This window comes from Dunckerocampus dactyliophorus, chromosome 3 (assembly GCF_027744805.1).
Source record: "Dunckerocampus dactyliophorus isolate RoL2022-P2 chromosome 3, RoL_Ddac_1.1, whole genome shotgun sequence".
In the NCBI taxonomy this organism is placed as follows: Eukaryota; Metazoa; Chordata; class Actinopteri; order Syngnathiformes; family Syngnathidae; genus Dunckerocampus; species Dunckerocampus dactyliophorus.
The window spans coordinates 9,193,179-10,229,747 of record NC_072821.1 but is presented as its reverse complement, the minus strand read 5'-3'; the positions used below and the strand labels follow the sequence as shown (position 1 = coordinate 10,229,747).

Genomic DNA, 1,036,569 nt, shown 5'->3' with positions numbered 1-1,036,569 from the left:
ACGCGTCACAGTGAACATGTCCAAACTGTGTCCAAAGTGTCAATATTTAGTGTGAGCACCATTGTTATCTAGCACTGCCTCAAAGGGATAGTTCGGATTTTTTGACATGAAGTTGTGTAGAAGTGTAGTCCATCAACGGCGAATCACCCCCCCACTTGCTCTCCTAAATCCAGTTCTGGTCAGAGTTCGGTGATGAAGAAAGTAGTTCCTGGTAGTCGCTGGGGTTTCACAAGTAAGGAGTTTGGCTTCTCAAAACAATATGCCTTCAAAAGAGTAATACATTTGCATCACAATAAATGGCAACTCGGAAAAAATCAGACCTCACAAATCGCTCCCGCTGTATTCCTGTGCACTGTCGCCTCTCCATTCTTGTGTATGTGACGGAGCGCCGCGGCCATCTTGTTTTACGTGGGTGTTCCACAGCGAAGCAGATCGATTTGTAAGGTCTGATGTTTTCGAGTAGGCATTTTTGTGATGCAAATGTATTTTGTCTTTTGAACGCCAAACTCCTTACTTGTGAAACCTAAGCCACTACCTGGAACGAACTACGACCAAGTGGGGGGTGAGTCGCTGTCATACAACTTCATGTCAAAAAATCCAAACTATCCCTTTAACCCTCTTGGGTATGGAATTCACCAGTTACACGGGTTGTGACTGCAATCCTCTTCCACTCCTCCATAATGACATCAAAGAACTAGTGGATGTTAGACACTTCTACTTGTACTTTCCGCTTGAGGATGCCCCAAAGGCGCTCATTGGATTAAGGTCTGGAGACATACAGTCATGGAAAAAATATTAGACCACCCTTGTTTCTTCAGTTTAAGAAACAAGGGTGGTCTAATAATATTTTCCATGACTGTACTTAGCCTCTCTATCACCTTCACTCTGGCTACCTCAGCAGGGCCTTGTGTGTGTTTGGATTTGTTATCATGTTGGAAAACTCATTTTCCCAAGGGAGGGGATGATGTTCTACTTCACAACGTCACAGTACGTATGTTGGAATTCACGCTTCCCTCAGTCAACCGCTGCTCCCCAGTGCCGACAGCACTCATGCAGCCCCACACCATGACGCTACCGCGGCTATCCTTGACTGCAGGCAAGACAGTTATCTTGCGTTGCAAGCTATTTCGTCGATGACTGTGTCGAGTGGGTAGTAAATCTATGCTGACACTACAAGTTATATCCAAGTTTCATTTCATTTCATTTTGATTACAGAAGATATACTGCAAAAAAATCTGAAATGTGAGAGGTGTACTCACTATTGTGAGATACTGTATGTAGGAGGAGGAGATGCAGGATTATGGACCTTGTATCTTTGTCCAGATAGGATTAAAGCGCTGTAAGGCGATAACGATATTATTATCCATGCAGGCTGAGAAGATGCACACAAAAAGGCCGGCTGACTCTACATGCAGCAACCACAACCTTCTAATGAAATCCAATACAAAATTGATCATAAAGTCTGTCTTCTGTCCGTCACATTTCCATCATGTAAACAAAATAGAAACAGCTTCCACACATCGCAAACGGCAAACACAATAAACATATTGTTAAATTATCAAATAGTCACTCAAAACTGCGCCTTATATCTTTGTATAATTGTTGGGTCTCATTAGGTTGTGCAGATGTACCTAATGAAGGGACCAGTGAGCGTAAATTCACTGAAACCATACGGACTGTAAGCGCATCATTTGTTTTTCAGGTTCTACAACACCTGCACCACCTGAACCATGTTGTAGTCACTATGTATTCTTTACACTGTATTCTTTACTTGCGTATCTTGCTTGCTGCTGTAACAAGTGAATTTCCCCGCTGTGGGATAAATAAAGTACAAATACAAATACAAAACAAACGCTGAATCTAAAGTATTTTATTGACATTTAGCAAAAACAATGCATTGCAGAGATCATCAGTCCATTTACACCACACTAAAAACGGTATCCAAAGACATACTAAGCTATGACATGACAAACTGACAACTGAGAAGTATCATGAAGCTTCTCTGGACTTGAGGACAAACCACTTCACATCGCCATATGAACTTTAAATAAGCTTGAACTATAAAACAAAACACCTTGAATAAAAATGGTGAACGTTTACAACTGATCATTAATTCTTGGAGCTACAGTGACTTATTTACTTGTCACACACTTCAGTGTTAATGTTGTTAGCACTGACAACCTGAAAAGGCACATGGTTTAACATCCAAGCAATGAGTGACACGATGAAAGACGAACAACAAAGAATGTGAAAACCCTGTCGTGCAATTAGTGTAGGGAACAAAGGAAACAAAGAATAACAAAAATATTTTGACACTTAGTGTGACAATGTTTTACACTCTTGCAAAATTGGACATGCATAGACATACTTAGTTAATCTTGTGAACATCATAGGGTGAATAGCCTCGAAATGAATAGGCAATACAGTAGATTAAAAGCAACAGGAGCTGTTGCTGTTCAGCTGTTTATGGACATAAACTACAGAAAAAGTACAATTATTATAATATAGAAAGACCAGCCTGTGTGCATTGCTTCTTGCTATATTTACAGTACAGTTGATTAGTAAACAAAGAGGTATTTGCTCCTAAGAGAGTGTACAATAAGTGTGCAATTGTAAACACTGTTGTGTCTTTTCATTTGTGTTTCAAACAGGTGGATAGTAAACTGGCACGTCATGTTCACAGACACTGAAATCAGATCCTTTGGAAAAACCCTGGTCTTCAATAGAAAAGGTCTTCAGTGGGAGGTGTTTGTCACAGTCCGTGAGGGAGAAGTCAGGGCTGAAACAAATCTCGATCTGACCCAAAGTCTGAGCAACACTATTCTGCAGAACACAAATAGTATTCAGTACAATTCTAGAGCTTAAGTTAGTATTACGTGCTGTTAGATGATGATACCTTTGATGGGTGGACACATTGGATCTTTGGTTTGACACCATAGAAGTTCTCTATGACTCCTTCAATTTGGGAAAACTACAAAACGACACACAATGGAGAAAAGCCATCATTTTGACAACTTCCATCCCATTCGGTATCATTCTATGCACACTGCCACACAGCAACTTAACATGCAACAAGTAGATAACAAATACACAGAGCAACTACTACTAGCAGTGGATGATAATAAACAACAACTATGTTACCTCTAATCATGTAACTTTAGCAGCTATTTACAAAACAAGTGGTGCAAGGCATGTTGGGAGCCGGCATCACTCCTGTGGCTACTTGTTTTGTAAAGTTGCTGAAGTTCCGTTTCGAGTAGGAATGCTCCGATCAGGGTTTTATGCTGCCAATCCCGATCATCCAATAGTGAAGTCGGCCGATACCGATACAGATCACATGGATTAACTGTACATTTTTCCATTTATTTATGATGATCGCTACTGGCCAGGGGCGCCGTATATGAGGGAAAAGGTAGGCGACCTTGGAATTATCCTTACTGCCAGGGAGCCCAAAAAATAGGTAATTATTAAAAATCACAAAGGGGAGGGAGGCTGCCATTTCACTAATTCGTGAGCCTTGAAAACTCACCATAATCTGTCAAGTGTTTGTTCTTTAAATGCTGATTAATTTATTTTTTTATGTGCTGCCCATGCAAGATATTTTTGTGGCATGTGTTGCAGGATGCAAACGTAACATCACTCTCACAAATGGCAGACAAGCTCCACACGGCAGACATGTTTGTTTTGTTTTTGGCTTGAATTGCAATAAATAACTGGAAAAATGGTGGTGTTCTAAAACTTTTGACCGGTAGTGTAGTTGTTTATTATTTCCCACAGTGGTAGTAGTTGCCCTGTTTGTGTTCATTTCACTGTGACAAGCTCACTGAGAGTTCAGTGTTGGCTTGCCCTAGCAAGTGTCTCCAAACAAACCAAGGCTTCATGGGCTGCACTTGCACTAATCTTTGCTGACACAAAATATGACTCTGGATACTTGAGACCCCTAAACAAAAGGATTTAGTCCCGATGTGCATTGCTTTTTCTTTGTCTGGTTTGTGTTTTGACCCTGGAAACGTGTTGCCAATATACACGCACCAAAAGCCAACATAGTACAGTATATATACTTTATATTTACTGGGCAAGCTATACGTGTGTCAGAAAATGTTTCAAAATGACTGAACATACATGTATAGTTCAACATAAGTAGTAATACTTACTTTGTAGTAGTTTTCAGATGGAACAATATCAAATTTCTTCAGGATACTACAATAACAGAGACATAGTTGGAAAACTTGCATGTACTAAAGAAGTGTGAAATGGTTGTCTATGAAAACAATAAAGAGGAGTGTTCCAGTACCTATTCAAGTCTGCTTTATGATACAGTTCCAGAGCCTTGCTGAAGTACTTATGTTGACTATTAAGCGAGGGTGCTTTGGCAGCACATGTGCCATGTTTGCTCCACTCATACTTCCTGTTGCAACAACAACAAAAAAAAGCATTTACTATTGGCGAGTGAAATCACACTGGCACACATTAGAAATTACACTCTAGTACATTATTATGTTATATATTGTATTATATCTTGAGCAAAACTAAAACCCCCCCACCTAAATTAATTCAACCTTATATAACTCACAAAAACCTGGAAGAAATACTGATCTCTTTACCAAAATCCAGCTGATGTTGGTTTTAGTAAGTCAGGCCAACTTTTCTCCATGTCTGTCAGCAAGTCCTGAAAACAAATCAGTGAGACTTTTCTTTTTCAGTTTTACTAAAAAAAAATCAATTGTACAACCATTTATAAAAATACAAAAACAGTGAAAGGACAATATCTTACCTCGATTTCAGAAGAATTGAAATGCCATGATGAGTTGCAAAGAATCCCTTTATCGGGCCTGCAAATGGCAAACATTTACAACTATAGGCTAATGTTCATTCATTCACTGCTGTACTCATACATGCACAATTGGGTCTAATCAGCATAGGCTGTTAACTAAACATATTAATGGCACACAGGTCTCCATTTGCTCTCTCACTAAATTAGAACACAATTGTTAGGGCGGCGCGATATGGACCAAAACTCATATCCCGATATGTTTAGGTTGAATATCGATATACGCTATGTATCCCGATATTTTTTAAGCAAAGTGAGTTTAGACTAAATCAAAGCCAAATATGCGTGTGAAGTTGTTTTATTAAAACAAATACTTAACATGGGGATGTTTTTTTGAAATTTTAAAGCTTCCTGCAAGATGCACATAAAAAAAACTTATCTAAAAATAGCCTCTAAAAGAAAAGTAGGCCATTCTCTTTTTAAAATAAATATAGAAAAAGTGAAATATAATCTTTTTTTATAACAAACCTTAGCTTAGCTATATGCTCAAATCCTCCAATAACAAAAGAACAAAATACGAAGGAGTGCTCGGTTTTAATATAAAATGTTAAAATGTCAGCAATCAAACAAAATTCTTAAATTGAGCAATAGTATTTTTTTAGGTAAACATTTTTAGAAGACACAAGCATGTCCTTATTTTGTGCCACAACACCAACCTGTCAACCGCATCAGGCTTATTAGGAACTGGCTGTCTAACTTCCTTGTACATTTGTGGTCGAGCTTGTCGTGCTAAATAAATGTGACCGCCAAGCTCGCTGGACATCGCGAGTCCATCGTTTTCAGCAGGTTTTTTCCACTGTTGCAAAGGGGACCATATTTTAGCAATATGACAGGACACCAGTTTACAACAGCACACCTCTTTGATTTTCCTTTCATTAGGAACGCAACAGTAACACGCATCTTCACACGTTCCTCGTATTGGAGTTTGTGCCAAGTTTTAAGGTGGTGAAAAAGATTTTTTATGCTCTAAATTCGAAGTACCTCCACATTACTGAGCTACCGCTTATTCCTTGCTCGATATCAACGATATGGTTGGTTTTGATATCGTGCTTAAAGTAAATGTTGATATTTTTAAAATATCGATATATCGCCCAGCCCTAACCCTTGTGTACGATTAAATATCGCACACATACACACTCGCACTAATATACAGTACTTACCAGAACCCGTGTAGTGTCCAGTAACTAATGTTCAGATGACAGTGCTCCATCTGAAATTCATAGCAAACATTTTAACCAGGGCTCTTTACTCCAACCTGCATCGTCACTCACGTTTATCAAACAAAAAGACAAGGACACATGCAGGCAGACATGCACCAAACAGTACACGTGCCACGTGAGGGTTAAAAACACTTCCCCTCTCTGGTCGGCAGGTTGCCACAATCAAAAGCCCACTGCCTCAGGACTTAACGTCACATGACTTCACAATTTTAAAAAGTGAGTCAGTGGCAAAGCTAATCCAAATAAGGATGGATAGATATAGGTGGTAAATGATTTGCAGCCATGTTACTAGTCTGCATACATGGGTTTTAGGTAAACATGGTGGGCTGGAGGAAACTTACGCCACAGAAAGTGTTGGGCCAATGGTGGGTGAGGATGAGCTTGGTCCACATGTGTCTGAAACACACACACACACACACACAGATACACACACTTCTTAATGACCGTACTGCTATCACAGGGATGTCCAGAGTGTGGCCCGGGGGCCATTTGTGGAAAGGAAAAAAAAAAAACAGCAAAAATTGACAAATTAGTAGTAATTTTACAAGAATAAAGTCAAAATATATATATAAAAAAAGTTGAAATTTTACAAGAATAACGTCGTATTATTATGAGGAACTATAACATCATTTGAGTCGCATAAAGTTGAAATATTAATTTAAAACTTTTTTTTATGTCATAATATTATATATCCTATATTATATATCCTGCATATTATGAGAAACAAACAAAACAACAAATAAAGTTGTAATTTTTGGAAAATAAGGTTGAGAAAAAGTTATAATATTATGGGAATAGAGTCAAAATATTATGGTAAAAAAGTCCTAATAGTCAAAAACAACATTTCCGAAGATTATTTAACTCATTCAATCCCAGACATTTTTCAAAATTCAACCTCTTCAGTAGCGGCCATTTCAGAATATAAATACATATAAATACGACGTCTTTGGGAGCGAGCGTTCGGTTGTAAACAAAAAAAAAAAACGTATAAATACATCTTTGGTATTGAATGAGTTAAGAGGAAAGTTGTTGAAATATTTGGAAGAAAGAAAAAAACATCTAAAATGGGGCCTATTTGCCTATATCACAAAGCTGAGAGGCAGTTTTTTCTTGAGATATGCACATTATAAAGTACACTGGAGAGACTATGTCTCTCAACTGGCCTAGGAACGCCTCAGGATCCGCCGGGAGGAAGTGGACCAAGTGGCCGGGGAGAGGGAAGTCTGGACTTCCCTGCTTAGGGTGCTGCCCCCTCGACCCGACCTCAGATAAGAGGTAGAAGATGGATGGATGGATGGAAAAAAATATCAAAGTGGCCCTTGCATCCTTCCATCTTTCACTACGAGACCCTCACTGGAAAAAGTTTGGACACCCCTGTACTAACAGATAAAAAAATAAATAATGAAAGCATTTTTCTGCACTTACGGAGCCAACATTGGAAAGGCAGAGACTACTGCCAGACAGAGCAGAAAACGATAGCCAAGACTCATGTTGGATCTAAAAGGAAGACACAAGTTCATTATTATGGAAGTTTAAGCGATGCATAACAGCACTGTTTATGCTTAATCTAGAGAATGAGAAAATATTTTTTTTTTCCTCTTCATATTATTCAAACGTAACTGAAGTAGAACGTGACTACATGGCAATATGAAAAGGCATGTGATTAGCCAAAATAGATGGGAACAGGATAGGGAAAAAAAACAGTGCTGTAATTTGGGGGAAGAGTGCGGTAATGAAGCCATTTTCAACCTGAAAATGGTTAAGCAATCAATAAAATCACCCTTTTCTAAACAGCTTTCAGTAAGCTGCAGTGCAGTTCTACATCGCTGCATTCTACAGTCACAATAACATGATACCGCCCTGGCAGTGTCAATGAAAACGAAATATTATGTTTGTAAACACGTCGTCACAAGTACAGTAATCTATTCACTACCAAGTGAATACGTTGATCTACTTCCAACTAACAGTGACTATTGACGTGATTATAACGCTCCGTAGTACACGAAAGTCTAAAGTCCAAGGAAAGTAAATCGAGAGCAACTGACACTTTCAATCAAAATGAATTCTTCGTAATCGCAGCAAAACCAATAAAACGTTTTTGCGTTCAGTCACAATTTGTGATGGTTGAATATGATGACAATCTACTTCACCTTTTCTGGCGAATTTGCTTCGTGGAGGTTTGCCGTTGAGTTAGCTCATGTTCTTGTGTAACAAATCTAACACAGCAGCAAGAGCGAACAGTTGCTTCATGGATGAGTTGTTTACGCCCTGCATGTACTTCCGCCCTCTGCATGCCGGTTTAGCCAATCACAAGCGGCGTTCATCTTAAGGTTTGTCACGTGGTAAATTATGTGTAGCTTTATTTAGAGTCCGATTGCCTCTTAAAAATACCTCTAAGTATGGTGCATTTCTGCACCGCTGCAAAGTAAAACCCACAAACATCTCATCTTAAAATTTAGCTCACGTGCACTAAAATATGTTTTTTGTTGTTTTTTTTTCCAACATTATATACGTACTGTACAATTCAACAATTCATGGCTTGTTCATTTTTTTCCTCTGCATTGACTTTTCACAATTTCACGTTCATCTGACAGGCTTGATTAAATTTATGAATAGCCAAGGGGCTCTTGTTAAATTAATGAGCCATTATAATGTAATGCGAAAAATTAAGCTTGTCAGGAGGGGATAAAAACAGAATAATTCAACCGAGCTACGTCTCTTGGGAATGAAAGAAAATTACCACCACTTAGCAACCACAGAATTTAGGCTTACCAAGTTGACACTGTCTGCCAGCAACATAATGTACTAAAAATATCTCGGAACTTTGTTGTGACACTGCTAGCATTTGGCCAACAGGGGGCTCTTTTTGACCACACTCGGGATAGCGAATACTGGTACTGTACAGTAGTTTCCATAAATTCTTTTCACTTGTGTTGAGGACATTTTTGTGTAATTATTATAAATAGCTACAAGTTTTAGAGGGACCTTAATGACAACACATGAAAAATGTATCATGGCTCATACTGTATGTGTTTAAAGTCTTTTTCACAGGGTATCCACTGTGTCAGGAATAGGCCAAGTTGTAACTGTAGCTTGTTTTATAAATAAACGCTGGCCAAAGTTCAGCATGCAACCCGGTGACTTAAGACATATCCGAGTTAAGATGACGAATTTGACGAGAGACTTCAGTACCAATTAAAATGTTGTTTGGAAGAGCCAAGAAATCGCAGTATTATATGTTAATAAATAGTTACCATTGCCCTAAAAATATCAGAATTGGATGTATGTTTAATACAAAGGTGGCCAAGGGCCACACTAGCAAAACATGTATGAGAATAAAGTTGTAATACTTTACTTAAATAAAAGTACATTTTGTCTTTAATTCATAAGAATAATGGCGGAATATTACGAGCCTAAGCGTGTGTCTGTGTTACGGTGAGGACTGAATCTGAATTGGAAGTTATGCTCTAGCATAATAACATATAATTAAACGGTGAAATACTCTGTGTTTGGCACATCATCACCATCATCAAGCCAATGTTTGTGTTTGTTCCTGAGAAGGAACTACAATGGTGGTTTTTAAAGTGTGAGGTAGGCCTTCCCTGGGGGGTGGCAGCAGCTTGAGAAAAATAAAGAAATAATATATATATTAACTGTTCTCAGGTAACACCAGTTAAGTAGATCAATTTTTCAGTTGGAGTGTAGTTAGGGTATAGTTGGGAAGAAGAAGAGGAGGACCAAGCTGATTTGTGTAATCCGAGGGTAGGCTCACTGTCCTGTGGGGGTGTCACGAGACGAGGCGATACACTGGGACTGGGTCTGCAAGACGAGGCGAGATTTTAACATTATTTTAAGAGAAGGAGAATGAAAAATACAAAAAAAAATTTGAAAATATATTGCGTTCTACTCATATAATTTCTATTACATTACACTATTCTGCACTCTGTGTGTACGCTACTGGCCCTGCCTACACCCACCAAGACGAAGAGACTGTATGGCTGACAAAAGGGCTCACCCCGTTCATGCCTTTGTTCTATGGAATGTTTGTTCTTTGTTCTCTGTCTAAAATGTGGCCATTTCTATTTTTTTTTAATTGGCCAGAGGTATATTTTAGAAATAAAATTAAACAAAAAAACAACGACAAATGGGAAAAATGAAGCAAAAAAGCATAACGTAAAGAGAAAAAGCTAGAATGTAGATACTAAGAACAAATAATGCAAAGCCTTGCCTTTTAATATATATATATTTATAACATTTTATTTTGACATTTTACAAAATTTAAAATATATGTATATATACAGTATATACAGTATATATATTTTATTTTAAATTCATTTTTCAGCCCTTACGGGAAGAAACTTTGGACACCCCTGGTCCAGGGCAAACTGTGTTAATCAAATATATGGCTGGTTATAGCAGCCCTGAGTCTTGAAGGATCCTAGTTATATATAGGCACCTCTCTCTCCTTTTAAGGCCTCAGGGAGAGGCAGGTGGGGGTCCGTTGGAGACACTGGTGGTTTTGTTGGCCTTGTACTTGGTTTAGGCTGACTCCCCCTGTGGATTTGGGCTGACAACCGAAGTCGCTGCAAAGGAAATCTCAAGGGGTGAGCGAAAGTTTTGTCAAAACCTTTAAAATAATCATTTTGTCACAAGTCTTCCCCATATTTGGATTTCTAATTGCTTTTTTCCCCACACTGGAGAGGAGGAGCAGGTGGGATCAGGATGATAGGATCAGGAGGGAACAGAGTTGAACACAAGCAGTGGGTGTGATATACAGTAGTTGCATGCAGAGATATGATAAACATACAGTAAGTGATGAAGATGTGTTGAAATAAATGTCCAAATCAGGGTTGATGGCTAACAAAATAAGAGCCATGGATGATTTAGGGATGTGTGTGTGTTTGGCATGGTGATATTGTATAGTTTTTGCTCCTGTGTTTAAGAATTTAAAGATAATGTCGTGTCATTTCAACTTAATGTCAGTGATAATGGCATGCTTGATGTTTTATCCAGGGTAGGAATCTCATAGGTTTGTACAGTTCTAGCTGGGCAGAGGATTACTGTTACAGAGCAAAAGCCTCAGGTGTCATCTGACGTTTGTACTCTTACAGTGTTGGCCTCACCAAGTTGAAACACTGATATGGCGGGAACATAATCTCCCTTTCAGTTTATTTATATGAAAGAGCCTAAAGTTTATCTGCATGTCTGCTGGTTGTGTATTTTAATGTTTGGTGTGTAGGTGAAGTTGTCAGCTGTATTTCTTCCCACTATTGACGGAAACATTGAGCATTTTAACCGCCCGCCGCTGGTTGTGAGCATACTGTAGGGCTCAAATTTAGAGGCCACGGGTGAATGTGCCAGTTATCTGATTGACAGTTTTGGGGTGCGAGACTCGTACTTAAACACGGATGGTGTCCCCGAGTGTTTCAGAGGTGTGGAAATAGGACCATCTTTGCCAGAGTCGCATGTCTTTAATGGCTTTCCGAGATTGGGTGGACAGGGGGAATCGGTTCAAGTTTCAGCATAATGCGTGGCTCACATTGTGTTGTTCTGTTACTATGTGGAGATGGTGGTGCAAGATTAGTTTTTCATGGTTCTTAGATGTTCACTAATGTTGATAATGGCGCTGGGTTCCATAACCCACATTCATCAAAAATCTTTTCATTAAAAGAAAAATATTGACATTCATAGTCCACAATTGCTAAGTGACGGTCCTAATCCAGAATTTGGTTTTGGAAAAAAAAGAAATGCTTCTCTTATCCACCCACCCACTCATCCCCAAATAGAAAACAACACTTCTGTCTTTGTTTATTTGTGTGAACACGTGTGTCTTAAGTGTCACCTTGTCATTGTGACGGCTGCCGTGTGTCTGAATGTCTGAGGCAAGTTCCATGTTGTTGACAGTGGTAATACAACACTGGACACTTCATTAGGTACACCTGTGCCATCGAATGAAATCAGGTAATCCCTTCCACAATCTCCCGTTGTTGTCAACTTTCATGTTTATGTGTCATGTCTTACAGTGGCTTATCACAGGCAACGGTGCGTTGTGTGTTGTTATCATGTAAGTACAGTATATGTGTGTGTTGCTGGTCCAACAGGTCAGTAGCTGCAGTGTCACCATGTCGGGGTGGATCAAACGAAGGAATTACAACCATGAGTACCACCATAAACAGAGCCAATATGTGGTGAAGGAGTACAGCAGGTACTGGATATGAACTGATGCTAATTACAGCAAAAACACACTCTATGTTAATGATTCTAATGCTGCATTTGGTGTTATTACTAATAGTCGTGTTTTAACAGTAGTCAGCTTTGGTGTTTCTAAACTTGCACATGCAGCCACGCTGCACTGCAAGGAATGCACTTGCATCATACTACAGTAATCCCTCTTTTATTGTGATTAATTGGTTCCAAACTCGGCCATGATATGTGAATTTCCGCGAAGTAGGATTCCTTATTTATAAATGGAATATTTTTGTAGTTACAGCATAGAAAACCTGTTTACGACCTTCTAAATATGTTTTTTTTAACATTATTAGAGCCCGCTAGACATGAAATAACACCCCTGCAGTCACCTTTACACTTGTGATACCCAATATAAAAGACAAAAAATAGTAAATAAGCCATTTAAACATAAATAAGACTCGTGTTTGTGTGTGTTGCTATAAATGTGTTGCCTGGGGGACCTGAAAGAGAGGTGGACAGGAAGTGATATCAGGGGTTTAGAATTGAATTTCAGCTTTGCGTGGGTTACAGCCACAACAGTAGCTCGTGTTTTTGTTAAGGATTGAGATAATTAAAGCCTGCAATAAAAGCCTGTTGTTCTGGTGAACAAGTCTCAGCGAACATTACATTTCAGTAACGCTACTGACCCCTAGTGACCAGTGTATAATACTACATTTCAATGGCTTCGAATGTGTCTTTTTATGTATTTTATTTCAGTTAGCCATTTGTATGCTTGAAAATATTTAATCTAGACAAAAAATATGTTACATTTGCTTAAATATGCTTTTTTTTTACTAATAATAAGCCACATTCAACATAAAACAGCATGATTTTTTAATTACTATATTTTTGAAAAACCTGCGATTGGCTGGCAACCAGTCCAGGTTGTACCCCGCCTCTCGCCCGAGGTTGACTGGGATAGGCTCCAGCATACCCTCGCGACCCTAATAAGGATAAGCGGCATAGAAAATAGATGGATAGATTTTTGAAAAACCATGATAGAGTGAAGCTGCGAAATTCAAACCGCGATGTGGCGAGGGACGACTGTAATGATAGACCCATCTCAAGACCAGATGAATTCACTCTCAAGTATGCACCAAACTGAGATTGAATAAAGTCTTAAAGTGGATGTTATTGCTCGTGACAAGTAACACAAGGCCACATAAGGATCCTGCCTTCTGTCAAGACAGCAGTCAAAACACCCTAGCGTACCCCAGTTAGAAAACTCACTCCTTTTTGTCAAGAATGGTTGTGTCCATTCTGACAGCTCGCATTAAGAAGAAAGTGAGATCAAGGGCTGCTTTTAACCGTCTGATCCCCTCACGCCAACTCACGGCTGCCCAAACACAGGAAGAACGGGCGTGACTTTTTCTGTCACATTAATTCCCTCTGCCTGGAGCCGTTGCTTTGTGTCTTGTTTGTGATCTGTGTGGTTCATGTCTTCTCTTCTTTAAAAAAAAAGAAAAAATCTTATTTTTTTGCTTCGGCTTGTTTTTCTAGCTTCTTTTTTAAATTCTTGCTAATGCACAGCAAGTCAGTGCTCTAAGCTGACCAACTTTTTTGGCTGTGGCTTCCTCACGTCAAATTAATTTCCTTGTGAAAACTCCAGATAATGTGAAGGCCGTGTGTAATATGTGTGTTAATATGTTAATGGGAAACTGACCATTGTTGGGAAAATTACTTAAAAAAAAGTAATTAGTGATACTTACTAGTTACTTTCCCCAAAAAGTAATTGGATTAGTAACGCAATAGCCCCTTCATAAATGTTGTTGTAAAAGAATTCTGATTTTTTGAGAGTGTTTCTCGGGCCAGCTGCGTAGAGGAGGGTACCCCTTGGCAGCGGCTGGTGGTGAGCTCACCATGTCACTCGCAGGTGCTCCATACGTGGCCAAGATGGCACAGTGGCATTCGTGGAGCCAAGTTGTTGCCTTGCTCACTTATTTGCTGAGTAATTAAGGAAAGTGGGGGGAAAAAAAGCTTCTCGCAATGTTAACAAACAAAAATAAATACCGGATCTGCATGTGTCCCAGGGTACCACACCATTCCACAAAATTTCGCTAACTTCTAAGCAAACAGAAACCACAGCAGAGTTCATCTACACCAGGAGTCTCACACTCGGTTTCACTGGGGGCCAGTTGAGGTAGAGTCTGGGTGAGGCTGGGCCGCATCAAGTATTGGGAGTAGGGCTGGGAATCTCAGGATACCTCACGATACGATACAATTCACAATACATGGCTCACCATAACGCTAATATCTTACGCCGTAAGACTGGGGGGAGCGGTGGCCCTAGGCTCTAGGGACACCCCTCCCCCGGTCCATGTGATAACATCACTGTTAGTTCAGTGTTGGTGTTTACTTGCCCCTGTAAGTATGAAAGTATGTAAGCCCGGATGTTGCGGGCTGCAGTTACACTACTCTTTGATGTCCAGTCGCGGGCCACAAGATACGATTTGGTGGGCCGCAAATGGCCCCCGGGCCGCGAGTTTGCGACCCCTGATCTACAGTCTACACAGTATGCTTGCACATGTTTGTTTTGTGGCTTTTGTGCAACAAAATCTGTTGAGCCTTCCTCTCTACCTGTCATTCACTTTTTTTTTTTTTTTTTTTGTTACAATAATTCAGATTGTCTTGGTTCCCCTGTCGTTATGCAACATCACCCAGCTTCCTCTGTGCCATCACTGTTGCTAATTCCCATGGCAACATACATGATTGTCATCATAGCCAGCTTTCAGGATCATACAAATTCCTAAAACTGTAGAGCTTTCTCTTCTATATTTAAGAAGCAGCAATGGAATGACTTTTGCTGAAGGGCATAACAACAGTCTAGACAACACCTCACATGGCAAACACAGCTTCCCACTTCCACTTCCACTTCCCACACGAAAAGCAACTAAATATTGTAACATAGTTTACTAAGGAGCTAATCTTTTGTGATTTTGTGATACTTGGTTTGTTCATGTCTTCACTTACCTCTTCAAAAAATGGTATTTTTCTTGTTTCTTTTTAAAATGATTGCTAATATGCAGCGTGTCAGTGCTCTAAGCCACATGTGACAGGGCTGCATACTGACAAATCAAAGAATGGGATGTTTTTTATATATTTTGGAAACCAACCCATGTAGATATGCTAAGAAGTTGAATATATTTAAAGAAAAAGCAGCCTACATCTGAAGTTTTGTGTTATATGTGACAAAGTGTATTATTAATACAGTATGAACTTTTTCTCCTTACAGTACACTTTTTTGCGCATTTTTTTTCCACAAATATTTATTAATTTATTAATATTTATTTATTCTTGTGACTCTTTCTTCTCGTAATATTAATATTATATCCCAAAACATTCTGACTTTATTCTGGTAAGATAACATTTTTCCCAACCTAATTGCACATTCATTATTTGTTGTATTTTTTTGTCATGATATTAAAATAACATATACATATACAAATAACAATACTACTAAAATAATTGTTTCCTCATAATATTACAGCCTTATTCTTGTGAAATTGCAGCTTAAGTTAAATTTTATTTTTACAATGTACCAAGGGCAGCAAATGGACCCCCGGGCTGCACTTTGGGCACCACTGCTCTAAACTGACCAACCTTTTCTTTCACATAGAGCTATTTTTTTCAAATTGATCATTGTTGAGCAAATAACTTTTGTTGGGCAGTGTCGACCAACTCGTTTTTTGTCTTGTGAGGTACCAGGATAACACAGTGTTATCCTGTATTTCTCAATCCTCTCTGATTGAGAAATATTCTTTTTTTGGGGGGAGGGCTATCTGACCGTTATCTATTATGTGTTATCCTGACTATCACTGAAAACATGACATGGAATGCAGGAAGTGAACAACATGTACTGTACAAGATGTAGATTGGAAGGGGGGTAGGATTAAATAAGATTTGCTTCTTCCTACTCCTTTTGGACATGTGGAACTGTCAAAGAATGACTCATGAGATGTATTCCATTGTAACCTTCATGTTCAAATAAACTAAACCAAACCAAACCAAAACATTTTCAAGCTTTTCACTTGGGATTAAGAAATCATTAGTGCAGACTTTAGTGAAGACATTAATCCAGGAAATGTACTAAATACTCTACTGCTCAAAAGTTTAGACACACTCTTTCACTTCATAGCGTGAGGAAGTGTGTCCAAATATTGACTCGTAGTGCATATTAAACTCATGAGATTTGTTTGGAACTTTGAAATAATTTTAAATGCCCTTTACTGCTTTCTGCGGGGCTAGCAGTAATAGCATCAATTAAAAAAATATATATATATACAGTATATTAATAAGCAATCATTTGTTGTTACGGTCGTGCTATTCTCCCTAGCAACTGTTGTTTCTTTGAAAAGAATTGTATTTTCTCAATATCTTAATAACATTTTCTAAATATTTTAATAACAAGATACAATTAAGGAAATATGATGCTTTTGAACTGACTGAATGTTCTATCTACTATTTAGTTCTGAGGAGATGGTGGACAGATATGAATATAAAACACGAGCCCACATCCAGGAAGTGGTAAGAATGAATGACTGGCTTGCGGTCAGGCATGCATGTAGTTGTTGAAGTATGACTGTTTCTCTCTTTTAGTTTTTAAACTGATTTAAACATGTTTGTTTGAAATATTGCATCTTAAAAAAACATTCAAAGATCCATCAAGCAGATAAGGAGAAGTGTGTGAAGCGCACACGGTGTGTGAACAATGTTTTATGATCATTCTTGATAGTTAAACATGAAGATGCCACGCAAATACGTGCGAGAGGAGCCAATGATCAGAGGACCAGCCTTCCTGGTCAGACTCAGGTCTCACACAGTGTTTGAAAACACTCCAATCAAACTCTTTTGCACTGTGGAAGGCTTCCCTCTGCCTATTGTGAAATGGTGAGTAAAAACCGTTCAATCATAATCCAATACCATGGTAACATTGTCCTGTCTCAGTTCTAGTGTGCCACTGTTTTATCGTATTCAGGTATAAAGACGGAGTGGTCCTGGACATGTCATCTGGGAAGTATCTGGTTGAAGCAAAAGCTGGAGTCCACTCTCTGGAGATTCCAAGGTACAGTGAATACACAAAAAGTGATGACTTGTTCTGATAAATCAGTCGGAGCTTTGGTAAAAACAATATGGACATTACATGAGATACTGAAAACTGTTGGTGCCAATACTGTATAGCCCCATTCTACAGAAAGCCACGCATTTCCAATTTGTCATCTTGACCATTTTCTTCACCCAGTGCACAAAGCAAGGTCCATAAAGGCATACTTGGATTAGTTTGGTGAAAAATGACCCCGATCCCAACCCCATCAAACACCTTTGTTTGGGTAGAATGGAGTGCCTTAAAGGCTCCTGTAGCGCTTCCTACTTTTGTCCATTTCGTCTTGTCTACTTTTGTATCCTTATTAATATCAATATTTTTTGCACTGAGTTCAAATCTTAAATTGACCTTATAAATTACATCATCAGGGTGGGCCATGCCACAATGTGAGTAACTTGCAGCCCCTCCCTCCTCTCTTGAGGAGCTCAGCTGTTCAAATGCTGATCTCAGTGTTACGTGATACCCCAAGATTCCATCAGCCATCTCTCGCTCTCTCTCACTCCAAGCCAATCATCTTTAGATCCTTCTGTCTGCTACGTACACACAGTTTTAGCCAATCAACCATGTTTACACTATTAGTACTATTACTACTAGTGCTCTTTTTCTCGTGTTCGTGACGCGTGCAAACTCACTTGTAGAGAAACAATTCGTCGATCAAGTGGGATTTTTTCACTGTTTAAGAGGAAGACACTTAGCGTGCTGGCGCCAATAAATGTTCTGCAAATATTCCGCGATGAGGGGAAAAAACCACTGTGCTTCAACACATCAAACCTTCTCAGCCACCTGAAACGCCAGCATTGCTGTGACGCCCGAGGCCCGGGGCTTGTTTCTATCGCGACAGCGTTTGAAAAGTGCAAAAAAGTTTGCCATAGACGACCAGTGTGCTAAAGCGATCTGTGATTTCATCATCGAAATGATGGTGCTCGATGACCAGCCCTTTACCATTGCTAAAGATACTGGTGTTTGTCTGCTACTAAACCCCGTAGAGCCACGGTTTGTACTTCTGAGCCGCCGCTATTATGTTAATGTTTTGTTATTAGTAGTGATGTTTGGTTTGGGCAAATCTACAGGTACAGTTTGTCAAATCCAACTTTGTTTGAGTTGTTCTTACTTCCAGGTGTACACAAACTACAGTTAAATCTAAATGTTAAAAACTACTAGTTAGAAAAAGTGATTTGTTATTGATATCGGTCTTGAGAAGCAGGAAGTTACCGGTATCGGTTTGAAAAACAAATCCGGCATCCCTAGCATATACTGTACTTTATGTACTATTTAGGTATCCCTATGTTCATTCATTTTAATCTTAATCTCAGTGGGAATTTTCACAAAAATAAACTGAAAGTGGAACGTCATGTTGACTTTTGAAATTCAAGCATTGGTTTTACTGTTTTTTGCAGATGCTGTACTGACGATACAGCTCAGTACACAGTTGTGGCTGGTAATAGCCATGGACAAGCCTCTAGTCAGGCCTCCATCATTGTGAAGAGTAAGTCCACATTACTTGCTCACCAGGGCTTGGCTGAAATAGGTTAATTCTCTTTTCACTCTCATAGGGTACAAGCAAGAGGAGTTTTGTCCATATGGATGGATACCTTACAATGGTACAGGCCTCAGTTAACTGATTGGGAGCAAGAGAAACCACATTTCTTGATAACAATTTGTGTATTCTCCTGTGTTTCACAGCTTCCGAGATTCCGAAGATCCATTTCACAAAAATTAACATTACCTTTGTGGATAAGTTCGCCCCGGTGTTTGCTTCTGAAGGAGAGTCCGCCACTCTGACTGCCACCATGAACCTGGAACCCAACTTGGCCAACCTGCAGCCTGAGGCACAGTGGTACAGAGATGGTAATTTGATACCATTCATAGTGTTACATCATTTTGATAGTTGAAAAATGAAATAGTTTCCCCCCAGAGCAATTGCATTAACAGATACTCGATTGCATTGTTCTCTCTCCTTGTCCAGACACTCGTTTGTTTGATTCTAAATGGGTGAAGATTGAAACGGGTCGAGGAATCAGCACCTTGAGTCTTCCTAACCTCTACAAAGATGACGAAGGCTTGTACACACTACGTATGGTCACAAAAGGAGGCACAGCAGAACACAGTGCATACGTGTCTGTTGCAGGTAAGAAAGGTGGACTACCAAGACATTTAGTTTCATATTTTAGCAATAATGTTACCCAGTGCACAAAGCAAGATCCGTAAAGGCATGCATGGATGAGTTGGGTACACAAGAACCTGAGAGCCCTGACCTTCAACACTTTTCTCAATACACCGTATAGACTAGATATATGTTTTACCTGCATAGAATGACCAAAACAAGGTCACTTTGTCACTTCCTGTATAGACGGTCCTCCCCCAGTACCTGGTGCACCTGGTGCTCCAATGGACATGAAGATCCACGATGCCAACAGGGACTACGTCATTGTGTCATGGAAGCCTCCCAACACCACCACAGAGGGTCCAATCTTGGGATACTTTGTAGACAAGTAGGTGTTTCCAATAAGTACCATAAAGGAAATAAAACGATTCATGAGATTTCATGGGCTTCATTTAAAAAAAATAACCTTTATAGTCAAGGAAACTTTTCCTTTCAATGTACTTAATAGAACTATTATATACTGCACCTGGCTTTCTCTGTCTTCCTTTCATAGTGATCATGTCTTCTCCTTATTTACCTGTGTAGATGTGAAGTTGGAACAGAAAACTGGACACAGTGCAACGACCAACCCATTAAAATCTGTAAATACCCCGTGCCCGGCCTGTTTGAGGGACACTCCTACTACTTCAGGGTCAGAGCCGTCAACTCCCATGGAATCAGCAAACCATCCCGCATGTCTGAGCCCATCGCTGCACTGGACCCGACTGAGTTTGAGAGGCTGCACAGTGGGTTGCACTGGAATCACGACGTCAATCATATATGTTTTTGAAGACCACGGTCAAGGATTTAACAAATTATGACAAATGATACTAATACTGGTTTGCTATTTCCAACCACAAAAATAATAAGATAGCAAGAATAAAAAAACGATTTCCATATGAATTTATTTATAGCATAAGCATCCAAAGTGCGGCCCGGGGGCCATTTGCGGCTTGCGTCTGTTCTTTATTGGCCTGTGGCACATTGTAAAAATACAGTTTAACATGAAAAATAACAAAACAATAACAATAACAAAAATAGTAGCAAAAATGGAAAAATCTGCAGTAATTTTCCAACAATAAAGTCAAAATCTGAAAAGAAAAAAGTTGTAATCTAATGAAAAAAGTTGTAATTCTACAAGAATAATGTTGTAATATTATGAGGAAAAAATTTAGTGATAGTCATTTAGTCATTTTAGTGGCATAAAGTTGAATATGTTATTTTTGTGAAAGTCATAATATTATGAGAAACAAAGAAAACAAAATACAGCTCTAATTTTTGGAAAATTATGTTGGGGGAAATAATATAATATATATAATATCTATAATAATAATATATAGTATAATATAATATTATGGGAATAAGATCAAAATATTATGGGAGTAAAGTCATAATATTACGAGAAGAAAATTCACAAGAAGAAAGGTGAAATAGTTGGAACATTAAAAAAAAACAGCAGCAGAAATGTAAAAAAAAGTAGCAATTTTATGAGCATAAACTCGTTATATTATAAAGAAAATAATGCCATTTTAGTAGCATAGAGTTGAATTCATTTTTTAAGTCGTAATATTGAGAGAAATAAACATTACAAAATTTCAAAATTTGAAATATTTATAAAATACAAAAAAAAAAAATGGGGAAAAAAGAGCAAAGACCAAAGTTTATACTAATAATGCACTTTTTCACCTACAGTATATCACAAAGCTGAAATGCAGTTTTTTTCTTGCGTGTTGGTTTACAAAATATCAAAGTGACCCTTGCATCCTTTAATTTTTCAGTATGTGGCCCTCGATGGAAAAAGTTTGGCCAGCCCTGATTTATACCTGAATATGGACATACGTTATTCCCATCTTGTAAATAATTGTGTGGTTTTGATCTTTTCTTTTAATCTTCAATGCTGCTAATTGTGCAGGGGTAATTATGTAGAGTGTAACAGTGAAAATAAAGTTATATTCAGTCATATTCTGTTTCCCACAATTTGTCATGTGTTCTCTCCTTCCGCAGCTAAAAAAATCGGAGGAAGGCTGGACGTTGTGTCTTACCACGATGAAGTTGAAGGTGTGTTTTGCCACCTTTTAATATTTTCTTGTATACTACTATTAGTGTAAGTATTTGTATTTTTTTTTTACATACAGTATATTAGTATATTATTGTGTGTTTGTGTGCAGCTGAGGGAAAGCCTCCATCTTCTCCATCGGGAATTTATGCATCGGAAACTGACAGGACGTACGTTGTTCTGAGCTGGAAAGCCCCGGCCTATTCCAGCAAGGCTCCCATGTGGTACTACATAGAAAAGGTGAGGCAGTTACCATAGTGTATAGAGAAGTCAAAATAATCTACAATGTGAAAACCAGCAGCAGGCTTGTTCACACTTGCGGGTACGTTCACGTGTAATAAATACTACATGCTATTTAATTAATGCAATTGCTCCATCCACAAGTTATAATAGTCACTTTAAGTGTATTGCACCCAAACCTGCCCACTTAAAGGAAAACTGCATTTTTAAAATGTTGCCCATCAAACAACACATCTTTCCTTTTTCTGTGCGCTCAATATAGCCATTTTAGTTTCTCACTAACAATGCAGGTAACGGGTATGCACATGTTTTGCCTATAAAACCCTATTAAAAAAAGCATCCTTATTTGTCCCAAAGTAGTCAGCATCATTTGTTCTCACAATGTCTGCCATGATTAGTGGTAGCAAACACATAACACGCACTCTATGCTGTCATTGTTGACGGAAGTATCGTTTGTTGATACAGTATGCGTGCTGTGAATTCAATGTGCCCAGGACAGAAGTTCTGGTATGACCAAAATACTGTAATTATTATGTTATCACGAATGAGACAGTTACTACATGGTTACAGCATGTATATAAAATGTTGTTGGAGGTGATTGGATGTTTTTTAGAAGGCTTTATAGGCAGAATAGGTGAATCCCCATTCTTAGTAAACTGCCAGCACGAAATGGCTATCTAGAATGCACAGAAAAGGGAAACACGTGTGTTCTTGTCTCACACTGGGACTGTGGATAATGGGTAAAATATAAAAATAATGTGCAGATTTCTTTAACTAACAGTTTGCAAATATACTTTATGTAACTAAATAACTCAATATTTTGTTAGAGCAGTTCTCTCCTCTGGGAAGTCAAAATGAGAGATACCTGTAAGGAAAATCTGTTAAAATTGCAACTACAACATACATGAAACATTATTTGACTCAACACTTGTAGAGTTCTTACTGTTACGTATATCAGTATGTATAATACGTCGTGGAACGTCGGTTAGCAGCTGCCCCAGTTAACGTCGAAAATGTACGCCAAAATTTTGCCTCGGTTTATGTACATTTTCCGGTTAGCGCACAATACGACGCGCATTGTCATGTTATTGATACACTGCGTGAGTCCAACTGTATTTTCAGGGTATTTTTGTCACAAAACATCCTTAGCTTCTAACAAAGAAGCAAGCTTGGTAAGTTATAAAATGGCAACCGGAACCGGTAGTCAGTTATGTAGCCTGTCTATGATTTTAACAGTGGTTGGCTCTCAAAAATGTTAACACAAAACACGTTTATATAGTTTGGCAATTAGAGTTTTTAGATGCAAAAAACAATTCTAAATGCATATAAATCACATATGAAAGGGATAAATGAACATTTAGGATTGCTTTTACCTTAGATGAAGACATGATTCTTGATGTGGGTGTTCCCAAAGACACAATGTGGCAGCGAGACATAACATGGACACCATCTTCGTGTTTTGCCATGAGCTATCTCTTGAATTCAATTCAGTTCAATAGTGTTTTTCACTTTATTAATCAAAATACTGGCACTTGAAACTTCCTGTGGCTCCTTTTTGTGTTGAGGTGAGAAACACTATTGAATTCAAGAAATAAGTTATGGCAAAACAGGAAGGTGGTGTCCGTGTAGTGTCTCGCTGCCACTTTGGGCACAGTCACATCAAGAATGACCTCGTCTAAGAAGGTAAAAGTAACCTAACATGTTAATTTATCCCTTTCATTCATCACTTATACGTATTTATATGCATTTTGAATTGTTATTGCATGTAAAACTGTAAAAATTTGTTTTGTGTTAACATTTTTGGCTTGGAAATGGATTCAGTTAGCATCCGTTTCGGTTAGAGTCAGACCTTCTGGAGAGAATTAATGACGCTAACCAACGCGTCACTGTAATAAGTTATCCCTCAAGAGTAATAGAATCCATGCATTGACAATAAAATGACGGAATATTTGAAAAGAAAAGATTTTGCAAATTGTCTCCGTGACAACACATGGAAAAACCTTTAATTTAAGCTACCATGCATGGCCATCATGTGTAGGATATACTGTAGTGCACAACCAATAGGGGTCTCACTACAACTGAGAAGTTGTAAAGTTGTGTGTAATTAAAATTGTGTCTTTATGTCACAGAGCATGGCGGACAGCGATGCTTGGCAGCGTGTTAACACTCAGGTCCCCATTCGCTCTCCTCGCTATGCTGTCTTTGACCTGGCAGAGGGTAAACTGTATAAGTTCAGAGTCTTGTCCGCCAATATGTATGGAACCAGCGAGCCATCAGAACCAAGTGGAGCCATTGAAACACAAGAACTTAAAGGTCCACACATTCACTTGAAGGACATTTTAAGCAGTCTGGTCTTCGGTCATTGTAATTGTTGTGATTTCGTTTTTAACGCTATTTGTTCATTCTTTGGATTCAGGAGTGCCTTCAGCTCCCGGCCAGGTGATTGCAACCCGGGAAACAGACACATCTGTCCTCATCCAGTGGGCTCCTCCAAAAGAACCCAACAATCTGATTGGCTACTACATCGACCAGTGTGTGAAGGGGTCCAAAGACTGGACCTCAGCCAACCACAAACCACACAAGAGCACAAAGTAGGTTTCCAACAAAAATATGTGGAGCCACTATGCATATTTATAGCCCACTTGATGTCTCTCCCTGTAGGTTTGTGGTTAGCGGTCTGACAACACTAGAAACCTACGTGTTCCGTGTCCAGGCTATCAATGAGATTGGCCTCAGTGAGGAATCACAGGAGTCTGCACCTCTTACAGTAAAGGCTGCCCTCAGTCAGTATTCCCTCCAATTACCATTATAATGAATGATGTTATTTACTAGTGTTGTTTCTTTAGAATTCATTATCACACCTTCTGTCTAGCCACACCCTCTGCTCCTTATAAGATTGCTTTGGTAAACTGTGACGGACATTCAATGGTCCTGAGCTGGAAGAAGCCCCTTCACTCTGGAGGTACACCGATTAAGGAATATTATGTAGATAAGAGACCCATTGGAACAAGCATGTGGAGGGAGATCAATATCCCACCGGTCGCAGAAAGACTTTACAAGGTATATGTGGTAGAACATGGTTAATCATTGCTTGAAAGCTTCTTTCCCATCTTATAGGATAATTCCACTTTGCACCATGTTCATAATGGTACTGCTGTCACTGACAGGTGGAAGGCCTTACACAAGGCGAAGTCTATCAGTTTCAAGTTCATGCGGCCAACCTTGCTGGCCTGGGACCAGCATCGCAACACTCGGCTGACTTCACCTGTGAAGCATGGACTATGCCTGAGCCAGGTTGGTTGCTACAGCTATACAAAGTGTTTGTTTTACATTGAAATGAGCAAAGAAAATATGGAAAGAAAAGGTCTATTGTGAGAATAATAAACATTTTAACAGTGTAAGTGTTGAATCTGTGTGCCATGCGACAGGCCCTGCATATGATCTGACTTTTTGCGAGGTTAGAGATGATTCTGTGGTACTTGAGTGGCAAAAACCGGTCTACATCGGTTCTGGGCCCATCACTGGTTATCATGTGGAATATGCTAAGAAGGGCACTAATGAATGGACCACAGCCAATGAGGCAGCCACCAGTCAATGCTTCCTCAAGGTGAGGGTTCCTTTTCATGTGCAGAGAGAGTAATGCTTATTTATTTATCACACGTTTGTGGCATTATTATTGTAATTGTAATTATATGATCTATTTTACACAATTGGCATCAAAGACATTAACTCTGGTGCTTAAAATAACCTGCCCAGGTCTATTCTGCGCAATCATAGATACATTTAGTTTTAATTAGGAGTATTATTGTTGTCAAAGTGCAATGTAATTGTGGAGGCGTCACCGCCACTGCTGTCACATTTACCTGTGTGACACTGGCATCTAGTGAACAAAGTTGGCAATTACACATTGGTTTTGAGACCTTTTTGTAATCGGCAGAACATTGATTGATAATAGCAAATAAGTCAGTGATTTACTAGCGCTATTAACTTATGTAAAAGTGCATGTTATATGTGTTGACAAAAAAAGGTATCCCTAGTACCATTATAGAACACCTTTCATCAACATTTTTTGGTCTCCTAGGTAACAGGTTTGGAGGAGGGCTGCACTTACGACCTCAGGGTGCGTGCTGTCAATGCCGCAGGTGTAGGCATGGCCTCAATGCCTTCTGACCCTGTCACTGCTAAGGCTGTGCCAGGTAAAAACTAAGCATGCTGCAGTACTACTAAATGTTGACGTTTTGCGAAAAAGAAGTGAAGCGCTACAGCAAAAAGCCAATAAAATGTTACAATAATGAAAAGTCACAGGAGGTGTTACTGCCAGAGAAGGACAATGCAGTCTAAGCATTCCCGGTGATGGGTGTGATTCTTTGTGTGTAATCCAGGCTCCCAGGAGGTGTCCTGCTGTGTGGATGAGAAGACGGGTGACATTGTTTTCACATTCGAGTCGTGCCAAATGAATGCAGGCTCTCAGTTTGTGTGGAAGAAAGATTATCAAGAAATCACAGATTTCTCCAAAGGAGTTTCGATCAAGACTGAAGGCAACAAGTAAGATCACACACACGCACACACACCCTTTGAAATCTGAAATGTGACTCATCTGCCTGACTTTATCCGTCTTTGCCTCTGTAATACCCTGCTTCGTAGAACCAAGCTGATCTTTAAGAATGCAGATAAAGAAGACTTTGGGACATTCTCTGTCTCTGTCACCAACACAGACGGCGTTTCGTCCAGTTTTGCGATCAAGTCTGATGGTACGCTGTACATGTTTGTGCTACTACAAATCAAATATTTATAGTGCAGTAACCTACACTAAACACTGAATTTCCTATGATGCTCATCTATAATGCAAACAATGTTAATTGTTTCACCAATTAAAGTACATTTCCTTTGTTGAGCAGAGGATGTGTAATTTTTTTAAATAATGATTTATGATGTCATTTAGCAGGTAGAAGGGAAATAAACAGGCCTTCCAACCAGATAAGGTTAATTTATGAAAGAAGCATTGTTACAAATGACTAAATATAATATATGTAATATAATAATGACTAATGTAATATGCATACAGTAATCCCACTTTTATATCTGTAAACTTTGCTAGTTGTTTTAAAGTTTGAACAGAACATGAAATGCCGTGTGTGTTCCAGAGTTGGCAAAGATGCTGGTACTCAGCTACGACATCAGACATCCAAGTAGGTATCTTTTGGCTGACTCCTTTAATGTTTTTAATCGCCCTATCTTTCCCTGTAGCTTCATCTTTTCTTAGTTTTATTAAAAAATCGGTCCTATACAATCCTTTGCTACTATTGTGTCTAACTTTTAAAACAATTCTCTTTTTGGATCCAAACTCACCTTACCTGCTTTTGCATCACCTGTCTAACAACTATACACCTCTGCACTCCATCTGACTACCCTCCCCTCCTCTCCCTTTTGTCTCCTCTCCTATGAATGCGAGAGATGCTGTCCTCAGGCCCTAGTGCCAGAGAAAGAAATGAAAGGAGGACTATAATGTTTTTTTTAAACCTCTTTTAAACATTTTCCCTTTTTTTTTTTAGTCATCCCACTGAAGTCAGAGTTGGCCTACAAAATTTTGGAGAGAGGCAGAATGAAGTTCTGGCTTCAGGCTGAAGAGATTTCTTCCAACGTCACCTACAAATTCTTTGTTAATGACAAGGAACTGTCTGGAGCTGATGTAAGACATAGTTGTAGTGTCTGAGAATAGTTAAAAAAAACAATAAGGAACAAAAGTATTAAAAAAAACGCCCCTTGGCAATGCAATGCAATGGCAATATGAGGATGATTCAGTAAGCTGTGCAAAATAAGGATTTGCTCAAAGATCTATAGTTACAAAACCATTTCACGAGATAATTGCGTCCATTTAGAAGCATTTGGATATAATACAAAGAAATGTCCTTCTTATGGTTTCCCTGCAAAAAAACGAACATTCTCTTCTTTGTAGCCCAACAAGATGGGCCATGACGTGTCTACAGGCGTCATTGAATTCACCATGGACCATTTCACTGAAGACAATGAAGGGACATACACCTGCCAGATTACTGATGGAGGTGGCACAGCACAGAGCTCTCTGGTTCTGATTGGAGATGGTAAGATAAGCCTGGTGATGTACCCCGTACTCTAAGCGACATTAATGCTTTTGCGTGTCTATTCCACTCTGTAGAGTACAGTTTGCAAAAGCAATTCAAAGCTTTGTTCAAGTAAATGTGCTAGTTGGAACAATGGTCACTATGTTGAGTAATGAATGTCTTGATTAATTGTATCCCACTTGGGGGACTAATACTCACTCGTCCTAAGCCCTTGCTGAGAGTACAGAACATGTCACACTTTTATTTGTATCATGTTCAAATTGTGTGTGGATGCCCGGTGGGATGCATAGTGTTTGTACGGTGCAATTGAGGTTTGCTAGGATTATACAAAAGGCACTATGTACATGCGCATAACATAACAACATAACAACAATATTTTGTCAAGAGAACTTATACCAGAGGTGTCCAAACTACAGCCTGGGGTCATTTGCAGCCCACAGCTCGCTTATTGGCCCGCTGCACATTCTAGAAGTTAAATCAAACAAAAAACTACAGCAACAACAACAATGGGGAAGAAAGAGCAAAATATGTGTTAATAATAATAGGCTGGCCCCCGCATCCTTTGATTTTTTCATATGCAGCGCTCACTAGAAAATGTTTGAACAGCCCTGACATATACATTACAGTAGTAGCTAAGGCAACTGTCTTAGTATTCATGAAATGATTAACAGCTGTTTATAGTAACCACAGTTTGTCATTAAAGGGGACCTACTAATTTTCGGGCGTTTGTATTGAGTTCTGGGCTGCTAAAGAGCAGCTACTCACGATAACCCACACAGAAAGCATTCTAGATCTTCCAGTCTGAACCTCTTTTTGCAATGTTTCCTGCCTCCCGCAGTCTGTGTAATACGCCTCCCGCCGAGCCCACTCCGCTGTGATTGGTCATACTCCCAAGCGCTCCCGAGGACTTCCGGACAACTGCCGAACCCTTTTTGTCTGACTACTTACACAAAATAAATACAGTTAGGACACTGATAAATTGTTACTTACAGCTTGCTCTCCTGGCTCTTTAACACGACCAAGCAACGTTGGAAAGGCGCCGGACTTCAGCTACAGTTTGGTGGATAGTCCAGCCTCGTATTGGCCCATGTTCACAAAACAAAACCACTTCTGCCTGATGCTTGCCTCTTTAGGCACACCCGAACAACAATTTCCTGGGGGCCATACGTGCTAACGGCAGAGCCGTCCAAAACGGCTTTCAAGGCTCACTTCCAAATGCGCAAACCTCATTACACTGGTCTACACCCAAAATGCTTCTGAAACGAAAGTAGTCATTCTTGGCTAATTCTGGGTCACTGAGTACAACAATTATGTTTAAAAATGCTCATTAGCGCTTGTTTTAGAGATACACCACCCCTGTGATATACCATATGCCCACAATTGGCAATGAAGGTAGGCCACATAAAGTTGAATACAGAACCTATATTCACTTCACAAGAAATGCCTAGTTGAAGCTTCATAATCTTGTGACTGTCTGCACATAAAGTGTATGGAGACATATCACATTGTGTATTACTTCCTATACGTTAACATGTCATAAAGAACCTCGCATATCTTTAAAATTTTAGCTAATAAGATTTTTTGATGTTCATATTCTTGTTCAGCAGCCCAAAATTGACCGAGGATGATATGTATTATCTCAGAAGCAGAATTTTTTTTTTAAATTTGTAGACCGCTGTTATCTGACGCGTTCGTTTGACACGAGAATGCAACATTGTAACAACATTTACAGGTCGGAAAAGAGGAAAAGCATAACAGGTCCCCTTTTAACAGTATCATTATGGTGTTCAAAGCACTTACAAGGAGAACACTGTGATCCAAATAGATATGCTTGATTTCATAGATGTAGATGATTTCACAGACATCCTTGGAAAATGTCCACTCACTAAAAGGATGTCGCTGTAGAGAAACATTTGCGGACCTGTTTAAACGACTCTCTGTGTGTACAGCTTTCAAGGCTGCTTTGGCTGAGGCTGATTACCAGAGAAGAGAGTACATCAGAGTCAAGGAGGGTAAGAAACATTTACCGCTGCTCTTCACTAACACTGAACCTCACAAAGGAAACAGCAGAAAACACAGTAATGAAGTAAATACTCAGTACTTACATAATACACTACAGTACTACATAATAATACTATAGAACACCGTGCACTGTACACATATTCTACAGAGTCTAATGAGACCCAATGCAAACAGGTGAAATGGGTCATTCTATTCTACTAACCTATTAGAAACCCCTCTCAATATGATAATACACCTATACCTCCGTTTGTCAATTAAAACTGGGCATTATTATCTTCGATGATACAGCTCATTTTATGGTGGAGTACACCAGAGTATAGGTGGCCACACTTTCCATATCAGACAAAAGTTTTGCATTAAAAAGTGCTAAATCATTTTTAAATTATTCATATTTATTCCACTATGCCTGCATTTGAGGCAATAAAGACCCACAAGTAGTTAAATGTAATTATGTTTCATCTCTGTGTTTTTGTGTCCCTTTGCGCCGCAACAGGCCCCCACTTCAGCGAGTTCCTGTCCCTTCACGTGGGAGATGACTGCTCAGTCACACTGGCGTGCAAGGTAAACTCAGCCAAACTCAATTATTGAACATTTGCACTTGAAACAAACACACGGCTCACTTGTGGATTGCTCATTAGCCATTCATCTCAGAGTGGGTGCAGGAAATAATGGTCGTTCGAGGTCCACACAGAGACTCACCAAAATTATACTTATTTTCGTTTGGCCTTTGTGAGTTAGGTAGAAAAACAACAAACATACTGTATATTAAGTCATTCAATACCAACGACGTAGTTTTACGTTTTTATAAACGCAAACGCCTGATCCCAGCAACGTCTTTTACGTTTTTTTGCACGAGAGGCTAAAAGAGGTGATGACGCAACTCTCCACTAATGCATTTGGCTTCAGAGCAATTTTAAGCCATAAAAACAGCCACTAGATGGCAGAAGTGCATTTGATAAGAGCTCGGCTGAGATCATGTCGCTGAAAGAAACACACGTGACAGGAAGGAGGAAGTGGGAGAGCGTGGAGGAGTGTGGCACACAAGGTTACGCATTGTAAAGAAATTTTAATGCATGCACACGCGCACACACACATGCACACATATAGTTCAGTTCCAAATGTGAAAATTGTAAATAGTTCATGGTGTTATATTTGTAAATAAATTGTTATTTGGCTGTTAAAAAAAAGTTTTTTGTGTTGTTTATGTTGTGGTACAGCTATTTAAATATTTGAGCTGTCACAAAAGCAACAAATATTTGTGTCAAAGTGAATGCCATCCATCCATCCATCCAACTTCTTCCGCTTATCCGTGGTTGGGTCGCAGGGGCAGAAGCCTAAGCAGGGAAGCCCAGACTTCCCTCTCCCCAGTTACTTCATCCAGCTCCTCCCGGCGGATCCCGAGGCGTTCCCAGGACGTGCCCTGACCACCTCCTCTGGGAGGTGTCTAGGAGGCGTCCTGACCAGAAGCCCAAGCCACCTCAAAGTGAATTTTATGCTTGAAATGTAACTTTTCACAAAAAGCTGGTTTTCTCCCTTTTCTACTCGGGAACCGTCATTGTCCTAAAACTTACCTATGCCCTACTGCTGATTACTAAAGAACAGAAAAAGGTAGAAACTATTTTTCTCTGATGAAAGACAGGAGTCTAATCTTTCTTTCGGTAAGTTCCATGTTTATATAGCCATAGAGCACAATATTCTGTGTGCCTTGAAAGATCAGTCAAAATGGTCTAAAATGGCCAGTACTGAAGGAGTTGTCTTTTGAAAAATGGCTGGGATTGAATGAGTTAAGTTAAAACGAATCCATGCATGTGAGAAGCAACTCTGCACAGAATGCATGAGCTACTTTTCCAGCAGCTGCCACCCTGCAAAAAGTGTAATATTGTGTGTGATTAGTTCGAGAGAGAGCACTACATTATTTAGGGTAACTAACTGCAGGTCATAACTCTATTGGGTGACAGGGCTGCCTTTTTCATTCCTGTGACAGAGCGAAAGTAACTGCCCAAAGTGACTCTTAATGAACATTCACATACACTGAACTTAAACGCACTTAGCTATGAGTTATACAGCCTGAGGTTTGGCTACATTAAAAGCATTAGAGACAGATTTATGCTTGAGATTTAGCTGTACACACAAAACATTTCCAATTGAGGTGTAACACTTCTAGCTTTAAATTGCTCTAAACAAAGATGAGGTTCACAACATCAAAAGTGCCTTAGAGGTTGATTAATGGTTGAGAAGCCTACAATATTTAATGCTAAAACAAACACCTTATTTTAAATAAAGCGAAATGTACTGGTTGCTGACTGTGAGGCTCCGAGCCAAACATCTTCATATTCAAACCAGCTACAACCAAACTCAATAAATGCAGCATACACATTCTTGTTGGTCAATATAATGTTAAAACATACACTCCGAAAGCAATGAAGATGGCTGGATGCAGAAATATTAATGCGCTAATATCTCCAGCCCTGGGTAACCTCACTCCATTTACTCTGCAATAGGTTGTAATCGTACAGAAACTACATTAATCTATTTGTTACACTGCTTTATACAGACTACATGAACTATATACAACAAACACGGTTATTGTCATGCACCAGCCCTTGCTCTCTTGCTGTTTACTTTCTGTTTTTGTTAATGTCAAGGTTGTAAATTTCTTAGGCCTGAATTATTTACGCCCTCTGCTGCTTCCTGCCGTCTAATGCTCTTAATGCTGTATGTTGCTATTGTGTTCTTCGTTGTAGGTTGCTAACTTGAAGAAAGAATCTGAGTTTCACTGGTTTAGAGAAGACACAGAAATAATCCCTGATGTGAAGCCTGACCTGGTCTCAGGAGTCTGTAAACTGGCAATTAAACTCGTAAGTAAATGTTTGTACTGTTGAGATTTCATCAGTGAGTACAATGCTATGGACTCTACAAGTCATGCCAATTGTATGCACAAATCAAGAATGTTGTGTTGAGTAGGTTTTGCAACATTTGACGAGCCACCATTTCTTTACAAATGAATATCTTCATGTGTCAAAAAATGTCAAGCATATTATAATTTCCTACCTCTGTTGTCCAGTTTTCTCTGAAAACATCAGGAATTTACAAGGCCACCATCAGTGATGATCGAGGAAAGGACATGAGCCAAATGGACATTTCTGGAAAAGGTAAACAAACTGAAATATTCACTGAATTGGTTAAAGAGGGCAATATGAAAGAATATTTATAAGTCCCTGCACTAAAATTGAGCTGGCTCATTAACAGAAAAAGGCTGAAGAACAGAGCATATTTTCGACATAAACACTGCATCTGTGGCTATGCTGTTCACTTTAACTACCCATCCAATTTCAAATCCTGTAACTTTGAACTGCTGCATAAAAATAGCAAGATGTGACAGCTTGCTCGCCCACAGGACTGGAGGCATTTCTGAGAAAATATGATAGAAATATATGGGTAAAAAAAAGAACTCTGTACAGTCACCAACCAATTCATTAGGCACACTTGCACAATAGCTGTATCAAACTTTTACCTTTTAGCTGCTGAGAGGGTGGGGATGGGTCCTCGCGTTTGAGGTCCCCGTCAACAGAGACACAGAACTCCAGAATGGGCTTGGTTTGGTTGATTTATTATTACACACAGCGATCATAGCCATCAGACATGGAATGAAACAATGAGACCTGGATGGCAAACTGATTATATGAATGTGGCAAGTATATGGCAAACTGTAACGTATAAAAGCGGTCATTCCTCTCTTGTTCTGATGCCAGTAACTGCGCACACACCGACCTATGACCACATGACCAGCACCCGTCTATACCTGTGCAGACTAAAACACAGTGTTCATCGCCAGCCTAGCTGTCTCCTACAGAAACATTCTGCCTTTACAAAGATAAAAACACTCAGTTTTAATTTAGCAGTTTCAGATTCAGCAATCCCTTGTTTATCACGGTTAATTGGTTCGAGATAAGTGAATTTCCGTGAAGTAGAATCCTTATTTATAAATGGGATATTTTGTAGTTAGAGCATAGAAAACCTTTTTACGACGTTCTAAATCTGCATTTTTTTTTTGTTTACATTATTAGAGCCCTCTAGGCATGAAATAACACCAATATAGTTCCCTTTTCACTCGTAATACCCAATATAATGGACAAAATAAGAGTAAATAAGGCATTTAGGACATAAATAAGACTTGTGCTTGTGTGTGTTACTAAGAATATGTTCCCTAGGGGACATCAAACGACGTCGGGGGTTCAGAGTTGAGTTTTCAGCTTTGTGTGGGTGAGGGCCGCAAAAGTAGCCCGTGTTTTTATTAGGGATTATTGTGCCTGTTGTGACATAATGCAAACCTGCAATAAAAGCCTGTTTTTTTCCAGCAATCAAGTCTGGAGTCTGTGTCTCACCGAACATTACCGTAACACTACTGGCACTTTGATTTCATCAACGTCTTTGAATGCAACTTTTGAAGGCCTTATATTTGTATTTTACTTAATTTGGCAATTTTTGTACTTGAAAATGCTTTCGGCAAAAAATATGTAGCATTTGCTTAAATATGCATTTTTTAAAAGCTAAAAATAGGCTGTATTCAACCATGAAAAAGCCTGATTTGTTAAGTCATATATATTTTTTAAAACCGTGATAGAGTGAAGGCGCGAAATTCGAATGACGATGTGGCGAGGGATGACTGTGCTAGTTTCTGTATATTTTGTTTCCCTTGGTTTGCAACATAAGAAAGCCCAAATTTCAGATTAATTTGTATTGCTTTGTGCAAGTGTCCCAATTGAAGTGTCCAGTGGGTATCTATTGTTGGCCAGAGCATACAGTATGTACAGTATGTACTTAAATTAGGGATGCTCCATCAGGGTTTTATGCTGCCGATTCCGACACCGATCATCCATGAGTGAGATCGGCCGATACCAATACCAATCACATGGATTAACTGTACATTTTTCAATTTATTTATGATGAGTTGTATTGGTCAGGGCCACACGGTGGTCGAGTGGCTAGCATGTTGGCCACACGGTCAGGAGATCGGGAAGACATGGGTCCGAATCGCCATTGGGCATAAATTGTCCATACTGTAGGTATGAACGTGAGTGTGAATGGTTGTTTGTCTATATGTGCCCTGCGATTGGCTGGCGACCAGTCCAGGGTGTACCTGCCTCTCGCCCGAAGGCAGCTGGAATAGGTTCCAGCATACCCCCGCAACCCTAATGAGGATAAGCGGCATAGAAAATGGATGGATGGATGGATGGATGGTGTTGGTCAGGAGTGCCGTTTGGCAAGGGCCCCTGGCAAATTGGTAATTATTACGTTTGGGCGGATTGTTTGTTGTTTGATGTTTTACTAATGTTTGCTGGTAATCTATCTTTATGGTTCAAGATACCATTTAAGCAACAGCATAATTGACTTCCTAATAGCCAAGTGGCCACATGGAAACTGATTCGCAATTGCAAATAAATACATGAAGTTTAATCATTTTATACAAGACATTCCATATAAGACAGCAAATATGTGACTTGACATCCTTTTCATTTGTGTGTTTTATTGTTTTAGTATTTGATGAGGCCATAAACCAGATCACCCGACTGGCTGGTAGGTGTCTCCCTTCTCCACACAGACAAATTGCTTTTTTGATATGATGACTTGTTACTCCTACACTCAAATTGTATGTTTTTAGCTCTGGAAACGCTACCTTGCAGTCCAATCATTAGGTTTATGGTTTATACAGAAATAGAAAAAAAAGAAAAGGGAATGCGTCATTTGGAGGAGCGTCAAAAATACGTCCTAAAAAAATTCTGATTTTCCTTTAGTCTCCTCATGCATGTAGGCTGAAATTGGATGACACTCCCTCTTATGCTGGGGAAAAGTGCATAGTGGCTCTCGCCAGTGCAGGAGTGGTTGTGTTATTTTCAAAAGTGACCTCTGCAACCTTTTCCCACCTCCATCACCCCCCGCCAGGAGCAACCGCACAGGAGCTGGTCATCCACTGCACGGCCACCGGCATTCAGCTGCAGTGTCCCATGAAGTATTACACCTCAGAGATGAACATCACTTGGTACCACGGGTAAGGCATCATTTCAGTATGCACCTCTCACCCCTCTAAGCCCATGACTGCAATTACGCTAGTGCTACTGCTACAACAGAAATAATAAAAGCGGAGCTGATGATAACAAAACACGTGTTGTTTGGTTTTTCTCTTAAGTTGAGGCAAAAATACACTTTGGGAGGACTGTTGCGAATACTTTCATTATCCTTGTTATTACAGCAAAATTGCCCTGTTCGGTGACAAAAATCACTCCCTATCATTTTCTATGAAGAAGCGAGGACGTTTGTGCACTTAAAAGCACTCCACGGGGCCCTAGAGAACGTGAAATGTGGAAACGGGTGGCAATGGAGTACGAGAGCATGCAGGGAGGGGGGAAAAAAGAATGAAGAGGGAAGGTGGCAGAAGGGTGACACGGGTTAGTGGAGGCTTTTCAGGTTATTTAATTATTCAGTGAACACAAATTACGGAGATGAGATTTGTAACCTCTGCTCACGCCTTCTGTGAGTGCACATGAGAGAGAGTGACAGATAGCAAGAGAGGGAGAAATTGCTATCCCTAGGCGTAACGTTAGGCTGGCATGTAAACATGATTTTCTATTACCTCTGAAGTAGACTACTCACACTCGCATATAAACAATAATAGCGTACAGGCTCATACATCTCGAACCTCTCTCCCTCCTCTCGTGTCTCCACAGTGAGAGGAAACTCTCCCACAGCGACAAGACTGTGATAGGAGGAACCCCTACTATGGCAACAATGGAGGTATTAGCTTCCTCTTCTGTACATTTAGGTGCAGCCTCCGGCGGGTCATTTGCATGGAAGTGCATGTGCAGAGGTTAGAACCGGATGACCTCTAGATGAATGAAACAGATACTCTCCTCCTCATACATTTTAGTCTTCATTAAAGTTAATTAATTGAACGCCATCTTCTTTTTTACCCTGTGCCAGAAAGTGTCATAATTGTAATTACCTGCCGAATGAATTAAGCATGAGTTATGGTCGTACAGGTAAAATGAAACAGACGGACTCTGATGAAATGATGTTGCGTGACATGTGGCTTAATGAACTTATTGATGCTCAGGTGATTGAGCCAACCGAGAAGGACAAAGGGAAGTACTCCATCGTGATCACCGACCCAGAAGACTCACACAAGCGCACGCTGGACCTCAGTGGTGACGGTCAGTGCTTTGTGTGACTTTTTTATTTAAATACGTTAGCTGACACTGCACTTTCAATCGACGCACGACGAAAAACTGTTTTGAGTAATAACAAATCAAGTCTCAAAATGTCAGCAAAACCTTTTAACCTGCCACCAATGAAAGCTTTTTTGTGAAGGAGTCGCCAACAGAAACCAGTGTTGAATGCGACTGAAGTAACATTCTATTTGCTTTTTTGTTTGACAGCTTATGACAAAGCATACGCTGAGTTCCAGAAACTCAAGTAAGTCTGCGTTTTCAAATCAGCGCCACTGCATAGGTCTATATCAGCATCGTTTAAACTTACAGTGGAACCTCACTTTTCGTGATGAATCCGTTCCATAGGGCCCATTTTAAATCCATGTAAATCCAATTAATCCATGCCAGACACCTACAAATTTTAACACAAAACACTTTTAGTATGGTATAATTATAGTTTTACATGCAGAAAACAATTTGAAATGCATATGAAAAATGAATGACGATCGTGTCGAAGTGTGCTTGGGCGAGATACTGAACCCCCAGTTGCTACTGATGCTGCGTCATCAGTAGTAAAAGTGCCAGCACTGTCAAAGCGCATTGAGTGCCTTGGAGGTGGAAAAGCGCTATACAAGTGAAAAGACCATTTACATTAAACATGTATGCAAGGAGGATAAGAGGAGAGAACCTTTGTGTTAGTACTATTATGTATTATTTCTTGAATTCAATAGTGTTTCTCACCTTTTTTATCGAATTGCTGGCACATGCAACTTTTTGGGGGCTACATGGTGGGTTATTTTGCAGCCGTCAGCAATAAAAAAAAGCGGAACCTTGTGGTGTGACTGTGTTAGTTAGCAAAGAACTAAATAGTCAACTGGTGATGACTTCATAGATGGGGGACGAAGCTACCGGAGAATGACTTCCGTCTCCGGTTTCCAGTTGAGAGCAAGTTAACATGCTAGCATGGTTTGTAGACACCAAAGACACTTTACGAACACAGCGGGACTCAAGCAGCGTATTATTAACACAGTAAGACTGAGTCACCAACGTGTGGGAATTTTTGGGCACTCGAGTCCATGGAATGATATGTGGGCAAATGGGGTATGTGTAATATTCTCATTTGAGTTTGCCAAATGAATGAGCCTTACAGGATACCGTAGTATTATGTAAACTAAATATCTCGAGATTTGTTGTTGGGTGTGTGGAGTTTGCATGTTCTTCCTGTGCGTGCGTGGTTTTCTCCTGGTACTCTGGTTTCCTCCCACATTCCAAAAACATGCACGTTAGGTTAATTGGCGACTCTAAATTGTCCATGAATGTGAGTGTGAATGGTTGTTTGTCTATATGTGCCCTGTGATTGACTGGCGACCAGTACAGGGTGTACCCCGCCTCTCGCCCGAACTCAGCTGGGATAGGCTCCAGCATACCCGCGACCCTAGTGAGGCATAGAGAACGGATGGATGGATGAGTGATCCAAGATGGCTGAATAAAAAGCAATGCTGGGACTAGTCCATCCACATCTGTATTAATACCACAAGATTCAACGTGCCAAAAGGTAAAATACAACTTTGTTACGCATGGTATTGTACGATAACCGAAGCAGTGTACGAGAACCGAGTGTTGGAAAAACGAGGTTCCACTGTACAGTATATGACACTGTTTGTTATGTGGACTAAAAAAACAGCTCTTTCTTTGTGTGTTAGGGCTGAGGCTTATGCTGATAAGAGTGAGTATGCATCCTTTCATTCTGTTTTTTCCTATTATTAGAATGAGTTCAAGGATCCTATTATGCCACAATATAGTATACATCGTTACATTTACATTTAAGACCTGTTGTTCATTATAACAAAAAACCCCACTTTTTTAATTAATGCTTTACTTACAGACCGCGGTAAGGTGATTGGAGGCCTGCCTGATGTGGTCACCATTATGGAAAAGAAGGTAACACCTGAGTGGCTGTAATATAGTGCTGTACAGTATGAACATTATTCTAAGTTGTATGTATGCGTATGTCTCTTTTAGACACTGAGCTTAACATGCACAGTGTGCGGGGACCCTAAACCTCAGGTCTCCTGGCTGAAAAACGGAGTGGAGGTCGAGCGTGACGATCAGGTAACAACGAGAAAAGATGCTTCAAATACAAACTTCAAAACCAGCATCTTTACCTGCCCTTGTCTTGGACCACTTTAATAATTGAAACGCTTTGTTGCTGCTTACTTGGCAAGCAGCATGATATGACACAGTGTGCGTCTTTCATTTTGAAGTTATCTTTTTATTTTGATTTATTATTTCAGCGGTTTCAGTTGGATTTATAGCTTGCAGTGCACACTCGCTGTCATTTCTCTATTTCATTTCAAGTGCATAATTTATCTATTTGTCTATCTATCTATCCATCATAACACAGCACATAATAAAGATTTGTGCACCTCTTAAAATCATAGTTAAGATTTCCACACTTCACGTGCTGAGGTCAATACTATCAGTAATTGGAGAAAACAAAAATAATCTCTCCTTTCTGTACCTTAATGGCCTACTTGCCAACCAGCGTACATACGGGGTGTCCCTAGTCAACCAGGGGAGGTTCTCGCTATAACATCATCAGCATCCCTGTGGCTCCTGCCAGCTTTGAAGATTTAAGTTAGAGAAACAGCAAAGCAGGAGGCCCGTGAGGAATACGTATTGAAAGTTTGCCCTCGTATTTATTCATACCCTCACCTGCTAACAATTATGCATCTAAAACAAGAACTTCCTTGTCCTTGGTGATGTGTTTGCCAAACATCAGGGGTGCATCACCGCAACACATCTACCACCACCACCAGGCTTTTGAAGCTAACAGAAAAAATATACAGTATATACAGTACGAGTAATCTGGGTTTGAATCTCCGTTTTGGCATCTCTGTGTGGAGTTTGTATGTTCTCCCCGTGCCTGCGTGGGTTTTCTCCCACATTCCAAAAACATGCATGTTAGGTTAATTGGCGACTCTCAATTGTCCATAGGTATGAATGTGAGTGTGAATGGTTGTTTGTCTATATGTGCCCTGCGATTGGCTGGCGATCAGTCCAGGGTGTACCCCGCCTCTCGCCCATCAGCATACCCAGCATACCCCCGCGACCCTAGTGACAAGCAGCAAAGAAAATGGATGGATGGACAGTACAAGTATACAGACATTTGACAGATGCATAGCATCATACAGAATATCCACTAAAGCATGTATCATTTCAAATGTTCTTGTGAAAACTCACACAGAAGAAAAGCATAATTGCGAAAAAGAAGTAGTCAGGTTTGAAAGTTTTGAAGGGCTTTTTATGATGCAAAGCATTTGACCAAACTTCCTAAATTAACCATGGGGAAAATTAACAACTGATTAATTGTTATTTATTTTCTAAATTAATTTAACAAAGGAAAGAAAGAAAAAAAACATCCAACACTAACCCAGCTTTAAAATGCTTAAAAATATAGAAATTTACACAAAACAATTGAGAAGACATACAAATACAACTGTAAAAAAAAAAAGACAAAAAAGAAAACAAGGCGGAAGGAAAGACAGAGTGTAACAACTGGTTTACTGATTTTTGTTGAGAAATGTGTCATCATATAACTTCTGTGTACTTTCTGTTTTGTGTAATGTGTATTGTGTGTTTTGTGTTATTTATCGACAATTTCCGCACAATCAACAGAAACTGCAATGGGTTCGGAATTGAACGGGTAACTTGCAATTTGATATTATTGTGACATTATTATGCTTTTGGCCAGTGGCTCATTTGCATAAGATGAGACAACCCCCCACTGTTTAGAGGGGGTTTTAAAGGAAAACTGTATTTTGGGGGGGAATTTTGCCCTTCATCCACAATCCACAAACATCCACAATCATCAAGTTCACACGTGAGGATGCCAAAGACAATAAGTTGGCTTTATTGGACTGAGGCGTCCAACATGCAGACGACAGGTACCTCCTTGTTGGTGTTAACAGAAAACCCAGACATACTGGAACACAAACTTTAGCTACATATTATTGACAGTACACAGCTCGTACTCATACAGCTCATACATGCTTGTACATTCATTCAGTGGGCAACTGCACATACTTAGAGGTGGACTACAGACAGTGTCGATATCTGATGTTGGATGTACTGATACTAGACTTAGATATTGATATTTTGTTGTACCTCTACTGTGCACCAATACCACCCATAAAAGCTTTTATATGGCATATATTTTAAAAATATATTGTATGTTTGTAATCCAGAATAAAGATTATCTGTTTTTTTTCATGTTCCAGTATGTGGTCTCCCTGGACCAGGGAAAGTTTGCTAGCCTTACAATCAAAGGCGTGTCCATGGAAGATTCTGGTAGATACTCCATGATTGTCCAGAACAAATTCGGAGGGGAGTCTGTGGATGTCGTGGTGAGTGCGCTCTCGGAAGCTCATCTTTTTCTATGAGGACTGACTGATGAGATATCGTGTGGTCCAAACGCTCCATTTTTTTTCCTGATTAATTTTGCGTTAGTGAATAATGATCCAAATCTTTCGCACTTCAGGTCAGCGTGTACCGCCAGGGTGAGAAAATCCCAGAGGCAAAACCAACGGTGACGGCGAAAACAATAATCCCTCCCAAACTGCCCATTGAGATTCCTGAAACAAAGACCCAGCCAGCCCCGACCCCCGCCCCCTCCGCTCATAGCCCCACCCCTCCCAGGGCAGCCCCCGGTAGAGGAATGAAGAGTCCCACCCCCACTCGAAGGAGGTTTTAAAAAATTAAGAAAGAAGCCATATCAACAAACTGGTGCTCATTTTTAGTGCGCAGTTTAGAAACTTTTATTAATGTCTTCAAAATTAAATGGAGCAAATACTGTGACAGTAATTTAGAGTGTCGGGGAATTCATGATAATGAAATGATTCTTATAAGTGTGATAAAAAGCAGAAGTATGAAAGAAAATTTAAAAAAATACCTGCCTGCGTGGGATGTTTGAATTAGAAAAAAAACCCCATTAAATTATTCAAAGAGAACATTTGTGTGATTTGATTAGAATGAAGCGGAATAAAAGTGAAACTTGAAAACAAATGTGATCTGTTTTTATTAACTCTGCAAGCAGCACTGTCCAAGTGTCCATAGTTTTGATATTGTGATATCATGCAAACTCCTAAAGGGTAAAAACATTTTTTTAATGCTTTGCATGCGTCTTAATAACAAATGTCTTAATTTCTCGCTCACTCCACTTTGAAGATGTGGCCAAGTGGAGAGAGGTGGGTCTACTTAGTCCGCAGGGAGGCCCTGCTGTGGACATGATCAATGACTTGGCTCGCTCTCACAGTCGCCACACATGGTTTATACATGAAGCTTCTCAGGATGCTGATGCATAACTTTGTCTCCAGTGTGTCAACGTGAGCTGGCGGCCTGCTACATTCATGAAGATGTATTTTCACACTTTCACGACCTTGCTTCAGTGATTTCACGGAACATGTTAACACGGGTACGAGAAGAAGTGGCTAAGAGCCACTGTCACTTATTCAAGCCTGTCATCAACCAGAAATATAACACACACCTTCAGGACAGTGTGATATTGAGCTTTACCATCATCATAAATGAGAGCGCTTGAGGAGACACACTGCAGAAAGTACAGTGGAACCTTGGTTAGCGCTGTTAATTCGTTCCAGAAGGTTCGACTCTAACTGAAACGTACTCTAACCGAATCAATGTATCCCATAAGAAATTATGTAAATCCAATGAATCCGTTCCCGAAATCCAAAAATGTTAACAAGCATGTTTTTATAGCTTTACAATTATAGTTTTACATGCAGTAAACACTTGTATATGCAGATAAATAAAAAATAACTGACAAATGGAAGGGATAAATGAACATTTAAGGTTACTTTGACCTTCATTGACGACACAATGTGGCAGTGAGATCAACGCCACCTCTGCTTTTCTTCTGATCATGGCTGCAAAATAGCCTTAAATGGAGCCAAAGAAATTTACATGTGCCAGCATTTTGACAAAGGTGAGAAACACAATTGAATTCAAGTATATACTCATAAATACCAAAATACCAAGGTGGTGTCCGTGTTGATCCCGCTGCCAATCATGTCTTTTGTCAACAATCATGTCTTCAATGAAGGTAAAAATAACCTTAAATGCTAGTTTATTTATTTATACCTTTCATTTGTCATTTATATGTATTTCGAATTGTTTTATGCATGTAAAATTATAATTGTAAAACTAGAAAAACGTGTTTTTTGTTAACATTTTTGAGACTTGTGGCGTAACTGTGTTTGAGAGCAAAGAACTACAGCGTCAACCGCCATAAGCCATGCCAAGCTGAAATTCAATGCTGAACACCCGCCGTCACTTCCTGTCCGATCCTCACTCAGGTCCCCCAGGGAACACATTTATAACAACACACATGAGCAGAAGTCTTATTTATTCTTATGAAGTGTACTATATTGGGTATTATGAGGGTAAAGGTGACTACATGCGTGTTATTTCATGTCTAGAGGGCTCTAATAATGTTAAAAAACATATTTAGAATGTCGCAAATTACAAAAATATTCCATTTATAAATAAGGACTCCTACTTCACGGAGATTCACCAGTCACGGTCAGGTCTGGAACCAATGAACTACTAAGCGAGGGACTTCTTTTTTAAAAATGACCTTCTGGTCAAACATTTACTTTTGCCGTTCTGCTTTCGCATGCACTCCAAGTCATTATTTAAAAATGTATAAAGACAGTAAAGTTGAACAGCGGAGGAGTGAAGGTCCACTGTGCTTTCTTTGGATGCATCCATATCTCTGTCTTGTGTTGGATGTCACTGGATTGTGCAGCTGGCCATGATGTTATGTTGCGCTGTTGAATACACTCTGTGCCTGTGCACCAGTCTTCAGCCAGTATAGAGGAGAGGAGCCGAGGTTATGAAAAGATGGCTGATGAGGTTTGTGCTTCGTTACAGCTGATGAGAAGGGAGCAGCAGAGATGAGAGAGGAGGAGAAGGAGGAGGAGTGAAGTCATTGTTTGTGTGTTTGCTGCATGCTGCTAATAAAAGGCGAGATATTACACTCAGCTGTTAGCCATAGGACCAGAAGGATGGTGAAAATGAACAAAGTACACTTAGCATTGTCTTGTGCTCATATTGAATTTAGTGCTGCACACTATAAAAATATATTGTCAAAGCAGATCGTGCATGCATATCGCGTGTGTGTGCGTGTGTATGTGTGTGACAAAGCCGCAGAGATCTGAATCGTTGTGATGTTTCACTGATCATATGCTGTGAGATCATTTCCTTGACTTTTCCATTCATCTGCACAGTTTAATCGACATAATTAGAGAGAATCCAAATGTTGCCATGACAACCAACTTTCTGATTCAATTAAATAAAATCAGAAAACTTGAAAAGGGACTGGGAAACCCAAGCGGCAGACTGTACACAGAGACACACAAACAGATTCATATAAGGAGGAGGAGAGAGCACGTACATGAACACAGACACACGCACACACCCACACGCGCGCGCGCGCACACACACATAGACAGACAGACGGCAGCTATCTAAATGGAATAGCTACCCAGGACTGATAGCATGAAATTGTGTTTCCAAATATAACACCGTGTCATTGGAGTGTGTGGCTCTGTGTATGTATGCGTGTGTGTGTGTGTGGGTGTGAGTGTAGGGAATAGGACTACAGAGTACATGTCCTTCTCCAAAGCTCCATACGGGGGCACTATTGCAACATGCATTTAAATCCAAATTTTGGCTAGCCACACACACACACACACACACACTGACACACACACACAGGCGTGTCCTAATTAAAACACTGCTGTTCAAACAATGGCATAAAGTAGTAGCACTGACATTTTGTGGAAGTGCACACACCCAATTTAAAAACACACACACAACGCTATTAGCGTGGTGGGGGACAATTATTCTGATGATGATATTGATGACAACTGATTGGGGGAGATGCACACAAAGCTGTGTAGCCGTCTTTTAGTGCACGGAAGCTTTGCTAAACAAGTCAAACGAGGAATGGGAGAGTGCAGAGGAATGGGAGGAAGAGGACTTGATGAATCAAGAAATTGTGTGCATCACATTGTCTCATCTGCAACCGAGACAAAAGTTACATTATGGCATAATATTTACCTGGCACATCATACTGAGAGCTGCTCCTTATATTTTGGCTTCTGTACCTATGGTCTGGTTAGTGTACAGTAGAACCGCTAAAGTAAAACCCCACCTGGAGTCCATCCATCCATTTTGTATGCCACTTGTCCTCACTAGGGTCGCGGGGCTATGCTGGAGCCTATCCCAGCTGACTTTGGGCGAAAGGAAGTGTACACCCTGGACTGGCCCCACCCGAAGTCAAAAATAAAAACACTAAAGTCACACTTAACTTCGGAATTCGATCTTCCTTGCGGCGTCAGCATATTGCACAAGACCTTAAACTACTCTTTAACCCCAGGGCCATTTTGACTGCAAAAGACCAAAATAAATAAAGTTTTCCTCTGCATTATAGGGGCAGCAGTGACTCAGGAGAGGTAGAGGTCGTCCAGAAACCGAAAGGTTTTTGTTTCGAGCCACTCTCCTTCCACCCAGTCACTCTTGTTGTGTTGTTGGGCAAGACACTTCACCGTAGGTGTGAATTGGCAGCCACGTTTCTGTCAGTCTACCCCAGGGCACCTGTGCCTACACAAGAAGATTCACACAACCAGTGTGTGACTGAGGAGTGAATTAATAATGGGTTCACTTCAGTGTGAAGTGGTTTGGGTGCTTTGAAAAGTGCTAAAAGAAATAAAAATCTAATAAAATAATAATAAAATAAAATCCAATCCATTATTATCTTCTACCAAATCTACGTAAGGGGTGTCCAAGGGGGTACTTTGATATTTTTCACTTTTTGTATTATAAACACATAAACTAGTGTCAGACATTATGTGAAAATTGATATGGAAAAATCACACACGACAGGAGGAGTAAGTGAGACAGCGTGGAGGACTGTAGCGTGCAGAATGTTACGCATCGTAGGGAAATCTTAATGCATGCACACACATAGTTCAGTTCTGTTGAAAATTTTAATAGTTCATGGTGTTATAGAGTGTTCCATCGCTCTATGGCGGGTCCGCTTTTGGGGATTGGCTTTTTCGCTGAATTTTTTTTCGTGCTTCTTTTTTTTTATTACAGCGTATGAACGCGTTACAGGCCGAGCCTGGCACTTTAAGAAGAATTGCATTGTGGGAAATTGAGTGTCTCTCTTCCCTTGCTCGTCTGTCTGCACCACCCATTGTTTCCTGCATCCTGATTGGCTGTAGACTATTGTCAATCAATCTCCTTCGTCCTGTCCTGCATGTCTCCTATGTCATCGCTATAGCTTGCTTGCTTGCTAGCTTGTAAATGAGTACCGCAGTACCGCAGAGCGGCGCCAGGACAAAAAGGCACAGTCACGGGAGAAAAATACACGTGAGTGATGTAATAATTTCTTGTGTCCTACCTGTAGGTTGATCATTCAAATTCAAACGAAGGTTTAAACTTCTTTGAGAGTGTTTAAACAAGAGAGAAATGTGATAAAATGTTAATACCTGTCTGAGAAAAGTTTATAACGCGTATGGTAAGGGGTGTTACAGCCTTAAAATGTATATAATCATTGTAAAAAAAAACGAAGTTGGCTACTTTGCGGATTTCACTTATTGCAGGCCATTCTGGAAAGCTACCGCCCGCGAAAAACGAGGGAACACTATATTTGTAAATGAATTGTTATTTTGATGCAAAACAATCCCTTTTTTGTGTTGTTTATGTTGGTATAGTTGTTTAGATATTTGAGCTGTCACAAAAGCAAAAAATATTTGTGTCAAAGTGAAAGTTATGCTTGAAATGTACCTTTTCACAAAAAGCTGTTTTTTTTAGAAAAGTATATGTTCTGCTGCTGAATACTAAAGAACCGTAAAAGGTAGAAACAAACTTATTTTTTCTGATGAAAGAAACTAATCTGTCTTTTGGTAGGTTCCATAGCCATAGCTATGCTATGCTATGCTTACATAGAACACAATATTCTGTGTGCCTTGAAAGATCAGTCAAAATCGTCTAAAATGGCCGGTACTGAAGGGCTTAGGGGTTACTGACACTCCTGGTTTATGATCTTGGTATCAAAATAAAGGGGCGACTTGGTTACTGTAGATGTGAATATTTACATATTGATAGTACTGGCAAAGTGTAAAGGAACGTGCTAGTTAGCATATGCTGCTCGCTTGTTTTGCCCATTTAAGTGATTGTGATTTGAATTCTCTTTTGTTTTCCTAAAATGGGTTTTGTTGCGCTTTTAGCGGACATTCTTCTGAATATGTAGACGGACATCGTGTGTATATACGACTCAAAAAAGGTTAGGAATATGTACATGTTTTGTATATGTGTATGTTTTTTATTCACTATGTCTATGCATTGCATGCATTGTCAATGACTATGCATTCTTTACTTGTGTACATACTTGTGTATCTTGCTTGCTGCTGTAACAGATGAATTTCCCTGCTGTGGGATTAATAAAGTACTACTACTACTACTACTACTACTACTACTACTACTACAGTACATCTGTTATGTTAGAGGACAGTAAGTTGTGTGTGAAGTGCGTTAAGTATTGAACATGTTGGACATGTGCATTCATAATTAGAAAAGCTCAAATTAAGTTCACCTGTAAAGTTTATACAGTACATTTTAGGTACTTCTTGTGAGTAGTATAATATAACAATTACCATAGCAACACAGACTCAATCCAGCTGCCCCCATACTGGGGTTCGGAGGTTTTAAAAGTTTAAGAATGTTTAAATGTTACTTATTCCCCTTCCCGTGAACAAAAAAACAACAAAGAACAACAGTTTTACACTTGACAAGTATATTTCTATGTCTATTATATCCTGTGGAATACGTTAATCAGACTCCTGCAATAAACACAGAAAAAGAGAAAACAAGACTTCAAACAATGTCACCAAATCCCTTGTAGGAAGATTGTGTTATTGTCAGATAAGAACATTAGTCATTTCAATGTTTCGGTGGGTTCCCCTTCTCTCACCGGGACAAAAGTTAATTTAGTTTTGATTTGAAAGTGACTCATACGCTGTATGAGCTTGAGCCATGCTGCCCTTGACTGAAAAGTGCATCCTGTCCTCACAAGGAAAAAACGAAACACACTATATGTCTGGAAACACAACCATCCGAAAGGTCCCATATTATCATGTACAACACGTGTCAAACTCAAGGCCGACGGGCCACATCATTTTATGTGACTTCCATTACATTACCGCACGGCCGCATGTTGGCCACACAGTCAGGAGATCGGGGTTCGAATCTCTGCTTGGGTATCTCTCCACACAGAGAGAGATGCCCAAGTATGCATGTGAGTGTGAATGGTTGTCTGTCTACAATATATGTGCCCTGCGATTGGCTGGCGACCAGTCCAGGGTGTACCCCGCCTCTCGCACGATAGGCTCCAGCATACCCCCGCGACCTCAATAGTGGATCAGCGGCATAGAAAACGGATGGATGGACATTACATTACATGCTGTGGGTGATCAGTGCAATAAAATAGCTCAATTAGTTTCAACTATTCCTGCAGAAATAATGTACCTAAGTGGCCACAGTATTATATGTATCACTAATTGCACAACCATAATAATTATTTAACTGTACACGACTGAAAAAGACACCACTTTAAAACTATTCCAACCTGTCTGTACAAAACAACACCTTGAAGACAGTCAAAAGGCGTATGGTTGTCTTGGGTTACCTTAAAGGGATAGTGCGGATTTTTTTTACATGAAGTTGTATGACATCCCCATCAGCATTATAGTCCAATAACAGCAACTCACCCCCCACTTGGTCTCCTAAGTCCAGTTCTGGTTTGATTTCCAACGGCATCACAAAAATGCCTTCTCCAAAAAATCAGATCTCACAAAACGCTTGGCGTTATATTTGTCTCCCGCCGTATCCCTGCGCACTGTCAAAGACAAAGACACTCGCATCAACTCCCGTGACGGAGCACTGCGGCCATCTTGTTTACGTATGTGTTTCACAGCGGAAGAAGATGCGGGTGTCTTCGTCACATTCACCTGAACGCACAGGCGACAGTGCGCAGGGATACGGCGGGAGACATATATAACGCCGAGCGTTTTGTGAGGTTTCGAGTTTTATGAGAAGGCATTTTTGGGATGCAAATGTTTTCATCTTTTGAAAGCATATTGTTTTGAGAAGCCAAACTCTTAACTTAATTGTCCCCAGCAGGTAAGTTACAATGCTGATGGGGATGTCATACAATACAATATCATGTCAAAACATCCGAACTATCCCTTTAACTGTAACAATTGCAGATGGACTTAGTGAATGTGTGAATGTATTCTCACAAATCCACCCATGGCCAGCATGGAAACTAAGGTTGGGTTCACACTTGTCAATGTTTGGTTTGGTTGAAATGAAGGCTGGTGCATTTCCTCTGCTAGTCCAGTTCATTTGGTCAAGCGTGAGCATGAGCATCTGAGAGAAGAGTCTCGGTCCGCTTGTGAACTCTGATGCGGTTCGGTTCACTTAAGTTCGAACGTGTGCAAAAATGACACAAATGCATTGGAAGGGCTGTCTCATTTTTTTGTGGAATCTGTTCTTTTAAACCGGTATTGATAACATAAGCTAGCCAGTGGCTGTGTTCTCAGAGCACTCAATCGATGGCAACTGGACTGTTCAGGTTGCTTGTGTTAGAAGACGTTTCGCCTCTCATCGGCGCAGACTTCATCAGTTCATGCTCAAAGACTAGGTGGGACACACACCAGTCAGACTAGATAGGACAGCTCTAGTCTGAATGAATGCCCTGATAATACGATGACCTGGATGAATGAGAATATTCACAGGCAGTGGTGATGTTCTTATATCTTTTGCTTTCAAAAAATGATGTTTGAAGGGAGTTGCAGTCCCTTTAATGGGAGAAAAATGTGAGGTAATTTTGAGGAAATAAGACTCCCATGCAGCCACGCAGCTCAATTACAGCAAAATTAACCCAGCAGCACAATGCATATTCAAAGTGTGCGTCTGAGGCCAGGTCTGCTTCTCACCTCTATCTGTCTTCTTATTGCATTTCTACTCCCCTCTTTTTACATTCTCCCTCCCTCCTTCTTTTTTCACTCATTCTCCAATCACTGTGAAATTGCAAGACGGCTGGTCCGGGTCTTTTTCTGACAGAGAAATTTGGTTGAGATCAGAATCACACATTCCTGCGTTCCTTTCCCAATTTAAATGATTTTGCCGCTTTGCGGGCACACCCACCCAGACAGCCACACACAAGCAAGCATGCGCGCACACACGCACACACACACACACACACACACACACACACACACAATGACAGCCCTGCTGTCTGAGACATGCTTAGAGTGAAAATACCCACTTCTTGAGCCAAGTGGCTTTCAGTCGAGTCATCAAAATTATAATTATCTTGGATCTCTCTTGTAAACTCACCTATCACATTATTAGGCACACGTTCACATTACAATAAGATCCAATTTAAAAGCAGTATCAAAAGTTTTGAGTTTACAAAAATAGAGAGGTATTAATGGAACATTATGTTTATTATCGTGGTGGGTATTGTGGTAGTCTGCAGTGGTGTTGCTTTGACCCTAACCCTAATTGCAATCACTACCCCTAACCCAGGGGTCTCAAACTCACGTCCCACAGGCCAAAGTGGGTCCATATTTTGTGTCCCCCGACTGGATATCAAAGTTTAGTTTTAATGCGGCCCGCGCTACTCCCACAGGGGATGGTTAGAGGCACTTCAGCTTGACACCAAAAGACATGTTAATGTTGTTACTTTCACCGTGAAAAATAACCATGAAAGGCATCTTTCCTCTGTTAGATGTGTGCTCGAATGTTGAAATATTTACTGTTTTTTTACACTTTTTGTCATTTTAGGAACACTCCCACCCGGAAGCCCTCATTGCCTATAATAGTTTCTTTATTGTTGTGATCCAGTTTTGGTTGAATTTTTGTTGTTAGATATGTTTTTATATTACGCCCGCTCATCGTGTAGAAGGTTTTTGCTCAAACACACAAGGAGACGGCATAATCTTGTTCAAATTTCCAAAAGACGACATTCGCCACATCAGATGCTTCGCTATTTTGGACTGAATGTGTGTTTCTGGAGAATGTTTCCACCATCAGCTTTTTACCATCTTTCCTGGACCGAGACCATGGAAAAGGTGGCAGTAAGTTAAAACACGTTTTTTCTACTAATATTCTCAATTAATATTCTATGATTCTTAGAATAATACCAGGTGTTGTCATGCCAAATTGTTAGCTAAACATGGATCGCTGTCACTCGTCGTCTAGCCTATCTTGCAGTTGATCTGTCAGTTTCAGTAAGTAATTCCATATACTTTTACTAGATCTAGTCTACGAATCTTAGAATAAAGTATGGGGTTTCATAACAGGGCTAGCTAAGCATCAATCGCTGCTCGCTGGTCTTGTATCTTGCAGTCTGCAATCACATGCCAAAAACTTTTTATTAAGTGAGTACTTTCATTTTGTTCTTGTTTTTTTCTAACTTTTTTGGTGTCATGAGCACTTTGAAGGAAATGTATCGCTAATTGGGCAAGCAATAGCCAGCACTGAACTTGCAGTGATCTTGTCACACAGTGACATGAACAAAAAACAAAAAAACAAAAAAAATGCATTTACCCAAATGCTACCCTAAATTTTACCTCTAATAGCACACCCAGCCCAAACCCTGAAGCTGAACCCCAACCCTAAACACAAACCCTAAAGCTAACCTTAACACTATCCTAACCCTACCTCACCCTGACCCTAACCCCTAACCCTCACTTGAATTTTAACCTATAAACCTAACCCTTAACCCTCACTCATTCTGACCCAAACCCAAACCCTACCTGTAACATCCAAACCCAAGTCGTCTGTGCTCTTCCTTGCCATTCTTTTCATAAATAAATTGTGGTTAGTTCTTATATCTGTTGTGAAGGACTTCTACCATGGCAACATCCATGCTAATCTTTGTAATCCAACTTTGCAGTTTCAGGATACTGATTGGTTGCATCAGAGTACATCAGGATACATCATATCAGTTTGAAGCCGAAAGGAAGAAGAACACTCACTGCAGTCATTGTATTAGAGCAGCAGGTATGGTGTCAGTGTTCATTAGGCGACTCAGTTGAATCCTCGTCTCAGTTTCAGGGAAACACTTCAGTCATCAATCAGCTATGCATTTCATTCAAATAAAAATGGCATTAAAAATAAACGAGAAAAAAGCATAAACATTTGAAATACAGCACAGATCAACACTTTCACAGGCGTTGAAAGTGTGTGAATGATCAATGTGGCTCTCAGTGATTGCTTTGTGAAGGTGCTACTGTATTATTGTGTGTGTGTGTGTGTGTGTGTGTGTGTGTGTGTGTGTGTAGGCGCTGCTTTTGGTCTTGACAAAGATTGGCCATGACAGGGGAAGTATACGGGCTAGCAGCCACACACACACACACACACACACACACACACACACACACACACACACACAGGCAGGTTCTTCTTCTCTCTCTATTTTACACAACTTGTGACATCTTGACAACCTTCAGAAAATCTACATTCATACTCTGCGCTTGAATATACTGTAACATAAATTGCAAGAGAAAATATAGATGAATGTTTGCTCCCATTCTGAGAAACACGCAACAAAATGAGTTGTGGTACTTTGAACTAAACTGCCAGGTTCACAATGTCTGTCTTCTAATGAGAAAGTGACTAGCTATTACTGTGTATGTTTTTAAAGACGTTTTAGCAAAGACATTGTGCAGGATGCCGACCATGTTTTTCAACCAATCTCGCTCAAATTTTCAATGTGCTTGCCAGTCCCCTAAAGGTGTGTACCAAATTTTGTGATGATTTAGCTAAACACCCTAAAACTACAGTACAGTGGGTGTTTTGTAGAGTGCACTGAGCTGTGTGAGAAATTTCAAGTCAATACGACTCATGGGGTCAAACCTTGGGGTTTGATAACAGTGCCACCATGTGGTGTATTTGTCAGAAAAATACTAGCACCGACAAGACTGTAAGGGTGCATGTTTTGCCCAATTATTACTCTTTTGTGTGCCTCTACATCAATGTACAGATATGCTTGCAAACTAGGGGGCACATAAAGTTAGGATAATGATTTCAATGCAGCTTTTTATGATCACTTTTATGCTTCTCTACTGCAGCACCAAAGAGAACATCTGACATCTGTGTTAAACTATGCTTGACCAGACACCATAGATGCTGACTGGGAAAGGTGCATCGCCTGAGGGCAGTGAGCTATAAGTTGCTGGCCTCTTAGGAGTCAAGCTATGGAAGCTACTAGTATATACTGTAGAAAGTCTGGAGAGAAAGGGACCGACTCACTTGGGTGTCATGCATGGAAAAATGTCTGCCCCAAATGCAATATTTCTTGCCTCTTGCCCATGCGTTTAAAGCTGCTGTTTGCAGTGGTTTAGATGGCGCTTACATTCGAATAAGCTGCAAACATCAAATCCCGACCTCTTCCTGGTCCAACCACGTAAGCTACGCATCACTAATAGCCAAGCCAGACACTTAACAAACCTAATGTTGATTCACCGGCAGCAGGGCAGAAACAATCAAAAAGGCATGGTAAGAGGCAGGCGACAGCTCGCAGGCACCTGTAAGTGGTTAAGCTGCCGAGAGAATAAAAAACCTCTTGCAGCAAAACCAGAGCGTTTGGGGACTGACGTGTGGACTAATTCCGCTGAATCATACAGTACAGGACATGCAGACTCGTTTGAGATGCTCAATGTTGTATGAACCGTGACTGTGACGAAAACCGAGGCAAAATTTGGGCAAACTGAAAACTGAATCATACAAAAACTGCAACAGTTCGAAAGCCTGTGTATGAATTAATTAAGATGCTTACGTTCTAGGCATATTAAGTGGACATTTTTATGCTTTAAAGCAAAAAGAAAAAAAAACATGCTATTTGGTCATTGCAAAATCCTTGACCAGATAATAACAGATCTGGAAAGCAATCACAAAGTCCTTGAATGTGATTGGATGACTTGCAGTTTTTTAAACACCTGATAGTGGACTTAGACCTATTGAGGGCCGCACGGTGGCCGAGTGGTGAGCATATTGGCCACACAGATTGGAAAGATCTGGGATCGAATCTCCGTTGGGCATCTGTGTGGAGTTTGCATGTTCTCCCCGTGCGTGTGTGGGTTTTCCTGGTCCTCCGGTTTCCTCCCACATTCCAAAAACATGAATGTTAGGTTAATTGGCGACTCTAAATTGTCCATAGGTATGAATGTGAGTGTGAATGGTTGTTTGTCTATATGTGCCCTGCCATTGACTAGCGACCAGGCCAGGGTGTACCCCGCCTCTCGCCCGAAGTCAGCTGGGATAGGCTCCAGCGACGCGCGACTCTAGTGTGAATAAGCAGCATAGAAGTAATGTAATATTTTTATCTGTGATTAACATGTTTGACCTCGGTGAGACGGTGATGATTGTGTTTGACCTTGACAATATAAAATATATAGCAGTATATAAAGCAACATATCTTGGCACATGAATGCTGAAATGAAAAAAAAAAGGGCTATACAGTAAATGCCTGCTTTCGCAGGCGTCGCATTATCAGACCACTCGTGAATAGCAAGTAAACACGAGTATTTGAGACTCCCATAAAATGTCTCTTTTTGACACTAATAAAGCCTGGATTAGGTGCCACCCAACAATACACAGGCTCGCTCCTCCCCCTCCAAACCCTCTTGCTAGCTGAAGGTTGACTCTGATTTCACGTCAAGATTTAACATAAAAGTGACTGTGGTGATGATTAGATCAGACTCATCTCCAAAACCCTCCCCATCTCTCTTTAACTGTCTCTGTTCGCGTGCGACAAAGGCAACTAACAAGCTAAATGCATAGAAGGCACTATAATGTGACACGCACACTTTTATTATTATTCTAAAATGTACAGGTTCTCACCACTTATGAACGGTAATAAAAGATGGTGTTCGTGATGATGGTAATGACATTTGCTGTGCAGTAAGCCGATAAAGGCATGTACGGTACAGTTGAGGCTTAAAACTTTAAAAACCTGCTGTTCCAATGCTTCTGATTTCATTGTCTTTTCTTTACGTATGGAACAGTGCTTTCATTAACTCCATAGTGACTTAAAGTTTTTCCTCTGTCTAACCTGCGGTGCAGAATATTTGGGCGGCAACATAGGGTGGAAATTCAACCTGACAGTGCTCATGACACCAAAAAAGTAAAAAAAAAAACAACTATAACACACCGCCAGTAAACAACTATAAAATTTGAGTGAAATGAAGTTGTGATTTTTAAAGCCTCCCCCCCATTGAATTTTCTGAACCGCCGCCATCTTGGCTGTGACGTCACAACGAGGACACTTTCCGGCCAACCGGACTCAACCAAACACAGCCATGAACGCACAGCAAAGCAAAGAAAGTGACATATATTCACAACAATAACACAATAGTAACATTCACTGACATTGTGCTGTGATGACTATGATATAACACGCACAAAAAATCGGCCACATTTAAGGATGTTGTTTGACTGGCAGTGACTGACACCGACTGACCGGCTGCAAGATACAATACGATGAGCAGTGATTGCTGTTTAGCTCGCCCTGGCATGAAAACACATGCTATTATTCTAAGATTTGTAGAATATATCAAGTAGAAAAAATATACTTTACTTACTGAAACTGATGGATCAACTGCAAGATAGGCTACAAGTCGAGTGACAGTGATTTCTGTTTAGCTAGCAATCTGGCATGAAACTGCATATTATTATTCTAAGATTTGTAGACGCTCTCTAGTAGAAAAAATGTCGATTTACTTACTGCTGCCTTGGCACTCTTTTTTCCAAAGTTAAACATCCCCTGGATTTCTTTTGTTCATGTTCATCCACGTCAGTACGGTTGATGGTAGGAGCATTCTCTGTTAAGATACACTCAGTCCCAAACTTTCCTTTAACCGAGGTGCAGTATCAAAACAACTGTCCTCAAAATGTGCCGAATCTGACACGTAGAATGGCGTCTTTTTGGAAATGTGAACAAGTTTACTCCGCCTTCCACACAACGAGCTGGCGTAATATCCAAAAATTATATAACTAGCTATGAAAATGGCTAAAAAGGCTACTATGCTGTTAACATGCTAGCAATGCTAACATGATAACACTGGCATGCTAACACCTAGCATGATGGTGCTCAGTGATTATATATGTGTCTACCCGTGAAAATAGCTAAAAATGCTAGTCTGCTAACGTTAGCCTACTAGCTTGGCGGAGGTAACAAGAGAAATTGAACCAAAACTGCACCACAATCATAGAATAGAATCCAATATAGTCCACTTGTATAGGCACCTTCCGGTGGGAAGATTCTCGGTGAAACACCACTTCCTCCTTTTTCTCTAGTCTCCTTCCGTAGACTTGTTTCAGTGACGAAAAGTATATAAAAATGGAAACATTTCAACATTCAAGCACACAACTAACACAGGAAATATGCCTTTCAATGTTATTTTCCACTGCGAAAATACCAAGATTAACATGTGTTTTGGTGACATGAGCACTCTAATAGCAACCAAATACAACCACTATGAAGACTTGCAGGTGAATGAGAGATGTGTGGCTCGTGTGGATGATCTTCTTTCTTGTGGATATAGCGCCAAATTACAAAGAAGCGGCCTTCCACAAATAAAAGTGATTTTTTTTTTTTTTTTTATCAAATAGCCAAAACTTTGTGGGGTCGCAAATGCTGCATTACAAATATGAGGGTATTCACTGTGTAGCAACAGCAGTATAACCTCGATGCACCTCCTGGGCGGTGGTAATGAATACATCTTTCATTTTATCCGTACCTTCACAATCAAAGCATTAGCAGAAATATGCAGTACCTCCTACCAAGTTTCAATTTTCTCAGCCAACCATGTAAGATGATAAAAGCTGTTTTGTTTGGCACCTGCTGCTCTCAGGCTCAGAAGTCAAAATGACAAGTGACAAAAGAACGCATTGCCTGCTGTCAAACGATGCAGAGCGAAACAAGAACAAAAGATGGCTTGGAAATGTGGCTTCACCTTCCATCGCCGCGGGACAGATGTGATCGATTGAAGCTGATAAGGCCTCAATCAATCCCTTGATTCATTTCTCTTCATACAGTTGGAGATCAGTGGGGTCAGTCAAGCAAGTTAACATTGTGTAAGGCTGGCAGTGATGCAAAAAGTAAATAAATATAAAAACAATATAAAAATGACCCCAAGTCATTGCACAATTAACATCTACTGTAACTCAAATCAAAATCAAACATGAGCCTAACCCTAACTCAAACTTGAACTCTTAACTCCAATCTCCAACTTGAAACCGTAATCCTATCTCCAAATTCTAACCCCAACTCCAAAACTCAACCCTAACTCAAACTTGAAACCGTTGCCCTTGAAACTCGAAACCCTAACATGAAATCCTAACTCAACCTCAAAACCTAATTCTAACTTGAAACAACCTGAACCCAAACTCTAACCCAACATAACCTTGACCCCCACCTCTAACCCCAACACTTATCTCTAACCTCTAGTCCCAAGGTTCCACTGTCCATACAGTAGGTCGGTAAGAATTCGCTACTTGTGGGGGTCACCCTCTGAGACCACCCACGAATCGCAAATAAATGCAAGGATTGGGACTGAAATGTCTATTTTTACACTGTTGCAGTCAAACACCCAGTGACTGCACCAAAAACAGGTCTTTATAATGTTTATGAACATATAATAGCTGTATATGTTTTGAATATCATTTCTGGCCAGGTTTTAATGTGCCCCCCCCCCCCCCCCCCCCCCCCCCCCCCCCCCCCCCCCCCCCCCGGATAAACACAGGCCCCTCGATGGCCTCCCTGGTAAAATTGGTCTAGAACCGCCGAAGGGCACCACCAACAACTTGCACTGATGTCATGTTGTTACTTATGTTGTTGTTACTGATGTATTATCACATTTTATGCTTTACTTGCAAGTATTTATTTTATTACCAACTGATGTGGAAAAAACTCTTTGAGAATATATATTTTTTTCTTTAATATCCTCAAATTTGCAGGAATACAAATTCTGAATCAGAATTTGCGAGGATCCACTGTACACAAACGAAAAAGCCCTTTGTGTCTGTGAGGTGTCTGCTTGACAGTCGATAAAAATATCTTACGCTTTAACATTTTACACTGAAAGTCTGTGACACAACAACAATGCTGCCAGGACTCTTTTTGTGAAAATGCTGCAGTAAAGTGTAAAGCAATTCAGGTCTGAGTGTGTAGTGAGTGTGTAGTGGTCCAACTCTGTTGTACGATCGTATGATCACTAAACTCAAAGAGGAGATCAAATGTTAGTGTTTGGTCCAAATGTGTAAGCGCAGTGACTACTAGGGCAGCAAAGGGAAAGGACACACACTTTTAGATGTGTGGAGATGAAGTCACAGTGCTACACAATTACAAAACCCATGGCACCACCGTGTGTGTGTGTGTCACAATAACCGTCGTAGATGGTTTAATGGTCTGTTTTACATCAATTGCAGTACATTTGTTCACTTCCTGTATTCCAAATGCCCTCTCTTCTGGTTGAACACATAGGAAAATAATAAGATAATGTAATAATGTGGTAAAATAGTAGTCAAATATCTTGTCACCGTAACTACTTCATATGACAATCATAAGTATGAAATAGACAGAACAGAACATAGTTTGATAATGGGTGAGACCTGACAATGAACTCACAAAAATGAAGAGTTAGTAATAAGTGTGGTAGTGATTAGACATGGCAGTGACAAATAAAATGGAACAGAACATACTTGGACAATGGGTGAGTAGTGGCAATGTACTCACATAAGAATGAAGAGCAATAATTGAGAGTGAGTGCAGTAGTGGTTAGTCCTAGCGTTGCACGGACACAGTGTTCCAGGACTCCTCTTCCTTGTCCTTTGCCAACATCAGCTGCTTGTATTGTTTCTTGATATCGCTCATGTTAGTGCATGGTTTGGTTTCCTTAATTAATCAATTTCCTTAGTTAATCTGTTCCAAAATGTGATTCCACGTACTGAAATACCAAAGGTTTTTAATGTTGTTCTCACGTATAAATGTCTTCAGTTGAATTTTTCCCTGAGGTCATATTTCTCCCCTCTTGTTGAGAAGAATTGTATTATATTTTTGTGTAGCAGATTATTGTTTGCTTTATGCATAATTGTAGCTGTTTGAAAGTTTACTAGATCATCAAATTTTAATAATTGTGATTTTAAGACTTGTATGTTCTTTATACGAGGCATTATGGATTAAACTAACTGATCTTTTTTGCAGTACCTTTAGCGACTGAAGTGTACTTTTATAGTTATTTCATTAGATATGGTAATACCAGAGAGCAATCGAGAGTATGGAGTGATTTATGATCAAGGACGGATTTTGCTTTATTCAATAATGATGTATTTCTCGCTCCTTTATATCGTATATTTTTAATGTGAGAGTTTCAGCTCATCTTTTCATCTATAATGACCCTCAGAAATTAATTTTCGTTCACCCTTTCAATGTCCTGTCCCTCAATTTCTATTTACTCATAAGTGTCCTCTCTGCTATTACCAAATAGCATTATTTTAGTTCTCATTAGGTTCAGGGATAACCTGTTTTTATCAAACCATCTTTTTAGTATCGTCATTTCATCTGCGACTTTTTTATTAGCTCTTGTGTGCTATCTCCGGAAGAGAAGGCAGTAGTATTGTCTGTAAATAGTATTTAGCTTTAAGGTCTTTTGTGACTTTACAGATGCCATTTATGTATAGGTTGAACAGTTTTGGTCTCAGTATTGACCTCTGGGGTACGCCACACAATTTATTGAAACATGCTGAAGTATATTCTCCAGCTTCACATATTGTTTCCTGTTAGCTAGATAGCTTTGAATCCAATTCAACACTAACCCTCGATTCCATAGCGTTGTAATTAGTACGTTATAATTAATTGAATCAAAAGCTTTTCTCTGTATCCGTTTTGACTGTCTGCGAGTAATTTCTTCTTTTTAATACATTTGTCCAACCTATTGTTGAATAACTTTCCAGTAGTTTTGGAAAATTGTGGTAATAATGAAACTAGGTGATACTTTGTAAATTGATGTTTGTTTTTTGAAAATTTGAACTACTTTAGCTGTTTTCCATTTTGTTTGGAAATGTACGAATATGAAATGATAAGTTACTGATGTGCGTCAGCGGTTCTGCGATCTGGTTGATGATGTCTAGATGTCTACCTTTATCACCTGACACCCATATAGTGTAGGACACACTGAAAAAAGTTACATGGAAACAAGTACACGGCTTTAGTCTAAAGTTTCTGACTAGAGCTGCAATGCAACTACCTGCACACTTGACTAAATGTGTGTGTGTTTGAAGCCTTACTAGGTCATAGTGCCCAACCAAATGGTGCAACTTCTTTTTAATATATGAAATTTGAAATGCCACTGATTGTGACCACAAATATTAAGACTCTCTACCATGTTTTTCACTGCTTTTTTTATGCTTTCGAAGGTGTATTTTGAACATGTTAAAATATTTACAAAGCATAATAGAAGTCAAAATATTGAATACACATCACAGATTTTCACTTTCATAGTTCAACATGTTCCAAGAGGGGTAGGAAGAAGCACTGTTTCTCTTTGCAAGAAGTGTTCATCTTAGTTGCTGCCATGCTGAATATCCACAATCGCATGCTGCTGCGGTTCAGACGAGCACTGCAAGAGAAAAGAGAAAAGGACGGAACAAACAGACATACGAGTGTAGGAGAGTGGAAGATGAGAGGAGACTCAGGAGGCTCTGCCCTAAAGGAATCCTTCATTCGCTGTCACATGCACACACATACACGACAAGAGACAGAGCCAGAGATAGCAAAAAATAAAAATAAATAATGCCGCCAAGCTGCCAACCGTGCAGGCTGCCAAAATGATAATCATGCCCCAATCCTGGCAATGATGCCAAAATGCACTGCCATTCTCCACTTTAGGCGACAGGCCAGTACAATAAGTACATAATAGCATTTCAGTGTTTCCCCAAGATATGTTTGCCGGTTGTGTCAAAAAATGTAGATGTGCTGCTAAAAGTCTCAGCTGAAAAAGATAATGATGAAACTAAAGTGAGCAAACTACAGTGAAATGTTAACTCCTGGTAAAAGAACAACTCATTAAACCTGAAGCAGGATCTGTCTAATCTGTGCTGGTTTTATCATCTGATTTACACACCTACTCACTACCGCTTAAACGTTTGTTTACAGTCATCCTGCCAATGATCTCTCTCTGATAATGTCAAGACGGGATAAAGATGAAGAAATTGGAGTTTATCTCATGTTAGAGGCTCCTGCTCAATCTCAAAGAACGAAGACAAACTTGTCAATTTTCTGCTACTTTTCCACACTTTGACACCACTGGATTGTGGTCTGATTGTACACTTGCACGTGTTCAAACTTTGTTAATTATTGTCTGGGACTGTCTGTGATGGCTTTGAGCAAATCTCAGATACACCTTTAAATCCGAGTGGAACGGTTGCAGCCGGTGGCAAACGGATGCACCGATCGCATCCTTATGATAGTGTTGGGACACCTCACCATTAAACCTACAGGAAGGGAAAGGTACACTGGTACCTTGGTTTTCATACTCCCCGGTTTTCGTAGAGTTTGGTTTTTGACATAAATTATTGCCACAAATATGTCTAATTTTTTGTTCACTGCCTCGGTTATGGTACAGCCAAACACGGTACTGAACAAACTGGTCATTCCTTTCATTCCATTTATTAAACAGGACGTATTAATTGTATTACAATTCATGGGGTCTGACTCTGTTAAAAACTGCAGCGGGTTCCTGTTCTGCATCACAAAAAAGAAAAAAAAAATCACAATCACAGGAAGTTATATACACAATACAAAAGAGAAACACCACTCCTGCATCACTTCCACACAGAGGTCTGTCCGGGACCAGGGGCCTTATCTCCAGTACATAGCTTGTGTATGCATAATACAAGGATTAAAAGTTGTGTGTGCCGTTTTCCACACAAAATACAGTATGTAATTCATTAATTCATTTTTTATGCCACTTGTCCTCACTAGGGTCGCGGGGATATGCTGGAGCCTATCCGAGCTGACTGTGGGCGAAAGGCAGGGTACACATATAGACAAACAACCTTTCACACACACATTAACCTAACATGCATGTTTTTGGAATGTGGGAGTATGTGATTTATAAAAACACAACCTGACGTGAGAATGTGCGCTACCTTTGTAGCTGGCGTACTTGGGATGAGTCGGATACCGGAGTACCCATTACGGATAATGCATTTTTGCCGAGTACGAGCATGAAACGAGTACAGCTCGTCATTACCCGTAATCGAGATGAAGGAAAATCCTCATTGGGTTTGCATACTGTTCTGTATACTTGTTATGAATAACGTTTATTATGAAAAATCCTCATTGGGTAACTACTTAAGTATTTACTCTTTATGCTCTGTGATTGGCCAGTCACACACAGTGACCGCCCCTCCCTCGACAGTCTCACTAGTGAGAGGAGCCATGCCTCTCACACACAAACACAACACAGACAGCGACTCTGTGTTCGCGTGGCTCGACTCCAGCTCACATTCTCTATTTCACTCTATTACGGTTTGTTCGGTTTGATATTTAAAGTTAGTTGGTAGACTTGTGTCGTTACATATGCAGTGCATTCGGCAAGACAGAGCTGTAAACGGCTCGCGTTGCGTCGGTCTCTGCCTGTGTTTTTTTTTTTTTGTCTGCTTGCTTCTAATTTGGCTGGTGATAGAAAGTCAGTTGGAAAACTTTGCTTGTACTGAACGTGGTGCTTTTGAGAAAAATACAATGAACAAGGCTGACAGATTATTTCCATGTTTGCCATCACTGGATGTTTGCATGAATCACCAACTTCACAAAGATCATTAAAAAATAATAAAGTCTTACAGATCATTTACACAGTACAACTTTATTTTATTTTGCTCATCTAAAATAAAATAAAGAAGGTGAGAAACACTGTTAAATTAAAAAAAGAACTCATAGCAAAATATGAATGTCTCATCCATGTGGCTCCCTTCCCCACTTCACTCTCCGGTCCTCACCAACAAGAGTCTTCAAGAAAGGCAAGGTGCTAAATGTTCATTTATCCATTTCATTTGTTATTTATGTGCATTTCGCACTGTTTTCTGCATGTAAATGTAACCCGCCTGGTTCAGCCAGCCATGCGCATCGCCGTGGGCTTGAACTAAGGTCCTTCGACATGAGAGTCGAGAGCGCTCAGCGTGGAGCTAAAAGGTCTTGACGCACAGCCTGGCTTTTAAAGTTTACAGAGTGAGGTTCACCAGCGTATAACCGCACAACTAGACTGGCTGGCATCCGTTACGTGAAACTTGTTCGACATTAGAAGGGTTTTGTGTGAACATTTTTGAGTGTCTGGATTAATGAATTAATCCGGATTAATTAGCTTGACCTTGTTTCCTATGGAAAAAAATGTGTCAATTTTTTGTACGATTTGGTTTTAATAACAAAAACCGAGGTACCACTGTACTGTATGTGCACACTGGCCTTTAAAATGTTCAATTTATTAAAATATAATTCGTATTTGACATGTGACATGCTGTCTGAACCTGCAGAGATCTTCACAAGGATCTTTTACTCTATGTATACTTTGAAATTGTTATTCGCTATGTAAGCACGTTGCCATACTTTGTCTACGACAGAGTGGAATATATTCCATCCGGAACAGCGAAATGGAAATTCCATGATTATAATTGTTACATTATTGAGGTAAAATTAATCTTGTCTTGTCTTGATGATTTAATTCTGGATATGGGGGGGAGATAAATGACATAAAAACCTGGCAGGAATATCATGCTTTTATCAGGTGGCTCTGATATTAACTGTAATTGCATGCTGTAAAATGATTTGCGGTGAAAGCCGTTATTGATGTGCCGTTTGCAAAATACGCCCACAGTTTCTGCTGCACATGTAATATTGACAAAGTACAGGAAGTTTGGAAATGAAAGAACAATCGTTACCTTTCGTGTCTGCCACCGTCACGCGCGTGGGAAGCGCCTTGAACGCCTTCTGTTTTGCTTCTAACACACACCAGCTGCAAAGCCAGAAGCTAGGCTATAGTTATGGGGCCAAATTACTCCACGTGAATAAAATGTTATTTAGTTAATGATCTATTTATATCTAAAAATCATGTGGTGTCCAATCATCACGATTGTTATGACTGTATTTCGGTGAGTTCAAGGTTTCATTTGCCTCTATTTTCATAGAGCTCAGCATTTCACAGTTTTTACATGTGTTTTATGAGGTGGCGGTGATTGAACGTGGCAAAAAATAAACACCTTTTGAGAGCGCTTCAACTTTAAATTTGGACTATCTTGTCACTTTCAGGCTGAAGTAGTGTCATTCTGCTCATTTCGAGGCAAATATTTTTCGATGTGGTATCACAAAGTCAACTTTCTGGCCTTTTTTTTTTTTTTTTTGAAACAAAGCTTTTAAATACAGTGTGTGAATTTAACTGAATAACCAGTCAAGTGTGCAGAAATGTGTGATGTCTTTACCTTGACAAATGTTGTCATCTTGACATGAATTGTGATGTTTTTTCAATTTTGTGCTTATGTTATCTCCTCAAATTGAAAGTGTCAGTTTTTCATAAACGTTGTCGCAACAAATGAGGTTTAATCCTCCCCAGCGGTGGTAGCGAAGTGTTCATTATTCAAGAACGAAACCTTTTGATATATGCCAATGAGAAAATAAGCTGTTTGTAGTTTATTGTAGTACTAGTAGTACTAGTAGGAGTAGTACTTTATTCAGCTTTAACATCTCGGGGGAGCTGTGACTGCTTTTAAAAGATTCTGTGACATGATCCATATGTGATAATATGACAGGACATTTTCTCATCTGCTGTCAAGGATTTTATGGAGGCTGAGTAAAACCCCAAAATGGATGTTCTCCTTGGTTGCTCTGGCATGAAATTGAAGAATTCTACATGTGTTGTGCAGCGTTTTCTACATGTGTTACCCAAATACAATCACTTGTTGTTCCCAAGTCAAATGCATGGCTGTGATTTACTGTTGTTTCGCTCACGAAAGCCAACATTTTCCGTATAGCATCAAGTGCGTAAATTCAGTTTTATTTCTAACATCAAGAAAAACAACACCGTTTAGGTTCATTTCCTTCCCAACGCATCTTAATTTACTCGCATTTCTTGCATTAGTCCTGCAATGTTCGCCCCTGAGAAAGCAGCTTGTAACATGGAATTCAAGTTTTCAGCTGCTGCCTTACAGTCCCAAGCATGCTGACTGCTCATGCTGTCTCTCAGACAGATGCAATCTCTTTACTTGTTTATTGTCTCTCATTTCTCGCTGATACGATTTGTAGGTCTCAGGGTACGTGACCAACCTGGCGGTAACCATGGTAACCCGCTGAAAATAATAGGGCTGGGGTGAAAAAACATGTTCTTACTTGTATTTCATTTATCTATGAATTCATGAAAAGCTGCGCTAAGGTGGCCTTCTCATATTGGATTACAACGTCAAAATAGTTCAACGACAGCGTTTTCTACGCCTTAAAAGCGCGGTATGGAGGAGTCAGGCATGGGATGTCACTAGTTCTGCACCTATCGAGGACTGCAAACCTCTTTAAGGTGCGATGTTCCAGACATTATTGTACATTATCAAAGCAAGAATGGTGTTCTTCTGGGTGTCATCCAACACATGATGGCGGAGGTCAAAGGCAAATCACACATTTCTTCCAAAGGCCTGGGGATTATTTTGGGGGCCTGGGGAGTTCAAAGGTGAAGTCCGTACCTACTGTACTCCTTTTAGTTCGAATTCTCAAAAAGTAACGGATTAGTTTTGCATGATGTAATAGAACGACGCAATCCTAAACATTTTTGACAAGAAACAATTTGAGTTTACTACAATTTAGGGGGAAAACATGCCTCTGAAGATGCACTAAAATAGAATGTGTCATGAAGCACATGCAGCCTTTCCTTCTGCAGGAAAAGTTCAGACTGATACTTTGTTGTAAAAGTCTGATGACCTTCTGGTGAGCTGGGCTACATAATCCTCCATCTAGGCAGTCAAATTCATTCATTCATCCAGCAGAGCATAAAAATATCTTTCATGCACTTGACTTTCTGCTGTCCAAAAAAAAAAAAAGATGCCTTATCTGCTCTATTGAAGGACAGCAGTGACAAGCACCTCTCAGCTCACACATGCCTCTCATCTTTGGTTCCTGCCTTTTAAATAAAAAAGAGTAAGTAAATAACTACATTGAATTTGATGCAGATGCATACCAGTTTTGGAAGTATGTGCTATTATTTTATTTAAAAAATAAAAGTACAGTTGGAAATCCCATAATTTTTGAGCGTGTATGTTGTTTTGTTTTTTTAATTGTGTTTTGGAGGTCAATGAACCGTCTCATTTTGTTCAGTGTTGCTTCAACACCCCATAGTTGTGCACGGATAATACATACTGTATTTTTTTTTTTACCATTCGTAAAAAAAAAATGTTTTGCTTTTTTTTTTTTTAATTTTCATAGCTTTTTCACAACACTTGTCATCAAAGTTCATGTACAGTGTTTCAGTGTACATTTTAACAGCAGGGAAACTTCTATGGCTGGTAAGAATGTTAAAATGTTACAACGTTGCTTGTACAGTTATGATGGCAATAGTTTAACATGGACAGATTATCACTATTCCTTTTATTTTTGATGGAAAATCTGTGATTTCAGATTATGTTTGACCTCGGAGGGGCCTGCGTGTCTTCAGGTTTTACCATTTCATTCCTGACAAAACAACAAAAATATGTTTTTATGCATCTATGTGTCACGTTTTTCTCATAAAAGCAAAAATGAAGAAACAAATTTACCACAAAAGTGATGCATTTTGTGATATTTTAATGTAGTTAGTGCAGGGGTGTCCAAAAGTGTGGCCTCAAAGTGTGGATCTCAACCTAATCTAAGAAATACAATTAATTCATTAAAGAGATATATTATTAGTTATTGCATAACCTACATTGGATTAGTTACAGCAGCACAAAAGTTCTTCATTTCTGGGCAAAGCTGCCTCTGTCTCTGCATCCTGGGGTCCACATCTTCCAATGCGACAACATTAATTATCAGTATGGTGCCGTTTTTTACGATAGCAAGCATTGCAGTGACTCTCATAAGACGATGTGTAGATGTTTAGCAGAGTTTAAAGGACCCAGCACAGTCTGAACCTCCTTGCTGCTTGTATGTCTGCTGGTCCTCCATTTCTTTAAAAAATACATGGACCAAAAGAACATTCACCTCAGAGCTAGCGTGAGAGAGGATCATGATCAAATACCGCTACCCACTGTCAAACACTACTGTCGACAAAACATGTCCGTTGCCAAAATCTCAGGCTGCAGCTCTCTTCCTAGTCACATAAGAGACTTTCTGTACTATTGGATTGTCGCCACCTGCCTATGCTATTGGACGTTCCTCAAAAAATGAGATCGATCAGAAGACGCTTTCCTCCTCCTGGTCGTAAAAAGCCCCCCTGTGAACTATGAGAGCCGACAGGTGCCGCATAAAACCTGGGCTAAAGCGAGATTACACAACGGGATGCTGATCAGAAGGGTTTTCGTCTCTGGGACATTGAAGAAAGAGTTTGAAAATGGGAGAACAAAGGCATCCTCCAGTGGGACTTTACTGTCTCGTTCTACAACCTCACCGTGAAGCAAGTTTTCTTCTCGCAGTGGATGGAAACAAGCTGTCCAAAGGCTTGCTTCATTTCAAACAGGGATGCTGATGTTTTAGCCCACAAAGGCAACAGTGGAAGCAAGCGCCTCTTCACTGGCCATCTGATCCAGAATGTTTCTACGAATGATCCTACGGTTACATTTGTTCATCTTATCTTACTTTTACATGATGAAATAAAGAGGCCAATACGACCAAAGTGGCATTCTTACAGTATTTTCAAATGCGTAAAAGAGCACATCATATCCCCAAGCATTCTGTAAGGCAGTGGTCCCCCATCACCGTGCTGCGGAAAACCTTCATGTGCAATGATAAAAAAACAATTAAAAAACACTTAAGAAAATAAAAATGATAATTTGTAAATAACTACATCAAAGTTTATGTAGACTTTTGGAAATATGGTCCATTATTTCATTCAAAAAATAATATACAGTTAGAAATCCCACCAGTTTTGCATGTTCATGTTTGTCGCAAGCGTCAACCTGTCCCGCTTTGTTCGACTGCCCTTGAACACACCATGTAACTTTCTCCAATGCTGCACAGACAGACTACTACACTGTATTTTTCCTATTTTCTTTCGCCTCATATTTCGTCCCAAATTCTGATACTATGCGTGAATGCAAAAGGGTAAGATTTGATGATGTTATGGAACACTAATGTGCAAATTTGTGGTGCACAACTTCTCTGAAAAACAAACTCCAGGCTCGTACTGGTGGATGGTGTAGTGTATTCTTTTAGTGCTTTTAATTTGATGCTGCTCCTGTCATAGTTTTACACAATACATAATAAATAAGATGTATGTTTTGCTGATATGTTGAAAACCTTTCTCGGTGACTAGCTAGTGTGCTGCTACAATTTACATCCATTCTCGTCTTCCATCATTGTAAGCTACTTTCGCCTAAAGCGACTCACTGTCAGGCGTTTGCTAGTCTTGCGATACCCGGTGCATGTCTTTACAATCCATCAATCTCAGGATTTATGGCTGATTCTTATCGATCCACTGATGCAGCCGCTTGTCTCTCGCTTGTCAAACCGGATATCCAGTCGCATCGGTTTATCGTGGGGGTGGGGGCTACCTGCTCTCAAGTAACATAGCTTTGGTCTTATCCAAGATGATTTAATACATTTATTGTTTTATTATTATTTTAGAAATGTAACAATTCCCATATGTATCTATCTACATTGCAGTTAATCATGATTTTATCATGTTTACAATTTGACCCTGAAATAGAATAATTCTATTATTAAATTGTGATGGATGATGTGCGGATTGACGCTGATATATCAATAATAAAATGCCAAGGCTTCGATACTGGTATCTATTCTCATATTCTGTTAGCGATATTTTGATATTACATTTGTGGAAAATATGTTTGTAAGAAGTCATCCAACATTGTTTAATTTCAGCTATGTTTTGTTGATAAATAGTCTAAATATTGTTTATAGGAACAACTTTTCCTTTTCCCTCTCAATATGCTGATTGAGCGCAGGAGTGTCACTGGTGTGGGTGGATAATGACATTGATGATGGTAAATGCGACATAGCGGCAATACCACAAATCTGACAACACACCACTTTCTTGACTACGTTCTATTTTAGCCTAGCATAAATACGGTGTTTGATTTGACAACTAATGTTGTTTGTGGATTATTTTCCAAAAGCTGTTGGCTTGGTAATGGAATAATCTGTATTGGTATCAATGATAGCAAGCTTTTTACATACTAGGTTCCCAAAGTGGGGTACACCAATTGTCATCGGGCATGCATGAATAGAAATGAATGAAAGTGACCAATTAGCGCCTGAACGCCTCACTTCACAAGAACAATGCAGAAAGCAGAAGGGAGACAGATTATGAAGTTGTTCATTGCGCTGTGTGCATCATATGGAAAAAACAGTAAGTTTGATGATTATTTTGTGCATTAAGAGTGTTTAATCTTGAAGACTTTGGCCTTCACTTCCTCATTGTCACGATATGGCCACGAGATGCATTCATGGACACTCCAAAAATCACAATAATGTCTTAATTATGCGCGTATGTGTGGTCTAAATAAACAGAGAGACAAAGAAAAACAATAAGTAGATATTCTTGTCACTCACTAACCTAACTCTTACCGCAGAAATACAATTTGATGCATTTAAGTGTGCTCGGAAATCCCAGAAAATATACAGTATTTACACTCAAAACGTGAATTCAGTTTAAATTACTCGGTGCGTTTGAACGCAACTCTTCACGGCCCATAATAACAGGGTTAAAGTGTGATTCAAATGTTGTGCTATTAAAGAGAACAGTGTTAGACAAATAGATATTTAGACATGTGTGCTATCTTTCATTCATCTTTTTGTTCATAAAATGCAGTAAAAATGGGCATATTTCACACACAGTTGCAAATGGTGACGAATCATAATCAAGTGGAAAACTGCAATTCATTTGATAAAAATGTTTAATCATTTGTCTGCCCTAATACAAAGTTAAATGTGTGTTTATGTATTTATTAATGACAGTTCTGTAGTGACCTGGCAGTTATGTACAGTGTTGGAGATGTTTGATTGTTTTTGGAAGCGGGCGGGTGTAGGCAATATGCATTATTTTATAATTTTTTTAAAAACAAGACTGGACCAAACATTGTGTCCGGTTAAAGCCACTGAAAGCCCAGGTACCATATGCGCTGCCCGCCGCTGGTATCGCCCATCACGATTGACCAGTGTCATTTTTGTTATTTGAATTTCCCATATTAGGCTCCTCTATGAAACAACGTCATGATTTTATTTTTAATGTGGTCATTCCACTAGTCCTACATATTTTAAAGCAGCAGAACATCCATTTTGAATTGAATGCATGCAGAAGCTGGAGGCAATCCAAAGTTGAGGCCGTCTGTCAAATCTCTATGGAGAAAAAATACACACACAGACACACAATCCACAATTAATCTTGTGTGAACGTTGTCACACTGTGTGAAGAGGACGGGACACCTGTGAGAAGTGTAATCATGCAAAGTCCACACAGGAAGGCCTCTGCTGCTTTGATCCCGGGACGTCGCTGCTGTGCTTCAATCATGCACAAACACACCGTCTGATTTGCAATTTAACATGCGCACCACGCTGACAGACACGGTTCACACATGGAGGACAAAAGTTGTTGTTGTATAAAAACTTTATTCTCAAATCTTCAAAATACTGTAGCTGATAAAGTGTGAGTCTCTTTGACAACAGGTTATGAGGCTGCATTCACATACTGTCTGCTCGCGTTATTTATGTCTTTCTCTGGGTCATACAAAATAGTGGATCTCAAACATTGCAATAGAGTCGAATGGAACTGAAGCCTACGCGTGTGTCCATATGCCACTGGGAGGAACCACATCCCGTCTGAGTGGTTTCTCCTCGTTTACACAGACACGGGGCGTCGCTTTGGGGCCAAGAAGGTCATGAAAAAGCTCTCGTGAGAACAGTTGTCTCTAATGCAGTTACAGATGCATTATTATGAGCTGCTCTCTCACAGGAACACTGGAAAGCCATCCTAAACTAAAGAAGCAGTCACTGTCAACTTCTCCATCGTCAAGAAGAAACTAAATGTAGAGTATATGTCATGCGCAAAAGTCTTTAGCCGCCGCTTTGTTTTTACACACTACCGTGACATTAAATAATATGTACAGTAATCCCTCGTTTATCACAATGAATTGCTTCTAAAACCCGACCGTGATAAGTGAATTTCAAAGTAGGATTCCTTATTTAGAAATGAAATAGTTTTCTAGCTAGCGCATAAAACATTATTAGAGCCGAGTAGACATGACGTCTGTGGGTTCAGAGTTGAGTTTCAGCTGGGAGTGGATTACGACTGCAACAGTAGCCCGTGTTATCATTATGATGATTTAATTTGTGCTTGCTGTGAGAAAATACAAACCTGCAATGAAAGCTTGTTGCTCCTGCGATGGAGTCTGATGCTCGTGTCTCACCGGTAACATGACTGACACCTAGTGACCAGTGTAGAATCCTACATAGCAGAATGCTTTTCAATGCATCTTCTGAAGGCTTTATATTTCTATTTTAGTCATTTGAACCGTTTTTATGGTTGAACATGTTTGATTTAGGCAAAAATATGTCACATGTGCTTCGATATGCATATCTTTTGACTAATAACAGCCCACATTCTACCACGAAACAACATGATTTATGAATTAATACATTTTTGAAAAAAACGTGATCGAGTGGAAATTGTGGCGAGGGACAACTGGATATAATTATTGTGACCAAAATGATCATGGCTGTGAATATTATCATAATACTGTTCCAATTTGCTTAAAAACATTGATAAAAAATGATTCAATTTGCTACTTTTATTGATCACATCAACAAATCTCGATTGCACTCAGGCGATAATTATTAGTAATGATTATTTAATTATAAAAGAAATATGAATATTTTGTTCACTTGACCACTTCATAAGAGTATACTTTATAAATTGGTCATCAACAGTGTGTTAATGCTTTATAAAGGCAAGAAAATGATAGCATGTGTTGTTTACAAATGTGTATTAATGAGTTATTGTGTTTATAACATCATTATTTACCACTTATAACACTTTCTAAACCATGTTTAAGGTGTACAGTGGTGCCAAACATGAATAGCCACTAACTGGACAACGGCCTTGGCGGAGGTCTGCTCTCTACAGCGTCACATTCCGGTGCTGTAATGGCTCACTGGTCATTATAGCATTGCTCAAACATACTGTATTGCTGCCTAAGACTTTTGCACAGTAGCACAGAGCTGCAGTATAATTAACCAATCACCTCAATGCTTATCATTATTTAACACTTGAACACTTGAAGCGATGGAGAAAACATTTCCAGTGTTCCTGTGAAACATCACTCATTCTAATATGACATCTTTTCGTTGAATCGTTTTGTATGAGTTATAATAGCACTAAAAACATTTCTTCCCATAAACAAGGTGTTGGCCAACCTACATCAGTGATCATAAAAAGTACAGCATATTTAATAATTTGTTGTTTTTTTTTTTAAACAAACTCTCCATAAAAAATATATTTCTGTACAAAAATGTATCTTCTGTTGCAATTTCAAGTTGAGCAGCACATCACAATGGAGACAAAAAGGATGGCGGTGATGATGACAGTGATGGTGACCACTGCTGACCTCCTGAAGGACCTCCCTCGCTTTGAAAAAATATATTTTTTTGGGATTTGTTGAAACGATACTGTAATAAATCTACTTCACACAAACAAGAAATACATCATTTGAGTGTATGTCCCGATCGACACGCAGAAATGAAGCACACAGAACGGATTGTGTTCATGTTTGGAGGGTCTGCCCATATGCGTTTGAAAATGTGACAATAAGGGACATTTTCTGGAAAATAAGTTGTTGGTCTTCCCCCAGAATTTCCACCGGTTACCCACCCCCCAACCCCAACTTTCCGACAGCCTACTGAGGTTCAATCGTTATTGTACTGGCGTGCTTCTTTTATTTTGAAGGCCTGACTTTACCGGCTTACACTGATGTTGCCAGAGTGTTTCCAAGCAGACCGGAAGCTGTGCTGTGTGCTAAAACAGGAGGCTGCTGGGAAAGAAGGGCACTTGGTAAGTTCTATGATCATTTGGTAAGGCCGTTTTACACAACCGCACTATTTTCTAGAATCAGGATCCCACTTTTGATTGCCGTATACTGGATTACGGAGAAAGTCTAATACAGTCGTCCCTCGCTACATCGCGAAATAAATGAATAAATGAATGAATGGAGGCGGGGTACACCCTGGACTGGTTGCAAGCCAATTGCAAGGCATGGCCCATTAGTCAAACAATATTGGAAGTTACATGTACTATTCTGTTCACTAGGCGTCAGTAATGTTACATTGACGAGATATTTTTACATTTAACTTGCAGCCATTGGTCCTTGCAGTCCGTCATGACGTAGTGAAGAATTCTCCTCCCATTCCATGTGGAAGTGGTACCCATTCGGCTTCTTACTTTGTCCTTCCCCACTCAGTTTCAAACCTATTCTGAAGTTTAGCATAAACACATTGGAGGCTAACTAGTTAGCTCGGTAGATTGCTATTGTTAGAGCGGTGGCCGTCTTGTGTCAATTCAGAGATCCCGCAGCCTGCGCATAATCGGTGCACAATGTGGCGTAAACAAAGCTAGCAGTATTGTTAGATTGTACATCTATGCATGGCGGATTCACGTTAGTTTAATAAAAAACAAATATAAGTATATCAAAAGTGACGTTCGACAAACTAGAATAAGGAACTTTTCCAATGCTAATTAACCGTGTTGAACGAGGGACGACTGTAATGATCCATTTGCCAAATCAGTATCTCTCCACAGCTAAGTTAGTGAAAGGTAAACATTACCCTTGCATTTCATTCCATGTAGTTTGCTCATTCCGCACAGCCACTATCTCACAGAGATCCCTGTAATAAGTTCTGATTGTGGCTGCAGGCTGGAGACCCTATTACGGCACCAGTAACCTTTGAGGACGAGCACACACGCTCACTGTGCATTCAGCTCAATTCCCACCCAAATGTAACCTCTTGCAGTGCAACTTTAATCGTTACATGGCACGACAAAGAGGACTATAATAAAGAGAGTCTACATTTTTGTGTTGGGCACACTTCAGAGATCAGCAGCATGCCATTAGCAGTTAAAATTAGACCTTTTATTGTGGAACCCTTGCAGCCTCTTAATTTCAGGTTCTATTATGCCTCAAATGATATAATTAGATCAATTCAATGGGTGCACACCAGCATACAGCGATTAACAAACGCAACCATTTTGTGACGAGCTGCCTTTAACGGTTGTCTTTAAAAGCTACACTACTACATACGAGTCTTTTGATTCTGTTGTCATTCTTTGGGGTCATTTCAGTGTATTTAGCAATTTATTCTAATTTCTCAGGATAAATTAACAACCACGTCATGTTCTTCTTACTTTTTAAGATTAGTTTCCAGCAAAAGTCGTTCTTATTTGTGTGAACCGGATTTCTCGTGTATTGTTTGCAAGTTCATGATGGACAGATTGAAGGTGAATTATTTATACAGCAACAAACCACAATGTAAAATTAATGTGGACAAAGTCATGAAGGTTACAAACAAAAAAATGCCTGAAGCGCAAACCTAATGTGAGAATGTTGAGTGTGCGGTGTGAAACAAGCCTGCAGATACTGGAATGCACACACTGACAGCAGTTACATCTGGCATCAAAACCCAATGCAGCATCTTTTCAGACATTTCAGACACATTCACGTTGCTGCATGCTGCAGACTACTGTGTGTAGGTTTTGACTGATAATGCAAAAAAAAAAAAAAAATCAGCTGAAGCTTGCATATTTGCTGCAGTGAGCTTCCAGCATCACACGTCAAAACTTGAAACACCCAATATTTCCCCATAAGGGGGCGCTGACATTGTGCATGTTGTCTTTATGTCTACTCCAGAACTGAAGATATGGTGCACAGTGGAACCTATAAAGTCAAGATTTGGGAGGAAAATATGCCTCTAAAGTTGCACAAAAAAACACAACACGTCAGCACACGACTTGCATGTCCCTGTACTTTTACACGTATAGTTAAGCCCCAAATGACTCACGTTCCAGCCAAAATTTGAGTTAAGAATTGTGGGTAGTTTCTGGCAAAAGACCGTAAAGAAGTGTTAGATTATACAGTAATCCCTCGCCACTTTGCGCCTCGAATTTCACTGTTCTTCGAAAACATATTAACTGATAAATCCCCGTTTTGTGGTTGAATACGGCCTATTATTTCTTGCTTATTTAGGCACATTTACGTAATTTTTGCCAAAATTAAGTATTTTGAAGCATAGAAAAAAAAATTTCAATGAAAATAATATACGATACAAATTGAATTAAAATAAAAGATGTGATGATATGTAGTATTCTACACTGGTCACTAGGTGTCAGTGATGTTACATTGATGAGACAATAGCCACCGCAGGAAGTATTGTACAGAAAGAAGTAAAAAAAGAAACACCAAGAAACTCTCCCAATACTAACATGTGGGAGTCTATGTCATGTAATTTTTGATGTTTTATATGTATTATTTTATCTTATTATGTTAACTAATATAAGTGTAAAGTGGCTATAGGGGTGTTATTTAATGTCCGGAGCGCTCTAATAATGTTAAAAATCACATTTAAAAGGTCGTAAACAGGTTTTATGTGATTTAACTACGAAAATATTAGATGTATAACTAAGGAATTGTACATTGCAGAAATTCACTTATCGCTGTTGGATCTGGAGCCAATCAACCACAATAAACAAGGGATTACTGTATTCATTCTTTTTGATATTCTGACAAAAACCCCCATGTCCAAAATCATTCATACACTTTTTCAAAACATGCATATCCAATGTTCTAAATGTAGAGCTGATTGGAATTTTCTAAAGCAACACCACACTTTAGACGTGTCTGAGACTGTCGTGGTGCAGCAGCTTGATAAAAACCGGGGAGCCCCCAATCAAATGATATCCTCTGAGGGGAGGCTCTCTGTGCCACACTTTGAAAACACCTGATTGACATGATGCTGGAAGTTAACAGGATCCTTTGGAACAGTGATTTTGAACTGGTGGGTTGCGTGTCTTTGCCGAGGCAAAAAATTAATAACGTAATGACCCGATGTTCGTGAATGCACCTTGCATTCTTGTCTGAGCGATTTGCTTGCGACGCGGCCATGAGGTGCGTGCCATGTTTATGAGCGACTTTGTCAAACTTGAGTGGGAGGGGAAGGACATTTGAGTGGGGACCTAACGTGTTGTCCATCCGACACACAGCTGCGGATATCTGCTGGAGAAGAGCGAGGCCACCGCCTCATTCTGCAGGTCATGGTGTGCCGCGAAAGTCCCTTTAAATGTAAGATGTTTGAGAAGTTTGAGTTGTGCAACATTTGTGCAGTTTGGGTCACTGAGGCGTGATGGTGGGTCCTGCAGCCAAAAAAACCCATGCTTTAGGATGTTGCAAAAGTTTGTGTTTACTCAAAATTGTTGGAAAGACGAGTAATTATAATGAGATCCTTCCACACAAGCAGTATACCAGTCATAGATTGTTGGACATTACAGGTTCCACTGTCTATTTTACCGTAGATATCTTCAGACAGCAATAGTTGAGCTTCTGTAGCATAAATACGTAGTGATCCAGTTTGGTCACCCTTCAAGTATCCTGTTATATTCATGACATCACTCTTTGAATTGGTACGCTAACCTGGAAGTGAGGAATGTGTACGGAGGAAATAAAAACCTTTCTTTCTTGCCGTCAGTTTGGAAAACTCAGCTTTTTAATGTTACCTTGCCTTGTATTGATTGGGAAGGTGCAAAACACAATAAAGAGCTAATTTGCTCAGATAAATTGTACTTTTAAGTGATGAAAGGCTGTGTGCTCTTTAAAAAGGTGTGTTGGGGTGAAAAAGTGCATTAAAAGACGCATTGGAGTGGTTGGGGACATTAACAACACATCTTTTTAAAGACTTTGTTCATTCTGAAAACTTCTGCTACTGCTATGTGGAATCAATGAGTTCACACTGAGATACATGATGCCGTCTTAGTGTGAAGCGTCACACTGTCTGCTATTTAGGAGACCTTTAGTAGCAGGTCGGCATGAGCTTCCAGAGCATGAACACAACGATGGTGCCAATATGACACACAAGAAGGCCGGAGGTCCACAGGTAAATTCACCATAACTTTCTTGTCACGGCAATAAAATATACAGGGCTGTAGCGGATTCTCACACCTTCAGCAAGGGCAGGGGTGTGAAATATAAATGTGTATATACAAACACTCTGGAACCCTGTAATTAGCCATCAATTAATCATCTTTTTTTTTTTTTGAAAGATATAAGCTTTGAATAAAATTCTTAATTTGAAGGACTCATTTTCCAAAACCATTTCTTACCCCAAAATTATTTTTTGTTCATAACCCAGTCAGAAAAACACACTAGTGCAAAATTTGTGCGGTTTAAGAGTCTATAAAGTTTATACTTGGGCGGTCCCAGCAGCAGCGGATTGGGAAGTCCCATTGGGCCACTGGGTTTTGAACATAAGTTCATCAATATCTTCACTGAAGAAAAATGCCAGAAGAGACAATTTGCCTCTGTTTCCATAGCAACCCGGGCTTGTCTCTATCCCAGTACACAAACAGAGAAGATCCTCCGTCCATTTGTCTAATGTCAGTCACTCAAACCGTCTCTTAGTGTCTTCATCTGCTTTTGATTTTGTGGCTGAATGATAAAAATATCACCTGGCTGATATCCTCCTCCTCCACTAGGGACATAAAGACTTTTCAATCCTGGGTCGACAATTCTGACAGTTTATTGCCTCAAGGTCTCCTCTTGTTCAGTCAACGAGCACGGAATCCTGGTAAGTCCAAGTACGGACTGTTTGAAACCTCACAATTGCTTGCAACATCTCAATAATGTGGATTTCTGCTTCCGTATTGTCTATTTGTTGTCTTGGACTGTTTTAGGGTGTTAAAATGTGATTTATAGGAGCTATAGGAGGACTGGTTCACAGGTTCAGGATCATGGGTGGGGAATATCCCACTGGACCGTGGGCACAAGGCGGACTACCTGTACACCTTAAGACTGCACAATTTGAATGCATTGAGTGGGAATAGGCCCCATACCATCAGCTATGTGAATCACTACTACATAGAGAATTGACAAGTTTCTGATGGTTTAGTCTCATTGGGTGGCAGATATTGTCGTAATACAAAAAGGCATATAGCAAATAGTGAAAGGTAGAGACAACTTTTGTGATTGTCCTCTGTTAATAAATTGAAACCTTCCAATAGTCTAAGCAGGCTAAAAAGGTTTTCAAACGTTGAAACGACCGCTCCAAGGACCATTTGCATTCTGCACTTGACTTCAGGTCTGATGCAACTGGTCACTCGGTTTAGTCCATTTAGATGCCAATGTCACGATAGTTTGTGCACCTTCCAGCAAAAAAAGCCTATCCAAGTTGCCATTAAATCCAACTTTATCCTGCCTAACCCATCCTGGTACCCAGTGGGGCAGCCAGTAAGCCTTTTACCACTGTGCATATGTATTTGGCATAGGGGTATGGAATTGGATTGGGGTAAAAAACTATTCCCGTATCAAAAGGCCATTGGTGCAGTTACACCTTTCTATGGTGGAAGTTAAGAATCACTGGACTTGCCTGTTTTTCCTTCATCCCTAAAGCCCCTGACAAATGAACTCTTTAATGACATCCCTGTCTACTCCCATTATCACATGTGAAGACTAGAGGGACAGACGGTGGATCCTCATGTTGGGAGGAAGCAGAGGCACAACACTGCAGTGTATGCTGACCAGCACGCCACCACACAGACTGCTCCAGTGCCATTCATGAGTTTGTTTGTTTGTCCTGTTGGATTAAACCACACCGCAGACAGCCAGGCTGGACTGCTGTTTTTAGGTATCGGTGGGCATGATGGACTATACCACAGTGCATACTGTATTGAGCGTGGTGTCAAATCGAACGGCCTTTGCCTCGGTGGGCTTCATGTTTGTGTCGTACATCGGGTTTTCGAATGATGCTTGGCCATTGGTGCTTTCATGGCCCACGTAGCCATTGAACTGGACCTTGGGACGGGTTCTGAAACAGACAGCAAGAAAGAGTGGGGTTATGACACGTGCAGTGTCACATTTCAGCAACCATTTTTATTACAGTATATCTTCTCATGGGACAATACTATTGAAATGAAACTTTGATCCACATTAGAGCAGTCAGTGTACACCTTGTAAAACTTAATATTTACACATTATCAACTAAAAATGACTCAAAAGAGAGCTTATTTGTTGTCTTTATAGCTGGCAATACAAGCTGAATACAAGTGAGTACCAAGATATTTGTGTCTTGCCTACAGTCAAACATGGTGGTGGTAGCATCATGATCTGGGGCTGCATGAGTGCTATCAGCTAGCCAACAATGAACACCTGTGGTTCATTTATGGGAATATGAATTCATCAATGAATTTGCTCCTTTAATTATTGTACTAGAGTAAAAGGCACTATCCAGTTATTACTGGAGCTATCAATACCAGATACGGTGGAGCCTCTAAAGTTGGACGCCTCTGAAGTATTATAATTCAGAATTCAACCAACATTTTTGGGAATAATATGCCTCTAGTCGCAGAAAACTCCACGGTTTGAACCACTGTTAAGCATGATGTCATGTCCCTACAACTCAGCGGGACCAACGAAGGATTAAGTCTGCACTTTTTCTTTGGCTTTTCGTAGCTTGACACAGCTCTTCGGCGCTCACCTACAGTGAGACATTTTTGCTTTTTCTTTGGACTTTTATGTCTTTTTGGAACTTTATTCCAAAAAACAAGGGAAATTAGAAGACCGTCAGTATCAAAATGAAGGAAAAGTGTTTTATTGTTGTTAGATTTGTTAGCAGTTAAGTTCTTTTTACACTTGTCTGACAAGTAATAATGTTAAAACATAGCTGCAACAGTTAGACCCTGGAACAGATCACTTCTATTTCCACTGTTTGAAATGGAATTAAAGAATGTGTTTGAATATTAGCGGTTCCGCTGCAAATGCAAACTCAACACTTGACACTAAGAAATTTTGATAGGAATTGACCAAGCGTATGAAAAGAATGGGTAAGGATTTCAGTACAGCCAATTAGCAAATGCTAAAATGTTCCTTGCTGCTATTGGTGGATCTTCATTTTTAACATTTGAAATCAAGAAACCCTTGCGTATAGTGATGGTGCACGTTAAGTGATGTTGGAAATGCAACTGTAAAAGCGCGACTACTAAGAGAATCCAAGAACGCATGCATTTAATCAGATGTTTTATTCCCATTTAAGTATCATTGTAGAGAGCCTGATTGGGAGGAGGTGTCATGCCAAAGTCTACCAACTTCTTGCCTCAGCTACTTCTTGTAGCTGCCAAGTACCCATCTGCTCTTCATGTGTGGACATGCGTGAAGGTTGCTATGTTACCCAAAAGTTTGACTCATTCAAATCATGTCGTTATGGAACGGGCACGACTAGAAGCAAAGCGAAAAAACGCATGTGAGAAAAGTGACTCCACCCGTGTGATCTGTCTTTGTTGTACATTACATTTTAGGATAATCAAGACCTATAATCCTTTTACATATAACTTTCCCCCAGCTCTGTGGAACTATGGGATTTTGTGGCTGAATCACTTTTTGAATATGACCTCAAAAAGTGTGTGTATAACTGTGCACACGCTGTTAAAATCCAACCCTAGGGAGCTACAATGCTTACCTTATGGCCTAAACCTATTACTATACACAAGCACACACCAAAGACTCCCCTGCATGGCAGTAGTTCAAGTCACTGCATTAACTTCTGTTTGTGGCCCTGTGTGCAATACTTTAATTTTATTGCCGGGATGAAAAGCAGCACATGTAATTGCTTTGACAGTATTATAGGGTCTGCACAGCCATACAGGCCAAAGCAGGACAAACTGCAGCAGACACACTCTCACTCTAGGCTTTCATTAAAAACATTTTGCTGTAAAATGCAAAGATAAAACACTGGACTGTAATACCAGGATATTGTTTCAGTTGGCTTGGCTTTATGAGAGATTGTTTTAGCATGCAAACAAGGATCAAGCGGCAAACTGAGGAGACACAAGGCCATCGGCACTTGTGAGGCAGCTGGATTCATGAGAATACATGAACTGTAATCTCACATCTTGCCAAGCTTCAAGCTGATGCAATAACACGATAAGACCAAAATAATATAAGACAAAATAGCAACATTTCAATAAAAAAAAAAATGCCCACAAAATGAGTATGCGGTCTATTGGTGTACATTATCCCTTATAGTTTCCTGTTCTTCCTGGATTTTTGTCCTCAAAATGGAAGTGGACGAAAGCACAATTACAGTGTAATGGATCTCATTTGTTTTATCAACCACTCAACCCTTTGACAAAAAATGCCCCAGGATAACCAAAACTGCCCTACATAAAAGAGGAAGTACTCTAATTCCCTGAGCTAATTATCTTGTAATATTACTAATGTATTGGAGTGACTCAGCAAGCCAGTAAGGAGCAGCCAGTGTAGCTGTTGGTAATCAATGACATGCAACTGAGTCATTTGACATAACTTATTGATGATAATTTACAGGAAATAGGCCAAACGCTGTTCCTGATTGGACCTCACACACAAGTGAAAATAAAATGTTTCCCTGGTTGTTGCGGGCATTCAAAAAAAGACACTTTGAAGAGGCTTCTTAATGACATCATGCTGACAGAGAGATGACAATGAAGTCTAAGACAAAATAAAATTCACGATAGCTTCAAATGATAGCCGTTTAGACACAGTAGGGCTGCACATCTTTGGTAACATCAAATCAACTGCGTTTTTTTTTTTTATTTTAACCTTTAGTGGATTTTAACCTTTTTCCTTTGATTGTATTTGAAACATATGAGCTATTGTCCTCCATTGTGCAGCCATACGTGAAAGCATGAAACAAGTCTTTGCAAACTGCAAACAAGCGATGGCGACATTGACGGAGGATGTGGCGGCGGGCGGAGTTCTGGTTGCCGTTGGAAACCAGGTGAATGACAGGCGTCAGTCTTACCTGCCGCCTGGCCCCCAGGTATCTTTGGGTCTTTCATTGTCATCTGTGTCAGCAGACAATGTCCTGCATACAACCATCAGCTGTAACATCTGTACACATCCATACACACTGGGAGCTCTTTAGCAGTAATTTAACAGTATAGTAAGTGGTTTGCTCAATGTGGTTATTTATCCTTATTTAACTTAAGTGACGGACGTGTGCAGTCCAATATTTTAACAAAGAGCGAAAGCAATTAGGCTATGAAAGTCAAAATAATACAACCACTTTTAAAAAGTCAATTTCAAATATTACAGAAGGTAAAATCCCTCATACATGCTTTAGAATTCTGAATACTGTACATACAATTTTTGGATCATGTGACATTCCCCCTTGTGCTTTGTAATTTTAATTGATCAGCATTTATGATATTTAACCACCTCTACCAAACATAAACATGTACATTTACTGCTGAATCAGGTGCTTGTTTTATAACACCGTTTATTTTAAACAATTGTCCACTTTTTCTTCAAAAACACGTACCGTATTTTTCAGAATATAAGTCGAATCAGTTAAAAAAAAACAGAAAACCTTGTCACACTGGACAATGTCACATTTATTTAAAAATGTACTTCACAGAACAACAGGCTGAATAGGTGTCTGGTATATTAACATAACATATTAACAGTTATTCAGCTACACATTCGCGTGAAGAACATACCTGGGAGGCTGAATAGGCTAAATGAACATGATAAGCCAGCGTGTCCAAGAAGCAAGTTACCGGTAAGCAAGTTCACCGAGCTTCTGATCTCATTTCTCATCACTGAATCCAGTGAATTCTTCATCATCCGTATCGCTAGCCTAACACGCCCTCTTGCTACCATCATTGGGCCAACCAAACTAAGACAGAATGTGCGACTTAGAGTCCACCAGATATAGTACTTCTACTTCGGACCACACCTGTGCCATTCACTGTATATTGAAGGTGAGTAAAGACTCGCAGGACAAGAAACAATAGTCATCAATTTGTCTTATTGACCCGGTGTCGACAACCTATAATCAACCGAATAATGAATATAATGTTTGAAGCAGATGATTGGTAATATATTTTTCTAATTGATGCATTCATGCATTCCCTAAAGTTGCTATTTAACTGAATGAATTATGCTGGTTTTATTGTTTCTTCAGGTGTGCTTTTATGAAATAAATGACTTTTTCTCATTGTTCTTGAAAAAAAAAAAAGCCATTTGTCTTTAGATAGCAATGGTATGAATTCTTCAGTCCTTTGCATCTACATACATAACAGTCAAAATCTGTAACATTTTTTCACCAGATTAAAAAGGTGACATACATGCGATATATTTTGATTTCACGACTCAATGTACCACTTTTGTGTTCACTGCTTCTATGGAGAGCCCGGAAATACACTCCCGCTATGCTATCTCTTCCCGACATGAACAAAGATGTAGACATGCAGTAATTAATTAGCAGTCTGAGGAGACTGCCAAGCAGAAGTGTGTTGAAATATGGCAGAGAATAAGCTAATTTCAGGCAAATATATGAAATTACTTAGTAAATTAGACAAAACAAGTTAGGGAATAGGGGTGCACTGAAGAGAAGTGATTAAGCAGTCAACGTAACTGTTGTGTGTTTCAAAGTACCACACCGTTATAGTCATACATAAGTATAAATGTAACCAACCGACACTAACTTCCAGTTCCAGGTGTTAACTTTATATTATATACTAATTAATTCAGGGCTGGATTAAGTAAGAATACAATTTAAAGGTGCAGTGTTTTATTCTCAGCTGCCGTGCGTTCACATTGAGGGTGTGGCCTACCTGTGCTTGTAGAGGTAGAAGGCGAATCCAGACAGAATGAGGGCGAAGAAAGGAACCAAGATGGCTGCTGCCACAGAGCTGCTGTTCGTATACGGGTTGGATGGGTCTATCACTGTGGTTACAGGGCCTGACATCATACACACAATTATATGTATACAGTATATATATATATATATATATATATATAAACATAAGCAAAAGTTGAGAAATGTATGTTTGGTATCTTATTTCTCAGTAGCAACAATGCCAACTAATTTTATACCATTGGAAAGCCTGTTTATTTCCCTTTTAAATGATGCCCCATTTATGAGATGAATAGTATCATGTTTAAACCCAGCACAAACTGAATGTATTGTACAGTGCAAATAATGAAATTGAACTAAAGATTTCACTGTTTCCGGCCTTTGTGGGTATGTGCAGTCCTACCTTGCCTCGTCAGATGGAACTTGCCAAAGTCTTTACTGTGAATATGCCCCTGGTAGACAAATGTTTTCTGGTCTGATTCTGCAGTCACCTAAAGGGGGAACATCAAGGCGCATTATGGTGCAATCACAAGTAAGAGCTGTGCAAACATAAAAAATACATACAAACAGGATGTTTTCTCATCAGATTGAGGCAGTGAGAGAGGCTACACATTCTGGAGTATGATGGCTTGATATTGTATTCTTTATTATATCATACTGACAGAATGTAAATCTATAAATTGAGATTACATTGTAGGGATGTTGTCAGAAAATAGGTCACATACTGTGAAATGTATTTTTTTCTGCCCAACTGGTAGTGGTAATGAGTACAATAACAAAAAAAATTGTGAAACAATAAAAATTAGCTATCGGTTCACATCAGTATCGTTTTTTTCTGCCGATAATGATATTGGCATGTGTGAGATATGACACCGTGCTCCACACAGCAACAAGCTTGCTACAGGATGTCTGCAGTCCGGAACGGAGTTACATGCAGCTGGCACGCGTGCAGGAAAATAATAAGTGACCGCAGCACTGCTGAATGAGCCCAATTTATAATTACTCTGATTGTATTAGTCCAGAGTTTCATACTTTACTTTGTTTTTCTAACGATGTTTGTGCCACATAGAAATGTGCAGCTTCCAAAATTGTATACCAGAATTTTTTAAATTGGATTTTTATTTGTGAATTTATTAAGGTTAACCTGTCGTACTTGTTGATAGTAGAACATGTTATTTTAGTTGACTATCGGTCATGTTTTTTTTTTAATTACTTAAATGTTTCAAATAAATATGGATTTACGATATCAGTATATCTGTAAAAAGCCAGTATCGAGCATCTCTAAATAAAATATCATGACCATGGCAGCTAAACTGGACAGGTGCAGTAGTCGGTATAAATGCTGTGTCTTTTAGTTGTCTGAGGAAAAAAAAAAGTCTAATCTGAGGGGGGAAAAGCAAATGTAAATGACACTGATGATATTACGTTTATTCATTAAGATGGACAAAAACGTGTTGCTGGATATCATGCTAAACTAATAAAATGCAGCCGCTAATGCCTTTTGAGATCTTATTTGATTCAGTGTGAATTAAAAAAAAATACTAGTCAAACCTTTAGGATTTTGGCAGCATTCTCTATATGTGATACTTCCATGGAATTACATGCTTTCACAAAGATAACAAAAGCTTTTTAGTAAACCACATAAAGCCTACGCTGAAAAGATAATTACACTTCATTGTATGCCATTGTAGCTAGTTTGCATAATGTGACAGACAGAGGAACTACCTGGAATTTCAATGCCCTTTGTGATGACCTGATGCAGGCAACATTATAGTTAAGTCAACTTCTAGTATGTGGGGTCGGATCACATCACGTGGATGCTTTATTGACCTGGATGCTGACCTACGACCCAGGTTCGGTCCCAGAGCGTCACACGATGGTTGCCCACTGCTCCTCAGAAGGATGGATACAAGGTCATCCCAAATTCTTAAACATGGATAAAGTAAGGAAATCGCACACATTTTTGCATAATATACAGATACATTTCATAGCTGTAGCTCAATTCATTTTCAAGATGAGACATCCTGCAAGGACGCCTGTCGGCGTAGCATTTTCTGTTTAATCGCCTGTAAACATCACAAAAGTATTAAGCAAATTTTTAGAGGGTTTTGGAGAGAATGCCAAGACATTGTTGTGCAGGAGGGTGCAGTAATGGCACACCTCACGGTGTTTGTCTTTTTAATTGGCCGAAAGATGAAAAAGTTGCAAAGAGCTGAGCAAAAAAAAAGGGCTATTGAAGTGGTTGTTGTTATGCTCGGCGCATTTCAACGACGATTGCTTTGAGGAAGTTTGCAGTGTTGGCAGTGAGCTGGGATACACTGCAAGGTATCGGCCGAGGTATAGTTTTTTTTGACTAGCCAGAAGCCTGGACTCAATTTGAGCGCACATCTGAAGTTCGGGGCGAAGCTGTGCCTAGCATAAAATATTCCTCTATGACTTGTGCGTCTAAAATGGAAAACCTGCCATCCGTCTCAGCTTGAGAGACCGAGTCCGGAAGCCACTCCACCGGAACCTTTGATGTCAACGTAAAAGGCTAAACCAAAGTGGAGATGCTGTTAAAACAGATCTAAGTATCTAAGTAAAGCAGTGAAATTCTGTGTTTCGAATTGCAAAATGTTTGCTAAATTAAATAACGCGTTGCTGCAATTGGCAGTTGTCTGTAACTGTTTACATTTTTGACAAAATAGTCTCTGAAGAAAGCATCTCGAACTCTCATAAAAAGAACAAAGTTTAAAAATGCTAACTTTAATACTTCATGAATGTTGCATTTGTATGAGGAGGGTGTTTCAAATGCTATGCTAGTGGCATTTAGGAGGAAGTATATTTGGTTATATGTAAACAATTCCAGACACTAATAACCAACCTGCCATGTTCACTGACAATATTATTGATTGGGAACAAATACAAATGATATTATTATTATTGTATTATGTCGAGCTTGAACAGACACAACTGTGTCACAAGGCCACACAAGACTGCAGCAGCAGCAGCCCTCCTCCTCGTGTGACATTACAGCTGATGAAACCCACCAACTTTGACATTAAATTGCACAAGTTCCCCGTTTTGGAAGCTGTTTAAATACATGTGGGGAGGTACTCTACATGTCTCCAGTATGTGTTTAAAGAAAAAATCCTGTTTGGGATAATCTTTAAATGCAGAGAAACATTTTGCTGTATATTGTACATATGATTAAATAAGGACCTTTCTAACACGGGGAGATGAAGTCAACCCCGGGACATTAGAACGGTTTGTTTTCAAAAAAGAAGATGTCTCTTACGTATCCATCCATTGCCCAGTTGTCATTCTTAAACTTGTTGTAGTAATGCTCTGTGGGCCCTTTGACCTGATAGACCTTCAAAAGAAGCTGGTTCTCCTCAGACTTGTAGGTACCTTTGGAGGATGGACAAAGAGGCTCTGTTAGAGATGAGGGAGGGGATGGAGATGATCACCCTTTAAACAGTTTGGTTTGGTTTGGTTTATTTAGGCTGTTTGGTTGGCAGAGTTCAGATCACTTGGAAAACAATGACATTGTTCATTTCAAATGCCACACGTGCCAGCTACTGTCTGGGTGAGAGATAAGCCCCCTAGTGTTCTCCTCAAGGTGACTACTGCATACCAAGGGAAAGGGTAGTGTATTGCCACTTCCTGTCAGTTAAAAGCAAGAACACATTTGATCTTTGCAAACGGCCATGGTGCATATATTTATTTCCATATAGAGCAGGTGTGGTGGGAGGAAATCAACCCAATGGCAGTTGTGAAATGGCACAGACAGATATGAACGCCAGGTTCAGTGGCTCCCAAGAAGGTTGTCAACCACAAAGAGAAACACATAAGTTGACTGACAAACAGCGCAAAGGAGACACGTTAACCTTTTGAACGCTCATATCCCATCCAAGGGCCTGACACAATGTTTATGGGGAGACGAAAGAGGCGTTTAGTCTGCAGAAACAAAGCTGAACTATTGTGTACCTACAAACTGTATTTAATAGGACATTTTTACTGCATTTGTGAGTGTGAGATTAATTCATACTACAAATTAATGGAGGCAACACATTCTCACTAGAATGTAGAAGAAACTGCTCAAAAAAGTATAAAAATATACTGAATATCATTTCAACTAGACTTCTCAAATAATAATAATCTATCAGTGGGACCAGGATTTATTCAAAGAATAATGGGTAGGTGATTTTCCAAGGGCGTTCCCATTCAATTTAGATGAGAATCCATGTATGAAACATAAAGTCATGCATTTTATAATGAGACGCTGTGATGTCAAACCAAATTTAATCTTGATTTGATGACAATTTGGAATCTGACTTAGCATGCGCAGACATTTCTAACCTTGTTCAATAGTATCTGATTTGAATGTAATGCAACTTTTGTAGTAGTCACTTTTAAATGATATTGCACATTGCTGTTATGGAGTTGCACTGTTCAAAAGCAGGAATCACAGGGGACACGAATCGAAGAGATTATGTGTATTTCTTTGCAGAGGCACAAAACCTGTCAGAGATTTTATGGATTCCTCCGGTGGCCCTGGATATCATATCATTTAGCGCATTAACAAGCAAGTCTCACGCCAAACCATATTGTTTGTGCTCTGCCAACTGTGAACGCTCCTAAAAAAAATTCTCAAGGCATCTATCGATTCTATCAAACATCATGTCACATCAGCTTCAACAAAGTGTGGAATAAGTGTGACTCAATGTGAGATCTCCTAAATTAAGTATTAACACGCTGAACCCCAAAACACCCACCCCCCCACCCCCATCTTCTTCATGCTGGATTTAACATTCAGTACGTCTTTCACTCACAGCCAGTAAAGTTATTTTGTTTGAACTCTTAATGAGTTTATACACCGGGATCTTACAAGGAGTTAAACAAAACACAGGTTACACAGATTCAGGTTATACATATGCGTTTACATTTTCTGAAACCTTTAAAATTCAGTTTCTTGGAACTATTTCCTTTCAGAAGTCCCAATTAAATAAGTACATTCGACAGAATAACAATTCAGAAATATGAACCCCATGGTCTCTTACACTAAAATCAATTGTAGTAACTATCAATATTACAGTATGACATTTTGGAGGACTTTTGTATTACCAGATAGTCTGATGGACACTCCGCTGGTCTCCAGTAAAGTGATGTTAACCCTTCCGCTGGTCGCATTAAAGCCAGTCACTGTGAATGTGGTGGCCTGTCGCTTGCCCAGATACTCGTAGAAACCTCTCCATTCTGAGTTGAGGGAGAAAACATCCACTGGAACTGCATGGGAAGAAGAAACAACACCCTCTATTACTTTTCTTCCTCTGTGAGTTTGAACAGCTTCTTATGCTGCTGATCTCGATGTTATCTTTCTCATATCATGAGTCTATTCAATATTCATTAAAATGCACAATCCAACAAGTCCGTATTTGAAATGTAAAGTCATCTCTTGCCACTTCGCAGTTCGAACATCGCCCCCTCACTATCGTGTTTTAAAAATGATGTTTAAACATTAATTAACAAATGATTGCTGTTTCGTGGTTGAATACAGCCTATCATAAAAACAAAAACATGCATATTTAAGTCAATTGTATGTATTGCTAGCCTAAATTAAGCATTTTCAAGCATAAAAATAACTAAATTAACTAAAATACAAATACAGACGCTGTAAATTGTGGCATGTAGTAGTCACTGCTCACTAGGTGTCAGTAATGTCACTGTAATATTTGGTGACACACAATCACCAGACTTGATCGCTGGCTTGATCAACTTTTTGAATGATCTCGCAACAAGCACAATAATTCCTAATAAAAGTCCCTCATCAAAACACGGGCTAAAGTTCATTTTTGACCCACGCCCAACCAAAACAACGTCACTTCCTGTCTGCCACGCACTAGGGAACACAGTTCTAGTAAGACACACAAACATGAGACATATTTAGGTCTTAAATGGCTTACTTACTCTGATTATGTCTACTATATTGGGTAATATGAGTTATACCAGTGTTTATATGAGCACTAATTCGGTCTAGAGGGCTCTAATAAGCTCAAAACCTGTATTTAGATGGTCATAAACAGGTTTTCGATACTCTAACTAATTAACCACGATAAATGAGGGATGACTGCATTCAGTTGTTTCCAGTGGTGTAGAACTACGCTGCTTCATATTGAGAGCTTTGTAATACAGGTGGTCCTGGGTTTATGCTGTTCCAATGTTCGCCGTTTCTTGGTTACGTACGCACTGCTTTTAATTGTTAATATACAAAAAGAAGAAGGGGACTAGTTACGTGCATGCGGCGGAGTAATACGTGGGTGGATTAATGTACAGTAGGTGGAATATGTGAAAGGATCTGCTCCTATGAAATGGACAGTGATAACAGCATAAGCAGAGCATCATTTCTCCTCAAGACAACCACAGGAATAAAAGTAAAGAATTGTTCTCTATTTTATTACTCTTTCATTTAATACTTGCATTTAATCCTTTCATTACGTACAAGTATACATGTCTTTCATGTGTTGTGTGTAGAGTTTCAGTGACGGAAGAGTTAATGTAGGTATAATTTCGGTGTAAGATCCGACTCGCATCAAAACTCAAATTACATTAATAGGAAAGGAAAGGTGCGTAACCCGAGGACCACCTGAATTGTCATGCAGATACATAAGATGACCAAAATATAACAAACGAATGTCAGTATGGTGTTAAATTGGTATCTCCCTGGCAGTGGCAATCATTATTATGTAGTAGCATTACTATCTTTATAAAGGCAGAATTTTTGATACAGCATTTGTGTCTGATATTAGATTGTGAAGGTGGTCGACGAGCGTGCCTACAGAAGAGAGCTGAATATTATTTCCTTGCACAAAAGGTGCAGTGACAATGCAGTGGCAAACCACTCTAGAATATTTCATTCATCATGAAAGTTGTGATCTGCAGCATCTGATGGGACATTTATAAGTAACCTCTTGTCAAATGTAGTGTAATGTACTGTATATCCACCGAAAGCGTACACCGCATGCTGTAGCCCCTCGCTGCCTGAATCCCATCCATTAATCAGAAACCTTCCTAATTCAAAACTGCTGAGAGTTGCATTCAGGTTCCTTCAGTAAACCACACAATTCTTTGTTCTACGGCGCTAAGTCTCCTCTCTGTCTCCCTCTAGATGCATATATTGATCACAAAAACCTTACTTCAAAACGTATTGCATACTATTGCACCTGAAGGTTTTCTACTTATTTATTGACATGGTGAGCCTCTGTACACTCCACTCACAGGATAAATCGCCAGCCTCTGAATGTGGGCCCACTGCATTCTGCATCAGCAGCTCTTCTCTTGTGTCAAAGTGTGTGTGTATACTTTTGAAAAACAGTAACCTTGCAAATAGTAGAAGTATACACAGGCAATAGAAGAAACATGCAAGTGGAAGTAAAATTTTATGTTGTGTAGAGCTGTTGATACCTCGAATTTTGTTCTTCTGGATGTCTGCCTCTCCTCTGCCTTTGGGATTGACTTTAACTCCAACTGGAATGTAAACATAATTTGGTTTGCTTGATTCTGTGGTGAAAGCAATTCCATGTGTGTCAAGAGAAGAGACCAAAATGATTTATAACAGTGAAAATTATGTTTGTGAATGATTGCGTTGTCAATTTGTAGTGACATTTGTCATTATGGGAGTTCTCCTGACAAAAAGGAATGGAAGTACAATAACAACACCTGGCCGTGTAAAACAAAAGTACATTATTTTGTTGTGGTAAAGTTTCCACATGGGCTCAGGCAAAAACAGTAATAACGTGGTTTACCAGTAGATTGATCGCTTTATTCATGTGACATGGGCTTTAATTGCACAACTACTGTGTTAAATGGTCTCCTGAGTGGCCGCTTAAGTGGTGTTTTTTTTAATCCTTCATATACAGTGGTGTGAAAAAGTGGTTTCCCTTTTCCTGATTTTTACAATTTTTTGCATGTTTGTCACACTTATATGTTTCAGATCATCTTGCTGGCATATTTTGGATCATTGTCCTGCTGCAGAACCCAAACTCGTTTCAGCTTGAGGTGAAGAACAGATAGCCACATTTCCTCCTTCAGGAGTTTTTGGTAGACACCACAAGTCATGGTTCCATTTATCACAGCAAGCTTCCAGGTCCTGAAGCAGCAAAACAAACCCATACCATCACACCACCACCACCACATTTTACTATTGGTATGATGTTTTTCTGAAATGCGGTGAAACAAATCAGCCAGATGTAATGGGACACACACCTTAAACTTTTGTCTCGTCATAGTATTTTACTTAATGGTCTTGGATCATTAAACTGTTTTCTGACAAGCCTTCATGTTCTTTTTGTTCAGCAGTGGTTTTCGTCTTGGAACTCTACCATGCAGGCCGTTTTTGCCCAGTGTTTTTCATATGGTGGAGTCATGAACCCTGACCTTAACTGAGGCAAGTGAGGCCTGCAGTTTTTTGGAGTTTTTGGGGTCTTTTTTGACCTCTTGGATGAGTTGTAACTGCACTCTTGGGGTAATTGTGGTTGGCCGGCCACTCCTTGGAAGGTTCACCACTGTTCCATGTTTCTGCCATTTGTGAATAATGGCTCTCACTGCCGTTTGCTGGAATCCCAAAGCTTTATAACCTTTTACGGACTGATAGATCTCAATTAATCTCAGTTATGTTTTAGCAGGGGGGCAATCACTTTTTCACATGGGGTCATGTAGGTTTGGATTTTTTTTCTCCCTTAACAATTTTCATTTAAACAAGTTTCATTTAAAAACTGGATTTTGTGTTCAGTTGTGTTGCCATTGACTCATATTTAAATTTGTTCGATGGTCTGAACCATTTAAGTGTGACAAACATGCAATAAAAACACTTTCTCACGCTACTGTACAAGATAAGCTTGCGTAGGAGAAACGGATAGTTCCACAGTGCGAGCAAGTGAAGAATAAATGCAGGACATCATTCAAATCTATGCAAATCTCAAAAGGTCAACAAGTACACGTGCTTTAATCAGTCGCTGTGTTCTGCTAAAATCAAGCTGATAAAGAGAAACAATCCCCTCTGTGAAACTTTTTTATCTTTCACAGAGATTCTTGTCAGAGAGCTGAAAAGCTTGTCTGCTTCTAAAAAAAGTAGTACTCTCTCACTATCTGGACATGTTTTTTTCCAGCTTCTTGCCAAGCTCATTGAAAGGAACAGTAATAACAATTTGCAAGAATTTTAGAGTCCATTTTCATGAACAAGGACAGCTAACAACTCTGAATAGCAACATTAATATAGGCACTGTACCCTAAAATAGGTGATCTGGGGTCAGTGCGACAGTCATAGAGATGCTTTTGTAGCTGTAATCAGTGGTAGTTATAGCTATGGGCCACACGGGCAATTGCCCAGGCCGGCATTCTCCAGGGGGCGCCGCAGGGAGGGGAAAGAAAAAAAGATCCTATTTACTAATGCTCAGCGCTCATCAAATCCTCATCAAGTCAGCACATATATGTGGCAGATGGGCGCCCTCTACGCTCGTGACACTCGCACCCCCGTGTTGGTCAAACGTGATCATCGGGGGCGCCACAGCTTTCCTCCGTCCAGGGCGTTATTAAAACCAGAACCGCCACTGGCTGTAATGTTCAGGAAATACTACTATTACTACTAATAATATCTCTAGTTAGAAGACTAGATTGAATACCTTTACACAGTGGTGGTTTCCCTGACCATCTCCCATCAATTTTACATGTTCTGTGTTCCGATCCACTGGCCAGATAGAACCCGTCTTGACAGGTGTAGATGAGAGTATATCCCAATGTCGGCAGGTCCAAAGAGCGAACATCCATGTTACTGGGGGTCTCGGGCTGACGGCACGAGTGGGCTGAGTGATGGACGAGAGGCAAATGGTCATGTTGGACAGTCATTTTTATATCTTTAGATTTAATAACCAGGAATCAACATTGACATGAAGGGTGATGGGAGTGCAATGAGGTGTAACTTTCATGGTTAGGTCTCACCAATACATTCAGGTTGTGTTCCACTCCAGGTGAGATTTTCTAAACACGTTCTTGTGGTGGAACCAAGGATGTGGTAGTTTTTGCGACACTTAAATGAAATTTTACTTCCAACCTAAATTGGACAAAATAATAACATAATAATAATCAAATTAATCAGCAACCAGAACCTCCTAAAACAATACAATATTTTAGTGTTTATGAAAAGGAACACAGAGCTGAATACTTTTATAAACAATACGGAAGAATAATATTATTAATAAGTTGTATAGCAAGGTAGAGAGCAGACTCAAATATCTGACCTGAAGGCCCTGAGCCTGGACTGGGATACCATACGCTGGTGTTCCTGGGTCACGACAGCTGTTCAACGCCGAATCTACACACACATACACACACACACATATTAATTGCAGTTTTCTAATTAATCAGTCATGATTAATCACCATTTGCAACTATGTCTGAAATATGCCCATTTTTGCTCTATGAGACTGCGGTGCCCTTATTACAATACATTTTTTTCGTTTTTGTTTAAAATAGACCTAATCCCTAAACACGAAAGCAAAGCAACTGTTTTTGAGATAAAAATCTTCAAAGACGTCTAATAGTCACATCAGAACTTTATCGGCTTGTGAGATAACATCGTTAGCTTTCGCTACACTCAGGACTACGAGTGCTTTTAAAATGTGCCACAAACCAATAATTGGATTTCATATAATGTTATTCAGAACTTATTAATGAAAGTGGTAAACAAACTAACAAAAATATACGATTTATGCAACAAAATACAATGCTTACAATAAACTGCATTTACGAGAATACAAATCTGTCAGATTACGTAACGGAGAGTTTTTATTATATGTTAACTAGAAAATCTATATTAATACCATCATACCACACATCAGTGATCCTTGCTAAACACATTTTGGGTAGGGATGCTCCCAGCATGGTTTTATGCTGGCGATTCCGATACCGATCATCCATAAGTGAGATTGGCCGATACCGATCACATGGATTAACTGTGCATTTTTCAATTTATTTATGATGAGTGGTACTGGTCACGGGCACCATTAGACAATTCCAAGGGCCCCTGTCAGTGACAGCTAGGCAAATCATGTAAGCAAAGATGCAAGAATAGTCGAACAGAGACAGGTTTGGTAAGGAAGTGATCAAACACTCTGGCATCGATTGGCGTAGCCTGTGTCAAGATCAATACAAGATGCATCATTTTGTTGGCAACCCTACAGTATGTGACACAGCACACGTGTAGGATTTGCCGCCGCCGCCGCCGGCTTTGAAAGGTGTTTATCCACATATGCCGATCACATGTTTTTTGACAGAAATCATCCGATATTGACTGGCGGCCCATCGATTGAGCAGCCCTGAATATGGGTACTGTTCTTGGTCACCATGTGTTTTTACCTATACAAGCTGGTTGTTGGCCACTCCACATCCCATCAGCCTGGCACTCTCTGGAGGCAGAGCCAACCAACAAATAGGGGGTCTGGCAGTAGAATCTGACCTCTGACCTATAGACGAAATCACCCCAAAACACAACCTGTGATAAACAATAACAAAATATAGCATACTGTACATCCTCCCATAAATCATTTGAAGTGTCCCGCCCTGCTTCTTAACTCAAGGACCTCTTTTGATGAGAGCTGCAATATCTCCGAGTGTCTAAAGCCATTTAAAAATCCAGTCGGCCTCTGTGTTGTACTCCCAATGAAAAGTAATGAACACAAAACAAGGTCGGATATCACATTTTTTTTTTACCACTAACCGGTAAGTAAAGATGCTCCCTTCTCTGAATCCTCCTCCAGGAGAGCCTGGATCACCACACAGAGCCGCTAGAAACACCAAAGACGTCAAGTTAGAAATGGGGAAAAAAATGACGTGCATCGTTGCAAATATTACTTGTGAAAGCCTGCTAACTTACGCAGACACTGCGGGACATCTCCTGTCCACGTTCCATTCCCCTCACAGGTCAACACAGTTGGAATGGACAACTGGTAACCATGGAAACAAGTGTAGCTAACACTTGATCCCCAAGAATGGTCTGTTCCTTGCACTTCTCCATGTTGCACTTGAGGGGGTGGTCCACACTGGATCACTGAAAACACACATACATGCACCGCGTTATCACCTGTTATTACATCACCACAACTTATGAGCAGCTGGAATGGAATGAATGTATTTTGTTGATGCGCAGTCTAACACTGCAATTGGAAGATAATGTGGTATGTAGACTTCCGAAGAAATGAAACGCTGGCATCAAGTTAAAGCAGCAAAAGTCCTGTCAGTAAAACATATGGATACGAGAGGTCTTGAAGGACTGAGATACGAGTATTATGTCATCATGACACTGACACACATGATGTTAGGAGAATGTTCACCAGTTGTGTTAGTAATTTGCCGCTTGGTGCGTTCACACACGCATGTGCATTAAAAGTCATAACACGTTGATTAACACCGAAGCGTGATCACACATGAACGTGCTTATCCCTAACTCCCAAAGATAATAGCTGATAACCATCTGCAGGATCTCCAACATCTGATAAAGTCCCAGTAATTCTCATCTAACCAGGAGACAGATGGTTTTGCACTCGATTCATTCACACACGCACGCACGCACGCACACATAAGCACAGATATAACACAAAAACATTAATGCCTGGACACAACACATACATATTGTAACCGTAAGATGGTACCGAGATGGAGCTAGATCAATGTAATTTAGGATATAAAACAATATCCTAACAATTACCACGCTAATCCACACACACACGCACGCACACACACCATATGGACATGTTCCTTCTCACTTGTTTTAATGAGATCTCCTTCCCTCCCATCTCGCCATTCTCTTTTGTTGTTTTTGTACTTTCTTCACTATCTTGCATTTTGACCAATCAATGTATATAGCTGTAGCATAATTGCCAGGAACAACACAGAAATTACAAATTGTTTTTCTTTGTTTTCTGCAAATTGAAGGTTTCGGGAGTCTGACCAAGTTTTCCCCCCAAAGCCTTGCATCCAACAAAACAACAATGCCAAGACTTAAGAAGGTCAAATCAATGCATTTGTTAGAGCCTACTTTTGTCAATTCTAACTTTTAAACATGGACCATGAATACTAATTTGCTCTGCAGAGATTGCATATGCGATATGATTGTAATAATGATAGAAGCAGCTCAAAGGCTGTTTTTGAAATTACAAACCTACAGTATGTATTTGTTTACGTAGGCTAAGAGGGTGAACATTTGGCAAAACACGCACCCCTGCTGCGTTGGCTGTGGTAATATTTTTCTGACAGATACAGCACATGGTGGCGCTGTCATTAAACCCCCAAGTTTCACACATTGAGCAATGCTCTTTACAAAACACTGTCAATTTAGGGTGTTCAGCCGAAACACCACACAATTTAATACACACCTTTAGGGGATGATTTAACAGCTAATTGGCCATAATTTATTAGAAGTGCAGAAAGTCAGTGTTTTGCACGTCTCAAGTAAGTCTCGAGTCAGGTCTCAAGTGAAGACGTGAATGTCCGAGTTGTCTCAAGTCAACACAAGACAGGCCAAGTCAATTCCGAAGTCAAAGGCTTGAAATTTTCAAGTCTTTACAAGTCACAAGCACGGCTTATGAAATAAAGTTCATCATCTTAATAACATAATACATATACCGATGAGCATTAAATATTGTGTAAGCTACTAGTTACTGATCAAAAAATTAATTAAAAGACACATAAGCTTCACCACGAAGAGTAAAAATGAGAAAGCTTGCTACATTGTAAATAATTTAATATACTACAAAGATTTTGGATAATAAAAACAACAAATAATAATAATTGAGAGCTATTATTTAAACCAATTTTGATTAGTTTTTTGTGTATATTTAGACCACTTGTTTCATTTTAACTACTGTATGTCTGCTTACTCTTTTTCTCTTTGACTGTGCACCACTTTGTGGTATGTATCAAATAAGCTTTGCTAATTTTATATTTGTTTCTTATATACATAATGAGTACATGCATCTGTTCAGAAGCCAAAATAAACACATCTGCAACACACTCACATCACGTTTTACGTATTTACGTAAGTGACTTCAGCTAACTTAATTTCAGTGTCTCAGCTTCTGGCTTCAGCTATTTTACAAGGGAATTTGTACTGTTGCATAAAATGGATGCTAAGCTAAAGTAACCCCAAGCAACCCCAAGCCAGGGCTTCAGACTAACTTTTTTTTTACTAGGAGCACAATGGGCCCCAAACTTAAAATTTTAGGCGCTCAAGCAGAAAATGTAGGGACACACACCGAAATCAACGTGCAAACTAAATATTCACATTTCCTCTCATTTTCACTGTCTTACTGATAAAAACAATAAACAGGAACTGTCTTCTCGAACCACCCTGGTCCTTGAACGCACCATAGTTGTGTGAAAAAGAGAGGTACGTGTAACTTTGTCCGATGCTGCCACAAATAGACATATTTTTTCCATTCATCGTTCTTTCCAAATGTTGTTGTTGTGTGTGGATGCATAAAGATGAGCTTTGATGACATTATTATGTCTGTGTTGAGGGCTCGTGTTCATATTTGTTGGGTGTCAAGTTCATTCATGCTCGCACACTGTCTGTCACCCACATCAAACAACAATGTGATCATCTTCTCTCTGGAAAACAAACTCCAGGCGGTGCTTTTAGTTTAATGTTGTTGGAAGCTACCTGTCTGTGACTTTTGTTCAGCGCAGTTAGACAGAATGTTACGTGCAGCACTTTTATTGTGAAGGCCGGATGTGTGTTGTTGGTAGGTATCTTTCCTTCACAGTCAGCTTTTATAACTTCAGTGGTCATCTTAAAAAGACCCTTGGTTACACTGTGCTTCTGTTTGTTTTATACACATCACATCATGAATAAAAAGTATTAAATTACTTACATTATAACTCCAATAAGCCCTCTTTACACACAAAAGCCAATAACGTTGGTCATTCGGCCACCGTTCTCACACACATCGGCCCGCCTTCTCCTTCTTTGGTGTTCGTCTCTATTCTTCTTCTTCTGGAGTTAATGTCGGCTGGCAAACTAGCTCATGCGCACATTACTACTACCGGGCTGAAGTGTGGAGCAGAAGTTTGTCAGCCACAACAAATGTTCAATAATAAGAACATGAAATCGTCAAAATAACTGGTCACACATGCACGAGTAAATGAAAAAAAAAAAGCTCGCAATGTCTCACATTTTAGTTGCAAAATGCAGCAATGTAGTTGCAGTCTGGAGCCCAGCTGCCCCAACCTAACAACGGGTATCAGCCCAACTTTCCATTGTTTGTGCAACTTTAGATACCAAGCAAAGTTCAAAGTTGTCGCTTCTCAGTCTATTATTCCCGTGCTGCAGGTTTGGCACACAGCAATTTGTTTTTTCTTTAGCACCTAATAATTTGCGAATGCAAATGAAATGATCCTCGGCAGCATGTTGACACATCCCGGTGTTAATCACTGCCACTCTCCAGCAATTTGGTGCTCACAGAAATGCAATCACACCATCATTGTTGGTTCTTAAACCTCATTGGGCTATAATAAGCAATGATGCAGATTCTGTGATAAAATGTGTTATCCTGCTGGAAATTAACGGTTCAGTAGTTGGATACTTTGAATGGGGACACATTTTAGTCAACACTCTCACTGAAAATCTTTTTTAGTATTTTCAAGACATCAGACTAAAGTCCGACTCACCTGGAGTCATTGATGTCATAGTCCAAGGCCAAGTTGAGTTGCAGGTCTTTAATGATATTGTCAAGTCAATGCCAAAGTCATGAAATTATAACTCGAGTCATACTCGAGTCCAGGTCATGTGACTCAAATCCACACGTCTGTAAGTTATTGACCATTTGCCTAATAATTAGGTGTGTCATGACACACTCGGCTCACGAAGACAAGACTATACACGATATTGGGTTCATGAGAACGAGACAAGACAGTATTTTAACATTACTTTTAAGACAACTACAAAGAAATGATAGGACTGGACAAACTCTTTTATTTAACTAAGTCACAAAACAATGCAGGTACATATAACATGAAAATGTGGTGACCCACAATATTATTATTAAAACATTCACAAGTGTACTTCCGTTTCCGGATCATGGGGTTGTTGTAGCCACTCAGCTGTTACTAAAGAGTTGTTGCTTCTTATTGAGGGAAGAGTAAACTGCCACCGACTCCTCGGCTCCTGTCTGTCACATCTCCACAAAAATGTTTTAGAACTTTGCATGCATGCTTTTAACTGTTGAACTTTTTTCCACAAAGTGAAACAAAAACTAAAAATTATCAAAGTTAAAATAATGACAGCAGGTGTAGCTGCTACTACTCATCATATGTTGACGGGTCGTTATGTAAAGACACATGTAAAATAGAGTGCAGACTGATTATGCTTATGATAGATTAGCTTTATGTTTGCGCTAAAGAACTACAGTTCCCATAATGCTTTGAGTGCCACACCAGGAAGAAGTATTTTTTATAGTATTTTCATAGAAGTCATATGCAGCAATCACGTTTTAATCTGACACATCTTCAGTAAATTTGATCAAATATAAAGTAACTACAGCTTCTGCTGGAACATTAACACCGCCGCGGCTGCTAAACTGAAAAAAAACACCCACCGAGTAGGCCTGTCACGATAACTAACTTTGCTGGACAATAATTGTCCTACAAATTATTGTTGATAATAGATATTATTGACAATTGACATCGGGTAAAGGCTTTGCTGCACAATAGTTTTTTTCCCGGTTGAGAAAACTTGACAGGATGTTTGTGTTTGAGGTGCTCATGCAAGTTGGTCGTGTTCCCCTTCTTCGTCGTCACTACTTTCCAGCAAATGCTACATACCGTTTTGGTGGTGTTCATGTGCCCACCTTGTCACTTCAGTTTAAAACCGAAATATTCCCACACTGGGGCTGTGGCATTTGCCTTGAAAACCATCGTTTTGTGCCTTTATTCATATTTGCATTTAATTGCTCATGATGCTAACTTGTGCTAACGCTAAGCTGGCGAATTTGAACTCTGTGTATCAACTCACTAGCAGCCCCGCCTTCACCTACTGGAACAAAGAGGCACCCAGACAGATGCAGAGTGAAACCTCTTGTCATCCAGCCTGTGTGGTAAAGAGACAGGAGAGAGAGGAAAACAAGCACGCATGCACATGCCAATCAATCGAGGCCGGCAAAATTATTGACTTCATTTTATTTATCGTTCGATCAAACAATTTATTGTTTATGTGACAGGCTTAATTTTGATCCATTTCATCATTTGTGTTCTCCATTTGCTCAATGATTTTCTCTATTGCTTCATTATCTTTTTTAAGAGCGGCGCTCAAGGCCTCCCTCAGGTGTTTAACCTCCTCTTGAAGGCTGTCGTTCCGCTTTTTTACAGCTTCAATGTGTTTTTCTAGGTTTTCCAGATCATGTTGTACTTGTGCCGCATTGTGCGCCGTATGATCCAAAATTTCCTGCTCTTTCATTTGCGCAATCAAAAGACACTTCAAGCCGTTATATAGTGAGAGTTCCCCATGGGTCAGTCAACGTCTGAGACGGCATAAATGTCACCCCGTCTTCCTGCTTCTTGGGTGGCCCCATGGCTGTTAGCAGCTCTGTTGGTGGTAGCATTCTTTCCAGGGGTGCCCTTTCCGGGGTATCTGGACCCGAGCGCTCCGTGCATGAATGAAATAGTTTTTTTCTCTGCATTGTTGCTAAGCAACCACCTTGAGCTTCGGCAGTTAGCCGTTTACATTTGCCTTGCTAACGGCTGTTGGCACTTATAATTCATTTACTTCGATGAGTTCTACCTCTCCCAGTCTGAGTTGAAGTCGGGAGATGTCAGCACACTTTTCTGGTTTTGTCGCCTAATGACCGCAATGCTACCTATCATTTGTATTTCAATATGTTTTGACGAATAATAGACCATAGTCTACCATGAAACAGAGATGATTTATTAATTAATTTAAGAAAAAACACAATATAGTCATGGAGTGATAATCAAACTACGATATTGCGAGGGACAACTGTATAATAAACCAAAAATTATTGTAATAAAATGAAACGATGTGATGACAGACGCATGGCACACTGACTAACCTGCAGAGGTGGATTATTGTGTGTGCCTGGGAGGTGTGTCTCTTCACAGTAAACTGAATTTTCAATGTACACTCTCACACACATTTTTATCAATGCTATCCCTGAAAAACCGTATTGTACTAACAGAGACGTATATAACAAAAACGTCCTCTTTGTCACTGTGCTGCAACTGAAATACTGTAAGTTATGTGTGGTTCTATGGTTATCATCACATTTTCCCTGATTTCCCATCACTGGTACCCTTCTGTAATCACTCAAAAGGGCAAAATAACAAAGTTATCTATTTCGAGGCTCTCCGATCTTTAGTCTTGCGAGATACGCATGACGACAGTATGAAAGTTCGACCTTCGGGTTTTTGTACAAGACGATTTGTTGGGTTCCAAATTTGACTAACTTTAGCCTGTTCAAATTTTGAGGTTGCACTGCGCTTGTTTGCCCTTCAGCAGGATTACACAAAAAAATAACCTTGAGTGATTTTCATAACAAAAGGCAATTTATACTGTGGCGCACTTTCATTAAATTCTATGGAAAAATGACCTAACCCCTGGCATGGGCCTATGCGCTTAGTTATCTAATGTTCTTCCTGCCACGCCCCTTCATCCCTTTAATCCCACAAACCCTTCACATATTCAGTACTCAATTTCTCCTCTTCCTCCAAACTCTCACTTGATTGATTTTACTTGTCAGTCCACACGTTAAAAATGCCCTTTTGAGATTCTTTATTAAACCCAGAAGGGGAAATTTGTTTTTGAGGTGCACACACATAGAAACACACACAAAGGGTGAGAAGGCACTGTTTCTGGAAAGTTAGATGCCTTGCTTCAAGGCAACTATATGCTGAGAGGATGAAGAGGGAAAAGGCCTCTTCAGTAACAAGGCTGCTCACACCCCATCTGTGTACATGCGGGAGAAATCTGCAGTTCCAAAACGGGATGAAATGAAACACTGAGGATTTTTTGAACTGCTTTTTGCTTCCCTTAACTTCCTCTTTGTGCTTGTTCTTCCGCTCTCCCTCTAATTTTCTCTTTTTCGATTTCCTGCCTCTCTCTCATTTTCAATACCTATAGTACAGTATCTCCTCTCTTCTCTGTTTCCCCTCTCTGTGCATCGTCTCTCTGTCGGATTTCTTGGCTTTTTCATCTTGGTTCAAAGCTGCAGCATCCAGCTGGAGATTTTGTGTTTGTGGGATGAAATGGCAGGGAGAGTCATTCCTTTTAATATTGTTGAGCACCGCGGTCTAAACTCTAAATATGAATTGTTATAAAATCGCAGGCTCATTTTAGTTTAATGGATTAATTTTCATTTTCTTCCTATGTTTTTTGTGGGGAACAAGGGTGGCTCTGGAAATAAACCAGAACTTAAGTTGTTACTTTATCTTGTCTCGATGATTGGACGGTGTTATTTTACTACACGAGCCCACACTGCAAACGTCTTATTACACGTTTACACGAAAATACCATTGCATAGTCTTTATCTGGTTATACGATTGGTGTTGACACATTTTCAGTTTAATGTTATTTTAGCATAGAAATTGACAATTGACAAGATTCTTATAAATCCGAGGCTTGATGTGCATAAAAGTACCTTTACTGTCTGATCAAAAACAAACATTTGCAAATACAGTTTTTTTAGGAGTGGGGAAAAACTTTCACTGAGACATGTTTTATATACAAAAACACAAATTGCACAAAAAACGATATCAAACAGTTTCAGCAGCAAAAAATGTAAATGTAATCTTTTTCCTGTCATCACTGTATGCTCTATGTGTATATTTTCCTTTTCATGTTCCCCTCAGTTTGTAACAATAGGGCCCGTGTTGACACTGATGCCGGTTCTACCAAAGTGAAAGATGGAGGAGACGGACGGACATTTGACGGACACTTCTGGCAGCCGATGGAGGTTTAAATGTATCTCAGTATGATCAAATATCCTGATGTTTTAAAATGGTGCATTTACTTTTGCTAAGAGTTTGATTTAGTTATTTGTGTTTGTAATTGGAAAATAATAAAACTTAAAAATACATCTAAAGTACGGTGGAACCTTGGCTAGCATCAGTCATCTGTTCCACAAGGTCAGACTCTAACCGAAATTTAAGTCAATTGAATCCATTTTTCCCATAAGAAAATAGTTCCAGAAAGTAAAAAATGTTCACACAAAACACGTCTTTGTAGTTTTACAACTATAGTTTCACGTGGAGAAAACAATTTAAAATGCATATAAATACATATAAATGATAAATGAAAGCGATAAATTCACATTTAACATTACTTTTACCTTCATTGAAGATGTGATTGTTGCCAGAAACACTACATGGCCGTGAGGCCAACACAGACACCGCCTTTGTGTTTTTCCATGGTTTATTTCTTGAATTCAGTCTCACCTTCTTTATCAAATGCTGGCATTTGCAACTTTATTTGGCTGCATATTTAATTATTTTGGAGCTGTGATCAAAAGAAAAGCAGAGACTTAAGGGGAATTTAAAAAATAACTCATGGCAGAACACAAAGGCGGTGTTTGTGTTGTTCTCACTGCCATATTGTGTATTTTCAAAAGTCATGTATTCAATTAAGCTAAAAGTAACCTTAAATATTCATTTATGCCTTTCATTTGTCATCATTTGTATTTACATGCATTTTGAATTGTTATGTGCATGCAAATCTATAATTGCAAAACTATAACCACGTGTTTTGTGGTAAGACCTGTGGCATACATGTGATAGTGAATGAATTACAGAGTCAGCCGCTGATGACATCATTGACAGGCGACTGAGCTGACTCCTGGGTTCTGTTTCCATGTATTAGCAAGATGCTAACATGGACATTTTGTGATAAAAAGACACAGTTTCACTCATGCAGTGTATTAATAACACGCTAACCGGAAAATGTATGCAAACCGAGACAAAAGATGCAAAAGATGGTGTAAGAGTTCATTACCTTTACAGCTGGGTTTGGTTTGGTTCCACGTTCCATCTTTAGTGCAGCGTAAAACACTGCATCCCAGTCCAGATGGATCCATAAGGTGACCCGGGTTACAACGGTAGGCCACCGTGTGGTTAAAAGTGAACTCGCGTCCCAAATAGACGCCGTTGGCTATTGGCCCCGGGTCTCCACAACTGATCACTACAGGAAGTGTGAGAACATCAGGTTAAAATGGTTTCGTGATTAAATTAGAGGTGCTCCGATCAATCGTCCACTGATCAGTATTGGCCAACTGCTGTGAAAAATCACGAAATCGGTAAATGCCGATAATGCCTTTCAACGCCGATCACAAAAACGGAGTGCAGTGTAGTGTCTTAACCTAACTTACGTCTTTGGCGCTTTCCCCTCCCACAAAACAATAACAATCATGTCTGCCGTGTGGAACTTAACTGCCAACACATACCACGGAAACTATCTTGAGGGGTTAGCACGTTAAAACGCTTTAAAACGGCATTTGAAGAACAAACTGATGGAGTATGATGAGTTTTCGAGGCTTACGGTGTGATCATCATTCAAACGGCAGCTAATGCAGCCATGTGGCTAAGACTCCCGCATATGTGCGTGACAGTCAGAAGGCTAAGCTAACAACCCGAAAACTGATTGAATTCATCGGACGAGGTGACCAGCCTTTCTCAGCAGCGGAAGACACCGAGTTGCTGAGTGCTTTCTCATGTACCTGGAAGTTCCACCAATGTACTCTCGCATCCAAAGTCTCCTTAAAGAAGGTGTGTCATCTTCTGGAAGTTTCACCATGCAGTGATATATGTTCCCTTCAAAAGGTAAGTTCAATATGTTTTTGTCTAAAATAAGGTGATTTTACTGTTTTCATTTTCATATCATATAGCCAGTAGCAGGGGTGCGGCCTTTTTGAGACGCTGACAGTTAAGCCACCTTGTAATTGTCCTGACTTCCCCTTTATACCACATCCCTGGCCAATAGCACTTCTTATAAATAAATTGAAAATAATCCATGTGATCGGTATCAGTGTCGTCTGATTTCAGTCCTGGATGATCGATATCGGAATCAGCGGCATAAAACCCTGATCGGAGCATCCCTAGATTAAATAGATTTGTTTTAACTTTCGGGCAGGAAGCAAATGAAACATTCTGGTCTTGAGCGGAAAAAGTTCGAGAAATATTACTGTACTCTGATTTGCACATTCTTATCATCTCTATATTTTTTATTTATAACTTTTCACTTCCTGACCCTCAACCTTGTCCTCCTACTCAACTTTCTCACAGAAACTTCTTAAGCACAAGCACAAACTCCCCTCAATTCATTCATCTTCCACTCTCTTTTCCTCCTTCCCCCCCCTACCGTCTTTGGGTCTCTTTTGAAGCAGTGCTGTCTAAAACAAGCAACAAACTGAGACGAAACACAGTTTTTAATCAATTAAATCTCCTACCAGTGCAGTCTGGAGGTTGTCCCGTCCACGTCCCATTCGTTGTGCAGTGTCTGGTGGTCAGGCCCGATGTTTTGAACCCTTCCCAGCATGCGTAAGCCACCGAGCTGCCGAAGGTGATGCCATCATTGAAGACGATCCTGCCATGGGCCGGGGTGCCGGGGTTGCCACAAGATACAGCTAAGAAGTGAAGACATAGTGGCGATTAATCATTGTGACAACGTCAGCGTGTGCAGTACTGTCTTGCTGTCACTCAGGGCAGATCATCTGTGTTGTCTGCAATAATGAGATTATCACCGGAGCCAGCTGGAAATGACAAAAACGACGTCCTTGAGGTAGTTAGGCTAATTAATAATTAAGGGTTGTTGGATAGATTCCCACCATTGAATAGCAGACGGTGCAGTATTTTAGAAGTGGGCTAGAGGCTAACACACCTACAGTGTCCACAGCGATTTGTAACTGCTCCTTGTTGGTTTAGCTTGAAACAAAAATATGCTGCATTAGCAGCTGTTATTCACTAGCCAGACATAACATTAGGTACCCCTGCACAAACTAAGGAGATTTTTATGAAAAATAACAGATAGAACATATATATGCTCAGTTTTGATTGATACTGTCAACAAAGTATTAATTCAACAATTATTTAGTTATTGCTGTGGTAGTATTTTGTCGTAAAGAAACACATTTTGTCACAGTCAAGGATGTTTTTAATATTTTGGTTACTCTGTGTGGTCACAATTTAGGGTGTACTCAAACTTGGCAATTTGACACTTGAAATTCTAGTTCCTTTGACAATATGAATGCTTCCATCTGTGCTCAAGCATGGTTGGAAGAAGTGGTCCTGGGCCCAACGCGATTGAACCTACAGTTAACTGGTTCTAGTGAATTCCCGCCTTATTTATAAATGAAATATTTCCATAGTTAGAGCATAGAACATCTGTTTATGACCTTCTAAATATGTTTTTTTTTAACATTATTAGAGTCATCTAACCATAAAACAAAACATCTTTAGTCAACTTCCCATTTGTATTACCTAATGTAGTTGACATAATAACAGAAAATAAGCCATTTAAGAATTAAGACATGTGCTTGTGTGTGTTGCTTTTAATGAGTTCCGGTGAAGAGGAGAGCTGAGTGGCGGGCGGACAGGAAGTGATGTTGGGGATTCAGAGTTGAGTTTTAGCTTGGTGTGGGTTACAGCTGTAACGGTAGCTCGTGTTTTTATTAGGGATTATTTTGGCTGTTGTGAGATAATTCAAACCTGAAAAGAGATTCTGTTGTCAGGCGACCAAGTCTGGTGTTTGGGTAACTCACCGAATATTACAGTAACATTACTGATACCTAGCGACCAGTGCAGAACACTACATAGCATTCATAGTGTCTTTGAATGCTTCCTCTTAAACTGTTTTTTAACTGTCTAAATAATCACGTGTCGTGTATTTCATCTGCAAAACTGCCTCTTTTTATTGTTGGAATGTAACTGTAGACTACATTTTATTTTTTTATTTCATTTTATTATCATTTGTTCTCTCCTTTTAGTTTTGTTACTTTTAATGTTTTATCATTTCAAAGCCTCCTGTGGTAATTAAGCCTCCTGTTGTGCATTAGCACATGTGCTAAAACACTCCAACAATGCATCTGGTCTGTCCGATGTAATTGTGATGTCCACACCACATAAACAATAAATAATAAATAAAAAAAATTCTTCCCATTGCCTTATATTTGTATATTGTATTTTATTGTATTGCACTTTATTTATCCCACAGCAGGGAAATTCACTTGTTACAGCAGCAAGCAAGATACGCAAGTAAAGAATACATATTGACTACAACATGGTTCAGGTGGTGCAGGTGTTGTAGAGCCTGACAGCGGTCGGTATGAAGGACCTGCGGAACCTCTCCTTCTTACACCGTGGGTGTAACAGTCTGCTACTATATCACTTCATTTAGCAATTTTTATGCTTGAAAATGCTTAATTTAGACAAAAAATCCATACAATTTGATTCAATATACATAGTGTTTGACAAACACAAAACAGCATGATTTATAAATAAACAATTTTTGATAACGCGTTATAGAGTGAAGCCGCAAAATCTTAAGTGCGATGTAGCGAGGGTTGACTGTGTATTCAGTTTCATCACTCCTCCCCCCAGTAATTGTTGACAGCCACTTTGCATCGTATAAATAACCACAAGGTCTTGAGATAATTGACAAAAAGCATGCAAAATAAATAATCCACAAAGTCAAAGCCCATGGTACGCTTCCTCATGCACGAGCACACGCAGGCGTGCAGCTTTTGCCATATAATTCATGTGGATGTTCCTCCCACCAGTTATTGATAATCACCACCTTACAAAAGAGAATTAAACAGGACGACTCAAAATAGTGATTTTCCTGAAAATCAGGAAAGCTGAATTAAAACAGCTATGTATTATCAAGTGCTGAAACACACAGAATTAGTCCACATCAGTGTGAGTGGGCCCAGTGGGCAACATGAAAAGGAGGGGGAGTCCTGACGAAGAACCGGCCCAGAATGAGTGCACCCTTAGTCATTTGTTATTCTGTGGGATCTTATTACAAGTTTTCCCACATGCATCTTGAAGGAATGCTGGTTCAGGATGACATTGTTACCACCTTGACTTCATTGGTGACTGTGTGCTCAGGCTGATCTTACAACTTTATAAATGCTGAATTTTTGATTGAGCTAATGTATGTATCAGATCTATTTCATTATCTAAACTTAATTTTGTGTCTGGTGAGTGAATTCTTGCAGTGACTGCACAGGATGACAGAGACAAATCCAACAGCTCTAAAATACAAGCTGCTTATGAGACAGTCTGTATATATAATTTTGGGGAAAACAAACGCCCAGCAAATGTATTCAAATTTGACAGTCTGTGCATTTGATGCTGCAGTGCACTGATGCTATTTTGTCTGCAAGCTTTGCAGCCTGTTATCCTTGCTAAGATCACGCTGTGTGATAGAGGCATTAACATTGCGTCTTTGTCTTTGCAGGGTAAACAACTGTCTTGTCTAATATTTTTTTCAGTGCGGGAACTGTTTGGATATTTAGGCCTACTTTGCACCATTCAATTAGGAAAAAAAACATTTTTCAAAGCGGACACAGCGCTCTTGGGAGAGCTATGGCAACTGGAGATCCATGGAGCCATGCTGAACATGAAAAGAACAGTGAAGAATTAGCAAGCCACCACAACGAATTCACTAATGAGAACATGCCAGCTAACAACTGAACACCTATTGATGGGAAACATCAATATGTGGCACATCAAGGAAGACTGCGTACTGCTGTCTTGCTGTTTGTGTGTGTGTGGTCTGCCTACAGCCAAGAACAATATTGTGGACTGGATGCATGGATCTCTTTGTGTCAGTGATAGATGCCATAGTCTTACTGATTCAGCTTTAACCACCATTAGTTTAATGAAAACAGACACAAAGACTTAGTGTCACCTAAACAGATTCTTGGGCTAACTTGCAAGCAGGCACTATATATTGTACATGTGTGCGTGTGAGGGGGAGGGGGGAGGGGGGGGGGCACATATGGGCATTTTAGAAATATAAAAGAAATATAATGAAAATGAATGATCATTTTATTTATGCATTTCTCGTGAAGGATTGGTGCAGAGAAGTTGGCCTGCGGCTCAGAGCTTAAGACAGAAGAAAACACTCAACTGTGTCCTTTTTGAGAAAACTGAGTTTGTATAACAACCTACTGACAGTCCTAAACATTTATGATTAAGAATTTATACACCTAAATTAGGTCTCTCTATCTGTCTGTCTGTCTGTCTGTCTGTCTACCGACCGACCGACCGACCGACCGACCGACCGACCGACCGACCGACCTGTCTGTCTGTCTGTCTGTCTGTCTGCGTCTGTCTCATAACCTACTGGGGTAAACTTCAGCAGTGTTTTATTCAGATTACATTGTCAGTGAGAATAGGGAATTAATTCTGCTTCCTTTTCTCCACAGGCTACAAGGACCCACTTTAATTTCCTCTAAACTCTCAAGGGTTTAAGGAGCCTCTTTGAAAACTGCTGTTGTATAGGGATCCCTTTGTTAGCACAGGGTGGGAAATCCAGTGCAGTCAGAAGCTGAAATCCTCCGTATCTAGGACACACACACACCTCAGTAGTTTTTCTTGTTACTCTCCAAATGAGCATCAAGCTGCTGCAGCGTCATGCCCAATGACCTGATGCATAACACATGTAGTTACTATTATACAGTAGTTTGACCCTTTGGATGAATTCTTCAACAGGTTTATGATTCCGTCAAAAATTATGTGCTCATTACACAATAATGTACAGCATATGTAGCAAGAATTAGAGGCTTACTAGGACTAGCACGCCAAGTGACTGGATGCGACTGTATTCATCAAAGAAGAGATTAAGTTGCTCAACTTGGGAGGCTAAGCTGATTCATTTTTACATACTGTACATTTCAGAATAATTAAGTCCTATTTCATGAAGGGCGAGCGGTTTACACAAAATTTGCACTCCTTCATATTTTGGTTAGAAGAGCATTTAACCAAGACTGGCTTGACATCCAGAGGAAAATACTGACAAAGATAAATAAATGATAATGATGATAAATGCTGCATAGCGGTGTCTGCTGGCCTAAACACTATCAGAAGCACTGACCTACATTTACAACTTAAATTCTAGTATTTGTTCCATGAAACTGTATTAGTTAATTTATTGAATTGTATTAATTATATATAATGTGTTGCCATGTCAATCTAATTTGCCCAGGGCCTTCAGAATCTGGAGTGCTGGCCCAATATCACTTAAATATTAACTATGGTACTGTTTGTCTGTGTAGGCTCTCAGTCGTACAGGAGTTGTCCATCGAGGGAAAGACTTCTTGAGACGTCATCTCTACTTCTGTGAAGAAGGTGTCGGACGTTTTGCTCCTCATCCGAAGAGCTTGAGGAGCGAAACGTCCGACACCGCTCCGACACTGATGAGGAGCGAAACGTCCGACACCGCTCCGACACAAGCTCCGACACCAAAGAGCTTCGTCCGAAGTTCTTCGGATGAGGAGCGAAACGTCCGACGGCTTCTTCACAGAAGTACAGATGACGTCTCAAAAAGCCTTTCCCTCTATTGTACTGTTTCTTTAACCAATCCAATTTCTGGATTGCTTTACGGAGTCATCTAGCTGGCCAACAATAACATCAGTATTTTTCCGTCCGATTCCGTCTGATTGGTTGATCAGAGCAAAACAATGTTCGACAAGCACAACGTGGCAGTGATGCGTACCAAAAGACAGAAGAAGAAAGGTCTCCTACAACGGCCGATGGAGGAGAAGAATAGACTCACTTTGTGTCAGACATTCTTAAAAATTCATTTTGAAGGAGGACTTTTCCAGAAAAACTACACATCGTAAGGAACTGCAAAGCTTCGGTCGCTTAATTTTCTCAACCTGCCACCAGTGCTTACAAGTGAGTGGTGAGTTCAACATATTTATTTAATTTTGTTTTTATCATGTTATTACATAAATACTGAATGTGAACTTCTCCAGATGATGTTGTAGCGAAACGGAGTTTGGAGTTGTTTAGAGACAATATATTGGAAGATCAAGGGTTAACTGGGTGACTTGCTCTAATAATAATGGTATTCTTCCCCAATTCTCTAATGTCTCACTTTGTTATATTGCGTTTTTGTACATTATTGATGGTTTGTATAATCGCAACGTGATAGTGGTAGTATTGAGAGGTGGATTGGGTTGTGTAAGTTCCCACTGAAGTGTCCAGGTATAAAATGCACCACCCGCCACTGTTGCATAGTTCATTTCTCACATACAGGGCGCATGATTGAGTATCAGGAAGGTAAAATATGTCTAAGTAAACAAATGCAGAAGAATAGTATTCAATATTTACCGCTAGCAAATGTTAGCCGATTCTATAATAAGCCCCCCTCCGTAAAGTGAGAGTCTTTCCCATCACTGCAGGTCCGCTGTGTAAATGCTTGCTGCTGTGCTCGCTCACCTTGACAAACGGGCTGCGTTCCACTCCAGGTGCCGTTGTGGAGGCACGTCCTCTCAGCGGAGCCAATCAGATTGTATCCCGCCTCGCAGCTAAAACGCAGCAGGCTCTTGGTTTTAAACTCCTCTCCTCCTAAACGGCCACCGTGGGGAGGGACCCCCGTGTCCCCGCACATCCCTGGACTCAAACCTTTCGTGAGCAAAGATAGTTAGCGTTAATGTCCCAAGCATTCCAACAGTCCGGAAAGGTGCACAGCCACACGTACACACACTTTTTTCTCTCTCATGGTTCAAGTGACACAATTCCGATTTTTTTCACCCCCAAGTGGCCCAGTTTGGATATGGCTCATTCAATGCAGTGTATATGTCACTGAAATATGCCAACAAATTCTTATTTCTGACAGTCCTGAGCCAGTTTGCAAGCGCCTTTCAGATGCAAAAACACCCACCAAAAACTGCTTCATGTTTGCTAGATTAGATTGCGGGTGCTAAAATGTTACATTATTACGTTGCATCTCCTCCTCCCAGTAGTTCGTGCATTCTAATAACCTGCATCTATTCGGAATGTTCATGAAGACAACATGTAAAATGGATTGCGAGTGCTATTTTGCGTCATCCTCGGTGCATGCTGTTAGTCGATCAGCTTTGCACGTGCTATCCACGTGTATTGCACGTGTATTTATACACGTAAACATTTAGTAGATCTGGCCCACAGTGTGTCCACTGAATTTATACAGTTTTAAATGAAGCAAGACAAAGGTCTGGTAAAGACAACTATGTGTTTTTATTCTCTTAAGCAGGAAATATTTCTATTTCAGAAAGGCATTTATTTTATTCCGTTCATTTTATTTTATATTTTGCACTAAACATGCATCCAATTAAATTCAAGTCAAAAGTCAAATAGTACAAAAATCGTTTCACACAAATAAAAAAGGCAAGAAAAGAACAAAAAAGCAATCATGCTGGCCAGTCCTGCCAACTCGGTGTCCCTTATTTATTTTTCAGGGAGTTGGAAACCCTTAGTGAGACTCCCACACAAACTAGCATAACTTTGCATTTCGGCTAGGCTAAAATTGTTCTAGCAGTGAAAGCGCTGAGCGTGTCACAACTTTAGGAGCTTAAATTCCACCGGTAGGGATTTGTGAGTTTAAGAGCTCCCAACGCGGCGCCGCGCATCTCAATGAGGTTCTCCAGCTGTAGGATGGATTCTGCCCCGCTGGGCCTTCTGGTCCGAGGCCAGCCGAGCGAGCTTATTACGTTCCGGCTGTTGAGACAGTTGACGCTGGCTTTGGAAATGATCAGTTGTAGTGTTATGAGGTGTGCATAATAGCTATACTTGACAACATGAGTTTCCTACCTCCTTGTTCTCCTTCCTATACCTCACACAGGTATGCCAAGCCAGGATAAACTCTTTTTCACTTTCATTAAAAGTTATCCAAGTTTGTTCATCTGGAGTTACACAAGTGTAGGACACATTGTGGCCATTGTTGTAGGTACTCAAAACTGGTCATTGTCTTGGTTTTGAATTAGTGAAACTATATCACATAATGAGATTAAAAAGCCCTTTCAAACGTTGTGGTACATGTGTTTGGTATGCTATTGGCAAGCAACAAAGTAACATATTCAAAATATTATGAGCAAGAGCAAAGGCCTCCTGCAAATATATCATCCTGCGAGCATCACCCTCAGTGTACTGATTTATTCATTTTTTCCAAATTTGATTTATTCTATTTTATTCCGCTTTTTGGTTCATTTCATTGTTTTGATTATTTTTAGATTTATGGGCAACTTTTTACAATGTGCAGATAAACTCGCTCTGGACTTTTTTTTTTTGTTTGAGAAATGGTGTTTGCTTTGATGCTATCATCAGATCCGATGATATACAGCGCATTTCCCTTCTGGCATTGATTTGAATGGCTGTGCTGCTGGGAGAAGCGGTGACCCAGTGAGAGTTAGAAAAAAAACCTGCTATGCACACAAAAAACTGTCTTACTGTTTGTATTTTTGTAACCAACTAAATCTGAAAACTTCTCTGCAGCTTGGGATGAAAAGGTATACAACTTGAGTGATTTTACCAGTGCAGTAGGGCGGCGCCCCACTCCAAGTGCCGTCCTCTTGACAGTGGCGTGTAGCATTGCCCACCAGCACCCCCCCTGGCAGACATGAGTATTGCAGCACAGAGCCGTACGTCCAGATGCGCGTCCCAGACAAGACCACGCTTGGGGGCAAACCAGGGTCACCACAAGAAATGGCTGCAGAGACAGAGAGAGGGTGAAAGGAGGGTGAGGGAGTGTTAATGTACACGGGAATGTATCCAAGTGTGGATCGCCTCCACTTCTGCATTAAGTGCTATCGCTGGGTCACTGCCGGAGGGAGGAAGAGGAAGAGGTTGACAGGGGAGATAGTATGGTTTATGTGTGTGTGTGTATGATAACACATGAACTAAATAAATATGGTAACAAGCAAATATGTGGCATCATGTCATCATAACACAGTGGAAGCTCTACAGCCCAATACAACAGAACACACACTCCTTGTGAGGCTACCAGGGTAACAGCTTTGGTTATCTCAGTGCTTCTCAAATATAGGTGTCAGGGGAGGGGGGGTCCAAGAGGCTAATGCCTGGTCTCTATACATGCTAGCTCAGCAGACTGATAACAGGTTGAGTTCCATTTCCGAGCCTTTACCAGGAAGCACCATAAAACTGAACACACAGAAATAAAGCATGTCAATTATGACTGACATGAGATACAAATCATTTCTCTGACATTCAACATAAAACTAATTTCTTTTAAACCAATGCGCTAGTTCGGTGGTTATTTGCATTGGAAATCCCATATACGTGCTAGCGTTCAGCATTAGAAATTTACATGGCGACATGATGAATATAACAACTAATTAGACATCTAGTTCAAAAATTGTGTTCCCAAGGGGAGAGGCATGACAGAAAATAACTGAGAACCACTGGTTTAGCCAGGTGTATTCCAATGCACAATGTAGCCTAAAGTTTTCTCCAAAAAGCAAGTCTGCCTGAGACAGTGAGGGACCAATAACTTATCCCAAATGAATTCCCCTTGAACGCCAATCCTCAGACAGTAACCTATTAGTCTTTGAAGAGGTCTCCTGCAAATCTTTCAAAGTGTCACACATCAGACAACAAAATCTTCTATTTTCATCTCCAATCTTTGAAAAATGGACATTTTACAGAGGTCATGTAGCACAACTCTCTGGACGACACAGATATGAAACTGCCCTCCATTTTCTATTTCTGCCAAACAATTGGTCCTGCGACACCAAGCCCAAGTCGGATTACTCCATCCTCTCCTTTCCCCTCGGTCACCCGCCTCACTCTCCCCCCCCAATTTTGTGATAAGACCTTGTTCCTGGAATGTAATGCCCCATGCTCAGAGTCCACGTCTATCTTGCCCTCTTTGTCCCATTCCTCATTTCTTCAACCCCGCGGCTGTGTTCTCATTCTCAAGTCTCGTTGGCCTTTCAGAATTAGACATGTTCTCTCTGTTCCAATCCACTCTAATCTCTATCAGACTTGAATCTTTATCAGTCTGGCCTTTCTTTATATTTATCATTGTGTCTTCTCATACAACACAACACAATCACTAAAGTTTGTATTTGTTTCAGTGTAGACATTGATTAAATAAATTCATTATCTTACATTCATGTTAATGAATCAAATTGCCCTGTGAGAGTCTGTTTATACATGGAATCAGACAGACATTTGTATTTATATGAGTATTTCAATGAGTGCTCTCTAAAAGGTTAATCATCTGGGGTGTCCAAACTTTTCCCAGTGAAGGGTGGTGAGGCTGGGTAAAAGCAAATTATATGGGGGCCACATTGATAAACCAACCAACGTTTGCTATGGTTTTTCAATTTGACAAATGTTTCACCTGTTTTCATTGTATTCTTTTTCATAACACTGACTTTATTCCCATAATACTTACTTTATTCTTGTAATTTCCCAACTTTTTCCCAACCTAATTTTCCAAAAATTGCAAATGTATTCTTTGTTTTGTTTCTAATATTGCAAACATTATTGCGGAAATTATTGTGAAATTGATCGTAAAAGTTTTGTTGTAAAAATGTACACATTTTTATTTACAAATATTATTACTTTATGAAATATTTCTACTTTATTCTCGTAAAACGACTACTCTTTTTCCATGTTTCTTGTTTTTTTTGTATATTTAAAATGTGCAGGGGGCCGGTGAAAAACCGGCCAAGAGCCGCAACTGGGCCACACTTTGGACACCCCTGATCCATACTCACCCAAGCATCGAGGGGTGGGTCTGTCCCAGCGTCCATCATGTTGGCACGTGAGGAGCGCCGAGCCCAGCAGGAAGAAGCCTCTTTTACAGTGGATAACCACTGTTACACCGTAGCTGAAGACTTCTGGGTAGCGTAGGCCCGACTGACGAACACCATTCTCCACGTGCCCGGGGTCGGAACAGTTTACCACTACAGTAGAGAGGCAAACAAATGAAAATGTTACAAACTTTTAAGTTATGTGCAAATTACGTGATATATCAAATAGGAGTGTCACAAGATCTTGTGAGATTAAGACTTGCCAATATTTCTCGTTAAGAAAAAAAAGTCTTAAGACAATAAATAAATGAACCGCACGATACATGAAAATGAACTTGATCATTTTGCTGGCCTCCATACATTGCCATGTGCAAGGTTGTCTGTTTTCTTCGTCTCTCGTCCCCCAACAGACGGGAAGCGGATTAACTCTGTGCATTGGTACAGCACTTAGGCTCTTCATACACTTCTTACATATATTCCACGGCAAACAGAGTGAGACCTCTCGTCAGTCATACAGTCGCTAGCAGGCACACACTGACACACAGCAAAAGAGTGCAGCTTAGTGAGGAGCAATGTAAGGTAACGGGGGGGAAAAGATGCTTTCAAAGCCAAATGCCACAGCCCAATTGTGGGAATATTAATAATGAGCAAGGTGAGCCCTTCCACACGAACGAGCCAGTGTCCCACATTTATTCAAAAGCGGTGGCCACATTCAAACATATTGCCCATTTCATTTCTTTTCATGCCCATTTCAAACACATCCATCCGACACAGTTTTCCCATCTGGGAAAAAAACTACACATCGAGATGCGGAGCCTTTGTCCCGACAGTCAACACCCACTGAGACGTTCGGTCGCCAAAGTAAATACAAACAGAACAACCCAAAATGGTGCTCATTCACAGCAAGTCATCGCAAAAGAAACGCTGCAAAACGTTTGACATGACAGAATTGTCTGTGAGAAAATACATGTCACAAACGGCACTTTCCCAACTTTACAGAGTGAAAGATGACACATTAAAGGAAATATTAATATTATTATTACTATTATTATAAATTATCTGAACATTAGTGGTTGATTTAGTCTAAAAAAATGTAGACAATAATATCGTTTAGCGTCAATTTGTGGGACAATATTCATTTCAAAATGCACCTGCATTGCTTTGTGACACGGTTAACTAAAAAATATTTTTTCTTTTTACTTTTCTTAAAATCAATGCTAAAATCTCATCTTGTCTCGTTCTTGTGGACCCAATCTTGTGTAAAAGTCATAATATTACGACAATAAAGACTGAAGGTCAAAATCTCCACACAAACCCAAATGCAACAGAATATGGATCAGTCATACATAAATTGGATAATACAGTAAAATTCTTAGCAGTCCTCATTTTAATGCAGGTATACGTTTCTGTTCATAATATTACCGTTAAATCAATGTTTGTCTTTGAAATATACAAACTTGATTGTAATTGAATAAAATGTATATATTATTATATCGTATTCCTATATTACAAATGTATATAACTTTATTTTCATAGTATCTTTTTTCTTTTCAGTGTAGCCCTAATACTCCCTTCTACATATTAAGTGTCAATAATTATTTACTAGATGAATCGTCATTGTGCTATTTTTTTTTTTTTAAATCAAAAGAGTCAATGGCTGACGGCCATCATAGGTACAGCTTTAACTTTTAAAGCGCTCTTACATTACCGGTAAGTATATTATTTAGTGTCCATTCCTTCTTCATTACAGTCTAAAAGGCTTAATGTCAGTCAAAAAGTTCCGTTTTGTTTTCTACTTGTACATGTCACCGGGGTGGCTGACATTCATGTCCATTCACGTCCATGAGGACATGGATTACGTATATGAGTGTGTGTGTGAGGGCTCCCTAGGGGAACAAAGAAAGTTTCAGCATCATAATTGACAGCTGCTGATGAAAGGGGAGAGGCGGGGGGGGGGGGGGGGGGGGGGAGAGAAAGCAGAAAAGTGAGGGAGCTGCACAGAGCAAGCATGCAGGGATAAATCCCTTCAATGAAAGACCCATGTGAGCCACTGTGCTGTATCAATCTGTCCCCGTGACCGGGCAGAATGCCTGAGTGTGTGCGCGTTTTAGCACATCATAGCTGCTACACCACCACAATGTCCGTGGAGGTTGGTAATGTAACAACCACGCATGGTTAACTGAGAATGTATCCCTGGAAATGTGCTTAGGCGTGTGTGTATGTGGATTGTGAACTGGCCACAACATTAGATACACCTGCACAATTAATGAGATCCAATAATGGATCTGTATCAAAAGTCTGCCATGGCAAATCTAATCATGCACACTCAGAGCCAGCAGAAGCATATCATTTGTCCTACTTTATCAATATAGGAAAATGATGATAATCAAATATATGACGGGCTGACTGTATATCAGTATTCAAATTCAGTATTCAAATGTCACCCTTACACTAACAGCATAGCTCTGATGTACAGTACATGCATCCCAAGGCAATCATTTGTAGACTGTGTTAACTGTATATGTTTGTGACCTTTGCAGACCGGTAGGGGGCTGCTCCACTGGCCGTTGAGTCGACACTGAGCGCGTGCATTTCCACTCAGGATGTAACCTTTATTACAGGTGAAGTTGACAACGTCGTTGAGGTTGAACTCGCTGCCGTTTGTCCGTCCATTGGCTGGGTTGCCTGGGTGACCGCAAGTGATGGCTGCAGGTAGGGAGGGCAGAAATGTTTGTCATTGAAAGATCAGGGGTAAACACAATCTAATCCACTTTATTTAAGAACAAATAAAAATAACAACATTGCCCTATGTAGCTAATGTTGTGACTAATTAGTTCATTTGTCTAATGATATTTATTTGTCTTGGTAACTTTTCAGCTTCTGCCACTGTGTGAAGGATGTATAGATCATTACACAGTGTTCTGTATTTGTTATAGCATGTACTTACGGACACAAACAGGTGTTGTTCCAGACCACCGATGGTCTTGTTGGCAGATTCTGACTGATGTGCCAATCAGCCGATATCCCAGCATGCACTGGTATACCACTGTGTCGCGGTAACTAGAGCCATCGCCGCTAATGTGCCCATTGACGATAGGATCCGGAGAGTCGCAGTGGCCAGCTGGAAGAAATAAAATCCATTAAAACCTCAGCAAATAAAGGTTGTGTTTTTTGTTAATTTTGTTCACCTTGTAGAACAATAATCTCAGAATAGAAAATAATGTGATGGCGAGCTTGCCCTGAGCTTTATTCAGACAAGCAACAGCCAGGCTGAATCTCATTATTGAAATCACTTTGAATCATCTCTTGTCAGTGCTTGGAGGAGATATTAAAGAATGAAGTAATAAAATGTCTCAGTAGTACAGTAGATCATTTGAGTTAACTGGGTCATGTGAATAGATTATCTTGTTCTTGGTTGATCTCATTTCCATGGAGCTTAACTCGTCCTCGACACCTGCAGCATCTACATGCATGCTATATGGAGAAATGTATCGGGACGCCTAGCCGTCACACATACAGGACGTAAAAATAGAAGATGTAGTGTTGATTGTAAAAACTAACCCTTCAAAGTTATTATAGATATAGCCAGAGGCAGGCCTACTCACCGTGCCGCCATAGGCGGTATTGTGGTAACTTAGCTGTAACTTCGTTGCTAGTCACACAAATGAAGTTGACGTCAGAAGTGTCGTTTCTTGGCTTTACTTTACTTCGTTACACAACATACATTCAACATGTGCGTCTGTATCACCTTTTCGTTTTCTCGTTCTAACTTCCTGAACTACTACTTCTACGCTCTGTACAACCTTGCGAATTAGCGACACCTGTCGTTCAAACATGTCACTTCACATAACAATTATCACATCTATTGCACAACACTACCATATTCTTAACTATAATACAACCATATTTAAATTAACTAAACACACACAAATATATATACAACAGGTATTTTATATGGCTCCCCCCTCCGTCGGCCATTTCCATAGCTTACAAAATGGCAACAATTGCAGAAATATAAAATTGAATGGCATTGTTTCTACCACTTTTAAATTGTAAGTTAACGTGTCAACCAATTTACATGGTTAACAAATTACAAAATGAATACAAAAATATGATGCAATATACCTGTAAATACCCTTACCACAAAGTCAAAATCCTGTAAATAAGTCAATAAATAATAATAATAGTAATACCTTCTAAATTTTATCACTCAAACTCTGATAAAAGTTTGACATGAACACTGACAAATAGATAAATAGATAAATATTCGTCCACTTTGGGGTGCCTCCGTTTGAATGGGTGGAACTTGAGCTTCACTTTTGTCCACTTGCAGTCGCTATGATTTGAGTCAGCACGTTAATTTGACACAAAATTGAAAGGGAAAGTTTAACAAACAAACTAAGTAGTATCCAAAGTACAAAAATATATACAAGCAGCGGTAAAGCCTCATATTCCCTGGGGTTATGTGTACCCCACTTTGGGAACCTAGGCACTATATAATAACTATATACAAAATAGCTACGTACAAAAGTATATATTATATATGCTACAGTATATAAAATACCTATATACAAATATGTACAAAAGTGATGAGCGCAAGGATATTTGACATCATTTGTAATAATAATAATTAGGTTGCTTTACATTTGAATTGATGTGAGGGTTTCCATTTTAAGAGCTAATCGTAATAACTAGTTTTAACAGTCCGAATCCGCCCCGTGGATGCCATGGCACCCTTGGCATTTGCCTATATTGCCTCATGGGCCAGCTGGCTCTGGATGGAGCAAAAACAGTGGTTCTTTTTACCTCTAGTCCCAACTCAAAAATATTTTGCTTCACATATACAAACATTTTTGTTACACGGCGTAGCTTGCAACATGTGGGTAGTACTTGCATGGATTATATTTAATTGAGGGAAAATAAGTATTTGATCCAAATGCAAAATGTGGCTTCGTACTTGGTGGAGAAACCCTTGTTGGCAAGCACAGAGGTCAAACGTTTGTTGAGTAGCACACATATCTCAGAAGGGATTTTGAAGAGAAACAGCCCGAAAGCAGAATGTTTCCTCCTCCGAGTTTGACAGTGGGGATGGTGTGGTGGTGGTCATGTTCAGCATTTCTATGTCTCCAACCACGATGAGTCAGATTGATGCCAAACAGCTCAATTTTGCTCTCATCTGACCACACACATCACATTCTCCCAATTTTTCTCTGAATCTTTCAGGGGGTCAAAATGCGTTCTGTTAGGTAAAATCAGCAACGGATGAAATACTCATTTCCCCGCTGTATATACTGTATATAGTATCTGTATATACTCATTTCCTCACTGTATATACTGTATATAGTATCTGTATATACTCATTTCCCCGCTGTATATACTGTATATAGTATCTGTATATACTCATTTCCTCACTGTATATACTGTATATAGTATCTGTATATACTCATTTTCCAACTATATATGTACCACCGATTCAGCGTGTGTACGACCAGCGGTACTCGTTTGGCCTTTTGTCAAAAAATTCTTTGGAGTGAATACAATTTTTGTTCATTGACGCAGAAGAACATATGTGTGGCTCGCAATATCTGTTCTAGTTCATCCCAAAAGGTGTTTGATAATTCTCTAAAATGTCTCAGTAAGATGAAGAATTCGGGGCCAAGCTCATCTGTAACAACCAACTAGGTGTGTCTCAGTACATGAACCCATGTAGTTTTATTAATAAAACATTCAGTTTAGTGGGAGTACCGCTGCTGTCCTCTATTTCACAGATTAAAAGACAAAACTTTTGACGTACCAAGACACCTGGTCTCGGAACCACTCCACAGCCCGTTAGCTCCACATTCTCTGACGTGTGACCCCACCAATGTGTAACCATGGTTACACATAAAGATCGCAGTAGCTCCAAACGTAGTCAGTGTGCCCAGTTTGGTGCCAAAGGGCGGAGAGGGAAGATCTCCACAGGACAAAACTATAAAGTAAAATAAGCACAATAATATATAACAATAATCATATTGATAATGTCCAATTAGATGACTAAAAATAGAATAGGCTATTCATACGGCTTACTCTTGCATGTGGCTGGTCCATCAGACCCCTCCCAAGTCCCGTTGGCAAGACAGCGCAGTGTCCGATGCCCCGCCCCGAAAGAGTAGCCTGCTAAGCATTCCAGCATGACCACAGAACCAAACTCTCCCAGCATACCAGACAGAAGACGGTAGGTCATGTGATCTGACAAGGTGCCCTCAATGCTCGTACAGTGGATGGCTGGGGGAAAAAATATATACATATACGGTCAAAAGATGTGAATTAATGACACAATCAGTTGATTTGTAAGAGCTTTGCACCTGGCTGCATATGAAGTTTCACAAGTGGTCAGCCTCCAGCAACTTTATCGACCTCTGCATGCGCTTTAAAATGTTGATTGCGCTACTCGACTGTTGGTGTTATGTTAAACTTACTGCACTGATGCTTATCCGAGGTATTAATGCCGTCTGAGCAGTTTAAACTTATTGCTATTACAACATCAGTTATTACATCAGTTCGATTGCTGATGTTTTGTGCAATACACTTGTCAATACAAGCTTTAAAAATTAAACTTCCACATAGATAGAACTATAGTAAGTATACTTACGGAGGCATCTAGTGGGTGAGGCAGCATTACTCCAACTGCCGTCCTCCATACATGCAGCTGTCACTGGAAGACTGGGATCAAGGTGGTAACCATGGTTACATTGGTAGGTCACTTGACTGCCCACAGTATACTGGTAGGCATGGAAGCTGCCATTGCCTGGTGACTGAGGGATCCCACAGGAGATGGCTGCCAATCACAATTACAGTGTCAGATTATCTAACTTGATCATTGGGCTGATATGTGATGACCCCTTAGAAGCATTCATATTACCTTGGCAGAATGGTGGAGGTGTGTCCCACTGGTAAAGCCCATTGGGGTGGAGTCTACAAGTGGAATTCATAGAGCCTACCAGACGGTAACCATGGGTACAGTAGAACTGAAGTCTGCTACCTAGGCGAAGTTTGGTTCGGTTGGTCACGCCCCCATTCACTGGGAGATCATTAATACTACAGTACGCAGCTGAAAGGAAGACATAAATGAAAGAAAGTACACTTTATACAGTATATTCTCACGGCATATTCTGTGTCTTTTGTGTAGCTTACATTTATTTCGGGGTGTGGGTGGAATGACTCACAGAAAAAACACATTCAGTAATCAACAATTTAATACCAAATATTCATCCTTCCACGAAGTATTCTTTATCAGTCGCTATCAAATGATTCATATGACCTTTCGTCTTTCACTAGCGTCATCTCCTTGAAAATACATCTGCTCTCTCTGCACCACAAATTTGATATCTCATTTCAACACTCCCCTCCCCAATGTTGTTTGGGTATAATGACCTAATCATTTGCTAATTACAGTCGGAACCACACCTGGAAAGAGACATTATAGTATGTAATATTTGATATTTTCATGGTAATTTTAACACATTAATCATTACGAGAAAGTAATAGTCGTCCCTCACCACTTTGCGGTTCGGCGTTCGCGGCTTCACTTAATCACAGTTTTTAAAATACATATTTATTAATAAATAGTCCTGTTTTGTGTTGAATATGGACTATTATTTGTCAATATATGCATATGGAAGCACATTTAATGTATTGTTTGCCTAAATTAAGCGTTTTCAAGCATAGAAATGGCTAATGAACTAAAATACATAAGTAAGGCATTCAGAAGATGCTTTCAAAGACACTGTGCAGACACTGGTCAATAGGTGTTAGTAATGTTACTGTAATGTTAGGTGAGGCACACAAATGCAAGATTAGATTGGCGGAACAACAGGCTTTCAGCAGGTTTGAATTATCTCACAACAGGCACAATAATCCCTAATAAAACTCCCTAGTCAAAAACAGATGTTGCTGCAGTAACCCATGCCAAGCTAAAACTCAACTCTGAACACCGGACGTCACTTCCTGTCTGCCCGGCACTCAGCTCCCTGAGGAAACACATTAATAGCACAACACACACGAGTACGAGTCATATTTATGTCTTAAAAGGCTAATTTTATGGCTCATTTACTCTCATTATGTGTACTATACTGGGTAACATGAGTGTAAAGGTGACTAAAGGGTGTTAGTCCAAGTCTAGAGGGCTCTAATAATGTTAAAAACTGTATTTAGAACAGGTTTTCTATTATTTGTATTTATAAATAAAGAATAATTGAGTCCGGAACCAATTAACCATAACATACGAGGGATTACTGTACAGGAAAGTTTCTACAAAAGCACCAAGTCCCACTCAGATTGTATGTGCTTGTAACAGTACTCGAGATCTCTGCATGGGCCAAAAATGGTATCGCTTTCTTCAATTTTGACAAAGTTATATACTGTTTTTCGTCATAGTTGCGATGCCATTCAGAAAACAGTTGCAAATGAGTGACCTTAGAAGAACCTGATCATGTTTTCATCATATTGACAGATTGATTTCAACAATATGTTTATCATTGGGGTTTTAGTTGCATAGGTGACAGATAGCATTGTAGTGGTCTAACACCATGCATTTCAAGTTGACATAGCTAATACCACATCATTCTGTTAAAAGAGAGCGCAATGTTCCGTTGTTTTTTTATTAGTGTATAATATACTGTATGTATGTACTGCATGTACCTGAGTATCTTATCTTGAATCCCTTCTTGTTGGTTGCGTGGTCAGTGGACCAGCGTAGGTAAAGCTGATTGGTTTTGGAGGTGAAGTTGAGCTGAGATGAGTGGTTTCCACTGAGAGCCACAAGCAAAGGGCTCTGTCCTGACGATCCTGCAAGGAACACATGAATAAAACATGCCATGAGACGACCGCTGCAGGCATAGTCAATCCTACATTTCGGACTGCATGGATAGCTGCATAATTTGTTCTTTTTTCCACCTGTGTATCAGTTCCATTATTCTCGTAATCCTGTAATAATACCTGTGCAGGACTGTGCAACCCAAACAGGGGTTGCAACATTGACAATAATGTGTCTAAATTTAAGTAATATTTATGAGTTAGTTTTTGTAACTTGACCTGACCTGAGACATAATAGATGCATTAGGAGCTATTTTAGATGACTGAAAAATGACGAAATTTACATTAAAAAGTAATATCAGTTGGATCTCTGTTGATACCTGTGTCTCCACTTTCAATTTTAAGTAAATATGGTTGAATTAGTACATGGCTGTGGTGGTTTACCCCAGTTTCATATACTACAACTGCTGCTGAGGAGCTTCAAGATAGACAGGAGATATTATTTTTTTTAACCTTTCCAAACATCATTTGGTTTCGAACAGTGACGTTAAAGTAATTTATGAACTTCTTTAAACATTTTAAACCATTGTAAATAAACACACACACACACACGCACATACGCTCAAACAACAAATGTGTTCTGCAAACTTTCAGATTTACTGTTACGTAACAGACGTGGACCTCCTGGGGGGAAATTCTGCACACTGCAAATTAGAATTAACTGCTATGCATCTTATTAACAGCGGTGATGCTTTTCATAAACAAATAAGAGTTAAGGAAGCATGCATGTGTGTGTGTGTGTGTGTGTGTGTGTGTGCGCGTGTGCGTGTGCGTGTGTGTGTGTGTGTGTGTGTGTGTGAGACAGAGGCTGGGCTTTGCTTACCGTCAAAAATTTCCAGCTCGTCAAACTGTTTCTCACTGTGGAACATTTCAACGTAGATATTGATGATGTAACCTGAGAGACGAGATACACGAAGTTAAATACTTTAGATACTTTAGTCAGTACTTCACTAGGTACACCTGCACCTAATGTGATTGTGTGAATTCTGCCTTTACAGAGATAATAATATTCAGTAATGATGGACACTGCCTGAAAAGCATTAGTTAGCAATATTTTGATTGTTCTAACTAGAGTTAGCATTGGCTTGGAAGTAGAGATGCTCGATATTGGCTTTCTTACCAATATCCGCTGTACCGATATTGTCCAGCACTTCATGACCGATACCGATATCAACCAATACCAATATAGACAGGTAGATAATATCAGGTCACATCTTGTGTTATGAATGAACACATTAAAGGGATAGTTCAGATTTTTTGACCCATCAGCAGTGTAGTCCATCAACAGTGACTTACAACTTACTTCTCGTGAGCACAGTTCTGGTTGGATTTCGGTGATGAGAAATGTTGTTCCGGTTAGTTGCTGGGGCTACTTAAGTCAAGAGTTTGGCTTCTCAAAACAACATGCGTTCGAAAGAGTAATACATTTGCATGACAAAAATGCCGTCTCGAAAAAAATCAGACCTCACAAATTGCTCGGCTTTACTTTCTCCGACGTCGTATTAATGCTCGCTATCGGCTGTCTGTGTTGTTTATGTGATGAAGATGCATTCGCTGCAAGCGTCACAGGCATCTTGTTTACGTATGTGTTCCGCAGCGGACGAAGATGCAAAGGTCGCATTAATATAGCGCGCATAAATACAACGTTAGAGAAAATAAAGCAGAGCCATTTGTGAGGCCAGATTTATTCGAGGAGGCATTTTTGTCATGCAAATGTATTACTCTTTCGAACGCATTACTCTTTACTTGAGTAATCCCAATAACTAAATGGAAGTACGTTTCTCATCACCAAAATCTGACCAGAACTAGGCTCATGGGACCAAGTGGGGGGCGGGTAAGCCACCACTGACGGACTACACTACCGATGGGGATGTCATACAACTTCATGAAAAAAATCGATCCCTTAAAGCTTCTTTTACTGTGCCGCTGCCACTGGATGCATTTCACAAATAATCACTGTTTCTGCAAAATAAGGCACATGCTGCAATATGCAGTGCAAGAAAGAATGTAGAGAAAAGTGCCATATTTATTTAATTTAAACATTTTGTCTCAACAAAAGTCATGAAAAAAAATCATGACTAAAACACAAAATAAAATAACACATTCTACTACCAACAAGTGAGACAGGTTAGTCTTAATAAATTCACAAATAAGAAACCAATTAAATAATACTAGTAACGAGACAATTTAGGGTGCTGCACATTTCTATGTGGCACAAACATCTGTATAAGAACAAAGTGAAGTACGACGTATGAAACTCCGGACTAATACAATCAATGAAATCATACACTGCGCTCATTCAGCACATCACGCATGAACACAGCATGAAAAAACATTAGATTTGATATATGAAAGGAAGACACCTTACTCCCCCCTCGCATAACCAGCGCTTTCATTGCAAATTGCACGTTTACATCCAAAGGTAAAACTTGGAAATAATTCTATTTGCTTTTGTAGACCGACGGATGAAAGGAGACTCAGCAGTTAATTGAATAGAGGCGCTAATGAGTGCCTTTGTGCCACGTGTGTTCCATACCGCTGCAAACAGTATTAATCTGGTAAAGGCATACTTTGCATTATTTCATCAACACCAACTGTACCTGGAAGCATTCGCAGCAGCCAGGAGCAGGTTTGGCTGTTGGGGTAGTTGCTAGGAAACATGGGACTGAGTATGACCCCTGATGATGAAGATCGCTCCTCATTGGCAGGGCACTGGGCTGGAGGAGGTGCAGTAAGTAAACACAAGCACGTTACAAGCCATCTGAGCAGGGGAAAAAACTTTCCTGTGCAAACCACATCACCAAGCAACACACATTTGTCAGTTTTCCTGAGCTTCTTTTTCCACTTCATTCAAGGCTGTCTTCCTTTTACCTGCTCACTCTAAATAGTTACAATAACCCACTCAGAGAAGATCAGTAATTTTTACTAGGTTTGAAGTGCAAAGTGTATCTAGGCAGTGTTCTTAAGCCATTTATCAGAAGTACACAGGATGTCTCGCCAACTGTCTTTGTGATGATTATTACAAAGGCCGACTTCACAGAAAGAGGAGGTGAACTCTAATTGCTCTCAAGAAGCACTTCAGTGGCATGTGATATTGTAAGAACGCAGCCTTTCGTGCTTTTTACAGTTTTTTCAGATTGCTAAAACACAGCACTTTCATCTTATTGCATAATTCTAAAATAGTTAACATTGTAGACAAATCTTCAAATTGTTCACATGCACAGAAATATTTGTAGATACACGCACATGCTTCAGAAACAATTATTAGTTTTATTTTTCAAACAAACAAGTGCAACATGTGCACAGCAGATATAGTTACTTTGGAGTGAACTAAAATATGCTCACAAAAATATTAAAGTAAGTAAACACAGCAGGGTCTGACCACAAGGCCTCGTCCACACCACAGGTAATATCTTCCCTTGCCAGTCATGGAGGTAAAGAAGCACGTTGAGTGCTTTATCCATCCTTGAATGGCACCCATATCAGCCCTTCCATACCATGAAGGGCTGCCGGGCATAATCCTTCCAGCGCCATTCCCCCCAAAAAAGTCACCCGTGGTCCTTTCAGTGATTGGAAGCAGTGGAAGCACTTCACTGAGGCCCTATGCTCTTGGATGGGCGAAGAGAATGTCATGGTTGTTTCCTAGTGCTTACATCCTGAGTGAAGTGCTAACAATTAAGCATTGAGGTATGCCGGCCGGGTGGTACATATTTTGGCCAATTAGCTCCTGTATTGCCATTTTGAATGGCAATGTTATTCCACAGTAAATGTGGAAACAGAACACCGCAGAAAATGTGTTCAGAATTTTGGAGACTTGTGAAGAGGTTTTGCTCCCTGTATGTCACTTACCAGACTTGATGTGTTACAGTTTTTGTCAATTGCTAAAACACAGAACCTTGTTCCTGTTGCCCAAAAACCCAAACCTTTTCGTCATATCCAGAAGCACACACACACACATTTCCCATAACCATAAACACAATTCACTTGTTTCAACACATGCCTCATTACTTAAAACTGTCTGCAAAAGCTTACACAAAAGTGGCCAGATAAATTATTCATTGTACTTTACGTTCATTCGGCAAACACATGCTTGTAATATAATTAACTAAAGTTAAAGTTAAACTCAAGAGACCACGTCTTTCTCCAGGTGAACGCGCCTGAAAATTGCTAACACACCAATCAGAATTGTGTGTCAATAAATACAGCCCAGAGTCATGTTCATGTACGTTGTAACAATGGACCCCGGGGTGGACCATGCAGTGGGTGCAGAGGATGGGGACGATAGAGGACAAAAAAGATAAGCGATATCTGATGAAATCCGTGCCAGTCTCGTTGATCATGTGGTACATAGGAGGACAAGGAGAGAAGCTGGCCAGCTAGTCCAGCCAAACTTACTTTAATATGTGATGTTGAAGAAACACTATGGCCTGACACTGACCTGAGACAAGATCATGCTGATGTTGATGCTGTTGCTGTCGATGCTGATTAACCTGTATGTGTGGTGGAAACACGATGAATAAACCCCATCCTGGACATTTTGGTGGCAGCGTGTTGAATTATTCCCTCCAGTGTTCATATAGTCATGTGCTTTGACTGCTTGTGTGTATTGTTTGAGGGTAAAAACTGACTGGGACCAAAAGTTAGATGTTTGCACTGCTGGGTGTGAAGCTTTGAGAAAATGGTGAGTTGTTCCAGGAATTGTGTCACAGCAATTGACAAAAAACGTAATAATGCTTACTTACGCAAAAAAGTAGTGTTTGGGGTGCCTTTTGAAACCTCAGTGATACGCAACAATGGAAAAGTAGCCTGTTTGATGTTTTGAAACCATTTCAGATGATTTTTCTGTGATTGGAAGTGTTGGACAAGGCAAATCTGCATCATTCTCACAAACATTGCTCAATTGTATGCAAAAAATGTATTTACAATGTGTTGTATTAATTATTATTATAATTATTAGTACTAATTACACAGATAAGAACAACGCAAGCACACTAAAATTGTTGACTTTCCTTCCACTTGTAAATAATATTGTAAATTGTGCACTTGGATTAAAAGTCGAGCAGTGGAATAGCGGTTAGCCTCAAATTCAGGTTTGAATCTCCGTTGGAACATCTTTGTGTGGAGTTTGCATGTTTTCCCAGCGTTGCCTAGGTTTTCTCTCCAGGTGCACCCGCATCCTCCCACAGTCCAAACACTCGCTGTAAATTGTCCACACGTGTGAATGTGAGTGTCTATAAGTGTCGTGTAATTGACTGGTGACCAGTCCAGGGTGTACCACACTTCTACAAAATGGATGGCTCAGAAGTCGCAATGGATGGCGCCTTACCTTGACAAGTTGGGGGCGGGGCCTCAAACAGTAAATGGGAGTTGAGTGTACACGTGAGCTCCGCCTTTCCGACTAGTGTGTAACCAGGCAGACAACGATAAGTCACAATATCACCTTGAAAAATAGAAAAAAAAATATAATATATATATATATATATATATTATATATATAAAAATATAAATATATGCTACATTATTTATTCACAAATGGTGCTCTAAGATGGACCTATTATTTAAAACTAAATGGAAATTAGCATCAAATATCTAAGCCTGCAACATTGCAAAACAATGTCAAACAGGTCACCCTGAACAACACCAGCCTGAACAAGCAGTAGAGAAAATGAATGAATGAATGAATGCATGAATGCACTGAGCTGCCTTGGTGAGGGTTTGCTGTGAAATTCAATGTGAAACATTAGAAAGCTGTCCAAAACAACCCAACTAACTTTTCTAAGTGAGTGAACAACAATGAAAATGTTCTGTAATGGTTGCCATTATAATTGTATTTTTTTTTCCTGCTGGGAAATGATGGCCTATTTTGCAGAAAAAGACTGCACTGTAAAGGCGTAGTATGGCAAATTGATCTTGCTTGAGATTTACAAAATGTCAACTTTTTTTCCCTCTAAATTACACCTACGGTTGATCTAAAAGGTCATGGAAGATGAAAAGCAAGAGGCTCTGAGCACATTACATAACGCGGTGCTGAGGGAAAATGAAAGACCTTGGCAAGTGATTATTTCCCCCCAAATTGATGTTTTTCAAAGCCTGCGCACATACAAGTATTTTATCACACAAAAGTCTAGCATGTATTTGAGTATATACTGTGGGTGTTATATCTCATTCGACTTGGAAAACAATGCATTTCAAAGCTGAGCATGTGACAAGTTTTAAGAAAAATAATGTGTAAACAATGCGTGCAATAAACCACCTGTCTGGAATGCTAAATGTTTTACAATGGAAGTGAATGTCAGGACCTTTTAGATAATACCTTAGCATTTGATTACTTTCCTCAGATGCATTACAATACCAATTGATTAAATATGGATTTAATCTGGATGATTACCTATTAGGAAGTCTTCGTCCTCATAGATTATCTCTGCGTTCTCCACTACAGGGGGAGCAGGGCATTTCTTCAGACGATAGGCTAGAAATAGACATAAAAAGTTACCATCTTTTGATTAAAGAATTTTTATATTTTCCATGCAGTAACTTCACCCGAAAAAAAACACACCTGGCGTCCCGTCAATTAAATAATAGGAAATGTGGAATGTGAGTGTTTGTGTACCATGAAAGTTGAGTATGAAGAATCCGCCAGTTGAAAAGTCAGAGTGAAAGCGAATCAGAACCTTGGAGCTGGAACTGTAGGCCGACTCTAAAGCTGTGTTGCCGCTGAATACGCCCAGCTGAGGACTGGACCCATCTGGACCGTCCCTGCATGAGGACCAACACATGTGATGAAGACAATTAAAACTGACTGTAGACATGAAGCTTGGAACCAAACAAATCTGATGATACAGATTCATTTCCACACCACAGTCTGAACAAGAGAAGAAGCCGCACTGCAAAATAAACTACCGGTACTGCCAGGTGCCATTTAAGTATTATTACCTCGTCTTACATATCTTTCATTTGCTGCCATTGAGTTGCACTTGCTGTCTAATTCCAACATTTAATTTACTGCTGGGTAAGAAGAAACAAGGCAAATATTCTTCTGAGGAGGAAGTGAATCAGCCCCACTAAGAATAAAAAAAAAATGAGAAGCCATTATATAGTTTATGCAAGCATTCATCAAGGTTTGAGGTGGCAGTGATTTGTTTGCTTTATCACCATTTTCAAATAAGTTAATCGAAACAAAAACCCTTGGATTAAAGGCTTAACTTTGCTCATTAAATATTTAATGTTGTTGAAAGGTTACATTTTGTAAAGCTCCTAAATGCACCTTTTTTGGTTTTTAATGAGCATGCCTTTGGATTAAACAAGGCTTGTAAAATTTTAATTCAAAAAGAGTGCCTGGAATCTCTTGGCTGCTCAATAATTCAAGGTCCTCCTGTAGGTGTTGGAGCTCATTTAGTGAATGAAAATGTACTATTTGTCCAGTTCAATCCAAATTGAATACTGGAGGCTTGAGTGGTTCTTATTTTTCTGCTTAAACTCACTCACACACACACACACACGCATGCACACGCCTACACGCATGCACACACACATGCAAGCACGCACACGCACACAGGCATGCACACACACAAACACACATGCATGCACACACACACACACAAAATTTACTGCGCCTCCTCATATTTTTAACAATTAAAGTTTTTTGTATTGATTTAAAACATTCTTGGATGGCTTCTATCTATAATTCATGCTTAAATCTAGAAAGTGCAGAAATTGTGTGGAATCATGCACTTATCTTGAGATGGTTACACTAATCTATTATCTACTAGCTACTGCATCCGGAACTTGTGAGCTACTTTGACTTTGTTTTAACATCAGCTGACCCAAAATAATAGCAGGAATGCCATATAGACTTGCGTTTTGTGCTAATCTTACCTCAACAAGGTTAAGATGTTACTACATATTGAAAAGATACCAGTGATGTGCCTTCAGGGCCAGCAGATCAGAAGCACTGAACTACGTTTATAACTGTAAGTGCTTATGACACCAACATTCAACAATATATATTTCCTGTGTCTGATGTGTGCTCGAATATTGAAATATTGACCTTTTTTTTTACATTTGCATCACTTTTGCCGTGGTTGGAGAAGGCGGAGCAAGTGACATCTACAACGGACCATCCCACACGGAAGTTCCCGTTGAAGATAATGCAGTCCCTTTTATTATGCTCCAGTTCTCTGTGAATTTCTGTTTGTTATATATATTTTTAGGGCTGTCAAAAATAGCGCGTTAATTGCGGTTACTAATTTATTTCATTAATTACATTAAAAGTTTTGACCGTCATTAACGCATGTCAAGCCACATTTCTCTGTTATGACGGCATACAGAGCCACAACAGCGTCCCCGCAGAGTCACACAGAGTCTGCCGCTCTTTAATAACTTTATTCTGACCTGAACACATCAAAAGCAGTGCAATTCCAACACCATTTATGCATCTCCAACTCACAAACACGTCTCTAGTCTGCTCGTCCTGGGAACAGCACTTCCTCATTGTCACTAGACTGTGAGATGCATTCACGGACGCTACGAAAATCACAACAACCTCTTTATAATGCGTGTATATGTGGTCTAAATAAACAGGAAGACAAAGAAAAACAGTAAGTGGATATTCTTGTCACTCACTATCGGAACTCTTACTACGGAAGGATAATTTGTTGTATTTAAGTATGCTCGGAAATCCCAGAAAATACAACTGCACTTAAAACATGTGAATTCAACATTCAAAGGTAGGTGGTGTCTTTGAACGCAACCATTCATGGCTCATAATAACTCGAGTGAAGTGCCGAAGTCTCGAGCTCCAAATTTACATGCAGGCGGCTTCCACCGGTGATCGGCAGTGGAAGCGACCTAATGCTCAAAGTTACCATCAGAAATGCAAATCAGGCATATGTGTTGACGTATTCAAAGATAAAGGGTTACCAGGACTTTGTGTTCAACCTCAATACGCGAAATGCTTCTCTCTCTGCAATATTGCATTTTCATAGATTTTTGATCGACTGTTTAATTGGGACGTGACAGTGAAGGTATTAAGAGATGGATGTTCTTGAAAATGTCAGGATATGCACCATTGTCTTGTTAAATAAATGGAAGCACAAGCAGTACAGCAATGGTCAGCGCTGATTCAGTCAAATAGAGTATGTACTGTGTATGTGCTTGCAAATAATTTCCGTCTATCGCCCAACGAAAGAAACAGTGCGGTGCCAGTCAGCAGCAAGCCAAACACAACCGGTGGTAGATGACAAGGAATGTTTGGCAACATTCCCTGACATCCGGATGCAGCTGTTACCACGGATACCCGTGGGTATCATGGTTATGCTGGGCCGAAAAGCAGCAGGCACACATCAGTGAGATATGGAGCATACAGAGCATAGCAATGCACAAGGCAGGACATTTTACGCTCGTATGATTAATGAGAACGAGGAACAAAAGAGGGCTGGTGAAGGGAGAAAGCAGAATAGATGCTAAAAAAAGGATTGCAAAAGAAGCAATATCAAGTTGGAGCAGCACATTTCTACACAGTGTGCTTTACATAAATTAAAGCACGCCATCCTTGTTTGACATAGGACTTAATATACAGGAAGTTAAGCAAGAAAAAACACAGCCCTCTTCCGAGGGCAAACAATCCTAGAAGATTTTTTTTAAGATCCATGTATTATTCAAGGAGAAAGCCAAAGGAAATGTTTACAACTACTTTAAATGCTCTCATTAACGCCTCTCTGCTGTCGTTGCCGAGTATGTGGTCTACAAAAACAAGGCCACCTTATCTAGCTCTGCATGCATTTGAAAATATTGGTTGCGCTATGCAGCTGTTGGTGTGAATCTCATGTGTGTTACACTTGCTGTGCTGTTGCTTACAATGGACTCATCAGTGGTATTAATGCTGGCGGAGTAGTTTGCTCCTTACTGTTATTACAACATTGGTTCTGTTGCTGCTGTGTTGTGCAATATATTTGTTAATAAATGATGATGATGGTCAAATAGAGCTACAGTATGTTTTCCTTTCAACTTTCTCATACACTGTAAATCATTTATTCAAGTAAAAAAAAAAGTTATTAATTATAATGAGTTTTGTGGTTTAGGTAAATAAACACCCAGGTATAACTATAGCGTTCACCTTAAATGTAATCAGTCAGTATAACTTCAATAAGCCTCAATGGCTTTGTAGCACAACAGCAAAATGCTAACTCACATGCTTTATCTCGATCTCAGTGCTCCACCAGCAGACCTTTGGTATAAGCCTCAACACAGCATGAGAGGTGGACCATTAAAAGTTGCAAACATACGACTTCCCTGTGTCCCACCGGGAGCCTTCAGTAGTGTTCTGAATGCATCATTAAATGCAACCTCAAGCTTAATAATGTTTATTTTATTCCAGGGGTAGCAAAAATAGGCAACATAGACAAAAGATGCTGTAAAAGCTTATTTCAATGTCATCTAAATGTATGTGGAATTTGCATGCTCCTGTTGGTGTTGGTAGTACAACAGTAGTAAAAAGTCTTTAATAAGACTGCCATACAGGAACATGAGACCTTTAGATCAGCCTGTCTGCATCTAAATGACCTGGAAGGAAAACGGTTTCACACCGATTCATAAAAAGCTCACTTCTCTTTTGTGTCAACCCCACTTGCTTCCAAACATAGTCCTAATGAGGTGTGGGTAGATTGAGCTGTGCGATCGTCCATCTTGTTTGCACTAATGTCTCATTATATGGATATATTTTGCACTATGTGGTCTGATTTTATAATTTTGTTCCCTGCACAGTGTGCCTCAAGCTCATGCATCACCGAAATCCATTTGCAACTGCACACTCACATGTTATTAGGTCTCTCCATATATGTACCAATAGACTGTGAAGGTTGGCCAGATTGAAAGCAAGTGCTCTTCAATTTGCCACTGCATTTGAACTGCTCTCTTTACAGCTTGACTCTGATGCCCCCAAAATTAAATGGCAAGGCCAATTCTACTAAATTTCAGTTTCATTGCAACTAAATTCACCAATACAAAAAGGTGCTGGGGGCCACTGTGCAACTAATAAGTGAGAATATTGTCTTGAGGTGACCTAAACTTGTCAGATGTAGCCAAGTCCCACTGGATTTGGGAACCCAGCTCCTGCACTCCTTTCATTACATTCCCCACTCCCCGCTGAATCTGATCATTACTAGCAGGGTTACTGAGCCCTCTCTGGACTCACTGGCTCTGCTATGGCCGCTCCACTGAGTCAGATTAAATTGGTCAGTGGTCCCATTGTAAATGCATTGCTCTTGCACTCCCTGTATTACAATCGTAGCCCCACATTAAATCCCATTACACACCTACAGTAGAACCAGGGTGTGCATAAACCAGGGTGTATATTAAGAGGGTATAGATTTGGGCGCCTTGCATATCCACCAAAGAACAACTAGTACAATGAACCTCATATACTCACAGGGCATAACATTTGGTTTTGGCATTGAGCTGTACTGCATCATACTGAGAAACTTGCTAAACACAAATGTCTCTCAGTATACAGTAGAGGGTATCTCACTGAAGTGAGTACACCCCCCCCATTTCATATTATATCTTCTCAAGCAACAATACTATTGAAATGAAAAGAAGAGTAGTCAGTGTACAGCTCAGAAAACAATATAGATGTACTGTCCTCTGAAAACACACACTCAAAACGGCCATGCGACCGAGGGGAGCGTGCTTTGCTTCAATTCGTTGGAATTCATGTTTCCCCTCAATGAACCACATCTCTCCAATGTCAACAGCATTCATGCAGCCCCATAAAATGATGGTCACAACACACTTTGCGTGTTTTTAGTCCGGACGCCACGGTCATGGCAGTCACAGTCTGAAAACGTGGGGAAGGAGTGGCAAGAGCATGGAGGAAGCGCGTCACTTGCACGATGCGCAAGGTGTAAGTACGCCACGCTTGGCCGTGAGCGGTTGCGTGCATCGTACATCACGCGCATGGTAAGTGAGATGTGTATGCTTACAGCGTGCTTGCAATGTACGATCTCGTGCGATTGCCACGTCATCGCACTTACATATGCTGCTCACATACGGTGTCATTACTGACTCTCATGTTGTTAGGGCGTGCAAGTGCGATGAATGGCAGTTTTTCCGCTCGATGTCGGGGGGGGTATACCCATATATAGAATGACCTTCCGAGGTTCTCTGCTGCTGCTGCTGTCTCAAGATGGCGCCCATTCCACCGCAGAAATTCTGGGTTCTGACGTGGCAACTTGCAGAATGTGTGTTCAGCGCTCAAGCTGAAAGCTTAAAGTATCGATGTTTCAGTATCGATCAGCACATCACTAAGAGGCGGGAGACGAGGAAAAGAGATACGCGTGCACATGGCAATATAGTGAGGCCGGCAAAATTAGTCAGTTCATTTTCATTTATTGCGTGATTAATTCATTAATTTATTATTGTCCCAAACCGAGTGCCCAAGATGCAGTTTTTTTCTGAACGAGAAATCTTGTCATGTTTTTAATCTTGCGAGATCTTGTGACACCACTCGGACTGTCGCTTGAGAAGTTCGAATGATAAAATGTTAGCTGAAGAAGAAAACTGCACTTTTTTGGGAAGTTTTGCAAATCATCCACAATCCTTACGTGAGACTTGAATACACATCTTTCTTTTTTCTGTGCGTTGCAAAGATAGAAAAACAGCTAAAAAGAGACATCTAAGAATGCACGTAATGGGGTGCAACTCTTCCGCTTACAAGCCTTCTGAAAAAAACCTCCAAAAACCATTTATATAATGTTACCTGCATATTAACCAAGCTACAGCGACATTGTTATTATTATTGTTATTAATATTGTTACGCCGAAGAACTACTTTTCTGGAACTACTCACGCAAAGAAATACTTTACTAGCGACTAGCTTCACCACACATTCGCTTATAGCGCGTCAATGCCGTGCTCACGTCAGGCCACTATCAAAAGGTAATGCTACATATTGGTGCTGTGACCACTGCTGCGATGTTTTTGTTTTTGAGTGTGGAAAAGTCAACGCAAGGTGTTCGTGTTCCTTTCTATGTTGCTATGTGAAATCAATGTACCCAGAAAGGAAGTTCCGGGAATGCTGAAAACGACCAAAGTACGGCAAAATACTGTAAGTATTACGTGTTATTATGAATGTGCCTGTTGCTACGTGGTAACAGCATGCATGTAACATGACACAACATTTTTGGAGGCATTTTAATAACGGGCTTTCTAGGCGGAATATGTGTGTCCCGTTACGTGCATTGGTGAGCTACCTATTTTTATCTGTTTTTATATTTTTAGAACGCACAGAAAAGAGTGCGAATGTGTTCATGTCTCACATAAGGTTTGTGGATGATGGGCAGTGCAGTTTTCCTTTAAATAAGATTGTAGTTATGTTTGTTAAAGTAGCATTCTTTGAAGAGCCCCTGTATTGTATATCACGAGACTGTGCATGTGTACCTAATGAAGTGTCCAGTGAGCGTGGACATGATAAAGAGCATGCAGTATGTGAGTGAATAAGATGGAGAGTTTCAAAGCACATACTGTATGTAGTAACCTTGACATCTCATTGACGTTCAGAGAAAAGGCACTGCTCAAGTACCTGGTTGTTGACCAGTCAGTGATGCAATCAGTCCAAGCAATAAAGGTCGGCTTTGAAAAGGAGTGTGCAGTATTGTATTTGTATATTTCTGTGTGTTCGTGCTTACCAGACGGCGATGTAATCAGTGACAGGCTCTGTCTGCAACAAGGTGAAGTTGATGTAAACTCCGTGTCCGTGGGGAACGGTGATGAGCCAACTACAATCTTGGGAATTGGGGTATTCATTGGGATACTGGGGTGAATAAATGGTCCCATTTTCAGCCGTCACATTGTAGCCACAAGGAGCTGTAAAAGTAAACAATGTATGTATTATGTATATACAGTGGGGGAAATAAGTGTTTGATCCAAAAATATGAACAGTCCAGAATTTGTATGGTAGTTTCATTGTAACAGAGAGAGACAGTGTATGCAATGTAAAATAAATCAGAAAAAAATCATATTAAAGTGCTGGTTTTATAGCAAGCCTCCCAGTCATTCATGGTAATTTAGTGAAAAGCCCATCCCTACCCTCAAGTAAAAAGAAGACCTCAGATACACTATTTCAATGCATCATATTTATTTTCCTTACCCTCACAGCGTGGAAAAGGGTGGTTCCACTTGCGGTTTGTTCCATGCAGGCATGTCAGGACTGGGTGTCCAATTAAAACATATCCAAGGTAACACTGGAATGTTATTGACTGTCCAGCACTGTAGTCACTGTTGATGATGTCACCATTGGTGAAAGGAGAAGGATCCTGGCAGTTCTGAAGTTGATAAGCTAAAGACAGACAATAAGTCATAAAATGCATATACTCTATGCTATTTTAAACGATCTCACATACAGTGGGATTTGATGTTTGCTCCAACAATGTGATGGATATATTGACAGGAGCGTAAATGCATTGAATCCCATCTTATGCTTAAAGAGAGCGTCATTGGCCTATACTACTAGAAGACTTGTGCTGCCACTTAGTATTTGCTGAAGTGACAGGCATCCAGATGGGAGATGTCTCAAAGGATACTTCACTATGACAGGACTTAGTTCCTGTGGACCGTGTAGCCCTATGCAAATACATAAACGTTCATTCAAAAGTTCACTCTGGAAATCTAAAATTCTATTCAAGTGATGGCACAAATAGAAGAGCTAAACTGGATGGATTGTGCAAAATCTTGGTTTATTTTAGGATGGATTCAAGTCCCATGAACAGCATTTGTCATCTTTAGTCATACAAATATACACCAACAAAATCAAGGTGCCTTAGAGCTATAGTGATAGAAAATGCCAATGTGTTGTTAGCTTTAGATGCCCATATTTGTACCACATGCTTAACCCACTGAGGATGTGCATGTGAGCACTCTAGCCACTAAAACAGGGGAAGGGCATTTAAGACGACTTATTAATTAACTGATCAAGTCATTTTTAGACTACTAATTAATCTTAATCTTAATTAATCACATCTTTTGTAGACACAGGTAACATGTGCACTACAAGGCTGTTGATTCAATCTCCACTAACTGGCAGCTTGAAGAATAGCATAGCAATCTGGTTTTCCAACATTTCTGGAATTACATACATCTGTGAAAAACAACACATTTTGCGTAATATTTTCTAAAATTAATACAAGTGCATTATAATTCTAAGTTAATTCCCGCAAAGTAAGATCAAATCAAATATTTTCGTAGTTTGAGCATAGAAAACATGTTTACGGCCTTATAGATACAGTTTTTAACATTATTAGAGCCCTCTAGACATGAAATAACACCCCCATAGTCACCTTTACACTCGTATTACCCAATGTAGTAGATATAGTAAGACTAAATAAGCCATTTAAGACATAAACACGACTCTGGCTTGTGTGTGTTGTTATAAATATGTTCCCTGAGGGAGCTGAGTGAAGGGCAGGGGGTTCAAAGTTGAGTTTTAGCTTGGCATGGGTTATGGCCGCAACAGCAGCTCTTGTTTTTATTAGGGAAATTTAGTAAGCATTATTGTGCCTGTTGTGAGATCATTTAAAGCTGCAATAAAAGCCTGTTGTTCTGGCGATCAAGTCTAGTGCTTGTGTGTCTCACCAAACTAGTAACCGGTGTGGAATACTACATGGTAATGGTAATGGTAATGGTAATGGTCATGGTAATGGTTTCATTTTATTTGAACGTGCATACAAGTTACAATGGAATACATCACACTGCTAAATTCGCAATTCCACGTGTCCAAAAGGAGTAGGAAGAAGCAAGGCTTATTTAATCCTACCCCTCATACACCAGTTACCGTCCACCGTTACCAGTTGATAAATGGGAAAATGATACAATGGAAAATTATAAGGTAATGTAACAGTGTAGTAATATAATTGTCAGGATTTTTCTTCACTCATAATAAATAATAATTACATAATTAGTATAATAGTAAATAAATAATAATCAGTTTAAAGACATACTGTAACTGAACTTAGCTGTAATAATAGGTGAGTACTGACTACGAACTTACAAGAATGAAGAGTATTGAGTATTGTTGTGATTAGACATAGCATTTTGAACACAGTGGTTCAAAACCTTTCTTCCTTGTATTTTGCAAACATCAAGTTTTTGTATTGTTTCTTGAAATAGCTCATCTTGTTGCTTTGTTTGAGTTTCTCACTCAATCCGTTCCATTATTCCACATACTCCACATGCTGAAATGCTGTGGGTTTATAGCGTTGTTGTCGCATATAAGTGTTTGAAGTTTAGTTTTTCGCTGAGATCATATTTCTCCTCTCTTGTTGAAAAGTACTGTATGACATTTTTGGGTTTGCTTTTTGCATAACTTTAGCTGTTCGAAAATTTACAAGCTCAGCAAATTTTAATATTTGTGATTTTAGAAATAGAGGATTTGTATGTTCTCTTAACATACAAATTATTATCAACATCCAAATTAACATACAGATTATCCTAACTGATTATCCTAACTTTTTTGCAGTACATTTAGCGGATTAAGATTACTTTTATAGTTATTACCTCATATCGCCACACAATAATTTAGATATGGTAATACCAAAGAACTGTAAAGAGCATGGAGTGATTTTGGAACAAGAACACATTTTGCTTTATTCAATATTGAGGTGTTTCTCTCCACCTTATGTTGTATATTTTTAATATGAGATTTCCAGTTCATGTTTCCATCTATTATGATATTATGATCATGTATTTTTATTCACCCTTTCAATATTCACACCGTCGATTTGAATTTGCGCGTTCGTATCCTTTCTGCTATTACCAAATAGCATTACTTTAGTTTGACTTAGGGTAAAGGATAATCTATTTTTATCACACCATCTTTTTAATATACAGTAGTCATTTCCTCTGTGACTGTTTTCGTTAGCTCTTGTGTGCTTTCCCTAAAACAAAAAGCAGTAGTATCATCTGCAAATAATACTAGCTTTAGGTCTTTCATCACTTTACATATATCATTAATATATAAGTTGAACAGTTTTGGTCCCAGTATTGACTATTTATGTCAGATCCATAAATACTGCAGCTGTACACTACAGTCTTTGAATTTGTCTATTTGTATTTGACTGCATTTGGCCATTTTTGTGCTTGAAAATGCTTAATTTAGGCAAACAATACATACAATTTGCTTCAATATTCATATTTTTTTACGAATAATAGGCAGTATTCAACCATAAAACAGCATGATTTATTAACTGATATCTTTTTGAAAAAACATGATAGAGTGAAGCCGCAAAATTCAAAAGCACAAAGTGGCGTGGAATAACTGCAACAGATGACAATTGATAAACAAAATCATAGCAAATTGACATCCTTGTATGGGATGCACCCCGCCTCTCGCCCGTCATTTGGGATAGGCTCCAGCATACCCGCGACCCTAGTGAGTCTAAGCGGCAAAGAAAATGGATGTATGTATGTATGTATGTATGGGATGCTCATATTGACTAAATAAGGTACCTCTATGGCTAATAGAGACATGCACTGTCTGCGCACACCACAGGAGTGAGCACTGACATGAATTAGAGTGATTTCACTGTTTCAAACTAGGAGGAAAACAGACACAGTTATCTCATGCATGTAAAAGTGGCTGAGCTTGTGTGTACATCAGCCAGCCAGGCTATAGTAATGCTGGCATGCGGGCCCAAAGTGCTTTATTTTGTGGCTTTGATAAGAGGCACTTGGGGCTAAGAGTAAAAAGCATGCTAGACAAGATGTCAACCCCTCATGGGGAGCTTTGTTAACAATCTATCCCTTTTAATGATGAGAATAAAGCCATAAGGTTCTATGAGCATTTTAAAAAAAGCACTGATCAAAGCTTCAAATCATTCATCATACTCTCCATTTGTAGGAGTTGGCAGCTGCATTTGGATGATAATCCATCCGTACAAGTTGACAAAATCATTGAGGTGATGATCCCTAACCAGAGTACAGTGAAACTAAACAGATGGTTCAAATAGATTAGAAGTCAGATTTTGTTTAGAAGCCACTTACAAATAAAAACCCAATTTGTATGAATCTGATGCGTGATCAGAGTTGAAATTACCTTGATAAGTGAGCTTGAACCCCAGTCTGTTCTCTGAATGGTCGCTGTAGAAGTGAATGATGGTCTGGTGAGTGGTACTTAGCAGAGGGGGTGGAAGCTGCGACCCAGTGAACTGTCCAATAAGAGCCGAGCTGTGCTGGGGTCCCGCCCGCACTTCCAAAAAGTCATGGTTGTCCTCAGATGAAAAGTTCTGGAACTGGATATGGGCTCCTAGAATTAAAAAAATAGAAAAACAGCTTTTGTGCAGTGAATATTGACAGTATTTTCTGTCATATCAAATTCAGCTTGACATCATTATTATATTATTAATAACTATCATTGGAAAAATATTACTATGAAACACATACCCAAGAGGGAATACATTTCTTGCACACATAGTCCAGGCACACAACCAGATGTTATCACTATGCAAATTTAAAACATCACACATCACGCACTTGCTTGTAATTAGACACGCGATAAGGCTTTTATTAAACCACTCAACACTCCTGCCAATTTTGCACTATAATAAAACTACGCAAACAGATGTACTGAGTGTCACATCCTCTTAAAGAATTCTTTTGTAGCCCAAAATACTTACCATATCCTGTTGGCAAGATGATTTGCCAGGTGCAGTCCAGGTTGCCTGGGTAGTTGCCAGGGAAACCCGGACTCAAGATGACCCCAGTGACCTCAGACAGCACCTTGCCACAACGCGCTGACAAAATGAGAGAAAGTAAGGGTGGCGTTAAAACAAGCAACACATGCCAAATGTAACAATATTGCATTAGATCCCCACTTTTTTTAATGTGCCCATAAAAATGTCTATTTTTGACACAGCTCGCACCCCCTCCCGCTCCACCTCTAAACCATCCTGCTAGCTTGATGTTGACGTTCTCCTCAATGGAACAGATAAATTAACATTTAAGGTTACTTTTACCTTCACTGAATACCTGTTCACAGGTTGACATGATGTGGCAGCGGGATCAACCACCAACACCTTCTTGTTCTCAGTCACGTCAAGAATCACGTCTTCAATGGTAAAAAATAAACCCTAAATGATCATTTACACCTTTTGTTCATCATTTATATGTATTTATATACATTATGATTTGTTTTCTGCATGTAAAACTATAGAAACATGTTTTGTGTTAATATTTTTGCCTTTCTGGAATGGATTAATTGGATTTACATAGGAAAACGTGATTCGGTTAACATCAGTTTCAGATAGAATCTGACCTTCTGGAACAAATTAATGACACTAACCAAGGTTCCATTGTAAATCCTTTTTTTTTTGACAATTTCCCGATTTCATGTATTTAGAATAAATGTTGGTGGTGGTCGAAGAGGCCTTTGGTGCGAATTGGCAACAACTTTTTCGGCCGCCTATCCAAGGGCAGCTGTGACTACGGATGTAAATTACCACCACCAGTATGTGACTGTGGAGTGAATAAAAAATGGATTCTCTGTGTAAAGCGCTATATACATCCAATCAATTCTACTTTTTATTATTATTTTCTATTATTTTCATCCTGTTCAGGGTCACAGATGAGTTGCAGCCTATCCCAGCTGACTTAGTCGCGTATGTGGGGTACACCCTGGCTAGTCACCAGTGAATCACTGGGCACATCCGTTCACTCTCATATTCACACCTATGGACAATTTAGAGTCACCAATTAGTCCAACATGCATGTTTTTGGGATGTAGGAGGAAATTAGATAAATATAGATCTTATAGTATGTCACTGTGCACAACCTAGAATCACCACAATCAAATATTAACTGTGCTCATTGCTTGCATGTCGTCTTCTCTCTACACCTACGGTACACATTTTTTTACACTACTGTATCATTCATCACACTGGCCTACAGAGAAATATGTGTGTGTGCTACCGATGCAAAGAGGAGGTGGGTAGTTCCATCGACGCACAGTCCCAGGCATGCAGGAAATGTGAGAGTGACCCTAGAAGTGTCCAAAAGTGGGTAAAGAAAATATTTCATTAAATTGGGATGGGTGCATATCAAGTAGTCATGTTGTGTCTGGTGGTATCAGTGTAAGTCTTACCTGTAAGTCATACCCAGGCTCACAGGTGAAGGCCACTACCTCATTGACCATGTACCTGTCTCCTGTTTTAATGCCGTTTGCTGGGATCATCGGCTCTGGACAAGTAGTCAAGCCAACCGCTGCAACAGAGTTAAGGTGAAACAATTTCATTGATGTACATTCTCATGACAATAATGGAATCATAAAACTTATGTCAAAGCTATAAATAACTACATTGACTTTGAATGATAGTCAAAGCAGAAACTGCTCACATTTGATTATGACTGTCAGCGCTTGATTTAAGAAGATGTTTATTATTGTGGTTTTGAAAGCTGTTTCTAGTATGTAGTTTACTTTCAGCTACGTAAAAGGGGGGTTTTCACGCGCCATGCCTGGTCCAGGCCTGAGCTGCCATGGAGTACCAGGTCTTCCAGGTGTCTCTGTCCTTGGCCCCTTGCACCACCTGTCCTGTTTTTTAATGTTTTTTTTTTTTACCCAAAAGTGGGTCATGTCTTAACATGAGTGTCATTTCCATTTCATATGCATCCCCCATGATAAATGATTCTCTCAATAATCATTTTTCAACACGTATATTATAACACTGCATTTAATTTGATGATAAATACATGTGACAGATGAATTATTAGACACTCATGTTAGTTTGTTTGCTTTTTAATCAGAACAGTTTCTCTCTGTCATTCACGTAAGATTAAAGCATTTCTTAAAATTGCTTTTAGGATAAAAATCAAGTAAAGCCGGCATAATGACTGTGGACATGACACAGTATTCCCAACAAAATAAAGGTCTAATACATTCTTAATAAGTTTGACAGCGGCAAGCCTTTATCAAATAGCACCAGAAAAAAGGTGTGAGTTTGTTTGTGTGTGTGTGTGTGTGTGTGTGTGTGTGTGTGTGTGTGTGTTGTTCAATTGTGTGGTTCAATCCCAAACTTCCGCAGGAGACTGCCCTGGAGTGAGTGGTTACCATGGCAACACAGGGGTGGCAGACGGATAAACGAAGGAAAGGTAAAGAGAAGTGAATGCTTGTGTGTGTGTGTGTCTGTGTGTGTGTGTGCGTGTGTGTGTGTGTGTATGACTGGTCTTGTTTGTTCATCATCTACCTGCCTACCAGCAAAACAATGTGATCCCGCTGAGCTGACACACACACACACACACATACACACACACACACACACGTACGCATGCATGCATGTATGCACACAAACATGCACACACAAAGGCCTTGAGTATGTATGATGACATTTGGGAGCACACAAGCCGGCATGCAAGGAAGAATGAGCTGGAGGAAAGTTCTGTATGATGGAGCACAAGTGAGAGAGCTGACATGAACACACACGCCACAGTCAGTGTATTATTAGGCAGACCATCAGCAAGCTGTCATGACAACTGATCAATGAAACTAGTCCATTTGGCTGACCATCAACCTCTCTCACTCTCTTTCTCAGTCTCGGTATGGAGGGATATAAGCAGTGATACCATTTAAAATGCTGACAGGACGACAAAGCATCCCCTCTATGGACGCTCGAAAACAGCCAGGCGGTGTCAGCATTTTACTCAAAACTGACGAGATTTACTACAAAAAGTCTTAAGTCAGCTAGAAATGATGGGGATATTAGTTGTGCCCCATCATTTGTTATTGTTACTGTTACTCCTTCGTTTGGTTCTTTGAAAAATGCATAATTAACAATCTATAATGTAGGACTGAGTAGTAAATTGAGTACTATGGTCACACAAAGAAATGGAAATAAAAAGTTGTATATGTGGAACTTGCAACTGTCTACAGAGAAACAGTGGCTCCTGGTATCACACAGTTGCATTTAGGCTTGTGCAGGAAATTTCACATTCAGTTGTTCAATTTACAGGTTCATTCATTCATTTCATTCATTATTGATTTTCTATGCCGCTTAATCAGCCTAGCCCAGCTGTTGTTGGGCGAGAGGTGGGGTACACCCTGTGCCCAATCGCAGGGTACATACAGACAAAAAAAAACTAACGTGCATGTTTTTTTTTGGACATGTGGGAGGAAACCGGAGTACCTGGAGAACACCCACACACGCACGGGGAGAACATGCAAACTCCACACAGCTGCCCAATGGAGATTCGAACACAGATCTTCCAGATCTCCTGACTGTGCGGCCAAATTACTTATTATTTTACAAAATAAAAACTAAAATGCAGTACATACAATGGAGCGACAAATGAGTGCAGGTTAGGATCATAGACTCACAAATACATGCAGACAGCAAAAAAAAAAAAAAACCCTCTCACACATCCTGACAAAAGGAGACATGTTCATTGATCTAGAAATGATTTTAAGCTGAAAGAACTACAACGACCTGAAAAAGCACAGCCACGACCTGACAGGTGTATGTGTGTAATTGTGTGTTAATATTTGAGGCTCAAATGCTGTGTGTGTACGCATGTCACTATGAGCATCTCCTCTTCATTTGTGCATTATGACACCTGAACATGCATAGTGAGAATCTGTGTCATGCATCTACATAGTTTGTCTGTGTACCTTTAGGCATGTGTGTGTACCAGTTCAGGTCACTGACTTGTTATTTGATGTTGAAGGTTTTGCTCTCTCTCTGTGTGTGTGTGTGTGTGTGTGTGTGTGTGTGTCATAGGTCTGTGGGTGCATTAACCCATTCGGGAAAAAAAGGGTCACTCTTTTCAAGCATGTGTACCTATTGTTCTCATTCATGGATAGCACTGAATGTAGAAAGCTTTAACTTACTTTTATACTCAAGGTGAAAACCTGCAGCAACAACACTAATGTCACTCTGAAAGTGCAAGAGAAGCTGATTGGACGTGGAGTTAAGGAGGGCGGGAGCTGTAGTTCCTGGAAAAGATAATAAAGATAAAATGAAAAGATAATAATAAAGATCAATTATTGAACACAGGACTAACTATGGCATTACATGAACAGCAACATGCCCTTGCACAATTGAACATATTCTAATACCAGAGCTGTATCAAAAATTGTTCCTTGACAAACACAATGTTTTGATTGATGGTATTAATTCAAATTACTAATTACTGTAATGACATTGAAATAAAAATTGTTCATTAATAGCAATACAAGTATTCATCTTATTGTTCTATTGTTATTGGTGGTGGTGGGAGTTTTAGTAGTATGGGCTATGATGCTGTATAATCCCTGCATCATGCTTAGTGCTTTACTTGACTTACCGTAAATTCCGGTGTATAAGCCTCACCGGTGTATAAGCCGCACCCACTAAATTTAGAGGAGAAACCAGATTTGTTCACAAATAAGCTGCACTGTCGTATAAGTCGCACGTGTCCACATCATAAAATGACATATTGTGGCGTGCACGAATTTGTGAGGACCAGGCAGCTCTTTATTTGACAGGAGCCAATCATGAGCTATGAAAAAAATACAAGCTTGCCAACCCATTGGAAATGGCAGGAGGTCAATACTCAGTATAACAGTCTGACTCACGGTTTGATCTTACAAACAACATTAAACTCAACACACAGCAACTTGACACTCAAATGATACCTGTGAAGTATACATTACATATACCAATGAGTTTAAAATAACAAACGGCAGCTATTTTACCATCTACCAATAATGAATTACTGCCAGAAGAGCAGTTAATTGAAGAACAAGCAACATAGATGGATGGCGCTGCAATGTTTCCTCTGTCCACCAGAGGGAGCCAGAGGAGCCCGAAGCACAGAGCCCAGAGGGAGGCTGACGTCATTGCAGTCCCCCAACTTTAAAATGTCAGTCTTTTTTCATTTTGGTAAATGTTTGTATAATTCTGAGCTATACTTTGGAGTGTTAAGTTGCTGTGTTATTAATTTTGTGTTGTTCTCAGTAAGATAACACCATGAGTCAGAATGTTATGTTGTTATATGTAATGACCTCCTGCAATTTCCAGTGGGTTGGCAACCTCGTTGTGAGCGCACTGATAGCTCATGATTGGCTCCTGCCAAAGAAAGAGCTACCGTTTCCTCACTGACTCACAAGCGGCACTGTATTTAAACAATTTGTAGAAGTTCTGAAGTAAAGGACATGTCACGAGATTAGAAATTAGCCAGAGATTTGCCGCACCGCTGTATAAGCAGCGGGATTTTAAAGTTTAAGAAAAAAAGTAGTGGCTTATACACCAGAATTAATTCGGTAATTCATTTCGCTACATGAAAGCTATATTAGAATAATAGAAACAGCTCTCACCATCATGCAGTATGCGGAACAATTCTACACCACTGTATACATATATTGTATTGATTCTCATTTAATTATGAAGATACGTCTAATATTGCGGCTGGGGACTTTAGAATAACATTAAAAAGTGATGATTGACCAGAGATGACCACCTGGGGTATGATAGGGAATAGAAGATCAGTGACCCCTGAACCTCCACAGACAGCTAACATCTTCTTGTCCTTATATGAGGAAACCCTCATCACTGCTCAGTGGCAAACGCTCAAGCACTATGGTTAAAGTGGGCAGCTCCCCAGTGTGCCTTGTGAAGAAGGGCACAGTCATTTGTGTGCTTTTGTGTATCTGTGTGTGTGTGCGCTGCCCTATGGGCGGCATGTTTCATGTGTGATAGGTTTGTGACAGGTATGTGCTTGGGGCAGGTCACAGGGGGAGCTCCGCCGGGAAATTGTAAAGGTTAGATCATTCTTTATCCCTCCCCGTTCTCTCTGCCTCCTTCCAGCCTTCACTCAAAATGTAAGTGAAGCTGTTCTTTCTTTTCTCCTCCGCCTTGCAGCGTTCACAGAGGAAGACTTCTAAACGCATCAAAAGGACATTCAAGATAATATCAGATTTCTTGGTATTACAACTCATCTGTTATAGATCTCTGGTGTGTAGTGCTATGAGTGTGCATGTGTGTGCTCATAGTTTAATAACTGTCATAGCTAATTCATCATAGATCTTTGCCGTGTGTGTGTGTGCGTGTGTGTGTGCAGCAATAGTTTAGGAGCTGTCATATCCCATCCATCATAGACCGCTAGATGCCTGTGTATGTGTGAGTGAGCATATTGGCATACCAGAAAATGACCCTAATTTAGGAGCCGTCATGTCTCCTCCATCGTAGATCTCCAGAGAATCCCAGTTGTGCTCTGTGGCAAATGTCATCACTTGGATCTAAACAGAAAATAATACAAAAATATATATTTTGTGTAAAGGGTTCCCAGAGTTGTGTAAATGCTAAGAGACAAGCATCCCCACTAATGCTTCTATGCATTAAATAAACATATTCTTCTTCTTCTTATGATTTTTCTACTTGGATTCATTTTATTTAGCACTCAGACTTCTAGTTTTGTTTCCCTTTATTTCCATTGTCATTTCCTGTTTAAGACTCTTATTTTAGTTTGTAGATGTGTAACAATGCCAGATAGTTTATTCCTTTCTGTTTCCTGAGACGACCTGGTACTCCGTTATGTCCATGTACTTCTAGACACAGATCTGTCATTTATGTTCGCCCTGCCCTCTTCGGTGCCTTAACGCTGGACGCTGCAGTATTACTCCTCAGTCTCCACTTTGCTGTAGCTGCCTTTAGTCTCCTCTTGAATAAAATGAGTGTTTTTACCTTGGCCAACAGCCACATAGCCACGAGAAGCAAGTGCATGAGACACTTGTTCACTTCCATTGTTGTTGTTTCGGTGTCTCGCTTCAACAGATGTGTTCAACTGAAGCAGGACAATTTTGGAAGTGGAAAACAGACCGCTCCAAATTGCGATGATGTTATCCGAGTACAGCAATGGCGAGACAGTGCAGTGGAAAATATAATGCAGTGGTACCTCGTTTGTTCTGATTAATCCATTCCAAAGTGTCTGTCTAAATCTGAATAGATAAGATGGTAAGTAAAACATTGAAATACAACCGCCTTTTACAAACACTGAGGCAGCAAGAAATTACACTACTGCTAATGCAATGGTCAACTGAAATATCAAGCTAACATTAGCCCATGTACGTTTTCATAGGCAAATATTTTACAGGTTTGTTTGTTTGATATTCTGCACGTTAGTAGGAGCAGAGTAACATGCTTACAGTAAGTGTCTGCAGCATCAGACACTCTCTAGCATACAAACCACAGGATATGTGTAATTGTTTTTCCACAAGGTTTTCAAAAATAAAGATGTTTTGTGAAAATGTACTCCTGTGGAAAGAAGACTTCATAACATTTATGGTCAATGGTTTGATATTTACATAGTGGTTGAAAATAGCCACGCAAGAAATTAATAGTAAAGTTAATAAAAAAAATAATATTAAAAACTTTGGATATTAAGTTCTGATATTTCATCGAAAAAGAACTGTGGTTAGCCCCCTCATTTGAACCATGCAAACTTTTATGACCTTTAAAAGAATCGGAATCAAGAATTGCTAGGAACCGCTATTGAAATGAGAAATCGGAATCAGAATCATTCATATTTAAATGATGGCTAACCCTAATTCTGGGTCTAGAGCAAGGGTGTCCAAGAATAAAGTCAAAATATTATGAGGAAAAAGTTGCAATCTAACGAGAAAATTCAGGCCAATACAAGATATATTTAGTTAATGCAATACAACACAATAAATGAGGCAGCATCACCTGTATCCCAGCCCCTTCGCTGACATGGATTCTCCACAGACAGTTGAGACTGTTTGGGTATGGCTCCGGATAGCCAGGAGACAAGATGGTGCCGCGACGTTCGGTCAAATTGCCGCTGCAGGGAACTGAATGGAAAGCACAAATTACAGATTTCGCAATACGTTTTAATAACCAAATGACTTGGAGAAATGACAGGATGTTAGTAAATGACATCAACCTATAAATTACAGTATGAAGGAGACAAAGCGGCCTGATTTGATAAAACTGAAATGACAGCTGAAACTGTTTGAGGAGGAAATAATTCATCCAGTGATATATTTTTATGTAATCATTTGAGCATTAGAATGATGCTTACTTATAAACTGTGCAATATGAGAGCTGCTTCAAAATTAAGCCTTGAGACTACATTGACAGTATTTATTATAATGGTACTGTACTGCATCATACTGAGGGTAAAAATAAAAAAGGACCATACTGTATCATAAACAGCTCAGTATGACGCAGTGCACTACACCACTAGAAAGTAGAGATGCTCCGATCGATCGGCCATCAATCACTATCGATCAATTTCCGTGAAAAAGCAAGTGATCGGCATATGCAGATAAATGCCTTTCAACGGTGACCACAAAGCCGATCACCTGTGGCTTGCACTATTGCAGCCTGTAGGGATCCCTGTGTGCAGTGTAGCGTCTTGCCCTAACGTCTTGGGTAGCGTCGTCCTCCCACTTTCCTTCACAATGCGCAGGTGTGCTAAAACAAAAACAAACATGTCTGCCGTGTGGAACTTACCTGCCAACACATACCATAAAAAATATCTCTCGGGCGTAGAACGTTAAAAATGTTTAATTTCATGCGGCATTTGAAGAACCGACACTTGACGGAGTATGACGAGTTTTTCAGGCACACTGTGTGACCATCTGTCAAACGGCAGCTAACGAGGAGAAAATGGTGGACAGCGCTCGTCCACATGTAATTACTAATTTCATTCGTAATTACATATTTGTTGGGTCCCCTGGCAGTCAGGGAACCTTAGAATTGTCCTGTCTTTTCCCCCTTATATGGCACCCTGGCCAATAGCACTCATAAATAAAATGAAGAATTTATCATTAATCCATGTGATCGGTATCTGTGTCAGCCGATTTCACTCATGGATGGTCGGTATCGGAATCGGTAGTATAAAACCCTGATCGGAGCATCCCTCCTGGAAACTGTAACCACAATAATAATCACATTGTTCAAGTAATACCTGACAGTGTTCATCAAAACTGAGCAGGAGAGGAATATTTTTTGTTTTGTCTTCGATGGATTCTCATTCATAAAACAGGTGTTCCAACTCTCATGTATATCACATCGTCATCCTTACCGATACAGCTTGGCGTTGTTGCATTCCACTGTGCCAGAGCTCCCGGTACAGCCCGGCACCAGATTGCGCTTGGTCCCTTTAACAGATATCCTGGACTGCACTCGAACCGGACCACCGATCCGGCCGAGAACTCTGACCCGATTCGCCTGCCGTAACGAGGCTCTGGCACCGAGCTACACTGACTGTCACTGGTCCGAGGCACAGCTTCGGTAACAACAGCAGCATGTGAGGAAGGAACAAATCGTTGAATTTAATGACCCTCATCAATTGTTTACTTTTTTAAATGTGCTTAATTGTAAAATAGAAATAGATTGATTTTAAATGTGTTATCCTAATAGTATTATTTTTTCATACTCTCATGCTTGTTCGTAGGAAAGTAAAATTAACAGGCAACACGCCGTAGCACTCCACCATTTTGAGTGATAGCATGGTTGTAATTGTGTTTTCCTAAATCCCACAAGTTGTAAAATGTAGCCCGTCATAGAGCAAGGAAGCAAACTTGCTGAATTAAACAGATCCCAACGGACACTACACGCTTCACTATAGGAGCTGTGTAACTTTTTCCAGCAAATCAGTGAAGAAATAATGTAGTGGATTAGTATTATAGATCAAACATGTGTATGTATATATGTGTGTGAGTGTGTGTGTGTGTGTGAATATGGTGAATGAAACCCACTGAGAGAAAAGACTTTGGTACCTTGGTAGACAAAGTGAAAGCCCTTAGCTGATTGACCACTCTTGGCGTTGAAGCGCAGCATGATCTGATTGGAAGTAGCCAGTGGTAACGTCTCTCCTGGGACACACAAATCCAAGAAAGGCATGTTTCGGCTTTAGTGGGTTTGAGGACATCTGTAGTATCGAATTGTAACAGCAGGACCGGTTTCATTTGAGCAGAATTCTACAAACTGCAAAAATTGGACCTTTTTTCATCTCCCCATCACATTGTGTGCAATCAAGATCTAATTTGATGCTTGGCATGACAAAGTCTGCCCACACCTGTAGCTCTTCATCTAACATCTTAATGTGACTTCCCCTTGAATGAAAAGATGTGTTTTTTGCAGAGATGCTTGATATTGGCTTTTACCAATATCCGATACAGTAATTCCTCATTTATCACGGTTAAATGGTGAATTGGTGATAAGTGAATTGAAGTAGAATTCCTTATTTATAAATGGAACATTTTCACAGAGCATAGAAAACCTGTTTACAACCTCCTAAATAGGGGTTATAACATTATTAAAGCCCTCTGGACATTAACTAACAGCCCTGTAGTCACCTTTACACTTGTCTTACCCACTATGGTAGACATATTAAGAGTAAATAAGCCATTTAAGAAATAAATAAGAGCCATGCCCGTGTGTGTTGCTATAACTGTGTTTCCTGAAGGAAAACTGTGAATGTGAAATACTGTGCATTAGTTTAGTATAGTAGTGTCAAAGTTTACTTGTTAGCTACAGTATATATGTTATATGTTTTCCTGTTTTATAGGTAGATCATTTTGACTTCTAACTTGCATCCTGAAAAAGTGTGTGCACTCCTGATATACATGAACAATGTCCTAAATTTATATATATATATATGTATAGGTAATGGTAATGGTTTAATTTATTTTGAACTTGCATACAAGTTACATTGGAATACATCACATTTTACAAAATTTCACATGTCCAAAAAGGAGTAAGAAAAGCAAAGCTTAGTTAATCCTACTCTTTCTCTGTTTCACATCAATTGCTAATACATTTATAGTATAATAATATCGTATATAATTGTATAGTATAATTTATAGAATCATTTATAGTATAATACATATGTTCCCTTACAAGATTCCAAATGTACTCTTTGCCAGTTTTGAGATCCATAAGAAAATGATAAGGCTGTATAACAATGTGTTACAATAGGCGTGGAGGTTTATAATCACTGTTGATAAAGTATATAATAGTCATAATAAATAACAATATATATATATATATATGATAGTAAGTGATGAAAAGGTTAATAGTTGACAGAAATATTGTTAGATGTTGCGTGAGTACAGACAATGTCATATAAGTCCTAAGAAATGAAGAGTTAGTCGTAAATGCAAGAGTGGTTAGACATAGCATTGTACAGTACAGTATGTAACCAGTGGCTCAGAACTCGTCTTCCTTGTACTTTGTAAACATCACCTGTTTGTTGAAATCGCTCATTATAGTACATTGTTTGGGTTTGTTACTCAATCTGTTCCATATTTTTATTCCACACAATGACATACTGAAGGTTTATAGCGTTGTTCTCGCGTATAAGTCGTTTTAAGTTAACCCTAGGGTCATATTTCTCTGTATTACATTTTTGGGTAGCAGGTTATTGTTTGGCAAATGAACTTATACTAAATAAATCAATATATACTAAATATATTAAAAATATATATATTCTCTATGTTTATACTAGGAGGTACATCTTTGGGACTTTGTCATTTTGAAGATTTCGCAGGCTGAAAAAGTGTGAGCACCCCTGCCCTACACACGCATACTAAGAGAGATAAATGAGACAAACATGGCCTTGTGTGCCTGACATTTAGAAACATTACCAGCCATGTCGAAACATGTGTTATGTTTGTTGAGTGCATACGGTTTTCTGTGTTTATGCCGTCAATTTTCTGTAACAAAGCTGTTGGCACCGCTGTGTGTGTGTGCATGTGTGAGTGCACATTGGTGTGCGATACGGCAATGAAGCGGATAACATTAACTTTGTGAAGCCCGGTGTGTTTTGTTCTTTAACTTCAACTTTAGCCAAAAGGAGAATCTACAACCAAAATTCACTTCCTTGGGACAAACTTAGGTAGGTCACAGTTGGAAAGAAACATGAATAGCATCACATCAACCTACAGAACAGAAACAGCCATACGGTGGAGGAAAAATAATGAATAAGCTCCTTGATCGACATTATCGAGTGTAACATTAAACACATGCAAACAATAGCGTAAAAAACAAACATTAATTTTTCTTTTTTTTTTTTTTACTAATGCTCCAAAATATGAATGTACTTGCTATTGCAGTTTGTCCTCTATTAAAGGTGCTCTACTGTGCAAAATCCATCCGTCCGCCAGTCAGCTACATACGTGGACCTGTTGATCAGATTGGTTTTCTTCCTGGGGAAGAAGACCAACCTACTTGAGCATGGTAGTTTGGTAAAATGTGACTGCAATGTTAGTACTGTAGCTCACAGGGGCAAGTAATGTATAGCAGAACTACGATGACTCACGTTTGCCGCATATGGACACCGGTGGAGTCTTGATATGTTGTGTCCAGTACAATACAGCACTACTGCCTACTGCTCTGCACCAGCGAGCCATCTTCGCCACTGATGCCGTCTCATAAAGATAAGCCATAATGGATTCTCACTAAATAAATCACTGCCAAATAAGCTGTGATAACAACTCCTGGTGCTGTGTTCTTATGGCCCCCAAGAGGAGCTTTCTTGCAGCCAATTTCATTACATTGTTCATGAAAAGATGTGCTCGGGAACTCCTGAAGAGCAGAACTTGTATTCGATTTTTCTTCGAAGATCGTTCGCACAGCTGGACTGTTGGAGGAGGATTTGTGTCATGAGCATTCAGATCCACAACAAGTCAAGCGGACAGAGAACAGTGAGAAAATGGTGACTTCCTTCAGCTGAATTTGCAAATGCGTAACTAATGCTCACTTGATTAATAAACAATGTTTATTCAGAACAGTGGTGTTTTCAAACCTTTTCAAAGCCCGGCACTCATAAAATGTTTAATGAAAAAATATTAAAAAACAGTTAAAAGCAAATGTAGAAAATACACACTTAAGCATTTTATGAATATATAGAATTTCAAAATTCTATAAATGAGAATGATATGAATAATTCTCCAAAATATAGCATTTTTATTTTAGGACTTTTGTTGCTGCTGTTTGGTTGGTTGCTTGCACACGTAGTAAAATAAAATTATGCATGATTATGCAGTACGTGACATATTGTATGTATAAGAAGAACTCTCACCGATTAAAAAAAAAAAATGCATTGGTGAGACTAAAGTAGTAGTTTACTTCCTGTGTGGTAGGATAACGTTTCAGGTTTTTGTGTACAAAACTGCCAGAAACTTGATTTTAGCCGAGATGTTTGCTTAGGTGTGCCCCAATCCGTTTTAATCCAATATTGTAAGGTAGACAAGTCATATTAGTAAATAACTCTAGTCCATTTTAAGACCAATCTGGCAATCCTGGCAAATTTGAGGCTTATTTTAGGAGTGTAATAACAGCAACCCGGAAAATTGCCACACTTCCTAAAGTGATATGTGACGCCACTGCACTCGAGAAAGGGACCACACAATAGAGCCAATCATTGCATCAGTCTCTCACTCCTCACCATTCCCCTACCCCCACAAAGAACCAAAAGAGTTTCCTGAGTCTAGCGGGAGAAGCGAACAAGAGCATAGATTAATCACTTCACCAGCCTAAATATTGGACCAATTTTTCACAAACTTTTTCAAAGTACCCAAAGGCCAGAAAGGGGAGTAGAGCAGCCCAGTGAAGGATTTGAGACATAGCAGTTGTCTCCCTGAGGTGAATTAATACTGCATTTCTCCAGAATTGGCATTTAATAAGGATAAAAATGTACATGCTCTGCCATCATTTTAGTTAATAGTATTCTCTGTTGTATTCTATCACTTGTCACCTGAATGTGATCCTGCCAGAGAGCTTAGCAATCGTGAGTTCTCATTGGCTCCATCAAACAGCTCCACAGAGTCGTTCATCGCAGTCTGGAAGACGGCAAACTGACCGAAAACAACTGGAGGGGGAAAAGTGGAACGGAGGATGAGACCATTGCAACTACCGTGTCGGTAAATCATTTCATTACAACAAGAGCATACCAAACTGTGGCGGCACAGTGATGTAGTAGGGGCACATTTGTCTGGTGGTGTAGTTTAGAGGGTAGTTTGGAGATAGAACCACTCCCTCAGATCCGCCATACTGTCCACCACAGGGTGCTGCAGAAACACATAGAAAGATCATGTAAGGATTGGGCAAGTAGAAAGAAAATACGTTTAATAATGACTTGGAGTGCATGAAAAATCAAAAAGGAAAATGTAGCACCCCCTTTCACCACATGGTCATTTATTAACTAGTGTACTGCACAACACAGCAGCAACAGAACCAATGTGGTAATAGTGGTAATGAGGAAAATGCTCAGCGGACACGAGTACCGCTGATGGATTATTTGTAAACAACAGTACGGCAAGTGTAGCGATCCTGAATTTCACACCAACAGCTGAGTAGCACAACCAACATTTCAAAAGTGCATGCAGAGGTAGATAAAGGTGCCAGATGCTGGCCCACAAATGATACTTCAAATGCAGCTCCTGCTATCTTGTAGAGTTAATAAAAAATACATCACAATGGATTTTCACCAGGCGCTAATTACAGACCATTTATTTTCTTTTGTAGACCACATAACCGCTGACTGATTGAAGAGGTATTGATTGAAGAGTCCTTATTATTGATCCTATTATTAATCCTAGTGTTTAGGAATTTATTTTGCCTTTTTGCAATGTGAGTTGTACAGTCGTCCCTTGCTACTTTGTGGTTCAAATTTCACAGCTTCACTCGATCAGGTTTTTTCAAACGCACGCTTCTGTCTCAAGGGACAATGGTAGCACCCCGGGGCAGGGCGCAAGCCTGGGCAGAGTGACCCATTCAACATGGCCTCGCCAGCCTGGTCCAATGGTACGCGGAGCGTTACAAGTTGGAGCTGGTTTTGGCTGCAGGAGCAGGGTGGGTGAAGTGTCTTGCCCAAGGGACACAATGACTGGGTGGAGCAAGGATTGAACCGCCAGCCTTCTGGTTTCTGGATGACCTGCTCTACCTCCAGAGCCACAGCCGAGTCATATATTAATTAAAAAAATAATTAATAAATCATGCTCTTTCGTGGTTGAATACGGCCTATTATTAGTCAAAATACAGTATATGCATATTTAAGCTAATGTTACATATTTTTGCCTAAATGGAGCATTTTCAAGCATAAAAAGGGCTAATTGACGTAAAATACAAATGTAACGCATTTAAAAGACGCATTCAAAAACTTTTACATAGTATTATTAGTAATAGTAACATTATTGTAATGTTTGGTGGGACACACAATCACGAGACTTGTTCACAGAAACAACAGCTTTTTATTGCAGGCTTGAATTATCTCACAACAGGCACATTAATCCCGAATTAAAACAGGGGTACTACCAAATGAAACTTAACTCTGGATCCCCAACATCAATTCCTGTCCGCCACTCACTCTGCTCCCCTAGCAACACATTCATAGCAACACACATGAGCACGAGTCTTGTTTAATGTCTTAAATGGCTTATTTACTCTTATTATGCCTACTATATTGGGTAATATGAGTGTAAATGTGACTATGGGGGTGTTAATCAATGTCTAGAGGGCTCTAATAATGTTAAAAAGGATTTACTATTATTAACTATTACTCCTCATCAGGTCTGGAACCATTTAACCACGATAAACGAGGGATTACTGTAGTAGAAGTTTAGTAACATTGCATTAAAATATACTAGGGCTGGATTTTATTTGAAAATCATTAAATATTTAAATGTGCTCCACTGCAGTAATTAAAACTTTGTCGGTTAGGAACACACTTTTAGCACCAGTTACTTGCGTAGTTAGAGGGGGAATTCAAGAGATGGCTCAGCATAGAAATGGTAACTTACATCCATTTTATTATATCTGCACTCACAATAAACCATTAATATGCAACGCACAGACATCCATGACAAGGACTCAGTCTTTCTCAGCACTTAGTGTGTCCTTGGAACACAATGGACAGCATGGTCATATTTATATTTCTATACATACACAAAGCTCTTTTTTCAATTATGCAAATGATCACGTACAGTATGTTCTTGTTTTTGTCTGGTTATTAGCAGGAAAATATGTACACTATACTGGGCTATTTTTCAACAACAGGCAAGTATGAAGAGCATGCTAAATTAGAGGGCAGTTTATTTTGCTGCTGGCCCATGGCTGCACGCTTCACCACCCTTGAAGACCATGGAAATTGCATTCACTTCTACTCATGTAACTTGGTGGAAAGCTGCAACACAAGTTTAGCAAACTAATTATAAAAAAAACACATTACATTTTGCAGCAGATGTTAACATTGCGTCCTTCTAGTTTTGATATTCAACAATCTACATAGAGCACCTTATTTCATGTCAGCTAGTGAGGGAATTCCACTGCAACATCAAGAAAAGGGGATTTCAAAAGTTATTTCATTTCCATGCACCAAAGTCATATTTCTCAGACACAGCTTTAGTAAATGTTTTGGAACCTCAGACAATCCTGCGGCCGCGACAAATCACTGTGTTATGCACTTGCCTTCAGTCATAAACTACATATTGGTCACTGGCTGTATTATGCAACCACATTAGTGAATCCAATCCTAATTTCACACAGACGACCAGCAGAAATCAACTGGGCACGCTCATGTGCAGTTGTGTACAAATGTGATGCACACTGCATTTGGACAGAAACACACATTAACACAGATTTTAATAATAGCTGCTGAAAAAATATTATATTAACATATTTTCCTGCTACCATATAATATACTTGATAAAATGAATAATTACATTTTTCCACCATATTTCTGCATGTTAATTATTGCTATTATGTGTTGAAAAAAAAAGCTCTTACACATGTTGAGGTCATGGTAAATTTTTTTTATTTTTGTTTTGCATTTTATTTATTTTTATGTACATCTTTTTGTTTTCCATTGAGGTTGCGGTTAAAGGGCTTTATAAATGCAGTTCGTATAGTATGGTATATGGTCAGGCTGTATGTTTCATATACAACACAGTCAACCATAAAACTAGGATGTTTATGCTTAGGGTGACCAAACATCCCATTTTCCCAGGACATGTCCTGATTTCATGTCCAGTCCTGGCTGTTCGGGTTTTCTTTTATAGAAAGTGATGAAAAATGCCCTGGTTGTCATTAAATTGAGCAGCATTAGGGCATTCTGCTGCATTTGACGTAATCCCTGGAAGGCTGCCGTGTGGATGGCTTTTTGAATTGGTTTTGCCAAAAAGCCGCACAAAGCCAAAGAAAAAGCAAAACATATACACAGTGTTAATCTTCTGATGCTTGCCAGGTTGAAGTCTCATAAAATCCGAGACGTCACATTTTCCCCAAAATATTGGTCACATTCCAAAATTTAACAGGCATTTGACTTCAGGATATTCAAGTCAAATGTTGTTCTGTTTTTGGAATCATGTTTGTGCTGGTTTTTGAACAGTCTCTTTAGAATTTGTATCTTTGACCGCACAAATATTATTTTGCACTTTTGTAGGTAAAAAAAAACACAACACACAATGCAACAGACCCTTATGTTTATCCCTGCAGGTTGTGGGTCTACCGGGGGAAGGAGGCTGCGGTGTCCCACGTCAAAGTGCGGTCTCTCTATAGGGTATTCTGAATCACTCTTTGGCTGAATCCCAATTCCACCCCTTATCTGTTATATTAGCCCTTACCCCGAGGTTTTGCACGTTCACGAGAATCAAGTGGTGTCCTAGTTCTCCTTAAATCAAGGTGTAAGGGGTAAGCGCTAAGGCGTGTACATCCCTAGAAACCAAGTGTGGTCGGGGACCAGTCTTGAAACGAAAGGGTAGGAGTTTCCTCGGCTGCACCACTCCTGCTGACAAGACAGCAGAGTGGAGACCGAAAGAAGCAAAATATACAGTATGTAAGTAACTTTGCATAATTATTGATTTTCACAGTCACATCACTGTTAGAGATGGCTAAGCAAAAGACAGGTTGCTTGACAACCTTATCTGCTTGCTGCAGCTTGCTTCGCTTAGAAGATCCCCACACACATACCCTAGACTGACACGAGCTAGAACCAGTAAAAAGCAGACGCATAGCCTCACCACTGATCCACATAGGGTAGAGGTCCCACCCGCTTTGTGACATCTTCCTGACAACTGCTTCACCAAAGATTGAAAATACAGAAAAGTATGTCCGACTGATTTCTTCAGGGGATAAACGAACTTGAACGTTTCAGTCACTCAAGTTTTATTAGCAATTCAATCCTTTGCTACGCCATGTAAATATTCACCATGTTTTGTATTGTTGGTTGCTGCTAGTTATAACCAGCCGGCTAACACCAATATCTCACTGCAATCGCCTGCATTTCATAAATGATTTGACAATGATATATAGCGACCACATTAGCCTGGTAATTATAAGGTGTATTTTAAAATGTCTCGCTAGCTTGCTAGGGCACAAACTAGTGGAAGATACATTACAGAACTATACCTCTCTGATCTCCTCACCATTGCCAACTCCTCCTGCTCCATGGGTTGCAGAGCTTATAGCCGCTCTGCTTCCAAACTTTGGAATTCTCTCCCACCGGACACCCAGAACATACACTCTTCCTCTTCAAATCCACACTCAAAACCCATTTATACAGTTTAGGCTGGATTTACTCTACAAGTAATACATTTCTGATTTTGTTCTCATGTGGTCCAATTAGGATGTGGATCATGGCGTAAATAAAGAAAAATTAGTGGAATAATTTCGGCAGATCAAAATGAAGACTGTTTTGTTCTTGTTGTTCTATCGAGTGGGTTGTGTTTGGGGTGTGCACATGTGGGTTGTCCCAAGTGTTCCGTAAATGCAATCATAATAATATCATATCTTACATGGGTAATAGGGAAAATAGACAATCCATAAAATCTGATATAGGCACTAAATTAGAATACGGCACAGAGACCTGCAGTATGAGTCTGGTCTTAGACGTTTAGTAGTCCTGATCGAAGTTGTGAGCTTTGGAACTGTGCTGAGCCCTCTCCATGCACTGCATCTGGGCTCTTAAAAACAAACATCTCCATACGTGTGCGGGGTTATCATGATTTTAGCATAAGAATGGGTTTTGCGGATGATGCTCACTTGGTAAGTACTAGATGAACACAGCGGAAAAAATACCCTGCTAAAATTGGTATTTTTGCTATTTGTAAGAGAGCTGTTGTATTCATTGGCCTCTCCTGCCTCACTACACCGTTCTGCTTCCCATTTGCTTCATAAACCAAAAGAGTAATCATCCGCTCCTCTTGATCCTCTGCACTGACTGATATTTCTGCATTGATTCTCACTGTGCTGTTGCATTTAAACCCTCCGGTCTGGAGGTGTGTTCTTGATCTACCCACAATCCCCCAGTGGTGTTGCTGCAGGCTCAGGTGTCAAAAAGCCTCCACACAAATGTGCTTTGATCACTCACGCTCACACACACTCAGTCAAACACACACAGAGACACACAGAGACACACACACGCACACACTTTTGAAGACTTACAGTCTTTCAATCTGCAACAAATACACTGTTCTCTGGAGCGACATGAACATAGTAAAAGAAAAAGTCTAAAAATGTCCCAGAGTGTTATAAGGTTATGTTGTAGCACCTCCTGCGGTTTTCTGAAAACAAGCTAATAAAATTGTTATTGTGCCTTCAATTTTCCTGGGATTAGATTCATCACAGGAAAGAAAATAACCTCAAACTCTTGAGTGCTGCACACCCACACTTTCACAAACAGCCACCACTTATTATTGTCACAAAATAAAGATTAGGTTTGTCTAAAAATAAAGGACAGTCAGTTAAGCTCCATGAAAATAAATTACAAATAAAATGGTGGATATATAACCCTCACGAGCCAATGCACATTTTCCATAGGAAGTAATGGAAATTGAAATAATCTGTTCCAGTGTAAAACGATTGCTACTGCGATACATTCCATACTGCTTAGCCCGTTGTGGGTCATAGAGAGCTGGAGCGTATCCCAGCTGACTTTCGGTTGGGTACACCCTAGACTGGTTACCAGTCAATAACAGGTCACTGCTATAGACAAGGAACCATGCACACTCACATTCATACCTTCACCAAGTGGGAACAGACCCCACACAGGCTGCAAGGAAGGCAGTCAACTGATAAACTACACTGTCAGTAGACAGCAACAGTAATCCCTCGTTTAGTGCGGTTAATTGGTTCTAGACCTGACGGTGGTAAGAGAATTTCCACTAAGTAGGATTCCTTCTTTAGAAAGAGATTTTTTTTAGTAGCTATGGCATAGAAAACCTGTTTACGACCTTCTAAATATGTTTTGTAACATTATTAGAGCCCTCTAGACGTTAAATAACCCATAGTCATCTTAATACTTGTATTGCCCAATATAATCAGAGAAAATAAGTAATTTCAGACATAAATAACACTCATGCTCATGTATGTTGCATTAAATGTGTTCCGTGTGGAGAACAGGAAGTGATGTAAAGGGGTTCAGAGTTGAGTTTTAGCTTGCCGTGGTTTACGGCCGCAACAGTAACTCGTGTTGTTGTTCCATCCATCCAGTTTCTAGTATCCATCCAGTATCCAGTATCCTCACTAGGGTCACGGTGGGATGCTGGAGCCCATCCCAGCTTGTAGCTTGTATGCATGTTCAAAATGAATTAAAAAAAATATATTATTACTATTATTGTGCCTACCATTGTGCCTATTATTGTGTGAGATAATTTAAACCTGCAATGAAAGCCTGTTGTTCCGGCGGTGGGTGCACGGTGGCCTCGTGGTTAGCATGTTGGCCACAGAGTCAGGAGATCGGGAAGATCTGGGTTCAAATCTCCGTTGGGCATCTCTGTGTGGAGTTTGCATGTTCTCCCCGTGCGTGCGTGGGTTTTCTCCAGGTACTCCGGTTTCCTCCCACATTCCAAAAACATGCATGTTAGGTTAATTGGAGTCTCTAAATTGTCCATAGGTATGAATGTGAGTGTTAATGGTTGTTTGTCTATATGTGCCCTGCGATTGGCTGGCAACTAGTCTGGTATACCCTGCCTATCGGCCAAAGTCAGCTGGGATAGGCTAAAGCATACCCGTGACCTTAGGGAGGATAAGCGGCATCGAAAATGGATGGATGGATGTTCCGGCAATCAAGTCTGGTGCTTGTCTCACCAAATAATTACTGACACCTAGTGATCAACGAAAGAATACTACATTCACAATTTGTCTTCAAAATGGCTTATATTTTTTCATTGTTCATTTATCTATTTTTATACTTGTAAATTAATTTTGGTAAAAATGTATGTGCCATTTGCTTAAATATTCATATGTTTATAATAATTATACGGTAATTATTATAATATTATAATTATAATATTATAATAATAGGCCATATTCAACTATGAAACAACATGGTTTATTAATTAATATATGTTTGAAAACCCGTGACGCCGCAAAATTAAAAGCGCACTGTGGCGAGGGACAACTATATTCATTTTACAGACATGCAGTGTAAATGCATGCATTCATTCTCACCCAATAACACACACACACACAGCTATGAACTTTCTTTGCAGGAGTAACATTTGGGCCGACTGCTCACAGGCTCCTCAAACAGCATTCAAGCATTCATAAGTGTACGTATATGTAGGTGTACGTGTGTATGTGCATGTGTGTGTGTGTGTGTCCAGCCTCTAGGCGGCACTGTATAATAGCTCCATCTTTCTCTCCCTCTCGCTCTCTCTCTCGCTCTCTGACACACACGTATACAAAGGAAGAGGAAGAGCAGGAGAGAGAGAAGCCCATCAACAGTCACAGAGAATTCCCTCTTTCTTGCAACAGCTCTTAGTTACCATGGGAACCAATAAAAGAGCATTTTGAGATGGGAGGTGGGAGAGAGAGCAGCAGAGAACAACACACAGCAAATCAGACAGACACGAGCAGAAAAGGAGTGAGAGAGAGAGTGGATGAGAAGTCGTTACATGCAGAGGGAAAGAGGAAAGGTGGATGTGCGAGGGGATGAAAGGCGAAGGGGAGAGGAGATGGAGGGAGTGTAAGTGGAGCTGTATTATTTAAGGGGGTCTCAACCTGTCTAATGAGCTTGGTCTAAGAGCCCCCAGGAGCTGGTCCACGACAGAGTGACGGAAAGGGAAAAAGAAGTGCCGAAAGTATGTGGAAAAAGTCAATGTGGAGCAGAAGGCAAGGGAGGGAAAAGGAAGGCATTTGAAAACAAGCCGAAATGAAATCAAAAACCATGAATTCAGACTTACATATGAAAAATGAAAGGAGATCTACATTTTAAAGTATGCAAGAATGCTCAAAAAAAAAAGAAAACATGATTTTTATCAATTTCTTGTACCGGATCACATTCGATTGTGCAAGTCTCGTGAATGAAGTGACAAACAAAGGCAGACTGGTCACAGGGAACACCTTGGGTCACTGGCAGAGCCTCCCCCCTCCATTTCAATAGAAATAGAGGGGGGACCACTCCTGTAACTGTAAACCTACTACTGTAACCAACATGCTGCTCAACACACAGTGACTACAGTGGCCTTAAGGGAGGAAATAAGGTTAATAAATCATAACAATGTCAAAGTTAAGTTGTGCTTGTTCTCAGTAAAGCTGTCTTTACGTATTCTTTATTATTCACTCATTCATTCATTCATATCCTATGCCTCTTAACCCTCATTAAGGTTGTGTGGGTATGCTGGAGTTTATTCCAGCTGACTTTTGGCTGGGAGGCGGGTACTAGTCGCCAGCCAATCGCAGTTCTTTATTATTATTTAGTTATGTATAGTATAGTTTGTATTCATTTGTCAATTGTACAGTGTTTGTGTTGCATTTTTTTAATGTGTTATTCTATTTGTTCTTTTTATTCTGCAATCACTGCAGAAGCTATCCATAAACCCATCTATTAACACTACAATTATACATGCTTTTCTTTCTTTCTTTCTTTCTTTCTTTCTTTCTTTCTTTCTTTCTTGTTGTTTTTCTGATACAGAAAACATCCATTTTCTATCCCCCTTCTCCTCTTTAGGGTCGCGGGGGTATGCTGGAGCCTATCCCAGCTGACTTCGGGCGACAGGCGGGGTACACCCTGGACTGGTCGTCAGCCAATCGCAGGGCACATATAGACAAACAACCACTCACACTCACATTCATACCTATGGACAATTTAGAGTCGCCAATTAACCTAACGTGCATGTTTTTGGATGTGGGAGGAAACCGCAGTACCCAGAGAAAACCCACGCACGCACGGGGAGAACATGCAAACTCCACACAGAAAGACCCAAGAGAGAATCGAACCAAGGTCTTCTCGATCTCCAGACTGTTACTGTGTTGGCCAACATGCTAACCACTAGACCACCTTGCGGCCCGATACAAAAAAACAACAGTAACAAAATTCAGATATTCATGCTTTTCTTGGACAACGATGTGTAGTGTTGGCTACATTATGTGTGATCCAATTTAGATCCCACATAAGTTGGTTCTTGTTGATTTGAATGCACATATAATTGTTATGATACGCAAATCTATGATTGTTTTGTAGTCCTGGAAATGTTTTTGCATAAAGTAATGAATATATAATCAAACATGTGTCTCATTCTTCCTTCCTCTGTCAGTGTTTTTGTGTACAAGAAAAATGTCAGTAAATCATGTTTCCACTGTGGGCACAGTCAACAACATTTTTAGTCCCAGTCTGCCCCAAGTGGCCAGTGACAGTATGGGAATTTGGTTTGACAAATCTTGAGCAATAGAAGTAAGAGGTTACATTTGTAGCCTACAATAGTGATTTCTGGATGGATGAGAACCTCATGATGTGGTCTTCTATGAATAACCTATAATATGATTACAAAATCAATACTGTTTGGATTTTTCAATAGTTCACTCAAATAATTCCCGCTAATTAAAATGTATTGAGCGACAGAACTGCAGACTGAAGGCCGCCGAGCGAAATGGATCAACTTGGGAGAATAGTTATTTTACCTTCACGGGCAAAGCAAAACAACAAAGTACATGCTGCAGTGCCTTTGTCCTTGTGAAGCATCCTTTTTTGTGTGTGCTTTTAACTACAAATGACAGAGGCTTTGCGTATGAAAGAGCTGAGCAGAAAGCTAAAGTTGATAAGTGGTGATATTATCTTGATAAAACGGTGATGGATGTGAACATGAGATAAAACCACTTAAATTATTTGCTGCTGTTCTCAAGTACCCTCCCCCTCCCTCTTTGACAGCCTATCAGACTTTATAAAACACAGCACTGGCTGAGATTTAATTAAAAGTGTTTTATTGTGTTCATTTTAAAATCCCTCCTTTATTGCCACCCGCCACTGATTTGTGGCCACGGGTCAGATTACTGTCCTTCATATTTCTGACTTAGACGCACTTGGTCAGACACACATACACACACGCGCACACACACACTTCGTATGACAAATACAGTGCAAATGGACATTTGGCAGGTGCCACTTCTTTGGCTCTGTCAGCCATTAATCAAATAGACAGTTGTGACAGTTTAGCCTTCCAATCCCTGACAGGATCTGTCTCCGATTTATACACACACACACATACACACTACACATGCACACAATAAAGCACACATCGCTTGGACCATAATTTAGGAACATACACTAGAATGGGCACAGTACACAGACAATTGTATGCACTGCACAAACATAGCTATTGATCAAGCGCTGTGCTCAAAAAAATTAGAGGAACACTTGGAAAACACATCAGATCTAAACTGGGGGAAAAATGATCTTGAATATCTTTCCCGATAATAAGTGGGTGATGTATTAGTAACAAAATGATGCCACATCATTTGATAGAAATGACAATGATCACCCTATAGAAGGGGGAAATCAAAGACACCCCAAAAATGAACGTGAAAAAATGATGCAGCACACTGGTCCATTTGGCTAAAATGTCAAAATGATTCTCAGTAGTTTGTGTGGCCCCCACGTGCTTGTACGCATGCCTGACAACGTCGGGGCATGTTCCTAATGAGACTACGGATGGTGTCCTGGGGGATCTCCTCCCAGATCCCATAACAAAATCATCCAAGCATGACATTGCTGGGTGCACTGGTAACAGAAAAGGACCGTCCCCAAATTCCCCACAAAGAAGACAGACGCATGGAATTATACATAATGTCCTGGTAAGACAAAGTATTATGTGTGTACCAATGTGGTCGTGCATGAATTTGTCCTACCTTTACAGGACGGTAGAGCCTTATCCCACACCGGCTTCCCATCACGCCCCATCACACAGGTTATGGTTTCCCCGCCCATTATTGTGTAGCCATGGTGACAGTTGTAGGACACCTGAGAGCCCAGTTTATAGTCATGTCCGGTCCGACTAGCGTTCATAATGTTACCAGGATCAAAACAGGCCTCCCTTGGTTTTTCTGTACAGAAAGGAAAGAGATAGAAAAATGAACTTGGGGTAGAACAAGGGGACTATGACCACATTTTTGTCAAAGTGGTACATTTAAGGTTTAATCAAATTCAACAAAACTGACTCTGCCTACCATAGTACGTATACATAAATGTCTTGTTGTCCAAGGCTTTAATATATATGGTATAACCTTATGAGATCTGATGCTAAAGTATCTTGCCAAGCTTTAGATGAAACACACATAGCTGACAGAGGTCCGCACCGCATGGACCAGTTAGTATTAACGTCAATGGCGTAACAGGGGAAGAGATCCATTTGGTGTTGCCATAGTAAGTTTTATCAACACCAAGCAACATGTCTTTACTAAAGAGGAATAAGCAACAGCGATGGAGGCTTTCAATAATGTAAATCATGTATTACTCCTGCCCTGATTGAGTTTAGCAAGACAGAGTGGCTGCTTCTCAAGCCAGCACTATGTAGTTTAGTCTGTATTTGTTGATATGATTAGATGTGACAGAAACAAACACTTTATATGAGACATGCTCTCTCTTACATTTCTATGTTGTCATAGAAGCAGAAGGGTCTAATGGGGGTAAATGACAAGAAGCAAGAGCGATGGAGTAAAAGTCAAACAATGTCAAAAACTGTCAAAGTCTAAATGACTCAGTGTTGGCCCAGGCTGTTTGCTTTTCCTATGAAGAATGAGAAAAAAAGGAAAAGGAGAGAGAAGAACAGGGTGTGGCAGGCAAGATGCAAGTAAAACAGGGAGATGATTAAGGTTGCATTTTAATTAGTGCGATGGCAGATGAAAGGTAGTGAATTAATGACAGTAGTACAGAGGTGTGGGATGTCGTGGCAAGACAGACAACAGAGGGGGAGATAATCGTTTTTAATTACAGATAAATGGAGAGAGAGGTGCACATTTTTTTATATAAAACTTGACAGAGGAGATCTAGTCTGCAGTCAGGCAGTGAAGTAATAATCAGCTTCACTTTGACAATAGCTGTTAAATCACCGCCTGTCAAGCAGCTTCTGTAAAACCAGGATGAGTCACAATCTGTGGAGGCAAACAACTCATGGACTGACACGGAACATCATGCCCTTTCAGCTGAAAAAGCCTCATGATGTGAGGCTGAACTGAATAGAGTTGGCATCTTAAAATCTTAGCCAGTCTGCAGATAACACACCCCTATATCGACATTTTAATCATCACCACACATAAACTGATTATGGTCAAGGTAGGATACAGTGCATCAAGTCAGTCCCAACAGTCATGGTTCAGTGACAAAGACCCCTCATTCAGTGGTGTGAATAAGTGTTTGCCCCTTTCCTGATTTCTTATTTTTTTGCACGTTTGTCACATGTAAATGTTTCAGATCATCAAACAAATTGAAATATTAGTCAAAGACAACTGAACTCAAAATGCAGTTTTTAAATGAAACTTTTTATTATCAAGGGAGAAAAACAACTCCAAACCTACATGGCCATGTGTGAAAAAGTGATTGCCTTCCTGTTAAAATGTAACTGAGATTAATTGAGATTTATCAGTCTGGAAAAGGTTATAAAGCCATTTCTAAAGCTTTGGAACTCCAGCAAACCGCAGTGAGAGCCATTGTCCACCAATGGCAACAACATGAAACAGTGGTGAACCTTACCAGGAGTTGGCAGCCAAGCAAAATTACCCCAAGAGTGCAGCAATGACTCATCCAAGAGGTCACAAAAGACCACACAACAACATCCAAAGAACAGCAGGCCTCACTTGCCTCAGTTAAGGTCAGTGTTCATGACTCTAACATAAGAAAGACACTGGGCAAAAACGGCCTGCATGGCAGAGTTCCAAGACGAAAACCATTGTTGAACAAAAAGAACATTAAGATGCCTCTCAGTTTTGCCAGAAAACATGTTGATGATCCCCAACACCTTTCGGAAAATACTACGGGGTCTAGCGAGACAAAAGTTGAACGCTTTGAAATGTGTGTGTCCCATTGCATTTGGCATAAAAGTAATGTCGCATTTCAGAAAAAAAAAACAAAACATCATAGCAACAGTAAAATATGGTGGTGATAGTGTGATGGTCTGGGGCTGTTTTGCTGCTTCAGGACTTGGAAGACCTGCTGTGATAAATGGAACCAAAAAAAGATAAATGGAATGTTCTGCCATCTGTCCATGACCTCAAGCTGAAACCAACTTGGGTTCTGCAGCAGGACAATGATCCAAAACACACCAGCAAGTCCACCTCTGAATGGCTGAAGAAAAACAAAATGAAGACTTTGGAGTGGCCTAGTCAAAGTCCTGACCTGAATCCTATTGAGATGCTGTGGCATGACCATAAAAAGGCGCTTCATGATCGAAAACCATCCAATGTGTCAGAATTACAACAATTCTGAAACAATTAGTGGGCCAAAATTTGTCCACAGCGCTGTAAGAGACTCACTGCAAGTTATCTCAAACGCTTGTAGTTGTTGCTAAGGGTGGCCCAACCAGGTATTAGGTTTAGGGGGCAATTTTCCACACAGGGCCATTTAATTTTTGTTTCTCCCTTAATAATAAAAAGTTTCATTTAAAAATGTAATTTTGTGTTCAGTTGTCATATCATTGACTAATATTTAAATTTGTTTGATGATCTGAAACATTTAAATGTGACAAACATCCAAAAAAGAAAAGAAATCAGGAAGAGGGCAAACACTGTTTCACACCGCTGTAGATGTGCCTGAGCATCACATAAAGGCAATTTGGGAATGTAGGTTTGGAAATATCACAAATGATTGCAAAGACAGCCAGTCAGGAGAAGGACATCAAACGCACCATTACAAACTACCACAAACTTGCACTAACAAACCAGGCACTTAATTAGGTGCCACTTTGTTGTACTAATTCTAAATATCTGTCTGACTAATGGACAGTTTTTGGATTCCAAAGGTCCACTGTACCAGCAGTTTGGTACTGCACCTGTACTATGGTAGGCAGTCAGTATTCTGCATGATACACTTCAGTCTTTACCAATGACATGTTAGTGCTATTTAAGAAAAAGGCAATGACGCAACTACAAAGCATTTACCTCTGAACTCAATGGCAAAGCCAGACATTCCTAGAGAGGCGTCCGATCGGAATGCCAGGAAGAGACAGTTACCACTGCTCTCGATGCGCTCAGGGGCCTGGTTACCTTGGAGACTCGCCAGCAGTGGCCCATTAGAGTCTTCGCCCTCATAGATGTGCAAGAAGTCATAACTGGGCTCCATGTTAAAACTGACAGAAGCAAAACACAGACAGAAAATGATGGTTAAAACAAACACTTTAATACAATATCATCTCCTTTGCCATTAAATTATTAAAGTGAAGTGCGGTCAGGGGAGGCAGGTGAGGCAGAATTAAAAAACAGATAATGGTAAGACAAAATAAATATGAACATTTGCCCATTAAATTATATTATAAACATATTTTCTGCATTACTCCATTCTATTGAAACATTTTCTTAAGTGAAAACTGCTGACATTGCACATTTCCTGATCAAATACAGGACAGAAAGCGAGCGTTTCTTCTCGGGTTAATGAGCAAGTCCTGCCTACCGTCTGAGAGCGCTCAATGAGTACACTGAGTTGGATCATGGCGCCTGCCAGTTTCCGTTTGCCAGCATGTCACCAATAATATCATGTTGTAGAAACATTTATTATACACCATCGCGTTCTACTGCCTGTGTGATGTCTTTAATGTGCAGTTATGTTTTTGGCCATGACTGTAAGTGTGACCTAAAATATCCACAGAAATGGCATACGGGAGGTGCTGCAGTACTCTCCTCATCCTAAAGGTGTGGGCACATGCGTGAGCAGAAAGGTGCTTGTCACTGCTGTCCTTACATAGAGAGGAAAAGCCAACTTTCTTTTTTTGACAGCTGAAGAGCAGCAAGTGAAATAAAAGATGTGTTTATGCTCTGCTGAATGAATGAATGAATTTGACTGCCAAGATGGAGGATTATATAGCCAGGCTCACCGGAAGGTCAGATCAGACCTTTGCAACAACGTATCAGAACTTTTCCTGAAGAAGGCTAGGGCGTATTTACTTCATATACAGACAACAGGTAAAACCACAAAAACAGAGGTCAGCGCCTCACCAGCCATGAACCTCACTTCACGTCACAACATCAACATTCTAGCCAATTCTGTCATATTGTGAAAGGTTCTTATCTCACTTTTAGTATTTAAAAAAAAAGACTACTCAAACCTGTAAATGGATTAATAAAACACAGTCAGTGTGTTCACATTTACATAAATTTGAGCAAATTTACACACAAACCATCATTTTATCAATCCACACTGACAGCAATTACTGTATGCTATGTGTTAGCGGCCACCTCCCGGACAAACATACAAACATCCATACCCTCACATACAACCACACCCCTCAGAGCACACGCCTCTATCTGTATATTTACTACTGAAGTGCATGTTTACGTTTGCTCTGATTCCCCACCTGTCAAGTTAAGCCATCCAGCTCAGCGTCTGGTTCCAAGTCAGGTGTGTCAGGTGTGTGTTTATGTGTGACACATGTACATGTACAAAGTGGAAGCAAAAGCAAAAGGTTCCACTGTAAGCAATATCCCTCTATCCGAATTTTTATTCTGATGATGAGTTATTGGTTTGCATCTGGCAGAGGCCATCATTGTCCTTGGTAGAGGTCTGAGCTAGACCGAGTGCCATTCCAGTCCCAAGTAGGAGCTATTGAATAGGGGTGTCACAATACACTCAGCTCACGGGACGATACACGATACTGGGTTAATGAAAACTAGACGAAATAATATTTTATCATTACTTTAGAAAACTACTGTACTATGACAAAATATAGGACTGGACAAACAGACTGGACAAATTCAATTGAGTCACAAAACAATGATGAAATGTTATAAAACACTTGCATCACCTAAGCATGACGTATTCAACTGTTGAATTTTTTTCCACAAATTAGATCAAAAACTAAAAATTATTAATGTTAAAGTAATGACAGCAGTTGTAGCTGCTACTACTAATCATTTCTGTTGATGTGTAGTTATCAGTGGCGGACGGTAGAGTGGGTATCTGGGCTTTCAGCAGGGTTTGACCGGCCAGAATTTTTCTTGGCAGACACTGTGAGGGCCAGTATTGTTTAAAAAATAAAAATAATAATAATATATATATCGTCATATGTTGCCATTTATTCTGGCTAGGATTCAAACCACAGTCTCCTGTGCCAAGTGTTGCTATCGTTACCCACCACATCAATCAGGCGCTTATAAACACTTACTTAAAAATAAACACTTATATTATACAGTACATATTTACTGTAAGTTCCTTAATGGCTGTAGTGTAGATTAATAGTCACAGTTTGTTGCCGAACAATGCCAGTTTATTGCTTTTCTTATTTACTTGTCTTTTTCTATTCATGTCAGGGCTGTCCAGCTGTCCTTTGGTAGTTGCAATTTTAAAAACAACATTAGACGTATATTTCAAGACAAATCATCATGTTTTTATTAGTTATTAGTATCAACATTTTAGCTTTTTGTAGTTACATTATGCTTTTGTGCTCTATTTTTCCACTTTTGATGTTTTTTATTTTATTTCTGCAATGAGCCACGTTCTACAGATAGCTCCTGGGCCACACTTTGGACACCCATGCATGTTTCGCAAGAAAGGCCAGGTTCTGCCAGGTGACGGAGGAGTGTCACCAAGCCCTGCCTCTCGGCTCTGTCGCTGGTCAGGGGTTGGTTTGCATTGTGGAGGGGTTTATGCAGCTTTCTGACCGGCATTGCACGGCGATACTTGTGCACAATCGGAGGTAGAGCTCCACTACCACTCACCTGCCTTTGTTGAACACTTGTATTTAATTACTGAATAAATGTATGATGCAAGAAACGCCGTCTTTCACTTTTAATGCACACCCCTACTCACTAAATATAGCGACCATGTTGCTAAATTGTCAACATGGATCTGTTCCATGCACGATATGTGTTATGAAGTGAATTGGTCGCCACAGTACCATTATTAATGAAGTAAGTCACCCACTTACATACGCCTGACTTTCATTTCTGCTACTCACTTTGAGCATATTAGAGCAGTAACTAATTTCCACTGGTGATCGCCGGTACTTGGAAAGTTGGCGATCAGCTAAATGAAACAAGAATAAATAGAACCGCTCGGTGATTACGGGTCCCGGCAAGTTCGAATGTCTGCGTGTTGTGATCTGAGAAATCTGAAGTACCATCATTTCTGGTGTATAAGCTTCTATTTTTTTCTCACACTTTGAACCCTGCGGCTTATACAGCGATGCGGCTAATATGTGGTTGCGACACTTGTATAAGTCTGTCTGGTGGTTATATTTATATTTTCTTATTTTGTTTGCATCAACATGATTATTGTTTAGCATATTACCCACAGCTATGTTAGCCAAGCTGTGTAGTTTGTTCTTAAATGATACAATATCAACAACTTCTTGGCAGGGTGCAGCTAATGCAATGTGCACATCACAGCTTTCTTGATAAATGATTTACACATGCCGGTAGTTTAAATTCTAGCTTCATATTTTCGAACCTTTCATTTAATGGGTACTCATGGCACTTTTCTGACAACATTATCTATTATCGGATAATACCTGCCTGTAATCACCTAATGCAATCATTTGCAAAGTTAACATAAGCCCTGTGAATGCTAAGGCTCTGTATTCATATCTGATTTGGAAAGAGCTTAACGGCACATAAGCCCTTCGGTAGTGACAAAGCATTAAAAGTGATCCATACCAATACATTTTTCTTGAGCGCCACATTCTTAGTATAAATGTCATAAAATGAAAATGCAGACGGAGCACTCACATTCAATAAAGATCAATTCTAATCTTAGCGCAGCATTCAAGTCACAAAGGTCAGTGTAATCATTACATATGCTAATTTAATCACGGGGCAATAGATTTGTATAACATAACAACAGTGAGGCTTTGCTGTAATTTGTACTTTTTTTGTTTAAAGGTAAAGATTATAATGGTAAAAAGTTATACCTGTTATCAAAATTACACATTATACATTACAATACAATAATGATTACAATTTTGTTACAGTTATTTAAAGTTATTTAATTGATATTGGTTGCATGATTTCTGACTCAACATTTGAGGGAATATGTGGCATAGTGGCGTAGAAAATAACTGATGTGGACACAATTAACCAAACAGCAAATGTGCCGTCTTCATTTGAGAAGTTTGTTATGTGGGTTTTATTTCATTCAAAAACAAATTAGTGTCATTACTGACTGTGGTCTATTTCAGCTCAAATTATCCAACACAATTACACTGACACATTGACATTAGATACTGCAGTACAAACACTATTCACAAAACAACAAATCTAATTAGGACTTCTATTACAGACTAACAGAAGTGAGCAGTTGGGTCCTCTTATTTTAAATCTATTTTGTTACATGTGAAACAGAAATGGTCAAATTCCTTTTCGACCCTGGACCATGTGAACATGTTTATTTATATGTGGGATCTAGACATTCCCAAGAAGATGTGTTCTTTTGTGGCCAAATTGCCTCAAGTTCAATTAATACGAGTCATTAAAGGTGCTGTCCGTCATGGCTGGGTACTGCAATGGGGTGCTAGCGTTCAAACATACGATATCTCTCCGTATTCCTGCTAAGCCGTGGCTGCTAATTGTCGATAGCGTCTCTGAGACTGCGTGTATGTGTATGTGCACGCACGCTACGGGCATGCGCCTGCGCACAAGCCATGAGCGAGTGGCAACCCTTAACGCCAGTGCTCCTTTTTGGGCCAAACGACATTCTGTTCATTCAGTTTCATTCGTAATTATGAGAAACACAGACATTTTTTTGTACAATCTGTTCCCTGAAACCACTTTTTGTAACATATGCTAGTCGGTGGTGTTCTTTTATATTTTGGGTGAAAAACAGTGTCATTTGGGGCCAAGGGAGGGATAACACCTTAAAGAGAAGCATGTTTTTGATCAATCAGTGAATTTGGTTCATTTATCACGGTCCTGATAAAAATAAAAAAATCCATAACAACTGCTGGCATCACGAGGACAGGCAAAATCTTTGGTGCACAGTGCAATTTTACTTATTTCAACCCAACCAATTTTGGTTTTAAAACATTGAATGTCGTTTTCATCCAATTCGAATATACCTTTGCATCTAAAATTTAACAACTCCATTCAGAGACCAAATCTGAGGCCATGTTCGTTAATATTGAAAAGAAACCTAAAACACAGCTAAAAGGATATGCACTGCTATCAGGGTCTAAATATTTCACGACTAAAATCCCGTTAGAAATACTGGCAGAGGTGTTTCTGCAGACACAGAATTCCACTTGCAGGTGGAGAGCTCAGCATGCATTTTGTGACAGTTATACTTTTATTAAAAGCCACCATGGTCATGCATATTTTGGATTGCCTACCTTTTAAAGATGAGCGCAATGACAAAGTCTGGGTTGACTCGGATTCGCCAATCGCACTCTTTCCCCGGAGGGTAAGGTTGGGGGTAGTTAGGAGACAGGATCACTCCAGAAGGACTGCTGACGTTACCTCCACAGGTTGCTGGGGAGAAAACCCCAAAATAGAGAGATGAACATAAGGGCCTTTGGATCTGCAGGGAGAATCACCCTTGAGTGAGCATCCCTATCGCTCCCTAATATAAGCACAGGAGAGAAAGGGTTAGGTACTGACGGGAGGTGTGGCTGAGGTTGCTGAGGAGAGAGAATAACACCTGGTGAATGACTGATATTGCCTTCACAGATACACACAGCAGCTAAAAAGAGCAAGCGAGACAGGGACTGTGAAATTTAGAAACAGTCTGGGGCTGGTCTACCAGTAAAAACACCCCTGGTGGTCCTGTTATCCTGCAACAACAGAATAAGACTATTAGCACCAGCGATCAATTCAGGCACCATTGCACAGACATGAAGAGTCCTGGAGAAGCAGGTGGCTTTGAATGCATTAGCAACGGTGACGTAGAGACAAACAATGGCCTGAACCACACACAGACACACACTTCTCTACATAAACTGGTGTGTATAATGCTGCTCCCCAGAGATATATATAATACCGCAAAGAAACAAAGACAACACAGAAGGTGATTTTAGCCGTGGAAAAGTAGATGAGGAAAAGTCGGTGGGGGAACAAAGCCAAGTTTCCATAAAAGGTAGGAATTGTAAAGTTACTCACGAAACATGGTGGTTCTTGACAATGACAATGATGTTGTAATACAGATGAAAACCATGCACAATGCAAGTGTATCTACGTAACTGAAGAAGGGGTATTCCTGCACACTAAGCATAACTAAAAATGCAATAAATTAAATCATTACATACAAAAATACACTTTTGTTTCTTCGTGGTGTACTTGTTTATTAAATATTCCTTATGGTAGACAGAAATGACAAATTGAACAAACATTAGATTGCAGTTTGTCCAGTTTTTAGGTACTATATTATTGCTGTTGGTACCCCAACAGTAGAGGGACAAAAAGTAGTATGAAATGTTGGTACCCTGCACAGGTTTTACAATAGGAACACCAAAATTTGCTTACAATACTGAGAAGAAACTGCTTGGAGGAACCAGTTCTTAAATGTCAAGTGCTAGCTGGCCTTGTCGTAATTGCTCTCTGTTGCCATGCTGAAGGACACCACTACAGTGAGAAATGATAAAAAGAGGAAGGGGAGACATGCCAAAAATGAGTTTTAAATCTTTTTTTCACCTCCGCTCTAATCACTTTATATGATAGACTGCATAAGACTTAATAATGAAGTGATTTTATGTCTTTATTACCTCATAGAGTTCAGTACTTCTTTCTAGTAGGCTGGACCAGTAAGTCTGTGCAAATACTTACATAAAACTTTACCGAATAATTATTTTTTTCTCCCCTGCACTGGCTCTGGCATCCTGCATTTGATGATTGCAGAACGAAATACAGACTGGGAATAAGTTGTTTATTTCTGTGAGGAAATCAAGTGTGTCAGAGGGAGTTGTGGTGACTAAATAAAGGAAAGCAAACCTGAGAGTTGGAGGGGGGGAAACTAACCACAGAAGTGGAGTGTTAATGCAATGTGGAGTGGGTTGCAGAAACTAACTGGGCACTTGGTAGCAGGTGGCTCTGACGGTGTTAATAATGATACTGTATATATGAAAAAAAATAGACATACTCGGGTCTGACAATGATCAGTGGTCTAAAATGTAGTTTTAGAACAGTAGATTTCAAAGTGTGAGGCTGGCCTCTCTTGGAAGGCATGAGAAAACTTAAGGCCCAAACATACTCTGGCGGAATGTATGCGGAACCGCGGAATCAAAGCGGATATCCAAAAGCACCATGCGCACAAATTTTTTATTTAACCACCACGCGGACTCTGTTCCGCGCACTGCTGCTCGGCATGTACTGCATTTACTGTATATACATGCACTGTATTTTGCAAATCAACACATTTTTGATGTGACACCAATCTGCAGCCATCCTATGTGCAGTGTTGACTGTTGAGCGGCACCTGCCGTAGTGCAGAAGTAGTGGGGCCGAATGAGATCAAAAAATGTTTCTTGACATTCGGAAGTACTGAAAATGCTTTACAGCATAAATACTTATCATGTCCTTCACCAGCATGGCATACTTAATTTCCTCGTCTCTCTTGGCCAGTGGAGGAAAGTCATGACAGAAAAAATGTAAACAATGTGAAAGGATTGTGGAAAATGTCGTGTTTCACGGAAATTTCGCAGTTCCGCACAATGTCCGCTCCACTCACAGTACTGTATGCTTGAGACTGCAAGCACCTTTAGGGCGTACTCACACTAGGGGAACGCATCTGCGCCCACTTAACACCTAAAAGACGGAACGTTTGACTCGTGTGAGTGCACACAATCGTGCCCAGGAGTGGCACGATTGTAAGAGGTAGCCTAGGGCCCGGTTCGATTCCATGCACACACACGTACACATACACATGCACATACACATGCACAGCATCGGGAGTCATAGAATGACTGCATTGAGATTTCTTACTGCAGATGATTTAATCACCGAATCAACCAAATCACTTGATACTACAAATAAAATACATAAAATACAATACAAAATGATCTGAAAGTAAAGTGTCGTGTTAATGTCCTCCGCTCTCAAAAACTAATGACAGCGGCAACCTTTATACAAAATAAATAATCCGAACTACTCCAAATAAGGATGAGCATAGTTCACATATTACAAGAAATAGTCGCAATACAGCTTAATAGAAATTATCATTTAATTCTCTTGCAGGTACACTCAACAAAAATATAAAGGCAATACATTTTTACTCCCATCTTTCCTGAGCTGAACTCAAAGACTTTGGTGGGTTTACACATGGTGTGAGGTTGTGAGGCCGGTTTTGATGTACTGCCAAATTATCTGAAACACATTTGGAGACGGCTCATGGTAAAGAAATGAACATTTGATTCACAGGCAACAACTTTAGTGGACATTCCTGCAGTCAGCATGCCTATTGCACGCTCCCTCAACAATTTCAACATATGTGGCATTGTGCTGTATGATACAACTGCACATTTTACGAGTGGCCTTTTATTGTGGCCAGCCTAAGGGACACCTCGACAATAATCGTGCTGTTCAATCAGCATCTTGATATGCCACAAAAGTGTGGTGGATATCTCAGTAATTAAAAAGTGCTACCTAACAAAGATTTACACAGATTTGTAAACAATCCATCCATCCATCCATTTTCTATACCGCTTCTTCCTCATTAGGGTCGCGGGGGCATGCTGGAGCCTATCCCAGCTCGGGCGACAGGCGGGGTACACCCTGGGCAAATATAGACAAACAACCATTCACACTCACATTCATACCTATGGGCAATTTAGAGTCGTCAATTAACCTCACCTGCATGTTTTTGGAATGTGGGAGGAAGCCGGAGTACCCGGAGAAAACCCACGCGCACACGGGGAGAACATGCAAACTCCACACAGAAATGCCCAGGGGAGAATCGAACCCAGGTCTTCCCGATCTCCAAGCTGTTACTGTGTTGGCCAACGTGCTAACCACTAGACCACCGTGCGGCCTGTAAACAATACTTGAGAAAAAATACTCTTTTTGCGTTCATAGAAAAAGTTTTAGATCTTTGAGATTAGTTAATGAAACATGGCAGCAAAAACAAAAGTCCTGAGTTTATACTTATACTTTTTTGTGTGTAAATTAATGAGTAAAGGTGTATTAAAGTGACATTATGTTCCTAAAGGGGAGGCTCACTGTGTCACACTTTGAAAACCCCTGTTATAGAAGTGAGTTTCACCGCCACCAACAATATATTGCCCTTCACTGCAAAGAACATCATCATCATCTTTCCACCACAGCTTCTCAACTGTGCAGAATGAGTTTGAAGTGTGGCTATGCATATTCATTTCAGTATAAATCTATGACCTCCTTAATCCTATTCTAATCTACTCAGTGCTGTTTAGTTGAGCAACATATAAAAGTGATTGTACAGCTGACGGTTTCTCTGTGGAAACATTTCAAAACTGCACCATTCCATTTCTGCTAAAGTATTTATCCCCCTTAGAGGGACTCTGTCATCCAGTAATCCCTCAAAACCCAATCCAACTCACATCAGGTTCCCATCTCACTCGAATACTGGCTGACCATTCATGATGGAGCATTGTCAGTGTGAAATAACGCTAACACTTTAGTCAATCGGGGGGAAGAGGTTGGAAAAGAGGAGAAGGAAAACGATACACCAGAAAATTTCACCCGTTTGAACCAGAAAATACAAGTGACAATCTGTCCTACTGATAATGTCCAAAGAATAAGAAGAGTTAGGTGACATACCAGCATGCACATGGAATGTAAACAAATAGAGAACAAATCACGCTGATCATTTTAATTACAGATGCTTCATTACCAACACCAATATAGGCAGCAGCTTTTTCCTCAAACTGACTTCATGTGATGAATGAACACATTATGCTTCCTGTACTGTGATTCCACTTGATGCATTTCACAGATAAACACAACATTTGTGTAACTATGACAAATACTGCAATATGCGATGTAGGTTGTATACAAAGTGGCAAATGTATTTTTTAACATTTTGTCTAAACAAAAATCATGACCAATAGTCAACAAAAATTACGTGTTGTCCTACTATCGACAAGTAAAACAGGTTTGTCTTACTTGCTCAATAAATTCATAAATAACAATGCAATTAAATAACACTGGCAATGACTCAGTTTGGAAAGCTACACATTTCTATGTGGCACAAACATCCTACAAGAACATGGTCAAGGTTGAAATTTAGGACTAAACCGAGGACAATTAGTGAAACAATAAACTGGGCTCATTCAGCACGTCACGCATGGCAGCAGCAGGAAAAAAAACATATTAGAAGTACGAAAAGAAGACGCCTTACTCCCCCCTCGAGTAACCAGAGCTTTCATTGCAAGTTGCATATTTTCAATCCAAAGTATTAAATAATTCCACAGCGCAGACTTACTGAGTTAAGCTTGTTGCCGAGTGGTGCAAGTCATATCTTGCACGGCAACATCATTAGTGGCACAAAAGCTGTTACCGCTATGAAACGATATCTTATTTTTATATCAATATCAGTCAGCCGATATTATCGGAAATCCCTAGTTTTAATTGCCGCTTCTTTAAGTCAACAGTTTTAATCCATGTAAGACTGTGATGCCAGGACACACTGTAAAAAAATGACTCAATGTGGAGCAGAGACAGCACATAAACTAATTGTGTGAGAAAATGAAAAATGTATCTTCCCACAGCCTCAGCTTCACCAGCCCATATTTCAGTAAACAAACATCACCTTGGACACTTGAGCATAAAACTGGATGAGATCTATAAAAGAGAGCATCTGTAGCAAATCTGCAGGGTTGTGGGGGGCCTGCTGACGAGTTATTTCAAGTCACCGCTGCTCCTCCTGACACAGCTTAAGATCCACATTCAGGCAGCATTTCATTCCGGCACATTTTGTTACTGTGGAGCCTGTTCTCAAGAGATTTTGTATGGCAGGTAATGCACTATAATTGGTAAATAAATAAATACTAAATATATTTGGTACTATTTGAACATATGAATAGAATCGGCATGCTCAGACCCAATACCATTTGAAATTATGACAATATAGAACGGAAATGTCTTAAAAAAACTTTAAAAAAAGAAGCATCAGACATCATTTTAAACAGACATTGGACTATTCATTGTATAGTATACAGTACAGTAGAGTGTACATGTATACGGCACATCCACCGTGTTTTTGGAGTTGCACATGTGCATGTAGACACAATAGGAAACTATGAACAAAACACTGTTATTTCGGACTTACATAATGTACTGTAAATTCAGGACTTGAGCGTACCTGAATACGGGAAAAGTGGGAATTTTTGGATGTGGAAAATTGTTAATCCAAATGTCCTGAATGAACTGAAGGTTTTCATGTTTAAATAGTCCGAATCAATTACGAAATGTGAGGAATGTGAAACTTGTAACAAAATTGTCTGTTCATTTTTAATGGGGATGTTGTACACTTAATCTACTGTATGTTCTTCACTCATCTCATCAAAAACAATGTTTAAACTTCTTTCAGTAATGAACACTTACCCATGCATGTTGGAGGGTCGGGCTGCCAGAAGAACCTGTTATCCATGCGGACACAGATGATGGTATCAGGGCCTTGGAGCTGATAGCCGGGGTCACACTGGAACGTCATACTGTCACCGGGCTCCTTACTGTCCCCATATCGAGAGCCATTTACTGGGATGCCGGGGTCATTGCAGGTTGTTGCTGTTGTGGCTAGACAATGCGAGACAGATATTGAGACAGGGACACTCCAACACAACAATATTATTGGTCTGAAAACAAAAAAATACAATTTAGAGACACACAATAGTCCATTATGTGGTGAGCCCAAAAAGGCTTCCAGTCAGCATGTTGACAATGCAGACAGAAATGTTGTATTAACTATAAATAACAACAGTGATGCATATTGAGACTCATTATAAGTCAAAAGGACAACATTCAATTGTTGTTTAAGATATTTTTTAAAAATATGCCAACAATATTGCTATAACGTAATCAACACCAGCAATTTCAGTTGAATTCAATGGGAGCATTTATACTCTCATTAAGACAATAAACGGATCCATCTGAGTCGGGCTCTGAGTCAGCCTGACTAACCAAGGTTCCACTGTACATGTAATACACCTTTCATGATGGCGAGCTTCAATTCACATTATCTCCTATGGGAACTACCTGATTTGAAATAAGAACAACTTGGAAGTTAACCACCATCATGGAATGGATTGTGTGACTTCAGAGGTTCCAATGTATGCACCGAGAGTGACATTGACAAGCAAAGACTTTCATCATGCAGTAAATCCAAAATATATACATTTATTTGGTGTAGTATTACATCTCTCTTTTACTTTGTTAAATGAACATGGGGTGAACATAAGGTGATTTACATAATAATGGAACAAACTGGCTTTGATTAGCATATTAGTGAGTGTCAATATTTATTGTTAAAATGAGGATTGGTGGTGCTGATGGCCCTGCTTATGAATATTCATCATTCGCCAAGACAATAATTAACAAAATTCTTGTTAATGTACTATACTGTGTAGTCACTGCATGCTAAGATCTTCTGCCATCAGGTTCATCCCTTACAGACAAGACATGGAGGCCCGGTCTATAGTGATGGGTCTGATGTTGATGTTGATGACTATTTTGCTGATGCGTGCACTGTGTACTAAAATGTTAGCCAATTACAGTTAGTTACTCTGTCACAGTAATAGTACAATATATGAAATCAAGAATACCAGTGCGTGTGTGAACATGTAGTAGACTGAACTGCAGTAGACTGACTGTGACCACCTAAGCACTGGCTTGCTAGACTTCACTCTACTTTCAGACGCTCCCCTGCTGGGAGCCCTGAAGCTTATTGACTGAGCCTTTCTGCAGCATCTCTCTCCATCCTCACCAAAACCTACTTCCTCACATGCCCAAGCTATCTTGATGCCTACGCAGTGGCACTGTTGTTAAAAACAACTCACAGGCATTTTAAATTAGGCGAACGATCTGAGCTGAGGCGGGTGGACACTTTGACAACCTTCCCAGGCCTCACCATGATATCCCCTGTGGCTTGGCCCGGGGTAATGGCATGGTGGACCATGTTTGTTGGTAACAACGTTGATCTATCGCCAATTTTAAAAATTGCTGCAGCCATTAGAGTAGCCTTTAACTCGAGCTCTGATCTGGCTCAAATGAACTATGTCCGTATTCTACCTTTCAGGAACAAATGCAGATAAATCTCTCAATCGCCTCCAGACAATTACCGTAGGTCCATAACAACTCCTTAAATCAAGACTTCAGTTGAGGTATAGATGTCTTATATGTCACTAGAAATGCATACACAGACACATAGTATAGTTATACAGTACATACTACTAAGTCTTTGCAATCATTTTTATTAGTCTGCTATCTCTGAGACAGCTTGATTCAGTTTTTAATGTACTAGGATTCCAGTTGATGTGTTTCAATATATGGATTAAAGGATACCATAGGAGAACAATTACGTGGGAGCCAAGCCCCCACAAAGAGCATTTATACTCCCATTCAGACAATAAATTCATCCATCTGCATCCGCATTGCAGTTCTAAGTGCTTCATTCCAATTTATTGACTATATCTGTTTTTTTTCTATGAACATGTACTGTATTATATAATGCAAGATATGCTCTCAAGTGACACATAGCCAAAATCACTACGTTTACATACAGTATACTGAACACCTGAAATTTGCATGTGCACACACCCAAAACGCACATTTACATTTCAAGCCTTAGTCTGCAGCAGTAGACGTGAAAAGGGCAGTTGCTCATCATAGGGGTGCAGAAAAAAGCCTGGTATTAGGCACCCGGAGTATATTTTTAGTTACAATAGATACCCTTCAAAATGTTCCATCTGAGTGTGTCACCATTGATGCAAGCACTCTGACTAGGTACTAGTGTGTGCCTATAGTTTTATGAACACAGTTATTGCGAGTGTGTTTATGCGAGTGAGCTGACATGAAAGAACGGAGCGGTAAAGGTACAATGGTCTTGACTGCCCGTCTATTTTCTTACTCGGTGTGCTTGTGATTGATTTTTGCTGCCACAGTGGATTTCAGAGACACGAAGGATGATTGTAAAAGGATGGGGCAGAGACATTTTTGGGTTGAGTGCCTCAAAACAGCAAGGGCCATCCTTGCACTGAAAGGGCAAGTTATTGTGCAGGTTACACTTCTTCATGAAGACGAGAGTATTACTATAGGTAAAGAAATACACTGTTACATTTCTTCAATAACCATGTATCACACGTGTATATCCTGCGACCCTGGAGAGCAAAATTACTCACACCCTGGCTGAATCCTGGTGACAAATTTTAATTAAATTAAAACATAGGGGCAGAATATAAATAGGTGTTTCAAGGTGTACTTCTGTCAAAGCCTAAATGGTACATCTGTAAGCTCAAAGCTTTCAGCATAGTAGTAAAGTTTTTATATTTTTTAGGAAAACCTATTAAATGCTTTGTTAATTACAGATTATTTCTATTTAAAAATAAATATAAACTTCACATCTATAACAACTCAGAAGACCTATGTAATGACAGCTGAGGGTGTTGTTTAGCAAAATTAATTAAGTCAATAACTGGCTTCTTATTGCTTCTTGATTTAATTGAGCTATATACAGTATGCCTTACCACAGTTTTTTACTTACTGGAGAACTGGATGGAAAATCCCTGCTTGCTGATGAAGTAGTCAGCGTCAAATTGAAGTGTGAGTATGTTGAAAGTGGAGTGGATATCTTCAGGCAAAGCTGGACCCGACCACTCTTTCAAAAGGATCCCTCCATCCAACGGTCCAGATGGTCCATCCCAAACTCTTAAGGTATCATGGCCAATTTCAGTGTCAAAGACAATGAAGTGGAGACTAAGAAGAAAAACAAAATTGAACAACATAAACAACTGTTCTTTATTTGACAGTCTCCATATGAAGTCATATTGATGACACAACATGCATGCACTTGGGAAAACCAGATAGTGACATAATGATTAATGTGATGTACTACCTACACAGCAGTGCCTTTGGCACAGAACCCATATCTATAATTAATGGCTACATATAATTAATAGCTACATTAAAAAGTTGTCATGTGAATTTTGTGGACCATAGTCCTGGTATAATGCAACTTGTTCACCAACTTTATGATGTGTTTAGTTGCCAAAAACTAGTCAAAATACGTTGGAACCTCAATAGTAAATGTTGTTTCTGTGTATAGTCGTCCCTCGCCACATCACGCTTCAAATTTTGCAGCTTTACTCTATCACGGTTTTTCAAAACTATATTAATGAATAAATCGCCAAAAGAATAGGGTTTTATTGCAGGTTTGAATGATCATATAACAGGCACAATGATCCCTAATAAAAACACAGGCTGCTGTTTCGGCCATAACCCACGGTAGGCTGAACTCAAATCTCACTTCGTGTCCGCCACTCACTCCTAGGGAACATACTGTATTTATGGCAACACAAAGGAGCATGAATCCAATTTATGCCCATTGCATTCCATTTTCTTCCGTTTTTCTGGGTCCGGGTCACGGGACAGCAGTATCAGTAAGGAAGTCCAGGCTTCCCGGTCTCCGGCCATCTCTTCCAGTTCCCCCGGGAGGACACCAAGGCATTCCCAGGTCAGCTGTGAGACATAATGCTCCAGTGTGTCCTAGATCTGCCCCGGGGCTTTCTCCCGGCTGGGCATGCCCACAACACCTCACCAGGCAGGCGTCCGAGAGGCATCCGGACTAGATGCCCAAGCCACCTAAACTGGACTGATTAGGGTGAGTCCAGCCACCCTACGGAGGAAACTCATTTCAACTGATTGTATCCGCAATTTTGTTCTTTCGGTTATGACCCAAAGCTCATGACCATAGGTGAGGGTGGGAACATAGATCAACCTCACTCCCAATCCAGAGGGTACAATCCAGCCTTTTCTGACTGAGAACCATGGCCTCTGATTTGGAGGTGCTGAGGCTCATCCCAGAAGCTTCACACTCTGCTGCAAACCTGCCCTAAACAGGACTCCCTTGACGCCTTGGATGCGCCCAGAAATTCTGTTCATGAAAATGATGAACAGAATCGGTGACGAAGGGCAGCCTCGGTGGAGGCCAACGTTCACTGGAAGAGTCTCAACTTACTGGTGGCAATGCGACCCAGGCTCCTGCTCTGGTTGTACAAGGACCAAATGGCATGTACTAGCATGCCACCAATCCCGTACTCTCCGAGCACCCCCCACAGTATACAGCGAGGGACACGGTCGAATGCCTTTTCCAAGTCTACAAAGCACATGTAGACCGGTTGGGCCAACTCCCATGTACCCTCCAGCACCCTTGCAAGGGTGTAGAGCTGGTCCACATTTCACCTCCTGTAGCCGAGGTACGAGTAATGATCGTACCCTTCTCTCCAGCACCCTGGAATACACTTTCCCAGAGAGGCTGAGGAGTGTGATCCTCCTACAGTTAGAACACAACCTTCGGTCACCCTTCTTGAAAGGGGGACCACCACCCCGATCTGCCAATCCAGAGGTACTGTTCCCAACTTCCACACAATGTTGAAGAGACGTGTCAGTTAAGACAGTCCCTCACCATCCAGAAACTTGAGGAACTCAGGGTGAAACTTGTCCACCCCCGGAGATTTGCCACTGGGGAGTGTTTTGACCGCCTTGCATACCTTACCACGGCAATGGAACTGTCCGCATTTGTGTCCTCAGACTCTGCTTCCTCTATGCAAGGTATGTCTGTGGGATTGAGAAGGGCCACAAAGTATTCCTTCCACCAGCCAACTACAGTATATCGTCAGTTGAGGTCAGCAGGCTTCCGTTTCCACTGTAAAAAGTGTGGACAGTGCACTGCTTCCCCTTTCCGAGGCGTCGGATGGTTTGCCAGAACCACTTCGAGCTGTCCAAAAATCAAGTGTAAAGTTGACTATAGGGGTGTTATTTCATGTCTAGAGGGCTCTAATAATGTTAAAAAAAATTCTGTGCTCTAACAACAATAATAATAATAATGGATTTGATTTTAGTGCTTTTCAAGACTCCCAAAGCGTTTCATAATAAATGAAACCATTATTCATTCACTCCTCAGTCACACACTGGTGGTGGTAATTTACATCTGTAGATACAGCTGCCCTGGGGTAGTCTGATGGAAACGTGGCTGCGAATCCGCACCTACGGCCTCTCCGACCACCACCAAACATTCATTCACATTCATACACAAGTGTTGGCAGCACTGGAGTCAAGGTGTGTGAAGTGTCTTGCTAATGGACACAACCTTCCAGTTTCTACCTCTACCTCCTGAGCCACTGCCACCCTAACTGTTGGGTCTGGAACCAATTAACCGCAATAAACAAGGTATTACTGTATATCCAGCTATCTGATTATTACCTGATAGTCTTGCCAGTATCAGCCTCTATAGTCCAGGTGCAGTGGAGGTTGTTGTCATATGGGGCAGGGTATCCCGGAGACAAAATTCGTCCAGACACTGCTCCAGTTATGTGACCTCCACACTCGGCTGCAAGGACACAAGACGTAAACATCGTCAAACACCACTTGTATCACCTACTGTGTGATTTGCAGCTGCTACTGTCTCTTGCTTCTACTTGTTTTACAGAAGAAAATATGTCTTAAAACTACCAGGGACAAAACCCCAAACTGTTGTATTGGATTACAGTAAACAAACTTTGCAGATGCTGTTGCTGACTTACTGCCTTCTTAGTTGTAAATCAAATTCTAATCCATCAAGAAGATGTTTGAAGTGTTGTGAACAAACATTACCTCTTATAAGATTAACAATTAAGGACAACAAGGCCTATAAATCTTCATACTTTGAATTGTTAATACTCATTCTTATTATTGTCTCCACCAGATTACTGGTATCAATAACTTTCGCCTTCAAGTCTTCTTAAAGCCATATTAAGCTGTTCAACTCAATAAGAGGCTTTTCCTTTACTTTGTTATAAATTACCAAGAGGTGTGAAAGTTGACTTAAATGAGAAACAGTATGGACACGCTTGTATCATATAATCAACCTTGAATTGCTTAAGCTCCAGCTTTAGACTTTCAAGGTTGGCAAATGACTAGCTGTAGTATCTGTTATTCTTCTAAAGATCTCCCAGGAGTGCTGCGAGACCAGGAATAGAATAATGCTCAATTCACAAGGGAGAAGTGGCATTTTCTGTTATTTTTATTTTCTTTGCAGCGGGCAGTTGTATATAGCAGCAAGTAGGAGAAAAAGACAGAATGGTAGCACAAGGGGCATATGGTCGTCCAATGAACCAGCAGATTAGAAATTAGTTTGGGTGAGAAATAACTTAATATGCGTGTCTAAATTCTATCTTTAGAGAAAGCAACTCATAACAGTCTGCATTCTGCAAAGCAACCTACTCTATTGATTTGATAGGAGTGGTTCCAAAGACAAATACAGTATACAGATGAAGACCATCTCTCTCTTTAACTCAATCTGAGAAAGTTGGGGAATGGGGATGGTATAGAAACCAAAACTGCCTAATCTACATGGTGGTACAAGCAGACATTGTACTGAGCCAGACAGACAGGGAGAGAGACAAGCATAAAGGCAAAGTGACAAATGACCCAAAAGAATGACAAAGGAGGAAAATGCAGTGGTAGCTGTAGAGGTATTTAGCCCAGGGGCCTGCCAGCAAGTATTCTCCTGGCTGCTGGCTTACCTGAAGTAAGTCAGCAACAAAGCAGCTGCAAATTAATGACTGACTGTGAAGGAACACGGGGACAAACACACATGTAAAAACACACATATATTAGCACAAGCAACTGCATGCACACACACATTCTTTTATTCTTTGTAGTTGCCATTAGCAACCAAATTAGGCCATGTCTTGCCTCTGAGAGCACAGGTGTGCAAGCAGGTTAGAGAAAGACAATGTCTGGTTCGGCATTTGGGAATTCCAAATTAAAATGTTCCAAGAGCCCACACAGTCCCTACAATGCTGGAATGCGTACAGGCCTTACTGTGTTGAATCTGCACAGCCAAAGTCAAGTGAAACTTCATATTTAATCGGCAGTCTGTGAACTTTGAGTGGCTCCTAGAGGACACGTGTGAATAGGCATCATATGCCTCCTTTGCCAAGTAAATCATAGTTGACTTGGTTGATGGAAATGTCAGAATTCCAACTTACAGTAGTCAACTCAACAGTGTGCCACAATTAACCTTAAATGTACCTCCCCTGTAGAAAATCATTACATTTAAATACAGGAAGTGAATAAACAGATAATTTTAAAAAATTCTGAAATATGGAGAAGGGGTCAGATTAAACAAGACCTGCTTCCTCATACTGCTTAACTGGCATTGGCTATTATGCAAGTAATTTTCTTAAACATATTCAAAGCTAATACAACCATGACCATGATCATGGGAAATTTCCTCTTGACTAAAGTTGAGGGCCCAAATGATGACCCAAAGAGAGCTCTGTGGTTGGACCAATTCTGGTCTGAACTATTAGAGCGCAGTATGTGTACCGGCACATTCTGATCGACTGGTTTGATGGGTAAAACCACAGTTGCCAATGTGTTGACAGGACCCCCTAAGAGCATGCTGTGCAGGAGGCTGTGTTGTACACAGATTTCTGCAGTGTCAAGGGATCAAAAACGTGATGTGTGTCTTGGCTTAGTCAAAGCTTGTGGGCACAGTGTTGTCCGACTCGGTTACTTCCGCTCTATGTTCCATTGCTTGTGTCGCTTCAGGCCCATACATCTGGCTTGGAATGATGGGTAAAGTGTGTGAAGTGTCCCTACACCCCACCAACAAGTGGGACTGAGCAAGCCAGACTTGGCGAGGGGGAAATTCCAAGCTTTGGCGTGCCAAGCTCTCTTGTGATGAAGGTAGACGCTAAGAGCAAGGCTTCACTCCAGCATTCAGGGGGGTTTGAGTCAGAGCTAGAACACAGGAATGTGTTACAGCTGATAAAGAGTAAGCTATTAAAGAGGCTGCCGAGGATGGGTTGAGAGTTTGTGTGGTCAAAGAGCTTCATCTGGAAAACTATCAGATGAGCAACACACGGGTCAGTGGCTGGAATTTTTGGTCTTGGCCACACAGGGCAGCATTCCGCATAAAAGCACAAGCCCTGCAGCCACTCGATAGAAAGAAAAATGCTAATGCACAGTGACAATTGATGCTTTGGTGCCCTTCGGTACTAAACTCTCATTTGGCTCATGACTCCCTGGGGGAGCAAACCTGCTAAAATCAAGTATAATGCGACACCACTACCTCTTCAAGAAAAACACTTCACCAAAGCAAAATGGACTTCTAAATGTCTAAATGTGTTGCCTGTAATTAACCTGTTTTTCTTGGCAGCCCCTTGTACTGACACCATAATCACCTGCTATATTTATGTTCAAATTGTACAAATGTTTGTTCTTTGATGAGTTGAAAGGAGTTGTAATAGTATAATGGTACTGTATACTAACCAATACAGGATGGAAGTGGTTTGTCCCAAACGCGTCTGTCTCCACTAAGACAGGTCAGTGTGCTGCTGCCATGGAGACTGTAGCCAGGGTTGCAGGAGTAAAGGACAAAAGTGTTGGCATAATGGCCGTCGTCCTGGATTTTGTAGCCATAACTAGGGACACCTGGTTCCTCACACCGTACCAGGTCAAAACCTAAAAGAAGACACAAGTAGTTCAGATATGTTTTTTTAAGTAATAGACTTAATAGATTTAATAGTAATAGTAATAGATATCAACTACCGCAAATTCCAAACTATAAGCCTCTACTTTTCTCACACACTTTGAACCCTGCGCTTAAACAATGATGCAGCTAATTTATCGCTAAAAGAACTACAGTTCCCATGATGCTTCAGGAATTCAGGAAGTATTCAGAGAAGTGGACGCTAATATGATGTTTTGAAATCTTAAGCAGCAATCGTGTTTTGATCTGACATATCTTAAATAGGTTTGATCAATTGTAAAATTGCTGCGACTTCTGCTTGGACTGCTTGGACCACGGTAGCTGTTTAACTAACTAAAACGTTGCCGAGCTAATGAGTGACGCTTGGAACACCAACTGTAGGTTCGATTGCAAGGTTTAAGGTGTGTTTTTCTAAGTAAATATACCATGTTACACATTTGCGGCTTATAGATAAGTGTGGCCTATATATAATGTGTATATATATTTTTTCTTTACGTTTGGAGGGTGTGGCTTGTGTTCAGTTGCGCTCAATTATCTGGAATTTGCGGTACATCATGGATGTTGGAAACAAATAAAAAATAGGGGCTAATAGAAATGTATTCCACACTTTAGCATCCAATTTTGAGTGTTAAATTATCTGTGTGGACAGGATTAAACTTTTTGAAACCCTGACTATGGAGAGATGTGATAATATGCAAAATAACTTCTACTTCATGATGTAATTCCAATAATTCCTGGAGGCAAAATAATTGTACAACATTTAGGCACCATGCATCTTTCATACATTGTGGTTGCACTCTTTTTAGGATTTTACAAGTCAAATATTGACTGAAATCAGAAATAAAGTAGTCAAATACAAATCATAACGCTGTTTTTCTTCAGCAGCAATTTCCACCCTATTACTTGCTTAAACCTTATACTAATTTCTCTTCTCTGTCCATCAGTTTAGCAGTTCGATCAGAACTATGCAACTCTTTTGCCTTCTTAAAACATTTGCAATTAATGGTTTCACTGACATACACATCATCTTGTGTCTATCTTATAAACTCCAAAATTGTAAGTTGAAGAATTGCAGGAATTTACATTTTGCACTGTTGGACCTTAAGGATGTTCTAAATAGAGCTTCAAAATGCAAAAAAATAAATAAATGTCAGTAAGACAAAAAAAAAACATTTACATTCAGATTGCAACCAATCACTAAACAGACATCGGCTGTTCGTCAGCTGATCAAAAATGTGGATTCAATGTCATTTTCTGTCAGGGATTCACACTGTCTTGATCTTTTGATGGCATAAAAGCTTTCTCTTTTTGAATGCGGTTTGTTTGTTGAGCTGCAGAAGCAACACTTCTCGCAGCACGCCATTGCTGCTGAGGTTGGTTGCAGTAAGTTATGGAACAAAAAAGGAGATGCAAAAAATCTGACTAGCACTAAGCCGGAGGATTCAATTTCCTGTCCGTCAAGACACGGGATGATCCTCGGCCCAAATGAAGGTTGTTACTGGTGCCAAGTACAGTGCAATAACCATGAAACGGCAACTGCGAGAGAAGGGTTTTAAGAGCAAAAAATGTCTTCAAAGGCCTCGTCTCCTTCAAAACCACAAAATTGCCTGCTTTGCACAAGAATTTGCACGAGAGCTCCACACATGGGTCATTGAAAGGTGGAAGAAAGTTTTATTGTGATGAGAAAAAATGGAACCTCGATGGTCCTGATGGCTTCCAACGTTACTGGCATGACAAGGAGATGTTTTCCGCACGGCACAGTGGGCGGGGTGCCATTATGATCCGGGGTGCTTTTTCCTTCACTGGAACAATGGAGCTCCAGGTTGTGGAGAGGCATAAAATGGCAGCCAGCTGGCTATGTGTAGCTGTTGCAGGGGCATCCCTCATGACTGAAGGCCAACATCTGTGTGGTAATGACTGGGTTTTTCAACAGGACAACGCTGCAGTTCACTATGCCCGCCTGACAAAGGACTTCTTCCAGAGAAATTACCTCATTCTTTTGGAACATCTTGCGTGTTCCCCTTATCTAAAGCCAATTGAGGACATTTGGGGATGGACGGCGAGGGAAGTTTCCAAAAATGGAGATCGATTCCAGATAGTGGATGCCCTCCGCGCAGCCATCTTCACCACCTGGGGCAACATCCCCACTAGCCTACTGGAAACATGGCATCAAGCATGCCCAAACCTATTTTTGAGTTGAGTAACAAGAATGGAGCAGAATGGAGTTCTATATTAGGGGGTTTAAGTACTTAGGGTCAACAGTCCAGAGCAATGGAGAATGTGGAAAAGAGGTGAAGAAGCGTGTACAGGCAGGATGGTACGGGTGGAGAAAAGTGTCAGGTGTGATGTGTGATAGAAGAGTTTCAGCTAAAATGAAAGGAAAGGTGTACAAAACTGTGGTGAAACCAGCGATGTTGTTTGGTCTAGAGACAGTGTCAATGAGGAAAAGACAGGAGACGGAGCTGGAGGCAACAGAGATGAAGATGCTGAGGTTCTCTCTGGGAGTGAACAGGAAGGATAGGATCAGGAATGAGTACATCAGAGGGACAGCACATGTTAGATGTTTTGGAGATAAAGTCAGAGAGGCCAGACTGAGATGGTTTGGACATGTCCAGACGAGAGATAGGGAATATAAAGGTAGAAGGATGCTGAGTTTGGAACTGCCGGGCAGAAGGCCTAGAGGAATACCAAAGAGGAGGTTTATGGATGTAGTGAAGGACATGATTGGTGTGAGAGAAGAGGATGCAGAACACAGGGTTAGACGGAGGCAATTGATTCGCTGTGGCGACCCCTGAAGAAGTTCTATATTAGGGGGTTTCCGGTATTTTTGAGCTATGGTCTTAAACTTTTGATCAGCTAATGATCAGCCTATTTCTTTTTGATGCTTGTTTGCAGTAAATTACCTATTCGTTTTTTTTTTTATTTTGGGCTCACTCCCATTTCTTCTTTTTGCATTTTGAAGCTCTACTCAGAAGCTGAACAGTGCAAAAATGTAAAAATTCTTGCAATTTTTCAACTGGTCTTTGATCAGGAGTGTACTGTCATACCGACCATAGATGTTCACCTTTATAATGTCACAGAGATTGTCTTGTCCTCCTCAAAGATGCTCTTTAATCGCAATAAAAACGTGTTTGTGTTTTAAGAATTGATGTTTGAATCATATGTTTGCTCGCTTACAAAGCATTTGCACTTTGGTCCCAACCCTCAGCAGAAATTGCTTGTAAATCTGAGAGCTAGTCTTTTTCGCCTGTCAGAAGTGAAATAAATTGGTATTTTGCTGACTGTGAAAGACTATCCACAAGAGTTTTGTAGTACATGACACATTTTTTTTTGCTGCAACAGTCAAAGGAATCACTTGACCATAGCACCAAGTCAGCTTGCACAGTAACTAACCCTTTCAATGGTTGCAAGGAAAAAAGGGATACTTTCTTGAGAAAATGTAAAACAAATTCTGTATAGCTGTGCAATTAAGGTTTCAAAACGACATTTGAACTCACTTGTGTATGTGAGGTGAAAGCCCTGAGTGGTTCCAGAGGCGTTGCTGTTGAACTCCAGCCACAAGTGATTGGAGGTACTATTAATGACGTGACCCATCATGACTTCACGGGTGAAGTTGCCAAGGAGACGGGATGAACTGTTCTCGCCATCATACACCTGTCAATCAAACACACATAAAAATCATCATGGTGGATAACTTAGTTGCTTTGAAATGAGCTCAGAATGTGTCCGACTGTGATCAGTGTTTATGAACTCGTTTCAATATAAGCAACCATAAACAAGAATTACCAAGGCCTTCCTTTAACACATCACATGACGGTAGCCTCTATTTGCCATTCATTCATATTCTTGTTGATATTTCCTAAAAGGACGTCTTGAGGTTTTAATTTTGAGTTTCTATTGTCGACTTCACAAGAAATGTAGATGTCAGAGTGGTGACATCTATGAGATGCGATTCTTGAAATGACTGAAAACAGGAAGGTTCACTGCCACATTGAACAGTCATCTCTTCAGTGAAGGTGAAAGTAACCTTAAATGTTCATTTATCCTTTTCATTTCTCATTTGTATACATTTAGAATTGTTTTATGCATGTAAACCTATAATTGGAAAACTAAAAAAAACATGTTTTGTGTTAACACTTTTGAGAGTCAACCGCTGATGACATAATAGACGGGTGGCGTATTTTTACCAGTACAAAAATAAACGTTTTCCATCGAGTATTAATCGAGTACAAAAGCAAAACGTGCAGTCCTACTGTGTTGTCTGTGCTATTATTTTTCTGACCAATACACCACATAGCGGTGGTGTTATTAAACCCCAAATTTGAATTTCAAATTTCACACACAGCTCAATGCACTTTACAAAGCACCCACTGTAACGTTAGGGTGTTTAGCCGAATCACCACGGAGGAGGACTGACAAGCGCATATCTGTAAGAATTGAGAAAGAGCGGTTGAAAAACACGGCCACCATCAAACAAAACGTCTTTCAAAAGTAACTCACTAAGTAACTCATTTTCCCATACGGCATTAGCCATTTGTCTAATTAGTATAAAACTTTGAGGATATATTGTACGCAGGGTTTCCGCTATGATTTTTTGAAGCTGTGGTGGTGGGCTGCATGGTAGGGTGGACTGCTGCCACTGTGTCGTGCCGCTGCTGGCTTATTTATTTAACGTTTTTCAACAACTAGCAGAACATGAACCGAGAACAATGCAAAACTGTTAATTTAATGGCAAAGTTTCTGAGCGCACTGCCAACATTTAAAATGCACTTTATTTACAAAGCACATCTCCACTCAGTGTGCTCATTTGCCATTAAATACAGGTGTCATGTTTGAATACAACACTTATAAAATACTAAGGGGTGAAGCAAATATTCCTTGGTGAACTACTCAACATCAGCTGCTAAACTACTGCTAGCATAGCAGCTCCCTGTTGGAGACCCCTGTGATAGCGTCACTGTCTAAAGCCTACACACTACGTGCTTCAGGTGCACAACTTCGGCACACAACAAGTGTTTTGAAAACAAGTCATAAGTCTTATAATGATAACAAGAGAGCAAGATTGTTAAGTGACACTTTAAAAAGGTAAGTTGTGATGATGATCGTAGCTCCGGCCGCCAGCCAGGCATGTCAAAGAAAAGCAAGAATGACAAAGTGGAATGAGATTGAAACGTGAGCGACCACACACGCTGGCACAGCTAGGCTAAGCACGTTAAAGCTGCCGTCAGTTGACTACACATTTTACGGGCTATTGTTCATTCTCCTGCTAATGAAAAAAAAAAATGAAAGTCGACACAAGGCGTGTCACGTATCTGGTCACATGCTCAAGTGTCAGCAAGACAGACAAGTGATTCCGGTGCATGCTTAGCAAAATAAAGCACAGTGAAACATGTTTATGATATTTTAAACCGTTTTCAAACTAATCGTAGTCACAATGTGCGTAAACAATAAGATATATACTGTATAGCATATACTGTACACTAGGTCCCCAACTTACGAACATTCGCGGATACGAACACAAGCCGACTGGTCTATATTTTATTTTATTTTGCCTTGTATCCATATTCATACTGTTACATGCTTGACCAGTAGAGGGCACTGTGACACTGCTAATGGGACCAACAGGTCGAGTAAGACGCTGGGGAGAGAAAGCTAAATTGTAGCTTTATGATACAACCCGGACAGAGCGTGTGATTAAAGTTATTAAAAGTTAATAGGCCTGCTTAATTCTACACCACCCACAGAACACTACCTCTTTTGGAAGAGCCTAACGACGACGACGATTTGTCCTTTTTCAACAACTCTTCCTCCTCCTCCTCCACACCGACGTATGCTCGACCACTCCTCTTCAAAGGTAAATAACATTTATCATTACGTATTATTATATCATTTTTATTATTGTTTTTTTCATTAATTATCCTCGTTTAATATTACTACTGCATCCAAACTCATATTTACATACATACGCATATACTGTATATGTATACACGTACATGTAGTACCTATATCATTGGTAATATTACCTTTTCTCCGACTTAAGAACAATTCGACTTAAGAACTGTCGTCTGGAACCAATTGTGTTCGTAAGTTGGGGACCTAGTGTTCATACAATATATTACTTAAAATCGTTTTCGAGTTAAAAAAAAAAAAAACTCATTTTTAATGTGTGGCAGCTTTTATTTTGTAGTGGCGCACCGCCACGGTCAATTACATGTAGCGGAAACCCTGTGTATGTATTACACGTGCATTAGCATGTCTTCCAAAGCATTTTGAGCACAATCAATAGGAGGTGCCACAATTGCGATTTACAGTGATTAACTAGCCCTTTAACTACAAAATAAGTGCGTGTGAATGTGCGTGTGTATGTGCTTGTGCAACTTTGGTATATAGTTGTAGTATGCCAAGCAATAAAATGTCTTTCATCAAAGTCCAATCCAAACTTCTGCTTGGGCATACAATGTCTTTCTTTAAGTAGTCAGTCATGGGGGGCATTGTGACACGAGGTGAGAGAAGATACACCCGAAGTATAGGTGTGGAAGAGTCAAATATGTGAAACAATGGCGAGAAATCAATCACTGTAAGAAAACTTGCCGAAAGTTTTTTCTTTCCATGTTCCTCACTTCCAACACAATCCCATTTCCTCTGTCACTATCCCCTAATTTTCCCTCTCTCTCCCTCTCTGACACTGTGTGCTTGTGTAAAACTCAGTATGGTTAATGAAAAGCCCTGCAGCTCATAAATCAACATGTCACCATCTGCCACCCTGTTCCCCCCACTGTCTGACGGACTATCTCAACCCTCCAACCAGCTCTGTTCGCATAGAACAATTCCAGCACTTGGTTTCTATCTTAATCATCCTTTTTTAACCTCGGGGTTGCGGAATCAGAGCAAATTTGCTCAAGCACTCGATTAGCATGTGTTGAAAGTGTTAGGGTGAAAAGTTAGAAGAGCTGCAATGGATCTGCGCACTTTTGGCCTCAAGCGTGATGGAACTGTCAAACAAATGTCTTTTGTTGGAATTATTCACCTTCAGCTTCTTCTGGATGTTTTCGCTTCTTACTGTATCTCGAAAGCTGAGGCGCCTTGTGGACGGAACGCTGTTATTTTCTTTTAGTCGTGGGTTTAATTAAATACCAAACTGAAATCTTTACCTTCTGGCATCAGCGTGGTCACCCTGAAGATCCACCTGCCTCATCGTTTACTCTATTCAAAGCTCACTTGGAAGAGCCTTGATTTTCCAACTGACTTCCCGTCTGTCAGATTATAACTATTTGCATGATGGATTCTCATTAAATCTTCCCAATTAACATATTCAATATTTGCCCGTTTTACACCCGTTGCCAATTGGCCTCAATTCCAGTGGACACTTTTGGGCGATTTGCCTCGCTAATTGATTTTTTTGCGAAATATGAAGCGCTAAGAGGATTAGGTACACTGTAGGTTGATCATATTTTGATGACCAAAAACCAAGACACTCAAATTGAATATGTCCTATTATAAGTCAAAAAATATGCATGTTTAATCAAATTGTATGTATTTTTTGTCTGAGTGAAACATTTTCAAGCATGAAAATGACAAAATGAACTAAAATACAAATATAAGACATTCAGAAAACGCACTGAAAGACACATTGATGTGTAGTATTCTACACTGGTCACTTGGGTGTCAGTAAAGTTACTGTAATGACCTGTTGGTGTTGATATTGTAGATTCTGATGTTCGTGAATGCAACTCGCTGTTCATGTTATTGGTCGAGAAGGAGGAAGCCAGGAGGAAGCAAGTGTGCGAGCTGATCTGTGTTCTGTGTTGGAATTGAGCACTCCTACTGGCGTTAAGGTTGGCAATAAAAGAATGTCAGACTCTGTATGACTCTATAAGATCGCTACATTGCATTAACCACCGCAAGAAGTCCCGGAAGTCAAAAAAGCAACAAAAACAAGAAACTCTCCTGATGTGTGAGTCTATATTATGTCTTTTTTATGTCTATTTTCTGTGATTATCTACTATATTGGATAATACAAGCGTAAAGGTGACTATAGGCATGCTATTTCATGTCTAAAGGGCTCTAATAGTGTTATAAAACGTATTTAAAAGATCATAAATAGGTTTGCTATGCTTTTTCTGATCTTGGATTTTTCGGGTTTTCTGTTTGGCTTCTGTTTTCTATAGGTGAATTTCCACGAAGTACGATTCAACTTTAATAAACAAAATATTTTCATAGCATAGAAAACCTGTTTGACTTTCTAAAGATGGTATTTAACATGATTAGAGACCGTAGACATGAAATAACACCCCTATAGTCACCTTTATACTCTTGTTACCTAATATAGTAGACATGATAAGCAATAATAGCACATAATAACTCACTGTTAGCATTGGGAAAGTTCCTTGTTGTTGTAGTATCTAGAACGTAATGTGGGTCGATTGCATGGAATAAAAAAAAAAAGATCGACATCAGCCTATCATCCATTCTCAAAATGACGTTTGTCACTTGCTTGATATACAGGACAGCCAGTCTAACATGAATCTGCCATACATCGACGTATACTCCGACAATACTGCTCGCTTTGTTTATACCACATTGCACACCGCTTATGTGCATGCTACGAGATCTCTGAAGTGACACAAGTGATGGCCGCCACTTTAACAACAGCAAGCTAATTAGTTAACCTCCAGTTTCTTTATTCTATTAATCTATTCATCCCGATGTACATGTTACCACACGCACGAACTCCGCAATTTCTGGGAAATTTGTTGGCCGGGGCCAGCACGTAGAGGAAGTAGGGTATCAGAGGATTTGCAAGTGTGGAGCAAGTGATTCGTGACACCCACATGCTTGCAGCTGGCCCCCCGTTGGTAGCTTTTTTTGGGTGCAGCGTGCGACTCGTGCGTGCTAGGTGTCCTTCATGTAAGGCTGTCGTATGTTTCACTGGGGACGTACCATGTGTGGGCATCGTACGAGGCTCATGATGCCCACTCAGTTAGATTGCAAGATGGGCGTGCTGGCTTCATGGCACCTACGGCTTTCATGACCGAGAGAACCAGAGTGTACAGCGGGAAGAGCTGTCCGCCGTGGCCAGGTAAGGTGCATTCATGTCGGACACGCTTTGTGAGCAGCCGCCGTGCGTCCACGGAGGTTCGGGAGAACCAGAGCGTACAGCTGGAGGAGTCGTCTGCCGCGGGAGGAGCCGCTGCCGTGGCCGTGCAATGTTCACAATGTACTTTTAAACTTGCGACACACCCACTCCTCCTCTGCCTTGCTCTTGCGACCTGGCTGCATGCAAGGTTTTCCTGCGTGCACGCAGAAAATAACTCCCCTTTTAAGAACAGGTTTGAAACTGAGTGGGGAAGAAGAACAAAGCTCCAAAGCTCCAAATCTAGGTTAAGGTTTACATTTTATTGTTTTGATATTTTACTATGGCAACTGTATGAGAATAGATGGGAATATTAAAATGATTAAAACAATTGCCTGCGAGGTTAACAATGGTTTTATGATGCCAACATTTTTGTCTTCTGGAGCAGATGAATTTTATTTTCATGATTTATTTTGGATACAAACAGATCATTCATTCAGCAGCATGTTTAACACTGTACTGTACCACAGTATGGTATCCTAATTGTGCATGCAAATGAAAGCCTCTGCAAACAAATACTATCAATTTAAAAAATAATATTTGTCACTGAGAATCAATAAGTCTATATACTATTTCTTGTAATAGGATATTATCCAACCTTTTGCTTTGGACATTTTTTAAATGCCTGTTGAATCCCTTTACCATCCAAAGCTCATTCAGTCTCACATGTCCGATGACACAAAGAGCTTCCTTCTAAGATGCACAGAAAATATTATTAGAATCCGAGGCTGTTATGGCGTTCATCAGCGCTGTTTAAATCACGTGTGCATCTGTTTGCCACCCTGACGTTACCTTCCCATAACAGGATTGCTTCTTTTTTAATACGTATCCCATTGGGAACATTTCAACTTTTTTTTGTTACAATCACGTTAAGCCTCTTTAAAAGTCAGACAGAACCCTGCTAATACAATCTAACCACAGACGGGCTCAGTCAATGCTCCAGGCCTAATAGTGATAATACACTCCAACCCATACTGGCTTAACCATGCCCTCAGGCCTAATACTGCTCACAGACATTGCGAACAGAAACAATTTTAGATAGTGTCTGTCGTACAGCGTCACAACTCTAAAATAGCTCTTGTAGCTGCTCTTAACACATACTGCACATCGGCGTCAGCAGATGTGTGATTAATTACATGCCTTGAGATGATTTGTCATGTCCTTTTGAGAAGAAGTGACAAACTATGGTGTATTGTTCATACTGCACTTTCTGATGACACCTGTTTGACTGGCTAGTTTTCTTTGAAATACAAATTGTGTGCAGAAGGTCAACAGCGAAAAAAATGATTACTTTGTGCCACGGTTTCCTATGTTCAGCTCTTGCGGCAGGAACACAATCAGCAATAATAGACACACGGCTATTGAATCCCTGCAGGGAACAAGAATGTTTAACATCTCCAACAAGCAGGGAAAAACTTTACTACTTTATCCGAGCTACAAAATTTTCCTAATTTCTCAGTAAATAATGCATGAAACTGGGGTCGTTTCCATTTTTATGCTTGAAAATGCTTAATTTAGGCAAAAAAATATGTTTCAATATGCATATTTTTTCACTAATAATATGCCTGTAAATAATGTCATTCATCCAGGTCATCGACGACCTGCATAGTCCAGTTGTGATCGATTGAATGCCCGAAGAGTAATAATAGGCTGAATTCAACCACGAAACAACATGATTTATCAATTAATATATTTTTTGGAAGGATGATGATGGGGGGTTCATTTTTTGTTGTTTTTTTAGCTATGATCTTAAACTTTTGATCAGCTGGTGTAAAGTATATTTCACTTATGTTTGTTTGCAATTAATTGCTTACTCATTTTTGTATTTTGGTCTCACTCCCATTTTTTCTTTATGCATTTTGAAGCTCTACTTACAACCTCCTTCAGATCCAACAGTGCAAAATGTAAATTCTTGCAATTTTTCAACTGGTCTGAATATTTTGCTCAGGAGTGTGTGTGTGTGTGTGTGTGTGTGTGTGTGTGTGTGTGTACTTATCCAGTATATATGTACAGTAATATATACAGTATATACTTATAAATTGCTCAGAAAAGTGTATGGCTTACAAATTAGATTCTTTTCAAAATCTACATTCCAATTGATGTTTTTTTTTAATCCAGCACCATCATAACGCTAAGCAAAATATGTAATTGTGTGTGGAAGTGTGTTTGTATAAAAGTTCTATACATGTATATGTACATTTATTTGCATACAGACCGTTTCCGGTCCTGGCCTGCATTTTGTATGTGTGACTCTGCATGTATTGACTTGAAATGCATGTATTTATGCGTGTGCATGTGGATAGACAAATACCCTGAGAGAGTCTCCATCCTGCAGAGAGAAGCTCTCGGCTTTCAGCCTGATTCCTTGTCCCTTCTCTGTAGTGATGCGATAGATGCACTCGTGGTTATTGTCGTAGTTGGATGGAAAGTTCGGAGAGACAAGAACACCTTCTGGTCCCAAAGACGTGGCTCCACACTCAGCTGGAGCGACAGAATAAAAGGGGCAGACACCCCAGAGGTCAAAGTCAATGCAATTTCACCTTATTATGTCTGAGCAGTCACATATTTGGTTTGGTTTTGTCCACGTTGTGTGAAGACAACAGCAGGGCGACACAGGAGACGAGGAGCAACACAAAGCACAACCTGACAAGGTGATGAATAACAACCAACCACAGAGACTGAAATGTACTTTCCAAAAAATGATAATGAACTGGAAAATATTTAAAGATCAATAGTCAAACATAAACTAAACATATCCACAGGAGCAAAAACAAAAGAAGCATTGACTACATACATTAAATATCCCGCGTTTATCGTGGTTTATTCGTGTCAAACCCGACCATGATCAGTGAATTTCCGCTAAGTAGGAGTCCTTATTTGCATGCATCTGGCATATTTTTGTAGTTAGAGCATAGACAACCTGATTACAACCTCCTACATATGCTTTTTGACATTATTGATGAACTCAGAACCCTATAGTCACTTTTGCACTTGTATCACCCAATATAGTAGATATAATCAGAGAAAATAAGTCATTTAGGACATACAGTAAATAAGACTCATGCGCATGTGTGTTGCTATAAATGTGCTCCCTAGGGGAGCAGAGTGGCAGAGGGACAGGAAGTGACGTCGGGGGTTCAGAGTTGAGTTTTAGCTTGCCGTGGGTAACGGCTGCAATATTAGTAGTAGCCCGTGTTTTATTAGGGATTTTTATGCAAAAGCCATTTTAATTGGTACACCTCTGAGCTCTACACCAAGTGCTGAATCCTAATGAATTCAATTGAAAGTAGTCTCCGTAAGAACGGAACACTCTCTACAGCTGTTGTATTGTAGCCGGGGATTGTGGGTATCATGGGTTTAGCAAACAGGCGCAGGATTTGTCTTTGTATGGAGTGCAAATACTATTTTTATCAAATACAAATACTGCAGGGAAATGAGGAAAACAAATGGCACAAGCAGACGTTTAAAGTGTGGGAAGGAATTATAAAACTAATGGCATAAACATGGAATAAAAATACGTCATATTCATAATAATTCAGTAACTTTCAACAAAGACAACATTTTAAATCCAACATTGGCACCAATAATTAATACTGTGTAGAAAGTCAGATGGAGAAACAATGAGAGAGAGCTGAAGGTAAACAGGAGCCATTTAAGAATATGCATGGTAACATTAGAATAGGGGAGTAACAAAAGTATTAACACATTTTATATTGCTGGTAATACTCTTGCTGGTAATGATCTCCCCCAGGAGTGTCTGGAGAGAGCAGGCGAGATAAAGGGAGGGACATTTACAACATGGCTAAACTCCATCAATATATTTTAAAGTAAACCTCTGCTTCCAGATTAGTGTATAAACAAACAATGAGAATAAGATCAGGACCTTTACATGTTTCACAATAAATGCCTCCAATAACCAATCAGGCAAATGATTATACATTATTATTCTGACACTTTTCAAAAAGGCGCTACATTCTGGCAAATAATAAAAAGTCACAATGAGAAGAAAGTGGCAAGCTACCAATTTATCACACTGCGGATAGACTTCTCCCAAACTGACATTTAAATTAAATGCAACAGAAAAAAGAGTTTATTGCTGCATGGATAGAACTGAAACAGAAAAGTTCAGTTGTACAACGACACAATGCACTTTGTCTTGATTTGTCATAAGTTTGTGTGTACACTCGTTTGTCTCACCTATACATCTGGGCAGTGTGTTGCTCCACACTCGTCTGCCTCCACCGAGGCAGGTGATCTTGCTGTCGCCCTCGAGTCGGTAACCATGGAAACAAGAGAAGGCCAGCGAGTCACCGACTTCAAATCTGAATCCCGTTCGTCTGCTGAACGCTGGTACTCCTGGATCCTCACAAGGCTCCAAGTCGTATTCTGTACAAAGACGCTAAGTTTAGATATAAATAATTAAGACAGGGATATGACTTTGAGGGGAGTCTAGATCACAATCAGACCTATGATTTTTATGGTTGTGCAATTTTCGGTATTCTCCAAATCGATGCCGTGACCATGAAGAAGTAAGATCACTGCGCACCCACGGTACAACTTGTAAGTTAAGTGTGCGTACCACGCACAAAATCTGAGGCTGCTCGGACGTCACTTCATTCATACGGCCAACCCACGTACTGGAAATTGTAAGACCAACATCCGTCACACTTGCAATAAACGTACTTACCGTGCCTTCCATGCTGGCCTCTTATGAAGGTTGCAAGATCTGCGGACAATCTGTACATTGTGTGTACCAAGAATGTTCGTTTATTGCACAGATTACCCGATGATTGGGGAGGGGTATATATATTTTTGACCACATTTCACATTATCATACAGTGGCAACGACTTTGTCACCTACATCTTCAATTACGACTTTGCGAAGCTGAGGAACACCACAAAGCTGTACTTCTCTATCTAATTTGGGAGTGACAGCACAAACAGGGGCCAAGACCAAGGCGATGGTGGGTACGTCCTTGGATATAGAGAAGGCGGATGTTCTCTGTACATTCTCTGTTATTCTCTCTGTTACATCCGTCTCATGTCCATTGTGCGTGTGCCAACTTTCTCTCTACTGCTGCTGTATTTTTACCATTTTTCTTTCACCTAATATTGTTGCAACATTAATATTTCATGATGCATTTTATTTCTGATGTTCGGCTCAAAAAGTGAGCAAATGTAGCGTATTTCTTCGACTGAATATCTCGCTTGTGGAGAATTTCATCATGGAATGCTAGCGGATCAGTGTGATCTCAAAGAAGCCACTTACGACATAGTGCTGCCCAAATTCTCAACAAATGGTGATGCAGCGGTGCTTCCATAGACAATTTTAAGCTGAAACTCTGGAAATAACCAGTTCGAGACCAGGTTTTATCGTGATCTAATCGCATTAAAAGAGAGCCACCTTTGGAGTACAGTCAAGCCTGGCTTTCGACTCAACAGACCTCGCTAACCCACTAAACTTGCTTCCCAGTACATCCCTCAGAACCGCTGCACACAAAAGGGTGAAAATTTGACATGCACCCTGCCTGTTGAGTGCGCTATTATTATTTTCAGACAAATATACCACACGGTGATGCTGTTTTTAAATCCCAACGTTTGACCCAGTGAGATTGACTTTAAACTTCTCACACAGCTCACTGTGCTCTAGAAAACACCAACTGTAACTTTTTGATGTTTAGCCGAATCACCCTGAAATTTGGTAGACATCATTAAAGGACTGACAGGCAAATGTCTGTAAAATTTCTCCAAGATGGGTTGAAAAACAAGTAAAGCATGTTTACAGGGGCACAGGTGGGACTTAGCAGCTAATTCCCCATAACTGTTTGCCATGTGTCTTAATGATTATAAGACTGTGACGATAGCTGTATTACATATATACTTTAGCAGCATGTCTTCCAACCCATAGGGAGTGAAAGAAATGTAATTTACATGACACGACTGTATATTCAATTTAAAAAAGCCATCTTACCTGAAAACGTAATATTAAATCCCTCATAGCTCATGGAAAAATCTGATATGAATCGTAGCTGGGCAGTGAAATTCCCGAAGAGACCCGCTTTAACACTCGAGGGCAGCACTGAGCCAGTTAGTCGGGCTACTGGAACCAGGAAATTGCCGTCCTCTGTGATGGACAGGTAGTCATGGTTCTCCTCCAAATGGAAAGTATGGAAAACAAGGTGGACTCCTGGGAAAGTCATGGTGAAGTGGAGGGATTGACAGACAGGCGAATGGATGATTAGATGATTGATGGAGAAATCCAGACAGAAAGTACATTTTTGTGGATACACACTAGAAGCATATATACACACATTTTAGGGAAGTTAAATCAAGATATATGATACACATTGAAAACTCTTACAAGAAGAGGAAAATACTATGATTAAGTGAAGCTTGGCATACTCTGAACATTCGAAGGGTGCCACAACAAACCCACAAACATGGTGGCCATTCTACACTGAAAATGCTATAATTAGCAATAAAGACACTATAATTTGCCACAATTTAAAAAAAAGGATCCGGTCAAGAAGGTCTGGAGAATACACTGAATTCAAATTCTGCCACCAACACGTTTTTAGTTTTTTTTTTAAACAGTACTTGAAATCTGAACATGGGGCTTCAAATATGTAACTCACTCTACAATTTTGATTCTCTCATGAATTTGATGTTATGTGAGCAGACCTTGCTTGTTTTCTTAAACAAGTGGAAATGCCCAGTGGGATACATTGTGTTCATCAATGACCACACACATACTGCATATATTGTTTGTTGCTTAGAAGGGTCAAAAACGAGTCCAGAGTCAAGAATAGTCAACAGCACGAGTGCACGTACAGTCATACCGCGTCACATCGCGCTACAAATGTCACAGCTGCACTTTATCACGGCTTTACACGGCCTATTATTAGTAAAAAAATGTGCATGTTTAAAGCGTCACAGACATGATATATCAACTTTGCTTAAATATGTTCTATATTGTTTGTAATTATGTTTTACGTTGTTTGTTTTTTGAAAGCGAACGTTAAATTTGTAGAAATTATATTTATAGTACGTGGCGGGAGCCATGATGGACTGAAAGCCACAGAAAAGTAGCGTTTCTCAAGTGACCCTGGCAAAGTTGCAGCTCTCAGCTAAGCAAATGCTTCTAGAGGTAACTCGTTGACTTTGTTCGGTATATTTTTCATCAAAATAGCAGTCATGCCAAAAGGTGTTGCCGCTGGCTGCTCACAGTGTCCGAGTGAAACTATAAGCTTGTTTTCTTTTCAAAAGACAAAGGCTTAAGATTACAATGAATGAAGCAAGTACAGAGAACGAGCGACAAATGGACGCTCGCCTTGCGTTGTGTTTTTTGCAATGTTGATTTCACTGATTTCACCTAGACAAGAAGAATTTGGCTTCAAAGTGCGGTATAAACACATGGATGCTAGAATGCTATTCCCGATGCTGTGCTACACAGGAAAAAAGGAGGAGAATGGCATCAAAGTTGCCACAGAACAGAGTAAGTCATGTCTTATTTACATATTGTATTCTATACACTATTCCACCATAGAGGCAAGCATTCAAAGCATTATACATGTCGTAAAACATACTTTGATAGCAATACGTTGACAGTGGGGGCAGGCAGCGATGAAATACACAATAAAAAAGCCTCTAAAGACCCATTTACGCTCATTAAGAAGCCGATTTAAAACAATTGAAGGATAAGCAACTTTCGAATAAATACGGCTTAATTCCCTGTTCTGCAAGTTCTCTATTTCATCTCTAGATGTGTGTTCCTCCTTGGAAACTATTGACACATCGCTCAAATCTTTGCTATAATCACTGTAAACATCCTCTGTCTCGTCCATCATCTCATATTTGGTTACTCTGCTTAAACTGAGAGCTGCAACTTCGCTGACGTCACTTGGGAGATTGATTGACAATGGTCTACAGCCAATCAGGACGCAGAAAACTAAGGGCGGTGCAGACAGACAAGCAAGGGAAGAGAGACACTCAACTTCCCACAATGCAGTTCTTCTTAAAGAGCCAGCCTCGGCCTGTAACAGCATTCACATGCTGTAATAAAAAAAAAAAAGAAGCACTAACAAAGTTCTGTGTAACAGTGAATCCACGAAAGGTAAACCGCAATAAAGCGAGGGAACACTGTACACCGCTTACTAGGTGTCAGCAATGTTACTGTAACAACCTGTTGGTGTTGTAAAGTTGATGTTATAAATTCTGATGTTTGTGAATGCACCTCGCTGTTAGTTTCATTGGTGGATAAGGAGGTAGCGTTGTTGTTGTGGGAGAGAGAGAGTGAGGAGGAGACAAGTGTGCAAGCTTAACTGTGTTGGAATTGAGTACTCCTATTGCCGTTAAGGTTGGCAATCAAACTACTATAGTACTACTCTCTACTATATTGGGTAATACGAGTGTAAAGGTGACTATGTGGGTATCATTTAATGTCTAGATAGGTTATAGAATGTCTGAAACAGGTTTTCTATGCTGTAACTATGAAAAGATTCCATTTATAAAGAAGGAATCCTACTTCACTTATCATGGTCGCGTCCGGAACCAATTGACCGTGATAAACGGGGGATGACTGTATCGTCTTAAGATTGGTAGCACCCATGTTTTCGTTGTGTAGCTGTGCTCTTACCTTTACCATGAGATACCTCTATGGTCCAGGTGCAATTCAAAGAATTGGGATAGAAGTCAGGAAATCCCGGTGAAAGAATGGTGCCCATTTTTCCATAAACGTAGCCTCCACACAGAGCTATGGAGAGACAAACATTACATTTAAAGATGAAAGAAAGCGCAGTCAAGTCAGTTAATGGCATATTTCCCCAAACCGAATGTTTCTATTAAAGGACCACAATCAAGTTCAGTTTTACTTTATTATATGTGTAAAACGTATAATTGCTGGACCTTTGTGAACTGAGCACAGGGCTGACATGGTTGATATTAAAATAACTGCAGGAAGGAAAGGTAATTTTAGAAGTCATGTAAAACTTCTAAAATGAGGTACGGAGGTGCAGCTGCGAGGTGCAGAGTCAGTGCTTTTTTTTTTTAAGGGGACACTCGGAGGGAACTGGAAGAAGTCAGAAACAAGGAATTTACACCTTTACATCTGCAAGGCTTGTTGTGCTTATGATATATACACACGCTGAGAGAAATTAAGATGCTAAAATGACACACAAAAACGTGGAAGACAAAAATAACTGCAGTGGTTCTGACTGCCAACAGACTTGAGCACAAAGCTCCACTCTCTGGCACAGAAGAACAAAGAATTCTGCTGCTATATTGTTGGAAGGTTTATCAGACATGGATTACTAATTAACTCCAGGTATATCACATATATAACCTGAAAACAAGTGAGTGTTGAACTTTTGTTTGTCTCTCATATTTTATTTAAATCAAATTCTGTTTAAGTGCTTCAGGTAACAAACACATTGCAAACAAAAAACGGAATCACTTTTTTTCCCTCTCATATGCTGCTTCAATTTGAGAGCCTTGAAAAATCATCATCTGTCAATCATCGATCTCCTAGATGAATCGCAGATAATGCGTGTGGTGAAATGTCTGCAAACATATTCGTTGCTGCTTTGAAAGAAAGACACCTTGAAGCCATTCTCTCGCCTGTGCATGGAGAGATGCTGTGTTTCCCCCCTCCTCCCTTTTGTTTATCCACCGCTATTGTCTCCCATGTCATATTGAAATAGAGCAGAGTTGAGTTGCATTGATGAGTCGGATCTCCTCCCGCTCCCTCCTTGGTGTTGCATGCTTTTCACGTGACGTTGGGATTGACTTCAAACTGGGACTGATTAAGTCATGTCCATACGAACATGAATTTTGAAATGCTTCTATGCATTTTGTCCTCTTGGCCACATGCAAATGTAGGTTTTTGTTCTTAAAAACTGAGCTTTTTAAAAAAAAAAAACTTTCAAAAACTGTTTGGATGGCATCATAAGAAATGTGTGATATTATCTCGTGTTTTGAACCTTATTTAACAAGAGAACATGAAGTTATTGACTCATGGGTGTTGGCTTAATTTCATGCCGTGGTAGACACATGCGTGTGAGCCTTATTTAACGTACAGGCGATCCATGTAAGTGGTTTTAACTGATTTTAAAGATAACGTACAAGTCATTGTACACCTAATATCTCACTATATTGATGAGCAGAGGTGTTATAATGCGTGACCATGTCAGCTGCATTTGCCTTTTCTGGCTTCTGATTGGCCAAAATGTGCATGGCAGCTGGTGATTGTGGATTTATGTGGACAGTTTTTTTTTTTTTTTTTTTTAATTCCACTCGAGCAGATGGACATTTTTAACACTGGTGTGGAGGTGCATTTTTTTTACATGTTTGTGTGGACTTAACTGAAAAAAATGACCCTCAGTGAAAGAAGCATTTGAGCGCAGACAGTATCTGCTGAGTGTGAAAGTGCATCCTTAAAGGATTATGAAAGAGTGAAAGAGTAGGGGGGTGGATTGGTAACGTATATGTGTAAGGAGCAGTGAGCTGGATGGCACTTACAGTATAAACAGTTATTCAATCCCATGTTTATTTCAGCATCTTTTCTTTCCTTTGTCATTCATTTGTCATCCACCCCACTGGTCATCTAGACAGTTCAGGTATCAACTTATTGCCACCCCCAGGTGAGTAATCATCTCACCTCGGCCACTCCAATGATATTGTGTGGCTCCGCCACTGATGTTTGCTATGGCAAGTTCAGCTACATCAATGCAGAACTTTGTTATGCAGTGTTGCAGTCTGCTTAATACAGCACTGGTATGGAAACAGGAGCTCAGAATATTCAGAATGAGAATGTATCCCACCCCTCGTATGGTACAACAATATTAATTATTATTAGTAATATTTTTTTAATAAATACTTTGAAAATGTATTGTTAATTGAATTACCCTGCAGTCAATCATGTACATTTCGTTTAATGCTCATTCTAGTCATAAATGATCATCTTGGCTTCAACTCTGTGTTTAAAGTGTAGCAATGCTCTTTCATTAGCCTCCCTGACTTATAAATGAGCTGCCAGTGTTCTAAAATAGCTGTTTGGCAATTAATCTGACCTGAAGGAATATTGTGACTTATTTGGGCCCAACAGGCATTGGGAAAGCAAGGAAATGAACCACAAATGTTACATACTTCTTTTTTCATTTAGCGATAATACCGGAAAATACACTTTGGTCACATTTCTTTTTTGGTAACTGTGCCTATGGGGCTGCAGTGTACACTTACAAGCCATATTTGTGATGCATTATGTACAATTCATGCACCATGTGGAGAGACACGTCAAAACATATTGTTAAAACATGCATTGTAATATTTGTAATCTGATTTTATGAAACAAGCAAGAGTTGTTGATTGCATTTACTCCTCCCCAACCTACTTCTCAGCGGGCTTTGGAATTTATTCGTCAGTTGTGACATTGTTTTGTATCACAGCTAAAGCCTTAGCTAAATGAAAAGAAAAAAAAAACACCTACGCAACTGCAATAAACACTCAGGTGTCTCTATCATAGTTAATGGAGCGTAGTGTTGGTTCAGGCAGGGCACAAAACTGATGAATTTGCTAGATCAGCTGATCCCGTGCTATCGTACTTCAGGTGGTTGTCCAATTATTCTCTCCTTCTAGCAGTCAGTTGACTTAGCTGATTCCCTTCTACACACACACAGGCGCACACACACACACACACACACACACACACACTAATAATTGCTAGTTAAAATAGAAAAAAAAATATATACACTTTATATATATATATATATTTTTTTGTAACTAAAGTGGGCTTTATTGAACAGTTCATGATGATATTCATTCATGACGAGTGTTACTCAAATTTAGACCTGTCTAAACCTTTTTTGGGGAAAGCAAGTGGACCATAAAACTCTCACGCAGTAAGTGTTGATGCAGATTAGTTGACTATTGGGAAACTTATTTCACTTAGAACAATCAAACAGCTGGTGGCCGTGGAAGGTGCTGAAACTGCAACAGGACTGCAGTGGAAACCAAAACCATTATATATAAATTAACTTGGTTTGAGGTGTTTATCCATTAATATAGTTAATCATTATAATGATTGTGACAGTTTGAGCTCGGAATACTTGACCTGATATGCTATGCAAACCATGTTTTGAAATTAGAGCAACTTGGTGGTCAACCAGCGTCACGGTTTGTGTGTTGGGAGGTTACACAGTAGACTTTGCCACAGTATCAAAATTAGGTGACTCTTGAAGTTTTGAGAAGAATGGGAAAAAAACATTCTGAGAGATTGGTGACATTAGCAATTTAAGGATTTGCTTTTTTTCCTTGTCTAACGAGGCCATCTTGTGTCACATGTAATCTAAAATCAATATGCTTCCAATGTTCAATCATGTTCCAATGTTCCAGTCTGAGCTTTGACGTCTTTTCATCCACCAAGTTTCTATGCAGCTCGTCCTCATTAGGATTGTGGATGAGCTGAAGCCTATCCCAGATGACTTTGGCTGAGAGGTGGGGTACATCCTGGACTGGTCGTCAATACATCATAGGGCACATATACACAAATAACCATTCACACTCACATTCACCTATGGACAATATAAGAGTTAACAGTTAGCCTGATATGCATGTTTTTGAGATGTGGGAGCAAGCCAGAGTAAGGCAAGACTCAGTCAAGCACGGAGAGAACTCCTAACTGTGAGGCAGACGTGCTACCACTACCAAACTACCTGGTATCAGATATTCTCTGTATAGGTTGCCCTTGTTTTATGGCATTCCGTTTTCCGAGGTGTGGTAACAAGCTCACACTGTACAAAAGAAAAATGCTACTAGTGATGTGCGCACAGCGGAAGAGTACTTGGCTGGAGTAATACATGACTGTGTCGCTCTCAATTTTGTTGTTTTTAGTTAACTTTTATAAATGTAACCTCTATTAATGTCTTCCAAGTATGAGGCTGTCTCTTCTGGTGGCAACACATAAAAGAAAAGGAAAGTGGCAGTGAACAGTGAAATGAAATTAGACATTGTCAAACGCTCAGTGGAGGAAACAACATTGTACGCATGCCAAGTCCGAGCCGCTTAAACGACCGTCATAAAGGATAAAGATGAACATGTGAAAGGATCTTCTATGATAAAATAGTGATAAGTGACAGTGATAAGTAAGCAGTGTAGTGGTCTCTTTATTGCGCCTCCCTCCCCCCAATATTCTGGCCTATCCATCCTTGCAACAGCTTCCAGTGTGCAGGACAACCACGAGGATAAAGGTAAGGAGTTCTTTTCTCTTTTTTATGACTGTTTCTTTTATTTCTTGCATTTCATATTTTTATTACTGTATTTCAGTGGTTTGCAGTCAGGGACATGCTTCTCTGTTGGCCTAAACACTATCACAAGCACTGACATACATTTTCAAATGAAATTCTAGTATTTGGTCCATGAAATAGTATTAATTTATTCCAACAGACTTGCCTTTATTGCCTACAGTTTTGCAATCTCTGCAATCTGGCAGCCACTTATTGCGTTGGAGTTCCCCTGCAATGTATACACCTGCATTCTTCCTGGTTTAGGGGTCAAGTGAGTAGGCCTGTACCATATTGATCAAATTAAGCAACATTTATTTTATTTACTATATACTGTAGAACAGGGGTCACCAACGTGGTGCCCGCGGGCACCAGGTAGCCCCCCACGACCACATGAGGTGCCCGCAAGCCTGCTTTTCATTCAGGTTTTCAGTTAATAATGAAAGAACAGTAGAAAGAAATGTATTCTGAAATACAACATGTGAGTTGTGGACACCAGCCTTTTGTTAATGATCTGGTAAAACAAGCATATTCGCTTTGTTTGAGTTTAAAATAAGCTCTGAAAATAAATGTTACAAAAATGAGTAGCTCGTGGCCATTTTCATTTTGTAAAAGTAGCTCTCACAAGGAAAAACCTTGGTGACCCCTGCTGTAGAATCTACGAGGGTGACACTAACAGCAGGTATTAGAGGAGCCGCAATGTGCGATACACAACATCACACAGAAAAGAAAAAGTCACGAAGAACGACTCACCCTTTCTTGGGATTAGGGACGTGATCGATAAACCGATGCGACTGGATAACCGGTTTGAGGAGCTAACAATGCCGATTTGCCGATAAAAGAATGCTGTATCGATAGTAATCAGCCATAAATTTTAGATTAATCAATTGTGGAGACATGAACCGGGTATCGCGAGAGAAGCTCGGTTGACAGTGTCTTATAAACTACGCTTGGGTTTGGACTGCCGACAAAACGCGCCTGTTAGCTGGCTAGCTAGAACACCGAACGTGTTTGGATTCATTTCAAGAAGGGTGCAAGCAGAATTCACCAAGCGTTTGATTGTTCTCCCACTAATAAGGAACGTGATCTGGGTTGAGACCGTCGTGAAGCAGGTTAGTTTTACCCTATTGATGCTCCGTTGTTGCAATAGTACATTGCTTGAGCAGCCAGACCAACAGTATGGTAACTTTTCTGCTTTGTAACTTGATTACTTTGAAATGTTGAGCCTGGAGTGTTGAAAACACTTTGCCCAATCTGAAATGTTGTATGATGACCATAATTACGATATTTTTTTCATTGCACTGATGTGGCAAGTACTTCTATTTACTTATCTGTCCTTGGAAGAGATGTGCCGTTATTTAAAGGGCTTTGCACCATTTATTTATTTTGTATTATCAGTTGGACAGATAGCCTATCCCAGCTGACTTCGGGCGAGAGGTGGGGTACACCCTGGACTGGTGGCCAGCCAATCGCACATATAGACACAACCATTCACACTCACATTCACACCTATGGACAAATTACGCACGCACAGGAAGAACATGCAAACTCCACACAGAGATGCCCAATGGAGATTCAAACCCAGATCTTCCCGATCTCCTGACTGTGTGGCCAACATGATATCCACTTGGCCACCATTTTATATATAGTATCTTTCCCCAGCTTTAGCGTGGCGCAAACTCGAGCACCCTTTGTTCAAGTCACTACTATTGCACTTTTATTATAATTTTCCTAAAATCAATGTCTGCTGAAAAAAATGATGTCCAGTTAAGTATCCACTGAAGGCCCAAGTACCAAAGGCACTGCCCGCCACTGCTGTGTTTTATATGCCTAACTCAAAGTACATCACAGTCATAGAAACCAAAGTCATTCATAATATGCTTCTTGCTTTTTACCTCAAACACCTCAGCCACATAACTCTGACAGCATGAAAATGAGTTCCACCAGCTGTCACATCATTTGTTTACTAAAGAAAGATCATCTCTCTGCAGGTTTCCAAGAGGGGCAAAAATCATTGCAGCATTCTCACCATCACAGCTGGGAAGAGCGTGACTCCACTGATGATTTTGCTCGCAAACAATGGGCTCCTGATCACTCAGCGTATATCCTAGGTCGCATGTAAACGAGACACGGGAGCCGATGGAGAAGCTGCTGCCATGGCGACGCCCATTGACTGGAATACCCGGGTCAAGACAAGAGTCGGACTCCATTTTCACACCTGGAATTCACATCACACGTGCATAAATGCCACAGAGTCAAGAGGGTGTCTGGATACGTGCGCGTACATAACAAGTATGTCATTACACATTTGTGAACACATGACTTGAGCGCATGAAACACTGAACATCTGCTAACTTGTTAGCAGAGTAAGCCAATCCTTACTCTCGTATCTGATGCTGAAGCCCGTCGCTGAGCGACTGTTGTCAGTGGTGAACAACAGGAACAGGAAGTTGGACGTAGAAATCAGGAAATGAGGTGCCTGGGTGCCGTGGTATTCACCAATCAGGGGGGAGGAAGATGAGGGGCCATCCCTGATCTCTAGTGTATCATAGTTGACTTCAGTCTGGAACCTGGGCAGCAACACAAAACAAGGCAAATGTTTTTGTTCAATGCTCTGGAAAGGATTGTTAAAAATCAAACGCGAAGATGACTTGTATATGCAAACATTTGTAATCACACAGCTAACAACTGCATCTGGCCACCCATATAGAAGCAACAGATGACTACTTCCATTAGAACCTGCTTAGAATTATGTAAGTGAGCACCACATAGTCAACATGTTACAGTTGCTGTACATGAGAACATTTCTAATGTTTTCCCTCACTTCCCGTTATCTTTCAATTCAAAAGGCACCGTTTCTTCCTTAAGAGCTTTCTTGGATTAAAGTAGCCATGACTTCTCCAACCTATCATTATTGGAGAATAAACATTGTAGGAAAATGGTGTTATTTGAACACAATTAACTACTTGCTGAGATAGAAAACAATAAAGAAGACACACAAAAAAAACCACAAGCTGCAATTTAAAAGGACGTGAAAATATCCGTACAAACTTGTGTTGTGTCTGCACAACACATTTGCATAAATGCAATCCAACACAAATTGAATGCCTTATAGGCGGCAAGGGTGATGTGGCCTTTATGTTTAAGTTCCAAAATAGATAAGATTTCAGCCACAGCAATTTCATGCTATGCTGCTTCTGCTTGTGGCTCATTGCCAGAAAGAAAAAGTGAAACTCCAACATTAATCATTTACTGCAGCACATACGACGTTTACATTTATCTGACCATCTCATAGCACCTGACTAACTGAAAGAGTGACTGACTCAACCAGAAAACTGCATTTACCATAGAAACTGCACGTGCATGCGGAGAAAAAGATGCTGAGAAATGCTGTCGCCAAACTAAAAAGCCGAAAGAAGTAAATTCTTTGACAGCTATTTGGTTGCTGAATGCATCACACCATCAAACAAATCCCCTGATACTCTGCAGTGTGATGAGCAATTTATTATACGTTGTGTGCACAATTATTAGGCAAGTTGCATTTTTAGGATTCATTTTATTACTACACAGCTGCAGTGTGCATAATAATTAGACAGCTATTTGTGTGCAGAACTGTTATGCAACTAACTGAAAAAAATGTTCCCATCTGACGTGTTCGAGTGAGAATACAGCACAATCCTTTGTTTATTGCGGTTAATTACCTGATAAGTGAATTTCCGTGAAGTAGGATTCCTTAATTATAAATATATTATTTTTGCAGTTAGAGTATTGAAAAACTATTTACAACCTTCTAAATATGTTTTTTAATATTATTACAGCCCTCTAGACATGAAATAAGACCCTTATAGTCACCTTTATACTTTATACATCTTTGTATATTACCCAATATAGTAGTAATCAGAGAAAAAATCAATTTAAGACATAAATAAGACTTGTACTCGTGTGTTTTGAAAAAAAGGTGTTCCGGACATGTGGAGGACAGGAAGTGCGGGTTCAGAGTTGAGTTTTAGCTTTGAGTGGGTTACGGCCACAACAGTGGCTCATGTTATTAATATTGTGCCTGTGCCCGTCTGATACTTCTGTGCCACACCAAACTTTACAGGAGCATTACTGACACCTAGTGACCAGTGTAGAATACTACACCACATCACATTTTTGAATGCGTTCTCTGAATGCTTTATACTAGTTCATTTTGCCATTTTTATGCTTGAAAATGCTTAATTTAAGCAAAAAATACATAAAATCTGCTTAACTATGCAAATATTTGACTAATAATAGGCCGTATTCAATCAAGAAACGGAATGGTTTATTAATATATATTTTTGAAAAACTGTGATAGAGTACAATTCGAACCGCGATGTGGAGAGGGACGACTATAATGTTCCCCTTCAAAAAAGGTCCCAGAACTCTCGACAGGGTTTAGGTCAGGTAACAAACGGGGGCATGTCATTATTCTTTCATTTTTGAGACTTTGTTGCCTATTTACAAAAAAAAAAAAAACCTTTGATGCTTCTATGTGTGCTGCATTTTCAGTTAAATGTCATGTTTGAACCTTTTTGCCTCAGCAAAAGCAGCTGCTTAATAATTCTCTGTTGACCTCTTTAAACCATACCCTCCCTCATTACACAAGTACACATCACTGGATATGCTTAAATCCAATATGGATTCAATTTTATACAGCTTGGAGTTGGAAAATATGCATACAAATAATGATACGGCCAAGATACTCACTAGCCTCATACATGATATATAGTTAAAGGAAAGGAGAGGCAAAACAGGTAGTGCTCTGGCACTGTATGTGGAAAGATGTCCTTTGCAAAGTGCATATTTTGCAACAACCATTGTAAAGGTAAGACCAAAAGAAACGAGTCCACATGACAACAAAAACACACCTGTCAAAGTGTATCTTCACAGCATGATCAGGCAGTGCTTCGATCACCCACTGGCAGTTGAGAGAATCTTTATAGAATGAAGGCCATCCAGGAGACAGAAGAACTCCAGTCGGAGCGGTGAGATGGCCTCCACATGGAGCTACAATGAAAATAAAGAATATGCAATTCATCTTTTTTTTCTTTTTGTGTCTCAGTATCCATTTTTCATAACCACAACAAATCAGTCCAGTTTATTGCAACTCTGTAATCCTTTCAGAATGTCTAAATTGTCAGCAAACACATTGAGATTCATTAAATAACACTGTGCTGAGCCTGACTTGTTCACATTCAAGCCTAAATAATTATGGCTTGATTATTGGTGAGGAAATCCATATTATTTATGTTTCAAATGATGCCAGAATGGCTTCTCGCGTCTTTGCAGCTCAGCTGGCTGCAGGCAGTAACATTTAATCCCCACTCAGTAGAAATTCCATTTTGAAATAAAGACATTAACATTTGTTTAGTTTGCAATATATATCAAAATAGATGATAATATGAAAACATATTCAAATATGGTTTCATTTGATCTGAATTCAAAATGTGAGGACATTTCATAATGTGTGAGTTTAGAAGTAGACACACAACTTTTGAGTTTCCCATTGATAATCCATTACTCGTGCATATCACAAACAGAACGAGCGTGTGTTTACCTTCACAGCGAGGCACCGCCGCAGACCAAACAACATTTCCATCCTGAATGATGCAGGTGACCTGATCTGACCCCTGTAAACATTTATGTATGATTTAAGAGGTTCCTTACTGCCATACATGAATGCGAAAGTCATTCTAACATACAGTAATACTGTTTTTTCCAATTGGGTCAAATGGTGTCATATCATTTACCTGTGTTCTTATGAATCCTTGGTCACAACGGAAAGCCACGGAGCTGCCAAGCTGAAATTGGTCCCCGTACCTTTGACCGTTGACAGGGACGCCTGGATCATGACACTCATTCTGGCCAAATGCTGTAAAGACACCGATAGAAAATATGATCACATGCAGACACCTACTCAAACTGAAAATGTGACTTCAATTTTGTGCTTTCTTCCTGTAATCCCCATAAAATGTGGTTGATTTTTCAATGTACAGCATAACAGGCTTGGACATGAATAAAGTATCTAAGTATCTATCTATCTATTGGGGCAGCAAGTTACTGAAACACAGAAATTAAGTCACCGAAAACTGTAGAGAATCTCACTGGCCCAAAGAGTGGTACAATGCAATGTACAATGCGATATGGAATACAAGAGCTGTATCGAAATGCTGCCTAAATAAAGAAAAGAATGCACTGTTTTACACTGTCAGACAGGTATTAGTAACTGGAATTTGGGCTCCTCTAAGGGAACCGGTTCTTTTAGCTCAGCTCTCAAATGAGCTCAGATTTTTTTGTTGCTTAAATTTATTTCTTACCAAAATATGTATAACTTTAATGTCGAATGTAAAAATATAATTATACCAAATGTTAATTGTCTATATGGCTTCACTCATATGCTCAACATAATGCAACAAAAAACAAATTATAAAACACAAAAACAAAGAACCATTTCAAGTGAAAAAAATAAGTCTAACCCGATTGTGTGTATTACAGTTGTCCCTCGACACATCGCTGTTCGAATTTTGCGTCTTCACTCTATCACGGTTTTTCAAAAATATATTAATACATGTTTAGTGGTTAATTAATATTGCCCAAAAATAGGTAATTACTCATAAAATTAGAAAAGAATTAATAAAGATCATGTGATTTTGCACGGAAATCGCCCGATACTGATTGGTGGCCAATTGATTGGAGTATCCCTAACTAGAATACAAATACCGTGGAAGCTCGGTAAGTGTCCTCCCTGTTAAGCGTGTTTTTTGTAGAAAATGCAAACCACAATGTTGCTTCAGTATGCGCGCATTACTCTGTTTGCATACAATATGGCAAATGGTGACAAATGACAAATGAAAGAGATAAATGAACAGTTAAGGGTTACTTTTATCCTCAATGAAGACATGACTGTTCCCAAAGACACAATGCGGCAACAAGATCAATCACTACCACCTTCCTGTTTTCAGTCACGTCAAGAATCACTTCTTCCGTGAAGGTAAAAGTAACCTTAAATGTTCATGTATGTCTTTAATTCATCATTCATATGCATTTCTATGCATTTGAAATTGTTCTATGCATGTAAAAATATAATTGTAAAACTATAAAAATGTGTTTAAGAACCGGCTCGTGTCGTTCACTTCAAGGAGCCGTTCAGTTTGCGAACGACTTATCACTAACAGGTATTCAATGAACTATATATTTATTATATTGGTTGTAGTTTTTCAATAGTTTAGAACGGCACTGCTTCGTGCTGAGGGCTGTATCTACATTTTGCATCGTGTATCTCCAGGAAAGAGGCTACTGTTGTTTGACATGTTATTTGTGCTTTTGTTTCATTGTAATTTAATACAAATAATGCATTTGTACTTAAGAAAAGGGCACGACATGCAAAGTAGCAATGCTTTAGCACCAACTTAATTCAACCCTGTCATGTTTATCTTTATTTCATCTCCATTCCAGAGATTAACCTGATCCCACCTAGAGAATACATCCAATGATCGGATGTGTCTAAGGCTGATTAGCTACTGATTGAGAGGAAATGAGACGAGAGAATAGAGATAGAAGAAAAAGGGAAAAAATGACATTGCATCAAGGCAGGTGTACTGAAAAAAACATGGGGAAAAAAAACAATCATAAATCTACATTTATTACATAGAGTATGTTTGCAAATGGATATCTGTACATATCAGCGTGTGTGAGTGCATACGTGAAGGATAACATTCTCAATTGTAGACATGCAGCCACATAAATTAATTAAAAACACACAAGTAATCTTTGCATCTGAGTACTTTTTCGTACAAAACTCAGCTCTATATGACTACTGCTGCCAGTTTTAGCTGTTGAGGAAAACTTTTGTTTATTTTCCAATTCTCCGCATCTAATGTTGTCACTGAGCCACTTTTCTGTTTCTTTTTGTTGATGTCTTCACATCCTGAGCTTGCGTCTGTTCTGTCATTCACCGGTTGCTGTTCACCTGTTCCAGATCTTTGCCTGCTGTATTGGATTTTTATTTGTATTTTCTTTTTGAGTTTTTAGCCACGGAGCAGACGTCTTTTCTCCCACTGCTTCCTGTCAACTTCAGTGAAGTCTTTGTTCTGCTGAACTACTGCCTCCATGCTGTCTTTCTACGTTTGGGTCCTTTTTCTGATTCCGTGACAGATGCTACAAAAACAAGTCTATGTGATAAGGAAACAAGACGCTGAATGCAAAATGAACCGAACGAAGCGGGACTAATGTGAAACATCAACAAGTTGACATTATCGTGGTCATGATAAAAAGGGTCTCAAAGTAGCTTGGAAGAGAGACACCTACTTGTATAGCTGATATTGAAGCCTTTCCCGGTGTTGGAGTGATCCGACTGAAATTCCAGTCTCATGATGTGTCCGTTTGAAGCGATTTGGGATGGGACATCCTTTCCAGAGAATGTCCCAAATGTCGTCGGCTCGGATAGACCTGGAAGAGAAGTTTCGATTGCTCAGAATACACTCCTCAGTTGAAAATTATTTTAGACAATCGGAAAAACTGGGAAAGTCAGTTCTGGAAAAGGCACAATTTCAATATAAGCGGAAAAGGCAAAGGAGTCAACTGATGCTGAGTATCACCCCTGAATATAGAGTTAACAAAACAAGCAACAAATAAGACTAGAGGGAAAACATGCTTGTCTGAATTAACCAAACAATAAACAACAAAAAAGTAGGCAAAACAAATTTGAATAAAGTCTGCTTATGAAAAGAGGACATGATGTACAGTTTTATAAATGTACGGAGGCAATAAGCACATCATCTTTTTAATTGACATGCAAAATCTGAAAATGCTGTTTTTGAAAGTAAATACTCTGGCAACATTCTTTAAAAAAAACATATTAGTGGTCAAAAACATATAACAATAAAGTTTACGTTTGTTTTTTTAACACCAGTGTTTTGTCACAATCTGAATATTTGCAGGAACACTCTCAGAATAACTAACACATCATGATGTTTCCTGCTGTTTTTCAAACAAACACATACAAAACCTATTTTCTAAAACACTAATCACTAAACTGTTGGTAGCATTGACATCATGAATTTCTCTGTACCAGGAGCAAGCTAGAAATGTTACTTGCTACAAATAGTTAGCTGTTGGTCAAGTCTGACATCCACCCATTGTGTGAAAAGTATATAAGAGGAATACGAATCTCTGTCATTCATTGTTTGTCAACCAATCAATGTACACTGTCTAATCATGAGACAGTGACGTTCGAGCTCGCGTCATTATACAGGTACCGTACTCTAATGTAATGGCAGTATACAGTATATGGTACAGTTGTCCTCCATCCCGTAGTCTGTCCATTCATTGCATCCTGTGTCCATTGTCATACTATCAGGCACAAGAGCTGGTTCAAAGAATTCCATTTTGGATTGATAAAGCAACACTTTTATATGCAATATGACATATCTGAGATAAAGAATGATGAAACAAAACTCGATCATTTTAGCATGTGACATCGTACTGCAGACAACTCAATGCAATTGTTAGGTTTGCGTGTTGGCAGGACCTCAAGAAGCACAGATGGGAACCCAGTGCAGGTAAAAAGTCTTCAATTATTAGAAAGAAGTAAACTGGCAGTTGGCACGTAACATACACATGCACATGCACATGCACATGCACAGCAAGCATGAAACAAACCTACAGCAAGATAGAAACAAGCAATGCTCCGACAGCGGGAGACGCCACCAGCAGAACTAAATAGTCACACACTAATTAGCGCAAGGTGCGCAAATGCGGCCGAAAACAGAACAGAACAAAACAGGAAGTAATACAAAATAAGAGCATGAAAACTGGAACTAAGGAATTAATGGTCGCAGTCACACAGGACTTGACTCTAGTGCTAATGCTATAAATAACCATCTGTCCTAAATTATGTTCGAATATGCACCAATCACCATATTGTTTACTATCATGTTATAAAATGAACACTGCTTTCTTATTTTACTCTAATGTTAGTAATTGCAGTAGTGTTAGCGCCATAGCCCCAGTATTATAAACTGCTTAACGGGCTGAGCCATGGCTGCAGGGTTCTATTTACTTTAAATAATCCGAATTATTTGAAGCTGTTATGTCATGACTACAGTTTGTTTCTCTAAGTTGAATACAAATTACAGTATTTTGGTGATAATAGCGATACGTTTTGGTTTCCAAAGTGCAAGACAAAGTGCATACGCTGAGGGACCAGTTACAACTATATACAACATCCTTACTTTAGCCCATTGAACACTGGGTGCAATTTCTGTGCCGTGACTCATTGAGGGACCTGGCTAAGGGCCCAAAGCACCAGACAGACATCAGTGGTTCACAAAACAGGTGAGAGGGCCGACGACAGAAAGACGCTACATTTAAATAACTCCGAAGGAGACTGACAGTAAAGGGAACAAGATGTCCTGATCATTAGAGCTATAAATGTCTCCTAGAACATTCTGTCACAATGACAGGAAGTCTTGTACAAAGTATTCATCATGTGCTTGGAGACCTGTTATACATGATGCTCCTTTACCTCGTAAAATAGCAGAAAATAGCGCGTCTCCCAATGGTCTGTGCACATGCAAGAGTCTCGTGCAACATAAATTCTCAAATACCTATAAGCTTTGAAAATGTTGACGTCAGCCATCAACACGTGATTCTGGTTATGGTTTAATTTATTTCGAACATGCATACACTGTACATTGAATGCGTCATGTTACAAGTCACAGTTCCACATGTCCGAAAAGGAATAGGACGAAGAAGAGCTTATTTAATCCTACCGCCTCTTCGTACCACATCAATTGCTAATACATACATACTGTATGTGTAGATACAAACACACACATATACTGTACATACAGTACAGTACATGCACATACACGGACATACATACAGTACATGAACATATACAATAGTACCTCGCATAACGTAAACCTCTTTTTACGTAAATTCCACTGAAGTAAAGAATTGATGTGAAGTTTTTGCATCGTATTACGGAATAACTTCCATATAACGTAAAGCGTCAAGTCGGTGCAAGTTTGTTTTTTTTTCCCCAATCAACTTTATTAATGCCTCAAGTCGGTGCAAGTTCAGACTAACACTTGGTGACGCCTTCTGACGCTTCACGGTCTCATTGGCTGATTTCCGGGGCACCGTCTCCGCTCTCATCTCATTGGCTGATTATCGGGGCACCGCCTACGCTCTCATCTCATTGGCTGATTATCGGGGCACCGCCTACGCTCATTGGCTGACTTATACAGCGCGTACGTGAGTTTGTGTGAGGGACAGGCTTGTCCCTTCAAACTCCTTCCTCTTCGTAGTCGCCCTTAAACTAACTTAAACAATTAAGTTAAGTTACAAATTCAAATTTTGCACACAGCATTATCGTGTAGTGCGTTTGTCTGTGAGACCAGCTGACTTTTAGACTCTTTAAGTCGCGTTTCGACTCAGGCTAGTCCTCCTCCCTGCCTCCACTTGCGTGCTCCTGATCAAGACATCTCATGAACGGTAAGATGGTTTTTGTTTTTCAGTTTTATTCATTTACAGTAATCTTATTTATTACCTTATTTTATAGTGGAATGTTACTCTACTATGTTTATGCTAACATTTTCTTATATTTTCCCACCATATTTGGTGGACACCAAAGGGGTGAGTTTGGGAAGATCTTGAAACGGATTAGGCTATTTACATGTATTTTACGCTTCGTATAACATAAAAACCCTATAACATAAAGGTTCTCGGAACGGATTATTTACGTTTTAGGGGCGTCTACTGTATACATAAATACATCCGCACATATTTATATTATATTATAACAGCAGTGCAGTTTTGAATTCCCTGTTGCTGAACTTAACAATGATGACATGTGTGGTGTTGTTTCTGCCATATAGTGGGATACAAGTGTCGATGCTGTTGATATCTACATCCACCTCCTTTGATTGTAGGAAGTTAGCAGTCTGTTGCTTTATCGAAGGAACATCTCTTGACCTGGGTGTAATTTGGAGCCCTGTGATGACCGCATCATCCATTCGTGCATTCCGATCCATCTTGTCAATTAATACATTTTCATTTGCTTAGTGATATTTTCCTTTGCTTCTTTCTCTTCCTCAAGGGTGGTGCGGAAGGCAGCGTTATCCTTCAATAGTGCCTTGATATCGTCCTGTAGAATGTAGATATCATTGCATAATGCTCTATTTTCTTCCATAGGGTCTTTAACCTCCTTTAGAGCAGCACGCGAGACAGCTTCCATAGGCTTTATTGCCTCCTTAAGAGCAGCGCGCAAGGCAGCATTGTCTTCCAATAATGCCCTGATATCATCCTGCAGAGCCCTAACATCTTTGCATAATGCTGTATTTTCTTTAGGGTTTTTAGCTTCCTTAAGAGCACGGCGCAAGGCAGCATTGTCATTCAATAATACTTTAATATCATTCTACAGAGCCTTGATATCTTCTATAGGGTTTTTAACCTCCTGAACAGCAGCGCTCAAGTCCGCATTTTCATTTTCTAACTCCTTGATCTCTTCTCTTAGCGCTTTGATAGCTTTGCTCAGTGCTCTATTTTCTTCCATAATGTTTGTGATAGCCCTGTTCAGTGCGATGTTTGTGACACCAAAAAGGATATCTATGATCCTTTCATGGAGGTTACTGTGATTAAGGGTAACTTCTGCTTTCATAAGCGACATATCCATCCTTATATTTGCAGAATCTTGCACTGATTTTGATTGCAGATTCTCAATTTCTGGCATTATTTGTAATAGAGTAATCTCTGGTGTCTTCTTCTTGAGACAATCTTCGAATCCTGGAGTTGTTTTGTTTATCCGAGTCGGTGTTCTCTTGTGTCTTCTTCTTGAGACAATCTTCAAATCCTGGAGTTGTTTTTTTATCTGATTTTGAGTCAGACAGTATTATTTTGCTTTGTGTTTGGCATTGCTGCTAAGCAACCGTTTTGAACTTCAGCAGTTCCCCCAGTTAGCTTGACTTGTAAGCAGGTATCGACACTTGTAACTAGATTATTTCTAGGAATCTGTACCTCCCGCCTATCCTCGTTCAAGTTGGGGGATTCAGCAAGCAGTGCTGATCTTGTGTTCATGAAGTGTAATCAGGAACGCGCCAACATGGTTAAAATTTCCAGTATCTTCAACGGAGCTCCTGCCATACATGTCCTTTCCAGTCGAGGGGAAAAAAGAAATAAAACAAAAATCTTATCTTAAGTTTATCTCAAGTCAGCCAGCATTGTGCACATTTTTTTTTTTTTTACTGTTTCTGTTTATTCTGAACGAATGAATGACCATTCTCATGAAAAGCGTGAGAACAGAAGATATGCACCGCAAAAGTTATCATGACGTAAGCAAACTCATACCGAAAGCAGTCGGACCAGTCCCACCTGACCACGACCTGGACATTCCCAGCACAAGTAAAATAGGCCCCTCTGCCAAGAGAAAGCGCTTACAGCCTGCTAGGGAGGTGCTTGAGGATGAAGATGATGATGATGATGATGACGATGCGCAGCCAACACCACAAGCAAAAAAGTTCACCGGATGCAGGAAGACTGCAGACATGCCCACCACCCGACACACAAGTTGACCTGTACAATGAACCTACCAGAATACCAGCACTTGCTAGTCAACTACATTGAATCCCGCTTTGGCTACTTCAAGAAAAGGCATCACCAGCCAACGGAGCTACAATCCCAACATGGGAAGCATTGACAAGAGTGGCATGTTGGTCGATCTCTACAGCACCCTCATGAGGTTCAAGAGGTGGTATACAAATGCCTGGGTCATCTCCTGGACAAGCAGGACTGCAAAGCCCTTGGTGAGAATGGCCCATCTCTGAAAAATGTCAAAATCGAGGAGAGCTAGTGGCCAGAGGGCAGCCATGTCTTCCTCTCAAAAAAGCTAATCTTCATCTATTGACAGTCTGAGCACCGTTGCAGACATCCCAACACCTGTTCAAGGACGCTGCAGCCACATCCCAAGTGATGCTATGCGATTCGACCAGTCCCTCTTCCCCTGTACACACCACCGGGCAGACCAAATACTGAAGCCGGAAAAGGAACATTTTCCGCTCAAATGCAAGGTCCACTGCATGAACACTGCTGGATTAGTTATTATGAGCCACAGTCCTAATGTTGTAAAATGTTATCATGTGTCTTTGTTTTTCCCACTAACAGGCAAAAATGGTCACTTAGTTGAACTATGTTTTCTACACAAAAATACATTTTTTTTACTACAAAAGTAAAATGGTCATATTATGTCTGGGTTAAAAATTTTGAATTCACAAGTGGTTCAATGAGTGCCCTTTAAAGAGATAATCTGGTGCCGCAGGGCATTTTAGTGCCATACTAGGCAAAAAACATTGCTGGCAGCAATTGTTGGTCCTGTTAAGCAATGTTTAGCCCTGCTACTGTTTATTATTGTGGCTTTGAAATAACTCTGGGGGAGAGCCTGGAGCAAAAAACAAATTTTATTCCTTGTTAAAGCAGAAGAACGACTGTCTATCACATTGGGATGCAGATGTACTCAATGACATGTTTCTGTTGTTCATATATTAAAAACCAATCTTCAAATTTATGTATACCTTATCATCCTGTCAAAAATGTCGTAAAACAATATCTTTACCAGATAACTTGCCATGATTAGGACAAACTGAAGCAAACTGAAAGACTGACGCTTTGAAACTTTAGTTTCAGTTTGTCGGTGCAACAGTAATAATTGCCCTGCAATTTTCAAAAACACTGTCAAAGAGAAAGAAAAAACTCTGCAGAGACACAAGTTTTTGCCAGTCAATTAAACACAACTATGCCCGAAATGACCAGCCAGGCACATGGCACGCTCTCAACTAGATTGAGCTTCAATCACTAACCTTTAATACGGTGGCGAAAAACAATCAATTTGCTCTGTGTTACGGGCATCATGTTTTCTTGGAAAATAGAAGAAGTAAAAAAAAAAAATATTTATTCATTCATTCATTCATTTTCCATGCCGCTTGTCTTCACTAGGGTATGCTAGACCCTATCACAGCTGACTTTGGGCGAGAGTCGGGGTACACCCTGGGCACATAGAGACAAACAACTAATCACTGTCACATTCATACCTATGGACAATTTAGAGTCTCCAGGTAACCCAACATGCATATTTTTGGAGTGAGAGAAAGAAAACCCACGCACGCACGGAGAGGACTTGCAAACTCCACACAGAGATGCCCAAACGGAGATACAAACCCAGATATTCCAGATCTCCTGACAGTGTAGCCAACATGTTAACCACTAGGCCACCGAACGTGCGACCAAAGTCACACACTTTGCCAGATGACTATAAACTATGGCTACATACAATGTCAAAAACATTAGCATTTGTGGAGGAGACTGAACACCCTGAACAGCCTCTGCCGTAGTGTTAATACTAGCATCAGTGCTCATGTTTCTGTGCAGTGCTTACATAACACTTGATTTAGTAAAGCTGGCATGACAAGTCATTTTCATCAGTCATTTTTAAACTTCTTATCCTGTTTAGGGTCATGGGTGAGTAGGAGCCTACCCCAGCTGAATTTGGGTGATAGGGGGTGTACACCCTGGACTGGTTGCCAGTCAATCACAGTGCTGAAAACACTCCAATAATGAATATTTTGATTAGAACAGTTAGACTAATTCACTCAGTTGAAATAAAAAAATCCATTCTTTTAAAGATCTGCTCATTGACATCCTTGACAAGAGTTACTGACAACTCATTGTACTTTTATTGTAGTACATTAGCACTATCATCTATGTAATTATTTTTGCTGCTTAACTGGGGGCCTGTGTCCAGTTGTGATATTCACTCAAATGACCAAATATGGTTACTGGCCTGAGCGCCGCTCACCTTCATCTTTGACCACCAACCAGTCAAACTGAGGCTCCAGGTCAAAGTCTGAGAAGAGCAGATGGATACGGCTCCCGGGTTCCGAAATAATCAACCACACACAGTTGAGGTTGTTGCCGTATTCCTCAGGATAGTTTGGGGACAGCACAGTTCCTGCTGGGGCCGTGAAGTTGAAGAAACAAGAGACTACGAGAACAAAGGACAATAGGGAAGAAATTATGTTAAATAAAAAGGTAATTAAGTGAGAACACAGACAGAGAGGAAAGGGGATGCAAAGGGGACATAGAGGAAAGCTTAAATAAAAAGTCAATTAATTTTACTGTTTTAGAGCAGAAAAAGCAATTTAAAAGATAACACGAGTACTTACAGACACAGCTGGGTTTATTACCAGACCACTGGTTATTATGCTGGCAAGTGATGCTCCTCTCGCCAACCAATTCAAACGCAGACTGGCAAAAGAAGGTCAGCACATCACCGTGCTGGAAGCCATCGCCGCTACGACGACCGAACGCCGGCACGCCGGGATCGCCGCAGCCTCCCTTTTCGATCTCTGTGACACACAGCGATAAAGAGAACCCTGTTTTTAACACTGATAATTAATGTCAACATGCAAGACCGTCACATTTAGATAAGATTGTTCTTGTAAGGTAACGTATCAATGCAGCCGTTTGGTTGTTTATTGACAACGCAAACGCTGATGAGTCCAAAGAGATAACCTAAAAAGAACAATGTAGGAAGAAATTGTAGGGATATTCTGTATTCTGCCAATTCTATCCCATATATAGTTCACACATTAATCAGTGTACCATTTTTAAGTCGGTCTATGGTACATACAGAGGACAGCATACGATACCATATGCTCGAACCAGACACTTCATTCAGCACTAGGCTATAATCTCTACAGTGTCTTTATAAAAGCAGTATTGAACAACAGTCTTCTTCTCTTCTATGTATAGAAAGGCTAGGCTCATCATAAGAAATAAGAGTTCATACTGTGCAAGTGTAGGAGAATGAATGAGCTGATGCTTCTTCATGTTGGACAAGGTCATCCGAGGTTAATTTAGGGTTTCGGATTATACTGTCTCCTCTACACGTTCCCCTGTGGAGACTTCATGACAAGTCTGACTCGTAACTCCTTGGAAAATAGCCAGAATGTGCTGTGAGGTCATATTTCTGTCCAGTCGCAGATGAGAGAATGATGTGCTAGCTACTTTACTTATGGATACTGTCAGTGCGACCTGGATACTGTTTACTCTGCATCTACGTCTCTCCATGACAGTCTACAGTCCCCTGGCAGTTGTCAGCGAGGACAACCCGAAAAAATATACAGTACTGCTACAAGTGTACATCAGTCAAAACCAGAAGAAAAAGGTAGAGTGCCAGGACAGAGTACAAGGACAGTTATTAGATTTTTGGCCGCAGCTAAGTTGCGCCCCTTGGGCCTGATATACGTTAAAATCTACATTTGTGAATGTTAGTTACGCAGAACAATACTATGTTGACCCAAATACATACCAGCATTTCTCCCGTAGAAAAAAAATCTGAAAACAACAGATGTTTTTCCAGTATATATACACAGCAACCCCTTGTTTATCGCGGTTAATTGGTTCCAGACACGACCGTGATAGGTGAATATTCGCAGAATAAGATTTTAAGATAAAAGTAATCAGTAAAGTAGTCTTAAAACAACTGCCGAGCAGTGAAAAATATGATACATGTTTGTTTTTTTACATCTACCAGTTATTTATCTCATATTGAAAAAATACTTTTATAAAAATGAAAAATAAAACACAAATTTGGTCTGTTTTTGTTTTAGAACATGTTTCTAAAAAATAATATTCATAAAAATATTCATAATATTCAAATATTCATAAAATATTCACAGTCGTCTTATATTTGGTCAAATTGGGTAATTCCTGGAATTTTGATGACTATAGCTTGTGCAAGTGAAAAGAAACGAAAAGGAATATGGCTAAGGCGATTATGGCTCTGGCGTCTATATTTCTGAATGAACAACAATAAAATGGACAACTGGCATTGTTATCAACAGCAACAATTGAACCTTCGATACGATTTGCCGTCTTGGGTCACGCATCTTACCAAATCTAGATTTGTATTTTAAGAACATATATAACACCCAAATATTTCAATACAGGTTGTACTCATTTGTCCTCAGAGCATAGATGTACCATCTGTTACGGGTGCATTCAGCGTAAAAGTGGAAGTACTGTAGTAGCTAGTTTGACTGAAAAAAGCACAAACACTGTCCACTCAGATCATGTCGTAAAAGGGAAAATGAGGTCCCGCTCTTCAAATTTAAGCAATAGCTACTTTCTTTAGAAGAGAGCTGACAGCAGCCCTGATTGGCCTGTCAACAACATGACAAAAACACTGCAGGGGACACCGGCAGCCAAGCTAATATGGCTGTGTCAAGTCAGAGAAAATGGGCTGATTTCCTTGTGTGTGTGTGTGTGTGTGTGTGTGTGCACTGCAAAGCTAATGAATATGATAGAACCTTTAAGAGGTCCATTCTGATGCGTTCCTTCTACTAGCTAAGCTGTCGGGAGGGACGTCGCAGAGCAATTTAGCTTTACTTTTGAAAGGCAAAACAATAAGTGGTGGCATGCGCCTTTAACCAACAGGATGATGTTTATGACAGGGAATAAAAGATGCCTGGAAGTGTCCTATGAACACATGAGGTCTCACTCTGTTGCCTTCCTTAAAGAGACTATATGCAGCGAGTTCCTGCAGATTTATTTATTTATTTATTTACAGGGACAGTGCATATTAACAGACATTTCTGTCAATATGGCAGAATTAGCCAAAAGGCTATTTTTTATCTGTAGTCCCTCATCCTAATCCCATTTACTAAAAGTATACGATATAAAATCAACATTATACCAAGAAACAAACACATACATGACAGAATATCAACAACAGCAGTACCAGTCAGTCTATAGTTAGTGTTGGCAGTTCTTAATGTATGTGATTTGATTTCTAATGGCTATGGGTGTGAGGTTCAATTTTCTATGCCGCTTATCCCCAGTAGGGTCACGGATCTGCTGGAGCCTATCCCAGCTGACTTCGGGTGAGCGATGGGGTACACCCTGAACTGGTCGCCAGCCAATCACAGGGCACATACTGTATAGACAAACAACCCTTCACCCTCACATTCATACCTATGGACAATAGGGAGTCACCAATTAACCTAACATGCATGTTTTTGGAATGTGAACCTGGAGAAAACCCACACATGCACGGTGAAAACATAAAACTTCACACAGAGATGCCCAACGAAGATTCAAACCTTGTGTGGCCAACATGCTAACCACTAAGGCCACTTTTTCTAAATGGAATAATGGAATCTCCCCTCTTAGCGTCTCTCGTCCTGTTGAATAGGAGATGATAAACTGTTAATGATTTTATAAATAACACAGATTTGATCATTTGACCATGTCTTCCCAGCTGAGTAGTTTATGTAATACCGGATGGCAAATGGTGAGAGATGTACGGTTTCTTATCCAATATTTTTATTGTGCATTTGTGAAGTGATTGCAGGGGTTTGAGGGAGGTAATACTAGCCTGCCACCAAATGGGTAAATAGTATGTGATATGTGAGAAGATCATAGCGTGCATGGACATTTTTGCTGACTGTGTGGACATTTGATGCCGAATGTGTTTGAACTTAATGAGATTAAATTTGATTCATTAGAGGCCCTTTTTGCATGTGATTTGTGTCAATTATGACACCCATATATTTGTATTCTGAAACGATCTGCAGTCTGAAACAAAAACATCTGGCTCAGCATTGGAGGTATTGTTGGAGTTAGTAAAGCACATTGCTACTGTTTTCGACGTGTTTAACTGCAGGCAGGATGACTTCAACCAAGCTGTGATATTAACCATGGAGTTAGTGAGCTTCTCTACCCCCTGTGAGATATCACCACCATGTGCGTAAATGACAGTGTCATTAGCTTGCATTTGTACAGAGACATCAATGCAAATGGATGGGAGCTCATTAATGTAAAATGAGAACAGCAACGCCCTAAATTTGATCCTTGAGGAAGACCAGTGGACAGCCGGAGGGCAACTGACTTAACGGTCTGGATTCTGACATATTGGGAACGCTCAGTGAGGTAAGACTCAATCCACTTAAGCGCATCTGGTGAAAAATTTAAACGACATAATTTTGTTAGCAAGATTTTATGATTAACAGTTTCAAATGCCTTCTTGAGATCCAGCATCAAAGCACCGGGAACCCCACCTCGGTCTAACGTGGCTCTTGATGATTTCCGTGAAATAAGAAGTAGCAGTCTGGTTGGAATCTTTTGCTCTAAAGCCAAACTGTAAAGGGCGTGGTGTTTAAATGATTGATTATTTGTTTTGCTATCAATTTCTCTGCAATCTTGGACACTGCGGACAATATGCTGATGGGTCTATAGTTGGCCATTGAATGAGGATCTCCACTTTTAAAAATTGGAGCGACAGCAGCGAGTTTCCACATGCTTTCGGGAACATTTTTTGTGAAATGGAAAGATGAATCATTTTAGAGACGGGTCGTGTGACTGATGTGCTAAGGTCCTCAAGCATCCCCTGTGTCCATATCATCAATATCTTTACATTTGGGTGGTCTCAGTGAATTATTAGTGTGCGATACTTCTGATTCTGTGATATTTAGTCAATTAAAAAAACTGGTTGATTTGCAAGGTTGCAAGGGTGTTAGTTTCCACAGGTGCAAAACACCTCGCTATTTTAGCCACAGAATCAATAAAATAGTGGTTAAATGCCTCTGCTACAGCTGTATATTATTTGTTAGGTGATCATTTACTGTATTTTAATTTCTAAGGTGTTTGTTCTTTTGGGCGGTCACCTAACATATTCATTATCTGGTTCCATGCGATTTTACCATTACCATTTGATTTTGCAATTACTGCCTTTTTGAATGATCTTAAAACCTTCTTTCTGAACATGGTGAAACGGACTCTGTCATGTTGGTTTAGTTTTATTTGCTATCCGCAGGGCTTGGTCTCGTCCTTTCACAAGTTTTGTGATATCTGGGTTTATCCAGGGAACCGTGTTTTTGTGTCATTTGCACATTTTTTTCCGTACATTCTCCAATAGTTCTGTCAAGTGTGTTTTGAAATGTTTGGCTATCTTTTTAATAATTAACCAGAGATAAAATGTCATCCCAGCGGATTTGGTTAGCTGCAGCTACAACGTTTTGCTATTTGCTTTTAGGTATAGTGATGATTTTGTTGTTGCTGGCACAGTAATGAAATTGTTTTTGTGTAGGTTTTCTGGTAACCTTAACCCGATTTTACAATTCTTTCTGGTTTATTGGTAATTAAGAAATCAATTTGTGTCTTGGTAGCGTTTGTTATTATTCCGATAATAGCTTATTTCTTGAAAATACTTTCTTTTAACAACTCAAATCTGATCACAACAAAAACAAATTACATTAGGGTTGATAAGGAGACCCAAGCATTCTAGGTCATTCCAATTTGGCCACTGGATTTGGCTACACTGTAATGTGGTTTTTATGTGAATTATCACTCCTCCCTCTTTTCTTGGTCCCTCTTTCTTGGTAACTGGAAATATTCAGAGCTGCTGACAGTGCGTTTTGATTATGCTAGGTTTAGGTTACGCATACGAAGTCTAGGTTTGAGTCTAATAATAAATGCTCACTTTTATGTAGACAGTATGCCGCTATTGTTTAAATGGCCACCTAAAGGCCCTTTGGTTTTGCCTTCTGATCCCACGGTGTTCGTGATTGACAGTCTGAAACACCTCCCATTTCCGGTTCTTTGCAATCCCTTGGTTCAGTGCCGTTGCTATGGGGAGTGAAAGTAAATAGTGAGTCACGTGGGAGGCTTTGAACGGCGTGCTGAATGTTGGCTGCTAGCATGTGATTGACCTTGCTTGTTTGGGTGAATGCCGTCTGGTTTGTATATGGGGTTTGTATAAGGGGTTCCAAAACAGATTAAAGTTCAAGAGAGTTTTATTGTCATGTGCATAGTACAACAGCAGTTATACCATGCAATGAAAATCTTATTCTGTTCATTCTCCCAAGAAAAGAAAGAAAACAAATGAAAGAATAAGAACATAAGAAACATAAACACCTAAACATATATACCAATAAATTAAGCAACTGGGCGTGTTGTCAATGAATGGGATATTACTTGTTGCACAAGCAGACTGGAGCCATGTGTGGAGGCTGAGAATACGGGAGACACGTCCGGGACCTCTGCCAGCTGTTGGGATAGCTCCACGGATGAATGCAACTTTGCCGCAGCTGGCCAGAAAGTCTAGGAGTTGATTGAAGTGTGCTTTAGTGATCTCAGATTGTCGGAGGGATGTGTCGTTTGATCCAACGTGGATGCCCTGAGGGTGCCAACATTCAAACGTACTACTTCATTAAATCACGCTTCTTCCTGCTTTGATTAGGCCAACGTAACACAAGCACTAGTTATGTATGTTGTCAGCTAAGGATAGCGATTTGGCAAAGTTTAGCTACTAATGCTAGCTATCATTGACTATATAGCCTGTCATAACAACATCATGACTGCAAATTGTTCATCGTCTCTCCGAGACTGCGTTTGTGTGTTTGTGCGTACACACCACAGACGTGTATGTGAATACCAACAGCCATGAACGCCAGTTATTTTATTCATGCCAAACAAAAATTCATGGGAATTTTTATGCAGTTTAATTGGTAATTGTGAAAAATATAGACATTTTTGTGTACCATCTATTCTTCTAAACCACTACTGGTAACATATGCTGGCCGGCGGTAGTGTTCTTAAATTTTTGGTTTCAAAAAATGTAATTCAGAGCGAGTTGCATAGTCTCTCTTTAATGATACTCCTTTTTTCCAACATGTCTCCCTTTCAAAGGGCTACTATCCTTCAAATGGATCAATACATTATGATTTATTGGTGCCAATTGTAGATTAGTATGGTAGCAGTTGGCCAGCAATCACATTCAATGACTTTGGAGACTTTTTTTTTCCATTTTGTCCTTTCTTAATGGGAAAGGGTTTTTTAATCAGCTGCTATTTTTTGGCATTAAAATGTGACATTCTACCAGTCAGCTTGTAACACATGCTCCACCATGCTCCTGGATTAGCTTTGGGCAAATACACCTCAAGGTGAGCAGTCACAGTGTGTGTAGAGGGTAGCACACTGTTACTGTGTGTGAGGGTGTGTGCGTGCATTTGGGTGAGTGTGGGTGAGTGTGTGTGTGTGTGTGTGTGTGTGTGTGTGTGTGTGGCAATTGTCTATTTCATTCATTATTTTTCTTTAGTTTTGTTCTCCAGTGTTTTAGTGACTCCTGTCTTACTTTCTTTAAAGAGTTTTACTGGAGCATATCATCTGAATTTGCATCGCAATGCAACCCTTCATGTGTCATCCCTTTTTTTTTGCTCCTCAATAGGTGGTTAGTATGCAAAGTAATATGCAGATATAGGCAAAGGAAATACAACACGCAACGTAGCTGATGAATTTCAATATTATGCAGGAAGAAAATGCATCGATGAATACTTCAGCACGTTTTTGGGATAGTGTTTTATAGTCTTTTTTATATTTATTTAATTAATAAGGGCATGAAGAAATGTGAAGGTGCATCCAATTGTCAGTCATGAACAGTGGCTAACTGATGCTGTATTTAAAATAGCTGTCACATACGTATTACTGATTGCATTCATTACTGTATTTTTCACAAAAGCAATTGCACAGTTGTGTGCACTTACCATTCACAACGGTTCCGTGCACTTGATCAATCTAATGAAAGATCCAACACAGTAATCCCACATTTCTCGCATTTCATTTGTTCCTGACCTGACCATGATGAGTGTATTTCCGCAAAATAGAAATCCTTATTTAGGAACACAGGAAGTGACGTCTGGGATCAGAGTTTAGTTTAGCTTGCCGTGGGTTACGGATGCAACAGTAGCCCATGTTTTTATAAGATATTTTCATTAGAGTATTAGAGTATTGTGACTATTGTGAGATAATTCAAACCTGCAATAAAGGCTGTTGTTCCAGCGATCAAGTCTGGTGCGTGTGTATCTCACCACACATTACAGCAACGTTACGGACACCTAGTGACCGACGCAGAATATCATTTCCACATTTGTATTTGAGTTCATTTAGCCATTTCCATGCTTATTGTTTGACTAATAATAGGTCATATTCAACCACAAAACAGCATGATTTATTAATTCATATATTTTTGAAAACCATGATAGAATGAAGCCGCAAAGCGGCGAGGAACGACTGTACAAGAGATTCAGTGAGTTTTGTTTGACACTGTTAGGTATTCATTTATTATTTGCAGCGATGTGCAACTGCACTGCATCTCACCAGCAGAGGTACAGTATTTAGATATTTTAAACAATGTGGAATGGGCAAAAAATGTGCATTATGACGTTATTAAGGGAGGTCATGTGTGCCTGAAGTTTCCAGCAAGTGTTTTATGTGCAACTAATGTAAAGTCTAAATTATAATTATTATTAATTATGCCAACATTCAGCTCTCTAAAAGTGAGAGCTCCAGACGAAGACATGCAGCGCTTACTATCAGCTGAAACAGGAAAAAAAATGCATTATTCACATTGATGCAGCCTTCGCAGGCGATTGCCTTCAGCCTGAAAAGTTGGCAGTCACAGTCCACTGAAAGCCTCAGTTACTGTAATGTGATGTGTTTCTTTATGATGTTAACACTCTCTCTCCCTCACATTCAGTAGTGCACACACAAACCTACAAAGTTGCAAAAAATGTGTAAGTTTATTCAGCAGCACACATGCTGCAAGCATATACACCCACTTGCAGAGTTGAATAACTCTCAGGGTGTTACACGGCTCTGGGTCCTTAAAAGGATGACATTATAGGATGTGACAGCATGGCGGGGACACAAAAGGAACACCAAAAGCCAATTGTTTAGTTATCCCGGGGAAAAAAAAAAAAAAAAAAAAAACAGGGTGCAAGTATATCTAGAAGCCATTAAGTATCAGCATGTAGTTTGTTTGCTTCTTTCTTCTCCTTTCATGTTATCACTTTTTGTACATTCCTAAAATAAACACTGATTTTGTCCTGTCTGTCTACAGTAAATCAAAAGTGCAACACATAAAAAGTTTTCACCAGACTGTGAAGAAAGACCTGACTTCATTACTCGTCTTGAAAACCTCAAATATCGAGAGAGAGAGAGAAACGATGTGCTCTTGGCTGTGACTTGGCTGTTTTTGACATGGTAGTCAGATATGAAACAGTACATCAAAATATTTCTTTCGAAAATAAATACATCTATATGGAGAGTCATTTGATCACCACCAAATTTGCCTGCATGATGGAATAATGTGTTCCAGACAATCATCTGGGACAGAGCACTGTCAGTAGAAAGTCCATTCTTCCGTCCGTCTCAGTGACCAATCAAATCAAAAGGTAGAAAAGTAATTTTGTATATGCTATGCTAGATGTTATGCTTGTCCATGTCCAGCCTTGATCACATGTTAGCATTTTTATTTCCACCACATCCAGGCCAGGCTTTTGCAGTTGAGTTTGTTAAGATATACTACAGTACACAATTGCTACGAGCTGTCACAAAAAACGCTTACAAAATGTAATTAAAAACATTTAGCTATTTCTATTCCAAAAATGCTTAATTTAGAAAAAAAAAGTCAAATTTGCTTCAATACGCATCTTTTTTTTCACTAATAATAGGCTGTATTGAACCACAAAACAACATGATTTATGATTTTTTTTAAATAGATTTCATAATATATTTTTGAAATATACTTTTAAAAAGTTTAATGGAAGGGATAAATAAACAGTTAACCTAACTTTTACCTTGATTGAAGGCCTTTGTTGACAAAGACAGTGATGGCGAGCAGCGAGGGAGGAGGAGTAGAGATATGTCTCTTCTGTTGTTGCTTAATTTATTGGTATTAATTTCTTCTGTTCTTATTCATTTTCTTGTGTTTTCTTTCTTCTTTTTTTGGGAGAATGAACAGAATAAGAATTTTATTACATAGTATAACTACCTGTTTTACTGTGCACATGACAATAAAACTCTTGAATCTTGAAAATCCACACAAAGGTTCATACTCTGCTTTATTTATTGAATTCAACGGTGTTTTTCATCTTCTTTATCAAATTGCTGCTACTTGTTACTTTCTTTGACTCCATTGTGGGTTATTTTGCAGCCGTGATCAATAAGGCCTACGGCGTAACTGTGTTAGTTAAAGAACAACAGAGTCAGCTGGTGATGACGTCATAGACAGGCGACGGAGCTGGCGGACAATGACTTCCGGTTCTGGTTTCCATTTTGAGGGCATGGTAACGTTTTGTAATAAAGATACATTACGGACACGGCCGGACTCACGCAGTGTGTTAATAACGCCACAAGACGCGCGCCCATATGGGACACTAACCGAGGTTCCAATGTATTTCCTTATGCTTTTTGCTGTCATTTTGACACTGGTAGGTGAGCCAAGCAGCGTTCAAACTTGAGTTGAAGTGAACCGAACCGCACCCCAGGTCACCCTCAAGTCGACCTCTCAGGCTGCGTTCACATCAGACATCCGAGCACTCACACCAGAGTTTGTTTAAACCAAACTAAACATGACAGGTGTGAGCACAGCTTTGGACTTGTATGAATATAGCTATTTATTTACACCAATCCAGCAACTGTGCAAGGTTACCTGCTCCTTGCACGGTGACAGCAATAAAGTCAGGAATCTAATTTCTTGTGTAATCTAATATGCATGGACAAGAAGGTGAGTCATTCTGATGCAAATTGATTCAACTCAACATTCTAATTATTAACAGTAGATTTATTGCATCTGAAGAACAGAATTTTTGATGGAGGAAACCTGGCTTCTGTTATCCCCTTCACCAAAATAGATTCACTCAGTCGATCCAGTCTCTGTGGAGATACCGTAGGTAGCGGATCACTCATTGGACGAGCACATTTCTCGAATTTGTTACTGTGACATTTGAAGATACACGGCTATGAATGAGAAAAACAAACATACATGGTCATTTTAGAGGACTGTGATGGCGTGCCTTAGCTATGGAATCTGCAGTGTTATACTCCATAGTCTCCACTTTGCTAGTGTTGCTTCCCTCAGTCTCCTCTTGATAAAATGTATCGCCTTACTGTAGCCATCAGCTACTTGCCAAGAAGGAAATACAGGATGCTTGCTTTCATTGTTCATTAACTTGTCTATTTCTGACTGAGGTGTTCAATCAGGCATGTCAAAAACAAAACTGGGCTTGTAGAGCCTTTTTGAGTCAGAGGGAGCTGTGTACGAACTGTGCAATGGAAATAGAGACAGTAAGGGCAGATTTCAGTAGATTAGCCGAGCAGCTAGGAAAATCCAATTAAAATGGAGCAGGGAACAGCAGACTGTGTGCAAAATGTGTACTGTACACATGCTGCAAATATATGAGGAAAGACCTGATGTTGATAGTCCTGCCGGTGGTAGCAATGCTCAGTTGACATGGAATTTTAGTTTTCACAATGGTATATACCAGGGGGCGGCAACATTTACTATTAAAAGAGGCACCCCCGCCTTCTTTAATTTTACCCGTTACAACAACAGAATATAATAAACAGAAGTGCAGTTTGTGAAGTCCTTCTCGAATTAATGTGTGTATAATTGAAATAAAACACAGCCCCATTTTAATACACTGTAATAAAAATATATACTGTATAGTTGCAGCTTGGCGGTTTTAAAAAAGTAAACATAAAATAAGGAACAATTCTTGACTGGTCTGAAATAAATGTTTTTGTCTGACAAATACCCTTTTAAATGCTGGTGTTCTCATCTGTTCACTGTGACTTGCGTTTCTGGCCCTCGATCCTGATCTTCCCATGTTGGGGCAGTAAGATATGACTTTGCTTTTCACACAGAACTGCAGGCTTTCATTTGTGACTAATATTGATGAATTTTTTATATTTTTGATGTATTCATGGCTAGTTTACCACGGGGATTGCAGGCTCAAGAGGCTGCCTGCAGGTAAAAGCAAGGGCCATACATAAACATAAAAAAAAAAAATACATTAACGTTTCAGTTCAAACTCCAATATATAAAATAAAACAAAGTAAAATAAAATATAGATCATAATTCCATTAATAAACAACCTTTTTTTCCTTTTGATATCAGCGAAACAGTCACAACAAGGAGGTTGCAGAGTCCCATGCGGCTCCGGAGCCATGGGTTGCCTACCCCTGGTATGTACAGTACCTGGATTCTTCTTTTAAAGAAGTTTTTATGTACAGTAGTCTTGCTAATACACAAACAAATATAGAAACGCCCACACGACCAACAACATTAACAGTCTTGGTGTCAACTTAAAACCAGAATTAACCAGAGTTAATGAAGAGCAAAAAGGACAACAGAAGGAAGAATCCCTGCCACACACACACACACACACACAAACTCAATCATAATACACACTTGATACTAAGTGTGCAGACTCGCTTGCCGAGCGACTGACCCTGGACCACAATGTCAGCACCATCAGTGAATCAGAGGGTAGCAAAGCAGAACCAAGAGCACAAACTTCATCTCCTTTATGCACTCTTCCTTGACTTACGTGAGATATCTTCTCACTCAATTTGTCATTTTGTCCCGTTCTACCAATTCCTCAGCGTTCCTCCCTGCCTGCCTGGATCCAATTACCTCCATCTTTACCCCTCTCACCCTTTCTGTCACTTGTATTCAATTGAGCTAAATCAACTTACAGGGCTGGTAAGGGCATGGTAAGAAGTCATATTTAATCACAAAATGCATGGTGTGTCGTAAATAATGAATGTTTAGACAAACTTGGACGTCATCCCCCGCTCGCCCTCACGCCCTCTTCCTGCCGTGTCTTTATCTCTTTCTCTCACTCTGCGTGAACTTGTGCATAATATAAAAATAACCAAGCAAAACGATCAACTGATTGACTCATAATTCATTTATTACCGTCTTGTAATTCAGTTACACGCACACACTAAAACACACACACACACACACACACTCACAGGAGAGGGAAAACAGGGTTGTGTTTACGACTAAGAGCGTCAGCAATAATGTGACTTTCACACTCCATTATGTGAGCTTGTGTGTGTGTGTGTGTGTGTTAAACAAAAAAGTTCAAGGTGTTTCATGAGGACATACCTTCGTAGACTGCCTTGAACCCTGCAGAGCCAATTGTGTCATCTGACTGCAGATGAAGCCACATCTGATTGGACAAGCTCACAATGATGTCAGGTACACTGGAGCCAGTGAGTCTACACAGAGACATAAACAGAAATGATTAGGATGAAAATAAGACCTCAAGGACATTTCAGAAATGGACCAAAGTTTTCTGGTAAAATATGCTTCTAAAGTCGTTGACACGATGTCAGTTCGGAGAGCATCAAAGGGCAAACTTGCATGTGTTCATGTTTTCTTTGGCTTTTTTCCAACACTTATTCCAAAGAAGGCCACATCAACAGTATAGAATAAATAAACAATAAGAGTGTTTTATTGTTTTTATGTTTTACTGTGGTTGACTTCATTTTACATTTGAGTGTCAGTTGAGAATAATTCAAATTTGACTTTAAAAAATGCCTCTACAGGCAATACACGTTTTATGATGGTGCCACATTGACCCTGCAACAGATTATTTCTATTTGTATTATTTCAGAGAATTGTCTTTTTCAGAAGCTGACCAGTTTCTGAGAATTCCCACGGTGCATTAATGCCCACTTTTGAATAACACTGTCAGCTATAATCAAGTGCATCCAGAAAAGTATTCATAGAGCTTCATTTTTTCCACATTTGATTACACTGGAACCTTGGTTAGCATCCACCCCCGGTTAGCGGGTTTTTCTCCGGTTAGCATACAATATGGCGCACACCTTGTTGTGTTAATAATGCACTGCATGAATCCAACTGTGTTCTTAATGGGTTTTTTTTTTTAATCACAAAACATCTGTGCATCCTTAGCTTGCTAACAAAATGGCAACCGGAACCGGACGTCAGCGATATCTGTCATGCTCTGTGTTGCCGCCTGTCTGCCGTCTCTTGCAGCGCACACCTGTTCCTGATCAGCTAGCACCATTCTTAAGCTAGACGCTGGAGCACCTTCACTGCCAGATTGTCCTTGTTCCTCGCCTGCTTACACGTCTAGTCTGCCTTGTACGACCTACCTGTGTGTATGCTTTCTGGCCACCTCTTGCCTTGTACCATTGTGAGTAGTCTTACCTTATCTGCGTAGTAGTTTGTGCTTGGTTTTCAGAAGCGCTTTCTGTATACACTACTGTAATATGCACTGTAATAAACAGAGTGTAGTACTACTCCAAAACTTTATCTTTGTAAAAGCAGATTTTTTTAAATATAGCCCTTTGTTTTGGATCTCATTATATTAGGCAGGTGTACCTAATTATGTGGCCTGTGTATACTTACACTGTGTATATAAAACCCACAAATAAAATGTGCTTTAGTGTGGAGTTCTGTTATTTTAATTTCAGGTGTGAGGATGAGGATGCTTACACATAAAGTACCCGTCGAGTGTCTCCTATCTTCCCTCCGTCCCCCACTGTCAGTGTATCGTAGCCTCGTTCCAAGTCGAACTCTTCAAATGACAGCTTTATGACCTAGAAAACACAGAGAAACTTTTTTAAAAAGTATATCTGCTGAAAAAAAAATTAAAAGAGCAAATGAGAGGCGTGTTAAACATGAGACTAATGGAATGAACAATACCGCCTTGATGACAGAAAGAAGTACAACCTTTTGTTTCGGGCGGTGACCATTTGCTGTTATTAAATTAAAATGACAAATGCAATCCAAGGAATTTTACAGTGAAATGTTTATAATCCAACATTATTAAATAGATCACAGAGACAAAACACTTGCTTTTACTTGGCAGCCTGCTCTTTTACATTCATTGTTCCAAAAATTGCTCCCGGGGGGCTCCACACTCTTCATTGCGCACCCTCCTGCTGTCTGAGCCTGACAAATTGACTGCTAAATGCTTTACTTGCAGGCACATTGGTCACTTCAGTTGCATGCATGCTGCACTGGATCATCAATCTACCATGCACTCTAAAATGCTGTAATACTGCTATTCCATTATTTGCTGCTTGTCCATAATTTATTAGTTGTAAATCATATCACCGAGAGCATGAAAGATGGGGCATTTCTGCTGTGCTCAGTAAACCTCAAAGAAGAACTGGTCTCAGCTGGAGCCTCTGGTGGAATGGAGGACTCCAGTGAAGAATGGGCATGAGATTGTGCATGAGAATGACAAAGTGAATCACACTGCACTCAGTAAATGCTTATTTTAAGTGCAGAGAGAATGTATAGCACACACAGTATAGATGTATGTTTTATTTCTACTGTTGAGCTTAATTTATTCAAATAAACAAGTCAACATTCCAAATGGATGTAAACAAAAATGCTATCTTAGATGAGAACGATACAGTCGAATAAATAAGAAACCACAAGCATTTTGGTGTCTTGTGACACTCTGCTTCTGCCTGTGGCCATGTTTATTCACACAATAACGGCTCCACATACAAGTAATGTGCATAAAATGCAAAACAATGAATCTTCTGACAACTAACAAAATCCAGGGACTGTTACAAAAGCTGTTTATTTTACTCATATGCGGTCTTTCATGTATAGGTTTGGCCTTTCAAGAGAGTTTTCAGGGTGTCATCTTTTACAAGCATGACAGGCTTTTTATCGACTTGTGAGCTTCATGGCTTTTGAGGCACTGACTCCTTTAGAGGTTTTTTTTTACGTTAATACAGGTTGCTCATTAAGACTACAAGAAGATAATAGTTCACTTTGGTTACGAAACGTTTTCATATAGTCTTCAGTTCTTACCTTTTATCTCTATATGAAGTACATGCACCCTATCCTTCTCAAGGAAAAGCTCTGATATTTTGTTGTAAAAGTCTGATCAACTCATGGTGAGCTTGGGTATATAAGTCTCCATCTTGGCAATCAAATGAATGAATTCATTCAGCAAAGCACGAAAATGTCTTGCAATCGACTTGCTGCTTTCTAGCTCGTGCTGCTGCTGTCAAAAAAGAGACGCTGGCTTTTTCTCTCTATTGGAGAATGGCAGTGACAAGCACCGTCTAACTGACATGGGAATAACTGATTCGGTTAGCATACGTTTCGGTTTGAGTCTAAGTACGTCTAAGGAGTAACGACTCCCGTATGACATTTCTATGTATTATATTGTCCGATTAGCAAGAATAATGATGTCAAGCTTACATTAAATACATTACAAGGGTTGTAGAAATTCATGGTGGATAAAATATTTCTGCAAGAATATATTATTGGCAACATGCTGATAAACAGAAACGAGAAGGCGCCATAATCCCATTCATTGAGTTCACTGAGACGCACTAAACCGAGAAGAGACATTCGCTGCAGCCACATCTTAGGTTTCTGTCCTGTATTTCAACATGGGACTGTGCAAATTCAGCTATTTTATACTTAAGAAAATGTTTTTGAAAGTTTGGAATCATACCGAAAATGCACGTATAATACAGTACAATAGACAAATATTAATACACCGTGTTCCAAATTATTATGTATTATGTAGGATAATAAACATAAACTTTTTTGTTTTCCAATGAAATTCATGGATGGCATTGTGTCTTGGGATTCTTTGGATTACTGATATCAATCTCGGACAACCAGGTGAGCCCAGTTACTTAAAAATGATGTTCCACATTATTAAGCATGCCACAGATTTCAAATGTGAGAAAGAAAAAGGATCTCTCTGCTGACAAAAAAGCGTAAAATATTACAATGCCTTGGACAAGGCATGAAAACATTCAATAATTCACAAAAACTTTCGTACAGTGGAGAAATTTGTGTCTGGTTCCGATAACAGCCCAGATTGTGCCAGTAAAGGCATCATGAGAAAGTTTTCTGCCAGACAAATTGATCAAATCAAGAGAGCACCTGCTAAAAAGCCGTTACAAAGCAGCAGGTATTTGAAGCTGCTGGTGCCTCTGAAGTCCCATGAACCTCAGGGTGTAGCATCCTCCACAGGTTTGCAGATATGCCTACTCTTATACCTACTCTTTGGCCACCCCTAACCAATACTCACAAGCATAAACGGTTGCAGTGGGCCAACAAATACATAGATTAATTTTCAAACAATCCTGTTGACTGATGAGGGCCGTGCAACCTTGGGTGATCCAGATGGATGAAGCAGAGTATGGCCAGCATAGCTCAACACGGCTGTGACGTCAGCCAGGGGGTGGCTGAGTCATGTTTTGGATCAATATCATTGGGAGAGAGCTGATAGGCCCTTTATAATCATTGAAGGTGTGAAAATGACCTAAGCAAAGTATGTCGAGTTTCTGACTGACCACTTTCTTCCATGGCACAATATGAAGAACCGTACCTTCTGTAGCACAATAACCTTCAGGCATGACAATGCACCATCTCATGATACAAAGAATACCTACCTCTCTGTCACTGGCTGTTAAGGGCATAAAAGGAGAGAAACTCGTGGTTGTTCCCTTGACCTCAACCAAACTAAGAACCTATGGAGCATCATCAAGCAAAATATCTATAAGGATGGGAGGCAGATCACAAGAAAACAGCAGCTGTGGGAGGCTATTCTGACATCTTGCTAAGAAATTCAAGCAGACACGCTCCAAAAACTCACAAGTTCAATGTAAGAATTCTGAAGGTTCACTCAGAGAAGGGATCTTTGTAATATGACCTCCTTATGCTGCAAATCCAACAAATTACCATTTTCGGTTCTTAACAACTAGTGAAATTTCCATAACAATTTGGAACACAGTGTATATATCTTATGTTATTATTTGTCTTTTTTATTTATTTTTTCCATCATCAAGGGACTGCATGTCACTGATCTGAAGTGGGGAAAAGTATGCCTCAAAAGTTACATAAAAACTTGAACTGTCATCATGTTTGTTGTTTCAGCAAATATTGCAACCTTTATCTTAGTGGGAACCTAAAACTAACTTCACAAGTGCTTTTTCTTTGGCTACTAATAATTATCATAGAATAAAAACTAATAAACACTACAAAGTAGGAAAATTGCTGCTGAGTACAACATGGCTAAAGTGACAAGAGGGATAAATAGGGACACTTAACAACTCAATTTAACTCAAATATATTAATTACTAAAGCATGATGTCTGGAGTCAGATTGCCTTCAACAATTGTGCCTCCAACAATTGTGCCTCCTATTGTTGTCAAATTTTTATTATACTTCTGTCAAATGTTACTTAAAACAGCCTATACAATTACTAAAGCTTTTACGATGGCAATTGCTTCCTCTGGGAAGAATTGTTTTTGAATCCAAACAAATCTGAGGTCAGATGCCGCTTCTAATTTGATTACATTAACTTTCAATAATGGCATCTCTGGAACCAATCTAAACAAAACACAAAATGCATGGCTATAGATTATTCCCTTTCACTGTGATTATGGCAATAAGGTTGTTGTGCCAGCGGTACAGCAGCATTGTGTGACTGTCCAAGATAATGTTGTGTGTGTAGTAAAATATTTCTTATCTGTTAAACTCTTGGGTGAAGAGAAGTCCATCTTACAAGGAGTGTTTCTGTTTCAGGTTGGACGCCTTTCAAAGGGCTAAGTGAAGCGCTTTTACGTTGAAGTCATTAGTGAGCAGCAGAGCGGCGAAGAGTAGCTCAATATGCCGTTAACATTTGTTAAGAGAACAGCCAGGTCCCAGCCTACAGGGGTGTACATATACCACTGTAGGTCTCTTGAGGCATGATTGCAACTCGGGAAAAACAAGAGAAGCTTCTCCCAGTTTCCTAGCCTCTTGAGACAAATACTTGATGAATGGTTGTGTTATTTTTTATGTTACAAGCTAGGTTTTCTGCAACCTTTCAGTTTGTTCCAAAAAAACACAGGGGCATGTAGCGGGTCAAATAAAGTCAAATCAACCAGTGAGGGATTGTTATTTCACAGTTTATCGCTGCCCTGCAGGCTCAGCTACAGACAAGGTGGTAATGTTTCATTATCCTGCCCAGTGGCTTTTAAGGAAATACACATCTGTATGGTTATTTACGCCCAAGTCAATCGCTTAGACACAGTCCTTTTTAAAGATTGGCTTTGAGGATGTTCAAAATGTCTACCGAAGGAATTTAGTAGTATTACGTATAATGCAACCAGTTCGGAATTCAACCACATTTTCGTTAAAAAAGTCAATCTAAAGACACAGAAAACTTTGGCGTTTGAACTGTGGTCATGCATCACGTCACGAGAGACCTCAACAAATCTAGCAAGACCCCAGTTCAGTCAGCATCAGCATGGCTTTTTGTGGGTTGCAATGATGTAAATAGTTGGACTTGACAAATTTTGCTGCTTTCCAGACATTTGGGAAGTCAAACATTTTTAACGTCAGCCTGCTACAGTATAAGTTCATTGGAACCTTCCCATTTGCTATCTATGGGCTTACCAGTGTACCTGAGATGAATAACTCTCAATTTAAAACCCGTTCTGCACGGAAATACGTAGATGTTGATAAATAAATAGTTGAAGATACCGTTTATATTACGTTCTCTGTGTGAACTTATTTTGTACTTATTTTGTAAAAAAAAAACCTTATTGGTTGGTTTACTTTGAAACAGAACGCTTTGAGGTCATACCTTGGAAGCAGTGGTGGCTGCTGGTCTTTGAAACAGGGGAAACATATTGGGGTCTAACATAGATTTAATATTTTAGTAACTTTGTCTGCTGCCATGGTGGATGGGCTAGGTAGCAAGCTACTGCTCCCACATCGATGATATGATTTAATGAACCAACGAACGGACAAAACTCAATAATGCTAGGATTATGTTGTTTACTTTCAATGTAGTATGTACAAAAAGTGAGAAAATAGCTGTAGAATTGAATCACTGTTACATATTTCTGTCAGGAAAATACTTCTAAACGGTCCATTATTCCATTTGATTTTACTAATATTAATTCTAACTATGCACTAACAAACAGTACATATGACACACATGAATATCACGCAGACTTGCGGTGATTATCTGCTCAAGGCTGAAGGCCTCTTGTCTTCAGAACAAGTCCTTCAAATGCTCAGCCTCAACAGCCTTGGGCGTATGGGCATTTTAAGATAGCTTTAGCCTCTCATTTTAGATCATCCCTCCCCTCGCATGTGCAGACTCCATATAAAGACATTACACTTTGTAGAAGTTATACATTTTCTCGAGAAGTCATCTGTTCCGGAAGAGACTTCCTGTCACGACTACTGTCTCCCCTCAAATCTTTGACAGCAACACATGGTGGAAGGGGGACAAAATCTCCTCCTCCTCAATCTTCTGGCTGCTGTCAGTCAAAATCAAGGACCGTCCCTGCATCATAGCCCCCGAGTGAAGCCCAACTTTCCTGGATGTGACATTTTTTTGCTAGTTTTGTCCAATCAAGGCCTTAGTTTCTCACTGTGAGCTTCCATGAGCTGAAGCTCGAGCTTCAGGGTAGATTTACCATCGAGGGAAGAGAGATCGCGTCAGAGAGCAATGCAGTTTTAAGTTTACACATTTCAGTTTAACATTGCATATTTGACCAATTATTGTATTAAATTTAAAGGGTAAGTTCAGCTTCCCTTGTAGTCAATGAGCAATTGCCACGGCTCAGATCAATCCATATGGTACTTCCCAGCAGCCTAAAATGCAACATCATTCTCATCTCTGCAGCTATTGAAGTCATTGCAATGCAACATAGTAGCCCTCTGAGTTGTCATATTATTTTACGGTATAGTACAGAGTGATGTCAATATGACATTTATACACATATTTATACATCTGTTTGTCTATCGCATAAGGCAAACTTGTCTGAACATGAAGGGTCTCCTTTAATAAAGGTTTTATGACCAACTGAAACTGAATTAATTTATCTCCTCATAATATTTGTCAGATGAAATCCCTCAAAGCCCAAATTGGAAAAAAAAAAAAAGAAATAAATTGTATTTAAATGCTTCTTCAGTGTACTACAGAAACACGTATCTTCAATTCAAATATCCTAAAATGACCTACAGCTGCCCTTCAATGTGTAACCCTTTCAGGAGACATTTCCATTTGCAACATCAGCCTGATTAACAATATCTCACTGATTGTGCATTCTGGCAGTGCACTCTGATCCAACTTTTATTTGTATGTTGCTGCTCATTGCAGCCCAAGAGAGTCCTATAAATCCTCTTTACAGTGAGTCTAGCAGCCACAGTGAAATTTACAGAGGATACAAAACACACTGCAAACAGAAAGCAGCATAGTGAAACAGTGCTTGTACTTTATTCATGTCTAGTAATGGGCTTCTCTTTGTGCCTGGACTTTATTGTTCATTCCTTTTTCTTTTTTTTTAACAGGAGGGCATTGTTTCTCAGGGTCTTGCTGGCTCAACTTTAGCGACTGGCCAGAGAGCAGGAAGTGACCCTCGACAGATGGCCGGGCAATCACAAAGATACCAATAGTTATACAATCACTAATTAGCCCTGTACCTAATTTGAATGTCAGAGGATCATTTGTAAAAAGTGAATCATAAAGGAGACGACGGTGATGCACAGCTATTTTATTTATACTGCTATTTATTAGTGTATGCAGTAATGCCATGTTTATTGTGGTTAATTGCTGCCAGACCCCAAATATTTTATTTTTTTGCATATAAAACCTGTTTATGACCTTCTAAATATGGTTTTTAACATTATTAGAGCCGTTTAGGCATGAAATAACACCCCTATAGTCACCTTTACACTCATATTACCCAATATAGTCGGCATAGTAACAGAAAATAAGCCATTTAAAACATAAATAAGACTTGTGCTTGTGTGTGCTGCTATAAATGGGTTCTGAGCATGTGGAGGACAGTGGACTGTGTTATTATCACGATCATCATCATGTCAGTGTTATGTCTGTTTTGAGACAGCGATCAAGTCTGACGCTTGTGTGCCTCACTGAACATTACAGTAACATGACTGACACCTAGTGACCAGTGTAGATTACCATATATTGATATTTGAATGTGTTTGTTTAATGCCTTATATATGTATTTCACTTCATTTATCCATTTTTATGGTTGAAAATCCTTAATTTAGGCAAAAAATACATATTTTTGCTAAAAATGTCTATTTTTTGACTAATAATAAGTTGTATTCAAACAGCAGGATTTATCCATCCATCCATTTCCTATAGCGCTTGTCCTCACTAGGGTTGCAGTTACGCTGAAGCCTATCCTAGTTGTCTTTGGGCGGGAGGCGGGGTACACTTTGGACTGGTTGAGCATGATTTATTAATGAATATATTTTTGAAAAACCGTGATGGGGTGAATCTGTGAAATTCAAACCGTGATATGGCGAAGGACGACTGCACACCCTGTGCACCCCTTTCCAATAGAGGCCATTTTGGATGGTGCACATGTAGCTCATCTAAGTTAAACAACTAAATAACAAAAATCCAACTAAATACCTCATCAAAGCACTGTAGACTCAGTGAACATAATTTGCATCTGACAAAAAAACAGAGTGAAACGGAGGGCTTTAATGTAATGGCATTAAACTGTAATCACAGTGATTGACATTCATAATTGACGACGAGTGTCAGCAGTCAAGCTGGCGTATTCAGCCGATGTCACGTTAGTGGAGACAAAAGATGAAAGACGAAAAGTGAAAAGTTTCATTGAATACTTTCAGATTTTGCAATAGGAGACTTGATTTCCTCATGCTCATTACTGGGCTAAACTGTACGATAAAAGAGTTACGTTATAAAACATAAGTGCGTTTGTTGTAAGTGCTGCAACAACTTCATTGTGTCTCAGCTGTTGTCATATGATCTGACATGTGGGATACATGAAAAGCACAAGTCCATTCTGAAATAGGCCAGCATAAAAAGTGCTGGCTGAACTCTGCACAAGTATCCAGATGTTTCATGTTTATTTGGTGCGGACTCGCCCCGAGGTGACCTTTGTTTTGAATGGTGAGGAAGCAAATGGCTGCTGTTTAGTAAAATAACTCTCTTGTCGGGATGATAGGGCACCTTGGAGTGCTATTCACTGGAATGTTTTGGAAAATAACATCTAAACTGTCTCAGCATTCGGTGGATAACACACCATGGAAATCACATTTCTAACTGTGATGCAAAAGGAAACCAACAGACATTAGAGGCGGGAATCACAGACTAATTCATATTGTCCTGGTATTTTGCCCTTAATAATGATAATGTGACAATGTTCCACGAAACATCTCAATATCATTCAATCTAAGATTATTTAAGCAGAAAGATATTTGTTATGTTCAAATCATTATTATTTTTTTAAATACAGTCAAACCATGGTTTTTGTACACACCCATTTTCTTTCTTTCTTTACGTTTGTCACTTTTTCATGGAGTGAGACTGCTGCATAACCCGGCATAGGGCCAAAGATTTTTGTAAGCGCACTTTGACAAAGAAGGTGAGAGACACCGTGGAATTTGACCCCATCGGAATGTTCGAAAAGTCCATTCCATCAATTCTTCAGTTCTAATTATTTCACATTGTTCTCTGCATGTACAACTGTAATTATTCGCTATAAAATGTATTTTATTTTTTTGTTAATATTGCATCGTCGCTGGGAGCACTCCCTGCTTCCCAGCAGGCTTTGCTAAACTGCTTGTAAATAAAACCTGTTTAATGTTACGTAAGCTATTGTTTGCCATCGCCGTAGTATTAGCAGTTGCAAATTGATGTATGGCATTTCTCGCTTTGATCTTTTCACCTGCCACAATAGTGGCATGGTGTTCTTTGTGGTTTTGCCCTGTTCATTCCCGCTATGTAAGTTAGCTCCTGACGATTCCCTCCCCAAATAAAGAGCTACTTCTTTTCAAGCAGCTGAAACGCCTTCAACTTTTCCTGACTCATGAGCGTCTCAATATTTTAGTGTATCTGGAACAGATTAATTGGATTTACATTATTTGCTATGGAAAAATTGCCTTGTTTTTTGTACGTTTCGGTTTTTCATGAACCTTATAGAATGAATTAATAACAAAAAACGAAGTACCGATGTATAACTAAAATATATTATTAATATTCACATTATTATTGTTACCATTGTTAATACTATTACTACTACTGCTACTACTAATAATACAAATAATACTAATAATGAAATAATATGAATATGGATATATAGTGTGATTAATATGAATATTAAAATGTTGTGTGACCCTGACAAAATAACTAAATCTATGATGCTGTGACCCATGAAGGTTTTCCCCCCTGCAGATTTTTTAGTATAGACTTTTTACAAACAAAATGTTATGTATTTACAGCATATGTACTTTATGTTTAAACATTAACCAAGGGGCATTCACACAACCTATATATGGGGTCACCAACGTTTGAGAGCTTGAGAGCTACTTTTACAAAATAAAAATGGCCACGAGCGCCTCATTTTTGTAACATTTATTTTCATACCTTATTTCAAACCCAAACAAACCAAATATGCTTGTTTTACCAGAACATTAACAAAATACTGGTATCCACAACTCACTCTTTGCATTTCACAATGCATTTATTTCTAGTGTTCTCACATTATTAACAAAAACCTGAATGAAAAGCAGGCTTGCGGGCGCCTCAAGTTGTCTTGGGGGGCTACCTGGTGCCCGCGGGCACCACGTTGGTGACCCCTGACCTATATTCACCCTTCTCTCCTAGGAAGTGTCTGGGTGAGGGGATGGTAGTTACAGACAAAGCTACAGTTATTCAGTAAATGATGTTCTGTCAGAAAAAAATGCAGTGAAAACCCAGAGTAGCTAAAAGCTTTGAATTGTGATAATGTGCTAATTGGAGAGCTATTAGGGGATGTCGTGCCATTACCGAGTACTGGGACAGGGTATGATTATTTATTTCACACCTAGCGATGTATCCTGCTCAGTCAATGTGAGAAACGTCCAAACAGTTATTTGGCCTTCGTGTTGCCTCAATTGCAGAGTTGCAAAAAATGATTGTATCTCACTCATGTGCATAATTGCCACAATAGACAAAAAAATGCATCCCCAAATTTACCAAAGAGGGACATTAGACCCTTCAAAAATTGTCATCAAGTCATAAAACTGCATCCAATCAGCCACTCTCAATCACACACTTGATGGCACTTAGTGCACTTAATGACATGTAACCAACGCATCCAAAGAATATACCTTCCATACAAACCGAGAGTTTAAATGAGGCGAAATAAAAAGGAGGGCTGTTAAATGATTAAAAATGTTAATCAGATTAATCACTGTGTTTAAATGAATTAATCATGATTAATCATCACTCGCAACTGTGTCTAAAATATGCCCATTTCAACTGTATTTAATTAATAGAAAGATAAATGACAGGACAGGTTTATGTATATACTGTACATATATTTCAATGTATTAACTCAATTAGCTCCAAATGACCTGAATATGTCAATCAAGCTAAAAGATACCACACAAGTGTAAAAATCTATTTGTCTAACACTAGTCTCTTTCATAGTAGCAAATATTTGAATCACACTTTCAACCGTGTTACTATGAGCAATTGGGGTTGCGTTCAAAGACACACACGCACATACACGCTCGCATTATGAAGCCGTTTTTGTGTTGTTGGGAGTGTCCCTTGCGTTCTTGTGATGACAGTGAGGAAGTGTGGTTCTCGGGATAAATGGACTGCAGGTGTGTGTGAGTTGGCGATACATGGCAGAGAGGTGTGCTTGCTCCGGTGTTCATGCGTTAATTACAAAAAAGAAAACATAATTAATGAATTAGTTACCGCCGTTAAAGCGTTGTTTTTGACAGCCCAATCATTTTACAAAAATCTTGTTTGGCAAATCCACTGGAGAAGATTCTAATAAAAAAAGTAGCCACTCACATTCACACCTGTGGGCCGTCCAGCTCCAATACACCAAACATGCATGTTTTTGAACAATGGGAGGAAACCGGAGAGTTCTGAGTAGAGATTTTTCTTCCTGTGAGACAGGTATGCGGTGTTATCCCTCCTTGGCTCCAAATTACACTGTTTTCACCCCAAAACTATAAGAACACAACCACCGGCTAGCATAAGATGCTAATAGTGATTTCAGGGAACAGACTGTACTTTTTTTTTTTTTTAATTCTTCACAATTACTAAATTAAACTGAATGAGATTTGTCATTCGCCCCGACAAGGAGGAGTGGCGTTCGCGGCTGTCACTCACTCACAGCTGGTCCACAGGCACGCGCCAGTATGTGCGCGCAAATAAACATACATGCAGTCTCAGAGAAGCTGTCGGCAATTAGCAGTCATGGCCGAGTAGGAAGAGGGTGCGATATAGAATGTCTCAATGCTAGCACCCCCACTGCAGTACCTAAAACAGCACATTTAAGGGAACAACAACCATCACGTTGAGAGTTATTACCTCTTTCCTGTCAACCTACAAATGTTTCCAAATATTATCAACTGAAATTAATCACACAAAGAGCTCAATGTAAAGTAATTAGCGTAGTTGCTTTGCTTATCTACAACTTCAGTTGGCGATTTAACATTTCATAGAATCAGATTGAAAATATTCAGTCGTCTGTTGTTGGTTCACTGAACTCGATGTTTGCATTGAATTAAATCGGACCTAATGTGTCCTGACTTCTTGACGACGATGATGAAATAAATGACCCATGAATGAAAGTGACCAAATGTGTAATAGTAGAAGACCACACACTTGCACGCACACACACGTTCATACGTATTAATCAGGAAAAAGGACAGCAGTGATTAGACACCAAATGGGTTACGCCTGTGAGCAGTCAAGCATGGCTCAGACTTAAACAAAATGATTATCTTCTTGATACTGCTGAATCCAATGGCACACACACACACACATGCACCTCAAAGCTTTTCCTGAATGCAAGTAAGTTTTCTCAAAACTACCTAAAAGTTAAATATTGACCCATGTTTCAAACATATTCTCAGGTGAAATTAAAGGTAAATATCATGTTCAGTGTTTTTATTGTGTCCTTTATTTTGTATTAGCTTCTCTGCTCCATGTCTCGTGTTTCATTTGACTTGACAAGACGACGAGGCAAACCTGTGGCCGCTTAGTGATCAGCACCACTCTAAAGCCCGGATTATTATGTCAGGGCGACTGTCTACGCTATGCCGGTTCGCTCCTCCCACTTGCGTGATATGCGCCTCCAAAAAAAACCTTGCATCGCTGCAATGTGGACCGTAAAGGCTGTGATTGGTCTGCTTTGTGGCATTATTTCCTGTGTGTCTACGGCTTATTCAGAAGGCGCACAATCCTACCTTCGCAAACACCCACTCCTCCGATTTCGAATCAACATTTGCCATAAACGTGACTGATGTAACACATTCCAGCTCCAATAACACTCCCGTCTCTTGAATCAACGAAAGCACCTGTTCCACCAAAAGTAGCGATAGTTCCTGGAACCATGAGGTGCTATCTCAATAAACACACAATATTAGCACATATTTTTATTTTTTACTAAAGTGGAAGTAAATAAAGTAACAAACAAATACAAAACAAGATGATTTAAAAACAAAGTGCCCCCAGTTTCTTTTCCAAGTGTCTCCAAGCCCGTCCACTGTGTCCGGGGGTCGCATTTATAAAAACCGGAAACCCAAAATCTGCTTACAGTAAAAAATATTCAGACGCATAAAAAGTGGTGCACGCACACCTTCACACAATTTGTGTTTTATAGATCTCCCCTTGAGTTGTAGTGTGCATATGGAAACCCAGCTCACGTCACGCCCTCTTCACGCCTCGACTTCACCATAGAAGGTCAAAGCAAAGTGACTCATGAATACAGCATCCATATTTAACGATCCTTGATTGCATTGTTGTGTTGTTCTGAATCATGGCTGGTGAGAAGATGACGAGGACGAAAGAGCGGAATTTCACATAGGTGGATATATCGGTCGGAGAGGTGGAGGCCAGACAAAGTACTACTCTACCAGACCACTGTAAACAATGGTTAGTGTTCCATTTTTCCTTGAGCAGAAAGAGACAACAAACCAGCAACCAGGCAGCTCTACATATTAACTATTTAAACTTTAGGGTTTTAAGTAGCGCAAAGATGTAACAAAAAACAAAGGCGCACTCCCGTAGTGTCATTTGTCTCTGTCTTAGCCTTCTATTGATGAAACAAGTCATGTGGAATAATAGTCTGTTCAAGAAGAAAAGGAGGACAGGGGACAATGAAATTCAGAGGAAAGAAAAGAGAGGTCCACAGAAAGATGATTGTTATTCATCTTAATACATGCTCATTTCCTCTCTGTGAATACTTTATTATCTCCTCTGGCCCTTTCAGCGATGTCTCTCTCGAACGGATCACACAAGGTCCAAGGGAGCATTTCTTCCTGGGCAACACACTTCAAAGTTTTTAGAAGATGTGCTTAATCATCTGGCTCAGAGCTCAAGGTAATTTTGATTATCTCCACAGGACATCTGTTGCACAATATTATCATTATAATCGCAAAAATCACATAAGGTAACCTTGTACTTGTCAAAAAAACAGATGGGGCGAAATCAGGCTGTGAATTTATTTTCTACTGGTAGATCAGTGGTCATCATCCTTCTGGAGACCAAGATCCCTGGTCTCGGACGTGAACCTGCGTAAGATCTACCCCCCACCCCCCACAACACACACACACACACACACGTTGTAGAATGTAAGGTACAAAGTGATACATATTTAAAGCTTTGTCTTTAAATACAAAGCTTTTTCTTATTATTGGTTGTTGGTGTCAACGTTTCAGCCTTTTCTCATTGTGTCTTTGCTCTATTTTTACCATTTTTGCTGTTTTTAATTTTATTTGTTTCTGCATTTGTTTTTTTTGTTGTTGTTTCTGCAGTGATGCAATGACAAATAAGCCACAGTGCGTCTGGCCCCCGAACTGCATTTTGGCCACCCCTGTGGATGTTCGTCGGGGTTGGGTTTGTGGCGTGGGTTCTATGCGCAAACTAAAGCTCGGCTTGTTGGCTCAGCGTCATGGGTGAGCGATGAGAAAAGAGACCGGTAAACGCGGCCCTTAAGAGCAACAGCTCGAAGATTTGGAGGTGCACATTTGTGGCTTAATTTTGAGGTAGAATTTGAGCCATATTAACATACAGTAATGTGTGCACCGGCACATCGCTGCGCCCTGTCACTCGCTTTCTCTAATAATTCTCTAACAATTAGCCAGGATGCAATTACAGCTCATATCAGAACCACGCAATGTAACTATAATATTCCTGTCAGGCTTTTATGTCCTTCCCCTGCATTTTTTTTCATAATCCTGCTAATTAACAACTAACTAACTAGTAACTAACAATACTGTAACTCTGGTCTTTGTACTTTTGTGTGTGACTGAAGTAAATAAGGGTGACATTGCAGAAAGAGGGCATATGCATAATGAAAAACAGATATATCTGGACTGTTTTGTTGAAATAAGTGCCAAGTGATCTTCTCGACCTACAGCCATCTATCAAGTCACGGTGGTACGTTCCAGATTGCTGTTTGTATGCTGTTCATTGAGCCGTAGCTCCATCAAGGCCAGAAGGGCTGGAATTTCTTTATGCTGAGAATAATTTGACGGGCCAGGTGTGCATCCACTTTGTTTTGAAGGATGATAGAAAAGAGAAATATGCAAATGGAATTGTCTTTTAAGCCTCAAGCACACCCTGAAGGTTCTGGCAACTTTCTCCCATTTCTATCGGTTGCGATGTCCACCTCCTGTCCCCGCCCCGCTGAAGAAACCAATAGAGAGATTGTCAAGGGCCTTCATTTTTATTCAGTAAACATTCATGAGGCTCTCTGTCCTCAAGGTCCTCTTGAAAATACAGCAAGTGACTCATTGTTATCTCAAGCTCATGCTGCCAAATTAAGGACGTGGCGGTACACTGTGTGCACCTGCTGCTGCTTTGTCAACATCAGTTCACCAGCATCCACGACTATTCAGTCAACTCAATCAAACGTAACACAACACCTTTGTAATGACAGCAGACTGTAATGACAGCAAACAGCCACGCTGGGTCTACCACATACTGAACAAGCTGGAAATACCAATAAAGTCCTAAACAGAAGATATTATTCACAATGCTGTTGGCAATGGTCATGCTTCAGTGTTGTGGATGAGCAAAATATGTATTTAATTGCCTGTGTGAACGGTTCCTTTATATTCTATTTGATATGTTTCATTCAGCATTAGCTACTACCTCCTCTTTGCCTCTGTTTTTGTCTCTCAGTGTGTATGTCAGGAGTGACATTCCACAAATGTCAGCAGCTGTGGTACTGTAGCTAATAATCTCTCATTAGAAGTACTTTGCTAATGCGCTGGTATGCCGAGGTAATAGCCATAGCAAGTTGCATCAATCACAACCAGGGCTACTCAAATAAACCTATTTAAATGTTTGAAGCAGGAATGGCCATCACAATTTGAATAGTTAAGATTTGCAATGATGAAGTTGAATTGCATTATCTAATATTTGCATAGTTTACAGTTCAGTCGGGCTCTGTCTTTGACAATTTATAACTAATGCACCCTAAATATTTTTGATATATTTTGAATACATTGCATGTAATTTTCCACACCGTCAATCTGGCAAATTCCCACCCCTGGAAAAATTGCGACAGCAAAGGAATGTATTTTTTGCCAGTTTGTCAGTAATGTAATTCAAAACATAATTCCACAAATTTTCATGACGCATCCAGGATGCACATTTGCATGTAATAAATGTGTGGAGGGCTTCCCCTAAGATTTTTTTAAGCTGTGGTGGTGGGCTGCATGGGAGGTGCACTGCCGTTGCTGTGTCGTGCCGCTGCTGTGTCAGCACATTTTTTTTTTTTTAGATTTAAATTTACTGTTGGTAATGTCAACATTAGGGTCTTTTTCACAAGCTTTAACAAGAAATACGTTTTCTTACTCTCCTTATCTGTCAAGCAAGGCAGACTGGCGATTCCGGTCCATATTTTTCAAAATAAAGTGGGATTTTTATGATATTTGATAATGTTATTTGATGTTTTATTTCAAACTAATATAATATGTAAATGGTATGTAAATAATAGGCTATAGATGTACAGATCAGTATCATACATACACTTAATGTATTACGTCCAGTTAGCATTTGCTATAAAACATTCCAGATACTGCATAGAAGAAATTAAAAGGATTACGCAAAAGACAATGCAGCCGATGTCAAGGCAACATATTTAAAAGCTTTCAGCGATGGGCAAATTGTCCAATTCATTGTGAAATAGGAGTTTGACAAACGAACTTGGCGAAAACACACATTTCTATAGTGGAGTTCATGATGCGAGGTGCAGCCATGAATTCTACATAAGTAGGCGCTACAAGTGAACGGATAACCTTAGTTATAAATGTAGGCATCTTACCGCTCACTTAGTTTATCCATAATTGGAACAATAAAGATGAAAGTTGCATTATCCGTGTGTGGCTGCCGACATCTGTACTCCACTTTTTTTTCCGCCGAAGTACAAGAGCAAATCAGGAGGGGGCTTAATGTCAGCTGACTGATGTCATATGACATCTACAAAGTGACGGTTATGATGCAGACAACACGCAACCGACACTGCCTTTGTGATTGCCGACCATTCATGCAGTGTATTAACAATGTGTGGCGGCTTTTATTTTAACGTGACGCTGCTCCACGATCCATTGCATGGAGCAGAAACCCTGGAGTGGGCTATACTTCTATTGGTGCAGAGTGCAGTGAAGGGATGCACACTAAATTATATTTACCTATTCTGAGACACCACACTCCATCACAGCCTCAATAGATGGATAGACTCAATTTGTGTCCATCATCAGTGAAAACATCTCTATTAACTTCTCCAGTCAACCATGCCTGCATGGAAATACAGCCTTTCCCCTTGTGCTGCTCACTTTCCTTGTATGATGTACAACAACTAACTGAGTACTTAGCCTCGCTTTTCTCATATACTCTCTATACTTTCTATACCTCTTTAGGTCGGTGCCATATTGCTCTCGTTTTGCTTTCCCACTTTCTATTCACGCTATGTTAAAATATTACATTTCAGACCAATGAATGGGCTAAGAAGGAAAAAAAAAGATGCAAAACGAGCAGTGCAAAAGAGTGAGGGATTGGGGGAGAATAACAGACGGGCATGAGAAAATGAGGCAAGTACATGGGGACATGGATGGGAACGAGTGGAGACCGAGTACAGCATAGAGGAGATAGGATACGTGATCAGACATGAAGAGAAGATAATAGCGCCAGGGAAACTGTGGAAAGACTTAAGATGTTGTACCGCAGGTCTATGAATTATTCATGCAGATACAACAATGACTCAACAACAAAGCTGCTGCCTTCACAAAAACGGGGAGGTGTGGTGACCTTGCGCTCAGCAATGGAGAACCAGAATGAAGCCCAAGCAGCACTTGATGCCCCACACGTGTGGGCAGTACAGTCCGGTGGTGTATCGTTTAATAAATGCACCAACATTTTCTTACATGCTTAGTCAATCCATAGCCTTTTGTTAAATAGGACATTGTCTACCAATTGTTTTCTTCATTTTCTCTGAAAATACACACTCACCAGAAACAATATTGGTACACACCGTTATTATAACTGCATAATATACAGTACATAAAGTATCAAGTAGTTGTATTCTTTCCACCAAAAAAGGGTGAGAAAAATGTCAGCGTACAAATTGAAAAAAAAAAAATATTGTATTGGCATCAGAGATCTTCCTTGGCCCATGTGCCATATTCCACAAAAAAATGTTTAAGTACCTTTTGCATAATCCTGCTCACTAAATCAGAGTTGAAAACACAATTTCTCAGTGAATAATCAAGTGATATTAAAGTCATAATTCAGGCAGTGTAAGAATATGTACATTTTGGTGACAATCTTGTACCGTCCTTGCCTCTCTTAGACAGGATTTTCAATAAGGCTCCTATTCAATTTTCTTAAAATGTACTTTTTTGTTATTGTATGTCACTATATAAGTATATTGGACGGAAGGAGACCCAACCCGTGAAATTACTGAATGGATATTAAAGACAGCACCTGTAATTGAAAAAAATTCCGTGCCGATGACTTTGACAGTTTTTGAAATGTTCCCCTCCGTGAGCACACAATGCGGACATGGACTGGGCAATGTTTGATACACTACATGGTCCAAACGTTTTTCCACTGAGCGTTTCCATTCTGAAAAATCAAATGCTTGGGGGGTCACTTTGATTTATATATGATTTATATATACAGTATATATTTTTTTATTTTGTAAAAGCACTACAAATTTGAAGTGATCTGTTTAAATCTGTTCAAATTTTAAGTGATTTATTTTTAAATGTTTTAGTTCCTTATGATATTTTTGAAGAGCTGCTGGAAATGTGAAGTTCTCTTGGAGATGAATAAAGTATGTATGCATGTATGCATGCATGTATGTATGCATTTATGCATGTATGCATGTATATATCTATCTATCTATCTATCTAAAAAATTATATATAGTTAAATACAAATATTTGTATTATTCTTAGTTATTAGTATCAACATTTCAGATTTTCTAAATTGTGCATTTTGCTCAAATTTTTTGTTTGTTTGTTTTATAGAGTTCCACGGGCCACACTTTGAACACCGCTGCTTTTAGAAGGACAGCTTTTAGTTGCCTGACACAAAAAAAAAAAAACAGTTGTGATTCTTGATTATGGAAACAACACTAATCAAATTAAGTGGAAACGCTCAGAAGAAACAAGTGGCAATGCCTCCCAAGTTAACATCATCCTCATGGCTGTCACCAAGACACCTCAGGTTAACAATAACACTAACATAATCACATTATTTCAAACCAAATCCACCTAACGACCCCAATGTTTCATGCTGACAACGGACCAGAGAGTGGATCATCTGACTCACTCCCCAATAGGTGTTCTGTCAAATGATGCACTGAGGATACTTTTGTGGTCTTTCGTGCAAGAAAGAAGCCTGGTGGCTGCACCTCACCGCCCTGTCAACTAAGAAGGAGATTCTCCTTGACACCCCAATAACACCCCGGGATGACTTTGGCACAGCTGTCATGTCGATGCAAAAGATGTGTGTGGACAAAGAGAAGGATGATCAAGCCCTAAAGTTGTGTTCACCAAGAAAGTCATCCATTCTTTCCCCTTCAGACCATCTCCAAACTTTTGGCCAGGTTATGGCATATGCACCCCTGAACCACTAGCACCCACACACTTGCCTGGGGCATGCATCTACTTGGGCTTTTCTCATCCTACTTCCTGGCTCTACCCCAGCTAATGCTCCATTACCCAAAACAAGATAAGAGTTTAGTGTATGGATGGCATCCAAGTGGATATTCTACTTCAGTACACAGTGATGGACATGAACATCCTATGATGTGAATCAGACCTCGGTCATATGGAGAAAAAAAAGTTAGACAATGCATGGCATGAATATTGTTAACAGGCCGAGAGATAACATATACACACAGGTCTACACATCCATCAGAACTAGAGGTAAAAATAGACCTTTTGACAAGGAAACAATGGCCAATGGTCGTAACTGGACCAATGCAGACTACTAGTGCCTTTTCAACCAAAGAGGGAGCAGCGGTAGTCCAAGCCAAACTAAATGGTGTGTACAGAAAAAAAGTACTGTTTATGAGAACATCTCTGCCACAATGGAGGAGCAGGATTGCTGCAGCATCAACGTTAGATCAATAGGCCGAAAGAAGTTATAGGAACGTCAAAGACCATAAATGAGAAGTGTTCATTGCCAATAACCCAACGCTGCACAGAGGGAAAGTTTAAAGACAAATTAAAGAGAACTACCCTTTCCTAATGCACCGAAATGCATGACATCGTAACATACTGTACAGTATATGATTAAAAGGCCAGTAAGGATTGGGATACTCTTACCTTTGCAGAGTCCAATGCAGTGATGACCCAAACACAGTGAGCATTGTTCTCATATTGAACAGGATAGTTAGGAGACGTTATGATCCCTCTGGGGCCCCGTAGGTTGCTCCCACAGGTACGTGCTGCAAGGAAAGTAGCAGACATGTTTTTAGAAATAGTCATATAGTAATCCACAGAAACACAGAAAAATATATAGACGAAGTGGTAACGATTGACTGCTGTGGTGTGAATGTGGACACTAAAAGATAAATTGCTGGCAATCATATTAATTGCGTGCTGCAAAGATTCAGATTGCTCAATTAAACCAATTCAGCAGAGTACATTTCATCAGCTGTTCGTCAAATGTAAATGACAGGTTGAACAAAGACATTGCTATTGTTAATAATGACTGTGGGATCAAACAGCAGAATCAAAAATGATTCAGTACGTCGTTCAGGTCATAAATAAACTTTTTGTGGTACTTCATCTGGTTAGTATTAGTTTTCAGCTCCTCTATGACCCTAATGAGGACAACTTGTTTTGAAAATGAATGAATGGATGGAGGTTATAATTAGTGGAATTTGCCTAGCTGTCAAAACTAGACAGTAATTTATAGTTTTGGAAATACAGTCGCCCCTCGCCGCATTGCGATTCAAATTTTGCGGCTTCACTCTATCACAGTTTTTCAATTGATAAATCATGCTGTTTTGTGGTTGAATATGGCCTGTTTGTCAATTTTTTATATATTTATATCAGGGATGCTCCAATATATTGGCCACTGATTACTATCAGCCGATTTCCATAAAAAAAACATGATTGGCACATGCCAATAAATGCCTTTCAAAGCCGATCACAAAAACGATGAACGACATGAACATTTTTGTCATGACAACACAGACATGACATGAATGTGAATGTGTGCTGTGTCACGTAGGGTCGACAACACTCGTATTGAGCCGACAAGGAACGCATTTTGTCCCGTATTGCAACGAGAATCAACACTACTGTAGTTTGTAAAATCTCAAATGGTTTCGGTTTGACAGCTTGCCACAGGCTACGCCAATCGATGCCGGTGTGTTTGATCACTCCCTTGAGAAACCTATTGGTGTTTGACTTCTCTTGCATCTTTCTTTACACGCTTTGCCTAGCTGTCCACAGCTAACTACTGTAGCTAGATAGCCAGCAACAATTATCCAACTAGCGTCACGTCTTCGGACTCCAAATGTGACTTTTTAACCACAGTGACAAGCAATGCGGTTAGTTGGAGCTTGTTTTTCTCCTATGGGTAAGTGGATATTACCTGCATCAGGTACATACTAAGTTATAACTTTTTCAAGTGTCTGTTGGTGTCATTGTACTTTATGTCTTGTCCGCCAAACACTACTTGTGTGTTGTTGTTTAATGAACATTACCTATTGGCCAGGGGTCCTTTGGAATTGTCTAATGGCGGCCCTGGTCAATAGCGTTCATTATAAATAAATTGAAAAATGTACAGTTAATCCATGTGATAGGTATCGGTATCAGCCAATTTCACTCATTGATGGTTCAAGAGATTCAAGATTCAAGAGAGTTTTATTGTCATGTGCATGGTAAAACAGCAGTTATACCATGCAATGAAAATCTTATTCTGTTCATTCTCCCAAGAAAAGAAAGAAAACAAATGAAAGAATAAGAACATAAGAAACATAAACACATAAACATATATACCAATAAATTAAGCAACAACAACAGACGAGACATTAATACAAGTAAATAATACAAATAAATAAATAAATAAAGTGCTATGAGTGTGTGCGTGTGTTGCGTGCGGCGTGTGCGAGTGCTTCGTTGAGGAGCCTGATGGCCTGTGGGTAAAAACTGTTTGCCAGCCTTGTGGTCCTGGACTTCAAACTCCTGTAGCGTCTGCCTGACGGTAGGAGTGTGAATAGTGAGTGTTGTGGATGTGTGCTGTCCTTGATGAGGTTGTGTGTTCTTCGTAGGACTCTAGATTTATAAATGTCTTGCAGTGTGGGGAGGGCTGCCCCAACAATGTTCTGTGAGGTCTTGATCACCCGCTGGAGTGCCTTCCTATCACGTGTTGTACAGTTACCGTACCAAACAGTGATGGAGGCGGTAAGGACACTTTCGATAGTGCATCTGTAGAAGCAACTCAGGATTGTGGTGGACATGCCAAATTTCCTCAGTCTTCTCAGGAAGTACAGTCTCCTTTGGGACTTCTTCAGAATTTGTTGGGTGTTGTGAGACCAGGTGAGGTCCTCGCTGATGTGTGTGCCAAGGAACTTGAAGGTTTTCACCCTCTCCACCTCAGTCTCATCAATAAACAGGGGTCTATGCGGCTCCTTTTCCCTTGTTCTTGGGTCGATGATCATCTCTTTAGTCTTATCTGTATTGAGAAGGAGATTGTTATCACGACACCAAGCTATGAGGTCCGCCACCTCTCTTCTGTATGATGTTTCAACACCACCAGTGATCAGTCCGATGACTGTAGTGTCATCTGCAAATTTAATGATGCTGGTGTTGTTCTGGGAGGCCACGCAATCGTAGGTGAAGAGCGTGTAGAGGAGTGGACTCAGCACACACCCCTGTGGGGTCCCAGTGCTCACAATTCTTGAGCTGGATGTGCGGTTGTGGACTCTGACTGACTGGGGCCTGCCTGTGGCGTGATGTTGCCATCGGAATCAGCAGCATAAAACCCTGATCGGAGCATACCTAATTTATTTTTGCCTAAATTAAGCATTTTAGATTCAAGATTAAAAAAATTGCTAAATGAACTGAAATACAAATATAAGGCATTCAAAAAACATTCAAAAATGTTCATGAAATGTGGTATTCTACACTGGTCACTAGGTGTCAGTAATGTTCAGTGAGGTATACAGGGAGCAGACTTGGAGACTTGGATTGGAGCAGTCTTTTATTGCAGGTTTAAATTGTGTCACAACAGGCACAATAATCCCTAATTAAAGATTTCCAATGAAAACACAGGCTACTTTTGCGGCCGTTACCCACGCAAAGCTGAAACTCAAATCTGAACCCCTGACGTCACTTCCGGTACACCTTTCTTTCAGTTCCCCATAGGGAAACACACATTTATGGTAATACACACAAGGATTAGTCTTATTTATGACTTAAATGGTTTATTTACTCTTATTGTGTCTGCTATATTAGGTAACACAAGTGTAAAGGTGGCTATAGGGGTGTTATTTCATGTCTAGAGGGCTCTAATAATGTGAAAAATCTTATTTAGGCGGTTGTAAACAGGTAAACCAGGCATTACTGTATAGCTGTTCTTAAAAATGTAACAGTAAAAAATTCTGTGTGCCGTAACAATGACAATACAGATTTAAACATTTGCACAGCAGCGATGCAAAAATAAAGTCTTCAATAGAGACAGCTTAAGAGATATGTCTCGGTGAAAAGATGGTGAAAGAAAGAGAAAATAAGGTGATAGAGGAAGTGAGTGATGTAGGAAGGGCAGCAAGGTTAGAAAGAGACAGAAAAAAGCCTGAAAGCGAAGAGGACCTAAGGATGACTGCTCTGCCTGTTAATTAGAAAAGAGAGCTGAAACACACTGTGGCTCACAGACACGCGCACGCACGCACGCACGCACGCACGCATACACACACAAGCACACAGAAACACATTAATGGCTATTCATTCCAGAGATCAGCTTCTAATTAACAGTTAGGTCTCAGAGGAGAATAGGGAAAGCTCATGGGTTTGAGTCCCTGGAGAGAGCCAACACCAGACACACTCAGCGGAACAGTTACAGTGCATCCTCATCTTGTCAGCTTGTGTGAACGCATCAAAGCATACAAAACACTGTGCATTAAAAGTTCAAGTGATAATCCAAACCAGTTGACAAAACAAGTCAATTAATCACAGGCTGTCTCCATGTGGTGATCAGGTTCAAGAGGAGTGGGCAAGGCAGGGCGCTGTTACTAAAAACTTTGAAGAGGGAAGCCAGTGTTCACTTTCTACAGTCATTAAAGGGACAGTTCAGATTATTTGACATGGAGTTTTATGACATCCCCATCGGCGTTGTAGTCCAATAGCAGACACTTACCCCCCACTTCGTCTGCTAAGTCCAGTTCTGGTCAGATTTCTGTGATGAAGAATGTAGTTGCTGGGGACAATTAAGTAAAGAGTTTGGCTTCCCAAACAATATGCGTTCAAAAGATTAAAACATTTGCATCACAAAAATGCCTTCTCAAAACTCAAACCTCACAAAACGCTCTGCGTTACATCCGTATCCCTGCGCACTGTCGCCTGTGCGTTCATGCCAATGTGACGAAGGCACTCGTATCTTCTTCCGCTGTGGAACACATACAGTACGTACACAAGATGGCTGCGGCGCTCCGTCGCGGAAGCGAGCGTCTTCGTCACAAACACATGAACGCACAGGCGACAGTGCGCAGGGATACGGCGGGAGACAGATATAACGCCGAGAGTTTTATGAGGTCAGATTTTTTTTGAGAAAGCAAACTCTTTACTTAATTGTCCCCAGCACACTAAGTGAAACTATGTTCTTCATCACGGAAATCTGACCAGAAGTGGACAACTGGGGAGTAAATCGCTGTTATTGGACTACAATGCTGATGGGGATGTCATACAACTTCATGTCAAAAAATCCGAACTATCCCTTTAATGACACGTCCAGTGAACAGTGAAAAGTAAACATCAAGGCTTACGGAACAATCTAATGAAATCCAATACAAGAACTGCATCAAAAAAAAGTCATGTAGTTCACTGATAGAGAGATATTAATTTCACATGTAGTTTGGATGAAAGACATTAATTGAGTCACCTTCTCAAGGAAAAATGCTATAGAAATTAAATGTACTTGTATATATGTTAGAGCAGTCAGTGAACATCCACTGATAATGACTCAACTCACAGCCATTATTGTCTAAAGTGCTGGTAACCCAAGATAATTGTGTCTTGCTTACAGTAACAAACTGTGTGCCTGTGCTGAATCCCATGCCCAAGAGGATTAAGGCAGTGCTAGATAACATTGGTGCTCAAACTAAATATTGACACTTTGGACACAATTTAGACATTTGTTTCCAGCCATATGGACAATAATGTCTTTGTGTACGCCTATGAGATACTGTAGATGCTTGCCCAACACTGTTGGGAAGCGTACAATATCAATCAAAAGTAAGACTTTGGGTATTTTTTGAGGAGATAAAACATTCCCCATATCCATTCATATCTGTCCCTGCCTCACGCTCCCTCCAGCTCTGCTGTCTCCTCCTGACAAGAGTGGCTGGTATCATGAGGGCGGGTGCGTCTCAGCAGCCACACACTGACTTAAGATGAGACACAAACTAGGCCCACAAACACACACAAACACACATACAGTGTAATACAATGTGACAGGGATCTTACAGTATGTGTCTGAGCATAGGGACGGCCTGTCCGTCAAATACACACAGCTCAAGGCAAAGACTGCTGCAGAGGTGTGTGACACCATCCTTTGGATACATGCTGTCAATGTAGGCGTGTGTGTTTGTGCGCGTGTGCGTGTTCTTTGTGTATATGCAAGCTGTCTGCCTTTTCATTGTAGAGCAATAAAGGCAACTGAGTATTGTCAGCAACTACGTGGGCAGTGAGTGTTCCTGCATCATTTGCTCTGACACTCACACAGCCACCAGTATAGTGCGACCATCAAAACACACAGCAAATGTACAGTAAATGATATCATGTCTCTATGATATTGGTGGAACAAAACGATGACAAAAAAACGTAACATTAAATTCCTTAGAATGCTTATAGTTCAACACCTACTACGAATGTTTGCGATGCTATAGGTCATACAAAGGTTGCAAATCACCCACATATACTGTATTACATGAAAGGATACGTAACACTTGAACATCTACTTTGTGTGATATGCAGATGTTAGGTCAGTGGGTACATCTGCTGTAGAGCTGTATTAAATATTCAGCTTTTACAAAGATAATAAGCAACAGGGTTGATTGACGGTGTTAAAGAGCTATTCATTTAAGCATATGTTTATTATTGTGGTTGCTGTCTGCAGCTTTGTATAACTGCACTGAATCACGATGAGAGCTGTTTTGTTTTGTTCTGCATGAAGCAAACTACAACCACAATATGATCATATGATATAATGCTCAATTTATAATAATTATAATAATTTAACTACATGATCATTAAATTATTAGCTCTCTGACACAGCCGATATAAACTGAGCAGTATAGTTGTTTAATAATATAATTTGAATAGAAACTTATATAAAATATTGGACAAATATACAGTAAGCCTACTCTGTCTTTTTGTCTTAAAATGTTTTGTCAGAAAAAAATCCAAGCTTTTATTTAAATCAAGTTTTCAATATCAGTAAAGTAATAACTGGTTGAGTGAAAAAAAAAAGATATTATATTTGTAGCTACTTGATAGTCGTTTACTTCTTTGATTATCTTAAACTTGCCATCATAATCCCTCCTGTATTTTTTTTTACTAAACTTTGCAATTTTTTAGATACTTTTTTTTTCCCAGAGGGTCTCTGGGTCGCAGCTGCATCCCTCCAGGTCACTAGTGTCTGTCACTGACAGACACTAGTGACCTGGTCAATACGGTACATCAGTCCAGTGTGGAGTTTCCTCTTGTTGTTATAGAGACATGGTCGTGAAATTGTGTCAGTTTTATGTGATTAAGATATCTTGAAACCATGAAGAAAACCACCGATTGCTTGTTCTGGAGAGCACAGATGTGCTCATGGAGCTTTTTGTAAAGACCTCCTGCTGAGAAAAATAAAAGAACTGAATCAAATCAACCTTCATTTCATCGGAAATTATTTTATTTAAGATTTGACTTTGTGGATCATTTTTTCTTCCAGCTCGTATCCTAATGAAACAATTTCATCGGTGAGTAAATGAATAAAAGACTTAAATAACTGTGTTGGTCGCTTCTAAATTGGTTGTGGCCGACTGACAAAAAGCAAGACATACAGTAAAATGTTGTGAAGAAGGGCACTATCCCAGTGTCAGGTAGAGTATATCATGACATCAGTTAAGGTTGCACGGAGATGACAGACATGAAAACCTACTTCTGCAGATGGGCCTGTGGTCACTCCAGGCAGCCAGTGTGTCCGTCACTCTCTGACAGGTGATACTTTTGGATCCTTGAAGAACGTAGCTGTCATCACAACTGAATTGGACACTGGAGCCGACTCTATCAAAACAGTAATGAGGCTTGTCAATGCAAGGCAGCTTCACAGCCATAATGTTATGCCCGTTGAAAGTCAGAGAAAGATTACAGCAACAATGGTGTCCAGTATGAATACAAGTCATGATTTCAACAAGTGAATGACTTTTACATCCCTGGTGAGAATAATTTCACATAAAGACGATGGACTATTCTGTGTTCTTCTAAATTGGTAAATTACTTTTCTTAACTCTCTATTTATTTCTTTTTTATGCGCGCCATGCCTTTGTCGCTCGTCTATTGTCCTTTTCCTCAGATCTCTTATGCTTAGGGCACCCTACTGTCTAACATGTGAGTGGGGCATTCAGCCATGCAAGCACAAGCCCACATGATGTCTTGCTTATAAAGCTTATTGTCTCTTCCCTGCTGAAAGACACAACAGCCAAGCACCTCCTGGTTGTTCAGGGGCTTCGCCCTGTTGCTTTACGGTACTATTGGTGTGCACATCGTTCAGCGAACATGCACAGTTAAATCCTCGCTGGACTCTTTATATGCAAACTACAGCCAGGAACTGACTGCTAAACTTGCAGCAGGAAATATTTTTCAAACAGGATGTTTTTCCCACTGCTGGCTCAAAAGAAATATGTCCACATAAAAGTGTATCTTTCAATTGTCTTTGCAGGCAGTCCACTGAAGCTAAGGCAACAGGAGGCGTTACAACCCTTAAATATTTACCTAAGGAAGCCAAAAGACATAATACAAATACAGTCGTCCCTTGCCACATCGAATTCCGTGGCTACGTTATCATGTTTTTTTTGCATGTATATTAATTAATAAATCATGCTGTTTCATGGTTGAATACGGCCAATTATTAGTAAAAAAAAATTGCATTTTTAAGCAAATTGTGTGTATTTTTTATTCCTAAATTAAGCATTTTCAAGCATAAAAATGGTTAAATGTACTAAAACACAAATACAGTGGAACTTTGGTATTAATTAGTTCAAGACGATCTGACTCTAACCGAAACAGACAATAACCGTATCCATTTTTTTCCATAAGAAATATTGTAAATCCAATTAATTCATTCCAGAAAACCAAATCTTATATTTATATTTATAGTTCTAAGGATAAATGAGCATTTAGGGTTACTGATACCTTCATTGAAGACGTGATTCTTAACGACACAAAGACACAATGTGGCAACCACCACTACCTCCCTGTTTTGACACAACACAACTCAACAAAACAGGAAGATGGTGTCCGTGTATTGTCTCGCTGCCACATTGTGTCTTTGGGAACAGCAGTCTTCAATGAAAGTTAAAGTAACCTTGAATCAAAAAAATCCAGTGTTTAAATGAAACTTTTTATTATTAAAGGAGAAAAAAAATCCAAACCTACATGGCCCCGTGTGAGAAATTGACCCCCTAAACCTAATAACTGGTTGGGCCACCCTTAGCAGCAACAACTGCAATCAAGCGTTTGTGATAACTTGCAATGACTCTCTTAAAGAGTTGTGGAGGGATTTTTGCCCACTCATCTTTGCAGAATTGTTGTAATTCAGAAACATTTGAGGATTTTCCAGCATGAACCGCCTTTTTAAGGTCACAATATCTCAGTAAGATTCAGGTCAGGACTCCAAAGTCTTCATTTTGTTTTTCTTCAGCCATTCAGAGGTGGGTGTGGTGTGGATCATTGTCCTGCTGCAGAACCCAAGTTGGTTTCAGCTTGATGTCACCAACAGATGGCCCGACATTCTCCTTCAGGTTTTTTGGTAGACAGCAGAATAATGGTTCCATTTATCACAGCAAGCCTTCCAGGTCCTAGGAAGGTTCACCACTGTTCCATGTTTTTGCCATTTGTGGATAACGGCTCTCACCGTGGTTTGCTGGAGTCCCAAAGCTTTAGAAATGGCTTTATAACCTTTTCCAGACTGAGATCTCAATTTATCTCAGTTAACTTATGTTTTAACAGCGAGGAATCACTTTTTCACACATGGCCATGTAGGTTTGTATTTTTTTTCTCCCTTAATAATCACAATTTTCATTTAAAACTGCCTTTTGTGTTCAGTTGAAGCATTTAAGTGTGACAAACATGCAAAAAAATAAAGAATAAGGAACACTTTTTTCACACCACTGTAATATGAATGTAAAGATACCAACACACGCACACACTCATAGCACTTTATTTATTTATTTATTTATTTGTATTATTATTTATCTGTATTAATGTCTCTTCTGTTGTTGTTGCTTAATTTATTGGTATTTATGTTTCTTATGTTCTTATTCTTTCTTGTGTTTTCTTTCTTTTCTTGGGAGAATGAACAGAATAAGATTTTCATTGCATAGTATAACTGCTGTTTTACTATGCACATGACAATAAAACTCTCTTGAATCTTGAAGATGACTCTACAACTGTTATTTAATGTCTAGATGGATCTAATAATGTTAAAAAACAAATTTGGAAGATTGTAAACAGGTTTTCTATGCCATAACTATAAAAATGTTCCATTTATAAAGAAAGAATCCTACTTTGCGGAAATTCACTTATCACGGTTGGGTCTGGAACCAATTGACTGCGATGAATGAGGAATTACTGTAATGGCAAATTGATGAGAACGGTAATTATATGTTACTCCTTTCCGGTCAACAAAACAGTCTGTCTCTCCCATGCATTTTTGCATTTTCAGTGACCTAACCTGATTTGAGTTTGCATGTGCACAAAAGGTATGTTTTTTGCTGGAGCTTTGTGTGCTTCTTTGTCCAATGCCCAAGACAACAACCAAGTTCATCTGCAGCACTGTTCTGCATTCTCCCATCCTTTCCTTTAGTTTCAGTTACCGCATCTCAGCACATGATAATGATTCTACGCAAAGAACGCCTACCAAATACATCCATGATGACATGCAGATGCACTCTTACACAACAAGCACACGCACACACTGTGGTAATGACCTTTTCAAAAGCTCGCAAACTCCAATAATAGCCCAATTACATTTGTGCAGCCATAGTAACTAATGACAATGAAGAACAGCAGGAGCTGGACACTAAAGGATTATTATCATGTAAATGTTTTTAGGCCTAAAAAGAAAAAAAGTTCTTGAGTTTCTTGTAATTACAAGACAACAAGATGAGCAGATGTAGATGCTGCGCTTTGAGGAAGATTGCATCATGCAGTATTTGCTCAGTGAGATCAGGAATTGTCTCCTTTTCTGTTTGATGAAGCACTACAGAGTGAGACATCAGATGATTGTTTACTAGCCAAGACCCATCACCTTCTTCTGACACATTATTGCAGTGATGTTCATGGCTGGTGAGGCACAGACTCCTTTGGAAGTTTTTTTGGTTTTGTATGTTAATACAGGTTGCTCCTTAAGAGTACAAAAGAGGGAAAAATTCACTTTTGTTAAAAATGTTGTTTTCAAATACTACTTAGTCACATTTTTTATAGACTAAAAACACGTAGTACTGCCTTTTATCTGTATTAAGAAGTACATGCACCCTATCCTTCCCCAGGAAAAGCTCTGATAATTTGTTATAAAAGTCTGTTCATTCATTGAGCAGAGCATACTGTATATCTTACCTTTAATGCATTTGATTTGTTGCTACATTTAGCTTTATCTGGTGCTGCTTTAAAAAAAAACAACAAAAAAAACAGTTTTTTTCCTCTCTATGGAAGGATGGCAGTGACAAGCACCTTCCAGCTCATGCACGCCTCCACTCCTTAATGGTTAAGTGGAGTACTGCAGTGCCTCAGCGTACGACATTTCTCTTTACTTTATTTTCTGATTAGCAAAAACAATGACATCACACTTACACTACAGACATTACACAGGCTGTAGACAGCCCTGGTGTATACTGAATCTTTCTGCACATATTATATTGCCGACATGCTGATGAACAGGAAGGTGCACCCGCAACCAGAGCTCAGAGGAGAGATTAACCATTCCTCATCTCAGTTTTCTGCCCTGGATTTGATCAGGAAATGTGCAAATTCAGTATTTTTTTTACTAACAATAATGTTAAAAACAATTAGAATCACACAGAAAATGTATTTATAACACAGCTCAATGGAAAAATATGAATATTTGTTATACAACTTCTCGTTACCCTGTACTTGTGCATATGTAATGAAAATAAATTCAAACCTCTCCTATGTTATGTTTTTATTAGTTTTTTTTTTTTTTCATTACGACAGGCTGTGACTCACCTGACCGCAGGTCACTGCATGATTCTTTCTTGCTGCTATTCCTAAAAATATTTAAGGTCAACCGAAGGCCCCAGGTAATAAAAAAGTGTTGCACGTTCTGTACACCCGCTACCTCGGCCATGTTTTTAAAATCTGTGGTTGGTGTTTCAAAGTGGTAATTAATATGCAGTGCATATTATCTTATATTGCAATATCCTTTTTATCAAACTTGAACACCTTTGGATGCAGCCCAGCCCGGTGTGGATGCATGTGAATGAGATGTAACTGATAGTATGCCTGATGAAATAACATGAAAGGAATCCTGAAGTCAAAGTGTTTGCAAGACAAAGTGCACAAACCTGTAAGAAAATGGTAACCTTGCAGGATTCAATTAGCTGTGCTTCATCCTACTACTATTCGGACATGTTGAATTGTACTTCAATGTATCTTTGTCAGGAATGTTAAAACTAAACTAAACTAACACCATTATCAAACATTTCTGTATTTGGGATTAAATGCAAACGGGACTCACTGGAAGGCTGATCCCATTCGCTTGCCATTTTCTGGAATTCCAGGATCTGGACACGCATCTCCTGCCAGGCCGCTTTGACTCACTGAAAAACAAAACGAGAAAGAACACACATTTTATGCTTAATTACACACCCTAATCATATCTGCAAAGACAAAGAGAGTATATCATTGCTGGTTTTCAATCCATGCTATATGACTATTGTTCAATGATGGAATGAAAGTCAAAGTGAAAAGTGCACAACTTTTAAAATTGCCCCTAATTGTGTTAACTAAAGGAGTCAGTATTCTCCTTTTGAATATATTACCTTATTAAAATAATTCAACTGCTGGCAAAATAAATGTTTATCAGGGAAACACTGCCACCATATTACACAAAAGCCTGTGTGATCTTTATTTTATTTGATACCTGCTGCTTATAGTAAGATATCATATTGAATAGGAATGGAATGGGAGCTAATCATGTTTTATTGTATTATTGTTTACATATTGTGATATTATCATATTTATATATTTTTATACTGAGGAGAACGGGCCGCATGTTGACCGAGTGGTTAGCATGTTGGCCACACAGTCAGGAGATCTGAAAGAACTGAGTTAGAATCTCTGTTGGACATCTCTGTGTGGAGTTTGCATGCTCCACCCAGTCCACGGTGTACCCCACCTCTCGTGGGGTACACCGAGAGTCAGCTGGGATAGGCTCCAGCATACCCACAACCCTAGTGAGGACAAGCGGCATAGAAGATGGATGGATGGATACATTGAGGAGAACCTGCATGGCGTTAGATGTCTCTTACAAAACAGGAACATTAAATCATGAGTGAGACATTTTTCAGATTTATTCATATTCAGTAAGGGACTCAGTAAGAGTAAGTTCAACGGAGCTGACATTTTAACATTACTAAATCAAAAACCCAAACACAATCAAAAAGAAATAAACAGATACTCAACTTAGCAGCAGCAACACGGAAAGCTACAAAATACAAACTCAAAGCAAACATGACGGGAGCAGTCAGGAGGCGTGTGTTCATCAGGCGGAAGTCACGGCAAACATGGAAAACCTGCTGTGTTGGAACATACTGTATGTGAGGACATTTGCTCATATTTCAAATTCAGAATACAACACAGCTTGCCGTCCACAAAAGGAGGAACATGATTTATTACAAGCGATGCGCTGGGTCTGGTGATAAAAGGAGAAACTGGAGTCAATGTTATTTGACCTGACAACATGAACAAATCTTTTTTTAGCAATATGTTGACAAATTCTTGAAGGAAAATTACAGATATTACTAACACATTAGCAAGTGCTGCAAAATATGAAAGCAACAGTGAGTCAGTATGCACAATGCCAGCACCACCAGACAGAATCCATTTGTCATTCCCACTGTAGATGCACATAGCTAATGCGTAACTCCCTGTATTTCTATTCCAGCATATCATCATTTTATGTTAGTTATGTCCATCTTCAGTCTGCCTATAGCAAGGGTGGGCAAACTTTTTCACTTGCAGGCCGCATTGAGCTAACAAAATTGGCCGGGGGGGCCAGACTATATATTTGATACATGCACACTAGTTTAAGGTTATATTCTTACAGTCCTCCTGGAATTATTTGTCATATTTTATCTGTAAAAGTGTCATCCAATTTGCTATAATTGCTTGTGCTTGAGCACTTTAAACATCAGACCATATCAAACAACAAAAATGAATTTTTCAGGGGTTTTTTGGAGAGGGGGTGGGGGTGGGGTGGGGGGTTACTGAATAAAACAACCGGAATGTACATGAATAAAGGATGTGTGATATACAATATGAACCATGAACGATAAAACATTGACTATTAAAGAGTATGTCCCTTCTTTTTTACCTCCCAGACAGTGCAGTGTGTAGGTTAAGTTGCGTGTCACATATTTGTTGGCTCGTGTTTGTTTGGCACCATGGGTGAGGTAATTGTCTGGATCGCTGCATGTGAAAAGCTACTTAATTAAGCCATCAAAAGGTTGTCTCAGATTGACTGACTCTGACTACTTGCAAGTCATGTTGCCAGCTTGTATGTTAAAAAAGTTTAAAATAAATACTTTGGAAGCAGCTAGCAGGCTGGATTCAAACGCTTGGCGGGCCAAATGTGGCTCCCGGGCCGTAGTTTGCCCACCCCTGGCCTATAGGGACATGGGATGAAAATTGACCTTTGGCTAAAATGTGGCAGATTTACATGTAAATGTCCATCATGTGCGCTATTCTGTAGGGGTGTCCCTGTCCAATATTGATATTGAATAAGGGTATCAACACTCCGATACAAGCAGTCTATTCCAGACTCCATGCCAGCACCGCTATCCAGCTGCAGCACTTCTATTTGTCATGCAGAGTCCATGTGGTCACAACAACAGTGTGTTCTAGCATGTTTAGCAAGGAGCAGGAGTGATGTCGGCTGTGTGGCAGTATTTTTTGTGAAAGTCCGGAAAATACATTTCAGCTGAGTGCAAAACTTATTATACACAAGGTCCGTGTGGTGACACGGAACCAGCGAAGTTGAATCCGACCAACCTCATCGTGCATTTGTAGCAGCGTCACAAAAAATATCATGATAATTTTTGACAAGACCAGGGCTCCCTCAAACATTCACTGCTGTTTGAAACATTTGCAAAGTGTGAAAAACTCTCACGAGACTGCAAAAGGTCATTGGCTATAACAGAAAACAGCCAGTCTCTGTCGATGGTGAGTAATGTTGGGTTTAAACGCTTCATGGAGCACCTCGAGCCTTGCCACATTATGCCTATTGTTGATAAAATGATACACCAGATACATCAGGAAGCAAACGGGTCAGTTTTTCTCATTCCTGCCGTTGCTGACTATTCTGTTTGAGTAATATCACTTCACCAAACCTTTTTCTCACATTCCATGCTACTAAACAAGTAATACAAGTATGTACAGTATGTATGTTTGTGCAAAGATCGGCTCGCTATCAGTATCAGACAATATTCAAGGCTGCAATATTGGTATAGTATGGGAAGTGAAAAAGTTGTATCAGGACACCCCTTCTATTCTGAATCAAAATTAAAAAAAAGAACGATAAACATGTATTTTAAGGAGAAGATTTCACGTAAAAGGTGGGAAAAAAAACAACATTGTCTAACGTATCAGCCTAAAGATAAAAGTAAAATACTCTTACGGTATGTATGTAATTTTATTTTTTTACAAAAGTAAAATCAAAATGTGGTTCAATAACAAATGCAACAAAACGCTCAAGTATAAAATTCACTCATAACCTGCCTTTGATTTTTTTTCTCAATGTGTATCCTTTTGCTGGAAATATATTCTATTTTTATTACCTTTGAAGTTTTGTAAAAATAAAACAATCCATGTGCAAACATCTGATCTTCAAAAGTATGTGATAACCCAGGGGTCGGCAACCTGTGGCTCCGGAGCCGCATGCAGCTCTTCATCCTCCTCGTTGCGGCTCCCTTCGCCGAGTGTGGTGATTTTCTTTAATACCGAAGTAGAGAAAATGTGAATTTTCAAAACGAATGTGAAATATCCAACTCGCCGCAAATTTGTGAATGCATCTTGACTGCGTTCTGACTGCTGATTGGATGAGCAAGGGAGGGGGAGGTAAGCTAGTGTATGCAGGGAGTCTCCCTGGAGAGAAAAAGGTGAGGGAGTTTTGAGTTTAGTCTGAAGCAGGTCACTGCACAATTTAATGAAACTGTGTCATTAACGAGAGTATGGCAATATGTTTTATAACGAGAAGTGTGCTGTAGCTACTGTATGTGTTTGGAGCCTGTGACATGTTTATTGACCGCTTGGGCAGACCTCTCGGCAGCAACCGCAGTACAAGACGTGCTTTTACTTAGTCTAGCAAAAACCAGTGCTTTCACTAAGTCTCCAACAACCAGTCCCTACATTTGAGGCTAGTCGCTTTTGGGAAAATAAGTCACCAAGGGGTTTGGAAAGTCACCAGATTTAGAGAAAATGGCCAAGTTGGCGACACTGGGTTGCACATGAGATGGGAAGGAGGGGGAAACCGTTCACAGATGGAGAATGCATGAAAGAATCATTCATAAAAATATCAGCACATCTATTTCCCCAATTAAAAACTAAACAAGAATTGATTGAGAAAATGAAAGAATGCCTCTCTCTGCAAAGACAGTCAAGGAGAGAACCACTAAAATGGTCATTGACGACAATTCAGCACAGGCATAACGCTATTGAGCAAACAACATTGATAAGCAGAAATGTGAACTATGATTAACTTTTTTATGCTAAATTTGGCTAAGTTTTGTTTCAATTTTAAACAAATATGGGGACCACACAAAAAAGCTTCCAGTACATTGCTCAGTGTTTAAATGATTTCAGAGTTGGCCTACGCATGCTCGCTACACTTTGGTTTGTTGAATTTTGTTATTGTAACAAGTAACTTTAAAAAAAAAAAAAAAGATTACAATTTAAGTTTATAAGCTGTGTAATGTTTTGCGGCTCCAGGCAATTTTTTTGTTTTTACTGCAAGAGGAGGCAAAATGTCTCTTTTGATGCTAAAGATTGCCGACCCTTGTTCTAACCGCACAAGTCAACTGGCAAATAGCCTTTCACTTGTATTGCGCTTTTCTGCATTCAAGGTACTGAAAGTACTTTGACACTGCTACCCCACCCACCAACTAATGTAGCATCAGGAGCAACTGGGGGTACAATATCTTGCCCAAAGATACTTTGGCATGGTCGCAGGAAAACTGCAGATAGAACCAGCAACCTTCAGGTTGGGAGACGACTACTCTGCCACCTGAATCATGACCCCCCAGAAGGTCACAGTAGAGATGCTTACAAATAAATATAATAAAAAAGACTCTAAATGTAATTTCGCAAGCTTATTACCGATTGTGGTCGTTTTATGGGGGTGTTTCCATAACAGCAGTTTTATCAGAACTGACTTCACTACTATGTGGCCTCTATTTGTTTATCTGATCATAATTGATAGATAAATAGCCTGTTCTTTTTAGTTCATTGAAACTGCAGAGATATACAGTAAGATCTCTACACTTTGCTTAGAAAGATAGCAAAGGAGGTCAGCTTTATAGCATCTGTTGCCTTTTCTCCCTAAAAACATCAGCTCAAATGCACAGTACATAGGGATGCAGAAGTTTTGGGAAATGATGGGTAATTTTCTACATTTGTGTTGTGTAGGGTTGTGAGCACTTTGTATGTGCGCTTGTGTGGGATATGATGCAAACAGAACAAGCTGTCTTGCAGCTCGAACATGGTTTTGATGTTCTTTCCAAAAAAAACACATCACACAAACACACGCACACACCATCCTGGAAACACACACTCTGGCCAAGTGGCATTCATTGGCATCCTTTACAAAGGTTCCTTTTGCCAAAACAAATCCAGCTCATTTTAACAACATGAGATTGTAACAGAGAACGAGCTGGGCTGCTGTCAAAATTCCTCAAACTGACTTAATCTCGTATTTGCACTTGAAAGACCATTCAGGGTTGAAATACAAGCTTATGATGCATAATGTCGTTTCTATATTTTCAACGTATCTTCAGCAGACCTTTCATCTCAACAGCTCAACTTATTTACGGAAATTATAAAAAAAAAACATTTTCATAATTTTCTCTTTGGTGTCCGGATGAAGTCTGACACAAACTCACACCCGACTGCTGTGTATTAAGACCCACTAAATAAGCTCATCCTTCCATTTAACTTTGAATAGTTTGTAAAACTTGAGGTCTTGAATTCAATTGTTAAAGACAATCTAACAAAGATCTGTCAAATGTAGTGCACTGATTTGAAAAAGGTACTGAAATGCTGCACATACAAAAAAGGTTTCTCCCTAAGAAGAAGCAGTATCATTTATTTTTCCTCAAAAAGAAAATACATTCCTCAAATAGCAAGTGTGAACTAAAGTAACTGTACAGTGAAAATGTGGTTAACATACACCTTGGTTAGCATTTTTTGCGATTTACGCAAAAATGTAAGCAAATGTAAGCAAATGTAAGCAAATGTAAGTCCAGTACATTTCCCAGTTAGTGTACAATATGGCGCGCGTCTTGTTGTGTTAGTAATACATTGTGTGAGTCCCACTGTGTTCGTAACTTATTTTCATCACACAATGTCCCTGTTAGCGTGCTCTGAATTAGAAACCAGAATCGGAAGTCATTGTCCCCCAGCTCCGTCACCCGTCTAGGACATCATCAGCAGTTGACTCTGTAGTTCTTTGCTAAGACAGTTAGGCCAAGAGTCACAGATTTTCAATTGATCACGGCTGCAAAATGACCCACAATGGAGCCAAAGAAAGTGGCAAATGCCAGCACTTTGATAAAGAAGGTGAGAATTGAATTAAACAATTTTAAAAACTCATGGCAAAACACAAAGGTGGTGTCTGTGTTGATCTCTGCTCGTCCCTCACCGTCTTTGTCAACAATCAAGTCTTCTATCAAGGTAAAAGTGGCGTTAAATGTTAATTTACCCCTTTCATACGACATGTATATGCATTTCAAATAGTTTTCTGCAAGTAAAAAAAAATAGTGTGTTAACATTTTTGGGTGTGCACAACGGATTCATTGGATTTACATTATTTGTTATGGGAAACATGTACATTTTGGTTACAGTTAGACATTCCGGAACAGATTAATGAAGCTAACCGAGGTTTCACTATATAGTGAGAATCAAGAATTGGGTTAACAAAGCATCTTAATACAGCAAAGCAAATGGAAGATTTTAATGTTTTTTTTTTTAAGTTGTAATTAATTTATTTTAATTTAATGGCCCATTAAATTGTCATATTGTTTAGCATGGGGTTCTCTTATTTATTGAACCATTTAGAATTACTCTCAGACTTAATTAATTCAGTATGCTGTGAAATAAAAAAAATAAAAAATGATGCACTTCCACACTCCCTGGAGCAAAAATAAATACAGTGACCAGCCGGGATTGAACAGTATTTGACAACGAGCATAAAGAGATTATGAGGCTACTGCCATCACCATTAGCCTCCAACGCAGCAGGATTAAAAGTGACAAGTGTTTTTTGACCGCATCATTAACTATTAGTTTGGGCTATCACGGGTATTAAAGACTGCGACACACACACACACACTCCACTTCTTCCAAGCTATCTTGTCTATTTATATTTGTGATATTTAAGACACAAGCAAGGTTGGGAACATATGAATTCATGAGAATTGAATTGGACAAAGCGTTGTGACTTTAGATGCACATACTGCATGTGTAACAGGCAACCTTTTATTGTCCCTTTTAGAATACATTTCTGTTTGTGTTGACACACGGTCACATGGTTATGTATGGGCTACACCAAAACAGATCATACTTTATTCATCTGATGACACTAAGAGCTACGTAGATTATTTATTTTTATTGTTGGGAGGGGGGTCAGACAAACGTAATTGGTCCTGATGCTCATCCTTCACATTTTTTTGTTGTGTTCTGTTGCCAGGATGGATCTCAATACTTTAACAGAATAGGTAGTCATTTAGTTCATCTCTAATGAAACAGTGTCACATGGGATAAGTTCAATTAGGTTGTGCATAAAAGTTTTATGCCTTTTCTCTATTAGCTCGTTCATTGTCATTGTGTGCTCTGTAATTCACGCAAATCTTACAACCCACTAGCTTCAAGTCGCTGTAAAAACGACTTGCATGGGGAACATTAAAATTTCACATCCACCAAATTGCACCATCTTTGTATATAGCCTCTTCCTGTATATGCAAGGAATAATAAATATGGTCAAAAATGACTTTGCAATGGAAATTGCTAGGCATGTATCTGTATCTGTGTTCACCCATCTAAATGATTCGTATTCGTATCTGTATATGGATAGAGGGCGGGGCATAAACCAGATGTGGGCGTGGTTTAACCGAAAATGGGTGCGGCTTAAATCTGTACATTATTTTACATCTGAAATTGACATGGATTGATCAGAAGTTGGCATATTTATTGTTTATTACTCAGCCATATGTGTACTGTGTATGTGTGTAAGTCATCTGTGAGACTTTGTTTTACTCTGGAGTTGTTGCAGGGGAGAGGCAGCAAGCTTGCGTGGGCTTATTAATAGCTCCCCGGCTCGGTGTGCTGTGCTGGAGTCATGCCCAGTGAACGAGAAGACTTACTGGACTTCTGTGCGAACCACAGTTTGTCCATAACAAACACCATTTTCGAACATCAGGATGTCCACAAGTGCACTTGGCACCAGGACACCCTAGGCCGCAGGTCTATGATCGACTTTGTAGTTGTATCATCAGACATACTTCCGCATGCTCTGGGCACGCGGGTGAAGAGAGGGGCTGAGCTGTCAACTGATCACCACCTGGTGATGAGTTGGATTAGATGGTGAGGGAATATGCCGGACAGACCTGGGAGACCCAAAAGTGTAATGAGGGTGTACTGGGAACGTCTGGCTGAGTCTCCCGTTCGTCGAGTCTTCAAATCTCACCTCCGGCAGAGGTTCTCCTGCATCCCGGGGTAGGACGAGGATATTGAGTCCGAATAGGCCTCCATTGCTGAGGCGACCGATCGAAGCTGCGGCCGCAAGGTGGTCAGTGCCAGTCATGGACACCAGAGGTCAGATCTACCGTCAAGCTGAAGACGCAGTCCTATCGAGCATGGATGGCTTGTGGGACTCCTGAACCAGCTGACAGGTGACAGCTGACAGGTGCCGGCATTTTCAGGAAAGGTGACCAGAGGGTGTGCTCCAACTGTAGGGGGATCACACTCCTCAGCCTCCCTGGGAAAGTCTATTCCAGGTTGCTGGAGAGAAGGGTACGACCGTTAGTCGAACCTCGGCTACAGGAGGTGCAATGTGGTTTTCGTCCCGGTCACGGAACACTGGACCAGCTCTACACCCTTGCAAGGATGCTGGAGGGTAAATGGGATTTTTCCCAACCAGTTGAAATGTGCTTTGTGGACTGGAAAAGGCATTCGACCGTGTCCCTCGCGGTGTCTTGTGGGGGGTGCTGCGGGAGTATGAGATTGATGGCGCGCTACTACGTGCCATTCAGTCCTTGTACGACTGGAGCAGGAGCCTGGTTCGTATTTCCAGTAGTAAGTCAAGCCTGTTTCTGGTGAACGTTGGCCAAGGCTGCACTTTGTCACCGATTCTGTTCATAATTTTCATGGACAGAATTTCTAGGCGTAGCCAAGGCGTTGAGGGAGTCCAGTTCAGGGTCCTTAGGATACCGTCTCTGCTATTTGCAGACAATGTGGTCCTGATGGCCTCATCGGGCTGTGACCTTCAGCGTTTACTGGGGCGGTTTGCATCTGAGTGTGAAGTTTCTGGGATGAGACTCAACACCTCTAAATCCGAGGCCATGGCTCTTCTTGGATTGCTCCCTCCGGTTTGGGAATGACATTCTGCCCCAGGTGGAGGAGTTCGAGTATCTTGGGGTCTTCCTCATGAATGAGGGAAGGTTGGAGCATAAGGCCGATAGGCGGATCGGCGCAGAATCTGCAGTAATGTGGTTGTTGTACCGGACCGTTGTGGTGAAGAGAGAGCTGAGCCGGAAGGCAAAGCTCTCAATTTACCGGTCGATCTATGTTCCCATCCTCACCTATGGTCATGCGCTTTGGGTCGTGACCGAAAGAACAAGATCACAGACACAAGCGGATGAAATGAGTTTCCTCCGTAGAGTGGCTGAACTCACCCTAAGAGATAGGGTGAGGAGCTCAGTCATCCGAGAGGGGCTCAGAGTAGAGCCGCTGCTCCTTCACATCAAGAGGAGCCAGTTGAGGTGGCTCGGGCATCGAGTCTGGATGCCTCCCGGACACCTCTCTGGTGAGGTGTTCCGGGGATGCCCCGTCGGGAGAAGGCCCCTGGGCAGACCCAGGACACACTGGCGAAGTTATGTCTCACAGCTGGCCAGGGAACACCTTGGTGTCCTCCCGGTGGAACTGGAGGGGGTGGCCGGGGACTGGGAAGTCTGGGCTTCCCTACTGAGACTGCTGCCCCTTACGACCCGGACACGGATAAGCGGAGGAAAATGGATGGATGAATGGAAGCGGCCATACTACCCCAATTGAGTTGTTGCATAAGTGACTGACGTAACACAAGCCTGCACAGCGCTGTCTTGTCAAATGCACCGCGTACTTTACGAAACAAGTTTAACAAGTAACTTTAGATACAAACCGAAATAGAGTCCAGGTCAGGAAAACCTAATAAAGTGGAGGCAGTGGGCAATTTTCAACTTGCCAATTGCGCATACGTGAATGAAGCACTGATCAACTCCAGCCTGCTCAACCGGTCTCGGGAGGGGCGGTCGCCATGTGCGACTGGCCAATCACAGAGCGTGAAATGTTAATACATAATGAGGATTTTCTTTCATCACGACTACAGATAATAAGATGTACTCGTTTCATGCTCGTATTTGGCAAAAATGCATTATCCATAAGGAGTATCCGGCTCGTCCCTAAAAATTGTCATCCTGAATCTACAGCTTTATCGGAATGTTCCATTCTTGTTGCAAGTAGTTTTAGCACAATCCTAACACACAAACAATGACAATGAAATATGTTTTATTTCTTTGGCAGAGGCACCAAGGTCAAACTTTCTGACAGATGGGAAGGAAGCAGCGTGGGAGTGGAAACTGTCGTGTGAAATCGTCCGATACGTGTTGCAGGTAAGTGCTTTTGAGCTGCTCTTCAGTCGACGAACAGATGAAGAGAGTCATGTGTGAAGTGTGGTTTGTTGATTTGCTCTCTCTAGCTCGATGCCTCTTATCTGCTCTGCCATCTCTTTCCCCTTCACTGTCTTATGCACACAGGTCCATCAAGCCAAAGACTGAAGTAATTTTTTTTCCCCAGATATAAGATCATGGTAGCCACATAAAAATAAGCACACTAGTTACAAAATAGACAAACTACCAAACACACATTTCAAAACTTTTTGTCTCATTTTATGCATCAACATGATTGTGCAATTGTGTGTAAAATTTGAATCTCCCCTGCTCTACACTAATCATATATTTTCTGCAGTGAGTTAACTATGGAGATTAGATAATTAAAGATAGGCCACTTTAATTTGCAACCTTTTCCAATTGGCTCTTAGATTTGTAAATCGTCTGTTTATACTTCTTCAATCAGTATCCATACATAATGTGATAAATAGTGACCCTGGGTATTATTCGTTAACACACCCAAACTTGTACACTTACTCCCATGTGTGTTTGCATATTGGACCATGCTTTAATGTTGTCTTGAGGCCATTATAGACGGTCTGTTAGATTATGATTCATATGTACTCCATTCTCTAGACGACAAAAACTCATTATCTTCAGCCTGTGCTTCTGCGTAATTATTATAAATTCTTTAAAGACTACACATTCTTTGCCATGTAGCAAGAATATTACCACTGGGAGAGCTACAGTGTTCAAATACTGGTCCAGGACCAAAAAATGGACGATGGCCTCTGTTTTATAGTGTTTTAATGATGCTTGTTTCTTTCCCGGTGGCCTCTATGCACCATGTTGGGTTAACCTGTCAGACCCTTCGATCCAATGTGTGCAGCATTTTTACACAGTTTGCTCTTCATTACAACAATGCTGCTATTTGTTTTAATGAACATTGGTCCCACAGTGAGAAATTAAATTCCTCATTTTGGTCCAGGGTTGAACAAAGCTTGAAGCATCCCTGGACAACACATTTAACAGTTGTTATCATCATTCTTTGGCGCCACATAATTATTGCAGATCGCAAAGCATGTTCTCTTCTCTGCAGTTGTAATTTAGTGCAATGGCTACTTTGGGGAATGCTTTTAAACACATGTGCAGGACACAATGGAGATCACCCTAATTTCGCATAAATATCAAACAGAAATCCTCACAGAGCAATGTTCCGTGAGCTATGGGCCGTGTGGTTCACAAGTCATAAGGTTAACAGACTTTTTGCAGCTGTGCTGTGCTCAGTTAGTTTTAAACATCAGCGTAATATATATTTAAGAGACATCTTGAGCCACTTTTCTCCAAGTCTCTTATCCATTCTTCTGTAATAAATTTACTATACAGCCGAAGGGAACCATGCAAACAGAGGCATGGCGCAAGGGTATGTGTTTGTGTCTGCATGTGTGTGGTCTGGATTCTTCTCCAGGCATCACATCATTGATAAATATCTAAGCCACACATGCACATGCACACACACACACACGCACACACACACACACACACACACACACACACACTAATACTAATGATAATTGCTGCAGCACATGCTTGACTGAGCATGTAAATGGGCAGATTTATTGATGAGAGTTTTATGATGAAGGTGAACGCTAAGGAACAGTTTAGGTATGAGCTCGGCCTTCCGTTAAATATAAAGGATACATCGCATGACCTGAATACTGCTAGCTAACAGTCTACAATCCGACACAATGTTCTTAATTAACATTAAAATACCATATGTATAACTGCCTTGTGATCAGTGTACAGTCGTCCCTTGCCACATCGGGGTTCGAATTTCGTGGCTTCACACTATCATGTTTTCTTAAACATATATTAATAAATCATGCTGTTTTGTGGTTGAACATGGCCTATTAGTAAAAAAAATGCATGCATCAACAGCAGTGCAATTCCAACACTTTGCTTCGCTCATACTCAGAACAAGACTTTTTCATTCTCCATCACACTCGCACGAGATATGTCCACGGGCACTCCGAACTCTGAACATCGCAACATCTTTATTATACATTAATATTATAATATTAGGAGCACAGGAGTATAATCTATTATCATTACAGATTTGATGATTGTGATTAATCTGATTAAAAGCGGTGATCATTTGACAGCCCTAATTTGAACATGATACAAATAAAATGGTTACCTGTGACTGTGACGGGTTACTATTTACATTAATGTATGGTATGTAGTACCATCAAGCAAAAGGAAGACAATTATCTTTTTAAGAAACTCTTGTATTTCAAGTTTAGTATATTTATAGACAGTCAAGCTAGTGGTTTTAAGCGTTGTTGGAGAAATGCATTCTCCGTACTCTTATAGGCCCACCTAGATTTTGGTGTTACTTTGAATTTGCCGTTTTACTAGTCAGTGCTCCCATTGTGTCGTTATCACAAACCACATCCAGCTCATTTTTACAGAAAAAAGGCCTTAAAAACCCCACTCTGCACAGCACCAAATGGCAAAAACAGACTTATTTATGGACAAGCTGGTGAACATTGCGCAGCAGTCTGAGGTCTGATATTTCCCCCAGGAGGTAATAGAGACCATAAATGCAGCTTAGGGAGAGGTAATATTGGACTTCCTTTCACTGACTTTAAAGGGAAACAGCTCCATTATGGAGGACAATGTTGCAAATGCTGGGTAGGTAAATAGGCTCCCATTTGTGATCAAGTTTGCCCAAACAACAGTATAGATTAATAACTTCCACACATCCTGATAGCCATGATGGCAAATTTCCAGTCGGTACATGTATATTACAGCATAAAATATAAAGCATCTATTTAGCCTAGCAGAATGTATGATTTTAGAATATTTGAATATGTCTCATAGGATTATTAGACTAACCCATCCATGTCATATAATTGACACTGTTTGTACACTGTAATATTCCCATCTAATTTTTTTTTTTGGAATCTGAAGTGAGGGCATGTGTATGTGTCTGTTTACTTACAAACTGCATTTTTGTGGCTGGAGTCCTTACTGGGCATCATCTTCACTCCTCTGGACTTTAATTCTATCGCTTTCTTCACTGCAAAAACAAGAAAGGATGAAGATTATTATAAATCTAACTTTGTGAAGCACTCCTACACTGCTGATCCAATCCAAAATCCTCATAATGTAGCAGTGACATGCAGTCAGGGGGAGGCAGATGAGAAAGAAGAATTACAAATTAAATAATAATAATGATAACATAAAATAAATAGTAATATTTGTCCATTGACCTGTATTATAAATGTATGGCACGCAAGCCCTGCCTCCTGTCTGAGTGCACTGCGTTGCATCATCCACTGTTGCCAACTCCTCAGAAAGAAAAGTGGCTATTGGCTGTCATGGAAGTTGCTAGTTGATGTTATCATGTTAACGGCTAATTTGCATATTATATGCATATGATGTTGTGAGAGATGCTGTAGGAAAAAAGCATAACCTTGTAAAAGTGACAAAAAAGTGAATAAAAACACCTTAATTGTGTTTAGAACTACAAATAAACTTGATTCTTGGTTTATTCATTTAAAATTGGCCATCACTTCATCAAAATAAAATAATTTGAATATTTTATCTCGGCCAGCGCCTACCAACTTTTATCTTGGTGCATATCCTTCCTATACAAAAGGTAAATCCACATGTGTTTCAGCTAACAATAGAAAGAAATATTTAAAAAGTATTTAAAAACAAAAAAAATTAAGTGAATTATTCTTTTCCTTTCGTTCTTATCCCCTTACTGAGCAACCTGTATTAACATTAAAAAAAAAAAAATCTTCAGAGGAGTGCCTCACCAGCCATGAACCTCACTGCATGTCACTGTAGGGTAGCGTATGCATTAATAATAACCACAGTTGCTGGCCACAACATTAGGAAACCTAATGAGATCCAACGCAAGGCTTTGTATAAAAAATGATGCCTTCAGATTTGATTGACATTGAGAGATATAGATTAAACAAAATGGTTTGTGCTGCAACATGTGATGAGGTTTGGCCTTTTCTTGTGTTCCTCAGTATAATGCAGTACAGTTCTACACTGCTGCAAACTGCAACCATATTAACAAACATATCAGCAAGCTTCCCTATCAGTGTCAATCAAAACTGAGTATTGCTATCTAACTAACCACATTTCTGATGCAGATCTTGCATTGGATATCGTTAGATTGTGCAAGTGTTCCTAATAATGTCAGTAAGAGTGTGCTTGTGCATTCCAGTAAGTGTATCACACACCTGAAAAACAACCAGAACAGCAGCAGGGAGAGGAAATTAGAACATATGAAAGGTAGACAAGATTAAAGGACAAGTCAGGGCAAGCAAGGAGGAAAATAAAAAGGCAAAGAGAAAAGAAAACGAGTAGCATTGAAATGCATTTCATTTATATTCTTTTCTCTGTAGCTGTTTTGCAGAGGATAACACAAAAATATGTATTGCAACCAGGCTGCATTCCACTGAGAAATACTTGGCATGAAAAGCAAGACGGTCTTTCTTACTCATACGGACACAAATGACAGGAGAGACAGGGAAATTGACAAAAACATTGGTGGTCATAATGAACACAGAAAAAAGTAGCCTTGTATTATGCGTTGAAAATAACATTCTGAACTATTCGGATATATTCTAATATGCTAATTATCCCTATCCATGCTCTTAATAAGAGGATATGTCATCTTTGTCAAGCAAACCCAATGCGGTCATTTCAGGCTTCTGTCCCTGGAAAACCTCCAATTATATAAAACCGAGCATGTGCTGAGATGCTTCTTGTTCACTGGGTATTTCATGTGTGAATAAAAAGAGTCAGCCCCCATTTACATCTGGCTTTTATTGTATCTGGATGTCCTATTTGGATTGGGAAAAGGAAATGTCAAAGCATGGTGCAAATACAGAGCGCATCTCTGCCAGGTGTAGAGTCCACACGGTGTGGCCACATTCTGAACATCCAGCCAGTGTTGTCAAAGGTCATTTGACTCTTGTGTGCCAATGAGCTGGGAAAAGCAAAGACTACAAACTACTGTCCTCAAGTCAGTAAAATAAACTAAAATTGATCCACCACGTCTTCAATGACAAAATTGGTCTCAGCTGGTAGAATTGGGTGTTGTTATTGGTGTGGTTTTAAAAATGCTCCAATTTATGGCTCTATTCAATCAACCGTCGGGTTTCCTATAGTCGCTGGGTGCGTGGTCTACAAAAGCATATAACCGCAAGGGCCTTATTAACAGCGGGTATAAAAAAAAATGTCCTTCACTGCTGTGGCTATAGGCCACCATCCTGATGTAGTTTTTATGAACTTCACAATATGGCAGTAGCTGCATTTGAAGTCTCTGCATGCACTTTAAAAAGTTGGTTGCGCTGCTCAGCTGTTGGTGTGAAACTCATGCATGTTACACTTGCCATCCTGTTCTTTACAATGAACTCATCGGCGTTATTAATGCTTGCTCTTTAGCACTTGCAACATTGGTTCTGTTACTGCTGGGTTGCGCAATACAAAACAGACACCGACAAAACCACATGATACACCAAAACAATGGAAGAAAGAATGCCACAAGGGCAGTCGTCTTCCACTTGTCCGACTTGTCTACAGTAGACTTACGACAACGTGAAATTACTTCTGTGAGTCACTTTGACAAAAAAAATATCAGGAGAATATTGACTAGGAGTCATGCCAGTCACAATATCCAGATATTATATTGGTTATGTGATGTCAACGCCAATACGCAACGACAATACCGCATTATCAGATTTTCCCACACTGGAAGTCATTTAAAAAAAATACTGTTTCAGGGCACCCAGAGTGCTGTTACTGTGTGGATTAAAGGCTGAAACAATAAAATACTTCACTGTTTCATCTTGAAAAACCTTCACGTGTGGACAGTTTCTTAGATTAATGCCCTAATCTCAAAATCTCTCAAATAAATACCCAGGCTATAATTAGTATTTAAATTATGTCACCTTTTTTTTATCCTTGCATGCACATTCAAACTAAGACTGACCATATGATCACTGTCATAACATCATGTAGATCCACCAGAGGGATTTTGGTAAAAACAAAATCACAAGGAACCACTAGATACAGTTCAATGGTTTAGGCCAGAGAAACCACTAATGTCACCCCAATACAGTTTATACAACACAGCAAATCATTGAACAACTGTTCTACTTCTTTGACAAATGCTTGTGTCCTTTATTGTAGTCCCAATAGTTACGGGGTTACATTGGATTTGGCTTTAGCCCACACATATCTTCACTTTAAGATACCAGGACGGGTTTATCTTTCAAAGCAATAACTTAATTGATTTTGAAATATCTCAGACACAAGATAGCCAAAGAAGCAGAAATAAGTTTTAATTGTTACATGTCCCTCGCCCCTTTTCTACTGATGACCATTCTCAACAGATTTGCTGATAATAGTCTGAGGATCACTGTCCTATATCAAGGAAGACTCCTGACTGATTTTGAGGTTGTCCAGGCCAAATGTCCAATTTAGAAATTTTTCTGGTCTTTTTACATAATGGTGTGTTTTTCAGGACTTATCAGCGCTCTACTCGATTGTTAACCATTTTTTTAATGACTGCTAATGTGTGATCACTTTGTAGGAAAAGACATTGTCTCTTGGCTGATACAGTTGAACTTACAGATACAGATCCAATGCGTAAATGCACCCATGTAGAGTGGCAGTGCGTTTGACATACCTTGGTACTGAGCACTGAATCCTTTCCTTCGATGGTTGCTGTCTGAGGTAAAGTGTATCCGTAGCCAGTTTTTACTCGATATAACTGGGGAGGGCAGGGTTGTACCAGTTAGCCTGAAAGTGAAAAAAATAATACAAGATAATTTGATAATAAGCTTGAGATTTGGTTAAATAATGTTGTGATGTCGAAAGATGTGATTTGTAGTGCTGTTAAAGTGTTCTGCGTCTAGCTGAATGAAATTCCAACTGTTTTGCACATCTCCGTTTGACACAGATATGTGTTATAAACACATATACAGTACCTACATGTCCAAAACAAAGTGTTTTGAATGAGTTGGGCCACAAAGGTTCTACATTGAGCAGCTAAAAGGTTAGATTCATGTGTGATCCCCAGTCCCATAATTACCACCATAGATCAAAAGCACCAGGTCCACTGGTCCACCTGTAAAATGTAATAAAATCCAGGGGTGTAACGATACATGTATTCATAGCCTATTCGGATTTTTCAGTGCTGAGCCTCCAGCTTGGTACAGCTGCATACAGATTTCCTACATGGTACACATTTCAAGCGAGGGGCTAGAAGTGTACATTGCGCATTGTGTTGTACCTCCACAAGCTCAGGTAGTGTGCCTAAAAACAGACAAAAAGACAAGGCATTCGGTGTGGAAGCGGATATGTAGGTGGACGAAAACAGTGCAACCCAGCCTTTGGCGAGCAGGAGTCATGGCTAACGATAGTGCCAAGCAGAAGCCAGAGCCTGGAGAACCTCTTCCGTCGTTAAAGTCTCCTGTTTCTTCCACTTCGCCTCCCGGTGAAATAGATAAACGGACAAATACAAGTGGATAAGGTGAAAGCAGTGTGTCGGCATTGTTCAGTAGGGCTTGAGAAGGGGGCTACAAGCTGGGACTATTAATGCTGTACGTCAGGCCAAAAGGAACTTCAATTTACTGAAAGCAAAATAATAATTTTCAGTGTTCAACCTGTTACTGTTTCACTTGCATTTTATTAAAAAGAAACTCTGTAAACCAGGTGTGTCCAAAGTGCAACCAGGGGGCCGTTTTCGGTCTGCAGCTTGTTTTTTTTATGCGCCGCGGTTTATTACAAATGTATATAAAAATGTTAACCACAAAACACGTTTTTATAGTTTTACAATTGTAGTTTTACATGCAGAAAACAATTCAAAATGCATAAATACATATCGATGATTAACAAAAGGGTTAAATCATCCATTCATGCATTCATTTTCTTTGCCACTTAATCCTCATTAGGGTCACGGGGATATGCTGGTGTTTATTGACTAGCTGACTTTGGGCGAGAAGTGGGGTACACACTGGACTGGTCGCCAGCCAATCGCAAGGCACATATAGACAAACAACCATTCACACTCACATTCATACCTGTGGACAAATAACAGTCGGCAATTAATCTAACGTGCACGTTTTTGGACATGTGGGAGGAAACTGGAGTACCCGGAGAAACGCACGCACGAGGAGAACATGCAAACTCCACGCAGAGATTCAAACCCAGATCTTCCAGATCTCCTGACTGTGTGGCCAACATGCGGGCCGGGTTAAATCAGTGGTTCACAATTATTTTCTGTCATGCCCCCCGCTGTGGGACAGAAATGTTTTCGTGCCCCCCAGTTTGAAATACTATTGAGAAACTGATAATGAATTTAATGTAATTTATTCATCTGTACTGTGCAGACTGAACTCAAAACTGAACCAGCAAAATGCAACAAAATGTAGAGCAGTGAAGCATACAAGCGTATTCAAGAGTCAAATTGCTTGCTGACTACGACAAATTCATACGTATTGGCAAGTCTGTAGTAATATTGAAATTCCTCCCTGCCGTTCACGCCCCGCCTGACAATTCACCGTGCCTCCCTATTTGAGAAGCACTGGATTAAATGAACAATTAAGGTTACTTTTACCTTCATTGAAGATGTCAGCAAAGACACAGTGTGGCAGCAATAGCAACACGGACATCACCTAGTGTTTCTCATCTCAAGTCTCTGCTTTCCTTATTGATCACGGCTGCAAAATAACCCAACATTGAGCTAAAGAAAGTTGTAAGTCCCAGCATTTTGATAAAGAAGGTGAGAACAGAAACACGTCTCTGACTTATACAAACTAATACTAGAAATGAAACCTACTCAATGGGAAAAGTCAAAATAAGCTTGGGAAAAAAACAAAGGTGTCGGTCTCTCTAATGAACAGTGGGGGTCTTGTTTGTAAGTTTGTAAGTTTGTAAGTGTTAGTGAGCAAAGAACTACAAAGAACTGCTACTAGTCAAATGCTGATGACATCATAGACGGGCGACAGAGTTGACTTACGCTTCCTGTTTCCATGAATTAGCAAGCTGCCAACAAGGACGTTTTGTGATAAAAATACATTAAGAACACAGAAGAGGAAGACTGGCGCCACATTGTACGCTAACCGAGGCACAAATTTCAAATAGCAAAAAACAAGCTAACTGAGACGTACAGTAACGGAGATTGTACTGTACTGACCTAGTTTGGATTTGTTTTAGCATTTTTAATGCACAAAATATATCAAAGTGGCGCCCCACATTCTTCAATTCTTCTGTATATTTTTCTGCATATATTTTTTTATATATTTTAATATATTTATTTTTTTCTTGACAATTTGATATATTGGAGAATTAGCTTTTTTGTTTCATTTTATAAATCATTAAACAGAAAATAAGCAGTTTTATGTTTTGCATTTTGTTTCCTTACTGTACTGAAAAACTGAGGTAAGTACTGAACCATGACGACCACTAATAAAACATCAATAATCATAATGCACAGTTTTGATTGACAACACAAGAAAGGTATTATTACTTTAAGATCAGATTATAAACACATACCAGTATGACAGTACAGTTATACAATGTTATATAAATAATAAAAACAATATTGACATCATAGAATGTCAGTCAAAATTAACAATCCTTACATGCTGCCTTGACATGCTTCCACAGTCGGAAAAGAATAGGAATAGCAAAATAGTGACGATAGTAAACGTAGTACAAAATAATCAAAGTTCCCATTCTTCTAAAGCATCACCACTGTTGGGTGCCGTTGGTAAGTCTTACATCAGCTTCAGCTCCTGTAACATTTTCTTACCAAAGGCAAGCCAGGCGGTCGTAAGGAAGAAAAAGAAGGCCAAAAAAAATGAGAGTGGAATGAGTCAAAAAATAGGAATTGATGTACCGACTGCATGCTACCTGAAATTCAATGTTCTACCCCCTGCCTTATAAGAGTCACTGTAAGTGCCCTTTAATAATACCACAGATAGATAGAAGAGAAACACAGATAAGGAACAGGTCAGAAATAAAGTAGGTGAGGTCGTTTGAAAATATTAAGAGAACTTTATTGAGCGCTTATCGCAAGAGATGCATAGTTGAGGAGGTTATCAGCTCCAAAACAACAGAAATGAAAGTGTCAGCTCAAGAAATCTGTGATAGAAAGTATGAAAACTCTGAGACCAAAGCACAGCGCTGCCACTGTGTATGCCTGAAGGCAGCAGGAATCTAGTACACAACGACTCCAGCAACGTGTTATCTCCAGAGTCAATAAGCAGGCTTTATCAGTTTGACGAGTTCTGTTTTTTTAGAATCTCTGTGCAATCTTTTCTAGTTAAGAATAACTAAATACGTGTTTTGGTGAGGGCCTAATTGCCATGGTCATATGATTAATGGTCATCACAGGAAGGTAGAATATTTCGCACATCGCACATCTACAATAGAGGTCGTCAATAGACGTCTTTCTATAAGGACCTAGTGCGGCCCAAATCTCAAATCTCCACTTGGGCATCTTTGTGAAGTGTGCATGTTCTCCCCGTGCGTGCGTGTTTTTTCTCCGGGTACTCCGGTTTCCGCCCACATTCTAAAAAAATATGCATGTTAGGTTAATTGGCGACTCTAAATTGTCCATAGGTATGAATGTGAATGTGAATGGTTGTTTGTCTATATGTGCCCTGCCATTGGCTGGCGACCAGTCCAGGGTGTACCCCGCCTCTCGCTCGAAGTCAGCTGGGATAGGCTCCAGCATACCCCTGCGATCCTATTGAGGATAAGCGGCAAAGAACATGGATTGATATACTGTATATAAAGTTTTTTACATCAGCAAAATTTAAAAACAAAATTTAAAAATTCATAAAATTTCAGTTTTCACTATGTAGCCTTCTGTGGAAAATGTTTGGACACCCCTAACCTAGACCAATGAGTGTATTCGATGGTTTTAATGTTCGTAATTTAACCAAGCTTTTTTTCTGATTTACTGTAGTCTTTATTTATTCTGCAATGGTGACTAGTAAATATCTACAAATATATATGCAAATGTAAATAAAATACATTTAAAATAAATGTATTTGTATATTTGCGTCATTGCATACATTATATTTAACATCTACTGTATTTGGATTTAAGAAATGTTTTAGTACCATGTTTTAGTACCATTCAGACTTAAACTTTTAATTGCGAACCACTCCTGTAGAACAAAAATAACTATGCAGTGATATATTTATACCTTTGTAAAAATAGAGATTTTTCGATTTGGTGCTCTGTGTTGATAGAACAACAGCATCCAACATGTTGAGTGTTTCTTATTGAAAAAGAGCCATCCACCAACACAATTTTATCAACCTACTAGTGCATGCAAAGAGGAAGGTGGTGCACGTGACTCAGTCATAAGTGTTTGATGTGTAAATCATTTGTTGTCATACACCTGCTGAGATGCATCCTCATTGCTCAGTGCCACGGTTTGTACACCAGAAAATCCCTTCGAATTATATTATGATTTTGGAAAACAACCAGCTGGCGCGCTGCAGGCCTCCACTGTGAGCTTATTTATGTCAGTGTGATATAGTGGAAAATGAAAAGTGATGGAGGATTCTACATGAACATTATGTGTCATGTGACCTGTGTTGTGTATAAACGAAATAGCCTTTCCAAGTCAGTCTAATCAAGGCCCAACCTACAAAATTATACAATATTTCTTAATCCCTTCCTAAAATTATCCTGCAAAGCGCAGTGATACGTCAGGAAGACTTCATATAGGAGGAGCTCATCAGTCACTCAAAAGAAAGCAACCTTTAATGATGTTATTTAAAGACTCAAAAGTGTCAGGTATCATGAGTGGAAAAAACTGGAGTACAAATAGCATAGAAATAGAGTTAGCGTGCATTATAAACAGCAACGCTATAAACAAAATAAAGCAAATAGGGACAGAAAGTGGGGGAGAGACATGCTGCATCTGCTCCATTATTCATTCAGACTGACCAGCTGCCTGACACTGGAATGAGGGGGAGACAAGAGGTCAGCTAGATGGAGGAGGAGGACTGAGAACAAGATGCAAATGAGAGGTGACCACAGATGCATCCTGGAGGAGAGGAGAAGAGTGGAGGAAAGTGAGATAATGATTTGCAGGTAATGCAGGTTTCGGGGAAAACAACAATTGTCTTGGGCCCAATATTTTAAGAAGAGGTGTAGGTAGATGAGCAGTGAGAACACGAGGCAAGAAGGTGAGCTCAGGGGAGTGGAAATCCACTTAAATCATCAGTAGCGAGAGAAAGCGAGAAGTTGGAAGGGCTAACCTCAGGAGAGAGGTTACAATAGCTGTGAAGTGCAAATGGACCTGGACATAACAAATACCTGCTTGTAGAAGATGGAGACAAATAAGTGAGAACAAAAATGGAGAATGGGTGGGAGGTGATGTGGGAGGAGACAACAGAAGGAGGGTGCCGGTGGAACGAGGTACAGTATTTCCACACCTATTGCTGCGCTAATCTAGGAGATTAGCTCACTGGTGATCTACTAATTAGAGACGTATTTTACTAGCCTCTAGCTACTGTTGTTTTGGCCTCTGCCCTTCATGTTGGCTGCATCATCTTGCTGGAAGCATTGTTTGTTTAAGTGTATTTAACACACTCATTACAAGTCCCTGTGGACCTGAGCTTCTCGCTGAGTGACAGGCTGTACAGACAAAAACATATTCCTCGGATACAAGTCAGAAAGGCTGGAGAGAACAGACAGCTGCAAATTCTGATTACTTGGTGTGTGGAACATATTGTGCCAACGAGCGTGGCTAAAAAGTATCCAAAAGCTAAGTAATGCTAAGAAAGGGACACTTAATGGAGAAAAAAAGAACACATTGGATTGGTTGATTGCAAGCACTACGTCCCCAGCACGGTTATAAGAAGTGGGCTTAAGCGGTACACAATCCCAGGTATAAATGGCCAACCTGGAAGCCTTGTACAACCAATACTATCATTCCCCCACCAGTTATTAATGACAATAGCCACCCTATCCAGAGTGATGCAATGTCAAATCTCATGTTACACTTGCTCATACAGGAGCACAGGTGCACAGGTATGCAATGTAAATGTACTGTATAATCAATGCAAACTCCAGCCATTGATGATAATCACCACTTCGCACAATAGAAATGAACACAATGGCACACGGTAAGCCACAAAGTCAGGAAAGCTGCAGTAATGCAGTGTTGGGTTATGAAGTGATAATGTATGCAAAATTGCTGGTACATGGAGAAGTGCAGAGCAATATGGCTGACATTCTAGTTTGGATAGACAGATAAATATTTTCAGAACCTATTAATATAGTTTTTTGTTTTACCACGGAGGATTTAGGGTGGCACACCAGGCCAGACATCTCAGGTTTCAGCCTTGAAAGTACGTTTCCCCTGGGGAGTGTACCACGGTCAAGGTGCTATAATAAGATTCTCGCTCTTGGCTGAACCTAACAAATGTGTATTTTATCCACTTTTACTCACATACAGATATTTGTTCTAATTCTCTCTTCTTGAATTGTGGACCGCTGTAGAATGCCTGTGCTCTCGTCTCTGTGGAACTATCAGGTCTCACAGCAATCAAGTTGGTTAAAATGGGGAAGTGGCTGCTGATGGGGTTGTGCGTGACTTTCGGCTGTTTGTTATTAACAAGGAGGAACAATCTGCAACGGGTATTGGTTTGGTATTTCTTCTGTTTGCAGATGATGTGGTATTGTTGGTTCAATAGCCTGCAATCTCTGCGTGATGTAAGAATGAGAATGTCCACATCCCGCCTCATCATTGACTTGAGTTTTAATTGAGGATGACAATCTCATAAACTGTGTTTACATAATAATACAAACTTGGAATGAATTTATATTCTGTTCTGAATAAAAACCTTTGTAAAATAAAATGTGTACCATACAAGATGTGGACGATAATATGCTATGTTGTAATTATTATCTAGGGAGGTCACTGACTGAATTATGGATAATAGTTTCATCATTTGTAGTAATTAGTTAATGTAATAAATGGCAAATAGAACTTTTTTAATTTAAGCAAAAGTCTAGAAGGGACCAAAATAGATGTGAATGAGAGATTCCATCAGGTCTTTCAAATTAGTATAACAAACTATAACAAACGTTATATAAAAACAAAACTATTATACTGCATAATATGGAAATTTACAGTGTCTTTCTAGCTGTGGTAAAATATGTGGTGAAATGCAATGGACAGCAGGGGAAAAAATAAGATTAATTGCTCTGTGTTTCACTCCTTTGATGTAATGGCCTTTAGCCCAATAAGAAGCCATTCAGTGGAATAAAGTGGCACTGCAAAGGCTTGGAAGAAGAGGAGATGAAAATGGCAGGAAAATGATTTATTTATTTATTTATTTTAAAGGAGGAAGACGGTAAAGCCGGAGGGAATGTTGAAGTGAGAGAGTTAAAAAAATAAAACAGAAAAAAAATATGTTTAAAATTTTAAATGTACTGTGTAGGATGCTGCTGTTTGTACCACGCATCAGTGTGCATAGAATGTTATGGTTTCAGCCAAGATCACAGTTTTGACACTATTTAAAACTAATTATGAATCATGACACATCCTGTAAAGGCAAAAATGTTTTGGTCCTTTTACTTCCATTATAAATGTTATGTGGACAAATAACATTTTTGGTTTAGTTTAGTTTAAACTGACATTGAAGGTGCAATCTCACTTTGGCTCCAAATTAGACTTTACTCTACCAAAAAAGTTCAACCAACAACGAAAAGTGAGATATCCTATTTTATGTGACTCCATTTGGGCTAATTTGTTAGCATGTATCTAAAAAGTCTGGTTCCATATGGACTGAACCAATAATTTAATTTCCCTTAATGCCATTTCCTTTTTTGAGTCAATATGCTCAGAGGGATAAAAAAATTCAAAATGTAATGTAAACTATGAAAAGCACCTGTTGGAAATATGTCCTGTATTTTTTTCCAAGTGCTCTGAAAATTTTTTTTTGTGGAGTTATATGCACAAATGCCGAAAATTGCCCTATCTTGCAATGTTAAAGAACCCTTTAAAACAATTTCTGGATCCACACTGTTGATCCGGATCACCTCCGAAAATGTAATCAGTTCTTCCATATTCCATTTCCGGCAATTCCTGAAAATTTGATCCAAATCCATTCGGAACTAAGATATTTTGAACACAAACAGACAAACAGATAAATGCCGGTAAAAACATAACCTCCGTGCTGCACTTGCGCTTGGCGGAGGTAAAAAAAAAGAATAAAAAGAGTACCATATTTACTTTGCTGACTTTGGGGCAAAAGGATGCCCTAAGGGGAGGCGTGGCCAACACAGCTAGAGGGGCAAAAAACAGGGAATGATAGGATATAGCAGAGGACATATCATTCTGACAAACATGTTCCGGTTGAGCCAAAAAACCCAAAACACTGGTCCCATTTCAATTACTTCTGTGTGAGCCCCTGCATGTGTGTGTATGCAACAGGGTGTGCATGTGTGGCAGCCAGTCAACTTGACATTGAACCTGCCAGCTAGCAGACAGAAACATGAAACAGGAAATTGCTTTTGGGACAACCAATCAGAAAAAAGCTCATGATAAACAGGAACAACCTGTCACAGAGGTGCTGTCAGGTGTCAATCATCCTCACAATGATCTGCCCACATTCTTCAGTGAGGGAGTCAGTCATGTCTTAATCCCACGCCTGGAGAAAAGTACTTACATGGTAACACAGGATCATGCATGGCAGAAGCTGATTGTACAGCATATATGTGCTGTAACAATAACTGTTTTTCGGCGGCATGGCTCAGGTGGAAGAGTGGTCGTCTCCCAACCTGAAGGTTGCGGGTTTGATCCTCTGTCCTCCCGTGATCATGTCGAAGTATCCTTGGGCAAGATATTTAACCCGCAGTTGCTCCTGATGCTGCGTCATCAGTGGATAATGTGCTAACAGTGTCAAAGCGCTTTGAGGGCCTTGGAGGTGGAAAAGTGGAAAAGCTATACAAGTGAAAGACAATTTACCATTTGCCAGTTTGTTAAAGGGCAGCACCTTAGCATCATGGTAAGCACGTTAGCCTCACAGTGAGGAGATCCAGGTTTGAATCTCTGTTGGAAAATCTCTGTGTGGAGTTTGCATGTTCTTCCCGAGCTTGCGCTGGTTTTCAGTGGGTAGTCCCTCTTTCTCCCACAAAAACATGCATGATAGACTCATGATAGCTCTAAATTGTGAAATGTGTTAATGGTTGTTTGTCTACATGTGTGATTGGACAGGCTCCATGACCCTAATGAGGACAAGCAGTATAAAAATGGATACATGGATGGGTTGGTTGTAAAACAGAGATCTTCAATAGGCTGACTTCTGCCCAAATGTGGAACTCCACTACCACTATGTGGACACAGACTTATTATTCAATTATTGAGAAGAACGCTATGTAGGTGTGTGTATATGTGTGTATATAGGTGAGGGTGTGTTCCAACTGCAGGGCATCACACTCCTCAGCCTTTCTGTCTATTTCAGATTGATGGAGGGAGGACTGTTATTCGAACATTGTATACAGGGGGTGCAATGTGGTCACGTAACCGTGGACCAGCTCTACACCCTTGCAAGGGTGCAAGGAAGTGTGCCCAACTGGTCCACATGTGCTTTGTCGACTTGGAAAAGGCATTCAACCATGTCACTTGTGTTGTCCTGTACGGGACTATGGGGTTTGTGGCACGCTACTATGTGACATTCGGTCCTTGTACAACCGCAGCAGGAGCCTGGTGTTTCACCTTGCCAGCAATAAGCAATATGTAACCGGTTCACAGTGAACAATGGCCTCTGCCAAGGCTGCCATTTGTCACCGGTTCTGTTCATCTGCAGCAATGCCGTCGCTGTAGCGGACAGTCGCGTGATGAAGAGAGAGCTGCACCATGAGGTAAAGCTCTGGATTTACTGGTTGAATCTACGTTCCTACCCTTTGAAAGAGTCCATGTCACTGAATGGGCCTCCTGAAGCATGCCCCTCCTGCACTGCAAAGGACAGGGCGATAGCGATCTTTGAATGCTATGCTGTCACAGATAAGCCATACGTGTATGTGCATGCATATGTGTGTGTGCTATCTGTCAGTACCTTGGGAAAAAGAGCAACAGCTCAAGCTGTCAGCAGGCCACTTAAGACCTGACACCGACATGCAGACATACACGTAAATGGTATCATGAGAGCGCCACGCTTGATGTATGGCTGGCGACAGGACTAAATATGCAATTATTCGCCGATCCTTTTATTTCCGTCTAGCACCATCCTCTTGAGCCTCCTTCACGCCATTCATTTATCTGTCCACCAATCAATTCCAATCTCTCCACACACAGTCGTGAAATACTTCTTTCTGTTTCTGACAATGACAACGGCTTAAGAGACTTAACGCTGTGAGAAAAATAAATGTAAGATTCCAATATAGTTACAGTTACACAGCATGTTATGGCCCACCTCTGCCATATGGATGCAAACACCTGGTCTCATGAATATTTCCGTATATTTACTGAATGAGACCAAATACCATGTCACCTTAAGCAACTGAGAGGACGCTGCTGAAATATGAACATAAGCCTCAGATGAATGAGCGCATTGCAAAGGATTACAGAGTTGACATCATAAATAAAAGTTGTAAGATTTATAAAGCGATCTAATCAATGTTCTCATGAAAGCAATTTTTTTTTTTTTTATCAGTGTAACAAAAAGTAATTTGTCTTGCTGGAAGAAGGAGAGGAAAAAGTGATGTCACACAAGGCTAATGAGGTCCCTTGGGAATGGCAGCATTTCTGCATTTCCGAAATCAATTGATGACCAAAACTCTAAAATATGTCTCAATGGAGTTTCAATCACTATAAAGACTATCAATGTTGTTTTCGCAACACAAATGGCCCCCGGAGTCATTTTGTTTTTGACACTGATGGACATTACACACTATTGTTTATTCTTGATACATTTTCTCAGCAACTTAAAGTAGAAATACACGCCAGCATGCTTAACTATCAGGCCGCCTCCACCTCTGTTCAAACACATTACGCCTTCACTGAACATGAAGGTATGAATTCCAACTGTGTGCTATTTTTTTTTAAAGTAATGAGCTGGTGGAACAGTGCCAATTTTGAAACACGGCCATTGCATTTTGGAGCGAAATAATTATTTGTCACCTTCCCTGTGGGGTTTTAACAAATAAGGAAATTGGAAGGAAGCACATGCAGCCAATTCATTACATTGATTCAGAGCCTAAGCTAAAAACATTCTGTCCAGAAAGCAAATTACTTATTAGTCTAAATGCATATTATTCTAAAATAATAAATCCCTAATGAGGATAAGCAGTATAGAAAATGAATAGATGGATCCATGCGTTTGCTTAAGCAAAAGGTTCATGAAAAGTTTGATTTGTATATAATATGTTTTTCACGTGGGGCCGCACGGTGGTCTAGTGGTTAGCATGTTGGCCACACATGCTATTTCAATGTGTTTAGTGTACTGCTGATAGCTGAGATGGTACATTGCTATTCATTTGTGTTTATGTCTAGAGAGGGGTGGTCGCTGTGTGTGACTGGCCAATCACAGAGCGTGAAGAGTGAATACATAATGAGGATTTTCCGTCATCACGATTACAGATAATGACGAGCTGTACTTGATTCGGGCTCATACCAGGCAAAAATGCATTATCTGTTATCATCTCCCTGGGGAAACGAGTTATAGCGCACACGTGAGAATATTTACTTATCATTTTGGAAGTTAAACGTTTTCACGAAGCCCCTGCAATTTGCTCGCGTACCAGTCAGCGTATGCATACCCCCCGGTTGGAAATTGCTGCTTTATAGGACTATTTAAATTGTATGAGTCATAGACATTTCAAACTACAATAGAAAGAAGCCTGGAAAAGAACAAATGTTTAAGGCCTCTAATGAGACTTAAAAGTAGTATTATGGAATTTTAAGAGTAGGACCAGATTGTGTATGCATTTACATAGGTTACATCTGAAAATCTGTCATGTAATCATTGTGTGTAACTTGGCTGTTCTCACCATATACTGGGCGCCTCCGTCCCGCTGATTTCCAGGAAGTCGTACTTGTCTTCCAATAAGAAGTCATTGAAGACAAGAGCTATTGTGTCTCCGGGTTCAGCCAGGATTGACCACGTGCAGTCCAGATTGTTGTCGTACTCTGCAGGGTATCCGGGGCTGGTTATTGAACCTGCGGTGCCCCGTAATGTGCCGCCGCACGCCCCCTCCGCTGGAGAGAGAAGAATGAGAATGAATAAATGAGATGATGCAATGGTTTGTTTGGACACTTGCATCAGCTTACATCCACGTGCTGTTTTGAGTGTCTGTGTAATATGATCCCGTATAAGAGTATATAAAGCAGGAGTGGAAAACCTTCATTCTTTCAGTCCTCTGATGGCCATAACAACTTTATAAAGACATGTGATGCAATGATTCAAGTGTTGAATGGGGCATTTTAGACCCACATTCCTTCTCTTTCCATGACGCTTAAACACAGAAATAAAAACACAATAGCATACACCGGGGTTCTTCAATTAAAATTGTTTAAGGTGCGTTTATGCAATTTTTTTCCACAGCGAAGTTCTGAACCTTATTTTGCCTTAAATTTCATCAAACAGGCTAGCTCATATGAATATCAAATGTAATGAAACCCTGCGCATCACCCTACAACCAGTGCTTTTCAAATAGTGAGGCGGGCTCCCTGGGGGGGAGGGTTACTTGCCAGGGGAGGGCGTGAGAGGCAGCGCGGATTTTCAATATTAGTGCAGACTTGCCAACATGTCTGAATTTGTCGTACTCATCATTCAATGTGGCTCTTGGATATGCTTGTATGCTTCACTGCTCTCCATTTTGCTGGTTTCAGTTTTGAGTTCAGTCTGTATAGTACAGATAAATAAATAGATATTATAGGTTTCTCAAAAGTATTTCAAAACAGGTCGCATGACAGAAAATATCTGAGAACCACTGCACTACAACACACATATTTTGGCACCTAAATTGCATTTAAAAAAGGACCAAATTTCACATAAATAATAATATGTTTGACTGCACAAACAATGAATGAAAACATGAGGCTTATTTTTAGGTTAAATAAAACTGCACCGGTTTCTCGGAAAAAAAATAAATAATAATAATAACAATTTAATAAGTGTAGCTGTAAAGCTGTAACAGTACACCCTGTTAAAGTTTCACATTCTTGTTGTTGTTGTAGCTGACAGCTTGGAATTTGCCTGAATTTGTCACACAGTTCCTCTTTTTGTTTATCTCTGAGTAAGACCTCTGCAGCAGAAGCACTCCACAGCACTCCTGTGAGTGAAAGATGTTTTGTTTTGCTCCAATATCCATACAATCCTTAGTCAACACGCATTTGCATGTTGCTGTGCTGTAAATTAATGTGCTATGACTCTCATAGATTTTTCATACTGGGCTCTACAGTTTCAGAGTATTTGAGACACAGCAGGTTGGCACTGGATTGTAGAAGAATGAACATATATTCACTTTTAAATGTTTGGTTTTGTCGTAGTAGTAGTACTTTATTAATCCCACAGCAGGGAAATTCACTTGTTACAGCAGTTGTCGAGCAACTTTTGAGCAAGCCATGGTTCTCATTCGCTCTACAAGTAAACAAACGATTTCATTGGCTCATTTTGAGCGACGTCACTGAGTAACCGTAATAACTGAAGTAATTACACCTGCAAAGTGCCGCTGCGATTGGCCCGCAAGCATGCTTATATGTTATTATATTTCCCATTCACTTTAATTGGTCAAGGGTCCGTAAAGGGCCATCACTGGGTCCGGATCTGGACCGAGGTTCTCCATTTGGTGATGGCTAGCATACACCAAATATGGGTGGGTTGGCCTGCAGAGGTAATGGTGTGCTCTGGCTTCGTCTTGGGGTCTCGCCCGAGGGCCCAATGTCCCCACCTTGTGACTCGTATATATGGACAAAGGGAGTGAACAAATCTATAACTGAATTAGTGACTGTGATGAACATGTGATGCATTTCAGTGTAGCCTTGTATGCATGTTTGGAATAAACCAAACTAAACTAAACTAAAACAAACATATATATACAATATAAATATTACTAGTTAAACTGACAAACCTACCGCATATACTGATAGGATACACCAATCTCAGTGAACTATAGATACAAATATATACCACTTATTGTATGACACAAATGTGTAATACACGACAGAGTACATTAAGGCTTTTAGGAAAATTGATCACAGTTCAAGTCCCAAAGGAAATTAACCAGTAAGAGATTTGTAGAGAGTAAATCATTCAACAAAGATTGTTCAAACAGAAACCTGCACAGGTTTGTTCTTGTGTGCAGACTAATGAACCATTACAAGGGGCTTTGTGGGAGGATTTAGGGCTCCATCTGGTTGGTTACGAATGGTTTGTTACATAGTTTAAAGACGGCCTAACTAACTATGATTTAAGGTAATCAATACATGGGGGGGCTCTCACCTTCCTCTAGTCTGAGACCTCATGATCAGGTCATTCTGTTCTCATGACCCAGACACTTAATTTTTACACTGCTTGTGGCTTATTTCTTTCTGGAGATATACAGTATTTTTTTCATGGATTACCAGCAGGTAGAAAGCTGCTTTGGGAGATGGTGCAAGTGCTCATATCAGTCAAGGGTGAGAAAGAAAGCAAGAAAGGCTCTTACCTCGACAAAAAGGTGAAGGGAAGTCCCACTGTGCCCCACTGCCTGCTGATACAATACATGTGAGGATATTATGTCCCTCCAAGACGAAACCCGACTCGCAGCTGTAGCGGATTTTGTCCCCGATGTTGTACCGCGCACCATGGATGACTCCATTTGGGATGAGTCCGGGGGTTCCACACGTATGGCTGGGTAGGACTGAAACATACAAACAGAAAATATCAATCAAGTTGATTGATGTTATTGTAGCAAGAGGTAGAAATAAATTGGGCAAAAAAACTGAAAAGCACATGAAACCGCATGATATGACGTTTCAACGCCTAGTTGGGGTAAAGTGTTTATTATATCAATATGGATTATATTTAGTTGTGTGTATAAGGAAAGTATTTGATGTTTTTGCCCTTAACGAGTGTGTGTTGTTGCCAGTTGTTGGTTGACACAGTGACAGCAGCTACAGGGAGCTCATGGTCTAACTGGGCCAAAAATCAATCTGCGGCTGTAGCCAACATGCCTCGGCTCCACAAAGAGGGCAGCAACAGAGTCACTGAAGTACCAACCTGGAAAAAATCCACCAATTCTAACACGGTGTGTTGTGTGTGTGTGTGTGTGTGTGTGTGTGTGTGTGCTTACACAACTGGAGCGTGTTAACTTGTTGAGTGTGCATTGTGTATTGAAATGCTCTGTTGTGTGTGAGTGAGTGTGTACAAAATACAGGCTGTCTATATATAAGAGATACTCAGTTTAATCAGTTTGTGTAGGCTGTTCCAATTAAATGCTGGCATGTTAATTAGACAAAGCTTCACCATGAGACCCTGAGAACTAGGACAGGAAGAAGAAAAAAAAGACGGGCGAATGGCGAGGAAGATAAGTTGACAAAGAGGCAGGAGGAAAAGGAGACCAACAGAAGAGACCAGAGATGGAGAGATGAAGAATGAGATGAACACAGGCGATAAGGAAGACACAACTTTATCAGGAGTGAAGTATTGAAATTAACATACAGTATATACTACGTACGAGTTGGTTCAATCACCTTTTTAATAGCAGTCAATTTGATTGATCATCCAAAACCTGTTATGCACCAACAAGAGAACTGAGAACCGCCTCTCAAGCGGCCTCAGTCTGCTTGCACGTAAACTCTGGTGCACTTCACTTGAGATCAGATGTAGGGAATCTACATCAAGTATATCTTAGAAGGTTTTTGTGAAATCTAGCAGGTAAATGGTGAAGAACAGGAAAATAACCAACATATTCAAACTAGTATATACCATTTTGGTTTGGAATTTTTCTGTAATTTAATGTAATATGTCATGGAAACTAGGGGTGTCCCGATACAACTTTTTCACTTGCGATATGATACCGCTGTGCAGTATTTGATCACATGAGCTAACCTCACCAAAGTGTACTTGAGGTATCTTTTTGACATTTTTGGTCCGATGGCTTTTGCAAAGTCCTGTATATATTTATAATTTAGGATAATTGACTTATTATTTGTACAAAGTCATGCATCTGAGCGGAGTTACTCACACTCAGCTGACCACACCATCCTCTGTGCCTGCTCCGCCGCAACAAATTCAAAGACCTGACTGCACTGAGTGAAGCTCTTATGAGACAATAAAAGGACTCATGTGTTTCAGCCAAGTCATTAGTCACACGTTGGTGACCATGCAGCCTTGTGCCTGCCAGACTGCCGTGTTTTAGGCAGCCCGTCGCACTCAAGGTAGTCTCTAATTTAAGCTTATGTCTGAGGAAGTCATGTGAAAGATTCAGGGAGGGAATATTTTAGGGGGATGAGGTGATCACTGACATGCACCGGCATTCTAGGCATTATATACATGAAAGTCAGTCATAGTCAACCATCATTGCAATTCTTCTATTGTTAAGTTTGGCATGTTTCACATGGATTCATCTTTTCAATCTATTGTAAAACCTCAAAATGTGGCCGGGTTATGAATTTGGGGCTTAACAATAAGAAAACTGCACTTTTTTTGGAATTTTGCCATCATCCACAATACTTATATAAGACATGAACACATACAGTATGTCTTTCTCTTTTCTGTGCGTTCTAAAAATATAAAAACAGCTAAAAAAGACGCTGGTAGGAATGCACGGAATGGGAAACGCATATTCTGCATATAAAGCCTTCTGAAAAATAGTCCAAAAAGCGCTAACAGCGCTCCACTTACATATAATGTGACCAAGCTACAGCGACATTGTTATTATTATTATTATTATTATTATTAACATTGTTATGCTGCTCTAACTACGTTACTAAAGTATTGACACTTCATAACACTCTGGCTAGCTACTGGCCAGTTAGCGACAAGCTTCACCACACACTCGCCCGCAGCGCATCAGTCCCGCGTTCACAAGCCTCAGACCAATACCAAAAAGGTAAGGCGACACATTGGAGCTACCGCCATTGCTGCTGTGTTTTTATTTTTTAATTTGGAGAAGTTAATGCTAAGTGTAGCCGTTCGTTTCTATGGTGCTATGTGAAATCAATGCAACCAGGAAGGAAGTTCCAGTAATGCATTAAAGGACCAAAATACGTCAAAATACTGTAAGTATTACATGTTATCATGAATGTACCTGTTACTACATGGTTACAGCATGTAAAACCATTAAACCGTATTGGAGGTTTTTGGAGGTGTTTTAATAGCGTTCTTGGTTTGTCCCTTTACGTGCAGTAATGAGCTGTCTCTGTTTGTCTGTTTGTGTATCTTCAGAACGCACAGAAAAGAGAAAGACGTGTGTTCATGTCTCCCATACGTACTGTAGATGAATTCCAAAAAAGTGCAGTTTTCCTTTAACAATATGTTTGTGCACTTCTGATGTTGTCTGGTGAGAATGACCAATGCAGCACTGTTTGTGTTTGAACCTTCAGGTCATGCACAGCCTGCGGACACTTCATTGTGATGCAATGGCGGCTCGTAGTGAAGCAAGAGGTAACTGCTAAATGTGAGGAAAGGACTGTAAGACAGATAAAACCAATTAAGGATGAAGGAAAAAGAGGCCAGCAGGAAAAAAAGACCACATTTTATAATATTGCTATTATTACTGTTATTGCTGTTATTATTATTATCACGATTAGTATTACTATTACATACATAGATACCCCCCTCCATTATGTATGTGTGATATCAATAAGCCTAACAACTCCTAGGAAAATACCGACCTAACTGGGGTCATCTGCAGTACCGCTGCACTGTTCTTTCCCTCGGTATAAATACAGTATATAGTGACACATATTAGCCAACCACATGCTAAAAATAGCAAAGCAAACAACTTTTTGAATATGCTGTTATGGAAGTGCTGAGACAGTTGCCGCCGGTTAAAAGCCAACCTGCAGCCTGGATGTGCTCTCTCTTAATGCAGTCACCTCACCACAGAGTCTACATAAAAGGCAGGGCCATTCTACATGAGTAAATCTGTCAAAGCGATTAACAGTTATGGCCTTTTCATGGTTTTCGGTGCAGTCGTTAGTGGAGAAGTTGAATGCAATTTGGGTAAATCATATTCATCCATAATTTTGTATACTGCTTGTCCTTATTAGGGTCACGGGTGAGCTGGAGCCTATCCCAGCTGACTTCAGGCAAGAGGCGGGGTACACCCTGGACTGGTGGCCAGTCAATCAGAGGGCACATAGAGAAACCATTCAGATTCATATTCACAACTATGGACAATTTAGAGCTCTAATTAGCATAACGTGCATTTTGCAAAACAAATGGAAATGGCTGTGGTGAACATTTATTTCCAGAAGAGGGAGGAACTTACAAAAGCGGAAACAGGAGCACGCAGGTAGACTACCTTTTGAAATTGGTGATTGTAAAGTGTTGACAGGGGAGAGCATCGCTGCACAGCATAGAGTGAGTATGTATGACTCTTGCTGTGTCAAACAGGAAAAGAACAAGGACAGAAAAGAGGAAAAATAGTGGAAGTGGAGGAGCAAGAGCTGCTGTGAGGGCTTCAGGAAGAAGTCGAGACGGGTTCTTAAGATATAAAGATATAAGGAGACTTGGTGGTGGAACAAAGAGGTCCAAGAAGGTAGCTCTACAAAGAAGAATTGGGATAGCAAGAAGGACGAGGAAAGTAGGCAGGAGTACAAAGCTATGAGACGCAGTGCGGAGATTGCGGTGACAAAGGCTAAACAAGGGGCCTGTGATTGGTTGTACGAGAGACTAGACAGTAAAGAAGATGCTGTGAACTTTAAAAGAAAAGCTTGAGAGATGGACTAATGAGCTGGACAGGTAGAAAAATGAAGGTAGCGAAATAGAATACATATGTGTAGGGGTATCAGGTGGAACTGTTAAGTTGCAAGGAGTATTGGTGAGGACGGTGGAGGAGTTTATTTATTAAGGGGCAATCGTTCAGAGCAACAGAAAGTGTGGAAAAGAGGTGAAGAAGCAAGTGCGGGAAGGGTGGAGTGGGTGTAGAAGAGTGTCAGGAGTCCTTTGTGACAAAAGAGTATCAGCAGAGAAAGATTTTTCAAGACGGTAGTGAGACCAGCCCAGATGTGTGGTCTGGAGACAGCAGCTCTGACCGACAGACAGGAGGCAGAGCTGAAGGTGCTTAGATTTTGTGACGAGTGACAAAGATGGAAAGGATTAGTAACAAGCAGACAAGTCAAGAGAGGACATGCTGAGATGGTCTGGCTGTGTGAGTAGGAGAGATTATGACTATATTGGTAGAAGGATGCTGGAGATGGAGCTGCCAGAAAGGAGAAGAACGGGAAGACTAAAGAGAAGATGCAAACTCAACATTGAGTTACTTCAATGCACATTTTAACACTCGATTTCCTGACTGTGAGGCCAACAAGACATAAACCACCAGTGCTGTACTATGATACCATAAACATCAAAAATATTTTGTAGCCTGAAAGATTCTAAGCAATCGAAAGCGAGCAGACAACGACAAGTCTTTCTCGCTTGCAATGAGTAATAATTAAAGTTGGAAACAATTAAATAAAATAGTTGAAATGCATGTGCATCCTCCAACTAACCTGCCACGAGCCAAAGTTGGAGCAGATGTTGCATTAAATATACCCCCTCCTTTGCTGGCAAAACACACAAAGTTCATATTTGGTTACCCTGGGCTGTAAAGTTAACACCAAGCGGAACAGGAGCTAATGTCAGACCGTGAGCATATTTTCCCAAACTGGGATTTGACCAGATGTAAGAGGCAATTTATCTTTCATAATGATTAAGACCTTGGCAGACTGGAGCATTGCAACAACCTCTTTATTGGCTTAGCAAAAAATACCTCTTGAAGAAAATCTGCCACCTGACAAAACATGAGGAAGTCAACTATCAGTCTTTCTCTTGCAATAAAAACATTGAACATTCAAGTGAAGTATCAAACGACTACTGTATAGCCATAAGATTCGGATTACTGCACTGTGACCTATTTTAGTGATCTACAGTATAATACAGGTGCATTAGCCTGGACAAAATGATAGTGTGTTAGCATTTGTGGTGGTGCTAACTTTACTGTTTAGAATATTTGCGTTAGTACAAACCACGGACTATAACATTCAAACAATATTTTTTTCAAAATATGAGAATATTTTTTTAACACATACATTCATTGGCTTGCCTCGATTAGCTTTTATTCATGTTTGTTCGCTAACAAATGCATGTGTACCAATGTCGATTACCTTAGTCCAGGCCCAGTCCTTTGATAGTGCGTGAGTTCAATTTTTCAACGTTTGCCAGGAGTTCATTGAGATAGCATCTCTCATTGGATGTGGGACATAATCCATTCACACCGCATGTATGTGCAGAGATGCTGGAAGGATGCCAAAGCCCTAGAGCTAAATGGACTCCTCGATATCAGTCACGCTCCCAAGGTGTAAATGTATTAGCATCTTCACTGAGACCTACCGCTGGTACATTATATCTCTGTCAGAACAAACACGAAAGGATCTCCTAACTTCCTAACTTCCTTCACTACCTTTAGTTTTGAAGTGTTATATGGGTGTGATTTTAGCATTTTTAGTGCTACCACTTGTATCTATTGTCAAATGCACAGCTTTTTTCAGTCTGCAAATGCAATATTCAAGACATGATGGATGCAAGGCATTGAACTGGGCTTTTTGAATGCAACACCATAAGGCAACTTTGCAACACTCGGAGGCCTAACGTGACATCCAATTCATCATGTCCTAAAAAGAGTAGGAAGAAACAGAGTTTCTTTAATCTTACCCCTCCTCTCTCTCTCTCTCTCTGCTAAAAATAATAATCAAAAAAGTAAATCAATACATGAATCAATAGAAAATAAAATACATTTATACAGGAGTTTAAAAAAGAGTTTTGAGACCAGAGTGTAGAGGAAAGGAAATACAACAATACTAGCAGTCCTTTCCACTGTTTATCCTTGCAAAACCAAATTAAAATATATACAGCGGAACCTTGGTTGGCGTCATTAATTCGTTCCAGAAGGTCCGACTCTAACCAAAACGGACGTTAACCGAATCAAATTGTCCCATAAGAAATCATGTCAGTCCAATTAATCTGTTCCAGAATGTCAAAAATGTTTACACAAACACATTTTTATAGCTTTACAATGATAGTTTTAAATGCATAAAACCATTTGAAATGCATATGAATACACGGAACGTAGTTGTGCTTAGTTGCTGGATCATTTATGTAAAGAGTTTGGCTTCTCAAAACAGTATGCGTTCAAAACAGTAATACATTTGCATCATAACAATGCCTCTCCAAAAAAATCGGACCTGACAAATCGCGTGTAATATTGCCTATATATAAAGTTATAATGCCTCTCCATTCGTGTGTATGTGATGAAGATGTAAATGTATTACTCTTTTGAACACATATTGTTTTGAGAAGCCAAACTCTTTACTTAGATGACCCAGCAACTAAGCAGAACTACGTTCCTCATCATGGTAATCTACCAGAACTGGACTCATGGGACGAAATGGGGAGGTAAGTCACTGTTGATATAGTCCACTGCTGATGGGGATTGCATACAACTTCATGTCAAAAAATCCAAACTATCCCTTTAATACGCAGGTCACATGTAAATGGAGCGTTGTGAGAAGTTTATGGAGTTCTTTTCAGAAGGCTTTATAGGCGGAATAGGTGCGTCCCATTAGCTGCTTTTTTAGCCTTTTTGTCTCTTTGTATCTGTTTTTATATCTTTAGAACCAAATTAAATTGAATCGAAATTGGATTGAATAAGATGACCGGCGTTCATGGATGTTACTCACGGTTGTTTCGTTCACACACACGCATGCCTGTAGTGTGCCTACATACACAAAAGCAGCCCGGGAGAAGGGATATTAACGTAAAAGATTTTACTGACGTTGTACTTGTCCTTCGCCTTAGATATGAAAAATACAAGAGGGATGTTGTGACATCTACACCTTCACACCAACAGCGCTTGGCAAAGGCCCCTACTTGTGTGCCTTTTACATGGCGTGTATTTGTCATGCTCGGAGCAGGAAGGAGGCGATATAATGCTTGTAGCACGTTGGAAAGTTAGTGCTCTCTAGGCAGCCATTGCAAACAGTCCCTTTAACATGCAAACATCATGTCTCTTTAGCACAGTGGTTCTCAATTATTTTCTGTCATGCCTCAGCTGGGGGACAGAAATGTTTTTGCGCCCCCCCCCCCCTTCCGAATTGAAATACTACTGAGAAACTGATAATATCTATTTAATTCTCGGTACTGTACAGACTGAACTCGAAACTGAAACCAGCGACATGCAACAAAATGGAGAGCAGCGAAGCATACAAGCGTATTCAAGAGTCAAATTGCATGCTGAGTACGACAAATTCATACTTGTTGGCAGGCCTGCACTAACGTCCCCACTATTTGAGAAGCACTGGTTTAGTATGTGACAAAGCTTGTAATTTACACCTGAAAACAACACAGCGGTATTGGCTGCAGTGATATATAACATCCTCAAGATCGATATTTATAGTTACTTCATTGTTCGAGTCAGATCAGAGAAAAGCTCCTGCATAGAAACAAAAGGGTTACATTAATGTAAGTCCATCCATCCACCGTCCTTCCAGACACCTACCATAGCGCCATGAGACCAGACCAGCTGTGAGACATTGTCCCTCCAGTATTCTCTAAGTCTGCCCCGAGGCCTTCCCAACTGGACAGCTCCCCAAGTTAGGTCAAGTCAATATAGGTAGTAGAATGTTTATTTTATTTTCCAGCAAGCAAGGTTTCCAACATGAACTCGCAGCAGTGAATGAGGTGTGGAGTGTGCAGTGTTATTGTGTGGACTTTACACTGACTGTTGAATCACAAGTGAGATGGTAAACGAGGCAAAGGGATTTAACGCCTGCAAGAACCGAAAAGCCAAAGTTTGCCTTGTAACCTCACTGTAAATGAATTTCAATGTCCTAACAGTGGCTTTCCTATGTTCCCTTGGTGCAAATATATTAGCAGGGAAAGTGACATTTCCAGCAGTGCTTCTCATCAATCATCTGCTAAACAAAGTAATCACTGTAGCAGCCACAGTCTGTTAAACACCAACTCTGCACAGCCTTTCCAGTGAGGGTGCAGAGCTGAGAAAGGCTCGCTAATAAAGAACGCAGCCATGTTGTGATGGCCAACAGTGACCACATGTATATCACAGAATGACAGATCACAACATTTATTCCATGACGGAGTTGGAATCTAATTATCCCAGTGTTTCCAATCAGTGTTTGAAATGAACACTCTCTAACCAGCTAAATGACAATGCATCATATGTTAATGCAATTATAAGACCGGGTGAAATAAATGTTTTTAAACAATGCCAAAAGGTTTAGTCACAATAGGCATCTTTCATGTACACTGAGTTAGTAGTGCAGAAATAGACCTGGTGGATATGGCTGCCTCCTCTGTACAACAATGAACACTTTTGATTCATGGAGTGATTTAACATATTAGGAAATAGTATGATTCACTCTTTGGACCAGCTGTCCAGGTGACATGCTGCCTGTGTGGCATGTCGTAATTGGGTAATGACATACGCAGGACGACATGCGATCTCAAACATATTAGGTTATAACATGACATGATGTATCTCTTATTTATTTGTAATCCACGGAAAGGTGAAAATATTGCAGCAGTCAATCAGTGGCCTAGCAAAGCAGGTGCCATCTCCTGGTTTTGATGTTAAAACGTGTGTACACCGTATTGCATCTTATTGATGTACATGTATCATTTTGACATGCTGTATTTTCCGAACACACTTTTTTCACAGTTTGGCTGGTCCTGTGACTTCTCGTCAGGTGCAACTTATATGTCAAAATATATACGGTACTGCATATAATTTAACATGCGCTGCCTTTAACTTAAACTGGGGTGGTGGTTGTTTTTTTGGTGACACCTAGGCACACAAATTGAATGATGCAGTGCGTACTGGATGCTTTTTGTGACGGAATACTTTCACTTCCTCATGGGGGACTGTGCCTGCAACTAATGTACTATAACTATAATTATATGATACTTGTGTGGATTGAGAAAAGTCATATTTTAGACAGTATAGTGTTGCTTAATTAGGATGCTAATTATGTCTACTTTGATTGTACTAACTAAATACACACGTATAATATGGAGTCATCTCAATTCATTTATGCCGACACCCTCAACTTTAACTCAGATAGGGGTTAGGTACAGATTCCTTGAAAGAAACTAGTTAGTGCTAACAGCTGCTAGCAAGCCAAGTTAACTTGCTAACTGCTGAAGTTCAAAGTGGTTGCCTAGCAACAATGCCAAACACAAAGCGAAATGATACCAGCCTTGGAAATCCGGATTCAAAATCAGAAACAGGGCCAATCTGGCTGTCGGATGAGGAGGATGGCGCCTCAAATGTAAAACCAATTCCAGTATTCAACGATATTTCCAAGACAAAAATTGTATGTTATTTCACACCTTGAAGCAGGAGATGAAAGAGGTACAAGAGCAAACTGCAGCACAAATAAGGCGAGATTTCGGTCAGCTATTTCAGATTGAACATGTACATGCACAGAATGACAGCCTCTACAGGCACTATGAGATGATATCAAGGTACTACAAGATGATAATGCTGCCTTGCGCGGGGCTCTTTAGGAGGTTAAAAACCCTATGGAAAAAATAGAGCATTGCGCAATGATATCGAAGTGCCACAGGATATCAAGGCACTACTGGAAAGATGCGAAGTAAAATATCACTGAGCAAATGAAAAATATAATTCATGAGATGGATCAGAATGCACAGGTGAACGATGTGATCCTCACAGGGCTCCGAATTCCACCCGGGTCAAAAGACAGGGCAGTCCAAAACAAATGAGAACTACATGGAATGGACGTTCCTTCAACAAAGCAACAAATTGCCAACTTGATCAACAAAAGTACTGGAATTAGGAACCCATGCATCTACGTTCAGTGACACTCACAGTACAACACGGAACATGGCTGGACAGGAAGACGTGGAAGTGGATCCGGACAACAACATGGGAAATGCTGGACATGCAGAATTGTGAACTCTAACATGAAGCATTCAATGTAAACTGTATACATGTTGAAAATAAATTAAAAAAGAAACCATATACGTATGGTTTCGGCGGGAGTCACCATTATAAACTACAGTTTGGGTCTTTAAGTATGCGTTCACACTTGTCATGGTTGGTTCAGCTAAAAAGAACTCTGGTGTGTTTACTCGGTTAGTATCTAGTAGAGGTGCCTGTAATGGCCGAGTTAGTGTTGTTGCAATTAGCTAGCTTAATTAGCGAAACTATAACATCCTGGCGATTTTTACTTTTATGTTTTATTCATGCCAAGACTTGGAAAGAAAGTACCTTAAGGCACTGTGAATGATTAGAGGCCGGGCCTTTTTGGTTGCTTGAGCATCTGCTTGGGATGTTGAATAGAGAACCCTTCACTCTCTTATCAACTGCCATGTGCTCTCTGACAGAAAAGAATGAATACTCGGGGCTTACATCAGCTTTCAGCCACCATGACGACAGTGACAAGCTCTTCTTTTCCCTGAAGGGCTTCCAATAAAATATATCGCAAGTATCTATTTCTAAGGGGTGTTCACTCCATGAGGACTTGGCTCTGGGAAGTTGGTTTGAGGAGCTACGAGAGAGGTTATGGGTTTGAAATCAGCTGTGGACCAAACATATAAAGACCAATATAAAGAAAATGGAGAGCAACTGCCGGAGTTACCCTTGAGCTGGGCACATTTATATCTATGGATGGTACAAAAATACACGTGGAATTTCCAATGTTGGACACAATCTAATTCCTAAATGCTATTCAATCTCCAATATGTTTGGGCTTAGAATCAATATGGGAAAAACACATGAGATGATGAAATATCCACTATACTGGACATTACTGAGGCACACTGGAGTCTGCTTTCAAAGTTACTTACTCCACCTAACAGCCCAATGGGTATTCTTCCTTATCTCTTCTCGTCTTTGTCTCTTAAGGTGCACTCATACTAGGCCAATCACATCATGCCTATGTGTCAGGTTCAAACTCCTGGGACACTTGTAAAACACAGCAAAATGACAGAAGAGACAAGACAGCAAGCATACTGTGTCTTTTTACTCGCGAGGAGAACGAACAACTTCACACCTCAAGTCCGATAAGTTTGAGTAGGCACTTATCCATGCCCAGGCATGGGACACTTCACCTTAGTCGGCATGGCGGGAAGAGGTAGTCTAGGGCCCTGCACCAGTCAGGGAAAGTGCTGGGTTGAATCCAACTTTTTGTGCGACTTTAGTGGCATTTTTGCCAAAAAGTTTGGCCTTTTGTTTGCTTTTTATTTTTGTTTTTGTTGAAGCTCACCTGACAAGATGATGAAAACTGCAAGCCTTTGATGCAAAATTTCAAAAAATAAAAAATACAGTATATGGCATTGTATTTTTCGTAATGGCAGCTATTCTGACGTGTGCAACAAAGACACTTTTGGGCAATGGGCTCCAGAGCAGTAGTTGCTATGGAAACAGTGACCTAGCCTGAGGCTAGAAAGTACAGCAGGGGACAACCTGGGGAAACATCAGTCAGCCTCACTAAAACCACATATAGAAAAGACAATGAAAAAACAATAATTTGCATTTAAAAGGAACAGATTTAAAACGAACACGTGCACTGAAGTACATTTGCATAGAGAATTAACTTTGTTTTATTGTGATCCGATCCAAATGTAAGACTTTTGAAATGTGGATCAAAAATATATTTGCTAATATTTGCTAGTTGTTTGGTCTTTTTTTTTTTAAGGTTTTTAAACTAAAAGAATGTTCCCATTTCAACAAAAATGGAAACAATGTTGATGTTCTCTGTGTGTACTTTGTATGGACATCACAAAATAAAAAGGCTTAAGGCTCCATAAGCCCTCCAGCATAACTTCATACTTTCCCAGCATTGGCAGACGGTATCACAGAAGACAGGAGCGGGAGATAAAATAGCATCTACACCTTTAAAATTTCATCCCTCCCTACTGTCCCTTATCATTCCCCCTCAGCACAAACCTTGACTACACATCCCCTTCAATCTTTGTGACTCCTGTCAGTATTGCTATGAAAACTCTGACCTGGGCCACAGTGAGAGTGATCTGCCTTTAGGCTGTGCTGTTGGCTGAGGGGACAGTGACACGCAAACAATACCATCATCCAGGACATTGCATTGTGTGTGAATGCAATCTTATGTATGCACTTCAGATATACGCACAACCTCCTGAGGTCCAGTTCATGTAACATGTATCAAAAAAACCAAATAACAAGAACAAAATGTTTTGATTGACGATGTCAGATTTTATTTGAACAATTATCTTGCAAAGGCATAATTATTACACTCTCTTATTAGATGGTGCAAGTGTACCTAATGTTGTGGCAGTTGTTTGGCTAGATGTGCATATTCAATCACTGTGAGAAAACTGGCCCCACGGCAACAGAATATTGAGATATTACATGAGCAATACATTCATTAGCCTGACAGATTTATGCAGAACAGAGCAAGATTTACAACATTAATGACATGAGCTTGGAGGTGAACAAAGTAGAGCAGATCAATACAAAGGGAACACGAGTGTGCCTTGCTCCGAAGTTTAAATAGACATTTATCATTGCTGTCTCCGTAGCCCCAAGCACCTCTTGGTCTCCTTCACGCACACAAACATGCATGCATGTGCACACAAGGTCTAATGCATCTTCATTTAGTCTTGCTGTCCTCTGGGCACATTTACATCTGTCAACTCACTTTGCAGAATGGATGGATGGGCCTGTGTGTGTGTGTGTGTGTGTGTGTGTGTGTGTGTATCTGTCTGTCTTCACACTGCATGCATATGTGGATCCATTTCTCTTCCTGTGTGTTTATGTATTTTTTTTGTAATATATTTAAGGATGTTTGCATTACTTGGTCTTTGTGTATGCACCTGTGAACAGATGCATATTTGCTTCTGTCTCTGTCTTTAAATACCAGCACCAATGCGTGTGTGTGTGTGAGAGAGAGAAAGAGAGAGAGAGAGAGAGAGAGAGAGAGAGAGAGAGAGAATGTGTGTGAATGTGTTCAAAACAGTCAATTTCCATAGTAGGTTTACGGTCCCTTGGGCAGCTTAGAATTGTGGTTATAAACTCGATGTCACAACTATTCTCATGTATCATGATGGTGATACAAAAGCACACATGCACGTGCGCACACAATACAAACATGCACATACACACACAAGTTCCATTGTGTTTCTATCAGAGAAAATTTATGTGCGTAAACAACAATAGGACGTCTGTGAATAGGTGTCATCCTCCATTTGACCTCCAGATGGCCCAAACATTACAGCTACTACCTACTCACCAACACCTCATTCCTGCAGTTCACCCTCATCATTCTCAGTGTACAGTCTCCAGTTAACACTAGAACCTTCCCTGCCTGCTCCCACACCGCCTCCGACATACCTCTTCGCTACTCTGGGATATGAGACATCGGGACATTATCTTATATAAAATTTTTAACAGGACACATAGTGATCTAATAGTAGAAATGTATGTAAGAGTTGAGTTATTTCAGTTTGGGTTTCATGCATTTTGAAAGGGTGTGTGTGTGTGTGTGTGTGTCTGTTTAGATGCTTATCCATAAATTCCCTGTCCCTCCAGCCTGTCTTTTATTTGTCTGTGGGTGTTAACTATAAAAAAGGTCAGCCCTGTTAAACCTCCCTACTTTTTAACTCTTTAACACTTTCAGTTCAGTTGATGTTTTGATAGTTTCATATAAAAATAACCCAGAGACATTTCATGTAGACCCATGTGTATGTTATTGTATTGTTTGTGTGTGTGTGTGTGTATGTGAGAGAGGGAAAGTGTCTGTTTGGTGGATGTCTCCTCTGGATCAATATGTGCTGTGTTTGGGGAAATAAAGAGCCCCTTTAGGGCTTTCTGTGTTATAACTGAGCCCTCTAAGGTAGCTATATTTAAGTGTTCCAACATATTTACAAGATAAACGGATGACTGCTGTGGTGAAGGGTGCGTGTTTATGTGTGTGTGTGTGCGTGTGTGTGTATTGGATGATGCATCCACGCACCTACGGTCTCACACTGTTCGAATGCCAATAAAGAAAGCCGCTGTGTCCCAGATTCTCAGATTTGCATCACAACATGAAGCCATAGAAGAATGGCAGAAAAAATAAACCAACAAGAACAAAGTATTGACTGTGTATAATGTACAGTATAACGTGGAAAAAGATAAAAGCAAAAATAACATAACCAGGGAGTGTTTGGTCACTGCGCTCACTATCTTGCAGGGGCAAGAGACATGCTGAATGCCCTTGTGCTGTGTCATCTTCTTTGCACGTTGACGTTATCGACAAACAGACATTTTTTTCATTTTGATGTGAATACTTACTGTAAATAGCAGGAGTTCTCCAAATATAATAATAAATATAAGCAATTTCCTCATTGGTAGATAAAAGGTCATTGCTGCTGTGTAGGCACATTGCAGGGTCCCTGTTTTATTCAAGACTGAATTGTAGTACAAGGCTTTGTTTACAGACTTGACAATAGTACAGCCAAACATACCTAGATTATGTACTGTATATCCTAGGTTACAGATACACACTTGCATGACATTTCATTAGGTACCCCTGCACTGTCATGGTAGCTGATAGCTGGATAGCACTGCGGGAAATGTAAGATTGGGACGTTCCAAGAGAAATACCGATGACGTGTGTCTAGAGGTGGACAGCGTGGAGCAGATCAGTGCGGCACTGCAATGTTTAAATCAACATTTATCATAAGTACATCAATTGCTTGGAGCAAGTCTCGCACTTCTACATGTATACAAACACGCATACATGTGTGCAAAAAAGGGTCTAATGTATCTTAATTTAGTCTTTCTGTCCTCTTGGCATCATACTAACACATGATTTTAATATCTTGCTTGCTTTCCAGAACTACGTGCAAGTAGAGGCATTCATGTTATTGCACTGTTGTAACATGTTCTAACCATAACCGGATCAAAATATGAGACCGCCCCTCGTTTGTTTGTAGCCAACAGAGACAATATACTTATATTACTTACTTATATTTGTCTTGTCAATCTCACACAAGTGCATTTAGGAAGATAAACATCTACTTCCAGCAAGCGAATGAATCCTGTCTTCACATTTATATGAGGCACGCTGATATACAGTAATAATGACAGCTGGTCCTTTTTTAAAAAAAACACACATATTTCCAATAGATATATCACACTTAAATTATTATAATGTACGGTATATCATTGTTCATTATCCAACAGAAGCAGAGGCTATGAATCATCTGTACACAGGCGTGGCAGCGTGTACACTCTTCAAGTGGAAAAGCAAAACATCTGTTAAAATTACTGTGCTGTTGCATTATTTAGACGTTTAAACTGAGGGATAAGTGTTTTGTTTTTATACGTGAAAAGAATGAGTCTGCATTTGTGTGTGTGTGTGTGTGTGTGTGTGTGTCTGTGTGGTGGTAGAGGTGAGGGGGGGATGCAGCAGTCAAAATCATAAGAGATTGATTGGGTGAGCCTGAACCGTGGCCGTATTGGACATTGAACGCACCTTGATTTACACCTTTTTTGAGGGTTTCCATTTAAATACTGCTCTGTTAAGATTAGGGGTGTCAATATTGATATGAGATATTGGTCCGATATCACCACCAAAAAAACAATACTGGATTGCCGCTACATTATGTCTATTTTCGATAAAACTCATACTCATACCTACTGTTGCAGAGTAATATCACTTGAGCCTTGAGCCTTTTCTAACATTCCATACTACTAAACAACTAATAAAATATTGTATGATCTGTGCTGATATCGGATCGATATCAGTATTGCAGATATTCAAGGCTGCAATATCGGAATCAGAGCAGAAGTGAAAAGTTGTATCAGGACACCCCTGGTTACGATATAAAAATACACGTCTTTCTCTTTCACAATACACACACACACGCACACACACACACACACCCACACACACACACATAGGGTTCCAAGTGCAACGACCCAACAAACGCTAATAAATGAAGTAAGTCTAATAGTGAGACAAGTCATAGTGGGATAAGTGACAGGTGTAATTAGTCACTATACTTCAGCATGAATGCATTACAAACACATTGAAAGGCAGACACACTCATTGGCATATGACAGGCACACACACATTCGGCTCTCCTTCTTTCACCTTTTCCCATGTACACAAAATAATCATTCATTTTGTCATCAACCCGTTTGTTTCACCCATTCATTTCTCAGCAGAGGGTGAAGGACAGCTGGAGCAAGAACGAGAAGGGGGGGATGCAAGAGAAGAATACACTGAGGAACCTGAAGGAACGGAAAGCCTAAACAATGGGAAAGTGAGAAGCAAAAATGGGAGTATTTATGATGCCAAAAAAAGTTTTGTTTTGATCATGCAGTTGATGGTTGATTTGTTAGCTGGTTGGGGATCATAATCTACCAAAATAGTTCCAATTAAACTTTGTGGGGGGTGGCATTTGGACCCAGTAAAAGCCCATTACATGTTGGTGCAGATCTGGCTAAAGGTGCAGATTTAGTCATTTATTTTAGCTTTTGTTTTAAAAGTTTCCGTGCGCTGGGGCAGGGAGGATCAAGCTGGTAGAGCTTGCTTTGTACTACAGAATATCATACTAGATTATATTGTGTGTTTTATATTGTGCAGGATGGAAATGCAACAATATGACCCAATTTGTTGCGTTATGATTTTTCAATCAAATGACTCAGTTTAGGATTCTTCAACCTTTCCAGGAGGTCTGCCTGAAACTGAATGTTCTTATGAGAATTTAGAAAGTAATCAGATAACAATGTAGCCACTTTAAATGGCAAGGTCTGTCCCCAAGACATGGCTGGCACACCATGCAACAAATGCCTTCAAAATCTCTATTCAAAATCTTTATTCAAAAGCAAACAAGAAGCTGCATGAGAGGAGTAGGAGTGGATGCAAAGTAGAAAATAAAGGAGTGGGAGGTTATAGGGGGCATACTGATGGAACGTTAGAGGTGATTAGAGGTATTCTTATCGATGGGTGGTGTGGTGGTGGATCCTTCAAAGTAACTCAATAAACCACCGGCTTGTCTTGACAATCCACATGTAGGCACATGTGACTGAAAACAAGCAAAGTGAACACATTCCAATCAACAGCACCCACACGTACACAAAACGCCTCTTATCTTCTTCTGTAGATGACATAACTGACAACATCTTTAGTGAAACGGAAAACAAACGATGGACGGAAGTGAATGGGAGGAGTACCACCCATATAAACACTAATAATTATACGCATGCTAATTAGATTTTAGAGCCCTGAAAACTAATGATATTGGGCCCCATTAAGCAGTCAATACTATGCCATAATATTTATTGAGGGCTGCTGTCTAAACAGGGAATGTGCCAAATGTCCTTATTAGTCATTTTAAGTATCACCATCAGGGCCTATTCTTTGTAAAAGAGACCTGAATCATCAAATACACTGCAGTTAACACGACAAAACACTGGCAAGTGCAATATCCATCCCTTCATTTTATATGGCTGGTCCTGTTCAGGGTCATGGCAGGGGCTGGAGCCTATTCCAGCTGGCTATGAAAGATGGACTGCACCTTGGACCACCTTAGTCTCCAGTCAATCACAAGGCAATTGTGAACAGGGCATTGGGTAGGAATCCATTGCAAGGAAGTTGCAAAAGTCAACATTATGAAACAATACACTACCAACCACCACTAAGGGGTAAATGTTATATATATTATATTTTAATACATTTTCTCTGTTGTTGTGAAACATTTTTAATGTCTACATGTGTCTAAAACATTGTGCTTTTGTCACATTAAAAAAAAAAAATGTATACAAGGAAGCTCTTACAAGTGGTGCTAGTTTTACGACGTCCCGTGTGACGTCCCGTGTGACGTCCCGTGTGACATGGTTTTGTGGTTACAAACACACTCTCATAAATAATTAATATGGAATTAAATTAATACGGAAGAAAACATAACTTTTGTTCCTTTTGCTTATCCAGTGTGCAAGTCGACCACAGGGATAAAAGTAAGGAGTTGTCATTTCTTTTTTGTTATTGTTTGGTGTAATTCTTGTGTTTCATCATTTTATTAATTGCTGTATTTATGACTTGTTCTGTATACAGTGTGAGTGACTAGGTGTTAATGTTCTTATAACGTACATCACAGTCATGGGAACAGAACCCGTTCGTAGACCGAGGACCATCTGTACTTTCTTTTACCGAACCAATCACTACAAAGCTGTATGGGAGCGAAGAAAACACCTTGGGTAAGGTGCAGATGCATATGCAGGTAGGAGTGAGGATTTATAAAGATGTACATTCTCCCCATTGGGTCTGCAGCTGATGGCAAGTTCAATTTAGATTCATGTAGTACCACAATTTACTAAATATAGCAAATAGTATATGGTCAGTATTTTTTACCTGCCAAACTTGACTGGATATGGACGTTATTATAATATTGGAAAACAGCAAGTTACATAAAATGCTGCTCCTCGCAACTGCTGCTGACAAGTGAATCACCCGTATCTTTGCAAGCAGAAAGAGCTTAGTCCCATACATTGACATTCTGACAGTAAAACAGCATTTGAAAGTGCACCTACTGTATGAGGAGCTTATTGACATCCCTGACTGTCTATCTCAAGAGATGGAAAGTTCTCTCTTTCACCGGCTTGCATCAGTCTGTTTACATAAAATTCTACTATGACTGAAGGGGCCTCATATGATATATACCCACCTCCAAAACACAGGAAGTAAACAACCGCCAGGTATATCGCATGATAGCCTATTATAGGGTTTTTGTAAGTTTAGATACTCCACTTACTGTGTAGTGGACTGATTGAGTGGTACATCCTCCTAAATGATTTGTGTATGGTCTATTCTTTTGTTGAACTTTCAGTCTTATCATATGCATAATTCTGAATGATGGATGGTTTCCAACTGGATTTCCGATATTTCGATTAAGCAGCTTTGACTTTTCGGTCAGTCAGAGTATTTCAAAGTCTTTTCAAAGGGCGAGATTTTGTCGTGTTTTTGTAGCCTTCCTGAAGGTTACTCAAATAAAAGTAGCGTCACCCAGAGAAGATGTCTCACTTGTGGCTGTGTTGCAGAGACACTAAGCAGTTGGAACACTGGTAAATATTAAGTGTTCAGGGATGTTACGCTCTGTACTTTCAACCAAGTTTTCACTCAGTCTTTAGATTGCTGCTGTTAATTAGTACCAGACAAGCCCAGCAGCACTGCCACCACATCGAGTGGCCATCAGTCCACGAGTCCTCATTTCATTTGCTCTTCATTAAATTTCATAGCTAAGGGTCAGTTGCTCAATGACGACACTGACAAGACCTTTACACGGTGACTGAAATGTGTCGCGATTCTGTCAAGGCAATGGGACTAATTCGTTGTCACCAGGTCGCAGCAGCCAAATCATTTCATTAGACACAAGACAGAACCCACAATAAGACTTTAACTATAGTACCAAACATTGGCTACTGGCTGTGAATTGCGATTGGCATTCAACAATAATGGATAACGTCTATACAGGGACATATTATTCTGAAATTAGTCACCAATCACAGGAAATTAAGCAAGCGAGTAATAAATAGACAATGCCACTAAATGTGCTCCGGAAAATCAGTTTTTCTAGAAGCGTGGTATATGTTAACTGTAATAAATTAGTGACTGCTATGTTACGTTACATTATGTTTCGAACTTTCCAAAATAACGTGTTTATGGCGCTAACAAATTAATTTCGTTAATCAGGCTGAATTTTTAAATTCACGCATAAGCATCACGGCAAGTCACGTCTCTCTGTTGCGACGACAGATGGCGGCAGTGTAGCGTCCCCACACTGTCACACAGTCTGATGCTCTTTTATAACTTCATTCTGACCTGAACACATCATCAGTAGTGTAACTCCAACACCGTATATGTATCTCCAACTCACAAACACATCTCTATAGTCCGTTAAGCCTTGGCACGCCACTTGCTCATTGTCACGAGACAACCGCGAGATGCATTCACGGACAATCCGAACATCACAACAAGGCCTTTATTGTGTGTGTATGTGTGGTCTAAAGAAATAGAGAAACAAGCAAAAACAATAAGTGGATATGGTTATCAGTCACTTTGTACCTCTTAATGCGGAAGTACAATTTGCTGCATTTAAGTGTGCTCAGAAATCCCAGAAAATAAACATATTAATGACTTAAATGACGTGGTGTCTTTGAACGCAACCCCTCATAATAACAAGGTTAAAGTGTGATTCAAATGTTCTGCTACTATTAAAGAAACTAGTGTTTTATATATTTTTTTTCAGACGTGTGCTATCTTTTAGCTTGATTTACATTTTCAGTTCATACGAAATAAAAAAAAATAAAACAGTAAAAATGGGCATATTTCACACATAGTTGCAAATGGTGATTAATCGTGATGAATTTGATAAATGTGATTAATCTGATGAAACAATTTACTCATTTGGCAGCCTATGTTATGCTATGCTATGCTATGCTATGCTATGCTATGCTATGCTATGCTATGTTATGTTATGTTATGTTATGTTATGTTATGTTATGTTATGTTATGTTATGTTATGTTATGTTATGTTATGTTATGTTATGTTATGTTATGTTATGTTATGTTATGTTATGTTATGTTATGTTATGTTATGTTATGTTATGTTATGTTATGTTATGTTATGTTACGTTATGTTATGTGTGATTCAAATGATCTGCCAATATTAAAGAGACTAGTGTTGGGCAAATACATTTTCAAACGCGTGCTATCTATTTGTAGCTGTTAATACATACAAAAATATAGAATTGTATTCTGGCATTTATGTTTTTGTTCATAAAATACAGTAAAAATGGTAGACATAGTTGCACATGGTGATGAATCAGTTATGTTATGACAGTTGACATATTTTTGTATATACAGTATGTGTGCAGGTGCAATTTTGTTTAGGGAATATCTTTTGCAGGTGTCATTTCATTTAAAATTGCCTGTTTTTGTTGTTGGGCCGTTGATGAATGAAATATCAAGTGTATGTAATGTTGTTCCTCCTTGTACTTGAACAATAACCAACATTAACACAAAAAGATGAATGGGGTGAAGAAATGTGCAGAGGAAAATAAGAAAAAAATGCAACGCTGCTTCACGGGGTGAGTAACTGTCAAACAGAAAAAGGTTTGACTTTTAGCAACCTGAACTAATCGATAACTACTGTTGACACAGGATGGCATGGTGTGGTGTATGAAAGGAGTAGCTTAGAGTCATGAACCCATGGAGGATTATAATCGACTACTTGACTTCACGTTAAGCTGTATGAAGTGTTTGAGACTACTTCGGATCCACGTTTATGTTTCTGGCTTATTGATGTACATTGCTGGTTATTAAACAATTTTTAAACTTTGAAGGATTTTGTTGGGTGTATTTTATATGTTTTTCTGCAACAACCCTGCTATTTTGGATATTTGTCAGTCGCCTCTACCACCTCCTTCCCTGTAGGGTTCTACTTCCCTACTGGACATCATGACAGTGAAGTTGATGTATTTTTTTTATGTAAACATCTGCTCTGCACAGATGGAAAGCTGATGAGGTACCAGGGGTCACAGGTCATATTCAGATGGCTGCAAACTGGCTACAAATTTTCCTCACGATAAATCAAGCACATTCGTATCTCTGACTGCTTTCTTTACATCTTTGCTTGCCTATAATTGCGACATTTGCTTTATACCGCCTTTGAGTGATGACGGGCTTTATGAATTGTGTCGTGTCGGTCACGCACACATTGTTTAACACTTCTCCCAGGAAGTGCACGAGCCATTGGGAAGTCTTTGATAAATGATAAGCATTGTTTGCAGCATGACTCAACCTGCACTACTTTCATATGTAGTAGCTTGTATGCATAGCGACACACATTTAAAAGAACCAAAAATGCCTACGTACGCAACTCTAATTTTACAATGACCTGGTTAATGAAGGGAAAGAATGGATGCCAACCTTCTTGCCCAGTCTTTTATTCTTTTGCCTACATCATTGCACTTCCTCTTACCATTTCCTCCATTAACAATGTCATCCTCCACCCTCGTTCACTTTTGTGCTATTTCTCAATACACAGCTCTCACATTAATGCAGTCCACCACCTCCTCACACACACCCTCCTTTCTGAGTCCACATTAACCTTTGAAAGCTTTACCTCATCTCTCCATTCTTTGTGGCTTCTCCATCTCTCCTTTGTAAACTGTCTCTATGTATTAGCCGCTTCTTGACATTTTTGCATTCGCATCACTTTATCTCAAGTTCTTACCTTTAAAGCGCATCGGAATAACCCCGTTATCTCCGCAGACCCCCATACATAAGACGTCAGTCTTTCAAACCGCCATTTCATCTTTTTATGCATCCATCATTTTGTGTTGCACATTCAGCATTCGGAATGTCATTTCCATAATATCCCCACAGCACCTGTGCATCACATGTATTCCATTAAGCGTATTTCATTATCCTCTTTTCCTCTGGCGTTCCATTCTGTAGATCACCTGTCGCATGAGTTGATTTCAGTTCAAAAGTTTGGCATCTAAATGCTTTTTTTAGTCAATAGAGTGCTCTGGCAATGTACTCTATACGCTAAGTGTATTTGAATTCCACAGTGTTAGAAAATGCAGAAAATCACACATATCGTACAATGCCGCCTCCTCTTCCTGTAATACAATCATGATCTTACAGTAGATCAGAATTACAGTACGCAAAAAACAAAATGTGTCGCTTATTTTGTTGTATTTGTACATGCATTCATAATTACATTTTACTGCTGAGAACATTCGGTACGGTACAGAGGCACGTTCCCACATGGAACACATTGAGGGAGAGAGATAGGAAGTATAATTGCCTCATGATATAATCACGTGTCTACACTGTGAACGAATACAGTGCAGCCCAGCGTTTGGTTAGCAGGAGTCATGGCAAGTGATAGTGCTAAGGAGAGCTTGAGGTTGAAAGAGCTTGAAAAGCCTCTTCCTTCTGTTTTGGAACACTTTGCCTTTCGGGTGAAGTAACGGATAATGACAAGTGGATGCGCTGTTAAGCAGATATCGGGAACAAGCTTGGACAACTAATGGCGCGTACAGTGGAACCTCAGTTTCCAAGATAATATGTTCCAAATGGTCAGATGAAAACCAAAACATACGACAATCGAATCAATTTCATTTATTTTCTATGCCGCTTAATCCTCACTAGGGTCGCTGGTATGTTTGGGCTTATCCCAGCTGACATTGGGTGATAGGCGGGGTACACTTTGGACTGGTCACCAGTGAATCGCAGGGTACAGCAACCATTCACGCTCACATTCATACCTGTGGGAAATTTAGAGTTGGCAATTGATGTAACGTGTATGTTTTTGGACATGTGGGAGGAAACCGGAGTACCCGCAGCAAATGCACAGGGGAGAACATGCAAACTCCACAAACAGATGCCCAACGGACATTTAAACCTAGATCTTCCAGATCTCCTGACTGTGTGGCTAACATGCTTGAACACTTGAACAACTCGAATCTAATACATTTTTCCCACAAAATAACATGTGGCAACATGTGGATGCTTTGTTTGGCCACTCTATTGTACCGAATCATATGCGGGCAAAAACCAAGATACTGGTGTATTTGCTGGATTGTTGGTAATCTACTAGAAGCACTTATTCTAACAACATACAACAGTGTATCTCAACATTCACACACATTCACTGAGTGAATGCAATTTCTATTCTGTCATATAATTAAAATACAAATATGGGCCTGATTTTAATGAAGGAAATGTATCTGTTAATATATCTGTGATTATTCAGGGAGCAATTCTATGAATAGTCTTAAAATGAAGAAAGCTGCAGTTGCTCTATAATTTGTAAGGCACCCACATGCTGTTTTGTATGATTAGGGAAATGAAATCGATTACATAAACAAGTGTGGGAATGAGACACATGCATAAATGTGAACATATACTGCAGGAGAAATGTGGGTTTCTATGAAAAAAGTTGTGTTCCCCCTGAGGTGGTGCACAGCGGCTGCAGGCTGTGTGGAGTCGTTTGGAGTTAACTGGATCATAATGACTAAGAGCGTTATTAAGCAGAATAATTTCACCAAGATTGGCTAAGCTGCATAACTACTTGGGATGAGAACAGAAAGAAAGTGTTAAGGCACTTGTAATATCAATTTTCAGTGACTGAACTGAATTCCACACAGGCTTACATTTGTTTAGTATTGACTGACCTTTGAGTTTTAAAATAAACAGTGTGCAGTGCCGCCACAATAGTAAAATATTGCAACCTTTGCAAATGTGACAGTCACTCCCTTAAAGGCTATGTTTCACCTGCGTGACATAAGGAAAAATGTACAAATGACAAAAATGTAAGGATGTCCCAAAGGGCAAATGTGTGATGCTATCTCTTCATAGTACCACTCCCTTGGGATTTGAGCGGGACGAGGTGAGGTTTTCATTTTATGTCCAGGAAACACCTGCAATCTATTATCTGCCGTTTCCCCAGGAAAGGAAAATATAAGACAGGTGGAAAGTGTCTACCACTGCCTGGTTAACATATTTTTAATACTTATGGCGACTGTGAGAATGTTCAAAAAGATGATGCAAACAGTGATGCAAATCACATTTAATAGTGTTTCATTATTTGGATGTTTTATTATTAATTAAATGTATTGTTACATGTCGGGGCCGAACAGTAGTCAAGTGGTTAGTGATCGGGAAGACCCGGATCGAATCTCCGTTGGGCATTTCTGTGTGGAGTTTGCATGTTCTCCCCGTGCGTGCGTGGGTTTTCTCTGGGTACTCCGGTTTCCTCCCACATTCCAAAAACATGCATGTTAGGTTAATTGGAGACTCTAAATTGTCAATAGGTATGAATGTGAGTGTGAATGGTTGGTTGTCTATATGTGCCCTGCTATTGGCTGGAGACCAGTCCAGGGTGTATCCCGCCTGTCAGCTGGGATAGGCTCCAGCATACCCCCGGGAGAAGCAGCATAGAAAATGGATGGATGGATTGTTACATGTCAATAACAGCTAAGAACGTTAAATTCAGAATAGCCGACCATGGACACTGGAAGGGATTATTTCAATTTTAAATACTCTCCATGAGAAAAAAAGTTACTATATTAAATAAAACAGTGAACAGTGTTCCCTCGTTTATCGTGGGGGATAGGCTCCTATATAATAGCCCACAATAAGTGAAATCTGCAAAGTAGCCAACCTTATTTGTTTATCGTTATTACTGTATATATGTTTTAAGGCCGTAAAACCCCTCACGATACACTTCATACACTTTTTACACAGGCATTCTCACATTTTAAACACTCTCTAAATTCAAATTTCGAATTTTAATGATCAATTTACTAGGTTGGACACAATAAATTATTAAGTGACTCACGCGTATTCCCTCCTCTGACCGTGCTTCGTCCTGGCGCCGTTCGGCTTTAGCGTTTTTGTATCCTTGTTAAAAGATATTGCTCCTGCCGTCGTCCTCCTCCTCATCCTACTTGAACCGAAGATTCATTTAACTGGTGAGCTGCTTCTTCTTCTTCTATTGTTTATTGGCGTTTAGCAAGCATCTATAGCTAGTTTGCTAGTGACGGCATGAAGGAGATTGATTGACAATGGTCTAGAGCCAATCTGGATGCAGAACACAATGGATGGTTTCTCCCTTTGCCAGTAAAGACTGTTGTGGCTCGATATGTATCAGCTGGCGATTGTCTACTGTGGGTTCCTAATATGCTTGTACAGGCATGTAAACACTGAGAGAGGTGGAGCTGCACACGTCTTCAACATGAGGATACAACACCCTCTACTGGTAGCAGTAGTAAATGCAATAACAGACACATATAACAGAGCACCGATAGATCGCTTTAATACACCACAATACACAAATCAGCAAAACAGTGGATCGGCAAAAGGTGAATCGTGATGTAGCAAGGTAACACAGTCCTACAGATAAAAACACACTAAAAGGCAAACTCTATGTGATTTCCCATTGTTATGTCTTTTTCATGTCTCTTAGCCAAATAAAAAAAAGACATTAGAAAGCGTTTACTTTTACAGGACGGGGTAATCCGAGACCTTGGTTAAGATTAATGTGCTGGAGTGTTCCTTTAAATGATGTTGCGCTGTTATTTATCTTTCTACTGTAGCTGCTGCATGTGGTGTGTGTGTGTGTGTGTGTGTGTGTGTGTGTGTGTCATTGAGTAAATTTATTTAGATTAAACTGCATGGCCATCTTGTAGCCTCTTGTTGGTGTTCAGCACAATGCTATATCGATTAATAAGCGTTATTCCCCACAGGGAAATGTCGACGCTACGATGAAACACTGCGTTGTTCAATACCACAATGATAGGAAAACACAAAAACATCTAGAGAAAATGTCAGTAAAGATCACTCATAAATTCAGAGTGTTTGTCATACATAGTGAAATTAATGGTATGTGCAGTATTACTCTTTTCTTTTGGTGAAATATAGCCATTGACGAATGGCCGATAAATGACACTAAAGGAATCAGGTTAATTAAAATGAGTCAGATGAAAAATAAGAGAAGCTTCAAGCAACAGTCAAGTGCCGTTACAGAGGGGCTCACCTTTAAAGTCCATTTATCAGCGGCCTCATCTATTAAACCTTTAAGACATACTAATAAATGCAGTAATGATCTAAATTAAAAATGTGTGTATGCCTCTCTACTCTAAGAGTAGCAGAAAAAATATATATTTTACATGAGGAAACATGTCATAGGGTCGAGTCATGCAAATGGGAGGATACTCTATCATAAAAACTATTCATAGCAAGATAGATGTGACAATGTAATGGACGAGTGGTTAACTTTTCTATACTTGTGTCACAAGAAATATCGTTAGAAATCAGGTAACAGTGATTTATTGTTCTTACAGTACTTTACAAAAGTGAGTACGTCTCTCACATTTCTGCACATATTTTTAAATACATTTTCATAGGAAAACACTGAAGAAATGAAACTGTTATGCAATCTAAAGGAGTCAGTGTGCAGCTTGTGTAACAGTATAAAATTCACTGTCCGCTCAAGCCCTTGGGACTAACAGACAGCCATTTATGTCTAAACTGATGCAACAAAAGTCAGTGCACTCCTAAGTGAAAATGTCCAAATCGGGCGCACTTCTGCATTTTCCTTCTCCAGTGTCATGTGAATGTGCTAATGGGGATTATATGCAATAAATTTGGTGTTGTCACTCTCATAATGATCACTGGAAGTTCATGGCACCTCATGTCAAGGAATTCTCTGAAGATCTGAAAAAAACAATTTTTGGTCTACATAAAGATAGCATAGGCTATAACAAAATGAGACTGATGAGACCAACATAACCCTATTTGGTCCAGAAAGCGTAAAGCATGTGTGGCGGTAACCAGGTGAGGAGTACAAAGAGATGTGTGTCTTGCCTACAGTCAAGCATGGTGATGGGAGTGTCATGGGATGGGGCTGCATGAGCGGTGCCGACACTGGGGAGGCCATTTCATTGAGGGAAACATGAATGCCAACATGTTGTGACATACAGAAGCAGAGCACAATGCCCTCCCTTTGTAAACTGAGCCGCAGGCAGTATTCCAACATGATAAGGACCCCAAACACAAGATGACCTCTGCCTCGCCAAAGAAGCTGAGGGTAAAGGTGATGGACATAATCCTTTTGAGCATTTGTGGGGTATCCTCAAACAGTGGAGGAGCGCAAGTTGACTAACATCCACCAGCTCCATGGTGTCGCCATGAAAGCCTGACAGAGGATTCCAGAGGCAACCTGCGATGGTCGAGTGAACTCCTTGTCCAAGGCAGTGTCGGAAAATATGACTATCCACACTAAATATTCACACTTTGGGTTCAGTTTGGACATTTTCACTTAGGGGTGTACTCGCTTGTTTTGCAAGCACTAATGCCATTATTGGCTGCGTGTTGCCTTATTTTGATATGACACTACATTTTCACTGTTACAGTGGCTGTACACTGACTACTTACATATCAAAGTGTATTTTTTTTAATGCCGTTCCGTTGAAAAGATGTACCAAAATAGTTATAGAAACGTGAGAGGTGTACACTTCTGTCAGATACGGAAGATTTATTTATTAAGAGTAGTTGACTGATGTTTACACTTGTATGACAGTGAAGAATGTTTACATCAAATTCCTTGTAAATAAAAATCTTTACGGTGATGATAGATTGACCCTGGAACAGATTATTTATATCTGCATCTTTTCCTTATAGGAAAAACTGTTTCAAAATCCAAACAAATTCGAGGTCGACCAGCTCTTTGATTTATCGTGCCGAAGAAAAAGTCTGTGATCAACTAATGCAGCAAGTTAACTTTGAAAAAATAAAGTAGCTTTGTCTGAAATATGACCCAATACACTCAGAACTTCAGTTTCTACTACCCTGTGCAGTTGAAGCAAATCAAGCCTTGGGCTATTAATGAAGGGAGTAGTGTAATTACCTGAAGATGTTGATGAAGTTCCTTCACTAAAAGTTTTGTCGTCCATGGAGAATTCTTCTTCGCTGGCTGCAGGCGAGCGAACATTAATGTCTACCTGCTGCAGGGAACCTGGCGTTCTGACTATCAAGCATCGCTCTTCAGCTTTTACATGCATTTTGTGTTTATACAGACGTCTACCCCCTGTGGTTGTTGCCCTTCTTGGCTGAGCCACTTTGCATTACAAACATTGCTGTAAGTGTTGTCTGCATTTATTTTTTTAAGTGTAGTTACACTTACAACTGCTTTCAACTTCTGTGAGTCACCGTGACTCACTGTGCCTTGAGAGGTTACCTAGATATGCTCTTAGGTAAGCAAGGACGTAGTACTTTGCCAAGGAAGTTGTGATGTCACTGGTGTGAGTATGTCCATTTGTATATTTGCATCAACCAGCATACCCCCGGGACCCCCCGGGTCTGCATCAACCTGTATTTTTCAGAGATATTCGGTGATATTCTTCTAAGAATGTTCCTTTTTTTGTTACCATTTTCTAATAGGGAAAGAGAAAAAAAAATCAATTACTTCACACCATTAATGAATTGACTGGATATAGCAATGAAGAAAATCCATGTAGTTTATACAGTCGTCCCTCGCTACATTGCAGTTCGAACATCGCTCCCTCACTCTATTGCCGTTTTACAAAAAATAATTGATAAATGATCACTGTTTTGTGGTTTACTATGGCCTATTATTAGTCAAAAAATATTGAAGTTATATGTAGTATTCTGGTCAGTAGGCGTCAGTAATGTTGCATTTATGAGACATGACATTATATTACATTACCTTCACACTGCACGTAGTCAGCCATGGCATGATAGAGAGAAAAAAAGTTCCCCTCTCATTCCGTGTGGAAGTGGTAAGTTTCTGGCTTCTTACTTTGTCCTTCTTCCCCACTCCGTTTGAAACATTTTCTTAAGTTTAGAATAAGTAGAGAGGCTAACTAGCTAGCTCGGTAGCTTACTATGCTATCGGCGTCCGTCTGTTATGTCCCTGCAGTGATACTGTAAACAAAAAATAATAGGCATATAAAGGTGAGTATAGGGGTGTATCCTACAATGTTTGCCATTGTTAGCGCCCCCTTTGCAGTACCTAACCATGACAGTACCTGTAGTGTGCAATACAGTCGTCCCTTGCCACATCACAGCTCGAATTTCGCGGCTTCACTCTATTACGATTTTTCAAACATTTATATATTGTTACGCGCCGTGGCCCCGGCCTCTTGCTTGCAACTTTACTTAATTGTTTGCAGGTGTGGATTGGCCAGCAAAGGGTGGAGCCTGAGGATAAAACAGTCGAGGTGACGTCGCTCTCGTTTCTCGGATGCACGCCAGAGCACCACAGCATCTGCACTGGCTGAACCATTCTAAGTGCTCTTCTTGCATTAATAGACTCAGGCTAAGTTGGCCTGTTGGATTTCTGTTTGACCTATTGCCAGGCACTACACCTTAGTTTCGTTTGTAAAACAAAACCACTCCCAACCATCCATAATGTCCGTGCTTTTATGTCTTTCCCTAGACACCAGCCACGGCGACCGTAGCATAATTGGGGGCTCATTCGGGATATGAACCCAGGACCTCTCGCAATAAAGCTAATCTGTTCTCGATTGCTACTCATTTCAAAATGCCTGTGTCCAAACAAGACAAAAAAAAGACTATTAATCATCAAGTGCACACTGCACAAGCTGAAAAAAATATTCTCCCTCCCGTATCTGCTTCTCATCGTGCGGCCAGAGATCCAGACCCTGAGCTGTGTAAACTAGAGCTGCTGGAGGAAATGCGGCGGTTGGAGTTAAAAGAAAAAGAACTGCAGCAGGAGTATGGGTTGCGTCGATTTGAAATGGCGGACGCTATTGGGCGTCAATCTGCTCGCCATAGCATGAGACGGCCAAGTAGCGAGTCTGAGACTGACTTTGATGTAAATAGGTGCATTTGCCTAATCTCGTTTTTTTTTTGGAGAGAGACGTGGACAAATACTTCATTTTATTTGAGCGGGTGGCGACAACCTTAAAGTGGCCTAGAGAAATGTGGCCTCTTCTACTGCAGTGTGTCTTTTCGGGTAAAGCACAGGAAGCGTACGCTTCCCTCTCACCTGCTTTAAATTTAAACTATGACGAGGTGAAAACTGCAGTTTCACAGTCATATGAACTTGTCCCAGAGGCAAAAATTTTGTCAATTTCGAAAACCTGACGGCCAGAGTTATGTCGAGTTTGGTCGTGAAAAATGAGCGCTCTTTGATCGCTAGTGCAACGCACAAGATGTAAGAGACAATTTTGTGATGTGTTCAGCATCTGTGGTGCATGTCTGTTGGATGGAGGAACTGTGCTCGCTATGCTAGAGACAAGATGTTGCTTCCCGCTCTGAAATAAAGCCACCCAAACAAGAGATATGTTTTTTTTTTCTTTTTAGTTGATATATTACAGTATATGAAGATATCACAGACAGTATCTGCTACCCCTATCACTCCTGTACCACTGAAAATTTACAATGTAAACATCAACTTATAAAGGCAACTGAGGGGCTATCCACATGGAAACCTTTCAGGTCAAAATAGCAAAGTACTTTATCATTTCAGCCTCTCATCCACACGGGAACGGCATTCTGGGTGACCTGAAACTTTATTTCTTAAAAACGGCTTCCATAGTGAACGTGCATACAGGCAATACGAAAACGATGATGTCACCGACCCACCACCGCCCCGTCGCATAACCATAAGTGAGCTTTGACAACAAGCCAACATAATATTTGAATATTTTCACAGACATGACTCACCTCAGTCAACATTTGTTTGTCAACAGTTGTCTTATACTCCATAATGACTCACAGAAGAAATTCCACTTCTCGTAAGCAGAAAACAACGGACTTATGCGCATCCATTCTTTCTTTTTCTATGGTTTGGAGTGTCAGTTGGTTCCGTCTGCGTGCCTGCTCACAGCGCCACATGGCGCTTTTGAAGACAACTGAGAAAGACGGACCACAAATGCCTCCAAAAAGAAGATGATATTCTGCAGATTACAAGCTGCAAGTAGTGAAATCTGCAGCCGAAAACAGTAATCAAGCAGCAGAAATAACATTTGGAGTGAACGAGAAACTTGTGAGGGACGGGCTAAAAGGGGAGGATACTCTAAATGCTATGAAGGAAACAAAAAAACCTAATCGCGGGCGAAAAGCTAGATGGCCCCAACTAGAAGAACAAGTTCACAAATGAGTTCTTGAACAACGTGCTGCCGGGAGAGGCTCGTCAACAGTGCAGTTGGTCTCCACGCCCAGGTAGGTGCCAAGGCGATGAATATAGATGACTTTGCGGGTTGTTTTAATATGTTACGTTAACACACCACCTATTGACGTTCCGTTAACAGACACCTATTTAGCCTGTTGTTCTCCATTTTATTGTTATTACTATAACTTGCCTTTCAAGATGAAATTTCTGTTCTTGGTCTTTGATTTTATACAATAAATTCCCCCCAAAAAATGTGACTTACAGTTGAGTGCGACTTATATGTACTGTAGATACTTATATATCTTTTCCTCTTCATTGTGCTTTTTTTTTTCACCCATACTGTCCAGCCTTGAAAGCAGATAGAATTGTAGATCTAAATGCCGTCAAGTGCTCAACAGATTTACTCTGCCAGGGAGAAGTGTGATATACACTTCCCCTGTTATACAGAATTTATTTGACTTTGACGCTTGTTATTAAGCAAATTTGGAGCGACCGGGCCGGAGCAGGAGGGGACAGAGAAGAAGAGAAAAGAAAACAGAAGGGGTGGGGGATGAGAGGGAGACAAAAAAAAAAGAGACAAGAGACAAGGACAACAGCAGCAACAACAACAATTGTGACAACAAGAGCAGAACAACAGAAACATACAGAACGACATCAGCAAATAAATGTCTGTGACAACTATAAAGACGAACAAGGACATAAGGACAAAGGACAAAACAATATCAACAACCACAATGACAATGCTGCATTGAGACAATCACACATAATAGTAGTCATGAAATGATGAACTATGATAGTGAGCATTGTGCATTTTTGGCTGGTGCGACTTTTGTCTTAGTGCTCCGGAGCAACTTATAGTCCAGAAAATACGGTATGTAGTTTTTCTTTTATGTGTATAGTCCAACAACAATGACAATACAGTTCTATTCTAGACTATTAAACTATTGTGCTTGTAACGTTTAAGCCTCAGCGAAGGTCTGCACACTCTGAGAGTTCTGGTTTAACAACCTCACTGGTGTTTGGCTGGTACAATGAAAAGTAACTCGGATCAATCTCACCCTTAGTGATCTTCATATTATATTATGTCACAAAGATTCATTTAAGAATAAAAGACTAACAAATGGCATCCGCTCATACATTCTGACAGCCCATTTATGAGGGATGGCCTGATTCTTTTTCTTCGAACTCCCTCTTCCTGTTTTTCTTCCCTGTCTTTCCTTCTAGATAGCCAGATGACTTCAGAACAGATTGAACAGAATATTAATTGCCTTCCTAATTTATGTTAATGTATGCTAATCTACACACTCATCGACTCTCAACGGGCTCATTATCCAGATCATTTAGAACAGCTCCGAAGACATTCAGTCAGCATGACCCTGAAGGTTGCCAGTTCAATTCCCAAAGAGTGCAGCCTGGGGGCTTGGCAAGTCTATTTAACCCTGCATGAATGACATAAAGCTCTGCTCTTAAAGTGGGTGAGAGATAGATACAAATATCACACTGGAACAAACGCACACTGTAACCACATGCAGAGAAAGACTCCATTCATAGAAAATGTCACACACAAGAGAACACCGATGAATGCGAAGGAAATCAACTCATAAACAAAACGAAAAGGTCTGAGAAGCTTTAGGCCTGCAAATCACTGAAGTGCTTTCATCCACCGCAACATTTAATGATTTATTTGACAGTAGTGAGGAGAAAACACAGCATGACATGTCATCTTGAGCTCCATGGTGTACCTGTTTAATAACAATCACAAATATGTCAGAAATATGTAGAAGGAAAAACACATTAACACTGAATAGAACACTACGGTACTTCACAAAAGTGACTATATCCCATTTAGAAACCAAGTTTTGTTTTATTTCATCTTCTCAAGGGGCAGTGCTATAGTCTATATTTACTACAATATAACTTAGAGTAGTCAGTGTACAGCTTGGAAAGAAGTATAGATTCACTGTTCTCTGAAAATAATGTAACATGGAGCCATTATTACCTAAATAGCAAATAGCAAAAGTGAGCTTGTATAGTTTAGTTTTATATTTTCCAATTGCCTCTTGACTTACATAATCTAGAGCAGGGTTGTCTCTGACCTTTTCAGCTCATGACAAAAAATTGAATTTTGTAAGGGGCAGATTAAAGGAAAAAAAAACATCATGCATTGCAAATGATTATTATGATTTATTACAACAAACATGTGCCTGCTTGGGAAGTTCATGAACTGCAGACCTTCCAACACATACTCATTTTTTGTACTCGGCAAGCATTTTGACCTTTAATTACACTTGCACGTTTTGCTGCTCTCTCTGTACACACTTGCTCTTTCAGTTTGGAGCTGCCATGGCAATCTGCACGTAGGTGGAGTGGCAAGCTCTCGACGAATCAGAGAGCTCCCTTTAATATCTGCCTCCTGCAGCTGCTACTTCTAGCAAGTGTTCACAGTTTATTACAATTCAATCAGTGCCTCAAAACAAACAGGAATTTTGTACATACAATTAGGGCTTTTCAAGGATTTTCAGTTGAATCTGATTTTGATTTTGTCCATAGTCGACTATTAGTCGAATATTGTTGTTTTTTTAAGATCACCGCTAATGGCGATCCCGACAAATAAACATATCTCATTTGGTTTTTTTCCACCTCAAAGAAAATGGCTAAAACATTCAGATTCAGACATTCAAACAACGGTAGCTTTGTTTATTTTGTGACACAGAAAATGCCTTTGCTCTTGCCGGTTTCAGCTGATGTTCTATCAGCCTGAAATATGTGGCGGTCGGCTAGCTCAATAGTGTCCAGTATTCTGCTGTTCACGTCTCTGTGAAAATAATGACGTTGCAGTCCAAACGTCTCTTACTGTAGGTGAGAGTGGAGTAGAGGTGGAGTTGTAACTCGTCCATTTGATTTGCTAAAGACCGCACGGGAAAATGCTCGGTGTTAGCTTGTGCTTAGCTCGTATTCCTCTGTGCCTTCCTCGCCTTTGTTTACATTCTCGACGCCAGTTGCGAGCACTTCAGCCCAGCTGGGTGGTGTGTGTAGACTCCGGTATTCTGGAGAGCTCAGAGACAAGTTGATGGTGCTGAGAAATCCAATATTTAAAAGCTCTTGTCGAGCGTAAGATGTTAAACCAGAACCGATATGAACAAAATAACTACAAAACTGCAAATCTGGAAGAGACACTGGGCTTTGCTGTGTGTACGCGGCGCCATCTTGTGTACGTCATTTTTATTTTTTTATTAACACAAATTTTTGTTATACAAATTTTGCCTCAATTTGTATCAAAATAGGCTATTTATAACAAAATCAAAGGCATTCTATGTAAAAAATGTATGCTCAGCAGCAGCCTTGGGCACCCCCGTGTAGTCAGAACAGTAAAATCTTGATCACAAGACACTTACAGTATATGGTTCGACTGTGAAATGGATGGTTGAATCAGACTCCTCCGATCGAATCATTGAATAGTCGAATATTCTACGACACCCCTACATACAGTCACAATTACAATATAATCACCGCTGCTGCTTCTGCTGCAGCTCGTGCATCCCTTGTTGTTCGTCAATACAATCAGCATTTAAAAGGTAAAATTAAGATGCTGTTGACCTGACGATGTTGTTAACCACTCGTCCACTTGTGAAGCACTCATAGGTCTATTTGATGTGCATGTTGTAAAGTACTGTAGCGTCCTGAGTCACACAGAGACTGACACCCTTTTTAAGGTTTACTAATACCAACAGTAGTGCTCAGTTCCCACACAGTATGCTGCATTTGTGCAAGCTGAGTTGTGGTGAGTGAGGAAGAGATGTGTACTCACAACACCTTCTCCTTGTCCACCAGTAACGCTCACAGCAAGGTACATTCATGAACACCACAATTCAGAACAGCAGCAAGTGTATAGTGTTACATCATCAACAAGTCGTTACACAATGTACGTGTCCCTGAATTAATTAGAGAGAAAAAAAAAAAAAAAAGGGGGGGGGGGGGGTGCCCGCTAGTACTCATAAAATTTCATAAATTTCTCATTACATTTCTCCATGGTTGGCAGGTCTGGAACTGGGCTCAATCACAGAGTTGCTCATGTATAACGTGATGTACTGCATGCTTGTTCTACGTTAAGCTTTCATGCAGTTACAGGTTTCCTGTGCAGCTGCCAAATTGAAGCTGCGTAAACAGGTGGCCTTGAAACTCATCCATGGCAGGTATGAGGGCAAACATCCCTTTCGCTGACCAGATGAGGAGGCTCTTGTAGAGAAAGTGTAAGCATGTCCTTGAGCACAACGCTAAACTGCTAATTGCTGCTGATGTACTGCTTATGAGAGGGCAGTGAAATACTGTGAAAACCTCTATTAACTCTTGTAGTGAGAAGGAGCCAAGGTCGGTTCTACTTCAAGCACAACAAACTACAACATTACCGACCTCTGACACAAATGTACAAACATTCCCACAGACACTCTCCAACATCGTGTGGAAAGTCTTCCCAGAGAGGGGAAGTTGCCTTATGAAGTTGCCCCATGACACAACAAGGAATTTGTAATTAGTACACACGCTATACTGCAGTGCTTCTGAAATAGTGGGGCACAGGGTGAGAAGTCAGGAGGGCAAAGGAGGCAGGGGGGACTTTCAGTATCAATGTCTTCATGCATTGCCTGCATGCATGGTGTTCATGCTTGAACGATAGACAAGCTTTGAGCTAGCAGCAGTGCTCAAACTAGTCAACAAGCTGCCTGTTCAACCCAGGAGCAAAAGTACACACACACACACACGCACATGCACACACACGCACACACACACACACACATACAGTGTTTGCCCCTTCCTGATTCCTTAGGTTTTTGCATATTTGTCACAATAAAATGTTTCAGATCATCAAACAAATTTAAATATTAGTCAATGACAACGCAACTGAACACAAAATGCAGTTTTTCAATGAAACATTTTATTACTAAGGGAGAAAGAAAATCTAAACCTACATGATCCTGTGTGAAAAAGTGAGTCTTCACTGTTGTCATTATCCACAAATGGCAAAAACATGGAACAGTGGTGAACCTTGCCAGGAGTGGCCGACCAACCAAAATTACCCCAAGACGACTCATCCAAGAGGTCACAAAAGACCCCACAACAACATCCAGAGAACTGCACGTCCTACTTGCCTCAGTGAAGCTCACTGTTCATGACTCCACCATAAAAAAGACACTGGGCATGGCAGAGTTCCAAGAAAACCACTGTTGAACTAAAAGAAGATTAAGGCTAATCTCAATTTTGACAGAAAATATCTTGATGATCCTCACGACCTTTGGGAAAATACTCTGTGGTCTGACGAGACAAAAGTTGAACTATTTGGAAGGTGTGTGTCCAATTACATCTGAAGCAAAGTAGCACCGCATTTCAGAAAAACAACATCATACCAACACTAAAATATGGTGGTGATAGTGTGACGGTCTGGGGATGTTTTGCTGCCTCAGGACCTGGAAGACTTGTTTTGATAAATGGAACCATGCTGTCTACCAAAAAATCCTGAAAGAGAATGTCCGGTCATCTGTTCGTGACCTCAAGCTGAAACCAACTTGGGTTCTGCAGCAGGACAATGATCGGTTCATGCTTGAAAACCCTCCAATGTGGCTGAATTACAACAATTCTGCAAATATAAGTGGGCCAAAATTCCTCCACAGCGCCGTAAGAGATGATCCCTTAACGACAAAGGCAAAAATACTTTATACAACCAATAAAGGAGGGTTTATAATTTCTCCATTCTATAAACCGCCAATAGGTCGACTGATGACGTAATTTGCATTTGCACATCTGTAGTGCAAATCAGACTGCCGGATGCGTGACAATCGTAAAATTGGTCAACAACATGCCGACCGGCTGTAGACGCGTTTTCCACATGCGCAGGATGTTTTGCTTTTTTATACGAATCACACAAACTGAGCTCATAAAACAACTTGGAAATCATTTGAAGTTATTGCAGATGTTATCTCAGCTCATTTTATTCATCTATTTTGGTGACTGTATGCAGAGCAACTCAAACTGTGGTTTGTACAGATGAATAAATAAATATTGTCAGGTTCTCAAAACTATTTCAAAAAATTCGGTCACCTGGGGGGGGGGGGGGGGGGGGGGGGGTGCATGACAGAAAACTGAGAACCACAGCTCTGTGAAAGTCACCATTAAAAAAACAACACAGCCGACAGACTGTTTTTCAGTTGGAGATCTGATGACGCTTGCAGCAAGACACACACACTGACACTTGCAAGACTAAGAATGAGAAGAGTTTAGATTCATGAAAAATGTATCTGAATTTTACAGATATCATGCTTGCCTCTGTGTATATGTGGTATGTGTACATGTGTGTGTGTGTGTGTGTGTGAGCTCTGCAATGTGCTCGATAAGATCAGGCAGCATTGAAACAGAAGGGAGCATCGGAGCGAGACAGTGTTTCTGTTGGGTTTTTGGATGATGGAGGATTTGCAGAAATCCTGTTTTTTTTTTTATCTGACAAAAGTCTTCCTCCAGAAGCAAAAATAATGTTAAATGTTAAATTACAAAGGTGTAAATGTAGTGGCCAAAAAAAAAATAAATAAAAAATACAAAAAAATAACTACCTCAATGTGCTGAACCAGAAAAGGGATTGCAGGTGTAAAGATGAGCTTAGCTGCCAAGTGCACAATCCCACATACTTTATTTTTATCCCTTTTCCTATTGATTTGTTTTGACTGGCTTCATACCGCAGCATTAATTTCCTCTGAGGTTACACAACTTTGAATGAGAATAAGGCGAGTCAGTTTGTCAATGCAGTGTTATTAATGTCACAGCTCGTTCATACGTACTGTATACATACAGTACATACGGTACATACTGTATATACACTCAAAGTCATTGGAAACCTTTATAACAGTGGTTTTGCAAAGATGATGTACGTTTTTGCCGCTAAAGCCGTCTAATAACGGTTGTGTGTTTGGACACTCATGACAACATCTTTCTACCACTTTAATTAGAACACTTAACATTCTGGATGCTCTGTCTTTCACGTTCTTTCTCTCCTCCTGTCTGTAAATCTTTAACACACACACACACACACACACACACACACACACACACACACACACACAAAGGTTTGTCCTGTCTTTGGGCTTAAACACGGATTGTCAGGGAGTCATGCAAGGCTTCAACTCACAAACGTCAAGCGAAGACGTCAGATTAACGCAAGGCTGGCTGCACTAGATAGCACACACACTCACATAGGGGACTCTATGCACACACACACACACACACACACACACACACACACATACTGTATACTGTACATAGACGCGCACAGTCTCAATGACACACGCATTTGCTAAAACCCAGACAGAGTGACACATCAGACAGGAGTGGATGGCAGGGAGGGGGAGAAGGGAGAAATTGGGACGAACAGCTGGGAGAAAATGTGAGAAGGAACGAAATGTTGAAGCGGATGCAATAAAGAGAAAAATGAAACATAAGCAGGGCCACAATGACTCTAATGACATAATATAGTGGCGCTAATGCTACTCGTGAAGAAATACTGTGCAGTTATGTTGTCAGCTGGTGTTTATATGAGATGTCTTATACTGATGAAAGTTTAGAGAGGTTGCATTTAGAGTTATATACAATATGTTATATGTGTGTGTGTGTGTGTGTGTGTCTGTGTGTGTGTGTGTGCGTGTGCAGTGTTTACTACAATACCGACATCTTATGCGGCCTTATTAGGATTTCTACCAAAACATATTACATTGTAATGAGAAGAAAACAATTAACTTTTATTTAACCTTTTTCAATTAATGTTATGAAATAAATATGCCCTCACCCTAACCTCTTTTAAATTATTAAATTGTAGCATTTTTTGGAGCAATATAACATTTTTAGTGTAGTGTGTTGCAGAATCGTTTTGGAGTGTCTCACAGTATGCAGGCACAGTCAGGCTCAAGTTGCTCTATTTATACAGTTAATAAAGTTGTACATATAATGAAGTGAGTTACTTTTTGTGTTTTATATTCTACTGATATGTAATGACTGCGACCACCATGTGACCATCATTAGTAATTTAATAATGCATGATGGCAGACTACCACCGTGTGTCCCACCTGGCATCCCCCAAATGTTTACGACACTGTGTATGTGCAGGTTCAAATAACAAGCTCATCTTAAATTACACAGTTAACTGTATTTTGAATGACAATGATTGTATTAGGGGGAAAAAAAACAGAAATTAATCAAAATTGAAGAAAAATATTCAGCCCTTGTTGAGCTCAAAAGTAATTACAAACACAAAAAATCAGAACGAGATACAATTTAAACTCTGACCTGTGGTTGACTCAACAGCAGTCCACTAGACATTCAAGGATTCGGGTAAATAAAGCTTTGAGTAATGTGTCTGAAATTTGGACAACTTCCTCTTAACATTATTGTGATTAATGACGTCTGGCGACAGCGGGGGGACGATTGGTCATTTTAATGACATCATCTGAAGGTCAATTTTGTTCTCGTTCTTCCTCGTTTGTTATTCTTTTGGCTCAATGGGGGACAGGGCTAAAGAGAACTGTACACGAGATATAACCTGAAACCCCTTTCACATCTGGGTGATGTTATGCTCTTGCTCAGTCTGTGACCTAATGTTGCTTTTCCACTGTGCAGTAGCGGCTCAGCTCGGCTCAGCTCATCTCGCATCAGTTTAGATACTCTGATCAAAATTTTAAGACCAGTTGAAAAATTGCAAGAATTTACATTTTGTGCTGTTGGATATTAAAATACAAAAAGAAGAAATGGGAGTGAAAACCAAACATTTTTAAGTAAGCAATTTATTGGAAACAAGCATTAAAGTGAAATAAACTGTTCATCAACTGATGAAAAGTTTAAGACCATAGGTAAAAAAAAAAAAAAAGAACCCCCCTAAAATAGAAACAAAATGTTCAAAAAGGACTCATTAATGAGTAGCTACACCATTTTTCTTACTCAGCTCAAAAAATTGGTTTGGGCTTGATGCCAGTGTTTCCAGGAGTCCAGTGGTAATGTTCCTCCAAGTAAGTGAAGATGGCTTCACGGAGGGCATCCACTGTCTGGAACTGATGTCCGTTTTTATAACTTCCCTTGCAATCCATCCCCAAATTTGGATTTAGATCAGGGGAACATGCAGGATGGTCCAAAGGAGAGCTTATACCTCTGGAGGTCCTTTGTCAGGCAGGCATTGTGAACTGCAGCATTGTCCTGTTGCAAAACCCAGTCATTACCACACAGACGAGTGCCTCAAGTCATGAGGGATGCCCCCTGCAACATCCCCATATAGCCAGCTACCGTTTGATGCCCCTGCACAACCTGAAGCTCCAGGAAAAAGCACCCCAGATCATGATGGCGCCCCATCCACTGTGTCGTGTGGAAAAATCTCAGATGGGATCTTCTTGTCATGCAAGTAATGTTGGAAGCTATCAGGACAAGGTTACAGTTTTTCCTCATCAGAGAATAAAACTTTTTCTTTCTTTTGCTTTCTTTTGGAGATGTTTTTGGTTTTTAAAAGCCATTTGATGGTTATTGGAATGCACTCGGCACCAGTAACAACCTTCATTTGGGCCGAGGATCGCCCCGTGTTTTGACAGATAGACAATCGGATACTCCGGCTCAGGGCCGGTGACATTTTTTTGTCCCATAACACTTAGGATCTTTTAAGAAGTTTAAAATGCAGTTTACAAAGAAGTTTAACATTTTGGCTTTTAAAAGATGTGGTCTTAAACTTTTGATCAGCTGATGAACAGCGTATTTCACTTAACTGCTTGTTTGCAATAAATAGCTTAAAAAAAATGTCACACTCCCATTTCTTCTTTTGCATTTTGAACCTCTACTTAGGAACTCCTTAAGATCCAAGAGTGCAAAATGTAAATTCTTGCAATTTTTCAACTGGTCTTAACATTTTGATCATGAGTGTATTACAGTAAATCCAAAATGACAATTGTGTCAATAGAAAGCAATGAGATATGCAAGGAATGTGCGGACCAGCTCACTTACTTATTACTTTTGCTTGCAAAAAAAATGTACAGATGGATCTACAGATGGATTGATTGATGCGGAACTGCACAAATACCTTGCCAATACATGTGTTTATGTATGGAGTGTGGAATCTTTGCATCGATTCCTGTTAAAAGCAGTACTTGACCTCTCTTCCCCACCCACCGGCTTTCTGTCTGAATATGGAAAAGCTGACAGTAATGTGGACATTAATATTAACACACTCCACGCAACTCTAATAACGTTTGGTCATCACAAATTCAGCACTCCTCTGGAGGGATACTGTGCCTTGATGAACAGTGAAATGAGTGAATCTGATTTTCAGTCACTGTCATTCATAACCTTACCTGATGGTTCCCTTTAACTACAAAACAAACTTTTCTTTTTGTCTGTCGCATTCTGTCGCATGTTGTCACTCTGTGCTTGTGCGGCTGAATAATTGAAGTGGTGGGTGCACTGGGTCGCAGTTAAAATAGTGGCGACGTTTGCAGTGGAGCACTTGATAGCTGACCTCTTTAACCTTCCAGGTTGAAGTCTGGATAAATCCTCGTCACTTCACTTGCCTCGCTGAAGCTTCCACAGTCATTAATATTGCCAACCGTCATTTACGTCAAAGTAACTTCCCAGGTATTTCAAGACATGTCGAATTTCTTCCCTTCTGTTTGAAACTTGTTATATTTTGGGGAAAAAAGTTTTGCCTTGTTTTTCTTCTGCAAGCTAATTGCTCGTCCCTCTTCCTTCCTGTCCCTCCCAGTTAGTCTCATCCACCAAGTGGAGAGAAATAGAGTTTAACAAGTGAAACACTGTCATCATGAAGTGTGCAGGCAAGAGGCACCAGTGGAAGTGGAGTGGAAAGTAGAGTAGAGTAGTTCCTCTTGGCCTCAGCTGGCAGTCCTGTCTGGACATCCAGCCTCTCAAAAACACTTTCACACATACGCGTTCCCTCCATACACATTATAAAAAAGCACAGCCAAGAAGAGGAAGCTTCTACAAGCTTAAACAGAGCTTTGATTCTATTGATAATTAACATAAGGCTGCTGCAGACCATTGGCTGGCATCTAAATGATACATTTACGTGCATGTGCTCCTTCAGGAATATTCCTATTTAAATGTCACAGAGTGCGGCGATTGTATGGCAAACGGTGACTGACAAACCACACTCACATGTCCTACATCAGTGATTTCCTCTGGAATTTCACCTGAAACTGTTTCTGTCACTTCTGTTTGACAGCAGCACTCATCTTTTCTTTTAGTAAACAAGTCTAGCTCACAGCTAAAGCGGCAAGACTGCCACACCAAATACATCCTTATCCGGAGTAAGTGTGAGGGTTTGTATGACAGTTGTCTGGATCCCAGTATGCAGAGGCGTACACGAGAAATGAATGAAAGGGTCTTTAATACTGGTGTAAACAGATCAGGAACAAAAGGCTACGATGCCACGGAAAAGAGACGGGCATCGCGGAAAAATGGAATAATATATATACTGTAACTGGAAAATATACCAAAGCTGGTCAGGCGGAGCTACCACTAAGCCGTGAGGAAAAAAACAGGCGGGACTGGATGGCCGACGGCAGCAGCACGGATCTTGGCTTGGAGGTTCTGCCACGAGGAATCACCGAGTGCCATCCAGTCGCCACAGGTGAGCTTAAAAAAGGAGTGACACACAATGAGGCACAGCTGTGCCTGTTCTGTAGCTCCGCCCAACTAGAGATCACCTGGGTCTGTGTGATGACACAAAAGCAGAAAATAAGCCACAAATAATAATCTGAACCCAAAATGTAAAACTAGTGTCTACGCCAGGCGTGACAGTATTCCCCCCCTCATTCAATGGACGCCCCCTGGTGGACCACCTGGTTTGTCTGGGAACCTACGGTAAAAATCAGAAATTAGGTTATTGTCGAGAATAAGCGGCCGGGATATCCATGAACGGTCTTCGGGACCATAACCCTCCCAGTCCACCAGAAACTGCACACCCCTGCCTCGTCTCCTGACGTCCAGGATCTGCTTGACGGTGTAGGCAAGATGACCATCCACAAACCGGGGAGGTGGGGGGGTCGCCAATGGGGGGCTCAGAGTACTGGAGACCACTGGCTTCAGACGGGAAACGTGGTGGACCGGATGAATCTTGAGAGAAGGGGGAAGTTTTAGGCGAGCAGTCACCGGATTGATCATCCGCTCTACCTCATAGGGACCAATAAATCTGGGCGCTAGCTTCTTAGTCTCTCCTGCCAGGGAAACATCCCGAGATGACAGCCATACCTTCTGGCCGGGCTTGTAGGCGGGGGCTGGTTTGCGGTGGCGGTTGGCGAGCCTCTGATTACGCTTGGCCGTACGGGATAGGGCGGCCCTGGTACTGCGCCAGACGCGATGGGCACGGCGAAGGAAGGCGGCCAGCGAGGGTACAGTGCAATCGGCCTCTTGGGAGGGAAAAATGGGGGGCTGAAAGCCGTGCACCACATGAAAGGGGGAAAGGCCTGTCGCAGAACAAATGAGGGTGTTGTGGGCGTACTCTACCCATGGGAGATACGTGGACCAGGAAGAAGGACGCTGCTGGCACACACACCTCAGGGCTGCCCCCAAGTCCTGGTTGGCGCGCTCCGATTGTCCGTTGGATTGGGGATGGTAGCCCGATGATAAACTTGCAGCTGCACCCAGAGACTTGCAAAAGGCTTTCCATGTGGCCGAGGAAAATTGAGGGCCCCTGTCCGACACCACGTCCTGAGGAATGCCGTGAAGGCGCACCACATGTTGAATGAGTAACTTGGCTGTCTCTATGGAGGAAGGGAGCTTGCGGAGGGGTATGAAGTGTGTGAACTTGGAAAATCTATCCACTATTGTGAGTATAACAGTGAATCCTTTTGAGGAGGGCAGACCGGTGACGAAATCCAAAGAGATGTGAGACCAAGGGCGAGACGGGATAGGGAGGGGGTGAAGCAGTCCTGCTGTCGCCTGATGGGACGACTTGCCTCGTGCACAGTTGTAGCAAGCCGCCACAAAGCTCTTGGTGTCCGCATGAAGGGTTGGCCACCAAAAACGTTGAGCGACAAGAAACGCCGTACGTCGGGCCCCTGGGTGACAAGCGATCTTGGAGCAATGAGCCCAGACCAGGACCTCAGAGCGAAGGGGTCTTGGGACAAAGAGGCGGCCAGGCGGACAACCACTTTGAAGAGGAGAATCCTTGGAGGCTTCTGCCACCCGTCTCTCGATCTCCCACCGCAGAGCCCCCAGAATCCGAGACTGGGGGAGGATAGTCTCAGACTTCGGCTCCTCCACTGCCGGGGAATACATCCTGGATAATGCATCAGGTTTACCATTGAGAGAACCAGGGCGGAACGTGATGCAAAAATCAAACCTCGTGAGGAAGAGGGCCCACCGCGCTTGGCGAGGATTAAGGCGCTGAGCAGAACGGATGTAGGAGAGGTTACGATGGTCCGTGTAAATCACAAAGGGGTGAGCCGCCCCCTCCAGCCAATGTCTCCACTCTTGGAGAGCGAGTATGACTGCCAGAAGTTCTCGGTTGCCAATGTCATAATTCCTCTCCGCTGGTGAGAGGCGTCGAGAGAAAAAGGCACAGGGGTGCAGTTTCTGATCCGCTGTGGACCGCTGGGAGAGCACGGCCCCGACTCCGGTGTCAGATGCATCTACCTCAACAAAAAAGGGGAGAGAAGGGTTAGGATGGACAAGCACCGGAGCGGAAATAAAAAAATGTTTAAGGCGCCGAAAGGCTCGGTCTGCCTCCAGCGACCAACAAAAGGGAACTTTAGATGATGTGAGCTTATTCAGAGGTTCCGCCACCTTACTGAAATCCCGTATAAAACGCCGGTAAAAATTGGCAAACCCCAGGAACCTCTGTAACAGCCTCCTTGATGTAGGAATGGGCCAGAGGGCCACAGCCTGGATCTTGGCTGGGTCAGGTCTGATTTGCCCTTTTTCCACAATGAAACCCAAAAACGACACCGACGACATGTGAAAAGTACACTTCTGGGGTTTAACGTACAACTTATTCTCTAGCAGTCTTTGAAGGACTATACTGACGTGCTGCCTGTGTTGTTGTGTGGAACGAGAAAAAATAAGGATGTCGTCTAAATAAACGAACACGAACCGGCCGATCATATCACGAAGAACGTCATTGATCAGACACTGAAAAACCGCAGGAGCATTAGTGAGGCCGAAGGGCATGACGCAATACTCAAAATGCCCTAACGGTGTGTTGAAGGCAGTCTTCCATTCATCCCCTCTCCGTACCCGCACCAGATGATAGGCGTTGCGTAGGTCGAGCTTAGTAAATATGACCGCGTCATGAAGCGGCGTAAAAGCGGAATCGATGAGGGGCAGAGGATATTTATTATGGACCGTAATTTTATTAAGGGCGCGGAAATCTATACACGGACGTAGAGTACCGTCTTTCTTTTTAACAAAGAAGAACCCAGCTGCAAGCGGGGAGGAAGAAGGACGGATATGACCCGCAGCCAGGGAGGATGAGATATATTCCTCCAGTGCATGTTGTTCAGGTTGTGAAATATTGTACAGACGGGAGGAGGGGAGAGGAGATCCCGGCAACAAATCGATGGCGCAGTCGTATGGACGATGGGGGGGAAGAGAACATGCTTTGATCTTGCAAAAAACTTCGCTAATATGATGGTATTCTCTGGGTACCGATGACATATCGGGAGGAGTACCGGTGGGAGGTTTAACAGCACTAACAGGGGAAGAGGCAGCCCGGAGACAATGACTATGACAAAAGGTGGACCAATTATAAATCTTAAGAATAGACCAGTCTATAGTAGGATTATGCCGCTGCAGCCAGGGCAGCCCAAGCACCAACGGGGCTGAACGAGACGGAATAACAAAAAACTTAATTACCTCATGGTGGTTACCCGCAAGCAGCAACGAAACCGCGTGTGTCTGGTGGGAAATACTCGCCAGGTGGCGCCCATCAAGAGAGCGGACATTCTTAACCTTATCCATCTTAGAAACTGGAATATTCATAGAATTAATCAGTCCACAATCAATAAAATTTTCATCAGCCCCCGAGTCAATAAGTGCCCGTACAGGACACGTTCCCCCCGGCCAAGAAAGAGTACCTTCTATTTGGAGACGTCCCACAATGGATGACGAAGCCGCGGCCTGAGTGAGAGGGAGGGGTCCTGCTCCCCGAGGCGTATCCCCAGTGGACGACGAACGACGTCTTGTGGGCCGGGCTGGGCAGGTTGCGATGTTGTGGCCCGCCTCCCCGCAGTAGAGGCATAGGTGCAACCTTCGGCGACGGCTCCTCTCCGCCGCCGACAGACGACTACCTCCGAGTTGCATGGGCACCACCCCCTCGGCGTCTTCCAGTGGCGTTCCGGCGCTGGAGGGCGGAAGCAGCGGGTTCGAACGAAGACCAAGCTGTGGCGCCGAATCAAGCCTGGGTGGTGGAAGAGGCTCCGCCTTTCGCTGTGCGCTGCGCTCCCGCAGGCGGTTGTCGAGGCGGATGGAGAGTGAGATGAGATCCTCCAAGGAGCGGGTCTCATCCCGAGCGGCCAATTCATCCTGGAGGCGAGCGTTGAGACTGGCCAAGTAGGCACACCGCAGAGCCTTCTCATTCCAGCCGCTCTCCGCTGCCAAGATCCGGAAGGAGATTGAGTGATCCGCCACGGACGTGGCGCCTTGACGTATGGTGAGGAGGCGGCCGCCAGCCTCGCGTTCCTTTACGGGGTGATCAAACACACTCCGGAACTCTGCCGTGAAGAGAGGTAAGCTGGAGCACAGTTCCGGTTTGCTTTCGCAAATCGCCATGGCCCAACTGGCGGCACGACCGGAGAGCAAGCTGAGCATATATGCCACTTTAGAGGAGTCCGTGGCGTACGTATGGGGCTGTTGGGCGAAGATCAAGGAGCACTGGTGTAGGAAGAGCTGACACTGGCCAAAGTCGCCGCCATACCTTGCTGGGTGTGGAATGCTGGGCTCACGGAGAGCGAAATGGGAGGATACAGCAAGTGCATCGCTTGCTGCTGCGGACTGCGTTGGTTCAGCAGCCGCTGTCTGCGGGGCTCCCGTGATACTTGCGTGCAGCTCGCGCACCAGCGTGGTCAAGTCACTTAACGTCTGTTCGTGGGCACTAATGCGCTGGCCATGAGCCCGAAGAGCCATCTGGACCTGACTCTCCTCTGCGGGATCCATACTCACTGACTCGGTGATTCTGTGAGGGTTTGTATGACAGTTGTCTGGATCCCAGTATGCAGAGGCGTACACGAGAAATGAATGAAAGGGTCTTTAATACTGGTGTAAACAGATCAGGAACAAAAGGCTACGATGCCACGGAAAAGAGACGGGCATCGCGGAAAAATGGAATAATATATATACTGTAACTGGAAAATATACCAAAGCTGGTCAGGCGGAGCTACCACTCAGCCGTGAGGAAAAAAACAGGCGGGACTGGATGGCCGACGGCAGCAGCACGGATCTTGGCTTGGAGGTTCTGCCACGAGGAATCACCGAGTGCCATCCAGTCGCCACAGGTGAGCTTAAAAAAGGAGTGACACACAATGAGGCACAGCTGTGCCTGTTCTGTAGCTCCGCCCAACTAGAGATCACCTGGGTCTGTGTGATGACACAAAAGCAGAAAATAAGCCACAAATAATAATCTGAACCCAAAATGTAAAACTAGTGTCTACGCCAGGCGTGACAGTAAGGGGATTCAAAAGACAGTAAGGTATGTTTTTCTTAGGGAACATAAGTTAATAATATACATGGCATTTTCAAAATGGGATCTTCTCATATTTTGATTTAATTTCTTAAATAGTAAGAACCCCAACAGTTGTACGATTTGGAATTCAACCAAAGTGTTCTGGAAAAATATGATTCAAAAGTTAAAAAAAAAACTTGACGTTAAAACCATCATCATGCATGACATAATGTGTTATGTCATCAGATCTTGGGAGCATCTAAAGCAGAGGTATCCAAAGTGCAACCCAGGGACTTTTGCAGCCCACGACTCGTTTATTATTGGCCCTTTGACCTTTGTTCTTAAAACCCTCCTCTTGCAGATTCCGTATGATGGTCACTTGACTGCACTCGGCACCAGTAACAACCATCATTTGGGCTGGGAAACGTCCCGTGTCTTGACGGACAGCCAGTTGGATCCTCCAGCTCATCTTTTAATCAATCTTTTAAAGAACGTTAAAAAGACCATCTTACTGCATCCAACTTCAGCAGCAATGTAGTGCTGCAAGTGGCCTTGTTTATGCGGTTCAACAAAGAGAGAAAGCTTTTTTTGCTTTTGAGATCAAGACATCATGACAGTGTGAATACATGACAAGTAGGTCACAGTTTCCCTCTGCAAATGCCGATTATGGTTACGTGTATGAACAGTGAGTAGTTTTGCTCTTGTTCGCTTTTATTTTGTTTTATTTTACAAAGGGGATTTTTTTTTTATTAGAACTTGGGAGTCATCTAATGTATGTGTAAAAATTACAAAACAACAAAACAAATATTCAATATTGAACTATTTGTAAAATGTCAGATTACATAACATCATCATACATATTGTAACTTAGTAAAAAACTGAAGTTTTGTGTGTGTTTAACACTTTAAGAACAGCTTTCATTTCACTTCCCATTGCTGATACACAAAAAGGTGGATGAGCACCTGAGGTCCAAGCATTCTGTTTTTACTTTAATTTTTAACTTTGTAAGTATGCACGTGCGAGTTTCCTTTTTTGTCTTTGCTTACTGGCTAAGATCCCTTTTGGTCTCAGTGACTCTGATAGCAGCAGATGTCTTAGATAGACATCTTTGGTTTGCTGACTGGATGGAATTGGATTTGTTGCACAAGCAGGCAGAAAACAACCAAAGCAGTACTGTCTGGTTACCACACACACACGCACACAGACACACTTCCACTACCAGAGAATAATCCCTCATTGATGTCAGTAAAGGCCACAACTAAACAACTTCACCAGCAGGAGACTATTGGACTTCTGTGTGTGTGTGTGTGTGTGTGTGTGTGCGTGTGTGTGTGCGTGTGCGTGTGTGTGTGTGCTTGATGTGGTCAGTGATTTTGTTGCACTCCAGTTGAGGAGAGAATTTGACTGCTGATGCTCATTGCAGCCCAGGGTGAGACCAGTGAACATTCTGTGTGTGTGTGTGTGTGTGTGTGTGTGTGCATGTGTGTGAGTCATTGGGAGTTTGAGAGAAAGTAACATTTGGATGAGCAGGAAGTGACCTGTACCGCAGACAGGGAATAGAACAGCCAGTGACCACACATAAACACACACACACACTCATGCACTAAGACACACAACTTATTTCATGGCAAGTCAGTGCTTGGGTTGAGCTGCAGAGGAAGACCTGCACTAAGAGGCAGAACATATAGTGTAGTTTCAATCTTAAGGAAGTATGAAATATAGCAAAGTTGCAATTAACAATTACGTGTTTATTTATTGTAATAATCTTGCTACAGGATTGTACAACTGACTGAGGTGACTATTTGGTGCTGCTATCTTAAACACCATCAAGTTACCTGTTTGGTTTAAAATATCAGCATCATCATTCCACAGACGTGACAATTCATTCATCCCTGCTGAAATCCTCTCATGGATGCTCAGGCAGTCACATCAAAAAGCAATATTAACATTAAGTTCCCTGGTTGAAGGAATATTGTCTTCCTGGGCCTTGAAAGCAGTTGGTGGCCGTACATATCAGAGAGGACAGAATGTGCAATCAGTGGAACGCTCGTGTGGTTCTAATTTTGGGAGACGCTCTCGCCAGCTGAGATTGCTGAGATCTGAGAACAGATTGGTGCTAAAACCATAAGGGAGGCCCCTGAGGGACATAAGTATCATGGAGAGTGCGTGTTGACAACATGATACAATATGAAAGGAAATAATCAGCTCGTAGAGACAGAGAAACTGATTATGGTACGGTATGATATGATATGGTATGTTATGTTTATGTTGCAGACGTGTAACAAAGTATATGAACGGACATCGCATGGTTAGATTTGCACAATTCAACATGTGTGAAAAGTAGCAGGAAGAAGCAGAGCCTATATTTAATCCTACGTACCACTTCCCCGTGTCTATCACTGACTCATTCACACCTTAACTTTTACTTACAATATTTCACTTTCGGACATTTGGCATTTACATTTTTTTCCACTTCCTTTATGAAAGGATGGTGTTAAAGAAAATCAAGAAGTAAATAGGAGTTAAAATAATGACACTATAAATATTGTGCAGTATTAAGGGAATAAATAAATTTAAAAAAAATTAGAAATTAGCAATAAATTGCTGATAATACATTTTAATTTGTAAAACATTAAAACAAATAAAAGGTTGAGGATTGACTTCAAAGATGGATTAGGTCTTTGTGGGTTATGACTTTAATTTCTTTGCAGTCAACATAATGTATTCTTCAAATATTTGTCCAGTTCTTAGATGTCTTTGACAACAGTACTTTGGCTTCCTCCGGTCCTCCATTTAAATTGGTGTAAATTTTGAGCTGTTGGTGATCCGAATGCCTTGAATTTTCCCCTGCTTCCTAAAGTCGTGTGCCTTCTTGGCGATGTCAGCATTGTGTTTTGTTGGGATGCATGTATCCATGTTGTTGACATCCACATCCAAAGTTGGCCACCTGTTGCACCGTTGGAGCAAAATCCTGTCCTCCTCCGGTATCAGCTGCACTGGCATAAGACCTGCATGTTACGTGACGCCCAGTCACAATTACATTGTTCATGTGCGTCGACTGCTCCAAATCATCCACTCTGCATGTCATTTGCAATATAATGTGATCATTTTCATCATTTTTCTTTTTTAAAGCTTCCACATTTCATTCCAGCCCATCAATTTCGTCCCGAAGTGATGCCTAGTCATCCTTCAAATCCTTAATGTGTTTTGTTAAGGATTTCACATCTTCATGCTGTTTATCTATTTTGCTTTGGATTATAAATCCATTCCAGTCGTCCCTCTCTACATCACAGTTCGAACATCGCGGCCTCACTCTATCGCAATTCAAAAATTAACAAATACATGATCACCGTTTCATGGTTGAATACAGCCTATTATTCATTTTAAAAATGCATATTTAAGCAAATTCTAAGTATTCTTGGCCCAAGTTATGCATTTAGGAGCATAAAAATGGCTAAATGAACAAAAATACATATATAAAGACAACCAGAAGACGTGATATGTAGTGTGATATCACTGACTTGTGTGCGCCTTAAAGGAGTGGAGCCTGGCGAGGTACGTGTGTGACATCAGCGAGCTAGAGTTGACTGTTTAGCTGATTGTTAGCAGCAGTGTTTTTGGATAGCAGTGTGGAGAGAGCAGACTGCCGTGAGCTGTGGCTGACAGCAGCTCCTGTGTGAATGTTGACATGTTCTCTGCTTGTTAATAAATCGATTGAAGTGCACCGTGAGTTGCTCCGTAACCTCAAACAGTATTATACACTGGTCATTGTCATTAGGTGTCAGTAACTTTACATTGATGAGACAATAACTACCGCAGGATGTACGCTGTAAATGCTAACGTTTGAGTCTATGTTGTATAATATTTGTGTCTAAGATGTCATATTTTCTATTATTATGTCTACTATATTGGGTTAATATGTGTAAAAGTGACTACAGATGTGTTATTTAGTGTCTCGAGGGATCTAATAATGCTAAAAAGCATATTTAGAAGGTCGTAAACAGGTTTGGTATGCTTTAACTACCTGAATATTCCATTTATCAAGAAGGAATCCTATTCCGCATTGCAGTCGGGTTTGGAACCAATTAACCGTGATAAAGGGATTACTGTGTACAATATTTTGTACAAATGGCAGCACAGAGATGTAATGGTTAACTCTCTATGTTATCCTCATGGCTGCATGGGTTCTCTCCAAGCACTCCTCCAATGTCCCAAAAAACACTAATGTTGGAATAATTGGAGACTTTACATTGTCCATCAGCTTCAATGTAAGTGTCAATGTTTTTTTGTCTATCTATGCCCTGCGACTTACTGGTGATCAGTTCAGACCTATATAAATTGGATGGCTGGATGGTACTGAATGCTATGCCATGGTATAAAATGGCATGTTATGTAGCCTCTTGTAAAAAGATCAGTCAACTTTGAATAATTTTGGATCAACTATAATTCAGAACGTAATTTGACCTTTGCAAACGCAGCATTGTTTTTATAAGTTCTGGACATCTAACACATTCAAATTGCAAAACAGGCGACAAAATGAGGCAAGAGAGTGGAGGACAAATACTAATGCCTTCACGTCTTTGTCCAGTGCTACCTTTGTGTGCTTGTGTGTTTTGATCAGCCAGTGAGGCAACCATGCAGTCAGCATCGTTAATGTGTCCGACTGGGAATGACCCTCAAGGCGCGAGCAAGGACAAATGCATTAGGGAGAGTGTGCAAGACAGAGGCAAAGGATGAAGAAAACAGGAGAGAACAGACCACGTCCATAGCTATATAATTATATCTTTGTACCATTGCTGTCAACCAATTAAAATATTTAATCGTGATTAATCACATTTTTTTCCCATAGTTAACTCATAATTAATCACTCATAATTAATCACACTTAATAACAGAAATAAATTGTATCTTTGTGGGAATACATCGCGGTTAGAACATCGCTCCCTCGCTCTGTCACAATAATAAATACTAAATGATCACCGTTTTGTGGCCTATTATTAGCCAAAAAATGTTGAAAGACAAGTTATATGTAGCATTCTGGTCGCTACGCATCAGTAATGTTACATTGGCATTAGATTCAATTAGATTACCTTCTCACCGCATTGGAGTCAGCCATGGCATGTCCGACATGACACAGTGAAAAAGGTTTATACTCACATTCCGTGTGGAAGTGGTACATTTTTGGCTTCTTACTTTGTCCTTTTCCCCCACTGCGTTTAAACCGTTTATTAAGTTTTGAATAAACTAATTGGAGGCTAACAGGGTAGCTCATTAGCATGCTATGTTGAAAGTGGCGGCCATCTCTTATGTCCCTGCAGTGATCCCATAACCTGTGCATTGTGGTGTAAACATGGTGTTATTTCATGTCTAGAGGGCTGCAATAAAGGTAAAAATCATATTTAGAAAGTTATAAACAGGTTTTCTGTGTTCTATCTACGACAACATTCCATTTGTTAATATTGAATCCTGCTTTGCAGAAATTCACTTATCGCAGTCGGGTCTGGAACCAATTAACCACGATAAACGAGGGATGACTGTATAACTTTTTCATTATCATTTACCTTTCTTACCATTACCTTTCTTTGTTGATGGATGGGAGAAATCCCGTGGTTCTACTACCTTATTGTGAGGCATGTTTTTTTTCTAGTTTGACTAAGGTCCTCAATGGCCTTACAGTTAGGAGATATCGCACAAATGCTGCTACTGATGTGACACTTGACTATGAATTAATTCATTTTTATTTGTGGACAGAGATATTGAACGTTTTCACGCAGAAAACGTCATTTGTTGTACTGTATATGGTGAGAAAAGATTATTTTATTGCCATTTTACAGACATCTATACAAGGGCTGATAATGTCAAAATCATCAGTCAATTTGAAATCAATGTGTTTTAAAAAAATGCTGTTTTCAGTCTGACTATCCTGTTCATTTATACGGAGCATCCTACCCTGTCTGGTCTGGTCAAGGGGAAGATGCAGCAAGGAATTAAAGTTTCAGCACACTGATTTATATTAAAGATAGCAAGATAAACCTACTGGTAGGAGAGCTGCTACTGCCCAAAAGTGGTCCAACCCTTCCAAAACCACACACAGTGCACCCATCATGTTAAAGTCAGGCATGCAACAGGCAGGCACCTCACAAACATTTCAGGCTTTCTTGCATGTATCATAATTTATCCCGAGCCATTCTTTAATCAATCCAAGGTTGCGAAAGTTTCCAAAAGGATAAATAATTAAAATGCTATTGTTTTGACGACAACATCCAAACACAGAAGCTGAAACGACACATCTATATTGTTGTGCATCATAGTCTGTCTGCCCATGACTGTATGAGCCGTTTGCTTTTGCCAAACTCTATTGTCTGATTTGAAATGAAGGCAAGTCAGAGATTTGGACCAGACCTCTGCTTAGCTGGATGTCCAAAGTTGCTTTTAAGAAAATTGCTCAAATGTAACAAGGTCTGTGATACGAGAGAGAATCCTTGTTATCTTTAAAGCAACACATGTCCACATCTCTTTGATTGACGTAAACACTATTACAAGTGAAGACTTGTCCTGAAGTCAACCACCAAAAAGGTGGTAAAAATGACTCATCCTACAAAGAAATGTAATATAAAGCACATCTTTAATTCATTAAATGCCACTCTCAGGGACACTGTCAGAATGTAAAAAGCAGTTTCTGCCATAATATGTTCGGGTGTCATAATGTGTCATTTTTGGAATGTCAAGTGTAAATGTACAGTGACAAGGTTAAGGCAATTTTTCAAAAAAGCATCCGTCCTCAAGATTAGCCGCAGTGCGAAAAGGGCTCCGTTACAGAGGCAAAAGGGAAAGTCATTGGAATGTTGTGCAGCTGAATAGACTATACAGTTGTCCCTGTATAGTCCCTCTATAAAAATATATATGAATTACTTAATCATGCTGTTTCATGGTTGAATAAAAAAAATGCATAGTTAAGCAAATTGTATGTATATTATGTACATATGATGTATGTATTTATTTATGTATTTTGACTAAATTAAGCATTTTCAAACATAAAAATGGCTAAATTATCTAAAATAAAAGGCATTCAAAGACAATGAATTTGACACTGGTCACTAAGTGTCAGTATTAGACAGGATTAGACTTGTTCGCCAGAACAACAAGCTTTTATTGCAGTTTTGAATTATCTCACAACAGGCACAATAATCTCTAATAAAAACAGGGGCTGTTTATGTGCCCCATGCAAAGTTTAAGTCAACTCTGAACTCCCTACGTTACGTTCTGTCCACCTTTCTTTCAAGTCCCCGAGGAACTAGGAAACACATTTATACTAACACACACGAGCACAAGTCTTATTTATGTCATAAATGGCTTATTTACTCTTAATTTGTCTACTTTGGGGTCATACGAGTGTAAAGGTGACTATAGGGTTGCAAATTCATGTCTACAGGGTTCTAATAATGTTTAAAAAAAACATATTTAAAGGTCGGAAACAGGTTTTCTAAGCTCTAATTACAAAAATATAACATTTATAAATAATGAATCCTACGGATTTCTGCGGAAATCCACCTATTGCAGTCGGGAACCAGTAACTTCGATAGACAAGTGATTACTGTCGCGACAACTACCGTAAGAATAATTCACTGAAAAAGCACAAACATCCAATTTGGTTACAGGCAATGCTGTCATCAAAACAGGGTTTTAAATGACTGTTCCAGAATTTTTTGGGCACTGTAAAGAGCATATTTTACACATTACCAGTTTGGTGTTAATTTTTTTAAACATGGTTCAATTCCCCTCTGGTTTACAGGTGTCACAGCAAACCACTATTGTTCTCTTCTGTTATTATTTGCAAAAATGTAGACTAGTAGAAAGTTTGTTGTACAGACTAGTGAGTGAGTCAACACAAATAAGCCCAATATCGAGCAAAAATATGGAAAATGGTCTGACTGCAACAATGTTAACTGTGAATTAATTGACAGTACACAGCAGCAAAGACAAAGCTCAAGATGTGTGACACCGAGGGTATTGCTCTAAAAACACCTTCAAACACTGCTCCCTCTCCATCTCTTGTCAGGTGTCTTCAAATAGCGAGTAGTTTTACTTTATAGTAGTTTTATTGTACAGTGGTTCGTTTTGCACGATTTCCTGTAGTCCAATTTGAAGTGAGCTTTGACGACAAGCCAACATAATATCTGAATATTTCGACAGACATGACTCACCCCAGTCGACATTCTCCTGATATGTTGTTGTCGTTTTCTCCAAAATGACTCACAGAAGTAATTCCACTTCCTCGTAAGTCTAGATGAGCCTTGGAAAGCGGAAGACGACGGACTTATTCGCATGCGTTCTTTCTTCTTCTGTAGTTTGGTGTGTCACGTGGTTCCGTCTGTTTACAGCGCCACACGTAAGTGTGCCTTGCGTATTGCATCATTTTCACTCAGTGATCTGTTCACGTCTGGATGCAACTATTTACTAATCCGGCACAGTGTGGATGCAAATTTAAAAAATAAATAAATCCCATGAACGTTCCCGTGTAGACAGGGCCTAAGGGTGATCACAGAGCAAGGCGCATATGCCGATATAACCTGTGACCTCAGTTAACCTCAGTCAACCACATAATAACCCTGGAGGGATTGAAGCGACTCAGAAGATTATGACTGGTTGACCCTTGTAAAGAAACGTGTACCAATTTGATCTTTGACCTGAGATGTTGCGTGACTCCATGACAACACATGAACCCTTTGAAAGTAATTTAACAGTACATCATCATTCCATGCTTCCGCTTACCGTGATGACCTTCAACTGTACACAACTGAACACAAAAAGGCTTAATATGAAATGCATACTAATCAGTGTATCTGCCACATACAAGTGGTCCTAGGTTACATTTCGTGGTTATGAACACGCGGCCATAAACAACTTCGGTCTATGAACACAACATCCGCACGAGAACTAGTTACAGCAGACGCCAGCACAAGAATACGAGTGTGTGTGGCGCACACACAAAAATGCAGCCTTACGCTGCGCTGATGAATAGTGTGTTAGTGTGTGTGTTAGTGTGTTATGCTCTGCATAATAACATTGCATATTAGTTAACGTTTTACACTTCATTATGTCTCCCAAGCGGCAGTGCGCCAATCAAAAGAAAAGCCATCACCATGGAAGAGAAAATGCAACATCATAAAAAGCTCTGCCGCTCTTTTGGTCCCAACCACTCGACCGTCATGCCCATCATTAAGGATAAGCGTTATTGAGTGCTAATGAATGCTAGAGGGGTCATGGATTCTGTCCGCTGTTACAAGGAAATCTGGGAGGAGAAGAGGGGGTTATCCTTTCAAACTAGCTTGGGACAATATTTTAAAAAGCTAGACCACCACAGGATAAACTCAACTTACATCACAGTCACAGTCACGGAACTCGTTCGTAACCCGAGGACCACCTCTGTAGAGCAGAGGAGGATAGATCTAATCTAAATAGATCTCATTAGTGTCTACCTACTTGGCGACTTACCTTCCCTCCTACCTCTGTACTAGACATGCACTTCATGAGCTGAGTCATGGTTTGCAAAAAATAACAGCCTGTGGTCTGACAGCGTGAAGACAGCGTGGTAATAAAGTAGGCCCGTTATCTTCAGCCCATTAAGAGTTCCTTGTGAAAATAAACTACTAGGAGATGGAAGACGGGCAGCGGGATGAAGAGAGAGTGCGAGGGGCGGATGGCAAGTTACGACTCCTTGCGATAAGGGATGTAAAAGAAAGCAAGAAGGCTGCAGGTTGACAGCAGTTGACTGTCTTTGCTTCATATCACTCGCCTCTCTCATTATCTGCTATTTATTGGATAATGAGCCCAATTAAGCCTTTTTTTTCACTGCCGTATTAAGTCGAACCAATAAACCAGACAGCATGTGACATCTGTTTGCTACAGATGTACTCTGTGATCGTGAAAGAGATCTTTCCTGAGGAAATCTTTCTTTTTATATTTGGAGTTTTTTGTTCTGTGGGCAACTAACAGGCACAGCAAGTGCTCAGAGGGCACGGTGTTAGCTTGCAGCTCCAGCAGGTAAAGTGAAATAAAGTGGGTGCTGTTGTTAGTTGGAAAAATTGAAATAAAAGGGGGGAGCTGTGCAGTGATGGAGCCAGTTAAGGGCTTTCCTGTCAACCTTAAAAACATGACTAGAATCAGGCAACATTTTAAAGCATCACATTAAATTTTTTTATGTATATTTTTTATAATTCAGTGTTTTGTTTTTTTTTTAAGACAGGACAGTTATTAGGATTTTGCTTTCCGTCTTTCAGTTTCAGCCATTTGAGGAAGAACACATCCATTTGCAGGGGCTCTATATGTGTTTGGACAATTGATCATTTTAAATAATAAGATGGAAATCCTGCCCTGGCGATCCTTTGCCAGGCCTTCACTTGCTGCTTGTTTGTGAGTCTTGCTGCATTAACTTTTGTCTTCAGTAAGTGTCAAGCATGTTCAATTGTCTTGGGAGCAGGCCACTGACTCGACTACCAGCAAATATTCAATTTATTTGCATTCATTCAAGTCTTAAGTTGGATCATTATCCATCAGTCATATCAGCTTAGGAGCATGTGCTGAATAAAGAACCATCAATCAATAATTACCAGCAAGCACAACCCATTAGCAGCCAGACATGTTTGACACATGCTGCAAACATCCCATCATCCTGATAAAAGTTGACCCCTGTGTGGCTTTACTCTTCTTCATATTATTGTAACACTTCTCCAGTTACCTCTGTGCCTAACTACAACACATACAGTCATGGATAAAATTATTAGACCCCCCCCCCTTTTTTCTTCAGTTTATTGATCAATTTCAATGCCAGGTACAACTAAAGGTACATTAGTTTGGACGAATATAAAGATGATAACAAATAAAGCTCATAAGAGTTGAATTTAAGAGCTGATATCTAGCAACTTCCATGGTTTTCTTGATAAACTAAATCACTTAAGTTCTTACATGAATAGCGATAGCATTGTACTGCCAAAATATTTAACTCTTACGAGCTATTTTTGTTGTCATTGTTATATTTGTCCAAACAAAGGTACCTTTAGTTGTGTCAGGCATTGAAATGAACAAGAAACTGAAGAAACAAGGATGGTCTAATCATTTTTTCCATGACTGTACTTCCATAACCAAACCTTTAAAATAACAAATTAAGAAGACGCTGTGAAATTATCACTAAAAATCAGTGATTAACATTACACTTGCATGACTTGGGTCTTGGATGTAATATGCAATGCAATTAGGCTTTTTTATGCTAAAATAAAACAACGTATCATTTCTCTTTAAAATGTCAGCCTCATTTTAAGATAAATAGCAATTTTCTTTTTGAAGAATCCAAAAGGTTATTTGTTACTTTTTATGCGCCGCGGCACCTGAAAATATGTCTCAAACCGCGGAGGAGCATTAATCACTTGGTTTTCAGGAAGCCTAAAAATCTGATGACTGCAAGATGTTTGTGGCTTATGAACTAATATCTACATGTGTTCTACCCGTGAAGTATTACACACATTGTGGCAAATAATCAGAGCATGTCATATTATTTTTCTGCTTTGATGTTTTGGTTTTTTTCTTGTATTTTTGTTGTTTGTATACCTTTACTTCTTCTCTCTCTACATATAAAAAAAGCAACTTGTGGCGGTTAGTTATGTGTGTGCGTGTGTGTTTGTGTGTAGCTTGTCTGTCGTGTATACATCTCAGTGTGCATGACAGTTGAGTCCACCCCAGGGTGAAGTATCTGCATGTGTGTCTATGTGGTCTATTTTTAGGCACATCTCAAACAGAATGCATCTTGGGAAAAGGTACAAGTTCAACCAAGTGAGTATGATTCTTTAAAAAAAAAAAAATGTTTGGGTTTTTTATCCCTTTTCTTCTGCTTTCCCTCGATTTATTGCTCTTTTCATTACTCCTGCTCCCTCCTGAGTAATCCTCTGATTTTTTTTTTTTTTTTTCTTGCTGGTGTCTATGTCCTGGTGTTCCATCGAGGAATGAGCATTTGAAAACATGTCCTCAAATGGTTCATCAGGAACATTAACAATCAACTATTAAAGGCTATGTCTGCCTTGGTTAGGAACGCTAACTGTCAAATATTCCTGCCCTCCTCCTGCTGTAAGCCACGCCCCACGCAACGCAAATGCATGCGCATTAGCCATGTTTGTTGCTAACAATAGAGATTTGGCAAAGGATGGATGTATATATAACCACACCATGACTCCAAATTGTCAGTTGCGTCTCTGGGACTGCTGTTGTGTGTGTGCACATGCCACAGACACGTACGTGAATACCAGACGACGGCGAGTGAAAGCCATGAATGCCATTCATCTTATTTGGGTCGTTAATTTGTTAAGACTTCTTTTTAAAGCTTAACGTTTACATTTTGACAAATAATCAAGGACAGCACACAACCACAACACTCATTATTCACACTCCTACCGTCAGGCAGACGCTACAGGAGTTTGAAGTTCAGGACCACAAGGCTGGCAAACAGCTTTTACCCACAGGCCATCAGGCTCCTCAACGACGCACTCACACACGCCACACGCAACACACACTCATAGCACTTTATTTATTTATTTATTTATTTGTATATTTATTTGTATTAATGTCTCTTCTTTTTGTTGTTGCTTAATTTATTGGTATATATGTTTATGTTTCTTATGTTCTTATTCTTATTCTTTCTTGTGTTTTCTTTCTTTTCTTGGGAGAATGAACAGAATAAGATTTTCATTGCATGGTATAACTGCTGTTGTACTATGCACATGACAATAAAACTCTCTTGAATCTTGAATCTCTTGAATCTTGAAATAAGTAACATATGTTAGCTAAGTGGTGGTGTTCTTATATTTTCTGCTTGAAAAATATATTTTGGGGCCAACGACAGACAGTACCTTTAATTAATCAGTTTTAATTTTCAGGTTGAGGACCATATTAAGGTTTTTGGGTTTTTTTTTTTCTCCACAATTAAATATTTAGTCTGAGAAGAAATTATACTCATTAAGTTAAGTTCATATTCAAGTGAGCAGAGCCTGAGTTTCTGAAGCAAACATTCTTCCTTTGAGTGTAACAAAATAAAGTCCGCCCAACAATTTTTGTTTCTTGGCGTAAATCTCACTTTTTGATCGACCTTTCTTGTGGATACGTGGCCTCCCTCTGAGGGCCTTTCGCATCCTTGCCTCCATCCTCAGTAACAGAAGATTGGCAGAGTGTCACTTGGAGATGAAACAAACTCAACCACAACCCTGAATGATGGTAACAGATCCTTGGGGAAAAAACAATGCTCTTTAACATCTATGCGACTGCCTGTGACAACTTCTAGGAAATTTGCATATGCAGCTGATTTTGCTTTGGCCACTCAATCCACAGACCTTGACAAACACAACCCCACACTAACAGAGGATCGAAAGAAGATGGAGAACTACTTCTCTTACCCCTACCAAGACCACAGTCACTGCTTTCCATCTTAGTAACAGACCAGCTGGGACTGAACTCAAGGTCTCCTTACGTTGTAGGCCTGTGAAGAATGGCCCACTCCCCAAATACAGTGTATGGTGTCACACTGGACCGCAGTCTGACCTATTGAGAGCACTTGAGTCAACACCCAGTGGCTCCCTGTTCTCTGTCACATAGCTCCTCCACCCGAATGGCGTCAAGAGATGATCTGTAAGGTTGCTCTCCACACTGACTCCAAGCTTGACCTTCCTATTCATTAGGACTGAGACAAACTTCCAAACTTGCCACTTAAATTTCGCAAACCTTTGTGGCAATCAGTGAAGTCGCTTCAAGATAACAATTTCAACTTAAACAAAGAGTGGCAGAGGTTATGAGAAGAGACTGAATTTCCTAACCAAGATCTGATTGAAGACCCAACATCAAAACCAACTGGATTTGACCTTCCAAGGAAGCAGGGGTTGCCCCTTAATAGGACCCACGACCCATTCTAGGACAGCCCATTATCTCCATTGGTGGAAGATGAGAGACAACCCAGGATGTGATCGCAGTGTTCCTGACCAGACTGTGCGGCACGTTGTGCAAGACTGCTCCCTCAGCTGCTGTCCAGGTGGCCTCAAGGCAATCAATGACACAATAGATGATTTCTTAGTGTGGCTCAGCAGCCTGGATTTATCAGTATCAGCATATGTCATACGATAATAATAATAACATAATTTGCATAAATCTGTGGAAAAATACATGTTTGCTCATGTATACCATTAATCTGTAGGTATTGCTCAATCTATGACAAACTTTTGCATAGCAACCTGATTAAACATGTGAAAATAAATTATGCCCATAGCTTTTTCGAGCCATGATGTGATATGCTTTGGATCATTAGCCGTACCCTTTCTTCTCCAAGGTTTTCTCTTCCCATCATTTTGATACAAGTTGACCTTGCATAGTCAATCTCATTTTAGAACAAGGATAGCTTTTTTTTTTTTTATGTTTTCTTACCGTTTACGGGTCAAAACAAAAGTATTTTCTATTTTAATATCCTCTTGCAGCTTTGTATCTCTCTCTCTATATATAATTTTGCTATAGTGTCATAAGTATACGACTCAACTGACTAAAATATGTGTTTCTATTTTTAACTACAAGAAAGACTTTGGCTGTAATTCTAAAAAGACTTAAAAAGCTTCATGTGTTTATTCTCTTTGGTATTCTGTGCCTGCCCTCTTATTTTTCACTGCAAGCCCTCCTCGTCTTTGGTTCTTCCTCTCTCAGCCAGAAAAAGCATTTGGTATTCCAGGATTGTCTGCCCCTCGCTCTTCTCCTCTTCACTTTCCTCTGCTGCTCCACTCTGTCTTTGCTCCTCTTTTACTTCTTTTCTCCCAACACCTTTCCCTGGATGCATCATGATGCATCATCCTTGTTTGTCAATGCTTCTCTCCCAAGTCTTTGCCATCTCACCCCACAGCCCGCTTTTTAACATTCTCTGCTTCCCTTTAAAGCATGCATTCAGAGGCATTCAGCCCTGCTAATGTATTGTCAGCCTCTTGTTATTCTACGGAGCAAGTCACACGTGCTCATCTTACATACATGCACACATGCTTTATTATGCATCTCTTGCATTTAATTTTCTGCTTCATCTACTCCAAGCCAAACATATTCTTCATATCATACACACTCATAATCGTGCGAAAACATACATGCACACAACGCTCTGTGCATTATAAACATATGAACTTTAATGCAGACATGCATGATCGGAATTTACACAGCAGAAAAATGGCATGGTTTTACACACAGTGTAACTCTGGGTTGTATAGTTGTGGAGCAGGCTTATACTGTACTGTAATTAAAAGTGCTGTGACTGATGATGGCGAGATTTTATAGTGTGAAATGTTACTTTGCATTAAATCTATAGCTATTTGCAAAAATATGTCAATGCACTATCATCACTGGTGTTCAGTGAAAACCATATACAGTGGAATCTCGGATTTAGTCATTAAGCCGTTCCAAAAGTTCAGACCAAAACGTATGAAAACCAAATCAATTTTTCATTATTTTTCAAAGAAATAATGTCCCGTAAATCAATTTAATCTGTTTCAAAAATATTAACACATTTTACCGAGAATAATTAGAGTTTTACATGCAGAAAACAAAGCGAAATGCAATCGTTAATCATTAATTTCTTCCGGACCCTACCGTGATTAATGAATTTCCACAATATAGGATTCAATGTTAATACATTTTCAAAGTTAGAGCATAGAAAACTTTGTAAATAAGGTTTTAACATTATTTTTTGACAAGTAATAACACCATATAGTCAACTTTACACTCCTGTTATTCTTTGTTTACAAGACATTGCTCAACTCTTATGCTAAAGGGACTCGAGACGGCTGCTAGCTAGCGATCTAACAAGCTAATTAGTTAGCCTCTAATTTATTTCTTCTTAACTTAAGAAGCTAAAAACGCGGGAGAACCTTTTTTTTCACTCTATTATGTCAGACATGTCATGGCTGACTTCATGCAGTGTTAAGTTGGTGCAATGTACGGTAATGTGTCAATGTTTTGTGACATTACTGGTGCCTAGTGACCAGAATACTACATATCACTTGTATTTCAATATTTATTGACTAATAAAAGACCACAGTCTACCATTTTACTACAGAATCAGTGACAAAGGGCAGCCTTGGTGGAGACCAACGTTCACTGGAAACAGGCTCGACTTACTACTGGCAGTGCCAACCAGGCTCCTGCTCTGGTTGTACAGGGACCGAATGCCACGTAGTAGCACGCCACTATCAATCTGCCAATCAATCCACAATCTGGTGCTCCCGGAGCACCCCCCACAGAACACTGCGAAGGACACAGCCTAATGCCTTTTCCAAGTCCACAAAGTACATGTATACCGGTTGGGCAAACTCCCAAGTATCCTCCAACATCCTTGCAGAGCTGGTCTAGCGTTTCACGACCGGGACAAAAATCACATTGCACCTCCCGTAGCCGAGGTTTGACTAACGGTCGTCTCTCCAGCATCCTGTAATAGACTGTCCCAAAGAGGCTGAGGCTGAGGCTGTGTGATACCCCTATAGTTGGAACACACCCTCCGGTCACCCTTCTTGAAAAGGGGAACCACCACCCCGGTCTGCCAATCCAGAGGTACTGTTCCCGACTTCCACGCAATGTTGAAAGGACGTGTCAGCCAAGATAGTCCCTCAGCATCCTCAACATTTAATTCTAATTCAAGTAATACAGTATATGCAACATTGAACATTTTTAATTTAGTTATCCTGTGAGCAAAATTAATAATGTTATTCATCAAGATTATAGAATACATTAATTTGAAATTACTTTTATGGAAATAGCATGGCCTAACCACATTGAGTGCATATGTACACTTCGAAGTCAAGACTTTGCTGTTATGACTGACAAAAATATGAGATACTGGACCCAAAATCAACACAAATCTGTGGACACCTAGAGGGGCCATGCTGCTTTCTAACTCATTTTCCCATAACTGACATGTTGCTCTTTTCTGCTCTTTTTGATTCCACATACTGCAATGCTGTCGGTTTTTAGCCATCTATCTAATAAACGATCAATTAATGTTGATTAATCTTGCTACTTGCCAGTACTTAGTATAACAACTATGGAGTCTGTCAGCAGCCCTCTATCAGCGCTTGACTAAGACCTGACACGGGAGAATAACCTCAATTTGAAATTTGCCAAGGGAGGGATGCCCAAGATGTCAGATTGTCTATGGATAGACTATGGAAGCGAGCCTCAGCCTGAACTTGATAATAAGACTCCCCCCTTGGATGGGAGCTATGTGTTAAAGATTTAATGTGTGAGACGGAATCACATTTAGAAAGCCAGCAAGTGAAAGCCAAGGGGGAAACAATGGAAAGCATGCACAGGGTAAAGGATGCAAGTGCATCTTAAATAATGCCAAGTACTTTGTTTCATTTGATGGCTTTGCTTATCAGAGAGACAAACATGCCAAATAAAGAATGGGGACATAAAAATATGGAAATAATTTTTATATATGCCCTGCATTTCCCATGGAGGCTATAAGAGTGAAACAAGTGCATTGAATTAAAAAAAAAATAACTTTACTAAATAAAAATCACAACACATATTATGATTATGCAATTACATAACATAGTATTGCATTCTCTTTTGTGAAATGGGGATATTATCATAATTTAACTTCACATGGACATTGACTAATTTGCCATTTTTATAGCATTAAGGTCTATCAAGTCGACCTTGTCCTAATCTATGCGCTACCCAGAATGCTTCTGTGTGACTTTGAAAATAATATTTCCGGAGGAATATTGCCCAGGAAAATCAATAGTATCACAGCATCTGTAGCCTCACATAATCTCCTTCATGCATCATCGACTTAAGTGTTTAACGACAAGTATGGCATCCCACTCATTCGAGTGGTAGTCCCAAGGTTCAGTGCTCCATTTGAAGTGGGGCCAGCGGCATCACATGGCTGAATCGAAGCCCGGGTTGCTGAATCAATGAGCCAACCTTGAACCTGATTGCCAGGCCATGAATGAGACATTATCTGTTTCCGAAATGAATGGCTATATCTTTTCATTTTCTCTTAAAATTCCCAAACAGGGCTGACACGCTTCAATTGCTAAAATTATCCATGCATGTATGAAATAGGTGTCAAACAAAATAAACATAATAGATAACCGAATACAGTAATGTCACATGCAGAATGAATTAATAATAAGCGTCCATATCTTAAGACACAAGATACAGGGCACCCGTTTGCTATTCAGAACAGAGCTATAAATAAATCATGTGGCACAACTCGGCTTTGTGAGAATCTTACAGAAGAGTTGGACCAATTCATGTCTTACATTTCATTTCTTGTCCAGGAGAGGTGATTTTTTAAAGGTACATCTTCTCCACCATGAAAAATCATCTGTCGATTGGAAAACATACACACAGAATAACAAATGCAAGAGGTAATGCATTAAACATATACAAATATATACAATTTATAAGCATACATGTGTTGCCATACGTGGACAAATTGATGTGAGCTGTGAATAAGGGTCTTAATGGTAAATGAATACAAGGACAAAGGACAAAGACGAAACACTCACTGTCCACAACATTAGGTACATCTTAATCTAGCTCTTTTACATTAAATAATATAGTTGTCCCTTATTTGTCGCCGTTAATTGGTTTCAGATCCGACTGCGACAAGTCAATTTCCACGAAATAGGATTCAATATTAATAAACTGAATATTTTCATAGCTGGAGCATAGAAACCTGTTTGACTTTCTAAATTCGGGTTTTACCATAATTAGAGCCCTGTAGACATGAAATAACACCCCTATAGTCAACTTTACACTCCTATTATTCTGTGTACATTGCGCATCACAAGCTACGGGATCACTGCAGGGACATAAGAGACAGCTGCCACTTTAAACAGTAGCATGCTATCGAGCTAACTAATTAGCCTCCAGTTTATTTGTTCTAAACAAGTGTTTCAAACCGAGTGGGGAAGGACAAAGTAATGAGCCAAATATGTACCGCTTTCACATGGAATGAGAAGAAACTTTTTTCACTCATGTTGGACATGCCAGGGCTGACTACCTGCAGCGTTAAGGTAATGTAATCTAATGTAATGTCTCATCAATGTAACATTACTGACGCCTAGTGACCAGAATATTACAAGAATTGCCTTTCAATATCAACAAGAACATAGCAACCACTATAGCATCTGGTTTTAAATCCTTTAATTGTCAAAGATCTGGTTTCAAATCTCTTAATTGTCAAAGATCTCTTTTGTGACGTGCCTGTGCGACGGGCATGCGCATTTGTGTGAGACAGCTGTGAATGACATCCTGAATGCCAGTCTTCTTATTCGACCCAAATTTTTACAAGGTTTAATTTCTAATTGTGAAAATGAAATACATTTATGTGTTAAATGTGCTCTCTTAAACCACTATTGATAAGATACGCTACCCGTTGGTTGTGGTGTTATATTTTTTGGTTGAAAAATAATTTTGTTCTGGTGGCATACAGTAGCTTTAAGTGTAGTCCTGACATTTATTATGATAATAAACTTAATGGAGTTCTTCCCTACAGTGTCGGTTCCCAATAGTGGGCAGTTGTGGGTAACTGGCTTTATGAATTTGGCCAGTGACCAAAAATTCAACAGGTTTGATTGTCCTGGCACCGGGGTGAATGATCTAACCTCTGTAGCCCATGTCTGAGGTGCCCTTGTGCAAAGCACCTCTCTTAATTGGGTGCTGGAAAGTTGCCCAAGCTCCAGTGTGTAATGGTGTATACTTGCTGTGATGGGTTAAATGCATCGGTCAAATTTCATGTATGCATGTATGTGACAATCAAAAGTCCTGACGTCCGTATGATCAAGTTTGATTGGTTCGACTTATTGTCTTATAGGGTCAAACAAGTCAAGACCTTGAAAAAAATATTTAATATTGACTTTGCAACATCAGCAGCCAGAGGCAGAGTTGAGTACCACCTATCCCTCTCGCTACAAGTCTATGTTGGCCCAGACAACGCAGTTGTCTCTCGGTCACCTCTGGCATCCCAACATGACCACACGCACGCAGTAGGACGGTTGACATTGCAGCCTTGATCGATGTTGCTGACTACCGCTTGCGTCAGTAACAACAGAGTTACGTACGTGACATGCCCCTGCCGGGGGCATACAAGTCAGTTTTGCAACTGCTCACCAACACGTAAACACTAATACTCTACACAAATACGAAGCAGAACCTGACCATCAAAGATAACAAATTTCTTCGATTTGTTATGGTTCTGAGAAACGTCCCCCACTAACTCGACCAGCATAGACTCGCTCAGTGTCAAGCACACTTACGCAGTGGATGTAAGGTCAATACTGAGTGGCTGGGGGTGTTCATTTACTCCACTGCAGAGGGAACCAGCCATCTAATAGGCTGGATTACACTACATTGTTCAAGTGACACAATTCCTCTTTTTCACTCCCAATTGGCACAAATCCTGAGTGAGGCACACACCAGGCTTGATTGCCGGAACAACAGCCTTTTATTTCAGATTTGAATTATCTCACAACAAGCACAATAATAATAACATAATAACAACAACACAGGCTACTGGTGTGTTATTTTATATCTAGAGGGCTCTAATCATGTTAAAAAAAACATTTTTAGAAGGCCATAAACAGGTTTTCTATACTCTAACTACAAAAATATTAGATTTATAAATAAGGAATCCAACTTTGTGAAAATCCAATTATCACGCCCGGGTCTGGAACCAATTAACCGTGATATACGAGGGATTACTATTAAAGAAGATATAACATATTTCTAAAATACATAATGATTCAATTCGAGGGGTGTCACGAGACACTCAGTTCACGAGATGAGACGATGCACGAGACTGGGGTCTAACAGAACGAGACGAGATTCTAACATTACTTTGAAGAAAAGTACAATGAAAAAATATATAAAATATTTGACAATATATTGCAATCTACTAATTTAATTTCTACTACGTTACACTCTACTACACTCTGTGTGCATGCTACCGGCTCCGCCTCCACCCACCCAGACAAAGAGACTGTATGACTGACAAAAGGGCTCACTCCGTTCAAGCTGTTGTTCTATGGAACAAACGCACCGTGATGGTAAAGCCGATGCACAGAGTGAACCTATCCCTGCCTGTTGAGTGGTGAGAGACGAGGAAAACAGACACGCATGCACATGGCAATATACTGACTTTTTTTTCAGGTGGACGATGCACCCAGCAATGGGGTGGAGACCGAAGGTCTCATTTGAGTAAATATGGTAGGTGCCACACTAGCAACAGGGGAATGCAGATGGTCATCATGATAATGACTGATACCCTGCTGTAAGGACACATTTCGCAGAATTGAAACAAATGATGTTCCTAATGTTTTATGCATCATGACACTGCTGGTTTAAGCATTTTCATGGGAAATACACACTTTGAAAGGCACACTTGAAATGACAAACTCATACTGTGTCATCATGTGTGTCTTTAGCTGCGTGTGTGTGCATGCTTGCGATCAGGCGATCCGGTTTATAAAAACGTCTAACTACGTTTTTGGTATCGAATGAGTTAATGACAAAAGGCGACCCAAATTGCAGAGGTTTTTCAATAAAAATGTCTCAAATATCTTTACTTCATGAAAAGACAGTGCTGTTTAAATTTGACATAAGATATTAAATAATTTATCTGTCACATTCAACATAAACAAAAAAATTAAACAAATGTGCTAGCTCTGTGCTAATTTACACTGAAAATCTCATACATTCATACATACTGTGCTAGCGATTACATTCAAGCTCTTATGACAATTTCGAAACACCTGCAAATATAAAAAATTAAATAGATAACTAAACTGCACATTCCATTTAAAGAGCTAATCTATAATAAGCATAAAATACATACACACACTTTCTATTATTATTAATTAAGTTTTTGTCTTCTTACTTTGGCCTTCTTCCCCACTCTGTTTGAAACCCTTTCTTAAGTTTACAATAAATAAATTGGAGGCTAACTAGTTAGCTTGCTAGCATGCTATGTTTAAAGCTGTGGCCGTCCCTTGTGTGATCCCTTGGCCTGCGTATTAACAATGTGGTGTAAACAAAGAATAATAGGAGTGTAAAGGTGACTATAGGGGTGTTTATGTGTTTTATGTCTACATACCTCTAATAATGGTAAAAAAAAAAAAGTACTTAGAAAGTCACTAACATGTTTTCTATGCTCTAATTACAGAAGTATTACATTTATTGACATTGAATTGTACGTCTCAGAAATTCACTTACCGCGGTCGGGTCTGGTCCGATCAGCCGCGATAAACAAGCGGCGACTGTATTGTAAACTGAACCCAAAGGCATTAACCAATTCTTACATCCACAGTCAGGTGATCGTTGGGATTCATGGCGACAACCCTACTTCCACAGTAATAATAGAGAGCATATTTAAATATTAAAATATGAATAATTGATGTCTTAAGAAGTGGCTGACCGGAGACTGTACCTTGAATAAAATAATGCAGTAGCATGTGACACTATTACAAAATACCTGCCTTAGAAAGCCTTATACTAAAGAACGCCTTCTGCCTGAGAAAGTCTTATACTAAAGAACTCCTTCTAAGTCACTTTTTTAGATACCACTTTGTCTTTGTCTGCCAACATCCCATATACTGTCATATATAATGTCAAAAACACCCATTTAAGTTGTGCAATCTTCTGCCACCGCTATTTGCATCCCACTGAGATTTGCTAAGATGAAACTCTGTGAAATAAAGGCGCCACTAAGAAAACTATCTGGCTGGAGGGTTCGGAATAAACTCCAGATGAAAAAGCTTTCTCTCATGTGTAACAACATGTCGAAGGACCCGAATTCCCTCAGCAGGAAGCTCCAATCGTTTTACATCTCGTCCAAAAGTCGTGACTGCAAAACGCTGCATCAAATCAGTGAGAAATGGAAGCTGGGAGAAGGATGTGAATAATGTGAATAATTGATGCAAATAAACATAAAACACAACATTGATTAAAGGTACCCTATTTTACTATGTTTCAACAATAATCTTAAATAGGTCTCAGAGGTCCCACGGTAGTGCACTGGAAGTGTGTTGCCCAAAATCTAGTTTTGATGCTTGAATTTAGACAGTTTTTAGACAGAATTTAGAACAGACAACTGTTCATAGTCAGCCCTGCTGGAAAGTCGCTATTTTATATGTTTGCTCCGACAGAGTGTGTGGCTCCAAGAAGCAGTTTTGTGCACTTTATGCATATACACCGCACCTGTCCAACGTAAGAGATGTCATATATCAGATACAACAACGTAACATCAAGGAGTGGGACGGGGGACACAGACGTTACCAACGCTAGCATAGCTATGTGAGTTACAGTGAGAACATTATACAAGTATTCACATTTTAGCAGCAATATCACGCTAGGTTAGCCTATTCTCTGAAGAAAAATAAAATAATCAAACTTACAGCTCGCACATCTGTAGATGACTGATGGATAGTTTTTTTGTTTTTTTTTTAAGATGTGTATCAAAGCCTTTTCTTTTGTTCTGTTTTTTTTTTTTTACAACGCTGTCTTCTGTGAAGTGGGCATATGCTAGGAGCGGGTCACATTCATGATGTCATGAAAACCTGAAACTTCAGCACATCTTCTCTCAAAAGTGGAGCAAATAAGTGAGGGAGAGGATAGATTATTTTTTTTTCACGTTTGGTGCTCATAAACAGACTTTGAGGACACTACTGTTAGAACATCATTAAAAGGTCACATTTGCATAATAGGAGACCTTTAAATAATAATAATAAGTAACCAAAATATTTAAATCTCTTTTAGTCCACGGAATGTCTGTATGTGTGCCCTTTCATTTCCCCATGAACCTGCTCCCAGTAAACAAAACAAGGTCCTTGAAGGTATGTGTGGATGAGTTTTATGTAGAAGAATATGTGAGCCCTGACCTCAAGCCCATCGAACACCATTGGGATGAACTCCAACAGATAGGATAAGCAGGCTTTCTCTCAGGTCCAAAACCATTGACCTTTGACATCAGCGAACAAAAAAATTTCCCATGGACACACTCCATATAAAAATCTTCGCAGAAGAGTGGAAGCCATTATATCTGCAAACAAGGTTGTTTGTCCATATATTCTAAAAGATATTTGTAAAAAAAACACTGAATGCAAGACTCTAAAATAAACGTACATGAATTGGAACATGAATTGGTATTCCCTATCTGTCATCGCCTCTCTGTTCTCCCTCCACTGCGCTGCTTGCACGGATATTCAAGCGATCTCCACCAGTCATCTGCTGCATGTTGGCATGTATGCATGTTAATGCATATGTTTGTTCATGGCTTGGGTACATGTCTGTGTGTATGCATGTGTTTAATGTGTAAAGCCCTTTTAATAGGCTTTCAAGTCATGTTTTGCACACATGTCCCTCAACAAAGGAGACACAGCTGCGGGAATTACTGGAATTGAACAAACAAGAACATACTGACACTTGTATGTGTGTGTGTCTGTGTGTGTATACCAAAATATATGACGGAGTGTAAGAACGTGATGCTGAGACGGTTTCTTCTTTGTCTTAAGCTTAAATGTGGTCATAGAATTAATTGGTTTTGTTTTTCCTCCTTTTCCTTCCCACTGAGACACACCCCGAAAACCTCTGAAATACATCTTGTTCACAATAATCAACTATTTCTAGTTAATAAGCTTCACTATTTCAGCCAGCTGCCTTTTTCTATTTGTTGTACTAATGTAAAATGAAAATTACGAGACATCTTTTGTGGAAATGGTAAATTAAATCCCATTTACCCATTCAAACAGCTCTTAAATTATGTTGGACCGTTAGTCATTATGTTACATTATGTTCGCTCCCAATATGGCCGGTGCCACAGCTTGATCCACAGTAAGTCGGACTCGTTTCCACTGATGGTTGGACACTGCCAGGGCCGCCCTTTGTCACCGATTCTGATCATAACTTTTCAAGAAAGGATTTCTAGGTGTAGCCACGGTATTGAGGGGCTTCATCAGGCCTTGTTCTTCAGTTCTCATTGGATCAATTTGCAGCCAAGTGTGAAGCGGCTAGGATAAAAATCAGTGCCTCCAAGTCCGAGTCCATGGTTCTCGCCAGGAAAAGAGTGGAGTGCCATCTGCGGGTCAGGGATGAGATCCTGCCCCAAATGGAGGAGTTGAAGTAGTTTGAGGTATGTTCATGGTGAGGAAATGATGGATCTTAAGGGTTGGGCAATTATATGACGGTGATCATGTATGAGCATATTTACTTGATCGAACATGGAAGAAATGTCCATGACAGCACCCAGTCAGAGAGAACCTTCAGACGCAGAGCTAAAGGTGGAGCTGAGGGCAGCAAAATAGATGTCAACCGTGACGTGGAGATGAGGCCATGGTTGAGAAGAAAGTTTCCCTATCGTCAGTTGTGTGGCGGTGGTTTGGGTATCTCCAAAGTGATGTGGAGCAAATCGAGCAGATGCGCAAGGTATGTCGGCGGTCGGTGACCTAAAAACTGGCAACACAACAGATCTGTTTAATCATTTGAAGTACCACCGACGTGATTATACAGAAAGCATGAAAATGTGAGCGAGAGTATGCACAGCGTGCCACTGCTGCCAGCACACATAGCAGCGATTTAGTTTGCGTTATTCACTATGTATGTTAATAACATTTTGAAGTAATCTCTAATTTCTTTAGTTTTTACAGATGCTTTAAAACTGGCAAGTTAAAGACAAAATAAAAAAAATTGTGATAATAATCCAGATCGGACAATATAAAAAAATATATGGTGGTAATTTTTCTTTTGCCCTATCGCACAGCTCTACTCTGCATTGGTCTGTCGTGATGAAGAAGGAGCTGAGACGAAAGTCAAAGCTGTCAATTTACCAGTCGATCCACAGTCCAACCCTCACCCATGGTCATGAGCTTTGTGGAGAAACAGCCAAAATGAGTTTTCTTCATAGCTTGGCTGGTCTCTCCCTCAGGGTGAGAAGCTCTCATTCATGAGAACCTCGGAGTAGAGCCGCTGCTCCTCCACATAGAGCGGCGCCTGATGAGGTGGCTCGGGCATCTGGTCAGGATGATTCCCAAATACATGTCCGACCAGCAGGAGGCCTCAGGGAAGACCCAGGACATGTTGGAGAGACGATTTCTCTCCACTGGCTTGGGGAAGGGAAGTCTGGACTTCTCTGCTTAGGCTGCTGACTCAACGTTGGACAAGTGGAAGAAAATGGAAAATGAATTGACTTGCACGTGTTGTTGGGGCCCAGAGAACATGCATATCAGGGTTTCCGCTACATGTAATGGATTGTGTTGCAGCGCCACGGTAAAATAAAAGCCGCCATACCTTGGAAATTAGGTTGTTGTTTTTTTGGTTTACGTGAAAACACTTAAGTAATACAGTGTATGAATGGACATACTTGTATATGCTGTATCAGGGGTGCCCATTACGGCGATCGCGACAGTAGTGCGGGTCGCGTGTCACCCACATCCTAACCGTCACTTTGTAGAAGTCATATGACACCAGGCAGCTGACATTAAGCCCCCTCCTGATTCACTCTTATGCTCCAATGGCAAAAAAGAAAGGTTTGAATCTGTCTGGAGTTTGCATGTTCTCCCCGTACGTGCGTAGGTTTTGTCCAGGTACTCTGGTTTCCTCCCACATTCCAAAAAAAAACATACATGTTAGGTTAATTGGCAACTCTAAATTGTCCATAGGTATGAATGTGAGAGTGAATGGTTGTTTGTCTATATGTGCCCTGCGATTGGCTGGCGACCAGTCCAGGGTGTACCCCGCCTCTCTCTCGAAGTCAGCTGGGATAGACTCCAGCATACCCACAACCCTAGTGAAGCGACACAGAAGATGGATGGAGGGAATATCATAAAAACCTTTCACTATGCTTTATTTTAAAAAACATGCATCGGAGTCGCCTGTCTGCCCTGTTGGCACTTGACAGAGGCAGAGAGAAAGGTATTTAAAGTTAATTCATGTATTTCTTGTAAAGCCTGTGAAAACGACCCTAATGTTGACATTATTACCAACGGCAAATTTAAATTTGAAAAAATTGCCACAGCAGCAGCATGGAGTCCACCTCCCATGCAGCCCACCACCACAGTTTCAAATAAATCCTAAGGGAAACCCTGCATATTAAATATAAACATACACAGCATTGAGTTGTGACCCATTTAAGCCATTACATTTCCGCCCATGGTTGTGAATATGTCCTGTGTCAAAACAGCGTTTAAATGACTAGCAGCACAAATAATGTCCTAAGTTACACAATATTTCCTCAGTATGGGACGGTCCTGGCGCTGCCTTTGCACTTCTTAACGAATGCTCAGTGGAAGTGCTGGCACTGGTCCTTGTTGCTAAGCGACAATTTGAAGCTCATTTGAAGCGAGTCATCTTTTACTAAAAGGTATAAATATTTATGTTTTAGCTTTTGGCACTATGAGGATGAAACAAGCTCTCAACTTGGGAAGTTCTAACACAGTGACGACATAAAAGCAACATATATGAGCATTACAAAAATACAACAATCATTATCTTATGACATAAATGTATTATCCACCGGCAGTAAAAGAAAGAGACGACGAGCTAAAGGAGATGGGAGGATTACACAAATCCCCATTGGATCTTTTGATCCAAACCCTCTATTACATCACGATGCAAAATAGCTCTTACTGGTAAGTTTGATGTCGATAATGATGATGACATCCATAACATTTTCCTCCTCTGCTGAATTAATATTTTGTCTTATCCCTAATGTACTTAGATTACAGACAGATACAATCCCCTCTGTGTGTCTCCCTAGTGTTCCCAGTCATCTCCCTTCTCACTTTAAATGTCTCCATTCACACCTCTCTCCCGCTGCTCTCCTCTCGCTTTGGGGGCAAATTAATTGATGATTATCATGTCTTTGTGGGCTGGTTTGCAAACTTGGCTTTTTATCAGTGAGCCATTGCTCTCCTCCATTTATAGCTTCATTTGAGCCACTCATCCTTACTGTGGTCTTCTTTTTTCCCTCCCTATGTACAGTACTTCTCTGAGGTGTGCGCACACCACTTATTCAGTTTGGTCTCCTTTCATACTTGGTGTGCACTCGGTGTGCACGGTGGGTTCATTCTGCATCTCTTAAAGGAGATTTATGTATCTCCTTTGAACATCTCATTTCGATTAGATTAAAACATATCGGACATGCTTCGTTGTCATCCTGCTGCAGACATGCATCGGTCAAAATATCCCAAGGATCAAGAATAAGAGTACACTTAAAACCCTTTATATTTGGCACGTAGGTAAAGTACTTAGGGGTATTTCTGGCTGTGGTAGCTATGCTACTGACTGTCAGCATGACTATGTATACACCAAATTACATATATACTAGAAATTAAAAAATGAAATGCCCGTCACATGTCCCATTTAAAGTAGGAAAGCATTCAGTATAGCACAGACTTTTGCCATAGGGGAATGTACAGTAATGCCTTGTTTATCACAGTTAATTGGTTCCAAACCTGACTGTGATAAGTGAATTTCCATGAATTAGGATACCGTATTTCTAAATCTAATATTTTTGTAATTAGAGCACAGAAAACATGTTTGCAACTTTTTCTAAATAACTTTTTTAAATCATTATTAGAGGCCTCTAGGTGTGAACTAACACTCCTATAGTTACCTTTATACTCATATCACCGAATACAGTAGATAGAATAAGAGTAAATAAGCCATTTAAAGATATAAGTACGACTCATGCTCATGTGTGTTGCTATAAATGTGTTCCCTAGGGGAGCTGAGTGGCGGGCGAACACAAAGTGACGTTGGTGGTTCAGAGGTGAGTTTTAGCTTGTTGTGGGTGATAGCCTCAACAGGAGCCCATGTTTTTATTACGGATCATTGTGCCTGTTGATAAATAATTAAAACCTGCAATAAAAGTCTGGTGTTTGCGCATCAGTAACATTACTGAAACCTACTGACCAGTGTAAAATACTACACTTAATTAATTTTGCCATTTTTATGATTGAAAATGCTTAATTTAGGCCAAAATATGTAACATTTGCTTCAGTATGCACTTTGTTTTTTACTAATAATAGGTCGTAATCAACCATGAAACAGCATGATTTATTCATTAATATTTTTTTGAAAAACTGTTATTCGAGTGAAGCCGCGAAATTCGAACTGTGAAGTGGCAAAGGACGACATGAAGGTGCTCTGCCAAATTTGAAAGGATGTTCAAAGCCAGAGGTACCACAAAACTTACATAAGCTCAATTTATTATGAAAGAATACAGGCCGCCTAGTGTTTAGTATGTTGGCCACACAGTCAGGAGATCGGGAAGACCTGGGTTCGAATCTCCATTGGGCATCTCTGTGTGGAGTTTGCATGTTCTCCCCTTGCGTGGGTTTTCTCAGGGTACTCCGGTTTCCTCCCACATTTCAAAAACATGCATGTTAGGTTAATTGGCGACTCTATATTGTCCATAGGTATGAATGTGAGTGTGAATAATTGTTTGATTGTCTGGCGACCAGTCCAGGGTGTACGCCGCCGCTCGCCCGAAGTCAGCTGGGATAGGCTCCACCATACCCGTGACCTTAGTGAGGATAAGCGGCATAGAAGATGGATTGATGGATGTTTTCACACAAACATGGCACATTGTGGCTTGAAGCAAACCCAGGCCAGAAACAACATAACTGTTCATCCAATTTGTCGCCAAGTGGGAAAGGCCCTAAACAGAACTGTAAAAGAGAGGACTCGTCTCTCCGATGGAGGTGAATGGAGCCTGAGAGCACTAAAGGTTTCCCCCTTAGATCACAACAATTTCTCTTTGACTAGACACTGCCGCAAAGTCTGTTATCATGGCCGAACTGACAGTGTCACGGGACAAGGGGATGGAGGATGCCTTCTAGAGGAAGAAGGAGAAATACGCAGAGCTTCCAGGTGCCTGCACACAACCCGCCTGGAGAACTTACACCTACTCAGTGGAAGTTGACTGTAAAGGCTACACTGAAACCTTCTGAAAGCTTCCAGTACCAGCTGCAGGGACCGGTGGAGCAGTGCACCCAGAGATGTTCTGGGGTTAAAGGAGTGAAACATCTGTGAAGGGTGGCTCCCGGCTGACGACCCCGCAGCCAACCTAATGTCACTGGCGGAAGTGCGACAGATAGTCTCACCTGTGCTCATAACGAGGAGAATTTTTTTCAAGAAAACATAAAATAAGTGTCATATTTGCCAGTTTGTTTGTTGGTTTGTAGGGTTAAGCAGCGTTTACAAACCAATTCACATTACATTTTCTGGAGCTATGGGCTGTTGTTAGCTTTGAGGGGAAAAAAAAAACAACATATCAAGCTCTGGACAAAGGTATGGTATCTGTAATTTCCCAATGTTAGTTTTACACACACATACATTGGATGTTTTCATTAATTTCATAGTTAACAAAGCATGAATGTTAATGGCAAAATGAAAGTGTACGCGGATGGCAAAGTGTACAATCTAATTTCGACCATATCACTTTTAGTTTTACAATCGTCTATTTCATGGAATCATACATATCATCTGCTGGTCCCCGTTTGTCCATGCATTTGTTTCCTTAATTTCTCTTCTACAAGCGCAACCTGCTGTGTACAAAAGCTCTAAGAAAACCACAAGCCTGTTTAGCCTCTTGCCCCCCGTTCTAGAAATCTAGGCTGACTTCTGACTGACACTTGCACACAACGTGCTACTGAGTAAGTGTGTATATTTGATCCGCTGAGTTTGTCTTTGATATTTAGAGTTCATGATTCATGGATGAAGTACATGTGTGTGGTGAGTGTGTATGTGTGTCTGTTTCTCCAAAAGGTCAGACCCAGCATTTCAGTGCCAACAGGCACACAGACATGAACCAGTCTTCCGTAAAGAAGGAGGTCAACACACAACAAGCACTGACAATAACAGATTCACATCCCAATGTAGCAGTGAGGAGCAAGCAGACAGTAAGTAAATGGCAAGATAGCTGTACATTTACACTGTGTAAACACTCACACCGGCTCCAACTGATACTGAAGAGACCAAGACAGCAGCAGTGAGCTGCGAGTCGCCCACACAGGATCCTTAACATGGGCAGCTCTTTTCATAAATCACCAGCAGAGCTCAGGCGCACTTTCATCCTCCTCCCAAAGAAAATGCAGCTTGTTCAACACATTTTCATCAAGGTGATGTCCCCTGATTTGACTGTGTTAAAGATGGACACCACACAGCAATAGGCAGAGGACACTTTACACCGAAATCATTACAACCACTGAACAGCATTGGGCAAATTACTAATTACGAGTAATTAGTTACACAGTAGTTAACACTTTGTTTCCCAAAGAATTAATTGTGACATAATTACTTCTTCATAAATGTAATGGGTTACCAGGGAAAGCTGCTACTTTTTTGAAAAACCTTCTAATATGTAAAGTCATGCGGAATCGGCTGTCTTTGAGAGATGCTTCACGAGTTTAGAGTTACTCGCGACAAATGCGAAAAAAATGTAATGTACGCTTCACATGCATGTTCTTGCTTTTGACATGATGTTGAAGTAGTGCCTGTACTTCCATCCTCTTGGCAGACCGCTTTGAACTCGCCATTGTTGCATCTCGTTTTCGTGTGTGGCTGTAGCGCGTCAAGGTTTGTAACAACAACACCCACTTACCTCAACTCTGGCACTGATTGGCTTAACATGAAATTGCACTCTACCTTTCGCCAATCATCATTAATTGTATATCTGTCACCCCTTACTAAAAAAGCTATCGGTGCATAATAGCACGCCACTTTTCGTCAGTAGCGGCTTTGTAACCTTTAAAATAGTAATTCATGTTATTTTTAATGCAGTTACTCCCAAAACTGCCAATGAACATTTAACCAAGCCAAAGTTGTTACCTAAACACCCTTCTTAACTTGCAGTGTCGTAATGTAACCAATGTGTTCATTCAATTGTGTTTTAATTTCACCAATAATTCGGTTTTCATTTGATTGGATTTTGTGGTAGATTTAATATACCGGTATGTATGTATCTGTTCTTGGATGTACTTTTTTAATGGGGAGTCTTTATGTTGTTAATTTTATTTGGATTGTGTGAACCTTGACATTGTTGTGATGTCATTTTCTGTCTCTGCATGGTTGCATGCATATAAAGTATGTTCCAGCTGTCTTTTGTACAGTTTACTAAAAACATTAAATGTGCGCCATGGATAAGGGGGAAAACAATACTCTGAAAAGTTTTACAGTCATTACAAACATTACACCAACAAAGCTGATATCTAAGAAAGATTCAATATCTGAAACTATGGTAAAATATGCTTACTTCATTATTATCTTCAGAGGGGCAGAATATTCTTGTATTTGCCAGTTGGACCAACTTACTATAATATGCACAGTTTAAATCATGATCTTACCTTCATATACAGCTTTGAAGCCCTGTGCACTGACGGCGAAATCGGTGGTAAACCACAAGGCCAATATAGATCCACTGCTGACTAAAGGAGAAGGCAGCATGAACCCCGACAACCTAAAAGAAAGCGCAGAGAAATGTTCAGAGTTGTTTTCAACACAGCACGATGACAAGTTAAAAACGCCATCAGAGAAAATACACTATTTGAACTACGTAGTCTGTTTGAAAGTATTGTTGTGAAACCTCAATTCTAACCATTAGCACCCCTGAACTGCTCTTTTCCGTTTTCACCAGCTTTTTAGGCTGACACCTCCTGCTGTCCGCTTCAGTGGAAATGAGAGTAATTTCTTCTCCCTACGACTTTTGCCGTCATTTCCAGTTTATAAGCCGCTACTTTTTTCTCATGCTTGTAACCCTGCAGCTTAAAGAGTGATGCGGCTACAGTAATTTGTGGTCGCGTTCTGGTCTTGCAACATATTGTGTGCTTTGGAGCAGTCATTTTGCGTCCGAACCCGTGGAGAGGTGCATGTGATGCGGCTTTCGGGTTGAAGGCGATCAATCTAACGGCTTTCGCTCGGGTCTGTCGTTGCATGGAGCGGTGTCGGGAGGTCCACTGTCGCCCACTGGGCTGAACTGCTGCGTGCTGGGGAGGACAGCACGGGTTAGGGAGCTGATTTGCCTCGGGGCGAGGGTGGTGCTGCGCGCGACAATGAAAGACGGAGAGACACTGGCGTGGTGTGTAGCAAGGGAATTATGGGGCAGTTTGGTTCCGACATTGACGAAGATAACTTTAGTGGTTTTAGTGTGGAAAGTGTCAAGCTCTGTAGCCTGTCTGCCACTTTGTTGCGGTGCTCCCCTTGCTGCAGAGGCGGAGCCAGGAATTCCACACCTGTTCTTTGTACCCTGCTTTCTGGTCTCACTTGTAAGTACGTTTTTCCCTGCTTGGCGTACTCCAGCAGTGGACACCTTTTGTTGTTGGACTATTGTTATCCTTGCTTCCTGCCCGGTTCTTGGCAGCGCCTGTAGTTCTTAGTATTTTGCATTTTCCTGCTAGTTTTTCTGCAGTGTCTCTAGTTAGTTTTTTGGCTTCTGCCGTATTTTGTTTTTTTTATTTCTAGTTTATGTTTTGTATGCCTTTTTTCCTCCTTTGGAGTGATTTTCTGTAACAAACTTTTCCTTGTACATTTTGGTCTCATTTCTCTGCATCTTGGGATCCAAACCCGGCCTTACGCCGTTCATGGCAGGAGGAGGAGGATTAAAACCGCGATGACAGCAACTTTTCTGGTGGGCTGTTTAACAAGTCATATTACATGCACTGTTTGGAAAAAAGCATTTATTTAATTCAATGTTTAAAAAATATTTCTGCGTAACATCTTTCTGGGTACTGAATACCCCATGTTTACGTGGACACCTGCGACTTACAGACAGGTGCGGCCTATATATGTACAAATATTCTCTTTAAATTAAGTGTGTGTGGCTTATATTCCTCCCTGACGTACAACCTTATCGTGGTGTCCCGATGATCCTAGGAGCTAAATTCTGGGGCTTTTACGCCCCTGGTAGGGTCACCCATGACAAACAGATCAGAGGTGAGGGCCAGTCAAAGAGCGGCTCAACAGGCCCCTATGAATAAAAAAAAAAAATCAATGGACTGAGTTTTCCCTCGCCTAGACGCGGGTCACCGGGGCCGCCCTCCGGAGCCGGGTTTGCAGGTGGGGCAACATGGGTCCCCCCTCCAGTGAACTCACTACTCATGGGAGAAGCCAAAGGGGTCGGGTGCAGAGTGAGCTGGATGGCAGCCGAAAGCGGGGACCTTGGCGGTCCAATTTTCGGCTGCAGAAGAATGTGGAATGTCACCTCTCTGGTGGGAAAGGAGCCTTAGCTTGTGCGTGAGGTGGAGAAGTTCCGGCTAGATATAGTCGGACTCACCTCAGCGCACAGCAAGGGCTCTGGAACCAGTCCACTCGAGAGGGGTTGGACATAAAGCACATGTTGTTCGACACTACGGAGGTGAAGTGATCTGTCCCGTATGTATTTATTTATTCTTATTTTATTTACTTATTTTTCTTATCTGTCCTTGCTTGCTTTGTTTGTTTTATTTTTAAGTGTTTAATTTGTATCTATCTATCTATCTATCTATCTACAGTACATATCTACAGTATTATCAAATACAGAGAAGCAAGTTTTAGGCTGTAATGGAATCTATATATTCTCAAAAAAATTATAATTTAAGGGTGACAACTGAACGATTGTGGGAGGGTTCATATAGGAGGAATGAATGATAAGAAGTGAGAAGGATGAAGCTGAAAGAAATGAATAGTTTATCAACCTGCCTGGATAACGAAGCCTAATTAGTGTACATTGGATGAAAGTGTTTTTATTATGTTGAGACTAAACTCGACTGCACATTCTTTTATAGATGAAAATGTGGCATGGAATAAACCACATCAAAGTAATACCAAGGCTAGATAAACAATGGAATATGTTGCATTAAAGCACATGGAAGCTTCCAGTATGTATGAAGGAGGTGCTTAAAAGTGAAGTCTTCTATTCAAATGTATGTTACATCAGTGCCGCTGTAAGCATTGCTATCAGCACAAGTAGTCACAGCAAAGTATTACACAGTGACACGGGTTGACATGTCTGCCATCTAGTATCAAAGACAATAATGTTCATTTTACCGGTTTTGGATGGACATGCTGTGTTCACACATTTAATTTGCATGCAGGCAATTCATCTGTCAAACTTAAGACAAATATTTGTATTTTTGTTAGCTATTAGTATCTGTATTTGAGCTTTTTCTAGTTATATGATGCCCTTTTGCTCTGTTTTTCCACTTATGCTGTTTTTTTCTTTATTTTATTTCTGCAATCAGCTACCCTCCCCAAAAGTCCCCTGGGCCACACTTTGGGACACCCATACGTGTTCGGCAAGCCAGATTGTCTCGAGTTCGCCAGGAAGGCGAGTCTTTGCCAGGCGACGGAGTAGTGTGCTCAAACTCTGCCTTTTTGGGACTGTCGAGCTGCATTGTATGGACAGGTTAATACAGGTTTTCGACCGGCACGAAACCGGCATTGCATGGCGATATCGGGGATATTTCAAACAAGAAACACTTCCTGACTTTCACTATTAATGCAAACCCCCTTCTCGCTAAATATAGCGACCTTGTCGCTAAATTGTCAACTCTTCTATGCATGAGGCATGTTATGACGTGAAACCAGTGATTGCTGGATCTTTTAAAGTCGATGAACAGAATCGCTCGGTGATTGAGTATGCAGGCAAGTCCGAACATATACGTGGGTTGATCTGAATAATCTTAAGAAACTTTAATGAAATGTAGAATTACTGCAGCTTCTGCTCGGACAATAAACCCAGTGACAGCTGTTTAACTTCGATGGAAAAAACAGCCACATGTCACTCACTGACACTGAAGCTGGGAACACCGAGGTAGGTTGCCAGGTGTGCCTAAAGCACTTAATGTGAGGTTCCAATAATGCCTTGCACACTGCCACTTCCATAGTACATGTATTATCATTCATAATAGCGATGCAATAGTTCACCGTGATTAGCTTCTGGATGCCCTCTTCTCGCGAGAGAGCTTTTCTCCAAACAAGAAATCTCATCACGTTTTAACCCCTGTGATTTATAGTACTTGCATTTCAGAACAGAAAAAAAATATGTTTTTGATGCACTATGCATTACAAGATTCAAGATTCAAGATTCAAGAGAGTTTTATTGTCATGTGCATGGTAAAAACAGCAGTTATACCATGCAATGAAAATCTTATTCTGTTCATTCTCCCACGAAAAGAAAGAAAACACAAGAAAGAATAAGAACATAAGAAACATAAACACATAAACGTATATACCAATAAATTAAGCAACAAAAACAGAAGAGACATTAATACAAATAAATAAATAAATAAATAAAGTGCTATGAGTGTGTGCGTGTGTTGCGTGCGGCGTGTGTGAGTGCTTCGTTTAGAAGCCTGATGGCTTGTGGGTAAAATCTGTTTGCCAGCCTTGTGGTCCTGGACTTCAAACTCCTGTAGCGTCTGCCTGACGGTAGGAGTGTGAATAATGAGTGTTGTGGATGTGTGCTGTCCTTGATGAGGTTGTGTGTTCTGCGTAGGACTCTAGTTTTATAAATGTCTTGCAGTGAGGGGAGGGCTGCCCCAACAATGTTCTGTGAGGTCTTGATCACCCGCTGGAGTGCCTTCCTATCACGTGTTGTACAGTTACCGTACCAAACAGTGATGGAGGCGGTAAGGACACTTTCGATAGTGCATCTGTAGAAGCAACTCAGGATTGTGGTACAATACATATATATATATATATATATATATATATATATATATATATACACATATATATATATATAAAATACATATATATAATATAGCTGATACAATGACTATTTGCCAAATAACTTATAACATTTTTAGGTTTAAAGTTAAGTTTCATGTTTTTGAAAGAAGATTTCTTCAAATATGAATGTTTTCTTGTTTTTTTATGATAGGTGGGCTCTGCACTTGTTCAGTACTGTAAATATAGAAAAATCTTACTGTGGCCAATGCTTGACCCCTTCACAATGTTTGGCAACATCACTGAGGCAAGACTCAAGATTCAAGAGTTTTATTGTCCTGTGCACAGTAAAACAGGTAGTTACACTACGCAATGAAATTGTTATTCTGTTCAGTCTCCCTAAAAAAAAGAAAGAAAACACATGAATAAGAACAGAAGAAACATTAATACCAATAAATTAAAAGCAACAAGAACAGAAGAACATTATTTGTCGAATAATAAATATTCTATTGGATCTGGTGCACCTAGTAAATTGCCCTGATAGCATGAAATATATTGTTATGGCTTGTAGGCAGTAGTGGATTAGCACCTGCAAGGTGGAGGAATGCTGCCCATATACTATATGCACTGAATATACATTAATGTCTGTTGATCCCCAGTAAGTTGCAATCATTGCTCCTATACCTCTAAGCACTAACTGTATGAGTGAAATTCAAGATACAATTGACCAAAATTGGTTTCCCTTAAAAGATGAGGCTCTCATCTGTCTACTTACAAGGAGGTGGGAATACGTCCGCTACTCATACACGTATTAAGACAGTTGAAGTGGCTCCGGCTGTAGATTCTGAAATGGATGTTAACCTAAATGTGCTTGCCAGAATGCACCTGATCATCTACACAAGCAGAATTGATTTGTGGCTATGCTACTGCATACTGCAAAATACTGACATTTTTGCACTCCCCTGATATTGAATGTTTTCTTATAAAATCATGAAACACTCTAAGTGTAAGTTATACTGTATTAATTTACCATCATATTACATTGTTTTTCTTAAAGGCAATTGTGTTCTGATTTACTTTAATGATTGTTTCAAAAAAATCTTAGATCTGATCAGTTTCGTAAAGGAAATGTGGACTATCGTGACAACCGTAACTGCACATTTCTTTGGTCTACATGGTGGTCACGGGTGACAAGAAAAAACTCTGCCACGCAGACAAACACTGAGGCCAGTTGGAAAAAAAGAAGAGTGGTTGAACAAATAAATTCCTTGGCCTCAAAGCAAGGACAAAAGAGATGAGTAAAAAGAGATGAAGGGGGTTTTGGAGAGCCGCAAACAGAAAGACAAATGTACGGTGAGGAAATGGACACTGGACAAGAACCAAGGGAAGTCCAAGGAATGTTATGCGATGGCAATGCTTTGCAGAATCTTTGTCCAGTTGTACTGGATGTACTGTATAGTATAGCATACTCATTGTTTCTGTTATTACAATATTGAATTGAAGTATTGTTACTTGCTTTTCTATGTATGTCAACAATGTTTTTAGTGCCACTGAGATCTACGTATAGTAATATTCAGACTTGGACTACACCCTGGACTGGTCGCCAGTCAGTCAGTGGGCAGAAATTGGCTGTACACACATACAGCATGTAACAAAAGTAGGACAGCCATTATATACTCCTGAACCACTACAAACAAAGAAGTGAACATTTGGTAAAAACGAGGAAAAGGCTTCTTGAGACGTCATCTGTACTTCTGTGTAGAAGGTGTCGGACGTTTCGCTCCTCATCCGAAGAGCTTCGTCAGCAAACTAATAAGTGCTGGTAGCGTAGGCCTTTAAGGCCTAAGCTACCAGCTGGTAGCTTAGGCACTTATTAGTTTGCTGACGAAGCTCTTCGGATGAGGAGCGAAACGTCCGACACCTTCTACACAGAAGTACAGATGCTACCAGCACTTATTAGTTTGCTGACGAAGCTCTTCGGATGAGGAGCGAAACGTCCGACACCTTCTACACAGAAGTACAGATGACGTCTCAAGAAGCCTTTTCCTCGATGAACAACTCCTGTACGACTGAGAGCCTACACAGACGCATTTGGTAAAAACATCTACCCCTACTGTGTTGCCACATGGTGGTGCTGTTATTAAACCCCAACGTTTGACTCCATAAAATCAGACTGACTTGAAATTTCTCACACGGTTCAATGTGCTCTTCAGAACACCCACTGTAACTTTGGGGCAGGGGTCACCAACGTGGTGCCCGCGGGCACCAGGTAGCCCCCCACGACCACATGAGGTGCCCGCAAGCCTGCTTTTCATTCAGGTTTTCAGTTAATAATGAAAGAACAGTAGAAAGAAATGCATTCTGAAATACAACATGTGAGTTGTGGACACCAGCATTTTCTTAATGTTCTGGTAAAACAAGCATATTCGCTTTGTTTGGGTTTAAAATAAGCTCTGAAAATAAATGTTACAAAAATGAGTAGCTCGTGGCCATTTTCATTTTGTAAAAGTAGCTCTCACAAGGAAAAACGTTGGTGACCCCTGCTTTAGGGTGTCAAACCAAGTCACTGCTAAAAGCGGTACACACTTTATTGCACTGAATGTGTGTCCCACATGTCTGTAAAAAAACATGGCCAACATCAGTAAAACGTCTTTGCAGAGGCACGGCAAGTTTCGATAATTCATTGTCCATTCGTCTATTAACGGGACAGTATTCAACATGCTCCAAATTACATTTTCTAAAACCAGAAAATATGAAAGTATCACCGCAAGCTTTGACCAATACTGGTTTAAAAGAACAGATTGTACGAAACAATGTCTATATTTTTTCACAATTATGAATTAAACTGAAAATTGTTGTGCATTTAGGCCGGAATAAAATAACTAGCATCACGGCTGTCACTCACGGCTAGTGATGTGCGGATCGAGACTGAAATATTGATACCTTCAGGACCAGATCTTTAGGCTTCTGTGCATCCACTCCTGTCTAGTGTCTCTGCATCCTGGGGATCCAGTGCAGCACTAAGTGCATAATGTGTACGTCTCAGTCTGTTGAAATGACGGCTAATCGTAAACGGAACCATGTGTGAATTCTGAATTTGTTTTCATTGTTATACTACTTCTTCATAATTAATAATACATTTTAATTGTTTTATTATTTTACTTTCCTTTTTTATTGTTCAATACACCATTTGTACCTATTTTATGTGATTTCATCCTCTGTTTTTTCTGTTCTTGGATATAGGCTTGGCTATATTGTAAATCACGTTGCTACCGCGAATACTTCAGAGTTGAATAAATGCATTACCCTGATGTCTTGTATTCTTTATGCTATGAGATATGCTATGATTTGAAACACACTACTTTTTAAAATGTACGAGACATTTAGTATTAAGTGTATTTTCACAAAGTACCTCAGTAGTCAGATCGACGATACCAACCTGAATTTTACTCAGTATCGGATAGGAAAGAAAATTTGTGGTATCACACCTCACTACTCACGACTGTTGGTATCGACGTGCATGTCCGTGGTGCGGCCATACACACAAAAGCGCTCTCAGAGAGGCGATCAACACCAGTCATGCTGTTGTTACAGCTATACAGTCAATGATAGCTGACGTTAGTAGCTAAACTTTGCCAAATCACTACCATTAGTTGACAACAAACATTAACTAGTGCGTGTGTGTGTTATGTCAGCTTATACAAAGCGGGAAGAGGCGGGATATAATGCGAGCAGTACGCTCAAGGCAGCTGAAGGAACTGGGTGCATCGGGACCCTTTCATATACCATATAAAAACACTATATACAACTTTGAGGATATCAGTATTACATGTCTAGCACAGTATTTTGGGCATATCCCATACGGGGCGCCAGAAAAGTGTATAAAAAACTGTATAAAAATGCGAAATGATCTGCCGTTTACTTTTTTCCTGGGGTAAATCAAATGATTGGTCTGCTAAATGTTGACAGTGAAACACACACACACAAACACCCTAGTCAATCAGGTAATGAGCAGTAATCCACTGTACAGATGGGCCAACTTGGCCGTGTCATTTCTCTCTGTCTCGCCTTCTTAGTTTGTTGCACTGCAGACAGCCTCCTAATCAGGACAACACATTGATCCTACGGCTATTTGACATTTATTCAAAAGTAAGAGGGCTGGCTTTAGAATATGCGACCGATTATACCGTCGGTCAGCTTGTCCAGCCAGTCATCCAGCTTACGCGATGAGACAGCTGCTCCGTGAGAGTTGTCTTTACAGTCAAATGACCAATCAGCCAGCTTGTCTGTGTGCTTTTTGTTGCTGCATCCATCTGTATATGTATTTGCTTGTCCATCTCTCGCTCCGTCTACCAGCCCGTGAGACTGGCCTCTTCTATCATGTGAATATAAAGCTACTCCTTTACTGGATATAACATCATAAACAACTTTATGGAAATAATTCAGTGGAGGATTTTTTTCTGGCTTCTAACCTACTCAAGTCCATAAAGCTGAGCCGGCTGGGCCATTAGGCAATACAGGCAAATGCTAAGGGCAACATGGCCTCCAATGGGTGCCGCAAATCGGAAAAAAATATCACCTCACCTAGTTTTTGTATATAAATATTGCATAGTGTAAATTTATCTTATATACACTGTACAGTGTTCCCTCTCTAGCATGCTTTTTTATTTTTTATTTTTTTGTGTATGAACGTGCATTGTGTTCTGCGCCCTGATTCGCTAAGGGAGAACACGCATTGTGTTCTGTGTCCCGATTGCCTAAGGGACTGTGGGGACTGCCTAATTTACATAATTGGTAATACTTTCGTGCTGTAAGTTTGTTTCTCCCCTACAAAACTCATAATGTCGACGATATGGCTTTAATGCTTTAATGATATGACTCCTGATGACATGAATGCCCTGATTGATGCCCACTCACAACCGCTGACTCACGGAGGAGATGAGGAAGACGAACATTTGATCGCTGGGCAACCCTGGTGAGAATGGCCAATTAACTCCAGCGAGCTGCACAAGAACGGGACCCTCTGATGTTTCGTTCATTACAGTTCTCAAAAATAATCGAAGGGGGCATGTCTGTTTATAAGAACATTCTGGCCCAGAAGAAAAAAAGAGCGCCAACAACGACCCATACCTATGATCTTCACCCGGAAAAAGACACCTGCACCAAGGGCGGAAAAAGACACGACAGCAGACCCACGCCAGGACGAAGCCAAAGTCACGCAGTCAGAGGAACTGTAAAATACGCGTGAGTCACGATTAATGATTTCTTATATGTCCAACCTTGTAGATTGATCATTAAATTTAAATGTGTTATTTCTAAAAGCTATCGTATTTTTATTTTTATAGGAAAACGTTTATATCCTGTAAATGAAAAAACATAATGAACAAAACCGCTTATATAAAAACTGAAAAAACAACTTCTACTACACGGATTTCACTTAACACGGGTATTTTCTGGAACCTAACCCCCGCGTTAAACAAGGGAACATTGTATAGAGTTATTGAGTGCAAATTATGAGGTTGTATTTTTCATGTATCACTGTGTAAGGGTATTTATATTGTATTTCAGAATTTTTTGTATTTATTTGGGCCCGAGCTCGTTTTCTATTGGCTCGCGGTACATCGTAGAGATAAAATACATTTTTAAAAATGGTAAAAATAGAGCAAAAAGTCACAATTCAAAGAAAAAAGCAGACATGTTGATCCTAATAACTAATAATAACAATGCCAACCTTTTAAAAATATTAGTGACCCCCCGCATCCTTGGATTTATCAATATGCGGCCCTTGGTGGAATAAGTTTGGACATCCCTGGGTTAAATGGACACAAATTCTCGTAGACAAACTTGAAAATCTTGATTAAAAAGTCTTTCCAGAAATGTGTGAGCTGCTATAGCTGCAAAAGGGAGGGAGGTTTTGTCTATATAGTGTTGCACAGGCTAGTATCGTAGACAACATCTGTCTTATTTAAGCAGAGGAATTAGCAGCTGTCAGATTTTTATCCAAATTTAAAATACAATTGCAGCAAATTTTGTTAAAGCAGTGTGCAGAATACTAGTGAACCATTTGACAGCAGGGTGAGCCTGTGCTTCAGAATTGACATTCTCATTTTGGAATCAATGATGCTTTAACAGCTGAGCGAGAATAAGTGGGTCGTGGAGTTCAAACACCGCAAAGAAAAGATGCAATCGTAGCATGATCACTGGCAGGCTCTGACCTGTCCACACGGCCATTGATTTCAAAGGTTTGGAGAAACCAGAAAGAAGTAACCCCCGTAGAAAATCCTCACAAAGAGAGGTAAACATGCAACATTTCACTGTTACACTATAGTTCTGACTAACTGCTGACATTTGGGATAGACAACAATAAATTAATTGATTCATTGGTATTTTGGGGGAATGTTCTGAACTTCTGTTTCCATGCCAGTGATGTAATAATTATGTATTATGTATTAATACATTACATTATTATGTATTAATACTGGACCTCCATAACGCTAACTAGTTATGACTGAATCAACAGCGCCTCTGCTGGTTGCAGCCAGCACTGCACTCAATTAGCTTCAAGATGCTAACCAAATTTTTAACGGTTTTAACAACCATTTTGACCATGCCTAATTTACGTATTTAATTTTCTTCACTCAGATAACTTTTCAGGGAATTATAATAGCACTGCAGACAAGAAAATGAACATCGGTGCTAAATGTTAGCAGTAACATAATACAAAGGGCTTCCTGGCTGGTCGAGCAATGCTATACACCACAACTAGGTGATCATAAATCACAATGGCAACAACAGAGGCTTGTCTCCCAAACATGCTTAGTTACCCACAAAGAATGGTAGTTCATTGTTGTTGTGTGTGAACTTACCTGTTGCATGTTGTGCTGTTTATTTTTTGCCACTGTGACTGAGAAGGTATGCGCAGAAGTGAGTTAGCGAGCTGTGTTGAGTTGACGATAGCTCCTTCCTCGCTCTATTGGCGGCCACAGTGTTGCTTTAAGCAGTCATAATCTTTTGGGAACTCCACATAACGCTCCATAATACCCACGTACTCGTTTTTTTGGAAAATACACTGGCCGGGATGGCTTCACTTTTCAGTGGAAGTAGAATAATATGACGTCAAACGCCCCCTTTCATGTGAACGTGCACTTAGCACAAAACCGGACTTGACAAAGTAAACTGATAACCACCATCACAGGACCTATTAAGTCTGATTGCGGACGTTAGGTTTTGTCGAGTTGCATCTTGAGCACAAAGGCTGGGTTTGTTGTTCACCATATACCCCCTAAGACTGGCGCTCTGTTTGATGATGTTCTGTGGCACTGTGTTGTCAAGCTAGTTGTTGACTATCGCCTGCAAATTAAAGTCCCGTCACCTAAACTAATTTAATACCAACAACGTAGTTATACGTTTTTATAAACCCGAAGCCTGATCCCAACAACGTATTTATACGTGTTTTACATTTGTTTGTGAGACAAGCTAAAAGAGGTGATGACACAACTCCCCACTAATGCATTTGGCTTCAGAGAAATTTTAAGCCATAAGAACGGCCACTAGGTGGCAGAAGTGCATTTGATAAGAGCTTGGCAGAGATCATGTGGATGGAAGGATCACACGTGACAGGAAGAAAGACTTGGGAGCACGTGGGGGAGTGTAGCATGAGGAAGGTTAGGCATTGTAGGGACATTTTAACATGAAGAGCGTTATATTTGTAAATACATTGTTATTACAATGTAAAAAAATATATATTTCTGTGTTGTTTATGTTGTGCTAATTTGAGCTGTCACAAAAGCACAAAAATATTTGTGTCAAAGTGAAATATGCTTGAAATATATCTTTTTCACAAAAAGCTTGTTTTCTCACTTTTCTAGTCGGGAAGTGATATTTTTCTGAAACTCACCTACGTTCTACTGCTGATTACTAAAGAACAGAAAAAGGTAGTAACAAACTATTCTTTTTCTGATGAAAGATAGGAGTGTAATCATTTTTTTTGGTAGGTTCCATAGAACAACATATTCCTTGTGCCTTGAAAAAACAGTCAAAATCGTCTAAAATGGCCGGCACTGAAGGGCTTGAATTTCGAAAAATGGCTGCGATTGAATGAGTTAAGCCAATTGAAGTTCCGCTGACTATGCAGCGCTACGCTTCCATCTACTGGTCGGAGTTGTAACCACAAGCCGCTCAGACAGTCCTAGTGTAATATGATTGTGAGCGGGGGCAAGCAGATAGCGCCAAATCTAAAAAAATAAAAGGTAGCGCTGAATCCTTCTGTGGCTGTCCAAATGTAAATTAAATGTGACTGCTTAGGGCCCGTAAGGGGCCCCCAAACACTGACACTGACAGTCATTGACTACACGTGCAGACCTCCAAACCACCTACTACGACAAGCACTAGTGGGTGAGTGTGATTCGTATACATGAACAAGATACCACATCATATTTTACGATATACTCCACTATTATGACTATCTGGTGCAAGGTGAAGAGGTTTGAAGAGTGATCGTGATTTCATAATATTCATAATATTAATATTCTATCATAATTTAATGATACAGTTAATGTCTCTTTAGGAAAAACAAAAAAAAGACTATCAAGAGCGTGTTCAGGCTACAATGATCAGTTACTTGAACTACTTTACGTTTTAAATTGAAGGTATGAAACTTGACATTGATGTGAATATACTTCAAAATAAGATGAAACAGAAGGGGGAAAAAAAAACGAAGCAAATATGTTTTTTCTGAATGTTTGGTGCTTTCCCTGCCAAGAACACTTTGCAGACTAGATATACAGTATGTCCCGAGTGAAAGTATTTGTTTTAACCTGTCATTCTGAAAACGTGGTTCATTTTTTTAAGGTCTGTCTGGGGTAACTAGCAGTTTATCAGTGACATGACACAAAGCGAATGGATGGACAGCATGTGTTTGTTCCTGACAACTGACTGAGACAAAAAAGGAAAAACATGAAAAGGGGTCAGCAAAAAAAAAAAAAAAAAGCAACCCTTGAAACACTTAAAATAACATAGCCCATTTAAGCAGTGGACTAGAATAAATAGTAACAAGATGAAGTTCAACTGGCGGAGATTCATGTACAAACTTTTAATCTGCATACAGATTGTTATAAATCTTTGGCAAGGCTACTGTTAATTTATTTTTGGAGACCAGCAAGGCAATACATACAAAAAAATATCAGGGCTTCTCTCCTTTTAATGTGTTGCTCCAGCACTCCAAAACTTGTTTTGCTTTTTCAGTTCAGTTTGCTATCATACCAACCTGGTTTGATACGTACAAATTCCTTTTATTTACCAATGAAACAATATGACCAAACAAATTAGTGTCAGTATGTAAAAGTTACGCTGTGATTGAATTATCAGTAATAACCCTCTCGTTTTTGGAGATGTTGAACTGGCAAATGTAACCTTGTGATGTTCTTTAACGTAACGTAGTATGTTCTTTGACATGACATGGCCGACAGCATCAGTGATAAGATGTACAGAGTCAAGGGGCGCCACGGTACAGGCAACCCATGGTACAGTCCTTACCTCGGTTTATGGGCTACAGTTTCGGTTCGGTTTTGGGACATTTTTTGTGTGTAGCGAACAACCTTTTCTCACCAAACGACTGAGAGCCTACACAGACGCTTTTCTCACCAAATGATCTTCTTATTATTATTGTTGTGATTTTTTTTAATAAAGCATGAACATGCTATTGCAATCTACTCCAATGAATAAAATTCTCAAAAATAAAAATATTGATATGGCGTACAGAAAATTAATGTATATAACGGATAATATTGTACTATAAAGATAGAGAAAGATAGATAGAGTAGCTGAGGAGATCCGCCCGCTCAGAGTTGCCTCCGTGCATCACCGACACGGCCACACGTCTGTTGTAGCCTATACTTTGTGCTTCCAAGCCAAATGCCTCGCCTTTTAGGCAGACCGTCCCTCACTTCAAATATGTAGTGTGGGAAATGGGATATTACGTCACGGGGAGGGCTTTTTGCAAGGCTGGACAGGTCTGCGTGCACACACACACACACACACACACACACACACACACACACACACACACACAGCGCAAAATGTATTGCAGACCCACGGTCCATTGTCCTGTGAATGGCAGGCCGGAAGGTCCAATATTTCACTATGTATCATTGCATCCCTAGTGTAAATACAACTAAATCAATAGAAAAAACACCTGTGCAATGAATGCAGCACTTGAATTTATGGTTAATTACTTTTTTGACTGTTAAGATTGTGGAATTCAGCTAAATTAGAAATTTAACAAATATGGTAATCCGTGTAGCTATTGTCTCTAGCTTGCAAACACATTCTCCATTATAATCAGTGCAGTTACATTTAATTTAGGTTTGACCAATAAAACATTGTACTAGTTTATTGAATTCTAATGATTAATGTTATTCTGATGATTTTTTTTCTAATTAAATCATCATTTCAATTTCAATTACATAATACACCAAATTGTTACATTTTCTTCCAAAGATGCCGCATCCACATTTGGTAATAACTTTTGCAATATTTAACAAGTTATTACAAAATGCGGCAAAGTTTATTACAAAATGTGTTTAAGAATTTTATTATAAAATACCCCAATTACTACAAAATGCAGCATTACTACATAGCGGGGTGAAAATGTATTACATTCCATAATGCACCATTATTACATAATGCATTGCTACGAGTGTTATGTTCAGGCACATATGAATAACGACTATATGTTCACACGACTTTATTGTTCCTGTCTTGTCCCAATCAACTCAAAGAGCCAGACTGTTACTGTGTTGTGAATCCATCTGTGCTTTGCTGTGCATTATGATACAACAAAGCGACACCATACGTCTTGTTGTGACTCCGTAACATCCTAGCATATGGTCATACGTTACATTTACCCCCCTTTTTTCAAACTGCAAAAAACCCAGTAACACCTAACGACAGCCAACCTAACTGGGTAACTGGGTCGACTGTTTACCCACCTAGCCATGTGAGCTTTGTTGCCACAGCACAGGCCAGACATAGTCCTTCAATTAGAGAGGCCTCTGGCGGGCCCTCACAGGACAGAGCCAAGGCTGCTGAGGATCATCCTACACACCTGGTGCAGGTGGATCAGGTGGCTGCACATCAGGCCACTCCCAGTCACCATCTGTGTAGCATGGATCCACTGCAGCAGGCTGGTCTGAAGCAGATGGAGGTCGCGCTCGTCTAAGGCATTTGGCGTGTAAGCGTGAGCCATCGGCTAGGCAGAAGGTAGCTAGTCCCACCTGCGCAGCAGTGATCTGACGCGGCCTGGACCAGAATGAGAGCAGCTCGTGGGACCGGTTGGGACGACGACTTCGGACCCAGTCCAACACGGTGAGTGCAGAGCGTCTTGCACGATGCTTCGGGTCGAGCTGCTGCTTTATTGAGCGTCTCTGTTTGCTCACGCTGTCGCCTGGGGAGGGCGGCACCACTGCGGTCTCTCCTTTTGGTGGGCACAGGATAGCATCTACAGCTCAGACCAGCTGCGGTGAAACGGAATCCCACAAATTTGATGAAAGGCGCAGCAAAAACCCGCTTGTCACCATTCAAAGTAAGGTTGTAGTGGGTCAATAATTTAAGCACCCCAGAGAGCCGGTCATCATGCAGGGCAGGTGATGCACTCTGCACCACAATGTCATCCAGGTACACCATCACACCCTGGTTGCCGGCAAAGATGGTGGACATAATTTTATGGAAGCTGCTGCGGGCGAAGCTGAAGCCAACAGGCTATTTCGAAAGACCCCCACGTGGGTCACAAAGGCAATAAGGTTGCGGCTGTCTGGGTGCAGGGGAAGCTGCAGGTAGCCTTGGCAGTGGTTCAGCTTAGTGAAGAAAGTATAGCTGGGGAACTTAGCGGACAGCTTTTCTGTTGTGGGTACTTGTCTGGGATCACCGCTGTTTACCTGCCGTAGGTCAACACAGGGGCGCAGGCTGTCGTCTTTTTTTGCTACCACAAGGTTGGAAATCCAGAGCGAGGTGTTGACACACGTTGACACGCTTGATTGCACCAAGCATCCAGCAGCTTCTGCAGCTCAGCCGTGATGTCGTCACTCAAGGCGAGGGGCAGTCGGCGCAGAGGTTGAATGACAAGGGACACAGCTGGGTCGATGTGCGGCTGGTGGTTGAAGGCAGTGATATGGACCAACCTGGTTAAGAGTGATGGCCAACAGTGCTGCCAGGGCGTGGACACAATCAATATGGTGGAGCTCGTATTGTCCATAATGGAAAAACCTAGAGTGCAGACCAGGTCGAAGCCTAGCAGAGTGGCACCGTGGTGACACTGGGCGGGCTCTAGAGCCATAGCGCACAGAGAAGGTAGCGGTGCCCACTGTTCCAATTTTTGTGTGTCCATAGCCGTACAGCTCCTCAGCGCCCGCTTTTACGGACTGCCGAGGAAAGAGCTGCCTGATCGTGGCCTCATTCAGCAGGGACCCAGAGGCATCAGTGTCCAACAGCAGCAGCAAGCATACACCATCCAGCTCCACAATACACCACTTGAACGGCATGGCGCCAGAGCTCACTGAGTGGATGGTGGTTGGACCTGGCAGGTGGGACGACTGGGGACGGGAAGCAGCGGATGAGGGGGCAAAGTGGAACACTTTAGAAAAGTGATTAAATTTACCACAGTTCTGGAATCTTTTTCCTGTGGTTGGGCAGCTTTATGCATGGGTAAGGTGGGAGGAATAGATAGCCACAATTCCCGCGGGGCCAGCGTGCTCTGGCATCCTGGCGTCCTGTCGTCCTGCGACATTCACCTCAAGGTCTGCATGAGGAGAAGTGGGGTCAGAGAGATGAGCAGCCGGGCCACCGTCTGTACTAGCGAGGTAGCGCGTGAGGGGACGAGCTCAAGGTTGGTTAGCCGCAATGCTAACTGAGCAGCAGGCTCCAGTTTAATTCCCACCGCCATTGACAATGGCAGGTCATCTGGTGACATAAACAGTTTATCTCGTAGCTTGGGAAGCGTCGTGTGCTTTGCAAACTGATCGCAGGTCATTTCCTCTCCAGACGGCCAAACGTAATGGTGGACCGACTCACCAGCGTTCTGTCGGCACTGGTGGAAGATGATTCGGCAGACAACGATGCTCTGTGGAGCAGCGAAATGTCCAGCCAGCAAGGCAACACAGTCAGCGAATGTCCGTGCGGGTCCGAGGGTACGGAAAATGCGCTATCCCTCGTTGCCCAAGCTGTGAACAAGCATGGCACGCAACCTAGCATAGCCCGATAGCAGCTATAATAGTCTCAAACGATGCATGCCACTGAGATCAGGGGATCCGCAGCTCGCCAGGTAAGGAACGATGGCAAAGGTAGAAAGGAAGCGCCATCCTTGTCGCCATTGTTATGTTCAAGCACGCACAAACGACGACTGTGCACTCACACGACTTTATTCTTCCTGTCTTGTCCCAGTCATCTCAAAGAGTCAGACTGTTACTTTGTAGATGCAATCACATCAAAGAGTCAGACTGTGCTTTTCAAAAAAACTGAAATCCTTTGTGACACCACACGTCAAAATGTTGTGACTCCATAACGTCATAGCATATGACCATATGTGCTACAACGAGGGCCACCAGATGAATAGACTTGATTCACTGGTTTTGTAAAACCTTTTTTGTCATACATCTGAACCCATTTCATACTGACATGTATTACTCTGAAGAGAAATTACATATATTTTGCCTTGGGGATTCTTATGTTATCGAGTGAGATAGAAAACACAGGAAGTGGGGGAAAAAAGTACACAAGATCACAGATCAGCATGGCAGCGCCGCTTCAGGGTAATAAGGAGTTAAGTGCCTTGTACATTTGATGTGTATAAAAGGAGGTTTAGAATCCCAGTGAGTCCCTGGTGGTGTCTTCAACAAACAGCCGTGCATGCAGGCACTTACAGTACATTTAAACAAGGACACATGCGAGGAGAGATTAAATGGACATCAATAACATTAAGTTCTGCTTACAGATGATAGTTTTAATCGCATTGTTAACTGACTGATTGCAAGTTTAAAATAGTTAAGTGAAGTCGTGGGTGTATAAACAGGGCGGGTTTGTCTAGCTAGAGGCGGGTCGGATGCAGTATCATGTCCACTTCAAAAGCCACAGTTTCAGCGCCTTTTCTCTCAAACGTGGAGAACATAAGTGAGGGATTTTGAGTAGCTCACCAAAGGGTCAAAGAAGAATTGCTTCAACTTGTATTATTTGTATTAATGTGCAATTCAGAAATTATGCTTCTATTTAATGACAAATTATACACTGCTTGGAGATCTGCTATGTAAATGAAGCACACGTTGTCAGGCATGTAAACAAAACACAAACAGCTCACCTTTCTTTTTGTTAAAGTATCTCTAATAAGTGATGACATTTTTAGACCCCTGCACTAGGGATATTGCTGTTATAAGATGATTTAAAAGTAAAACATGATGCTGCTTAGTGCATTTTTTCCCAACATGTTATGTGCATAGAATCCCTTAAAAGACAACGACAGCATACAGCTTTTATTTAAACAACATTCAACTTCTGTTTTATTCAAAAGTCTGTTCCAAATGTTGACTGTTGCTTGTTTTGCACTGTCATTGTTTTGAAGGTATATTATATGTCGCGGCACGACTCGGGTGGTAGAGTGGTTGTCTCCCAACCTGAAGGTTGTGGGTTTGATCCTCCGTCCTCCCGTGATACTGAACCCCCAGTTGCTCCTGCACTGATGCTGCGTCATCAGTAGGTAAATGTGGTAGCAGTGTCAACGCGCTTTGAGTGCCTTGGAGGTGGAAAAGCGCAATACAAGTGAAGGACCACTTACGAATATATTTACTGAGACTGAACCCAAATTTGCTTTAAAGTTTATTGTCAAATGTTTCAAAAGATGATAACTTCTAACGGCTTTTGTGATCTGCTGTGAGCTCCTTAAAAGCAAACTCTACATTGTATGTCATTTCTAAAATACAAGGTACCATCACTTTCTTGCCGCAGTCGTCACCTACTATCATTACTTTTGAAGGTTAAATCTTAAAGATCGACTTTTTCTGGCTTTGCAGACACTAAATTAAAATTGTAGATGAACACATTTGTGTGTGGTGATGTTATGAAATGACATTTCACTCCATCATCACGCAGAGCATTTATTTCCTAGCTTTTAATCTCAACGTCCAACTGGCAACATCTAGATGTCCGCTTCCATAGCAACAACTCAAGACCCCGAGCATCTGCAAAACCAATCAGTCATGATTCAGAGGTAGAAGAGAGTTCAAATGTGGCAAGAGGTTTAACTGCACTTTGTGAAAGTCCCACTCTGCCTGGCAGCATCAGGTTTGTGGGTATCCACACTCATGGCTCCAAACTCTTTTTGTCCTTCATACCGAACCACTTGATAAATCGACTTGTTTTTAGCACGCACTTGTTTGTTTTGTTTATAGAGGCGCAATGGACTTCATACATATAACGCCTCCTGAGCTTAATCAGTATCACAAACAAGTAAGTTATATAACGTGCATCTGTCACAATGTCTACAATGCAGCAGACAGCCATGGTTAACATACTTTAGTTCTAGAATGGGCTGGCTTTTAGTATATCTATCGAAGTGTCTCAGTTTGCACAGGACATTGGTTTATAAAAATAAATTAATAAAAACGAAATGGAGCTTGGCCCAAAGCCCAACATTGGCTCTTTTCCATAGCTAATGTGGGTGGGACACTAAAAAGTTGTGAATGTGAGAAATGGATATGTGCCAAACGCAGGCAGTGGCAAATTTCCTTATCCATAATCAGCAAACTCGTTTACAAAAGACTGTTTTAACTGAAAAGAGATGAAAATTGGTGCGGTGGCTGTCTGTGAAAATTAAGGATGACCGTATGTGTCTTAATTTAGGACATGTGGAAGTGTGTTACAGCCAAAATAACAATGGTGAATAAGAGCACTGCAGTAGGTTAGAATTGGTCAAATTTACTGTCTCACTACTGTGTTGAGTCTTTAATCACATACCACATACCCTAAATGGTTATATTATGCCTCTATTAACTGTCGTGTCTCCTGTACTTGCCATGTGCACGGCCTGCAAAATCAAATAACCATTGGGGTCTCTACAACACCAGATCAAAAAATATTAGCATTAACGCCACAAGATGGCATGTGAAGCATCATGCATGGTCAGCATCCAACAGCTTTATCTACCTCCGCGTGCTCTTTAAAATGTCGCTTGTGCTACTCAACTGTTGGTGTGAACCTTGTATGTGTGCATGTATGAAGTATGTGTGTTACACTTTCCGTACTCTCAGGGCATTGAATCGATTGCAAGTGGACTGTTCAGGTTGTCTTAGAAGATGCTTTGCCTCTCATCCAAGCAGGCTTCTTCAGTTCATGCTCAATGACTAGATAGGACAGTTGGAGTCTTAGGGATTGTTGCAGGATCTAAAGTATTTATCCTCTAAAGGCAGAGGCACGTCAAGACAACGGTTTTGGTCTTTTGTGGTGCAAAATGACAGTCATGAGTGGTATTAACTGGTATTAATGCTGGTTGCCCAGTTTTCTCCTTTCTGCTATTACAATATTGGTTCTGTTGTTGCTGTGTTGTGTAAGTATAGTTTGAGTCTATATCCTAAAATCATCAGACCAAGCAGAATAACACACCACTGTGCCACCCTTATCAATAATATAGTCACCAATGACTTTGATAACACAACTAGTGGCCTTCGAGGAAAAGGCTTCTTGAGGCGTCATCTGTACTTCTGTGAAGAAAGTGTCGGACGTTTCGCTCCTCATCCGAAGAGCTTCGTCAGCGAACTAATAAGTGCTGGTAGCTTAGGCCTTAAATACCGTAAGAGTGGGCGGAATTGGTGAATTCCGCCCACTCTTTCCTCGATGGACAACTCCTGTACGACTGAGAGCCTACACAGACACAACTAGTGGCCTGTTAATCAACGACATCAGCGACCATCTTCCAGTGTTTACGATTTACAACGAACATTATAATAAAAGACAGATGGAGGCCAAAAAGACCTTTCAAAGACTACTCACAGAGGATAGCATCAATGCTTTCAGGAGTGTCTACAGTGCAACAGATGTGGATGAAGCATATGAACACTTTCTCAACACTTATATGGAGCTCTATAATAAAAACTGTCCCTAGTGAGAAATGTTTAAGAAGCAAAAGAAAAATAATCAGCCATGGAAGACAAAAGGACAAAAAAATGCCTGTAAGAATAAGAATATTGTACAAATTAACAGGAAATGTATGATTCAACAAACTAAAGAAGCAGAAAAAGACAGATAAAAATAAGTTGACAACAATCTTGAGAGTGTGTAAGAAGGAACATCATAGTTACAGTATTTTATTCATGTCTAATATGTATTATTTTCTGTGAATATATCTACTATATTGGGAAATACAATTGTAAAGGTGACTATAGGGGTGTTATTTCATGTCTAGAGGGCTCTAATCATGTTAAAAAACATATTTAGAAGACTGTAAACATGTTTTTTATGCCACAATTACAAAAAAATTATCAATGTGTTATTAACAAACCCTACTTTGCGGAAATTCACTTATCACGGTTGGATCTGGAACCAATTACCCACGATAAACAAGAGATTACTGTATAGTTGTTAATGAATGACAATGTGATCAAACGTGTTGTACATGTTATGGATTGTAGTCAAGACCAGAGCACCCAAAGAAAACCCACACATGGAGGGGGTAAGCATGGAAACTCCACACTAAGAGGAACCCATAATTAGGTGTCCAGAGTGTTCCTAGCCAATTGAGGACCTTCTTGCTGTGAAACACCTCTGCCACCATGCTGCCATAAACAAATATGTTCAATATGTATATGAACTACAGAATTAATTTGTTAATTAGAGAGTTACATAATCCCACTGCCTTTACTGTATATGCCCTTGTGTGCTCTTAAAATCACTGTTTTTCCACATCCAATGGGCCTATTTCATCATCTCAATGATTCCCAACATACCCAACTGCACTTTATTGTAGTCACCACCCATTAATAAATAAACGATGTAAATGCATAAGTGCACAAAGCCTCGATCATTTGCATGTATATGTTTATCTCACACATTTTTACCACTTACACTGCTGACAGAGAAAGAAAGGATGCAGTATCTACACCAACCTTGAGCTTTCATTTTAAGTCACGTGCTCTGTCAGAGCAAAAGAAGCATCTATCCAAGTGCTATTAAAGAAAACAACCTTCACACCAGCATGCACACGCACAGTATATACAGTACTTGCATATACCTGCTAAGCTTGAAACACATTCTTAAACGTGTCAAACACTTCCAATGAAATACACCCTATAGGGACATCGACCAACACAGCGGTCCAACTGGAAAGCATCCATTGTAATCAAAGCAAGCTGCAACGTTGATCATGTGAAACACACTTATCCACACTGCAAATGTATTTTTTGACTCCTCTCTCTATGCTGCTTTGCGGCCCTCCAGGCACAAACTTGGCAAAAACTGCAAAGAGCTACAAATCTGTTCAAGGCAGGGCAGCTGTGCAATGTTCTGTTTTTCATTACATTTAAATGAATTGCATCAATGTGTATCCACAACCCAAAATGATCTGGTTAATTAATTCAGTACAAATTAATAAGGCCTACATTTCGAAAACCCTGCATAACTAGATAATCACTTGGCAAAAGTCAATATGCATGCAATGAAGCTGAACATGTGGAGCAATGCCGGAAATGTAAACAGAAGTTATTTCCCAGAGTGTGCTGTTCAGAAAAAATGAAGAAAACTTTTTGAAATATTAACAGCAGTGGCCATGATGAAAATAACACTGGGGAGGGAGCACAAACACAAACATTCTGTTTTTACAAAGATGATTTTCAGTTTTTGTCAAGTTTGAAGTTTGGAACACAGTTCATAATTGCCCCCGTCTTCCGGTTTAGCTAGTTAGTTAGTTAGTTAGTAAGCAGTACAGTAAGTCATTTATCGCGGTCAACTGGTTCTAGATACGACCATGATAAGTGAATTTCTGCAAAGACTGATTCTTTATTTATATATTAAATAATTTTGTGGTTAGGGCATAGAAACTTGTTCGCAACCTTCTAAATACAGTTTTTAACATGATCACAGCCCTCAAGACATGAAATGACACCCCAAAAGTAAACAAGCCATTTAAGACATAAATAAGACACATGCTTGTGTATGTTGCTATTAATGTGTTCCCTAAGGGACCTGAGTGAGTGGTGAACAGGAAGTGACATCCGGGGTTCAAAGTTCAGTTTCAGCAGTATCCTGCGTTTATATTAGAGATTTTTATTAGGGATTATTAAGCCTGTTGTGAGATAATTCAAACCTCCAATCAGAACCTGTTGTTCCGGCGATCAGGTCTGGTCCTTTTGTGTCTCACTGAACATGACACATTAACATTACTGACACCTAGTGACTAGTGGAGAATACTACATCACCGTCTTTGAAAGCGTCATTTGAATGCCTCGTGTATGTATTTTAGTTCATTTATGCTTGAAAATACTTAATTTCGGCAAAACATTTGCTTAAATTGACTATTAATAGGCTGAACTGCGACGTGGTGAGGGATGACCTGGACGACTAGTGGCTACACCACTGGTTTCCATGAAACTTTGATGTCACATAAACATAACATTAACCCTTACAATTTTGGTTCACATCAAAATAAAAAAAAATAAAATCTGTTTCCTCTAAATGGAACTGTCAAGCCCAGAAAGCAAATGGCAAAGTCTCATTCACACACTGTTCAGCACATGAATAATAAATTATGATCACTGTACATTTTAGTGGCAACATAACACTTTTTTCTACTTAGTAGTTCACCCCAGTTAGTACAGTCCTGTAAAGACTCTACATAGAACACACAGTAACATCAACAGAAACTTGCCGTTAATTTGTGCGTCAACATTATCTTACATCCGCTCCAGGTATAGATTGTGGTACTTTTGGTGTGAACTGTGTTTGCGTCTTTCATAACCCTCCTTGAGGATTGGCAGAGTGCTTTTATATTTTTCTTAATGAATACACTTACACTTAGGCTGAATCCCATTTCTACCCCTTAGCCTTTCCCCTTCGTCTTACCCCTAAGCACTTACCCCTCGGTTTAAGAAGAATTGGGACACCACTTAATTCTTGTGAACACGCAAAACGTAGGGGTAAGGGGTAAGACGAGTGATAATGGGTAGAATTGGGATTCAGCCTCATATACAGTACATGTAACGATGTGAATACAAATATTACTCTCCAACTGTTCTTTACCAGGATTTTCTACTGAAATATTTGCACATAGGTAAAGTGGCTAAATATGGTATATGCTCTTGTATTGGCTGTTCTTACGTAGTGCAGGTATATGTTATGTCATTCCGTGGAATCATTGTCTGGACGTGTCCATGTCTTCATTACATATGCACATATAGTTTGTGCGTACTGTCTGACTGTGTGCTTGGGCTGTGTGTATCTGCATTCTGGCATGTGTGCGTGTGTGTGTATGTGTCAGAACACAATGAAAAGCATATAATCCGGTGCTATGGGCAATATCAACAGAGGAACGACTTCACTAAAGTAGGGCAAGCTTCCCTTCCACACACACACACACACACACACACACTTGCACACCCAATCCCAGCATCACCAGTCCACTGTGTGGGGAGGGGGAGCATTATTTGACAAACCGTTCAAATGAATTCTCTTTGCTTCTGAGAGAGAGGGGAGCAAAGGAAGGATTAGAGGGAGGAAATGAGCATCAGGAGAACCCCTTTCTCCTGCTGCTGTCCTCCACCCTCATATCGGTCTGTCCTCTGTGTGTCAGGTTTGGGTTAGACTCCCATGACATGTCCTCTACATGCAGTTTCCTGTGTGACAATGTGTACAGGTGTGTGTGTGAGCATCAGTGCACACTTCTGACAAGGTGTGAACATTTACAAGCCTTTCAAGTCAAATACATACACCCGGCGGCCTTCAGAGTAGGGCACCTTTCCACACACGCCAAAGAGTGTACTTTATATGTACTTTAGTGCAAAGACAGCCACAAACATGCAAACGTGTCTGTGTATCAAAATGATTAAACACCTTTATCGTGATTTCAGCGGTGGAAGATTAGCTGACAAGACCCTCACGACAATGAAAAATTAACAAATAACTGTTTGTTTTTTTTTAACGCTCAGTCCTGACAAAAGTTAAATGAAACAAATGATGATAATACTTTTATGGTTATGGTATGGTATGTTATGGTAAACATATTACAAAGCACCTACGGTATGGCACTTTTTTTTTTCCAAGTTTGAAGAAGTGCATTGATAACAGCATACACAGTTTCAAAAGTTGGCTTCAAATCAACTCAGTTAGCAGTCCTTAATTACACCAAAGCTCTGTTTATTCTCTGTAATTGCCTTTTTATGTAGGCCAGACAAATCCATGCAACAATCTATGAAATTTTTCATAAGAAGGTTAATGTGTTTATGTGCAATTATGCAGAATACTATTATTGAACCTGGAATATCCCAACAGCTTTTACAGACAGCTGAGAGTCTGCTGCATTCTTTAATTAATGGAGCTGTCAGTGAAAGCTACAAGGTTAACTGTACGATATAAAGACAAACCACACAAACAGCATGTGAAAAATCTCTTGAATCTGATTTGATTTGCAGGTATGAAACATAACTGTTCAGAGATAATTCATTCTCCTTTGTGCTGCAGAACCATTGCTACCATTGCAACCATTGAACCATTGCTACACAATGTGCTCTCCTGTTTTGAATGTTACGAGTCCAATGGCCACAGAGTTGTTATCGGGACCTTTAGAATGCTTCAGATGAGGAATCCAGTCGACCTGAAGCGTGTAGATACTGGTATAAAATTTTTCACTGGGGTAGCCAAGGGGAGACCATTACTCACATAGGGGTGGCTAATACCTGAAATGTCTCGATGGCCAGTGGGGTGGCCGGAGAGAGACCAAGGGTGGCCACGGCCACCCTAGAGCTAATTCATGTTGGTAACTACTAAAAATAAGTCTGTTTTGTACTGTATATCCTAAACATGACCAGCAGTATTACTGACTGACAAAATACAGAATTGCAGAAAGCTTTTGTGCATACATTATAGACGTAGGATACAGATGATGTCAAAGTTTGCCAGTATTATATTAAAAAAACAAAAAACCCTTTGACTGAAATTACTTATAGTGGCAGCAATCTCAGCACCTGATAACGTACATCCAACATCTTTTGAATATTATTGGGTAGTAAAAGATTTACTGTCATTTTAGAGTACTCAACAAAATTGAGCCCACAAATGCTGTGATTCTCAGATGGTTATAAGGAATTAATTTAGCTTGGAGCAGAACACTTTGTCCTTCGTCTGTATATGTATTTATATGTTAAAGTATTTACCTATTTAGACTGCATGAATTATTACTAAGAGAGGACACCGTATTCCATTCAGATAAATAGCTTTAATCCTGTTTTCCGTACATATGCGTACAAGGACAAATGCCGGTATTCCACTGCACCGGCTCAAGAATATTTATTGTCATTGTGTGTTAAAATGAACCATGAAAGCTCATCCCTGTACTACTCTTTTTCATTTCAAGCATAGTACCCTGGGAATGTGAGAAAACCAAGCCACACCGAACACATCAGTCAGAACAGTAGAAGAAAACAATGTTTGAGAACGAGGGTCTCAGTTATTTACTTATTGCCATGTGCCACCGATATAATGTCATGATAAATATTTAATATACAATATACAGTATTTAATAATATATCAAAGATGCTTCATTGTGTGGTTTATGTTTTTTAAGTGCGCGGGAGTAGGGGGTACATGACTTCCAGGCAGATGTCTGATGGGGTACGCAACTGTGAAACGTTTGGGAACCACTGCTTTAGATGACACTAATGTATGACACCTATTGGCCTTTGAAGTGTTAATGAAAGTCAGATACGGCTTTGCCATGTGGACTGTCCAATGAGTTGAGCATACAAGAGATACCTAACCCAGAGTGTACAAGCAGATACACATCAACATCGTTTGGGCTGTTATGAGCCCACTGTTTGTGACCTCAAACTGAAACGAACTTGGGTTCTGCAAGAGGTCAATGATCCAAAACACACCAGCAAGTCCACCTCTGAATGGCTGGAGAAAAACCAAATTATGACTTTGGGTGGCCTAGTCAACATCCTGACCTGGATCCTATTGAGATGTTGTGGCTTGACCTTAAAAAGGTGGTTCATGCTGGAAAACCCTCCAATGTGGCTGAATAACAACAATTCTGCAAAGATGAGTGGACCAAAATTCCTCCACAGCGCTCTAAGAGACTCATTGGAAGTTATCGCAAATGTTTGATTGCAGTTATTGCTGCTAAGAGTGGCCCAACTAGTTATTAGGTTTAGGGGGCTATCACTTTTTCCACATGCAGGTTTGGATTTGGACATAATGTAAATAAAACCCAATTTTAAAAATATATAAATGGAAATATGACATTCTCTCTTTCTCTTTCTCTCTCTCTATTTATATATATATGAACCCATTAGCATTTGTCTTCTTGCTCGTTCTAATTTCATTCTTTTTCCATCACTATATTGGACTTTATCTTCCCCCATCAGCCATTTTTCAATTGCTCTCTCTGATCCATATCATGCTATTTGATCTCTCTCCCGCTCTCTCACTCTCTCACACACACACAGACCACACAATCAAAATTGCATTATTATCACATTCACATACCAGATATCAGTACTCTCATGAGACATTTCCCAACATATGTGGGCATTTAGGTGACATTGGTTCAAAGTTATTCAGTATTTAAAATCCTTGTTTCTCACTTCAAGTTATTTCTATTTTGCTCCCTGTTGTGTTTCCCTTGACCCTGAAGTCTTTTCTTTGCTTGGTGTTCTTTCTGTGTTTGTTTTTCTGTATGTCCCTACCTCTCCTACGCAGCTTTAGGTTAGAAAAGGTCGTAAAGGTTGGGGCACCTTTCAGTAGGACATAATCACCATGGTAACGTAGGGTGTTGTTCTGATATCTCCCATAGTAGGAAAAGATGTGAGGTTGTTGTAAGCAAAGTGGCTGGTGGGTTTATCCAGTGCTGTGTATCTCAATGTTTCCTTCAATAACCAAATATATATACAAAAGATGAGAAAAAGCTTCACACTAGGCCATTCTTACCATGCTGGACTTGGGCGCAATTTGCCCTCAGGAGCTTATAGACAAAAGGTCTGATGGACTGCACTGTGGGTCGGTTGCGGTGTCTTGAATTTTAGCCGGGCAGCAGAAAGTTCAAGATGCCATCTCTTCATCTTGCCAACATCCACACATCGGCATTCTCAATTTTCACTATTAAATAACTTTACAAGCTCACATCAACACTTCCCTCAGTTTCTAACTAACAAAACCCCACTATCACTGATCCTTCAATTACTTTGTGTCTTCCTTCTGTCTCATTTTATATTTTAAATTGACTGAAACATATAAATATATTTTTCATATAAAATTAAAAGTTGTGTTCCATGCAGGAATTTTGGATAAATGAGAACTTCTTTTGAAATACTCAATCTAGGTGTGTCTAATGTGACAAATCATCCAGTCAGATGCATCTGATTTAGCATCCGTCTGTCAACTACCATGACTCATCTCTACTTGCAGATCTACCTTACCCATTTACTTTTAAGTTATATCATCAAAGGCAGGACAGACTGCAGGCTGAAATATGCAAAGAATGCTGACTCATTGGCTGATATTACTGTTTTGGAGACTATAACCCACTCAAACAGCATCAAACTCATGAAAATATTTTTATGTTACCTTGAAGCACTTTCAGGGCATTGGTTGTTTCAGTTCAACATTTAGCCAATATTGGGTTTAGTTTTCATAAGATGTCAAACAATTCAGAATTTGAGCAGAATCTTACGAAAAAAAAATATGCTTAAAGTTGTGATCAAACGTTACATACACTTGTAAAGAACACAATGGCATGGCTCTCTTGAATTTCCAGTTATTTCTGCAACTCAGATTTTTCTCTGATGGGGGATTACGGGGCAACTGAAAATGTGACCAAATCTGCTGGGTCAAAAATATACATACAACAACATGAATTAGCAATTTTGGTGACTTAGAAAGTATAGGTCTCACTGGATACAAACGACTACAAACGCTACAACGGGAAAGTCAAAGGAATCTGTAAAAGCGAAACATTGACTTGAATAAAGTCAGGAAAGTCACTTGGAGCCCTTTCAAAGCAACCACAGGTCCCAAGAGTAACAGTGGAAACAACTGTTTTCAAGTATAACGTGCATGGCACTGCTTTGTCACTGCCACATGCAAGCTATCACCTGCTGCTGAGAGAAAATTGGTCAGGGGTGTAAAGAGTCAACCGAGAACCACCAAAAAGCAGATCTGCCAAAAATTAGAAACTGCTGGCACACAGGTGTCAGTATCCACAGCTAAGCGTGGTTTGCATCGCCATGGATTGAGGGGCTGGCGTGCAAGAAGGAAGCCCTTGCTCCAAAAGCGGCACCTTAAGGCTCGACTGAAGTTTGATGCGGATCACGTGGACAAATATAAGACCTTCTGAAGGAAAGTTTTGTGGTCAGATGAAACAAAAATCAAGCTGGTTGGCGACAATGCCCAGCAATATGTTTGGAGGAGAAAAGGTAAGGTTAACCCCAAGAACACCATGCCTACCGTCAAGCAGAGTGGTAGTAGTCGATGTTTTGCTGCCAATGGAACTGGTGCTTTACAGAGAGTAAATGGAATAATGAAGAAGGATCACCTTCAAATTCTTAAAGATAAGCTAAAATCATAATCTCGAAGGTTGGGTCTGGTTGGGTGTTGGGCGTTCCAACAGGACAATGACCTCAAACACACATCAAAAGTGGAAATGGAATGGCTAAATCAGGCTAGAATTAAGGCCTTCCCAAAGTCCTGATTTAAACCCCATTGAGAACATGTGAACAACGCTGAAGAAACAAGTCCATGTCAGAAAGCCAACAAATGTAACTGAACTGCACCAATTTTGTCAAGAGGAGTGGTCAAAGATTGCCAGAAGCTTGTGGATGGCTACCAAAAGCGCCTAATTGAAGTGAAAATGGCCAAGGGACATGTAACCCATATTACCATTGCTGTATGTATATGAACCAAACTTCATGAATGTTTTTGTGACAAAGAAGTATCTGTTTCAATCAGTCTCCGAGAGAAAAATCAGAGTTTTAGGACTAACTGGAAACTCAAGAGAGCCATGATATTATGTTTTTCACAAGCGTATGTAAACTTTTGATCACAACTCGTATATCTTTCCTTTTTGTGACCGTTATTCCAAGAAAAACAATAAACATTGCATGTATTGCATTTAGGAATTGCTAAATGTGACAAAAGAAGCATCAATGGGCAGATTGTGTTCAACCTCAGAGGTTTCACTGCGCTCAAAACCTTTCCTTTCTATCTGCACGCAGTCAGTAGATGAGTCCTTTGGTAGGCCTGAAAAGCTGGTATCGCGGGAATCAAACACATGTCGTTTTAAGGAAAACTCACATATAATAGCCCCCTGAAAACCAACCGCAACACCTACACGCACATAAGTCAACCACTGAATAGAACGTTCCAATTATCCACAATACTGGCGGCCTACACAAGCAAATTTGACATTTCAATACACCCACCTTAGTGTAATCCAGTTCCCTAACATTCGGAAAATCTGCATATTAAACCTCTGAATGTTTTTCAGGAGTCAGAAAATAAGCAAACAATCATAGTTTGTCTGAAAACATGCCAGCAAGTTTGTGCACTCTATTGGGGAGCGAGAAACAAGAGCATACGTCAGCAGCATGACAGATGGGAGAGAATTGGATGGTGCAAAAATAACACCCTGAGCTCATATTTATGGATTCCCTGACAAACTATTATTGATAGTTTTATACATATCTTGTCCACAGATTCAAAACTGTGCTGTACAGTCACTACTGTTGTCCAGGAAAGAATACATTTTCCAGTGGCTGACCTTGAATCAACATCCATGAAATGCAGTAAACAAAGGCAATGGCAATTTGTGTTTGGTATGTTTATTTCGCTTTTTTAACTATGCTTCTTACGAATACAATTATACAGTCGGAAAGCCTGCTTAAATGATGCCCCGTTTGTAAGGAACATGCACTTGTGGGATGAGAAGCATGAGTGCATACGAGTGCACTGCATCCATGTAAATTGTGTCAAATCTTTACTACCTATGCCAAACAATTTATACTGCTGTTTCTCTTGTTTTGGCTGTCAGTACTTTCAAGTGCACAATCAGGTGCTTGATGGTTGTGCGATGGCATGGGGCTGGATCTCTATCACAGGACAAACATGGCTTGAGACTAGAGACTAGACTAGGGTTTTACTATATAGTTTGACTAGTGTTTGTCCCACTTAGTCTTTGAGCATGAACTGATGAAGCCTGCTTGGATGAGAGGCGAAACGTCTTCGAAGACAACCTGAACAGTCCAGTTGCGATCAATTCAGTGCCCTGAGAATACAGCGACCTGTACAAGTTACAATGGAATGCATCACATAGTACAATTTGCAGTTCCACATGGCCAAAAGATGTAGGAAGAAGCAAAGCTTATTTAATCCTACCCGCGTCCGTTTCGCATCAATTGCAATACATTTATTCACTTGCTGTGTTTCATATGTGGTCTCCTTAACACATAGAAAAGTGATAAGGTAATGTAACAATGTGGTAATATAATTGTCAAGGTTTTAATGTTGTCATAATAAATACCAATCATATATAATAATCAGTTTAATAATAAATAATAATCAATACAAATAGACATAACAGAACAAGTTCAAGACTCTTCTTCCTTGTATTTTGTAAACATCAACTGCTTGTATTGTTTCTTGAAACCCTCATTTTGGAGCTTTGGTGAAATGGGCATACTTCAGACATAGTTGCAAATGGTGATTAATTAATTTGAAAGCTGTGATTAATCTAATTAAAACGTTTAATCATTTGATAATAGACATGGAGAAAGGGTAGTATTTAAAAAAACTCAACTTCTTCCTACTCCTTTTTAGACATGTTGAATTGTGCAAATATAACCACATGATGCTCCTTGATGTAACTTGTTAAGCATGTCTGAATCAAATAAACCATGTAATACATACCGTGCATGTACTGTATTTAAAATATCATTTAATGGCGCAATGGCTCAAGATCAAAATAACTCTAAAAGGAAGTTTTTGTAGAGAAGAAAATATTCTTCATTTCATTTTTTTAAAAGGAGATATTTTGAACCTCCATTTTGCAAATTTTCTCAGTGTAAATTATGAAAAACTGATGCACAGATTAAAGAGTGTGAGAAAAGAGAAACTGACTTGGTTTTCTTGTGAAATGAAAGCGTTTCCTCTCACTACTTTGATGTATCTGTAAAAGTAAAGAGGAGGCTTTTCAAACTGTTTTTTTTTATTATATTTTTTTTTATTTTATTTATTTTACCAGTCAGCCTTTCTACCTTGATTTATCTGAAACAAACACATATATTTTTTTTTCTTTCTGTGTTTCTGGGGTGTGTTGATTTCATATTCACAAAAAACCCAAAGGGAGCAAAAACCAGAGGATAAATCTTAGCTCAGATGTTCTAAAAATGACAGGCAGCCATTCAGTCAACCGGTTAGTCAGTAAGTCTCGCAGCAAGGAGAAGGAGAGTGCCAGGGGCGTGGTGTCTAAATGCCTGCGCGCATTACGTTGTATGATGTATAAGGTTTTGAAATGCAAAGTATAAATCAATTGCTATGCCCACAGGATAGCATTAAATAAGAGGGTTGAATTCAGGTTGGTACAATGGACGTGGCTGTGCCTTGTAAACTCCTCCCCTGTCACGGCTTAATTTAAAATGGGTGTTATAGTGTCATCGCCTATTTATTTACTCTGCCTTTCCTATTTGCTCTTGGCTCAATCCTTTCTGTGTGGAGTTCCAGGCTTCCTAGGGATTTGACAAATTCCATACTCGGTAAATAGATGTGTATCATTGGCGCTGCAACATTTTAATCGATGAATTAATTCATCAATGAACCGATTGATCAGCAACTACTTTGGTATTCGATTAATTGTTGTTTACAGGTAATTAAAAATGTAAATATCCTCTGATTTCAGCCTCAAATGTGAAAGTTTTTCATGTCCTTAGTCATCCATGAAAGCAGACCTATTATTTTTGTGTTTTAAGCGAAACAAGATATTCACACACATCTGCTTTCACTTTGGAAAACAATGATCAAAATTTTAACTATTTTCTGATATGCTGCGGACCAAACCACTTACTGTTTGTGTTTGTTTCATATTGATTTGGTTCACCTAGGCCCTAAGTGATTAAGCGACTAATTGAAACAACAAGCTTCAAATTAGTCGGCTAAGAAAATAACTATTAGTTGCAGCCAATCAATTATGGAATTAATAGTTTATTTTCATTACTCTGAATATGTATGCGATTATGTCATCATATAATTTCCAGGGGATTATAGCTCGGTGATGCAGTTCATACAAATGGTTGGAGGAGGATAAGACCAGAAGGTTGGCTGTTCAACTTGTCAATCTTCCCAAATGTTTTCTGGGATACATCGCCCACTGTGTGCTCTCACACAAACATCTTAGTTGCCATGGCAAGTGCCTTAGAAGTCTTGGAAATATTAATGTTTTTCCGTACTTGATTTTCCATTTTCCATACTTTTCCAGACCTGGAAATTCATCAGATTGTATACTTTTCCATAGCATACTTGCGTAGGAACCCTTGAGTTTGCATATTCTCCTTGTGCTTGACTCTAAAAGGTGTGAATGATCCACCTGTCTGTATGAATCAGTCAGCTTGGAACGGCTTCCTTCTAAACTTGAACAGGATGAGTAGAATAGAAGAAAAATGGATGCAAACATATCGTGTTAGTTCTTTAGACTGTAGATAAACTGGACCTGATGCAAAACTAGTCCTGCAGGACTGTAACTTTAAATCAATAATTTGAAACTTAGTTTGCCTTAAATCTCATCAAATTTGAAGTCCAACCAACAAAACTGGAAAGCAAACTCTGACACAATAGTGTAGGTTAGCCGGCTATGTTTGGTTTTGATTTTTGTGATACACTTATTATACTGCAGTGTGTCTACAGATTTGCTGGCCTTCCAAATGCCAAACTAGTAATTGAAATGTTTTACTAGGGAAGAAACCTTAGAGTACCGGTAACTCAATTTAATTAGATTTCTCAGTGAATTTGACTTTCTAATCCGTGTAAACTGGCTGTCAAGTTAGGAGCACATTTATAGACATGTTTGTGTGTACATCTGTGTGTGCATGTGGAATAAGCAACTTATGCAATCAAAATGGGGCTTTCATACGTCAACAAGACAACCTTGAGACCACTTAAAGCAAATCTCTGCAGCATAGCATAGTTTTCTACAAACGATTTGTCAAATGGTGTCTCAGGTCTTTTTTTACCCTTCTCTGACTTCTGCATTCATCTCTACCTCCTGTCACCTCTCTCCTGTCTCTCAGCATTAACAGGTGTCTGGTGCGGTAGGAGGCCTGCTGACATAAATATTCTCATCAGCCCTACATTCGACTGCTGCTGAATCGGTTCCAAGCCTGCTCCGATGACCCTCTATTCCACTTGAAGTCATTACAACTCTTCACATTTAAGAGTTAAATGCTCTACTTGGATCATTAACAACTACGGTGAAGAAAATTTACCACTTATTTAGCAAATTCTGCAATCACCAATTTATCACTGGGCCTGGACATAGATTTTAGCAACCATTTGTATTACTGTACAGTATATCGATACAATGTACAGCTTGTATATAGTAGTATAGATTTACCTTCTGCTGAAAATGAGTCAAAACACATCCATTGTGGTGTAAATAGCTGGCAACACAAGTGAGTACCAACAGAATCGTGTCTTTTCAGTCAAGCATGGCAGTGGTAGTGTAATGGTCTGGGGCTGCACGAGTGCTGCCCGCACCGGAAACATGAAGGAAAACATCAAGTCCGACGTGTGCTGTGACAGTGGGAAGCAGAGCATGATCCCCTCCCATGGGAAACTGTCCCGCACAGCGGTTTTCCAACATGATAAAGAGCCCAAACACACCTCCAAGATGACAAGGGCCTTGCTGAGGAAGCTGAAGATGAAGGTGATGGAGAGGCCAAGTATGTCTCCAGACCTGAACCTGACCTAAATGTATGTTTCCAGACATGATTCAAGATTTGGAATCAGCGATTTAGATTTTGAAGCCCACGTTGAAACATGGTTAGTTGATGAATTCAAGCATGTATCTAATACCCATCTGGCAGCATCCACGCACACTTTTGTCATCCTGGTCAACTCTTAACATCATGTGGAAACTGCACTTAACTTTGTGATGAGCTCGTGACAAGTGGAAGCAGCTTAGAGAATTATCAAGAACACAATACGACATAGGCAGACGGACTGAACTACCAAGCGCACAGGAACTTAGTTCGACTAGCTTTCGGATCCTCCTTGGGTGTGCATGTGTGTGTGTGTGTGTGTGTGTGTGTGTGTGTGTGTGTGCTGCGTGAGTCCTGTGTTGCCCCTGGGTGTCTTTGTCTGCATGCTTCTGTGTCTCCCTCCTCACCCAAGCATCCTACCTTCATCCCTCCCCTCTCTCTTCATGTCGCTCCTTGCTTCCCTAGCGGTTGTCTTGGATTAGTTCCATTGCCTGGTTATCTAGTGTTGGCCTATTTTTCACAGAAAAGTGTGGGTTTTACACTGTACTCAAAGGGAGGGGGCAGTAAAAGTTTGACTATGCTGAAGTTGACTAGAAATATCTCTGAAAAAGCTTAATCTAGAATTGCAATCAGACATTCAGACAGATATTAGCCATTATTTCCTCACTGTCTTTATTCTACTCCCTCCAGCAAAGACAATGCTTAACAGGAGCCAAAATCCAAAGGAAAAATTCTAATGAGCAAGTCTCAATGTGAGTGACGAGGCTAAAGTTTAATGTACAATACCATGAAATTAGAAATGCTTTAGTGGGTTTTGTGCAGCTTAATGATAATTATTCCCACAAGCTCCAGTAGACACAGAGGCTAAATATGTGTCCTGTAGCTTCCGAGCCTCCACAAAGGCTTCCATTGGAATTAGAGCCGAGTTCAGTCTTATTCGCCATGCAAATGAAGAAACTGACAGTACAGTGTAACCTCAGCAGGGCACAGATCATACAATTTGGATTGAAGCGTTTGAGAAAAAAATTGGCTTTTTTGTGTCACTTATTCCAGGCATCATTGCTTTTACGTTTTACAGTAGTCACCACAATTTTACACTTAAAAGTGAGATGCGATGCACATCTATGACTTTTATTACAGTCTCCTTCTTCATAATTAAAGTTAAGTGGGTGTTTAATTGTTTTAACATATTAATGGTATGGTGGTTAGCTAATTGTTAAAAATGTTGTACTTGAAACATAGCCTGTAAAGCTATTAAAGGTTTTACAATGGCAACCATTTGTCACTGTAATGCTATAATTACATTTCCATTATTTCTCATAGAAAAAGGTTTGATATTCACACAAATTGGAAGCGGAATGGATTGTTCTTGACCTCAGAGGTTGCACTGTACTGCTGGGTTGTGACGAGGTGACCGAGAGGCAGTCCGTGTCACTTCCGCTATCACGCTTGGGGGACACATTCAACACAAACACATAAAAAAACTCAGTATGTTTCTACAATTGGCAGATTAATGCAAATAAGCGCTGTCGTCTCCCATTCCGAAGGTCCTGTGTTCGACCCCGGCGTGGGCAGCGTGAAGCAGACGGGTTACATCAACACTCGTAGTTTTAGTAGATGATTTAATCTAACCTAATTATTGTAATCAATAGAAAGTCAATGGTGATAATGCAGTAATACAATACTCTAAAGAAATAGAAGGCAGATGAATGTTGCTCCAAATAAGCTGTCAGAAGCAAAAACAGGTCCTCATGACGTCAACATTATTTCAGTGCAGGTAGTGTCCTTTTCACAGTTCATTCTAATAAACTAATCCAGCCTGGGTACTGTAGTTACCGGTATGAAATAAAATATTTATATTATCATATACTCAAAATGATTATCCTTCCTTGTTCACTACATGGTAAAGTTACACACATCATTAGTGTATAGTGTATCTTGGAAAAACTGCAATATAAAGACAGATGCCATTTTTACTGCATATATAAAGGTGTATCCATTGGTAGCTTGTAATGGCCATAGAAGCTTCTAAATCACTTGGATTAAATACAGCGTTACTTATTACCATAAATCGCTGCTCTCCATAATTAACTGTGTCATCGAACGCGGTGCTTCATCGCACATGGATACAGGTGCACACACACACGCACGCACACACACACACGCACACACACACACACACACACACACACACCATTGGAAATATAATATCATCCTCATTGCCATCATTTCTACATTGGGAATTGACATGTGAATATATTCACTTTTCACGATAAACCGTGGCTCAATAAGTGAAAACAAGCTAATCTTTTCCGTTCTAATTAGAACATATTCACTCACATTTCACCTGAGGAAAGTTAGCTGGTCATTAAAAAAATTCCTCTGCACATGCAAGAGAAATGCCTCCGAAATGTACAGAAAGTCGAAAACCATAAATAAGTGACTTGCTTCTGATTAAAGTAAAAGTAGGGAACAATGGCTTTTGGCCTCCCCTACAGTCGAGAAGCAACATTTACTTTTAAGCCATTGTGGTAGGGCAAATTAACAACAGTAAATTTAGATTTGATTGTACAAAAACAAAAAAAAAGCTGACTACTTCTCCTAGTGACCAGGCTTGTCCACCAATATTATAGAGTTCACAAAAGAAGGTGATCCAACGCTGTCCTCCTTACCAGCCGGTATAATGTGATTTCCCATTATCATTTGCTTTAAGTTAAACAACACATCACTTGCAAATTTAACCCAAATGTCACATTCTAAGCATTGTTACTATCACAGCCAATACACAAATTATTCTACAATAAACTTGATTTTCAAAGCAAACTATGTCAGCATAAAGTTTACAAACAGAAATACCCCACTTGAAGTCACCCCTTCAATAATTCACTGTGGGAGAAGTATGAGCGATGGTGGCAGTAAAAATTGTCTACGGTCAGCTGGATTTCACTCAACTGCATTTGATGTGAGCGGGGACAAGCTTTCAGAGTGGAAATGCAATTGAAAAGTAACTTTTTAAACATCTTCCTCAGCATGTTCCACTTTTTTGCAGCCTAGCCACACACGGCATGTTCACAAAAGTTTCACATCAATACAGCACCAAAAAAAAACATTCAGAGGAATTTGAACTTGGACGTCTGCATTGAGTTGTATGAGGTACTCCACGGGTGACCCTCAAAAATGTTTTGCTTTGGACCGCAGGCGGATCATGATTTGTTTTACTTGCAAAGAAAACAACAAGATAAAGAAAAAAAGAAAGGATTGTAACAGATTGGGTCGATGTTTGCGGCAGTTGTCGTGCGTTAGTGGATGTTCGGTCAGGTCACAGTTGTTGCTTCTTCTTAATATGCATAGGTCTGTGAAGACGCCTGTCTGGGTGAGAAAGTGGCAGGTGAATGGTGGAGAATCAGAAAGTGAGCGGGGGGGGTGCGTGGTTTTATTAAATCAGGTGCATCTATTTGCGGTTTTGGGTCAGTTTGTTGTACTAATGGGTGTGGGGAGGATGCACTGGATCGTGAAAAATAGACCTGTGCAGGAGTCTTGTGTTTGTTAACTTCCTGGGTGTTTGCTGTATGGAAGTGGTTTTTCAGTTGACAAAAAAGCAAATAAGAAATAAAGATGTTCACAATGCTGACGTCATTCATCAAGATGAGTGGGATGAAGTGGATTTACTGCTGCTGATACAGAGCTGGGGCCAAAGCGGAGTGGCCTCAGATGTACTGTCAAGTCCACTTGTCTTTGCTATAGCAGAATTTCCCAACAGTAGGTCTGAGAGCAGTTGCATGTCTGCAGTCGGCTGATATATCTGTGCTGCTCTTTGAGAACCTTGACAAAGCAATCAAGCTACTCTCATTTGCGTCCATGTCAGCACAAATGATGTGCTTATGTCAATGTTGACAAGAGGCAGGCTTCAAGTCCAACATGCTTCCGCACACAAACCAATGAAATAAGAGAATTCAGGCTGAGCTCAGATCACATTTGACTGAGATGCATGGAATTAATGTGAAGTAATGGTATTTGAATAAGTTCATTATGTCGGTAAAGAAACATTCAGATGCAATTTGGTTTGACATGAAAGGTTTACACACAGAAGGGAACTTTTTCAAATTGGATACATTTAACTGACTTTCTCCGACATTGACTATGACTGTCATGTGCAGCCTTCTTTTTCACTCAAATTTAATTGAACAAGCAAGTGTTAGCTGGCCACACTGAAAATAAATAATTAAAATTAAAAAAGGTAAAATTACAAGTAAAAAAGCAGCCAATTAATTGACAAAATGAATGTTTAGTTTTTTTTTTAATTACTTTGGATTACATTTAACAAGGCGGATTTGAAAAAAAAACATGAATGTCAAAATTCAGTAAATTTCCCCGCTGTGGGATAAATAAAGTACATACAATACAATTCCCACATAATGTGAAATACAACAGTCTGAGACAAGGAGTCACTGGCCGTCTTTGTTGCTGCCTTTCTCCAGCTATATATTTATTGGGTTATATTATTAAATATGTGTTTAAAACACTTCTGGACGATGACTGAAAAGAACCAATAAAAGGGGTGATTTTAGCCAGCCTTGCAAAAGTGGAATATGTCACTAATATGTATTTGTATGGAATAATCATTTCATAAAATATAATATACTGTACAAACCCAATAGGCCTATCCATCCATATGCAGACCATAAAAGCACACGCCGACACAGACATACTGCAACCTCCTTGGTAGAGGTAATGATGCAATATAAAATAGGATGTTGCATTGTGAACTTGGATTATTGGGTATAAATTGTAAATTGCATAGTATGTATGAACAGAGTCATCTAATTACACATTACAACTTAATAGGCATCCAAGGGATGAACTTGAATAGCTCCTGACATCTGGCTGAAGCTGGAAAAACTGGGATGTGTGTGCATCTAGCACCACGGAGAAGTGGAGGAAAGAGGCTCGTTTGGACGCATGCTGGAGTTGATCGGAATGAGCCTGATACCTCACAACTTCCAGTTTAGTCACTTGAGCTAAACGACACTTGGAGTGGATTCGCTCGAAGAGAGGAGCTGAAGTCCCGAGGTTCTAGAAACAGCCAATAATGCAATCACCATGCTGGTATTTTACATCTGAGTGCTTGTACGACTTTTGGACTTGGTGTGTGCGGATGACTTTTTGGTTGTCAAAAAAAACAAACTCCAAGGCTATTAACACCAATGACACAGTCAGCAAAGTGGTAAAGGGTTGCAGCTGTCACCCTAGATAGAACGTGTCTTCACCACATACACCGGCTATGTTGACACATACAGCATTGGCTGGTGTGTCATCTCTGTCCACATGAAGGCGCCTGTGCAGGCTCGCAAAAGTATGCTGGAGTAAAAATGGCTCTATAGCAGAGGCTCTGTAACTCAGAACAAATGTAATTTCTGGAAAAATAACAATAACTATCATGGAAAATATCAGAATCATTTGCACCATTCTAAAGGATCCTTGTAACTCTTTGCATCAACTCGGACATCATATTTTCTAGAGTGACATTGTGGGCAACAAGGGGGTCTGGGTGAATGTGTGGGCATTCATTTCTAGAGGTCCCACTGTACAAGTCATCCATCCACATTATCAAAAGCTGTCCCAATATCTAACGCCCACAGGCCTGAAATTAAAAATGCCTAAGCCTGAGGCTGGAAAAAGACCAAAACAAGGAAAATATACAGTAAATAAATCTTAAACTGTAAGTCTACTGTATGTAGACATGGACATGGACTTAATTGCTGCTGTGTTTTAAATGTAAGCTTTGAAATGACTGAGGCTTCTATTTTGAAAAAAGTGACATAAGTAACACCTGAAAGTGTAAAATAACCAGAGTTCATCACAATGGAACGCCTGCTTTCAATGAGAAGAGAACAAAGTGGTGTCAAAAAAAAAGAGCATCTGCAGGAATGGATGTGAAAATTGCTCCAAGGGGGCAAGCGCAGGTGAGCTGCTGGTAGACTTAAATGTAGTGTTGTCGCCACACGGCCGTACTTCACTCACTGGACACTGTCGGCACAGCTGTCAGCTCACCTTGCGTGAGGCCGGCACACACAGCAATGACTGGTCCAAGATCTCAGCATAATCATATTTTCAATATCAGTGAAATAACAACCATCGTAGATTGCATCTCCCCAGGTCACTGGTGTGTGTGGGAATGCCGGGAAGAAAAGCTCCGACTTGCTTGGCAGCACCTTATGGTTTGCGTGTATAAATCTAGTCTATTGTTTTTTTCTTCACTTACAGCAGTCTTCCCAGTGAGGTGTGCAGGGTCGACATATGGCTTGTAGCCTGATTAAGCGGTCGACATACTATTGGCAGAAGATACTGATGAATGACGTGTAACCGCAATGAAGCATACAACAACAGCAACCTTCATTTTTTCCCCCTCTTATCTCGATACCGTACATTCAGAACGGGATCTGAATTTTCACTTTGTGGCTCAGTTAAGTCAGCAGTCTTTTTATTCCTCTCTGGCAAACCAATAGATAGGTATTCTTCTCACACAGCCACATAATAAAGCTGCTGGATATAACACTTTAACAAAAAAAAAAAATAACACCACTGTTTTCCAAAAAAACTGCACCACTAAGCTCAAACACTGTGTGCTTTCCCAGCTCGTCCCTCCTACACACAAACTCTGTGATGAATAAGCTCCCCACAGCGAGCCAACTCTGTGGACGCTGCTCTAACGACCCTTCCTGCACTGCAACAAATCACCAAATACTGATGCTTCCAGTTCAGCAATGCCTTATAACTTGTTGGGCATTCTGGCCCCAACGTGTTAATGATGAAAACATTGGCATTTTTGTAGTTTGTTTATCCCATATGGAAGAGAAGTGGTCACATCTAAGGCTACGAAGTGTAGGAATTTTATTAATCTATTTGAGAGTACACAATTAGCAAAATAGTGTATCTGTCATTACCATGGCAACCTCAGATCAACGGCTTGCTAGTCAAAATTAGATAACATTATTTAATATACAGTTTGCTTTTTTTATATTGTGAAGTAAAAAACCTTGAAATTTGTTTCAGTGGCATTTTATTCCTTGCCATATACCAGTGGTTCTCAATTATTTTCGGTCATGCCCCCACTGGGGGACAGAAATGTTTTCGCGCCCCGCGATTTGAAATATTATTAACAAACTGATCATATCTATTTATTTATCTGCATTGTACAAAGTGAACTCGAAAGTGAAACTAGAGAAATGCAACACAGTGGCAGGTTGCCATTGTGGCAGGTCTGCACTAATACTGAAAGTCCTCTCTGCCTCTCACGCCCCCCCCACCTGACAGTTCACCACGACACCCCGGGGGACCCACCGCACTATTTGAGAAGCACTGCCATATGCAAATATTAATGAACTGCTATTTTAGATTTGATTCATTTTCATACATGAAATGATCTTGTTCCTCATCTTAAGTTTCTTCATACAGTGGAACCTCGGTCAGCGTCCACCACGGGTTAGCGTCTTTTTCATTTAACATAGAAAATGTACGCCAAAATGTTGCCTCAGTTTGCGTACATTTTCCAGTTAGCATACAATATGGTGCACATGTTGGCATGTTATTAATACACTGTGTGAGTCCAACTGGGTTTTTAGTGCATTTTTATCACAAAAGGTCCTCGTTAGCAGCCTATTAGTTTACTAGTACATAGGGACATGAACCAGAAGTCAGCTTTATCACCCGTCTATGATGTCATCAGCAGCTGACGCTGTAGCTCTTTGTTAACTAACACAGTTACAGTACGCAACAAGTCTCAAACACAAAACCCGTTTTTATCGTTGTACAATCATAGTTTTACATGTATAAAACAATTCCAAATGCATATAAATGACAAATCAAAAGGCAACATGAACATTTAAGGTTACCTTTACCTTCATTGAAGACAAGATTGTTGAAAAGACACAATGTGGCAGCAAGATGAACACGGGCAACAACTTCACGTTTTGTCATGAGTTTTTGTTTATTTATTATTGAATTCAGCAGTGTTTCTCACCTTCTTTATCAAAATGCTGGCACTTGCAACTTTCTTTGGCTCCATTTTGGGTTATTTTGCAGCCATGATCAAAAGAAAAGCAAAGACTTCAGGTGAGAAACATTAGTGAACTCAAAAAAACAACTCATGGTAAAAACAAGAAGGTGGGGTCCGTCTTTGGCACCAATCACGTGTTCAATGATGGTAAAAGTAACCTTAAATGTTCATTTATCCCTTTCAGTCATAATTTATATGTATTTATTTGCCTTTAGAGCTGTTTTCTGCATTTAAAATTATATATTATAATTGTAAGATTATAAAAACATGTCTTGTGTTCACATTTTTGGGGTTTCAGAAACAAATTAACTGGATTTACATTATTTCTAATGGGGAAAATGTATTCGGTTAGAGCAGGGGTCACCAACATGGTGCCCGCGGGCACCAGGTAGCCCCCCACGACCACATGAGGTGCCCGCAAGCCTGCTTTTCATTCAGGTTTTCAGTTAATAATGTGATAACACTAGAAAGAAAAGTATTCTGAAACATAAAATATGAGTTGTGGACACCAGCATTTTGTTCATGTTCTGGTAAAACAAGCATATTCGCTTTGTTTGGGTTTAAAATAAGCTCTGAAAGTAAATGTTACAAAAAATGAGTAGCTCTTGGCCATTTTCATTTTCTAAAAGTAGCTCTCGCAAGAAAAAACGTTGGTGACCCCTGAGTCAGAGTATGTTTCGGTTAGAGTGGGACCTTCTGAACTGGATTAATGACGTTAACCAAGGTTCCATTGTAGAGTGAATTGTGTTTTTAAAGGCATTTGTTTTTGATTGTTCAATAAAAGTATATTTGCTTAGTTTGACGTCTATAAAAGTGTGTCATGACTTAATGCGGGTTGCAAAATGAGACCAATTTAGGGCTGCTGGTCTTGGAAGACCAGTCAAAAGCCTCTGATTAGCTCTAGCATCAGTGGTTTTTAACCATGAAAAAGCATGGTGTTTTTGACCATGAAAATAATTAGCATAATGTGTCCTATAGTATATTTTTGCTGTCAAACATGCATTCATATTTAACCGGATCATAAACTGGGTGTAACTTCCCAACTAAGTATCCTGTAAGTATGAAGTATGTAAGTATGTACAAATTCCAGCTTTGTTCAGAAGGAGATTGTGTGCAACACAGAATGTGTGTCAGTGTGGGAGATGACACCTATCAGGTTAGACTGACAGCATCAACAGGGAAGAAGATCAGACAAAAAAAAAAAAAAACATCAAAATCTCTAACCTCATTTTTAGGTTCCCAGGCAATGGTTGTCCATCATATACAGACACGATATCAAAGTCTTCCTCTAGTGCCAGCGTGACGAAGGTGAGCTGGATCCTGTTTCGCTCCCCTGTTATTATCAGCCACGTACAGTTGGCGTAGTTGGGATAGCCGTGGGGGAAACCGGGCGATTCTATCGTCCCATTCAGGCCTTGGATTACGCCACCGCAAGATTCAGCTGGAAGAAAAACATACAAAAAAATCAGGTTTTGATTTTGGATTTTTAGTCTTTATATTATTTTATAGTTCAGCTCCAAAATTTAGCTGTGTATTAAAGATACAGAGGGAAAGTTTTTTTTTTTTTTAAATGATATATGCAAATATGAATGTTATTTATAATTTTCATAAATGTGTCTTCTGTCCTTTTTGCACTTCACACACATCTGCGAACCCTGTCACAACACTATAGTATGTAACATACTGCATACATGGATTACAGTTGAATAACAGAACATGACTGCCGGATGTATTTTTAGACACAGGTCGAAACCTTTAAGCATGACAGCGCCAGTGAGAGACGCTCATAGTCTTGTGCCAGATAACAACATGCTTTATGGTGTTGCTTCATAGCATATATACTGCAAGCTTTTATTCAGTTGTAATGTATGTCTCTCAAACATGGAGATGAGGCACAATTTTAATCATCTTAAAACATGAGCACTATGACTTGTGATTTTATTAAATTGATCACGGACTGATCACGCCTCATGCGTCACAACTGAAACAAAATTAAGTGCACTACTTGGTTGCATCCAGCAGAGAAGCTATTATAATATATGCACAATATGCAAAGCTTGCTCGGCCAGTTCCCTAGTAACTACGGTCCACTGTACTTTTAGTCTACTTAAAGTCTACACACGTTCGTAGCTTACTTTTCAAACTGTCGCTAACTCTATAAAACAAATCAACAAGAAGAAGACGTTTCAATCATCTGTGGACTGTACTTCTGTGGATTCTAGTTCTAAAAACAACACTAACAGTAAAGCAACATGCTTCCTTCATCATGTGTGTCTAATGTGTGCCAACAGCCCAAAACAAACCAAAAATAAACTCGCAACAAAATCTGCTACAATTCCATACATCCATCCATCTTCTACCGCTTATCCGAGATCGGGTCGCGGGGGCAACAGCCGAAGCAGGGAGGCCCAGATTTTCCTCTCCCCAGCCACTACGTCCAGCTCCTCCCGGCGGATCCCAAGGCGTTCCCAGGCCAGTTGGGAAACATAGTCTCTCCAACGTGTCCTGGGTCTTCCCCGAGGCCTTCTACCAGTCGGACTTGCCCTGAACACCTCCCCAGGGAGGCATCCGGGAGGCATCCTGACCAGATGCCCAAGCCACCTCATCTGGCTCCTCTCAATGCAGAGGAGTAGCGGTTCTACTCCGAGTCTCTCCCGGATGACAGTGCTTCTCACCTTATCTCTGAGGGAGAGCCCAGCCACCCTACGGAGAAAACCCATTTCGGCCGTTTGTACCCGTGATCTTGTCCTTTCGGTTACTACCCAAAGCTCATGTCCATAGGTGAGGGTAGGAACGTAGATCGACCGGTAAATTGAGAGCTTTTCCTTTTGGCTTAGCTCTCTCTCCACCACAACAGACCGATGTAGAGTCACTGCATCACTGCAGATGCCGTAACAATTCGCTTGTTGATCTTGCGTTCCATCCTTCCCTCACTCGTGAACAAGACCCCAAGGTACCTAAACTCCTCCACTTGGGGCATGATCTTATCCCCCACCTGGATATGGCATACCACCCTTTTCCGGCCGAGAACCATGTACTCGGACTCGGAGGTGCTGATTCTCATCCCGGCCGCGAACCGATCTGCTACAATTGTGAGAGATCATTGTCTCGGCCCGACCAAGAAGCTGCCAATCACTCGTCGTTTGCTACTGTACAATGCACGACTAACAACACCTGATGAGGCTTGAAATCAGAACGGAATCAGGTTTAAAATAGCTTGAATTTGTGTATGCCCAGTCAGCTAGGATAGGCTCCAGATCCCCTGCAACCCTGAACTGGATAAGCAGTCTAGAAAATGGATGGATGAATGGAATTGATGCACATTAAGCCAGGATGGAATGTGGAGTGTTTTAAAGCACTACACTGCCACTGAGCAATGGCCGTGCTCTTGCATACGTGAGGGTCATTCAGGATATAAATATATATTAGAATGTAGCCTCCATGGTATGTAATATGATGGGCAAGGTCGTTCCATAAAGCGCAGAGAGGAAGGAAAGGCAATTAATTAGTAATAAAGTATAGTACATTAGCAAGCTGACAAAAGCTTAGCTGGTGTGCACGACAGACCCGCTGCTAAACAGCAAAGCCGGAAGAAAGCCTGCAAAAGCTAATTGACAACAATTGAATTATGCAATGTCACAGCAAAGACAGTGTGCCACTTTGGGTTTGAACACTTTCCTGCTAAGGGATAAATATCAGTAAATGAGCCGTACGAACACATGCAAATGTCAAAACAACAAATAACAACAGGATAATTAAGGACCAATGTGCCTCCAGCAATAACAAAGTACTAACATTTCCGCCTTTCCCAACTCCATCTTTCATTTCCCGCTAGTCTCTTCGTACAACTTTGTACATTTCATCCCCGACAGCACTGCAACATACAACACATACAGTGCATAAGTGTGTGTGTGTCAGCAGTAATTGTTTGTGAAATGGCAAAGGGCTATTGATTCATTAGCCGTTTATTGTTGAGAAAACCAGCTCTCTCAAACAACAGCGACTGGTGTTCCTACAAGGACAAGATCCACTCAACCAAACGCTTACAAGATTTCTGGTAGCCTTTCCTTGCACATGTAGCAGATGTTTGTGCTTGTCTGAAGCAACACAACCCTCGCATAGATATACACTAGCCCGAGTGAATACGTTGGCAGCAGGACTAACAACACGTGCACTCACACACAAACAAACATCAAACCATCTGGTGTGTCCAGATTCATTTCAGATTGTTCTCCACTGTCTTTCCAACCCAATTCACCTTCCCCTCTCAGCACTCTTCATGTGCGTCTCCAGTTGTCTCCCTCTTCTTCGCGCTGCTGTCTTCTGCTGCCACATTCCCAGCTTTGAGCAGATGGGATGAGTAGGATTTAGCAGATATTTGCATCACATCACATAACATATTGGAGCAACACACTCAAAGCAGTGTACTGAAGCACTTTTTCGTCTTGGTGAGTTCACCCCAACTGGTTTTTTCGTGCTTATAAATCTTTAGTTCAGTCATACCAGATTGTCCAGTGGCTGAAAACCATATGGTCGGTTCAAATAAGAGCAATGAGCGAGGCAATGAGTCGCAAGTTGGCTTGTTGGGTATGCGCACGGATAAGGAGCCACCCAACCAGTCAATTTTCTTCATAGAGTGGAATATCTGAGGTCAAGTCCGTTTTTTGGGATCCATCCATCCATTCATCCATCTTCTGCTTATCCGAGGTCGGGTTGCGAGGGCAGCAGATTAAGCAGGGAAGTCCAGACTTCCCTCTCCCCGGCTACTTCGTCCAGCTCCTCCCGGCGGCTCTAGAAGCTTTTCCAGGCCAGTTGAGAGACATAGTCTCTCCAACAACTCCTGGGTCTTCCCCAAGACCTCCTACCAGTCGCACGTGCCCTGAACAGCTTTCCAGGGAGGCATCCGGGAGGCATCCTGACCACCCCTGCCTCTCACTGCTGGCAATGCCAGAGTGGAAAAAAAAGCCCAGCCCCTCTCGAGAGGACTGGTTTCAGAGCCCCTTGCTGTGCGTTGAGGTGAGTTGATCCGACTATATCTAGCCAGAACTTCTCCACCTTGCGCACCAGCTCAGGATCCTTCCCAGTCAGATAGGTGACATTCCACATGCCAAGAGCTAGCTTTTGCAGCCCAGGTTTGGACCAAGGTTCGCCAAGGTTCCCGCCTTCGGCCACCACCCAGCTCGCTCTGCACCCGACCCCTTTGGGACCCATATTACCAGATGAGGTGCCTGGCCGTGCCCATGGGTGCAGGCCCAGCCACCCGGCCGATATGAGGAATTATGACATCAAACCGATGGTTCTGATAACATTAAAAAAATAGCTCAGATAACCGATCATTAAAAAAAAAGGTTCCAATGAGGTGATATTACCCATACTGTGCTGGTGAACAGATCAAGCGCTCTTTTTTTCTCCTGCCTGTGACGTTGACAGCCAGAGCTCACTTGTAAACAAACCTTCACTGTTTCAGAGGAAGAGAGTTCACGTGCTCGTTGCATCAAATGCTTTGTGATGAGGAAAAAAAAATCAAGCTTCAACACATCGAACTTTATCAGCAGCATCGCTACGACGTCCGGGGCTGCAAAAAATCTTGCCAGAAACAGCCCGAGGGCTAAAGCAATCTGTGATTTCATCATGGAAACCTGAACACCTGTACCACCTGAACCATGTTGTAGTCAATATGTATTCTTTACACTGTATTCTTTACTTGCGTATCTTGCTTGCTGCTGTAACAAGGGAATTTCCCCGCTGTGGGATAAATAAAGTACAAATACAATACAAATACAAATACAATATGGAAACGATGGCGCTAGACGACCAGCCCCTTACAATCGTTGAAGTTACTGGCTTTTGTCGGCTAGTAAACCCCTTGGAGCGTATCGTACATCCCAAGTCATAATATAGATCAGAAACAATATTATGTTATGCTACAATAGATCAGTAACAATACTATTGTATGTTACAAAAGCAGTTTTTGTAAAAAAAAACTATGATTTTACTCACTTGTTCATCGGGAATATCACATTGCATTTGTTTCCAAATCCTTTCGTTCTTGGAGATCTTTCCACCGCCAAAAAGCAGCTCTAATACGTAACTCTAGCCTGCTTCTCACTTTGTCTTTTGTGTTGGTTGTTTACTCTTGTACATTTTTTCTCAACATCCCAGTGTGTACGGGCACAATAGGGTGCAAGTTCTCAGCCATGACTGCTAATTGTCGATAGTTTGTGTGTGTGTGTATGGCCATGCACTCTACGAGCATGTGCGTGTTCACGAGACAGCTGTGTCTGACAGCCAGAAAAGCCACTCCCTCTTTTCTGGACGAACTTTCCTGTCACACGTGTGGAAATAGCAGTTAACCACAGTAACATGTAAAAACAACACTACATATTTTCTAGCAACATCACTGTCAAGCTGCGCCTTGCACATGCAAAATAGAAATATCTCTTATGTTTTGCCACAATTTAAAGCAGTCAGTCATACTATTTATGTAAAATGTATTCATTTTTCCATATTATGTTTAAAATTGTCATTCATTACTCTAAAATACACTACATTTTACATAAAATCACACTAAATTCCCAATATAATTGGTGAAGATGTGGTTAAAAATGGAATTTTATACATTTAAAAGAAAAACATGCCGTGCGATTGGCTGGCGGCCAGTCCAGGGTGTACCTCGCCTCGCGCCCAAAGTCAACTCATTGACAGCGTTATCATTGTGGTTGTTGATATTGTTTTGTCCTTTGTCCTTAAGTCCTTGTTCGTCTTTATAGTTGTCACAGACATTTATTTGCTGATGTCGTTCTGTATGTTTCTGTTGTTCTGCTCTTGTTGTCACAATTGTTGTTGTTGCTGCTGTTGTCCTTGTCTCTTGTCTCTCTTTTTTTTTTTTTGTCCCCCTCTCATCCCCGCACCCCCCTCCCCTGTTTTCTTTTCTCTTCTTCTCTGTCCCCTCCTGCTCCGGTCCGGTCGCTCCAAATTTGCTTTATAACAAGCATCAAAGTCAATAAAATTTTGTATAACAGGGGAAGTGTATATCACACTTCTCCCTGGCAGAGTAAATCTGTTGAGCACTTGACGGCATTTAGATCTACAATTCTATCTGCTTTTAAGGCTGGACAGGACAGGGGTAATAGGTTGTCCAGCATACCCCCTCGACCCGAATGAGGATTAAACTGGAAAAATGGATGGATAATAGAAAAACTTTGTTTCTCACCGAGACAAAGGCTGAAAAAATGGCAAAATGTTATCTCTTGATAAAATATGTGAGTGTTTTATTGCGTAAAAACAACAAGTCAAACCGTATTCCTGTAGCACCTTTAAAACAGCTACATTAGACAATAAACAATAACAGTAAAAATGATAATTAAAAAGTAAAAGAATTAACATGTATAGATTTTAAGCCTCTTCTGTGTGTCATTAGCACATTAAGATTAAGACTGCAGTGGCATGAATGGACATGCGAGGTTCCAGTAGTAGAAACAGCAAGAAGCTTGTTTGAATGCACACAATACCCTCCCTTCCACTACGTCAGTCTTCATTAAAGCGCCACACTAAATCATGTTGCTTTGATTTACTATATATATTGTATTTTTTCTATCATTTGTGTTCTATTTAATATGCTGTCTTTTATCTCTAACATGCAGATATACTGTATACTGCTGGTTTTCGTTGAGAGTGAAAACATTCTCAGTCATTTCTGTGTAAATTCTAGCTCATTAATGGCGGGGTTCAGAGCAAAGATCTGCATGCTTGCGAGATGCTCTCTTTGAGCAGAGAGGTGGAGCACCGGAGTAGAACCAGACCACAAGGTCCCCGGCTCATAAATCAAATGCCGTCCCCCTCGTTCCACGGCACACCGGCCCACAAATCAAATGCATCTTTCTAAGTTACGCTGTGTAGAACTATTGACTGCAGCGATTCACTGGCATCATGAAAAAGGAGGAGGAGATTGTGATTTCTCTTTGTCGCCTTTTTTTTTTTGGTTCCTTTAGCACAACCATCTCTTCCCTTTGAGACCACCCCCACCCCACCCGACACATGCGCCCACCTTCTTGTCTTTATCTCTGAAACAGTGCATCTCTGTCACAGTGCAGCTTTGTCTCTCTGCAAATCTCAATCATCACCGTCTCTACATTCCTCATCTACGTGCACCCTGCTTGTCATGTCGGCAGGATTACCAGCAACCATGCATCTCTTCCTCCTACTCCTCCTCCACTTCACACATACAGTACATCCTCTACCTCAGTGTTGCACTCATTATCTCACACCCTATCACTCCTTTTACCGCTGTCATCTAATTATTACCACTGCTACGTATTCCCTTTAATATCAGTACTTCTCAACCTTGTGTCCTTACTATTATTATTATTATAGCAATGTCATATTGTTTCTCTCTCCTGGTGAGTATTTCTGTCCCGTTGTGTCCCCTCTTATCTTGTTCGAGTGTTAGCTTGTTTTCATTCCACCCACTCACTTCCTATTTTTATCCCACAAAGACCAAATACCACAACCCGTCTGTATTTTTTTTTTCTCCCCATTGCCATTTCGTGTGCTCCCACCAAGCCCGATGTCAAACAAGTGAAAGCAAATACAGCCGCACATTGATTGAAGCATTTTACTGGTGTTAAATGGAGGGGATAAAAGCAGCCCTGTGTCTGGTAAAAAGGATCTTTCAAACTTTTCACCAGTTAAAACTTCCAGTAATGGTACCCCCATCCCTTCAACCAAAAGCCAATTTGTTTGATGCAAAACGAATATGTTTCAAGATAAGCGACACCATTTCTCATATCACCATGACAACCAAAAGAGGAGACATGTATCACTTCCTGTGTGACACACACTCAGGGGGAGAATCAGGGCAATGTCCAGAATACTAATGTCTAAAGATTATCAGCAAAAAGGAAGAGAAGAGAAGATAAAATAGATAGGTGAAATAGATGTGTGTGTGTGTGTGTGTCTGCGTATAAAACACATGATCAAAGAAGCAATTAAGAGTGAAGTCGGAATGTGTGCGGGAGAGAATTGCATGTGATTGCGTGATACCCGCATTTGCATCACAGCGCGTCTGTCTGAGCAACAGAAAACACAAGGCTTCATTTTTCTTCATTCTTACTTTGTGAGGGAAAGACACCACCCTGTAATCAATCCCCCACCAACCTGCATTTCAGTGCTTGATGTTTTGAATGACGAACGAGGATGGCTCAGAGTGCTCGAAAACAAGAACAAAAAAGTGCAGACACCTAATGCAAAACAACTCGAAGGAAAACAATGATTTGAAAGTGCAGGTGGCGTCACTGCCGTATCACTGCTGCTTCGTATCGTAACAGTGGGGGGAAAATCAAATGTGTCACAAAAGGCTTTTACTCAACAAAAAAACAAAACACTGATGGATGTGTTTCTCACTACAGATATTATCGTCTCTGCAGGCTTGATTGTTCAAGGTCTGTAACTCTATAAATCTATTATTTGTATGTGCTTGACTGGCCTCAGCACAAGCGAGCAAGCTTGTTTGTTTGGTGCTTTGGGAGCTGCAGTCATCGCAATGATGGGAGAACACTGTGGGCGGTCTCATGGCGTGATGCAGAAGTGGAGTGCGGGACCTATACATGAGGTGTGCAGGCTAGCCGTTTAAGGGGTCACACAGTAACAATAACCTACACGACTCAGCCAAAATGGAAGTGTGCTACATGCGGTTATTTGTCAACACCTACATGGTGGGAAACGGAAGCAAGCGCATTTAAAGTTCCCAGTAAGGGAGCTCAGTAAAACATGACCTGAAAGGTGCCATAGGAAGGGAAAATAATGACAAATATCCGTCTGTAGAAATTGTCTTTGCAGGAAAATAAGTTACTGTATATATGTGATCTGTTCTAATATGAGTGGACCAACCAACATTCTTTCTGGTAAAGGAGGCAGCAGCTCGGGGATGTGGTTTAAATGTACATGTAAGGCAAACCTACAAAAAGTAAACATTTATTCGTTTCAAACATGCGCAAGATGTTCCATGAAGAAACATCCCATTTGCACAATTCACTACACATCCAAAAAGGAGTATGATGAAGCAGATTTAATCCTACCCCTCCTCCGTGTCTTAGCAATTGCTGATCGTTTTTTTTCCATTCGGTGTTTAAATGTCCACCTGTTACCGTTTTCCAATAGGGAGAAAAAAGGAATAAAGAATGTGTGGCAACACATAAATAGGCTATAGAAGAGGCAGGAAAAGGAAGAAAGAAAATTAAGTGTTAAAAATAATCATAATTAAATTAATTAAAACAGTTTTAAAATTAATAACAAGATTAAAGATTAAAAAAAATCAATAAATACAGGAGTGAAAAACACTGTTTAATATAAAATTAAATGCAGAATGTTGACTAAGCAATAACTTGAAATCGGCATAATTAATCCAAAATTGCATACAATGGTGGTCCCCGAAGCAGCAGTTTTATCATAACTGGACTGCCTTGACCAATGAGCAAAGTGAAGATAGCTCTTTTTGAGATGCTTTTGTAAGGCAAGTGCTGATCTGTCCAAAACCAGCACATTGTCCTGTGACAACCTTGTTAGTCAACTTCATGACGTTTACGTTTTTTAATAGCACGTGTTTGTCAGTATTTCCCACGTTCTGTCAACAATGCATCGCTGAACGGCCTATGAAAACATACCTGGCACTCTGAGGGGCGCCACCAGAAGTGTCGATCAAACACACACTTTGTCAACGAGACACAATTGTCGTTTTAATGAAGTGGGGACAGCCATGGATACGGAACGTGACATTTTGATCCGATCAATATTGTATTTATGGATGCACAATTGAGAGGAAAACACATATGAAAACATTCAACATGCGTGTAAAATACAGTGATGACTGTGAAATGGCAGAATTAAATTTATGTTGCTTACCCAAAAGAGAAATCTACCCCGTAAACCTACGAAAACCGTAATCCATTCTATTAAATCCTATTTCTAATTTAACACTACTCCTGACCCTATAATAGTTTTCATTATTATTACCCCCACTACTGTGGGACAGCCACTTCCGCATTAGCACCTAATAATCTATACAGCACATTGGTCAGTTGTTTTAAAATATGCTTAAAACTAAAGTGGACTAAACAACAATTACATGGTTTTATGCTTGTCTTTTTTCTTTATCAAATACCATATTGACCTGAATATAATAATATTTTTCCCTAAAATTAAGTCTCAGAAAGGTAGTAGATATTTGGAGTTTGGCACCAAACGACGAGTCACAGCTTATCTTCCCGATACTCGCACACACGAGTGACCTGGAGATGTAGCCTGGACACAGAGACCAGCTGGAAAAAAATGTCACAAAAGTTGGGCAAGTTGGCAATCAACAAAGGAGGAGTTTATGATGCTAATTTTAAGAGAATTCCAAAAAAACTGCCCAACATCTAAGAAATTGTTATTTCACTGATGTAGAAAAATTTTGATTTTCCATCCATGAATCCATTTTCAACATCGCTTGTCCTCATTAGGGTGACGGGTAAGCTGGAGCTGGAGCGTCTACAGTAATGTGGTCGCTGTACCAGATCGTCGTGGTGAAGAGAGACCTGAGCCGGAAGGCAAAGCTCTCAATTTACCGGTCCATCTATGTTCCCACCCTCAGCTATGAACGTGAGCTTTGGGTCGTGACCGAAAGAACGAGATCGCTTATACAAGCGTCTGAAATGAGTTTCCTCCGTAGGGTAGCTGGACTCACCCTAAGAGACAAGGTGAGGAGCTCGGTCATCCGGGATGGGCTCAGAGTAGAGCCACTGCTCCTTCACATCGAGAGGAGCCAGTTGAGGTGGCTCGGGTATCTAGACCGGATGCTTCCCGGACGCCTCCCTGGTGAGGTGTTCCGGCAATACCCAGCCGGGAGAAGGCCCCGGGGCAGACCTAGGACACGCTGGCGAGATTATGTCTCACAGCTGGCCTGGGAACACCTCGGTGTCCTCCCGGTGGAGCTGGAGGAGGTGGCCGGGGACCGGGAATTCTGGGCTTCCCTGCTGAGACCGCTGCCCCCGCGACCCAGACCCGGATAAGCAGAAGAAAATGGATGGATGGATGGATGGATGGGTTAGCTGGAGCCAGCTTTGGAAAAGAGGCGGGGTAGACCCTAGCCAATCACATCAATCTACACCATAGACAAGCAACCAGTCACACTCACATTCATACCTATGGACAATTTAGAGTCTCTAATATGAATGTTTTTGGGATGTGGGAGGAAGCCAGAGTACCCGGAAAAAACCCACGCACGCAAGAGGAGAACATGCCAGCTCCACACAAATTCAAACCTTCGATGTTAACCACTAGGCCAAAGTGTGGCCCCCATTTTGATTTTGTCGCAAAAATATTTTCCGCAAACAGGTGTTGAAAAGGAGGGTTTGTCCTGTATTGAGAGTTTATAATAGGGTAGGGTACTTTGGTATCAGGTGTCGCCACAAAGACTATCTGTTAAATGGGCTTGTATCGCTCTGTTCTACATTCAAGGTACCTTCAAAGTGCTTTGAAACAGTCACCTCATTCATCCACTCACACAATGGTTAATGGGATATGTTGTCATGAAAGGAAAGTAACAGTTCATTCACACACACTGATGACGCAGCGCCAAGAGCAAAGGGGGTGCAGTATCTTTCTCAAGGACACGTCAATGACCACTCTACCACACAAGACACTTTTGAGTTTTTCATATGAATTGTTTAGCTCGGTTTTTTTTACATTTGTGCGCTTCCGCAACCCTCTCATTTAATCAGGCTTGGGACAGGCACTGGACAGTTCCAGTGGTAGGTTGTTGCAGCCAGAAATCAAACCAACGCCAGCTCCACAAAAGGTATTCGGTAATGATACAATTTATTAAGCTGCTGGAAAGATGGATACAGTGATGCCAAAGTACAATTCTTGGCTCAGCCGGTCATGCTGTTGCTACGTGAAAAACATACTGTACCCTTTGGTCTAACAACCTTGTCTTGAAAGCTGCGAAGTAAGGCGATAACTCTCAGGGGGCAATCCGCTACAGAAGATCCCTTTGTACGACCCGAGCACTGTTAGCATAGGACATCACTTACATCACCACAAGTGAGTGATGAAGTTTTCCCTTCAGAGTTAGTCTCCTGCAGTTGATCCTGTCAAAACCTCTCGGCTTTAGGTTTTCTCGACAGCAGGGTTTTGAGTCAATGAAGGGGAAACACACACATACACAAAGCCATCAAAGTGGAAAAGATGTGCCAATGAAAGTCACTGATGCCTCAATGGCTTGGCAGTGGATTGGCTAAAAGGAAAAAAAAACAGCAGCTTGCTCAATTTTTAACTTCCCCTTGGGGTGAGCTAAAAAGAAAAAAGCATATGAGTTGCATTCTTAAAAGTCAACCTGTAAATTTGACACGGAGCGGAAAGTCGACAAACAAACACACACACACCCGCACACAAACATACACAAACACAGCATTTCATACAAATATAGTGCAGCACATCAGGATCTTCGGTCAAGGCTGAGTGAACATGAAATCCATGAAGTCAGCAATGTGCACATGTGTTAGCTGTAGCCATCCTCACTTATAATGTGTGTTTACGAGTGTGTGTCTGCGTGCCTACTGTGAAGTACAACAATAGATTCTTGTGTACAATCTGCACCGCCTCTGGTCAGTATTGCCTCACTCACTCATTTGTCTGACGCACATACACACACAATCACTCAAAAAGCGAAAAGTCGCACAGTTTAATCATTTTTCTGCTTCATGTCATTTTCTCTGTCTCTAATCTTCTCCTCAATAAAGTTATTTCTCCCTGACAGTTAAATCAATTGCTTGTTTCATCCTACAATAATGTGCTTTTTTTATTGCCACGCAATGTTTACTTTCTTCTTTTTCTCTGAATAGAACATAGACAAAAGGAAAAAAACCTGCTATTATTTTTTTATTGTCTTATTAAAGTGTCATAGTGTTGTTTTTACGGCTTTAAAGATGCTTTCATTTTGTTTTTGGTTGTTTTGCGAGAATATCTTTGTCGTGGTTATTGATCTGATCGTGCATGCGTTGTTTACTTGCATAAACATGGGACAAAAATAAGTCTCCAAATACTGTGCATGATGTCAGTCTCTCTCATGTTCGTATTTGCCCCCCCCTTTCTTATTAGTATTGGTAAAACAGGAGATGGTAAATGTTTCAAACACTTTATCTTTCAAGGGAGTATGAAAATAGTTCATGCAAGTGAATCACAACGTTGAAATAGAAATGTATTTGATACTGTAGGTAATAAAATTGATTATGCATCGAGAAAAACACTATAAAAAGATGTGTATCCCTTTAACATGTATCATAGATGTAACAATGATTCTGCCACTGACGCGCAGCACTATAATCTCCTCCATATTAGTATTTTCTTATGAGTAGCTTTACTTTACTACAATATTGCTTCAGTGGCCCGTTAAGATAATGTGGTGATTTAGGGCTACATCCCCTATTTCTTCTTCAAATAATGTAATCGCTATTTTTTAAATAAATAAATAAAAATATGTTATTGTGTGTGACAAACATCAAAAGTTTGGACACACTTCCTTTTGCTGTTGAATGAGAAAGTGTACCCGTTTAACTGGTAAATGAATGCTGAGTATTTGGTATTTAGTCTCATTGTATTGTTCGGGTAAATGGTAAATGTCTTATGCTTTGACACTGTTACCACATTTATCTACTGCTGGTACGTCGCATCAGGAGAAACCGGGGGTTCAGTATGTCGCCCAAGATCACTTCGACATGGTCACAAGAGTACAACCAGCAACCTTCATCTCCTAGGTGTCTTAAACTTAAAATCTCCTGAGAAAATTGCCAGTAGGCTGGGCTGTAGGTTCACATCTGCCCAGCTGATTAGTTTTTTGTGGCAATCGATTTTAACAGGTCAAAATTCTCCCATAATGTCAACTTGCAACAAACCATAGCATCATAATACGGCTCTGAATGAAGGGTTTTGAGAGCTGAAATAGTGTTGTCAATGTGTCATGTATGGCAACGTGATAAAGCAAAATAACTGCAAACCCATTGGACACTCAAACATATGTGCCAGGTTTGCACGTGTCCTGACCGGGACGGTATGATGATTTTTTTCTGCCACTGCTACGACATTTTGCACAACCGCTGCTCTGCTCGCTCGTTGTGAGTACAAAGACAGATAGATCGACCAATAGAGGCTTTATTGATCCCAAAGGAAATTCAAAGAGAGCCACCCACAAGGCAACCTCTCAAGAGATTACGTCACATGCAGTAGAATACCCTAATTCCTGTCAATTTTATTGCCCAATGAGAAACAATGAAAACCATGACATTTTCATCGCTTTTTAAAGGAAAAAAAAACAGGACGTTTGGTCACCCCATCGTAACACAGATATGACATATGGATATGGTACAACCCGATGAGTGACATAACGAGTCTGTTTGATTGTCTGTCTATAACTCTTAGGCTCACAAATCTGCACCCAGAAAAAAAAAAAGTCAGCGCTCAAAGTCACAGCAATGTCAAACAGGAAGAAAAGTGGCAGTTTTTTCATGCTGAGTTCCTTAGGTCACAAGGAACAAGGTCAGAAATCAGTTTTCAAACCTTGGGGCCTGCAATGGCATGTAGTTTGGAAGGGAAAAAGGCCGGTGAGGGACTGAAATAATTACGCTGTAAATTATTTAGCTTCCTTTCTCCAGTGAATGAATTGGGTTGTGTCCATTCAGGTATTTACCTAATTAGTTACACCTGCAATGGCGCTGTTTTTTTTTTGTTTTTTTTAGCCAGACTTCCACTGGAGGCGAAGCTGAGTTGGCAGAACGAAAAAGAACATCCCTGTGTCACTGTCTCTCTGCGGAGGTCTACTTCCTGTTTTACTCAAACTGTGTGGAGCTTCATTGGTCTCTGTGGATTTTCTGGAGGCGGGGAAATGGAGAGACAAAAGATGAGCAAGAGAGACTGAGATGCTCTGCTGCGTGATTTGGTTAAGAACTGTGTGTGTCCCCCTGTGAAAACACAACACACACACTAACTCAAACATTGTGTGAGGCAGAGAATAGTGTCTGTGAGTGCACAAATGTGTACATGAACGAAGGTCAGATGAGACACAAGCACATATTCACACACGCACTCTATGCCCATGGTAATGGTAAAGGTTTAGTTGATTTCAAACATGCGTAACAAACATACATTGAAGTACATCACAGCACAATGCAACAAGAAGAAAGAGGGCATATTTAATTCTGCCCATTTCTCCATGTCTCCGTAGTTACTGATAATCTGTCCACATCCTGTGTTTAACATGTACCAGGGATTAAAAGGGTAGGAATGTGCAATACACTGAGGCTGGATTTACTTTCTTGTGATGGTGTGCGTGGATACTACCGTATATGAACAGAATTAATATGCACTAAGATGCAGATGGGAGGGAAAAAGATCAAAAGTGAGATATTTCTAGAAATTAAAAGTGACACAAAAAGACAACAAAGGGGTAAGGATGAAATAAGACTGCGTAGAGTGAGAGAGAGAGAGAGAGAGAGAGAGAGAGAGAGAGAGAGAGAGAGATAAAGAGTGTAATAAAAAGAGAAGAAGAGAGAGGTGCAACTCTCTGCATCTTATATATTGGCCCTTGGGGCTCTGATCCTCTATATGCTGCAGTGTGATTTGCTAGTCATCTGTGGGGACGTTGATGTTTTACATGAGCTTGCAGGTTGCGCTGGGAAGGTGACACACACACACACACACACACACACACACACACACACACACACACACACAGACGTGCACACATACGTACACACACACACACAAGTTAATTTGCAAGGAGGTGGAAAAAGAGGAGGCTGGGATAAACAGTAAGCAGGAAAACAAATCCGAGCGCAATGAAAGCATCCATTGTTATTGTCACACGAGACAGAGAGAGAGAAAGTCAACAGCAGGTCAGTCAAAGAGACAAAAAAATTAATCAATGGGTACAATAAAAAATAGCATTTCTAAAGAGGAATGTGTATATACTTTTTCTAGTATGTTTTAATATTGTAACATTTAACAAGGCACAGTGTCAAGAACATCATGAAAAGAATATATGAAGGTCACAGAAGTGTGAAATGCTTCATGAATGCTGTATTGCTAGTATTGCTGTAGTGCTAGTGAAGCATGGGAAACCCCTTGCTTATGATGCCCGCTGTGCCAATCTTTAAGCACTGCTTCGCAAGCATGAGTTGTTTATATTTTTGTGGGCATCAGCAGTGAAGCCCTGAGGGGTCAAACAAACTATATTTACAATAGGTACAGTATATATCTTGGCAGTTTCTCACCATTAGATTATATGTGACTCAGGAAACGGAGATCTCCACTCATAACAAAAGTGAGTTATACATGCTGTGTGTGCGTTTTTTTCCCCCCTCAACTAAGTATGAGTATGGGTGGAGTGTGCCTCTCGCCTCAGTCGCTGTAATTGTCTCCATTGGTACAGAAAATGGATAGACAGATGGATAGCTGGATGGATGGACAAAATAAAACACACTCGCTCACTGACCCAAAGTCTCACGAGATGAGCTGAAGTCTTGTGTCAAACCATGTATAAACCCTTTTGGAGCATTTGTTTCCCAAAAACATTGATTCAGCTCTACATTGTATGACCTTTATTATGATACTGTACAATGGCAGCGGACACCCTTTTATACGTAAAAGAATTTCATACAAATTTGCATAAAATGAATCACAAATACCAACCTCACCCACCCCACTACAAACCTCTGCAAAGATAGACTTCCAAAGCAGTATAGTTTACCACAAAAGCCCATATTTTGCAATACAGGTACGGTGGAACTTCCAAGGTCGTAGTTCAAAGAAATGTTAACTACTCTTTAAACTATCGTGACAGAACGTTACAGTGGTATTTAAAACATTGCCCGAATAAATGGCCAATAAAAGTTGTATGATGCCAACAGTGTAAATGTGAAAGGAATGACTTCACTTTACATTATACAGTATGTTATGGGAAAAAATGTCTTGAAATGTTTTGAAACTTGAAAGTCAACCAGCGTCACTTTATATAGATTGTATGTCTAGGAGGTTCCATGTCATGTTCCGCGTTTACACTTCCGCTTTCTTATTTTGTTGCCTCTTCCTTGTTCTGTTTTGTGTTACCTCCGTAAATACCTGAGGCGGGACAACTAGGCAGTTGGCTGGTACGTGACTAATTACGCTCATTGACTGCGGCTGGAAGATGACGGTTCATTCCTTTTGTGTTCCTCAACCAACCTAGATTGGTTGGAGTACTTTCAGGACTGATTGCGTTTCCTAATATATCTCCTTGCCTTGTTTCCTACAGCCAAGTTTTCTTCCTGCGCCACACCGTTGCGCCATCATCGTGTGGTTCATGTTTTTGGACTATTTAGTTATGCAGGCTTCTCCCAACTTTCCATAGCTGTCCGCCTCAGTTATTTTTTACGTTTAGCTGTTCGATTTCTTGTTGCTTTGTTTAGTTCTTTTTCTTCATGGTTCTTTAGTTAGCCAGACTTGCACCATAGCCCTGAGTTAACATTTTTCCTCTCTGCGTGAGCCAGTTTAAAATATTTTTATTTTATTTTCTAGTCCTTATACAAGACATAACATTCAACTTCAGTTTCAACTACTACTTTTTGTAGAAAATGGTACTAAAATCTCATTTATTTCTTATTGTGCTTTCTGGAAGCTACTGTATTGTAACTAACTGTATCATAGCTAACTAACTAATTGTAGCTTGAATTAATATACTTGTAACGTATAGACATTACATATGTCAGTTCTGTTGCATCACACAGCCAAATGTATATCCATCCATTTTCTGCCACTTTTCCTGTTCAGGGTTGCAGAGAGCTGGCGGCTTATGCCAGCTAACTTTGGGCGAAAGGTGGACAACACCCTCGACTGGTCACCAGTCAATCACAGGGCGGATATAGACAACCATTCATACTCAGTCAAATATTAGGTTATATGATATGCCATATACTGTACATAGTATGATATGTCACAGTGGTATAACCACATCAGATAATCTCCCTCACAGCAGTCGTACTGCAGTAGCCTATTTGCTTGCACCAAGAGTACAATTTCCAACCTGCATGTTTCCACTGATGTTGTGATTTGAAATGGCATTATGACCCCATGAATCATTGAATGGCAAACTGAAGAGAGAAGTCAACGCGACCTCTCAACAATTCCATGATGAAATCCTGCCACATCTCTGACTACATCTTATTTCAAAAAATGTTGTTTTGGTGTAGTTGAGTATGATGACAAATGCGTACTCATCAACTTCTCAGTGTAGCGTAATATCAAAGACGTGATTCCAGCTCCCAGAGAGAGTTGCTTCTTACCAGTATGTACCTTAAAACTACTGGATTGGAAGATGGACTTGATCTTCGAATTCTAATTCCTTATTCTACCAAGGCTTTAAGTCCAATGCCATACTTCCAACATTGTGGGAACAGTTTGGGGAAGGTGATTTTCTCTTCCCAGTGCACAAAGCATAAAGGTATGTGTTGTGAACGATGTGTTCAGAATTTGGAAAGAAGACCAAAGAGTAAAGCAATACATTTCACAACACATTACTAAGGCTGTCCAAACAATTAATTGTGATTAATCACATTTTGTCCATGTTAACTTGTAATTAATCTAAATTAATCACAGATAGAAAGACATTTTAATCCATAACGTGTAGCTTTGAAAGATCATTAAGAGTTAGAGATATGAGATCATTAAAGTTTTTAATACCCCTATCAACATGAGACTGGATAATATGTCTCCTTTATGTAAATTTTGGTTTATTAATCATATTTGTTTTAATCATCATCATTAATCATTAATCATCAGGTCATTTCCTATCCTTCCAGCTCAAAGTCCATACCTTTGTTAGCATTAATGCAAGTTTCTGAGATTGCAACTACTTTAATTCCTTGAATTGGTTCGAATGTTGTTTGATGTTATTAAAGTTTGCATACATGCTTCTGCTGTTTATGTAGATGATTGACAACTTTTTGCCGATATTAAGATTACTGTTGTATTGCTCCTCTGTATAATAACAACAGTCATTTGTGATGTGAAAAAAAAGTTTGAGTACGGATCTGTCTTTTTCCAAATTGAATTGTTTGTGATCTGTGAAACAAAAAGTGTCCAATTGTAGATCTTAAAAAAGATCTTAGAATTGTAGAACAGCATATTAAAGCTGTTTTCCTTTTCCATATTGGAAAACCTAAGTATTTATCTAGATCCTTGATGTCTTTGACAACAAGAACTCTGGCCACTGGTCCTCCAATTTACACTTCATGTACCTTGGATCTTTCCTTGCTTCCTCAGATAACGTGCTTTCTTAGTGATGTCAGCATTGCGCTTTGTCAGATGGTCATTCATGTAGATGTTTGTACCTTTCAGCTTCTTTCCTTGTTTCAGCAGTGCAGTCTTGAATTTCCTGTTAGTGAACTTGACAATGATGACGGGCGTAGTGCTGTTCCTGCCATACAGTGGGATACAAGTGTCAATAGTTTGGAAGTCTGTGTCCACCTCCTTAGATTTCAAAAAGGTGACAACTTGTTGCCGTTGAGGCGACATCCATTTCATCTGGTTCGTCCTTATTCGCCACTGCCCTGGCATAGGACCTAGGTTTGATCCGAAGCCCCGTCACGACCACATCAGTCATTTGCGTGTTCTGATCCATGTCATCTATGGTGGTTTTCAGTTGCTCAATGATTGTCTTTGTCTTCGGTCTGTTTTTTGAGAGTGGCTCTCAGTGCTGCATTACTTTCCCGTAATTCTTTGTTCTCCACTCTCAGACATTGAACTTCATCCGTCAAGTCCTGGACCTTCTTCATTAAGGAGCCCATGTTCTATTGCATGGAACCCATGTTTTGTTGCAGGGAGCCCACATTTTTTTACATGCAATCCAGCTTCATTACCTTCTCCTCAATATGCTCCAGCTTCTTGTCACGTTTCCGGAGCATTTGCGCTAGGGTATCTTCTTGCTTTTGTGCTGTGCTATTTTCTTGCTTTTCCACGATCTCCTGGAACTTCTTCGTAGTTTTCCCCATTTGTTCATCAATATGATTACTCAGTTGACGCTTCCAATAGAGCATGTACTCATCGTCAGGTCTCGGCGGCGGATGGGTGGGTACAGAGCTCGCACCTCCGTATATCGGCGACTGGGGGGCGGGTACAGAACTGGCACCTTCCATGCTTTTAACCAAATCCGGAGTGCTTCAACCTGAACCACCGAGCCACCGTTAGATCCGCTTCTTCTCTCTTTTATCTTTGGCATTATTGCGGTTGCTAAACAACACCGTCTCGAGTTTTACACTGCCTTCGGTGCTTAATATTCGTTGTAACAGCGAGTTTGTGTCTCTCACCAGTCCTTGTTGCAGCTGGAGATATCTCCTTAAGAAGACTCCAAGATGACTTAAGAGTCGATTCAAAGCCACGGCTAGCCTGATAGCTTGCCTATAACAGATGCCGGCTCCTACTATACATTTGTTTTGGTGAGTTTAGTCCACTCGCTGGTCTGAATTAAGGCAGAAGTCTCAGCACTCACTTCCAGAGTTGTAATCACAAGCTATGCTAGTCACAAAAAGTTTAAAACTCCGATAATAAAAAACACAGCTCTTTCCGTGAGCATCCTTTCCGTGCAACAGGAAGTGACGCAAAGTTTGCTGAAAAATAAATAACAAATAAATATACAGTGGCACAGTTTTCGTCATTAATCCGTTATAAAAAGTCAGAGAAAAACAAAACTTATGAAGACCGAATAGAATGTATACTATACAAATAAATGACGAATGTTAAGGATCAATTCCGCAGACTATTTCGTTAGGCACACTGTTTGGCATTACGATACCTGAGACAGTGTATATAAACTAAAACAGTGTATGTAAACCGAGACATATTTTTAGCCAACAATCCTACGAAAACCGGGGTGTATGAAAACCGGGGTTCCACTGTATTTATAATGGATATAGCCATAGATTTACTCAACATGGAATATTTTGTAATTCATGTAATCACGTTAGTGTGACTGTGCTAAATATTCTGTACTTAGACAAGGTTGGAGGCTTTGACAAACACATTTCTGCTTCAACATTGCTTGAAAAACAAGAGCCAAGTAAAACCCAAAGCAGCTGGCTGCAACCTCACAATGAGTCTGGTCTCTGAGGGCTACGACTCCCGAGAAGCACGACATCCTGTCACCACCGCCTCAGCATTATGCATGAGCACTTTCTCTCCATATTTCATTTGCATACACACACTTGCACACTTTCAGAGAGGCACTGCTGTTAGTGCTAGTGGATGTTTCTCTATAAATGTCTTTTACAGTGCACAGAAAGCATTTTCTGACCACTTAGAGCACAAATAAAAGTGTGAACGTGAAGAATTAGAAACCAGTCAGGTTCACTTCAGTCAGAAAGAAAGCATACAGTGGAAGCTTCAAAATCAAACGCATTCCGTTCAATGATGCTGGTCGAAAAAAACCCCAGACGACTCAAATGCTGTTTAATTGAAATAGTCCATTCCAAGGTCAAACTGTGTCTATCATACAATCATTAGATTTATTTTCTAAAAGTAGCCTTCTAAAATACATGCAGAGTAATCCTTCATTTACTGTGATTAATTGGTTGCAGACCCAACCATGATAAGTGAATTTGCGCTGAGTAGGATTCTTTATTTATAAATGGAATATTTTTGCGCACAAAAAACCTGTCTATGACCTTCTAAATACGTTTTTAGCATTATTAGAGCCCTCTAAACATGAAATAACACTCCTATACACCTAACACTCGCATTATCCAATATAGTAGACATAATAAGCGTAAATAAGTCATTTAAGACATAACTAAGACTCGTGCTCGTGTGTTGCTATAAATGTGCTCTCTAGGGGAGCTGAGTGGCGGTCGGACAGGAAGTGACGTCGGGGGATCAGAGTTGAGTGTTAGCTTGCCGTGGGTTACTGCAGCAACAGTAGCCCGTGTTTTTACTAGGATTATTGTGCCTTCTGTGAGATCATTCAAACCTGCAATAAAAGTCTGTTGTTTCGGCGATCACGTGTGGCATTTGTGTGTCTCGCCAAACATTACAGTAACATTACGAACACCTAGTGACCAGTGTAGAATACTACATCTCATTCACAGCGTGAATGCCTTATATTTGTATTTTAGTTAATTTATGTTAGTTTAGTTCATGCTTCATTGAGACAAAGAATACGCAAAATTTGCTTCAAAATGCATGTTTTTAACAAATAATGGGCCGCATTCAACTACACACAAATGTACTGTATTAATTAATATATTTGAAAAAAAATGTGATAGAGTGAAGTTGCGAAATTCGAACCGCAAAGTGGCAAGGGACAACTACATGTTATTTTTGAGACTTAAATATACCATATATAATTATGAAGTGTGTTTCAGGCCAGATAGGATGGAGGTTAAGTAAGATGAATGGTAAACATTGCACAAAATACTGTAAATGAGGCCAAAGAATGAGATCGTGATACATTTCTGCAGTCAGGGCAATATAACAACTGCATTTGTAACAGCGTATAAAATGACATATGTGCCAATACAGTATCAGACACTCAGGAATTATGTCCCTTTTATATGAAAATCCACATTTTAAATAAATTTAAGTTATACCATCTCGCCATCGAACACAAACACTTCCCTCAAAATATCGCTCCAATGTTCTATTTGACGGCGAGTCTGACACATAAGCTCCTATTAAACAACAATACATGATGTGGTGATTAAATGTAATTCCACTCCATTTCAACTCCTGAGAAATAACCTCCCGCTCATCTGGGCAGGATGCTAATTTTAAATCTTTTAGCTGTTCTTTTACCTGTAAGTACGCTGACCTTTGTCTAAAAGACTAAGCTTTTGAAGGGCAGCGGCGCAATGTGAAACAAAATGTGATTACATATTACTGGCAGATGTATTGTTCATTAACACTTGGGCAGCAGGTCCATATTTACAAATTGCACATGCAATAAACGGAAATATTTTAAAAGTGTAGCGGCAGTGAATGCAGAGGCAGCAAGGGGAGCAGAATTGCAAATAGGTTTACGCAGCCATATAAATGATTAGATTCATAGGGGTATAAAGCCATTGTATATTTTAACGATTATTGATAGTGAGCGAGAGTGAAATGAGCAGGAGCAGGAGAACTGAAGGGAGAGATTGTGGGAGGGATCAATGGAAGGAAGACTGGTACTTAAAGAAATGAAAAAGTGACCACAGATGAGTTATGAAATGGCACTGAGTGAGTGGACAAAGAAAATGGATGTGAAAAGATAGCTGCACACGAAACTAAGTGAAAATTCATTGTATTCTGTCAAAACGACAAACTGGCCATAACAAATTCTTTAAATTTAAAGAAATGTTTGCATTAGGTGAGATGGCTGTGAAGGTTGTCTTAAACAATGACTGCAAACAGAGGTCAGGAGATGAGCTTTCTTATTATTAGCAATCAAAGTATTATGGGATATTATTGCATCTTCTACCTTCAAAGTCACTGTGTACTCCCACTTCAACTATCATAAATATATATATATATATATATATATTTTTTTTTTTTTCATTTTAAATTTGATTCTGTAATTGACTCACTGAATGTAACATGTTATCAGATAATTGATTCCTTTTATTTAATTCAGCGCACAGGCACTCATTTAACCCAAATTTGGCAGCAGTCAAATTAATCTATGGCAAAGTAGCATGATTTCAAATGCTGTACTACAATACTGCTATGTGTTGTTCGAAAAGTTAAAAAACGTTCATAACATAATTTCTTAATTATGTGTATTCAGAATAATATACTCAAAATGTATGTTACATCGGAACCTCGGTTAGCGTACGCTGGGTTGGAGTGTTTTTCGGTTAACGTGGAAAATTTTTGCCAAAATTCTGAGTATTTGCGTACATTTTCTGGTTAGCGTACGATATGGTGCGTGTCTTGTGTTAATAACACACTGCGTGAGTCCAGTTCTTTTTATCACAAAACGTCCGTTATGAGCTTGCTACTACAGAGCCGGAGTCGGTTCTGTTGTGTATCTATGATGTCACCAGCGACTGACTCTAGTTCTTTGCCACAAGATATGCCACAGGTCGCAAAAATTTGAACACAAAACACGGTTTTCCAATCGTTGTTTACCATGCGTTAAACAATTACATGCATACACACAAGACATCCTTCGTTCATCCTTCGATCTGCAAGTTCTTGGTTTGTCAAATCAAGTTGGGAAAGGGTTGGAAGGTCTGGAGGTTCATGCAGTTCCTCTGACCAGTAGCTTTCAGGAATACCCTAATCAATCAGGATGGTCTTGTGCCAAAGAGTTCTCACAGATAGCATTAACAATATCAGACGAGATCTCCTCTGCTCCAGACACAGTATATAGTCGATATATAACTAAATATTAAATATATAGGTGCAAATTGATTTTTCAGCGGGGTTACAATAGAGTCTATGAACTGTGGTAAAAAATAAGCATCTATTTGGGGAGAGGTGCTTACTTGTAGTGGAGAGATAAGGTGTCCATTACAATGGAGGCCATTATTTGAGAACATACAGGTTTGTCGGTTGTAATGTCCATCCTCTTTCACCTTCCATGGAACTTTTGGAGATTTTTTAAGAAGTTCTTTCATTATTTTTCAAAAGGTTTTCACAATAAAGCAATGAAATATGCTCCATTTTAAGTTAAAAACATGATTTGAGTGTGTCTGTAACATAAGCAAGAACCTTACAGTGAAACTGGATAAGTTTAAAGCCAAAACGACAGAAAAGACCATGAATGCTGTTGTATTCCAATGAGAGCGATCTTGACTTCTCCACAATGCTTTGAATCTCTTTAGAACAACTGTGGGTTTCGAAGCAAGAAAGCAATTTATCTTCAAAGGCTGTCAACTATCAACCTACTTTTTATCATAAAGGAAATTTAAAAATTACAGGCAACTTTTTTACCTCTGAAAAACATCCAGACCCACTTAATCTCTACTTTTCAGCTTACACAATCTCAACTTCCTCAACTTTTAAGATGGCTTTGCCTGATACACGTGTGAGTGGATGTGTGCGTATTGATAATCTCTCCACAGCATCCTGTTCTTGTCGCTCTATTGGCTCTAAGTTTGGAGGCTGCCTTATCCGGAGTCACTGAGCCAGGACGCCGGGCGTCCAGCTCCATCAACCACCCAGCAAGTCAGTCAGCCGTCAATAAGCCTGTCAGCCAGTTATGTGGTCCGTTAGTCAAGCGACCTGGGAGCCAATCAGTCAACCCCTCTGACAGCAAGGCGGCCAATTAGTAAAACCTTTGAGCTGGTCACTGGGCAAGTGATGCTTTGATTGATGGGTTGGATTCATGAGTACGGCCTTCCACATTTGATAATGATCTGAACTTGCTCATAACATGATGTTTTGGACACAAATAGATCATTAGTGCGCCACACTTGTTGCTCCCCTTATTAAGGCTGTAAAACATAACTAGAATGGCACTCAGTCAAGCACAGGCACAGATGGCTCAGGCAGAACAACCCTATATTGGATGAGCACCAAATTGTGCAGATGCCCACATCCTACGTGAATCGTGTCATCAGGATTGATGCAAAATTCCACAGAGAAATTCAGGAAAATGTTGAAAATGGCTCATAACGTAAAAAAAAAAAAAAAGGATACAGAATATAAACTCCACAATGTAATAGATTGTTGTTGTTCCTTGGGGGATTATCAAACAGCCCTAACCTATGGATTCCTGCTATAACACAGAACCATAAACACAAAATATTGGAAACAAAAATGATCTGGTACAGGGTCAACCTGTTGCCACAAAAACTGTACAGGAATATTTACTAGTATTTTAACATTCTTAATTGACTTTTAAGAGTAAAAATAGGTTTACAAATATTAATCATAATAAATAATAGGGCTGTCAAAAAGTGTGTTAAAAGGTGGTAATTAATTTATTTAATTAATTACATTAAAATTGTTAGCGTACGGTCATTAACGTATGAGCATCACGTGAAGCCACACCTCTCTGTTATGGCGGCAGACTGCAGCATATACAGTATGTAGTGCCCCCACACAGTCACACAAAGTCTGACGCTCTTTTATAACTTCATTCTGACCTGAACACACCAACAGCAGTGCAATTCCACCACCATACGTGCATCTCCAACTCACAAAGACATCTCTAGTCCTCCTCGAAACGACACTTCCTCATTGTCACTAGGCAACCGCAAGATGCATTCACGGACACTCAGAAAACTGCAATAATGTCTTTATTATGCGTGTATGTGTCGTCTAAATCAACAGAAAGGCGAAGAAAATAAAAGTGGATATTCTTAGCATTCACTAACGTAACTTGCTGCGGTACAATTTGATGCATTTAAGTGTGCTCAAAAATCCCAGAAAATAAATCTACACTCAAAAACATGTGAAGTCCACATAAGTTACGTGGTGTCTTTGAATGCAACGGTTCATGGCTGTAATAAGATAGTTATGGCTGCAATAATATTTTCCGACATTTCTCTCTTGTTTAAACATTGTCAAAAGAGTTGAAAACTTTGTTTGAATTTTAATGATCAAGCTTAATGATCAACACAAGAAATTATTAAGTCACTCACGCATATTTCACTCCTGTGAACGTGCCTTTATGTCCTGGCGCCGTTCCGCTGTACTGTAGCGTTTTTGTATCCTTGTTAAAACATACTGATTCATTTACAAGCTAGCAAGCAAGCAAGCTAGCAATGACACAGGCGAGATGGCAGGACAGCAGGAAGGAGATTGATTGACAATGGTCTACAGCCAATCAGGACGCAGAAAACAATGGGCAGTGCAGAGAGACAAGAGAGGGAAGAGAGGGACACTCAGATACCCAAAATGCAATTCATCTTAAAGGGCCAGGCTCACCTGTAACAGCGTTCATAGCTGTAATAAAAAAAAAAAAAAGAAGCACTAAAAAAAAATCCATGAAACAGCAAATCCACGAAAGGTGAACCGCGATAGAGCGAGGGAACAACGCAAAAAACAAAAGTTTGGACACACCTTCTCATTCAATGCATTTTCTTTATTTTCATGACTATTTACATTGTAGATTCTCAAAACTATGAATGAACATATAGAATAACTCTAAATATGTCTTATATTTTAGACATTTTATTAATAGCGCTGCAAACCCTTGGTGTTCTCTCAATGAGCTTCATGAGGTAGTCACCTGAAATGGTCTTCAATTCATAGGTATGCCTTCTCGGGGTTACTTCGTGGAATTTCTTGCCGTGTGAAATTCTTGTGGATTTTTTTTGTTGTTAATTTACCGTTTTGATTATAAAATACAGTAAAACTGGGCATATTTCACACATAGTTGGACATGGTGATTAATCGTAAGCAATTAATTTGAAAACTCCGATTAATTTGACTGTGATTGGCTGGCGACCAGTCCAGGGTGTACCCTGACTCTCGCCCGAAGTCAGCTGGAATAGGCTCCAACATACCCGCGACCCTAGTGGGGATAAGCGGCAGAGAAGATGGATGTATAGATGATTAATTTGATTTAAAAAATGCAATCATTTGACAGCCCTAATAAATAAAAAGTAAAACGTGAGCCTTAGCCGTCGAGACAAAACGCTCACTTTCTACGCTTTGACTTTTTATATACTGTAAGTGTAAAAAGAAGTGAACCACTGCCACATGGAATCAGAACTGCTGATGTGACTTCTGGTGTATATTTCTCTTCTCGTCTCATGTTCTTCTTCTTGAGAGAGCGCCTTCTTATGGAATGAAGGTCTTGAAAAAGCCACAAAACCCAAATAAAAAGCAAAACAGGCATGCGGAGTAAATAATTTGATGCTTGCTGAACCGACCTCCTCATGAAGTCTGAGATCATGCGTGACGTCATCCATAAAAGTGTTGAATCTTTTGGAACAAGTGTTGCAAAAGACAAACATGCCAAGGTAAAACCAAAACAGGTCCGGAAATGATCCTTTGACGCTTGTTGAGGTGGCATCAAGGGAGACATATTATCATCGCAAACTCCAAACGTTTTGTGCGACTTCAGAGGTGTAGGCTCCCCCCCAAAAATTACCACTGTTCTCTTCGTGAAACTGTGCTTAATCCCAAACAACAATGGAACCATCCGTTTTAACTCCTTGGAGGAGGAAATTAATGTCTGTGATGCTACAGTGGTAGAAGCTGAGCTAATTGGAGAGGCAGTCACTCCAAATCAGAGCGTGAAAGACCAAGAGGGAGCGTCTAACATGAGTGTTTGTTTCATTTGGTTGGACAGCTTGTTGACAGCGTTGCTTTATTTTTTGATGCTGTCAATTATTCATTGGGAGCAGAATGCAGTTTGGACCACAAGGCCTATTGAATTATAGACTTTGAACAGAATGGCTCCAGAAGTACAATGGTTGCTGAAACCGTGTGGGCATGTGGGTTGGTTTGTCTCAGTTTAGGCTCACATCCGCGGGAGGCGTCAGGGTGTGCACTACATCTGCCTGCGACTGTGTGTGTGTGTGTGTGTGTGTGTGTGTGTGTGTGGGTGGGTGGGTGGGGGGGGGGGGGGTGGGGGGTGGGGGTGATGGGTGATGGGTGATGAGGACAAACTAAATCATGGATGGCCTAAAATGCTGTCACTGGCCTTGAAGACCACATTTATTATGCTGGCTGTCAGAAGAGGGATGCATTAATTAAAACCCCAAACTGACTTTCGAACTTTAGTTGCTAATGACGAGAGAATGTGGTCGCATGTCATTTTGGATGTTTTTTTTTTCCCACATAAGAAACTTGATACAAAAAAAAAAAAAAGCCATCAGTTTACATAAGGTTAACATGATAGCTGTCTGGTCACAAATTTATTTAGTTGGACAAATGTGTTCTCACAAGAATTTTGTATGAAATCATCCAAAAGTTTATTACTTTATTAAATTCAGAACTACACTGTTTTTTTTTGCAGGGAGAATGCAGGGAGATACCACATTCTCAGTCACATTCCATAAAAAGCCATAAACACGCATTCATTTTTAAGTCGACCAATCATAAAAACAAAGCTTTTTCAAATAACCCCTAAAAAAGAAGTTTTCTGTTCATTTCCAGACGTTGCTTTGTGTACAATATGCAGCTCAATTGTCAATGGGAAGTGGCCGAATTGACTATTTTTTGCTATAATTTCAAAATTGACAAGTTAAATTAATTAATAAAAAACAGCAAAGCTTTTTTCAAATAACCCCAGAAACGTCAGTTTTCTGTAACTGCCAAGCAGTGTTATTTGTGCAAAATTCTCCAAATATCAGCAGGGGCTTCACATCTGCTCTGACCACTGTCTCCCCACGAATCTGTGTGACTGTCTCGCATCATGGGAAAACACTCCTCTGCTTGCTGCCAGCCAAAATCAAGGACCACCCTGCTCGATAGACGGCAAGTCAAAGGCCATTTTAAAAGAGAAAAAATGTGTTGGCAGTGGTTGTCGTGAATCTACAAGCATGTTAAGTTAGACCTTTATCTGATGCAACTTAAAAAATAAATAAATAAACATGCATTCAGTCATTTCGTGCTTATCCTTTTCAGGGTCACAGGTGAACTGGAGAACATGCAAACTCTACATAGGAATGTTACAACTGAGAAACGAACATTAAGACCATATATTTTTTGATGAATTAAAGGATGAAGAGGTTCCCAAAACTTTGCTTCTTCCTACTCCTTTTGGACATGTGGAACTGTCAAAGAATGATTCATGAGATGTATTCCATTGTAACCTTCATGTTCAAATAAACTAAGCCAACCCTAAAACCTAACGTACGGTTTTGGACATAGAAACTAGAGTACCTGGAGTAAACCCACACAAGCACAGGGAGAACAAGCAGACAAAATTTTAAGACCAGTTGAAAAATTTTAAGAATTTACATGTTGAACTGTTGGTCTTAAGTAGGTGCAAAAAGAAGAAATGGGAGCTAGACAACAAATTTTTAGAGAAAGCAATTTACTGCAAACTACCATGAAACTGAAATAGGCTGTTAATCAGCTAATCAAAAGTTTAAGACCACAGCCTTTAAAAGCAAAAATGTGGATTCAATGCCATTTTATGTCATGCATTCACACTGTCATGATCTGTTGATGGCAAAGGCAATAAGCTGCATGTGCAAGGCCTACGCAGTAAGACATTCGCAGTAAGTCATTCGGCCATCACATGGCATTTGCAAGAGAAGGGTTTTAAGAATCAAAAATATCTTCAAAGGCCTCGTCTCTTTCAACGCCACAAAATTGCCTGTTTGCAATTTGCACGGTGACCTAGTGGTTATCATGTTAGCCACACAGTCAGGAGGTCTACAAGACCTGGGTTCGAATCTCCATTGGGCATTTCTGTGTAGAGTTGCATGCGTGGGTTTTCTCCCACATTCCAAAAACATGCATGTTAGATTAATTGGCGGCTTTAAATTGTCCATAGGTATGACCGTGAGTGCGAATGGCTGTTTGTCTATTTGTGCCATGCGATTGACTGGCGACCAGTCCAGGGTGCACCCTCACTCTCGCCCGAAGTCAGCTGGGATAGGCTCCAGTGTACCACCGCGACCCTAGTGAGGCTAAGGGTAATAGAAAATTGATGGATGCATGGATGGAATTTGCATGAGAGCACCAAACATGGGACATTGAGAGGTATAAAAAGGTTTTCTTCTCTGAAAAGAAATAATGTAATGTTGACAGTCCTGGTGGCTTCCAGCATTACACAGTGGAGGGGGCGCCATCATGATCTGGAGGGCTTTTTCATTCAACAGAACAACAGAGTTTTTCAGGTTGTGCAGGGGCGTCAAACGGCATCTGGTTATGTGGAGATGTTGCAGTGGAAATGCCTCATGACTGAAGGCCCTCGTCAGTCTGGTAATGACTGAGTTTTTCAACAGGACAATGCTGCAGTTCACAATGCCCGCCTGATAAAGGACTTCTTCCAGAAGGAATAACATCACTCTTTTGGACCATCCTTCATGTTACCCTGATCTAAAGCCAAATGATAACATTTGAGGATGGTTGGCAAGGGACGTTTACAAAAATCCGTTACTACTTATTATTGAGTGCTTTTGGAAAATTTTATTTCAGCGTTTTTTTAAGCTATTTTTTGATTACCCATTTCAGTTTAATGGATGTTTGCAATAAATTGCTTACTCAAAAATGTATTTTGTCTCACCCGCATTTCTTCTTTTTGCATTTTGAAGCTCTACTTAGAACCTCATCAGGATCCAACAGTGCAAAATGTAAATTCTTGCAATTTCTCAACTGGTCTTAAAATTTTGATCAGGAGTGTGAAGCTGTCCAAAAAAAAAAGTGTTTCTTAGTGTGATTTTTAGTGTCTTTTTGCCCTGCGGTTACTGACATGCTAAATTCACTTGCGCTTTGCTCATCCTGTATGTTAGCTGCACATGTCGCACAGCCCTCTGGCTCTACTAATGCTTTTAAAAGCCAAAATGAAAGAAATGAATCCTGAGTGATGATGACATCAGAAGTTGAAACATTTATTTATATCCCAACAATAGGCGTTTGCCGACACCCTCACACAGAGTCAGCCACATTTTGCTATGAAGCGCTGCAAAGTGAGTTTGAGGAACAAAACTCGGTTTGGAATTTTAATTTGTGATTCCATAAATTTATAAACGGCCAAACTCTGTAATCCGCTCTGGGGACATATAGTCCACCTTGAAAAATATCATCTTTAAGTCTTGTTTTGTGATTAATCCTAAAACATTTCAGAACAAAGGAGGCATTGATCCATCTTGTATTACTCCTATAACCTTGGGGATTATTTTTTTTTCCTTCTAATTTTAGCTATTTGCAATTATAGATATTGAGCAGCGGGGAAGCACTGGAGTGTGAGTTGTGATAGTGGCTCCCTGGGGCTACTGCTGTAATATTGGAACCTGATTGCCCATGATTTTTTTTCATCAGACATACAAATTAGAAACACTTTCTCTGCATGGCACCTTACATATAGAACTATTTGTCCTGGTGATAAAAAGGTGTGCAGATACAGTAAAGTAAAATTGGTAAAAAATAAAATAAAAGAGGCATATGGGGAAAGTTAATCTGGATAAGTCTCCAGTGGAGAATCACTCGGGAGCCTTAAGACACAGTTTGATAGTTGCGTACATTTGGAGTGAGGAGCCACATTAGGAAAAGTTAATCTACAGTTGGAGAGTGCTGCACTGTAGGGGATCTAATATCCCTCTAACACACACATTCACTTGTGCACATACACAAATACACAAGTAAATGAGTCATAAGTGGGCGGGGAATATGTGAAAGGGCAATCCAATGTTACTGTACAGCCACCTAATTCTATTTGCAGCAATAGCGGCTCACACACAGCAAAAGCTGTTTTTGGATTTGTGGGTATACTGCAGAAGTAAAGGGAAGAGGATGTCTGCTTTAGTGTGGGTGAGAAACAACAAGCTTGAAAGATGACCGTTTTGTGCATGTGTGTGAGCACATGCACACGTTTGAGGAACGTTTTAAACAAAATAAACTAAATAGCAAGGATTTGTTTGCTATGTGTTGTTAAGATGGTTTCTTGGTTGTCTTATCAAGTGTTCACAAGGCAAGTTGCTGTTTGAGAGTTTGGAGAGCTGGTTATTTATCACAATGCTATATTTAATAAGCAATGCATGGGAGTAGACGACCACAGTATATCCCAATGGGCACACTAGACTGAATATTGTTTAATGTTGTTTCTGCATGTTAACTATTGTGTAGTATAATTATACGATTCAATTGGATACTTGAGGTGAGGAGAAAGCTGAGCCGGAAGGCAAAGCTTTCAATTTACCGGTTGATCTATGTTCCCACCCTCACCTATGGTCATGAGCTTTGGGTCGTGACCGAAAGAACGAGATCGCGGATACAAGCGGTTTTAACACGCTGAAATGAGTTTCCTCTGTAGGGTGGCTGGACTCACCCTAAGAGACAAGGTGAGGAGCTCGGTCATCCGGGGGGGGGCTCAGAGTAAAGCCGCTGCTCCTTCACATCAAGAGGAGCCAGTTGAGGTGGCTCGGGCATCTAGTGCCTCCCGGACGCCTCTCTGGTGAGGTGTTCCGGGCATGCCCAGCCGGGAGAAGGCCCCGAGGCAGATCTAGGACACGCTGGGGGGGATTATGTCTCACAGCTGGCCTGGGAACACCTTGGGGTCCTCCCGGTGGAGCTGGAGGAGGTGGCCGGAGACCGGGAAGCTTGGGCTTCCCTACGGAGACTGCTGCGCCCGCGACCTGGGCACGGATAAGTGGAGGAAAATGGATGGATGGAATTGAATACTTAAGCAAATTGCCTGCTTGCCTGAGGAATAGATAAGACTATGGCTGCAACTAACAATTATTTTCTTCCTCAATTAATCTGAAGCTTGTTGTTTGGATTAATCGAGTAATCAGTTAGGCCCTAGACAAACCAAATCAATATGAACCAAACACAAACAGTTTGCTCGTTTGGTACGGAACATATCAGAAAAGAGGCAAAAATGCGGATCACAGTTTTTCAAAGTCAAATCTGCTGTGTGTGAATATCTTGCGTTGCTTAATATGCAGAGGTAACGGGTCTGCTTTCATGTATGACTAAGGAAATTAAAAAAAATTCACATTTTAGAAGCTGAAATCAGAGGACACTTACATGTTTTAATCCCAAAACCAAATTAAGAGATTAATCAAATACCAAAATAGTTGTCGATTAATTGGATAATCAATTAATCATTATTTCATTGATTAATTGTTGCAGCTCTAGGCTACACATAGGTCCTATCGGTCAGAGAGCTAACACGCCTGGCAGGGATGCATACACAAGAGTTGATTTCTTCTTAGAAAAGAGTTGGAAGAATCTGGAGGTGCAGTTTTAAGAGCAAGAAACAAGGACGTGGTCAAACAGCAACTCAGAAGAGACCACGCTGCCCCATCCGCCAAATCAAGACGGATCAAAGGAAGACCCCCACCTGTCAGAGCGTGGAAAGAACTATATAAGGGAGACAGATCTTCTTGTGCGGAGCAATTGCTCTATTCGCCAATATGGTCTCCCTTCTCGAGATTGTACATTTTTGCTTTAATCAATCTCACTATTAAATAAACCAACACTGGTGAAGTGGACATGTACAACCGCTTGGTGAGTCTTGGTTAGACATAAAAGAACGCGCTGAGGAGGGTGACTCTGGTCCTTCCAGGGTCACCCTCATGTTTTTCCTCCAGTTGTTTAGGATACTGCACAGGTATGTACCGTAGCAGTTCTTCAAGAAAGCAATCTGGTTCCAATAAAATGGTGATCTTAAATGAAATGTCAAATGACTTTGTATCTATGCGAAAAAAAGTGAAGACAGAGCTCCACATTGAGAGCTTTGTGACCAATCCACTGTATGAATATAATCACCTGACACTATCATCTACATTATCTATTCAGTTACATGCACTCATGCTGGAATCGATTTACACACATACTGTAAACTTGAGAAATGACAGAGTGATTTGCATAGTTTCAGCGCCCTGTCCCAAGTTCTCTACGTTTACTTATCTGTTTATGTATTTATTTATTTATTCATAGGTCTTGAACCCATGACCCTCTGCTTTCCAACAGACTATGCTACTTCCCCCTCATCTGCATATAGAGCTAATGAAATAATGTGCCAATATCCTCTTTCAACTCCAATCGGCGGGATGACAAGCATTTGCAAATGGCAGACGGATAAAATGGTGAAAAAGTTCAAAGGTTGCAAAAACATTCCAAACAAAGGTGTGCTGTGTGTGGTTTAAAAACGCTACCTTTTCAAGAATACTCTGATGTGTAAATGTTTCATAAACCACATTTTACTTCTGAAACACTTTGAAATGTATCACAGCAGAATGAAATGAAAAGGAGACGTAGATGAAAAAAGCGCAGTGACGGAATGAGAGGTAATTGAGAGTGTGGGAGAGTGCTGGCCTGCATATTAAAACATACTGAAAACAGTTTTTGAGGATGATAGTTTGGGGGAATAAAAAAAAAAAAACAAAACATCCTTTCTTAAATAGGACAAACTCTCAAAGAGAATACAAACGTTCATATTCATGTTTATAATTTCAAATCAAATTTTTACGTGTAATGCTTTATATGTGGTTTTATTGAACAGTTAAGATTTGAGATTCTCTTTGGCAGTGGTTAGAAATGTGAAATGCTGATTTAGCATTTGTTATTAGTACAGGATGAAATAATATGAAATAATCAAATATAAAACCTGAATCGGCATGCTCTCCCACTGGGTGTTGTACAAGTATGTGTACGCTGGCTTCCTTTCACATTCCAACAATATCAGGCCCGTCCATAGGTATGAATAGTTGTCTGTCTGTAGGAAGAACTCTCTTCAAGAACAATACTCCTACATCTAGAATATGTAAAAACATTCTGCTTAAATCTAGCCTCATAAAAGCAAATTTTATCTCAAACTGTATCCCTTGTAATAAGAACATTTTACTTAAATCTTGCTGTGTGCTTGAGAACAACTTGCTTATTTTAGGACTATATTTTCAAACGTCACAAGAAAAATATTGCAGTTATAAGAATTCTAGCCAAGCAAAATTTGCTTACCCCATTGGCAGAATTGTGTGCTTGAAATAAGAAAAAGTTGTCTCATTTTAATATAATTTGGCCTACTTTCAAGTATGGCTGTTTTTGCAGTGCAAAGCACAGCAAAAAACTGTAAGTACTACATGTTACCATGAATGTGCCTGTTAATACATGGTCACCTCATGTACACCAAGTCCCCTACTAACAAACATCCGACGTGCGAACACAAGCCGACTGGTCTATATTTGCATGTGTTTTGCCTTATAAGCCCATATTTATACTGCTACATGCTTGACCAGCAGAGGGCACTGTGACACTGCACTGTGCACTGTGACACACCAACAGATACAGGAAGACGAGGAAGAGGAGAGAGGAAGGCTAAGAGTTTTATGATACAACCCGGACAGAGCGTGTGATTAAAGTTATGAAGAGTTAATAAGCCTGCTTAATTCTACACCACCCACAGAACACTACCTCTTTTAGAAGAGTCTAACGACAACGACCATTTGTCGTTTTTTTCAATAACTCCTCCTCCTCCTCCTCCACCACAAGGACATACAGTATGCTTGACCACTCCTCTTCAAAGGTAAATAAGATTTATCATTACGTATTATTAGATCATTTTTATTATAGTTTTTTTCATTAATTATCCTCGTTTAATATTACTACTGCATCCAAACTCATATTTACATACATATGCATATACTGTATATGTATGCACGTACATGTACTACCTATATCATTGGTAATATTACCTTTTCCCCTACCTAAGAACGGTCGTCTGGAACCAATTGTGTTCTTTAGTTGGGGACTTAGTGTATATACAATAATAAAACCTTGTTAGAGGTTTTTGGAGGTGTTTTAATAACCGGCTTTGTAGGCAGAATATATGTGTCCCTTACGTGCAAAAATTAGCTGACTCTTTTTAGCTGTTTTTATATCTTTAGAATGTGCAGAAAAGAGAAAGACGTGTGCTCATGTCTCCCGTAAGGATTGTAGATGATGGGCCAAAATTCCCCCCAAAAAGTGCAGTTTTCCTTTAAAGGGACTTTTTGCAAATGTTTCGCGGGCACTAACTTTCAAATGTTAGCGCCTAACAACCTCTTTTACTACTAGCGACTAACATTAGCTGTCATTGAATGCATCGCTCTCTTCTTTATTACACCAAGCTGTTATCGAGTTAGCGAAAACTTACTGTACCGCTGCATGCTTGAGGAACGTCTACTACCTGGCTTCATATATAACAAAGTTGTGGAATGGAAACAAAACTTTTCAAACTCTTCTCAATATGTATGACGAAGTAATAGTTGGGTACAAAGATGTCTGACAGCTAACGGAAGCGATGCACACACTCAGCCCATCTGTCCCCCAGTACTGAAGTCAAGGATGCTCGTTGACAAGTTGATTTATGCCGCTGTCATCTGTGTCTAACTCTCACTCGCTCTCTGCAAGCCATCACAAGTAATGACTTTTGGTCCAGATGCCCACTCGGTTTCACCATAGTTGGTGTATTACTCAACGTATAGAAACACGTTACATACAGGATATACGGTACATAAATAATGTGCCGTGAGCATGGCAAGCCAAATAACGCAAACGTCATTGTTGGAAAATGAGAAAAAAACAGATGTCCCAAAAGGGGAGTGTTTGTGGATGTTAAAGTTCCACCAGGAGTTGGCTTGTCCTGCATGTATGCATGTAAGATGCTCTCTGTAGGAACAATACTGAATATGCCATTAAATGTCAGCGAGGACGGTGCCTTAAATCCTAATACTGTATATTTTCAGTCATTCTTTAATATACATACCATAGCTCCTCTAATAGAGACCTCCACACCCGTAGACGCCATGTCTCTGTTAATACTGTAAATTATTATTGAATTATTTTCAGCAAGTGACACTGATTGGTGAAAATTATAATAAATATCAATAAACATACATTTGCAGAAATAGACATCTTGGCCCTTAGCGCCGGCCTGGTACACTATGCAGTTAGCTAAATAAACACCCCTACCACCAAATGAGGAAATACAGTTTGTTTGAAACAATTCCTAATTGTTCTAATCTACTTAGAAGTAAGTGTTTTTATTAGAAAATAAAGCGTCAAGTTGTGATTTACAAGAGCTACTACACACTGTGAACTAAATACTAATTAGTATCATTCATATTTCTTCAAAGCTCTGCCAATCATCAGGTTTTCAAAGCATCACAAGGCTTTCATCAACATGATGACAATGTTAAAAAAAAGAAGAAAAGAAAAGAAAAAAAGATAAATGATCAGTGCCAGAATTGACACAAATCTTTCTTGAGGTCTGTACTGCATACGATTAGCATAACAGCATATTAGCAACACGGGAGCACCAAAAATCAAAGATAGACTTTGTCTTACTATTGAGGAAAAACCGGTACATGTTTTGCCATAAACTTGAAGATAATTTCAATATACGACTGCCAAGCATTTTGATGAGTGACTGACAATGTGAGGAGGTACTACAAAATTGGCGACTTTCTCTGATAATGTTGATGGCCTCGGGAAAATGGCTAAAACCTGGACATTTTTTGTTTAATGAGGCAAAGAGAACATCCTCAAAAATGTGTCCCTTATTTTATAACCTGCCTCGAGACTCGGCAGAGCACTTTCATATCATTTTTTTTTTTTAATGAATAGACTAACTTTTACATGTAACTGTGAATAAAAATGTGTGAATTGATAAATACTGTAGGTAGGTACTGTAGGTTGATAAACTTATTGCCGCCTCCTGTTATTTTTGCTTACTTCCTTCCTATCAGGTTTTACTCTGTCTTCTATCTCACTTTTGCTTCATCAGTCTGTCTCCGCACGTTGCCGTCTCCTAACTACTGTGCCACCATTCAAATACCATCATTACAGCTCATAAAGCATCTATAATCTAGACCATAAACGAGGACAAAAAGACTACACTGCCATATTAAACACAGCATGGCAGCATGTGGCGTGCCCTTTAATACGGAGAGCCATACAGCATCCAAACCTAGAGCAAGTTTATGAAGTCAAAATATTTTTTACTTGAACAATGTCAAGGTCTCCGAAGCCACACCAGAATGTATACAGAATGAATACAAATAATACATAATAATACATAGACACCATTGCCTCATGTATCACTTAAATAAACACAGCACCTCAAAGATAGATAGACAGACATACAGACAGATAGACCGATAGACAGACAGACAGACAGACAGATAGACAGATTATCTAATAAACAAATAGATGCCTCCTGTTTCTTCCTCAGAGTGCCACCACTAGTTACATGCGTTACCACTGATTTCCTTTCTGAGTAAAAGACAAGCTGGTATCGGTGATAGCAATCCGATACAGACGCTTTGTGCAAATACATGTAATGTGTCTAGTAAAGTAGTGTATTTCACATCATGACACAGCTCATAGCAAAATAATAAAAAAATGCGTCACAGTTATTTATTTATTTAAAATTGTGACATATATTGAGGTAGCGGCATGATTTACAATATAGCCAAGATAATATACAACAGAAAGAAAAAGTGAGGACAAAATCATGTCAAATATGTCAAAACTGTGTTTTAGCCAGCCAGAGTACTTGATTCATTCTTTTTGCTTTTTATTTTTTCTATCTTTGCTCTAGCAGCTCCTGTGTATGTAAGGTTGTAATGTAAAGGTCAGCGTCCTAAAACAAACTGACCAAGCATTATTGCTCCATGTGTGATGCTTTTGTGTGGGACACATCGAATGCACTGCAGAATCTCCAAACTTCAGCAATGAGTCCAATGAGTCCACAAGTTTGTTCACCAACCTTCTGCTTTTGTATTTCTTCCTCCTCCTTTCTCTTTTTGTAGCTTCCTCTGTGGCTATTGGCTCCTATGGTGACATGACTCTGATGTTCTATTCTGTTACTATGGTAACTGACCTACAGATGAAATCCTGCCCTGTGATCTTTGTGTGTTTGTGTGTTTTCATTAGTCTGTGTGTGTGCGTTCGCGCATTTGTTAATGACAGACACACTCAAAACAGAGGTCCATAATTAAACATTACGTAACGGACAGACAAAGAACCAATTACATGTGCACAGCAAGCAATACGTAGGCAGATGCGTACATTGGCGGACTGGCGGAGTAACATGTAGTCGCATCGCGACACTGAAAGGAAAGACAAGGACACTTGTTCTTTTTAGTGAACTATTTACATTTAATCTCCAAGAAGGGCTTCTTCACAGCCAAGTACATTGCTGCTGGTAAGATTGAAACTAAATCAACCATTTATCAGATCAAGAACATCCAGGAGAAAAGTTCAATTGTTGTGAAGAAGGCTTCAGGGCACCAACAAAGTCCAGCAATTGTAAGGACAGTCTCCGAAGGTTGATTCGGCTGCGGGATCGGGGGAACCACCAGTGCAATGTTTGCTCGGGAACGGCAGCAGGGATGTGTGAGTGCATCTGCACGCACGGTGAGGCAAAGACTTTTGAGCAGACTGATATCCTGCAAAAGGTACAGGGATTGGGCTCTGAAATCTGGGGTAAAGTCTGGGGTGAAGTCATTTTTTCTCAAAAATCCCCTTTCCGATTGTTTGGGCCATCCGTAAAAAAGCTTGCCCAGAGAAGAAAAGGAGAGCGCTACAATCAGTCCTGCGTCCTGTGTCACTCCTGTGTCAAATCATTCTTCTGTGAGGTGGCTTCTCAGCCAAGGGAGTGGGCTCACTCACAATTGTGCTTAAGAACACAGCCATGAATAAAGAATTGTACCAAAACATCCTCTAAGAGCAACTTCAACAGTTTGGTGACAAACAATGCTTTGTCCAGCATGGGGCAAAAGTGATGACTAACTGGCTCAGGGAACAAAACATTAACATTTTGGGTCCATGGCCATGAAACTCCTCAGACCTTAATCCCTTTGAGGATTTGTGGTCAGTCTTGAAGAGGAGGGTGGACAAACAAAAACTTGCAAATTCAACAAACCTCAAGTATTGATTATGCAAAAATGGGCCACAGTCAGGATGTGACCCAGAAGTGAATAGACAGCATTCCATGGTGAACTGAAAGGGAAAGGTCAACACTGCAAATATTCACTCTATACAGAAGCGTAATGCAACTGTCAATAAAAGACTTTGACACGCATGATATGCTTGTATTTATACTTCAGTATATCAAGGTAACATCTGACAGAAATATCTGAAAACACTGAAGAAGCAAACTTTGTGAAAACCAATACTATTCTCTAAATGAGTCTCTAAACTTTTGACCATGTCTGTACAATAAATATGGTGGATGCCCGCATATTTGTGATTCATTTGTGATTCAGCATTAATGACCCACAAATTTTTTCCCCTCTTTTCCCCCGAAAAAATATCTCATTCACCCCAAGTCAGAAATAATTTACAAATATGTGATAATACAGATGAAATGTGTCTTACGTAAGGCCGTAACGTGGTTGTAACGCTAGCCTGACAAGCATGTGAGGCATTAAACCTGGATTGTGGTTCTGTGCATTTAGCTTGTTAGATTTACAACAAAGGTAACGGAAGAGAGACAGGGCGGGTTCTGGAGCTGAATATAATCTAATAATTATTTTTATTTCAAATGTTGATCCGAGGATGTCAACGTCAAGCTAACAGGGGCGTTTGGAAAGGGGAAACAAGTTGTTTGTCAAAAATATAGACATTTTTATGGCCGTTACAATTACTCGGGTTTGTTCGCCATTAGAGCAGGGATCTATTGCAATAGTAAAAATCAAGCATTGCCACTATGATGCCCATATCTCTGCTATATATATGCAGGCCAGCATTTCCAAAGGTGACACATTTACGACGCAACACCCATACAGGGATTTCAAATTTGGTGTCTGCCTCAAGGGCACCGTAGAATCGTTTTGTGAGCGACCACCTTTCATTGCTTTGATTTCAAAAGACTTTTCAGAGGCAGGGATATGGCAGAAGGCCTGGCACAGACACAGAGTCCTAAGCCAACTGACAAGTTTTTGATTCAGTGCCTTGTTCAAGGGCACTTTAAGAGTCTACCACCAACCAGCCATTTTGCTCCACACAAAAGCAACTTCCTGAACTGAGGATGAACCCACAACTCAGCATTTACAGTTATACGCTGCTCTATTTTAAAGGGGTATGTCTATAAAGACTGGCATATATAAAGACTGCTTAAAATAGAGAAAAGACAACACATGATGGGAATAAAAGAGGCCACCATTCAGTTTTCGCCCTGTTAGTAACACAGCGTGACATCATGCAAATTGTGTAGAATATCTTTCGAAAAATGCAATATATAATGTTTTAAACTGACATTAAATGACTATTTGTCACCAAAATGAGCGCCACAGCACCTGTGTAAGATCTACTTGACACAAAAGTCAGTATTTGGTATCATGTCAAAGCAATTAGAGATAAAGCATTTTGTTTTAATACATGTAACCGATACAAAAAAGCTTTTTTTCCCCACTTAACCATGAATTTAATAAGTTGTTTACTACTTGGGTGCAATACTTTTTTAATTAAATGCCTCACATTCAATAATTTGGTTTTCAAAAGTGCGGCTCAGTGAACACCAAAAGATGAACTCAAGTGACCGCACGTGTTGAACTGTGCATGCTGTGCTTGGAGCATCTGCCTGTAACACATAGTGCCCTGTGTTTATTTTCAAATAAAAAAAAGCTGACTAATTAACAGCCATCCTACCGTGGTGTCATTCAGCTGCCATTACATTGACGAGACAATAGCCACCGCAGGAAGTACGCTGTCCAAAAAGAAACAAGGAACTCTCGCAATGCGAACATGTCAGTCTATGTAATGTTATTTATATTTCATGTGTTTTATTTTCTGTTATTATGTCTATTAGATTGGGTAATACGAGTGTAAAAATGACAACAGGGCCATATTATTTCACGTATAGAGGGCTCTAATAATGTTAAAAAATGTATTTAGTAGGCTGTTGACAGGTTTTCTATACTCGATGAAAATATTCCATTTACAGATAAGGAATTCTACCTCGTGGAAATTGACTTATCACGGTTGGGTCTGGAACCAATTAACCGCAATAAACGAGGGATTACTGTACTGTTTTACTGTGTTTATGTCTTATCATTAGCAGTGGTTAACTTCTTTCTATACATGTATGTCAAAATGTTCATATCGTGAATTACTAAATAAAGATTTTCTATTGATGACAGTTAGGCCACTAAATTAATTTACCTAAAATAAACTGATTTAAAAATTTAATAGAACAATTGCGGTTGACCTTAGAGTAGGAGTGGCCATTACGTCAATCGCGAGCGAGCGGTCGATCGAGAAGATAGTTTGGGTCAATTGCATAAATGCCTATTATAGATGTCATATGACATCAGTCAGCTGACATTAAGCTCCCCGTCTGATTCGCTCTTGCTCCCCCGTGGCAATGACTAAATGATGAGAGATATCTGAGAACTTCACACGGAGATGCAACTTCCATCTTTATTATTCCGAATACAGATAAACTAAGAGGTAAGATGCCTGTATCTAGAACAGAAGTTATCCGTTGTAGCAGGGTTATTTACCGGAACGATGGAACTGAAAACACACAACCAGGATAAAAATCTTTTGTGAAAAAAACAAATCGCATTTGATTTTTTTCTGCACTTTTTTGGTCAACGTCATCCCCTTGGAAGCCAAAGTGTGTCCAAACAACTGACATGGAATTCCATTTGGGAACAAGCAACTTTGTACTGTCAACTCCATAGACTTTACGAATGTGCCGCGGTTTGATTCTTCCTCCACGCTTCTGTGTCCTGGCAGCCTTGGCGCTTTGCGTCCCCTGTCAGCCTGTCGTGTATCCACAGAGGAAAAAAACTAAATAACCGATACGGCAGTTTTATGTCGATTACAAGCTGTAAATGGCGGTTTTGGTTATTTTTCCAATTAATCGCCCAGCCCTACAACAAAGTATCCGAACTTTTCCTGGAGAAGGACTGGGTGCAAGGACTTCATATAAAAATGTGACAACTACACTTTTAACAAAAGTGAACGATTCTCTTCTTTTTCTTGTTATCCTCATGTTGAGCAACCTGGATTAACATAAAAAAACTCCAAAGGAGTCCGTGCTCCACCAGCCATGGACATCACCACCACTGTTTTTCATCGAGAGTATCATTTATCAACATTTTTTTTAGATTGTGTTACAAAAACTGCAACTTCTTTTAAACATCAGACTTTGAATTTTGCAAGAAATGTACAACATTTCATCACAAAAGTTCCTTTGATCAGGAGCGACACATTTTTCAAAGAAGAATGTGGCATACATACCTAAGGAAGTTTTGTGGGCGTACACAATGATTGCCTTGATGTGTGATTTTTTTGTGTGTGTGTCAGTTAATTGTTTAACAAGGCATCATGGGCTGTAGAGGCGGGGTTAATGTCTGATATGCTAATTATCACCATGGAAACACCATCACAGCAGGAGGCGAGAAGGCAGTGACTAATGGCCCACTCATCTGATACCCTATTCAATTTCATCCTTTTTTCGCTGCTTTTCCTCGGTTCTGCCGTCGTTTTTCTCTCCCGTCTGAAATCGTACTCTTCTCTCCGCTTCGCCGTCTTTCCAGCTGTCGCACACTTCTGCCTCCTCTCACTCTCGCTCCTCTGTCACCCATTCCTAGCCTCGTGTTGTCTTTCCTCGCGTCTCTTTCTTGGAGAATTTGAAATAAATATATTGCGCTGCCGAGAGAGGCGAGGGATTACACAATGAGCCGAGAGTGCTTCACATATAGCGATAGCACATGTATACAAACAGTTAATAATGTATTAAGTCAATCTTTTAACAACCACTAATGTGTCTCAGTCGCTCTCCCTCGCTTCTTTAAGTGTACGACGCATGTGTTCAGACACATTCTCATGTCTCTGTCAACATGACGCGACAAGAGAGACTCTTAAAGCCTCTTTAGAGTATTCATAAAAGCACGCATGCGCATGCCGGCTTGCATGTTGTCGTACCTCCCTCCAACTTTTTTCTCTTCAGCAATGTGACTCATAGCTTTTTTTTTGACAACTGTCAACACAAAGGCTTATGAGACGAGAGGTAAATTACTAGGGTGCTGAACGTCGAGACAGGAAACACATCCTATTTATATTCAGAGGATGTTGGGAAAACAGACTTTGCTGGAAAGTGAAGGCCCACAAAGCCCAGCAAAGCCTTAATGAGTAGAGTCAATAACTTTGTTAGCTACCATGACAGATGATGCTAATTGGGAAAAGCATACCGTCACAAAACACACACTCTCTCCTGATTTCTTCCCTTATGTTTTAACGATGACTATGAACTCATTTGTGACATCTACTTTGCGCTTTTGTTGATATTTTGCAATCTGCACACTCTTGGCTCTCGCCCCTTCCAAGCTGTGAAGCTATTATCAATTTCCCTAACCCCTGTGATGTATTCATTATGTGATGGATGTGTTTGGCAGGAAGCCACTCTTGTTACTCGTTTACAGCTTCCCAAGATGGCAGAAGAACACAAGTAAGACATTTTTCAGGGAACACGGTTGATTCTTTGAGTGAAAATGCTCTCATACTGTAACACGAACCCATGAGCCACACTAATCTTAACCGCAACCCACACTATTGCTAACCCACGGAGCTGGTAGATGCCGGTAGACCTTGCGCTCCTCCAATTGCGCTCCTCTACTTTCCCTCCGCTTGAGGAAGCCCCACAGGTGCTCAGTCGGGTTCAAGTCTGGAGACATACTCCGTCACCACTCCAGCACCTTCACCTTCCTCAGCAAGGCACTTGTCACTTGTCTTGGAGGTGTGTTTGAGCTGGTTATCATGTTGGAAAACTGCCACGTAGCCCTGTTTCCCAAGTGATGGTACAGTATCTTCCTCTGTTTCACAATGTCACAGTACATGTTGGAATGTTGCCTTCAATGAACCACAGCTCCCCAATGCCAGCACCACTCATGCAGTCCCAGACCGTGATGATAGCACCACCGTGCTTAACCTCTAACAAAATTGTCTTGGTACTCATTTGTGTTGCCAGCTATTGGGACAACAATGGCTGTGGGATGAGTCCTTTTCAGTGTATAGTAAATCTATACCACTTTTCGAGCTGTGCAGTGACGACTAAGTATATGCAAGTTGCAATTCCAAGGATTTGTAACTCCAGGGGACATACGGTAATAAAAATGAACCGTGTTCGGTGTACATTAATCCCTTGTTTATCGCGGTTAATTAGTCCCAGACCCGATGTGATAAGTGAATTTCCCCAAAGCAGATTCCCTTATTTATAAATGAGCATAGAAAACCTGTTTACCACCTTCTAAATAAGATTTTAACATTATTAGAACCCTCTAGACAATAAATAAGACCTCTATAATCACCTTTACACTCATAGTACTCAATATAGTGTATATAATAGAGTAAATAAGCCGTGTAAGACATGAATAAGACTAGAGCTAGAAGAGCTGAGTGAGCTAGAAGAGACCAGAGCTTGAGGAGCTGAGTGAGGAACGGACAGGAAGTGATGTTGGGGGTTTAGAGTTGAGTTTCAGCTTGGGTTAAGATTATGTCACTGCCACAACAGCAGCCTATGTTTTCATTAGGGATTATTGTGCCTGTTGTGAGATAATTCCAACCTGCAATGAAAGCATGATGTTGCGGCAATCACGGACAGCGCTTGTGTGTCCGTTGCATAATTATAGTAACATCACTGACACCTGACCAGTAAAATTACTACATATCACATCTTTGAATTTGTTTTCTGTTTTCTGAATGCCTTAAATTTGTATTTTAATACATTTAGCCATTTTTATGCTTGAAAATGCTTAATTTAGGCAAAAAAAATACATAACATTTGCTTAATTTGCATTTTTTTAAAACTAATAATAGGCTGCATTAAACCACAAAACAGCGATCATTTAGAAAACCTGCGATAGCGTGATGCCGTGAAATTTGAAGCACGACGTATGTGGCGAGGGATGACTGTACTCACTTTTGTGAGACACTGTATCACATCGATACCATATTAAATGATACAGTATACGCTGCAAGAATCATGCTGACGTTTCACATTAAAGCCCAAACAGACAGGAACCAAATTACATTCTTAAAGAGGCACAACATGTTTTTTTTACGCAGCAAACCCATCTTACATTCAATTGATGAAGGCTGACAACTTCAAACTCCAACAAGGCCACACTCACGCAAGCCCACTCATCAGAGACAAACTGCATTAGATGTGTTCATTACAGCATAATTAAGTCAAAATGTGTGGCAGAGGACAGTGTGTCATCTGAGTGAAGCCATCGCTGATTAGCAGTGGGGAGAATCAGCGGAAAATTGTAAACGGAAGAGCTGACTAAAGTCATGCGCGAGTAAGGCATTTGAGAGCACATGCGTGAAGCATACGATGAAGCTCTGAAAGTGTGAAGATTGAAAATGGACAAGTTGACAATGAGCGTACTGTAGATCTACTCATCGGCCATTTGAGATCAACTAGCTCAAATGTAGGGTTTAAAGGCAATGAGGCTCTTGCAATAACAGAAAATTGAAATTCTTGAAAATGCAAAGAGGACTGGTTGGAGTGAGAGGAGATAAGGAAAAAAAGTGCAATCAGAAGGAATGGATGTTATAGGAAAAGAATGGATATCATTGAAAATCACAGAGACACACACAGACTGCTGATCTTCTTGCATTAACAACAAGCGAGCTACATTACCAAGCAATGCAATAACGTTATGTGTACCACTTACATGCTATTAGGATGCCTCTTGTGTTGCCTTTCATCCTTGTGATGTCCTCTAATCTGTCGGCAAGCCATGTTTACAACACAGCGCTTGGTTATATGCCTTCTCTTTGCATGCTTTGTGTTTACTCTCTTTTAGGGATGTCCCATACTATAAATGTCGGCATCAGGTATTCTGACGATGATGGTATCGGCACGCAAGTGATGAAGACGTGCTCCAAACGGCAACAACCTCGCTAGTTCAATATGTTTGCGGCCTGGGAAAATTTCCAGTGTGACCTTTGAATTGTAACTATGCAATTTGCAATGATCGTAACGCGCTGCAAAAGGGGGAGTAAAGCGTCTTCCTTGAATACTTCTAATCTAATATCACACCTCGGGAAGAACCGCTCGGCGTCACACACAGCTAGCACACCTGCGGCGCAATAATAAGCAATAATAAGCGGTAGACGTGTTGAATCAGACCACTTTCTAATTTCACTAATTGCATTAGTCCAGAGTTTCATCCTTCACACGTTACTTTGTTCTTTTAGGTTTCCAAATTGTCTAGTCGCCAACATTATTGAATTGGATTCGTATTTACCCTTTTATGATGTCATCAGCGGTGGACTTTGTAGTTCTTTGCTAACTAGCAACAGCTACGCCATGAGTCACAAAAACATGTTTTTATAGTTTTACGATTACAATTTTACATGCACAAAAACCATTTTAAATGCATATACATGATGAATGAAAGGGCTAAATGAACATCTAAGGTTACTTTTAACTTCTTTGAAGACGTGACTGTTGAAAAGACACAATATGGCAGCGAGATCATTTTTTATTTCTTGAATTCAATCGTGTTTCAATAGTGTCTTTATAAATACTGGCACTTAAAACTTTCTTTGGCCTCTTTTTGGGTTATTTTGCAGCCGTGATCGAAAGAAAAGTAGAGACTTGGGGTGAGAAACGCTATTGATTGGAAGAAAAAGCTCATAGCAAAACAAAAAAGTGGTGTCCGGGTTGTTCTCTCTGCCACATTGCGTCTTTGTCTCACATCTTAAATGAAGGCGAAAGTAACCTTAAATGTTTCGTTACCCCTTTCATTCGTCATTTATATACAATTTGAATTGTTTTGTACACGGAAAACTATAATTGGAACAATATAAAAATTTGCTTTTGGTAACATTTTTGGCTTTCTGGAACGGATGAATTGGATTTACATTATTTCTTATGGGAAGAAGTGATACGGTTAGTTAGAGTTAGTTAGAGTCAGACCTTCTGTAACGGGTTAATGACGCTAACCAAGGTTCCATTGTATTTGCAAATGTATCTTGGACTGAAGCTCAGATGCTAAGCAGAAGCTAAAAGCGCTGTTGATTGTTGTGCCTTCAGCTGCAGGCAGATGGTCTCGTTCATCTCTGTTATATAACGGCTGTTGAGAGCAGCACGACTCAGGGTGCCAATGCCACCCAGCTTTTGATGGGCCTCTCTGGCTGTAGCACTGCCAGGAGGGTTGGCCTCTCCTATTATATTAACCCCACACCAAATTCAGGGGGCAAAATCATAATGTGTATTTTTATGCATTATTTCATTAACACTTTTGCAGACTGGTCCCATAAGGCTAAGTGGCATAGCTTTGTTTGCCAGCGCCTGGGGCAGAGCACGTACAGTGGAACCTCTGAGGTTGAACACAATCTGTTCCAAGATCCTGTTTGAAATTGCTGCTTTTCACATAGAATGAATGGAAATAGAAATAAATAAATAAAACAACTAAAAATAGTGACCCACAAATATGATGAGCCCTCTTTCTCTAAAAAAAAAAAAAAAAACACAAGATCAAACAAAATCAAAGACAATAAAATGTAAAAAAAAAAAAAAGGCATCGTGTTTCTTAGTTTAGCAGTTGTTTAAAGACTGATCCAAAGATCACTTTCAACTTAGCATCATAACTCCTCCTCTGTTGTTTGCTAACTTGTTAACACTCTCTGAACTGGTCTCTGTGTTGTGGCTGCATCTGTCCTAGTCACTGGTGTGTGTGTGTGTGTGTGTGTGTGTGTGTGTGTGTGTGTGTGTGTGTGTGTGTGTGTGTGTGTGCACCAAAAGCTAATTAATGAAAAACAGACAAAAAAAATCAATCAGTACGGTACGGATCGGATTGTCAATGTGGATCGGGACACACCATTTTCTATGCCGCTTAATCCTCATTAGGAGAGCGGGGGTATGCTGGAGCCTATCCAAGGTGACTTCATTTAGTCACCAATTAATGTAACATGCAGATTTTGGGAATGTGGGAGAGATGACCGACGGTGAGTCGAACCCAGACCTTCCAGAGCTCCTGACTGTGTGGCCAACGTGCTAACCACTAAGCCACCGTGTGGCCATGTAAAGTATAAAAAAAATAAAACCCTTCACTTTAATATTTTATTAAGGCGCATTGCAAATGTTCTGTTAAAGTTTTGTGCGACAACATTTGCACTCCCCGAGTCCCAGTTGTATTGCATTTTCAGAAAATACCGCAGCAATTAAAGCACAATGAATTCATTACGAACACTCACAAATTTCAGTATAAGAGTTGACACAATACCTTATTTCCCAAGATTATTAACAAGCATATATTCACATAAGTTATGCATTAGAGGCTCATTTTGATAATGAAGGCAGGCAATTATTTGTAATTTCTCTTGTGCCACGTAAACTGCACAATTTAAGAAACCTAATATGGTATTCATGATGAGGACCTACATTAGAAGTGGTATTATTTTGTTGTGGAGTTGTGTTGGATAAGTTTGGTGGGTGCTGTAATAGCATTCGGGTCAGTTGAAGTCACTCCCTTAACTTACTTTTCTGATTTGTCAGGCAAGCGACACATTCAAGCTAAGGTGAATCTTCCAACGACTTCTGGTTACAATTTTTTGATGTTTAAATAATTTTGTGCCCTGAAAATGCTCATTCTCCAGGGCAACTGCAGCAGCACCAACCTCTCTAACACACACACACACACACACACACACACACACACACACGCACATGGCTGTGCTTCTCCATCAGTCAATCCATGTCCAGGCATTAAAGCAGCACTTCGGTGCTGAGAACCATCAGCATTTGCATCGCTTCCTCCATCTGTTGCTGCTAATTTTGCACTTTAGTGTGTTGCCGGAAAAATGAGGTCCTCTTTCATTCTCTTTTTTGTTTATAGGAAAAATCGCTAATGGTGTCTTGATGTGAGCAGGATGAGTGACGCTGAGAAAGCATGTTAGTTACAGGAGGTGGTTACTTTTACAGACAAAAACAAGCATATTTAAACCATGCAAACGCACAAATATGGTGAAAGGAGCGCATCAAAGCATTTTTAGGTGGACCAACCAAAATATCCCCACAATAAAAAGTGGTCTCACACACACACACACACACACACACACATTGTGAGTTAGCCAAAAAGCAGCACTCAAAGGAAGCCCAAAGGAAAAACTAGATTACTGGTTCATTCTCTCTCTTCTCTTCTCTCTTGTTCACTGGTTATCTGTCTTTTTCCCCATCTATCACACACACTCACACAGACACACACACACCTCCCTCTCTCCGCCCTCGGCTACATCATGATAATAAAAGCGAAGGAATACCTTAGAGTTTCCAGTCCCTCTATTTCTCTCTTCCCCCTTTGGCCTACCATTATATCACACACCCACAAGCACACACACGAGCACATACACGCACATGCACACACACACGCAAGTCCACTCACTGCGATACATACAGTACACACACACACACTAATATATCAACTTCTGACTGAATTACAGTTTGACTGATAGTGCTCCTGAGGGCAAAGTAATGATAACTCACCTGTACTGTATGTATGTGCTAGCTACCTTCAGTAACGTAAGCAGAAGGTTGCAGGATTGACTTGTATGCGTGTGAATGTGTGTGTGGCTCTTTCTCAGGGTCACAATCATAAAAGGAAGAGCTAACCTAAAAAGGCTGAAAAGGACATTTAGAGCCGTGCTTCTGCTGCAAAGCTCTGCAATGCAAGCACAGGTGTCACGGGCTAAACCCTGGGAGCACAGGGGTGCAGTTCGCCTCACTTTTCTCCATATTTTCCACATTCTCTCCTTTGTTTCCCCACCCGCTCTCCCTTCCTCCCTGCCACACAAACACGATGCTTTGATCTCTGCATCCGTATAATCATGGGTGCATCTCTGGATGACTTTGAAATGATCAGAGCGAGATAAAAACCTGTTCTACAGTATTTCATATTTAAAAATATCCGGTGAGTATGTCACAATGGCTTTATATATTAGCAGGCTTGCAGTTATTTCTATGTTACCATATTCATCAGACTACAATAGTCGAAGTGGGCCGCATGGTTAGCATGTTGGCCAACACAGTCTGGAGATCGGGAAGACCTGGGTTCGATTCTCCCTTGGGCATTTCTGTGTGGAGTTTGCATGTTCTCCCCGTGCGTGCATGGGTTTTTTCCGGGTACTCTGGTTTCCTCCCGCATCCAAAAACATGCATGTTAGGTTAATTGGCGACTCTAAATTGTCCATAAGTATGAATGTGAGTGTGAATGGTTGTTTGTCTATATGTGCCCTGGCAACCAGTCCAGGGTGTACCTCGCCTGTCGCCCGAAGTCAGCTGGGATTGGCTCCAGCTCCCTAAAGAGGAGAAGCGGTATAGAAAATGGATGGATGGACAATACAGTATAATATAGAATAGGTTTAGAATATTAGAATAGAATACAATACAATACCGATTGTTATATGTGATTTGGCCACCCTCTTACTGAAACTGTTTTCCTCTTATGTCTGGGGCTATGGATGGCAACCAGCACTCTTCCAAACCTGGCAACTTACTGCAATTTATTACATGTTCACTAATATGCACTGTCCCTTCCAAATAAATATAAACACATTTTTATTTCTCTGTTAAGAAGTGTGACGAAGTCGTATTGTGGTCGGGCTCTAGAGAGTTCTCCATGCAAAGCAGCAGAGACACGCCAAATAGCTTTTACCCGAGCAAGTCAGAGCTTTTCTTCACTCACACACAGGTGGCTAGACCTGGAGAGATGCAGCCACATCACAGAGACGTGCTGGAAAAGCATCTCGACGGTTGTAAAGCAAGTTAGCAAACAACAGAGGAGGAGTTATTCTAATTTTAAGAAAATGGAGTTCAATGCAGCAGCCATCAAATAATAATCGTGTAGCTAAGAAATCCGATTTTTTTTTTATTGTACCCGACCAATTGTAAATGCTTTGATACTTAACATGACTTTTTTTTCTGATTTTTATAAAGCATTTTGCTAAAAACAGGTTCATATTATATTCCCGGTCAATTTGGTATTTCAGGTGTGAATACCTGGTACAAATTGTGTTCTGTGTGCTATCATCTTAATTTCCTATTGTTGATGACTTATTCGATTCTTATTAATTTACTTATTTACTCTTATTTTTTCGAGTCATTTTAGATTTTTTTTACGTGTACATTATTTTTCATTTTTTTGAACACCTTTTCTCTTTCTTTTTTCCTTTGTTATTTATCACTGCATAAGCTAACTATCGCTGCACTAAACACACTGAGTGACATTTTTCATGTCAAAATGTCAACACAGGAATTATTTTAAGCGTCCACATGTTAAACACATGGTGTGAAGGAATTATGGAAGCAGAATTAAATAAGATCAGCTTCTTCCTTGTTGAAATGTGCAAGTTCTAAGCCAACCAGTTGTGATCGATCCAATTGCCCTGGGAATACAATGACTGGAATGAATGAGAATATTCACAGGCATGCAAGTGTAAACATGTGATGTTCCCTAATTGCTGAGCATGTCTGAAACAAATTAACTACGACTGCAATTTAATTGTTTTTATGGAAATAATGGAAAAAGCAGTCATCTGTTCCAGGGTCAAACTGTCACTACTATAAAGTCTTTGCTTACTTTACAAGAAAGTTGTAGTGACATCTAATATTTTTTGGGATTTCATATTTAGGAGTGTAAAATAACTTCATTACTGTTAAAATTAATAATAAAACATAAAAACAATAGAACACTCTACCTCAACTTTAATAGGTGATGACGCATTTGGTGACTCACTAAAATTGTAACTTCAGGTGTAAAAAAAAAAAAAAATGCCGGAAAAAGCCACAGAAAATTACATTATTAGCATTTTAGTCATTTTTCACGGGTCCAATTTTTCATTGTACAGTATGACCTCAGAGAGATTTGACTTGAAAAGATCCGGCGTATTGAACATTTGTTAAATATGATATGAATAAAAGTGCTCTACCATAACTGCGGGACTAATGCAGTTGCACTCAAAAGTATTGGAAATTGGACATTGAATGATAGCTCACAATAACAGCTTAGATCGAGGAAGACAATGGTGATCAGCACTCAAAGGCAGAAGAGCATAAATAGTCATAAATCCTGGTGAAAGCTCACCAAATGGTTATTATACGTATGACCATTTTCTGTCACACGGGCACTACCTATTGAAACCTATTGAAATGTCTTCATTCACCACAAAGCACCCCATTAAAACACTGCTGCTCCATGCAGTTTACAGTAGCGGTGCCTTGTTTTGGCCACCGAGTTGCTTCCTGTTCGCGCTTGAATTAAATGAAAAGCGACAGACTGCACAGCTTGTACATGCAGCTTTTATGGGGAAGCTTTGTAGTGTCTTGTTTTATAAGATAGGCAAGCACGTATTCTTTATGTGAGAAGCTACTTTCCACTAAATGAAGAACACAATGTGAGTTTTTATCCATCACTGCATGTGAAAATACACATTTGTGGAATAAATTATGGAGTGGTAGAGGTAGTTCATCGGTGCTGGTCACCCCATCCTTGGCCAAGCGGTTCCTCCTGGAATACGATCTGTTATGAGTCTTCCTGGTGCTTTCAGGCTAGGTCATGTATAGTACATACCTCTACCGCACTGCTTAAGTGCGCTGTCAGTACAAGGGCTAGCAACCCTTGTGCCAATAATCAACTTGCTAGAAAACCTCAACTCAGGAGAATGGCAGGTGCGGCTGGACGACTCTTGTGTCCTTGGTCAAATACTTAGGCTTACTAGAGCACCTGTGATTTATGAGCTGGCTGGACTTCATCCTTAAACTGCCGGAGAACAGTGCCGTAAGACCCGGTTCTGGTAGCGCGTAGTTCATCACATGGGTTTGCAGCCAAACACCTGAATTAGCTATTGTTTGCTTTTGCACGATATAAAGTAAATAAATAAACTGTATATTTTATATAATAACAATAAATTTCTAGAAAATATACATGCAGCATTGTATTATGCTCGTCTGGTTCTACAAGGATTTTTAGTGTTTAAATAGAAAACGCCAGTAAAAGGCCCAAGTGTATTGAAGGTTCATTTTATGTTACTTATAAGCAGGAGAGATAACACCACAGGAGGTTGTGCTTGATCTGCGATGCATTCGCTGATAATCCATCCTGTCAGGTAATTTATCACATATTCTACGGTTTGATGGCGTTTTCTCTTGGGGCTAACAATAAAATACACATAAAAAACACGATTCTGATTCATGTGTTATTTGCCCATTTAAATGTGCTTTTGTCAGTAAATTGTTTTTATATATGAGCGGATGCGTGCCCCAGTGGAGCCGAGTGTGTTTATTTCTGTGTTTGTGTTAATGCCGAAAAGAGAAGATCAGCCTTCAAAATAAAACGGCGAATCGTAATCACAAGGGCAGTGGGATTTGAGTCACAGAGATTTAAGGGAAACCATCAGATTGTTTTACACTTCCTTTCCGAGTGAGTGGATCTCATCCGTAAGAGCTGCCGTAAGGTGCCAAGCACCCTCTGCCTGGCCCACACTGTTCAATTGATGAAGATGACGATGGTTTGTGTTGGGGAGAAGATAAATTGATGGCTGGACAGGTGAGATCAGTCGGTCAAAAAACACAACATAAACACCCATCAAATGGATGAAAAATCAATCAATGCAATAAATCCAAAAGTCGATCAAGGGCTGGAGTAGACCCCTTACTCACACCCTAAATCTACTTTGTCACCTCACCAAGACATTTTTGACCAATTCTGTGCTTCAGACTCCAAAGTCTTGTTGAAAGCCGTCTCAGAAGAGTATGAGCTACAAAACAGAGGCCACTTCCTGTAGGTGTCGTGACCAGGTGTTCTAATACTTTCGTCCAAATGAGAAGACAGTCAACAACTAAAGCAAACCTCTAACTCAGGGGTCGGGAACCTTTTTGGCAAAGAGAGCCATGGAAGCCACATATTTTAAAATGTGTTTCTGTGAGAGCCACATCATATTTTTTTATACAACCAAATGTGTGCATGATCAAGGAAGACCAACAATTTTAGAATATAATAAGTCTCTGAATTTATTATTTTTAATAATGTTGTTATATTGAAGCTAACCAATAATAAATAAATTACTTTTTACCATTAATGCGACTTCTGGTGCTGCATGGCTTTGCGCCCTACTCCATATCTTTCTTTCTTTTCCTTTTTCGTCAAAAAGGGTTGTCTCAGCACAATTAGCTAGCTGACTATTTGATTAAAGGAGGGACGACCCCAATGATAATCAAGTTTTGGTGTCTGACACGGAAAACATGGGAAGGACAGCTGGCATTGCGCTAGAAAATCTAATGGATGGATTACAATGCATATTTTTAATGTTATTTTTAACACTGTGATTTCTGTAATGTTTTACTTTAAAATGTCAGGAAAACAAATTAAAATAAACACATTTTATGGTGTTAAGAAATGTCTGAGAGCCAGATGCAGTCATCAAAAGTGCCACATCTGGCTCCCGAGCCATAGGTTCCCTACCCCTGCTCGGATAAACAACAAAAAACGTCAGAAAATGAAAAGTGTGCAGACTTTAAATACGGTGGTTTAAAATCAAAGTATGACAAGCCTCAAGTGGGACACGTTCACCAAGTCCAAAGTACAAAGCACTTACGAGTGAGGATGGTTCACAGTTAGACAGCTAGAAGTCAGGTTCCAACCCCAAATAGCATTTCAATATTTAACATGCGCACACACACACACACACACACACACACACACACACCATGCCATTATGTCACAGTAAATCAGACTGTCACTAAACCGCATATCTCCATTCCGTCTGATATATTGGGAGAAAGATTTAATTACATCACACACACTCGCCACAGGTAGAGACATGTAGCTACATCCAATTATTATTCTCTTTCTCTCTCTCTCTCTCTCTCACACACACACACACACACACACACACCCACACACACACACGCACGCTCGCTGGGAGGGAGCGGTAGACTTTAATTGTAGCAACATGGCACAAACCTCAAAACAGCTATCCACACCTCAGGAGGTACATCTCTTATCTACATGAGTCTACATGAATACTGCCTGTTATTAGTAAAAATTTAAAAATGCATGTTGAAACAAATTTACTGTGACACGAACAAACAGGAGTTTTATTTATGTCTTAAATGGCTTATTTTCTGTTATTATATCTACTATATTGACTAATACAAATGTAAAGATGACTATAGGGGTGTTATTTCGTATCTAAAAAGGGCTCCAATAATGGTAAAAATTGTAGGTCATAAATAGGTTTTCTAACTACAAAAATATTCAATTTATAAAAGAGGAATTCTACTTCGTTGGGGTACATATGCCGTATTTAGACCATAGCATATTGTCAACTCACACAGCTTGTAGACTCCCGCCAAAAGCAGAGCTAATGACCGACACCCGCCTCCACCTTGAGCCTTTTAGCATTTCAACAGAACACAGTACGTTACGCAGAACCTATGCACGCGAGACACAGTCCCACAGACACTCACAACCACACCTTTGCCTCCTGAGTCGTTTTGTATAATGACAACAGAATGACTCATGACAACAACAAACAGACAATTTAAAGTCCCAAAGGAGGATGATTCACTTTGACCACTTTTGCGTGCGTCGACCTTAGAACTTGAAAAATTGCAGCGGCCTGCTGATTCGAGTAATTAGACGTGTTGTTTATCATTTTGTCATCATCATTAGAAGCTTTTGAATAGAGAATAGTGTTAATACGCTGCCCTCCACAGTCAGGAAGTTCAAGATTATCCATCCATGATCTTTTCTCCAAAGCGACAACGCGGAAACACTTTCATATCAAAGACAAGTTGTTGGATGCGTAGATCATCACACATACATAGAGTACATCATCTCCGAGCCACAAAGGACATCTGAGGAAAGTGGATTCATTATATTTACAATTGTTAGCCCTTCCTGTTGAGTCTCCAGACTTTGGTCAGGAGCGCAGAAGAGCTTTGTCTGCTTCTCCAAGGCTGACATCTGTAGTGTCTTGACTTCAGGGCTAATCCCCTTCTTCCCTGAGTAATAAATGAATCAGACTCAGGCTGCAGTTTTCTGGGACTTTTACTTCAACGTGCTACATGCGCGAGTTATAGTTGGTGATGCTTGCTTGACTTTAAAAGGACCTGCACACCTGGAATGACTCCTTCTGTTTTAATCTATGAAAAAAGCATAATGTCTATTTCAAATGTGTAAAGCTACTAAGAGACACAAAAATGTATTTTACAAAGGTTCCTGCTTGGCAGCCTCTTCTCCTAACTGTTTAAGAGTCCTTGTAACAATGTATAAAGTCAGCTAAAACGTATCTTTACTATGAGCAATAGGAAACGCAAACCACGTCCATGAATGCAAAAAAAACAAAGGGACTTCTCCTTTTATATGCTGGTATTGACCCTGAGTTAACAACACAGTCGTATATTATATTAATTTATCTACAAGGAATCAAACAACACAATAGCCCTGTTGGTTATTCATGTGCTCATCAAAGGGTTTACCGTCCTGACTTAGCCAAACCCATGGCCCGCTACCAGTCTTTGGACAAGGGGTAAAATAACTCACCTTAAGAGAATTTTGTATGAAATCATACAAAAAGTACTATATAGAATATATCGGATGAAGTGGCCAATAGTATAGCAGCAAGTGTCACACACATGCACAAGCTCCCAACAGCACAAGCATGGTGCAGCAGAACTACAACAATGCTGTAGTTTGCCCTTTTTTTCAAGGAAACGCTTCATAGAGTAAAAATACAGAGTCGTTCTTCATCGTTAATTGGTTCCAGACCCTACGGCGGTAAGTGAATTTCCGCAAAGTACGATTCAATATTAATAAATGGAATATTTTCATAGGGTACCGAAAAAATGTTTATGACCTTCTAAATACATTGTTACCATTATTAGAGCCCTGTAGACAAGAAATAGCACCCCTATAGTTACCTTCACGCATGTATTACCCAATATAATAGTCACAGCAAAAGAAAATAAGCCACCATAAGATGTAAATAAGATAAGACAAACTCACATGTTATGCATTTATGTACAGTATTTCCTGCGGTGGCTGTTGTCTCGCCAATATAACGTTAGTATTTAGTATTAGTATTTGTACTTTATTTATCCCACAGCGGGGAAATTCACTTGTTACAGCAGCAAGCAAGATAAGCAAGTAAAGAATACAATGTAAAGAATACATAGTGACTACAATATGGTTCAGGTGGTGCAGGTGTTGTAGAGCCTGACAGCGGTCGGTATGAAGGACCTGCGGAACCTCTCCTTCTTACACCGTGGGTGTAACAGTCTGCTGCTGAAGGAGCTGCTAAGGGAACCGACAGGTGCCATTACTGACACCTAGAGGCCAGTGTAGAATACTACTCTACTGCAGCTGCTTGTGGTTAAGGAGAGACTCACGTTGCACTTCAATCGCACAGAACACATGCAGTGAACATTCACACAGGAGCTACTGTCGGCCACTCTCTCCACTGCTAACTTGCTGCTAGGACTCAGCTGACAGTCCCTTCCCAGGCTCGTGTCTTAAAGGCGCACGCAACAAGTCACAGATACTGTATTACACTGTATCCATACACAGTTCATACTTTTCGCATTAAAATCCTACAAAATTCTTAGCGAACAGACTCTGCAAAGGTACAGTAAGTAAAGTAATGTATGCTCTAATGAAGCTGAACATACTCTTGCACATTATGTTCACTAGTGGTACAATCTTTGTTAGAGAAGATGATTTGATGTGCAGTAAATAAAGCCCATCCACAGCACAAGATGCTAATGTTACTGAGAGTCCACATTGTTGCTCTTGGCAGAAGTAAAGCAAACTGACTGATTGACTCACTGGCTAATTTGAGCAGATGATCAAACTGTGGTCTTCCAGAGCTCAATTTTCTATTGGGTCTAAAGCTGGAAAACGATTACATCACAGCTTTTATGATTTGTAAACTGTTATCACCTCCTGCATGTTGATTCAGTTTCAAAGCTCAGCTAAACAACTAGAATTAGAGAGCAAAGGAGAGATCTAAAGAGACAACAGCAGAGGAAAGGGGAGATGAGATGACTGGAGAGGGCACGATCCGATATATGTAGTTCCTGGAACATCATAATTAACCCCATCATCCCTTAGCCTGGCCCCGACCTCTCACCCTAGCGTTAATGAGGGTGTTCCAAGAACAACAGCAACACAGCAATCTCAGATAAGCCACCAGAGAGGATGATCTATGTCGAACCAAAAGGATAGCGAGGGAGGGCTGCAGGGGAGAGATGATAGCATAAAAGCAAATTTACCCTGAAGGCAGCACTTGTGTACTTGTAGATGAAAAGAACAATTTGCTAAACCTCCGCATCTGATAGTTAAGTGTTTATGTCATTATGGTGGCAAAGAGCCACCGGCCACATCATTAGGTACACCTGCAAGCTAAAGTTGTTGTTGTATTTTGCAGTGGTGCAATCCATGGCACAGTTGCTGTTCCTATTATTATTATTGTTATTATTATTGTTATTATTATTATTATTATTATTATTATTATTATTATTATTATTATTTAGGGGACACATACAGGTAGTTGGTTTGCATGGTTGGTTTCCACACATCCACCACAATTAACCAGTAGGACCAACTTGACCAAAGTTTACCTTAAATCATTTTATGTAATCTCCTTTTCTTCCATGGAGTTCCAAACTGCCAATTGACAGCAATACAATTCAATGTGAATATGATGCGACCACGTCTTTGTGAGCGTGCACAGAGTTGCGCTGTGCATGCCTGCTTGTTGTTTCTCCCATTTATTAATTCTCGGAAAATAAAGCAAGAAGCCAGGGTGTTAAGAATGCCACTAACGAGCACAGATGTACTGTTTCCTCTTCAGATTAAGCCCAAGAACAGATTGTTGACAAGGGAACTGGGGAGAGAAGAAAAAAAAAAAAAAAAAAAAGCAAATGAGGGTGTTGGAGGGCAGGTAACAAATGGAGGATTTGTGTGAACAAGGCGAACAAAGGGCAGGTGAGCTGATCTATGAGCTGAGCAAAGGTGCGTGTTATCAGTATGGGTATCCACCCCACACTTAAGCCCTCGAAATCCCCTTTAGTAGTGAAACTGAGAAAAAGACAAAGACGCTGAGGGAGTAAGAGGGAGAGAGAATCCCCTGCTCCAGTAATTAGTCTGCCGAAAGTGAGCTGGACTGTAATTCGGTCAGTCAGATGGATGTCTGCCCTCCAGACATTAGGCTTAGCCATTATCTACACTCGCTCCTCTGCCGTCCATCTATGCATCTCTCCTTCTGCCTCCACGCCTCATCCTTCCTTGTACCATGTCCCACCATCCATCCATTTGCCCCCTTTTCTCCCACCCTGTCCCCTTGCCACTCCTTCACACATTACAAGCGCCTCATCATTTATGCCCCGGCTTTGCATCACACATTCCCTCCATGTAACTGTCTCTCTCTCTCCCTCCTTTCTACAAACATAATAGTTGGAGACAAACATCCTCTTCCTCTCCAGACGGTGCCTGTACCACCCTGTATAGACAAAAGTATTTGGACACCTGACCCTAACGCACCGTGTTTTGCTTGTGGATCCTCCCCACGGACCACCCAGGCAAAGCATGCAGCTTTCCCCCTGGCAATATCCGTCTCTCTCATTCAGGTCTTCCAGAGGCCCCCTGGGTTTTGACCACCTGTCAGGTGCTGTATACTGTAGCATGGAGGCCTACTGGGTGTCTTGATTTTCAAGAATTCATGTATGTGTTTGTGTAAGCTAAGTCTTCTACTGCTGGACTGCTGCACACAAAAAGGTGGAAATGTGTCAAAACATGCGCCCCTACGGTGTTGCCTGCGATATTATTTTTCTGACAAATACGCCACACGGTGGCGCAATTGTTACGCCACAAGGTTTGACTCAATAAGTCAGGTTGACTTGAAATTTCTCACGCAGCTCAATGTGCTCTACAAAACACCCACTGTAACTCTAGGATGTTAGCCGAATCATCACCAAATTTGATAGACATCTTCGGGGGATGTCTATATAATGTCAGCAAGATTGGTAAAAAAACATGGCCGCCATCAAGCAAAAGGTCTTTGCAGGGTCACAGGAGGTACCAAATGTCCATAATTCATTGACCATTTGTCCAATGATTGTAAATCTTTGAGGATATTTGTATTACATAGGTCTACAGTATACGCTAGCGCGTTTGCCAAAGAATTATGAGCACATCCCGCAGGGGGTGCCACAAAAGTCCTTTACAGTCATAGGAAAAAATGAAGACACCCCACGATTGCAGCTCCCCAGAACGTAAACATGGATGCATGCAAAGCATGTTTAGCACAAACCACAGGCGGGAGCACAAAGGTCGGGAGGGGGCTTCTAATTTTTTCACATGACTGTACATGTCAGATCTTTTCCCAGAAAGTATGACACACAGTCGTAATATCTTGGTTTACAGATGATGCAAGTTACATGTCCCATTTGAGTTTCCTTGTCCTAAATTCATCCAAACACACCCCCATGTACCTTGCATGTGCATGGGCATTCATTTGCCTTCCCTACACTCTTCTACATGGTTCGAAGCATAGAATGGTCCGATTTGCAGCATCAAGCGATTCTACAGCTTGACACTGCAAACACTGCAAAATATACATTCTGTAGGTCACTCTGGGACACGCACACAGCCATCAAGCCGCACTGCCAACAGGTATAAAGATGGCACCTCTCTGCTTCTCCTGTCCGTTCATGTGTTCATTTTCCTTATCTTTCTCCCCCCCAGGCATTAGATGGAGCCCATTATCTGTACTCATTGCCCCACTGCTGCACCCATACCAATTCACTCCACGCAGTCCCTGCCACTTGTCCTTCCAGACATTAAATCTCAGCCCATTATCAGTGTCCTTTCATGCTTTCAATCCATCCATCCATCTATTCATTCATTCATCCCCATGTGCCCCCTTTTTCTCACTTTACCCGGTGTCCCTCCGCACCTCCAACCGCACTATTCCCAACTTTGTCTCTAATCGCTTATCTCTACACCGGATATTATGTCGACCCATTATCTACACTCCCACCACTGCTTCAGACCATCCATCTAACCGTCGCTCACTTCCCGCCCCGCGTGTCCACATCTCTCACCTCCTGATAGAGTCACCCATTATCTGGGCCCATATTTCCATCCATCCATCTATTCTTTCACACATGCAAAGATTCACAAAGATTTGGACAAGTAGCAATTAGTAAACGCACACAGGTGACGATGCAGGTTTAACCGATCAATGCCCAAGTAAACAGTGTGACATTAAAGTGGTGCTGTCTAATGCATCCATTAATTCAAGCTAAAAGTGAACAATAGAGGACATCCGATAGCTGGCCTTCTTTCTTTTGGCATGTGCCTCTGATTTATGAGAAATGTTATGTTCTTACAGTTCCATTACCTTTATCACCTGACTGCAATATGTCCAGCGTCAGCCTTTGGTATCACAGCAGTTGGTACCCAAACGGACGGACGCCAAATCAAACTTTACTGCTTAGTAGACACGGGGTTTTAGCATTAAATACAATTCCATAATTAGGACAATTCACTGACTTGTAATAATAGCTGTTTTTTCATGGCGACATCAGTTAGCTACTCCAATACGTGAGCAAATTCCAGTTGTGTTTGATGCTTGTGTTAGTGTTAATTGTGGTTGTGCAGCGCTTTATAGAGCAAGGAACTTGGTAACTTAAACCTATACGGTTGTTCTCTGGAGACCTGCCATGGACGAAAGTGGGTTTTAAAAGTTAATTACACTTCAATACTGTAGAGAGCGCCCTGGAGTTAGAGAAAAGCCTTGCTTTAATTTCTGTTGTGTACTGTAACCAACCCCCTTATAGTGCAAGGAACCACAGTTGGTAACTTAAACTTAAAATTCACGCCACACATCTCACTACAATACTATAACCATGTGATTTCAGGAAAAAAAAAAGCTGAACACTTCACAAGCACTTTACAACAAAGTTAAATAAAAACAAATAAACACTATAAATGCATATTAAAATAAAAATAGAAAGGAGAATATTGAATGAAGCATTAAGTAGTCAGGTAATATCTGTATTGTTTATTGTATTGCTTTATTGTATTGACTCGAATATAACCTGACTATACACTGACCTGTCTTTTTTTTCAAAAATATTTTTCAAGTCAAAATCTAACATCAAATTATTACTTTTTTTTTTTTTAACACGTGGGAGCAGTGCGCAGAGTAGTGGCCTTTTATTGTGGCCAGCCAAAGACTAGGGGTGTCTTGATACAACTTTTTCACTTCCGATACAATACCGATATTGCAGCCTTGCATATCGGCTGATATTGATCCGATATCTACATGAGTCATACATACTTTTATTATTTATTTTGTATTGTGGAATGTTGGGAAAGCACAAACCATACATACTTTTAACAGAGGACTCATTCACCCATTTACTTCTTTATGCATATGAGATATATTTCATCCACAATGTAGTTTGACCCAAAATTACTCACCACCGACAGGTCTCACTCTTTTCTGTTGCAGCAAACGACTTTTTGTCACCCCTCGGGAGTTTTTCTGCATGATGCCGCTTCATATGCACGATGAGGTTCATCATCTTAAATTTCCCCAGTTCTGTGCCACCATAGGAAACTCCTGCTCCTTGCACGCCAGCAAACAATGCAGTTGTGATCACATGGGCTCTATCTGCTCACTGCTGAACAGATATAGCCCAAAATTGTTTTTTTGTTGTTTTTTTTTTTTTTTTTTTTTGCTGATATTGGCCCGATATCTGATACCAATATCCGATCAGGACATCCCTACCAAAGACACACTTGTGGAATAACCATGCTGTCTAATCGGCATCTTGAATACCACAGCTGTGATGTGGATGACTTATCTCGGCAAATGAGAAGTGCTGGCTAACACAGACTTGTGAACTGATTTGTGAACAATATTTGAGCGAAATAAGCCTTTTGTGTAAGTTTCACATGAGTTCCGCTCATGAAAGACGGGAGCAAAAACACAAGTGTCGTATTATGTTTTTGTACGTGATTTGAATGGTTCGAATGAAATGCAGACATGTTCAAGACAAGCAAGCATTATGGAACTTTTAAACGTATGTTCTTATATAACGTTGTGTTTCTAGTATAGATCCCTTTCAAGCTACCCCGATGAGTGAAATAAATAACTTGCTGACCTCTAATGTCAGTATCGTTCAAAGTTAAAAAAAAATTCACTTTTTTTGGAATTTTACCCATCATTCACAATCCTTATGTGAGACATGAACTCACATGTCTTTCTCTTTTCTGTGCTTTTTAAAGATATAAAAACAGATTTAAAAAAAAGACAGCTCATTACTGCACGTAATGGGACACACCAGTGCCGCCTCCAAAGACCTCCAACAATGTCAAGCCATGTGGTGTGCTTCCTGCCGGTTCTAGTGCGCAGCCGTTTCACCCAAGTGGAACTGCCGTTCTCAATCTCAATCAGTTGGTTTCATAAGCCCAGCGTTGTCACATGCACGGCACTGGTTCCTTGCCTCTGTTCTCCTCACCCATGCTGTCACCTGAACCTTCTTCCTGCTTGTTGCTACTTCCCAGGACTACTGGTTGTGTTTTTGCAGAGTCTTTTTCCTCTGTCGCTTTCTGTTGTTTGTTACCTGCACAAGTGTGTGTACCTGCACCTGCTCGTGCCATTAAAATACTTCTATTTGCACACTGTGCCTGTCTCTGCTTACTGGGGGTCCAGCACTCGAGAGCTCACACCACGAAGTCTTACCAAACAAGGTTTTATGGGTTTATTCACAAGCTGTAACCATGTAAAACAGGTACATTCATGATAATATGGACTACTTACAGCATTTTGCCGTATTTTCGTCCTTTTAAGCATTACCGGAACTTCCTTTTTGGGCGCCTTGATTTCACATAACATAGAAACGAATGCCTACACCTAGCATTAACTTTTCCAAACTCAAAACGAAAAACACCCCAGGTGGAGGAGTTCAAGTATTTCGGGGTCTTGTTCACGAGTGAGGGAAGGTTGGAGCGTGATGTCGACAGACGGATCGGCGTCGTGTCTACAGTAATGCGGTCGCTGTACAGGACGTGGTGAAGGGAAGCTGAGCCGGAAGGCAAAGCTCTCAATTTACCGGTTGATTTATGTTCACACCCTCACCTATGGTCATTAGCTTTGGGTCGTGACCAAAGGAACGAGATCGCGGATACAAGCGGCTGAAATGAGTTTCCTCCATAGGGTGGAGATAGGGTGAGGAGCTTGGTCATTCAGGAGGAGCTCGGAGTAGAGCCGCTGCTCCTTCACATCAAGAGGAGCCAGTTGAAGTGGCTACGGCATCTAGTCCGGACGCCCCTGGTGAGGTGTTCCGGGCATGCCCCGCCGGGAGAAGGCCCCGGGGCAGACCTAGAACACGCTGGAGGGATTATTTCTCACAGCTGGCCTGGGAACGCCTTGGTGTCCTCCCGGTGGAACTGGAAGAGGTGACCGGGAACCGGGAGGTCTGGACTTCCCAACTGAGATCGCTGCCTCTGCGACCCAGACCCGCAGAAGCAGAGAAAAATGGAATGGAAAACAAAAACACAGCAGCAGTAGCAGTAGTGGCAGCTCCAATATGTGCCTTTTGGTAGTGGCCTGAGGCGTTGTGAGCGTGGCACTGACGCGTTGCGGGCGAGTGTGTGATGAAGTTAGTAGCTAGCCGGTGTGATGTGGCAAGGAGTCAATACGCCAATAGCATACTGTAGTTTGATCAGCGGAACAATGTTAATAATAATAATAATAATAACAACAATAATAACTATGTCTCTGTAGCTTGGTTAATATTCACGTCACATATGCAAATAGAGCGTTGTTGGTGCTTTTTGGAGTTTTTTTCAGAAGGCTTTATAGTTTCCCATTACATGAATTCTTAGCTGCGTCTTTATAGCGTTTTTTTTTTTTTTTATATATCTTTAGAATACACAGAATGTGTTCATGTTCAAGGATTGTGGATGATGGGCAAAATTCCCCCAAAAAGCGCAGTGTTCCTTTAAAAAATCTAAAAGCTTCAATCCATTTATGATATCTCCGGAATTTGACCTATGATGCTTCCACAGTGTTGACTGTGCTTTCATGTCCATCGCTAAGGAGTGGAAATGCAACTTTGACACCAAAATAAACCCATAAATGAATAAACAAAGGAGCTGTTCTCTGTGATGGATTGCGCATATTAAGCAACGATCAACTTTTATCAAGCGGGTTGTAATTGAGTCGGGCTTTTAAATGAAACCAAAGTCTGACTGGAAGTTCAGAAATTAATTGACAAAGCATCAGCTTGTTTTGTAAAATGGCGGGGTGTAATTTCAGTAATTCATCATTTGTAGTCAGTGGGATGAAACAGTCACGGCGCTTAAAGGAGGAAATGTTGATGTGTTTGCTTACTTATCTCAAATTACAAAAGTTGCTTGTATCCGATAATGACAGACACCATGTTTTTTCCCCCCTCGCTGCAGCCCCCAGCTCATGTCGACTTCTCCTTCCTGTCAGCTGTCCCCTCCATCACTGTCAACCTTCTCATTATTTATTTCCTTCCTGTGACCTTCCCTCCATCCTCCTCTCTGGAATCTCTTCTTAACTGTCTTTTCCCATCCCTGTCTTTTCCTTCCTCCCTTCTTTACCAGTCCTTCACTTTGCCATTCATCTTGTTGCCTTTGTCCTCTTCGCCTCATCCTTTCGTTTCTCAGTGCCCTCATCCTTGAAGTCGATCATAGCTCTGCTTTTTACTACTCGTCCTGCTCTTTTGCCTTCTTCACTGCTCTCCAGGCTCTTCCCAAAGCACTCACTTTTTTGACAAGCCACTCTTTGCCTTTTCTGCTTATCTGTCCTCCATCCTCCTCATCGAATTCATCTTTCCTCACCCCTTTCACAGGTTAACAGTTCCCACTGCAAAGGGAAACAAGGTTTAAAAAATCTGATCTGTATTCATGCTCATGGGAGACTAACTCCTGTATATGACTTTCACTTGAGTGCTATTATTTTGCTCTTTTGCTGTTTGCTGAAGCTGGCTGAGCGTGCACTGCACTCGCTCATGCACACAGTCATTTCTCATTGCAATTCACTACGACTTCGCTGTGATCATCACAAAAACAACACAGGGATGTATTATCATTGAATTTAGAGGTCGACGTGATTGATATCAGCGACCTCTAAAGGCTAAACGATTGGTTACATTTTAGAAACAGTACAACAGTAAAGGGCAGACCTCTGCCAAGGTCAAATAATCCTAAATTAGAAAAGCATCAAAGTGTTCTCTCTACATAAACGTACCCAAATATACCTTTGTTTCCCTATACTTTCTCATGCATTAGTCATTCATTTATGTTCTACCACTTGTCTTGCTGAGGGCCACGGGTGAGCTGAAGCCTATCCCAGTCCAGCCATGACTTTAGGCAACAGGTACGGTTCTCCCTGGACTGGTATTCATGCATTATCTATTGAGAAGTCAAGGAAAAGAAAAAAAGAAAAGGAAAAATCCAATATGCCACACACACGCCTGCAAGTGTCTGTTCTGTGTGGTGTGGAGCATAATACATTGTATAAATATTACTACAATAAAGTTACAAAATCAAATGTAAAAAAAAATGGATAAGATAAAGTTTCAATATTATTTTAAACAAATTTAATTTTGAGGACAAAATGTTGAAAAAAAGAAATAAAGTTACATATAACATTTTGAGGAATGAAAGGTACAACATTGCAAGAACAAAATTGTACTTTGACCAGAAAAAAAACTGAGAATAAAGTTGGCAGAAAAGTGTGTGAAAAAGTAAAAAAATGTATTTAAAGATTTTAATTATGAGTATCAAGTTATTATATTATGATTTTTTTAAAAGACGTAACTTACCAAGTATGGCGGTAAAATATTTTGGGGAAAAAAGTCGTAAAATGACAAGAATTTTAGAAAGAACAAGAAAGAACAAAAGTTGTAATATGAGAAAACGTCATAGTGTTACCCGAATAACATCAGAATATAATGACAGAAAGTTTATAATATCATGAGAATAATGTTGTAATACGTATTTTTGAGCGGAAAAATGTTTTTTCTCACAACAATGTTGTATTTTTCATTAATCGTCAATTTTTAATTTTATTAAATATCATTGAAATTGGGGAGGAATTAATTATAAATGTGAAAAAAAGGCATGGGGTTCTTTTGTGGCCCAGATTTGGTGTAATCACAAAGCGTGACGAAAAACCTCTTTTGTGGCGGTAATAAACTTGTCCAACAAAGACACAGAATTACTTTTGTGAAGGAAAATGTAAGTATCATTGGAATTTTTTTGCATTTATATTTTCTGTATGTGAGCAAACACTGTTTTGTGTGCATCGTATTACCAACAAAATCATATAATCGAAATATGACACATAAGTGTCCAGCCGCAATGTGCAAAAGTCACTCTTTGCCTGTTTACTGTTGCTTTGACAACAGCCCCCATGAAAAACATTAGCGTTGTTAATGTTGCAAGGCCACTGGAAATATTTAAATGAAACACTGGAAAATTGTGAGAGGTTTAATTGAGGGTTTTGTTCTGATAAAAGGCTGCATTCAAAAGTATACAAAGAAATATTTGGCGTCTCTGATGTGATTTACATGGATGCAGCTGTGCCATACTCTGAGGCCACTTGCGGCTGTTGATCACAATGAGCTCAGATTCATTACAGGTGACAGTTTGAGAGCACATCATTGTATCTGTGGAGAAAAGAGAAAATATCGCCTCCTGTTTACTGACAATGTCGTAGCTTTCAAACTACATTTGTACAAGTCATCCCTTTTTAAATTGGGAACGATGCAATAATGTATTTAATCAGAAAAGCAAGACAGGGCTGTATTTATTTATTTGCACCCGCCTGTGTCTCAAATTGTACACAAACAGGAAGCAATTGGATCATTTCTTATTAACTTATGCATGGTCACGCACACACATTCCAGTAGGTGGTCCACATAGTAATGAAAAACCATATTGTGCAACATAAGCAAACCTTTGGAGTATATTCTGTGTACTATCAATAAACGGACCACCTAGCAGGCGGAAGTGTTGTAAGTGCTAGTCTGTGTCTGTAGGTGTAATTGTTTGTTTGAGCACAGACGTGTGTCACGCTGTGCGAGCTTGTTTCGTTTGACGACAGCACCGGGGCACACGCTCGGTCTCATCATGGGTCGGGTTGCCATGTGATCCGGAGTCTGCGGCAGAACCTAAGAACCTTGTTAGTGGCTTGCTTGTAATTTATTAGGTTACATTGCAGGGGTGGCCTATCACCTGCTGGCACTTGTAAATTCACAGTAGCGGTTAACATTAGTGTCAGTGTAGGATTACGTATTGCGTACGTTGACACGGACACCAGCACCCCACCCTGACCCTGAGTAGCAAAGAGCAGGAATCGAATGGTGTGGACACACTATGAGGTGGAAAGAAATAGACAATCTTTGAAGATAGCAAAAGCTTTTCTGCTTCAAAGGCCAGTGAAGGCTTTGTGGCTCTCTGATGAATGGATGAATGGATGAGGAGATGATGATGATGATGAATGGATGAGGAGATGATGATGATGATGAATGGATGATGATGATGAGATAAATGGATGATGATGATGAGATCAATGGATGAGGAGACGACGACGACGACATGGACGACGATGACGACATGGATGACGACATGGACGACGACATGGACAACGACATGGACGACGACGACGACATTAGTTTTTAATTTTCATAATAGCATGAATGAGGAGGAATATATTGTCGAGTAGACACATCATCTTCTCTTTAGAAATTGTCCTTTTGGAATCCTACTCTTCATTGTCAGCCTCATGCGTTAGAACGTCGACTATCTAGAGTCGTCCTCAACCTTTCTGAGCCCGCGGACCAGATAGTGCTCCCACAAACCTCTGGTGGAGGGGAGCTCAGACATTACAGTGGTGTTTTGCTATTTTGTTTATTGTTTGCTATGAGTGTATTATGTACTGTGTAAAAAACAAACACAAGAACAAAGTCAAATGAGAAGCACCAAATGAATACAGACTGGAGTTTGTTTTTCAGAGAGAAGATTATAACATCATTGTTTGATGTGTCGGCGACAGGCAGTGTGTTTTTAGCATCCATTGTTCGGTATTCGCCAACCATCTAGTCTTCAATAGCAACAATGTCATCAATGCCATTGTGGAAGGTTCTGGATTGTTCCTTTTAACTTTGATTGGAAATGACGAAACACAACAAACACTCAGCAACAAAACCATATTTTCAGTAGTTGCCGTCATCATTTCTGTTTCTTTCTTGTCTCCCCTTTATTGTGAGTACTCGAGTTTTTTCAGCATCCCCAGTGAGAAAGCTCCTTACCTTTGTTTCATTTTTGCAACTGCCGGTCGTGATTGCGAGAGCCAAACTTTGACCCCAATGTGACGTCAAAAATGGCCAAAATTGATTTACATAAAATTCTACGTAGTTATTTACAAAACAATGTGTCTATTATTTTAACATTGTTGCTTCTGAAAGGTTTCCCGGTTGTTGAGGTCCTACGATCTAAAGTATTTACTCAAGCTCAAGAACAAACTTCTCCTCAAGAGGAAAATATACCGTCCACTGCCATAACACGGACTCATACATACCACCCAATGATAAGGAACACAACAGACATGAATCTACTGCAACAAACATAAATTAAAAGACATTTGGCTATGTATTTTCTATCTGCTTGATGATCAACGGTCCTAACCCATCCATCGCTTGTCGTCATTTGGGTCACAGGTGAGCTGGAGCCTACACCAGCTGGCTTGAGTGAGCCTATATCTATAACAAATGTTATCTGTTCACTTGTAGCGGCTACTTATGTAGAAAAAAAAAGTCAATTGTTTCATGGCTGCGCTTCGCGTCATGAACTCGACTATTTCACGATGAATTGGAAAATGTGCCCATTGCTGAAAGCTTTTTAATATGTTGCCTTGACTACGGCTGCATTGTCTTTTGCATAATCCTTTTAGCGTAGCTATTTTCACCAACATATTACTCAGTTTAAGTTCAAAACTAATGAGGAATTATGTGTAATTATCTTTATTGCCACATTGATTTTAATCAAAATACTAATCATTAGTGTTTAGTATAGTAGTTACAAAGTTTACCGCTTAGATTTTATATATGCTATATGTTTTAGAGCAAGAGGTCATTTTGATTGTGTCCACCCCTGATATACATGTATAATGTACATAAATACTCACATTTATAAATAAAATAAAATAAAATAAATATATATATATATTCTTCTTGGGACAAAGTAGCCCCACACGTGTGAGCACCCCTGTGCTATATAGATACATGTATCTTTTTCGGCACTTGACAGATAAGGAGTGGAAGTAAAGGCTGAGAGAATTTAAAGTTAATGAATGCATTTGTTGTTCACAAAAGGCCACCTCTACTTCTCAATTACGGTGAAATGACTTGTACATTTTTAGACATGATCCTTTTAATTCCGTGCGCATGGAGCAGTGTCTTGTTTTATGAGGGTTTAGTAGAAAGCAACATTGCTAGCATTGAATGTACTGTAACTACTTGTACTAGTCAAAGTATCCTTGAGGATCCAGTTGCTCTTGATGCCCTCCTTTCATGTTGTTTTATTCATTTGATCATTTGCAGACTGATTTCTAAAACACTGATAAATAGCCACTACTGTAAGTATGCAGCTATTTCCATTTTTCACAATTTAACTTAGACACTTGTAAATGTAGCCTTATTTTGGCCTTACAACAAAGTTCAATGCGCCAACTTTTAGAGATTTCGCTTTTCACCGTAATCTTACGTGTGAAAAATTGAAGGTGACATTTTTACTTCAGCGGAACGCATCGGTGGAGAAGAAAGGGGAGAGAACGTGCAGGTGTGCGACACATCCAGTCAACCGCAGCCGGCACAAACCCAAGCAGTGATGATCAGTTGATGCGGCAATTTGGTAAAACTGTTTCTGATTTCGTCACGGCACATTAGCACGCATATACATGAGCAAACCGTATTTCCTAAAGCAGGGGCACATATTTATATTTACATCGGCACTCGAGGACCGGTTCACGGTAAATGGTGTTTTGGCTTCGCAGCAGTTCACGAAAGACAACTTGCGGTCTTTATTCAAATGAGTTCAGCCGAGCTGGGAGACAGAAATAGATGAGTGAAAATGAGTGCGAGAGAAGGTGTGAAGGGAGAGAGAAGGAATTTAGAGAACAGACAGGAAGACACAAAGCCTTGCCTCTTCGGCTTAATTTAACCTTTTTATGTCAGTAATCTCAAATGTGCATGTGCGTGTCTGTGTGTGTGTGTGTGCGTGTGTGTGCGTGTGTGTGTGTAAGAGACATTAGGTCCCTTAATGCGCTTTGACACGTACTTCGGACACTTGCAGCAGCCCTCAGCTTACTGTCAATATTCTTGCATGACAGCTAGCAACTAGTTGGATGGCAATTTAGCATAACTGTGCCACAACGTCAGTAGTCCATGGATTGTAATAAAGTTCTGTTTAAGCAAACCTACGGCATATGTTTCGTAGGAAAAAGTTATTTTTTTAAGAGGAAATGTAACATTTGATGTAATATCGACATGATTAAACAAGCTGCTCTGCATCAGCAGCCATCTTGGTTGTGGTCTGTTGGTCATGCTATCATATCAGTTAAATGCTTGTAACTGGCCTGTACATGGGATATTTAGTACACAGAAAGATGTTACACTCAAGATTTTTTTTAACTTTTGATGCAATAAATGCTTTTTTTCCCCCAAAGAGTGCCAAACTGTGGGTTGTAAACTAAAAACTGTGGGCTGTAAACTGTGCTAGTTAAACCCTGCAGCATTACAATTGAACAGCCTCATAATTCCTTTGTCACACACTTTGTCAGTCTCTCTCTCTCACGTTGTCACTCTTTGTTGTCTTCAGGCACATTAGCCATTTAGCTTGAGCTACCCTCTTCATTCAGTCCAGCCTTTCAAAACCTGCTGATGATAGTGGACATTTGGCAGCCCAAGTAGTTCAAACGTAAGCTGTAGTAATGCTACACTTGATACAACTGACTTAAGATGTGTCAGAAATCACTGCATACGACTTCAAAACATGATATTAGCTACCACTTCACTTGTCCACGTCACTACTTCCCGAAGTCGCACTCTAAGCATCATGGGAAATGTAGCCACATCACTGTACTAGCCGCAAGATTCAAAGCATGACAAAAATATACACCAGATATCACAGTAATCAGTTATCAATTGCAAAGACAAAGTAATTTTACCAAACAGCTGTTATTGTAAATATACTTCTTATGCAATATTCAACACTTACTAATTCCAGCTGTATGTCGTGCATAAAATGCCTCGACAAACGCTTTCCCGTTCATTTTCAGTTATCTGTCAGGCGTTTTCATATAGTGAGTGTTTTTACATTGTAACATTTATACCTTGTAACATGGGATATTAACACAGAAAGACACTAGGGACTCGTTATAAACGAGTATCCGGCTTGTTACGGATAATGCATTTTGCCGAATACAATCATGAAAAGAGTACATCATCATTATCTGTAATCGTGATGAAAGAAAATCCTCATTATGTATTCACTTTTCACGCTCTGTGATTGGCCAGTCACACACAGCGACCGCCCCACCCGAGACACACCGTGTAGGCCGCAGCCACCGAGGAGTTGATCGGTGCCTCATTCACGTACACTGTGCAATCGGCAAGTTGAAAACGTCTCGTGTGGCGTTGCCCACTGCCTCCGCTTTATTAGGGTTTCCTCAGCTCGCCCCTATTTCGGTTTGTATCTAAAGTTACTCGGTAAACTCGTTGCGTAAAGTACGCGGTGAATTTGACAAGACAGCGCTGTGCAGGCTTGTGTTGCGTTAGTCACGCGTGCAACTCAATTGCGGTAGCATGACCGCTTTTTTCCTTGAAATGTATTTTTGTCTTATTCCATGAAGTCATCATGAAACAGGCGTGCTACCTACAACATAAGAATTTTGTTAATTTTCAGTTGGCCGTACACAGACAGTGATAACGGTAACGTGCATTGACTGGCCACAACATTAGGTACACCTGCACAGCTGCATCAAAAATTCTGCCTGTGTGGCAAGTTGGAAAACTTTGCTTGTAGTATTGAATGAGGTGCTTTTGAGAAAAATACAGTGAACAAGGCTGACAGATTATTTCCCTCTTTGCCATCAATGGATGTTTGCATTAATCACCAACTTCACACAGATCATTAAAAGAAAATAATGAAACAATAAAGTCTTACATATCACTTCCACACATACACAGTACACATATAGCTGAATTATAAACAAATATAGCAACTTCTGATCAATCCATGTCAATTACTGACTTAAAATAATGTACTGATTTAAGCCCCGCTCATTTCTGGTCAAACCACGCCCACTTCCGGTGTATACAGATACGGATACCGATCATTAAGACGGGTGAACAGACACAGATACAGAAAGTGGTGTACTCGCTCATCTCTACTGTAAACCTTGCAATGCTACGCAATGCTACGTACACTCCTGTTCCTAGCATCACACTCCAATGAGTGATACATCAGACGCTTTTTTTCATTGGAGTTCAACATCTGCAGTCCAAGCAGAAGCTGTAGTAATTCTACACTTGATCAAACTCACTTCAGATTTGTCAGATCAAAACGTGACTTCAAAACATCATATTAGCGCCCACTTCACTACTCCAATTCCTTCATTCATTCTATGCTGCTTGCTGGAGTCTATCCTAGCTGACTTTGGGCGAGAGGCAGGGTAAACCCTGGTTGCCAGCCAATCGCAGGGCACATACAGATATGCCCAACCAGAGATTGGAACCAACAAGATGTCCTGACTGTGTGGCCAACATGCGAACCACTAGGCCACCGTGCGGCCCTTTCTCCAACTCACAACTTCTTGAAGCTGTACTCTTAGCATCATGGCAGCTGCAGTATGCATAAATTAGCCACATCATTGTTTAAACTACAGGGTTCAATAACTCTGTGAAAAAGTAGTGTTTTTAGTCCAAAATGCACGGTAAGTAACAGTGTTTACTCATGTTGATGATATACAGCGCTCTTACGTGTTTTCACGACGACTTAGGGACTTAATGTATTTTTCTTCCATTATACTTTGCCGTGCTCTACTTTTACGAGGGCAACCATTCCTCTAAGGTTTCATTTAAGTTTCACGCTGTGTTGCAATTAAGTACATAGTTTGAAATGTATCGAATGCATCCAATGCATGTTTTAACACCTACTGTATGCCATGATACACCGCATGTACATGTATATGCAGAGGGAAGAAAAGAGAGCTGTAAAATAAAGGCTGCACTGCTGACAGAAAACGGTAAAATATACAGCTATAAATGGAGTACATCTGTTTTTTTCTCGCCGTCCGTCAAGTGACGTGCGGATGAATTGTTGGCAACAAGCCAGACAATCACAGCGAGCTCTGAATCTCCATCAGTTGTACGAGCGCTGTAGTCAAGGTCGGAGAAAATGGGTGAACTCCCCCTTAAACACCAGGTACATTAGGAGGAATTAGAGCTAATATAAGGACGAGAACCTTGGTTCTCTCTCCTTTTCTGTCCGATCCATGTGTCCTCTCTGCTTTCCTTTATTCTCAGTCTATGCTTTTCCACACAAAAAAAAAACACACTTTCTATTTGGGTCCATACAGGAGACAGATTCAAATGTCAACTATGTATCTACGAATAGTATGGACTTTATTCTATCTCCATGCACACGTTTGCACTTCTAGCCCTTCACCATTCCTTCCACAACTTGATCAAGAGGCTTATTTGCCAGCAAGTCAAAGTACAGCTCTTTTTTTTTTGTCCCTGCACAGTAAATGTGATGGCCTTCACTTCTACTTTTGAATGTGCACACATGCATTCATATGGTTAGATGTGAAGCGAATGCAACTGAGGTTGTTTTTTTCTTTCCTTATGTGTGTTGCTTTGAGCTATTTGTTGTAAATCTCAGCTTACTGTCAGACCTTACAAGAGAGCCTCTCCTCTAATGAGTGCAGGTACTCTGTAGGTATGTTTGTGTATGTCTCATTAGTGCTTCTTCCTAAATGTAAACTTGCCTCTGCGTGCCCACTTTCGTTGCTAGAATTTTTTTTTCCTCCCAGGCTCTATCCTATCCTGCATCGTTTTTCTCTTCCTGCGCCTCACCTTTGGCCCAGCATCTCCAGACCTATTTGCATTTTCCAAATAGGACTGTCTCAGCTCATTTTCCAACTCTAAGTAGCGTAATGAAGCAAAATTGCCTATGGATGCAGTTGGATAGACTGGCAGCCAACCAGAGACATGCAGCAGAGCTTTCCTGTTGGCATACGTTTCGTAGGAAAAATGTATTTTTTTTAGGAGGAAACGTAACGTTTGATGTAATACTGACATGATTAAAACAGGCTGCTCTGCATCAGCAGCCATCTTGGTTGTGGTCTGTTGGTCATGCCATCATATCAGTTAAATGGTTGTGACTGGCCTGTACTTTTTCAGATTGCATGGAAATCTAATGCGGCTTTTACGCTGCAAGTATCATCTCGGCTCTGCTTGATCTTCCCAATTGAGTGCATCAGTCGAGTCTGACAATGAAGGAGAATCTCATACAGGGTCTCCTGTATTTTTAAGGATGCAATTATATACAAAAGGAAACTGAGGGCAGCAAGAAAACAGAAAGCAGCAGGAAAATAGACTGCGGACTATAACACTACGACATAAGGGGCAGCAAACGTCATTTGTACGTCCAAATGCAATGGGGTCATTTTCCTGTAAGGGGTACCAAAAGTGTGACATAGCAAGCAAAAATTAAACTTGTTATTTTTTAACCAATTTGCATATTAAAATGAACTATCACATGTTCTGTTTCAGTTTATGTAGAAAAACTTGCAAGAATATATGACATTTTCGTGTATTTTCTACCAGCAGGGCACTGTTTACTGAATTCTCAATTGTAAATTTTACATAAAAAATGCTGTAATTTATGTACTTATTTTTTGATGAATGTTTGGTTTTCACTTTGTATCATTAAATAATATGTTTTAGGTCAAAGTTTAAAAAAAAAAAAAAAAAAAACAACACTATTTTGACACCATTGGGTGTCCTGGAAGGGGTAGCAAAAGTGTGACATAGCAAACAAAATTGAAAGTTGTTTTCCAACAAATTTGCATATTAAAATAAAGTATCACTTTAATATATATTGCTATATCATCCATATCTATCACTATAAATAAGGGCCGTCAAAAATAGTGCGTTAACGGCAGTTACTAAGCCTGTCACAATAAATCAATAAATCGATTAATCGAACGATTAAAAAAACAAAGTCGATAATTATGCCGTCCTCGATAAATTGACATGTGCATGCGTGTGTGTTTCATTTCCTTGTCTCTCTAAACCAGACAGGCTGGATGACAAGAGGGTTCACGCTGCATCTGTCTGTGCACATTGGAGTGAGAGAGAGAGTTTTTTTTGTGAACAGAGCCAGGGTCTATTTTTTTTATTGTTTTTGGTTATGACTGTGTTTTATTTAAGTGCAATTTATGCTAAAAGAGTCTCTGAGTCCATTTAATTTTCATTGGGGTTTTTCGGGGTTATTTAAAAGCTCTTGACATTCCAGTTACAATGTTAAATACTCTTGAGAAATTAAAGTCTAGTGCTTTTGATACAATGTACTCACATTATTGTGCCATATAATTCATGAAAAAACTGGTCTCAAAATATGTTGGCAATAATATCGATTGTCGCCAATAATTTGGACACAAAATGTGTTATCGTGACAGGCCTAGTGGTGACTCATTTATTTAATGAATTACGTTAAAGCCACGTATCTCTGTTAAGATGACAGACAGCGGCACAGTGTAGCTCCCCACAGAGTCAGAGTGTGATGCTCTTTTATAACGTTATTCTAACCTGAACACAACAACAGCTGTACAATTCCAACACCATATAGGCCTATGTACTGTATCTCCAACTACAAACGCATCTCTAGTCCATTCATCATTGCAACGACACTTCCTCATTGTCACTACACAGACCCCGAGATGCATTCATGGACACTCCAAACATCACAACTACATCTTTGTTGTGTGTGTATGTGTGGTCTAAATAAACATCTCTTTCAGGAGACTCATCCCACAATGACTGCTCACCAATGAGCGGGCCGGCAGTGGTTGACATCACTGACACCAGTGATTCTTAACCATTGAGCCGCAGGCCAGAGGCCGCCGCCCTCTAGCGGGCTGCCAAAAAATACCTGTTTTGCCTCTGTGGGCCATGAGGGCTGCAAGACACTCAGTTGTAATACACCCTCCCACCACTTGTGGCAGTAACATGTCAGTCAGACTGACTTACTGATTGCAATCTCAAACAAGCAGATGGAGACAACAGGAATTATAACAGGTATCAATATTGAGGTGTGACTATTATTTTTCATTTATCACATATATGAAGAGAACTTCTGGCTCTGACATGCAAAAATAAAAACTGCTCAAGAAAGTTAAAAATGCATTGCGCATTATAAAGTTGTATTTTCATTTGCACTTCACTTCAAATGTATTGACAGTATATTTATTTAGGAAGACATCTTAATGTATTACTAATATTTTGAATGTATTTATTTAATCAACCTATAATTATATTAATCACTTCTGTTTCACCAGTTTTTTTTTGTTTGTTTGTTTTTATAAATCCCTTCTTTTTGTTGCAGTAAATGTATTGATGTTTGTGTTCAGTCTGACTTGAGCCTTCATCAGTTCCATGAATTGGGATGTTGATGCACGTATGTGATGCTTTCTGTTCCAGTGATAAACATCGTTGTGATGGTTTTATGTCATTTGACAAGGCTGAGCCTTGTAAAACTGTAAATTGGTTAGGCATAGTTATTGAATACAAAATCAATCCAGATTAAGATTACCATTTCAGTGGCAATATTTGGATGTGCCCCAGGCCCCTCTGTACTGGGAAGGTTGGACCCCGTGGTGAAAAAGGTTAAGAACCCCTGACCTATACGTTATTAATTCTGCATGCGTGGAATCGTGGTCCTTGCTTTTGCCTGAAGAAAAGTGGCAATAGCAAGTATAGCGGTGCTGAGCCAAGCAGATAGCATGCAGTGAAAAGGGAGATACTGAAAATAAACAGAAAGGGAACTAATAAACTAAAGCCAAATGCAGCTTCATGATCATAATCTTCTCCATAAAAGCGTCTACTTTTTTTTTCTCCCAGCTTAGTAATCACATCTAACATATAGCACAGGATCTGCGTACAGTGTCACACAGACTGCACTGTGTGCGTGTGCGTGCGTGTGTAAGAGAGAGTGTGTATGTGAAGATATAAGTGCATGCTTACAGTTCATTTAATATTCTCTTTTATTCACTCTCCCCTTCTTTCATGTCAAGACGCTGTCAGATTGTGCATCTGTGAGTTTCTGTTTTTATATGCCTTCCCAGCTCTTCACCATTCCTCCTCTCCTCTCTCACTGTGTCCAACCACCCCTTTCAAAAAAGAGGGAAAAAAATCCCTGTCTCTCTCTGACTATGTCTTGTTCTCCATCCCTTGCGCTCTCTTCTTCTCTGCCCACATTTCCACCACACTGACAAAAAGACCACTGCAGGTTATTTGAGAGGTAAAAATCTCACCTGGAAAGAAAGCTAATAGCGTTGGTGGGAAGGAGCATCAAACTCAGACGGCTCGTCTTTATACACAGTTATCCATGGCATTATCACCGCAGGTATGTCAGATTGAAATCAAACGGCACTGTGAAAACCTGGATTTATTTTTCCGGGTGCTGAACACGAACGCTAAAAATTGAAATGCGTGATGCAGAGTAAATGTCGGGAAAATATGGTTTGAGATTGCACTTAAAAATGTTTTGTGTTCATTATTCTATCGGATTTCACTAATATCAGTTTGAATTATGCACCATGCATTATCTTTGCGAGGATACACCTTCATGTCACACGGACTTGCTATGATTATCTGCTCAAGGCTAGAGGCCTCTTGTCTTCAAAACAAAGTCCTCCACCTGCTTATCACCTGATTCAGATAGCCTTGGGTGTCAAGGCATGTGTTTGCTCTTCATCGTCTCTGTCTCACAGGAGGAGCAGATCTCCCCTCCCCTCACATATGTGGTTTCCTGTATGAACTACCATGTATAGTCAGACATTTTCTCAAAAAGCCGTCTGTTCAGGCTGTATTGATTTGTCTCCTTGCATGCAAGTTGTATTAAATTGTACCTCTCATTATTCTCAAAGAACTTGAAAGTCTTGTCTCATATCTATTTTGTAGCCTGCAGCAGATTATCCCTTGACAGTAAAAATGACAAATATGCTGTCATATTGTTATCGCATGCAAATAAAATACAACAAACACCACTACAAATGTGAATGGAATCTTTAAATCCACAGTGAAGAACTATTTCGATTTGGAGCCAAGGTGTAATTTACCACAAAAGTGGTAATGACAGTGGTAAACTGACATTCATGTGGAACAACAAAATGGTTCCAATTTCTGAATAGTATCATTAGCATCACCGCTAGTGTCAACATAATATGAGAGGTGTCCAGGCAGGTCCGGCAGTATTACTGAACATTAAAGTGTAAAAGTGACTATAGGTTCTTAGTTCATATCTGTAGTGCTCTAATGTGTTAAAAAAGTGTCAGTCCGCCCAGGCAGAACCGCCATTGTAGGTGGCACATGCACATCGGAAGAACCACATACATTGTGGTGCACAGGGAAATAAAATGTCAATATAGCAATGTGTTTTCTTCTCAGTAGAATGAACTTTGTACATTTTTTTTCAAATGACTGTTTTTGCCTGCTTAAGTGCTGTCCCATATAGCACGCAGTACAGTCAACAATGACTTTAATGACTTTGTGGAAGTCAACAGCACCTTGCATCTAACATACGTATTCCCCGTTTGAGATAACTTCGCTTTTAGTGTCGTAAGTGTTTGCTCTTTTCATAATCTCCATTGCGACTTGGCAGATCGCCTTCATAAAAATGTTTCCTTAATGTATACACTTTCATTTTTGTTGTGAAACTCTTCTTTGCCAAGAATCCTTTGTGATTATATGCAAAGCACAATCTTTCCACCTCGGCGGAGGATGGCGCTCTACTGACTATTTAACTATTATGAGTCTTGATGATTTGTATGCTTACTACATGTTGTTGTTTTATCCTCTTTGGGGTCCTGCCAATAGCATCCATCCAAATTATTCGAAGGTACTTTGGATAATCCACTGGCAAAGATTTCCTTCTGGACTCTTTTATAGAGAAAAGTGTGCCAAGTGTGGTCCCACCAGTATTATTTATGTAGCCTACATTTTGTCCCTCATGTATAAATATTTAGCACGCAGCACTATTGTTATGTAGCAATGTGGATAGTCAAGTGTCTGGTTGTGCCCTAGAATACTCACACAGTAACAACTAAAAATATCCCGACAGAATTAACAAAATGAGAGTTTAATGGAACATGTAAAGCAAACGTACCATACGTAAAAAATGTGTGATAGTGGTAATTCGAGTTTACCACACGACCGATATGTACCATTATATACGTATGACATATTTTAATAAGGATTTTGGAGCGCATGAGAAAGTGGAAAGGAACACTCTTTAACCACCAGCAGCAACAGAACCAATGTTGCATTAGTGGTAAGGAGCCAACAAGTTCAGCGAGCATAACACCACACATGAGTTCCTTGTAAAAAACAGTATGGCAAATGTAACACACCAACAGCTGAGGAGGGCAACCAATATTTTAAAGAGCCTGCAGAGGTTGATAAAGGTCCTGGATGCTGACTCGTCGAATCTTGTAGGGATAATAAAAACTACATCACGAGGCTCCCAAAAGCTACGGGTGGTAGAGGCTATTCACATGGAAACGTTTTCAGGTCAAAACGGCAAAGTATTTTATCGCTTCAGCCTCTTATCCACACGGAAACGGCGTTCCGGGTGCCCTGAAAGAAGTATTTTTTAAAACAGCTAAAAGAGTGGGAAAATCTGAAAACGCCGGCTCATCGTTTTCGTATAGACGAGCACTCCACTTCTTTTTTTAAAACAATGACGTCAGCGACCAGTCGCCATCACGTGTCCAGGAGTGAGCTTTGACAACAAGCCAACATAATATCTGAATATTTCGAGTGTCATGACTCACCGCAGTCGACGTTTTCTTATCTTACACTCCCAAAATGACGAACATGTAATTCCACTTTATCGGAAGTCTAAACATGCCTTGGAAAGCGGAAGACGGTGGACTTGTGAGCATGCGTCCTTTCTTCTTCAATAGTATGGTGTGTCATGTGGTTCCGTCTGCGTGTCTGTTCACAGCGCCACACGTAGGTGTGCCTTGTGTACTACAGTGATCCGTTCCTGTCTGGATGCAACTATTTAGTAATCCGGCAGTGTGGACACAAATGTTTTGGAACCCGCCAAAAAAAAAAAACCTCTCAGGAGCATTCTGGTGTGGACAGGGCCTTAATGCCAATGTTTTACACCCGCCACTAATTAGACTCCGCCGGTAATTTGATTTTGTGGCCCACACACCCTGTGACAATAGGTGACTGAGCGGTTACTTGAATAGTTAGCATTAACTGGAGCATTTACGGTAAAATGAGATCTAAAATAGTATTTATTTTGGTGATATGCAGATTGATATACGAGGACATCACAAAAATAGACGATAGGCACACTACAAAGGTGGACAAAAATCTGTCATAGTATGATATGCATGCACACTGCCTGTTTGGTGGCACAGGCACGGTAGGGTGCATCATTGTATAATTCATCCCCGTGTGAACACACACACTCACAACTCCACTGATATACAGTACACATACCTCAGGATGAAATGTGTGCATTCTTACAAGGCCATTGTTGCACTTCTCAGCTTGAATATTCCTCAGAGGCTTAGCAAGGTGCTTACACGCTCACACTTGCACAGACAGTTGGAAACCAAGATTACAAGTGCTGCAAGTGATCAGGTTAGCAAAGATGAAGGTTGCACATACAGTATGGTGGAACAGGACACAGCGGTCGAGTACTTTTTAAAGTGTTACATTACACTGGTGGTTAACTTCATTTTACACTTGTGTAACAGTTAAAAAAAGACTACGTAATGGCCATTAAACATGGTTTAACAAGTGTTTTATCATATTAATATCACAGGAGTCAACATCTTCCCCACTTGTATGACAGTTGTAAGTAAATAATGTATGAAGTTCATTTGGCAGTTAAATTATCATTATGATCAACTCAGGAGGAGGGGAGGAGCTCCTGCAACAGTTATGAGCTAAACAGCTTCCGAAAATAACTGCATGACTACAGTTTCCTTCCAAAAAGTATCACATTACACAATTGCTAGAAATGAATGTTCAGTTATGTGGTTACTGTTTTTGTTGGACATCCGTACGTTACAATCACGGGTGCATGCGCGCACACACACAAACATTCACACACACACACACACACACACACGCACACGCATACACTGTATGCTTCAACATGCTTCAGCGTTCAAGCAGCAGTCTTTCAAGTCACATAAAAGATTGAATGCCCCTCGCATACATTTTCCTGATAAAAATATTTTGAAAACATGGCTTTACTCTCATTATAACTGCTTCTTTCCTCCCCTTTACTTCATTATCTGCCAATATATTCCCTGTCACCCTCTTCATCTATCTGTCTATCCGTCTCTCTTCGTCCTCCACCCGACATCACAAAGTGTCAAGTCACTCCAAGGGGAGGTGCGGCAGTAAGAGCTGAACAATTCTATGTCTTTGGCCTGCCAGATGGTCTCTGATGGAGCTGAGCTTATTGATTAAGATGTCTGAAAGCGCCTGCCTACCAGGGCTCCAGACACTAGCTTTCCAGTAGCTCCACCTCCATTTTCTCTTTGGGCTTTTAATTGGCTCATTTGCTTATAAGTCAAGCATCGAGTAGCTTGGTAAATTATAGATACTGTACTGTGTATGTGCGTGTGTGTGTGTGTGTGTGTGTGTGTGTGTGTGTGTGTGTCTGAGCTTGAATAGCAGCGTCGTTATGCTAAAATACAGTCATGGAAAAAAATTATTAGGCCACTGTTGTTTCTTGGGTTTCTTGTTCATTTTAATGCACTGATACAACAAAAGGTACCTTTGTTTGGACAAATATAACGATGACACCAAAAATAGCTCATAAGAAACAAACAAATGTACCTTTAGTTGTACCAGGCATTCAAATGGATCAAGAAACTGAAGAAACATTGGTGGTCTAAACATTTTTTCCATTACGGTATGTCATCTGAAATACGTCTAACAGAAAACAATAGAACTAAATATATTTTATTGCTATTGTTATACATGAAATTGGGGTCTTTTAGCTGGAAATGTCACAGGAACGAAGATGAAGAAGATCATGGTAATGTCTAGCCTAATCTTGAGCAGTGTTTTTTAAAGTGGGAGGTGGGGCTCCCATTGGTGGCGCCAGAAGATACAAAGCCCAAGACAAGAAAAGTACGCCCCCCAAAAAGTCTGTTTTTCAGGGAGTAGGTGAGGCATCAGCTGTATTACGTTCTCTAAGCGGGGGCTCACTGTGAAAACCCAAGACCTAGAGCATTCTAATCAACTATACATTTACAGCATTGGAAATGAATACGTTGACAGTACGTATTTAAAAGATCTGCGCATGGAACCTTTTGTCAGAATGTCAAATTATATTTGTTTTTAATAATATCTCTTAATACCGAGTATGCCACTTTCTTATGTAATTTCAAGTTACAATATTCATCACACAAAAAAACTCATAATAGGATTATTTATTTATAAATGGAATATTTTTGTAGTATAGAGTATAAAAAACCTGTTTATGGCCTTCTAAATATGATTTTTCTCCTTCTAGACATGAAATAAATATAGTAGACACGATGAGAGTAAGCACGCCATTTAAGACATAAATAATCTCATGTTTGTTGCTTTAAATGTGTTCACAAGGGGAGGTGAGTGAGGGTCGGACGGGAAGTCACTTCGGGGATTCAGAGTTGCGTTTCAGCTCGGCGTAAATTACAGCTGCAACAGTGGTTCGTGTTTTTATTTGGGATTTTTATGAAGGATTATTGTTACTGTTACCTGCAATAAAAGCCTGTTGTTCCACCAATCTAGCCCAGCGCTTGTGTAACGTTACTGACACCTAGTGAGCAGTGAAGAATACTACATATCAACGTATTTGAATGCATCTGTTGAATGCCTTGCATTTGTATTTTAGTTCAGTTAGCCATTTTTATGCTTGAAAATGCTTAATTTAGACAAAAATATTACAATTTGCTTTAATATGCCAATACTTGTACTAATAATAGGTTGTATTCAACTACAAAAAAGCTAAATAGAGTGACGCTGCAAAATTCGAACCGTAAAGTGGCGAGGGAAGACTATAATTGAATAATTTGGCCTGTTTTTTCTTTTTCAGTGTATCATGCAGCTTGCAGGAGTCATTACTTTTAGCTCGATAAATGTCCAATTATGAAGAAAATGTAATGCTTAACATTCCATACCATTGCCTACTAAATTCTCATTAAGAACACTTGTATGTTTCCTCTAATTACTTCTCTAGCCTTTCCAGCAGCAAGGCAGTAGTTCACATGTTCCGACATACAGGATAGTAAGTGAGCTGAACTGTCAGACGTGCCATTTTCAATGGGCCGAGTTACCTAATTAGATAGAGTGTGTCATATCTACTGTATGGTGCTAGTTAATGGCTTGTGACAAATAATAGTAAAGTGCTGGCTAAATGGCCACTTTTGATGGAACGAAGACATTAGAAAGGAATAGATTACTTGGGAAGAAGAGGGGAACTAACATGGAATGGGGAGTGGAGTACGTGGAAAGTTGTACGATTTGGTGTTCAAGCAGAATTTTCTGAAGAAATATGCCTCAAAAGCAAAACAGAAAATCGGATCTCGAACAGTCATCATCACATGAAACCACAGCAAATGGTGTGAGCCTACAGCTCAGCGACCATCTAAAGAATTAATTCAGAAAATGTGGTTTGCTTCGTCTTTTGTTGTTTTTTTTGCAGCTAGCAGGGATGGATGGATGGATGGATGGATGGATGGATGGATGGATGGATGGATGGATGGATGGATGGATGGATGGATGGATGGATGGATGGATGGATGGATGGATGGATGGATGGATGGATGGATGGATGGATGGATGGATGGACTACCTAGTTGTGGAAAAAAATATTTTAGCATTTGGTTATCCTGCCGGGCACGTGCACAGTTAGACAGTTAGGTGCTCAAGCCCTTTTGGTCTACATGTGAAAAGTGCCATTTCTCCTGAACCCCCTTTTTCCCCCCATTCAATCACAGGGCACATACTGTACATAGAGACAAACAACCATTCATTTGAGTCTCCATTTAACCTAACATGCATATTTTTGAAATGTGGGAGGAAACCGGAGTACCGCACGCACAGGTAAAACATGCAAATTCCACACAGAGTCCACAGAATTCCACAGGAGAATTGAACCCGATCTCTGTGGCCAACATGCTAATCACTAGGCCACCATGCCGTAGATGACACTGTTATGCATCCACCACCATCTTCCATCACACCACACCCAGTAGGCCTGCTATTTTCAGTAGGTGTTTGAAGCTTCCATGCAAGTTCTTTTCCACACATAACCCTTCCCCCTACATTCTCGTGGAACCACATTCTAATGCTAACCGCTAATCTGGCAGGTAATGGCTGTGTTTCCAAAAAAAAAGCTGGGCAATTGTAGACCACTGACTTGTTCATTTTAAACCACACAGCCTTTTGGCTGTGCTGTGGGCATTGTAGTAAGAGTAAGAAAACCCTGGGACTTCTAGTGTCAAGAATAAAAAATACTGTAATCTAAAGCCCCCCAAATATGTTTTGATATCCGACGGGGCATTTATTTGAACTCTTGTGAAAATTCTTCCCCAGTCTGGTCGCCGGCGCACAAAAGTAACCCACCGCTCCCCCTCCCCGTCCTCTCCTCCTCCTCATCCAGTGCTGAGCGCCAGCCCGGTCTCCTCTGACCCCTAGCATCAGACAGACAGGTGATAACGGTGTTTGTGCAATCCCCTGACGTTGTTTGGGGCTAAAGGAACCACAATATTAGCACCACTGAAAACCTTACGTGGCAACTGGCTCGACGTCTCCTAAAACAAACAAACAAAACAAAAAAAACCTGATTTCAAAGCCTTGTCCACGTTGTTTGCTGCTAAATTAACCACAACATTAGTGTTGCTAAAAACATTATGTGGCTAATAGGGGTGTCACATGACACACTCGAGTTTGGGTCTACGAGAATGAGACTTTAACATTACTTTTAAGAAAAGCAAAATGAAAAAATATAACAAAAATATGACATTATATTGCAATCTACTAATTTAACTTCTACTATTTATTGTGTGATTTATCATCATCCCAGGCCTAGTGCCCCTGAGGCTTTTCTGAACGAGAAATCTTGTCACGTTTTAATCTCACAAGATCTTGTGACGCGAGATCTTGACACCCCTAGTCACTACTGCTCCGACGTATCCTAAAAAAAAAGAAAAGATTTTATTACATTTTAATATATTATTTGGTTATTAAGCGTATGTTTTGTCTGTTTTTGCCTGTTATTCATTTATTTTTTTCAATTTGATCATTTCAGTTGGTAGTTGTTGTGTTAACTAAAACAATTATATAGACTGAAAATATTCTGCTGGGATTTTTATAATAATAATAACAGTTGGTGGTGGTGTTGTACGAAAAATGTTCACAATGGGTGCCCTTTTTTCTGGCGTGAGGACATGCCCTCCAAAATGTCTATGCACGTGCCTGCATCCTGCTATTTACTTGAATGTCTGCAGTGGAAAAAATAAAAAATAAAGTGGTAAGTTTGTATTACTAACATACCTACAAGCTCAGGAGATTTAAAAGTACTCCTGTGAATGCAAAGTTCCATCTCAATATATGGACTGAGCATTACGGTCGGTCCTTGGCGGATGCATGCATTGTCAAAGTGCTGTTGGTTAACAAATGCTGACTCAGCATTTTTGGATGGATCGAGGGAGAAAGTAAAGCTCCTTTTAGTGTATCCATCTATGCATCCGCCCATCCCCTTATGTTGCGGAGTTGTACTATATCATCATCATCAAGGATGTGGGGGGGGCTGAAACTGAATACACTCACATATGTTCAATACTTTATATGTAACATATTTGGTCTTCTTACTACTTATCTAAAACGTCACATCTTAACTATTCAGTCCTTTAAGTGTATGTCTATAAAAAAGCCTTTTTGCATTTTAAACTGCAGTTGCAATTTAATGCACATGGGCAGCGCCAGAAAATTACTTCCTGGCATTAAAAGACGTATTGGATACAGGAACAATTTCACTTTTGCATCTGCTCCGTCTGCTGTAAGGGCTATCTCGCACCACAGGGAACAGGCTGCTATAATCTGAGTGGACACTGACTGTGTTGTATTAATTCTCTTAATGCCTTGCTCATAGAAGCTCTCTGCATGGATGAGCTCAGCATGACACCCGTGACCCTATGAGCTGTTGGAAAAATGGCAAGGTGTGACTTAAGTTTGCGTACAGGATTGGCTTGACAGATGGCTCATGTTAGCAGAGCTGTTTATGCACAGCAAACACAGTGACAAGGACTTTGACTCACCATGCTGCACAGTCTAGCCAGCGGTGACTTTCTTATCGTGTGAAGAAGGCTTAACACTAAAAAGGCTTTACGTATTACTATTGAAAAAGGTAAACCGTGTGTACCAGCAGGAAGACGGCATGATTTTTTTTTGCTGGAGGAAATGAAATTTGTTGCATTATTTCAACAATAATGGTAAGAAAAAAGCTGCTGACACTACAGGATTTAGCAAAAAACATTTGCAGAACAATTATCAAATTGTGTACCGTAACAGTTAAACCTGCTGTATGTCACGGAGAGTGGCTGCCTAGAGGTTAGAGACTTTCAAACGCACTGGAAGCATTTTATCCCGCCCTCTTCCTGCTTTGAGTACATATGGTCCAACCACATGCACTGGTTACTGTATGTTTGTTGCCAGCTAATGATAACGATGTGGCTAGGTTTAGCTACTAATGTTAACTATCATTGAGTGACAGTAGCAGTTTGAATTCTGTGGCTTCATTCTATCATGGTTTTTCAAAAATATATGAATTAATAAATCGTGCTGTTTCATGGTTGAATATGGCCTGTTAGTTAAAAAAAGCATGCATATTGAAGCAAAGTTAAATTTTTTATTAAGTATTTTCAATCATGAACTAAAATGCAAATATAAGGCATTAAAAGATGCATTTAAATTGTGATATGCAGTATTCTTCACTGGTCACTAGGTGCCAGGTGAAACATACAAGCATCAAACTTGATCGCCAAAACAGCAGGCTTTTATTGCAGATTTCAATTATCTCATGACTGGCACAATAATAACAACAAAATAATAATAGTAATAAGTATAATAATAATAATAACCATAACAAGAACGCAGGCTACTGCTGCGTCTGTAATCAAGCTAAAAAACTCAACTCTGAACCCCCGACATCACTTTCTGTCCACACATCTGGAACACATTTGCAACACACACAAGCACGAGTTTTACTTATGTCTTATATGGCTTATTTTCTCTTATTACACAGTATCTACTATATTGGGGTAGGGTAACTATAGCGGTATTATTTAATGTCTAGAGGGCTCTAATAATGTTAAACCCAACTTATTTAAAATTATTTAATTATTACAAATTATTTCATTATGAAGAAGGAATCCTACTTTGCAAAAATTCATTTATCACAGTCAGGTCGGAAACTAACTAACCACGATAAAGGAGGGATTACATCACAATAACATAACTGCAAATTCTTGATCGCCTCTCTGTGACGGCTTTTGTGCGTGTGTACGCACTACGGACATCTGCATGAATACCACACAGCTGTAAGTGACCACTTACTGATTGAAATGTCGCCAATTTTATGCAGTTGAACTCATAATAAATATAAATATAAACTTGATTGTACAATTTGGTCTCTTAAACCATTATTGGTAACATATTCTGGCCACTGGTGGTGGGTTCTTTTAAATATTTTTTGGTTGAAAAAAATGTAATATTGAGACGGTGTCATATAGCAGCTTTAATAAATGGTATAGAAATAATGTGTTTAAGGTTCTCTGTGGAACTTTCCTGTAACATCAACGTGAAAGCTGCTTGTTGAAGCCTTTGATCACTCCTTTTCCTTGGAGCAAACAGGACTTCTTCAAGCATTTGTCATTCAGGATTATGGTTACTAACAAACCATTCATTCAGCTTTCTTTCCTTTGGTCTTTTCTTTTATTTCTTCAACCTTTAGCTCACAGTTTTATTCCAAAGCTAAATATGGTGGCAGCATAATAAAAAGTGTGGTTGTGGTTCTTTAAGTATGGTCAACATGGAGCTACTGCAGAAATGTATTCCTTCGGATTTACTATGTATTCATATAACATCACAGCGTTTCCTGTTCGGGGTTACAGCCTAGTGAGCGGGAGCCTATCCCACCTGACTTTGGGTGAGAGGCACGGTACATATACAGTACAGTTGACAAACAAGCATCCACCATGCTGCGTAATTTTTTTAACAACAATAAATAAAAGCATAGCTAGATATTTGGTGTTGTTAATTATATATAAATCATAATTATTTTAGTAAAGTCATATATGAATTATGCTTATACAGTGCAACCTGCATATCTCGATGCCTCTCAGATTGATTGCCCGACATTTTCGCTTGCACATTTACTTGTCATTTTCGCCAGAGAGATAAGGAGAATGGGTGAGCTTTTTGAAACCCATAGCAGTTTGTTGACATAATTCTCCTTGGCGACATAAGCGCCACCGACTTACAGCAAACGTTTCTTATTTGTGTTTTTTTTTGTTTGTTTGTTTTGAGTGAGTCTAGATCTGCTATCGAGTCATTAAGACTATGCATACTTATCGTGGGCTCGCTGGGTTCCTTACGAACACCATTCACAAGGACACAGCTGATAAGGTTAGCCAGTAGCATTACACAAAAATAAAAAGAAATTCCACAAAACATCATCGAAAGGACGCTCACAGGCCAAGAAAAAAAAAAAAAATCAATGAAACGGTGCAGATAATGTTTCATCTTTCTTTTCTTGCTTTTGTTAACATTGCAAAGAATTGTTGAATTGGTCAGTGAACTAATTCATCTTAGGCTGGATTTACAACACTTGATTCCAGTGACGAGCTTTCTCCAAAAACCCCAAGTGTGCACGTCATAGTAGCGCAAAGAGAAAGCAAGTACAAAAACAGCGATATTGGATATAGTTCACTTGAAAATACAGGTAAATTGATCAAGTCAAAACACGGGTATAGGCACTAAATGGGGCACTCGATGTTGAGTGACAAAATCTGACAGTAAAGGCAGAGGGTGAAATCACATCACTTATCGTATGAAATGAGAATTCACCCGAAGGAGGCTCTGAACACGAGAGTCTTGTCAACAGCATGTGAATGACTTTACATCCAAGTGAGCCCGCTTATCATGTATCCTCCTTATCATGGTGCTACAAGGGCCAACAGGCTGAAAATATCCTGTCAGCCGTCATGATGGTGTACACAAGCTCTTTTATAACTCAAGGTAGGTTCAGATTGAACGACAGTCGTCCCTCGCAACATCGCGGTTCCATTATCGCTCCTTCACTATATGAGGGATATTTTGTAATGACACAAAACATTGATGAGACATGACATTACATCACGTGACATGAAAACAGCATGTAGTCAGCCACGGCATGTCCGACATGATAGAGTGAAAATAATTTCTCCTCCCATTCCATGTGGAAGTGGTATGTTTTTGGCTTCTTAAGTTTAGATGAAATAAGTTTGAGGCTAACTGGTTAGCTCGCTAGCTTGTTAGTTAGAGTTGAGCAACATGTTTTAAACAAAGAATAGTAGTATTGCAAAACACCCTAAAGCGGGTAGGGGTGGAACAATTCATTTTAATAACGATTTGATACATATCACGATCATTGTAGTTGCCGATGCTATTCAAGGACAATATTGGTTCATTTAGAACGATACGATCCGACATGATTCAATAACTTTTTACCAAACAATTCAACTAGTGTGACTGTGAAATAAATACGTAGATACTGGACAGTGCAGGTAAAGTTTCCTAGATTTCTGTTGTTTTTTTTTCTGTTGCTATAAACAAACACGTAAACAACAATTAATGGCAAATGTATTCACATTTTATTTGAATAAAGTGCAACCAACCAACAGGTGGAATTAATAGGTTAACTTGTACTGCTCTCATTTTCAATATTCAATAAATTTTCAATAAAAGTATAGTAAGTGCAACCAACATTTCAGCAGTCGGTTTACCTGCTACTTCTGCTCTTGTTTTTTGTTTTTTAAAAATAATACAATATCAATATGAAAATAAAGTGCAACCAACATCTCTTCAGGTTGAATTAACAGTTTACCTGCTACGTTTGCTGTGGTTTTTCAACATAAATACCTTATGTAGGAATGTTACAAAATTTTTAAATATGTAAAATCTAGAAATGGTGCCTTTGGTTCCCGTTGCTTTAACATTGAGTCAAGACAAAAGCTGTGATGGACCCACAGACCTTGGCAAGTACAACTGTACTACAAAATACTGTATATAATAACTTGGGCTGTGACGTTTTAAAAGTCAAGAGAGTAGCCATTTACATTTTTTTTTTTTAAATCAAAAAGTCCAGGGAAGAAAATCAAGTGTCATAATTGTCATGTAAGCCCAGCACTCGCAATGCAGTGCAGCATGATGCAGTGTACGTTTCCACGCCACACGACAAATTGCATGTACACAGCAATTTCGAGCCACACCATCAGATTTTAACAAAATTTCATCAGCAGATAGATATTACTGTGAATTGATATCCTCTACCTTTTATCTTATCCTGAAGATCCAATCAAAAAATTTGAAAGGCTTAAAGTTGGACTTAACTTTCGAAGCTTGTATGAGTCGATGTGGTTCAACACTGTAAAATTGAAGTGGAAGAAGGAATCTACCTAACAAACATGCATACGAATGAAAATACACCTAATATCATATGAAAAAAAATACATTTTTATAGATGTCCACACCAACTCTCCAAATCGAGCACGCACGCACAGTCTCAGATTTTTGCATCGCTAAAATACCGGGATTGCAACATCCTACCTGCTGCCGCAAGGAGGTGCCTGGGCAGTCAGCGTTGTGTGAAATCCCATGGCGCCTTTTGTCGTGCTGGCGCGTGGCGATGACGTCACAGGCAGGCAGACTGAATCGAGTAACGTTTAACATCTTTATCATTAAAAGTGCTAAAAAAAACAAGCATCCATATAAAGCCTGCAGTGCTTAAATCCAATGCTTTATTTCCTAGTATCGATGCAATCGCTTGATTACCTTTTCAACGATGTTAGATCGATATATGTCATCCAGAATGGCAGCTTGCTGAACACAGATTGATGTAGTTGAATCATAGGAATATAAATTGATACATCAATGTTGCGGATGAATCGTTACACCCCGAAAAGAAGGGGTTGCCAATCCGTTGATTGACTTTGACCAGTCAATCTTTGGGACGAAAATTTTAAGACAAATAAATGCATGATCATATCAGTGCCCTCCCCTCCCAGAGAGTGACCAACAGACATGCATTTTGACAAACACTTAACACGCCCATATGCCTCACCGCTCTACAGGCACGCACCCTGCCAGCCACAACCCTGACCCCCAGAGGTGCCAGCGTACGCCACACGCTTCCCCGCAAGCAGCAAGCGTTGTGCGACATGCAACTCCAAAAAAATCTTTGAGCGGATCGTTAAGGCTGAGTGTTACAGTATACTAGTCCCAACAAAACTCCTCTCCTCTCAAACACAACCGCTTGCCCGAGACAGGAAGCCATCAAGCCAAATAGGTGTGGTTTGCTCACAAGTCCACGCCTTGTGCCAAACCAAGACAAAGAGCCTTAAAGGTAGTGGTGTCAAAGTGCGGCCCAGGGGCCATCCGTGGTCCAAGGCACACTCAGAAACAAAATTAAACTAAGAAAAAAAAACTGTAAAAATGGTCAAATCAGAGGAAAAGGTGCAATGAGAAAAATACAAAATGTTGACACCAACAACCAATAATCAATAACACAAAGTATGACTCTTTTAAACGTTTCTACAAAATAAAAAAAAATAGGCGGGGGGGGCGCAGGTAGATCTTGCCTAGCTAGGTTCTTGGCGAGGAGACCGGGGATCTTGGGCTCAAACCGGTTGGACCACCACCCTAAAGCTACAGCGGGTGTTTTGTAGAGCGCATTGAGATGTGTGTGACTAATGGGGAAGGTTTAAAAGCAGTGCCACCATGTGATGTACTTGTGAGAAAAATAATAGTCTAGGCAACACAGTAGGGGTGCATGTTTTGCCAATTTTTCACCCTTCTCTGTTCAGCGGTTCAGAAAAAGAAGAGATGGCTTACACAAATACATACCATATTAGGACACATACGCGAACTCAGTTATAAGAGGCAAACACAAACACAGTTAATAAAAAAAAAAGAGAGAGAGAGAATGAGATTTTGACGTTTGACTACACAAAGCAGGCTGCTGCAAGTTCTTTGAGGCCATCATGTTAGACTGCCTGTGAATAAAGGCTACACACGTTCAGTCGGCTTTTCTTTGATACGTTTAAAAGAAGCCTGATCTGTTGCTTGTCACTTTTCAGAATTAATGTCACTGAGTGGATGCGCGGTGGGTCGGTAAATCTCCGGTGAGGATGAATAGTAAAAAGAGAAAAGGAGAAGTAGAAGAGAAAAGAAGGCAACAGAAAACATTATCACACAGAGATGACAGAAGACGACCACTCACCCACGACTGAATGACAGCTGTTAAAATAAAATGGTTTGCTGTAGTAATCCATCACAAACGAGAACTTTTAATCCAAGCGATAGTGTGCTGAATATTTGTGAAAGCATTACTGTCGCTGTCATGCACGCAGGCCAGGAGATATATCCGACCCTATTCGCCATGTCAACATACTGGAGACCAGGGGTTACCAAACTAGTCGAGCTTTGGGACTTGACTGGTCGATCGCTGTTGTAAATTTCCTAATTCTATGTTCATATTTAATGCAGGCACTGTTCAGGGCGGACATCATGTTTTTTTGCGCCAGGCATCTTGCAGGGCAGCTAAGGGTCCTTCTCAGGACCAATGGCACATTCCAGCTGTCCAGGCAGCTGCTATTGAAATTTGCGTATATGTTTATGTCTGTCTGTGTTGGTGATAAAAAAACAATACCAGACAATACATCAGACATTATATCAATGTCCAATCAGCCAGCTGGATGAAAATTTGAACTGTATATTAATAAAGCCCATCACGTTCCATTCCACCTGGATTCCAGTGCGTCTGGCTGTGTGGATAAGGTGCTCCAGCAAATTTGCTGAAGTCACATACAGTCCTAGCTCTCCACTACAATCATCAGAATATTAGGAAAAATAAACGCATTATCATATCAGTGTCATCCCCTCTTGGAGAGTGACCAACAGACAAGCATGTTGACCATTGAACAAGCCCGTACATCCCGCTGTTCCCCACCCCTGAGATCGGCCCCCAAAGCCTGGCCGGAGGTGAAATACACAAAAGGCACAATGACAAGAATATTAAATGTTGACACCAACAACCAATAGTAACACAAAGTTTTGTCTTTAAATATGTATCACTTAAAAAAAAAAAAAAAAAAAACTTTCACAAAATTATATGAGACCAGGGATCTTGCGCTCAAAGAAGGTTGGTGACCACTGCTGTTGAGCTTCCAGATGATATTTCAGGTGAAAATGGTATCTTCAGTTATGCATCACATACTGATGGCGACCAGGATTTCCCAAACTTGGGAAATGTCTCATGGGTCTAATAGATGGTCAGTGTAAAAAAAATCCTATCCACATGTGAAATACCTTTCCTAAGTGTTTTTCTGCAGGCCACAGACATTAAGCGATTGAGCCTCCCATCAGCAGCTACCATATTGTGTTGGTTGTGTCTGAAAGCTTTTTAAAGCCTCTCCAGGATGGCTAGTTGATGCTAAGACGTGCAGCATGTCAATAACGCCCTCAAGTTGTTTGAAAACCTACAGTATGAAAAGAGTGTGTGAGTGTGTATAAGGCAACACACAGATCTCTTGAGTTTTATAACCTTTTGTATGTTCTTTCCATTACCAGCTCAAGGAAAGTGATTGAATGAGAAGTGTATGGTGGAAGTATTAATCCTGTACCATCTTTTTATGCGTAGGTGCTGCTAAATTGCTGTTGAGCGAGGTAATAAACTGGGCAGCTTTTCTGGTTCTTTATAAATCGTCTTTAGATTCATATTTTGGCAAGATAGAGCTCATTGTGAAAACCTACATGAGAACCAAAGAGGAAAGGAAACTAGCAGACTAGTCAATTGCTACAACTGAAAAAACATCACAGAGGACACTGGGAGAATGGAGTTAAAGTTGTATGCAGTTTTTGTTGAATTTCCTGTTTGAAATTTGTCAAGGCCTCTTTTAAAAGTGTATAAATAACAAAGATCCATCCATCCATTTTCCTCTGCTTATCCGGGTCCGGGGCGCGGGGGCAGCAGTCTCAGTAGGGAAGACCAGACTTCCCGGTCCCCAGCGACCTCCTCCAGCTCCACCGGGAGGACACCAAGGCGTTCCCAGGCCAGCTGTGAGACATAATCCCTCCAGCGTGTCCTAAGTCTGCCCCCGGGCCTTCTCCCGGGAGGGCATGCCCGAAACACCTCACCAGGGGCATCCGGACTAGATGCCGTAGCCACTTCAACTGGCTCCTCTCAATGTGAAGGAGCAGCGGTTCTACTCTGAGCTCCTCCCGAATGACCAGGCTCTTAGGGTAAGTCCAGCCACCCTACGGAGGAAAATCATTTCAGCCGCTTGCATCCGCAATCTCGTTCTTTTGGTCATGATCTTTGGATCGTGAGGTGAGGAATATAGATCGACCGGTAAATTGAGAGCTTTGCCTTCCGGATCAGCTCTCTCTTCACCACGATGGTCCGGTCCAGCGATCGCATCACTGCAGACACTGCGCCGACACGCCTAGCGACCTCACTCTCCAACCTTCCCTCACTCGTGAACAAGACCCCGAGATACTTGAACTCCTCCACTTGGGGCAGGACCTCAATCCCAAGCCAGAGGGAGCAATCCACCCTTTTCCGACTGAGAACCATGGCCTCGGATTTGGAGGTGCTTAATCTCATCCCAGAAGCTTCACACTCAGATGCAAACCTCCCCAGTAAACGCTGAAGGTCACAGCCCGATGAGGCCATCAGGACCACATTGTCTGCAAATAGCAGAGACGAGATGCTAAGGCCATCGAACTGGACTCCCTCGACATCTTGGCTGCGCCGAGAAATTCTGTCCATGAAAATTATGAACAAAATCGGTGACAAATGGCAGCCTTGGCAGAGGCTAACGTTCACCGGAAACTGCTGACTTACTGCTGGCAATGCGAACCAGGTTCCAGCTCCGGTTGTACAAGGACCGAATGGCACGTAGTAGCGCGCCACCAATCCCGTACTCCCGGAGCACCCCCCACAGGACACCATGAGGAATACGGGTGAATGTCTTTTCCAAGTCCACAAAGCACATGTAGACCGGTTGGGCAAACTTCCAAGTTCCCTCCAGTACCCTTGCAAGGGTGTAGAGCAGGTCCAGTGTTCCACGACCAGGACAAAAACCACATTGTACCTCCTGTAGCCGAGGTTGGACTCAGCCGTACCCTTCTCTTCAGCACCCTGGAATAGACTTTCCTAGGGAGGCTGAGGAGTGTGATCCCCCTAAAGTTGGAACACACCCTGTCACCCTTCTTGAAAAGGAGGGACCACCACCCCGGTCTGCCAAACCAGAGGTACTGTTCCCAACTTCCACGCAATGTTGAAGAGACGTGTCAGCCAAGAGAGTCCCTCAACATCGAATAAATAACAAACATGAACTAGATATCTGCTAATGTACTAAATGCAGTGTAAGCAGACCGGATATACACGGATATAGTGAGATGGTGAAAAGGCAGGTGGTGACATCACAGCTAGTGATGCGTATGCCTTCATGTGACTGGTGTTAGGATAGACTGCAGCCTAATCACCATGACCCTTGTGTGGATGTTGGCAGTTGCAAAGGTCACTCTTTATGATGTCATTACTGCTCAAAAGAGGTTGGAGAAAAAAATACTGTATACGAACATAAAAAGCTGTCTTCCGAGCAATAGACAGACCTTCGATTTGTCCGCCTGTGCTGGAGTTGGAACAAAAACAGGAAAAGATGTGAATGACAACGCCAGCATTTTTTTTTTTTCTGTAAGGTTCGCAGTAAGGAGCCTCCCTACTGATGTCATTACTGCTGTGCCTAGCATGGATTACAAAGTTTGCTGGATAGGTATTAACCATGTGGGACTAAAGGTTATGGATGCTCTCTACAGGCGAGTTTTAAAACATGAGGTTCATGTGGAGGGGAAAAAAATGACAACACATGATAGTGACAAATGATGTGATCTGTGTTAATGTAATGTGTTGTCATTGCGTGGATGTCATTGACGTTGCGGTCAGGGGAGGGTCATAATGAAACTTAAAATAAACATTAATTGAAAATATAACATTCTGAAAATAAATATTAAAATTTTCCATTGAACTGCTTTAGAAATGTATTTTTTGGATGATTCCAAACATTTTTAACATTTACTTTAGTAAAAATCACTGACTTTGCACATTTCCTGGTCAAATACAGGGCATAAAGCTGACATAAGGCAGCGGCAAATCTCTCCTCTCTGCTTAAGTGCGCGAGCTGAGCATACGAGTGCACTTCACTGTTTCCACTGGATGTTGGATTAGACAAAAACATATTTGACTTACTTTTTCAAAATCAATACTGAAACTTAAGGGATCAGGCGCCTTTTTGGATGCAAGAGTATCCAGCAGGACCCCAGGCAGTCGGCAAACCCGGTTTCCTCCACCGTCGCCGACATTCAGACATCCAGTCCAACGAATCCAACAACTGTTTGGTCGATCACAAGTGTGTGTCCCGCGTTTTGGCTAATTAGCAGCCGCCCGATCACATTGCGAGCCGCGAAAACTCACCACACCAAGTGCCCGCCCCCCAAATGCCGCACCAAACGAAAGCTTTTTAAGGCGTTTTTTTAGAGGGTGCAAAACTTATATCTCTCTCACAACGACAGAAAATTCCACACGGCAGACATGCTTGTGTAGTTGTGTAATATTAGCAAAATTAATTCATGGTGTTAATAAGTCAATACATAGATCAACAAAACCCCAGTTCTTCACTTCTTTATGAATTAGTTGTAAACAAAGCTGGTTATGAGATGCTAATTTTATCCAACTCTTGAGTTTCTGTGATGGTTAAGTGTTTTGGAACACCAAAGCTTCAGGTTCATCTAAGATGCACTTCAGTGATTGAAATGTGAGGAGTGTGTTTTTCCAGATACGGTGAAAGATTTCTGCAATGTTAAAACAGTACAGACAAGCATGTCTTCTTTTAAATGCTAATGGTAGAAGCCCAAAGATTCACCTATAGCTACCAAAAACATTAAATAAGCACAGCAAGGTAACTAATCAAGCTCAATCATAAATAACTTTGATTAACATATCAGTCAGACAGAGCAGATTGAGCTGATATAAAAATTGGCCACGAAGCCAGACTTTGCAAATTGCCTCCCTGGTGAGACGCCCTGCACCCCCCTATGGAAGTGATGCACATATCAAACCTCGGCTTTACGAAAGGAACATGCTGCATTTCGACTTCTTTCACTGAATCGTGCGACAGAAAAGCAGTGCTGAGATGACACTGAGGAGCGCTTTTTAGATCTGATCTGAAAAAAATATACCGGAATTCTCTGGTGGCTATGTAATAAGGATGTCACATAAAAAATGCTAATTGGTTTGATGATGTGTGTTTGAGCATGCTGTGAATATGAGTCAGAGGAACTCTTCTCTTCACCAACAGAACAGGTAAAAGGACACTGATGGTATATTTACACAACAACAACCTAATACAAACAAAAGCAATGTTGTTCTGGCATTAATTACATCTACCAGCTCTATGGGAAGCCCATGAGCAAGCAAAACCATTCTTGCTTCTTTGAGGCCATGGAGGAAAAAAACAAACTTGTACATCTGTGGTTTGTTAGTAAGAGGCACAGCTTATACTTTTATTCAACTTGACATTCTCATATTGATCGGAGCGGGACAAAATACAATTTCCCAAATGTCAAACTGACTATTGACTACTTTCAGACAGCACTTTAAGTCACAAGGTGTCCCAATCATCAATTGCTCTTTTCATTGTGGTATGGATACAACTTTACTTAAGGTGAATTCAAAGACAAATAAAGATGCGGCCACTTGAACATGGAAATATGATGAAAAATTGTTTGTATTGCATGTAATCCTTAAGATAGCATTACCCGCATTTCAGGAATAACAGCCTCTAGCCAAAGTCCGGAACATGATAGTAAAACATGATAGTAAAAGCATACTTTATAATAGAGTACTAAACATTTTGTCTTCACCAAATCACTGTCAAATTAAATAATACAAACAAAATTTTCTAGTACAGGTGTCCTTGCCACTTTGCAGTTCTAATTTTGTGGTTTCACTTTGTCACATATTTTCAAAACATTAATTAAAATATCATACTGTATATCATATTAGTAAAAAAATATTCACATAGAATTGAATTGAACTTTTATGAGTTTTTTTGCCTAAATTACGTGTTCTCAAGCATCAAATTGATATGTAGTATGCTACATTGGTCACTAGGTGTCAGTAATGTTGCTGTAATGTTTGGCGAGACACACAAATTTCAATCACTGGAACAACAGTCTTGTATGATAACGTTAAAAATATTCAATTTATGACTAAAGAATCATACTTCCTAGAAATTCACTTATCATGGTCGGGTCTGGAACCAAATGACCGCGATAAACAAGGGATTACTGTATTCCAGCAATATTTATCATTCATCTTAACATAGACTTCAACTAAAAAAAAAACAACCACCTCTACAGGAGACTATAAAGTCCTACCATTTTAGTGTGGGTGCAGTGGATCCAGGTCATGACGTGCTCCAACGTTGTGCTGATTACGTTTGTGGTATGTTTCCGTTGATTGTACAATAATGAATGAATGAACTCTATATCTATATCTGGCCTCAAGTTGAATGACCCTGAGTGATGATGTATGGTGGAATCTCGCCAGCAGGTGCGTGTGTTGGTTGCGTGTGTGTGAGCAATAAAAACCGCATGACCTGTCACTTCTGTACTTACTGTATATACAACCCTACTATACTGCCACCAGTGGTCAAACAAAGTATACCTTCACCATATACTGTACCAACACCAAAACACACCATAATGATAAAGAAGAGACTAATTCATTCATGTCGGTAAACATTTTTGTTACATTGCACTCTAGTAAGTTATATTGAGGTCATCAGACACTGCCATCTACAGGGCTATTCTTGTCAGTGTTTGGCTACTGCATGGAAGCTGCACAAAGTGAGCGTAGTGATTTTGTGGAGACAGTTTTAGTCCACATAGAAAGGCTGCCGGGTCCAGTTTAATCCATTTGTGGACGTCTGATGCAAACCATCAAAGTTGAAGGGTATTATTGCAGTACCTCCTATATGTTTAGTGAAAAGGAAAACAAGTTGCTCAAGAGATCTATTAAATAATATGTATTTACCTAAACTAGAGTGTAAACGCACCATATCACCTTCAGCACTGTTGTGTAAGTGTATAAAACTTGTAAATAACCACACGCCACAAAAAAATGAAAGCATAACGCTCCAACAGAACATATTGGATTATGACTTAATTATATGGCAAGAGAGCACACATGGTAATCTAATGAGTGATATATAATTCAGCAGTACTGCAGAGCGGTTGTTAGGGAATAATTACAGCTTCACAAAGACGAGCTTGTTGGTGTGCTGAGTCACCACCAACGGATGATTTTTAACGCCATTCTCCTCTTCCCATTATGTGAGCATAAATCTCAGGTAAAATCTCTACGCTCTAATTAGTCACAACTTTCCAGTCAAAGCACATTAGTGAGGACAGCAGACACAAAAGGGGGACTGAGCAAATCAATGGCAGCGACACAAATACAATTGCCTGTGTTATATGTAACACCCCTACATCGGAAGGTTTCCGGCACAGAACGAGCTGACCCTCTTATGCGTGCGGGTAGTGGGAGAGAAAAAGACATCTGCGGAAAAGGCGTAGGAGGCAGAATGAGATAAATAAAAAGGTAAATAAGTAGGAGAGGAGGAGGAAGATGGGTATTTGGGAGGAAGACAGAGAATTTGAAGTGAGAGAGGAAGGAAGGAGAAAAAGGACAGCAGCTGAAAAGGATGAGCCAGTGAGAGAAAGATCCAGATAGGAGGAGAAGGAAGATGAGAGGAGCAGGGGGAGAACATTCTATCAGATGTGAGTGGAGGAAGTCATTTAGTTAAATTTAGCCAGCATTTAGAAAGGTCTGCATGTCCCCTAAACAGCTCAGCACTGCTAGAGGATGCCAAAGGATGACTGCTAACATCCACGTGACTGTATGACAAGGGGAGAGGAGAGGAGATGAGAGAGAAGAGTGGAAAGGAAAGGAAAGGAAAGGAGATAACTAAAAATGAAATGAAAGAATAGGAAAGGCAACAGAGAAGAGGAATGATACGAATAGGAATGAGAGAGGAGGGAAAGGAAAGAAAAGACAAACTGGAAAGATAGCAAAGCAGAAAAAAAGGATAACAAACTAAAGTAATGGAGAGGAAAGGGAAGCAAACTGGGGAACAGAAAGGAAAAAGGAGGGAAAAGAAACACAAAGCAAAGAAAAGGGGGAAACTGAAGTGAAATGTGAGGAAAGCACGGAAAGAAAAGGAATTAGGAATAGGAATTAGGTGAGGAGAAGAAGAGCTGTGTGACACCTCTCACTGTTGTGTCCTTAGTCAGTGCTGTGACGTCAGCTTTTTAACAGCATTGGTGTCAAATCTGGCCGCCCTCCTGTTTCTAGCACAAGAAGAGCCTCACAGCAAATTTATTGTAGAGAAAATGTGAATGCATCATAGTTGATGTTGAACACTTGTGTAAGAACCAAGGATTACCACCTTTCTAAAGATTATTACTCAACCCATATTATTCCTTTATATTTATTTCCATTTACATTGGAAGAAAAAAACCATAAAGGGGCTTAAGAAATGTCTTTACAAGCATGTCAATGAAATGTTGTTTATTGTACTCCAAAACAAACCGCAGAGGAAAGCTTAAACCAAATCCACTCTTAGCTGGCAATGGCAGTAGGTTCAGAAGGAAATATTAATTTAAATAGGACAAAACTTTAAGTTTTACTGCTCTTGATGCATAATATTGAGTAAATGTATGCAAAGCCCAACGTAAAGGGCAATAAGAAAACAGCATTACTTTCTCTCGTTAGCAGCAGGACCGCCTGTGCACAGTTGCAAATGACAGATCACCTTTCCCCGAGACTGTGTTCGAAAAGAAAATGACTGGAAGGGGTATAAATACATGAGGAGGAATTGGCTTTAATGAGAGATGTGGCCTAACCACTGTAGTAATTATGCCCAGGGCAAAGTGGCAAATCACAGCAAAGAGAATGGGCATTCCATTAGGACATAGTGTTTTAAAGCCAAAGCAAATAGCAAACCCAATCGCCACACATTGCAGTCCACCTCATGCTACAGTTACACAACAAACTATAATTTGATATGGAAACATCCTACCAGCATTTGGATGCATCCATCCATCTTCTTCCACTTATCTCAGGTCGGGTCGTGGGAGCAGCAACCTAAGCAGAGAAGCCCACACTTCCCTCTCCCCAGCTACTTCGTTTGTTCCATCCTGAAGGGTTCTCAGGCCAGTTGAGAGTAGTCTCTCCAACGTGTCCTGGGTCTTTCTTGAGGCCTCCTGCCGTTCAGACATGCCCTGAACACCTTGTCATTGAGGCATCCGGACCGGATGCCCGAGCCACCTCATCTGGTTCCTTTCAATGTAGAGGAGCAGTGGCTCTACTCCAAACTCCTCCTGATGACAGACTTTCTCACCCTGTCTCTCAGGGAGAGCCCAGCCACCCTATGGAGGAAACTCATTTCGACAACTTGTACCCACAGTCTTGTTCTTTCGGTCACTACCCAAAGCCCATGACTATAGGTGAAAATAGGAACGCAGCTCGACTGGTAAATGGAGAGCTTTGCCTTTCGGCTTAACTTCACTTCACCACAATGGACCGATGCAGAATCAGCATCACTGTAGATGCCACACCAATCTGCCTGTTGATCTTGCAGTCCATCCTCCATTCACTGTTGAACAAGACCCTAAGGTACTTAACTCCTCCACTTGGGGCAGGATCTCATCCATGACCTGTAGATGGCACTTCACCCTTTTACAGACAAGAACCATGGACTCTGGAGGTGCTGATTCTCATCCCAGCCGCTTCACGCTCTGCTGCAAATTGATCTAGGGAGAGCTGAAGATCACGGCCCAATGAAGACAGCAGGACCACATCATCCACATAAAGCAGAGACCCAATCCTGCAGCCACCAAAGCGGATTCCCTCAGGGTCCTGGCAGTGACTAGAAATTCTGTCCATGAAAGTGCTGAACAAAATAGGTGACAAAGGGCTGCCCTGTCCAGCCTTCACCGGAAAGGACGCCGACTTACTGCCAGCAATACGGGCCAAGTTCTGGCACGGGTCATACAAGGAACAAACTGCCAGAATCAGGCACCATAAAGTACCCCCCACAGGATTCCTTGAGGTCCACGGTTAAATGCCTTCTCCAAGTCTACAAAACGCATGTATACTGGTTGGGAAAACTCCCATGCACCCTCAAGGACTCTGCCGAGAGTATAGAGCTGGTCCATCCTTCCACGACCAGGACCATCTCTTCCTGAATTTGAACTATCCGGCGGACCCTCTTCTCCAGTACCCCAAAATAGACCTTACCAGGAAGGCTGAGGAAAAGGAGAACGACCACCCCGGTTTGCCAATACAGACAAACCTCCCCCAGTCTCCAACTCTGCAGAGTCATGTCAACCAAGACAACCCCACAGCATCCAGGGTGTTAAGGATCTCCGTGCGGATCTCTGCTCCAAAGAGGAGCATTTTGAAAAATGTTTCAAATTTGGTGACTAATTTTCTGATAGTAAATAATGGGCGCTGTTCCAGGGTGATAAAACCTTGATGAACTGTACAGGTAATATTTTAAGTAACAGGCTAAAGGAACCTTTTCACAGCAAGTATTTTAACAGAGTCAAAGCAGGACAGACACAATTAGGAGGATTAAACTGAAAAATAAAAAAACACCAATTTCCACCAACTTTTGTAGAGGAGTGGAACATGGACTAAGGAGCAATCTATTACATTTCTGTGAACATAATCTCGGGCTGATACAGGAATTTATTATTACAGTTTCAGTTACTAAGGCATGAAGTCCACAACCAAGAACCCTAATATCACCCCATTGTTTCCTGTTTGTCATGCTCCGTGCACCAACAGATGGACAAACAAACACAAATACACTCCACTTTTTATTCAGTTTAATCAACACTTCAGCTTTGGTGGATGTCTACTTTCTTATAAGTGACATTCTAGTTATATGTGGTCATTAATGTACTGGAAAAACAACAAATCTAACGGTGCTGGACAAAGGGTAAAAATATGTTAACTGCTGTTAACAAAATATTAAGACAAAAACACTCTCCTAACTTTAATGCTGAATGATGTGCACAGATGCCTGTGGCTATTTACGTAACTGTATCTGCATTATATCTACTTAATGTAGAGAATTCCTTCTTGAAGTCGCTTATCCTGTTCGGAGTCACAGGTGACGTTGGGCAAGATACAGGGCACACTTTGGACTGGTGGTCGCCTGTCAACCACAGGGTACAAGTCACAATTCACACCTATTTTAGTGTTGGGCTCAAAATAATGTACACTTAATAGCCAGAAACACAGGAAAATTCATACAATGTGTCATAAAAATGTTGATATCTAATCATACTGTTTCTATTTCATGGGTGTCGGTGCATAGAGGGTACATATGAGTGCTGAAACATTGCTTTTGGCACAAGCATCATGCTACAGCTCAGGCTAAGTCATAGGCAGATAATGGCTTATTGTCTGCCTCCCCTCAACCATCAACAGATTAGAGGCATGTAGACACACAGGCTCTCCCTCTCTCGCTATTTATCTCCATATCCTCACATTTCTCCCCTCCTACCCTAGGTACTCCTCTTATCTCATTTTTCCTCTGAATAACTCATTCCGTCAACCCCAACCCTCCTCCACACATCCAAACAATGTGATTCTTAAACATGTCTTCAGCATAGACATCTTCTCTTGCTCTATTGCCAGAAACACATACAAAGTGCAGTGTCAGCCCAGATGCCAGCACACCAACAGCATTCTCCCGATGTGCGCCTCACTATGTGCAGCAGAAATAATATTTGCAGCATGTGCCATTTAGACAATGAAAGGTGAGTTGAAAGTCATAATGAAAGAAAGAGCAAGGCAATTTTTTTTTAAATGGAACAGAAGCATTATGAGTAAAGGTGATAAGGAAGCTGTTCAAGACTGTTTTTGAGGGGGGCAGGGATTTTAAGGACAGAGACAGAGAATAAGGAGGAGGAGGGGGCATGGAACGAAGAAGGGAGTCAGTCCAGAGAGGGCTACTTGTGACAGGAGAATTACTCAGCTGCTCATATAGACATCTAAATGAAAATGCCAACAACCTAATCAAAGGACTGAAAAGAGCAGAGAGCAAGCAGGAGAAAGAGACATCCAGTGTTAGCAGGGAGGAGAATAAGCCAAAGTGAGGAGGAGGAAGTTTACAAGAGGGGAAAGAAAAATAATTGATGGTGAAGAAATTGACAAAGGAGGTAGAAAATATTTAATACGGAATGATGAGCCATGAAGAGAAAAGCTGTAAAAAAAAAAAAAAGACACGATAGTGTAGGGGAAAAAACAAAAAACAGTGATGGATCGGAAATGTGGTGAGAAAGAAGAATAGTGTTTGCTTCAAGAGGTACCACTTTAAAGTGAAGAACCCACAAAGTGTAAAGAAACAATCCATCACAAAGAAGACACAGTGTGGGGACACCACAGTACTGGATTGTCTGATAATCCCAAGTGTAAAGTTCCCGTTTTGTTTTTGTTTGTTTGGTTGGTTTTTTTGTACAAGAGATGAGTACTTTGTTACATTGAAAACAATGTATTGTATTACTTTATCGCCAACCTGTATGTTTATGATAAGTTTGATTACTCTTTACTGTCTTGTATAGGTCTTGTCATGTGCGCACTCGGGTGGTGTTTGCTGCCATCTGCTGGCTGTTTGCAGTACCGCGGTTTGGTCTCCCTGGGCGGAGCTGCAGCCGCACACCTGCCTCCAATCAGTGATCACCAGGACACTTAAACTTTGCTTCCAGGCTTGCTCGACGCTAGATTGTTTCCAACCTTCGCCAGCATCGAGCATGTCCTTCTTCCCATGCCAATCGTGCTAGTGGTTCTGATTCAGGAGTGGGAGCTGTCCTATCCCTCCGCTCCCCAGTCCACCTAAAGCTTCATCCGTGTGCATTCTTCTTGCGTCGCCTCACAACTCACAACAACGTGAGTGACAGAGAGCTGTTCGTCATCATTCATGCACTACAGGAGTGAAGACACTGGCTGACGGGCGATGCTCTCCCTTTCCTGGTTGTCACAGATCACGAGAACCTACTGTATATGAGATCGTGATACCTGTGGCCCAGGTTGTAGGAGCTCTCCAGTGGGAGGTGGAGAGAAGGGTGTCAGATGCAGCTGAGGGTGCTCAGATTCCCAAGGGGTTTCCTCCTGGCAAGCTGTTCCTATGGAACTGAGGACTGTGGTGTTTCTGTGGGGCCATGAGTCCAAGATCGCCTACCATTAGCGCCCAGCAGCCGCACCCAGTTGGTAATTTCTCAAAGATTTTAGTGGCCCTCGATGAACTTGGACATCAAGGAATTCGTCACAGCTTGCTCCATCTGCTCCTGCAGAAAGTCATCCCATAGCCCTCCTGCTGGACTGCTGCGGCCCCTGCCCATCTCGCCCAGGCCATGGTCCGACATTGGGCTGGACTTCGTCAATGGACTCCCTTGTTCCTGGGGCGATGAACAGATTTTCCACTTCATTGCCCTGTCCAGACTCCCTTATTCCCTAGAGACAGCCCAGCTACTGATCAGACATATATTTCAGTTCCATGGTATCCCGTCGGACTTGTTGTCTGACAGGGGTCCACAGTTTATCTCAGAAGTGTGGAAGGCCTTTTGCAAAGCGCTTGGTGCATCGGTCAGCCTATTTTCGGGTCACCATCCACAGGCCAGACGGAGCGAGCAAACCACAACTTGGAGGCTATGCTGCATTGCGTCTGCCATTGACACCCTTCTTTCAGGTTCTCCCATCTCCCCTGGATCAAGTGTGCCCTCGGCCACAGTTATCTCTCCTTTCAAGATTGCCTATGGTTTCCAACCTCCTCTCGTTCCCTCCCAATAGTCAGACGTATCGATCCCTTCCATTCATATCTACCTGTGAGGGGCAATCATGTTTGTCGGAACACTCGTGCTCCCCTTTCACTGAACACTGACCGGCAGCTAGCGGATCGCCACAGGATTCCTGCTCCAGATTACCAACCCAGCCAAGAGGTATGGCTGTCATCCGGTGACTTAACTATTGCTGGTGTTTCCAGAAAGCTATCGCCAAGATTTGTGCGTCCCTACAAGATTGATGCCGTCATGAATCCTTCGGCCATCAGTGCTAGGGGTGTGCAATACCTGGTCAACTGGGAGGACTATGGAACTAATATTCTTGGATCTTCAGCTCCTGGATCTGCAACCCCTCACTCATTCAAGACTTTCCAGATAAGCCAGGTGGCTCTCCAGGGGGCATCTTATAAAAAGTCTTTTCTTGCACTTTGTTAGTGTGTTGTACTTTGCCACTCCTTGTAGTGCGCTCTTTGTTCTTTTTATTAAACCTTGTCAACCACCTGCTTTCTCCATCTCCGCTTTGTGGTCCAAACTTCTGGTGTATCCACCAGCCGTAACAGTTCTGCTGTTGATGTTATTTTGTCTTTTTTTGTCTCTTCCTGTCTGTACCTGTACTGAAGCTGAAGCTGAAGCTTCTTGTTTCGATTAATTAAGTAACCAGTTAGGCCATAGACAGATCAAATCAATGAGCCAAACATAAACAGTTCATGGTTTGGTCCACAACATATCAGAAAAGAGACAAAAATGTCAATCACTGTTTTTCAAAGTCAAAGCTATGTGTGTGAATACCTGGTTTTGCCTAAAACACAAAGATAATAGGTCTGCTTTCATGGATGACCAAGGAGAGTAAAAATATTCACATTTGACAGGCTGAAATCAGAGGATATTTACATTTTAAATCAAAAGCCATACTTATTTAAATACAAGCTGTCTTCTTGTACTGCTAATTCATTGGGACGTGTACACCCCGCTGTTACCCCCTGCAGAGCAGAGAAAGTACTGCACTTAATTATCATTAGAGTCAATGGTTTACATTATTTGGGTGAGGTTTGGCAGGCCAAATGAAAAACTTTGAGATCTACTGGAGCCAAAATAATGTGTTGGTTAAGACAGTTCCTGTGGAGTTGTTTCTAGAATTTTTGCATTCCTTGTGTTTCTTATAGAAGCTGTGACCCCATCTGAAAACAAATCACACCGAGTTTGCTTTTCCCAAACACGAGTTAAGAAAGGCCGAAGCATCTGTTATTTAGCCATCACTTGTCAGACACTAGTAAGCATTGTTTAGGTGTAATGGCCTGTAAAGGACGCCGTAACATCAATGTGTATACAGCTGAGTGTTTAGGTGTGCGTGTGTGTGTGTGTGTGTGTGTGTGTGTGTGTGTGTGTGTGCGAGAGCGAGAGCGATCTGGATGAAAAGACAAAAACAAAATGGGAATTTATGGTTGGTTTGTTTTTTTTTGTCGAGTCATTGTGGACGGTCTCTTACAATGGCATTTTGGTTACAATTAGACCTTGTGTCAAAAAAAGACATTTTGAGAGGCAGCTGCTTTAAAAGGCTTTTACACGCTGTATTTAAAAAAAAATAATTTTATATTGTTGCTCTTTCCATCTTCATCTCTTCCTTAACCTGCTTCTGTTACCTGCCTGCCTGCCTGCCTGTCTGCAGCTCTCCATCAATCTCTCTGCCTCTCCTTTCCGGCTGACAGGGTGATAATGCTCAGGCTTTAGACATCAGCAGGGCATGAAAACCTAGAAAGCTTCCAGTTTGACTGACTTTTACTGATTACTTTTATTCTTTAGGTTTTGTAGTAGTCATTCTCTGTTTCAACGTAGTGCAATTCACTTTGATTCAACTTTGTTTGGTTTTCATTGGAATGGGGTTTTTTTTGGGATTGTTTTATAAATTGGTACAGCGCATGACAACACCATTCAATGACTATGAGGTCTTGAGCACACCTCGCTGTCTTTTTATGTTTTTTCACCGGTCTGTCACAGGTTTGACAGAAACGAGCCCGTCTATAAGCCCAAAAACGTTGGGGACTACTGCTTCAGACGACAAAGTAGTTGAGACTGAATCAACAGTGCCTCTCCTGGTTGCAGCTAAGTACTACGCTCTATTTGGTCTCAATTGCATCAGTACGCCATTAACCAACCCAATCGATCAATTACTCATGAACCACATAATCAACATAACAAATTCTCAACAATTAATTAATCAATTATTACGCTCATCCGTGCCCAAAATTTCAACCCAGGATATTTATTGGAACACACAAGACTCCCCCCCCCGCCCATTTTGATTCTATTTTGTCAGATTTTCAAAGCAAGTGTCTGCAATAAAGCATCCTGTTTAACGACTACAGTGTGCAAAGTACATTTCTTGGCCTGTGGAACCTTAAAGCCCATTCCAGAGCCTTCTTGTAAACACAATTGAAGGAGTTTTCCCACTCGCCTCTCCAAAGTCGGCAAATTCCTCAGTCAGTCACACAGCCAGTCTGTAACACAAGCGATTCAGTCAGCAAGTCAGTCAATCAACTTAACAAGCAGTCCATCATTTAGCCAGTAAATCTGCTGAAAGTCAGCCAGTCAGACAGGCTGCGGGCCTCTTTCCCTTAGGGCTCCAATGCGGAGGCACAGTGTACCACGGGACCTTTTCTGCTAAGGTGCTAAGATGTTAGTTTTCACAAGCTAACATCTATTAACATCCTCCTGCTTTCTTTCCCCTGTCTCTCTTGCGTCCATCCCATAATACTACTCTCTTTGTCTACCACGAGACGTTTTTGTTTTTCTGCCGTGTCCTCACATTGTCGGTGCAAGACTGCTAGCAACCATTACCGATCATTAAAAATGGATAGAATATGAACGAAGCTACTAGAAGAACGATAGCCTGTGGCTTATACATTTATACAGAGACGTACAGTACACACGCTTGCACACGCGCACACACACACACACACACACACACACACACACAATGTGCCCACTAATGCAGGCATGCATTGAAATGGCCACATTACACCTCCAACAACAAACAATTATTTTAAATGAGCACATACGAGGCAGAGTGTGTTGTGTAAAGGTGGAATTAACTCAATTCACCTGATTGACTAGGGGGGAAATTAATAATAAATTAATTAGTTAAATTTTATTTCTAATGGGATGTTGTAATGTGTTTTATTGAGCAGGATAATGTTGCATGTTGCAATGTTCCCATAGCTAACTTGGTTCTCTTTAGGCAGCAAACTAATTTAGACTGAATCAACAGCGCCTCTGCTGGTTGCAGTCAAGTAGTGCACTCCACAGTGCCTCAGTTGCTTTTAATTAACAAACCAATCAATTTGATAAGTTATTGACAAAATTCTAGCTATATATTAATGCATTAAAATGCCCATAGTGTCATGGTTGAGCCCAAATTTTCAATTCAAGCATCCACAATCATTTCACACTATTGACAATCTTGATCATAATTTTAAAATAGTTTTCATTATTTTATAATCATGCTATTTCGTTATGTCATCATAATTTGTTCAATATTGGGTGACTAGATGTCCCCTTTTTTATGCACGTTGACATTATTTTATGTATTGGAAAAACAACAAATGATGTGCGCGCGTGCCTGTGTGTTCTTAGCTTGGATAGGTTCCAGCTTCCTCATGACCCTGAACTCAATATATAATGACATATTAGAAGTAAAAAATTAAAAATTATAAATTATCGCCGTTTTGTCGTTGAATACGGTCTATTATTAGTTTAAAAATATGCATATGGAAGCAGGTTTTACATTTTTTGGACTAAATGAACAATTTTCATGCATAAAAATATATGAAAATATGAACTGAAAATACAAATATAAAGCAAACACAAGACGCATACAAAGAGGCTGTGCATAATACAGAATGTGTTTTTTTCCACCTGTCACTAGGTGTCAGTAATGTTACTGTAATGTGCAGTGAAAACGCCAGAACAACAGGGTTTTATTGCAGGCTTGAATTTTCGCACAACAGGCACAATAAGCCCTAATAAAAACACAGGCTACTGTTGCGGCTATGACCCATGGCAAGCTAAAACTCAACTCCGAACCCTTGACGTCACTTCCTGCCCGCCTGCCACTCAGCACCCCAAGGGAACACATTTATAGTAACACACACAGGCGCGAGTCTTATAATGGGTTATTTACTCTTATTTGACTATATTGAGTAATAAGAGTGTAAAAGTGACTTTAGGTGTGTTATTTCATGTCTGGAGGTCTCTAATAATGTCCAAACTATATTTAGAAGGTCGTAATCAGGTTTTCTATGCTCTAACTACGAAATTATTCCATTTACAAATAAGGAATCCTGATTTCGTTTGAGATCCTGCTCTGTAAAACAGGACGAGATCCACCCTGGTGGCATCGCGCCTCGAGGATGCGTGGATCTCCACTGCAGTGTGCACCTGGAGCTTTACTTTCTCTTACGTTCTCTTACGTTTCCAAATAACAGAAACTGTCCAACGATGCCAGAAAAAGTAGCTACGTTTGTCGCTGATTGCTTTTGAGAAAATTTTATCAGTATGTCGCCAAGAGGGTTTGGAATGTCGGCAGACCTAGCGCGGAGCACGAGGTGGGGCCACACACAGCAGAGCCAGACAGAACTCCGTGTCAAGATACAAGAGAACAGCGCAAATCCAGTCCATATCGATATGAACGATATATTTGGTAGTATCAATATTTTAAAAATATCGATATATCGTCCAGCCCTACTTCAGATATGTTGTCGCCTGTACACAAGCGGTGTGCAGTGTGATGTAAGCAAAGCCTGCAGTGCTGTCGGAGTGTCTGTGTGGCAGATGCATGTCAGACTGGCATGACTATCATTCATCCTCAGTCAAGTGAGGATGATTGATAGGCTGATGCCGATCTTTTTTTTTTTTTTAATGTCATGCGATCGACCCACATTGTGTTTAAGAAATTACAACAGGGAACTTTCCCAATGCTAACGGCGAGTTATTATGTCTTATTATTGCTTATCATGTATACTATATTCGGAAATACAAGTATAGAGGTGACTATAGGGGTGTTATTTCATGTTTACTATGATCTAATAATGTAAAAAAAAACGTTTTTAGAAGGTCGTAAACAGGTTGTGTATGGTCGAACTACAAAAATATTCCATTTATTAATATTGAATCCTACTTCGCAGAAATTCACTTTTCACAGTTGGGTCTGGAACCAATAAAAGGAGGGATGACTGTACATTCTAATGGCATCGTGTTCGAGAGCAACGCAGCCACTTGTTTGTACATGGAAACTGCACACACAAATTTCTCTGTCCACATATTCATGCGTGAAGGCTTTTGTAAGCAGACACCGAACACACACACACACACACACACACACACACACACATAAACAAATTCATACTCAACATTCACTTTCAACTTGTAGCACTGCATTAATATGACGCGCAACTTGTGCAGCAACATCTTGCATGGATGCACTCGGAACAGAAGACGTGCTTAAAGCTCACGCATGGTGTTTACGCACACAAAAGAGCACTCGAGCATCAAACAATCCTATAACTATTCCCTGCCAACACACACAAACACACACACACACACACACACACACACACACACAGATACAATCCTGACCCTGAGCACTTTCCTTTGAAGGCCGAGACAAACACTGACACTGCCTGTCCTTTTAGTGATTCATCTGCTGTCTAAGTTTCACCTTTTCTTACAAAGAACACCAACAACACATTTGGCAGTCTAGTGAAGCAGATAATGTGAAAGACAGCTGCACTAAAATACTGGACAATTCAGGTAAGTGAAGTGCAAGGATATTGAATTTTTAAAAAGTAAACGGTTGAGTCAACTGTGAGGAGGGCTTTGGATGATGGGAGGTGTTTGTCGATGATGGAAGGCCACCGAGATAGAGACATTATAGCTAGAAACAATAGCAATCCTCTGCCAACCTGGAGTGTAATAATTACTGTAGCTGCATGTATTGCAGTCTGAGTGTTTCACAGTCTCGCTTTCTTCCTAAAATCACATTAATGGATGAAAGTAGCTTCTGCTGCTGCTGACTCATTGCTTTGAAATGGAAATAAAACTCATTGCCTCCATATGTGGCGAGGAGACACACACACACACACACACACACACACACGCAAACACACACCGCCTAGGTGTGCTGCAACAGTGTATCACACACGCACGCACGCACACACACAGTATGCCCTTAAACCGTGGGACTAAGTGCGGGAAAAGCTGAAATAACACTAATGTGACATTAACAGACATATTAGCCTGCTTAATGTTAGCCCGCTAGCCAGCCATTACCCGACAGCTTACGTAAAATGCCACACTAACAAAGAGGCGAAGAAAGACGGCTAAAGTAGCAAAAGTGCTTCATTAACAGACACGACAAGCCTCAAGTTAAACTGCACCCGACTCGCATTTAAAGCTGCGGGGATGATACCGCCTCACACGGCGCACACATGCACAATGGATCTTAAGTGTCTTTGGACCAAAATGCAGACTCCCTATCACATCCTAGCAGCTGACCCCCGTACTCTCATTTCTTGATGAGTAACTACCAAATGACTTTTATCTGTGTTATTTTAGCTACGCAGCCCGAGGACATGTTACAGAGGGGGACAGCAACACAGTGATAAGAGTATCTTTTAAAACGTTTGACCTGATTGACAATTATGGCATTCATTTGCAAGCTAATGACAGAATATTACACCTTCATCAGCATGCAATTGATATACTGTACCAATGGTTAGTATGCTGCCATTGCATTTAGGTGAGAATGCACACAAGGAATTGCCACAGTTGTATTAACATTTTACAAAATAAACACACTTCAGCAAATTTACCACGTTCAGATGAAAGTGTGGGAATCAATACCACAGGATACGCACACCACTTGGTAAAAATATATTAAAAAGGCTTCACCACACATCTTAAAATAAAGCCTAAAGCTCTGCCAACTGTCAGCTACAGACATGGAGGCTGTAAGTTTCATCATGTTTTTTTTTTTCAGTGAATAGGAAAAGCTGGCATGATGCGGCTGTTAAAATGTGACTGTAATGTTAGCACCGTAGCTCACATAGCTATGCTAGTGTTGCTAATGTTTGTGTCCTTGTGTCCCACTCCTTAATAGTACACTGTTGTATCTAATACAGTAATCCCTTATCACGGTTCATTGGTTCCAGACCCGACCGTGACAAGTGAATTTCCACGAAGCAGGATTCCATATTTATAAATCAAATACTTTCTTAGTTAGAGCATAGAAAACCTGTTTACAACCTTTTAAATAGAGTTTTTAACATTATTAAAGCCCTCTAGACAGAAAATAACACCCCTATAGTCACCTTTGCACTCGTATTAGCCAATATTGTAAAAATAATAAGAGTAAATAAGCCATCTAAGACATAAGACTGTGCTCATGTGTGCTGCTATAAATGTTCCCTACAGGAGTTGAGTGGCAGGTGGACAGGAAGTGACATCGAGGGTTCAGAGTTGAGCTTCAACTTGGTGCAGGTTACCACCCCAGCAGTAGCCCGTATTTTATTGGGGATTATTGTGCCTGCTGTGAGATTATTCAAACCTGCAATAAAATCCTGTTTTTCCTGCAATCAGGTAACATTACTGACATCTAGTGACCAGTATTGGTGTAACAATACGTGTATCTGTATCGAACCGTGACCCCTGCATCGAACAATACGCAGTTTCATATTTATTTTATCAACTTCTGACGGCGCTCTGTGCTGAAAGCTCAGTGTATCTGTGATCAACTACTCTGGCTTAGGTTGCGTTGTCAAGCACTGAGCTCCACCCCCTACATTCATAACATGCTGAAAATTTTGAAAAATGAAAAAATGTGAAATATTTTGGCAATTTGAATAAAATTAAAAAAGGGCAAGGTAATTTATTTTTTAAATGAAAAAAAAAATCGGACTGTAACACAAACATGTCAAACTGCACCGAACCATGAATTTAGTGTAATCGTTGCGCCCCTAGTGACCAGTGTAGAATACTACATATCAATTCATATCAATTGCGCCTCAATCCCCTGCGCCTCCGTGATTTCAATCAGTGCAATAGAAGTTGAAATCTTAGCTCTGTTTCCGTATTGACTACCTGCTAGTAATAAATGTTATTCATAAATTTGAACTGTGATTTTGTAGCGAGGGACGACTGTATTATTCTCCGTTTGGGTAATATTACTTGATTAAGCCTTTCCTAACGTCCCACGCTACTAAACAAGTAATAAAAGTATGTATGATCTGTGAGGATAGCCGATCAATATCGGTATCCGCCAATGTTCCAGGCTGCGATATCTGAATCGAATCGGAAGTGAAAAAGTTTTATCAGGACGACACTATTATTTAATATATTTCAGAAAAATCGCAATATAGTGAAGCCGCAGAATTTGAACCATGAATTGGCGAGTGACGACTATCTGGCATCTATTATGTTAGACAAGTGCAGACAGTTTATGTAAAAGGTGGATAAAATGCAAAATGACGCCTCTTATGGAGCCGCACACTTGGAGACGGGCGTGGACAGGGACAGCTCATTAGCATTAAAGCTACAGACACACAAAAGGAAGTGTTTTAGCGCTTTATGCATACAAATTAAACAACTGAAACCAAAATATACTTTCTTCTCATAATAATTACTTTGAACGGAAGCTCAAGAAGCAAAGCTATTAATTGTTTAAAAAAACAACGTGATGAAACATACAGTATATATTTTATTGATTTTTTTTTAAATCTGCATTCTATTCTAATTTGTCGTGCTTATGTTTGTTTCATTGGACAAAAAAGTAATTCCAGATGCGGATAAATGTTTACTATTTAGCTGTTCGAATGATACATTGCAGCTTTAGCGGAAGTCTTAACTCTCTGAGTGCCCTTCTAAGTGTTAAGCATTAGTTATTTGTTTTTCTCTGAGCACGCTAATTAATCACTTTAAAACCCAGGCATCAAGTGAAGGTAATGTGTGCTACTTGTTTAAATCTACACTATACAGATGGAGAAGGTAATGGAAGGTGGTAAGGTGACATTTGCACTAAGCTTAAGTGGACTTGACGTATGCAAAACATACTTATATTTTATCCAGTGTCATACTGTACACATATATACAGTATATAAAACTTCATATTACCATTTACACGTAATTCCAAAATAGTATGACAAAAAATATTGCAGCCATCAAAACTGCAGTGGAAATGATGGTGCCTGATCTATTAGAATTGGTAAAATATACCATAGCTGTTGATGTTCTGGAACAATTTGTCAAATTGAATTTGGATATTAGTTTTCATGGATATCTTGTTGCCACACTGAGCAATCTTTCATTATGAACGCCAGTCGAGAGGTTCATTTCATGCTTATTTTTAGAGCTGGCTGAGTAATCCTGTGTTATGAAATAACCCTCAGCTCCCAACACAGTGAGGCGTCTGCACCAAAAGCTACAGAGAAACAGCAACAAACTGTTGTGTCAAAAAAGACAGGAATTAAAAGAGAGGCACAAGCCAATTGCAACAACTTTTTAGGGTCGTCGCCTGTGCTTCCATTTTACAGCTCACCAAAGATACTTTTTGGGCCCATTTTACTGGGATGATGCTTCAGGGGTAGGAATGATAATTGTCACATGACCATGAACAAATCATATGATTTTATGAACTTTGGTGTAAAGACAAATGTTCTTCTGCCAACTAAAATTAATACTTGAAGCAAATTTTGTCAAATGCCCTAGAATCTACATTTTGACGTCAACTCGCAAATGACCACACTATACCCGCTCGGGCAACCTTTTACTCTCCCAGGGAAGTTGGAAAATTGCAGTTTTATTCAAAAATGTCCAAATTACACAACAACTGCTTTCTTCTACAATGTCATATGAAATATGCATGCTCCACAATTCCATTTCTTACCCTTGTCAGGTACACAAGAAAATCAAGTAGCTGTCATGTAGCATTGACTGCAAACATTAAACATTGATGAATTGATCAACAGATGTGAGAGAGGCCCCGTCTGTTGAGCCTTCTTCAGGTCACCTCGGCGGATTTCCCAACAAATCTGAGGTATAAAGTCCGAATGGACAGGGTTATGATGTCATTACTTAATTCCAGGCATTACTAGCAGAGCAGCGCAAGATGGAAAAGTCATTTGTGATTAATCGTGTCTGCTGAGGAATACATTTTCATTTTCTCCTTCACTTTGTCTGCCCCTCTGCCCCAACATCTTCTACTTGTTCTCGGTCTCTTTGTCTTCTCTCACACACACACACACACACACACACACACACACACACACACTCGCCCCTCCTCTACCATCTCTTCCTACATTATAATCTACTGTATGTAGGGCATGGCTCTTTTAAAACTTCTGACAGAGCACTATCTCATTTGAAAGCCAGCATGAAGCAGCAATATGTCTCAGAGAGCCCTTTGCCATCACAAGCTCCATGTCTCACATGCATACTTGAGATGTAGTTACTGTTCACTTGTTTTATATCAGTGGTATTTGGGACGCACCTCTTCATCAGCTAGAGGTTGGGCGAATCCGCATAGCTCCACAAATTATGCTAAACTGACCTTTTAATGATGTTCCACCAGCGATATGTGTCCCTACAGCAGGAGTGTCCATTACGTCAATCGCATGTGTCAACCACGTCATAAACGTCACTTTCTAGAGGTCATTCCAGTTGACAATAAGCTCTCTTCCTGATCTGCTGTTGCTCCTCCACGGCAAAGATTAAGTGGTCAGTAGACGGCACACGGTAAATCCACCTTTCATCTTTACTATTCAGATTACGGATGAACTAACTCAGCGGTACGACGCCTAGATCTATAACAATAGATAACAGTTAAGTTATCTAGAAAAAATGTCAGTTTGATGGTTCCACTTTTTTTGTTTTTACTGTTTTCTACATTTTTGTTTGTGAAACTATTATTTAATGATTAACTGGAAAATGTGCCCATTGCTGAAACCTTTTTCATACGTTGCCTTGACTTCATTTGCATAATAATTTAAATTTCTTGTATATCTATAATGTTTGATAGCAAATGTTAACTGGACATACTACATGAACTATATGTGTAATGAACGCTAAGTAGCTATTTAAGGTTATGTACACAACTATTGAGGAATTATGTGTAGTTATCTTTATTGCCATATTGAATTGAATTGTGAATTATTGAATGATTTCAACTACTATTATTACCTGTAAACTTTGAAATGACTGTGTTACTGTGAAATGCTAATCATTTGTAAATCAGGGTTTCCCCTAGGGTTTTTTTGAAGCTGTAGTTGTGGGCTGCATGGGAGGGCGGCCAGGCGATTCCGGTGCATCCTTATCAAAATAAAGCGCAGCGAAACATTTTTATGATATTGTATCATTTTCAAACTAACTGTGGTCAATATGTGCGTGTGCACTACTATCAGTTACATGTAGCGGAAACCCTGGTATATAGTAGGGGTGTCACAACGTCTTGCCAGATTAAAACGTGACAAGAGTTCTTTTGGGACAAAAGCTGTCTCCGGTAGTAATTCTAATTTGATCAAAGTTACTTGTCAGATCAAAACATGTACATGTTCGGACTTGTCTGCACCCTTAATCACCCTTACCATTAATCACCATAAACATAAACATAATAATAATAATAATAACAATAATAATAATAATAATAATAATACCGTGGCGACTCCACTTCATAACACACCTCATACATATAGGAGATCCGTGTTGACAATATAGCGGCATGGTCGCTATATTTAGCAAGTAGGGGTGGGCATTCAAAGTGAAAGACAGGACGTGTTTCTTGTGTCATCTATTTATTCGGTAATTAATTACAAGTAGTCAACAAAGGTAAGCATCCACAGTGCAGGCGAGCGTGAGTGAAACACCACCTCCATACCACCGTGCAATGCAATTTGAGTCTAAAAGCTGCATAAACTCCTCTAAAATGCAAGCCATCCCCTGACCAGTGCCAGGGCCAAGAAGGCAGAGCTTGGTGACACTCCTCCGTCGCCTGGTGAAACACAAATGGGAATCCAAAGTGTGGAAACAGGGGCCATCTGTTGAACATGGCTCATTGCAGAAATAAAATAAAATAGACAGAACGCTACCTACAATGACGGTGCTGACACAAAATGATAGCATAACATGTAACAGGTACATAAACACACATAAAGCAACTACTACTATGGGGAATAATAAACAACTCCTGTATGTTAACTCTAAACACATAACTTCAGCAACTTTTTACAAACTACCAAATACCACAATGCATGCTGGGAGCCGGCATCACTCCCATTTAGGGCAGTGACAAAACATCTTTATCTCAAACTACCGTGATATTATACCCTATTATGGATTAGCAATACGCTCTTGCTTTGTATAGTTTTTTTTATTATTAAAATATAGCCGCTATAGACTTCTAGCTCCGTCCCTTCTCAGTGAGCCGAGGCACATGTCATCTAGCAGGAGCTCTTTGCCAGAACGGAGGAAAATTGGGCGGAAACCACTGAAGAAGAATAAATGAAAGAAGAAGAAGCAAAACTAAATCCATCCACCCATTTTCTATGCCGCTTATCCTCACTAGGATCGTGGGGGTATGCTGGAGCCTTTCCCAGCTGACTTCGGGCGAGAGGCAGGGTACACCCTGGACTGGTCGCCAGGCAATCTTAGGGCAACTGCCGTACTACACTAAATATATATTTTTGTTATGCTTCTACTTTATAGAGTTGATCTACTTGAGAGACATGAGATGTTGTGATTCCTGAATGAGTTCGAAACAGTGTCACGAGTGACACCTAAACTAAAATCCTCTTTACACTTATGTTGCACTAAAACAGTCTCATTCTTTTTGCAGCGTTGCTGCTTGTATTCTGGTTAAAATATGCTGTAAAAATTCTATTCTCATTAGGGTCACGGGTAAGCTGGAGCGTATCCCAGCTGAAGGCAGCAAACTACAAAATGATTAATTTTTTTGTGTCACCCCATCACCGTATCAAGATATTATCGTTATCGTGAGCCATGTATTGCAAATCGTATCATATCGTGAGATACCCTGAGATTCTCAGCCCGACTCCCAATACTTGATGCGCCCAACCCTCACCCAGACTCTACCTGCAGTGGCCCCCGGTGAAATTGAGTTTGAGACCCCTGCCGTAGAGCAACTCCAACCACAATCTTTCCCTAAAACAGTAATACTTTTATGCATTCTTAATTTGTTCCTCAATGTAACCTACACTTATTTGGGGGTGTAGTTCTGTTCGAGTCACGTCTTCTCATCCACGCGACCAGAGTGTTTGCCATGTGTGACATTAGTATGCCAGTGTGAGCTCCACACAAGGGACGGACAACGTGCAGTGTCTTGTTGTTTGGCATTGACTCAATGTCGGCTAATTGTCGCTCAGTGTGTGCGCGTTAATGTGTGTGTGTGTGTGTGTGTTGAAATTGTTGGTTTAAATGACCTCATGTGCATAGGGGGAAGATACTATATGAATCTTCCATTTGTTTTGACTTCTTATCCCAGTCAGGGTCACGGGTGAGCTGGAGCCTATCCCAGCTGACGCAACATCCATTCACACTCACATTTACACCTATGGACAATTTATTCAAGATTCAAGATTCAAGAGTTTTATTGTCATATGCACAGTCGAACAGGTAGTTCTGCTATGCAATGAAGTTCTTGTTCTGTTCATTCTCCCAGCAGAAAGAAAAAAAGAAAAACACAAGACAATGAATAAGAACAGAAGAAACAGTAATAACAATAAATTAAGCAACAACAACAGAAGAGACATTAGCTTTTCCAAAATGGGGACTTGGAAGAGCCTTCAAAGCACCTTTCATCTTGCTGTAGACTTGGTACAGGATGCTATTTGCCCTCATGGGAAAGCCTACATGCTGGTAACATTCGGGGAGAACAGTCCCGAGGCTCTGTGTCCACAAGACGCCGAGGTCCGATCTCCCCAGCAGGTGGCAAATGTCCCCAACCGGACCGCCGAGTCCGGTAAATCCTCCGTCCAGCCAGGCCTCCGCGAACACACAGCATTCTCCGATCTCACGTAGCTGCAACCCTTGCTCTCAGCTCATCCATCCTGTCTTCGAGAGAGCGGACGCTGGCCAGCAACAGCCTCAGCAGCGGTGGCCCAGTCGCTACAGCCTTTAGCCTAGCACGCAGGCCGCCCCTCCTGCCTCGTCTCCACCCCGGACGCTCCTGGGCATTTAGCTCACCAGGCCCGCAGGCTGCTGCGTCCTCCCGACACAGAAGAAAGCCAGTCCGAGAGGCTGAACGAAAGCTCGTGGTGAACCCCGCCGATGTTCAAAAGTTGTCTCTATACTGCAATGCAACGCAGCACGTTGAATGTCCAACATGAACAACAAAATAGCAAAAAAATAGAAAAAAACGGGAGAGTGAAACAGAGACGTCTTGCTGTCTCCAATTTAGAGTCTCCAATTAACCTAAGTGCATGTTTTTGGACAGTGGGAGAAAGCTTGAGTACATGCGCCAAACCCACGCAAGCATGACATGACATACCAACTTAACTTTAGTGATGGGTTGCAGTACATGAGAAAGTGGAAAGGGAGTAAAAATTAGGGCTGTTAAAAATAACAGGTTAACGACAGTAACTCATTTATTTCATTAAGTTAACATTTTTTATCGTAATGAACACGTGCATTATGGCAAGCCACACCTCCATCATATGACAGTCGACAGAGACAAGTATAGCGTCCTCACAGGTGTACACAGGGTCTGACACATTTTTTTGTATTTGTCCCTACCTCAACACATCAACCGCAGTGCTCAGTTCCAACATCATACATCATCGGCTACCACACTACGGTGAGGTGCATTTATGGACACGCCAAACTCCAAACATCAACACAACAAAATCAACTCATAGAAGACAACTGGACGTCAACTGGACAACTACTAAAGTCCACTGAAGCAATCATCTGTTCCATCCATCCATTTTCTATGCCCACATTCCTACCTATGGACAATTAATAGTCAGCAATTAACATGCATAGAATGTGGGAAGAAACCAGAGTACCCGGAGAAAACCCACGCACGGGGAGAACATGCGAACTCCACACAGGGATGCCCAATCGGAGATTCGAACCCAGGTCTTCCCGATCTCCTGTGTGGCCAACATGCTAACCACAAAGCCACCGTGCGGCCACAATCCTCTATTCTCCGCATAAAAAGAGCAATGGCTAATATGTCAGGGGCGGATCTAGCTTTTTTGAAAAGGGGGGTCTGCGGGCCCTCCCCCAGAAAATTTAAGTTCATTTGGAGCCATTAATAAACCCTACTGTACAGTATGATAAATATACATAATCCTATCCTGTCATTGATCTTTCTGTTCATAAAATCCAAAAATGGGTATATCTCAGACAAAGGTACAAATTAATAATGATTAAATAGCTCATTACTCTTATGATATATTTTAATCATTTGACAGCCCTAGTAAAAATAAATAAAAGTATACCGCACAACACACCGGCAACAGAACCAATGTTGTAATAGTGGTAAGGAGCAATGACTTCACTGACGAGTTCATGAGCTCAACAGTTTGGCAAATGTAACAAGCATGCATTGCACACTATCAGCTGAGTCGTGCAACCAACATTTTAAAGCACATGCAGAGATAGATTAAATATGCTGGCTGCTGACCAATTCAAATGTAGCTACTGCCATCCCGTGGAGTTAAAAGTACATCAGGAGGTTGCTCATAGCCACAGCTGTTAATGTCAATGTTTTTGGCCCGGCGTGAAGTCAAAGCCCCAGTTTTTGTTTGCTTTTGTAGTACATGCATAGGGACACTATATTAACTGAATAGAGGCATTAATTGGAGCATTTATGCTATTAGGAATACAGAGACAGATACATGTACAGATTAGATATGCAAATCCCCATCACACATTTGGCTTGTTTTTCCAACCAATGAAATTAATTGGCGGCATGATACTATTATAATCATTATTGCACTGATACATTATAATATATTAATAAAATATATTGATAATTGCAAGCTCCTGCAGGTTTTCCCCCCCCACATGTTTTAATGTCACCAGGACTGTTTTCCACGGCTAAAGTTTCTTGACTTTTCATAACATTTTAAGTGACATTTCCAGACAATCAATAATTAGTTGTGTCTTGGAATTTAAAGTGCATCATCATCCACATTTAAAAGGCTGCCCACCATCTGGGGTTTGAGGACGTACAAAATTAATTATTGCCATCACCACGTCTGTCTTTCCAGATGCCCGTTTCCCCTTTAATTTATTTTAACTCCATCTCTGTGTGTGTAACTTAAATAACAAAGAGTAGCTGCACAGCTAGATTGAAACATTTCATTGGTTATGCTGGAAGCAATTTTCTGACAGGCTTATCATGAGGCTTTTCAATGGCAAAAATGTAGACGGAATAGCTGATAAGCAGCGAGGGAGACACAATGTGCAGAAAAACATGCATGCACAGATGAATCACGGATGAATGGATGACAGAAGTTAGTTAATTCCAAAACAGCTTAAATGCACCATCAAAATGCCCAACTCTCACATCCAGTCAATTCTCTCTGAACCGTGGACATGTAGCACGCCCTGCAGGTTTTCACCCTTGAGGGCCACCATAATTGTCTTAAAGACAAGTCAGGATATGTAACAAGTCGCATCACTCCATTCATTTGCATGCACATGCAAATGAAAACCAAATCAGCTTGACAGGACAGTGACTACTAAACGGGTAGGATGCTTGTTGCAACTGAAATTCTGTTCCCTCTAAACTTGTACTGATATTTTTTTTGTTTTCGTTAAGCCCTTTGAACATTTGCACCTTCCAAATTTTGCAGCCACCTCTCATATATCCATAATTAGTCTAATTAAAGCTATTTTACTTCTTAATTTTGCAGGTGTAAGTGTGTCAGGAAGAATAAACGTGGCACAACCTACAACATAAAGTCAATGCACCAAAAGGAGCAGCTTATTCTGACAAGTTGGTGCCTGTGTGTGTGTGTGTGTGTGTGTGTGTGTGTGTGTGTGTGTGTGTGTGTTTGTGAGCGAGAGAGTGAGACCAAGAGCGAGAGAAGAAAAGTGAGTCAGGGGGGTAACAGTGACAGGCAAGAGGACAGGAGTGGAAGGGCTACAGAAGCACAACACAGAGAAGCCATTGACAAACAACTCAGCTTGCTGCACCAAAAACGGAAAACGTTAACACTTTCCTCCCTCTGAGCTGCATGCATCCATGTTGGTCACCAACTTCCCACCAGCAACACAATCACCAGCAGCAGCGGCAGCGGCAGCACTGCAGGTCTGCTGACACAAGGTGCACTCACAGAAGCATCTTCACAGCAACCGAGGCAAACTCATTTAAGCTTGAGTACGTGATTTTTTTTTTTTTCCACCCTAAATGTTTTAATTAGACAGATGTCCTCTTTGTGCAGATTTGTGGTGACAGCACACACACTGAAGACTGAAGTCATTCATGATTTATTTTGAACTACTTTGGTAGATTTGAGGAGAATGCGGTCCTTAAAAAATGTGTCCCAATGCGATGATGGCTGCAAGTTGGGCACTGCGCACACACGCACATGCACGCTATGGTTCCTTTTGGTTAAAAACTCGCTGTGCACTCACTTGCGCACGCACCTCAAGTTAGGCACGATCTCGCTGCTGCTTACGCGCACACGGACTTCTAAACTCACCCCTAGAGGAGGAGAAATCCCCGACGAGGAGCCCCGTCAGGAGGAGAAGCCAGAGGTCCCGTCTTAGTCTGGCCATTTTCCTCACGGTCAGCCTCCTCCTCTTCATCATCATCATCATCGACCTCCCCAAATCCATCATGTTGCTGTTAAATAAATCCAAGCTGGCTTCAAGCCTTCCCCCCACCTTGCCGCTCTGCTTGACTGAAGGGAGCGGAGGGGGGTATGAGATGACGGCCGCCCCCCCTCCTCCTTTTCTTCTTTCGTTGTTATATCTTTTCAATAAATAAAACAAAACACTAAACCAAAAAAAAATGACGCCACCCGACGATCAATCGCGGATATTCCAGGCGCACATGTCTATGATGGAGGAGCGGTGTCGGACTGCCGGCGTGAGATGCAGCGCGCCACTGGTGAGAGATGTCATAGCAGAGGAGGAGGAGGAGGAAGGATGGAGCGACTCAGTGAAGGTAAGGAGAGGAGAGAGATGATGCTCGCTAGGTCCTCACAGCACACTGAGCAGCGACGACTGAGAGGCAGGAGAGAGAGAGAGAGAGAGAGAGAGAGAGAGAGAGAGAGAGAGAGAGAGAGAGAGAGAGAGAGAGAGAAAAGGGGAGAGGGAGGAAAAGGGAAAGAGGCAGGGGAGAGAGAGAGACCTTTAACAGACTTTATTGGTCCCAGTTTTTGATGACTGTAAGACTTACATAGTCATGCCAATGCACACATTAAGGTGAAAAGCTGGAAACTTCCTCAATCTCCCTGATAGAAGCTATTTCACCTGCTCGTACCAAGCCTACAAGGATATAACACTATAGGCACCTTCACACTTGTGATACATTAGGAACAAAAGTGGGACATTTCTTGGTGTGCTTTTGAAAGGTTTCTCTTAAAAGAACACCAAGCAGTAAAGCAGAAAATGCAGTAACATACATGCCCGGTCAGTGGACAGCGATGTCATTTTGTAAGGGTGCCTTCATACTTGTGGTTGAGTACTCTGGTCCAGACCAAAAATGGAAAAAAAGATACTTGGTAGAAGGGGTACAGGTAACCCATGGTGTTGTCCGCACCTCGGAATTTGGGCTACGGTTTCAGTATATTTTTTGTGCGTAAAAGGGACAACCTTTTTTCTCCAAAAACACTCTTTATTATTCTTTATTATTAAAGGATTTTTGAAAATGAATTACGGAAATGAAATTGCAAACTACTGACAGGTAATTCTCCAAAAAATACAATTCTCAAATAAAACATAAAAATACTGATACAGCATACAAAAACATTTAAGGATGTGGCGGGGCACTTTGATGTGTACATTAAAGAAGCTAAAACCAATCCAAATGTAGGTCAGTATATTGTCCTATAAGCTACATAAGCTTTGTGTTATAGGGGACAAAGCAAATTAGTGTAATATCTAATAATAGATCTCATTAGAAAGAACAAAGAACAAGGTGCGGGCTGAAAATGGCCCCTGGGCCACACTTTGGACATCTTTGGTTTGCAGTGTTTCCTTTTAGGAAGGTGCAAGTCCAACAGTAAGAGTTGGTACAGGGTGTTTAGTATTTTGTTTTTAGTAAAGTTCCTTACCTGAAGTGCAGAGTTAATAGTTGCAGCGTGCATGTAATCATCTGTAATACACAACGGCAGCCCAGGCGGGGCCACGGAACTGTTGTCGCCTCCTCTCATACACTATACTCGGTCCTATATTCTGTCGTCAAACGCCTCGCCTTTTTGTCCGCTTTTAGGCAGACTGTCCCTCACTCAAAATATGTACAGTGTGGAAAAAGGGACATTACATCGCGGTAAAGGCTTTTGTGCTCTGGTTTACGTTGTATTGTTGTCAGTGGACGAAATAATGCTCTCAGTAAAACATATACATAAAGTCGCACCTAGATTGGACAGCACATGTGACATACACATTGTCCGACGACCTCACGCACCCGAAACAACATGACGTCTGCCGGGTCACATACACTTAAAGGATTTTACTTAATCCAGCAATTTTTTTTTACCAAGTGACATGGAATGAAGAGGATATAAAATATATAAAGATGTGAAAAAGGTTCACGGAGATGTGCTGCAAGGAGATGACATTTCTGATGATGTCAGCGAACTGTAAAGATCACCGCAGCAACCCTTTTTTTGAAAAGAGCCAGGCAGTGGTACCTCGGTTTTTGTTATTAATTTGTTCCAAAAGGTTTGACTATAACCAAAATTTTTCCCATGGGAAATCAATTAATAATCACAGTTTTACATGCAGAAAACAATGGAAAATAATTATAAATAATGAACGGATGGAAGTTATTGTTGATGCAGACTTCCCATACATCCTGGCGAGATTGAATTCAATACTGTTTCTCACCTTCTTTATCAAGATGCTGGCACTCGTAACTTTCTTTGGCCCCATGGCCGGTTGTTTAGCAGTTGCACTCACTACTCACTCACATGCAGAAACTCAGCAAACAAATGTGTTTGTTATGTGCAATAGTGTACAAAAACCGAGACAGTGTACAAAAAAACAAGGCCAAATGCTGGCAAATATCTTTGACAAAAAATAAATTATGCATCGCATGGGTATGGCCGCATTCAGGGACATCATATCCAGTGTTTTGGTGCGTCGGTACGCTCGCATCATAATGTGTCTGCACACCAACTGCTTGATGTGCACCAGGTATGTTACTAAGTGCCAAAAGTACATAAGCAGTACCTTTAAAGGGTACCACCGATGCACCTCTGCAGGTACAATGATTGCTGATTAAATAGAAATGCCTGTGCATTAAGAAAAATGACCATTACCAGTTTGCAATATTTCCCCACTCGCCAGAACATACCAACTCCCAACTGCCTAATCAAAATGCATCACATGTCAGTTTGGGGCCACAGGCTTGTGCGCTACCCTCCACTGGGAGATCTTGTGTGTATTTCCCTTCAGGAGGTTTGTACAGAAACTTCCAGTGGGAGAAAGTAGTTGTCAACATACCTAACAACCCTCGACCTTGATTGACAACCTTCAACAGTAACACATAGACATCTCAAAAAGATCCAGTGGCTGGGAACCGAGCAGTGATAAAAGCACACCGTGTTCCTCTGATAAAACAGAGGAAAGTAGGGAAATTATGTGCATCGGTGGGAAAAGATGGAAAGAGTGCAGATGGGAAAAGTGAAAGGTGACAGGGGAGAAACAGTGGGCTAATGGGGTATATAATGTGGAGGAGCTGGAGGGAAGGTGGGAAGAGAGATGTACACAAACAGACAGTGTGGAGAGAAGAACATGGGGAAACATGACAGGAGGGAGTGGGAAGAGGAATAAAAAGAAGGATAGCTCCTCAAGGGAGGGAAGAGTGGAAGTGATGGAGGAGGGAGGAGGTTACAATAAGGAAAGAGAATACTTGTCTGAATGGCAAAAACATTAGGTACACTGTACATCGTGGCATAGTTTAGTAATGTTTCCTATCTTATGGAAACATAAGAAGCATAATAAGACAAGAAACAACTCTCATTATGATACAGCTGTACTCCAGTGCAACCACTATAATACCAAATATTGTTAAATTAATACCTCTCTGTGCCCTGCGATTGGCTGGCGACCAGTCCAGGGTGTACCCCGCCTGCCGTCCGAAGTCAGCCGGGATAGGCTCCAGCATTCCCCCGGGACCCTATTGAGGAGAAGCGGTATAGAAAATGGTTGGATGGATAATACCTCTGACAGTGAGCACTGACACAGCACTTGTGCAGGTGCACCTAATGTTTTGTTTAGTCAGTGACGACAGGGTAGGCATGGTGAAAGAATAAAAAGACACCCCTCCAGATAAAAACAAAATGCCATGTATTTACATGGTTACATGATGCTCAACATCGTCATCATCCTTCAGTTACCACATAAACACCACTTGCATTTCCCCGGCGAGCATAGAGCACCCCACACCAGGGCCATGAGCCAGGTATTGATCCACCATCTCTGATGGCATGTGTTGAGGATAACGCTAACTAGATTACAATGCTACGAACACGACGTGCAGACTTAGCCCACTGAGCCGTCTGGTGGTGGCGGTGGCAAATGCAAATTGTGATTCCAAACCAATCTCTTATGGGGTTTGACAGCAGGTGTAAACTTCCAGTCGGTGGGTGTAAATTACAGGTATAATTGTGCTCCATCTTTAGGTCACTCTCTGTTAAGGCTAAAGGATGAATTATGCATACTACAGCATCGTCACTACGCTGTCCATGCCAGGAAGTATTATATAGGTGTTCATTTTTGCAAACTTCTTCACTCAGACGCTCCTCTATCGTGACAGCGGAGCATAATTCAAGCTTCACACATCTACACTTTTGCACCACTGGTAACAATGTGTTGCACTTTTTGATTAACAACAATACACACATGCTAGAACATGCCAACACTGAATCAGAACTAATCCTCATTTATCTGCAGGCCTTTAAAACAGCCTGCTGAATCCTCAGGCTGCACGTTTCAGGCTTTACACACGGCAGCAGCTTGCCGTTTATTCTATTATTATTATTATTATCTCATCACAGATTTGTTCTTAATCTGCCGCCATGTTAATCCACACTGTATTTGTTCCACTTGGCAACTTCCGTCCAATTCCTATGAATAGTTAACCATCTCAACTTTGGTACCACAGCCTGTGTGTGTGTGTGTGTGTGTGTGTGTGTGTGTGTGTGTGTTTGTGTGTGTGTGTGTGTGCGTGTGCGTGTGTGTGTGTGGGTTGAGATATTTTGCAGCATTACTGTGAGTCATCCATCAAGCTGGTTGCTCTCTCTCTCTGCATCGGGCCTGTTTAGTCACTTTATATATTTTTATTTTTAAAAAATTGTATGTCTACTCGAGGGAGGCCTTGTAAAAGCAAAGAAAAAGAAACCTGTCGTAATCAAATCAAGAGGGACAATGACCAGACAGACAGACAGACGGATAGATGGCTAGATATATAGATAAATCTCAGCACCATGGAGAGCGTTTTACTTTCGCTAAGTGTAGTACTGCTGCCATCCACTGGTCATAATGGTCATTGCATGACAAAGGCACTTAACATGGCGTACAGGGGACCAACACAGCAGATAAAAATGTGGCAAATGTGGCTAAGAAAAAAACGCACCAATTTAGACTGATGTGTTTTTTCGCATTATTAGTACTGTCGCTTGTGAACTCACCCAAACATTTCTGGGAAAACAGACCTTTAAAGTCATACACAGCATCAGAGGTCGAATCGACATCAGGTGTTATGTCATAGGAGACCTCAGCATAGTAATAAATGGTTCATCATATTGTGTATATCTGAATAACGTAATGTGCGGAAATCAGAAATTCAGCTGTGTTTAGTCATTATGAAGAGACTCATCTCCTAAGCACACAATGATTTAAGGGGTAATATAACAGTTGTTACTTCTTTTTATACCTGCATGACCGTTAAGAATGGTACAATTTTAATGAACACTGCCTGCTTAGTTTTATGATGGAGCCAGTTTGACCCTGGAACGGATTAATTCAATATCCATTATATCCTATTGAAAAATGATTACGTCCAAACAAATCAGAGATTGACTTCAGAGGTTCAACACTGTTTTTAATGCTGTATGTGTTGTATTGTTGCATCACAGGTTTGGATAAATAAAAAAGACAATATGTCCTTGCTCCCCTGCTATTGCAGAGCAATGCCAACCTAACCTTACTGCAGAGTGTGGAGGACAAATGACTTCGAGTGATTTGTTTGTGTCGACATTAACTGAAAACAAAAGCATTTTGCAGAGGGGAAAATGCTGCATAACGCTGCAGATCTATTTGTTTTCTCTTTGACCTCATTATGCAAAGACTGAAAGTACACACAGAGCTAAACTGTATGACTTTTTAATGAGAAAAAAGATTGGTGGCATTAATACCGCAGTGTGAAAGTTTTCCATATGAGCTTTGCTCCTTTACTTTTTTCCATTTGCATTTCTATTTTTCAACAGATATTCTTTGTCACTGAAAGGTCTTCTCCAAATGTACATTCTTTAAAAGTGATCCAGGTAAACTTTTTTTAAAGAATGAACATTATATTAACACTATGTGCTTAGCTGAGTGAAATTTTGCTGTGTAGAAATGTAATATTACTACTTTTGCTATTTGGATTATGTTGCCATTGTATTAAAAATGCTAATGGTCGGTTTGAACACTCAACTGCAGGGCTGCAACTGGCTGTTAATTGTTTTATTATTATTTTCTCAACTGACCAAAATAATTTCATTCTGCTAAATAAAGTCAAATAGTTCAAATGAAATACACAGAGACACTATACAACATACACTAGACAAATGAACATTGATAAGAAGCCACAGTAATCCATAGATTAGAGCAGCTGGAACCAGCATACCTTGATATACTGTAGATACGTGTATAATGTAGGCCTACATACCATCATTACGCTGGTTGTCATGGCAGCGACATTTAGTTAATCAGCCAGATAGCTTGCAGCCTGACAGAGCATTCTTTTAAAAAGCTAACGGATTTTGGAAAGGTTAGGGTTATACAAATCTGCTTCTAATATGAAAGTGTTTTCCAATGAGGATTTAGCAGGATTTTTAGCCCTTTTAAAACTGCTATGTTTAGTATAAGGGCCCTAGCAGCAGCTCTAGCGGTGCAAAGGCCCTTTTGAAACTGCTATGTTTATTTATTTTCTTTTTATTCCACAACTTTCCTCACATTTTTGAGGGCCTTAACATGCATGAAAAGTCACCAAAATTTGCAAACCCGTCAAATTTGATATTTCTGCGGCCCTAAACACTAACTCACAAAATTCACTCAATTTATTTATTTATTTTTATTTTTTTTAATTCACTCAATTTTAAAGGGTAGCACGCCCTTTAAATTTTGAAAAAATTTGCCCCTGCCACCAGTTTCATGGACGGTCACAAAATTCGGTGGAGACGTCAATCATGACAGGACGCACAAAAATGTCTCAAGAACCCATATTGCCAAACACGCAGGAAGTTGACCATTTTGGTCTCCGGCGGCAATTTTGGCATGAAAACCAGGGGTAGTACAGTATTTGGACGAACTAGTCCGAGGGTCTTTGACCAAATGAGCCCAAATGAAAGTCAACGGACACTGGACAGATGGGCGATGTTAAATCGCGAAACATTTTAGGCCAACTGATGTGGGCAGAGCATGGCAACAAACTTTGATCCTTTGATTTGAACGCAATGAGACACATTCATTCACGGCTCCGTTGTTTCCCTCTGGAGCAGCTGTTAGCTGCAACACCCCTTTGCTACGCCAAACGACCGGAGATCCCCGCGGAGATACGAAGAGTATAAACCATGTTTGTCATCATTGTTTGGGGGAAAAAATATCGGGATATATATCGTATATCGATATTCAACCTAAATATATCGGGATATGACTTTTAGTCCATATCGCCCAGCCCTAGTTGAATACTTATATGGCAAGTAAGAATCCAAGCCCGAACAATATGGTGCAGCTACCAACTGAGACCAAACTGACTGGCTAGCGTCCCCCATACATTTAGAAAAAATTGTCCCCATCCACCTATTTCACAGATCTTCACAAAATTTGGTGGAAAAAAAAAATATTGGTGGCGACATCACTCATGAAATTACGCACAAAAAAAGTCTCGAGAGCCAATGTTCAAAAACAAACAGGAAGTCTGCCATTTTGTTTTGAAGCGGCCAGTTTGGACGAAAACCAGGGGCTGTACTTTGACCAACTTCTACTAGGGACTTTGAGCAAATGAGGCCACATGAAAATCACAGATACGGGCGATTATAAACTTTTTACAGTGGCGTACCCCATTCAGACATTTGACCTGAAGCCATGTACCCCCTAGTCCTGCACACTTTAAAAAACGCATCTTTTTTATATTCATTAACTTGAAATATTGAACAAAATGAATTGGTATTAATTTTATAGTAATTTCGGGTCAAAATTGTGTATTTTGCGTGGTCACATTGTGGATAACGTTTCACGTGAGCACTACAAGTAATCATCCAGCATATATTTCACAAATACTGAACATAGTTAATTAATTTTAAAGTAATTCTGGGTCAAAATGTGTATTTTGCATGGTTACATTTTGATACAGTTTCACATGAGCACTGATAAACAGATTAGTAATCGTCCTACATATCTTTTATTCCAGTTTCATGTTGGCATTCTTCCGTTTGAATAGCTTGAATTTGAGCATTACTTGTTTGTCCACTGACGATGGCTATAATTTAAATCTGCATAATCATTTATGACCAAATGTTAGGGGAAAGTTTCACAGTCACGACAACGCAGTAGCTGAAATGCAAAAACACGTACAACCAACCAGTGACAGGTTTTCACTTGGAATTGGGATTGGAACACCAATATAAATACAATCTTTGAAATGAACACTATTAATGTACAAAATCATCAAACTTACTTTGTTCACACGATGCACACACAGCAACGAACAACATCGTGTGCTGTCTTCGTCCTGCTTTCTGCTCTGGTCTCCTATGTGTCGTGAGGCGTTCAAGGGCACTCGTAATTGAGAGCGTTAGCTGCTAATTGTTTTTCAATTTTATTCACATACCCTATTACAATTGGCGTACCCCACTTTGGGAATTAAGGGCCTACGCCATAGAATGTGGGCGGAGCCTTTGAGATTCGCCAAGCAACACAAAACTCAAATATTTTGACTCCACAAGGTCAGACTACAATCATTGGTATGTATGGCTATTTCCGGGCCCCAACCGATTTGTGGGCGGGGCCGGGAAGCTTTCTGGTACAATTTTTTTTTTGAAAGCACTAAAAAGAAATACATTTGTAAATATCTGCATTGAATTTTACGTAAATGCATATAAATTTTTAAAATACACTACTGTCCTGTATTTTTACCGTTTTTCCTTTCACCTCATATTTGGTCTCAAATGCTGATACTATGAGGGAATGCATAAAGGTAAGTTTTGATGACGTTATTGAGTGCTAATTTACATATTTGCTGGTGCACAACCTCAACTTAATTCATGCTAGCACACTGCCTGTTTTCACGCCACATGAAACAGCAATTTTATATCTTCTCAATGAAAAACAAACCCCAGGCTCATACTGGCGGATGGTGGGTCTGTATTCATTTTCTGCTTTTAATTTGATGTTGTTAGTTTTACACAATACATAATAAATACACTGTATGTATGTAAGGCAATATTGTACTAACTTTCATAGGTCCCTTCCACATAGTCAAATCGGCCCAATTTTTTTTATGGTGGGTTAAGTCACCACCCTCCGCTCCGTGACTGCATATACAGAGCGGATGGCGCCCCTAGTGGATGAATATTATGCATGTTCAAATTTTCCTCGAGATTTCTTTCGACTGGCATTGAGTGCCGTGTCCGCCGTCAACGCCGCTCACAGCTTTATTTTTTTTTATTTTTTTACATATATATTTTCGTTTTTTGTCGATGGAAAAAATATGCTCTTAGTTGAATACACAAATATAAAAACATTTTATAAAATATTAATGAAGCTATGACAATATAGTGGAACTAGCATGGTCATAAAGATTACATTTTATTAAACAAATTTTGTAATTTAAAAACATATCACGTTAAAGTTAAAATTTTGCAACAATTTTTTTTCTCTGTTTTTATTTTTATTTAATTTTATGAGAATAACGTGGTAATATTACAAATAAATCTGTAATTCTACATGAATAAAGTCCAAATTTGGCGAGAAAAAATGATGAAAAAAAAGTTGTCTCATAATAAAGTCAGAATTGTTCAAGAATAAAATGGTGCTATTACAAGACTATACATGTTTGTTTGGACAAATATAAAGATGATAACAAATAAAGCTCATAAGAGTTGAATTTAAGAGCTGATACCTAGCAACTTCCATGGTTTTCTTCATAACCAAAATCACAAAAATGTCACCAAAATGTAACTCTTATAAGCTACTTTTGTTCTCATTGTTATATTTGTCCAAACAAAGGTACCTTTAGTTGTATCAGGCAGTAAAATGAACAAGAAACTGAAGAAACAAGGGCGGTCTAATCATTTTTTCCATGACTGTGTATGTTCGTCACTGCTGTAAATACACACTCCGTGTTTACAGAAAAAAAAGAATAAATATCACAGGAATAAAGTCCTAATTTTACATGAATAAAATGGCAATATTATGAAAATAAACATGTATTATCACAAGGATAAAGTCACAATATTGCAACAATAGTGTCATAATTTATAAAAAAAAAAATAAAAATTAAGGTTGTACTATTATGAGAAGAAAATCCAAATCTTGCAAAAAGAAAGCCATCATATTACAAGAATAAAGCTGTAATATTATGGAAAAAAAGTTGTATTTTTACCTGAATAAAGCTGGAATTTTACAAGAATAAAATGTAAAAAAATTAAAAAAAAAATAATAATAAAACTGTATTTGTATGAGAATAAATATTACTAGAATAAAGTCCTAATTTTAAATGGGTCAGTGTCAAAATATTAAAAGAATAAAGTCCTCATTTAGATGATTATAATTTTTTTTTTTTTTTGCGTGGGCAATTTATGGGTTATATAAGATATACACAAGATGTCACAAGAATGAGTACACCCCCCCATTCTCTCACACTCTCTCATACTGCTCACTGGAAGTTCAACATGGCACTACATGGCAAAGAACGCTCTGGGAATTAAAAAAAAAAAAAAAAGAGAATTGTTGCTCCACATCAAGATGTTCTGTCTAGGCTGTAAGAATGCCAACACCCTGAAACTGAGCTGCAGCACGGTGGCCAAGACCATACAGCGCTTCAAGGGGGCAGCTTCCACTCAGAACAGGCCTCGCCATGGCCCACCAAAAAAAATTGAATGCGTGTGATCAGTGTCATATCCATATGTGTTTGGAAAGTAGTATGAGTGCTGCCAGCATGGCTGCAAAGGGTTGAAGAGGTCAGCCGGTCAGACCATACACCGCATACTGCATCAAATTGGTGTGCAAGGCTGTCATCTCTTCTGCGGGAAACGTGAATGCCAGCATGTATTGTGACATATTGAAGCAGAGCATGATGCCCTCCTTTTGTAAACTGAGTCACAGGGCAGTATTCTAACATGATAAGGACCCTAAACACACCTTGCTAAAGAAGCTGAGGGTAAAGGTGATGGACCTAAACCAGGGGTAGGAAACCTATGGCGCGGGAGCCAGATGTGGCTCTTCTGGTGGTTGCATCTGGCTCTCTGGCTTTTTAACACATTAACATTTTTTCGTTGTAATTTTATTTGACAGAAATCACAGTGTTAAAAATAACATTCAAAATATAAAACTTCTTTATGCACTTTAATCCATCCATCCATTTCCTACTGCAAGCACAGAAGTCACATTAATGGTAAGAAGTATTTTACAGTATTTATTATATTGATTAGCTTCAATATAACAACGTTATTAAAAATAATAAATTCAGAGACTTATTATACTCTAAAATTGTTGGTCATGCTTAATAATGCACACATTTAGTTGTATTGTCAGTTGTTGTTAGTTATATTGTTATAACTAACTAATAATATATGTTAGTTGTATATGGCTCTCAAGGAAATACATTTTAAAATATGTGGCTTTCTTGGCTCCCTTAGCAAAAAAGGCCCCCGACCCCTGACCTAAACCCTGTTGAGCATCTGTGGAGCATCCTCAAACAAAAGAGGAGTGCAAGGTGTATAACATCCACCAGCTCTGAGATGTCATTATGAGGGCCTGAAAGAGGATTCCAGAATGTTCCAGAACTCTTATGTCCAAGAAAACAATGCTATCGACACTTTGGAGAAAATTTGGACATTTTCAAGATTCAAGAGATTCAAGAGAGTTTTATTGTCATGTGCATAGTAAAACAGCAGTTATACCATGCAATGAAAATCTTATTCTGTTCATTCTCCCAAGAAAAGAAAGAAAACAAATGAAAGAATAAGAACATAAGAAACATAAACACATAAACGTATATACCAATAAATTAAGCAACAACAACAGAAGAGACATTAATACAAGTAAATAATACAAATAAATAAATAAATAAATAAAGTGCTATGAGTGTGTGCGTGTGTTGCGTGCGGCGTGTGCGAGTGCTTCGTTGAGGAGCCTGATGGCCTGTGGGTAAAAGCTGTTTGCCAGCCTTGTGGTCCTGGACTTCAAACTCCTGTAGCGTCTGCCTGACGGTAGGAGTGTGAATAATGAGTGTTGTGGATGTGTGCTGTCCTTGATGAGGTTGTGTGTTCATGAGGGGTGTATTCACTTTCATTGCCAGCGCTATATTTTGAGGGGATACAAAATGTACACTTTCATCCATGCTGTCATTTCTTTAGTGTTGTACCATGAAAAGGTATAAAATATTTGCAGAAATGGGAGGGGCATACTCACTTTTCTGACATAGATAGTTAGAACTCGCGCTCGTCGTGCTAACATTTGACCTGACTTAATTGAGACTTAATTGACTCAATTTGAGTTGTCACAGGTCAAGAGCACAGGCACATTTTAATGAGCACAGGTCTCAAGGTGAGACTATTTATTCAACTGTCTTGGGGGGATAAAACAAGTTTTAAGAAGTCTCGTGCAAAAAAGAGGAAAATGTTGAACTACTTTGCTGTGCCGGACTAAACCAGAGACGTCCTCTGACACAAACACAAGCCCCGTCTGGAGGTGAATTATCTTCTTTGTGGAGTGTATATAAGTGTATTTTCTCTCTGTGTGTTTGTCTCTCTGGGATCTAATAGAGAACACACCTGTTCTCCTTTGAGAGCTGAAAGTCAGACAGGATGAAAAAAGGAAAGAAGGCTAGAGACGATATAAGGGAGGCAACACAACACAAGACAGAAGGGGTTGGGAACATAAAAGGATGAGAAGTGTTGTAGAATGATCAGGGCTCAGGCAAAAAAGATCTTGACAAGAGACGGTAGGAACAGAACACGCATCTCTCACTATCAGCTTGAGTAATGCTGGTGTTCGATCAATTCCTGATGGTAAATGCTGTTTTATTTTGAAAGTGTTTACTGCTTGTTGTCTTGCATGATTCTCTTATGTTTCCTCATTTTTATAAAACCCGGTCAAGGGTTTGGTTTGGTTTGGTTTAATTTTATTTGAACATGCATGCAAGTTACGATACATCTCATAAATCATTTCACAGTTCCACATGTCCAAAAGGAGTATTTAATCCTACCCCCCATCCGTTCCACATCTTATGCAGTACATATTATTCACTTCCTGTATTCCATGTAATGTTATTCCATATAATAATCAGTGTAATAATAATAAATAAAACATAAAACAAGCATGACAGAACAATAAATATAATAATCAATATAGTAATAAATAAATAAGATGAAGGCAAGCATAATAAAGCAATTTGAAGACTCTTCTGGCTTGTATTTAGCAAACATCAACTGCTTGTATTGTTTTTGAATTTGCTGATCTTGGTGCATTGTTTGAGTTCCTTCCTCAATCCGTTCCATAATTTATTTGCACATACTGAAATGCTGTGGGTTTTCAGCGTCGTTCTCGCATATAAATGTTTTAAGTTTAATTTTCCTCCAGGATCATATTTCTCCTCTCTTGTAGAAAAATTCTCTATGACGTTTTTGGCTAACAAGTTATTGTTAACTTTATGCATTACTTTAGCAGTTTGAAAATTTACTAAATCAGCAAATTTTAATATCTGTGATTTTAAAAATAAAGGGTTTGTATGTTCTCTATACTTGGCATTGTGATTGATCCTCACCCGTCTTTTTTGCAGTACAGTGAGTGAGTGAAGATTGCTTTTATAATTGTTGCCTCATATCTCCACACAGTAAGTTAGATATGGTAATACCAAAGAACAGTAGTTCAGTTTTTGGAGTTTGGCTTCTCAAAACAATATGCGTTCAAAAGACATACATTGGCATTATAAAAATGCCTTCTCAAAACAATCAGACCTCACAAAACGCTTTATATCTGTCTCCCGCCGTATTCCTGCGCACTGTCGCCTGTGCGTTCATGTGTATGTGACAAAGACGCTCGCATCTACTTCCACGACGGAGCGCTGCGGCCATCTTGTTTACGTATGTGTTCCGGATGTAATTATTATGCTGTCTAGACTTTGCATGCAGAGATTTGACCTTGTCTATTGATACGGGTTTTTGTTTTTGTATTTTATAATATACTATTATCCATCCATCCCTTTTCTATGCCACTTATCCTCATTAGGGTCGCGGGTAATATATTATTATAATATATTTTTTGTAGCTGTTCATTGAGGATTTAAATAGTAAACCTTTGATAATATATATTTTTTACATTAGTAATTCATTTTACACAATACATATAATTTGGCAATAAATTAAGACCAAAAAATCTGAGGAGCCACTTGGGAGCCGAAAGAGCCGTCTCTTTTTAGAGCCAAAAGAACCGGTTCTCAAAAAAAGAGCCGGAATTTCCATCACCAGTGAGAGGAAGTCTCCTGTGATTCAATAAAGAAGAAAAATCTAAGGTTTCTAGATGAAAACTTAAAACAACTCTCTGTTTTGTTCTTCTACTTTCTTTTCTTTTAGCCAGCAATAAAATGAGTCCATAGCGACTTATCAACCTTGGAGACACTGGCTGATTTTAAATCCGACATAAACTTCCTAATTAGCTGAGGGGAGAAATTACTATCCGGTTTGAAGCTGGTGCTCCCTGTTGAATTATTCTTGCACCCTGCAGGTTTTACTTTCTATTTTGCTTTATTGATGTCAAGCAGGGGCGGACTACGACTAAGCTTTCTATGCATTTTTCAATAGAGGATTGATGGTATTACCTTACTCAAAAATGTCTTGTTGTTCATTGTCCTGTGCGTGTTCTCAATCCCACTGACATACCTTCCACAGAGGAAGCAGAGTCTGAGGACACAAACCCAGACAGTTCCATCGCTGTAGGTGAGCTATCTGGGGTAGTCAAAACGCTCCCCAGTGGCAAAGCTCTGGGAGTGGACAAGTTTCACCCTGAATTCCTCAAGGCTCTGCATGTTGAGGGACTGTCTTGGCTGACACGTCTCTTCAGCATTGCATGGAAGTCGGGAACAGTAACTCTGGATTGACAGACCTGGGTGGTGGGCCCCCTTTTCAAGAAGAGTGACCGGAGGGTGTGTTCCAACTATCTATCTATCTAGGATCACACTCCTCAGCCTCCCTGGGAAAGTCTATTCCAGGGTGCTGGAGAGAAGGGTATGACCTCGGCAGGTCACGGAACGCTGGACCAGCTCTACACCCTTGCAAGAAGGTACTGCAGGGTACTTGGGAGTTTGCCCAACCGGTCTACATGTGCTTTGTGGACTTGGAAAAGGTATTCGACCGTGTCCCTCGCGGTGTCCTGTGGCAGGTGCTCCAGGAGTACGGGATTGGTGGCGCGCTACTACGTGCCATTCGGTCCTTGTACAACCGGAGCAGGAGCCTGGTTCGCATTGCCAGCAGTAAGTCAAGCCACACGCATTAACATAAAAAAAATGATTAAAGAATTCCCTGGCTGGAATCTGTCTATAGTGTCCCAACCCAAAGAACCACTATCCATTCTTCACAGAGACTGAGTCACCAATGCGTGGGAGCTTTGTTTGTGCCCTCCATTCCGCAAAGACGCGAGCAAATTAACTAGTATGTTAGACGCAGTCTTTGGCTGTACGAAAGCTGACACAGTGTGCAAAAACAGAGAACTATTTTTGGCAATAATTTTCATCAAAAACCAAATCCTACAAAAAACAGTGTATACAAAAACTGAGGTACCACTGTACTTCCTTTCCTTACACTGTTGTCGTCAGTTTGAACCTATCCATATGCTTCTGAGACAAAAGCAGAAACCCTGCAGTCATTCATATTATTACCCAAATGTTATTTGTCGCTGATTTTCCTACATAGTCAATTCAAATGACAACCAGTATCATTTTCAAATCATCACCCGTATGCTAGACTGCATAATTACAATTTTGTTTTTAACAAATCTCCCAATGTAAACAATTTTTTTTGCATAAATAAAAAATCTCCAAATGCACTGTTCCACATTATTATGCACAGCAACGTTTCAAAACACTTCATTGGTTGGAAAGAACTGAAAATGGTCGAAATTGTTGAATTTGCAGCGTCCTTGCTGACGCCACAGTCTTGTTGGACATGGTGGCTATCTACTAACCATCCACTACTTCATCCGTCGGGACCATCCAGGATCGCACGGCACTCATCAGTATACAAGACTGTTTCAAATTTCAGATTAAGTTAAGTAATGTAATTATCAGATTGCAGAATCATTGACCATTTATCATTTATCATATACACATAATTCCCCAATAGTTGTGTACATAACCTGAGTAGTATGTCAGTCAATGTAGCATTCATTAGACACACAGTTCATGTATTACGTCCAGTTAGCATTTGCCATCAAACATTATAGATATGCAAGAAATGAAAATTATTATTCAAAAGACAATGCAGCCAAAGTCAAGGCATATTAAAAAGGTTTCAGCAATGGGCACATTTTCCAATTAATCATGAAATAACGGTTTAACAGGAGGAAGTGTTGAATACATGCATTTCTGTAGTGGAGTTCAGGACGGGAAGCAAAGTCCTCAAACAATCCGCTTTTCTTCTACATAACCAGCCCCACAAATGAATGGATAACTTTTGGTATCGATGTAGGCATCGTACCGCTGAGTTAGTTTATCCGTAATCAGAATAATAAAGATGAAAGTTGCATCTCCGTGTGTAGCTTGAGACGTCTGTTCACCACTTTTCATCACTTTGTTGTGGGGGAGCACCAGCTTAATGTCAGCTGACAAAGTGATGTTTATGTGATCAACACTCACTACCTTCATGATCGACCGGCAGCTTGCAATCGACGTAATGGGCACCCCTGGTGTAGATATTCTTGACTTATTTTGGGTATGACATTCAGGCAGACCACACCTTTGGGCCTTTGTATGTACAAAATGTACATTCCTGACATAATCTGACAAAAAAGAGCAGCGTGAAATTGTGAATGTATGTATGAGTTGAATATGTATCAGTGTTATTTGGTGTTCATAAGTCTGATGTCAGAGGGGAAAAAGCTGTTCTTGTGGCCTCTGAATGGACCGTAGCCTCCTGCCTGAGAGGACAGAGTCAAACGCATTGCGTCCAGGGTAAGAAGGGTCAGCTGTGATCTGACCTGCATGCCTGCAAGTCCTGGAGACATGCACGTCCTGGAGAGATGGGAAGGCTGCAGCCGTCAACTTCTCAGCAGCACGCATAATGCGCTGCAGTCTGTGTGGTCCCAGCATACCACACGGTGATGAAGGAGGTGAGTGTGAACTCAATGATGGCCATGTAAAAATGCACCAGCATCTTGGCAGGCAGCTTGAATTCCATCAGCTGCCGCAGGAAGAACATCCTCTGCTCGGGCTTTTTAATGAGGGAGCTGATGGTCGGCTCCCACTTGAGGTCCTTGGTTATCGTGGTGCCCAGGAAGCGGAAGGAGTCCACGATGGAGATGGGAGTGTCTCTCAGGGTGAGGAGGAGGAATGGGCTGTGACTTTCCTGAAGTTCATAATGATTTCCAGAGTCTTCTGGGCACCAGCCTGGTCATCTCCCTTCTCTTAGACAGACTGATCACTGTCTGAGATGAGCCCGATGAGGGTGGTATCATCCGCAAACTTGATCAGTTTTACAGACTGATGGCTGGAGGAGCAGCAGCTGGTGAAAAGGGAGAAGAGCAAAGAAAGTACACAGCCCTGGTGAGGATCCGGTGTTGATCGTCACAGCCACACATGCTGCCTCCGGTTCGTCAAGAAGTCAGTAATCCACCTGCAGAGTAGCTGGGAGAGCTTGTCCTGGAGCAGAGCAGGGTGGCGATATTGAAGGCTGAGCTGAAGTCCACAAACAGCATCCTGGCATAGCTTCCTGGGGAGTCCAGATGCTGCAGGATGAAGTGGATATGTGTCATATATTATGCGTCATTATATCAACATTATTATTTATAAAATAAAAATATTGACATGAATAATACAAATATTAAAATTAATTAAAATTATCAAATATTATTAATTAATATATTTTTGGAAAACTGTGATAGAGTGAAGCCACGAAATTTGAAGCACAGAGTGGCAAGGGACAACTGTACAATGAAAAAGAAAAAAGACAGAAGCTATGAGGTTTCAGGGGAAAGGAGCTGTATTAAATAGGAAAAACATCCCAGAAGAGGCTCTGATTAAAAAAGGCAATCCAAGATGAAGAAGTGGGAATCAGGAAGGTGTAGAACAAAGCGTCTAAAAGAGGTTTGAGAGAGAAGTAAACGCTATAAAACAAGTACCGTCCCTCTCTGAGCTGAAAAGCCAAGACTCTTGTCTTGAGATGATCCTCGAGAGAGACCAAGTGTGAACATAATGACAGGCTTTGAGGGGGAAAAGGAATGGAGAAAGATGGCAAATTAGGTTGCTACATGAAAGTAAAAAAATAAAACTGATTTGGGAAGGGATGCATAGGTTCATGTGCGTGCCTGTGTGTGTGTTTGCGGTAATGATGGCGGTAAACGCTTGATGGGAAGATGTGGTTAATGTTGTCAAGATAAGGAGGCAAGGAGTGGCACCAAGGAGCTTTTTACATAAAGATGTGGCTTTTAACGTGGAGCAGGAGGTGCCCGATGAAGGAGGAGAGGATGGTGGAGGAAATGAAGGGAAAGGCAGTGTTGTGGGGGGTGGGAGGGGTATATTGTTTGAGGTGAAGAGCCGAGGGTATGAGCACACACAACGTGCTATTGACTGAAGGCTTTCCCTGTTAATTGCATATTCCCTGTGATTGCATTGTGAATGGCTGAGCTGAATGAGAATCCCTTTATCTCAGGGAAATGAAGGAAAGCGGACATGCAGGAGTAAACCTTTCAGGACAGTTGGAGGAAAATACATGGCGAGTTTCATAGGGATTAGTTTGAAAAGAACAAATAAATGAAATATTCTAATGACAGGAAGAGGCCTCATAATCCATCCATCCATTTTCTATACCGCCTCTCCTCATTAGGGTCGTGGGGGTATGCTGGAGCCTATCCCAGCTGACTTTGGGCGACAAGTGGGGTACACCCTGGACTGGTTGCCAGCCAATCGCAGGGCACATATAGACAAACAACCATTCACACTCACATTCATACCTATGGACAATTTAGAGTCTCCAATTAACCTAACATGCATGTTTTTGGATGTGGGAGGAAACCGGAGTAACCGGAGAAAACCCACGCACGCATGGGGAGAACATGCAAACTTCACACAGTAACGCCCAACGGAGATTCAAACCCAGGTCTTTCCGATCTCCTGACTGTGACTGTGTGGCCAACATGCTAACCACTAGGCCACCGTGCAGCCCGAGAGGCCTCATAATAAACTTAATAATATGTACTCAACAAAAAAGCATTCATAAACATTTATTTATAGCAGCTTTTGTTTCATTTAACTTGTCATTAACTTTACATAAAAGCTAAGAAGTTTTAAGTTGTGCATTTTGTTCCCTAAATGCACCGAAAATGAACCGAACTGTGACCTTAACATGATCTGACTTGTGAACTGCTTTTTTGTAGAAAACCTTGTCTTATTTATGCCACGCCAGCATGTTTACAACCTATCAAAGTCTTTTTACTGCTTACTTTTTTGCTATTTCTATATTCTATGTCCTTGAGAGAGTATTTGAAAATTGTCCTATTCTGTTCACGCATAAGGAAGTGTAGCTCATAATGGTGTGCATATACTAAATTATATGAGGCCCTTTATTTCACATTGTTAAACGTGGGTGCTGTTGCCGTATCTGTCATGTGTGAAGATGGCTGCTCACACTGTTATAAATTTGATAGCCTCCAATGCTTTTATTTATGTTACATAAATTACTAAAATGCGTTTACTTTGCTCCATTTCTCTGATGATGAGTCTTCAATTTTGCTTTTGGGGAAATTACCATGCCAATTCTGATCACAGTGTTTTTGTGAGCAAATGCACACTGTCACAATGATTGACTGGTATCCATTAGGGACGTAGCTGCTTACCATTCAGTCCGCCCTGCACGGAACAGTCTGCCCTTATGGGCTGGGGTTTTTCCATACATTTTGCACTGTGTGTGGGTGTGTGTGTGTGTATGTGTGTGTGTGAGTTTGCGCGCGTGCCTGTCCAGGTTGGCCAAAAACCCTCCCTGCTTGTCCCATTTCCCATACTTTACATATTTCAAGTAAGCAACAGTTAGCCTGAAAGGGGGCGAAAAGGCAAAGGATTTGGCGACACAGTATAGGACAGCGTCTCACAGGCAACTCGGACAATGCGGATCTCCTCGTCTGCGTGCCTGCCACGGCCCTGGCCTCCCGTCCCCAACGTCGAGGTGCGGTGCACCTGTTCTTTAACGCTTCACCTCCGTAAACGGACAAAGATACTGTAAGTCTATGAGACGAAAGCAGCATACTGCCATTGTTCAGTACAGATGAGAATGCTGCAGGTAAGAAACTTTACTAAAACTAAAATAATCGTCACCCTGTTCAGACTCTTATTGTTGCACTTGCACCTTCATAAAAAGAACGCAGAAATGAAAATCTGGGGTGTCCAAAGTGCGGTCTAAGTGTCATTTTTGGCCCGCAGCTTGTTTTACAGTGAGATATATTATTAGATATTACACTCATTTCCTTTGTCCCCAACCTACATTGGATTGTTATGGCATCTTAAATGTACACAGTGCGCCCCCCCCAGTCCCATCCTCCAACTTTTCTGCATGCTATATCAGTATTTTTATTTTTTTATTTGAGAATTGAATTTATTGGAGAATTAAGTAAAGTGCAAAAAACATCCCGAAACCATAGCCCAAATAGCGAGGTGCGGACCGTACGTGGGTACCATTGCACCTCTAATACTGACAAAAACGGACAAGCAGAAAGCATGTTTTGTTTGTGTTTTGTTTGTAAACCCACGCAAGCTCTTTATCCGTTTGACCTCAGCTGCACTTTGGACAACCATTTAGTGATGATGATTAGACTCACTTGTGATTTCACTTTTACTAGTGTTGACGTGCCCGGCATTTGATTAATTATTTTATTCGCATGATGAGATCATCATGATGCAGCGCAGACAAATTTGCCCGCACTACCCAGCCACAACTGAAGCAAAATAGACTCAGTGGGGTGGATTTCAACATGCAGATAGCAACCCAGATCACGTTCTTTCCCTCTCCTTTGGATGTGCTCAAGAGGAAGTGAAGTTCAACCCGAGTTAAAAATGTTCGACCCTGCAGTTGAAGTTGATGAAACTCAATCAAACAGTATGTGACCCAGAAGTAATGGCTGTTTGAAATTATTTGACCCTTATTAAAAGAGCCTCTGACCGAAATTTAGAGTGCCTGCTGTTCTGTCTCTGCCTGTTTTTACTTCAATCAGCCTCCTCTACCTTTCTATTATGGCTGCATGACATACACACAGCACACACACTTACACTGTTTATGCAAAAACACACAACAATGCCCCCTTTAATCTTGCAAGTCCTGACAGGCCACACACACACACACACACACACACACACAGGTTGGAGATCAATTTCAATTCTCCAGTTAGGGAACAAGTCAGCAGACAGCCTTTCATCTCCTCAGCCTTGCTCACTTCCTCTCACTCCGCACACTTCTCTCTATTGATCTCTGTCACCCTCTTGCTGTCTTGTTTTCCTCCACTCTGTGCATGACTCGTTGACTCCATCCTTCACTGATGTCCATCTCTGATTTCGTCTTTCAGCCCTTCTACATCCCGTGCAAAAGACAGCACCCGTTACTGAGTCGAGTTTACTTCCAATTCATGAAAAGTTATTGAGCCTCCACCGCCAACGCCTGGCAGGGGGTACACGCATTGTCATTTTGCGTGGAGCAGGCGTCATCTGTATGCTTAGCCATACGTCTCTTTGATCAGCCGTCCAGCTGTCCTCTGCATGTCGTCCTAGACTTACGCATGCGTCACACCGTCTTACATCGTACGATTCCTCGTGATTGAAATGGAATTTATTTACCTACGTGTGATAATCCCCAAGTCTCTGTTAGATTTGGGCATAATTTTGGGTGATAAATTGTCATCGCCGTGATGTTTACTCACAGCAAATCCTTTAGATTACCTATTAGTCAGAGTGCCTTTTTCCACCCCACCCAGAGGGATTAACGTGAACCACGCTCCTTCTGCAATTGTCAGGAATAAAAACGTCAAATGCCTTCGTCTCAGGACGCCAACTTCAAAAATGAACTCGGTACGAAAGGGACACAATGTCTGAAGGTGAAATGAAGTGTCGGTTGAATTACAAATGTGTGGCCAGACTTAGTTTTTTTATTAGATAAGGAAATGCAGTTGATTATGTGACTGAATATCTTTGTTGTTTGTGTGAAGCAGCGATAAGAAAATGATACTTTGGCTGTGCTTACTGTGTTTTACAAAATGGACCAGTGCATCTAAAAGTAAGTGACGTGCAGTAGCTCAAAATACATTTCAGCACCCACATTATAGCTTCTCAACAGGCAACACTATACAAATGCCACTTGGATATATTTTCGTGTTGTCAGTTTACTTAGGCTTGCGCACTAAGCAGAGAAGCCACGCTGACGGTGGCCTCACCTTAGTTTCTTCCCTCTCTTTGATCGGGAAATCTGCAAATTCAGCGATTACTTAAGAAATATTTTTTTGAAATCACACAGAAAATAGATTTATAATACAGGTCGGTGGACAAATATTCTAAATGATTTAATGTTATTGTTATTACTCTTTTGTTTTTATCATTACAGGTAAGAAGAGCCTCACTTGCCTCCCTTGTCCACACGTCGCTGCTTTTAATTTTGTGCACAAACCAAAAAGGGCAAAAGGGCCTTTCTTTGCAGGTTCTTCATACGTCTGTGTCACAGCAATGAAATATTTCCCTTGAATATTTCATCCAGCATCAATAATCTTTTTCTATATTGTTCCTTCCAAGCATTTCTAAAATAAGAGTAAGCAAGACCAAATTTAACAGACTTGGGTAACGATGGAGGTGAAAACAGTCTTTTATCAAATTTAAATGAATCATCTAACATGAGTCGATAAACCATCATAGAGATCAATATGAGGCAGCTAAGTAACCTCCTTAACCTCCTCCGGAGCGCAGTGCAATCATGTTCTTATCGGATCTTGTTCTGTTTATCACAAAGCAATTTACACTGGCAAGTCAGTGGGTAAGAAGTAACAGTGTGTAATGATAAAAAGGTAGTTCTATTGCATATTGGCTTTCATAATGTGGCCGCTGAAAGCATTTCAGACGGGGTTTATTATGTTGATTTTGGCGGCTACTTAATTGAATAGAAGGAAATGATTGCTCTGCATTACAGAGACTGTGTTATTCATCAGGGCAAGTTTACAGCATGTTGGAAGCATGGAATTGAGTGCTAAAATGAAACAGGGTGACATTTACTTGAAGGCATAATGAAGCCTCTATGGGAGCAAAAGTTGAAACAAATAAGTCTCTAAGTCACCTTTACATAGTGTGGTAAATAATGAAATCAATAGCAATCCCTGTTTATTGCAAAGCATCACAAAAACATTGGCTCTGCAGTTTTCTATAAGGGTTTCCTTCGTGTCCTCTCAGCCAAGAACCAAATATATACAAGAGATCTTTACAGTGAAATGAAATTATAGTCCTATCGAGTGCATTTCAAGGCTGTCAAACTACCGTAAATGCGGAACTTATAGAGGCCCTGTTTATTTACCTAAAATGCAAATAGGGATAGTTACCAAAAACTGTACTTTTATCAGCACGTGAATCGGTACTACTGAGCACCGTTTCACGTAAAATCAAAAGGTGCCATGTTTCGGGACCAAGACGACAATCCCTGTGGAGTGTCATGGTGCAGCGCCTAACAACATTCAATTCGTGAGAGAAGAAGACAAAGCCAGAGGGAGGGGACAATGTGTACACGAACAAGGAGACAAATTAAAGCTACAGAAGGTCAAATAAGTCATATTTAGGTATATGTGTATCATAAGACCTACCTGTTCAGTCAATGTTCTGGAAGAAGACACTTTTAATACGTGACATATGTTGCGTGGACGCATCCGGTGTGTGGAAACGGCATGCGTATTTTGTTAGTAAGTGAAGCATATAACAACATTAACAGCTGGGTAGAGAGTATTAAAAATATGTGAGAAAGAACATTTCCAGCAACATCTTTAGTAATACTTTATTTAGTAACTAAACCTGAAATGTCCATCTACAACAATTTCAATGTCAGTGACATGCAATCCAGAAATTACAAATAATTCACTACCTAGGAGACACTTCCCATTTAAATAGTGAACTTATGGTGATTTCTTTCTATGCTCCGCAAGAGCACCACAACCACAGGAACCATATCAGGTGTCATTTAAACACACATTAAAACAGTGGTCGCCAACCCGTCCATCGTGAGCTCCTGGTCGATCTTTCTGACTTTGCTGGTTGATCGCGAGAACATTTTGAAAAAAATTTATTATCACATCAGTGCCCTCACCTCCCGGAGAGCGCATTTTGTCCTCACCACTATCCAGGCAGCAAGCCGCAAGCCCTAGCACGGAGCCCTGTCCCCAAAACCCGCCCGGACGTACAGTAGTACACCGACTCGCCCCCCCGCGCTAGCCAAAAAGGTCGAGTGAGAGACGGAGGGAGTGACAGAGCGCATGCAGCGGTGTGCCGGCGCTTACAACAGTAATTATTGCATATTAATAGGGCTCAAAATCTGCCTTTGCTACCTCAAAGTTAAGGTACAAACGTAACTACACAGACGTGCACCTCCAAAAAAATCTTTGAGCCGCGGCGACGCCGCTCGTTAACAGCTGACCGTTGTAGCGCTTTGACCAGCCCCTCTCTCCTCAATCTGCATCGCTCGCACACTACGCTAAGCCAACAAGCCAAATAAGGGTTGTGGTTTGCTCATGGAGCCGACACAACAAGCCCGACCGGGACCAAGAGCCACAAAAGTAGGGGCGTAGAGGTGCCCAAAGTGTGGGTCAGGGGCCATCTTACCGTCATTGCATCACGGCAGAAATAAAATGAAATTAAAAAAACACTAAAAATGATAAAAATACAATAAAAGGCACAATGAGAAAAAGATGACATGTTGTATATATATATATATCATTTTTGACCACTGCATTAAAACATTACCGGTAACAGAAAGTTATATTACCTGTGATTCAATGACGACAATCGCCCTCTAGCGTTTGTAGCAGTTCATTCAGTTCACAGCAAAAGAGCTTGCTTCACTTTCATTTGAAGTTTGTATTGCAGCACTTCAATCTCTTCAATATTATACCTTTATTTATTTTTACTCCTATTTTTACTCCATCTTTTTAAACATATTTTCCCTCCATAGACTCCCATCACACAATTTTTCCAGAGAGGAAAGAAAAGAAATAGAAGTACGAAGAGCTGGGTTTTAATTGTAGTAGAGGGTTTTCATGTTGAAGACATTTCTGAAACAACTGCGTTGTTTTGATATACTGTATTTGTTAAAAGTTTATATATCGAGAGATAAATATCTTAAATTAAAAAATAATAATAATTAATATAGTAAGTTATCATTTATTATCACACAAACACACAAAAGTACGGAAATTTGGTGCCATCAAGTACCAATACCGATCCCCAGGTACCGGGTGTCGGTACCCTATTGGTTCAAACGTGAAAAGCACCCATCCCTAATTGGAGAAAGGCTTAGAAATTTGAATACTCCTTACATATAACAACTTATTTTTTCATACTTCAAATGCAGCTACTGCCATCTTCTGGAACTACAGTAGTAAAAGCTATATCAGGAGGTTGCCTACAACCACAGCTGCGAATGGCAATGTTTTTTTTACCCGGCGCTAATAAGAAACCACAATGGTTATTTGCTGTTGTAGACCACGTGCCTAGAAAACATATTGCAGAATACTCTGCAGTTAATCGTATAGAGGCCTTAATTGAAGCATTTACGGTAGTCAAGAAGACATTTCAGACTCTCAGAATTGCTAATGCTACAAATGATAACAACAAACAAACATGCTCAGAGAAAGCAACACAAACCCTCTACAACAGAATTTTAGCAGGAGTTCAGCCACTTTGTGAGAAAAACAACCCTGTTTCAACTGTGCAGCATCACTGTCACAACCAACCGAATTTCTGACAAACCAGAAATGCATCCGATCATTATCTGACAGGTCAGGAGCTGCCAATGGCTCCTCGTTCCCCCTTTACTCTGTCCCACTAACCAGCTTTAAGAAATGGGCCTGAAGAAGACTTTTAAGGCACATTGCTGTGTTAAACAGAAGTTTCATTTGTACCCAAGTTACCCTGGGTATTGTTAAGACAGCTTTTTGCTAGAGGTGCCTTGTCTTTAATAAAAGTTCCAAAGTAATCAGGAGTGCAGTCGTCAATTGCTGGCATCATATCAGCAAGCAGTCCTGCAGGAGACGCGCTGCTCCCCAGTGGAGTGAGCCAGACCAGAGGAAGCTGCAGTGAGACAGCTGAGGAAAAAGCTCAAATTGAGGTAGACTGAGGACAAGAATTAAGAGAATAAAAACAGGGGGACTACGTGAAGAGAGAACTCGGGCGGTAAATTGACTTTGAGGAGGTTAAACGCTGAGTGTATGCCCAGAAGAAAGTGATTACAAGGTGGGGGAATAAGAAGAAGGGACACATATTTCATTAAGGAATGGAAGGCATGGGGAGAGGGTGACTGTCCGTATTTCTATCCTTTTCTTACTTGCGTTGTTAGAAAAGCTAATTGCATTAGCTGCTAATTAGCCTGTTGTGATACACAAGTCACCTTGACCAAAACTTACAATGGACTAATAATAGACACACAAAGAGACACAAAAGGAAGGACGTGCATCAACAAACAAAGACTATGAAAACTACATACATGCTGGAATTGCTGTGTAGCCTGACCAGACATAATAGACTGTAACAACCAGAGTGACTGCTATAGGGAATAACACAAACAATCTCACTACAATAGTCACATGGATCAACCAGGACATCAACCTAGTCAGCTGCGCTCCATGCTTTATTTATGACATATTAAACTCACCAACTCTCACACCCCAGAATGACGTTCAGTAAAGCTCTTGTACAGATATGCGTGATTTATGCGCTTGACAATCCTCGTTGGCCATAAATTCTCCTGGAAAAAGTGGATTCAGCTAAAAAGGCACGATTCTTCTTCATCCGTATTGAGTCGTGCTTTCATACAGGATGTTACCCAAGCCCTGACACATGACTGACTACCTGATTATTTTTCAAAACTTGAATTATTTTCTGACTGTTTTGGTGTTGAACAGCAAGCCTTTAGCCACAGAAAGATTGCGTGTAAAGTGTGCTGACTCAAGGCCCTGTGTGAGCCCCACTGTCAACTGCACGTTGTACCTTTGACATTGCTTACCAAAAATATCCTTGACCGAAATGCTCCCTGCAAATAACCACCGTGGATTCCTGGAAAACAGCTTAAAACTAATATTTTTTTATTCTAATTGTCACATGTATGAAAGTGCAGGTGTATTCATTAAGAAAAAATAATTGCTGGGTCCCAAAGGCGTAAATAAGCAAACACTAATCACACCCAAAAACATGCCACCCAAGTTTCATGAAAATAAGGGGTGTAGTTTTTGTGTAATCATGCTAACTAACTAAAACACAAACCAACCAACAAAGGGTAAAACAGTACCTCCCACCTAAAAATCTCCAAAACCCGTTTGCGTGTCTGTCACAGTGCATCACCTGAGCATGTAAGCCTTCACGCGGTGCATGATCTCCAGTCTGAGCATCAACTAAACCCTCTGCCAGCCTTTGCATGGTGGACCTGTGCCCTACTACATAGATCATCCTGTGACACCTCATTGAGCCTTTTCTGTGGGAATCATTATGACAGATGACATCGTTTGCAAATGCAACCGCAATATCAAGTGACTGCCAGTGGTCACAAATGAATTATGGGATACAGAGAAGTGCTCGGATAATTAATGGTGAGCACAAAACTCTCCAAGCATACGTGTTTCCACACGCACTTCATCATTGGACGACTGCAGCAGCCAAAGACGATATTCTTAAAGTAACAGGAAACTTTATTTTATGTGAATTTTTATGCACCACTCCGATGCATTTTGTGCATTAAAGATACAAAAAAAAACAATCCAGTGTAGGTCAATACATTATAAGCTATGTATGTTTACTCAGTAAATTAGTGTACATTTTCAAGCTGTGCAATCACTACTGTAAAGTGTGGCCGTAAGGTCGCTTTACAACTGGAAAAAACTTTAATAACCACTGAGTACAAAGAAGAAATCTGATACCTCATCAATTGCTTTTGTAGTATGTACATTTTTAAGTTGTGAAGAGAATATGTGGACACCCTGGATCGAAGTTTAATGTCTATGCTAGAAGATAACAAAGTATACTGTAATTCAAATGTCATTTCACCGTATGAAATACTATACATACGTTAAGTGCACAACAGTACAAATGGGTAAATTATCTGTCACGCTGTCTTGTGTTGTCCTGTATACTTACATACATGTGGTAAAGGCAACAATGTGCAAGAAATTAGAACAGCTCCAGTGACGTTGAAACAGAATAATATGAGCATATGGTATAATATGACCGTTGCCCAATTACAAACACAAAGTACATGGGCATGCAAAACATGGACGTGTGAAGCCAGAAGCGTGTCAACTCTAATTCAACTTTCAGCCTGGGTGAACGTAAGAGGTGTTTCCATCTGATTACCCATTTTCATTTTATCCTTTGTTTTTTCCCTGGCCGCCTTCATTTATTCGGAGGGCCTACCTTTCCCTTTGTCTTTCTTTGTTTCACCGACACCTTGTCCACTCAGACAAGCCCACACTTTACCTGTCATGTGGATTTTTAGTCACCTGTCATTGTTTTGGTCACTTGTTCCGTCTTTGAAATGTTTCCTTTTTTATTTTTTCCCCTTTCGTTTGAACCACGTGGACTTCCACTAAGGCATGAGTCTTCCAGGAGCCATTACTCTGCTCAATGCAACACTGGTATGGAAACAGGAGAACTGTCCAGTGAATTTCATTTTAAATAATATTCAAATTTATTCTCCCACTCATTAAATGCCCATCCATATTACATCTTTTTTGATTATACAATAGGTGTGTAACTGGGAGTGCTCACAATTTTTCCGCCTGCGAGCAACTTTTAAAACGACCAAGTCCCAAAGAGCTACCTCCTACTATAAATATAAAATATATATAAATGTACTATATTTGTAAATATGAGTATTTATGTACATTGTACATGTATATCGGGGGTGAACACACTTTTTCAGCATGCAAGTTACAAGTCGACATGATTTAACTCTTACTGTAAAACATATACTGCAGACATATCAAATCTAACCGATAAACTTTGGAATTACTATACAGAACATATACTGCAGACATATCAAATCTAACCGATAAACTTTGGAATTACTATACAGAACACTAATGATTAGGATTTCACATTCGTTTGCAGAACGTCACAGAAAAGGAGCGCTGGACAGCTTGCTCACACTGTCGGTTATTGGTAGGGCTGGACAATCATTTTCGGACTGATAATTATCGAGCCAATATGAGGAATTATTAATTAATTTTTTTAAAGTTCCAATGAGGCGAGATTACCCATACTGTGCTGTAAGGTAGGTTAGCGTGAGTAAATGAAGCGCTCCTTTCTATGACGAGCTGCAAACTGCCTGTCGTTCCTTCCCCTGGGCTCACATGTAAACAAACATGCCGTCGATTGTGTGGGACTTGTTCACTGTTTCAGAGGAAGACGTTTTCCCAAATGCTCTGCAAACAATGAGCTTCTACACATCAAACCTGATCAGCCACCTCAAACGTCAGCATCGCTACGATGCCCGGGGCTTGTTCCTATCGCCGTGGCATTTGGAAATCCAAAGAAGTTTGCCAGAGACGACCCGAGGGTTCACGCTACCTGTGATTTCATCATGGAAATGATAGCACTGGATGGCTTTTGTCGGCTAGTAAATCCCTAGGAGCCACGATTTGTACTTCTGAGCCCCAGCACTTTCTTTGTTTTTATTAACAGTAGTGATGTCATCATATTTCGTAAGAACAAGTCTAGCGCTACAGTTTGTCAAATCCAACTTTGTTGGAGTCGTTCCTACCTCCAGGTGTACACAAACTACAGTTAAATATAAATTAAAAAAATAATAGATATAAAAAGTTAAGTGTTATTGGTATTGGTCTTGAGAAGCAGGCAGGCAGGAAGCAGGTTTCCGCTTGAAAAAAATACATTGTGCACCCCTACATTGTTCTGCTTGTGTCTGCTTTTCCCTATCAACATATCGCATTTGTCAAGTACACTGAGTCAGCTTGAGCAAGTTTCATTTCTTCAATACATTTGTGTATTTATTTCTTTAAAAAGGGACAGGGCATATTCATGAACACTTAATGTAAATATGCCAGAACTAGCCCAAAGGCTACTTTACGTCTGTAGTACCTGGCAGGTCAAAGAAAGAGACAACGAGAAAACACGAAACTGTCACACAAGAGACATACATGGGCAATAAAAAAAAACAATAAAACACAATAACGACGTACAACAATGTATGCAATAAAATATTATAGTAAAATTAATTGTCGCAGATGTGGTTCCTCATTCACCGCAACATCAATGTACAGCTTCTCGCAAAAAATCAATGGAAGAATTAAATAGTGTATTTGTCTATGTAGTATTCACCTTTTGTTTAATCTGTCATGAAAATTGTGTGGCAAGTCAAGTTATTATTATACTTTTTTAAAAAGTCATGCGCCTATCAAACCACACAACCCTATCAGAACTGGAACAAACTAGATTTACAAGAGCACTTGAATTGGGGGCGCTATAGCGTATGCATGGGAATAATCAGGAGAGCTATCATAGGGGCAATTAGCATTTGGAGAGGACTTAAAGTGTGACACTTGACATGAGGTCCCTTAGCATGCATACTTGTGTCATGTATGAAGGATAGATTGCAGACACAAAGCTACTGTGTAGAATGAAGAAAAGCCAGGGTGAAATGCAAGATTCCTACTCTAATAATTACATCATCAAAACATTACAAATTTTCATTTCATTACATTTCACAACATTCCAGATTTATTCTTACAAATCATAAATATGCAGACATATATAAAATGAAAAAAAGACAACTATTGATATATTTGGCAAGGCCATGGCTTGGAAATAATGTTCCTGCTTGGGTTTATGAACAATTTTGTGATTATTTTATGGTCTTTTAGAGAATTAGACTGCATCTTTCGCTGCCAACTGAAGAGGAAAATACTGTCTAGTGAGCTACAGTGGAGAGCAGACATTTAATCATGTACATTTTGAGTTTTGGTCAAGGTCAATTACAGCCATAATGGTGGATGTAAAAGCCTAACCCCGTTACTCTGGAGTTCCTACAATTACAACCCCCAGACTAACATTTATGGCATGTAATGAAGCATATTTTGAGCGCTGGCAACAAATGTAGTTATTAGAGTGTTTTAAATAAGCATTCTTAGCCAACAACTAAGTGACATGAATGACTTGCCATCAGACCTGCGTGTATTGTATAGTTGTATTGTAGTACAGCGCATTGTCTTCTGAGATGAAGCATTGACGACCACACCTGGATCATATCAAAACTATTGTGCTGCAGCTCCACTGTCTTATTCTAGCTTCGTATTCCAAAAGACTTCCACAGTCTGACAGGGGAGCACAAACATCAGAAAGCATTAACTTCGAGTGGGGCTTATGGTCAAATAAAGCTGCAGGTTGTAAATCAGCAGGAGCAGAGAATGTCTTCCATTGCAGTAAATATTTAATTTGGTGTTCAAATCATCTGTTTGGAGCCTTTGGAGGATTATCAAGAAATGCCATCTCTGGAGTTTAAAATTGCACTGCCAGCTTCTCTGTGAGTATACCGTGGGTAGTTATTCTTAACACGGAGTCCATATGGCACCTAATTATAGCTTAGCTCTGAACGATTCAGTGAGCTCAAAACAGAAGCAGGGACAGCTACCTTGTTACTGACCTTTCTGTAGATCTGCGAGGCATCCACTGCGTAAGAACAATGCTATGCCCGCGGTGGCATCACCATTGTGATATGAACAACATCTCACAGACTGTCAAAGTGATACGACTCAGAAATCAAATGTGGTCAACTCTTACTAGTTTATCACCCGACCAGGGCCGAACCTGATCGTGGAGAAAGTTCAGAAGCAACGATTTTAGTCTTATTCAGTTTAACTTTTTTAAATGATTTTATTCATATGTAAATGCATATCAGTTTGGAAATAGGGGCTATGTATGTGTGTTGTTGGTACTCATCTTTACCTCACGTTAAGCATTCACAGCATTCTATAATATTATAACTTTTTCCACAACTGAATTTTTCAAAAATGACAACTTTATTGTGTTTTGTTTGTCTCTCATAACATTACAGGTACAACTTTTAAACATAACGTATTTTGTCTTTACTATTTCAACTCTATGCTACTAAAACAACATTATTTTTTGTAAAAAAATACAAGTTTACAAGTTTATACAAGTTTAATCTTGTAAAATTTGGACTTTTTTATGTTAGAATGCGACTTTTCTCTTCATATTTTGACTTTATTCTTGTGAAATTACAGCTCTTCTTTCAGTTTCTGCTGTTGTTTTTTTCCCAACTGTTTCAGATTTCTACAGTACTTGTAAATGTTCTTCTTGTAATTATGACTTTATTCCCATAATATCTTGACTTTATTCTTGTAACATTATAGTTTTATACAACTTTATATGTTTTTTTGTTTGCTTTCAAAATATTGCCATTTTAAAAAAGCATATTTTTGTTAATATTTCAAAATACTCCTAAAAGGACCTTACTTTTCTTAATAGTATTACCACGTAATTCTCGTAAAATTCCGACTTTTTTTGTTAGATTACAATTTTTTTTTCCTCATATTTTGTATTTATTATTGTACATTTTGTGATGATTTTTCCATTTTTGCTGTTCTTAGTTGTCTTGTTAAATTATGTTATTAATTTTTTTTTTTTTTTAAACAGCTGCAGACAGCAAATGCCCCCCCCCGGTGTAAATACCTTGAGAACTACTCCTCTACAATATAGATTTCCTATTGTGGGCTCGCTCTCAAACTGAACCTCCTTAAGGTGAGAGGAAGATACCACCGTCATGTCGACCATATGGCCTGCTGATTATGAAACCAGCAGCGCATCTTAATGAGGGTCCACACCTGGCAGCGACATTCTTTTGGTCCACACTGACAGACATGCACAGTAGAATTAATACTGCTAGTGCACCCATGTCTTCACGCATTCAATCACATCGACTTCACTTCACATTGCCAAATTGACGCTCCCTGATAAGGGAGTTAAATTCATGCACAAATATTGCAGGTACTCCAACACACTTCCAGTAAAAAGTGTTGACAAGAGCTGCAGCCACAGCTCTGTAGTGACACCCAGTGGTAACACACTAAACTAAACATAGTCGACAAGGTCAACGCTTGGGAATGTTTTAGCCTTGGCACAGGTTCCTTTGATACAAAGCCAAAGTGGTCATCTTACAATATGAAGCCCAAATGGGAAGAGTAAAATGTGACAAACAATACAACATCAGAAAGCTCCAGCAAACAAGCACCCTGAGATTAACTGTGACAGAATAACAGGAAGTTCATACAGGGCTGTTAAATAAATGTTAGCAGTGAATCCGTCCCCATGGTGCTCGTGGGGCTTAAGGTGTGCCTTCTGCTAGATAGAGAATAGCGATAGAGAATTTTAAAAATGACACGTCATGCTTCCTTAAGACACACAAACTTAAAAGGTCGATCACAACGCCTCAAAATCTCCAATTTGTTTGAATTTTGGAACAATTGTTCCTAGAAATAATATATACATAATCCAATCCAGTGTAAAACTGTAATATTGTCAAATTTGGAATAACATTTTTCATTTTCAAAGGAGTGTAATAAAAGGTTAAGCTCTGTATGATGCATGTATATAGAGGACACGATGCCCATGTCTGTTTATTGGATTGGTATATTTGACTGGGAATACCTTTAGTCTGCACATATCATTTCTATAGTCATAATTATCCATTTACTTTAGTGTGTATATTCATCATCTGTATATCCAACTATGCTTATATATGCATGTATGCACTCCTCAGTGAATTGTGAGGTTCATGGCTGGTGAGGCACTGACTATGTTTTTTTTTGTTGCATTAATACATATGAAGATTATAACAAAAAAAAGAAGAGACTAATTCACTTTGTTTTAAAAAACGTTTTCCATTTTTTTTCCAAATACTTCTTAGTCCCATTTATGTATTTCTTATTAAGTGAAAAACATTTCTGTTCTTACCTTTTATCTGTATATGAAGTATGCACCCCCCTTCTCCAGGAAAAATTCTGATACTTTGTTGTGAAAGTCTGATTAGTCTGGTGAGTCGAGTCCAGTCAAATTCATTCGTTCATTCAGCAGAGCATAAACATATCATGTATTTGACTTGTGTGTCTAGCCGGCACTGCTGTTTGTGTATTTCAATAAAGTTTAAAAAACAACAACCCGTTTTTCGTGTGTGTAAGGAAATTGACAAGCACCTTCCAAGTCATGCCTGATCCCTTCAGGATGCATCGGTACTGCAAGTGCCTCCCGTATGACATTTCTTTGTATTTTATTGTCCGATTAGCAAGAATAATGATGTCACACTTACGTTAAAGACATTGTACAGGTCGTAGAAAGTCATGTAAATAACATTAGATTATTGGCGACATGCTGACAAACACAAACTGGCAGGCGCCATGATCCCACTCAGTGTGCACTCGGACGGTAGGCGGTTCTTGCACACTAGGCCGAGAAGCCACACTCACAGTGACGTCATCTTAGGTTTCTTCTAGGGATGAGCGAGTACACCACTGTTTGTGTCTGTATCCGTTCACACCGTTCCGTTATCTGTATCCCAATCTGTACTCGGAGTGGCCGGGGCACAAAACGGAAGTGTGCGTGGTCTAACCGGAAATGGGTTTATTTATTTATTCAGGCTCTGTGTATGTGTGTAAGATCTTTAAGACTTTACTGTTTAATTATTTTTTAATCATCTGTGTGAAGTTGGTGATTCATGCAAACATCCAGTGATGGCAAACACGGAAATAATCTGTCAGCCTCGTTCACTGTAGTTTTCACAAAAGCACAGCAGTCAGTACTATGAGGAAAGTTTTCCAAATGACTTTACAGTATATCACCTGCCAAATTCAAAACAAGCATACGAAAAAACAAACATCGACAGTTAGAGATGCAACACAAGCCATTCATAGCTCTGTCTTGTCAAATGCACCGCGTATGTAACGAAACAAGTTTACCAAGTAACTTTAGATACAGGCTGGGAGGGGTGGTCGCTGTGTGTGAGTGAATACATAAGTAGTTACCCAATGAGGATTTTTCTTCATCACGATTACGGATAATGAGGAGCTGTACCGGTTTCATGCTCGTACTCGGCAAAAATACTCGTCTAAAATGAGTATCCAGCTCATCCCTAGTTTCTTCCCTGTATTTGATCAGGAAATGTGCAAATTCAATGATTTTTGCTTAAGAAAATGTTAAAAATGATTGGAATAAATTTAGAATACAGTTCAATGAACAAATAATATTTATTTTATGTTATTATTCTTTTTTATTTTTTCATCATGACAAGTGAAGCTCTGTCTCACCTGCCTCCTCTGACCACACGTCACTGACCACAGCAGTCTCAGAGAAACGACTGATCATTTGGAGCCATTGTGTGGTTATGATACGCTATACATTCAATGATTGAGAACGTTAGCATGTAAACTTTGCCAAAATAAAAAATAAGTTAACTGTTATCTAGCATTAATTTAAAAAAGAAACATTTCAACGGTGTTTGTAAAAAACAACAAAACAAGAGAATTCACAAACATTCAACTAATCACTATGTTAAGTTGCTGATATGATAGCTCTATAAATTCATTTACCTGGTCTATGGTCATCATCAGGAAAATATAAAACAAGGTAATCCCATCCTGTAGCTGTTCACTCAATTTTTGTGTAATGCATTTTTTTGTAATTGTATTTTTTGGTGACAGATCTAGGGGACATTAAAATTTTGAGGTCATTTGTGTGCAAATACACAAAAGTATACTGTATCTATTTATAAAGATAATGTCGGGATCAATCTACTTTCACAGGAAGGGAATCACATTAATAGGAATGTCTTGGTAATGTGAGAGGGGAAGGGACCAGTGTGTATTTATGACAGAGCCTTATAAAATGTCTTCTTTCAAGATCATCCTGAGTTGAGAGCACTGAGGTAGGCGTTGGCTCAGTTAATTAATAACTCTACAGTCAGAGAAAGGGCGTGTGTGTCCATGAATATAACCCTTGTACCTCTTTATGGTCTCGTCCATAAAAAGAGAACAGATTACATTAACACTGAGATTTTGTTTGTTTATTAGTCACGCACAGTTAAGTCATATTGGTTGGAAAATTGGTGTAGCTGACGTTTTCCTCTTAAGAAGCAGAAATCCATCTTTTTCTCTAGAGGGCTTGATTCTTGAGACCCAGTGGTCTCCGAGAGGCTTTTCGTTGTACAATTTGTTAAATAAATTGGCTGCATGGATGGAGAAGCAATATGTCTGGGCAGAACTAACCTGAAATCTGCCAAGATGCTTTTTGTGGATGTTTTTACAGTTGCACTCCAAACAATTCAACATTGTACATTTATTTTCAAAATGTACAAACTTTCACTATATGGACCCAAATAATAGACTGTAATAGTGCTGAGCTATTGTAATTATTTTTTGTTGTTGTTTTGTTGCAAACTACAGCTATTGTACACATTTTGCAGATTAACAGAATTTACAATTAGTGTTGAAAAATTATGAGTACAATTGTATATATGCCATACGAAACAAAAAAATATATATAATTTACAATTCACTTCAAAAATGCGTTAGAAAGGAACAAATTATAAAGTGAATTTTTGATAGTTTTATATACACAGTATTTGTAATATTTTAAAAAATAATTTAAATTGAATAATTCATTGTATTTTCAATATTACGAGTTCGAGTTGACTGCTGAAAGGACCATGCACTGAAAGGCAGGAAAAAGGAAATGAGATTAGATCCATCTGGTTAAATAACAGCCCAAAGCAGAGGCAATACTGGCAACTGCATAAAACTGAAAGTAAAACCATAATTAAATCCAAAGAGTAAAAACATCTTGTTTAAAGGAGCACAGAAAACAAGAAAACGGCAAGTAAAAATCATAACAAACATAAAACACAAATACTGACTTCAATACCAAGGGAGTGGACAACAATGAAGCATGTTAAATGCCTGCGAAACTTGAAGCACAATTAGTATTTTATGGTGTCAAAGGTCAACACTTAAGTTTCATTATGAGAGTAGCTGTGAAAAAGCCCAACCCTTTCACTATTTCTGTTGCGGGGAAACCTTTTACAGCAACCCTCACATGGTTATCTAACAGCATTTGTAAGCAACACATGCACACTTCCTGATGCTTTCAGGCGGTACATGCATGCACTGGTGAGCTCCGTGAGGAAAGATTTCATTCTTTTTTAAAGGACTGACAACAAATGGGTTAATAGTCAGACTGAGTCAAATTGGAAGTTAATTTCAATTTCGTACACACATTTGCCCGTAAAGCTCACTAATTTAGTTTTTGTTTTGGCACTGAAGTGAATGGGGGGCTAAGGAATACAAGACAACAAGCACAAAGGAAGGTAAACTTTGTTTTTTTTTCTTCTCGACTAATTGGTATTCATGTATCGCTGTTAGAAATAAATTAAGGTTTCCACAGACATCACTCCACCTCTTATCGCTGGATGCATGGTCGTCATATTGTTCGCGACGAGACAAGACTAGACAAGCAAGATGGAGGACATAAAATTCAGAGGAAAGAACAGAGTGGAACGACACAAGTAAGAAATGACACGGGATCATCGTGTTTAATTTCTAGAGCTGAATAGCTGAAGAACTAAAATATGACTAACATATTGAATCTATACACATGTACAGTATGTATATATATATATATATATATATATATATATATATATATATATATATATATATATATACAGTATATATATATATACACGTATATACATATTATGGATGGCAAGCTTCCAGCTTAATTAGCCAACTTGATTAAATTCATACAAAAGAGGAGGAAAATTGGTGTAGCTGACATTTTCCTCTTAAGAAGCAGAAATCCATCATTTTCTCTAGAGGGCTTGATTCTTGTGACCCAGTGGTCTCCGAGAGGCTTTTTGTTGGACAATTTGTTAAACAAATTGGCTGCATGCATGGAGAAGCAATATGTCTGGACAGAACTAACCTGAAATCTGCCAAGATGCTTTTTATGGATGTTTTTTACAGTTGCACTCCAAAATATTCAACATTGTACTTATTTTTTTTAAAACTTATCACTTACTTATTTTTTTTTCAAACTGTACAAACGTTCACTATATGGACCCAAAAAATAGACTGTAATAGTTTTGAGCTATGGTTATTATTTTTTGTTGTTGCTTTATTGCAAACTACAGCTATTGTATATTGTATAGTTTTTGTAGACAAACAATAATTATGAGTGCAATTGCGAATATGCCATACGAAACAAAAATATATATAATGTATAATTCACTTTAAAAATATGTTAGAAAGGAACAAATTGTAAAGTGAATTTTTGATAGCTTTATATACACAGTATATGTAATATAAAAAAAAATAATAATTTAAATTGAATAATTCATTGTATTTTGAAAATTACAAAACATTTGAGTTGACTTAATCACGTCCTCCTGCTGAAAGGACCATGCACTGAAAAGCAGGAAAAAGCAAATGAGCAAATGAGCACAGGCAATATTGGTAACTGCATAAAACTGAAAGTCAAACTATAATAAAATCCAAAGAGTAAATACATCATGTTTAAAGGAGCACAGAAAACAAGAAAACGGCAAGTAAAACTCTTAGCAAACATAAAACACAAATACTGACTTCAATACCAAGGGAGTGGACAACAATGAAGCATGTTAAATGCCTGTGAAACTTGAAGCACAATTTGTATTTTGTGGTGTCGAAGGTCAACACTTAAATTTCAGTATGAGAGTAGCTGTGAAAAAGCCCAACCCTTTCACTATCTCTGTTCTCAAGTTATTTTACTACAAACCATTTTATCAGTGCAATAATCATTTGATTAACTGTGGTTATAGCATTAGATGAGATGATATGTTATATGCTATTAATGTAACCTGTGTGTGATTCAGGGAAAGATGGGATCCATTTCAGCTCAACCCAATAGGAGCTGAGAAGGAACAAAAAAGAAGGTGCTTCCAACTGGCCCAGTACCTAGTGGCTATTATTGTTGGTTTATGTGTCCTGGCCAGTGCTGTCGTTGCCAAGGTATGATTCATAAATGACGTACAATCATCAGTCCAACATGTTAGCGCTGTCTTTAAATGGAAGATATTTTATTTTGGCCAATCAGGGCTCTCTCTTGGTGCTGTCAACGTTGTCCAGTCCAACCTCCATGCGCACCCCAAAGGAAAAACAGTTCTACATGCTGATGCTGGTGTTCTGCCTCGTTTGTCCAAATTTCCTGGTGTTCATCAAATCACTGTGGAGGTGTGCCTTCAAGAGCTTCGTACACCCCAACTTGAAGACCATGTCATTTGTACGTGACATTTATTACACGATCTAGGCTTTTTCTATTTAAAAAGAAAGACCTCTTACACCGTTTACTGACAGTTACTGTATACTGGTTTCCTTCTTTTGCAGATCTGTACCATTGAATGCATCGTGTCACTTGGTACAGCAATCCTCGTGCTCGTGGTGATGCCTCAGTTTGACGTACTGACAAATCTGTTCATCAGCGGGGGTGTCTGTATTCTATCTGCAATTCTTCAGATTATTTTCCAACTGCAGGCAGAAACCTGGAAAATTATATTCCCAATCTGCTCCATCATTCTAACAAGTGCTGGTAATTGTAAAATACTGTATATTGTATCAAAACATTTTTTGTCTTGCCTGTCTGCGATATACCAACAAGTTAGGTACCAGTAGGTTCACAAGATATAAAATAAGCTCACAGTTTTGTATGAAACCATGCAATCACTGTTTTAGAACTGAACACCTATTGATTTTAACTTCAAAGTTCACAGATCAACAAGACCGACAGGATTTTTCAATGAAAGTGAAGCCAAACGTTGTGTTTCTCACTTTCATTCATGCATGCCTACAGGATACTGCCTGCTCGGAGTGGACTATTACGTCCGCGTATCATCATATGTGGATAGCCAGAGTGCCAGCTGTTTTGTCTTTGTAGCAATTGGAATTTTCTCCTCGATCCTTATCTCTTTCTGCTGGTGGGAGAATCCAGTGCAAGCTACAAATCGCATTCAGGTAAAATCGCAGGTTAATTACAATCGCATTATCCACATTTTCATTTCTTTAATTGCTTTATTCATGTTGATCCGTTTTGGGACTGTCCATTTGTCATGCCCAAATACAGTATAAACTCAGAGTGTTTTGTTTCTCCCTATAGGATACATTGTCAGAACTGGATGGTTTCAGGGACTTTGTGTTCGTCATCAGCAGCATTCTGAGGATAATCGTTATAGGTAATTGTCTGCCTATGACAAAATCTTCATATCAACACGCCAAGACAGTGTTATGCCACACTTTGTGTGAGGGATCAGTTATTTGAGTGAAGTCAACTGTGCTAGTGGATTTTAAGTTTTTTAAAGAAACTGTTTGTACTTTACTGGGTAATACACTGAGCGATTCTCTCTGAATAACTCACCAATTGTTGTAATTTGTAGGGGCAGTATACCTGTTCTACTATGTCATCATTGAAAAATCCATTGTCTGGGAAGACTTCAATTTACGGAGTGAAGACTGGGAATTGTTACAGATAGGACTGGTGCTGTTTTTCTTACAGGTAGGCGGACATTAAAAATAGGCTAACTAACCCTTTATACTTGGATATCAATAATAAATGGAAAGGGATATATGAATCAATGAAGACTGACAGTACTTTTACCTGACATTGCTGACAGTAATGAGCCCATTGTCTCCTGCTTCAGGCATTTTGCTCAGCCGCGTGCCACTGGTTTGGGGTGGTGGCCTGTAAGATCCATGCTGTCAGAATGAGTTTTGCGCTGCCATTATGTTGCACAGGACCTTCAGTGCTACTATTGGGCCTGATCCTTTTCATAACCCAAGCTCAAAAATTGGACGCGGCACAGCAAGGGAGCATCACAGGTGAGTTTTTGATTTCACACTTACAGTCAAGGCCAAAAATATCGGCATGCCAAAGATGCCAATAGTTTTTGGCTGATTTGGTTGTATGCAAAAACATTGGCATCTTTGGCATGTTCACAGGTTAACTTTGATTAAAACAAACGCTAATGGAATTGCTTTGAAGTGTCTCAGTTCTCCCCAGCTCAAGTATTATGCATCATTTTACCCAGCAACTTAAAATGTGATTTTCTATTGCAGAGTTTTGTGAAAGCTTGGTCTTATTAAGCCAAAAGAACACAACACCAGTGGTCTTACTTGAAATCACCAGGAGCATCTGCCGGACGTCACTGAACAGGTACCTATACATTAGCATATATACAACATATTGTATTATAGTAAAGTATAATCTACAGGCATCTACAGTATTCCATCATGTACAGTAAATGGTAATTTGATTGACAGCTACTACTTGCAATGGCCTTTTTCCATGCTGGCACTCGAGGGAGTATGCATGTGGTCGGGTTTTGTCACATGCACGTACTACGTATGGAAGATCAAAGTACATACCAACACACACACACTTCACAATTGGCATGTAAATCAGAAATAATACATCGCATCTCTGAAGGTATTTTTCTTTACTACCTCATAGGTCCAGCGAATAGAAAGAACCTCTCAGCTGTTTGTTCGCCGTCTCTACGAATCTGCTTTCATTGACTTGTCTTTGTTACTCAACACCAAGATGAAGGTGGCTCGGGCCCGAAACCACGAAAGGTAAAAAAAAGGTGGCGAGATTTGCTAGCAGGGCGCAAGACAACCAAGAGATGCTAATAATACTGATAAAAAGGACAAGTCATAACATAACAGTTCTCCTGTCTCCTCCTCAATGCTGCAGCCAAGACGACATCCAGAGCTGTGTCATCTACCTATGTGCCACCATGTGGCATGAGACCTATGATGAAATGCTAAAGATTCTCACCTCCATGTTCAGGTCTGCATAGCAACAACACATGAGCACACCAACAACAGTCAAATAATGCTTTTCAGCCAGCCAAAGAGGTATGAACAGTGGAACCTCGATTAGCTTCATTAATCCATTCCAGAAGGTCCAACTCAAACCAAAACACACTCTAACCGAACAATTTTTCAGAAATAATGTAAATCCAATTAATCCCTTCCAGACACACAAAAATGTTAAAACAAAACGCGTTTATATTGTTTTGCAATTATAGTTGTACATGCATATTAATACATATAAATGACGAAAGAAAGGGATGAACGAACATTTAACGTCATTTTTGCCTTGACTGAAGACCTTTGTTGACAGAGATAGTGATGACGAGCAGCAAGGGAGAAGAGATATCCACACGGATGACACCTTCCTACTTTGCTATGAGTTATTTCTTAAATTCAATACGTTTCTCACTTTATTTATGAAAATGCTGGCACTTGCAACTTTGTATTTTGCATCCGTGGCAGACTTGTGGCGTAACTGTGTTAGTTAGCAAAGAACTACCGAGTCACCCACTGATGACATCATAGACGAGCAAGGGAGCTGGGAGACAATGACATCCGGTGCCAGTTTCCATGTTTTTAAAATGGTGACACCCCTTCTATTTTGTTTTCTTGGTCACCAGATGGGATGGAATATTGGGGGAATTTCCATTACAAGGTAAAACTGTTTTTGTTTGTTTGTTTTTAGGTTGGACCGTTACCGGGGCGATCCAAAAGAAGAACATAAGGACTGTTTTGATTTTGAGTGTCACATTTACGTGGATGATGCCTTTATGACTGAAAAAGACACTGGGAAGAGGCTGGTTAACTCATATGTTAATGACTTAACCCAAGTTGTCATTGAGGTTTATAGGTGAGGTCCCGCCTTCAAGTTAAACATGCATACAGTATATTTATTTTCATCTAAACATTTCATTCAAATATTGAGGGTTTTTACCAACAAAGAGCCAGATGACGTATCCATCGTGGAAACTCCATATGGTGGCAGACTCGTGTTTGTTATGCCAGAAGGCAACATGCTCTACATTCACCTAAAAGACAAAGGTCTTATCAGGAACAAGAAAAGATGGTCACAGGTATGTGCTGCCGACCTAAAAGCTAAAGTTAATGTACGTAGGTCAGATACACGTTTACCAAACTGGCGTTTGCGATACAATATTGTTTAAAATACTACAGTATATACGGTATATATACAGTATATATAATCTGATTGAGTGAAAGCCACAAAATTGTCAAATTAACCAGCAAGTTACTACCCATTCTTTATTTGGACAAAATTTGAACTATTTTTCCCTTAGCATTTTGTTGTGTCTTTTAGATTATGTACATGTATTATCTTCTTGGCTGGAAGGGGTACATTTCCAAAACGCCTCAGAAGATCAAAGTAAGAGTTTTACTACTTTCATGTATATTACATAATGGTTCATGGATAGTTTATGCAAATGAAATTATGCTTTTTTTATGTATTAGCAGCAGAAAAACCTATGCAGAGAATCTTTGGTCTCTATGGACGGTGAGATATTCTTCATGCCCCATTATGACAACGACAACAAGAGAAAATTCATCTCAGATGACAACGTATACATCCTGGCTCTGGACGGAGACACCGACTTCCAGCCTAAAGCTGTCATTCTACTTGTAGACAGGTCAGTATCGGACAAATGTATTCTATAATAGCTTGGGAGGTGATTTCATGTGGTATTTTAAGACTGTAGTGTAATTACTGGAAAATGATTCAATTATTTTTTTTCTTGAACCCATTTGGACTGCATATTTGCTTCTTTTAAATTGCATTTAATCATACCTTGATTGACAGACTGAGGATGTATGAAAATGTAGGAGCAGCCTGTGGGCGAATCCATCCGACTGGAATGGGTAAGCGAACATTTGTATTCAATTATTCAATCAATCATAATAGTCAAGTCACTTATGGAAAAACTTACAGCCACAGTTGATAAAATAACTAACTAGCGAATAGCAGTGAGACATAAGAACTGACCACTAACTAGAAACCTTATCCTACATGGTTATCTGAGGGGCCTTCAGATGGACTCAGATGGACACATGTTCCACCAAAATGTTCCACCAATACAAAGTTTATCAGCTACATTATAAGCTCCCTCTCTGATCATCAGGTCCCATGGTGTGGTACCAGAAGTTTGAATATGCAGTCGGTCACTGGCTTCAGAAGACAGCAGAACATGTGTTTGGGTCTGTGCTGTGCAGTCCAGGATGTTTCAGTCTGTTTCGAGCATCCGCCTTAATGGATGACAACGTACTGAAGAGATACACGACGACTGCAACAAGAGCTGCAGAATATGTGCAATATGACCAAGGTCGACATTGTCCTTTCCTCTTTCAGCTCCTTGACATAATCAATTAAATATCCTGCAATTTATTTTCTTCTCTTTTCCAGGGGAGGATCGTTGGTTGTGTACTTTGTTGCTGCAGCAGGGGTGGCGTGTGGAATACAACGCTGCATCCGATGCTTACACTAACTCTCCACAAGAATTTAAAGAATTTTATAACCAGAGGAGACGGTGGGGACCATCTACTCTGGCTAATACATTGGACCTGCTGCACAGGTTAGTGCTCTTTATTACTACATTTGACTTATTTCACTTAAGATGTTCTCGTTCAGATGACTATGAACTCGTTTGTACTGCAGTGGCTCAGAAACGGTGAAGAGAAACTCCTCCATATCCAGACTTTACATTTTCTACCAGATGTTTACTGTTGGTTCTTCTATTCTTGGACCAGCCTCTGTGACTCTTATGGTGGCGGGTATGTTGTCCAGAAAGTCATCTCATCCATTCGCATAATACACCTGTCTTTACCTATTCTTTTATGTTCTTTTCTTCAGGTGCTTTCCAGTTTGTCTTCCAACTCGCTGGCACAATTTCCATCATCATTGCAAGCATTCCCCCCGTGTTCTACATCATTGTCTGTTTTGTTGCCAAGCCAAACAATCAGATAACAATTGCCGGAATTATGAGTGTTCTGTACGCCTTCCTCATGACAGCATCGTTATTTTCTATAATCGGTGAGGAACTGTCTGGATCTTTGTGAGATTATTTGGATTCTTCAGAGAAGGTTTTCCTTTAGAATTAATGCCACCCTCCCGCCCCAACCAGGTGATATGGTGGTTCAGGGCACTTTTCTAACTCCAACTGGTGTATTCCTGGTTTCCATGACGATCATGTACATGGTGACTGCTATCTTACACCCTGAGGAGTTTGGTACGTACAGTAAATATCAGATTATCATCAGCACGCTCTGATTCATGTAAAATGATGTCATGCTATGGATTGTGATGATATTCTTTTTCTCCCCCAGGGATGATTATCTACGGCCTGATGTATTTCATCTGTATTCCCAGTGGCTACCTTCTACTTACCATCTACTCACTAGTTAACATGCACATTGTGTCCTGGGGCACCAGAGAATCCAATAAGTAATGCACCAATGATTATTCATAGAATTTAAAATAAATAATATAATTATCTCTTTTACCACTAATCTTAGGAGTACAAACACTGGTTTACCATGAAAGATACTGTGCGTGCACTCACTGAAGGTCTGTTTTTTTCTGCTATTTCATCATAGAGGAGCAACAGAGGTGAAAAAGAACCATAACATTTTGTGCGATAGAAACTGCAAACTCTGTTGCTGGGACATGAAGCTGCAGGTACCCTGAACACCTGGCGACATACTGTATTGTGCATCCGGTGGATGTGTATTGATGGATTGGTGAATCCATACCAGTGCTTTGTTTATGATTGACAGGTAACCCAGGAAACAGAGAATCTGATGATTCAACAAATCACAGGACAAACTGGACAGCAAGCCCCTCCCCTTGCTATCACGAACCATGAAACTGCTCAACCTGCCGCTTCAAATGTGGAGCCACAAGCTGGACGAGACACCAGCAAAGAGGCTGCCGAGCAAGGAGGTCGAAAACCTCGGACTGCTAAAGACTGGATGGAATTGAAGTCCTTTGACACCATGTCCAGTTACAGGTAACTTCAAAATATCTTCTCCTGATTAATTATAGTACATAATAATCTAATTATATAATAATATATAATAACTACAGTACACTAGGACCCCAACAGAACTGTTATATGTGTGTGTGTGTGTGTGTGTGTATAGTGATGACAGTGATGAAAAAAAGAGTATATCAACAACTGCATCTTACGACGATGATTACGATGACGACCACCAGACCACAGACCTTCCTATGAGTGGTAAACCCTTTAACTAACACAAAATCCAAATTGACATGATTATTGTGCTGGAAAAATGTATAATTTACTGGTATAGTCACATGTTTTCATATAAGGCAGTGGTCCCCAAACTTTTTTAACCCACGGACCGGCTTGTGTTCCTACAAATCTCCCGCGGACCAGGGACGGGGCAGGGGGTGGGGGGTTCGTACATTATAGCGATCTAATTTATCTTATTTATTATGTATTGTGTAAAATGAAGACATGAGCAACATCTGAATGCCGACCCACCATTATTACATCGCTGTTTGACGTGTGTGGTAAAAGGCAGTGTGCTAGCATGAATTAACTTGAGACAAATGTGCACATTAGCGCTCAATAATTTATCAAAACTTACCTTTATGCATTCCCACAGAGTGTCAGCATTTGACACCAAATATGAGGTGAAAGAAAAATGGTAAAAATACAGTAGTAGTCCATCTGTGCGGCGAGAGAAAGTTAGCACACGCACAATGGACATGCGTCAAGTGAGACGGATGTAACAGGGAGAATCCGGACACTTTTCAAAATAAAACATCATGGAAATTATTTCTTCTTTCTCTGCGGCCCGGTACCAAATGACCCACGTCCCGGTACTGGGCTGCGGCCCGGGGGTTGAAGATCACTGATATAAGGTATACAGGTGCTGCTCAATAAATTAGAATACGACCAAAAAATGTATTTCTTTCAGTAATTTCATTCAAAATGTGAAACATGTATGTTATATACATTTATTACAAACAGACTGGTGTATTTGAAATGTTTATTTCTTTTCATTTTGATTATTATAACTGAAAACTAATGAAATCCCAAATTCAGTATCTAAATGAGAACATTACTTATGACCGATGAAAAAAGGATTTTAGAAATGCTGGCCAACTGAAAAGTATGAACATGAAAAGCATGAACAGCACTCAATACTTGGTCGGGGCTCCTTTTGCCTGAGTTACTGCAGGGACGTGGCATGGAATTAGTTGATCAGTCTGTGGCACTCCTCAGGTGTTCTGAAAGCCACAGTCTCTTATGAAAGCCTTCGGCTCTTGTGCATGGTTCTTAAACCAGGTACCGGTAGTTTTGGCACTATGTGCAAGTGCCAAGTTCTGTTGGAAAATGAAATCTGGATCTCCATAAAGTTGGTCAGCAGCGGGAAGCATGAAGTGCTCTAAAACGTCCTGGTAGACAGGTGCACTGACCTCAGACCTCAGAAAACACAGTGGATCGACACCAGCAGATGACATGACACCCCACACCATCACATCACTTTGGAAAACAAGGTCCCAGAGTCTGGAGGAAGAGAGGAGAGGCACAGAACCCACGCTGCTTGAGGTCCAGTGTAAAGTTTCCACAGTCGGTGATGGTTTGCAATACACCAGCCCCAACAATGCAGAAGAGCTGAAGGGCACTGTCAGAGCAACCAGGGCTCTCATAACACCCGAGGAGTGCCACAGGCTGATCGACTCCATGCCACGTGTATTGCTGCAGTAATTTAGGCCAAAAAACCTTTTTTAAGTAATATTCTAATTTACTGAGATGCTGAATCTGGGATTTGCATTAGTTTTCAGTTATAATCATCAAAATGAACAGAAATAGTCTGTGTGTAATGACTGTATATAATATACAAGTTTCCCTTTTTGAATGAAATTACTGAAATACATCAACTTGTTGGTCATATTCTAATCTTTATAGCGCTTTGTAGAGTTTACACTCTTAGATCTCAACACCTTGTGTATTATATGCGACTTGATTGGCTCCTCAGGGGGAGGTTGTTTGTAGCATGGGGATGACAAACATTTGGGGAGTTCAAGAAGGTCACCAATGTTTGATCAGGGTTCCTCTTAGGTGCTGCCCCCTACTAAGAACTTCTTTTGTGATGTAATTTATTTGCATACAAGGAAGTATTAAATGATGTACTTTTATAATTGCAAATACTGTGTATGTGTAAAACTACGTATTATTATTAAACTAAATAATAATAATCATAAAGAGCAAATGTTTGGCCATTTTAGCACTATCATATTGATGAAAGGTAAACACTCGTTGTTTGTATTTGTGTGCATTTGTTCTTAGACTGGGTGAGTCCAGTGAAAGAAGAGTTTTTAAAGAAGCTGACCTTTGCCAACCTGAAGAGGAACTTACAAGAACAAATACGGTATTGAACAATGCAGAACATGACTGTAATCTATTTTGAGCTACAAAACTACTATACAGGAATCCCTCATTTGGTTCCAGACCCGACCATGATAAGTACATTTCCGCAAAGTAGGAATCCTTATTTATAAATGGAATATTTTTGTAGTTAGAGCATGTTAAAGCTGTTTACGACCTTCTAAATATGGGTTGTAACATTATTAGAGCCCTCCAGACATGAACTAACACGCCATATTCACCTGATATTATTAGTATTAGCCAATATTGTAGCCAAGTACCAATACTATTTTAACAGCTTCCCATCATGCATTGCTTCCCAGCAAAGCATTTCATTGGCCATGGCTGATTCAATGATTCATTCAGCTGATTGTGTCCAAGAGCCTCACTCTGGTGGACAGAGTTTATTATTTTTATTCTAAACTCGTATTGGTACTCCCTTGTATATTTCTTACCTACCTTTTGAGTGTTAAGTTGCTGTGTGATAATTTTAGCATTCTTTCTACGATGACACCGTGAGTCAGACTGTTATATTTTATAATGACCTCCTGCAATTTCCCATGGGTTGACAAGCTCGTCAGGAGTTCCCTTATACAGAAGCTCGTGATTGGCTCCTGTCAACAAAAGGGCTACCGTTTCCTCACTGACTTGTGAGCAACACAGTATTTAAACGATTCGAAGTAGTTCTGAAGTAAAGGAGATGCCACAAGATTAGAACATAGCCATAAATTAGCCACATCTGCTGTAAAAGCCGCATGTTTCAAAGTTTAAGAAAAAAGTAGCGGCTTATACACCGGAAATTACGGTGTATGTTCCAGAAGCCTTAAAAGAGTTGTAATCGGTTGAGCTAGTTAATTGGGGGGCACTTTAGTCATATGTTCTTGTTCTTTTCCTAAACTCAGGTACTCACTCCGCACCAAAAATCTAGAAGACGTGTGTGAGGATTTGGTCGCCATGTTAACGGACACTCTCAGCGGGGAACTATATGGAGTGGGACCAGAGGATGCTCTGACAGAAAGCCAGCTGGAGGAATTACAACAGGCACTGACCGAGCAGGTAGTAATAATGACAGCTAGAACCCATTAAAGTGATGTCACTTTGCAAAACCATGTAAGACAATTCAATCCACAGTATCCCTCAATTGTGTTGTTTTTAAGCCAGCACCATGGGTTCTAAAAAAAAATTTGAATATCCATGCCAGATTTGATCAATGTATCAACTTTATCACATCTATTGTCTCTTAGCCAGACAAATGTAAGCCAATGAACTAATTCTTTGTCAACACAGGCTCGGCGCACCCTCAAGACCAGTCGCATGGAACGATTAGAGAAGAAAGTCCAGAGAGCCATCCAGAAAACTCTGACTGCCCCTCAGGTGCAGAAGCTAGATGAGGTAAGACACTGATTCTAGAGGTGGTCGGTTCCTTAGTCACCCGGGTTCGTACCAAAGAAGCAATCTGACGTCTCCATTAACCCGGATTCGTTGAGTACTCAAGACAGCTGCTAATGTACCCATGCCGAGTTAGCAGACACACGAAAAGACAACAGATACGCCAGAAACACAGCAGACTCAGATAACCATGTTGAAACAATGCAGACTCACACAATTTAATTCAGTGACTTCTGACTACTATTTTTCGTATGTATTTATTTTAAAAAGGGGCAGTGCATATTCATAAACAAAGAAAATACGCCAGAATTAGCCCAAAGGTTACTTTGTGTCTGTAGTCAATGACAGGTCAAAGGAAGAGACAAGAGAACTCGAGGACAATAAAATAAAAAAAACATAATTATGAAATAATAAATCCATAAAACACAATGACAATGAAAAAGATAAAACATGAAACAATAAAGATTTTCTACTAAAGACTTTTAAAGCCTTTTTTTTTAAAAAGTGATTGCATTGATAGTACAGTGTACAGTAATCCCTTGTTTATCGGAGTTAATTGAAACGACTGTATTCAAAATGAGAAAAAAAAAAGATTTAATCAGCATTTTCTGGCAATGATGATCAGGTTTCCCTAAAACACGGGTATGCAAACCTTGGCTCCAGAGCTGCATGCAGCGCTGTAATTCTTATGCTGTGGCTCCAGCTGGTAGTCACTACGCCGTCTCTTCTGACGGCGTCATGAGCCTTTCAAACTTCTGCTTCGGGGTTTGAGCGTGTGCTGTGCAATTCTCCACCAAAGTGCTCGGGGGCAGTGTTTTCTGGTTAGTGAACTCGGTGAGAAACCATGACGCTGGTCAACTATTTGGCTTGCTAGCTTGCTTTGTCGCTAATGAACAACTAGAGTGACATGGAGAACGGTACTGGAACTGGAACAAGTTTCGCTACAGAAATGAGTTTGTAATATACTCATTGTTACATGCGATTGCTAATTTGATCCTTTTTTAGATTTCTATGTCAAACTTCGCTTTTCATCTGCATAATAACATGATATTGAGGTCTTTGCAATATGCGTATGGTAAATCACAAATACACAATGAAAATAAAATAGGCCCAAGTATGGAGCCTTGGTGTACTCCAGCCTGACAGTCAAGACATGGGGATTTTACACCGCTCACGTTCTGATTTCATTGCGTGTTCAGATCAATTAAAGTTTGTGAGTGACTCACAGGGACCAGTGTCCATAAAATAAACTGAAATTAATGAATTTAAATGAAATGTACCACCACTAACTGTTTCATCCATTAGGTTGTTCCCAGAGAAGAAATTGAGACCCCTTTTGCTAAGAATTTCTTGAAAAACAAATGCAAACAAATACATGTCTTTTGTATGTGCATGTAGGATGAACATGACTTCTGGAACAAGTTAATCGAGCGCTACTTGACGCCCATTGTAGACACTAAAGCTCATCTGGACGAGGTCACCAGAGAGCTTAAGTCTCTGCGCAACAAGGTCAGCAAACTCCACTTCCTGTTGTTTATTGTCCATGTGTTTTGCTGTCCAAAAGGCATGTCAACATACAGAAAACAAGCTACTTAATAGATCCAGTCAAGACATAACAAAGAGGATGCAAAAAGCAGGGGACAAACTCGTCAAAAATAGTCACAACCAACCAGAACTACAAAATTATGTTTCACAAGTTTTCCCAACATTCCACAGGCAGTATTCCTGTATTTCATCGTCAATGTGCTCTGGGTGGTTGCTACCTTCTTCCTGCAAGCCATTGGGAATGACGTCATCAGCATTAAGATTCCTAAATACTATTCTAACGGAACAGAATCTGGAGAGTACCTCAAGGTTGACTCATGCGCACACACACACACACAAAACCAGGACTGACATGTTTTTAAATAGCAATGATGCTAAACTTAATTGCCTTGTATGCCATGTTCATGTTGCCAGGTGGAGCCTCTCAGTTTGATGTTCCTGTTGTCTTTTGCAATCCTTCTCCTCATCCAGTTCCTTGCCATGTTATACCACAGGTACACATACATTTTTATTATCATTATTTCCAGCTGAATAACTAAATGTGTTCAGTGGCTGGTACTACTTGACTTTCATTTTGTTCTACAGGGTCTATACATTGATCCATGTCGTGTCATACCGCAGCACAGAGAAAGACTACAAATTGAAAGACATTGTAAGTAAAACACACTCTTAGGGGGTACTCACTCTAGGCCATTCCATACCTTTCTGATGAGCTGCTCCTGGAGATACTTAAAGTGAGTGTATGCAGGGGGTTCCGCCAGCTACCTAGAGGGCACCAACATTCGAACGTACTGCTTGCATTATATCCCGCCCCTTCCCGCTTTGAATACGTAAGCTACGCCAGCGTGGGAGACTCCGGTTGACAAGTCCATGTGGTGGCTCGCTCAGCTCCTCGTCCATCGCTGGCGTCCTAAGAATATTAGCTATTGGAGTTCAGTGACTGTTAAAAAGCGACAGTTGTTTTGTTCGCCAGTCAAACCTTTCATTTTTACACAGCCAACGTGTGGGCCAACATTACCTGGCTAACTATGCTGCCATCTTTACGTCTTTTTCTCTTACAGCCCATCAGGTGGATTGATTAGTTAGCTGGTAAGATAATTACCGTAAAATCCAGACTGTAAACTGCTACTTTTTTCACACGCTTTGAACCCTGCAGCTTAAGGAATGATGCAGCTAATTTGTGGATTTTTACAGAATAACGAGCTGCTACTCCTAATCATTTATGTTGGCATGTTATGTAAAGACACATAAAATAGATTGCAGTAGATTGTTTGTGCTAAAAGAACTGCAGTTCCCATGTTTACAGTACAGATTTAGGAATTAGCGACGCTCATATCACGTTTTGAAATCTTATGCAGTGATCGTGTTTTGATCTTGACAAATCTTAAGTAAGATTCATCAAGTGTGGAATTACTACAACTTCTGCTTGGACTGCGGCAGCTGTTGAACTCTGATTGAAACAAAGTGGCATGTCTCACCCACCGGAGCTAACAAGTGGCGCTGGGATCACTGAATGGAAGTAGGATTGCAAGGTTTATAGTGTGAACAAAGCATTTAATGTGCGGTTCTAATACTGCCAATAGTCCGGGATTTACGGTACAGTGGATATATAATACAAAAATACATTATTTTAAAACTTCAAAATGTGATCAATAACATGCACAAATTATTTCAAAGGCAATCTGTTAAACGGAAAATTCCATTCCATTCCATTCCATTCCATTTTCCTCCGCTTATCCGGGTCCGGGTCGCGGGGGCAGCAGTCTCAGTAGGGAAGCCCAGACTTCCCGGTCCCCGACCACCTCCTCCAGCTCCACCGGGAGGACACCGAGGCGTTCCCAGGCCAGCTGTGAGACATAATCCCTCCAGCGTGTCCTAGGTCTTCCCCGGGGCCTTCTCCCGGCTGGGCATGCCCGAAACACTTCACCAGGGAGGCGTCCGGGAGGCATCCGGACTAGATGCCCGAGCCACCTCAGCTGGCTCCTCTCGATGTGAAGGAGCAGCGGCTCTACTCTGAGTTCCTCTCGGATAACCGAGCTCCTCACCCTATCTCTTAGGGTGAGTCCCGCTACCCTACGAAGAAAACTCATTTCAGCCGCTTGTATCCGCGATCTCGTTCTTTCGGTCATGACCCAAAGCTCATGACCATAGGTGAGGGTGGGAACATAGATCGATCGGTAAATTGAGAGCTTTGCCTTCCGGCTCAGCTCTCTCTTCACCACGACGGTCCGGTACAGCGACCGCATTACTGCAGACGCTGCGCCGATCCGCCTATCGACCTCACGCTCCAACCTTCCCTCACTCGTGAACAAGACCCCGAGATACTTGAACTCCTCCACCTGGGGCAGGACCTCATTCCCAACCCGGAGGGAGCAATCCACCCTTTTCCGACTGAGAACCATGGCCTCGGATTTGGAGGTGCTGAGTCTCATCCCAGAAGCTTCACTCTCAGATGCAAACGGAAAATATCAAATAAAATGTCGAATTCATTGGTAGCAGTGGCTGGAACCCTAAAACTCATTAGGTTTTTTATTGAGACTCTTTTAGTTTTGTGGGAACAAAGATTGTACAATATTTCACCACTCCTCCACTGATTTTCAAACTGGATTTAGGTCAAATATGTCAAATTGTAACATATAAAGTGCTGTATTTGCTCAGCCCATTATATGACTGTGTGTGTGTGTGTTTCTTTGTGTCCAGGATGATGATGATGATGGCTTGACTCTGGAGAACCCCAACACCAGTGGACTTAGTGTCACATGTGACGACCTTTAGATTGTCATAATGTGATTGTATTTGTTCTGCATGTTGTTTTACTCATCGTCCTGCCGCCTTATCAGAAGCCAAAGGTCTAAAGGTGTTGTCATGCCCTCTGAGGTATAGCTACTGCAGTTTCATCTGATATGATGCATAGTATAACACACTCACAGGCCAAATACTGCGTCATGGCCTGTGAGCAGAATGATAAATCTGTAACTTCATGGTTGAATCAATCAACATTTTGTGGGCCTTCATGATGTGAAGTTACTCAACACTCAAGAATCTGATCAGTGCGCTCCTGAAAACGGATTTAAAAACGCAACATTTGCACATAAGCCGAAGAATGATTTATGACTTTGTACTGTTAAATGTATTCTAATTGTTTAAATATATCCTGGTTTGACAGACATTAAACAATGAATATTTTGTCAGTGTAATAAAATAAGGATACATTCATTGCATTGAATGAAATGCAAAAATGATTAAATCCATAAATGTATTTTTTAGGGACGTGCGATATGAACAACTTGGAATTACTTCAAAGTTTTGCCTTTAGCTTATATAGTTTCGTACTTTATTTTTATACAGATGTGTGCCTCATAGAAATATGCAGCTTTCCAAATTTTAATCAGTGAGCATTATTTAGTAGGAGTTGCATTTGTGCATTTATTAAGTCTAACCTGTCTTGCTTGTTGATAGGACATTTTATTTTAGTTGACTATTGGTCATGACTTTTTATTGCTATTTTGTTGAGACAAAATGTTAAAATAAACATGGCACCTTTTCTATGTTACAATGCAAATTGGAGTATTTGTCTTTTTTTGCACAGAATGTTTATTTGTGAAATGCATCCAGTGGCATCACATTACTGTATAAGAATTGTGAAGTACAGTGTGTTCATGACATGTGACCTAGCAAACATTTGAGAGAAGAACTGCTGCCAACGTCGGTATCAGTAATTAAGTGCTGGACAATATCGGTATATCAGCTATTGGGAAGAAAGCCAAAATTGAGCATCTTAAGATTGTAATATTTTTACACTTCAATTAAGGTGTCTGCAAGGATTTAGCTGTTATTCTTGTTGCTTTAGTTTGAATTTGATGCCATTTGACAACGCAGATGCTAATTTGACAAACTAAACAGTTGCTTCGGGACGCAACATTAACATTTTGGAAAATATAGCTACATAAATAAACAAACACAACCTTAGTTGACCGTTTAATGGACACACTCCGTTTAAATGAAAGGAAGCAGTCAGTCAGTAAAAAGAGCCAATTGCAAAGCAATCATCCAATATATTTTGGGGAGAATGTTGAGGTGAGGTAAGGCAGTAAACAGACTCCACCATGAAAAGGTTGACAACCATGATCACTCTTCCCAAATGGGGTAGGGGGTGGTGAAATTACCCGCCTCCCACAGGAGAGTCTTGCTGCCCACTTTTCCCCAAATGCAAAGTAATAAAAACATGTAACCCAGCACACCTTCCTTCTACAACTTTCACTTTGGATTTCAGGATGTACTGATTTGCAAAGTGAAAACTCAGCATGTCAATTCATGAGTTGCAGAGAAATCTGTTATTACAAATGGCTGACATTGGTCCTTTAACTTCAAGGGATGGTTCGGATTTTTTGACATGAACTTGTATAACATCTCCATCACCAGTGTAATGCATCAACAGTGACTTTCTCCCCCCACTTCGACTCCGGTGAGCCGAGTTCTGTTCGGCTTTTGGTGATGAAGAAAGTAGTTCCGGCTAGTTGATGGGGTCACATAAGTGAGGCGTTTTGCTTCTCAAAACAAAATGTGTTCAAAAGAGTAATAGGGAGAGATAGACAGACTCCCACTTTATAGCCAATATGACAAGAAGCCAAAGTTTCCTATTAGCAATGGCTGTGATAAGAAAACGGTGGAATATATAGGGCGATGCAGACACATTTTTGTTGCTGCAGCCCTAGCTATATTCTTTTATGACAATACCACTCTAGCTCTCAATCCAACTCTCTCGCGCTGCATGGGTCGTCATCCTCGCATGTAAACACTATGGAACACATTCGCAGGCAGCAGCGCGTAGTGATACGAAGGGAGTGAAATTAACGCTGATCAATTGTGAGATCTGACATTTTAACGGACAACGATTTTGTAATGCAAATGAATTTCTATTTTGAACGCCTTTTGTTTAGATAAGCAAAAAGCTTTACTTAAGTGACCCTACCAACTGGCCAACTACAACTACTTTCTTAAACACCAAAAACGACCAGAAATCGGCTCACAGGACTAAGTAGTGTTTTTTTTTTTTTGGGGGGGGGGGGGGGGGGGGGACTAATTGCTGATGCACTACACTCCTGATAGGGATGTCACAACTTCATGTCAAAAAATCCGAACTATCCCTTTAAGAGTGTAAAGGTTCCTCAGAAAACAGCATTTGTAGTTTACTGTCAAAGTAAAGACACTGCTCATGTGGATCATGTTGAATATGAGCTTTAAATACATTTCATGTATATCTGACATTGAATCGTAAAGGAGAGTTCCGCCCGCTAATCCTTACTGAAAGCCAATAGAAAACACTGCCGGCCCACAGGCGTGACAGCCAGTCCTATTAGTCTGCAGGTTGGAATGTCAGTAATCAAACGCTTCGCTGAAGTTGCGTTTGTATCCACCATGGCTGTTGCCATAACCACCACTACCGCTTCTGCGGAACCCATTACCGTGCCCACCACTTCCCCAAGAACTCCATCCCCTTCCGCCTCTGAATCCTCCTCGTCGGTCACCAAAGCCTCTGTCGTCTCTATTACTGTACAGCTTCTCCTCCAGCTCAGGGAGCTCTGTGGCCACTGTCAGCTGCCAACGACGACCATCACTCCAGGTGTCCTATTGAACAATCAAGCGTTGAGAGGACGATTGTTATGAGGACAGCAGTGACTAAAGGTGTAAACAAAATACATTTTTTAAGATGCTCCAGATTATTTATGTGTAAATCTGTTTTCATCACGATTGTCCAAAACCCAGGGGTCATTTTCAGCCTGCAACTGGTCTTTTTAAAGGCCCATGATATATTCTACAGGCAATATGTCATCTTTATAAATGATAGTTACAATAGGTGTGTAACTCCATGCAACTCCGCCTCCATGTACAGGGACAAAGAGGGGAGGAGAGGAGACGAGGGTTCACTCCACTGTAGCACCAACGTGCACAGACAGCTTCAGAGTGAACCCTCTTGTCATCCAGCCTGAGAGAGAGATGAGGAATACAAACAAAAATGCATGCACAACTTAATTTATAGAGTCTGCTGAAAATTGACGTTTTTTTTATCGTTAGTTTAATCGATTTATCGATTATTGTTACAGGCCTACCCTCAGTTTCCATGAAGGTGTGCTGGCCAATTGTCGGTAAATCAACCAGAACATACTGATGTGGGGTGTGGCCAAGGGATGGACAGGATCTTTTGTACAACAAGTTCAATTTGATTTTTCTAACATAACCGTAGATCCTCCAAATTCACCATCAATTGAACATTTTTACCTTCATGTGTGCTTACCTGAATTTCCTCGACTTTGTCGGCCGGGACGTCAAAACAAACTCCCTAATGGAAACACAGTCACGTTAAAATGGTAACTTCATCATAATTCAGTTATTTAATCTATGCCACATGTTAACCAAAGTGTAAGACAGTGAGCCTCACTTCAGAGAATATAAAACAGCTAATACCCATAAACTGCTTTTCTGCAGTCTATTTTGTGAAGCTTTCTGCTTGCCCAACAGTCTCCTCTATCAACATAAGGACTAAAATAAACCAATACTTTAAGCCTTAAACATGAGATTATGTTAGCATTCTTAAAAACTAAATTTTTGTCTACTTTAAGCCTTAAACATACCTCAGATTATCTTAGCATTCTTAAAAACTAAATTTTGTCCATTTTTTTAAGATACTGCACCTCACCTGATGTCACGAATAAGGTTTAGGGTAATAGGGTTAGGGTTGTCGCACAACAAATAGCGACTGTAGCCCCCTGTAAACTGTTTGCAAAGCCCTATAAATCAACAGTATATACCGTTCTCCCTTTGAGTAAAGTCATTCTTTGAATGTCGTTTTCAATCTCCTCTCCAAGCTGCTCTTTGATGCTTCGCCAGACATAACCCAGATTCTGCAATTCCTGAGAACATGTCAACTGCATCGTGGTGAAACCCTGGGAAACGACAGCAACATCAGTTAATCAGTGATGATTAAAACCTGCAATATTAATAAACGTTCATGTGACGATGAAGGCCTGCAGTCTATATGAAGGTGCAGTTATTGTCAAGCTCAAGCAACTGTATTGCAGTATTCTATTTTAAAGTTTGTCCATGTTTAACTTACAGCATCAGAGTTGAGCAGTGACCTCTGCTCTATAGTGGTAGCGCCTGAAATGTGTGCCAAGGCAGCAGCCAGTGCATCCACTGCTCCTTTCTCCTGTATGAGCTTCTCTGCAGACTCTTTGAAGTATCCAACAGCTGCAGCTGGAACTGAGTCCAGAAACCTGGATAGGGGGAAAAAAAAACCCCAAAAAATGACAATTATACATGAACTAGCATCATATTCCAGCAGACGACTGTGACGCTATAATGTATAGTTTTTTGACCGCATAATTGAGACATGTTCACTAACATTGTGCCTCAAACGCACCTGAGCGCATCCTTGCTTGATGACTTGATGATGTCATTGGCTGTGGGAACTCCGACTCGTCTGAATGTGATGTTCTGCAAAAATACCAAAGACACTCACGATTTAAACGATTTACCTTTCCTGGACATTAGCAATACCTTCTCCAAAAAGTTATTTTGATATTTTGGGTTTTAAAGAGGAAACATACAGCTTTGTTTTCCACATGGCGCAGCTGGTCCTCTTCCCACCTCTGGTAGAAACAGATGCAAACTCCGGTCCTCCCAGCTCTGCCAGTTCGACCTGAGCGATGAATGTATGACTCCACATCCTGAGGAGTGTAGATAACATACAATCTCAATCATAGAAGAAAAATAAATCCATGACAGTAACGCTTAAAAACTGCCATGAAGTACAGAATATTGCAGTGTCACACCTTGGGTGGAGAACACTGGATCACAAGGTCCACTTCAGGGATATCTAACCCACGGGCTGCCACATTGGTGGCCACTAAAACCTCAAACAATCCATTCCTGAAGCCATTCAATGTTGTCTCTCTCTGTTTCTGAGGGATGTCTCCATGGAGGGACTGGGCACTCTGGAAAGATGACACACAGTGCAACATAACTGTGACACTTATGAACTCAGAGCAACACCAACGCAAATCATATCACTGTTTAGGCACGACAGACGACTGCTTCGTCAGCAAGTCAACAGCTCTTAAAACTCTCAATGACTCCGGTTGTAGGCGCACAATATGAACATTTTCTTACAAGTGCATATGACTTTACCTGCTTGATGGATGCATTCATGGAAAGTTCATGGGCCTCTTTCTTGGTTTCACAAAAGAGGATAGTTTTGCCATGGCTTCCGCTGTACACCTGGATCACATCTCCCATCACTGCTGTGCGCTGTGACCAGTGGCATTCTATGGCCAGATGCTACACAAAGTGAAAAGTGACCATTATTATTGTCATAGGGATGAATACTGTGACAGAAATTATGTTTCCCTTTGAAATCACAAATATGCTACAAAAACATCAAAACAAAGTCAGGGTGGCCTGGTAAGAAAAATTAATATTGTGTATGACTCCCATGAGCTTGGAGGACTCCATCCATACGTCTCAGCAATGACTCAAATAACATGTTGATCAAATCATCTGGAATAGCAAAGAAAGCAGTCTTGCACTACTCCCAGACTTTGTGAAGATTCCTTGGTTTCATCTTCCAAGCCTCCTCCTTCATCTAACCCCACGCATGCTCAATAATGTTCATGTCTGGTGACTGGGCTGGCCTGTCCTGGAGCCTTTTGACCTTCTTTGCTTTCAGGAGCTTTGATGTAGAGGCTGAAGTATGAGAAGGAGCGCCAGCCCGCTGAAGAATTTACCCTCTCGTGTGATTTGGAAGGTAATGGGCAGCATGTATTTTGTGATACTTTAGGCTGTTGATGTTACCATCCACTCTGCAGATCTCTTGCACACCCCTATACTGGATGTAACCGCAAGCCATGATATTCCTCCACTATATTTGCGGTCATTGGGATGCAGTTTAACGAATGATTCATCAGCGAAATCAACCTGCCACCTTTCCACTGTTCATCCTTTCTGCAAGATGTGGGCGTTGGCAAATGCAACACCATTATTTAGGTGGCTCTAAATTCCTGCTGCCCAGTACCTTCCAAATTCTTCAGCAGGATAGCGCTCCTTCTCATACTTCAGCCCTACATCAAAGTTCATGATAGTGAAAAAGGTCAAGAGGCTCCAGAATTGTCCGGGCCAGTTACCAGACATGAACATTTGTGGGCATGTTTAGGGTTAGACTGAAGGAGGTGTTTTGGAAACCAAAGAATCTTCATGAAGTCTTGAGTCATGCAAGACTGCTTTCTTTGCCATTCCACATGATTTTTTCAACAAGCTATTTGAGTCATTGCCGGGACATATGGATGAAGTCCTCCAAGCTCATGGGAGTCATACACAATATTAATTCTTCTTACCAAGGCACCCTGAATTTATGTTCAGATGTTTTTGTAGCATGTCTGTGTTTTCAAGGGAAAATATACTTTCTACCGGACGTTATTTTGGTATTCAACATCTGACTTTTTCGTCCTAATTAAACTGATAAACTCAATGAATAATATAAGACTTTATTTTGCTATAATAAGCATAATCTAGAGGCTTTTGCGTTTCATATAAGATATTTCTGAATCCAAATGAGCAACTGAAAGTGATGTAATTTATTGTTCCTACTACATCTTGGATAAGCAACAAGACTTGTCAGGCACTGTACTTTAGAAGATACCACTAAGCGTGTTCTGTTGTAGAAGTGTCGAAATGTGGTTACACAAGTTAATTATCGGTATGTACTTTCTGCCATCTGGTGAAAGAGCATTTAATTGTTCTGCCTGTCACTATACAGTATGTCCTTTGCATGGATAGATCCATCCATTTTCTATTCGGCTTGCCTCACTAGGGTCGCGGAAATCACTGCTTTCAGGGCGCTACACACGGGAAGCGACAAACGACTGCGATTGGCCAAACTCATCGCAAACACGTATCAAGCCATGCACACGGGAAGCGACGAGCGGCTGTGACCAGTGACACGTTCTCATCCAGTGCGAATTGTCAGAGTCTCCCACGGTTTTGATTGACTGTCAGATGTGGAGTGAATTTGGAGGTGTCAAAGTAATTCAGAGGAGGAAAAGCGGCTGGTGTTGATAGAGTCCTCTTGCTAGTACAGGATGTTGCTAGTATTGAAGGTAAACTTACATAAATGTCATTGTAAAATGAATGTAAACGTACCCTACATGTTTCGTCTGGCACCGATGAGTTCCCATGCTGTGTTTTTCTTTATAGCTCTATATTCTCTTTTAGACATGTTAAATAGCTCCGGGAAGTCTGACATGGCAACTTTCACGTACTGATTAACATCCTGTTCCCTCAAGGAAACTCCTGCTGATTGGTCCTCGTCTGGGGAACAGCAATGAAAAGTTGGAAATTTTTCAACGTTCTGGGATCTCGTCGGAAGACAGCGTGTGCACGATGACACGCACGAACACTAACTTTCACACGCAAGAATTTCACGTGTCGCTTGGCTGGACGGTGACACATGATAATTGCCCTGTCGCGCAGGTTCCATTGAAAATGAATGGAGTAGAGGCAATGTCGCCTCCCGGGTGTGGTGCCCATTCAACCGCAAATTTAGACAAAAACAACGGTACAACTGCTGGTGGCAGCCAAGTAGTGCACATCATGTTGTCTCAATTGCTTCAAGACACGATTAATCAAGAGTCAAGGGTTCTTAAATTGTAATCAATTACAATGTCCACCCTTAGCCATGATGCTTGGAAACTTGCCTCTACTATTTGAGCACACACTTACCTCGACAGTTATTGCAGCTTTCTGCGTTTTCTTGCCAATCAGGTCGACATGTTTGCACTCTGGTCTCATATATTTCTTGGCCACATCATAGACCCATTCGGGGCAGGTGGCCGAAAAAAGCAGAGTCTGGGGGTTGGTGTCACCATCTAAAGTGGAACATGGCCATAAGCACATATAGGCACTATTGTCATTGCAAGGGAGATATGAAATCAATCGTTTTGGATGAGACACAAATTGCGACAGTGCCTCTCAAGGTCATACAATTCTAAATTCCAGGAAAGAGACTATTTAGAGGTTACTCTTTACAGTATTCATAAAATGCACGAGAAACCACTAAATTGGTTAATCTGTCGCACCTTAACAGAAAAATTTATTTAGAATTTTAAGTAAATGCTGCAAATCACATTTTTCACAAAGTCAGTGATACCTTTTTTATAGGAGGAGGCTATAATTTCTTCCACTTGCTCAGCAAATCCCATGTCCAGCATATGGTCTACTTCATCCAGAACCACATGCTTCAGTTTAGTGAGGTCCAGTTTATGATTCTGGATGTGGTCTTTGATACGGCCAGGGGTTCCTACCAAAATATCAATCCCACCACGGATAGCAGCAACTGCAAACAGAGTAGAGGTATATTTTTTATTAAAACGACAGCCAAAAGTTATACTCACTTTTACATGTTAAAAGGTTAGTTCTGATTTTTTTGCCATGAAGTTGTAGGACATCCTCATCAGCAGTGTAGTCCAGCAACGGCGACTTAACCCCCAACTGGTCTCCTAAGTCCAGTTCTGGTCGGATTTTGGTGATAAAGAACGTAGTTCCTCTTAGTTGCTGGGGACAATTAAGTAAAGACTTTGGCTTCTCAAAACAATGTGTTCAAAAAAGTAAAACATTTGCATTACAAAAATGCCCTCCCCCCCCCAAAAAATCTGACCTCACAAAACACTGCGTTATATTTGTCTCCCGGTGTATACCTGTGCACTGTCACCTGTGCGTCCATGTGTATGTAAATCACGGTAATGCCACTCTTCTGCGACAGAGCGCCGCGGCCATCTTGTTTACGAGCGTCTTCATCACATACACATGAATGCACAGGCGACACTGCAAAGGGATACGGGGGGAGACAAATATAAGGGCAAGCGTTTTTTGAGGTCAGATTTTTTGAGAAGGCATTTTTGTGATGCAAATGTATTACTCTTTTGAATGCATATTGTTTTGAGAAGCCAAACTCCTTACTTAAATGTCCCCAGCAACCAAGCGGATCTACGTTCATCACCAAAATCCAACCAGAACTGGACTTAGGAGACCAAGTGGGGGGTAAGTCACTGTTATTGGACTACAATGCTGATGGGGATTTACTTCATTTCAAAAAATCCAAACTATCCCTTTAATTTTGTATGTATAACATACAGTAAATCAATTTGGGGATGTATGATGTATACAAAATTAAGCGCGTAAACTTACTCTGTTGGGTGTATGAGCTGCCTCCATAGAAACAGCAAATGGCAAGTCTCTTGGAGATGTCTTTAAAGTCCTTAGCGACCTGGATGGCCAACTCTCTGGTGGGAGCCAACACCAACACCTGCACACAAACACATAGTAGATAAGAGGTTTGTGGGTCTATTGCAAAAAACTCTAAGGGATTAAGCAGAGATATGTTGGTTACCCTGGCTCAACTTACCCGTGATCCAGTTGCACAAAAGTGGGATAGTGGAAAGTGGGATATGTTCTGACATAAGGTACCATGGAGATTTATTCTGTGGATTTAGAATGCGCCAGACCAGGCTAAGGTCCAGGATCTATTTCATCTCATCCCTTATCTCAATCAGCAGTCACCATAAATGGATACCAATAATTATTCCACTGCCCACTACACATTATCACTTTCAACTACACCCACTGCCATTATTTCAACATTTGTCATCATTCATTTCTATCATTGAACACAAAAGGGTTTTAGATGATGTTGCAATAATTAGGTTATTTAGTAGATCAATTACACATACTATATATAAAATACACATCACATATAAATACAAATACACACCTACAAGATAAGAGTTATACAGTCTGATGGAGTTACATTTACACAATTTCCACTCACGTCTGCAGTCAATTTCACCTACAGTTTCAATGGATTCATAATCACAGTGTGACTACTTTTTTGGAGATGTTAATTGTGTTGGTTGTGGATGTGTACTACAGTACCCAGAAGCCTCAGCGCTCAAGGGGAAACCAGACGCTTACACGCTGTTGAAGCCACAAGCGACTAATGGTGATATGCTAATAAAGCAAAGAGTTCATTGGTATTACTGAAGACCGCTGTTCTTGATGTTATATAAGCAACAAAGATAACATTAACTTTTTGGATTGTAACTATGATGTTTCTGCGGAGCAGTGAGTGGGTATTTGTGTATTACTTACGCACAAAGTATTGTAGATTGTCTCTGCAATACTTTGCCTAGTTTTCTCTCTTTGTTTAATGACTGACTGTTTTGCCTTTCCTTTTCATTTGCCCTTTTGCCTCCTTGAGGATTTCCTCTTCTGTCGGGGTAAAGTACTGTGTGCATACCTTGGGAGGACGGCCTCTTGCCCGCGGCCCTGCAGTGTCCTGCAGCTTCTGCACTAGTGGAATGGCGAAGGAGAAGGTCTTCCCTGTTCCTGTACGGGCCTGGGCAAGTACATCTTCTCCATCATACACAGAGTCAAACGTTTTCACTTGGATGTCAAACAGGTAAGAGACACCACGAGCTGAAAGAGGAAAGAAATACATTTCAATATGGGAAAGAAGATGGAATGGCATATGGAGACAAACAACGAGCAGTAGTGTGTAATTCAGCAGCTCGTCCACAGTAAGTCAGAATAGCTGTTGAATAAGTGTACCAGTATATAAACACCAAGTTATATTTTGTATAAAATTAGTAAACGCCAGACGGTAACTTAACGTTAAAAGACGCATCAACATCTTTGAGTGGGCTGCCAAAACACTTTGATGTATCTAATTTCACCAAATGATTCCTAAAAACCACCACCATCAGTGATGATCTACTTATTGAACTTTGTGGAATTTTCTTTCGCAAATTTCTGGTTCAAATTATGGGAACACAAAGTCACAACAACTTGCACTACTTTTTGGTGTGGTCTGTAAAAGTAAATGTGATTGGTACCTTTAAGCTTCTTAATGGTGCCTTGAGAGATTCGGAAGTTGGAGAAGGCCCCTTCTTTCTGCTCAGGTGTCTCCTCCTAAACAATTAGAATCATCGAGTCAAATGTGAGCGCTTTTAAAAAGAACATTAAATGTGAAAACCAATGAGGAAAAAAATGAAATGACTTTGAATTACTTATTTTAAGAGATATAAAAAGCTATGGAAGTATCACTTTCTTAACCATGATATTATTTTAAAGATGATGAATCTCACAATTTCTTTTTCACTCTCACTGGTTGAGTCACCACTTGACTGAGATGGTGTCACGTTGGGAGTTTCAGCTGGTGTCTCTGGCATGGAATGTCCGTTGATTTCCGCTTCAGCAATGACTTTGTGCTTCTTTTTAATCTAAAATCAAGACAGTAAAGCCAGAATTAAACGAGTTACAAATAAGCTTTTTCACAGCGTCAATGCTACAAAGCATGCTGGTATTTATTTTTACTTTTTAAAGGGTGCACCAATTCTCACCTCATCTGCTTCTTTCCTCTTCTTTTTCTTTTTCTTCTTTGGTGGCTCATCATCAATGTTGCCATTCATGTCTGTGGCGTCATCGATGTGCTCATTTGTTTGGTCCTCTGCAAGCTTTTCTTTTTTCTTTTTCTTCTTCTTTTTCGGTGCAGGAGGTTCACAGTCCGCATCTTCCTCCACCTCCACCTCCACCGCCACCTCCTCCACCTCCACCGGCTGCTTCTTCTTCTTCTTCAGTTTCTTGCCATCCTTAGATTTGGTCTTCATGTTCAGTAAAGGAAGACATTTCAGTACATTACAAAAGGTTTTGATACATTTTAAAAACATTTGATACATTTTAAAACATTTAGCCCGCAGGTCACAAGTTGTGACCTTATATAGCTCCTTAAAACGAAAAATATGCAGTACTACAACAACGTAGAAATAATCATTAAATCAGCACTTTAAAGGCTGAATAAGACCCTAAAATGGTGCTTATTTAACAATGTCAGTTGAAAGGAAATTAAATGTGACAAGTTACTAAAAATGCTGGAAACAAAAGGAAATACAACAATGACACAATAGCAATAAATAAACAGCAGCATAATACAATATATGATTAACAATTACAGTTGGACATCGTTTTAACTTGAACGATTCCGGTTTCGGTTCCTCATTTCAATTCCAGTTCCTAATGACTCTCGATTCTGATGCTTCTATGTTTGCCTGGTTTTAAGGAGGGTGCTAACCAGAGATCTTTTTGGATTAAATATCTGAACACAATGAATTGTTTAATGATATGAACTTTTTATCAGCTTTACTATGATCTGTTACGGGAGGCTATTTTCAACCAGTGTACAAATATCAAAGCATTCAACTTGAATATAAATGTTTCTTTTTACAGGAGCACACTTTCACTAAAGATGTTTAGGTTGAAAAGTAGTATACTTTGTTTGCTGTCTCGGTGTTGGTGTAATCTGTTTTATGACACGCTTATTAACAAAAAAAACCCAGGATAAAGCCCAAAGTGCTCTTATTTTAAAGGCCGGAAGTGTGTTATGTGACTTGAGAAACTCCCTTGACTGTTGCTAAGAGAGACGGACTGTGCGAATTATTAAACTTGTCTAGCCGTAGCTCCCGAAATTCCACATCAGCTAGCAACCTGAAACCCTCGATTAATCATGTTAGTAGTGCACCCTCGTTTGCATGATATTGTGTTGCAAATGTTGCATTGACCCGAAGATATCAGTTGAAAATATTTGCTTTATTTTCTGCAGGTTAAATGTCATATTTGTTTTGCTGAATTGCCCTTGAGAAAAGCAACTCATCAATACATACAGATACAGTATATAAACATTTTACTACTTCCTCAGAAGTAGTTAACTAATACTTGAATTAAATTTACAGTATTGATTTGCTTTTGGTTATACTTTGAATCCAAGCTGATTTTTTTTTATGTATAAAAAAATTGTGTAACATCAAAGTAATACAATCATTTCAATATTATTGTATACAGTAAGTCATTTGGTGATATGTCAGTTGAGTTTCTCGACTAGGGGTGAATTTCTAGATATTACTAGAATTAGCCAGAATATTACTTTTTCATATCCCTTGGCCAAGCATGAATAAATTATGATCAGGAAGAAAAAATACAGTTACCAAGTGCTGAGTTTACAATGAAAGCCATTTTAAATAGAATTTTTTAATATTGTATTTAAACATGAAATTATTTTAAACATACAGATCATGGATTTCAATAGGTCAAAATTGGCCATAATAGTTTTGAGGTAGACAGGGTAATTTTTATACACATTATTAAACGAACTGAAGTTGAAAACTAAAAGATTTGGAAAAAAATAAGGCAGGTGGACATAAAAGGCCAGTACTGCATAGAACCCAGCGTGCTACTGTCTCACAACGTAAACGCGTTGTTTTGTGCCTTTGCGAGTCGCCCAGAGATGACGCCACAACACAGCGACAAAAACCTAGGATCTCTAGTGTTTGAGCGTTAACTCTAGCCTTTTCTCTTCCTCCACTTCCGGTGTCCACAGAGTTTGTAGATCTGCTCTCCAAGCACATGGCCTTGCCGTGTGGCGTTCTTGCTAGGCTATGCTGCTAATGTACAACTCCAACTCGACGGAGCAACAAAATCATTGTCTTAATACTGTTCTTAAACGCAGTGTACATAATAGATACATAGCCGTACATACTATGAATCTGGAAAAGCATGTCACCCTGTCGAAAGCCGCTAAATCCAATGTTTGACATACTAGCATGCCACATATTATCAAACATGGAAGCAGCTGAAACAGGACGGTTTTAAAAGTCAGCCCGAGGATCAATCTGATCACCTTTGAGACCTTAACATCGACGGCGGCGTCCACCTCTTCTTCCATGGCTTTGTCAGATTCTACCATGACTTTTGATGGCATTTCTCCTTCCAGGTTGGAATCCTTCGGTTTGGACACACAAGCTATTGCTTGAGCACGCGGATGGAAAAGAACGAGCACGGTGCGCGTGCCCGAGAAGTTGAGCGAGTCAGGCATAGAAATAGACCCGCTAGATCAGCATGAGATGATGGAAAAAAATACCACTTTTGTAAATTTATTGTTTTCGAAAAGCTCATCAACTAATATAAATACACAAGGTAGTAGACATGAAAGCAAAAGGTCAAAGTTGATCTTCAGAGCAGTTCATGTACACCATCGACTCCATTAAATGTCCGCCAGATAGCGCACTGTGACTTGTGCAGCGCTACAAAAGTATGCTCTCAGTGTTTCTCAACTTTTATCTAGGCAAAACGCATAATTTACATTTTAAAAATCCCACGGCACACCAACAGACAAAAATGCTCAGTACTGTATAAATGGCATTATTTGTATTTTTTCAGTCAAGTGAAATTGGATATTTTCCTGATGACTTCTCGTGGCGTAACTGATGTGCTGCAGCACAGTGGTTGGGAATCATTGTTGTGCACCAGAGGTGTCCAATGATGCTTGGCTGTTTTTTATTGCCCTGCAGCATATTCTAAAATATACGGAGCCCCGGAGGGAACATGAAAAAATATAATGGGTACAGTTTTGCGAGGGAAAGCAAAAGAGACTGTGGTAAAGCTAGAAACATATTTACATATTCAAACTTCGGGGATCAATAATTCCCGAGTGAATGGTTATAACACTGCAAACCATACTCTTTCCAACCGTGGCAACACAGACAAACAGCTAAAACCCAGTTTTTATCAAAACGAGCCGTGTTCTGTGCAGTCTGATTTATATTGATCTCGAGGATAAACCGGCAGCGAGACCGGAGCGCAGGGACCGTCTACAAATGTCTACCTTTTCTTCTGTATTATGCGGTTGGCTTCAATGTTGACAACTCCTCAGTAAGACAAGAAGGTATTGGCTGTTCTGAAAGGCAATACAAGATTACAAGTTTGTTCTTTTTTTTTAACCCATCATATTTTTTTTCTCCATGTCCTCTCCGGGGATCCGTAAAATGTAAACATTAAATCTTAAATCTCTAAATAAATCTTTCACGCATATGCAAATGTCCATGCTACAAACCTGCCCACATCTATGTGTTCTCTGAATGCAGAGCTAGGGTAAACTGAGTGCCGGGGAAGGTCCTAAACGTGGCCGTATCCAAAGACACTAGACTTGTAAATTCTTTTACCTCGTCATCCACTTCCGTAGTATGCCCAGACATTTCAACTCGTCATCCACTTTCGTAGTATGCCCTACGCTGGTTTGGCCGCCATGATGGTGAGCAGAATCCAGAACCATTGCGTGGTAAACATGTCCTCGGCACACTGCTCAGCCATTAATTGATCTAATAAACGATCGAACGGACCATTTGTCATTTTTCAAGTTCCCCCAAAACAAAGAAAGGTACGTGTCGTAAAAATGTTGTGGATTTATAACACACAATATAGCTTAAAGCTAATTTGTTTCTCTGGACAATTAGTTGAATTCATGAGAAGATGGTTTAGGGTAGTCTATCAAATGTATTAATACCATTAATGAAATGAATGTTGCATCCATAAATACTACCAGTTAATTGTCCACATAACACCGCTAACGCACTAGGCCTCCTGCATGACGTCATTGATAAACACGAGACCAAACACCCAGACGCTGTATTCATTATATCTGGCAATTTCATCCACTGTAACCTCAGGACTGTTCTCCCCAAATATTACCAGCATGTGAGCTTTACCACAAGGGAAAATAGCATCCTGGACCAAGTCTACAGCAACATTAAAGGTGCTTTGAAGGCTGTTCCAAGACCCCACTTTGGAAAGGCCGACCACATCTCCATATTCCTTTATCCAACATACAGACAACTTCTCAAACAAGCTCCCCCTGTCAGTACAGCAGTTAAAGTGTGGAATGAAGAAACTGATCAAGTACTTCAGGACTGCTTTGGCTGCACAAACTGGGATGTGTTTAAAACTGCAGCGGGGAGGGAAGATTGTACTGTTGATTTGGATGAATATGCTTCTGCTGTTACTGGCTACATTAGCACATGCATAGAGACTGTTACCACCACCAAGTATTACAGAAAATACCCTAACCAAAAACAGTGGATGAACTGTGATGTAAGGGCTAAGCTACGTGCTCGTTCGACTGCATTTGTCATGGGCACCGCTGAAGACTACAAAAAGGCCAGATATGACCTGAGGAGGTCCATACGAGAGGCCAAAAGACAGTACAGACAGAAGCTGGAGGGCTACTATTCCACCTCAGACCCTCGGCGCATGTGGGCGGGGCTCCAGCACATCACAGACTATCGTCAGCGAAGTAGCGTAGCCACGTCCAGCCAAACCACAGTTCCAGATGAGCTGAACGAGTTCTATGCCCGCTTTGACACCCAAACTCCTGATGAGCAGAGAGGGTGGCTGGACTTGGGGAGCACACAGGACTCACCTCTCATGGTGACATCAGCTGATGTGCGCAGGGTTCTAAACAAAACAAACCCACGAAAAGCAGCAGGCCCAGACAACATCTCAGGACGTGCACTTCGGGTTTGCTCATCAGAGCTAGCCGATGTGCTTGCTGACGTATTTAACCTGTCGCTTGCACAAGCATCTGTACCGACCTGCTTAAAGTCCACCACCATAGTGCCCGTACCCAAGAAGAGCAACGTGACCTGCTTGAATGATTATCGCCCTATAGCACTCACTCCTATTGTTATGAAGTGCTTTGAAAGAATAGTCATGACCCACATCAAAAAGAGCATCCCGGCAACTGTGGACCCTCTACAGTTTGCATATCGCCAGAACCGGTCCACGGATGATGCAGTCAACACTGCCATCCACACAGCCCTTTCTCACCTACAGGGCCAGGACACATACAGTATGTCAGAATGCTATTTATAGACTATAGCTCTGTTTTTAATACAGTCAGCCCCCACAAACTCACAAATAAGCTCTTCACACTAGGCCTGTCACCCCCCCTCTGTAACTGGGTGTTTAACTTTCTAACAGGCAGGCCCCAGTCAGTCACAGTCCACAATCGCACATCCGGCTCAAGAATTGTGAGCACTGGGACCCCACAGGGGTGTGTGCTGAGTCCACTCCTCTACACGCTCTTCACCTACGATTGCGTGGCCTCCCAGAACAACACCAGCATCATTAAATTTGCGGATGACACTACAGTCATCGGACTGATCACTGGTGGTGTTGAAACATCATACAGAAGAGAGGTGGCGGACCTCATAGCTTGGTGTCGTGATAACAATCTCCTTCTCAATACAGATAAGACTAAAGAGATGATCATCGACCCAAGAACAAGGGAAAAGGAGCCGCATAGACCCCTGTTTATCGATGAGACTGAGGTGGAGAGGGTGAAAACCTTCAAGTTCCTTGGCACACACATCAGCGAGGACCTCACCTGGTCTCACAACACCCAACAAATTCTGAAGAAGTCCCAAAGGAGACTGTACTTCCTGAGAAGACTGAGGAAATTTGGCATGTCCACCACAATCCTGAGTTGCTTCTACAGATGCACTATCGAAAGTGTCCTTACCGCCTCCATCACTGTTTGGTACAGTAACTGTACAACACGTGATAGGAAGGCACTCCAGCGGGTGATCAAGACCTCACAGAACATTGTTGGGGCAGCCCTCCCCTCACTGCAAGACATTTATAAATCTAGAGTCCTACGCAGAACACACAACCTCATCAAGGACAGCACACATCCACAGCACTCATTATTCACACTCCTACCATCAGGCAGACGCTACAGGAGTTTGAAGTCCAGGACCACAAGACTGGCAAACAGCTTTTACCCACAGGCCATCAGGCTTCTCAACGAAGCACTCGCACACGCCGCACGCAACACACGCACACACTCATAGCACTTTATTTATTTATTCATTTATTTGTATTATTTATTTGTATTAATGTCTCTTCTGTTTTTGTTGCTTAATTTATTGGTATATATGTTTGTGTTTATGTTTCTTATGTTCTTATTCTTTCTTGTGTTTTCTTTCTTTTCGTGGGAGAATGAACAGAATAAGACTTTCATTGCATGGTATAACTGCTGTTTTACCATGCACATGACAATAAAACTCTCTTGAATCTTGAATCTTGAATTAATCCCAATTCCATGTTCCTCACGAACGTTACAGAAAAGGAAATCATTGATATTGTTAATAAATTGAAAGCAAAAACATAAAAAGGGATGTAAATGAGATTGCACAACCGCTAACGTACCTTCCTAACCTATCATTCCAGACTGGTAAATTCCCAAGCAAAATGAAAATAGCTAAAGTAGTTCCAATTTTTAAAGATGGAAACAAACATCAATTCACAAACTACAGACCAGTGTCTTTTATTACCACAATTTTAAATAAATAAAAATGAATTACTCACGGACAGCCAATACGGATACAGAACTAACATTTCAACTTACATGGCACTAATTGAAATTACAGAGGAAATGACCAATGTTGTAGATCACAGAAAGTGTGCAGCTGCAGTATTTATGGATTTAACAAAAGTTCAATCTATATATAAGCAACATCTGTAAAGCCCCGAAAGACCTAAAGCTTGTTGTCATGTTCTGTGTTCTGCTCTGCTGCCCTCTGCTGGTTATGTGTTGCAGCACATCCCTGAACATGACCCAGACCTAATTACACACACCTGCAGCTCATTACCACCGGCCTACTTAAGCTCCAGCCAAACTCCAGACCAGTGCCAGATTGTACTCCCTGACTCCTAGACGACCTGCTTCCTGTACCGCTTTGTCCGGCTTCCTGCTGCTTACCCTGCTCTCTGGCTCCCCGTTTACCCGAACCTTCCTGCTTAGTGTTTGCATCGACTCCTGTAAGGTTTGCCTACAGTGTATTTTTGTTATCGCTAGTTTTTGTCCTAACAGCCTTTTGCTGTTAGTGTTTTTTGTTATTGACTCTTACCCTTGCTGGATTTTCCTTGTTTGTACTTTGTGTTTTCATATTTGGACTCTTTTTGTTCATTAAATTTTCCTTTTTGTATTTTGCCTCATTGTCTGCATTTTGGGATCCTGAATTATTCGCCGTGTTCCACGGCCTCGCATGACACTTGTATTATTTGCAGATGATAGAACCGCATTCTGTTCTGGAGAAGGCATACCAGAACTATTTAAAAAAAAAAAAAAAAAAATCAGACGAACAAACTAACTTCTTTGATAAAAACAGACTATCCTGAATCCAAGTAAAACTAAAGTAATGCTATTTGGTAAGTGCAAAAAGGAAACGTATCAGCAAATACAAATTGATGGTGTAGACATTGACAGGGTGAACGAAAATAAGTTTCTCTGGGTTATAATAGATGAGAAGATGAACTGGAAATCTCACATAAAAAATTTACAACATAAAGTGGCAAGAAACACCTCAATACTGAATAAAGCAAAATTTGTTCTAGACCAAAAAACACGACATACACTATACTGTTCACTGATATTACCATATCTAAGTTATTGTGCAGAGTTATGGGGTAATAATGACAAAAGTGCACTTCACTCACTAACTGTGCTACAAAAAGGCCACATAGGATAATCCATAATGCTCCTTACAGAGAACACACAAACTCTTTATTTACAAAATCACAATTATTGAAATTTGCGGATCTAGTAAACTTTCAAACGGCTAAAATTATGCAAAAAGCAAACAAACTTCTACCCCAAAACGTAAATTCTTAATTCTTCTCAACAAGAGAGGAGAAATATGATCTTAGGGGAAAATTTAAACCTAAAACTCTTATATACACTAAAAACTTTCAGCATCTCTGTATGTGGAATCAAGTTGTGGAACGGATTGAGTAAGGAACTCAAGCAATGCACTAAAATGGGTGACAAATAAGAAGAGACCTGAACCACTGTATACATACAATGCTATATCTAACCACTACTACACTGACTACTAACTCTTCATTCTGATGAGTACATGGTCTGTACTCACTCATTATCAAGCTACGATTCTGTCAACCATTTTACCAGTTATTATCATTAAATCTGTAGCTTCCTTTCAGCAACTATAAACCTTGACTATGATTGCGCTATATTGTTATGTAGCCTTACAAAGTACACTTAGAAAACAAGAGGTGAACAAATGCATTGCAGCTGATGTGAAAGTGATGAGGGGTAGGATTAAGCCTTGCTTCTTCCTACTCCTTTTTGGACATGCAAAATTGTGAATTGTACTGTGTGGTGTGCTCCAGTGTGACTCGTATGCATGTCAAGGATGAATTAAAGCATTACCATTACCATCTCTCTCCCCTCCCAACCGGCCGCACCTCGTTTTTATTGGACGCATTGACTTTTTGGACTGATGGACTCTTTATGTTGAACCATACTGCTTTTCTTTTGTTTTCCATTGTATTCCATTCCATTGTAAATACATTTTCTCTTCAACACTAAAACAACATTATAGGATCGCTGTTTTTATTGTTGCTGCTAGTTGTCTTTTCTGCCTCCTGCTGGTTCATTATGTTATTACTGCTCTTGTTCCACACACCACCACACCCCTGGAGTTACAGGTCATACCAACAATTGGCTTCTCATGGTTGAGAAGCGGCCAATAAAACTTCTTCTGATTGCGTGGTGTGTAAGGGTCCCAGGCCCTTGTTAAAAGTTGTTTCTGCAGAATTAGATGACTCCTGCTTTAGGTCTGTTATGAATTCTACCTCCATTAAACAATCCAAGTGTTGCATATGGGACGAAGTATATCCTGTGGTCCAATCAACAAAGGTAAAGCCTATATTTGGCAGAACAATCTCAAAAAAGAATTTCACTTGTGTTAACAGCTCTACGGAAAGAAAAATATTTGTTAGGAAGGGTGAATGATTCTTTGTGTTTTGGTCCATCAGGTGTCTTCAACTTTTTCTTCCGTCTCTCGAGCTGATGTGTGGTGGTGGTGCGGAGGAGCAGTCCTCTTCGACCGCCTTCCTGCTAAAAGCATGACCTGTTTGTGTGCATTGGTTTCTCTCATTCTACTGGTAAGTGTCATTCCGGCTTTTGTAGATCATTTGATGCATGCGGTCGACTCGGTGGCCCTCCGGCCACCAGCACACATTCGAAGACGTCGTGACACCTACACCACTTGGCTCAGCGCGACTGATCCCTCTTATGTCGATACCCTTGGGGTTTTGGGGGAATCCAAAGGGCCAATATCTTCTGGTCCCAGTGAAGGAGGAACCTTCGACAGTGGAGATGGGCCGGGTGGAGTGAAATAAAACCTTTGACTTGGTTGTGGATGTTTATTGATGCTATTTGCTTTGCTTTGTTGTTGTGGCCTCTTTCGAGGCCAAGAGAGGGAATGAAGAAGTAGATTATTTTTATTGTGCCTAGTTCAAATGTAGTTGGATTATTTAGTTGACGTGCATTGCTAATGAAGGTGTATGAATGTATCGTCACTGGCTTCATCTTCTTCTTCCTTTTGTATTGTTAATTTGTATCTGCATTGAGATGTAGTGGTCGCCTTGTAGGTACACCATCCCCCCCTGTTGTGCATGTCTGTTCCGTTATCATATCAAAGCTCAAGGCTGTTGAGTGTTCCAGGTGCCACAGTTTGACGCCGCAGACACGGAGGTAAATCAACATGAAAGGAGGCGATGGCAAGAGCTGATTGGTCCACATCACCAACCCCCTACAAGAGCTGATTGGTCACCAACTTCCTGCACGAGCTGATTGGTCCACGATCGCCGGACTTTCTGTTTCCTGCACAATCACAATGTATAAGACGCTTGGCCAGGGAGAGATGGATGCTCTCCCCGTTTGCCTGTGCTAAGGCCTACGTACTTCTGTGGGCAGCAGATACAACTACGGGACCCAGATACTGTATCTGTAGTAGTTTTGTTTGTTAGAAATAAAACTTCTGAATTGGAAAAGAACTGCCTTCGTCTCCATCATCCCTCTATAGAATTCCATGCTTCAGTTTGGGACTCAAGATTTTTGGGACCTCTTCCCTTATGTTGAGCCTTTGTTCTCCCTGTCAATTCAGTTGGTGTGATATTTCTGTGAGCATAACTTAATTGCCTCTTTTCTGAAGGCTTTGTTGTGATTTTTCATTCGGTTTGGGAGAACAATGATGTCTCGAGCTTTCAGACCTTCAGTGTGAGACTTTCTCCTCCCACTTCGGCCTGATTGAAGCCAACGTTTAAGGAGAAGTTTGTGAACGTTCGGATCTTTTTAACCCCTTTACTGGCTTTGTCAAGTTTTTCTTGGCAGTTGTGAGAGTTCAATATACACTGCTCAAAAAAAATTAGAGGAACACTTCGAAAACACATCAGATCTAAACTGGGGGGAAAATTATCTTGAATATCTTTCCTGATAAGTGGGTGATGTATTAGTAACAAAATGATGCCACATAATTTGATAGAAATGAAAATTATCACCCTGTAGAGGGGGGAAATCAAAGACACCCCAAAAATGAAAGTGAAATAATGATGCAGCAGACTGGTCCATTTTGCTAAAATGTCATTGTAGCAACTCCAAATTATTCTGAGTAGTTTGTGTGGCCCCCACGTGCTTGTACGCATGCCTGACAACGTCGGGGCATGTTCTTAATGAGACTACGGATGGTGTCCTGGGGGATGGCGTGTGACGTTCTTGCTAGGCTATGCTGCTAATGTACAATTCCACCTCGACGGAGCAACAAAATCATTGTCTTAATACTGTTCGGTTTGGACACACAAGCAATCGCTCGGGCACGCAGATGGAAAAGAACAAGCACGGTGCGCGAGCATGAGAGTATGGGGAAAAAATACCACTTTTGTAAATTAATTGTTTTCAAAAAACTCATCAACTAATATAAATACACAAGGTAGTAGACATGAAAGCGTTTGACAACAAAGCAAAAGGTCAAAGTTAATCTTCAGAGCAGTTCGTGTACACCATGGACTCCATTAAATGTCCACCAGATAGCGCACTGTGACTTGTGCAGCGCTACAAAAAGTACTGTATGTTCTCAGTGTTTCTCAACTTTTATCGAGGCAAAACGCATTATTTACATTTTTTAAATCTCACGGCACACCAACAGACAAAAATGTTGTATAAATGGTGTTATTTGTAATTTTTTTTTCAGTCAATGAAATTGGATAATTTCCTGATGATCTCCCGTGGCATAACTGATGTGCTGCAGCACAGTGGTTGGGAATCATTGTTGTGCACCAGAGGTGTCCAATGATGCTTGGCTGTTTTTTATTGGCCTGCAGCATGTTCTAAAATATAACTTAACAAGAAAAAAAAACAAAAAACTAAAGAAAAATAGCAGCAAAAATTGAAAAATCAACAGTAATTTTCCAAGTATAAAATCCAAATATTTTTAGAAAAAAGTGGTAATCTAACAAAAAAACAGTCATCATTTTATGAGAATAACGTCGTAATATTAGGAAAAATAACGCAATTTTAGTAGCATGAAGTTGAAGTAATAAAGAAAGATGTTATTTTTTTAAGTCGTAATAGTATCAAAAACAAAATAAAGTTGTGATTTTTGGAAAATTAGGTTGTGGAAAAAGTTATGATATGGGAGTAAAGGCAAAATATTATGACTTATTATGAGAAGAAAGCTGAAATTGTCGAGGATGAGTTCAGGGCCATGGGCTAAATAAACTCAGAGTACATGAATAGGGGTGGTGGTTGGGCAGCGAACAAAGCAGCAGAGTTAAGTCATTGGAATTACTGCAGTTCCATAATACTACTACTACTACTACTACTACTACTACTACTAATAATAATAATAATAATAATTATTATTATTATTATTATTATTATTAATTAATAATTATTATATAATAATTATTATTATATAATGATTATATATTATATAATAATAATTTTAAAAAAAATAATAATAATAATTATTATTATTATTATTATTATTATTATTATTATTAGTCGCTTTTCTAAAAACCCAAACACTGCATATGACACGGATAAAACAACAAAGGACAAAAACAACATCAACAACTGAGCGAGTATGCAATTTTGAACAGATGAGTTTTGAGTCTGGATATGACGATGGGGAGTGAGTCAATATTTCGGATGACGGATGGTAATGAGTTCCATAGTCTGGGAGCAGAGTGGCTGAAAGCTCTGCTCCTCATGGTGCTGTGGCAGGCAGAGGGCACAGTGAGGTGAATGAGGAGGAGGATCTAAGGGAGCGAGCTGGAGTGGCAATGTGGAGGAGGTCGGTCAAGTACAGAGGGCTGAAGTTGTGTATGGCCTTGAATGTGTGTAAGAGAAGTTTGTACTCTATTCTCTACTGGACCGGGAGCCAGTGAAGTTGCTGTAGGATTGGGGTGATGTGATGAAATGAGGCGGTTCTGGTTAAAATCCGGGAAGCAGAGTTCTGGTTGAAGTTTGTGGAGGGATTTCTGGGGGAGACCAAAAAGGAGTGAGTTGCAGTAGTCAATGTGAGAAGTCACCAGGCTATGGATAAGGTTGGAGGCAGCATGGACAGTGAGGGAATTGTATGAAAGTTCACTATCCAGGATGACACCCAGACACTTTACCTGAGGGAAGGAGGAGTTACCGATAGTGAGGGTGAAACTATTGACTTAGGAAAGCAATGATTTTGTTCCATTTAAAAAAAAATTGGTTTTGTCACTGTTGAGCTTGAGTAAGTTAACCAGGATTTGATTTCGGATATACAGGCGGTGAGAGAGGAGGAGGGAGTATGGACTTTGGTCTATTGGAGAAGCAGCGCTGGGTGTAATCAGCAAATCAGTGGAACTGGATATTAAACCTGCGGAAGATATTGCCAAGGGGGAGAAGGTAGATGATGAAAAGAAGGGGCCCCAGGACAGAGCCCTGATGCACACCTGTAGTGACGGTGAAGAGGTTGGTCTTCAAGGACTTGAGCTCTATGACCTGAGTGTGGTCTGTGAGATAAGAGTGAAACCAGTGGAGGGGGTGTTAAAGCTACTGAATGTTATCAATTCCATGTTATTATCTGTAGTAATATCAATGTTGAAAGGTAATTACAATGCCCTGTAATTAAATTTGGTTGGAGCTTAAATCTGGTAATTCAATACAATGTATTTGTGTCTTGGTACAGTCATCCCTCGCCACATCTCTCTTCAAATTTTTGCTTGACTCAATCACAGTTTTTCAAAATATATGAATAAATCATCGCTGTTTTGTGGCTGACTATGGACGATTATTAGTCAAAGAATGTGCATATTTAAGCACACGTCACATAATTTATTGCCTAAATTAAGCATTTTCAAGCATTAATAAAATACAAGAATAAGGCATTCAGAAGACGCATTTAAAGAAGCTGTGAATGATATGTAGTATTCCACACTAGTCATTACTTGTCAGTAATGTTACTGTAATGTTCAGTGAGACAAGCAAATCCGTACAATGATGCAATGCAAATAAAGATTCATAGTGACGGAGGATGATGTAAAATGCCACGAGATGCATACACACAAAAAACTCAATTATGCGTGTATGTGTGGTCCAAAAAAGTTTGAAGTAGATACAGTATTTACCATTGCAGTATAGTGTGCATGACCAAGAAGAGAGTGTACTCATGTAACTTGTGCGGCACTGCAAAACAATGACAGCCAACATGCTTAAAGTGTTAAGTCAACAGCCAAGGTCAGACATGTCCTAAGGCAGCCCGAGGCATGCCATACACTGTCATGCATTGTTTCTCATTCCTACTCAGTGCTATGTGGTCTTTCCAAATCATACATTCAGCAAAAAAAACGAATTCATCAAAACGTAATGTAAGTTTGCCATAGCAAGATCTACCACGTTTACATTAAACAAACAGCTTCATCATAGAATGGTCATGTAAAAAAATGAGGAGACCCCAAAGTACAAAAACATGTGTGTTAAGCCAATTGGAGATTCGAAATTGTGTCATTGAATGTGAAAGTGAATGGTTGGTTGTCTTGATGTGCCCTGTGATTGACAGGTGGTGACCAGTCCCGGATGTAACACGCCTCACCCATAAAGTCAGCTGTAATAGCCTCCAGTGAACCGAAACAGGATAAGCGACAGTAAATGAATAAAAATCCACTTGAACATGCAGATGTGAGCTCTTTTGGGCATGCCTGTTAAAATCATGTGGTTCTGCTGCTTTTTACAGAGACGTGGCAAATATGGTTCCTTGTCCTATTATAGAAGGCTCCCTTGGCTGCTCTGTCACAGGGCACTGGATGATGTGACTTCCTAGACTTGAACATGTGCTTACGTTCACACTAAACTGGATGAATCATGGCAATAAAGTCTTTATTGGTTTGGGTGAGGCGAGCAGGTGAAACACAGCATATTCGCCTTCAGGTGTTACAAGAGCACAGTACAACACCGCACAATACAAGTAGATCAATTTAATAATAACATTTTGAACACAGATTGAATTCAATCATCAACCAGAAGTTTTTTATAACAAATATTTTACGACGTTACCTAGTTAGTAGGTAACCTAGTTAGGCACTCGACAGCAGTTGCTGCATTTACGCACAATATGACTTTACAGTCAAAATATTAGGACTTTCTCTCCTAACATTAATTATTTATTCTTGTGTGTCCCTTTCAACATATACTTGGGTGAGGTTGAAATAAAACCTGACTGGTTTAATATTTAACTTTAGCTTGTATTCCCAAGGCTGGGTGTGTTGTCTGCTGTTTAAAACCTCTGTGATAAGTAAAGCTAGCTGTTGAACCCTGATTATGTGGACTGGAGAAACCTTTGAAGTATACCTGCATTGAGCACTAATAACATCAGTTTTTAAAATGAATCATAAACATAGAAATATATAATAATATAAATTCCTCAACATTACACTGCAGCTGGAGCTCTAGTAGATTTAACCAAATTAGGTTATGGTGTAGTGGAAAATCCACTTATTGTACAACACAAAGAAAATGACCTGACTCCATACATTTTGTAACCTCATACTAACAATTACTTTTATTAAGCAAAATGATGACATATCAGAGATAAGTGAACATGCTATTACTAAAGTCAACACTGAAGACAGATCAAGATCAAGTACCCATGCAAGAAAGCAAAAACATTTTTAGCAAGGTTCTTGAAGAAGAGGAGTGCAAGGTTTCCCAAACGCAACTAGACAACTTTTTTAGTGTTGAAGAGAAAATGTATTTACAATGGAATTGAATACATTGGAAAACAAAAGAAAAGCAGTATGGTTTAACACAAAGAGTCCATCAGTCCAAAAATCCAATACGTCCAATAAAAACGAGGTGCGGCCAGTCGGGAGGGGAGAGAGATGGTAATGGTAATGCTTTAATTCATCCTTGACATGCATACGAGTCACACTGGAGCACACCACACAGTACAATTCACAATTTTGCATGTCCAAAAAGGAGTAGGAAGAAGCAAGGCTTAATCCTACCCCTCATCACTTTCACATCAGCTGCAATGCATTTGTTCACCTCTTGTTTTCTAAGTGTACTTTGTAAGGCTACATAACAATATAGCGCAATCATAGTCAAGTTTATAGTTGCTGAAAGGAAGCTACAGATTTAATGATAATAACTGGTAAAATGGTTGACAGAATCGTAGCTTGATAATGAGTGAGTACAGACCATGTACTCATCAGAATGAAGAGTTAGTAGTCAGTGTAGTAGTGGTTAGATTGTACTTTTTCTTGAAATCACTCATTTTAGTGCATTGTTTGAGTTCCTTACTCAATCCATTCCACAACTTGATTCCACAAACTGAGATGCTGAAAGTTTTTAGTGTATATAAGAGTTTTAGGTTTAATTTTCCCCTAAGATCATATTTCTCCTCTCTTGTTGAGAAGAATTTGTTTTATGTTTTTGGGGTAGAAGTTTATTGTTTGCTTTATGCCTAATTTTAGCCATTTGGAAGTTTACTAGATCTGCCAATTTTAATCATTGTGATTTTGGGGTATGGGGTATGCTGCATGCTATTTTTAACCCCGTGAATGGACTGTATATTCTCTTAGCTTCACATTTTGCCTCCTGTCTGCTAAGTAGCTTTTAACCCAGTTCAAGACTAAGCCTCTGATTCCATACCTTTCTAGTTTTGTGATGAGAATATCATGACTGATTGTGTCGAAGGCTTTTGTTAAATCCATAAATACTGCAGCTGCACACTTTCTGTGATCTACAACATTGGTCATTTCCTCTGTAATTTCAATTAGTGCCATGTAAGTTGAAATGTTAGTTCTGTATCCGTATTGGCTGTCCCTGAGTAATTCATTTTTATTTATTTAAAATTGTGCTAATAAAGACACTGGTCGGTAGTTTGTGAATTGATGTTTGCTTCCATTTTTAAAAATTGGAACTACTTTAGCATTTTAATTTTGCTTGGGAATTTACCAGTCTGGAATGATAGGTTACGAAGGTACGTTAGCGGTTGTGCAATCTCATTTATATCCCTTTTTATCGTTTCCATTTCTATTTCGTTGCAATCAGTTGATGTTTTTGCTTTAAATTTATTTACGATATTGATGATTTCCTTTTCTGTAACGTTCGTGAGGAACATGGAATTGGGATTCCTGTCTATAATCTCATTTCTTTCCTCGACTGGTGGGTCATTTGGGATCTTTGTTTCCAGTTCCGGTCCAGTATTTACTAAGTAGTTACTGAACTTTTCAACTACCTCATTCATATTGTCATATTTGACATTTCCATCTGTGAAATAATGAGGGTAGTCTGCTTTCCTAACACCATTCCATATACACTAGGTCCCCAACTTACGAACACCCAACTAGCGAACATTCGCGGATCCGAACACAAGCCAACTGGTCTATATTTTATTTTATTTTGCCTTGTAGTCAGTCGCTCAATCAGTATTTATACTGATACTGTACATGCTTGACCAGTAGAGGGCACTGTGACACTGCTAATGGGACCAACAGAGGAAGAGTTAGACCTGGGGAGATAAAGCTAAATGGAAAGCTAAATTATATAACCCGGACAGAGCATGTGATTAAAGTTATGAAGAGTTAATATGCCTGCTTAATTCTACACCACCCACAGAACTCTACCTCTTTTAGAAGAGTTCAACGACGACGCCGATTTGTCTTTTTTTTCAATAACTCCTCGTCCAACTCCACCACAACGACGTATGCTCGACCACTCCTCTTCAAAGGTAAATAACATTTATCGTTACGTATTATTATATCATTTTTATTATTGTTTTTTTTCATTAATTATCCTCGCTTAATATTACTACTGCATCCAAACTCATATTTACATACATACGCATATACTGTACATGTATACACGTACATGTAGTACCTATATCATTGGTAATATTACCTTTTCCCCTACTTAAGAACAATTCGACATAAGAACGGTCGTCTGGAACCAATTGTGTTCATAAGTTGGGGACCTAGTGTAATACCGTTTAGGATGCCCCATGTTGCTCTAATGTTGTTTTTGTTCTTGTTTAATAACTGACTATAATATTCTTTCCTACAAACTCTGAAAATGTTAACTTATTTTTGTACATTTTATACGTTTTTTCTGCTTCTTTCATTTTTGAATTCTAAATCTCCTCTATAGTATATTTTTCTTCTTACAATCATTTTGTAGTCCTTTTGTCATCCACGGCTGATTTCTCTTCTTTTGCTTTACACACTTCTGTCAGTGGACAATATCTGTCGTAGCACTTTATACAAATATTAAGAACGTTTTTATGTCCCTCGTTCACATCATTCTCGCTATATACGCACTCCCATCTTGAACTTTTCAATGTCCTGATATCGTCCCTCTTTCTCTTCTTATAATTTTCCATTGTAAATTGTAAAATCCGGAAGATGGTCAGTAATATTATTAATTAGCAATCCACTCATTGTGTTGTCAAAATCATTGGTGAATACAGTATATTATCAATTAATGTTGCGCAATGATCTGTAATTCTACTTGGTCTGGTGATTTTAGGATATAGACTTAATCTGTGCATTGTATCTATAAAGTCATTTATTCTGTTTTGTTTATATGAATTCAGAAGGTCCATATTGAAATCTCCACATACAAAGACTATTTTTTGGCTAACGTCTGTGAATGTTGCTTTGATCCAGTCCTGGAATATTTCAATGCTAGACTTAGGTGTTCTATATATACACAACTTATTAATACATTTTTACATTTCTCTTTACTGATTTCAATAGTTCTACATTCTAACATGTTATCAATAGCAAATGATATGTTCTTTACCACTTTATAGTTCAGATGCCTACCACTCCATCTCCACTTTTGTTGTTCCTATTGACGCAGTCCATGTCATATCCTTCCAGCTCAAAGTCCATGCTCTTGTTGACATTAATCCAAGTTTCTGAAATTGCAATTATTTTAAAGACTCAGGTATTGTCTGATATTTTTATAATTTGCATAAATACTCCTGCTGTTAATGTGAATGATTGGCAACTAATTACCAACATGAAAGTTATCATTATATTGTTCATCTGTATAGTAGCAGCAGTCATTTCTGATATGAGAAAAGTTTGGATCTGGGTCTACGTCTTCCTCCAATATTGTTTGTATGTGTGATGAAATTTAGCAGTTTATCGTCCAGTTTATGTGTTAACCAGCTACCATTATCATGAGGTCCACCATGAGCTATTATAAATAAAACAGTTGTATTATATTAGTTTATCCAGATCCTTCAAACTCCTGACCATTAATACTTTTGCTTGTTCTGGTGTTCCGTTTAACTTTATGTACATTTTGCAGTTGGATGTCCATGTTGCTTGATTTTTTGTTCTTTCCGTAGATATCTAGCTCTATTTCCGCATTGTTTTTCGTCAGGTGTTCATTAAGGTCAACATTTGTTCCTTTATGATGTATGGATGACAATGTATGTTCCGCAATAATTTGTTTTTACATTTTCTGTTTAAAAACATCATGATAACACCATGGTCGCAGGTTTGCTTTTCTGTTTCTGTACGATAGATACTGTATGTGTGCATTAATTCCTTTGAAGAGAGGAGGTGCTCTTTGTCGTCCAGGTGTCTCCTATGCCTTTTATGGAAGGGTGGTCCCCTGTTGCAGCCAATCCAGGAAGCTGGAGTCCTCCGAAGCAGAAAAAAAACCTGCAGGCAAATCGTACTTGGAAATCTTCCCTTCCTCTCTGCCCACTTCCTTGTGCTACACCACAGACTGGAGCTCCAACAGGGATTGTTAGATTTTTATTGTTAGGTCACGTCATACGAGTTGAGATGTTTCGCTCTGTCTCCAGGACTAATGTGTTTGCCATCTTGGTTACCTTTTTGCTTTTTTTCGGGTGAGTCTTTATGTTGAAGATTATGCAAATTAATACAGTTTTCAGATGAAGTTGTTCACATACTATGAACAGACTTGTGTTCTATGACAATTCTATGGACTTCAACTGGAACGTGTCTGGTCAGGAGGAGAGCTCCTCCTTCCCCATACCGTTACAATATTTCGTTTTTCAATCTAAACTTTATTACTGTCCATTCCGCATCAAAAACAACGACGTAGTAAAAATTCCCCAATTACACATTAAAAATACAGTTTTAAAGTGCCGAGTATGATAAATAACTTGGTGCTTCTTTGTATGTTAAATATATAGCACGACCAGTGTGGTGGATGAGAGAGACATTCGCTTCGAAATGTATTTATTTACATGATAAAATATCAATTTGACAATGTGTGGTTGAGAATTTGGTAAGAAATATCATTCTCATAAATGATATTTTCAATAAAGTTACAAATAGCAAGTTGTATTTGTGGGAGAAGGTGGGGTGCATCTGCCCCATTTCCTGTTGTCAAATTTATATCTCAACATTTTTTTACTCATCAAATTTATTCATTTGTTATTAACATTCTTTCCCAATTCAGCATTTTGCAAATTGTATTTATTCTTTTCCTTAACACTGCACAAGGTTTATCGTGTCATTATTTTAACTCCTTATTTGCTTCCTGATTTTTTTTAAACGCCATATTTTCCTTTCATACAGGAAGTGAAAGTTAAATATTGTAAGTATCAACAACTAAAAGATATGGTGTGAATGGATTACCAGTAATCGACATGGGGGAGGAGTCAGATTAAATAGAAACTCTATCTTGCTACTCCTTTTCAGACGTGTTCAGTTTTGCAAATGTTACAATGTGATGTTCCTCAAAGTAACTTGTTACGCATGTCTGAAACATATGAACATGCTATACCATACCATTAGTATCATCAGTACTCAACAATACAGTGTAGGAAAAAACATAAGGGAATATTTCCATCCTGTGCAGTGGATTGTGATCTTTTTACATGTAATCATTTACAGTAATATCATCTAATGTAATCTTAATATACATTTTTGATATGTGCAATCAAAATGAACATGAGCAATCAAAAGTTGCTCTTTATGAATGTATTTTCATGTACTGATCCTCTTGCCAGTTGATGTTTAACCACTTTTTTCCTTACTGCGTGATGGTCAAATGAACACACTGCACGTGTGCACCATCCTGGGCCCTGTGTGCATGTGATGCAGAACAAAACCCTTATTACTTGATAATGATTATTAATTAATGAACACAAAAGCAAAGTGTTTGTTATTGCGGTTGTAGATTTTTTTTCTCAATCCAACTGAACAGTGGTTTTCAAAGTGTGGCACACTGAGCCTCCCCTCTGAGAATATAATGTGGTTTGCGCCAACAAGTAGGGTATCATTAGATTAAAACGTGATGAGATTTCTCATTCACAAAAAAGTGTTCTCACCATAATAAAGAAAAAATAGATTAAGATTCAAGATTCAAGAGTTTTATTGTCATATGCACAGTAGAACAGGTAGTTCTGCTATGCAATGAAGTTCTTGTTCTGTTCATTCTCCCAGCAGAAAGAAAGAAAGAAAAACACAAGAAAATGAATAAGAACAGAAGAAACATTAATAACAATAAATTAAGCAACAACAACAGAAGAGACATTAGCTTTTTCAAAATGGGGACTTGGAAGAGCCTTCAAAGCACCTTTCATGTTGCTGTAGACTTGGTACAGGACGCTATTTGCCCTCATGGGAAAGCCTACATGCTGGTAACATTCGGGGAGAACAGTCCCGAGGCTCTGTGTCCACAAGACGCAGAAGTCCGATCTCCCCGGCAAGCGGCAAATGTCCCCAACCGGACCGCCGAGTCCGGTAAATCCTCCGTCCAGCCAGGCCTCCGCGAACACACAGCACTCTCCGATCTCCCGTAGCTGAAATCCTTGCTCGTAGCTCGTCCATCCTGTCTTCGAGAGAGCGGACGCTGGCCAGCAGCAGGCTCGGCAGCGGTGGCCCAGTCGCTAGAGCCTTTAGCCTAGCACGCGGGCTGCCCCTCCTGCCTCGCCTCCGCCCCGGACGCTCCTGGGCATTCAGCTCACCAGGCCCGTAGGCTGCTGCGTCCTCCCGACGCAGAAGAAAGCCAGTCCAAGAGGCTGAACGAAAGCTCATGGTGAACCCCGCCGATGTTCAAAAGTTGTCTCTATGCTGCAATGCAACGCAGCACGTAATCACACAATAAATGAAAACAAAGTCGATCATATTGTCGGCCTCCACGTACACTCCTGATCAAAATCTTAAGACCAGTTGAAAAATTGCTAGAATTTGCAATTTGCACATTTGGATCTTAATGAGGTTTTAAGTTGAGCTACAATATGACTACTAGGGTCGCGGTTACGCTGGAGCCTATCCCAGCTGACGGGCGAGAGGCAGGGTACACCCTGGACTGGTTGCTCGGCAATCGCAGGGCACATATACACATAATCATTCACACTCACATTCATACCTATGGACTATTTAGAGTCGCCAATTAACCTAACATGCATGTTTTTGGACAGTGGGAGGAAACCCACATTGTGTCTCTAACATGTCAGAGATGTACTTTGAAAAAGTACATCTTGTACACAAGCAGAGCTGTTTTAAAGTCTATTCTCTGATACATGAGTACTGGACTAATATGGTCATACAGTATTTCCTGGTTCTAGTCAGGACTCGAGCAGCAGCATTCTGGATGTACTGCAGCTCTTTTAATGCTTGTTTAGAGAGCTTGGTGAGAAGGCCGTTATGGTAGTCCAGCCTGCTGGATTTTGCCACTGGGGATTGACTACCCCAGATACCTCAGCCAAACTTAGTTTTAAAACCAGTTTAAAGCACATGTAGTCGCAAAGTGAGCAATGTACCCGGCCTGTTTGGCTGATTGGCCGAGTGGTTCCTATTCATGGTTATGCAATTTTAATGCCTTAACTTATATTTATTGCAAAAAAAAATTGTGAACCTCAAGCGTGGGATCTGCAGGGAGATGTCCGTATCTCCGATACTAATCATTCAGGGCTCCATCAGGGATGCGTTCATCCTTGTACTCTGTTCTGTACCTGAATAGATTGGATGTTGTGTCATCAGAAATACTTGCTATTCACCACATAGTTTTTTTGGTCAAGGTCGAGGACACAGCAACACCTCAACCAAAAATAAACATTATTTATCTGCAAATTGTTATCTAAAATGCTCAGAACTTTTGTGCATATGTAATAGGTAAAGAATGAGGAGGAATAAGGTCCATGAATCAGTCAGAAATCCTTCCATCCATCCATCCATTTTCTATACCGCCCATCCTAACTAGGGTTGCGGGTATGCTGGAGCCTTTCCCAGCTGGGGGGGACTGCACTGCACTGGTCACCAGCCAATCACAGGGCAGAGCCAGAAATGAACACAGTAACTGAATATACAGTTTAGCATAGTCCTTGTCTTATCATGGAAGTCTAAACCCACCATTCCCTCTCCTCAGATCTTTGGTATTTCTTGGTCGCTGTTTAAGGTTTTGAATTTTCAGGCTGCTGAATATACACCCAAGTGTGACTTTTTATTGTTACTTCTTCACAGAGCTCTCTACATCTACTCGGGATACTCTCACTCAGACATCAGGTAAGCTCCATGTTCTGTGTGTCGCATGAAAGTCAGTCGTTGTGTCCCCGGGCAAGACACTTCACCCACCTTGCCTCCAGTGCTGCCCACACTGGTGTATGAATGACAATGTATGTTTGATGGTGGTCAGAGAGGTCGTAGGCGCGAATTGCCAGCCACGTTTCTGTCAGATTACCGCAGGGCAGCCGTGACTACAGATGTAGATTACCGCCACCAGTGTGTGACTGAGGAGTGAATGAATAAATAATGGGTTCACTTCATTGTGAAGTGCTTTGAAAAGCGCTATAAAAATCTAATCCATTATTATTATTATAAACTGTAGTAGTGTCATTGACTTGTGCAATATATCATCAATAACACTAGTATTTTCTCTTCAGTGTTTTCCAATCAAAGGATTTCTCCAAGACAGAGAGCAATGCAATAAGAAACAATGTAGAAATAAAAGATTCAGCGACAGCAGAATGTGCGGTCAAAGATAATATGAACAACTGTGGCAAATGGAGCATTGGAGAGCTTAAAACTGACGTTGGGTGAGTAGTACACAGATTCATTGACTGTGGTAATGTCAAATGCTTGTCCGTAAATAAGCACTAAGTGTACACACAGTGAATATACAGTCTAACAGACATGAAAAATGAACATTAACACATTTTCTCATCCGTTTTAGACTGAAATATGCTCAGCCAAGCACCCAGAAAGGGTAAGTAATGCAAAGCCGAGGCTGTGTAAAAATATTTCATTTGATTTCGGACTTTAATAAAGCTGAATACTTGATGCAAGCACACCCGCTGAATAAAACAATACTAGTGAAACACTGTGTATGGAGAGAACGTACAAATTGCATCCAGCAGAGTCAATGAATCCAAAATGTCTTTGCTTCTCTCAGACGTACTGATGTGAACTCGGTCACAAACTGGAATGCTCCCTTGGTTTGGGAGGGAACTTTTGATCCAGTGGTCATAGATGCCATCTATAAACGAATGGACCCAAGAGTTGCTGTGGTGGTGTTTGCTGTTGGCAAGTATGTAGAACTACTGAGGAACCTTGGTTAGCGTCATTAATCCATTCCAGAAGGTCAGGGCCAGCTTGGTCTGGAAATATACTCGATCCAAAAAAAATCCTACCCATTATAAATAATGTAAATCCTATTAATCCATTTCAAAAATTCAAAAATGTTTTTCTATTTTTAAAATTATAGTTTTAATGCATAAAACATTACAAAAACATATTAAAGCATAAAATGATAAATGAAAGGGATAAATTAACATTCACGGTTACTTTTATCTTCATTAAAGCTGCCTTAGCATGCACACTTAGTATGCAGCTACACACGATAACCCATACAGAAGGCTTTCTAGATCTTCCAGATTCTGCACCTCTTTCTGCAGTGTTTCCAGGGATTTCCTGTTTCCCGCCCAAACGGCCTGTTTACTTTACCCCACCCCCGGCCGTCTTCCAGTTACGCACACACCGCTGTGATTGGTTACACTCCCAAGCACTCCAGAGGACTTCCGGACAGCTGCCAAACCCCTTTTGTCCGATGACTTACACATAAATAAACACAGTTAGGACACTGATAAATTGCTCTCCTGACTCTTCAACACGACCAAGTTTGGTGGATAGTCCAGTTTTGTATAGTCCAGCTTCACCCATGTTCACAAAACATTCCCGTATTTTTCTCTTGCTGGCCAGGAATCAGCAACTCCAACCACTTCTGCCTGATGCTCGCCTCTTTAGGAAAGTTAGCTTTCCCACACACCCGAACAAACATTTCCTGGAAGCCATTGCTCTGTGCTAACACGGTGAAATCTTTGTCAAAAGATGCAGGCCAACAGCGTGTACCTACGCATGCCCATATAAGGAAGTCCGGGTTGCACTGATGTCAGTAGAACGCGGTGTTAGAAAAAAGTCTGTAAAACAGAGCGTGCAGAGCCATCCAAAACTTCTTTCAGGGTTCACTTCCAAATGCGCAAACCTCATTATCTGATGCTTTGGCATCGTTTAACATGAGAATACAACATTGTAACAACATTTATAGGTCAGAAAGAGGAAAAGCATAATAGCTCCCTTTAAAGACGTGAGACAAGGACACAATGTGGCAGTGAGACCAATGTGGACACCAAATTACGTGTTTTGCTATGGGTTTTTACTTGAATTCAATAGGGTTCCTCACCTCGAGTCTCTGCTTTTTTATCTCTTTTTTTTCTCTGCTTATTTATCACAGCTGTAAAAGTAACCCAAAATGGAGCAAGTGACAGCATATTGATAAAGAATATGAGAAACACTAGTGAATTCAAGAAATACGATATCTCCTAGCGAAACACGAAGGTAGTGTCAGTGTTGATGTCGCTGACACGTCTTTTTCTCACGTCTTCAATGAAGGTAAACGTGACCTTAAATGTTTTGCCCTTTCATTCCCAATTTGTATGCATTTGGAATTGTTTTATGCATGTAACTGTATTTGTAAAACTATAAAAATGTGTTTTGTGTTAACTAGGGATGCTCTGATCAGGGTTTTATGCTGTCGATTCTGATCGTCCATCAAATCGGCCGATACAGAGCTCATAGATTAAGTGTAAATTTAAAAATTTTTTTTATGATGAGCGCTATTGGCCAGGGGTGCCGTATAAGGGGAAAATGTTAGGACAATTCCAAGGTCCCCTGACTGCCAGGGGGTCCAAAATACAGGTAAAAATCAAAGGGGGGGGGGGGCACCCAAGGTGATTTTTTTTTTTCATGGGACCCAGCATTCCTGGATGCACCAATACCATTGGCTATATAATATGAAAAAGTGAACCCTAAAATCACCTTTATTGAGACAAAAACATATTTGACTTATTTTTCAAGAGAACATATATCACTGGTAAACTTACAGGGGATAAGACGTCTTCCTTAAGGAGACTTTGGATGTGAGAGTACATAGTTTGATGGCGTTCTAACAGGGCTTCCAGATATCATGCAGTGGTGCTCCAATTGAGCAGTTGGCAAACCCGGTGTCTTCCGCCGCTGAAAGAGGCTGGTCATCAAGTCCGATTATATTTATCGTGTTATTTACTTTAGACGTCTGACTGCCACGCACATACTGGCGAGTGTTGTCCAGCGTTGGCTACATTAACTACCCTTTGACTGATGATTACATCGTGAGTGTCAAAAACTCACTCCGTCAACTTTGTTCTTCAAATGCCGTATTAAATTAAAGGTTGTTAATGTGCTACCCCAGCGAGATATTTTTCATGACATGTTGTGAAACAAACGATTAAATTCCACATGGCAGACATGATTGTTTTGAGTACATGATTGTTTTGAGTTTGGCACGCCTGCGCAGTATGAAGAAAAGTGGATACAGGCTACATGCTGCAATAGTACGAGCCAAAGGTGATTGGCTTTTGTGAATGGTGTTGAAAGGCATTTATCGGCATATGCAGATCACATGCTTTTTCACGGAAATCGGCCGATATTGATCGATGACCGATCGATGGGAGCATCCCTAGTGTTAACAATTTTGAGACTTGTGGCGTTACTGGGTTAGTTCACGAAAAACTACACAGTTAACCGCGGATGATGTCATAGACAGTGTAATAATAACACAATAAGGTGTACGCAATTGTTGTGGAAAAAATGTAATCCTTCTTGCCTTTGCAAAGGTGTCAGTACAACATACAGTGTACATGGCGATCTGCAGATGTCTGGCCAAGCGGCTTCCTGACTGCAACTATTCTACTATTGCATGCAAATGAATTACATTGTAAAAGACGCAAATCGCTTCCAGGTGCCTGTTCATCTGAAGAGAAGTTACATCAAAGGATGGCTTCCTGACTGCAACCTTTATAATTCATTGTGTGGAAATTAATTACAATGTAAAAGAAACAAATTACTTCCGAGATGCTGCTTTGTCTTGTGGGGGAGAGATTACATCAAAAGGTAATACTTGGGTGTCAACAGATGTTTTGAGAACCCTGTACTGGTACTTACTGGGGAGGCAGCATCTGAGAGATAGGCTGATCAAACAATGGTATCCTCGTTGAGCCTTCACCTGACCTGACGTAATTTAATTTACATGAAGAGACACTCTGTATTGAAATGTAACAGTCAGAGCCCACAGACAGTATAAAGACTCAAATACAATGTTGTGACTGAAATAATATGTTCCATTCCATTCCGTTTTCCTCCGCTTATCCTGGTCCCAGGGGCGGCAGTCTCAGTAGGGAAGCCCAGACTTCCCGGTCCCCGGCCACCTCCTCCAGCTCCCCTGGGAGGACACCAAGGCGTTCCCAGGCCAGCTTTGTTCATAAAGGTCTTCTGAATCACTCTTGGTCTGGCCCATCACCTAGGACCTGTTTGCCTTGGGAGACCTTACCAGGGGCGTATAGCTCCAGACAACATAGCTCCTAGGATCGCTCAGGCACATAAACCCCTCCACCACGGTAAGGTGGTGATTCACAGAGGAGAAGTTATATATGTAAACTATACATTTTCCCATCACACCATATTGTACGCTAACCGGAAAACGTATTCATACTAAGGCAAAATTTTGGTGCAAATTTAGGTGTAAAATTTCAACATTAACCGAAAAACATTATAATCGGGGGCCTACGCTAACCGAGGTTCCACTGTATTTTTCATGTATACTGTATGTGTGATTTGTCATGGACTCTTTATTATGACTGATAATTCTTGTGGTTGTTTTACCCACATGTTAACAGATACACTCGCTTCCTGAAGGCCTTCTTGGAGTCAGGTGAAAAGTACTTTCTGGTCGACTTCAGGGTCACATATTATGTCTTCACGGACAACAAACAAGATGTTCCTAAAGTAAGAGGATTTCTTATTTGTCAACTCAACACAAATGTTTTTTCATGTAATATTCCAAAGGTGATGATTCTAACCCAGAGGTTCCCAACCAGGGTGATGTTTTCTCTTCTACTCTGAACCTCTGCACACAAAAGGATGACATTTGTGAAAGATGCACATCTACGGTGTTGCCTATAGCATATTTCTGACAAATACGCCACATAGCAGCACTGTTATTAAACCCCAAAGTTTGACCCCATAAGTGAGATTGACTCTACAAAACACTTGCTGTAACTTTAGGGTGTCAAGCAGAATCATCATGAAATCAAGTAGACAGCTGCTTAGGAACTGACAAACACACATCTGCAAAATCTAAGCAAGATTGATTGAAAAACATGACCACCATCAAGGAAAACGTCTTTCCAAGGTCACAGGCTGGACCATCCATTTTCTTCTGCTTATCTGGGTCCAGGTTGTGGGGCAACAGTCTCAGGAAGGAAGTCCAGACTTCTCAGTCTCTGGCCACCTCTTCCAATTCCACCAGAGGGACATTGAGGCATTCACAGGCCAGCTGTGAGGCATAATCCCTCCAGCATGTCCTAGGTCTGCCCCAGGGCCTCCTCCCAGCTCGGCATGCCCTAAAAGGTGTCCCGGAAGCATCTGGACTAGATACCTGAGCCACGTCAGCTGGCTTCTCTCAATGAAAAGGAGCAACAGCTTTACTCTGAGCTTCTCTCAGATGACCAAGCTCCTCAACTTATCTGTTAGGGTGAGTCCATCCACCCGATGAAGGTAACTCATCTTGGCCGCTTGTATCATCGATCTCGTTCTCGCGGTCATTACCTAAAACTCATAACCATAGATGAGGGTGGGAACATAGATCGGCCAATAAATTGAGAGCTTTTCCCTCGGCTCAGCGCTGTCTTCACCATGACAGTCCAGTACAGCGACCATGTGTTGATCTCTTGCTCCAACCTTCGCTCACTCGTGAATAAGACCCTGAGTTACTTGAACTCCTGTTGAAGACAATGTTGAAGAGACATGTCAACAAACAGTCACACAACATCCACAGCCTTGCAAAAACTCAAAACTCCTGAAGCTTTGCCACTGAGGAGTTTTTTGACTAGCTCAGATACCTCAGCCATGGTGATGGACATGTTCGTGTTCCTGTCCCCAGACTCTGCTTTTTCTCCAGAAGTGGGATTGAGAAGGACCATAAAGTATTCTTTCCACCGCCCGACAATATCCTCAGTTGAGGTCAGCAGCTCCATGGCTTCACCATACTCCTCCCACATCCGTGTTTTTCCCTCGACCACGACAGAAGCCGTGTGCTGCTTGGACCTGTCAGCAGTTTTAGGAGTCCCACAAATCATCCATGCTCAGTCAGACTCCTCCTTCAGCTAGCCCGAAGCCCAAACCTCCGGTATCCACCATCGAGCCTGCTGCCATGACTGGCACAGGCCACCCTGCTGCCTCAGCAACAGAGGCATGGAATATGGCCCATTTGGACTCAGTACCCTCGTCCTTCCTTGGAATGTAGCCGAAGCTCTGCCAGAGTTGAGAGCTGAAGACCCAGCCAAAGGTGCCCGGCACACCCTCACGCAAAATGTGCTGAAAAATTACAGGGATTGGACAAAGTTGCGAGGCTGCGCGTAATTAGTTAAGATTGATAAACTTAAAAAAAAAAAAAAAAAACACTCATATGTTTTATGTCATAATGTTTCATACACAGCACAAATGTGCAGTGATATTATTTTGTTAGACTAATAAACCATTACCATTACCCAGGTTCAACTCGGCAGAAACCGAAACATCTCTGTGGTCCCTGTACCCAGCGCCAAACGCTGGCAGGAAGTGGTACTTGGAAGGATGAAGTGGGCAACCATGGCCATTGATAATCAGGTAAGACAAATTTTGACTTAACCACATCACATCCAAATCTCTGTCTGATTCACAATGCAATTTTACTTGCACACAAATACAGTGTGGGCCGCACGGTGGCCAAGTGGTTAGCATGTTGGCTACACAGTCAGGAGATCGGAGAGGGCTGGGTTCGAATCACCGCTTGGGCATCTCTGTGTGGAGTTTGCATGTTTTTCCGTGCGTGCGTGGGTTTTATCCGGATTCCTCCCACATTAAAAAAAAGCATGTTAGGTTAATTGGCGACTCTAAATTGTCCATAGGTATGAATGTGAGTGTGAATGATTGTTTGTCTATATGTGCCCTGCGATTGGCTGGCAACCAGTCCAGGGTGCTGTAAGTCAGCTGGGATAGGCTCCAGCATACCCCTGCAACCCTAGTAAGGATAAGGATTAGAAAACGGATGGATGGACAAATACCGTATCTTGATTGCGCTCCAATCACGTTCCAGATCCGTAGCGAGGCTGACTATCTTTTCATGATGGACATCGATAGTGTCTTCCACAACCGCTTTGGAGCCGAGTCCCTCAGTAGACTCTCCGCTGTGCTCCATCGTGGCTACTACAAGGTTTGTTTACTTTTTTTCTTCTCTTTTATGCAATGGTGGTTCTAGCTTTGGGCCACATGGGCAATTACCCAAGGGCAGCATTCTCTTAGGGGGTGCCGCAAGGATGAGGGGGAAAAGAAATCATATTTTAATTGTGCTCAGCAGTCGTTTGCGCCTCAAGTCAGGGTATATGTGTCAGATGGACGCCCTTGAGAGGCACGACACTGGCGCCCTTGTGCCACTCAGGGTGGTTCAAACCAAACCGAGTAGGGAGGTGGATGAGTTTACCGCTGGGCCACAGGCCTCAGGTTAATTACAAGCTAAAAAGGAAATTACAACAGTAATTGCTCAAAAATAAAACACATTTCATTCGTAATATTGTATAATATTGAATAAATACAGTAGTGGGCCATGAGTCTCAAATATGTCATTTCCTACGAAAATGTTAAATAAAAACGTCTTCACTGATAGTTGAGGTGTGATGGTTAGTGTTATCAATTTGTGTCAACAAAATAAAATGGAAAAGAGAAAGTCAAAGCCGTCGGGTGCACAATTTAGAAAGAAGAGGAATGAAGAAGAGGAGAAACAGGCCAAAGACAAAGGTATGAAGCTATATCATCACTTTATGGATACCATATTATGGAATAGATATGATAAAACAAGATAACATTACTTGGTGATCGGCTAATTGTGGTTCATTTGTTTTCTTGTCTGAGATTTAATTGTGTAAATAATATAATGTATTTCAAATGCAAATCAAGGAGCATTTGTGAAATATTTTGGAGCACGTTCTGCAGTCAGGATGAGGACCGGGGGGGAGGGCTCTCTGGGCTGGCTCTTGGGGCGCTGATCTTTGTGCTGCCTGCCCCTGTGGGCCTGGTGGCTTTCTGGTGGTGGGGGCTCAGCCTGGCTATTTGGGGCGGGGCTCTCTGGGAGGTGGAGGGGGGCCCCTTTCCTTTCATGCATTCTCAGTGACAATTACACACTCACACATTCTTGCACCTTTATATATACATGAAGACTTCCCCACATACTGAGATACCTGTAGACATGTACATATGCACACACAGTACATACTGTACGTACTTCCCCACATTACTCACTGAGTTAACCAGGGTGTTATGTTGTTGATTTTATTACAGCGACGGTGATGTCAACAATATGATTATAGTTTTTACAATGGTGTGCATTACAGTTATTGTCATTCTGTTAATAATAGTTAATAATCATAGTTAACAATTTCATTACTACTATTATGTGTGACTGTTTCAATGCAGTATTGTCATTGTGGTTGTTGATATTATCTTGTCCTTTCCGTCAGGGTCTTTATAATCGTCACAGACATTTGCTGATGTAGTCCTGTATGTTTCTGTTGTTCTGTTGTTGTTGTTGTCACAATTGTTGTTGCTGCTGTTGTCCTTGTCTCTGTCTTTTTTTTTTGTCCCCCTCTTATCCCCGCACCCCCCTGTGTTTTCTTTTTTCTTCTTCTCTGTCCCCTCCTGCTCCGGTCCGGCCGCTCCAAATTTGCATAATAACAAGCATCAAAGTCAAATAAATTCTGTAAAATTCTGTAAAACAGGGGAAGTGTGGGGGGGGAAGGTGTGTGTGTGTGTGTAAATTATCTGATGCTACCTTAATGCTGCAGTCTTTATTAGGGAGGCGGTCTGCCCAGGACGTCATACAAGCCAGAACCGCCACTGCTTGTATGCATTCTTAGATCAGCTGACAACTTGAGGTCAATTGAGAACACTGTACTCGCAAAATATGTAAATATGGTTCCCAATCTGATTCCTTGCCCGATATTTCACATATAGTAATTTGACATTGTTTCCCTTCTCAGAACACCCATCGGGACAAATTTCCATATGAGCGTCGGCCCCAATCTAAAGCTTACATTCCTGCTGGGGAAGGAGACTACTACTACACGGCAGCAGTCTGGGGGGGCTACCTGGAGGATATGTACAAGCTAGTCAAGTAAGCAACCCTTTCCTGTTTTCATCAGAATGCAGGAACTGGACTTGGTGTGTGTTTGTGTGTGAGAATGTGTGCGTGGGTGCGTTTGTCGCTGCGTATATGTAAGGGCGGGAGACTCCTTCCTACTACCAAGCACCCCAGTAGACCAACGAGAGGCCGCAGGAAGGCAACCCCGGCCAGGAACAAGGTTCCAGAGGGCCGGAGGACAACCAGCCCCAAAGCCCACGAGAGACCAGACATGGAGCGGGAGGACACACCCGAGCAGGCCCAGCGCCACCTTCCACCCCATCTAACACAGGACGCCGTCCCTCCAAGTGTGAAGGCTGTAGAAATGGACACTAAAGCAGCACAAAGCATAACCCTCAGAGGAGGGGAATCAAGTAGACAGGAAACAATGGATGGACAGACAAAAAAGGGAAGATCAGAAACAAAAGGCCATCATCAGGTTTGCTGAAGTGATCATTCCAGAAAGTATAACTGGAAGGTGTTGCATTGTATGAAGGGTGAGTGGATTAGCATTGTGTTTATGCTGGGCAGGTAGGGGATAATTGAGTGGGGAACGACTTATACTGGCGGGGGCTACAGACAGGTAAAAATAGGATCTAGTGTGTTCTTGGTGCCACTGTACAGTCAACGATAACCCCCATTAATTAACTGCACTTTATAACATATTGATATCTCACCAGGCATTGTTACACCCAAGCTGAGGAGGATGCCAAGATAAACATTGAGGCTGCGTGGCAGGAAGAGAGTCACCTCAATAGGTAACGTATCCACCGCTCATTTATTTCGACTAAATTGTGTTTAGGTATTGTTTTGCAGTGCTCTGCATTTTACTCTCTACAGATACCTGCTATACAACAAGCCAACCAAGGTGCTGTCTCCTGAATACCTGTGGAGCGACTATGATGCGGTACCAGCAGACATTAAAGTGGTTAGAATCTCCCAGCTGGTTAAGAACTATAAGGAAGTGCGGCCCAATGCTGGACAATGATAAGTCAATACTACGCGAGGGTATAAACCACTTGTGGTATCACCAAGTGCGCGTGTGTGTGGTGTGTGCGTTTTACAACATGGTCACATGAAAAGCTTCGACAAACAACTATTGGTGAGCAACCATGTTTGAAACACAAACGCCAACGTGATCACCTGAATCTGTGTCTCTCAAACATGCACTCAAGTTTACCTTTAGTGCTCGAAGCTTTCCACTGACATTTCCCATCCACACCGGCAGGTTTATCAGCACTATTAAATGTGAACATTTAGTTTTTATTATAGTGTGTATAGTTTGCTGTGATATCAAACCGCATCATACTGAGAGGTGTTTCTCATATTGTGTTGTCATACCTTGTGGCTAAACAATGGTTCTCAGTCATGCATTGCAGTTGTACAGTACTGCAAACAACCACAAAAACATTAAAAGCGTCTCTTGGTACAGCTCTTGTATTGGAGCTCATTAGATCAGGGTGACCAGACTTTTTCCAGCACGGGCCACATATGGAAAAGTCAAAGGATGTGAGGACCTTTTGTGAAAAGGCTGGAATTTTTTTTTTTTTTATATGTATTTAAAGTCAGCTTTATGTTGTAGTTGACAAAGTGAATTAGTAATCGTTAGTACCAACATTTCCTCTCTATGTTACATCCTTTTGCTGTTTTTTTCCATTGTTGCTGTTGGTTTTTGTTGTTAAATTACATTGCTATAATGTGCAGCCTAACCATAACCCCATACAACAATAGAAATGGTACATAATATTTTAATTTGAAATTTTTCTAATTACATGATGTGGTGATTTCTAAATTCCAGAAGTTGTAGGCTGCTTTTTTAAATTTTGCTTTATTAAAAAGGAGATATTCACATGTGGTGTCATTGACCATTTGTACATGGAATTTTTGACCTGATGAGTTAAACAGTCATTAATTTAAGTCATTTTATTAAAACCTTAAAAAGGTGTTAATTGTAAAATAACCAGAAAAAGCTACATGTGTCACGTGGTGGCTTACAGCCGTGTGATTGGATTCCAAAATGCAGAGAGACACCGGCGGCAAGTTAAATGAGTAACACAATACAGTCCAAAAACATAACCCGGGGGCAGCCACAGGAAACAAAAACACAAGACGCTGCACAAAACTCCAAGGCAGGGGGAAAAAAAACAAAATAGCAAAAACTACAACTGAGGTCGCTGCACAAAAACTGAGGCAGGAAAAAAACAAAATACTAAACCATGTAGATAAACTAATGAGAACCAAAAACTAAATCTACAAAACTAGGAACACTTGGCAAAGAGCGTGTAGCAAAAAGGATGACAAAAACTAGATGAGGCAAAAATGAGATTCAGCAGAACTTGTGATGGTTGCTAAACACAGAATCAAGGTGTAGAGCTTAAAGTACTTACGAGAACTAAGCATGGCCAGGATAATGGTACCGAACATGAAGAGACAATCTGGCAAATGAATAAATCACAAGCAAGAGCTACATAGTCCAACGCTGATTGAACACAGTTGTGACAGGAACTCCTCCCCAAGGCAGCCAGGTGTGCTGCAATGAGAAAGCATTAGATGGCAGCACCGCAGACACTCAGACTATGACAACATGACAGCAAACCTTTGTTAGTGTATTCAAATCGTACAACTTGGTGGGTCCGTGTCGCACCAGTGGTACTCATCCAACAACTCATCCAACAGTAAAGACAATTCCAAGAATGTGCGGAACACTTTTGAGGAAAAAAGATTGACCCTATAAAGCGTTATACTGAAATGGACCTACTTATATTATTTTGAAAGCAGCTTGTGCTGTGTTGTATCGTACGGAGCCCCGGAGGGGACATGGAGGAAAAAAATATGATGGGTAAAAAAAAACAAAAAAAACGAACTTTTGCGAGATAACGCAAAACTCTTTTGCGAGGGAACGCAAAAGCGACTGTGGTAAAGCTGGCAACATACTCATATATTCAAACTTCCGGGATCGATAACTCCCAAGTGAATGGTTCGAACACAGCAAACCATACCTATTTCCAACCGCGGCAACACAGACAAACAGCTACATCCCAGTTTTTATCAAAACGAGCCGTGTTCTGTGCAGTCTGACTTATATTGATCTCTGTGAGAAGCAGGCAGCGAGACCGGAGCGCAGGGACCGTCTAAAAATGTCTTCTTCATCTGTATTATGGCGGTTGGCATCAATGTTGACAACTCCTCAGAAAGACAATATCTATGGGCTGTCCTGGAAGGCCATAGATGACATTGTTGGCGAGTTTGCATGTTTTTTGCAAATTATGTTGTAAGAGATGTAGGAAAAAACATAAGTATGATAGATTAACATAAATATGATTAACAAAGTAAATAAAAACACATTGATTATGTTAAGAACTACAAACACATATAAGGAGCAACAACAAGTTTGTGAAAATGGACTTTTACATAATTTAGGGCAATTTTTATTAGGTTGTTAATAAAGTCACTTCCGTGAGGAGTAGGACCACAAAACTCACCTTAAGTCAACATAATTTGCAAAAAACATGCAAACTCACCAACGAAAACTATAGATTCAAACCTAAAATTATTAAGTCAATAAAAAAACAATGCTAAACATGGGTTGAATTTCTTTTAATTAAATGAAGTTAAATGTGCTGTAACAAGTGTTTTGAATGCTCCAACTATTTCCATAAATCACACACAAGCACGAAACCGCAGTGTTCTTAGGCATAGTACTGCAGATTGGCCTTCTTCTTGGCCTGCACCTCCAGGATTCCCTCCATGTAATCCTCATGATTCAGCTCGGTGGCTCCACGCCTCAGCGCAATCATACCTGCCTCAACGCACACGGCTTTGCACTGGGCACCGTTGAAATCATCGGTGCAGCGTGCCAGCTCTTCGTAGTTGACGTCAGGACTGACGTTCATCTTGCGAGAGTGAATCTGCATGATGCGGGCTCTTGCCTCTTCATTTGGCATGGGGAACTCAATCTTCCTGTCCAGACGACCAGAACGCAGCAGCGCTGGGTCCAAGATGTCCACTCTGTTGGTGGCAGCAATCACCTGCAAGTGCGGCCAAGGTTATTAAGTTATCCTGTCACTATTGTAATACATTCCTATTGCTAATTACTTGTAATATTTCGGTTAGATCCATGAGAGTCATATTTAAGAAGGAGCTTTTTGCCTTTATTAATTACTGCATGGGAGGCGCTAACTTCAAAAGTGCATGAGCAATATAAACCCTCCCTCTTTCTGCTCTGCCACTGAAATCCACAGCCCACTTAACACACGCACGTGTATTAGTTATTCAGTTAATAGCAATTTGGACAACTTATCTGCTAACGTTAGCTATTATTGAATGTACAGCCTTCACATTTAGAAACAAGCAACTGACTACATTTATCGGATCCATTACTGGGGAAATTACTGACAAATTAATTATTTTAAAACTATATTTTTACATTTTATTTTATTTGGCAGAAAAAAAAATCCTCTGTTGAAGCATTTTGGGAAAATTAGGTGCATGACTTGGCTGCAACTGTTTAGTCAGTCTTAACCAGTTTGTAGTCTAAGGAAGAGTTGAGCTGCAACTTTTACTACTTCAATTGTGTTGTTTATATGGAAAAAAAGAAGTAAATAACAACTACATGTTTTTCCTCGTGTCACTCAAGGAAATTACTTTGATGTAGCTAAACTTTCCACAGCTGATGTTATGTTGTGCTTTATTTAGAAAGCTAACTGGTTGTGACTGAATCCACAGCGCCTCCGCTGGTTGCAGCCAAGTACTGCACTCCATTTTGCTTCCGCTGCTTCATAACAAGTGCTATTTTGCCCATCCCCCACCACAATAATAAACATATTGTTAGAACAATCACAAACTAAGCATTATTATATATGTAAAGGCTTATTATTCCTGAAAAGTGCCACAAATGTACTCAATGTACTCCCCAATACTCAAGAAAGTTCAGGTGATGGAATAAATCAAGTGTAATCAAGTATTTTAGTGTAATTGTTTCTAGGGACGCATTACCTTGACCTGCATGTTGGGTTGAAAGCCATCCAGCTGGTTGAGAAGCTCCAGCATGGTCCTCTGCACCTCCCTGTCTCCTGCCTTCTCGCTGTCAAACCTCTTGGTACCAATTGCGTCCAGTTCGTCAATGAAGATGATGGATGGGGCTTTCTCTTTGGCCAGCGCGAAGGCATCTCTCACCAGTTTGGCTCCATCTCCGATGAACATCTGCACCAACTGTGGACCAGCCAACTTCAGGAAAGTTGCTTTTGTCTGAGCGGCACAGGCCCTGGCAAGAAGTGTCTTCCCTGTTCCCGGTGGTCCATACATGAGGACACCTTTAGGCGGCTGGATGCCCAGGTTTTCAAATTTTTCCTTGTGATTCATGGGAAGGACGATGGCCTCCACCAGCTCCTGGATCTGCTTGTCCAACCCGCCGATGTCACTGTACTGCTCTGTCGGGCGTTCGTCCACCTCCATAGCCTTGACTCTGGAGTCATACTCGGTAGGTAAGGTCTCCAGGATCAAGTAGGAGTCCTTGTTAACACCAACCAGGTCTCCGGGCTTCAGCTTCTCGGCATCCACCAGCCCAATCACCGGCAGGAAGTAAGTCTGCCGGGTGGATGTCTTGATGACGGCGCATTTTCCTTTTCTTTGGGAATCCAGGTCCACATTAGCCCCGTCCTCCTCCTGGTCGTTGGGGTCCACATCAAGCAGCTCGATCACGTTGGACACCAGGTACGGCAGAGTTTTGTTCACCTTTATCTTCTCCGTATTTTCCTTGATTTTATCCTTCATAGCTTGCAATTCGTGGGTCACCCTCAGTACCTCGCTTTTCATTATCTTTATCTCACTGTCGAGAAGGCGAGTTCGCTGGACTATCTCCTCTGTGGACATTTTTAACACCTCTTCGCCGATTCCATCTTCGACTTCATCCCAAACTGATTTGTCACTCAGCGACGCCATCTTGCTTCTGTCTGTTGTGACCTTTGACACACCGGAAATTAAAGCTTGATCCTCCGGAAGTCACCGACGCGCTGGAGTTACTCTGAAAATGACACGAACTACTTGTACAAGCTTATAACATTAAATTTGTATGGGGATTTATTGACAAACCGAATACGCGTAAGTTGCCATTTATATGTGCTGTTGCATTCACCCTCTTGTATTGCCGCACACGTTGGTTTACTCTTGAGTTGCGCCTGCAGCACGTTTGATGTGCCGTTAGCGAGTGCAGCTAACACTAGCGAAGCGGCCAGCTAATGCATAATTGATTTTATTTTGTGCTGTGTGAAATATTTAGAAACTAACTATTCATTCAACTATATACGTCTCCACTTTGCACATAAATTATACAAAGATCAAATAAAAAGGAATAATAAGTATGAGCCTTCTCAGCTAAATGCTGTGGTTAGCAAGTTGTGAGTACTAGTACTTTTTCCGCGCCACATCTCTGCTATATGTTCAAGTATTTCTATTTCTTTCCCATGCAGGGTATAACTATCAGTACGAACCAGGTGGATATTGGTTGACTTTACCAAAAAAATATTGTTTCTCCTGCTGGACACACCAGTGTGTGTGTGTGACTGCTCCCCCGGCGACTGTAAACTAACGTGACAAGTTAGAGCAATGGATCAGAACAACAGCATACCAGCCTTTCAGGGACTGGCTTCCCCCCAGGTAACATAAATTTCTGACATGCACCTGCATAATTATGGCTCTACTTCCATACACACTGAACATCTACAACATGAACCTTGCTCGCTTGGATGAACTCATGCTGTTCACTTTCTGTGAGGTTGCAATTGAGCACAAATCTATCTGAATGTTCTGAGCTCCTGTTTCCATGCCAGTGTTGTATTGACCATAATAATGCTGTCACAGCAGACGTTTGCGTGACATCGGCAATGTCATGTTGTGGTACTCTAATGCTATTGTCATTTACTGATGTAGAAAACAAAAAAAAAAAGCACCAAACATCAAATTAAAACCACAAAATGAATACTGACTAGGGCTGGGCGATATGGCAAAAACAATGAATATAATTCTATTACATTACACTCTTCTGCACTCACTACGTTAATGCCATTGTTCTATGGAACAAAGGCGCCAAGGCGCTGAAAGCGATGCACAGACTGAATCCTCTTCCTGCCTGTTTGGAGGTGAGATAGAAAAGGAAATAGGAAAATAGACATGCACGCACATGACAAGATATTGAGGCAGGCAAAATTATCCAATTCATTGTGATTAATTAATTTATTATCGTCCCAGGCCTAGTGCAATTATCACATATGTTTTAATTATTTATTTATTATGTGTGAATTATTTATGGATTAATTATTTTATTATATTTAATTATTTGTTATATATGTTTCAAGGCTGTAAAACCCCTCACCATACACTTTATACACTTTTCTCTGGCATTCACATTTTCTCACATTGGACACAAGAAATTATTAAGTGACTGGCGGTGCATTTCACTCCTATGACCGTGCCTCTTCGTCATGATGCCGTTTGGCTGTAGCATTTTGGAATCCTTGTTAAAACATATTGCTCCTGTCGTTGTATTTTCCTCACACGGTTAGCTTCCTCTGTTTCTTCCATTGTTTACAATATTGGTGCTGAGCAAGGAGCTCACATGGTTAGGTAGTTTGGTAGCCGTGACCACAACAAGAGACGGCACGAAGGAGATTGATGACGGCGGTCTACAGCCAATCAGGATGCAGAAGACAATGGGCCGTGCAGACAGAAGAGAGAGAATAGAGAGAGACACCGTTGCCTGTGCTAATTCGTCTGAAAGGGTCGGGCTCGCCCTGTAACAGCATTCATACACTGTTAAAAAAAAAAAAGTACTAAAATTGCACACAAAAAAACAGCGCAAAACAGCAAAGCAAAACAGCGAGTCTGCGAAAGGTGAACCGCGATGGAGTGAGGGAAAACTACACTGGAAATTACGGTAATATAACACAATGGAAGTGGAACATATTTATTTAAAATAAATAACAAAAAAATAACTGAATTCTTTCGACATAAAAAATAAATAAAATGCAGTTCTCAATGCAGTCTACTGTGGATAATCCTGCAACTCAAGTCACAACGCAATAGATATTTTATTAGTAAAAAACAAAATGCAAATAAATATAATCAGTTGATCTAAGAAGGACACAACATAAATCATTTTTTTTAATTCGTAATGTTACGTTATTATTTCATAGTGGCAGGTCACACTTTTCCACAAACTTCCGTTTCCGGGTCATCTGATTGTTGTTATACAGCTGAGATGTTGTTAAGTGATTGTTGCTTGTGGTTCGGTGGAGAGTAAACACTTTATACCACTTATCCTCCACTCCTGTCTCCTCAATCACATATCCACTTTTGGTGACCCTCAACTTGAGTAATATGTCGGCCGACAACGGCAACAACTGCGTGGCCGTACCGGCGCTGCTCAATGTTAACGAGGCAGCTAACAACACCTGTGCTATCATATGGCAACATAGCACATGCCTGTGATATCAACACATTGAAGCCCAGTTTCAACTGGGCAGGAATAACAGGACTGGACAGAGTATTTCCACGTAGTGGCAGCACTGGACCTCCACTTTCTCTCATATCGTAGAAACGATAAGAAGCAAAATTTTAGTGGTTTTGAAACCATGACTTCTTCATACCTTCAAACCGGTAACCGGCCCATCCCAAGTCAAGAACCTTCTTGATTTGATTCTTGTGTGGAGGATGCACTGAAAGGGAAACAGCTTAGGAAACCTAAACTGCCTGCATAGCTTGTGCAAAGTTTTCTACTGTAATTTGTAATTGTTACGTAATGTGATGTTTTTACAGGGTGCCATGACACCAGGTATGCCGATGTTCAGTCCCATGATGCCATATGGTTCAGGCCTGACACCTCAACCTGTGCAAAACACAAACAGCTTATCTATACTGGAGGAACACCAGAGACAGCAGCAACAGCAGCAACAGGCGGCACAACAAGCACAGCAGGCTAATGCAGGTGACTTGAATCCCTTCCAGCTTCAGAACACAACAGTTTTCATTTCTGGATCCCCTTCAAGATTTGCTCGAGTACTTAACACTCCCCACCCCCAGGTCTTCCGGGAACATCGGGGCAGACTCCTCAGCTCTTCCATTCCCAGGCAGTCACAGGTTCAACCACCACTGCACTGCCAGGGAACACCCCGCTCTACAATACTCCACTGACCCCCATGACCCCCATCACACCAGCTACGCCAGCCTCAGAGAGCTCTGGAATAGTGCCACAGCTACAGTATGTTTCATCCTAGCCAGAGCTAGGATATTTACTTGGCTATCATTTTGTCCGGTTTGTCAGTTGCAGAAGGGCTAAATTGCATGAACATCAATAACAATCCATAAAAGTCACAAAAACTAACTTGTCTTTTTGTGTTTGCCTCTTCATCATCATCATCAGAAACATTGTGTCGACAGTCAATCTAGGCTGTAAACTGGACTTGAAGACCATCGCATTGAGAGCCAGGAATGCAGAGTACAACCCAAAGGTAAATAAATCTTAAATCAAGATTTTCTGCACAGCAACTTATACGGTGGAACCCGCTTAAGTCAATTCCGCTTATGTCGCCAACCCGTCTATGTCAAGTCGATTCCCGACCCACCGTGTTAATATTATTAAAAAGTGCCTGCTTGAAGGGACTGTATGCAAGGAGTTCCACACCTACCCAGAAGGAGCTCACGTTTGAACGTATTGCAGGTATTATATCCGCCCAGATTTGAGTACAAGCTACAGTGAGCGTGCATTTGTCAGTTAATGATCGCAATTTGGCAAAATTTACAGTAGCTACAAATGTTAGCCATTATTGAATGTCGCCTATCATGCCCACACAATGACTCTGTTGTTTTTCAATCTCTTTAGAAAGTTTTTAACTTCGAATTGTGACAAATATAGACATTTTTTTGTACATTAGGTTCTTTTAAACCTCTGTTGGTGACATGCTAGCCGGTGATGGTGTGCTTATGTTTTTGGTTATGAATTGGCTGGCGACCAGTCTGGGGTGTACCCTGCCTCTCGCCCGAGGTCAGCTGGGATAGGCTCCTGCATGGATTGTTATTTTTACAAGGGGCTGTTTATGTTGTTTATGGTTCTAACTTCTAAGTATGCGCAACAGAAAATGAGGCAGGTATAACTGCACCAGATACATTTAAATTAAGAACTGTACTTTTGATTTGAAACAAGTGGTGGGAATGTCAGTAAAATACAAGTTTAAAAAAGGTATGATATCGAACCATGACTCTAATTTGATTTGAACCGAACCATGAATTGTCTGTGTTGTTGCACCCCTGGTCAAGGCATACAACAAATTACCACAGCAGCTCTGTTAAACAAGAGTATAAAATATTGAAATGTCAGCATGACAAATCAGCATTTCATTGGTAATGTGTATACCCTAAGCCTAGGTCACAACCGGTCATACGGGTTCCAACGGCTCACAAAAAAAACGCAAGAAACGCACGTGATGTGCTGATTTTCGAGTCGTGGAGTGGCTGTAGACCAGCCGCAGACGTCCTTTGTCATGTCAAACACACTTTACGGGCGCTTATGTTTTTTTCAGTTTGCAAGAGAAAACGTACGCTCTTCATGCGTCGTTCGTACGGTCAAAGTGTGTCTTTCGTACGTTTTGCTGGTGTCAGGTTTGGGCAAAATGTGAAATTTTTTTTCATACGTCACACTTGTGGGCTCGTATGTGTGTCGTGTGCTACACACGTGCACCACCCCCATACGTAATTAGTGCTGCCAATGCACGTTCAGATACTTCAAACGTGTTCCATGCGTGTTGAGATCTTACTCCTTCATGGTCACCACAACTACGTTCTCCACAAAAAAAAAAGGTATGGATTTGAAGAAGGGCAAAAAAATTGTACGTTAGGTTGTGACTTAGGCTTTACAGCAAGACGCATGCCACACTTTAATGCGACCAACGCAGCTCAGTAACTCTTCTTCTCTCCTGGACCTGTTCTAACTAGCAGGTAAACACCACCACCCCCTTTCGCACAACCGTGAAGCACACCTCAAAACCATACACAGTACTCCCGTCGCTACAATATTAAATGAAAACAGAAGAATTAAGATAAAATATACACAAATAACACATTTCTGTGGGTTAAAAAACAATCCCTGATTAGCCAGTCCAGTAGTGTCCAGTTAAGTGGGTTCCACTGCAGTACCATATTGTCTCCATGTTTAAATTGCTTTCTTGCTGTGTTGTAGCGTTTTGCTGCAGTCATCATGAGAATACGAGAACCCCGAACCACAGCTCTTATTTTCAGCTCTGGGAAGATGGTCTGCACGGGAGCAAAGAGGTCAGATGTAACCTAATAAGAGAGAATGCATTTTAGCTACAAAAGACAAAATACCTGTAAAACAAGACAATAGCCTGTTTTTCATATTCATTTATCTGAAAAATACACGCATAAATAAAATATTGTCATGTTCTGTAGTGAAGAGCAGTCGAGGTTAGCAGCCAGGAAATACGCTCGTGTCGTGCAAAAGCTGGGTTTTCCTGCAAAGTTTTTGGACTTCAAGATTCAGAATATGGTGGGCAGCTGCGACGTGAAGTTCCCCATTCGTCTGGAGGGTTTAGTACTCACGCATCAACAGTTTAGCAGGTATGTTGAAGTGGTCAGTAAGATGATACGTGGTGGACCCATCCGCCAAAAGTTCTAATTTAATAAATAAGAGTTTTTTTCTTGCAGCTATGAACCCGAGCTGTTTCCAGGATTGATTTATAGAATGATCAAACCCAGAATCGTCTTGCTCATCTTCGTTTCCGGGAAGGTCGTACTAACAGGTAGGATCATTAGTAACCAGCCTCCGCCTTGGAAAGACACTCTGACAGCAGTCATACAAGAAAACTTATTTAAAGGTCCCATGTTATGCTAATTTTCATCAATTTTGAATAAGTCTCATAGGTCCTACAGTAGTGTATTTGAAGTATCTTGTCCAAAATCTAGTGTTGATGCTGGAATAGAGACAGTTTAGATGTGCTCAGGGTGGATATTCAAATACGACTCAAATGTAGAATAATTTCTCTCTTTTGCATTTGTTTCAAGGTGCAAAGGTGAGAGGAGAAATCTATGAAGCATTTGAAAACATCTACCCTATCTTGAAAGGTTTCCGCAAGACCACGTAGAACTAACTACTTCCCCAGATGTGGCCCTTTTCTTTGTTTTTCATATTTTTAAACGTTTCCCTTACAGGTGAACTGCTGTAACTACAGTTGTGCAGCTTTATTAGTTTGGTTTTTTTTTTCAGATCATCAACATGGCTATGTTTTTAGTATAGATGTTCCCAAGTTTTAATTTTTTAATTCATGCTCTTGTAAATAAGCTTGAAAGGAAAAGCCGTGCGACAGTTCTGACTTTTTTTAAACAATGGTCAAACAGTTTTATATATTTCTATTTTTTATCAATTTCTGCTCAGTTTGTGTTTGTTTTTTTGTTTTTACTGTTTAGGCTCTCAACTCAACTGGCAGATTGATTCGATTGTTTGAAGTTTTCAGCGTTTGGTGTAATTGAGTTGTCTTGAGTGCCACACTACGTCACAATAAGTGGCGCACTTTTTGTCAGTAATATCCATTTTTGCAGGCAAACATGCACAAGTTACATTTGTAATAGTTGAACCGTTTTCATTGAATGTAAAGGTGATTTGCACCCTCACCAGTATGTTTTTGTCCATTTTCTGAAGCGTTGATGGCCACCCTCTGCGAACCATGTTTTAAACATTGGATTGTGTGTCTGCACTTGACCCGAACATGTTCTGTAAAATCTTTAGCAGGTACATTTTAAATACCAGAAATTGCTCTGACCATGTTTGCAAAAGCAGTTCAATGTTTTGATATTCAAAATGCTATTTGTCCATGTTCTGCACTATGCGTCAATAAATCTGTACATACCGACTTCTGCTTTTTTTTTTTTTTTACATTTTAACTAAACATTTGCTTTCTCATCCTTTAACCCATCAGATACGGTGATATAAACTACTTCAAGGTTGAAAAGATAAACACAGGATCAGTATATCTTAACAAGGATGTACAGCATGTTGTGTTTGGGTGTCACAGGAAAATACAGGAAGTAAAGGTGTGTTTAAATATGGGAAAAGACCAGGTCTTTTTTCCCCTACCCATCATTAACTCAGTGAGCTGTACCGTGCTAAACATATGGAGAGCTGTGAATGTAAGTAAACCATTAGGATGAAGCAGACATGTGAAACTAACTGGTGTGACTATCATTCACTGTAGTGCACTAAAACAACTCCCTACCACGTCCACGTCAGACAAACACCCATTAAGAATATTGTGAGGGGAAATGAGGCACTGCAACGTCAAATGGAGACGAAGACCATTGGGACATTTATGGCTGTTTAATTTGACTTTGCTGGTCTGAGCTGAAGTCCTGCTTCCAAATGAACTCAAGGCAGTACTGATCGTCATGGCTACAGCTGACAGAACAGGTATAAATGGCCAGAGTTCCCCAGTCAATACTGGCTCCTTTGGAGTCCACACACAGACTGTTGAGCAGCTGGGGCATCACCTATATGTGCACACACACACAACACAAGGTTACGGGATTTGGAGGACAGGATGAATTTTGACATTAAAGACCATTAAAACATCCAACCTGGAACTCAAAAGTCCTCTTGGCGCCACAGGTGCATGCTGGGATGTCTGTATCTGATGGGATATGCTGTGACGACACCCACAGTGGAGAGCCGCCTCGGCTGTAACGCAAAACCTGGTGAGGCTCCGGTGCAATCTTCCTTTTAAAGTGCTGGAACACTTTGTGTTCCTCAGTCTCATGCATGGCCATTTCTTCCAGGTCTGTCTCTGCTAGTGCTGAAAGAGAAGACAGAGCACTCTTTGACCATTCCAGTTCAATCAAGTTATACTCCTCTTAAGAGAAAGTGACCTGCAATGTGTGAACAAGTTAGTATATTTCTTTACCGGTAAGCTTATAAAAAGAAAAATGTTTGATTGATTGGAATTCACATTTTGAGGTAAATACTGTCCTACTCCGGTGGCGGTAGGCGGCATTATTGCAAACAAGACATGGATGTGTACTACTTGGCTGCAACCAGCATTGATGTGTTGTTTGTGGTCTAAAGAAGAACAACATAATGTATTATACATTCTAAACTTAAGATTTTCCAGAATATGAGAGTTTACTTTCTGCTAAAGAGGAAAAGTCTGCACTCGTCTGAGTGATGGCCTCATCTCCTTCATCCCCCTTGTCCTCCTCTTCCACCTCAGGCTCTGTTAAAAGCTCAAACTCCGGGAAGAGAAACGAGCAGGCGGATGTGTCCTTGTGGCCGCTGGAGCACTCCTTCTTGTGCGTGTTCTTCCAGTGGAGCGTCTGGTGGTGTTTCCCGCAGTATGTGACGGTGTGGCAGCGAGAGCAGGCTTTGCTGCCGGGGCAACCGCACACCCAACAGAGTTTAACTCCTGATGTGGGCAACACACTCTGGTCTGCATCCAAGTGGCCAGGGGGCTCATCCTCTGCAAATATGGGAAGGAAAAACACCAATTAAGTCCTGCTCAAATCTACTTAAATGGTGGACAACTACAACTGCAACTACATTTCCCAACTACTACACCTAATACTGTAATCAGGTGTCAGAAGGATTCACATCCACAAACCTGCTGGTGGCTCATATGAGTAGAAGTCATTCATCCGAGGCAGCTGACTTCTAAAAACTGTAAGTAAATACAAAACAATGCAGTCAGAAAACATGATTGATGGAGCGAAGAGTAATACACTTAATACAAGTAACTACTTGTGAGACCCATCAATATCGCCTACAGGTACCTTTCATGCAGCAGCTGTCACTGTGAGCATAGCACTCAGGAGTTTTACAACAGAACACAAAGAGGGTTCTGTGGAAACTTCTGTCTTGACCGGAAATTGGAGCGTACACCTGAAGGGAAAGATTGACATCATTACATTATGAATAACTCTGTGGAGGATGTGAACAGCAAAATGGTGAGTTATTACTTAATGGAGGATGCAGTGTCAATGAGGCTAATACAGAGTGGTGGTTCACTTGTCTCACTTATATGCAGAAATAAACATCCTCAAATTCCTGACAGTGCCGTTTTGGGGGTTTTACTTCCTGTTCCTGTCGTCTCCGCCCCTTGTCTGACATTTTGAACCCCCAAGTTGGAGTGGCAGGGATACGCCCGCTTACCCATTGCTCATCTACCAGGTGTCTGCTATGTTGCTCCTGTAAGCAAGGGTTTTATGATGCCTGCTGACGCACGAGAGACATGGATTCAGGAGAAAGGTTTATTCTTGCTCACAGCTGTCTCACTAGTGATGTGTCGATCATGAACAAAACGGCACTTAGAGCCGGCTCTCTGAAGTGAACAAGCCGTCGTGTTTTTCTCCTGTTAAAGATGCACGTGACTGGTCGAAACGTGTCACCCCAGTAGGTTACACACACTAGTGATACCACTGATTTCGATACTGAGTAAAACTCAGGATGGTATTGGCAATACTGATACTTTCTGCAATTTCGCCTAACGTGCCTGATAAATTTTAAGAAGTAGTGTATTTCATATTATAGCATAAGGAATACAAGACATTTCATTAATTTATTCATTCAATAAATCATTAGTTTAAGTAATTTACTTCTTTAAACCATTAAGTATATTGAGGTAGCGGAGTGCCTTACAATACGGCCAAGCTAATTTACAACAGAAGAAAACAGAGGTCAAAATCATATAAAATATGTGAAAATTGTATTTTAAACAATAAAAAAGAAAGTAACTAAATAAATCCATTAAAATAAATGACTAATTCTTCAGAACTACTACATTAATGAAAACACAATTCACATATGGCTGCATTTACAATTGGTCATCGTTTCAACAGAAACGTTTCAGACAAACATTACCTCAAATTACTGACGTATCAAAAGTATCGATATTTCGACTTGAGAATCGATTTTAGAGCTGGTATCGGGAGTATCGATATTTCAATATAGATCCGCACATCAATAACACGCGCGCACATACACACAAATAAGTAAGCTGGAAAGAGGAGGAAAACAAAAGCAGCGACACTTTGTGTTACTGGATGGCAGTTTTCACTAACGACTGTTGCTGAATGCTGATGCTGTGCAACTAACAAAATAAGGATGTCATTAAAAAATAGCCTACACTACATTTTTGTGAAGTTCTGTAAAATCATAACATTGCCATTGGACAGTAAATAAGAATTAGCCACTTAAAACCACTATGTGAACCCCTACTAACCTGCAGCAGAAAGGCCATCGGTAGGCGGCATGTCTCACACTCCAGCCCGGAAAGTGAGGGCAGGTCTCGTAGGCAAAGCCACGCCGGTTTCCCGCCGACTTTACTGGGGAACTGCGGGGAGCGAAGCCTCCAAGACTCTGCGTCCTCCAGGAAACCCAAGACGACCTCCGGTGAAGACATGGTGTGTATCAGCGGGCAACTGTAAAAAAAAATTGCTAAACTGTAAACGCACGATATACCGGAAGCATGTGGTTGTCAACAAGTGTGGCGCAGTCCGGGAACATGTCCGTGTAGGAACACTAGTAGTGATTCCTTAGTTCCATGACCAAACTCAATATTGATTTATTTATTCTTCCATCTCCTGTACATTGTAATCTCTTGATAACCTGTAGGGCAATTGAATAATAACTTACTTTAATTGAGCCTTATTCACGATAGCGATGAAACTGCTTCACCGTTAGATGGCACTGCAGTTGTTCGACAAGTTGAACTTTAGACAACGTTTGTACACACAGGAGCACAAAACACACAATAAAGTACAGGAGCACAATTTAAGCAGGGTTGTCCAAACTTTTTCAAATTGAAGGATGTGGGTAGTCACCCTCATACATTCTGCGCATTAAAGGTACTAAAACCAAGGCTAACTATTGGCTACAGTCCAAATTTGTGCGTTGCAAGACTTAAGATCATTAATATGCAGTGGAAACGCCAATAAAGCAAATTTGCTTCTTAGTAATTAATGTGTATTGTTTAGGTTTTCATATTGTGGAACAGTAGTCTCCCATTAGAAAACATTAAAGGGTAACCCTGGAGCTGCCCTACCCCATGACAAAATATTTTGTGGGGTCCGTGTTTTCTCATAGACTGAAGAATCAATTAAGTTTTTTTTAACATTGCATAGCAGGTTTTAAGGCTCCATGTTTTCATTTATTTTTCTCAAGCTGCTGCGACGCCTCTAAAGAGTCCCAGTGGAAAACCTCTGCTTTAGAGCTTTAAAATGTGGCTTATGAGCCATTTCAAGTAGACACAGGTTATTTTTCATCGATTATAGTGTGAAATTGTCACTAAAAAGTGATTGCTGTTATTGTTGAAAAAGGTGCAACAATGAAAAAAGCGAAGAAAAGTTTGAAATATGGACAACTATGAAACAAAGCAGCTGAAAAGACCATGACACGGGAGGGAATGATCTCTCATTTTTGTCTCTCTCACATACACCCACCCACACACATGCATGATGTCATTTGAAGGGGAGTTTGGGAGTCTCTGGACTGGACCAACACTTCCATTGAATGTCTCCTCTTTCCAGTGGGACAGCCGCCATGTAGGTTAGACAGGACACGCTGATGTTTTTGGCGACCAGGAGTTTCAGCTTTAGCCGCCTAAACACGGTAGCTTAAACAAGAGGACCGTCCAAAAGAAATCCCTGGAAGATAACAGAAAGAATGGGCGAAGCGAAAAGTGGCCGACGTCGCAGGGACTGAGCCTTCCTTAGAGGGCGGCTCCATGTCCCCCTCGTCCCCGTGCCAGATGCCTGCGAAGACGTCCCCAGTGTCCGCAGCGCCACCCGTCCCGCCGAGGAGGCTCTGTGGTCGGGACGGAGGCACGGGCAGGACGCGGCGGCCTGGGGCTGGAGGAGCGGAAAGGCGGGTTAAGTGTGTCCTGGTGGGGGACGGAGCTGTGGGCAAAACGAGCCTGGTGGTCAGTTACACCACCAACGGTTATCCTACAGAATATGTCCCCACTGCATTTGACAACTTCTCGGGTAAGATGACTCTTCTCTGTCTACTTTGAACTGCTCCACTAACATAGTAGTCTAGTTGTTATTGTTTCTAAAAAAAAAATACTGCTAAAACGCCAGTCAAATGCAAATACAGGTATAAGGCATTCAAAAGACGCATTCACTGACGTAGATGATGTTGATGTAGTATTCTACACTAGTCACTAGGTGTCAGTAATGCTACAGTAATGTTCCGTGAAACGTAGAATTATGAGACTTGATTGCCAGAACAACAGGCTTTTTTGCATGTTTAAATTATCCCACAACAGGGACAATAATCCCAATAAAAATACCTAATAAAATATTAGGTAATACGGGCTACTGTTTTGGCCGTAACCCACAGCAAACTGAAACTCAACTCTGAATGCCTGATGTTACTTCCTGTCCGCCACTCACTCTGCTCCCCTAGGGAACACATTTATAGCCCCACACACGAGCACGAGTCTTATTTATGTCTTAAATGGCATAGTTACTCTTATTATGTACTATATTGTGTGATGCTAGTGTAAAGGTGACTATAGGGGTGTTATTTCATGTCTAGAGGGCTCTAATAGTGTTGAAAACGGTATTTAGAAGGTCGTAAACAAGTTTTCTATGCTCTAACTACAAAATTATTCCATTTAAAAATAAGGAATCGTACTTTGCAGAAACTCACTTGTCAGGGTCGGGTGTGGAACCAATTAACTGCAATAAACGCAAGAGTACTGTACATATTGTAGCCTCGCTGGGAGCACTTCTTGCTTCCCAGCATGCTTTGCTGGACTGTTTTGTAAATAGCTGCTAAAGTTACATGTTTAGAGTTAACATAGATGTTATTATTCTCCCCTCGTAGTGGTAGTTGTCTTGTCTGTTATCTACTTGTTCCAGTAGTAGTTGTCTGTTCTCTACCTGTTACGTGTTAAGTTGCAGTGTGATAGATTTCGCTTTCTTTCTTCCATGACATCGTGAGTCAGACTGTTATGTTGCGTAATGACCTCCTGTGATTTCCGATGGGTTGACAGGCTCATTGTGAGTTCCCTTGTAGTCCCTGGCTATTTCCTGCCAAATAAAGAGCTACCTCTTCGTCACCGACCCCAGAGCCCCACATTATATACTAACTTAAATTGTAAACAAATAATTAACTGCAGTGCATATTCTACACTTGGTGTAAAATAATTATCAATTTAAAGCACCATCTATTGAGTTATAGTAAATATGTGTTCTTACAGGCAAATTGAAATTGATTTATAAATTTAATGTTTTCTAGATAAACTGTTCATAACTTTGTAAGTGGGTAAAACAAAACCAGCAGTGGATCAAATACTTATTTTCCCCACTACATACATATTTTCAATCTCAAGTGCCTTCAAGAATCAGTGCGCTATACAAGCAAATAAACTACTTGTTGCTGCTGTCAGATTTAGTTGTATTCTTTAGTATACTGTTTCAAATTTTGTCAGTGTACCGTAAAAACAAATAGCATTATCTCAAGTAGCAGTACAATTTGGTCTTTCTGTATGGACTGTATACACACAACATTTTAAGGAAATGACCAAGTATTTGTAGTTTTGCATGGGTTTAGCGGGGTTTACACTCGCACGCATTTTGCCTCCACATTGCCCCGCAATGTGCTGTGGCAATGCATGTCATTTATTTATTTATGGAACGCCTTAAAAGCGTGAAGACCAGTTTGCAGTTTGTTTACGCATAAATTAAAATTGACACACTAATTTGTGACCGAAAATGGTGCGCATCGGCATGAAATGACCACGCTCCCGTACGACTTGTTTACACCTTGTCAAGTACTGTTAACGTCTAGTGCATGATAAGTCGTAATTCCTCTATTTGCAAGAGACCTACAAGATGTTGAACTCCAGAGAAGAAGCTCTCATTGCAGAGAAGAGAGATAAGTCTTTAGGGCTGCAACTAACGATTATTTTAATAACCGATTAATGGGTAGATAATTTTTTCGATTAATCGATGAATCAGATTTTTTTTAAAACGCAGTTTTAATTTCCTTGTCTTCAGAAATAGAAGATAGGATATTTACATATAAAAAAAAAAGATGAATCGATTACCAAAATAGTTGTCGATTAATTGGGTAATCGATTAACCATAGATTAACATCGACATCGCTTTGGGCATAATGATTACTTCTTCACAGAAATTCACAAGGACAAGGCAGGGATAGGCTCCAGCATGCCCCCGCGACACTAAAGAGGAGAAGCGGTATAGAAAATGGATGGATCGATCGAGGCTACAGAAATTACTTGAAAATTATGAGACGCGCTTTGATACGCATTGTTTAGGCACAGGATGCGGTGCGTTCACTACTAGTTCACGGAAAAAACACAAATTTTGAATATGTCTACATTTTTCTTTACACACTGGCACGCAGCTCTGCACAGTTTACACATTCTTGACACCTATTTACGACCAATTTACTCATTGGCACACAAAATTGCGTACCACTGCGGGGACAAAATGCGTGCAAGTGTAAACAAGGCTTTAGGATTGTAAGTAGAGCATCAAAATGCAAAAAGAGGAAACCGGAGCAAGAGACAAAAAAAATTATTGAAAAGTGCATTTAAACTTGTTCATTAGTTGATGAAAAGTTTAAGACCAAAATGTGCTCTAAAATCTGGCTTTAATGCCATTTTCTATCAGACATTCACACTGTCGTGACTCGTGAACTCCTGATGGCAAAGGCAATAAGGCTCTCTCTCTTTTTGATTCTGTACTTACAATCTGCTTATAAACCACCAAATTGTCTAAAGATGTGTTTTCAGGAGTGACTTAAGTGTGTGTGTTTGTGTGTGTGTGTGTGTGTGTGTGTGTGTGTGTGTGTTTAGCGGTGGTATCAGTGGACGGGCAGCCAGTCAAACTTCAGCTCTGTGACACAGCCGGGCAGGTAAGCGATCTCAAAACAAACACGCACACGTACTGCAATACTTCCTGTTGTAGCTTTGATTGTAATGTCTCTGAGACAAAACCACATATCTGTCTTTATCATGTCATTGCTTTTTTTTTTTTTAGCTCATTCGGGTAATTCAACATACTACAAATGTGTTCGATGTTCTCATATCAGTTTAAAATGTAAGAAGATTTGGGGCTTTTCTCAGGAAACCAGATGATGATGACGTGTGTGCCTTTTGCCAGCAAATAATTCTCTGGACTCGCATTTGCAGCTGTTTTCCCGACAACAAGTGTCAAATAACATTGCAGCGTGCCAAGTATTCACTGTGATTAGCTCAAAGAGGAGTTATGCTAATAGTCATTACCTTCACTTATCAGTGGGATCTCCTGTGAGGACTGAATGGGCACAGACAGAGGAGAAAGACAATAAATGTCAATAAATAGATTAGCAATAGACCACTCCCCTTTCTTAAATCCCAATGGTTGTGCTCATCTCCTCTTCCTGTCCTTGCCAAAACACTCCACCAAAGTACTCACTTCCACATCTCATTGATGCTGTCTGGGTGTCTCCTCAGGATGAGTTTGACAGGCTGCGTCCGCTCTGTTACACCAGCGCCGATGTCTTCCTGCTGTGCTTCAGTGTGGTCAGTCCCGTCTCCTTCCAGAATGTCCCTGAGAAGTGGGTTGGGGAGATACGGAGGCACGCCCCCTTCGCACCGCTAGTCCTTGTTGGGACTCAGTGTGACCTCAGAGAAGATGTCAAGGTCTGAACAACTGAACAGTTTACTAGCTAATGTGTGAGCTGAAGCCTACCACAGCTGACATTGAGCGAGAGGTGGGGTACACCCCGGAGTGGTCACGAGCCAATCACAGGGCACATATATACAAAGAAATAGACAAGCAACCATTCACACTCAAATTCTATGGACAATTTAGTGTCGACAAAAGAAATTCAACTAAAACTGCATCCTCACAATAAAGAATCCAGTCGAGTCGATGGGTACTTCCCAGGGCAGCAAGTTTCTCGGCGAAACCAGTGTCTTTCTAGAGACTGGTTTCAGTGACGAAAAGTGTAAGAAAAAAAGAGGTAAATATTTCAATATTTGAGCGTACATTTACCACATAAAATATGCCTTTTAATGTTATTTTTCACGGCGAAAATCATAAGATTAACATTTTTTTTTGGTGACATGAGCACTTGAAGCCACAATCAATTCCACACAAAATGGTCGATTTATTAATTAATCAACTAATCATTATTAGGGAGAAGAATGTCATAGTATCTGAAAGTTGTAAGCAAACCGTAACCGGTGACCAAAGCCTGACAACATTAAATTAAGATTAATAATGTTATATTTGTCAGCATACAGTACATCTGCAAAGTCTGGGTCCAATGTTGAAGACATTGATTTGAATGAATTGAATAAAAAAAAGTTTATTTCTATGACCCTTCCAGCGACACCAAAGTACGACTTAGCCGCACATCGGAATTCACAGATTTGAACATTTTAAAAAGATTCAGAGTCAAGATTCAAGGGTCTTTATTGTCAATCTACGATATACCAAGGACATACAGAGCATCGAAAATTAATTTTTTTTTTTTACTTTAAATTTAATCAAATTAAACAGTATAAACAGGGAGTATGAAAATGTAATTTTAAAATATAAATATAAAAGAGGGTATATATAGTATACAGTAAGTACAAACTAAATTGTTAAAATCAATCCAGATTTAAAAAAAACATCCACCAACCACAATTTGTCATTTGAGCTACACCTAGCAAATATAGGTTCAGGATAGTCTATCGTGTTTGTATAAGTGGTCATAATTACAATAAGAGATGATATGACAAGTGTGTTTCCAACTCTACAGATTCTAATAGACCTGGCTAAGTACAGAGAGAGGCCAGTGGACCCAGCGGACGCCAGGGACTGTGCGGCTGAGATTGGCGCAGTGGCCTACGTGGAGTGCTCGTCTTTAACACAGAAGAACCTGAAAGAAGTGTTCGACACGGCCATCCTGGCCAGCCTGCAGAACCTCAGCTCCCAGAAGCACTTGAGAGGGAAACAGAAGCGTAGAGCAAAGAAAAGGCAGACACCTGACAAAATGAAGAGTTTATCCAAGTCGTGGTGGAAAAGGTACTGCTGTGTGACATAAAGGATGGACTTTGGGTCCTCTGAAAGTTTGTCTACAACCTGGACTGGTCTAAAGGAGAGGGATGCTGAGCACAACCTCTTCTGGAGCCTTGTTGGGATACCAAAGATATGCTCGTCTTATCATGCGGAACATTTACCACATATAACTTAATCAAAACAAGAACAAGAAGCAAAGAACCTTTTGTTGGAATTAACTGGTCTTAACACGGACTAGAAGACTGATATTTTGACCAGGAAGTGAAACATGTTTAATCTGTTTTGGAAGAGTGTGACTGTTGTTTTATTTGAGCTTTCATTCGGTCCAAAGAGAGGTTGGGCAAGAAAGTCTCATTTCCGCCAGGCAGTATGGTTCAGTTCAGTACGGTACACATTTTTGTAACATTTCCCAAAATGCCATTATGCCGTTCTGGATTACGTTGCGAAGAGAGGAGTTAGCGCCATTTGCGTTTTCATATGTAGTGCGTTTTTGTTATTAATTTGTTCCAGAAGGTCAGAAAAAAACAATGCAATTTTTCCCCATAGGAAATAATGTAAATCCAATTAATCTGTTCCAGACACCCAAAAATATGAACAAAAATACATTTTATCAAGAATAATCACAGTTTACACACAGAAAACAATGCAAAATAGTTATAAATGACGAATGGTTGGAACTTATTGTCGATGCGGACTTCTCATACATCCTGGCAAGATCAAATTCAAGTGTTTCTCACGTTGTTTGTCAAATTGCTGGCACTCTGTGGCAACTTTTTTTTTTGGCCCTGTGGCAAGTTATTTAGCAGTCACACTCAATAAAAAATGGACAGACAGCGAGCCAGCAATATTCTACGGACCCAATGCAGCTAATGCCATCCCACTTACACATTCTGCGATGGAAAAGCCAGCTTGATCCGAATGGCACCACAGCGAACTAAACTGAACTTGATGCCAGCTCCACTTTTGGTTCACCAGCACTTATTTCACTCAGCACATTTGCTTTGCCCGGCTTAAATTTGTTCTCCACATCAAAACCAAATTTAAGTTCAACTTTGATGTCGTTTGAAGGGCTGTAGAAAAAAAGCTTATTTAATCAAGAGAGTGCATGATATGCTGCTCGCTCCGATTCCTATGAAGACATTGGACCCAAAATCTGCAGATACTGTATCTGCTAACAAATAGAGACTCTATGCGGGTGTCACGTGACCACCAGCACAACGCTGCAATCATGTGATCTGTACTCTCTTTAAGTTGAGACTGGGAAGTAGACGAAGAAGAGAAGGCTAAAATCCATCGTCCATTGATTTTGTAGAAAATGTGTGTTCGCCACATCAGCTGTTTGCCTCCAGCTAACACTATTTTTGACTTTTTTTTTTACATAAGTCAACCAGAAGAAGATCAGTACTAAAGATGTAAAAGCGGGCGTAGACCCACTTCATTTTTCCACCAATGTATCTAACGCCGCTGCCACTGTCACAAATTCTACAGTACATTACTCCAGTAGTCCCTTCACTTCTTCTTGTAGTCACCATTGAGGTGAATCAGTCTTATTCTGTACAAGGAAACAATCGGCACCTTCATCTGCACACAACGACGTCTAGTCAAGATAACAGCAAAGCTCCTGCTTGCTGGCTTGCACTACGACCCCGATTTACATCCATTTCCACTGTTTGACTTTATGCTTATCGCAAGATCAACACCATTTTTCAGTCGCCAGGTGCAGATTGTTGAGGCTTCGGGCACACGCAAATGAGGAATTTAGTCAAGTATAACAGGGGTCCCCAACCACCAATACCGGTCCATGGGCGGGGCCAAACTGGGCCGAGGAAACCTTTCAGGCACAATGATAAAAAAAATACACACACACACACACACAAAAATACTTTTGTGAATAACTAAGTACAATTTAAGTAAATGCACATCAATTTTTGAAATATGTGCCATTTTTTTATTTTAAATATAATATAGTTTGAAGTTTTTGCATGTTTATGTTGTTTGTTGCGAGTGTCCACTTTGTTTGACAGTCCTTGAACGCACCATTGTACGTGCGCTAGCCTTCTCCCACTCTGCACATATTTGTCAATTATATTGTATTTTATCGGGGTTTTTTCACTTCATATTTGCTCCCTGATACTTAGTGGGAATGCATCAAGGTAAAGTTTGATGACGTTCTTGAGTGCTAATGTGTATATTTGTTGTGTGCACAGCTTCACGTTAATTCATGCTAGCACACTGACTGTTGGCACACACGTCAAGCAGCGGTGCTATAATCTTCTCTGAAAAACAAACTCCAAGTTTTATAGTGGTGGATGGTGGGTCTGTATTCACTTTGTGCTTTTAATTTGATGTTGTTCCTGTCGTAGTTTTACACAATACATACTAAATGAGATCAGTTACATCGCTATAAGGACCCCCCCCCCCCGGTCCGCGGAGATTTGTGGGAACACGAGCCGGGCCGTGGGTCCAAAAAGGTTGTAGACCACTGAAGTATAAGGTCTGCATGGACAAAAGTATTGGGTCATCACCAGAGTTGGGAGTAAAGGGTAATCTGATTAATTACAGATTACAGATTACAGATTAATTACAATTTCAAACGTTACGACCCCGTTACTGACGGTGACGTGTGGCGCATATATCTCCAATTTGCACACTGTCTGCAATTTAATGGTACACTCTCAACGGGACACACAAGACAATTAAAGGTTTTTAATTACTTTCTCTGGTAATTTTATTAAGGAATAATTACAAAACCTTGAGGGGAAACTAAATTGCCCGACACTGGTCACTCCACCTACAGGAATTAAAAACAGAGTTAGAAAGTTGGAGCTGGTGACCGTTTGGGAACAGATAAGTGCCTTCCCCAAGTAGTTCCCACAAAGTCGGAAGCTCGGTGAATAATTAAGATTCAGGGGGAAGCAAGAAGGTCTTGCTTGATTAATTAAGATATGTGTCTATACTTTTATCATCATCTTCTGCATGTTTTGTCAATTTGCAGTGAAAAACCTGAAACGCAGCGTGTGCATGAGCCGCACCCGTTTGTGTACACGATTGTTACCAAAGTCAGAACAAAACCCAAATGAATTGTATCTTTCCTGCAAGGTCTTTGACACTGAATGGGTCTGCATCAGAGCGTGTGAGAAACCCTGACGCTGTCTAACAGCATAATCAACATGTTTTCATTGACAACACGTTTCTGATTATTCATCTCAACCTCATGGTTGTGGTTGTAATCCTGAAAAGGTCATTGCATTTCCAAATGTGGCAGTTATCCCATGACTCGTGTCAGTGTCAGGATAGATGAGGATCCAAAAAGATGCTACAGTAATCATTCAGTCATTTTTCCTTTTTGGTTTTTAAATTGATGGTTGTGCTGTGTGTTTTTTTTGTGTTTTGCACTCATTATAATGAAGAGCGCATTCCCTCAGAGGGCATAAATCAGCCTTACTTACTCCATTAACATGCTGATGTTTTTTTGTTGTTTTTCTCGTGCTGCTGTGCCTGAGCCTCACACTTTGAAAGAAGTACTGTACTGTTAATATTTAATTCCACACAGACTGAAATCGTAAGATAGAGTAAACAAAACAAATCTAGTGTTGATACAAACCCAAGATTGACTCAGTGACACTTATTAAATGAAGCTTATGATGGAATTTTATGTCAGCAACGACAAAAAGCACCCACCAGCCTGGCCACAAGATATATATCATTATTTTTAGGAGTGTGCGTGCGTGTGTGTAAAGCTGTGATGGTGATGGAGCTTTTTTTTTCTAGCCATACAAATGTTCCAGCTGCCAGTGATTGAATGGATCCACTGTGTCCATCCTGATAGCAAATACATTGTTTGTTAGCAGGGAAAGGACGCACAAAGAGGCCTGTCTTGCAGTTTGTGATGTGTCTCTGGTGCATGAAGAAGTAGGCCAAAGGTCACACAGACGCTTGTGTTCATTGACATTTTAGTTAGTCAGTTTGTTTATGGTTTTAACGAGTAGGAAGTATCCTGATAAATATAGTTGCTACCATGCAAACAATTATATTGCATCTTCTTCATAAGCTTATTTATCTGCCTTTTAATTCATGCAGGCCCATATAATGTATTTGTGTTTCCATTGTCCCTGCATTCATTTTAAATGGACTCGAATCAAAGATGATTTTTGTACAAAGGTTTTATACTTTGAGCAATAAAGGACATTTGCTATAATACATTGCTTGTTTACAGTGGTAGGCGTGGCATTGTGTGTGTGCTTAAATATATCACCAGGATGCGTGTCTGCGTCATGCGAGACCACTCTCTGCAAGATTTATTACGACGAGGCCTCTGTACTTCTTCACACTGTAGAAGGCTCTTCATCATCAGGATTTACAGTAATGACTCGCAGCAGAAAATATTACTGGACTTGCAAAAGTGTCAGTGTGTTTGTTGTTTCGGAACTGCTATATAATTACTTTAGTAGTACTAGTTTTTAAATATTTACATCAGAGAGGTAAAAAAAAAAAGGGCCAAAGCTAATCTACATTTACTGTAGAAAAAAACAGACAGAGGACCACACGGTGGCCTAGTGGTTAGCATGTCGGCCTCACAGTCAGGAGATTGAGGGTTTCATCGCATGCGTGGGTTTTCTCCAGAGTACTCCAGCTTCCTCCCACATCCCAATAACATGCATGTTAGGCTAATGCAGTGGTTCTCAATTATTTGCTGTCATGGACAGAAATGTTTTCGCCAGACTCAACTCGAAACTGAAACCAGCGAAATGCAACAAAATGGAGAGCAGTGAAGCATACAAGCGTATTCTGGAGTCAAACTGCATGCTGAGTACAACGAATTCATACAGTACATGTTGGCAGGTCTGCACTAATATTGAAAGTCCTCCCTGCTCCTTACGCAGTGGCAGTTCTGGCTTGAATGACGCCCTGGGCTGTTCCGCTTCGTCGAAAGCGGAACATGACGGACTCGTGCCCATGGGTTCTTTCCTCCTCCTCTGGTTTGCCGTGTCACCTTGTTCCGTCTGCATGTCTGTTTACAGCGCCACACGTAGGTGTGCCTTGTGTATTACATCATTTTCACCCAGTGATCAGTTCCCGTCTGAACTATTTACTAATCCGGCAGAGTGTGGGCGCACACTTTTTTCGACCCACCTCCAAAAAAATCCCAGGAACATTCCCATGTGGACAGGGCCTTAATCAGGGGCGTCCAAACTTTTTCCACAGAAAACCGCATACAAAATAATTACAGGAAGCGGGGGGCCATTTTGCAAATTTTTGATGGGTTTTTTTTTGTGTTTAATTGTATTTCTACAATGTACCGCGGGCCAATAATAAACGAGTCGTGGGCTGCAAATGGCCCCCGGCCCGCACTTTGGATACTACTGCTCTGAATTGTCCATATGTACCCCGTCTCTCACCTGCAGTCAGCTGGGATAGGCTCCAATTTACCCGGGACCCTAAAGAGGACAAGGAGTATAGAAAATGATTAACACCAGACAACAGATGATGATTCGCTTTAATTTAATGCCACTCCTTTTCCAGAAATAATTGTGAGTCCATTTAATAATTTGCTCCATCCTAATGGATATGTATACAGTGTTCCCTCGCTACATCGCAGTTCACCTTTCATGGATTCGCTCTTTTGCAGATTTTTTTAACAGCATATTAACGCGCATCGTGTTCTGCTTCCTTGTGGTGTATTAGAGTAAGATCTATCGGTGCTCTGTTGCATGTGTTTGTTATTGTATTTACTACTGCTACCAGTGGAGGGTGTTGCATACTCCTGTGAGAGTTGAAGACATGTCCAGACGTGTCTAGTTTGTCTCAGTAAATACAGAGCCACAACAGTCCTGATTGGCTAAGGGAGAACCCGCCCATTGTGTACTGTGGCTGTCGGCCATTGTCAATCAATGTCCTTCAGCAGGACTGCCTGTTTCCTGTTGTATGATTGCTAGCTGCTAGCAATCATACCTGTACATGCTGAATGAAGGCACAAGTTACGCGGCTGTAGGGCCCTGGGATACTGTAAATGAATCTTTGGTTAATGGAAGACAACGAGGAGGAATATGTTTTAACAAGGACACAAAAACGCTACAGCCTAACGGCGCCAGGACAAGCCACGATCAGAGGAGTGAAATATGCGTAAGTCACTTCATTTGTTGTGTCCATTCGCATAAGTTGATCATTAAAATTTTAAACGAAATTTTAACTTTGAGTGTTTAAACAAGAGAGAAACGTGATAAAATGTTAATGCCTGTCTGAGAAAAGTGTATAAAGTGTATGGTGAAAGTTTTTACAGCGGTAAAAAAATATAATAATTGTACAAAAATATAGTTGGCTGTGGATTTCACTTATTGCGGGCTGTTTTGGGAACATATCCCCCACGATAAACGAGGGAACACTGTATAATGTATATTAATTATATGTACGAGATTTAGTATCTGTGTCTTACAACATACCGACAATAACACGTAAATACATGTCTTAAGTTAAAAAAAGGTATAAATTAGCTAAATGTGTACAAAGTGTTGATAGTGATATTGATATTTTTTAATAATAAAAACATACAATAATAAGAACAAGCTTACAATTCATTTATGCAATTTCACCCTTCAGTCAACTCGTAGTATATATTAATTAACAGCATTGTCTTATATGTAATAATTACAAAATACAAAAACTAATACATACAGTATAACAAATGTATCCCAACTATGTAATTGTATCTGGCTTGAAAAAAAACCCCAAAACAAATATATGACAATATATACTGTAATGTACATTCATGCATAATTGACACCTGACAATATTTAAAGCTAATTCATTTATTTTAAAATACTGCAATGCTAATTACAATGAACATGTATTTATTAACTACAATGGAGGATGACGAGTAGAAGGGTGGTTCCATTATATGAATCTGGGTAGTGTACAGTGACTCGCATGGTGAAAATAAACTCCCGCAGCTGTACCTGTACCCAGACTCCCACCAAAATCGAATGACTTCTTCCTTAGGCCATGCTTCACCCCTCCAGAAAGTTGTGTGGAAATCCTTTTCTTTAATATTTTGCATATGCCTGCTTCCTATATGTGTCCTACTGTTTCCTGTTTTTTAAGACCTCAGACACAGAACTACTACATTAAAACAACACAGTGTGTTAGGTAACATTTAGGTTTGGCTTTGTGATAACCAAGCGCAACAACAACCATGTCATGCTCAGCCGATGCGTATCAGGAGAGATTGCTAAAATGTGAGCCATGTTTTTGGGGGGCAAACACAAATACGCACACAACCACAGAATGTCAGCCAACCCCCGAACAGCTCGAGTAAACACACTGACTGCTGCCAGCAAGGGCCCTCATCAAGTTATGCAAGAGCTTTATTTTGAAGAATGTCATGTGACACTTGCTGAGTCGCTTGTCTTGCATGGATGCAGTGTGGCAACATGCTCCAAATGAATTCTGTCTGGGAAACCGAGCTGGCCTCTCTGCTTTGTAGATAAGATTTTCAGGTGGAAGTTTCCACCCTGAGTCTTCTTAGCTTGACAGCTACGCATCCATAGAAACGTTATGACAAAACAAAAAGTTATTTTCCGTAATCAACAGCATACGAAACAGAGAATAAATACATCATGCTGTTTTGCAGTTGAATACAGCCCAAAAATCTATGCATATTGAAGCAAATTTTACTTATTTTTTGCCTAAATTAAGCTGTTTCAAGCATAAAATGGCTAAATTAAGTAAAATACAAACATAAGGCATTCAGAAGACGCATTCAAAGAAGCTGTGATGATATGTAGTATTCTACACTGGCCACTAGGTGTCGGTAATGTTACTGTAATGTTCAGTGACACACACTAGCACTAGAATTGACCGCCGAAAGATTTATTGCAGGTTTGAATTATCTCACAACAGTCACAATAATCCCTCACAAACATTCCTAACAAAAACACGGGCTACTGTTGCAGTCGTAACCCACACCGAGTTAAAACTAAACTCTGAACCCCCATTGCCAATTCCTGTCCGCCCGCCACTCATTTCTAGGGAACACATTTATAGCAACACACACGAGCCTGAGTCTTATTTTTGTCTTAAATGGCTTATTTAGTATTATTATGTCTACTATATTGGCTAATACAAGTGTAAAGGTGACTATAGGGTTGTTATTTCATGTCTACAGGGCTCTAATAATGTTAAAAACTGTATTTAGAGTATCGTTAACAGGTTTTCTATGCTCTAGCTACGAAAATCTGACATTTATAAATCAGGAATTTATAAATCGTGGAAATTCACGTATCACGGTCAGGTCAGGAACCAATTAACCAAGATAGACAAGGGATAACTGTAATACAAAACTAACTTCAAAAACTTCAACAAAAGAACAGTAAATGTTGGTAAGGATCTGGATAAACATAAGTTTGAATCACCATGGCAATGGAAGTGTCCAACCCCTAGAATCATAATAGCCACTGTGTAATAAAACTAAAATAAAGTAAAACTACTCACCCTGAGTAGATGTAGATGCAGAGATGCAGATGTAGGATTTGATTGAACTCCAAATTTTACCACTTTGGGAGGTTCCGCTGAACTGATAATGTCATAACAAAATGTGGCCATAGGAGGCCATTGAGTAAAGTGTCATCTGGAGCCTGTTTATGAACACCAAATGTGAGAAAAAAACATAATCTCCATCACTTATTTGCTTCACTTTTGAGTGACGAGGTTGCTTTTGAAGTCCAGGGTTTTCATTACATCATAAAGGAAAAACTTCCTTCCTTATGGACATGATACCACCTCTGACTCGCCCCTAACAAGATAAGCGCCGTGTATGCCCCCACTACTTCACACAGTACAGCTTTGTAAAAAAAACAACAAAAAAAACGCAGGCTTCGCTACTCATTTGACAATAAAGCCTGGAGTTGTGGACAAAGACAGCTCATTAGCATTAAACCTACAGACACAAAAACCAACGTATACAAAAAGCACTTTTAAACTGTCTAAATTCCAGCATCAATGATGAATTTTGGACAACACGCATTAAGTACTGTACCCTATTGTAGAACCGCTGAGACTTATTTAAAATCAATGAAAAATAGTATAATATGGGTAATGTAGTTAATGTAGTTAGTTATCAAACACTTGTTTGTTATTTTTGACTCCAAACTGGGGGAAATGTGTTTTACCCAAATAGTCAAAAACAATTCCATTCCTCAATAAGAAACAAGAAACAGATGCATGGAATGTCGTACAGATATTTTTGTTTTGCAACTTATTGATGCAAGATGTCACTCATGTCACATTTGTGAGCACACACACAGAAAACTGTGTGTTTGTAGCCTGTGTGTGTGGAATGACAACATTAAATGTTAGTGTATACAAGTATATTGTATATATTGATGAAGTGAAAGTGCTTCTTCCCAAATATTTTCCCTTATCACTGTTGCCTCCCTAATACCTTCCCGTCAAACTCCTCTCTTTCTAGAAACCATCACATCAATATCTTGTTCATTGTCATTGTACATTCAGTGTGTTTTGTTTTTTTGTGTCATCTCATACGTGTTTTGCATGTGTGTTCAAATTTCAAGGAGCATGTCACGTGACATTTACCCATTTGGGGAAACATTGTGACGTCTCTTCCAACACATCTCCCCCCACTCTGTGGATGACTAAAGACAGCTGACCACTGTGTTTACATAAGCACATTAGTGCAGCACATACTGTAACACTGCAGATGGTGTCAGGGTCAAGATCCACTTCATTGACCACATGCAGAAAACAAGCGTGCAATAACAATTTACCTACACATACCAGTTCAACGCCCCCCTGAAGTCAAACAGTTCAGAATTTTCTGTCATACATGATAGAAAGATAGGTACTTTATTCATGTCCAAGAGAAATTCACAAGCAAACAGACAGATTGCATTGGCCGGAAATTGGACGTGGGTCTCCTGAATGGCAGACGAGAATTTTACCACTGAACCAACAATGCCTCTGGAGAAACTCACAAGTAAGCTAACACTGTGTGATAAAACTCACCCATTGAAAGTATGGAATGGGAATACGAACAGTCTTTGCAGAGCAATACTGGCACCTAGTGTCGCTTCAGTGGTATTTCTGGAATTAATACGAGTCTGTCAAAAAAAAGCTCAAGGTTAAGCCTTTAGATGCTCAATGAGCTGAAGTCTCACAAAATCTCTTGTGGTCATTGACGAAGTCTCGTTGTTTAAGTTTAGCTTGACAAGTCAAATTCAAACTCCCCCTGAAGTCATACAATTCAGTCTTTTTTTGAGAACTATTCCTCTAAAGCACAAAACCTTACTTATCATTCATCTATTTTCTTCCGCTTTTCCAGGTCAGTCTTTCCAACCTTTGGCCACCTCTTCCAGTTCCACTGAGGGACCACTGAGGCGTTCCCAGGCCAGCTGTGGACATGATCTCTCCAGGGTGTCGTAGGTCTTTTCCGGAGCCTACTCCCAGCTGGGCATGCTTGGAACGCCTCACTAAAGAGGCGTTCAGGAGGCATCTGATCTAGATGCCGTGAAGGATCAGTGGCTTTACTCTGAGCTCCTCCTAGATAACGAGCTTCTCACCCTAGCTCTTAGGGTCATTCCAGTCACCCTATGGAGGAAACTCATTTCAGCTGCTTGTGTCCGCTATCTTGCTTTTTCATTCATTACCCTAAGTTCGTGACTAGATGAGGGTAGGAATACGGACTGGTAAATTGGGAGCTTGCCTTCTGGCTCAACTCGAAGACCTCACTCCCAACCCGAAGTATGTAATCCACCCTTTTCTGGCTGAGAACCGTGGCCTCAGATTTGGAGGTGATGAGTCATGTGTGTTGGGCGGCAGTTTAGGGCGGGCGCCTGTGCAGATTGGTCTTCATCGGCAAAATTGGTTCTTGTCACCCTTTGGTGAGGAAGGCACCTCAGCTTACTCGAGAGGTTGAGAAGTTCCGACTAGACCTAGTCAGACTCACCTCAACTCACAGTTCAGGCTCTGGAACTTGGAACTTGTTCTACAAGTACTCTGGAATTACTGTAGCGGAGTGGTGGCAAGCTGGCGTGGGCTTATGAATAGCCCCCCCAGATCAGTGCTGATGTGTTGATGTCATCCCCAGTGAACAAGAGGGTTTCCTATGCTTTCGGGTCGAGGAAAGGGTCTTGACTGTCGTTTGTGCATATGCACAACAGAAGCTCAGAGTACCCAGCCTTTTTGTGGTCCATCAGGGGGGTGCTTGCCTCAACGTGCTCCCTGATCTAAACCCATGTGATGTGATCTTACTGGACTTCTGTGCTAACCATGATAAACACTTTTCGGACATAAGGACGTCCGCAAGTGCCATCCATTGGCCACAGGTCAATGATCGACATTGTAGTCGTATCATGTTTTGGACAGACGGATGAAGAGATGGCCTGAGCTATCAAATGATCACCACCTGATGTGTTGGATTAGTTGGTGGGTGAGGATGGCTGACAGACGGGGCAGACCCAAGCATATAGTGAAGGTATGCTGGGAACGTTTGGCAGAGCTTTGCCTGCATCCCCGGGGGAGGCCGAGGATATTGAATCAGAATGGGCAGTATTCTGTGCCTCCTTAGATGAGACGGAGCTGTGGTTGCAAGGTGGTCGGTGCCAGTCATGGTGGCAATTCTCAAACTCGTTGGTGGACACCAGAGGTTAGGGGGGCCGTCAAGCTGAAGAAAGAGTTCTCGCGAGCAGGAATGACTTGTGGGACTTCTGAAGCAGCTGACAAGTATCGGCAGACTAGGTGGGGGTCAAACCAAAAATTCAGGTGTGGGAGGAATTTGGTGAGGCCATGCAGCATGATTTGCCTTTACGATTTGCCTACCCTTTTGTCCTGTTCAGCCAGTCTCGTTTTTGTGTATTTAGTCTTTCTTTCATTTGTTTTCCGGTTCATTGTGATTTATTGTTGTCGTGTCATGCTGTTAGCTTAGTAGCTGTGCTCCACATTGACGACAATATCTCAGTCTATTTTGATTATTCAGATGTTTTTTACATTAATTTGTATGACATGCCTATATCAATGTTCCACAGCGGATGGCGTTTTCATCTGCGCATGTAAACACTGTGGAACACATACACAACAATGGACAGGCAACAGCGCGCAGTGATATGACAGGAGAGAAAGTAACGCCAAACAATTGTGAGGTCTGATATTTTCTAGAGGCATTTTTGTGATGCAGATGTATTACTCTTTTGAACGCATATTGTTTTGAGAAGCCAAACTCTGGCCCCACCAACGAACTGGAACTATGTTCCTCATCACCGAAATCCGACCAGAACTCAGCTCACGGGACAAAGTGGAGGGTAAGTCACAGTTGATGCACTACACTTCTCATGGAGATGTCATACATCTTCATGACAAAAAATCTGAACTATCCCTTTAATAAGACTTAATACAATCATTTAATACAAATGAGCAGCCAGAAAAGAAGAAAGCTATAGTAAACAGGATATGTGATGCTTTGCCAAACAGCATGAAAACACATTTGGGACAAGCAGTGACAAGAGGAGAATAGACTTTGTGTGTCTTTCCTCCTCGGGTCTATATCTGATTGAATCCGCTTCTCTTCATGTGTGCTAAGAGAGAAAGATAAAAGCTCAGCAAATGGACGCAGCTGTGGTAAAAAAAAAAGAAAAAAAAAAAGACGCCACACAGCTGACCTCAAATGAAACACATTTGTGTGAACGAAGTAGACTGCAATATTTTGACAGCAATTTTATGGCAGAGCTTCTTTTCACAATTGTATTTTATTATATTTAATGATATTAGCTTATTTATATCGGGCAGGTCTTTAGATAGAGACAGTGGTGGCGCCAAACTGGTGTAGTTTGGTTTGTGCAGGAATTTGAACATGTGAACACAGCGTATCACAACATCAATCGCCTTTATATGGTGTCATCCATGCGCCCCACTTTCTAGCCATGACTAATCAACCTGTGCTAAATCAAACTGGTACAATAGTGCAGTCTGAGCAGTCCAAATAGAAGGTTTAGTACACGTGATCCAACTTACTTAAGTTTTGTCAGATGAAAACACAATGGCTGCATTTCAAAACGTGATATTTGCATCCACTTCGCTACTTTCTGAAGCTGCACCCTAAGCATCATGGGAACTGTACTTTTAGCCATAAATTAGCCTCGTCACTGTATAAGCCGCAGTGCTCAAAGCATGATGAAAAAAGTAGCGGTTTATATACCGCAAAGTACGGTAAAATTGCCACTTTTTTCTCCTGGCATTGCAACTTCTTTCTCATAAACTTTTTAGACTTTTATCTAATATTTTATTCTTGAAATAATACAACTCTTTTTCTTGTGATATGACTTTCTTCTGTTTTTATAGCAGCCTTATTTATGCATGTCGCTGACCGCTACTTTACTTCACTTTTTCTGTCTTTTTTTAGGTATCTTGTCCACTCATATGTTGAGATTTCATCAGTTATCACTGATAATATGCACTGCTATGATGTAAATTGCTAGTAGCAGCAGTTTGTGAGTAGACGGCACTGTAACATTTGAAATGGATTACCGGTAATTATTTAGATTACCATTAGTCACATTATTTTTAACCCTATTACTCCCAACACTACACATGGATCTCAGAGCAGGTTTTAGCATCACTGCGGATGCAGTTTTTGGATCAGAAGACGATGTAGAAGACAGCGGAGAAGTGGAGTGGAGTGACATTTCCCCCCAATCACAAGATCTTTAACAAACATGCAAAACAATCAATTTCCAAACCATGTTTCTATTTGTGGTGTTGCTGATGGAGTTGCAAAGTTAAAAACAAGACAACAGTGGATTGTGTGTTCCATGGCTACATGTGACTGTGGAACAGCTGCTCTTTCAATGGCACAATATACACGTGTTGGTCACATTTCACGAAACAACCAAATCGTCTCATTAACGACGCTCAATGTTCCTCAGTGTAAAAGCTGTGGATGTTTACAATGAAGTACCAACAATGACAATGTGGCATTTTAGTAGTGTGATGGTCCTGTTAAACATATTGCATTAGTGATGATGAAGCTGCAGAATATAGTTAACAGCACAGCTACTATAACGACGATATAATTAAACACTATCATGTGCATTGCAATGCATTATTATTACACAAATAATTGGAAATCAGTTATTCTAACAATTAAAATAATAATTTGACATCAAAGTAAAATAAGACATTTTTTTCATCACAGTGCCATCTACTGTCGCTGCTGGGGTACCATCCATTTTCTATGCGGCTCGTCCTCATTAGGGCTGCAGGTAAGCCTATGTCAGCTATTACTATTATTATTATGTTAATTACATGTTCGTACATTATATTTTTCTTAAAACATGTGTTTTCTTATCAGCCAGTAAGCAAGGACAATGTTTGGATTAATTCATATTGTCGATACGTGATAATACTTTAATAATAAATTTATAGAGACTCCTGAATATGTGGTTAACTACACAGGAGGAGAAGAGAAGAAAAAGAGGCCCTGACATGGCATCATGTGCAAATAACTGTAAAGAGTTGTAGAAAAAATATGACATACTGTATTAACTTCAAGTGGCATTTGATGTCATTTTAACTTGTTCACAGTTGAAAAGCCTACCAGTGGATTGATTTTCTTTTTTGTGCTTGTGGTTCATAACAAGATTGGCTATGCATTTTTAAGATGAAACATCAGCCTGTGTAGAGGAGAGGGGCCAGAGAGGAGGTACAGTACTGCACAGTTGTAGATCTATGACAGCGAACACATAAGAGAACTAGACAGTGCGTAAAAAGCCAAGTGATGTAATCTTATAGCAGCGCATCAAACATCTGCTTGTTATGTCTCTCTCTGTATCTCTCTCTGTGGCTGTACCTCTACCAGAGACATGACTGTAAAAAGAGAGGAATCGTGTTAAACACAGGACATTTTCTATTCAATGCACACTATTTATGCCTCTTTGATAACTATTGTTGCTGTGCTTTTTTTGTCTTGGAAAACCCCAAAAATGCAATCGTCCATTCCTATTGTGATGATTTGAATTTGACATGTAATTTCACAACAGTTGCTTGTACAAAGGAGTAATAGGGCTGGGCTGAAAAACTTAGTAGAATTAAATGAGAATGAATGAAAATAAAGGCATAATATTATGAAAAAAAAATTTCAAAGCAGTGATCTTGCAAGAATGACAGTGTAAAGTTGAACAATCTAAATCTTAATCAGAACCTTACAAGAATAAAGGCATACTTATATGGCAATAAAGTCATTTTTTTCCCCCAAAAGGCAGGCGTTGATGCAAAAAGACGTAATATGAATATAAAATTTCCCCCATGAAACTCATACTGATGTTGGCATTGTTGTGACAAAACATTTCATTTTTTGACAAAATTACACAAAAATCTTTACCACTTTCTAAATATAATTTTTAACATCATTAGAGCTCTTTAGACATGAAGTAACACCCCTACAGTCACCTTTACACTTGTGTTACCCAATATAGTAGACATAATAAGAGTAAATAAGCCATTTGTGCTTGTGCTTGTGTGTGTTGCTATAAATGTGTTCCCGAGAAGAGCTGAGTGGCAGGCGGGCAGGAAGCGACGTCAGGGGTTCAGAGTTGCGTTACGGCTGCAACAGTAGCCCGCGCTTTTATTAGGGCTTTTTATTAAGGACAATTGCGCCTTTTGTGAGATAATTAAACCTGCAATAAAAGCATGATGTTCCTCGATTGGCGATTGTGTGTCTCACTGAACATTACAGTAACATTACTGACGCTGAGTGATCAGTGCAGAATACTACATTTCATGAACATCTTTAAAATGCGTCTTTTGAATGCGTTATGTTTGTATTTTAGTTCATTTTGCAATTTTTATGCCTCAAATGTCTTTATTTTATGCAAAAAATGCCGAAAATGTGCTTAAATATGCATATTTTTGACTATATATAGGTCATATTCAATCACAAAACAGCATTAGTTCTTAATTTATATATTTTTTAATAGAGTGAAGTCACGAAAGTGGCGAAGGACAACAGTATATGTGCTTTTATGTTTGTAACATTACATCTTAATTCTTGAAAAATGTATTTTTTATTGGAAAATTACATTTTTATTCTCCCAAAATTCTGATTTTTCCCCCCCAAAAATATTACGGCTTTATACTTCTAAAATTAGAACTGATGTGTGAGCATTTGAGACTTTATTACTGTACAGGTTTCAGTTGTGTTATTATTGATCAACATTTGCTAACACGTAATATTATGATTTTTGTTGTGAAATGAACTCACTATTCAGTTTAACTGTGAAGTTCACAATTTTCAGAACAAACACTTTTTTAATCATAATATTACAACTTTATTCTTGAAAAAATTAAGACTATTTACTTTATATTCTTTTCTTTTTTTGTTTGTATGAAATGTAGCTAGCAAGCAACTCACTCAGGCTTCCTGATTTAAAACTGGATGGCCTAACTGGATTTAAAATTGGACTGTGTCCTCTGTTAAAGCCCACACATGTAGTAAACAACTATGTTCACTGTCTGTTCCCGGTACTTTAATTGTTGCTGGGTTTGCTGTGAGAAATAAATATGTGTGGCTGGCTTAACATGATGCTCATCCTTACACAACAATGACAGGAAGTGAGACAATGAGAGCAGACAAAGGCCTGACAACACTGGAGGACAAAATGAAGAGGAAGTGGAGAGGAAGAAAGGAAGCTAGGTAGTTTCATGACACACTCATGAATGCTTATGGGAAGTGTCTGGAGCTGACATGGTGCTCCATCCTGCCAGCAACAGCTGACATAGACATCTTATACTGTGTGTGTGCATGTGCGTGTGTGCGTGTGTGTGTAGCTATCAAAAAGTCCAGACTCACATTTGGTGTGTATCGTGGTGTGAAAAAGTGTTTGCCCCCTTCCTGATTTCTTTTTTTTTTTTTTTGCATGTTTGTGACGCTTCAATGTTTCAGATAATCAAACTAATTTAAATATCAGTCAATGACAACACAGCTGAACACAAAATGCAGTTTTTAAATGAAACATTTCATTACTAAGAGAGAAAAAAATCCAAACCTACATGGCCCTGTGTGGAAAAACTGATTGCCCCCCCTGTTAAGAAAAAACGTAACTGAGATTAATTTGACCTATCAATCTGGAAAAGGTTATAAAGCCATTTCTAAAGCCTTGGGACTCTAGCGAACCACATCGAGAGCCATTATCCACAATTAGCGAAAACATGGAACAGTGGTGAACCTTCCCAGGAGTGGACGGCCAGCCGAAATGAGCCCAAGAGCGCAGCGACGACTCATCCAAGAGGTCACAAAAGACCCCACAACAACATGCAAAGAACCGCAGGCCTCACATGCCTCAGTTAAGGTCAGTGTTCAGGACTCCACCATAAGAAAGACACTGGGCAAAAACGGCCTGCATGGTAGAGTTCCAAGACGAAAACCACTGCTGAACAAAAAGAACATGAAGGGTCGTCTCAATTTTGCCAGAAAACATCTTGATGATTCTTAAGACCTTTGGTGAAATACTCTGTGGTCTGACGGAACAAAAGCTTAACTTTTTGGAAGGTGTGTGTCCCATTACATCTGGCGTAAAAGTAACGCCGCATTTCAGAAAAATAACATCATACCAACAGTAAAATATGGGGGTAGTGTGATGGCCTGGGGCTGTTTTGCTGCTTCGGGACGTGGAAGACTTGCTGCGATAAATGCAACCATGAATTCTGCTGTCTACCAAAAAAAAACCTCAAGTCCAGTTGTGTTGCCATTACCTAATATTTAAAGTTGTTTGATGATCTGAAACATTTGATCTGAAACAAGTGTGACAAACATGCAAACAAATAAAAAATCAGGAACATAAGACAAATTCACCTAATGCTCCTAATTCAGGTTAAACTCACAAGTCTTGCTCTGAATGTTCTCTTTCCATAACAGTATAGTAGTGAGCAGGGTGATGCTTGATGGGCTCCATCTACAGTTGTGCGTCGCAATATTGCGGTTTGATTATGACTCCTCCCTCACTATATTGTTTTTTTTCCCCAGAAATTAATTAATAAATGATGGCTGACTATGGTCTATTATTAGCCGAAACATATACATATACAACATATACAAGTGATATGCAATATTCTGGTCACTAGGCAGCAGTAATGACACAAAACATTGAGACGTTACCTTACATTACATTACCTTAACACTGCATGAAGTCATGAAGTCGGCCAAGGCATGTCCGACATGATAGAGTGAAAAAAGGTTATCCCATTCTGTGTGAAAGTGGTAAGTTTTTGGCGTCTCAACTTTAGAAGAAATAAATTTGAGGCTAACTGGTTAGCTTGTTAGCTCGCTCACTCGCTCGCTAGCCAGCGGCCATCTCGAGTCCCAGCAGCATAAGAGTTGAGCAGTGTTGAGCAACAAAGAATAATAGGAGTGTAAATGGGTGTTATTTCACGTCTACGTGGCTCTAATAATGGCAAAACCCATATTTAGAAAGCCATAAACAGGTTTTCTATGCTCTCACTACGAAAACATTAAATTTTTAAACATTGAATCCTATATCATGGAAATTCATTTATCACTGCTGGGTCTGGAACCAATTAACCGCTATAAACGAGGGACGACTGTGTAGATTTAAGAATCCTCTCTAAAATGTGTGAACATTGCATAAAGATAGCAGGAATGCAGCTTGATTCTTTAAAAAAGCACACTATGGTAAGTCAGCTATTTTTGTTCACAGCTGCTATTTAGACTGCAAGTCTGCCCCTGCTGGAATGTGTATGTGTGTGTGTGTTGAGGTGTGTGTGCAACATGAGGGACAGTTTCACAAATGAGAGCCAAGTTGACCAAAAAAGACTGCGCATGTTGATGAATGCTCCCAGCGTTCAACGACAACCTGCTATTGTGGTCTTTTGCGCACTACATTGGACTGCACACGCACACACACACACACACACACACACACAGATATGTCCAATTGTAGGTCTGGTTGGACACTTTCCTCCAGCAACCATCAGTCAAGTTTAGGAGCTTGTAGACAGAATAACGCCCTCAACACACACACACGCACAGCAGGACAATGTGGCCATTGAGCGCCGTAGTAGCCATTTATAAAGCTGTTTTATAGTCTTTTGCACACAAAAAAAATCAGAGACTTTGATAGAGTACTCAATACCGTGTTTCAAATGCCAAGAAATACGAGTTTTAAACACATTTTCGGACAGTTTGAGAGTTTAAATGTCTTTATTTTGAAATGTGTGCAAACCAGACAGGTGTGTTTCTACATGAACAAAGGTGACTCAATAGACCCACCACTAGTCTACTCTGTGAAGACAAAAACATCCTGCCTGTTTAAGACAAACGGAAGTGTGTGTGTTACTTTTTTAGATTCCAAGGACAGTACTTTTCCTCTCTGGCTTTCTATTGTTCCTGCAGCAACACTGGTCCTTATAGAGGGGAACAAAAAGTACAGCGGGAGGCAAAGTCATGAACCTTTTTACTCTATGGCTCCACCTATTGTTGCACTTTCCTTTTATATTATTTATTTAAATAATTGTATATCATTTCCTTTTAAGGCACTCAAAGAGAAACAAAAAAATAATCATTGATGCTGTAATATAATGGTTCTCAATTATTTTCTGTCATGCCTCCCCGGGGGACAGAATTTTTTTCACGCCCTGCCTGAATTGGAATAGCATTGAGAACCTGATATATTTCTTTATTCATCTGTACAAACCACTGTATGAGTGGCTGGCACCAGCATTTTGCAAACAATCACATGATTATCAAAACAAATGAAAAAATGAGCTTTCCAAGTCAAGTGTGTTAACTCCATTTGTAACAGTTAAACAAGACTGCTCAGCCATATGAGAGAAAAAAGTGGAAATGATTCACAAACCAGTCTTTGCTCATTTCCTGCCGTATTCGGAGTAAATCCAAAGGCTATGTATGCTTGGTCGCATTTCCTGGTCATATTATTCCAGTTATCGCCACTTGTTTTTCTTGTCTCCATTTTTCTTTTCATTTCTGTGGGAAGCTTCATCGAGGCTCATCCTTTGTGAGCTTCTTCTTCTTGTTTTATGGCGGGTGGCACTCAACGAAAAAGGTGCATTTCTGTGTTGAACCAGAGTTATGTAAACCTCTCACTCATAAAACAAAGGTAAGAAACTAAATTCTAAATAGATTGGAATAGAATCTATAGGCCGATTGATTAGTTTTGAGCACTGCTGCCACCCAGCTGGAGGCTAAGTATTGATCAAGCATGAATACAATGCATGAATATTACATTGGCTGACTGGGGCAAACGCGCAGCAACGTCCAGTCCACTTGAAACATAGAAAATATCCACAGCACAAAACAATTGCAACAGGAAAATGCTGCAATCACATAAAGGGTGCACGAGGGGGAATAAATGCAAAAGAAAAATGCTGCAAATGCCAAAAACACACGAATAAAGAGAAACGTTGCAACCCTGATAGGCTGAGTTACTTGTGGTTTGTTCCATGACGTAGCCATTTGTCTTCATGCATGTGTTCTGGGGGTTTGAGCATGTTTTTGGCATTTGCAGCATTTTTCTTTTGCATTTGCTTTTGACCCTGCAGTGTTTGTGTTTGCAGTATTTTCCTGTTGCATGTGTTTTATGGTGTTTGTGTGTTTTGTTTTGGATCATTTCTATGTTTGGAGCTGTTTGCCCGTTTGCCACCATAGGACTCGTCTGTCCGCATGAGGTGACCTTCCCTTTATTTTTCTGTTGAGGTGATTCAACCTCCTGTCACTCAAACATATTTGCTGCCCTCTGCAGGAATGTCTGTTCTAATGAACCACATCAAAAAAGTCAAACTGATCCAAAGACCTTTTACATCTCAGATGAGACATGAACCACACAGCATATTTTAATCCTGTACTGCTTTTACACTACTACACTATTATCACTTCCACTAAGGATTTTCTGGGGCATATTTTGTCTGCTCAATGCTGTGTCCTTTCACTGTCAGAGATAAAAAAAAATAACTCGCTATCTTAGCACATTTTAATAATGTTCAGTATGTCTCAAGCTGCTGCACGCCCACTGAAAATCTGTGGCCCACCTTGCACTTTGCAAACTACTTCTCTAGACAAAACAGCAGATTGCAGTACAATTTTTCCCCATTGCTTTCCGTCGCTAACCAAAGACCTAAAATTAGGTGTGTGTGAAAATGTACCTGATAAACTCAAGGTCATAGACACATTGAGAAACAGACCTTTGTCTGATTATTTAAAAAAAAATTTATTTGTATGTACCATACTGGTGTCAAAAGAGGATGCACCAAAAATGTTACACTGACTTACAATTATTGTATAAAGAAACAGCTTTCTTTGTGAGAGAAAAACAACTATGTACAGGGGAAAGGGACATGTGAGAAGAACCAAACACACAGTCACAAAGATTAATGGATGGATTGGGTGGATGAGGGGGGGACAACCTTTGATCGTTACATTTTACGTCTAAATTGTACCACTCAAGAAGAAAATTGGCGCCTCCATAGCGGAACGTTTCATGAATGGCCTCTGTTAGAGAAAAAAGATCTTAGAAAGAAACTGTAGAAATTGTCTTTACTTAAAATGTCGGAATCTTTATTAAAAAAAAAAAAAAAGTTATATATTTGAAGGCTATAGGATGTGTCTGGATGGACGTGTTACATATCAGGAGATAAAAAATATTTTCTTGCTTCCAAAAAAAGTCAGGCAATTATTCTGCATTAGACATTTAAACATCAAAGACAAGCAGGAATGAAGAAAAAAGGTGAAGGGCAGAGAAGAAAATTGAATGCAACTCAAACATCCACTTGGTCACGTCAAACATGGCCTCTGCGCTCTGCGTGCAGACCAAACACAACTTTTATGGCACTTAGCAGAGAGGCCGTGACCGCTTTATAACCCCAAAAGAGGGGGTTTGTGCAGCTGCTTGGGGGGGGAAGGAAAAAAAAAAAAAAAGATAACAGAATCACGAAGTACAGTATAGGCCAAAAGTTTGGACACACCTTCTCATTCAATGTGTTTTATTTTCATGACTATTTACATTGTAGATTCTCAAAACTATAAATGTCTTATATTTTAGACATATTTCATGCCTAATCATTTTTTTTTGATAGCGCTGCAAACCCTTGGTGCTCTCTCAATGAGCTTCATGAGGTAGTCACCTGAAATGGTTTTCACTTCACAGGTGTGCCTTGTCAGGGTTACTGAGTGGAATCTCTTGCCTTATAAATGGGATTGGGACCATGGGGTTGTATTGTGTATATACAAACGTTTGGCCTGTACTGTATGCTCAAACTTCCATCTTGGCAAAAGTGTGCAGTAGCCAGGTAGAAAAAGTGTTGCCGAGAGTCAGGAATTAACCTGCTACAACTGTAGCTTGGACAAAAAGACAAGCTACAACGGGCTCTCTCTCGTGCCTTTTCCAATGAGAGCGAACGACAACTTAAAGTGAGGAGCCATCTTAAAACAGAAGCGCACTGGAGCTTTTGTCGATTCAGTTTTAAGGGTGAAGTGAGCGTTTGTGTGAGGTCAGGACTTCATTTTCTCTGCTGCGTTTACTTAAGTGAGCAGTTTTCTTTAGCTTTCCTCACTTTTGGCCTTTTTGCTGTCATTCCCGTTCTCCGCCTCCTCATCCGAGTGCTTCCTCTTCTTAGTGTCATCAGACTGGCTCTGAGCTGGGGACGGGTGCGGCCTGAAGGTGATGATGATGCATGTCATGTTGTCGCAGCCTGTCCCATCCCCAGATGTGTCGGGAGCCAAACAATGGTCCAACAGCTGACCAGGGGCAAAACAAATTGCAAAGCAACCTTTTAGTTAAATTATACTGGAATTTTAGGTAATAATTTATACTGTTTAGGCTGATTGCATCAAAGCACTGATTAATATGTTTATTATTGTGGTTATAGCTTGCGGTGGCCTACAACAGCACTGCATCATACTGACAGAACTGAGAATACTGAGAAAGGGGTGGGGCAAAATATAGTCACAACATATCGCATCATTATCTCTCACAGCATAACATCAGGTATCAGTACCGTTGGGTCTTCAATTTGACTTTCACTTTCCATAATGCACTCCTTCGGCATTAAAATAAAAGCCTAAATAAATGCATGATTAAATTACTTTAAATATTAGGACTGGGCGATACGGACCAAAAGTCATATCCAGATATATTTAGGTTTAATATCAATATACAGTATATCCCGATATTTTTTTAAGCAAAGTGAGTTTAGTTTAGAAAAATAGTCTCTAAAATAAAGTAGGCAATTCTCTTTTTAAAATAAATATAGAAAAAGTCAAATATTGTCTTATTTAATATTGTACTTCACAATTGAATTAATTAATGGACAGTTTAAAACATTTTATATTTGAATACACATTTGAATTACATTATTTGGCTTCATATTTATTTAATTTTGGCACCAAAACTCCTTTGTAGTTTTATATAATATACACTACATGTCAAAAGTTTTAAAAAACACCCCAATTTTTCAATTTATATTTATTGAAATTCATGTTAGGAAATTTTGGTTACCTAAAACTGAAAAAAAGGCCTGTTTCAAGGGACCACAAAATGGGTCAAGAATTTAAAGCTGTTCTGCAGAAATGGAGGATGATCACGCCTTGGCAGTGGGTGCAATTAATTCCTACAGGTGTCCTGGAGTACTTACTACTACTCCTCTGTCTGCATAAAAAGTGTTCGGAACACACTGTGGTACTATCTATACCCTCATGAACATCAGTTGAACAGCATTGTACTAGAGAAAGTAATTGGTTGCTACAAAAATAGCAAAAAAAGGGGAATTAACAATGGAAGAGAGACAGACCATCTTAACACTTAGATATTGAGGTTTTTCCTCCAGAGAAATTGGAGTGTTCTAACAACTTTTGACCAATGGTGTATACTGATTGCTGCATAATTGCAAAAAATGAAAAATATTACAATTAACAATAAGTGAGTTGATCTGTGATTCCTATGCCTAGTTCCTAATATTTTAGTTGCAGTGTAAACTACCACAAAAGTAAACATTGTTAAATTAATCACTGTCAATCTTTTTTTAAAACAACATTTTTGATACAGCACTTGTTTTGGATCTCATTAGATTGTCATATTGCAGAAACCAGTATTAATAAATGTGTTGAGTCACCTCTTCCACAATGGACGAAAGGGGTCTGGCGATGCCACTCTGGTCTGGTTTGATCCTCTCACTGATGAAGTCAACCACCTCTTGACTGCTCAACACATTCCTGCATGTACAAATGCGGGAAAACTGCGCTCAGCAACAGGTAGAAGGAAAAATCAAAAGGCGCATGTACAAGTAGGGGTGTCACAATAAAGTCAGCTCACGAGACGAGACAATACACGATATTTGGTTCGCAAGAACAAGACGATATTTTAACATTACTTTTAAGATAACTACAATGACAAAATATAAGATTGGACAAACAGACTTTTTATTTATCACAAAAGTCACAAAATAATGCAGGTACATTTTGAAATATTTAACTTTTTTTCCACAAATTGAAAAAAAATACAAATGACAAAAGTTAAAATAATGACGGCAGTAGTAGCTGGTAATCATTCATGTTGATGTGTAGTTGTATGTAAAATAGATTGCAGTAGATTCGTTTTATGTGTATAGGAAGTAGTGAATTTCCCAAATAAGACAATAGTATCACATGTTTTGTCTTATATAGTGATTGTGTTTTGAGCTGACAAATCTTAACTTTGATCAAATGTAGAATTACTACAGCTTCTGCTCGGACGTTAACACCGTGGCAGCTGTTGAACTCCGATGGGTGGGGAAGCAGCCACGCGTCGCGAGCAAACAACTGACGCGAGGAACACCGAGTGCACGTAGAATTGCAAGATTTATAGTGTAAGGTTTAATGTGCAGTTCCAATCCTGCCTTGTGCACTTCCATATTACTTGTATTATCATTCACAGAGAGATGCCATAGCTCACAGTCTGACAGACTTCTAGCTGCCATGTGCCGCGAGACAGCTTTTCTTTAACAAGAAACATTGACACTTGTTAATCTCAAGATCTCGTGACACCCCTGTTTACCAGAGAATGCTTCAAAGCTCCCAATCCTCACCAGATGCCATCGCAGGCAATGACCATGAAGTCATGGTCCTCGTTGAGTGTGAGAACCTTCACATCGGGCATGGATGAAATCATCTGCTCCTCCGGGGGCAGAACCTTATTTCTCTTGTAGAAATGATCACCTGAGATCATCAAAGATAGCACAAAATATCACAGATAATTCATTTATTGTAACAACTATAGTTCTACATTTGGTTCAACTGCAAAGAAAAGCAATTACAAAACTGACCCATTTTATCTTAAAAGCTAAAAGGTGGTAGAAGTTAGTGATCGACCGATAATCAGCCAGGTTGGTATTATTGGCCGATATTCGGTATTTTGACAAATATCGACATCGGCGGCTGATAAGAGATCGGGGGTAGAGAGGTTTCCTCGGATGCACCACTCCCGCTGACAAGATAGCAGAGCGAAGACCAAAAGAAGCATCTAAATGTATGTACCGTAATGAAGCATAATTATTGATTTACATAGTAACTCCACTCATGTTGTGTTAGATATTCAACCCTTTGCTACTCGACGTAAATATTCGCCATGTTTGGAGTTGTTGGTGGCCACTAGTTATAACAATCCGCCTAACACAGATTTGGAACTTCAAATCAATCTACTGCATTTCATAAAGGACTAGATAACAACCACGTTAGCTTGTTAATTTTAATGTTGTATATTAAATATTGCGCGCTAGCTAGCTCACGCGGCTATTGTTGAAGCGACGTTACTGAACTGTACTGTAATCACTAATGTAACGCAGTACATCATAGTGAAGTCTGTTTGCTGTGAATTATCGCCACCCTAGTCCATCAACAATTCTATTTTAATTGTATTCAGCATACGGTATCGATGGTCCGGAATTGTCAGTGAGCTAAATAAAACATGTAAACAGAGCTGAGTTCAACCAATCCAAAACATGAGCGTCGAGGCTTACGTAATTGGCTGCACAAAGACCAAACCAGGGTGAGCAGACATGGATGAATCAAACCAGGTGAAACCAATCCCAGATTAGTGTGCGCATGCGGTTTCTTTGTATGGACCCCGCTATCGACCACAGATTCACTGTTTCACTATGGCAATGAGAGCAGCGTCCTTTCACCGTCAGAAGCGGAAATCCTCAAGGAGGCTTACGAGGAGGTAAAAAAGCAAAAAGAAAGGCAACGCCACCACTGTCATAAGCAAAGAGAGAACGTGTGGGTGTTAGTTCATGCCGAGAGAGCTCTAAAGTTCAAAACTGTATTTAGAAGGTCGTAAACAGGTTTTCTACGCTCTTCATTATGAAAATATTTGATTTATATTATTTATTTTTAGGAATCCTACTTTGCGAAAGTTCACTTATCATAGACGGGTCTGGAACCAATCACCCTTGATAAACGAGGGATTACACTTATGTCTGGTGAGTGTGTTGGCCATGCAAGAACTGTGCCTATGCTGTCATCTTCTCGTAACTGTTTTGGGGTGTGTGCTGCTCTCCTCTTACACTACATTGCCGTGTACCAATGTGTACATACCAATGGCTCTGGAGAGGTTGAGTCCCCCGTTGACCCGTCCGTCCATGGTGACTTTGCCTCCAGCCTTTTTAATGCGAGCCAGCTCCACCTCATCCTCAGGCTTGTGGTCGTAAGACATGTCCACAGCTTTTCCTGTGACCAAAGTAGGAAGTGAGGTATTGTAATTGTTACAGTGGCAATCACTTGACACCAGCAATTCGGAATGACAACTGTGATACTACGGACCTATCCACACGGAAACGTTTTCAGGTCAAAATGGTCAAGTATCGTTTCAGCCTATCATCCACACAAAAACGGCGTTCTGGGTGCCCTGAAACTGTATTTTTCTTTAAAAAAAAAAAAAAAAAAAAAATGCTCCCAGAGTGGGATAATCTAAAAATATCGGCTCGTCATTTCCATATGGCAATCCACTGCTGTTTTAAAACGATGACAGAAGTGTGCTTTAACGACAAGCCAATATAATGAGTATTTCCAGTGTCATGAATCACCACAGTCGGCATTCTACCTGAATTTTCTTGTCTTATACTCCCAAAATGACACACATGTAATTCCACTTTGTCCTAAGTCTAGACAAGCCATGGAAAGCGGAAGATGACGGACTTATGCGCATGCGTCCTTTCTTCTTTTATAATATGGTGTGTCACGTGCTTCCGTCTGCGTGTCTGTTCACAGCACCACGTGTAGGTGTGCCTTGTGTATTACGTTTTTACTCAGTGGTCCATTCCTGTTTGGTGCAACTATTTACTAATCTGGGACAGTGTGGACGCAAAAAAATTTTCACCCACCAAAAAAAAAAAAAAAAAAAAATCTCAGGAGCGTTCCCATGTGGACAGGGCCTACGTCAAAATACATGAAGATTACCTCGTTCTGACACCACACAGCGAGAGTCTCCAGCGTTAGCCACAATCAACTGCTTGCCTCGGATCAGAGCCACGACGGCCGTGGTCCCGCTGTCTGAGCCCGGCTGAGGAAACCCGACAAAAAAGGCAGACATTAACCCTTTGTAAGCCACTCCCCAAAAGACATTCATCATGAAATACTCGGCATCATAGACATCATATGAGGCCAGTGAGCATCCATCCATTTTCTATGTCACTTGTCCTCTCTGGGTAGGAATTCATTTTAACGTTGAAGTATTATTTTTTTTTTTTATTGAAAGCTTATTTGAACAAGTGAAGAATCATTTCAGTTAAAAAAAGAACACAATGGAAGTTATGTGATGCAAATGAGCAGTGTATCGTCGGGCGAATGTCATGATATACATCGTATCGCAAGCTAAATATTGTGTATCATATTGTGAGATTAGTGTATCACTACAGCGCTAGTGTACATACTTCTTCCTTGCCGTCCATCCCTGGTAGACACATTCCCTCCTCGTCTTCATCTTCAGAGTCTTCCTCTCCCTCTTCGGTATCTTCCTCTTCACTGCTGTCAGCCTCCTCCTCCTCCTCCTCTTCTTCTTCTTCTTCACTGCCATCCTGAACAAGAAGATCATGAGCGTCGACAGTCTCCACTAATCAAGTGGACAATGTTTTCTTACCTCTTCATCGCTGCCCTCCTCCTCTTCTTCCCCTTCCTCCTCAGACTCCTCACTGTCATCAAAGAATCTAGACTTGGAATCACCTCCAGCTTTGGTGGATGAGGAACAGGAGGGACCTGCATCTACCTCAGCCTTGCAGGCCTTTTCTTCTCCGTTGGCACTTCCTGAGCTGCTACAGTCTGATGCGGTAGAGAGAAAGTCATCACCGTGCAAACAGTCATATGGACCCACCCAACAAAGATGGTCTAAATCAGGGAGATGCCGTACCTGAGCTGCACAATTCGTTGGTAGCCACTCTCCGACAGGCACGCAGATTGGAGCCACACGCGGCTGTGTCGCCGTCTTTCCCTGTGCCGTTACTCTCCTCCTCCACCTCTCCGTTTGCACCCTCCTCCTTCTTGGGTCCTTCCTCGCCCTCCCCTTTGTGTCCAGAGGACTCAAGAGGCTGGCCCGATGCCTTCTTGACGGCCACACTGGAAGGAAAACAAGACAAAGAATAGTCTGAGATGAGTACAAAACACAAACTTTGCTCCTGAAAATCATTTGAGGGTAGGAGAGGCCCTAGGGAGATGGGGAGGCTCCTCGATCTACATACAGTGGTGTGAAAAAGTGTTTGCCCCTTTCTGATTTCTAAATTTTCTGCATGTTTGTCACACTTAAATGCTGCAGATTATGAAACAAATCTAAATATTAGTCAATGATGACACAACTGAACACAAAATTAACTTTTTATTATTACGGGAGAAAAAAAACAAACAAACCAACCTGCATGGTAGTTCCAAGACCAAAACCACTGCTGAACAAAAAGAACATTAAAGGCTCGTCTCAATTTTGCCAGAAGCAATTTTGATGATCCCCAAGACCTTTGGGAAAATACTCTGTGGTCTGAAGAGACAAAAGTTGAACTTTTTGGAAGGTGTGTGTCCCACTACAGCTGGCGTAACAATAACACCGCATTTCCGAAAAAGAGCATCATACCAACAGTAAAATATGGTGGTGGTAGTGTGATGGACAGAAGCCGTTTTGCTGCTTCGGGACCTGGAAGACTTGCTGTGATTAATGGAACCATGAATTCTGCTGTCTACCAAAAAAATCCTGAAGGACAATGTCCGGCCATCTGTTCGTGACCACAAGCTGAAACCAACTTGGTTTCTGCAGCAGGACAATGATCCGAAACACACCAGCAAGTCCACCTCTGAATGGCTGAAGAAAAACAAAATGAAGACTTTGGGGTGGCCTAGACAAAGTCCTGACCTGAATGCTATTGAGATGCTGTGGCATGACCTTAAAAAGGCGGTTCATGCTCGAAAACACTCTGTGGCTGAATTACAACAATTCTGCAAAGATGAGTGGGCCAAAATTCCTCCACAGTGCTGTAAGAGACTCATTGCAAGTTATCACAAACGCTTGATGGCAGTTGTTGCTGCTAAGGGTGGCCCAAACAGTTATTAGGTTTAGGGGGCCATCATTTTTTCCACACAGGACCATGGAGGTTTGGATTTTTTTTCCTCCCTTAATAAAGTTTCTTTTAAAAACTGCATTTTGTGTTCAGTTGTGTTGAAACATTTTACTGTGACAAACATGCAAAAATTATGAAATCAAGAAAGGGGAAAACACTTTCACAACACTGTACAGAAATAATTCTAAATTCAAACAAGTTGAGCAGCATTCTTGAATGGACTGTGCTTTGCAAAAACATCTAATCTGAAGATTCCAATGACAGAGATGTTCACGCTACCTGATAGCAGCAGCTTGCTTGCTAGCGTTCCTATTCTGGCCGTAGCGCACTAGCAGCTCCTCAATGGTCATGGTGGCCTCCTCGTGGAGCAGAGCCGCCTCCTCTGTGTCCACTGGGGAGCAGAAAAGATGTCAGAACGAAAGTAATCGCCGGATAACAAGCAGAGAGCTGACACCTGACCTCAATCTTGCACTTACGGTCATCCTCGTCTGCCACCTTTTTAACGGGCGGCTCCTCAATGGGACGCCAAGCGATCTGAGCCAGCTCTTTGATGACGTCCTCTGTCGTGATTCTGCAGTCAATGGCCAGGAAGGCATCCTCCAGTGCCTGGCAAAGTAACACACAAACAAGACTCCAGTAGAACTGAAAAAAACTGTTACGCCCTTGATACATTTTTTTGGACAGGCTTCTTACCTTCTGCAGTTTGCCGTCTTTATATGTCTTCTGCTCCTTGATGATATCAGGAAGGTACTTTGAACAGTAAAGAGCCACCTCTTCTCCTAAAAGGAAGGGCTATAAAATCTCAGTGACCGTGATAGAAGCAGGACACAAGGAAACAAAAGCACTAAGTTAACGATATTTTAGCACTGGGTTGCAGAAGTGCTGCTAATTTAGTTAAGATTCGCTTGTGCGGGTGTGCCTAATGAGGTGCCCAGTGAGTGAAAAAATGAAATAAATCAAAGAACGTTTTACCTCCATGTCCATCATACACCGAAAACATGGCGGTCTCCTCATCAAACTCCGGGATACAATTGTGAGCATCCTGTTACAAACAAGCCCCCAAATACACAATACATCAACACTGGAAGTAACGTGCAACTTCGAGCAAATGCACCAAAAGCCACATGACTGCGCCTACACGTCCTAGCACATATCTTCAACAATCTACACAAGAAGTTCCAATTATGCCGCCATTTAGACGGTCGCCTCACCTCCATGGAAACACGCCAGCCCTGCATAGCGGAGAAGCCGTAGCTCATGGTGCCGTTGCCGCCATCAGAAGAGGTCTTGGTCGTGTTAGGTTGCGACAGATAAGCCCCCATGATTGCCGGTTTCTCTGGCTTCACACCTGAAGGGAGGACGGCAAACGACACACATTTAATTTAACTACATATGCAAAGCTTGGCGCACTGGACGCTGATCTACCTTGTGAGGCTAGCTAGCTAGCATTAGCAACAAAACAACAAAAAGTGGATGCTCGTCGGCTAGCTATATCATTACTATGCTAACAAGAGCAGAGCCGGCTCGACTTCCATATCTTGGCCCCTGCCGTGTTAAAAGCTGCATCCTAGACACCTCACAGCTGAATATTAAAATAAATAAAACTAAATTTTGACTACAAAATGAGCTTACACACAAATCCAGGAGCGGGCGATTCACATAGGAATGACTACACGTGTGGAAGCGAAAAGCCGCTATCAACAGCCGAGAGAAGCACCCACCGTGTCGGAAGTGCGCATGCGCTTGTCTCCTTTTCCTTCAAACCTGAGTGTCGAACTGCCTACGTCATACTGTTGGCTGTTGGCCAATGGAGGCTTAGACATAGACAGACGCCACATCGGGTGGGTTTGTCCACTGCTGCGATACGTCAACGTCGCCGCCATATTGTATGTGTCAGGGCTGCGCTGTAAATGAATACAAGTAAATGTACTTGCATGCATAAAGCGCCTTTCTACAAAGAAATGGAAGTTAATACCTCTCGTTTATTCATTCACACAGGCACTAAGATACTTGGGAAACAGTTAAGCACGAAAACTTTTTGAAGATTAAATACATTGTTTTTTGTGCCTAAATACTTCCCAAGTATATTAGTGCGCGTGTGAATGTGTAAACGAGAGGAATTAACTCAAATTTCTTTGTAGAAAGGCGCTTTATGAAAATAAGTACATTTACTTGTATTCATTTACAGCGCAGCTTGACATATCCAACATGGCGGCGACGTTGACGTATGGCTCAGCGCTCGATGTAGCGTCTACATATACAGTCTATGTAGATGAATAGGGGCATCATCGTCAGCTTTGTCTTCTTCTTTGTCGTTTAACGGCGGATGCAAACTATGTTAATGCAATATCCCCACCCTCCAGATTTATTATTAATTATTGCTATGGCTTACACCCTAGGTTCCCAAAGTGGGGTACGCGTCCCCTCATGGGTACACCAATTGTCATGGGGGTTACGTGAGTAAAAATTAAAAAAAATTAGCACCTAACACTCACAATTACGAGTGCGGCTGAACGCCCGAACCAACTTGAGGTTGGTTGAAAAGAAACATTTCTCTCCCCTTACTTACTTACTTACTCCACGTCTCTTGCCACATCTTCATGATTTATTTCCAAATTACAGACTTGGCCTCTGATTTGCCAACTTTACACTGAACTGATATAGCTTGTGTTCTTAGTGTTTGCTTTGCATATTTGTCTGCCAACTCATTTCCCACCACAAATCTAACATGAATTCCCACACTCTGAATTCTGAAAAGCATGACTAATATTTTTCAAAAAAAGGGTCGTTTCTTTCACTCATGTTACCTGATTTAATATTTTCTAAGGCTGATAGTGAGTCTGCACATATTATTACCCTTAGTTGTTTGGTTTGTTCCACCTACTGCAGTGCCATTATAAACCACAAGCTCTTCAGAAAACACTCAACTATAATGTTATTCTTGATCCTAATTTTATATCAAATTCCGGCACCACAAATGTCACAGATACCGTTACAGTTTCTGGTTGCTTAGATCCATTACAAAAAATGTAAATATACATGTATCCATAATGTGTGTCCACATATGTCATAGTCAGTTGTCCAGAATCTTCCTTGAGATTCTTTATTTTTTCATACACGGGGCATTAGGGGCATCATACTGCGTTACCTTTTGTAGTAAAAGTGACTTGGGACATGAAACTATTAGCACAGACTGAGAACTGATGAGGAAAAATGGGAGAAACGGGCACTGTTCACAGATGGACGACGAGCAAAAGCCTTTTAGATACCACGGCAATGATAGATTTCATTGGAAAATGTAACAATCCAGTGCTCTGTTTGCGTTTTGTTTATTTCTCTCACTTGTTTGTGTTTTGAAAAGGAAAAAATAAAGTTTAAAATGTCACTTATAACTTTTCAGGAATGTTTCTCATTTAGATAGATAGGTATATTAATAGATCCTTGATCAAGATTGGTGATCTGCTATTTTTAGTGGGAAAATTTGAGCTGTGGAGAAAGTTTTCCATGGGTAATTATTCGTATTATTATTGTACTATTTGGTAGTGACTATTTTATCATTTGCCGCTTGATGGCACTACAGCTCAATTCGTCGTCGCTTTAATGTCAGATTTTTACAAAGAAGAAGAAAACCGCACGAAGCGGGAAAAGTATAAATAAAGATGGACGTCAGAGTAGACACAGGTGACGATTCTGGCATTCTCTCTTCGTCAACTTTACAATTGTACGAGTCGCAGTTTTTCGGCTTCACCCCTCAAACATGCATGTTGCGGGTCTACAGCGCCTTCCAGGACTGTTTGTGCGACATCTTGCCCGTCGTGGAGAAGGAATGTGCCCGACAACTGAGTAAAGGCAAGTCGAAAGCCACTGAGGAGCAACTGCGTGTGCGGGCCAGGGAGTGTACTCGGAAGCTGCAACAGTTTTTAGTCGAGCGCTTCAAGCAACTGTCGGAGACAGTGGAGGCCTTACTGGTCACTCGGTGTTTCTCCATACCGCCCAATGTTCTGCTGCCGGAGGATGAGACACACAGAAAACATCCTCCAGACACACAGGTGGGTCAACAACAGACCTCCAAACAGAGGACATTGCCACGACATTAAGACACTTGCATAATCTAATGAGTTCCAATACAAGAACTGTATCAACAAACTAACTTTACAAGGTAATGGAAGTTCATATATTTTTGCTTGTGTAAAGTAGCTAATGTACGACGGAGTGTTAGGGCCACAATGGGGGGAAAAAAACAATCTGAGATTTCGAGAATAAAGTCGTAAATGTACGAGAAAAGTCGTAATATTACGTGTCAGAGGGAAAAAGAGCATAGCTCTTCAGGAAGCTTCAGCAAGATTTAATTTATAGCAGCAGCAAAACAGAGCAGTTGAGCATGTCTAGCCAAAGGTCACATAAGTCCCCCCTTTTCATAGCTTCCTCAGGCAATGCCTGGAAAACATTTTTTTTCTTGTAAATTTACCACTTTACTCCCAAGTTTACAACTTTATTGTCCTTAATATTAAGAGTTGTTTCTCGTAAATTTAGGACTTTATTCTCAAAATCTCATCTTATTTTAATACTCCGTCATAACAGGCATTGCCCTAGACAGCTATGAAAAGGGGGACTTATGTGACCTTTGCCCGTGGGCAAAGATAATATATTTTTTCTTGTAAATTTACTACTTTTTTCTCTTTAATTTAGATGTTTTTTTTCTCGTAAATTTGCAACTTTATTCTTGAAATATCAGATTTTTTTTCAATGTGGACCCCATACTCTGTTTTACTAATGAGTATATACACTTTATACTGTAAGAGTAAAAATGTTACATCTCCGTATATCGGGGTGCTCACACTTTTTCAGCCTGTGAGTTACTTTTAAAATGACCAAGTCCCAAAAAATGTTCCTCCTATAAATACAGAGTATATATTTATGAATCAGTATTAGTGTACCTTGTACATGTATATCAAGAGTGCACACACATTTTCAGCATGCAAGTTACAAGTCTTCATCCCGACAGTCAACGCTTAATGAGGCGTTTGATCGGCAAAGAAAATATAAAACGAAACAGTGCAAAATGGTGCACGCTCAGGGACGCTTGCTACACTGCAAAAAAAATGCAACCTTTCTATACGGTTGAAAAGCCAACATTTCGGGAAATTTTAGAAATGTTTGTTGTGATATGATATACTCATTATTTTGCCATATTATTAATTTTAAAAAAAATTGTCTCCAAAAAATGTTGTCAGTAATATCTACTATTGACAAGAATTTGTAGAACAATTATCGTCCAGCAAAATTTGTTATTGTGACAGGCCTACTTATATGTTTTTATATGCATTGTCAGTTGTTTTCTGCATGTAAAACTATAAAAATGTGTTTTGTGTTAGCATTTTTAGCTTTCTGGAATGGAATGGGGATTTACATTATCTCTTATGGGAAAATGTATTTGGTTAGCGCCAGTTTCAGTTAGTCGAGGCTAGAGTCAGACCTTCTGAAACGAATTAATGACGCGTTCCACTGTACAAAACTTTAATGCAACGGATAATTCTTTGTTATTATTAATCATTGTTAATTTCTTCAGTAATGCTTTGATTGCTTGAGATGATAAACTGTGTAACATTCCCACCCACTGTCCAGGAGATGCTCAGACTGGAGACGTCCTTGACGGACCTCCACAGCGCTTATGAGGCGGAGGTGTGTGCCAGACATGCCCTCCAGGCCGAGCTGCAGGAGCAAGCAGACTTGCAGAAGCATCTGGATGACTTTCTGACTTGGATCAAAGAGCTTCAGGCTGCTTGGCTGATGGAGGGAAATGGCAGTTTCCAGGAAAGTTTTCAACTAGTGACTGCGTCTGTGAAGAAACTGCAGGAAGCCATAGTGGAGGTGTGCAACAAGGCCCCTTGATGAACTAAATTTAATTGCTCCCAAGACTTATTGCAGTCCTTTCGACTCTTAAATCTGATTGACCGCAAGGTGGGAGAGGTAGAGGCATAAAATCTACATCAATGTCTTAATAGTGTTTGGACATAATACATTCCAAGGGGTTTTTTGGTGCAAAGATTGACTGCACACCTTTAGTGGCCTAACATTTTAGTGAGGCGTGTCTCTGCAATATTCAGTCGTCGCCAACAGAGGGCGCAAGTGTTTGTACGCAATAAAAAAAAATATCTCACTGCTGTGAGAATGCTCTTAAGACTACTACTAAATCAATAGAAGAATAACTGTTTACCCAGGTGAACTGCTGAAAACACTTTCAAAATGTACTGGAAGAAAATGAAGAACAGTAAGCATTGGTAACGGGAAAACGAGTTTGACTCAAGGATAATGAGGAAGAAGGATAATGAGGTCTATATAGGTCCAGGTCAAGAAAGCTAAATGAATCTGCAGAGAAGCATCACATATAAAAGAAGAGAAGTGAGAAAAGAATTGTTTAGAATGGCAATTCAGTTTCATCAGCTCGTTCGGTGCCAAGCATCTTTAAACTTATTGTCATTATTTCGTTTAATAATTTCAAAGTTAATGTTTTTTGAGAAATGGGGCCCTCCTTATTTCTAAACAAAAATTTACCTACTACACCGATGGCAAGTATTGTCCTTTTTAGCCACTAGGTGGCATCATCTACTTTCCAACACGGTATCCTTGGCACTACACGACTGCCAAAATGAAAATCATTGCTCTTTTTTTTTCTTTTTGCTTATTAAATGTGTATGTATGTTTGGTATAATAAATAGTCAAACAAGCCCATAACGCCAATAGCAATATAAAGTATATACTGCAGCTACTGTATGTGATCATACCACTACTCTATGTCCATTATTGTCAAATAGAGTATAATATCAACATTAAACTAGTGCTAGGTTTTCAGCTAGCAACGATGTCAGAAGCTGAAAATGTGATTTATAGCCACAGCAACAGTTGGGAGAAAGTGCATAAACAACAACAGTTCAAATGTAAACATTTGTTTTAGCCACAACAGTCCTGGAAGTGTGTGAGGGAGATCCAGATGGGACCGTGTGAGAATTAGCAAAGGGATTGTTGTCCTTTGGAGTGGCAACATTTCTGGATAAAAGTCTGTGTTTTATGGAAACAATTAAAGCAGATAGACATGGCATATTTTAGTTACCTTATTTTGCAACGCGATTAGTTCAGTATTTTAGAAACAGGTTGTCAGAATGATGTGCTGTATTGCTAAAACCCAATATTAAATACATACATACATAAAAGCCTCCCAGTCAACTATCATTTTTGTCAATGTGGGATCTGTGTCGCAGACACCCGGTGGCAGAACATGATCTCTTAAATGTGTTTAATATCCGTAATATAAAAACACAGCTGTCTGCTGTTCCACCAGCCTGTGCATGTGTGCGTTGTGTGTATGAAGATGTCACCAGCGCAGCTGTATGCAGCTGTCTTCTGACTTGTGCCGGCTGTCGAGCAGAGTGAAAAATAAAATGATCATGCAATGTTCTCAAAAAGTGAAAGTGTTTGAAACTGAGAGGATAGTGGAGACAAAAGGTACACAAAAGGAAGGTTTTGACACTGCTGTCCTAACCAGTTTTTACCCTCTGATTAGGGCTACATTATTAAAGCTGGTCCACTGGGGCAAAAATAGTGGTTTATGTAATGGTTTGATATGAACATGCATACAAGTTACACTGGAATACATCACACTTCCACATGTGCAAAAGGAGTAGGAAGAAGCAAAGCTTATTTAATCCTACTCCCCATCCGTTTACATCAATTGCAATACATTTGTTCACTTCCTGTATTCCAAATGCCCTCTCTTCTGGTTGAAGACAGGAAAATAACAAGGTAATGTAATAATGTGGTAAAATAGTAGTCAAATTTGTTGTCACCGCAACTACTTCATATGACAATCATAAGTATGAAATAGACAGAACAGAACATAATTTGATAATGGGTGAGAACTGACAATGAACTCACAAAAATGAAGAGTTAGTAATAAGTGTGGTAGTGATTAGACATAGCATTGACAAATAAAATAGAACATAGTTGGATAATGGATGAGTAGTGGCAATGTACTCTGATAAGAATGAAGAGTGAGTGTAGCAGTGATCAGACATACTGTAGCATTGCATGTACACAATGTTTCAGGACTCTTCTTCCTTGTACTTGGCAAACGTCAACTGCTTGTATTGTTTCTTGAAATCGCTCATCTTAGTGCATTGTTTGAGTTCCTTGCTCAATCCGTTCCATAATTTGATTCCGCGTACTGAAATGCTGAAGATTTTTAGTGTTGTTGCGTCTAAATGTTTTAGGTTTCATTTTTCTCTGAGGTCATATTTCTCTCTTGTTGAGAAGAATTGTATGACATTTTTGGGTAGCAGATGATTGTTTATGATTATGCATAATTTTAGCTGTTTGAAAATGAACTAGATCACCCAACTCACGAGACGAGACTATACACAAGATTGAGTCCACAAGAATGAGATGAGATTTTAACATTAATTTGAACAAAAGTACAATAAAAAAATATGACTAGACCATTTTATTTAGCTGAGGGTAATGGATGCCAGCCTGTGAGGCTGCGTAAGTGTACGTTGGTAGACCTCACTCCGTCTGCCTTAAGAGCTGCGCTGAACACGCGGCTCGACCGTCTGGGCTTTTGGCCGTGTGGTCAGCGCTCTCGCCTTCCATTTCGAAGGTCCTATGTTGGAGCCCCGGTGCGGGCGGTGCGAAACAGGGCGGGTTACATGAGTCACAAAATCATGCAGGCAGTTTTTGAAATGCTTATCGTCCCACAAATAGGCGCTAAACGATATTATTGTTTACATTTTTTGAGACCAAATAAACCACTGTGATGATAATACAAATAAATTATTTTATTTCTGCAATGAACCACGTTCCAGAAATGGCCACAGGGCCACACTTTGAACACCCATGCGTGTTTCACCAGGAAGGCAGGTGCTGCCAGTGTGTCTGCTTCACAATCAAATATGGAGATCCTGCACGGCGGATACTTCACCTTTTGTGGAACGTTTGTATTTAATTACCGTATTTAATTACATTAATAACTTGCTAAATATAGCGCCCATGCTTCTGAATTGTCAGATCAATACGGAGTTATTGCTCGCCACATTACGTCTTCATGTCGGACACACACTGTGGGCATCCCCAGTGCTGCTCCGGAGGTCAGGAGAACCAGAGTATAGAGGAGCGGAGGGAGCCACTTGCTGTGGCTGCCATGGTGCATGTAGTCGGACACCTGCTCCGAGCAGACTCGGTGCTGCCATTATTAATGTTGATGGTGATTCATGGTAACGGTGATTAAGGGTGCAGATAAGTCCGAACATTTACGTGTTTTGATCTGATGACTTTAGTAGCTTTGATCAAGTGTAGAATTAGTACAGCGTCTGCTTGGATATTAACAAGCGTGGCAGCTGTTCAACTTCGATGGAAAAAAACATCCGCAGGTTGGATTGCAGGGTTCAAAGTGTGTGTAAAGCACTTGATGTGTGCTTGCAATCATGCCTTGCACACTGCCACGTCCACATTACGTTTATTATCATTCATAGTCACATTCATTGTCACATTGTGACACCCCTGACAAGTAGTGCTGATGATTCCAGAGTGTCCTTTAAGTTGACAAGGCCAAGCTCTACTAACTTGAGTGATCATGATTGACTGCGGCAGATAGTTTCTCCATGGCAGTGAAAGTCCTCACTAATCCACCAATATTCACAACACATTGTGTTGTCATGTGTATGTAAAACTTTCCCATCCATCCATCCATCTTCTATGCCGCTTATCCTCACTAGGGTTGCGGGTATGCCGGAGCCTATCCCAGCTGACTTCGGGCGAGAGGCAGGGTACACCCTGGACTGGTCGCCAGCCAATCGCAGGGCAGTGATACTTCCCATTTGGGAAAGTATCCCGTTGAACATATGGTTGTCAACAGTGAACTGTGTGTGCGTGCGTGCGTGTGTGCGTACCTGTTGGAACATCATGTGATTGCACCTCTGCATGTGAATGACTGTGTATGTGTGTGTGTGAGTGTGTGTGTGTGTGAGAGAGGAGAGTGAAGACAGCATATGGACAGTGCCCTCCCTTCCTGTTGGGAGTGGAACATCATGGTTGTCTGTGAACTGCAGCTTGACCTGTGACCCCACAGGATCACACATACACAAAGAAAGGGGCAACACACACACACTCACACACACGTATAAAGCTAGATACCTACACACGTACACTCGCCAGCCAGCCAGCTGTCTCCAATGAGCCACTGTCCCACATAGAGACGGAGGAGAGTGACACGCAGCAAAGCAGATGCAATTGTTTTCTCAGGCTGCATGAATGAATGTGGAATTCCCTCAGATTCTGTTAAACCCACGTGTCACCCAGCAGGGAAAGCAACACACACACATAGCAGACTTCTTCCTGTTCCGATCATCTTTTCCAACTCCCTTGAAAACAGCTGTGAGGGTCTCGCAACGCTTCAGTGACCCGAAGGTCTTCGTTTGACCGTATCTCCGATGAACTTTATGGTCCACACGTGTGGCAATTGTACAAAAAGACCCTTTTAAAGCATACATTCATGATCACACAACACACTAACGGCCTTCAAAATAAGAGCGCTTTTTGTCACATTTGTCTAATTGTGTCAAGAAAATAAGCGTGTCATAAAACTATCGTACATTAATAACGCGATTGGAATGACATCTCCAACTGCATCCTCCTTAATCACAAGCACGGATGGCCATTACAGTTTGTTGAAGATTTTATAGCAATGTGTGCTGAGGCTGACATCCCATTAGAAAAGTTAGCCAAGCTACATCCATTTCTCAATCACTGGACAAAATGCGCCAATGATGTATTGCGTCAATAAATGTAAGGATTTTTGCATTTCCTTCATGGACATTTTATTCACCACACCAAATAGCACACACTCGGTGCTGGTAAAATAAGTGGAAAAGGTAAAAAAATGAAAATTCTAAAAAAAATTAATATGGAAAAAAAAAAAAACGGATTTCATAGTGCACTAAGAGAGTTTGTTAAAAAAAAATGTCATATATTCTAAATCACACCACAAATTGGCTTGTGGGCTTCGGCGGTGGTCGAGGCAAAAACTCGAATGTGGGAGGAGTTCGGTGAAGTCGTGGAGCACGACTTTCGGTCGGCCTTGAAGAGGTTTTGGCAAACCGTCCGACGCCTCAGAAAGGGGAAGCAGTGACCGGTTCACACTGTTTACAGTGGGGACGGGGACCTGCTGACCTCGACTGAGGATATAGTCGGACGGTGGAAGGAATACTTTGAGGCCCTTCTCAATCCCACTCACATACCTTCCATAGAGGAAGCAGAATCTGAGGACACGAACGTGGACAATACCATCACCGTGGCTGGGGTATCTGGGGTAGTTAAATGCTCCGGGGGTGGATGAGTGTCACCTTGAATTCCTAAAGGCTGTGGATGTAAAGGGACTGTCTTGGCTGACACGTCTCTTCAACGTTCCATGGAAGTCGGGAACAGTAGCTGTGGATTGGCAGATCGGGGTGGTGGTCCCCCTTTCCAAGAAGGGTGACTGGAGGGTGTGTTCACACTCCTGTGTTCAGCCTCCCTGGGAAAGTCTATCCCAGGGTGCTGGAGAGAAGGGACCATTAGTCAAACCTTGGCTATAGGAGGTGCAACGTGGTTTTCGTCCCAGTCGTGGAACACTGGACCAGCTGCACACCTTTGCAAGGCTACTGGAGGGTATATGGGAGTTTTCCCAAGCATCCTACATGTGCTTTGTGGCCTTGGAAAATGCATTCAACCATGTCCCTCGCGGTGTCCTGTGGGGGGTACTCCGGGAGTATGTGATTGGTGGCACGCTACTACGTGCCATTCGGTCCTTGTATAACCGGAGCAGGAGCCTGCTACTATTTCATTCTGGAAATGTACTTGAAAGTGATGACGCATTTGCTGTATATGTTTACTTTTATCTAAATAAAAAAATGAAAATAATAAAAAAAAATAACTCAACTGAAAGAAACAACCACCTTCTGGTCCCTTCGGCATCACTCGTGCAAACTTGGCGTAACACTTCCTGTATCCTGAAGTCTGGCCATCAAAATAAAAGCACACCAGTACCACATGCACGGTTAAGCCACTTATTTAGTCCACACTTTACACTCAGAAAACTGGCTCGGAGCAGCCCTCATTTGAAAAAGAAAAAATCTCATCCCTATTCAACTCTTGTTCTTTTGTTCCCACATACTCCGACAGCCATTACACCTTAAAGGATTTTATTTATTTATTTATTTTATTTTAGCTTGGTGCGTGGCTGTGGCCCTGCCCGTTTGTTTTGCTATTATACGGGGTTAGCAAGCAGCACGTCCCAACAGGCTCTCATTATTGGCTGGAGAGTGTTCGTTTTTGTGTTGTTACCGCTTGTTGTCGCCTGTCACTCACGGAGTTGCATTGCAAAATGGTCCAGAATACATTATGTGTTTATTTTATTTACATAAATTACAATTAGTATTTTATTTTGCTGCAAGGATTTCTTGTGCGCTGAGAAACACAAGATCAGTGCACATTTGCGCACGTGCGCAGCTGAGAGGCAACGTTGGTTATGCTGTGTAGTAAAAAAAGTACATTCAGCAATACTTTGGTTGCCTTATTTTTAGTGCTTTGAAGAGCTATTTTCATAAGCAAATTAAATTTCCACAAATTTATGTTTGTAAGAGAAGCTTTTTTTTTTTTTTAATGAAAAAACGCATCGGAGCCCATCGGCAAGACTGTTAAAAAAAATCGGACTGGATCGGAAGCCAAAAAATGTGGATCGGGACATCCCTACTATATACTGTATATATATGTGTGTGTGTGTGTGTGTATATATATATATATACATATACATATACACACGTGTATGTATATATACATACACACACAACAACTTTCTTTTCGCTGATGCTTCCTTACAATGAAATACAAGTTTCAGACTAGAACAACCTCTGTGTGTGTATATGTGTGTGTGTATATGTGTGTGTGCCCACGTGCATGCGGCATGTCATTCTTTCTCTCAACTCTTCAAACTTCCTCAACTACTAATCAATACAGGCAAATACACTGTGCCGCCCCCTGACGTTTCACCTCAAATGGACTCCCAGGGGTGTTTGTTGTACTGTATGAGTACAGGCACTGCCTGGAAGTCACATGTGGAAACTTCTTTGCATGCGCCAGTGGACAGAGGAGGGGATCCACCACAAGTCATTTTGACTCTTTGTTAAATGTTGGACAATCCAGCAAGCAAAAACAAAACATTGGATTTCTCGAAGGGGGGGGGGGGAATCACAGTTTCACAGTACATGTTGGAGTTAATCTTTCCCTTATTGAACTGCAGCTCACCAATGTGGGCAGTAGCCACACAACCCCAGGTCCTGACGCTGCCATAACCATGCTTGACTGTTGGAAAAACACAATTGTCTTGCTACTCACTTGTGTTACAAGCTATTTACACTATAATGGCTGTCAGATGAGTCATTTTTAGTCGATAGTAAATCTATACTGCTATACAAGCTGTACACTGCCTACTCTAAAGTAAGTATATCAAAGTTGAATTTCTGTACCATTGTAGCTTTACAGTACAGTACTGTGCTAAAAATGGTTGCTAAATATCAGGGGTATACTCAGTTTTGCGAGATACTGATTGCTATTGTTTGCAGAAACTGCAAGTTAGCCCTTTTCTTTTAAATTTGTAAACAGTTGAACCTTGGTGGGGGTCTTCGGTGACATATACAGTACTTTGCAAAAGTATTCAACCCCCTTGGATGTTCCAGCATGTGATTGCAAGACAAGAATGTGCAAAGAAAAAGCCCCCTTAATGTCAAAGTGAAAACCGATTATATAGACAGCGTATTTAAAAAAAATGTTATTATTATTAGCCGGGCGGTTTGAGATGAACCTTCTCATTCAGCTGGAGAAATGTGTCGGTCAGGCTTGCACGTCACAAGCAGCACATTCTCTCTGTCTTTTTTTTTTTTACCGTATCATTTTTGTCTCTCCTTTCACCGTCCATCCCCCTTGCCTCCCTCCTTCCTTCCACATCCAGCAGACAGAGGGCGGATGCAGGCGAACACTTCCTCTCTCCCCGAAGTTACTTCCTGTCTCTGGGAATCCATTTCCTGTTGGCTCTTACTACAACGGCATTGACAGCATTCGAGGGCTCGGTGAGAGTGTGTATGTGTGTGTGTCTTTTCCTTCAAATAACAGACTTTAGCGTGTGTGGGCTGTTACTTCACTCTCGGCATCAGTGATCATAGACAGTTTGTCGCAAAAGTGAGTGCACCCCTCACATTTTTGCAAATATTTGATGATATTCTTAGCCAGTTAGCCTCGAATTTAATTCTTCTAAACTCATGAAGCAAAAAACGTACCACTTCCACACAGGATAGGAGGAGAACGTTTTTTCACTCGATCATGTTGGGCATGCTATGGCTGACTTCATGACTTCATGCAGTGTTAAGGTAAATTAATGTCAGGAAACAGGCACAGTTTCCTTTACCACAACCAGGCTACGTCACGCACACACCCACACACACACACACAGTCTTGCTTCTAATCAGTGGCCGCGTTATCTGAAAGGTATTTATGCTTATTCAGAGGGTTGGAACCTAACCCACTGACACACACACACACACACACACACTCGAACCCACCCAAACACACACACGGTCGAAGTTGTTGGTACCCGACAAAACCCCACTAGAATCACTGAAATAAATGGAAATTGACAAAAAAAAGTTAACAAATGGAAATCATTGGTTTTGAACTGTGGTCCAAGAGAACTTAAAAAAGCATAATCTTGAAACTGGCCTGGACAAAAATGATAGCGCCCTTAACCTAATATTTTGTTGGTTCCTTTAACTCTCAATGAGACTCCTGCCCCACAGGTATTTTGGTCAATCCTCATGAGCAAACTGCTCCAGCTCCCTCAGGCTTGATGGGTTCCTTCTCCAGACTGCATGTTTCAGATCTTTCCACAGATGTTCAATTGAGATTTAAATCTTTAAATCTCTCAAAGAAGGCCACTTTAGAAAAGTCCAGTTTATCGCCCTTAGCCTTTCTTGAGTGTTTTTGGCTGTGTGTTTTCGGTCATTGTCCTGCGACTGAGACAAAGCTTTCTGACACTGGACACATTTCACTCCTATATACTGTATACTCCTATACTTCATTGTACCCTGCACAGATTAAAGACACCTTGTGTCGGTTGCAGCAAAGCAGCCCGAGAACATAACTGAGTCTCTTCCATGCTTCACAGTAGTTACGGTGTTCTTTTCTCTGTATACATCATATTTGTCTCTTTAAATACACAGGAGAGCTGATCTGACTTGTTGAAAAGCTCAAAATTTGCCCCATAGAAGCTTTGTAGCTTGTTGATATGCATTATGCATTTTGGCAAACTTATTTTATTGTTTTACTTTTGTCAGTTTCAAATTATTTCAGAGACCATGGTGGGTTTTTTCCTTTCCATTCATCAATTTTCTATGCCGCTTATCCTCACTCGGGTCGCGGGTATGCTGGAGCCTATCTCAGCTGACTTCGGGCGAGAGGCGATCAATCGCGGAGCACATATAGGCAAACAACCATTCACACTCACCTTCATACCTATGGACAATTTAGAGTCGTTTAACCTAACATGCATGTTTTTGGAACGTGGGAGGAAACCGGAGTACCTGGAGAAAACCCACGGGGAGAACATGCGAACTCCACACAGATTCACCCAATCTTCCCAATCTCCTGACTGTGTGGCCAACATGCTAACCACTAGGCCACCATGCGGCCATGGGTTTTTCTTTTTATTCACAGAAATAAAAAAAAATGATCCACACAAATGCCACATATACTGTACCTACTGTACATCAGTTTTATTTGGGTGTATCTGACACTCCGGATCGAAATACAGTCCCTTGTTTATCGCATTCAGTTGGTTCCAGCGATAAGTGAATGTCCGTGAAGTAGGTTTCAATATTAATAATTAAAATTTTTTTGTAGTTATCGAAAACCTGTTTGTGACTTTCGAAATAAATTTTTACCATTTTTAGAGCCCTGTAGACCTGAAATAATGCCCTAATAGTCACCTTTATACTCCTATTATTCTTTGTTTACACCACATTGTCAATGCACAGGCTACGGGATCACTGCAGGGACAAGAGAGACGGCCATGGCTTTAAGCATAGTATACTAGTAAGCTAACTGGTTAGCCTCCAGTTGATTTACTCTAAACTTAAGAAACAGTTTCAAATTTTCAGGAATTGTCAGAAACGGGATATGGAAGAACTAATTACATTTTGGGGGTGATTCGGATCACCGTCTGGATCCAAGAATTTTTTAAGGGATTCTTTAACATTGCGAGATGCGACCGTTTTCAGCATTTGTGCATGTAACTCACAAAAATGTTCAGAGCACTTGGGGAAAAAATACAGGACAAGTTAACAACAGGTTCTACAAAATATCAAAAACTGATCCAGAAATTTTGTTGGGCCCAAATTTTGGTGTGGATCACAATATGGGGGGACTATAGCGCTTTGCAGAGGTCTGCGCTCTGTCTGTATTGGACTTGATTGGATTTTGTAGGTGTACCTAATGATGTGGTAGTTTAGATAATACGTAGTCATGAACAAAGTAGCAGGTGCAGCAATCAATCAAATAAATGTATGTATTGTGTATACAAGAACAAATATTTAAAAGAATATTTTTATCATCCCTATAAAAGTAGAGTAAATAAACTGTGCTATTTGTCATGGAATTTAATATTTGAGTGCAATCACCCAACAGAAGGCTCTGTAAGTAAGGCTGCTGGTGGTGTGTTTGTTCATTGTTGCTCCAGCCTCCTCTCTCCCATCTGCCGCCTAACATTAGCATGGAAACGGGACCTGGAGCATTTTCACACATACACACACTGGCCATTAATCAAGGAGTCAGACCCTAAGTCCATTCCCATACATACACACCACACTGAAGATGAAGACAAAGAGCATACACACAGACGCAAACATCTAATCACAGAAACATCCCAATGCACACTTTACTCCATCACGACCACACCTCTTCTTTCAATAGATACGACCTGGGCAACCCTTTTTTTCCCCCCAAAGTCTAAGGGACCACTGTTCCCTAGTGGCACAACACAGGGGGATTTGTCCCCATCAGCTGCTGTGCTGTTTTTTTATTATGTGAATGCGGTGTCTAGTTGATTGTGACATCATGAATGGGCACATTGAAGACTATCAAGCACAAAACACATTGAGTACATTAGAGAGAAAAATTCTGCAGATGGTCAGTCATGTAAAGACTGAATTTAGGTGCAGTAACATGGATATAAGCCTCAGGATATCTGACCATTATGCCTGCAGGAAGTACAAATAGAAGTGTTGGCCACCAATTTACAGCGTATTCTCTTCTGGAAGTACTTTCTATGAGAGATTGGAGTTGATCTGTTTGTGAGGTCTCAGCGTCTCTTCTCGTTGATGCCAAAGGTGTTTGATGGACTTATTCCACACCAGATTCATCCAAGCATGCCTTGAGGGTGTTTTTTCCTTTTCCCAAACTGTTCCTACAGCGAATTAGAAGCATACATTTATTCAAAATGTCTTGCTAAGATCAAGATTTAAGGCCCAGCCCTTGATTGATTAAGGTTTGTGTCAATATCTTAGTCCATATACTGTGCCTTCATTAAATGTATGCAGAAATGAGACATAATGATGAAGAATGTACGAGGAAAGCCATTTAGGTTGGATTGAGCATTAAACTTAGGAGGAACTAAGAGGTCTAGTCCAACCGGAAATTGATTAATTGACTGGAAGTGGTCTGTCCCGATACTTTTACCCATGTTAGTTTAGATTTTGTCAGCATCTAAGTGGAGCTGTCAGTGCCCTATGTCGACGGAAATAGTCTCACACAGTAAATTTATTCCGTCTTAAGCCCCATCGCCATAAATCGGCCCGCCGCTTTTGTCACAGCTTCGCCGCTCCTCTCTGTCATGACTCCACCCACGAGGGCCTCGAGGGGGTCTCTTTTAGATGTGACACAAACATCCATTTAGACTTGAGGATGAGCTGCGGCCGGTGGTCAAAGTGCAAAGGTCAAAGTCACTGTGGTCTCGCCAAAAAACATGTTTTCGGCCATAACAGAGGAATTCATACACTGATTATGGCCACATTTTGCATTAATATCTAATAAGGTATAATGAATAGGGGATAGGATTTCTCTATCCTAAAGTTCAAGGGTCAATTTGACTGTGACATCATAATGTTATGGACTTTTAGGGACTCTTTTCATCACAAAAAAACAGATGAAGTACTATGACGTTTATTTAAGTGTCGCCTACATACATTGTGAATATCATCTCGTGGCCTTATTATTCCACTAACCCTGTCCTATTCATTGAAAAAAAATGGAGGTGTCACAAGCCTTCTTTTATCTTACTTGTGGTCAAGAATTTCATAAACGGATAGATGTATTAAAAATCAAAATCATTTTACTTGTTCCAAGCGTTCTGGCAAGTCAGTTGCTTTAAATTAGTATTGTTAGTCGACATTTCCTAAGATTATCGCTATACTGTATTTGTGTCAGATATCGCCTTGTCATGAGATCCACCAGTTGGGATTAGAAGACAACAAAAGAACATCTTACAGGGCTGAATTGTCAGTGTAAAAACAACCCCGGTCCATATCAATGAGAAAGTGGAACACCGCACAGCACAAAACAGGTAGAGCTTCTACTCACCTGGTGCTCGCTAAAACATGAAAATGCAAACGGTAAGGATGGAGAGATAGAGAGAGACATCTGCTGTCTCTCTCTCCCCTCCTCTGTGGCAACATCTGCTTCCTTCGCTGCTCTTTCCCATCATGCAGTGGGCGTGCCCTTTGTGTTGCCTTGTGCAGCCTTATTGTTCTAACCAATCATTGTTCCCCGCCAAGCTGTTCCCACGATGCACCAGTAATGACCAGAAGGCGCTGATGGGAGCTGGTGTCTCTGATGGAATGACTCTGTCTTTACAACCACTTTAATCCCCCAGGGAGAGATGACAATAAACAAAACAACAAAAAAAAGAAGAAAACAAAAACAAGGTGAACTGAGAAATGGTGTTTTGTTGGCGTCATTAGACAGCAACCAGACAGTTGAGATGCTGCTTGTGTAGCATCGGATAAAACGCAATCGGTAGTCATATTCTGCAGATATTCACCGAGCGAGAGTGGGCAGAAAAAAAGCAGGGGAGGAGGGGCAGATCCAGAATCAGTAAGTCAACAAGAGAGATGGAGCTCTGGGAAAAGATCAGAGTCGAGTCCCTGGGGAACGGCGACAGATGAAGTCGCTGAATAAGCTGTCTGTCATTGTGCGACTCGGGCCGCTGTGGTCACTTGGTTTGTTCACAAGCAACAATAGAGCACGGCTGAGAGAAACATCTCTGTTTTCCCACAAGATTTAGCACCAAAAATCTGGAGTCATTGATGCTTTTCCTGGGGATTTGACCTGGTGACAAATTGTGATGCTAATAAAATAGGAAAGAGAGAGTATATGCCTAGTCAGTGTGATGATGCTCTTTCTTTTGTGACGACCAAATGGCAAACAGGATATGCACAAAAAAGTCAGAAGATAGAAGGAGATTACACAAGCAGACATTATTCATTGACATCAGGACCCAGTCAGTACAAAAAAATACATACAGTTCATTTGTTTTCTGACATTTTTTGTTGTGTATTATGTTATTTTTTTATACAATATGATAAAATATAATATTTTAGATTATTTTTCAGTGAAGTACCCCTTGTGGATAATAACCGCAGCCATGTTGATACAGTGGAGCCGCGGTTAGCGTCATTAATCCGTTCCAGAAGGTCCGACTCAAACCAAAACGTACTCTATCTGAATCAATTTTTCCCATAAGAAATCATGTAAATCCAACTCATCCTTTCCGGACACCCACAAATGTTAACACAAAACACTTGTTTTCGTAGTTTTACACGCAGAAAACAATTCAAATGCATATAAAATGACAAATGAAAGGGAGAAATGAGCATTTAACGTCACTTTTACCATGACTGAAGACGGCTGTGAGGCAGCGGCGACGGACAAGCAGAGATCGACACCACCTTCGTGTTTTGCTATGAGTTATAGTCAGTTCAAGTCAGTCGTGTTTCTCGCACTCTGTATCAAAATGCTGCCACTTGCCGCTTCCTCTGGCGCCTTTGTGGGTTATTTTGTAGCCGTGATCAATAAGAAAAGCAGGGACTTGTGGCATAACTGTGTTAGTTTGTAAAGAATTAGTGTGAACTGCTGATGATGTCATAGACGGGTGGCAGGTCTTGGGGACAATGGCTTCCGGTTTCGATGCTAACACAGTGCTAACAGGGACATTTTGTGATTAAAAATACGTTAGAAACACAGTTGGACTCATGCAGTGTATTACGATACCATCAGACGCGTTAGTAGAATGGAATGGAAGTGTTTCACTTTTTGAATTCAACTACTGAAATAAATGAGCTTTTACAAATATTTGAATTAATTGAGATGCCGGTTTTAGGAATCTGCTGCAAGTTTTTAACTGCCGGTCTAATGACGTCATTTACCGATTATTTGCGACCCCGCAACTAATAAAAACATCAACGCTGCAAATAGGGCAGAATGTGTGATATTCACTTAGAAACACACGGCCATTCACCATGATACTCATACTTGTGTTTTTTTTGTTGTCTTTTTTGCATGACATGACTGTGATGGTGCGAGCTACCAAGCGAATGATGCTGTAGGCTAGCTATGCTAGACGCTGTGCACTCTTAGGCGGCAGCAGAGCTAGCAAGTAGCCATGCACCTCGAGTGTAGCTTCAATAGCAATCTTAACATAACACGTTCACACAATATGTATTTCTTCTTTTCACAATTTGATTCATTTCTAAGAAAAGCACCATACTGCCTGCATTTTATTTGTGAAAAATATGCAACATTCTGATGCAGCATGATTCTCTAAGGGCTATAATTGGCCGATCAGACCCTACTCTAGATGCATGGGACATTTTTTTAGTTTGACTTTTGACACATATTACTATCGAATTTTTTTTTACTCCAAATTGTACAGCTTTTGAACTGTTCATCAGTCAAAAAAATAATGAAAACAATTTAATGTACGAGGCCGCACGGTGTGGTTAGCATGTTGGCCACACAGTCAGGAGATCGGGAAGATCTGGGTTCGGATCTCCGTTGGATGGATGGAAGTTAATGTACGAATACTAGGGGTGTAACTCTGCATGTTGTTGTCATGCATCTACTTGGTAAATAAATACAGTGCGACCCATCCTTTGGCTAGCAGGAGCCAGGGCTAGCGATGGTGCCAAGCGAGCCTTGAGACCTTCTTCCGTTGTGAAAGCATCTTGTTTGGGAACACTTTGCTTTTCCAGTGTAATATGTAAACGGGCAAAGGCAAGTGGATAAGACAAAAGCAATGTGCCGGCATTGTTCAATCGAGATCGGGAATGGGGCTAGAAGCTGTAACTATTAACGCTGCAAATTTAGCCCATCCATCCATTGTCTAGCGGCGAGTTTGTTCAAGGGGAACTGACTTTGGGTGAAAAGCGGACTGCGCACTGAATTGGTCACCAGTCAATCACAGGGCACATATCGAGACAGACAATCATTCACACTCACATTCACACCGGAACTGAACCCACACTGCCTGCAGCTGAATTCAGGCGAGTCAACCACTGTGCAAGTCAGACCGGCAGTGACCCAATAGGCAAGAACTTCAATTTCCTACAAATGAAATAATAATTCAGACTCTTCAAACAGGTTGCCCTATCCTAAAACGAAACATTGTTAAGTGTTTAGCATTATTTTTTTTGGGATAATTTTATTTAATGGAGAATGATCTGATAGCAATGTGCCATTTTTTAAATATTTATTTTAAAAAATCATTATAGCCGTTTACACTAAAGCTAAGCAGTTTTACGGTTTGCATTTTGTTCACTCAAAGTACTGAAAATGAACAGAACCGTGATAAAAACCGAAGTACGCCCCAAACCGTGATTATGGCGGACTGTTACACCTCTAAAGGACACATAATCGAATTTGCATTGTACTGTATATTTGATATAGAATAGTCATTCAGTTGCAAAATCAAGCTCTTTAAATGAAGTTGTCTCTTTATATTGTTGTGTTGGAGTTACCAGTTTGCCATTCAAATACCGTAGCGAGCCGATTTTTCATTGGCATATAGGTACAAAACTGATTTGGTACCACAAATTCTGCCAAGAAGTCAGAGAAATCCTGTGGATCTTCATTGCTGCATCCACAAGATAGCTACTATTTTATTCCAGCTGTGTTGTGTTATGTCTCAAATGATGTGATTTGTCTGTGTGCACCTATACATAACAATATCACTTGAAGAAATATAGGCATTTTAAAATGCAGTACTATAGTTTACCCGGTATGTAGCCAACCAAAGTACCGTAATTGGTGCCACCGCCAAATTTCTGTCTTATAGAAGTACAACTTAGATACACCACAAGCCTTCAGTTTGCATTTTGGTCAGAATGAGTGAGGATATGTCCATGAGAAGTTCAAAGAGCGCTGCATATGGCATATAAGCATATGGCATCCAGTGACCGGGGCTTTGTGTGACTATTGACACCAGAGGGAGGATGCACGTGTGTACGGCTGTTCAGGGCGGCAGGACAGTCTAGCGGCAACAAAGGACCAACCCTAAGCCTGTCTCCTGCGATTTTCCAACTCAGCGAAAAAGCTATTGTGGCAGTGGAAAAAAAGTGAAGTTAAAAAGCTTAGCATGGTATGTGCTAACAACCACCCGCCGCTTGTGTAATACAAGCAAATACTTTTTGAGCGGTCACAGTCGCAGTCTTTGAGAGGGAACACATCCCGCTATGGCCTAGCAGCGCTGGCCCAGTGACTGCTTCCGCTTGTTGGTGTGTAGAGTTGTGTCAAGCTAATGTGTCAGGAAATGTATTTGGAAAACTGTTGTTTTAGAGCGAATCCATGATTCATTTTTGCAGTGGATTAATTTGAAAGCACCTGAAGACACATGACACATTGTGGCCTTCCGTTATTGTTGTCAATAAAACCAAACGCCATGTAACAGCCGAGTTTGGCCTTTACATCCCTTGATGAAGTGGATGGACTTAAATATTTGTTAATTGTGAGATTTAAATCAGCAGGAGCAGTTGCGCACATAAGGCCCTATTTTCTCCTTTACGCTGAAGTGCTTTTCTACGTGCTTGGAGTGAAGCACGTTTCCATTACGGGTATTCTCCCATCCTGACTCGAGACATGCCCTCCGCGCATAGGCTGTGAACGATGGGGCTTATGTGATTCATTCACGAAGGAGGCGGACTTTGCCATGACATAATTTTTTTGAGCTTTTGAGTGTCTGAAAATGATGGAACATGGAGTTTTAACATGAGTGTCATTGAAATCCGTGAAAAAGAAAAAGCACACTTTTCATTTGACTAGGCCTCATCCATTTAAGGAGAATGTAACAGGTTTAACCGATAGCTGCATTTCACCAAGGTTGTGGTTGTGGCCGACAGCAACCTGTTTTGTTCAACAAAGCGATTGTTTGATCCTGGATCACCTCCTCACCCTTTTAATAGTGTCTGATAGACCCTACAGTATCTATTTTCTATTAAATAGTCGCACAGTTGAAATTAACTGTCACACTGTTAATGATTACGGCTGAAAGTAGCTTCCCTGCTCCCTTGTACAAAGGTAGCGCGGACCATTTGTTCTACATCTGGAAGGCAGGAAACGGGAGCTCTTTCTTTGGTAGGAGCCAATCACAAGCTATAAGGGAACTCACAGCGAGCTTGTCAACACATCAGAAATTGCAGGAGGTCATTACTCAATATAACTGACTCACAGTGTCAACTTAGAAAGAAATCATCACGCAGCAACTTAACACTCCAAAGGTAGGTAAGAAATATATAATACAACTACCAATTCGAGTTTAGGATAGAAAACAACTGTTTTAACGGTTTACCATCATGCATTTCTTCTCAGCAAAACATTTCATTGGCCAAGGCTGCCGGGGCGCTGCCATGATTCATTCAGCTGCCTCTGTCCACCAGAGGGAGACTCCCTCTGACTCCCTCTGAATGAATGAATCATGGCAGCGCCCCGGCAGCCATGGCAAGATAAAGTTACTGTAGATGGAATGGTTCTTCACAAACAACAACCACAGTGACAGTCAAACATCTCGTTGAATGCTTCAATGACAGGCTGATGTCCCTCACACGAGATTATGATGAAATCAGCCAGCGTTCACTGGCGCTGCCAACACCGCATGGTTCTCGTTTAGGCAAAGCAGCCTGATGGACAGATAGACATATAATCGGTTCTCTGCAGATGCTTTTCAACAGAGGCAGAAGTGACCAAACTATGTTGTCAACTCTGGCTAGCTTCATCAATCATCCGTTCATACATATGCAACATACCACACAATAAGACGGGGGAAAAAGAGGACAGGATGACTGGGCAATAAAAAGTGGTAAAGGGAACAACAAGAGGAGAGGGCAGGGGAAAAAAAGACAATTCCAAACTAAACCGCTATGGGGGAGTACAATGTGGGACTGGCAAAAAACCTCGGCAACAAAGGCACAAACAAACACACTTTTACAACATCAACTCGAGGACTTGCACTGGGGGGTGGGGGGGAGTGGAGGTGTTTCCAGCGCAGGCCGGCAGCCAGCCACAACATATTTGGGTACGTCGAACTCCTGGTTGACAGGCCACCTTGGACACGTAGCCTCACTGAAGTACCTCAGCCCTCATCTCGGCTGGCACGAACAACTTGCCCACCTGGCACCCCTCCTGCGGCTCCATGCCAGCTGCTGCCTCAGACACCTTCCTCTCTACCTCCCACTGGAGGGCCCCGAGCACCATAGCTACAGGTACGATGGTTTCGGGAGAGTTCTCCACCTCCGCCGAGCCAAAAACTCTGGATAGAGCATCGGGCTTAATGTTCAGTGGTCCCGGTCTGTATGTTATGGAAAAGTTGAATCTTGTTAGGAACAGTGACCAACGTGCCTGACCAGAGTTGAGTCTCTGGGCCGTACGGATGTATGCCAAGTTCTTATGATCAGTTACCACCACAAAAGGCTGGGCCGCACCCTCCAGCCAATGCCTCCACTCCCACAGCTCAAGCACGATAGCCAGCAGCTCCCGATTCCCCACGTCGTAGTTTCCCTCAGCAGTGGTGAGGCGACGTGAGAAGAATGCACATGGGTGGAGCTTCTGGTCGCCCGGGGATCGCTGGGACAGGACCGCTCCCACTCCTGTATCCGACACATCAACCTCAACAACAAGATCAAGATGAGTGAGCACAGGAGCAGTGATAAACAAAACTTTGAGTTCAGCAAACTCCGCCTCGGTTTCAGGGGACCACACAAAAGGAACTTTAACAGATGGAAGCCTTGTCAGAGGTTCTGCCTTGCTACTAAAGTTGCAGATGAACTTCTGGTAGCAGTTCCCAAACCCCCGGAACTTCTGCAAGTGCTTCCTTGATGTAGGAGATGACTATTCAACCACCGCCTGGATCTTAGCGGGATCGGCTCTGAGCTTGTCCTTCTCCACAATATACCCCAAAAACGTGACAGACGATGAGTGAAACTCGCATTTTTCGGCCTTCACGAAAAGGCGGTTCTCCAAAACCTGCTGGAGAACTTGCCACACATGTTTCACATGCTCCAGTAGAGAATTGGAGAAAATCAAAATCTCGTCTAAGTACACAAAGCAAAACTGGTTGAGCATATCCCTAAGGATGTCGTGAATGAGACACTGAAATACCGCTGAGGTGTGAGTGAAGCCGAATGGCATTACTAAATATTCAAAATGCCCCAACGGGGTATTAAATGCGATTTTCCACTCGTCTCCCTCCTTTATCCATACCAGGTGATAAGCCTTGCATAAGTCGAGCTTGGCGGAGTAAAATAATGAGAATCCTTAAGCGGTAACGGGTAACAATTCTTAACAGTAATCTCGTTAAGCCCCCGGCAGTCAAATCCTGCCTCCAACGGGGAGGACGAGGGACAAATGAGACCTGCAGCAAGCGAGGAAGAGATGTAGTCCCTTAGACCCTGTTGCTCCGTCCCTGAAACATTACAAAGTCTGGCGTTAGGCAAAGGTGCAGCTTAATGGCGCAGGCATAAGGTCGGTGTGGCGGAAGACTCTAGCGGCCTGCCCTGTCTTTCCTGAATACCTGGCTAAGGTCATGATACACCTCGGGAACCCCAGACCGGTCAATCTGTTCCACTGGCAACTGGCGTACCGAGCTCCGGGGAACTGCTGAACGTAGGCAGCTGGAATAGCAATGACCCCCCCACTTAACAATTGGGCTGATAAGGTTTGTTGAAGCTCCATGTTTCCTCGCAAAATGTTTGCAGAGTATTTGGAGAGTCTTCCTCTTAAACGGTGAGACGGTGACTCCCACACAATCAACGCCATGTTTGTTTACAATCGAGCTCCAGGGATGGTCCAACAGGACGTTTGCAGCACGTCACAGTAAAGGAGCGCTTGATTTTCACAGCAAAGTACGGGTAATCTTTCCTCAATGGAGCTTTTTTTTTTTTATCCGTTATCAGAACTATTTTTTTTAATGTGATCGGATTTAATCGGTATGATAATTCCTTATATTGGCTTGATAATTGTCAGTTCGATAGTAAATGCTCATATTTCTGTGAAACCTCTTAAATTAAAGTTGAAGGGCTACACCTTCATGGCATGTTGAGTGTTCTGTTTCAAATTCGGGGGGGTGTATAAAGATGTAAAACTCCAAATACGTGTGAACCTAACCGTGTGTGTGTGCAAAGGCCAACTTCCCATTCACGTCGATATGGGTGTTTATGAGCATTCAAGTCAAATTAGTTTCTTTGATGACTAATTCTACACACCCAGTGGCCACCAAATGACATGCATACGCATTGATACACACACACACACACGATAGTCGGGCTGGGGCAACCAGGACTAAATCCAGACTGTGGTTTCCCTCTATAGCTATAAATATCCCTCTGCTTTAAACAAGATCTCACACACGTACCCTCCCATGCACCCACACGCAAACGTGTGCACACACACACAAATACTCATAGGACAAAACATTCATTGACAATCCTGTCAAGACGCATAACTATTAGAAACATAGAGCTACAGTATGTCTGTGTCATATGCACACATGCAGTTCACATTCACACACAATCAGACACGCACGCAAACACACAAAGAGATGGCTCTGGTCTTGCAAATTGGTCTATGATTATGGGGTGTGTCTTTGTCTCATTTAGTGGTTCCACAAGGAGACAGTCTTCTGCCCTGTCTCTCTCAAACACACACACACACACACACACACACACACAAGTACCACGACGCTATCACTTGGCAACAGCAAATTGCTCTACTTGAATTTGTTGGATTGTCTTTACTCAAGCTTAAAATATCTTGGGAAAAATGTCCTCTTCATAATTTTAACATTTTACTTCTCTCATACCAAAATGAATAACTGCACCCATGTGCTGTGTTAACAAACATTCCAGAACCAGATGTACTAATATTTCCTCTTTTATTTTGGAAAAATATTGCGTTTTTTTCCAGTAATAAAAATGACAGGCTCTGTACATACGACTTCTCTCTTAAATACAACACAGTCACAGTGGTCTCAAGTGCCTAACACATACATACATACATACATACATACATACATACATACATTATCTGTCAAATAAAAATAAAAAACAATCCAAAACTTAAATTATAGCACAAAATATCACACCAAATTGGAGCACAAATAACATAATTAAATTAAAAGAACATCTTTGTTTCAATAATAAAAAATAACATTACAAACATGAATCGTATGATGCTAACCTCTGATGGGCAGGCGAGGGAATGGCTGCTAAATGATGATTGACTAACAGTGGAAGACACGGGTGTCAGTATACACACACACACACACACACACCTCCATAGTGCAATGAGGTCTTGGCAGTTCGGACGACTCCTTCATAGCTTGACATAGACACACAACAGCATCAGAGGTCGGGACAAACAACTTGAAAATGGTGATAGTGATTGATGTACTGGTATTACTTTCATTGACTTTTTGCTTGGAAATTCTGGAATAATTCATGTTTCTCAAGTCACTAAAAACCTTGCCCCGTTTATCCACACTTTCAGGGGCCAGTATGGCCCAACAGGATCCATGTTGGATCGATTTGCAGTCACTACTGGAGTCTTCAGTTCTGTCAGTTCTGCTGAGAACCAGCTCAGCCGATAGAGTCTGTCGATGCTGCAGAGATAAAGATGAGTATTTGGCCCACCATTACCATGACTACACGCTCTCCTCTGCAGCACTGCACAGTACATACAACGTCATTTATGACAGCTTTGTACTTTAATAATCATAGCACATAATAGCACTACAACATATAAGTTCTCAGTACTCCAATGGTACTACTATGTTCATTCAATCAGTACTCCATGGTACTACAATTTCATGTGTCAACATCCACGTCAATGCTCCCTTTTTATCAGGTGACAAGGAATGGAATCCACCTTGATGCCAATATTTCAGTCTGCAGCTCTTGCAAAGACTGCAGGGGCACCTAGTCCAACATTGATTCAGGTTTGTACAATTCCTGCACAATGTCTTCAGGTGCTGTGACGGTGGGAGTCACATCCTGGTCTGAGGTCAGCAATGTCTAGTATTCACCAGCTTGCACTGTCCTAGCGGCACCTTGGCTACAAAATCCTTCGGTAAATTCCAGGGAACAGCAGCAAACCGCAGGAGTAAAACCTCCCGGAGACAAGCTGAGCTGTACTGCTCAGGGCTAACAAGGACCACTGGGAAACTGGTCCAGATGAGTATCATACCTGCAAGACAGGTCAAGATCAAAGTTTTAAAGCATGTGAAAACATATCGAGGCAGGCTTGTAATGTCACAATAGAAGTCTTCTTGGTTTTGAGGAACTGCGTCTCACCTCTGTGGCGATTAAACACTCGTCTTTCTGGTCCAACATGACGTACACAGACTGGTACTTGCTGTCTGCACCAGCACCGCATTGGTATTCAATGTCACAGCTTGATTGGTATTTAAGATCACCGGTGCCGTGTTGATTCAGATCATAGGATGATTGATACTTGGTTTCGCTGCAGCTCGGTGACTCTTCTGCTTGTTTTTCTTCTGAGGCCTCACTGCAGGTCCGAGAAGAACGCACATTAGGAATTGAACATTGCATTTAGACAGGTGTATTTGACTACTTTCTGAGCAGGATTTTCAAGTGTACTTGAACGCTGTTTACCTGTTTTGTCTTTTCCTAAGTCTTTCTTCAGTATCAGACTCATCCAGCATCTCACATTTAACCTCAGGCCCATCATGCTCCTCCTGTTTGCCCAGCGACACCTCCTCAGGCCTCAGCTCGTGGACAAGGTTGTACTCCACGCTGGAGTAGCGAGTCTTAAAGCCATGCTTCTCTGATCCACAAAGTCCATTAAGCCCACTGATCCCACTCAGACCACCAAGCGACCCGGTTAGGTCTGAATGGTAATCCACCTTTTTGTTGGTATTTTTGATAGAAGTCGACATCACGGCGCTCAGCTCCTTGTCGCTTCGGAGACAATTGTTGGTGGTCGTCAGGTTGTTCATTGTCTCGTGGCTGTCGCTACGGACACTGTCGCCACGGTGACTGTGTCGTTCTTGCATCTTGACACGTATGTAGACCACCAGCACAGAGCAACTGATGAGAATCACCAGAACGAGAAAGATGCCGGCGCACACGGCTGTCCAGGGGAAGCCGCTGTCATCATCGTCGGCATCGTCAAGAATTTCACTTTCCAGGGAGGAATACCGTCTGTCCGGTCCGTCCACCACCGGTTGACCCTTGGGGACCTCTGGTAAGAGAAACTGGCAGTTGTGTCCACCGTAGCCTGGCACACAGGCGCACACGTAGCGGCTGCTGCGCTCGTGGCAGGTGGCGCCATTGTGGCAGGGATTGTGAGCGCAGCGGGAAATGGGAGAGCTGCAGTTTTTGCCGGTATACCCTGCAAAAGAAGTCAGTTTTAGGAATCTGTTTGTGGATATAAAACTAACTCAAGGAAGTCATTATCAAGACATGGTCATACCTGGAGGGCAGTTGCAAGTGTAGCCATTTGCTGCCTCCTGGCACGTCCCACCATTCTGACAAGGAAAAGACAGACAGTGTCCAGAGAGGCTGCTGCTGCTGCTGCTGCTGTCCTCACAAATGGAACCAGAAAACCCTTCAGGACACTGACAGAGGTATGAATTCACCAGGTCCACACATTCTGCACCTGCACAGGGAAAATAAGGAAGCCATCAGTGTCAAAATCACTGGTATTCCACATGTCAGTGTTTATGTGGCTGGTGATGTCACACTAACTGACAACTAGGAGGAGCACCTACCATTCAAACAAGGATTGGATGAGCAGTGGTCAATTTTTTTCTCACAGTTGAATCCAGCGTATCCCATGGGGCACTGGCAGAAGTAGCCCCCCTCAGGGTTGTCGACACAGCGGCCGTCATTGAAGCAAGGCCCATCTGCGCAGCTAGTGGCACTCAGCTCACAGTTGTTGCCATAGAAACCAGGTGGGCAGGTACACTTATAACCACCATCATGGTCCTATATTAGAGGGATGGTAAACATTGCTTACTTACATCCTTGTTTAAGTGAACATCTTTCACCATCTCTCTTTGGTTGATACTTACAGAACAGCTACCACCATTGCGACAGGGGTTTCCGGAACATTCATTGACCTGGATCTCGCAGCTGGCGCCTGTATAGCCAGGTGGACAGGAGCAAGTGTAGCTGCCCTGGCCAGTGTTGGTACAAGTGGCACCGTTGAGGCAAGGCTTGTGGTGTGTGCAATAGTTGAGATCTGAAAACATTAACGACAGATTATATTAAATAAACATCTAACTTCACAGTTCTATTTTAGCAGGCTAAAATCCGCAGACTCACCCTGGTTGCAGAAGAGGCCGCCCCATCCCTCCTGGCAGTTACACTGCCAGGGTTGTTGGCAGGTACCATGGAGGCAGCCCGGGTAACGAATACAGTCATCGCAGTAACGCCCGCTGAATCCTACACGACACCTGAGACACAACATAAATCAAAGGCTGTTAGTACCAAAGCCAGGACAGACTCACCAAAAGAGGAGTATGCTCCTAAATTACTTCAAGTGTCATTAATTTCTCAGCTTACTTGCACTCTCCAGGTTTCTCACAGAAGCCATGATCTTCATCACAGCCAGGAAGACAGATTGCTGCAGAGAGAGAGAAAAACAAAAAGGTCAGTAAAGCACAATGTCACCTCCTTATCTGTTTGATTGTTCTTCCTTCCTGCCATTTCCTTTACCTGCCCACCTGTCTGTCTGTCTTTCATTTTCTACTTTTAGCCACTGATAGGACACCTATAAAACAGCACAGCTGCCACAATGCAAAACAGTCAAACGGGGAAAGCAATTAGAGCCACGGAGGTCATTCCTGATAAAGACCACACACTGACGCATATTTCAATTTGCTGGACTGTTTACCTTCAGGACTTAGCAACTTTGGCTGCTTTGGACACCAAAGGAGGGGGAAGCAGCCAACAAAACCTCTCTAACATGGTTGCTCTCCAACACAAAAGCATCCCACACAAAGCCGCCTTTCTCCCCCTTGACTGTGGCTCTGAAGTCCCTTTTCTCACACTTTCCCCCTCCAACTCCACACCGCCACCACCCATCTCTCATCCCATTCTCTTCCATCTTTCTGTCCTATTTCTCTTCCTCTCTCCTTCAGCATCCCTGTTTTCCTCCTCCCATCGCTCCTCTCCCCCACACCCACCACCACCACCACCTCTCCCCCAGGGCCAGCTGGTCTGTGTGTAGCTAACCACCAGACAGCTGCTCCATTGTCTCCTCACACCGAGCAGCTGCCCCCTGCACAACAATACACAGCCCCGCTTGGCCAATCACGGACCCGGGCTACAACAATGCAGGACCCCCACTTGGCCAATCGGGGAGGAGGTTTGGGGGCGAGGAGGCCCCAGTGGTCTAATGGAAGGCACGCGGCGTGTGAATTACTGAGGAGCCACTGCGGCTCATTAGAATGGAGGCCTCTGGTGCTTGGGGATAACTAACTGACGCCTGTTGCACACGGGCCCTGCATTATGAGGTGGGGAGGGGAGAGAGGCTCCCTGAACAGTAGCGACAGCCAAGTGACTGTTGGGGGAAACTAACTTTTTAAACGACTAACGACTGGATGCCAGTTGAAGCCACTACCATGGGTCAGGCTTTGAGGCATTATCGACACAAGCTATGGCCATTTATATGTTAACTTCTGAGAAGATGAATAGCGCCATCCCCCCATTTATAAACTTACGCTCAGTGCAGTACTGTCCCTTCCAGCCAGAGTTGCAAATGATCTCTCCACGCTCTCCACAGGTGAAGTGTCCAAAGGCATCATCTCTGGGTCGACAGAACACAGAGCAGCCCTCGCCGTAGTAGTGCTCATCGCACAGGAAGCGGTACGAGTAACGCAGCTCCGTCCTGCCTGCTGTCTGCATATCTTTGGACCATTCCTCTCCTACGGTCAGGTGACGCTGAGTAGTGATGCGGCTGATGAGACGCTCCGGGTTGTCTGCAAAGGTAAAACACAGCAATACATTATTGTTAAAATGATATAAAACACAACAGTGATTCTAGCTAAATCTGCGCTTTAACACTTTAGATCCAGCAACCAGCCACTTCTCTTTTATCGCACTCGCAGGCAGTTAGTCATCATTAGTGCCGTGATAAGATAAGACTTGCAGGTGACGCCTGCACAAAGTAGGCCTTTACCGTGCATCTTCTTCATGTTTGTCTCACTTATGCAGCACATTGACTTTAGAGTAATTATTATGATGGCCACAAATTATGCACCATTAATACCAAATTACATGAGCTTGGTGTTACTCTTTCCTAAAATGTGGCACTAAAGAGGAAAAACAATGCCACTATTAGCCTGCTGCTGTCTTCGGGTTACACTGCTGCTTCTCTGGCTGTCACCCACCTGTTGCCAGGTCGTCCAGGGAGTCTGTGTGCAGAGCTTCAATGATCAGTGAAAATGTCCCCTGGGGGAGAAAAAAGGAGAGACAAGGAGAGTCAACAGCTGCCGGGCCTGCAGAGTTGCATGCAGAAGGAAAAGGGGGGTGGGGGGGCATTGGGGAGGCCTCCCATAAACTTAACAGCCGCATTGCCTATCTTGATTAGGGCCCAAATAATGCTCACGACTACCTGCAGCCCTTTCATGGCCATGCTAGTATCTCACGAGTGCACCGCAGCGAAGCAAACGAGGCGGAATTTCACGCTGCGCTGCCAATGATGTGCCAACTCGGGGGATGTTAAATTTCCCACCACGCCTGGTTGTCGGAGAGAGGCGTTTGGTGAAAACACCCCCCTCCTCCGCCGCCGACACCCCCTCAATACCCCCCAACCCCCTACCCCACAAACACACACACTCTACTACAATAGACCTTCCCACACACTCCTGACAAAGACCCTCACAATTTTGGGAGCATCTGCGCTGTGCACTCTTTGGAGTAAATATGTTCCAATTTAATTAAACCATAGAAATATAGATATTGCTTAAACAAGCCGTTAAATCATTTTAAATCGGTGGACTGTACACGTAAACACGAAATATATTTCTATACTGCCTGCGGATATAGAATTAAACGTGAGGCACTCACCGGCCATGTGAAGCCGAAATTAAAACGCACTGGGTTGGTGAAGGTGTCCGCGTTGGTCTCCGGCACCTGGAAGGAGTTGGAGCCCAGTACGGGGGTCACTGCTCCGCCGTAGGTGCAGGGAGGTTCGGGTGACACGTTGGCCTGGTAGTGCTTCAGACAGATCCGGAAGAAAGTCTTGCACTCGCACTGCTGGTGGCCGGGCTGATGAGCCGAGCCGGCGGGGCAACAGTTGGCGTTTCCCGTCACCCCTTTCTTGTTGAGAAACTCCTGCAGCTTCAGCTCAAACACCCCCGAGCACAAAACCTAAAAATTGTAGCACAAATAATTTCTATTAGATGCTTGAATTCAGTTTTCAGGATGTCATCGCTGAAAAAAAGACACCAAATCGGTGCGTAAAAGCGCAGTGAATGCGTGTTAATATTTATGACACGTTACCTGGCAGGTGAAAAGGGAGAGAGTGACAACCAAGGGCAGGCACAGGCGTCCCATTGTGTTGACAGCCCCTTCAAAACAAGCGCTGAAAGCTCCACAGGTTGCTGCAGCCCAACTCAAACAATCATGGAGAAAGTTTTATGTTCTCATTTAGGTCAGAACTGTCACTTTTCCTTAAGGCTGGCTTCTATTTTTCCATACAAATGTGTTTACTTGTTGACGTTTTTTTAATAAAAAATAATCCTCAAAAGAATGATCCTCGGAGGAAATCCTCGTAGGAAATAATTCCAAATAGTCTCGCGTAAAAAGGCAGCTGGACGTCCTTGTTGTTTTTCCCAGTTGCTTAATGATAATATGCTGGTTCCAAACACACAAAACAGGTTTCAGAAGTCTTTTGTGGTCTCTCTCGGGTTAACTGTGCGTGTGTCTGGTGGCTCTCTGGTCCTGCGCAAGCTTTTATACCACAGCAGTACGCGCAGGGTAATAAGATGCAAATAAGCCCCTCTGCTCCTCTTCTTCCCCTCCCTCCACCACCACAAGTCCGCCCCGGGGCCATCACACGCACACACACAAGTGTGTGGGGGGGGTGCACACAACTTTTTCTAAGCCCACCCCCTCCTCTCTTTTCTCTGTTTCTCTCCAAAGGGACACGCCAAATGGCTATAGAGAGCTGTTAAATGTACAACAACCTCTCGCTTCCACCCGATGCCTCCATCCTACATTTGCATTCCGACAAATTCTTGAGTTCATGAAAGCGTCACGCACACGGCCAGTTGGACCGGGCCTGATACCGAGGAGTTATTATACTGTAGCCGACGGTGAAGCCAGCTCGGTGCACCCCGGGGGTTGGCCCATGATGCAAGCGTTCACCCCGGACCATCTGCCGGACCACATTCCTATGGTGTTAGCCCTGCCGTGGCTTTCACATGTTCACACTCCACAAGGCGTCTTTTAATGGGCTTAGCTTTGGACATTATATGTGCGAGTTAACACCTGTTAGTGTCGTCATTCACCTCAGTGACTGACGATGTTCAGCAAAAAGTGTGCAAAGACGCACCAAATACGCACGCATGGCGTCCTCGTTCCTCGCTGGCTGTCTCTTTTTAGGTGAAGGCAGTAAAAAGAGACTTGGTGGTGTGTCACTCGCGTGGCTGTCATTAAGGGAATTTGTGGGGGGAGAGACGGGGGGACTGTGTGTGTGTGCGTGTGCGTGCGTGTGTGTGTGTGTAGAAGGGGGGCACATACAGGGAGTAAAGTTTTTTTCTTTGTGCTTTCAGCTGTATGGTAATTGGGTCGGCAGCACCTGCTCTCCCATAATAATACAACACCAGAGAGAGGGAGAGAGTTTGATGTGTGTATGATAATATCACCGTTGCTGCAATGCAACCACGGGACTTTTGTGTCATGTGTGCTTCCTCGGAGAATTTCCACGTGTTTGCATATTTTTTTTCACTTGAGATATCACTTCACTCGATCTATTCTTTGCAGATTCTCTAATGGGCTTCACCTATCATTCATATGATAGCCATGACAGCCCACTAAATTCCAACAGAAGCGCTTATGCTGAATGAACTCACTGGCCACTTCATGTGGTACACCTAATGAGAATGAGATCCAGTACAAGAGCTGTATCAAAAAGTCGTATATATTTATCATACAGTGTTTTGGTTCCCTCATTAAGCGACATGAGAGAATCAAAGTAATAACACCAGATCTCAAGCTCTCTGCATGATGTTGTGCAGTTCAACACCATTGCAAACTACAAACCACAATAATGAACATATTGGTAAAAGGACTGTGCCCATCAAAACTGCATTATTATGTTTGCAGAACTCATGAGACGTCTCCAGGGTTCCTACGCAAGAATGAAAGTATGGAAAAGTATGGAATTTGATTTGATAAAGTTTGGAAAATGGAAACTCAAGTATATGGAAAAATATTCATGTTTCCAAGACTGTCACCACTGTTCTGTTTTCTAAAAGATAAAATTCTGAATAACTGATAAACTAATAAATAATACCATGGATGACAAACGAAATTAAAAACATTCACATCTGTGAGGCGGAAATCAGAGGATGTTTACATTTTTTAATTAAAAAAACGATTCATTACAAACCAAAATAATTGTCAATTAATTGGTCAATTGATTAATCATCGATTCATCGATTAATTGTTGCAGCTCTAATCATACACATCTATTTAGTGAATCTGGAAAAAATATAGAATTTTGAAATCTAAAATCCGTAGAGCCCTGTGTCTCCTGCATATGTTTTTAAAGGTCTACCTAACAAAGTCCTCAGTAAGTGTAGAGTATATCTGTATTGCTAGGTTGCAACCACGTGACCTAGAGGCAGTCCACGCCACTTCCAGTGATTGAATATGACCACATACACTCTGCATCTTTGCACAATGTTTAATAGATTAATGCAAATTGTTCCAATTGTGTGGGTGTGCATGGTGTATTACATAAAGACACAAAACAGTTGAAAACAAGGCGATCAAACAGCAAGCTTATCTTTCGCGTCAATTTAGCAGATGAAAATAACGCTTCTAACATGTCTACCTGCAGTCTTACAACCAAGCAAGTAAGTCTGCATGAATGCATTCTTGCATGGGTCCTTCATCCTTTGCTGCACTGTTGTTCCATGGGGGTGCAGTGTATGAATCGAATGAACGTGTCCTCTTCCTTTTACGTTGCTTTCCAGTAGCCTGTGGTCAAATTTAAGTGGTTCATGTTTGCTACTAGATTGTATGGCTCTGCCAGAACACCGGCTTATTTCTAGAAATATTTGTTTTACAGGTGAAGGTGTGTGTTCTTGTATAATCTATTAATGAAGAGAGCATTGGGAGTATAACTTTATTACTTTGCTTCACAGTTTGAAAACGGCTGGTGCAGACTTTTCCGCCCTCATTCATACACTTTTCCATCTTATTTTCTTGTAGCAGAGCGGGCTTTATAATCTTGGCATGATATTTATCATGTTTATTGAATAATTGGGCACTTAAACAGTTGGAAGTGGTATGAGGAAACAACAAATCTATAGTTTATCTTAGTTTACTTAGTTGCTTGTTGTTGGTCACTGCAAACTGGAACGCAGTCATACTCGGGCCCCACTCAAGAAGGGAGACAGATTCAGCAGCCATCTTACTTTGCATTTTGTGGTTGTTGTTTTTTTAAACTGTTTTCACTTTATGATGAACTATCCTAGTGATAACTTGCCAAAATCCACATTTGAACGATTTCCACGTGCGATAACAAAGCATGTATGCAGCATTTTTGCTCTGACTTCACTTTCACTTTCACTTCACATTTCAGTATGAATATGATAATTTGCCTCCCAAGCGTTTGAGCCTGTGAAGACTACAACCGGATGTGACGTCACATGCAGCCCAGCTATAATTTATGTGCATGTGTGTGTGTAATTAACAAATTTAAGTGCACTACTTGGCTGAAACCAGCAGAAGCCCCATGAATTAAGTCTCAACTAGTTTGCTGTCTGAAGAAGTCCAACATGACGTCAGCTACGAGAAAATGAGCTCCATGCAGACTCCTGCTATGATGCAACTCTTCTGGGCAACATTTTTCTGCTCAGTATAACACGGGCATGGAAACAGGAGTTCAGAACATTCAGAGATTACATTCTATTGAAAATGATAAATGATTATGGGCATTTTGTCAAATACTCACCCTTAATAATTATTGCTTTATCCATTTTCTACTCTGCTTGTCCTCATAAGGTGCCCATCCCAAATGAATTTGGAGCGGAGGGTGGCGGGCAGATGCCAGCAGGGATGGCTGTGCGGGTAAACCTCGCTCCCTGACGCCTTAAAGAACTGTGCTGGACAACATTATCTGACAGTCCTGTCTATTAGCGCATCAGCTAGCGCTGTTCAACTCTCTTCTGTGGATCCAGTTTCCATCCCCGGGCATGTGCAGGAGCGGGTTACGCCGGTCACCATCACAGAACACATACAAACAACCATTGACACTCACATTCCAACCTATGGATGGAATTTTGAGTTGCATGTTTTTGGACGGTGGGAGGAAGCTGTAGTGCCCATAAAAACCCATACAAGCGTGGGGTAAACACATCAACTCTACACAGAGATGCTCCAATAGAGATTGAAACCTGGATCCCCTAACCGTGAGGCCGACGTGCTAACCACTATGCCCCTAATATTGCCCTGTATTTCATTTGCCCAAGTAACCAAATGATGGTGTACCATTGCTTAAAAAGGCATACAATATAACCAAAAAGTGTGTGCCTGCAGCGTGCAGTCCAACCAGACTGCAGGGGACTTTAACGCCATTATCCTTGCCTGACATGGCCCTTCTATGCAGATTGTGTGTTCAGTTTATGTAGGACGCTCATTTCATTTAACCCTGCAGTTGATTTGAGTCTGCAGCATTGTGATACACCCCACTGGCTTACAAAGGTCCTCTGTATCCTTTTATTATTTCACCTCACTGTCAGTTGCCCTGCGCATCTCTGCGCCTGCCTCGATATATACTATTAGTCATTCATCACCATGACGTGGCACACATTCTGCAATTACGCCAGCAAAGCGTGACTGAAAAGCATGATAGAAGTACGACACCCCCCAACTAATACGCAATAATAAACCCTCCACCTTTCTCGATATTGCAAGATTCTCTAATTGTGCACAGAGGCTCCACCCACTTGGGGTCCCTATTAAGCGCGTGCATGTGCGCAAGGTTAAAAATTGTTTAACTGGAGATCGATTGTTTAACTGGAGGGCTTTGCTTTTTGTCCCCTTGTGTGTGCGTGTTGCCGCATGTGCACGCGTGTGTGTGTGCGTGGAACGAGGGGGCTCTGTGACACGCACGACGACAACAAAGGAAGAGGTCTTGCGCCCCGCCGCCCATTCATCCCTTTCTCTGGCCAAGTAATTCCCATTGATTCTTATTGAAGGACGAGTCGCGAGCCCCTTGGGGGAGAACCGTGTGATTTGTGAAGGGTCGCAAGGACAAGACACGCCCCTCGTCGAGCCTCGGCCATCTGCTCCCCTAAACACCGCAACACCAACTACCAAATGGCTGACCCCCCACCCTCACCTCCACCTTCCTTCCTCATCTCTGTCCAAATAATTCTTCTCTTTTAACTCACCTCTCTCTGAACTCGTCTGTATGTATTTTCTTTTCCTCCAACTTAGTGACATGCATTGTACTTATTGTAGGAAGCAACCAGTTGCATGTTCCTGAGCTGCGTCACAGTGGAGGCATGCAGTGGTTATGAGGTGGCCATATGGCCTGTGTGTGTGTGTGTGTGTGTGTCAAGAAATGGATGGATGGCTGTCGTGGGAAACCTTGCATCATCGCCATCACACACATACTGTTGCACATTGCATGGCAGCCACCCCTGTGACCATATGACCACACTGTGATGGGCTTGTTGTGCAACTTCCTTGGTTCTTAACCTGGTTTCAGTCGCAGACTAAGACAGTGGCAAATGCGCAGCAACGTCCGGACGCTCCAAAAGACAGACATTATCCAAAGCCAAAAACACCATAAAACGCATGCAAAAGAAAAATGCTGCACACGCCAAAACAACTGCATTAGAAAAATGCTGCAAGTTTATGGAAAAAATGTGGCCCAGAATAAAAGGTATGTTTTCTTTTTGCCTTTGTTAAACAATTGGCTGGCTAACTTCCGTTTTGTTGCATGAACATTTGAGTTTTGTCACATGTTATGGAAGCTGCCTAATCACGCACATACTGTACATTCATACAGCCAGAACATTAGGTACACTCGTACGATCTAACGAGATCCCGCTCGGTTTTGTTATTGTGGTGTTGTTGCAATAGTGTAGAATTCTTTATTGAGCTATATTGACAGCTGTGAATATGTTGCCCCTTTCCTGGAGCTAACCAAAATAATAGGAACCCCACTGAGGATGTTGCTCCAAAGTGAGCATTATCTTTTTGGATCTCACCAGATTGTGCAGGTGTAGCTTACATTATTAATTGCACTGTTACATGAAATATTCATTCATTTATTTTCTATGCCGCTTAATCCTCATTAGGGTCGGGGGGGGGATGCCGGAGCCAATCCCAGTTGATTTTGGACTGGAGGTGGGGTACATACACCCTTAAATGGTTGCCAGCCAATCACAGGGCACATATAGACAAACAACCTTTCACACTCACATTCATACCTATGGACAATTTAGAGTCTCCAGTTAACCTAACATGCATATTCTGGGAATGTGGGAGGAAGCCGGAGTACCCGGAGAAAAGCCACAGGAGGGGAGAACTTGCAAACTCCACACAGAGATGGCCAAAAGGAGATTCGAACGCAGCTATTCTAAATCTTCTGACTGTGTGGCCAACATGCTAACCACTAGGCCACCTTGCAGCACATTACATTACAGAATTGCAAATAAAAAAGTTACGGCAAATAAAAGGAAAAGGTGGCTTTTCTTGTGATTGTTCTTCTTTGGTGAGGGGGGAGGGATGATGATTGGCTAAAGGTAGACTACAATTTCATGGCAAGCCAATCAATGCCAGAGTTGACGTATATGGGTGGTGGTGTTACAAACCTCGATGCGTCAAAGCCACAAGAAAGAGAACGAGATGCAACAATGGTGAGTCCGAAGTGGTGTCGCATTCAACCTCAGGACGTTCGTACAGGTAATAGTTCAGCGTCTGCAAGAACATACTGTGTGTCACACCCCTCATGTTTCTGCTCATATTATATGTTTTCATGGGACAACACTAAAGAAATGACACTTTGATTCAGTGTAAAGTAGTCTGTGCACAACTTGGATTACAGTGTACAGTTATTTGCTGCCTCCTCAAAATAACTCAACAACACAACAATTAATGTCTAAACTGCTGGCAACAAAAGTGAGTGCACCCTTGTCTCAAACTGCACAATTTGCACCCAATTAGCCATATTTCCTTCTCGGTGTCATGTGACTTGTTAGTGTTACAAGGTCTTAGGTGTGAATGGGGAGCAGGCATGTTAGCTTTGGCGTCATTCTCTCACACGCTCTCATACTGGTCATTGGAAGTTCAACATAGCACGTCATGGCAAAGACCTCGCTGAGGATGTGAAAAAAAGAAGTGTTGCTCTGGATTTTTTTTAGATTTCCAACACCCTGAAACTTAGCTGCAGCATGGTGGCCAAGACCATACAGGGCTTTAACATGACTGCTTTCACTCAGAGCAGGCTTCACCATGGTTGACCAAAGAAGTTGAGTGCACATGCTCATCCAGAGGTTGTGTTTGGAAAATAGATGTATGAGCGCTGCCAGCATTTCTGCAGAGATTGAAGGGGTCGGGAGTCAGCTGGTCAGTGCTCAGACCATACGCCGCACCCTGCATCAAATTAGCCTGCATGGCTGTCATCCCAGAAGAAAGCGTCTTTTAAAGATAATGTACAAGAAAGCCTGCAAACAGTTTCCTGAAGCGAAGGACGTGGATTACTGGAACCATGTCCTGTGGTTTGATGAGACCAAGATAATATTTGGGTCAAGTGAGCAGCACAAAGAAAAGTGTGTCTTGTCTACAGTCAAGCATGGTGGTGGGAGTGTCATGGTATGGGGCTGCACGAGTGCTGCCAGCACTGGGGAGCTACAGTTCTTTGAGGCACACATGAATGCCAACATGTAGTGTGACATATTGAAGCAGAGCATGATGCCTTCAGTTCATAAGAGGAGCCGCAAGGCAGTATTCCAACATGACAAGGACCCCAAACACACCTCCAAGATGACGACCAGCTTGCTAAAAATGCTGGGGGTGAAGGTGATGGATCTAAATCCTATTAAGGAGCTTTGGGTCATCCTGAAATTGAAGGTGGAGAAGTGCAAGGTATATAACATCCACCAGTGGAAGAGGATTCCAGAGGTAACCTGTGAGGTTTTAGTCAGCTCCATGCCCATGAGAGTTAAGACGGTGTTGGAAAGTAATGCTATTCACAGTAAATATCAGCACTTTGGACACAATTTGGACATTTTCAAGAGGGGTGTACAGTGTTCCCTCGTTCTATCGTGGTTCATCTTTCGCGGATTCGCTGTTCCGCTGAATTTTTTTAGTGCTTCTTTTTTTGTTATTACAATGTATAAACGCTGTTACAGGCCGAGCCTGCCCCTTTAAGAAGAATTGCATTGTGGGAAGATAAGTCTCTGTCTGTCTCTCTCTCTCTCTCTCTCTCTCTCTGTCTCTCTTCCCTCTCTGTCTGTCTGCACCTCCCATTGTTTTCTGTGTCCTCATTGGCTATAGACCATTGCCAATCAATCTCCTTCATCCCGCCCTGCCATGTCTCCTGTGTCGTCGCTAGCTTGCTTGCTTGCTAGCGTGCTTGCTTGCTAGCGTGCTTGCTTGCTAGCTCGTAAATGAATCTTTGGTTCGAAGGAGGAGGACTGCAGAAATATGTTTTAACAATGATACAAAAACACTACAGTACAGCGGAACGGCACCAGGACGAAAAAGCACGGTCACAGGAGTGAAACATGAGTGAGTGACTTAATAATTTCTTGTGTCCGACCTGTAGGTTGATCATTAAAATTCAAACGAAGGTTTGAAGTTTTTTGTGAGTGTTTAAACAAGAGCGGAATGTGAGAAAATTATGTTGCCTGGCTGAGAAAAGTGTATAAAGTCTATGGTGAGGGGTTTTACAGCCTTAAAACATATATAATAATATTTAAAAAAATTAATTTGGCCACTTTGCGGATTTCACTAATTGCGAGCTATTTTGGGAACCTATCCCCCGCGATAAATGAGGGAACACTGTACTCACTTTTGCTGCCAGTGGTTTCGACATGAATGGTTGTCTGTGGAGTTATACTGAGGAGACAGCAAATTTACACTGTTATCCAAGCTGTACACTGACTGCTTTACATTGTCTCAAAGTGTAATTTCTTTACTGTTGTCCAATGAAAGGATACAATAAAATATTTGCAGAAATGTGAGGGGTGTACTCACTTTTGGAACATACTGTACATGTGTAGTGTGCATTATGTCCCAGAGCAAAGTGTCCACGTCCGTTGTGAGTAACTCAACAGCACGCCAAAGCTAAATCGGAATTCTTTTACATATTTACAGTATATAAGGTTTTTTTTTCAGGAATGCAATTACTTTCCCTGGTAACTACTTATATTTAACTCCTTACATTTATGAAATGTAGGATGAGTAATTCTGTTACTGATTCAATTACTTTTTGTGGAAAGTAAGTAGTAACTATAACTAATTACTAATTTGCCCAACACTGTTGACTTATAATGGAAATACGAACAAAAGTAGCTAAATATTGCTTCTTATTGAATAAAAAAACAACAACACAATACACGTGTTTTTCCTATACAAATAAATAACTGGGGGGGCTTTGGAGATAAAAGTCTACATGTTTGGTGTGTGTGTGTTAGCATAGAAAGTGAAGCTCAATCTGCTTTGATTGATGACTCAAAGTCATTGGGCTCCCACGAGGCATCATTCAACAATGTAGTCGAGGATATGATATTTGATTCAAAACCAAAACATGGCAAAAACAAACAAAGCCCCCTGCACTGGGAACAAATCACACAGTCTCCTGCTCACTGAGATCCCTGCCCTGCGGCCCCCTGCCAGTCCTTGGCCTTTAGTTTGAGAACCAGTGGCCTCCAGCAGCAGGATTAGCCAGGCCAGCTGCCCAGAGAGACCCCAGGCCCTGGACGCTGACACAAGGCCTGACCCCAGGGTGGCTACTATCAGGGACCCTGAGGGGGATTTGGACAGCTCTCGGTGTGTGTATGTGTGTGTGTGTTGTTCATTGAGTTGGACAACTGTTGAGCCAGCGCAGATCTGGAAAGCGGTTGTTCTTTGTATGTGTGTGCGTGCTTGTATGGTCAATTCTTTCCGGGGGTTAACTGCTGATCCAGTACAAATGGGAGGTGTGGGGGCGGTGGGCACTCGTGTGCTCCTGGAACATCTGCCTCTGTTTCTCCTGAGTCAAGCTTTGGTCAGGAGAGGAGGAGAGGAGGGGGGCACACAGTGGGGGTGAACGAAAGGGAGGAGATGGAAGGGGAGAAAAGGAAGAGTCAGGAGGAGCAGGAGAAGGAAGATGACAAGGTCCAATGAGAGCTGACTGTGTTATGGTCATACATGCCTACTCCCACGATTACATGTGGACACACAAGTAAACTCTCATGTAAAAATTTGACCAGAATGGCTCTTTATAAGAAAGCAGACATCCACTAAGGTCACCAAACTGGAATCACAGTTACTCACCCTCTCATCTACATGAATACATTATTCACTGATAAATTTAGGATATTTTACTTGCAAAGCAAAAATAAAAATTCCCAGCATAAAATGTTTTCACAACAACTTCCAAAAAAACTATGATCAGTTTTTTGCCAAGTTTCACATTTTCATGACAGCCTTTACCGCTCACAACGTCCCCTCTAAGCCACACACTGATCTTGTGTTCTCAGCGCACAGCAAAATAAAATCCAACCTGAACTGTAGAAAAAATACACATAACAATTTATTCTGTGCAACTTTGCAATGCAACTCCGGGAGTGAGAGGCGACAACAAGCGGTAACAACAATATGACGAACACTGTGCAGCCAATGATGAGATCCTGTTGGTACGTATTTACTTACGCAGCCAATCACTTCATTAACAGCGCGCTACGTAGTATATGCTGCTGTTTTGCAGGTTAGAGTATAGCTACTGGTGCAGGGGAGTTAAGGGAGCTAAATGCTGCTTGCTAACCCCGTATTACAGCGAAAAGAACTACTACTCACTTACCAAGCTAAAGAAAAAAAATTGGTATTTTAAGGTGGAATGGCTGGCTGAGTGAAAAGTGTGGACTAAATGAGTGGCTTAATCGTACATGTGGTACTGGGGCATACTGTACTTTTATTTTAATGGCCCGACTTGTCGAATACAGGAAGTATTGTTTGCTATGCAGAGTTTGCACAAGTGATGCGGAAGGTGTTTTTTTTTCAGTTGAGATTTTTTTTAAATTCATTTTTCTTTAGACAAAAGGGCCCCACGGTGGCCTAGTGGTTAGCATGTTGGCCACACAGTCAGGTGATTGGGAAGAAATGGGTTCTAATCTCCGTTGGGCATCTCTGTGTGGAGTTTGCATGTTTGCATGTTCTCCCCGTGAGGGTGTGGGTTTTTTTTTGTATTAGGTTAATAAATTGTCTCATAGGTATGAATTTGAGTCTAAATGATTGTTCTTAGTGTCTATATGTACCCTGAAATTGACTGGCGATCGATCCAGGGTGTACACCGCCCGGGATAGGCTCTGGTGAGGATAAGCGGCATAGAAGATGGATGAGTTTAGGGCTGCTGCAAAACAGAAAGGAAATAAAAGTATGCATAATTTAAAAAATAAATGGTCAAAAAGGAAAATAAAATGATAACTTAGGTTTTCCCTACAGGGTTCAGCTCATTAATTGGATGAGATTTTGAGTTGATGAGTTCCATGGCTTGTTTTTTCTGAGGTGGACAAAAAAGAAAGCTACGTTGTGAAATCCGCCTTGCTGACCTTTTGAACTCACTCATATACAAAGTACCACAGAAAGGAAGTTGGACTGCTTCAAGTTCTCAGGTTTTGGACAGGTGTGATACTACAAGTGTGCACAGCGGGCGATGCTGAGCTGAGCGGGCTGCTGAGTTTGAATCCCTGTTTAGACTGTTGACCCTGTGCTTGCATGGGTTTTCTCTTTTATCCAAGTACCTCCTCCCATAGTCCAAAATAACGTGTGTTGGGGTTAATTGAAGACTCTAAATTATCAAAAGTTGTGAATGTGAGTGTGAATGGTTGTCTGAATTTGTCCCCTGTTATTGACTTATTGACTTTATTCTAAATAAATTGAAAAATGTATAATTAATCGGTATCAGAATGAGCAGCATAAAACCCTGATCAGAGCATCCCTAGTTGACACAATTCAACTTGTTAGACAATTCGAGCACAAATTAGTAAAAATTCATAGGAGAGGCAATATTTATCACCAATTTTACCTTCTTCATCTGAAGCTGAACTCTCATGTATTCACCTATTATTATAAGAATTGTAGTCACAGTAATGATTATGAGATTGAAAGGGTAGAGCCTTAGCATGAGTTGAAACCTCATCGCTCCTGATCATCAACATCTGTTCTGACCCCCTAATGCCCCTCTTTTGTCTTGTATTGTTATCGTCCTGAAGTGTGACTAACACTGTTTTCTCAGTCATGTTAATGCTGTTCTGTAGTGTACAGTATTGATGACTCTTGTAGTCTGCCACACCGATCATTAACTATTCAAAAAGAAACCATAAGCCCTCTGATTGACAACAAAATGCCCTCATGCCTGATGTTGTCCGTTGGCCATAACTTTTCAGTGCATCATAGAGTAAGGGAGGGGGGGGGCAGATTTACAACCCCGCTCCTCCTTTTTTGAAGATCAGTTGACTGTGAGAGGTGGATTGCCCTCCTCGTCCACAGAGCATCTGGCTGGGGAACGACAGATGCTGACAGCTGGACTGACAGCCAGCATATGTCGCTCTCTTTATTTCTGCTAAACTCAAACAATAGAGTGGAGGGGACGGGGGTGCATTGTGTGGAAGGTAGACCTAATAGCTTGTGACTTCAGAAAAGAGCCTCTGTTCTCCTGGAGAGCAATTAGTCTGTCTCTGATCCCAGCCTGGAGAGTTTATGGATGGACGGAGTGCCACAAGACCACAATGGCCCATTCATATTCATGCCACATTAAGAAGTTTATTATTCTTATGTAATCTGTCGCATCTGTAGTTATTATATTTTATATTAGGTGCGCTTTTGTAGGTTTGCAGGGTGTTTCATATATTAATTGGTTGCACTCCCCACATCACGGGTTTAAATTGGAAGTGCTGGGCCGCATACGCCGAGCACGTGAGCTTTGTTTTGCAGCGTCATGACGTCACGCGTATAATCCAGGAAGTAAGAACGCGTCAATACAACCCGGACACACTGCGTTGTTCTGCTTAACGTACTGAAGTAAGTGGCTCGCTAAACACGACAGAAGTGCAACGGCGACAACGTTTCATATATCATGAGTTAGCTTGAAGCCGAGACAACAGTGGCGGTGCCGTAACTAACAAAAGGAGCACATTGAGGTTGATGCTAATTGTTAGCATCAAGAGGAGAGGAATAGTAAACAAGTAGCATGATGTGAAAACGTCTCAGTACCACCAAGTAACAGTTTTTCTGCTATACCTCCGCAGAAATGGGAGTAAAAGGGCTTCAGTATTTCATGGAGCGCTGCTGTCCAGAATCTTGCGTGACTGTCAACCTGAGAGACATGGCCAGACGACATCTTTCCTCTGACAGCACGACCAGTTGAGTGCATTTTTAGCTCTGTTTTATGTAAAACTGGCTTCTCAACATCACACCATGTTGTGGAAGATATTCCCAACCAATGCAGCATCTGATATACAAAAGTATGATTGCATGCTTACTTTATGTACCTAAGTTATTATGCAGCAACAAGAAGGTACAATAATCATTCTATCAACTTTAGACAGCAATTATTTACAGCGTATTTCTTTTTCTTGCAGGCCCCACACTCGTTGTGGATGGAATGGCCTGCCTGCGCCACTGGTACTCCTGTAAAGACTGGGTGTGTGGGGGTCAGTGGAAGGAGTACATGCGCATCCTGAGTAGCTGGATAGAGAGGTTTACTTCTGCAGGAATCAAACTTGTCTTCTTCTTTGATGGTGTGGTTGAGGAGAAGAAGAGATCTGAATGGGTGAGGGAAGAAACTGGAAATCTGAGCTGTTTGGTACTGTTTACATGAACAGTGTCCGTTACTATTGTACCTGTAATGGGTGGTGCCTGCTTGGGACACTCGGCAGTACGCCACCTGTTCAACTTTGTGTATAGAACCATTGTTTGATTTCTGCTTTACAGGTGAAGCGGAGACTGAGAGTGAACGGGGAGGTGTCTAAAGTATTTCGTTACATTAAGTTACATGGAGAACAACCGGGCAAACCTCTCTTCTGTCTGCCTTCTGGCTTGGCAACATTCACACGCTTTGCCCTCAGGTTTGCTTTTAGTGAACTCACCGTACAGTCATCCCTTGCCACTTTGCGGTTCGAATTTTGAGGCGTCACTCGATCACGGTTTTTCAAAAATAAATTAAAGAAATCATGCTGTTTTGTGGTTGGATATGGCCTATTATTAGGGAAAAAATGCATATTTTAGCAAATGTTGTGTATTTTTTGCCTAAATTAAACGTTTTCAAACATAAAAATGGCTAAAGGGACAAATACAAATATAAGGCATTCCAAAGACGCATTCAAAGACGTTGATGATATGTAGTATTCTACACTGGTCATTTGGTGTCAGTAATGTTGCTCTAATGTTGCTCTAACGCACGCACTAGACTTGAATGCTAGAACAACAGGCTTTTTTTGTAGGTCTGAATTCGGTCATATCAGGCACAATTATCTCTAATAAAAGTCCCTAATAAAAACATGGGCTCCTATTGTGGCTGTAACCCAGTGCAAGCTGAAACTCAACACTGAACCCCCTAACATCACTTCCTGTCCACCCGTCACTCAGCTCCACTAGGGAACACATTTATAGCAACACACACGAGCATGAGTTGTATTTATGACTTATTTACTATTATTATGTGTAATGTAATGTGTAATATAAGTGTAAAGGTGACTATAGTGAGTTCATATCTATAGGGTTGTAATAATGCTAAAAACTGATAGGGATGCTCCAATCAGTATTTTATGCTGCTGATTCCGATACCGGAGTTCAACATAACAAAATTAACAGAATAAAAGAATACACATAAATATCTTTATTAAATAGAAATCAGTCCTGCTTAAATTAAAACAGAATAAATTAAGTGTCCAGGTTGCAGTGGTCTCCAACTTTCATTACTACTAGAGCTGTCAACAATTTGCGTTTGATTTATGGCTGGCAACATTTAAATTGTACACTATTTACTAAGCAGATCTCCACTCAAACAGTGTGGCCATCGTCTTTATGCTATTTTGTGCTCATTTGTCATTATATAAAGGTATAGAGTCTGAATTGAACAGTTATAATAAAAAAAACTACTGTGAGTTGAAGCAAATATTATTTGACCCTTTGGTGAGCTACTCAAAATTAGCTGATATAGTATCATCATTATAAGGCTAGACACACATGTGTTTTTCATTAAACAACCATACACAAAAGTGTTTTGAGGGTAAGACATGAATAGTATAATGACAACAAGAGAGCAAAATTGTTCAGTGACACTTCAAACAGTTAGTATGTACCTCATGAACGTGATATCCACTTGTAGCTTTCCCGTGGGACAAAAACAAGCTCCAAACGAATCGCATTGCTTGTTTGTTTTAAAAACAAAATGCCACTGTGGTTAAAAAAGTCACATTTGGAGTCTGAAGACAAGAAGCTAAGCGGATAACTCTAGCTAGCGAGCTAGCTAGCTGTTGCCAGTGACAGCTAGGCAATGCGTGTAAACAAAGATGCAAGATAAGTGGAACGGCAATACTTTTGATAAGGGAGTGATCAAACACACTGGCATGGATTGGCGTAGCCTGTGTCAAGCTGTCAAACTGAGTCCATGAGGTTTTACAGACTATCTTTGATTCTCGCGGCAATACGGGACAATGTGCGTCCATTGTCTGTTCAATATGAGTGTTGGCAGCTCTACATGACACAGCAAACATGTAGGGCTTGCTGCTGCAAGGCGATAGGTTTTTGTGATCGACTGTGAACAGCATTTATTGGCACATGCCAATCACAAGGTTTTCACGAAAATCGTCTGATATTGATCGGTGGCCAATCGATTGGAGCATTCCTACTAACTACGAAAATATTCGATTTATAAATAAGAAATCAGATTTCACGGAAATTCACTTATCACAGTCGGGTCTGGAACCAGTTAACCGTCATAAGCGAGGGATTACTATATACATATATAATAATAATAATACGGGGTTTACACAAAGTGTCAATTAAAACAAATACAAAAGCAACTGATTTCTGGACCAGTGGATTGGAAGGGATGGCCCAATTCTGAAGCCTCCTCATTCACCAGATAACACTCTGCTGGACTTCTTTCTATGGTGTTGTGTTAAAGATATCATGGAAAGAACAGTGATACAGGACATCAACCACCTGAAGCAAAAGATCACTAATGCCATTGCCGCCACTGATGAGGCTATGCTACAGTACCTTCTTGATGTGCTTTGTGCAACTCATGGTGCCCATATAGTATTAAATGAGGCAAAACAACTTCAATATGTAAGCCTCATTTTGTAATCATTTCCAAATATTTGTCTATTCATTTGCTTTTGTAATAAATGTGTTAAATTGTAAAGACATTTTATGGACACCCTGTAGATGAGATGTTTCAAGAATAATTGATTCATTTCAAGGTTAATGCTTTCAACATTACACACAAGTTATGGTTGATCAATGTGTTACAAGTTTAATGTTTAATATATATTTTTTTGGCAGGTCATTAGGCCAGGAAGTGTTTTGCTCAGTGCAGGAGGCTGACTATGAGATTGCCTGTTATGCTCGTCGGCATGGCTGTATGGGCATTTTGGGACAGGACTCAGACTTCATCATATATGACAGGTTAGTTTTTTTATTTCAGCAAAGTCAGCTAAGTTAGGCTCCAGCTCACGCACAATGCTGAACAAGGATAAGCGGTTGCTCATGATAGATAGACCAGGTCGTCCAGAAACCGGAAGATTGGCGGTTCGATCCTCGCCCCCTACTAAAATTGACTGGGGGAAAAATGCAGATAAGCAGCCAGATTTAATGTATAATTTTTGTTCTTTTTACAGTTCTCCTTACTTGTCAGTGGCGAAACTGCGCTTAGACTGCCTCACCACTGTCCTATACGACCGACAGAGACTTTGCCGAGCCATTGGGTTATATGTTAGCCAGTTACCAATGCTGGCCTGTCTCCTGGGTAACGATGTAGTACCAGAGCAGCGGATGCACACTATCAGGAGCAATGCTATGGGAGCATACAGGTCTGTTGCACTTTGACACTATGATTGCAACATTAAAGGATTAAATACACAAAAACATTTTTTTTCCTCAGAAAAAAAAATGTTGGAGCACTCCAGGAGCAGATGGTGTTTGCTGTATCCGAGTTTGTCAGCTCTTTGTGGGGCAGAGAGGAGAAAGAGACTGGGCTTATCCCTCAGTCTCTGAACCTGCCCGCTGCAGACAGATTTCTCCTGGAAAAAGGGCTTTGCTCTTATTTGCTGCCTGCACAGGACACTCCTCAGCAGGATGACACAGCTCCTCTCACCTCTGGCCTTGGCTTTGAGGAATATGTCAGTCCAGAAATATTCAAGGTATGTATTACTCAATACATACATACACATGTACACTGATACAGTATCTTATGGAAGTGAACCCACCCATGACATTTTAGCAACCATGTTAGTATATCTTCTCAAGGGACAACAGTGTACAGTTTTTACAGCAGTCCGGTGCAATTTTGATTGTCATCAATTCATTCCAAAAGGTCAGACTAAAACCCAATCTATCTTTCCCATGAGAAATTCTGTTAATCTAATTTGTCCGTTCACAACACCCAAAAATATTAATAATAAACACATTTTTACAGAGAACAATTCCAGTTTTAAATGTGTAAAGCAATGCATAATACATACAATTGATGGCTGAAATTGAGAAATAATCTAAAGTAGTGGTTCCCAAACTTTTACAGTCGTGTGCCCCTTCAGAAATTTGACTTGAAGTCATGTACCCCTACTGCTGCACACTTAAAAAACATAAACCATTTTTCCATTTCATTAGATTGACACATTAAACATGATTAATTGGTTAATTGATTTTATATTAAGTAAATCGTGCATGGTGACATTTTGATAAGTTTTACATGGTAAATGGATAAGATGTGAATTTCTCTTGGAGATGAATAAAGTATCAAAGTATTCGTCCTGCATATATTTTATTTCAGCTGGATGTAAATGGGTTGAACTGGAGCTTCGAATTTGTCCACTTCGAATCGCTATGATTTAAATATGCATATTAATTTGATACCAAATTGAAAGGGAAATTTGAACAAACACGCTGAAGCAGTATCCAAAGTGCAAAAATACATACAAGCAGCAATTTAAAAACTCATTTTCAGGGGAATCTCCACTCTCATCATGACACGCACATACATTGACAGGTTTTCACAGTGCGGGGATTGGAACCCCAATATAAGTTAAACCTTCAAGATTAAACACTATTAATACACAACATATTCATCAAACTTACTTATTTATTCATATAACTCACACAGAGCAATGAATAACTTCATGCCTTGTCTACTTCCTTCTTTCGCTGATGACGGTGAGCTCTGTCCTGTGAAGAGTTCAGGTGCGCTCGTAATTGTTTTTCATTTTCATTCACGTACGCCCGATGACAATTGGCGTAACAGTGGGGGTACATGTACCCCACTTTGGGAACATAGGATGTAAAGATCCCTTTTAACTTTATTGACGACTCTTGTTAGTGAACACCGATGAGTGGTGGGAGGAGGAGAGGGAACAGAAGGAGACAGCGAGTTGTTCATCGTTCTGTGTGTTTTCTGAACAAATAAACCACCCACACATGCATGACTATTGTGACCCGACATTAAAAAAAACACAATCCATTATTCACAGAGGCACTAAGGCATAGATGCTTTGTTTGGGCACTCGACTAGTTAGTTAGGCACTGTTTGGCCGTAAGATAATCGAGACAGCGTATGAAAGCAAGACATATTTTTAGCAATCATTTTCAACAAAAACTGGGGTGTACTAAAACCAAGGATCTATTGTATAGTTTTACTATGCGCTATAAATGACTCAACACAGCCATTATTGCCTTTCCTACAGTCAAGCATGGTCTGTGGCTGCATAAGTTCTGCATGAATTCCAACATGTGGGGACTGTGGGGTATTCTCAAGCAGAAGATGGAGGAGACAATATTGGATGTTTGTTGACATATTTTCAGAGGACAATAAATAAAAGTTTTCCAAGTTGTACGCTGACAACTCTATGAAGTTATAGCCTAATATATTTTATATCCTAATCTAAGTTTCATTTCTATTGTATGACATGACAAGTGTATGTATTGATATGGTCTGGAGAGTACCAACCATGTTTCACTTTTTGATCTTTTGTAGGCTTGTAGAGAACAACATGTGTCTGCAGATGGTTTCATGGTTTACAATGTTTTGTGTGAGGGACTGATTGAATGTAGCAACAGTCTGGAAGATGAGGAAGAGGATGAACTGCCACCTCAGGCTGTCATCTATAAGCCCTGCAGGCAACACATTTATGGTCTGCTGCTGCTTAACAGGGGTGATGGTAAGATAGCGTACACTAATGTCTTTGTTGCTCAATTGGACTCCCACGTACTTGCACCTTAAAATCATTCTCAAAACTTCATATGTTTCTAGACAGTGGAACCGAGGAACTTCCAGCCATCAGAGAATGGTTTGTCTATCCAGGCAACCCACTGAAAGAGCCCCACATGGTCCAGCCCGTCCCCGTCAGCTTCCCATGTACCTGTATATTAATTTTGAAAACACTTGTGTCTTTTGTGAATGAAGTTTTTTTTTTTTTTTAAAGTTTGGCAATGCTCCAAGAAAAATGGAACTCTGTAGTTGTTGACCACTAACTTCTGAGGGTCCACAGCTGTTTATGCCGAACATGCTCCATACATTTAATACTTCTGTGCTTGCATTTTTTGCTTCCAAACAAGTTCTGTCTCTTTTCTTTGTCTGTCTGGTTTTGTAGGTGAACGGCCCAGTCTACATGTTCTGTGGTTCGGTTCTGGACCTGACGTTTCCACTCTTCGTCTGACCAGCTTCTTTTCAATATTCAACTGCCTGGAGTTTGCCGAGTGCTACGGAGTCGTTGAAGACACTCTCCTTGCTGCTCTTTGTCTGGTTACCTACATTGCCCTCCAGGTAGTACCGACTTTAAGTTTTTTAGCAGAAATGTTTAAAACCGAACAGTAATGATTGTTAATACCATCCCTTTAACCATCCATTTTCTTGCTTATTTGGGTCATAAGAGCAGCAGTCTGAGTAGGGATGCCCAGACTTCCCTGTCTCCGGCCACCTGCTCTCATTCCATTGAAGGGATTAGAGGAGTGTTGTTAATATCCTTTGTTCTTTTCCACTAAAGTACTTTACATCAAAATATCAACTTAGTATTGTAATAAGAAACATTAGGACAATACAACAAGGAAAATATAGTAACTTATAGTTGTTCACTTCCTGTGTTTAACAGGTACCAGTTTACCAATTTTCTAAGGTGAATAAAAAGGATGGACAAGTTAGATAGTACAGTTGTTTGAGCTTGTGGATAACTTGTTCAGTGACACAAATGGATTTTCTGTGTGGCCCTTATATTACCTTTTAATATTTAAACCAGTGCTTTGTGCACAGCAACAGTTACAAAGTGCTTATTTAGTTTTGTTTTAATGGAACATTTCACAATATAACATATCACATTATCAATACACAATATCTTCACTTGCAGATGCACCTGTTTTGCTTTGTCTCTTTGAATTGAATAACAGTGTTGTTGGGTTTTAGTGTTGGCCAAGATAATGGTTGTGTTTAAAGTGAAATTTGGGTGATTGATGTGAACGAACTCCAAAAACACCAAATTTATTTGCTGACACATTAGTGAGGGTTTAGTTTGGGACTTGCATCTGTGACAAACATATTACAGTTGTTCCAATCTTTTGTCAGCATGTGATGTTAAACATTCGTCTGGCTTGATAGCTGCCATTATCACCCAGAGTGACCAGTTTAGCCCCAGACACGTCAACAAATGCACTGATAAGCACCCAAATACTTTATTTCTTAATTTATTGCACATTCAGGCATCCAGATTAATTTTTGGAGCCACTGTCAGCTACTCACTTTGTAACCGCAATTTAATTGGACCAAAAAACAACATCCTAACAGAGGGGCAGCTTGTTAGAAAATCAGTTAGACGAGTAGACAAGCAAAGATGAACGGACGAGCCGACAGACAACAGTGGCTGCTGTTGTCTGACGGCCACTGCATTCACATTCGCTCGTCACTTGTCTGTTTAAATAGCTGGAGGGTTTGTTTGTTTTGAACACGCCACACACATACACAGACACTGACTGCCTTCTTTGCTGCATTCAGCATTGTTACTTTCCCCTGTTGAGGACAGACCAAACAAACGGACCCTCACGGAAGACACACAAGGGTGTGTTTTGAATTGGAAAGCCATCTACTACGGTAAATCAAATTATATCTCCCTCTCTGTCTTTGTGTAGGTACCGTCTTTATGTTCAGAGGATGTGAATGCGTACCTGAGTCAGGCTGTGTGTCTGAGCCTGAAATCTCCACAAGAGCTTCAACGGATCAAGGTCAGACACATACACGCTTCTTGCAACCAGTCCAATTCGTGTTGCGTTTCGCAATGCATGAGCACAATGGCCCTGTGCGCTTGACTGTAAACATGCACCTCTTTCAGCAAACACAGCTCCCAAAAGGTTTCCAGTTAGGGAAAATGAAAAGAAGAAACGCATGTACAAAAAACACAGATAAGGTCCTGAATGGGGATCTCTTAGAGAAAACAAACAAACAAAACAATTAGGAGTGGGCTTGTTATGTAAATTGGGTTATTTTTATTGTTGTATACATTTAAAAGATTTGGATTTACTGTTGCACCATCCACTTAAAATGTATAAAGTGATAAGATGAATATAGACAATAGATAGATAAATATGCGCAATGGTCAAAACATTAGGTATATTATAATTAGCTGTATCAAATAATCTACCTCAACAAAAACAGTCGTAAACAGTTTTGATTGATTGATGATTGATTCAGGTTTTTGTGGTTGTAGTTTACAGTAGTTTAGCCCTACACTTTGTCATGTTTTTGTTACCTTATTTCGCAACATGAGAAGGTCAAAATAATTAAGAACTAATCTATGACTTATGCAGTGCGGTTGTGTACCACGACAAACTATTACCACAATAAAGTGGTTTGCTGGTCTTACTGTAGATAAGGTGGAGCTGAAAGTGATCAGTGTAGATTTACCTGTACACACAACACAAGAATAGAACAGACTTGTAAAGGCTCTCCATTGTGGCAGACGTGTGTATTTGTTGTAAATGTATATTTATTGAAGTCGCTGTTGGGGCGTGTGTTCACCCTTAATGTAAAATGAGACGAACCATTTGCCTGTGTTTGTTTTTAAGGGAAAGGGGTTGTGGGTAGGTTTTGGGATGCCTTGGTTTCGTTGCAGCATTCCTCCCCATGGGACTATGGGCCTGTGTGTGTGCGTGTGTGTGTGTTTGTGTGTGTGTGAGAGAGACGGAGAGTCGCCCGTCTGTCTTGGTTGGCGCTCACCACATGGAGCTATTTACATCAAACACACATCGCCCCACTGAACTCTTAACACACGCGCACACACACACACACACATGCACAGCGTTCTGTCCTTTGTGTGTTCTCATATTCTTATTCTTTTTACTCTTTCAGTCTCCTTTTGCCTCTTTGTGTCTGTTTGTTTGTGAGCGCTTCAGGCTGTTTTGTGCGTCTGTCCAGTGCTTCATTGTTTTCAGTGTGTGAAGCTGTGTTTGACTGGAAGCAGGTGACAGACAGGGCTGAGAGAATGCGTGTGTTCGCTATCAGAGTTATCAGTGCTATCATCCAAAGGGACAGGTGAGAGCATAAAGTGCGTGTGCGCCCGCACACACAAACAGGCACAGTGCCAACATCTGCCTGCCATTACTGACTTCTGACATTGCCGTTATTTTGCACTTTGCCTCATCAATGTTCATTTATAATATAATGCAACCTAGTCTTTATCAACTCATATGAAACTGCAGCAAATCACATTTTTTAACTAAATTCGTATATTTTTCCACTGCAAGTACAAATTTAAGCTATTGATTCCTTGATATTAATCTTAAAATTAAGCTTAATCTTAAAATTATCCCCGAATATAATAAAAAAAGCTATTTCACATGTAACATTTGTGGATAAAAGATGTCTTACTGTTCCCATGGCTGCTTGAAAATGCTGTGATTTGAGATCATGTGTTTTATGTGCCATAAAAACAGGATAGTTTGCCTCGTAGCTGGATCAAGATGGTTTATTCTCATTCTTACCATGTAAACATGAAAAATAAGGAAACGTAGCACTCTTTATACTCTTATTATAGTGAAGTCTTGGAAAAAATTATTAGACCACTTTGTTTCTTCAGTTTTTTGTTCATTTTAATGCCTGGTACAATTAAAGGTAATTTGTTTGGACATATATAATGATGACAACAACAACAAAAAAAAGAGTTTAATTTAAAAGCTAATATCTAGCCATTTCCAGGCTTTAGAATGAATAAGAAACTGAAGAAACAAGGGTGGTTTAACAATTTTTTTATATATTTTTTTTGTATATGTAATTGTGGGCAGTCACTAATAAAATAAATAAATAACCAAACCTGAATAAATACAAATATTTGTACAGTTTTTAGAGAACAGCAGTAGTAATGTAGACTGCACAGTGTATCAGTTTGGTAAATGCATACAGCCAAGCCAATATATTAAATACTCTGTGTTTTTTAAATGGTTAACTTTGGAAATTTAAAACAAATGCACATGACGCATCTATTTCCCTTTCATTTTTACTTCATCTGCTACAAAAAAAACACTTATGCTTCTGTTTTATTGTGATAAAGCAAAATTGTATATTTATGCAGCCATCAAGTTAGATCCTTACAGCATTTAAAAAGGTGCACATTGGTTGTTGCAGGAATGAAGAGTGACATGTGGCACCTGTCACGCAGTGTTGCGAAAAATCAAACAAAAACATCAGCCGTGCGTGCGTGTGTGCGCGCGCGTGTGTGTGTGTGTGTGTGTGTAACCAAGCAAATATAATTCCGACCTCTCTTCTCTCTGTGCTCTCAGCTGCCATTCCTCTGCACTCGAGCAGTCCAACTGGGCTCTCTCTACGTCCGAGGACTGAGCCACCTGCTGGGGGCTAACTGTGCCAGTGGCTGCCCGCTGCCCAGCGCCGCTTTCATGCCTTGGCACAGCTTTGATGGACGACTCTTTCACTCCAAATACCTGCTGGCACATAGCGCCATTGACGAAAATGTGCTGCTGGACAATCATGTAAGTGGAGACAGGAGGACTTTTTAGCGCATGCGCTAATTTGCAACACTTGTCCACAGGAGGCTGTTGAAATGATGAAAGTAATAAGAATAAAAAGAGGGAGAGAAAAAAGAAAATGCAGTGTACAATAACCTTACAACAATGAAAGAGCGGCAGTTAAAGTTATTATAAAGTTCTGTGACAGTGTTGATCAAAACTGAGCTTTATTATCTTTGTAAAGGTAGGATTTCTCTATGCGCCTCTCGTATCGGATCTTATTAGAATATGCATGTGTACCGAATGTTGTGGTCGGTGACTTTTGTGAAACAGGATGTGGGAAATGTTAGATCTCATCAGCAATGTCCATGTGTAATCTTATTGTTATTGTCTGCTTCCCTTCCAGCAGCCCAGTTTGTCCTTGTTTGTCCAACTGAGAGAGAAACTCATAGAAGTTTGCAAGAAGAGAAACAGAGTCTTGCATTCCCGACCCAGACCCAACAGGCTTGATCAGAGTCATAGAGCACAATACAGAGATGGACACAGAGGTGAGACATACTGTCCGCCCGACTAATCTTTTTCACCCATCTTTTGTTATATTCTCATTTTCCCTATTTGTCATTTCCTGTTTTAGCTGATCAATGTTAAAATGGTGTGTCTCAAAAAGCAAACACGTCAAACGAGTATAATAATAATTTTGCAACTGCCAGGTTAATGGTATCTATTTTATTTTGAGGTGGCCTCACGTTTGAGGGTCATCTGAGCGACGAGCACCGGAGCTGAAAATACTTCAGCAGACAAATAGAGAAACAGCATTTTAATATGACAGTGGTTGTAGTTCTCTGCTATCCCTCAATGAACCACATTACCCAGAGGGCTGTGCTGTAACCAGCTCCATGTGTGCTGTGGTCTTACACACACACGGCTTATGTGCACATGTGCATGCCTGGATCCAACACTTGCTTTGTCAGTGTGCTAGTAATAGCAGGTTTCTGTTTATAGTTTGGGAGCGCTCTATTTTAGGACACACAACAACAATGATTATAGGCTTCTCTCTCCATCTCCAACCCCCTCATGTATCCCCCTTAGCCCTGGGCACCCCTTTACCTCACTTGTTCCCATACTCTTCATCCTTTTATTTTCCACATCATCTTCTCTGTTCCCCCTCTACTACTCTTCTCCAAAATGTTGACACGTTCCACTATCCTCCAACTTCGGCCATGTCATTTTTAAAACTTTATTTAAATATAATCTTTGCGTTCCGGGGCCATTTTAACTTAAATCTGATTAAATTAGTGTTGTAGTACTGCTCTTTTACACGACAACGCAGGAAAACAAGTCTGGAAGTGGAAGTTTTAAAAACTGGTTATGTAAACGATCCCTCGAAATACATACTCCTAGATGAACACCCCACCCCCCACCCTCCATCCATGGTCCTTTGGGGGGGTAAAAAGTAAGACATTGTTTTACGAAATAAGCGTGCTGTTTACCAACAACATGAATCATATTATGCAGAGTTGATTGTTATGCTCATCCTTACTGCAGTCATATCATTGATGTCTTTCACATAACTAAAGTCTGTTTTCAAAAATACAAAATATTAGTTCTAAATACATATTAAAACCTCTTGGTGGTTAGTCAGCAAGCACGAGCCAACAGCAGCCTCGTGAAATACAAACCCGATGTTTTCCTGCAACACCCCCCACCAGCATGTGCCAAGTTGGTTTACCCCAAACTGTCTGCTCTTTACTCAAGTTGAGCTCTGTGGGTCTCAGGAGGATGTTTCTGCTTGCTTTAGATGGAAGGCTGCGCCCTCACTATTTCCATCATTACTACTGTGTGCGTGCATGCGCGCGTATGTGTACGTGCGTGAGAGAGTCGTGCTGGCGCTTTGTGGTGTCATTGAGGGCTTTGCTTGGTTTGTGTTTGGAATCAGGCTTGATGTTTAGTCCCCTCAGCAAATATCTCTCTGCACTCACAATTACTTTATGATTATACTGCCACACTGACTCTCCTCTTCCTTTTGTCCATAAAGACATAGTAGCCACCATATCGATGAAGACAACCTCATTTTAATGTGACTCGCATACACTGCACATCATTGCATTTCACATTCACATGCCTTTACTCTTACTCTTAACTCTTTTTTAATTTGTCCCCATCTTGCCCTTTACTCAAAAGTATTGGGATACCTAGCTTTTCCAGGAAGTAAAAATGCTAGATGCTCTAACAGCTTTGAGAAGATCAGAGGTCATCGAAAGAGAGTCACTGTTTTAGGCCATGTTCACATGAACGTGGATATTTTAAAAAATGCACATTTCTGCCAGTCCTATGTTTAAAAAAAATCTCCATCCGTACAAGTGCATTATGCCTCTGTTCATCAATAGAGTGATATATTAGATGTATAGTGACGTGTACGCGGGGGCGGACTTACCATTTGGCAAACACAGGCAATTTCCCAGAGCCCCGAGATTTCCAGGGGCCCCCGAACGTCTCATAAAAATGGATTATTGTTTTTTTTCTCTTTGATTGAAAGTACATATTGCTGTTTTAGTCTTAATTCACATGCTTAAACCTACATCAACATGTGTAATCTATCTTGATCGTTTTGACTTCCCTCTCCCCCCAAGGTTTGCCTTGGGCCCCCACATGACTAAATATGCCCCTGCATGTACGTTATCTGTAAAATGGGTGCACAATTACACGGACCACAGGACGCGTCATGAAAATTTTTTGTAATCATCTGTACGGGTTACTGCTACCGCTGTAATGAAATGAAATCAACATCCGTAAGTCAATGACTTCATGTTGTGTGATTTAAATGTGATTAAAAATTTTTAAAAACATGAGATAATGTCACACATCTCTTATGAACAAAAAGCTCTGTTTTACTCGTCCACACACAAACGCTGAAGCCAGAGTTTTTAAAAATCTTTGCTCTGACTGGAGTTTCCCAAAAGCTCAGTTTTTTATGGACAAAAACCTGTTTGTGTGTGGAAGAGAGGCCAAAAATATGCGTTTTTAAAATATCCGTATATGTGTGGACATGGCCTTAGTCCCAAAGGTGTTTGATGGGTTTGAGGTCAGGACTCTCAAGTTCTTCCACACCAAACTCATCCAACCATACATTTACAGAGCTTCATGTTTTGTGCACTAGGGACAAAAAGGGCTCTTCCCCAAACAGTTTGCCCAAAGCTGTAACGATAAAATTGTCTAAAATGTCTTGGTAAGATGTTGAACATGAAAGACGTGAGCAGATAAATGAGTTCTTTTCAGCTCGTATTTCAGGTGTTGATGACAACTGGCGAGAGCAAGGAGCAGCGACAGCAGGAGGATGGAGTGAGAGGGGACAATCAAGTGGTGGAAATGACAGAGAGACAGCGCAGCAGAGACGAGGACACAGAAGAGGAGGAAGAGGTCTTTATTTCCACTCTCACGTTCGTCCTCCCCCCACCAATGTGAACACGAGCTCTCGGCCAGAGCAGACTCACAGCCGATGGCGTCCCAGCACAGGGAGACACCAGCTGGCTCCCAGGTAAACATCAGCAGAAGAATCACCCCATTCTTCTTTTCTGTTCCTTCATGTGTCATTCCTCCTCTCAGATGGGGTCAGCCTCCCGCTCATGGAGCACAAGCCCACCCCAACAGAGAGAGCAGAGGAGCAGAGGATTAGAGTGCAGGACTTGAGGAGTTAAGAGGGTAGGAAAGAGTTGATGAAAGGACTGACGGAATCAATTCTCTGAACAAACTGATTAGCGAATTAGCAGTCAAGAATGTTTGTTGAAAGGATGTGGTAGGTGAAAATAGAGGGGATTAAGGAGAGATTAAGAACTCTGAAACCAACCAACATTGGTTAATTTGGACATGTGTTTTTTTTTTTTAGAAAAAGCCTTGTGTGGTATCAAGTTAGTCAGCAGACTGCTGACAGAAAATAGACCAGCAAGTACCAACAAAAATAAAAAAGCCACATCAAATGCACACTAACAATATGATAAATACTTAATCCCGTTACCTCTTTCTTAATTTCTTAGTTCAGAGTAAAAAGAAAAAATAAAAGCTGCTTTGCTAGAGTAAGACCGACTTTTTATCACAATTCTCCAATATTATCTTTTACTCACTACTATGCTGTTGATTGTTACACTTCTCTAAACCAGTACTCTCACACTACACTAGGTATGACAATCAAATAGAAAGAGAAATAATCCAATTGTTAACTGTTGCCATCATCAACCCTTTATTCAATGCAGTGGCGGGCGGTGAATTTGGTACCTGGGCCTTCAGTGGGGACTTAAACTGACTTAATCCACCTCTTAATACAACCATGTATAATTCACGTCACAATTACACAAACCATCAATGACATACAGGGTCCCCACAGGTCCTTTAAAGTCTTAAAAAGTCTTAAATACAACTTTCGGTTTTCAAGGCCTAAAAAATTTGGATGTCTGGAATATTCGAAAGGAAGATATTAAATTTAATATGGGAGCGAGCAAGTGAAATGTCATCCAGTTTTGTGTGTTTTTAACAGCAGTTTAATAAGTGACAAACATACCTTTTGGGGGTAGCGTTTGTTCTGTGCAGGTGTCATAGAAGAGTCAAGAAGTAGAAGTGAGTGGGGAAAGTTACGTTGTTAAGTGGATTCAATACATGATTGGACAATTTTGCCCAGTATTTCAGAAACAAAATCCTGAACAAATTGTAATGGCCGTGTTTGTGGTTAAGGAAGATGTAGTTTTTAGGAGATATGTCATCAGTACAATTACATAATCACGCTATAACTACTAATGGTAACATGGAGAAGAAGAAGATTATAAACTGTTGGAAGGAGTGAATTGAAGCGTGTTGGAGGCAGGTCATGTCAACATGAAGGAATATGAGGAGAGAAGCAGAAGAAGGTGATGTAGGACTAACAATAGACAAGGCAACAAAAACAGGATGGGGAGGTGTAGATTGAGAAGAGAGCAAAAGGGAAGACAAGTTTTAAATCAATGGTCTTGTTATGTTGCTTAAACCGCAGGAAACTAAGTTGGCTTCCGCTCTCTCTACTGGTGGGTGTGGTTCCTCCAGCAGCAGGGGCACAAACACACAATTAAGCCCATTTCAAGTCCTCCAGTCTGGAATTGGCTGATTAGCCCTTTCCCCTCCGTTGGTGGTCATTCAACAGGTTGTCAGATATCTTTTTTTACATGCTATCTGTTATCGAAACATTCTAAAGCTTTTTGAAGCCTTTTTCAGACAACCGCCTTCTGAATGAAAAGTATAATGAGATTTTGGCCTAAATTCTGACTTTACAAAGATTATATCACTCAGTTTGAACTGAATTGGTTACCTTATTTAGCTACAAGAGTCGGACAAAACATTAGAAACAGCTGATGTGGAGCAGTTGTACACCAGAGCAAACTACAAGCACAATAATAAACATATTGTTACAATAATACCTCTTTGACATTGTCAATCAGCACCCCTCACACAAAGCAACTGACCTGGCAACAGAAGCGCTCCCTCTCTCGTGGATTATTTTACAGACACACGCACAACCGTGGCACAGGCATCCAAAAATGTTTGTTGAGATTAAGCGGGCAAATATAACCCTTCTGTATTTACAGGATATGTCTAAAAATAAAAAAGTGCTCCCTTTAGCTCAGGCAATAAATAGAGGGAACAACTCCTACGGTGTGTGTGTGTGTGTGTGTGTGTGTGTGTGTGTGTGTGTGTGTGTGTGTGTGTGTGTGTGTGTGTGCATGCGTATGTTGTTGCCCACACTAGCAGCATGCATTTAATTGGTTTGACACTTTTTGGGAGAGGGCGTGATGGAATTTGTAAGTCTGAACTGATGATGCTTTATGTGACATGAACAACGACAACTAAGTGTAAACACTGTCATACATAGACGATGCTATAATGAGATACTGTCCTTTATGCCATTTAACTAGATTAATAATAGATGTCTACATCATTGTAGAAAATCAACCATTTGTTTAACGTTAGTCTTTGATGGATTGTTGTTACCTGTGTCCATTCTTTGCTCACTCCCTTCCCTCTTTCACAAGCCCCTCCTCCTTTCTCCTCTCCTGCCTGTGTCCGTGAATGAATGCACTTTGACTAGTGGAACATATGCTGCTGGTTGTTCAATACCCTCCCTCTGAGCGGGGGCACATCCGTGCATGTGTGTCCGTGTGTGTGTGAGAGAGAGAGAGCAAGAGAGAGTGTGAGTGTTTGTGTGAATGATTGTCGTGGGTGTGTTTGTGTGTCTGTCTTTGTGTGAATGTGTGTGTTTGTGTGTGCGTGCGTGCGTGTGCATGCGTGTGTGTGTGTGTGTTCATTGAAACATGTGCCTCCTGTTGCACATCGGCCATCTGTTCCTTGAATGGACTGATGGAGTACTGCTGTAACCATGGCGATGGGCTATTCAGTCAAATAGCCCATCAAACCACCCCTGGCTGTTTGTGTGTGTGTGTGTGTGTGTGTGTTTATGTTTATGTTCAGGAATTGACTGGCAGAGTGGAGGAATTCCCACATGTTGATGAAAGCAGGCTGACAAACTTAATAATTTAAATACGCATATTTTTTACTACAAGGTCAAAAGAGAAGCGGGATTTAAAATTTTTATGTAATTAATCGGACTTATATTGATGACATTTGCACAATACAGTACATATGTAAAGTAATGTAACCCTGCTGAAATAATGGCTTTAACAGAAGAAAATATATTTTTTTAGAATGGCCAAGACAGTGCCCAGACCTAAATCTAATCGCAAATGTGTGGAGCGGCCCGAGGGAGGATCTACACAAGAGATGCCCCTGACGAATTTGGAGCATTTTGCAAAGAATACTCGTCAAATATTGTCAAGTCAAGATTGAGTGAATGTTCCAATCAAAGTATAAAAAGGTGCATTTCCAGTGTGAACAACTACCTTATTGTATGTTTGGTATTTTTTTTCCTAACATAATTGTTTAATTTCATAGATATTATTTCATTATCTAAATCATTTTGAAACAATTAATCATGGTGTTTGTTTTTTTTAATACCAGAAGGTATTTTGCCAAGGGTGTTTTTACTTTCTACAGCCTGTGTCACTCCATCTCTTTAGGGTTTGAACCATGTAACAATTGTGTACTTTTGAAACAGAGCAGCAGAAATTGCACGCAAAGTTAATTTAGTTGGTTAAACAGAGGTGAGATTTATTTCAATAATATCTGCATTCATCAACAATAAATGTGACACTCATGAACACAAGCACACAAACAGCAGCAGGACAACAGTGAAAATGAATATTGAGTTTCAACTGTCTCAAACCACTGGGCTATTCATCTGCACTCTCAGCAGCCCCACCCTTAAACACACACACACACGGAGCACAAGCCCCATTTACCCCTTACACACTGCACACACACCCTGCTCCACCCAATGGTCCGGGGTCTGCTGGCCATATGTCAGCCCATCTCTTGTGAGACACCTCTCCTGAGACCCTGAGCCCTCTTTTGTGTGCGCGCATGTGTGCGTGGATGCGTGCGCTAATGTGTTTGCCATCTTTGCTCACAAGCCATCTCTAAACCGCTGTCATCTAGCAAGTGTTTGAGTGCAACTGACCGCACCACATCTGCATGAATTCAATACTTGTCTAATTGCTGGGGGATAAACACTATTTTCCAGTAAATGTGTGTTTGGACTTGAACCTCCTGGGTCCCTGACTTTTTGCTACCCTGCAGTACATCATGGAATACAGTAGAACCTCTGAAGTGGAATACAATCCGTTTCAGTACAATGGAAACAGAACCCATTCTAGGGCCAAACTATCACTATAAATGATATATTATTAAATAATAAAAACATTTATAAAAATAATAATGAACAAAAACTACTTACTGTATAGGCAATTTCATAAGTAATTTATACATTTTAATAGTCTTGCAAGTTTAAAAAGAAGTTGACCACCGCAAATAATAAAATGTTGAGTACACTGACACAACAGCCGTACAAAATTTTAGTTTTATGTCTTTGTTTTTGTGGCATGTTTTTCCTGATTATTTTGTTTGAACGACAACTTGTAGAACTTCAATTTGACTGTAGGTGACGCTCTCTCAGTGGCAGGTGGTGCATTTGGTATCTACAGTAGGCCTTCAGTGGGGACTCAACCGACTTAATGCACCACTTAATACCATTGCTATCATGTCACAATTATATAGTCCATCAGTAATGTACAAAAGAGCAATATTTCAAGGTGCGGTTTTGAAGAGCGATAGAGGCATATTGGTATTGGGATTGAATACCATTATTGCCCTTTATCTTTGAATAAATTGCGCCTGATAATGACTGAGTGGACGACCGATCACCGGTGGAAGCTGTCTGTACAGCATCATCTGGAGCAGTTCAGAATAAATATTTGTCAATCACATGACAAAAACAAAGACTCACCAGAGTATGCTCCTTAGAGCCTGTAAGCGGGTTGTACTCGTAAGCACTGTTCCGGAAGTGTCGAACAAACCTTTTCTGGGCTGAGACAAGCTAACTAGCTTCGAGGTTGACCGACCTCTCCTTAAAATGTCCAGCTTTTTTTTGTGGAAAAGTCTGCCATGAAAATGGATTTTTAATAATGTCAATTTTTCCTCCTCCTCCTCCTCCTCCTCCGTCAGCAATTGTGGATGTTATTGTGGTAAAATTGCGCTACACACTATTCAGCTTGTCAAACTTTGCTTTCTTTTGCTCTGCTCAACCAAAGAAAGGATGGAAAAATCCTGACGTTATTGGGGCTAGCTAGCTGGCCCTGGGAGGCAAATCAGAAATCTGGTAAAGAAATAGCCCCATTGCTAATACTTTTTAAGTGACATCCGCCAGCACGACTGATTCTGAAGGCCCCTCTACATTGACATGGCAGCACATAGAAGGGCCTTATACAGCTAAAATATGATTGGACAATAAAAATCTAACATACATGTGCTGGAAGTAGTGCAGCCAGTGGTGCAAAAAGTGAGCCGGCCTGCACTATATGGGGTGCCACGATAGAAGGGGCACCAAAGCGATGGGGAGGAAATTATTTCAAGTTGGCATTTTCTGTGTTTAACAGCTGTTTGTGCATGTGTAAATGATATCAATAACAGAGGGACATCACTGATTAGACGCCCCTTTGCTCCTTCACCTTCCCTCCTTTTACCTCCCCCATACACACACACACACACACACGCTATGGGCGGTCCACTGTGCGCCCCCTCGAGCACATGCTGGAGCACAGTTGTTTTCATTTAAATCGTGTTATGTAATTACAATTAAATTGTTCATGTATGTAAAATAATTAAATAATGCATACTTTATATTTAATTTTTTGTTTTTGATAGAGCTGATGACCTGTCCGATGTAATATAAGTCTTACAACAGTCCATAAATAAAAAACATTTATACACGTGAACATACGCAGAGGCCCATTCCATATTGTGGTGTTTTGTTTTCAAGTCCTATTACGATGTCGGTTTTTAGGGTCAACCAAGCTAAATTCTTTCCTATCTTGTCAGCCGCTGTCTCCGCTATCTGGCAGCACATATGTGCTTTTATGTCGCAGAAAATTGCACTTTTGCTGTCATTTTGACATTTGTTTTCTCACTGATAATTCAGTCACTATTTTGCAATCGACTTTCCTCATGCTGCAGCTTTTCTAAAGACTTCTGTTTTCCCTCATTTTGAAGCTTTGAAAGTGCTTCACAGGAATGTATTGCACCCACTGTAAATGCAACATTGCCAGCCAATGTGATCACACCTTTCGATCAGAGGTCACAGATGTTGGACCTGAGAGAAAACCTCACAATATCTCTTCTAGTTCATCCCAAAGCTCTTTGATGAGTTTCTTCCACACCAAATACATCTAAGCATTGCTTTATGGACCTTACTTTGACCTCTGGGAACAGAAAGAAAACTTCCCACAAAGTTGGAAGCATGCAATTCTTTAAATCCATGTGTTTTGCTAGTAGACAACAACACCGTGAGGGCCAGATCCCACATGGCATCACTTTCACTAATCCTCATTCTTTCCACACCTTTAACTTCACTTAAGCAGTTACTTTTCTTTGTTTTTGGGGATGCTCTGTAAACAGAGAACCACAGCCTGCATGCACACAAACATTTGCCATTTGCAGCAATTTTGTACTGCTCCCTTAGAAAACAAACAACCATCCATTGGCATCTTCACAGATGTCTTTTGAACGTAAGCTCCCACTGTTCAGCGCACGCAGATTTGCTACATTCTAATCTAGCAGCAGTGTTACAAAATAATAAATTAACACTGCAGTCATCCGCTTTTGATATATATAATCATAATAATGGAAGTAATTATTATTTTTAAACAATTATTATTGGTGCCACAACAACATATTATTATTTTGAGAACATTAATTACGTACCTTAAGAAATATTCAAATAACCTATCAATTTTACACATTTGCTGTGTCCTATGTGTATTAAAATTCTCTTGTCACTGGAAAATTCAGTAGTAAAATTCAGTGCAGTACACTTTTTATCTCTATAAGTCTCAATTTTAAAGTGGTCTTTATATTTAAATGATAACATAATTTGTTTTAACTAATGAATAATGGAAATCCAACCCATGATTATTATTTTCTTTTAAAATATGTGTGTGTGTTAAATCACCGACACAGCATATTTCCTCTCACGTTCCAAAAACATGCATGTCAGGTTAATTGGTGACTCAAAAATTGCCTATAGGTATGAATGTGAGATTGAATGGTTGTTTGTCTATGCTGTATGTGTCCTGCGATTGACTGGCGAGCTGTGATAGGCTCCAGCATACTGTACCCGCGACCCTAGTGAGGATAAGCGGCATAGAAGATGGATGGATAGATGAATCACCTTTAGAGATTATATTTTTTTTTCTCAGTAGTCTCACTTTTAAAACAGTCTTTATATTTAAATAATTATAGTTGTATTTGACAAATGTACACTCCTGATCAAAATTTTAAGACCAGTTGAAAAATTTCAACAATTTCCATTTTGCACTGCTGAATTTTAAGGAGGTTCTATTTAGAGCTTCAAAATGCAAAAAGAAGAAAAAATGATTCAAAAACATCTTTGAGTAAGCTATTTATTGCAGGTGGTGAAGATGGCTTCATGGGGGGCATCCACTGTGTGGAACTGATGTCCGTTTTTGTAAACTTCCCTTCAACATCTCCACAAAGCCAACTGCTGTTTGGCACCCCTGTACAACCTGAAGCTCCATTGTTCCATAGGAAAAGGCACCACCAGATCAGGATGGCGGCCCCTCCAATGTGCCGTGTGGAAAGCATCTCAGGTGGGATCTCCTTGTCATTCCCGTAACGTTGGATGCCATCAAGACGTCATCGTCAAGGTTCTATTTTTTCTCATCAGAGAATAAAACTTTCTTCCACCTTTCAATGTCCCGTGTTTGGTGCTCTTATGCAAATTCCAAACGATTATTGGACTGCACCAGAAACAGCCTTCATTTGGGCCGAGGATGGTCCCGTGTCTTGACCAATCGGATCCTCTACCTCAGGGCCGGTGACATTTTTTGAGGTGTACCACTTGACTTTTTTGTTTCATAACGATCAGGATCTTTTAAGAAGTTTAAAATGACTGTCTTACTTCATCCCACCTCAGCAGCATTGGCACGCTGCCAGAGGCCTTGCTTATGCAGCTCAGCAGTCTGACCAGCTTTTTTACCTCGACCATTTTTATCTGAACGGTTTCACTTTTAGAGAGCTCTTTATATTTAAATAACTATGAAATAATTGTATTTGACAAATGTAGTTTTGTTAAAATGTGTCACCTTTACAGAGGTATGATGGATTGTTTCAAATATTGTGATGCCAAGATCATCAGAGCAATGGATCCTGTTTCTCCATGGATTGTTCCCTTTAACCAGATCATGCAATGCACAGACTGTAGTGTGCCACCTTTCCATGGCATTCCTCTGTTAATGCATGAATCATGACACATTCTCCCCACCCCCGACCACCCCAAGCTCCTGTTCTTGTCTTTGTCTTTCCCACTTCTCTGTCTAACCTCTGGTAATGCTTTAAAGCTGCACAGATGTCTTTCTGCTGCGTCTTCCTCTGAAGTGCTCCATGGGTCACATGCATGAAGATCTAGGTTAACAAACAGACAGATTGGGGAGGTGGGTAAAGAGGGTCATGGTCAAAGGTCGGCATAACAGGGAAATCCCAGAGGTGCCTGCATTGGGCCAATCATCCTCCTTGTCAGGTGACTTCTTTAAGAAAATCTGCCTTATCTAATATACTGGGTTTCCTCAAAAAGTGACCTCCAGTCTAATACAAACCTTGTCTCAATTAATCATCCACTTGGCAAAAATAAGCCTCCAAAGCCTCTTTTTTTAACCTTAGTGGCCTACATTACATAGCCTATCTATAACTGCTGGGTCCGTTCCAATTCTGTTGCTAACCAAAACAGCAGCACCTACAGAGGCACGTTAACAGTCTCCCAGATGAATTCAAGTGTGAAGTCTTATCAGCTGACACTCAGATGTTTTAAACAAGCTCTCTCTGCTGTATTAAAGATTACCTTACCTTATGTGAAGTCAGCGTGCCACTGTGTTAATTCCACAGTTTTGTATTCCTCCATTTTTATTTTTCGAGAAGCTACACGCCCTCAAATTAGTTCTGTCTGCCTCTTTCCGGGCTGTGTAGGTTCTTTGTTTTTTATTTAGTCCTTTATTTAATTATTTATTTATTTACAACCCAGTTATACTCACCATATATTGTTAGTTGAATTCAGTATTTGTCTTTATTTGTAAAATGACTCAGCAGTATACAGTACACATACCCACAGACCTAGACAAGTACAACTGTACTACAAAATATATATTAACTGGGCTGTGAAAAACTGTTTTAAAAGTCAACAGTAGCCATTTACATTTTTTTGATAATCAAAAAGTCATATTTTTCATGTACAGATATGTTGCAGTGTAAGAGCACGCTATGTATTCGTTATCACCCCACACTAAACACAAGAAATACACCTAGCTATCATCGATGACAGGATTGTATAAAATCCACCATCCACTCCTTATTTGAGGTATGGATTACACCTATACATATGTTCACTCCCTCCCAACATTGCGCTCACACCTAGGGTGACCTTTGAGCAACATCCTCCAAATACTGACGCCACATTTGAAATACGTTAATGTCAGGCAGTGTATAGTAAGACTGGCCTTCATACATCACTTTGAAGAAAGTGGCCTCTGTTAGTAGTTCACACAACAGTGACTTCTTCTTGTTCTTCTCCTTCTTGTTCATAAATCACTGTCATGGCTATTAACGTCTTGACCAGGAACACTTTGATCAGAGAGGACAAAAAACGAAAGAGAGGGGATGTTGACCTTTCATTTATGAGGAGCACTTATAGGGTGGGCATCCTTTTCCAACTGGATTTGCCATCTAATTGACCACACACTTTTTACATTAGAACAGATCACAACTTTTGGTATAAATGTACCCTTGCTGCGCAGTCTAATAAGGTCCAATACAACAGTAGTATTACAGTTGTCCCTTTGCCACTTTGCGGTTCGAATTTTGCGGCTTCACTCTGTTAAGGTTTTTCAAAAATATATTAATTGAATTGGTTGAATACGGCCTATTATTAGTCAAAACATGCCTATTCAAGCGAATTGTACAAATTTTGTTCCTAAATTAAGCATTTTCAAGCCTAAAAATGGCTAAATAAACTACAGTATAACGCAAATACTGCATGAGGCCTTCAAAAGACGCATTCAAAGACGTTGGCATAGTATATTACACTAGCCACTAGTTGTCAGTAACATTACTGTAATGTTTGGTGAGACAAACAATTACCAGACGTTTATTGCAGGTTTGTGTTATCTCACAACAGGCACAATAATCCCTAATAAAAACACTATTGTGGCCGTAACCCACGACGAGATAAACCTCCAACTTCACTTTGTGTGCGCCGCCCATTCGGTTCCCCTAAGGAGGACATTTATAGTAACACACACGAGCAAGTGTCTTATTTATCTCTTAAATGACTCCTACTATATTGGGTAATATGTGTGTAAAGGTGTCTAGAGGGGCTCTAATAATGTTAAAAACCATATTTAGAAGGTCGAAAACAGGTTTTCTGTGCTCAATGAAAATATTTGTAAATAAGGAATCCTATGAAGCGGAAATTCACTTATAGTCAGGTCTGGAACCAATTAACTGAGATAAACGAGGTATTACTGTACATGTTTTGATTGACACTGTTACCATAACAATATGTTTATTACTGTGGATTGTACAAACATGCACTGCATCATAACTAGCTCTTTTATTACATAGATTGTGTAGATGTTCCTAATGTAGTTAAGCAGAAAAAACTAACTTATTGTTTTTGCAACCTTAAACAGGCCTCGAGGGGAAGGATTTCTGCCGAGCCTGGTAAGACATCCATACTCACACACACATTAGTGCAAGTTAACGGGTCGCAGGCCAGTAAAAGACCTTAGAGTGCTTCAGCAGGTATATGTCACCTCATCCTGCTCTTTGATTTGTACAGACACTTCCCTTTAGCACAGGACTGACAAATACACACACATACTCAGAAAACCACACTCCCTTTGGTCTGTTCCACAAAATAACCTTCACGTGTGTTTGTAGCAAGTGATGCCTGAAATATTGTGAATAAAATGCCACATTGGATGCTGGTGTTTTCCTATTAGTTTGGGCCCTGCCTTTACACAGTGTTTACTATTTACTATTTGCAGTGGCATAAGCCTCGTCAGTGTATGAAGATGCTCACAGGAGGAAGCAGGACTTGACACAAAAGCCCTAAATAGTACAAATGATTCCCAATCTTTATTTAGCATGTCACTGTCAAAAAGTGACAGGATGTAGAAGAGGGAGAGCACACTGCAGCATCTGGTTTTGCCAGTCTTGTCTTAAAATTTGTCAATCTTTATCTAACTCCTTGAATATTGTACTTTTTTCATTACACGTTCTTGATATAATAATATTAATGATAATAATTTTTTATCGATATTCTTAATATACTTTCCAGTATGGACTGAAAATATTTTGTAAAATTGTCTTCCGTGGAAAAATACAACAGAAAATGTTTAAAAGCAGCATCAGCAGGTATTTACATTTCCATATTATTCGGAAATGTTTATGTTGTTTGCTAATGTAGTACATGAGGGTTTTGTAAAACAGGTTTGCGACCCAAAATGGGTAAATTTTTATTGGGTCACTGATTGACAGCACACATTTATTTAGCAAATAGCTTTTTAATTAATGTTTTTTGTAATATTTATGGTCATGTTGGTATTGTTTGGTTCTTTAAATATGAATACACAATATTAGTTAATCAGGAGTCTTTAATCACTTTTTTAAACCTTTTTAATCTGAAAAAATATATGTTTCGCAAAACAAACAAAACACATAAAATGTTTGGCATCCACACCCCGGCAAAAACATTTCCAAAAAGATGATTTTAGCTGATCTTAATAGGGCAAGGAACCATATTTGTTTACTTTAGTGGAAATAGAGGCCACAGGCCTCACTATCAGGCAGGAGAACCATGTGACCTCTTCTTGCCATCAGGTGAAGAAAGATAATAATAATAATATAGGCCAATATGTGGTTACTAAAATAAAACATCCTCATATTTAAATCTCATTGTACATGTGTATAGTGACAATAAAAAAATATTTTCTGCTCTATCTATTCTATTACGGTATATTTCATGTGTCTTACCATTATTGTTGGAAACACATCCCAATTTACAGTATTTAGCCCAGGAAGTCGCGTGACTTGTATGCTTCAATGGGGATCAAATATGTTAATGAATGCATCAGCCTAAAAGAGGCAAAGCAGCCGCTATTTCCCTTGAAGGAGTCCCAAATGAGACGGCGTGTTTGCGTGTGTATTAGGAGGTTAGTTAGAGGATCATCTCCTACCGTCAATGAGGTGTGAAGCCTGGATTTCTCATGTCCGCCTACCTCCTCTTCCCCTTTAACACCAGCCCAGGTGTCAAAGCCCCCACTGAGGTGACACTTTTCACTGGTATGGGAAAGACACACATACCACAGACCTGGAAAACGTCTTCCCTTATGGCATCAGGTCACAACAAGAGCAAACTACACAACTAACTATTAACACATGTTGGCTTTTAGCACTCACTAATAGACTGATAGTCTTGTAGCTGCTCTGCTCTCTGATTGAAACATTCACTGACCATTTATCTGTGACTACCTGATGGCTGTCTGTTTTTAGGAAGCTTGTCTTGCCCTGTGCGTCCACCTCCTTTCCCTTTGGAGATAAATATGTCAATCAGGTTGCAGAGAGTGTGTGTGAGTGCGTGTGCTTGCGTGTTTGTGTGTGTGTGGAGACAATTTGAGATGTGGCGTCACCTACTAAGAAACTCTTGCATTAAGACCCCAGTAATTTTTAATTTTAATGGCCATTTAATGGCCATTGTTCACATGACAACTGACCAAACAACAAATCTAACCAAATAACTCAAAAACACATCAAAGTATAAATTTTTCTCTGTTTCAAGGGTTTAATACTGACGAATCATCTGAGGTCCTTGTACACATCACGATTTCAACTCAAAACTCATACAAATTGGCTTTTTTTTGCGAGATGTAGTGATCATGTATAAATTAAATGCCACTTCTTTATTACAAACACGAATGTAGTCACAGGTGAGCGAGCGTGTTTTGGGTTTTACTTTTGGATTATTTTAAGTCTTTGTATTTTCTTTCCATTGTGAATTGGGTTATTGTTATTGTTAACAATCTGCATGAAGTCGTCACATTCTTGTCATGCATGTATGTGTGCATGGAATTGCCCCGGGCCCTAGACCACTTGCTCCAAACGTACCAAAAAAGAGGAAGCGTGTCAGGTCTGGCCACAACTCAGTGCTCTCACACTTGTCCAACGTACCGTGCGTTAGGTGTGAAGTGGGCCCGGGCACGGTACTATTGGCCTAGTGTGAGTACGCCCTAAGCATGAGAAAATCCTGTCAACTGTACATGAAATCTAGCCCTAAACCCCAAAGGAACAGTGTTACAGTTTCACCACGTTGCTGTGCTTTAGCTCTGGACACTACAGTATTATACTCCACAGTCTCCACTTTGCCACAGCGCTCCATTTTCTTGCTGCCCTCAGTCTGTCCATATAATTTGTGTTGTCCCTTTTAATGACGCCTGTCCTCAGCCTCTGGACGCCAATAATAGCAGTCTCGTGGCGCAGACTAATCATTTAATAGTAGTTGCATCTGCAAGTTACATTGCTATGATAATAACTGCTATTAGTTGTCCTCGTCTGTCCTCAAAAGTACGTCTTGTCCCAGGCGGGGGTGCGTTGACGTGGCTCCCCCCAGCACAGACGACGTTTGATGTGTCGGCACTCGGCCTTCACATGTAAATGAAATTTAATGCCGGGACGTTAAAACACTCTTCACACTGGCCTGGAGTCTTTATGTGGTTACCATTTAAAAAATATTCAAATCAGCCTTCATTTAAATTCCAGCCTTTGATCATGTTAACCCTGATTTAAGAGTTTTTAGACATTATTGTAATAAAACCAGTGGTAACTGTTGCATGTTAGAAAAAATATTTGCAGGCTACTTTTAAACACACATATATTTAAATATGTAACACTCCTGTATTTCTATGCATATGCATGCTGCTCTAATGATTTCTTAGCTTGTTTGGCAAAGCAAATTACTACTGAGACCAATGGCAAATTGAAATCTATCCTGTGTTACCAGTGTATGTGCTTAATGTGTTAATGACCTCAAAAGTATGACGTTTAAAAAAAGATAGAGTGAGTATGCCCTCTAGCGTAGACTTGACAGAAACACAGCACGCAACGTTTAAAGATAAGCTCTGTTCTTTGTACGGTGTGATAACACCAACGTAAAAAAGAGAATGCCAATATTTATACGCAATTTTACTATGATACACGAGTTAAAAGGTTTTCACATACATGTACTGCAGTACTAAAAACAGTAACGGGCTACGTTAGCAGCCATGGGCTGCAGACGTCCGTATCAGAGTAGACGATTGGGTCATACCTCTGCCTCCGGAAATCCAGTTTTTCCAAAATAGAAATAAAACCGGAAGTAAACCAACAGCACATGGCCATTTCGCATGCGCATTAATGATGCTAACCTCATTAAACAAAAATTCGTCCAGTATAGTAATGTATCAGTATGTTTATTTTGTCTCAAAATCTGAGGATGAAGGTGTGCATTTAGTAGCAACATCTACTGTCCATCATGATTTCATCCACTATTGAACTTTCCTATCTATATCAATATTATATAAAGCACACTACTACTACAACACTTGATAGTAGTGTTGAACTGAATTGCATCATATTGAGAGCTGTTATTTACTGTTGTTAGTATTTTTCCCTTCATGTAGCTAAATGAGGTAACCAAATGATTGCAAACACATCTTAAGGTGCAGTTTGCATACTGTTGTTCATTTGGGGCATTTCCGTCAATGACGTGTAAGTCATTCATTCCTACAAGGTCCTTCCTCTTTGTCCAATCATCAGTCTGGGGTTGGCCTCACCAGGAAGTACATAGCATTTGCACTCATTCACATCTTCATTTATTTATAGCTCATGAACACTAAACCTATCCCATCTCTCCGCTCCTTGCCTTCCTGTGTAGATGGACCTTTCAGCATCCCCCCTCTCTCATCCCTCACTTTCCTCCCTGGATGTCCCCTTCCCCCCTCTCTCGCTCATTGGGTGCTGTGTGGGGTGACGCCTGTGGTTTCTGTCTGTGATGTCTCCACAGCGTGTACCGGCTTACTGCTTCAAAACAACTGCATCTTCCTGTGAGCTGACTGAGATAGATAGATAGATAGATAGATAGATAGATAGATAGATAGATAGATAGATAGATAGATAGATAGATAGATAGATAGATAGATAGATAGATAGATAGATAGATAGACAGATAGATAGATAGATAGATAGATAGATAGATAGATAGATAGACAGACAGACAGATAGGCAGACAGATAGACAGCTATTGGACAGTTTTTACACTGTCATTGCAGGAGTGGAACAGAGCATCAACACTCATCGCTGACATTCTAAGGTGAGAGAAAGTAATCAATGTTTTCATGGTGATGGCACGGTGCTTCTCTAACTTGCAATATTTACTCACTAAGTTGCATTCCACCTCAGCAACACAGAGGATGGCAAGCTTATAGAGCATTGAAACAGATTTCATTGATTGGTTGGTTAAGCCATGTGTGGTGGGCAGCTGTGTCACGTTCATATGGTGTGCATATATCAGTGTATACAGTGCGTGCTGTTCAGGAGCGGTTCAGAGAGAATAGGCTGTATGGAGACAGAGGAAGGAGGCAGCAAAGAGACAGAGAATGCTTTTGTCATTTATTGGTGGCTTTATGTGTCAGAAACTGCATCACGTAGTTGACAGATATTGATAAAAGAATAGGGCCAAAAATCATTGGCAGCAGGTTTTAATACTTAAAAAGAAAGATGGAATCTCCCCGATATTGTATGCTGTACACACTCAAAATTGTTGGCTATTTATTGTTATTGTTGTTGCGAGACTGTTTAGTCATAAAAATTGTAAACAAATCTTTTAGAGTGTGTTCACACTTGTTATGTTTGGTCCGGTTAAAACTAATTCTAATCTGTTAGCTCTACTGTAGTAGTACGGTTTATTTGTGTTAATGCAGCCCTGGATTAAACAGGCGTACTGAGACCGCCTGTGATATGGGTCTCGGTAAGCTTTCAAGCGGACTCTAGTTCTGAGTGAGGCAAGTGTGAACGCCGACCGAACCAGTGTAACAAAACACAGATGTTTTGACATCACCGAATGATACCGTAGCCAGGCGACGCATAGAAACACCCCACCGAAAGTTGAGTCAAAATCATCCAAAAATAAGTAAGGGTAAGAGTCTTCATTTTGTTTTTCTTCAGTCATGAACACTGACCTTAACTGAGGCAAGTGAAGCATGCAATTCTTTGGATGTTGTTGTGGGGTCTTTTGTGACCTCTTGGATGAGTCATCGCTGCGCTCTTGCGGTAATTTTGGTTGGCTGGCCACTCCTGGGAAGGTTCAGCACTGTTCCATGTTTTCACCATTTGTGGATAATGGCTCTCACTGTGGTTCGCTGGAGTCCCAAAGCTTTAGAAATGGCTTTATAACGTTTTCCAGACTGATAGATGTCATTTAATCTCAGTTATGTTTTAACGGGGGAGGGGCAACCACTTTTTCACACAGGGCCATGTAGGTTTGGATATTTTTTCTCCCTTAATAATACAAGGTTTTAATCTAAAAACTGCATTTTGTGTTCAGTTGTGTTGTCACTGACTAATATTTAAATTTGCTTGATGATCTGAAACATTTAAGTGTGACAAACATGCAAAAAAATAAGAAATCAGGAAGGGGGCAAACATTTTTTCACACCACTGTACCTGTATTATCATGTATTCATAAATTATTAACAACGTCAGGTAACTGAGATGTGTTTTCTGTGGAAAAAATGTCAAAAAATGTCAAATTAAAAAATAATTTTTGGGGGGACCAAAAATCCGCAAATTTGTGGGGTGTTGGTTCACGACTGTGCTAGCATCCACTGTAATAGTCCAGCCAACATTTACCACACTCACAATAGATTTGTGGCCTAAAATAATTATTTTGTCATTTTAGCAATATTTCTTTGACATTTATGAACAAATCACAGTAAGTTTTGACATGCACAGTGCTGCTTCATGTGTTACTATATTGTTGTCTCAGCATTGTCGGTAAATATTTTAATATCAGCCCTTTTTAACAAACACTTGTTTTTTAAATTCATTTCAAAATGTCGCAGAAGTTAGCTTGTAAATCTTTATTTTTCTCAAATATACAAATATTTGTATATTTATTTATTTAAGAAAGACAGGGACGGTGCATATTAATCAACATTTTCATGCAAATATGCAAGATTATAGCCAGTGGCTGGTTTGCACCTTTAGTCCCTGAGGACAGGTTGATGTAAAGTACAGTAAAATAATATTTTATATGAAATAATAAAAGAAAACAACAACAAAAATAAAAATAAATTGAATTAATAACTTTAAAAAATAAAACAGTAGGCATAAAACCATATAAACTTGAGAGAACCATGACTTTGGAGAGACGTAAAGTGTTTGGTGCAATAATATCAGAACCTGCTGATGTTATTACATGTTTTGACATATTTAATACACACAAAATGTGTGCTGATGTTATTGTACTGAATATACACTCACAGTATACACCTAAATAGGTATATGTATGTAGCACCGTTAGCACCATTGGAGCGAAGAAATAAACTGCTCAATGACAAATTTGTCTTTTATTACATTTTTTCTGATGAGAGGGGAAGACAGTTAGTTGAAACAGACCCTTGGGAGTCTGTCGCAAGTGCCCCCTCAAAGGACAGGACAGAAGCCTAGTTGTACAAACGTTATCAGGACTTTATGAGGTGCAAGGTCGTGTCGTATTCTGGGTTAATCACAACCTGTTGATGTGGAAACGCCATTGGAGAAACTTGTTTTTGGAGACAGGAGGTTTCTAACCTCCAGCAAATATAGCAAAGCATTCTAGCAAATCAGTCAGACATTCATGTATATTAGCAGAAATGCTCTATTTGTTCAACTCAATTGGCCTAATGGTAAAATGTAACATTTCAATTACACTATATATATAAGATCATAATGATTTTTAATCACTTGCACTATGAAAACTACTAGGCCAATTGATAACTTCATGAACAAAACTTTTGTGATTTTGCCATTTGTCGTTGCATGGCTTGACTTTGTGCACTAACATTAATGCTCTCAAGGCCTAACACATAAGTAGTTTCTTTGACAAACTTCACTGCTCATGTACTATCTTGTGTTACAGACAAGACAGAATATAAATCAAGCCAAACAAGCAGATGATTTAAAACCAAATGTGAAGCAGAAGTGGTCAACTATGGGCGTCAACATTAAGTCATGAGCCATGTTTTTTTTCTCTTCAAGGATTTAACGCAGTCAGCAAGGATCTGCAAGTAAACCAGTCATATGATCCCTGGTCAGCCATAAGCTATTAGTGTGAGAGAGAGGCAGAATGGAAGAGAGAGCTTAGCTGCACACTAAAGAAAGACAGGAAAATGCAAACGAGGGGGAAAAGAGCATCTCATTGTTTACTGTTGCCTCCAACCATACTGTGTGCTGTAATGGAGGCTTCATGCTATCACTCGATAAAATGAGGTGAATGGACGTCTATTTCCAAAGCTGCAGCATAAAGGTAAACATTGATTTGATAAGGAATTCTTTGTGATTGCAAAAGGTTCAGTGTAATCTATGTAATGTGCGTGTGGCAATGCAGAGCTAAGAACACTCATATACACATTTCTCTTCTCAAGCGCACCACCGTGAGCCACTTAGAGACTCAAGACTCAGCCTGACTCGCTATCACATTGGCACCGGGACGCCAGGTCAAGGAGGCTGTCACTGGCCATGTACTCCCCTCAGAGCCTCCATCGCTGGGGCATCACTCACAGCGAGAGCATGGAGCGCTTAGCCTACAGCCAAGGTAAGCTCTCACTATAATGTGAACTCAGCATTATCTGGCATAAGACAGCAACTACTATACGTTCTTACATTTTATTAATCAATTTATACACGAAGAATTGATCCACAGTCACTACACCTGCACTGCCCATAACCAGAAGCATCTTTATTGACCAAGTTAGACACACAAGGAATTAGTTATAGCGATGTCCTGATCCGATCTTCAGATCCACTGTATTTTGAAGATCAGATAATACCGGCTTCTGCCACGAGATCGGGCCGATCCGGTTTCCGTATCATGTTCGTATCACTGCACAACAATAGTTTATAACACTTTGTTCCTCTTCACCATGGTTTCATGTACTGTATTATTATTATTATTATTCAAAAGGTTTTATGGCTGATCAGCAATACTAAATATGTAACAAACATACACTTAAAGAGGGCCACACGGTGGCTTAGTGGTCACACAATCAGGAGATCAAGAAGATCTCCGTTAGGCATCTCTGGAGTTTTCATGTTCTCCTCGTGCGATTGACTGGCGACCAGTCCAGGGTGTACCCTGCCTCTCACTGGGATAGGCTCCAGCATACCCGCGACCCTCGTGTGGGTAAGCAGCATAGAAGATGGATGGACATTCCTTATAGATATTAACCAGAAACCAGACTGTGGAAAGTCAGGATGTAGAATAAAAGCTTCTACAGAGACAGCAACAGAAACACACCAATCGCATGCGCAGTGTGTGTGAGCACTGTGTGAGAGCAATTTGAGATGAGGTTCCCAGTTCTCCTATGCGTTTGAACAGGAAATGTGCACATTGAATCATTTTGACCGTTGGAGTGTTTTTTCGTTTTTTGCACCGGGAGCGGAAATCCTCGAAGTGCCACAATCATTGGAATCATACAGAAAGAATCATACAGAAAGCGATTTTGTGTTTTTTTGTTTTCTCGCGAGAACAAGCTGTCCACGCCGTGCAGTTCTCGCTTAAAACAGTAGAGGGCGGTAAATAGGTAACAACAACCATGACGTAGTGTTTCCTATTGTGTGTCTCGTGAGTGTGTTGTTGACACCGCCCCTCCGGAGGGTGCAACAGCAGCAGCAGCGGACACCGTCACTAGCCGCCTGACGGTAACATCTGCCTGGTATTAACACGTCTCCACAGCAACAACATGTGCGGAATAGAAAGCGTCCCCGAGGAGAAGAGGAAGAAGCAGCAGCATTGTGATTTGCCTCCACTTGTACGGACGTTCACCATGTAGACGACCGACGGCTAGCTACTCACCTGTCATTAATTAGCCAATGCTATCGCCGCTATTTCTAAGATACGGTTGTCATCGCGGTCGCCAGGTGAGCCAAGCGTCGAGCTAACCCGCAGGGTGAGCTATAAACCGCACTAGAGTGGCGCTTGACCATCGACTAGCATATCTGGAGAGAGGTAGCCAAACATGGCATCTCCCGCCGAGCACGACCTGGCTCTGTCTGAAGGCGACAGCAGCAAGGAGAAAGCTCAGGTGTTTGGGATATTGAGGTTACAGGAGGAGAAATCTAGCGGCGGGGATAAGTCGAACATAAGCGGCACTGTGAGAGGCGGCGGGGGAGGAGATGGACGATGGCAGGCTCCCATCTTCGCTTTAGCCAGGAAAGCATCCGAAACCATTTCAGGGAGCATTCATGTCCTGCCTAAAGTGTCGGAGAACAGAGCATCCATAACCGGAGAATGGACCGTCCAAGGTAGAGCTTCATGATGTTCATAAAGTACTTTATTAATGATAATACTACTGATAGATGCAGGAATTATCACCTGGCTAACATATTTGTGCATCGAAAAGCAGACATCATGAGACATCCAGGAACAAGCATGACCTACTGTATGTTGATGATGAGGGCTAACATAACCTCATAGCATCATGTGTGCAACTAATTGATTGTTCGCATCTTTGTGCTGTCGCCTTCTCATCTGCTGTGTTTCACTGTCACAGTCGCTGACAGCCTGAATCCAGAATCATCACATGCTTTATTGATGCTAATGAAGGAAACATATGCTGTGGTGTTGCACCCTTTATGGCAATGCTATTGTCGTTACTAGTGTTTTTAAATGCAATGTGTATCTTTGCTCTATGGAATAAAACATGATAAATCCAGAAGATGTCCAGTGGGGTACATTATGGTTGTCTGCCGCAGTGGATTTTTGTTAATATTCAGTTAATTGTACCACAAGATTTCAGCATGAAGGGGCTGAGCCAAGCTACAGAGTGAGTTGTTGGTTAGCTGCCCTTCTCAAGGGCACTTCGGTATGACTGAGGAAGTTAACTCTCCAGCAGTCAGCCCCAAGTTTCATCTCGTTTCCTGCAATAGATGAACCTTACACTGCTGCCACAAACTAGGAGGAGGGGACGGCCATGCAGTAATAAAAATAGTATTTTAATTCTAACAATTAATATTACCAAGTTATTGTTGTCACACTGTGTTATGATTATTTTTTTCCTCATAATACTTTTTTAGGCCTGTAAAATTATTTTTTGTTCCCTAAGAATATAACTTACTGGTATTTATTGTAAAAGTTGTTTTGTTCTACAAATGACAGAACTTTATTCTTGCAATATTTTAAGTTTTATTTTTGTAATTAAGGCTTTATTCTTCTAATTCTGTGGCTTAATGTTCTTAGAGCTTTTTTTAGAGACTGAATTGACTTTTAGATTGACTTTTAGAAACTTGTGCTTTGTCTTTGGATACTTCTAGACATCACACAATGATGCGAGCGCCCAAATGCTACAGCTTTCGCAAGCAGAAATACTTGTATAAGAAAATATTCAGGCCAGCCTTCAAGGCAGTGACAAAATATACAGTATATTAAATGATAAATTGTGTCCACTAAACTGTACTAAGTGTATTTTATGTATGATTCCAAATCTTTAAAAACATTCTTCAGTAAAAATCACAGAATTTGCAAATTTCCTGATCAAATACAGGGCAGAAACTCAGAATGTGCAGTTCCTCACAAACTGGGTTGCGTGGTGCGTTCCCGTTTCTGTTTTCTGCGAATGCCACCAATATAATGTTTCCAGAAAGATTTCTTATACACCATGGCTTTGCACAACCTGTGTAACGTCTTTAATGTGTGTGACATCATTATTCTGGCTAATTGTACAATAAACTGCAGAGAAAAGCCATAAGGTGAGGCAGAGTACTCCGCTGCACCAGCCATGATCCTACATTTTCAACAATCTTCAGCCGGCATTGCCAACTTTATGCTGTATCCTTGAATTAGTGGCATATTTTTTTATCTTGTTTGCCTGTGTCTCAGACTTGCGGGACCCCATGGCCATGGAGCGAGCCAACCTGCTTAACATGGCCAAGCTGAGTATTAAAGGTCTGATCGAGTCCGCTCTGAGCTTTGGAAGAACACTAGACTCGGACTACCCACCTCTGCAGCAGTTCTTTGTCGTCATGGAGCACTGCCTCAAACACGGTCTGCGAGGTAAGGCTGTCAGTCGTGCCGCTGTGGCTCAGTGTGCATGCCTTTTCAAGTAGATGCCATGTGTCTGAAACTTCTATTTCACTCTCATATATTTCCAGTGAAAAAGTCCTTTCTGGGATTTAATAAGTCTTTGTGGGGCCCTCTGGAGCTGGTGGAAAAATTGTGTCCTGAAGCCGCCGAGATCTCAGCCTCTGTACGAGATCTGCCGGGACTCAAGTAAGGAATAAGCACATGCGCGTATGTGGTTCAAACTAAGATTTCAGGATAATCCAAAGTTGTACAAAATCTTGGGTTTGTGGGTCCTGATTTAATACATGTTGGCAGTGATTTATACGTGTTGCATAGTCACTGCAAATGTATATTGTTTTGAGGTTGCAAATTTGTACTACTTGTCTGCACCTACAAATTTGGAAATGTGTTTATGAGCCCATTTCCTTTTGGTTGTGTTGAGTCAGACATGGAGCACTATGTCATTTCAAAATGAACAATTTCTTTGCACTCAGGACTCCTTTAGGGCGTGCCAGGGCGTGGTTGAGACTGGCCCTCATGCAGAAGCGGCTGGCCGACTATCTGCGACTGCTGATTACCAGAAAAGACCTCCTCTGGTATTGCAAACATACACAACACACAAACATTAATAGTGACTGGTTTTAATTTTCAGCATAACGTGAGTGTAGAGAAGGAGAGAGTGAGTTGTCGAGTTGTTGTTCTGCTGCAGTGACTTCTATGAGAATTCAGCGCTAATGCTGGAGGAGGAGGGGGCCGTCATAGTGGGTCTGCTGGTGGGCTTGAATGTCATTGATGCCAACCTGTGTGTGAAAGGTGAAGACCTGGACTCTCAGGTAACCACACATCTGACAATGTTGACTGTGTCTTCTTCCTCAGGATCCATTTGCTCTTAGCATACAGCATACATCCATTTGCTCTAAACAAATGTTAAACCATCAAGAAAGAGCTCCACTTCCTCCATCTGGTCAATCGAGATTCAAAGTTTTATTTTTACCCACCTGAGTTTCAGGAAGCAAGAATTTTGAGTTTGTCAGGTGGGGAGAGCGGACTGCTGATGTTTTTACTGTGTGGGTGGAAAGTTTGTCCGAAGAGCATATTGTCTGTCTATGCTTGTTTATGACTTGCATGCATGTTTGGTGCCTTTACACCGAAGAACTTGTGCATTCTTATAGTAGTCATTATTTAAAGGGTTTATTCTGGCCTTTTATTGGTTAATAAATTGCATTGTTCTACCCACCTTTGTGAATTAAAGTCACTGGTGTCTATTTTTAGGTCGGTGTGATTGACTTCTCCATGTACTTAAAGAACGACATTGATGATTACAGGAGTGAGGAGAGGTACATTCTAATGTTGTTTATTTCCCTCTTCTTTGCACTCTGTTCAAGTCCCCTTCAAATTGTAATACCTGTTTCCATTCCAACAGGAACAGTCAAATAGCATCCATTCTTGATCAGAAGAACTATGTGGAGGAGCTCAATCGGCAACTAAAGTAAGACATTTTTTTAATGGAAAACAGACTTTATAAGGTATGGAATTTCATAGATATTAAAGAGAATAATTCTCTCTTTTAAATGATGTCCAGTTCTACAGTTCATGGACTTCAGGGCAGAGTGGACTCTCTGGAAAAGTCCAACTCTAAACTCATAGAGGAGGTGAGACTCACTCTTAGCATCTTTGGTGTTAATTATGAAGCTGGAAGTAACAAATTTACTTCATTGGCAGTTTTTCTCCACTTTGTGTTTGTGTGCAGTTAGCTATTGCCAAAAACAACATCATCAAACTGCAAGAAGAAAACCAACAACTGAGGAGTGAAAACAGCCTCATTCTTCTGAAGGCACAACAACATTTAGAGGTAATCTCTCCCTCTCCCTCTCCCTCTCCTGCTCCCTCTCCCTCACCCTCTCCGTCTCGCTCTACGTCTCGCTCTCCATCTCCCTCAATGGCAATCACACAAAATCAGGGTCTAGATTGACACATAGCTCTTGTATTCTATGTCATTAGATTATGCAGATGTACAAATGTTGTGGTCAGTGAGTCAGGAGGTGCTTGGTTTACAGTGTTTGGTGTTTACATACAAGCTCCCGTAAATTAATTCAAACTGTTGCTTAATAAACACGAGACTGTCTTGAGAAATACACTACGTGGTCTATATTTACTGCACTTGTTTCAATCGCTTGACTGTCCCGACCATCCTTAAGGATAAAGATTGTATTGTAACGTGTATCTGGATGTTGTAAGGATGATAAGGGGGTGGTCGATCAATCATCTCTTTATTGCAAAAACAAAACGGGCAGCGATTGGCCGAACCAATTCAACACTACATCAGCAAACTCAACTGTCCTCTCTGCACGCAGCCATCTTCCTCCCACACACACACACACACACACACACACACACACACACACACACACACACACACACACACACACACACACACACACACATACACATACACATACATACAGTCAGGACTCATGTCACGTTTACAGACACTCGGAAATCACAAAACTCTTTAATAGTACTCTACTGCCAGGTCGCTGATCCTCTGAAAGCAGCAATTCTAGAACTTTGGCTTTTATTTTTTGGATTACTGGTTCATTTAATTCTTGTATTTAGTGTTTTATTACTGTATTATACATACAGTATCCTTCATGTGTCCCGTGTACAGTTTGAGTGACTTAGGAGTTAATTTAGCCATAATTTAGGTATAAGAGCCAACTTACACCAAAACTCAACTTAAATCACAGTCTAGTAATGGACCTTGTACGTAACCCGAAGACCCCCGTAACATTGTTTGAGATGCATTAGTGATACAAGTAGTTCTATTATTGATCGGTACAAGACATAACAGGCTGATATGTTTCTTGTTGGTTTCTCATACAGGTATCTCAAGGTGACGTATCCGTGGAGCGAGACACATACAAACAATCTCGTCAGGGTTTGGATGAGATGTACAATGAGGCACAAAGACAGCTGAAGGAGGAATGTCAGCTAAGACAGGTAAGACCACACCTCAGTGTGATCCAAATTCTACGTGTATTATGTGAGCTGTGGAAATGACAGCATACTTGGTTTCGTTGTTTGCTTTATGTTGAGGACGTGGAGAACGAGCTGGTGGTCCAGGTGTCCATGAAGCAGGAAATGGAGTTGGCTATGAAACTTCTTGAGAAAGATATTCATGAGAAGCAGGTACATTATACATCAAATCACATCTGTGCCATGTTTATTCATCTCAGTATATCCTTTCATGATGAACCCCTGACCTTCGCACGTTCCTGCTTGGCATAGGTAACAATGTAAATGCATATTTTACCAGTTGTATTCAAACTGTACAGGCTTAAATCCACATTTAGACGATCACAATGGTAGATTTTTAAATTTGGCAATGATAGATTTTGAAATTTGGACAAACTTGCGCAATGCGTATTCTCCATGAACAGGACACACTCATTGGACTGAGACACCAACTGGACGAGGTCAAAGCTATCAATGTAGAGATGTACCAGAAGATGCAGGTACACACATGGGTGGATGGAAGGCTAGATAAAGGGAGTTGTTCATCTTCTGTCAGACTTTCGAGCCTTGCATTCCTGTCTTGTAGTCATCTGACGAGGAGATGAAGAAGAAGAACAACATGATCAGCCGTCTGGAGGAGAAGACCAATCAGATCACTGCCACTATGAAGCAACTGGAGCAGAGGTGAGCAACATGGGCTGTCCTAACCAAGCACAAACTAACCAGCACAGGAAAATCATTCATCCTCTCTTATCTCCTCAATTCTTCCAGTATCTTTTGAGCGTGTAAAGTCAAGAAATAACATTCGTAACAAATGTGAGGTTGCAAGTGTTTATGCAATTGTTTGTCCAAGGCCATGCTAATCAGGCGGCCCAGACTATAACCTTGCAGAGGAGAGCCAGAGGAAAATGATTTGGGTCTTCATTCCAGTCAGGGTTTCTCCCAAGGAAATCAGTCACAAGCCTCTTATCACATCTGATGGAAACACAAAAAAATCCTGAACTGAACAGATGATAGAAGTGTTTATCGTGGCAGTATGATACAAAATACAGTCGTCCCTCGTTTATTGTGGTTAATGGTTCCAGACCCGACCTCGATGTGAATTTCCGTGAAATAGGATTCAGTATTAATAATTGGAATATTATCATAGTTAGAGCATAGAAAACCTGTTTATGACCTTCTAAATATGTTTTTTACCATTATTAGAGCCATGTAGACATGGAATAGCACCCCTATAGTCACCTGTACATTTGTATTAGCCGATATAATAGACATAATCAGAGAAAATAGCCATCTTAGACATAATTAAGATAAGATAAACACATTAGCATTTACAGCGTACTTCCTGGTGGCTGTTGTCTCATCAATGTAATATGCAGTGAACATTCACACTGGAGTTGCTGTCGGCCACTCTCAACACTGATAACCTGCTTCTAGAACTCATCTTCCCAGGCTCCGCTTCTTCAAGGCACACACAGCACGTCTTTTGAATGCCTTATATTTGTATTTTCATTCATTTAGACATTTTTATGCTTGAAAATGCTTAATTTTGGGCATGGAAACGTGAAATTTGCTAAAATAAGCATATATCTTTTTCCTAATAACAGAGCATATTCAAACACGAAACAGTGATCATTAATTTATTTTTTATAAAACCACGATAGAGTGAGGGTGCGATGTTCCAACCACAACGTAGCAAGGGACGACTGTCAAGTATTGAAATGTTTTCTCATCTTTTGTCATCTCTTTGCGCAGCAGAAAGAGTTTAAACGGTAACACCAGTTAATGAGTAAATACTTTATATGGACTTTGTTATGTGGAAACGCCCACTGAGGGTTTTTTTTTTTTTTTTTTTTTTTTTTTTTAACTGAGCTTTTGTTCCCCCAAGGTCTACTGTATATGTGAAGGCATAATTCTGTAAGCGCTATTGTATAGTATGCCATTTGATTGTGCAGGTGTACCTAATGATGAGGTCAGTTGGCATTGCTATAAATTCAACAACAATGTAGCACTCCGCCACTTAAGTTCCATCCCCTTTACGTCTATGTAGCTTCTTAGAACCTCTGAGTGATATCCTGGGAGAAATCCAGTGATTGGTGTATGTAAGCTAATTCAGAGAATGTCTGCTACTGCATGATAAATTTAGTTGCAACATGTCGCACTTTCTTGCAGCTGTGTGCTTCATGAGGATTGCTCCTCACTGCATCAGTCCTTAGTAGGCACCCTCCATACTTCCTTCCCCCTTCCCCAGTCACCCACCCATCAGTTTAAATCTGCTTCATCTTGTTTGTGATCAGTTTAGAATGTCTTCCTCTGCTGCAACATAGTACCCAGCCCCATGTGACCCCTTGTGTTTCTGCTGAGCACAAAGTGAAAGGCAACCAAAAGTTCATTAATATGATGAAATAATATTAAAAATAATGTCACACATTTTCTTACTGACGACTTCAGTATTTCCTGTCTTCAGTGTAAATAGGGCCAATTAGAATACTGATGTATTGACATCCTTTCTTCCTTCCTTCCTTCCTTCCTTCCTTCCTTTTTATTCATTTTCTTTTTTCTCCTGTCTTCTTCCTCTCGCCCCCTTTTTTTCTTTTTATGCCATGAAATCACCCATCGATCCATTTTAACCCACATTGCTTTGCAATCGGTTCCTGCTCCTGTGTGCAGCGATAAAGAGCTGTTAAGTCAGACCAGAACGCTGGCCATGTCGTTTGTCAAGTGTGCCAGTACAGACACCGAACACCAGTACAAGCTAGTCAAGGACATCTCCTTCTGAGCACAAACACAAACAGGGACAGACTGGATGAATTAACTCAACTTTCTTTCAATATTCCCGTTTTCTCTTTTGCCTGCACGGTTTTGTGGGGCTACAGTGGATTGTGCAGTTTGTAACCAAAATATCATCAGTGTCGTGAAAGTTGTCATTTTATCTCATTGTCACCTGCACCCTTTCTCATTTTCTCTTGAAATCGGTTACAATTTTACTTTAGTAGAATGTGTTAAAATCCCTTTTTTTGGTCTATAGCTCATGCCTCCTGTTTGTAGTAGTCACTTAACATGCATTTGATTAAGCTCTCTGAGCATCCCTGTCTCAGAGCTACTAATCTCAAACAGGCGAATGGTCTTTTCTTGTATATATATATAAAAAAAAAAAGGCAAGTAGAAAAGTTCCCATTACAACTATAACTTGTATCAGAGGGTTCTGCTGTCCCACACAATAGAAAAAAGGGTTAGTCAGCAGGAAGACAAATTGTGTTTTTTCCACTGCACTGTGCCTCCTTGGCTCAGGTGAGCTCCACTTAGTGTGGGGTGGGTGGTTTCCCACTTCAAAATAGTAAGAAAATTGGTGACTGAGGCTCTGCTGTATGTACGTAGCTGTTGGCCATCGTCAGGACAGGTACTTTATTTGAGAGGAGAGCAAGAAAACTGCATAGTGGAGATTGTGGAGTATAATATTGCAGCATAGGTGCAGCAACAGAGTAGGTTAATGTTAGCATGTGTGTTTATTTTTAGTCATGTATCCTCACATTTTGGAGATGATAACTCAACATATGAGTGACCAGCAGTGGTTTACGTCACTCGTATATAGTCTCGGCTCAACAGATGCTAGAAAGAGTACCTGGAAAAGCATCAAATAAGTCGAACCTGGAGAGCCTAGTACATATGTGTCAAACTCAGGCCCGTGGACCAAATTTGGAGAATAGCATTGAGTTGGCTCGCATCGCGGATCTCAACAAAGTGCTTGCAACGATCTGTGTACTCTGGTAACAGTTCCGATCTCAACTACTCCTCTGACATTACAAGAATTAAGTATTATATATAGCATGAACTACACAACCATTATACTAAGGGTTCCGGATTCAGACCAGTAGTAAAAATTATTTAACTTGTACACAACTAAAAACTACACCACTTTACCTATTACACCTTCCATCCATCCATTTTTTATACCGATTGTCCTCACTAGGTATGCAGGGTATGCAGGAGCCTATCCCAGCTGACTTTGCGCGAGAGGCAGGGTGTACTCTTCCGCCAGCCAATCACAGGGCACATATAGACAACCATTCATACCTATGGTCGTTTTAGAGTCTTTAATTAACCTAACATGCATATTTTTGGAAACATGCATGTTACGTCAATTGGAGACTAGGTATGAATGGTTGTTTGTTTATATGTGCCCTGCGATTGGCTGGCAACCAGTTCAGGGTGTACTCTGCCTCTCACCCAAAGTCAGCTGGGATAGGCTCCAGCATACCCCCACGACCCTAGTGAGGGCAAGCGGCATAGAAAATGGATGGATGGGTGGCATATTTTTGAAACGTGGGAGAAAACGTGGAGAAAACCAATGCATCCACAGGGAGAACATGCAAACTCCGATATGAAGCCAGATTTTACAGATCCCACGACTGTGTGGCCATCATGCTAACCAGTAGGCCACACTATTACACTATTACACCTTATCTGTAGAAAATAACACCTTCAGTAGGCATAAGACTGTGAAAAGTGATCATTTTAACTACAACAAAGCATGCTGGAAAAGCGTAATCTGACCATTCCACAGCTGCAAACTCTTCCAGGTTACACATCTTCACTTTGTTGGCCTTGACTTTTGGCCCCCTGTGGGATTGAGTTTGACACCCCAGGCCTAGCGGATACGGTGCAGTGGACATGAGACACAAGGATGAGGCTTGCAGCTCAATTTGCTGTAGTAAATATAAAATACATGTTGAATTCACCGCAGCGCCATCTGCTGGATCAGGTGGCTCACTGCTCCACTTGCGTCCTCATGGCACTGGGTCACGCCGCTGTAAATCTCTGAAGCTTGTCGAAGGACCTTGAATGTCGCATCTCAGCTTAATATTGACTGTAGTGATAGAAGAAAAGTTAATAATTGCGCATACACTAAATACATGTTCATTAAAACCTTGTAAAAATACATCCCATAATGCCACTGTCTTTTACCACCTTGATCAATAAAGTTTGGTGTTTTGAAATTGCTGGTATTCTTTGGAGTCTCAAAAGTGAAGGAAGTGTAGATGTTAGCCACATTTCCATCACAGGCCTTTGACACCATCTCTGGTTTATAGTTTTGTGCTTTGGTTGCACATTTATGTTTCCAGTGTGTTTGTACCATCTTCATCAGTCCTTGCCATCGTCCATCCATCCATCCATCCATCTATCCATCCATCATCTGTCCATGTCTTGCACATCTTTCCTGGTTTTTTTCTCCTTTTACCATCCTCCTCACTCCTACACCAGTTATTTTCTATCCATGGTCCTGAGTTTGTCCCTGGTTATAATGGCGCAGATTACAGGAGGCCGAGAGCCACCGCACCTCTGCCGAGGAGGGAACCAGGCGCTTCAAGATGGACTTTGCCAACAAGGCCGACAGCCTGCAGCGGCAGATCGACTACAGAGAGAAGCAGCTGTAAGCCAAACAGAAACAACCTTGAAATCCCTGTTGATGAGACTAAATTCCTTTGTGCTGATGATTGTGTGTGCCGGCGGCGTTTGTCCTCCTAGCCTGCAGCTGGAGACGGACCTGAAGATCGAGCGCGAGTGGAGGCAAACACTGCAGAACGATCTGCACCGAGAGAAAGAGACGGTGTCTCAGCTCAGGACACAGGCACTGCAGATAAACGGCCTCAAGATGGTAACAAAAGTCTGCATGGGTTTTTATATAGTTACATAAAAAACACTTACGATTAGGTGCACCTACACAACCTAATGAGCTATGTGCACATTTCTGCTAATACAATGATAATAAGGAGGTAGTCACTTTTATCGGTGCCCAAAAGACTATTTATAGGCTTGAAGAATGTGTAATTCAGCCATTTTCCCACAAGGTGGCGCACCTAATTTATCCATGGGGATTACCATGTTTTTTTAATCTAAGTGAAATGCCGTCGACTTTTTCTTGTCAGATCAGTGTTGAAATAGAATGAATAACATCACATCATTCAAATATGAAAATATGCGAATAAATGACCAGGTATGGAATCACAGTCATTCGTCTGCCAGAGACATTTTTTTGTGCAAAGAACACAGATTGCAGTTTTAATTTAAATGAGTTTTAAAAAGTGTACAAGGCCAAAAGTATTCTCTCTTCCTTCACTTGTGAATAAGTTATGACAAAAGCAATTTGCCAAAGTTTAGCTCATAATTAGCTCTCATTGAACGTGCAGCCTATCATAACAACAAGATGAATGTAAATTGTCGATCGCCTCTCTGAGGCAGCTTTTGTGAGTGTGTATGCGACACGTGCGTGAATACCAACAGCCAGTTAACGATAACACCAGTTTTATTCGTGCCGAACAAAAAGGAGAATTTTTATGCAGTTCATTTTGTAATTGTGAAAAATATATATGTATCTATTCTTTTGTACCACTGTTGGTAACAAATACTCGCCAGTAATGGTGTTTACAATATTTTTTTTTTGCAAAATGTCATTTGGAGGGAGATGTATACAGTCCCTTTAAGGCTGTTGGCTTTGAATTGAATTTGAGCAACAGGTGGCAGTAGTGAAAAGAAAGGTTCTACTTTAACCATGTTTGTTGTGCTCATAGTTTGTATTCATTTCATATTTATTGTGAAACTGTATCACAGTCCAGTGTCCAATGAATGTTACCAGTGTGGGTGGGTGTGGTTTCTTATGCTTTTTAGGAGTTCCATCGCCTCCAGGATGAGAACTTCCAGTTGAAGAGCATCTGTGAGGACCAAGAACAAGCTCTTGAGGAACTGGGCTCGAAACTTAGCGAGTATGTTTGATATTTAACCCACTGCTCAGCTGTTAACTCGTGAGAGCTAAATATCCAATCAGATGGCTTTGTGTTGCTGAATCATTTTGTCAAACAGATCCAAAATGAAGATCGAGGACATCAAAGAAGCCAACAAAGCTCTTCAAGTAAACAGCACACATACGTACATGATGTGTACTGTATGTTGAAGTGCACTTAACAGAAACTGTGATGTTATCGCAGGGAGGCCAGGTGTGGTTGAAGGACAAGGAGGCCAGCCACTGCAAGCTGTGTGAGAAGGAGTTTTCCATCTCAAGACGCAAGGTGAGAACAGCCCCATGTCCCCATGATCCCCAATGGTTTTTTAATGTTGCGTGTCCAGCATCACTGCAGGAACTGCGGCGAGATCTTCTGCAACAGCTGCTCAGACAACGAGCTTCCCCTGCCCGCATCGCCTAAACCGGTGCGAGTGTGCGACACCTGTCACGCTCTACTTCTCCAGAGATGCTCCTCCAATCCCACTTGAAGCGGACCTCAAGCTACACTAAACAAGGTGTCCAGCTCTTTAATGACTGTTCCCCACAAAGACACATTTTTGGAATATGGATTGAGTGCATTTAGATCAGTACTTGACAACTTAATATGGGACACTATTTCCTCAAATAGTGGCCTCCACTTGAATAGATGCTGTGCCCAATTAATGAAGGTCCACCACTATTAGGAGGGAAAATGATCTGATGGGAGTTCACTTAAAATTTCAACTTACTTCAAGGGTGGGTCCATGTGGGATAAATACAAGCAAGTAGCATCCAGAAAACCAGTGAGCGATGCCGTAATACAATATAGAACACAAAAAAAGAATTAAGTATTTATCTTCACATTTTTTTCTTTATTTGAAACGTGAATAAAACATTATGATTGTTTTTTGACAAGACATTTTTGAAAAATGCCGCCAAAATTTGGAATTGTTTTTCATTGAAGAGCAAGAGTATACACTGCCTGGCCAATCAAAAAGTCACCACCTGCACAGTGGTCCGCATCCCCCATCCGTACAAGATCTTGGTGAAAAATGAATGCGGCTCTGGAAAGAAATACGTAAATGTTGCAAGATTGCAGAAGGCTGTAGAAACAATGCCACAGCTTTTTTTGGGCCAGTGTACAATGTAACATTATGTATTAATTTACTATAATATATATTATACTGCAGTATTTATTACAAATAAAATCGCTAATCATTACAATTAAATGCCTCCCCTGCACTAATAGGCGCGGTTGACTAAATATTCCCTCTTGGCTACTATATGAGGAAATACTGAAAATTGCTTTTTACACATTTATTGTCTAACTGTAATTCACCCGGAACTACACTCACATTGGGCATGTATTGACAAGTAGTAAGAGTGCATGAGAAAATCTACAAGATTGAACAATGAAATACAGTTCTAGTAGTCTGGCTTGATCCTTTAAATTGTCACAACATTGTCTGTTGCTGAATGTGAAAGTATTGTGCTTTCACAATTGAGGGGGCTGATGGACTTGCCCCATGATAGTTCTATGAATGCCTGATTGAACATGACGACTTCACAGTAACTCTCAGCAGGCACTATTTTCTAATATGACTACATAATGTCAGATCAAAGTGTGCCACCTTGTGCCTGTGCTTGACAAAAGTTGAGAAGCAACATATTGTGAACTGAATTGAGCATATTGACATGAAACTAAAATAAGCAACTAAAAGTACACAAAGTTTGCTGCTGTCAAACGATTCCTTCAATGAACAGTGTTGGTGCCACTTGAGCTTGTGTACTCATCTCATGGTGCCAAAATGAGCCATGTATTTCTCTTTGGGGTACAATATGAGTATCAGCAATGGTCGTTGGTCGAGAAGTCCTAGTATGTTTGAGGCCTGAATGCAGTGAATGCTGCTTCAATGACCAGTAAGACCACCACATGTTGCAAATATCTCTATTTTTTTCATTGACAGACTGGAAGTTGTTGAAACAAATCCATGTTAATGACATGATGACCTGGACATTTTGCCATATAGCAGCTTTTGTTTTTTTGTTGTTTTGATTAGTCCTCTGTTCACTTTCAGGTCTACATGCTCATCTGCACATTTTGCTGTTGTACAATGTTGACAACTTATTATTGTGGATACAGTTTTGTGGATAAAGTCTGATCATAGGTATTATCTAATGATTCTGAATTACACCCAGGCCTCATTTTATATAGTGTTTCTCAGTGAGTCCCAATTCTCAATGGGATTTGGACCGTGTTTTAGTGCTTATTTTGTTAATCAAAGTGGATGTTAATCTTTAATCACCACATTGTTAAGTATTGACAACAGTACGCTGCTTTTACGGTTGATTAAATTGAAACAAACAAAGTCGTCATGCTCTCATCCTACGATGGATTCAAATTGTACATGCCACAAGAAACATAAGGATCATTAAATATAAAATTTATTAGGCAAAATGTACAACAGCTGCAAGGAATCTTTTGCAGTTGTAATATAGACTTTCACTCTTGGAGATCAGATGACAATAATCAACTTAAGTCTGTCAACAACTGGAAAAAGATTTTTAAAAAAAAAACAGCTCACATGTTAAATCTCAGGAGCAAATAAAATCTGGAATCCATGTAACAGGGCAGCCTAACAAAGGCTCACACTTTTTGTTTCAAGAGTTAAAGAAAATAAAACATAAGGATTATACAGCAAGAGCTGTGATCCAAGGTGACAGTGGCTGGTCCTGACAGCATTAAATTAATATAATTTGGTTTGTGTGGGGTTTACTCCACCCCCTCCCACATATGGAAAAAGAAGATTCCTATAAAACCATACCATAAACATATCTATCTTCATCTCATTCAGTCTTGTGACTGTAACAAGGTATAAATCTTACAAAAAAAAGTGCAACTGTTTCAGTATTGGAGGTGAAAGGATAAATGTTAGATCAGCTCTCCTGTTGGGGAAAACATTTTGGTGGGCTGCCCTGTGGGGGGTGGGGGCAGAAGGAACAAAGAGGGGATGATGACATCATCAGTATGAGCCTCGCAACCCACTGCTTCGTGAGCCTCCGCCTGAGTTACCATAGTAACTACCACGACCTAAGACATGCCAAGAGAAACCTCAATTAATTTTTAACAGACAACAGAACACTAAACAAGATAAACGGTTATTAATAACTTACTCATTTCGGCTCCACTGGCTGTTGAGTTGAGAAATAACTCGATATAGCGGTGCTCTGCAGACAAAATAGTCAATAATAATAATGATTTGATAACGGAAAACAAGTGGAGGACAAATCCATCTTGTCAAACATCTCCATGGGGTCCTTCCATAATAACATGACACACAGAACATACGCATGTGGTTCTTGTCTTTGGACATGGCGGCAACTGCATCCTCGTGGGAGCGGAACTCGACATCCGCCTCTCCTGTCAACTTGCCGTTTGGAGCGACGTCAATGTGGACCCTCAGTGGGTTTAAAGGCGAGAAGAACTGCAAATGAAACCAAAGTGTGTCAGCAGAGTTCCAACAGAGCATTGGGCACCTGGCAAGACAAGAACATGTGTGTCATTGGGGTCTTACTTTAGCAACGTCTCCATCATTGGCCCGGAAAGGCAAACCCCTCATATGGACAAAATGGCCACCATGGAAAGCTGAGCCTCCATCCACCTGACGACTGTAACTGTGGCCTCCCATCCCAGAAGCAAACACACGCACTTAACACGCTGAAGCAATGCACCCTTATTTTGTGATTTTTAACAGTCACACTTTGTTTCATCTACCTTCAGTCAAAATTACTGAAAAATGTGTTATGAACTTACGAATGGACAACACCACACACACACTGGCAATTGCCAGGTGTGCCCCAATACTTTAGTCCACAGAGTGTAAATCCATGTTAAAAAAAAAAAAAGAAGAAGAAATGAAAAAACACTTGCAGGAGAGACATCACCTCTTGATCCTCGCTCTTCTCTCACTCGCTCGTCAAACATGCAGTTTCCAAAGCCGTAGCTGTTTAATCCATTGTAGCCATCGAAGCTATGGCCATAACCTGGACACGCATGACAACAATCAGCAGGGAAAAAACAATTGAAGTTAATGTTTTAAAAATATCGATAACTTAAGAAGAAATATTCTAATGGAGGATATTGTTGGCATCTATTTACTAAGAGGTATCATGGAAAACACATTCAAATCGATTCAAACAGTGAAAACATTTGGGAGGAAAATGTGCCTCTAAAGTCACCAAAAGTCTTAGTTCCAACATCTGAAATTAAGTAAACACGACCTCCGATCAGAGAGTATCACACAATCTATTTTGTGTTTTGCTTTTTCGTTTTTGTAACACTTAAAGGCACCTAAAAATATACATTTCCCCCACATGTGCTCTTGACTCTAGTAGGGATGCTCCGATCAGGGTTTTATACTGTTGATTCCAATACCGATCATCCATGAGTGAGATCGGCCGGTACAGTACAGTACAAATTCAGTGTCCAGGTTGCAGGGCTCTCCAACGTTCATCACTATTAGAGCTGTGAACTATTTGTTTCATTTATGACTAGCAACATTTAAATTGTACACTACTTTATTTACCAAACAGACCTCCACTCAAACCGTGTAGCGATTGGCTTTATGCTACAGTGTGGTGATTTGTCATTATATAAAGGCATAAAATAAAATAAAAACTACTACGAGTTTAAGCAAATATTCTTTGACCCTTTGGTGAGATTCCCAAAATCAACTGGCGAGCTATGAGACCCCTGTGATAGCATCACATCATAAGGCTGCATACACTATGTTTATGTTCATTAAACGACGACATTCAGCACGGACCACATGAACGCGATATCCACTTGTAGCTTCCCCATGGGACAAAAACAAGCTTCGAAGTAGCCCCATTGCTTGTTTGTTTCTTTTAAAAACAAAATGTCACTTTCGTAAAAAAGGTCATATTTGGAGTCAGAAGATCAGAAAACTAGCTAACTGCCGCTAATGTATACTGAGTTGACAGCTAGGCAAAGCCTGTAAACAAAGACGCAAGAAAAGTCGAACAGCAATGGGTTTGATAAGGGAGTGATCAGACACGCTGGCATCAATTGGTGTAGCCTGTGGCAAGCTGTCAAGCTGAAGCCATTGGCATTTTACAGACTAGTTTTGATTCTCACAGCAATACAGGACAAAGTACGTACCTAGTCAGCTCAAGAGGGGATGCATCATTTTGTTTATAAATATGGTACGGTATGATACTAATACGAACAATACATCGGAACATCCCTACTATACAGTTAATAAAGCTTTTATTATGGTGACAGTTTGACTATGGAACAGATTATTTCTTATGGAGGAAAGATTTTTAGAAATGTCAAAAATAGGGATGTCAATCAGCATCCTGCAGCAGGTTCTATCGTATGACAAATGACTATACGGTACTGTCTGCTTGCTGCATGTTCATCACATTCCAAAACAAAGTCCTTACCTCCATAGCCGCCTCCACCCCTCATGTTGTCCACCAGAGAGCCACCACGACCGGGCCCGGAGCTAAAATATCCACCACCCCTGGAGCCCTCCATCGTGGGTCTGTCATAGGGACCAGGTCTCTGGGCCCCCATGCCCCGCCGGGGCTCATCGTAGTAGGATCGGATCTCAACACGACTACTCTTAAAGATCTCTATATACCTGCAAGGTGAGGGGTTGGGGCGCAGGCAAGAGGGTTTAGAGAAAGAAATGGCTCATCTTGGACAATACAAATACACAGATAAGAAGAGATAAACACAAAAGACAAATAGACCTGCACAATTAGGGATGCGTAAACAACTTTTTCTACCTCAAACTCACCCAAACTGCCTTGACTATGCCCTGTTAATCTTCCCCACAACCCCATAAAGTACCCCAAATGAAGTAAGACTAGTATGTTCTAATACAATAAATTGTTATACATTTAACCAATAAATGCAAACAAACTGGAATGAAAACAAAAAAAAATTGTAATTCTAGCAGACCCTCCCAGGCTGATCAATTAAACCCATTACTGTGCTCCAACATAACACATCCCCCAGTACAGACTAGAATAGAAGGAGCCCGTCCCCCTTGCCGTCTGTCCCACCTGTGCCCTATTCTTTCCTTGTGTTTCCCCCGAGCCTTTTCTGCTATCTCCTTTGAGGCAAACTGCACGAAGGCTTCCCCTGTGCTCCTCCCCTGGTAGTCCACTGGCAGAGTAATCCCATTTGGCACGATTCTCAACCCTTCAACCCAAGCACACATAAATACATAAGTCGGTAGGCAGACATCACCCGCTGGAGCGTTCAGGTGGAGGACATGACATAGGAGCTCCATTACAATGTCTTTCATAGTACCACATTCAAACTAAGTATCTGACATGACTACTTCATGGAATAATCCCACAGGGGGAGGATGACACAAACACTGGCCTGGAGTCAGGAAAAGCCAGAGGTAAATTCTTGCATTATGTGACCGACGGGCATGCACTGGCCACAACATTAGGCACACCAAAACAGCATTAATTTCACTTCGTATAGACAGAATTGAGTTAATCTAAGTACCCAATGAAGCGTCTAGTGAGAGAGTATTTTCTGATTTGAAATTTTGTATCCAACTCAAAAGGTCTAGCCATTCTTCTCTCAACAGGTATGAATATTACATAACGTTTGGATGGCAATGGAACTAACCCCAGATCAGTGTCATGCATCATTTGTTTCCACTGTTCCAAACAAGCCCAGTTTATTCTACTGTTTAACCTACATTGCATAGTTCATACAAAAAACATGCTAAATAATTTGCATAAACATACTAACATAAAACAAGGCTATATATAGTCAACATACAAAAGTGGATAAGACATTAACACATGCAATCCTCCCTACAAAAACGGATAAGACATTAACACATGCAATCCTCCCTATCACAGGGAATGACTAAAGTATTACTATGGTGGGTGTTACTGTGAGCTTGTGGCACATCCAAATCCCATGTATGGAGTGCATTCTAGGCATACAGGCATGTTTGGCTGAAAAGAGTGTTGAGATTCATTACACGCAGTCTAGATTGTCATTAAATAATGTGTGGCATGACGTGAATAATATGGGGGCAGGTTTAGTGTATGGTTCTTAAAGAAGCTTATGAGAGTATACACCCATATATAAATACACAGTATATACCTGAAAAGAATTGAACTATTTCTTCCTTGCTGCAGCCAAAGGGCAGGCCTCGGAGTCTCAGCATGCAGCCACTGGAGCTGTCATAGTCAGCAGGACCGCTACGCTTCAGCACCCAGTCCATCTCGCTACGGTTTGACTTGAATACTGATTTACAAACACACAACAGACTATTGTCATTCATTGTTTAATTCAACAACAGTACATGTGAGACAAAAGTACACATCAAAAATAAAACTAACCACACGCAAGTTTGGAAAACAACCTGTACACACTAACATCCATGCAAAACAATACCAGCATTTAAAACCCACAAGGCATGCTGGGAAGCCCATTCACACACTTCAACAGGAAGATACCTAGCATGCCTTGTGGGTTATACATGCCAGTATTTTTTGGCAGTTTTGTTTTTAGTAGTTTTGCATATACAGTCGTGTCTCGCTACATTGTGGTTCGAACATCGTTCCCTGACCCTGTCGTGGTTTTTCAAAAATGAGTTAATAAATGACCTCTGTTTCGTGGTTGGCTGTGGACCATTATTAGTCAAAAATATTGAAAAACAAGAAATCTGTAATATTCTGGCCACTGAGCGTCAGTAATGTTAAGTTGACTTTAGATTAGATTACCTTCACACGGCATATAGTCAGCCATGGCATGTCTGAAACGACATAGTTCTCCACCCAGTTCTCCTCCCATTCCATGTGGAAGTGGTAAGGTTTTGGCTTCTTACTTAGTCCTTCTTCCCAACTCCGTATCAAAACACTTTAAATTTAGAATACATTGGAGGCTAACTAGGTAGCATGCTATGTTTAAAGCGGCATCTGTCTCTTGTGTCCCTGCAGTGATCCCGTAGCCTGGGCATTACAGTTGAGCAATGTGTTGCAAACAAAGAACATACACATACAGTGGTGTGAAAAAGTATTTGCCCCCTTCCTGTTTTCTTATTTGTATGCATGTTTGGCTCACTTAAACGTTTCAGATCATCAGACAACACAATTCTGCAGAATTCATGGTTCCATTTATCACAGCAAGTCTTCCAGGTCCTGAAACAGAAAAACAGCCTCAGGCCATCACACTACCACCACATTTTACTGTTGGTATGATGTTCATTTTCTGAACTGCAGCGTTACTTTTACACCAGATGTAATGGGACACACACCTTCCAAAATGTTCAACTTTTGTCTCGTCAGACCAGAGTATTTTCTCAAAGGTCATGGGGATCATCACGATGTTTTCTGGCAAAACTGAGACGAGCCTTAATGTTTTTTGTTCAGCAGTGGTTTTTGTCTTGGAACTCTGGCCTTAACAGAGGCAAGAGAGGCCTGCAGTTCTTTGGATGTTGTTGTGGGGTCTTTTATGAAGTCTTGGGATAATTTTGGTTTGCCGGCCACTCCTGGGAAGGTTCAGCACTGTTCCATGTTTTTGCCATTTGTGGATAATGGCTCTCACTGTAGTTCACTGGAGTCCCAAAGCTTTAGAAATAGCTTTATAACCTTTTCCAGACTGATAGATCGCAATTAATCTCAGTTATGTTTTAACATTGGGGCAATCACTTTTTCCACACAGGGCTATGTAGGTTTGGATTTTTTTCTCCCTTGATAATAAAAAGTTTCATTTAAAAAACATTTTGTGTTCAGCTGGGTTGTCATTGACTAATATCGAAATTTGTTTGATGATCTGAAACATTTAAGTGTGACAAACATGCAAAAAAAAAAAAATTAGGAAGGGGGCAAACACTTTTTCAAACCAATGTAGATCCACCGGTACAGCAACCGCATTACTGCAAACACTGCGCCGATCCGCCCGTCGACCTCATGCTCCAACCTTCCCTCACACGTAAACAAGACCCCGGGATACTTTAACTCCTCCACCTGGGGCAGGACCTCATTCCCAACCCGTAGGGTGCAAGCCACCCTTTTCCGACTAAGAACCATGGCCTCGGATTTGGAGGTCCTGAGTCTCATCCCAGAAGCATCACACTCAGCTGTAAACTACCCCAGTAAACACTGAAGGTCCGATGAGGCCATCAGGACCGCATCGTCTGCAAATAGAAGAGACGAGATCCTGAGGTGCCCGAAATGGACTCCCTCGATGCCTTGGCTGCGCCTAAAAATTCTGTCCATGAAAATTATATCAATTATGTTATTTAAGAAATTTCAAATTGCTCCTAAATTTTTCCTGTGCTCCTACATATTTTAATTTAGGAACACCCGTGCTCCTAGTGAAAAAGCTAAGCGTACAGCCCATGAAAGTAGAAATGTCAGGTCACAAACTGATGTTATGTATGGCAGTGCCGAAACACAGCAGGATAGACCAGCCTACAACCAGGAATCTCATTACATGCGGTTTTTCGCCATTGACATGTAACCTCAGGACATAACCCCCATTGCAGGGATGTACTTTTCACAGCTATTTGCTGTAGGTGTTTAAAATAGTTTCTTACCCTCAATGTATCGATGTCCCATGTATTTCCGATCTTTAGAAAGAGCATTCTTGAAATCTTCTGATGTTTTTAGCTCAATAAATGCCTCTCCGCTGGGGCGGCCTTCTTTGGAGTAGGTGAAACACACTCCATTGACTTTCCCTATGATGTCACAGTCTGCAGAGAAAATGTAGATTTTCTTACATGCACAACAAAACGCAGCACGTTATGTGCTAAAGAAAAACACATATTCCAACACTTAGCATGCTATCTGAACTTGAAAAAAAGCCATAACTGCCAAACCACATTCTATACACTTTGTGATCAAATAAAATGATAAATTGCCAAATGATATATACTTTTCGGTGCCTGGATGTGAAGATGTGTATGCTTGTTCTCACCAGAGAAGAAACTGGCCACCTCCTCCTGGGTGCAAGACCATGGAAGCCCTCTGATCCTGACCACATAACCCTCTTCGCTAGAAGACATCCTCACTGACACGCTGGAACTACAACAGAAACACGTTACTGGACTTTACTCTTACTTAAACTCTTTGTAAGGAAGCAAGCAAACATTAATAGTCGTCACTTATTGAGTCATCTCCAGTACCAAAAGCACAAGTTCAGTTGCAATCAAGTTAGCATCCCAATATTAATTATATAGTGGCCTCTGTCAAAAAGTAACTTTAAAATGACTACGAACTTAAAAAAAAAGTTAAGAACTGTTTTACTAGCGTATAGTCTCTGCTGATACTTATTAACAGCAACACGAACAAGTTCCTATGGAAACCTTAGCAATAACAATCCTCAAGAGAAAATAACTCGCAAACTCTACAGCAGTTATTTCACTATACGGTTGACGTTGTAAAGAAATCCTTCCTAATAACCCAAGCGATACGTCACTTTAACAATTGATGATTCTTCTTTGATTAACACACGAAATAAACAAAGACAGCCAGCCTGGCCGAGGCTAGCATGGCATGCTAACGTTCTTCTGCCTGGCTCACGTTAGCTTGATAGCATTAGCAGTTAGCTTTGGCTAACTCGTCTGCGGTCAAATGTACAACGCGAGCTAGCTACGTTTACTCGCAATAATGCCTCGTCACTCTATACCATAATGCGTGACTATATATAAATATAAACACTGGGCCACTAAGTAGTTTAAAATGGACGTAATTGTCTCACGTTCACCTCTTCTCCCCCGGTGTCTCCAGTCTCGTACAGTCTGGCGCTTCAGGTGACACGGCCTGTAATCCCGCCCACTACTCTCGCGAGATGTAGACGTAAAGCAAGTAATAATGGCGTGTCTGATAAGTAGGGCTACTTCAAATTTTGGTATCAATCCGATACAAAGTAAATACAGGACCACCATTATATACTGTTTATTTCCTATTTTTGTTCGAGATCCTTCAGTGATTTTGCCTTTAATTTATTATGTTTACAACCAGAATGAAACACAGGACAAATATTTTAGACAAACTTATTTGTGAACTATATAAACACAATATAAGACAATGTAATAACATTAACATAACAATACAATTATTTCCTCATTCACATGTATTACATACAATTATTTAAGCAAAAATGAAGTCAATAGTGTAAAAGAAGTCAACAAAAGCCAAAACTAACGATGGTTCTCATTCAAATCTTTTGGCTTTGGCCTCCAAGGCCCTTCTGTCCATACATGTCAACATTTTCATTCTAAAATAAGGGAAACGTTCTGAGGAGGAAATGAGGAAAAATAAGGGAAATTCTGATTACCCACAAAAATGTCCACCCCCGATGCATGAAAAAAAAGATGTGTATTTTCCTGACCTGAAAAGTGCAAATTATATCATTAATAAGCAGCATGTTATCCGAATGTATATCATAAGGCATTGTCTATAAGTAATGTCTTCTTATTAATATTATTATTATAATGTGTCTGCTAAAACCTCAAATTGAACATTTAAGGAAAATAAGCTTCATGCAAACTATTAATAGCAGCGATGCGCCATGTGGTAACCCTGACTACGGCTAAACTAGTGAAACCAAACAACCTGGGTCAAAGTCCAAAAAGCAACTCGAAAGAAGCTTACGGAGTTCCATTTGAAGCCAGTTGACCCCATTTACCATGGAGATTCCAGTCTTTATAGTTGATGCCTTCACCAATTTGCCATTCAAGGGGAACCCGGCTGCTGTTTGCCTTTTAAAACGTGTGAGTAACAATCCTAAAATGAAACACCTCAAAACGGTAAACATAGTTACATGGTACAGCCCAAATCAAATTGTTCAAATTTCCATTTTCTGCAACAGTTGACATCCCTGTGCTTTGTACCAGGAGCTGAGTGATGAATTGTATCAGAAGATAGCGGCTGAGATGAACTTGTCAGAAACTGTCTTCATCACTACAATCAATTCTGAGGATTTCACACAAGGTTTCAAATAAGGGTGCTCCGATTGATCGGCCACTGATCAATATCGGCCGATTACCGTAGGAAACATGCCAGCGTTTTGATCACTCCCTTACCAAAACTATACCAGTTCGACTATTCTTGCATCTTTGTTTACACACTTTGCCTCACTGTCACTGGCTGTACTTTGCACTGGTGGCAGCTATAGCTAGAGTTATCCACCTAGATTCCCGTCTTTGGACTCCAAAAGTGACCGCAACACAGATTTATGATATACAGAATTGAGGTTGTCCTTGAATACATTTTTGTCTAAAATATAAATGCAATGTCCAGGACATAACATAAATATGAAATGCATTAAAAAGCAGCTAGCATGTTATGCAGTCAGTATAAAAATACAATTAACAAATGTTTTAGAAGCATGTAAGCTGGACATCCAAACAACAAGTGGGTAATTCATGCGATCCGCATATCTAAATCCACAACACCTGTACATTAACTTCATGAATGAAATATGACTGCTTAGGGCAGGGGTGTCCAAACTCTTTCCAGTGAGGGCCACATACTGAAAAATGAAAGGACGCAAGGGCCACTTTGATATTTTGTAAACCAACACATAAGAGATATGCTAAGAAGCTACAGTATATGTAGCTCAAGAAAAAACTACTAAAAATGGCGTTTTTTTTTCCATAATAATACGAGTTTACTCTTGTAAAATTGCAACTTTTGTTCTTCATTCAATTATGGCTTTTTTCCTTAATATTTTGACTTTATTCCTGTAAAGTTACAGCTTTTTAAATTAATTTTCCAGTTAATTTTCCAACTATTTCATTTCGGCTTTCCTCTTGTAAATTTTCTTTTTGTAATTATAACTTTATTCCCATAATATTTTTTTATCTTTTAAAACAATGTAAAATGATATTTTTCCTCATTTTACAACTTTTTTCTCATTAGAAAAGTATTTTTTTTTCTCTTAATATTTTGACTTTACTTAAATTTCTGCTGTTGATTTTTTTCTTCTTGTATATTTCCTTCTCTTAATATTTTGGCTTTATTCCCTTTTATAATTTTTCCCCCAACCTAAGTTTCCAAATTTTATTTTATTCATTATTTTTGATAATAAAACTTTTTTCTTTAATATTTCAACTTCATTCACTAAAATGAAATTTTTCCGTATACTATTACTTTATTCTTGTGAAATTATGGCTTTTTTTTTTGCTAGATTACAACCCTACTCTTAATATTTTGACTTTTGATTGATTTTCCCATTTTTGCTGCTGTTGTTTTTGATTAAGTTTCTTTGTTAAATTACATTGTTAAAGTTGTGGCGTGGGCCGATAAAATAGCAGCTGCGGGCCGCAAATGGCCCCCGGGCCGCACTTTGGACACCCCTGGCTTAGGGGAAAACATTTATTTTAAAAATATATTTTCAGTGTGAAAATAGGGTGGAACTTATTGAACAAAAATTTAATTTATTATTATTAATTTCAAAATGTAACCCTTGAAAAGCATTACAGTGCATTTATATTGGTAACCTCTTTAAATATATTTATATTTCATTATAATAAGGACATAGTAGTATAATATTCTTTCCTTTATTTTCTTATGATGTATTTTGGCCAGGGTCGCGGTTCCGCCTTCGTTGGTTCACACCCACCACTGAGGTCAATCTGTGTGGCCATGCTACCTTGGCCTCTGCTGCTGTGCTCTTCCAACATAAAAGTAAGTGACTTTTGAAACATTATTCATTAAACTTGACATCCAAAACCTGTTGTTTTGTTTTTTTTACTCTTTAGAAAATGTGAATTCTGCTGTGGTGTTCGAGACCAAGAGTGGAGATCTGTCTGTTCTCCAGCAGGGGGAGGACTTGGTGATGGATTTTCCTCTCAATCCACCCACGAAGCAGGTATCTCACAGGTTTTTATCCCTCGTGATACTATCTGCACTAATGTGTTTATTATTGGACGCCAAGTAATTGCATTGATTGCCAAAAATCAGTCTTAAAGGAAAATTGCACTTTTTTTTGCCCATCATCCACAATCCTTATGTGAGACATGAGCACACGTCTTTCTCTTTTCTGAGCATTCTAAAAAGATAAAAACAGATTGAAAAAGAGGCAGCTCATTATTGCACGTAATGGGACACACCTTTTATATCCATGCTGTGACCATGTAGTGACAGGTACATTCATGATAACGTGTAATACCTACAGTATTTTGACGCATTTTGGTCCTTTTAAGCATTATCGGAACGTCCTTCCTGGGTGCATTGATTTCACATAGCAACACAGAATTGAACGTCCACACCTAGCGCTAACTTTTCCAAACTCAAAAACAAAAACAGCAGCAGCAGTAGCGGCAGCTCCAACATGTAGCGTTACTTTTTGGTAGTGGCCTGAGGCATTGTGAGCGCGCTGCGGGCGAGTGTGTGGTGAAGCTAGTTGCTAGCCGGCTAATGGCGCGCCACTGTGGTGAGGCAAGGTGTCAATACGCCAGTAAAGTAGTTCTTCAGCGTAACAACGTTAATAATAATAATAATAATAATAATAATAATAACAACAATGTCGCTGTAGCTTGGTTAATATGCACGTCACATTATACGTAATAAAATTCGTTTTGTTATACTGCCTTATCATTTTCTTATGTATTTAAAACTAGCAAAGAGTACATGTGGAATACAGGACGTGAATAAATATATTGTAATTGATGTGAAACGGATGGGGGTAGGATTAAATAAGCTTCGATTCTTCCTACTCCTTTTTGGACATGGAGAACTGTGAATTGTACTATGTGATGTATTCCAGTGTAACATGTATGCATGTTCAAAATAAATGAAACCATTACCATTGCCGTAGGCGGAATAGGTGATTTCCATTACAGGCATTCTTAGCTGCGTCTTTTTAAGATGTTTTTATAGCTTTAGAAAAAAATGGAAAGACATAAGTGTTCATGTCTCATATAAGGATTGTGGATAATGGTCAAAATTTAAAAAAAAGTTTTCCTTTAAAGCAATTGAAGCCAAATGGTGTGTAGTACTTGTCTGCAACCAGCAGAGGCGCTGTTAATTCTGTCTCAACCTGGTTTGTAATCGAAAGAACATAACGTCTGCTATTGGACGTTGAGCTACAACACTGGTATGGAAACAGAAGTTCAGAACATTCCCCAGTCACATTAAAAAATTTAAATCATGTAACAGCAGTATTGTTCACAGATGCTCAGAATAATGCTACTAAAAATGCTTATTTATTTTCTTCACTTAGGATCCAGATCATTTTAGACACCTGATCAAGGTGAGTGAAACGCACACAAAGACGGATTGATTGATTTCCCACCCCAAAGTGTGTGTTCTTTCATGATGTGTTCATGTGACGTGTGACCTCCAGGTTGCAGTAGGAGACCACCCAGTCAAGGATGTTTATCTGAGTTCTACCACTAAGAAACTGCTACTTCGACTGGCTGATACTTGTGACAGGTTGCAATGCAAACACAGACAGTCATATTCAGGAATGCTCATATGAACTCAACAAAAGTATAAATGCAGCACTTCTTTGCTCCCGTCTTTCATGAGTTGAACTCAAAGGTGTACACTTTTTCTATATCACCTATCAGGATGATGATGAGGCAGGATGATTATTGCACAGGTGTGCCTTAGACTGGCCACAACAAAAGGCCACTCCAAAATGTGCAGGAATGTCCACCTGTGTTGCCTGTGAATGGCATGTTCATTTCTCTACCATAAGCCGTCTCCGAAGGCGTTTCAGAGAACTTGGCAGTAGATGCAGTACATCCAACAGGCCTTACAACTGCAGACCACATGTTAACCACACCGGCCCATGACCTCCATGTACAGCCACCCGCACATCTGCTGCGACAATTTGTTTTACATACTGTAACCACATCATTTTTGCACAAACTGTCAGAAGCTCATCTGCATGGTCGTGGTCTTCATCAGGGTCTCCAACTGACTGCAGTTTGTCGTCGTAACCGTCTTGAGTGGGCAAATGCTCATATTCGATGGCATCTGGCACTTTGGAGAGGTGTTCTCTTCACGGATGAATCTTGGTTTTCACTGTACAGGGCAGATGGCAGGTAGCTTGGATGGCATCCTGTGGGTGAGCCGTTTGCTGTTGTGGATCGAGTGTCCCATGGTGGCGGAGGGGTTATAGTATGGGCAAGGTTTTGAATGCACAGAGATACTGTGACAAGATCCTGAAGCCCATTGTTGGGACAGTCGGCGGGATAATGCACGGCCCCATGTTGCAAGAATCTGTACACAATTCCCGAAAGCCAAAAACATCCCAGTTCTTGCATGGCCAATATACTCGTCCAACATGTCACCCGTTGAGCATGTTTGGGATGCTCTGGATCTGGTCACACCAGATACTGACTGGTTTTCTGACCTCCAACCCCAATACAGTAATTCTTCATTTATCATAGTTAATTGGTTCCAGACCCGACTGTGATAGGTGAATTTCCGCAAAGTAGGATTCCTTCTTTATAAAAGGAAAATTTTGGTATTATAACTTTTTCCTAAACTTAATTTTCCAAAAATTGCAACTTGTTTTGTTTCTTAATATAATAAAAATATATATTTTTCCTTAATATATAACTCTAAAATGACATTATTTTTCCTCATAATACTTGAGTTTATTTTCATAAAATTGCTACTTTTTTCCTCATATGAGATTTTTCCTCTTAGTATTTTGACTTAATTCTTGTAAAATGTCTGGCGTTCTGTCTGTTTTTTTAAATTATATTTTTAAAATGTGCTGCGGCCCGCATAAAAAACAGCCCCAGCCCCTGAACTAAAGTGTGCATGTGTCTCCAGGTCAGTGCTCACCAGTCTAACAGTCAACCCTGCAGCCCTTCAAAGCAGCGACACCAGCGGGAGAGTCAAAGGGCTCATAGTCACCATGAAAGGTAAGTTTGCATCCCCAAACCTGACTGGGAGGCTTGTTAACGTTAATTGTGCAGAGCCAATACATGAGTTGCCTTCATAAAGATAATACTCAGTCTTGATTCACATTGTCAGACAAGTTTTAATCAACAGCACCCTTTTTTTATCGTGGTTGTTGTTTGCAGTGGTGTTGCCCAGCAGTGCACTGCACTCCCTTTAAAATGCTTGAACTGTATGTTTGGCTCAAGGATCTCCAGACTGTCAGCCGGGGTACGACTTCTACTCCAGATATTTTTCCCCATGGAACGGAATCCCAGAGGATCCTGTTTGCGGTTAGGATTCTTACTACTAAAATATTGTGGTAGCCTCTGAAACACTTATTTTTGCACATTTTGTCTTGCAGGATCTGCACACACTGTTCTAGGTAGCTACTGGTCTAAGGAACTAGGAAAGAAGAAAATGCTAGGTCAGTAACTCAAAGAGTCATGGTTACCTCACCATGTTGACAATGCATCTTTTCTCTCCATCCTGGTGTGCGCAGCGTTCCAGTGCTCCAGTCGAGGTGGAGAGCTGGACCTGGAGGTGAGAGATGACGGAAGGCTCAACATAGCGGGAAAGAGCTTCACTGTGCTGCAGGGAACGATCACACTGTAGTCACCACTGAAATAATCGCACAGAGGTGTGAGAGAAGTTCACATATTCATCCCAAGTTTTATTAGTAAGGAAGGTCACACATATAAAAATAAAAATGCAAGACATAAAATGACAAAACAAGAAAAAGTAAAAATCACAAGTTTATAAATACATTGGTAGAATCACATTTAATCCAAAGAATCAAAGTCAGCTTAGTTTCTCACCATTAGATTGGATGTTTTGCCTAACTGTGACTTCTTATTGCCCTACCCGTTTACTGGCATCATAATATCCAAGACTCAGATTGAATATTGTCACAACAGGAGGCTGTTAACTTGCAGTGTTTGACATTAATCTTCAATTAAATCATATGATATACTGTATATCCTATACTGTACACCACAAAGCACTTTGTCTTTTGTAGGTACTTTAGCATGACCGCGTTTGTAAGCGTCTCCCCTCAAATGTATTCAAGTATGTCTTTCAGCAGCTGATCCACTGACTAAGACGCAACACACCGACGTCAACTACCATTAAGGCTCTGCTTCAAACTCATCTTTGTCAGTTTGAAAAGTTTTTTTTACAGATAAAAAAATTACATTACTATGGAGGTAATTTAGTTAGAAATAGTATTTCATAATGGAAGCGATAATAAATATAACAGCTAAATCAGTGTCCAATTGACTGAAGAAATGCAAAAATATGTCATTGAGGATGTGAGGTACTGTAAAGACATCTGGATTGCTCCCGTCACAGCAGCATCATGGGTACGGCTTTGTGGCCGGATGGAGGTAGCTGAATAATGTGACATCAGAGTTAAGGTAGAGTAGGATCAATTATAACATAAATAATACATATGATATACATTCATTTTAATTACTATATCAATGCATTGGCATAGCCACAATGTATCTCACTCCTTCTATTGTTTGAGATTTTTTAAGTATCCTTGATTAACTATTGGAAAAATAAACAAATTAACAACCTTATTAGTTTATAAATTTTTTTTTATATACAGTCACTCTGTTCTGAACTCCAGTTTCCATGTCAATATTGTATTCATCAGAATGATGCTGCCTGGAGGTGTTGGATCAACAGCAAACTACTGTAGATCAGACTGAATGAACAGCACCTCTGCTGGTTGTACTCATTAAAGCGGTTTATGTCCATACAAAATATAGTCATGGAAAAATAAGATTAGACCACCCTTGTTTCTTCATTTTATTGTGCATTTGAATGCCTGGTACAAGTAAAGGTACCTTTGTTTGGACAAATATAATGATGATAACAAATAAAGCTCATAAAAGTTGGATTTAAGAGCTGATATCTCGCAACTTCCATGGTTTTCTTCATAAGAACCAAAATCACTTAAGTTCTTACATGAATAGCTATAGCATTGTACTGCCAACAAATGTAACTCTTATAAGCTATTTTTGTTGTCATTGTTATATTTGTCCAAACAAAGATACCTTTAGTTGTACCAGGCACTAAAATGAACAAGAAACTAAAGAAACAAGGGTGGTCTCATAATTTTTACTGTATAAATAAGGAATCCTACTTCACAGAAGTTCATTTATCACGGTCGTGTCTGGAAGCAATTAACCACAATAAACGAGGGATCACTGTAGAGTACACGTGTTACACATCCACATAACTGGAAGAACGTCGGCTAAAAGCTCAACCAAAACATTTTTAAAAAAACAGTCTTTATTCCCACAGAATAAATATTATCGTAATATTATAACTTTTACCCAACCTAAATTTCCTCAAAGCGCAAAACTTTGTCATAACATTACAAATAAAAAAAATTACATTTTTCTTTTGCAATTCTTCCACTTTTTATTTTTTTTTTGTTTAATTAAGAAAAATTAAACTTAAAGATATTTTTTATCTTAATATTATGACTTTATTCTCCTAATATTTTGTCTTTATTCTCATAAAATGACTGCTTTTTGCCATTTTTGCTGTTTTTTTTTTTTTTTTAGCTTTCCTGGTTTAATTGTTTTTCAGAATGTTCCATGGGCCAATTTAAAAAAAAAAAAAAAAAAAAGGCGGGGACCGTAAATGGCCCCCGGGCCGCACTTTGGATATTTCTATTGTAGCCCATGTAAAAGCAGAAAAATGTTATTTATTTTGGATATGTCTTTTTCTAGCAAGTCTCTCAGGCCCAGGGTTTAAAAGGTTAATAGAAAATATCATAAGTTGTTCAAGACAAGGCTGCACGGTGGTCTAGTGGTTAGCAACACAGTAACAGCCTGGAGATCGGGAAGACGTGGGTTCGATTCTCCCTTGGGCATTTCTGTGTGGAGTTCTCCCCGTGTGCGTGTGGGTTTTCTCCAGGTACTCTGGCTTCCTCCCACATTCCAAAAACATGCATGTTAGGTTAATTGGTGACTCTAAATTGTCCATAGGTATGAATGTGAGTGTGAATGGTTGTTTGTCTATATGTGCCCTGCGATTGGCTGGTGACCAGTCCAGGGTGTACCCCGCCTGTCGCCCAAAGTCAGCTGGGATAGGCTCCAGCATACCCGCACGACCCTAATGAGGAGAAGCGGTATAGAAAATGGATGGATGTTCAAGACAAAATGTAAGATGTTCTCAGACCAAAGGATATCATCTTCTCCTGCTCCAGATGATTGAGTAGTTTCTCCACAGGGGCGTATCGTCTGAGCGTGGAGGCGGAGCCCACCATCAGCAGTTTGTGTTTGGCCCTGGTGATGGCGACATTCAGGCGGCGCCAGTCCTTCAACAGCTCTCCTAGCTGCGATTCAAAGACACGGGTCAACTTGCTGCCTATTTGCCCACCGTGCAATGGAGAACAACCACAACAATTTACATTTTCTTCTTCTGTCGTGCTCCTGACAAAAGAGAGCAAGATGACGCTCTTGTCCCGCCCTTGGTATCTGTCCACCGTGTTCACCTCCACGCTGCTGAAAGCGGACGACTGCAGCAGTGATGAGATAGTCTTCAGTTGTTGCCTGTAGGGGGCGATGACGCCTATATCGCTGGCCTTACAGCCCGCCTAAAAATCAGGAATGTAAGCCATATTTTGGTAGAGAAACACATGGACTGCTCTTTTATTATGTTATGTGTTGTGGAGGCGTACCTTTAACAAGAGAGACAGCAAAAGGTGGATGACGATGGCCTCGGTGCGATTGCTTATGCCTCCTAGTACCACTGACTCCAAAGCTGGCACCTGAAAGGAGAGAAATGAATGGAAAAAAAAAAGTTATCATTTCATGAGAATATTGTCATAATATTATGAGAAAGAAAAGGAAGAATGAAGTTGTAATTTTTGAAAAATTTAGTTAGGGAAAAAGTAACAATATTACAAAGAGAAAATGTCCAGCGGAAATTATTTAGAGAAAAATGTATTCTAACGAGAAAAAAGTCACAATTTTAAAAGAACCCGGCAATATTATGACAACAAATAATGTCACTTTAGTAGTATAGAGTTGAAAAATTAAAGAAAAAAGACGTTTTTTAAAAAGTCTTAATCGGGGAAATAAACAAAACAAAGAATGAATGAAAGAAGTGTAGTTTTTGGAAAATTGGTTGGGAGGAAAAAGTTATATTACAAGAATAAAGTAAAAATATAATAACGTAATTATTATGATAACAATATTTACTAAATGTTTAACTGTTTGAAAAATGTGAAAAAAAGAGTAAATATTAAGAGAAAACTGATGTGTTCTAACAATAAAAAAGGTCTCAATTTTATCAAAATCAACTTGTAATATTGTGAGAATTAAAAAAAAAAAAAAAAAAGTATATTAAAACACATTTTTTATTTTTTGTAAAGTCGGAATATTATGGGAAACAAACCAAACAAAATAAAGTTGCAATTTTTGCAAAATTAGTTGAGGGGTCATAACATTACGAGAAGAAAACTTACAGAAGATTACTTCAAAAGAAGCTGAAATATTTGGAAAAAAATAAAAAACCTGCAAAAATGGGAGAAAAGGAGCAAAGACCAAAGTTCATACTAATAATGCGCTTTTTCACTTATACCACAAAGCTGAGATCCATTTTTTTCCTGAAATATATAACGTCTTAGCATATATATATGTGTTGGTTTACAAAATATCAAAGAGGTCCTTGCATTCTTTCACTTTTCAGCATGAAGCCGTTGGTGCAAAAAGTTTGGACACCCCTGTTGAAATATATAACAATACATTTCAATCACTTTATATGAATTTGACAGATATTTCAGGACATTATGCATTTACAAGAATGCTGTGTTCTCTGTTATTTTTGTGAGTTTGGGAACAGAAGCCCTTTCCAATTTTGGTCTGAAGCCAAAAAGGTGTGACAAACCCTGCTGTAAACAACACTCGAGCAGATACGAGCAGATGATAATACTGTCTCAAGTTAGATAAGTAGAACTTCAGCTTACCATTGAGCAATCCAAGAAGCAAACTGGGCTGCTAGGTAACAGCGTGGTTTGTATCCACGCCAGATCCTGCTGGGGTTGTGTCCCAGAGAGGGAATCGAGCGCCGACTGAACAGACGGCAGCGTGGGCAGAGAGAGGAGGGCCGTAGCCGTCCTCTCGGAGCCGCACTCCAAGCGTCCGTCGTACATCAAACAGTTGCTGAGAGACATGATCTGCCTGCAAACACATAAGTTAAACATATTATATAATAATATATATTACATACTGTATAATAAATATGATTTGAAAAATTATAGAATTATAAGCATTATTTAGAAGCAGTCTGGTAGAGAACTGATTAATTAACAGAAGGCAAACATTTTCGTTTGGAGCTTGTATGTGTACCTGTTCATGCGATACTGGACATTGAGATGGACCACAGCTTCATTGTGACGCTCCAGTCGCTTAAACAGACTCTCATCCATCCCTAGTGACCTGTCAAAAGTAGTAATAAGAGCATAGACTCACGTAGAGGCTGGGAGATGGCGGGCTCAAGACCCACTATTTCTGAAATGGCACCTTGCTTCCTGGTTTTGCACAATAGGGGGCAGCTGTTGGTGGTCTCCCACCAGGACGAATCTGTTGGCGTAGAACAGAGGGCCCAGACAGATGGGCTGGCTGATTTGAGACGCTTCATCCACGATGCAGAAATCAAATCGCCGTCGTGAGAAAATCGGATGCCTGATGCCCATGCAGGTGGTCCCCACGACCAGCTTGTAGGCAAAACGAAAGGAAGATAGATGGATATTAATAAGCCAAGTTAAATTGAATTGTTAAATTAGCTGGCTAAGCATCAAATCAAAATGGCAGTTGTGCCTCCTCACCTCTTTGCTGTAAAGCCGCTCAAGTTCTGACAGTGTATGAACTCCTTTCTTCCGGATACTTTCCTCTGTATACGGAAGGATGTCTGGATGGACCTACAGAGAGAACCAGACAAAGTCTTCCATTTCATTAGCTACACCTGCATGACCTTAGGAGTACCGAGAGTTGTATCCAAATGTGGTCTTGCAAAACAAACCTTTTGTCCTTGCCCGAGACGCAGGAAGCCAACTTTGAAGCGTTTGAGCTTCAACAGGATGTTGTCCACCGCAGAGTGTGTGTAGCTGGTCAGCAACACACTGAAACCACATGCGTGAAGAATGCGAACCTGCGAGGAAGGTAGTCAGAGACAATAAAGGGACTATGGGCAGGGTGCATCATGAATATCATTGAGGTTTATAAACGTACCAGGGTGCAGATGGTGGTGGTTTTGCCCGTGCCCGGCATGCCAACTATCAGTGTGTAGTCTTTAGATAACAACACTTTCTTCATGGCCTGCTTCTGGGGCTTGTTCAGACCTGCAAACACATGCATACTAATGTGTTAAGTGTATTTCATCAATCAGTGCTGTATGACCTAGGTTCCCAAAGTGGGGTACACGAGTACGTGAATAAAATGAAAAACAATCAGTGCCTAACACAATTACGAGTGCACCTGAACGCCTCGCGCAGGCGCAAGGAGACCGGAGCAGAAAGGAGACAGAGCATGAAGTTGTTCATTGTCCTGTGTGCATCATATGAACAAATAAGTACATTTTGTGCATTAAGGGTGTTTAAACTCGAAGATTTCATTTGTATTGATGTTCTAATCCCCGCACGACGCAGCGGTGAAAACCTGTCACTGTGAGTGGGGCATCTGAGCCTGCAAATGAGTCTTTACCGCTGGTTGTGTGTATTTTTGTACTTCGTACACTGGTTTATTTTGATTAAGCTTTCCCCTTCAATTTGGTGTTAAATTAATAAACAGATTTAAACCACAGCCAGTGTGAGTGGAAAAAAATAATAAGTGAAGCTCAATTCAACCCCTTCAAACGGAAGGATGCCAACATCACACAGGGACAAAAGATATGTAGAATGATTATTAGGATGATTATTATCCATTTATCAGTGCTCATGTGAAACTTTTATCAAAATGTGAGCATGCAGAATACACTTTTTTGACCAGGAAATACTATAAAATTAATTAACCAATTAACTATGTTCAATATTTCAAGTTCATTAAGATAAAAGGGTTTATGTTTTTAAGTAAGAGTAGGGGATACATGGCTTCAGGTCAAATGTCTGAAGGGGTACGCGACAGTAATAAGTTTGGGAACCACTGCTTTATGACACATCATATTACCTCTCGTTTATCGAAGTTTAAAATGGTTCCAGACCCGACCGTGATGAGTGAATTTCCCCGAAGTAGGATTCCTTATTTATAGATCAAATACCCTTTATTTTCATAGTTAGAGCATAGGAAACCTGTTTACGACCTTGTAAATACACTTTTTCACATTATTAGAGCCCTCTAGACATGAAATACCACCACTATAGTCGCCGTTACACTTGTATTACACAATAATAATAATAGAGATAATCAGAGAAAATAAGCAATTTAAGACATAAATAAAGCTTGTACTCGTGTTTGTTGAACACAACGAACATTATTAGTATTGTCATTACTGACACCGAGAGACCAGTGTAGAACTACTTTCACAATTTCAATGCGTCTTTTTCTTATCTTCCTTATACATGAGGGTTTTCTGCCATACAGTATACTGACGCCCTGGCAAGACGTGGTGTCAGAAAGTCCTCCCATACTCAGAGATTTGTCTGTTTCCTTGGGTCACAAGGCGGATGCAAGTTATCCAGCTGGCACGGCCCAGAATGCACCAGGACTCGTGGAGGTGAAGATGAGTTTCTTGTATAAGTAAGTGGGCTTAAAGACGTCATGCCACGATTACATACAGTAGCAAGGTACTGGAGCTGTGCATCTACAAGCCTTACCAACTCATTCACTTCATTTTGCCATTTTTATGCTGGAAAATGCTTAATTTAGCCAAAACATACAGTACATCAAATTTGCTTCAATATGTTCTGTATATGTTTTGACTAGTAATAGGCATATTCAACCACAAAACAGCATGATTTTTTAAATAAATATATGTTTGGAGTGAAGCCGTGAAAATCAATCCGTGATGTGGCGATGAACAACTGTAATACTAAAAAAGCAACTATTGCCAAACGTGGTACTCGAAAGCCTAGTTCACAACCGAATGTAGGATTTTGTGACCATGCGATTTTTGGCGTTCCCCCAAATCTCAGTTTTTTTTTTGTTTTTTGTTTGTGGTGACCAGGAAGTAGTAACATCTCGACACGCATGGAGGACGTACGAAATATCTGAACATGCGTTGGCTGCAGGGTGCACAACATACAGTGCATGGGAATCCGCAAGTGCCCAAACCTGACACCAAAGATACACATTGGCCGCACGGACCATGCACAAAGATGTACGAAGTGTGTAAGTTTGTCTTGCACCCTGAAAAAACGTAAGCGCCCTTAGAGTTTGACATGACAGAGAACCTCTACCGCTCAAAAATCAACACATCACATGCTCCTTTCTTGCGTTTTTTTGCACGTAGACCGGCCGTAGGAGCCTGGACGACTGAGTGTGACCCCCAGGCTTAAGGCAAGGTTGCATATACAGTACTACACTAAACTAATCTTAATGTTTTGTTCCCACTGCTGCACAAGCCAGTCTAAAGATATATTAAGCGTTTAGTGCCTCCAGTGCTGCCCACACTGGTGTATAAATGTGAATGAACTAGAGGTGGTGGTCAGAGAAGCCGTAGGTGCAAACCGGCAGCCACATTTCCATCTGTCTACGCCAGGGCAGCTGTGGCTACAGATGTACTGTATATTCCACCACCAGTGTGTGACTGTGGAGTAAATGAATAGTCGGTTTCACTGTGAAGCACTTTGGGTATCTTGTAAAAAGGCAATATTAAATCCAATCCGTTGCTGTTAGTAGTCCAGTGGTAGCACTACATAGTAGTGGTAGATGCTACAGCATTTGAGCAGTGATGGAATAATACAGCTGTAATGATGTGACAGCAGAAGTGATTATGAGGGGAAAGAAAAGCTTTAAGAAAAACCTGTGAGTATGTTTGCCACGGTGTCCTTTGCCTCTCTGGGCAGAACTGAACTGAGATTGGAAATAAACTCCGGAGGACGATGATCTACAACCAACTCCCTCAGGCGATTACTACACAGACAAAATTAAAAGGTTAAAATGCATGAATAAAAGAGCATAAATGTGTGCTTGTTTAAGTAGTTCATGTAGACAACAATGTTCCAAAGTGTAGCAACTACCTGTCTTGGCTGCTCTCCATCAGTCTGGAGATATTGGTGAGGTGAGTGCTGAAGCCCACAACTCCTTCATCTGCATCAAGACGAAACACCTCACTGCTGAGCTTTGACACATCTCTGCAACAGACATTCAACTGTCATTGGCTGGAGACCATGCCGGAATCAGGAGACTTATACTGTATGAGTCCTCACCTGTCCAGAGTACAAGTGATGAATGTCGCGCTGACGTCACACAGATAGCCGGTTGCCAGAGCGACAAAACGACCTCCCTGGTCACTGAGAACAACACGATCCCCACTGGCAAGGCCGCAGCTGCTTGTACTGCACGCCTTGTTAGTTTGCCGGAAACGATGAAGGAAAACTCCCTCCGACTGGATGCTCACATGGCCACTTAGCTGAAGGTTCCCGACACAACTCCCGTTCTTCTCGCTAGAAGCAGATAACTGATTTAATCCAATCCAATACACTTTCAAATATGGCTGATCCATCAGATGGCGCTGTTTTTTTTTCTTCCTTCCAAATAACGTGATTCAAATGGTGAATGCAATAATCCCTTGTTCATGGTGTGTAATTGGTTCAAGACCCAACCGTGACGTGTGAATTTTCACCAGTAGGATTTCTTCCATAGATAGAATATTTTCATAGGGCATAGAAAACCTGTTTACAACCTTCTAATTACGGTTACAGAGAGAAAGAAAATAAGGCATATTAGAAATAAATAAGACATAACAGGCTCACAGGTTAGCATTGGGAGGGTTTCTTGTTTTTTTTGTACAGCGCACTTCCTGCAGTGGCTATTGTGTCATCAATGTAACATTACTGACACCTAGTGACCAGTGTAGAATACTACATATCACGTATTTGAATGAGTCTTCTGAGCGCCTTATCTTTGCATTTTCATTCATTTAGCCATTTATATGCTTGAAAATCCTTCAATCCTGTTATTAAATATGCATTTTTTTTTTTACTAATAATAGGCCATAGTCATCCACAAAACAGCAATAATTTATCTTGTATCTTACTTATATCTTGAAAAACTGTGACAGAGTGAAGCCGAAAAATTCGAGCTATGAAGGGGTGAGGGACGACTGTATAGAGTTGTAAAAATACTATTTTTTTTATGAGCCCAAGAAAATAGAGGCACTCTGTGTAAAAATGTCTCCTTAAATAGCAAATGTCATACTTTTGTGAAACCTCTTAAATTATGTTTATTTGGAAGGATTTAATGAACATACAATAAACTGCAGTAAACATGCCACATTTAGCAGGCTCAGTTTCCAGTTGAACAGAAGAAGAATTAAATCTAGTGTGATGATAGTGTGATGGTTTATGGAGGCAAAATCATAAAAACTGCAGCCCGGCGACTCTCGACTGGAGCGGAGTGTCAAAAACTTCTGTTCCTTACTGCATGAGTAATCTTCTCAGCGTCCTTTTTGTGATGTTTTTAGAGTAAATTTAAATGCTCGAATTAACGCCTCTTCAGTTAAACACCGAGTCCACAAAAGCAAATAACCACCACGATCTCCAATTAGCGTCAAGTCAAAAAACATGAGCGTTAACAGCTTTGGCTGTAGGCAACCTCCTGATGTAGCTGTTTTTAATCAACTCCATGTGCGCAGTCGTGGAGGATCTGTATGATTATACATGTGTTAAAAGAAAACCTTGTGTAGCTCCGGCAACCATAATTGAAGAATAATAGACATAAAACTGACAAAAGCCGAATGAAATGCTGACAGAATGTCAGCAACTAGCGTGACAGACAGTGCTATCATAGCAGAGCATGCGTCAAAGCAAGTCTGGATGCCATTATCATTAGAAGATGGTTTACCTCTCCTCGGGTGTCTGGAGCCACACCCGCTTCCGGCCATTCTTAGCCTCCATGCTTACGGCTTCGAGACTACACAGCAGCAACCAGTGGGCGAAATAATTTAAATGTGTGGCACTTAAGTGACTTGTCTCCTGCTGCAGAAAGTCATCACTGAGGTCTGTGGAGGCGCCTTCCAACACCCTGGTGAGAAAAGATGGAGGAAGTTAATGGGTCTGTCCAATTCAGTCACAATTATGCAACTAAAAGAAAAGAGGTTACCTTTCATATAGTGCGCAGTTTCTCCTTTGAGGGCAATACTGGCACGTCTTTTTGTCCGTCACGATGTCTGGAAGTCTAGTAAGGTGACTTCCCTCCACTCCTTTCTGCACGCGGTTGTGTACATAATGAATCATGGTGTTCCGCAGCTTCAGCAACTCTAGTGTGAACAAAAACATTGAAATTATGTACAAGATGTACTTTTCTTTTCTTTTTTTTTTTTTTTTTTACAACCTTGCCTATCTATTTTAAGGGATTTCAGCAGTATCACTAGTTTGTAACTATATTTCTGAAATCATTTATTACAGTATGGTACAGCTTCTCAAGGGACTTAGAAATGTAATTGGATATACTTTAAAGTAGTCAGTGTACAGCTCCCCTCCCTATATGTAGGACTGCAACAATAATTCCGGGAAAAAACTCACTCCTGATTCTTAGTAGTGGCAGATAGAAACCGCCAACACGTGGCTCACGATCGACTGGCCAATCTCTGGGACTTTTCCGGTTGATCGCAAAAATATTAGGAGCAATAAATGTATCTGTATCTGTATCTGTGCCCACCCCACCTGGAGAGTGACCAACAAGCACGCATTTTGACCACTAAACAAGACCGTACGCCTCGCCGCTCTCCAGGCACGCAAGCCCCACCCCAGAGCCCAGTCCCCAAAACCTGGCCAGAGATGCCACACCACGGCACACCAACTCGCCCCGCAAGCAACAAGCATTGAGCAAGAAGAGTACAGAGGTTGAGAGCGAGGGCTGCCCTGGCTATGAGCTCCCTCTGGTGGCCTGGCTGCCATGGCTGCCGGGCAGCCATTGACCAATGAACTGCTCTGCTGGGAATAATGCATTATGGGAAGAAGAAGAATAGTTGCTGTTTTTTTTATTTTAAACTCATATTGGTACTTGTCTTGTATATTTCTGAGATACTTTTTGAGTGTTAAGTGATGATTTTAGGACATGTGCAGCCCATAGTCCGGTGTGGCTTATACTGTATATGTACAAATCTGTTTTTCTCACTAAATTTTGTGGTTGCGGCTTAAACACTCGTGCATCTTATACACTGGAAATTACGGTAAATGTTCTAAAATGGTTCCATTATCTTTTCTTTTATATGCCAAAGAATATATGGTGATATACAATTGTGTCATTGTTGCAAGAGGCTGCAATGCATATCGCAAAATGGATTTTTGGCCACATCACATTGGCCATCTCTACTGATCACTATCAAAAGTGAGCATTATTATCTTCTTAAAGGCCAATCTTTTCATAGAACATTTTTGGACAATCAATCTCAAAAACATCACAGATTTGATCAATTGCAAGACTACATTTGCTATTTATAGACTTGAATGCCACATTTGCAAAGTATTCTACATTGAAATGACAAAAAGACAACTACAAGACAGACTGGCGGAGCATAAATATGATATTCGCACAGGAAACACCAACTACGCTATGGCCAGACACTTTTTGGATTTCCACACCAGTAATCCTACCAGTCTAAGAGCACATGGAATAGACCATATAACGGACACCATATGACAAGGAAACAGGATTAAAGATTTGAAACAATGTGAGAGCTTTTGGATTTATAAATTTTAAGCCACAACATACCCAGGCTGGAATGAGGGCATTGATTTCACTGTGTTTTTATAGACTGCTTTGTTCCTTTTTTTCCCCTTTTTTTTTCACTGCCATCTGGTGGTGTTATGCCGAAATGGTGTGCTTTCACACCTATGTGGTGTGACACGCCCTCTTGCAGGTGGAGAAGCCCTATTGGTGGAACATCTGATTTAAACTCACATGGTGTATTTTGACATGTTTTTGTCCCTCTGATGAAAGCCGGATGGCTGAAACACGTTGGGGCTGAATAAGGTCCATTAAGACATGCCATAAAAAATAATAAAAGGCATTTTAACAGTGCCTTGGATTTTTGCAGTTTTTGGTGAGCTCTTTTACTGGACCGCATTCGATGTAGGTGTACCTAATGAAGTGTCCAGTTAAGAGTATTTAATGCAACATTGGATGCTTGGCGGAGCGTTACTGACCTCTGTGGTCCATGTGGCTGGCCACAACAGGATGCAGGTTTCCAGTCTTCAGGTAAAGCAGAAACCCAGCTGGAGGATTGTATCTCTCCAACGTCATCAAGGTGTATAGAATCACCTGGAAAAAGACACAACACATGATGACACAATTTTGAATCTACATGAAATACCTGTGAAAATGTCTTAAAAGACTTTGGTCACAGCAGCTTTCTAACAACCTGACTGCGATGTTCTATCGAGTTGGACTCCCTTCCAGTTTTCAGCTCCAAGGGAATGGTCTTCATTTCAGAGGATTTGGAGCTGACATTTCTTGCTCTTTGGATTCGAACCCGTGCCGTCAGATCAATCTTCCCTTTCAAACCGAATCGTGGTGACCACACATTCTCTTCGATGTCGGCCAGCTCTGTCATGGTAGCAGTGGCAGAATCCTGCAACCTGCCTGCAGCCCCACTGTTATTTGATCTGATGTCACATTTGAACAATAAAAAAAAACGGGACTTATTTAATATCGGAATAATGACTTTTAAATAGATGTGAATGTTTGTCAGTTGCATGTTCACACATTTTGAGGCTGATGGGTTTTGGCGATGGTGAGCTGAGGTATTCCTTTGCCCAATGCTCCATTGAGGGCAGATAATCATATAGCTCCTGCTTCATCTCGTCCTGAGTTACACCCAAACTGTACCTACACACACACACACACACACACACACACACACACACACACACACACACACACACACTTGAATGAGACATCTCACTTTACTGCTATATGCCTCTGCTGGGGGAAAAAACAAAACAAAAAACTTACATGTCTCCGAGGTGCTGGGGACTGTGCAGAGCCTCATCAGCCATTTTGGACAAAGTGTCCAGAGAGAAGTCTTTAGCTGTGGCTGCTGTCTGGAACACTTGGTGGACGATAGTGCCGTTCAACATCTGCTTGGAGCCGCCGTCAAAACTCTACGTCACAGTAAACAGAAGAGAACGCGAGATGGTTTTGCAATTTGGTCCTCCAAGAGTAAGTCTTCCCAAAGGTGGTCAATCACACCATTTAAGTGGTCCATCAGCAGACCTGCCAACTTTAGAGAAATTTTAGTGAGTCTGTCCAATTCAGTCATAATTGTGCAACTATAAGAAAAGAGGTTACCTTTCATATAGTGCATGGGCTCCTCCCCCCAAACCTAATATCAAAGTTACAATTTGTGGCCGATAATAGCAGATCACTTAAAAATACATATTGTTATTCATTTTAATCTTCACATACTTCTAATCAATGAGTCGTGTTAAACGTGAGCATGTCCTCACTCATTAATATTATACGACATCATTGTGACCTCATTCACATTCAGGACAATAATATGATACTTCAATATATTGCTGGGTTTCAACTACATGACCTAGAGGCAGGTCACATCACCTCTGGTGAGCAGATGAGGAGCCAGCATAAGCTCCAGCCGCATACACACTCAGTATGTTTGTGTAATATTTTGGAAATTAAAGTGAGTAACAGTGCATGTCATTAAAATGATTCGATCCAATTGTGTGAGTGCACATGGTGTGAAGCATGCAGACATAAAATGGTTGAAAACAAAACGATCAAAAAGCAGTGAAGGCTTATCTTCAGCATCAGACATAATGAAAAATGCTTCTAACATTTCTATTTGTGTTCTTACTCCAAATGAAGACAATGAAGATGAATTATACTTTCAAAGTGAAAGGAAATCATTTAAACATTGTACCTTAAATATCTCTCCCAACACTGCCCTCCTCATACAACGTATAGAGCTGGAGATGCTGGTGCCTGAAACAAGACTATCAGGATGTAAAACTAGCAGGCCTTGTTCTCTGTCCACCAGCCAGCATCCAGAATCAGAGCGGCCCTCCAGATGGACCACATCGCCGCAACTGATGGGCGTCATCTCCCTGGGACGAAAACAGAGGTTAGAACATTTACCATCATATATGAGACGTGAAAATTACCAGAAGGGCTACCATCCATCTTTCATAAGACATGTCTCGGTGGGATGCAGAGATCTGAAACGTGTTATGGTCAGGAGTTTTTGACCAGGACTCTCCTCCACATTTAAAACCCAGTAGCGGTTGTTGGGACCTCCGCAGAGAATCACATAATCAGGTAACTTACTGCAGAGAGAGCAAACATCATCAGTCCACAAGGAGTTTGAAGTACCGACAATACAATAAACAGTACACACCCATTCACAGAATCTTGTGTGTGTTTCTTACCGAAGTTTTTCTTTAGACAGAAGACTTTCACTCAGCCCCATCTGCTCTGTGAACCAACTCTCATCCAACCTGTCTTCCAAAGGAAATGCTGACGTGGTCCCTGCTTCACCTTAATTTGGAGAATGACAACACCACACCCAAAGTGAGGAAGAATTATAGCCGTCTTCCTCGGTTAAGCGTCCTGGACCACATTACCTCCACCTTGCTTCTCATCCGATGTTTTTTTCATTTCATGCTCGTCCCCGACTGTTTTTGGAGCTTCTTTCGCCACCGACTCAAGCATTCTGTCTACTACATGCTTCTGTGCTGCAGAACTGATAGCGTCATCGTCAGGCATGTGCACATAGGCTGCTACAATGCTGCTTTCTGTCCCCTTCTGCTCCGTTATGGCGGTAAAAACAGACACATTTTTGTCTCTGTCTTTCTCGTGGCTGAGTGAAGGTGTATTAGCGGTTCTTTGTCTCTTCGCATCATGGAGGTCCTCAGAAGGGCTCAAGAGTCTTTTCAATGAATCTCTTTGCCTCTCAGTCATGACACTCAGTCCATTACAGTGAGAACTTTGACAGACGGGGGATCCCTGGACAGGTTTCCCCATAGTTGATTCTTCACTCCTGGGTTCAGGGCTCAGGTCCTTGTGGCCTCCTCTTGGAGATGAAGGTGTAATCTGACTACTTGGGGTCTCAGGAACCAATAGGAGGTCTGGTGTGGAGGGAATAAGGTTCTGAAGATCCCTGAGGATGGTCCTCTTTAAAGGGGAGTAAGATCTGGTAGTGAAGACACCCTCATCTTTGGCTTGCATGTCAGTGTTACAGAGCACAGAGCTGGTTAGTGGTGACTTAGGGGGCAAAGTCTGAAAGCAAACACATTCATAATTGGCAATTTAAAAAATGATAATACTGATTAAAAACAAACCAAAAGTTACCATACCATATTAGAAGTTTAACTGTATGCAGTATATAATACAACACAATGCAATGTTCTTTACATAACTCCAGGTTAGTATTTGCTGAAAAAAGCCTGTCAGACTTTGCAAAAGTATTAGTAATTTCCATGGTTTTTGTATAAATGCAATACTATGCACCTTGTTTGGAGAAGTAAAGAAGGCAGAGATGTGTCTCTGCCCTCCTGTTGCCACCTAAGAAAGAAAAAAAAGCAAGTTAGTTAACAGAACTTCCATATCCAGGTAGCGCCGCTCTCAGTCAGTATCGATGAACAGTAACATGTCTCCTTCGTTTACGAAACCACGACTACAATAAGGCAGAAGAGGTGTTAAATGTATAATTGCAGTAGAAATCACAGATGTGAACCCACCTTTGGTATCTTCAGCTTGGTTCTGTTCATGATAACTTGAGCATAAAAACAATGGCTACTTCCTCGTATGTGTGCAATAAGCAAAGCACGACTATTCAAACACTAAAGTAGGTAGAGCATCGCTAAGGTTATCTTTGTACGGTTAGCGATGATGTGACAACAATCCAACAAAAAGTATTGACGTTTTGTTTCCGAACAACAACCGCTAGCTTCCAGTGCTGCTTGCAGTAGTGATGTGTCGGTCGCGAACGACTCGCCTCAATGAGTCGGATCTTTGACATGAAAGACAGCAGCCGGCTGGCGTCGTTGGATGCCAACTGGGAGCCGATTAGTTTTTTCCTCGAGTTTTTTTCTGTTAAAGGCGAATGTCATTGGGGAAGATGTGTGGCGACGTCTCTGTGTCCACACGGCACAGGGGGAGGGGCGGGGTTAAACACACATTGTGGTGAGCCGTTCCAAAAAAAAACGGCTCTCTAAAAAGAGACGACATTTCCATCACTAATCTGCTGCTTGCAGTTTGCTTTAGCGCGCCACAAACTTTCGCGCAACGGAAATTACGTCATCTCAACGTCCGGATATTATATTTCCAATGACATTTAACTATTATTTGTTTAAAATGTTCACAATGAAATTGTACAAAGCAGATATGACTATTTGCAAAAAAAATCATTATTACGGAGTTATTTCAATGAAAAAAAACTAAAACGAAACTTGAGGGTCAAACAGTATTAGTACCACTGGTGATACTCAGGAACACCAGTGATTTTTAAATAAAAGTAATATTGTATACAACGTATGCATAGATATAAATGTATTAACCCATTTGCTGGTATTGGATTCAAATTTAAATTTTGTTTGCTGAAATACAAATGACAGTACAAATGACACATCCATCCATCCATTTTCTGTTCCGCTTCTCTTCTTTAGGGTCGCGGGGGCATGCTGGAGCCTATCCCAGCTGACTTCGGGCGACAGGCGGGGTACACCTTGGACTGGTCGCCAGCCAATCGCAGGGCACATATAGACAAACAACCATTCACACTCACATTCATACCTACAGTATGGACAATTTAGAGTCGCCAATTAACCTAACCTGCATGTTTTTGGATGTGGGAGGAAACCGGAGTACCCGTAGAAAACCCATGCTCGCACGGGGAGAACATGCAAACGAACATGCAAACTCCACACTCCAATGGAGAATCGAACCCAGGTCTTCCCGATCTCCAGACTGTTACTGTGTTACTGTGTTGGCCAACCTGCTAACCACTAGACCACCCACAAATGACACATTCATGTTTTAATTGTACCTTCATGAATTAACCTTTGAGATGGTGTGGATGCTACCATTCAAAAGCCCTACTTTGTTTTAGAAAGTAGCTCAAATGTAATGCAATTCATAAGAGTCCTGCTCTCTTCCTGCTGCTTCTCCCAGTTGTAGAGTAGAACACACATCATGTTATCACTGTTCATTTCATAGGAGCAGATCCTTTCACGTGCTCAAAGATACAGTACCAGTCCGCAGCATGTCCGCACCATACAGCATGTTACCAGTCCGCCAATGTATACTTGTAACGGATGCCAGCCTGTGAGGCTGTGCAAGTGTACGTTGGTAAACCTCACTCCCTCTGCGTTGAGAGCTGCGCTGAACATGCGGTCGACAGTGCTGGCTTTTGGATGTGTGGTCAGCGCTCTCGTCTCCCATTGCGAAGGTCCTGTGTTTGAACCTCGGAGCGGGCAGTGCGAAGCAGGGTGTTTGACGTTTATCAATGTGTTCATCTTACCTATTGCTCCACCACGTAACCACTTCTCATTTTCTTTTTTTACAACTTGTAGAATGTGCCACAGGCCAATAAAAAACGAGCTGTGGGCTAAAAATAGAACCCAGGCCGCACTTTTGGACACCCCTGCTGTAACCTATCCAGCGGAAGGTGGCTTGCAGTTGTCCTCATTGATCAGCAGATGGCATCAAAAATCCTAATATAGTAATAGTGAGCCTCTTCCTCCTCTACAACATTCTTCAACGGAGGCAACCACTTTAAACAACTTTGATATTATTCTGCTTTAAATGTATAATTGCATAAAACAAAAAATATGCTCAATTTTGACAAGATGATTTGAACATTATGTTTATTATTTTGGTTGTAGCTTTGTATTGGTGTAGACTACAATGTAATTGTAATATTTAAATGAGTGCTCAATAAAGGGATAACAGCTGCCCATTCATTTCACTGAATCAATCACTGAAATTAAGGATAAATACAGAAATTCTGGGTAAAAAGTGTTGTAGAAAAGTCTGGGGGCGTTTATAAACTGTGTCTAACAAAGTGTGAAAGTCCATGATGTATTTGTCTCCCTGTGAGCGATGACGTCCTCAGGCAGCAACTCAGGTGTCTCTGCAACATTTTAACACCACTTTGTTCGCTCCGCTGTCAAACTCCTTTTACTCAGAGCCACACTTTGTTTTTGTTACACACACACACACACACACACACACACACACACCACAAAGGTCATTGCCAAATTCAGAGAATGCATGAGAGAGACAGAAAGGGAAGGAGATAATTGAATTGGACGGGGGCTAATTAGCTGTATTTAGTTGGAGAACACAGTGGAATAACTGATAAAAGTGACCTTTTACCTGCTATCTACTTAATAATTACCAAACTTTGATATACTCATTGAGTTAATCAGGGCTGGTACCTGTTGAACTAGCAGTAGGGTGATTATTGCATCCACTCACCGCCAATACTTGTTAAGCATCAGTCGTGTTACTTTCAAAACTTTTTGAACATTTTTCTTAGCAAATAAAGGAACTAGAAATAATCTGTCCCAGAGTCAAGCAGTCCATTATGTCCTCATTAGAGGGACGGCTGAGCTACAATCTATCCCAGCTGACATTATAGGTGAGAGGGAGGTACGCCCTGGACCGGTCATCTGTCAATCACAGGGAACATGCGAACCAGTGGCGTGTACCTGGGCCTTCACTGGGGACAACTTAATCCACCCCTCAATAGCACCACTGCCACAGCACAATTAGACAAACCATCAATAATATACGAAAACACAATATAACTATGCGCGGCATTAAAGAATTGGGGATGACTATTACTAAAGCAAGAAATACAGTCAACCCTTTATCTTTGAATACATCATCTCTAAACAGCTCTAAACTACAAAACGCTACACTATAATGTCATCTACAGCAGTTCGGAATCAATATTTATTTAATATTTATCTAATAACATGAAAAAAAAAACAAAACGTCACACTCACCACTCACTCTCAGTGTTGTTTTTGGCAGCCATTTTATTTTTAGTCTTAGCCTTTTGGACGAAAATGCTTCTCATTTTAGTCACATTTTTTGTCAGTTCTATATGTGATAGTTTTAGTCCAGTCGAGGAAAACTTAAAAAAAAACCGTTTTAGTCGACGAAAACTAAAAAAAAGTTTTAGTTTCTCAGTTTTAGTAAAAATAATAACAATAATTTATGTATGTCTAAGTATAGGAAATTGGATAAGGAAAAAACAACAAAGAAGGGAAACAATTACTCAATCTCTGTATACAAAATAGACTTCCTGTAAAGGTCTACAGGTGAATACAAAATCAAATGTAAGTACAGTATAGCATATCTCAAAAAACATAATATACACACGCGTGTATGTAGATATTATATACATATTACACACGTATATATATGTAGTTTTTCTGAACATCAGGTGTTTCAGCACATCATGTTGACATAATACTACCATGTTAAAAAATAGAATGGCCTTAACTATCAAACAATCAAAACAAAAACAGGTTTTGATAGCTTATTAACCACTTGACTGGCACCCACGCAGTACTGAAGCCTTCTGACACACCCCACAAGGCAGATGGGCACCAGGGGCCACACAGAGTCGAAGAAAACTTATAGTGTTTAACTGATAAAAGCCAGTATTTCTAACTTAGCAGGCCATGGGCATATTACATTGACATGGCAACACATAGAAGCTGAAATTTGATTGGACAAAAAAAACCTAGTACACATACACTTACTGGAAGCAGTGCAGCTAACTGAAATGCTACCAAATGAAGATAATAGAGTGCTAGGAATAAATTAACACAATTTAATGAAACAAATTTAAGTTATAAGTGTAGGCCAGTGCTTCTGATAGTGTTCAGACCAGAAAAGAAGGCCTTGCTGACCCTGACCACGCGCCACTCATATAAAGAAACAACCATTCACACTCACATTCATATTTACAGTCTCCAGCTAAGCTAATATGCATGTTAGAGGAGAACATGCACACTCCACCAAGAGATGGAAATTCAAACCCAGATCTCCTTATTGTGGGGTAGATGTGACCACTATGTCACCATGCACTGTAAGTAACAACAATAAAACAGTTGGTCTTAAATTGAATGGCAAAGATGGAATGTGAAGGTAATTTGTGCTCACTCCATCTCACTTTTTAACATTCTGTGAGTGTCATACAAGTGTAAAAGTAAGCTAACCACCAAAAACAGAACATAAAATGTCTGCAACATATTCTTCTCTTAACACTTTAAAAAGCCCAAGAAAAAGAAAAAGATGGCAACTTTGTATTACGGCGATTTGTGTGGCTTGAGAGATGTATTTTTCCCCAAAATACTGCTCACATTTAGAATTGTATGACCTCAGGGGCATACAACTTTAGAGTTTTCACTGTCTTGTCTAAAGCAGTGATCCATGGCACGGTGCTCTCTTTCTGACAAGACAATGTGTTTATTTGAAAGTGGCGTACATTCAGAATTTGAGTCGTTGTGGGTTCCATTCTCAGCTCAGACCTATCTGCATGGAGTTTACCGTGCTTGCATGGGCTTTCTCCATGTATCGAAAACATGCATATATGGCAAATTGGAGACTCTAAATTGTCCATAGGACTGTGAGTGTGAATGTGGCCAGGGATTGACTAGCGACCCCACCTCTCACCCAAAGTTGGCTGGGATAGGCTCCAGCACACGTAACACTAAACAGGATAAGCTGTACAAAATTAATGCATGGAGATAACTGTGTGTAGGGAGACATCAGTTTAGAGGTTGGGTTTAGCCGTCTCATTATTTTTGACACACAGCCTTATAAAAATGTAACCACCATCAATTTATAGCCTCACCAGGCCATTTTAATAGGATAGCATTTGATCTTCAAACAACTCCATTCCATCATAGCCACATTTAATGTTGTAAGATAATAGCACCTGCACAAGCGCAATATCGTTTCAGCCGCTTTCGGACCTTGGACTTGGATGCTGATGTTTTTATTTCTTTCTGAAGGTTGAAGTCTTTGCAGACATACACCGATACTGCCAGTACTGAGAATCATTTACTCCACAGGAAATGATGATTCAACTGTTGGGTTAATGACCTTGTTTACTAAGAGATGTCACTGGATCTTTTTTTAATCGTTGTCATTTTATAACAAACAAACAGGGATGAGCCATTCTCTCAGAGATTCAAGCGCTTGCATGCGGTGTAAATGAGGTGATGGGCTTTGAAATCCGTAATACTACTTTATTCCTTAAGGACAAACGTATTACATTAGTGGCTGCAACTAGCACTTGAAGCAGCAGTGTTGCATGTGCACATGAAAGGGTGGAGGCAAAGACAAAAAGAGAATTGATTGCTAGTTGATTGCTCCCACGGGCTGACATGCACAACTGAGCTGAGCGTTTGCGACACCCACACGGTCAGGAGGCCGTGATTGGCAGCCTTGGGACTGCATTGCTGGTGCACCATTAATCTAAGGTGGGGGCTGACATGTACTGTAAATGGAATATAACACTATGACTCATGGACGATGCCTCCCACTACTCACTCTCTCTTGCGTTTAGTGTCTGGAAAAGTTTCCTTGGTCAGTGACATTGTAACAGCTGTGCAGGAACGCATACTTCTAAAGATAGGTCTTAATCATGGCAGTGCTTTTATACCTTATAGAAGTGCCTCAAACACACAATACCTCGTGGATTCCTTACCATAATGCAGAGCTAAATCTTAAGACTCTCATCATACTATATAGTACCTTTTGGCCGAATTGTTCAGGCAGGTGCATCTCTCAAAAATGACGGTGTGGAAACTCAATTAGGAAACACTTAGTTCCATTTCTCACGGCACTGCATTATTGATAGGGACAAAGAATAAAATGACTCAGCAGCTGAAACTTCTGAGGGGTCAGTTACGCATTTATTTCCCATTGTAGCACAGAAGTAATAATTCTCCACCTAACAATCCACATAGGAAAGTGTGCCTAGCTCCAGCCTTACATAACTATTTACATCCTCTCAAATAAACACCTGGCAAATGGCAACTTTTACTATAACTTTTAACACTGTTTGAGTAAATAAGAATAATGGTAATTTAACAATATCACTGTTCTCCAGTGAAAAGCATATACAGTACAGTACTGTATACCCAAATTTTGTCTTTTTTTCTTAAATTTTACTTACTTTAATCAAAAATCTGTTATTTTTGAATGAAAAAAGACATCACACAGTTTGGACATACCTGCTTTTCGTCTAAGAAATGGCTTATAACTACATCTACAATAACAGTGTAACACGCCCTGCTTCACACTGCCTGCTCCGGGGCTCGGACACAGGACCTTCGCAATGGGAGACGAGAGTGCTGACCACACGTCCAAAATCCCAGACTGTCGACCGCGTGTTCAGCGCAGCTTTCAAGGCAGAGGGAGTGAGGTTTACCAACGTACACTTGCACAGTCTCACAGGCGTTACAATATCATAATAGTTATATACAGTCAAACCTGTCTTAGCGGCCACCTTTATAGAACGGCCACCTGCCTATAGCAGCCACTGAAAAATCCCCCCCAGCAAATTTACATGTTATAGACCCTGTGTATAGCAGTCACCTGTCCAACGCGGCCAGCGGCCACCCATTTTGTCTCCCTTGGTCAATATCTGACTGCATATAGCGGCCAAATTACCAACTCAAGTAGAAGCTTCATGCACGAAAAAGTTTCGTTTTTCAGTCACTGAAGCCGTCGTGTGTAGACTTTAATTACTTTAATTACTTTAGTCACAATCATTCACAAGATCCACACAAACGGTCAGTTGTTCCACATAAAAAAGCCGTCTTCTTTTGAACTTGCTATTTCCTGGTCAAACATGTAACTTTAAGAGCATTTGCACCAAAACATTACCGCAAAGTAGGCTAGGAACAGGACGTGCTCCCAGCGACGCTACAATAAAAAAAAAAACATACGCTAGCATGCATGCGGCAGCGGGAGCAAAACTGAGTTCGGTTGTACTTAATTGAAGTATTTTACAATGTACTCACGTTATTTTTCATCAATCCTCATCCACAAATCCATCAAAGTCCTCATCTTCTGTATTCGACACAAAAAAAGCCGTCTTCTTTTCCGTTCGCTACTAGTCTGTTAACTTGTCAGTGTTATTCAGCTCCGAAGCAAAAAAGGAAACTTCTCCTGGTGCTTCTGCCAACTTTATTTATTGAACGCGGCCACCAGATAGCAGCTCAGAACACACACACACACACACACACACACACACACGTCTCGTCTCTCCTTCCTGCTTGCCCACAAGGCAAAGGTTAAAGAAGCCACACTACATAGCTGTCCAGCCAATGCCTGTAAGAAATGACACCGTTTATTTCCTGGTGTGCACTGGTCAATACTGTAATGCCGCTTGTTGTGGGGAAGGAGAGACTCACGTCGCCGATGCACTTTAATGGCTTTATTAACAGCGGAGAACACTGCAGGACTTTACATCCCCGCCAACATAAACACACTTCCCAACTCTCTCCAAACTCACAGCTAGCACTGAGCCTAGCTCTCCTGCTCGGGATGCCCACCGTCACTTCCCGTCACTTCCTGATGAACTAAAGCTGTAATGATACTCTGCCGTATAAAAAGTAAAATATTAAAAACAAGCGTAAGACATTACTAGCACAGCTTTGTTCTGTGGGTCGTGGATATATTCTATCAGTTATTATTAAGCCTCTAGCTTCCTTTTAGTAAGTAAAAACCTTGACTATGATTGCACTACATTGTCATGTAGACCTACCAAGTACACTTGGAAGAACAAGAGGTGAATAAATGTATTGCAACTGATGTGAAACTGATGAGGGGTAGGATTAAATAAGCTTTGCTTCTTCCTACTCCTTTTTGGACATGCAAAATAATTGTGAATTGTACTATGTGATGTGCTACTGTTTGACTCATCCATGTTCAGGATTAAAACCATGAACCATAAACCATGATAATAACAAGCCTAGTAGTGCTGTACAACTTTTATCCGCAGTCCGCAGTGCCCTCTACTGGTCAACATTATTATTATTATTATTATTTTCCCTTTTTTTTCTTTTTTCCTCTACTGGTCAACATTCAAACTGGATGCCAACCTGTCTATAGAGGCCACCTGTCTATAGTGGCCACTTTTGCAGACTCCCTCTAGTGGCCGCTATAGACAAGTTTGACTGTATATCAAATATCTAAATACATAGGTAAAAAGTGACAGGGTGGAAAATAAATGCTTGAAATTGCAGCAAAAACAGAGACAAGTATATCCTTATTGGACTCCGTGCTATTTGCAGCCGAGCAGTTCACTTAGTCAGAACAGATGGAGCCAAGATGCTTTTTCTCCTACTCTGCATCTGGGAAATGCCAAAATATTATGATTTGTGCCAAAAGAAAAAAAAATGCAGCTGGCACAGGAAAACCAAGAGAGTCTATGCTGATTCTGCAAGCTGGTATATGATGTGTATACTGCAATAAGAATTAAGGTATTTAACGGGAGTACATGATCATTTATTTGGGTATTTCCAAATTGCTGGTGTGTCTAGAATGGAAACAAAATCTACTAGTATAATGCAGGGGTGGACTGGGACAAAAATTTGGCCCTGGACTTTTTGGTCCAGACTGACCAAATACAATCTGCACACATATACTGTGCCAACTCGCCCCGTTGATGTACATACAAGTAAAGTTCATAGACAGTTAAACAAGCATTCTGCACCATTTACAGTGGCACCTAGGTTTTCCCCACCAAACACACGTACTCACACAGATTCAAATATTAATGTAACTAGAAACCTCCAATATTAAAATCAGTTTAGTTCACGTGACCCTGGCAGAACAAATGGCCATGCTTACAATTTACAGAAAGAGGCAGATGAACACAAACTCCTCGCCAACTAGCAAATCACCCGAAAGCAAGTACAAGCACTCTTGGAGTGGCAGTGGGGACGGCCAATCACATGTTAAAGGGAAAGTCCGTCTTTGCTTCAACTTGAGCAGCCGTTTTCTGCTTGGTCCTACTGCCTGGCCTGTATCAATTTCCATTTAATATAGCGCAACAGTAAAGCACGGCAATAAATAAATAAACGGCCTTCCATCGGACCATTTTTGGTCGGTCCCCCGGGGAAAACTCCAGATGGCCAATATACTGTAATTCTTAGCCCCAAAACACAATGAGACAAATTCATGAGCTAAAAATAGCCACTTAATGTCATACATGAATCACGGTTTAAAAATGTAAGTTATTCAAATAATTTAATGTAACAAATGCCATCAAATTGACAGTCCGGACATTTTCTTGGCGCCTAGCATGAATGACTCTCATTCTAAAGGTCCTGGGTTTGAGAAAAAAAAACAAAAAAGGATGTACAGTATATTAATTCTTTTTGTGAGAGTGAATGGTTGTTTGTCTATATGTGCCCTGCGATTGGCTGGCAACCAGTCCAAGGTGTAACTCCCCATTGACCGAAATCAGCTGGCATGCTGACCCACCACCCTAGTGAGGATAAGCGGCATAGAAGGTGGATGGATGGATTATTTATTTTAAAAGTCAGGCCTTTAATGTGTTTGCATACACCACCGCATGCACAGATATCATGTTCTTGGTGTGGTTTGGACCCCAGATGCAGAGGCTGAGAGCACGTGTGGCAGTACAGATACTTTTAATACAATATCCAAAAATAGTTCCACAAACAGAAGGCGATGGTGTCTTGGCAAAAAATAGGAAAACAAATAAAGGCAACACCATGAAGAGACGTTACAAACTTAGGAGTTAGCTGGATGGCAGGGAGGTAGCAGGGCCAACTTGGCAAAGAGCAAAAACGAGTAGCAGGAGTCCTCGTGTGTGTGTAGCCAGCAGTAGCAAAACAATAAACCAGCAGCTACCAGCTGCAGGCTGCCAGCTTAAATGGGGAGTGAGTACTTAGGCGCAGGTGTGCCCAGCCTTCCCGCCTCCTAGCCTGCTCAAGGGTGAACTGCAACAGAGGAAAAACAGGCCAGGAGAAGGCAGGGACAAAAACAACAACAACAAACAAAACAGCCACTGGCGAATGTGACACACAGATCTTGTAAAACCCTGCACACTACAGCAGGTGTATTAAAACATGTTATGTTCTATAGAAAAGTCAGAAATGTTTAATTTATTAATGCATATACTTTATGGGAACACAAAATGTTATTTAGTTATACGATATACTGTAGTTCCAATAAATGATCAAAAATTCCAATCAATTTGCATTAACACCAATAGACACTGCCCAATTTGGTGAAGTGACAATTTCCAAAAATAGCTTAGCAACTACAATCTTCTCACGCAGGATTGATGAAGTACTGTATAACTATTATCAACAAAAATAAAAAAACGATTGTTAACACATTTTACGACTTGTCTTATTATAGGAGTCCTATACACAATGCGTATGCCTCGTCTCATATTCATGCTGGATGAAAAAAACTCCCCAAGTTCTCAGGGGGGCGTACGTGCACTCATGCATTTCCGAGTGAGGTAGAGAGGATAGATGTTGAATAGCAGAACTTGAGACCAATCAGCAATCCGCCTCGGGAGAAAACCAGGAGCTAACGCAAATCAGACGAGCTTTATCCTGGTAATAAGGTAGCAGGGGCATTATAAAAACTTTACGGCAACACAAGTGAGTAGCAAGACAACTGCTACTGTGGTGTCTTGCCTACGGTCACATGGTAGTGGTAGTGTCATGGTCTGGGGTGATGCTGCCAGTGAGGAGCTGTGGCTCATTGAGGGAAACATGAATTCCAACATGTACTGTGATATTGTGAAGCAGAGCATGATCTCCTCCCTTCGGAAACTGAGCTGCATGGCAGTTTTCCAACATGATAAGGAGCCCAAACACACCTCCAAAATGACAAATGCCTCAACCTTTTTTCCACTTGGGAAAAAAGGTAGAGGAACGTAATGTGTCTAACATTCACCAGCTCAACCATCTCTGTCATCACAGAGGAGTGGAAGACGATTCCTTTAACAACCTGTGCAGTTCTGGTGAATCCCATGTCCAAGAGGCTTAAGGCTGTGCAAGATAAGTGGTACTTACACTACATATTGATACTTGGGACAAAATTGGGCATGTTCAGCGTGAGGTTGAGGCCTACTCAGTGTTACCAGACAATAATGGGTATAGTAGCCCAGCCGGGTGGTGTGCTACTGTTGTGATGCGTAGCTGGTTGTTTAGAACGCGCTATGTGGCTAGTGTGGTGCCTGTTGTATTGTGCGTGAAAAATCCAAGGGTCATCTTCAATGCTGCGTCACCAGTTACCCCTTTGCACATATATACAGTATGTGACCAAGCGACACCCTCTAATGCAGGGGTGTCAAACTCGTGCCATGGAGGGCCGAGACTGCAGGTTTTCTTTCCAGCCAGTCACTAAAGCAGGTGATTTTAATGATCAACACCTTCAGTTTGCGGGAAGGAGCTTATCAATTAAATCACCTGCTGAAGAAACTGGTTGGAGAGAAAACCTGCAGCGTCTCGGCCCTCCATGGCACAAGTTTGACACATATGCTCTAATGCATATGTAACCCGCCCTGTTTCGCATCTGCCCGCACCAGAGTGCAAACACAGGACCTTCGTAATGGGAGGCGAGGGCGCTGACCACGTGACTAAAAGCCCGGACTGTCGGCCGTGTGTTCAGAGCAGCTCTTAAGGCAGAGGGAGTGAGGTTTACCAACGTACACTTGCACAGCCTCACAGGCTGGCATCCGTTACACATACACAGGACATACAAACACATACTATATTTGGCTCCTACAATGTTGACTTATTTTCAGTGGATAGTAAATCCATACTGCTACACAAGCTGTACACTGACTACTCTAGTTTAATTTCTATAGTATTGTCCCATGAGAAGATATAATAAAATTATTGCTGAAATGTGAAGGGTCTACTCACTTTAGTGAGATATCGTATATTTAAAAGATCAATTATTGAGTATGGCTACATGTGCACATGCATGTGAGAGTATTCATGAATTTCATCTTACAAGGCCAGTCTACAAGAATGGATTTTCTTTCTTAAAGGGATAGTTCGGATTTTTTGACATGAAGTTGTAAGACAGCCCCGTCAGCAGGGTAGTGCATGAACTGTGACTTTTCCCCCCACTTCGTCCCGTGAATTGAGTTGTGGTCGTTTTTTTGTGTTTAAGAAAGTCGTTCCGGCTAGTTGGTGGCGTCGCTTAAGTGAAGCATTCTGCTTCTCAAAACGATATGCGTTCGAAAGACTAATGAATTTGCATCACAAAAAAGTCAGACCTCTCAAATGTGCGCTGCTGCTTGTCCATTGCTGTTTATGTGTTTCACAGTGTTTACATGTGTGGATGAACAACGCAAGAATGTTAAAGTGAGCGCTATAGCTATACCACGCTAGAGTGGTAAGAAAATAAGAAAACATAAAAAAAAAAAATTGTGCAGATTTTAAATTATCTGGGCTGTAACAACAAGAACGTGTCTGAATCTCTCTATATACCGTTTTCCTGTCACGGACATTGCTATGAGGAACCTTTGCTATATAACGTGTGAATCGAAGTGGCCAGGATGAAACAGCTTCATGTGTGTAGTGTGAAGGATTATGTTCCTACATGCTCAGGACAGAGGAAGAAACATGTTTTGAAGATCTCTGCTGTTTCAGCCCCACAGGTAAGAACTAGCTACTAGCTAATTTGATGCCGCCTACAACCTTATTTACGGTACTCGGAACAGGCTATCTACAATCAGCTAGTAGCGCTGTGTGCAGCAAATCACCAAATGTCATATTACAGGTCAAGCCTCTACATAACATATTATATGATGACTGTTTGTAACTGCAGCTGTAATGCTGAATTTATTTTTGAAATTCATGCTTTTATTTTGAAATGTACCAAACAGGAAGTTGCACTGTTAACTCGGTATGTTTAACACAGAGCCTTCCGTTAGGCGGCACTTATGCGCACTGAAGAAGAGAACAATAAGTAAAAACAACATTATAAGAAGTTAAAAGGAAGAAAAGGACTCAACTCTGTAAGGTACAGCATTGTGTAAAGCCAGATTGCCTCTGGGAATGACTCTGCTGTTGATTGAGAAGCAGGCTAAAGTGGTCAGTGTCTATGCATATTCAGTATTAGCTTCGATGCTGAACAGTGCTGTTGTGTAATTGCTGTATAATTTGTTGTTTCATCTTATTTATATTTGTGTACTTTAGTTCTACGATGTTCCCTGGTGTGGTGTGGTGGAAATAAAAGGAACTGGAGTGTAACAATCAATCAAAAGGCGGCATACTGTGGAGACACTGTGGAACACATGTATTACTGGGATGAAGTGGGGGAAACAGTCACTGTTGATGCACCACGCTGCTGATGGGGATGTCATACAACTTCATGTAAAAAAATCCGAACTATCCCTTTAAGGGCTCCATTTGTCCAAAAAAACTCTTCATCTTTAAAGCTGATAATCAATGAACATCCTGGCCCAAGAGCATTGAAAGATACAGTATGTGGACTGAATTTATTAAAACAGCCTGTGAGGCTTCTTGCTGCTCATCAGATCGGTCATATTATTTACCTCCTACAAGGCAAACCCCACTTCTGATCTTTGCGACAATACCACAAGCTCCCACCTTGCGCCACATTTCGCTGGCAGAGCATTTCGTTTTTCTGTGCCATGAACTTTACGATGTTAGTCACGTGTTGCGCTCTGTAATCACTGTTCTGTTTCACAGTGTGAATCTAAAAATGCGAACCGATTAATGAAGCAGCTGTGTGGTAACACCTCAGTGATAACAGTTTAATGGAGTCCTACTGACACGGTGCAATCCGGAGCGCCACAGAATCATCATGAAATGAACTCCACAAAACCATTTGAATTGTGTGTTTGCATATATGGAACGGAGGCAAATGATGAAATGGAGAACGCGCAGACAAGGTCCTTCTTTCTGCCGCTGTGACCAGGGTGTTCAGCTCTGTGCTCACCACATATGCAGCCCTCTGCAGCTCCAGTCTGTCCAGATGTGCAGCATCCCTCAGTCCAGTGCCCAGGTGTTGAATCTGTCATCATTGCACTATAAAATAACAGCTTTAAAATTATGTTGGAGGCGCCTTGGCTTCTAAGAGGGAGAATAGTAGCACTCTTGTTGCTATGGTGACCCAGGCTCACCTACTTTAGTTGGTCTACAATATCAGTGGACACTTCTCACGTGTTGGCACAATCTTCATTATGATGTTATCATAGAGTTCACCTTTATTGAAGGTCTCCTATTAAAAGTGACTTTTTAATGATGTGACAGTAACGTGTGTCCCCAGAGCCTGCTAATGAGCACCAAACCTGAAAAAAATGTATCATTACCCCCACTTGTTTGCTCCACTTTCAAGAGAATAGGCAGAGTTATAGTGTATATGTAAAAAGTGGCTAAAGTGCACAATCACGTTTCGACAGGTGACAGGTGTGGACAAACACAGCTCATTAGCATTAAAGGGACTGCATGCAATGGGTTGCATGGCTGCTTAGAGCAGGGGTTCTGAAACGGTCTCAACCTGGGCCCCAAGGATCTTCCAGTCACCAACATTCGAAAGTGCTGCAAGTGTTAGATCCCACCCTCTTCCTGCATACATAAAGTACGCCCTGCGTAACTCATGCTCATTTATGAGTTATGGACTTTGGGACTTTCACTTGAATTACACTTGTCTACCTTCAAGGTCCTCCACAGCGCTTCGACACTATTACCATATTTCCCTACTGATGACACAGCATCAGGAGCAACTGGGGGTTCAGCATCTTGCCCGAGGATACTCTGATATGGTCACGGAAAGACGGAGAATCGAACCAACAACCTCCAGGTTGGGAGAAGACCAGTCAATCCTGAGGCAGTTGCATACAGTCACTTTAACGCTACAGACCTATAAAACAGCACTTTTAAACGGTCTCAATTCCAGAATCAAAGCTAGATTTTGGACAACATACACTACTGTGGGACCTTTGATACATCAATTGTCAAAAAATACTATAATATGGTACCTTTAACTATACAGACAAACACCTCATGATACAAACAAAGTACTCACTTAATAAAACATTTTTGTCATAGATAAATTAACGTCTAGTGGTGACCCAATTTTGAGCGACGTCATCTTGGCTGTGGCGTCCGGCAGCGTGACGTCACTACCAGAATACGTTCCGGGAACCGAATGCAAACAAATGCAGCCATGAACTCACGGCAAAGCCAAGAAAAGCACATATTCACATCAATAACATACACTGATATTGTGTTGCGAGGACAATGATGCAACACACACAAAATTGGTGGGTTGACACTGACAGTTCCGTGCACACGCAAAATACAATACAAATGAGTAGCGACCGCTGCTTATCCAGCCCTGGCATGAAAACCCCATACTATTATTCTAAGTTGTAGAATAGATCTAGTAAAAAATAGGGATTTACTTACTGAAAGTGACAACTCGACTGCAAGATAGGCTAGAAAGAAGAGGGACAGTGGATTGACTTACTGCCACCTTGGCACGCTTTTCCACAGTCCAACATCTTGTGGTTTTTTGACTTCTTATTTCCATCTGCGGGGCAGTATCAAAACAGTATGTCCCTCGAACTTTTCTGACACATCTGACAAGGCGAATGGTGTCTTCGATCCAACAAAAGCCTTCAACACAACGAGCATAATATCTAAAAATATATGTAACAAAGAAAAGAAATTAATCCAGATCTGGACCATAACAAGAGGGAAAGCACTGGCGTGGAAACCTTTGGTTTAAACGTCACTTTCTCGTCCACCTCCATTCCAGGAAGAAGTGCCAAAAATTGTAAAAAATTGTAAATATTTCAACATTCGAGCACATGTCTAACACAGGCCTTTCAGTGTTATTTTTCACAGCGAAAATAACAAGATTAACATGTATTTTGGTGTCAAGAGCAACTTAAGCCGGATCAGAGCTATAACGTCCATCTTCTATGCCGCTTATCCTCATTAGGGTCACGGGTATGCTGGAGCCTATCCCAGCTGACTTTGGGGCGAGAGGCGGGGTACACCCTGGACTGGTCACCAGCCAATCGCAGGGAAGATATAGACAAACATTTAGACAACTTAGAGTCGGCAATTAATGCGTGTTTTTGGAATGTTGGAGGAAACCGGAGAAAACCCACGCGTGCACGGTGAGAACATGCAAACTCCATCCAGAACTGCCCAACGAAGATTCAAACCCAAATCTTCCCGATGTCCTGACCGTGCGGCCCGGCCATAACAGTAGATTTGATTTAATATTTGATCATATTTAAGGTAGAGATGTAGCAGTGCTCTGCCAACACGTAGAGCAGTCAGTGACATGTAATATAATTTCTCACTTTTTCTGCATTAAAGAATGTCTTTATAGGCTTCTGCTAATTTACTTTTTCAAGCTTTCAATTTTCAGGCTCATTGGTTCAGAATCTGTCACTGCACAGCACACAGAGAACACAAAAAGTGTAATTACAGTCTGTCCTCTGGAGGAGGGGCATTTCTTTTAGAAAACATACAGTCTAGCATTCTAGAGGACTGTCATAGGAACTATGGAACTTTCCACCATATAATGTGTGACAAGGAAAGCGGCTTACCGGTATGAAGGTTATCAAGAATCTCATTTTGGGAGTGATTGCAGTCTTGTTTATGCGTATTCAATCTCCCTATTTGTTTATCGAGTGTTTCCCTCTCTGCTAAATGCCAGCGCCAGACTCTACTAATTAGCAGACTAATATATGAGGGCAACACAACGTTTGTTGTCATGGCACAGTCATTAGTTTGATAGAGCCAAAAGAATTAGACTGGTAAAATACGGAGCGTCGCCCTCCTGCACAGCTACTTCTACAGCCTTGTGTACCTGCAGGACCTCCATATAAATCTGAACGCCTCCAAATAATTACGATTACATTGGTCACCACTTTTTTGGCTAGTTTAAATACTGAGCCAGCACACCATCAGCCTGGATGATGAGGTAGGTCTTTGTACTATAAATATCATTAAATTCATATTTAGTCACCTCATTAGACCAGAATTATCAGTCGCCAAAATGAGAAAGCATTTGCTGTGATTTGCGATGTGATTCCATTTGATGCCGACTGAGTAGCGTTATCAATTTGGTGACTTTGCCACTAAAACTGGCGACATTCCAAACTCTCTTGGTGACATATTTTCTCAAAAGAGACTAGCGACAAATGTAGCGACTTTTTCTGGCGTCGTCGGAGAGTTTTCTGGTATTTGGGAACTTAAAAGTGAAAGCACATATTGTCCTGCAGTTTCTGTTCTCACTGAGCAGCAGCGAATGCTGCTGAGAGGCCCGTCCCGCCCCAAGATGGTCACAAGCCATCAGTGCACTGTCAGCTTCCGCGGCACAGTGACAGCATAGTGGAGCTCTCCACATCCATGAAGCCGCCGGGGTGGATCTTAACGTAACGTAACGTAAATGTTTAATTTTTTATTTTATTTTTATTGGGAAAACCAGCCCATTTGTGCCTTTTCTCTCCCAAAAAAATAGGTCCTTAGATTTTTTTCCTTTTTGCAGAAAATCCATCTCATTCCCCCCCAAGTCGGTAATAATTTCTAAATGTCATAATAAATCATAAAATGTCAGCATAATACAGAACGCAGTACACGGTGTGAGGTTTGAATGACTGAGCTCTTTCAGTTGTACCTTGCACCTCCAAGAGCAGGTGAGGCATATTTTGGGCTTCACCTTGGATTGTGCTTCTATGCATAATGACCCATAATCAGAGAAGTCGTCAACCTCAAGCTAGCAAAAGGGTTTGGAGGGGGAGGAGCGAGCTGGCATAGCGTATGGTGGCGCCTCTATACAGCAACACAACCCAGGAGTGTCACAAAAAAAAAAAGTTATATGAGCATCTCAATTACTCGTGTTTATTTGCTATTATAGCAGGGATCTACTGTGTAGTACTTTCAACAAGGGACAAAGAAATGTTACCTCAAAATTGTGATTTATGAACTTCCTTACTAGATACAGCACTAAGTATGCTTCCGTATTGGAATGCATTTGATTTGCAATGTCGATTTTGACTGTGGTTGTGCTTCTTTGTAAAGGCGCAAAAAGCAGTGCTGCGGTAAGGCGTGGTGGAACTTCTGATCCCATATGATCAGCTTCATGATCACATTACCACATGGGGACTTTGTGACTAATCAGCACATGACACACTGCATGCGTTTTAGCCCGCTTTGCTCTTACCTGCATTATGCAAAGGTTGAACACACCGCAGGACATCATTTAGCTTTGAAACTAAGCCCAATAACTAGTGTAAAATAAGTGAGTCGACATAAGCCTAATAAGGAAAAAGTTATTTTTAACCGCGGGCTGTTGGAGTGGAGCAATATGACCACTTCCTCCAGACCATTTAATACAACTTGTTCGTCCTTGTTAGGGATATAGAAGAATAATCTTCCTACTACTCCTTGTGCAGTGCTAAAATATTAATTAGGACTGTGTTCTGCTGGAGGAGAAGCAGTGGTAACAAGGTTTAAGCAATGTTTTTCCACACTTGCTAAACATATTAGTAATATTATTGTAAAATCATGTTTTTGTACATATCCTTTCTTAGTTATCATTGTAGGCTATCAAATGAAAGACGAGTCTTATTAAAATTAACATTTACATAAGCACAATACAGAAAGATCATTTTGCTTTTACTATAATAAACAGCCATAGGACTGAGGTTTTGACACATACATCGCAAAAGTATTCACGTTTTCCACATTTTGTTATGTGACAGCTTTATTCGAAAATGAGGGGAAAAAATTCCCTTCATAATTCTACACACACAACACCCCATAATGACATGAAAAGGGTTATTTTTATAAATGTTTGCAAATTTAAAATCTCATGTACATACTGTAAGTATGCGCAACCTTTGCCTGATATTTAACACATTTGCAAACAATTTCAATGTTTGTCATCATGGGGTGCTGTGTGTAAGATTTTGACGAGAAAAATGAAACACTGAATATTTATCAGATGTTCTGTACAATCGTATATGGATCACATTTTAGACAACAGGTCAGTTTCAAACACTCACCCCGATGTTTAAAGTTTGCAAGACAAGTTGAGACATTTCTCAACGACTCAGGCTGATGTCTTTCCACACGCAGCATGAAGTGATGTCAGAAGTCATTTATTTAGTGATCCCCCACTCCCATGTACAAGAAGCATCCATGTCAAACTCACTTCATTTCAAACAACCAAAAACAAATAGGCAATAGCCTACATACAGTATACTTCTACAGTTTTATACAGACAAATGCATTAAAAAAAAGAAATGATTAATTTTTTGCTCTAAAATTTAAAACCTTTAACAAATTTAAAAGGCACATGATTCAGTAAAAAAGGAGTGCATGCACACCAGTCAAGTATCAACTTCATGCGTATTGTTTAACCCTGCAATGCCATCAAATTACAACAACATTTACGTTTTGAATGCTTTAAAAAAAACAGCACCACTAAATTTCACATCGCTTTTTATACAGCACAGAATATATTGAATATTTATAAAAACCTTAATTATTTCACTTGGGTCAGAAACAGCCTATTTCAGTTTGCATGCAGTGAAATTGGTAACTCAGATATGCAACACTGAGGATGTTTATACTGTAGAATATAAAGTTGGCAAATGAAAATGACTGAGGTGCTACAGGTTGACACCATAAAAACCTTCATTTTCATCCTGAAATCCCCGAGAGTGTTTTGAGCTCTGGGCTCAACTGATAATATGAGCAGCTTATCGTGTCATGGCGATGCATTTTTGTTGAAGTGCTTGGCACTGCAACAGCGAGCAGGACTATCTTCAACCCCACCCCGCGGTGGGGGGTTGGGGGGGTGGGGTGGGGGTGGGGGTGAAGAAGCAGTCGTCTTGATTTCATCAGCATTTCACTTCATGTTGTTTGTCCCTGAGCACAGTGCTGCTGAGAGCACCGAACTAGAGCTCTGAGAAGAAATCCCTTCTATGAGACAGCTGGTATGAAATAGTGGGTCTGGCTGTGGTCATTCTACAGAGCATCATCTGACAGTTTGCTGCTCTTCATTAGTCCATCTCAGGCATACACATGAACCACTTAGCCATGCGGCCTTGCTTCTTGGCTTGTCTCTCATGCACGTCCATAAGGGCATCCATGTAGTGACCGTACTCGCTGATGGCGTCTTCCACTCGAGTGATGTACAACCAGGCGATGACTACGCCAAATAGCTAAGGAGACAAAATGAAGGGGGGTTCACACATGACCTGACCGCTATGCCCTCCGAAACAGGCCATCCCAATGAATGAAATTTGTTCATTGAAGTCATTGTACATTTTTGTATATTTGAATGCAAAAAGGGAAAAATAAATTTAAGAGATTGCGAAAAACAGTTTGTGAAAACAGTTTGGGGAAGGCTGTTCTGTTCCCAATGCACAAAGCAAGATCCTAATAGACATGTTTGGAAGATTTTGGTGTAAAAGAAGTCCATCAAACACCTTTGGGATGAACAGAGAGGGTGACCAAGCAAAATTAAATAAATAAATGAAGATATCAAAACATGAAAAAAAAAAAAAAAATTGTAAATGCAGTCCCTCATTTATCACGGTTAATTGGTTCCAGACCCAACCGTGACAAGTCAATTTTAGCAAAGTAGGATTTAATACTGTATTAGTAAATGGCATATTTTCATCGTGAGAGCGTAGAAAACTTGTTCATGACCTTCGAAATACAGTTTATACAATTATTAGAGCCCTCTAGACATAAAATAACACCCCCATAGTCACCTTTACACTCATATGACCTAGTACAGTGGATGATAAGCGATAAGACATAACTCGCACTTTAGCATTGGGAAAGTTCCCTGTTGTATCTCAGACATAATATGGGTTGATCGCATGGTGTTACAAAAAAAGACTGACATCAATCAATAATCTATCCTCACTGTGACATTTGTTTTCACCACCTTGCGCACCTCCTACGCACGGGTTATGGGAACTCTGCAAAGTATAGAAAGCTACCAATCTAACTAGTTAGCCTCCAATTTATTTATTCTAAATTTAAGAAAAGGGTTTGAAACTGAGTGGGGAAGAAGGACAAAGAAAGAAGCAAAAAACGTACCACTTCCACACGTAATTGGAGGAGAACTTTTTGTCATTCTGCATCCACGGCTGACTCCATGCAGTGCAAGTTAAGATGTCATGTAAGCTAATGATTCATCAACATTACTGACACCTAGTGACCAGTGTAGAATACTACATGACTTGTGTTTCATTATTTTTTGACTAATAGTAGGCCTGGGTTAACCAGGAAGCAGCGGTAACTTATTCATTACTTTTTGAAAAAACGCGATAGAGTGAGGGAGCGGTGTTCAAACCGCAAAGTGGCGAGGGATGACTAATCTAATTTAGACAATGACGTTTTCTATGCGTTTCGACCTCTCATCCACACAAAAACAGTGATTTAGCGTGAGCTTCACTAATGAAATAAATGCATACACACATCCACACTTACTTTAAAAATGAATAGAATAGAAAGAACACAGTATATGACTGATAGAAGAACAAGGAAAACTTGATTTTTCGAAAAATAGCTTTCATTTGTGTTACACGTGTGCTTGCTTTTCTAATTTTTATTTTAAAATCTATGTATTTATTTATGCTTCTGCTGAAAGGGCTAACATTGAATCAAATGTTCTTCTGGAGGAGTTGACAAAAAAATATCCCACAAACATGTAGTGTGTACTTCATTTGTAATGTGTCAGAGAAAAATAGTTCAAATGTGCATTTCCTGTACAAAGTAATGTAGCATCTACTGTATTTCCCCACCATCAAACACAGTTTGAGCAAAGGGGCGTAAATGAAAGCGATGAGCGTGAAATGCATTTCATCAAACAGACTGTCGGTAGTAGCCAGGAAGCAATTTAACGGTAATCCTACAGACTGCTGAATATGGAGGTATATTTTAAATAAAGGAATGTGCTTCCAACTTTCAACAAAAGGTGTTTTTGATTTAGAAAGGCTGGGTGATAGAACGCTGCTCCTCTTGTAAACCTCCCTTTAACAAATCAGCGACCTGCCTCTGTTGTAAGTACAGTAAAAGAAGGCATACTGTGCGTGTGTGTACCTGAGGCAGCAGGATCCCCAGCAGAAGTACCGCAATAATCTTATAGTTGTCCGTGAGCCAGATGAAGAAGGCGTCGGTGCAGCCTCTGATGTGGATGACGTCAATCAGGTCCAAACGCTACCGTGGTGACAGCGGAGGAATGACAACAATAGGAGGAGAAATTAGACGACGCGGACAAATGCGCTGGCAGCCTGACACGATGTTCTTTTTTTGAAACATTGTCTGTGAATATTCTCATTCAACCAGGTCATTCTCTCCGGGCACTTAATCGATTGTAACGGGACTGTTCAGGCTGTTCAGTCTATTGGGGGAATAATGGATGCTACAACCTACAGTACAACCTGAACAGTCCAGTTGCAAGCGATTCAATGATCTTACAGTTTTTTTCCTTTACATAATAGTTATTTTTATTACATAAACACAGTATTATATTTTTCCTTTTTTACAACCAGTCGCTTTTCATTGCAGCCCTCTACAGTGTTTAACAATGCCGCCATCATTGTCATCTTGCTATTGAGCCACATGCAAGCTGCATTGGAAAATGGAAATATTGTTTTTTTCTGATTACTTGTACACCAATGTCCACGTGTGTGTGACAGAAAAACACAATTTTTGTGACGTTTTTCTACACATCACTGTGTCCCTTCAGTGTGTTATCTTTTAGGTGTGTGTATTGTATTGCATTGTATTTGTATCTACAGTATCAGTTTTGCAATTGACAAGCTGCAAACACATTGTAATAAAAACAAGTTTTAGGTTTCCTTTTAAAAACAAACACTGCTGTTGTTTTTCAAGCCAAATACAAACAATGTGGCACCAACTGTCTATTAAAAAGAGTTTATCAGCACCCTACAAAGCCGTAACACTGGGCACATGAAACAGTAACTACAGCGGCAGTGCTGCTGGGACAACTGAATGCTAATCACCGACAATGCATGAACGCACACTGACTTTATAATGTTTACCTTTGGCTGCCACTTTTAAATAAAGCTCCTGCTAGTAACACAGTCCACGTCACATCTAGACATCTTTTCTACAGTTTTGTAGCCTTGCCTTACCTCGTTTTCCAACACCTTGTATCCACACAAAGTATTGTCTACTTCATTGGGCTGCAAATGAAAACAGGAGCAAGAGTTAGAATATGTTAGAGATGAATGTGAGACATTCTGCGAAAAAACAAGACAGTGTCTGCCAGCGATATTAAAATATATGGTCCCAAGATGAGCTACCATCAATCTGGCCATCTGGTACAGGAAGAGGAGATGAGGGGAGGTGGATTAATCATTCTGTGTAACTCGTTTCGTCTACTGCCTTTAGTCATCACATCATTGAAGCATCACTTTAAACTGCAGGATATGATTTGCCAAAGGAGGAGCATGGGATAAAAATCATTCTGCGAAAAATACCATTATCTCCAGTAAACAAATACTGTACTTCTTTGTGAGCGAGAAATGAAACCCATCAATACAGGTGCGCATACACACACCTCAGGTGACGTTGCCCCGCTGCCACCGCTTTAACTACAAAATTAAAACTTGTCGAGTTAACTGCTGTGTCAGTTTAAATAATATGCAGGCCTGCCGCTGCAGACAGGTACAATGATTACAAAGCAGCGTGAACAGAACATCTAAGAGGGCTGCATAAAAGATATTCATATACCTTTACATCTACACTGTATATCTGAACCTTTCCACATTTTGTCACGTTACGACCAAAAACATACTTTATTGGGATTTTATGTGAAAGACCAAACACGAAGCGGCTCACAATTGTGAAGTAGAAGTGAAATGATACATGAGTTTCACATTTTTGTACAAATAAAAGACTGAAAAGTGTGGCGTGCAAAAGTATTCAGCCCCTTTTTTCACTTCCTTTTTTCACTTTCACTTTCACTTCCTGTTTTTGACAACAGCATTCTTCCATCTAGCAAACAAAGAAAATCAGAAAATTCCTGCCACTACCTGATGCAGAAAAAAGTTGTTCATGCTTTTGTTGGATTATCGGAATGCTGTTAATAGGTTGCCCTAAGAAATCTTCAAAGACCCTTCAGTTAGTACAAAATACTGCTGCATGAGTCTTGACCGGAACCAGAAGAAGAGATGATATCGCACCTCTATTAGCCTCACTGCGCTGCAACTGAGTTTAAAATTCTCCTCCCTTGGACTAAGACTTCTGGCTTGATCATCCATCATATAGCCCTCTTCTCTTTTTATATCTTCATCCAAATTACAGACATGTGCTTGTCAGTCTCCTAAAGGCGTGTACCTAATTTCTTGGCATTTCGGCTAACACCCTAAAGTTACAGTGGGTGTTTTGCATAGGGCATGTGGGAAATTTTAAGTCAATCTGACTTACGAGGTCAAACTTGGAGTTAAATAACAGCGTCACAACACGGTCCATTTGTCAGAAAAATGGCACAGCAGGCAACACAGTAGGGGTGCATGTTTTGCATGAGATGAGTTGCACAAACAAATACATACAGTCAAAAGGAGGATATTCCTCCAAACTTGAGGCCCATCTGTGGCGATTATCTGCACAAACTACTCATAGAAGTTATGACATTTCAGGCACACATCGTGGCTGACTCAGGTTCGGTGCCGATTTCCATCAACGGATCCTTGAGTATGAAACTCAGTCGATCTACCTTTGCAAAAGTCTGAAAGTCAGCCACTGCCCCTTTTTCTCTGTAGATTATTATTTTTATGAAGTTCTAACTACGTATTTTATTAACTAACTCCAAAACTGCATGATTTCCTGTATTTGTAAAAGCAAAATACTGCCGTGCACTTTATTTTTGGTAAGAGGCTTGAATCTGGTCTGCAGTGTGTTTGTAAAATGTGACAAATTATACTCAAGAAACTGATATATTTTAGAAGTTTGGACAGAAATTTTCTAAACTTGTCATTTATATATTCTAGAGAACTACCTCATGTGCATTTAAAACAAGTGTGTATTGTTCAATGTCTTTCTACAAAATAAGATTGGAACATTGAACGTGTATGCTGTCAGTTATATTTTTAAACGCCTCTGGAGTTGAGCTGTGTGATTACAGCTGGTGGTCACAGATGGGCTACATAGCCTGTTTATGACTCTGCATATGATGACTATTTGTGATAAAGTTTCAGGGCCATGACAATTGAGTGAGTTAGTGAAGAAACTTTGGCAAAGATCTGAGCTTTAGCTGTGGAAGCGTCAGGTGTATAAATTAAAGAAGTCAAATGGCGTCTGTTGTTATGTGTGGGTGTGCAAATTGCCTGAGAGTGTCTAGCAAGTCAAAAGGCGTAAAGACTTGGACACAAATTGAAAGGCGGTTTCGAGGCTTTCATTGTAAATAGTCTTAACTGCAATTATCATTTATATATTTATATATTTCTGGCCATTTTAAGTAATATTACTGCCCTGATATTAGACGGGCTAGTACTTTTCCAACTTGCATCATACATTGGCTCCAGTTGAACTGATTCTTTCCCTTGAGTGGGTTTGATTTCCTCTCATTGATCCGATAAGTTCACCTTAACTGCCTGCATTCAGTGTCATTATGAAAGGGTACACTGATTAATAGCCATGGCAACATATCGCTTGGCTCGGGATGTTAAGAGCACAGTGGAGGAAAATAAAAACTGATGACAATGCATGTTACTGTTCGTCCCTCTATGGCACTAAAAATGGATAATTGGCAGTTCCCCTGCAGCGCTTACTAGATTAATTTTCACTAAACTCAGTGGGGAAGAAATTTCATAACACATGGAGGCCCTTTTTTGATTAACTCAGCACGCAATTGCGGGAGTGACTGAAGACAGGGTACAGGCTCGTTGACACTGTCTTGTGGGGGCCTACTGACATTCCAGGTATTGTTTCCACTGGACTACTCATATGCTTGATTCTCTTGTTTGATTGGGACTAGAGGCGCTGAACTGTGAGTTGCTGCTTGTCTCACTTTTCATGCAAGTAAGTCTTCGCAGCGTACATTTGGATGGACATTCGTTATGGAACCATGACTCTTGAGGAGGACGAGATGAACATTTTTGAGTGGACTGGGAAGGGGGCTCTATGGGACATGGGGTTGTTTTTGTAAAAAATAAAAAATAAAACTATAATGAAAAGACCTTTCGAAGAAAGAAGGAGGGGGATAAAAAGTTCCTGACCCAGGCAACACTGATGCACAAGCTATGCTAGCAGTGCTCTTCAACAAGCGTATACGTATACATTGTATTCATACAATATATGTGTAAAGTATTGCGAAAAACCTTTGAATTAACCTTTAAATGGTGGGATGACCCCTCATTTCCTCCTGAATGTTAATTGCACAGCTAATCACAATACAGTCGTCCCTCATTTATCGCGGTTAATTGGCTCCAGACGAGACAGCGATTTCCGCGAAGTAAGATTCAATATTAATAAATTGAACATTTTCAGAGTTAGTGCATATAAAACCTGTTTCTGATTTTCTAAATATGTTTTTACCATTATTAGAGCCCTGTAGACATGAAACAATACTGCTATAGTCACCTTTACACTCCTTATTATTCTTTGTTTACGCCACGTTGCGCAACTAATGTGCAAGCTATGGGATCTCTGCAGGGACGGCCGTCACTTTAAGCATAGCAAGCTACCGAGCTAACTAGTTGGCCCCCTATTTATTTAGTCTAAATTTAAGAAAGGATTTCAAGGGGGCGGAGGACAAAGTAAGACGCCAAAAACTTACCACTTCTCCACAGAATGGAAGGAGAACTTTTTTTTTCATGGCTGACTCCATGCATGGTTAAGGTAACGTAATGTCTCAATGTAACTTTACTGCCGCCAGAACACTATAGACTTGTTTTTAAATTTTTTTCTTTTACGAATAATAGTCGACCATGAGACAACGATCATTTATTGATTAATTAATTAATTTAGAAAAAACACGATAGAGTGAGAGAGTGATGTTCCAAACGCAAAGTGGCTAGGGATGACTATAATATGGCTTCCAACTTTGAGGGAACAGGTTGGGGAGTGCGCTTTTGTGTTTCATAAAGGCAAGCGTTAATGGGTTTGGATGATGAAACGGAACAGAGATGGCACTAAGCACTTTCTCAGGACCTCTGACCTCACAAATGGACACAAATTCCCACAGACACAGACCAACATCTTGTAGAAAGATTTCTCAGTGGAGAGGAAGTTGTTATAGCTGCAAAGAAGGAAACAACTCCTCTCTTGTCTTTCATTTTCACTTCTTGTAGATGAAATGACCAAGGTGGATCAATATTCAATTCACATTAGTGCAGCACATTTGAGTGTGCAGAGGGATTTACTTGGCATCCCTGCAACTGGCAAATGCATTTATCAAGTTCTTGTTGTTTAAGCGCATTGTAATGTAATAGGTTTGTGTACAATAATGTACCACTCACCTTAGTTATACAGCAGGTATATGGCACTCCACAGGCCAGTGGCCCCCGTGTAGAACAGTTGTGGTACATGTTGACTGACCAGTCTTTATAGTCTTGGCCACCACAACACTTAAACTGTCAAGAGAAAGGAGATGTGACAGAGGGAAGGTTACATAATTATTCAAAAGTGACAGAAGCGTAGGGGAGGGGAAAAAAACTAAATGATTAAGAGGACAAACAAAATGTTTCTGATGTGCTTGGCATGATGACAGAAACATTGAGGGCCTGAAATGAGACATAATTAACAGGACAATTTGCATGTAATTATGAGCCTGTGTTTGTCCCTCCATGCAGTTCAAAATCAGGGTCCAGGTGGTTGTGGTGATTGGGGGGGGGGGGGGGGGGGTAAAATCAAGGGCAACATTAGTAGGAAAATTTCCTGAGGGGAACTGACACATACATTAAAACGCACCAAACTGGCAAGTTTATGTACTAAATGTTGCGGTACCTTTTAAATAAACTTTTGGGGTCATCCCTATACACAATATAAACACGCAACCTGAAAATGTGTTGGGCAAGTTACTTGCAAAATGTAATCTAGTTAATACCTGTATGTAGTTACTATCATTTAAAATTATCAAAATTATTCAACCCTCATTATAAATTAAAATTGATTTGCACTTTTTATTTTTACTTGCAGCAGTTTGCAATAAAACAACAAAAACAATTTAAATAGCTCAACACATCTAATATTACAAACTGAACTGTTTTATAAATTGGCCATCTATTGCAAGTTTGTACATTTTGAAAATAAATGTAATTTACAGTAGGGATTGAATCATGTTCAGCGCAACTGTATATCTTATTGCTTTCTTTGAATTGTATTATTAAGTTGCTGAAAAAGTATTTCCCACCTTCCTGATTTCTTTGGTGGCCCAACCAGTTATTAGGTTTAGGGGGCAGTTACTTTTTCACACAGGGTCATGTAGGTTTGGATTTTTTTCTTCCTTAATAATAAAAAGTTTCATATAAAAACTGCATTTTGTGTTCAGTTGTGTTGTCATTGTCTAATATTTTAATTTGTTTGATGATCTGAAACATTTAGGTGTGACAAACATGCAAAAAAATACAAAATCAGGAATGGGGCAAACACATTTTGAAACCGAAAATGACACAGGCAGCAACACATACAGTACATGAAGAGGTTTTGAAAACACTCTTCTCTCAAACTGGAATAATGACTGACTGTCAATAACACAGCACACACAAGTGTCACCTGGAAAACATCTCCATTCAGTTATAACTGGAAAAATTGTGTGTGGACTATGCCGTTTACACATTTTGTCGGGGTTTGGTCAAAGTACATGTTTTGGATGCAGCAAAATGTGTTTTGTGCACAATGGAGGTGCTGTACTTTGGAAATCACAGCAGCTGAAACGTAAGTTTCACCACTTCGTTGTCTTTGGCAATGCGCAAACAGGCTGAAATTGACATCAGATTGTGTTTTATACACAACAGACCCAGAAAAAATATTTGACACCGTTTAACCAATGTGTTTTGTAATAATGTGTTTGCAACATTTTTTTATTTTATTTATTTTTTATTACAACTGCAAATCACTGTAGTCTATGCGTCACGCCCCCTGAAGTGACAGCACCTTCTCTGGTACCCTTTCAGGAGAATCACCTTCCGTCAAAAGTCAAATAAGTAGTAGCAGTTGTTTTGATGAGGTTGCCCTTCATGTAAAAAAATTCATGTCACAATAGGACCGATGCAACGAATTGAAATTAAAAAGGCATCAATTATAACAGCTGCCCATTTTTCAAATAAAGTGCTTCTTAGAAAACACATGAATAGTAGCACAGCAGCTGTGCTTTGTCATTATGTACTCACAATAAATATTTTATCACAACGGGGAAAGTGAGCTGAAAAAAGAATGAGCCATACAGTCAGAGAAAACATAGTTCTGAAAGGATGAGCTACAAAGGAATGGAATAAATTAAGTCTATTTAGTTTAGTCTGCCGTTTGCCAAGTGGGTGATCAGTGTGCAAACGGATGCCAGGAAGTTACTGCCGTGCCTTGTACCTCCTCATGACACGGACTTGTTCAGTTTATTTTTCTGACTCTGGGTCACAATCAAACTAGGGGAACAGGAGGCCAAAGTCATTTTGGTGCAGGAGGAAAGAGGATACAGCTTGGATTTTATGATGCTTAATGCTAAACTTGCCATAAAACTGTGAGCTTTTTTTTTTTTTAATAAACATAAATGCACAGATACTTCTGTTACTGAAACTGCCCACACATTTAATGGGGCTCTATCAGTCTGGCATCAGAATATTTGCTATAAACGTCACTTTTAAAGCATTATGTTGACTGATTTAGGTTCCTGGGACAGTTTTATCAAATCTCTTATAGACCCAACAAAAAACAAATTACTTATCTTTGTGAAGTTCACATTTTTGATGGCAGCTCTTGTTTTAGATTGTTCATGTACAGTATACCTAATCAAGTAATGCTTGCAGTTTGTGGTTGCAACACTATGATGCTCTTCTGTGATGTCCCAATACAAACTGAATGTACCTGTATATGTGGCACAGATGAATTTACAAGACAACTGAGACCACAAAAAAATGGGCTTGCAAATCATTGCCTAGCAACAATGCCACACAGAACGAAATGACACCTGCCCTGGAAATCCAGGTTCACAATCAGAAACAGGGCCATATATGCCATTGAATGAGGAGGTTTTGACATTACAGTAGAGTATACGGTGCCTCGAAGGATGTCAATCTGGGTTCACAATTAGAATTGGGGCTTGAGATGGTTTGGATGTTATATTGCACCTTGGAGGACATTAAAGAGCAACCGCAGGAAACAGCACAAATAAGGCAAGATCGAAGTGGCCTGCAATGACAGAATAACAGCCTCAAGAGGAGCTTCTCTGAGATCCATGATGAGGTCATAAACCTTAAGGAGTAAAATAGAGCACTGTGTAATGATACCAAGGCACTACGGGCTGATATCAAGGTACAATAAGATGATAATGCGACCTTATGCGCTGCTCTTAAGGTTAAAAACCAGAGGAAAATAGAGCACTACGCAATGATGCCAAGGTGCTACAGGATTATATCAAGGTACTACTGGATGGTAATGCTGCCTTGCATGCCACTCTTAAGGAAGAGAAAGAAGCAAAGGAAAAAACAAAGAACAAATGAAAGATGCAGTTGAAGAGATTGAACACAATGCACGAATGAACAATGTGATCCTCAGAGGGCTACGAATTATAACCAGATCAAATGCCAGGGCAATTGAGAACAGAGGAGAACCAGAACAAATTGCCAATTTTCTACAATCAAAGAAGGTGGATTTAGATACCAACAACATCGATGCATGCTTCCACAGTATGACAGAAACAACACCACATGTCATCATCGTTAAGTTCAACAACAGGGAATTCAAAACCGCAACACAACGCCATCACCAAGAAAAAAAATTTGGGGAAGCAAGGAAAGACTCAAGATACTTGGGGCACCAACTGCAACTTCTACATCAAGCTAAATGGGGGGCAGAAAAGGCAGGAGTGCTTGTTGTCAATGATAGGAGGATCTGGATAAGGATCTAGACAAATACAGTTAATTTTTTTTTTTTTTTATGGTAGCCAAACCACTGCCATTACTGCTGAAGAATGAATGAATGGGCCAATCAGATGATAAACATCACATCACCATGACTAGGAAAATGGAGGATACGACCCACAAACAAAGAACAATGCAGTTGGAAGGATATACATAATATTTGACATCACTACCACATTGCAAGGTCCTGGTCAACAAGAACTACTGGAATTAGGAACGCATGTATCTACTGTCAATGACATTCACAATAAAACACAAAAAATGGCAGGACAGGAAGACCTGAAAGTGGAATCCTTTGGCTATCCGGACCACAAATGACTGGTATAAATCCTGACAACAACAAAAGAATACAGATTTATTTTTTTTAATATATATTAAAAACAACTGCTTTTATTATATGGAGGAACAATAAAACAATATTAAACCCAACAACAAACTATCAATTATATATATCAACAGCAGAGGTATGTATTGAAACTATAATAACATCAAGCAATATTTGAGTCAATTCATCGAACCCTTCAATTATTCACAATGCGAGAAACTTGGAGTGATGCGGAGAAAGGCATGAATTCTGTGCAAAGGATATGAAGTAAACTACATCAACAGAAACAAAGAGTGGAAGGAACTTTAAATTCATTCTTGATCAACAAACCTTAATTCTACCTTAATCCTGATCATTTTGTTAAGTTACTTCACATTTGGTAAATATGTTGAATACAGGAAGTGAACAAATGTATTAGCAATTGATGTGAAGCAGAGAGGGAGTAGGATTCATTAAGCTGTGCTTCTTCCTACTCCTTTTTAGACATGTGGAATTGTGAATTGTAACATGAAGTACTCCAGTGTAATCTGCACGCATGTTAAAAAAAAATGAAAACCATACCATATCATCATAAAGCCACATATTTGTGGGCCTTGCAAATTAATGTTCTAGTTTCTCAAACTACAAAATATGCTCAATCATTGTGCTCGGTGTGAGCACATTGTAACGATATGGTGTTTAAATAGAGTTCTTTGTAAGAGTAGGTTTCAGACATCTGCAGAAAATGGGAAATATATTCTTCGTGGATTGTGATGAAAGAAAGAACAATACCGCCGGACTATGCAGCTGGACAGGCCAATTATTTTCTTTTCAACAATGGGATAACTCCTGAGAAATAATCTCAACAATACACTAAGTACACTCTTCGGAGTGGCTAAAACAAGTTTGCTGGTAGAATGAGTGTATCTACAGCAAGTGTATTGCTGGTGGTGATGAATGGACCCTTCCCACCTACACTGCGCCAGCCTCCTCCCTCACACACTCCGTGGATTAATTAAGGCCTGTGCAACACAGGTGCCTGAAGCAGCAGACAGTGGAGCAGTGACTGACTGACCCTTCTAAAAGGCAACCGGTGACCACCACACACTCAGACCACGCTTCTGATTTACTCATCAAATTTACAGTAAAGAGATGAAACATGAATTTTTAAAGATGTTTTTCTTTTATGGCCCGCAGTATGTTTGTGCGACTTCAATTACGCCTTCCTCTTTTATCCTTTCTTTTATGCCAGTTATTGATCTATTTCCACATTTTTACAAACACAGTACTTGCTGCTAGATTCATTTGAATATAAAGTATTGAAAGTGTAATATAAAACTGCTGTGCCTAAATGCCATCAGTGCCTACAGTGATGAACTTATAAATATGCATGATAATTTTGGTGCCAAACAACCACAAGACTATGGAAATGTGGCCGATCAAAGTGAGAGATTGCTGCATTTGCTATGTTACCTGTTCTTTATGGCTTCTTAATGTACAGCAGTGTTCGCATATTTATTGGCAATTTACTTTTGTATTCTCGTATGAATGCTGAGTACAAATATACAGTACATCCTTTTATTTTGGTTTAATACACTGTGTGGCAAACGATGATTTGACTGCAACGATTTAATGAAAATATCTGTATATTAACTGTATTTTATGGTCTCCTATATGTTTCAACATACTGTATAATAATGTGATGTTATTTTGAAACAGTCTAAAGGCCCTTTTTAAACATGACTGTAAATGCCATATTTCCATTGGAGTATACAAAGGGAAAGGTCATCTTTTGAAATAAACCACTGGTTGTGACATAAGCCGTCACTAATCAAAAGGATTGCTCTTTAGCGTCAAGCGGACGCAGGAAATAAAGCTTTCGACCCAGAATGGACAGACTTTTATGTTCATTCTTCCCTCTGGAAGCACAAAAGCAGTTTGTCTCATAGGTTCCGAGACCATGGCACATGTGTTGGGGGCTGTTGGGTCCGGGCCTTAGCTTGAGGTAATTTTGTGCATCTGGACCTATTTCAATTTCAGTTGAACACCTGAATACCCCGGTCTAACATTTTAAGAGGGACTGTGTGCAACTCCCTCCAAATTAAATTTTTTGAAAGCTATCATAGTGTTTTAAAATTACAGATTGTACAAAATAATTGCTTACCAGACATGTAATTTGATATGGTGACATGCAGAAATCAATTCATTACATCAACATGTGAAAGGCTTGTCACATCCAGCAGCCAGAACAGTGAAGAACTGAGGTTGCCGTTTATATTCCACTATTTTACCTACCTCACAACTTAACCAAGTTAGTAGGTTTTAAGCCCTAAGATCATTCAGAGCACTTGCACAATCCTTAACCACACATGCTGTGCAGCAACCTTGTAAGCCCAGCCTGCCTAAAAGAACATTTTCTAATCTTTTGCTAATCAGATGCCTTTGTGTAGTCTGCCTAATCTCAAAGCCTCATGCATCTGCAGCTGCCAGACAATTCATCTCAATGTGCTTTGATAAGCGCGGTAATGCCATCTTCTGCCTCAGGCTGTTAGATGGTGCAGAAGTATGGTGTACATTTAAGCAGGTAAAGTGTGATGGCTCCGAATTATTTTGGACACAGAATGTATGCAATGATCCAACCTGGCAAATAGCGCAATTAACCGCAACCAAGAACTATTGGTTTAAAATTGTAAAACACTTGAGTAAAACGACTGTACCTTCCTTTGAACGAAGTCCATTATGTTTTTGAAGTCCAAGTCATCGTAGTAGTTGACTATGCCTCTTCGTATGTTCTTGTTCAGTAAATCCACTGTCTGGAGGGCAAGAGAAAAAGGGAGAATCAAGTAGCTTGTATATAATAATAGGGTGACAATGTTAGCATCATGTTCCAAAAACTGTGGAAAATTGATGTCATAATGGTAAGTTTGAGGATGAAATGTTGGGGTTTGTCAAGGTGACTGATCCAGTCAAGTGGAAATGGAAATGTGACAGTCTGACAGCCCACATCTGCCAGTCGCAATCTGGCACGGCAGGATCACATCAAGCCAAGTGTCCAAGCATCCAGAGAGAGACAAAAAAGTTATCTCTTGGAAGTTCGTTACCATGATGCTTTCCATTTAATGTTGTTTATTTAACTAATTTGCCCCAGCATTCGTTTGTGAAGAGTCGCCTTATCAGCAGTGACAGGGTGTTGGTCCATTGGTGTTGTTACATTGTGTGTGTGTGTGTGTGTGTGTGTGTGTGTGTGGTACTCGGTGTTATAGCAAATGACTGAATTAGGCGTAAAACGTTTCAATTAGGGGTGACTGCCAAGATAGATGGATATTTTCCTGTTTTCAAAGTTTGTGGTAACGCCTTGCTGTTTGGCCGGAACAGGATCCCACCGATTGAAGTTCTAATTGAAAAGAAAACTAATAGTGCAACACACATTTTGTAGAAACATCAGTTAAAGCAACTCACCTGGTTGCGGAACACTAGTGCCAGGATTCCCCCAAGCAGCTCCAGGATGAGACACACTGCCAGTGTGTACATGAACTGTGACCAACAAAACAGCAACAATCATTAAGACACAGTGTCACTTAAGAATATATTTAACACTGGTTACAATAGTGGTTTTAAAGGCTGGTATATGACAGAGTTCACTCTGTCTTTATCATCAGTGACATACTACATGATTATTTAAAGGTGTTTTCACACATCTGTTTTTTGTGTGAGCTAACAACTCACTGCACACAAAAGCAAAAGGGTGACAATTTGGCAATCAATGCACCCCTACTGTGTTTCCTGTGCTATTATTACCACATAATGGTGCTGTTATTAAACACCATAGTTTTACCTCACAGAAATTTCAAGTCAATCTGACTTGAAATTTCTCACATAGCTCAATGGGCCCAACAAAACACCCACTGTAAATGTCACTTAGTCAAGTCCTTTCATGTTCAAATATATGTATGTATATGTGGGAAGTGATAAGAAGTCAAGCATCCTTCTCATACTTTAATCAGCGTGAAACTACTGCCCTCGTGTTTAACAACGTTCAGAAAAAAAGCTACCTGTACCTCCATGGGTGAAGCTATGGGTGCACTACTCACCATCTTGAGGAGAACTAGATTGTCCCTCAGTGACGCCAAGACCCCGATGAACGAAACAATGAACATAACTATTCCCAAGAGGATGAGGATCACAGCGGGGGCCAGAAACACCCCCTCCAGTGTCTTGTAGCGCTGTCGCTCCACCTCAGCATAGATACCGATCGCTAAGATGCAGCCACCTATCAACTGGAAACACAAAGACAAGACAGGTGAAACAGTCAAAGTAAGTAAAATAAGATGTGTTCAAAATCAACACTGGGCCACATACGCTGCACAACATGTGACAGATCAAAATGTTTCAGAATAAAAAATAACATGGCAGTGATTGATGGAAATGGCTTCTTACTCATCAGTGGACCAAATGTAATGTGTGAATTCACCCTCTCTGGAGGCTTTGCCAGTAAGCCATCAAGGCCAGCTCCAATTATCATCTGTAGTTGAGCCAAACTGAGATGGACTTCACTGGTCACTGGTGGTCATGGGATCAATGAATACAAGCTGGAAAAATTTGCAATATAAAAAGACATACTTTTTTTTTTAAAGAGCCTGACGGCAATTAATTGGGCCAATTATGACGTATCACCGATTAATCAACTTCGGTGACTATGTAACCGATATATTAACTTTTTTTTTTTGCTGCGTGGAGATTCCGTCGCTCTGTTCCTGTGTGTCTGTGTGCTGCACCCCGTCTGATTACCTGGCCCCTCCCCTCTCACACACAAACACAGACCAGCGATGTTCAGCTCTTCCGGTCGCACTCACTCAGCTGCAGCAGAGAACACGATGAGAGAAACAGCGAAAGAAACTGCTTTTTTTGTTGTGTTTTTTTTTTTTAACCGTGGTAAGCTGTGATTTTTTTTTAACGTAAGCTTTCGAGAGTGTATTGCAGCGGTTTAACGTCATGTACAGTATGTTGCATCTATGAAGAATCTATGATAAACAAAGATAGATGCAACTGTTAATCCACATGTCCACCATTATCAAATATGACTATTATACAGCGTTTTAAAGTGAAATAAAGACATATGCAACTGTTAATTTCCATGTCCATCATTAATAAAAGACTACTTACTACACAGTGTCCCACTTTATTTACAGGGGCTCATACATTCACAATGTCGTCATTAAAATAATTTTGAAAATGTTCCAAGTAATGCATTTAGTTGTAACATTATATAATTGCATGTTTTGAAAGCAGCTAGATTGCGACAAAAAATGCAGTTCTGTCCCTTGTATTAAGTCTAGTAATGTACTACGTGTTTGGATTATTTCTTATTTTGTTTGTAGTCAACTCTTTTTTTTTTTTTCCACTTTTTAATTTTTGCTTCAACATTTGTTTTTGAGCTGTTTGCAAATAGTGGTCGCAGATAGAACTTTTCAATAGCTAGTAAATATGATACCAATATATAATTGATATTTGTAAGATGCTTATGTTTAATTTAGTCGTCTTCTGCTTCAAATCTCCGGTAGGCATCTCTGTGTGGAGTATGCATGTTCTCCCCATCCGTGCGTGGGTTTTCTCCGGGTACTCCGGCTTCCTCCAACATTCCAAACATGCATGTTAAGTTAATTGCCGACTCTATATTGTCCATAGGTATGAATGTGAGTGTGAATGGTTGTTGGTGTATGTGCCCTGCGACTGGCTGTTGAACCCTGCCTCTCGCCCAAAGTCAAATGGGGTAGGCTCCAGCATGCCACCCTAGTAAGGACAAGCGGCATAGAAGATCTATGAATGAATGAGTGGTCTTCTGCTTCTTTGTGTTGAATCATATTTTGGGTGTTATAAGCTAAAATAGTCCATCATACTGTCCTACGGTATCAGATAAAGTGCAGGTCCGGTGCAGCCACTATTTGGAAATACTTTGTCATGTCCTGTGCTGTTGCTCACAGTTGGAACCGGGCTTCAATGTGCTGAAACCACGGGCATGAGCTGTGTTGCCAAAAGTCGGCAACTTAACTGTCGTACTGAAGTTAACTGCCTCGTTAGCATCAAGCAGCACCCTCAGAGTTTTGCATCCCATAGCATGTGGATTTTATTGTGTATTTCATACGGCTTTGCAGCTATCGAACTTATGTGTAAGCACATAACAGCAAGTACATTTTCGACATGATAACATGAATACCGTAACCTAATAAATCATAAAATAAATGTCATTGTTTCATCACTGGTAGTATAAACAAACATATTGACACTACACTCGCAGCTTAAAACGCATAGTAAATGACAAAACATTATACATTATAGCATTATTAAGTGAAAACATTGTACTCAATTGAAAGACTCCTTCAAAAAGGAATGCACATTTAAAAGATTTACTCCATTTACAACAGTGTCATCAGTGGACATATAACTCATGTAGAAGGTCACCAAATGTGGATATGTGATTTCAGAAGGAGACAGTAGCCGAGGAGCGGTATAAACCGTTCGCTTGCCACTGAACAACAAGCAACAACCACATGACCCGGAAGAAAAGGAAGTGAAATGTGGTGACGCAAGCAAATTAATAAAAACTCTGAAAATACACAATCCAACAATGCAAAAACACTTGTGGAATTTTTGACCTGCACATTCACCACCCTATGAAATAATAATGCAACATGGTGAGTTTTTTTCTATTATTTATGTTGTGACCTTTTTGAGCCACCAATCGAGCCAGTGACTGCATTTATTTGCAGTTTGCTTTGTTTTTTTTAGTAAGAAAATATTTATGGTTTTGTGGCATGAGCCGCAGGATAAGCCACCATAGACGGCATTAAGAACTGCATTATTTATTTAGAAATAATTCCGTTTTTTTGTTATTTATTTCAAATGCATATGTATGTTCTACCAACCAGTCCAGGGTGTACCCCGCCTGTCGCCCGAAGTCAGCTGGGATAGGCTCCAGCATACCCCGCGACCCTAATGAGGAGAAGCGGTATAGAAAATGGATGGATGGATGTTCCATTTCCAGCATGTTGTATTATATTTCAAAATGACTGAAAGTTTTTCTCTTCTTTTCAATAAAGATATTTCAAAATAACACATTTTAGAGCTGTAATTATAATACCTCGAAATCGTTATATTTTTGCCCAAGGTTATCATACCGGCCCATGCCTACTCGCCTCATATTGTTGTCACATTGTCTCATATTTTCGCAATAACCACGCGGAAAGTAATGAAGTATGAAAAGGCTATTGGTGGACGTCATAGTAGGTTTACAATAACAGTCCTTGATATAGGTACAAAATCTGGAAGTTCTTTATCTCCTTTCTTAATTGCCTCGTGTTCACACTGTATAGTGCAGATGAGAGCAAGGTGAAGGTGTAAGAGAGGGTGTGGCCACCTTGTTGTGGGAAGATCTTTGGAGAGGAATTAACTAACTTACAACTATTTGGGGGAGAAAAACAAGTCGTAGAAGTTCTAAGTACATTGTCACTGTGACACAATTAAACTTAACAAACGTATTTGTAAACACAGCGTCACTGTCGAGTAACGCGCACACCACAACATCGAGGCATAAGAGACAAACTACTCACAAACCAAACGATGGCGTAGGAGAAGAGGATGAATTTGAGGAAAATGTAAGAGAATCTCTTGCAGTAGCGTGTCCCGTCATTGTTAGGCATCGTGCTGTTGGCAGAGGACGTCTGGATCACCGTCTTGTTGACTGACGCCTCACTTCCGCATTGTAGTTGTCTGCACACCTGGAGGCGCGTGCAGTCTAATGGCTGAAGGGAGACGTTCACAAACGCCATGACGTTCGCTTCAGTTTCTAAGATGATATACGATCCATCCATCCATTTTCTATACCGTTTGTCCTCACTATGGTCGCGGGGGTATGCTGGAGCGATGAAATACTGTGGAATACGCTGGAAGCGAGTTACTGTTTGTTTGACCCTCACTTTGAATATATTGTTGTTGAATATATTGTATGATGTCGTGTATATCTGTTTGCTAATTGTCAATGCATTGAACATCACCTCTCATATATGCACATAGGCCTACGTACAACATGATTTTTTTTCTAAACAAGATAGGAGACGTCGTTGGAGGGGATAATTTATGGAAATGAACAAGGTACTCGATATACCAATATATTGGGCCATTTTAAGAAACACAGGACAACCAAATAGTGTTTATAAGGTGCTTCCTGATGTGCTTCATCCTGCATTCCAGACTACAGGGAAAAAGGAAATACTGTACTTGGAATTTCCTATGTCCAGCTTTAATTCAAAAGCATTCCAGCCAAAAGTATCATTTGGTATAGGTGAAAGTTGACATGCCTAAAACAGCAACCTAGAGTAACACTACAATAACAAAAAAATTGCAGACTTGAGTCTGTGCTTTATTGCAGGGTTTTTTTTAAGTGTGGGGCCCTTGGAGGCATCAGAAGACAAGCTGTTCCAGTGTCCAACTTGCTCCCATTTTAGCAGCCATAAAAGTGTATATTAATACATTTTAACATTGTTTAAGCAGATCATGATGACTGATTAGAGCATATATGAAAACTTTCACAGATCTACTTCACTCATCTCATTTTCTGAACATTCTTTATTGTCAACTGCAAAAGTGCGGCCCGCAGCTTCGTTTTTATTGGCCCACGACACATTGTAAAAATAAAATTATAACCAAAAAAATGGGAAAAAATAGAGCAAAAAGGTCAAATGTAATGAGAGGAACCTGACATGTTGATACTCATAACTAATAAAACCAAGCTATGTCTTTAAATATATGTAAGGGGTTTTTTAGCCTTTTTACAAAATTAAAAAATACATAAAATATCAAAATGGTCCCACTCATTTGCGTTTCAGTATGCGGCCCTCGTGGATAACAAAAGTTTGGACAACTGTGGGTTACACACATAAGCGAGTGCACAACTGCCAAGTAAACACAGAGACCATATAAAACACTATAAATTATAAAACTAAATCTTAAGTCACATATCTGAAGCCCTTGTGAACCAGCAAAAAATGACTTGTCGGTCCGTTCTGCATAATATACACACCAGCAACCACACGTAACTTCAAAATGTAGGCGAGCTGAACCTATGTAACTTGCAAATCAATTAAAAAAAAGATCAAATCAACAAATCAATGCAAACACATTTTGTTTTATTATCCACTGTGCAATGTTAACAATGCTGTAATGTGTGGTGCATTTAGAAGCATTTTACCTGTTTGAAAATGTACTAAAACTGTACGTAGTCTTTGGAGAGTGTTTTTGTCCTCCGGTCTTTCTTTTTTTGGTGTAAATTGTAAACACTGGAAGATGGTCATTAGTTGTGTTGTTATCAAAGTCATTGGTGAATATATTATCAATTCGGGGGGCACAGTGGTCTGTTATTCTGCTTGGTCTGGTGATTTTAGGATATAGACTCAAGCTATACATTGTGTCTATGAAGTCACCTATTACCTTGTTTTTGTGTGGATTCAGAAGATCAATATTGAAGTCTCCCCATACGAAGATTATTTTTTGACTGATGTCTGTGAAGGTTGTTTTAATCCAATACGCAGACATTTCAATGCCAACTTATTCATGCATTTTTGTTTTTTCCTTTACAGATTTCAATCGTTATGCATTCCAAAATATTATCTACAGCAAATGACATGTTCTTTACCATTTTGTAGTTCAGATGTTAGTCCGCGTACACCGCCACTCCTCCTCCACTTTTATTATTCCTGTGAATGCAGATCATTTCATAACCTTCCGGCTCAAAGTCCATGCCTTTGTCGACGTTAATCCACGTTTCCGCGATTGAATTGATTCAAATATTGTCTGATGTTGTTATAATTTGCATATATGCTTCTGCTGTTTATGTGAATGATTGACAACTTACTGACCCAATATTAATGTTGTGTGTGTCCAGATCTATGTTGCCGTTCAAAGCCGCGGCTAGCTGGTTAGCTTGCCTTGTAATGGCTGTCAGCACTTCGTTTGTTTTGGTGAGTCCGAACCGAAGGCAGAGATGTCACGAGTGATCACAAAGTGTGGTCAGGAATACTAAAAAAAAAATTCCAAAAGAGTTGAAAAAGTTTAGAACTCGAGCTCTCGAGTTTAAAGCGAGCTCTTACCATCAACGTCCTTTCCGATCAACAGGAAGTAACTTGACAATTACAAAAGCAAATCAATAGACAAATCTGTGGAAGTCATTACAAAATGAGGAGTGGATATTTAGCTTTATTTAAGGTGAATTGCCTCATTTAAAACACAATAACCAAAGGCTTGCCTTATTTGCACCATCAATGTTTTCTTCAGGTGTTTTTGTGCTTGTTGTGAGATCATTCAAACCTGCAATAAAAGCCTGTTGTTCCAGCGATCAAGTCTGATGCTTGTGTGCCTTGCCGAACATTACAGTACCATTACTGCCACCTGGTGACCAGTGTAGAATACTACATGTCATCCACAGCGTCTTTGAATGCATCTTTTGAATGCCTCAAATTTGTATTTTTGTTCATTTAGCCATTATGCCATTTATGCTTGAAAAGGTATGTAAAAAAATACATACAATGCTTATATATACACAGTACATATATATATAAATATATATATATTTTTTTACTAATAATGAACCACTATAGTGATAGTGTGAAGTCGCAAAATTTGCCATGTGGCGAGGGACGACTGTATAAGTTCAGACATGTATAGTGTACACACATACACACACACACACACACACACAGAGGACATGCACATGTAAACACAGGCCCTAAAAATAATAGTTAAGCTGAAGTCAGCAGTTTCCACCTACAGGCATTCATTCTCTGTGCAAACACATCCAAACTCATAGAACATACAGCAGAGACAATGAGCCAGAAAAAAGACACACGGTTGGAAGCACACACATCTGGTCTCAAAATTAAAATAAAAACAGGGCGATATATCACCAGATATTCTAAGCTTTTTGGACATTTGTCGGATATACGCTTTGTTGCATTATTGAAGAAAAACAGGTACATTTTGCACGTTAAACAAGTCTGTTCAAACATTCATAGATTTTGTCCTCCAGCTAGTTTCAAATGAATGTCAGCCATTTAGTTTGTTGGCAAACAAACAAAATTCAACAGAAACCTTGCCCGCAGAATCTTTGGGGTTTGTTTTGTTTTGTCACATTTCAGGTGCAGTTTCTGGGTAGGAAATATAAATTACGCAACAAACACCACAACCTTCTCTCTGAATGCTTGACAGCCTTTATCGGCAAACACAGAGCTGTGCTTGGTAAACACACCAGGTGATGAAGACTCAGTTCCAAGCACAACGACTGACTACGGTGCACATTCAACCAAATTTTGATTTATCTTGAGTTTTATTATCAAATAGTAAACAAAAACACAGAAGAGTAAAAAAAAAAAAAAAATCGTTATTAAAAAATGTCATATGCACTGCAAAAACTAAATTTCAAGAAAGTAAAAAAAATCAAAAAAGTCCTATTTTAAGCAACCATTTCTTTTTTTTTCCTAAAAAGAAAAATACCTTACCACTTGCGAAAAATAATCTGATATTAAGAAAGGTTTAGCTAGCCAATTCTATGAAGATATTTTTTGCCATAAAGTTTTTCTTTTTTCTAATCCGAGCTAAAAACCTTATTTGGATTATTCTTCAACAACAGATGGAAATATATATTTGTCTTACATTAAGAATAAAACTGGTTTCTAAGCTTTTGACATTTAAGAATGGACTCACACACAAAAAATATATCTACACTGCAAAAACTACATTTCAAGAAAGCAAAAAAAATAAAAAGTCCCGTTTTAAGCAACCATGTCTTAATGATTTGCTGATTTCGGATCAATGTGAAGGCTGCACAGCAAATTTCATAGAGCGTACCCAGATTTATTATATTAAATCTACTTATCAAATTTAAAATTATTAAACTTCATTCAAGAAAATATCTAGTATTATCTAGTTTCTAAATCTAAAAACTAGTGATTTTACATTCAAATCATGCCAAAAAAGATTTCTGATAGTTTTTATGACAATAGGTTTTCCTAAATTAAGTGAATTTTAGATACAATCGCACTTTTTTCTTTTTAAATAAGCGTTCCATGCGTATAATTTGCCTCATTGTTGTTGACAAGCTCAAGAAGTAACCAACATAACTAACATAACGACCAGAAGAGACGTTAGCTGCATGGTGGTTGAGTGATTAGGATGATAGCCCCACAATCAGGTAATCAAATCTGTATCGGAACACCTCTGTGTGGAACCCGCATGCTCTCCCTGTGGCTGTTCTCTGTGTCCTCTGGCTTCCTTCCGCGTACCAACAATATGCATGATAGGCCAATTGAAGAGTCCAAAAATTGTCCACAGGTATGACTGGTTGTTTGTCTATAAACTTCAGATTCCCCTTGGAAATGTCACTTATTTGTTCCAAGGTCAAAATGTTTCTGTTTTAACAAACATAATGTTAACCTCTTAACCCTAACAAATGAGGAGGGCGTGATAAAATTCTCATCACAGATGTGCTTCATGCATCTTGGAGGAAGAAACAAACAACTCGTCTTGAAAGCAGTTTTATTTTTTCTGAGATGTAGGTTCTGATTGTTGATTAATTGCATCTTGAAGTAATTGAGGCAACCAGTGGCTGCAACCAGTGTTATCTAAAGACGCAAACACGATGTCGGCTATGGGAAGTTGAGTTGCAGACCTCCACTGTGGCAAAACTAGTCTGGGTAGGATTATTATTCTGATCAAGACAACAACAGTGTTGTTATAGGAATTCAGAGCTTTCAGACAGGGATCAGGAGGACGGTGTTGCTATCAACATTTACACCTGTCATCGCTCACCACAATTAGCATCATCCAGCATCTGTAGTTCCACAGTAAGTCTGCTCACAAATCACACCTCCACAGGGGACACTGGCGTGTGAGTGGTTAAGGATGAAGATAGTGGAAGATGGATGTTGAAGGTCCTCCGGTTGAACAGCAAAACATTAAAGCTGTAACTCTAAATGCAATCGTGAGATTGAGTGAGGTGCTATTTCAGCATGACCTGCCAATAGCGTTCATTCACACACATTTGCTAGTAACAATGTCAGGGCCCTCACACGGAGGAGACAGCAAATGGTGCGTACTGTACGTCTCTCTCAAGTAGCTTTTCTGACTGCTACATTTGATCCAAATTGAGTTTGTGCGTGTGTGGGTGGGGGATTTTCATCAAAATCCACCCACGAAAGTGTCTGAGATTTCGCGGGAGCTGGGAATTAATCACTGAAGAAATGACAGTCGTCCCTCGCCACTCCGCAGTTTGAATTTCGCGGCTTCACTCTTATCGTGGTTCTTCAAAAATAGATGAATTCATAAATCATGCTGCTTTGTGGTTGAATACGGACAATTATTAGTCAAAAAATATGCATATTGAAGCAAATTTCTACGTATATTTGGCCTAAATTAAGCATTTTCAAGCATAAAAATGGCGTCACATTCAAAGACACTGAATGATATGCAGCATTCTACACTGGTCACTAGGTGTCAGTAATGTTACTGTAATATTCACTTGATTGCCGGTACAACTGGCTTTTATTGCACGTGTGAATTATCTCACAGCAGGCACACTCTGAACCCAACAACGTCACTTCCTGTCCCCCCGCCACTCTGTTTCCCGAGGGAACACATGTGTAGTAACACAAGAGAACGAGTCTTATTTATGTCTTAAATGGCATATTATGTATACCATACTGGGTAATGCAAGTGAAAAGGTGACAGTAGGGGAGTTCATGTCTAAAGGGCTCTAATAATGTTAAAAACCATATTTAGAAGGTTGTAAACAGGTTTTATATGCGCTAACTATGAAAATATTCAATATTAATATATATTTAATATACAAATAAGCAATTCTACAGTACTTTGCGGGAATTCATTGATCACGATCGGAACCAATAACCACGTTAATCGTCTGTCGCTTACGGCGATAAGCGAATTTCCGCGAAGTAGGATTTAATATTAAGAAATTTAATATTTTTGCATTAGACCGTAGAAAACCTGTTGATGACCTTCCAAATACATTTTAACGACAGTTAAATCTAAATTTAAAAAACAGATATTAAAAGTTATCGATTTCCATCAACATTCATTCGTTTCATCAACTGTAACGCTGTAAGGTTTCTTCCAACACACGCCTTAACAATTCCAGGGAATACTGTGAGAAAGTCTTACCCCCCTACTAGGTCCTATGTAGGGAAAGTTGGGGGTATTTTGTTTTTTTTTTCTAAACCCTGGGTAAAAGAGAAAAGTTCCTGCGGGGGAAGAGGGCCTATTAAACAGGTCAAATAGTAGAAATGAGCACAGTAATAAACATATTGTTCAATGAAGGTGACACATGAAAACAATAGGAAAAACAGTGAAAATGCTTGAAGTAAACATTCATTTCAGCGTTCCGGCGGGCGCAAACCAGGGTGTACAGGATGAGAGTCGGGAGTGCTAGCCACCGAGCTAAAAGCCCAACCTGCCAACTCGATACCCGGCGCAGCTCTTAAGGTGTCAGGGAGTGAGGTTTACTCGCACAGCCATCCCCATTACACATACTGTGTACGCACAGCATATGATGTCAAACAACGGCTTTTACTTTCAAAGTACAATGTGAAATATAGAATATTAAGAGACTTTTTTCCTTCTTTTCCATTCATTTGTCCATTGTAACAACAGGCCCCTCCCCTTCTCAGCCCCACCTGTACACCTCTCAGCTCCGTGCAGTCTCTGATGCCTTTGTGTGTGTGTGCATCACCCTCACGCTCAGCTGGATGATCTGCAAGTTGCACATTCCAGGAGAGTGTATCAGTGTGTGTGTGTGTGAGAGAGAGAGACAGAGAGAGAGACAGAGAGAGTGACAGAGGCGTCTTGATGGATTGGATCTGGTTATCCATTGCGTCAAGGGATTCGTAATTCTTGGCTGTAATCTGCAACCAACTGGACACATAGATGACACACTGCACTGTTCCCCATCCTAAATACAGAGGTAAGAATAACACCACAGATCTATTTGCTCCTCACTGTAGTATAGACTTTGTGGTATATTGCAATAATTCATCAGATGTGCTTGCTGCAGCCAAATAATTGTTGTGAGCCTTCTTCATGCATGCCTGTGAATATATTTCATGACGAACAGATGTGGTTTAAAAGTTATGTATCAGGTATAATGTCGATCAAAACAACCGTAAGGTTTTTCTAACAAATGTACATAATAAAAATTGCCATTCACCTGAGTATATTTGAACATGCAACATTCACTCACTAGCCACAACATAAGGTGCAACCTAATGATGTTCAACACAAGAAATGCGTCAAAAATGATGTTTTTGCAAAGATAATAATGCTCAGTTTTGACAATGTGTGATGTAGAGGTGCACTGCATTATGAGATTGGCTGGTCCAAATATTAGACACACCTGTCAGTATGATGCAGTGCACTTCTACAACTCAAAGTAAATTGTATCATTGTGGAAGCTAAATGCTTTTTGCATTGTATACAGCTTTTGTACTGGATCTTATTAAGTACTGCAGGTGTACCTAATGTTGTGGCCAGTGAGTGTCCTTTTCAGATAGCCAGATGGGAGCGCGCACACGCACGCACACATATTTACCTCTAGACGTTGTTAAATGGTGGCCAATTAGGAAACCCGATATTAATACTGTATTTGTTGTACAATACTCTGTGCACTTGGGTTATAATTTCAGGATCAACATTGTTACTGAATAATAAATAGGCAATAAAATACACTTAAGCACCAAGGACAGTTCCGTTTTTCAGAGTGAAACCTCCAAAGTTGAATTCCTCAAAAGTGGTACAATTTAGAGTTGGACTAAAATATGGCTCAACAGTCAAATTATCATGCGTGATGTCACAATTCTCGTGAGACTTCAACTCGGTGAGCATTTAAAGCAGGTTTGGAAAACTTTTTCCTAAATGCATTCACTCACCTTCAAGCGATGATGCTATTGGGTGAGCTGCAGCCAACCCTTGCTGACGTGGGAAGGACACACCCCGGACTGGTCACCAGTCAATCACAGGGCACATATTGTACACTGTAGACCAGGGGTTTCATAAGAGTGGGGGGGGGGGGGGGGGTTGATTGGCACACTGTAGAAATTTAGTTTTAAATCTAAATGGGGAAGAGAGCTAAAAGGCACAATGTAAAGGGATTAATCTGAAATGTTGATACTAATAACTAATAATAACACAAGGCTTCGTCTTTAAAAGAAAACTGCCCTTTTTTGGAATTTTTTTATCCACAATCCTTATGTGAGACATGAACGCACGAGGCAGTTAATAATGCAGTTCATAAAAATTCTCCAGCAACATTTTATGGTTTTATATCCATGCTGTGACCACGTAGTAACAGGCACATTCGTGATAACATGTAATACTTACAGTATTTGGTTGTATTTTGGTCATTTTAAGCGTTACCCGAACTTCCTTCCTGGGCGCATTGATATCACAGAGCCCATAGCAACAAACGCCACTTCCGTCAACAAGAGCAGTATAGGGAGAGCGTTCGCTTTCGCTGATCATGGCAGACTACTCCTGAAAACTACTTTTGACTTTTCCTCCCCCCGGCAGAGAATAATGTTGCTGGGTGCTAGACAGATCCAGCTATAGTGGAATTCTCATAGCATTAGCATGTAGCACTAGTGCTAATCGTTTTATTGACAAAATAAGAGCATAATAAAACAGTCACTAACAATGTCCGGCCTCACAGCCAGTAGCCACAGCTTCAATCTGCTCCAATGTTCAGTTGGTGGCGTGTGGAACCTCAAAGTTGACCAACTTTTCAGCTTATTGCCACAACCTTCTACAATGCATGTGTGAGGCATGATTTAGAACCTAGCATTAACTTGTCCAAACTCACAGGTGATGCCGCAGCTCTGGTAGCTTACGTTACCCCTGGGGAGTGGCCTGAGGCGTTGCGAGTGAGGCGCTGTGAGCGAGGCACTGTGTCACTACACCAGGAAAGTAGTTCTTCGGTGCATAACACTGTTGCTGTAGCTTTGTTAATATGCGGGTCACATTATGTAAATGGAACACTGTTGACATTTTGGGAGTTTTAGAGAGCTTTATCGTCAGAATAGGTGCTTCCCGTTACGTGCATTGTTAGCTGCCTCGTGCTAGCTGTTTTCGTCTATTTAGAACGCATAGAAAAGGAAAAGAAGTGTGTTCATGTGTCACATAAGGATTGTGGATGATGGGCAAATTCCCCCCCAAAAATTCAGTTTTCATTTAAATTTACATGTAATGATTTTTTAGTTGGTGTTTGTCACAAAATGTATAAAAATATATAAAAAAATATTAAAGTGGCCGCCCGCACCCTTTGATTTTTCAGTATGTGGCCCTTGGTGTAAAAAGTATGGCCACCCTTGCTGTAGACAAACAGTTCACACTCACATTCACACGTATGGACAGTTTAGGGAGTAAACCCGCACACATCATGCTAGATTCAAACACAGAACCACCTGGCCGTGAGGCAGGCGTGCTCGCCACATGCGTCACTGTGCTAAATTGTGTCCAATTTAGGCCCTTCGACTGTATTTATGGGTACAGAGTAAGCAGGGTAGTCATTAAGAGTTATAGATTGTAACTAACTAAAGGTCAGCAGGAGCATATTGAATTTAAAGACCCAACCCATAGTGAGCTTCTGTAAGATGAATGTGCTGTTGGTGGGGAGTGCGGTTATTAACTCTGACCACTCTCTTGACGCCCAGCAAGTACAACAGAAGTGAAATTAAATTAACATTACAAATTTCTGGAATTGGAATTACACTGCATTGTCGTGTTTCACACAAGTGATTTATGAAGTGGTTCATTCGGTAATTATGTGCAGTACGTTCAGACGGGGGCTCAGAAAGTATTTATTTTAGATGGCAACTGCACTGCAAGAATACTTTCCAAAGCTAATTTCAGATGGCCTACAGGGACATATTTGCCATTATGTGAGGTTCCATCACAACAGCTACATGAGTCTACACTTATGTCTTATTACTACACATGGTGCAATGCGTTTACACACTATGTTTTTTAATAGGGTGAAACTGGAGCCAGCCAACAATAAAGAAAAAAGCTTTTTTTACATGACTTATCATGTTCAGTGTCACAGCAGTTGCCGGAGCCTATACCAGTTGGCTTGGAACAAAAGGAAACTATATACCATGGATTTGGTCACCAATCAGTCACAGGGTCATCAATTTGTGTGTTAATGCACCAGTCTGCCTCACAGAGTTTGCATGTTCTCCCATGCTCGCATGGGTTTACTCCTGGTGCTTTGGTTTCTAAAAATATTAATGTTAGGTTAATTGGAGACTCTAAATGTGAGTGTGAATGGTTGTTTGTCCATATGGTCCCTGTGATTGACTGCTAACCAGTCCAGGGTGTAGCCACCACCTCTTGCCCAAAGTCAGCTGGGATAGGCTCTAGCTCACCCATGACCCTGAAAATGTAATAGGGTGGCACCTAATACCCTCTAAAGTCCTGCTTTTGTCCCCTTGGGCATCTTTTCTATAGCGTTGTGGCCCCACAAAAATGTACATTCACTTATCTTGGGGGCCTGTAATTAGCAATACTGTCGTCCCTCACGGTTCGAACATCGGTCCCTCACTCTATCATGGTTTTTCTATGACTACGGACTATTATTAGTCAAAAAACATTGGAAGACAAGTTATATGTGGTATTCTGGTCACTAGGCATCAGTAATGTTATGTTGATGAGACATCACATTAGATTAGATACATTACCGTCACACTGCATGGAGTCAACTATGTCAACATGACATAGTGAAAAGAAGTTTTCCTCCTATTCCATGTGGAAGTGGTAAGCTTTTGGCTTTTTACTTTCTCCTTCTTCCACACTCTGTTTGAAACCCGTTTTTAAGTTTAGAATAAAGCATGGTAGCATGCTGTGTTTAAAGCAGCTGCTGTCCCTGCAGTGATCCCGTAGCCTGTGCATTACAGTTGAGCAATATGTTGTTGAATAATAGAATATTTCATGTCCACAGGGCTCCAATAATGGTAAAAAAATTGTATTTTGAAAGTCATAAACAGATTTTCTATCCTCTAACCACAAAAATATTCCATTCATTAATATTGAATCCTACTTTGCGGAATTCACTTATTGTGGTTGGGTCTGGACCAACCAATTAACCGCAATAAACGAGGGATGACTGTATATTAACAAAAAATGTACATTGAGGGACAGAAATTAATCTTAATGTACTCTTATTTCTGACAGTGCAGTTTTCCATATCATCCGGTGAAGCAGGACAGAGGACATGGACAGTTTGACTCGGCACGTGGAACGAGACCTCGAGGCTACGTCGCTGCCACTTCCAGTCACACTTCCAGAATGGTTGGAGGAAACAAATGAGACCATGGGGAATCAATTCCAGCAGCCTGACTGGCAGGTAGAAGAAAGTTCTTACTTCACTACAATAAGAGATGACTGGGAATAAAGCTAATTTTGTACAGCAGTTGCTAGAAAAGTGGAATAAATATTCACCTGTGACCGTTCCCCTCCCGTCAGGTGGCTCTGTGGGCTTTAGCATACTCCCTTATCATCCTGGTGTCCGTCACTGGGAACGTCACGGTCATCTGGATCATTCTCGCTCACAGGCGAATGAGGACTGTGACTAACTATTTCATCGTCAACCTGGCCTTCTCCGATGTTTCCATGGCAACATTTAACACCCTGTTCAACTTTGTCTACGCGCTACACAACGACTGGTACTTTGGCCTGGGCTACTGTCGATTCCAGAACTTCTTTCCCATCACCGCCATGTTTTCATCCATTTACTCCATGGCTGCCATCGCAGTGGACAGGTGAGGAAGCGCCTTTGAAAATATGGCCAAGCTTGAACCGAAGCTGAGCTGTCAAACGCCTCACTATAAGGTGGTAGATCATGTGACTGAAGTCCTGGCTGTACCCCACCTCTCGCCCAAAGTCAGCTGGGAAAGAGTGCTCACCAGTGACCTTGAATAGGATAAGTGTTAGATAATGAATGATAATATTTATTTGGATTTCCACACAAAAAATGAGTCCATTCTCAACTCAGTAAGCCGCCATCTATCTTCATTTGCTTTGGTATTATGCCTGAATGACTGTGGAAAATAAAATACGCTTTTAATTAGAGGCTGTTAAAAGATAGATGCAGCTACTTAAGAGAAGGGCTTTGAAAAGTATACAGTATGCAGTATTTGAAGGCTAACTGATATATGAATGGTTACATCCTGGCCATTAAAAGACTGTTAAATATCAACCTCTGTGTGTAGGCAGCTGTAAATGGCTCTGAATTCATTAACCTTTCACTCCTGTGTTAGATACATGGCCATCATCCACCCTTTGAAGCCTCGCCTCTCCTCCACCTCCACCAAGGTTGTGATCACGCTCATATGGATCGTAGCCATCTTACTCGCATTCCCACAGTGCTACTACAGCGTGACCAGATTTTACTACCCCAGAACTGTTTGCATGGTCGACTGGCCGGACGACTATGGCGGAACACATCAGCTCAGGTGAAGGATCATGTGGTGCTCAGCTGCTCAGAGTCAAGCGCAAATTTGCATTTAAATCAGTAGAACAACACACACGCAGCGGGCCTTTGCCAAAAGTGAACTTTTGCCACCACGCCTTTAACTTTCATGGAAGTCAGTTGTAAAAATGTAGTTGTTGCGTAATCCTACACAGTTGCATTGATAACTGAGAAAAGGTGGTTTTTTTGGTTAGGAATTGACAAAGAACATGCAATGATATGACCTTTGACCCCATCAATCACATGTATCGGTTTGATCTAATCATTATCTTGATATCTATTTATCTATCGATCCCGTAGCTACCAGTTTGCTGTCATATTGCTGATCTACCTGTTCCCCCTGCTGGTGATGCTGGTGACCTACAGTCTGGTAGGCAGGACCCTGTGGGGAGGCCACATCCCAGGAGAGGCTTCGGACCACTACCACAGCCAGATCACAGCAAAGCGAAAGGTCAACACCTTTTCATTCCGCTTGAAATGAGTCTACATGACACATGTAATATTTTTGCGCCTGCCGAGTTGACATATGGTGACTTTTATTCTGTGTTTGCTCTCAGGTGGTGAAGATGATGGTTGTTGTGGTGGTGACCTTTGCTCTGTGCTGGCTGCCCTACCACACATACTTCATACTGGGATCATTCAATAGAGACATTTACAAGCAACATTACATTCAACAGGTTAGCATTGTTTTTTTTCTGCCATGTTTGTTGATTGTGTTTTTTTTTTTATCCTGCCGAGACCCAGAAAAGCACACGTTTGACTTTTTTTTTTATTTGCCTTAAATAAGTGTAATATAAAAATAAGTGGGTAATGCCATAATATGTTTTTTTATGCAAAGTCCTTTGCAGTGGACAACTGTATCAAGTGACTGCAACTTGATGTATTTGTTGCATTAACCATCGTCATCATTTTGTATGAAGAAGTAGTAGTTGTTCACAACAGAGGACTTTGGAAAAATGTATTGTTTTCAGTATCGTAAAGGTTACCATATGTTACATGTTACTAGAAGCACCTCAAAGTCGCTCGCAAAACGCTTGTGCTTTAAAATAAAATGCCTAATTTGGTATAGATATTTTGGAAAGACAGATTTTGTATGTCATTGGACAAATTACCCAACATGTCACACACATCACGGGAAAGCGCAGGATGTCCTCTCCACAGCACGGCGGGTTTTTATTTTTGTGTGTTGAATTTGAAATAAGGCTGTGAAACGGTTGTGCCTTACGGAGAACAACAATACATTGCTGGGTCTCAGGTACAGTAATGGGGCACCAACCCCTCAAAATTGCATCACTTCACGGTTCTCTAAAAGTAAGAAGTCAATGCTCAAACCGGACTGCACCATTTTCAGGGCGAGATCCACAGCGTAACGTGCAAACTCCGAACTAAATAAATATACTGTAATGCTATTTAAGCTAGCTAACAGCGGCCACTTACTGCGAGGCAGAATTTACTATTATGGAACAGGAGGACCCAAACGCTGCAGGAAGCTTCCAGGTGCAATGATTAAAAAAAAATACACTTAAAAAAATACGTTTGTAAATGACTTCATTGCATTGTATGTAAATGGATATCCGTTTTTGAAATATGGACCGTTATTTTCCTTTAAAAATAATATACAGTTACAAATCCCATAGTTTTTGCATGTTTATGTTGTTTGGAGCGGCGAAACATTCCACTTTGTTCGACCGACCTTGAACGCACCATTGTGCATGCGCGAACTTTCTCCCTCGCTACAGATACTGTACTGTATTTTTACCGTTTTTCTTTCACCTCATATTTGGTCTCAAATGCCGATACTGCTACGAATGCATAAAGGTAAGTTTTGATGACGTTATGGAGTACTAATGTGCATTTTTGTTGGTGCACAACCTCAACAGTTAATTCATGCTAGCACGCCGCCTTTTACCACACACATCAAACAGCTAAGTTATAATTTTATCTTCTATGGTGGCTTTAATTTGATGTTGTTATTGTCTTAGTTTTACACAGTATATAATAAATAAGACACATTAGAGCGTTATAATGTAGGACCCACCCACCCCCGCCGGAGATTTGTGGGAACACGAGCCGGTCCGTGGGTCTAACCCGATTGGGGACCGCTGCTTATAGCATTTATTGGAACAATAAAAGCAGCGACATCGGTTGGATCTGGTGGGGCACTACACTTTTTCCTCTCAGCTTCAAGGAGTTGTCATGTGTTCAGTAAAGAAAAAAGTTGACAATAGAATTGTGTTTATCATTTATGTGTTTTTTTTTAAAGTTTTCCCTATCATTGGCAGGTTTACCTGACCATTTTTTGGTTAGCAATGAGCTCGACCATGTACAACCCTATCATTTACTGCTGTCTTAACCAAAGGTAAAAAGTCCCGTTTGCAACAATACTCAAACGCACCTTAGTGTGTAGTTGTTCACAAAGTTGTTCTCTCTTGTAGGTTCCGTGCTGGTTTCCGTCACGCCTTTTCTTGGTGTCCTTTCATCAAAGTGTCAGAGGAGGACAAGATGGAGCTGCAGTACACACACACCTTCAGAGTGACCATGACACGCAGCCAAGGCAATAACGGCGCACACACCTCCGTAGATACAAACAACACTTGTGATGCAAACAAAGGCTTTGGGCAAGGATGACGGAAAGGATGACAGTACATTCCTGGTGCAAAGAGGCGGTTTGTGTACTCAAATTATCCTACAAGCATCATTACATGTGAACAACACTGAGGGTGCGATGGGATGACTTGGTGTTACGGTGATCGTGGTGTAATGAATTTTTAAAAATACCACAGAAGACAATTTTTTTAATTTACTGCATTTGCTGCTATTGTGAATGATCGTGAGGCCCACCTCATATCCTTTTTGTCTTTAGTGAAGTGTTTCTCACTTAGGGGTTTCTTGAGGACCCCAATTGGTGAGTAACTAAAGTAAACATATAAATACCACCTTTCAAAAGCTTAAAATGTGTAGTGAACTTAAACATTGAAAAGTACCGCTCTTGCTTTGGCTTCTTTTTTAGTTGTATTGTCATTTGCCTTTTTTGTGTATTATCACTGATTGTGAAAGGGTATATGCACAAAAGAGCCAAAGAAAGCCCTACTCCCAACACTTGATGTGACCCAGACTCTACCTCCAGAGACCCCCCGTCAAACTGACTTTGAGACCCCTACTTTTGGACCACATTTTCCTTGGATTTTTAGTGGATTTCCGTGTTTTCCCACTACCAAACATCTCAAGGTTTTCACTGCTGGAGTGGTAGACATGCCTGTTTGTGGGGGAACATTTAAGTTTTTATATTTATTGGCTAAATGGCCCTGTTTCTGGAAGAAAAAAAAGAGCACACATTGGTAGGTGTAGATGGCTGTAAAATACATTTTGGGAAGAAGTCACACAGCAATCATGTCTTTGGTGTATTTAAAATCAGTTGACCAAAAATCCCGCAGATTAAAAGTGTTAAGTGTTGTCTGTCTTGGCAGGACACATTTAACTTCCAATATGCATATTCAGTATTAGCCAAGACGACAGATTATTAATGAGCATGTGACAATGCGAAACATTAATGCGGGTGTAAATTTATGCAGAGCTGCCAAGATACTGACATTGTACAAGGACATACTGCACTATATTGCATAAAAGTAATATTTTCTTTTATTTAAAGAGTCCTTACTCATAAGCCAAGATTTTGTCGTTCCATTCCCTCATGCACTTTGGTTCTTTATGCTTTGCTTGGAAAATAAAATGGAGTGTATTCATGTAATAGAAATGTAAATAATGAATGGCAATCATCACGGTCTGGTCCTGAGTTCTATTTATGAATACGTACAGTGGCATTGTGAACGATCGGTGTTTGGTGTCTGCACAAAACAGGTCAGTTGTTTTGAGGCCTAAATAATAAACATGCAACGTGTTAATGTGAATTTTTGTGTTGTTTTTTTTTTTTTTTTTACAGGTAATAGTATATAAATGACATGAATGTCGCTTATTCTGACAGGTTTGACTTTATTTAGTGAAGGACTGGTTGACAGTGTTGGACAGATTCAAGTGTTTATGTGACAAAGACACTGTGACTTACAGAACTTTGTGGAAGGAGTGTGATTATTGATGGAAAACATCTGTCATCCATTGGAGTTGTGATTACTTTGAGCTTCTCCTGTCCACATAAATGTCATTTTTAACTTACTTTCAAAATATTCCATACAGCACTATAGCAGCTTTAAACTTTGTGATCCTGCGCTGCACGTTTTCTCCCAAAACATCATCGGAATCAAGAGCTGGAAAGTGCAGTTGTATTTTTGAGAATGTTAAAATACCTTCAAAATATTAGTGGACCAAAAATGGAGCCCTGAGGAACACCATACGCCAAAATGCGGGAAGGACAAGTCATTTACTAAATACATTTGCAAGATTTGTGCTACTTCATTTAACATCATGCTCCTGAGATTTTAGGAGCATTTACTAAACAAGAGGTGAGAAAAGATAGAATGCTTCAAATCCGATTCAAGTGTACGGTTCTTCTACAGATTTTGGCCACTGGTGGTCCACTGGCACCCATGATAGCACCTCATACACTCATGTTTCATTCATTTCACGTTGCTAAGAAACAGATCGATTCGCATGCCTCTTAGGCAGCAGCAGCATGCTGGGATTTGTACAAATACTTGGTAAAATACAAAGAGCTCTTTGAACATATTTTACAGTACAGTACAAGGGAGTATGTTCATCATATAGGCATGTGAGATCCCTCCATGTTCATACTTCCTTCCAGGCTGAGGCACCTCATATAATAAACATCAACTTTTTGATTGCAGCAGTAACACTTTCATCACCTCCTGATGTACAAATAAAATAAATAACAGCATTGTATGTAAAGATAATGGATTATATACCTGGATAAGACCTTAAAAGCTTTAAAGCAAAAAACAAAAAAATCCCTTTCACATGTTGTGTGTATTATCGGTTTCACTTCAAATCATATTGGTGTCTTTTTGTGCAGACACATCGTGGTGATGTTGGTACAAAATTTTAAATAACGACCCTGCATCTACATCATGAAACAACATCAACTGCATTTTGACATCCTTTGTCTAGTGTGACAGCCTGCAGTTACCAGAAGAATCCTCAAGGTAGCGACATTACGCGCCGCATAGCAATGTTGGCAATGTATACAAAGCTACAATCATGTTGTTCTAGTATGGTGATTGTACTACTTATAAATACAGCAGAGAAAGCTCGCTTTCTGCCACATGGACAAAAGCTAAAGCAGCTACTGAAGCGTGACGTTCCCGGGTCTGCTTTGGTTGGGGGAGGACAGACGTGAAGACAGAGCAGGAAGGTACCATGTGGAACTGATTAATAAGTTATTAGTTGTTCAGCTCTTGTCTCATTCGGACGCCCACCGCGGTGATGAGCGCCGCTCCTTTGCCGCTGCCGTCCTCTGACAACAGGAAGTTGACGTTACACTGAGGCGCCAGCACTTTCACCGTCTGGTGCATGATGAGGGAGAAGCTGCACAGACAAGACATTTGGTTTGATAGTAAGTGACACGTCTTGAAGGACAAGGCAATATATACAAATGCATGGTTGTAGACGACCACAATGTATCCCTTCGAACTCTTTAATTCACATTAGTACTGCCAATTCAACTTAAGAGCTTCCACGGTATTGCATTGGGCAAGGGGATCAAGCAAAATTAAAGGGTGTAGTTGCGCTACCTTGGTAAATTACAGTTTACTCAAGCTACTGCACCCTGTAAGGGGCATTTTAAAATATATAAGAAGTATCTCCTCATTGGCTTTGGCTTTTTTGCCAAAACCCGATATGCCGATATTGTCCAACTCTTCAATTTCCGATCCCGATATCAACCGATACCGATATGAGTAACATCACATCTTTTTCTTGAGTAAAATTGTTGTAAACTAACAATACTCTTAAATGAGCACGTTGTTTGTTGGCTACTCCACCCATCTCTGAGTAGATAATTCATGCATTACATATTTTATATAAAAATGCATTTGTGTTTCTTGTGCCTTGATTTATGTTATTTTTGGAAAGATTTAATTTATTTTTTGGTTAAAAGGGGTATCGTTTAAAATACATGAATTTGCTGATTACTATTTTGATTGACTAAACAAGAGGCATTAACTTACATTTCTTTGTAGAAAGGCGTTTTATGAAGTACATTTCTTTGTATTCACTTACAGCGTAGCCTAGCCAGATCCAATACTGCCGCGCTGCTGACGTATGGCTCAGCTAAGCGCCGTCTACGTCTATGGCGTTGACAACAGCGCTTCCTGCTTCCCACTGCTGCTGCACTGTTGTATTATTTACTACATGTTTAGAGCTCACATAGTTGTCTGTTATTCTGCATTACTCATTGGTAGTGTCTTGTCTGTTGTTATCTGCCTACTACGTTGCTGTGCGATGTTTTTTTTTGTTTTTTTTAGCTTTTTTTAGCTCTTTCTTTAAAAAACACCGTAAAACTAGTGTGTGGAATGGTAAGCCCCTCGCGATTTCTAAGAAGCTGCTAAGTTCATTGTGAGCTTTGTTGTGACTCTGCTTGTTTAAATATAGAGTTACCTTATTCTCACAGACGTGTGAGCAGCACAGTATTAACTTCATGATGCAACAAGTTCAGCAGTGTTGCAAATTTGCAAGCTTGGCGCTAAAAGCTCTGTATCGGCATTTATTGTAGGGGGGAAAACAATACGGATGTTGGCCGATATCACGTTTTTATCCCAGTTTCGGCCCCATTATTATCGGTGGCCGATAATATCGGACATCCCTACCGCATGACTGCATTTCACATGGCATTGAATTGTTTTATATTGTGAATAAACCATCTTACTGTGGATGCAGTTTATAGAGAGTCCCGTCCACTCCGACCGTGATGTCCAAATGGTCCAGTCCACGGTTTTCTCTGATCTTATCAACCACAGCCGCCATCCCTGCCCCACAGAGCTGAGCGGCACGGTGTGACACGGCTCCGCATACCTGTATAACAATAAAAGGCAAAAACATTATCATTGTTGCACCATATTGAATTGCCTAAATTTCCAGACAGTGACACACTACAAGCTCTTTCACAAATCTGCTGATAAAATGTTTTGTTGTACTGGTAATGTACATATACTCTACAAGCCCCAACCGGAATGCCAACGGGGGTCAAGTGTTGTCCCTTTTGACACTAGCAAGAGTGTGTAGATAACATGCTTGTGTTGTATTTTTGAAATGCGATACAATGTTAAAATAACTTTTTAACAAAGATGGCTGCGAAATATGGGGTGTTTGTATTGTTTAATCTGGGGATTACCATGATGGACTGTGATAAATTTGTGTTATAGTGCTACCAGTTCTCATTTGAACACTCTACAGCTTACCTCTTTGACAATGATACTGTCATCACAGGTGCTGTCCAGCCCTAAGTGTTGTAAGATGGACCTCACTTGAAGTAAAGCCAGTCTGTCACTGGATAAAGATCAATAAAGATATCCAAAGTCACCAAGATGAAGGAAAATAAATGACAAAAATTAATTTATTGATTAGCAAGCCACTAAAATGCCCATCCCTCCTAATGCCAGCAATGAGATAAGATGCGCTGAACACGCTGCTCCATTTGTGGAGGATTCTTACCTCTCAATCTGAGACAGGAACTTTGTTTCAAAGATGCCTCTGGTCTTCAGTGTCTCTGAAATCTGACCTCTGAATAGGTAGCCCCTCTTGGTCAAATCTATTAGTATGTTTCGCACTATTTCACCAAGGTACATGCCGCTACACATTTTCTCGTATCTGTAGTGCACAGACACACAGTCACAAAAAACACGCAATTGTCCATACAAACACATACAGTATGCATGAGGGACGTAAAGGGTTAACCGCTAGCAGGTGTTTCTGACATGAGAAGAATGCTCTGAGTGTGTGTGTGTTACCTCTGTTTGCCTGGATGAAGGGAGAAGTCATCCACAATGCGGTCATATTCCGTCCTGATGTCGTCTAGGCAGCCATTATCGCCAAAGGCCCCCCACTCCATGTTGACACACATGCGCCCTACATCGCCATCTACCATCTCAATGTTCCTCATCTCCTCCATATAACACGCATTACTACCGGTGCCTACACACAGAAGTCATGATGTTATATTGATTGGAAACAGCTCAATAGACATCTAGGGACAAACAATGAACTGACCGGCAATGAGTCCGATCTCACAAGTAGGTTCCTCGTAGGCACACGTCATCATGGTTCCCACTGTGTCGTTGACTACTGCCACAACATCCAGGTCAAACTCCTTAAGAGTAAAGAGTTTCATTGATACAACGTAATATGATGAAAATGTGACAAACGCCATTGAGTTGTGTGAATGTTTTGCATGAGGCAACACACCTCCCAAGCAGTAAATCCTACTAATGTTTTTAAAATTCCAGGTATCTTCCATGTTGCTTTCAGTGGGACTAAATGGGAATTTGCGGGAATGAACACGAATAAACTTCAACATTTTGAGTTTGGTCAATACAGATACCAAAAGTGGACATTACAAATCAAAGACATACTGTATTGCATGCACTGTATATGTGTAAATGATGTTATCAATTACCCAAATCACAGTTAATTCCTATACATTTTTATCAAATTATGTAATTATTATTTTATTCGTTTCAATTGTTTCAATGCTCGCCCAGAAAAAGGGTGGATGTCATCTCCGGGTCGGGGATGAGATCCTGCCCCAATGCCGGAGTTTAGTACCTCGGGGTATTGTTCATGAGTGAGGGAAAGATGGAATGCGAGATCAACAGGCGGATTGGTGCGGCGTCTGCAGTGATGCAGACTCTGCATCAGTCCGTTGTGGTGAGGAGGGAGCTGAGCCGAAAGGCAACGCTCATCACCTATTATAATGAGCTTTGGGTAGTGACCGAAAGGACAAGATCGCGGGTACAAGCGGACAAAATGAGTTTTCTCCGTAGGGTGGCTGGGGTCTCCCTTAGTGATAAAGTGAGAACCACTGTCATCCGGGAAAAGGTCCGAGTAGAACCGCTGCTCCTCCACATTGAGAGCAGCCATATGAGGTGGCTCGGGCATATGGCGAAGATGCCTCCCGGACGCCTCCCTAGGGAGGTGTTCAGGGCACGTCCGACCGGTAGGAGGCCTTGGGGAAGACCCAGTACACGCTGGACAGACTGTCTCTCAACTGGCCTGGGAGGAGCTGGACGAAGAAGAGACTGGACGGGAGAGGTTTAGGCTGCCCCCGCGACTCAACCTTGGATAAGCGGTAGAAGATGGATGAATGGATGAATTGATAGTTTAATTTGGTGAATTCACTGAAAAATGTTTTGCCACGTTACAGCTGTAGTCAATGCAATCATCACAATTAGGGCAGCCACATGTGTTATAGTTTACTAATAACTATTTACTTATTTTTACAGTTGTGGCCATTAATATGTTAGTGTTACTTAAAACATTGCCAGTAGAATTAATAAAGCTTTTATGATGACTAAAGGTGTTTTCCTTAGAACAGATTATTTCCATTATTCTACATCCACATAAGGTGGATGAAGGTCAACCAGCCTCCAAGAAGGAATTGTGTGACTGTACTCTTTTCCCACCTCTCGCCTCTTAATGGCCTCCCTGAGAAGCCCCACCACGTCTTCTCCTTCACAGTCTGTCGCCTTAAACCCTTTGGTCCACGCCACCAGGATGCCCTGGGTAGACATGCAAACACACAGGTTTAGACAATATAATCTTGTCGAGTGAAGAAGTGGCAAATACTCACAGCATCCAAGCTGGTCTGTAAGCAAGGGAAGGAGAAGGTGAAGCCCAGAGGAAGACGAGCATTCTTCATCCCCATGTAGTCCAGGAAGTCGCTTATACAATGAACAATGTGATCAAAGAGCTGGAAGACGAAAGACATGTCACAGTGTGTAAGTTGATGTGTAAGTTTGATTGATACAATTAAATAAAGCAATGCTGTGATGTCACCCATGAGGGGGTCGTTTAAAGTGTGACATACAATAGAGGCATTTAGAGGAGCCCTGTTAAGTGCAATACTCCTGTGTGCCCCTTACTGAAAAAGACAGGTAAAAAAAAAAGGTGAAAACCGTCAAATAAAATAGAAGCGAAGGTCAAAAGGTAACAGACAGGATTACTTGTCTGCTAATCCTAAACAACGTACCTGCCAGTCACCATTCAACCAGCTTCCGGGCTACTTACAAGCTTATCTATGAACTGGCAGCTTCCCACTATCAACCTGCTAACCTGTCCCACATCCGACTTGACATCACCCAAGTAAAGTTCATTCATCAATCGACCAAATACTCTCAGAGACATCCAGTCTAACAACACTGAATGAGGAAGGAGATGTCAGAAAAAGTGGATGTTTTAAATAAGCAAAAATGATGACAAGGATCATATCATAACATCCATCCATCCATCTTCTATGCCACTTGTTCTCACTAGGGTCGCGGGGGTATGCTGGAGCCTATCCCAGCTGACTTTGGGTGAGAGGCAGGGTACACCCTGGACTGGTCGCCAGCCAATCGCATGGCACATATAGACAAACAACCAGTCACGCTCAAATTCATATCTATGGAATATTTAGAGTCACTAATTAACATAGCATGCATGTTTTTGGAATGTGGGAGGAAACCAGAGTACTCGGAGGAAACCCACGCACGCGCTGGGAGAACATGCAAACTGCACACAGAGATGCCCAACGGAGAGTCAAACCCAGGTCTTCCCGATCTCCTGACTGTGTGGCCAACATGCTAACCTATCATAATATCATATCAGAAATCCCAGTTATATGCTGCTCCCTCCTAGTTATACAAACCACAGTTGGGAGTTGGATGATAAACGCACCTCCTCCCCTGTACCCTGCATCACTTCAAGGGGAATGGCATAGATCTTGTTGTGCATCTCCACGGTTCTCCTTTTCCCTGAGCGAATCTTCACCATAAGAACTCTAAAATTGGTTCCTCCTAAATCCAAAGCTAGGAAATCACCATTTTCTGCAGTCAGACAAGAGACACAGACAACATAAACAATCCATTAGTACTCTGAATAGATTTGCAGTCAGTGCACATCATGAAAGTTTTCAATGCCCCAGTTTTCATGTGATTCTGTTTTCGACCAAGATTTTGCCCTGGTTTTTGTACACTGTCTCGGTTATTGCACAGAATTGCACTTAACAAACTAATCAGTTTGTCCTGTACAGAATCATTCTGTGGAATTGGTGACTCACTGTCCGTGCATTTTATTTAATGCGACTGCTAAATAACCCAAAGAAAGTCGTAAGTGCCAGCAATTTGGTCAAGAAGGCAAAAAACACGACTGAATTAAAAAAAGAGCTCGTAGCAAAGTACAACTATGGCGTCCACGTAACCCATCTTGCCAGGATGTACTGGAAGTCGGCATCAACAATAGGTTCCATCCTGGCAAAGACTGAATAAAACCAAGAACAGTAATGTTACAAAAGGGTTAGGTGTTCACGAAGAACGAGATCACAAATTATCAAATATGTTGAGAAGTTGTTGGTGTGGATCATCTCCTCTTTCTCGCCACACACCCTATCCGCTCCTCGCCATATTCACCATTCATCCATTTTCTATGCTGCTTGTTCTCACTAGGGTCGCAGGGGTATGCTGGAGCCTATCCCAGGGTAACACCCTGGACTGGTCGGCAGCCAATCGCAGGGAGCAAATGCCACATCGCTTCCCGATCTCCTGACTGTGTGGCCAACATGCTAACCACTAGGCCACCGTGCGGCCCAAGAGTCTTCAATAAAAGGTAAAAGTGATATGAAATGTTCACATACCCGTTTCACTCATCAATTACAATTATTTCACATTGTTTTCTGCATGTAAAACTAGAATTATTCTTCATAAAATTGAATTTTTGTTAATATTTTCGGGTGTCTGTAAAGGATTAATTGGGAATATGATGGGAACAATTGCTTCGGTTTTTGCACAATTTTGTTTTCGCCTTAACCTTTTGGAACGGATTACTCCCGAAAACTGAGGAGCCAACATACATAAATGCACTTGCATTATGACGAATCATACAATTTTTTTTCCATAGAATAGAGGTTGTTTAAATCATGCAAACATGTGGAAAACTGGTAGACATAGTAGACATGACAAATCCCATAGCAAGGGCCCTGGTCTGGCTAGGCTTTCTTACTACTGTTTCTTACTATTGTTTAAATGAAAGCCAGGTCACATTGTGCATGATAGTACACTGTGACATGACATGATGTTTCCGTCTCTTAGAAGTTACACGTACCCCTTTGCTCCTCAACTAATGACCTTGTTGGATGTTATCCAACAAGAATAACATGTAAAAGACTGTCAAATGTCAAAAAGACCTGCACAATTTATAGTAACTTATAAAACTTTTCCTCATTAATTAGCTATCATAGACTTTGAAGCGTTTGTGCTTTAGCCCTGTACGTGGGTGTAATGGCAGCGTGTCAATGTGCCAGGTCTAGCTAGTCTCCTCACAGTTACAGAAGCATGTGGTTGTGTCTAACCTGTGCCATCAGGTGTACTGCATACAAACGTCGGCAACATTTTGACAGTGGCAGATGCCTGTGTCTCCTTAGAAAGGCCATTTTGGATCTCAGTCCTCATGCGATTCTTTACCTGGAAAAACACAGAACATTTTCGTACGTCGCTATACTCACATACTATGAGTACTGTACACAAATACGCACTCACTAGTCTCACTATTCCTCACCTCTAGCAGTTGTTCTGTCGTCAGGCGGAACTCTGACAGAGTTTGTGCAATTTGTCGAGACTTCTCAGCCAGTCTGTAGGCCACAGCTGTCACCATGGCGGCTCCTTTTCCACTGCCGCTTTCTGACAGGAGGAATCGCACATCAGAATCGGGGACCAGTCGGCGGACCGCCTTATGAAGACGTCGGGCATACCTGAAGTAGATACAGATTCTGTAATACTGTACCATTTTTTATGACCGCTGTGGACCTGTGAATGTACTGTAAATACAAATGCATGAATGTTTCCATCTCTCGACTCACTGTGGGTGCATCTTGTAGAGAGAACCGTCAATGCCAACAGTTGTGCGGAGTCGGGCCACACCTTTGTTCTCTTTGAGCCTCTTGAGGATGCCCGCTAGCACCGCCGCCACCAGGTTGGCAGAGCGAAAAGACACAATGGTACAAACCTAATGGAGCCCATCAGAGAAAAGAAGCACATTAACCTTTAAACAGCCTCCATCCATTTTCCATAACCCCTTTCCCGTTCAGGGCAATTTAGAATCTTGAATGAACCTAATATATGTTTGGACTGTGGGAGGAAGCCACAGTAACCAAAAGGTGCCACCATAATGAGTGCAGCTTCCTTTCCAGGAAGTCCCTAGTTAGTATATATTTTGGCAACAATACCCACATGTTGAACAGCAATGCAGTCGTCAGCTGACGGCTCCACACCAAGTCTGCTTAAAATCTCTTTGGCCTTGGTTAATCCCTCCTTACTCCTAAAAAAAGAGATAAGCGAGAGTGTATTGTAATCCTATAAACCAGACTGTCACAAATGTTTTTAATTCACGGACCAAATTAATATTATGCTTCCTCCCAGAGGAACCAAACTTTCTTAGACATATGATGCAATAACATCAACATGTACAGTTAAGAACAACATTATTCAAGTTTATTTCTATTTGCTTTTCATTTTCTGGCTGGAAATGGCAGAAGAAAGTGGTAAACAACATTAAAATAATGTAAAATACAACACACGTATGACTTGTTTTTTGTTTGTTTTAAAGTTCACAGATACAAGTGAAATATAGATTTGTTGTTGTTTGAATTCAATTTACTTTGTGCATACATGCAGTTATGTTCTTCCTCATTTCCTTAATAATGTTCTCTGAAATGCACTAAGCACATGTAATTATGTGTTTAGTCATTTTTTTAAATATACCATCAGAAAATACACACATTCAAAAACTGCAATAAAAGTAGTGTGACTTCATGACCATGGAAAAATGTAGGTCCCAGGTAGAGACCCGTAGTGAACCCCTGCCGTAGGTTATGCTATATATACGTGACCAAGATCCTCTAAAATGATGCAAATGAGACTTACTTCTCAATGGCAGAGACGTGCTTGGTCTCGATTCTCCCTTTAGTAAGCAGCTCAGCGGTGATCTTGCCCTCAAACAGCAGACCCTCTCTGGCCATCTTGACCAGAATGAGACGAACCAGCTCACCCATGTACAGCCCACTGACCATCTTCTCAAATCTGCAGCACAAGTAACAAGGTGATGGACATCAGCAAATAACACTTACTTTGCTCATCTCACACACACCATACAGCAGAGAAGTATTGGGGCAAACATCTATTAATCAATCAGGGGTTATTAGGCTAGGCTTAGTCTCCCTTGAATTTTTAACTTCCATCTTAGTGCAAACAGTTTGGGGCCTTTCTGTTCCCAGCACACAAAACAAAAACCACAAAGGCCATGATGGGATGGGATAAAGTTGAACAGAGATGCTCACCTTTTCTATTGGTTTAATAGCCAGGCATCCCAATACTTTTGTCTATACAGTGTCAATGACAGCTATCAATAATAATCAATAGGGGTGCATGACAAATATCGGGCCGATATGAGGAAAAGACATCATACTGATAAATCCGATTACATCAAAAAATATCTCAGATAACCGATAAATTTAAAAAAAAGCTCTAATGAGCGTAGATTATGAGTACTGTGCCTATGTGGGTTACAGACATTTCGCCAAATGCGATGATTGAAAAAAAACAAACACCTGAAACGGCAGCATCGCTACGATGCCCGGGGCTTGTTCCTATCACAGCGGCGTTTGAAAAGTGCAAAAAAAAAGTTTGCCAGAGACGACCCAAGAGCTACAGCGATCTCTGATTTCATCATGGAAATGATAGATAAGGCGCTAGATGACCAGCGCTTTACCATCGTTGAGGATACCTGCTTTTGTCGGATAGTAAAACCCTTGTAGCCACGGTTTGTACTTCTGAGGTGCTGCTAGTAGTAGTGATGTCATGATATTTGGTAAGGCCAAATCTACATATACAGTTGGTCAAATCTAACTTTGAGTTGTTCTTACCTCCAGGTGTGCACAAACTACATTTAAATCTAAATGTAAAAAATAGATATAAAAAGTTATCGGTATCGGTCAGGAAGTTACCAGTATTGGTATAGGCTTGAAAAAACATTGTGCATCCTTAATGATCAATATAAACATAGCAGCATGAGTAGACCAAAGTGACATACAGCTGTTTGCCGGGGTTGAGAGAGCCACGGTCAATCTCTCGGTCAAACTCTGTCCTGATGTCCTCCAGCCGGCCGTCGTCTCCAAAGGCCCCCCACTCAGTGTTCACACACATCCTGCCTTCGTCACCCTCTACCAGGTCGATGTGACGCAGCTCCTCCATGTAGCAGGCGTTGGTCCCAGTTCCTGAAAGCAAACACATCACAAACATGCTGTATATAATGTAGCAAAATGGCAACACACAGTCCGGCCACAACATGAGGTACACGTGCACAATGTAATGTGATCCATTACAAGAGCGTTACAATTACAGTTTTAACAGGATGTTGATTATTGTGGTTGTAGTTTGCAATGGTGTTTCTAATATTTTGGTTACCTGATTTAGCTTCATAAGAAAAATACTAGATTCAGGCCTACTGGCAAGTATATTTTTATATTTTATTCTGATGGCAGATTATTTTGCTTTTAGTACCTGTTGCTGTATTGACCTGAATCTAAGACAAACCCCTTTTTCGAGACCCGCAGGTCACTGGTATGTGTGAGACAGGAGGAAAAGCTGTGATTTGCTGTAGCGCCAACCTGAAATCTCTATAGACTCGGAATATAAGACGACTCGTCTTTTTCATTGGGAAAAAAATACCATCTTATATATTTGAGTCCAAACGGTAAAAAGTGGAAGAAAAAGATATCTTGTTAGTGCTTGTTAGACCTTGATTTCAGTTTTAACAGTGTAGGCTTTCCATCCATCCATTTTCTATACCGCTTCTCCTCATTAGGGTCGCAGGGGTATGCTGGAGCCTATCCCAGCTGACTTCGGGCGACAGGCGGGGTACACCCTGGACTGGGCGCCAGCCAATCGCAGGGCACATATAGACAAACAACCATTCACACGCACATTCATACCTATGGACAATTTAGAGTCGCCAATTAACCTAACCTGCATGTTTTTGGATGTGGGAGGAAACCGGAGCAAATAAACGCTTAATTCAGAGTGTACTACAGTTGTAATACCGATGATAATTCCGACTTCGCAGCGTTGGTCATCAAAGCCGCATGTCATCATAGTTCCCACGGTATCGTTCACTACAGCCATGATGTCAGCTTCGTAGTCCTGAAACAAATACAAACATGACTTTAGTAATAGTTTTCTTCTCACAAGGTGCTGTGCTGCATGACACCAAAGTAGAGTCCTCACAGATGAAGACTTACTCCTCGTTGCTTGATGGCTTTGTTGAGCAGCTTGACGACATCCATGCCCTCCACCCCACTCGCCTTGAAGCGCTTTGTCCACGTTATCAGGGTGCTCTGCACACAGACAAAGCAAAAGCCTCTTGAGTAAAAGCTACAGCAAATGAAAGAAAAACACCCCTTGATTGGCACCAAGATGGATCACAGAAGGTAATAATAAATAAATGGACAGGAAGCAGGTTTAGGGTGTCACCATCAGTTTAATTATACAAGAAAAACCAGCAGCTAAAGTATAGCTTTACCTCATCAAGTTTGGTTTGTTGGCAAGGGAAGGAGAAGGTGAAGCCGACAGGCAGCTTCTTGTCTTTAATGTTGTGTTTTTCCATGAAGTCACCCAGACACTCGGCCACATGGTCGAACAGCTGGAATGGGGAGGAGGCAAGAACTTTGTTGCAGCAGTCTACTTGTATTTATGTGTGTGAGCGTGTACGCACTCTTGTTCCGCTGCCGTGTATGATGTCCTCTGGTGTCTCATAGATTTGGCTCTCCATCTGAACCGTCTGCTTCTTCTCGTGACTCACTCGGACGCGAAGGATCCTGAAGGCACTTCCTCCCAAATCCAATGCGATGAAATCTCCTTTCTCTGTAGAAAGAAAAGAAACAAGTTGGCACAGAGGAAGAAGGGATGAGGAAAGAGTGACTATCCAGTTGTACGGCAAGCTAAAACTCAACTCTGAACCCCTGACGTCACTTCCTGTCCGCACCATTTACAGCAACACAGACGTGTACAAGACTTACTTATGTTCTAAATGGCTTATTTTATGTTATTACTATGTTATTATGTCTACCATATTGGGTAATATGTGTAAACATGACTATAGGGGTGTTATTTCATGTCTAGAGGGCTCTAATAATGTTAACTATATTTAGAAGGTCACAAAAAGGTTTTCTATGCTTTAACTATGAAAATATTCCATTTATAAATAAGGAATCCTACTTTGTAGAAATTCACTTATCACGACCCAATTAAGAGTGATAAACGAGGGACTTACTGTATACACATGAAAACAATAGTTGTTGTTGTTTTAACAGACCATTCTGAACTACAATGTCACTCAGAAGAGTGCAAAGCACCAACCACAATGTTGACGAAATTTCAAGTGTAAATATTTTGTTTGTCAGTCTGTTAATTACTACTTAATTAGCTGAGTTCATGGAGGGTGGGATGGGTGCCAGTATGCCAAATGATCTTTTGAAAATGGTCATTAAAACAACACTTACTGCTAATTAAAAGGCCAGACCTAGGGAATTCATTAGTTAATATTAAGTTTGTGTGTAATAATTGTATACATACATTGGTATAGTCTCTTATTTAGATGACTCTATAACTCTTCAATGTCTTATTGAAACTGCCTTAACGGTATCACACCTTGTTTCCAGTTCAGCAAGCATTGATAAGCAGACATACTGTAAATTTTAACAGTCTGTTCTTTCCAGTACTGTATGCAAACAACACCACAAGTCCAGAGTATTTTTCAAAAAGACAACAGCATAGGCTACAGTTTGGTTGCATGTGGTGAGAGAACATGAGAACCAGACAACGGGGATTCATTTGTGTGAGTAGCTCCCTCATGGCGGCACGAGACGGCATTCCCTTTATCAGCACATACACAAATACTGTATATAGAAATACTCAGACTTGTATTAATATGCAATAAAGGATTAAACCATAAACTTATACATGTTCACTAAAGCCTTCACCTGAGCCATCGGGGATGGAGCGCACAAATGTTGGCAACATCTTAAGAGATGCGGTGGCGTTGGTGTCGCGTCCCAGTCCTTTGACCAGCTCTATGCGGAACCGCTGCATGATGTCCAGTAGCGTCTCATCAGAGAAGCGCATGGAGTACAAGTACTTGTCAATCTGACAAAACACAGATGAGCAAATGTTAAATATAACTTACAGAAGAGCTAGATATACAATTATAATCTAGGCCGTGATTCTTATGAGGTACGGGTACCACTGGTGCAACTTCAGCGCCATTTAGCGGTACTTAAAAGCCAGAGTTTTTTTTAAATACATATACAATACAAATTCATCTAAAAATGTTTCTTTGCTGACATATTATTTCATTTAAACTAACCTCATACACCACAAGCCAAAACAAGCCACATATTCTAATTTAAAGCGGGGTATAAAGGTTTGAGATGCTGTTGGCCGTTCCAAGACAGATAAGAATACAGTTTTCCCTCGTTCTATCATGGTTCACCTTTCGTGGATTCGCTGTTTAGCGGAATTGTTTTAGTGCTCCTTTTTTATTACAGATTATGAACGCAATTACAGGCCGAGCATGGCCCTTTAAGAAGAATTGCATTGTGGGAAGTTGAGTGTCTCTCTCGTCCCTCTCTCGTCTGTCTGCACCGCCAATTGTTTTCTGCGTCCTGATTGACAATGGTCTATAGGTAATCAATCGCCTTTGTGCATCCCCGTCTCCTGTGTCATTGCTCGCTTGCTTGGTAGCTTGTAAATTAATCTTTGGTTCGAAGGAGGTGGACTGCAACAGGAGGAGTACTATAGCAATATGTTAATAAATAATAATAATCATGTTATTTAACAAGGATACAAAAACTCTGCGCCAGGATGAAAAGGCATGGTCACAGGAGTGAAGTAGGCGTGAGTGACTTATTTTATTGTGTCTGACCTGTAACAAGAGAGAAATGTGAGAAAAAGTTATTGCCTGTCTGAGGAAAGTGTATAAAGTGTATGGTGAGGGGTTTTACAGCCTTAAAACATAATTGTAAAAAAAAAAAAAAAAAAAAAAAATGAAGCTGGCAATTTTGTGGATTTCCAACCTATCCCTCATGATAAACGAGGGAACACTACATCAAACACACAATCAAGGAAAAAAATTATTCGACCATTTTGTTTCTTCAGTTTCTTGTTCATTTTAACGCCTTGTACAACAAAATAAGCTCAAAAGAGTATAATTCAATAGCTTATATCTAGTCATTTCCATGGTTTTCTTGATAATAACCAAAATCAATTTAGTTCTTACATCAATAGCTATGGCTTTGAACTGTCAAAAAATTAAACTCTTATGAGCTATTTGTTGTCATCATTATATTTGTCCAAACAAATGTACCTTTAGTTGGACCAAGCATTAAAATGAACAAGAAACAAAAGAAACAAGGGTGGTCTAATATTCACTGTGCTTTCAACAACAGTGGAAACCCCTCAGGGCATACAAATTGGTTGAAAATTGTAAATATGCCTCTAAAACCTTGGGGTGTTAAGAGAAGAAGAATGCAAAAAGTGAAGAATATACAGAAAGAATGTTTTATTGTTTTTATGTTTTATTGAGGTTAACTTATTTTTCACTTGTATGACAGTTAGGAATGCTACTTAAAACACTGCCTGTACCACAAATAAAGGTTTTAACATGTGAACAATGAATATTCACAGCCAGTCACTTGTCACGTGTTATCTAAAGCAGTGTTTCCCAACCTTTATCGGGCTAAAGCACATATTTTACATTAGAAAAATCTCATGGAACAGCACCAGGCGTCCCATGACTTCTGTTGTATGAATGGCAACATGTTAACATGTCAGTAGTCCATTTTATTGATGCCCTCAACCTGCTCTAAGAATAAATGCAGAATCTGCTTATGTCAACATGAACAGGTTAATTTTGTACCTTCTGCAATGTAGTGGAAGAGTATGTTAATTTTCTGCCTGTAACCATGCATTGCTGGCATGGATAAATGAACAAAAATACATTATTTCTAGTCAGTAAATAATAATGTCCCCACCAATTAGGTGAAATTGTATAATTTACTTTGGCACACGTGATAATCCCTCATGGCGCACTAATGTGCAGCAGCACAGTGGTCCGAAGTCTAGACAGTTTTATTAATTGGTTTTAATTATTATTATAATTACAATAATAATTATTATTATTATTATGCAATGGTTAACTTTTACACTTTAAATTTAAATTGTTGCCACATATACACAGTCTGGACTGCACTTGTATGAAACTTTTTTCGGCTACACAAAGCAAATGTTAGTAATAGATATTTGACACATTTTTTTTTAAATAATACATATATAAATAGCATTTTTATGGCATGATGTAGGAAATATAGTGAAAATTGTCCCTCATTAAAAATTATCCAGGATAAGGTATCCAGGAAGTGACTCAAACAAATGTCAATAAAAATATTCATTCCTTGGCAGAACCATCAAGAGTTTACTGTCTTTATATGGTCACGTCCTGTATAATTAGATACTTTATTGATCCCTTGCTGAAAATGACTTTGTTGCAGAAGCCACATTTACAGGCAGTACTGCAGAAACGTTAACGACTCACATTAAAAATATAAGTACAAAGACTTGGAACACTGTTATGTTTATGTGTGTGTCCAATGGCTGTTGGTAGGAGGGACCACCTGTACTGTTCATTCCTGCACCTCTGTGTCATATTTACAGTTATTTCACAAGAAGAGTAGTTAAACTCTCAGACACAGACACGTGGGCCGCTTGGCAACAGAGGGACCAGATTTATTGCGTTTGCTAATGATTTTAGCATTCCACATTACAAACCTGAAATGAGTCATGCTGTTCAATCATTGCCATCATCTCCTCTTCACTAAAAGGAAGTGAATGACATAAAACTAACACCCTGGCTACATCTGTGGTTTTACAGACTACGTCACAGCTGGTTGTTGTGCTTTGCTGTAACACGTCGTCTTGCTAAAAACGTCCTATTGACACACGCTCCAACACCCTGACATGGCCTTTGTCACCTGTGGTGTTGAGGAACAGGATGTCAAACAATCCAGAGTTGCATCACATCATAGACAGAATGAAGCAATTTAAAGCCCTGCCTCAATAATGAACTCTAATTTCCATTGCACATAAAACATTTAAAAAAAAAAGAAGTCACGTGACATCAGGCGTCACTACTAATTTAACTTCCTGCTTGAGACGTCACATTTCCTCAAAGGCTCCTTTCTTTGTTTAAACAGGTTGTTACAGTGTAAATGTGAGACTTTACAGGAAGAAACCGGAATATTCAGGCTGGATCCGGTATGAGACGTACTGTACAGACAGACTAGACTAGTTTCACTCTAGATGTTTGTTTCAGTCTAAGGCAAATCCAAACAAAAAATTGTAAAAGATGCCAAATAATAAGCATAGCAAATAACAACCTGACTTCAGCAGGTTCACCTTGGTTTGACATTCTAGTTTATGACCTTGTTTTTTTTTTTCACATTGCGTATCACTTAATATTAAGTCATTACCATGGATTCCTTTCAAAATTGACACTCTTGGAAGAAAATCTACAAATCATTTTTAAAAATCCAGGTTAATATGAAGGTTGGACAAACTAGTCAATGAAGTGATTATTTGATTATAGGAATTCTGTTGATTCATTGTGTCTTGAAGAAGTTGAGGTAAAATGGAGTGCACTACCTAGCTACAACCAGCAGAGGCGCTGTTGTTTCTGTCTCAACTAAGTTGCGGTCTAAAGAAGAATAGCATAATTCCATGAATTTATTTTCTCCACAATTTATTAGGGTTATATGAACAAAATGTAGTTCTACCCAATCTAGGTCTGCTATGAGTGGCTCTCATTAGAGGTGGGCAATTTTTGCTTTTGTTTACTTATAACATTGTATGTAATAAAACAGACTAAAGGAGTCACTGAATTACTGTGTTGATATTGTAACATTTGTGTGTGTAGTGTATTGTATTAAATTAAAGTGCGTTGGTACATATATATATTTTTGCCTAAAATCGTTGCCCTGTGTTTTTTCTGATGATAATCATGATCATCAAAATAAAAGGCACAAATCACAAATTCATTCAATGAGCTTGAAAAATGTAAAGTAAAAAGTATCCAAAATCAGTAGTATCACCTCCCTCGAGCTCACATGATGTAGTTAATTGTACTTTCAAACCGCCCCAACAAGCCACTGTGTACAACTCTTTATTACACTGTGCAGGTGTTACATTCCCTGTAATGTGCTTACATGTGGAGTCTGGCATGGAAGCATACAGGTATTAACACATGCTCTTAGTTGTCCCCACTATAAATAAACACACTCATAATCCCAGCACAACAGAGGAGATGAGTCAACCTGCTCCGCTCTGTTGTTTATCATTTGTATAAGTAGAGTTGCGTTACACTGGGGTTTGTTGTACAAGCTGTGAAATATTACAAAAAACAGTATTCTCAGCAAGCTTATGTCCAAACAGACAGTTGCAAAAAAAAAAAAAAAAAAGTACTGCCTATTAGCAGACCCGGGCCTTTATACAAAGTCGAGTGGGACCTCTAGAGTCAAGAGGGCATCTCTTAGACTCATTTTTTCTGAGAGGAGACTCCGGGCATCAATAAAGTGGACCACTGCAGCAGAGTGGAGTAAAATAGGTTGAGTCTTAATGCAAGGTGACTCGCCTACCAAGCAGTTCTCCCTCTCTATTATCCTATCAACAGGGGTAAACGCCTTTTTACAGTTGCATTTACAGTACGGTTAATATATTACTTGAGGACAAGCGGCATAGAAAACTGATGGATGGATATTACTCCAGAACAGTTATTTTTATTTCTGTTTACAAACTGAAAAATGATTCCATCATACCTTTGACCTGTTACTGAAATGACCTCATTACATTGAAGATGTGCTCCTATTTCCATTACAGCCCATCTTAAGATGGTGAGCTTAATTAAATATGTGTCTTAGCTGAGCAGCTTGATCCTTGACATTGTTCATTTTTCCCCTTTTCAGACAAATTGACAATAGTATTGAGAAACTGATTATATGTATTTATTTATCTGTACTGTACAGACTGAAGTCGAAACTGAAACCAGGAAAATGCACCAAAATTGGAGCGTATTAAAGACTCAAATTGCACGTGGAGTACGACAAATTTGTACATGTTGGCAGGTCTGAGCTAATATTGAAAGTACTCCCTGCCTCTCTCACCCCCCCCCAACAGTTCACCGCCCACCCCCAGCAGGAAGCACTGCTTTAGTGGCACATCACATTTAACTGCTGTAGCAGGAGTGATTCAGCTTGAAGCGTCACATGACAATGCAGCAAAAAACCATGACGCAGCAATTTATCCAAGCCATTAAATGGAGCTGCTTCAAAAGGGAAGTGATATTTTGATGAAAACTAAATGTCAAATGAATTTGGAAACACTAGTGTGGTCTTCTTTTTATTCAACAAGCTGGGCTTCTTTCAGCTGAATTCTGCATGTCATACATACATTTAGATTGGAACATGACCAAAACAAAATCGGTTAATAGGGTCTACTTTACATTATGAATGAAGTCAGTGTGTGCCTTAATCATATTTAGACGCCAATTGAGGGGTGACTGTCAGTCTTTTAGCTTACACTTACACACATCCATTTCCTTTGCCTAGAAATTTTTCTCTAGACTTTTATGAAGACAGTATCTCAAGGAGTGTAAACACCTCTCTCACATAACAGCAACCATTTTATTATATCTTCTCAAGGGAAAATATTACAGACATGAAACTTGGATATACTTTAGAGTAGTCAGTGTACAGCTTGTATAGCTCGACTCAACACACATTATTGTCTGTTTGCCAACACAAGCGAGTAGGAAGTTGATTGTGTCTTGCGTGGTGGTGTTACCGTCTGTCATGGTCTGTGACTGCATGTGTGCGCCAGCACTGGGGAGATGTGGTTTATAGTGGAAAACAAATTCAAACAAGTACAGCACGTACTATGACATTGTGAAGGAGAGCATGTCTCTTCCCCCAGGGAACTGGGTTGCACCGCAGTTTTCCAACATGGTAAAAAGCCCAAACACACCTCCAAGATGACAAGCGCCTTGCTGAGGAAGCGAAAGGTGAAAGTGGAGAGCTGTACGCTGACGACTGACTACTAGTAAGTATATCAAGTGTAATTCCTGCAATATTATCCCTTGAGAAGATACAATAAAATGTTTACACAAATCTGATGGATGTTCTGACTCATGTGAGGCAGTTCTGTGCAAAGTCACCATCTCTGGTAAGGAAAGGTAAGGTTGGGATGGTACATTGTGTGTGTGTGTGTTTTCCATTCAACACACCTTTGGCACACAACTCTGTCTTTGTGTGTGACGTCACCTGGAGTTTTTGCTCTATGGAGGTTCTCTCTGGCCTTTCCATTTTTCTTCCAGTCATTCACTCACCCCTCCCCACCTTGTCAACAATGCCCTGCTCTCCTTGACACAAGCTTGGGGAAGCTCTGAAACCTAATGCCGTCGTTCGTGTTTGTTTGCGCACACAACACACAAGCTGGCCATATGGAAAAACACTGTTCTCTGCACTGCCCTCACAAAACGTCTTGCACTGATACGATTCACGGTTAGCACACACATGAAAACAATGCACAGTCAAGGACATTCACACACCTAGCGGACTCCTGCAGGAGTGTTGGTGTGTGTCTGTAAGCCTTGCTCATGTCGCATACAGTATGGTCACATGGCTCAAAGCTGCCCTATTTTAGGGAGGCCGGCAGAGGAGTGAAGAGGGAGGGAGATGTGCTGTATTGCATCAGATCCCGAGTGCTTTTCATGTCTTTTACTACTGCAGGCCGTTCTTTGATGCCAACACACACACACACACACACACACACACCGGAGTGGGTTACAAAAAGGAAGCGTGACAAGCGTAAACTTTCCTCCATTTCTTTAAACGACACCAGCCGTGGTTTAGAGAGAAGCTGATGACGTCATCAGTGAGCGACCTTAAAGGGGCCCCCGGCTTCATGTGTGAATCGCGGAACACATGTTGGGTGGAAATGTGAATACGTTTCTTCTGATTTAAAAATTCCAAAGATGTGTGTGGTTGCCTTGCAACACTATCAGATCAGGGTGGGCTGGAAACTTGGGTTTTAAAGAAAGGAGGGGGTCATACTCTCCTTTAACATTGCCCCCAGGCCCACTAAAACTGGCCCTGTCACATTTTTACCTAAATAAAAGGGGCTGTGCTGCTGAGATGTCCTAAAAGAAAGATTATGGAGTCCACTTCTATTTCTCCACTAAAGTTAAGGTGTGTGGGTTGTGGGTGGGGTGTTTGAGCGACGACTCGGTGTGGTGGGGCAGTGTGTGTTCCCAGGTCAGGATCTTACTGCCTAGCTCACTGACCCCACCACCTCACATTCCAGGCACTACCCTAGTCATAATTGGGCATGGGACACAGGCTCAGGCTTGATCACCCTGTAGTTGGCCGCCTTTGATGAGGGTGTCTAGTGTTGAAAGGCCGAAACACTCACTGATTAGAAAGGTACACTACTGATGATGTGTCCCAAAATATACATCCTTCCCATGGCTGAGAAGTTCCTACACCACTCTCAACATCCACGCCTCATCTCATTACCATCTATTGACACAAAGGACAGTTTCCATCAAGTCATTTACGAACCTATTCAGTCAAAATGTCTAACCCTATTCATAAGCCAAGTCAATAGAATTCATACAGAACTAATTCACAGCAGAAGTTATCACAAGGCACTTCACACTGAAGCAGGTCTAGAACCACTCATAAAAAAAAACAACTGAATCCCACATGAGCACTTTGACGGAGGCAAGGAAAAACACCCTATAGGGAAGAAGCCTCACACAGAACCCACGTTCTGTGGAGTGGGTCTCTGTCTTCATAACAGTACTATTAGACTGAAAGTAGTCACTATCTCTTGGTTTAGTTCTCAGAAATGTGCTGATCTTCCACTAACAACAGTTCATCTCTGCTCACATTTGTCCTTTCATCTTTCATCTTCACCCTACCTCTTCAAACCAAATACCAGTGACCGGATGACAGGTTCCTGAGTCATGCTTTTTATACATTTTACAACACAAACTGCAGTGCAGTGTGTCACGTATCACGCTGCCAGGTTACCCAGCCAGAGTGCCAACTGTAACTGACACTCTCGCTGAAGGAAACCACAAAACAGTCTCAGGTAAAAGCCAGTCTTGAAGTCCTTTGACTCTGCATCATATCTAAATTGTAGTGGGGGTTGGAGGTGGGGGAACTTACCTTTTTAACCTGGTCATCCTTGAGTTCAGTGAAGTAGTAGGCTAGTAGCTGGGCTGCAATCATCCTGCTGCTCTTCTCTCACACACACAGCAGGCCGACCCACAAACACAGATGGAAGAAAACCGAAGTCAACAAAATAGAGACAATATCCTCCTTAGCTCTTACTTCATTCAATCAACAGGCCTATGACTACTGAATCAAGCTATAAATACAAATCCAGGATCTAGTCCAGAGCCAGTTCATGTGTGGAACACACTCCCCCTGTCCAGCATGTGAGTGAAGCAGCCAGGAAGTAAAGTGAGCAAGTTTAGCAGCAGGAAGGACCAATGGGAGGGGTTACTACATTCCCCGCCCATTATCCGTAAAATGATTGGATTAGAAAGTGTGTGTGTATGTGTGTGTGTTTTGGGATGGGAAATACTCGCCTCTGATTGGTTTCTGCGGAGCCTTGCACGTGAGCGCTCAAGAGATGGTGGAAGAACAGATTAGGTCCCTCCTAATTAAGGGGCGTGCCATGAAAACAAGCATGGAATGTTTTTTTTTGTTAGTTACGCCACGTTCTTACCTGTTGTCTTCCTTCAAGTTAACAGCCCGAGAAGGTAGCAGAACTTGCGTTAATTATAATACACAAAGACTCAACAGGGGAGTCTCGACATCATCTTCCAAGATGGCTGCACTTCTTAACATTATTAACAATAAGTGGGAAAATGTCAGGTACAACTAAAACATTTTTTCCCAACATTATTGGCTGTAGGGGTGTTGTTTTATATGTGTCATGCATGCAGTTTCTGTGGTACTTCGTGAAACACGGTGTCAGGCTTCACTTGCTAACATAACCCTACTAAGTGGAACACGTTTTAAGGCAACACTTTTAGCAGGAGATAAAACTTGACTACTTACATCAACTTTATTTCATAAATGCGTGTGTCTTTGTGCTGAGCTCTTTAATGTCTGTGATGTTAACTCCACTTGTGTTGTTTTTTTTTAGGCGCAATTGGATAACAACATGGATTACTGTCTACATGTTCTGTGCCCCAACACCTTCACCACACTGTAGACCCCTCACGTGTTTGTATTTGATTACATATACATGTATTACGTTAGATCACTGAGACTTTGTTGTTCCTATAAAAACGTAGACTAAAAGCTTAAAAAAAGCAATTAATTGAAGTGTAAGAGTCTGATTGTAAGCCCACGTGAATACAAGCACATAGGCAGCAATCATAACATGTCTAGTCGGATGCAAAGTGAGCGAACACCCCATGGTGTAACTCTCTTTGGCAAAACATGCTCCCATATTGTGTTGCCAGTGCTATTATTTATTCTGAAAAATACACCCCATGGTGATTAAACCCCCAAGATGGACAGATTGACTTGAAATTTCTCACACAGCTCATGCATCCAAAAAAACACACACTGTAACTTTAGGGTGTTTAGCACCAAATCACAATGATATTTATCAAATCTGAGCAAGAAAGGGGTAGTGGGGGGCACAAATGTCCTAATCAGGGGTGACCTATTTTTTTCAAATGACTGTACATAAATACTGTAGACTAACAGCAGTTTACAATATATAGTCGTCCCTCGCAACATCACGGTTCGAATTTTGCTCCTTCACTCTTGTCACGGATTTTCTAAACTAAATTAATAAATCATCCTGTGTTTGTGGTTGAATATGGTCTATTAGTTTAAAAACAATGCATATTTTAGCAAATTTTACGCATATTTTTTGCCTCAATTAAGCATTTTCAAGCATAAAAATGGCTAAATAAACTGAAATACAAATACAAGGCATTCAGATGACGCATTTAAATTGTAAATGTAGTATTCTACACTGGTCACTGGGTGTCAGCGAGGTTACTTTAATGTTCTGTGAGAGTTGAACGCTGGAACAACAGGCTTTTATTGCAGGTTTGAATGAGCTCACAACAGGCATAATAATAACAACATAATTGTAGTAATAATAATCATAATAATAACACGCGCTACTGTTGCCCATGTAACCCATGCCAAGCTAAAACTCACCTGTGAACCCCCGACATCACTTCCAGTCCTCCACACATCCGGAACACATTTATAGCGACACACAAGAGCACTAGTTTTATTTCTGCCTTATTTTATGGCTTATTTTCTGTGAAATGTACTATGTCGGGTAATGCGAGTGTAAAGATGACTATGGGGTTGTTATTTCATGTCTAGAGGGCTCTAATAAAGTTAAAAACCGTATTTAGGTCGTATCAGATTTTCTATGCTCTAACAACAAATATTCCATTTATAAATAATACTTCGCGAAAATTCACTTATCACTGCCAAGTTTGTAAAATTAACCGTGATAAACGAGGGTTTGTCATATTGTTTTCTTGTTTGAAATTATATAACAAGTCACAATTTTACTAGAACAGCTCACAATGAATTTAGTCAGAAAGAGGAAATGAAACTCACAGACCAGACAAACTTCAGACTGAGCCTGAGTGATGCTGTGTTTGTGGAGCTATGAGGTCACTCAGAAGATAGCAGGATTGGATTACTGTGCTGTGGCACAACCTCAATCAGATGTTGGCATTGTGACATGATAATCCCTGACAGATTAGCTACTGTTGCACACCCATTAGCACGCAACTGCTCTCCACATCTCCTTCCTGTAATCCTTTTAATTTGTTTATGTTTCAGTATTCCTAAAACAAATCTTGTATTGGGTATCATTACTTAGACGTTGTCGTCCAAAATTCTCACATACATTTTAATTGTAATGCATTTGCCACTATTTAATTAATCCATAGACAGATATACTCCGTGTCCTATATTGGAATGGGTTACTAGACGGGCTGCTGGGCAAGCATCCAGTCAGACAGATAAAGCAGAAGGATCAAAATAAAACTGGGTGATAATCCCAAATGATTCAACTGAGCTGTTTTATGCTGCAGTTGTCAATGGACAACATGCATGACATTGTCTCATATGAAGTGATATTCCTGAAGCGACTGATTTGCAGAGTGTTGGTCTTTGGTCTGTCCATAATGTGAACTGCTGCATGTGTGTATGTTTTGGGTTGTGGTTTGAAGGAGCACAATCTAATCAGTGCAGGGCAAACACAGGCATGCGGTTGTGAAAACCTTTCCCACAACTGATTTGCAAGCAAACTGGCGTGGCATTGCTTTAAAAACCTTTAGCCCAGCAGTTATTTGTGAAGGCTGGGAAATGACATTGTAGCATGACTTTTTCTCTGGTGGGATACCTGTGATGATTCATGCATGCACTGTCACTCCTTCTGCTGAGTCAATAGAATCATCTGGCTAACTGGTGCAGCTCCCTGGAGTATTCAGACGCAATGCAAGTATGCCCCCTAGTGGTTGTAAATCACAACGTTGACCGCTCATACTGTATTTGCATGCTATCTGGGATTGATCAAATGTGATGTAAAACCAAACATATTCCTCATTTTGCATTTCGTGTTCCAATTGCTCCTTCCTGTTAGATATTGATACTGTAATGCCAACCATAACGTTTTTGTGGAAGCACAACATTCAAGTCACCTTTGTTGGAGTTACAAAACGTGGCTGTGCTTTGCAAACCTGCACAACAATAAAAGTTTTATCGTTCTTGCAAAAATTAAACAGTCTGCTGGCGTCAAACTGTATATCAATCATATCACGCGCCATACAACCAAGGAGGACGTCTTACCAAAGGTTGAAACCCGATTGACAGGGCACTAGGCCACAGTGCAAACCCCTGCAAAATAATCATGGTATTATGTAGTAATATTTTATCTTGGACTATTGGTGGGTTTTGTTTGACTTAATTGAAGGTGTTTAAATGTTATTTAGTTTTTCTTTGGAACAAGTATCTTCAACTATTCTATTTTACTGACTGATTAAAAAACAAATTGCAGTTAGGTTAAATATTTTCTTTTCAATCCGTTCCACATATGTATGCTAAGCACAAAAATCTACATTTAATGTTTAGTCGGCTCAGTGTAATGGGTAATACAATTGTGTGGAAGCATTTGACAAGAACATTTTAAAGTCAGCACTTGAATGGCTGACTTGTAGTAAACAGACTACTAGTGCCACAACTAGTAAAAAAAAAAAAATTAAAAAAAAAAGATTATCCTTGTACAGGCAGAATTTTCAATACAGGTCTTATACTGGATCTCATTAGATTTGCATCACTTTAAGTATCACTATACAACAATAGGTAAAAGACAGTGAAAATAAGTTTTAATCAAGATTTTTAAACACTAAAAATATTTGCATAATATCAATGTCAAGACAACTGTACTTTGTTGCAATGGGATGTGCTCTAAGCGCAGTCCTCACAGAAAGCTCCACGTGTACTAAGATGAATGATAATGATGTACAGTAGTCCAGCGTGACTTAAGAGAGTCCTCAAACCCGAATGTTGATATTGAGCCAGATACTGAGCCTTAACCTGCTCCTGATGCTGCACGATCACTGAATGAATGAGCTGCTAGCTTTCATGCAAACAGACACAATTATTAATCACAGTATCAATGGCTCAAGCTTGGAGATTCTTTTTCATCGATTGGTTGGAGGTTGGGCCGCACGGTGGTCTGGTGGTTAGCATGTTGGAATCTCTGTGTGGAGTTTGCATGTTCTCACTGTGCGTGCGTGGGTGGGTCTTCTCCAGGTACTCCGGTTTCCTCCCACATTCCAAAAACAAGCATGTTAGGTTAATTGGCGACTCTAAATTGTCCAAGGGTATGAATGTGAGTGTTAATAGTTGTTTGTCTAGCCTGCGATTGGCTGGCGACCAATCCAGGGTGTACCCCGCCTGTGGCCCGAAGTCAGCTGGGATAGGCTCCAGCATACCCCCGCGACCCTAATGAGGAGCGGCATAGAAAATGGATGGATGGTTGGAGGTAATTACAACATTGTGAGGGGATGTGGGCCGGGTCCCACTTCACATACATACAATGTTCCTTGCAGTCTACTTTGTATCAGGTTGGAGCTCTTAGTGTGCTACTGAAGAAGTTCAGATCCCATGATGGTTCATTTCCTCTTTTTGCTCCGATTGTCTTTGTTATATCTGACATCTACTGCGCTCTGATTGGTGAGCTCCTTTGTGTGTCCTTTGGACCACTCCCTCTGCAGTTGCTGCAACATCTCAGACGTCAGCAGTCCATCTCGCACCAAGCGGTTAGTCAGTGAGCTGTCCATTGTCTGTCCAGAGCCTTTCGGAGAGCCTGGAGTTCTTCTGCTTCGTGACGTATAATTACTGCTGGGACCGTGACTTCCTGGCACTGTTCCGTGGAGCGGGCCGGTGGTGGCCGGGTCGCTCGCTCTGATGAGACGAGTGATATTTCGTACTCCCTCTTGGATGATGTTGTCGAGTTCCCGCTGAATTTCTCGAACCACAGCAGTGTCAGGAAACATGTCCATGAAACGGTAACTGGAGAAAGGAACGCTGAGGGTTAGCATAATGAAGGAAACCGAGACCACCGTAGGAATATAATATCTTAAATGCTCTCATTGTAGGCAGTGTTACAGGCAGGTGTTTATTTACCTAAACCAAAAAATGGGACTTTAATTGGAAGCAGGTGATTATTGGAGAGAGGCGGTTATTTCAGAAATATATATATATCATTACGAAGTATTTTTAAGTGTTCAATAATAAATTGGAGTGATGGAAATAGCTCTCTTTGATCACATAGTCATTTTTCAATGAGCATATTGCACAACACAGCAGCAACAGAACCAATGTTGTAATAGCAATCTATCCAGAAGAGTTGACGAGCACCTCCAAAAAAAAAACTCACGTTAACGGAGATGCAAGAGCTGTGTTTGGTCACAAATATGCCAAAGCAAAAGAAAAATGCAGCAAATTGAGGAGAGTCTTAGCAAAGAAATGTGCAAATATGAGCACTTACATAATACTTCTTTTCCTTATTAGTTCCAGCTCCAACGACGACTTTACTACGACTACAAAGGATGCTAAACAGCTAGTCAACAAAAGTTGTGGTTGCTCACTCTCTGGAAAACACTGCCCCTAGCATTCTGGTAGACAACTGCACGCAAAAGGGCTGGAGCAATGATACTTTATTTAGATAGACGCCTTAGCATGCTTTTGTTTCACACCAGCGGCTGAGTAGCTTAGTAGTATTTTAAAGCACATGCAGAGGTACATAAAGCTCACCACTCATGATAATTCAAATGCTGCCACTCGTGGAGTTAATTTTAAAAACTACATCAGGAAGTTTCCTATGCCTTTGTTTGTTTTTTTTTACCTGGCGCTAATCAGAAACCCTGGTGGTTATTTGCTTTTGTAGACCATGCAGACTATAGCATTCTAATAACATTACACAACATGTACAAATAACACGCATTTGGATGATCCTTCAAGTTCAAGCACTTTAAGTACTTTTGAGAAAAATTTTCACTTGAATTTCAAATTTATAACATACATTTAAAAACATATTTTGTTGTATTACATCAAAAGAAAATGTGATTATGCTATAAGTTTGCTTTTAGAGTCATGTAAAATAAATAGGAAAAATATGTTATGTACAGGTTTATGCACATCTTTTTACATTGTAAATATCTCTGTGAAGCAAATTAATGCGTTCAAATAGTTACAGTGGTTCAAATTCAAGCAGTATTCAGTATCTAGCTCTCAATTTAGTCCAAGTGGTTACAATACGAACAACGTTACCTTAACCAGAGGTAAAGATCCAACACATCGTGAACGGCCTCCAAGTGAACTAGGTCTTTGATGTTTTTGGGCTGGGCCACGGGCCAGTTGACATGGCGACAGACCCAGTCAAAGGTTAAAGGCTCATCTCGGCTAAACTGACGAGCAAACTGAGGTAGAAACAAGGCGAGGAATCAGTGCGGCAAAAGAGAAGCCCGCGTTAAATGGATAAGAACTCACAGTGCATGTAGGGTTACTTACAAAACCCTAGCAATGTTATCAAAGGCTTAAAGGGGGACATGACTCTTACCTTTAAGAAGGATGTGCACACAAAAGGTTGCTTCTTGTTGATGGGAGCCGTGCAGAAAACGTAGCGCGACCTCAGGTTGAGCGGGATGTGTTGAATCATGTCAGCCAGGAACTTAAAATCGTCGATGTTGCAGACAAAATAAAGACCGTCTACTTGGGAGAAGCTGACAAAAATGTCCTAAGACAAGGACAGAATGGCTGTAAAATGGCTGTTTATATGTATTATTATTATGCACTTATTTCACAAGAGTGCCTTTATAGTGAGAAAATGTCATTGATTTTAGTTTATTGGCTTTTTGTGCTGTTACATGTGCTCATGCTCTACTCACAATGAGGTTGGACAGAGAGGCCTCGGGTAAATGATAGGCAAACATCTCAATCTGCTCTGCTGTAGGATGAAGACCTGCAGTCTGAACAAAGACTTTATTGCCATTTTGGAGAGGTGTCACAAAACTGTGTGTGTGTGTGTGTGTGTGTGTGTGTGTGTGTGTGTGTGTGTGTGTGTGTGTGTGTGTGTGTGTGTGTGTGTGTGTGTGTGTGTGTGTGTGTGTGTGTGCGTGTGTGTGTGTGTGTGATCACCTCAATGGGCTCAACCGTGTGACTGAGTATCTCCTTCAGGACAGGAAGATCATCTTTGTGCATGGTGGTGACTTCTCCCTCTTTAAACTTTGAGGAGAACCTGGAGGAGGAAATGCCAGAATAAAAGGAATGTCACAAAAAAGGAAATAAAAAATAAGACACACCTCCCAGCACGACCGGCGATCTGCAGAGCCTGTGATGTGCTGATGGTCTCCAAATGCTTCTCCCCTTTCTCATTGATGTTTGGCTTCACAAGACTGTTGAAGATGATGCGTTTTATGCTCCTGGAGGGAGGAAGACAAATGTCCCGTTGGTCACAGTTACACTAGTAGTTTGTATTGGTATGCTGCATCATACTGAAAGCTGTTTTAATCTGTTAAGGATGGCACCTACAAATTAAGACCCATCCCAATAGCATCTGTTGCTACCAGGATCTTGCAGGGATCATCAGGGTCATTGAACTTCTTAGCCTGGGACAATTTGGTGCCTGAAAAAATTAGTTTAATTTAAGCAAAAAAAAGACAAAGAAAGAAAAGAGGCAAGCCCACATGCTAACACACTGACCTGGAGGTAAACTGCCATAAATGACAGCACATTCCAACCCTCTGGCTTCAATCTGCCTGCTTATGGAGTAAATGTCATTTTTACTGAAGCACACGATGCAATCTCCTGGTCTCAGGTTGTCTAAAGATTCCACAGCTTGGTCCAGAATGGAGAATGGTGTTAGGCGCTGGTAAGTGTGGACCTGGCAGTGACAATCAGAGACAAACGTTATTACCTTGTAAAGGCAGATAGAGGTCTTGGACCTTGTTAGATTTTGATGGTGAGGCCGGTAAATGTGTATACAGTGTTCCTTCGTTTATCACGGGGATAGGTTCCCAAAATAGCCTGCAATAAGTGAAATCCGCTAAGTAGCCAACTTGATTTTGTTTACAATTATATATTTATATTTTAAGGCTGTAAAACCCCTCACCATACACTTTGTACACTTTTCTCAGACAGGCAATAACATTTTCTCTTGCTCTCTTAACTCTTGTTTAAACACTCTCAAAGTTCAAACCTTCGTTATGAATTTGAATGATCAGCCTACAGGTGAGACACAAATGATTAAGTCACATGTATGTCACCCATGTGACCGCGCCGTTTCGTCCTGGTGCCATTCTGCTGTACTGTAGCGTTTTTGTATCCTTGTTAAAACATATTGTTGCAGTCCTCCTCCTTCGAACTGAAGATTCATTTACAAGCTAGCGATGACACAGGAGACACGGCAGGGCGGCACAAAGGAGAATGATTGACAATGGTCTACAGCCAATCAGGATGCACAAAACAATGGGCGGTGCAAAAAGACGAGAGGGAAGAGAGAAACACTAAACTTCCCACAATGCAATTCTTCTTAAAGGGCCAGGCTCGGCCTGTAACAGCTTTCATATGCTGTAATAAAAAAAAGAAGCACTAAAAAAAATTCTGCGAAAGAGCAAATCTGCTAAAGGTGACAAGCGATAGAGCGGTGGAACACTGTAAATACTGTATATAGTCCGATGTAATGGAACTCACCTCTACTTCCTCTCCTGTGGTGTACATAAGCTCCCTGATGAAGTCAATGGCTGCTGGTTCCCCACACACATGAATCTCCTCTGCACAGAGACCTGCACACACATGCAAATATCACCTGTCTTAATATACGTTCATCTGTAAAGTACAGAGATTGCATTGAATTATAACATTGAATAATGTTATAATACTGCTGAAGTACCACAGTCCTGTGAAAGTCAACCTCGGATTCATTAATTCATTTCCCCATAGAAATGATGGCTATACAAACACTCTGCTCTAGGGTTACACTGTCGCTATCGTAAAATATGTAATACAAGTGTAAAAATAACCTAACCACTGTTGTTAAGACAATGAAACACTTAACTTTAATTAATGATTTGGGCCTAACAAAAAAGTCATGTCCCAGACAGGCCTCATGCATCTTTTTTTATGCCGATGCCTGACGTGACCTCTCACAATGACTGCTCCACCCACAGGCTGTTGTGCGACTACGTGTTTTGGCCAAAAATTACACTGAAATGAAGTTTAAATCCAAATTGTATGACCTTCAGGGCAGGCAAATATCAGTGGTTATTCAGTAAATTGTTATGAAAATGAAAACACAGGCGGTGTGTGCGTGTCAAACCTAGCAGTGCTCTGGTCCAGGCCCAGCCTCGTGCATGGTCTCTGATCATTTGAATTTCATCGATCACAGCCACTTCATCTAAACACACAAACAGAACATCAGTAAAAGAGAGATGTAAATCTTCCACCATCGTGTGGATAACCACACCGACATGACCAAACAATGCATCTGCAATAAGTAATCCCTCATTTATCACAGTTAAGTTAATTATATGTCTAGTAAAGGTGACTATTAGGGTGTTACTTCATGTCTAGAGAGCTTTAATAACATAAAATGTATTTCAAAAGGTCGTACACAGGTTTTCTATGCTCTAACTCCGAAAGTATTCCATTTATAAATAAGGATTCCTACTTCGCTTAAATTCGCTTATCACGGTGAGGTCTAGTACCAATTAACTGCAACAAACAGAGGATTACTATATTTGATATAGACTCACACATTAGCATTGGGAGTGTTACTTGTTTTTGTTTTTTTTCGGGACAGTTGTAAATTAGTCAGCCTTTTTATTTGTCTTTCAGGCTGATGCTCAAAAAAAACACTTCTTCTATGCTATGGACTTACTTCCTAAAAGCTAGCCCCAACCCAGCATGAAGAACGTCACTGCCCTCTGTAGCCCATACTCTAAACAGCAGCTCAGAGCTACGCAATACACGCCGTCGCTATGCGATCCGTACCCGAGGTGCAATCGGTTCTATGCATGTGCGGAACGCATCTACATCCGGCCGACCAATTTTTTTGGCAGTCACATGTTTGGCAAGCTGATTTGTAGTATGCATGTGTAATCTACGTCATCCGTCGATCAATTTACAGCAGTTTCAGATCGTAAACGTCAGACAACTCGATTTCTACTACACATGTGCAATATACCTCACAACCCCCACGACATTCACAACCATTCTTAATGTAAGGGTGCCAGATTCAGACCAAAGGTCTAAATAAATTAACTGTACATGACTAAAAACAGCAGCACTTGAAGTTGGGGGGGTGGGTTGGGGATTAATGTCCGGTTCGGCCCACAACCTAAAGTTGGCTTTGAGTTTTGGCTCCCTGTCACGGTATTTTATGTTTTGTTTTATATGGTTTATTGTATTTGTGTTTATTCATGTATGTTATACCTAACCGGATATGGCGTTTACGTCCGTGGCGCATCTGCGTGCATACTAAGTTTTTACATAGAACAGTCTTGGTGAATAAAGACGACAGAAACGTCCGCATGCTAGCAAAGTTTTTTCATAAGCATCACTAATAAAATAACCCCCCGATATATTACATATATGAAGTATGGTTATTGACCATTTATGTTCATTCATTTAAAAAATAACTACCACAACAAGTGACGTCGCAGAAACACTGTCGTAAAAATTTGCGAAAGGAGGAAAACTGCGCGTTATTTTTATTTATTTGTATTTCCATTCATTTAGCCATTTTTATGGTGATTGGATGGCGACCAATATAGGGTGTTCCCCGCCTCTCGCCCGTCAGTCAGCTGGGATAGGATCCAGCATACCCCCGCGACCCTAATTAGGATAAGCGGCATAGAAAACGGATGGATGGATGGATGGCCATTTTTATTCTTGAAAATGCTTAATTTAGGCCAAAAATACTAATACTAAAAGTCTGTATTCAACCACAAAAGGGTGCTAACGTAGTCATTTATTTTGAAAAACTGTGATAGAGTGAAGCCCCAAAATTCAAACCGCGAAGTGGCGAGGGACGACTGCAGATGCATGTAGTATGCAGTGTGACACAGTGCACAAATGTGTGCATTTTATTCCCTCACATGGTGTGGTGACGCTGCACATCTCAATGGTGCAGGCCACGTGAGCAGACGCTCGACCATCCTTGTCCACAAACGTCCTCTCCTCGCCAGTCACCAGGTCACATGGCACACCCTGAGAAAATATACGCACATGTAGTTAACATGTAGAGAGAGCCCACTCAAATTTAAAAAAGTGAACATATTGCAATGAGAAGAGCATTGCATACAGCTTCATTGGTCTTCTCAAAGATTTCATGGGCGAGCAGTTTCAGAGGACCGCAGTAGACCCCAGACTTTGCAGCAAGGTAGCGTTGGATGGCGTGGTAGGTTTTGCCACTGTTAGTGGGACCGGCATGGAAGATCACCTTCCTCTGGATGGCACGAGCCTCTGGGTACCTGAAGAACACATACAATACAGGGCATGTAGACATACAGCATGGAAGCACAAAGACGTCATGTCCACACTAGCACGGCTATTCTAATTGGCGTCTTCTATAAACAAACGTGTATCCACAAAATTGTAATCCACATTTACATTTTGTGTTTCACTGACATTATGGTTTTAGCCTTTTTAAAAAGGGGACTTATCTTGCTTTTTTATGATATTGGATCCAGTGGGGCACTATAATTTCAGAAATAAAATAAAATAAAATATATATTTGTCTATAATCTGCATTCTTAACAGTTTATATCCAGTAAGTTCAAAATAATTTTGGAAATATAATTTTTTTGGTTATAATCGTATTGTGCAGCTGGAAATGACCTCAGAAAGTGTTGGTGTTATTGAAAAATATTTGCCACAAAAGGATCCTGGCAACTTCCAGCAATATCTAGCACATTCTGATCAACTCTTTTCCATTCATGACTCCAATACAAACGTCTTTTGACACTTTCTTTCATTTCCAGCCATTTCTTTCCAGATAAAAATTGACTTTAACTCAACATTTGTCTGGGGTTTGAATAACTGGGTTTAACACTACGTATCTTATTTGTTTACCAGTTAGCAGGGACTCTGAGGTCAGAGATCTTCCTCAGGTCATCCATACAGTCCAGCATGGGAAAGATTTGCTTGGCATGACGCATGAAGTATGGGTAGATGTCATCTATGTGACCTACAGATGACAGAAACACAAAAAGATTATAATATATCTTTTTAATTACTGCTTTGTATTTTTATTTTACACACCTGCTCCACAGATGATGTCACTGAGGATGATGTGCAGGTCAGCGGGGAGTGATGTCACCTCCAGGATGTATTTTCGAAAGTTGATAAAAGCCTGGTGGAAGAGTCGTGCTGCATAAAAGACAAAAAACACAGAGAAAGTGTACATGAATCATGTCATAATGCATAAACTTTTCACTTTCTATAAGTTTACATTTACACAAAGAGTTTAAGTAGCCGTAATCACTGGAACGGTCCATGAAAGCAAAAACATCCACTCCAAGAAGAAATCTATGGTTATCAAGTTTCGATAAGTGATAGTAATTTTAGGTGCCAGTTTTAGCACAAGTACAGTACTTGTGCGAGTGTAATATTTTGAAGAAAGTGTCTTCTCATTCTCACCGTCCAAGCCGTTATCTGCAGCCAACTTCTGAATCTCTTTCTTTTTGTAAAAGCGGTTTACAATTTTCAAAAGCTCACCTAAAAAGAGCACAATACCTGGGTTAATGTTTGATGCATCTCACATTTCCCACCGTTTTATTCATTCAAACGCAGCATACAGCACAGATAACTTAACTGACTTTTGTCGAGAGGCTGTGTCAGCTCGGCTCCGACAGTCCCATTTGCAGACGAGTCAGTCTTCAGAGTGATCGGGACGAAAAGAGACGTGTCCGGAGGTTTTGGAGATGAGGAAGAACTTCTGCTGCTAACAACAGAACTACTCGGATGTTGTTTAAGCAACAAACCATAGCCAGAAGACACATGACAGCTACTACCGGTGAGGCGAGCAGTCCGAGTGTTAACATGGCGCCGAAGCCGAGAAAACAAATACAAACACCGATTTACTGACATCATTTTTTCTTTACAGTTAATATTACACAACTGAGACTGTGTCAAAACGCGGCGTTAATGAGTCGCCATAGGTCCAAAAGTAAGATAAACACACCGCTAACTTCGTCAGAGGACGGTCAACACACTGTCTTCCTGCTAGGATCACACGTGGGACAGGACCCGTCTGTACATAGCTGTCCACAATTATGCCTGTGACATTTTAAAAAAGCAATTTACATGTTTGTATATTTCAGTGCGCAATATATTTAATCTAACATTTTGTTATTTAAAAACTATGTGTATTGTCCCGAAATATGTGCATTGTGTATATTACGCAGAATTAGAGTGAATTAAAAATTGGCATATCCCGAAACACCCTGAGAGGTAGTTTTATAAATAATAAATTGAGCCCCTTGCACAGCCAATCAGATTTGTCCTTACTAAAAAGACAAAATCCGGCAAAAAAAAAAACCCAAGTGACAGTTTTCATTTTCTTGAGTGTGTCACACAAGTTAGCAATCCATCTTTGTTAGTTTACAGACTTTAAGCATATATACAACTTTCCCCGGCAACTAAAGTAAATGGATTGAAATTACTCTTAATTTAAGCCGCGCAGTTCTATATCAACCTTCTACAGAAGGAAGTGCCTTGTGGTAACTTACGCTGTAAATAGGTGATAAATAAAATATACTTATTTGTCAATATAAATTTCCTTTATTCATGATCCTTTTTTTTGCTCTATTTAAGGGTTTCATGTATGTACATACACACAAAATGTTATTGATATGGTGTGTGATTGTAAAAAGATAAACATGCAAAACATCCGTTTTTTCATCACCTGCAGTTACAGTATTTGAAAGAACAAGTCCAACATGACTAGAAAGACATTGTGTCTTGCAGGATGAAAGAAATGAATCGTTTCTTGCACATAAACGGTTCACAAATTAAGGTACAATAAAAGTGACATTCATTCACTGAGCTAAGAAGACAGAAGCTCAGTGGTGGATCTAGGTGCTTTTATGAAATTAATGTCATTGAGTCACGATTTGCACATGAAAAGGGACAAAAACATCATATATTAGTGTTTTAAATGAAAACATTTTTCAAATAATTGAGTTCCCAACTGCAGATAAAGTCGACCTCTGAGGATTCATGCTTGTAAGATACAATATTTCCTTCTAGTTTATGTGCATCTTTTAAGGCATAAAAGTGCACCACAGGCTGCAGGTCAAAGCTTACGGGCTCATTTACCAACACATAAGTTTGGTGACATCACATAACCGTTCAAATGTCTTAAAGCATCACAGTGACATTGTGAGGAACTGCATTGCATCCAGTGCTTGCAACAGAAGATTGGGTAGGATTGTTACATGAATAGACACACATCAAGGGAAAGTAAACCTGGCAGAACCATGCCTACAGTGAGAACACATGGAGTGCAAAAAATTCCTGTCAGAACTCAGTTGTACAGTTTTGACACAGATGTTCTTTAAATGATTGATGACAAGTAATTAATGGACTTCCATGACCATTGGATATCATGGGATAATAGAATAGGACAGAGATAAACTACAGACAATGAACATGACACCTAAATTGTGGAAACTGCATAAAAAACCTTGAAAACCTGAAACGTATTCATCTGTAAAGAACCGCTGACTTACAGAACATTCATTTTAACAGAGGTTGACGTTTTTCTTGCCCAAAAACAGAAAACAAAGTACAGGGTTAAAAACAAATGATCAGATGAGTATTTGTTTCTCAAGTCCAAATTTACACAGCATCTGAGGAAAGAATGACTTATGTGGATGTGTGTGTCCAGCCAAATTGTAAAAAACAACATAATTATGGCAGGGGCGGGTGCAACTACAAAGACAAACCCTCTAACAAAACGGTATAAGCAGTTGCCAAAAACCCTGTCTTGTTTTTCTTCTTTGTTCCTACAAACAGAGTTCAGCTTTATATTGTGTGTGTGGTTTTGTGCCTTCAAGATCAAATGCTGTCTTCACTGCTTGACATCAGGCACTCAGCAGACTATGCGTGCTCATGCGTCCAAATGTTGCGGTGCTGTGACAGTGGAAGCACAGCTCACATTTCAAGCTGAAGTGATGGGCTGAGGAAGATGTCACGTGTGTGTGTGTGTGTGTGTGTAGTCCAAGAAGAGTGTGGTAGCCCTCACACCTCTGGCTGCTCAGCAGTGAAGGGTTGGTATGGGTTGTGTTTTTCAGTTCATGGCCTCACTCGCCCTCACATCTCTGGCTGCTCCGCACTAGGCTGAGTTCGGGGGTCAGGAGACTCGTAACGCTGGTGGAAGTTTCGTTTTCTCAGCTTCTCTGGAGCTTTCCGCCACAAAACAACCTCCTGAAGACAGAAACAAAAACATAAGCAGGGAACTAAGAAGTACAGATTACAATACCAACTTTTGGTGAATAAAATGTACTGTACTTCTGATATTTTGCTTCAAGGTGTACTATCTGCATAAGGACGGTATACCTGCTGTTTAAAGTATCGCCTGTCTTCTTCATCCACGAGCACCAGATTCAGGAAGTACCGTACAGAGAACTTCTTGTTGACATCTCTCATGGTGGGTGTCAAGTCGTACCCTGGTCAAAAGCAAAGTGTGAAATAGCAATGCATAAAATTTGATCAATCGTTTAAGCATTTTGTCATAAAGTGAAGTCAGATCCCAAAAGGCAAAATGGAGTGAACTATTTGACAGCATTCAGACAGCAGAAGGCACTGTTGAGTCAGGCTCAACTTGATTGCAACAAAGCCCTTTGCAAACATCTTATCTGCTAATGTTGATGTTTGCCCGCAGTTATCCCACCAATCCCCACATCTGGCCTTGTGACAGTAAATACCTCAACAAGAACCAAGTATTTTAATGTCTCTTATTTAGCTTACATTAAATGTTTTACCTGCCAGAAACAGTCTGATGGGAATAGATTCTCCTTTAACTGGGGCTCCATCCATGATCTCATACTTGGCAACCGTTTCTGTCTCGGTGGTCGTACTGGGACCTGAAAAGGTCAAGAACATTAAACACAGTGGAGAGAAAGTCAACTCGAGGACTAGAGGGTGTGCATCTCTATGTCTTAATTTGCAGTTTGCATTTGTTCCCCCGCATATTCGTGGATTTATTTTTTCTGTTTAAAATTATTTTATGGTAACTTAAATAGAAAGTGCTTTGATGCCACTAGCCGCAGGAAGGAAAACAGTGCTGCAGCTATGAATCCAGCTTGGGGCGCCGTTTCAAAACTGAATTCACTCATTTTCCAGCAGCAAGATATTTTGACAAGATGTGATGTTGTATAACTAGCGATAATCCGATCAGGTTTTTACGCTGACAATAAAGATACTGATCATGCATGAGTGAAATCGGCTGACGCCGATCACATAAATTGTCAATTTTTAAATGTACAACTGTTTATATCAGGGGTCACCAATGCTTTTTGTCGTGAGAGCTACTTTTCCAAAATGAAAATGGCCAAGATTTTGCAACATTTATTTTCATAGCATATTTCAAACCAAACAAACTGAATATCCAGAACATTAACAAAATGCTGGTATCCCCAATTCACATTTTGTATTTCAGAATGCATTTCTTTAAAGTGTTCTCACATTATTAACTCAAAACCTGAATGAAAAACAGGCATGCACACGCCTTATGTGGTCGTGGGGGACTCCCTTGTGCCCGCAGGCGGCTCTCTGGTGCCCACGGACACCCTGGGCTATATGATATGAAAGGGGAACCATAAAATCTAGATTTTTTTTCCAAATTAGACAAAAACATATTTGACTTTGACATATCACTGGTGAAACTTAGAGGATCAGACGCCTTCTTTATGGAGACATTGGATACAAGATACGATGATCACATTGCAAGTCTCAAACTCACCACACCCTGCCAAGCGCCCGCCCCGCAAATGCCACACGAAACTAAAGCTTTTTAACGCGCTACCCCGGTGAGACATTTTTCGTGGCATGTTTTGCAGGGTGCAAAACTCGAACAACAGCAAGTTCCACGCGGCAGACATGCTTGTTTTGGCTTTGTGAAGGGGGTGATCGGCGGAGTTTACTGGCATTAAAAAGCAAGTATCGCCATATGCAGATACCATGCTTTTTCATGGAATTCGGCCGATATTGATCGGTGGCCCACCTGATTGGAGCACCTCTATGTGTAACTACACGTTTTGTAAGTACAATACCATTTACTGTATGCCTGTAATTGTTTATTTGTGTGTAAAACTAAATTTAAGAATAATAATAATAGTAGTAATAATAATAATAATAATAATAATAATAATGGATTAGATTTTATTGCGCTTTTCAAGGTACCCAAAGCGCTTCACAATGAAGTGAACACATTATTCATTCACTCCTCCGTCACACACTGGTGGTGTATCCACAGCTGCCCTGGGGTAGTTGGATAGAAACGTGGCTGCCAATTCGCGCCTACGGCCTCTCTGACCACCACCAAACATTCATTCACATTCATACACCAGTGTGGGCAGCACTGGAGGCAAGGTGGGTGATGGGTCTTGCCCAGGGACACAACAACAGTGACTGAGTGGAGTGGACTGCTCTACCTCCTGAGCCACTGCCGCAAATTTAAATGTGTTTATTAACTTAAGAGGCATACTATAGGGTACCAAAAATGTTTACGGCTTTTTATTGATACGTCCATTATTGGCGGGTTTTCACCACTCACAGGCGGTCTTGAAACGTAACCCCTGCAAATAGTGGTGATGGACTATATTATTTATTTATTTATTTATTTATTTGTTGTTTGCTTTCAGAAGCTCACCTATGCCTGTTATCTCCTTCTTGATGAGCTGCAGCTCCATGTGTTGGATCTTGATCCTGACCAGCAGGAAGTAAATCTTTCCAACAATGACATCTTTTAGGTGGTACCTAGCATGGAGACACACGGACAGAAGACATTGAAATGAATAAATGTTCATATTTGACTGAGGAGGAAGTGTCACTCATCTTACTTGGATTTATTGTATTCAAACTCGATGTGAAGACAATCTTCTATGCCAACTTCCATCTTGATGGAGTTGTTTATGTCTGGGTAGGTAGCCAACTGATGGACAATCAGCTCGTACTCCTTCACCAGGTCTGACAGTCGACGCACTATTGTTACCCTGAGAAAATACCTGCAGAATGGCAAGAGACGTTTGTTTGTACATACCATTCTTGTGGCTTAAAATATTTTACCCAGGTAAAATGGTGTTGTTACGACACTACTGTACCTTAGCCTGACGTTAGCTCCAGTGTAGGACTCATAGGGCTTCTCCACCTGCATGAACTCAAAGTCGTAGCTCCTGTTCTGGGTGAGCTCTCCGGGCAGCGCCAACTCTTTCACCAAATCAACAAACTCGTGGGTGTTGCTTTTGTCGGAGAAGAGCTCTAAAATAAAGGAGTAGATGGTGGTCTGCATGCTGTAACTGCTAAATATTCAGATGGTTGATATTGTAATATCATATACAACTAGAATGGCAATGAGAAGAAGCCGCATTGAAAATGGATGGATGGACCTAGAATGGCACACAGAGTGCAGACTACTGTAGAGGTGGATGGATGTATCCAAATACCAATATTATCGAAACCACAGTAGTATCGTATTGGATGGATCTGAAGATTTGTTGTGTTGTTCAAAATCTAATAAATACTGCATATATTTATATATTGTTACATTATAATAGGTTATTGGACACAGGAGGGCTTTGGGGCCAAAGGATTTGAATGAGAGGCAATAGTTTCTGTATTTAACAATTTTGCACTGTTGACTTTATTTTGGATCAAACAATCGTATGTAATAAAAGGATCTAAAGTAATCATTTTTGTTGTTGACACTACTACATGATCTTATATTGTTGTATTTACATATTGTTAACTTGCTCACAAATAAGTGTTGGTATAAATTTTTTTGGGTTTGTCTAACATCTTTATCCTGTCTTTGTTCAGATCATGATCAACAAATTACAAAATCATTCAATGATCTGGAAAAATGCCTACGTAAAAAGCAGTGGTATCAGCGATATTGGCCCTGTATTTGCTTTGTGTCGGATCGATACCAAAGTTTGTAGTATCGCACAATAAGTGCGGACCTCTGCCAAGGTTGAATATAAACAAAAGTAATTTATTATTTGGCAATTGGCAATAGGGGTGTAATGATTCATCAATGTATTGATTTATGTTCCTATCATCCAACTCCATTGATCTGTGTTCAGCAAGTAGCCATTCCGGACAATCTAACATCATTTAAAAGGTAATCAATTAATTGCATCGATACTAGGAAATAAAGCATCAGTCTGCCTGTCTGTGATGTCATTGCCACTCGCCGCGGCATGACAAAAGGCGCCATGGGATTTCACACAACGCTGACTGTCCAGGCACCTCCTTGCAGCAGCAGGTAGGAATGTTACAATCCATGTATTTTAGCGATGCAAAAATTACACTGTGCGTGCACGCTTGATTTGGCGAGTCCGTGTGGACGTCTTTAAAAATTTATTTTTTTCATATGATATTGTATTTGAGTGTATTTTCATTCGTATACATGTTTGTTAGGTAGACAACGACTTCTTCAATTTCGTATCAGATTTATACTGTGTATTGGACCACATCGACTCATGCGAGCTTCGAAAGTGAATTCCAACTTTAAGCCTTTCAAACTCATGAATCTGAGCTTCAGAACAAGATAAAAAGGTATGTAGGATATAAATTCACTTTAATATGTATCTGCAGATGAAAATTCATTAAAATCTGATGGTGCGAAATATGTTAATTTAGGCCCGGAATTACTGTGGACATGCAATCTGTAGTGCGGCGTGGAAACGAACACAGCGTCCTGCTGTACTGCACTGCGAGTGCTAGGCCTACATGAAAATGATGACACTTGATTTTCTTCCCTGGACTTTTTGATTACCAAGAACATTTTAATGGCTACTCTGAATTAATCACAGACTTGATTTTACATATTTCCAAATTGTGTAAAATTCCTATGCAAGGTATTTATGTTGAAAAACAACAGCAAAAGTAGCAAGTACACCTACTGTTGATTCAACCTGAAGAGATGTTGGTTGCACTTTATTTTGATATTTATATTGTATTATTTTTATGTTGAAAAACAAGAGCAGGAGTAGCAGATAAACCTAGTGTTGAAATGTTGGGACTTACTGTACTTTTATTGAAAATGTCTTGAATATTGAAAATGAGAGCAGAAAAGGTTAACCTGCATTTGCCATTAATTGTTGTTTACGTGTTTGTTTATATCCATAATTAATGTATACCCGATTCCCTTACAAAAAACAACGGGAATCTAGGAAACTTTATTTCACAGTCACACTGGTTGAATTTTTGGCTAAAAAGTTACTGAATTGATTTAAAGTTACTGAATCCTTTCAAATTGCATCGTTCAAAATGAACCAATATTCTCCTTGAATCGTATCGGCAACCACGAATCATCATACGAATCAAATCGTTATTAAAACAAACCTGTTACACCCCTAATTGGCAGGCCAATTTCTGAATCAAAAAGAGGGTGCCATAAGACAACAGGCTCATTTTTGATACCGGGGTGTGTGGGGGGGAATGGTGGCATCTTGGTACATAAAAATAATGTAGCAGTAAATAAGCTCACCGATCTGTCCAACAAACTCAATGCGGATGCCCTGGTGCTCGAGTCGTTTTCCTCCCTGCTTCACATTTAGATTCACCTGCAGTATAAACGGTTGTTATTTATAAGCACACATGCATGTTTTTAAATTAAAACCCTTGTCATAACCTGCTCAAAATAGCACTGACTGCCACAAACAAACTAAGATGACATTAACGGCAAAGAACAATCACTTAAAAGAGACACTAATCAATAATATGACAATAAAGTTAAACAAAAGTCACATGACAGCTCAGTTTACCTTGCCGGACACAGATTCTCCATCGTAAAACAGATAATGTTTCTCCAGTTTGCCATCTTCTGTCTTCACTTCAGCAGTCTTCCGGCTGTCGGCATCATTGAGCAGGACATCTATCTCACATACAGGCCCGAACAAACCCCCCAGGAAACTCTGAAAGTTGAGAACATTAGCGGCGAGACAAACAAATAAACAGAGCACAGTGACTCAGCTGTTAGGACATGGATATTATTTTTTTTAAATGATCATTATTTATTGGTTCTCATATACTTGTGTTCATATCAGTTTTTTGTGCATGTAGCTAATTAATTAAAATTGCATTGGGCACTGTCCTCGATGCACACACACCTGTCTACATTCCTCTCAATTTCTCAACCCAACTGGTTGATGTAGACTGCCACTGCACATGCAATTGTGGCTGTGATCAAGGTTTCGTCCGGCAAATGACACCTCTGAAATCTCACAAAGTTTCAAACCACTGTCAAGCATGACTTCCCACAAGATGTCTGCATAAACGATTACTTCTGCATGTTTTTCTTTGTTCCTACATATGGAGCAGAAGGATATACCCCCTAAGTTCCGTGAAGTAACCATGAGTCACCACATACGTTTTGTTACTTGTTGTCAAGTTAAGGTGAGTGTTTTAGTATTGTTTAGTGTCTTAGCAGCTCTACTGTACAAGTTTTCATGAACTGACAATATACTCATCATAATAGTCAAACGACCAATACAACATCAGCTGATGGTTGTGTCATAGTCATTTTTACATCTTGGAACAGCTCCACATTCTGCAGAAAACTACTACCATCACAGTAATCACATAAGCAGCAATGCAAGTGTCTGCATTATCAGCCCTCCTCCTGACATACAGCTCATGCAGTGTGTGTCACTTGCAGGGCGTCAGGAGTCCACAATCACTGTCAGGGGGCGTGGTTATAGCAGCTGACAGCTCACAGACACGATCATTGTTTAAAAATGGTGTGATTAAGAACAATCCAACACGCCTCATCCCTACGCGGGCTAATGTACACATTTCAAGTCGTCTCCACATTGACAGTTGTGGCACTATTTAAACGTCTGTAAGGATCATACAACTTCTCAGGACAGCTAACAGCATCACCACAAGTAAAATTATTATTATACGTCTTATCAAATTGATGCATTAACTAGCATTACCAGCAGTGATTTCAACTACTTATGATCACGTCAAGTTACTGTACAATCTAAATAGTAGCTGCAAACCACAGGCGGCCTCACTCGGCTAACTCGAGCAGCCCTGCCTAGCTAGCCCCCACCGTCAGCTTTTAAAACCGCCAAACAGTCGCTGTCACGCCAAACTGAGAGCACCTGTCGGCGTTGCACTTTCACAGACACAATCTAATTTAGTTTCTTTTGTATAGTATAGTTTTGGTGGTCGTTTTCCCACTCACCATCTTGGCCGTCTATACACTGAAAGCTAACAGCTAGCCTCGCTCGGATGAAGCTCGTGCGCGTGAACCAGAACGCTGTATCGAGGAGGGCGGGCGGCCACGTGACACGAGCCATGTGATGTGGGCAGGGCGTGGTCGTTTATGAACTCTCAGGTGTGTCAGCTTAACCCTTGTTTGACTTACTTTCAAATGGTTTGCTGTCAGTAAGTTAATGGCACGCATACATAATAACATGTTATGTTATAGATAAAAATGTTGAAAAAAATGTCAATTAGTTTAAAAAAAGGACATTTTAATGTATATTATATTTTATACTATTATATTTATATCTTTCTACTAAATTAGTAAGTAAATATCCAGCATGAAAACCCATGTGTAATGATTTATTGTTGTATTGTTGTATATATATTGTAATTAAATAGAATGTGTAGAAGGTACTATCTCAATCTATCAATGTATTAACTCTACTATTACACATTATTCTTTCTTTCCCTGTGAGAAAATGGTAAACTGATACACAGGAAGTAAACAAATTAACTACTGACTACATGAATTGTACAAATGTAAGCATGTGATGGTATGCTAGGGTTTGTTTCAGACATGCTTCAACAAGAGACATTAAAGAATATCACATGTTTACATTTGCACAATTTAACATGTCCGAAAAGGCATAGGAAGAAGCAATGTAATCCTACCTCTTCTCCATATATTTGACTGACAATTCTTTTTCATCATGTCTCTTACATGTTGACACTTCCAATATTTTGTTTGCTTACATTTGTTATTTAAAGTTTGTTCACTTCCTGTGTTTAAGCGTCTCCGTTTTCTAATTGAAGAAAAGGCCTGGATCGCGTGTGCAATGTTAAAGAAAAAAAAGAAGAGAACAAGAATAAAAACAAGAGTATTCTCAGGGCATTAACCTGATCGCAACTGGGCTGTTCAGGTTGTCTCAGAAGATGCTTCACTTGTCATCCGAGCAGGCTTCATCAGTTCATGCTCAAAGACTAAGTGGAACCACCAATCAGACTAGTTAGGACAGAACTTGGTGCAAGATCCAGTCAATTTATCCTCTAAAGGAGGAGGCATGTCCAGACAGGAATGGCAATGACCATTATTACATCTGATGGGATGCTAACAAAGGTGATACCACCCAAACGACCATCCTTGGCAGGCAGAGGCCACACCCCATTGTACCCTAACGATCGTCATTTGACACTATTTAAGAGCCAACCATTCCTGTATGGACATGCTTCCTCCTTAGAGGAGAAATAGATTGGACCTTGCAACAAGTTCTCAGACCAGAGCTCTCCTATCTGGTGTGTGTCCCACCTAGTCTTTGAGCATGAACTAGATTACAGTTGTCCTATCTAGTCCGACTGGTGTGTGTCCCACCTAGTCTTTCAGCATGAACTGATGAAGCCTGCTCGGATGAGAGGTGAAACGTGTTCTAAGACAACCCGAACAGTCCAGTTGCGATCAATTCAATGCCCTGAGAATACAATGACCTAGATGAATGAGAATATTCACAGGCAAAAACAAGAGTTCAGCTCATGGAAATATAATTGTTGTTTTCCAGTGATAGAAACGTTTTATTGTTAGGATTTTGTTTAAGAAAACATGGCTTGATGATATGGACATAATACATACTTAGAATATGACTCAATCACATCTATTCCTGAGGGGATTTGTTGTGTTGTGCAACATTGTCATGTTTCGTCTTGCTGAGCCCAAACTCCCTTAAAAGTATTACACAATTCTTTCCTGGTAAATGTAAAGCGGCTAAGGCGTCAAGAGAAAATGCATCATTTTTTTAGTATCAGCAATGTGAGGGCTGCATTAATTGAACGTAAAAACATACTATATTCCATTGTATACTTCTTTTAGAGCACACCTGCGGTTGTGACCAGGTCCAATACAAGTGTTGCCACTAGGTGGTGAAAAGCTTTTTAGTATGAAGTGACAGTGTGGAAGTACGACATGTTGACAATTCTACAACTGCAGAAGGTGGTCTTCTTCCAGATCCTTCTCGGCTGGTTTCTCCTGGTCCAGCTGAAACCCACCGAGGAACCGCCTGAAGGCCTCTGAGTATTCTCGTCCAACTAAAAGCAGACAACAAAGACAGGTCAGAAGGCGTAACTATAAACGTGGACAACGTCCATGCACTTGAAACAAACCTTTGTATTGTTCCGTGTCTCTGGGTGTCCAGGGCTCGCCAGACCCCATCTCCCTTTCTGTATTCACATCAAACGTGTCCATCAGGAACTGACCAGCAGAGCCTTCATAACCAGAACCATCATCAGTTGCCTCCCTCAGTCTCACAGTATCCTCATCTTCATCCACAGGCTGGGAATCACTGGGGTTAGAATGACAGTCATATATTGGACATTAATGATTTAATATGCTTTTCACAGTAGGGATGCCTAGAGAAAATAACAATAATTTAATCAGGTAGTGCTATTTTTTAAATGAGAGGGGAGAATCTCTCCCTGAATGTTCTGAACTCCTGTTTCCATGCCAGTGATCTCCCGCCTGCCACTTTGTGCTTCCCACTCTGTGTACTTCCCATTCTGGCATCATTTTGGTTTTCTTTAGACAAGGGGTGTCCAAACTTTTTCCAACGAGGGCCACATACTGTAAAATGAAAGGATGCAAGGGCCACTTTGATATTTTGTCAACCAACACATGTACAGTAGATATATTAAGAAAGGATCTATTTTTCAAGAAAAAACTGCATCTTGTCTTTGTGATATACACTAAAAAGTGTATTATTAATATGAACGTCGCTTTTTTTTGCTCCTTTTTTTCATTTTCTTTTAATTTTTGAAATATTGCAACTTTATTCTTAAATAATCTTTGTAAATTTTCTTCTTGTAATATTTTGACTTTATTTCCATAATATTATAACTTTTTCCCTCACCTCATTTTCCAAAAATTACAACTTTATGTATGTATTTTTTCTTTAATATTTCAACTTGATGGAACTAAAATGACATTGTTTTTTCTCATATCACAAGTTTAATTCTCATAAAATTACAACTTTTTTCTTAACATTTTGATTTTGTAAAATGACTGCTGATGTTTCTATTTTTGCTGTTGTTTTTTTTCTATTCCATTTTCTTGTTAAATTATATTTTTAGGATGTGCCATGGGCCGCAAATGGCCCATGGCCGCGCTTTGGACACCCCTGCTTTAAACAGTAAACAAGTTGAGACTGAATCAACAGCGCCTCGCGGGTTGCAGCTCAGTAGTGCACTCCATTTTTATATTTAAAAAAATATATAAACCATTTTTTCATTTCATTAAATTTAAATATTAAACATGATTAATTGGTTAATTAATATTATAGTAAGTAATTCTCTTTCAAAAATGTGTATTGTGCATGGTGACATTTTGATAAAAGTTTTATATGAGCACTGATAAATATATAAGATGTCAATTTCTCTTGGAAATGAATAAAGTACCTAAGTATTCGTCCTACATATCTTTTATTTCAGGCGGATGTTGGGATCCTTCACCTAGAATGTGATGAAGTTGAGCTTCACTTTTGTCCACTTGCAATTGCTATGATTAAAATATGCACACTAATTTGATACCAAATTGAAAGGGAAAGCTGAACAAACATGATAAACCAATATAAGTTAAACCTTCAAGATTAAACACGCTTAATAGACAACATATTCATCAAACTTAATTACTTATTCATGCCGCATCTCCTTTCCTCTTGCTGCTATGACGGTACGCTCTGTGCTATGAGGCGTTCAGGTGCGCTCGTATTTGTGTTAGGTGCTAATTGTTTTTCATTTTTATTCACGTACTCCCAATGACAATTGGCGTACCCCACTTTGTTAACTTAGGCAATAGAATATTTGATTTCCTTGCAAAGCTATATAGAGGCAGCACATGGACATATAAGTCATACTATTTCAAGCATTTAAGACCTTGTTTAATCAAACTTCAACTTCTAATTGAAGCCATGTTCCACATACACTACACAGGTATTAAACAATAGACCAGAAGCAGCAGCCGAAGTGGCGTCACAGAGCATTTCCTCCCGACGTTTCCTTTTGGCTTCCTGTTCAAGACGAGCGAACAAACGTGAGCACTGCTGCTTTATGTTTTTAAACAGAACCTCATCGTACGGGATGCCAGATAAGAAACATTCCTTACACCTAGAGGTGGACTAACCATTGGGCAAACACAGGCACTTGCCTAGAGCCCCAAGACTTCCAGCGGCCCCCAAACATCTCATAAAAACAGATTATTGATGTTTTTCTTTTACTTTCTTTTAAAGTACATGTTACTGAGTCCTAAGTAAATGAAGAATAAGTACCATAGTAAGTGCAAAAGTGGTTAGACATGGCATTGTACGGTATGTACGCAGTGGTTCAGGACTCTGCTTCCTTGTGCTTTGTAAACATCAACTGCTTGTACTGTTTCTTGAGATGGCTCATTTTAGTGCATTGTTTGAGTTCTTTGCTCAATCTGTTCCATAATTTAAATCCACATACTGATATGCTGAAGGTATATATATGTTTCAAGTTTAATTTTTCCAGAAATTCATACTTCTCCTCTCTTGTTGAGAAGAATTAATTGCATAATGTTTTGGGTAGCAGGTTATTGTTTGCTTTATGTAGCATTTTAGCTGTTTGAAAGTTTACCATATCAGGTAATTTTAATAATTGGCATGTTCTCTTTTTTGTAGCACATTTCGTGAGTTATTTCCCCATATCGCCACACAATAACTTAGATATGGTAATACCAGAGAACAATAGAGAGTATGGAGTGTTTTTTATTGCAGAACCAATTTTGCTTTATTCAGTATTGAAGTATTTCTTGCCACTTTATGTTGTATATTCTTAATGTGGGATTTCCAACTTATTTTGTCATATACTATAACGTCTCGAAATGTATTTTCACTCACCCTGTCAATGTCTATGCTGTAAAACACCATACAGTTTTCTCAGACAGGCATTAACATTTTATTACATTTCTCTCTTGTTTAAACACTCCCAAAGTTCGAATTTCTTTTGAATTTTAATGATTAACTTACGAAATTGGACACAAGAAATTAAGTGACTCATGCATATTTCACTTCTCTGATCGTGTCTTGTTCTGGCGCCGATAGGCTTTTGTGTTTTTGTATCCTTGTTAAAACATATTCCAGGCGCCCTACAGCTGTGTAACTTCTGCCTTCATTCAGCATGTATGATCGCTAGCTAACAGGAAACAGGCAGTCCTGCACGAAGGAAATTGATTCAGATTGATCAGAACACAGAACACAATGGGCTTGTTCTCCATCAGCCAATCAGGACTGTTGTGGCTCTATATTTACTGAGACAAACTGGACAGTCTGGACATGTCTTCAACTCTCACATGAGTATACAACACCCTCTAGGGTGAACAGTTTTGGTCCCAGTATTGACCCCTGGGGTATGCCACACAATATATTTAAACTTGCAGATGTATATTCTTTTATTTTTATGTAGTTCTCTATTGGTTTTCCGCAAGTAGATGTTCAATGACAAATCATACAGTATATTATGGTTGTTTTTGTGTAGCATTTACACACTTCAGCAGCAGCTATTGAAATATGTCTGTGTGATATTCACGTCATGGTTTCCCTCTTGAGGTCATTCACTGATACAATCTGCGTCACTTCAGAGGATGCCAAAAAGAGGAAATGGAGGACAAAGTACCTACAACTGACATACACACACACACACTAAAATCTCAAATACGATGTGACAGGGGTGTCTAAAGTGCGAACCAAGGGCCATTTTTATTGGCCCGCGACATGTTAATAAAAAAACTCAACAAAGCAGCAAAAATTAGAAGAATACAGCAAAAACTACTATGTAAAAGACAAATCTGAAATGTTGATACTAATAATGAACAATCTAAAGCTTTGGCTTTAATTATCCATCCATCCATCTTCTATGGCGCTTATCCTCACTATGGTCGCGGGTATGCCGGAGCCTATCCTAGCTGACTTCGGGCGAGAGGCGGGGTACACCCTGGACTGCTTGCCAGCCAATCGCAGGGCACATATAGACAAACAATCATTCACTCTCACAGTCATACCTATGGACAATTTAGAGTCTCCAATTAACCTAACATGCATGTTTTTGGAATGTGGGACGAAACTGGAGTACCCGGAGAAAACCCACTGTGTAGCCAACATGCTGACCACTAGGCCACCGTGCGGCCCGGCTGTAATTATATGTCATTTTTAAAGCCTTTTTATGAAATAAAATGTATATATAAACACACTGTATCAAAGTAGCCCTGTGCAAGCTCTGCTTTTTCTCTCTGTGGAAAAAGTTTGGACACCCCAGCTTCATATATACAATGTGTTGGAGCGTTTCGCATCTGTTCTGGTATATTTTGGTATAATTCTAATGGCATATGTAGTGTTTGTACATACACACCTGCACAATTGAATCCAATACAAGCGCTGTACCCAGAAATCAGCCTTTACAAAGATAATCATGCCCAATGAACACAGGCTGATCTAACTTATGTGTGTGGTTCAGTAGTGAGTGTGGCCTCCATGTTGCCTGTATGCGCTCCCTACAATGTCTGCTCCTGATAAAATGCACCGCATGATACTGAGAGGCAACTCTAATATTAGAATCAGCGCACAGCGTGATGCAGTGTCCTCCTCCACCACTGCAATGGCAATAATGAACATATTGGTAAAAATGACTAAATACTTACAGGTACTGTGCACTTGAAGCAGGCAGTTTGGTTGGCAGTTCAGGAGTCCACTCCATCTCTGGACTTTGGTGAGCCACACAGTTTGCACGGTCACCATCAGGCCGACACTTGACAAACTTATATGCAGCGGTTCTGGGCACTCCTATGAAAAAGTGGATACAGTATTTATGTTGACTTTTAGTGGATGTTAATGCAACATGCAACAGGAGGTTACAACATGATGCTGAAACAGCAGAACATAACAGTCGCCCGACTGGAAGAGGAAGTACAGTTGGACAGTGGACAGTTTCTCAACATGTTGGATGAATGTAAGGAAATTAGCCATCGGGTTTCTCAAGAAAACATTAATCACACGATCGTCATCAAAAAGGAAGGTTATGTGTGACAGATGAATCATCTGGAAAAGAAATCTGCCACTCGCATTGACAGATCAAGTCAAAAACTGTCTCCTTTGTAGGCTTTAATGTCAGGTGCTTAAATAGTTTTTATGAGAAACTTGTGTTGGAACACCCACTATTAAGCAGTACAGCATTTTATGATCTTAACGCAGCCTTTCAACTCTTGCAAAATGTGGTTGCTCCGCAGGAGCTAAGCTAAAAAATACAACACATGAATTTATAACAAACATAAATCAAAAAGAATGTTTAATGATCAGTTAAATAACATGCAGCTTACATCACCCACAACAACCGAACTTGGGAACCACTTTTCGTCCCCACCTTAACTTTGTGTAAAATGTAAATAAAAATATGTCTAGAAAATGTAAGCTATATTTTATTTATACAAATGTGAAAATGAGTAAGTCAGCAGGGTTTATTTGTTTCATTTATTTGGAAAAAGAGAAACATTTTACATACAAAATGTATTTTTTAAATTAATTTTAAAATAATAGGATATGAAAGCTCTGAAAGGACTTGCTTTTGTACTGACAACTTCTTTGGTGTTTGGTGATCAATGAAATAGCTTCCTAAAACAAGGGAAACATGTTTGGTCCCAACATTGTTTGAGAAAGATATATAAAAATATACTAGCATGCAAAAAAAAAAAAAAGGAAACAAAAATTTGCAGGGGTTTTGGCAGAAAAAATATGACTGATTTTCCTGTCGCCCCAAGTCAGCTGGGATAAGCATACCCCTGCGACCCTAATGAAGAGAAGCGGCATAGAAAATGGATGGATGGATGGATGATTTTCCTGTCCAAATGTCCAAAACCCTTGACTCTTGCCCTTTAATGCATTGTTATGCCTGTTTGACGATCAGTAAAATTGCTAGCAGTAGCCAGAGAACCAGTTATCTTCGCAACACAAAAACTTTGGGAAAGGGCAGTGAAAATGCGTATATACAGTATACAGTATATATACATATATACAGTATATATGTGTGTGTGTGTGTGTGTGTGTGCAAGATTATACATAAAATGTTAATTAGCAGGGTTTATTTGGGGTTTTTACAATTTTTACATTTGTATAAATAACTGACTTCCTCGTAATGTTCAAATGGTGGAATAAAATAACACAAAAGATTCAAATAAACCTTTGGAGTACTAATAATCCCATGTGGTACATTAGTGTAATCTGTACCTTTTGGGACATAACATGACCCCAGTATTTCGAAAATGCACCAGTGTTCACTATGAAACCAAACAACAATCTTGTGGTTTCCTTTCCTGCTTTCCTGTGAGTAGTTTCAGGTAAAGTTTTTTTTTTTTCTGTAAAGAGAGCACATGATTGACAGTAACCACTTGCTAATGTGAACATGTCAGCCACAGACCATCGCACGAGTGGACCCCCGTCTGGCCTCTGTCCTTTAGCAGCGAATTGTCTCTGCTTGTTAAGTCAAAACAAAAAAAGTGGTCCACTGTGTCATCATCAGCAATTCCACAAAATTACCTTGTACGTTCTGTAAGACGAAGAGGCCGCAGGCGACGAAGAAGAGGGTCGCAGTCATTCTCAGCTTTAGGCCGCAACAATAGGAGAATAAAAATACTTCTTTCCTGTGTTGAACACTGAGTCCAAGTGCTTGACACACACACACTCAAACACCCAGCCAGACTAAGCTCAGCCCTCTGACTGCGTCATGGTTTCCTGAAGTCTTCTTCTGTTAAAAAAAAAAAAAAAAAAAAACTCTGTGAGCATCCTCTCTGGAAACTTTTACTTTTGCAGCCTCCAATCAAACAGATCACATCTTTGTCTAAGAAGGGAAATACCACAAAGATTCCATCTGGCAAACGAGAGGAAGTGGCAATTAGGTCTTCATTGGCCTGATAATGACAAAGATGAGGAGGATGGATGAGGAGCTAAATGGCATGTGTTATACAGTATACACTTACCCACCGGCCATTAGGCTTCTCAACGAAGCACTCACACACGCCGCACGCACCACAACAAGAATTTCATTGCATAGCAGAACTACCTGTTTTACTGTGCATATGACAATAAAACTCTTGAATCTTGAATCTTAATATGTTGACAGCAAAAGAAACAAATAACTACTGTCTTATAGTAACCTCACCGGATTGGAATGTCAAGTGTGTGTGTGTGTGTGTGTGTGTTAGTGTTGTGTGCCAACATGTTCAACCTCATTGCTTGTGTGTACTATTGTTTGGATGCCACAAACTTGATGACATAGGGACAGGCCACCAAAATAAGTACACCTGCACAATGTTATGGGATTCAATAGAAGAACTGTGTACCAGAAATTCCTCCAATCTCACGTAGTGCTGGTCTTCGCCACAATAATGAACCTACTGTTAATAAATACCTCAAAACTGTGCATTATTACCTTTGTAAAGGCAGAATTTGTTTGATGTAGCTCCTACTATATTAACGTTTGCAATATGTCTGAATATGTGATTTCCTGAAGGCAACTTGTTAAGCATGTCTGAAACAAATAAACCATGACAATGACATTCAGTTCATGAATCATGATGAACTACTTTCATAATACTTCAAAACTTTTTTTGTAAGTTTTGTATTTTTTTTTTATTTTTAAGATTTGGACCATTATATTTAAAATCGTGTTTTCATATTTTTCTTTGCCCTGGATCATTATATTTTTATTTTAGTAGTATTGTTTTTTTCATTCAAAAAAATTGGCTGCTTTAAATTTCAGATTAAAAAAAGAAACATTTTTCTAATGTCTTAATGTGGATCATCATAATCATCAGAATCACGTTTTTCTTATGCTTTCAACTTTTTTCAAAGTTTCTTTAATCTGGATCATTACATTTAATATTAGTTATGTTACTTTAGCAACGTTTTTGTATTTATTTTCCACCCCAATCTGGAACATTACATTTTAAATTCCGACATGAAAAATGTTATATTTAAAATCATGGCATACAAGTTACGTAACATTTTCTTCAATTAATAATAATAATATTCAACAAATCACTTTTTTCTTCATCATATTCTTTTTTTCTTGATTGGCCAGAAGAGCTCATGGTTCTATTGCCTTGTTTCAACTTCAGTTCCAGTGAACAAACATGATTCTCTGTCCTAAAAATTTCAAGTAACGTGCACATTTTTGTCCAATAACAAAAAGAATTTGAGAGGTGTGTCACAGCTTGTTTCTGTACTAGTCGCTTAATAGATGACATCTCATTGGCACCTTCTTTTAATTGTTATGTATACTGTATATGGCACATTCTCCGAACCTGACGAAGGAGTCAAAACTTAAGGTGGAGGTGCACTCAAAACTTGCTCAGTTTTTACAGTATTTAATGACCGGCGCGTCATAAAAAATATGTACAAAGATAACTGTACAATCTTAAGAGAAAAATAGTGGCAAATAAAACCTTGCACTCACGAAACATTCATGTCAGTGATAACAATAGTCATGATTGAAACCCACATGATTTTTAGATAGCAATACATGATAAACTTAATGTTTTATTCATTTTGGGTCATTTGTACGGGTGTCACCAGACACAATAGAGACAATACACGAGATTGGGCCTACGAGAACGAGACTTTAGCATTACTTTTAAGAAAAACACAATGAAAAAATATATGACAATATACACATTGCAATCTAATATCATTTTGACTACGTTACACTCTTCTGCACTCTGTGTGTATGCTACCGGCCCCGCCTCCACCCACCGAGACAAAGAGACTGTATGACAGAAGGACTCACTCCGTTCATGCCGTTGTGCTATGGAACAAACACGGCAAGGTGCTGAAACCAATGCACAGGGTGAATCCTCTTCCTGCCTGTTTGGAGACGGGAGACAAGGAAAACAGACACACATGCACAGGGTAATATTATCAACTTACTTTTCATTTATTGTGTGATTAATTAATTAATTAATTAATTATCATCCTAGGCCTAGTGCGCACGAGACTTTCTGAACGAGAAATCTTGGCACGTTTTAATCTCGCAAGACCCCTATTAATTTGGCCCCATAACTATAACCTAGCTTCTTCCTTTGCATCTGATGTAGAAGCAAAACAGAAGGTTTCCTGTACTTTGTCAATATTATCTGTGTAACCGAAAAATCCATATCCCCAATATCCAGGTTTAAATAGTCAATCAAGAAAAGACTAAATGTTTTCCAGGATTAATTTTTATCATCACTATACATCAATAATGTAACAATTTCAACAATGGAATTTTAATTTCACCTATGACTAACAATTTCAAAATGTACATAGACTAACAGATCCTTGTAAAAAAAAATATCTGCAGGTTTGGAGAAAGTGTGAAAAAATGTAATTAACATGGCTCATGCAGCGTTAGTTTCCTCCTCTGACTTTAGATGGGCAGGAGAAGGCGTTTGTGTCAGCTGACACATCAGTACGATACTGTTGCAGGAAGTGGTAACTTCAATCTTCTAGGAAGTAACATGTCATCGCACACATTTACTGATATCACAGCTGACCCAAAATAAAGTTCTCAATAACACACAGATATAGCGTTTATTGGAAGTGAAACTTTTTTTTTTTTTTTTTTACAGAAATATACTACTTTAGAACATTACTGCACACACCAGCTGTTGCTCCTATCCTCCTCCATACTGTGGGAGGATTCATTTTTTCCACCATCACAGCGACAAAATTAACAGGACAGTTTCAACCAGTCTTTACTTAACCTCCCTACATCAGGTAAAGTTAGTCTATGTCATTTGTATGATTTTGTGCATTTTAAAACACATTCCACATTCAATAAGTGGCCACACTACAAATGATGTCACCACTACAACGACATCCAAAGAGGAAACCGCACGAATTCGGTCAAAGTTAAGAGGCCTCGTGGTCAGATAGGAGGTGAGACTCTTTTGCAATTTTGGGAGGTGTTCCAAGCGTAAGTCTCTTTCGCAATTGTTTCCGCTGACAAGCAGAGAAGATTTTGAGATGAAAATCAATCAGATTAGCCTGAACTTTCACAATTACAGCATGGGACATTTGAATACTAATAGAAATGGATTCCGATTCTGTTAATAATTTAATGGACACAATTTCTAGGCGCAGCCAAGGCGTCGAGGGAGTCCAGTTCAGGGGGCCTGAGGGTCTCGTCTCAACTATTTGCAGACGATGTGGTCCTGATGGCCTCATCGGGCTGTGACCTTCAGCGTTTACTGGGCCGGTCTGCATCTGAGTGTGAAACTTCTGGTATGAGACTCAGCACCTCCAAATTCGAGGCCATGGTTCTCAGTCGGAAAAGGGTGGATTGCACCCTACAGGTTGGGTATAGGGTCCTGTCCCAGGTGGAGAAGTTCAATTATCTCGGGGTCTTGTTCACAAGTAAGGGAAGGTTGGAGCGTGAGGTCAACAGGCAGCGTCTACAGTAATATGGTCGCTGTACCGGACCATTGTGGGTCATGAGCTTTGGGTCGTGACCGAAAGAACGAGATCGCAGATACAAGCGGCTGAAATGATTTTCCTCCTTAGGGTGGCTGGACTCACCCCAAGAGATAAGGTCAGGAGCTCGGTCATCTGGCAGGGGCTCAGGGTAGAGCCGCTGCTCCTTCACATCGAGAGGAGCCAGTTGGCTCGGGCATCTAGTCCGGATGCCTCCCGGACGCCTCCTGGTGAGATGCTCCGGGCATGCCCAGCCGTGAGAAGTGGCAGGGGACCGCAAAGTCTGGACTTCCCTACTGAGATTGCTGCCCCCGCAAACCGGACCCGGATAAGTGGAAGAAAAGAGATGGGTGGAAATGGATTCCGTGAAGCACAATCTGAACTCCTTGGAACAGGAAAGACCCACCCAACATCATGTGATTTTGATAGTATTATTTAATTATCATTATTTAATAATTGTGCATACATTGCCTACATAGATATCACTTTTCATTTCAATATCATTACATGATTATGTTTTGAAAGGTAAACTGTAGGAAGGCTTTTACCTTTTCTTATCAGACATCTCACTGAGATGTTCATCACATAGTACTGTGAAGTCACTGTGATTGGAGAGGGTATTTACATCACAAAACACCAAGAGAAATGAAGTGTTATATACATTACATGTGTCTGTTAAAGTTGACGTGCAAAGCATAAGATCAGAATATATTTAAGGTTTCACTGGAATGTGTGCAATGTTGTATCGAAGGAAATGTGTATTCATGTGTATCTGACCTTACATTTCACAGCACATGGCATGCACGCACGACACAAACTGGAAGTGGAGGAATACAAATACTGTATGCAGGAATTCAGTTGTTAGCAGCCATCCTCGCTTTGAGTCGGTTGATTTTGAGAGGAAGCAGGCCGGCCATCTCCTTACTCAACTCCAGCTCCGTCTCCACGGTGGCGGCAGCATCAGGGTGGGCTTCGCAGTACTGCACAACGTATCTGGACGACAGGTGGAGAATGGACGGAAGGGAGGAGGGAGGGAACATGTTGAACAGCATTGCCTCTTCTGTGACATCAACAAATTCAATTACTGGCCAAAGCTTTACTTGCACAATTCAGTGCGTTTGTATTTGGAACACATTGATGCAGAATTTTGTATCTAACCACGGGGCAAAGATTGTATCTATCTTCTTCAATGTACAAAAAATGTATCAAATTTTTTGTCAAAGGCTTAATGAAAGTTCAGCCCAAAAAGACTCATTCAGCATTGACTTTCCTTATTATTTTGATCTCATTTCAACAGAAATATGATGTTATTTATTGTGCGGAATCAGCTAAAGTAAAGCTATGAAGTCAACGTCAACACTCTTGAACAGGTGCTGTTGTTCACTTGCAAATACACCATGGTCATCAACAACTATTTCTTGTTGTAAAGGCACATGTTGTAAGAACGGCTCCTGTATTGTATCTTCGTCCATGGCGCACATGCACCCAAAGAAGTGTCTTTTGTGTGTGTATTGCCATACTTGTAGTTTTCCAGTGACTTGCTGAGGTTGTCCAGTTGTGTAAGGGGAATTGAGCAGATCAGGCGGCTGTGCAGTCGGGCCAGTCTGAAGCGGGCCACCAGGGTTGGTCTGAGCACCTCTTCCTCTAGGTGCTCGGGAAACTTCCCCTCTGGAGAGCACAGAGAATCCAGGAACATCTGGTAGTACCTGCAAAGTAGGGGGTTGAACACCATATACTGTATGTGCAGCACATATGCAAAGGCAGATGTATGTACGTTAAGGTACACTCACTTGGCAGAAGCAGAGCACAGGTGGTTGAATTTCTTTATGGTGTGGTTGTCGAGAGACTGTGTATCAGCTTGTCTGTTGGCCAGCGTCAGTTTCAAGTCCATCATTTCGTTGTAGGTCTCGGCCAGCTCAAACATGAGCTGTCTGCGGACCATGAGGTAGTACTGGGCATTCAGCTCTATGGAGAGGTAGACTATAGATAACACTGACTAAAAAAAAGCACAACAACTCAAGTTAGAGGAGTACCAATGCAGATGGTCTCCAGCATGTCAACACGCCGTTTGTGCATCTTGCAGCGCCGCTCAACATCCTCTTCAAAGAAGGCCAGAGCTCTGAACAGAGCACTGTGATCCTGCAGGATCTCGATGTGGTCCGTCACGTAGCCGTCCATCTGAAAGTACTCCTTAGCCTGACAGGAGGACAAATGCATAGTTAATAGGTGTGTATTTAATTCCTATTCAACGTCACTGTGTATTAGTATTACACAAACTCCTTTCGTGCAACTGGGCTTCATTAAAGTGAAAAACATCAATCATTGAAGTTGGTTCTTCTTACAAAGACAACAAGCAAACTGTGTTTTGTTTTGTTTTTTTCCAAACAGCTGTTCTACGACTTCAGGAGTTTCAGAACCATCCTTGTTAAATAACCACATGAAGTTACACTGAACTCGAACCAGACTTTTTTTATTTATCTGTAAGTTTGTGTGTTTCCAGTTCATGCTGAGCAGACAGTACCTGTGTGACATAGTTCTGTCCCACCAGAAAAATATTTCTGGCTTCAGTGAAGTCCAGCGGGAGCAAGCAGCTCACCTAGAAATTCCAAATGAGCCAATATGATCATGTTGTCACCTACTAGAGACTGCAGTATTACTCGTGTTATTAGTACAAGATGGTAACAGCGGGTTTATGGTAGCGTATTATCAATAGCATGTTACACCCATGAATGCAGTATGACAGTAGAGCATCATGCAGACCTTCTCCTCCAGACTGGCAATTGAGTCAAACGTGTCCTCAGAGCCGAACCTAAGAGCGCTCTTCCTGACTTTCTCTTCCTCCTCCTCCTCAAGCCTCCTCTTCCTCTTCAAGTCCTCCTGTAGATCGGTATCCAGTTCGCCGATGTTGTCCTGCTCACATGGAGACGTGCACAACGAGATGAATACATCGGCTGCAGATGCAATTGTCATGACTAAGGTCTGCACAAGGTGTGTGTCCCTAGAGTCATTGAAACAAGATGCCACCTGAAGCACTTTCTTGGCATCCTGAAGGAGGTTGAGACAGTATTTGATCCAGCATCTCGCTATTTCCGCCCTCTTCTGGCGCAGCTGATCCCGTCTCTCGCTCTCTATCTCACCTGGAAGAGCAGGAAGAGAGGGGAAATGCATGTCTTTTTAAATCAATGTTTATTAACTATATAGCACCTTAACAAGTCAAATTAATTGGGTAACACTGTGTTGTTTTTGCTGTACCGCTTACTCCTTTTTTGTAATGATCTGCATTTCGTATGTACAGTATTGTACCTTTACTAGGGTGCTGTAGGTACCTGCCCCTGCAAAGCACTCTGTGACCACTGTCTGACTGAATTATTTTTTGTATTATTTTCTACCTTCAGTTTATGAGAGGAAAAATAAATTGCTTATTCATATTATTACTGTCACAGCATCAACAGCAAGTTGGAGTTGAGTACTTTCTAGTGGGTCTGGTTGATACTTAAATTAGACAGCAGAGGGTGCTGTTTTGCACTGACCTGGCACCAGTTTATGGAGGTTGGATGACGCCGACATTATAAAAAAATTAAAATAAAACACCCACCCAAGAGAAACACCCGCTCAGATGGTGTGTAAAACCCATAGAAAGCTTCTTGCTTTTAACTCTCATGGTTATCAGTAGAAGCTGTCAACTGAACCAAAATCCTGATTTGTGGACTCAAATCTTTTTAAGTTGCATACATTTTTTTTTTTTTACTTCCACACAATAAAAAAAGGACAAAACCAGCACTCACTTTCCTGCGCTGCAGCCTCTGAAGGAGCTTCTCCTGCCAAAGCTGATATGACGGTGGCTGCTGAGAGGCAATGTCTGCCCTCCATGTAGCGCCCCTAGGAGGTAACCACACGCAAACCTTGTGACTCACACTGAAAACCAAAATCTTTGCTTGAACTGCAGAACACAAATTAGTCAAGCAAATATAAGCTTATTGACAAAAACTGTAACATAAAATTAGGTCCAGCTGCACAATATACTGTAATGATACCTAATACATGTTGTGGCCAGTGTATGTATGTAATTGTTCCAATTATAGGTCAATTGAAAAAATGGATCAAATCTTCCAGATTCTTTTAAAACTGACAACAGGTGGCCCTCGGCTTACGGTATTCAGTGGTTACGTACATGCTCCCACAAATTATTTGAAAAACAAATTTTGGTCCGTAAACACGAGGCTTACTCAAAAACTAGCAATAACGGAAGAATACGATATGTGCGGGTCACATGCAGCCACGTTACTCTCAACACTCAACTGTTGCTACCATCACGAAAAAACAGACGAAAAGATCGTACTGTAACGTCTACTCTGACGTTGAAAGGATGATGATTTCTTTACTGCAAAAACAAAGCCAGCTAGTGTTGGCCACAACCGCGCCAAAACTAAATCAGCAAACTCAACTGTCCTCTCCGCACAGAGCCATCCTCATTCGGCACCCACACACACAGTCAAGATTCAGCTCGTCATGTTCACACACAGTTGAAAATCACGAAACTCTAACACTACATATAACTGTCAGGTCACTACAGTATCCTTCAGCATGTTAAAGGATCTGCGCCTATGAAAGCGACAGTAATCAGTGCTCCATACTGCGACTAAATGGTGGCATTTTGCGACTAAAACTTTTCATCTACTCGTGCATGTGCGCCCAGTTAATTTGTTTGGCTTTTATGCGATTGGAAATGGAAAATATTTCTCTCTCTGCATGTGTGTGCTACCGGGTGGAGCCTGCGTTCTGCACACGTGCCAGTCTCCACTGTGAGATGTAACCCGAAATTAATTGTGGCCAAATGGGTCATGATTGTGTAGAAATTGCAAAATGTTTGCTGTATGCGCATTGCTAATAGCTCTTTCATTTTATTCTTGTATTTAGTGCATTAATTACTGTATTTTATGTCCATCCAATTTAAGCAGACGCCTTACCTTTGTGATGTAGTACTGTGACAGTGTTGCGGCGTTCAGGGCCCACTCCATTGGACTGAACTGATTTAACTGCAGTTGTCTTTGCAGGGTGCTGTGGCAGTACGTGGCAGCTCGCTCAGTTTGACCTAGCAAGAGATTTACATTGTTACTTTCAACAAAAACACAAGCATGCGACCAAAACATAATACATAAGAGCTTGGCTTGACTAAAGTAACAATGACACTCACCAAGGTTTTTATAAACCTGAGCGAGGTAATACATAGTGTGGGTGTAGGCTAGCTCAAACCTGGTGCAAGAAAAGAACAAAGCAGGTAAAGAGGAAAATGACATCCGGTTTATGCCATATATCACAATAACTTACTTTTTGCTCCTTTCCTGGTGTGTCACCATCTTCTCATTGGTAGTAAAATACTCTACCAAATCAGTGGGAGGACTTCCATCCTGGAAATCAAATTGTTCACCTTAATTGCGGTCATGCTGGCCCCACAATCTTCCGCCACATTCAACTTTACCTCCTTCATATAACGCAAATAGATGGATTCAGCTGTTTCCAGGAATCCCTGTGCCATCTCCGTCTCATCCCGGCCCGCCCAAAGTATGCCTAGCTGGTTCTGGAACCACACAAACACATGAGCATCTTTTAAAAGCTGCTTCTGCCTTAAGTATACATAACAAGTATTAATTATATTTTAGGGATTTTATGAGAGTATGTTTTCGTACCTCCACTGTTTTTTATTTAAAAAAACAACACAAGTTTTTTTTCTTACATACACTCCTTTCTAATTGCCAATGTAGACACACACACACCTATCTCTTCAGTAGCATAGCACCCTTGAAAACGGTTAAATTTGCTGCATGCTTTGAATGGGAAAAGATAGCGCCATCTGGTGGACAAATAGAAAAGTTCAAATGGAAGACTAGTAGTATAAATTGGAATCTTAACGTAAAGGACTGCATTGTATTATGTTAAGATAAGTGTGGGATCAAAAAGGCATTTTCAATCACACATATTTGTTGTGAGCAACAAAGGTGTCTGTTTTTTTAGAAGCTTTGCCATTTTATGTTAACAAAGATGACAATTCCACAATGTTTTTAAAATGACAACATAGTAAAAATGGCTTGAACATATATAAACCGAAATGCACAACATGTCTCCAAGAACTACAAAGGGTTAAATAAATTGACACAGAAATAGCTAAAGAGCCGTTAGCCGTATAGCTTCTTCACTGTGTTTTTTTTCTACCATTATAACGATTAACCATAATTACCCTGACATGGATGAATAACGACACACTCTCAGTGGCCACTCTGCATCTCTCCAGTAGTTTCATGCAGTTCATTAGATGTTCTTGTCCCGCTGACAGCTCCTCCGTGTCAACATGGTTCACGCCCAGGTAATACTCCACCGCTGCGAGTCGAGTGGTTCTCTGGCCGACCGGCGAGTCCCCGCTGAAGCCCCGCTCGAACAAACCCTCTAACAGGCCGTCCACCGGCTGCTCGGTCGGCCGCTGGTCGCCGCCTTCCACCCCGCCGTCTTCCTCTCCCTCACCGGCCTCGAAGCTCTTCAGCGAGCAGTGTATCTCCCTGAGGATGTCTCTGGCTTTGTACTTGGAACGAAAGGGGTCGTTTTCTGGGTCATTTCGGGATTCGATATCAGTGAGGTTTTGGGCGTTGGTGAATTTATCGCAGATTGCTTTCCACTCTTCGCTGCCGAGTGACGCCATGTTTAATGTTTGTCTTCTTTGTTTGTTATGGTCCCGCTGTTTGCAGTAGCGCCTCCTGCTGGTGGAAGTAACATTCTGTATTGCAATGTTTGTTGTTACGTCATTCTGTTTATGATGAGGGCCGCACGGTGGCCTAGTGGTTAGCGTGTTGGCCACACAGTCAGGAGATCGGGAAGATGTGGGCTCCAAAAACATGCATGTTAGGTTAATTGGCGATTCTAAATTGTCCATAGGTATGAATGTGAATGATTGTTTGTCTATATGTGCTCTGCGATTGACTGGGGATGTAAACATGTATTGGAAGGCACTTATGTATGGAGTTCATGTTTCGTCTAACAAATTACACAGTGTAAGGTACTATAATGATTGTTAACACCTATTCGGTTAATCTAAGATTGTACAGTGTGTAACTGAAATAAACAAATGCTGAATATACTGTGTAATCTGTTGATTCAACAGGTGACAGTGCAACATTTCAAAGCAAAGTGTAGCATTCAGTAAGAATCAAAATGATGAATGGTAAAAATACAAATAAATCACTCGATACAGTTTGTTCAAGTTGGTTTTAGCCAGTTTATTTTTTTTTTTTTTTTACAAACCCACAGAATCAGATCATTAGTGTGGGAAAATATGATTATAAAGATGAGAATAAATTATTTAGAATGATACATGCACCACATTTGGTCAGCAGAAATAAACACACGGCTAAAATCTGGTATTTGGTAGCCTATTTATAGCCTACAGGAAGCCTCGCCACTTACATCAATCAGTTTTATTTCATAGATAATGGTCATCACCTTGTGTTTGCTCTCTCAAGTCACTAAAGACTTCCAACATAGTTTCCAGTGAAACGGCGTTGTGAAAGAGCAAAAAAAAAAAAAAAAAAAAAAAAAGGATGTCCAAAAACCCTACAATTGGAAAAATGGTGAAGAAGCGTTCAAAGTGGATCAGCTGAGAGTACATTCACTCATGGCTAGTAACACAGAAAATACTAATATGAATCAAAGCAGCAAGCCTTTAATTCAAGGACAATCTGTTTTTGTGTGGTGAAATGTGACTCAAATTTGATGAGGATGATCAATTATGTTAACACCTCGGTTAAAAGGGAAGAGGAGAACAAAAACAGCCACAACGTCCGTGATTTGATAAGTGCACAGAGTTATGTCGCTGCTTTGATCATTGTGGTGTAACAGGGGACACTTCGGGGGTATTCTTCGCTTTGACACTAAGATGCCTTCTTCTCCATCCTGAAATGTGACAAAAATAGACAGAATGCTTGTCATTTGCCGTTACATGAGCTCACATGCCCACCAGCCACAGCACTAGGAACACCTGAGGACATCCAGTATAATGACATATGTAAAGTCATCCCTCGTTTATCGCCGTTAATTGGTTCCAGACCTGACCGTGATCAAAGTGAATTTCCGCGTCAAAGTAGGCGTCCATGTTAGCATTGGGAGAGTTTCTTCTTGTTGTTTCTTTGATTTTTTACTTCCAGGACTTCTTGCAGTGGCTAATGTAACGTCGTGTTCTTATAGTCACACATAGTCTGACGTTCTTTTGAAGTTCTTTTAAAGTTTTAACGCCAATAGGAGTGCTCAATCCCAACAAAAAACACAGTTCAGCTCACGCACTGGTTTCCTCCTCGGTCTCTCTCCCACAACAACGCTTCTCCCTTATCCGCCAATAATATTAACAGCTAGGTGCGTTCACAAACACCAGAATTTAGAACAACGCCAACAGGTAATTACAGTAACATTACTGACACCTACTGACCAGTGTAGAATACTACATATCAACATGTCTTTCAATGTGTTTTCTGAATGTCATATATTTGTATTTTAGTTCATTTAGCCATTTTTATGCTTGAAAATGCTTAATTTAGGCCAACAACACATACCATTTGCTCAAACAAGCACATATTTTGACTAATAACAGGCCAAAGTCAACCGCGAAAGAGGGATGATTTATTAATTAATATATTTGGAAAACCGTGATAAGAGTGAAGCCGTGAAATTCGAAGCGCAATGTGGTGAGGGACAACTGTATCACAAATTCACACAAAGGTCATTTAGCTGTGTTACTTCCTTGCTGTGATGGTGATTTGTGTTACTGTTATTAATATTTCTACTGAACAACTTTGGAATTCAGGCTGCTTAAAAAAAACTAAACACACTTACTTGTACTTGATGAGGCGGCTTGCCTGAATTAGCTGCGCTGACTCGTTGGTCACATGGCAAGCAAACAGCAGCCAGTTGCGTGGCTGCACCTTGTAGGCGAAACGCATGAAGAGCAGCGAGTAGCAACACAGAGCTGAGTGGAGACAAAAAGAAAAGCACACAAACATGGAAAGGTTAAATGCAGCATTGTCAAAGCCCAAGGTGTATAAACATCCACCAGTTCCACCATTCATGTCATCATGGAGGAGAGAAAGAGGATTCCAGTAATTGTTAGTGCTTGACAACCATGGTGCTCACACTAAATATTGACACTTTGGACACAGTTTGTTAAGGTGAGGTGTACTCACTTATGTTGCCAAATATTTAGTTAATAATGGCTGATTCATTTTCAGTGTATAGTAAATCACAAAAGCTGTACATTCTCATTTCTACTGCATTGTCCCTTGAGAAGGTATAATAAAATGAATGAACAATATGGCTAAGTTGACAATAATAGTAAGCTTAACCTTAGATGTTCCACTGTACAGTATAATAAAACCACAAACAAGAAAATGTGTTCTACAGGAGTGGAGTAAAGCGTGTATGCTCAACAACTGGGATTAGTTAGTGTGTACAGTATGCTGTATTAATGTCTCTTCTGTTGTTGTTGCTTAATTTCTTGGTATTTATGTATATGTGTTTATGTTTCTTATGTTCTTATTCTTTCTTGTGTTTTTCTTTCTTTTCTTGGGAGAATGAACAGAATAAGATTTTCATTGCATGGTATAACTGCTGTTTTACCATGCACATGACAATAAAACTCTCTTGAATCTCTTGAATCTTGTATGCATCTTACCAAAGGTCATCCTGCCACTGATGATCTCAGGGCTCTTCTTCATATCTGCGATGGCAGCTATAGGGAGACCCCAGTTTGCAACTGGACCCCAGAAATGCTGCAAACACACACGTACACAAAAACAGAACTCAAACAATAAGCAAGACATATAATAAATGCTTAATTAAAAAAAAAAAACAACAGAACCAATACAATTCAAGTTAAAGTGGAACCATGACGAAAACTTACTGTGCTAGTGGAAGTTTTTCAATATCCAGCGCCACATGGAAGAGAAAATATGAATAAAAATAAGATACAAGATTCACATTCACACGTAGTAGAGTATGTGCTGTTTGAAGTAGGCTACGGGTCTGAAGAATTGAACCACGACACTTTTCAAAGCTGTAATGAACATACATTTTAATTCCCAATTGAAAAAGAAGCTACAGGCTGTGGAGTATATCTGGGGGAAAAAAGGCCAGTAAATAAATACATTTTTATAAACATAGGCTTCATGTGCATTACATGTGTACATTTCAGTTTGCAGATGACCTGTCATGACATGTAAATAAGCAACAGAAACAGCTCTAATTTGCTTTTAGCAATTAATTCCATGCGATTATAAATTGATAGTTATTTAGTAAGAGCAGATTTCGATGCTGTGCATTTACAGTTACATTTCAAACTGGTTCAACAAGGCGACCCACTATTTGTAGACACACAAAACTTCGTTGTCCTTGAAAGCTAAACACTTAATTTCCAAAAGCCGTCGGAAATAAATTACACAAACGCTTCAGACCTAGGACAGTAAAAACAAGCATCGGTGAAACATTAGCAAACTTTACTGCATATCACCTGTGAGCTACATAAAAATAACTAGCTGGCTACATTTAGCACGCTTGCGCGGAGCAGCTTTTTGTGTACATACCTCATCAAATAATCCCTGAATTCTTTGCTCTTCAGGTGGTCTATAGCTTTCCGTGCAATTGTCCCGGCCATTGTTTAACACTTTGCTACTGTCTATTTCGACCAAAAGATGGTGAAATTTGTGCTGAAGGGCGATGAACTGTCAGCTCAGAGGACAACCGGTCAAATTTCCAACCCAACACACACGTTGCGACACTGTCGCAAGAGGCGTCCTAACTACGGCAGTCTGCCCATTCGCGAACGACTCGGCTCTTAAATACGACTCTTTAATTTTCTCTTCAGTTTTTCCCGTTAAAGCGGCAAGTGATTGGTCCAAGTGTGGCGCCAATGTAACGGAGGTTAGCTGGTGTGGCTGTGCGTCCGTGACACCTTAAGAGCAGTGCTAGGTGAGGATGTGTGGATTCACTTAAATTGCACTATTATATTATCATCCCTGTTGCACATCTTAACCTTACTTCTAAGGGTTGTGTAACATGTACATTTAACCAGAGTCCCATTCCTTGTTTGTGTAAGCATATTTGGCCATAAAGCTGATTTTTTTGTCTAATCGAGATGGGTCTTTGCTTTTGTATTTTATAATTACTTTTTGTAGCAATCTGTTCCACATAGGACATATAAATAAGCCATATAAATAAACATTCAATGTAATTATACATTTACTTATAAATTCATTGTTCACGTTTTGGCAACAAATCAAGTGAAGCAACAAAAAAATCAGAAGAGCTATTTGGGAGCCAAGCCAAAAGAACTGGCTCCCCTAAAAGAGCTGAAATTCCAATCACTAATGTCCAGACAAGCAGTGCAATGGAAACTACGTTGCAGTGGCGTTAAAGGGTAAATGTATTATTCTAAACTATACATTTTATTAATCCCCATTTCTAAAGGTTAATGTTGATGTTCTAGCAGCTCAAAGACAATTAAAGACAAAGAGTTATTTGAAAATCTTGAATTGAAACAGCCTGCTAAACATTTTTATATCATGCCTGAATTGAAGCATTTTTATTTGTATTATTTTTTTCTTACCTTTGAGGGTCTAAAAAGCAGTGGTGTGCAGTCAGCGCCAACAAGGCCTTCTCTGCTGGCCTAACCATTACCAGAAGCACTGACCTACATTCCAAACTTAAACTGTAGTATGCATTTGTTCCATCAAATTATATTCATTTATTCCCAAAAGTCTATCATCTTCATTTTGTTGTGTCATGACTGCAGTGCTTCCAGGTGTGTATGTTAGATTTTTTTGTCCAATCAGATTTCAGCTCCTGTGTTGCCATATAAATGTAATCTGCCCAGAGCCTTCAGAATCAGGAGTGCTCGTCCCTGTCACATACACACAATTAGCACACAATGGGGCCGTTTTTTTTTTTAGCCAATCAGACTTCTGATTCGTCAGCTTGCAGGCCCCCAGTCCGCATTGGTTGACCAGAATAAAACTGTTCAACAAGATAAATTACACCCACAGTGGCTGACTGAGTAGCTGTATTTTAATTTCAAGGTTTTATATTTTTGTCATGTTATGTCATAGCAGATAAATATTGAAGAGAAGTGGCCAAGCATACGTCGTTGTGGTGGAGTTGGACGAGCAGTTATTGAAATAAAGGACAAATCGTCGTCGTCGTTAGACTCTTCTAAAACAGGTAGTGTTCTGTGGGTGGTGTAGAATTAAGCAGGCCTATTAACTCTTCATAAACTTTAATCACACGCTCTGTCCGGGTTATATATAATTTAGCTTTCCATTTAGCTTTATCTCCCCAGCGTCTAACTCTTCTTCTGTTGGTCCCATTAGCTCTAATGCTGCCTCTGTTGGTCCCATGACCAGTGTCACAGTGCCCTCTACTGGTCAAGCATGTACAGTAGCAGTATAAATACTGATTGAGCGACTACAAGGCAAAATAAAATAAAATACAGACCAGTAGGCTTGTGTTCGTATCCGCGAATGTTCGCTAGTCGGGTGTTCATAAGTTGGGGACCTAGTGTATTGTTTATGTATTCCAACATATATCGGTAAAATATTGTAATCGTGGAAATCTTACAGCGATTTTAATGTGTTGGAGTTCCCCGCTCTCTGAATACCTGTATGGCACATTGCGAGCAAGTCTATTGCTCTACATGGGTGACTGTGGTTCAAAACCCCACCACGGCACATATTTACTATCAGTATTGTCATGTTTTTTTGTTTTTTTTTATAAATACTGGCTTTCACGGCGTCTGGCGAAAAAAAGTTTGGCCGGCCCACTGACCAAATGCACCACCTGCCACTGCTAAAAGCAGCAGAGTCAACAAGACATTTTCCAATTCTTTACATTTATTAAGAATGTAAAAATAATAGCCGTTAGGTTGCGTTTCAAAATGGGACATTTTTAAACAAGAGGGGCAGATTTAGTGCAACAAGAGTGTTGATGAAGGATTCGGTTTCTGGAACACAAATTCAATAAAGGTTATGATAACAGGAATTAAGGGACTAATTATGGATACATGAATTAAAAAGTGAATATATTGTTTAAGACGTGCATCAACACTCATGTTACATACAATCTGCAGTCAAGCAACCAAAGTAGCAGAGTGAATGTAGAAAGCGGCACTACAGGAGGCAAGAAGACGAAGAGGGAACAATAATACACCTCTCCGTCAGTCCTTCCTCAGTGCGAGTGTCTCCTCCGTGATTCCGTCCTTTGTGATGACACAGATCATAAGGGCATCTCCGGTGTAAACATCTCTTTCTGCAGCCGAGATGAACACATCTTTGACCAGCTGAACTGCCTTTTCACGGCTAAGAGGAACGTGTGGCACACCCTCCATGTTCTTGAAACCAATCTGGCAAAAGAAAATGTGTGTCAGGACTACGTGACAAGCAATAGCAAGGTGTGTGTGTTGTATACCTGGTTGTCGAGCAGCGGTTGTAGCATGGCACTAGCTGACCCTCCAGCCTTGTAGGTGTCTCTCTGGTAGGATCCCACTGGATCAAAGCTGTACACTGCTCCCCTGCCTAAAACATTACACATACACACACTTATTCAGAACAAACTACGTGTTCCACAAGCAGTCACATATATTACTAATATAATCAAGTGCATATGCATTCTAAATCAGTGCTTTGCTTACCCTCTTCATCAAGCCCTCCAATGATGTTGTAAACGTAGTAGGGGAAGAACCTCCTGCCATACAAGATGGTGGACAACATGGCAGCGATGGCCCCGCTTGTCATCGTCTTGTTGTTGGAGTGTTTGTACATCTGACAGGAAAGCAAGTTGTCCATCACTTATACATGTTACAACTACAAAGATGTGATGCGTCCCACGTAAAAAACAAAAACCAACAAGCCGAAATGACCTCACCTTTAGTCTGGCATCAATGATTTTTGTCAGTGTCAGGCAGTCACCATGGAAACCACTGCAGCCAACGACAGTCGTGTCTGTTCTGGAAGAGGTAGGTCAAAGGACAAACATTAGATATATTTTTAAGGGTGTAAGAACACAATTTCCACCCATTTAATTTCATCAACATTGATAACATTATCTGGGACCTTTATTTAAAATATACTTACAATTTGTAACATTTCGGGGAATCTCTGCTGTGAATCGAGTAGCCTTCGCTGAGCCTGGTGTCAGAAGCCACAATGGCAAAGTCTTCCCCAGCCACAGCCAGTACAGTCCTGTAAACATGTTAGCTACATATTTTACATGTCCACTCATGAATAACGAAAGAAGTGCTGCTGGCTCTTGGCGCTTGCTAACATACGCTACCTTATGCGAAAGTGAAACAATGCAATGTGTTTGCAAAAAGAGGTGGCTTATCATTAAACATATGAAGGCCTCTATGTGCATAGGCAGCATAGCCTAAAATATGTTTTCTACTCGAGGCTATTATTATTTAACAGGACAAAACGAGCGTTAGGCTTGCTAGACAGCTTATGCCAGTCATTCGCTAGAGACGTTAGCTAGCAGGCTAACGAACTAGCCGGATGAACGTTAAAACATACCCGCCGTTAAACGTGTACGGTGAGAAACGATGCTGCACTGGACCGGTATAATGATAGTCCTTCATCTTGTCCGGATCGCCAAAGGCCTGAGCCGAAAGCATGTTGTTATAGAGCACTGAAATGTGTTTACTCGGAACTTGGACAAAGTCGCTGTATCACCGTAATAGGGCAGCCTCTTCTTCTGCGAAATGGCACAGTAGTTAATGTGCGCGGGCGTCCTCTTTGGCCAAGTAGAAACATAGCAGGTGTATCGCTGCAGTTTGGACATACACTCCGGATTAAAATTTTACAGTTTAAAAATGGCAAGAATTTACATTTTGCACTGTTGGATCTTAAGGGGGTTATAAGTAAAGATCCAAAATGCTAAAAGACATGGGAGTGAGACAAAAAATGTTTTCATTATTTTTTGCAAACAACCCTCTATCTTCTGTGCCGCTTATCCTCACCTGGGTCATAGGTATACTGGAGCCTATCCCAGCTGAGGTGGGGTACACCCTGGACTTGTCGCCAGCATGTTTTTGGAATGTGGGGGGAAACAGATGCCCAACAGAGATTTGAACTTGCAAACCACCATTAAACTTAAACAGTTCATCAGCTGATCAAACGTTTAAGGCCATAGCTCCAACCTCCCCCAAAATGGAAATCAAATTTCTAGTCCTTTGTCAGGCGGGCATTGTGAAATGCAGCGTTGTCTTGTTGAAAAACCCAGTCATTTCCACACAGCTGAGGGCCTACAGTCAAGGGATGCCCCTGCAACATCTTGACACAGCCATCTGCCGTTTGACACCCCTGCACAACCTGAAGCTTCATTGTTCCATTGCAGAAAAAAGCACCTCAGATCATGATGGTGTCCCCTCCACTGTGCCGTGTGGAAAACATCTCAGGTGGGATCTCCTTGTCATACCAGGAACATTGGAAGCCATAACCTTGATTATTACTGTAATAGATTAAAATTGGTCATGGAAAACTGCATTTTATAACTTATTTGCCAGCTCAAACCTGAGACATGCACAATTTCAAAACTGTGGGTGTAACTTTATTTACCCAGCTCAGCTTGTCTGCATGTAAACAAAAAAAAAATTATACAAAAAAGACAACACTAAGACATTCAGTGACTATGACATGACCATTTGCTAACCACTACAGTACCTTTATTAGGCAGAACACTAGAGAAATAAGTTTATTTTCAAGTCTAATGCAAAAATATGAGATTTACTGTTGCTTGTACAAAAAACAGACCAGCATTGTCACACTTGTGGCAGTCAGAGGCACTATTACAATGTAGGAACAGTGGAAGATTACCAAACGTTAAACAAAAAAATGACAAACTACATTTCATGACAAAAAAACAAAAACATCCTTAGCACCATGTCAGAATTGGAGATGTTTTTGTGAAGTTTGACTACATCAAGGTAAAAAAAACACTGAAATTCACGTAACCCAGGAGATTAATAAGAGCACCACTTTGTTCATCCGAATCAGCTTATCACAGAATGATGAAGTGTTGAAGGGTCACATTGACATCAGATGGAGTTGGTAACATCAGTTGCAGGACACAAACACAAGTACAGTAAGTAATGCCAAATGTGATGACTTTTAAAACCTTTGACAAAACGGTAAAAAAACAACACTGAGCAAACACATAAAACAGCAAGGAAAGTAAGAGACCAAGCAAACTTCTGCAGGTCAGCAAAAGTTTGTGATGAGAGGTGTTTTAAGTTGAAATTATAGATAAATCTCCCAAAAAACACAAGTAACACAAAAACCAGTAGGATTTAGTCTTCAGCGGTGTCATTTCTGTGCAGATTTGGGCTTTTTTGGTGTTTTCACTCCCCCTTTCTTCTTGGGTGTGCTGAAATTTTTGTCACACACCTCACACACCCAAAGACCTGAAACACCGAATAACTATTAATAGAAAGCAAACACAAGCAAAAATGACACAACGGAAACAGACAGACAGCCACCTGTGGGGATGGAGTCCATGCCTACGCAGAAGGTGTGGAAGCCTCGGTCACACTTGTCGCAGAACATCATCTCGTCCTCATGGTGGGGCTGCTGGCACACAGTGCAGGTCTTACACTCCATACACTGCCAGCGGTATGTCTGGATCACATGCACCAGATCCTTGCTCATGTCCAGGCATGACGGGTGGCCTGCATTTAAGGATGCAGACAACAAGGTGACGCATGAACACTTACATTTAAAGTCACATTGAAATGTAAGGCCATTGCTATGAATGGACAGTCTTCAGATCATAGCAATCATGGCCTTTAGTGTTTCATGTCTTTGAAGAATGAGTACAAAGTAAAAAGTGTTTGCCCCCTTCCTGATTTCTTCACACTTAAATGTTTGCGATCATCAAACAAATTTAAATATTACTCAATGACAACACACCTGATCACAAAAGGCAGTTTTTAAATGAAACTTATTAAGGGAGAAAAAACATCCAAACCTACTCGGCCCTGTGTGGAAAAGTGATTGCACCTCCTGTTGTCTCCCCAAGAACGAAAGTAATTGAGATCTGTCAGTCTGGAAAAGGTTAATAAAGGCATTTCTAAAGCTCTGGGACTCCAGCAAACCACAGTGAGAGCAATTAACCACAAATGGTGAAAACATGGAACAGTGGTGAACCTTCCCAGGAGTGGGGCCGGCCAACCAAAATTACCCCATGAGCGCAGCGACGACTTATCCAAGAGGTTGCAAAAGACCCCACAACATCCAAAGAACTTCGGGCCTCACTTGCCTCAGTTAAGGTCAGTGTTAATGACTATAGAAAGACACTGGGCAAAAACGGCCTGCATGGCAGAGTTCCAAGTCAAAAACCACTACTGAACAAAAAGAACATTAAGGCTTGTCTCAATTTTGCCAGAAAACATCTTGAGACAAAAGTTGAAGTTTTTGGAAAGTGTGTGTCCCATTACATCTGGTGTAAAAGTAACACCGCATTTCAGAAAAAGATCATACCAACAGTAAAATATGGTGATGGTAGTGTGATGGTCTGGGGCTGTTTTGCTGCTTTAGGACCTGGAAGACTTGTTGTGATAAATGCAATCATGAATTATGCTGTCGACCAAAAAATCCTAAAGGAGAATGTCCGGCCATCTGTTCGAGACCTCAAACTAAAACAAACTTAAGTTCCGCAGCAGGATTTTGATCCAAAACACACACACTGTGGCATGACAATGACCTTAAAAAGGCGGATCATGTTTAAAAACCCTCCAATGTGGCTGAATTACACCAATTCTGTAAAGACTCATTGGAAGTTATCACAAACACTTGATTGCAGCTGTTGCTGCTAAGGGTGGCCTAACCAGTTATTAGGTTTAGAGGGTAATCCCTTTCTCACACAGGGCCATGGAGGTTTGGATTTTTTCTCCCATAATAAAAAAAAAAAAAGTTTATTTTAAAAACTGCATTTTGTGTTCAGGTGTGTTATCATTAACTGATATTTTAATTTGTTTGATGATCTGAAACATTTAAGTGTGACAAACATGCAAAAAAAAAGAAAAGAAATCAGGAACGACACAAACACTTTTTCACACCACTGTAGTCTTTTTTTTTTCTTCTTTTTTTTTGGAATTGAATGCATCACCTGAACTTTTCACACTCCTCAAACGGTTTAACAAGAACAATCACCAGTAGCGTAGCATCAAACTTGCTCATTGAATTTCTGATCTGAAGAAGCAGCTTGAAAAGTATGATTGAGAATGCATGGTGGTAGATGACGGCAACCCCAGTGCATTAGATTACGTCACAATCTCAAACATTTTAATATTTGCAAACCAGAATTAAGAGACTTAAGAGAATTGATCGTGTGTTGCCCTAAAAGTGACTTATTCCATAAATAATACATAAAAACAGAGTATTGTTGAGCCAATAAAAACTGACCTACAACACATTTCGGGATTACCTGATCTACCTCATGAGGTACAGTTTTATCACAATTCATACAAATTAAACAACGCAATCTCAAATCCAGTTACAAACACACAAAATGTGAACATATCCCAAATAAAGGACTGTGACCTATTTTTACATCAACAGGAAGTGTCCTTGGAAGGACCTGTGTGTACTTACCACTGTTAACACACTGGGAGCAGTGAATGAGAGCCTCTGGTTTGCCTTTCTTGTTGGCCTCTTTACCCTTCTGGCAAATGCCACATATAGCATTGGGAATGACCTTAGGCTGCAAGGCAGAACAACGCTATAAACACCAGCCAGCACTGCATTCTCTAGACATTCTCAATATAGAGTACAGTCCATATTAGTACATCATCATTTGGTGCGTATTACGTGGTAAACAAAGGGAATTAGGTGACGGCACGTTTGAAAAACAGATTCTATAACAGATTCTATAATTCTTAATGTTCTGCACAAGATGCTGTAACAATGTGCAAGCTGCTCAGAGTGTAAAATATAGCACAGCAGACAATAAATGCTGTCTGGCTGACCTCAACACAAGCATCTGAGATCAAATTTCACTTTGTTGAAATACGAGGCCTACTTAAAAAAGGTGTGATACAAATGTCATTGTTTCCACATGTTGGATCCAAACAGGACAGAGGAATACTCTCAGCAAATCTTTAAAGTCAAATATATAGTTGTACATAATTTAATGGAAAAACATGCCTCAAAACTCAAACAATCTTCATCTGTGATGAGATGTCAGCAAATCTCATGAGACTTCAGCTCAATGAGCATTTATTATTTCTTCTGTGATGCTACCACAGACAGCTACCAGTGATGGCAAAGAGGGAAAATGTGACGATGACCATCGAGCAGCAATGTAGGCAAAGCCAAGGCTGCTCCGTACAAATAATTTCATGAAATAACACAAGGCTTTAGTGATTAAAGCAGTGCCTATATAACGCCACTAGGTGACAGCATCGCTCTGATAACACCTTCCTGTTCCCTCTATTAATGGGGTGCCCGACTATCATCACTTTTAGAGCCACTGTGAGCCACCGGGGTGAGCCTCTTCGGTTTTGTTGTCATTTGTCCTTAAAAATGAGGCGTAATGTCTGAAATGAACAGTTATAAAAAAACACTAAGTGTGTGCACATATTCTTTGATCAGTTGGCAAGCTACCTACTGGACACCCCTGCTCTATTATATCTATTAGGTGTCTCGAGGGGTGACTAGTTTTACTGTAAGTTTTATACAGTGGAAGCTAGCTTCACTCCTACAGTTAAAAATTAGAACAACTTGGAACCCAACGAGTGTCACAAAGTAGTACCACTGGAAGGTCCAATGTATACTATACAACACGGCCCGACCAATTTAATGGAGATAATAAAAAACACAAGTTGGCAGATTGACATCAATGTTAACGCTTATTTTTCACTTATAAAATTCAGGTAATATGTTAGGCTCGTTTGTTTATTTATTTAGTTAGAAATGAATGACTGGGCCCAACCGATTAATGTGATTATTGTTATTAGAGAATAGATGTTTACTACAAAAGTTGTACTTTTTGCACTGTAGCCTACCTCTGTTAGATCGGCAATAAGAACAACAACTCTGGTACTGAGGGAGCATGTGAAGTAAATGTCGTAATTGATACAGACTTTGCATGATTATTTTATTTTTTAGGTTTACTGCCCTTTTGCACAACATATTTTTTTTTATTTATTTTTTGTTCAAATTGTTCACATGCTGCTTGTTCCCTACAATTTCTGATAAGAAAAGTATTTGAAATTAGTAGTGTTTCCCCTTCAATTTCTATATTGTAGTGTTTTGAACTATATTTACGACATCACAAAAGCAGATATTTCATTTTTTTTTTTTTTAATGAAAAATGTAATAGGCCGATATATCGGTTATCAGAATTTTTTATTGCCTAAAATCAAAATCAGCCCCAAAAAAGCCAAATCGATCGAGCCCAACCCTTACATGCTTTTAATATGATTATCAGTAATTTCTTCATTTATCTCAAATTGTATGATTTCAAATGTACATGAGTGCAAGAAACATTAATTTAATATCAGCTTTGTTACTCATAACTTTTTATTTATAAGCTGCATTGTGAAAATATCACACTATCCCAAAACAGCAACGATATAGTCATCAAAAACCATTGCATATACTGTATTGTGAACTGTAGTAATGTAAGTAAAATCAGCCTGCAACACTTCCTGTGAAATACAAAAATCTGAGGATATGGAAAGACTATATAAACTTATATACAGTATACATAATTCAGAAGTTGCACCGCCAACAATATTTCCCTACATGTTAAGATATTTAGCTTCCATGGGTCCTTTCACACTCATTCATTAGTATCAGTCTCACTATACTGTATGGACAAATTCTGGCTACAAACTTGTAAAAGCACGTGCAAAAACATGACCGCATGATTGCACTGTAATGTCTTGAAGTGGCAAACACGCTAGGAAAAGAACCATGACCACACTGCAAAGAGCTGAACATAATACAACTGTCTTATGGCCGTTGTAAAAGTAAATTAAATACTTAAAATTAGGCTATATTTAGCTAAAAAGCTTTGCTTTTAACATTGAATAATTAGGCTTAAATTATTATTTGGAATAATTACCAAATATCTCTTTATTAACAGGAGAACCACTTTTTTTTTTTGCCCATCATCCACAATCCTTATGAGAGACATGTCTTTTCTGTGAGTTCGAAAGATATAAAAACAGATTAAAAGAGACACCTCATTATTGCAAGTATGGGACTTACTTATTCCGCCTATAAAGTAGTCTGAAAAAGTCTCCAAAAAGCGGCAAAGCCGCTATTAACCAGGCTGTCGCACCATTGTTGTTATTATTCACATTGTTACACCAATCGAACTGCGTTACTGGCGCATTGACACTTAGCCATACCACACGGAGTAGCTGCTAGCCGGCTAGCGACGAGTTTCACCACAGACTCACGTGCAGCGCATCAGCGCCGCACTCACAACGCCTCAGACCACTACCAAAAGGCATAGGTGGATCCCATTACGTGCAGTAAAAGACAGCTCGAGCTATCTATTTGTATCTGTTTTTGTATCTTTAGAACGCACAGAAAAGAGAAAGACATACTGTATGTGTTCATGTCTCACGTAAGGATTGTGGATGATGGGCAAAATTCCAAAAAAAGGGCAGTTTTCCTTTAAAAAGGGACAAGCTGTCCAGCAGTTGGGCTGAGTGTGAACAAGTCTGCAATGCTGTCACCACCATGGTATGGTGGTAGCGCAGTCTTCTAATTACCCACATACCAACAATACATCACATGTTGTTTAAACATATCATGATATCATAACACCAACACACACAGTAAACATTTAAGTGCATTATACACTTCAGGTATACACGTTAAAATGGGAAAAAAGGATATGTAGCAGCCAAAGGTCAGTTTACTTGAATTGAAAGTATCTTTTTTTTTTTTTTTTTTTTTTTAAGACGAGTGAAACAAAAAGTGAAGACACTCAAAAAAGAAAAATAATTTTGTCTTCACAAAGAAAACTCAAAAAAGTGCATCAAAAAAAGAAATGCAAACCGTTTCTTTTAACTGTTCTTATTGCTCACAGTCTGGTTGGAATAGGGTTGGGGGCAAAAATGTAGTAATCCTAAAATGAAAAAGTAGACGGGAGCTTCAGTGGGTGTCTTGTGTGTGCAAATGTGTGCTGGTTTCTGCGGAGACAAACTGCAGAAGCCACAGAACAAAGTCAAGAAAGCTATAAGAGTGGGGGTGTCACGATTGATGGAGTAAGGGGGTGGTAGTAGCAGTAGTAGAAAAGAGGAAGAGGAGGAGGGGTAGAAAAGTGCTGCTGCTGTTGTTGGAGAAGAGTTCAGTTGGTTTTGTCTTCTACCTTGTACCCGGGAGTGGCTTTGTGGGAGGCAGTGTGGCGGTCTTTGCCCGGCGTGGCGGTCCTGTCTTTGGCCTTGGACTTGTGGCCTCCTCCCTCCTGACTTTCTACATCTGACGTGTTGCCTGATGAACTGTCCTGCAGAAACACAGCAGAAGAAGTGAGAAGATCAGACAGGTTAAAGCTGCTGTATATCACCCACTCAAGATTACATTTTTTTTCCCCAGCCAAAAAATATAACAACACTCAAACCTGCTAACTGTGGTTTAAATAAACTGACTGAACAAATGTCTTTATTTTTCACAAATAACATAAAAATTGACATAAATTGTTTGGCCTGGATAAAATGATTGGTCATTGCTGTCTGTAATTCAGGTAGATTTATGTAAAGCATCAATAATAATATTAGTAGCTAAACTTAGCCAAATCACTATCATTATCTGCCAACTCCAAACCTTGAAGCTTGTGTCAGACTTCCTGAATGGCACTGCTTCAAAATAGCGCTTAGGAGCAAATATCACATGACCAATTACCTTGGAAGGGTCATATCACAGCGCTCGCACTGATTCTCATTCATGTTCTCTGAAAAATGGCTAATAAATTCTGCAAAAAATTCTGCCAGGGTGTGTAAACGTATGAGCACAGCACACCTGTATATAGTACAACTATCCACATCCTCATTACTCATGCACTGTGAAAAAGTAAGTTCATTAGTTGTCTGGTAAGCCTAATGCCTTACAGAAGAATTCTTGTTCTTTTTGTCATCTTCTCCATCATCCGAGTCAGGATCCGAGTCCAGCGCAGGGAGCTCTGGATCCAATGGGGGCTCAAACAGGGCAGTGTTCAATGGCAGGTATCGTAGCTCATTGGGAGAGTACCTATTAGACACAATACATATGCGTCACAAACCAAAGCAATACATAATACGGTGTAAGTTGCAACACAATGCATTGTTGCGGTCACCATTATAAAATCTTTAGGACCTGCACAGGCCATTTTTGAACTGCCATACAAATGTAAAACTAAGTTAACTGCTGTTAATAAAAATACATAAAAATAAAGAATAGAACATAAAGGAATAGGATGAGGATCCAAGTTGTCTCACATCGTGGTGAGCATTGACTTAGCCGTATTGTACTGAGCAGCCAGGACAGACTAACAGCCAACCACGCGGCTTATTTTTATTTCAAACAAAGCCTCTGCGTTGCATTCCTTAAATATAAGGGTACACTCCTGGAAGGGGGATGGCAAGCAGTGTTGCCAACTTGGCGATTTTGTCACTAGATCTGGGGACATTCCGACCCCCTTTGGCGACATATTTTCTCAAAAGCGACTAGCGACAAATCTGGCGACTTTTTCTGACGTCGTTGGGGAGTTTTCTAAGATGGTGAAAACACGTATTGTGCATTTTGTGTTCTTACTGAGTAGCGGCGGGTGCTGTTGACAGGTCCGCCCCACCCGAAAGCACTAACAAGCCATGATGTGGAGCTCTAAACATCGAATGTGCAAATGAATTGCTATTAGACATATTTACCAGAAGAGTGTGCTACTCACAAACCACATCTGTCATGTTAGAATAAACAGGCATACTCTGTTATTCGCTGTTCAACTGTGCTGATTTGAAAAAGTTCTCAATTGCCAACATGTGATGGGAGAACTTTGAGAGGCGCTGGCTGAGGTAAAATAGTTATTGTATTTGATGAAATGGACAAGAGGGCCGCACGGTGGTCTTGTGGTTAGCACGTTGATCTAGTGGTTAGCATGTTGGCCAATACAGCAACAGCCTGGACATCGGGAAGACCTGGGTTCGATTCTCCCCTGGGCATTTCTGTGTGGAGTTTGGACTCTAAATTGTCCATAGGTATGACCTGTGAGTGTGAATGGTTGTTTGTCTATATGTGCCCTGCGATTGGCTGGCAACCAGTCCAGGGTGTGCCCGAAGTCAGCTGGGATAGGCTCCAGCATGCCCCCACGACCCTAATGAGGATGAAGCGGTATAGAAAATGGATGGATGGACAAGATTAAATTAACGAATCAAGTTTATTTGTAGTTCTAAACGTAATTATGGTGTTTTTCCTCACTTTTTTGTCTCTCCTATGAGATTATGCTTTTTTTCTACAGCATTTTACAACATCATATGCAAATTAGACAATGGTGTCATCTAGCGAATTCTAGGCCAGCCAACAGCTACTTTTCTTACTAAAATGTTGGCAACAGTGATGGTAAGAGCCCAGTGTGGAGGGTCCTGGGAGGTCTCGCGTCATGCAAGATGGTTTTCACTTTGTTTTGCAGCTGGTAAGGCGCATTTTTTAGTTGACAACCTCAGATGCGTTCAATTTTAGAAGTTCCACTGTACAGGCTGCAGAGAAATGCATTGCCACACAGCGGAAGAAGTCAACTAGTGTTTTATAGTTATTTACCTTTTGTAGTAGTCTTGGAACTGTCCTGGTATGAGAGCAACAGGGTAGGGCCCCGTCCTGGACAGTTCTGGAGCGAGAACCTTAAACCTGCCCTGGGGCACTTGGATAACCTGAGACAACAAAATAAAATTCAACTCTAGTATCTGGTTGAGAAGTGAAACAAGAAGTTAAAAATCAAGCAAGTCCAGTTGCTCTGATTAATGGGTAATAATAATAATAATAATAATAATAATAGAAAATGGATGGATGGATGGATAATAGGACCATTTTCTCTGTAGACCACCCCCTAAACAGTACCGTCATACTCTACGTGGTAGAATTTCCCCAAGTATCACAACGTGAGCATACGCTTTATGCTGCAGCCAGCGCTCTTCTCCAGTAGATATCTAGCTATCTAGCTGCAAATGGAAGGCGTCTTAAGTCCACACTCGATGTCCTTCCTCTCCCGCTCAAGCTTGCCAAAGTCGCCCATAAACATGGCACGCACCTCATGGTGCGAATAGCACAGATGCGAGGTGCATTCATCAGGTCATTAAACTATTTTGTTGGCAAAGACCCACGACCCACTGAAAATGGCTCTGCAACCCTCTTTTGGGTAGTGATCCACCAGTTGAGAATCCCTGATCTACAACAGTGTGATACTTCTGTACTGACGGTTGTAGAAATGAAACATGGATATAACAGGTGTAAAGAGCAACAAAACGTATGTAAAGAATAGATCAAGTTTATGAACAGCATTGTTTAGGTGAGAGCTCCACGTGATAATGACAACGAATAATTGTTACGATTGGTAAGGGAGGAATAGGTACAGAGTATTAGCAATATTTATGAGAGGTACCAACTAAACTTACATGTGTCTGGAGGTCAAAGTAGGCCCTCCTTTCTTCCATTCGCTCTCTGTTAAAGTTACTGTTGAACTCTGCCGCCTTTTTGGCTGCCTTCTTAATGTACTCTGGAACCTTACTGGCCTCCACCTTCTGAGGGTTCTGCTGCTGCATTTGCTGTAACACGACAGCAGACATTTTTTATAGTACATGTATGATTTTTGTGACATGCATTACAGTAAAATAATCAACAGAAGCCCTCAGACCGGAAATATATTGTGTACCTACAGAGTACTCTTTAGCTATCCTCTGTCGCTCTCTCTCCTGCAGTATGACCGAGTATTCCGAATGTTTGGAGGGATACTCTTTTATCATCAGGTCGATCACCTCATCACTCCGCAAAGCTGTTAGACCTACAAACAACACAAACACGGTTTAGGTACCTTACAACGTTACTCACTACCTGTGCTAAGACATGGGGCTGATTCCTACCCAGAGTGCATTGCGTCTCGGTGATCACATTTTGTTCACGCAGGTAAAGTTTCTCTTTGTGTGACAGGTCCCTCCTTTCCATATCTACAAAACATCGCATACATACAGACGCTACTTTACTTTGCAATCAGTCCAAACTTGTCAATGCTTAGAAAAAGTAATATTACACCACGTTAACACACTTTCACTACAGATTACTGTAAGATATTTACTTTTCAATTATTTTAAATCAACATTATCCACAACTACATTCTTCCAAACAGTCTCCAGGTCATACCGGGGTACTTCCTCTTGAAGGACGTGACTCCCAGATACTCGCTGACCTGCTCTTGCAACATGTAATACTCTCCCGTATCATCCGGTGGCCACTTGTACTCTGTCAGGTTCTCTGCTGGGAAATATGTTGGACTGAAAGAGGCACGGAAGAAACAACAGAGGTTGAACAATGTGTAAAAACAAATAGCATCATGTTAAAGTAGAAGCAGACCTACCCAAATTCCTGACTGGAGGTATCACAGCTTCGCGAACTGTCCCCTGATCCCATTCGCCGCCGTTTAGGAGGTTGGCTGCCATCGTTAGACTCCTCTTCTGTTATGTCCTCCTGAAAAAAATTAAAGACAAATTGAAGACAACATGCATGCATGATGTTTAGAGTACACTTGCAAAAGGATCAATCAAGCTTGGTCTGGGGGGAAAAAAAGGGGAAACCCAAGCAATTATATTTAACTATGTAAAAAAAGGTCCAGAATCGAAGCAGCTTGACAGCATCCCTCACCAACGTGTCCACCAACGAGTTCTGGAATTACCGCCACGACAGGCACCGACCACTCTGCGGCCACACCTCCCATCAGCCACCTCCACAACGGAGGCATGGAACATGGCCCACTCGGACTCAACGTCTGCCACCTCCCTTGGAACATTGTCTAAGTTTTCCCAAAGGTGAGAGTTGAAACTCCTTCTGACAGGGGACTCTGCTCCATGTTCATGGTTCTTGCTCGGAAAAGGGTGGAGTGCCATCTCCGGGTCAGGATGAGTTTAAGTAACTCGGGGTGTTGTTCACGAGTGAGGGAAGGATGAAATGCGAGATCAACAGGTGGATTGGTGCGGACTCTGCATTGGTCTGTTGTGGTGAAGAGGTTGGTCTACGTTCCTACCCTCACCTACGGTAATGATCTTTTGGTAGTGACCGAAAGGACATGATTGCGGGTACAAGCGGCCAAAATTATTTTTCCCCGTAAAGTGGCTGGGTTCTCCCTTAGAGATACGGCGAGAAGAACTGTCATCTGGGAGAAACTCTTGAGTAGAACTGCTGTTCCACCGCATTGAGAGGAGCCAGATGAGGTGGTCTGGTCAGGATGCTTCCAGGACGCCTCCCTGGGGAGGTGTTCAGGGCACGTCCGACCGGTAGGAGGCCTCGCGGATGACCCAGGACACGCTGGACAGACAATCAACTGGCCTGGGAACGCCTCGGGATCCACAAGGAGAAGCTGGACGAAGTAGCTGGGGAGAGGGAAGTCTGGGATTCCCCTCCCGTGACCCAACCTCGGATAAGTGGAAGAAGATGGATGGATAGACATGTAAGAAAGATCATCTCAAATATATGTATTGCATAATTATCTAGTATGGTTAGTGTCAATCTAAGGAATTGACTTATTTTGAGGTTTTTGAGTTGGGGGGCAGCTAAATAAACCATTGTACATATCAAGGCTTACACATCTTAAATAATGTATGTTTACTATATTTGAATGATATCATTCTGTATACAGTATATTGTTAAGTTGTGCCATGCGCCAATGTCAAGAACATCATCGTTTACCGCAGGAAAGTGAAATACGGCTACCTTTTCAAAAGAGCAATATCCAGAAAGCTAACAGTCATTTAGAGTAAAACAAAAACAAAAGGATTGTGATAGCAGATGTTATTCATCTACAGTGGCAGCCATTGGAGCGCTTCTCAGCCGTTAGCTTAATATGAACAGACGCAGAGCTTCTCAAACAAATATACTCGCAAATTCGCCTTTCCTGCGAAGTACATCCATCACCTTTAGTGATTGTGCTCCGGGGGTAGCAGGGTTGCTGTCGCATGGTGGTCTCGGTGGGAGCACAGCAGCCATATTCAACGAATTGGTTGCTTGCTCAAGCTAGCTAACTTAGCCGCTTTTTTTTTTTTACTTCGCTCTGTATGGGTTAGTGGGCATGAAGAAAACCACATTGCCCTCTAGTGGCGCGGAGTGAAGCAATTGTACAAGACTTTATTTGTATGCTATACATAAACATTGTATAAAGTATTTTTTATACATCGTCACGATTCTGTACAAATAGTTTGAGTAAAATAAATACTGGTGCCATCGAACTTGTCGACTTATACAGTATATTGTGTAGAATGGACATTTATTTTGAAATACAAAAAGGCCTACGGGAAGTCGGAGGGGAAAATCAGTGGCAATCCGCGGAAATCATCAACAGGACTATTTTGCTTTACTAAGCTAGCTATCTATCTGTCAAGCCATATTCTTGCTAGTTATCATTACTGCTACAAAACGCCACAGTGGCGATGTCGGAGTCTTACGGTAAGATGTTTCTTTTGTCGAGGTTATCACAATCAACACCGTCACGCAGTGTCAGAGATGAGAAGAAGGCAGGTGTATCGAGGGGGCTTTTTCTCATTCTGCTGAAATTAGCTGGCATGCTAAGCTAGCTACTGGGATGTTGATCGTACAGACACTATCGCAATACAAGTGGCGTTTGAAGGCGTCATATAAGTATACTTTATAATACTGTACGTTGGTTTGAAAACTAAGGGGATCGTATCTGTCTTCATCATTACACAACACTGGTTATTTTCACGTTAACTTCCTGTATAGTTCCTACACTATTATTTTGTGTTAATCAGTGGATTGTTACACATGCACATTACGGTCATGTCGGTATTGCACACGATATCAGTCATTATCGGTGTTTGTTCTGTTACCGCATACTCGTACTGTATATGAATATTGTACTGTATTTTTTTGGAATGTAAACCAGCTGTTGTCATTTAATGATATCAAAATTTAAATTTCTGTCACCCTTCCGTAGATTTCCTGTTTAAATTCCTGGTGATCGGGAATGCCGGGACAGGCAAATCATGTTTGCTGCATCAGTTTATAGAGAAGAGATGTAAGTGATTCACAGGTGGACGTGTTTCGTTGTTTAATGTTTTGATAATGTGCAGGAGTGACACAATTTACGTATGTTACATATGAATTATCTTAATTTACTGACCTAAATATGACATGCATAAATATTGGACATTCATTTCAATAATGAGACTGCAATGTTCATCAACTATTTAACTGGCACGGCATCTGTATATTTTTTTCCCCAGTTAAGGATGAATCCAACCACACCATTGGAGTGGAGTTCGGCTCAAAAATCATCAGTGTGGTCAACAAAATTGTTAAACTGCAGATCTGGGACACCGCCGGACAAGAAAGGTTCAGGTAGGGTCATATTTCCGATAAATACATAACACCTACTGTTTATGTAATAAATGTTCATTGTGTGAAGGTCTGTGACCAGAAGTTATTATAGAGGAGCCGCAGGAGCGCTGCTGGTGTATGACATCACTAGGTAAAGTAGAAATTTGTTATATTTTTGATTGACATCCTTAGCATCTCTTGAGTTCACGTATGGCTCTCTGCTGCAGTCGTGAGACCTACAACGCTCTCACCACGTGGCTCAGTGATGCACGCATGCTAGCCAGCCAGAACATCGTCATCATACTGTGTGGGAACAAGAAGGATTTGGATGCTGACAGAGAGGTGACCTTCCTGGAAGCTTCGCGCTTTGCTCAAGAGAACGGTAACTTGGTTCGTTTATATATCTGCAGACTCTGCATATTATATAGTGTTGCATCTGCCATGAAAGCATTGACTGCATTTTGTACCTGTTTGTGTGTGCATCAGAGCTGATGTTCCTGGAGACCAGCGCTCTGACGGGCGAGAATGTTGAAGAAGCTTTTGTCCAATGCGCTCGGAAAATTCTCAACAAGATAGAATCTGGTAGGAACTCGCTTTCTCGTTTCCAAGGGCAACCGCTGACTGCAAATTTAGTCTGACCCCAACTGGTTGAACAAGTAGTCATGCAGTCACCCTGCAATGACCCTCCAGTGACTCTACAGTACCCCTGCGCTAGTCTTAAAGTGAACCTCCACTGACTCTTCAGTGACCTTGTAATGACTGTCCAGTGGCCCCTCCAGTGACTCTACAGTGACTTTGTCATGAGCCTTAAGTGACAGTGACCTTGGAGAATCATTGACCCTATAATGACTATAAGAAATATTTATATACAAAATACTATAAATAAATGTAATCTGTAATGATAAGAGGTGTCACAAGACACCCAACTCGTAAGACGAGACGATGCACGAGATTGGGTCATTGAGGACGAGATGAGATTTTAACATTAATTTGAAGAAAAGTGAAATGACAGAATATGACTGGACAAACTTTTTTACTTAACCGCATCACAAAACAACGCAGGTGCGTTTTGAAATGTTTATTGTCCTAAAAATGGACTCTAAACAAAGTTATCGTCAACATTTTTGGAGATCAAATAAACCACTAATGTTATGATAATATATATTAATACTATATCATAATAATGCAATATTTCCTTTAATATGTCATCTTTCACTTTGTAAAGTTGTGGAAATGCCATTGATGTACAGTCCTTTGTCACAGTCAATTTGTGCTGTTTTTTTGCAGCATTTCTTGAAATGCTGCCTTTTCAACTTTAAGAGCAGCATTTCTTTTGCGATGACTTTCTATGAACACACATATTTTACTTTGCCGACCAAACTTCTTTTTTTCCCTCCATTAAAAAAAAAAATGGGTGACTTGGATATGTTTGTGAGTTGGGCAAGTTCGTTTTGTTGCCTTTTATGTTGCTACCACTTTCCAACAATACTGGCTCGGTCATGTTGATGAACTCACCTTGCTCATTATTAATATTCCCACACGGGGGCTGTGGCATTTGGCTTTACAAGCATCTTTTTCCCTCCTACCTTCTACTCCTCCACTGTATGACCGACAATAGGTCTCACTCTGTTCGCCTTGGTTCTGTGGAACGCTGTTGCTCTGTGAAGCGCCTAGATACCGAACCAATGCACAGAGTGAACTCTCTTCCCGTCTGTTGGAGGTTAGAGATGAGGACAACGGACACACATGCACACGGAGGCCGGAAAACTATCAAGTTAATTTTCATTGGTTGTGTGATTAATTAATTTATTATCGTGAGAGAGTTTTTTTCTGAAGGAGAAATGTCATCACGTTTTAATCTGACTCCCCAAGCAATGATCCTTCATCTTAAAGGCATCGAGACGTAATCATCCAGTGGCCTTACAATAAACCCGCAATGACCCTCCATTGACAGTGAGTCTGCCGTGACCTTGAAATGGCCCTTTAGTGACCTTGTCTTGATGCTCCAGTGACCTCAGAGGGACCCAGCCTTTGACCTTTCAATGACCTTACAGGGATCCTGCAATGACACTGTGTAACTCGCCTGCTTCACACCGCCCGCACCGGGCCTCAAATACAGGACCTTCGGAATGGGAGACAAGAGCGCTGACCGTTCAAAAACCCGGACTGTCAGCCCAATGTTCAGCGCGGCTCTTAAGGCAGAGGGAGTGAGGTTTACCAACGTGCACTTGCTCAGTCGCACTGGCTGGCGTCCGTTCCAACTGCACTAACCTGTCATTGATTTTACAGTGACCCTACAGTAACCTTAAATCTGTAATGACTATAGCGTGCCAACAGTAACCTTGTCATGACCCTTTAATGACCTTACAGTGACCCTGTAGTTATCCTCCCGTGACCTTACAGTGACCCTGTAATGACCCTCCATTGACTTTTCAGTGACTCTTCAGTGATCTTCCTATGGCGAAAAAGTAACCCGCTGTCTTTTTCAGGGGAGTTGGATCCGGAGAGGATGGGATCAGGGATCCAGTACGGCGATGCGGCATTGCGCCAGCTTCGTTCCCCTCGTCGCGCTCAGCCACAGGGCGCCCAGGAGTGTGGCTGCTAGTAGGCACACAGGTAACTTCTCTACCGTTGTACAATACGTTCATGGAGGATGCTCATGCGAATGTGGTCCTGAGAGACATATTTGGGTCTTACCACGCCATGCTTATGTTTAATTTGACTCCTGTGTGTGCATCACAGTGGCAACATCAACCATCACATGGGACCTAAAACTCTTCTGGTGACTCCTCCCTTACATTCACATGGAACCTTTGTTGCCATGGCTGCACATGTGAGGAACCTAAGCAGCCTTCCCAGACAGCCACGCCCATTAGCAGAGCTCCTTCCCATTGAGGTAAAAGGAATGGCATCAATGTTACTGTGCCACATTACTTTGCCAGCTCACCTGTATTTACTCCATAGCCATGATGCCCTCTCCTTGCTGTTTACATCCCATCTCCTCTCTTCTTCTACATCATCTTCTACACTGTACATTGCATCTGTATAGAGAGTTTGACGCATGTTTGCTCCAATGCACTATCAAAGTATTTCCAATAGGAAGAGATATCATTGAGTTAGACGTCATATTCACATGTGCTTCGTTGTCCCATGTATTATCATTATTACAATCATATCCAGCTACAGTGTATACATATAAGCAGTGCAGATGAGCAGTACTGTTGGCTGCCAATTGTATATTTTGTAAAGGGAACACGGAAGATGTAGATGAACGGACTAATGTAAGAAAAACAATACTTACTGTATCTAAGTGGTGTATAAATTCAGTATATTATAGCATTCATCATACGCAACATAACTGACACTGTAGCATGTTTAACAACAACGTTCCTCACTTTTCAGTGTTGCTTGTTTACATTACTCTTGTGGTAAAAAAACAAAAAACAAAAAAAAAGAAAGAAAAAGCATTTTAACCGTAAGCAAAATGTTGTGAAACTGTCTGCGCTTAAGTTTGTTCATTTTGTTTCCTCTTTTAACATTCAGCCACTAGCTTATAATACGTTCAAGGTTTCATGAGCAGAGGCTATTTTAACATTGTATTGTTTTTACGTTGCAAAGCACACGTCAAAGAGAGAAGTTGGAAATTAAGACGACTGTATTCTAAAAATGTTGGATCTGATGGTGGTTGCCCAATATCATATTGCTGTCCTGTGTTTGTCATCGACGTCCTGAATTTATACTTTGTGTCACTTTTCTCTCATTATGAATATCATGACTTTTTAAGTTATTGTGTATGATAAAGGCATATGTTTTTAAAATAAAAAGAGTAAGAAATCCACCATGGACTTGGAAATTCTGTCTGTTGTTTAAACTTAATGAAGCTTAGCTATTTTGATTTGTTGTAAATAAAAAAACAACCGAGTGTATAGAAACAAAGAGACAGGTGGGAACACGATTTATTAAAAGGTTGAAAGGTAAAGAAACATTTCATGTGTTGTGCAGCAATTTGATTCAAAGTGGGATTACTGCTGAAAAAAAGGTTTTCTAAATGCTAAATAGAACCAACCCTTTCAACTCATACATCTCTAATAAAAAGTCAAGAAAAAGTGGAATAAATCAGAGACAGATCCCGTTGATACCCCCTCAGATTCACCTTCAAGATTGTCAGACATATTGCACAAAATTTCACATATTTGTTCAAAAAATATCTTTTTTTTTTACAGAATTACACTGTAGAGTTTGAACAATAAAACTCGGTCATAAAAAGTAATGCTGACCTCAATAGGTGCAACAACAAAAAGTTCATGTGCAGCACAAGTTAACTATAGCCTGAACTGACTTGATGTTGGTATTAATATCATTATTAAATGTCCTTACATGGCACAGACAAGTTCATCCTCAAGGACTGATATGATCTATGTTAAGTGTAAGCACCAACATTTTTTGGCTCCTTAAATAGAAAAAGTATTTGGTTATAAATGAGCCAAACAGCCTATTTTGTCTGTATGTTCACTCTAATTTGACCTCCTAAGCCAGGGGTTTCAAAATGTGAGGAAGGTCTCCCCCGGGAGGCGCAATAAGACTTTGGGGAAGGTGCAGCGGCTTGAGAAAAATAAACGCTTCTCAAACCTAATAAGCTAACTTCATGTTATGTTTAAAGGCTAAATGAATTGGCTTTTAGTTCCTACGGTTGAAGAGTAAACGTGCCACAAAATACGCTCCAGAAAATTGGTTTCCTGAGCCAGTTTTTTATGACAATTCTAATGACTACGTAAGTGAATGAGCTGCATGTATGACACCACACATTCAGCTTTCAGGCTGGTTAGTGTACAAGCACATTAGCACAACTAGTGAACAGCCAATGCAAAACATTACCAGTTCATGTACTACTACGACATATTTCTATATGTCCAACACAAACAAAAGTCTGATGTGTCTGAGTGTTTTCTGTGACACGAACATTCTGAGCAAAGTGGCTTTCCAGATGACATTGTCATGCAGTTTTATTTTGGAAAAATAGTCCCACCTTTTAGACTGTGTGTCTTTTAAAAAGGACCTGACTCAAGTATGGCTTCCATCCCAATCCATCCATTTTCTATGCTGCTTATCCTCACTTGGGTTGCGGGGGTATGCCGGAGCCTATCCCAGCTGACTTTGGCTAGAGCCAATGAACCCAACATGCATGTTTTTGGAATGTGGGAGGAAAGGGGAGTACCCGGGGAAAACCCACGAACGCACAGGGAGAACATGCAAACTCCACACAGAGACTCCAACACAGGTCTTCCACATCTCCTGACTGTGTGGGGCAACATGCTAACCACTCGGCCACCGAGCGGCCCCAAGTATGGCTTCATCGTTCCTAAATATCTATTGGTACCCATAATGATTATATGGCGATTGCCACTATTGTTCATGTTAAAAGAGCCACAGAGTAACTTTCACTGTTTGTGAGCTGAATAACAGCCACAAATATTGGCTTCGTGTTGTTATCTGAGAGTGGGTTTCATCGGGCGCGAGCAGAGAAGCAGCGCATGTACTCGGTGAGCCATGGGTTAAACTCAGGCTGAACAGTCTTTCTGGCTTTGAGCATATCCGCCGACCTGTTTCTGCGGCGCTCGCTTCTTTCGGTGTGGACCTGTCGCTCCGCTTCCCTCCTGATCTTGGCCCTAAGAGCAGATGCATGAATCTGCAAAAAAACATCCAGCGTTAGGATCTGTTGTATAGGTGTCAAACATATTACAAGGGCGGGGGGGAGGGGATCATTACCTCATTGGTGGAAGCAACAGGGAGGACATTGTGCGTCTTTCTGCCTGCAATGTCAGCATCCTTTTCACCAGAAGCATACAGGGCGAAGGGATGTTTACTGTCCTCGTTAGGAGGCTGACGCGTGGTCTGCTGCGCCCGCTGGAGACGTGACAACTTGGAAAGCCTCCTTGGTTTAATCAGCTGCAGCTGTGGGACTGTGGGGTCTTTTTCTGTCAGAAAGTACGACAACCGGACATCGAAGCAGAGGATTAAAAGTACAGTAGAGCACAAAAATATTCATATTCTGGCCACATTTTAAATGAAAGTGATTACAGAGTCATAGAGATTAAGTTAAGAGATATTTACCATTTTTATTGGGGTTTTTTTTCTTGAATTTTCAATTCATATACCTGATCTTATTGGACAATTTTGAGGAAATGCTATTTTTTGCACCATTCTAAAAGGATCTGCTAACTTCTAGCATCATCTAGAGTAGCAGTTTTCAAAATGTGAGGTGGGCCTGCCCCTCCAAGGAGCAGCAGTTTGAGAAAAATAAATTCATTTTCCCCAACTTGCTAAGCTAACTTTCCTACACCTGATCGTATTGTACAATTTTGAGGAAATGCTATTTTTTGTTGCACCATTATAAAAGGATCTGCTAACTTCTAGCATAACCTACAGCAGCAGTGAGGCTGGCCTGTCCCTGGTGGGTGAAGCAGCTTCACAAAAATAAAGAAAAATACATTTTACGCTCTTTATTGTAATCACATCCTGGAGAGAAGAAAAACGTAATTTCGATGCTCTGTGTGTCTTAGATACATGGTGAATTGACAATAAAGACTCTTGAATCTTAGTTACAAGGCAAAATGAATTGATTTTTACTCCCTGGGAGACTAAAAAGTCTGGAAGTCTGAGCAGAAAGTTCCAGAAAATTCAGTTTTTTGGTTAGTGGGGGAGATCCCGGTTGTGTTACATTCTACACTGTGAGCATTATAATCAACTATGCACGTACAGTACAATCATGGGAAAAAATGATTAGACCAGCCTTGTTTCTTCAGTTTATTGATCCATTTGAATGCCTCGTACAACTGAAGGTACATCTGTTTGGACAAACATAATGATGATAACAAATAAAGCTCATAAGAGTTTAATTTAAGAGCTGGTTACTAGCAACTTCCATGGTTTTCTTGATAACCTAAATCAATTAAGTTCTTACATGAATAGCTATAGCATTGCACTGCCAAAAAAATGTAACTCTTATGAGCTACTTTTGTTGTCATTGTTATATTTGCCCAAACAAAAAGGTACCTTTAGTTGTATCAGGCATTAAAATGAACAACAAACCGAAAAAACAAGGGCGGTGTAATCATTTTTTCCATGAGTATGAATTATTGTGGACATGCAATCTTATGTCAAATTGTAAAACAAATATTTGTATACATTTTGCACATTTTTTAATCACTCATTTATGATATAATAATTCGGTGTTTCCCACCTTCTAATTCTGTGGAGGGCTGCCAAACACCAACACAAACATGTGCACATACGCACACGTATAGTGTATATGAGCCACAGAAGGACTGGAATGCAAACCCTACCAGTTATATATGATAAGCGCCACTTTTCACAATAGAAATCAATAGAAAGACCCCAAGCAATCCACAAAGTCAAAACCCATGGCATGCTAACCAACACAGAAAAAAGATTTGTCATATAAAGCAACCATGTAGAAAATGATTCTGCTGAGTAAATACTGTACTATAATATTTAGTTTAATAAAATGACAAAGCATAGACCTGTTCCATAAAAAAAGATAACCTTACATGACTTCAACTGGCACTGAATAAAAAGTCAAATGAACTTGACCGTTTAGGGGGACGGGGCTGTTGTTGGTGGGCGGGAAATTTATATGAGTAGCATTACTGTTGTGTCTACTTTGTAGGGTCGTAGTAACGACTTCCCATCCTTATTAAACATCATTATCAAGTTCATGACAATATCTTTAGCATGATATACACTAACCTCAACATTAGGTGCACCAGCACAATACAAGAGCTGTGTGAGAGATTCTGCTTCCAGAGCTTCTAATATGTTGCCCCTCTTTTGTTGATAAATTAACATATAAAGCAAAAGTGGCGCTACAACCTCAATAATAAACATAGTATCGCCTCTGTCAATCAAAACAGAGCTGTGTTGTCTTTACAAAGGCAGATGTTTTTATTACATTGTGCAGATAGTGAGGGCAAGCTCTCCTTCAAATACCTGCTTGTGGTTCCCTCTGAGTGTCATTTTTGTGTTGGTTACCACTCCACGCTCCTCTGTGCTCCTCTGGTGCACGTGACTCTCTGACTCCATCATCACGGAAGCCTAACAACAGAAAGAAACATGGAGATTGGAAACGACATTAAACCGTACCTGTATATGCTTTGGAAGTCCGATTCTTACCATGTTCCTGCTCGTCCTCCAACAAGGGCAGTCTGGGTACATCTGTCCTGGCCCCCTGGCACTCCTCTAGCTGGTCCGCCACAGGGTCTTCGCCTCTCTCAGTTGAATTTCCTTCTCCAGAATCTGAGTCAGTATCAGAGCCATTCCAGAACCAGGGCTTGTGTGATTGCTCCAGGAGTCTGCGGTTCACCCTGTATTTCAGCAGCTCCTCATAACACTTTGTGTAAGTCTCCCATTTGGGGTCTTTAAATTTCTTCATGTACTCGGAGCGAATCTTTTTGGTCACCATCTTCGTCCCTGCACCAAGTAAACAATCCACTAATGATTACTTGCGCGTGACAAGCTTGCGGCGAGTGCTGCATTTAAAAAAAAAGGCTTCGTAAAATGCAAAAGAGACCGTTAATTCTTCCTATTTTCCAATACGCATCTCTGCAGTTCAGCGTCGCCACTGATATTTAAACAAAAACAGTTGGGAAGCGTTCAACCAATGGCGGAGCAGAGAGACCTTCAGACTACGCCTACTTCCGCTTTTGACCGGAATTTCGCTACCCCCTCTATCTAAGAATTAACACAAATGTCTTATCACGAATAACTAATATCAACGTCATATGCCGTGCCAACATTGGCGGTTTTTAAATATTATAATGAAGGGAATATAGGACAAAAAAAGAGTAGTTAAATGCTTAACACCGGAAGTATCGTCAAAGGTGTAAACAATCCCTCCTGTGATTGGCTGAGGACATTTAAATGGATGCCATAAAAACCTTTCCAAATTAAAAGCTGCAATTGGCTAATGAAATCACTAGCATGAAGGCGCTGGTGCAAAACACAATGGCATCAATTATTGCAACCCTGTGCCGTGGTTAGGTTTGTGACAACTGTCCTTTACTTAGCTTATCTGAAAGCGCCTCGTTTTAATATAAAGGTGTTTTACACTATAAATCATTAGCAGTGTGCTAATAATGGTCTCCAGTTGTTCTACAGAGATGCAATTAACTTCAAATTCGTGTTACTGTTATTTATAGACACCCCCATGTCGATAATCACTTCGCTACGTACATCGACGAAATATGGCCTTCTAGCTGTCAGAGGATTTGCACTTGGTGACAGCCCTAAAGAACATTACAGTAAAAAAACCGGCTTGTAAGACTCTAAATCGGTGCACAGTTTAGTTATACTTACACTCGGCTCGGGTTTCACGGAAGCTGAGAACAGATGGCGTTCATGTTTTTGCTGGAGTGTAATGCGCCTCTTAAGCTCCGCCCACTCCGGGGGTGTACCTTTAAAAAGCAAAAACACCCTGCAACAGGTGGCGGAGGAGTCATGAAGGATGCATGCAGCCATTGCAGTGATAACGATTTGTAGCAGATGGTCGAGGAAATGTATTTGTTGCTTTAGCAATGCTAATATGACAATTAATAAATGTGTATTCATTACAAAGTCTGTGACTATAACCATTGTTTTGAAACTACATTGAATGGAAACCTAATTAATACAATGCAAAAGGGACACTCACTGATGAATTCATACACTCCAACTTGCACACAGCCTGCTTTATAAGGCCTGCAGGCTGGCAAAGGTGTCGGACTGTGCCCAGGTTCCAGTTTTGTCTAAAGAAGGCCGGGGTCGGCTCACGCACACTTGTACAGGACTCGAGGTGTCGAGTGTCTGTCGTGCACTCAGGGTCCAAAACGGACATGCTGCTGCTGGTGCTGCTGCTTAGGCACATTCCTGGAAAGTCAGACTTGCCTTTCACTGGAACCCGCAACCCAACCACAGTGGCTGATAGGAAATGGAGAGACAGTATGTCCCCCTGCCTATGATGGATGGACCCCTGTCAGCTCCTCCTCAGATTTATATGTTTGCAGTGTGTCAACCCTGTTTGACCCTCTTGGACAATTTATTATAGTGTCTTTCAGTTTTATTAGACAATCATTACATCTAATAGAAAATAATAAAGCAGGGTCAAAAATACCAAATGATGGACTTTAATAAATTATTAATAGGTATATACACTTACATTCACATGTGTTGGGCAACATGTTGTTGTTGTTATTTTTTTATTAAAGTTTTTTTGGTTGGATGCATGGTTCAGAGGTGTTTTTTTCACAGCCTTTCTCCGTACAACACAGGCAACAGACAGCTATAAAATATGCACATTTGTTGACACAAGGCATAGTTAAGAACAGCACAGACAGGCAGTCCATTGACAGCAGAGTGTTGCAGTGCCGCAGAGGTCGAGCCTCTTCTTCCTTCTCCTTGTCCTCGCTTGATCTCCGCATAGCTGGTGATGGAGATGATGGAGAAGCTGGGGTAGAAGGGTGAGGACTTAGAAGCACTTCCTGTGGACAATGCTGGGGCCTGCCTCGTCGTACTCCTGCTTGGAGATCCACATCTGCTGGAAGGTGGACAGGGAAGCCAGGATGGAGCCACCGATCCAGACGGAGTACTTCCTCTCGGGGGGAGCAATGATCTGGAGAGGGAGAGGGTGAGATCAGTAATAAGTCGGTACCCAACATTCATCAGCATCATCCAACTCAAAATATTTTCAATAAAAAATGTGGCGTACTAACGAGGTCAAGTATCAGGAAAATATAACAAGAATGCATTCTGAACATAAATAAACGGCAACATAATACGATATGCGCGAGAATTATGTTGTTTTTCCAAATAATGTGTAAAAAGACGACTTTACGTGGAGGGGATGCCATACACCACCAGATGACGCTGTTTTTCCTTTCCCAAATTACTTTTTATACTTAACAGAGGGCTGCAATTGACGTGTGAAATATCTATAAATTAACTTACATTATAATCTTACTAGAGTTGGTTTTGGATTGATTTGCTACGTGTGTGACCTCTGTGGCTTCGTTTTCCCATTAGTGGGCGTGGTTTGCCAATGTCGATTTATTTTCATTGGCCCACTAATTCTGCCGAGTAAGAAGGCGCCATCTCCAGTTGCTACGTCATTAAAATGTGTGTTGTTATGTTTCATAATGCATCACATAACATATAAAATATAGGCTGCAGCAGTGGGGTGTTTTCAGTTGTTGTGATATGATATACCTTGATCTTCATGGTGCTGGGGGCCAGGGCAGTGATCTCCTTCTGCATACGGTCAGCAATACCAGGGTACATGGTGGTACCACCGGACAGCACATTGTTGGCGTACAGGTCCTTACGGATGTCAATGTCGCACTTCATGATGCTGTTGTAGGCGGTCTCGTGGATACCAGCAGACTCCATACCTGCGCAGGTGAGGAGGGGAAGTATTAGGAGGATCGTTGATAAAAGGGGTGGATGCTTTCTTTCATCTCTGCTGCAGAGACGTACCAATGAAGGATGGCTGGAAGAGGGTCTCGGGGCAACGGAACCTCTCGTTACCGATGGTGATGACCTGACCGTCGGGCAGCTCGTAGCTCTTCTCCAGGGAGGAGGAGGAGGCGGCGGTGGCCATCTCGTTCTCGAAGTCCAGAGCCACGTAGCACAGCTTCTCCTTGATGTCGCGCACGATCTCACGCTCGGCTGTGGGGTGAACATGTTGGTGAGTTTTTGCAGAATATGCAGCAGAACAGTCAAGCCATCAAACGCTGAATGGTGCGTAACTGGCATAGTGTGAAAACAGTGGACTAAGCGACGTGTACGGAACGCCAATTTTTACATTATTTACGGTGCTGAAATGCATGAAACACAATTCATTACGATAAATATGACATTATTATTATTATTATATTATAAGATACTGTACTAAAGTCTCAATCATGGTTGTCACTGAAATGCTTTCTATACTTTTAAACATCAATTTAAAATGAAAATGCCAACTTTAGATACATATTAAACTAGTGTACAAGTTTTTTTTTTTTAAACTTTTATACCGTAAAAAGAACTTTTTTTCATGATACATCATATATACTTTTAATATTCGCCCATTAATATCAATAATGTTCGTCACTGATTGGCTGTGAGAGCGTACATTGCAATGACTTTATTGCTTGTGGGACTTAAAAAAAAATCACCATTATCATTATATGATTTATAACTGTAATATAGTTTTATTTAGTTACGTTTTTTATTACACTTGAATTGTCACTTTTGTGAAATAGCATTGTGAGAGGTTCGGGGTCCACTGTAGACGACCTTAAATCTTAAATCACTATGATTCCTTGCACAATAAAGTGCCGGTAATGATGTTTTTGTTGCTGCTTACCGGTGGTGACGAAAGAGTAGCCACGCTCGGTCAGGATCTTCATCAGGTAGTCGGTCAGATCGCGACCAGCCAGGTCCAGACGCATGATGGCGTGGGGGAGAGCGTAACCCTCATAGACTGGGACGTTGTGGGTGACACCATCACCAGCATCCAGCACAATACCTACAAAGAGGCAGGGAATTCAAGCAGTTGAGCAAGAATATACAAAGAAAGACCTGTTGGCTGTGCGTAAATGCTGTGCGTAAAGTAGGTGCGTAAAAGAGCGGTATTTAAGTACTGTATTTCATCACTAGATGTATGGAGGTGTGCTAAGGCGCATGAGTGATCGCCTCACCGGTGGTACGGCCGGAAGCGTAGAGGGACAGCACAGCCTGGATGGCCACATACATGGCGGGGACGTTGAAGGTCTCAAACATGATCTGGGTCATCTTCTCCCTGTTGGCCTTGGGGTTAAGGGGAGCCTCGGTGAGCAGGGTGGGGTGCTCCTCGGGGGCCACTCTCAGCTCATTGTAGAAGGTGTGGTGCCAGATCTTCTCCATGTCGTCCCAGTTGGTGATGATACCGTGCTCAATGGGGTACTTCAGGGTGAGGATACCTCTCTTGCTCTGGGCCTCGTCGCCGACGTAGGAGTCCTTCTGACCCATACCGACCATGACACCCTGAGGGACGGGGAGGGAGAATAAGACTTTTTTTAAGTCATGAAAACATAAATCTGGGAACATGACAGCAGAAAGTGACCTTGCTCTTAATAGAATGACGTCTTCACAGTGCAGCGAATGGTGATCATTGCGCAAATGTGCTAAATAACAACGCAGGTCACAGTAAGTGTGCGAGCGTCACTTCATCTGGGACTAATTTTATCTCAAGGAGGCAAATTCCACACTTCCAGGATAACATGATTTATACCCTGCTGTCCTCACTTTACAGTTTAGAGTAACACTCTTAGAAATTATTAATCAATCATTAAATCCTTAAAAAATATTGTTGTTCGTTACAATACTTTTGATTTAGAAACATTTTGAAATGATTAGCGTCATATTGCGATTTAGCAGTAGGCTCATTTTTTTTACTTCTCTCTTCTGATTGGCTGGGGTAAATCACGTGATTTATCACTGCCCTATCAGATCGCCTCTGATAGATTGTCGTTATAATCAACACACTCCAAATCACATAATACACTTTTACTACTATGCTTTTGTATTTTAATTATAAAAAATAAATTTTAGCTCTTCCTAATATTAGTGTGTGTTGATACACGTAATTGTAATTTTGCTCAGTGCTTACCTGGTGACGGGGGCGGCCAACGATGGAGGGGAACACAGCCCTGGGGGCATCGTCTCCGGCGAAGCCAGCCTTCACCAGGCCGGAGCCGTTGTCGCACACAAGGGCGGTAGTCTCATCGTCGTCACACATGTTGGCTTCTATGGGCAAAAAGGGTCAATTTTAAGACTAAAATCAATACATGTATGAGGGTAATAACGCACAATATATATCGCAATACATCTGTTTTGTTTGTCTTAATATCTCCAGAACTACAGTGAAAGTCACAAACGTCACGTGGCTCCTCATGACAGACCAGTCAAAAGTTTGGACACACTTCCTCATGTGATGGAATGAGAAGGTGTCTGTAAACTTGTGACTGGTATTGTATAACTACAAGAAAACTGACATGGACCAAGTGAAATACAATATAGACTCACTTAATAATAATAATATAATAACTACACTCACAATGCAAGCACAAATACAAGAATAAAAGTGCAATTTATCAATTAAAATTACATACTGTAATTATTTAGGCTAGTTGACTATTGGCTAATCACATTTTTCATTAGCTTGCTAGCTAGCTAAAAAAAGCATGACTTTGTCAGAGTAACACTCACACACACACACACACAAAATATAAAACAGCATTAACATATTCTTTTTGGGGCTGGTTTTAACAAAAAACACTATGAGAATAAGTTGCCATAAAAATAATGACTGTTTCATTTATCAGTCCTATAATTTAGGAAATGCAATGTAACAATTTCATAATTTTCACGATACAGTAGCTTTCAATTTTACTATTATTATTATTAGTATTATTATAATAAGTAGAGGTAGTATTTTACATTAAACAAGACATAAACATGACATTTCTACTTCCCTTTCCCTACTGATTAGTCCAGAGTGGCTTCTCCATGCTAGTTCTAACCCAACTTGTCCCCCCTCCCTGCCTGGATGTGTCAGGATGGTCCCCCAGCCCCTTCAGGAGTCCCGGCGTGTTCGTCTTACCTTAGGAGAGTGTCTGCGGCTCGGAGAGAGAATGACCCAACCAGTGCTGCTGCTGAACCAGCTACAGTCCTCTCTGCTGCCAGGCCCTGCTTATATACACACCCTTCCACCATTCACAAAAGGTGCCCACACCGGCCCTCTGCCATATTAGGATGCTGCCAGGGCTTGAGGACTGGGGGGGTGCAGAGTCTGTCACAGCCATCCATCAACTTTCAGATGGAGGGGGGTCATGAGTGACAGCACGCGTCCCGGACTACAAAGAGCCCCCCCCCCACCATATATGGAACTGTCTCTTTGACCTCCCGTAGAAGCTGGCGGGCACTCCTTAGGGCCGTATAAGGAGCACACAGGCCCCTGAGGGTGGGTGGTTGGTTGGTGGGGTGTGGTTTCCAGGGAGAGCGTGGGGGATGCCAGTTGCTACCAAGCTAGGTTGCTGCAAGTATAGGCCTCATCCAGCCTTAAAATGGAAAAATGCTGCCATCATCACAGGGGCTAAAAGGTCGATCATAGGGTCAACGCAATTAGTGAAATATCATAGCAGGACATCTACAATGCATTATTTTTACTGCAAAATGATGGGTTTTACAGTTGAAGGTGCACTGTGTCAATGCAAAAGAGCTATTGCTCCTCTATTGTGCATGTTGTGAGTAGCTGAATGTATTTTAGTGCAGAATGCTACACTGAATTGCAGTAAGTGCTGTTATATACAACATGGTAGCATTACTACAGTGCATCAGTGATATATAAATACACTAATGATATATGGCCCTGCAAATGGTCAGAGACAACATCAAATCTATCCAAGCCTAATTGAGTAAATACAGATGGGAAGTTTATCCGTCTGCAACACCGGAGCACTTGGATTAATTATAACTCGCCCAAGTGTGTGTGTAAGCATAAAGGAAGGGTGGAAACGCAATACAGTGTGTACATGCAGTGCACATGTGTATGTGTGTGTGTGTGTGTGTGTGTGTGTTAGCAGGTGTGACCGCCGTCGGCATGAGGGGCCGCAAGAAGTGAAAGAGGAGCAGCCAAGGAGGTTAAAATAAACTCTTGGACAGACTTGGAGGGAGGGCAAATTATAGAAGAAAAATAGGACAATAAATAATAATGGTATAACAACAGATTAATACACTCAACAAAAATAGCAGCTTTCATGACCTGAACCCGAAGATATAAAACTTTTTCTATGTACACAAAAGGCCTATTTCTCTCAAATCACGTGAGAACTTCCCCTTTGCCGAGATAATTCACCCAGCTTGCAGGTGTGTGGCATATCGAGATGCTGATTGGACAGGACGATTATTGCACAGGTATGCCTTTGGCTGGCCACAACAAAAGGCCACTCCAAAATGTGCAGGTTTATTACACAGCACAATACCACGGATGCCGCAAGTGTTGTAACCACACCAGCTCATGAAAGACGGGAGCAAAAGTGTTACGTTAGTATTTTTGTTGAATGTAAATATATTGCAAGATGGTTAAGTGTAAAGCTAGATGAGTGGCTAGACAACTAAATAGCCAGCTACACAGACAGTTAAAATAAATAGACTGATAAAGAAACAGCCAACTCCAAAAATAGTAACTAAATAGCTCAATATAAAGAAGAGGTAGCAAACTAGAAGACAGATGCCTACAAAGATACATATAGAAGCAATGAGTACTCAATAATAGCACAGATATAGTGATCTTATCTCAAATGTCATCAAGTATATGTCTGGAATGCAATTGGCACAATAGCATCTTTAGCCTGCATGTACTGTAATAACATAGCAGGTATTTTGACCTCTCATGTCCTTCTACATTGAACAGCATTCATTTTTCAGTGCAGATTGTGCACAGAGAAAATACAAAGTGTAGTCTTGAAACATAAAACCACCTATCCTCTAAGATGTACATAAATGGTCGGGGCTGTCCATGTGTATTGTTCACTAATATTCCAAGAAAAAGAGGCTAGGAGGCAGAGGGCCGGGCTGTGGAGGAAATAGTTAGAAAGGAGGATGTGTGAAAATAGGGAGGCGCCCCAATGTATAGTGGTGTGCATGAATGTGTAGTGGCAGGAGGTGGCGGCAGCACGGTTGAGCTACTTTTATGCACTCCATGTGTGCCATTTTGGATGAGGGTGCCTGCAAAACACCTAAAATGTAAATGGTCAGGCAGTTGTCAAGCCGGGAGGGGGAAGAGAGGGGTCAGAAGGGGCCAGGGGGGAGGAGAGAGAGAGAGGAGGGTGTGTGTGAAGCAGGTGTCAGGGAAAAGAAGTGTGTGCATGTCAGTGGATATGTGACGAAGCCAGCTGACGGACTTTGGGTGTTTTTCATCTCGGTGAGGTTTGAACAGCCTGAAAGGAGATAAATATTGTAATTATGCCATTTCAGTGAGTCTGAATTTGTGGATGAAATATAATACCTATTATTTTGTAGGACAGGTGTAATGAGTATTTGCAGGTTAATTTAATAATATTTTCAGGCCTACTCTGAGGTTTTATTTATTTTTACAATTGCGTGACAGGCCTCATTAAATGCACCATTTGTGGCCCACGGGCTGCAGGCTCTTCATTCTTGGTTTAAATAAATGTAGAGTACTGTATTTTTATGACAACCTTAATTTTTCTAGTTCAGTGGTTCTCAGACTTAGTAAGTAAAGTACCACCTCCAACATTTTTTGCTTTGCAAGTACCATTTTTTGCTAAAAAAAAAAAAAAAAAAAAAAAATCTATTTTACAAAGTGTTTGGTAAATAAATTCGTATTTGTGCAATTATTTCATGAAATGTTATTTTTATTTGAAAAAACTTTTACGGTACTCCATTAGATGAGGCCTGTACCACAGATAAAGAATAACGATTTTAATTTCTTCAATAGCTGCACACGCTCCAATTACTGTAATGTTTCGTTGTATCTTGAGCCAGAGCACCACTTAGTGCCAGACTGAGGAACTGCACCACACGCTCGCTGACGCCAAAACTGCGAAACACTTCACAAAAGCTCACACATTTCCTTAAAATCCACACATATTTCACTTTATTCTTTCCCACAAAACTATAATAATTTATCAAAACATGAATTAAAACCTAGCATATATAATTTAGCTCATATTATTTCGAAACCAATGACATACATATAGAAATAACACATTTATCACGTTTACAAGCACCTTCAGTGTTAAAAGTGAGTTCAGAGTGAGTGAGGAAACATGGCCTATCGTGAGGGACTAATGTAATGTTCTAATGCTTATTTTTAAGTATGTTTTACAATAAAACATGTCACAAGGAGACAGAAAAACACATTAAAGAACTTCTGATTTATGTGCAGATGACAACTTCAATATACTAAATATTAAATACATTAATAAAGTTCAACCTTCACCATGATTTTAAGCACTTTTACAATAAAACAGTAATTGGAGGATAGTTTCTGAGAAATACGTGCCAAGGCAACAGCCTTCAAAACAAAGATTAAAATATTTTTTTTTTACTGATCTCTGTTTAGTGCAGTATTTAACATAAATCAAAGGAAACAAGTGAGCAGACAACTTTATAATATCATTTTTATCCTCCATTCGTTCTTCCATTAGCCGTGTTTATCACAAGTGAGCTGTGAGTTAAAAGCAGCTCATGTAAAGTTAGTGTGATTGTCGAGGCTGGGCAGAGAAGAAACTGAGTCGAAAATGCAACATATTTCGTAGAGAATGATGAGTAGATTTCTCTAATTTGTCCTGAAGGAATATGGTGTATTTCTACTGAAGCTTCTGAAGTTTCTGAGTAAGCACAATAAAGTTCCAAAGTGGTAGTATGGACCACAGTTACAACTAAAATATAATTATTTTTTTTAAAATTAACAAGACTTTTGATCAAATTTGTATGCACTTCAGGGTTTGCTCAAATTTTTACATAAACGGCTGTTGGCTTAAACTTTTAACATTTTTTTTTTCATGGACTTAACTACATTTTATATACAGCAGACCCTCCAAAGTCAAATGCCCCCCAAAATAAGCCTGTAAAGTTACACAAAACCATGAGGGTGAAACCACATGACAATAGCGGTGTCCTGTTCCCATATTGGATATCAGTCCGATCTCAGCAAAAAAAAAAAAAAAAAACAACAACAACAAAAAACCCAACAACTGGATCATATAGATCTAGCAGTCCATTCCAGACTCAGCTCCAGCACTTCTATCCAGCAGCGCCCGATAGACCCCACGTGATCACAACAATAACATGTGCTAACATGCAAGGAATATAATCTAACAAAGGAGGAGGAGCAACGTTGAAGTCTGAAAAAGAGATTGCAGCCAAGTGCAAAACAACAGCATGTACAAGTCCTCCGTGGTGGCACACAACTGGGAATGTTTAACACGACCACCCTCATCGCACATCCGAAGCAGGACCACATAATACAGCATAAGGATCCTCACAAGGCCATGCAGGCAAAAAAAACAAACCTCCGGCCCCCGCTACGCTGTCCGAAACAGCCGCAAAGCACGAGAAAGCAAGATTTTCCTCACACCTACTATTGCTGACTATTGTGATCTGTTTGAGTAATATCAATCGATTGAGCTTTTTGTAACATTCCACACTACAAAATAAGTAACACAAGTAGGTGTGAATCGTGCTCGGATTGATATCGGTATCAGTTGATACTTAAGGCTGCAATAATGAAGTGAAAAAGTTGTATCGGCAGCAAATCTTGTGAGACTTCAGTTCAGCGGGATTTAAAGGATCAACTCCACACGTTTGTTTTGCTTATTTTGGCGTTTGGTGATGGCAAAGGGGAAAAGGTGTGATGATACCCTCTAGTCGGGCCACATGGTGGCCTAGTGGTTAGTATGTTGGCTGCAGTCAGCACCAAGAGTCCGAACAGCTCACATCCTCTGATATGTCAAAAATATGCATGTTAGGTTAACTGTAGACTCTAAACTGTCCATAGTTGTGAAGGTGAGTGTTAATAGCTGTTTGTCTATGTGCCCTGTGATTGGCTGGCGCCCATTCCAGGGTGTACCCTGCTTCTCTGGGATAGGCTCCAGCTTACTCTAATGAGGACAAGGGGTATAGAAAATGGATGGACGGCTACCCTAGAATCGGAATCGAAACTTTCTGTGACATCGAAAATCGGGCTACAACTTCAGTCCTGTCTGCTCAGGATAGTATGGCTGACGAAACAACACGTTAATGAACAAATGTAGACTGAATTTAGACCACATAGTCAACTGTGCCACACAGCCAGTAACCCCCCTCTTAGCTCTTCTGTCACACAGACGTCACACAACATCAAAGTTAAAGATAAGTTCCTAAATTGTTTGTTAAGTTTTGCCATTCTGCGATTAACTTATTTTTACACTTGTATGACAGTTAAGAACGCCAAAAAGTGTGACTTGTTCCTCACCTTGATGTGAAAATGTTGATAAAAACATTCAACATAAGGTTAATAAAGGCTTTTTGATGGCAAAGGTTTGACCCTGGAACTGATTATTTTTACAGGGTGGGCCATACGTTTCTGTACATAGGAAAATGTATAATGTATATTTTCTTATGTTTCTAATCAGATCCCCAGATCGCTCCCCTCTTGATTTCTATCTGTGGGAGCACTTGAAGGCCATGATGTATCAGGGGAAAATATGAGACAAAAATCATCTCAAGGAACATATCACCAACGCCATCACAAGCATAACTTCAGCTGCACTAATGCAAGTTCATCAACAGTGGAAAACACGTAACGTATTTTCGAAACAATGGTAATCATATAGAGCACATGATCGAAATAAACACAGCTGTCCAACATGAATGATTATTTTTCCGATTTATGGAAACGTATGGCCCACCCTGTATTAACCTGTATTATTCCTGTGAGACAAATCAGACGGCCCAGCATCTCGAAACTGATTGTGCTTGACTTTGGAGGCTCCACTGTATGTTGTGCCACATCATAACAGGCATTATGTGAGAATACGTGAAAATGACACCCTGTTTCTAATAGGTTAACCAAAGTACCAAAATATAAACTCTCATAACTAAATCTCAATACAAACCGATTTGGCACTTGTGTATTATTATAGTACTAAACTAGGAGATAAGGGTGAATTAAGACACACATGTTCATTTTTTTCCATAGAAAAAAAATTGTTGTCCTTTTTATGTCAGAATAGTGTTCTCGTTTTATCGACACATCCATACATGGTTGCATCATATCACTATAGTTTAAACTCTCTAAAAGGCTCTATGCGTGAGCTTCAAGTTAAATCAGCCACCAAAATATAAACAATAACAACATAAATACACATTTAGTCGGAGGTTCACATCCTACTTCCTTATTTTGGTTTAGCTGTGAAAATGAAGAGCGCTGGGACACTTACAGTGCATCTCCAAAAGAGAGGTGTTTTAGTTGCACATTTACATGTTGTGTCGTGTACCTGAATATATTATGGTATACATCCACTATGACAGGGTTTTAAAACCACAGGTGTCTCCTTTGAGAAGCATCGCTAAGCATTTTCTTCTCTCAGTGTAGAATGACATACAACTCAGCTAGTAACTAGCTAGTGCTTGTTTATGTTCTTCACAGCCTTGTTGCTTGGTGAAAAGGACACTTGCAGCATATCACGGGCCTACTTATCTTTTTTTTTTGGTCCCTTTCACCTCCCCTTGTATCTCCCACACAGTGACGCCCTCTGGTGGTGATAAAGCCATTCTTCTCACCTCATTCTCATCTATTGGGCAAGAATCAGCTCATTGCCTGTTTCTGGTCCTCCTGCAGGAAAGCCTGCTTCTCCATCAGTTTCCGGAAGAGTCCCTGTTTGTTTTCCAGAAGCTCTGCGTGCTGGCCGCATTCGGCTACACGATGCTGGTCCAGCACTGCAACTGCATTGGCGTTCTGGATGGTGGAGAGACGATGAGCAATGATGAGGACAGTCCTCCCTGTTAATGTGTGAGAAAGCCAAATGAATACATTGATTAATACTGAATACACAAGATAACATATAGAAATAACATAAAATAAATAAAATTGTATTATTATTTTCAAATATTTTAAAAACAAAATATATTTTTTTACACTAATTGTTGCACAGAAGAACAAAATGCACAAAATACTGTATGGTGGTGCATCCCTGAATAAGATGGCATTTACCTGTTACTCACCTCTGTCTCGTTTAAATGTCACAAAAGCACAAAAGCAGTCTCAGAGAAGCGACCGGCAATATGGAGTCACTGCTCAACAATCAGTAGTCATTGTGTGATTGTGATAGGCTACTCATTCAATGACAATTAACTTTAGTAGTTAAACTTTGCCAAATCGCTATTATAGTTGACAACAGACATACAGTAACTTATGTGCATGCATGTGTGTTACATGGTTTAGCAACAAGTCAAACTCATTCAAGATATTTTTAGGCTCTGCTGAATGAATGAATGAATGACTGCCGAGATGGAAGGTAATTTATCCAAGCTCAACAGAAGGCGATCAGACTTTTACAGCAAAGTAACAGACATGTACTTCATATACAAACAAAAGGTAAAAGGTAAGACCACAAATGTTTTTCAGTAAATAAAAAATAAATGGGACTAAGAAGTATATGAAAACAAAGTTTTGAAGGAAAGTGAATTATTCTCTTCTTTTTCTTCTTATCCTGTTAACGAGCAACCTGTATTAACATAAAAACTGACATCACCATCCGGTATCTTTATCTAAAACGCAGACAGGCATCGATGCGAATGAGCAATGAACACCAATGATCCCAAGGACCCTTCAACTGCCCTCTAAGTTGCATGATGTAAAAAACATCAAAATTCACCCCAAACAGTGCCCACACCAAGACAACATTATAACCAGGGAATTTACAACACTGATATTGTCCAGCACTTCATTACCGATACCGATATCGACCGATATGGGTTGACAAATAAGCCAAATACTGCAATATTCATACAAGTTATCCAAAAAGTGCCTAAACACTGTAACTTCAAGTGATTCTTCCTGAGGTGTGATATTAGATTCGAAGTATTGATGGAGGACTCTGTACTCCCCCCTCGCATAAGCTATATGCCATGTTCCGCATGGCAGGTTGGACTTTAGTTTTGGTTTTCACGTGGTTTCCTGCTTTGTGTTCTTATTTTGGTTTCCTGTTTCCTGTTTGGTGTGGTGTGCAGCTACTTTGCGGTTGCTGGAAAGGTAGAGCCACATTACATACAAAGAGCAAAACCTAACACATACTGTCACTGTCTATATGAAATATAATGGCAAAACTAATTAATAATTCCAGACCGTGGAAATACTGAGCTAGCAAGGTGGAGGCATGTCATCACTCGCACACCGACATCATTATCTGCAGAAAAGAACGATGCCAATATGATCCGATATCTAATTTTTATGCAAACATCGGCCATCCCTACCATTAAGAGACACTAATGTCATTATTTGAAGAAAATTAAACATCAGTATGATTATGGAAGTAGTCATCTGACATATTCTTGATTTAAAAAGGGGAAATAAAAAATGAGACGCACCTTCCATGAGTCTCTCTAAAGCCTCCTGTACCAGGAACTCATTCTCTGCATCCAGTGCACTGAGGATGGGATGTTGTACAACCCGTAAATACAGTAAAGGTATAAAGAACACCAATAGCCAACTTGTTGACATGTATGTCATATGTAATAGTATGTAAGTCATACCTGGTGGCCTCGTCTAACAGCAGGATCTTCGGATTCTGATGACGGACAGCACAAGTTCAGTGAACAATCCGAGCTTCAATATTGCAGTTTTAAATGACAGAAAGAAAGCACTTGCATTGCGATACTGGGATTTGCTTGTGAGCAAGCTTTGTCGAGTTACTGGTTCCTGCTCCATGCAGATATATTAGTTTCTCTGCATGGTGAGGAGCAGTAAAAAATGTACGATACTTCACTGACCTTAAGAAGAGCTCTGGCAATTGCTATCCTCTGCTTCTGACCACCTGAACCACAAACACCAGGGTTATTCGTAGACTCATATGCAGTATATGTCTAAGACTATGTTCACATACATTTTTCCCCACTCACAAAGTCAATACAAAGCAACAGGTGGCACTAATCCAACTTGGACAAAAGCAGCAAAAATAACATTTCATGGACAGCCGGGTGCATGTACAAGAGTCCTTGTAGCAGTAGTCATTCAACCACATGATCCTTACCTGACAACAGCACTCCTTTCTCCCCCACCACAGTGTCAAAGCCTTTAGGAAAAGCCTGGATGAAGTCGTATGCGTTGGCCACTTGGGCTGCCCTGTAGATTTCTTCAGTGGTCACGGCATCTGAGTCTGTTGCTCCATATGCAATGTTGTCTCGAATGGAACAAGAGAACAGCACCGGCTCCTGCGTGTGTGTGCATGCGTGTGGAAGAGAGAGAGAAAGAGAGGCGGTTACTTGTGATAAAAATGATAACGCTCAGGCTTAAAAAGTTTGAGCTGTATTTGTACCTGGCTGACGGTGCCAATGTGACTCCTGAGCCAGTAGGGATTCAAGTCCCTGATGTCATGGCCATCCACAGTGATGATGCCTGAAGGAGATGTGAAACACTGAACACCACCTTCTCACTTTGATGCAAACAGAAGATGGATACAAAACAAGCGATTCTTACCTGAATCAGCGTCATAAAGCCTGAGCAGCAGTGACACCAGGGTTGATTTTCCAGACCCACTAGGTCCCACTACAGCCATGATGGTACCAGCTGGCACAAGCAGGTTGAGATTGTGGAAAATAGGAGCCTCTTTACGGGTCGGGTAGGCAAAGGAGACGTCACAAAACTCCAAACGGCCTTTCAGCTGGTCTGGGGGGAGAACTTGACCTTCTGTGTAGGAGGCAGTTTTGGTTTAATCTAATAACTTTCATTCACGCAATACATAAAAAAACCCACAAAAGCTACATTTGAAAACTTCTACGTGATTGATACATTGTGAGTATTTTAATAATGACATGAATAAACATGACCAAAAAAAAAAAAAACACAAAAGCTACATTTGAAAACGTCTACGTGATAGATACATTGTAAGTATTTTAATAATGACATGAATAAACATGACAAAAAACAAAACAAAACACAAAAGCTACATTTGAAAACTTCCACGTGATAGATACAATGACATGAATAAACATGACAAATTTAATGTAGTCTGGTAGAAAAACCAATAATTAGTATTTTATCAATTAAAAACCGCCATTTAAAAAGGGCCAGGTCAAGATGGAAGGTCTAAAAAACATGAGGCTCTGCACTGAAATATTCACAAATATATACTGTAAATCCAATAGAAGAAACTATCCATCCATCCATTTTCTATACCGCTTCTCCTCTTTAGGGTCGCGGGGGCATGCTGGAGCCTATCCCAGCTGACTTCGGGATATAAATTCATAATTTTAAACAACCACAATGTCCCAGCAGACATCTTTACACTTTCCTTAACATCTACCTAGAAAAGTGCTATACAGTTGTGATGTATTATTATCAGCATTATTTTCTAATGCATTCAATTTGACAAGTGATGGTTCAGCAGTCACTACGAACTGTAAAACAAGAGGCTACAATGAAAGCATCAATCTCAACGAGGAACAAACAACAAAAATGAGATGGAGGGTCTCCTGTATTTTACTGCTGTTGTGTGGCTTTTGGCCACGCTAAGGAGACCCCTTTTATTCTAGAGGAGTCTGAAAGCAGCCAGAAAATGGATGAGTGCAGCAAAGTGGGAGACTGTGAGTATTATAATACTGTAACGCTCAGAGCTAAGGCACAGCAACAGGGTAAGCTAATGTTAGCATGTGTGTTTTTTTCAGTTGTGTATCCTCAAATGTTACAATGACAAAGCAATTAGGGATATGCTAGACTAATGAGACCCAGTTGACCAGGTACTAGACATAGTGCATAATGCATCAGCAGGGCCACACGGTGGCTGAGTGGTTAGCATGTTGGCCACACAATCAGGAGATCGGGAAGACCTTGGTTCGAAACTCCGTTGGGCATCAGAGTTTACATGTTCTTCCCGTGTGTGGGTTTTCTCCGGGTACTCTGATTTCCTCCCACATTCCGAAAACATGTTGAGTTAGTTGGCGACTCTAAATTGTCCATCGGTATGAATGTGAGCGTGAATGATTGTTTATATGTGCCCTGCGATTGGCTGGCGACCAGTCCAGGGTGTACAGGTGTACCCCTGCATATTCCCAATTAGGATAAGTGGCATAGAAAATGGATGGGTGGAATGCACCAGCAGTGAGTAGAGTCATGGTAGGTGGAGTAAGAACCGTGCAGTGCAGTTGCTTTACCTTCATTATAGTTTATGTACCTTATAAATAAATAATAAATAAATATCTTATAAATAAAGCCTCAAGACAATATTCACCAATAAATACTCTGCTTCCACTATCATGAGACCATTCTATTTTTGTTTTGGTTAATGATGATGTATGTGAAAACTGACCATTAAGAGGGAACTCAGGCTTTCTGTCCAGCAGCTCCCACAGTCTTGTTCCTGCACCGAAACCCTTCATCAGCTCTGTGTAGAATGTACTTAACCCTGCACATCCCACAGAATCACACAGGGTTATTTGAAATAGTAAGAACATACAGTATATACAGAGTCTTGTGTGGTAAGTAGTGGTGTGTCATGTGTTACCTGCAATGCTGATGCCCACCCAGAAGGTGTACATAAGGAATGAGGAGAGTTCTCCCACAGTCATGTGCTGGCTGGCCATGAGAAGTCCTCCTTTGTACAGCACAGACAGGATCATGATGTTACCGCTGAGGCCAGTCTGAAACACACCAACACAGACGCACATGCACACACACACAAGCTTACTTAGTGTGGGAAAACCTTTACAACACTGTTTACTTGATAAAACATAAACTGAATGATCATCTTAATGGTGAAAAGTCGGCCACATGACAGAAATATTGTTTGTAAAAAAGGAAGCTAGTGTGCAAGCGTGTATTTGCCAACTGTGGGATTGCTTCAGGCTCTCCTCGCTGACACTCACACACACTCTCATATACTCTTACCGCTCCAAAGAAGGCAGCACGCATCACAGCCTCCTTCTTGGCCAGGCTGAGGACCTGATCAGTCTTCTGTGTGTAGGTGTTGACTTCGGACAGTTCTTTACCAAAAGCTCGAACTGTTCTCATGTTGCTGATGCGCTCCTCTGCCAACTGCACACACAAACAATGCCATTAGGACGTTAGCACATTGAATCTTGGTACATTTTGTACCATTTCCAAGGCCAAAGATGTGTAGTACAGTTTGGTTCAAGTCAAATGTAGTGCAGAATCCCACCATCCCTGGTGATTACCCATTGTACCCCTAATGGTATAATAATGGCGCTTACTTTTCTGTGAGTGCAGTGTGTTGGTGCAATCACTTTGCACATCTTATTTTGTCACAGCTTCCTTGTTGTAATGGCCCTAATTACCACATATTATTTCTCAATAAGGTTAACAAACTGTAACTGCATAGCTTGTTTGTGTTCTTTAACTGGTGAGTCTGTGTATAGTGTATACCTGTGTGGCTTGGGCCAGGGCGTCTTGCGTGCACTTAGAAATGGAGCGAAGATATCTGCCATAGACCACAGCCACGCCGGCCAAAGGAGGGACAATCAGCAGCATGAAGCTCGCCAGGCTGGGCGAGACGTAGAACTAGGGAAACGAAAGAAAGAAGTGAAAGTGAAAGTGATGAAAGGTGGGAGCGTAAAAAAACAGATGGAGAGCCAGTAGGGCTAGTGGCTTTTGCAGTGCCTGTAAAAGACTGTATTTTTCTGCATGGCTGTTCTGTATAAACGGCATCGACATGGAATGCGTGTACAAAGTCGACACAGCAATTTTCCACATTTGATGGTAGTAACAGAGCTGCAACACAGGCGGAACGACACCTGTAAGTGAGGGTATTTGCAATGCTTCACTGGGTCCTGTATAAAAAGCATAGGTAAATAAATACCAGTTCTACACTACTGTCGCAGCTCTGATGCAGCAATTTTGAAAGATTTCTGTGCAAAAGGGCCTACAGAGAAGCTTCAGAAAGGGACACAACAAATGGCTGGAATATAATAATTAAAATCCCAGTTCCAGATTTTTCTTTGGGGTAAAAAAGTTTTTTTTTTTTTAACGTTTTATTTATTTTATTTTTATTACTGACCTAATCCCTAGGTTCCCAAAGTGGGGTACGTGCACACCGAGGGGTATGCCGATTGTAATGGGGGTACGTGAGTAAAAATGGAAAAACAACCAGTGCCTAACACAATTACGAGTGTGCCTGAACACCTCACGGTGCAAGGAGAACGGAGCAGAAAGCGGAAAGGAAGACAGAGAATGAATTTGGTCATTGTTCTGTGTGCATCTTATGAACAAATAAATAAGTTTGATGATTATTTTGTGCATTAAACATTCATACTCACATTTTCACTGCAGGCTGTGTTTAACAAATGACCAACATGGAGAGGTTGTCACTTAGGTAAAATATACTGTATAGACAAAAACAATGGTGGGTATTTGAAGGTTTGTCAGGGTTACAGCAAAACATTTAAGGCAATTTAATAACAATGAACTGGCAGGTATCCTTAACGTAACCTGCTCTGCAGCATTAGTAACCATGGCGACATGCTCATTGTGGAAAAGCCACAGAAACGGTAGCCACATGCTGACATGAAAGTGACGCTACTAAGCCCCAATATCTTGTTTCCTCGATTTCTGTAAACCGGTTTCCCAACAGGTTAGAGCAGTGCTTGTCAAACTGTGGGGCGGGTCCCCCCTGGGGAGTGGCGGGCCTGTGGACTTTCAGGGGGGGCGTGAGTGGCAGGGAGTACTTTCAGTGTTAGTGCAGACCTGCCAAGATGTATAAATTTAATCATACTCAACATGCAGTTTGACTCTTGATTACACTTGTATGCTTCACAGCTCTCCATTTGATTGCATTTTCTTGGTTTCAGTTTCGACTTCAGCCTGTACATTACAGATAAATAAATAGATATTATCAGTTTCTCAATAGTATTTCAAATCGGTGGGGGAGGAGGCCTGAATACATTTCTGTCCCCTGGGGGGGCATGACAGAAAATAATTAAGAATCACTGGGTTAGGGTAACATGCATATAAAAGGTCTTTAATTCCTTAGACTGCTTTCAACACACTTGTGTTTCTGAGACTTCCTGAAGCCATGTTACATTTCTGGCAAACAGCAGATGTCACATGCTTCCTCGCAAATTAAATTGGGAACTTTAATTTCATTAAGTTCACAACAGAACCACAGATGCTCTATAGAAACATGACGAAAGAAGGACTTACCGTACAAAAAAAACATTTGAATCTTTTGATTCTGTCTAACCTTTTTATTGAGTTACTATATTTTCATCTGGACTTTTCGTTTATTTGTTTCTTTGTGTGCTATTTTCCATTAATACATTTACAAGTACAATGTCGTTAAAAAAATCCTAATAAAATATCCACGTCTAAAAAAATCACCGTGATTTATAATGGTAGAATTTAAAAATAATAACTTCTTTGTCAAAGCTTAATTAATATGAACAGAAGTTTAAAGGAAACAACATTTGAGCAATTGTATATGGAAAATCCTATTTAACACGGTTAAATCTAATCAGAAATGGATGCCAGCAGTTGTACTATATGGTGAATCTTATTTGGTTGAAACTTGACCTTCTTTAAGACATGAAGATTCTTGATTGTTTCTGTTCTCTTACAGTTGGAGGTCTGTGCTCACTGAATAATCAATAAAACATTCAGCAATTTGAATTTAAAAAAAACTATATAATGATCAACTACCCTGAGGGTTGCACTCACCATCATACTGACGCCAGCAGCTGCCTGGGCAAAAGCTCTCAGGCCATCAGAAAGATTGTCCGTGATGGAGCGGCCCACCACAGCTGTATCTGCAGAGAGTCGATTGATCAGCTCGCCGGTCCTGTTCCTGTCGAAAAACGCCACTTCCTGTCTGAGGATGGAGGAAAATACGGAGGCACGGAGATCGCGGACAATCTGCTGGCCTAAAGGAAGATGACAAGGAGTATTAGTTAATTCTAGTGGAACCCTGAAGTGGGGCCTATCCCAGCTGACTTTGGGCAAGAGGCGGGGTACACTTTGGGCTGTTCACCAGTCAATCACGGGCACATATAGTCAAGCAACCATTCGCACAGATATTCACACCTATGGACAATTTACATTCTCCTACCTAAACTATGACAGTTTTATGCAAATGTACCAGCGTCTCATCTCACCTGAGGTCTGCATGAGGTAGACTCTGGCGGCATTGGCAGCCCCACCGCAAAGGAACACACCCGTCAACACGGCACAAAGTGATGTGAGGGAGGACGTCATTGCCTCAGCGTCTGTTCCGGCTGTGTAGATCGTGTCTATCACTCTGCCCAGGAGAAACGGGGCTGACATGGTGACGGCACTGGACACGGTGAGGAAGCCCACAGCAGCTGGGAGAAGGAACATGGAACAGACTTAGAAGGGAACATTTGAGAGCAGCATAAGATTAAAGGTGCTGTCAGCTTTACAGGCCGGTAACTTTCGAATGTACTTTCCAACAAACTTCCTGCTTGAGTATGTAAGCTACGACCGACGGAGCACACGCATGCACACTAGTTATGTTTGATGTCAGCTAATGATAGCAATTTGGCAAAGTTTAGCTACTAAAGTTAGCTATCACTGACATGCAATGACTGCATGACTGCAAGTTGTTGATTGCCCCTCTGAGACTGTATGTGTGGATGCACAACAGAAATCTTTGTGACTGAAAACCAGACAGCAGTGAGGGACCAATCATCTTACTGTATTAAACCCGAATGACAATTTACACCGATTTTTATTTAGCTAAACTCGTAATTGGGATTTTTTTTTGTTTTCAGCCTGTTCTCTTAAACCGCTCTTGGTGACACATGTTAGCCGGTGGTCATCTTATATTTTTCAGTTGAAAAAATGTACTTTGGAGGACACACAGCACCCATTTAAAAGGCTGACGAGAACATTGGGATTGGAGTCAACCCATAAATGTGTAACATGTACAATATTCATATCATACCTCATCAATGCACTCATGTTATACTGTATGTAAATGCACCCTACTGGATTACATTTTTCTCTGCTACATTACTTTACATGACAATCCACTGCTGTTCTAAATGTCAATACGCCGTGTACTTTCTGTCAATTCTATAGGAACAAACGTTTTGGGACGCCTGTCCTTCATACCTACAGGAAGTAATAACAAACATGATACCAGTTTACCTGCGAGTTTCCATCTCTCCGAACGAGCAAGACGCAAAACCCTTTTCACGTCCTCCAGAGGGACACTGGTCGGTGTTTGTCCAACCTCCGTGTCGGTCTGTCCCTTCAGTGATCCGGATGTGGATGCCGAGGAGCTAGCAAAGGCAATGTGTATGCGAGAGTGTGTCCGTGTCTTGGAGGTGTATGAGCAGAGCGAGGAGAGATCTCTGTGGGAGAGAGCCGACGAGACAGACGGGAGAAGGAGACCGGTTGGCGGGGAGGCCGAAGTCCTTGATCCGGACGTTGGTCGCTTCCGATGGGTGTCAGGGGAGCCTGCCATCCACAAGAACCGGGGGTGTGGAAGTTTGGGTATGGGCACTCCGTGTGTGCAATTTGACATGCGGATTAAAAGACGCATTGTTGTCCAAGTTTAAACACCAATTGAACCAAACAGATATCTTCCAGTGTGAGTGAAGGAGAAATGTCACCCCTCCGGTAGTCACGTCTCCATAGCCGATTGATTTTGGGAGCTTGTTGCCTCTACATTGTTGAATTGTAGCCGTTATAGTGCGTGTTTATCTGCATTTGACAGACGCGTCTAGAAGTTTATCTCTTATCGACCAGCAGCTAACAACACCCCGCCTGTCACTGTCATCTGCCGCTAAGTATTTGTCAACAGGCGAAATAGCTAACAGCTGACAGTTTAACAGCTAATTCAATGTAAATAACGCCTTTCAAACCAAACGAGACATTCGGAAGACAAACTTATCTAGCGCAGCGTCAAGGAAAGGTGACCCTGTTCCCTTTTACGTGAAGACACGACTCCGTCTCAGAAACAAGACATTCAATGGCTGACCATACAAGCAAACTTTGCCAGACAAAAGAAAACGATCTTAGATAAACTCAAAGCGCTTGAGCTCCCATAGTTGTTTCAGAAAACATTGACGTAGTCGCGGAAGGATGAGTCTCTAACAATTTGTATGTTAGAGACTTAAATCACTCTTCCCTAAAACAAAGCAGGTTTTGTTCCCGAAAGAGAAGGTAGAGCGATACTTGATATACTGTATATGTTTGTAAGTTGTATTCACGGTGACCAACAAAAATACATTTTGACTACACATATGGAAAATAACTATAAAAACATGGAGTTATGTTATCCAGTGTGTCTTGACTTTCGAAGTAGGCCTCCAGTAATCGTCAGGAAAATGTAACTGTTGACGAGCGTTTCAATCGACTCTCGATTGCTTTTGCTTGGTGGGCATGCTGAAAGTTGAAAGGTCATATAAACGTGAATACTGAACACACGTGCAATTTGAGAATTTGTAAGTTTGATATATAAACATATTATCAGCATGTATAATTACTGATAAACACTGATATGTTAGAGTAGCTTTTACGTCCATGACGAGAAGCGGATGTTAGTGATAGCCGAGTACGTAGTTTGTTGGCTAGTTATGCTATCCGATTAGCCGCCAATAGCATATATGCGTGGAAGTTTGAAAGCCTGCTAATTCCGGGATAATCGATCACAAATACAATCGCAGGAACTTTTCAAGTTTTGAGAACACAATATTATTGCTTAAACTAATGTGTTGGGCTGTGAAATCTAAACAGACGCGTTTTTTCCATTAAAAAGTAAAGCCGGTGTAAATATACTAAGAGTTTGTTCTACTTGTAGCACCAGTAATAATTTATTTGTATCTCATTGTAATTGCAAGATAACGTGCTTTTTGAACTCCACCCTAGGTCCGAGAAGCAGCAACATCTGCAACGATGGCTGCCATCTATTCTGGCATCCATCTGAAGCTGAAGAGCCCCCATACTCCATGGGAGGACAAGTTAAAGCTAGCACGTTTTGCCTGGATCTCCTGTCAGTGCTTGCTGCCCAACAAGGAACAAGTAAAAACAAAAATGTGGTGAAGTGTACAGACACAGTATGTTTAATACATTCTACACAGTTGGCTTGATTTTGTGTCATTTTAGGTCTTGCTGGATTGGTGTACATATGCTCTGACAGGCTGGTACAATAAAAAGGTCCAGTTCTCACAAAATGTATTGGAGGGCTTGTGGCGTTACCTTGATGACTTTCTTCATAGCCGTAAGCTCCAAATCGCTCTCAAGCAGGGAAAGACTGTCAGCGTGCGGCTTAACATGGCACAGGTGGGGATGGTAATTTAATAGTTCCACAAACTAGTTGTGTACAGTAGCTCACAAAAATGAGTAGACCTCTCACATGTCACCCAGCATTTTATTCTCTCTTTATGCTCTGCTTCAAAATGTCACAGTTGGAATTCATGTTTCTCCTGAATGAACCGCAGCTCTCTAGTGCAGACAGCACTCGTGCAGCCCCAAACCATGATATCTTCAGCACCATTTGTTGACTGTAGCCAAGACACAATATTGGTACATATGGGTAGTCACTTGTGTTGCCAGCTATTTAGACAAGAATGGTTGTGTATTGACTCATTTTCTGTGGATAGCAAATCTAAACTGCTATATAAGCTGAACACTGACTACTTGAATGTATATCCAATTTTCGTTTCTTTAGTAGTCCCTTGAGAAGATAACATGGCTGCTGAAATGTGAACGGTGTACTCATGTTTGTTAGATATTGTATAGTGTGCCTCCAGAGCTGTTGTGATTTAAAATTAATCTTTTGTGTTTGCTTCCAGCTGCTACTCGACCTCCTTGAGGAGTGTGCCGGCGACTCCACCAGGCTGTCAGTGGGTGTTTCCACTCTGCTGAGTGTGTGTCAGGGTGTCCTCTCATCCCCTGCTGTCTCATCTATCTTCACCACCAAATACGACCTCATGGTCAGTCTCTCGGTGAAAGTTTGCTCCTTCGCTTGCCGTCAACTGCAGCAAGCCTTGCCCGCAGGATCTCATCAGCCTGATTTCACAGCAGACACTGTGCGCGACTTGGACTCTCAAAGTGATGGGAAGCCTAAGCCGGAGTTAGAGGAGAACAAGCCAAAGGAAAATAACCTTTCAGCTCATTTATTTGAGTTGTTGCTTCAGGTTTTAACGTCCTATTTATCAGTTCAACGACAACAAGCCAATCCAAACAGAGTCTTGACTTTGGTAACCAACCAGATGATCCAACCGTTAGTGGTCCTCAGACACATGGTCACATCTGCTGAGTATGCGCATTCCCACACACATCTGCGTCTCAGTCAACAGCTCTGCAGAGACGTGCGTGTCAAGATAGACTCCATCCTTCAGTTGTCTCTCTTCTCCGCTGAGCACCTGGCATCCTACAAGGAGGAACTGCTTCCTTCCAAGGAGGGTACGAGGAAACGTGGCACCGCTGAGACAAAAGGCCCCCCAAGGCCTGCCAATGCTTTACTTTGCAAGCTAGGTTCCTGTGAACCGCTGCTCATCTATTCTGTGAGGTCAAACACCATACCACTGCTGTATAAGTTCTTTCTGGAAAGCTACAGAAAAGCTCGAGTAGAAAATGAGGAAGAGCAGGCGATGCTGTGTTTCTATTTCCTCACACGATTGGTTCCCGCTTTGGACCTGTGCCCCTCCAGTTCGCCTTGTTCCCCAGAAAGCTGGAGTCTGGCCCTGCTGGCTGTGGAATCACTGCTAAGCCAGGCCCTGTGTGCGGATATTTACAACGTGACAGCAGACAGGATAAGACATGCAGGCGTCCAGTTCAATTTTTACAGAAGCCTCGTACGAATCTTCTTCAATCAGGCCCAGCCAAGGTAACTCATCATTTTATAACTTCCAGTTATGTTACAGCTTAAATGTTGCTCCCCAGGTGGTGATTTAACACAAAATGTATTCCCATCTTTTAGCATACCTGCATGGTACCGCTGTTTGAAGGTGCTACTTGGTCTCAACCACCTTATTCTGGAACCAGACCTGGATGAGTTGTTATCCTCAGCCTGGGTTGATGCTGAATGTATGGAAGTACGAGTCCAACGGGCCAGACAGGTATTGACCCTGTCCTCCTTTATATTATTAACATAATAATATATAATGTAATATATTAATGTAATATATAGCCACCAAGCAGTACAGTTCAGTTCTGTTTGCCCTAACAGGCAACCCTTGATCTGACTTGTGTTTCGACTGCAGGTGTGAAGGGGTGTATTGTGTGATATCATTACATACCAGTTAGATTTCTCCAAAATATGTGTCTTGGTATGGCCATGTTTGTGGTAAGACATGTATTGTGTTGTCATATGGTATTGACACGATGATTACTTTAGAACAGGGGTCTCAAACTTGCGGCCCACGGGCCATTTGCGGCCCACTAAATCGTATCTTGCGGCCCACGACTGGACATCAAAGAGTAGTGTAACTGCAGCCCGCAAGCTCAGTGTTACTTACATACTTACACGGGAAAGTACTGTAAACACCAACACTGAACTAACAGTGGTTTTATCACAAGGATGTATTGTGAGTTGTATCGTATCGTGAGGTACCCTGAGATTCCCAGCCCTACTCCCAATATTTAATGCGGCCCAGTCCTCACTGCCCCCCAGTGAAATTGAGTTTGAGACCCCTGCTTTCGATTGAGTAGTGGGTTTTTCATATTTTTACCAGTGAATGCTGACCCAGGAGCACCCTTGAAGGATAACGAGTGGTCGAGTGGTGATGATTGCTGCCATTTTCAAGCAAAAGCAAGTTTTTTTTGTAGAGCTGTCAACAATAATGTATTAATGGCGGTAACAAATGTATTTAATTAATTGCGTTACAATTTTTTGTGTAATTAAAGCATGCACATCATGGCAAGACACACCGCTCTATGATGACGGCAGACGGTGGCACAGTGTAGCATGCTCACTGAGTCCCACAGAGTCTGACGCCCTTTGATAACTTTATTCTGGCCTGAACACATCAACAGCAGTGCAATTCCAACACCATATACTGTATGTATCTCCAACTCGCACACACGTCTCTCCGATCTTCCCTCATTCGCTCCTGCATTCTCACCACACTGTCGCGAGGTGCATTCATGGACACTCCGAACTCTTAACATCACAACAAAATCTTTATTTTGAGAGTATGTGTGGTCTAAATACTGTAAACGGAAAGACTAAGAAAAACAATAAGTAGATATTGTTATTAACATGTAAGTATGCTCAGGAATCCCGGAAAGTACACTCAAAACATGTGAATTTAACTTAAAATTATGTGGTGTCTTTCTTCATTGCTCATAATAACGCCGTTGAAGTGTGATTCAAATGTACTGCTACTCTTACAGAGACTAGTGATAGTTCTAGTGAGATAACGGATAATAGATTTGCAGACGTGTCACGTGCGGTATCATTTAGCTTGATTTACATTGTCAGCTCATCTGGAGCTGTTGATACATACAAATATGTATAATCCTGTCCTGTAATTTATCTTTCTTTTACTAAAATACTGTAAAAATTGTCATATTTCAGAAATAGTTGCAGATGGTGATTCCATAATGGTTAATTCATTTGGAAACATTTGAATCATTTGACAGCCCTAGTTTTTGGGTTATTTTGCCATCAAGGTCATATTGACAGCATAATTACAGGTTAGGATAGCCCTCAGGATCTTTAATTTGAGGTATGACTCAGTGCTCAACTCTATCATCTTAAAATCATGGTCGATGGGCACCAAAAACCTAATCAGCTGAGCAGCTGTTACCTACTGTATGTACACCAAGTTTTTATTAAATATGTGGAAAAGCACATGTTTTACCTTTATTGGATATTGATCTTTTACTTTGAGATTTTGACCTATAAAAATTCTGAAACCAAATGCCTCTCTGGTGAATATCAAGAGTTTCTGTGCTGATTTGACAGTGACACAATGACAAGCAGACAAAGTCTCATATTTACAGTAAATGACGGTAAACAATGCTGTGAACTGAGAACTTGTTAACAAGAAACATAGCTTCCCTCTGTTGTAATTACCAATATTTTTAAAATGGCGCTTTAAGTTTTTTTTCACTCACAGTGGAGTGTCTTGTTCCAACTTTCACAAGTGTGCCAAAGTGTACCTTTGCAACTGGAAACTCAGTAAAGGATTGTTTGGATATTTTGCACATTTTCCTAGACCCTTTAATGGAAATGCGATAAAATAAATATCATACCCAACTGTACTGCTTGGTGACAACAAAGCTAATGATACACAGTTTACACGTTTTCCTGTCGAAAGCAACACTCTGTTTTTTTCCCCCTACAGCTGATGTTGTGCAGTGTTCTCCAGACTTACACGAAGCTACGTCAGTTGCCTTTCTTCTTCTCTGAGCTCCTGTCTGTGATCTGTCGGCCGTCTCTGGATAACCTCCGACCTCCTCTGCTCTGTGACGACGTCTCCGCCTCACTCACGACCAGTGTCTTGGATACTCCTCCCTCCCAGGGCCTTGAGATCTGCTCATTAGTGCTGGACAGAATGAAAAAATATATCATACCTAACCTGTTAAAGGAAGTACAGCAGGCAGAGATCGATGGAGATAATAGCAAAGGCGGGGATCAAGAGAAGGAAGATGCATCACTGAAGCTTTTTTCACTTAGCCAGCTTCTTCATGTTGTTTTATTCAGTCTAAAGACGATAGATGATGCCTCTCCTCGTCCCTTAGTCAGACAAGCTCAAAGCCTGATGGAGGAGATGCAGCAGGTTCTCAGCAGTCTGCAGCGACTTTTGCCCACAGAAAAGACAACTACAGCAACAAGTTCAGTTCAGAAGAAGAAGAAGAAGAAGAAAGCATCTCCAAAGACATCTAAAACAGTATCGCTATGGGAGCAGAAGACCCAAGAGGCGGTTCTTCTGCTCAGTTACACTTGGGGGGAAGTAGACACACTCTTTCACCTCCACTGTAGCAAATACACATCTTTTGATTCAACAGAAATACCTGGTAAAAGTGAAATCCTCTCTGATGCTTCGGCCTTAACCAACATAGAGAATCTTCTCCATCCCTTTGCTGCCTCTCCATCCTGCAGTCCATTCAGCTTTGTGCATCTCAAGCTTCGTACTTTGCAATACTTTAAGAAAGTGTTGTTTGATTCAGCCTCACTCATGGAATCAAGTACTGCAGAGTCCCTAAACAGTGCGGCACGGTTTATCATAGCTAGAGATGAGCTGTATGCTTGTTCTGAAGATGATCATGCGTGGGACGGGCAGATGAGCAGCGTGGACTCCAGCACTTACCGTGTTGCACACTGGTATATCGTCACAACGAATCTGCCTTTGCTCACCGCCTTTTTGAATCAAGAAGACATGCGCTGCATTGTAGACATTCTGGTCTGTTCACTGCTGAGGAAGCAGTCCAATGAAGGCAAAGATCAGCTGTCCATTTCCCACATATCTTCAGAGCTTCTTCAGAGCTCCATTCTTGTCGAGTTGCCCTCACTGTTTTCCGCCACAGTTGGCTCCCTAACACAAAGGATTATGGGGGTTTTAACAGCAGCAGATGTCCCTAAAATCTGTCAGACACTCGAGAAATACCGGGAAGCAGGTGAGCTTCGCCCCTCACTTCTAGTGGAGGATATAAAAATGTCCTCTCAGTCTGGGCAAGTGTTTGTATTTTTAAGTTATGCCCAAACCAAAGAGCTGATAGACCTGCTGCAGATCTTATCGAGCCTAAACCCAGATGGACTGAACTCTGAGGATCTATCGTCCCTTTTTCTCCTCCTTACCTTCATACTCACATCCGCCTCTTGTCAATCTGAGGCTTCAGATTTGGGCGATTGCACAGGTTTTCTGGGTAAGCTGCTCAGGATGCTTGCTTGTCTCGTGGAGGGTAGAAACTTCCAGAGTGTTCTGAAGATCATTTACGGCAGCACTCTGCTGCAGGCTGTTGTGTCTTCCCTCTTCTGGCGCAGCAGGAAAGGACAATTTAGCTCCACCAGCAACTCAGACTGGTTGGAGTTGATGGCAGCCATGCAAGATTTCATTACGTTTTTGGTCCAGCTGATTATAGTCAGGAACAGCAGCGTGCGCCTCAATCTGGACAGCTTTGCCTCCTTTCTTATCAGCAAGGAAAATACATCAAATACCAGAGTGTCCGGAATGTCTCTTCAGCTTCTGCTGGGATCGTTGGCCTCCTTCTCAAAGGTCATGAACTCTAACATGGGGAGAAATAAACAGTTAGATGACACTTTGACTCAGTTGCTCACAAAGTCGACATCCTCACTGGGACCTCATGTGGAGTTGGTCCTCAAGGCCCGGAATATCAGCGAGCCAGGCTTGCAGCCCGTCTGCATACTCAGTCCAGCCTTTGTGGTGGACACTGTCACCACCATGCTATGGTGTGAGCTGTCGTCCAACAACAGGAAAACCTTGAAACACAACCCTCTCTATCAGAGTTTCTCTCAGCAGATCCTTAAAGAGATGAACTCTGCAGCCAGACCCGTGGACTTCCTGGTTTCCTCTCTTAATTTCCTCTCGGCTTTTTATAAGACAGCGGTGAAGACTGGAGGCAAGGAGGTGCAAGATGAGGACAAGAGAGAATCAGGGATGTTCAGACAGATAATTCGAAATGTACACAGACTTTTGTCAGGTAAATCAACTATTAGTAACTGTTGTTTAGTTATTGTATGCCTTCTAGCAGAGGTGTTTCTCAACATTTTTGTTTATATTTCATGTACTGTATTGTATTTTCCTATGCTAATTCTGCATTAGCTTTTAAGTTGCTCCATGAATATGACAATTGGTAACATCCTTTACTTATTTTAACCTGTTGTTGTTGTCTTTTCCAAGATTGATTTACAGTACTTGAGCAGCAATCTAAATAATTTTTTTTGTTCATATTGAATTACTATATAGCTCCTTGGCTGTCTCCATCTGAAACATGTGAGCTAGAGCCAGCTGTGCAGGATCTGCTGCGCCATCTGGTGGAGAACATCACTTCTTACCAGTTGAGCCTCCTGCTGCTGATGATCAGAGACGGGCTGGACACCTGTAAACTCTGGGCTGGAAACTATAAGGTGTGATTTTTTTTTTTTTTTTTTGAGATGACAGAAAGTCTATGATTAAGCTATGAAACTGACATTTGCACTCGCAACCCAACACATATGCTCGATATCCCGACATATATGCTCAGTTTTGATTGATGCTGTCAGCAGTGGAGGTTCAATGGTGCCCTGTGTGAGACGCCCTTTCGGTTCCCTCACAACACACACACTAAATCCATATAATCTGTTGCCACATTGTTTGTATTATACGACATTTGCCATCATCTGTCAGTCCCCGCTGGCCCCGCCCCTTCGCATCTTATTGAGTTGTCTGCTGAGCTAAACACATTAGTTCAATACATTGTTGGATTTGCGAATTCCCCACATAGATCAACATATGCCACCACTGATTGACAGACACGAACACACTTAGTGGTGCTATTTATTTTCTTTCCGGCGGGGTGCTCCCTTTATCGACGCGGACCTGTGTTAATAATGCACTTGCAAGATACCGCCGCCACCGCCCCCAAGGGGAATGTTGCAAAATTAAACCAATCCCCGCAAAATATGCGCCATCTTGCAGTTTTGTCCAATTCCCCCCCTACTTCTCCACACATTTTAGCAGCGCTCAAACGCACACGTCAACTGTCTAATCAATCAAATGTAGCCCTCCTAGTGATGTGTCGGTCGTGAACCAATTGGCTCTAAGAGCCGGCTCTTTGAAATAAACGACAGGAGCCGTTTTGCGTCGTTGGGCGCCAATTGGGAGTTGATAAGTTTTTTTCCTCGTCTTTTTTTCTGTTAAAGGCTAATATCATTGGTCAAGATGTGTGGCTCTCTGTGTCCACACTGAGCATGGGGAGGGGCTTCGGGTTAAACACGCTGTGGTGCTCTTAAAGCAGATTCGTTAGTGAGACATTTACATGAAGACATTTGACCTACTGCGACCCAATTTGTGTACTGAGATGGGTCATTGTGAATTTGCGAAGTAGGATTGCTTATTGATAAATAGAATACTTTTGTAGTTAGAAAGCATAGAAAACCTGTTTATGAATGTCAAAATCGTTTATCATTATCAGAGCCCTCTAGACAAGAAATAACACCCCTATAGTAAACTTTACGCTCGTATTACCCAATATAGTAGTCTTAATAATAAAAAAAAGACAATACTCAAGATTAGCATTGGAGAGTTCCTTGTAGTTTTTACTTCCGTGATTTCTTGCCGTGGCTACTGACACCTAGTGACCAGTGTAGAGCACTACTTATCAATGTGTCTTTCAATGCATTTTCTGAATGTGTTCATGGAGTCATTTTTATGCTGGAAAATGCTTAAAAATGTGTAAAATGTGCCTTCACATTTAGACTGGTAAACCATAGTCAACACCAGATGATTATTGTATTATAAAAAAAAAAAGTTATACGCCACAGTATGTTTATTAATGTTATATTTTGCCACACTCCGACATACTGCTAAATATTACAAATTGTTAAATTACACCAAGCATTGGTGGAATAATGGTTACAGCTCTTTTATTAGACGTTAGCATGAACATAACGTGCAGATGAACATAATGTTATGAATGACATGCAAGTCAACTCCTTTCTCGTCTCCAGGAAGTGCTAGCTGCCATCACCATTGCCAAGCTGCTGTTCTGCTGTCAGTTGCCTGATCATTCCTCCAGAGCTCTGTGGCTCTTTGCACCACAGATTCTGTCTGCTATGGTGGTAAGTAAAATGCACACACAAATACTGTTTGGGTCAGTCCAGAACATACCAACAATCACTGTCTTGGTGTATTAGAATGCGATGTGTATATTTAGAATTCCTGTCAGATGCAAAATCAGGAACCGCTCGGAGAACCATGCACAATCAGAGCTGCGGAAGGAGCTTTAGAGAAAAGCTTTGGCGTTTTTCATCTAATCATTCACTGACGGTGTGCTAGAAGACCATGTGACAGCCATTTGAAGTGATTCAGCAGCCTAACAGCAATCACACACACATACAAACTGTATGTTGCAATTCCCTGTCTGGACCATGTGACGAAGCTCCAATGTGTTTTCTATCAGTAAAGCAAAAGTGTTTTTAACAGGCATTGTTGTTAAGAGTTTTGGGTCCATGTGGAGCTATTTAAGTAGTCCCATAATGTAAGTCTTGCATACTATTTATCATATTTTGTGTTTTCCCTGCTGATGTATGATGCCAGCAAAGCTCAAAAATAACTTTCATTAAAAAAGATTTTGCTAATACTTTGTGGAGGATTGTGGCACGGGCCAAGAAACTTTCTTTTTGGGGTGCATCCAGATAGCGATCCAAGAATATCTTCTCACTAGAATAGAGTAGAATAAAAGTGTTATTTGTCCCAGAATTGGGAAGTGATGTTTTCACAGTAGCAGCACCCAAGAATTAAGACTTATCAAAATGAGAATAATTTAAAAAACATATGTAAACCAAGCATGAAAAGTTATGATTTTCATTTCCTATCTACCCACAAATGAACTAATCATGGTATAGACTAAAAAAAGATTGAGAACTTTTATAGAGGTCGTTGGGCAGAGGAAGAACCAATTATACTTTGGTGCTGAAGAATATACTGTACATTAATTTATATTCATTACAGTCCACTTGCAGTGGGACCAAGTGGAGGCAGGATCCCATCAGATCCAGTAGATGGTCCTGTGGTGAAAAAAGTGTATGGTGTACAATTGCGCATTAGGACGAGACTAGAACCAGTGGTACTCAACCTTTTTGGATCCAGGGACCGGCTCATATTCCTCCAATTTTTTTCCCCCACATTATAGCGATATCATTTATCGTATTTATTATTGTATTTTTTTGTGTAAAACTAAGGCATGAACATAAGAATTAAAACCACAAAATTAATACAGACCCACCGTTAACCAGTACAAGCCTGGACTTTGTTTTTTGGAGAGAAGATTATAACGATGTGTGGTAACAGGCAGTATGGTAGCATGAATTACCTTTGCACCGAACAAATATGCACATCAGCTTGAGGTTGTGCACCGAACAAATAAGCACATTGGCACTCAGTAACGCCATCAAACCTTACCTTTATGCAATCCCACATACAATGTAGTATCAGCATCTGAGACCAAATAAGAGGTGAAAGAAAAAACAGAAAAATACAATATAGTAGTCTGGTCGAAAGTTAGCACAATGGTGTGTTCAAGGACCGTAGAACAAAGTTGGTCGGGTAGCCACTCTCCGAAACACAATGAAAGAAAACATAAACATGCAAACACATATTTCCATGGACTGGTACTGGGCCGTGGGTCGGTGGTTGGGGACTCCTGCCTTACACCACTAAGATGTATTGAAACCATCATGTACTGTAGCTTCCTAATTTTGTGCAATTGTCTCTGTTGCAGTTTCTTGTAAGATCATCCAGTCAGGACCTCTCCTTGACTTTGACCTTTACCACTCCTACTGTCACGGCGATGGTTACACTGCTTCGCCAGGGGGAGGGTCTTATCGACAATCCCCATCATGTGGCCTTGGTCCTCGGAGCGCTTCAGGTTGTGCCGCTTGAACACTTGTCCCCATCCGTCTACCAGTCGGCATTCTTGGCAGTTCATGAGGCTCTTTTTGCCATCATCCAGTGTCACACTCAGGTACGTACAGTGGAAGAATCAGTTCCAATTTCAAACTGTCACAATACCATACCGTACCAACTTTATTTATAAAACCCTTTAACCACAACTACAGTTGAAAACAAAGGGCTCCACATCAAAATAAGAAAACTGTAAGAAAAAACATAAAAACAAACATTACACAAAATATAGTTAAGACACAGGTAAAAGCACATGGCATAACATTTAAAAATGTTATATAAAATATAAAACCTTGAGTCAAATAAAAATCAGTTATGCTGGGTTAAAAGACAAAGAAATAAACAAGGAGGTTTTAAAACGAGTTGCCAGTGAAGGGGCCTGTCTCAGGTGAAGGAGGAGATTGTTCCACATTTAAGGAGCAACAGTGGAGATAAAACCTTCATTAGCAATATTAAAGCAATGTTTTAACATTCTTAACTGTCTTCCAAGTACAATAATACAACAATACATTAACAGCTGTAAAATGCAAAAAGAACATAACCTGCCTTGGTTAGGTACTGCAAGAGGGCGCTAGCGTTCGACCGTACTGTAGCCCGCCCTCTTTATGCTCAGCCATGACTGCTAGTTGTCGATAGCTTCTCTGAGAGTGCGTGCATCTGTATGTGCGCGCGCACTTTGGACATGTGCCCCTGCGACAGCCATTAACGGCATTCCCCCTTTTTGGGCCGAACGACAAATCTCATTCAGTTTAACTTGTAATTGTAAAGAATATAGATTTTCTTTTAACAATTTGTTCTCTGCAACCACTATTGATAACATATGTAAATTGGTAGTGGTGGTGGTGGTGGTGGTGTTATATTTTTGGGGTCAAAAAGTAATTTGGAGCCAAGGAAGGATAGCACCTTTAACTTCGGTAACATTTGACAATGCGTATTGCAGGAGTATCTAAACATTTACACCGAGGGCCGCATACTGAAAAATGAAATGAGCAGTGGACACGCACACACACACACACACACACACACAAGTGGACTGAGTGCATGTTCTTGTAGTCAACTTTCTAGTCACAAAAAAACAAATGAAAGCCCAAGAACATGCAGTTAGAGTGGTATGCTAACGCCTCATCCGAAAATTTCTGTCTACATTCAGAATTGTTAACCTCAGATGTGTTTGCCTTTAGAGCTGAAATCTGAGAGAGAATGAGGTTGTGAAAGGCAGCACTCAACCCCCAAAGCTGTAATTAAATCATATACGATGTTGCGGAGGTCAAATTACACAAACAGAAAGACATAGGGAGATGCTAATATGCCGACAAGGACCATATTTGTTTGGAGTCATCTAGAGCGAATGGTCAGTGTTCCATGAATGTTGTATAATGTTCCAGAGCATACGCTACGTTACCTTGAAGAAAATATACATGCACATCCTATTAAATGAGAGCTCCTCCAGACCTTCACCACTGTAGTTTGGGTTAAAAAATCATGCATAAGGGATGACTTGTTTTACTGGCTGCTACAGATGGACAAATAGTGCATCTGCAGCCACTTAATCAGGGCAAGATCTTGCTAACTCACATCAGATGTTTTTCAGGGTGAAAGCCTGCAGCGGGGTAGATGGTGTCGGGAAGAAGAGGGAGGTTAAACTGTTAAATTGTGGCAATGGAGAAAAAGAAGGAACATTTGGAGGTAGAGAAGTGAATCCAGTCTGAAGGGAGAGAGCAGGAGACAAAAGGGCAAGATGTGAGTGGAGTGCACAATGCAGGCCGAGTGGTATATTAGAGTGTGATAGGTCAGAGAGTGGGGGTTCGAGTGCTGACATTTTACTGATGGAAATCATTTGAGTTGGAGAGATCAACTGCACCTCCCACCTTCATCCATCACTGCCTTCCCTCCTCTTTATGTCAAAATTCTCTCACTCTCATCACCCTCTGTCAGTCCACCAGCTCCTAGTTGGGGAACACAAATACAAAGGAAGCTCTAAAGATGAACGCCTCTGAGGTTGTATAGTTATAATACTGTATATACACCACTAAAGATGCAGCAAAATCCTGAAGTACCCCCGGTGTTGTGCGTTACGTCTTCAGGACATCTCGCAAAACTTCAGCTTTTACTTTTTTTGTGTCCTTACTGGGTCTTGAAACTACAACCAAGCCAGGTCCTTACAGACTGAGCTACTCCACCAAGCGTGTGTGTGTTCAGTGAAGCCAGTAAAGCAGCTTTTATCACTCAGTTTTATGTCATAAAGCAGCACTGTCCAACCTTTTCCACACCCCTAAAAACTTTTAATATGGTCTCACACCCTCTAAAAAAGTCATTTGAAGATGTTGAAGTTTAATTTATACTCAATTTGAACGAACATTTTGTCTATTAATATTAAACTCCCTGCAATAGATTTTCTTGTCTTCCTCTTCTGAATTTTATTATGAAGTAAGCCTTATGTCCTTTTGTCTTTTGTGTGTGTGTGTGCATTCAGGTGATGCTCAACACAGCACCATCATTCTTGAACGTCTTTTACCGTCTGGTGTCTTCCATCATGCAAGAGGGTCGGCAGAGAGGAGATGGTGACGCAGGTAGATTTAGGATAATACCACAAATAATATTGAGCCCGACTTGCATGAAATGAAATGGCAGATTTTTGTCCGAGCAAGGATATTATTTAGCCTGCACTACTTGGGGAACCTGTAAAGCCTACATCCACGTGAAAGTGTATTTTTTATACAATATTCTCTAACTATGAAGTTGTTGTAGCTAGAAGACATTCATTCCCTGAAAAGAGAAAATAACATCAATAGTGAACTGAAAGGAACAGGTGGATCATACTGAAATTGTCATTCCACTAATCCCTAGTTCATCGTGGTTAATTGGTTCAAACCCGATAAGTAAATTTCCGCAAAGTAGAATTCCTTTTTATAAATTGAATGTTTTCATAATTAAGAGCAAAGAAAACCTGTTTACGGCATTCTAGATATGGTTTTTAACATTATTAGAGCCCTCTAGACATGAAATAATACCCCTATAATTACCTTTACACTTGTATTACCCAATATAGTAGACATAATAAGGCTAAGTAAGCCATTTAAGACGTAAATAAGACTTGTATGTGTTGCTGTAAATGTCTTCTGGTGGGGGATGGACAGGAAGTGACGTCGGGGGTTCAGAGTTGTGTTTCAGCTTGGCCTGGGTTACAGCTGCAACAGTAGCCTGTGTTTTTTTTCAGGATTTTTATTGGGCATTATTGTGCCTGTTGTGAGATACAGTGCTCCCTCGCTCTATCGTGGATTCACTGTTTCGTGGATTTTTTTTAGTGCTTTTTTTTTTTTTATTACAGGATATGAACGCTGTTACAGGTCGAGCCTGGCTCATTAAGAATTGCATTGTGGGAAGTTTATTGTCTATCTCTTCCCTCTCTCGTCTGTCTGTACCGCCCATTGTTTTCTGCGTCCTGATTGGCTGTAGACCATTGTCAATCAGTCTCCTTTGTGTCGTCCTGCTATGTCTCCTGTGTCATCGCTAGCTTGCTTGCTTGTTAGCTTCTAAATGAATCTTCGGTTTGTCTGCAGCAATATGTCTTAACAAAGATACAAAAACGCTACAGTACAGCTAAACAGCGCCAGGACGAAACGGCACGGTCACAAGAGTGAAATATGCGTGACTTAATAATTTTCTTGTGTTGATCATTAAAATTCAAATGTAGGTTTGAACTTTTTTGAGAGTGTTTACCCATGAGAGAAATGTGAGAAAATCTTATTGCCCGTCTGAGAAAAGTGTGTAATGTGTATGGTGAGAGGGTTTACAGCTTTAAAACATATATATTAATTGTAAAAAAAATGAAGTTGGCTACTTTGTGGTTATCACTTATTACGGGCTATTTCGGGAAGCTATCCCCCGCGATAAACAAGGCAACACTGTAATTCAAACCTACAATAAAAGCCTGTTGTTCCGGTGATGAAGTCTGGTGCTTGTGTCTAACCAAACATTGCAATAACATTACGGACACCTCGTGACCAGTGTAGAATACTACACATCACATCTTTGAAGGCCTCCTCTTTATGCCTTATATTAGTGTTTCAGTATATTTAGCCATTTTTATGCTTGAAAATGCTTAATTTGGGTAAAATGGGCAGAATGGCTTCAGTATGCATATTTTTTGATAAATAGGTGGAGTCAACCACCAAACAGCACCGATTTATCAATTTATTTTGAAAAAAATGTGAGAGTGAAGCCGCAAAAGCGCAATGTGGCGAGGGGCGACTGTATAAAAATAACAAATATACTGTTAAATTAAAACATAAGAACTTTGAGAGCAACCAACTCTTTATATGCAGGGCTTTGAAAAAACTCACCCTAGCTGGTGTTTTCCAAAAGGTCAGTTTTACATGTGGTGGAAAGGCCAACGTATAAGAAAAATATTATGATTTTATACTGTATGTATACCCAGTGTCAGCGTTGACAGCAGCACATGACATAACAGGAACAAAACAGTCATTTATTTTAAGGGAACCCTCGGTCTTCAGACACAATGTACATTATATGACTGCATCACATTTGTAAATGTGAAATTAAAATCATACTTTTTCATAGTTTAAGAACTACCGCAGGCCTGTGGGCCGCAAAGTTGCATTGCAATGACAACAGTAGTTACACAACAGTAGTTACACTGAGTTACACACTTGGTATTCGCTAGTGGCATCGACTACTGTAGCTGCCTGCCTTTGTTGTCTGAGAGAGGGATTTTAAGTCGCTTTACAGAGACGTTTAGATTTTTACAGAGGAAAAATTGTGGGCACAGCATTGGGCTTTAGTGTTCTTCTAGAACCCAAAGCACTTGGCTGAACAATTGCATGAAATGCACTAAGAGAAAAATGGCCAGAACACAGCCATTCTTCGGAAATTGTTAACATCCACAAGCAAACTCATCAGGTCCCCTGTTACTTATAGCTATCATTTTAGTGAATTTGATAGTGTTTTCTATCATATAGGGCAAACGTGTCTCAAGCCTGAGGGGAAAATGTGGTTAACCAAGTATGTTTTATTAGTATACTTTTTTCCAGCCATCATTTGCTGCCGCAATTAAGCCTGTTAGTCATGACTTTGGTTTGGATACTTTTGAGTTTGTAATAGCTGTACAGAACATGTTGCTCAATGGTTTATTCATAGTTACAGTATTGACAAACCATGTTACTGTGTGTCTCTCCAGGCGGAGATAGCGAAGTCTACCTTCAGTGTTCCCGACTGGTAGAAAGGATGTACTCTCACATTGCTGCCATCTCTGAGAGCTTCACCACACTGTCAGCCTTCATGGTGGCTCAATATGTCACAGAGCTGCAAAAGGTGCCCATGCACACACGCACACACATTTGAAGTGATTTATTTTTTCAATATTAGCATTGGAACATAATTTGAACAGGTGACAGAGCAATGAAAACACGCAGAGTCATACATATTCACTAATCCAAACCCCATCTGTCACCACTGTCAAGTGTTTTTTTCTGCAGTTGTGAGTGACACACACACACACACACACACAAAGTAGCAGGATTTCAGCCTAGCCGATGATGTAGAACTCTTGGCTCGCAATAACATTAGGGACATTTGTGAAAAAGAGTCTGAAACTTTTAGTTTTTTTTCCCCATCATCATGAGTTTGAAATGTTCCCCAAATCTCCACCAACGGGGCTGGGAATTATTCTAACTCCATATGTTCTGGAATTAAGCTTCGGGCTAGATGTTGGTTCAAGGCAGTGAGTCACGTCTGGCTCTGCTACCAGTCCATATTTAAAGTGACGCCTGCTTGACTCAGCATTTTTCAGAAACTGAATTAACACATTGAGAAGAGGAGGCACACAGAGGCAGAAACATGAATAGATAGGCGGGTAAGAGGTGTCTGTTTAAGTCATTTAACACTCTGATGTGCGCTGTCAGTGTGGCTTTTTAAAAAGATGAACATTTATGAAGTCAAACGGAATTTAGCCTTGTCGACAAACATTCAAGTTTCCATGAAGCAGCTTGGCATTACTTGGACAAAATGACTAAGTGAATCCTGTTTTTATACGGACAGTCTCTCACTAAAGTGACTTCACCCCTCTCATTTCAGCAACCATTTTATTGTCTTCTCAAGAGACACATTGGAAATAGGTCAACATAC

At 40.5% G+C, this 1,036,569-nt stretch overlaps 33 protein-coding genes and 1 long non-coding RNA gene across 68 annotated transcripts in view; 12 read left to right on the top strand and 22 right to left on the bottom strand.

Annotated features, from left to right (window-relative positions):
- Positions 1-1,855: 1,855 nt before the first annotated feature.
- rnaset2 (ribonuclease T2) lies at positions 1,856-8,331 on the bottom strand. Its single transcript, XM_054769883.1, has 10 exons — positions 8,202-8,331; positions 7,477-7,548; positions 6,393-6,447; positions 5,992-6,041; positions 4,775-4,832; positions 4,605-4,669; positions 4,295-4,408; positions 4,155-4,200; positions 2,897-2,971; positions 1,856-2,823 (listed from the first exon to the last, which is right to left on the bottom strand). The coding sequence occupies exons 2-10, from the start codon at positions 7,539-7,541 to the stop codon at positions 2,644-2,646; spliced, it is 708 nt and encodes a 235-aa protein (XP_054625858.1). The 5' UTR covers positions 7,542-7,548; positions 8,202-8,331; the 3' UTR covers positions 1,856-2,643.
- Positions 8,332-10,546: 2,215 nt separating this feature from the next.
- myom2b (myomesin 2b) lies at positions 10,547-42,181 on the top strand. Of its 2 annotated transcripts, XM_054770586.1 has the most exons (40): positions 10,642-10,655; positions 11,956-12,012; positions 12,153-12,256; positions 16,746-16,803; positions 17,012-17,166; positions 17,255-17,341; positions 18,778-18,866; positions 18,934-18,981; positions 19,064-19,228; positions 19,347-19,508; positions 19,731-19,872; positions 20,070-20,269; positions 21,528-21,581; positions 21,692-21,819; positions 23,949-24,132; positions 24,236-24,410; positions 24,481-24,602; positions 24,692-24,879; positions 24,987-25,113; positions 25,248-25,426; positions 25,901-26,015; positions 26,202-26,364; positions 26,464-26,570; positions 26,964-27,008; positions 27,372-27,508; positions 27,776-27,920; positions 29,870-29,932; positions 30,436-30,503; positions 32,687-32,800; positions 33,007-33,094; positions 35,481-35,519; positions 35,886-35,991; positions 36,668-36,734; positions 37,054-37,150; positions 37,376-37,412; positions 38,851-38,873; positions 39,033-39,088; positions 39,170-39,259; positions 41,428-41,553; positions 41,688-42,181. In XM_054770586.1, exons 3-40 carry the CDS (start codon positions 12,174-12,176, stop codon positions 41,898-41,900), a joined length of 4,245 nt encoding a protein of 1,414 aa, XP_054626561.1. In that variant the 5' UTR covers positions 10,642-10,655; positions 11,956-12,012; positions 12,153-12,173; the 3' UTR covers positions 41,901-42,181. The 2 variants fall into 2 exon arrangements, with proteins under 2 accessions (XP_054626560.1, XP_054626561.1); XM_054770585.1 differs by lacking the exon at positions 11,956-12,012 and having other exon boundaries at positions 10,547-10,655.
- A 28,909-nt stretch (positions 42,182-71,090) lies between these two features.
- Positions 71,091-564,703, bottom strand: LOC129178114 (CUB and sushi domain-containing protein 1-like). 4 transcript variants are annotated; one of them, XM_054769950.1, is made up of 75 exons: positions 564,187-564,703; positions 437,485-437,701; positions 392,700-392,812; positions 311,390-311,584; positions 308,732-308,939; positions 296,391-296,503; positions 292,677-292,754; positions 279,059-279,140; positions 274,244-274,368; positions 267,196-267,317; positions 246,845-246,948; positions 245,486-245,598; positions 232,692-232,874; positions 232,325-232,510; positions 224,782-224,922; positions 222,225-222,346; positions 222,032-222,104; positions 221,343-221,481; positions 218,833-219,020; positions 218,480-218,668; positions 211,812-211,928; positions 209,148-209,363; positions 207,374-207,562; positions 205,488-205,657; positions 197,541-197,697; positions 193,824-194,015; positions 190,767-190,893; positions 188,050-188,261; positions 184,896-185,087; positions 178,718-178,856; positions 173,346-173,533; positions 170,103-170,297; positions 158,933-159,049; positions 158,737-158,850; positions 154,757-154,852; positions 154,060-154,263; positions 152,697-152,821; positions 151,153-151,249; positions 148,862-148,966; positions 146,126-146,244; positions 145,954-146,023; positions 144,663-144,779; positions 144,083-144,292; positions 140,144-140,332; positions 139,683-139,860; positions 132,612-132,757; positions 132,390-132,470; positions 131,328-131,441; positions 128,602-128,718; positions 126,825-126,896; positions 125,828-125,974; positions 124,050-124,238; positions 123,780-123,965; positions 123,215-123,412; positions 122,943-123,116; positions 120,096-120,269; positions 119,681-119,854; positions 117,113-117,301; positions 114,901-115,077; positions 112,830-113,015; positions 106,829-107,005; positions 105,379-105,564; positions 96,259-96,432; positions 96,103-96,169; positions 95,742-95,848; positions 94,625-94,698; positions 94,326-94,437; positions 94,010-94,189; positions 91,794-91,856; positions 89,457-89,618; positions 87,628-87,740; positions 84,754-84,841; positions 84,328-84,454; positions 82,512-82,574; positions 71,091-79,541 (listed from the first exon to the last, which is right to left on the bottom strand). In XM_054769950.1, exons 1-75 carry the CDS (start codon positions 564,323-564,325, stop codon positions 79,382-79,384), a joined length of 10,842 nt encoding a protein of 3,613 aa, XP_054625925.1. In that variant the 5' UTR covers positions 564,326-564,703; the 3' UTR covers positions 71,091-79,381. The 4 variants fall into 4 exon arrangements, with proteins under 4 accessions (XP_054625925.1, XP_054625926.1, XP_054625927.1 ...); XM_054769951.1 differs by having other exon boundaries at positions 131,328-131,399; XM_054769952.1 differs by lacking the exon at positions 82,512-82,574.
- Positions 564,704-601,672: 36,969 nt separating this feature from the next.
- Positions 601,673-619,379, top strand: chs1 (chitin synthase 1). Of its 3 annotated transcripts, none has more exons than XM_054771305.1 (35): positions 601,673-601,947; positions 602,025-602,145; positions 603,493-603,628; positions 603,714-603,899; positions 604,004-604,205; positions 604,467-604,627; positions 604,770-604,845; positions 605,047-605,165; positions 605,311-605,488; positions 605,726-605,822; positions 605,930-606,026; positions 606,120-606,241; positions 606,363-606,458; positions 607,170-607,334; positions 607,410-607,557; positions 607,800-607,865; positions 607,955-608,127; positions 608,298-608,356; positions 608,617-608,817; positions 608,898-609,066; positions 609,150-609,265; positions 609,345-609,524; positions 609,616-609,720; positions 609,818-609,935; positions 610,088-610,169; positions 610,268-610,500; positions 610,634-610,728; positions 612,814-612,895; positions 613,794-613,947; positions 614,179-614,283; positions 615,679-615,789; positions 615,997-616,134; positions 616,240-616,319; positions 616,411-616,477; positions 618,526-619,379. In XM_054771305.1, the coding sequence occupies exons 2-35, from the start codon at positions 602,099-602,101 to the stop codon at positions 618,598-618,600; spliced, it is 4,239 nt and encodes a 1,412-aa protein (XP_054627280.1). In that variant the 5' UTR covers positions 601,673-601,947; positions 602,025-602,098; the 3' UTR covers positions 618,601-619,379. The 3 variants fall into 3 exon arrangements, with proteins under 3 accessions (XP_054627280.1, XP_054627279.1, XP_054627281.1); XM_054771304.1 differs by having other exon boundaries at positions 601,674-601,947; positions 607,952-608,127; XM_054771306.1 differs by lacking the exon at positions 602,025-602,145 and having other exon boundaries at positions 601,674-601,947; positions 607,952-608,127.
- Positions 619,380-619,790: 411 nt separating this feature from the next.
- Positions 619,791-632,744, bottom strand: ddx21 (DEAD (Asp-Glu-Ala-Asp) box helicase 21). Its single transcript, XM_054771307.1, has 16 exons — positions 632,603-632,744; positions 630,273-630,533; positions 630,018-630,152; positions 629,766-629,841; positions 629,171-629,349; positions 628,063-628,180; positions 627,026-627,211; positions 626,599-626,744; positions 624,013-624,162; positions 623,658-623,819; positions 623,433-623,552; positions 623,246-623,319; positions 622,940-623,099; positions 622,635-622,769; positions 622,121-622,165; positions 619,791-621,453 (listed from the first exon to the last, which is right to left on the bottom strand). Exons 1-16 carry the CDS (start codon positions 632,681-632,683, stop codon positions 621,202-621,204), a joined length of 2,280 nt encoding a protein of 759 aa, XP_054627282.1. The 5' UTR covers positions 632,684-632,744; the 3' UTR covers positions 619,791-621,201.
- Positions 632,745-649,749: 17,005 nt separating this feature from the next.
- Positions 649,750-666,477, top strand: LOC129178010 (globoside alpha-1,3-N-acetylgalactosaminyltransferase 1-like). The gene is made up of 11 exons (XM_054769635.1): positions 649,750-649,964; positions 653,554-653,595; positions 653,973-654,125; positions 654,263-654,295; positions 654,482-654,616; positions 658,299-658,407; positions 660,175-660,288; positions 660,758-660,874; positions 662,694-662,827; positions 663,514-663,591; positions 663,674-666,477. The coding sequence occupies exons 1-11, from the start codon at positions 649,900-649,902 to the stop codon at positions 663,819-663,821; spliced, it is 1,128 nt and encodes a 375-aa protein (XP_054625610.1). The 5' UTR covers positions 649,750-649,899; the 3' UTR covers positions 663,822-666,477.
- psmc3 (proteasome 26S subunit, ATPase 3) lies at positions 666,416-668,805 on the bottom strand. Its single transcript, XM_054769634.1, has 2 exons — positions 667,829-668,805; positions 666,416-666,861 (listed from the first exon to the last, which is right to left on the bottom strand). Exons 1-2 carry the CDS (start codon positions 668,771-668,773, stop codon positions 666,523-666,525), a joined length of 1,284 nt encoding a protein of 427 aa, XP_054625609.1. The 5' UTR covers positions 668,774-668,805; the 3' UTR covers positions 666,416-666,522.
- An 8-nt stretch (positions 668,806-668,813) lies between these two features.
- tbp (TATA box binding protein) lies at positions 668,814-675,747 on the top strand. The gene is given in 9 exon segments (XM_054769639.1): positions 668,814-668,932; positions 669,301-669,487; positions 671,645-671,909; positions 671,912-672,086; positions 672,249-672,336; positions 674,061-674,152; positions 674,291-674,458; positions 674,546-674,640; positions 674,903-675,747. Coding segments are annotated over 8 exon segments (1,014 nt in total). The 5' UTR covers positions 668,814-668,932; positions 669,301-669,436; the 3' UTR covers positions 674,983-675,747.
- Positions 675,748-676,192: 445 nt separating this feature from the next.
- Positions 676,193-684,717, bottom strand: pdcd2 (programmed cell death 2). 3 transcript variants are annotated; one of them, XM_054769638.1, is made up of 8 exons: positions 684,311-684,715; positions 684,139-684,169; positions 679,102-679,300; positions 677,654-677,762; positions 677,485-677,541; positions 677,014-677,343; positions 676,469-676,683; positions 676,193-676,381 (listed from the first exon to the last, which is right to left on the bottom strand). In XM_054769638.1, exons 3-8 carry the CDS (start codon positions 679,279-679,281, stop codon positions 676,202-676,204), a joined length of 1,071 nt encoding a protein of 356 aa, XP_054625613.1. In that variant the 5' UTR covers positions 679,282-679,300; positions 684,139-684,169; positions 684,311-684,715; the 3' UTR covers positions 676,193-676,201. The 3 variants fall into 3 exon arrangements, with proteins under 3 accessions (XP_054625613.1, XP_054625612.1, XP_054625611.1); XM_054769637.1 differs by lacking the exon at positions 684,139-684,169 and having other exon boundaries at positions 684,311-684,717; XM_054769636.1 differs by lacking the exons at positions 684,139-684,169; positions 684,311-684,715 and adding an exon at positions 680,321-680,767.
- On the top strand, positions 680,326-690,300 carry rhoua (ras homolog family member Ua). Its single transcript, XM_054769640.1, has 4 exons — positions 680,326-680,863; positions 683,710-683,768; positions 684,349-684,537; positions 685,647-690,300. The coding sequence occupies exons 1-4, from the start codon at positions 680,605-680,607 to the stop codon at positions 685,929-685,931; spliced, it is 792 nt and encodes a 263-aa protein (XP_054625615.1). The 5' UTR covers positions 680,326-680,604; the 3' UTR covers positions 685,932-690,300.
- A 16,518-nt stretch (positions 690,301-706,818) lies between these two features.
- On the bottom strand, positions 706,819-717,236 carry ppm1g (protein phosphatase, Mg2+/Mn2+ dependent, 1G). 3 transcript variants are annotated; one of them, XM_054769631.1, is made up of 14 exons: positions 716,927-716,945; positions 716,713-716,849; positions 716,474-716,543; positions 716,195-716,280; positions 715,978-716,107; positions 715,781-715,892; positions 714,311-714,515; positions 714,043-714,228; positions 713,837-713,980; positions 713,364-713,466; positions 712,503-712,634; positions 710,996-711,125; positions 710,045-710,144; positions 706,819-708,671 (listed from the first exon to the last, which is right to left on the bottom strand). In XM_054769631.1, the coding sequence occupies exons 2-14, from the start codon at positions 716,821-716,823 to the stop codon at positions 708,474-708,476; spliced, it is 1,707 nt and encodes a 568-aa protein (XP_054625606.1). In that variant the 5' UTR covers positions 716,824-716,849; positions 716,927-716,945; the 3' UTR covers positions 706,819-708,473. The 3 variants fall into 3 exon arrangements, with proteins under 3 accessions (XP_054625606.1, XP_054625605.1, XP_054625607.1); XM_054769630.1 differs by lacking the exon at positions 716,927-716,945 and adding an exon at positions 717,134-717,236 and having other exon boundaries at positions 706,821-708,671; XM_054769632.1 differs by lacking the exon at positions 716,927-716,945 and adding an exon at positions 717,134-717,236 and having other exon boundaries at positions 706,824-708,671; positions 714,043-714,221; positions 714,310-714,515.
- A 1,912-nt stretch (positions 717,237-719,148) lies between these two features.
- Positions 719,149-722,771, top strand: mis12 (MIS12 kinetochore complex component). Its single transcript, XM_054769641.1, has 2 exons — positions 719,149-719,550; positions 721,127-722,771. Exons 1-2 carry the CDS (start codon positions 719,161-719,163, stop codon positions 721,391-721,393), a joined length of 657 nt encoding a protein of 218 aa, XP_054625616.1. The 5' UTR covers positions 719,149-719,160; the 3' UTR covers positions 721,394-722,771.
- A 20,280-nt stretch (positions 722,772-743,051) lies between these two features.
- dld (deltaD) lies at positions 743,052-750,094 on the bottom strand. Its single transcript, XM_054770643.1, has 12 exons — positions 749,644-750,094; positions 749,209-749,511; positions 748,530-748,590; positions 747,861-748,118; positions 746,701-746,761; positions 746,461-746,591; positions 746,208-746,377; positions 745,905-746,121; positions 745,607-745,792; positions 744,787-745,525; positions 744,466-744,679; positions 743,052-744,358 (listed from the first exon to the last, which is right to left on the bottom strand). The coding sequence occupies exons 1-12, from the start codon at positions 749,695-749,697 to the stop codon at positions 744,353-744,355; spliced, it is 2,400 nt and encodes a 799-aa protein (XP_054626618.1). The 5' UTR covers positions 749,698-750,094; the 3' UTR covers positions 743,052-744,352.
- Positions 750,095-762,528: 12,434 nt separating this feature from the next.
- On the top strand, positions 762,529-785,467 carry fam120b (family with sequence similarity 120B). 3 transcript variants are annotated; one of them, XM_054771209.1, is made up of 16 exons: positions 762,529-762,612; positions 762,840-762,953; positions 763,173-763,363; positions 763,525-763,658; positions 766,102-766,224; positions 766,437-766,628; positions 766,700-766,958; positions 768,785-768,968; positions 769,061-769,165; positions 769,401-769,573; positions 770,926-771,018; positions 773,569-773,775; positions 774,158-774,299; positions 777,028-777,286; positions 777,355-777,450; positions 780,471-785,467. In XM_054771209.1, exons 2-15 carry the CDS (start codon positions 762,842-762,844, stop codon positions 777,422-777,424), a joined length of 2,244 nt encoding a protein of 747 aa, XP_054627184.1. In that variant the 5' UTR covers positions 762,529-762,612; positions 762,840-762,841; the 3' UTR covers positions 777,425-777,450; positions 780,471-785,467. The 3 variants fall into 3 exon arrangements, with proteins under 3 accessions (XP_054627184.1, XP_054627185.1, XP_054627186.1); XM_054771210.1 differs by having other exon boundaries at positions 774,161-774,299; positions 777,355-784,169; XM_054771211.1 differs by having other exon boundaries at positions 777,040-777,286; positions 777,355-784,165.
- A 6,992-nt stretch (positions 785,468-792,459) lies between these two features.
- Positions 792,460-811,939, top strand: rufy2 (RUN and FYVE domain containing 2). 9 transcript variants are annotated; one of them, XM_054770095.1, is made up of 20 exons: positions 792,460-792,850; positions 796,164-796,333; positions 799,616-799,789; positions 799,888-800,005; positions 800,293-800,394; positions 800,508-800,631; positions 801,071-801,135; positions 801,222-801,287; positions 801,381-801,450; positions 801,549-801,650; positions 802,682-802,800; positions 802,891-802,987; positions 803,239-803,313; positions 803,400-803,497; positions 808,125-808,244; positions 808,340-808,469; positions 809,480-809,574; positions 809,672-809,720; positions 809,797-809,877; positions 809,936-811,939. In XM_054770095.1, exons 2-20 carry the CDS (start codon positions 796,258-796,260, stop codon positions 810,077-810,079), a joined length of 1,905 nt encoding a protein of 634 aa, XP_054626070.1. In that variant the 5' UTR covers positions 792,460-792,850; positions 796,164-796,257; the 3' UTR covers positions 810,080-811,939. The 9 variants fall into 9 exon arrangements, with proteins under 9 accessions (XP_054626070.1, XP_054626069.1, XP_054626071.1 ...); XM_054770094.1 differs by lacking the exon at positions 792,460-792,850 and adding an exon at positions 795,839-796,045; XM_054770096.1 differs by lacking the exon at positions 792,460-792,850 and adding an exon at positions 795,841-796,045 and having other exon boundaries at positions 802,682-802,798; positions 802,895-802,987.
- Positions 810,840-820,438, bottom strand: hnrnph3 (heterogeneous nuclear ribonucleoprotein H3 (2H9)). Of its 2 annotated transcripts, none has more exons than XM_054770099.1 (11): positions 820,348-820,438; positions 819,559-819,665; positions 819,179-819,334; positions 816,739-816,882; positions 815,667-815,805; positions 815,040-815,239; positions 813,516-813,614; positions 813,146-813,252; positions 812,920-813,055; positions 812,745-812,798; positions 810,840-812,661 (listed from the first exon to the last, which is right to left on the bottom strand). In XM_054770099.1, the coding sequence occupies exons 2-11, from the start codon at positions 819,644-819,646 to the stop codon at positions 812,594-812,596; spliced, it is 1,191 nt and encodes a 396-aa protein (XP_054626074.1). In that variant the 5' UTR covers positions 819,647-819,665; positions 820,348-820,438; the 3' UTR covers positions 810,840-812,593. The 2 variants fall into 2 exon arrangements, with proteins under 2 accessions (XP_054626074.1, XP_054626073.1); XM_054770098.1 differs by having other exon boundaries at positions 820,342-820,431.
- LOC129178159 (phenazine biosynthesis-like domain-containing protein 1) lies at positions 819,508-827,471 on the top strand. 3 transcript variants are annotated; one of them, XM_054770100.1, is made up of 10 exons: positions 819,541-821,356; positions 821,480-821,576; positions 823,176-823,274; positions 823,349-823,458; positions 824,812-824,841; positions 824,935-825,023; positions 826,380-826,471; positions 826,697-826,780; positions 826,852-826,914; positions 826,990-827,471. In XM_054770100.1, the coding sequence occupies exons 1-10, from the start codon at positions 821,273-821,275 to the stop codon at positions 827,100-827,102; spliced, it is 861 nt and encodes a 286-aa protein (XP_054626075.1). In that variant the 5' UTR covers positions 819,541-821,272; the 3' UTR covers positions 827,103-827,471. The 3 variants fall into 3 exon arrangements, with proteins under 3 accessions (XP_054626076.1, XP_054626075.1, XP_054626077.1); XM_054770102.1 differs by having other exon boundaries at positions 821,455-821,576; XM_054770101.1 differs by lacking the exon at positions 821,480-821,576 and having other exon boundaries at positions 819,508-821,354.
- Positions 827,110-843,582, bottom strand: dna2 (DNA replication helicase/nuclease 2). Its single transcript, XM_054770087.1, has 25 exons — positions 843,370-843,582; positions 843,140-843,193; positions 842,254-842,908; positions 842,059-842,167; positions 841,807-841,956; positions 841,554-841,737; positions 840,626-840,774; positions 840,377-840,499; positions 840,033-840,276; positions 839,818-839,932; positions 837,770-837,926; positions 837,512-837,691; positions 835,876-836,112; positions 835,687-835,800; positions 835,470-835,579; positions 832,742-832,851; positions 832,533-832,661; positions 832,339-832,431; positions 832,034-832,227; positions 831,860-831,949; positions 831,478-831,691; positions 830,188-830,277; positions 829,918-830,103; positions 829,696-829,842; positions 827,110-827,885 (listed from the first exon to the last, which is right to left on the bottom strand). Exons 1-25 carry the CDS (start codon positions 843,397-843,399, stop codon positions 827,832-827,834), a joined length of 3,918 nt encoding a protein of 1,305 aa, XP_054626062.1. The 5' UTR covers positions 843,400-843,582; the 3' UTR covers positions 827,110-827,831.
- Positions 843,583-862,482: 18,900 nt separating this feature from the next.
- On the bottom strand, positions 862,483-882,845 carry tspan15 (tetraspanin 15). Its single transcript, XM_054771658.1, has 8 exons — positions 882,696-882,845; positions 879,180-879,365; positions 878,548-878,622; positions 877,806-877,901; positions 871,170-871,283; positions 866,841-866,891; positions 865,783-865,899; positions 862,483-863,888 (listed from the first exon to the last, which is right to left on the bottom strand). Exons 1-8 carry the CDS (start codon positions 882,783-882,785, stop codon positions 863,727-863,729), a joined length of 891 nt encoding a protein of 296 aa, XP_054627633.1. The 5' UTR covers positions 882,786-882,845; the 3' UTR covers positions 862,483-863,726.
- A 7,047-nt stretch (positions 882,846-889,892) lies between these two features.
- On the top strand, positions 889,893-899,565 carry tacr2 (tachykinin receptor 2). The gene is made up of 8 exons (XM_054770509.1): positions 889,893-890,110; positions 894,370-894,541; positions 894,661-894,956; positions 895,455-895,649; positions 895,967-896,117; positions 896,224-896,343; positions 897,949-898,025; positions 898,102-899,565. The coding sequence occupies exons 2-8, from the start codon at positions 894,410-894,412 to the stop codon at positions 898,292-898,294; spliced, it is 1,164 nt and encodes a 387-aa protein (XP_054626484.1). The 5' UTR covers positions 889,893-890,110; positions 894,370-894,409; the 3' UTR covers positions 898,295-899,565.
- Positions 899,566-899,621: 56 nt separating this feature from the next.
- LOC129178357 (hexokinase-1) lies at positions 899,622-922,583 on the bottom strand. Its single transcript, XM_054770508.1, has 21 exons — positions 922,152-922,583; positions 913,857-914,019; positions 912,590-912,738; positions 912,398-912,517; positions 912,117-912,212; positions 911,919-912,018; positions 910,910-911,093; positions 909,745-909,900; positions 909,052-909,139; positions 908,682-908,827; positions 908,381-908,573; positions 908,175-908,286; positions 906,506-906,654; positions 905,421-905,540; positions 905,254-905,349; positions 903,842-903,941; positions 903,583-903,766; positions 903,287-903,442; positions 903,034-903,121; positions 902,502-902,647; positions 899,622-901,162 (listed from the first exon to the last, which is right to left on the bottom strand). The coding sequence occupies exons 1-21, from the start codon at positions 922,212-922,214 to the stop codon at positions 901,018-901,020; spliced, it is 2,754 nt and encodes a 917-aa protein (XP_054626483.1). The 5' UTR covers positions 922,215-922,583; the 3' UTR covers positions 899,622-901,017.
- A 3,503-nt stretch (positions 922,584-926,086) lies between these two features.
- On the bottom strand, positions 926,087-935,783 carry supv3l1 (SUV3-like helicase). Of its 2 annotated transcripts, XM_054770699.1 has the most exons (16): positions 935,369-935,783; positions 935,190-935,267; positions 934,812-934,919; positions 934,623-934,737; positions 933,853-934,021; positions 933,647-933,758; positions 931,867-931,944; positions 931,242-931,333; positions 930,252-930,432; positions 930,081-930,174; positions 929,852-929,971; positions 929,688-929,787; positions 929,438-929,518; positions 929,110-929,286; positions 928,821-928,969; positions 926,087-927,560 (listed from the first exon to the last, which is right to left on the bottom strand). In XM_054770699.1, the coding sequence occupies exons 1-16, from the start codon at positions 935,640-935,642 to the stop codon at positions 927,161-927,163; spliced, it is 2,328 nt and encodes a 775-aa protein (XP_054626674.1). In that variant the 5' UTR covers positions 935,643-935,783; the 3' UTR covers positions 926,087-927,160. The 2 variants fall into 2 exon arrangements, with proteins under 2 accessions (XP_054626674.1, XP_054626675.1); XM_054770700.1 differs by lacking the exon at positions 935,190-935,267 and having other exon boundaries at positions 926,088-927,560; positions 935,734-935,772.
- Positions 935,784-936,321: 538 nt separating this feature from the next.
- vps26a (VPS26, retromer complex component A) lies at positions 936,322-945,077 on the bottom strand. The gene is made up of 9 exons (XM_054771770.1): positions 944,971-945,077; positions 943,544-943,693; positions 943,267-943,342; positions 940,877-941,033; positions 940,616-940,780; positions 940,426-940,532; positions 938,537-938,638; positions 938,112-938,221; positions 936,322-937,979 (listed from the first exon to the last, which is right to left on the bottom strand). The coding sequence occupies exons 1-9, from the start codon at positions 944,971-944,973 to the stop codon at positions 937,866-937,868; spliced, it is 984 nt and encodes a 327-aa protein (XP_054627745.1). The 5' UTR covers positions 944,974-945,077; the 3' UTR covers positions 936,322-937,865.
- A 1,452-nt stretch (positions 945,078-946,529) lies between these two features.
- Positions 946,530-964,197, bottom strand: kifbp (kinesin family binding protein). Of its 2 annotated transcripts, none has more exons than XM_054771288.1 (19): positions 963,723-964,197; positions 962,967-963,065; positions 962,816-962,895; positions 962,682-962,740; positions 962,455-962,579; positions 961,273-961,366; positions 960,512-960,624; positions 960,248-960,397; positions 960,009-960,083; positions 959,521-959,683; positions 959,278-959,452; positions 959,008-959,193; positions 958,036-958,480; positions 957,593-957,872; positions 955,824-955,900; positions 953,576-953,783; positions 951,688-951,829; positions 947,145-947,323; positions 946,530-947,069 (listed from the first exon to the last, which is right to left on the bottom strand). In XM_054771288.1, exons 1-13 carry the CDS (start codon positions 964,176-964,178, stop codon positions 958,342-958,344), a joined length of 1,914 nt encoding a protein of 637 aa, XP_054627263.1. In that variant the 5' UTR covers positions 964,179-964,197; the 3' UTR covers positions 946,530-947,069; positions 947,145-947,323; positions 951,688-951,829; positions 953,576-953,783; positions 955,824-955,900; positions 957,593-957,872; positions 958,036-958,341. The 2 variants fall into 2 exon arrangements, with proteins under 2 accessions (XP_054627263.1, XP_054627262.1); XM_054771287.1 differs by having other exon boundaries at positions 957,593-957,792.
- On the bottom strand, positions 946,960-953,633 carry srgn (serglycin). Its single transcript, XM_054770779.1, has 4 exons — positions 953,576-953,633; positions 951,688-951,829; positions 947,145-947,323; positions 946,960-947,069 (listed from the first exon to the last, which is right to left on the bottom strand). Exons 1-4 carry the CDS (start codon positions 953,631-953,633, stop codon positions 946,960-946,962), a joined length of 489 nt encoding a protein of 162 aa, XP_054626754.1.
- A 540-nt stretch (positions 964,198-964,737) lies between the features above and the next one.
- Positions 964,738-968,326, bottom strand: mpc1 (mitochondrial pyruvate carrier 1). Its single transcript, XM_054771290.1, has 4 exons — positions 968,097-968,326; positions 967,194-967,290; positions 966,359-966,491; positions 964,738-965,425 (listed from the first exon to the last, which is right to left on the bottom strand). The coding sequence occupies exons 1-4, from the start codon at positions 968,169-968,171 to the stop codon at positions 965,404-965,406; spliced, it is 327 nt and encodes a 108-aa protein (XP_054627265.1). The 5' UTR covers positions 968,172-968,326; the 3' UTR covers positions 964,738-965,403.
- A 2,094-nt stretch (positions 968,327-970,420) lies between these two features.
- On the bottom strand, positions 970,421-972,266 carry psmb1 (proteasome 20S subunit beta 1). Its single transcript, XM_054771289.1, has 6 exons — positions 972,076-972,266; positions 971,641-971,748; positions 971,432-971,513; positions 971,199-971,328; positions 970,976-971,082; positions 970,421-970,910 (listed from the first exon to the last, which is right to left on the bottom strand). The coding sequence occupies exons 1-6, from the start codon at positions 972,174-972,176 to the stop codon at positions 970,725-970,727; spliced, it is 714 nt and encodes a 237-aa protein (XP_054627264.1). The 5' UTR covers positions 972,177-972,266; the 3' UTR covers positions 970,421-970,724.
- Positions 972,267-973,194: 928 nt separating this feature from the next.
- On the bottom strand, positions 973,195-985,809 carry phf10 (PHD finger protein 10). Of its 2 annotated transcripts, none has more exons than XM_054771762.1 (12): positions 984,397-985,647; positions 984,113-984,222; positions 983,899-984,029; positions 983,622-983,705; positions 983,418-983,542; positions 983,157-983,306; positions 982,306-982,415; positions 980,625-980,763; positions 979,889-980,023; positions 976,153-976,261; positions 974,040-974,228; positions 973,195-973,964 (listed from the first exon to the last, which is right to left on the bottom strand). In XM_054771762.1, the coding sequence occupies exons 2-12, from the start codon at positions 984,163-984,165 to the stop codon at positions 973,867-973,869; spliced, it is 1,323 nt and encodes a 440-aa protein (XP_054627737.1). In that variant the 5' UTR covers positions 984,166-984,222; positions 984,397-985,647; the 3' UTR covers positions 973,195-973,866. The 2 variants fall into 2 exon arrangements, with proteins under 2 accessions (XP_054627737.1, XP_054627736.1); XM_054771761.1 differs by lacking the exon at positions 984,397-985,647 and adding an exon at positions 985,663-985,809 and having other exon boundaries at positions 973,196-973,964.
- A 233-nt stretch (positions 985,810-986,042) lies between these two features.
- On the top strand, positions 986,043-990,926 carry rab4a (RAB4a, member RAS oncogene family). 2 transcript variants are annotated; one of them, XR_008569866.1, is made up of 9 exons: positions 986,043-986,190; positions 986,699-986,779; positions 986,988-987,102; positions 987,170-987,232; positions 987,309-987,463; positions 987,568-987,663; positions 989,571-989,697; positions 989,824-989,977; positions 990,046-990,926. XR_008569866.1 is itself a non-coding variant. In XM_054771631.1 (8 exons), the coding sequence occupies exons 1-7, from the start codon at positions 986,175-986,177 to the stop codon at positions 989,684-989,686; spliced, it is 642 nt and encodes a 213-aa protein (XP_054627606.1). In that variant the 5' UTR covers positions 986,043-986,174; the 3' UTR covers positions 989,687-989,697; positions 989,824-990,926. The 2 variants fall into 2 exon arrangements, 1 of the variants encoding a protein (XP_054627606.1); XM_054771631.1 differs by having other exon boundaries at positions 989,824-990,926.
- Positions 990,927-991,004: 78 nt separating this feature from the next.
- Positions 991,005-996,517, bottom strand: ccsapb (centriole, cilia and spindle-associated protein b). Its single transcript, XM_054771630.1, has 5 exons — positions 996,454-996,517; positions 995,272-995,568; positions 995,089-995,193; positions 992,848-993,056; positions 991,005-992,767 (listed from the first exon to the last, which is right to left on the bottom strand). The coding sequence occupies exons 2-5, from the start codon at positions 995,558-995,560 to the stop codon at positions 992,585-992,587; spliced, it is 786 nt and encodes a 261-aa protein (XP_054627605.1). The 5' UTR covers positions 995,561-995,568; positions 996,454-996,517; the 3' UTR covers positions 991,005-992,584.
- Positions 996,518-997,236: 719 nt separating this feature from the next.
- LOC129178845 (actin, alpha skeletal muscle A) lies at positions 997,237-1,001,912 on the bottom strand. Its single transcript, XM_054771454.1, has 7 exons — positions 1,001,756-1,001,912; positions 1,000,763-1,000,899; positions 999,813-1,000,137; positions 999,479-999,640; positions 998,605-998,796; positions 998,338-998,519; positions 997,237-997,744 (listed from the first exon to the last, which is right to left on the bottom strand). Exons 2-7 carry the CDS (start codon positions 1,000,889-1,000,891, stop codon positions 997,601-997,603), a joined length of 1,134 nt encoding a protein of 377 aa, XP_054627429.1. The 5' UTR covers positions 1,000,892-1,000,899; positions 1,001,756-1,001,912; the 3' UTR covers positions 997,237-997,600.
- Positions 1,001,913-1,004,608: 2,696 nt separating this feature from the next.
- abcb10 (ATP-binding cassette, sub-family B (MDR/TAP), member 10) lies at positions 1,004,609-1,016,680 on the bottom strand. Of its 2 annotated transcripts, XM_054771451.1 has the most exons (12): positions 1,015,150-1,016,680; positions 1,014,260-1,014,394; positions 1,013,765-1,013,911; positions 1,013,382-1,013,517; positions 1,013,187-1,013,282; positions 1,011,359-1,011,568; positions 1,011,198-1,011,277; positions 1,010,913-1,011,093; positions 1,010,653-1,010,696; positions 1,010,416-1,010,450; positions 1,010,251-1,010,309; positions 1,004,609-1,008,663 (listed from the first exon to the last, which is right to left on the bottom strand). In XM_054771451.1, exons 2-12 carry the CDS (start codon positions 1,014,362-1,014,364, stop codon positions 1,008,470-1,008,472), a joined length of 1,287 nt encoding a protein of 428 aa, XP_054627426.1. In that variant the 5' UTR covers positions 1,014,365-1,014,394; positions 1,015,150-1,016,680; the 3' UTR covers positions 1,004,609-1,008,469. The 2 variants fall into 2 exon arrangements, with proteins under 2 accessions (XP_054627426.1, XP_054627427.1); XM_054771452.1 differs by lacking the exon at positions 1,015,150-1,016,680 and having other exon boundaries at positions 1,014,260-1,015,140.
- Positions 1,016,681-1,018,053: 1,373 nt separating this feature from the next.
- Positions 1,018,054-1,036,569, top strand: part of urb2 (URB2 ribosome biogenesis homolog) — a 20,790-nt gene continuing 2,274 nt past the window's right edge. The window contains exons 1-11 of one of the 7 annotated variants that reach the window (XM_054771443.1): positions 1,018,054-1,018,342; positions 1,019,720-1,019,872; positions 1,019,957-1,020,133; positions 1,020,646-1,021,682; positions 1,021,776-1,021,914; positions 1,024,147-1,026,463; positions 1,026,730-1,026,890; positions 1,028,472-1,028,582; positions 1,030,244-1,030,486; positions 1,032,899-1,032,995; positions 1,035,623-1,035,756. In XM_054771443.1, the coding sequence (XP_054627418.1) occupies positions 1,018,178-1,018,342; positions 1,019,720-1,019,872; positions 1,019,957-1,020,133; positions 1,020,646-1,021,682; positions 1,021,776-1,021,914; positions 1,024,147-1,026,463; positions 1,026,730-1,026,890; positions 1,028,472-1,028,582; positions 1,030,244-1,030,486; positions 1,032,899-1,032,995; positions 1,035,623-1,035,756 (4,734 nt within the window). In that variant the 5' untranslated portion in view covers positions 1,018,054-1,018,177. Of the gene's footprint in view, positions 1,018,343-1,019,231; positions 1,019,296-1,019,367; positions 1,019,406-1,019,471; positions 1,019,609-1,019,719; positions 1,019,890-1,019,956; positions 1,020,134-1,020,645; positions 1,021,683-1,021,775; positions 1,021,915-1,024,146; positions 1,026,464-1,026,729; positions 1,026,891-1,028,471; positions 1,028,583-1,030,243; positions 1,030,487-1,032,898; positions 1,032,996-1,035,622; positions 1,035,757-1,036,569 lie in introns of those variants that run through there. The other 6 variants (XM_054771447.1, XM_054771444.1, XM_054771446.1 and 3 more) reach the window with 6 other exon arrangements.
- LOC129178846 (uncharacterized) overlaps positions 1,036,168-1,036,569 on the bottom strand; it is a 5,076-nt gene continuing 4,674 nt past the window's right edge. The window contains exon 3 of the long non-coding RNA XR_008569855.1: positions 1,036,168-1,036,569. This exon is cut by the window's right edge and continues 381 nt beyond it. This is a non-coding gene — a long non-coding RNA (uncharacterized LOC129178846).

Excerpts from the sequence above, each read along its gene's own strand:
- rnaset2 (XM_054769883.1), bottom strand. The coding sequence starts at position 7,541 with ATGAGTCTTGGCTATCGTTTTCTGCTCTGTCTGGCAGTAGTCTCTGCC. Across the intron at positions 4,201-4,294 it reads CATAAAGCAGACTTGAATAG|TATCCTGAAGAAATTTGATA; the intron begins GTACTGGAACAC and ends CTGTTATTGTAG. Across the intron at positions 2,824-2,896 it reads AATGTGTCCACCCATCAAAG|AATAGTGTTGCTCAGACTTT; the intron begins GTATCATCATCT and ends TGTGTTCTGCAG.
- myom2b (XM_054770585.1), top strand. The coding sequence starts at position 12,174 with ATGTCGGGGTGGATCAAACGAAGGAATTACAACCATGAGTACCACCAT. Across the intron at positions 24,411-24,480 it reads AAACCACACAAGAGCACAAA|GTTTGTGGTTAGCGGTCTGA; the intron begins GTAGGTTTCCAA and ends CTCTCCCTGTAG. Across the intron at positions 41,554-41,687 it reads GGGAGTCTGTGGATGTCGTG|GTCAGCGTGTACCGCCAGGG; the intron begins GTGAGTGCGCTC and ends TTCGCACTTCAG.
- LOC129178114 (XM_054769950.1), bottom strand. The coding sequence starts at position 564,325 with ATGATGGATTTGGGGAGGTCGATGATGATGATGATGAAGAGGAGGAGG. Across the intron at positions 218,669-218,832 it reads CTTCAGCATCAGATACGAGA|GTGTGAAAATGGAGTCCGAC; the intron begins GTAAGGATTGGC and ends TGTGAATTCCAG. Across the intron at positions 132,471-132,611 it reads CTTCATACTCAACTTTCATG|CCTATCGTCTGAAGAAATGC; the intron begins GTACACAAACAC and ends GTCTATTTCTAG.
- chs1 (XM_054771304.1), top strand. The coding sequence starts at position 602,099 with ATGGAGGACATAAAATTCAGAGGAAAGAACAGAGTGGAACGACACAA. Across the intron at positions 607,866-607,951 it reads AAACGCCTCAGAAGATCAAA|CAGCAGAAAAACCTATGCAG; the intron begins GTAAGAGTTTTA and ends TTTATGTATTAG. Across the intron at positions 615,790-615,996 it reads TTAAGTCTCTGCGCAACAAG|GCAGTATTCCTGTATTTCAT; the intron begins GTCAGCAAACTC and ends AACATTCCACAG.
- ddx21 (XM_054771307.1), bottom strand. The coding sequence starts at position 632,683 with ATGCCATCAAAAGTCATGGTAGAATCTGACAAAGCCATGGAAGAAGAG. Across the intron at positions 623,100-623,245 it reads TCAAGCAAGGATGCGCTCAG|GTTTCTGGACTCAGTTCCAG; the intron begins GTGCGTTTGAGG and ends CCCCCTATCCAG. Across the intron at positions 621,454-622,120 it reads ACAAAGTCGAGGAAATTCAG|GACACCTGGAGTGATGGTCG; the intron begins GTAAGCACACAT and ends ATTGTTCAATAG.
- LOC129178010 (XM_054769635.1), top strand. The coding sequence starts at position 649,900 with ATGTTTCGCTCTGTCTCCAGGACTAATGTGTTTGCCATCTTGGTTACC. Across the intron at positions 653,596-653,972 it reads TACTCTCACTCAGACATCAG|TGTTTTCCAATCAAAGGATT; the intron begins GTAAGCTCCATG and ends TTTTCTCTTCAG. Across the intron at positions 662,828-663,513 it reads GATATGTACAAGCTAGTCAA|GCATTGTTACACCCAAGCTG; the intron begins GTAAGCAACCCT and ends ATATCTCACCAG.
- psmc3 (XM_054769634.1), bottom strand. The coding sequence starts at position 668,773 with ATGGCGTCGCTGAGTGACAAATCAGTTTGGGATGAAGTCGAAGATGGA. Across the intron at positions 666,862-667,828 it reads AACCCAACATGCAGGTCAAG|GTGATTGCTGCCACCAACAG; the intron begins GTAATGCGTCCC and ends CCGCACTTGCAG.
- pdcd2 (XM_054769636.1), bottom strand. Across the intron at positions 677,344-677,484 it reads CTCATATGAGCCACCAGCAG|AGGATGAGCCCCCTGGCCAC; the intron begins GTTTGTGGATGT and ends CCATATTTGCAG. Across the intron at positions 676,684-677,013 it reads CTTTTCCTCTTTAGCAGAAA|CACTAGCAGAGACAGACCTG; the intron begins GTAAACTCTCAT and ends CTTCTCTTTCAG.
- rhoua (XM_054769640.1), top strand. The coding sequence starts at position 680,605 with ATGTCCCCCTCGTCCCCGTGCCAGATGCCTGCGAAGACGTCCCCAGTG. Across the intron at positions 680,864-683,709 it reads TGCATTTGACAACTTCTCGG|CGGTGGTATCAGTGGACGGG; the intron begins GTAAGATGACTC and ends GTGTGTGTTTAG. Across the intron at positions 684,538-685,646 it reads ACCTCAGAGAAGATGTCAAG|ATTCTAATAGACCTGGCTAA; the intron begins GTCTGAACAACT and ends CCAACTCTACAG.
- ppm1g (XM_054769630.1), bottom strand. The coding sequence starts at position 716,823 with ATGGGGGCTTATCTGTCGCAACCTAACACGACCAAGACCTCTTCTGAT. Across the intron at positions 716,108-716,194 it reads AAGACGGCAAACTGCAGAAG|GCACTGGAGGATGCCTTCCT; the intron begins GTAAGAAGCCTG and ends TTACTTTGCCAG. Across the intron at positions 708,672-710,044 it reads TTTCGTCCATTGTGGAAGAG|CTGTTGGACCATTGTTTGGC; the intron begins GTGACTCAACAC and ends GCCCCTGGTCAG.
- mis12 (XM_054769641.1), top strand. The coding sequence starts at position 719,161 with ATGGACGTCAGAGTAGACACAGGTGACGATTCTGGCATTCTCTCTTCG. Across the intron at positions 719,551-721,126 it reads AACATCCTCCAGACACACAG|GAGATGCTCAGACTGGAGAC; the intron begins GTGGGTCAACAA and ends CCCACTGTCCAG.
- dld (XM_054770643.1), bottom strand. The coding sequence starts at position 749,697 with ATGGGACGCCTGTGCCTGCCCTTGGTTGTCACTCTCTCCCTTTTCACC. Across the intron at positions 749,512-749,643 it reads TCTCCCTTTTCACCTGCCAG|GTTTTGTGCTCGGGGGTGTT; the intron begins GTAACGTGTCAT and ends TACAATTTTTAG. Across the intron at positions 744,680-744,786 it reads CTTAGGAAAAGACAAAACAG|TGAGGCCTCAGAAGAAAAAC; the intron begins GTAAACAGCGTT and ends TCGGACCTGCAG.
- fam120b (XM_054771209.1), top strand. The coding sequence starts at position 762,842 with ATGGGAGTAAAAGGGCTTCAGTATTTCATGGAGCGCTGCTGTCCAGAA. Across the intron at positions 766,959-768,784 it reads TCAGTCCAGAAATATTCAAG|GCTTGTAGAGAACAACATGT; the intron begins GTATGTATTACT and ends GATCTTTTGTAG. Across the intron at positions 773,776-774,157 it reads ATGTGCTGCTGGACAATCAT|CAGCCCAGTTTGTCCTTGTT; the intron begins GTAAGTGGAGAC and ends CTTCCCTTCCAG.
- rufy2 (XM_054770088.1), top strand. The coding sequence starts at position 797,757 with ATGGCATCTCCCGCCGAGCACGACCTGGCTCTGTCTGAAGGCGACAGC. Across the intron at positions 800,632-801,070 it reads GTGAAGACCTGGACTCTCAG|GTCGGTGTGATTGACTTCTC; the intron begins GTAACCACACAT and ends GTCTATTTTTAG. Across the intron at positions 802,988-803,238 it reads AAGATATTCATGAGAAGCAG|GACACACTCATTGGACTGAG; the intron begins GTACATTATACA and ends CTCCATGAACAG.
- hnrnph3 (XM_054770099.1), bottom strand. The coding sequence starts at position 819,646 with ATGTCTTCTAGCGAAGAGGGTTATGTGGTCAGGATCAGAGGGCTTCCA. Across the intron at positions 819,335-819,558 it reads GGTGGCCAGTTTCTTCTCTG|ACTGTGACATCATAGGGAAA; the intron begins GTGAGAACAAGC and ends TTTTCTCTGCAG. Across the intron at positions 815,806-816,738 it reads AATAGTTCAATTCTTTTCAG|GGTTGAGAATCGTGCCAAAT; the intron begins GTATATACTGTG and ends CTTGGGTTGAAG.
- LOC129178159 (XM_054770100.1), top strand. The coding sequence starts at position 821,273 with ATGGAGATTCCAGTCTTTATAGTTGATGCCTTCACCAATTTGCCATTC. Across the intron at positions 821,577-823,175 it reads TTCTGAGGATTTCACACAAG|GGTCGCGGTTCCGCCTTCGT; the intron begins GTTTCAAATAAG and ends TATTTTGGCCAG. Across the intron at positions 823,459-824,811 it reads TCAATCCACCCACGAAGCAG|GATCCAGATCATTTTAGACA; the intron begins GTATCTCACAGG and ends TTCTTCACTTAG.
- dna2 (XM_054770087.1), bottom strand. The coding sequence starts at position 843,399 with ATGAACAGAACCAAGCTGAAGATACCAAAG. Across the intron at positions 836,113-837,511 it reads CTCCAGACACCCGAGGAGAG|CGAGAAGAACGGGAGTTGTG; the intron begins GTAAACCATCTT and ends ATCTGCTTCTAG. Across the intron at positions 829,843-829,917 it reads GCACGACAGAAGAAGAAAAT|CTAGGAGAGCTGTTGAAGGA; the intron begins GTAAATTGTTGT and ends TTTGAATCGCAG.
- tspan15 (XM_054771658.1), bottom strand. The coding sequence starts at position 882,785 with ATGCCTAACAATGACGGGACACGCTACTGCAAGAGATTCTCTTACATT. Across the intron at positions 865,900-866,840 it reads ACAAGGTGTTGGAAAACGAG|CGTTTGGACCTGATTGACGT; the intron begins GTAAGGCAAGGC and ends TCACCACGGTAG. Across the intron at positions 863,889-865,782 it reads TGGGGATCCTGCTGCCTCAG|CTATTTGGCGTAGTCATCGC; the intron begins GTACACACACGC and ends TTGTCTCCTTAG.
- tacr2 (XM_054770509.1), top strand. The coding sequence starts at position 894,410 with ATGGACAGTTTGACTCGGCACGTGGAACGAGACCTCGAGGCTACGTCG. Across the intron at positions 896,118-896,223 it reads AGATCACAGCAAAGCGAAAG|GTGGTGAAGATGATGGTTGT; the intron begins GTCAACACCTTT and ends GTTTGCTCTCAG. Across the intron at positions 896,344-897,948 it reads AGCAACATTACATTCAACAG|GTTTACCTGACCATTTTTTG; the intron begins GTTAGCATTGTT and ends TATCATTGGCAG.
- LOC129178357 (XM_054770508.1), bottom strand. The coding sequence starts at position 922,214 with ATGATTGCAGCCCAGCTACTAGCCTACTACTTCACTGAACTCAAGGAT. Across the intron at positions 909,901-910,909 it reads CTCAACCCCGGCAAACAGCT|ATTTGAGAAGATGGTCAGTG; the intron begins GTATGTCACTTT and ends CTTGTGCTGCAG. Across the intron at positions 903,767-903,841 it reads TGAGATCGGACTCATTGCCG|GCACCGGTAGTAATGCGTGT; the intron begins GTCAGTTCATTG and ends TTCTGTGTGTAG.
- supv3l1 (XM_054770699.1), bottom strand. The coding sequence starts at position 935,642 with ATGATGTCAGTAAATCGGTGTTTGTATTTGTTTTCTCGGCTTCGGCGC. Across the intron at positions 935,268-935,368 it reads GACACAGCCTCTCGACAAAA|GTGAGCTTTTGAAAATTGTA; the intron begins GTCAGTTAAGTT and ends TGCTCTTTTTAG. Across the intron at positions 934,022-934,622 it reads CTCAGAGTCCCTGCTAACTG|GTACCCAGAGGCTCGTGCCA; the intron begins GTAAACAAATAA and ends TGTGTTCTTCAG.
- vps26a (XM_054771770.1), bottom strand. Across the intron at positions 941,034-943,266 it reads TGAGTTTGTTGGACAGATCG|AGCTCTTCTCCGACAAAAGC; the intron begins GTGAGCTTATTT and ends CCTTTATTTTAG. Across the intron at positions 937,980-938,111 it reads GGCGATACTTTAAACAGCAG|GAGGTTGTTTTGTGGCGGAA; the intron begins GTATACCGTCCT and ends TTCTGTCTTCAG.
- srgn (XM_054770779.1), bottom strand. The coding sequence starts at position 953,633 with ATGACTGCGACCCTCTTCTTCGTCGCCTGCGGCCTCTTCGTCTTACAG. Across the intron at positions 947,324-951,687 it reads GCTTCAAGTGCACAGTACCT|TGATTCCCAGCCTGTGGATG; the intron begins GTAAGTATTTAG and ends TTCTAACCCCAG. Across the intron at positions 947,070-947,144 it reads AGACACGGAACAATACAAAG|TTGGACGAGAATACTCAGAG; the intron begins GTTTGTTTCAAG and ends GTCTGCTTTTAG.
- kifbp (XM_054771288.1), bottom strand. The coding sequence starts at position 964,178 with ATGGCGTCACTCGGCAGCGAAGAGTGGAAAGCAATCTGCGATAAATTC. Across the intron at positions 962,896-962,966 it reads ATTTGCGTTATATGAAGGAG|GATGGAAGTCCTCCCACTGA; the intron begins GTAAAGTTGAAT and ends TTTGATTTCCAG. Across the intron at positions 961,367-962,454 it reads CACAGTACTACATCACAAAG|GGGCGCTACATGGAGGGCAG; the intron begins GTAAGGCGTCTG and ends GTTACCTCCTAG.
- mpc1 (XM_054771290.1), bottom strand. The coding sequence starts at position 968,171 with ATGGCCGGGACAATTGCACGGAAAGCTATAGACCACCTGAAGAGCAAA. Across the intron at positions 967,291-968,096 it reads GGGATTATTTGATGAGGTAT|CATTTCTGGGGTCCAGTTGC; the intron begins GTACACAAAAAG and ends GTGTGTTTGCAG. Across the intron at positions 965,426-966,358 it reads AGCCGCCTCATCAAGTACAA|GATGGAGAAGAAGGCATCTT; the intron begins GTAAGTGTGTTT and ends GTCACATTTCAG.
- psmb1 (XM_054771289.1), bottom strand. The coding sequence starts at position 972,176 with ATGCTTTCGGCTCAGGCCTTTGGCGATCCGGACAAGATGAAGGACTAT. Across the intron at positions 971,749-972,075 it reads CCGTACACGTTTAACGGCGG|GACTGTACTGGCTGTGGCTG; the intron begins GTATGTTTTAAC and ends ACATGTTTACAG. Across the intron at positions 971,329-971,431 it reads TCATTGATGCCAGACTAAAG|ATGTACAAACACTCCAACAA; the intron begins GTGAGGTCATTT and ends CTTTCCTGTCAG.
- phf10 (XM_054771761.1), bottom strand. The coding sequence starts at position 985,734 with ATGGCTGCTGTGCTCCCACCGAGACCACCATGCGACAGCAACCCTGCT. Across the intron at positions 984,030-984,112 it reads ACCTCCAGTCAGGAATTTGG|TCCAACATATTTCCCAGCAG; the intron begins GTAGGTCTGCTT and ends TGCCTCTTTCAG. Across the intron at positions 983,706-983,898 it reads CTTCAAGAGGAAGTACCCCG|ATATGGAAAGGAGGGACCTG; the intron begins GTATGACCTGGA and ends GATGTTTTGTAG.
- rab4a (XM_054771631.1), top strand. Across the intron at positions 987,233-987,308 it reads CTGGTGTATGACATCACTAG|TCGTGAGACCTACAACGCTC; the intron begins GTAAAGTAGAAA and ends TCTCTGCTGCAG. Across the intron at positions 987,664-989,570 it reads TCTCAACAAGATAGAATCTG|GGGAGTTGGATCCGGAGAGG; the intron begins GTAGGAACTCGC and ends TGTCTTTTTCAG.
- ccsapb (XM_054771630.1), bottom strand. The coding sequence starts at position 995,560 with ATGGTGACCAAAAAGATTCGCTCCGAGTACATGAAGAAATTTAAAGAC. Across the intron at positions 993,057-995,088 it reads TCAGAGGGAACCACAAGCAG|AAAAAGACCCCACAGTCCCA; the intron begins GTATTTGAAGGA and ends ACTTTCTGACAG. Across the intron at positions 992,768-992,847 it reads CTGTTGCTTCCACCAATGAG|ATTCATGCATCTGCTCTTAG; the intron begins GTAATGATCCCC and ends GTTTTTTTGCAG.
- LOC129178845 (XM_054771454.1), bottom strand. The coding sequence starts at position 1,000,891 with ATGTGTGACGACGATGAGACTACCGCCCTTGTGTGCGACAACGGCTCC. Across the intron at positions 1,000,138-1,000,762 it reads TTGGCCGCCCCCGTCACCAG|GGTGTCATGGTCGGTATGGG; the intron begins GTAAGCACTGAG and ends CCCGTCCCTCAG. Across the intron at positions 997,745-998,337 it reads CCAGCACCATGAAGATCAAG|ATCATTGCTCCCCCCGAGAG; the intron begins GTATATCATATC and ends CTCCCTCTCCAG.
- abcb10 (XM_054771451.1), bottom strand. The coding sequence starts at position 1,014,364 with ATGCTGCTGATTGTCCCTCCTTTGGCCGGCGTGGCTGTGGTCTATGGC. Across the intron at positions 1,011,278-1,011,358 it reads GCTTTATGACGCTGATTCAG|GCATCATCACTGTGGATGGC; the intron begins GTAAGAATCGCT and ends CATCTCCTTCAG. Across the intron at positions 1,010,310-1,010,415 it reads CTGTTAGACGAGGCCACCAG|TGCACTGGATGCAGAGAATG; the intron begins GTATGACTTACA and ends TCCCATCCTCAG.